At 37.5% G+C, this 1,153,433-nt stretch overlaps 11 protein-coding genes and 1 long non-coding RNA gene across 36 annotated transcripts in view; 8 read left to right on the top strand and 4 right to left on the bottom strand.

The window, feature by feature from the left end:
* The window catches only part of LOC113440733 (CARD- and ANK-domain containing inflammasome adapter protein-like), a 3,778-nt gene extending 1,511 nt beyond the window's left edge, over window positions 1–2,267 (top strand). The window contains exon 1 of the mRNA XM_026707327.2: window positions 1–2,267. This exon is cut by the window's left edge and continues 1,511 nt beyond it. Coding sequence (XP_026563112.2) covers window positions 1–1,140 — 1,140 coding nt within the window. The 3' untranslated portion in view covers window positions 1,141–2,267.
* A 2,929-nt stretch (window positions 2,268–5,196) lies between these two features.
* MYSM1 (Myb like, SWIRM and MPN domains 1) lies at window positions 5,197–23,440 on the top strand. Of its 4 annotated transcripts, none has more exons than XM_026707258.2 (20): window positions 5,197–5,350; window positions 7,256–7,331; window positions 7,784–7,854; window positions 8,467–8,544; window positions 8,801–8,827; window positions 9,215–9,293; window positions 10,574–10,672; window positions 11,002–11,729; window positions 12,410–12,540; window positions 13,756–13,859; window positions 14,857–14,934; window positions 16,101–16,189; window positions 16,503–16,557; window positions 16,634–16,684; window positions 17,459–17,533; window positions 17,898–18,086; window positions 18,303–18,435; window positions 19,990–20,095; window positions 20,211–20,268; window positions 21,625–23,440. In XM_026707258.2, exons 1-20 carry the CDS (start codon window positions 5,274–5,276, stop codon window positions 21,787–21,789), a joined length of 2,469 nt encoding a protein of 822 aa, XP_026563043.1. In that variant the 5' UTR covers window positions 5,197–5,273; the 3' UTR covers window positions 21,790–23,440. The 4 variants fall into 4 exon arrangements, with proteins under 4 accessions (XP_026563043.1, XP_026563045.1, XP_087786111.1 ...); XM_087929984.1 differs by having other exon boundaries at window positions 5,218–5,472; XM_026707260.2 differs by lacking the exon at window positions 19,990–20,095.
* On the bottom strand, window positions 13,540–50,947 carry LOC148126145 (uncharacterized). Its single transcript, XM_087929989.1, has 4 exons — window positions 50,821–50,947; window positions 48,554–48,666; window positions 26,541–26,599; window positions 13,540–14,657 (listed from the first exon to the last, which is right to left on the bottom strand). The coding sequence occupies exons 1-4, from the start codon at window positions 50,844–50,846 to the stop codon at window positions 14,487–14,489; spliced, it is 369 nt and encodes a 122-aa protein (XP_087786115.1). The 5' UTR covers window positions 50,847–50,947; the 3' UTR covers window positions 13,540–14,486.
* On the top strand, window positions 35,611–38,904 carry TACSTD2 (tumor associated calcium signal transducer 2). The gene has a single exon (XM_026707294.2). The coding sequence runs from the start codon at window positions 37,088–37,090 to the stop codon at window positions 38,012–38,014; it is 927 nt and encodes a 308-aa protein (XP_026563079.1). The 5' UTR covers window positions 35,611–37,087; the 3' UTR covers window positions 38,015–38,904.
* OMA1 (OMA1 zinc metallopeptidase) lies at window positions 48,116–77,150 on the top strand. Of its 4 annotated transcripts, none has more exons than XM_026707202.2 (9): window positions 48,116–48,483; window positions 51,253–51,764; window positions 52,703–52,931; window positions 57,030–57,203; window positions 57,310–57,417; window positions 58,081–58,209; window positions 61,278–61,352; window positions 66,149–66,298; window positions 75,867–77,150. In XM_026707202.2, the coding sequence occupies exons 2-9, from the start codon at window positions 51,277–51,279 to the stop codon at window positions 76,074–76,076; spliced, it is 1,563 nt and encodes a 520-aa protein (XP_026562987.1). In that variant the 5' UTR covers window positions 48,116–48,483; window positions 51,253–51,276; the 3' UTR covers window positions 76,077–77,150. The 4 variants fall into 4 exon arrangements, with proteins under 4 accessions (XP_026562987.1, XP_087786112.1, XP_087786113.1 ...); XM_087929986.1 differs by having other exon boundaries at window positions 48,116–48,577; XM_087929987.1 differs by having other exon boundaries at window positions 48,116–49,062.
* LOC148126144 (uncharacterized) lies at window positions 59,165–91,649 on the bottom strand. The gene is made up of 3 exons (XR_015742882.1): window positions 91,489–91,649; window positions 87,752–87,854; window positions 59,165–59,359 (listed from the first exon to the last, which is right to left on the bottom strand). It is a non-coding gene; the product is annotated as an uncharacterized LOC148126144 (long non-coding RNA).
* Window positions 91,650–183,925: 92,276 nt separating this feature from the next.
* On the top strand, window positions 183,926–197,696 carry SEM1 (SEM1 26S proteasome subunit). Its single transcript, XM_087930369.1, is given in 4 exon segments — window positions 183,926–183,930; window positions 192,903–193,003; window positions 193,235–193,384; window positions 197,662–197,696. Coding segments are annotated over 4 exon segments (291 nt in total).
* A 33,491-nt stretch (window positions 197,697–231,187) lies between these two features.
* DAB1 (DAB adaptor protein 1) lies at window positions 231,188–957,509 on the top strand. Of its 15 annotated transcripts, XR_015742881.1 has the most exons (20): window positions 231,188–231,483; window positions 446,454–446,613; window positions 601,914–601,980; window positions 727,332–727,460; window positions 760,290–760,492; window positions 841,278–841,417; window positions 850,245–850,343; window positions 889,340–889,471; window positions 892,716–892,835; window positions 893,292–893,330; window positions 895,895–895,960; window positions 901,467–901,526; window positions 926,205–926,261; window positions 938,498–938,560; window positions 939,156–939,264; window positions 940,878–941,426; window positions 943,349–943,476; window positions 945,629–945,727; window positions 952,367–952,417; window positions 954,153–954,187. XR_015742881.1 is itself a non-coding variant. In XM_087929974.1 (19 exons), the coding sequence occupies exons 5-18, from the start codon at window positions 760,426–760,428 to the stop codon at window positions 952,376–952,378; spliced, it is 1,641 nt and encodes a 546-aa protein (XP_087786100.1). In that variant the 5' UTR covers window positions 231,188–231,483; window positions 446,454–446,613; window positions 601,914–601,980; window positions 727,332–727,460; window positions 760,290–760,425; the 3' UTR covers window positions 952,379–952,417; window positions 954,153–957,509. The 15 variants fall into 15 exon arrangements, 14 of the variants coding, with proteins under 14 accessions (XP_087786100.1, XP_026563032.1, XP_026563034.1 ...); XM_087929974.1 differs by lacking the exon at window positions 945,629–945,727 and having other exon boundaries at window positions 954,153–957,509; XM_026707247.2 differs by lacking the exon at window positions 952,367–952,417 and having other exon boundaries at window positions 954,153–957,509.
* A 7,579-nt stretch (window positions 957,510–965,088) lies between these two features.
* C8B (complement C8 beta chain) lies at window positions 965,089–1,009,253 on the top strand. Its single transcript, XM_026707277.2, has 12 exons — window positions 965,089–965,241; window positions 972,137–972,293; window positions 977,141–977,276; window positions 980,654–980,795; window positions 981,493–981,625; window positions 982,573–982,770; window positions 983,975–984,215; window positions 996,395–996,523; window positions 998,103–998,266; window positions 1,002,213–1,002,366; window positions 1,006,174–1,006,242; window positions 1,008,468–1,009,253. The coding sequence occupies exons 1-12, from the start codon at window positions 965,168–965,170 to the stop codon at window positions 1,008,611–1,008,613; spliced, it is 1,743 nt and encodes a 580-aa protein (XP_026563062.1). The 5' UTR covers window positions 965,089–965,167; the 3' UTR covers window positions 1,008,614–1,009,253.
* A 12,872-nt stretch (window positions 1,009,254–1,022,125) lies between these two features.
* On the bottom strand, window positions 1,022,126–1,060,509 carry C8A (complement C8 alpha chain). The gene is made up of 11 exons (XM_087929971.1): window positions 1,060,261–1,060,509; window positions 1,055,034–1,055,127; window positions 1,053,545–1,053,689; window positions 1,052,188–1,052,326; window positions 1,050,532–1,050,721; window positions 1,047,507–1,047,707; window positions 1,045,888–1,046,128; window positions 1,035,778–1,035,909; window positions 1,034,921–1,035,078; window positions 1,025,833–1,026,055; window positions 1,022,126–1,023,222 (listed from the first exon to the last, which is right to left on the bottom strand). The coding sequence occupies exons 1-11, from the start codon at window positions 1,060,374–1,060,376 to the stop codon at window positions 1,023,071–1,023,073; spliced, it is 1,791 nt and encodes a 596-aa protein (XP_087786097.1). The 5' UTR covers window positions 1,060,377–1,060,509; the 3' UTR covers window positions 1,022,126–1,023,070.
* A 10,395-nt stretch (window positions 1,060,510–1,070,904) lies between these two features.
* Window positions 1,070,905–1,106,298, top strand: FYB2 (FYN binding protein 2). 5 transcript variants are annotated; one of them, XM_087929967.1, is made up of 18 exons: window positions 1,070,925–1,071,061; window positions 1,076,017–1,076,737; window positions 1,079,313–1,079,450; window positions 1,081,648–1,081,681; window positions 1,086,585–1,086,679; window positions 1,087,385–1,087,416; window positions 1,089,494–1,089,611; window positions 1,090,212–1,090,344; window positions 1,090,447–1,090,487; window positions 1,093,354–1,093,429; window positions 1,095,214–1,095,255; window positions 1,097,076–1,097,165; window positions 1,099,333–1,099,361; window positions 1,100,051–1,100,117; window positions 1,102,803–1,102,887; window positions 1,104,648–1,104,807; window positions 1,105,095–1,105,128; window positions 1,105,271–1,106,298. In XM_087929967.1, exons 2-18 carry the CDS (start codon window positions 1,076,050–1,076,052, stop codon window positions 1,105,275–1,105,277), a joined length of 1,869 nt encoding a protein of 622 aa, XP_087786093.1. In that variant the 5' UTR covers window positions 1,070,925–1,071,061; window positions 1,076,017–1,076,049; the 3' UTR covers window positions 1,105,278–1,106,298. The 5 variants fall into 5 exon arrangements, with proteins under 5 accessions (XP_087786094.1, XP_026562950.2, XP_087786093.1 ...); XM_026707161.2 differs by having other exon boundaries at window positions 1,070,925–1,071,240; XM_087929968.1 differs by lacking the exon at window positions 1,095,214–1,095,255 and having other exon boundaries at window positions 1,070,905–1,071,061.
* Window positions 1,106,299–1,119,353: 13,055 nt separating this feature from the next.
* Window positions 1,119,354–1,143,317, bottom strand: PRKAA2 (protein kinase AMP-activated catalytic subunit alpha 2). The gene is made up of 9 exons (XM_026707177.2): window positions 1,143,092–1,143,317; window positions 1,135,626–1,135,767; window positions 1,133,830–1,133,923; window positions 1,129,815–1,129,959; window positions 1,128,189–1,128,276; window positions 1,127,489–1,127,713; window positions 1,125,739–1,126,240; window positions 1,121,825–1,121,951; window positions 1,119,354–1,120,313 (listed from the first exon to the last, which is right to left on the bottom strand). Exons 1-9 carry the CDS (start codon window positions 1,143,192–1,143,194, stop codon window positions 1,120,078–1,120,080), a joined length of 1,662 nt encoding a protein of 553 aa, XP_026562962.1. The 5' UTR covers window positions 1,143,195–1,143,317; the 3' UTR covers window positions 1,119,354–1,120,077.
* Window positions 1,143,318–1,153,433: the final 10,116 nt, after the last annotated feature.

Below are 1,153,433 nucleotides of genomic sequence, written 5' to 3'. Positions count from 1 at the left end.
TTGCTGGAATATGCCAGAGGGTTATCATCTGAAGACATGGTCTCAGCCCTGTTTAAAGCCATAGAGAAAGATCTGCATGGCATTGTGGCGGCTTTAATTGAGAGAGGCACAGACATTAATGTCCGTAACAAAGAGCAGCACACACCATTGCTTGTGGCATGTAAAACGGGGAAGATTAAGTCAGCCAAATTTCTTATTGAGAAGGGAGCCAACTTGAAGGACAAGGCCCCTAACTTAAGTAGTCCCTTACATCTAGCGGTTGAGGCTGGGGCCTTCTCCATTGCACAGATGCTTCTGCAGAAGGGAATAGATCCTAACATCACTGCTCAAGGAAATCAAACCCCCCTCCATGTTGCTGCAATATACAACAGAGGAGCGTTAGTTGACCTTCTGATTGAAGGAGGAGCTAAAATTGATGCGGTCACCACAGACCTGTTCACACCATTGCACATGGCAAGTGACAAAGGTCACACTGACGTGGCTCTAAAGCTGTTGCAACATAAAGCTAATGTCCACCTCAAGAATAAGCGATCAAAGACACCTCTTCATCTTGCAGCTGACATGGGGAATCCTGCAATGGTGGAGCTGCTTCTGAATTTCAAGGCCGATCCAAATGCGACAGATAAAGAGAAAAAGAGTCCACTTCATTTTGCAACTTTGGGAGGCCATTTTTATGCAGTGAAAGCCCTGTTAGCTAAAAAGTCTAGAGTTGCAAGCAAAGACATGGATGGCTGCACACCAATGCATTATGCAGCTATCAATGGGAATATGGAGATATTAAAAGAACTTTTGGTGGCAGGAGATAATAAAAATATAAATGACAAAAATATTTGGAGAAAGACACCATTGCATCTTGTAGCAGAACATGGACACAGCCATCTGATAGATTTTTTGTTGAACAATGGCTCATCTATTAATGCCTTGGACAACAATAAAGATACTCCATTGCACTGTGCTTGCAAAGCTGGTCAGTTTGATTCTGTAAGAGCACTGCTCAACTGGTCTGCAGGAGATAAAGCAAATCTGCAGGCTGCTAATAGCTTGAAGAAGACCCCACTGCAAGTAGCAGAATCCAGTGTCACTGAGCACCAGGCTCAAATTGTTAATCTTTTGAAAAAGAAAATGTTATTGATAAGGTAGATTTTCAGAGAGGGTATTATAGATAGACCCTCTATATTTAACTTAGGAGATCCAGTGAAAGATCTAATTAAAGCATATAGTTTGCTCCAATCTGATGTCCTCCAGATGTTTAGGCTCATAGATTATACACACCAGAATACTGCATTTTCTCAATCAGTAGTTGGTTTTTCACAGCAGGGATGGAACATTCCTGATTTATCTTTAACTTTAAGGGAAAAAAACAATTAAATATGCCCAGGAGGCAGTGGAAGGACGATTGTAAATTTGATCTTCTGACCTATTTATTTGTACAATCTGACTCACAATTCCAGACACAGTTAAAATTATGTTAAGACACACATCTTTCTAGAATAGCAACTGTGTTATAAACAGCAACTGTGTTAAGAATACTGACATTATTCTCTATAATGTTTACATGCATCGCACTATAGACTTAGTTGCCTTCTCCAGGGCAGTTAGAGGCAACTTTTTTGTGTGATAGTAGTAACAAACTTGCAAAATGTTATGCTGTAGGAATTTAAGACATTTTCTTCCTTCTAGTGGTCTGTGTTCTGCAGCAAGGCTTGGTTTCATTCACTTCCTGCATATGGTTTTGACTAGCTCTAAAATTACTGCAATCATTAATTTCATTTCTCTTGATTTATATGCATTGACCCACTTTATTTCTGTTAATATGTAGTTGTTTTTGAATGGACAATAGCTGCTTCAGGGATCCAATTTTCAGAGAGGTGAAAGTGAGGTTATCGGCTTTAGTATAAATAAATAAGACTGCTTACACTATAGTGCTTGTAACTACCCTATATTCAGCAATGAAATATAGATATTACCTGGCTGTATTCCTATAAAATGTGTTGATGTTAGCACCAAGTATAGCATAAGATAAAGTTTTATTACTAAACATATTAGCACATAAATGGATATGATCCAAAGTAAACCTGGAAGCTAGTTACCACATTATTGTATTAGATCAATACTCTTTTGTTTAGAATCCAGAAACTGTAACGGAATGCATTTGATAATTTAAACATGAAGGATTGCCATGCATTTTATATAATGGAAACATTATTATATTGTATGTTTTGAAACTTGTTCTTAATAAAGCCAAATTGTACTGATGGTGCCTCCTACTCCCTCTATATTGTAATTTATTACACATATGTGTAATACTAACACACACTCTTAGCGTTGACAAACTCAGGAAGTCTTACATCAGGTTTTCAGGCAATTGAGGAAATATTACTTAATTTCTTTTTTCTTTAGGACAAAAATGCCTCTTATTTTACACCCTAACTTGGAATGATTTACATGGAAATAAAACCCTGTACAGGTGGTCCTCAACTTACAACAGTTCATTTAGTGACCGTTTTCAGCACTGACAAGAATGACTTACGATTTTTTCACACTTGCAACCATTGTGGCAACTCTAAAAAGACCATAGAAATATTTTATGAGTTGATACATTGCAGCATCCCCAATGTCATGTGATCAAAATTCAGACGCTTAGCTACTAACTTAAACAACTGTAATGATTCACTAAACTGTGGCAAGAATGGTTGTAAAATAGAGCAAAATTCACTTACCAACTGTCTCACTTAGCAACATAAATGTTGGGCTCAATTGGGGTCACAAGTGGAGACTAGCTGTATATACTTCCAAGTAATTTCCAGAAGACAGATAGTAAAAATCTTCAACTGTGGGATCCTTGGTTTTCTGAGCTTGGTTGTTTTCTTGCAGACATTTCATTACCAAACTAGATAGCATTATCAGTGTTAGTGGGGAGTGAGGTTTGCTCTCATTTTATATTCTAGTGGCTTGCCCTGTCAGTATAGGTGGGAGTGGTCTTGGTGGTCCCTTGATTGGACTGTTGCTTACTGTTAGCTTGTTTTGAGAGTTCCTTCATTGGGGGCATTGTTTGTTTCTTGATTTTTGGTTAATCTTGGTGTTAATCTCTGTTCATCTGGGTGTTGATTACTGGTGAGGAGGTTTTTGGTCTTTTTGTTTCCTTTTTGGCTTTTTGATTGTGTCTTTTGAATAGTATGTAGAGGTTGTTTACTGCCTATCTACGTGCCTGTTGATGGCCAATTTGTCTGAGTGGCTGACTTCCAGGAATTCTTTAGTGTTTTTGGACTTGGCCACTTCAATGCAGATGCCATAGATCTGTACTATTAGTCCCTGAGCTTTTAATGAAACATATTACAAGCCTAAGCTCTTATTCAGTTAAAGCACAAGTTTTTTAGAAATTCAGAACTTCCGCTATAACAACATGTGAGTACTTTAGTTTAATAGAAGAATTTTATGCATATGATTGAGTATTGCAGATCTACCATTTAAAAAAGCTTTTCAAGTACAAGAGAGCATGTTTGTTACTATCTTGCTTGTAAGTACTTTCCCTAAAGTTAATGGAACTAATTATCCTTCCAATTGATCTTCATAATATGTTGGCCCTGCTAGGTAGAGATTGGAAAGTTCCTTTTAATTACCTGCTTTCACTGCTTCTTAGCTGCCTGCCAGTCACTAAACTGCGCAGGCAAAGTTGACTGGAAATTTAATGGGCTATGGCATACTGCTAAGTGTTTGGGTGAAGAAGAACGTACCACGTTAGAACTTTCTTCCCTTTGCTTGTGTGACCAGAGGAATATGAGAGCTCTTTCACCAAGATCTCTAATCCCATGGTTTGGGAGAAGTGGCAAGTGACAAGAGAAATTCAATTTTTAAAATCTGCTAGTTCTCCAAATCCATAAACCCACTGGCCTATTGGTCGCGGCAACTTGTGGGCTTTGAAAGAGCTGACTCAGCAGACCTGGATTTTTGCATGCTTCAGAGGTGGGAGATTGCAATATGCACAGAGTAGAATATGCAATATGCCCAGAGTAGAATCACTCTGAGAATGAGTCAGAAGGCCTCTAAATTTGATAAAATTAATTGGCACTCTTGTGAAAAAAAATGAGAAATGTGTTATAAGGAGTCCAGATATAAGGGAAGGGGCAGATCTGACAGCCCTATTTTAAAGCAACATTGTCTTCTACAGTGGGGTTCATTGCTGCTCCAGTCTAACGGAATGCCTTGAAAATCTCTACAAACACATGAATAAGTGATTCACAAACCTAACCCTGACTTCTATACACATGACCTGTCAGAAAGGCCAGTGTGCCTGCTGCTTTTAGTACATGCTGTTTGGAGAGCTGTGGGAGCAATGTTAACACTAATTTTGAGTGTGTGTGTGTGTGCATGTGTGTATATCAACATTAGCAGAGCTATATGTGTATGTATACACACACATACACAGAGTACTCGCGCGCACACACACAAGAGAGTTTCCATCTGCTCTGTAGGAAGTTCTCCCTCCATAGTCTTTATTTTTGATATTAAATTAGAAGCAGGCCAGACTTTTTCCCCAAAGGAGAAAAATCTCAATAAAGGCAAAAAGCAGACCCAGTCTTCCTGCTGTAGGAAAACAGCTCCGAACTAAGAAACTTGAACAGGCATTTGGGAAGGCAGATTTGATATCCAATTCAGGAAGACTGGGCCAATCTATTCATAAACAAAACGCACAGAAGGTTGGAGCTGATGGGATTGAAAATCTAACATTCCCCCACCCAAATTCCAAGGGCAGGACATGACCTTTGGGTTTGGGGCACAATAGGATTAACCCACCCCCATTGAAATAATAAAACACACAAGGCTCACTGCATTGCACAACCCCCGGGGCATCACAGAACCCTACCAAAATCCATCCATTCACTCAGCCACCCCATAAACATTTGCTGCTGTCACTGAAGTTTCTGGCTTCCAAATAAACAAAGACCTTCTTTCCAATTAGCCAGTCTCCGTTTTATTGATTTTTTTTTCTCCCCGGATTGGAACCGGACTGGATTTTAACTCCTACAACTCTTTCTCTCGCCACACTGGGTCTATCCATAGCACCCTTCCAGCCCAGTCACGTTTCCCTTCGCCACAACCAAGGGCAGAAGCAGGACCCAACGGGGGAAGCCCGTTTCATGGTGCGCATGCGCGGGTCTTGAGGCCGCCTCCTCCGTCGTCATCCAGGCCCGAGCTCCAGGGCGGAAGACGCGCCAGCCCATATTTGACTCCCTTCCTGTGTCGTCGCCGCGATATCCGGCGGAGGTGCAAGTATGGAAGCTGTGGAAGAGTTAGATGTCGACGTCGAGGGCGATTCGGCGGTGGGACCTGCTGCGGAAGCGCAGCCAGGGTAAGAGAGGGCGAGCTTTGGGCCGCCACCTGGCAATCGGGAAAATGGTTCTGTTTTGGAGGAGAGGCCTCGCGCAATGCCGTTCGCCCGGACCCTTTTTCCATGGCGGGGGGCTGATTGAAGTAAGTCGTGCCACTGCCCTGGGTCTAGGACCCGGTGTTTTTCAACCTTGGCTGTTTTAAATTTTGTGGACTGCAACCCCCAGAATTCCACAGCCAGCCATGCGGGCCGGGGAATTCTGGGAGTTGAAGTCCACCGTCTTAAAGTAGCCAAAGGTGAGAAACACTGATCTAAAGGTTTCTGGCTCGCCTTCGGGGACGATGTTTCGTTCCGTCGGTCTCCCAGAGTCATATTCGTGCTCGCGCGGTCAGGTAAAGTAGACTTATAAGTTAGTTTATCTATTCTGTTCTCTTACGACGGCCAGAGATCTAAATGATTGGGGGAGGGAAGGGAGGAGAGACACCATCCCTTACACCCCCCAGCTATTCTTATGTTTACCAAAATAAAACCGGTTATTTTTTTGCAAACAGCATCTCAGCATAGGAAGGAGTGGGTGTATTTGTAAACTGTGGCAGCTTAATAGCAATAGCACTTAGACTTATATACCACTTCACGGTGCTTTACAGCCCTTTCTAAGTGGTTTACAGAGTCAGCATATTGCCCACAACAATTTGGGTCCTCATTTTACCCACCTCGGAAGGATGGAAGGCTGAGTCAACCTTGAGCCTGGCGGGATTCGATCTGCCAAATTGCAGTTCATGATATCTTTAAGGATTTATAAGCCTTGCATGTGTAGCCCAGAGAAGAAGCACAACTTGGAGTACCAGCTTTATCTTTATTGTAAGGTTGCATTAACAGAATCTTGCAAGACTGAATGTACCCCTTCCTCCCTTCACTTTTACTCTCCCAATAGTTAAAATCTCCTTCAGTCAAATATTTATCATCAGACCAGGCTGCAGCTTTTCCTCCTGCTTCCCAAGGTTATTTAGTGTTACACTATAAAGCTGTGCTTGATGAGCTTCTTAAAAATGGTAACGGTGTTAAATATGTGTCTCTGCTTGCTGCTTAGGTCTTTCCCAGTAATCTCTCAGTGTGACAGAGATAAAAGTGGCAATTGAATATCTGTAGACTTCTTTGAAGGATGTGAAGGAATGGAAATGATTTACTCAATTCAGGAGTAACTGATAAAATCTCATCTTGCTTCCTCATCTGTTGTTTATCAGCATCTCATGGATCATAGATTACTTTTCATCTCTGTGAAAATAATTTACCTTTTCATAGACTTTCATACCTTTTGTTCCATTTTCATACTTTGGATTGTTCCTACTCTTTACAATTATTTTATTTTATTATCTTAAGCTTCCAAACCATACAGTTAACTTTTCATTTTGATACACAGTGTGCAAAGGACTCTGATATTTTGTATGGATGATCTTTTCCAACCACTGGTTCTTCAGATCAGATGATCCTAAATATGGCATACTGCTGCAACAATAACTGAATGATTCACTGTTTATCTCATGGGATAAGGAATTATAGATATTTGCTATAAAATAATATTTTTCCAGTATCTGTCAGGGGCAAATAACTAGAATAATTCATTGAGTCCAAAGGATAGAAGGGTTTATTATTGCTACCTATACATGAGAATCTAGCCAAGTAATGGTCAAAACTAACTTGATATTAGATAAGGATCAACAGAATGGAACTGGTCTTGGGATCTCTTATGGCAACATTTAACCCATCTCTCTAGTTGAGCCCATTCTTCTATGGTATCTGTTAATCCATATGATCTTGCAAAAACAAATGGGTAGGATCAAGGGCAGGGCAATATTATATGATATTTAAAAAGTATTAAAACACCATGCCTATGATATTATTTATTCTTTGGTTTTTTTGTTTCAGAAGTTATCAGTATCCTTCATCCAGTTTACTCCAAGATCACTACCTTGATTCCACTTGGAGAACAGATGTGGTTCTTGTAAGTAAACTACAGAATATAATAAAAGAATGAATTCTTATTCTTTGTATTTTGGGACAGATATTTTTGATATGTTTCAATTTCCATGTACTTTGGTGTATAATCTACTATAGGCAGAAAGAAAATATTACATGTAGTGTTTATGAAAGAATATTTAGCCCTGAGAACAAGTACGGCATAACTAGTTATATGCAGTATGTTTATATATACATCTTTTTCTTTTTGAGGCATGCTTATTATAATTGTTGCCCCTGTTCCTTTTTGGGTTTCTAAGGAAAGGATGAGATTTTACTAATTATATTATTTTTTTAAACCAAGTTTTACCTCAGGTTTTCTGAGTTTCTACAAATATGCCTATTTTTTCACTGTTGCATCTCAGAGAATTCCTCTTTCTTTTCATACCATTCTTGCTATGAGAATTAATGTTGTATGACTGCTATTTCTTTTCTTAGCCTTGGAGTCTTGATAGTTCAATTAGTGAAGAAAACAAGGCTGTCATTGAGAAGATGCTTCTGGAAGAAGAGTATCCTTTTCCTACTAAAAAGTAATTGTAACCAGTAGGCAGATATTAAGGATTATGATTGGTTTTGTAACAATTTGTTCCTCATACCTATTTCCCAAGATGCTTTCTTTTGCCAACAGTCTCCTAATCCTCTGTAAAAAGAAGGATTATTATTTATGTCCTTCTTGATTAGACTTACAAGGACATAAAACCATCTGCAAGAGAACAGCCAACCTCAGAGAGCACCAAAGACCCCTCATTTCAATCCTGAGCTACAAATATTCTTTATTAATTCCTCCACAGAAAAGAAGTCTGAAAGTAAAATTATTCTAATTTCACTGAATGTGGGTGTTGGTACAGAGAAATTGTATGTGTCTTGTCTATGTTTTCTTGGTTTTCAGTTACAATCATAAACACATTAAGCTTCAATTAAGTCTGATTAAATACATGTGGGATTATTTTTCTTCATTAACCAAGTATTGTGCAAAAATATGTTATTACAATACTTCATGACTGTTACAGCTTATGCACATTGATCGGATTTCAGTGAAACTGCTTTTAATAGTCGCCCAAAGATTTGTAAAAATTTTCTCTTGCAATACTGTACGTTCTGAACTCCTTAATATATTTCAGATATTATTTGTCTAGCAAGTCACTTCCCGAAAAAAATTGGCATGAACCAAAGGAAAATGATAAAAAATGTACAAAAAGGTAAAATTTGCTGTGTAAAACTATGGTGGGCCACCGATGTTCTTTAAATGTTCTTTCTGACCACACAGTTAATTTATAAAGCAAGAATTCAATATTTTAAAACATATTTTCATTCTACAAGGTATTAAAAATTAAAACTGAAAATAATAGCTGAAAGTAATCAGAACACTGGAAAACTTTTTAAAAATAACTTTAGAAATGTCTGCTAAACGTACAATATGAAGTAACATTTATTTTTCTTGTTTTTACTTCATAGTCCACACAAGAAAGAAACAAAAATCATGTATGTACTTTAAGATTGTTGTTTTATACATGTAGAATTTGTTGTGCTATTTATAAACAATCTGAAATAATTGAATTTCTTGCATTCATATTGGACTGGATCCAAGATTATAATATGCTGGTGAGCAAAAGATTTTTAATATTATCCACATATTAACAACTCCTCAAAAATAATGTTGGAGTAATAGGAAATCCTATGTGCAAGATACTGCAAATCACAGGGTCTTTTTATCTTGAATCCAAGCCCTTGTTTAAAAAATGTGTACTTTTTAGATGTGCGACATGCTCTTAAGTATTTTTTGCAAAGGCAGTTGATTATAACAGTTTTCTTTTATGTCCTATTATTTAAGTGCATGTGTATGAAATCAAGTATTTTGCTTTCTGATAGGCTTCGTTCACCTCCAAAATCAGCAACTAGTTCATTGAAATGGACAACAGAAGAAAAGGAAAAGTTTGAAGAAGGCCTGGTAAATATTACTAACAGTAACATTTAACAAACAGTTTTAAAATACAACCATACCATATAATTGTTTAAAAAGGAACAAAAAAGTACATGTGATCCTTGACTTATGACCACGGTTAAGTGAATCTTCCTTCCCTATTGATTTTGCTTGTCAGAAGGTTGCAAAAGGTGATCACATAACTTTGTGACACTGCAAACGTCATAAATATGAGCCAGTTGCCAAGCATCCTAATTTTGATCACATGACCATGGCAATGGTCATAAGTGTGAAAAAAGTCACTTTTTCAATGCTGTTGACACTAAAAGAATGGTTATAAATTGAGGACTATCTGTAATTCTGCTCAGACCATTTATTGCAATTTTGGTGATAATCAGTCATCCTTCAGTCTTAACATTAAAACATCCTGTGTTGAATAAGATAACCTTTGCAACCCAATAGGGATTATAAGATGCATTACCAGGGAAATGCAATTCCTCGTACTGATTCTCACACTATTCCAAAAAATCCCCAATCATTTACAGGAAATTTGAGAGGGAAGATGGAAAACTCTTATCTTCTGAGAGTAAGATATAATCTGGGTTTAGCTTCCTAATAAGGACTTACGCATCTGAGCTTGAAAACTATTTTTTTTTATTCCTCTAAGGTCCTTACTCTGTTCTGTTAGCAAAGTGATCATGCCATTCCGGGGATTGCCAGAGGAGTGTATCCAAAAATTAATTGTGACCATAGTACTTGTTGGCAGTACTAGTAGTCCTCATTTAGCAACCACAATTGGAATTAACAACTTGGTTATTAAGTAAAACTGCAACTGTGCTTATGATCTTGCTTCAACTCTGCTTTTTAGACCTGCAAAAGTCTGAATGTGAGGACTGGTCACAAATGTTTTCATCATTATTGTAAGAGCAAATGGTTGCTAAATGAGTTATCTGCTAAAGGAGGACTACTTCTATAACTGTTAACCATGAAAGGTAGTCAATCGAGAGGGACAGTAAGCAGTATTAGATTTATTTTTATTGTAAGGTTTCATTAACAAAATTTTGCAAGTTTGAAAGTACCTCTCAGTTTTACTCTCCTGAGAACCAGAGTGGGTCCCTTTTGAGGTGTTTTTACAACCCCCTACTCCTTCAAACTCACGTTTTGTTTATCAGACTGTTTTCTAGGCTAAAGCTCTTCCTGTCTTCCAAGGTCATATACCATTACAGTCCCTTAGAGTAGGCATGTTTAGATAAAATTATTATCTTTTCTGTATTCCCACTTCTGAATTTATATTTACTTTTTGTTAGGCTAAATTTGGCAGAAGATGGACAAAAATTGCTATGATGATTGGAAGTCGCAACGTTCTTCAAGTAAAGAGCTATGCCAGACAATACTTTAAGAACAAGGTAAATTAGAAATATAGCAAGCACACTGCATATCACTCATGCAGCTTCAAATTCTTCCAAATGCCCAAATTTTGTATTGAAATTTTGAGAACACCTGATTGAGTTTTTGGGTCTGCAGCCCCTTTCCCCCCCATTTTGCATATAGGAACAATTATATAATCTAACACATTGTTACTTAGGATGAAAACATTGACTATTATTCCTAACTGGAATTGTTTTTAACTGGAAAACGGCAACACTGAGAAGTAGCTGGTTCTATTTATTTGTCTTAACTAGTATTCTCTTTTGTTTTTAATTGTGGAATGCTTAACTCTTCTTAATGTAACCAGGCAAAAAGTGATGGTGTAGAAAAAGTGAAGCAACAGCAACAGCACATCAGTGCTCCTCTTCCACAAAGCAGTGAGGATGTTGAAAGGAAGAAGGTGACATGGGTACCAGAGCACTTAAGAGGACGAGCGGACCCTTATTTAAATGCAGTGAAAATTGAAAAATTATCAGATGACGAGGAAGTAGACATTACAGATGAAATGGATGAACTTTTATCCTGTGCACATCAGCAAGAATCTGGAAAGTCTGAGATATTAGATGTTCCAAAAAGCCCACCTGAGCAAAGCAATTGGACAGCACCTGTTTTGGATTCTGCCCAACACATGTCTGCTGTTCTTTTAACCCAGGACACTACAAAGCCAGAACAAAGCGCAGATGAGACTGTAGTTTCCTGCTCTGAGAATAAAAAGCATCGGACTATAAAACTAGAGAATCAGAAGTGTGATGGAACAGGGACTTCTGAAAGTCCCAACTGGTTTCCTAGTCCAGAGCTTTGTGAAGAACAAAAGGACATAACTGACAGCAGCATTCATTTCCTTTCTTCTGAACACCTTGGCGAGGAAAATCGGATGGATGCAGAGGAGCTGAAGTCACCAGATCAAGAAATAGCAATAGATAGAGGTGTTATATTAGAAGAAGAAAAACAAGCGATTCCAGAATTTTTTGTCGGGCGTCAAGCCAAAACACCTGAGCGCTATTTGAAAATTAGAAATTATATTTTGGACCAATGGTAAGCATTATTGGTGAACCGGAAAATCACTTCAGGTTCATCTGACTCCTCTGGACAATACATTTGCTGTTTTTAAGGGTACACACAGTGCTGGTGAAAAGAATGCCATCGGTGATAGGGTATGCAACAAACATGTTTAATGTAATTAAGTGTGTATTTTTGATAAACTTGCACTGTTATCTGGTGTCCATTTGCAATACATGACTTGGTAGCCATCTATTCCCCCTATTTGTGCACCCTGATAACTTTCAGTTATCTGCAAAACTGTAGAGCAGTCAGATCTACAACTGAGATATTACTGGCAGACTTAAGGCCAACCGTTCTCTTGCTGCCAAACCTATGGCTGTTATGGAAATACTGTTATTATTATAGATTTGTCCTGTATTTATATATAACTCAAGGCAGCAAACTTACCTAATTCTTTAACTCCTATTTTGCCCACATCATTAACCCTTTAAAGTAGGGTTGGGTTGAGAGAGAATATCCTTCCCAAGGCCACCAACTGGCTTTCATCACTTTTTATCGCTTCAATAGAAATTATCTAGAAGAATGGCCGCCATCTGATAGCTTTCATCACACACACACACACACACACACACACACACACACACACAAAATTATGAGATACGTTTAGATATGTCAAATCTATATTTTTAAATTGTGTTTCCACTTGGTTTTAGGGAAAGAATCAAACCAAAATACCTGAACAAGACATCAGTACGTCCAGGGCTGAAGAATTGTGGTGATGTCAACTGTATTGGACGAATACATACATACCTGGAATTAATAGGAGCAATTAACTTTGGCTGTGGTAAAAAAACATTCATTTGGTTTACATCTGTATCCTTTGTTTTTTTAGAAAAGTCTCCAAAGCAGCTCACAACTACCAAAGACATAGACAATTCTACTGAACCTTTGCTTTTAGAAAGTGCTGGTGGATGTGAGGTGGAAGGATAATAAAGATTAGAAACAGCATTTTAAAAATACATTTATTGTGCTTGGAGGTCTATCTAGCCTAGAGAATCAAGAACTGATAATTTTTCCTTTTTCATTACCACAAATTTGTATTTTTTCTTTGTGGTAAACAACAGCAGGGCTTTTGGTATCAAAAAGTATCCTATTTAATTATGGCAGTAGCTTTTGTGGGCTGAAGGCCATTTAAAAACTAAGTGAAGCTTCATCAGGAGTTCTGAGTGTATGTGTAATTGATTTGGATTCTATATAAGAAGGTCAGGTGTGTTAGTTAACAAATATTCTATGAATAGTGTGCCAGAAAATGAAATAAAAACAACTTTATCCTTGTATAAGACATTAGAAACAAATTAGTATCTTTTGATAAATTAGTTCTCTTGTTTCTCTTCACTGAATTTTCTTAGTGGTCAGTGGCAACAAAGGCGCTCTTAAGTGCTTTTTTTCAAATACTCCCACTTCATATGCCAGAAATAGGTCTCTTTGTCTTACAAATGAGGGAATTGTTCAGTGATTGTTCAGTGCAATATATGGAAGAGGAAATATATGAATCCTAAATGTATTGGTTTTATTATGAGATCTTGTAATAATGTCACCAGAAGAAAAATAAGAGTAGAGTCAATATCTTGGTTGTTGCAAAACTTGGTTCCCGTATCTATAACATAGTATTTTACTATTTTCCTTAATTTTGTGTAATACCTAGCTATATTGTAATATCTCTACATCCCGACTCCCCTTTTGTATGCTCCTATGTAGGTAGCCTTATTTATGTAACTTATAACAGTTCTTGGTCCGTCATTTACAAGGCTTTGCTGATTCTAAAGACATACGCAGTAAATTAGCAAATTGATTATTTATTTATTTATTTTGGGAGTGATCCTCTATTTAGTCACATAAGCTTGTGGGTTGCATGAAAAATTTAACTTGAATGATTGAATTAAAATAAGTGCAAAGTTAATATTGTCATCAGATGTTTGGTTTTGGCCCTGGGGTTAGTTGTTTTTTGAGCCTCTGTCTAAAGTGTAGACTGAAGGACAACGTCTCTTCACCTTTACAGAGCAAGCTGTGTATAATAGACCGCAAACAGTTGACAAAGTACGGCCCAGGGAAGGCAAGGATGCTGTTGACGCGTATCAGCTCGTGCAACGTCTACAATCTATGGTGAGATGGAAAACAGGCTCATGTCTTTGTGATTCTTTGGGTTATTTTTCTCTCATTCTCTTTCGACTGCATTAGCTTGAAAATCATATTTGTAGGAACGCAAACTTGAATACATTTTTTGACACGCTGCTGAGATTTTTTTGACTTCATAAATTATATATTGGCATTCTATCCATGAGGCAGATGACTATTGTTCTCAAAAACTGAAGCCACCGTTAATGCACTATACAGCTAGTCCTTGCTTAATGATGGTAATTGGAACCAGAATTGCTAAGCGATGCAGTTGATTATGAGCAAAAATTGAGGCTATATAAATACAAAATAAAACAAATGAGAGAAAGCCCACCTAGCATGCATGATTTCAGGTCCCCCCCCCGCCCCCAGGGCTTTAAAAGCAGCTCAATTTGTAGTCACATGACTGGAGAGAAGCTTAGAATGAAACAGCTAGCAGCGTTCTGCATTGTTGGCCATTTGTTTTTCTGGAGTTGTTTTCTCCGCAGTCTCCTGCTAAATCCAACCCGTCTTCAAAACTCTTCTTTTCATGGCTTCTCTTTTTGACATCGTCACATTTAGTACAAATCTTAAGAATTGATTAGCTTGACCAAATAGGCAGACACTTGAGCTTATTTACATACTTTTTTCCCCAGTGCTAGGTTGGAAAGAGTAGCTAGAGAGGGAAAACAGGCCCAGCATGGCTTCTGGTATTTTTTTTTCAGCCTCTTCATCTGCTGTTGCTGTAGGAGTTATCTGTAATTTTCTTCTGCATTGCATTGTTATATGCAGAGTTAGGAAGCGAGGCTGGAAAGAGTAAAAATGGGTCAGATTGGGTCAGCTAAAGTTCATGTGTCATCTATATTCATCATCTGGTAAGGAGAGAGGCAATCCGGATCACTGTACATTACAATATTTTTGTGACAGTCCTTCATAAATTATAAAGAGAGCTTTCTGCCCTTGGTGCACTTGAATAGACATGTGAGTGTATTTCTGTTTGGTACAGCGCACGAGACGGCGGCGGGTGAGAGACCCATGGGGAAACTGGTGTGACGCCAGAGATTTGGAAGGACAGACGTTTGAGGTAATAACATTTTAGACTCCTGACCTTGCTTGAGCATACAGCTAGGAGGCTACCCTTTCCTGGAACACACATCGCTCATTGTAGCTATGCCTCCAGGTGGGTCTTTCAATGTCTGGAGGTTGAGGGAAAGGGTGTTGGATGCCCCTCTTGATTGTCAGAATACCACTTCAACTTTGGGGGTTCGGTGAGGGTAGAGATGGGAAGGCCTGGGGAAAAGAAACTGGAAAAAATGGGAGAAACTGTTTTTTTTTTTTCCAAAGCCATTTGGAAAACTTTTCCCCCCCCAATTTTTCCGGGTTTTTCCCCAGTCCTGGTGGTTTAGAATAATACGTAGGAGCCATAGATTTGCAGCCCCTAAGAGTTCAGAAAAGAGAATATTTTTCATTTAAGCATTAAAATATTGAACACGGCATTTAACTATTAAAATCAGATATGGGATTTTTGTATTATGAGATCATATACCTCATAAGAAATTAAGAATTGTGGTTATCTTATATCTGTAAGCTTCCTTTGAATGCCCTATCGTTACTGAGCTAGTTGAATGTTTTAATCTTGTTGATGATAACTATCCAGTTTTCTTAGCTAAGGATTAGATAGCCTATGGAGAAACAGATCAAAGTGCCATTAAGACTCAGTTTGGTATTGTGGGTTAGGTGCTGGGCTACAGACCAGGTATTTCTGAGTTCTAGCCCTCCCTTAGGCACGAAAGCCAGCTAGATGCCTTTGGCCTGGGAACTCTCTTTTAGCCCAACCTATCTTACGGATTTGTTGCTGTGCGGAAAATAGAAAAGGGGAAATTTAGTTATGTATGCCATCTTGAGTTGTCCATAAATAAGGGCAGGCAAAAACTAAAGCAGAAATACTTGGCAGAATAGTATGTTTTAATATTTTAAAATGTCTACGCAGCCTACCAATGGCAAATTGCTGAATGTTAATTCTTTTCACTGAGGGAAATTGTTTTGACTTCTGGAGAGGGAATTTGCATTTCTGACACTTAAGTGCATTTGACATAATGCTAGTTTAATTGTGGTAGCAGCTGTTTAGCATTGGTAGAGGGACAACTAAATTAAGCATTCTCCAGCTCACTGATTTCTTTGAGCCTAAGTATGTTTAATACTTGGTTTACTTACTTGGTGGTTTACTTAATGCATATGTTTTGTTTTTAGCATCTCTCTGCTGAGGAGCTAGCAAAGAGGAGAGAAGATCAGAAATATAAACTATCAAAAGCATTTAAAGGACAAAGACACACCAAAAGGTGTTTTTTTTTTCATTGTAAAATCTCTTTGGAAAAAAAATGGTGAGATGTTAGGTTTGAAAGTTTCCTGTCAGAAGAATTTAAGATTAATATTAATTAAGTTAAATTCATTCTATAAAGTTCGCATTGCAGTAAAAAGATCAAAATATGTCCATTGAATTTTTTTCTTACACATAAAAGTGCTTATTTGAACCAATCATGAGCACTTGGGATATTGGAATTCAAACTAAAAATATGAAAAAAATATGCAACATTTAAATGTCATCCTTCCGTTACTTCTGCAATTTAAGATATTTCTTTTTTCATTCTATAGTTCATTTGATCCCTTTCAGCTGATCCCTTGCTGTTCTTACACAGAAGAAAAACAAGTAAGTATGAATTTTGAAAGATGAACACGTTTTAGCCTCTTTAAGCAAACTTTTCTTATAAGTTTTATCTTTTCAGGAGCCATTCAAAGTGTCAGTAGCTGCAGAAGCACTTCTGATTATGGATTTGGTAAGGCCTGTTCTATTGAAATACCTTACAAAATGGCTTTAAATTAATTAAATAATTGTCATGATTAAATAAAATTGCAATCCTTTTGGTGCATTATAAATGCATATTAATTAACTAATGATTGATGTAACTTAAACCAATTCTGCTATCATGGTTAAATGCATAAATCCTAGTACACGTTTAAGACTTAATATGGATTTATAGTAGAAATAGCCCATTTTTCTTATTTCCAGTTATATTAAAAATAATGATGTCTCTAAGAAAATATCTTAATTATTCCTGCAAATAAGTTTGTCTCAAATATATGTGCTCTGTATGACATCTTACATATGATAACTTGTATTCATAACTTGTATTCAGTAAATGTAGTCTTCTAACATATTTTCCTGCTTGTTTTATTTGTTTATCAATTAGGGACAATAAATAAAACTCCATCTCAGTATACCTTTCCCTCTCTGAGAAGCTTAGTAACTTCTCATCTTCTAATTTACCCATTTGTAACAATTCAAGAGGTAGTATTTGTTTTATACAGCTTTATCACATAGGCTTCTAGTGTCTTTAAGCACAATACTTAAGAAAATTAATAATTACTCTATTGTCATTGCACCTCGTACAACAAAATTAAATGCCATCTTCAGTGTACATCATACATAAAAAAATCTCCTTAATTTTTTCTTTTCTATATATGTTGGGGAGAGAATGAAAGTGGGCAAAGATTGCCAACATTTTACAAATGATTATTGAATTATTATTCCCTTCCCCATGTATTTTTAGCATGCTCATGTTTCAATGGCAGAAGTAATTGGTTTGCTAGGTGGAAGATATTCTGAAACTGATGGAATAGTTGAAGTAAGTACCATATTTATTTTTTGATTTTAAAAGGGCTTTTACCAATTGTTATGAATTATAGACATCATGCTGGTCGCTATGGGGATGCTTTCTTATGTCTCCTCTAGGGAAATAAAGAAACAGGGGAAACAGTTGTGTTACTACTTCAGGGAATACTTTGGAATACAAGAAATGAATTACAGTGGACTAAATTGAACCAGAGTATATTAAAGTATTCATTTATGAGCATCTGCTTAAGAGCTTGATCACTGTACATTTGGAATTCAGACATCCATTTAAAAATAGAACAAGTTCTTCAGACTCTAAAAAAACATCATTCAATTGTAGCATCCCCATTAAATCCTCCATGTTTATTAACTTACAGGTCTGTGCAGCAGAACCCTGCAATAGCCTTAGTACAGGCTTGCAGTGTGAAATGGATCCAGTATCTCAAACACAAGCATCAGAGATACTTGCGGCTAGAGGTTACAGTATCATTGGATGGTACCATTCTCATCCTGCCTTTGACCCTAATCCTTCCCTACGTGATATTGATACCCAGGCAAAATACCAGGTAACATCTCCCTGTTGGATAAAAAGGGTAGAACTCATCACTGTTGGAAATATTGCCGTTTATTTATTATCCATATACAACTTTGAATAATAAAACTACAACCACTGTTAATTGATACATTTGGCCACTGTTAATTGATACATTTGCATTATGATTAATTTTATAAAGAGGAAGAAAAGTATATATTTTGTTTATTGCATTCTTCTTTTTCTCCAGAGCTATTTTTCCAGAGGTGGCTCAATGTTTGTTGGAATGATTATAAGTCCTTACAATCGAAATAATCCTCTTCCATATTCTCAGCTCACTTGTCTCGTAATTAGCGATGAGACTAGTTCAGATGGATCCTACCGTAAGTGGTTTTTAAAATAATCCTCTCTGTTATAGGTTCTATTTCAATGTGTTTTAAAAGCAAGCTTTGGAGAGATAAGAGAAAGAGTCATTATAATTAATCTATGCTTAATTGGAAGCCTTGGAGGTGGGGAAGAAAAGTATATGCTAGTTTTTACAAACTGAATGTTAATGAATGAATTTGAATCTAAGTACGGAGGTGCTAGTGTTACATGGATCTGTGACCTGCATTTGCATTTACAGTGAAGCAAGCTTTGGGGGTTGGAGTAAGTAAGGCTCCCCCTACCCTAAATACCAGACTTTATTGTGGACCAACTCCCCAACTTCTCAGAAATGCCCATACTAGCTCAGGAATACTGAAAAGTGGAAGTACATATCAATTTTAAGAGTACTTAATTAAAATCTGGATCATGTTGCAATTATACTAGACCCAGTTGTTTAGCCTTGTGATTAGCAATGCAGCATTTATAGGCACATCAGTGATCATAACATTCCTAGGAGACATCTGTACACCCCAAACTTAAATTACATGTTTAAAAAATATTTTTAAAATGATCCAAAACTAACAGAATTGAACATTTCTTCATAATATTTATGGGAGGCAAAATGTGCAAGATTATATTATATTGGTTGATTTGGGGTCTTTTTTTTAGTGTACTTACGAAGGGGGAACACCTGTATTATATTACCCTTATGCCCGATACCTGAAGAGTTCAGTTGTTTTGTTTTTTGTTTGTACTAGAATGTTAGAACTCAGATTCAGTCTGAAGTTCAGACTGTTAGATGGTTGCTAGCATCTGCTTGACTACATTCAGTAACTCGTACAGTATATAAATTATCTTTTTTGTCTTTAATGGTCTAGAATCTAGATAAATGAACATATGTTTGTCTTAGTATCTGAAATGCCTGTGTACAGGAAAATTGTAGAAAGCAGGTTTTGGGGTTGAGTAATTTAGTTAAATCCAGTTCTTAAAAATATTATCTGCAGAGCAGCCTGGTTAAATTGGAAAAACTAACCAATAAGAGAACTTGCCTGTGGATTTATAAAATCTGTATCTAGCTTTTAATCTCTTGATATTATCAATAATCCTTTGTAAATTGATATCCAAAGCATGAAGACAATTGAAGTGTATATAAATTGGAGTATAGGATTATCTGTGGTAGAAAGGAGAGGAAAAGAAATTAATATCAATTTCAATAATTAAAGGTTTGAGTATCCAAGATGTTGAATGTTTCCAGTTATAATCAAATGGCTTTATAGTTTATATAATACATCTCACTTTTAAAATTAACAAGGCATGCATTTTCTGCTCAATTATACTATGGACAAGCAATTAAATGAGCAATTCGACACAGATTTGAACCTGATTTTAGAAGTTAAGCTAATTTGGTCTATAATTAAGATAATTAGATCAAGGTCTTGATGTTATAAACCAGTGTTGTGCATTTTTTGTCAGTGCAAATAAAGGGAGGTGAACAATAAATTTTAAATCAAAGAGCAGCATTTTTTGTATATGATTCTGTATAATGTGATATATGTTTTAATGGCTTACAGGCCTACCATACAAGTTTGAAGTGCAACAAATGTTGGAAGAGCCTCAGTGGGAGCTAGTATTAGAAAAAACACAATGGATAATTGAAAAATACAGACTGTCTCATAGGTGTGTAGCTGCTTGCATTTTGGAACCTTTCAAGTTAGTCCTAATTAGTATGTATTTCAATAAAAAGCACTTTTATGTATCCTCTGACATTGTCTTGCCATGTTTCATTCAATAGTTGTGTGCCCATGGATAAAATCTTCCATAGAGATTCAGACCTAACGTGTTTGCAGAAGGTAATATTATAAAATTCTTCATTTCTCACCTGAAATTTCAGGCAGCATAATTGTGCCTAATTACTATAGAAATCTTGAGTTGGGTTCTGATTTCAGTAGATCTGTTCTAAGTATGATAACTCACGGCATTAGTTTGGATTGTCTGTGCTAAGTGTATCTAAATCTGGATTCAACTTGTTAAATGTGAGAGAAATTGTGCTAAAAATCTGTGAATTATTGGTTACTTATTTGCATATATTTACCATTTCTTTGCTGAGGCTCTCAAGCAACGCACTCTTATAAAATACTGAAATAAATGAAAGCTTGACAAAATAGAATTCTCTTGGGTAGATTAAACTAAGAGCTTTAAATGGCCAGAATTCTACCCCAACAGATGATCCTTGCAGAAATGAATGGCCCCACACTGAGTCTTTTCACATTTACCTTTTCCCATCAGTGGTAGTCTGCATGATTTTGTTTACAATGATCTGTTGATCATTACATGAATTTTACGTACTTCTAGTTGAGGTTCTTCAGGCTTAGGGAGATCTTGTTTTTTATAGATATTTCACTTGGCACTCTAGCAAGCTTCCTCTATGCAACAGCTGAAAAGTGAGGAGCAGATAGTAGATTATATCTAGTTCCATAAATTTGTTGATAGTTCCTTTATTTGAATCAATGGAACTAAATATACTCTCATTCATTCAAGTGACTGATTCACACGATACATTAGATTAATAAGGTTAGCACCATTTCCAAACATCAGTCAAATAATATTTCTCAAGAAAGCCTCCAATCACCAACCAACAGTCCCCCAAATTCAAACTCCACATATACTATAACATGCCGCAGAATGAATTTGGACCATCGTTATCTCAAGAAATCCTTATGTAAACTTTGATGGATAAATGATGTAATAAGCATTAGCGCTGCAACTCTCATTTTAACAAGTCTCACAAAAATTGCAGAGCAGCACAGAAGATGATTTCTTGGATTGAAGAGACATGTTTACAAAGCTACTGATACGGCTTTCTATATATAGAATATTTGCATTGCGTAATGTTTGACATGTTTCACATATAATACCTCTGTAGCAGAATATGAAGTACAACTCCATTAACAAACTGGCTATTCATCATGAAGAATGTTCACTGCAGAAAAGCAATTTATTGAATTTGTCATAGCTAGTTGTAAGTAGCGTGTGTGATATACATTTGTGAGTATATGTAAATAAACCTGGACCTAAGGTCTTAATAGGTTTTGGTTAAAGAATCATAATAAATGTATAGTTGCTCTCCCCGCTACTCCTCAACTCCTAAATGTTATTTCAGCGACTCTGACATTATTTTTGTCTTTATTCTTCCATCTTAAAACTAGCTTTTGGAGTGCATGAGGAAGACTCTGGACAGTGTAGCCAATAGCTTCATTGCTGAAGAATTCCTGACACAGTTAGAAAACTTGTTCCTTTCAGCCTACCAAAATGAGGAATGGACTGATACTGCTGAGGAAAATAGCATGTGTCCAAATGACCTGCCAACGTGATAACACTGGAAAGAAAAATGGACCACTTTATAATGAAGTGGCCATCGTTGAGAGTACCCGAATCCAGTGTGGCTGAAGAAAATTACTGTTAATGAAAGACAGTATGAAGCAATCATGGTGAACTATCTGACCTCTGGCATAACTTCTAATCTTCTAAAATTACAGTTATACAGCAGGAAAATGAACCATTTACCAGCCCATCACTTAGGTAGAAGCTATCCATTGCTCTAAAAAAATTGAAGTGATAATGTTTTACTTGGACCAAGTGCTATTAGCTTGATGTTGAAATAATTATATTGCCGTTCTGTTTAGGAAACACCACCATGTTATGCTTAATGTGTATTCCCTAGGGGCTGTCAATGTGCATTTCTTCTATTTTATAAAATAAGCTATACCATACCCCAAAAGTGCATTTTCAAGAGGCAACTAGACTTTCTGTTTTTTCTTTGAAGACGTTTTGCTTCTCATCCAAGAAGCTTCTTGAATGAGAAGTGAAATATCTTCAAAGAAAAACCAGAAAGCCCAGTTGCCTCTTGAAAAAGCACCTTTGGGACAACCATGACCTGGATGACTGAGAATCCCCTCAGCTAATCAAGCTATACCATATTTTATAAGTTATACCATATCCTTATGAAAAGGTAGCAATCATTTTAAAAACATATCAGAATTACGGATAACCTCAACCTTTCATTTCTCAGTTGTTGATCCGTATTGGCAGTATTTGAAGGGGAAATTAAGATTGGGTTTACCTTTGTACCGCATTGTGTGGAACTGAATTGTACTGAACAGAAACAGATTTGTGGAATTTAGTATGTCTATAGAGTAGGATGGTCTTCGTCAGGTGTCAAACTCGTGGCCCACCAGTCAGATGTGTCACGTGCTGGCATGGCCACCCCCGGTTTAGCGAAGGGAGAAAAAGTTGCAATACATTACGTGGTGACAATGTGATGCCGTGAGTTTGACACCCCTGTTCTTAATGGTATGGATCTGAGAAATGATACCAAAAAACCAACCATTCTTGTCCAAGTTCTTGGCCCCACAACATAAAACGCAGATACAATACAAGGGACAAAGACTATGTCTAAAGGCATAGTAGAAAGCTGCAAAATTACTTCACAGATCTGTTTCTTTTTAACCTGAACATCAGCTCCAGGCTAATATGCTGTATCTTCACCCTAGCCTTTCTTGTTCCATTGTGAAACCAAGTTCCTTCAGTTGTGATTATGGTGGTGTGCAAATTGTGCAAGTACTGCTGAATCATGAATTTTATAGCGCTTTCTCACTGAAAGCATATATTTGATTTAGTTAATTGCATGTAAAGCTCTTAAACCGTGCCATATAGAGTTGCTTTGATATGAAGTCTAATCCATACATTCGTTCCATCCCAAGACTTTTACGTCAATCAAATTGCATGTTGATATAATGGCTTGTATGTCCTACTGGGATCCTAGCATGGCACTGAAACCACTGACTTCTAAAAGGAAAGAAAAACGTCCCAAAATATGTATGGAATTTGCAGTCATTGCAGCATAATTTTATTGAAAAATGTTTACATTTACATTGTGTGTAATGAATGTTGTAAATAGCGTGCCTTTGTACAGAAAGAATGACTGAACTACTTTACATTCACGTAAAAGCATAGTTACGGGTATATTTGCCCATTGTGTGTGCATTTTTATGAGGAAGTGAAAGGAATTAACCACTCCAATAATGGAAAAAACTTTTCCTGGCGATGTTGTATCTCCTTAACGACGTGAAGATATTTAAAAGATTTCCTTGTTTCAAATTGGTCTAAAGCAGGGGGAAATCAATTCTTGACTTGAATGGGACTGTTTAATATACATTTGTATATTAATTCAAGTCAAAAATTGATTTCCCCCACAACTGAAAAACCAGTAGGCCAGGGATGGGGAACCTTTTATGGCTCACTCAGGAATTCTGGGAATTGAAGTCCATAAGTGATAGAAGAGCCAAGTTTCCCTACCCCGGTCTAAAGGGAACTTTTCATATAAAAGAAACATAATAATGGTAGGTTGCTTTGTGTTTGACTCGTAGGATTGCATTTGAGAACTGTGGGGCAGAGCAGTTCCATCAGCTCTGGCTTATGCTGTCATTTCCAAATGTACTCTTAAAAGCACATTGTAGGTTTCTAGCTGCAAAATTGAGATTTTTAAAAAGGAGAAAACCTGTTGACTATTCATCATGTATAAATATTGCATAAAAAACCTCTGGGCATTTAAAAAATGGATGCCTGAGTAAATGTGTGCTGTAATTGGAAAACAACTTGTTTATAATGACTTTCCATGGAGACTATAACTTGCTGCAGATTAGTTATTGCTCATAAAGGCCATAATTAATTGTGCTTCAAACTTGGACAGAGCCACTAGAGGGCGCTATGCAACAACTGATGCCTAATAAACTCCCTTGGGCCATAGAGAATAGTACTGCACTCTTTCTAATTACTCGGAATTTAACTAAACAAAAAACACTATTTTATAAAACCATATAGCTGGGAGGAACCTGCTCCAGAAATCTCACTTTTTCCACATCATAGAAATTTGAATAATGGGGTTGGGATTTCATTATTCCCACAACTCATTCTGAGAAAAAAAAAGCTTAAAGCTTGAATCATTGGACTGCTACTGCCTCTTATTTAAAACAAAATCAAAAACAGTAGAGTTGGGATATACAGGTGAAGTGTCAGTAGGTCTTCTCTGCTAATCTTTATTTGCAAAAACGTCTTCAAGCCTGTAGAAGGTTTTCTTTTTAACGCTGAATGGCTAAAGCCAGCATTTTCTTTTAAAACACGCTGTACAAAAGACAAGCAGAGCTCATGTTTATGGCTAAATGGAGTTGGGCAAAGAGCTTTCTGCAATGAGAGATTACTATAGGCGGTGTGGGTACATATTTGGTGTAGTTTACATGGGGTGGAAGTCATCTTGCTTAGGAGACTACTAATGAAACTGATTTTTCCTTTTTCTCTCCCCCCTCCCTGTCAAAATCTGACCTCAATGTTTGGAGGAGCGATCACAATAGATTTTGAGGCTATGTGAAGTAAGAAATCTGTACTGTCAGCAGAAAAACTTTTTAGGAAAGCATAAACCTAGATGCAACACTGATTTTTTTAAAAAACGGCAGTTGTGCTATATTTCTCCAAATGTCTCCCATTTGCTCTAGTGAAATTGGCATTTTCTTGTAAGTGGTTGTTTTTTTTTTCCCCCTCCTTGTGAGAAGTAGCTGACTTGACAATTGTAACCGAGCCTCATCATTTTATTTTTTGTGAAATGGATGATGGGTCAGAAAAAATGCCTTAAAAGAAATCGTTCTGTCGATTTAACCTTTTTGCTTTTTACTAAGCTTCCTGCAAAAGGGAGGTAAGAGAACAAAATGGCCTGATTCAGTTAATTTGGGAGCTTGACACAAATTTTTAATATGACCGAAGTAGCTTGTTTCATGTTGTAGTATATGAAACTTGCTTTCCACTTTGAAATGGAGCTTTTTGTACTGGAAATTGGAATTTTTGAATGGGAAATATTTTGCATATCCCATACCATTTCCTGGTTAACCGAAAAGCCTGAATATAGCAACTGTTATGTGAATATATCTATAATACACTCGACATTCTCTCTATACCTAACGTCTAAAGCTCCATAAGTAATTTCTAATCAAAAGCTTTGTTTACATACTGCACTGAAACACATGCATTGATGGACATGGTCATATTGCTAGTTCTCCCCTCTGACTCGTCAGAGTAGGAACAGTTCAGGCATAAGGTTGAGGGTTTGCCCGTAGGAATCACCCGTAGGAATAGCACCCTGATCAGTAGAAAGTCTCCTTGCTGGAACTGATCAAACAGAATAACAGAGTTAGAAGGGATCTTGGGAGTCTAGTCCAAAGCCCTGCTCAAGCAAGACTCTCTATACCAAATAAATGGCTGTTTAGTATCTTTTTAAAAATCTCCAAAGATGGAGCACCCACAACTTTTAAAGCCAAGCCATTTCCCTGGCTTATTGTTCTCATTGTCAATAATTTTCTCTTCAGCTTAGGTTGCTTCTCTCCTTGGTTAGTTTCCAACCATTGGTTCTTGCGTTGCCTTCTGATGATTTAGTAGATAGGTTGACTCTCTCTTTGTGGCAGCCCTTCAAATATTGGAACAGTGTATCATATCACATCTAGTCCTTTTCATTAGACTAGACATGCCCAATTCCTGTATCTGTTCTAGCCTCCGTGACCCTAATCTTTGTTGCTCTTCTCTGCACTCTTTCCAGAGTCCCAACATTTTTTAATATATTGTGATGAAAACTGGATGCAATATTGCAAGTGTAGTCTTACCAAGGTCTTACAAACCAGTACTAATATTTCATGTGATCTTGATTCTATCCTTCTGTTAATGCAGCCTAGAACTGTGTTGGCTTTTTTGACGTTCACAGTACACCACTGGCTCATACTTAAGTGATTATCCACCAGCACTCCCAAGATTGCTGCTATTGAACCAAGTTTTACCTAATATGTACCAGTATCTTTAACTTTTCCCTACACTGAGTTTCATTTTGTTAGACAGACGATGATGTTGATGTACCTCTCATTCAGCTACCCAACAGTCAGAAGTGAACTCTGACTGGTCTCAAAAGACCTGAGCATGTGCCTTTTCTGACATTTTCATGCATATCACTGCATCAGGGAGATAGATCTTTTCTTCCACTAAGACACTTTTGTGGAGTTGGAGGGAAGGTATAAAAAGAAGGGATTACCTGCAGTCTGTTGGAGGCTGAAGTCTTCATCCATTTGGTTCTGGATGAGAGCTTGGAGTCTATGGAAAAAGCATAGTGGACCAAGTAGGAAATCAATGTCAAGATTTTCCATGATTTCCCATTGAAAAGCTGGGAACAGGTTTGTTTTTGTCTCTCCAAGACAATTTGCTTTTCCAGAAAGGGGACATTATCAGTGATAGATAACTTGACCTTCCTGATGTTTCTGAGAACAGTTTGACTACTCACAACAGACAACAGAAATGTCTGAAGGACACAGGATTCCATCCTTGCAATTCATAATTATTTAAGTGGCCAGCTTTCCATCACATTCTTCCACACAATCCCTACAATTGTCTACAGTAGACAATGATCTAATTTTGTTCTTTAACTCAAGGGATAGGATAAAGATTCAGCTCAGTTCAGTTACCAAGAGTAAAAGTTTAGATGGAATGAAAGACAGGATGTAAATGTGAACATTAAGCAAAACATGATGACTCACCTAAATGGCTCTGACCTAGCATTGACAAGAAACTGGAAAATAGGGAGGAGAAGGAAAAAGTAGGCCAGGAATATGTCAATAGAACATGATATGATGCCAGTTGCTAAAGAAGATCTGAGAAATGGCATCCGGTTTTGTAAAAGGACAAATAAAAAACGTGATTGCAGATTCTCAAGTTACTTTTGGCCAAAAGGAAAGGTAAAATTCGGCTGATTCATCTTGGAATTTGTGGGTAAGTAATTAAACTGGTAGTGCAGAGGAGCAGTCCATGCAAAAAAAAATATTCTAAATGTCAGGGTTGTTCGTTTTCAGAGATCTGATGTGAGTATGCACTAAGGCTAAATGCTCTGTACCAGAGGTGTCCAATGGCAACTTTAGGACCTGTGGATTTCAAGCATATCTGACTGGGGAATTCTGGGAACTGATATCCAGAAGTCTTAAATTTGCCAAGGTTGGACACCCCTAGTCTAGACTTTTTTTTAGTCCAGCAGTACAGAAGAATTCTATTTAGCACTGCAAGATAACTCTAAAGCAAGAGGAAGAAAGCAAAGGCATTGAATTCTACACAAAGGTTAGTTAGGGCTGTGGAAAAATCCTGAATTTGTAATGTATTCAGTTCCAATCTGCTGGATAGAAATAAGCGGTCTGGAACAACTATGGTTGTGACTGAAATTATCAAGTTGTTAACTTACAAATGTGGATTTATTTACTTATTTATTTATTCATAACATTTATAAGCTGCCTATCTTACCTCAAGGTAACTCTATAGGGCTGCCTAAAAAATGAAGCAGCAAACATTTTTTGGTGGAAATTTCCATTTCCTGGCCCTGGACCAGCCCCTAAGACCTCTTAGGGTCTTCCAGAGGTTAGTAAAAACTTGGCTTTTATGGAGGGATTCTCAGGATTAGGTATAGAGCATGGGTGTCAAACTCGATCATGTCACGTGACTATCAAGACGTATCACTATTTTTTTTGCCTTTGCGGAGCCAGGGTGGGCGTGGTCTGCCCATGACGCATCCACCTTGCGGGCCTCCAATTTGGTACTCCTGCTATAGAGCAATGAGGGCTAGAGGTAGTACTTAAGGTGATAGTGTAATATGTTGTGCTTTAATGTTATTATTTTCATTAGGTTATTTTAAAAAATTATCTTTAAACTCCTAGAGTCCCTTTGGACTGAAACAAGGATAAATTGCATAGCTAAATAATGGTGCAATCCTTGATCCATGCACATATATGGAAATAAGGACTTAACCAGATGTCTTTTCCAATGAAGGAAGCTTCACGCTCCTTATTGCTTTTTGCTCATTATTAAATAACTCATGAGAAGCAAGATAAATAGATGCCAAGCCATCAATCTTAACTCTAGACCCCACTCCTTGTCCTGAAAAACAGGCAATGAGAACCTTATGGAGGCAATTTTCTTGGATAGATTCGTGCAAATGGAACAGCTGTGGAAAATCAGCATGGTATCACATTAAAACAAGTGTTTATAGAAAGACGTCTTGTCCTAATTCAGCTGCAGATGCATGCTGGAAAGTTTTTCAGGCTGTACAGTTCGTATATTGTCTTACAAATACAAAGTAACTGAGCAGTTTACAGGAGAATTTAAATGAATTGGTGACAAATTTCTGTGCTCCTTGTTTCCCTCAACATTTTTAGCGTAACATCTTTTCTACGGATGACAAACAGTAATTTTCCTGCTTCTACATGGGTCGGAGAATGAATTAATATGAATTATGACGCTTTTGTATAAAGCTTTGAGTGCGTGCCTTTAAAAAACAACAAAATAATTTACTTTATCTCAAGATCGATCAGAACTGTTATATTAGCTTCTTCTGACAGTGGTGGATTATTGGGTTCGTATTCTTGTAGAATTAATCTACAGAATTTTTTCCCCGCGCATCTTGCCATTCTGGGCCAATGTTGGATTTAACTTGATAGTTTCATTGCATGATTTGGTTTGTGTTTTGGTTTTCCTGACTTCAACTGTAGGTGGCCTGGAAATCTGTGGGAATAGGAAACCAGCCAATATAATGATATGTGTGTGTGTGTGTGTGTGTGTGTGTGTGTATGTATGTGTGTGTATGTGTATATATATATATATATATTTGTTTTCTGAGGTTCTCGCGGGTATTTGTATGTGGATCTTTGGTTGTTCGGGTTTTCTCCCGCGTAAGATTCGAAGTATCTAGGCAACGTTTCGATGAAGTCTCATTCATCATCTTCAGGCTTCTGTCTCCGGCTCTGTGCTTCTCAGAGTAATGTGAGATTGCAGCTGCTTCCTCCTTTTAACTGCCAGTGGGGTGGGACTTGATTGGGTGGGGGCTTGGCTGTGTTCTGATTGGGTGGGGGTGTGTTCTCATTGGTAGGGGTTTGGCTGTGTTCTGATTGGTTGGGGGTTAGCCGTGTTCTGATTGGTTGGAGGCGTGTTCTGTTCAGGTGGGGCTTGGTTGTGCTCAGGTTAGTCTTAGTTGCTGGGGGATTTGAGCTGGTGAGTTGTGATCTTGCTGTTTGGCTTCTAGTTCGTGGTCCTGCTGCATCTTCATAATGGGTGTCGGTTTGCTTCATGTATGGCTCAGAGGGGTTTGAAGTGGGTAATGATGCAGCTGCAGTGCAGCTTCTGGTCCATGGTCGTGTCTCATTTTCTGAATGGGTGGGAGTCTGTTTTCTATATGGAAGTGTGGTGGTGGCATCTTGTGTGGCTCTCATGGGTGTGGGTCTGGTGTCCTTCTTCATGTTAGGTACTCGTCTGTTCATGAGGCGGGTTTCCAAATGGCTGGAAGGCGGAGGTGTCATCTCGTTTGTTCATGCTGTGTGGGCGTTTTTCTATCTCTATGGCTTCTCTGATTATTCTGCTGTTGAAGTGTTCGGTTTTGGCGATAGTTCTGGTATTTTTAAAATCAATTTCATGTCCTGTGGCTTTGAGGTGTTGGACCAGGAGAGGTCGTTTCTTCTTTTTGATTGAGTTCTTATGTTCTTCAATGCGTGCACTTATTCTTCTGTTAGTTTGTCCAATGTATGTGGTAAGGCAGGCAGTGCAGGGGATTTCGTATACTCCTTGGTTTTCTAATTCGATTTTGTCTTTGGAGTTTCTTAGGATGGTGGATATTTTTCTGTTTGTGCAGAATGCTGTTTTGATGTTGTGTTTTTGGAGGATCTTGCTAATTTTGTCTGTAGTGCCTCTTATATATGGGAGGAGGGCTTTGCCGTTTTCTTGTTCTCTGTCTTGGATTTTGGTTGGGGTTTCTTTTTGGATTAGGTGGGTAATCTTCTTTCTTTGGAATCCATTGGCTGTAAGTACGTTGGTGAGAGTGTGTAGTTCGGTTTTTGGTGTTGTTCATCGGCTAAGCATTTTGTTCTGGAGATGAGTGTCTTGGCTACGGAATTGATCTGTGCTGGGTGGTGGTGTGAGAGTGCATGTAGATAGCGGTTAGTATGTGTTTTCTTCTGGTAGATGGTGTGTCCTAGGGAGCCATTGGATCTTTTGTATACCAAGACATCTAGGAAGGGAAGTTGATTGTTGGCTTCTGTTTCCATGGTGAATTGTATTTTGGGGTGTAGGCTGTTGAGGTATGTGAGGAAGTTGTTCAGTTTTTCTTTCCCGTGTGGCCAGATTATGAAGGTGTCATCTACGTATCTGAGCCAGAGTTTGGGTTTGTGGTCGTATTTTTCTAGAGCTTGTGTTTCAAAGTGTTCCATGTAGAGGTTTGCGATGACAGGTGAGAGGGGTGATCCCATGGGTGCTCCTTCTATTTGTTTGTATTTTTGTCCATTGTAGGTGAAGTATGTATTGGATAGGCAGTGGTTGGTTAGATCTAGGATGTGCTTGGGGGGGTTGTATTTGTTTTGGATGGCTTCCTGGGTATGATTCCTGGGTATGATTCCAGCAAGGAAGAAAAAATCATCCAGATGCCCCAAGCTTTATGGTCTCCCCAAAATACACAAAGAAGGAACCCCACTCAGACCAATAGTCAGCTCCATAGGCTCACCTCTACAAAACCTGGCCAAATTCCTCGCCAAACAACTACAACCCTATGCAGAATCCATCAACTCACACGTAAGAAACTCATTCCAGTTCATCGAGATCATAAAGAAACAAAACTTACAACCTAGCGACCTACTAGTAAGCTTCGATGTCATATCCCTCTTCACCCAAGTGCCAATAAAAGAAGCCTTGACAGCCATCCAAAACAAATACAACCCCCCCAAGCACATCCTAGATCTAACCAACCACTGCCTATCCAATACATACTTCACCTACAATGGACAAAAATACAAACAAATAGAAGGAGCACCCATGGGATCACCCTCTCACCTGTCATCGCAAACCTCTACATGGAACACTTTGAAACACAAGCTCTAGAAAAATACGACCACAAACCCAAACTCTGGCTCAGATACGTAGATGACACCTTCATAATCTGGCCACACGGGAAAGAAAAACTGAACAACTTCCTCACATACCTCAACAGCCTACACCCCAAAATACAATTCACCATGGAAACAGAAGCCAACAATCAACTTCCCTTCCTAGATGTCTTGGTATACAAAAGATCCAATGGCTCCCTAGGACACACCATCTACCAGAAGAAAACACATACTAACCGCTATCTACATGCACTCTCACACCACCACCCAGCACAGATCAATTCCGTAGAGCCAAGACACTCATCTCCAGAACAAAATGCTTAGCCGATGAACAACACCAAAAAACCGAACTACACACTCTCACCAACGTACTTACAGCCAATGGATTCCAAAGAAAGAAGATTACCCACCTAATCCAAAAAGAAACCCCAACCAAAATCCAAGACAGAGAACAAGAAAACGGCAAAGCCCTCCTCCCATATATAAGAGGCACTACAGACAAAATTAGCAAGATCCTCCAAAAACACAACATCAAAACAGCATTCTGCACAAACAGAAAAATATCCACCATCCTAAGAAACCCCAAAGACAAAATCGAATTAGAAAACCAAGGAGTATACGAAATCCCCTGCACTGCCTGCCCTACCACATACATTGGACAAACTAACAGAAGAATAAGTGCACGCATTGAAGAACATAAGAACTCAATCAAAAAGAAGAAACGACCTCTTCCCTGGTCCAACACCTCAAAGCCACAGGACATAGAAATTGATTTTAAAAATACCAGAACTATCGCCAAAACCGAACACTTCAACAGCAGAATAATCAGAGAAGCCATAGAGATAGAAAAACGCCCACACAGCATGAACAAACGAGATGACACCTCCCGCCTTCCAGCCATTTGGAAACCCGCCCTCATGAACAGACGAGTACCTAACATGAAGAAGGACACCAGACCCACACCCATGAGAGCCACACAAGATGCCACCACCACACTTCCATATAGAAAACAGACTCCCACCCATTCAGAAAATGAGACACGACCATGGACCAGAAGCTGCACTGCAGCTGCATCACTACCCACTTCAAACCCCTCTGAGCCATACATGAAGCAAACCGACACCCACTATGAAGATGCAGCAGGACCACGAACTAGAAGCCAAACAGCAAGATCACAACTCACCAGCTCAAATCCCCAGCAACTAAGACTAACCTGAGCACAACCAAGCCCCCACCTGAACAGAACACGCCTCCAACCAATCAGAACACGGCTAACCCCCAACCAATCAGAACACAGCCAAACCCCTACCAATGAGAACACACCCCCACCCAATCAGAACACAGCCAAGCCCCCACCCAATCAAGTCCCACCCCACTGGCAGTTAAAAGGAGGAAGCAGCTGCAATCTCACATTACTCTGAGAAGCACAGAGCCGGAGACAGAAGCCTGAAGATGATGAATGAGACTTCATCGAAACGTTGCCTAGATACTTCGAATCTTACGCGGGAGAAAACCCGAACAACCAAAGATCCATATATATATATATATATATATATATATATATATACATACATACATACATACATACATACATACATACATACATACATATTTGTTTTCTGAGGTTATATATATATACATACATACATATATACATACATACACACACACACACACACACACACATATCTTTGTTGTCATTATGGAATGAAAGATAAAGTTATTTATACTCCGATGTTGGTGAGCTGAGACTAAGTAAAATGAAAGGTCTCCATCAACTATAATAGATAGAAGGGATCATATTTAAACTAGCCCCTCCGTGATTAAAAGACCATATTTTTCCAGACTGCAGATGGGAACAGGATCAACATCTCTTTTAGGCACAATAGACAACCAGGCACCCATCTTTTTTTATCTTTCTTGATTGAAATTATATTTTAAAAAATATCTTTTTCAAAAAGATAAAAATTAAGTTATTTTCTTTTTATCATGCTTTTTAATAAGACAGGCAAGTAACATTTACATTTTGGGCGCAAAATGTGAACCTCCAACCAAACAATTTTTTCATAACCAATAAGCGTAGTGTGAATACTAAAATGTAGTATCTTTAATCAGAGATGGCAGACAATTGGCAACAACAGTTTGCTATTACAAAATAATGCTTCTATTACAGACTTTTCCCAATTTTCGGTACAGACATGAAGAAAATGTTGAAAATCAGATAAAAACATCAGTTTCCATTGTTCCATTATATGCATTATAATATTCCGTTATTATGGTAGGAGGGGCCAACCAAAGCATAGCTGGCTGGGCTCACAAGAGTCATGTAATCCTGGATAAGAGGTGTGACTTTCAGTTTTCCCATATATACATGGGAAAACATGAATATACAGAGGAAAAGCACAAATTACCCCATAAAATAACAGCAATTATTATTGGGCAGAATTTTTCCTCCTTTCTATTCTACATAATGTATATTAGGATTCTGTTTGTGTGGAATTTTCAAGACAGGATATTTCATAGATCGTTCCACAATCATAGCTCTGTGTGTGTGTGCGTGCGTGTGTGTGTGTGTGTGAAAAAGGCCAAGAAGGCAGCTGTGATTATGGGATTGAAGTCCAGCCATTTTTCACATGGCTTCTGTCTGTGACATACATAAAAAGGGGTGGGGGTTCAATCCCATGATCTTGATTTCTTCTATACCACTGATGTCCAACCTTGGGGAATTCTTGGAGTTGAAGTCCACAAGCCTTAAAGCAGCCAAGGTTGGACACCCCTGTTTTATGCCCTTGCAGAGATCTCTGCTAGTACAGGTAGTCCTCAACTTAGGACCACAATTGACCCCAAAATGTATGTTGCTAAGAGAGAATTTGTTAAGTGCCTTTTGCCCCATTTTACGACCTTTCTTGTCACAATTGTTAAGTGAATCTCTGCAGTTGCTAACTTAATACTGCAGTTGTTAAGTGAATTGGCTTTGCTTGTTAGAAAGTCGCAAAAAGCGATCACATCACCCTGGGATATTACAATCATCATAAATATGAAACAGTTGCCAAACATCTGGATTTTGATCACATTACCATAGGGATGCTACACCTGTCAAAAGTGTGAAAAATGGCCATTCGAAAGGTCACTAAACAAACGATTGTAAGTCGAGGACAGCCTATCATACACTTGATCGTATTCTGTTTCCCATACAGAAATTCTGTAATAAATGAACTGATACCCAGTTAATAGCGATGGTGGTTCTCATAAAAGTGGAAATTATCCGATCCTGCTTTTCATTCTCCTTCAATTACCCCTCTCCTCTGCTTCCATTCTTTCCTGAAATAAGAAAGTTGTTTACTGTCTCCAAACCAGTTTGACATCCTGGCATTCGGCAGAGCCTAAAGTTTTCAGCCAGTTTGGCATTCAGTCGCTATGCATTGAGTGCTTAGGAAAGCTGCTTCCAAATTTTGCCTCCCCCACCCCCCACCCCCCACCAATGCTTTCAGAGAGCCACACAATTTTCTAGCCAGTACTTCTAATCATACACTGAGGAATGTTTTGGCAGTAATAAAACAGTAAGAGGAAGTAACACCTGCAGGAGAAAGGACCCAAGCAATAGTGTTTGAGTAGCATTGGAGAAACATTTGAGGAACAGAAAGGAAACGATATACTGGTTTCAGAGATAATTATCCCAAATCAGTTGGCAGACATAATACTAGGGACTAACTGAATAATTAAAATAAGAAAGTATCTTGTGGCAACTTAAAGAATAACAACTTTAATTACTCTTTTAAGATATCACAAGTTTTTTCTTTATTGCTACTATAAATGAGTAACATGGGCACACATACACACCTCCGAAACTGTGTAATTGAAGTACTTTAGCTAATCATTACTTGTGTGTAAAAAGTGCAGGGACAAAGGTTGGTTTATTACAGGATTTTCAATCTGCAGTATCTCAAAGGCTACCAGACGGGAAAAAAATAGCACATATTTCAAGTGCCACAAAGACAGAGCAAAATAAAGTTTTTGATGTGTGACATGGAAATATTACAAGACTGGTTTCTTATAATACAACATTGGACATTTGAATTAAAGATAAGAATTCCCACCCAAAGCCAAGTATGGCAACTTTTAAGAATACTATATGTAGGTGTTCTTATGACACACAATAGTAATCTATTTGTGAGTTGGAGGGGTCATATAAATTTGTTTAACAAATAATAAAATAAATAAGCTTTTGAAAAAGCATTGGGAATGTTTAGAAACTTGCTGAAAATAACTAATACGAACAACACGTACCAGAGAAGATCATTTCACAGTACAAAGGCAATAAAATAGAGGAATAAGGCTTTGGAGTATATTTTCTGTAGAGGGAGATGAAATGGAGGTTTCCTCCTTACATGAAATATCCTTCCCTTGATAACTATAGATTTTTAAAAAAATATCCTTCTCCCCACTGGTGCACTTCTGTGATTCAGAGAAGAGCAAGGTATTAAAGGTCAGTGTGACGTGGGAGCAACTTTCACCAAATACTATTTGACCGTAAAGGCCATTTCTCATATCCTGCCAAAGCAAAACCCAATTTGCCATAGAGTATTGGTCAATCATGGTTCCCTGGTGGACATCCTTGCAGAGGTCAGTGTTTGCCAGAGGTACACTTTTTAAGTGAATAAGGATAGGCTGTGTGAAATTACTTTATCAGGGACATCAAAAATCCACTTCATATTAGAAGAAGATGTAACTTGGCTGGAGCCTTTGGGTCATCTCAAGAGATACCAAAGATTCCTCTTAGTACTTCTCTGAACTATCATGTATTTGCAGGCTCATCACTGTTTAGCGCAGGGGTCAGCAACCGGCAGCTCTGGAGCTGTATGTGGCTCTTTCATCTCTCTTCTGTGGCTCTCTGTTGCCAGTTGGCTCCACAATTGATAGGGCTTTTGGTTAGGGATGCCACGCTAGGAGGAGACTGGACTTCTGGTCAGCTCCAGAATTGAATGGAGGACTTCTGGTTAGGACTTTCATGGCTCTTTGAGTGCTTAAGGTTGCTGACCACCTGGTTTAGTGGAAGAACTAAAGAGCTGTTCATCTTAAATCATGAAAGAGCTGACCATCAAGGACCACTGAATCCTCAAAAACTTGAAAGAGAGACAGTTTTCTCTGCCTCCCTCAGTTCTGCCCATTGTGTGTAATGACCCTTGAAGTCAACATTAGTCTACCTTAGCGTCTCTCCACCTTGTCAATTTTAAGATGTGTGGACTTCAATTCCCAGAATGCCCCAGCCAGCATGCAATAAGGTTTTCCATTAATACGTAGCCTCGCATATTATTACCTCAGCCCACAAGACAGGTGTGCTTGAATTCACAAAAGAGATTATAGTAGTGTTATATTGGTTTCTGTGTTTTTGTTATCCTGTACTTCCTCATTCAGTAGGAGGAAAGAAATGAGAGTTGCTACCACACCCTAATGGAAGAAGGTGTATGCTTTTGGACCTCTGTTATGACCTGTTTTGTTTGTGAGTCACCAACTAAATTGATTGGGTGGGTCTGACATTCATTTTCAAAGAGAGGAAGCAAGAGTTGCGTTCAGTCACACAGAAACTGGGAGGCTCTTGCTGTGGATGGATCTTGTCTTTAGGCTGCTGTATTCACCTGCTCTTTTCTAAAGCCAACCTCTGCTCATCTTTTTCCAACCTATGGAGGCTACTTTCAGAATTGTATTGTTTTTGATGGTCACGGCAGCATTGGCAGAAGAGAATCTCTGCTCATGTCCAACCAACAGACGGACGCGTTGTGCCATGGAGCAAGGCAGCTGTGTCTGCAAGGCTCAGGGTTCAAATCAGCAAGTGGACTGTTCAACTCTGACATCTAAATGTCTGCTTATGAAGGCAGAGGTGAGTGCCCCAAAAGGCAAGAAGTTTGAAAAGCCTGAAACTGGTTTTTTGGACAATGATGGACTGTATGATCCAGACTGTGACAACAATGGCATCTTCAAAGCCAGGCAATGCAATCAAACTGATACTTGTTGGTGTGTGAACAGTGCTGGGGTCAGGAGAACAGATAAGAGTGATACAAACATACAATGCAACAAACTTGTTAGAACAAGCTGGATTTTCATCGAGCTGAAGCACAAAGAGCGGGAAACCCCCTTCTCCCAGTCTGAAGTAGCCAACAGTCTTCTGCGCCTCATTCAGAACCGGTACATGCTTCATCCAACCTTCATCTCATCTATTGAATATGATCAGCCATTCATCAAAATTGAATTGAAACAGAATGCTTCGCAGAAGTCTTACAAAGATGTGGATATTGCAGATGTAGCCTACTACTTTGAAAAAGACATCAAACTTGACTCCCACTTTGCCTCCAATAATAAATTTAATATCACGGTCAAAGGAGAACCGTTACATATTGAAAATGTCCTCATTTACTACGTGGATGAAATCCCCCCAGAATTCTCAATGCAATTTCTGAAAGCTGGTGTTGTGGCAGTGGCTGTGGTGGTTCTCTTAGCCATTTTAATTGGGATTGTTGTGTTTGTGATTATGAGGAGATGGAGGACTGGAAAATATGAAAAAGTTGAGATTAAGGAGATGGGTGAAATGCAAATAAATGGGGTTTCGTAGATGCTGTAATCTGAAATCAGAATTAAGATTTTGATACTAAGGAAATGAAAAATAGATAAGATTATCCCGTTATTCAAAGGGAAGGAGGCATTAATTTTTTTCTTCTAATAATAATCAAAGGTAAAAACAATAGCTTCGTAGAATCTTTCCCAGTTACAAAATGGAAAATTGATGAAGACTGAAGATATATTTGAAGTTTCAGAGAGAAAAAAACCTTAATGCTATAACCTATTCCTGAAATGTTTCAGTTTCATGTGTTTTTTAAAGAAAACAAAGTTGTTCCATAGCTACACAGTTAGCTTAATTTATCAACTCTGTTTCGATACATGTTTTTATGTGTATATTAAAATATCTTTTTCTGTATCTCTCAAGCACAAGACTTATTTCTACATTTAAGACTGGCTTTTCGTTTGTTAAAGATTGTTACACTTTTATTTTGTAAATTTATTTGACTGAAAATATCTGCTTCTGCTCCAGATCTAAAACTAAGAATGCTACTTTTGTAAAGTAATACCAGCATAGCTTTTCTAATGGAATCTATCTTGTGTAACATAATGGTGTCTTTAAATAAATTTTCTTAAGTTTAAAATGCTGTTAAACTTAGTCCGGTGATGATAAATTGTATATTGTGTAGACTGGGGTGAAGAGCATGTGTCCTACAGATCTTAGTGAACTACAATTCCCAGTGTTCCTCACTGTCGCCCATGCTAGCTGAGGCTGCTAGAAATTGCAGTTCTATCATAGTGGAAAGACACAAGTTTCCTCATAAACTGTTGGACAGCAACCATCCCATTTGGGAGGAGAGTTCAAGCAGGAAATTAGCCTGGATTCATTATATTGCATATGTGGGTCTGGTTGTTCATACCTGACATAAATAAACTGACTACTGATCTTCTGGCTTTTATGATATGGATACGTTTTGGAGTAGCTTGCTTAATGTCTGCAGTAAGGTCGCACTGTCTAGTTAGTATTTAAATGGTGGTATGTAAATTGCTTCGATTACTTTAAAGTGGATGACCTAATTTGGCCATTTCAGTCGCTACTATTTCCTGAAAGCGTCATCACTTTTCATCTGATGGTTGCACACTTTTATGATAAGCTAGTGCAGCTCTAAGGAAACCCAGCATCATTAAAATAATGGCTGTTTCCTTGTAACTTAGTTGTGGAAAACCCACTCACTTCTCCACACCTCTGCTGTTTAACAGCCAAAAATGATTCAGCTGAGCACTTAGAACATGACATGTGGTTTGCTCTTTCTTGTTTACCAAGGCAATCCTTTAAATCAGTAATCCACTCCCTCTTAGCTTTGTAATTTTGCCAAAATGCAAGACCTAGCAATGCTGTCCATTCATTTTAATTTCAAACAATCTAAAACTAGGTATTGAAAAAGAAACACAATTATTAATGGCAATGCATTTCTACAATTAGCAATCTATAAATAACCTATGCACCATTGAAATCAACCTAACTAACATTGCAAAAAAGGGAAGGGTTCTTATAATTTTTAAATTTCATCTCTGTTTCACTGCAAATAGACTCAGTCTTTGAATATTGATCCACTATTTTATGTGGAGCTTCCTGTAAGTACAGTGCTAGGCTTAGTGTTCAATATGCGATAGCCAATCTTTAAGGCCAATCTTTGGTTAACAAATGACATAATACAGTATAGGCAGAATAAAATCATCCCTAAAAAAAAATGTTGCCCTACTGTAAAATAGTCACATTCTCAAGATTTCTCTCCTATAATAACAGGCTATTAGAATATTATGAATTTTAAAAACAAACACAAGCTGGCACAATTGCTTTCTTCATCATATGTTATTTTCTATACAGAAATAGGTCCAGGTTGTCTATCATAACTGAATAAAAGCTCCAGAGAAGAAGGATTTCTTAGCATAGCGCTCTGTCATATCAACCCTTTGCTTGATTTCCAACAACTGCTAAAGGAATAGATCTATAGAGTTCTGCTGGGAGAAATATCCACCCGACTCAGTTCCAACCCAGGAGAAAGGCACTGGGGACAAAATGGAGGCTGATTGGAAAGAGGGTCCATTTATTGATGAAGCAGAATCACCAAGCATGTGTGATTCTGGGTAGCTGACCACATGGAGTTGAGAGTGATGGGTTTTTTATACCCTCTCTTGGACTTTGAACTTGATCTTCATGTTCCTATGCAAGAGCATGTATTCTATTCTATTCTATTCTATTCTATTCTATTCTATTCTATTCTATTCTATTCTATTCTATTCTATTCTATTCTATTCTATCCTATCCTATCCTATTCCTGTTGTAGGGGTCATAGCTAACTCTGTAGGTTCTCTGAGTCCCAGGTTTGGTTGAAGTTTGGACTGTTGATGCAATAGGAGATTGTGTCATGTGGTGAGCTCTGCTGCTAGATGGGTTCATTCTAGTATGTCCTGGAGGGTCATGTCTTAATCCCACCACCCTGGAGTTGGAGGTCTTTTGTCTTGTAGATAGGCTGGCCCAGTCTTTCTTAATTGGCACCAAATATCTGCTGGGGGTAGGGAGCTGCTTTCTGCCTTTGAAACATGTTTCTTCTTTTATCATCCAGGGAAATACAATATTCTGCTTTTTAAATATTTCTCAAAATATTTCATTCTTCTAGGAGAGGGCTGGGTAGTAACTTTCTACAGTTGCAAGTATAACTTGAAACTGTTTCAACAGTCTGCTCTAAATTATTCTTTCAAAACCTTAAGCTGGAATTGAAAGGAGGTGAGTTTTGTTCGAACTCAGGGGTGGGATTCTACCGGTTCAGACTGGTTCTATAGATCCGGTTGTTATAATTCTGTGTAGTTCAGAAAACCGTCAAATCGTTCCCCTGGCTGGCCCTTCTCCTCTCTGCCCTCCCCTCCTCTCTCAGTCAGTCCTTATCATGCACGCGCAACATCGCGTGCATGCCCAACATCGCGTGCGTGCCCACTGACTGGGTTCTTCCCTACCCAGTCACTCTTTAAGATATTTCTTTTTCTTCCCTCCTGACCATCAGCTGTTCCTAAGACCAGCTGTTCTGGTATTCCCCTGTCATCTTACTTACTACACAAGAGGCTTCCTTGAGGCCCAGGAAGGCTCCATTTTTTGCCTTCCTGGGCCCCAGGGAGACTTCCTGGAAGCAAAAATGCCCCCCAGGAGGCTTTCCTGAGGCCTAGAAGTCCCCAAAGCTGAGGGTTGGGGGGGTGCTGTGCACCCCCTCCAGGCTCCATTTTTTTCTTCCTGAGCCCCAGGGGAGCCTTCTGGGACCACAAACACCCCCTCAGGAGGCTTCCCTGAGGCCCAGGAGGCCCAAAAAATTGGTGGGAGGGTGCTCCCAAAAAACCCAAACCAAGCCATGCCCACTCAGTCACATGGCCATGCCCACCTAGCCATGCCTACAGAACCGGTTGTTAAAATTTTTTAATCCCACCCCTGTTCGAACTGTCTTGGTTTTGGAATAGTCTCTATTGTGTTTTGTGTTCAGTCATTGACACACAAATTTTACTGAATAAACTTAATCAGATGCAAAAGAAAACAGGTTATTGCATTTGTAAGTGTTGCGTACTAGGAGAATTATTTTCTGTAGAGTCATGCAGGTGCTCCTAAAAATTTGTTTACAAATGAACACCTACAGAAGTCTGTATCTAGCCAGCATCAAATTTGCAGTATGTAGAACTCAGTTGTCCAGCAAAGGTTTCTACTTCATGAAAAGATAATGTTTAATTCAAGTTTGGAACTAGTAGCAGTAGTTGCTTGTGTCTCTATCTATCTATTAAGATAACTGAAATCTACATTTCCATAAGGACAGGAATTTTACAATAGTTGATACAGAACATTGTAGTCCATCTCTTACTAGACAAGATAAAGTGGCTGGACTATGCCATATTATTACTGTGGTGTATTTCTCCCTTAGCTCATTGCTTGGGTGAGCGCAGGAAGTCAAGTGACATCACATATGTCATGATATCATTATACAAATGATGCAAATTACATCACTGATATCATTTGTGATATGATGAAGTAACATCATTGCCTATCAGATGCTTATGGTATGTTGTATCAACCTAACAAATGTAGATTAAAATGAACTTAATATGTTGTGAACATGCAGCTACTGTGGTTATAAATCATAGTTTATTATTTAAATTTATTATGGCAGTAGCCATTGTGATTTATACCAGCAAAGTGATTGTGTTTGTATACTTATACTTAATATACTGTGACAATATATTAAGCTATACATTTCAATTTTGCAAGGCACTTATATCAAGTGAGACATGACTAACAAGTCAATTTTTCCTTAGTAGGAATAGAATGATTATTTTACATAAAACACACAATATGGCATACTTCACTTAATCCTCCAAGAAAAGATTGAAAGCAAACGAGATCCATACAGAAGAAGAACATCATGGCTTCAAAATCTAAGGGTCTGGTTTGGACAAAACTCAACGGCACTTTTTCATGAGGCTGTTGATAAAAATAGGATCACCAACATGATCGCCAATGTCCGATGATAGATATGGAAGAAGAAGGAGAAGAAGAAGGAGAAGGAGAAGAAGAAGAAGGAGGAGAAGAAGAAGAAGAAGAAGAAGAAGAAGAAGAGGAGGAGGAGGAGGAGGAGGAGGAGGAGGAGGAGGAGGAGGAGGAGGAGGAGGACACACAATACAAAAAGACAATTTCCCACATATTGGACTAAATTATTAAATACAAATAAAGATGAGAGTTGCTGAAATAACTAGCAACATACTATCAAGAATACTAGTAATTATAGGTTTACACTACTTGGATCAGAGGAAGATGCTCTAAAAACCATTGATACGGAACAATAGGCCAAGACTGTATGTTTTGGGGGTTCACAGATATATCTGAGTGCTTTAACAAACAAGATGCTTGGCAAGGTTTTATTAATAAATAAAAATAAAATAAGATTTCATCTCATCCATATGAGCTCTTCTCAAGTTCCTATATTTTAGGCCATTTTTTTCAAATGAGTTCCACTGAACTCAGTGGGAATTATTCTAAGGTAAAAGTATAAACAAAACTATATTATTTTTCAAATGTAGTTCAAATTATCTGGACACTTCCATCAGAATTGTTTTGAACAGCCCATGTTTCAGTGAAGCAAAACTGGAAAGGTTTTAGGTTGCTTATGTTCTGATGAATACAATGTATAATGACAAGAAAGTGAAAGATTTAATGGATAACAAGGAAGATAAATGTGATTAATCAAAATTGTAACACGAAAGAAAACCAGGAAAAAATCCCTGATAAATAAAGAGGGTAAAGAGAAGATGTGTATGAATGAGATGTATAGGAGACAATGAAAGCAGGATAAACCATGCAGTTTAAAACTGATATCAAATTTTCTGTAATTAGTTAACCTCATCTGAAAATGGATAAGCTTTGGTATTTCTATGTGTGCCATTGAGAAGGAACAGACAAAATTCTGAGGTTATAAATGGGACGGATATTGTACTTTATATGTCAGTAATTAATCAAAGGAACACAAAGATTAATTGCAGCAAGGAACATGTAAAATATATATGGCCATATGTCATTCTCAATTCAAAGAAAAGGCACCAGAATAACAGTTCTTTAGCAAATTTTACCCAGGGTTGAGGGACCTGTGGCTTTTGAGTCCTAGTAAAAGGTGGTGTTGGGAGATTAATTTTAGTCACTGTAACCTTAACAAATGAATGAGAAACTTGAAGCAGTATGTTCCATAGTGTGTTGCTTCCAACTTTTCCCTGGCTGAAAAGGGAAGGAATGAACAGGTCTAGGAAATGGTGCAATCATATGGTAGAGGATGCCAAAAAGGCAATTTAGTTTCTCCAGAAAATGATTACTATGAACTCAAAGGAGTAGGAGAATGTTTGGAAGTAAAGTACTCAAAAAGTAAAACATCGTGGATCTCAAAAGCTCTTGGATGTAACAGACTAAAGTACTTTTCCAAAGGGAAAGTTACAGCTTTCAACCATTTGTTTAGTGATCAATTGAAGTTACACCTGCAACTAAAAAAAGTGACGTATGATTCTTTTAACCATTGCGGCATCCCCATGGTCACATAATCAAAATTTGGGTGCTTGGCAATCAGCATATATTAATGACGGTTGCAGCATCTCAGGGTTATGTGACTGTCATTCGCTATTTTTCCAGCTGGCTTCCAACAAGTAAAGTCAACTGGGAAAACTAGATTGTTTAAGGATCACAAGATCCACTTATCAACTGCAATGATTCACTTAACATCCATGACAAAAATGGTCAAACAATCGGGCATGACCAGGCATTAATCTTCTGGTCCCAATTGTAGACATACATTGAGGACTATCAGTAGTAGGCACATTTAGGAACATTCTGGAACTGTCCTTGATACTATGCTGTGACTGGATCTTCAGGTGACAACAATGACAAGAAGTGCATGCTTGTAGGAATGTACAATTAAACATTGTACATTTAGATAATTGCCACCAGTCCACATAGGACTACTCTTGAAAAGTATATGGCAAGGATCATGACTGTATTTCTTCAGTTCTGAAAGATTGTCAGAGGGCTTCTGCCTCACTCCCAGGATTTCCCCAGGGAGCTAAGATATGTAACTTTAATTTTCTCTTGCAAATAGTTAGCAGTTAGATCTTAAACACAGTTTTAATATTGTGGATATTTTTCCTTTTTAATTTTCATCATATATCAGTGACAACTGTTGAAAAATGGGATTGCAATACCATGAAGACATTTCCCTGTATTGTCTGCTATTTTATAGGATTCTTTTTAAAAAGTGTAATTACAAGTATTTTTCATAAATGAGGTATATTTCAGTCAGGGCGGATGGCATCAATAAATAGTCATCTTCTAACAGCAATAAAAACAAAACAATCTATATCTTACATTTTTATTTAACCACTTCTTCAGAGAATGATGGCAATATTATAAATTGCTCCTCAATTCCCTGTTCCTTAATAGGGTTGTTAATACTATTACAACCATAATCTTTCCCATGCAGGTACAATTAGCATTTTCAAAGCCTCCCCATTGATCTGCCTCGGGGTTTTGATAAATTTCTAAGTGCTGCAATTACCTCACTTTAATGCTGAAATTAATCTAGAAATATTACAATGGCCTATTAGGATAGTGAGATTCGACTTTTCCAGATTTTAATATGGCTTGGTAGCATTAGCAAAATTCCTTATGCCAGAGTTTTGTCTCGTTAAAATTGTGCACACTGGATAAGCTGACAAGGTCCTCATTTTGATTTTCATGAAGGCCTCGAGTCCCTGAAGGACGAATAGACTTGCAATCCTTTCCCAGCATACTTCACGACTTGAGGAAATAATTATAAGAAGCCACAAGGTGATTGCTAAATGAGAGAATGAAAATGGATTTATACTCCTCCTTTGAGATTTTGGAGCTAAATCCAGAAGAACTGGTGACATTTGTTTCCATTATTTTTCAGGCAATTCTTCTTTGACATCAATGTCTGTATGAATATATATATATGTGTATATGTATTACAGTGTATGTGATTGTTATTATTATTGGGCAGGGGGTTAGACTGGAAGACCTCCCAAGGTCCCTTTCAACTCTGTTATTGTTATTGTTGGCTACTTTCAACAACATTAAATTTTTTTAAAAAGCTATCTTAGTTTCAATTCTTGAACTGGGGGAAAATTTCAACATGGCAAAAAGTGGGGGGAAAATTAATGCATATACTTCCCATCCCCTCTCTCTGAAGGCAGAGTTATTCAATACAAAATGTATTTTAACAAAAATGTTAAAATATCTTACTTTCATTAAAAAGGCTCCTAGCAAAGGGTTGAGAAGCTTCCTTTTGAAATATAATTAAGAAATGAGAACTTGAGTTGTCCTCTTATGAAAGATGATAGCAGAACATACCGCTGCCATGAAAATATATGTTTTCACTCAGCATAATCAATGGCAACAGACGATGCCAGCTTCTGCTTTATAGGGAAGTCATGTGGTGTGCTTTTCTTTTGATGGCAGGACTCCTTATTTTAAACACGAGGAAACACATCTTAATGTTGCAGGCTAAGAGTGTTGGGAATCAAAATCCAATGTATCTGGAAGTTAGCATGTTAAGGAATCTCCAACCTATTAGAAGATCCAAGGAAGTCAAATTGTGTAACTATATCTATTAGATCTATATATCCCCATCTTTCCTTCAGTTCAAGACAGCACACTCAACAGTTTTTATTTATTGAACTATACGGTTATAGAAACGTTCAGAAAAGTTAAAAAAATACATTAGCCAGCACATGAAAACCTACTCATGCCTGAATTAGATACATCTCGGGAAACAATCAGATGGAAAGCATTCTAATTATCATAGTTATGGTGAAAAATTTAGCTACAATTGTGGAACTTCCCAACCGGGGTCTTTTAGTAGGTAGACCACAATGACAGTGATCTCAATAATTAGTGCACATATTATCTTCTCTCATTTTCCCCCATAATGATCATGTGAGATGATTGAGCCAGGAAATACAACTACTCAAAGTTTTTCAGTAAGCTTTGGACGGCTCATGGTAGATATAAACCTGGACTCCCTACACCTACACTAATCACTAGTTGTTTGCTGATCAGAGGAGTTTCTGAGCTGAAGTTTCATCTTCAAAATAAAGGTGCTGTTTCCTCATTAAAATTCAAGAACAGCCACTGCTTATAATGACTACTTACAATGTCTTTTGATCTAGCTGTATATTTAAAGAAAAATGCAGTAATAAATTTCTAATTGTATGTCTACACATGCCACATTTACCTATAAAGTAGTATTCATGTTTGTATTTATTAAAATTATCCTATAATTATCTATGTTACATTTGGTGACTAGCTTGGAATTGTAATATATAGGTTTGTCAATCAAGGGTGTTTTTTTTAAAAAAAAAACATAAGGTGCAAAATTATTTAAATCGCCAGGTAATTTGATTTGATTGTAAGCTGCCCAGAGTTACCTTGAAGTAAGATGGACAGCCTATACACGCTATAAATAAATAAACCCCATTAGGTACACTTCATATGCCCATAGGTGATATAAGATCGCAGGTACATGAACAGAAGATTCAAATTTTTATCAAGATGGCCAAATAAACCATGGATATTTAATATTAGGGCTGCATTTTATTACAGGTTTGCTGATTTTACAAAAGTATAAACAGCTTCTCATGGGAAACAACACTTTTTTTTTTTTTTTTGCTATCCTAGCTATCGCAAGTCAGTGTGATGATTTTAAAAACTGGAGACTGAATAAAAGATTTTAAGCAGAAGAAAAAAAAAACCACTGGTCAGATTAGGTCTTTTTATATACTTGAGGGATGACAGTTTGAAATGTTCCTCCAGATTCTGTTCCTTTATTCATAATAACAGTTTCCTAGATGTTGCCTGTTTTCATTTGTAAAGGCAAGAAATTTAAAGGAAGTAATGCAGTACGGAAATACTGATCTTAAAAAACAGCCTCTTGGCAACGTGCACATTATTTCTCACCTCTGGTTGTCATTCCTTACTTTACAGAAGAGCTCTTATACTTTTCTCAACTTGCACATTTGAGTTGGTCCTAATAAAGATGATCCAACAATGGACTAGAGATCTAGAGAAAAAACCCTCACGCGCACAGAATCGGTGTTTTATTTATTATTTCTCTTAGGGAACCCCCTCCCCAAATATATCAGCCAGTCTGGAAAAACTTGTTTTTGAAAGGCCCGCAGCATGCCCAATTTTTATATAAATGCAATAAGATGGAACGTTTTCTCCTTAAAATTCATTTAAATCCTAGTTATCTTAACGATTGCCGGAACAAAACAAAGGATGCTTGTTCCACCTTGCTTGTGGCATAGGCTGAAACCCAACACCACCCTCTCGATGTAGAAAAGGACCCAGCATTTGTGAAGTAAGGAATGAAATAAAAAATGTTGCAATAGCAAGGCAGGTCGGGTAATGAAGGGCATTTCCAGGGCCAGACAGCTCTGCCCAGGCAATATACTAAGCAAGGTTTATTGACCAGTCCTGGCATGCCCAAGTAAGCTTTGCGACCGTCCCTCCTTTGGGCGCCACTTAGCCACTAGAGCACGAGTCGAGAGGCTTTCCCTGCGACGCTCCGCCCTCAATCCCGGAAGGGAAGCGAAGCGAGGGCCCGGCTTCGGCCTTCAGCGCAGCCAAAGCCCTTGAACGGGACGGACAAACGGAGGGTGCTGCTAAGGGGCTCCGAGAAAACCGCCTCTTTTTGGGGGGAGGGAAGGGGTGTCGAATGGGTTATAAAGAGACCCACCCCCGCGGTCGCAAGCCCCTTTCCTCCCGCGCCCCCTTTGAGCCCCTTCGCCCGCGTCTGAGTCCTCTCGGTTTCGGGGAAGGCAGAACTTGAAGAAGGACGAGCTGTAAAACTTTCGGCCCCTCCTCCTCGTCCGCCGCCTGGGGCGTCTGGTCTCAGCCGTTTCCCCGGGCCGGATGGGTTCATTCCCACGTTGGTGGTAGGTGCCGAGTCTCTACGGGCGCCAGCGCTGCCCGAATCCTTCGCCTCCCCCACTTTGTGCCTCTTACCTCCCATAAAGCAGCTTTCTTCAAGTGAGTCGCTCCTTAGCCCCTGTTGGATTACATGTCGCCTCATTCCCAGCACTTCCTGTTCGGGATGGTGGGTGGCACAGTCAGCATCCCTGGAGGGAAATATGGATCAAGGCAGGCTAATATATTAGACCAGATTCCCAAAATGTGTTATTGCTACCATTATTATTATTATTTTAAACAGCAGAGAACATTGGTTCTGTGGAGTCTTGGTGGCTTTATTTATTTATTAAATTTTTATGTTGCCTGTCTCCTTTACAAGGTGACTCTGGGTGGCCTTACAACTTATAAAACAAGTAACAAATAGTTAAAAGATGAAAACAACACAAAGTTAAAAATAGTATTAAGAGCTATAGTAAAATCGAACTAAGAGCTAACAGCCTGCTGGGATGGGAAGGAGGTCTTATCTGCTCAGCCAATAGGGAGTGGTGAGCACCTCCCTTGAGGCCCCCAGTCCAGCTGGCAAATCCAGATGTTTCATTACCCAGGTAGGTAACATAGTATTGCACTGATGATATTACCTAGGTGGGTAATGAAATGTCTACAAGAAAAAGCTCAGAGTACCAATGACCCCACAAATCAACCCAAATATTCTATTCTATTGGTAACATTAATTCTGTCAGACGTAGAAACAGACTGTGGAGATTTTTTTTTGCATGAACATTGCAAGAAAGTTGAAGAACCGGAAGGGCAAGTGTACATGGTATTCCCCCTTTACAGTTTGGAGGTGCACGGTTTGGCTCTTTGGTTGCGTAATCTGTGCTGGAGAATATGTGGGTGCTTGTTTTCCACACTGGGTTTGGAATCTCAAAATACAGATGTGCAAGTTGAGCGGGGTGGTTCCTTTAATCGTAGGTTCTCCTTGTTTTTAAGTACTGGCACCTTGTAGTCTAAAATACATGCTTGTATGTTTAATGTTGAGAAGGGAGATGGAAATATGATAGGATGTCCTGTTTTTAATTCTCAGTTGGTTTAATGGGTGACTTACTATATTGGCATGGAGTCTAAATATATTATATGGTTTTTGTCTCTCAGAGACACTTTGCACATTTTGAAAAAACAAACTTGGTTGGGCAGTGCCCAATTGTCATTTTGCTTGCTCTGCTAACCCTCCGCATCATCTTTTGACACTTTCATCAGGCTATCTATATTTCCCCACGTTTCTCAGCATTTTCCTTAGCTAAAGTGCATTTTGAATATTGCCTCCTTTCTTTTAATGAGGGGGAGTATTCCTTGAATTATAGGGAACCTTGCTGCACTTTAATGATATAACTATCAGGGCATTGTTAGGGCTTCACGGAATATTACCTCCATTATATTTGCAGTTGTGTTGCATGAGATAGTAAAATATCTCATTCCTGTAGGTAGTAAATGAATGCTGGAGTGAAGAAATTGTAACTTGCGTAGCAATGAGTTTAAGGCTCCTCTGACCAATTCAATTGGTTATTATATTAAGCCAGAATTTCATTATCCGTGATTTGTTAAGCCATCTATTATGTCTTCACCCATTGCAGAAACTTGCAGTAGTATGCAGTAGTATGAATCATGCCTGAATCAAAACCAAACCAACTGAGTTGTATGACTTCAGGCTTAGCATAAAATACAAATTCATAAAAGGTATGAAATTAAGCTTGCTTGAAATCCCTAGTCTTTTATTTTCTTTCTGTCTCCTGTAACTTTTTTGTCTATTTGCTGCCATCCACTTTCTCCTTCCCTTAAATTCTGCTCTAATTTCGCTTTCACTACTTCTTCAGTCTTGCTTCCTGTTTCCAAAGTCCTGCTTTATTTCTTAACTGTTGCCATTTTTAATTGTGTTTAAAGGGATTAGCAGTTTTGAAATACTGTACTAAAATAATGGAACAAAATCTAAAACTACAAAGGTTGGAATCTAGTTATGTCATCCCATTGCATCCCATGGAAGGGCAGGAATGCATCATGCAGTTGTCCTTTCCCTTTAGTTGTTGCCTGCTATTAAAATCTGTTTTCTGTGTATGTGATGAATAATAAGGAGTGGTTCTGCCACACAAGCAGGATTCTAGTCATGGCTGTGTTGAAAGTTATGAAGAGTTAACTCAGACAAGCTGATGATTCAACATCAGGAGTTTCCTTCTTGGCTTTTTCTTGATCCCTAGATCATGTTGCATCACAAGTATACCCAACATGATCTGTCTTAGAGCAACCTTTATGAATGAAAAATCCTATGAAGCATATTGTCCAGGTTTACATGCTAGTTCCTAGGAATGTACCTTAGGTCTGGTCCTTCTTTTTTCATACTTCTTATTTGGCACCTTGTTAGTGTTTTATATTTGTTTAATTTGTATGGACGCCCATCTCAGCAAGTAACTGATTTGTATTAAGCCTTGTATTAAGTTGCGTGCCCAAATGGTGGAATTCTGGCTTAATGTTGACTTATAAAGAGTGTAGATTTGGCTTGTAAACTGATGTTAACTGTTATCTGGAAACTAGTTAAAAATTAACTAATGGACTTTTTGTTCCTGTCTTTATAAACAACATTTATGAATCCTAGAATAACTATCCAAGGCCAGGCAGTTTTATGATGTAGCACTCAGGTCTATCAGTCTTACATGAAATAATTGATTTGCTTTCCCTCATTGTATCACATGCTTACAAATTCATTATTTCTTTTGTAACATTATATTTTGATTATCTTCATTTAGATATCAAAACTCAACGACAGAGAGATGGCTTCCTCTTGTGGCTCAAGAAACTGTATTTTAATTCAGTTGGCATCTTCATTTAATTGGGGAAAATTTGTTAATCCTTACACATTTTCCAAGAAAGCTTTAAATGTAGCCCAGCATCAATTGACAAAGTGCCAAGCATGGAATAAAAAGAACATTAGATTTTATTTGTGGAGAGACAATTCCAGAATCTATGAAAACATCATGAATAGAACCCACAGATGGCCTCTGGATCCTAAAGACGTAGAAATATGTACAACCAGATGCAGCTATTTTAGAAGGCCTTATATACTCACTCAGCAAAAAGCAAGAAGAAAAGGTGTATTATTTGAAGCTACTATGTCTCAAAGATTACAAGATGTTTCTACTCAGAATATCCAGACCTTCAGATGCTTTCATGGATCATCAATACTGAAAGCTGCTCCAGCTCCACTCTTACTGATGATCTTGAAACCAGTGCAAAAGCTTTTTGCTATCATCCTTGGGAGGTAACCAATCAACTTTGTCCTGGTTAAAAAGAAATAACCTAGGAATAATTATTTGTAAAGTTTGTGGTGTATTTATAAAAGATCAGTTCTGATAAAAGCTTATGGTATGCAAGAAAATAATATTGAGTTTCTTGTAGTTCTTTTAAAGTTACTGATGTAGCTCATCATATGGTAGGTAGCATTTTGGTCTTGGTTAAAAAGCAGAAAAAAACCAGCTCACTTACTTCTGCTTGGGATCAGTTGTTGGGTCTACATCAGTCACATGTACCATTTTATTGCTACAAATTGGAGATATGAAATCAGTTCCCACTTTGTTCTGTAAAACTTGGATTGCCAAAAGTTCCAGCCAGTTTCTTCACTTGGGTTTATAGAAGCTTCTGTCTGTTAAGTTCTCATGCATTGAATATGGTGTGTTATTTGTTAGTTTGTAAAAAAATACATACAAATACTAAATGTGCACCCTAAATATTTAAAATTTCAACCGATTTGTGGCATATATATAGATTATTCTTCTACTTTTGATAATTAGTATATCATGCATAAGTATAAAATAAACACTTATTTTACTCGTGCAAATTTACACAAGAAAATATTTCTTCATACTATAGATAAGTAGTTGAAGTGGCTAAATGCATTTGAATCCTTTATTACAAATAATATTTTTAAAGTATGATAAAATAAATATTTATTATTTTACAGAGACTCAATGACTTTTTTACCAATTTGTAAAGCTTGCTTTGCAGTCCTTAGGTGAAATTGGCAGGATATTGATTTATTGTGCTATAGTAAGAAACAATTGCACGTTATCTGTTTTTCTTTGCTTCATAATAGACAAATTAGTTGTGAACCTCTCATCTGGATATAATTTATACTCAAGATTATATATTTTAACAATCTAGGGACAGTTGTTTGAAAATTGTAATATTTGTGTCTTCTAGGAGCATAAGAAAATGGTGGCGTGCACTTCCTCCAAACAAGAAGGAGTTATTTAAAGAAGCTGTGAGAAGAAATAAATTGAAGATAACCCTTGGAATTTCAAGCTTAGGAGTTATATTTATCCTTTTTTATTTTACACATTTGGAGGAGACACCAATAACTGGACGCACTCGTCTTGTAGTATTTCACAAGGATCAGTTTGCAGAAATGACAGAAATTGAGTATAACATGGTAGGTAATTATTAAGGTAAGCAGTACATTTGTTTCTTGTTCTTTTAAAACAAGGGTCTTCAAACCTGGCAAGTTTAAGACTTGTGGACTTCAGCTTTCAGAATTCCTGAGCTAACATGATTGGAGGAGGAATTCTGGGAGTTGAAGTCTACAAGTCTTAAAGCTGTCCAGTTTGAACACCCCTTGTTTTAGAAGGACATTTCTTCTCAAAGTGCTATAATATATTAAGTACATTGAGTTCATCCATTTTATAGCATGGTGTAATTCTAATAGGTTTTGACTTAATGCTTTTGCTTTAACTGTTATAATTTATAATCCCACAGACATTGTTATTTTATAACAACTATTCTCTCTCATTAAGCTGACTAGAAATAATGATAATTCTTTAATGTTTGAAAAGACATATGCCTCCATCTTAGAGAGAATATATCTTTGCAGGCTTTCAATTGAGTATCAATATCAGGGTTGGTAGAAATTAAGGATATTCTTTTGCTAGGATCTATGCCCTTCTTGACTTGTGAAAGTGTCCCAGGACATGTCGTGTGGGTGGCTTCTAGCGGTGGTGAATTCTTCTTTTAGTAGGGAAGAGTTGTTCCTTTGCATCTTAGGAAGTTTTTGGTTCACCCTGTCATGTTCTTGTCAGAATCTAATTCCGAGGGGGAGGCCAATCAGCTGACAGGGAGTGGGAGTGTGGCTCTGTTGGCTGTGGAAGAAACTGGGGAAGGGCAAAGTTAGGCTGGGCAGAGCAGGGGCAGGTTGAGCAAGGCAGAGTGAATTCAGAGGAAGTCTCAGGGCCAGCCCCTCTTCATCCTAGGGCACGCAGGGAGGAACGGAGAAGGGAGCAACATGAGTTGTGTGGCTTACAGGGGAGGAAAGGGCCCTGATTCCCTTCATTAGCTGCAGCTGGGAACACAGTATTTAAAAAGGGAGGCTATGCATAGCAAAATTGTTGGAAGCAAATCGTGAGTTATCTGTTATTGTTGAGGCTTCTCTGGGTTCCTGGCGTCTTCCCAACTGTGTGTGTTTTTCTGGCCTTTCAAGTCTGCAATTCCTTATCCTGCCTTGTCAAGTTAATTGCTGCAGTGTGGTTTGTGTGGATTTTTATTTACAGTTTGTATGTACTTCATTTTTGGACTGAATTTCCTCCACTTAAAGACTGTTTTTTCTCCAGCCGAAGGTAACCTGGACATTGGGGGCAAAGTTGGATGTATTAAAGGGACTCTTCTTGCTTATTTGACTATGTTGCCTTTGTGCCACGCCCCTGGTTATCACACACCCTCTCCTTAAAAAGCCATCACTAGACCCCCTGATGCTGGCCAAACTTCCATCCAGTATCCATCCTCTCCTTTTTTGAGGAAGTTGTTTGAGAAGGTGTTTATACAACAACTTCAGAGAAGTTGGATGAATTATTTGCAATTTTCTTCAACCAGAATTTAGACCTGGATATGGTATGGAAATGGCATTGGTTGTGCTTTTGGATGATCTGTGGCGTTGGCAGGATGGCGGCTTTGTGTCCATCCTGGTGGCTTTCAATACCACCAACCATGGTATTAAGGATGGGAGGCATGGTGTTATGCCGGTTCACCTCTTTTCTGCAGGGTTGGTTCCGGTCAATGGTGATTGCAGAGGAGAGATTCCATCCTCTGTCCCTGCTATGTGGTATGCTCTCCTCTCTCTGATTTAACATCTACATGAGTCCCCTGGATGAGCTCATCCATTGCCATGCAGTGGGGTATCATCAGTATGCTGATGACAATTGGCTTGATGCCAATGATAAAATATTTTTAACGTCCCTTCATCTATTATTATTTACTTTAATTTGGTTTTTATACTTTTTAATATACTTATTAACTGTTTCTAGCTCTGTTGTACGCTGCCCAGAATTGCTTGTTAGTGATATGTGCAATTGTATAAATTGGTTAAATAAATAAAAATAAGTTCAATATCTGCAAAAGGTATGTTTAGACCTCTGTGAATCAGCTCCGGTTTAATTTTGATGATGATTCTAAGAAGGCGTATGCTTCAGGTTTCTTAGTGAACTTTCTTGATTTCAGCTGCCTTGAGATTCCGCTTGAAAAAAGTTCATCATGGACTATAAAGCACTGAGATTTTTAAATAAAATGTTGTGAAAATAGCAGGATTTGTTGACCCTTTTGAAAAGACCCTTTGTTTTGTAACCTTGACATTTTAAAATATGTTCCTTGTACCTGTTTTGAGGCAGAAAAAGCAAAAATAGCAGAAAGACACCATAGCAGCAGCCATGTTCTTCAGTAAAGGGTCTACTTTACACTAAACCAATGCAGAAATCATCCTGCACAGAAACTGTTGGATTAATTTTCCACTTGGGACGTCCAGCTTAATATAAGATTCACCCCTGATTTGGCCTTGTGGGTGGGTGTTTTGCTCTCTCTTGATCACTGGGTTTTCAAAATGCCAGGGAAGTTGGCGTGGCAGTTTGACAACTTTGAGCCACTCCTAGGGAAGATTTCCTCATCTCTGGCTTCAGTAGAATGTCAGACTGGGCAGGGCATTTTGACAGAGTTTGGTCTTCCCTAGCAAGCAAGATTTAGAAGAATAACCACTGACAGGAGTCAGGAAATTGTAGTTTCGCTGCCTCTGATAACTAAGCTTCATAAGGTGCCAGGAGCAGTGGCAAAGTTGGCTCCTACAATTTCTAGCTAACCTTAGTTAGGTCAGGATTGTGGCTTGCCTCATATGTTTAAGTGTTTAAGTATGTGAACTGCTGCCTCTGGATCACAGTATAACAATGAAATACAATGCCACAGAGATATGCAGGGCAGGGGAAAAAGTAACCCCAGTAATTTTGTCTCTGTCTGTTCATTTACCTTGGCTTACACTCAGTTATTGTCCAGAAGCTTAAATTTGCCTGATCAAAAATAATTTAAAAATAAGGTTTGATCCAAGAATGTACTGGATAGGTCAAAATGCTGAAAGCTGAATTGAGCTTCCTGTTGTGGAAGCACAGCTTCTTGCTGTTTGGGGAGAAATTGTTACATGACACCCTTGAGGCAAGACACCATTTTTATGTGCTGCAGAAGTCAAAGGCTACGGGAGGTAGTTGGGAAGAAAATTATTATTTGCAGCAAGAATTCTCCCTTCTTCTGCTTATCTGTCTTGGTTGCCCTGCAGGATTTGAGTGGCATTTATCTGTATATATGATGACTGCCTTCTGTGTGGTGAAGGCTTCAATTGGTAATAGAAGTGGAAGGAAGAGAAAATGAAGAGAATGAGAGGAACAAAGAATATTTAAAGCATCAAAGGAGAAGCTACTTTATAAAGGCACTCTAATGCAACTGTGGTTCCTGATTTTTAGCATTTCCTAACAGGGTTTTATAATGAGAACCATTGTTCCACCTTCATTATTAAGAAGTGGATCAATTAGCTTGGCACCCTCTTTGGTACATAACAGTTCAGGGTGTTAAACAGGCAAGATTTTTTTTTCATGTCTGCTGCTTGTGATTAATTTGAAATATACGGGAAGGGTATGGAGCTGAATTGTAGCTACCATAAGGGTGTATTTCCTTTTGATTTTAAAGACTGTTCATAGGTTATGTTCGGTGAAGACTGTGTGGAGGGGGACATAGTGTGTCTAAGTGATCTAAACAATATCGCAGTCTCATTAAACAAGTCCTACCCCTTATCTGATGTGTTGTGATAAAAGCTGTAAGAATGAGTAGACCTGGGGTATCCAATCTTGGTAACGTTAAGACTTGTGGACTTCAACTTCCATGCTGGCTGGGGAATTTCGGGAGTTGAAGTCCAGAAGTCTTAAAGTTACCAAGGTTGCATATCCCTGATGAGGGCACTATTCCATAAGTTTTACTTTCTTTTACCAAGGTTAAAAAAAAAATACTTCCCCATAAAAGCAGTCTCTTCAAATTCCTAAACTTTATCTCAAGCAGACTATGGCATGATGGATAGCATTTTTTTCCTAAATAATATTATCTCATGTGTTTATTAAGTCTCCTTCATAGATATTCATATCTATGCTGTAGTTTGAGCCATTTGGTACAATTAATATACTGTGCTTTCCCCCCCTCCTCTTTTTCCCACCATCTTCTTTTTTAAATATTTCAGTGGATGCAGCAGTTTCAGAATAAAATGTTGCCAGAAAAAGATCCCCGTTACCAGGTGGTTAAGAAAGTTGTCACTCATTTAACTGAAAGCAACAAGGACATTCCAGGATTCTCTGAATTTACATGGACTATCCATGTGGTAGAAGAGCCTAATATTAATGCTTTTGTACTTCCAGTAAGTAATAACTGAAAAGATGATGCATAATTAAGGGAGAGGGAGAGAGAAAGAATAAAACACCTAATGGCTTGTCTAAATGTTTATTTTATCCTTTTGCCTACAGAATGGACAAGTGTTCGTTTTCACTGGTTTGCTAAATGCCGTGTCAGATATCAATCAGCTCTCATTCATTTTGGGACATGAAATTGCTCATGTTATTCTGGGACATGCTGTAAGTTTTATTTAGTTGGGTTTTTTTTGTTTTTTTATTAAAGAAATGTTAACCTAAAAATGGTTCCATCAGGATAAATGTAACTGTCAGGATAAATGTCGAGATTGCCATATTTTCTGCAGTGAAATGGGATAGACTGATACTTTGCACTAAGAAACTGGGTTAGTCTTAAACACTTAGTTCACAATAGACAAGGTGCCAAATGTTTCAAGGTTAAAATACTCACTTTTGAGTTTGAAGCCATTGTTAAAAGTGAATTATAGGTGATATGGTTTGTAGGGAGAATATGAAAACAGAGAAAATGTCTTCCTACTTGGTAAGCTTTCTGAATGCATTTGAGTGGCCAATGTGACATAAAATGTTTGTTTTAGATGGACTATTGGCCTGATTCAGCAGAGATTTTCTTATGTTCTTAAACTAATTACCAGATGGTTGGTGCATGTTTTTTCCCGTCATTTTAACAAGCATAAGGAAGCTGAGCCTTCTGCTTCTTCTTTTTTTTTAATTTATTTAGGTAATTTGATTGTATTTTTGGGTTGTCATTGTTAATGAGGGATCAGTACTTTAAACATTGTCCTTAAGTTTTATTTCAGGACTAAAATATAGGAAAACCGAACAATGAGAGAAGAATTAAAACAGTATTTTTATTCCACCCACCTGAAGGCAGAAAAAGCAAGTTTGATGCACTTCCTGGACTTCTTCTCCCTTATTCTGCTCACCATGATTTGGGCTGTCTCTCCTCGAGACAGTTTAGCTGTGATAGGCCAGTGGATCCAGAGCAGGTTTCAAGAGGTAAGTTAACCGAATCCTGCACTGTATCTTACGTTTTAGTTTGACTAATTCCCAGATTAGTTTGAAATCCCTTCTGTCTCAAAGATGCCAGATCTTGTTGGAAACAAGGTGCTGCAAACAATAGATTCAAGTCTGATCCAGAGAGCTGTTGCATTTCAGAATGCTGGGCAAAACTATAGATTAGATTCTGTGAATAGCTGATACTGCAAGTCTTAATGACTTTTCTCCATAGGCTGGTGTGAAGAATGTGACCTCCCTGATTAAAAAATAATGAGTATGGATATTAACCAGGATCACATCTGTGACCTACTTCTTTTTATTAGATTGGTCCTATTTTGATCCATAGTGGATCATGAGATTTTCTTTAGTCTGATGTCTCAAATGCTGTCACTTTCACCTTTGTTTCACCCATTCTTTTGACATGACAAAGAACTAGTATGTCTGGAAATCCTGCTGCCTGCTAATTGGTAGGCCACATGATGCATACCTCACTAGATTACTCAGTATTTGTTTATTTGTATCCCGATTTTATTGTTTTTACAAATAACTCAAGGCAGCAAACATATCCAGCATACCTTCCTCCTCCTATATTCCACACAACAACAGCCCTGTGAGGTGGGTTGGACTGAGAGAGAGTGATTGGCCCAATGTCACCCCGCTAGCTTTCATGGCTAAGGCAGAACTAGAATTTACAATCTCCTGCTTTCTTACCTGGAGTCTTAACTACTAGATCAAACTGGCTCTCTTCTTTGAAGCAGTGGACTAATTCGTGAAAGACACCATACATACATAGATACATAGATACATACATACAAAGTTCTCAACTTTGGACTGTGAGAACTGAGAGGGAATGTAATATTCTTTTATTTTCTTTGCAAATTCTTTGAAATAATAACAGGTTTTTTTTTAAAAAAAAGCTTTGTTCCAGCAGCTGCATATATTCTACCAAGTGATGTAAGACTTTTCTAAAACCAATAATTTAAATTCAGTTGTAGCAGCCCTCATTTGTGGTGGTATTAACTATTGGAAGAATGCCGTGCAGTTTGTGGTTGAGCTGTCTTCTTTTATTTATGTTATTCCTTTAACCTGATCACCCAGAAATAATCCAGAACTTGGCTTCTTGTGGTTGAATGCTGCAAAGCTCATTCATCTGGAACAAAGAAGAGAATAAATGTCCTTATTCTTCCTGTAAAACTTCTTACTACACTTGTTCTTCCTGCCAGTCAGGAATAAAATCAGAGAAGTAGGAAAAGGTAGTTCAGTTGCCTAGCCTAAATTAGCTGAAAGAACTGTCAGAGTGATCAATGGTACTTCAGCACTGAGCTTTCTTTATAGTTCAAAAGATGCCAAGCCCAGTTCTTTACTTCGTGTGTATATCTGGCAGCTTCCTTCTCTTCATGCTACAGAAATGGAAAAATTCAGGGTAGTATATTTTGTTTTTTTTTCTAAAAGGCAGTACCAGGGAAATCTCTAGGTGGAGGCTTGGCTTTTCCTAGTTTCTAAAGGTATTGTGTGGATGTGCTATTCTTACCCTTAATAAAAGTTTCCTGTTCGTACTAAGGAATTCCTGTTCATACTAAGAGATTGAATATTGCTCACTGGGGAATTCTGCGACTAAAGTCTGTGCATCTTAAAATTGCTGAGGTTGAGAAACACCGACTTAGATTTATAGCAACAAAACACCATGGTTTTGTGAGACTTCCACATTGTAGTTGATTCATTTCTAGTTGAAAAGAATGATTTTAGAATCTTCTTTTCTTTTTGCATTTCCTATGCCCTTAAAGATCTTTAGAGATTTATGGGTTCATTTATTAACTCAGGTTTATATACCACACTGGTTGAAGACTCTGAGGTACTTACAAAATCAATATATACAGTTAGTAGGGTTAAAAGACAATACAGAACCAGGGATGAAAAGCAACTAATAAGGATAACTGACCACAGAATTATACAGTTCATATTCAGGTCATCTTGCCTTGATATTGCTTGGTGGCACCTTATTACTGTTTCATATGTTATATTAGATTTATAGCTATTTATTTTTAGTGGAGTTTTTGTGTTTATTTTTGGATTATTTTATATATATTGTGTTTTAATTTGGGATATTTATTTATATTTCATCTTTATTATTTTTACAAATAATTCAAGATTGTGAACATATCCAACACACCCTCTTCCTATTTTCTCACAACAACAACCCTGTGAGGTGGGTGGGCTGAGAGGGAGTGACTGGTCCAAAGTCGCCCAGCCGGCTTTCATGGCTAAGGTGGAATTTGAACTCACACCTTCCTATTTTTATACTTGTGCCTTAACCACTAAACCAAATGTAAGCTACCAAAAGAGTCTGTTTGGATGTCAGTGGGGTATATTTCAATAAACAAATAATAAATCTATACCCTTGAGGTAGGTAGTTCCTACCCTTGAGGTAGGATTGTAGAGGGTTGAGAGTCCAATGCTTTGTTTGGAAGAAAAGTAAGCCATGTCTTTTCCAAATCTCATAAATCCAAGAAAAAAAGCACTTGCTTTAAGGAGGTGCAGATGGGCCCACCCTGTTCTCCATGTGTGCTCCGAAACATTTTTTCCATTTTTTAATTGTACTTGGTGGTATTCATCTGGTTCAGACCAGATCAGGCGAACCAGTAGCAAGAATTTGGCATGGGTCACCAAACCAGTAGTAAGTTCTGGCTGGCCACGCCCCCCCGTTGCCCTCCCGCCCGATGCTCGCTCACCCCGCCCGCCTGCCTGACATTTGCCTAAAGTATTTCTTCCTGAGCCCCTTAGGGCAGCAAAAATGTCCCCCCAGAGGCTCCTCTGTGGCTAAGAAGCTCCCCAAAATGGGTGGGGCTGGAAAAAAAAGCCAGGCCCACCCAGTCACGCCCATAGAACTGGTAGTAAAAGTTTTTGAATCCCACCATTGATTTTACTCACTAATCATCTCTACTTATATTGCTAAAAAATACAATCTTGCATTCAGCAGGGTAATTTTCAGGCAGTTTTTGATAAGAAACTGGTTTATTTCAAAAAGTAGCAAGTATAAACACTGGGATACTTTTCCTCTTTCATTCTAGTTACTTTTTGATATGCCATACAATAGGACTTTAGAAGCTGAAGCTGACAAGGTCGGACTTAGGTTTGCTGCTAAGGTAAGAATTGTCTTTCTTTAAATCATGTTCAGAGTTTCAGTTGAATTAATTCTCAATAGATGGCGTTGCTAACAAATAGCTTCCCCCTCTAGTTGTAATGTCTTTAATTATTTTCTTCCACTAACTTTGCATTCATTCTTAATATATATATATGTATATACACTTCATTACTGCCACCTAGTGATAATAAAAATGTATATGAGGTTTTTAGAATATGTGAACTGCTTGGGCTGCTAAATACAGCATTATACTTAAATAGTGTTGCTAAAGTTCTAGCGCATGTAAATTAACAACAATATCAGTAACTTTCCTTTACATTTGTGGGCCAGAATTCTTTAAATTCCTTTCTAGGATTTTTTTTATTTATACAATGATGAATGAAATGAATATTATCAAATGAATATTAATATTAAATAGTTTCTATAGAAAAATCACATTGTTACTACTTTACTATGATAATGTTCATTCCTTTCAGAAAAAGGAAAGATGGGGTAAGTAAAGTAGTTTTTATTTGATGACCAGCACAAGGAAAAAATGGGAGGAAGCAGTGAAATCCAAATAGCTACCTTTTTCAACCTATAACATTCAAACTATAAAATTAAAAGATGGAGCCTAACACATCCCTACACTGCTATTCATATACGTGCTGTGGTGCTGATATGAAAATTCAGGCTTGTTGTATGAACACGCTGTCTATCTGAAGATGCTGATTTTTTTCCCCCCTAGGCACCTGTAGCAGGTTTTATCATCCCACCTTCATACCTATGCATTATCGAATAGCCTTTTATGATGGGCCGCAGGTAAACTGTGTGCTTACGTATATGTAAACACACAGGTATTTAACGTATTTATTACATTGATTTGTATGGCCACCCATCTCCCAAATGCAGCTTTTCACAGAAAGCGGGGGAAAAAAAACTAATAGTGGTCACAGAAGATAAATCCAAACAAAACCATTATTAAAGATCTCTCAACGGGCATTCAATCTCCTGACCCTGAGACCCCGGAGCACATCCAGATCTTCAGGCTTTATGAAAAGCCAGCTGGCTGAGAGGCAGGCTGATCCTGGGGTATATAGTGTTCCATTTAGTGGAGTCAGTGAAGCTACAAATACTTCTTAAATAAAACTTTAAGGTACAGAAATTTTTTTAACCATTTATCCCTATAGAATTTTCTTCAGTACCTTCTCTATGTATAAAGAATATTTCAAAAAGTCTTGTTTTTATTGTTTCCACATTGCTACAGCAGTTTCTTTCATATTTGTGTATGTGTGTGTATGTTTGTGCATGTGCATGTTTGTTTTGCTGATAAAAATCCACATCTTAGTTCAGGTAGTTTTGTTTCTTTTCGCAAAACTGGTACCTCCTTTTCTTATATTTGCATGTGAGTCAATTATTCATCCTCTGTTTTTCTTCTGTTCCAGTTAAATACAATGACTTCCTCTTGTCACCCTCAAAAAATTTCAGGCAAAACTTACTAAAGAGGAAGAGAGCAAAGATGCCTACTTCCTCTCAAACCACTTGATCTATTCTGCCCACGTGGATTAGTTTGAAGTAAGAGGAAAGAAGGTTAGGGAGGAGACAAACTAATTTGCTACTAAGATAAAAATTATCTTGGTAATTGGGCATTCCATGAGCTCCCTTATCCCATTATGTCTGTAGCTTAAGGTTCTTCCTCCTCTGAGTGATTGCCGGAATAATCATGATTTCTAAACAAGGATGTTTAAGCAAACATTCTCTTCAATGATTATACTAGTTCTGAATTCTGAGATTTGAAGTCCATGCATCTGAGGGCTTCCAGTTTAGAGAAGGCTAATTCTGAATCAATAAATACATTCCATCTTTCTCCCACCCAACTTTTCTGTCTATATTTAATCAACATTTTCTATTTCTGCATGTTTTCCCATGAATGTCAATGGCCAAGGCTCTCTTATTTACTGCCCAATGAAATGTTTCTGTTCTGCTATCCAGAAGCTATTGTTTTTAAAATGATGTAATTAAAGATAGTCATTTGAATCAAGCCAGACAATTTTGCAGATATTAAGACAATCTCTGGATTACCTCTGAAAATGCCCACCTGATTTTCCATTTTGGTATGCACTGTTTGGTTTTTTTTCTTGTTTGTTGATTTAGAATCCAGCATCCAACAGCAATTAATGTTTGCAAATTACTTGATTTATTTCTTGTAATCAGATGGCATTAGATATTACAATATTGCTATCTATTAATACTTGTGCTAGCTGTTTCCTTGTAATAAGCTTCGATGTTGTTTTTGTGCTGCTCTAGAACTTCAGTTATTCTTCGTTTCAATTTCTTTTTTTTTTAGTTATAGAGCTTTGTTCTTTCTGAAGAGAAGGCAAAGGAGAAAATGAATTTTTGGGGAATAAAACAATGGCTATGCTGACTTATTATAATAATAATTACTGTTGTTATTTTTATTGTTATTATTATTATAAAAATATTATAAAAATCAAATCAAGCAAAAAAGGTCTCTTTGGATGGTAGTGCGGTGGTGGTTGAGGAGTTGAACAATTTTTTTGCTCGATTTGAGATCCATCAAACTGAAACTGTCCCTTTGCCATCATTTACTCAGCAGAGCCTCCCCTTCATTGTGAATGAGCAGGATGTGAGGCAGACAATGAAGGCGGTTAATTCCAGAAAGTCAGCTGGGCCCGACTCAATTCCTGGTCGTGTGGTAAAAGATTGTGCTGATCAGCTAGCTGGGGTGTGGACTGAAATTTTTAATCGATCCTTGACACAAAGTGTGGTTCCTGTGTGTCTCAAGGCTTCCACCATCGTTCCACTGCCTAAAAAGTTGCCCACAAATGGTCCTAGCGACTATAGGCCGGTGGCACTAACTTCTATCTTAATGAAGTGCTTTGAGAAGCTAGTTCGAAATTATATTATCTCCTGCCTTCCTGATTCCTTTGATGGGCTTCAGCTTGCTTACAAAGAAAATAGATCAACCGAGGATGCAATTATTACTGTGCTTCACATGGCCTTATCCCATTTGGAAACACCGGGAATTATGTAAGAATGTTGTTCGCAGATTTTAGTTCTGCTTTCAATACCATCATACCGCACAGATTAATAGCCAAGCTCAAAGATCTAGATTTTCCAGATTCTATTTGTTTATGGATATTGGATTTTTTAACAAATCGTCCACAAAGAGTTAAACTGAATGATTATATTTCTACTGTCAAGACACTTAGCATTGGCACTCCAAGGTTGTGTCCTTAGTCCACTACTGTTCTCCATTTATTCATCAGATTGCACAAATAAACATCCCAACAATAAGATCATAAAATTTGCAGACGATACTACGCTTGTAGGACTTATTTCTGGGGATGATGAGTCTGCATATCGGGATGAGGTATTACAGCTATCCCACTGGTGCAAAAATAATAATCTTCTATTTAATATTAAGAAGACCAAGGAGGTTATAGTGGACTATAGGAAAAGAGCAGACATTCAGCCACTGTATATAGAGGGAGTTCGTGTGGAACAGGTGGTTGAATATAAGTATCTCGGGACCATCATTACAAATGACCTGACCTGGAGTGCAAACACCGCTGCTTTAATTAAGAAGGCACAACAACGGTTGTATTTACTAAGGATTCTTAGGAAACAACAACTGGCTGAGAGTCTACTGACTACCTTCTATCGGAGTTCAATTGAGAGTATATTATCCTACTGTCTCTGTGTATGGTTCTCGAGCTGCACAGTGGCAGAGAAAAAGGCAATTCAGAGGGTGATTAAGATGGCCCAAAACATCATTGGCTGCTCACTCCCCTCTTTGGAAGAACGGTATAGGAATAGATGTAAGAGGAAGATATTTAATATATTGAATGACTCCTCTCATCCGGGACATCAGCTCTTTGAACTATTACCATCGAGAAGGAGATTCAGGGTATTAAGAACAAGGACGACTAGATTTAATAACAGTTTTTATCCAAGTGCAGTTTTGAGTTTGAATACAGGGTCATAAGATTTTGTGGAATTTAATGCCTGAGAGTAATGGGGTATTTACATTTTTAAATTGTATAGAGATTATTGTATGGTCTGTTGTGTTTAATTTTATTTTTCTTTCAATGGTGTTGTCCAGTTTTACTTGTGGAAGAGCACCTCATTTCGTTGCACCCGCTTGCGAGCGTAATGACAAAATAAATTCTTATGTCTTATGTCTTATTATTCTAAAGTGAGGAGATCTACCAATTACTTAGGTTTCATAGTAAGGGATGTCACAGTTCCTGCAATGAAAGTAGTCCAGGAATATTCCTATGCTTTCTCTCTTTCACTACTTCTTTCCTGACATACCTAATGAAGATTGTGACTTGAGGAAACCTTAAACCTTGCAATTGGCTTCTATTTTATCAAGGCTGTAAATTATCTCAACGTTTGAGCCAGTTTGGTGTAATAGTTAAGGCATCAGGCTAGAAACTGGGGAACCAGGAGTTCTAGACCTACCTTAGGCACAAAGCCAGCTGAGCCAGTCACTTACTCTCACCCTAGGAAAGAGGCAGTGGCAAACCATTTCTGAACACCTTGCCAAGAAAACTAGGGACTAGTACAGGTAGTCACCAGGAGTCAAGACTGAGTCAAAAAACAAGTGACTTACTGTATCTTGTGAGCTTCCGCACGTTGAAGTCTTAGGAAATTCCCATAGAAACCTATTTGATTAATAGATGAATTTTGTTTGTGTCAAGAGAGCAGCCAGCAATATTTGCAAGGCTAATTGTTGTGCAAGGAATTTCTGAAAATGTCTGTACTAAGCAGTTTTCTGCATATATTTTCTAGGCTTGTATGGATGTAAGAGCCAGTTCTGTCTTCTGGCAGCAAATGGAACTGGCTAAGACGCTACACAACGAACCCCAATTACCAGAATGGCTTTCTACACACCCATCACACGAAAATCGAGCTGAACAATTAGACAGACTGATACCAGAGGTTAGTCACCTCGTGTGCTCTGCCTTATTGGTTAATCACAGAGATTTTCACTCGGCATGAAATAACTTAGAAATGAGATAATGAGGGTGTCCACTCTCTTTAAAGTGTTGCTGATCAATATACATAATGCATTTCAAAATCTACCAGCAAGGATGCTTTACTTTGTCTTTCCCTTTTTTTCCCCTAAAGAAAATTGTCACCAGGTTGCATGCTGACAATTTTCACTGTGTTTTGCAATCCATGCATAAAATGCTTCAAGATAATAAGAAAATAAATAGTACAGAAATTGGCTAGTATAAGACATAACCTGAGATGACGGGGGTTAGTTTTTATAATTGACTTTCCAGTCTTCCCTCCAGTCAGATGATCTGTGGTATGGTCTGTTTATTATTCTGTCTCATTCATTTGTTTACTCCCCTAGCCATTGGGTATTGAAAAGTTTGTGTTACTCTACTCCTCCACATGTTCTAGTGGGAGTTACCATCTGTAAATTGCTTGCTCTTAGAATTAATGTCATTGTATGTATGTGTGCTGTTCTCCCCCAAATGTGATTTTCATCCTTGTTCAAAGAGGTAATTCTATGGAATCCTGTCCAGAGGATTCAAAATACTAATAGTGGTTTGTGATGTAACAAATAAGGAGAAAAAGTATATAATGAACTAGTATATAATGTATGTGTGCATCTTCTGGCAGTCCTCAACTTACGACCGCAATTGAGCCCAAAATTTCTGTTGTTAAGGAAAACAGTTGTTAAGTGAGTTTTGTTCCATTTTACAAGCTTTCTTGCCACAGTTTTTCAAGTGATTCACTGCTACTGTTAAGTTAATATCACGGTTGCTAAGTGAATCTGGCTTCCCCATTGACTTTGGTTGTGAGAAGGGTGCAAAAGGTGATCCCATGACCCCAGGACACTGCAACCATCATAAATATGAGCCAGTTGCAAGTGTCCGAATTTTGATTAAGTAATTAAGTAATTAAGTAAGCAATGGTCGTAAGTGTGGGAAATGGTCACACATTACTTTCCTTCAGTGCCATTGTACCTTCGAACAACCCCTTAATGAATGGCTGTAAGTTTGGGACTACCTGTATGTGGAATTCATATAGCTGATTTCAGGGAAATTGCAAGTGAAGCCTCTTCATCCAGTTACACATAACACTTATTCTCAGTACAATGAAGTATACAGAAATATGCGTCATTTCTCTGTTATTTGTGGATTTGCTGGATGCACGGAATATAAATTATGCTTGCATTTAATAAGCGTAGAGAAACACAACAACTCTGCTGAGTTAAATACTCATCTAGACCACAGAATGAAATCAGCCAACAGGAAGCCTGTGGGAAATTCACAGTTAGGGGAAAATAAGTAGTTTTATGTTGTAGCCTGAGGCAAAAATCCTCAGCTTCATTGATCAGTGGAGTTTTGAGAGGTTATTTTGTGGGCATTGGACTGCCATAGTGGCGAATGTCCTTTAATAAAATTTTTGGTGGCAGTAACATGCCCAACCTTGGTTCCTTTCCTTTCCTTTCCTTTCCTTTCCTTTCCTTTCCTTTCCTTTCCTTTCCTTTCCCCTTTTTCCTTTTTCCTTTTTCCTTTTTCCTTTTTCCTTTTTCCTTTTTCCCTTTTCCCTTTTTCCTTTGATGAATAATAGCTGAGCCGTGGCAGCGGGGTCCTTTTACAGTGCTGAACCACGCCTCTTCTGTCTTTGTCATTGCCCACTTCTTCAGTCTCTTTTCCTCAGTGCAGGAGTCAATAGGCAGAGCTGGTACATGAGAGGACACCTATCTGTGGTCTTCTCAGACTCTGGTTCAGAATATTTTTTTTCTTGTTCTCCTCTAATCCTACAGTAGGTGCTGTGTCTTATGGAGTGAAAAATGCAATAATTTATGAATAAAATATTCATTAATTTCTCTGTTTGGATAAGAAGAATTTGTAGTCTCCACCATTCTTTAAATTATTGGGAATATTGGAGAAGGTCTTTGAGTTTACATTTCTGATTTGTACTGGAAATTTAAGCATGTCAGCATCCAGTTCTGTCCCCTACCTCCAGTTTTGTCCTAGAAACTAGCAGAAAATTTGAACGAATCTCACTGTATACTTTCTTTATGTCTACTCAGAAATCATTTCAACAACTCAATTAAGTTAATGCTAACTGCTAAAGTTTAATTGTTAATTGCAAAAAGGAGGGATTTTCAGATTTTTACTAATTAAATGTTAACCTATACAGCTGTGATTGTGGGTCATTTCCATTACAGCGCATATGTTTTTCTTCTGAAGCAGCCCCACATACCATAATGTTTGAGAGCACCTCCTGAAATGGAAATACTCATATACTTTTCTCTTTTGTGATCATAATCCATATTTTTTTAAAAATGCTATATTTTGGTTGAAAGATAGTGTTTTCATTGTTATTTTACAGATCTAACCATCCTCTCAGTGTCATAGTAATAGAAACAACAGGTGCAGTAAATCATGAATACTACCGTATCTTAGATGTTTTCCATGATTATAACCAAATGGTTACTTATACTGAGAAACTAAGAACTCATTCTCACTTCTAATCTGCTGAGACTGGAAGATGACATTTTTTTTTAAATGCCAGCACATTTATTGAAGGAAAAGCTATTCCTTTTATAGAAAGAAGTGGAAGGAGATTTTCAATTTAGCATGGAAAAAGAAATCCTTGAGGAGAGATCTGAAATACAGAATTGGTTTGTACAGATTTAAGATAAGCAAGTCAGAGGGGAAATTTAACACTTGGATGATTGAAGATAGATGGAGAAAAGTATTCTGGGAATGTATAATTTAGGATACTATATATGCTGCTGATCTGTGAATATTTGTGTAAGCAGATGATAAGCAGACAAACTTGTGTGGAGATCGTAAATTATTTTTTAAACTGTGTCATTGGTTCTGAAACTGGGGCTATTTCTTCACATACTGAAAGTGAGGTGGGGTTAGCGCTGTAATTCAGGAGACTATATAGATATATTATTTACTGTGTTTTTCCTTTAAAATTTATTTTACTTGACTATAAAACTGTAAGGTTTGCAAAAACAAAAATGGTATAACCTTTAGAGTCCTTTTCCTTGGGGATAATTTGCAGCCTGGCCTTTTAAAAGATAACCATACTTCCAATAACCCAAACTCTTAAGTGATACAGAGGAAGTTGTTTTCTATATACATAATGAATGTGGCATCTACTTTGGGGAAGCAACCAGAATTTGACAGAAAGTACATTGTCTATATGAATCTATACTTATATACTTAAGGGATGAGGCTGTCGTAAAATAGGGCACAGAATATATATATAATCTGTGCACACATTTCCTACTAGACAAGACACAGCCAAAGCTTCCATAAGCATCATTTATCTGTTATCTTTTAGGCCTTCTTCAAATGTCACAACTCTTGCAGTTCATAATCTCAGCTTGTATATATTTGTGATGCTATGCCAAATTGGGGGTGGGGGAGAACTTGCAGTCTGGAAGTGCAAGCTCAGGACAGCTCTAGAAGTTTCAGGTAAATCGCGTTGTTCTGCCTTTATGCACCTCTAATCACATTAAATGCCATGCAGACTTTACGCTGAGCCACAATATAAAACGTTCACAAACGCAGAATTGAAATAATGAATTTTCAGTCCATCCCAGTTGCATCTTTTTCAAGAGCTGTCACATGCTACTAAACAATGTAGACCGCTTGTGCTTGCTAGGTACATGTCAAGAAAAGTGTTTCTAACACTGAAAACACATTTAAGAGGTCTCTGCCTTGCAAGAAAGGAACAACTATTGGGCTTTGAATTGTACTTCTGTTGGTTGATGTTTCTTCTCCTGGCAGAGTTCCTATGCCTTGAAAGAGCTTTTATGAACAGAAATAAATGAAGACAGTGTTTCCTAACGTTGGAAATTCAGCTGGTAGTTATCCATTCCAGACCTCTCTTATAGATCTGTTATGCCCCAAAACACAAATGGAGCTGAATCATGCAAAGCATACCTTTCATCTAGTAAGCCCATGTCTTCTTACCTCCCAAAGAATAAATAATATTTTAAAAATACAAAACAACAATGAATGAACATTAGGATGCAGTGCGGATTTACAGCCGATATCAAATTGAAGTCTCAGGCGAATGCTTTAATCATGCTGTGAATTTCTTGAGCTGTTTTAAATGGGAAAAGTGGTAATGGACCAAGATTAGGCTATTTTTCTTGCTAAGATTCAATTCTGCTAGGATTCCTTCAAAGTCAGTTCAATAAAGGGAGGATTTCCCAGGAAAGATGAGTCTTGGAATTAGATAGCTCCTGTCAAGTATTGGCATTATTTGATCTAATTAATAAAGCAAACATGTAGCACTCTGTAATTTAACACATGGAAGAAGGAAATGCATTGATAATGATAGCAATACAGTTCTCATTCCTATCAGTTCCAGAAGCTTTTTTTTTTTTTTTGGCTTAACTACTTTTCCCAAAATATAATGAAAACTGTAAGCCAAGGTACTTGAAGTATGGCCAGAGAAAACATAAGGAAAAACATAAATGTGTATAGTGACACTAAATATTGACTTTAGTTTTTCCTTCACCCTACTGGTTAAAATTAAATGTTTGGTGAAATTTACATATCATGTATTCAAAGCAAAGGCACTTGTAACAGCTAAAGATACAAAATATTCATGACTTTTAGAAGGGATAGTCAGGATTTGATTAATTACTAGATGGGATAGATAATATCAGTTGCACCTTCTGAATTTCAAATGTAGGTTGGCATAGAGTGCACTGAAGCAGTCCTTAGTATAAGGAATAAACTGCAATCATCATCAGTAGATCTGTTATAAATATGTTTAGTCCACTAGCTGAAGCTGGATAAACATACTTGGTCACAGCCTGCAACTGCCCAGCAAATAGCCATGAATACAGGAGGACCCTTAAATCTTATATACCCTAGTTCAGGGTGAGTGCTATGCTATCCAGGTTTATCTCTTGAGCAGAAGGAGAACCAGTTGATCTCTGAACATAGAAGAACTCTGTCTAGTTTGCGTTTATTTTATTTTATATTATCTTTATCATTATCGTTTTATCCAGACACTCACATCTTCCAAGAACTAAATCAAAATTATAACACCATCTGTGTGGCTGAGCCCAGAGTGCCAGTATGTATGGATATTAACAGCATATTAATATTGTTTACTCCAACCCAATAGATGACTCTTTTTCCAGCATCTTCATATATATGTTAAACAACAGAGGTGAAGGACTCAGTCTCTGGGAAATCCCACAGGGAGAACCTATGGAACTGACCTCTCCTCCCCTGTTCCTTTACTGTAGTGTAGTGCCTGCTTGGGAAGAAATGAAACCACTGTAATGCAGGAATTTCTAGCCCTTACAGTTTGTCCAGAAGAATCCCATGATCAGTGTTATCAAAGATAGTTGAGTAGTCTGATAAGATTAGGAGGAAGAACACTCCTTCCATGAGGTTTCAACAAAAGTCATTTTCTAGAGCAATCAGTGCCATTACTTTCCTGTGCCTAGCCCTGAATCCTGTTTGAAATGGTCCAGATAATCCATTTCCTCTAGAACAGGAGTTCATAACTGTTCTGTACCATAGACCCTTTTAAGAGTCTGGTGAACTCAACAACCCCTTTTCATAAAAATGGATTTAAATGCATAAAATAGCATACAGAGGTATAGATTATTACAAAGGAAGCCAATTAAGCTCAAGCATAGTTACCAAGGTACTAAAAAGTAACAAGTATGTCATGTAATAATAACTGTGCTTCTTTATTAATCCATTTATCAATAAGACAGTGCCCTTTTTTGAATGTAATCTTTTTAGATAATGAGATTTATTGAAGTTAACAAATATCTTTGTTAAAAGCTAAATTTCACGTACAATTTAGTGAAAATAAAGTTATTTTTCCCATCCAACTTTGTGGACCTCCTGAAATCTATCCATAGATCCAAAGGAATTTGTGGACTCTAGATTGAAAACCCCTGCTCTATAGCAGGGGTCTCCACAGATGGCAACTCTCATTTCCCAATTCAGCTTCCTCTGCTGAAGCAACTTCCAGTATCCAATTGCCAATGCGCATTCAATTGCAAACTTCCAGCATCCAATTTGCAATCAGTTTTCTATAGGGCTTCCATTTTCCAGTGTCATCTTTGGATAACTTAATCCAATGCTTTAAAACAAACAAAAGGCCCAACAGCTAGTTATATTGTGATATAAATATAAAACTAAGTATCATCCGAATATGGATGATACCTCGCCCTGAACTGTTGTACTGCGGTATCCAGCAGCTTCATGTAGATATTAGAGAGGAAAGAGAACTGAACCCTGGGGCACCCTGAAAAGTAGGGGCTGCAGTCTGATCTTTTTCCCTTCCAGACATCAATACTGCCTGGAACTGACCACAGAAGGAGGAGGAAAATCAGTGCAACACAGTGTCACCCACCTCCAAAGCAGGTGCGGAAGGATATCATGATGGTATCAAAGACTGCTGAGAGGTCAAGAATAACGAGGATGGTCTCATTCACCTATCCTGCTCCCACCAGAGGTCATCTAAGAGTGTGATCTCAGTCCCATAACTCTACCTGAACCCTGATTGAAAAGGATCCAGATCATCTAGTTTGCTCTAAATTGAATAACAATTATTGCAGAATTTACAGCTCTCCCATTATTTCTACCTGCCCTGTAAGATCCAACAGGGTCCAATAGCAAATCCAATCCATTAACTAATGTATCTGGTGAGTGTTAGAAAGCAGGCTTGCTTTGTCATGTTGCCTATCTTCTAGAATAGCATGTTACTCCAGATGCTACTGGCCTGGCTATGAAAGCCTGTAGACCAGGGGTCCCCAACCTGGTCAATGACTGGTCCATGGCATGCCTGAAACCAGGCCACACAAACAAGTAAAGCCCTGCCTGTGGGGTATAGGCAGCATGTGAAACCGTGTCCCCTGCGGTCCCCTCTCTTGACAGAACAGGTCTCTGGTATCCAAAAGGGTGGGGGCCACTGCTTTAGACATTTAAACCTGGCTTTCCCCCATAAGCTCTAGGATAGGTTATTGGTATACTCGTTTGGTGTGTATGGTTATACTATGTGTTTTCCTCATGACATGCTATTTGTGGTGTTATTGTTGTTCCTATTGATGTTTTAGCTATCGCATTGATTTTAATTGTATTCCACCCAGAATTGGCTTTGAGTTGGGGCGGACATGTAAATCAAAATAATAAAGGAATACTCTATTGCTTCATATATTTTCTACTTGCTTTGGTGAGAGAACATGGGGTTAGCTGAACAACAAGCAGGGGAGAATTAGCACTAGTGAATGCTAGAAGAAGGTAAGTTGTTGTTAAGGGGCAGATAACGCAGCTTTCCCTTTAACATCAGTGGGCTTTCAAAATGAAATTAGCAATCAGTTGGGTGGAGTAAGTGTTAGGGGATTTTCCTTGCTTAATCCTGAAAAAAATCCCTTCTCCTGGAGAGGTTGTTTTTGTGGGGAGAAATTAGTGCCTTTAGAATATTGATGTCTCAGAAAAGGGAGGGGCTAAGCTTGACCAAGAGATTTAAAGCACAGGAAAGCCTTGACTTACAACCCATTGATTTAATGACCTTTGATATTACAATGGCAGTGACAAAAACGTCATGTTCAGATTTCATACTTGCAACTGTTGCAGGATCATCATGGCCACATGATCAAAATTTGGGCACTTGGTAATGTATTTATGATAATTGCAAGGTGCCAAGGTTCTGTGATCACTATCTGTAGCTTTCCCAGATGGCTTCCGACAAGCAAAATCAATTGGGGAAATCAGATTCGCTTAACAGCCGCATGATCCACTTAACAACTGCAGTGTTTCCCTTAAAAACTGTGGCAAAAAAAGGTAATCAAATGATGCACAACTCATTTAGCAACTGCCTTACTTAGCAGTGTAAATTTGGGGCCCAACTGTGGTCATAAGTCAAGGACTACCTATTAATTCTGCCTGTATGGCACTAGGTATAGACCAATGTGAAGAATTGCTTTGGCAGGCTTTCAAGGTTCTGCCACAGTATCCCGAAATCCAAGTGATCCTTGTTTCCTAAATTTGGAATGCCTTATGAGGTTTGATGCTGTTGGAAGCATTTGGAAGGAAAGGTGTCAAACTCTTGCATATGCCATATTCATTATTTTCTTATTTTATCCCTGGGAATATATAAATAGTAAGTATGCATTCAAATTTGCAGACAGATTTCATCATTAATTATTCTGCTCTGTTGAAGCAAATTGCATAATGTTCTGTCCATACTTCAAGAAAGGTGTTTTTTCTTTCATTTCCTTGTACTGACACAGGAACAAGTTTGGGAATGGTGGAAATGGGGCAGCATTGCAGAATATTACTCTTTTTGGAACATTGCAGAGATGGGATTTGCAAATATGGAAAAAAATATATTTTTCCAGACCTGAGACTATTTCCACATGCACATACATGCAATTTTTAGATTGAAATCCAAAATACACTATGGAAGAAGCATAATTTGACTAAATGGAATTTTATTCCAAATAAACAACAATAGATATCACTATTTTTTGTTTCCATATATCTATACAGCGGTATTTCTGCTGTTGAAATGCACCATAGGTCAAGCTATAACCCAGTAACAGATCTTAAACTACTTTGTGGTCCACAACATTATTGGCACTAAATAAAACAAAAGAGTCAGCACAGGACATTTCCTCGGTGAGTCTAAATTTTCAGCACCAGCAATAAATCTTCATACAGAAAATTGTTGCAAATATCATTTTGACTGACCTAAAGTTTCAGAAGGTTCCATGCTGAGAACCCGCTATCTCTCATGCCTATAGCCTTCATCTTGAATTTAATGGATGATAAAACAGTGTGAAGTACATTTAATCAGGCCCCTCTTACCCCCTCAAACTTGCACAGACAAAATTGTACATTAAGCTGGGCTACGTCTTTTGCGACTTTGGCTCTGTTGCTGATGTTCTACTAATTTAAATAAACAAACTAAACAAAGGGAAAGATGGTTACAATACTCTGTTTTACAAAAAACCCAAACACTGCAAGATTTTTTTTTAAAAAAAATGCTACATTAGTATGAAAGGAACTGAGTTTCCTCTTTTTAAGAAATAACCCAAATCATGCTTGGCTTGAGTAATACCATTTGACATTAATGCAGTCATGCAGTGGCTTATGTTCAACAAGAGAATAAGAGAAAACTCTTGTCACTGCAAATATCTGTGAAGTTATTGATTGGTAAGTGGAAATGACTGGGTCTACAGCTAGTGAATTTTTAGAAGCAATATTGAGAAGACCATGTGCAAATCAAAATGTTACTTCGGTTTTTGTTTTTTCTAAAAGTATTGGTAGTGTGCAAAATAAGTAGAAGTGTTATATTTTTTTAAAAAAAATGCTTCAGAGAAGTTTTCAATCCAAACCAACAATATTGAACTGTAAATGAGGCAACATTGAGGTTTTGATTGGAATTGTGGATTTCTGGGGTAAATCTTGGTGATTAATGGGTTTATTTTATTTTTTTTTGCTTGTGTCATAATGAACCTTTTCTCTGTCTGCAGGCACTTAAAATAAGGGAAAGTTGCAACTGCCCGTCTTTGCCTGGTCAGGATCCACGCCTTATATTCAAACTGAGTATGCAGCATCTCTTGCAAGCATCTGAAAGTCAAAAAAACCCAAATATTACTCCTCATGGTTCTGCGCCCCCTAACATTAAACTTCCATTTGCAAAAAAGGAAACAGTGCCAGTAGACCATGTCACTGGGAAATAACACCCCGGATGAAAGCCAAAATATTTCTGGATACTTTTTATCCAAATGCTCATCACATGGTGGATCATATGCCATAGGTTTTTGTACAAACATTTGATGACAACATGAAGAGAAAGATGTGAATCATGACTGATTTCTTTCCCAATCCTAATGTGGATAAGAAACATGATGTTTGGATGGATTGACAGAAGATGGCTTCTTATACACAGAGTTGTCATTCATTCCTCTTTGGAGTTGCCTGAAACTTGCTCCATAGAAGTGTGGATTCTACTTATATAACAAGATATCTACCAAGGGCTGTCGCATCAGATGCTGAAAAACAAAGAAATGATTGTCCAATTTTTTTTCCTTTTAAAAATACCCATTATTTATATCACATTATAATACCAGCTTTATTTCTATATGAAAAGCCAGGACAGTTTTTTTTTTAACCTCCGATACTGGAAAAGTTAAAATCTTGCTTCTCTTTGAATGTTTAAATATGGCTCCTGTTTGCATGGTGCATTGAAGTTATATTCACTAGCTCATAGTCTATTATAAGCTTTTTGTACAGCTTGTGTTGAATTGCCAAAAAAATTGCACTGCCTGTCTCAAGAAGCATTGTGCAGTAAACTATACAATGAACTGGGCAGAACATCATCTAATTTATTGACTTCATGTGGAGTTTCTCTTGTACTTCCGAAAGACAGGTTGATTCGGGTAAAGTTAACCTTGGGTTTACAGCGTGCTCAACTAGTAACTACCAAGGCTGCAGCCCTGTTGTTTTCTTAGCGTTGATAAGGAAGTAGCTTGTTGCCATCTCCTGGGATATTTTATTTTTAATTTCCAATTTCTTCTCCAGCTTTGGCATTTTCTCTTGGTCTCCCATTCATATTCTAAGAAAAATCTAATCATGCTTAGTTTTGAGATCACTACATATTTTAGCCCAATGTGTTGTGGAAAGAAGTAAAAGTTAATGTGGCAGAAGTTTCATACTTATATCAACATAAGTACTGCATGAAGACTTCTTTGTTACACCGAAGGCCAATATATCAAAACTTTTCCATACATTGATAAAAAGTCTTGTAATAAAAACTCTGCTGTTCCTTTTGTCAGCATTTTCCAGGAACCAAGAAAGGCATGTAGTTATTTCTGAATAGTTTCCTTTATTCCTCACCTATAGTCAGAAATCTTGCCAAACTGAAGCAGCTAATTGCATTACTACAAATACACTCTGGGAATTGCTAGGGATGAGCTGTTAACTTTTTTTCCTGACCATCCTTGGCTGCCTCTGCCCTCAGAAATATAGTCTCACCCTTTTGGGAATCCAGACAGTATTCCACCACACGTTTTGCCCACCTGGCTCACAGTGACAGCTGTGCAGTGATACTTGGGCTTGCTGTTGACATTGGAGCTAGTATGTGGTGGGCAGTTGTTGCATGGAGAATGACTAGGAATAGCTAAGCCTTTGGCTCTGAGGAACGGGTACCAGGAACTCTTTTGTAAAGTGAAAGCACCAAAGGGAGAGGTGCCTCCTTCCATACCAGACCCAGCCTCAATGGCTGCTTTGCAAATCTTGTTATTCTCTCTCTATACTCCCTCTTGAGATGCCCTGAAGTAGGAGGAAGACCTTGAGGTGCCCTCAAGAAGGAGCAAGGTCATTACAACCACTTGGTCTTCCCACTTCTCCATTCCATACATTTGTTACAGCTTTAGACTGACACAAATCAGTCTATGCTTAGGGCAGGTCAATAGGTAGCTGCTGTTCTAATCCTGCATGAAGGAGATACTACAGGTTATGGCCAAGAAATGAGGCTGAAGTTGCTCCTCCTCTTCCCCATGTGGTGGTTCCCACTGGTAGCATTTTTTCTGGCTTTGACTCTGGTCAATTTTTTTTGATATGGGAGTAGGATTGTCTCCTGTCTCTTGGCTTTCCTTGTCTGAGTGTCAAGCCATTTTCTCTTAATCCCAGGAAGTTCTGCTCTGCCTGACCAAGAATCATCACAAGCTTGCAGTAACTCCTCTGCTTTGAGAGTGAGCATTTCTGTTCTGCGCCATTGGCAAGACAACACCCTACTTCCTTTCTCTCAATCTGGCTGACTTTCCTCTTGCCTCACTTGTTGCACCCCTTGAAATGGGGTGCAACTATCCTTTGGGATAGTCCTTTGCAGCTGAGTGAGAAATTAATGCAGCTGATTTGAGGAGGGCGATGAAAAATGAGAGTTTGCAATGCCTGTTAGACTGTGTAAGGTTACATTTCCTTCGTTAAAGATTAATGTAATTAAATGTAACTTAATCTGCGTAGGGTAGATGAAACTCCACTTAGATTAAACTCAGTAGGTTTTTTTGTTTGGCTATCCATCGATGGGAAGTTCATGCGTACCAGCTATGTGATATATTAATTTAAATTGGTGGAGTGAGACTGTGGAAATCTATTCTCAGCCATGGAAATTTACTGGGTCGCTGAGGCCATTCACTATCTCTCATCTCAACCTATTTGACTCAATTGACCTTGTAAAGAAAACTTGGGCGAGAGCGCCCTATATATTGCCTTGAATTCCTGCAGAACCAGCATGATTTAACTTTAATGATTAAACATAAACATTTGGTGAGGACCCTGCCAGTTTAGGGCCTGGTTTCTAAAGCCTATTGCTAAGATACATTGATGCCATTCTTGAAGAAGTGCCTAAAGGCATGAGGATGAAAACAATCCATCTAACCTTGTATTCATTCCTGTGTCCCTACTTTGAACCTAATTCATAACTTACCCATTTGCACAGTGTTATTCTTGCAGTGTTTTCATTTTCGCCGTAGGTGAATATTCTACACTGAAGCACACTGTTGATAGCAATAATGATGATATTGTTCTTGGCCAATATTATAATAGTTCTGCAGCCCAACTATTCTAGGGTGAACGTGACTGTCAGAATGTAGTCCTTATTTTAGAACGTTTGTTTACGCTATAAAACTCATTCCCTAAATCCCACTCCGCCTATTATAACAAAGGCTTTCCACTACTGGACAGGCATGTTTCCAAAACAATTTAAAAGATTTACGCATCTTTTACTAAAGATATAAAATCCAGGAAGATGAGAAGTAGGAGATTTTTCTTCCATGTTATTCTGAGAAAAGCTTCCACTGGAATAAAGTATTTCTTTTAAAAATCATGAAATAAAAGCTATAAAGAGAATATTGCTTATAACCAGAGGCATTGCTGCAAAATTCCAGATTTCAAAAGTTCATTCATTACTATAATGATGGTCTCTGAATTTATCAGTCAAGGAACATTGAAAAATTAATGTGTGGAACAGTTTAAAAAAGTTATTGAATATATATATACCTTCACTTTTTTGTCACAATATGGGTGTGCCTGTTGTTTTCAGCCAGGGAGGTTAAGCCACAATAAGGATACTGTGCTAAATGTCTATGCAACCCATTCACTCTCACTAATAGAAGAGTGTAAGTTAAGCAATAATAAGAATTCATATTTAATAATAATAAAGCCTAAGTAAGCTCTAGCTTAATGTTTCATCCAAAACTGAGATGGCAGTTTACCAAGCATGACATTATTTGAAAATCCAGCATTAAGTCACCTCGTGGTGAGATGGGTGGCAAATAAAATCTATCAAAATAAATCAGTGTTTACTGGTGGCACACAATTTCTATCTTGTTGAACCATCAGTCCAATTCTGAAGCTAATCTGTGTCTGTGTTGTTCTGCTTTTTCACTTGTTTTTGCAAACTAGGACTAAATAACTTCTATAAATTAAACATAGGTCAAGTATATAATAATAGCATTAACAACCTGGAACCCTTGCTTAAAAGTGATGTGACCCTAAATAGGACCGAAGTATTAATGTGTAGTTACAGTTGGGAATGTTAAGGGCTGAACTGTGAGGGGGGTAACTTTTTGGTTGTTTGAAATGTTCTTAAAAAAAAAAAAACTAAAGGAAAGCAACTGAGAAAAAAAGTATTAGTTTATTTACAAATATGAAGGTTCATCATAACATTGTGTAATTTATCTTTATCTGGAGGGGAATGTCCAAAATTGGTTCTCTCTTAGTAAGCTAGAAAAAAGTGGAATAGATAGCACCACCACCAGATGGACTCACAACTGGCTGGCAAACCATACTCAACAAGTAGTCCTTAATAGATCTAAATCTCCATGGAGGGAAGTAAGCAGTGGGGTGCCACAAGTTCTGTCTTAGGCCCAGTACTCTTCGATATCTTCATTAAGGACTTAGATGAGGCAATAGAAGGGGAACTTAACCAAATTTGCAGATGATACTAAGCTGGCAGGAGTAGCTAACACCCAAGAAGATAGGCCCAAGATCCAGATGGATCTTGACAGACTAGAACACTGGGCCGTATCTAACAAAATGAAATTCATTGTAGAGAAAAGTAAAGTCCTACACTTAGGCAAGAAAAACCAAAAGTATACATACAGACTGGGTGAAACCAGGCTCAATAGCAGTAACTGTGAGAGGGATCTTGGAGTCTTAGTGGACAACCAGCTAAATATGAGTAAGCAGTGTGCAGCAGCCGCCCCCCAAAAGCTAATGCAATCCTAAATTGTATTATCAGAGGGATACAATCAAGATCAAGGGAAGTACTAATACCACTCTATAAGGCCTTAGTAAGATTTAGAGTATTGCATTTAGTTTTGTTCAACACAAAAAAGATGTTGAGACTCTAGAAAAAGTACAGAGAAGAGCAACCAGGATGATTCAGGGACTGGAGGCTAAAACATACAACAAACGGTTGCAGGAACTGGGCTTGGTTAGTCTAGTAAAGAGAAGGACCAGGGGAGACATGATAGCAGTCTTCCAATATTTGAGGGGCTGCCACAAGAGGAAGGGGTCAAACTATTTTCTAAAGCGCCTGTAGGCCAGACAAGGAATAGTGGATAGAAACTGAACAAGGAGAGATTTAATCTGGAAATAAGGAGAAACTTTCTGTCAGTGAGAACAATCAACCAATGGAACAGCTTGCCCTCGGAGGTTGAGGGATCTTGAGACTTTCAAGAAGAGATTGGACTGCCATTTGTCAGAAATGTGTAGGGTCTCCCGCTTGGGCGGGGGGTTGGATTAGATGACCTACAAGGTCCCTTCCAACTGTGATTATCTGTTATCTGTTATCTATTGCTAGTCTTGATTCTGCACAAGCTGATTTAGTGTACATTATTTTCAATTCTTTTATGCTTCAGAATGCAAAACCAAGCAAAAGGTTCACATTGGCCATTCCTGGCCACTTCATTATTTCTATTCAGGATTTTGCTGCCCATTCTATAAACAGAAAAACATCAAAATATGCTAAGCTATTTCAGTGCTATCACATAAAATAAACAGAAAAGCATAATATACAGTATGTCTATAGAGATTCTCAGGGAAAAAAAGCACTTTTGGGATAATATACAGTAGTAATCACTTTCCCGCTATAGATCAAATAAATAGGTTAGGGACCAAGTGTTCTGTAGAAGTAAATGATGTAGCATGCCTCCACATTTGATGGGAAAAGAAGAAAATATTTCTTGGCCACTGTGTGTGATAATCCTTGTCTGCTTTCCTGCTGGGAGGGAGGACAATAGGAAAAAGGAAAAAAGGTAGCACTTGTTTCACATTGGCAGGATGAAAAGAGCATCAACACAGGAAGTGGCTTCAGACTTAGTCTCATTTTAAAAGAGTGAAATCCCTGGGGCAGAGCTCTGGTACAGAAGAAGAAACAGTGCTTTAAAATGGTATCCATTTTAATCCTTTTGAAAATTGAAGTGGATAACAAAACAATAGTAAAAAAAAATTACAAGAAATGAAAAAGCTGGATAGAAGAGGAAAGATTGGCAATTTAAAGCACAGGAGAGAAATCAAATTGAAACTAAATGTCACATTTTTTACTTGGCGTGTAAAAGTGCTATTACTTGGCAGGTATGTTCTATACATCTGGCATGATAACTGAGAATGCCTTCTTCCAGTTGGATCGCTACAGAATTTGGTTTGGGGGTTACATGCACCAGAGCTTCGGAAGTTGAACAGGAATTCAACAGAAGTTGAATGAGGAAGTTTATCTAAATTCCAAGTTATTAATGGAGAAAAAAAAATGAGAACCACCATTTTCAACTGAGTCTGCGGACAAACACAATATGCCCATGGATTAAATATGAGCATTGGACCATTACATCCTAGCTGGTTTGGGGATTTTGTGCCTGCACCTGTCACTATCCTTGATGTATCTCAGGGGTGTCAAACTCAATTTCATTGAAGGCTGCATTAGGGCTGTGATTGATATCCAGGGGCTGGGTGGGTATAGCTGACTGGGTGGGTGTGGCCAACTGGGTGGGCATGGTCGGCTTGATGCCACTCCCCAAACTGTTGGCATGTTTCCTGTTCGCATTGGGTAGACTGGGCCAAAGCCATGCTGGCCTGATCTTTTCTCTTCACATTGGGTAGACTGGGCCAAAGCTATGCTGGCCTGATCTTTCATCTTTGCATTGGGTAGACCAGGACGGCCCCGCGATCTGACCACACTGTGGGCTGTATTCGGACCCTGGCCTTGAGTTTGACACCCCTGCTGTACCTCTTTAAAAAAAATTGCCTGGGAGAAGATTAAGGGACAATGTTATTTGAAAATTCCAGTCTGGCTATCGACTATTGAAGCATTTTCTTATCCTATAATATACAAAAAGGAACAAACAGTTAGATGTGGTGAAATATTGAATGAAAAGGGTGAACTCAAATCTATGCAAAAACTAGATGAACAAGGTATAAAGATGAATTGGTTTTCATATGCGCAAATATATTCAAGGTATGATAAAGATTCTAAAATGGAAGATTTGTATGATAAATTGACTGATTTAGATAAGATTTTGACAGGTACTGATGAAAAGGTGATTAAAAAATTGTATGGATATTTATTAGAAATTAAATTAGAAGAACAAGTTAAAGAAACTATGATTGCTTGGGGGAAGAATGTTGGATATGGGATTGATTTAGAGAAATGGCAAAAATTGTGGTCTCAAAATTATAAAATGACAATGTCAACAGCATATAAAGAAAATTTGTATAAGATGTTTTACAGGTGGCATTTTCCCCCAACAAGAATAGCAAGAATGTTCAAGAATAAATCCAAAAAATGTTGGAAATGTCACCAGACACCTGGCTCATATTACCATATGTGGTGGACTTGTGCGGATGCTAAAAAATACTGGACTAAAATCCACATGTGGTTGGAAAAAATGACAAAAAAACATATAGACTTGAAACCAGAGATATTTTTATTGGGAATTTTACCTGAAATATATAGTAAAGACTTGAAATACCTTATTGTAAATGTATTAACAGCGGCTAGGATTGTATTTGCCAAAAACTGGAAAAATGAGAAAACACCATCACAGGAGGAAATTATTAAGAAAATATTGGAATGTGCTGAAATGAGTAGATTGACATTTGAAATTAGAGAACAAGAGGATAAACAATTTTATAAAATCTGGGATCTATTCTATCAATGGTTAGACAATAAAATACAGTAATGAGATGAAATATGTAGACTCTTAGAAAATAATAAATATATAAAGATGTATTTCTTATTATATCTACAAAATGATTTTAGGATAGATTTGGGATGATAATATGAACTGTTATAAAACAAATTAAGTAAATTATGATTATCTTGTAAAACATGAATGAATAAAAGTATAGTCAAATGATTAATAATGATACTAAGGTATTTAATTTTTGATTGAAAATACGAGATTATATGCAATGTCATTGTAATTGAAGACTATGAAATGGAAGCACAAAACAATTTGTAAACCAACCGGCACACTGTATGTATACATATGGAAGATGGTTTGATGTTTTTATGTTTTGTTTGTTTTTAAAAACCAAAAAAAAACTTAAATAAAAAAAAGAAAAGAAAAAAAAGAATAACAAAATTTTTTTTTTTAAAAAAAAGCAAATTGCATTAATACCAATATGAATTGTAGTTTCTGACTAATAAAGGTCTTGTTACTTTCTGAAACATGACAAAGCCTTGGGCAAAAGTTAGAAACAATTATTTAATATTTAATAGAACTGTCTGATTTTGATTCAGAAAACATGTTTACAATAGCTCACTAAGAATTTATACAATACGTACTGTGCTATGAATGCCACAGACCAAGCTTAAGACAAAATTCTAGCAGAACCAATTGAGAATGGGCAGCGTTCTAGCATCAGAAGAATGGTGCCTCACACCCTTCTAGGGCATCATGTTGCATTTTATGGCTTTATATTAGATGGGGAAACTCAGTCTTCCCCAATCTGGTGACCTCCAAGTGAACTTGAACTGTGAAGTCTGAACTTGCGGGCTAGGAATTTAAGGAATTGTGTTTCCCGTAGCTTAGGAGAATGGTGGCAGAAATTAGTGCAGGGCAATTTAATTAGAACATTTCATTTGTATATTTCAATGTGTATTTCTTTTTGCAAATGCCCATTATACTTAGGTAATATTAAAGGATAATTTATATGAGAAATATTTACATACCCCAAGGGTGTATTGCAGACTTCATTTTCACCTCGTGGTGCTTAGTAAATAGAGGATGACCCCAGCTATACATAATCTGATAAATGGATATAAACTTCTAAAATCCCCATTAAATTGATAGTCCAATTCCATTTTTTTTTAATTTGCATGCAAAACCAATTTCACTTGCCTCATCTTCTCTAGAAAGTTTTGTATAGCTTGTCTGAAGGACTTCACGATGACTTTTTTAAATCTGGTTGGGATTTGGAAAATAAGTATATCTGAATAGGCTTTTTTTTTTGCAAAACAGCAGGTCATTTTAGAAAACCCATCCTTCCTTCTGTCTCCTAATCATCTGACTCCATGGCCACTTAGGCCACTTGACTTTGATGGCTCACTCTTTAGTAGTTCCCTTTGAACCAGATGAAAGCGTTCAATGCTGGAGGAGTTTTTGCTTTATTGCACAGCGGTGCAATCTCAGCAGGTGGTAGCATCTGCCTGACCTTGTCTGAGCTTGAAAGCTAAGCCTGGTTATTACATGAAGGAGAGTCCAGTAGACACCTCATGGTTATAGGCAAAACTGGAAGTAAAAACAGAAATCTAGACAAAGAGGATGTCCGTCTCCTTCCTTACAGTTGCCAAGACAACCTCATGGACATGTCTACTGTATGATTTGGGCAGGAGCTGTGCTTAATTTGAAGACTACTCAATTTTTTAAAGGAGCAGTAGAATATATTTTTCTGCATTTGATTAGACATGATGAATACAGGACTATCTATTAATTAATGGGCTATTGGAGCCTTAATAGGAATCTCCCCATAAAAATCATCTTCCCAACTACAAAGCAAAGCTAGTTGAACTTCCTAAAGAACGGTACCCAATGCAGGTAGTCCTCAACTTACAACCATAATTGACCCCAACATTTATGTTGCTAAGTGAGACATTTGCTAAATGAGTTTTGCCCCTTTTTATGACCGTTCTCGCTGCAGTTGTTAAGTGAATCATTGCAGTTAAGTTAGTAACATAGTTGTTAAGTGAATCTGGCTTCCCCATTGACTTTGCTTGTCAGAAGGTTGAAAAAGGTGATCACATGACCCCAGGACACTGCAACCGTCATAAATATGAACCAGTTGCCAAGCATCTGAATTTTAATCACAGGACAATGTGGATGCTGCAACAGTTGTAAAATGGGAAAAATTGTTATTTTTTTTCATTATTGCTGTAGTAAGGACTACCTATATAATAACTCATATCTATTTGTTACCTTCCCAAATAAAAGCTGTACTGGAGATTATTTCAGCAATATGTAGGGATGCTCCCTACATATTGCTGAAATAATCTCCCTTGATTCAAAATGAATTTCATGACATACAGTGGAGCCTCGGGGCGTTCCAGGACTCCAGTCGCAACCCAATTTGGTCAGATCCGGAAGCACAACTTACTGTGCATGCGCGCAGTAAAAAAAAAATGCACTGAAGGGGAAATAGGCACGGAAAGGGAATCTTTCCACGTTGATTTTGTTCACCACCCGATTTTTCAAAAATCGGGTGTATTTTTTGTTTGCCATCCGATTTGATCGCAAACAGGAGCGTTCGCGACCTGAGGTTCCACTGTAATGTAGTACACACCTTACCTTATGTGATGGTCAGAAAACGGGGGCAGCTGAGAGGAAGAATGCTGGCTGGGGAAGTCTTCAAGTTGAAATCCATATATCTTGGACTTGTTGAAGTTAAGAAACTCATTGTGACTTGGCCCTGAAGACCACAGTGTGAGGTTTTATTTCTTTTGGTGTCTTTTATCCCACATATAGTGCTTTTGTGTTTCAGGGTCATGGGGAAAAAATTGTGCTGTAAGGAGGAATCAGTAAGGCACCAGCACACCACAACCAGAGAAAGGTAGATTGTAGCACCAAATGGTAACAGCAGAAACAATTGGAAATGATGAAACATGTTCAGTTCTAGAGAATAACATGCTCTCTCCCTTGTGGGGTGTTTTTACCTACATCCCTGATGGTGAACCTATGGCACATGTGCTGGAAGTGGCATGCAGAGCTATCTCTGCCGGCAAATGAGCTGTCACCCCGGATCAGGTCCACTGCACATGCGTGCGCACTTCCAGTCAGCTGATTGTTGGGTATCTGCCCCTCATTGCATGAGGCACATGCAGGAGATGCGCACGGATGTGCAGAGGTATGCGGCATGCACAGGGGGATGCATGCACATGTGCAGGGGGCCAAGCACGCATTGCCTTATGGGTGCAGGCATGTGTGCATGCTTACACATGCACACACTTTCGGCACGTAACGACAAAAAGGTTAGCCATCATGGCCCTACATGATTAAATTTTTAAGTGGCAAGAGGACAGCGGCGGATTAAGGCTCACTGGTGCCCCAAGCACTGATAAATCTTGGCGCTCCCCTCCTTTGTACATACTGTACGAATGAAGCCCTATTCTCGACTTTGTGGTGCCCCCTTTGGGCCTGGTGCCCTAAGCACGTTCTTAGTCTGCTTAATGGTTAATACACCACTGCAAGTGGCACCTCCAGAAGATAAGGGAACTGGATGATTTTTATCCCAAAGATTACAAAAGTAGCTTGCAAACTAATCTTTCTCTGTCTTCTGTGACCGATTTCTAGGATATCTCTGAAAGTCTGCGCTGATGCAATACTTCTGTGATTCTCCCTCCCTCCAGATAATTCTTTCTTAGTGATGTTGTAGCCTGTTTACCCCATTATCAGTTAGTTGCAGTGAACAATGTAGCACTTACGTGGCCTCTGCCCTTGTTCAAATGCTTCCTGTCCTACTGTCTTATTCGTTTGGTTGAAGGCTTGAGGTAATTAAATTTCTCTCCTTTTCCCTCTAGTAACATTGATCCATATTGGATATTTAGACTCCAGAGAATCAAAGCTCTTTATTTCTGCCTGGAATATGTTGCCCTTTGATTTATTCTTTACGTGCACAGAATAAAGGAAAACTGACTAATGTATTAGAGTCACAGCAACAAGATTTGTTAACCACAAGATGGCAGTTTGACTGTCTCTATGAGACTCTTTTAATTGACGCATTGAAATTGCTTAGTTCTTAATCTGGCTTTGGCAAATTGAGATGATTCTTTGGGGCTTTTAAAGAATTTTTTTTTTAAAAAAGATTTTGTTTTTGGAACAATATTCCATGTTTAAACCGAAGATATTTAGAAACTTACTATTTGTTCTGATGATGCTTGTATTTTCTAGGAAGTTTCAAGATTTTTTTTTCATTCCACCAGTTATAAAATGGCCATGGAAGATCTGTAGGTAGAATTACTCCTGCAATGTAAATAAAGAATTAGTAGTAGTATAGACCTCCTCTCCTCTCTCCCCCACTCCTCTTTATATAGATTTGTTAAAATCATTTTCTTGTGTGCCATAATCTGCTTGAATGTCCAAGATCTGCTAAGATGACTTTAAACAGTACATTAAAAAAATACATTATTAACAGTACCAAGGCTGCAGAGACCTACTGGCTAAGCGAAGGAATGCTAAATAGTCCAGGAAGAAAATAGCACAGTAGGAAAAAACTCAATCCTTTCCTTCTCCAAGTAAAAAGCTCTGCTTATGAGCCCCAGAGCTACCTGTTCAAGGTAGATCTGAATGTTCCCCGTTCCTCCAGATCTGAACCAGTCTGTTCAGTACCAGACAGTGTCAAAATGTGGAGGGAATTGTCACTTCAAACTGGAGGATGTTAGGTTGAACTGGGATTGTTGTACTTTTTGGTTTAATACCTATGCTCCTTAGACAACTTCCTGAGTTCTTGTAAAAATCCTTAGTGGGTGAAGCTGACAGTTATTTCAGAAACAAGATAGAACTGCTTTATTTTGGGAGTTATCCTTGAAAGAAATTAGGAAATGTTGTCCTAGAGAGTCCTGTATGTGTATATATGTTAAACTAAGTTTTAAATTGCTTCCATAAACCTTTCACGGTCTAAAAATGAAGCTCACACTTTGTTTAGAATATCCTATAAAGAAAAAGCCAGTGGGAGGTAGCATTCAAAAAATAGATTTTAAGAAAACATGGCACTATTTTCTTTTTTAGCTACTCCGGTGCTCCTTCTATAAATTTTATGCGATGGTAATTCCAGAGTCAAATGTGAAATAGAGGTCATGAACACAGACAGAAATATGGATACTGGGGTCACAAATAACAAATAAAGAAATCAGTGCTTATTAACCTGGCCCCCATTTTTGGTTTAAACCATGGGGGGGGGGGGAACTCTCCAGAACAATGGAGAATCCTTGTTCTCCTTATATTGATTTACACCAGTGCTTAGCTGCACAAAAGTTTTATTTATGGCAGCAACAAGTTCTATACTGTAGGCTTCATCTGGAATATGAATTAACGTGTCATAAATGACTGGCATTCTTTAAAAGAAAGAACTTTTGAAGTATTATTGAGTAAAAACCAAAGTTGAAGGAACCCCCTCAGACTACATATGCATTCTGAATAAATATGTTTGAGTCTGAGTAGTACGCAGTAAGATGAACCTATCTATCATACATGTTTACCGCAAAAACCTATATTTGCTTTTCTTTTTATCCATACAGATTTGATCACTGAAGCTGGTTTGGTAATAGTTAAATACATGGGTTTTGCTCTCCGGGACCTCAGCTCATCAGTCACCAAGTGAGCAACCTGTCAGGAAAGCAACGCATATCATTTATTACTGTCAGATATCCAAAGATCAGAATCTTCCTTGAGCTTCTTATCCTTCGATGGTTAGGAAATGGAATAGCCATAAAAATAAAAAAAACCCAAACAAAACTTCAGCATAGGAAAAGAAAATGAAGGGCAAAGAAGCAATTCACTGGATGAAGTCAGATTGAATTTATTTTGGTTTACAACTTTGAAAGTGTTGTTGACTAAATGTATCTTGTTTATTTCGAGGGCTGCCTTCATATAGGAAATTTGATGCCAACTTCTCGGAATGCCTAAGTTTCTGTCCTGCTTTTATCTGTGCATTTTTTTTCAAAAGTTGGTAAGAGGGAGATATCTTGCTTTGTTCCCAAAGTACCGTATATCCCCCAATTAAGCCCTTTTCAAAGTGTCTCTTGTGGAAGATCAAGAAATGGGGGGAGGGAGAAACAATCTCTAAATAATGTTCTGATTTGCTATTTAGGCCCTTGTCAGAAACAGAAATTCTTCTTAACAAATCAGAGCAAAATTTTGCATCAAAGGAGCTTTTGTTGGTTCTCATAAATAACTGAAACTGAAACTGAAACACCCAATGCTTTGCTTTCTGGAATCATGTAAACTAGGAGTCGAAAAGTGTTCTAGCCTCAATCCTTCCTCCATTCCTAAACTGAAATGTTACTAGTTGTTGAATAGGCAAATAATTATTGTGACACCTGCAGATCCCAATCAATTGCTCCCTTTTCAGTTATCTGTCACCTGGCTGGGTAATAGGTAACAAAGCATATCAGACAGCATATACATTGGATGGTATCAATATGCTGGAAAGGAGAAAATACTGTACTAAAGCCCAAGTCAGGTGCTAAAGACAACTTAATGCTGTCATATTAGCTGACTGAGCCATGGTGGTGCAATGGTTAGAATGCAGTATTGCAGGCTAAATCTGCCCATAGCCAGGAGTTTGATATTGTCCAATTCAAGATTGATTCAGCTTTCCATCCTTCTGAGGTTGGTAAAATGAGGACCCAGATTGTTGGGGGTAATATGCTGACTCTGTAAACTGCCTAGAGAGGGCTGTGAAGTACTGTAATGCAGTCTATGGCCATCTTTCCAAATTGTTTGCAGGATAAAGAAACTTGATAAGGAAGAAGATTATCCATGAGGGAAGGAGTTTGCTCTTCATTAAAAACAGAACATTTGCATTGGAATGCCCTATTCACAATTAAAAGACTCTGAGAATCTGGTTCAGAGTTTACTTGGTTCAGAGAATTGATTGTAACTGTAATATAATTTGTTTTTCACATAAGCATTGCACATCAACTTGGCCATTATGCCTAACTCAACAAACCATTGTTTGAAACAATCTTGGCCTTATGTTATATGAAAGGGGAACCTACAGCTCTTGCTCATCTCTACCTAAATGGTTTATTTAATTACTTCAATTTGGCAGCATATAACTCCAGAATGATTTCAGAGTCATGTATTTTTATACATGACTATATACCCTTCTTGCTCTCATACAATTTGGCAGGTTGTACTGATTGTTTTGTTACTGATGCAGTTAAGGGTTGGGACTTGGCTCCTACTGGTCACTTCAGGCTGCTGCAGATGCCCAGACCCTCCTCCTCATTGGCACTGAGAACTGCCAAGCATGGCCATTTTGGATGAACACCTGGCTTCTACAGAGGCCTTGCCATGTAATGGCTGACCAATGCTTTCCAAAGCATCTGCCAGTCTTTTATAAATGTAATGCTCTCGTGCTGCACAGAAAGTCAATTTAAATCAGGAAAGAGAACAGGTTTTTACCAGCTATATGTTGCTCCTTCTGTTACCATCAGCAACATCTCTGGGTTTATGTATGTATGTAGTAAATTTACAGGCTGCCCATCTCAGATACATGTTTCCATATAGCTGCCTGTTAAAATGCTTCAGCCAAAAAAGGGGGTTGCATGTCTGTATTCTGATTATTTTTACTAAATTTGGAGGAAGGGATGACACCCTTTCCTTTCTGCCTTGGGGATGCCTGAGAGCCATGGTGATCAATTATTATGTGCAGGCTGATCACATGTTCTGTCAACTAGCTATTTCCATTTTGTTATTTAAATAATTTATATGGTCAACACATTCTCCTAACAGCGATTCCAGGCAGCGTACAAAGTGTACACAGACGAACGCAACCTATTACAAACAATAGCCCACGACTCCTAAGATAAATAATACATTCCAATTACAAAATCACATCAACAGAGGTTGCCTAACCTCTTGCCCCAAATACCTGGGGAAACAGCCAGGTCTTCTGAAAGATCAATAGGGTTGGAGGAAGGCCATTGGGCAGGATGCTGTTCCACAATGCAAGTGCTGCTACAGGTCCATCAAGATGACATTGTTTAATAGAGGGGACTTGGAGCGTGCCCTCTCTGCTAGATCTGGTGAGTTGAGCAGATTCATTGGGAAAGAGGCCGTTCCCTCAAATTGCCTGGCCTTATGCCACGTAAGAGTTTAGAGGCGGCAACCACCACCTGCACAAGCCAGGCAGTTTAATTAATCGCTGCCAACACTGCCATTCTATTGCAGCACTAATCATTCATTCATTGTTATCATCTCCCCCTTCCTACTGTGCCTCTCCTCCGTGCCTGTGAACAGCAGATGAGCTATTTTTGGATACGGGCTTAATGCTCTATCAGGAGAACAGTAGACCTGTATTCAAAAATAGTTCAACTGAAAGGCAAGAAGGGACCTACCGAACAAGAGCATCTAGAACAGTGTTTCCCAACCTCGGAAGCATGAAGTTATGTGGACTTCAACTCCCAGAATTCCCCAGCCAGTGCGCCACATATTTTCATGTGGCCAAGGTTGAGCAACACTGATCTAGGAACTCACTTTTGTTTCATCCTGCGCACACTTCCATACCTTTAGTCACTTAAAGCAGTGGTCCACAACCTTTTTGGTACCAGGGACCAATTTCACGCAGAAACACTTTTTCAAGGACCGGGTAGGGGCGTGAAGGTTCCAGTAACAAAAACCTTAATCATATTTAGTATGTGATCTGAATGCAACAATTACATTTTATATTAGGCACTTTTGTGAACTATTACACTGTAATATCAACTCACCAGGCAGTCTGTGACCCTTCTGCTGTCTCATCATTGTCTCGTTTACCTTTTCCACAAAAACTCTCCAGGGAACTCTGTTTCTGGCTCATTTTGCGAGGGCTAGCTTGCATTGCTGATGTAGGATAAATACGCGCCAAAGAGTCAAGCGTGGAAGTTAGGCGAGGGCGGAAGTGGTTGTCTTTCAAAATAAGACACCCGGAAGCAAAAACATATCTTTTTATATATATTTTAATCACGATTATTCATTCTTTGTGGCCCGGTACAAAATGATCCACGGACCGGTACCAGTTCGGGGGCCAGTAGTTGGGGACCCCTGACTTAAAGCACCCGTTTATGTTGCCGATTGCCACCCTACATTTGGGACAAAGGTTGTAAGTTGCTTTCCCATTGGTTGGTGAGGAAAAAAAATTGGGAAAATCCAACAGCCTCTTTCCTTAGTATGACCTGTGATTAATACATAAGGATGGTACTCTCTGCTGCCTTGTTACTACTGCTGGAATACAAGGTAGCAATCTTTGGGCTGACATGCTTTTTTGGCAGCCAGGGCTGTCCTCAGGGAAGGGGTAAAAACATCAAAATGACAACCATAACTGTGCCATCAAAGCCTCACCCCTTTTTAATGTGCCTCATTATCTTGATTTTTTTTAAAAAAAAATCCTCCTAGGGGCACCTCTGCTGTCAACTTAAGTCCTTGTGCATAGTACATTACTAGTCAAGCTATTTTCTCTCCCAGGTACAAAGCACGCTGTTGACATTCTTGCAACCATTATTTCTTGTCTAGATTGTGTGTGTTCTCTCTCTCTCTCTCTTTCTCCCCCTCTCCCTCTCTGTCTCCCTCTCTCCACCTTTCAACACTATCATTCAATTGCATACCTGCCCAATACTTGATTTTCCAACTTAATTTTCCCTCTCTAAAAGACTTCCTCATGGAATGGAGATTAATCTGGCCAAGTGGAGTGTTTTCTCTCAGCAAAAAAAAAGCCACTATATATCTAACCAGAAATTACTGGGGGTTTTCAATCCGGGCTGGTTATCACAGGTCGAAATCTCTTTAAGCATATATTGATAGCTGTTTGCTTTTCATCAATATGTCTTAAGAGACCGCTAATGCTGTAAAAGACCCTCTTGAAATTTCTGTGCCTGCTAACACAATGATGCCTTTTATTGCTGCTTGAGGAATAGCTGCATTTATGATGGGCCAATAAGTGGAGTCTTTAGTTATGTGGTACACACACATATACACACACACACACACACAAACGACAGAGTTTTATGGAATTCTGAGCAGATTTGTTGACTGTGCTTAATAAATGTGTAGGGCCCATTGTCTTATTTCTTTATTAAAATATTTTTGAGCCACCATTCTTTCATCAAAGTCATCAAGGCGAGTTGCAATTTCACAACTAAGTTAAAAACTTGTCCAACTCACGAATTTGGCTGATAATGTCATGGATAATAGCCTAATCATTGTTGTTGAAGTCATAATTAGGTGAGCTGACAAATTACAGTAAAACCAATTAGCATTATAAGTTGAGTTAATGGGTTAAACTGCACCCAAAGTCAACCTACTGTAAATAAATAAACCTGCATTAATAATTGTCTAAATCTTGGCAAAACACTGGCTGATGTGACGTCTGCTATATCGAAACAGAATTTTTTTTAATGTGCTTACAAGTAATACATATAAAAAACGGGCAGAACTTTGATCACAATCTTGTGGCCACCCTCTTAACTTAACAAGAGAAAGAGAGAGAGAGAGGGGGGGAGGGAGGGAGGGAGGGAGGGAGGGAGGGAGATCTATATCAAGAGGTAAATCTTTTAATGCTTCTGCTTACAGACTTCTTAGGAATTTATAGATAAGAAGGAACAAATTCTTGGAAATGCATTTGGAAAAAAAAAAGCAAGTCAGGGTAATTGGCATAGGATCAATGTTTCAAGAACTGTAGAACACATAAAGGAAAACAAATAGGCTGTTCTATTTTGTACTAGCTGTGTTTTTTGACCATCCAACAGCAGTCATGCAAAAAGCACGTTGTGGTAATCTAAATGTAGATCAATTAATACACAGATCATTGAGGCCACAGATGTCACCAGGTCTCCAGCAGGAAGGGAGAATCTGCAAGGTTCTGCAATATGCACCTCAGAATGGCAGCTTACCTCCTTCAGAAATGGCTGTTCTTCCAAGGCTATTATATCTACTGGCTGATGAACCAAGCCTTAATTTGTCAACCCCACATCAAACCCACCCTTTCAATTGATATGCAATCATTTGAAAAAGAGAGAAAACCAAGCTCCAGATTTCACATGACTTCCCTGAATCTGTTGACAAATTGCCAAGAAATGATGTTAAAGCAAAGGACATACTTTTCTCACAGCGAATTGCTGTCTCCCACAAAGGCTGTAAGATAGCGATGTAGCATTTTACAGTCTTGCTTGTAGCGACTTGACAAACAGTATATCCCTGGCTATTAGTGAGCAACCACGTCACAGTTTGAAAAATACAAAGCTGTTCTCAATTTGCTAATTATACTCCTCTATGTCTATCTTTCTGCTCCTAATTAGATTCCTCTTAAACAAATCAACCCTCTCCTAATGCTTCTCAGACACATAAGGGGCAGGGGAATGGATTTATCACACACTTTCCTACTGCCTGCCACCTTCCCTTTGGCTCATTAATATTTCTAGTTCTTGTCTGAATTCCCAGGCCACTTCTCAGTATCTTTCTGTGATAGCACACACATATTCTGGAAGCAAAGGAAGGTCTGCTATGTCACATCCTTTCAATGGAGTTGTCACATGTGTGAAGTTATTTGACTTCTGCCTGAAGAAGAATGCCAGTTGCGAACATCTACATGGGAATTGAGAAAGAAGCATATTCTGATCCTACCGCCAAATAATGGAAAAATGCAACCAGAAACCAGCCAACACATCTCATTACTTATTTGGGGAGTTGTAATCTGGCATATCAGGAAGACAAAAAGATGGAGGAGAGTCTAGGGTCATATTATATGGCCATATATTTTTACCCAACTGTCTTTCTCAACTGAACAATATTCCCAAGTTTCAGTTATGACTTTGCCATAGTTAAAGTCATAGTACCACTTTATAAAGACCACACTTGGAATATTGCATCCTTTTTGGTCACATGATATAAAAAAGATGTTGAGACATGAGTCTAGAAAGAGTGCAGAGAAGAGCAACAAAGATGATTAAGGGGGTCTAAAGGCTACAATATATGAAGAACGGTTGCACAAATTAGGTATGTCTAATTTAATGAAAAGAAGGATGTGTGTGTGAAATGATAGTAATATTCCAGTATCTAAGGGGCTACCACAAGGAATAGGGGTGGTCAATCTACTGTATTTTCCAAAGGACCTGAAGGTAGGACAAGAAGCAATGGATAGAAACTAGTCAAGAGCAATCTACAACTAAGGAGAAATTTCCTGACAATGAGAACTATTGATCAGTTGAATGACTTGTGTCCAGAAATTGTGGGTGCTCCAACACTGGAAGGTAACCCCAGGACACTGTAACTAGAATAAATACATGCCAATTAAGAAGCGGTCAAATTTTGATCACATGACCATCAGGATGCTGCAACATTGGCAAGTGTGAAAAACGGTCATAAGCCAGTGTTGTTGTAATTTCAAACATTGTCACTAAATAAACTGTTGTAAATTGAGGATTATCTGTATTTCAAGAAAGTGTTCTCAAGGCAGCTTGGATCTCCTTGTCTTTTTTTTAAAGGTGTGTTTGTGTGTGTGTGTGTGTGTGTGTGTTCAGTGAACACATAAGTCCATATTTACCATCTGCCACACATAGATAAGGCAGGCATGTCTTCTGTCCCCCTCAGTTAGACATACCAATACCCAAATCTCATCATCTCAGAAATCAATGCTTCTCAAGCTGTAAATAGGCCCTTAATATTCTTGTTAAGCTTGTTAAGATGTGTGGACTTCAACTCCCAGAATTCCCTAGCCAGCATCTTAAAGTTGCCAAGGTTGAGAAACTCTGCAGCAAATCATTCTTTAGTTGAAACACAAATTCTACATGAAGGATATCTTTTATACCACCCTCAAATTTGGTTGCTAACACCACGTTTGGTGAGCTTTTTAGTCTAATATGATCCATATTAACATTGTTTTATTTTTTTCTTGGGTGTCAATACATGTTTCCTCTGGAGCAATGCTATCTTGGTTTCATTTTCACATTTTAGTTTTATGTCTACATCAGGGTGCCACGACATGCCAGCAACCAGGCCGGGCAAACAAGCGAAGCCCCATCCCTAGGATGCAGGCAACACACAAACCCACGCTCCCTCTGGTCCACAGAGAAACCTTTCTCATGGTGCCCAAGAGGTTGTGGGCTGCCGCTCTACAATCTTCATTTAATGGTCTGATTGTCCTTTTTAAAAACGTTGCTGGAACATCATCATAGCAGTGACAACCTGTGATGATCTTGAGCGTTTAGCAATGTCACAAGTGAAAATGTTGTTTTGTTGGAACAACTAGTTGGATAGACCCACATGATACATGTACACACGAACATATGCACACACACTTATAACTAAACAGAAAAAGAAGTGTGCAGCCATGCCAGCTGTAGTGGTCTGTTCTCCATGCTGTATTTTATTTTCCAATATAGCATGTTCATAGCATGTCCACAGCTGTACAAGGAGAAAGTTCTATATAATCAAAGATGGAGACCCTGTTTGGGTCAGTAAAGCATCAGGCTAGAAACTGAGATGCCATGAATCCTAGTTTTTCCTTAGGCCCAAAGCCAGGTGGATGATCTTAGGTCAGTTACTTTCTTTCTCAGCCCTAGGAAGCAAGCACTGGAAAACTACTTCCAAAAACTTGCCAAGAAACCTGCAGGGACTACTCCAGGCAGTTGCCGAGAGTCAACACTGACTCAAACATAAAACACACACACGTGCACACACACACACACACACACACACACAAACTAGAGATGAGCTAGTGCATTCCTCTCCTACTAAAATAACCCAAGGATCACTTTTTAAAATTGTTTCTAATAATGGCAAGTTGAAATATACTCTAGAAGTATTCACTCATGTGGGAAGCCCTTCCAATGATTAGAAGTACGATAGTAAAATTTCCCAACCAGTGTGTCTTTTGTTGAGAATTTTGGACATTGTCTAACACAATTGGAGGCATCTACTTGGGAAAGGGCTGTTTTTGAAAATCTATAGCAGGTCAAGGAATTGACTATGCTTCCCATTCAACTTATGCACACCCCTTAGCCAAGCAGCAGGTGGCAGAGGCAGGAAAGGGGGCCTATATTGTAGTAGTTGCTGGACTGCAGATTGTGCTCCCACCGAAAAGTGCACCAGGCATCGGCATTAAGGCCCAGTGAAAATGAACAATCCAATCAGGTAACCATCAATGGTCAGTTAGCACTCTAATAAAGGCAGAAATACTCATGTATCCTTGCTATCCCCATCCTTGCTGTTGATGTTATGGATTCATATTAATATTTCATTGGCTGATTGATTCCCGCCCCCACCTGTCTCACAAAGTCCTGTTTCTGAATTCTACAAATAAACATAACTGAATAAGTCGATGTGAAGCACAGCTTATTAATCACAACACAATAGGTCTGATCCCATGCATACTATAAATGGGCTGGGAATAATCTGTTTGGGGAGAAACAGAAACTAAATTGTACTCTACTGGCAAATGCCTTGGAGAAACATGTTTAACAGCAGAAATGCCAAAAGGCCTCCTCATTTCAATTCCGAAATAGGTTGCTAAACAAAGAAAATGGAGGTGTTAAAAAAAAACAGGATAGAAAAAAAACCCCTGCACTCTGATTCAGAACTATAAATAGAATGCTTGAGTTGCGATAATCCTACATTCATGCATGCAGAAATGATCTCACTAGGGTACAGTAGGAATATGCCTCTGATCCCAAGCCATTATTTTGTGTCTGGCTTCAGGGGATGGATTTCAGACTTCTGACAAAAGAAGGCACACCAATCCTTCTGAAGTTTTCTCTTCCTCTGCCTTGCACAGATGTCTCCCTGTGGTTCTCTTTTCATGCTCTTTGATCTTACTATCCATTGTTTACCATTAACATCTTCCATTTGCTTGCTCTTTCAGCTGCAAGAAATGATAGAGCCTCCCCCTTCAAATTCCAGAATGTGGGAACATTACATATTTAAAGTGTGGTGGGAACACTTATTTGATGTGTACATTGGTTAATCACAGGTTAAGATTATTCTGATGCTGATAACAGGCCAGGTGTTTATGGATGCTCGGTATTCTTATAGCTTTAATCAAATTGTTTGCAATCAATCCACACTGGTTACAGATGTGATTTACATTTTCTATAGCTCCTAGCCCATGTTTGGTAATGATTACAGTTGTTGAGTGGAAATGGGGGTTGAGGAGATGAAAAAATAAATAAAATAAACAGGCTGATCAATTCAGGAGGAATAATTTGCATTCTGTTATGTCAAGGAAATGTTCCGAGTTCAATTAAAAAACTATTTCTACTGTCTTATATACATTAGCAAGCAATGCTTACAGTGCCTTATAGCATCTATCCTGCCATGGTAACAGTTAACACATCCAAGGGAGAAAATGTCAACTTGCTAACACCAAGCTGTGAAGATTTACTGCCTTAACAAATAAATCATTTGTTTTTCTCCACCTTCTTTCCACCTAGATCCCCCCCCCCCCAAAATGAGCTACCTTATAATATAAAATTGAGACTGTTTTATTTATAGCTTTGTACCTCCTAATGTCAGTGTTTTGCAATGTCTAAGATTGTGGAATCCTGAATCCCCGAGAACAGGTGTCGGAGTGTGTGTACATGAATGTTTCTATCTGAATGCTTTAATCTTCTCTGTTTGCTGTAAGGATCAATTTATGAGCTTGTCAGTCAAGAGTTTAAGGACACTCATGATTGTGTTTTTGACATCTCATTGAGGCTGCATCAGTCAAAAGGGCCACCAGCAGAACGTTTTGTTTTAATTCTGTCTTCATAGCAGCTAAAATCTATTTGTAGCTAATGGTTTCTTGAAGGAAACGAAGATAAAGTTTTCATAAATGTAACTGTCTCTCCCAAATGGTGACAGATAGCTAAAAATCACCTCCTTTCCAGACAGAGTCACATACATGGTGAATGTAATTCTGCATTTTTTGGCTATTTCTATTCTGTGTAATGGGAAGAATTTGTTCTTAATGAAAAACATGATGGAAAATATTTAAGAGTAGGATGCAGCAAACTTGCAATTTACTATTGAGGACTGGTTGGGGGAATTGTGGAATGCTGGCTGGGGAATTCTGGGAATCAAAATCCACAAATAATGTAATTGCCAAGTTTGGAGAATCCGGATCTAAACTGGTGAGTTTTGCAATATTACACATATTAGAATCACAGCATTGGAATTTATTAGTATGGATATAAAATGATTTGGCTCAGGTGTCTAATTCTAGACGACAGTTATTACTTTCAATTTGTTTTAAAACAAATGCATAAAAACACATAGAAAAATGTATTACATATAAAGGAAACCATTTAACCTATTTTTAAAAGAAATCTTTAAACTCCTCTCACACTAATTAATACCCCTCAGACTTCTCATCACTAAATATGTGGAAAGTAAACAATCTAGGATTGTTACTCCAGAGTAGCTCTTTCCAATGTGAAATAGTTATAATAGTTAATAATAGTTATAATCTTATTTTTATGGAAAGACATAGAAAGTGTAATGAATGATACATTGCCATCTAAACTTAAGCAGAAACTTCTTTGAAGACTGGTATGAGAAGAAACATAAAGATGTTGGTGACCTAGAAGCTGTGATTTTGGAACTCTTCTGCTTCAAAATAAATAATAAGCTTCTGTGGTGAGCAATATAATCCCAGAACAACCTAAAAGATCATTGCTATATTTCTCCAAAGTCTGCCAAATCCACTCCATATAAACATTTCACCCAGCTGGTGAAATGAAAGGACCTTGCCATTTTACATTCAAGCTATGTTTAAGAAATAGTGATATCTAAAATGCCAGAGTTATTTTGAAAAATACAATATATTTTTCTATGAGTCCCCCCCCCCATTTTTATGCATCTGATAACATTTTTAAATTTAAAAAATGTCATTTATTCTTCTTTTATATTACTAAATCTCATAGAACTGCTGATGGTTAACAGATAAAACATCCAGAGAAGGTAAAAACATTCATGGTAAAAATTATTACAACTTACATAAAGTATCTATGTTTTAGGAAAAAAATAAACATGAAATGAATCATTATAAACACATCTCAACTCTACATCTATTCAGCTTAGCCAGCAAGTCTACAAATTCTTTATGGAAGAGTTCAGTTTTGAGCATGAGAACCTGGTCTTTTTTTGAGAGACTATTAAAAAATTAAAATAGAGAAGAAATGGTATGAAATGATATAGGTTCTCCTGCTTGAGCAGGGGGCTGGACTAGAAGACCTCCAAGGTCCCTTCCAGCTCTATTCTGATTCAGATTCTAAGATATCTCATTATCAGTATCTGAAGCTTATTTATTCATATTGTTAAAAGTCTGTACTATAAAAACATGGTTCTATATTTGGAAGTAAGACGCACTGATTAGCTCAATAGTTCTGAGTAAATATACTATTTCGATTTTAAAGAGATAAGGAACTGCTTTTCATTTTTATTAGATACTTTTATTGTTTTGTTGAATGATGGAAAATAATTTAAACTTACCTTTGTGAAGTAATGTGCTTTGAGTACTCAATTACATGTCTTTGTGTGTTTAAAAAAACTTCTGGATAACTATTTCTATGCTTTTTGGAACATGACTGAATTGATAAGTACTTTAACCCTTTTCTCAGATTTAATGCTTTTTTAGTTAACTATATTAATAGTGCTACTTGGATAAATATTCTAAGTCTTGCTTTTTCCCTATTAGTTTGCTTGTTTTTACTATCTTCCTTATTAACATTATTTTAGGCCAGCTTCCCTCAGCTCAATACTTTTTATTTATTTTTACACACACACAAACACACAGAGTATGTGTATATGGGTATGGGTATTATGTGATATACATATGTATTCATGCCTCTCACAGGTCTCAGTCAGTTTGCCAATGACTGAAAATTATGGTAGATATAGCATCACACATCTGGAGGACATCCAGCTGAGGATGTTTTTTTCCTTAGTTGTTCCAGATTGTGTGGCCTCAATTGTTAAGTCAGTCTTAGAAAGGGTGAGTGTTTAATGCTGTTTTTAATGAGATCTGATAGCTCAAATCCCCTAAGACTTGTTTGACAAGCCTAGTGTGGATTTATTAGATTATCATTATTAACTGTTAGTGGGTTGACTAGGACTGAAGAATGTTAGGAGAAACTCACTTGTCTGCCTTCATTCTGTCTGCTCTCAATCCTGTGATTTGGATTATCAATATCTCTAAATATGTACATGTTTAGACCTATCATTAATAGAATAATAATATATCACACATGCACGCGCGCACACACACACACACAGTTTCCTCAAAAATAAGACCTGGTCTTATACTATCTGGGGCTCCAAAATAAGCACTACTTATTTTGGGGGAAACATTATTTCAGGGTGACTAGCTTGGTGGTGAGCATGCGGGGGCTGAAGTCCGGCAGCAGCTCCAGTCCGCTGGCCCCTTGGCCAGCGCACTCTGGGGCTGTGCAGCCCATGCACCGCAGGTGCGTTGATTACCTGTCCAAGCAGCAGACAGAGGCAGAAGTGAGTGGGGGGAGGGGTAGGCACGCAATCTGGACATGCAGGCAGGCTGCAGGAAAGCGGAGAGTTGGTGGGCCAGAATGGTCAACCAACCACAGGAGGCTCATTTTCACATGGTTGCACTGGCAGCACACAGAGGCATAGGAGCGGGGTAGGGGGAGACACACAATCTGGACATGCTGCTCAGGGCACAGGCAAGCCAAGAGACGGTGGGACGGAGTGGGTGGGCTGATGAGGGAGGCTTGTCTTCACATCTCTCAGCTTGCCTGTAGCCCGTGCAGAGTGTCAGGATTGCTTGCCTTTTTCCCCGTGCGTCTGCCTCCATCTGCTGCCAGTGCCCCCATGTGAAGATGAGCTCCCGCAGCTGCCCGCCTTGGCCCCTGGTGTCCTGCGCTTGACAAAAATGCACGTACTGATAGCTGGATGTGGCATCATTACTCTTTTCCTCAAGTACCATAAAGTAGGTGGAACAATGTTCTGGGAAGGTGCCTGTGTTTATAGAGCACATATCCTCGAAGAAGGAATGCAAGAACAATTAAATAAATGCCTTGAAAAAGAGGAGGGGATGAGCAAGAAACCCAAGGTTACCCCATCTTGATTTCTCTTTGGTATAAAAAAAGGCAAAGGGAAACTTTGTTAGGTTTCTAAGGAGTCTTGGAAACACCAATAAAGTAGCACTTCAGTAATTTTTGCGGTGTCTTTTTCCTCAGTTGACTCACCTCAAAAGGCTGAGAACATTTTTAAGAGTGCAGAGCTTGATTATTCATGTGCTAATTTCAAAGGTGGGACAGCTCTCCTCATTTTATCTCCTGTAGGCACTTGGATAATGAGAGAAATATTGGTGAAAGTCGAAACTGAATGTTGCCCTTATTCTTTAAGAACTCGTTAAGAGGCATTTAGCTAATGAAAATCTAGCATTTGTATTAAAAGCTTCATAATGATATACAGGCAAAAGGCTGTAACGTCCAGATAATTGGGCATTTTATTTGTCCTTTTCTTCTGGGCAAATTTCGTGGACAATATGGCAGTTTCTCTAAACTAAAATAATTAATTGGACTATAAAATATAAGTGCCCAGAATAAAGAGAGAATAAGGAAGCAGCAATTGTGTATGCATTAATGTTTTTCTTAGTACTGGCCAGAGATGTGACTAGGAAATTATAATGTGGTCAAATACATATTAAATAATGCACAGACAGGACTCAAAACACTCCACTGAAGATAGGAAAAGATTGTTTCCACAATCTAACATGGATTACAGGTAGAAGTTAACCTAGATGTACTCCAGCATACAAAAATAGCTACTGTACATTATGAAGGGGTATCTGTGGGACAGGGTGTGGGTCCAAAACGTTAAGGGCTGTGACCAGGGGTGGGATGCAAATATTTTTACTACCGGTTCTATGGGCGTGGTTAGGTGGGAGTGGCTAGATGGTCATGGTCATGTGACTGGGTGGGTGTGGCTTCTTCTTTTTTGTGCACACATACACCCTTGCTCCATTTTTTTTTGCGTCCTGGGCCTCAGAGAAGCCTCCTGGGTGAAGCAGTAAGACAGTGAGGGGGATCCCGGCATAGCTGATCATTGGAACAACTGATGGTCGGGAGGAAAAAAAAATACCGGTTTGGCCAAGCTGATAGCTGTTTTTTTACTACTGGTTCAGCCAAATAGTACCATTTTTTACTACTGGTTTGCCTGAACTGGCCCAACTGGTAGAATCCCACCACTGTCTGTGACCACTTGACAAAAGCCTATAATTTCCAGCTTTTGCCTGAAGTGAAGAGCAAAAAGTTGTGACCATGCATTACTCATCTCTTGGACAACGAGCAGGCAGAGTGAAGACCAAGTGGATGAACGCAGACCCTAAATACGACACTCTCTTTCAGATGTTATATCCGTTATATCAGGCACCACTTTGCCAGAATCTGCCTGTCTAATAAGAACATATTGAAAAGGCCTGTTAAAAGCTCTCTCTCTGAAGCGAGGAAGGGGTTAGGGAGAGAAGGCCTTCTGGATAGTGACTATCAAGACTGACTCATACTTTCACCTACATTCTTGCTTCACTCACAGATTGACAAAAAAAGTGAGGCGGGGAGTTGGAATAGAATGCAAGGGTGTGGGGGGGGGGGGAATGGCATCCAAGCATTTATTGGTTCTCGTGAGACACTGCGTTCACCTGAGGGACACCCTGAGCAGATGTCCCAGTGTAGCTGGCGTGTTCCCATAACAAAATGAACATAAGTGATTGGTGGATGTAATGGACTGTGGGTGGCCCGTAGGGAAAGGGGGAATTAACTATACTTGCTTTTGCATGGAAAACCCAGAGCTGGTTTCGCTTCTTTTCTGCCAATGTGGTTTATTCAGTAAAGTTTTATACTTCGGGTAAAATAATGTCCCAGGTGTTACTTTTTCTGGACTCTCCAACTGAACAGTGACATTTCAAAACTACTTATGATCAGAAAAAAAAGCTCTTTCCTGGTTCTCAGATATTTAAAAAAGGGTTTTTTTTTCCCCACTGGATGTTAACTCTAGCTAAGATCTATTGGTATCCTATTGTGGGGGAGAGGATTGAATTATTACTATTATTGTATATTGACTTTTTAAACATAATTTTGATTTATTTTATCCTGGTGTTTACTATTTCACCTGTAACCTATCCAGATTCTCTATTGAGAGGGCTATAAAAATCATAGAATAAACCAGTGAATTATCTAGCTACCTTCTATTGTCCCCTTGTAGGTCACTAGAGACTAAAGCCAGGACCATTGTACTTTTAACAGGATAAATTTGGCCTCCAAACTCAATTACCCTAATTGGGAGTAGACAAAGGTGAATAACATAAGAGGGATCACTGGATTGTCTAGGATGTGCCAACAGAAGCTATATACGATTGTTTTAGAAAAACAGTGTTGGCTAAAAACATAGTATAAAAAATTGTTTAAAAATGGCCAATCTTGAAAGCATGGCTTGCTTTGAACTTTGCTATTCCATGAAACCCTTTTCTTACTATTAGTATAACACTCACAGCCTGACAACACAAACTCTAGTGAATTAAGTGAAATGGGCTTCTAAATTGTGTGTTATTGACTTTTCAATTATACTGGTCATGGGGAGAAAGCTACCAGACAAGATATAGATTATAGGATCTCTGTCCTGAGAAAGATATGAAAACAGAAAGAAGGATCCAGAAATTGTTCTTATGAATATTTATAGAGGATTAATGAGGCATAGGGTGCCTAGGATTGATAAGATTGACAATAATAGTGTTAAAGCAGGAAAAAAACATCTCTTGATTCAAGACAAAATAAATTATAATACTTGTGGTATTTAGACTCTGAACACATTGAAACTCATAGTTACGGCAATCTTCAAAAGGACAAGTTTTCTTCATTTTTAATTTACATTTGTTCAGAACCTTTCCCCAAATAGAAGGAGGTATTAAGACAACAAATTGAATGGTCCAAAGTAAATAAAGTACATTTAAAAAAATCTATTGATACTTCTACTTTGATTGTTGGTACAATCCGGGACATAAGGAGGGAACAATATTTTCATTCCAGCAAATGATATTCATGTCATTTATTTCATTATGCCTTATTACTCCAATCCAGGATGAAAATCATGCCTAAATCCCCACTGGCCCCAACATAGGTAAGATGCAGTCATTTTATTCCTGCATTTCTGTACAGTTTTACTTACTGTACATCATCTTACTAAAAACAGAAGAGAGCAGGGGTGGGATTCAATTTTTTTAACAACTGGTTCTGTGGGCGTGGCTTAGTTGGTGGGCATGGCTTGGTGGACATGTGACTGGCTGGGCGTGGCCAACTTAACATCACTCACATCGAGGCACGTATCTCTTCGCCTGGCCTCTCATGACTGTGGGGATGCTGCAACAGTCGTAAGTGGTCATAAGTTTCAGTGCCATTGCAACTTTGAATGGTCACTCCACACAAGCAAAGTACCAACAAAGGAGGAAAAAAAAACCTCCAGAGAAGTTCCAGAGACAGGAAGTCTAGTCCTGCCAAGAATGTAACAAGAGTTAATGGAGAGGCAGTTTCTGTAAGCAACACCAGAATGTTTCCTTCCTGCCTTTCTTACAGGATTAGGCCAGTAATTTCTTCTAACAACCAGTTTTCTGAACTGCTTAGAATGTTAACAACCGGTTCTAGTGAATAGGTGCAAACCTGTAGAATCCCACCCCCGGAAGAGAGTAATTGTAGCTCAGAACTGGTGCTCTCTCAGCTTGGTAGTTTTGTTGCAGATATTTTTATTACCAAACTAAGAAAGCAGTGGTCATATTACCTACTTTGGTATTGAAACCTCTGCATGAAAACCACCACACTCAGAGAACATCAAGGACCCCACAACTTATTACCAACTGAATATTTTCCTTCTTTCGATCTAAAAAAGAAACAAAGTGGTGCATGGCCTAGAGGTGGAGCTCTCACCTTACAATAGGGAGGCTGTGAATTCGATCCTGATATTTCTCTCTCTGGGCATGTTGAGAATATATCTATTGAATATAACTCCACACTGGTGACAGAAAGGGCATCCGGCCAGTAAACACTCCGCTCCATTCAGTTGCCCAGACTTCACCCCACAAGGGATTATGTGTGGTTAAAAGAAGATACGATCCAAAAAAGAAACCAAGGTGCAGGATAGCTTTCCTTGTTTCCACCTAAGCTTACAGTGTATGTTTTCCCATACACTGTAAACCAGTGTAAACCAGCATGCCCAATGTCCCCAATTAATGGACAGCACAAATGTTTCCTCTCCTCTTCTACAAGGACAAAACAGTTCTTTGACCAATATTGCTCCATTACACATGCTATGGAATGAAATGTGTTCGGAATTGGAGCTTCGCAAGACTGCTTGTATAAGTACAACTTACTGACTCTGTGACTAATTCCGTACCAAAGCATGAATAAAAGGTCCCATGCCGGCCCATATATCTTCTATAGCAATTCCCAGGCCCCAGACAAACTTAGCATATTTGACTGACAATCTGGAAAGAAACCCTTGCCAATCAATCAATCAGTTATGTGGGGGGAGGGGGAGATCATCCAGTCTCTTTTCCTATGTTGGAATGTCTTACCTATGCTACCCTCCAGCCTCAAAATTAAAACTGAAAAAAATGCAATTAAGCATTAGGATGCATTAAGCATTTCATTTATGAGCAATTTGCCCTTCGGCTGTTTAATAATAACAAGGGGGGGGGTGTTATTGTTCACAGAATACATTAATCACTTTCAAATGAGCTATCTGATGAGTCTTGTTGCTCGATGTGAAAGTGAATGGATGGATCAAACTAATAATACAGTCAGATGCAGACACCAACAAGAGGCATACCATGGACATAGAGGAACATGAGCAATACAAGTATGGACCAGGCTTGGGTGGAGGCTAGGTGAAATAAAGGAATATAATCCCAGGTGTTGTGTACTGTTTCAGATCTGTTACATCTTCCCTGGATGATCTAACCTCCTTACACTTAGCATTCAATCTATGGTCAAGACAAAGATACTCAAATGTCACTGGCTAAATGTTCTGTTTTAATGATGGTTACCATAGCCCTCCACTGGATTCCTCTGTTCCTTTATCCTCCTGCCTGTTCTAGGAAGGCAAGTGGCAATCCTTTTCCAGTTTTTGAATGGATCTTTGAGAACATATGACTTTCATCTGCATTAACAAAAAATATCCAGTAGTCATATAATCAATTGGATAGGCCCTTCCCAGGGTAGGACGTACTTGTCCACGACAGCATTTCATTGGTTTATTAGTGGAGCACGGTTTCATTATTTCACCATTCTTGCTGTCATATCAACTGGAAAATTCATCTGGCAAATTATTGTCAATTGCCTTCTTCCAGCACTTGGCTTTAACAAGCCCCATCATTCTTCATCCAGCCCAAAATACTACTAAATTTTAAACTAGGGCAACTAGGTGGAACATCTACTCAAAGCAGAAGAAGATGGTTTGTTTCCTTCTTCCTGCTTGTCAGGAAGAGGTTTGGGGTTTATTTGCTTTCTAATTCTGCTCTTCTGCACAAATGCATCCACACAAATTCCAAGGAGCCTTCTGTCCTGCTCTATCTCCTTCTTGTAGCCTTCCCTCCATTTGACTGGTTCTGCAACCCAGAACAAAATAGCTTTGGAAAAAAGCGACTAGTGACTAGAACAGAGCGGTTTGTCCACAACAACACTGTATATTTCATTGGGTGGATATGTTGCCTAAACAAAGTATAAAAGGCAGATAGCAAGCTACCACTTGTGCTGTCAGAAGTTAGATAAACGTTACTTTTGATTTACTACACCACAAATTACGGGCAGAAGTTGCCTTCTTGGCAAGCTTAAAGCAAAGTGAGGATGACAGTAACAGAATAACAGAGTTGGAAGGGACCTTGGAGATGTCCAACCCCCTACTTGTTCTTGAGAAAGGGTGAGTGGACTATCCTTACAAGCAGAAGGTCCAAAGGAACCTTTCCAAATCATAGGAAGTTATTTTTCCAATATATTTCTGCAAGGGTTAAATTTAATTCAATCCTTCTCTCCTCTTTGTTCCTTTTGTTGGAGAAATGGCAGCATGTTTGCTCGACTTCTTTAACAGACATCTCAAGGAATGTTCACAGCAAGAGATTTTACAAGTCTGCTGCATGAAGCATGTAAATAATCACTCATTATTGTTTGAGAGAGGAGAAATTGCTTATCAGGTAAGTGTGTAGTGGGTTAGAAATGCTGACTTTCCCAACAGGAATGCAGCTCTTCAGAATCACAGTTCCGGGTTGTATTGCCTTCCGACAGACATGAATCAGGTGGATTGTTACTGTGCCAGGATATTTATTCATGTTTGAGTTTTCAAAAAGAAAACTCAAATTCATTTGTGCCTAAGCTCCAGCTAACAGCAGCAATATTGCTGTAGTTCATGGACCCTCTGGTGATGGTGAGGAATTATGCCAGAGGTGTCTAATCTTGGCAACTTTAGGACCTGTGGACTCCCAGCCAGCCATGTACTATATAGGTACTGCTACCTATAGAAGTTCAAGTGTGCAGGAAGTAGGATAGGCTTAACAATCTAATGCAAGGAAAAAATAAATAAAACTAAACTCCCCCTTTAATCCTGTTTCTTGGAAATTCCAGCACTGCCTGGATGCATGGCATCATTATTTGATTGTTCTGGGTTCATAAAATCTCAGTTATTAAACAATACAGTAATAATTGAATAAATGCACCTGCTACGCACTAAAAAGTTGCCTATCACTATCTTAAAACTGTCACTTGTGCACAATAGAATAGAATAGAATAGAATAGAATAGAATAGAATAGAATTCTTTATTGGCCAAGTGTGATGGACACACAAGGAATTTGTCTTGGTGCACTTTTCTTTAAAAGAAAAGTTTCAGTGAGATGTAAGCCAGCACAAGCAATGATTATTCTGTTTAATTCATTATTTCAACGAGTTGTATTAAATCGTTTTTCCTAAAGGAATGGCTATCAAGGATAAAGATATTTGTATATAATAGATATTTAGATCCCAAGTATTTTGTCATTGGGATTTGGATGTGTGTGTATCAAGCAGCATTGTTGGCTTATTTTTTAACAGAAAGCATCCATTAGGCATTTTTTCTAAAATAATTTCACACTTAAAATATGCAATACATGAATAAAATGGGACCATAATATCCAAAGTGTTCTATGCCCTATTAATTTTATTCTGTGAACATGTTTACAAAATTATAACATTTGCTGGGGAAAAAAAGGAAGAATTCTCCTTTTTAAACAGCAATATTGTTTGTAGGTGATGCTAAAACTGGAATGTTTACACAGCAAACAAAGTCTGCCTTCCCAGAGGCCTTTTAATGTTGTCAGTGTTTATTACTTTTGCTTTTGGTAAATAAATGTACAGGAGAAAGCAGTAGAGGTTGACTTAAAACTAATAGGCACATTTACCCCCCAGATTAGAAGAGGAAAGTACAGTTCTATCTTGCAAACCATCTGCCTCTTTGCCAAAGGAAAGAACAATAAGCAAAACTACAAAGACACAGAATGAAAAATCTGTTCTGTGTTCAGGCAGAACACATATTTTTGACAATCCTACTGCCTTAATACTGATTTGGCTGGCATTACTGAAGTCATCAGACTGGTTTAGACATTATGATTCTGCTCTGAATGAAAGGGTTCAACACACATACACAGAGAAGAGAGAGAGAGAGAAAAGGAGAGGGAGAGAGGGGGGAAGGAAGAGGGGAAGGGAGAGAGAGACGGGAGAGAGAGACGGGAGAGAGAAAGGGAGAGGGGAGAGAGGGAGATGGAGAGAGAGAGAGAGAGAGAGAGAGAGAGAGAGAGAGAGATGGGTGGGAAGAATTATATGTGATGAGCAGACTTATGGTTCGAAAATTATAGGAGGAGAACTGTGTTAGTCTACTGTGCCCCAAAATCAAAAGCCTGGGAGCATTGTTTCTGATCGACCAATTTTATTAAAAGGCCTAATGGTTGTGACCTGTAGTTCATGGCTGCCTCTGATAAAATGAACCCCACCTCAAAAAAGCGGAGGCCTTTTTATCAAATTCGTTAGTTGGAAAAAGTGTGCCTTATTTTATAATTTGGAAAAAAAAAATGCTTTGGATCTTATGTGGATCACTCTGTTATTTATTAAAGTTTCCCAAACTGAATCAGGAAACAAAGCATCATCATCATCATCATCATCATCATCATCATCATCATCACCATCATACCTTGCGGTTACTTTAGAAGTTCTTTAGCTTTCATGAGTTGAGGCTGCTGCACCTTTTTTTTCCAGGTTTGCTCAGAAGTTTGATATGGGTTGGGATGCTTTAATGCAGATCTGGGCATTTTTCAGCCCCCAGACCACATTTAGCCCTTTGATTGTTCCTGTCTTGCCCACAAGGATTGCTCTTATTTTGAAGGCAACTGTTATTTTTTTTTTCCCATTTACGTATGTGCGCGCATGCATTCTTATGTACCTTAACAGCCCTTTTGGTTTGGTCCTCCACCGGAATCTCAATTTTTCATCTGGCCCCTTGGGAAAATTAATTTCCCACCCTTGCTTTAATGAATAGCAGAGAAATGCTTTTGCTGGGGTTCAGTCCAAAGCACCATTTCTGTACCAAATTAGAATAATATTTGAAGTGTGCCCAGAATGCGTGTGGACTCAAACCATTTAAATATTGCACCCATTAATTACATCTTGGAAATTCACTTCCTCATAAGTACCTTATCATTTACACAGTGCCCATCAAGATACACTGGACCTTATAGAATTGGGACAAGAAAATATTGTCAAGAAAGTCTTGGAGGGAGGACTTTACTACTTAATATCAGACAAAGTGAGATAACGGAGGGAAAGAAAGAAGAAAATACAATATCTATGTCCGAAAATAAGCTATTTGACTTCACAGGTTCAGTGAATTGGTGGCAATTGCAACAGGATGTGTCATGAAAGACAAAAAAAAAAAAAAAAAAAAGAAGATTCAGACAGTGTTTCAACATGTTCAGCAGTCTTGTAGGATTAGTGTTAATGAAGTCCAAGTTATCCAAGGCTTAATTTGAGTAAGGACTCACTACGGTTACTAATACTGTTGTCTAATGCAAGACCTGATCATTTAGAAAAGGGAGATGTGACTGTGATCTTAAGGCCTCAGGTGGCCATTAGCCTATTTTCAGCAACAATTCAACCAAATTGTTCTTCTGAATGTTTTTTGTTCTTCCTCCAAAAAGCAATGTTTCAAGTGAATCATTTTGATTGGACAAGGAGCTTCTTCTTCCCACCCCCTCCTTTTAGGTATGCACATCTCAAGCACTGTCTTGACTTCCCAAACTCCCTTAGGAGAAGTGGACACAATGGTCAGATACCCTGGCTGAATTTCTAGTAGACAGATCTTGTATATCTAATCACACTTGGCCAATAAAGAATTGCATTGCGTTGCGTTACGTTGCATTGCTTTCTATTCTATTCTATTCTATTCTATTCTATTCTATTCTATTCTATTCTATTCTATTCTATTCTCCTCCAGGAGTGTGAAATTCCACTATGCAGAAAACAAGGACAAATGTCAAATTTCTGCCAAAGCCCATTGAAACACAATGATTGGATAGAGAAGGCCATGCTTGCAATAGACTTATTTGGCCATTTGAAACTGAATAGATCACTGTCCATGTTTGTTATATCTTAGTTTGTCCCAATGATGTCTTAGATTACCTGCAGCACAGGTTTTGCATGCAAGGAGAAGGACAATAGTTCCAAATTAAAACTGAGAATGACTTTTGGCAGCCTCAGCAGTGGATTTTAGATGAGATGGAGCTGGTATCCCAAGGACTTTCCCATCCAACATAGTAACATGATTAGTTTGTATGCTAGAAAGAAGAATATGATCATGAACACCATGTCTAACAGGTTTTTCATACCCTGAGGCTGCTGTTATACAGTGTGTGGACAGCAGGGAAGATATTACTTACACACTGGTACAGCTAAGGATTATTTAAGCTCATCTCACTCATGCCATGAAAGCAACAATTTGGGGAGATTGCGAACAAGAGACATTTATTCAGAGTATACAGTGATGGTTATATAGACCACCCATTTCACTATCCAATGACATAGGCAAAAGAATCAAGAGGATATAAGTAATGTCGAATCAGGACAAAAAATCGAATCCAACATTTAACATAAAAACAGCTGAGAACATACCTTGGGGGTGCTTATGTGTATGATGTAAACTAGAATATTGGTTGCTCAAGTTTCCTAGGAAATTATAACATGTTAGATGACCACTTCTGTGTAGGAAAAAAAATGTGTATTTTCATCATGTTTGGTGGATACAGGTAGTCCTTGATTTACATTCATTTGTTTAGTGACCATTTGAAGTTACAAAGGCACTAAAAAAAAGTGACTTATGGTCATTTTTCACACTTAACTGTGGCAAGAAAGGTCGTAAAATGGGGCAAAACTCACTTAAAAACTCTTGCTTAGCAACAGAAATTTGGGGCTCAAATTGTGGTCGTACCCTGAGGACTACCTACAATGAATATACTTGAGTGATTTTATTTGTTTCGGTTTATTACAGCTGTGAATCACAGTGATGCATCTAAAGGAAAATACTGTCTCAAAAATCTTATGAATCTAGGTTATTTTTTGGGCATAGTAAATAAAATCTTTACCTTATTGACATTACAGGTTATTGCGGGTAGATTTAGCACAAGATAGCACATACATCATTAAAAGATGGATAATTCTGCTACTAGGGAATGATACACTACTTAAAACTAGGAGTCATATTATTAACGTCCCATCAGAATCATAACCTTGTGCCAACTTATTGAATTCAGCGGGATTTCCTCTTTAGCAATAAACTCAGCCGAATTCTTTCCTTCTTCATTGGACTGCAGTACAGCAAATTGTGTCCAGTCACTTTCAATCTGAATCAAACTAGTGCAGTCTGAATTAAACATGGGGAAGACACAAATACCCACTCTGCACTAGGGAATGCCAGAGCCTGGCCTATGTTTCACCAGCAGATAACAAGGAGAGCATATATATGCTGGGGGCCGGGGGGTGGGGGAGACCTGGATGAGTGTTCGGGGACTAAAGGCAAATCTAAGACCTTGAATATTACATGGAAGGTTAATGTACACAACGCAGACAATTATTCTGTGTTTCAGCAGAGAGGTTGAGGGAGGCAAGCCCAGATTCGTGCCCTTGTAGTTCCATACTGTATGATTCTATATTGTAAAACTGTTTATGAATTTATAAGACATCTGACTTTAACTTTTGCCAAGTCATGAAGCAAAAACTGGAGAATCTGTTAGCTAGCAATTTTGAAGAAGCTCATAGAGGGTACAAATGCTGCTAAACACTCAAGCAGAATTTTAGGGAATTCTAGGTAGGCTCACAAAAATAATCAATTGTCCCCCAAATTTGCCAATTACATTTCCAAGAAGTGTGTGTGTGTGTGTGTGTGTGTGTGTGTGTGTGTGTTCTGACCCAAACCCTTGTCCAATAAAATGAACACGAACCAAAGGGAACAGAAACCTTTTAATGATTCTTATGAATCCCTGGTTAAAAAGCTGCTGCAAACTAATTAACTTTGATAAGCATGAGCCTCGCCAAAACTGTGAGAGGCTGCCAAGAATAACAGATAAGGTTACTTAGAAATATTTTACAACACAAGAGTCTTCAAATACCAACTAAGATACTGCAATGTCCACGAGGCTGGAGTTTCAAAACGTCTTTGCTTCCTACAAAGAACATTTGCTTCACCACTGCCTTTTATCTTCGTGAAGGAGGGGCCTTGCAGCCTTACTCCCAAGTCACCCATGCTGCTGCAGCTGTTCTTTCCTGCGAGCCACCCTGTGCACATGTGCACTTGGCACAGGCTTCTCGGGAACCTCCTCATCGCTGCTGCCAGCCCCCACAATCTCTGAAGGCTGCGGTCTACTCCCCAATGGTCCTGGCCCCTCATCTGAGTCCTCGCTCTCCTCAGCCATCTTCACCTGCTGCCGGCTAACCACAACAATGTATGTATGTATGTATGTATGTATGTATGTATCTCCCCATTTATTCAGTTCATTTGATGAATTGTCTCCTTTTTCACTTCTACAGATGAAAAAGATAATGCAGATGCACCTAGCCACTGTTTAAGGACTCTGTTACTAAGGAAACAAACTTGTCAAGCACGAGCCATCTGGGAATAATGGTGATTTATTTAGAAAAAGAAAGGTTTGTCATTTTGAGCTCACAACTACAAAATTGCTTTTTGATTACCTTCAAGCTTATTGCATTGTCTCGTCACAATAAACTATGGAAACAAGTGGAAAGGTTAATAATTGTGGGATCTATTCTTGTCAGTTTGTGCCACAGAAGGTTGCTCAGCATGCTCAGGTATTTGGTAGGACCCAGGTAAAGGGAAAAAAATTGAAGAGATCTAGGGTATTAGGTTCGCTGTTATTTTGTCTGCCAATTAAGGCAGACAATTATGTCTCTAGGGGTTGCATTTGGCAACTTTGCATTTTCTACGTTCCTTCTCTATGTTTTTTTAACCCATACAGCATACAGTGGAATATTATGTCTTAGAAATCTAGAAACACAGATTTCTCTTTAAAAAGATTTCTGTTTATATAATATATGTATTAGCTGCATTTGTACGTATACTGTTTAAACATGTTTCAGCTTTATACAAACAGCAACTTTGATTTCATGTTTTCCCCTCCTCTTTTGTAGCAGGGTTTTTCAACCTTGGCAACTTTAAAATTTGTGGGCTTCAATTCCCAGAATTCTGGGGAATTCTGGGAGTTGAGTTCACACATCTTAAAGTTGCCAAGGTTGAGAAACACTGCTGTATAGGATGGCAAAAAGAGACCAGAAACATCCCTTTCTGTTTCAGATTTATCTCAGTTCAGTTCTGGCACCATAATACTAAGGGGCAGATAATTCCAGCCCCACATTTCCAAAAATATATTTAGATTTCTGGTTCAGATAGATAGATGATAGCTAGCTAGATAGCTAGATGATAGGTAGCTGGCTAGCTAGCTAGCTAGCTAAATGATAGCTAGTTAGCTAGCTAGATAGCTAGATAGAGGATAGATAGATAGATAGATGATATCTATCTATCTATCTATCTATCTATCTATCTATCTATCTATCTATCTATCTATCTATCTATCTATCTATCATCTAGCTAGCTAGTTAGCTAGATAATAGAAAAAATATGTTAGAGAAAATATGATCTCATATACTTTTAGCTCTGGTGTTATCCATCACTTGATTCAGCCATGCCCCTTACAAAGCATGAAAAGTGCTCCTTTCTGGTTGAATACTCCTATAGGAATGAGGTTGTTTGCTAGCCTATTCATTTATATTTTATGCATACTGTCAGCACTGGAGTAGGGAGGGGGATGAATTGGCAAGAAAGCTGATGTATACCCTGCCTCTTTTGTACACTAAGTATGTCAAGGTTGCATGCATGTTCAGAGACCTTCTTTCTTTGCAGACACTGCTGACTGCTGGAGTCTCCAAAGATTCCATTCCATTATAACAAAATCAGAAAAATTGGGACATCCAACCAAAGCATAACTAGCACCCCATTCCAAAGTGCACGAAACAGCAGCAATTCTTACAAGTGGATTAAAAGCTCTGCATAAAAGTTTGGTCTTCTCTGCCTTCTGAAAACCTCAAGCATTGGGAGAGCGAGCTCAACACTTTTATCTGGAAAGTTGAGTCATGGCAACTGCAGTTCTTTTCTTGTTGGTCCTAAACATTTCACTGCTTATCCAATAGCTTCTTCAGTCTGAAGAAGTTACTTGGATAAGCAGCAAAACATTTAGAACCAACAAGAAAAGAAATGCTGTTGCCATGACTCAGCTTTCAGACAACTCTACTTGGATGACTAAGAATCTTCATTCACTCAATACCTGTCATGTCAGAGACATTTACCCACATTACATTTCTGTTCCAGGTTCTGTTCTGTTTCTTTTTTATCTGCATTTTGATTGTCTTGTTAATGGCTCTTTCTCCTTTTCTCAAGATTATTATCATTATAAATTTTAACATGCATTAGGGTTAAAAATACCAAAACCAACATACACATAAGTAAAACCAGTGCAGAAGGAGAGATCAGTGTCTGTTGTGGGACACCAAAACATTTCAGTCATTTAATCTCAAAATGTTTGATTTAGCCTCAAAAAGATTTAATCCGGTTCAGTGTGCTGGATTCAAGTTCTGAGTTTAAAGTTAAGGTTAGTTATCCTTGAATCACTTGTGGGGAGGAAATGGCTGAAGGGACATCCTCCGTAAAACTTTGCAGTATTTATCTCCCAGTTATATAGTGAGTGGTTTAGTCTGGCATGATACCCATCCATAGGTGAGCAACAATAAAGATATCACCCTGATCTGCTCATTATGTGGTTATTGGTTCCTTGTGCCTGACGTTTGGCTTCATCAGTCTTCCATTTATGAAAATACCAATTTGCCTATCTAAATTCTCAAATAAAACTTGCTGGAGAAAAAGAACTCCTGGGGAAACCCACCCCCCAGAACCTACGGTCCAATCCTGGAAAATGGAACTTCTTTCCCAAATGCTGATTGGATGTATTGGCAAGATCATGCTGTCTGCCTGCTCAATAGGGAAGGGATAAATTGATGAAAAGAACCCTTGTCAATACATACCTGGCAAATACTGGCCAAATGGCTGGGGCTCTGTCTACTCCTTGGTTATTTTTGACCTAGTTAGAATGATTAGGTGCTGTCAGAACCATCAGGAATGAGGTTTGACAGCATCTGACTACATTAAGCGTGTTCTGGAAACACCACCATTTCATGGTGGTGGCTAATGAAAAAGATTCAGCTACAACCATTTCTATTTTTTTCCAAAGCGAGGTTATTTAGAGAGAAAAGCTTCCGATTGCAGTTATGTTTAGCAACGACTAGAGTTGCCTTTTGCTGCTGTCAATCAGGGCAAGGGCTCTTTCATGCTCTCTAGTTGAGCTCTGCAAGGAAGGGCAAGCCAAAAGAATCCTTGCCTTGTATCTGGCTTTAATCACTTCCCTGCAGGTATTGCTTGCTTGATGTTTAAGCAGAAAATGAATAATACAAAGATAAGAGGATGCAGCATAAATTACTAATGGAAAATTAACAGCACATCCCCAGGACAACAGCAGTGGCAAAAACACAGAATACACCTGTCGTGCTGTATATCTCAGAGCACTTCGATGGAATTATTTATCAGCATAAGTAATTTCCATTAACTTCAACAGAAGAAACATTCAGAGAACACATTAATCACAGTATATTAAGTATTTCATTCAAATTAGCTTCTAATTGCCAATCTTTTTTTTAACGTATTGAATTTGGTGGCTTAATACTTATTGTAATTAATATTATCACCCAATTGCATTGCAGCATGCAGGGTGGTATATTAAAGGCACATGGTTAGAACTAATGGGTTTATACATTACTGAAGGGAATGGGAAGAGTTTGACTTTGCGAGGGCCTGGGAGAAGCTTACAGAATGCTTTATGATGGACTGAGTCATGCTGGGTTATTTAACTGTTCTCCAAAGAGTCCACAATATGCTACACAATCACACCTTGGCCACAAATATAATTTGAAATGCAATATACAGCCTGACCAATGCAGTGCTTACTTGATTCCTTTGCTACACCACAAGAATTCTAATCCTGCCAAAACTTCTAAAACTTATTTGATCTCAACCAGTTGAATGGCTAAATAATGTATGTTGATAGATCATCATGGTCCATCAAATTGTTTCGTTTGTCATACAGAACAGGAGGATTACCTAGTGTCCTACTTTCTATCTTTATTCTCTGTACACATACACTTATGTATACTTATTACTCTGCTAATTATGCTTGTATCATTTCCAGTCTCTTAGGGAAGTTCTGTCTTTTTTGATAGATTGAGAATTGTTATTCTTAAGCTCTCTTTCCTTTGATCTCTTGCCTTTTTCTCACTTCTCTTTCCTTGCCTTTTGCCTGCCTTGTGCCCTGTAGTTTCAAGTTTGATGTTTGCTGATTTAAATAAACAAATATCAACCTATATTTTTTTTGCCAGTTCATATTGAGCAGGGATATGTGCTTGCTCTGATCTGGATACAAGGGTTGACTGAAAATCTGCTAAGTTCAAAGTAAACTTGAAAATTTAGTTTAGTCGTTTTTTTAGCACTTTAGAACTAGAATCCTGGAGTCCAATGGATAAGCATTACAGTACCAGGTTGGGTCTGGTAAATCAAATAAAAGTGAAACAGTCATTCCTGTATCACGCATTTGACTGAATCCGTGGCTCTTTAATTAGGCTCTGGCATCTCACGAGTTGATTTCCTCTCTCTTGAAAATACAGTCGAAAATATTTTTGACACAATGGGATTTTTTTGCAATTATGTCACAGAATAATAATAATAATAATAATAATAATAATAACAACAACAACAACAACAACAACAACAACAACAACATAAATAATCCTGGTTAGTGTATCTACTTTTTACCGCAGAGAGGAACAGTTATTATATTGCAAAGTCATACGGCTGTGTAAAGGATGAGAGTGTGGACATTAAAATTTACCAGATAGATAATGGAACAGTTGTAATGGAAGTGGTAAACCTTATAGAATAGAATGAAATACTATTTTAAGCTCCCATAAACAAAATGCTGTTTTGGGTACCATTTTTTGTACAGGTAGTCCTCAACTTAAGTTCATTAAGTGACAGTTCAAAGTTACAATGGCACTGCAAAAAACTGACTTATGACTGTTTTTCACCCTTACAACCGTTGCAGACAGCATCACCATGTGACCAAAATTCAGATGCTTGGTAACTGACTCATATTTATGATGGTTGCAGTGTCCTGAGATCATAAGATCACCTTTTGTGACCTTCTGCCAAGCAAAATCAATGGGGAAGCCACATTCACCTAACAAGGATGTTAGTAATTTAACAGCTGCAGTGATTCACTTAAAAACTGTGGCAAAAAAAGGTCATAAAATGGGAAAAAATTCACTTAACAGCCATCTTGCTCAGCAACATAAACTTTAGGCTTAATTGTGTTTGTAAGTCAAGGACTACTTTTATAGTAAGACTTTCATCTGGGTATGGGGAGTTTTAAATTCTCGTGATTATGTCATTGGATAAATGCCACGATGTGTGTCAAATGGTAGAATTTGCATGATGCTCTCACACTATAGACACTGATGTGGTGTCTTATGTTTTGCTCACTTTATCACTTTCAAGGCACAGTCATAATTCTTTGTGGTAAACAGAAATGGTTCCAAGTCATCCCTAAACAACTTTTTTTGCATCCTCAGAAAAAGCAGTTATTTTTACCATTCTTGAGACAATTTGGGAAAGGCTTTTGAACCTTAATCACAGCTTTTCCTTCAAATATTGTGGGAATTCTACTCAGAATTCTCAGCCACTCAGTCTAAGGGTCTTAAAATCAGACAGTTGTTTCAAATTCAATCAAACTGCCCTCTGGAATAGCATCCCTCCCAGAGGTACATATAGCATTCATTCTCATAGCATTCCAGAACATTGTTAACCTGTTCCATTGTTTTGGGTTAACATGTTAGTGGAACACCTGGCCTGGCATGTTTTTTAATGGCTATTTTTGTTTGTGTCGCGTTGAGCGACCGGTCTGTTGTTTCGCCCTTCTGGTTGATTGCTGAATTCCTCTCAGAGAATAACCCTCGCAAGGGTGAGATTTAAAGTAGCCCTCGCAAGGGCGAGACAGTGGGACCCTCGCAAGGGTGAATTAGTCCTCGCAAGGATGAAGTTTAAAGTAACCCTCGCAAGGGTGAGAAAATAGCCCTCACAAGGGCGAGATAGAGTGGGACCCTCGCAAGGGTGAGGCTAGGCAAGACTCTCACAAGAGTGATTGCCAAGCAAGCACAAGAAATAAAACACACAAAACACAAGAAATCTTCAAAATGAGGCAACACTTGAGCCTGGGGGAGATGGGATTCCCTGGCTGCCCTGGAACAGATGGAAAATGTCCGGGCTCTCTGCTTCTTCTCCTGCTCCTTTCTTCTGCTTCTCCTTTCTCTTCTCTCCCCCAGGCTTTTTGCTGTCCTCTTTTATTGTGCTAATTCAAGGGAGGGGGTGAAAGAGGAAATTTACAGAAAGGTAAAGAGATACAATGTTAATCTTTTTTGACCAGTTTACGTGACATGAGTCATACTCTATAGCTGTTATTTTGTAACTGTTATAGACAGGCATATCTCCTTGGAATACACATTATTGTCTGGGGTTATTCTTTTATTTAACTTCCTCCCTGTCAGTGCTTTCCTGCTGAGCTGAATACGTGCCTTCCAGCAAGATTTCTTTTTGTGGAAAATTACAAGACAGAACCAAGGTAAAATAGTCACAATTCCTCCTTTCTTTATTTTTTGTGCTCATGACTCTAGGTAGAGTTCTTTCTCTTCCAGAGTAGTCTCACAAGGTGGCAACAAGCCCTTCGGTTTGTTGATGCCTTGCTGAACCAGCTCATACGAGGAGAAGTCCTCATCCCCCGAGTCGTGGCTGGACCTAGTTAAGAAATTTTCTTTGGGAGAAAAGAAGTTATTAATGTCTATTTCCTCCTCTGACTCTTGGTCAGAGTACCATTCCAACAGCGGTTTTTTGACCAGATCTTTTGATTCAATGCTGGATGTAAGAAAGCTAACTGTTTTTTGAGTATTGTTAATTTCATTGTCAAGTGTTTTCAAACGATCCCTCAATAATTTTAGTAAACGTCCTATTACACATGGACCAATAGTACATGCAAGAAGCAATAACACAAGAGGACCTATTAAGGCTGATAATAGTGTTGTTAACCAGGGAGAAAAATTAAACATGCTTTGATACCATGACTGTCCTTGAAATATCATAATTAGACATAGATATAGAAAGACGAATTGTAAAAATATTCCCTTCATCTCCTTGACCATCCCACTGACGTCCTCCCCAAGTAAACCCAACCATCCATTGTTTTTTTGAAAGTGTCTTTCCTTTTGCAGTAAATGTGATTCTGAGTGGATTTAGTCTCTGTCCACAACAAGGCATTGAAGAGCAGGGAAGATGTTCTTGAGCACGGGTAATATGAATATAGTCATTTTTGGTAGGTGCTTCCCACCAGATATGACCTGTGGATACACAACTCCATTTTTTACAATATCTGTCAACTACCCCACCGCAGGCAGCATGAGAAGCACCAGTACTGTGAGCAGGACAAAAATATAGTCTAAAGTTGTGAGCAGGTGCTGGAGAACAGGAGCCTTGCTTGTCCCATATATCAGCTTGTAGTTCTTTATCTGCAAATTTTTCTACTCCTGTCCCCATTTCAGCAAAATCCATGAAAAGCTGAGGAAACCATGGCCATCTAGTATAATTAGTGGTGGTGTTTAAAATATTTCCTTGAAAATCAAGGATAGTCCAGGTATATTTCTGAGGTTGATGTTCATTTGTAGAAGGTTGTATGCTTCGAGGAATGCGATGATAGCCAAATCTTGGAACAGCACGAGATGCAGACCGCTTAGAGATGGAGTTGTCAGCGATGAAGACAGGATACCCAAGATGGCGAGCTCGAATGGGAGCTGTAGTCTTACGATGAGTGTCATCAGGGATGAGGTGGTGTCTTCGCACGACAGGTGTTTTGTAGTGAACAGGAACCCAGGAAGATGAATGATGCAATATGCATTTGGTGACATCACAGGGTGGAAAGCAGCAACGAAGATGCCATTGCAGTTTGTCTCCAGGAAAAGTTGTCTCAGAATTAGCTTGAGATGGCAATGTAGGAAAAGCAGAGGATAGTGGAGGAAATGCCAGTGAAGGAGTGGAAAGTAATAGAACAGTGTGATTAAAGTATGTGTGATTGTGAAAAAATCCTAAGCAAGAATAAGATCCTATAGTAGATAGAGTAACATGTATAGTTAAAAATATTAAACAAGGAGAATAGTAATAGTGAACAGTAATGTCAGAAGTAGGAGAAAGAAAGCTACCATTGTGTTGTAAAACATAATTACATGTAGAAAGGAGATTATTTTTAAAAATAAAGGTAACAATGTCAGCAAGAAAAGTAAAAATAGCATCAGGAGATGCCCTGAATTGAGAAAAGACAGGAAATATTGATATCAGAAGAAAAATTAGAGTTAGAGTCAGGTTTGCCATGGTAAGGTCTGACACAGCGAGCAGGAACCCAAAGCACTCGATCAGGAAGTTGGACAGCAGCGTAACCTTTTCCCCAGTTGATGAGCTGTGCAGGACCTTTCCACGCAGGATCTGGAAGCTGTCTGAAATAAACAAGAGGACGGGAAGAGGGAACTACTGGCTTGGTGAAGTGGCGAGAAGCCACTGTGGAAGAAGGAGAGCCAGTAAGATTAAGAAAGTTAAGAGAATAGAGAGTAATGTTCAAGATGTTTTGTAACGCCGGAGGTTCGGGGCCTAAGCCTTTTTCCCTATTTGCCGATCAAGGGCATTTTTCAGAGTTTGGTTTGCCCTTTCCACAATAGCCTGACCTTGGCTATTGAAAGGTATGCCAAATTTATGTGTGATGGCCCACTTATGGCAAAACTCAGCAAAGGGAGAACTGACATAAGCAGGACCATTATCTGTTTTGAGAATTTTTGGACATCCCAACGTTACGAATGACCGAATACAGTGATTAATAACATTTTTAGTAGCCTCTCCTCTTTGTAATGTTGCCATAATAAACCCTGAATATGTATCAACTGATACATGAATGTATTTCCAGGGAGCAAAGGGAGGATAATGAGTTACATCCATTTGCCATGTATCACAGGCTTGAGTACCCCTAGGATTAACACCTTCAGGGATACCTTTGGCCTGCAAGCTACATGTTGGACATTGTTGAATTATTGCTATGGCTTCTTGATACGTAATCCCAAATTGCTGTACCAAGGCCTTCTTATTTTGATGGAAATAGTCATGACTCTCCCCAGCTGAAAGCTGTTGTGGAAGAGGAGAGGAGGCCATAATTTTACAAGCCTCATCTGCCATATGATTGCCTTCTGCCAGGAATCCAGGCAGTTGCTGATGACTTCTGATATGAGCTACAAATAAAGGTTTCCCTCGCTTTTTCAGCAGTGTCTGAAGCTGTAAAAAAGTGTCATGAGAGAAGGAGGGGTAACAGGAGAAATATATGCATCGAAAATATGAGCAACCATCTGAGTAACATACATGCTATCAGATATTACATTTAAAGATTCCTGTGGAAAAAGAGACAAGGCCAAAGAAAAAGCAGCTAACTCAGCTTGTTGTGCTGAGTTCTGTGGGGCAGTTAAGCGTTTGTTCCATTGAGCATTTTCACACCATGCACATGCTCCAATATTTTTGAACCGTCAGTAAAGACAGTTAAGCCTTCCTTCAATGGCTGTTGGACAAAAGGTGATTGTAAAACAAAAGGAACTGTCTTCAACACCTGCAGTCGTGAATCAGATGGAAGGTGGCATGACACTTGGCCACACCAATCTTCCAATGCATCCTGCAGTGTTGTGGAAGTCTGAAAAAGAGGTTCCCATTGACTAATCTTAAAAGGAATATACAATGTAAAAATATCCATTCCCATCAGGGCTTTGGTTCTCTTGCGCCCTTTTTGTATAAGAAAAGCCATTTGTGCTGCTTTAGTAAAAATAGAGGTTTTTGGAGTATGTGGTAGGTGTAACCATTCCAAGAAATGAAGATTTTTTGCATTAGATACTTGAACAATTATTGCAGTCAGTAATTGATGAGTGGAAATAATAGCAAGAGAAGGTGGTGTGTCTGCAAGTGCTCGGTTTACCCATTGAGTTGCTAGGGCTGTGTTTACTTGCTTTAAAGCTTCTAGATGCTGAGCTGAAAGATAGACCTTATCTGCAGGATTTTTTAATCCTACTAGTGCTTGAAAAAGCGGTGATAGCATCTGTGTAGTTAGAGCAAGATATGGTCTAGCCCAGTTAATAATTCCCAAGTACTGCTGTAATTGAACCAATGTGGTTGGCTGTGGAAGTGTGAATGAAGGAATATGTGGAGATGCTGAGGAAGCTAAAACCTTGTGACCTAAATATTGCATTGGGTAGTGAGACTGGATTTTTTCAGGTGCTATATGTAACCCTGCTTTTGCTAATGTGGTCAAGAGGATCGGAAAAGTTTTTTGTACCATCCCCTTTGGCCCATCAGCTGCAATTAAGATATCATCCATGTAATGATATACAAGAAAATTAGGAAATTGAGATCTATAAGGATGCAGAGCCTCATTGACAAAATATTGACACATAGTTGGTGAATTAAGCATACCTTGTGGAAGAACTTTCCATTGATACCTAGATGTGGGTTTAGAGTTATTGAGTTCTGGCACTGTAAATGCAAAGATGATTCTATCCTTTTGTGCCAGAGGTATAGAAAAGAAACAGTCCTTTAAATCTATTATTATGAGATCAAATCCAGCTGGGATCAAATTAGGATTAGGCAGACCATTGAGTATAACAGAAAGAGTTGGTTTTAAAGCTTGAACAGGTTTCTGTAATGCAAACCAAGAAAGAGGTTCAAAAAGAGGAAGTGTAGCAACTACTGTCCCCTTTTTTAAAGAAAAGCAACGATCTCCTATTGCAGCCAATGCAAGATTATTAAGAGCAGAAGAATCATATAAGTAAGGAGCTGCAACCACACCCTCTATTGTAAGAGAAGAATTGGGAATAAGCAAGACAGGTGTGGAAGGAGGAAGAGGTTTGAAAAGCGTTACAGTTAAAGAAAGAGTAAAAACAGCACCAGGATCATCATACACAAGATCCTCTAACAATACCACAGGAAACGTTGTGGCAGTTAGTTCAGCCTTTGTGGCGGGGCTAGCTGAAGACCCCTCAATTAGTTTCCCGGAGGCTGTGAAGGAGAAGGATTAGAATAACAATTTGAAGCCCAATGATAGCCTTTCCTGCAGCGAGGACAGATAGTTTTTGGTTTAATTGAAGAGGGTGGACCTCTGGTTTGGCCACGAAAAGCAGCTCCTCCCCCTGGCTTACGACATTGATTTTTAAAATGTCCTGGCTTGCCACAGTTAAAACTATTACCATTGCGTGTTAAAGCAAAAGCATCAGGAGGAGAAGTGGTAGCAGACACAACATATTGTGCTGGAGTCATAAGCATAGAAAAAAGCATTTTCCAATCATACAATAACATAACTGTATTAGCTGTAACCAAAGAATCAAGTATTCCCCTAGTAAAAGGAGAATGCAATCCATAAGTTGTAACTGCATCTTTTATATTTTTCAAAACTTTAAACTCAATGTTACTATGAACATTGCCTCCTCCCCCAGGGATGATAGTCATAGGATAAGCAGAAGGTTCTCCTGTTTCTAAAGATAGAGGTGATGACAAAAGATTGGTTATGATTCCTCCCATAGGATTCATAATAGGAGAATCAGAAAGAGAAGGAAGAGCAGGAGGAGGGGGGGAAGAAATATCTGAATAAGGAGGTGGTAGGGAAGACTTTGATTCCAAATGAGCTGCAAGAGGCTTAGAAGTTTTTGAATTAGAAGAGTGGGAGTCAGAAGAAACAGGAGAAAAGGAATTTTCAGGAAGACTAGAAGGAGGATATATAGTTGTTATAGCAGCCATTATTGCTCTCCAAGAAATAAGTATATCCATGGGAGCTCTGGGAACTTTATGTAAATATTTTCCTAATTTTTCCCAGTCAGAATGGTTAAGAGTTCCAGCAGATGGATAGGCTGGACAGTGTGCCTCAATATAAATTATAAATTTATTTAAAGATTTTTTAGAAATAGGGTACACAGTGGTACCATTGGTTTTTTGAAAGGATTTAGCTTTCTTCACTAGATTATAAAGTTCGTCCCTATGCCCTGACGAAACTTGAGAAATCGAGGAGCCCATTCTTACCTTTTTTGTCGACGTAGCCTATTCCAGGCGAATAAGAATGGGGTGAAGAAGATGCACTTCTAGACAAAAGTCACACCTTGGAACCTGAAAGGCGAAGGGATCCCAGACGATTAGAGATCCCGGACGAGCCCCCAGCTGTCACGTTGAGCGACCGGTCTGTTGTTTCGCCTTTCTGGTTGATTGCTGAATTCCTCTCAGAGAATAACCCTCGCAAGGGTGAGATTTAAAGTAGCCCTCGCAAGGGCGAGACAGTGGGACCCTCGCAAGGGTGAATTAGTCCTCGCAAGGATGAAGTTTAAAGTAACCCTCGCAAGGGTGAGAAAATAGCCCTCACAAGGGCGAGATAGAGTGGGACTCTCGCAAGGGTGAGGCTAGGCAAGACTCTCACAAGAGTGATTGCCAAGCAAGCACAAGAAATAAAACACACAAAACACAAGATGTTTGTCCACGCTGTTACAGTATGCATTGTTTCATTAAATTGTAAGCCAGGCAGAATTTTGGGGAAGGGCTATAACATTCTATAAACATCACAACCACAACAACTTAAGGGTACCAAGTCAGGGAAGGCTGTGTTCACTTACAGCCTTATTTCATAAGCATAAGAGTAGAGCTTTTCTCTTGAGCAGTGATGACATACTAGGACTAATAAATACTAGGACTGCAGCAGGAGTGGACGAAAATTTTATTTATTTCCTTTCTGAGGGCAATCCTAAAAAAAATCTCTTGTACAACGTTTCTCAGCCTTAACAACTTTAATATGTGTGGACTTCAATTCCCAGAATTCTTCTTGCCAATTCCAAAGTAAAGTAAAAGTTAAATTTTCACTGGAAACTTTGGAAGGGAAGTATGTTATTCTTGCTGGGAAGTCATCTTCAGTTTGTTTGGTTCTTCTGTTAGGTCGCCCAGAACAAATACTTTATTTGGAACACTGAGAGCAGCCAAATTATTGGTTGTTCAGAAACTAACAAATCGTCCAGAAATGTTGCAGAGATGACAAAACCAGCTGAACAGTAAAGGTTGGATAAAAATGTGATCTTTCTTAAAAGCAATTGATTATCATTCATTTATTCTAGGAAAATATAGAACAGATGTATTTCCCCATGCAATGAATGTATAAATCCCACAGGTTTGGCTAATGCCTTGCATTTATAATCTATCAGCCCATTTCAATCAATGCACATGCCATATATATTATACATTATTTTAAGTCTTTATAGCTTCATATGTTACTAATATTACACAAATTGTGTTCACTTTTGTAATATTTATTGTAAAGAGGGGAGACTTGTTAGAAGCTACTATTGACTTCCTGACACATGTGAAACTGAAACAAAATAGCCATTCAGACATTACGCTATCAATACTTGTCAGGAGCAATGATGTGTAACCACCTGAACATCTTCTCTGCTTATTTTGGTGGGAATATATTTCTCAGTAAACTTCTTCAGAATAATTGGCTGCATAAACAAATCCCTGCCATCTAGTACTTTTACTGCACTCTCCATCATTTGAGACTGAGAAGGACCCTTATACCCCCTGCTGAGACAGGGAAGATTGCAATCTGGGATTCAGACTGAAGTTCACAGAAGCAGCAATCTGTTCATTTGGAGAATATAGTCAATGAGGCTGCTGCTGCTGTTGTTTTGGGCTGTTTAGCCAAAGCAATGAAATTATTACTCAGCTTTCTCAACTCAGGTTTAAGGAGCTGCAGCAAATCGTTTTTCTTCAGAGTTTGTTGATTGATAAATTATCTGAATAGCTTTCAATTTCCTGGAAGAAAAGTACAGAGTTCTGAATGGGTGGCATATTGTATGAGGGAAAGAGATGGATTTAATTGGGTTGTAGGAGCCATGGACTTCATCAGAATAACCACTGAGGCTTGTTTTCTGGTTGTTCTTAAGTCTTACCACAGCTGGTCGAGTCACTTTCCCCCCAAAAAAGTTTGGGTAGCAAAGACAATGTTGAAAAGGAAAGTCACTTATAGGAAATGAGGAGAAGTCATATTTTAGGAATAAAATTGATAGTCTATGGCAGGGGAGTCAAACTCATGGCCCATGGACTGGATGCATCATGTGCTGACCCTGCCCACCTCATCCTCCCCCCCCCCCCATAGTGAAGGGGAAAAAAGTCCAGATACGTCACATGACAATAATATGATGATGTGAGTTTGATACCCCATGGTCTATGGAGATTCTCAGTCATCCAGGTCTTGGTTGTCTCAAAGGTACATTCTCAAATGGCAACTGGACTTTGTTTTTCCTTGAAGATGTTCCGCTTCTCATCCAAGAAACTTCTTCAAGAAAAACCAGTCCAGTTGCCTTTTGAAAAAGCACCTTTGGGAAAGCTGGCCATTAGTGGGGAGAAGAGGGGAGCCACGTCATGCCAGGCAGTGGCCAGGGAATTCACAGGAAGTAGAGCCTGGGTTTCTCTAGTTCACTCATTTTTTTACCCCAGATTTCAACTTGTAGATAAAGCATGGTTGTCCAACCTTTTGGCTTGCCTGGGCCACGTTGAGTGAAGTGGAATTGCCTTGAGCTGCATATAAAATATATAATGCAGTTAATTAATACACACACACACACACATACACACACACACACATGATAAACTTCCTTTATTTTTAAAATATTTTTAATTATCTTGTGGGGCTGCATTATTAGATGTCCAGAGCCATATGTGGGGCATGTACAGAATAATAAAACAGTGGGGTTGATGAGATTTTAATGCCCTCTAGTTGCCTCTTCACAGTGTTAATGAGATGGTTAGTAGGGAAAAGGGGGTGTATTTCAGGGGATTCTTCATCTTCCCTCTCCCTATGCCAAATTAACCAGTATTTAAGACCCTAATTAATATATTCTTCAGATATTCTCTGAATTAATCAGCTGGACATCAAGCAACAATAGTTTCTGATTTTATCTGGGAATGAGGGCAAATGGAAGATGACAACAACGCCTGCCCAGAGGCATTACACCTAGGTCACAGGTGTGGTACCCAGTTCACATCTGCTTTGAAGACCTGTGAAGCAACAATCTTTCTCCCTTGGTGCTGCTGTCAAATAATTCTGGTAAGTGGAAAATGGGATGATTGGAGATCAGCCCACTCCAGTTGTAATTCAGCTCAGGAGGAGATTTAACAACATGAACTTCTGTTTTCTCTGAAATAGTTCTGAGATAGCTTGAGAAAAAAAAAACAGAGGGGGAAATGTTGCTTTTCATGTCAAAAACACTTTTAATCTTCATGCTTAATGATAAGCTGATTCAAATACAGAAAACCGGAACGTTAGGACAGATGGCTGTGGGGAAAAGCATAGCAAAGAAATATAACAATTCTTGGATGTGTCTAAATGCCATTCTTCTCTTTCCTATAGTTCTTTATTGTCTCTTGTGTAATCCTAAACATACTTCTGCTGCCAATCAGCAGATAACCTCTTATTTTAAAAGGATGTTCCCCTCTCCCAAAGATTACAGTTTCAAAGAAATAAAAGATGGCCTTATTATGGAGCAAACTAATTCCCCAGCTCTCCATCAAACAAAAGGCAATAGCTCCAGGGTTATATTTACAACATCTTTTATATCTAGAAATGTATACCTGGCAATACTTCTACATTTTTTGAAGTTGTTGCTTCTCAATGTGCTATTTGCATGGCTGTGGTTCAGGTTATACTTTGGACAAATCCAACAGAACAATGTAATTTGGAGAATGGAGAAGATTGACAGTGCACATTATGAAAGCCTTTGGAAATTCAAAGTGTTCTGGCAATTATGTCACATAACAAAAAGTTACTGTTGGACAAGCTTTTTCATCATAATAACAAAAGCAGATGGTCATTCTAATAATCTTTGGTCTATCAACAATAGCTTCTACTATGGAATGTGTGTTTCTGCGCATATAGCATCTTTACGCTGCCCAGAATTAATTCACGTTATTTAAAAATGTTGCACACTAAAATGCTAATGGTAATGACTACCTATGATACAATTGCCGATTATACATTTTAAATTCATCCCATGCCTTATTTTGATAATGTAAGCCTGCAGGAAAATATGATCATTTCATTTTTCTGAAGGTATTTAGTATCTGGTGTGCAGATATTATCAGGTGGCACACAAGAAGAAAACTGTATCCATTTTTTCTGGGTCTCTAAAGCAAGGGAACATAGGAGTGGATGGGTGAGAGAATTAAGGTAAATGGGTGCAGTCATTTGCTTCAACAGATGGTCTTTTAATCTATTTTCAGACAAGCTGAGGTTGCTAACATCCTTGTGGATTCTATCCAGAAGGTGAGGAATCTAAGTTGCTATAGAAATGTCTCTTGTCTAATTGCAATTTAAAGACAGATAGAAATCACAAGGTGATACAACTTTAGATCTGTCTCATTTGACAAGTATTGCATGTTTCCTATTAAGCATATGCAGTGTTGCTAATGCTGAAAGCTCAGCCTTTTCATGGCATGATTTTAGGACATTTATAGGCTTTGTAGTATTCAAAGGAAGCTGAACACTTGCTGAAAGTTAATCAGGTATTTAAGGGACTGCCTGGATATATATTCAGCTCTCCAATCAATTTACTTCATGATTCATTTCGGTATGAATCAAGGAGGCATGCTGTATTTTCTTAGTACTATAAGCAAGACTACACATTTCTTCTAAGTGATGACTGAGTTGTCAGATCTTCAGGATGAGCCTTTCACATGACAATAATTAGAGGTTTGCTATGTATTGCATGCTTGACATGCAAAATAACATTCTATTCTATTCTATTCTATTCTATTCTATTCTATTCTATTCTATTCTATTCTATTCTATTCTATTCTATTCTATTCTACTCTACTCTACTCTACTCTATTCCTTCATTCCACTCCACTCCACTCCCACTCCTCTCTACTCCACTCCACTAAACTAGATAAGTTGGAGGTTTGATTCTTTGGTGAGGATCCTGGATAAACACTGTCAGAGTTGTGTCACAATTGGAACAAAAGCCCAACCAAGGGTTACATTCACACATAATATGATTTGTATGTTTTTGATTATTTTCATGCTTAAAAATATATTGGTTTAGCACTCTGTGAACAAAGCCAATTGCAAACAGGTTCATTTGTGATTAAGAATATCACAAATGATATTCAATTTCAGATATTTGTAACATGATTTCAATGTGATTTCATGTATTAGTTGACACACACTTAGTTGTTTCTGGGAAAAAATGTGAAATATAACTTTTTCTACATTGTTTGCAGCTTCTAAGATAAAATATTTAAATTCTCATATTCCAAGAGATTATACTTAGTGATCAGCATTCAAATGAGGATGGAATTATTATATTAAAAATAAAAAAATAATTAAAAAAAGCATTCAAGATTTTTTCTCTAGAAATATTTGTACATCAGATTTCCATGTACTTAGTAAAAACCTCCAAAATGGAATAATACCCAACCCTACATATTAAGAACCAATCTGTTCTCTTATAGACCCCTTAGAGACACATTCAGTGAAAAAGTGGGGAGAAGAGATTGAAGGATGTGGGGCGGACAATTAATCCTCAGATTGTAATTAATTTAATTTAAATATTGGACCTCAACACTTTATTCCAGTGGCAGCAGTTTATGAGCCTTTTCCTATTATAAGTTGTGTTCTCAAGAAAAAAAAGGTGAAAGATTTCACATTGATTTAAATTGATCTCTTCAGGATTTCTGTGCTCTTGAGGGGGACTAATAAAGATGGTTGTGTAAAGACTTGTGATGATTTATTGAAAAATAAAAATGCAGCTTGGTGAAACATGCTTCCTTAAATATCATATATAATATTTTATAAACTGGATGGCATCTTTTCAATATCTTTAAGGTGACATAGCTCTAAGTCCGGCATAAAAAATGAAAGGTGATGCGATGTCTTAGGAATAAATCCAATTAAATATATAGAGAGACATCCCAAGCATTTTATTTATCTCAATATAAACAGGAGCCAAACAGAGCTGCCTCTTTTCCTGCTGTATATTTTCTTAAAGCTGTCATCCCAAAATATCTTCTGTATTAAATAAAATGCAGCTATTCATCTCTTAACAGCTTCTTCTTTGCAAAGCCTCAGTAAGCAGAGATTGGAAATGTAGCAATTCCCTGCAATTTGCTTACAAACCAACAATCCGGGCCTATCCCTTGAACCAAATTCAAAATGCCAAACTGTAAAGTTTTAGGTATACAGGCCTCAGAAGATAAGATTGATCCCTGCTTCTGTTAATGACTCTCTCTAAACAAAGATCTGGACAGGAGGAATATCTTCCAATCCTTAATTCTATGAAATGTGAAGTGTTGTTGTATCTACATTTGACAGGTTGTAAGAGTAAATTGAAGGAGAGATGCAGGGTGATTTAACTGTTTTCTGAGCATGTCTCATAGTGTACAGGGATAGTCACCTTGTTTGAGTCTTAGTAGGATTTTTTTGATGTCTTGCAGTTGACACTTATTGTTCTATCTGTTGTATCTGCTTCAAATTATATAGTTTGGAGAGATTCTCAAATCTATTATCTTGACATTGTTTGCAGGCAGAGTGGAACACTTAAGCCAAATGTGCATGAGTGTGTATCTGTGTGGGTGTGTATATGTGCAAGTGCATATGTGTATGTATGTGTCTCTGTGTGTACATATATATTATACACACAGACATATATATATACATGAAGTATTAGTACTGCTTTATAAAACCTTAGTAAAACTACACCTGGAATGCTGCATCCTGTTTTGGTCACCACGTTCCTAAAATTTGCTGAGATTTTGAAAAAAATGCAAAGAAGAGCAATTAAGATGATTAAAGTCCTGGAAACAAAAAACATGAAGAATGGTTGCAAAATTTGGGTTTGTCTAGTCTAGAGAAAAGAAGGATTAGGGGGGACATGATAGCAATATTCTAATATTTGAAAGGTGGCCACAAAGAAGAGGGGGTCAATTTATTCTCCACAGCACCCAAGGACAGGACAAGAAACAATGGATGGAAACTAATCAAGGAGAGAAGCAACCTGGAATTAAGGAGAAACTTTCTAACAGTGAGGACAATGAAGCAATGGAACAGCTTGCCATGAGAAGTTGTGGGTGCTTCATTACTGAAGGTTTTTAAGAAGAGACTGGATAGTCACTTGTCTGAAATGGTATAGGGTCTCATGCTTGAGCAAGGGGTTGGACTAGAAGACCTCCAAGAAGGTCTTGTCCCTCCTAGCTCTATTCTGAACCCATTTCAATATATGAATGCCCGAAGTCTATGATGAAGGAACAATAATGCAACCAATAGGGACAGTTCTGCAAGCTTCTAAGGCCAGAGTAGTAAGAGGCACCCAGTTGTCCCTTCAGCATACTGGACTAGGATTGGGGAAATGCAGGCCCAAGTTCAACCTTGGCCACATAAATTAAATGAGTTTGTGCCAGTCACACTCTCGGTTCACCTCCTACACGTAGGGCTGTTATTGTGAGTATAGGTACACTGATCGGAGGAGAGGCTGATTATACAGCTCACAAATAAACAAAAAAAACTAAATAAGCAAAGGAGATAAATGCAAATGAGACAGCAGACTGATCTAGTGCTTGGAGTTTGGATGAGTTTGCCCTACCAGGTGTATATGAGAATCATCATCTGTTTCTGTGGAGGCTCAGATGGCCTGAGGCTCTAGTGAATGGCAGGCAGACAATCTGCAGCTATGTGTGGGTGGTGTCATTTGCAGGAATGGCTTTTAATATGCTTTTGGCAGGAAGGTACCCCAATCAATTTTCTACATGCTATGTAGGCAAACTAAGGCATGAAGTCGATCTCCTGAAAGGCCCATCTCTTTAGAAAAGATTGTGGCTGCCATCCAAGAGGCCTGGTATAGAGGTGATGGGTGGGTGTGGAGAGTTTGTGACAACAGGAAACAGCTGCATTCATCAAACAATCAACATGGTAAGGGGTCTCTCTTAAATCTGACAACTATCTCGGTTCTTTTTCCTTTTTTTTTCCTATGAAGGAAAATTCCTTACTATCTTCAGATAGAATTGAAAGTCATATTACCCAATATTTAGCATATCTCAAAACTACCATTGTGAAGAGAAGGGAAATTGAATGAGGATACATTGAAAAAATATATTGAATTTAATTATAGGTGCTTTCCAAAGTACCCAGGAGTAGAGAAACATATCTACATAATAGGCTTGCAGTAGTTTTGTGAAAGGACATGCTGATTATTCTTGCTTGGGGAAACTGTTGTAGCATTTTTTTTCCTGGAGTGATGATGCTCTGTTGTGCAGGCAACTTTTTTTTTTCATGTATATTGGATCTGATGGATAATATGAATCAGCTTTGAGAGACACTGACTTGTCTCAAGACCACCCAGTGACTTTGAATTTTCAACGATCATATCTAATACTCTGCTGTTTGGCTACCCACACGTCTAACATGTTGTGCTGGCACATACAGTGGCTTCTATTAGAATCTAATAATGGTGGGCATTTTTTTTTTTAAAAAAGGTGAGTAAATGTTGGAGAAGAATGTTCCATCTGTATGCTTCTCTACAAAGTTGTCAATCAGCCAACCTGCCCCATTTTATTTCCCAGCTGGAATTGCTATTGGAAACCAAAAGAAGTCTTGAGCTGAAAGCATTATTTCAAGGTCAGAACTTCTAATGGGACATTGCAATGTCAGCATTGACAATGAGTTCAGACTGTGATGTCGGTTTGGAAACTATGACATTATAGGCCAGAGGTGAGAGCCCTAAATTGCTGAGGCGAGTTGACAATTAATTAAACCCTCATTAACAGTAAAATGGCTCCCCCTCCCCCTGTTTAAGGATGCAATTTTCTGAAAGAGGACACAGTCTGCATATTTTATAGCTTGTGTACTTCAGACCTTTCCCCGATCTTCTGAAATAGCTGTGCATGGCATATGTTCCCTGCAGATGGGAAATGAGGAAACAAAAAACAAAAAAAAGATACATATTCATTATTTTCAGTTTACGAAGGACACATTTTCCATAAAGGTGTTATTTATGCATCATTATTAGGAGCTGCGAAAATTTTTAAAAGGATTTTGGCAGCCATGGAAGATTACAGGCTTCAAAAGACCAACGGATTCATTTAACATTTTCTATTTATGGCCTTATAACCGTTTTCAGTACAAAGTTTTCAGGTTTGTATCTTTTGCAGGGCCTGTTCATAATCAATATAAAAAGCATAATAAGTCGGGTTGGAAAAACTAATAATTAAAGCTACCCTTATGTGACGTCAATATACTGATCTTTCTAGATTAGCATTGTCATAAAGATATAATAATAAATACTGATAGATACGGTATATTGCTGGGCACAGTCAGAACGAAACCATTGTTTAGATAGCTGGGGTAGACACAGCAGTCAACTTTTGACCATTTCTCCTGAATTCTACAGCCATTCTGCTCTCTAAGTCAGAGCTACGAATGTCATATGGTCTGATTTATACAGCCTAAGGTTAATTTTCTGCCCTCAGAGGTGATAAAAGTTGTGTTCTCTCATAGAGTTAGAAGTAACGTTTACATTCCAATCTAATTCACAACTAGTAATACTGTAGAAAGGAGGCCGAGGGCATGGAATTCTTTACCATAGGTAACAGAACATTTTAAACGAAAAAGGACATTCTTGGTTGCAATTCCAGACATACTTCTGTCCTTTTCTTCTTAGTAGCAAGCTGCTCAGAAATGCTTGACTTTCATCTCTTTTTGTTCAAGTTTGTCATTGCTAGAAATTCCTAAATTTCCTTTGTTACATATATTCATAATATATGCATAACACATTGAATCCTGGGTTCTACTGTTCCCCATCAATTCTACTAATTTTTTTTAAAAAAATCTTCTTCATGGTTCCCTTTTGCACAGATTCATAATTGATATTACCCACAAAAAAGAGTTACAGTTACAGACAGAGGTGGTATCCAGCAGGTTCTGACCAGTTCGGTAGCAGAAATTTTGAGTAGTTCGGAGAACCGGCGAATATCACCTCTGACTGGCCCCACCCCTTCTGCCTCCTGGTCCCAGCTGATCGGCTGGGTCTTCTTTTGTTGCCCTGCACAGGAGAACGGAGCTGGAAAGCAGGTTATTGGGGTGGGGAGGGAATGGGATTTTGCAGTGTCCTTCCCCCAGGAGTGGGGTAGGAATGGAGATTTTATAGTATCCTTCCCCTGTTATATTCACCAAGCTGATAGTTCTGTGAATCCCACCATTGGTTATAAGGATGTACTTGACAGTCTCCTCTCTCATTTAACAACTCCCTGAGTTTAATCAAATTCCTTATAGTTCCTTTTCTGCCTATATCTTTAGCCAACTTTCACCCTGTGAAATCAACAATAGAGCTGCTGGTTACTGACACTTTCCAGAATCAAATCCGAGTTACTGACCCATAGTCATCTTTTTACTTCTTATATGAACATCAAGTTGAGAGGTACACACAGGGAAGAGAGACTATTTCAAAGCTTTCATGTTTGTGAATATATTTAGAGTTAGTGATTTGGATTCAGGATTTTTAAGTAGAATATTTCCCAAGAGATTTTTCATTTATTAAAAAGGGGAGGGAAATTTCACTGATCCTCCTGCCCCCTCCTCCATTTCTTCTATATACCTCTGCTCTGAATACTAATGAAATTCCTTAGAACAAAGCATGGGAAAAGAGAGAGAATTGTACATATTCTTACAGCAAAACACAAATTACTATTGATGTAAGAATCTCCACTGGATGAAAATACTTCCACTTTCCATTTTTGAAAAAGAAAGCTGGATCCCTAAATATAGAAGGAACAAAATAAACATATTGGGTTAAAATGATTAAAAGCTCTTTAAAAATGATATGAATATAGCTATTGAAGCTCAATACTATAATCCTTTGTGTGTGTGTGTGTGCGCGTGTGCATTTGTGTTTGTGTGTGTGTGTTCGAATATATATATTCCAAATTAAAAAGAAATCTTCAGGGTGACCTAGAAAAGTGAGAAATTTAGCTTGAAGCGGTTTGTTAATAATAGTTTTAATATTAAGGCATATGTGTTTCAGTTCAGTTGTGGAAGCTGCACTGCTTTGATGATGACATCAAACTAGCCCTCAGGACAAATTTCCTGTATAATGATGAGATCCTGCATAACTAAAAAGGAAAAGATAATGAAAATCTCTGGCACAAATGGGGAAATAAGAGGTAAGATCCCCATCTCTGTGCTTAATGGAACAGCTAGTAGAAACTCCAACAGCCTTCAATTCCAGAACAAGAATTAAAAAATCCTGGATTCTAATGCAATCGCTGGATTAGTTAGTTGTAACCACAATCATTTTTTACCCTTGCAACATTACATTGTTGAGGGACAAGGTGCTATAGACACAACTTTGTGGCCACAAACTGTGACTTTAGAAGGAATAAGTCAAAATGTATAGAAACTGTGCTTTCTGTTACTTAAAATGTGCCAAATATCAGTCTTCAGCTGGATTAAAGAAAACATGTTCTTCTTTGAAGACTTATGTAAGAATTTATGAAATAAATTTTCTGGGGTGAGTCTCTGGCTCAGTCTATCCTCATAAACACATTTATTTTGTATTGGAAAAAAAAAGAGATGCAGCTTTTGATTTCTCTTACTATGGCCCCTCAACCCAAGTTTGGTTAATGCTCAGAATATGGAAAACTATATATATATATACCAGGTTCTGACCAGTTCTGGAGAACCAGTAGTGAAAATGTTGAGTAGTTTGGAGAACTGGCAAATACCACCTCTGACTGGAGATTTTACAGTATCCTTTCCTTGCTACGCCCATTAAGCCCCACCCAGAGTAGTAGTAGCAGTAAAAAATTTTGAATCCCACCACTGATTTTATATATATATATATATGTGTGTGTGTGTGTGTGTGTGTGTGTGTGTATAGTATTCAGCTTTGTTCGGGTATTTTCCCACGTCATTATAGTTATGCTTTTAAAGTTGTAGCAACGTTTCGGCAGAATTTCATCTGCCATCATCAGGCTTCTGTATTGTGTTTGTCTGTGAGTCAGACTTTTACAGTTGTTTCAGTTTTGAATTTGGGGCAGCCTACTGCTGTGCCATAATGGTTTTTTCTTCATCCCAACCAATCAGGATCGTCACCTAGATACTTCCAATTTTACGTGGGAGAAAACCCAAATAACCAAAGATCCACATACAAATACCCGCGAAAACCTCAGAAAACACATGTATGTATGTATGTATGTATGTATGTATGTATGTATGTATGTATATGTATGTATATATAAAGTTCCTTTCCCCCTGTGGATGTCCCTGTACAAAAATTCTGCTCAATTGCTATTGAAAAGTGCCAGGTTTGAAGCATGCCTATGTTTGAATAGTTTGGTTGCTTATATCAGTCTAGAAGGATGAGAACTTTTAATGTCTACAACCTCTCTGTCTCTCTATAATATGTTAATTCTTTATTTTGCTTCTGTTTTTTTCTTTTACTTTGGCCACATATTCTTTCTATCTATCTATCTATCTATCTATCTATCTATCTATCTATCTATCTATCTATCTATCTATCTATCTATCTATTCCCTAAATTATAAATTCTACTTGGCCAATTGCTCTTTAGGTATGTAAGAAAATATATAAAGAGGAAAAATAAGAGACTGTCTGGAGTTAAGAAGCATGAAGGTTTTCTTGGAAATCGGTTATGATTTATATGTAATACTGACATCTGAACATGGAGTCTATGATTGAATTATTTAATGGGAAATAGCCTCAGGACAAAAGATGTAATACATAAAGAAAGAAACCAAGTAGGAATTACATTGGTAGAAACAGAATTTTAGTCTGTTTATATTTTTATAGAACACAAATATGATATTTGAATATCATTCAAATATTATTTGTATTATTTTTTGCATACATGTTAACTCCAACCTGTTTTAAAGGTGATACCCTATCAAAAAGTTACTTAAATATTTTTTAAAGGTTTAGACCAACTCTATATATAAATGCTAAAAGTTTGCAAAATCAATTAGGCAAGATAAATGTAACCATATGGGTTACAAAATGTAGCAGCAGACTGTCTATGAAGAGGGAACTGCTCATCTTGACATTACTTATAAATATTATTCTTCAGAATGTGATTAGTGGCCTACAAGAATGTCCAGAGCAACCTAGATCAAGATTATGACTATAAATTAGATATTAGCTAACAAGAAGGCTTCAGGATTGATTGAGCCATTGATTGATTGAGCCATTGCTGGTCTGCAGAGCTGGAAAGGTTGGGGACTGCTGATTTACAGGTAGAATTTTTTGCCTCCTAATGGGCTGGGAGCTTCAAGTTGCAGCATGTTAGGCAAACAGCTGGCACTAGCCTGCTCCTTTTGGGGGCCCTGCTTACTCTCTTATAAATCCCTTTCTCTGCAATAAATTATAAAAAACCAACATCAATTCTCTTCTTGTTAATTATCCCAGCCCTTTCCAAAGGATGGGGAGTGGGGGAAAGGGTTTGATAAAATTTGCTCTTTTGCTTAGTTTTCTCATGAATTCAGTTCCAGTAAACTTTCCAACCATTTGAGCATACCAGCTTTTGGGAGTTGTACCCTTCTGACATAGTAAAACAAAGGAAAACTGAAATAAAAATTGTAGGTGTAATTGCAGTCAAGTAATTTTCATTTAGCAACTACTTTGCTTAATGACTGAGATGCTGCTTCTAGTTGCAGTCCCTAAACAATGACTACTTATATCTGCCTATTCAGAAGTGAGTACTAGTGAATTTGGTGAAGCTTATTCCCAATTATTAAATACATAGTAATACAGTTTAAGCATTCTTAGACAGACATAAGGCAGAATTAGACAACTGCAAAAACCTTTTAAATAAGATTAAAAAAATAATCTTCAGCTATAAAGCAAATATCTAAGGAAAAGTACATTTTTCTTTTGTTCATCATGTTATGTATATTGTAGTTTGACCAAAAATACTTCAACTACCTTGCAAGAGTCTTTGTTCTTCTTGCATCAATCACTCAAGCAAATATGACGCTCTTGTCCTGGATCCAGACAGAATAATCAGCTGGTCTCTTCTGCTCTTAATTGGCCACCCCCCAAAAAAGTGCTGAAGGAAAGCAAATCCTCCATCACATTAAATGAACACTCCAGAGAAAAGACTCCTAGAGGAGAAAGAATCAAAAAGGAAACACAATATGGCAGGAACAAAATGAAGGTATTTAGAGTGAGTTCATTATTGTCCTCTTTGTAGGACCCTGTGTTTTCTTGTAACCAAGTTTTACTGAGGGGCTATACTTTGAAAAGTGTGGTCACCCTAGGAAATTTGTGACGGTCAGTGTATATGTGCATAATGCACATTTCATATTTATTGTAAATATACTACTATATATCAAGTATTCATCAATCTGATAAACCGAAAAGCTTGTGATTGCCACTTCTCTTATGTGAAACAATGTGCTTGACATAAAGTATAAAAGTTCTTTTAAAAGATATATGCAGTTCAGCTGTAGAACTATTAGGACTAAACTATCTGAGCATTCTATAACTACCCATTGCCTAACATCAGAGATCTCAAAGGAGAAATATCATTATGAGCAGTACAAAATCTAGGGAAATGATGAAAAATAAAAAGCATTTGCTAAAATGCTTTAAAATTCAAACACGTCCCTTAAATTACACTAAATTAGAACCTTGAGGCTCTGCCATTGTTAAAGGTGATATTAAGCAGTGGGCAATTTTACCTATAATTAAGGGTTTTTTTTTAAAAAAATAGATGGAAGAAAAACCTTCCTCCCATATAACATAATCTGTAAGATTCAATTCCGTTGTACATTAAATGGATAGTGAGTCAAAATAGTTCTGCTAGAACATCATTTTTCACAATTTGTAGGTTTTTATACCAATGTTATTATATGCCGAAGTCAGAAATCATAATGATGCAAACTTTAATAATCTTTAATCTTTTACTTTTTCCCTTCCAAACTGATCTTTTTATTAAATTGAGTCTTTTAAAGTTTTCTTCATGTTTGTTCCTGTTTCAACCTATTCTATTTTATTTTCCCTGTCCATATGCAGTTTGTATTTTTAGGAACTTCAACACTGATTTGAGATATATTTATACTGTTTATCAAACATAAACTGAAATGTTCTCTCCAAACTGCATACAATCAAAATATATATAAACAAATAATATAATGTCACAACATCCGTAATGAATTTTCTCTGAAGCTCTGAAAGCTGAAATAGCAAAAGAGTATAATGTTGATAACATCCAAACAATTCATAAAACGATAACAGCAACAATTGATAACAAATCCCAAACAAGCAGAATCATGGTTTTTATAAATGCTTTTCAAGAGTAGACATTCCAGTTTGGCCTCATAATGACTCAGTGATGGAACTGCCCATCAAATAATGGCAATCAGAGGTACCTTCTCTAGTTATATTTCAACAGAAGATAAGGATCCTAAACCCAGAAACATCTTTCCTTGTCAAGAAAACAGATTTAGGAATATTTTTATTGTCTAAGAAGCGTAATATTACAGGAATTTGGAAGAAATAATTAAACCTATTTAAGACTCCTTTTTAAGAAATTATTTTATGAATTTTTAATTTGTTCCTTTGCAGCAGAAAGAACAACAAAAGCAACTGAGAGGGAACAGTATCCTGTCTCAAAGACAAGCCGATCAGGAACCAGCTTTCTTGAAATTCTCCAAAATAGACCAATTGGAAGTCCACCTACGCAAGAACCAATCAGCAGCCTGGCTCAAGACAAGCCATTTAGGAACCAGTTCTCTTGGAATTTCTTCAGAGATGCTATGCTCCACCTGCATTTTCTACCTTATCTTTTTGTCTTATCTATATATGTTCCATTTGTCCCTAACCTGGCCATGAATTTGTGGAATTCATTTTTGGTTTGGTTTTGTGGTTCCATAAAAAGCTTTATCTCATTTGCTTCTTTTTCAATTTCTCATTATTCATTATGTGCCATCAAGTTGACTCTTAGCATCCACAGTGAGGTATTTTCTATGACAATCTGTCCCTAACCTGGTCTATCAAGTCTTTCAATGCTGCTCCAATTGCCATTGTAGCTGAGTCCATCCCCTCACTGAAATGTCCTCTTCTTCCTTTTCTTCTACTTTCTCAGCATTGGGCTCCCCACCCAAAGAATAGAATCCTTGCATAATGTGTCCAAAGTAGGATCATTTGAGCCTGGTCATTTGTATCTGGAGTTAAAACTCTGGGTTGATTTTCTAGTAATTATCTTGATTATCGATGGCATTTATGCTCAGGAGTATTCTCAAACACAATATTCTTTTCATCCTGCTTCCTCAAAGTCATGAAGAATAGAATGTCTTGCAATATTCTGATTTTTTCCAAAAACTGTCATGGCTTCTTTATCTTTTTATATCTTGACCACTTGTTTCCTTACTGTTGATGGTTAATCCTAAAAAGCAAAATCTACCTACTGTTTTGATATCTCCAGTAGAAAAGTTGTAGTTCACAGTTCTTAGTACTTAGTGCTCTTTGGGGGTACTTAGTGCTCTTTGAGCTTAGTGGTTTTCTTGAAGACTTTTCATTACTAAACTAGGTAATATTATCAGTGCTAGCTAGTAACATCATTGCTGATGTGTCAAAAGAGTTTTTATTTTGAAAAGGTAACTGGACTGATTCTTTTGAGTAAAAAAAAAAGATGTTTCTCTTTCTATCCTGGTGGTTTCATCAATTGTATTGGGTGCTGTGGGAGATAGAAGGACATAACATCCAATAGATCTCCCACAGCATCCAGTACAACTAATAAAGTCTCCAAGACAGGAAGCAAAATGTCTTCTTTTCCCCCCATTGCTTTTTCAAATTAAAAAACCCTTTTGATGCAACTATGACTTGGATAACTTAGAATCTTCATAAACATTACTGTTGATGTTACTTAGTTTGACAATAAAATATCTGCAAGAAAATCACCAAGCTCAGAGAGCATCAAAGACCCCACATATCTTCAATATTATTTCTAAAACTATTTTTATACCTCTTGTCATTAGTTTGGTCTTCTTTATATTTGTTGGAATTCATTGTTGGGATATATTTCTATGCAATAACTACAGTAGTATTCAACCAGTACATGCCAGTATTTACAAGTCTAGATCTGTGGTATATACATTGTTTTTTTTTTGTTCTGAGTAGTTTCCTGTTTCAATTGCATAGTTGAGCAGTAAAGCACATGGTGACTATACTGTTTGTTTGCTCTGTGTGATGCTTTATATAAACAAAATTTCTAACAATATTTAATATTATTCCCCTTTTTAAATTGTGCTCCTTGACTTTTCTTAGTAGGGCTTGCATATCTTTTGCATTTTTGGCTATCAGAATAGTGTCCTCAGCATAGCATAGGCTATTGATGTTTCTTCCTCATTTTAATCTATGCTTTTCTTCCAATCTAGCTTCCCTTAATATTTATTCAGCATGAAACTCCATCCCTTTAGCTAACTGTAGCTCACAGTTTTTGTCAGAATATCATCTAGCCTATTTTAAAATCAAGATCAGGAAGAGATATTTCTGAGTATGTTAAAATTTTAGTCAACAGTTGAAAGTCCTAAAATTACAGAGACAACAGACAGATTTTTAACTATCACTGTAAAAACCAAGGTCTTTAGTATTATAGCAATAAGTTAGTGTTTCAAATGTTTATGCAATATTTATCAATATTATCAAATGCCTAGTTTTAGATTATATTTGTAATTTGCTATGTGGATGTTTTGAGCCTAAATGAAACTTGTTCACATATTAATACCACAGTTATTCTGGTTGTCTATCAGTAAGGTTCAAAACAGTTCCTGATGTTCTCCCTGAAAATGGGCAGCTTATATTCAAGATCATATTGTAAAAAGTAGTTGGCTTCTCTTCTTTGTTAGCTTAAGTTGAAACCTGCCCATGAGCTGTTTGTGATCTACTTCACAGTCAAAACCTGGCCATATCTTTGATGCTGTAAATTATTCTCCTCTACCTTTTTTAAAATCAACATGTCCACTGGATTTCTGTCTATTCAATCTGATGATGTCCATGTATACAAGCATAATTTTGTTGTTTGAAGACAGCATTGGCTATATAGAAATAATTGCAGAAATGGATAATGGGGTCTCCTACTTCATTTCAATTTCCTAAATTGTATTTTCCTCCTGAAAGTGTGGCCTTCTGCCATTTACTGCCTCAGACCAATCACTTCAGTACAGGATGCTTAATCTTCCCAGTTCCTCGAAGATGGACCCACCCCTTACAAATGCCTGTTGATCCTCCTTCAAGGGCCCCATTTGGCAATGGAAGAGAAGTGGAGACTTTGTTGAAACCCTCAGCCAGCTCCACCTGGGTGGGATTCAATTTTTTTTTTTATTACTGGTTCTGTGGGCATGGCTTAGTGGCTATGGCAGGGGAAAGATACTGTAAAATTTCCAGTCAGAGGTGGTATTTGCCGGTTCTCCAAACTATTCAAAATTTCCACTACTGGTTCTCCATAACTGGTGAGAACCTGCTGAATACTACCTCTGAGCTCCACCTCTGATGTGAATCCATTGCTTCTGTTTCCTATGAAGCAGTCTGTCTCCTGACAAGGCAAAATGTTGCAAAAGTTGGCCTTTGGTGACTATACTGCTGTAATCAAAAACCAAACCTTTCATGCGAAAAAAAAGCTATAGAGTTCTTAAAGTCCCAGGTCTAAATTTAGCTATTTTTGACAGGTTCTTAATTATGGAATGATTGATTGGGAATGTGCACCTGTCTGAGAGTAAATGCCTTCCTGTCAGTCCCATGGTTGAAACCTGGGCAAATGCAGCAGAATGAGTTTTGCAGTGTTCAGAGTTGGTCTGTGAACTTACCACTATTTAATTTTGCGTTAAAAAAAGTAATTCTTTCACAGGAATGAGAGTTAGTATGTGTCAAACATATCCTAATTTTTTCCAAAGCTTTTGGCTGCAATTATTATATTTCTTTCTTTCTTGGATGCCTTATTAAAAATCCCAACAAAGAATTATTTCTCCTTCCCAGTTACCTGGATAATCAGTTAATTAAAAATATGCATCCTATTCTTACATAATTTTCTGCTATGTGTAGTGCTTCTTGGAGTCGCTATTTCTAACATGTGCCAGTATTTTTCTTAGATCTGGATGTTCTAGTAGATACTAAATCAAATATGAATCACAGTATAATGCAGCTACCAGAAAAGACAGATGCTTTTTTTAGGATGTATTATAGCAACAGGATTATAGAGTCCAGATCATTTGAGATAATTGTCCCATTCTATTATGGTACAGTTATTCTACCCATCAATCCAGATAATGTGGGATAATTTCCCTTCTCTGTCTTGTTAGATCCCATCCTACTTGTAATTCAAAGTCCTAGGTATTGCAACTTAAAATAGAAACTACAACCTGGAGCACGTTCAGAGAAGGAATATTTATGAAAAATTATATGGGGAATTATGAAAAAAAAACTTGAGTATCTTCAGCCAGTGGAAGAAAAAAACTGATATGATGATACCTGTGATGACCCAGAGCATGACACAAAGGCAACACAGTCAAATAAGCAGGAAGAGTCCCTTTATTATCTCCAACTTTCCCCCCATTGTTCAGGTTACCTTTGGCTGGAGAAAAACTCTCCCAGGAACAGCCTTTAACTGGAGAAAATTCAGTCCAAAACAATATACATACAGACTGTAACTAAAATCCAAACAAACCAAGCTGCAATAATTAACCTGACAGGGTAGGAGTAGGAATTTCAGACTTGAAAGCACAGTAAAACTCACACCGTTGGGAAGACGCCAGGAACACAGATAAGCCATGATGAGACTAGATAAATTCTTGGTTTTCTCCCAGCAGTTTGCTGTGCTTAGCTCCCCCCTTTTAAACACTGTGTTCCAGCTGCAGCTAATGAAGGGAATCAGGGCCTTTTCCTCCCCCGTAAATCACGCAACTCGCATTGCTCTCTTTTCTGTTCCTCCCTGCATGATCTAGGATGAAGAGGGGGTGGGGCTGGGTTTCCTCTGAATTCCCTCTCCTTTGCTCTACCTCTCTGCTCTGCCCAGCTGGACTTTGCCCTTCCCCTTCTTCCATAGGCAATGGAGCCACATTTCTACTCTCTGTCAGCTGTTTGGCTTTCCCCTCCAAATCAGATTCCGACAGGGGCATGATAGTACCCTTAGATATCTAAAAAGGTTGTCTTGTACAAGAAAAGCTTGTTCTCTTTGGCTTAAAGGGTAGGACCAGACCCACAACATGTAGGTCGAAGCAACAAATAGATTCAAGTGTATATGGTTCTATATAGAAAATAGATTCAAGTTTATTGATGTTAAGAGTTATTAACCAGGGCAATAGATTGCCTCTGTCCACTGGGGGTCTTTAAAAAGAGATTAGATAGTCATATCTCCAAGATGTTTTAGTATCAAGAAGATAGTTTGACCAGATGACTCAGATCTCACCAAATCCATAGTTTAATCCATGCTTAAACTAATCTTTATAGGGGTAAATTTCAAAGCATTGGCAATGTAACCTATAATGGCATCTGGTTTTTTAACTTTTCATGTAGGCTGCACAATTCAATAATGAAACAAGTCTCTGAGGTAAATCTTATGAGGGGCTTAAGGTTAAGTTTAAGGAATTAACTTGTTCAGGTTTTGAAGGCAATTTAAAGTGGCATGTTCTATTTGCTTAAGTCCATTTAATAATTTATCAGCACATCTTCATTTATGACCTTTGTATAACATCCTAACAATTTAAATTAGCTATATTAGAGTATTTCTCTCTCTATCCAAGTAAGGTAGCAACAGGCACAAGACCTTATGCTCATAAGGCTTTAGGCCCTGAAACTCTTATGGAATCTTTAATAAGAAGGCTAGATTTATTAGTACCCAGATTGCAATCTCAAAAGTTCTAGGTGGAGTGCAAACCCATCTCGAACAGGATTGTCACTACTTTGCTACATTATGAATCGACCCAATTAATCTACTGTTTATAAATTTATAAAACTACTTAATGCATGTAAACTATTAACTATATATTTTGTCAAACATAGTTTTTCTGACAATTATCATTATGGATATAAAGGACATCAGTTTTTTTTAAAAAAAAAAACATTTTTGGTTCCTGTTCCAGATATAATAATATTTTAAATATCTGATACTATGAACGGGAAATTGCCTCTAAGAGCTGTAGGAATGGGATTCTTCCATAACTTTGTTGTTGTTTGGCTTTAAGCCTGACTGAGGTTCTTCTTATAGCAATGAACTCCTTTCTTTTCTCTGTCACTTTAATAAATGCGCACTAGATTTACCTCTGCTGAATGGCAAGGCAGCACTGTGTGAGTGGATGGCAAGACCTTTTGGAAAAGACCAATATTTGCATATCTATTATAAATGTACTCTGGTTTTATACTTGTTTCATTAAAAAAAAAACTGTTTTGATAATATGTAAGGTCAGGACTGTCAATATTCCAGAAAACTCATTTATTTTTTAAATCAAAGTTAAATACAGAAAAACTGGCCCCCCAAAGTAGTATAAATTCAGAAGTTCCTGACTGAAATGAACAGTGCTGTGCTTATATGTATCAGAATGGAATATGCTGCAGGTCTGTATGTTTATAGATTCTGTAAAAATAATAAGGGGAAATCAGAAAGCAATTACACAAAGTAATTTGCATAACAAAATCTGTGATTTAAAAGGAAAGGAAAATTTTGCTCAGCTTTTGGTCATACCATGTAATTTTCTTGGAAAACACTACCGATTGCTGTGGCCTTTTTCCATGGTAGTTTTCAAGTTCATAGTTCAGCTTATAGTTCCATATGTCTTCAGCCAATTACCAACTACTGTATATCTGATCCCGCTTAGATTAGACAAGGTCAACACTGAGATACTAAGATTTATTATTTAAAATACTTCCATGTTAAAACAACATTTTGTTCCTGATGCTGAATTATAAAATATGCATGATGTGAAATCTGAAACTGGGATGGATAAATACAACAAGTAGAGGACCAGAGAGAGACAGAGACAGAGACATATACACACACACACACACAGAGACCCAGAGAGAGAGAGAGAGAGAGACAGACAGACAGACAGAGACAGACCCTCTACTGAAATAGACAGAAACTGGGTTGATATAGCCATGATTGTTTTTCTTTTGCTTAAACAAGTGTCAATTGCACTTTGTCCAACAAATCATGGTTTAGTAAACCCTATATTCTGCATTATATGAACTATAGTATCAGGGAGATCAGAGGCAGCTTGCTTCTAAATAGATTATTGGGAATCTCAGCTGGAGCGTGCTACATTACATTATTATGTTAGTGATAGAGAAGCAGTGAACCATGTAGTTTAATGTGCTGTGCATGGATACTTTTAAACATTTAACTGCATTGAAGCCACCAATGAAAAGGTGATTGTGAGATGATTGCTTATGCTAATTTTTATCCAAGAGGTTAAATCTACTTATTTTTCTTAAGCTAAAATCCTATGAACGCTCAAGGCTGACCCTATTGAATCATCCATGAATCTCAAATCTCTACAATTGCATCAGGAGTTTTAGCTGTTCAGGATTCAGGAGATTCAGGACTTCACATCTGTCAGGAGTTTCTGCCATCAAAATGACCTGCAGATATGTGATCGCCATTTCTGACAAGCAGTCAATGGAAAAGCCGGTGGTAAAATTGCAAATCACAGTCGTGATGTTTTGCTTAATGACCGTAGGTGACTCACCTAATGATCACAATGGAAATGATAATCGATGGTCACATGATAACTTAACAGAGCTGCCAATCACAATTTTATTAGTCAAGCAAGGACTATTTGTGATGCATAGTATGTGGTATATCGAAAGGAATAAATGTTTTTTTAAAAATACTTCTTTGTAAGAGTTTCTGCCTACTTCATTATATGGAGTGAAAATTGGGATATCATATGCAACTTAAAAATAAAATGAATGTAATGGGAATATTTAAGAAGCATGTGATAAGAACTACGGTGGCGCAGTGGTTAGAATGCAGTATTGCTAGCGGTTCGATTCTGACCGGCTTGAGGTTGACTCAGCTTTCCATCCTTCCAGGGTCTGTTAAATAAGAAGCTGGATTGTTGGGGATAATATGCTGACTCTGTAAACTGATTAGAAAAGGCTATAAAGCACTATGAAGTGGTATATACATCTAAGTGCTATTGCTATAAACAAGAAGAGGAGAATATAAAAAGTGAATGGGTGATGACTTTGCATGGGACACAAAAGGGAGGCCACTATGAAAGAAGTGCACTGAAGCAGTTTGGTCATGTTGAAAAAATAAAGGAGGGTTAAATTTCAGAACATATGAAGGAAAAGGGATTAAGAAAGATATAGTTGGGTGGAATTGATCACATCCTCAAAAAGAATGTAGTTTAAAGAACAAAAGGCAATGTATGAAATGATAGATGGAGGTGGAAGAAACAAGGATGGTTGGCAAAGAAAAGAAAGGTATAGAAAAGTGGGATACGACAGGGTTAACAACTGGTTCAGGATTTACGAGTTTTCCTGCAGGCTGTGTGCCTGTAAATTGTCATCAGTAGCTGCCTGCAGAGAAGCAGCCTTTGAAACAACCCTCTTTTCCTGCTTTTCTAACTGCAGCTGTGCCTCGTTCAGCAGCTGAAGTTGAAAAATCAGGAAATAAAGATCAGGTAAGAGCCCAGGTGGGTGGGTAGGCAAAAATATCAGCAGACATAGAACCAGTTCTATGTCTGCTGCTCTTCAGAGCTACCAGTTCTACAGAGGTGGACAGAACCAGTAGAAACCCACCCTTGTATTTATAGCAGTGGGGGCTAACCTTTTTGGGCTCCTGTGCCAAAAATTGTGTGTGCGCTCGTGTGTGCTCACATACCAGCACCCAGAAGGCAATGTGCGCACCCCAATGCTCCCTGTGCATGCGCAGGCAATCCCCCCACTGCCCCCTTACCTGCACTGCACCTCCCAGCTGATTTTTGGCCTGTTGGAGGCCTTTTTTGGCCTCCCAGAGGCTTGAGGACAACTTCTGCAGCCTTTGCAGGCTGAAAAATAGGCCCGTTTCATCACTTCTGATAGGAAATGACAAAACAGGCCTATTTTGGGACCTGCAAAGGCTTCAGAAGCTGTCCTCAAGCCTCAAACAGGCTGAAAATCAGCTGGGAGGTGCGCGCATGCCAGAGGTGGTATTCAGCAGGCTCTGATCAATTCTGGAGAACCGGTAGCAGAAATTTTGAGTAGTTCGGAGAACCGGCAAATACCACCTCTGACTGGAGATTTTACAGTATCCTTCCCCTGCCACGCACACCAAGCCATGCCCACAGAACTGGTAGTAAAATTTTTTGAATCCCACCACTGGCGCTTGCACAGTGAGATAAGTTTGCCTGCAGCACACATGCTGGCACAAATGGCTTTGCATGCTACCTGTGGCACCTGTGCCATAGGTTCATCATCACGGATTTATACTGTTAGTATAATATAGATTGGTTTGATTTCCTCCCCATCCCCTCCTTTATCTTTAATTTCTTTTGATTATTTTCTGGATTAAGCCTTTTGATTATTCTCTGGATTTTGCTTACAAAATTACTAATTCTTTCTAGTTTCTAAAATTGATTCAATCAATCAACCAATCCAGGTAGTTTTCGACTTATGACTACATTCGAGTCCAAAATTTCTGTTGTTAAATGAGACATTTATTAAGTGAATTTTGCCCACCTTCCTTGCCAGAGTTTTTAAAGTGATTCGCTGCAGTTGCTAAGTGGGTAACACCGGTTATTAAGTGAATCTGGTTTCTCCATTGACTTTGCTTGTCAGCAGATCACAAAAGGTGATCGCCTGATCCTGGGGTGGGACACAGCAATGGTCATGCATATGAACCAGTTACCAAGCATCTGAATTTTGATTTCATGATTATGGGGAAGCTGCAAAGGCTGTAACTGTGAAAAACAGTCATGTCACATTTTCAGTGCTGTTGTAACTTTGAATGGTCACCAAATGAACTGTTGTAAGTCAAGGACTATCTGTACATGCATACTCTGAAAAGGAATAGTGTGAAGGGCAGGTATAGATCAGAGGTGGTCTTTAGCAGGTTTTGACCAGTTCTGGAGAATCTGTAGCGGAAATTTTGAGTAGTTTTGAGAACCGTCAAATACCACCTCTGACTGGCCCCAACCCTATCTATTCTCTGCCTCCCGAGTCCCAGCTGATTGGCTGGGTCTCCTTTTGTTGCCCTGCACAGGAGAATGGAACTGGAAAGCAGGTTAGTGGGGTGGGGAGGGAATGGGATTTTACACTAACCTTCCTCCAGGAGTGAGGAAGGAATGGGGATTTTGCAGTATTCATCCCCTGCCACTCCCACCAAACCAAACCATGCCTACCAAGTCACACCCACAGAACTGGTTGTAAAATTTTTTTGAATCCCACCACTGGTAAACATGCATGAATAAGTTCTCCTGCTTGAACCGGGGGTTGGACTAGAAGACCTCCAGTGCCCCTTCCAGCTCTATTCTGATTGATAAGGTATTGAGAAGGTGATAGACACTCAATTTAAGATGCAACATCATGTGAGACATTCTACCTGTTATATCTATGTTTGCTCACATCACGACGCTTGCTGTGTTACCAGAGATACACAATATTTTTTAGGTCAACTGCTAAACGTAGCCTTGAGTGATGGACCAATAGATCTCAAAAACATGGGTGAGTTCAAAAGAAATAAGTAGGTGGGACCTGGACAAAATAATAAAAGTTAAATTAAATTCCACTTAGTTAATATATCATTCTCCGTGGACTTAAGAAACATTATTTGAATTAAGTTACTCAATCTAATTATATTAGAAACTACAATTTGGCTAATATTTTTTTAATAGAATTATGGGTCTTGTGTTTTTCTCCCTGGAAGAGGCTTTTATTTTAGCAAGCATCATTGTGGAGTTGACAAGAAAATAGTGGATTCCATAAAAGAACAATAGTGAGGAAAGGCTCATTTAAAGAAAAAGGGCTCCAAACAGACAATATGCGTCCTTGAATTTGACACTGGAAAAAAGCAGGGTAGAGCTATACTTATTAAAATTACAGTATGGTTTAACACAGCAGAGTTCAGAACAGACAAGGATAGGACTGCAGTTTCTCTAATCTATTGGATGAATCACATGTGCAACCTACCTTAACAGACCAATGCAATTCTTCTGGTTTAGAAATAATAAGATTCAGTTCAAATATACTCTACTTCCACAAAGAAAAAGAGAGTTGAAATTGGAACTAATGACCAAGATGAATATAATTAATTTCCTTGATGCTGAAAACTTTTCACAGATAGGACCTTTTGGCCCCAAATCTGGCATAATCTGCCAGTGTAGTTCTAGTTATAAAGCCTAAAACCTTCCACTAGGGGGCAACAAGACCACATGCATATATAGAACACAAATTTAGCCAGGTCTCTGTTGTTGCACTAAGGTAAACTATTAGTAGATCTGGCTGCATCCAAAGGACCTGGAAACTTTTGACAGAATAGAAAAGATTCTTCTATTTCTAGCTATGTAATAAATGAAATAAATGTTTCTTCACAAAGTGCTTTCACTACTGAGTTCTCAGTATATAGTAGTTCATATTCTGCTTTTTAAAAAAACCATAACTTCTGTTATGAACACAGTTCAAGAAGAAAATGGTATAATATTAGTAATAATTTTGCTCGCAGGCCTGACTTCCATGACAATAACTGTAGATCATTAGACTAAAAATAGATTTTTCCAAAATCTGAATAAAGGAGTTTCTAGATTGATGCCAGTTATTAAACCAAAGCATTTCAAGTTTCAAATCCTTCTTATTAATTTTCAGAATATATTTGACTATATTAACTTTTAGCTGCTTTCTCACACATGAACTCTATATTCCTACTTCAGGAAGGCTTGGTTTCTTGAAAATTTTCTGGGACATTGGATGATTTGGGCATTGGAGACTCCTGGCATTAGAAATCTAAAATTAAGATCTGCTTTCTAGGGGACCTGAACATAGTAATTTTTTTTTCAGGCATAATTTCTCTTTATTAAACAGTTCCTACACCATTTTCAGGTAACCTTGTCACAGATCCAGGAGATACAGCTCTGCTTCTAGCATTGTTTTGGGTGCCTTGGCTTAGCTGGATGTCTTGTTCCTCTTTTTCATGCTGTGATTAGTTCTCTGGCTTTTTATCCATGCTCCTTGTTTTAAAGATCTAGCTTTTATCTGTTTTCTGATCCTATTAGGCTACTTTGATTTAAATTTAAGATTTAATTATACATTTCCATCCCATCATGATTAGAAGATGCTGTCAAAATCTTGTCTAAGTGCCTGGAGGCTGTCAGGGTTTAGATGGGATGAAACAGGCTTAAATTTAATCTCAGAAAGATATAGGTGGTAGGATCCAGAAGCATTTGACTTTAGTGGAATTCCACCTTTGATTCTTGATGGGGGTAAGCATTTCTGCAATAAAGGGTTGAAATGAAGGGTCCTTGATACTCTCTGAGTTTGGTCATTTTCTTGTAGACATTTCATTACTCACACTAGGTAACATCATTAGTGCTAGCAATGACGATGTTGCCTAGTTTGCCCCAAAGGTGCTTTCTCAAGAGGCAACTAGACTTTCTGGTTTTTCTTTGAAGACATTTCCCTTCTCATCCAAGAAGCTTCTTCAGCTCTGACTGGATGGTGTGGAATGCAGGGATTTATGCTCCTTGCAGACAGCTGGTCATTTGTATTCTTTTAGAGGGTGGCTGAAGCTACCTGGAGGTTTGTCATCAGGGTCACCTGAATAGTGCCAATGGGTGTGGAGCCTTCTTGGAACTATTGAAAGGACTGTATTGTAGACTGGAGATAGAAGACGTAGTATCCCTCCTCCTCTGTTGACATAATGGCCTCTTTGACCCTTTAAAACCAACAGTCCTCTCTGTCCCAAATGTGGACTCTGCTGTCTTCAAAAGAGGGGTCAAAGAGGCCATCTATGTCTATGACTTGGATGACTGAGAATCTCCATAAACAGTTACCTAGGTTGAGTAATGAAATATCTGCAAGAGAATAACCAAGCTCAGAGAACACCAAGAACCCCTTGTAAGCATCCCTACATATCCCTAAAGCAGGTTGACAGTCTGGGTGTTTTCCTGAGCTCACAGTTTTCCTGAGCTCTGGATCAGCAAGTAGAAACCAAAGCTAGGAAACCCTACGTATACCTTCAACTTATGCATCACTTGCTGCCAGTCAGAGGTTTTTCACTCATGCTCTTTAAACCAAATATTTTAACAAAATACTGATCTTGAGGCTACCCTCAACAACTATTCATAAGTTACGGCTGATTCCAAATGTGGCAGCCCATGTACTCATAGATTTGACACAGTTTACTTATGTGATACTACATTCATCAGAGCTCCATTATTACTACTCAGCTTGTAGGTGCAAAATTAACACGGAGTATAGATATCTACGAGATTATCCACTTTACATTCCCATCAAGAGAGAAAGAACAGAGAGGTCAGATTAAGGGCTCCCTTTGTAAGGTTATTGTGCATTTGAGTGACGAAAAGCAGAGAAAGGGGTAGAGACAGAATAATAACAGGAAAAAATGTGCATAGTAGCTGTGTGTGTGTGTTACTATTGACTATGGAAATCTCTCTTCCTCTGCACGGTGTTTTTCTTGAACATACTTTGCTTCTACTGTCATGATGGATCAGTTAATTCAGTACAGATAGTTACGTTTTTTCCTTCAGTGCTGGGTGTGACAATCAAAGGGAAGTTTCTTGCAATGACCTGAAGCCAGTTTAGTCCCAGGGGTTGGAACAAATTCTATTTTAATGATAGAATTTAATGCTAGCAGGTCCCTCCCTTTTTCATGATGTTAGTGTTCTATATAGCTGGAATTGTCATTTAGGTTTATCTGACTTCTATGAATTCACGGCTAAGCCTAGTATGAAGCTCTGCAGTAGAGGCAAACTCTTTAAGAGAATATCCATTGTTGACACTCAGTTTCCACCCACTTAAATTAAGACCCAAGCTACCAGTTGATGTTCTGCCCTTTAGACCTTAATTTTCATATACTTTGGATTCTTCAGGTTTTGAAAGGGATTCATTGTAATAGACATCATTAGAAAAATAATGCATATTAATGCTGAATTATGGTATCTGCAGAAGAGAATTCTGTTGAGTCATATTGAAAAGTGTTTATTCTGTTACATTCATAAAATGTGGGTCAAAATAACTGGAGCTGAAAGGAATACAAAAACAGCTGTTCCAAATGTTCTATACCTATTCTGTATACTAGATATTAGCATTCAACTGAGAGAACTTTATAATTCCCATTACCCTTTGAATATTTCTCCCTCCTCACCAACTCATATAGCCACCCCATTTGTACTTTACTCTGTTGTGGTATCAGCCTCAGATTAATGCAAACAGACAGTAAGGTAATTACAAGCCTGAGAGCTGTTATTAGCATGTTGCAAATCCTCTATCTATAGCCAGAGCAGAGCTCTCAAAGGCTTAGGCTTCGAAAGAGTTTTTGTAAAATATGCCAGGACCACCAGCTACTAACATGAAGAGTTTGGAAGCAGGAAGCCTGGGAAAAATCCAAGATAGCTTGTAGGTCAAGCATTGGAGAATTCCACAGAAATTAGACCAAATGACAAGCTGAAAGTCCATTCATAGGAAGAACTTAGAGTAGGGCATCACAAAAACATAGGCCTGGAAGCATAAAAATCATTTCCAACAAGGACGAGGTATGGAACCATGTTCTGACAAAGTCTAGTTCTTGGCTTTGATTAATTAAGGGCATTAAGACCCTTCCTGCCCAAGAAGTCATGCCAGACTTTACTCCTTTGTAAAGACTCCTCTTTAACTGGTGAGATGTTTTAAGGTTTGCCTGCCTCCTAAGTACAAGCTCTGACTCCTGATTATGAGAATCAGTAGTCACTTGCATTGAGTCAGATCTATCATTCACAGGTGTAAGTAGCTAATGTTTTGCTTCTTCTTGATCTACAATGTCAAACTTAATTTCATTGAGGACCACATCAGGGTTGTGTTTGACCTTGGGGAACTGAGTGGGTGTGGCTGGGGTGGGCGTGGCCAGCTCGACATCCTGCAGCCCGTGCATAGCCCTCCCGGGCTCCATTTTCACCTGCAACAGCCTCCTGCAGCCCTCTGCCGGCAGAAATGGAACCCAGGAGGGCAGCCCTCCTGAGCTCCGTTTTCACTGGAAGAGGCACTGCAGGTCAGTCCCTCGCTGTTTCCAGGGTGGCCTTGTGGGCCAGATCTACGCACCCCGTGGACCAAATCTGGCCTGCAGGCCTTGAGTTTGACACCCCGATCTACAGGCCGCAAGTATGCCAAGTTCTCTTTGGCCTCAAAATCAGACTCAAGCTCTGACTCAATGCAAATGACTACTGATTCCCTAACATATTTGAGCTGTAGAAATCAGGTAAGTCCCTAGACGGCAGGAAAGACTGGGTTTATTTTTCCCATCTTTTTGTACCCTGTGATTATCAATATATCTGCAGGCCAGCTATGATAGCCGGAAACCCTGATAATATATGAAAATTTGCATCAAGAAAATTATAGCTATTGGTAGACCTGTTATAGCTGTGTTCAGCTTTTAAAGTACATTTAATAGAGTTCAGTTTGGTACTGGGAATTTCTTTGTCTTTTTAAATCTATTATGTATAGTTTCTAGATGTCATGTGACTTGAAGAAAAAGCTTGCATTGGATACATTACCTGTGCTATTCATAATTGAATAGTTTATAGGTGTATTTTTAAGACAGAATTCTCAAAAACTGTAACCTGTGATAGGGAACCTCTATCCCAGCCAGAGGTGTCCCAACTGGCTGGGGAATTCTGGGAGTTAAATTCCACAAGTCTTAAAGTTGCCAAAGTTGGACATCACTTCTCAATACAATGGGGCATGCTGTATATGTAGCCCACCTTTTCTCAAATTTTGCCAAGTTTTGCAACCAATCCCACTTTCAGCTAATTTTATATCCTCTCCTGTTCTGATGTCAAGCTGCAAAGCTCATGAAAGGAACTTTGCACAAGGTAAAAAACTATGTGAAAATAAACATTTTTTTTGTTACCAAGCCTCATTCATAATTCTATCCTTATTTGCTTTTTCTTGCTTATATCCATCAACCTGTCATTGGGCTTTGACTTAGGCAATTTTAAACACTTTTTCTATGAAGATGATTTTTTCTTCCCTTTTCCTGCCTGAACTATAAACAATATTCCACAAACAGCTGTGTTGCAAATGAAGACATTTATCCATTGACTGGCTCTATTCTTAGTTCTGGTCTTGATAATACCTGACATGGAACTTGCCCTTTTCCTTGTCATTACAGACATTGTTGACACTTTCATTGAGTCATCTAACAAAAAAAATGGAACAATGTAATAACAGGTAGGGTTACTATCAGTCATACCTCCCCTGGATATGCTGGCTTGTCAGCTACATTGAATCTTTTGTATGGGGAAGTCTTCTAAAATATGACCTCTACTTTAAACTGGCATTGTTTCTCTTGTTTACATATTACATCTCCCCTTATATCCTCTTTCATTAATGTGCCAACTCAGCCAAGCTTTAGGAAATGTCTAAACTGGAAGGCTGAAATGCTACATGGAGGCTTGCTTCACATTTCAATCAAGAATGACAGACCTATGCATTGTAAAATGTTTGTTAACACTGTAAAATGTTTGACTCCAGTCAGTGCAGCCAGTGGAATTAGATGCAAGCAGCTGTAATCCAAAGCATCAGTAACACCATCACTATTTGTTTCTCTCCCACTATTAAATGTACAGGTTAAATAAAAAAACAAATACTGTCACTCCTTGGTATTCCTCAGATTCTTTGAAAGTAGAGAAATAGATCACTAAAGGATGATTCAGTATTTTCTCTAATATAAGCTTTATTTATGCAGTTAGGTAGGTAGGTTGGTATGTTCTCTGATACAAACTTGCTTTATTATATCTCCTTCTCTCTCTCTCTCCTCCTTCAAATCTTCCCCTTAAATCTTGGGGGTATAGAAAGATGACTAATTTCTTCCCTCCCTGGCCAATCTCTCTCTTACTGAGAATCACATTTCTAGATTACTGAAGGACAGTGAAAGAATCACAATGATTGCCTTTTTACTTGGGAGCATGGTGGCTCACATGGTTAGGACGCTGGGTTTGGAGGTTAGCAATCCTGTGTTCGAGACCCAAGTGCTGCCATGGGGAGGGGTGAGCCCTTGTCCTGGGTTCTAGTTCCTGCCAGAGACATGAAAGAAGCCCCCAGCTGGTTGTCCCAGTAATGTCACTGGCCAATCCTTTCAACCCAGAAGTTTCCTGGTACTTCTGACACAAGTGTGATGCGATGCAGCTGCCTTTTTACTTAAACTACTTAAAAACTATTTGTTTTTATTATTTAACATGTTCATTTAACCCGTACTTCAACTTGAGAGGTATTGTCTCAGCCCTCCACATTCAAAAATATAGCTCAGCTCACACAGGTCTCTCATCTATCAAAGCAGTCCTGTAGCCCACAGACCCATCACACTATGAACACAATCTAGATATCTCACATGCACAGCTACCTGGCACTCATCCCAGATTGTTTGTGCATGTGTTGCTTTAGACACAGATAATGCCTGGATCCATCTCTGATATCTTCAAGTAAGGCTAGAAAAATGCCTACATTAATTCTTATAGAGTGCAGTTCATCATCTGAAAGTCTTAGACTAAATAGAACAAATGTCCTAACCAAAACTGCTTACCACCCCCATGCTGAATACAGCGACAACTCTGGGTTTGTTTTTGGTCATTTGGGATTCATCTTCCAGAACCTCCTAAAAGAAGACCAGGATTTAATTGGGACAAGTCAACTCTTCTTTCTACTGACTGAAAAGAGGGATTCTAGTGCCAGCCCCTTCGATGGCAAAGTCATCCAGAAACAGCTGAAGGTCATGGGACCAAACTGCCTTTGCTGATATTTCCTAGTTAAACTAATCAGATTTGAGCAGTCCATTTTGTTTCGCTCTTCAAACAGAAACAATCCTGCATCTGTCTCAACACAATAGCACTATCCTAAAAGATCATAGGCTAAATGGTTATTTCATCTGCCATTCTGCTTTCTGCAGCTGCTCTACCAGGGGTGCCTGCAGCTCCTGTTATAAAAACAAACACACGCACTGATACCCACAATTTTTTAAAAAAATGGCTTCAAAATGGACTTAACTATATTCTGGAGCTTGTGTACAGGGAAGCACTGTGCCTGATATATACAACTGCTCAGCAGGGAGGTTTTGTCACAGGTATTTGTTTTATATGTGCTTTCCCAGCATGATGCTAAATTTGAATTTATCCACTAACACATGGCATTGGACAATCTCTCATTTTACGGTGGAACTTTCTGGTGGAGGCAGGCCAGCACTGCAGGAAGCTAATCAGCATGATTTTTTTTATACTTCTTAGAGACCTCTTAGTAATCATTGTCATAATCATGCCTTCCAAAGAGGGCCTGATGCATTCTTAAACGTTGCAATGGATTATATGCAGTCAGAGCCATGGAGGGGGCAGGTCTTTGTTGTTTCCTTGAATTCTGTAGGTGTATGGAAGCTGCAGGAATAATGTAACGTTATTGTACTTTGCTGCCTTTTGTCATCCTTTGCTAAATATGCAGACATCAGAAATAAAGTAGTAAGCAACCACTTTAATAGAATGTCACAAAATACATCTTACCAACCAAGAGATACATATAGTTCTACCAAATATTCAATTTATTCATTTTATTAATTCATTAGAAAGATTTATAGGGCCACCCATCTTAAGCAACTCTGTGCACAACTACCATATATAAAGCAATTATAAAAACAATACAGCAATAAGCAAAAACCCTGCACTGTAGTTGTACCCCTTGGGTTGCTCCAGAGCAGGCTTGGCTACCCGCTTGCCATGCCTTCTACCCATGTAATCCTAGCAGCTTATTAAAAAGCTGGGTCTTAATGGTCTTTGGAAAGGCTACAAATGGGTGGCCATGTTGAGAGGGTGCTCCACAAGATCAAGGCAGTCATGGAAAAAAAAAATTTCCTGGTAGATGATAAAATTTCAGTGGGATGACCTGTAGCATGTCCATCCGATCTGATCTAGTGGGATATTCTTAGGAGAGAAGGTCCCCCTAAAACATTTAACTCTTCACCTCCCTACTGTGTTATGTGTAAACATGAAATGAATGAATAAACATGAAATGAATGAGCTAGAAGCATGTTTCAAGACCCTCACTATGATCTGCCTTAGATGTTCAGCAGCTAGTAGAAGTCACTGAAAATTCACATGTTGGAACCATCATTTGGGGCTACTGAACTTATTGGGTAGATCTTTAGATCTCAACAGTAATAATACAACTCTGAGGTATATGTTGTGCTCCACAGCTGGAAATCACAAATATAACCTCTATAATAGCCTTCTCCATCTAGGCTGCTTTAAACACTGAGATGCTGTAAACACTGGGCATGCTCATTCGTTTATATTTATTTATTTTAGAATGATTTTATAGTTTTATAATAATATATAATTTCTTAAATATTTGTGGTGATTGTTATATGCCATCAGAGTAGCTTCTGTGAGATGGACAGCCATATAAATGTGATAGATTATTTTGCTCTCAGACTTGCCTGAATAATAATCTGTACATTTTCTGCATCTATAAATACTGTGTGGCAACTCCTAACATCTGCAACAAGCAAGTGTTTAAGTACATCTACTTCTGGAGGTTAACATTTTTATTATTTAAGCCACTTCTTTTTCGGCCTCTTTTTTCTTTGTATGACCCTGCAATTCCTTTTTATCAGGATAGCATTGGGGCGACTGAAAGGAACTGAGCCTTTACTGGATGGATGCTCTTCCTGACACCTACATGGAGTTCACAGCAGATATTTTCTCTTTGTGCCCTGATAGAGAAACATCTGTTGCTGCCTAGGTTTCAGCTCTCAACCTTCCAAGTGGGAGGTGAATGGCTTCACTTCTAGGCCACTGTACCCCTCTTAGACCTCTTTTGTTTAAGTCTCTATAAATGTCTTCTGATCAACTCTGCTTGCTTACTCTTATGCAGAAATAAACAGGCCCTCCTTTTTCACTGTCATTTCTCTTAAAGCAGAGTACCCTAATGCCCATTTCAAATTATATATATTCATCTGGATCACCACCATAATTTCATATATCTCAGAATCATAAAAATCAGTGTATTTCAAAAATAAATATTGTCTCCTGTGGGAGCGGGGAGAAACTTTATAGTGGGGCAGTTTGTGTTTTTCAGGAAAAAGACCTTAGCTTCAGTTCACAAGGGATCACAAGCAAAAACTCAAACTGGTCTTTTTGCTTGAGGATAAAGGATTTTCCTCCCATCCTCTTTTCTATAAGAGTCAGAAGGACAAACAATAAAATATTAGATCATTCTCTTAATAGCTTTCTATGGTAACAGAGAGTTATTTTTTTTAAAATAACCCACATTCTAAATAACTTTGAGGGAAAAAAGACCAGGTTGTTCTAAACATTTGTTGAAAAAGGAAAGCTGATTTATTTTATTTTAGGTTTTAACGATGATATGAAACCCAATTTGGTCTAATGCCATGATGGCAAACCTATGGCACGCATGCAGGAAGGGGCATGCAGAGCCACTTCTGCCGGAACGCGAGAGGTCACCCGGAAGAGCCCCACTGTGCATGCACATGTGCCCCCACCAGCCAGCTGATTGTTGGATATCTGCTGCGCATGCACACGTGTGTGTGTGTGTGTGTGTGTGTGTGTGTGTGTGTCGCATGCAAATGCACAGAGGCATGCAGCGCACATATGGGGGTCATGTGCACATACACAGGGGGCAGGGAGAGTTGTGCATGCATTGCATAATGGGTGCAGACACGTGAGCGCCTGCGCGTGCACACACTTTTGGCATGCAACATGGAAAAGATTCGCCATCATGGATCTAGTGGTTAAGACTTCAGGTTAGAAACCAGGAGACTGAATTCTAGTCCCATCTTAGGCATTCAAGCTAATTGGGTGACTTTGGTCAAGTCACTCTCTCTCAGATCATGATGCCAAGCTCAGGTGACAAGCCAGTTGATCTATTCCTATCACAATCAATAGATCAACAGCTGGTTGATCCCAAAAAAGTGGAATACTTTCAGGAAAGCTCTAGGAAGGAAAATATATATATATAAATTATTTAGTTAGGAGATATCTATTTTATATATATATATAATATATAATACATTATTATTTTTATATATATATATATATATATATATATATATATATATATATATATATATATATATATATATATATTTGTTTTCTGAGGTTCTCGGGTATTTGTATGTGGATCTTTGGTTGTTCGGGTTTTCTCCCGCGTAAGATTCAAAGTATCTAGGCAACGTTTCGATGAAGTCTCATTCATCATCAGAGGCCTGATGATGATGAATGAGACTTCATCGAAACGTTGCCTAGATACTTTGAATCTTACGCGGGAGAAAACCCGAACAACCAAAGATAGATAGATCTATCTATCTATCTATCTATCTATCTATCTATCTATCTATCTATCTATCTATCTATACATATATATATTTGTTTTCTTAAGTTTTCGTGGGTACTTACATGTATGGCATTCAGCTTTGTTCGGGTATTTTCCCACGTCATTGTAGTTGTGCTTTTAAAGTTGTAGCGACGTTTCAGCAGAATCTCATCTGCCATCATCAGGCTTCTGTATAGTGTTCATCTGTGAGTCAGGCTTTTATAGTGGTTTCAGATTTAAATTTGGGGCAGCCTATTGCTGTGCCAAAATAGTTTTTTCTTCACCCTGATTGGTTGGGAGTCTTGGTCTGGGTTTATTGGTCTTGGAGTTTGCTGTGTTCTGCTTGATTGGTGTTTCTAATATCTTCTGTCTGTTTTGTGGCTCTTTTTGTATCTTGATTGGCTGGCAACATTGTGTTACTTTATTGGAGGCCTTTAGTGCAGCTTGGCTCCCGGTAAATGGATAGCTATCATTAGTTAGGAAGCTTAGGTTTCATCTGGGTGTCTGGTTGGGGTGTGTTTGAGTTGGAGGTATCAGGGGGGGATCTGTCTGTGCCCAGGTGCTTGTCTGGCTAGTGGTGTGGAGATTTTTTTGTTTGTGAGTGCAGGCTTCCAAATGATTGACAGTCTGGTGGAATCATCTCTTCTATTCATGCTTTCTGGTCTTTTTTCAATCTCTATGGCTTCTCTGATGATTCTGTGACTGGGGTTTTCTATAGTGGCTAGGGTTTTGGTGCCATTGAAGTTGATACTATGACCTGTGGCTTCCATGTGTTGGACTAGTGAGGAAGTGTGTTCCAGCTTTTTGACTGCATTTTTGTGTTCATCCAGGTGGTACTTATTCTTCTATTAGTCTGTCCAATGTATGTGGCCGGGCATAATGCATAGGGGACTTTGTATATGCCTTGGTTTTCCAGGTCAGTTTTATCTTTGGGGTTTCTAAGGATGGCTGCTATTTTTCTGTACTTTAAAAGCACAGCTACAATGACATGGGAAAATACCCGAACAAAGCTGAATGCCACACATGTAAGTACCCGCGAAAACTTGAGAAAACAAATATATATATATATATATTTCTTTTTGTTTAAATTGCCACCACACAGCTGAAAAATGTAAATGGAACTAGAAATCTGTAGTAGATGTTTTGTAAAGGGCCAAGAATACTTGCGGTTGAAATAACAGAAGAAGCTAAAAAGAAAATAAGATACTTTGTCAAAGGGAACAAGCCATAGGACAGAGAGGGCATGTAACCAAGATCATTGGACACAGATGACTTCCTCTTTAACTATCCTATTATCTCCTTTGAAAGACTGTAAGTAAAAGCAATGTGATAACACGGTCCACTATTTTTTTTTTACTTGGTACCGGAGATCTTTGCAACTAGGACTGCCAGAATTGAAACTAGAATCCTTTCCCTGCAAATCACAAATTGCACAATTTAGAGCAGGGGTGTCAAACTCAAGGCCCATGGGCCAGATCCGGCCTGCAGGGTGCTTAGATCTAGCCTATGGGGCTGTCCTGGAAACAGTGATGGTGGTGCCTCTGCCAGCAAAAATGGAGCTCAGGATGGCCATACGCATCTCCCCCAGACTCCGTTTTCAGCTGCAACAGCCTCCTGCAGCCCTCTGCCAGTGAAAATGGAGCTCGGGAGGCTGTTTTGTTGGCAGAGTGCTCAGGCCACCACAGGTGCCACCCTTGACATGAGTGATGACAAGCTGGCCACACCCACTCTGGCCATGACCATACTGCACTCCTGAGATTATGCACAATCCTGATGCAGCCTTCAATGAAATAGAGTTTGACACCCCTGCATTAGAGAGCAACTCTCCCTAGGACACAATATTTATTATTGAGGTAGATTGATTGTCATGATTTTGAGATGTAGGAAGCTATGATGGTCCAGTTCTATTTTGAGGTTCTATCCCTAATCATTGTATTCTAGAACAAAAGTGCACTAGGTGGTTCATAAGCATACAGTAGTACAGATATCTTAAAATAACCAACTAACAATGAGCAGATTTAAGGTAGACCACCAACTTTCGCAGATGTTATTTTTAACAGCATTTTAATTTTAATTTTGAGGTACTGCAGGTACCATTTAGAAAGGAACCATTTGTTTTGGTGACATCCCAGCCTTTGTAGTGCTTATTAAACCTTTTTTCAAGGTTGATGCAGCAGTCTGCTTAAAGGAGAAATTTAGAGGCATTGGCCTAGTTCTCTTCAATATCTGGAGCTGTTTTACACAAAGAGCTTAGATATGGGTGCTTAAGTATTACTTCTTAAAGAGAACTGCATAAACAACCCATTCATCAATGATCCATTTTATAAGCTCTTCCCTGACCTCAATTCTGCAATATATCACACCCATATTTATAACTCTGCTTCCCTGGAAGTTTGCCATATAAAATGTTGTTGGCTTGATCTGCTGCAATGACCCTACTTCAAACAATGAATGGAACCAATAAAACCTGAACCACCACTATATAAAGGAACCTGTTTCCAGTTTCCTCAGATATCTGTGTTAAACTGGCCATACATCTAATTCTGATTGCCTGCATAACCAGCTGTTTACACTGAAAGTAGCTATAACAACTTGGCTCAAAAATAATGTACATGATAGATTTTTATATAGTTTAATGGCTAGAAAAACAAGGAGGCTATGTGATTATGTGCATAACACAACATTCACACCTTCTTCTAGATGCAAGTCAGGTGCTTGAAGTCATTCTCACATAAGAAGAGAAATAAAGACTTGAACAGAATGACAACTAGTTCTTATTTGATGTTCTCCACTGGAAGAAAGAAATGCAGGTGAACCTTCATTATGGGGTCCAGGATATAGTGACTTAATGAAACTGATTCACCAAGCTCCTTGAAGCTAACAAGGAGCTAACAAGAAATTCCTTTAATTTCTATCTTTTTTCATGAATGGAGACATGAATGGGTTTTTTTTAATGAATGCAATATGTGTGGGTGAACTAATATACTCGCTGTACTTGTAAACATTTCTCTACAAGTTTTTTTTTTTTTTTTGCTTCTCACTATTTGCAAATATTGTTTTGTTCACCAACTCGTTAAAGATACTGCTGGACATCATGACACAGAGGGCCATTGCTATTAAAAAAAGAAAAACACCTGAAGTTTCCAGGGAATTATTTTCTGCTGTATGTCTTATTTCCCATAGTTTTCTCCTGGGTATTAATTTATAAAGTTAAACAATTACCTCATGCATAATATAGTATAATTGAACTGAATGGTTCACCGAGCCAAGCTAATGCAGATGAGCTTAGACCAACAGATCTGTTTCTGCCTCTGAACTATATAATAAGCAAAACACAATCCAAAATCTTTTGGATTGCTAACACTGCAGGAAATGAGATGGTGCAATCTGCTTTCTAACGCAATTGGCTTCTTGTCATGGGAAGGATTTTTTTTTTTTTTAAGAACCCTAAACTTCCCCAGATTCATTGAACCAGAAAATGGTGGGATTGTTTAATCCAAATGACGACTACTAGAAATGGCAGACTGATTTTGCATCTCGTTTTTCACCCCAGCAAATATCAATTTATCATTAAGTTCAGTTGACATAATTTTAATATTTTCTGCATTCAGGCACATGTAGGCTTATTTCTGTACACATTAATAAATGTCAAATTAGCATAAAGAAATGGGAAGATATATTTTTCATGCTTTTTTTTAAAAAAAAAATTCATTAAAAAAAGCAAAACAAACCTAAATGCCCAATTTTTCCAGTAGTAAATCTTGACGTGACATTTATGTTTTTATACCAATGCCTGGAAATATTATTTACAATTTTCAGATTTTTGTATGTATACAGAACGTCAAATTAATTCACTGTTATAAACTACATATTTAAAAAGGAACTTGCAACAAAGCAGACACTATTTAGCTAGCTTTACAAGATTGGGTTTTTGTTTGCACTCTTTCTTTCAGTGCTGATTTACAAGAAATGGAGAGTTAAGTCATAGAGTAGACAATGACTGGGTGCCAGACCAGTGTAAAATTTGGATGAATATTTGTAGTTTAGAATGCAGTGAGAACCCAGTCATGATGTTGTGGGTGCTATGTAAACCAGGATGTCATATTATGATTTACAGATTACATAAAATTTTAGAATTCTCATGGTGCCATTGTCGTTTATCTAAGATGACATCTGCCACTTTTGCAAACATTTCCTCACCTGTAGAAAAGGAACAGGGCTTTGATCATGCAGTCACAACTACCATCTTGATTTTTTAATCTCCCCCCAGCTCCGTCTGTGGACTTCCCTGTCTCCCTAAGCCAGTTTACCGTCTGTACATAAACATCTTCAAAGAAATGTTTAATGTCTAAATCAAGAACCAGTGTTGTCAAACAATTAACGTAAGTTTTTAAAAATCAAAAAGGTGCTAGACAGCAGATTCTGGAACAGCAGATTTTTGCGAAGCAAGTGGCTGCGGAGAGAGGGAGCTTAAACCTCAAGATTGGACTTCCCCAATGTGCATGTATTCTAGCAGATATGAAAGATAGGTGGGGAAACTACACCCAGATAAGCATGTCATGTAGCTTAGACTTGTGCTAATTCTCAGATGTGAAACCAATCGTTTTCAACCTTAGTAACTTTAAGATCTGTGGACTTCAACTCTCGGAATTCTGCAGCCAGCGCTCTGCAAGTATACTGACTGCTTCTTTTTCAGTGTATTCACTTTATAAATATTGTTTTGCAGTCATACTCAGTTATCCATCCATGTTTTACTAATTTAGTTTGCTTTGAGTGAGATAAAAGAATGGAGAATTATACTATGTCTTCCTTCCTCCCTCCCTCCCTCTTTTTTCCTTCTTTCTAACATTTAAGCCTTGCAAAACATAAACTGACTTAGAAAATGCCAAAATTCCATTTCCTGTTGAAAATGCAATTGTGGCAATGGGCTTCAAGCTGAATCCAAACATAGCTACCTCCTGTTTTCTCTGGTCTCTGATTCACATGATCCATCTTTCTGATTTATCATTGAAATAATCCCTTAGGTAGCATATGGGATATAACATAAAGCATGGTAAAACAGCAATTAGTAAACACAGTGCCACATCATATATCAAGGGAAAGGTTGAGGAAGGTCTATGTCTAGCAGCCATAATAATAAAATAGGGACTTGAAGTGAGTTGGAAGGACATTCCAAAGAGAACTTTGGATATTGAAGCCATTCCAGGCCACCATGAATAACATTCCATTTTTTTAAAAAAATAGTTCAGATATATTTTTAAAAATATTCATTTAAAAACTGATAAGCATTTCTGAAAGTTAAAAACATTTGGCATGTGTAAGTAGTCACGTGATTTCTCTAGTATAGTACCTTTGATTTAATTGGTGACAGTTCTCCAGATGCACTCTTTTCAGTCATTCTTGAAGATGCATTGAATCTAAAATCTTCTGCATCTAAATCACAAGCTCTTCCATTGGCTTATAGCTCTTCGTAAGGTATTTCCATATTTCATGCTCCCATTATGGATGCTAATCACATCTGTTTCACAATAATGGTACTCATTTAAGTTTCTTATTAAATATGAGATTACAGTTGCTTAACATATATAGAGTTGCAGAACTTATGTGGAATGTTTTTTCCTTCCTTAACATTTGACCAATATTGCTCAAAGTCATAAAATCATCTTTCATGGGTAAGTCAGATTAGAACACAGTCTTCTGGTTTATAGTTTGGTGCCTTTACCACCTGACCAAATTGTCTCTCAATAGGACTAGAAAATCAAATGCTTGTAGCATGTTCTGCCAGGCAAATAGATAATGTGCAAAATTTAGACATTCTGTGGCAATATTGTATATTTAGAGAAAAACATTGAAGAAATGGAAGAAAATGCTGCATATTTCCAAGAGGGACTATGAAGATATCCTATATCTTCTAGACATGGTCCTAAAGATCACATGATAAATTTTTGGATTATGCATTAGTTAAACTCCCTGCAAAAAAAAAAAAAAAACCACTAAGGGTGTTTTATTGCTTTTTGTAAACATTACTATACTGTGCATCTAGAACAAGACATGTTGAGTTATTTAAAACATAACCACGTGACTGCTTTCAGCTAAAATTAAAGCTGTAAACCTTTATTCAACATTAAATCAAATCACTGTTAATTTTGGAACTAATTAGCATTTCAGGCTGTTTTCTTCTCTGCAGTGTGGTGATTTTGGTATATAATGCTACGTGATTGTACAGAAGTACATAATTACCAAGCCGAATATATTGTCTCCTGCTGACATCTCACAAAAGGAGAATCTTCTGGTGCATGTTCAAAGCATCTCAATTTTAAAAGCCCCCTCTCCCCAATCTGCAGGGCTTGTTAAATGAGAGCTGCTGGATTTACTGGGCCATATTCTGTTTTAATTAAATACTTAACCCAGAGAATTTATGTGGCATCAGTCACATAAACTGAGGTGAAGAAAATGCTTTGTGAGAAAATTTGTAATTTAGTATTTAAATGGTAACAAGAATATTATAGTGCAAATACCTGGCACTTTGGAGGTATGCAGAATTCTGACATTTCCCTTCTGTCTTCCAAATGAGGTAACTAATACCTAGGAAAATGTCTGTGTAGTCAAGGAATGGGTGACTAGTTCTTTTAAAAAAATTCTGAATGCAGTTTAGCCCTCTGGCTTGTTTTGTCTTTTGTACAGGAATGCTATTTCAAGGTTCAGTTAATTACAAGGCAAATGGATTTTCTGTGTGACAAAAAAATTTCCTTTAAGTTGCAAAATCTTGTCTTTGGCTGTATTCAGGATTATATAGGGGGTTCCCGGTTATTGAATTGAGGAACAGTACATTGGTTGGTGGCTCAAAATCTAGTATTGCAAAGGAATATAGAATTGATCTTGAGAAATGTATGAAAGAAGCTAATAAAGGGAAAGGAGGGAGCAAGCTATAAAAGGGATGAGTGGAAGATAGTCAAGAATAATCCAAACACGAGATAGAAGGATGCAACCTTGAAAGAACTCCACCTTGATATGGGATAAGAACCTTGGAAAGATCTTCAAGATTCTATCTTAGAACAATAAAACATGCTGACCTGCCATGCTTTGATTTGTCCAACCTCAAAAGGCTGACAAGAAAAATATTTTTAAAAAAACATCTTGCATATGTATATGATGGTGCAGCTAAATAATCTCAGAGCATCTCTACCTGAGACCTTGACAGGACTCAAGAAAGAGCTTTGTATCTGTCTGCTGCTATCCTATCTCCTGCTCTGGAGAGCTAAGCTGACATTTCTGGGCCGGTGCTGGTTTATTTGAAGCCAGCCAGAGCAAAGTTTTCATTTAGCTGTGGTAGACTGCTTGTAAGTTATAATTTGTGCTCCTGTGTGCTCGGCTCAATAGTGCAATCAAGGTTGATTAGTTTTCCCCCATGTTAAAATTGCCACCTCATGTTTTTAGAACTTTTTCCCATTTAGCTCCTGGAATTGACCCCCCCCTTGAGTTATGTCTGGAGTCCAATCTCTAAACATTAAAAAAAGCCCTTTAGAAGCTTCTATTTGCAGGACTTTTATGAAACCCTTCTCTTTCGTTATTGTCTGGAAACCCATGGTTAATTTGTGCTAGAATTAGAAATCATATATATTGATTATTTTAAGAAATCTCTTACCTTTATTAGTCTATCACAGTATTTTGGCATTAGTCTTTATTCTAGTTAGATTTGATATAGATATATTTCACATGACATCAAACTTCCTAGTATTTTAATATTGTTAAAGTAATACTCTTAATATAGTAATACCACTAGTTTTCTTACAACTTCCTACTGATGTGAATTCTTACCTTACCATACTTCAAGGCACCCATCACTACCTGTTTTCCTTCTTGTCATTATCTCCTTTCCTTTCCTGTGTACTTTAATGTCCTGTGGTCATAGTATATGTTTGGAGGCATTGTTTAGAATTTATTTCTTCCCCATTTCAGCCAATAGAATAATACACAATGTAATGCTTATTTTGAAAATATTGACATGCTGTCAGTATAACTCAAAAAAATTTTTTTTTAAATTTAGTAGTTGTGGTGTCTTTGCAGTCAACATTTTCTTGTAGCAACTGGTAAGATTTTACATTGTGGTGTGGTGTGATTTGTAGAATTCAAAATTTATCTCTATTTTGGGTGAAGTGAAGCTGTGAAAGCAAGATCAAGGATTTGCAGTAGTTCAGCAGTTAGGACCCTGACTGGAGGACAATTTCAACTCTCTCCTATTGGTAAGGTAGAGGATGAGCAAAAATTGGTTCACAGGACAAGTTGTCCATCATCTCAGTGTTTTAAGATTGACAGAATGAAAGACAATTGTGGTTGGTTTTATACTCCTTTCACCAAGATTGGAGGAAAGGCAACAGTACAGTGTGAAAATGTGGTTAGACCCTGAATTTAACCAGGATTCCCCAGATTGTACTGTGCATTATTTTACTTCAAAACATAGTAAGCTGATATCTGAGACAATAATGTTTGAGTAGGACCCTGGACACCACCTTCATGCATGTGCATATATGGATATATTTGTTTGAGTAAATATATGGATGGCCAAGTAGATAGATATCTGAAATCTAGATGATCTTAAACTTCTTTTGCACATGGTAGAAAAGGTCTTGTTTATGAATGAATATGAAAAAGAACTAAAAGTACTATACAGTACTATTACTGTACTGTATCAACAGAAGTATATTCCCCATGGTATAGGGTCTCCTGCTTGGATGGGGGAGTTGGGCTAGAAGACCTACAAGGTCCCTCCCAACTCTGTTAATCTGTTAAAATCAAATAAATATTCTTAATTATTTTTCATCTGATATAGGAAGATATATATCCCAGGGAACTGGGAAGGACTCATAAGCGGACAGAAATGCCAAACATATTATCAGTTATTTCCTCCCTTTCCTTCTAAGGTAAGTGGATCCCTTCCTGTTTCTCCTTCCTACACTTCCTTCTCTCCCTCCCCCCCTTCTCTTTGCTTCTCCTGCTGAGTGGGAGTGAGACTGAGGGATTGGAAGAAGCTATCACAGAATATTAAAAATGAAGATCACATGATCACCTGCAGTAGGAGGTGGTGCCAAAGCAGCAGCCCAGCAGCACCGAAGCAGCCATATTTGGGGAGTAATGGGTTCAGATATTCTGTAAGTTACCTCATTTGAAGTACTTTGTTTGAAAAAGTGTTGTTTGCACTGCTTCACCCAGATAAAGGTTACATGAGAGTTTTAACAGTATATAGATACACGTGAAGCCTGTAAAAGTCCATAGCAAGAGGTGAGGTTGCAATTTTTTAAATATAATCTCTTCTCCAAGAGAAAGACGAAAGATTTCTGGATATAAACAAATAAAAACCCAACCAAAGAAAAAACGCAACCCTTTTTATTTCTTGTTATTATATCTGCCGATCAAAGTCTCACATTTAGCACATGCAAGGAAATATTTGTGTAAGTCATAACTGTATTTCCATGTTATTTTAAGGTGGTATTGTGTATTGAAAGTTGCAAAAAGTGGTCTTTGAGGCTGGACTTCAAAACATCTATAATTTTAGAAGCAGAAGTTTTTGTGGGATTGGTCCTGATCTTCTCTGAAAGTATCTAGTATTTCAGGTTTGAAATCAGCTGGCAGTGAGATCTCTGAACACATTCCTTCAAATAAATTAACAAAGACACCTGCTGCTCTGTATCTAGAAATAAATTGATTATTTTCATATTGTTCCTGGTAAGTGCTCCATGTATTTTAAATGCATAACTTTCAGATTTATAATAAATTTATCATAAATTTGTTCCTTCCTGTCTATGATCTTAATTCTGGTTTCATGGGAAATAACAATAATTCTGTTCAATGCTTCCAGATCTTGATTAAATTTAAGAGCTTGAGCTTTCATAGTTTTAAAGTCTCCATGGATCTCAGATATGCCAGTTTCCAGACTCATGCATTTACTGTCCATCTGTTTAGAGGCTGACTGAAATTTTGCGTTGAATTCAAAACTTGTTATTTCTTCTTGCTGGGAAGACAAATCTCCAGGGGTCAATGTAGCTCTATCTAATTTGATAGAATTTAGGGAAGCAGCCACTGTCCCCTCCTCTCTATTTGGGATTTTGTTAGAATGCTTAAGCTGATCCAGCTCTTCTTCATTTGAGCATAACTGGGCAAAAAATCATACACATTGCAGGTTTATGCAAACAATTCCATGCATAGGATTGGAGAGAGACAAAGGTCTAGGCAGCCAGATGAGAAATTGAAAGTTTTCTGTTTGGGGATGTTAACAGCAAGACCACTAAGGTTACATTAGTGTCCATCTCTGGGTGCTCCTGCTTTGAGTTTACTTGGCCATAATGATGGGCATCTCTAAATTTGGGCTGGGACCAATTGTCGTATTAGTTTTGATAGTGTGTTAGAGAGCTTGGTATATATGTTTTTGCCTGCTAAAAATGTTGGGTGACTTTATCAGATTTTGTAGTGGTTTTTCTTTGGTCCATTTGGGTGACTGCTGATGGATTGTTCTGAAAAATGAATCCTTTCTTGCAAATAAATGGGGACAGTTGTTGTTTTTCATCCTTTCCTACTACATGATAGATTCTCACTATTCACTGAAAAAATACCCCTCTATGATTTATTCAAATTGTTTGCTTTATGAAAGTCTTCTTGAGGAGCTATGGAAACATAGAAATGCTGCAAATCACCTATGCAATTGGATTTAAGAGATAAGTTGGTGATCCGATGATTGGATAAGGACAGAGTTTGAAATTTTCGTTCACAGAGCAAGTGATCTTGATCAAATTAGTCTCTCTTGTTTAATATAACCTGCTTTGTTGATGTATTAATCTTCTAAGATTTGTATTTATATGATTGTGCAAGACGCCTGATGATTCTAGAGAAAAGTTATAATATAAATGAGCTCTAGAGTAATCAACCTTAGAATGTTAAGAATTAGAGTTCAAGCATGTGATGTGATGTATTATATTACTAGTTTAGCTAGTTTTACCAGGGAATGTAGCTAAAAGTTATATGTATTACAGTATTCATGTTCCCAAGTCATGTCCCCAAGATTATCTGATCAAATCATAACAATACATTTATTGATTAGTTGAAGTATTTCCTTTTCCTTAGGTGAATTAGAAAGAAAGGTCAATTAGGGGTAATATATTGCATATATTGTGTAGTGCAATGATTTATAAAGACTAATTAAAACAGTGGTCACCAACCTTTCCTGCTGAATGGACCAGCGGGGATGGGACAGAGGATGTTTTATGCAAGTGCAGCCACGCACATTCATGGGCGCAGCTCCAATTTCATTTTTAGACTACCCATCACCAGAGTCTCTTGGTAGTGTACAAAAGCTGGTGCAGTTGTATCATTGAATTAACTGTTCAAATTAAACAGTTCAGGTCAATTAGTTGAATAAGTCAAAGACCCAAATTGGTTGCCTCTGAATCAATTCAAAGGTCTTTTACGTAGGCACATACACAAAGAAAGCTTGGTTCTAAATGAAAGATCCAAATCAAATGAATAATCTGAATCAAACTGAATTGATGATTCAGACTGGATCTAATTCAGTGATGATGCCTCTAACAAGGCCAGCAGATTACCACATTATACTGTTATAGTTGAGATACTGTTTATTTATACAATTTAGAAGTCACCCTACTCCCAATAATTCTGCTTTACATTTAAAAAGCAACAGTTTTTTTTAAAAAAACTCCAAGAACAGTTTATATCTATACAAACAAACTGTACAAACAAAGCATCCTATAGGCACTGAACAGCCTTTTTACCTGGGAGGATATCCAGGTTGTCGGTGACTTTCTGAATGTCAACATAGAGGGAGCCAAGTTGTTCTCTGTTCCAGAGGGCATGTACCCCAACAGTGATGGTATGCTTCCTAGATTCCAGAATACATTAAAAACATTGATTGTTTTACAATGTCTTTGAATTTTTTGCCATATGTTTGGTCCACAAAAGGCTTCTCATTTGAAGCACTGCTTATAAGTATCCTAACTCTTCTAGCAATGCAGTCATTGATATAATAAAACTCCCACATGACTCTTTAAGTATCCATGCATCTGGAGAGAAAACTTGCGCTTGTACAGAAAATTTCCAATTAATACTTGTTACTTTATAGAATGCAATTTATGTCCATGATACCAAATATAATTGTGCTTTATTAGAGTTGCAGTCTCATATAATGTAATAAATATATATACACTATTCTGTGGACATATTTGCACCACCTCCAAAATTTCAAATAACTGAAAATATGGATGAATATTTAGTAAACCTCATGATTTCATTATATTAGGCCTCCAAATTAGGGCTCATGACTGATACCATCTCAATCCAAAAAGGGGTTGCCCACACCGTCATTAGGCTAATTACAATAAGTGTGTGTGAAATATGTGCAGTATACTGAACAAGGAAGGCTGTAAATTTGATCCCATCAAATTGATTCCCATCAAATGTTTCAGCTAAGAGATGTGATACTTGAATTCAGAAATCTGTTGATTACACTTGCTTCAGCAATAGCTCCTAATCTTGACAGATGATAATACATTTATCCCACCAAGTTGGCTTGTTGGGTCATCATCTGGATTAGCTGGTTCATTTGGGTTGGTACTGAAACAAGCCATTGATGCCTTGATAATGGAATTACTACAGGGTCTGTAGCCATAGTTGACTTCTTAGTTTCCATGAGAATAGAGGTAGGAGTAGAAGTGAACAGTCAAGCTTTCAGACTTTACAGCAGGTCTTAGAAGTAAATCACAACTCTCTAGACATTTACCCATTATTCTGCACTTGGCTTGACTAGGCAGAGCACTCTCATAAAGGATGCTGGCAGATTATAATCTTATTGCTGATAAGAATGAGGCCTTAAGCAGAACAATTGACTTTTCATTATAATGCAAAGAAGTCAGAGTCTTGATATATAATCATACCCTTTGCTTTTTTGCTCTTTTCCTTCCAAGTTAACAAATTCTTGGCAAAATCTCTTAAGGGCTGTGGGAGGTAAAGGAATAAGTTTCTATAATGATTCTATCTAGCTTGGCAACTACTGATTCTTGTCTCATCAGTCTCAACCCTTACAGATTTTGCCAGACTTAACAAAGACAAAAAAGTCTGCATAGTGGAAATTGCAATACTTGTAGACAGCAGAATAGAAGAGAAAGAGCAGGAGAAAATTACAAAATACAAAGATTTGCAAATAGAATGATTGAGGCAAAAAAGGAAAGATAGTGCCAACAGTAATAGGTGCATTGAATGCAATCCCAAAATATCTGGAACATCTCTTTCCTCAACTGGAGTAAGCCCTGGAGAAAGGTAAAAAAAACTATCATAAGCAATAGCCCCAATCTGCAATCCACAGAGCCAGCTCAGAAGGATATCGTAGTGAATGGTATTGAAGGCTGCCGAGAAACTCAAGGAGTATAAGGATCAGTGGTGGGATTCAATTTTTTTTACTACCGGTTATATGGGCGTGGCTTGGTGGGCATGGCAGGGGAAGGATACTGTAAAATCTCCAGTCAGAGGTTGTATTTGCCAGTTCTCTGAACTACTCAAAATTTCTGCTACTGATTCTCCAGAACTGGCCAGAACCTGCTGAATACCACCTCTGATAAGGATGAATGCACTACCATCCCAGCTTTGTTACAGGTCATCAAGAAGTGCGTCCAAAGCTGACTCAGTTCTAATATGTGGCCTGAAACATGACTGAAATGTGTCAAGATAATCTGGTTCCTTCAAGGTTCTCATCAGCTCCAGATCAACCACCTTCTCAATAACCTTCCCTCAAGAGGGAAAATTGGTTATCAAAGATTATTGGCCCCCAAGAACAGTCTCTTGAGGAAGGGAGTGCATCCCCATCTCATTCAAGGCTGAATACAGTACCTTTCCCACAATAGGCCAACACTATTGCAGGAACCCAACTGAAGGCCACCTTCCTGGCTGCATTGTCCTGTAAGCAGGTGGCTGAACAGACCACACATCCCACTTCCTCAGGAGTCACAAGCTCCAACTCATCCCATATCACACTAGATCATACTTTGGGCACCTTAGTCTGGCCAAGATGGAACAAATCAGAGTGAAATTATGTACTGGGTAGCCAACAGTAACCTTCAATTTTGTCCAGTGCTAGATTAGAACTGATAAACATTTCATGTGGGAATTCAAAGCTCCTGTAGCATTTGGCTCTTTTGCAACCATTTACAAAATAAAAACTTCCTTCCATTGCCATGTTTGGAACATTTCCCTTTCATTATCATTAAATGGCTAGGGTGGATTTAGATTCCAAAAGTAGAAGCAGTGAGATCATCTCCCTTGTAAGGTTCTTCTGGTATGCCATGGTTAGATGTATCTACAGCATTTTAAAAGACTGTATATATTTCAAGAACTTAGAAAACGTAGTAGGAACTGAAGAAAATACCGTGTCTCCCTTCTCTGCATCATCACAATCCTGTTCCACGAATCCCTAAGACTGCTTAACCACACTGCACTTTAGGAACATTTCAGTCTTAAGCCACTACAAATGCTGCTTGATTGTAAATGAGTGTTTTAATTTGTGGGATGAGAACCCAAGCCAGCCAAGCACGTTAACGCATTACAGCTCTCCAGCAACAAAACTGAGCAATTACTGGGAACACTAAAGAATACATTTGTGAATTTCTCCAAGGGCTTGTTCATATTAGACATTGTAAGAGAGTGGAAAGTGGAAAATGATGAGGTAATGAAAATGAGGTTATGAAAAAAGTGTCCTTTTTAAAAAAGCAGATCAATGTTTTGCTGTTGTTCAGTCATGCCTGACTTTTTGCAACTCCATAGACCATAGCATGCCAGGACGCTTGTCCTCCACTGTCTTCCAGACTTTGCCCAAATTCATGTTCATTGCATTATGACACTATCCAAGCATCTCATCCTCTTCTTCTTTTGCCTTCAATTTTTCCCAACATCAGGGTCTTTTCCAGTGGTGGGATTCAATTTTTTTTTACTACTGGTTCTGTAGGCGTGGCGTGGCGGGCATGGCAGGGAAAGGTTACTGTAAAATCTCCAGTCAGGAGGTGGCATTTGCCTGTTCTCCAAACTACTCAAAATTTCTGCTACCAGTTCTTCAAAACTGGTCAGAACCTGCTGAATATCACCTCTGGTCTTTTCCAGTGAATCCTCTCTTATCATTAGTGGCTCAAGTATTTTGAGTTTCAGCTTCTGTACTGTCCTTCCAAACATCAGTCAGGGTTGATTTCCTTTAGGATTGAGTAATTTGATCTCCTTGTGTCTCAGGAGTCTTCTCCAACATCACAATGCAAAAGCATCAGTTCTTTGGTTCTCAACCTTCCTTATGGTTCAACTCTCAGTCGTACATTACTACTGGGAAAACCATAGTTTTGACTCTACAGACCTTTGTCTGCAAGGTGATATTTCTGCTTTTTAATATGCAGATCAGTGTTAGGTGAGAACATTATTCAGTGCATGGTTGGGTGAAAACGATTGACTCAGAGTTTTTAGAATGAATGATATACAATATAGTAAATAAATAAGTGAACACTCTTTAAAGATATTTGATCTTACCTAGGTTTCATTTTTCATATAACATTCCATGACTTTCAAATTATTTGATTGATCCTTATCATTTAAAGGTAAAAATTGGGAGAATTTCCATAAATTTCATGTGGGTAGATAGTCTTCATTCGGGGAAGTATATGTAGGATTCTTTCTGGATTAGGAACATAAATGCTGCCTAGCCACAGGTGTGGGCTTCTACTGGTTCTGTCTGGCTCTACAGAACTGGTTCTCTGTCTCCTGCTGTTTTGGCCCACCCACCTGGGCCCTTACCTGTCCTTTATTTCCTGCTTTTTCAATTGCAGCTGCTTTGTGAGGCACAGCTGTGGTTGAAAAAGGCTTTTCCAACCACTGTGCACCTGCACGCAGCGCTGCTCAGCTGTCCGGGCAGCTCAGCAGTTTGTAAATTGCACTCGCGTGATTCACGCAACTCACGCATGCGCACGCGATGCAGAGCAACAGAATCAGTAGTTATACCGGTCGGATCCCATCCCTGCCTAGCCAGCATATATCACCAAGTGCATACAATATATAGAGGATCAAGCATACATTACAGTTCAAAATCCCGATTTACATCACGTTGACATGTATGAAACATTGTAAATAGTGATATAGGTGGTTCAAAGTCATTTATCTTGCATTGATATATTTCCTTTCTTTTTTCACAACCATTTTACCCACACTTGCTGCTTTGATCTCTTCTTCTACTGTAGCGTTTCCTAATCTGGTGTCTTTCAGATATGTTGTAACTATGAACTATAATGATGTGTATGGAGATTCTCAATCATCCAGGCCATGGTTGTCCCAAAGGTACTTTTTCAGGAGGCAACTGGACTTTCTGTTTTTTCTTTGAAGACATTTAACTTCTCTTGAAGAAGCTGAAGAAACTTCTTGGATGAGAAGCAAAAAGTCTTCAAAGAAAAAAAACAGAAAGTCCAGTTGCCTCTTGAAAAAGCACCTTTGGGTATAATGCTTGATAAAATTTCTGGAACCCTTTACTTCCAATGCATTAAGGGGGCACCAGGTTGGAGAAGACAATTCTAATAACTGAAACACTATTTTTATGAACTTTGGGGAGCTAACAATACTCATATCTAATTAAATCTATATTTAATAAAGGCAATTGCAAAATAAAATTTGCTTGTGGAAGGAAAGTACTACATCTCCTCATACATTAATTAACACTTGCTCAAGTTCCAGGCAGTAGTGCAATGTCCTAGCTAGACCAGATTTTTGCTGCTTCTTCCAAATCTTCCTTCTCCTTGAAATGAATGAAGGAAATTACATACAGATAGTCCTTGACTTACAGGTAGTTCTCAACTTAATGAAAGAAGTTATATATAGATAATCCTCAACTTTAGTGACCAAAGTTACAACAGTACTGAAATGATTGACTTGTGACTGATCATTGCACTTATGACTGTTGAAGCATCCCCATGGTCATGGGGACACATGACATGTGCCCCCTTGACTATGGGGCACTTGGCATGTGTTTACAGTAGTTGCATCATACCAGGGTCATGGGATTACCATTTGAAACCTTCTCAGCCAGCTTCTGACAAGCAAAATCAAGGGAGAGGAAGCCACATTTGCTTAATGATTGTATTACACTTAAAAACTGCAATGGTTTACTAAACAATTGGGTGCAACTCATTTAACTGCCTTGCTTAGCTGTGAAAATTTTGATCCTAATTGTTGTCATAGGTAAGGACTACTTGTGGTTTCCTTAGATTATACTGCCAAAATTGGACAGCCTCACCCTGAAGCCTGACTATGTTAGTTTTCAGCCAGAGAAACAGTGTGAAGTAGTCTTAAAATAGATCTAAAACCTTTATGATGCTGAGAAACAGAACAAAATATTTCTGGAAATAATCATCTGTATTTGTGGAACCATCCGTTTCTGTGACACAATGTGACTCACTGCAGCCCTTGATGCAATCAAGCAGTTGTGGTCCTGGGTTTATGAAATGCTGCCTCTGCATTTTAAAATGCCCCGATCTAGCTGGGACCTGGGCCAGAGAACTTTCTCCTAATGCATGAATCAGAGGGAAGAAACTAAAGGGGGTAATTACGTGAGAAGTTTTCTGCTGTTTGTAGAATGAACTGTCCTCTTCATGCTGAGAACTACCTAGACCAGTCATACTGGCTGGGGAATTCCAGGGGTTGAAGTCCACACACCTTCAAGCTGTCAAGGCTGAGAAACATTGATCTAGACTGAAAAGATTGGCCTTAAAAAAAATTCCTTTCCACATCCATCCCTGAAATGATTCCTCTGCATGAATTCATATCAGTTTCCTTGTGGGTCTAGCATTTTGCTTGCAAAGGAACCACATCCAACCCTTTGGATAATATGCTTGCCATGGTTTTTGCTGTTTCTGTTACTGAACGTGATTTTTTTTCCTTCCAATTTTTGGACTTTAAAAAATTAAATATTTCTAAATACATTGGCTGTTATTGCTAGTTGCCTTTTTTTAAGAAAAGATATTTTTAAGCATAATGGTTGAATAAAATGCCTGCAGCGTTCATTGAATATGGAATTATGCTGTATATTTGAAACCCCAGTGAAAAATAAAAATGCAATCTGACATATGTGTAGCCCAGCCTTGTTGATTTAGAGGTATACAGGTAAGTCTCTTTAGAGTCCTCCCAGGCTGTTGTTTGTACATTTGTACATTTTCTTTATACATTTGGAGGTTTGGAGGTGGAGAGTAGCTGTGAATACCTTTACTATATACCTGCTTAGCTTCAGCAGCCTCTCAAACGAAATGTCCAAGGTAGAGTTAATAATCCTTCCCAACTGATAGAGATTTCGTTTTTGTAGAGTGTTCATTTTTATAATTGAAGCAAAATGTAAGGCTTTTTCCTTTATCATTTGTTTTTCCAAACCCACCATCTTTTCCATGTTGCTTTCACTGTCTTTCTCTTGTCAACAATTTATATGAAAATAATTGGCAACAATTTGATGAGACTCCTTCTCCTTCTTGTCTTCCTCTTCTTCCTTTGCCTTCACTTTTTTTCTTCAGAAAGAAATGGGTTTAACTTTTATAGACTTAGCATTGCTTGTATCATATCTGATTTAATGACTAGAGATGTTAATAATTGAAAATTCAGTTTACAAAGTCATTTCTGCCTCCTTCTCATTTTGGAATTTATCAAACATATCAGATGTTACTTCTTCCCTTGGAATAAGTGTTATTGTTTTCTTCACAAACCAAATTTTAAGTATGATTCTGAAATCTCTTGTTATTCCATTAGTTCCCAGGTTGTTACAATTATTTCATATGGAGTTTTGATAGCACCACATTTTCTGGAGTTGGAAGATCTCTTGGAGAAGATTACTGGAGGATACCTCATGGAGGATGAAACTTAAAACACCCCTGAAAACTAATGTCCAGCCTCTGCTAAGTACTTTTTAGGATACTTTCAGTGGTGTTTTTGAAGTCCAAATTTATCTTCAATTAATTGAGAGGAGGAAACAAAAGGTGTTCAAAGTTTTGTTTGAATGGAGAAAGACAAGTGTGTCTATATAGTCTTCTCCATAAATCTACATAGGAAGGTCTCCTTGCCTCAGATTTCCTTATTAATGTGTAGAAGAGCCATGAAAGTAACCCAACTAGGTAACATTATTAAAGAAGTTTGCTATTCTCTGAATTTGTTGTTTGCAGATGTTACCTTACATATACATATATACATATATCCATATACACATATATCCATATACACATATACACATATATACATATACACATATACACATATACACATATACACATATATACATATATACATATATACATATATACATATATACTGAGAGAATATACCAAAAATAATTAAAACAACAGACTGTGATAATCTGATAATCCATAGGATGCTTTATTACATAAGATACTGCAGTACCGGATCCCTAACTCCCAAACAACCGTTTAGGAGAAAGGACACACTCCCTTCCAATACTTACAGACTTATATAGGTTTTTCACAATTGCATGGTTACATAACACTTCCTGTTTTCCATACATAGAAGTTATAGAGGTTGTCATAGGAAAGACATGGGTAGTCCTGGGTGTTTTCCCATAACTCCTCTTATGCGTCCCTGGAAGTTCCCCAACTTTCTTCACTTCACCATTTATCTTCAGATTTCCTGTTTTCTCCTTACAAGATTACACAAGAGACCATTAATATCCCTTAATATATCTTATAATGTCAAGACACCCCAGTAAAGTCCAAAACATTTGCTACCACAACAGCATACGAGATGAACAATGCCTAGTAGTGTAAAATCAACACTTTTATTTCCCTCTTAAAATCTTTTTCTCCCATCATTGGTGGCAGCTTTCCATTTCACAAGAGCTCAGCAAATAAAGAGGGAAGACCTTTGTCTGAAATTAGCTGCCATCCAAAGCTAACACCATTGGGAATAAGAGCCTGATTCTATTTAAGGCAGCACTTTATATGCTTACATGAGTATAACTGTAGGTCACTTTTTTCTGGTGCTTAAATCCTAGCAAAATATTTCACATGCTATATTCGAAGCTGCAGATCTTTTTAATTTCCATATATGGATTTGTAATATCCAGTATTCCCCATTGTGCTCTGTGAACAAATGTACATGAAATCCATATAGTGAAAGACCCATTTCCTCAAGCGTATTCCAGGTGCTCAAACTCCAGCAATGCTTGAAATCTAGGTCACCACCTGACTTATATCATAAATGATTTTTTTTTTAACCAGAACATTGTGCCAGTCTTTATAAGATTCACTGCTTGGTATGCAAATTTAAGGAAATAAGAACAAAAGAAAAATAAGAAAGAAGTAAGTATCTTTTGTAACTATCATTTTAAAGATAGTGAATATTGCTTATCCAATTTCATAAAATATATCAATGCCAGATCCATTTATGTTTCCTGAAAACATTTATTTTGAATTAATTGTACATTAAATCCTGTACATATTATCTCATTTTGCCAATTGACCCAACTGTAACTTCTTTCATGTTCTACTTACTCAAAGGAATATTGGAAATGCAATGCTGATGCATAGATCAACAGCAATCTGCTGCCATTAGATGGCCACCAAATTAAATAGATTTTAAAAGGAAGTGGGAACAGTCAAGCAGGGAAAGTTATAAATGGTTGCAAATCTTGTAGGCTTTTTAGTAGTGCAAAAAGCATCCCTTTAAAATGAAAAATTGGAACGGCTAGGAATGTTTGACTAGATGAGCCATTGACCTGATCTAGCATGACTCTTATGTTCTGATGTGTATTCTACTTTGTGGTGTTAGACATATTATTGCCTCTGCCTCCAGAGACAATAAGAAGCCTACACATGAACATGGACACGAGGAATGATGAAACATCCATTTTGACATCACAATGCAAATTCTGAGTCCTTTTGAGCTCTCAACATGACGTAATTACCAGAGGTCAGCAAGGAATATAAATAGTTCCATTCCCCACTATCCTGTCAGAGCTGAAGAAGCTTCTTGGATGAGAAGTGAAATATCTTCAAAAGACAAAACAAGAAAGTTGTGTTGCCTCCTGAAAAAAGTACCTCTGCGACAACTCTTCATAAACTTCCTCTATTAACTATTATTCTTTTCAATTATGTTTAACAATATTATATGCAATTTTAGGTAAAATGTTTTACATGTTAGGATACAAGCAAATTTCTACTTTTCTGATAGGAACTTTAACTACCAAGATATCATAAAAAGTTGCTTTTCATTTGAATTCCTGTGATCTGCTATTTTTTCCCCACATTTAATTTCAATCCAGGTGCTGCAATGAATTTTACATTCTCTCTAGAATGTTTGTGATATTGGATTGGCTGCATCATATTTAAACACCATTGTTTCATTATTATTCATAGAGCTTCAGATTTTATAGCACTTTTTGGATAAGGATGGCAAATTGTTTTTATAGACATTAAATCTTGAAATACACAATTATGGCTTACAAGCAATGCCATTAACTCAGGCTTAATTCTTCTATTCTTTATGAAAGTAACTGTAGATTTTTTTCCCAAAATAGTTTGAGTTACGAAGCCTATGGCCAAAGGATTCTTAGAATTTTTGTAGAAGATTCTGCCATGAATCAATTAATTTATAAAACGCAGCCTAACCAAAATAGGAAGCATAAATCAAAATTTAATTGGAAGCAAAAAATTTTTTAAAAAACATTTTTATAAAATGTTTGGATGCTTGTTCAATATTTGTAGCAAAAATGTTATTATTATTACCATATGTTTATTATGTTCTAATAACTAATACTAATAAGTTCTAATAACATGAATACTAGTTTTATGGAGGTATAAATAGTAGCATTTTTCCAAGTAGCCTAACATGAAATAATTAAATATAAAATCATGTGATTATTTCTGAAAAGTCTTTGGTAATACTTATTTCTTTCCGCTTTTTATGCAGTATTTTAGCTAGGCAGTTCTAGTTACATAAAATTTAAAGATATTTAGAGATATTTAGAGAAGAATTGGCTGTATGAAACATCTGTTGTGCCAAAGCACACTTTTCTTAATATTTAAATTTAGTTCTGAAGTACTTTGGCTGTCAAGCAATCTTTATATTTGTATCATTAATATCCAGCACTTTTTATGCCAATTAAAAGTAGGAATGGAAAATAATTCCATCATGGATTCTGTTGGGAGTGGACTTGAGTATTCTGTTCCCTCTGGATTTTTCTGAGACATGGATCTTGGCATCAAAGGAAATCTGATTACCAGTTGCCTTGATCAAGAATCTATTTTTTTTATTAAAAAAACTACTGTACAGAAAGTTGCATAGAAACAGGGGTAGTTACACTTTTAAAAAGAGCTTACATCAGGAAAATTTGTGTTAAAGAAATCTGCATTAAGAACATTAATTTGTCAGAAACAGAAGCAGGATAATTTACATTTTTAAAATGCAAAAAGAGTACTGGGCAATTTATGTTAACAGCTACATAAATTAGGAGAACATGCATATACAAAAGCTCTATTATGTTAGAGAACATGAATGTAAATGATTGCAGCAATTCCTGCATACTTTTTTTGTAAAGGACCTTTGGCCTTGAATTATCCTCATAATATATGGAAGTTTGTATTGGTCCACACATATCAAACAAAAAGTGATTCCAGATACATACTGTCCCATGGTGCTAAATTGGGTGCGGGGTTTTTTGGGGTGTAGTTGATGTACTGAATTCCTTCTTCCATGCCAATTTGTCATACACAGGTTTGGGTTGCCATCCCACACATGTAATACAAATTATTGAAAAATAAATAATATGTTAATTTTATTTTTTATTTTATTTGTTTGTCAAACATCTACAAGATAACAAGTATAGCTATGAACATAAACAAGAACAAAAGAAGTAAATACAGATAAATGGGGACAGTAAGACAGTAAGATAGACACGCTGATGCACTTATGCATGCCTCCTTTAAGGACCTCTTAGGAATGGGGTGAGGTCCATGGTAGACAGTTTGAGATTGAAGCTGTGTGGGTTTGAGGCTGTAACAAGGGAGTCTGGTAGGGCGTTCCATGCTATTAACCACTCTATTGCTAAAGTCATATTTTCTGCAATCAAGTTTGGAGTGGTTTACCTTGAGTTTGCATCGGTTGTTTGTCCATGTATTATTGTGGTTGAAGCTAAATAAGTTGTTGACAGGCAAGACATTGTAGCAGACGATTTTGTATATTATGCTTAGATTGGACTGCAGGCAGTGCAGTTCCAGATTGTCCAAGCCCAAAATTCTATTGTGAGTAGAGGAGTGGACCATCAATTCTTTACAGCAGGGATCCCTCAACCCTCGTTCCATGGTCCGGTGTTGGGCTACAGCCCATTCAGAACCAGATTGTGGAATTGATGGCTGAGTGCATGCAAAACTGCACTTGTGAATGAAGTACATGTGCACCCATTAAAAACCATCCCCTCCACCACCTCTGCCACTGCCTCCACCTTCAACGGTCCACTGAGCCAGGAGGTTGCTGCTTTACAGGAAGCAAGGATCTGGGTTGGAGAGTTTCCTGCTGTCTAGACTTGTTTACAATCCAGTCTTATCAGAGAATCTTATTGAGATTTGGGAGGGGTTTCACATTTCTTCATAGAAAAGGACGTGCCTCAATTTTGATTCCTTGTACAAGCCACATGTAGAATGTATATCTTTTCAAAACACTGGCTTGCGCAATTATGCAATATGCATTTTTGAATAAAAGAGCATTAAATGACTACATAATTTTTTTGGCAGAAGAGTGAAGAAAAGAGCATCTAAAGGAACTCAAAAGAAGCCTTCACTATTTTTTCTCACTAATCAAAAGGAATGTGAACAGATTTGATGGAATTTCATCCACAAAATGTGCTTTTGGTTGAAAGCCAAGATCTCTCCAAAAACATAAATAAATCAAGTTTCTTTAGAAGTGTGGGCAGTTAAAATAAAAAAGAAACTGACTTTAGTACAGCAGCATTAATGGATATTATAATATACTCATGCAGCTAATTGCATCATATTTCCCTCCCCCCAAAGTTATGCCCCACCTTTGTTGCTAACTCAAAGGATGAATGGTGAAATGTTAGATTAAGTCTTCACATATATTTCTTTTAGAATGGGAAAAAGAAGGATTATTACAGGAATATACTATGGGACAGGCAGAAAATCGGGGACTCTGCAAATCTTTTGGAAGCAACAGTTCCTTGTTGTTAATTTCTCTAATAGGCATTGATTGATAATCTAGATCTAAAACATCTTGATTGTTTAATTACCTTCCCTTTCCCTATGGGTCCAAAATTGGGCTACCAAATCTGGGCTTCATGCATCCTGACAACCACTACATGGAAAGAAAGAGTTAGCATATTTTGTATTTCTTTGCTGCGATATATCATTCAGATCAGTCTCTGTCAATCTCAGCAACTTTAAGGCGTATAGACTTCAACTCCCAGAATTCCTCAGCCATCCAGGTTTTTGCAATTAAACTATTGGCCAGAGATTTGTCATGGATGATTTTGCTTCTCTAAAAAAAATTGTCTTTATAAAGAAAAAAAGACTGCTAATTTTCAGTGACAGGGAAACACCCTGTTGCTATGGCTTTTCCTCAAAGAAGGGGTTTTTTTTGGTGGGTGAAATATTAACTATCCCTGGCAGTGAAAAATAGAAAATTATTTATGTTTGTAAAATGTCCAGTTCTCTGCCTTCCAATCTCTCTGTGTATCTTTTAAGTTTTAAGTTGAAAACCAGTAATGGGAGTCTAACATATTGGATATGATGGCTCAGCGGCTAAGGTGCTGGGCTTGTTGATCAGAAAGGTTGGCAGTTCGGTGGTTCGAATCCATAGCACCACGTAATGGAATGAGCTCCCATTACTTGTCCCAGCTTCTGCCAACCTAGCAGTTTGAAAGCATGTAAAAATGCAAGTAGAAAAATAGGGAGCACTTTGGTGGGAAGGTAATAGCATTCTATGCACCTTCGGCATTTAGTCATGCTGGCCACATGACCACAGAGATGTCTTCGGACCACGCTGGCTCTTTGGCTTTGTAAAGAAGATGAGCACCTCCTCCTAGAGCTGGAAATGACTAGCACATATGTGTGAGGGAAACCTTTACCTTTATCTTTACTAACATGTTGAAGCATAGAATGTGTGTCTCCAATTATCTCTTCTTCTCCACTTCTGATCCATTTAAAGGCTTATGTCAATTTATTGAAGCACTTCAATTTAAAACAGCTTCAGAGTTACAAAACCATTCCCAAACACTACAATAAAGAGCAGTCAAATGGGCTGATGTTCTAACAAACAGTGCACCACAGTTTTTTTTTTTAATATTAGGGCTATGTTTTCCAGCCTTGGCAACTTTAAGATAGGTGAACTTCAACTCCAAGAATTCCCCAGTCAGCCGGCACCCCAAAAAATATAAAAAAAGATGATGCAATCCTTGGTTGAATGAACAGAGGGATAGAGTCAAGATCACACGAAATAATAGTACTGCTTTATAAAACTTTAATAAGATCACATCTGGAATACTGCATCCAGTTTGGACCACTTGTCTGAAAAAGTATAGGGTCTCCTGTTTGAATAGGGGGCTGGACTAGAAAACCTTCAAGGTCCCTTCCAATTATTTAGTTGGATCCTTGATTATTCTGTATTCTGTATAGGATATAATTCTCTAATTTTGTTTACTTACTATATGAGAAATCTGAGTTGATTTATTGGTTAATACATTAGCTTCAGAGCTCCTTGCATCCTAAATAAAGTTTGTTTTTGCTACTTACCTTGAGCACTAGTTCTAAAAAAAGACAGGATTGACATTTTGTAAAAAAATTTTTTTGTTATATTCCCTTTTCACATAATGGTATTAAAAATGCTGCTCGTGATTATTTTGAGTTATGTATGATTTGCTGGTGTGATAAAACTAAAGAAACTTGTTCACAAGTTTTTTTCTAAACATAGGCAAAAATTCACACCTTTGTACTCAGTCTGGGCATCTTTCTTTCTCTCTGCTATTAAGAATTTGAGTAATATCTCCAAACAGCATTTGGAAAGAAACACAGGCATTTTGTACATCTATGTAGACAGGTGCATTGGGGAGGATGGAAAAGCCATCACTTCAATTACACACTTTTTGCTTCTCATCCCATATACCCATCTAATATCAAATGGAATAAGAAGTACTTCAAGGGAAGTCTAAGAGCATCTGGATGCTGCTGCCTCTTTACGATGCTCCCATTTTTGCAATATATTATTTTCCTTGGTTAAACTGATGTCTTGAAAGCAATTTTGAATATCAAATGATCAAAGATCAGTTTCTGCCTGAAAACCCTCATGAGCTATGTTAGAGAACATAGGCGAAGTAGCGGTAAAACTGTTTCACGTAACTGAAGGAATTATTTTTTTAAAAAAACATGGTATTTAGCTTTTATTGAGAAACACAACATGCTGGCTGGGGGTTTATTTTTTTAAAAAAAAAAGTTAAGGTTGTCTAAGTTTATTTATTAAAAAGGAAACCCCAAAAGAATCCGGGGGTTGTTTGGTAGGGTTAGAAGGAATAAAAAAAAAAAATATGTATTAATAATTTTAGACTTATATACCACTTCACTGTACTTTACAGCCCTCTCTAAGTGGTTTTACAGAGTCAGTATATTGTCCCAGCAATCTGGGCCCTCATTTTACCCACCTCAGAAGGATGGAAGGCTGAGACAACCTTGAGTCTGGTGAGATTTGAACTACCAAATTGCAGTCAGCCAGCAGTCAGCAGAAGTAGCCTGCAGTACTGCATTCTAACCACTCTGCCACCGTGACTCTTCTGGAATATAATATCCTGGAATATGCAATGGTAAATTGGTTTGGTATTATTTCCAAGAACATCACATGAAAAAAAACATATAGCAATAACTATACTTAGACTTATATACCACTTCACTGTACTTATAGCCTTCTCTAAGCAGTTTACAGAGTCAGCATATTGGGTCCTCATTTTACCCACCTTGGAAGGATGGAAGGCTGAGTCAACCTTGATGAGATTTGAACTGCCAAATTGCAGGCAGCCAGCAGTCAGCAGAAGTAGCCTGCAGTACTGCATTCTAACTACTGTGTACTGACTGCTTCTGGAATATACTATCCATGCAATATGCTGGCAACATTCTTGGTATTATTTCCAAGAACATCACATGTGCCTGGTCTTTATATCATCAGAAGTTAAATTCAACTTGAAGGAAAATATATTCGGAATTAATAACAAACTACAACAGTTAGATAAAATTTTATTAGGATCAAATAAAAAAAACATAACAAAATTTTATAACTACTTATTAGAAACAGAATTAGAAGAAGAAATCGTAAAAGGAAATATGATTGCTTGGAGTAAGAATGTAGGCGTAGCATCACATTAGCGGAATGGGAGAAAGTTTGGGGCAGAAACAATAAGATTACCAAATCGGCAGCATACAAGGAAAATCTTTATAAAATGTTCTATAGATGGCATCTCCCCTTCCGAGGTTAGCGAAGATGCACCCCAACATGAGTCCGCATTGCTGGAAGTGTAGGAAAAAAAAGAAGGAACCTTTTTCCATATGTGGTGGTCCTGTGCAGAAACCCAAAAGTATTGGAAGAAGAAAATCAAAACTTGGTTGGAAGAAATCACCAAAGAGCAGATCGAATACAAACCAGAGTCCTTCCTACTAGGGATTTTTGATAAGCAAATTTCCAAAAAAAACTAAATACATAACAATACACATTTTAACAGCGGCCAGATTAGCCTTGCTCAACATTGGAAACAACACCAAATTCCATCAGAAGAAATGATTATTGAAAAAATCTCAAGATGCGCAGAAATGGATAAATTGACTTTGGCGCTAAAAAACAAAGACACTTCACTATACTATGACAGCTGGAATTGTTGGTATAATTGGATTGACCAAAGATAAATAATATATTATAAGGCATAAAAGGAAAGTACCAATACATAACAACGAGGTAGCGATATAAGTTAAAAACAGGTGTGGTTATATGACACAAGTTAAGGTGATGAAAACAAAAGAAGATCTTGCAAACTGTTAAATAAGAATACTTTTAATCCTGTAACCTCTTTCTTTCTTTTCTTAAAATTCTTTCCCTCTCTTCCTCTTCTCTTTTCTTTCTTTTCTTTCTTTCTTTCTTTTGCTTATTTGTGTATGTATTGTGACTGGTTTTAATTGTAAAAATTAATAAACTATATTTAAAAAAAAAAAAAAAGAAAGTGTATTATTGCTAGAAAGTCTAGAATTACATGATTCAAGGATGCCTGAAATAGCTGGGATTACACAATGATCTTAGCGTGACCTCAAGCAGGCAATAGAAGTAGGTAAACTCTACAGAAAGAACATTTCATGTCCAAGAGGCCCTTCATTTAATGGTAACCTTCTAAATCCATTATGAAGTTCTTGGATAGACGACATTCAACTTTGGTACGATCATTACCACACATTCACTTCCATGCTAACAGGAAAAGAAAGTTGGGAAGAATGTTCTGGCACTGGGCGATTTATTTAATAATGCATACACTTTATCAATAACATTACCTGCCCATTGATAGTATGCATTATACCAGGAAAATTTTCCTGCCTAGAAGGAAAACCTGTATGCCTTTCTGCTGAAACTATTTATTTTTTATTGGCTCTGTGGTAACATTTTAATCGTAGTTGCTCGTGGGTTTTTTTCCCATTCTGTTATCTTTTAATTGTTCTATTGATTTTTGTATTTATTATTGTTAACGTTTAAGTATGATTCATGACAAACTGGATTGAATATTTATCAAAAATACATTTTGTCATTTGTACGTTGTTCAAAATTGCAAAGTCAATAGCACATTGAGGCTTATAATTGTTCCTCTTGCTCATTCTTTTTCTTCCAATGCTGTTGTAGTGCTGTAATTATTTCTTCTCTGGAGCAATTGCTGATGCTGGTTTTGATAAACTGTTAGTAATTTATGGACATCCTTCAATCCATTTGCACTTTGACTACTGGTGGTTTAAAAAAAAGTGTTTTTTTTTCTCCCCCTATTCAAGCTAAAATGTACTATGTCTTATCTACAACCAGGATATTTCAAATAAACTTTGTGAAATTAAATACTTTTTCAGGGCCCAGATTTTACTCTGTTTTTCTTCAACCAAGTCTTTGGTTACTACATTTCAAATGGTCTTTTTTTTTCCTGACTAGATTAGAACTCTCAGTGCTTGTATAAGGAATTCATTGAGAGTTACTTTGAAGAAGGGGTTATGAGTTTTTCTCCCCCTCCCAGATGTAATGAATGGGAAATAAAAGATTGAATTCAAAATGCTATATTTCAATTCAAGCCTTCTTGCATTAGCGGACTGACAGGAACGTTGGGGGCGGGGAAGTCAGCCTCCCAGCAGCATCAACAAAAGAAAAACAAGAACCAGAATTCATTATGATGAGCCCTGAAACCAGAAGTAATGCATCTGCCAAGGCAGATTGATGGCAGGCAGTCCACATAGATATTAAATATGATTCCCTCTCTCCTGTATGCATTCATAGAGACTTGTTTGTAATACCGAGAAGAGTGTCCGCATCACTATTTTTCATCTCTGCTTTTCTTTTACTTTTATTATGTTCCTCCTATATACACTAGACTTGAAGAATTCTGACACTGGGTCATTTTTCTCTGCTTTAAAAGGCATTTAAGGCTGGATGAAGAGTAAGTGTCCCAAAGAACGAAGTCCCTCAAATGGTTATACCTGTAAAATCAATTCAAATTTCCCTTGTCTATCATGGTTGCATGTTTTGCTTTGTTCAAATGATAGGTCATTTATATGTTCTTACTTTATGAGGAAGAGAACATTGAGCTGTTTTTCAATAACCATAGATGGCCAGAAGAATGTTGCTCCCTAAGATGAAAATGAAGGAGCAGGCCAAAGCTGATAAGGACAGAAAAGAAGTGAGTTGTCGATCTGGGCCTTCTGAAGGGAGAGGATGAGCTTGGGGAGTTTTCCACTGAAGATTGAGGTCATCTCAGGTGTGAAAAATTAGGACTACACATGAAGTTCCAATTAAATTGTTTTATTATGGTATTAATCATGCCTACGCACAAGAGTCTACTAAGTTAGCACTGTCTTGGCATTAGATAAGGATCAATAGAATTAAAGAGTGGTTGGACTTAGTCCATTTTTGGCTACATAAAGACTCTAGGCTGATTCCTCTTTTCACTGTACCCAGGTTCTGCCACTCCTCCTACAGATGGCTTAGATGAAGTTGAAGACGCACACATACGGGAAGATAATTAGAATGATGATAATATGGAAGAGAATTCCTCAAATCACTTAAAAAAGAAGTGTCAAACTCACAGACCAGATGCATCACATGCTGGCCATGCCCACCCCCATTTGGGTGAAGGGGAAAAAAGTCACGACACGTCACATGATGACAACATGATGCCGCAAGTTTGACACCCCTGACTTAAGAGAAAAACTGAAAGAAATACTACTACAAGATGAAAACCACAGGTAGTACTACTTGTGTTTGGACTGTAAATTGAACACTGATGTATGGAATGGAAGAAGGGAACGTTGTTGCTGCCCAAATTTTTGTTTTTGTTTTGTATAAATTGAAAAGTAATTGTAGATGAAAAAACTAAATAGTGGCTCTCTATAGAAGGTGGTAGTTAACTCTTTCCCAACAAGAGTGATCCTCTAATGTGAAAATAGCAACTGTTGTGAACATCCAGAACATATCATTCTCTAGGGGTGACTAGGGGATGACATGATAGCAGTGTTCCAATATCTAAGGGGCTGCCACAAAGAAGACGGGGACAACCTATTCTCCAAAGGGATAGGATAACAAGAAGCAATGGATGGAAATTAATCAAGGCGAGAACCAACCTAGAACTAAGGAGAAATTTCCTGTCAATCAGAACAATTAATCAGTGGAACAACTTGATTTCAGAGGTTGTGGGTACTGCAACACTGGAGGTTTTTAAGAAGAGAATGGACAACCATTTGTCTGAAACGATATAGGGTTTCCTGCCTGAACAGGGGTTGGACTAGAAGACCTCCAAGGTCCTTTCAAACCCTGTTATTCCCTTATTCTCTCAGCACCAGGCAGATTAGACCAAAAATCAATTTCACATAGAAAGGTTATAACTACTTTTATTAAAATTGGCTACAATAGCTGAATCTTGAAAGTCTGGTAATGTTATGCTCCTTCTGTCTTTTATACCCTTGTGTATTAGCAATGAACAATACATTCAAAAAGAGCATTAACCTCTGTATTAAAATAAAATCAAGGTAGCTCATGACACTTCATAAATCACACATACTGGGTACACTATATCGGACTCCTCTAATACCCAACGCCTAATATTTTGTGGATAATCCAAATGTGCTAGCAGTCTCCTAGAAGGCCCAAGGGGGAGAAGGTGATGTAGGGTGTTTGGAAAGCCCATGACTATTTATTTATTTTATTAATTGGATTAAAAACAATTCACGCCTAAATAAATGACAGGAAAAAAAACCTAAAAACAAAAAGGAAATCATACAGAGAATCATACATACTGTATATATTCATATGTATACATACATACAAATGTGTGTGTGTCTATGTTTATGCATATGTGTATCTATATCTTACACACACACACACACACACACACACACACACTTTGCATAAGTATTTCACTGTATGGCAGTCATATTTCATTATAATCATCCATTGCTAATTTATGTCTGAAAATGGTTTGTTTGTAAGTTGCTTATAATATCAACTTTGCTGACAACTGAGTATATTGAAGCATATAATTTAGCTTTTCCATGCTGCAGAATAAATCTTTTAGTTATAGGTAGGTTGCAGAGATTTCTTTTTCTTTGTCCTGGTGTCAAGTTTCATGCAGTAAGAAATAGTTTTAAAAATATGTCTGAATATACTAAAATTTCCTTCACAGTTAATACATGTAATGACTTCCTCCTCGAGTGGATCAATTAGAAGGTACAATTCAAATGAAATTTTGAATGAAATATGCATATCACTGGATAACAATGCAATCATTTATTGAAGATTTTTTTCCTATATAAGAGCAACTGAGTCCTATAGGCCTGAACATTTTTTTGTGGTTGAATAAAAAACATAATGTAACTTTTACTGAAGTTTTTTTTTTTTGGTTGAGGTTAACAATTGTCTCCATTGTCTAGGCAAAATAGGAGTTTTAATGCTTTATTACATTCAATCATGAAAGTTTGCATATCAGATTGATTCATCACCAACCTAATTGTACAAGGAGTAATTGTAGGGGGTTTTATGAATAGGATTTAATAATCACTTGTAGTGGATTAAGTGTTCCCAAGGCCAAAAATGCCTCAGGTTCAAATTGGAATATCAATAGACATTTTAATTTTAAATACTGCCACTGAGCCATACTAGGCAGATAATATTTGTTCTTTAAAATGGAAAATGATAACAATTAATCATGTTTAGTATTATTTAAGCAGAAATATAAATCCTGTCTTCCATCTAAAATGTCCATTTAATAGGTTTTTAAAAATCAGTTCTGAGATTTGGATTGCTGTATAGTATCAACATATAGTATCTGTGCATATGTGAATGTGGGTGGGTGTATTTATATGTATGTCATTTGTTAGAAATAATGTAAGATGGTCTTTGCATTGTGGTAATAGTAAGAGGAGCTACTGGAACTATGTTTTAACAAACGGTAGCAGAAATTTTGACTAGTTTAAAATACCACCTCTGATTGGCCCCACCCCCATCTATTCTCTGCCTCCTGAGTCCCAGCTGATTGGCTGGGTCTTCTTTTGTTGCCCTGCACAGGAGAACAGAGCTGGAAAGCAGGTTAGTGGGGTGGGGAGGGAATGGGAATATTGCAGTAAACTTCCCCTGGAGTGGAGTGGACATGGAGATTTTGGAGTATCCTTCTCCTGCACTCCCACCAAGCCACATCCACCAAGCCACGCCCACAGAACCGGTAGTAAAAAATTTCCACCACTGATCCTTAGATACTCCAATTAATAATAAATGTGATATATAAATATTCTATAGAAGGAGAATTTCCATACAGCAAACAGATATTAAAAATAGCATTCATCAAAATTTGACCCTCCTTTCCCTATAATACACAATCTTTAAAAAAGAAAAAAGAAATAAAAAAGAAGCAAAAAAGAATTGGAAAACACTAAATTTTTGGAAATGTTTTTATATATACATATATATGGAAATTCCATACAAATGATTAATATTCTAGAGTATACATTCATCTATCAAAATTCAAGATCTCATGTATTTTATTAATGTTTAAAGTTATTGTCTGCAAAAGATCTCAAGATCTTTACTATATTTATAACAAATATGAACCTGATAATTGTTCAATGATATAATGAAGGGATTTTTTTCCCTATTGTCATCAATTCTAACCTGGACCAGAAAATGCCTTTGTAACTTAAAAGACTTTACCTGGTAAAAGAGTCATGCCTTTAGATCCTTATATTAAATTTAAGATCAAATTTCAGCTGCATTGTATGTATTGTGTGACAAAATACTTCCTTTTGTGTGCATTGGATTTCATATTAATCAGTTTTGTTGGAAGATCTCACGTTTTAGTATTATAAGAAGAATTACAAACACAGTTTTATAAATCCCCTCACACCTCACTTTTTGTCTTTTACTAAATGAAAAAAAAAAATCCATCCCTCTCATGATCTCACATATCTTTTGCCATGTGACTTTTTCAGACCTTCTGTTTGGGGATTCTAACTGAGCTATTTCAGATGTTTTTTAGTCCAGATTGAAGATAACATGAAATTGACAGAAATGTTCTTTTTTCCACATTTATTTTCATTTTAGGTTATGCTGCATGTTATCATATGCTACCTATATTCATATAATCCATACTATCAGTATAACAATTCATGTGAACCAAGTAACATGAAATGAATGAAGGCCAATATATTTCCTTTAATTTTGAAAGCTGATAAAAGGAGCAATGTCCCACTGCAATCATATCAATTAATGCTGGTAGTATATATGATTAATCTTTTTCCCCATTTAATTATTAAACACCTAATAATTTGGTTAAGAACATTAAGTGCCTCCTTTCCCAAATGTGAATTACTAATAATCATCCAGTCAGCAAGCCTATTCATATATTGCCCAAAGAATAATTCTGTATGTTCAATGGATCTTCAAGTCTAATATGTGATGTGGATTCAATATTCTATACACATATTTTAGACCAATCTTATAATATATTTTCTTTTTCAAATGTTGCAGATGAAATATATACTCCATGCATGTGGGAATGAATATCTGCATATATTCAAATGTATAATTCAAGGGAGCCCACCTACAATTACGTTACATGATCCCACTCTGTAATTAATGCAAATGGAATGATTAGCATTCACATATAGAGTTATGTCTCTGTGACTGTTTATCCATCTATGATTAAGATTATTTCTAAACTGAAAAATATGAGCCTGTTTAAAAAACAACAGTCTGAATTGGCTTTTGTTGGCTTTTTTTTTTAGGTATATACATATGGTTAATCTGGGATTTGCCTCAGATTGGTCCAGTTTGAGGTGTACAGTTTGCCATTTTCTGGATTTAACTGTAACCATGCCAGCTTTATTTTTTCCCTGAGGTAATATGTTTCATTCTTGTAGCTGTGAACAATGACTTGCCATCTGGGGATTTATAGACCTTTTTCATAGCATTTCTGAGTTTTCTCTCAGTCCACATAGAATAGCTTTAAAAGCAAGATTACAGGCTGTAAACTATGGAAAGATCTGCAATATGTGATTCCTTCCTTATTCACAGTTTTTAGATGTGGTTTTAAGCCTTTAACTGTTATGGTGGCTTGTCTCAGTTGAACAGTTGGAGGCATGGAGTAAGTTTTAATGAATCATTCCTTGGAGTGGTGGATCTAAGAGCTATAGTTTATAGTGGGGTCCATAAACGTTAATGGCTGCAGGTCTTGGTTATATTTGTCTGCCAGAATCTATTTAGAGATTTCACTCTCTCTCACATTCATGACGAGTGAACAGGGACCTCTGTGTTAGGATAGTGGCCTTCTCTTTTGATGCTGCTAGTTTCCTCCCTCCCTGTATTCCCCCAAAACTTACTGGCGGAGGCACTAATCTGGGGCAGAGGGACACTGTAAGGAAGGAAAACAGGAATATTGGTTAGATTTTATCTATGCTGCTTTGGAGAGGTCACAGAAGCAACTTGGCGTCTTCAATATAGATAAAATCCATCTAGTGAGTCAATGATATCACCAAAGAATTGTAGCTGAATCTTTTGGGACAGTGTAAGGATGAAAATGGAATGGGAAATCTCTGGTAAGCGAATCATTATTATTCCTTATCTACGTTTGTTTTTAAAAAAGCTAAACTTCAACAAATCCCTGCCACATTTCAATAATATAATCATAGGGTGCTTTTTGAGAGGGGCACCTCACCTCCTGCCCTAAATGCCTGCATTTACAAGTGAAGATCATGCTTCTTACAACCTTATAATATCAGCATCTCCCAATTTTTACAACTGTTTCTATGCCTGTCTTTGTCCAATTCTAGGGGAATAGATGTATGCATGCCTGTTTTTCCTTTTCAAATGATCATGGACTGTCTCTTATTCAAGCACTCCTTATATTTGAGGTGAGGAAAACATCCAGTGTTTTGTTCTGTACATTTCTTTCTCTGGTGGAAGGAACCTATGAATTTTTGAGCAGTCTTTTGCAAAACATTGTTGACTGTGACAAGAGACTGGGAGAAAGATAATCATCTCCTCCTCCTCCTCCTCCTCCTCCTCCTCCTTCTCCCTCCTCCTCTCCCTCCTCCTCCTCCCTCCCTCCTCCTCCTCCTCCTCCTGTTTCACTTTCCTGGCTCCTGTGACCTTGATGTTATTACTCAAGTGAAATTTGCTACTGCTATGGCCACCTCTGGTCTCCGCCAGCACCTTCTGTCACTCTATCAACAACTCTCAATAATTTCAAAGTTTACTTACAGGGAAATAATAGTTCTTGAGGCTCTGCCTTGCCATCTTTTGTTTAGACTTTGACCTTCTTGCTAAGTAGGTTGTTGGGGTTTGAAGTATAATGAAAACACACAGAGGAAAGTGTTACTGTCTGATCGTGTGGTGTCAACTTTCATTTAGCACTTATTACCATTCCCATTTGAGCTCCTGTGCCTGAACAATGCTTGTGGGTAATGTTGTACTATAAAAATGGATTGTCCGATATCAGCAAATATGTACCAGAGAAGTTTGCTTTCCTCTTGTCTTGTCACAGAGTTAATTGACAGAGTTAATTCCTCTTATTTTTCCAAGACAGGCTTCCTATATTGCACATCTTGATTATTAACAAAAACTGGTGGTCATTTTCCAGAAGTGGCAGCCAACAAAGAGGAAATCAATTTGTACCAATGTGTTTGACAGGTAGAGAGCTCTTAGTACTGAACCCATGTCTGCTACAGAACTGATTAGGTATCAATGCTGAGATTAATGAAAGTAATAATGCATGTTCTGAGCAATGGCTGATGATAGCACTATCTTTCATTCTCAGTGTAACAATGTTAAAGTCATTTTGTGTATCTAAGGTACGGTGGAATAAATATCAGTAGGAGTAGCATTCCTCATTGCAATCTTCAAGCAAACAATCAACTGTGCTTTTGTCATAAAAGACAATTGGCAATATTCAGTCCGTGCTGCATAAGTAGAGAAGTCCTCCTGATTACTTCTTGAGTGAAAGGAACAATTCTTTTGATGACCCAATTGAGATTGAAAGTTCCATTTTAAAAGTCAAAAGTTATTACCACTGAAGTTTCCCATGTTGGCTTTGCTCTATTCATCTTTTTCACTTCAGTGTTGCTAGCATGTTCACAAATGATTCAGGTATAAAGGAATAAAAATGAGTTTTCAGACAGGGCAAACGAATATTTTGCCTTCATGTACAACAAATGTGAGGTGCCTCTTTAAGGTATCTTTGAAATTGTACTTTGTGCTTCTGGAATAGCATTTTTTTTGTGGCAGAGACATCTGTCTATAAAAATCCATGAGTTAGATTAATGAAAGGGAAGTAATAATGAGCAAGTGACCAAGATTTGAGGCCAGCATCCCTGAACTTTTAAGCTTGTGAGAAGAGACCATGCCCTTTGGCCCCAATCTTGATGTGGTGAATGGCAAGGCCTGTGGGCAGCAAATTTAATGCAAGTGATTCTTGGTCAAATAATAATACTCAACAATGCAGTCCTGAAAGTCAACCATATTCTGCTTCTGAATTCTGCAAAGAGAAATCGATACACACCCAGAGAGACATAGGAGTGCCTGGAAAATACAAACAACTTGCCTCCTGCATATTCCGCTTATTTGTGTGTTTTGTTATTCCCTTTCTCTTTTTAAAATGTTTGTTTGAATTTTAATTTAATAAAGATATTATAAAACAAAACCATTTAGCTGATCCAAAAAGGAAATTATTTGGTATGTTGGAGTGCACTTCCAAAACACTGGCTGGAAGATTCTAGGTTTTTTTTTAAAAAAAAATATTATTTGAATCTTACTTGTGGGTGTAAAACCTGCCTTGCTGAATCTGATAATTTAAAGTTAAAGAATACTGTATTCAGTTTTGGTCGCCATGATGTAAAAAAGATGTTGAGATTCTAGAAAGAGTGCATATAACAGCAACAAAGATGATTAGGGGACTGGAGGCTAAAACATATGAAGAATGGTTGTAGGAACTGGGGATGTCTAGTTTAATGAAAAGAAGGGCTAGGGGAGACATGATAGCAGTGTTTCAATATCTCAGGGGTTACCACAAAGAAGAGGGAATGAAATTATTCTCCAAAGCACCTGAGGGCAGGAGAAGAAGCAATGGGTGGAAACTAATCAAGGAGAGAAGCAAGTTAGAACTAAGGATAAATTTCCTGACAGTTAGAACAATTAATCAGTGGAACAACTTGCCTCCAGAAGTTGTGAATGCTCCAACAACTGGAAGTTTTAAAAAAGGTGTTGGATAACCATTTGCGGTGTGGGAGTTCCTGCCCAAACAGGGGGTTGGACTAGAAGAACTTCAAGGTCCCTTCCAACTCCGTTATTCTATTCTATTCTATTCTATTCTATTCTATTCTATTCTATTCTATTCTATTCTATTCTATTCTATTCTTCATGTCATGGGAGAGGGTAATCTGAGGGACCGCCTCTCCCTGATTACATCAATCCACAGCCCATTTTATTAGCTGCTAGTTCCATCCACCAGGAACTTACATTTGGTGGGTCCCAGAAGTGGGCCTTCTCTGCCATGAGGTCTGCTTTATGGAATATGCTCATGTCCACACAAAGTCAGGATAGCTTCATGACTGCTAATGTTCCAGAAATCTCTCAAACAGAGGTGGTATTCAGCAGGTTCTGACCAGTTCTGGAGAACCGGTAGTGGAAATTTTGAGTAGATCAGAGAACTGGCAAATACCTCCTCTGACTGGAAATTTTACAGTATCCTTCCCCTGTCACGCCCAACAATCCATGCCCACAGAACTAGTAGTAAAAAAAATTGAATCCTACCAATGCTCTCAAGCCCTGTTAATATCATCATGTCATCATATTGGTCATAGAGAACCAATAACATCTTAGATAATTCCATCATACATAGATATACTCTCTCTATGTCTATAGTTTGTATATCTCACTTTTTAATATAGTTAAATTTTTCCATAATAATTATGCATTTTCATAATGCAGGAAGGGTTCCCCTCTCCAGAATAAATTATTCTGCAGAATATTAAATGAGGCAGAATAGAATATATCCCCTAAAGAAGAAGAGGAGAAAAATCTCCTTAACAAAAACAAAAAGCAGCCCCAGTCTTTCTGCTATAGGAAATCAGCCTCAAGCAGAAGCCTGAAGAGGCTAGGCTCTGAAAATGGATATTTTGTCTCCATTTAGAAAGCCAGGCCACTCTATTCATAAACGAAGGGCAGCCTGCAGCTCCAAATAAGCAGCATAATGGGCAAGGAGCCGAAACAGACAAGATTAGCTCAGATAAACAAAATCCCTAGGATTTGCATTTCCCCCTTTTGCCTGTAGAGACAGTCATGACCCCTACATGATCCCATAGGAATCGGGCAACAGCCATTAAAATATTAAAGGACATATTCTTGCACAGGAACAGGCATCTCAGTCACAATGCCCCCCAAATAGTATAAAAGTCCATCTACTCTCAACCCCAATTTGTCAGCTACCCCAGAAACATGTTGCTGTCACTGTTGTTTCTGGCTACCAAATAAATGGAGACATCCTTTCCAAAAAACCTGCAGCCTGCCTCCAATTCATTTCTCCAGGATCTCTCTCCTGACTTGAAATAAGAACAGACTGGATTTATCTTCCAACAATAATGATTGATACAATCATTATTTATTATTGTTTTTATTTGATTGTTATACACTGGCCAGTCAGCAATGGATAAATGGATTGCACTTCTAGTGACTGCCAAATAAGTAACTCTGCAAACTTATAGTAGGTTATTTATTTATTTAGCACATGGCAAGGTTACATTAGCCAGGAGACTGCAATGCTAATGCAGAGTACTAATTTGGCTGCCTGTTTGGTTCTCACTCATGTGCTTCTCAAGGTGTGCCACAGGATGACGGGCTAGTTTCACACCTTTACAGTAGGCAAGATAAGATAAAAAGAGGTCAGTTTGAGGTTCCTCAGTGATGGGTTTATCAGGCAATGATGATGGTGTGGAACAATACATGATTGGAAGAAGCCATTTAATATTACAGTTCTTCATGGTTACATTAGGCACAATTTAAATAATAGTTTCAAGACTGAACTGTCCAGCACTCAGACTTTTAATAACGTCTAATGGAAGAAGATGCTGCACAATGCAAGCCTTTTAGATAAGGGATATGCATTCATGCAGTTTGCATTCAGGAAATATTTCATTGTTTCATATTTCAATAGTTCATGCTGACACAAACTCAAGGTAATTCTGTCTTGATATCAAACAGTAAAAGTGTGAAAGTAAACGAGGCAGAATCTAGCTCCTTTTCAGACAACTTTGAAAATGCAATTTAGTTTTTCCTTTGGGTACAAGTGCTAGAAACTTGTTTTTTTCTTCTATAGTTCTTAACCCAGGGAATACTTGTAGAATTTCATCCATCTAATAATAATGCCTGAGTTTTGACAGGCTGATATCTTAGCACACTATAACATGGCATTAACACCTCTCCCAAATGGAGGTTGGATAGCTTAGATGTGTTTTTGCAACATCCCAGTTGTAGTATTGAGAACTTCTCTTGATTGGTTCTTCTGGTTAGAGGAACTATCTAGCTCAAGTATTTATGTAAAACTCCTGCCTATGGCCACACTGTGGTCTTCACGGGTGCTATTTGTCCATTTTTCTTTGTGAAAGTAGTTGCTCGGTACAACAGATTGCTATTGTCATGCTTCATCTCTGGAAACTCTGGCTTAAGGTCACATCTAAAGTGAGTTTGGCAATGCTGCCGCAGTCTCCTGTGGATATATGTCAACAATACAAAAGAGCCACATGTCCTACAACACTAAATCATAATTGGAAGGTTAGGCATTGAGAGACTAGCAGTAGGAGTATGATTAAACTCGATGATGTGCAAAGAACTACATCACAAGCATCCTTATTTCTAAAAAAGAATATCTTGGATATCTACAAAGTACTATATTTCTTCATGTTATACATCAACCAGCTCTCAATTTCAACTTGAGAAAAAGAAAATGTTTTCCCAATGTGGTATTATTTAAGTTTCACTGAATCTTAGTTAGTTTAAAAGGGAGTGTGTGGACTTGGGTCACTGAGAGGAACTTGAAATCAGATCTTAACTTTAAGAAAACAAGATAAAAGCATCTGCTATAATGGATAGTAGAATTTGAGATATTGACTCAATTTAATTATATTCTAAAACTATCTAAGGAATGAGAACATCTAAATGTTCCTTCCTTACCTGTTCTAGTCAGGGGTGTCTTTTATTGCCATCCTTCCATTAAATGTAGTCTATAATGCAGATCTGAGATTGGACTTTTTGGGACCACCCCAATTGTGGAAACTTTTTCCTAATCTCTTAAGAGTGACACTGACTCTTGTATAGATTTTGGTGTCATTTGAAAATTCTTTTGTTTTGGTCGCAAAACTTTGGCTGCACTATAGAATTAGAAAAATGGGAAAAATTGTGGGGAAAAAAATTATAAATTGACATTTTACAGATGGCACCTACCTCCAGCAAGACTAGCAAAAATGTTTCCAAATAGATCACTGGAATGTTGGAAATGTAAACAGAATCAAGGAACATATTATCATATGTGGTGGACATGCCCAGTAGCCAAAAAAATTGGATAAGGTTAAGGAAATAACTAAACAACAAATAGAATTAAAACTGGATATTCTTACTTACAGGCAAATATGATAAAAAAAATGCAATATATAATGCTACATTTAATAACAGCAGCTAGAATTGTTTATGTGCAAAACTGGAAAAATTGTATTATATCATCTGAGGAAAATGATAAAGAAAATATTAGAATGTGCTGAGATGGATAGGCAGATAATGGAAATAAAACATGCAGGAGAAACCGAATATTATTTAATTTGGAATGCATGGTATAATTTTTTTTGAAATTTTTTTTGGGGTTTTCACAAAAAGAACATAATACAAATAAAACATCTTTTTTGAAAATAGCATAGTCCCGGGTTATACTTCTTCATACAGCCACAAACTCAATTTCATGCTCATTTTTATGTTCTGTTCCATATCTTATTACTGTTTTACATTTTCTGCATAGTTTTTTCCCTCTTTTAATTTTCTCAACTTTATTTTGATTATCTCATCTCAATTCAAATCTTTATATTTATACTTTTGTCTGTCCTGGTTCAATTTCATATTATCTTTTCTCATTAAACAAATTTTCTCCTGTAGTTACTAATTGAAGTATGACACCTTTATATCTTTTAATTTTATCCTTTCAACTCTTATTTAAGCTTCAATGTATACCTTTAAGACAATAACATTCAGTATAATACATAACTTCCAATTGAATTCTGCTTGGTACATTCTTAAAATACACACTATATTCTTAAAAAAAGATTATATATATATGTAAATAAAACACTCATTCCATTTCAATTCAATTCTATTATTAATATTCATTAAAATCTTAACATTTTTAACCTTTCTTTTCAATTAAATATCATACTTCCTTGGGAACACTTATAAACTTTCCATAATTAATTTTTCCCCATATTTCTCTTCACTTGTATTTTATAAAACATTAATAATAATTAAAATGTTCCCATCCTGTCCTAATTTAATTCTCTCATTCACTTTATTTCATTTGTTTATTAACAAACATTCCACTAGATTATAATAAATATTTTATCCATCATTTTAAGCATATTTTCAAAAATTATTTCTATTTGTAATATAACAATACTATCTTAGGTACCTTTGCAGAATCCCTTTTACAATTAAGTTTTCACCCATTATCTTAAACAGGCTTACACTTTCAATTCTTATACCTTTGCCCTGTTTCTCTATATCTTGTTTCTGTCCTTTATAACTTCTTTTCCTTTCCTTCTTCCCTCTCTTCTTCTCCCTCCCTTTTTAACCTCATTGTCTCTCTACTTCTAATTCTCTCTTCTGTAACCCCCTCTTCTGTTGCTTTCTAATATTATACTTATTTTTCAAACTATTCTTCTTCTTTTTGGTTGTTTTTTCAAATCGTAAACTTTTCATTCTCTTTCCCCCTTTCCTTTTTCCCCCCCACATTAAGTTACTTGATCATTAAAGATGGCTTCTTCTTTGTTCCAATCTTCTTGTTCTGCAAGCATTTCTTGTTGTTTCTCATAGTTCCAAATCTCAATTTCTAAGAGTTGAAATACGAAGCCAAAAGAACCTCTCCCTTCTTGTTCATCTTCTTTGTACTTTTTAAGTTCCATTTTCATTCTTCTAAAAGTGGTGCCATTTTAAACACTTTTAAACAACCACCCGATTGATCTTAGTCATTTAAATGCAATAACCAAAAATCCAGAGATCACCAAGTAATCCAAATAATCCCAAACTGTTTCTTCTTACTTCTTTTTTCCACTTTCTCTTCCTGGGATTCTACTATTTTGTTGCCAAGTTTCAGTTAAAATGTATCTTTTAGGAATCTTGTTGAAGTTTTAGTTCCAGGCAGTCTCCTCCATTTTTCCAGATCCTGCCCTTTTATTCTTTTTCTCTCCTTTCCTACTTTTAAAAGCTTTTAAGTATCCAGAAATCTTTATTACCCTTTGACATTTTATTTTCAGCTTAAATGCCTGTTGATGTCAAAGTGGATATTTTTTAAATATCATGCTTAAGTCTCTTACCTGTCAGTATATGGAAGGGAAGAGAAAAAAAACAAAACCAAATCCTTTCCCTTCCCTCTCTCCTTTGCTGCTTCAAAATCATCTTTTTTATATAGTTTAAATTCCAGGGTACCATGCATTGTTGCTTTTGCTGTTTGACCTGGTCAACCAAGACTTTCTCTTCTTATCTTCCTCCTGCACATTCTTTTCCAGTCGAGTTCTTCTTAATCCCTAATGTCCAAGTTCCAGGAAGAATCCATGGTTAATTATAAGAAGTTTCTGAGATATCTATGAAAAAAAACATGGACAATTATCTTTGTTTTATTCCCTAAATAGATTGTCCATCAGGGTAACCAATGTCATTTTGATGCAATAAACCAGCTTGAAACTGCACTGAAATGGTTCCATAAAATCAGCTTCACCTAGAGTACTTGCAATTTAAGTTTAGTCATTACTTTCTTAACCACCTTGGCCTAGAACAGTCAACTCAGTACTAACCCTTCTCCTTAGTAGTATAATGTATCTTTACAATTTATTCACAGTTAGACTACTTCACCCATAGACATCTATCTGTAAACTAGGAAGATCCATCACTTGGAGTCAGTCAATCAAAAGTCTGGGTCAACATGTCATTTCAGTTTGTCAAAAAGGTTTTGATCAAACCAGCTGGCACAATAGCAAACTTTCTGATTTGTGAATTTCCTTCAGATTTAGAAAATACGATACGCAGGCCTTCAAAATCAGGTCACAGTCTTTCCATGAAGAAGTGGTGCCAATTACTGCATTCTGACCAAACAGGGATATATCAATGACAAAAAACTCATTTCTGATTCTCCCCAATATGGATCCCTATTATCAGTATCAAAATCCAGGTTTAAAGTGTGTCCCGCTTAACGAATGTGGGCAGATATTATTTGAGAAAGGCCCATAGGTCACAAAACTGCTGAGCTGCTCAAAGAAAAATTGGATTCAGTGTGGATGCTGAAACAGTCAAGTACCAAAAATCTATGGAATTCTTAACTCTAATTTCTAAATATATTCTGCTAACTCAGGTCTCTTTAGGCCTGAAAAATAGAACCAATCTTTTGCAATGATGGAAAAGTCTTGACTTCTCATGTTCAGAATATAAGGAGGTTAGGAAAATAGCAATAGCACTTAGACTTATATACCACTTTATGGTGGTTTTACAGCCCTCTCTAAATGGTTTACAGAGTCAGCATATTGCCCCCAACAATTTGGGTCTTTATTTTACCCACCTCAGAAGGATGGAAGACTAAGTCAACCTTGGGCCTGGTGAGATTTGAATTGCCAAATGGGAGTCAGACTTCTCATGGACACCTAGTTAGTCTTTCTGGTGAGTACTGTGTTTGAGTAGATAGGACTCAGCAGGGCTCTTCTTATGGGCTTTGCAGGAAATCTGCACATTTAGCTGCTGGATGTATCAGAAACAGGACTAGATACTGTAGGTCCCCAACATAATTCATGCTTCCCTTGACCCTGTACAGTAGGAATGTTATCAAATTATATCCTTCTCCTGGGACCTTAAAAAAAAACCATTGTGTTTTGCTGTGAGAGAAGCTGGATGGGGAGAGTTTTATCATATATGTGGACAAATGAGCAATTAAAATAACTTAGCTTCAGGTGATATTCATCTACGCTCAGTCACTTAACTGCTAGCAGTGCTTGGACAACTAGGGCTGCTCTGTTCCCACTAGAAATTATATTAACTGCAGCTTTACAGCATGCAGTCATGTCTGAAATTATTGAGAAAAGATAACAAGTATATTGCATTCTAATCTAATTATCTAAATCATTTAAATTATTTATAAGAGCTGCTCCAAGTCTTTGTTCTAAAAGATCTTTATAGACTACACATAATTTAGTATTAACACAGTGGAGACTCAGAGGGACCTTAAACGCACCTCTTCTTCTTTTTTTAAAAAAAATCACATTAATTGACAATTTCACAGTCCCTACCATGGTTGATTCTCTTAACCTTACTACAAATATTATTTGAGAAAAGAGAACAATTCAGCAAAATGCTTTGATTCACAGCTGCTTTTGAGGCTAATAAAGGTAGAAGCAGAGAATTTGAAATTTTTTTCTTTTCTTTTGAAGGTAAACTTTCATCTTCAGGGACTTCAGCCTGGGATGGTGTCTCAAATGGGGTGCATAGAGTAGGATTATTTTAGAATAGTTGGAAATGTTCTGTTCTCTTTGGGATGCTTCCTGTATAATAAAGTAGTCTTTTGGTGGGGAAAATTTGCATTGCACATATGGCTTTGAAAGCCAGAAAGTAGACAAGTATTTCATATAAATTTCTGTTTTTACTGAACAATTAAGTACATGATTGTTTCCTTGGCCAAAATGTACTAAGATTTCTTGAGAGTTACACATATTTTCATATTATCTGTTGTATAGTTAATACATTACCTCATGCATTAAATAATTTTAAAAATGTGACAAATAAAATGACTGACAATCAAGTCATTCTAAGGTTCATCTCTTCTTTGGAAAGGTATTGTCAGAATTTTTTTTTTTTTTAAATTTAAGATGGTTTACAACTTTTAAAATATCCATTTGCATTTTTTATGTTTTTGTTTTTAATAAATTCCAAAACCTCTTTGTGTAATTTTTGGTATTTTTCAGAAGCTGGTTCATTTCTCCCTATGAACATTAGTTTTTCGGCAAAGGATCTTGTACATATATCAATGCTGGACTCTTTAAATCTCTCTAATTTATTTATTTATTGACATCATTAGTAACTTCACTACTTTATTTCTCCTGAACATTTTTCCTCAACAATTTATAGATTTTAATTCTTTTATGGTTGCCAAGTGTTGCTTTTTAATTGCACACACACCACCCTGAGTTGTATGTCAAGTGAGTGAGTATTCAAACTGAATAAATAATTGATCTTGATCTTTTACTCAGTGTTTCCATCAACCTTCATAGACAGTCTTGCTGTAATAAAAGCTGAACAAGCTATAATCATCCAGGGTTCTTTACAGGAATCCTTTCCCAGTATGAACAGTTCACATTCTTCTAGGCCACTAATTTTTAAGATGTTCCCTCAGGTCTTTAGGCATCCACTTCGTTCTTTTACCACCATGACAAAAACAAAAACAAAAGATCTACTTTTTTGTCCCTATCCATTTACCATTGGTTTATAGTAGGGGCATCCAACTTTTAAGACTTGTGGACGTCAATTCCCAGAATTTCCCAGCCAGACATGTCCATGTTGAACACTCCTGATTTATAGGATTCCTGTCTATGTACATGGGGAAGAATATATATGCCAGAAAATAAAAATAAATTCAACTGATTTTGCTACACAGAGGCTATTCTTTGTTTTCTTTTGAAACAAGAAAAAGTCATATGAGACGTAAGGATTTCAAGCATAGCAAATGTCAATAGTATATCTTGTTAATGACATAATGGAAGCTTAATTGACCATGGAGTTCTCTATAACTAAACAGAAGGTTGATCCACAAAGGTTCTCACTCTAGTTTTCTACTTTTGAAAATAGAAAATGCTGTTATTCAGAAGTGACAAACTTCTGAAGCACCTAAGTAGTGCTATCATCTGGCAGTGAAAAGAAAGATAACATTCTATGCTGGAGTGTGGGAGCTAAGCTTATTTGAAACAGTGGAAGAGACACTGACAGAGGAACGTAGAACATAGGCCTATAATTGGCCGGTACACATTTAGCAGCTGACACATAGAGCAGCCAAGGCAAAACTCCAGAGAGCATTGGCTGAAACTAAGAAAGCCTGGAATGATTTAAGCAAGATCTCTGTCAATGGTCAAATACTTGCTTTAACAGTCTACATTTCATTAATTTGTTTTTAAGAATTCTCATATGTAACATCCACTAATTTTTGTGTGTGCGTGTGTGTGTTTGTTTTCTTAAGTTTTCGCGGGTACTTACATGTTATGACTCCCCTTCGAAATTCAAACGAACAAAACAGAAAGCAGCCGTTTCACAATTAAATCAAATGGAAAGAAGTCTTACAAGATAACGGCTGGCAGAAACCACAGCATAAGTCTTTACTCTGTCCGGCAAACCAGTCCTGGCAATAAATCTTCAGCCTCAGAGCTCTTTGCTGTAACGTCTTCACTCAAATAGTTATTTTGTTCCTGGCGAAATGTACCAGCCCAGCTGTGTCCTTTTATACTCATTAGGGCAACGTGCTAATTTACTGACTTGCCCTTCTCATTCGCTCCAATCAATGTTTGTCCTGACGCCTCCCTTCAGATTGACGTTTCCTGGTTCTTCTAGTTCTGGCGTCAATCCACGATCTAACAGTCATCAGAGTCAAAACTCCCAGCAGGATCGATCCTTCCAGTCACAACACTTACATGTATGGTATTCAGCTTTGTTCAGGTATTTTCCCACCTCATTATAGTTGTGCTTTTAAAGTTGTAGCAACATTTCAGCAGAATCTCATCTGCCACCATCAGGCTTCTGTATTGTGTTTGTCTGTGAGTCAGACTTTCACAGCCGTTTCTGACTGACAGACGAACACAATACAGAAGCCTGATGATGGCAGATGAGATCCTGCCAAAACGTTGCTACAACTTTAAAAGCACAACTATAATGACGTGGGAAAATACCTGAACAAAGCTGAATACCATACATGTAAATACCTGTGAAAACTTAAGAATATATATATATATATATATATATATATATATATATATATATATATATATATATGGATCTTTGGTTGTTAGGGTTTTCTCCGCGTAAGATTCGAAGTATCTAGGCAACGTTTGATGAAGTCTCATTCATCATCTTCAGGCTTCTGTCTCCGGCTCTGTGCTTCTCAGAGTAATGTGAGATTGCAGCTGCTTCCTCCTTTTAACTGCCAGTGGGGTGGGACTTGATTGGGTGGGGGCTTGGCTGTGTTCTGATTGGGTGGGGTGTGTTCTCATTGGTAGGGGTTTGGCTGTGTTCTGATTGGTTGGGGGTTAGCCGTGTTCTGATTGGTTGGAGCGTGTTCTGTTCAGGTGGGGGCTTGGTTGTGCTCAGGTTAGTCTTAGTTGCTGGGGGATTTGAGCTGGTGAGTGGTGATCTTGCTGTTTGGCTTCGAGTTCATGGTCGTGCTGCATCTTCATAGTGGGTGTCGGTTTGCTTCATGTATGGCTCGGAGGGTTTGAAGTGGGTAGTGATGCAGCTGCAGTGCAGCTTCTGGTCCATGGTCGTGTCTCATCTTCTGAGTGGGTGTGAGTCTGTTTTCTACATGGAAGTGTGGTGGTGGCATCTTGTGTGGCTCTCATGGGTGTGGGTCTGGTGTCCTTCTTCATGTTAGGTACTCGTCTGTTCATGAGGGCGGGTTTCCAAATGGCTGGAAGGCGGGAGGTGTCATCTCGTTTGTTCATGCTGTGTGGGCGTTTTTCTATCTCTATGGCTTCTCTGATTATTCTGCTGTTGAAGTGTTCGGTTTTGGCGATGGTTCTGGTATTTTTAAAATCAATTTCATGTCCTGTGGCTTTGAGGTGTTGGACCAGGGAAGAGGTCGTTTCTTCTTTTTTGATAGAGTTCTTATGTTCTTCAATGCGTGCACTTATTCTTCTGTTAGTTTGTCCAATGTATGTGGTAGGGCAGGCAGTGCAGGGGATTTCGTATACTCCTTGGTTTTCTAATTCGATTTTGTCTTTGGGGTTTCTTAGGATGGTGGATATTTTTCTGTTTGGATTCCAAAGAAAGAAGATTACCCACCTAATCCAAAAAGAAACCCCAACCAAAATCCAAGACAGAGAACAAGAAAACGGCAAAGCTCTCCTCCCATATATAAAAGGCACTACAGACAAAATTAGCAAAATCCTCCAAAAACACAACATCAAAACAGCATTCTGCACAAACAGAAAAATATCCACCATCCTAAGAAACCCCAAAGACAAAATCGAATTAGAAAACCAAGGAGTATACGAAATCCCCTGCACTGCCTGCCCTACCACATACATTGGACAAACTAACAGAAGAATAAGTGCACGCATTGAAGAACATAAGAACTCTATCAAAAAAGAAGAAACGACCTCTTCCCTGGTCCAACACCTCAAAGCCACAGGACATGAAATTGATTTTAAAAATACCAGAACCATCGCCAAAACCGAACACTTCAACAGCAGAATAATCAGAGAAGCCATAGAGATAGAAAAACGCCCACACAGCATGAACAAACGAGATGACACCTCCCGCCTTCCAGCCATTTGGAAACCCGCCCTCATGAACAGACGAGTACCTAACATGAAGAAGGACACCAGACCCACACCCATGAGAGCCACACAAGATGCCACCACCACACTTCCATGTAGAAAACAGACTCACACCCACTCAGAAGATGAGACACGACCATGGACCAGAAGCTGCACTGCAGCTGCATCACTACCCACTTCAAACCCCTCCGAGCCATACATGAAGCAAACCGACACCCACTATGAAGATGCAGCACGACCACGAACTCAAGCCAAACAGCAAGATCACCACTCACCAGCTCAAATCCCCCAGCAACTAAGACTAACCTGAGCACAACCAAGCCCCACCTGAACAGAACACGCCTCCAACCAATCAGAACACGGCTAACCCCCAACCAATCAGAACACAGCCAAACCCCTACCAATGAGAACACACCCCACCCAATCAGAACACAGCCAAGCCCCCACCCAATCAAGTCCCACCCCACTGGCAGTTAAAAGGAGGAAGCAGCTGCAATCTCACATTACTCTGAGAAGCACAGAGCCGGAGACAGAAGCCTGAAGATGATGAATGAGACTTCATCGAAACGTTGCCTAGATACTGAATCTTACGCGGAGAAAACCCGAACAACCAAAGATCCACATATAAATACCGAGAACCTCAGAAAACATATATATATATATATATATATATATATATGTATATATATACACATACATACATACATACATAGATACGTTTATATTCAACTCTTTCTAATTTGTTGCATGCAACTGATCCAAATACATTGTTTTTCAGTAGGCGCCTTTCTTCAATATACAGTGTTGTATAATATAAATATACGTATGAATGCCTGAATTATGTGCCCATTCAGGCTGCAACAGAATCTCTTCTGACAAATCCACATCTTTTGCATGTCATTTCAATTTGGTTTTCCTTGTGTTCAGTCTACCCTTTTTCTGGACAAATAACCAAAAGTTAGCTATAAGCACTAAAGGAATTCAGAAAGCAAAGTGTATGTTTCTCTTTCTCTTCTGATCTGCCAGAAAACAGCCACTGCCATCTAAAGAGCCAGCAGGGTGAAATTACTAAAATGGGTTTTGACTTGAGACATTTTTTAAAATTTCTTTCCAAATTCTGTGAAAGGATATCCTGTTAAAATAAAACTGTGATTAGAAGCTAGAGAGCTATAGATTTCCACCCCTCCTCTGTTTTGTAAATTCCTATCAGCTTGGTATTTTCCATTTACTGTATGGAGAGCTTTTAGAAGGTACAATATTATTATTTTGGACTAAAGCTGTAATAATGAACCCATACACTATATATTGGAAGCATTTTTTCAGCTCAAATCCAGATTGCTTTAAACTCCATAATGGTCTCAATATTTCTTAAATGGAGTTATTCGTCTTGACCAAAGTGATTGTATAAATGTGGTAAATGCACACATAAAGATTGTTGTGTTCATATTTCTGAATCTATTTTACATTTCTCTAACAGATTAAAGTTAATTTTAGATGATATTGAGAAGTAGTATAGAATTATTTTAACATTATAAAGGAACTGACATTCTCCAATAGACATTTAGACATTTAGATCGACAATATGTACAACTGTGTATCTACCATTCTGTCTTTGGCAATTCAAAATATCAAGTAGATGGCTTGTTTACAAATATGTCTTTCTTTTCAGTTTAGTGAGCAATTTATCTGTCAGTAGATGATACCATGACAGTCACAGTCAAGAGCTTTTAAAACAGTTAGACGAAGAAGTGACAGGAAAAGAGTTTTCATTAGCCCATTTCCACATCTTTCAATGAGACTTATAATTCTTCAGCTATGAATCTGGCACAAAGAAATAAACCCAAGTAAGGAATTAAAATATTGAGTTGCAATTCAACAGGTATTTTTATAGATAAATTACAGAGCTGTCAACTTGCTGTTGAATGGGCATTAATTAAGTTTCATCTTAGTTGGCTTGCATTTCTGATAAGAAAATCATTAACTTATCACAAGAAGGCATTTGTAAGAGACTGCACCCATCTAAGATTTCCAGTTCTTGAAAACCTTGGAAATGAATAATAGAAAAACAAAATTGTTTATGGAAAGGATCATTTACTGTGTGTGTGTGTGTGCGTGTGTGTGTGTGTATGAGAGAGAGAGAGAGAGAGAGAAGGAGGGAGGGAGGGAGGGAGGGAGGGTGGAGGGGAGGGAGAGAGAAGTGCAAAGGTTTTAATTTTGGCAAACACAGAAATGATACTATGTGATTGGTGAGCATTAGAACATTATCCTTTGAGCATATACCTCATGATGTGCATAATGCAGTTTTTAGAATGTAAGCTGCAGACTGGTATTTATTATCATTTAGTCAGATTTGCTCATTCTTCCAGTGCAAAGAAAGCTCATTTTCCACCACTGCCAACTGAAAATCTTAGTTCGTTCATAGACAATTAATATTTACAAACATTTTTATTAGATGAGGGCAATAAAGTGGAGTGGGAAGGAGCTCGTGCATATAATTGTTCCAGTGGGGATATTTTGGCTGAATACACCATCAGCAGAAAAAGAATTAGGAATTGCTTCACCTGGTAGAATTTCTTGTAGATGGGAAGTTAGAAAGGAAATACCATATCTTCTGGAAGTTGTCCTTTCTACTAAATACTCCATCAAAAATCCCTCACATTTTCCAGCCATAATATTAGCATTTTAGAGTTTGTTTTCCAGTTTCTACTAAATAGCAACAACATTTTGATTTATATACCATCCCATAACACTTTACAGCTCTCCCTTGGTAGTTTACAGTATAGAAGCATTATTTGCATATTTCCCCCAGCAGACTGGGTCCTCATTTTAATAACCTCAGAAGGATGGAAGGCTGAATCAACCTTGAGCTGGTCAGGCTCAAACTCCAGGCTGTGGGCAGAGTTTGCCTGTAATACTGCATTCTGCAGTAAGCTGTGTGCCAACAGGGCTCTTTACACATGTGTGTAGGCTAATGGTATTTATCTTAGGTTATTATGATGCTTTGGAAGAAACATTAAATGCAAATATATTTCATATTTATTAAAAATATTTTGCCACATATTGTGATAAAATCATAATATGGGATTCAAGAGAAATCAAGTGTGTACAAGAAGCAGTTCAATCCAATTTTTTAACATGCCTGGGTAAAATTGTATATTTAAGCTATTATTAGAATGGTAGAAAAACTTGTGCCATTCAAATAGAGTGAGATTTGAGAACTGGGCATCATAGAGAATATTTTATGATTGGATTATACTGAATTAAGATGACTTCAGAAATTCTACTATTGAATTTCAAGGCAAGCTGCCAAATATGGAAATGAACCTATCATTTGCTAGCTAAAAAGAAATGTATTAAGATATGTAAGCCTTTGTTTTATACCCAACGGACTTTACCCACATTTCCCAATCTGAAAGAAAATCTTGGTCTAACCTTCTTCAATACCTCCATGTTACCACCCCACCTCATTCAATGCAATTTTAGTCATTCTGCAACCAGGGTGGCTAACTAACCAACCAGCCAACCAACCAACCAATAAATAAATGCATGTAGTTCTGGCAACCCAACTTACAATTCATCCTTTATGGTAAAAAACAAACAAGGACATCTTCTCTGAAGATCTTCATAACCAGGGAGATTGGTGCAGTTATAGCAATAGACTCCCTTTGGTTATACTACTTCAAATTCTGGCAATTACATTCTATGCTGCTTGAATATTTATATCGCTTGACAGGGGAGTCTCAACATTATATTAATTGAGTTGAAGTTCACCATCATCCCTAAACTATCCCACCCAGCAATAATTCTACCTTAAATTCTATCTTAATTCATGGCATTGTGACTTGAAGAGTCTCAAATGACTCTTCTGGATCCAGGAATAAATTTCAGGGTACAAAACTGTTCTTTAAATGGTTTGCAGTCCTTCTAGATTAGTATAATTTGTAGAAATGATTCAATTTCTGTGTATGATCAATTATTGTTATGAACTCCAGGCAACTGTCTGGCGGTTCTATGGGCTGCTCTGACTAAAAAGTGGGAGTCTTATCAGGAGGTTAATCATGTTTCACTCAGGACTCTGTTTTATATAAAGGTTATGAAGCACAATCAACATTTTCAGGGTTCTATAGCAAAACATAACCTGAAGCATACCATCTCCCTACAAATATGTGAAAGTGATAATCTCTCTATGATACAAGAAAATTAGATTAGAGTTAGAGTTAGAGTAGAACAGAACAGAACAGAACAGAACAGAACAGAATTTGTTATTGGTCAAGTGTGATTGGACACACAAGGAATTTGTCTCCGGTGCATAAGCTCTCAGTGTACACACAAACAACAAAGTGATAGGCCATAGATTACAAATCATAGTTACAATCATTAATCATAAGATGCAAACAAGATGTGATAAATCATAAGATATCAATAGGAGAAGATAATAGGAAAGAGGAGAAAATAAGAAAGATGAGGAGATAAGAATGCTCTCTACACCCATCCTACAGAACTCTTCCTGAAAACACAGTGATTGCTGGTTTCACAAGGCTATTGGAAACATCAAGAAAAAAAAATCAGGACAATAGTCTCTTTTTTTCTTAATCTATTAAGGTGATCAACTCTGTTCTTCTGGATCCAGATAATCCTGCTTTATCTCAAAGCACCTTAAGGTGATCTGCTACCAAACAGAATGGATGTCACTGACTGGGTTGTAGCTGTTACAGTGTAATTCAACAAGGATTTTAAAAGACGTGTCACATAAGCTTCTTTTCAAGGTTGCCATACAGTTCTGAATTATTAGTTATTTTCCAGGTGTGCTTGTTCAAGGTACAGAAGACAAGACCCATAGTACAGTTAGATGGCCAAACCCTGGCCAAGACAGTGTCCACAATTTTTGAAACAGTGAAACTGATTCCATTAAATCAAGCTTAATGTTGCTCTGATTGTTTTCACTGGGACTATACCTATAAAACCTTCCCTAAACTATCACAGTAGTTGTGGAGTTCTTGGTGCTGATGATTACTTGTATGATGTAATAGGAAGAGATTGGACAATTGTTTGTCTGAAATGGTATAAGGTTTCCTGCTTGAGGAGGGGGTTGGTCTAGAAGACCTCCAAGATCCCTTCCAACTCTGTTATTCTATTCTATTCTATTCTATTCTATTCTACTCTACCCTACCCTACCCTACCCTACCCTACCCTACTCTACTCTACTCCATTCCATTCCATTCCATTCCATTCCATTCCAATAACGAAATGTCTGTAAGTGTACAACCAAGTTCAAAGACTTCACATTTCAATACTGAGATACATATATTCTCTTCTATTGATATCACAGGAGTCATCAGAAGGCTCCCCAAGTCCAGTTTTCACAATCTTTTCACCAATTATTTATTGGATAATTACCTCAAGAATTTCCCTTACTTACTTAAGAGGTGATGTAATCATCACAAAATAATAATAATAATAATAATAATAATAATAATAATAATAATAATAATAATAATAATAATAACTGAAGTGTTTAATTCTAATCACTACTCCCCTTAATGTTATCTGAATTCTAGCTATGTTCCATTCTCTTTCATAGCCTGTATCTCCATAGGGCTGTTGATAGAGATAGGAATAGAGCATCCTTAAAACTCAATTATGTAACAAGAGCAATTTTCAATTTGTTACTTCCTATCTCCTATTCATCTGCAAGTGTATGTATGTGTGTGTGTGTGTGTGTGTGTGTGTGTGTATTTTTATTTTATTTATTTATTTTATTTTGTCAAGCAATTATTAGATAACAGGTATAAATATAAACACGGTTATGAATACCTGAAATGGATATGAATAAGAAAAAAAAGAAACAATAGGACAGGGACGGTAGGCACATTGGTGCACTTATGCACGCCCCCTACATGTCTGTGTATGTATGTCTGTGAACTTTCCTTAACCCTGTTATCTTTCATCCAGAGAACTTCCAATAATCTTCCACAAATACACAACTGTCTATCAGACAGGTGAATTGCTGAATTATTTGGTGCTTAATTCCCTTTTTATTTTTTTCTGGGAAAGGTGTGCAATTCTGTGAATCCTTGTCTCTTACCTTTTGAAAAGAATAACAGAAGGTGTAGATTTACCAGATGTTAACATTTGACATTTCAAGTTTGTGATGGAAGTTTAATGATATTTTATGGACAAGAGAGGTGTTAGGATTTGAGTCTTATCAGTTTCAATCAATTTATGGACTCAGTTATGGCTGCCACATGTTTGTACTGTGAGAATAAGTCTGTGTATACAGTAAAGATAAAGGCTCCCTGGAGGCAGGCTGGATTCTTGGTGGCTATATTGGCACTTCCATGTTGTTTTATTTAGATACAACAGAGAAATTGTTGTTATTGCCTTCTTCAAGGATGTTTTTATTTATTTATTTATTTTTGTCAATTGCTTACAAGATAATTGGTATAAGTAAAACATAGTTATGAATACATGGATACTTATAAGAAAAATAAAATAAATAAAAGAAAAGAAACAATAGGACAGGGACGGTAGGCACATTGGTGTGCTTATCCACACCCCCTACAGACCTCTTAGGAAAGGGGTGAGGTCAATAGTAGCCAACCTAAGGTTAAAGTTTTTGTGGTTTGAGGAAGAAACCACAGTCCAGACATTGACCACTCTGTTGCTGAAGACGTGTTTCCTGCAATCAAGTTTGGTATGATTAACCTTGAGTTTGTATCTATTGTTTGCTCTTGTGTTGTTATGGCTGAAGCTGAAGTATTCCTTGACTGGTAGGACATTGCAATGTATGATTTTATATACTATACTTAGATCGGACCGAAGGCGGCGTAGTTCTTGGTTTTCTAGGTCTAGAATTTCAAGTCTGGTGGCATAAGGTATTCTGCAATGAGTAGAAGAGTGGAGAACTCTTCTTGTGAAATATTTCTGGACTTTCTCAACTGTGTTAATATCAGATACGTAATGTGGGTTCCAGACTGATAAGCTGTATTCGAGTATTTGTCTAACAAATGTTTCGTATGCTCTAGTTATTAGTGTAATATTACCAGAGAAAAAACTACGTAAGATTAGGTTAACAACTCTTAACACCTTTTTGGCTATGTAGTTACAGTGGGCTCTAGCACTTAGGTCATTAGAGATGCATACTCCAAAATCCTTGACAGAGTTTGGATCATCAACAAGGTCTTGACTATTCAGCCTGTATTTTATTTTCTGATTTATTTTGCCAATATGTAAGACAGAGCATTTATTTGTTGAGATTTGAAGTTGCCATTTGTTTGACCATTCTGATACATAGACAAGGTCTTGTTGAAGGGTAGCAGTATTGTCTGTGGTGTTGAATAGCGTTACATCATCAGCAAAGAGAATGAAGTTGCTCTTAATATGATCACAGAGGTCATTTATGTAGAGTATCAAAAGAGTTGGTCCTACAACACTGCCTTGGGGGACACCACTGTTGACAGGTACAGAATTTGATAGGACGCTCCCCATTTTGACCATTTGTTGTCTGATGGCCAGGAATGCTTCTACTCAGTTATGCAGGTGTCCAGAGATACCATAAGGTTTTAGTTTTAGGAGTAGTTTGTCGTGTACCACTGAATCAAAGGCTTTACAGAAGTCAATTTAATTACACCTATTGCTTTGCCCTGATTGAGTTGTGTAGTCCATATGTTTTTGCAGTGTAAGAGTTGCAGATTACAGGATAGTTTTTTCTTGAAACCAAATTGTTTATTAGGGTGTAGGTTGTTTGTTTCTAAGTGGAGGATGATGGATTAGTTAATAATTGATTCCATGACTTTACAGGTGACGCAGCATAAAGAGATTGGTCTGTAATTTTCAACTAGACTGGGGTCTCCCTTTTTGAAGATGGGGATGACCGTGGCTTGTGACCATAGGTTTGGCAAGGAGCTGGTCCTGAAAGATTTTTCAAAGATTATGCTTAGAGTTAAGGTTTGGCTATGGCAGTGGATAGCTTTTATAAGAAGTAGGCACATATTCCGTCCGGTCCAATAGATAGAGATGGTTTTAGATTGCGTAGTGCTTTCTCAACATTGACTTCTGTAAAATTGATATGTATTAGATCATTGTAGTTGTCTGTGGTTTGACTAGGAAATACTGGGCATGATCCATTGCTGTTTACAAATACTGAGCCAAAGAATGTGTTAAAGAGGTTGGCTTTAATGGTGTCATCGTTGCAGTCTTTATCATTAGGTCCTTTCAGGGGTGGGATGGACTTTGAGTCTTTTAGTTTGTTGTTTACAAAATTGTAGAAAGCACAGGTGGAATTGGTGTGTAGAAGGTTTTCCTCTTGCTTAATGTGATAATTGGTGCATTCAGTCTTTATCTGGTGGCATAAATTTTTGTATCGGCTTTTGAAGTTGGCAACGTGACCAGATTTGTTTTTCCGCCAAAGTGATTTCTTTTTGGATTGAAGCTTCCTTATTGTTATGGGTAATTTGTTTTTCTGGTTTTGGGAGTTGTTAATGGTACATATAGTTTGATGACTCTTGACTTCAAGTAAAAAAATGTTGTAATGGTCTTCTACAGTATTGCATCCAGAGAATAGAAATTGCTAATCAAGGGATGAGAGATCGTTGTTTATAAGATCATAGTTGCCTTTTTTGAAGTTATAATTGGGGATTCCATTGTTGTGATGATTTTTGTGTGGATGCATGTTGAGACAAAAGTCAATCATGCAGTGGTCACTGTTGGAAAAGGGTTCTTTAATTTGTATTCCATAAATTGAATTCAAACTATTGCAGAAGATGAGATCGAGGCAGTTAAGTCTAGTGTTGTTGGTTACTAGTTGTTCTAGTCCCAGATTTGTTACTGCATTGTAGAAGGTTGCATGTGTGGGTTCAGTTGCACATTCGTTAAGGTTCCAGTTAATATGAAGTAGATTGAAGTCACCAAGAAAGATAAAAGCATGTGGGCAGGATGCTGCCCATGTTAGTAGTGTATTTAGCTTGTTTGCATGTTCAAAGTCATAACCAGGGGCTCTGTAATATAGTAAGAACTGAAATGTGATATTTAAGGACAGTTCACAGACGATGGTCTCAGGAATAGCAAGCTCCTGGGTAACTTGGATGTTTTTTAGATGTAGGGACTTTTTATAGAAGATAGTAACACCACTACATCTACGGATTTCACGATCTGGTTGGTAAACATGATAGTCTCTTACTGTGGTAATGGAGTCAGGGAGAAATACATTGAGCCATGTTTCACAGACAAATATAATGTTGAATTTAGCCGTATTTAATAAGAGGAGAAATTCAGGTATTTTATTTACAAGGGTTCTTTCATTGAGTAGCTTGTATTTAAGGCCAGTTGTGGTTGGAATAGTAGCAGTTAGGGGTGTGCATGCCTAGTTTTGAGTGATGTTGGATTGGTTTGGTTTTCTTGACTTTCCTATCTTGCCTAGAGCTTTGGACGTCCTAGCAGTTTCTCCTCCATACTAAGCTTAGCTTTCTCAAAATCAGCCAAGTTCAGCTAGCTGCAATTACCTGATATTACCCTGGACTCTACATACTTACATTTAAAGAGTTGATAGTAATTTATTGCACTTTAAATAAATCACAATGGCTAAGGCTGTTCTTCTAAAAGTTGTAAGAAAGTAGGTGTCCCAAACCATTTATCAAAAGTAACAGTAAAAATATTTACTTCTCCCTAAAGCAGACAACTGCAGCTTGGGATGCACAGGGAAATATAGGGCTTGATTTCAAGGGAAAACAGATCTAGCTGTTCATTTGATGAGAAGCATTTTATTTCTGAGCCAGCCATTTGCATATAGCTCTGGTTAGTAACTTCAAGTTTCCAGAGGAGAAAAACAAATGGGTAAACCTAGAGGTCCCACCAAAACTACTTTTGAATCCAAGCTATGATGTGTGTACCAATGTATGAACCATTAGCCTAGAAGAGTCCAATGGGCTCAGTGAACAACATGAAGCAACAAAGATTTCAACATATTCTCCTGAGATTCAAATTCATCATTAATTTTATAAATATTCTTTGGCTAATGATTAAAGCATTTCACACAGAGATATTATTTGAAATTTATTATTTTCCTAAATATGTATATTGGAACCTGTACCAGTACAAAATATTCCCAATTGTCAGGAATTGTCCCACTTCCTTCCTTCCTTCCTTCCCTTCCTTCCTTCCTTCCTTCCTTCCTTCCTTCCTTCCTTCCTTCCTTCCTTCCTTCCTTCCTCCCTCCCTCCCTCCCTCCCTCCCTCCTTCCTTCCTTCCCTCCCTCTCCCTCCCTCCCTCCATCCCTTCCTCACCTTTTTTTCTCAGCAGGTGTGGCACATTTGTGAGTAAATCTGCTACCTAATTTTTATTCTATTTCTCATTGTGCTAGTAAATGAAGAATTTTTATTCTATTTCTCATCTGGCTAGTAAATGAAGAATTAATGTATTTCATACCACTGAAGAGGTCAAGCTTACTTAAATGGATTCATTACTGTATAGCAAGGAGAGAGGGAGTGCAGCTTGCCTGCTATTAAGAAGTTGTACACATAAAATCCACAGATGATAGATCCTTGTATTGCAGAATTATGAAAACCTGCGCTTCTATTTGTATACAAGTGGGTTGGTTTTCTGAGGAAACAACTGCAGTTTAAATCCTGATGTATTCCATGACAGAACAAAGCCACTGGGTGAGCTCAGTAGGAATGATTAAATAATGAATAAAATATTTCAATTGATAATGCTGTAGAGTAAATAATTCCATTTGCTTTCATCACATGTGATGGTGAATTTTATTTTCTTGGGACTTTTTTCCCTAGACACTGATCCTCCTTTGATTAAACAATCTAATGGTGTTTTTTCTTGGCTGTTTCTAAATATGAATGAAGCTTTACTTTTTAAAACTGTACTTCAAGATTGGAGATTTTTTTCCCCATTTAAGTCTGTGGTTTGGATTGATTTGGGAGCAAATAATTATGATATTAAACTCATTAATGTTATAAATATCTGCTATGATCTGTACAGACTCCTAGTGGCTTGCAACAGCAAAAGAATATTAAAGCCAAGGCAATACTACAATGATAATAATATATTGCAGCAATACAGATGTTAAACATTCATCTTGCTCAAAATGCTTTCCTGAATAAAGGTTCTCCTAATGGCTTTTATAAGGCTGAATGCTTATCTGATCTCAGGAGAAAGGTTGCTCCATAGCTCAGAAGATTCAACCAAAACTGACTTTTGTCATGCTCTGACCACTTACCTTCCTGATAATAGGGTGGGTGCACCTATAATGTCTGTTTAGGAATAGGTGCTTGTCTACTGTCCACTTAATATTCATAGTGCAATGATATGTAAAATTATCTGTTTCTATGCCACTCAGTAGTAGAACTCAAGTAAGCCACATAATGACATTCAAAGGATGGAAGTAAATGTCACATTTTATGCTCTGCTAAGTACAGAACATACCCAGGTCTTTTACTAAAAAGGACTTGGATTCAGAAAGGAAAGGGTGCATCCACACTGGCACTTCATGTCTGGATTTATTGCTAGAGCTTTGATAGATGAGCTTTTACTGCTATAGGTTCACATTTGACCAATAATAGTTCAGAGTTCAATTTCTGTTATATGATCCAGCAGGTGTTTACTGCTTTGCCCCCTGGTTAGTTGTGAGAGACAATGTGAATTGTCTGGAAATCAGAGTGGAAGTATTTTTGCCCTTCTCAGCAGAAATGGTTGAGGATTGTCCTCTTCAAAAATAAGGGCAGTCACAGTTCCTTAATCTCAACGAGCGACAATTAGGCACTTTCATTCTTGCTTTTGGGGACAAAAGAAAGATGATCAGATTGAAACGCAGTAGTAGAATACCACATAGATCATGTATTTTATTCCTGGGGCAACATACTGACTTTATAAAAAGAACTAATATACCTTTGCAGATAGTCACCTAATTTGAAAAGATTAAAAATAGGGATGTGGATAAGGATTCAGAGAGAATGTTGCGTTCAGAATGTTATATCGTTCTCCTCTTTATTGCCAGCCCTTTATGATAAGGATGAAATGGCACTTTAAGAAAAGACGTACAAAGCTAATAGAAACTAGTGAGTAGGCTTTCAGTTGCATCATTTCCCAGTTGACAAGCTATGATGTGATCTGCAGCTGCTAGATTAGATGGGTCACCTCTTGCTTATTTTGGTTTTGGAGTTGGCCTGCTTTGCAAACATTGTAATCTGGTTATCACTCCAGCCATGCACTGCAGCTCTGCGGCTGCTACAGCTTAATCTCTTGAGGTTTGTCCCTTTGCTTGTCCAGCTGTTTTGTGACAATGGGCATCTCCCAAGAGGTATAGATACATCCTGCTAGTAGCAATGCATATGAACGAAGGATGGGAGGATTTTTTTTGGCATTCTGGTACATGATCTTGGGCCTGTGATAGAAACTGACAATCTATACAGCGTTGAGAAGAGGTAGCAGAAAACACAAGAACTCAGCAAAATATATTCCTTATATTCATCTTTGTCTTTCTCGGTATTTAAAAGTGGTACAGATTAGGGACATTTCCATTCTAAAGGTTTGTTATTTTAAACCTAATGGCAATTTATCCTGCCAATAAAAGTCAAACATTTTTCTAGGCAAGTCGAAGTCAGTTATGTATGGAAGAAGTCACTTAACAATAAGAGGAAGAGAATAAAAGTAGCCAAAGCTACCCAAACAATTCTAGATATCAAAGGAAATGACATAGAAGATAAACCAGAAATGAACCAAAGTTCAATAATACACTAAAGGACCAAAAAAACTCACTTTATTTGGAAATTGCTCTCAACCGCTAGTTGGCTTTTGCTCAGGACTCATTTGTAGAAGCAGTAATGATTCCATCCAAAGTCAACTGGGGCTTATTAATTCCAATGGAGCATAGCCTGTTCAGCAGACAGTTCTGATTCTCAAATATCCCTATCTTGAAGCTTCTTTACTACTTGCATTAGTTGCCCAATTAACAGAATTTTACATATTAGACTATGAAAAACATGAATATTAAGCTTCTTTGCTGTTCCATTCCATGGTCTGCCATCTGTTGCTCTCATGGGCTTAGAGATATAAGATAACATACTTGAGTTGTAGATTCAGGGATGAATGATCTATGCATCAATTGTTTGCTCAGCTCTCAGGTAAATAAACTCTCTCATCCAACTCTTCTCCTTATCCTGTGAGGAGAATTCACTTCTGAGCATCATGACAGAAGTGTTACTCTTTCTTCTGGACTAATTGGTTTTAGTGTGAAAAAGTACTTTTATAAACTCAGGTTCATGACAAAATTGTATTGAATTGCTTTGGACTATTCCTCAGAGTAATGTTGGTTAAAAACATTTGTCTTAGCAAGCTAAAATAATGGGGTTCTTTTTAAAATACACTTGGAGTGTCTGTAAAATAAAAAAAAAGGAATCAAAATCTGACTTTGGTTGATTTTATTGAGCAACGTTAAGATCTACATCTTCCAACATTTTTCCAAAAAGGAGACAATGAAATCATAACTCTTGGGCTGGTTATTGCTTCCTTCCCATCCTAAGCAAAAAGAAATGGGATGGAAAAGTCAAGAGACAAGATGGGCAAGCAAAGTATACGTTAATCACATATAATCGATAAGGCACTTGACAGCTTTATTTATCCTTTGTTCTTTAAGAGAAACAACACCAAGGCAAAAATCCAGTGTCAGAGATCTCAGGCCAGTCTATAAAGAAGCAACTATTACAACTTTGCATGAGTTAGCATAGGAGGGCTTAAAAAATAATGAAAACATCCCTTATATTTTTGGCTTGTTGGTGGAGTTGAAGTTCTAAACAATGTTATAAATTATGTGTGGGGGGAAAAAAGATAATACGAGACTGCAATCCATTACTTCAGGTAGAAAATATTTGAAGGCAGGAGACAAGGCTTAATAATTTGATAGAAATTGAGAGGATTTTAACATAATAACAGAGTTGGAAAAGACCTTGGAGGTTTTCTAGTCCAACCTGCTGCTCAAGCAGGAGACCCTACACCATTCTATGTAAATAGCCATCCAATCTCTTCTTAAAAATGTCTAATGTTGGAGCATCCACAACTTCTAGAGGCAAGCCATTCCACTGATTTAATTGTTCTAATTGTCAGGAAACTTCTTAGTTCCAACTTGGTTCTCTCTTCATTAGTTTCCACTCATTGCTTCTTGTCCTACCTATCCTCAGGTGCTTTGGAGAATAGGTTGACTCCCCTTTCTTTGTGGCTATCCCTTAGATATTGGGACACTACTATCATGTCACCCCTAGTCAGGGGTGGGATTCAAATTTTTTTAACAACCGGTTCTGTGGGTGTGGCTAAGTTGGTGGGCGTGGCTTGGTGTCATGTTATTGGCTGGGCGTGGCCAATTCAATATCACTCACATCGAGGCACGCATCTCCTTGCCTGGCCTCTCATGACTATGGGGATGCTGCAACAGTTGTAAGTGTGAAAAATGGTCATGTCACTTTTTTCAGTGCCATTATAACTTTGAATGGTCACTCCACACAAGCAAAGTACCAGGAAAGGAGGGGAAAAAAACTCCAGAGACATTCCTGAGACAGAAAGTCTAGTCCTGCCAAAAATGTAATAGAGAGGCAGTTTCTGTAAGCAACACCAGAATGTTTCCTTCCTGCCTTCCTTACAGGATTAGGCCAGTATTTCTTCTAATAACTGGTTCTCCAAACTGCTTAGAATGTTAACAACCAGTTCTAGCGAATAGGTGCGAACCTGTAGAATCCCACCCCTGCCCCTAGTCCTTCTTTTCTAGTCCTTCTAGTTATTAGACATACCTAATTCCATCAACCATTCTTTATATGTTTTAACCTCCAGTCCCCTAATCATTTTTGTTGCTCTTCATTGTACTCTTTCTAGAGTCTCAACATCTTTTTTATATCATGATGACCAAAACTGGATTCAATATTCCAAGTGTACTCTTACCAAGGTGTATAAAATAGTATCAATAGTCCCCATGATCTTGATTCTATCCCTTTGGTAATGCAGCTTAGGACTGTGTTGGCTTTTTTGGAAGCTGCAGCACACTGCTGACTCATACTTAAGTGATTGTCCACTAGGATTGCAAGATCCCCCTCACAGTTACTACTTTTGAGCCAGGTAACACCTATTCTATTCCCGTGCATTTGTTTTTTCTTGCCTAAATGTACTTTTCTCACCACTGAATTTAATTTTACTAGATAGGGGTCAGTGTTGAAGTCCGTCAAGATCCTTCTGTATCTTCTGAAGTGTTGGCTGTTCTTGCCAACTTGGTGTCATTTGCAATTTTGATGAGTTCCCCCTTTATCCCCTCATCTAAATCATTTATGAAGACATTGAAAAGTACTGGGTTTAAGACAGAGCCTTGAGGTACTCTACTGATACTTTCCTCCATGTAGATGCAGTTCCATTAAGGACTACATGTTGAGTGTGGTTGGTCAGTTATAAATCCAACTGGTAGAAATTTTCCGGGGTTATGCATGTTTTCCATTTAAAATGGTGACTGCTGCCAGAAGGAGTTGCAGTGAATGCAGAAAAAGGCTCAAGCAATGCCCCCATTATTTTACACTATGCCAGAGAACTTGTATTCCGGTTACAACTTTTTAGGGATATCTGCTTATTGTATTAATAAGATTAGCAACAGATGTGTTAGGATTAAGGTTGAGGTTATAGTTGATTGACCTTTGGTTGATGTTAGGAATTAGCTGTGCTTTGTTTGTTTTACCAAATATATTTTTATTGGTCAACAACTGAAACAACGTGTCTGTCTGTCTGTCACGCATTAAGTCCTGATATGTCATTTGACACCACCGTGACACCACGAGTTTGACACTCCTGGTCTAATACATCACCATTTTGTACATCTCTAGGGAAATCCAGAGGTTCAGCTGCATGTCTTCTATAATTCTTATAAAACAGAAAATCTATCCAGAGATTGAAACAAGGTCAATAGTGATTTTAAAATCTAGTGACACTTAAAATTTTGCAAAAACCAAGTAGAACATTTGGTGAAATATAAGTGAACTGAATATCATTGCCTTGTCTGAAGCTGCACAGAGGGAACAGACGGAAGAGACGAGATAATTTAATGTTCCTTTTCCTCCATTCTACTTCCTATTCTCCCCCTCCCATCAACTTTGAGACACAATGTGAAAAGGAGCAGATGGATGTGGCATTATCATTATATGATTGCTGGGCGACCACGTGATTTGATATGACTCATAGTCTCCTGCTGGTGTTTTAGAGAACCTTAGGCATAATGTCAAGTTGCAAATGGTTACAGGAGTTTAAGAAGGAAATGAAACAATCAAACCTGACTTTGGCTTGGTTTTGATTGATCAAGGTCTTAAAAGGAAGTGGTATTTAGTTTGTTTACTTTGATTTATAGTCCAGTTTATGAAGCAGAGATGCATAAGTCTTCAAACATTCAAATCTAATTGATTGAAAAAGGACAGCACTTAATATGGATTTTTAAAAATCCAGAAAAGGTTCAGTTGTATACAAATACATTTATTACTCACCCAGTTTCAATCCTGAGCTCCAAATTGCTGTATTTGCAGAAGGACACAATTTTACACCAAACAATTAACTGCAAATTGCAATTGTTGTCTTCAGTTGGGTTGATACCAATAGAAACGTTGTTTGTACACAAGGGCATTTTTATCATTGTGAATAACTGCCAAAAATCACTGCTGAAACCATAGGCATCTTTGAAAATTAGCCATTGCTTGGGTGGGTGGGGCTGATTGGCTAATCAATTGTAAAGGCGTAAACTGGGATTCTCTCACTTTGCTTTTCCACCCTGTTACCTCTTCCCCTTTCTTCATTCTAGTCCTGTTTTGTTGTGTGTGGTCTTGGGTACTTATTTTTTAGAAACGTGGCGTGTGTATGTGTCTGTCTGTCTGTGACAGAAAGAGAGAGCAAGAAAATATATCTAATAAGGCTCAATTTATCTTGTAAAATGTGTTCCTTCTTTTATAGAGGAATTAACTGTAGTTAGTAGTCATTAATTTAGTTAATATCAATATCAGTATATCTCTATATGTCTTAAATCTGTTTAACTATCTGTCCATCTCTCCCTTCCTCCCCCCTCTCTCTTTCTCTCATATCTTGATCAGCTTTTTTTGTGAGGAGCATGGACTTTGTTAGGTACATACAACTATAAATGTGTTCATGCATTTATTGAATCACACAGGAGTCTCTAGGACTGGTTTTAGCTGGAGATAGAAGCCATGAGTTGACATGATAGAGAAGCTAGGACTCAACATGAATTTTAGTTGTATATGTATCTGCATGTATGCGTATAGATTTTTCCTCTTCCATTCAATCATGTCTGATTCTCAGGGCTTCCTGGATAGGTCTCTGCAGTTTTCTTGGCAAGGTTTTTCAGAAATGGTTTGCCATTGCCTCCTTCCTAGGGCGGGAGAAAAGGTGCTGACCCAAAGTCACCCAACTGTCCTCATGTTTGAGGAAGATTCATGGTCTCCTGGTTTCTTGCCTGATGCCTTAACTGCTGCATTAAACGTACATAAAGATATTAATATAAATACATATCTTATTCTAGTTTTCCAATTTGGAATGAATTATTTTCAGTTCAAGGTCATTGTTCTTTCAAATCAGTACAATATTCATGATAACAATATTTGAGAAACTGAAGCCTAAATACCAAACATGGCAGTAGAGGACTTTGAAATCTTTGCTCGCTGATATGTGCCTGATCTTCACATATAAGTAAAGTCTCTCTCAATGTATAGCTCCATTCCTGATGACTTCATGGAAACAATATAGATATATATTGAAACAATATGGAAATGGCTTTTTCTTGCTTTCCTATATGGGTTTGTTTTAAATTAAGGTCTAACCTATTTCTTGATGATCCCCCCCTTCAAGTACTACTGAGGTCTATTCTTCTTAGCTCTCTGCAGATTAGCCAAGGTCAACTAGGTACTGCCAATTGCTGGTGACCTTTTCATACAAATTATTGCCAATCGCACAAATGGCTCACTTGTTCTAAGTATTAGCCATATTTCAGAATACCTCTGAAGAAGTTAGACCATGGACACACCCATCCCGGATAAACCATGGACCATCAAAGCCCCATGTTCACTCCCATGTCCCATCTTCAGATCAGACGAGCATGACTCCAAGATAATAAACTTTTTAAATTTTCTTTGTTGACATTCTTGTCATATGACACTATGGAAATAATGCTTGGATTTCACCAAGCCTTTCCACGCTCGCTCCCTTTTTTTTCCATGCACAGGGGGAGAAAGCATTCTCCATCAATACAGTATCGATACCTATATCAATTTACCTACGTACACACTTTCATATGCCTACCCACACAGAGAGTTTCACATATGGCAATCCTAATGCACAGAGCGAAATCCCACCACCTCAATGATAACTTGCTTGTTTTGCGGCTCCTGCTGCGACATAAACAGCCTACTGATGAGATGAAGACAGTAAGAATGATGAAGAACCTTCCGAGGCAGAAATGCAACTGCCTAGACAAAACTCTGGGACAGTAGGTGATGAAATGCTCCATTATGCCTGCCTATTACAAAGAATGTGGTAGTGATGTATAAGGTATGAATGCTGTGGCCTGCAGAGTACCGAAGCATTGCCTTTGCTGCTGCTGCTGCTCCCGCTGCTGCTGCTGCTGCTGCTGCTGCTGCAGCTAGACAGGAGATGTTCTGCCTGAACTGAAACTGCTGAGGATTTTTGCCACGCGGAGGATATCCCTTCCCCAGCACTTCTGCTGGAGTATCTACTGGTTCGCTCGCCGGCAGGCTGACTGAGACAGACGATCTCCCAGAAGAAAACCAAGAACTGCCCATGTTGTTTTAGGAACAAAAGGGGAGGGGGAGAGCCTTTTCCCCTTGAAGCAGGAGGATGAGTAGGGGCTCGATGAGGAAGCAATCCTGTCAGAAGGTAGGAGAAAGTGATTTTCCTTTTGGGGAGCATCAAGGAAGTCAGGGTGGGTGGAAGCCGGGAACGATGGTGGAAGTGACTTAGCCCTCTCTGCCTTCTGGTAGTAGCTTTAATTAAACCTGCTGATTTAGGCATCATGCTTCATTAATGTGGACACCTTTTATATACAAAAAAATAAGAATCTCATGCTTGTTCTTGACTACATCTGGTGGCTTTAGGATGCTTCCCTTCAGGATATTGGAAAGGTTCTACATCAGGTCTTTGAGATTTGTAAAAACACAGACATACACACACCACCACTAGCCAGCGAAGCTTTGCCACATGCATTAGAATCTGGTGGGGTAGCGGCATGGCTGAGATCTGAGGAAAGATTCCGGTTAACTTTTCAGGTTTTGCAGAGATGGGGAAGGAAGGGTGCGGTGCAAATGACATAGGTAGTCTTTGATTTGACTGGAAGTTTTGCCTTTTCCCTCCCAGCCCTGTCAGAAACCAGCTGTTGTCTGCTTGAAGCTGTATGTGACCGGTGTAAGTTATACGCAAAGGCAGAGATTTCAAGGGAAGAAGGAACTGGAGTCTTGTAGCCTGCCATTGATCCTCTGCCTTTGCCACAAGAGCTAAAGCACACAAGGAGAAATACAGTTTATTATGCAAATGTGGAAATGTGAATTCCGTGCATGTCTGGCAGGACTCTTAGCCCATTAAAGCTTGGAAGCCTTTCACTTCAGCAGGTCGAAACCCAAGGCAACTTACTTAAAATTCTGCTCACCCATCTGAAAATGGTATAGTTTACTGCACTGAGTTATTGACTCTGCTGCTAGCACGTTGTCGGGTCACCCACACCCCCATCCTTTTTTTTGTTTCTTTTTGTGGATGCATGGCTGCAAAGGGACAGGTCTGTGGGTTTTAATATGCACCTCTAAATAAATATTTTGCTACTCTTCATGTTCTTCGCAACGTCTGTCCCAATCGTGAAGGATTCATCAATTAAGCAAGTGGTCAATTAGGCTCAACCTTGTAAGAAAATAATTAGGCATATCTACATAGACTTCAGACTGGTGATGTCGTAGGGTATATACCTGGATATTAAAAGCTTTTTCCTTAATACCTTAAGGGTTTTCTGTGGCTTTTCTAGCAATCATCAAAGTGCAGCAACTGCACATGTACTTTAAGGGTTACGGATATTTAGTAGGTGCAGCAGAACATATTCTTCCTGGGCTTGTTAAAGCAAATAGGAAAACAGACTAAATTTATTTCTTTGTCTGTCAGTATTTGCTTTTTTATATATTTTATTAGCTTTGTAAATCTTTCGCTTGCTTTAGGGATTTGGTTTGTGTGTGTGTGTGTATGTGTGTGTGTGTGTGTGCATGCTCACACATGTATTTAAAATACTGCAGCATTAAAGGAAAGAAGGTTACAGAGCATGTTATGTTTGCTGAGGACAGTCATTTTCCCCCCTGATCTTTTTAAATAAAGGCATTATTAAATGAGGATACATAGAATGGTGGCTCCCAAGTTGTGTTTCAAAGAGAAAAAAATGCTCTCTGTTGCCACAGAGGCTCTGCCACTGCAGTCTTACAATACAGCCATATTAAAAAGGTCTTAGGAGCAAATAACCCTCAGATGCTTGAGGAGACTTAGGCATTCTGAAAAACAACAACATGGGTTTTTAAATAACCTACTCTAAATGGTTTCTACTGATTTACTTGTTTTAAGCTTCTTCCCAATCTTTGCATCACTGAGAAATGTAAAGCTTGCACAGTGTGTGTGTGTGTGTGTGTGTGTGTGTGTGTGTGTGTGTAGTGGGGAGGGGGCAGTCTTTGATGCTTCTGTATAATTTTGGCAACAGGTCATTCCTCTTTTAAAAAAAATGGTGGATGGTATTGTTGCACAAATTCTTGACCATGTACATTTTAAAGATTTGTTTGAATTGAGGCAGATCTTTCACATTCCTTTGATGACAAAAGTGTGCTAAACAGTTAGTTTTTCTTTATGAATTTTAAAGAGGGTAGAAATTATACGTATATTTCTTCTAAATATAGATGAAACAAAAGAGATTTTCCCAAGGGAACATTGAACTGGCAATTCCACAGGTATCAAATGTAGTTTTAAGTATCCTCTTATTTTTAAGTTGTAGATTATTGTATGGAGCTTTCAAATTCAGTTTGGTCAGTGAGATGGCCAGCAATATATTACTTGATATCAAATCCATGTTTCATTGTTTGGAGGCAATAGAACAGATTTCAAATGCAAAACTTTTCCATTCACATTCCAGTCCCTTGTTCTCTTGCTGGTTTGATGTTTCACATTAGTCCTTAAATTCCTGACTTCTGCTGATGATTGACAGCAAAGCTGAGGTCTCTTTGCAGTTTTCATGCTATGAAAAAGACTATTCCAATGACTTTTCAATTGCACGTCTCGATTGGAGAAAACTGATAGAAAACTCTTTTTTAATGACCACCTCAAGAAGTCTGAGTTAATTTTGCTTGATGTATCTTACAAGTTTTAAAGGGTGCACATAACATTCCTGATTTTTAGTTCTATACATAAACAACTATAACAAGAGAATCTTTTTTTCGGCAGGGGAGGGGGAAGCATCTTCAGGGTGAAGGATTGGTCTCCAGTTTAAAGATTGTTTAAAAATTAGGATGAATCCTTGAAGTTGCCCATCAACAGCGCCCTCTGCAATAGGATAAGATCAATAATGCAGAATACATTGCTCACAGTCAGTCCCACCACAGTGAGATACTCTGGATTTCATTTAAATGATAGTAAATGATTCATTTTAGTCAAGTTGCCAGTGAAGTCTAATTGACTAGAAATTGCTTCACTGAAGTCCATTAGATTCTTTTGCAAAAAGGACCAAAAGTTTTAGGTTGGCTAATTGGTATGTTATACATATACCAGTTGGAATGCTATGCAATCCACATTATTTTTTTGAAATTAAAAAAAAATCTTGCTAGATAGATTGATAGAAAGATCAATTGATGATAGATAGATCGATGATAGATCAATTGATTGATCAATGGATTGATAGTTGATAGATAGATAGATAGATAGATAGATAGATAGATAGATAGATAGATAGATAGATAGGCTATCAGAGGTCCTCAAGTAAAGTCTTCCATCTGTTGACTGTTGAGAAATAGGGATAAATTATATCTGGAATAATTGAGCTACTTAGAGAGAGCAGGTACAATGTACTACCGTATCTGAAACCTTTTAATAAGTGGTGACTTATGGCTTGTGCTAATGGGTAGACTGGGAAAAAACTGTAGAGGGCAATGCAGGAAACCATTTTTCAAATATGCCTTTGAATGCCAGTGCTGAGAAACAAAATTATTAGGAGGTCCAGTAACCTCATATTCTAGTTGTAGATTCCCAGAAGGACTTTACTGTTCATTGAGAAAATGAGGGGAGGAAGGGATCAGATTCGATTTAGTTTTTACATTTTAAAGGAAAGAACTGTATTTCATTTCTGTTTTTATTTTGCATTGAAACAAATGACTCCGATAACCATATTTATTAAAAAGTTATTCTGGGAAAAAGATTTCAAGAAAATTCTGAGTTTTGCATGCAACCTCGTCTTGAAGCATATACCATAGTTCTAAGGTAACAATTCTGGCATTAAATGGCAACAGTCAAAAGTGTGTGGTGACATTTGGGCTATCTATCTTTAGAACACATGTCCATCATCCACAGATTAATTCTTGTGCCTTAAAAGAAAATCTCAGCAAGGACAGGGACAAAATGCAGGGTTGAAGAACGAGAGATGGTCTATGCCTTCTTTTATGTGAAAGAAATCTTTTGCCTGCTGCATGTTTGCTAATCACTGCTAGTGCTTCTCTTGCCATTTTGAAATAATTCTTTGATCCTGATAAACAAGAGGGACTTGCTGTCTCTTTAAACTATGGAGATGATTTTATAGCCACTGCAGAAGATGAAGAATGGCCCAACACATTTTATGCTTAGTTAAAATAATAATAATAATAATAATAATAATAATAATAATAATAATAATAATAATAATAATAATAATAATAATAATAATATCAGTCTGTTAGGGATGGGAAGCAGTTCTTTTTTCATGTGTATTTAAAAAATTAAAGACAGACTCAAACCAAATAAAATTTAATCATGATCTCTAGCATTTATCTTGCAGAAATTAGCTAACATGCCTTTCCTAGGAAACGTATTTGGATAAAGGTTTGCATACCAATATGAAAATCATTAGCACATAATTTCTTTTTGATCATTTGGGAGTATCTGTTAGAATGCAGGAACAGAGGCATGGGAGTTTGTACTCTTCAGATATATTGGATTTCACATCCCATCAAATCTTCTCAGCATAATTGGTGGCAAGAGGTTATGGGAGTTTAGTTCAAAATAATGGGAGAATTGCAAGTTGGCTACCACTAATATAGATAGTCAAGTATTCATTCAGGACTTTAAATGATGCTCCTTGTAAAATGAAATGAGGTGGAATGCTTCACTTCTGGCTTCTGTCAGTTTGAATAACCAGAAGACATTGTTGTTCCATCTTGACACATGTGCCTATGTGCCTCTTTCAGTGCCTGCAACTCCTGGAAATTCTGAAAAGACCTCATTCAGTTCACGTCCAATGCATAGGAAGGAGTCTAATATGGTTACTGGTCCTGCTAAGGTACTTCCCAGAGAGTCCATATGGTAGGGACTTTATGGGAAGTCTATTTCCTTTCCTCCCAGAGATAATATTAGGATGAGGTATAAATAAATATCATCAAGGCCACTGAGGTACTTGTAGCTACAGCTGTGATCTGAATACGAGACTGCATCTAACAACTCATTCTTGTGCTTAGATTGCTTCCTGATCTAATTAAGATTGACTATCATCCAAAACCTCTGCAGGGCAAGGGGACATATAAGGAAGATCATTTGCTGAATTTCCAGATGGCACTTGGGAGTGTTTCCCAGGGAGTTGGCAGGCGGTTCCATCAATTGCCTGGTTGGCCTCTAGCAACAGGAAGCAATTTGGTTTCTCAAAAAAATTGCTACCAAGATACTCTTTCTGTGCAGTCATCCCACCCTACAGTGTGCCTGGGGGTTTGCTAAGGACTTCTGAGAGATGAAATGACAGAAAGGATCTCTAGAGACTACTGTAAAAAAGGAGGTAGAGAAAGAGCTATAAGTGAGGCAAAGCATGGATAGTTTATTACAGTGTCACATGTAATATTGGCCAAAAGTCTTGCTTAGGATAGTGAAATATACCCTAGGGAGTGGTGGAAGGCAAATCACTTCCCTGGCCATACTGAACATCTTGGATGGCAGTTTTCTAATAAAAGTTGCTCAGATTAAGTCTTTCTGGGTAGAATCTGATGCTGCCATTTTATTTGGAACTTTTTTTTCTAGTGAAGAGGATAAGGCAGGGGTAGTCAACCTTTTTACCTACTGCCCACTTTTGTATCTCTGTTAGTAGTCAAATTTTCTCTAACCGCCCACCAGTTCCACAGTAAAGGTGATTTATAAAGTAGGGGACAAAACCCCTACTGCCCACCATGAAAGCTGGAATGCCCACTAGTGGGCAGTAGGGACCAGGTTGACTATCACTGGGATATGGTACTCTCTGACATGGGTTTTGCCACTTGTGGGGCTTGGTCTATGTCCCCGTTAGCTCCAGAGTTGTAGGGAGGAGAGAGAGACAGAGGTAATCAATAGTTCATTTCAGGAGGAAGAGGCCAGTAGCCTTGAAAAAGGAGCCAGTCTTAGATCCAGCTGTATTGATTACTCTTTCCTAATCTTCAACCTTCTCTTTTTGGAGAAGTTGTTGCCAGCCCTATGATCAGACCACAGAAAGGCAAAAATGAATTTCATTGAGATTACCAGACCTTGTAAGACTGATTGTGTTGTACAACCACAAGGAGGCATCTGGCTGAGCCTTTCTGAATGTTATCTTGTTTTGGTTTTTAAAAATGTTTCAGTTCCCTTTTGCCTATGTACTAATTCCTGCATTTCTCTATCAATCTCATCTTTCTTATACTCTGTAGTAGTTGAATGAATGGTGAGAATCTCAACTACAGAGCACTAAAGAGGATGTAGATTTTGGATTCTGTTTATTCAGGGTTCAACACTGGGCATCGGATGGAAACATTGGTCAATATATCAGATATCCATCAGAATCTTGCTGGAAATAGTGCCCATCACTAAATTCCCAAGTGCTTCTATCAGCCCATTTGAGAACATACAGTGCTGTTAAACGTTTTTTTCTGTTTGGACTTCCTGTGTAAGTTCTGGGCCACATTCTGCAGAAGTTCTATTCCTATCTTACTGGGTGGTTTTATGGAGTGGCAGTTGGGTAAAAGATTGGCCTGGTGGTCCCTTTCTTATGAAGCGCCACCTTTCTTTTGAAGGTCTTGTCCTCCTCACTGTTTGACACATAGATGAAACTGCTGGGAGAAATTCTCTGGCAGTTCACTGTGCTATGCAATCAATATTGAAGATTTTGAAATTTTGAGGTCTTATTGTGGTTAATATTATCTCTCTTGTGCCTAGTGTATGTCTGCATATGTACTGTATGTGTGAGTGTATGTGTGTATTCATTCATTCATTCTCCAAAATCACTTTTTGTAAAATGGACAGCTATAGAAATTAGATGGATTGATGATTGATAGGTGATAAATAGATAGAAAGACAGAAAGACAGACAGACAGACAGACAGACAAAGTTGATCATTTTCAGCTTTACATTACAGCCCAGGGCTTGCTAGAGATCTCTTTAAAATCAATCCTTGATGTCTGAAGACAGCTAAAGCCAGGTTAAAATTAAACTCTAGAACAGGGGTCCTCAAACTTGGCAACTTGGCAACTTTAAGACTTGAAGTCCACATGTCTTAAAGTTGTCAAGTTTGGAGACCTCTGCTCTAGAAGATGGAGTTAGTACTGTACCGAGGGGAATTCTTGTATTTTCTTTCAAAGTGGTAACAAAACAATATTAATAGTAACAACTTCTACCATTAACTGAAAACTCTTCTGAATTTTGGGCACAGTTTGAAACTTTGTGCTACCTGCTCTCTACATGCAAAGCCCATTTGTGTTCCTCACATTCAAGAAATAGTTACAGAGATGCCTCAGGACAGTCAGCACCCAGTCATGTCAGAAACATGAGCAATGTTATTTTCAATATTTGAATGACAGTGGATACTACTGAGAGAATTATATTTCCATGTGTGTCTCTACTCGTATATCAATCGGTATTGCTGCCCAGGCTTAAGGCAGCTTCCAAGCACTTGTCCCGAGGGCAGGCTTGTGTAAAGCCTCTTCTGCTGGATTCACTTTTTGCCCACTTTAACTGCATTCATTTCAATAAGAATAACTGCAGACCCTATTCATTCAGAACTTGCAGTTCAGAAATATTTCTGTACACCTTTCATTACCATAGAGCTTGCAGCTGAACTTTTTTCCAGAAAGATCACACTTTTAAAATGGGCACAGTAATTTTGAAAACTCATACCATAACCCTGAACATTAGATCTATGAACAGAAACATGCATTCTGCAGTATGAGACAGTTCCTAGGAACTGACTCCATTTAAGAGCCGGATTCAGAATTGGTATATGGAGATTTGTTGCAGAGGATTTAAAAGGCAGATTGCAGAAACTATTCAGCAAGGAATAGTTGAAATCGAGAACATGATCTAATAATGTAGCAGAACAAATTAAAACAGGGATGTGAAACCCTTAATATTAATTAGAATGCAGTGCAGTTAAGGCTGATCATTTTACTTGTTGGTTCAGGTAGGATATTAACATTCCCCTTTAAGTAGCAATTTCTTTCAGGCTTTGCAGGCACTGTCTTCTTATAATTTTTTTTTTTTGCAGATGAATAATTTGTCCAATGCCAAATGTGCACAGTGATATCATTTCATTCACAAAACAAATTATTTGAGTTTAGTGCATATACTTTTCTCCATTGTATCTCTGCTACCAAATGCCAAACTGCTTGATTAGTAGTGTGAATGTCACCTTCATAAATAAAGAGTAATAATAGAGTGTATTTCAGTTGAGTTCAATAAAGCAAGAATAATGCACTTGAAAGCAGAAACATGTTTAATGTGACATAACATTCAAATGAATAATTTTAATATTTTCTGTTATTGTGGTATGTAAACAAGGAACAAAGATGTTCTAGGCAATTTCCCTCATATAGGTAGGTAAAAGGGAAAATAATTACTTTCTTTGAAAATTTTAACAGGTCAGAATTGCTGCAATATATTAGCTTAAAGTAATAAACTGGATTCTCTTGCAGTTTATTTAACATTTTTATATTAAACTTCAATATACAATCAAATACTAATTATGACTCTGATAAGTAAATTAATACAATTCTTGTTGGGATAGAGCATTTTGGTAATGATCAATAATTAGTTGTTCATATACTCTGTGTAGATGTGCTGCATTCCTTGAATACTGATATTGTTTGTTAAGGGCCAAAAAGCTGAAATAAGTGAGATATTTTCAGATTAATAGTTTATTGTGTGCCCAATATATTCTCTTCTCTTCTCTTCTCTTCTCTTCTCTTCTCTTCTCTTCTCTTCTCTTCTCTTCTCTTCTCTTCTTTCCTGTTTTTTAAGCAAGGGTAAAATAATTACAAGCGTTCATAAAATTTGGGGAACGAGATAGGACAATTATGCAATAAAACCTAATCTAGATTCCTCTATGACTTTCAATTAACATTTTACATTGCTTTCAGTGGGATTTCAACAGAATCAATTTGTTCTGTATGCAAATCAACATTTTTAATTTTTTTGTAGTGCTCATAAATACTTTTTTGGATATTGAACGATGAAAATGCAGTGGAAAAATGTTCATAAAAAAAACCCAAGAACAGCATTAAATTTGGAAACAACTTACTGTCTCTAGTATGTATTGACTTTGTAACTGTTTATTGATCTTGCAATGAGGGTCACAAATTTTTATTTGATATGTTGATAGGAGCCATTTTTTTGCTTTTTTCATGTGGTACATGATTTGATTGCTTTCCACTGAAATTATTGCAATGGTTTCCTGGCAATTCTTCTCTCCATTCTAGGCCACGCAATCCATTTGGACTGCTCTGCATCTTCCATAACATTCCCATATTTCATTACACTTCATTTCTTCTCATTGGTTCCATATTTGAATTACAACAAAGCTCAAAATCCTGGCACCTTACATTTTGAATCTTACTGTCACCATTGTCATGCCCCTATCAGAGTCTGAATCTGAGGAGGAAGATAAACAGCTGACAGGAAGCAGGAGAGTGGCTCCGTTGGCTGTGGAGGAAACTGGGGAAGGGCAAAGCAGGGCTGGGCAGAGCAGGGAAGAGGTAGAACAAGGGAGAGGGAGTTCAGAGGAAGACCAGGGCCCATCCCCTCTTCATCCTAGGGCATTCAGGGATCAATGGAGAAGAGAGCAATGTGGGTTATGTGGCTTACGAAGGAGGGAAGGGCCCTGATTCACTTCACAAGGTACACCTGGGGATGGTGTTTAAAGAGAGGCAGGTGGGTAGGACGGTTGTCAGGAACAAATGTTGAGTTTATTTTGTGTTTGGCTGTGGTTATCTGAGTTCCTGACATCCTCCCAACTGGTTTGATTTACTGCCTTGTAACTTCATTTCTGGAACTCCTGTATCTTGCTCTGCCAGATTTATTACCTTATTTTGCCTTATAGATTTATAGTTTAAAGTTTTCAGTTTACAATGTTTGGACTAGAATATCTGCAGCCAAAATCTGGCACAGGTTCATGGGAGAGTTTTTCTCTAGACCAGAAGGTAACTAGGTCATTGGGGGCAAAGTTGGAGCTAATAAAGGACCTCATTCTTATTCTCTGAATGTGTTGCCTTTGTGCCATGCCCTGGGTCATCACAACCATACTGCAGTATCAGCCTACTCTTCTTTCTCTCTACAAGCCTTCACATTCCTTGTGTTAGTTTGGTTAGGGTATTTCTTCTTCTTCCTTGTTTGTAAACCCCAAGCTCTGGCCCATTTCGGGCCCCTGGACTCATAACTCTGGATTCAGATCCCTCTTTCTCTTTTACATTTCTGCAAAAAGTTGGTGGCCTTTAAATGGGAGTTAAAGACACTGTTATTTGACTAATGGGCTAATATGTGACTTGGCTATTGGTTACCCCATTATCAATATGATTAGTAGTTTTCAGCTAGGTTTTATTCATTATAGATGTCTACATACTTTGCAACAACAAAACAACAACAATAATAACCAGTTTATTAATAATAATAATACCCAGTTTATTAAATCTATATGCTGCCCAACTTCTATGGGGCTACTACAAAGAAGAGTGGGTCAATCTATTCGCCAAACCATTTGAAGGTATAACAAGAAGAAATGGATGGAAACTAGTCAAGGAGAGAATCAACCTAGAAATAAGGAGAAATTTTGTGAGGAATATTAATCAATGGATCAGCTTGCCTCCAGAACTTGTGGTGCTCCATTAGTGGAGGTTTTAAAGAAGAGATTGGACAACCAATCTTTGTCTGAAATGGTATAAGATCTCCTGCTTGAGCAGAAATTGTACTAGAAGACTTCTAAAGTCCCTTCCAACTCTGTTATTCTATTAACTTCAGTGACTCTGGGCAGTTTGTAAAGCAAGCTTTTAAATCTCTATGGTTGTTCTATTTGTTATGTTTTAGTTGTAAATATTAGTCTTAATGTTGGTTGCTAACCACTGAATAGATTTGATTGGATAGAATTGGTACTATGATGTTTTTCTTTTGATTCTTTTAGTAAGAATGTAATAAATCATAATATAATGCATGATAAAAAATAGTACAGTGTGTAGTACAGAAGGAAACAAATTCAGAGAACCTAGTGAATTTAAAACATATGAAAGAAATATTATTCTAAAATCTGGAGCCCACCCAATTCTAAAACTTTCGCCCAAGCTTCAACTCATTATAGTGTATATGTAATATCATAATGCATAGTGAAAAGGAGAAGGGCTTGCACAATGCTGCTTTTGTCACTGACCCATCCTCATTCCCTTCGTCTCTCCCTCTTTCTTCCCTTCTTCCATGTCATTCTATCATTTCCTTCCTTCCTTCCTTCCTTCCTTCCTTCCTTCCTTCCTTCCTTCCTTCCTTCCTTCCTTCCTTCCTTCCTTCCTTCCTTCCTCCTTCCCTCCCTCCCTCCCTCCCTTGTCTCTCTCCAAAACAGGGATTGCCCTTATTTCTTGGCCCTAAGGAAGCACTGAAGACTTTTTTTTTGCATCCAGTTACTGGGAATGGGCTCCATGTTGATGGAGCTAGCATGGTGTGATTGATTGCTTGTGCAGGTTTTATTGGGATTCAACATTGTCTTTGTTTCCATTTTTTTGTTCTAATTATATTGTGTTTTTTTTTATTCTTGTTCACAACTCAGAGTTCCTTTTGATAGATGGGAAACCATATAAACATGTTTCATAAATAAATCAATAAGCAAATGAAGGAAAGCATAATTTGCATGATGTGGTAACCCAATCACTCTTATACAACTAGCAAGATGGATTAGAAGCTGGAGTATGCAAACTCTTTTTATATCCCTGTGAGAACACTCAGGATCTTTGAAGCACAAATTACTTCCCATTTTGCAGTACCCTTTAGCTCAAAGGAAGGTGGCTATATTTAACCAGATGGTAGTCAGAATGTTTTGCGAGCAAGAAAATGATCTAAGCAAGGAGATTAGGAATTTTTGGATCTTCAATCACTTCATTCTTTTCTAACCCTGAGCTTGGCTTAAACATGACTACTTTTGATTTTGGGCGGGCTATTGAGAACTTGGAGATGGCAATGAAGCCAATGAATAGGTGTCTTTATGAAATATGTGTTGGTAGATTTTTTTTCTGAGGTATGTAAGATTGATTTGCGAATTGTGAAATGGGGATATAACTGCCAGAAACTAGAAAGAGAGAAAATCCTAAAGAAAACCTTGTCCAATATTAGATTTCCTTAACTCCCCAAATAGTAGATGCTAAAACTGTATTTACAGGCATTCCAGCTTGGAAAATACTAATACAAGGGACTTGTTTTGTTAAGCTTTGGCTAAAATGAGGGGCAGCTGAAAGGAGCAAGGAGCTCCCAGTGGAAAACTGGCAAACCTAGGTGTAAGGGGCATCTGCAGGGGTGATATATGTCAAAAAGGGGTGGGCCTACAAGCACAAAGTTGAGCCCACCCCTTAATTTTTTTGAACCACCACCCAAATGCCCCTGTTAGGTTTTCTTCAGCTGTTCTGAATGAGAAAGGACCAACATGGTTCAAATAGAAGATAATATTTGCAGTTCAGGATTGAACTGTGGGGTTCTTGGTGTTCCCTGAGCTTGGTTGTTTTCTTGAGGATGTTTCATTACACAGCTAAGTAACAACCACCATCAAGACTGCTGGCCTGCGACAAACTGGAAAAAGGAAAAACTGTACTCCAAACCAAACTATTCAAACTAAATCCCAGAAAAAAAGAGGTACCTGGGCCTGAATGGGTTGTTAACATGTCCGGACAGACATAATCTACTACAGAACACAATATTCTATACAAAGGTCTCAACTCTAACACAGAGGATGCTGGTCAGTTAGAATTCTTTGCAGCCTTAGAATGACTAGTACTGAGAATGTTACCTAGTAGATTAATGAAATGTCTGCAATTAAACTACCATGCTTAGAGAGCACCAAGGACCCCTAACATGGTTCAGATAAATCAAGAGTTTCATTGCAGGCACTGCTACTAGAAAGCCCTCAAGAATCCCCCTTTGGTTCTGTGAGCACCATCTTCTCTTACCTCAACTCAGATGGTCTGATTGGTAGAAAGAACCATCAAAAGGTGAGAGAATCTCCAAGAATTTATTTCCTGCACCATTGATGGTTCTATTGCTAGTTGAGTACATGATAGGGTTTTTTAAAAACTGTTTCTGCAAATGAAGAGTATTGTGTGGTTACACTTCTTACTTTTTTTTTATTGAGTGGATATGGTGGAACTCATTTTACTTACTCACTGGATTACTTTGGGGTACTGCTAACTGCATCCATTTTACTGTCAGAATTAATTGCAGAATTAATCAAAGATGGAATGCCTAATAATCCTACTTGCTTTATTCCATATCCATTCTGCATTCCTTTTGGTTATTTTTGGATGCAAGTTTCATGTTCTTTCAGAGGAACACTAGACTGATTCCAGGAACAACCCTACTTGAGGATAGCAGTCATGGATCATCCCAACACCCATTCACAATTTTTCAGGTTCTTGTTCTAGGAACTGCCTACATTTGCTCATCTCTATGCCACCACATGTGAAGGAAAGCTATGGTAATTGCTTTTACCACTTGCATCACGCTTGGTTGGAGGAAAAACAAAGTCATGGAAACTTGCAAATTCTTGATTCCTTAACTTGACCATCATTATAGCAATAGCACTTAGACTTATATACCACTTCACAGTGCTTTACAACCCACTCTATGTGATTCACAGAATCAGCATATTGCCCCAAACAATTTAGGGTCACCATTTTACCAACCTCAGAAAGATGGGACGTTGAGTCAACCTTGAGTTGACTTATAGAGGAGGGATACTACTACTCACTCACCTTGTAACTCAGACTGCATAGAGATCAATAATGAGGGCAGCACAATTTTATGCTGGCATGTTCTGCTCATTTAGGATGGAAGAAAAGCACTTTCATGGGTTATCTGACTGTACCTTAGGTGTGGATAGGTCTCTTTTTCCTTAAACTAATCTTTCTTGACCCGATAATCCACAGGTATATTACAAACCCTATTATCCTAGTTAGTACACATAATATGTCACTGGACATCATTAATGTTATAGTCTGACACATTCGAAAGTTGCAACTTCAAAAAAAGAAATCATATATTCAATTCTCAGATTTTAGGATGAACAATGATAAAGTAAAATACCTATCGAAGAGAATTTATGTAGCTCATCATTTAACTGTAGTACTCTCTGAGCTTGGATGTAAGCCAACAACCAAGGAATCTATAATAAAGTAAGCAGAAGTAAACCTATTAAGTTCTTTTATTTCTTTTTTTCCCCTGAGATGCAGCCATTATTTTTTCTCATCGTGCTAGTATGTTGGTATCCTTTTCTTTTTCAAACTATCTGTGCAATTTACCTGCCTCTTGACTCTAGAGTTGTTTTACTAATTTTAATCCTTTCATTCCCCACCATCCAGTCAGAGCTGAAGAAGCTTCTTGGGTGAGAAGTGAAACAACTTAAAAAAAAACCCAGAAAATCCAGTTGCCTCTTGAAAAAGCACCTTTGGGTTGCTGAACATAATTCTATTCTCAAATGGAAATCAAATAGCACTGACAAAGCCTTCATTTCTTGCAACCTTATACAGAACAGATTTGAAGACCCTATCGCAAGCAACAACAGATTTAAATCCAGATATATTCTTCCTGGATGAAATGATCACAAGCATATGCATGCAACAAAAGAAAAAACCATTTGGATGGGTTAAAAAAAATCAGGCCATGTATAAAATTGATAATAACAGCTGGATGCTGACAAAATAATGTAAAATAAACATTATTGGGAACTTGCTCTGGGGAATATACAGTACTGAAGACTCATTAGGAAAACTTGTAGTCAGTATGTGTATATTTTTCTTTAAAAAATTGTGAAACGAAATGTGATTTTGTGATGGTGTTGATGTGTTTTGCTCACAATACTAAGCTGTATGGATTTCATTTTAAAGAAGAAAAATAATCTGCTTTAGTCAGCCATCAAGTCAGCTCTCATCAAATAAGTTTAATATCATGAATGATAGATAGATAGATCTATCTATGATAGATAATGGTGGTTTTTTTTTGTCTTAGGTTCAATTCTTGGTATCTCAAGAGGAAATTGTCAGAAAGCATCTGCTAGCTAGGGTCAACAGTACTGAGTTAGAAGGATGATGGCTTGACTGAATGGTTGGAGTCATATTTTATATGACACAGTGAACCAAGCCATATTAAAACAACATGATGGGCGTATTCATGCAACACGATGAACCAAAAAGCATTCTACATATTTTAGCCAATTGAGGATATTTACCAACCCAACCATTATAAAGCAGCTCCTTATGTTTGCATGCACTGCTTACTCACAATATAAAGCTCTCTCTCTCTCTCTCTCTCTCTCCCTCTCCCTCTCCCCCTCCCTCTCTCTTTCTCTCCCCCCTGATTCACAAGCTAATAGTTTCTCTCTAAATGTTTTAACGGGATTTCTTTCTTCGGGGAATTTTAAGTAGCAATTCTAGCATTCCTGATCATTTGAATTAATTTCCTTTAACTAACACTAATTGTGTACACTTCCCTGACTGCCTTTTGCTTGCTCTACCTCTCACTGTCCTGGAAGGTATTGATTGATTTATGTCACTATCTGGTATCGGAGTGTGAATCCAGGGCTGGTGGGATTTTTTAATTGAGTTTTAGCTGTGTGGAGAGAAGGGAATGATTGGGTAGTCCAAAGAAGGCACATTGTGTTTTTCATGGGGGCTGCTAGAAGGTCTCTAGTTTAATACCTTCTCATCAAATGGTTCAGTATTGTACAGCAGTGGTTCCCATCTTGGTAATGTTAAGACATGTCAACTTTAATTTCCAGAATTCTTCAGCCAGCATGGCTAGCTGGAGAATTCTGGAAGTTGAAGTCCACACATCTTAAATGTTGTGAAGTTTAGGAACTCCTGCTGTAGAAGCAGATCTCAACCATATCTTTCCAGCAAGGGAAATGCTAGGCAATACACCCCAATCAATTTGTCCACAATTATTCTAGAAAGTATGAAATATTTGTAATTTCTGGTGCACTTCCTCTTATTGTTTTAGTGGGCCATAAAAGTGTCACACAAGTAAATGGATTTTTCTGCCCAGGGCTGTCTACTATCTACTGTCTACCTCCTCCGGTGCCCTGTCATTTGTCTCCTGTCATTTACCCCCAATTGAAGATTGCCTATTGATCACATCTGGCAGAAGCCATAGCAGAATGACTGATTCCATGATAGCTGAATGAGTGATTCTGGTCTCTTTCTCTTTTTCTGCTAAGTTTATAACTAGGTCAGGGGGTCACACAGGGCAAAGTGACTCCAACCACAGGTGGCACCAAGTGCTCTGATTCCTTGGAGGAAGCAGATCAATTCCAATTCCTCCAATGGCAAAATGTCTCTGTCACTCATCAGGAGTAATTTTACCCTTCTTTAAGTTCCAAAAATGAAAGGATCTTGAAAGATACATTGTCAGTGCCAATGTGCGGTAATGGCAATCTAACAGGCCATCAATAGATTTCAATGCTTATTCCACCTAATGCAGCAAGCTGAAAGTACGGTAATTCATATTCTGAAGGCAGAGAAGGAGAAGGAAAAAGTACACTTGTGATAAGGAGAAGCTCTGGCTGACAGAAAGGAACTTGAAAAGCAGTTCGACTTTCCGTATAACCTACATGGAATGAGGAAGAAAATTGCTTTACGAGAAAATATGGGTCAGGGCTTCATCCTGCTGTCTTGATGTTACTATTCTGTAGTATAGTATATTACCATCTGGGACTTCTATTAGAGTTGTGCTTTGCTGTCAGACTACGATGGCCATTTAATATCCCTTATCTGATCTTGTGCGCTCTGCTTCACACAGACAAATAAAAGGAATTTCGTTCTTTGGGATTCCTCATTCCCATAGCAGGCCCATTTCTGAGATTATTTTTTTCCAATTCAAGTTGGCAGGAACCATAATGAATACCTAATAGTATCACCACAAATATAAGCTTTTGGTGGAAAATATAAATTTTATACTTATATAAATTTACCCACAAATATAAGTTTTCATTAGAATCCATAAAGTGTCATTAAATATTAATTAAGTCCTCAGATTGGGTTTAGAGCCTTTAACATTTTAGCAGGTTTTTTTTAACACTAGTAATCATAGCTCAGAGACAGAAAAGCAAAAATTGCATTGCAGTCATTAATATATTTTTTTAACACAACGTTAATGGAAAATATTGTATTTGTGTCTAAATTTCAAATATTTGTGGCCTACCCATTAGTCAGAGAATTACACACCAGATTGCCAAGGTAAAGTAATAAAAGGTAAAGAAATAAAACAAAGTAACATTAATAATACATTAATTTTAAATGTGCAAATATCATGGTAATAATAAGATGAAGATAGTTAAGAATAAAAAAACCTAGTTTCCTTGGGATACCCAAATGTAAGGATAAGAAATTGAGTGGTAGATAAAACCAACCTGTAATAAGTAAACAATCACATCATGATTTTACCTATTTGTTTAACTGTATTCTTTTTATCTAGCTTTAGGATGTGTGGAGAACATATCATATTTCAACTCATATTTATTTAGAAATATTGAAAATACAATATTTTCTTATTCTTGCTTTGTCAGCTTCATTCTTAGCAGGGATAACTTCACTCAGTGGCTTCATCTAGCTATGTTTTTAAAAAATGACACACAGTTCCATGTGGATCCTTATAACCTAGTAGCCACAGGGTTGAGCACAAGGCCACCCATTGAAGCTAACCCCGCAGGAGCAGCAAAATTATGCCTCCAACAGGAAGAATAGTACATTTTACATGGACCTGCTTACTTGAGAAACTCCCCCCCCCCCCCCCCCACCGCAGTATCTGCCTGGCTGGTACATTCTGGCAATATTTGATTAAGGATAATTGACATCCTTTTCTTTCTTTTTCTACCCCTCTGAGTTTGTTCCTTTGCCACTATTGTTTTTTTCTCTTCTGATTTTTTTGGTGGGGAGGGTGAGGTTAGTATGGTTCTTTCTTCTTAATTGTCCTGCTTATAAACTGGTATCCTTTTGTTATTATATAGCAATTGCAATTGCACTTAGACTTATATACCGCGTCACAGTGCTTTACAACTTTACAACCATCTCTAAGCTGTTTACAGAATCAGCATATTACCCCCAGCAATCTCGGTCCTCATTTTATTGGTCTCGGAAGGATGGAAGACTGAGTCAACTTTGAGCCAGTGAGAATTGAACTGCTGAACTGTTAGCAGTCGGCTGTTAGCAGAAGTAGCCTGCAGTACTGCATTCTAACCACTGTGCCACCACGGCTAATTATTATATATTATATTATCAAAAATCTCAGAGAGATTCAGGGGCATCAACAGAGTTCTACTGTCTTTATCCTGGAACAATGAATGTTCTGGAGTAGCCAAGCCATTCTGGTCTGGTCCCAACAAATTAAATTACTAAAAAAGGATGAGTTTAGAATTGTAACACCCCAAAAAGGCTTGGAAAAAAATGGATATCAGGTTGAAGACGCATTTAAAGATATATCTAGAAAGAAGTTCTGCTGATTCTCTGCAGTTTTCATTCTAAAGCATTCTCCCAGAGGTAGAGTTCATTTCTTGCTTTTGTAACTGATTCTATCTTTTATCCTGTTTTATGCAACAAAACAAGTTGAAGGTTTAAGGGGCATTTTGGCAACATGCCCTGTTTATCAATTTCTTATTTATCATCTGTCTCCTTGGCTCCCTGCTTATTTCATGATTCCCCAGAATGCCTAACAGAGTCTCCTCTGGAACATGGTTTTAAAAAAAAAGTAACTCTGCATTTCTTTCTAGGCCTTTACAATGCCTCCAGTGATGTTACACTGAGCAGATTGGAGCACTGTGGAAAATGTGAAATAGCGGCTTATCTATGCCGCCCTCTCATTAAAAGTGGTAGTCCAATAGGATTTCTAATCAGCCTCATAATTTTTTTAAAAAATCTATTATGAAGTTTGAGTTCTTTTTTTTTTGTCCCCATGTGCATATTTTTACATATAGAATGCTTTTAGCTATTGCTTTCATAGGGACAATATGGAAGTAGGAAATAACAGTAATCGGAAAGACTGAAAGAGACAGCCATAGGCTGTTCTGATCCAAGCCTCATTCAAATCAAATAAACACAAAGTATATATAAAAGCAAACCTTTTTTAATGCGCCTCAGTGATTCACAGCAAAGAGACATTAAAACTAATTGTCCCAGATAAGAGCAAGCCCTTTCAAGGTTGTGAACAGCTGCCAAGAACACAAAATTAATTGCAGAGAAATATCCAAAACCAAAATTCTCCAAAAACAAACCAGAATAGACAGGACTTCCACAAGAACTTGGAGCTGAAAGAACTTCTTTGCTTCCTGCAAAGAACCCAACCCCTGAGGGCTGGCTTTTATCCATTATGGGAGGGACCATCACCTTGCAGCCTTACTCCCGAATCACCATGTTGCTGCAGTTGCTCTTTCCTTCAAGCAGCCTTGCGCACATGCGCACTGAGCACAGGCTCTTTAGGGTCCTCTGCATCACTGCTGCCAGACTCCAAAAGCTCAGCTGGCAGCATCCCACTCTCCAATAGTCCTGGCCCCATCCCTGCATCACACGCAGGCCCCTCATCCAAGTCCTCACTCTCAGAGACTTCAGCCATCTGCACCTGCCGGCAAACCACAACATAGGCATACTGGAGTCTTCCTTGGCATTTCTGGTGATTTGGAACTTTAGTTATTGGAAGTTTGGGATATCTTTCTGCTTGCCTTTGCATAGACAGAGGAATATGCTTCAGATGTCTGACCTGAAATCTATGGAGATCTTGTCTAATTGCATCAAGGACTGGCCATGAGTTCTGCCCAATTTGATATTGTTAGCGTACAGATGACTTTAATTTCACATTAAATATAACTTTCAGGAAATGTTAAAATCTACTGGGTTTCTTAATTATGTCAGCTCCTGTGCATGCACGCACACACACACACACACACACACACACACACACACACACACACACACACATATATATATATATATATATATATATATATATTTGTTTTCTGAGGTTCTCGCGGGTATTTATATGTGGATCTTTGGTTGTTCGGGTTTTCTCCCGCGTAAGATTCGAAGTATCTAGGCAACGTTTCGATGAAGTCTCATTCATCATCTTCAGGCTTCTGTCTCCGGCTCTGTGCTTCTCAGAGTAATGTGAGATTGCAGCTGCTTCCTCCTTTTAACTGCCAGTGGGGGTGGGACTTGATTGGGTGGGGGCTTGGCTGTGTTCTGATTGGGTGGGGTGTGTTCTCATTGGTAGGGGTTTGGTTGTGTTCTGATTGGTTGGGGGTTAGCCGTGTTCTGATTGGTTGGAGGCGTGTTCTGTTCAGGTGGGGGCTTGGTTGTGCTCAGGTTAGTCTTAGTTGCTGGGTGATTTGAGCTGGTGAGTTGTGATCTTGCTGTTTGGCTTCTAGTTCGTGGTCCTGCTGCATCTTCATAGTGGGTGTCGGTTTGCTTCATGTATGGCTCGGAGGGGTTTGAAGTGGGTAGTGATGCAGCTGTAGTGCAGCTTCTGGTCCATGGTCGTGTCTCATCTTCTGAGTGGGTGAGAGTCTGTTTTCTACATGGAAGTGTGGTGGTGGCATCTTGTGTGGCTCTCATGGGTGTGGGTCTGGTGTCCTTCTTCATGTTAGGTACTCGTCTGTTCATGAGGGCGGGTTTCCAAATGGCTGGAAGGCGGGAGGTGTCATCTCGTTTGTTCATGCTGTGTGGGCGTTTTTCTATCTCTATGGCTTCTCTGATTATTCTGCTGTTGAAGTGTTTGGTTTTGGCGATAGTTCTGGTATTTTTAAAATCAATTTCATGTCCTGTGGCTTTGAGGTGTTGGACCAGGGAAGAGGTCGTTTCTTCTTCTTCTGAAGATGATGAATGAGACTTCATCGAAACGTTGCCTAGATACTTCGAATCTTACGCGGGAGAAAACCCGAACAACCAAAGATCCACATATAAATACCCGAGAACCTCAGAAAACAAATATTGCACCTCTACGGGAGGAAACCCACCATCTGACCAGGACTTATGAAAAACTTGAAGTCCAAAGAGCCTCCATTTTATGTGACCTTGCATTCCTATGCAACTGCCGAGATCAAAATTTAATTCCCACAAGCTTCCAATTGAAATTCCACACCAACACAGCAGCCACCAAACGCATCCTTAAAAGAACAGAACTGGCCCTAATTAGAAATGAACTTCACACGAAAAGGTTTCTCCTAGACCAAATCAACAAAGATCTCCTCACACTCCACCTCAGACTCAGCAACAAGATTCACCCTCTACTTTGGGACAAATCCAAACAACTCGCTGTCTGGAGAGCCGAAACACAGACCACCCTCAAGACAGACACACACACCAACAAACTCAGGAAACTACAACAATGCCAGAAACCAACTCCCCTCCCCCACAGCCACACATGAAACAAACATTGCACAACATCTCAGACAAGATCCTCACTGAAGCTGAAACCAAGGTCCTTTCAAAAGGATTCAACTTTGCTGTCGCTCCCAAACACATCCCCACAGAAACCATCATATGCGGAGTTGAAACCAGCCTGACCAAAACCAACCCTGATGATGCTAACAAAATCAGACTCGAAATCACCAACATCCTCTGCACTAGCAAACCACCCAAAAGCAACTTATCCAAAGAAGAACAAACTGCACTACTTAACCTGAAAGAAGACACCAGCATAATAATCCTACCAGCAGACAAGGGCAACGCGACAGTGGTTATGAACACATCTGACTACCAAACCAAGCTAACCAACCTACTCCAAGACCCCACATACAAACCCCTAAAGACAGACCCCACCACCTACCTAGAAAAAACTACCAAATCCAAAATAAAAGCCTCCCCCATCAGTGAAGAAATCCAGCAAGGAATCATACCCAGAGAAAAAATCATCCAGATGCCCCAAGCTTTATGGTCTCCCCAAAATACACAAAGAAGGAACCCCACTCAGACCAATAGTCAGCTCCATAGGCTCACCTCTACAAAACCTAGCCAAATTTCTCGCCAAACAACTACAACCTTATGTAGAATCCATCAACTCACACGTAAGAAACTCATTCCAGTTCATCGAGATCATAAAGAAACAAAACTTACAACCTAGCGACCTACTAGTAAGCTTCGATGTCATATCCCTCTTCACCCAAGTGCCAATAAAAGAAGCCTTGACAGCCATCCAAAACAAATACAACCCCCCCAAGCACATCCTAGATCTAACCAACCACTGCCTATCCAATACATACTTCACCTACAATGGACAAAAATACAAACAAATAGAAGGAGCACCCATGGGATCACCCCTCTCACCTGTCATCGCTAACCTCTACATGGAACACTTTGAAACACAAGCTCTAGAAAAATACGACCACAAACCCAAACTCTGGCTCAGATACGTAGATGACACCTTCATAATCTGGCCACATGGGAAAGAAAAACTGAACAACTTCCTCACATACCTCAACAGCCTACACCCCAAAATACAATTCACCATGGAAACAGAAGCCAACAATCAACTTCCTTCCTAGATGTCTTGGTATACAAAAGATCCAATGGCTCCCTAGGACACACCATCTACCAGAAGAAAACACATACTAACCGCTATCTACATGCACTCTCACACCACCACCCAGCACAGATCAATTCCGTAGCCAAGACACTCATCTCCAGAACAAAATGCTTAGCCGATGAACAACACCAAAAACCGAACTACACACTCTCACCAACGTACTTACAGCCAATGGATTCCAAAGAAAGAAGATTACCCACCTAATCCAAAAAGAAACCCCAACCAAAATCCAAGACAGAGAACAAGAAAACGGCAAAGCCCTCCTCCCATATATAAAAGGCACTACAGACAAAATTAGCAAGATCCTCCAAAAACACAACATCAAAACAGCATTCTGCACAAACAGAAAAATATCCACCATCCTAAGAAACCCCAAAGACAAAATCGAATTAGAAAACCAAGGAGTATACAAAATCCCCTGCACTGCCTGCCCTACCACATACATTGGACAAACTAACAGAAGAATAAATGCACGCATTGAAGAACATAAGAACTCAATCAAAAAAGAAGAAACGACCTCTTCCCTGGTCCAACACCTCAAAGCCACAGGACATGAAATTGATTTTAAAAATACCAGAACTATCGCCAAAACCGAACACTTCAACAGCAGAATAATCAGAGAAGCCATAGAGATAGAAAAACGCCCACACAGCATGAACAAACGAGATGACACCTCCCGCCTTCCAGCCATTTGGAAACCCGCCCTCATGAACAGATGAGTACCTAACATGAAGAAGGACACCAGACCCACACCCATGAGAGCCACACAAGATGCCACCACCACACTTCCATGTAGAAAACAGACTCTCACCCACTCAGAAGATGAGACACGACCATGGACCAGAAGCTGCACTACAGCTGCATCACTACCCACTTCAAACCCCTCCGAGCCATACATGAAGCAAACCGACACCCACTATGAAGATGCAGCAGGACCACGAACTAGAAGCCAAACAGCAAGATCACAACTCACCAGCTCAAATCACCCAGCAACTAAGACTAACCGGAGCACAACCAAGCCCCCACCTGAACAGAACACGCCTCCAACCAATCAGAACACGGCTAACCCCCAACCAATCAGAACACAACCAAACCCCTACCAATGAGAACACACCCCCACCCAATCAGAACACAGCCAAGCCCCCACCCAATCAAGTCCCACCCCACTGGCAGTTAAAAGGAGGAAGCAGCTGCAATCTCACATTACTCTGAGAAGCACAGAGCCGGAGACAGAAGCCTGAAGATGATGAATGAGACTTCATCGAAACGTTGCCTAGATACTTGAATCTTACGCGGGAGAAAACCCGAACAACCAAAGATCCACATATATATATATATATATATATATATATATATATATATATATATATATGCACAGGAGCTGACATAATTAAGAATATATATATATATTAAAATTATATATATATATATAATTTTAATTTTCTTGCCAAATCAGATCTTTTGGGAGTACTGCTATTGTGGTTGATGTCCTAAGGCAAGGCTCTCTGAACCTGGCAACTTTAAGATTTGTGGACTTCAATTCCCAAAATTCCTCAGCCAGCATAGCTGGGAGTTGAAATCCACAAGTTTTAAACTTGCCAAGTTTGGGGACCCCTGTCCTAAGGCCTTTAAAACCTGACAAAAGGCAGCTGATGATCACTAAGGCTTTTATTGATGTCTTTCCAATCAAAGTTATGTTGGAGATGGAGAAGGTACTTACTTTTTTCTTCTATTTGTCAAGAGAAGGTGAGCAAGGCCAATGCACTGCAGGGATGTAATCTGGATGCATAGATGAATTTTTCCCTCTGGAAATTCCATGAAACTGTGATTTCCTTAGACAAGGGGTCCCCCAACTTGGCAACTTTAAGACTTGTGGACTTCAACTCCCAGCTATGCTGGCTGGAGAAATCTGGGAATTGAAGTCCATACGTCTTAAAGTTGCCAAGTTTGGAGACCTCTACCTTTGACAATCTGAAGGAGAACAAGAATTTAGTAGACAAATAATGCTGGGAACCCTTATTTTTTCTACTAAAAATCTTAATCATAATCAAACTTTTTTTCTAGAGTAAAAGACTGGGAATTATATAACAGTGTTTCATGTTTCAAAACTTTGAATCACAGTGGAGACTTGCACTGAATTTTGAATTCCAAACTAATTTGGAAAGATGTAGAATGCTCCCAGAATTTGATTTGGAAGGATATAGAGGAATCATGTAGATCCAGAGGTGGTGGTATTCAGCAGGTTCTGACCAGTTCTAGAGAACTGGTAGGGGAAATTTTGAGTAGTTCAGAGAACTGGAAAATACCTCCTCTGACTGGAGATTTTACAATATCCTTCCGCTGCCATGCCAACCAAGCCATGCCCACAAAACCAGTAGTAAAAAAAAATGAATTCCATCACTGTGTAGAACTCACCTAAAATGGAGAAGTAGTTTTTTGAAGTTAGAGTGAAAGTTAAGCCCCTGTATTAAATAAGGGATTCTGAATGATTCCGGAGTATATCTTTCTGTTTATCAAATACCATAATTGGCTTCTGAACTAAATCTTACAGACAGGTCATATCTCTAATAAATAAAAATGTCATTAAACAAAGTCCCCATTCAGTAGAAAAGTAAATTCCAAGAAATGTTGGCAACCAGAGCATCTTGTGATTGCCTTAGCAGATCACATGGAAATATGAATGATATTAGAAATATTACTTTAGAAATATTACTCAAGTACCTTTCCTAGTTGGTAAAATATGCAGATGATCAAGGATTTGTCTGGTTTCCACATGTTGCTTCTATAGAGATTTATATGTAGTAATAACCTTCTTTTTTTAGTTCTTTTCTAAAAGCTAGCTTTTAGTGCCATTAATTAGTCCTATTAATTGCAGGAAAGTCTTTCCTAGAGGATTCAAAAATGCAAGAATACTTGTTCTATGGTACAATTTGTAAAACAATTATAAGAACATGGGAAGAAAAAGGGAGGTCACACTTTAGTAGGATGCAGGTAGTTTTTCACTTATGGCCACAGTTGGTACCAGAATTTTCATTGCTAAACAAAGCAGTTATTAAGTGAGTCACACCCAATTTTACAACCATTTTGCCATGGTTGTAGGAGAATCATTGCAGTTGTTAAGCGAATCATGCAGTCATTAAATGAACCTGGCTTCTCCTATTGCCCTTGAATGTAGGAAGGTAACTGGGAAGGTAGTAAGTGATGCTTGCATGACCCTGGGACAGTTGCAACTATTGTAAATACATGCTGATCTATCAAATGCCTGAATTTTGATCACATAATAGTGGGGATGCTATTGTAAGTGCAAGGACCATGTTGTAAATCACTTTTTTCAGCCTTATTATAACTTTGAACAATCATTAAACAAAGAGTTATAAGTTGAGAATGACTTGCAGTTCATGCTTTGAAAATCATTTTATAACTATGTATTGCACAATTTTCCTTACCTTTGAAACCTTCTTGGTGTGTAGCCTTCAGTACCCAGAATTCCCTGCCAGGTTGGACTTTAGTGACAATTCTGGCAGTTGAAGGCCATACATCTGAAAGTTACCAGGATTGGGTAACTTAGTTTGGGGGGCGGGGGAACAAAGTATGGCTGTTTTAAGAAGTCATCTTGTTCACCTAAAACAGCCAATTGAAGAACTCTTTATGGAAAGCTTGTTTTGGGTCTGCATTCCAAATGGCTGACCTTAAAGGGCAACTCATGGGTGACATCAAAGCAGGAGTGACCAATGGATGTCATCAAATTAGGGAAGGCTACCCTGCTTGTGTCTCTGGTTTTTGACCCTCAAACTTTTCTCAAACTAAACCCAAGCAAGACCTCTGTTTGAAACAGGAAGAGACAAATATGACTGTTTCTGAACAGTGAGCATAACATAGTTTCCTTGGCAACACAATCCAGGCTGAAACTCTTTGAAGCAGCTCTGACCCTCAAGTCAAGATCTTCTTTCAGTTTAACAATTCTTATGTTTGTTCAGAGGTGGTTGACTGTAGAAATTATTAAAAGAAAGAGAGAGAATGGACAAAAGAAACATTAGCAGCTTAAATAATCAAGCTAGGCTGCCATTTGCACACTTTTCTTAATCATCAAGAGGCATTACTTTTATATCACCTGTGATGTGTGCTGCATAAGGAAGTGAGCCGGTTCCCTCTAGCTGTTTTGGATGATGGTTCCCATAATCCTCAAACATAGATCAGTATGGCTGTGGTTTATGGAAACTTTACATTTGATTATCTAGCTCAGGATTGAAATGAAAAGTCTTTGGTACTCTCTGAGCTCAGTTATGTGCAAGAAAACAACCAAGCTCAGCAAGCACCATCATTTTATTACCTGTTCTTATTAGATTTTATTTTTAATTTCTTGTAAGTTTGGGAAAGGTTATCCTGTTCCAACAATGGGCATCTGTGAGCATGCATGAGCCACTTAAGGATTTTTCCATGCTGGTGTTCTGACTCCTATCTCAAGGAAAACAAATATTCCATAAATTACTTGCATGCTTATGCGGCATTGTAGGACATGTACACAACATAAGGAAACTGCAATCTATCTCTTACACTCCTCAGAAGCTACAGAAGTTTCTGATCTTACATTCCTTAAAAAGGTTGAGTCCTTGTACTAGTTATTTTCACAGTACATCCTTGATGATGGCTACTGAACAAGCCCTATATGTTAGTGTCACTTAATCCACTCTGCCCATCTCCATTAAAAATTTGGAAAAATTACAATAATATTACTGGATGTGTTGTTTGGGGAAGAAAAACTTATTTCAAGTCTGAGAAACACTTTTCTAAGAGTACCTTATCAGGAATATCTGGAATATTCTTTATTGGCCAAGTGTGATTGGAGACACAAGGAATTTATCTCCGGTGCATAAGCTCTCAGATACATACAAACAACAAAGTGATAAGTCAGAGATCATAAATCATAAGGTACAATCATAAATCATAAGATACAAACAAGTGATAAATCATAAGTTACCAATAGAAGAAGTTAGTAGGAAAGATGAGAAGATAAGAAAAATGAGAAAATGAGAAGGTCACCCAACACTATAGTATTGGTCAGATTGCCACAGATTCCAGATTAGATGTAGGACTGTTGAAAAGAGTTAGATGTTAAATAATGATTCTAGCAAATAGCAAGATTTCAATGGCCAAAGTGAAAGTACAAATAGGGTTGAAATCAAATGTGAAACAGGAAAGCAGAGCCATTTCTGGGGCTCTATTAATTACATGAAGGTTCAAGTTTATCATATGGGACTGATTAATAAGAAGCATAGAAAAGTGAGGAATACAAGCATGCAACTGCCCCATATAAAGGGAATAAGCAAATCAGTTCTTATTCTATTTGAAGCGGTACCATAAAATTAGCCAAAGGATTTAAAGTATACCTGGTTATAAATTCTGCACCATCCCTCCCACCATTGTGAAATATTGGGAGCTGGGGAAGGAATGGAAAAGGTGAATCGGTTGACAGCTTATCTTATAAGTGGGGAGAAATCATTTCAAAATATTCAGAGACTCCATTTAATTAACTCACTGTAAACGAGGCTAGGAAATTTACATGTTGTCGTGTTTCCAATATAGGAAGATGAGAGAAAAGAGAACTTGGCATGTAAGTAATAAGCCTACGATTATAGCCTGGTTATTCTACTGGTGGCTTCACGGGGAATTCAGCACCTCCGTTTATATTGTTCAATTAAGAAATCCAGCATTCTAAAGATTTATAGCAGTAATGTGAAAATCACCCTGAGTTTGAAATGGCTTTGAGCTTGAAACTCTTAGACATGATTAAATCAGCATCGAAACACTTCCATTAAGTCAAAATAACCTGTCTTGAATTTAAAAAAAAAAAGGTGTTTCAAGTTTAGAATGTGTGGAATTCAAAAATCTTTTGCGTACCTCCATGCTTGTAAGTCCAATGAATGAATTTAATGAAATTAATCTAATGTATTGCATACCCAGTTATTTTTCTCCTTTCATAAATTGTATTTTGTGGTTTTGGATAAAGTGAGCCTATGGTTGTATGTCACTTTTAAAAAAATAAAAAATAAAAAAATAAAACCTTGCTGCCTGAGTTTCCACCTCTTCTTTCAAATAACCAGCTTACTTAGAAATGAGATGCAGCTTTTTCTTCAGCAGATTAAAAACTTATTAAAGAGTTACCCAGTGGTGCCACAGCTATCGTTAAAGCTCTCAATGTTTCCATTATGCTCGGCTTATATTAGGGTGGGCTAAAGACTGGAATACTAATTGCTAGCTTTGTGGCTAATTAATATTTTTCTCCCTAGAAAGGACAGGGAGAAAATGTCCCCTATGCACATTAATCTGGATTCTGCATTGCAACCCTTAAACCAAGGAGTGTAGATAGCTACAGTTGTTCTATGAGATTCCAGATATTTGAAACCAAGGATTTGGAAGAAGAAGAGATTTGCTGGACTTTCATCTTTACAGTAGCAACGTATCCTGTAGCAGGTAGTTTTCTGAGAATATACTGGACATTTACCAAGGTCACGTGTTGGAATCCTGAACTACAAATAGCAAATATTATTTTGATTAGTGTAGAATGCTTAGATAAATTGTCAGAAGAGCATGTTCATAAGAATCAGTATGCTTCCTTCTTACTGGTTGTCCATATTTGCTCTCCAGTTTAGATTTGACATTCTTAATTGGATGTTCTAAAAATTGTTTTTTCCCTCTCTCCCTCAAAATGTGTATTTAATAAAGCATTTTTAAAAGTCTTGTTGCTAATTTGAGATGTTTCTAAGAACACTAGTGCCTACCCTTTGTGTTCCAGTGGTCTCAGCCTGGGCATACAGTCTATCTATTAACATTCAAGCAATTGAAATGAGTGGTCAGGCTTCCTAGGAGGAGATTGTTCAGTCATTTAAGGCTGTATCTGAAATACACACTCTACATACAACTATGGAAGGACCTTTGCTGTTCCTTTACTTCAGAAATATCAAAGGGAAGAAACAGCTGAGACAGATATTCCTAAGTCAGGAGCATGAACAAATATTCTCTGGTGATAATATGTGACTGTATGAATATTTTGGGATGGACGTATATTTGGTGCAGCATCTAATTTCAGAAATTCTGCAAGATTAAACCAAAAAAATCAAGTGATGGAGAAATAAATGAAAAAATGAACAAGTGCAAATTACACAGGATCCACAACTGTTTAATGAAGCAAACAAATATACCACTGGATATAGTATTAATTAATACATACCATATGGTAAATGATGGACTTGCAAATTGAGGTGCAATGCAGCAGCACTATAGTTTTTCCATCAGCAATGAACAGAGGATTTGGTTGACCCCAGCAATTTTTATAAGGAATTATATAATAAATTATTATAAAAATGGCTGTAAAAATCTGGATTTAGAGAAGTCCGGCTGAAATTAATGACTTTCCTTCTGAATAGGGAAATTGACACATCAGCTGTACACAAATCACCTTTGACATTAATTTCCTTCTGCAGGCTCCATTTGCTAAAATGTACTAGGTTACCATTATCACAAACTAAGGAGAAGCTCCTATCTATGTCAGGTGAACAAGGCTCCATCAAAGAATAATATATATGGGATTATCTAGAACCAGATAGGAAACATAGCTCACCAACACTGGAGGAACTGCACGAATTGGGGGAAAGAGCTGTCAGCTGTAACCAGTTTGGTTTTGGGATTAAAAAACTGGGAGACTGTGAGTTCTAGTTCTACCATAGGCATGAAAGCTGATTGAGTGACTTTAGACTGGTTATTCTTTCTCAGGCCAACTTACCTCATAAGGTTGTTATGGGGAAAATAAGAGGATGAAGGAGTTTTAGGTATGTTCATCACTTGGAATTATTTATTATTATTGATAAAAATAATAAAGACAGGATAAAAATAACTAAATCTAAAAATGCAAAGAAAGTGGAATATACAATTTATACAATTCCTAGGTGATTGATTCTCCAGTGAGTTTTATTCCAGACACTGTACTGTATAGTGTCTTGCAGAACAGGATAAAGTCCCTTCCCTTCCCTTCTGGTCCGTTGCGCTCCATTGTGTTCCCTTCCCTTCCCTTCCCTTCCCTGCCTTGCCTTGCCTTGTCCTACTTTCTGGTAGCAGACGATGATGTAGTGTTGCACATGGCTGTTAAACAAGTCTAATGAAGGCTAAGGGCTATTGGCTACCCAATAGTTTAATAACCAGGGATATGCCTCCATGTGGAAGATTTCTTTATGGGCCTCTTCACATGAGATAAAGTTATTTCTATTCACTGAAGTTTTACTTTGATTAAAAAAATCAAAATAATATGAACACATTCCTGCATTTTAGGAGAGAAAAATAATCAGGTTCTCAAGGCTTGTGTTTCTTTTTTACATTTTAAATCACTGATTTTTAGTTTTTATTTTCCCCGCAAGCAAGGATATTTTTATGCTCTGTTTTATTGTTTATTTTATGCTTTAATTATTGTGCTTCCTTTTTTTAGCATTGTGTGTTATTTTTTGAGTCATTCAGAGAGCATATGCTGATGGGCAGCCACCTAAATACAGCAATAACGAAGTAAATAAGCATAGTAACATTATGGATAATTTCCAAGGCTGAAGTATTCAATATGCTCTCTCTCTTGAATAATATTATTTAGATCTGGGTCCAAGATGTCAAAGTTCCTGTAGAACCAATACTGGCTGGGCAAGTCTAGGAGTTGAAGTTTACAAGTTGCCCCTGTTGTAAGATTAATTTCTACTCAAAGAATAGTCATTTTGAGTTACTAGGCACATTTGGAATATTGAGGATACATTATAGACACTCCACAAAATGGCTGCCAGGAGCCCTGTCAGTTATAAAAGTTACCAAGCACTGATGTGTCAACTATCCACACTTTTATTTCTACTTCTTGTAGAAGAAAGGATGCTCCATTGTACACTTGCAAGCTGGGTAACTCTGAGAATTGAAGTCCACAAGTCTTAAAGTTGCCGAGATTGGACACCTCTCTCCTAGAGCTTTGAGAAGGTTCATTGAATAGGGAATAGAAATTCTATTCTAGACAGTGCTTTCTTAAAAGGAGCTATGGGACACAAAAGTGATGGCCTGAGGAGGGAAGCCATTTGGAAAGGAATTTTTGTTTCCTAGACAGATATATAGTCAGGACAGTGGGCACCACTTGAGAGAGTGGGTCTGTCCTCTATAATGTATATTAGCATGACTGGCAAAACTGGAAATCATAGCCACAAAAAAACCTTCCTCTTATCTACAAGAATCGATAACTGGTTCAACAAGAAATTTTCAGCTAATGGTTTGGAATCCTCTATTCTTCTGATTAGGATGGTAAATATTTCAATCATTTCCTCCATGTCAATTCTTCTCTTCTTCCCTTGCTTTATTGATGCCTTTATGCACCTCTCGACTCTGCCTGATATTATACTCTAACTGAAAAAGATTAGCTCTCTTCAGAAGTACAGCATGGTCAAATCTACGAAGAGTTTTCTATAAGAACAGTTTTAGTAGAAAGAAAGATGGAAAGATGTCCTTGTTTTATTATTCCTTAAAGTAACATCTTGCAACTGTGCTTCAATTGTCCAAATCCATCCCAACCTTTTTTTTACCTTCTGGTAGGCCCTTAAAATGCATCATATGATTTGAGAATTTCAAGAAAGCATGGAGCCCATTGTTAGAGTCTACTTTTCCCTGTCTTATCATTGTCTTTTTAATTTTGAATTGCCTTTATAGGTAGAATATTATTATTTCATTTATGTTTTAATTATGTACCCAGAGTCACATGAAAGTGAGACAGGTGACTATATAACTTTTTTAAACAAACAAAAGAGCCCTTCGGTCACAATGGTTAGAATGCAATATTGCAGCTAACTCTGCCCATTACCAGGAGTTTGATCCTGACCGGCTCAAGGTTGACTCAGCCTTCCATCTTTCCAAGATCAGCAAAATGAGGACTCATATTGCTAAGGGGAAATATGCTGACTCTGTAAACCACTTGGAGAGTGCTGTGAAGTATCATGAAGCGGTGTATACATCTAATTGCTATTGTTATTACTAAATGTCACCCCGAGGTTTCACAAAAGCTTGTGTAAAAACCAAAGGTTAAACTTCTTTTAACCTTTTTCATTATTTTTATTTCACGTTGAGAGGTCATTTTGAGATGTGAACTGCTGATGCCTGCAACTGCTACCATAAGCAAACAGCTATATTTCACTAACATTTTCTTGGAAATTACCTTTTAAGTAGGACAGGGTAAATTCACAGTGGGTTAGGGCTTTTCTTTTATTTAACAGATAGAGAGCAAGTGGAATTAGCTTCTGCATCCTTTTGTGCCAAAGGTTAGCAAGTAGGACTAGAAAATATTCAGGTTTTTATCTAGCCAGTTGACAATATTTTCTCCATTCACTGAATGTTTCTCTTCCAACTTTCAATATTCTATTGTTATTGACATGCTTTGGGTTTCCTCCTATATATGGCACTTTTCTACATTTTCTGCAAAAGGATCCCCTCCAGTCTGTTATATCATTGAACATACTGTTCATGATCCCATTTTGACTGCACAGAGATCCAACTCTGAAAAATATGATAGTTATCAGATTTGAAGATATCACCCTGGTGATTGCTAGGAAATTGCCATCTTGCATTTAAGTTTCAAGGTATTTGGTGCTTCCCTTTCCTTTGGGAAACATACATAGTTTTAAACCTCCCTGCAAAGTAGTAATGGAGCGTAGCAATTAATAATCCTAGTTTAATTTGGAAGCCCTATCGAGACATCTTCTGTGGTCTCTCTGGAGAAAACAGTCACAATTAGCACTACCATCAACATATTATTTAAAATACATCAGCATCAGGAATGTGAAGGAACTAATGGAAATTGCCCTTAAAACATATTTGCTTTGTGTTTGTTTTGCAAACATCTGGTGGTGCATGTCCCCAAGCACATTACTGCTTCTACTTTCTGTTTTGCAAAACAGAAATTATACAGAAAATGTTAAGAATGTATTTCCTATAGTCAAGTTTTTGTTCTCATCTTGCAACCTTGAACTAGCACTGTTACATTACAAGAGATGTTTATGAAAATATACAGGATGTATGAAATATGCCGAACTGTTGCTAATGCTCATGAGGTCTAAAATGATTTATACGTGGGAATTTGTTTCCTAATCCCTTTTTTTAGGATTCTTGATTTGATAGAATGAAAGCCTTCATGAGTGTAGGATTTGTCGACTCCATCCACCGAATTATCTGTACTTCATAGTGCAGAATACAGAAGCTCACCTGGTGTTCTACTTTCCATCTCTCTTCTGCTGCCATTTATGTATATAAAAGTGTTATTGTTGGAATAACTAAAGGCTGCTTCTTTTGAGACCGTCGATGCCAGGGTTGGGCTTCAAAAATTTTAGTAAGGGGTTCTCTGCCCGGTTGCTGGGTGGGTGTGGCCATTATGGGCATGGCCTAGTCGACCTCCTGCACCATGGTAAGAGAGCATTTTTGCCCTCCCTGGGCTCCAGAGGCTTTCCTTGAGCTCCGGAAGGGTGAAAATGGCCTCTCCGGACTCTGAAGGCTCTCTGGAAGCCAGAAACGGGTCCATTTCCAGCCTTTCTGAACTTCCACAAGGCCCATTTTTCACCCTCCCTGAGCCCCCGCATGCACCTTGCACTTACCTGAATCCAAAATGGGCATGTTAGGACTCCTGGGAGGGGCGGGGTGGGTGGGGCTAGCCAGGAGTGGGGTTTGGGGGTTCTCCAAACTGCACAGAACCCCTGCGAACCCCCAGCAGTCCACACCTGGTCAATGCTAATTCTCCATATTATCATTAGATATAGACATGTTAGATAGATTGGGGTTCCCAACTCCTGAGCCATGGCCTGGTACCAGGCTGCAGCCCATTCAGAACTGGGCCGCAGAAGTGGCAGTAGAGCATGTGGGTGCATGCAGCTTCACTTGCCTAAACAGCTCCATTTGTGTGAACAGTGGCCACATCTGCCTACCCTTTGTGCAAAGGAGCTGCATGTGTGCATGTGCTTGCCTGCAGCTCACACAGAACCATCTCCTCTCCCCGCTGCCAGTCTACAAAACCAGAAAGGTAGGGGGCCATTGAGGTAGATAATGCAGTTCATGTACATTCCTCCCTGTTCTTCATATCTTCCTCTCTCTTTCCTGACTTTGTTTTTGCCACCTGTTTTTAATGTTTAATATTTAATTAAACATTAATTAATATGCTGCCAAGGTCACCTGGAGTTGATATTAATAAATATAAATCAATCTATATTTTTGGCTACCTGAACTGACTAGTGTCTGTGTTTCTCTGATCTGGTTATAGGGATGGACTGGGAGTGAGCTGGATGCAAACTATACTGGAAACAGCAATTTCCTGACACCCAGTGCCCTTTAAAACTTCAGCTGACATTTGACAGGCATGTGCACACACAACTACATAAAAGAAAGAAAGAAACAATAAACAAGAGTGGAAAAAGTCCCATTGTTCTCCATTACTACTCTTTGTGTTTATATTAGCACAACCTTGCCACCAGACCAACAACACAGAAAGCATCATTATGGCCATGTTTATGGAGAGCATCTTGAAGTGAATTTATAATAATTATATATTTGCTGAGCAGTGTGAACTGTTTAATGGATATTTGTTCTGAGTGTCTGCTTGAGAAAAGCATCTTTTTTTTGGACGCGCCAGAAGTAAATGATCACACTTGGTATGAAAATGAGTTAATAGTTGAGAAGGGCAGATTGGAAACCCAGTACTTTTTCTGAATGAAGGCCAGGATCAATGGGACAACTTATTATTAGGTTTGGCAATCTCAAGGGCCATATTTTTGACTAGACAGTAATATAGAAGGGAATTCTTAATGTGATCGCTAAACATTTTATAGAAATTTTTTTTTAACATTTCTAACTGATGTCTAGTTACAACTGCAATCTTTAACATTCTGTGTGACATTCTTGCGTGTAGTTTGTTAAATCCCGAAACTGTGAGAAACTGAATGGTTCTGACTAGTTATTTCTCTATATATCCTCAAGCCAAAACATAAGCCCCAGTTCTGCCAAAATAATGAAATTTATATATCTGCATATGGTAGTGGGTGATGGAGGTGGTGTAAGAATTAAGCAGAAATAGAGCTTGACATAAGTGTGGCACCTCTTAATATTGCTCCAAACCATGAATACTGACTGTAATTGTTTACCTGTCCTTCATTAAATAATCTAAGATTTACCAACTGTACATACTGATCACTAGAATCAACACTAAAATTATTTGAAAAGAAAAATGAAATGTTTTGATAACTTTGTGCAAGACCAACACTGTGCGTATCAGCTTTTCCTAATCAGGATTCTTCCAAAGAAATGTGAACTTTAATTCCAAGAAGTTTCAGTAATGATCAAGATGTTTTGGGAAGTAGGAACTTGCACATCTAGAGAATATGGAGTTTGGAGCAGGGTGGTCCATGTCAAAGAATCTCTTTTTAATGAACTAAATAGTTTGAAGATCTAGTTATCATTAAGAATGCCTGTGTAAGATGTAACACAGAATGCTGAAATAGTTCCAAATACACATTTAGAAGTGAACCCACACACTACCTGAATAGGCCATTGACCCAAGAGACTGATTGAAATTTTGAGAAGGTGCCTTTGAATCCTGGTGACTTCCTGGACAAGTCTCTGCAGTTACCTTGGCAAGATTTTGGAAGTGTTTTGCTACTGTCTGTTTCCTAGGACTTTGTGATCCAAAGTCACCAGCTGACTTTGTATCCCAAGTAGGACTACAACTCATGGTTTCCCAGTTTATAGCCTAGTCTCTTAACCCCTACACAAAATTGATTCTCACTGAGATTGTGTATTGCTGCAACCTACAATTTCTGTTAAAGACTCCATAACCAGATCTAAATACAGCACAGTGTGTTGGTTTGATAGCTATAAAATAGTGATAACAGCAAACAAGGAAAGCTTATAATTTTTAGAATTCCTTAAATCCCGTTATCTTAAATCTCTCCCTATTCCCTTTGCAAAAGGATGATTAACAGGTAGCAAAATGAAAAAGCTTTGCTTTATCTCTTTAATTTGGACTGATCCAACTGGCAATTGCACACTGCTATGTGCAACATGTGCTAGCGGGTTCTCTCAGAGATGTCCAAGTGGTTGGAGGATATCTCCACTAAATCTAATATCTTTCAAAAGACACAGGAAGCTTTTTCAGCATTGGTGCCAAAATGCTGTAGAAGCATGAGTTGCATTATCCTTGCATTATCTTTGCGAGGTCTCTGCAGAATGAACAAATCCATTTTGATCAGACTTTAAAAAATTGTGCTATAAATTGTCCAGACTGCATCTCTAGATCCTAAGAAAATATAAGTTTGAAATATTAATGCTCATTCATGAACTCTAGAGACCTGGCTTCCTTATGCATTTTGCATAATAGGCATGGTCTATCTCAGGCAACCAGTATGCTGTTATATATGTGGTGTAGCTGGAGGTGGTGGCCAATCATTTCTGCAGCATGAACAATGAGATATATGCATAGTGGTTGCTTCAGTGACAGAAGCTGTTTTTTTCTCTCTTGGAAGTGCTCAGCAATGGTAGACAAAATCAGCCTGGAGGTTGCCATATGTTTTGAACTATGCTTCCAAGATCCCTTAAAATTGGCTATATTCTTCATGGAGAGCTGTAGCCAAAATTACAGAAGGGCATTTGTGTTTCTATAGTTTGTTACAGGAACACCCTCCCTCCACACCGCCATTTTCTCTTAGTTCTAAGAACTTTGCTTTGACATGTTTGCTGCTCTTCAAGAGACAACATCTGGGGGAACCCCATCCCCTTTTCACAAGAAAAGCAACTCCAGACACTCCTGTTCCATTTATTCCCTTCTTCCATAGCTTCCAACAACCCCTTGGTCTGATTACATGGCTTGGAAGTGGGGATTAAACATCAGTTGGAATCCCTGTCAGTTCTAGCCTTGCAGGGACAGCATCAAATGGAATGTGGATGCCATTGAACATCCTTTTTGCTCTGTAGTATTTAAACACATGGTTTTAGCAATGGGCTCAATCTCTTCAAATATGGTTATCTACTGTCTCATATGCGAATAGCTCTCTTTAATTAAATTCAGGCTCACTGCATAAGCCTGGAAGTGAAATTCCTGAAAGTGGACCAATGACACTGAAGAAGCATCTGAATGTTTTCCCGCCACATTAGATGTCTCCTTTACTATGGATAGTTCATTGAGTTTATTGTAAGCTGTTATTATTTTTCTATACCAAAACAATCATCTTGAATTTGCATTAATGGAACATTCTCTTCGTATTGGTTTCTTCGTCTTTTTAGAGTTGTCGATACTTCAGTTTTAAATTTAGGTTTCTACGTATATTTTTTAATGCAGCATTCTTGCCTGTCTCTTCTCTTGCAAAATGAAAAGAAAGTAACACAACTGATATGCAATCTGACTTCATATTGCTGTGGGCATAATCACTAGTCTGTAGTCAAGAGCCAGTAGGTGTGTCAGGCAGACTGTGACCAAGAAAATAAGACAAGGGATATGGTGTTCAGGCTCTGTGCCACAAATCAATGGTGTGATGACAGGCATGGCCAGTGTTGTAGATAGCCAATATGCAATGGTATTGCTTCAGACCAGGACTGGGAGGGAAAAAATGGGCTTGAGAAATGAGCTAATTTACAGTAGCAATTTGTAACACATTTCTATATTTCGAAAAGCCTGCATGAAACTGAGACAATGTTCACAAAGATGTACAAGAAGTATATAAATGACCCCAACTAAAAGTTCCCTGGAAGTTTTGGAAGAAAAATTTCTACCAAGACCCTTAATGTGTTTTTGATGAGACCATGCCTCATATTCTCATATGCTGATACCCATATATATATATTTTATTTTTTTCAGTTAATCAAGGTAACGTTAATTTATTTCAAAAGCTTGAATTGATTATTTTTCTATCAAGCATTGAAGTCTCATATAATTATAATAAGGCACAATGTTTGAACATAACATAGTTCAGGAGATTGGAATGGAGAGGGAAGAGGGAGGTAGGGGTATCACTAGGCTGAATCATCAGATGATGGTTTGTGGTCTATAACAGAGAGATACCTTTTGCAGTGGATATATTCTTCTTTAGGCAACATTTTCCTGTTCTGCTTATCACTTCATTTTCCTGGCAGCCACAGAGTATCTTCTTCCTCCCTCCCTCCTTCCCTCGCTCCCTCCCTTCCTTCTTCCTCACAATCTCGATAGCTTTTTTATTTCTTCAATGTCCCTTTAAGATCTTTGGGTGAGAATGAGATATAAGCCAAGTAAAAAAAGAACTAGAAAGAGTTAGAGAACCCTGGAGGCAAAAAGTGAATGTTTTTCCCTGGGGCTACCTTGGCATCTTGGTAGATAAGAGAATACCAGATTGTCCATATTAACATAAACAAAACCCAAGTCATGAAATAAAATTCAAGAAAGTGTGAGATATTCTAAATTTCTTCACTCAGGTTTCATAGCTTTTTTATTCTGTTTGACCTCAGACTTAATTCCTTTTCAAATTCCTGGCTCCCCTCTGATTGGTACCTAATCCTTGCACTTGATAGATTTAAAGCAAGTTCTTTCTTTCTAATAGATTTCCATTCACAGCATGCCTCTCTCATTTTGATATTCACACATAAGTAATGATTTTTGATTAAGCTGCCCTATTGCTTTAGTTTTTGTAGCTGCTTCAGTGACACAACCTAAAAGTGAAGTCAGTTCAGGATCTGAATATAATGGTTTTAATAACATTGTTTGAAAATGAGCATGGGGTACTCTCAAATGGAGAGAACACCATTATAAAGACTTGTTTGTGTCAAGGCTGCCATTAATTTTATTCTGGTTCTCAAATTTACTACATTATTTAAACTAAAGAAGCTTCAAGTAACCACAGAGTAGTTGTTAAAATAACAACATGCACACTGAAACAACAAAATGTTAAAAAGTTAGGATATTTCTGTAGTTATTTACCAAGGACATCTAGATTATATTTAAGTAACCAAAATATCTTTACAATCCTCAAGGCACGTCACAGCTTTTGAGCACCTCTAACATTTGGAAATTGAAAGCTGAAAAATTTGACATGCTCTAATATTGCACAGCGGTGAGTGACATTGCCTAGAGCAGGGGTGTCAAACTCATGTCATCACAGCAGTGTCACGTGATGTATTGGGACCAGAGGTGGTATTCAGCAGGTTCTGACCAGTTCTGGAGAACTGGTAGCGGAAATTTTGAGCAGTTCAGAGAACCAGCAAATACCACTTCTGACTGGAGATTTTACAGAATCCTTCCCCTGCCACGCCCACCAAGCCATGCCCACAGAACCGGTAGTAAAAAAATTTGAATCCCACCATTGAGTCGGGCTTTTTCCCACTTTGCTAAATCAGGTGTGGGCATGGCCAGCACGTGAGGTCTCTGGCCCACGGGTCGGGAGTCCGACCTAGAGAGCATCTATGGCTGTATTTCCATGCATAAGCACCAACCATATTTTTGCACTACATTCTCATATTGGAGTACTGTGCTTATTTTGTCAAGATAGGCAATTGTTGCACCAAACTGTGAATACAAATCTCTGACTCAATAGCTTATAAAATAACTGATAAGGCAATAGCAATAGCACTTAGATTTATATACTGCTTTATAGTGCTTTACAACCCTCTCGGTATGGTGGTAACTGGAAGAAAATTTTCAGTTCTGTTTTTTTAATATTTAAGTGGCATTTTTTTTAAAAAAAAACACCTTTTTAAGCTATGATCTAAAGCAGGTGTGGCAACTTTAAGACCTGTGGACTTCTGGTGGCTCGGGAATTCTGGGAGTTGAAGTCCACAGATCTCAACGTTGCCATAGTTTCCCACCCCTGATTCTATAGCCACAACATTATATACACAAGCATGAACATAGACAATTGCTTGTTACAGTTTCATACATAGAATCTCTTTGGGGAATAAAATAATGCTCTGTGTAGTTTGGATAAAATTGGCTTTTGACAGATTTGTGTGCCTTTCCCTCCCATTTTGAAATAGCCTATTTTCTCTATAATAACTATAACCCATCCTTCAGAAATATGTGTAAATCTCCTGGTAAATTTATTCCCCAAGAATGAATTTCTTATGTAAACTAGAAATTATTCAAAATTACACTTGTTTTATTTGCTAATATGCCATGTTATTTCCAATCAGCCCCTTCAAGCATGAATATCATGATCTAAAAATGAGAGTATTCTGTTTTTTTCTGGGCCCCCGAAGACAGCATCCCTTTCTCTTACTCCAGTAATCCCACTGTAGGAAGAGGGAGAAATTATGCTAACAATGATTTATCCTGCTTTTTTTTTTCAGAGTGCATGATTTTTAAGGTAGAGTTTTTATCAGATGATTTTTTTTAAAAAAAGTAGAAACTTCTCTTGTAGAAAAAAAATTAAAAAGTAGGGATTAGTATGAATATTAAATGCATAGCTTTTAATTATTACAACAAAAATGTCTGCCTTTAAATAATTGTCCAGTTCCTGCTGTTATCCTTCCTTCAATAATAAAAGCCATGCATTTCAAAAAGCTTTACTGTGATTCTGTAATTGCAATCTTTTTTCCAAATAGATCATATTTATCTGGAATTTGAGAAGCATTAACACAGCAGCAATACAAGGAAATGGTCTGACATATGATTTTTAGTTCACTCCTAACTACAAAAAAAAAAAAAAACCAAAACCAACATATTTGACTTGTCTGTAAATGTCAGTGTACTAAACATTTCCCATTGTGAAGCTTAAGGCCTCTGCAATATCTTCTAAAATATTCACCCCAATAGCTGATAACTTTACATAATGATTTTATGGGCTCAATGGATCTAATCAGTCTGAATGAGTATCAGATTTTTATTAAGGGACAATTCCATTGTACATAACTTCTAAGAACTTCTATCAAAGAGCACCTGAGTTAATGACTACAATGCAGTCTTTGAATATATTCAGTTTGGTTTAGTGGTTAAGACTAGAACTCAGAAGAAGGCAAGTTCTAGTTCTGCCTTAGGCATGAAAGCCAGTTGGATGACTTTGTACTCATCACTCTGTCTCAGGCCAAGTAATCTCACAAGGTGGTTGTGAGTAAAATAGGAAGATAAAGTACATTTAGGTACATTTGCTGCCTTGAGTTATGCATAAAAATAATAAATGAGGGAGAATTTTTTTTTAAAAAAATAAAACCTCACTGAATTTTGCAGATTCACTGTGGCACTAGAATAGGATCAATTGAGAATGAGATGAACTGGATATTGGGGGATTAATAGAATATAATTCTTTATTGGGCAACTATGATTGGACAGACAAAGGTATTTGTTTTGGTGCAAATGCTTTCAGTGTTCATAAAAAGGAAAAAAAATACATTCATCAAAGATCATAGGTATAACACTCAATAGTAGTCAAAGGGTACAAATAAGAAATCAAATCATACTAGTAAACATAATAATAAGAGATCAAATCAAATTATACTAGTAAGTCAATTAAATCATAATGATATAGGCAACAAAGTTACATTCATGCAGTCATAAGTGGAAGGAGATGGGTGAAAGAAAAGATGAGAAGATGAATAGTAATAGTAATGCAGACTTAGTAAATCGTTTGACAGTATTAAGGGAATTATTTGTTTCGCAGAGTGATGGCATTCAGGAAAAGCTATTCTTGTGTCTGTTGTTCTGGTGTGCAGTGCTCTATAGAGTTGTTTTGAGCGTAGGAGTTGAAACAGTTTATGCCCAGGATGTGAGGGGTCCATAAATATTTTCACAGCCCTCTTTTTGACTCGAGCATTATATAGGTTCTTGATTGAAGGAGGTTGGTAAGCAATTGTTTTTTCTGCAGTTCTAATTATCTGTTGAAGTCTATATCTGTCTTGTTGGGTTGCAGAACCAAACCAGACCGTTATAGATGTGCAGATGACAGTAATTCTGAATTTTCTGAAATAAAGTCTGAAAATATGCTATAATATTCCTTGTTCTGCTTCTTTTTTATATTGGTTCTTTGCCCATCATTGTAGCATCTGGCATTTATATCTGATCACTTTTCTTCTGGGCTGACTCAAGTTATATTGTAGCCTAGAAACAAAATAACAGTTGTGTTTCTTCTGATTACAAACTGAACTATAGCTGTCTACATCTGTTGTTGAGTTATTTAGGTATTTGAGGCATAGAATTGGGGAAGCACATTTCTTTCTCGGTAGTGATAAAAATATAATATGATTAATTGTTTATTTTATTTCCAACGTTTGAGCTGCTTAAAATCAGCAGCTGCCCCAGACTATGTAATGGTAGGTTCAGAGCTGTTTACTGAATTTTATTTTGCTAATAAAAACATTTCCAGATTGTTTAAACAAGAATATTTTCAAATTCATGGAACAACAAGAAATTTTGGTCTATAACTGACTTTAACTTTATTAATTAGCATTGCAGGAAATTCAGTGAAGTTTTTTGTTGATGTTCCCATTAATCATGTTTCAACTCTATATAGATTTTATTTTGTTTGTCTATAATTTGGTGACTTTCCCTATGTTCGTTATCCCATGCATTGACTTCAACTACTGTATTATGATGCTTAGCCATAACAAGTTGGAAGGGACCTTAGAGGTCTTCTAGTCCAACCCCCTGCTTAACAGGAAACCCTATACAATTTTAGACAAATAGTTGTCCAATCTCTTTTTAAAAACTTCCAGTGTTGGAGCATCCACAGCTTCTGAAGTCAATCCATTCCACTGATTAATTATTCTGTCAGGAAATGTGTCCTTTCTCCAGATTAGCACTGATGATGGTACCTAGTTTGGATAATGAAACAACTGCAAGAAAACAAGTAAGCTCAGAAAGCACCATGGATCCCTCAATTTCTCCTTTGTTCTAGGCTGGCTGTCTCCATGTATCATGAGTTCTGTGCATCAAAGGCTGGAAAAGCTGGATATGTATTGCTTCTTGGGATTTAAAAAAATTAAGATAATCTTTATTGATGTCTTGAACATACCATGGTGATCTTGACTTTGACATTGACTACCACAGGGATGATATGACACATCTCTTTTGGTAATAACTTAGTTCTCTGAAGTAAACATTATCTTTATTCCTTAATCTTCATTAGACTTCTTTTTTGTGTGCCATTCATTGTGGGTTCTCCCCCTCGATTTCCTCTTCTTGTTAAATGTATCCCAGATGCAATGAAAATTGTGTGTGTCTAACAGTCCTGATGACATTTGCATCACAACCTGTGTGCCAACTGGCTTCCTGGACATCATTTTGTGAGTGTCTCTCCAGTCATGAAGAGAATGGGCTCATGTGTTGATTTTTCATTAGGGAAATAGTCTGTTTTGTGGTAAGCCATCTGCTGACTATTCTTGCCATTCCATGTGGCACATAGAAATAGCCACAGCTACTGTAACTATATTTGTTAGTTAGTTCTTTGCACTTGCACATCTCTGGCTGTGCCAAAAAATAGAAGGGTTCTTCTGGGCATATTTATGTGCTCTTACCTTTTACATAGATTGTCTTTTAATTCTTCAAAATCTGTTAAGGAGGTTAGCTTGTCTAACTGTATTGTGCTTTGGGGATAAAAATTGCCTGTTTTCTTTTTACACTGTCTTAATGGCTTGATAGTGAAATGTCAGATTTGTGTTTTCCAAGGTTATGAGTTTTATTCTCATAAGGATCTGGCTTTATTGATCAATGATATTTCAGATGAATAAAATAATACAGATATGGTTTTTTTTGTTTTATATACTCTGTAATTTCCATAAATCCAGTTTAATATTTATTTTCACTTGTTTCTGATTTTAAAAGTCTGGGCGGCAATAATGCTGGACGTAAGGTCAAATGTCACTCATTTATTTTATTTTCAATGCATATACCAATGTGTTTAATTTACCTGCACTTTCATACTATCTGTGGCTGTTATCAGAGGGTCCATCAAGCCAACTGTAAGGCTTTCTGAAATTGCACCTTTGCCTGCATTGCTGTCAGTTGTTTATTTATTTATTTTTATTTATTGGTTTGATTTGTCAATCACTTACAAGATAACAGGTATAAGTATATATATAGTTATGAATGCATGAAATGGGCACAAAAAAGAAAAATAAAAGAAACAATAGGACAGGGATGGTAGGCACATTGGTGCGCTTATGCACACCCCCTACAGACCTCTTAGGAAAGGGGTGAGGTGAATAGTAGATAGTCTAAGGTTAAAGTTTTTGGGGTTTGGGGAAGAAACCACAGAGTCAGGTAGAGTATTCCACTCTGTTGACCACTCTGTTGCTGAAGTTGTATTTCCTGCAATCAAGTTTGGTGCCTTGAGTTGGTACCTTGAGTTTGTATCTATTGTTTGCTATTGTGTTGTTATGGTTGAAGCTGAAGTATTCATTGACTGGTAGGACATTGCAATGTATGATTTTATATACTATACTATACCATACTATACTATACTATACTATACTATACTATACTATACTATACTATACTATACTATACTATACCTTCTTTTACAAATCCAAGTTTTGCTCAGCTCAATGAGACATCTCCAATGAAATATGAAGGAATAATTTCAGCATTGTGACTCTATTTCTTATTTTGTCCTTGGTCTAGAAACTGAACTTTTTATTGTGTAGCATGGAAAAATAAATACCTGTTTGTGAGTCCAGTTGTACCTGATTGGACCAGCTCTAAACTGTGTGAGCATATATAGCAGTTAGTCTTAATCCTCTAAATCACATCTTATTTTCTTCAGATTCTGAAACTAGATATGGGAATTTTTTTTAATTAAAATAATGTTTGGATTACTTTTCTAAAAGTACAATAATCTCTAGAAAAATTGTATTTGAAGACTGGAATAATACTTTTTGAAAACTACCCATATCCTAAGATATTGTTTTTCACCCAGAAGCAAGTGGAGATATGGTAAATTATTACATTTCCATTTGTGAAGCTTGTATATTCTTTCACCAATCTAAACAATGCCATTTTCTCTCTAGGTTCACTTGTCCAAGAAGAATGACTGAGATATACATTTTTATTCTAGCCTGTTGTTGCATAGATAGCAACAGGAAAGCTTAAATACACCATTACTGGTTTATTACAATATTCAGTCATGGTGTGTTTCTGTATAGATTCTGGCACTCTAGGTTTTTTTTAAACATCCTTGAGAAACATTTAAATGGGAGTAGAAAACACGGCTTGCTTGCACAGCCCTCCTCCCCCACTTGTTTAGTTGGTGCTTTAACCAATGAAATTAAATGCAACCAAACTCAAGTAAATTGCATATCCACCCTTAAATGAGCACCCTGATACATTCTTAAACTAGTGACCTTGAAAACAATGCAGCAACTGTCTCAAAGGCCTTAAATGAGCTAATAATGGTACCATGTTCTGCTCTTAATTCTTTTACTTCCTGATACAAAATTCCAATGTCATGTGCAATGATGAACTTATTTTCCCCCTGTCTTTTCCCTTCTCTCCTCCCCCTGATCACTGTTCCATTGCTTTGCCTGTATTCTACCTGATATGGTGATCCATGCTTAGCTGTAACCATCAGCTGGGTCATTGCCACATGAATGGAGATTTCCTAAACCTAAATTGTGATGCATTTTTTTCCTACACTTACTAAATTGATCAATGGATGTTAGGACGACAAGGGCAAAATTCATAATGCTCTAAAAATGGAGTATCCCGATTTCTCCAGGTTGAGAGTGCACTTTTTCCATTACACCGAGACCAGTCACTGTCTGTGGCTTTTAAATTTCATAATTTGTCATGTCACCCAGCAAAATGGAGTTTTTCTGTCATGCTCACCAACTCAGATTTAGCTGAATTTACACAAAGTTGCAGGTGGTTGGTAGTTACCTGGAACTATTGTAGAGCTATTTAATAGAATCTGTGCTTTTATGCTTCAGGAAGCAATTTCTAAATATATCATGAACCTTGGTTATTTTTCTTTTACAGAATTAACATTCAAGAAATGATTAAAGTGGGAGAGGTCTGCATTAATCTATTTTTAAGTTCACCTTTTCTTCTCCATTTTGAAAATCTTTGAATAAGCAGGCAGCTAAAGATAATACAACCTGCATAACTCCACAGCCATCATCAGTGACATTTATGTTATTGAAAGATATCATTTGTAATACTGTTTTAATGTTAATCTCGCTTTTCTCCCATAACAGGTACTATGTTAAATGCACACTCTCCTAGTTGCAGTCTCAGCTTTTCTTTAGTTAAAAAATGAGAGTACCAAGTGGTTGTAAAAGAATATTTTAGTGTTTGGAGTTGCAACCATCTAAACAGCCACAGGACTATCTGCAGGGGTGGGATTCAATTTTTTTAACAACCAGTTCTGTGGGTGTGGCTTAGGTGGTGGGCGTGGCTTGGTGGTCATGTTATTGGCTGGGCGTGGCCGACTCAATATCACTCATATTGAGGCACTCATCTCCTTGCCTGGCCTCTCATGACTGTGGTGATGCTGCAACAGTGTAAGTGTGAAAAATGGTCATAAGTCACTTTTTTCAGTGCCACTGTAACTTTGAATGGTCACTCCACACAAGCAAAGTACCAGTAAAGGAGGAGAAAAAAACTCCAGAGAAGTTCCTGAGACAGGAAGTCTAGTCCTGCCAAGAATGTAATAAGGGTTAATAGAGAGGCACTATCTGTAAGCAACACCAGAATGTTTCCTTCCTGCCTTTCTTACAGGATTAGGCAACAACCGGTTCTCTGAACTGCTTAGAATGTTAACAACTGGTTCTAGCAAATAGGTGCGAACTGGTAGAATCCCACCCCTGACTATCTGGACAAAATAATGATGTTATCAGAAGAGACAGGACTATAATTTGGGGGCATTCACCCTCAGGTTTAAAGGTAGAAGTGAGAGTAAGAGGTAAACCACTTCTGTTCTTAATCTTAGACCACCAAGGCACCAATAATGACATAAATTACTATTTTTAACATTGAGTGCAGGTTGATTGAAGTGTTTGGATACCTATTGCTCCCCTTCTTGTCTTTCATTTTGAAACATTTAAAAAAAATCACATTATAGAATAACAGAATCTGATTCAGTCAATTTATTGCTCAATTTCAGCAAAGCAATCTTAGATGCTAAAGACCTTCCTGAGACTTATGGGTCAATGATTATGCACTTTGATACAGAAGATTATCACACATTAATAAGAAGACATATATAGTGGTGCAAAAATTGTGGAATTCCATAATCCCAGCTAATTTTGAGGGTTGATGGACATGCAGTTCAGCAATATGGAAGGAAAAAAACACCCTTCTGCTCCTGCCTGTCATAAGTGATTCAAATATCAAATCATTCCTCTTTTGAGAAGAATTCTATATTGCAGTGAAAATACATTAGGTGGTGGCTTGGGGTTTAAAACTATCTTGAGATTGTTTTTTCCTGTTCAACAGAAAATTATTGTTTGAGTGACACATGCTGCTAAACCATGTATAATATTAACTTGTTGATATCTATGGCATTTAAAAAAAGTTCAGGGGTTCAGCAAGAGACAAGATCCTAAGTTAAGTAATGCTTCAAAGTGACACAATGCTGCTTTTGGAAGTAGTTTTGTGGGCAGGGAAAGATATTGGATTCTTAATTAGGTTACCATAAGTATCACTAGCTCATTATGGCTGCTAAAAATTTGATGGTAAATCTGCCCAGGGAACCAAGTAGTTTCTTTGGCTTGGAAAATGAGATATCTGGGAAGGAGGAATTGAAGCTTGCATTGAAAAATGTTTATCTGTTATTCCTTTTAATTTGAACTCGATATAAGCAGATAAATAGCTGAACGGGAGGAATAAATGAAATTTCAACACCTGACAAAATGTTTGGTTTATCTCTTTTTGCTTAGGGCCATATATTCTTATTTTAGTTCAACATCTAAGTCTGTAGTTATCGCAAGTTGCTTTTGTATAGCCTGCATAAACAATTACATTCCTAACACATTAGCAATGTAAGAATTTGCCTTGTCCCAAATCAGGATACTGTGCCTTATTTAGAATTACGCCAATTAAACGTCAGGCACATTCACACAGAAAATTATGCTTTTCTCTTGAGCTATGATAAAGTAAGAAATAATACACATTTGTTAGAAATAATTATTTCATATTTCTTTATAGACATTTACTTAGACAATACATTCTTATTACCACTTAACCTGGAAACTCCCTAATGATCTTCTATCAATCTCATGTAGACCTACATGCCTTGATAAATTATGGTGGAATCATGTTCCCTATCTTGTAGAAAGGCTAAGATATATAAGCAATCAATTAATACATCATGTAAACACTAAGGGAAAAAGGATATAAGGGATATATATGTCTTCTCTGCTATCGTCTTGAAAAGACTTCTCAGTCTTCTCTTTGGAATCATTTTGCTTTGGACGAGGATCTTAATGGAACAATTCAAAAGCTATGAGAAGGGATATCATGGTCCCCAAATACTTCAGCATAATAGAACATTTTGTAATTATCGTTTTGTAATTATCTTAGTTATGGAAATTTGGGACTCAATTTGTTCATAAGTCGAAGACTATAACAGGTAATCCTTTACTTATGAACAAATTGAGCCACAATTTCCGTAGCTAAGCAAGAACAGTTGTTAAGTAGTTTTGCCCCATTTTACGATCTTTCTTGCCACAGTTGTTAAGTGAATCACTGCAGTTGTTAATCTAGTCACATGGCTGTTAAATAAAACTGGGTCCTCCATTGGATTTGCTCATCGGAAGGTCACAAAAGGTGATCATATCATTCTATCATTCACACTGCAACCATCATAAAGACATGTAAGTGGTCAAGCATTCAAATTTTCATCATGTGACTGTGGGATGTTGCAACGGTCATGTGAAAAAAAAGTCATAAGTCACTTTTTCAGTGCTGTTGTAAGTTCACACAGTCATTAAATAAATGGTTGTATGTTGAGGACTACCTATAATACCCAGTTGGTTTTCACAATTGGTTCTGAAATTATTGCAATGTACTCTCAACCTGAAAAAGTATTTTGGTTTGGTCAGCAGCTATCCTGACTTCACTGAATTAAGTTTATAGTGAACCGGCAAGGACTTCCTTCTTTCAAAAGATTTGTTTTTTTTAAAAAAACCCTTCAATTTTGTATTTTTGTTCTTCAGAAACATCTTTTTGCAGAATCAGCAAAAGTGCTTTTTTGTGTTTTTTTTTTTCTTGAAGGTAGGCAGTTAATTTGTTTGGATGGTACTATGAGCTGGCAGCAAGAAGCTGATATGGCACCTCCACAAGGACAGCCATTTCTCTTTCTTCTGAGCTGTATATTGGTTGACATTAATCCTGTAATGGAAGCTTCCGGTGTTAGGATTAAACTGATTTTTATCAGTGAAAGCTTGGCAAAAAGAGAAGAGATTTGGAGCAAATGGCAATTTAGTCTAACACCCCTTCTCTTCTTTTTCCTCATTTCCAGAACAAACATTTCAATCTTTACTATGTAGTTTGTTTTCTTGATCTTCGCACAAATTCTTCATGCCATACCTCACACAAAGCTGCTCCAGCAATTTCTTCAACTAAGGAACGGCCTGTTGACAGAGATTAGGGAGAAAGCAGTGCAAGGAACTTGTCATCAGATATTTGCAGAAAAAAAAAATGTTCTCATGCTTAAAGTTGGATGTTTCTATCAAGATAAATAACAATTTGTATGAAAATATAAATTGAAAGATAGGAATAATGATGTGAGCCAGAGTGAAGAAATGCTCATTGAAATAAAACCAAATGCAACTTAAAATGTATTTTTTTTACAGATTAGTAATATATTCATATTAAATAATTCATATTCGGGATACCTTCCCATGATTGGGCTATCAATGAGTTTTATTCTCTCATTTCTGATTTTGTTTACAATTATAACATCATTTTCTTTGCTCTGCTTCCATTCTACACATACTATACATATCTGTAGGTCATCTGAAACAACTGCTTTACTCAAGGACAGCAGAAATAAGATTAAAGCTACACATATTTTTCATCTTGTTCTAAACAGTCTGAATGTATCTATCTATCTATCTATCTATCTATCTATCTATCTATCTATCTATCTATCTATCTATCTATCTATAATCTATCTATCTATCTATCTATCTATCTATCTATCTATCTATCTATCTATCTATCTAATCTCTCTCTCTCTCTTCTATTTATCTATGTTATCTTGATAGCTCTCTCAATTACAGCAATAATGTTTGGGCCTCTATTTTGATTTTCCTCTGGTTATGCATTGCTTGTTTTCTTCTATTTAGTTAGAATGTGCTAGTTTGATTCATGGCTGATTCCCTGAAATAAATATTGGGAGAAATGGAGAATTAAAACAAAAACAAAACAGAAGCAAAACAGGCAGCCACCGAAGCAAACATCAGTTTCATCATCTCTCTTCAATGAGACCATCATTGGAATACTTGAAAAACTGAGCTCAAAACTTTGAGGCATGATATGCAAGATATACACAGGTTGATAGTTAACAGTATGTCTGAATAAGTAGACTGGATCTAGTGAAATAAGAACTTGGTACATTTTTCTTAGCCAAGAAGAATTGTAGGTTGTAGATTTATAACAGGTACAGTACCTGGCTGATCACACCAGAACTTAATTTCCATGAAAATATTTCATTTCCTTTTGAATCCATCTTAGTTGACAACTATCATTACATCCTGTGGCCCTGAATTTCACCTATTTGTTGTGTGAAGAGTTTGTCCTGAGTATCATTTAACTTCATTGGAAGATCTCAAATACAAGCATTATAGGTGTTAGTATCTTCTCCCTAACCATTTTTTGACCTGATTCATGCACCTCTATAGACTCCTTAAAACAACAGCAAAACAACAACAAAAACAACAGTTAGAAACATTTTTAGCATGACAGGATTCTGGATGAATCAATCTGGATCTTACCTAGGAGGCTTCCCTCTTGTTCTGCAGACTTGTGAAATGTCATTATATCAAAGTATTTTGGTAGGTGAGCAGATCTTGTTGTATGTTTAAATAATCTCATCCCAGGGACAATCAGAGTTCTGTGAATTCCTTCCCTAATAATATTCTACTTATGTAAGCGGACAACCCAGTTCTTTGCTTCTCTTTTTTGATGTTAAAATGATTAAGCCAGCTCTTGGAGAAAAAAAATTGTCAAATGTTATAAACCAGAACTGGCAGATCTCCTGCCACCAATTAGCCTTGGCTATTTTATCTTTGCTCTCAGTCACAGATTTCATATGATTTCTATTAAATGCACTGTTTTTCTTTTTGAGCAAAATTAACATTGGTTGACATCTTATCACTTCCATCATAGCTGCCCACCTAACACATTAAAATATGAAAAAATATGCACAGTAAGGTGTAAATATATTTTTATCTCCTTTTGAGTTCAGAAAATTTGCTTAAAATCATGTTTTTACATTTTGCATTGTACTGGCTTCTTCAATTCTGAATTTAGAACATATGGTAAATATAACAGTATTATTCCTCAATAATTCTCTGATTATTCACTGCCACTTACATTTCCTATTGTTTTCATGGCAGAGCTTTTTATCTTTTACTTTTGCTTTCCAAGTGTTTTATTCATATGTTTAAGAAGAAAATGAGCTCCATGTAGATAACATAAAATATACAGTAGATCTTTAACAGAACATTTACAGTTAATGTTGCTCTTGTTTTCCAATGGATATGGTTATGTTTTTTTTTAGAAATGAAAAATATGTTTTGAAAGAAAAGCATAATAAATTTAATAAGTCAAAGCAGTTTTTAATATTCCAGATATGAGAAATCTTACAAGCAAACAAGCAAAAGAAAAGGGGAAGGAAATGAGTCAAAGATCCTCTCATTTCTGCCATGGCATTATTTATTTGGAACCCATCCTTCTACCAAAGAAAGAGGTGTTTTCTTTATTTGGGTTCATTTCACTATACATAAGCCCCCCCCCTCATTTTATATAAAAGTTCTTGTTAATGAAAAGGAGCTTAGTTGAATGTAATAGTTCTCCATGTTATATGGATGCCAGGAAAATATGTATTTTCAGACTTGCATGGTTCAGTGATTGTAGCCTTATAATAAAGGAGAATTTGCTCAAGTGGTTGTAGTTTCTTGTCTGGAAGGACTGACACAATCTCAAACAGGCTTCCGAACCAATCATCTTCTAGCGCTTTCAACCAACATATAAATGGCTAGTCCTGGTAGGAATTTTGTGGATTATAGTCTACATTCGATACAAGTTTGAGGAATATGAGATAAAAGTAGCAACTCCAATGTAAGAGAGATCGTGCTGGATCAGACTGAATGCCATTTTAATCCAGCATTTAGTTTCTCATAACAGCCAGATACCTCTCAAACAGAGGCTGGAGGCATACCCTTTCCCAGATCATGCCAAACCAATCTTCTTCAACACAGTGACTAAATTAGTAGACCAGCAAAATACTGTGGACATAATACATTTAGATTTCAGCAAGGCATTCAACAAAGTAGACCACAACCTACTTCTTGGTAAGCTAGAAAAAAGTGGAATAGACAGCACCACCACTAGATGGACTTGCAACTGGGTGGTAAACTGTACTCAATGAGTAGTCCTTAATGGGTCTAAGTCTACATGGAGGTAAGTAAGCAGTGGGGTCCCACAAGGTTCTGTCTTAGGCCTAGTACTCTTCAATATTTTCATTTACGACCTAGATGAGGGAATAGAAGGGGAACTTACCAAATTTGCAGATGATACTAAGATGGCAAGAATAGCTTAGACCCAAGAAGATAGATTCAAGATCCAGATGGATCTTGACAGACTAGAACACTGGGCCATATCTAACAAAATTAAATTCAATGTAGAGAAAAGTAAAGTCCTACAAAGGCAAGAAAAACCAAAAGTACACATATAGACTGGGTGAAACCAGGCTCAATAGCAGTAACTGTGAGAGGGATCTTGGAGTCTTAGTGGACTACCAGCTAAATATGAGCCAGCAGTGTGCAGCAGCAGCCAAAAAAGCTAATGCTTTTAAGTTGCATTAACAGAGGGATACAATCAAGATCAAGGGAAGTACTAATACCACTCTATAAAGCCTTAGTAAGACCACACCTAGAGTACTGCATCCAGTTTTGTTCACCACATTATAAAAAGATGTTGAGACTCTAGAAAAAGTACAGAGAAGAGCAACCAGGATGATTCGGGGACTGGAGGCTAAAACATACAACGAACGGTTGCAGGAACTGGGCTTGGCTAGTCTAGTAAAGAGAAGGACCAGCGGAGACATGATAGCAGTCTTCCAATATTTGAGGGGCTGCCACAGGAAAGAAGGGGTCAATCTATTTTCTAAAGCGCCTGTATGCCAGACAAGGAATAATGGATGGAAACTGAACAAGGAGAGATTTAACCTAGAAATAAGGAGAAACTTTCTGACAGTGAGAACAATCAACCAATGGAACAGCTTGCCCTCTGAAGTTGTGGGAGTGCCATCACTTGAGACTTTCAAGAAGAGATTGGACTGCCATTTGTCAGAAATGGTGTAGGGTCTCCCCCTTGGGCGGTGGGGTTGGACTAGATGACCTACAAGGTCCCTTCCAACTCTGATTATCTGTTTGTCCATTGTTGAACATTGCAACTGGTATTTGGAAGTATATTGCTGCCAACATCATATTTTCATAACTAATAACCCTTAATAAAATTCCATGAATCTATCAGATTCCAAAGATTATATGTCTTAAATGCATTTACGATAAAATTTTTAAAGACTGTTTTCCCCTGGGTTTTGGCCTCCCATGACTTGTCTTGGAGATTGTGATTTCTTGTGCTGTACAAAGAAATAAGCACAAAGAAAATAATTCGTGTGTGTTCATGTGTGTGTGTGTGTGTGTGTGTGTGTGTGTGTGTGTGTGCATGCACAAAATGCCATTAATTAGCACAGTAGACCTCAGAGACAGAGGCAGATCCTGAAACCACTTTCAATTCTTCTGAAATAATTGACTAGTTCTGGAATATAGCTCAAAAGTAAAACATGGATGATAATTGAGTTTGATCCCATGATACTGTGAACAAAAGCTTTTGATTTCTATGGTAAGCATTTACCCTACACATTGAAGCCTTTTAAAATGCGTATGTCACATTTTACACTAGATTAAAAAAAATAAGCACAGAGATAGAAAGCTCAATTGTACACATGTTTGACCTTTCTGCTGGTATTTATTACTTTTGATGGATTAACAGATTATCTGAAGAAAAAGAGAAAGTGCTGCTTTCATAATATGGGAAAGAGAAATAACCTTTTCAAGATTTCCATGACTATTTAAAATTTCTAACAAAACAGTGAATTAGGAATGTGTGTTTTTATTACAGTTTCCTTGCATTCCCTATAAATATTTTTCCATGTCATTTTTACTCAAGTATGAATAACAGTTCCATGTGTCACCAGACCACAACTCAAGTACTTTGAGTCTCTCTGCACACTACATTTCTAGAAGGCTTTTGACAGGTGAGTTAAAGTTCAAAGGAATAAAACAGGCAGACAACACAAGGACATGGGGATGTTAAGCTATGAAGACAGGCTAAAGGAATTTGGAATGTTCAGTTTGAAGGAAATAAGACTTTGGGGAGACATTTTAAATGTTCAGATACATAACAAGAAGCTAAGGGAAGATATATATACATATATATATATGTTTTCTGAGGTTCTCGCGGGTATTTGTATGTGGATCTTTGGTTGTTCGGGTTTTCTCCCGCGTAAAATTCGAAGTATCTAGGCAACGTTTCGATGAAGTCTCATTCATCATCTTCAGGCTTCTGTCTTCGGCTCTTGCTTCTCAGAGTGATGTGAGATTGCAGCTGCTTCTTCCTTTTAACTGCCAGTGGGGTGGGACTTGACTGGGTGGGGGCTTGGCTGTGTTCTGATTGGGTGGGGTGTGTTCTCATTGGTAGGGGTTTGGCTGTGTTCTGATTGGTTGGGGGTTGGCCGTGTTCTGATTGGTTGGAGGCGTGTTCTGTTCAGGTGGGGGTTTGGTTGTGCTCAGGTTAGTCTTAGTTGCTGGGGGATTTGAGTTGGTGAGCTGTGATCTTGCTGTTTGGCTTCAAGTTCGTGGTCGTGCTGCATCTTCATAGTGGGTGTCGGTTTGCTTCATGTATGGCTCGGAGGGGTTTGAAGTGGGTAGTGATGCAGCTGCAGTGCAGCTTCTGGTCCATGGTCGTGTCTCATCTTCTGAGTGGGTGTGAGTCTGTTTTCTACATGGAAGTGTGGTGGTGGCATCTTGTGTGGCTCTCATGGGTGTGGGTCTGGTGTCATTCTTCATGTTAGGTACTCATCTGTTCATGAGGGCGGGTTTCCAAATGGCTGGAAGGCGGGAGGTGTCATCTCGTTTGTTCATGCTGTGTGGGCATTTTTCTATCTCTATGGCTTCTCTGATTATTCTGCTGTTGAAGTGTTCGGTTTTGGCGATAGTTCTGGTATTTTTAAAATTGATTTCATGTCCTGTGGCTTTGAGGTGTTGGACCAGGGAAGAGGTCGTTATTATATATATAATATATAATATTATATATATAATATATAATATTATATATATAATATATATATAATATAATATATGTATATATAATATACATATATATGTATATATATTTATAAATTCTTCATATTTTTTTCTTTACTATTTTTTTTCTTTCTTTCATAATATTCTTTTCATTTTTCCTTCTTTTCTGCACTTTCAATTTTTTTCTTTTATTTTTTTTACTTGTAGGTTGCATTCATTTTCATCATTTTAATTGAAATATTCAATAAAATTATGAAAGAAAGAAAAAGGAAAAAGGAAAGTAAGAAAAGAAGAAGGAAAGAAACTGAGCACTACTGTTAAGGGAAGATAAGGATAAGATTAATAAAATAGTCATTTGGTGGATCAGAACCAAATCACAGTGTCACAGAAATATGATACAGAAATCATATTTGAAGCAACCTAGACTTTTGTGTTTAAGTTTTGTCCTCTGAGCTTGCTGCTTGGTTCCGAAATTTTGTGTATTGACTTGTATTTTGTGTATTTTGATGTGCCAAAAAAAGACTACCGAAGTGCAGAACATAAGAGGAGTATTTATTATACAGTGCCAGGAAAGTATATTATGTTGTTTGTCACATAGGACACTTTCCATATTATTATTATTAATTTTTATGTGGATTTGCAATCACTTCAAGCTGTGGTATGATTTCTGTGAAGGAGCATTAACAACAGTTCTAAACAGACTCAGGTCAGTTCTTGATCTAAAATAATATTATCCAAGGATAGTAACTGTCTAAAATTTCTCACAGTCTTTTTCAGCCCTATGCGGTTATGCCAGAGATTAAACAAGATACTCTGATGCCTTGAAAATACTGTATGTGCTCTTCCTTTTTTAAAAAAATTATTTTGCTCAGCTCTGTGGGAGAGAAAATCTCCTCATAAGTGATGGAAGATGGCCAGCTTTTAGCAAAATAATGTCAGTTTAATTAGGAAGAAAAAGATCTTATTGACCTAATTCCCCCCACCCCACCCCCTTTTTTTAAATGAAGATGCTTCTGCTTTTCATTATGCTATGACCTAAACGTCCACAGCCATTATCTCTGGAAAGTTACCAGAACAAGGGCGAAAAGGAGGAACATTGTTGATTTATTTTAATAAAAGAGGGGTGCATTTCTAGACAACTAGAAAAGGCAACAGAAGGGTAGCACACAGCAGTAGAGAAGCATCCTGGAAAGGCAACATGACAGAGTAACTGAAAACATGCAAAACAAAACAATTCTGAGTGTGTGCCAGAAGCATCTTTTCTCTAAATTATCTGAAGACTCTCAATATGAGCTGATTTCAGAGGCGGTGTATTTTCTCCACACCTGATGGTAGCAGTCAGTTTTGTAACTTCTTTATTTTTCCAGCTACCATACAAGATAATTAAACTTGGGTGACTGGCTGTTGCAGTGTTTACAGCTGACAGATCCTTTCATTGATTTTGTTCTGCATCTTCCAGAAATCAAAGGCTGCTGACATACAGTCTTAAGAAAATACTGAGGGTTTTTAAAAGTACTTATTATTCCTATACTGTGTTATCTGGAAGATATACAGTGTATAAATTCAGAGCATTAGGTTCCACTTCATTTGCTAATTCAGAAGATTCTGGGGGCAAAATTGATTGGAAATCAGAAGTTAAAAGTCAAAAAGTTATTCTTAGATCTCTTTTAAACATATCTACTATTAATAAAGGAGAATATTTGTAGCTCAGGGTTGACATGAGGGTCCTTGGTGCTCTCTGAGCTGGCTTGTTTCCTTGCAGACATTTCATTACCCAAACTAGGTAACAACATCAGTGCTGGTGAGGTTATCTAGTTTGGATAATAAAACATCTGAAATAAAACAAGCAAGCTCAGAGAGCACCAAGGACTCCTCATAATTACTATCTGTTCAGGATGGAGTATGAAATTGGCTAGAAAGCTGAAAGCCATGTTTATTCTTCCATAATATGTCAAGAATTGTATTCAATAAGTAGGAGGATAGAATAAAATGAATAGGGCCCAAAAGAAAAAATGGATTGGTCTTCCATTCCCCACTATTCTGTCAGAGCTGAGGAAGCATCTTGGATGAGAAGTGAAATGTCTTCAAAAGAAAAACAAAACAAAACAAGAAAGTCCAGTTGCCTCCTGAAAAAGCTCCTTTAGAATTGGACTAGTGGGAAAAAAGTTCAATATCAATATTTAAGTATTAATTTCATATGACCCAAAATAGATTTAGAAGCATGAACATCTTAGCTATTTACCTAGCATGGTAATGAAATGTCTTCAAGAAAACCACTAAGTTCAAAGTGTACCAAAGACCGCAAATTTTAACCCTGAGCCACACATATTCTCTTCTATTGGCAGCAAGGACTTTTGTTTATAGAGGAATAATTTGGATCTAATAGGATTGGGCAAAGAAAAGTACTGGATTTAACTCTGTCGCATCCACAAGTCAGGGAGGAAGTGGATGCAGCTCCCATTTTGTCTGTTATATCGATTTCCCCCCCACTATAGTCTACACTTGATTGAACTTCTATACAGCCTTTTTCTAACTGAGAATTGCTTTTGTTTAAAAATTGTCAGCTTATTTAATCCACTTAAAAATAACAACTCATTATTTTGCAAAAGCAGAGGATTCGGCTTTTACTAACATGGGAACAAAATGTAGACCTCATGGCATATTGCTAATAATGTTTCAGACTTACTGTAGGAATTATTGTATATTTCTTTAGAGACTTCATTTCTACCCTCATGTTGCCATGGTACCACAAACACTTTCGATTCACAAATCATTGCTTCCTAAATAAAATAATCATGGTGACAAATGGTGAAAAATTAGTTAAGCCTTTAAGAAATATAAAAAAAGAAAGCAAAGAAAGATGTAAAAATAGAAAAGAAAAACAACAGAATATAATTGGCTAGAGAATTTGACTTTGATTCTGAACTTTTATAATGAAAGTTCTTCAAAATGTGACAAGCAAAGTTTGGATCTTATTAAAAAGATTTGTTACTTATCTGAGGTGAACTCTAATAACTCAGAGTTCAGTAATAAGAAAAAAGCTTTTATATTGACCAGCCAAATTAATTCTGAATTCCTTCCTAATTTCTTCTTTGCAATAGTATGTGTGCCACAACACACACACTCTCTCTCTCTCTCTTTCCCTCCCTCCCTCCCTCCCTCCCTCCCTCCCTCCCTCCCTCCCTCCCCCCTCCCTCCATCTCTCTCTCTTCAGGGCAGCACCAGTATTCTTAACTGAACCTTGATGTCATAAAAAAATTTGGATGGCCCATTCATTGATTTTGTGATTTGTGGGATGAATGAAGGAGGAAAGAAGCAAAAAAGAGATAAAAAGGAGTGCTTACCTGAAATGATGTTTTGCTGATGCTTCTTATCTAGTAAAGATAAATGTAATTTTTTTTTCCTTTACAAACATATATAACTCTGGAGGGCGATGCTCATCTCCATTTCTTGGCTGAGAGAATTAGCCTTGTCCAAAGATACTTCCATGGCCATATCCCAGCATGATTAAATGCCAAAGGGCACGGATGCTGTTACTTTTCCACCAAAATGGTATCTATTTATCTACTTGCATTTTCATGCTAAGTGGTACCTTATCTAGTACCCATGGGCCATGATGCTCCAAGATTTATACAGCTGGGACTTATCTATCTCCATTACGATATCAGTATTTAATTTTGGTCAGCCTTTTAAACAAATGCTAAATCCCTGTCACTGATACATTTATGCAGTCACTAGGAATGAAGAAGAAAATTAATACAAGGGAAGAATCAGTTGAAAGCATTTATTATTATAAATAAATGTTGGCAACATCTTCATATTTTTTTCTCACCAGGTGATATTTAAAGTCAAGATGCCAAGAGATAAAGGTCTGCATTATCTTGTGTATTTCTGACTTGCACATCAGGTGATCTAATATCTCATTATTTTCTCCTTTTTTGGCAGTGTTTCAAGTCAATGAATAGGAAGAGGATAAATTGTTCTTGAACTGTCTCACAAAAATGTTTTCTGTGCTGTAGGATATTGTTTGGACCTTCCTTTTCCATTACAGGTTACCTCAGCATATATTGAGAAGAGATAGCCAGTTAATCTTGCTTTTTTTTGTGTGTGTGGGGGGCGTTGTCAGAGAGTTCAGGAATGTACAGAAAGTACAACTTAGTAGAAACATGGAGTTGAGAATTAACATGTAGTTATTTCCACAGGTTGTGCTATATGGTTATACATTGGTGTATTTTCCTCTCGGGATTATGAAGTCCATGTTAGTGTTTATCTAACAGTCTTTTCAGTAATGTTTTTATTAATATGTGTTTTAACTATCTTCCTTGCTGTTAATGTCAGTGCCCTCTAGTCTATGATGATTGCATGTTGACTGGGTCACTTGTAAAGGATTTGCTATGCTACTCTTCTATAACATAAGATCTTATTGAAGCTGTAATTTAAAAAAACATTATTCTAGCAAGGCTTTAGCATTACAGATACTGATAGCTGAGAATATTTGTTGTTCAGGGTTGAACTGTGGGGTCCTTGGTGCTCTCTGAGCTTGGTTGCTTTCTTGCAGATGTTTCATTACCCAACTAGGTAACATCATCAGCTACATTGATGCTAATGAGCACTGATGATGTTATCTCACAGAGCAGCAAGGATCGATTAGTGGTACTGAACATTGCTGCAGTTAAAACGTATCCTCAAATGTTGTGTCCTTGGTTAGTTCATTTTGATAGGATTTCATGTTTATTATTTCATTGTAATAATAAAATGGATTATCCTCCAGAACATCTCAGAGCAGGGTGGCTGGAGCTTTGATTGCCCCACTCATGACCATCATTATGATAATTTATCAGGCTTTTCCCAAAGCATGCTACCTGTTACCTAAATATAAGTGAAATTTGCTTGGATCAAATATAGCCATGGCATCTCACATGAATATAGTTGTAAAGTTCTGTTGGCATGAAGAAGAATTGGGTGTGTCAATTGTTCTTACCTTTCCAAGTAAATAGCTTTGCAGTTCAGCTACAGATGAAGAGGATGCTAGGTGGGAAGCAAACCCTTCTCTTTGGTGCCTTTTCCCCACTATCTCATCCTTTTTTTCTGAAACCCTGGTTCCATCGGAATAGAGTGACAATTGCTGGCTCCTTAGGTCCCCTTAGAGATAAGTGAGGAAGTGTTATTAATATGCTCTTCAGAACTAGACTTCCCACTTAATAATATGCCACCAAGATATTTCTATGGCAGGTTGATTAAAGCTGATGTTTTGTGACTGAAGAGCTTTTCAGTCTGTTTTAGTGGTGCTAATAGATTTGATTTAAAATATGTGGCTGTGAAGTCCTCCATATTCATGAGTAGTCATAATATGCAGCTATGGTAAGATCTGAATATCATATATTGCTATTATATTCACCCTTGAGTCACATAAGTTTTGGACCTAGCTAATAAAGGGTGCTGGCAGCAGCAATGATATCTTTCCTTCACATGGTATTTCTGGTTTAATACTGTATAAAAGAGCTAATATAGAAATGGAGAACAACAGCTAACCCACTGATAATGAGTCTCAGTACAATTCTTGAAAGTAGATTCTATCATATGCAATATAAACGGTGTAAATTAGAGATCCTTTATTCATTGTATTTGGTTCTACAAATGAAAAGTGAAATCTGTTCCTATTTTACCATTCATGAAACTGCTTCAATCAGCCAAACAGGGAGAAGTTAATGTCTTCTATCTCAAACAGCTTCCCACATGCATTCATGTCCAAAAGGTATCATTTGGTTTAGACAGATGAGTCAAAACCTTCATTCTTCTATTTTTCCCTCTCCATTCTTTTTTTTTTTCTACCTCCTTTTATTAGTATAATGTTTGATAAAACAATAATAAATCTTAAGACTATGGATTAGTTTTAGTTTGAATCTCGTATTTCTAAATATAACTACATAATATTTTATGTGCATATATTTTGTGATAGAGATTGAAGTAGCTATAGAGAATTATCAGATATAAGAACAGGCAATGGAAAATTAGAAAGATGAACAAATGAAAAGAAAGACACACCTTCAAGTTTTTTGGTATATGTGATAAAAATTACAGTGAAAAACTGTGAAAAGAAAAAGTACTTAGCTCTGTATATGAAATTACTTCTTCCAGGTTCAGAAAGACTGGGCTTTCAATGTGCTATAGGCCATTAGGAGGCAAAAGTCTTAGGTGTGTGTAGCTGATTAAGGTTTTGTCAATTTCAGGCAGCGGAGCAACTGGTCAGGAGGGTACTAATCAGCTACTTAAGGTCACAGAGTGGAGCTTGGTAACTTGTAGTTAGCACTTTTATTAGGGAAGTGCTGGTGGTGGAGAAAAGCTGCTCAGGAAGAGATAGACTGATGCTCAAACAGTAGGACAATATTTGATTTTGAGGTTATGCATGCAAGTTGGAGGACATGAGGATAACAGAGAGATCATGTGCTCCTTTTGCTGAATGTCTGGTAGCTTTAGGTATAGTAAGTTGTTCCTCACTCACCATTATTCAGAACACATCCATGTCCCAGAACCATTTTTTTCTGCCCTTGTTTCATCCACAGCCCACACCTGGGGCTGCTCCAAGTTGTCTTTCACCATTCCAGTTTTCAAAAAGGGCTTCCTCTGTCTATGGAGATTCTCAATCATCATGATTTTCCCAAAGGTTCTTTTCAAAAGGCAACTGGACTTTCTTGGTTTCCTTTTTCTTGAAAATGTTTTGCTTCTCATCCAAGAAGCTTCTAAAGAATTGTGGAAGAAGTTGGATCTGAAGTGAAACGTTTTCAAGAAAACATCAAGAAAGTCCAGTAGCCTTTTGAAAAAGCACTTTGGGGACAAGGACTTCCTGTCCTCTCACATTACAATGTTTGTTCTCAATATATTTCTGCCATACTTCTCTGACCATTGGGGATTGACAAGGTCAAGGCCTAAATCTTTATCTACTGCCTTCTTGACTGTTTGGGTATAGGCTGAAGGAGAGATCAGAGATCTGCCTTCTCTGTATAATGCCTGTGTGGAGTTTTTGATAGCTTTAATCATGCTATGCACGGGGTCTTTATAAACTTGGGTTTGGCACTGTCTTTGAAATATTGCTATTTTTAAAAACAACATATATTTGTTATTCTTTTGATAGTCTGGGAATCTTGTATTGCAGAGATGGACAATTTAAACTGGGGAAGAGAGCCAGATTCTGGCAGTTCTGGTTATTAGTTCTGTCACTTTTAGGTGTGTTACAGGTTTTTTACTGCTTCTGCTGAGAAACAGTTTTAGATGAAATGCATTTTAAGTCAGCCATCTGGAAGAGCCCATAATACTGTATATTCTCTTTTCTATAAAGTTTGTTAAATGTGAAAATAATAAATCAGACATGAAAGAAAATAAAGAACTTGACTGGGAGGTAACTTTAGTTTCTTTTCTACAAACCAAGAAGGAAGATCGCCCATCTAAGTCAGAATTCCTTAAATTGACTTGGCAGCTTCCTTCTGAGTTCCCTAACATTTTTCTCCTAGCTGGATCTTCTATTATAGCAACTGCCTATAATAAAAGAAATATGGTACAGAAATATTTCTGTACAATTCCGTTCCACTTCAATATATAGTTGAGTGAAATGTGGCCTACTTTAAATTAAGATCTACAGAAACAGTACTTTTTAAGGTGAAGTATGTGTTTGTGAAACATCCATATCACTAAACAATCTATAAGATTATGAGTTTCTGAGAACATTTTGGAAGGCTACAGGGTAAAAGGAGAGGAAAAAAAATGATTGGCCATTGCTGAAACTATGGAGTCTCTACCTTTACTCCTGGCCTTAATGCAAAAGGTAGGAGGAGGTTACAGACATTCAAATTCAATTTTGTCATAACCTGTGATGAGTTCTAGATAGTTTGATTAAGAATTCTGTAGAAGCAATTGTATTGTTTTGTTATTTGATTGCTGTAGAGGTTTGACTGAATGCAAATTTTGGGTTTATGTTAAGGACTAGAAGGATATCTTTATTTTTGAGAAAATCACAAGAATCCAGAAAAGTCACTCAATTACAATTCAGCATTGCCAATGCTTCTTTCAAACTCTCATATCATGTCAAGATATTGAAGTTCAACAGCTGTATGCATCTTTGATTAAGATGTGCATTACAAAGCTAATCTGAACAAATTTTTGAATAAAGTCAACTTCCCAAATTTAAATTGATTCATTAAGTTCAATTATATGCCTTAATGGCATTTAGTGATTTAGAACCCTTTTCCCAATTTGGTTCAGAATATCAAACAATCCAAATGATTGGGTTGCAAATCAAAACATTAAATTGATTTAATTAAATGAATTAATGTGAATAGTCATGTGGAATTGGTGATCTGAATCAGATCATTTTCCCCCAAATAGGATTACATCTGATTTACATTTCCCTACCAAAAACCATCCTGTGATGGGAGGAAAAAATATGACAAAAGAAACTGCATTTAGAGGAACAAGAAATCACAGTTAAAATAACCATGTAGTTGACTTGACTCCAAATTATCAGAATATCAGAATTTTCATAATGCCAAGATATTAGTGACAGTGGTAATCAAGAAGTACAGCCTGACATCTTAAAAAGAGAAAAACAAGGACTCTCTTCTCTCTGAGGGAAACAACCAAGCAAACAAAAATATTAATTTGATGAGAAATAGTATTCAGTAACACAGTATGTGCCTGGATAATGTGATGTGGAAAAAGAGGAAGAGATGGAAGAAAAGGAGGAGGAAGAATGAGAACAGGAAGTAGGAGGAGGAGGAGGAAAACTGTTATTTTGTAGTGAATGGTTTCCCCCCCCCCTTTCCCAATTTGTCTAGAAAGAAAGTAGAAAGATATTCCAATGTCTTTTCATCATGTCTGTAGGATGTTTTTTCCACATATATAGAGTTTCCGTGCCTCAAATCACAACTCCTGTTTCCACAAGTGTAGGTATTTTGAAGTTTCCATGCCCCATGTTTTAATCTTTTACTGTGCTTTCTGTGGAGCATACCATGCTGTGGCTAAAAATTGTTCTTTTTGTTGTTGTGGTTCCTTTTTATATATCTTTGGTACATGCTGAGTCCTCAATGAAATGACTTGTAATGGAGGGATGTCAAATAAGAGATAAAGTTAATCAGGTGGTAATTTCATGAATCTCAGCCAACCACCCCTGAATAAGGATGCATTTAGGGCATCAGCAATACTAAGCTGTGGTGATTATGCTACAGAATTGGAGGGAAAAAAGAACACTTAATGGAATGGGGTAAGAGTGATAACCTTCTTTTTATGCCTTTATTGCTAGTATATTTATATTCTGCCTCTATTTTCCAAATGAAAGAACAAGATGGCTAACAGAATAAAAATAATATATGATCCAATTTAATCTCAGTACTAGAACAATTAAACCAGTACGATAAAATACAGAGTCTGCCACTAAAATTCTCTAAAGTGTAGTTTAAATAGAAATGGTTTCTAGAATACTAATTTTAGGCTTTCAAGGGTGTCCCTAAGGAAGGAGTTCCAAAACTAGAACTGGCATCAGAAAGAACTTGAGCTAGTGAAAATTGTAGGGGATTATTAGATGAGGCTTGTAAGGCACTTATTAAAAATGGCAAGTGCAAATATATGAATCACAGTCTTTGTGTTCCAGGCCTCTTCCCCTGCAGCTGTAGCCCCTGGCTTACCATGCTGGCATTCCCATCGCCCCTTCCCACAGATTCCTTTCTTCAGCGTTCTTATGGTAGTAAACAGTGTGTCTGGGTTGCTTTCAGAGTTGAGTTTACAGGGGTCAATTCAAGACAATCACCTTCCTGCTGCCGTATGACAATGAATTATTTGGTGAGATTCAGGAGATGAATTCTTTGGCTTATTCTTCAGTCTAGTGTTTCTCAACCTTGGCAACTGTAAGATGCATAGACTTCAATTGCCAGAATTCCCCAGCCAGCATGGGAATTCTGGATGTTGAAGCCCACACATCTTAAAATTATCAAGGTTGAGTAACATTGCTTTAGTGTAGTCTTTTAGAAAACTATAGGAGCTGTTCCTTCTGATACTTCCCAGTCTGTCTGCATGACATTGTGTTGGTAAGGTAGAATTGTCAACAAAAACACCCTCCCAAACACCCCAGTAGCAGTGGAGATGACATTTGAGCCATCCTCAAAGTGACAACTACCTGCTAGTTCACCTCTGTTCTCTCCCTTCTATTTCTTCCTTTTTTATAAATAACATTATAAATACAATTTGTGCCAATACATGCAGAGACATACAAATATAGACACATTTTTCTTAATATTTCATTATTTTTAGGGCTTCTTATCAACCTTAAATGAATAGAAAATGGTGGTTAATAGGAATGAAAAGTCTTACTATATTTATCAATGTACATTCTGGATAACTTGATAGATTGATGTTCATTCTGGATGCCTTAAACCAGGATTATTAATGAGTTTTGTGGCATCCAGAGAAAAATGATACAACCCTAGGAGGAAGCATATGTATAACAGAGATGTCAGGAAACTGCAGATGGGGGATAAGACAGGAAGAATGGGATAATGGACAGAACTATGAGATGATTTACATCACAAATCCCATCTTTGTTTATATGTTTAGAATTTTTTCACCCTGATTTTTTTTTTAAAAAATACATGAGGCCTCTATTAGTAATAGCTCATATGGCAGGAAAACAAAAAAGTAAGAACAGCATTAAATACTAGTTTAGGTAATTAAGAAAACTAGGAGTTTAGTAGCTATGGCTAAGGCAATGAATGTCTTGGTGTCTAAGGTAGATCAAACCTGGCATCAACTGAGCTTCTCAGAAAGAAGTATCTTCCTTTACGATGCTATGTCCAAGAAGGTTTGTTTCCACTTTACCTATTTATTTTAGTGGAACTAGGCAAAATATTTAGTAATTAATAATAATAATTTATTAAACTCATATGCCATCCAACTCCCAAGAACTCTGGGTGTCTCACAACAGTATTATTCTTAGCATTATTCCTGCGCTATGGTGAGGTCCGCTTTTTGGCATATCTGTCTTCATTTGGATCAATCCAGGAAATCTTTAGGGGAATGCCCATGCATTTCATGTCCTCCTTGATGCTATCCATCCACCATTTCTTGGGTCTATCATGGAGTTGCTAGGCATCAGGTCCAGATGCATAGCTGTCTTTACCATTGAGTCTTCTTTACCATGTACAACATATACATACCATGTAATTCTTCCTTCCAACAGTTTTGCTATGATTGGTGTGACTTCCAGTCAATGTCAGACATTGTTCATGGTGTGGCCAAATCACATTAGTCCAAGACTCCATCGGAGCATTTGCATTTCCATCACATATAAGGTCTGCTCATGCTTTGCTGTTGCTAGCCAGCACTCCAATCTGTAGAAGGCGACTGGGTGCAGTGCACGGCCGTTGAGGTGTAGGGGCAACCAACCACCACACAGGACTCTAGTCATCCGGCACCAGTTCATCCATGAGCCATTGATGTAGGTGCAGGGATTCAGAAAGCTTTCACTGCCGCTTCATACGAGGGAGCCAAGGTACTTGAATTGCTCTACTTTCTTGAGGTCTTCTGTACCAATGCTTATGGTTCCATCAGTCTAAACAATGGTTAGTACAGTCTAAACAAAGAAATTACAAGAAAAATTGAAAGAAAAGATAAAAAATAGAAAGAACCACAGACCGGATGGAATGAAGAAGGGATCTCATTCTTCTTTGTCAAAGTGCTGGATGAAGAGCTAGACCTTCAAACAACAGCGGAATGTGGGCTAACCAGATCTTGAGGGGAATGTCATTCCAGGAGGGCAAGTGTTGCTTCAGACCTGGTATAGATCCCTCTTTGTAGCACTAAAGTAGACACTTTCTTTGGAAGGCTAGTGGCTTGTGGTTCCTTAGAAGGTTCTTTCTACTATGCCAGCAATGAATGGGAAAACTCTGGCCATGGATGCAGACTACCAGTGAGTGCCTTTAAAACAGCCTGGCAAGACTTCTAAATGATACGGATTCTGTAAGGCAGGGGCCCCCAAACTTGGCAACTTTAAGACTTATTGGCTTCAGTCCCCAGAATTCTCCAGCTGTCTGGAGAATTCTGTGAGTTGAAGTCTACTAGTCTTAAAGGTTCCAAGTTTGGAGACCCCTGCTGTAAGGCTTCAAAGAGAGAAACTTTCTTCATGTCCATTTTAGCTCCCCTTTGGATTCCATGATAGTTTGTCCTAACCAGGGGTGGGATTGTACCAGTTTGCACCTATTCACTAGAACCAGCTGTTAACATTCTAAGCAGTTCGGAGAACTGGTTGTTAGAAGAAATTACTGGCCTAATCCTGTAAGGAAGGTAGGAAGGAAACATTCTGGTGTTGCTTACGGAAACTGCCTCTCCGTTAACTCTTATTACATTATTGGCAGGACTAGACTTCCTGTCTCAGGAACTTCTCTGGAGTTTTTTCCCCCTCCTTTGCTGGTACTTTGCTTGTGTGGAGTGACCATTCAAAGTTACAATAGCACTGAAAAAAGTGACTTATGACCATTTTTCACACTTACGACTATTGCAGCATCCCCACAGTCATGAGAGGCCAGGCGAGGAGATGAGTGCCACAATGTGAGTGATATTGAGTTGGCCACGCCCAGCCAATAACATTACCACCAAGCCACGCCCACCCAGTCACATGACGACCAAGCCATGCCCACCAACTAAGCCACACCCACAGAACCGGTTGTTAAAAAATTTGAATCCCACCCCTGGTCCGAATGTTAAAAGCACTTGTATCATATAAGCTGACATGGATAACACTGGATTGTCTTCTCTCAAATCTCCGGGATGGATTTTTTTTTTTTTTAATGAGGCAGATGATTTCAGAATTAGAGAAGTGGCTGAGTTTTAAAAACGTTCATTACAAAGGAGAAAGGCCTCAAAATAAAGATTGCTCTATAAATGTAAAAAGTTTGATCTTTTTGTTTTTTAAGTGTTACTTTTACTCTAGGTTGAGATATCCTAATTGTGTGTGTGTGTGTGTCTGTGTGTCTGTGTGTGTGTATGCATGCATGCACATGCACATATGCCTTTGTGCTTTGAGTCTGGGCTCAGGAATTCTGGGGGTTGAAGTTTACAGGCTGTAAAGGGAGCATAGTTGCCCATTCCTGATATAATGGGTGGGGATTGCGTTTGGCAGACTTGTACATTTTCAGTAAACCCAACTCAGCTTACTGCCTACATATCAGACACAAAGATATCATAAAAATTCAAACTTACTGGAAATTAGCAATCAAAGGATTCCTTGCTAGCCTTGTCAGGCGATTTCTGTCGCAGATCTTAAGTCAGTTCCCATAGGCTTGTTTGTTCAAAAAGCAGTTGGTAGCACCTTGTCTCTTGCTCAACAAAATGCCCTACCCCCAATCTGCCATTCTTTGACTAGAAGAGCCTGAATGTGTCACTTTTTTTCTTTTCACAGAGACATACGCCACATGTCACACAAAGCTGCTGTCCCCTCGCACATTCTGTATAAACAGTTTCCATAGTTTTCTGAACATACTGCATCTTCTGCTAGCAAATTATACTCTTCTCTTAGTAAATGTTTAACATATGAACATGGCCATTGAATAATGGTGATGGTGTCTACAAGTAGTCTTCAACTTACAACCACAATTGAGCCCAAAGTTTCTGTTGTTAAGTGACACATTTGTTCAGTTTTGCCCCATTTTACGACCTTTTTTGCCACAGTTGTTAAGTGAATCACTGCAGTGGATTAGTAACCTGATTGTTAAGTGAATCTGGTTTTTCCATTGACTTTGCTTGTCAGAAGGTTGCCAAAGGTGACCTTGGGACACAGCAACATAAATATGAACCAAGTATCTGAATTTTGATCATACGATCATAGGGATGCCGCAAAGGTTGTAATTATGAAAAATGATCATAAATCATATTTTTCAGTGCTCTTGTAACTTTGAATGGTCACTGCCTCACTACCTGCATTCTAATTCATCTGTGGCCCCTTTCAACTTGTGCACTTTAATTCTCAGAATTCCTGAGCCAGCATTATTTTAGTCCTAAAATGATTATATCTCTATAAGATATCCATTCTTAAAATAATCGTATTTCACTCTAATATATGTCAATTTAATATACATACACCCCAGGGTTAGGGAGATATATTCTTACTTAGCAATAATAACAACTATATCAAGTGCAAGAACCTTCCACATAGAGTCCAATATATGCAGAAAATGCTTTCTGATGGACATCAAATAGTTGCTTGGTTGCATAGTTATGTGTCAGACACAACGAACCAGACCAACTCTGTGAATATTTATTTATTTATTTATTTATTTGGTTTGTCAATTGCTTACAAGATAATAGGTATAAGTAAAAACATAGTTATGAATACATGGATACATATAAGAAAAATGAAAAAGTAAAAGAAACAATAGGACAGGGACGGTAGGCACGTTGGTGTGCTTATGCATACCCCGTACAGACATCTTAGGAAAGGGGTGAGGTCAATAGTAGACAGTCTAAGGTTAAAGTTTTTGGGGTTTGGGGAAGAATATGCCAAAGCATTTCACCTACTGTACAAGAATCTCACCAGACTGACTGTATTCCTTTGGGAACACAAGTCTGACCCATATCATTTCCTCCATAGAGTGACTCCATGCTGCAATGCCTCTTTATTTCCCCCTGTCATTTAGCCAGCGATTCTACCATGGGACATGGCAAACATCACATGTTGACCCTAAATGGACCACAACTCCCTCCACTTGACCATTCAACATCTCTTTCCATTTGATCATTCAACACCTCTCAAAACAAATTATGAATTCACTGCCAATGCAATCAGCTACTGCTAGTATTCAAATAGCTGTTTTGGTAGTTCAATCAGCTTGTGGAAACTGTACTACTGAAGTTTCACGTTGTGAATTAAAATCACCTTAAGATGAAATATATGTCCCATGATATCCAAGAGGAAGTTTGAAAGTGAGATAATAAATGTTAAAGGCTTTTTTCCCCCAGAGAAAGCTTTCAAGTAAGCAATGTCCGTTTGAAAAGCTCTGTGCTGCAGTCCTATTATCACCACAGATAATTAATGTTTTTTTACTGGGCAATGAAAAACGAAATACTGTTCCCTTTTAAAAGGAATTATTCATGCAATGCTACTTCCTGCCTTAATAAAACAGAATAGTTTTTTTTTTCACTAGTCATTGTTGCTTTATGGTTTTTTTTAAAAAAACACCACAGAAAAGATGGTGGAATAATGCTGCATATAACTTGGAAGCTGCCATACACCAACATAACAGTAATAAAAAACTACCATTTGACAAAGTCCATGAATGGCTAATAAAATGAATGGGGAAAGACTTTTATTTCACAGCAGGCTAGGCTGTAATAAGCACCGAGGCAGTTTTGTGTTTTGAAAAAAACACTAACAGACAGAAAAGCTAATAGTGCCCTTGTTCTAAGTGCAGAAAGATTATTTTAAAAATTGAAATGTGAATTTTCTTCAGTGTTGATTGATTTTTCCCAATCCAGAGGCCTTTCCTAATTTCAGGAAAAAGTTGCTTGTAGCCCAGAGCTTTGTTGATTTGAGATCCCACAAGATTCAGGCTGTGCTTTGAGGTCCAAACCAAGAACATTTTCAAGATTCCTTCTCCTATACAGAATCAGCAAAGCCAGATCAGTGACACGCTGGCTCATTTCACACTTCCAGCATATACTTTTCCCATATGCTTTTAATGAGGTAGATGATTAAAATTTCACACACCCACATGATTCTTGACATGAGGAGAGGAAATGTTTTCCAGCTATGATTAAAAGAAAAAAGTTTCTTGGTATATACAGATTTATATTATCACACCAAGATGACTTAGAAAAATAAAGCTGATTTTCACTTAGTAGTAATAAACACCAATGGTCCAAAGCAGAGGTGGGGAATTATGGCTCCTTTATGACTTGTGCACTTCAACTCCCAGAGTTCCTGAGCCAGCTCAGGAATTCTGGGGGTTGAAGTCCACATGTCATAAAAGGGCCATAGTTCTCACCCCTGTATTAAGGAAAAGGCTAGTCTATATTTTAAAATAATTAAAAGGGGGTTTTATACAAAATTGTGGCAAAATTTGTAAACCAGTTAGTTCCTAGCAAGCACAGTCTCATGCAATAGTGAAGAACTTGTGGTAAAATTGTGAAGTGCAAAGACAGACACTTATGAACTTGGACAAGCATGTAACACTTCTGTAAATAAACATATAAACTGGTTCAATGCCTAACCAGCTGACACTCCATGGCTATAAAATGTCTTTAAATATGAATAAAGAAAAGGGTGCTACAATGAACAGCGTCAGCTGCCCATTCCATTCCAGATCCTGACATGAGATCTCTTTTCTTCTGCCCTGCCTCCTATTGCTCTCTGATAGCTCATTTGCTTTAGGAAACCTGGTTTTTGGAATGAAAACAACCTCAGCAGCAACAACGGCAATATAATTGGCAGAGCAGATCCACAGTTTTGTTTCTCCATAATAAAGCTCTGGTTAGCTTAATGGATGTGCTAATCGAAGTTTGTATAGTTTGTATAGGATATTTAGGGAAGGCCGGGCTATGCACATTCTCAGCTGTCCAGGTCAAAGGTGCTTTTTCAAGAGGCAGTTGGACTTTCTGGGTTTTATTTTCTTTCTTTGAAGACATTTCACTTACCATCTAAGAAGCTTCTTCAGTTCTGACTGGATGGTAGGGAATTGAAGGAATTATACTCAGGGGTGGGATGCTACCAGTTCTGCCTGGCTCTATAGAACCAGTAGCTCTGAAGAGCAGCAGACACAGAACCGGTAGTAACACCAGTTGAATCCCACCCCTGATTATACTCCTAGCAGACAGCTGGTTATTTCCATTCTTTTAGCAAGAACAAACGCATCAGGGCTAGATTCAGCAAACCATCTGCATTTAAAAGACAAAGGCCACTCTTTTGAAGATGGCAAACTCCACATTTTAGACAGAGAGGACCACTGATTTGAAAGAGGGGTCAAAGAGGCCATTGAACAGCCCTTCTCTCAATAGAGAGGGAGGAGGATATGACATCATCTATCTTCAGTCTACAATACAATTCTTTCAACAGTTCCAAGAAGGCTCCACACCCATTTACACCATTCAGGTGACCCTGATGACACAGCTGGCCTTAATAACTTGCTAAAAGAATGCAAATGTCCAGCAGTCAGGATGCATGTAAATCCTTCCATTCATCCATTCCATTCAGTCAGAGCTGAAGAAGCTTCTTGGATGAGAAGCAAAATGTCTTCAAAGAAAAATCAGAAAGTCCAGTTGCCTCTTGAAAAAGCACCTTTGGGACAAGGCTATGCACAGTTGTCTCTGCCTGCAACACAATGTTTAAAAGGCCCTAAGTAAGATAACATTTCCTTAGTTGTGGTTTGTGTATCTCCAATAGCTTTCCATCTCTTGGGTTCCCATGAACAGCAATGCTCCATTTACTCCATGTCCCTCTTGCTTTTCTGTTCATGTACCTATCCATGGACTTACTTTCCTTCCCTATTGTTGTGGAATATTTGTTTGCAACCAGGTCTGTATCTGCTGGAGCTTTGATTATTTTTCTTTCTGTAGCAGCTTCTACTTAATACTTATATTAATTGCTGTAATAAGTGAGCACCTCATTTAGGGGAACCTCTGGGGTCCCTAGAAACATATGCATTCTCATTAGGCAGAAAGCTTTCTACTTGTTCATCAGCATTTTGATAACAATCACCTTGTGGCACTGAGGTGTGCAATGCAAATTAAATGCAGACTTCTGTCCAGGGAACTGTATTTCTTTCCAGCTTCCATGTGGTAATTATGAGTCATGTTGTTCTGGGTCATCACCCGTGAATGCAAGTCACCATACTGCTTCTGTCCTGGATGGAGATGCAAAGACAATTTGTTCTCCAAACTTTGCGCAATATATCTGCTGTCATCCATTGTGCATTGTAACTTATAACATTACATTTAATTTGTCCTATCAGCAGGAAGGACACGATGCAGTGCCAACTGGTTCAGCACTGATTCTTATTCTTGTTTATCCTGTTATTCAAAGAAGCCTGAACTTGCAAACAATGATAACCAACTATATGCTCTATAGCAAGAGTAGATTTCTCATTCAACATTGCACTATTTGCCTAATTTTTTTCTACATCTAATAGAATGTACACCAAAATGTCTTCTCCATATGAATTTGATATATATTCCAAGAGAGCTACTTTTTATTTCAAAGTAATTCAAAGCCACCAACATCACTGAACAAATCTTAGCAACTTGCTTTTTCACCTTTCAGATGTTCCTGCCATCTAATCCACTTGCTACAGCAATGGCTAAATTCATGCAACAATCTTAGAGCTGCTCGTTCACAGAAAGATGCCCAGATTAGTCTAAAACCAGTGCGTGTTGCTGTTGCTATGTTTCCATACATTATTCTGTTCTGTCAGTTTCTAAGAAAAGCAACTTGGAAAATCCTTATCTGATGTGGTTCACAGCTTTTGCTAATATACGGTTTAGGCTGACTGGTCCAAAGGGTCCAGTTGAAGTATGTGCTAAAGGAGGACGGGATCCCAATATTGTTTAATTTTTAGTCCAGCACTTCAGCTGGTGCAACCAATTGGCTCTCGGTGATTTAGTTTTGCCTCTTCAGTTTTGCCAATAAAACTATTTGAGGCCAACATGGCTTCTTCTCTAATATTTAATTTCATATGAAAAGTTAGTCATAGAAGTGTAATTTGGAAGCAAAGTTGGAATTTGACTCAGGATACAAATAAGATATAATATCTCACACACACATGTAATGAATATGGATTTGGACCATATTCAATTGGATTGGATTCATTTTTTTTTTTACTATCGGTTCTGTGGGCATGGCTTGGTGAGTGTGGCGTGGCTTGGAGGGTGTGGCAGGGGAAGGATACTGCAAAATCCCATTTCCTCCCCACCCCACTAACCTAGTTTCCAGCTCCCTTCTCTTGTGCAGGGCAACAAAAGAAGACCCAGATGATCAGCTGGGACTTGAGAGGCAGAGAATAGATGGGGACGGGGCCATTTAAAGATGGTATTTGCCAGTTTTCCGAAGACCTCAAATTTTCTGCTATCAGTTCTCCAGAACTGGTCAGAACCTGCTGAGTACCACCTCTGATTTGGACCATAAACTGGTAGAAACATTTATTTCTAAAATACCCAGAAATATAGAGAAATGTTTCTGTTGTTATTATTTTGAGTGATGGAAATTTGGTTAATATTTAATAAGACGTTCTCTAACTACCACTGCTGAATCAGCTATTTACTTTCCTTCAAAGTAAATGGTCCCAGGAGATACCATGTAAGACTTAGTAGGTCACATTTGTTCAGACTTCTTCAGTTTAATGATATCAGGATAGCTTGGTGTTGACTATATTGAAAAATATAGTCCTGAAAAATAACATTAATTGGCTTTTCAGAGTGCCCGTTGGGTAAATTCTGAATACCCACAAACAACCCTTGCTTGAATTTTATAAACATGTCAAAGCATGGAAACATGTCCCATGAAAGAATTAATGCCCTTATTTTTGTTTAAAGATTGGGAGATGCTTATTGAATAAAAATATCTCTGAATTATATCTTTCTCTGCAGTGGGTTTCTAGTGTGTTTTATAAAAGTTACAACAGAACAAAGAAAATCAGGAACCTTAGGAGCACAGTCCTGTAATCCTGTAATAGTATTTTAGGCTATATAGCAGGGAAGTGAACTGGATCTGATCCAGGGATTCGACCAGTATTTCCACTGTCCTGTTTTCTATAATATCAGAGGGTGTGGCCTAATGGATTCCCACTGACAGCATACTCCATTTTCCATGCAGAAATAAGGTGTCTTCCCTGCACAAAGAAAAGAACTGTCCCTGTGGGTTGAAATCTAGAACTAGTATTGTCTGCATCACCTTTTGGCGGTGTTTTGGTCCATACACTTAAAAGAAGGGAGCCATCCATTTCTCCTACCTTGACAAAGGGAGGCCATGTTTCTGAAAAGCAGGACTTTGTACTTCTTTCCACACAGTGCAATCTCAGCCTTCGCTCATCCTCTCTGCACTCAGGAGAACACAGGGTAGCCAAAGCATTACTACCCTTGCAGGCATTTTAGCTGGAGCATATGCAAGGGTAGCTGTGAAGGTTCTAATTTGTCCATCTTGAAAACATTCCAGCAACTTTTCCTTTTGTCATGTATGGGAAATGTGGGCAGGAATACAATACAGCACCAGTTCAGCAGTTCACAATACCATAGCTACATAGAAAAGAATATTGTGATAATCTATGCTTAGATGATTTTTAAAATGAATTTAGTGGGGAAGGGGAAAATTAGTAAGCTCAGTTTTTATTTAATGCAGAAAAAAAGGTGGCTTAATTTTTTTCCCTTCTGTAATCTCTTGGATAGGGTTGATAACATCTGGTTGCAAGTTCATTAACATTCTGTATTTCTTCAAATGTTTCTCCTTTTTAGGAGATATATGACCATTGCTCTGCCAGGCCAAATTCTGGATGTTATAGTTCCCCTGCATGTAAAGGCATTGAAGTTGGGATGGTTGAGTTAGAGGCTAAGACTCAGAATCCAGGCTGCTATTGCCCTTGAGATGGCAGCCTTCAGCCTGCATAGCCATCCTAGACATCTGGAGAACAGCTGGGAATGGTGGTGATGTTGGGGATTGACATCATATGCCTTTCAACATCATCATCATCATATAGATACTGTTATTTACATCCAGTAACATACTGTTACTTACATGTGCCAGACATCAAAAGGGAAATACGTAATAATGGAATTTGCCTAATAACTTTATGTGTGTGATCACTTGAAATCCATCCAAGACAGCAGAATTATGTTTTCAAAGCTTTCTGAAATTAATATTTGTAACTTATGCACAAGAAAGTACCTGTATTGCCTTCCATTTTTATTCTTGTGAATGAATTGAATACTCCATCTACAGCTGTGTCTCTAAACAACAAGATCTTATTCCAGGACAGGGCAATTCACCACCACAAATTGAGTTTATGTGGAGAAATAGCTTAGTAATACCCTGAAGATCCATAGTTTTGAAAACCTTCCAGGTGCCTTAGGTGTTAGGCTGGAAGCTTGACCATATTTGAAGTGGATTCTATAATGCAGGCATCCCAGCAGCATGATGAAGCAGGACTAGAAAGTTAATGCTTTCCTTTCACAAAGCACGATGGAGATCTCTGGAACTGAGGAAAAGAGTTTTCTGGTCTTTTCATAAATCCTTTTCATAAACCTCTCTCTCTATTTTTATTCTTTGGGAGAATGGAGGGACAAGGCAGCAAGACAATTATTCACTACTCATACTAGGCCTTTAGCAAGCGATTTAACTTTCAACCTTCAACAAATCTGTTCAGAGGATTCAGCACAGGTTCTGACTGCCATAGGATTTATTTGATATCCACAGGATATTGATGCATGAATATCACCAAATGCTTTTAATGTTTGGTTCCTCACTGTCCAAAACGGTTGCTTTACAGACCTTAGACTTGCAAATCAAAATATTTAGCAAATAAAGTGGGTTTTTAATAGCTTCAATATAACACATTCCACTGCAAGCCTAATCCTGGAACCAAAGAAGTACCAAAACAGTTATATCTAATTTCAGCCCCAAACAGCTGCCTAATGAGAATGTGAATAAAACTTATCTTTAACTAGCATGATAGCACTGAAAACTGAGTTGTGTCTGCAACTCACCAGCAGTCACTCCTAAAATAGAAGTGGGGCTGATGTTGATGATTTCACTATCATTTCAGTTACTTCTGTTTTTCTTTGTATCGATCTTGCCTGTTTTCTTCTGTTATTCAGCATAAGATTTTTTTTTAGGATTCATAGAATAATGTCTGATTGCAGAGCTAAATAAAATTGTTGTGTTTGTTTTCTCACACTGTGTTCTAATTTGTGGTATAGAACTAAATTTCTAATCTCGCAGAGGCTTGCAGCCAAATTCATTTCTTTGCTACATATATATGCTAGCGCTAAAATAACTGGATTTCAGAAATCTAGAGAACCATTCGATAGCAACAAACAGATAAGTAAGGTATTTGCACCCAAGATGCAGCAGCCTTCCCTATATTATGTGCTTCTCTGGGATAAAATCTATAATTGTAAGATAATGTTAATAGGATTGGGCTATTACATGCTTACAATACAGAAAACTGCAAACTTAAAAGGGCAGCTGCACAACACACATTGTACGCATCATATACTTACAGCCTGACTTTCAAATTTGTTTTTTATCAGAATATCAACAGTATTTCAGAATTTGGAATGAGTTCACAAGACAATATTTTCTTTATTTCAACTGGATATCACATTTATCAATCCTCTTTTGTGTTACTAGTGACAACCAAACAATAGTGTTTAACCTATGTTCATAAACTGGTTCATACATCATATTAATTCATTTTATTTTGCCTTTTGTATGGTTTAGTATAATGTCTGAACTCAACCGCCTGATTCATAAGTCATGATTTATGGCCTAGTATTGAACCGGACTATCATGGATAGTTTCAACAATTTCCCAACTGAAACTATGGTTGAGTCTGTCCATGTGTTGTGAGATTAAGGAGTTTTTATCATGTCTCTTGACTGCTAGTTGGTGTTCACATTTGTGCTCTGCTTGTTTTCTGCCTGTTGGTCCTACATTGTGGCTGCTATAGTTTTTCCATATAAGTTGTAGATTTATTTTTTGTTCTTGGCCTACAGAGTCTCAAAGTTGACTCAGCTTCCCTCTTTTCAAGGTCAGTAAAATGAGAACCCAGATAGTCCGAGACAATATACTGACATTGTAAACTGCCCAGAGAGTGCCTTATAGCACTATAGGACAATATATAAGTCTAAGTACTATTACTATTGATATGTATCTCAAATATTTTGCTTTTTGGGAGAATTCGAAAACTATGTATTTTTGTCGTGAATGAAAAATTGGGAGCTAAAATACACAAGTTCTCTATTTTAAAAGGAAGAGAAAGAAAGAAAGAAAAAGAGAAAGAGGGGAGGGAGAGAGAGAAAGAAAGAAAGAGAGAGAGAAAGAGAGATGCCAGACCATATTACATGACACCTCACATATGCTAGCTGAAGAACTGAATAAACACAGCACAAGAATGTGTTATGGGTGCCTTTGGGCAGCTTTGTGCTCATTCTGAAGTCTTTTATAAAGCTTCCAACATTTTTCCCTTAAGCTGAAGCACAGGATTTTGAGTGGCAGAACAAATTTATCTTTCTGTACTTAAAAAAAAAAAGTTTTTCACTTTGAAAGTAATCAGAAAAGTCATAACAGTTCAACAGCTATAATGAGAACCGGAAAAAAAGAGAGAAGAAATATTCTGTCAAAGGCTTGTCTTCTCAGTTTTTTAGGCTGGGAAGTAAAGGGATGATTGGGAGGTAAAAGAAATTGCTCCAGATCTAAAATGAATTGCTTGGCTTAAGGCTAAGATCTAGTTCTAATAAGCAAATACAGCATTCTCTGCTATTTCAAAGATGAAAATACAGTTCCTTGATTAACTTGTGCTATGGGCAGACAAACTAATAGGCGCAAGTGGATCAGCAAAATGTGATATAGACACCTTCACAAGAACACAGCATGTATCAAGCAGTGCACCGCCTTAAAAGTCAAATAAAACCACATGCCACATTATTGTGTGAGGACACTATGGTATGTCCAATTTACAACTAAGAAACTTCCAGTTTGATCTAGCAAATACCACACATTGAGATGAGCTGGGGAAAAAATCATGGAGTTTTGGTTTTTGATGGAGAAGGGAAGGAAAAAAAGAAATGTTTTGTGATATGGACATTTGGAGAGAAGGTTTCAGAGGAAGAAACCTTTAAAAAAATGCCACTTCCTACCAAACAATAGAAGGTTTTAATATTATCAACCATAGCCGCTAGTCATCTTCTTATGATGGATGAAGTCACTGGCAATAGAGCATATAATACACATTTTCTGTTAAAAAAAATGGCCTAATGTTTGAGATGGTGCCAGAAACAATGCATTGGCTTGGGCTTTTCCAGTTTTGAACGGCAGGATATGGGCATTTTTCAGATCTATATATGAAATTCTATATTACAGAGCACAGGAATGTGTCTGCCTTGCTACTTGAATTTTAGAGGATAGTTATCGTGTGTGTGTGTGTGTGTGTGTGTGTAATCTTTACTGATTTTTTTAAAAAGTAGAAGATTAAAAATAAACAAAATGAACAAACAAAAATAATTCAAGAAACTCTGAACTGGGTTGTGGATTTAATCAGAGATTTCTTTCTGGAAAAGCTCAACAGAAGTTCTACAGCTACCCAATATTCCAATGTGTTTTCGGTCAAATTATTCCTCTAAAAGGTCAATCAGTGAGTACAAGATGTGACATTTGGAGCAGTTCTCATTTCTTTTAGCTTTGCATTCTTCTGCAAGATAATGTTCATTCTGTGTGACATGAAAGATAAAAAAGCAAGTTGGTAATATCACCATCGTTGTCAGGCTCATTTAACAGAACTTCTTACTTGTCTGTCTTGGTGTTACTATAAGAGAAGATGCATTTTTCCCCATGGAAATTTGCTTGTATCTTTTTTACTTTTGCTACCATAAAATGGCAAAGCATCTGCAAAGGTTATGTTCATGCTAATTTGCTGAAAAATATGAAAAAAAGTGAAAGGCAAGTTTGCACTTGTGAGCTCTGTTGAAGATTAATTGGTTTTCTCCTCCCTTAAATTATCTATCTATCTATCTATCTATCTATCTATCTATCTATCTATCTATCTATCTATCTATCTATCTATCCACCCATCTATCCACCTATTATCTATCTATCATTACTCAGGGCAGCAAGCTTATCCAACATACCTTCCTAATATTTTCCCCATAATAAGAACCCTGAGAGGTGGCCCAAAGTCACTCAGATAGCTTTCATGCTAAAATAGGAGTAGAACTCACCATCTCCTGCTTTCTAGTTTGTGCCTTAAAAATCAGACCAGTGGTTCTCAACCTTTTCTTCACCATAGATCCCCATCTTTTGTGGCCATAGACCATGGGCATGTACCCCTCCAAGACTTAAGATTTCAATCATAATATTTCCTAAAGTCTTTACTGATCCCCTATGATGATATCATAGGCCCTCCAGGAATCTGCAGACCACAGGTCGAGAACCACCAAATTAGACCCAAGCTTGAGGAAGGCCAGGCCAGTGGAAAGCAATGGATGGAAGCTAAAGCAGCTTGTTTAATGTTCCTTCTAAAATTAGGGCACATTTGTAAGGGTTTTTTTGCTCTGTCAGAAGACACCTCTCAAGGTTGTCTCATGGAAGGAATCTTCCATTCAATTATAGCAATTTGTCATGTTTTATCACACTCAACCAACAAATTGGTTCTCTTTTGATCGATTTTTAGCCAAGAATGTCAAGAACATATTAAAGATTGAACTTGAGATGAGAGATAAGCTCCACTTTAAAGCAAACCATATTCTACAAGGTTTTTCTTTTGGCCTTTATCTACATGAGATATACTGTATATTCTGCACCTTCACAGAATGGTCTGTGATTTCTTGAGGACCAAACAAATTGTAGAAGAAGACATTTTCTATTCCCTCCCCACTCCTGGGGCAAGGTTACTGCAAAATCCCATTCTCTCCCCACCGCACTGAAACAAAAGAAGACCCAGCTCATCAGCTGGGACTCAGGAGGCAGAGAATAGATGGGGGCAGGGCCAGTCAGAGGTGGTATTTGACGGTTCTCCAAACTACTCAAAATTTCCACTGTCAGTTCTCCAGAACTGGTCAGAACCTGCTGAATAGCACCTCTGGCTTTGGATCAAATTAAATTCTTGTTACAGAGTGTTGGCTCTGAACGACGTAAGAAAGGAATATCAGGTACTTTGTCTTCTTTTCCAATTGTCTATGTTCTCCTTTGCCTCTTAACATATCTAGGAACACTAAGTTAGGTATGACTATCCCAATTGTAGTAATTTTCTCTTTATCACATATTAAAATTTCAAGTTATCAATTCTTTTTGGAGGGATATTGACTTACAGGTTTCATATTACTGTGTCTGCAAATCTGATAAACCCTGTCATTGCAAAATTATGCAGACTGTGGGAGAGAAAACATATACATACAAAATGAATGTTCAGGTCAATGAGAGGCTCTACCCCTTGCCCCCAAATCACTAAAATAGGTTGGACAATGGCAATATGTTTAATAATTTATGCATAGTACAGAATGGGAAGAAGAAGATTGACTTCCTTCTTTTTGTTCACAGCAGCTCTCCACGTAAGGATGTGAACTTTGCTTATGATCCTTGTACAGTGAAGAAGCAAATCAACTCACATTGTAAATTGACTCTGCAATTTGAGGCTACACAGTGTTTCTTACCAATAGACACTAGTAAAATTTGGGCACTCAGGTAGATAGTTTTTGGAGTCAGAAGTAAGAAAAATTCATGGAGAAGGAAATGGCCTTTCTAATTCAATCTGCCTTTAGATTATGAATTTCCTGTCTGGCTGCTCACACAGGGTCAGATTAGGTAATTATACCTCTTCGGCCCTTATTCTTAACACTGGTACACCACAGGGTTAAGTGTTGAGTCCCTTACTCTATACTCTTTATGTGCATGACTGCATTCCCACTCATGCTAGTAATACTATTGCTAAATTTGCAGATGATACAATAGTGGTGGGACTTATCTCTGTGGTGGGGGGGGATGAGTCTGCCTACCGAAATGAGGTGGACCGGTTGCTTTTGTGGTATGGAGACAATAACTTGGTCCTCAACACCAATAAGATCAAGGAGCTTATTGTGGATTATAGAAGGAACAGATCAGACATCCAGCCCTTGCTTATCAATGGAGACCGAGTGGAACAAGTGGGCAGTTTTAAGTTTCTGGGTGTTACCCTAAAAGAGGACCTGACCTGGGGTGCTCACATTGCAGCCTTGGTCAAAAGGGCCCAGCAGAGATTATACTATCTGAGACTTCTCAGAAAACAACAACTGAATGAGAAACTGCTGGTGACCTTCTACCACTGTACCATAGAGAGCATTTTAACATACTGAACCTCTGTATGGTTTGCCAATTGAACAGTGGCAGATAGGAAAACACTCCAGAGGGTTAATGTCATTGCCCAGAAGATCATTGGTTGCCCTCTCCCCTTTTTGGAAGAGCTTTATAGCTCCCGCTGCCTTAAGAAAGTTCAAAACATTCTCAAAGGTCCATTTCATCCTGGGAACCCTTTTTTTGAACTATTACCATCTGGCAGATGACACCAAATACTAAAAACAAGGACAAATAGGCTGAAAAATAGCTTCCATCCCAGGGCAGTAGCTCTTTTGAATTCTACTGTATAGTGAAGTGATGGTGTGGTGTCAGGGGTTTCTGGTTCAATGTGTCAAGGGTGAAGGATGTGTGTTTGTGTTTATTTTCATGGCCATGGTCAAGATGTGCACTGAAGATGGTGTTTGATTTTGTTGTATGAGGTGCAATGACAATAAAGTAAACTAAAATGATTCCCAATTTTCATCCTTATGGAGCAGAGGGTTCATGTCTACAGATTCTTACTCCAGCTTCTTAAAGTACCTGAGCCCCATTCTGAAAAATAATTTGGCTCCGTCGTCTTGTGCAAGCTGAAATTCTTTGCTGGATTGTAAATCAATGTGATATATGCAGTCAAACGATCCCGAGAAGTTGAACATATTTACCCTTTTACATATTTTCCCCAATGCAGCTTACCCATATTTCTGCTTGTCTTTGTAGTGCCAGGACACATAAATAAAGACAGAGTCTTTTCTACTTTGCCATTAAATTTCTAGGAAAGTTTCTGAGGTTTGTCTGTTTACAGGGGGATTTTGTCATTTCTTCCATTATTTTTTTCCTGTTTTAAAATATAAACCTTTAAATATCATGCCCAGATTACTGCAAAATAGTTTGAAGTAATTTAAAACCTAAAATTTACAGTGGGGCCTGAGAGCACATTTTTCCCTTCTGTGACCTAGCTCTAGCTCTTCTGGAATTGCATGTTCTCTGAACTTAATAAAGTGAAAATTTGGCTCCTTCCAATACTACCGTAAATAAAGATCAAAGATACCCTGTCAGCACAAAACTGAAAGATTAATTTGCGAACCTGTTTAAAAAACAAAAAATCAACCAACCAGTCCTGTTTAATTTAATTTATTTTATTTTATATTATTAATTTCATTTGTTTCATTTATTCTAATAGATGATAGATGACATGATATAGATCAGGTGTGTCAAACTTGCGGCTCACAGGCCGAATGCGTCATGTGCTGGCCCTACCCCCATCGGTTTAGCAAATGGGAAAAATGTCCAAATACATCACATGACACTGCTGTGACACCGTGAGTTTGACACCACTGGTATAGTGGCGGGTTTCAAATTGTTTTACCACCTGTTTGGTGAGTGTGGCTTGGTGGGCGTGGTTTGCCTAATGTGCATGCGTGTAGCTTTCCCCACACCAGCTGAGGCCTGCAGTGCCAATCAGCTGAGGGGATAAAGAAGAGAAAAGCGCAGGGTCAGTGGGAAGGCCGATCCTGCTCTTTTCTTTTCTTTTTCCTGTCAGCTGATTGTCGAGGTTCATTTTCTTTACTACCAGTTCAGCAAAACCGGTCTGAACCGGTAGCATATCACCACTGAGACAGACAGACAAACAGACAGATAGATGATAGTCAGACAGGAGAGAGGTGGACAGAATCTCAAAAGCCATAACATCAATATGGTTCTTCTCTCTGGTGCTCTATAAGGGAAAAGCCAACTCAGCTTTTTCCAAGGTTAGAAAACCCATTATATATCCACCTATACCTGTGATAGCTTATTGTTGTGAAGGTACTGAACAGTTTAATAGCATAGAATTCTTTTTGGCCAAGTGTGGTTGGACACACAAGGAGTTTGTCTTGGTGCAAACACTCTCAGCATATATCTATCTATCTATCTATCTATCTATCTATCTATCTATCTATCTATCTATCTATCTTTGGTTGTTCGGGTTTTCTCCCGCGTAAGATTCGAAGTATCTAGGCAACGTTTCGATGAAGTCTCATTCATCATCTTCAGGCTTCTGTCTTCGGCTCTTGCTTCTCAGAGTGATGTGAGATTGCAGCTGCTTCTTCCTTTTAACTGCCAGTGGGGGTGGGACTTGATTGGGTGGGGGCTTGGCTGTGTTCTGATTGGGTGGGGGTGTGTTCTCATTGGTAGGGGGCTTGGCTGTGCTCTGATTGGTTGGGGGTTTGACCGTGTTCTGATTGGTTGGAAGCGTGTTCTGTTCAGGTGGGGGCCTGGTTGTGCTCAGGCTAGTCTTAGTTGCTGGGGGATTTGAGTTGGTGAGCTGTGATCTTGCTGTTTGGCTTCGAGTTCGTGGTCGTGCTGCATCTTCATAGTGGGTGTCGGTTTGCTTCATGTATGGCTCGGAGGGGTTTGAAGTGGGTAGTGATGCAGCTGCAGTGCAGCTTCTGGTCCATGGTCGTGTCTCATCTTCTGAGTGGGTGTGAGTCTGTTTTCTACATGGAAGTGTGGTGATGGCATCTTGTGTGGCTCTCATGGGTGTAGGTCTGGTGTCATTCTTCATGTTAGGTACTCGTCTGTTCATGAGGGCGGGTTTCCAAATGGCTGGAAGGTGGGAGGTGTCATCTCATTTGTTCATGCTGTGTGGGCGTTTTTCTATCTCTATGGCTTCTCTGATTATTCTGCTGTTGAAGTGTTCGGTTTTGGCGATAGTTCTGGCATTTTTAAAGTCAATTTCATGTCCTGTGGCTTTGAGGTGTTGGACCAGGGAAGAGGTCGTTTCTTCTTTTTTGATTGAGTTCTTATGTTCTTCAATGCGTGCACTTATTCTTCTGTTAGTTTGTCCAATGTATGTGGTAGGGCAGGCAGTGCAGGGGATTTCGTATACTCCTTGGTTTTCTAATTCGATTTTGTCTTTGGGGTTTCTTAGGATGGTGGATATTTTTCTGTTTGTGCAGAATGCTGTTTTAATGTTGTGTTTTTGGAGGATCTTGCTGATTTTGTCTGTAGTGCCTTTTATATATGGGAGGAGGGCTTTGCCGTTTTCTTGTTCTCTGTCTTGGATTTTGGTTGGGGTTTCTTTTTGGATTAGGTGGGTAATCTTCTTTCTTTGGAATCCATTGGCTGTAAGTACGTTGGTGAGAGTGTGTAGTTCGGTTTTTTGGTGTTGTTCATCGGCTAAGCATTTTGTTCTGGAGATGAGTGTCTTGGCTATGGAATTGATCTGTGCTGGGTGGTGGTGTGAGAGTGCATGTAGATAGCGGTTTGTATGTGTTTTCTTCTGGTAGATGGTGTGTCCTAGGGAGCCATTGGATCTTTTGTATACCAAGACATCTAGGAAGGGAAGTTGATTGTTGGCTTCTGTTTCCATGGTGAATTGTATTTTGGGGTGTAGGCTATTGAGGTGTGTGAGGAAGTTGTTCAGTTTTTCTTTCCCGTGTGGCCAGATTATGAAGGTGTCATCTACGTATCTGAGCCAGAGTTTGGGTTTGTGGTCGTATTTTTCTAGAGCTTGTGTTTCAAAGTGTTCCATGTAGAGGTTTGCGATGACAGGTGAGAGGGGTGATCCCATGGGTGCTCCTTCTATTTGTTTGTATTTTTGTCCATTGTAGGTGAAGTATGTATTGGATAGGCAGTGGTTGGTCAGATCTAGGATGTGCTTGGGGGGGTTGTATTTGTTTTGGATGGCTGTCAAGGCTTCTTTTATTGGCACTTCTCGCCAAACAACTACAACCCTATGCAGAATCCATCAACTCACATGTAAGAAACTCATTCCAGTTCATCGAGATCATAAAGAAACAAAACTTACAACCCAGCGACCTACTAGTAAGCTTCGATGTCATATCCCTCTTCACCCAAGTGCCAATAAAAGAAGCCTTGACAGCCATCCAAAACAAATACAACGCCCACACAGCATGAACAAACGAGATGACACCTCCCACCTTCCAGCCATTTGGAAACCCGCCCTCATGAACAGACGAGTACCTAACATGAAGAATGACACCAGACCCACACCCATGAGAGCCACACAAGATGCCACCACCACACTTCCATGTAGAAAACAGACTCACACCTACTCAGAAGATGAGACACGACCATGGACCAGAAGCTGCACTGCAGCTGCATCACTACCCACTTCAAACCCCTCCGAGCCATACATGAAGCAAACCGACACCCACTATGAAGATGCAGCACGACCACGAACTCGAAGCCAAACAGCAAGATCACAGCTCACCAACTCAAATCCCCCAGCAACTAAGACTAGCCTGAGCACAACCAGGCCCCCACCTGAACAGAACACGCCTCCAACCAATCAGAACACGGTCAAACCCCCACCCAATCAGAACACAGCCAAGCCCCCACCCAATCAAGTCCCACCCCCACTGGCAGTTAAAAGGAAGAAGCAGCTGCAATCTCACATCACTCTGAGAAGCAAGAGCCGAAAACAGAAGCCTGAAGATGATGAATGAGACTTCATTGAAACATTGCCTAGATACTTCGAATCTTACGCGGGAGAAAACCCGAACAACCAAAGATCCACATACAAATACCCACGAGAACCTCAGAAAATATATATATATATATATAAACAATATATATATATATATATATATATATATATATATATATATATATATATATATATATATATATAATATATATATATATATATATATATATATATATATATATATATATATATATATATATATATATATATATATATATATATATATATATATATATATATATATGTGGATCTTTGGTTGTTGGGTTTTCTCCCATGTAAGATTCAAGTATCTAGGCAACGTTTCGATGAAGTCTCATTCATCATCTTCAGGCTTCTGTCTCCGGCTCTGTGCTTTTCAGAGTAATGTGAGATTGCAGCTGCTTCCTCCTTTAACTGCCAGTGGGGTGGGACTTGATTGGGTGGGGCTTGGCTGTGTTCTGATTGGGTGGGGGTGTGTTCTCATTGGTAGGGGTTTGGTTGTGTTCTGATTGGTTGGGGGTTAGCCGTGTTCTGATTGGTTGGGCGTGTTCTGTTCAGGTGGGGGCTTGGTTGTGTTCGGTTAGTCTTAGTTGCTGGGGGATTTGAGCTGGTGAGTTGTGATCTTGCTGTTTGGCTTCTAGTTCGTGGTCCTGCTGCATCTTCATAGTGGGTGTCGGTTTGCTTCATGTATGGCTCGGAGGGTTTGAAGTGGGTAGTGATGCAGCTGTAGTGCAGCTTCTGGTCCATGGTCGTGTCTCATCTTCTGAGTGGGTGAGAGTCTGTTTTCTACATGGAAGTGTGGTGGTGGCATCTTGTGTGGCTCTCGTGGGTGTGGGTCTGGTGTCCTTCTTCATGTTAGGTACTCGTCTGTTCATGAGGCGGGTTTCCAAATGGCTGGAAGGCGGGAGGTGTCATCTCGTTTGTTCATGCTGTGTGGGCGTTTTTCTATCTCTATGGCTTCTCTGATTATTCTGCTGTTGAAGTGTTCGGTTTTGGCGATAGTTCTGGTATTTTTAAAATCAATTTCATGTCCTGTGGCTTTGAGGTGTTGGACCAGGGAAGAGGTCGTTTCTTCTTTTTGATTGAGTTCTTATGTTCTTCAATGCGTGCATTTATTCTTCTGTTAGTTTGTCCAATGTATGTGGTAGGGCAGGCAGTGCAGGGGATTTCGTATACTCCTTGGTTTTCTAATTCGATTTTGTCTTTGGGGTTTCTTAGGATGGTGGATATTTTTCTGTTTGTGCAGAATGCTGTTTTGATGTTGTGTTTTTGGAGGATCTTGCTAATTTTGTCTGTAGTGCCTTTTATATATGGGAGGAGGGCTTTGCCGTTTTCTTGTTCTCTGTCTTGGATTTTGGTTGGGGTTTCTTTTTGGATTAGGTGGGTAATCTTCTTTCTTTGGAATCCATTGGCTGTAAGTACGTTGGTGAGAGTGTGTAGTTCGGTTTTTTGGTGTTGTTCATCGGCTAAGCATTTTGTTCTGGAGATGAGTGTCTTGGCTACGGAATTGATCTGTGCTGGGTGGTGGTGTGAGAGTCCTAGGGACACACCATCTACCAGAAGAAAACACATACTAACCGCTATCTACATGCACTCTCACACCACCACCCAGCACAGATCAATTCCGTAGCCAAGACACTCATCTCCAGAACAAAATGCTTAGCCGATGAACAACACCAAAAAACCGAACTACACACTCTCACCAACGTACTTACAGCCAATGGATTCCAAAGAAAGAAGATTACCCACCTAATCCAAAAAAAACCCCAACCAAAATCCAAGACAGAGAACAAGAAAACGGCAAAGCCCTCCTCCCATATATAAAAGGCACTACAGACAAAATTAGCAAGATCCTCCAAAAACACAACATCAAAACAGCATTCTGCACAAACAGAAAAATATCCACCATCCTAAGAAACCCCAAAGACAAAATCGAATTAGAAAACCAAGGAGTATACGAAATCCCCTGCACTGCCTGCCCTACCACATACATTGGACAAACTAACAGAAGAATAAATGCACGCATTGAAGAACATAAGAACTCAATCAAAAAGAAGAAACGACCTCTTCCCTGGTCCAACACCTCAAAGCCACAGGACATGAAATTGATTTTAAAAATACCAGAACTATCGCCAAAACCGAACACTTCAACAGCAGAATAATCAGAGAAGCCATAGAGATAGAAAACGCCCACACAGCATGAACAAACGAGATGACACCTCCCGCCTTCCAGCCATTTGGAAACCCGCCCTCATGAACAGACGAGTACCTAACATGAAGAAGGACACCAGACCCACACCCACGAGAGCCACACAAGATGCCACCACCACACTTCCATGTAGAAAACAGACTCTCACCCACTCAGAAGATGAGACACGACCATGGACCAGAAGCTGCACTACAGCTGCATCACTACCCACTTCAAACCCCTCCGAGCCATACATGAAGCAAACCGACACCCACTATGAAGATGCAGCAGGACCACGAACTAGAAGCCAAACAGCAAGATCACAACTCACCAGCTCAAATCCCCAGCAACTAAGACTAACCGGAACACAACCAAGCCCCCACCTGAACAGAACACGCCTCCAACCAATCAGAACACGGCTAACCCCCAACCAATCAGAACACAACCAAACCCCCTACCAATGAGAACACACCCCCACCCAATCAGAACACAGCCAAGCCCCCACCCAATCAAGTCCCACCCCCACTGGCAGTTAAAAGGAGGAAGCAGCTGCAATCTCACATTACTCTGAAAAGCACAGAGCCGGAGACAGAAGCCTGAAGATGATGAATGAGACTTCATCGAAACGTTGCCTAGATACTTGAATCTTACGCGGGAGAAAACCCGAACAACCAAAGATCCACATATAAATACCCTGAGAACCTCAGAAAACATATATATATATATATATATATATATATATATATATATATATATATATATATATATATATATATATATATATATATATTATGTAATAAACCTGAGATGGAAATGTAAGCTATCTGTATATGCCTGAGCATATCTAAACCTGCCTGAGCTGTTGCTAAACAATAAAATGAATAGAACTTGACTTTATAAATAGACATCTAATGGATTGTCTAAAAAATGTTGCTCCTTTATTTTTCAACTGGTCATTGTTTTTCCACTATTTCCTTCATTATTAAAGCAGAATATGTCTATTATTAAGGCGCAGAACTTTTGATTCTGGAAGCCACTCAAGCCGTTAATTCAATCTGCTGGTTGCAAATTTATCTGGTTAACATCACGGTGAAAATACTTAAAGCATTTTAATTCTTTTCAGCATAACCAACCCCTTTTGGTTCTTTCCTTTTTTAAATGGTTTAAAACAGGATGAAAGTTTGTTAGTTAAGGTCCCCCTTCCTTGTACACCTAGCATCACAAACTGACACAATTTGAGTGGCGGCAATGCAATCTCCTTTAACACCTGGATTAGCCAGGGCCTTTGTCTCCCATTTATAACCGATAAGAGGATTTGCATTTTTATAAACTAGATAGAGATCACAGGACAAAGAGAATTTTCATTGTATAAACAAATGAAACATATTCTGGGTTCTTTCACTTCTTACATCAAACATGATTAATTTTGTGTAACAGGTTTAGCAAGGTCTTTCAGAATGTCTATTGGTGGAGTGTTTTTTTTTTTAATGTATCCTTCAGTCTGGTAAAATGAACTGGAATATTTAGAATGCTTGCTGCCAAACTTATGACTGAGTTGTACAACAGCACAACTTGTTACAAGAAACACATCATAGTATATGGAAAATATGGTAGATTTCTGCATGGAACTACCAGCGAGTTGCACTGAAAATACAGTTTTTCTAAGGAACAATCATAATGTACAGGTAGTCTTCGATTTATGACTACAGCTGAGCCCAACATTTCCATAGTTACAAGCAAGGCAGTTGTTAAGTAAGTTGCACCCCATTTTACGACCTTTTTGCCATCCCTGCAGTTGTTAAGTGAGTCATATGGTTGTTAAGTGAATCTGGCTTCCCCCATTGTTTTTTTGCCTGTCGGAAGCTTGAAAATGGTGACCATATCACCCAGGGACAATGCAACCATCAAAAAAAATCTGTCAGTCTATGTGCCCGAATGTTGATCACATGACCATGGGGATGCTACAACGGTCATAAGTGGAAAACAGGTCATAACTCACTTTTTTCAGGGCCGTTTTAAGTTCAAATAGTCATTTGAAATAAATGGCTGTAATTCAAGGACTGTCAGTAACAGAATAACAGAATTGGAAGGGACCTTGAAGGTCTTATAGTCCAGGGGTGTTAAACTCAAGGCAGGAAACCCTGTATCGCTTCAGACAAAAAGTATTGCACATAGGTTAGCTGTTCAATAACACAAGGTATGCTTTTGACCCATTCCTTTTTTTCCAGATGATCTTACTTCCCCTTCTTTTAATACAGGAATATCTCATGATTCAGACTGAATATTGATTTGTTCACCACCTTGTATGCTGCTTATATGAAGGAAACTCTTAGTAGTCTTTGGTAGCCTTTGTGCCAGGCTAATACTCAGGAGAGCCTCTGCAGTTGTTGAATGCCTTTTCTAGGGTGGATGATCCATTGCACAACCTGCTTATTAACCTGTAGCAAATGATTTGCTATACCTCATTACTCGATTAAAATTTATTCTAATGCACGGGGCAGCATTTTAGTGGCTAAGAATATTTATGTTGTAAGATCACAACCCATTCCTTATGCTGATGTTGGATCTCTTCTATTGAATGTTGTTAATGGAGAGGTTTCTGTTATTACGGCTTCTTGTGAACACCATTGATTAAGTCAGCAGCAGATTTGATTTATAATGAAGTCCTGACAGAAGGAGGAGAAGAGGGGACGCAGAGAAATGGGCAGTTCAATAATTTGGAATATTATTGATTGATGGACTTGCAGCATTTCAAAATTACTGGCTTCCTACAGAAATCTGGTAGTTTTCAATTTTACAGAGTCCATACTATTGTGTAAGTGTCCCCCTCTCCATCAGTAAAATGCACCATAAGCCAGATTTTCATTCTGCAACATTCAAAAGCCTCCCAAAAATGTTCTGTCTTGAAAAATGTAGGGAGGGGGCACTGTCTGAGGAAGGGTACTGAACAAAATAAGGAGATGGCTTCAAAAGCAATGCATAGTATTCTATACCCATGTCCCTGATCTATTTTGGAGGATTCTCAAGATGATCCTTGGGACCAAATGAACTGGATAGATCCCATCTAGCTGATCCTGTAGATATTTGGGCACCTGTCAACCCTGAAGCTGAGTTGACCGAAGCCGTCTTGGAAACTTCAGTGTTGCCACACTGGAGCTGAGGGATAGAGAGGGGGAATTTTAGATAGCTGAGGGATAGAGAGGGGGAATTTTAGATAGCTGGGATTTTGTAGCCAAAACAAAATGCTTCCTCTCGGGAACTAAGGATATTCTCATACCTGGTCAGAGGAAGGTGGAGAGATGTCACCAGGCAACAAGACAGCACTGTGATTGGACCATGTGACTGATTGTTTTAAGAAAGTGATGAACTTTTACTTTTTATTAGGTGACAACCGTGGGAGCCTTCAGAGTCGGTTTTCACTAGATCTGTGCTAATATGATATATACAATAAAGCTATCTTTGAGGAATCTACCTGCCTCAGAGTTTTGCCTTCTGTGGATCTATTACTTGATCCCCGACATTACTAAGCTATAAAAGGCTTTATGGATTAAAATCAGGTTGTTGAACTGTACTCAGAAGCTGATCAGCAGCCAATGCAACACCCACAGAGCCTCTGTTATATGAAATTGGTGCCTCTCTCCCATCAGTAAACATGTTTCTGTATTCTGCATCAGAGGCAGCATCTCAGTCATCTTCAAAGGCCGTTCAACATAAAACACATTGCAATAGTCAATCTGCTATATAATCAGGTCGAGAGTTACAGTTGCCAGGGTTTCAGCGTAATTGTGAGTTCATTACAGTCAGGCAGAGCATAAATGACATAAAATAGAGCAAAATATAATTTCTGCAAAATTTACCACACGAGGTAATTTAAAAACAAAACCCTGAGGGCTAACTCATGAAAATATTCAAACTAATTCAGCCATTCCTAAACCTTTCACTAGATGTACCTTTAGCTTGATAGCTAATCCCATAATTTGGCTGTTACAATTACCATTTGGAATCTTAGAATACAGGTAGTCTTTGACTTATGCATTTCCATCATAGGTCATGACAGTTGTAAGTCAAGGCACCTACATGACTGGACCTGATTTTATAAGTTTCTTTGTCACAGTCATAAAGTAAACGCTGCAATTAATCCATGTGTTTTTATGGAGGCTGGGTTTTTTGCTGGAAACCAGCAAAAAGACCTCATAAATTACGGTCATATGACTATGGATACTGCAATTGGCCACAAAGGTGAGCACCCCAAATGTAGTCATGTGACTACTAGAGAGTGGTGATCTGCAGCCGTTGGAAATCTGGAACCAGGTCATAAATAATTTTTGAATGGTCCTTCATAACTTTGTTCACTAAACAACCAGTCAGTAAGCCAGGACTACCTGCATTCAAAATTAGATCTACTTTATATAATTTTTTATCATTCAGCAGATCAAATACCTTTAAGGATATGTAATGGTAGACATTCAAACTAGTCTTATTTACTGTGACTGATCTGATTTCCTTATAGTCCATGGAACTCTCAAGAGTCTTCTCCAACACTACAGCTCAAAAGCATCAATTCTTTGGTGCTCAGCCTTCCTTGTGGTCCAACTCTCACAGCCATTTTTGGAATGCTACAAACCACTTCTGGTTTACAGATTGCATTTGGAAAACCTCAGGAATAGCCAGTGTAATGTAGTCTGGATAAGAAACAAAGTCTCTTCCAGAGACTAATTAAGTTAATGGATCCAAACTTCTATAGAAACGCATCTCTTAGATATTGGGACCAGCTCTTTGCTTTGTAGAAGGTAATTTAAGAACAAAACTGGTGAGAGTCATTTTGAAAAATCTATTAAAATAAAAAAATCTCATAGTAGCAAGAAAGTCACCAAAGACTAGCCGTGGCTTGTTAGTCTATTTTTTCATTCATTTTAAAATGTTTATAGGAACTCCTCAGATGGAGTTCCAGAAAGTCATGCAATATATACACAAGGAAAGCACTGAAAGACTCATTTCTGCACCCTGGAGAACTCCTGTCTGTCACAAGAATGCAAATTTAATTTATCAAGTTCTTAGGTTCTCTGCCCCAAAACTGACTTCAATTATTTTAATCAAGCAAACAAATAAGCAAATTACCTAAACAAATAAATGAATAAATAAGCAAGACACTGGAACACTCCAAGCAAAGGCCTAGTTTAGTCTTTTTCATTATTTTTACTGTATATTTTGGAAGTTTTGAACCACCCATTGCATTATTAGAAAATTAAGACATGAGAGGCGTATGGCCACACTCTCAGCATTCCCACTAGGCAAACTGGGATAGATCATGCTGAGCTGGAGGAATGACTGGATACAAAGTCAGTTATATTTTTATGGGAAGATGTAACTCTAAGCTATCTTTACTCTCTGGGCTGTAGGGATAACATGGTGACAATTGAGAAACGTAACATTTGAAACTTGGTCAACATATTAAAAAGCAGAGACATCATCTTGCTGAGAAAAGCCTGTAAGTCAAAGCTATGGTTTTCCTAGTGGGAATGTATGGCTGTGAGAGCTGAACCATAAGGAAGGCTTGAGCACCAAAGAATTGATGCTTTTGAATTGTAGTACAATATTAGGGAAGACTCTTGGGACTCTCTTGGACTACAAAGCGATCAGATCAGTTAATTCTAAAGGAAATCCACTCTGACTGTTCTTTGGAAGGACAGGTACTGAAGTTGAAACTCAAATACTTTGGCCGCCAAATGAAAACTCATTGGAAAAGACCCTGATGTTGACAAAGATTGAAGGTAAAAAGAGAAGGGAATGACAGAGAATGAGATGGTTAGATAGTGTCATCAACTTGGGTTTGGGCAAAGTCTGACAGACAATGAAGGACAGGGGGACCTGGCATGCTATGATTTATGAGGTTGCGAAGAGTCAGACACAATTTAGTGACTGAACAACAACATCAGCATTTGAAAATTAAGCTTCCTTTCTGCTTTTAAAGAATGGACATGTTCGAGTTCTTCTTGTTGCCCCTTATAGAATATTGTTATTTCCTTTTATATCATCACAAATAAGATGGACTCAGTCATCCCATTTTAAATGTGTGCAGTATGTTAATCATAGCTTTAAACAGATATGGAACGAGTTGTCACAAACTGGGACTTAAATGGAAATCTTGAAAATATACTCCACTATAGAAGATAGCTAAACACCTCATATTTAGACCCCATTTGTCTTTTTCCTCGATGACAGATTATCTAGATACTCTTGGTGTTGATTTTGCTCCTGGATATGAATTGGAAGGAAAAGCTATATCTGTCGAGAGCACCAATTTGTCCAGTAGACTCTGCATTTGTTGAAAGAAACTAGTCACCTGTCCTTTGTAGGTGATGATTTATTGCACAGAGCAATATGTGACAAGGAGTAATTTTTCATGTCAAGTAGAGCCCTGGTGCCCAGCACTTAATTTCCTCTAAGTCCCTTCAAAACAACAACAATGGAAAGTGAAACAGGACTTCTTGCTGGTAATGGTCCTGAAGCTACTGGCCTCCCATTGTGAGAAGCCATCACTTTCCTACTGGGAGGCTAGATGTCCCACTCCAGAAACTATGATACTATGAGAATGAAACTAGAGAGATAGCATGAAAACTAATCTCAGGTGTTTGTCTAACAGTTGGATAGAGCCTTCCGTCAATAGCTCTGAACTGCCAGCAATAAAAGTTAGATCTAAGTTGTCATTTTCAGACTCCTAAGGGCAACAAAAGAAGCTCTCGATTAGTTTTGACTTCACTGCTGCTTCGGAAGTAAAAATAATGGGGAAGTTAGATTTTTTGCCTCTAACTCACACCTGTGGCCTGCCATTCTCTATTTCAGACATCTTGAACCTACATAGTAAACAGCTTTGTCAGTTAACTAATCCACTAAACCTCACAGGAGTTTGCTGTGGAAACTCTTAGGAATGTGAATGGATCAATGGCTGGCTATTCATATCTATATATAGCTGATTATTTATTGTTAGTTTTGCAACATGTTGCTCCATAACTTGTATGTTTCAAATGTAGATTTCCACACAAGGAAGTAAGAAATTGTGTTGCCTAAATACTTAGAAATAATGTATATAATTGAAAATGCCACCTTAAATTGTTGTGGACTATACATTTTTCTAACATAAGTACAGGTAGTCCTCAACTTACAACATTTCATTTAGTGACTGTTCAAAGATACAACGGAACTGAAGTAAGTGACTTATGATCATTTTTCACACTTACGACCATTGCATCCTCCCCATGAACATGTGATCAAAATTCAGATGCTTGGCAGGCGACTCATACTTATGAACTTTGCTTTATCCCAAGGTCATGGGATCACCTTTTGACAAACAAAATCAATGGGGAAGCCAGACACACTTAACCACCGTGTTACTAACTTATCAACTCCAAGGATTCTCTTGACAACTGTGGCAAGAAAGGTCATAAAATGGGGCAAACCTCACTTAACAAATGACTCACTTAACAACAGAAATTTTGGCCTCAATTGTGGTCATAAGTTGAGGACTACCTGTATATAGAAACCCACAAGAACATAACATATCTATTGTGGCATCCCTGGAGGTCAAAATGATACTGTGCACCACATATCTCTTCCATGACAGGAAGTGGTTGATGCTTTTGTCTTTTGCAGAACTTAGTCCTGGTTTTGTCATGATTTACATAGTAAACATTATTTTGATACTATACAGATACTGTCAGAACAATAATATTGGAAGAATGGAGTGGATTTTAAAATTGGTCTTCCCTTTAAGTGATATTCATATACACTTTGGTTTTGAAGAATTCTGAACAAATGATGCTACTGGTTATATGTTATTCATGGGCTATTATTTTTCAGGATGCAGAACAATGGTAAGATACCTCTATCACTATATAGTGATCTAAAATTCTTATAGAAGCAGAATAATTGGGCCATCTGTCCATTCCATTCTGAAATATTTATAGCCCTCACTCAGTTCATATTTTGCAATGTTAGCAATCTGTAGAACTTAACACTATTTTGCAATACTCAGGAGGCACTGTCGACCAAAATGTAGGCCAATGACCGACAGAACAGTTCACATCCATAGATCTGATCAACTTTTCCTTTTGTCATCCATTGCAGAAGACATAACAGTAATTATACCAGGAAAGAAGGCATATTGTTGCAGTAGTAACAGGGAGAAGACAGAAAAAATAATGGAACAAAAATTAAGTGACCATGGCCACTTATTTTCTATAGGAAACACATTCCCATAGATGTCTAGGGAGATTCTCAGGTGCTTTTTCAAGAGGTAGCTGGACTTTCTGGTTTTTCTTTGAAGACGTTTCGCTTCGCATTAAAGAAGCTTCTTGGAGGACAAGCAAAACATCTTCAAAGAAAAACAGAAAGTCCAGTTGCCTCTGGAAAAAAAGCACCTTTGGGACATTCACATAGACCTTTTCATTTCTAAATGTCTGAAAAACAACAGAAGTCAGGATGAAGTCATGTTTTGAGGAGGGTTTGCTTTCATGAAGTGTTAACACAAAAACACTTTAAGCATAAGCAAATTTAAATTTGAAAGGCTTAAAGTTTCTCAAGGCTGCTCTTGATAGTTTTATGGCATGGGTCCCAAACTTGGCAACTTTAATACTTGTGGACTTCAACTCCCAGAATTCTCCAGCAATCATAGCTGGCTGGAGAATTCTGGGAGATGAAGTCCGCAAGTCTTAAAGTTGCCAAGTTTGGAGACCTCTGTTCTGTGGTCATGTCCATGTAGGTTTCTTGACAACAATAGAAGAGTGGTTTACTATTGCCTTCTTCTGCGAGGTTTTTTTTTTTTTTTTTTGGCTTCCCAGTCTTATTTATAACATGGATATTCTCTGATGTCGTCCTATCCAGCTACTGACCAGGTTTGATCCTGCTTGCTTAGCCTTTTCTGAGATCTCCCAAAGTTGGCTAAGTTCCATCACCTGCGGTAGGCCGTTATTCTCCTTAGGGTCCAATATTAAGTCAGATTCTGGAAATGTGATTGAAAATCAGCAATTGGCTTCTAAACTACTTGTGTTATTGTGGTGTTAGAGCAACTCCAGGCTTTTATCAACGCCACTATAATAAAGACAGTCATTCAGAAATAGCATGTGTCTCTTGGAATTATAATTTGGCTCCCAGTTTGACCTCTTATGCACTTGAGGTACATAATATAGTCTCTATACTGCAGTACAGTACTTCCTATGTTTGATCTGCATATAGTCTTGGGAACCCATTTCATACGACTTCCCTTCATGCACAGGGTTTTTTAAAAAGTGGCAGATAAAAGAGGGGGGACAAAATAGACACCCCCAATTCTAAGCACGGCTTTAAAATGATTTGTAAATCTGCAAAATTTTTACTTTTTAACCAGAGATTAATGGAAAACCATATTGGCTACATGAACTACTTATATGAAAATATACAAATTAACTTTTAGATAATTTTTAGTTGACCAGAACTGAACTTGTCTGAGGGCCCAAAGAGTTGATTATGTAAGATTCACATGCACAGTTGAGTAATCATTTCCTTGGACTATTTGTGGTATTTAACATAAATTAAAGAATAAAGCTGTGTTACTTGTAAGGAGCTTCTAACAAAGAAAGAAAGTGAAAATGAAAAGTACCCCAGCCATGAAAAGATGTCTCTGTGGCTCGATTGAATCACTATTGATTTTCTGGAATGCCTGACTGAAAACACCATGAAATCATTGCTTTGTGGGGCATTCTTGATAATATTCCAACAATGTGGTGTTTGTAGTTATTAAATTTCCAAAGCTAATATGGTTCCACTGGTAAGAGGAGAAACGGTCTGATAAGCCCAAAAGATATCTAGCATTGTCTTGATTTTTTCCCCTCCTTCTTACAGGTTGCGCAGATAGTATATATACAGCAAGAGGTATGCACTGTTGATAAAATGTGCACACATACATACTGAGTAATGTGCTTCCATAACATACATTATTGAAATGAATGTTATTTCTGTTCATTACCTCTGTTTGATCATGCTGCAATTAAATGGGTGGCAAGGTGCAATTATTCATTTCTGCCTTTAAGTGCTAGCACACATGTGAAACTGATACATAGATTTACACACAGCAGAATAAATTGAGTATATGTTTGCTATTATAAATTCTACCTGCACTAGCTCATAGTGTTTGCATTAATACAGTGGAAAATGTATACAGACGAAAGAAGAGAATTCTTCTTGGCTGCAGTCATGTAAGTGAAATTGCCAGTTGTATGTTGCACGTTGTCTATATCATAGTACCTAAAATATTATTTTAAAATTATTTTTCTCCCTTCAGTGCAATGAACATTGCAATTTCTAGCTGCAATCTGAATGCAATTAAAGGTGGAAGAATAATTCCACCTTATCTCACTTAAATCAAGATTGCGTGTTAAGTATATCTGAAATCTAAATTCAGAGATTGCAACCCTGATAGCATTTATTCAAGAACAAATCTCATTGACTCTGCTATGGTTGATTTCTGAGTAAACATGAACATGATTGTCAAAACATCTTTTTAAGAATGGTCCTCAGTTTCTTAATATAGTATCTTGGATGCATCCCGTTCAGAGATAGAGATACTCAATAATCTTAAATTTGCTGATTTTATGCAATTTTGAACTCATTGTGGGTTTACATAGCAATCATCATAAGGTTATTGTTGGCTGGAATACAAGAGTTTCCTGTTACTGACAACCAAAGAGACTAGAATTTTCCTCTGTGATTATGACTCATGAATATAATCAGTAGGAGTCAAGGCAAGATTTAGAATCTAGGTTATTCATCGAATCTTCAAAAAGGCTGTTGAGATTCACAAATAGCAACCTCTTAATGCAATTTTCTGGCTGATGACTCACTTCTGCCTCCTGTGTATTTCATTACAGGAAGTCCTCAAGTTACGACCACAATCAAACCCAAAATTTACGTTGTGAAATGAGAAATTTCTCATTTTGGGGGGGTTTTGCCCCATTTTACAACTTTTCTCGCCACATTTATTAAGTGAATCACTGCAGTTCTCAAGTTAGTGACCCAGTTTTCCAATAGCCTTTGCTTGTTAGAAGGTCGCAAAAGGGATCATATGACTCTGGGATACTGCAACCATCTAAATGTGAGTCAGTAGTATCTGAATGCAGAGGTGGGAATTCTACTGGTTTGACCGAACCGATAGCTGAGATCAGCTGAGAGGGAAGATCAGTTGAGAGAAAAACAGTTCGCTCCGACGACCTTCTGTTCTTCTGTTTGGCCCAACCGCCTGCCTGGGCTCTAGGCTGTCCTTTATTTCCTGCTTTTTCAACCTCAGCTGCTTTGTCCAGCACAACTGATTGCTGTGTATGTAACACAGGGCTTGCAGAAGAAGATGATTTCCAAACGCTGCACAAGCGCGCACAACGCATGTTTGGCGTGCGTGCACTTGCTCACCGAACCAGTTATTACACCGGCTGAATCCCACCCTTGTCTGAATGTAAATCACGTGACCATAGGGATGCTGCAACAGTTATAAATATGAAATATAGTCATAAGTCACTTTTTTCAGTGTTCATTGTAATTTTGAATGGTCACGAAATGAATAGTTGTAAATTGAGGACTACCTGGAGTAGAAAAGACTGGAAAAGCTTATAGCAACAATCATATCATCTCGAGCTTGATGTATTGATGCTTTATTTGTTCTTATTAAAAGCAATTGCCCTTCTATGTTTTTGTTTGAAAACCAGGAGAAAGCTATTTGACAATAAAGTAACCCAGTGTATAATTAAACACCCTTTGTGTATATGAAGATCTAGTGTTTTTATGGATGTTCCTCAGTCAGAAACTAGAGAATTGTGTCAATTTGATGTTGGGATTTTCCTTCACAAGATTAAGATGTTCATGAATTGGACTCTGCCCCTATGACTACATGAATATGCCTCTATAATTTCTTGTGAAAAATACAAAAATGCTTTCTCAGATTTTAAAAAAATATTCTGCCTACTTGTGGTTTCTTCTACTGGCTTCCAGCTATTAATCAGATTCAACTATAGTCCTTTTTTGAGATTAGTTACAGCTGCTACATGCTTCCCCCAAGCTGACCATCACAAAATTATCCTAATTATCCTAAAATTATTGGACGCCCAACCACTTTGAAAAATTGTTTGCAAAGGGAAGAGACTTTGAATACACTAATGACTTACAGTGCCTTTCAAATCTAGTGAAACTCTGTGTGCAAATATTGGTTTGTTGCTCATTATTAAATAGTGCATAGGAGATTCCAGTCTTTACATTATTTTCTATTTGAGTTTCTCATATCTTCTTACTGCAAGCAAGAGACTGCAAGATTCTCCTAAAGTTATGTAATTTTATTCATATAATACTACCAGATATTTATTTTATGTAACTTGTTCATAAGAGTTTTTGCTAGTATATTCTAAATCATACATTCTATGGCTGTAATTTGTGTGGAATATTTGCCTGGGATAGGAAGAGAAACCATTTCTTAATTGAGCAGCCTGGGGGGTTTCTTGCAGAACTATTTTCACACATCTTTGGAAACTAATCCTGTAGAATATACCTGCTGATATAGTCCAGTAGTGCGTTACTTCCACATATGCCACCAATGAAGGAATTTAATCAAATCTTCATATAAGTAATTATTTGTTAATAGCACAATTGATAGTCATACCATATGGCAAAAGCATTTTTACCTGGATGATCATACAAATGATTGAAAAATCACACCACATATAGTTGTTGTTTTTTTAAATCCCAAGACTACAGCTTTTAAGGACTCCGTTTCTATGATATAGAAATACATGCTTAATTTTAAAAATTGCTTCCTGAGTTTTAGTTGATTTGTTTTACAGTGGTTGCCTAGATCACTTAATATCTCATTTTGCTTCATTTTCTTGTGGTTCCTAGGTTAGCTTTACAGCCTTTAAACCCCGAGAAGTGTCTGTAACTTTGGAAATGAAGTACTAATAAACACTTCACAATATCCTCTTTTGATATTCAGCTGATTGCATGGAGACTTCACACTGGGTGGAAAATAGGGTGGGCATATTAGCTAGCATAATTCAGTTGCAGAAGAGCTCTAAATACATGATAAGTTGAACAAAACCCCAAGTTTTCACGTAGTCCAAAATCCCGATTTATTAGGATTCTGAACTGCACCCAAAAGCACGTATGTCCCTTTCAGACTTTCAACTAAACACATAGAGGTAAAACAATGGAAAAGATGGCCGCTTAGTCCTTTTTTACTGGGTCTGAAGTTCTTCAAATTTGTGTGGTTATTTATTTATTTACATAGCTGCCCATCTTAAACAGATTATAGATATATATAGGTTTGACAGCCTTCCCGAAAGCTGTTACTGCTATTTGAATCTCAGTGCAGAGGCTAATTCACAGGGCAGCTATTGCAACTGAGAGGACTCATGCAGGGCAACAAAAGAAGACCCAGCCAATCAGCTGGGACTCAGGAGGGAGAGAATAGATGGAGATGGGGCCAGTCAGAAATGGTATTTGCCAGTTCTCTGAACTACTCAAAATTTCCACTACCGCTTCTCCAAAACTGGTCAGAACCTGCTGAATACCCCCTCTGGTGCTATTGATATTGCTAACAACTATGGTAAGAAAAGTCTTGCTTAACAATAGACATTTTGGGTTCAATTGTGGTCATAGGTTGAGGACTACTTGTACAGCTTTTCCAGTATTTGACTTTTATATTGCATCTGAATTCTCAGAACTGTATGTTCTTGGAATGGTAAGGGAAGTCTTTGGTTGCACATTTAATTAAAATAAGACTTGATAGCTTCAAAGAACTGCTTTATGATTTTTAGTGACTGAGCGACATGGATAGCAAGCCACCAAAGATGTTCTTTGTGTATTGGTATATTAGAGCTACCTAGTAGGCAAATCTGGGATATAGAGAGTGTTTTCTTTCTGGGGCTAAAATGCTCAAGGATTAAATCCCAGGAACACTTTAAGACTTAAAACAGGGTGATATCAAAGATGGGTGTGATAATAAAAAACAAATTGATGTTTAGTACAAATTAGATAGTGGTGTTCCTGGTCTAAAGGCATATCAAGGAACTGCCAACCAATTTGGAGGCTAATGGGAGAATATAACTTTAAAAAAATAAATCAATATTTTCCTGGGCTTCTTTCATCTCCAGAGTGCCCATTGATTTATCCTGCAGCCCATTGCCACACACTGTTTTTAGATAATGTACAAGAGGCTCAGTAACTTCTAAATATGTTCTTTGCAATAAAAGAGGAGACATTAATTTCTGAATGGACACTTGCCAAGGACTATTGTAAGAGAAAAGGAAGAGATCCAGCCCAGAGATAAAGGAAACAAAACTTTGCAGTCTTGTTTAATATCATGCATATGTATGTGAGGAATCCTTCCAGTGATTATTAAATAATATTACAGTACTGCTGAAATCAGTTTCATTGCCATCCCCATCATTGCCCCAACCCCAACTCCAACATGGGAATTTAATAAATATACTAAGAATACTCATATCCTCCTCTACTCAATTGGCAAATGAGCATAAGAATACCCCCACTTGCCCAGTTATTGTTCTATTTTTATTAATATATGTGTAAAAGTGATAGAATTTACCTCTATCACCTATTTCTATCTATCTATCTATCTATCTATCTATCTATCTATCTATCTATCTATCTATCTATCTATCTATCTATCTATCTATCTATTTTCTTTCTTTCTTTCTTTCTTTCTTTCTTTCTTTCTTTCTTTCTTTCTTTCTTTCTTTCTTTCTTTTTTTCTTTCTTCATCTTTTTCTTTCTCTCTCCCCTCATCTCTCTCTCTCCTTCTTCCTATCTAGCTATGTATTGTGTATGTGCTTTACAAATGAAGTCTAAACTTAAAATGTTTGTTAGTGTAATGACAACAACGTAATATGAAAATGAATTATTTAAATGATATGATACCAATCACTTCTCATCAGGGGAGATGTAAAAACCACAACACAACATTAACAGAACCTTTGCTGCACAATGTCTCTCTCAGAATTCATTCATTGGCTAAATCACTGAAAAATAGGATTCAGGTCATCTTACAAAATGGACAAAAGGACAACTCCACCTTTGGCCATATCTTTCTGCTACCAGAAGGGTTAGAGGTTATCTCTCTTCCTTTAAAAAAAAAAAAAAGGCGATTGACAGATAATGGCTCATCCAAGCCCTTCTTGGAAATGTTGCTTGTATCTTTTCAATTCTGATTGGTCACATGCTTGCTTGAAAAGTTTAAAGCAACCCAACACTTCATATATACTAGCAGATGCTTTGATCTGAGGGATTTGAAATTAATTTGATTGGGTTTCACACATGAAATGTTTTCTGCAGTTTTCTTTAATTTTTACAATGCTATTTTTCAACTTCCTGTTGAAAGCTTCATTTATTCCATGTAGATGTGAGAATATAGGTTCCAAAATAAAGCTGCAAGGCATTTTCTTATAAGTTCATTTTAAAAAAATAAAAATGGATTAATTCTTGGTATGTGTTTTTGGAAGGAACTGATATTCTCTCCTAGGCATTATATGAGAGTTCACAGTCTACTAGATTATTTCCTATTGTGACTTGGAAAATAAATGTTTATGCAATTCTCATTATATTGTCCCTCCCACAAAGGTGATTTTCAAAAATCTAAAACTACTTTTAAAAAGAAGAAAAGATAAATTTTGCATCATATTGATTGGATATCTAAATTAAGACCAATTTTTCTCTCCCCTAAACTTTATTTTTAAAATAAGAGAATTAGTTTTAATTTCAGTGAGAAGATTGGAAAGAAGATAGAATGGAAAGAGAATTTTTCTGTTTGGTGGTACTTTTCAGGAGTTGTTGTTTTACTTTTTTATTTTCAGAGACTTTTTTCTTTTGGGTGACTTAGCATGAGATGGTTTAGATAAACTTTATTTATTTATTTTATTTTGATTTGATTTGATTTGTCAATCGCTTACAAGATAATAGGTATAAGTATAAACATGAGTAAGAATACAGGAAATAGGTACGAATAAGTGGGGACAATAGGACAGGGACGGTAGGCACAATTGTGCACTTATGCACACCTCTTATAGACCTCTTAGGAAAGGGGTGAGGTTGATTGCAAATTGTACATTTAACTCAAAGATGTGGGGGGGGGGGGGGGGGGGGGGGGGGGGGGGGGGGGGGGGGGGGGGGGGGGGGGGGGGGGGGGGGGGGGGTGGGGGGGGGGGGGGGGGGGGGGGGGGGGGGGGGGGGGGGGGGGGGGGTTTGGGGGGGGGGGGTGGGGGGGGGGGGGGGGGGGGGGGGGGGGGGGGGGGGGGGGGGGGGGGGGGGGTGGGGGGGGGGGGGTTTGGGGGGGGGGTTGTGGGTTTGGGGGGGGGGGGGGGGGGTGGGGGGGGGGGGGGGGGGGGTGGGGGGGTGGGGGGGGGGTTTGGGGTGGGGTTTGGGGGGGGGTTTGTTTTTTTTTGGGGGGGGATATGTAAATCACTTTAATAGTTGCAAATATATATATACTCAAGTACTTGTACTCTTTGAAGCAGTGCCTTACATACCTTTATTCTGATTTAAATTTAAAATATATTTTACAACCAATGAAAATGTTTTTATAAAAATCCTCAGAAATTAGGGCTGTACTAAGGCCTAGTTTGGGATATCAGTGCTTTAGTTTTTTTGTTGTTGTTGTTTAGAATTCTCAATAATTTATGTGTAGAGAAAACATTTGCTAGATGTGTTCTGTGTTAATTTCAGTTGATTTTAAAGTTTTCAGAAAGTAAAAATTTTCTCTCACCTGCATCTTCTCATTTTTGCATGCTCATCTTACGTCTCTTGATTAAATGATTAACTTTCCCTTTCACCTCCCATTAATTAATGCAATAACAAAAATAATCAAAATGTGTGAACATCTGGTGTTTTAGATGTTCTTAAAGCCAGTCCCAGCTCTTTTTCACTGTTCCATTTATGTACATGTACATTAGAATATTTATACTGTGTTGGCACTCATACGCTTTTATACACTTTTTATATTAAAACTCTTGCATATGCACATTCACTTGAAAGTAACTTTTTTTTGTTTTGTGAAATCCTTTTATTATCATTGCTTGTTAATTCTTTAGGTGACAAGGTTAGATAAGTATGTCTTCTTCATTAAATATCTGTAATTAACACAGTGCCTGTGGGTTCAAGGCCACTCAGAATATATAGTGCTTCGAAAATATTATTAGAGCAGATTCTCTTAGCCATCAAATAAGGGCTAATAAGGGAAATCTAAGGGCTTCAGGTAAGTGAGATGGGACTTCCTGATTCTCATTCCAGAAAGAAGTCTTTTGAAAACAAAGTTCAGTAGACACTGGAAGACCAAGAAAAGAAAAGCCAAATTCTGTTATCTTGGAAAGGCAAAAGGAAGAGGTCCAGGATTTAAACTTTGGGATGTACTAGATAACCCTGTCACCCATTGGGCCATCCTTCAAGAAAAAGTTAATACAGTCTGATATGACCAGGGTGAAAATTTATTTTCACCATACTTTTTGGACCCCAGTGCTGGACAGTCCTGTGATCAAGTGAGAAGTATGTGTGCGTGTGTCTCATAAATAGAAACATAATTATAGTGGCAAACAAACATCAATAATAAATCTATATTTATTAAACAGATAAAACAGAAGGACCATGGGTTATTGAAAAAGCAACGTGAGCAGGATCTATTTCTGACTTCCTGACAACTTCCCCACTGAATTTCCTAGTGGAAAACTAGCAGGAAGTGCTGGAAATCATATCATGCAGAGATGCTTTAATATGTAGGACAGGAGCAGGCTGATCTAGAAGGAAGAGTTAAATGTGCCATCAGTTTGGAATCATTGCTTTGCTACAAGAGACCCAAATCCACCCCCACCCCCCATGATTTTCAGTGACTCTTATCTAGCACCAATTTAGCTTTGACCATTAATTGACTAGATTCTTGTGAAGAGATAGCAATAATAAATTATTCAGTGCTTTTAATTCAGTAGATGATTCTGGTTATTTGCACATGACAAATGGCAACAACTTTGCAAATAAAACTGATCTGAATATTTTGGAAGTTTTGACTTTTTATGCATTCTTAAGTTAGCAGATTTTAGGTATTTTGATTAAAAAATTGTTGTGATATAATGCACCATGTGGGTTAAGCTGAGTATGCAAACAGAAAAACACAATGACAGTTTTAGTTGTATATAGATTCATGTGCAAAATTTCTTCATTTGTCTGTTTTTCTTATTTTATGCAATAAAACTGTTTATTTAACTACCTTAGAGCAGCTTGAAAATGTGGGTCTGATAAAGAAAAATAGAAAGAAGCTCTGGCAGGAAATTTTGCATATCATTATTCCCAACTCTGATCTCAAGATTAAGCTGTGGTTACAGATCCAATCCAGCTGACTGTGGATCAGGTTAATAATGTTAGACAAACAAACTTAGAATCAAGTTTCTACCCAGATAGACCAGTTAAGCCCAACCTGCAGATGAAATCTAATTTGCTGCAGACTGAGGCAGATAGATATATCTGCTGCTATCTCAGTAGTCCTCCAATGCTGAGAATCACCTCCCTGTTTAACAAATATGACTGGAAGGCTAATGGGCTTATTACCTACAATCTGAAAATGTCCTATCAACTGATGAGGCCAATAGCCAAGGAATCCAAAATGAGCAAGCCCTAATATAGAAAACCCCATTTGGACAACTATAATGTGTCACTCTTGGAAGTTGATTATGATTATTGTACAGAATGGACAACCACAACTGAGCATAAAATCCATTGCTTATAAAAGTAGCAGGTAGCATGAACTTAGACTATTTATAAATTTGTTTATTAAATATGTGTGACATATGTGGGTCCTTACATTCATTAGCATTACATAAACGAGATTAAATCAGGATACTTTAATACAGCTCTCGCCCCATACCTTCAATTGCTTATATAAGATTTCAGCTAGTCTTTTGTGCTCTTGTAGAGTTACATTCTGTGCCACAACCTCATTAAAATCAGAAGAAAGGAAGAATTTTTTTCTTCATCTGAACTGAGCTGAGAGAATGCCTGCCTTTTTATAAAAATATATTACTCATAAATTGATAAATATAGTGGGCAATATAAAAGATAATGCAGATGAAGCATTCTCAATGAATTTGACAGTGATTACAAGGGTCTCTTTGTCAACTGACAAAGAGGTACAGGTACATTTCTTTAGGCATCCTTTGTGATCTTGAGGCTGTAAATGCTTTTCAAATTTTATAGAAGGCTACATGCTTAGCTCTTTTATGTTCCAACTTTAGCTTGCCTTATGTTTGCTGGAATGAAGTAGGTTGACTTGACCAGTTTAAAGATGGCCTATCAGATGAAATATGGCATGAACTTCTTTGACGGGGCCTCCAGAAATGTCTGAATAAATTCAACTCTGTGGTTGGAACAAAACACTACAGGCACATTTTGTTCCCACCTGCAGCCTAGACTCATATCTCAGAGGTGTTGAAAGTTGAATCCATAAAATGGGATCTCATTGAGTGTTACATGTTGGCTGAAAAAATATATCTCAATGCATGTAAGGTCTATAGGTATATTGAGGTGAATCAGGCCATTTTTCATGTGAATGCCCTGCTGAATCCCATCTTCTGAAGTATTAACTAAGTGTTCCACCCATGGAGTAGGACAGCATTTTACAAGTAGATCTTCAAATGCTCCAGAAATGGCCTAATAAGAAAAAGGCCCAAGATCTATTTGAGTATAATGATCCTTTTATGTTTACTATCAAAAACCACCAGAAATCCCTGCCACTATATTTTGTTTCCCCATTATATTTTCCAATACTCCAGGGAATGGCTGGCTTCAGCATCATGATCCACCTGCTCATTGGGGTTGGAAGGACTTAACCACTGGTTTTCCAGCATACAAAACTTACAGCTAACAGAACCCCAACACCTCACAGGCTAAATTTCCTCCTGTTTTGTTTGTCACGTATGGAGACTCTGCCAATGTTTTTAGAAAAAAAGAAAAAAATAATTCTGTCCTAACCTGTTTTTTTTTTTTATATGATACCCTTGACAGTTTTCTCCATAAACAAGGTCAACTCTGACTGTTCTCTGTCCATCATCCAGTTACATCGTGAAACTGGTCAAATGACACCTTGGAGCAATATTTATGTTGGATGGTTAACTACAAGAAATATTTTACCTGTGGCTAAATTTGCTTATAATAACTCAGTTCGTGTGTCTACTCAGATGTCACTATCTCAGCTATGTATACTTACCTATCATGCCTGCTGTGAAATACTGTTCCCCGATTCAGAGATTTCCATTTTTTTCCAAGAATAGCAAACTGTTCAATAGCACAAAGATTAGTTGGAGCATTGCAGGGTCTCTAAAGACATATGTTATCACCAGGAAGGCCATGTTGCTATTGAAAATCATGTCTGGCTGTCTACCTTATTATTTCTCCATATACTTGTCTAAGAAGATGGATGCCAAATATGGACCATTTTCCATAATTTCTCAGCCAATAATGTAGCCTTTTGTCTACAGTTTCCATCTACGCTGCAAACAACCACTTCTTTCTGGTCTTGAAAATGCCACCTTTACATGCTTCTGCTTCCCATAAAGACATTGAAATGGAATATATTTTGGACTTTTGGCCCAGAAGAGGCAAGTTCTAATATTTCCTACATGGGAAGACATGAAAAGATTCTAGGAAGTGATAGAAACTTCTTGGGCAGTTCTATTTGCAATACCCACAGAAGCCTAAACTACCTGACTGATCACCAAGTCCAACTTCAATACCTGCTTGCAGTTCAAGGGACAGTTTTGTGCATGGAAAAGAGACATCTCCATATCTGTTCACTTAGACTGAAAGGGGACAGTTCTAGAGTAAGGGCAGTGCCTGTAAAAGAGTGTGACGAATCATTTTCAATTGCAGCCAAAGAAGAAATGCGCTATTTGGGGAAGGCCAGTCTCTGATTTTTTTTTCTTACGTAGTCATGGTTTATGTAGATGTCTTCAACATTTCTTTAGTGCAGGGGTGGGCAAACTTTTTGGCTCGGGGGCCAGATTGACTTTTAAAATTTGACAGACAGGCCGGGTCAGCACAAGATTTTTTGGGAATTGCCCCCCCTTCCCCCCCTTCTTCTCCTCCTTCCCCTCCCCTCAGAGGCCCCCTGAGTCAGGAGTTGCTATCGCGGGCGCAGCTCCACATGGCTCCAGTCCCACGTTGCCTCGGGAAGGGAAAGGCAAAAAGGAAGAGCCGCGGTGGCGCTTTGCAATGGCAGCAGCGGCACCGGAGGCTCAGGCTCAGCGGCTCCTGGTTTTGCCTTTCCCTTCCCAAGGCAACGCAGGACTGGAGCCACGCGGAGCTGTGCCCGCGGTAGCAACTCCTGACAGCCCTAGTCGGACACCTGAGCGGAGCCCGGGCGGAGGGAAAGCAGTGGGTGTTCCCTGGGCAGCGACCTCGGCCCCGCCACCAGGGAAGCGGCTGCCCAGCTCTGTGTTGTGTGTACGATTTTATGGCGCGTGGCACGGGGTCTCTTTTGGCCGGCCCCAATTTTTTTGTCAGAGGGGAATTTTTTTTTCAGAGGCGGGCCGTATTAAAATGACCAACGGGCCAGATGTGGCCCACGGGCTGTAGTTTGCCCACCCCTGCTTTAGTGGTAGTTCAAAGTTACAACAGCCCTGGAAAAAGTGATTTATGACCACTTTTCACACTTACAACTATTGCAGCATCCCCATGGTGACTTGATCAAAATTTGGACACTTGGCACCTGGCATGTATTTATGATGGTTGCATGTGATCCCTTTTTGTGACCTTCTGACAAGCAAGGTCCATGGTGAAGCCAGAATCACTTATCAACCATGTTACTAAATTACTGAAACAACTGCAGTGATTCATCTAACAACTGTGGCAAGCAAGTTTATGAAATGGGGCAAAACTTGACAACTGTTCTTGCTTAGCAATGGAAATTTTGGGCTCAGTTGATGGTCATAAGTCGAAGACTACCTGTATCTTCCCAGCCAGAACATCTCTGCATCAATCAGTCATAGTGGCTGGTTCATAAGGATTGGAGAGAAGTCTGCTTTAGACTGTACACTTGGAGAAGGAAGAAATTTAAAGCCCTTACATTTAGACTTGCATTTAGAGTAAACAAGACTGCTCTTGTCTATAGCAATGCTTCCACAGCAATGTTATAGAAGTTGTTTGACTGAGCCATGAGATTTAGTTTGTGAATTTAGTTTGTTTCTCACGTACCTTTAATAACTGCAGTAAAGTCAGCCATGAGTACTTCAGCTGCATCTGATCTGCAGAGAAATGTTCCATTTTCCTAGGGAATCTTATTAAACTCACCCTCTAGCAACTCAGATGGTGGTATATTAAAGCAAGCCCAAGAGAAAACTTGGCATTATCTAGACAATTCCAAGGTCGTTAAATAGTTAGCTGGTTGCATACTAATATTCATTTTCTGACATAAGATCATTGGGAACTAGATTTAAATTTTGCAGTTCTACATTGTTAACACATAGTTTAAGAGTCTCCCTTGCTGATTCATATTTCACTGATAACAAGAGCTTTGATGAAAGACGATGTGGTTTAATTTTTCTGAGAAGACTTCCTCAAGTTTGATTGTTATTTCACAAGCATTGTTGAGGGGACCAAGCCCATAGGACAAAAGTTTGGTTTTGCCATCAACACAAAATTGCCATCCAAGCTCAGTATTCTGTCCCAGAAAATCCAGGTCCTAGCTATAATACATAGCTGGAGCATTGCCTCCAAAGTTTTCAGCTGAACTGATTTAGTATAGTTGGGGTACATAAAGTACACAAAGTGTAGTTGAGATCAAAAAGGGTCCTGTGCTCAGAATATTCAGTGTTTTGCTATGAATAAAGTTAGAGGAAACCTCATATATGATTACAGAATAACAAAATAACAGAGTTGGAAGGGACCTTGGAAGTTTTCTAATCCAACCCCTTGCTCAGGCAAGAAACTTTTCATCACTTCAAACAAACAGTTGTCCAATTTCTTCTTAAAAGCTTCCAGTGTTTCAGCATCCACAACTTCTGGAGGCAAGCTGATTAATTATTCTAAGTATCAGGAAATTTTGAGGTCTTTGGAAGAAGTCTGGCATGTAAATGTAACAGACAAATTAACAAAATAACTTGGGAGGGGTTTGGAAATCTGGGAAAAATAAATTTCCCTGCCCAAGGCTCTCTTGCCTGTCACTGAATAATAACAGTGATAGATAGATAGATAGATAGATGATAGATAGATAGATAGATAGATAGATAGATAGATAGATAGATAGATAGATAGATAGATAGATAGATAGATAGATATGACTATGGGTCTGAGACAGTTTATAAAACATGCAATATTCAGTACTTTCCCCCTGGTGCCCACTCTAGTCCCCAAGGGCCTGGAAGGAATCTATGCAGTGGTGGGATTCAGACGTTTTTTACTGCCGGTTCTGTGGGCAAGTCTTGATGGGCATGGCAGGGGAAGGTTACTGCAAAATCCCATTCCCTCCCCACCCCACTAACCTGATTTCCAGCTCCGTTCTCCTGTTCAGGGCAACAAAAGAAGACCCAGCCAATCAGCTGGGACTTGGGAGGCGGAGAAGAGATGTGGTCAGGGCCAGTCAGAGGCGGTATTTGCTGGTTTTCCAAACTACTCAAAATTTCTGCTACCGGTTCTCCAGAATTGGTCAGAACCTGCTGAATACCACCTCCGTTTCTATGGCTAAATACAAAATAGTACAAAACCAGTGTGCATCTTTATGTATTTCCCAAAGATTTAACTTGTGCCATCACTTTAAAGATATTGTATTGTCTATTATATAATTTGGATCCATTTTTCTTTCTCCCAAAATAGGAGTATAGCCCAAATACTGTAGTTGTTGCTGAAAATAAAAGTAAAGTCGGAAAAAAAGGTCCCTCTAAGTTTATACAGCTATGTTCCGTAGTACTATGAAAGGCTTTTCATAAATCCTTATCATCTTTGTAGTAGCTTTCCTATTTTACCATTTTAGTCCGCTCAGATAAATGGAGCTCATAAATAATCCAGCCTTTATAGTCTGCAATTAATTGCCTTGTGGTAACTCTGTAATTATTCTAGGTTGAAATCTGCTATTTACTTTGTATTATGGATGTTTTTGTTTAGGTGACAATAATCAAAACATGCATAACACACCCAAGAAAGAATGAAATAATAGGATATAACTATATGTGAATATTTCAAGGGAGCAAATTTCTGCAGGCAGATTTAAAATTAATTTTATAGTGTAGCAGTGTGGTATGCAGAAGACGTACCTGTCAAGTACCCCTGGCTATAACATTCTTCTAGCTGTCACTATGTGTGTATTTTAAGTGCAGATTGTTCCTGGAATAGAGCACTGTCATTGGGATTTTCCTCTTAATTTTGGACTGCTTTTGTAAGATCCCAAGGAGATATATTTTTAATCCATAATGTCCCAGGATCCAATCTGGGTCGAGCACTAGGACCAGAGGGTTATTCTTCTGAGCTTTTGGACTCCATCCTCAGGAAACTTCTCTATTTATGTCCATTCTGGACACAAATCCAGAATAAATCAATTAATTCCATTCTGTAGATGTGGCATCAACTCATTGGTTGAGGATCCCTTTGTCTCACTTGCTTTCCTGCCTACTATGGAGTCAAGAAATCTGGTAGGACTGAATCATGATGTTACAGATCCTTAAATGAAAGTCCCACTCTTTTCAGTAAGAATTTCAGGGTTTTTTTTTTTTTTTTCATTACACAGATGCAGTTTCAGATCACACTATGTTTCAGATAACATCTTCGTGAAACTGAAAAAAATAGTTTCCCATCTGCTAATCTTTTATCAGGTTATTTCCTTTTTCTGGGCATCAGAGGAAATAATGGTATAATGTGATATGTTCTTCTGTGGATATTCTTAATAGAAGCTGGAAACTGAATTATTCTTTGTTACTCAATATTTTGAGACATAGCATTCCACCAATCCTCCATTTTATCTCCTTCACCACTCTTCTCAGAAGCCCTGTAATAATCTCGATAATGTCTACTCTACATTACACTAGACTTTATAAGTGGAATCCTTATGAATATTAAGAAAAAAATAAAAGAAGGCCAGTAAGGATTATTTCTTCAAGCTGAATTTAGGTCTGACATTTGGGAATAACACTTATTTGAATTGCAATGAACAAACTTAAGGTCCATTCTTTCATTCTAAGAAAGTTGTATCACACTGTCAGAGTATTCATGAACTGGAATAGAGCATGGTAACAAGGTCAGCCAACGAATAGGCATAGCAACTAAGTCAGCCAATGAGGACTGTTTGGAAACTGAAACTAAAAGTAGCCTAGGTGGCTCTACATCAGTGGTTGCCAACCAGTGGGCTGGGGAACACTGGCAGTCTGTGAGAAAATTTTGGTGGTCCACAGAGAAATGTCACCTCCAAAGCAATTAATCCAGGCTGCGCGGGAACACCAGGCTGCGCTGCCCACATGGCCCATGGGAGCACAAGGCTTGCATTGCTTGCATTGCATACAATATGAGGTAGTGAGGAGAGGGAGGAAAGGGCAGAGGGGGGACTTGCCCCACTTGCTCCATGTGCCTTGTCTGACCACCAGGCTGCTTTCCGCTTTTTTTTTCCTCTGCTTTTGGCTGTACGCAAGGAAAGCAGAAAAAGTCTTTCTTTCTCTCCCACAAACTCCACCAGAAATGAGTCTTTGGGACCCTGCAAGTCATCTTGCTCCAAGAGGCTGTGCTGGCAAGTCTCACAAAGATTCATTTCTGGAGGAGTTTGGGGAAGAGAAAGAAAGACTTCTGCTGTTTCTGCTGCTTTCCTTGCATGAAGCCAAAAGTCTCTCTCTCTGTCTGTCTCTCCCTCCCTCCCTCTCTCTCTCTCTCTCTCTACCTGAAAACGGAGCTGGAGACGGTATCCTGCGATCCCAAATAAAGTATGATTGATAGGTAGTAAAACAGGGTGGGGAATTTTCCTGCAGACTTTTTTGGGGATTTTCCCAGGGTCTCTGGTGTATGGTATTTGGTAGTCCAAAAGGCTGAAGCTATGTTAAGTTCTGAGTCTGTCCATTGAAAATGAAACTGTGTCTCTCTTACTTGCCTGCTGAACTAAAGAGAAACTGATGTCTGTTTCTGAGGTGAAGTTGAGTTGCTGTTCTGTTCTGAATCTGTAACATGTCTGCTTCAGTTTGAGTTTGCTCCATGCTGGAGAAATCTACAACTGGTATTGTAAAATTTACTTTATGTGTTTATAAAGAAGTTAAATGAAGCCTCAGTCATCTGTGTTTACTTTTCTAAAGCTGAATTTATGCTGCAATACTCTGAACACACACAAATGAGCAATTACTGTATATTCATAAATGTGAAATGTATCTCCTACTAGCTTCAAAAAAATTTTCACCAAAGAAGAATAAATGTTGATTTTTGTTGTACATTTCTTAATTATTTCATTCCACTCTTCCCATAAGTTGGTTAATGTATGGCCCTCCAGAGGCTGTTGGACTACATCTTCCATTCAATTAGCTGTACTGGCTGGGGCTAATGGGAACTGAAGTTCAAAACCGTCCTTCAGATATTGCCTATCCAGTGTGTATACAGACTGTGTGGAAAATATAAGTAATACTGGGAAAATGTAGCTTCTTTTTCTACTTAGCCATAAAACTAACAGATACTATAATGTTTAGATGTTATCAGGAAAAAAGGAACTCACCACCACAAGTCCTTTCAAAATTGCATTGTTAACTCTAATCCGCAAAGGCTCCTCATTTAATGAGAATGTCTACATTAAAGAATTATTTGCATGTACAATTTTATTAGAGAACTTGCCCTTGGATGCGGCATCCAAGTCACACCTTTTTCATGTAGGTGCAATTTTAACCTTTAAACTAATAGATTAGCTTTTATTCTTAATGAAACATCTGAATAAAGTTATTCAAATCCAAACTAAAGTTATTGTGAAGATGAAATTAGGTATAAGTGTATTTCTCTCATCTTGAGCAGAAATGTAGTATTAAATTCTGCAAATCAATCCATTAATCAATAACCTCTATGAGACTTTTTTTTTCTGCCTAGATAGAGGATTGCAATATACTTTGCATATTTCTGTTACCTATAGGTGTATAGGTACATGTGTGAAACTGTGCCTCACAGGTGCCAGTTCCTTGAATTCCATATGACATACATGCATACAGTAGTATTCACACATATATACATTACTTAACATACATTACTTATATGGAAATCAACATATTAAGGAATCTTGGATGATTAAATGTACAGAGAGAAGAAAGCAAAGAAACCATCTCAAAGTTGCTTGGATAGCAATTTTCACTACTTCCTGGACTACACAGTAAAATGTAAAATAGTCTTGATGCATTCTATTTTCCTTAAGCAAAACAAGGGGGCTTCCCTTAGTTAGATCAAAAGTGTTACAATATTCTAAATTTTCAGATTTACTCATCAGTCATTATTTATAAATTATTTCTGAAAAAGAGTACATCATATAGATTTCTAATTGATATATAAAATGAGTTCTTTTTGCTGTTGTAATGTCTCTTTGGAATAAATCTGCAATCTTCACTTTCATAACATCTTGCAGACCACAGGATAACAGCTACATTAAATGGAACAATTCTGCCTTTATATGTACGCATGTATGTCATATGGAATTCAAGATACTAGCATCTATATATCAAGGCATGAAAAGACTGCTAAACTAAGCACATTTATAGAGAAAACAGTATTTTATTTTTGAATAAATAAAAATACTTTTATTTTGTATGAAGGTTATGTTATTCTAGACCAATTGATTGCTTAATTGATTATGTGCTATCAAGCTGGTAATGAGACAGTGACTACATATATAGATTTCTTTTCCAAGAGTATCTATTTCTAATCTGATCCTTCTGGTTTTCCAGTGATGCACCAATTGCCATTGTAATTGGATTTATCTATTGCTGGTCTTTTTCCTTTTCCTTTTCCCAGCATTGTAGACTTATACAGTTGATAATGTTTTTTTAATTGGGATCAGAGGCAGAAAAGTTAAGTAGAGCCAGGAGTTAGTTGTGTTTATTAAATAATATTATAAATAACATGTTCAAACATAATTTAGCAGTTGCTTTAAACATGATTGTATGGTGGCATATCCTTGGGTTATTTCATTCTGTGCTGACAAAAATAATCCAAAGAAAAAAAGAAGAAGAATTGGTATGTGAAAAATAATTCTGCTGCATGTGTAATTTTTTTTTTCATGCAGATGTCATTTCTCTTGTGACTGCTTCTGTATAATTGTATTTAAAATAACTACTCCGTGCTTTAAATGCCTGTAGGAATTGTCTGAGACCACATCTCCTTGACCTTGGTGAGGCTTAATTCTAAGAAAAACATGTAAGATGAAGTTTCACTGCATTTCCCATTCATCTAAGTCAGAACCACTTAAAAATAATTATAGTTAAATTTTCAATCTTGAAATCCAACATCGCTTATACTGTTGCTCACCTATATAAATTTCCCTGGGAATAAGTTCGGTTGAAAACATTGGATTTGTAAGTAAACATAGCTCTGATCTTAGGAAATTAAGGGAAAAAATGTCTCTGCAGTAGTCATTTTGCTTCCATAGGTTGTGTAAAATTTATAACAAGTGACTAAAAACAATCCTAACTAATTTACAACAGAATTCATCCCTTGGTACTTTAGGATCTGTTCCCTTGGCTCAAGTGATTTTATTACAGCCTCTTATCTATAATGGAGGTCTACTATAATAGCTTGACCCCACTGCTTTTTGTTTAAAGACAGAGGTAGGAAATAATAATTGTCATAGCCAATCATTATCAAAAGTCAAGAACAGGAAACAGTAGGTTTGAGGAGTCAGACATTCTTCCTAGCTCGCTACATTAGCCAAGGAGAGAAGAGAATAATCATGGCATTTCCTTCACAAGCTACTTCACATCTGAGCCTGCTACAGGAAATACACATATAATTGATGCTTTAATATGCTTAATTTAATGGGCTTCTTCTAAAGTTGTTCCCACCAGTTCCTCACATTGGCAGCCTTCTGAGCTTCCTCTGATGTTGTGCTGTGCGTCTCCTAATTCTTCCATGACAAGGGTCAATCCTGCATGTCACTCTTCTATTATAGTATTTACACATGTCACTGGATTATATCCTATAGGACTTCCCGTATACATCATGTCTTTGTAATATGGGCTTTCCTTTTAGCTATCTAACTTTGGGTACCCAAAACTTCTTAAATCCGTGCTGATGTTCCTGGTCATTTGTAGTTGCAAAAGATCTACTACCATGACAGATCCTCCTCAGGTTCATCTCATTTTGCAGAATATTAAGTCTACGAAATAATTTCAAGGTTTTCTGAACAACTTTTATCACCATGGATATCAAATGGTTCAGGCGTTTTAATCATGTTGTTTTTCTCCAGATGCAGTAGAATTATATGTTATTGAATTTTAAAAAATTAGGCGTAAGTTCATCTTTCAATATGGCCATCCTCAATGAATTATTTTGTACTTGCTATGTAGCCTCTGGCCAGATTAGTGATTTATCTTTAAATGGATTTAAATGATTAGGGTTATGGTTTCTTTGCAATGATTCCTTCAAATGGCATGTTTATTCAAATTAGGCTCTAATGAGCTGTCTTCTACTATGTCAGCACCTGTGACCACCAGCTACCAATCTGACATTAACTTGAGGAATAATATGGATCCAGTAAGATCTATGCTGGTGAGGGCCTTCAAAGCTAGTACATTTCTCTTGGTGGTTCCTTCTTCTTCTTGACTAATGAAATCTGTCTCCAAACAACCAGAATATATTTTGAAAATGATACATATGGTTCTGGATTTCTTTCACACTGGATTTGAAAGAGAAGTAACTTTTTCAAGTAATGGAGAGGTCCTCTGTTTGCTTCTTGAGCCATTATTTGGAGCATTAATCACTAGTTCAAGTGGTGCATATTTCTGTGGCACTTATCACTGTGGCAGCAAGATGCTTTAATTACAGAGATTAAAGTACTAAACAAGGCCAAAAAAGAACAGCTATAATTATTAAATCTGTACATCTGTGGAAAGCTCTTCATGAATTGCCTCAAAAAGGGGTGTTTGAGTAAGTGTTGTATGTTTTTGTTTCCAGTGCTAACTTTAGTAGCAAGCAAAAAGAAATGTGTTGTAGTGTCATGAAAGTCCTGCCTTGTTGCTAAGATCTTCATCTATATAATGGTATGTTGGGACACAGGAGGAAGAACTACAGCCTACCATAGACAACAGTCTGATAAATGAAATTTGATTCTGAAGGAAGACAGATGGAGAAGTAACTCAGAAGGTGTTAAATCTGGGAGGACGGTTCAAGAACGGAGGCAAGACTCAGATAGCAACAACAGCTCTTTATTTGTGACTTCAGATCTGAGCAACTAACCCCAGCCGCAGCAGCCCCTTATATAGGGCTGGCTGCGGCTAGGCAGCCAATGAAGGTGATTTGAGTTTGCCGCTCTTGGCAGGGCCAATCGCGGCAGCCCGTTTACTGGCCAATCGCATCAGTCTATGGCGACCAATCACGATCGGCTTTCAGCGGGCCATTCAGATTTGCAGGCTACGAGCCTGCTAGTCCGGAACAGAAGGACTCCTCTCTAGTTTTGTGGAGATAAAAGGGAGAGAGGGCACATTGGGACTTGCAGGACTTATGTTAGCCTTTGAGGTACTTTATACAAGAAGCAGAACAATGACTACTAAGTTTATTGTAATATTAACAGACTAATAGAAGTGAATATTTGTAGCTCAGGGTTGATCTGTGATGTCCTTGGTGCTCTCTGAGCTTGGTGGTTTTCTTGCAGGTGTTTCATTACCAAACTGGATAAAATCAGCAGCTCAGAAAAAATGAAGGACCCCTCCAGTGGTGGGATTCAATTTTTTTACTACCGGTTCTGTGGGTGTGGCTTGGTGAGCGTGGCAGGGAAAGGATACTGTAAAATCTCCAGTTAGAGGCCATATTTGCCGGTTCTCTGAACTACTCAAAATTTCCGCTACCAGTTCTCTAGAACTGGTCAGAACCTGCCGAATACCACTTCTGGGCCCCTCCCAGTTTAACCCTGAACTACAAATATCCTATTAAGTAAGGAAGGCACTAAGTTCAGAGAGCACCAATGACTGTACATTATCAAAATCTAGCAACTGTGAAAGTACCCTTCGCATCCCTCACTTTACTCTCCCATAAATTAGGAACGATTCCTCCTGAGTATAGTTGAAATCCAGCCATTTTGCCCCTGATTTCCAGTGATGCATTACAGCTACTGGAGTTCCCCAAATGAGATACTGGCTGACCTCAGTAGCCTACAAGACATGGGTAGCTCACCTGCAAACCTATACACATTACACATTAAGATCCATAAATGTATCTTAATATATCTTAGTTTATCCAAAACTACGATATATTAATATCAGTGTCTCCTTCATATAATATGCACAGAATTATTTTAGAAGTTATCATGAGCCCAGTCATATAACCTTTCCTTGACAATTGGTTTATGCTATTTTCAGAGAATTTAAAATATATAGAATGCATGTTCATGGCATCAGTGACAAAACTCCTAATGCTTTTATTGAGCCAGGTTGCATTTATCTACATTTGCAATCTCCCTGAATGATGATTCTTTATTATTTCCATTCTTTCTGTGCAAAAAAAAAAAAAAAGTTGAAAAAGAATAGATAGCCTAAAGCCATCCTGGAAGATTCTAACTGACCTTACATTTGAATATTGATTGTTCCTGATTCCAGACCAACCCTCTGTCTTCTGATCTAATTCTCAAGCTATGGATCCCTGTTTCTTTCACATAATTGCAATTCATGACCACAGAGAGGATTTTCCACTCTTCTATTATTGAATAAAAGTGAGTGAGTTGCCTGTGGCACTTCAATTTAACAACCAGAATAAATGCACCTCTTATATAAAAATATCACTGGGATGTTTTGCTTTATAGTTTGATACTTTCATATACTGTATATCGCAAGAAGATAAGCTTTTCTGATTGAAAAACTATAGTTCACAACTTTAAAAGATTGAACTTTCTTCAGATGAGTTGGCCAATGCTTAGGTGGCCCATTAAACAGATTCCAAGAATGAATGGAGGATTAAACCAAAGGAATCCACACAAGATCTTTAATTAATAAGAGATATATACAAATAAGAAATTTCCTTCATTACAATATATTCTAAATTGATTATGATTGATAATGACCCCCTGGCCTCCATTTTAATCTTAAGAAAGAAAAATGCTACCAATAAGTAAACATTTTTGTTAAACTCCCAGATTTGAGGTGTCATATTGAAGTGCAAGAACAAGGTTCTCCAAACATGGCAACTTTAAGATTTGTGGACTTCAATTCCCAGAATTCCCCAGATAGCCATGGGAATTCTGGGAGCTGAAGTCCACAAATCTTAAAGTTGCCAAGTTGTACAAGGAGATAAAGCGAATGAAGTAATTCCTTGCCCCATCTTGAGTCTTAAGGATTGTGCTCTTGTCCACAGAAACAATTATGATATATAAAAAGACATATATAAGACATTCACATAGTTTTCTTTAAACATTTGCTTTATGTGCACTGGGGGTCGGTAGCCACATTTATCATTATTTGCCACTGGGAAGTGAAATATATTGATAACATGTATTCGGTTTGGATTGGTTCATATATAACCAGAAAAGGCATGAGATTCACTGTTGCCTTCCTCATCTCACAGTGATTCAAGAACCATTTTCAAGAAAGCCAAACTTGTACATGGTACTCAGGTGATGTTTGCTCCCATTTCAGTGCCTGTATTTCATTCTCTGACAAATGGATAACACTAATTTATGTCAAAAGCATGTCAGTAGCTCAGCTGTCACATTTCATTTCAGATATTCCTATAAACAATGCAGGATTTCATACACACTAGTGATGACATCTAAAGATGTGCAAACCTTTGCCGGATTGCCTCAAATTAAATAAATTGGGCCCTTAAAGTGTTCCAACTGAATGCTTGAAAAATCTCATTTTTAAAAATGTGTTACTGTAGAAGATCTATTGAGAGGCTGCTTCTCCACCAGCTAATTGCCTCTTGAAATATCAGAAACTGCCTTCTATTGAGGCAGAAGATGAATGTCTGGAACTAGCAATCAAAAAGCACCATACAGTTGCTTCATTGCTTGTCCTCCTTATTGGATTTTCTCTGGGAAACAAAAATGACAGAAGTAGTGGATAGAAAAGACAAGAGATTTACAAATGGAGGATAATGATCCTTTATAAAATTCTGTGAGCAATGCAGAATTGCTCACATTTTATTATAAACTTCTCAAATTCTCTGTATTCCAAGTCAGACCATTGGCTGTGATTCTCTGGATTTTAGGTAGCAAACGTTTCCAGCGATAATGCCAGGCATAAGCAACCAGAGCCACTTGTACATAGATGAAGGAAATAACTTTATTGATTTTGTTTTATGCTACAAGAATCTCTCTGGAACGCTTGCCTTTCCTTGGGAAAGACCAGGTACGGCTTGATGATCTTGGGGAGATCAAGCTTATGCCTCTTATGGCTGTGTAAGGATTCTAAGCTAAGACTTGCTTGACTCCTCCTTCCAGTCTAGCCTGCAGTTTCCTAACACCTTCTTACAAACATAAACTCTAGCTCTGGTCTTCATAACTTATGGTGGAGGTTTCAGGCATAAGGCCTTTAAAAATCCAGACAACTCTCCTTAGAGCAGTAATGATGAACCTAAGACATGCATGTCAATTATGACATACCACAACATTTTTACTAACATGCTAGTGTTTGACAATACCCAACTAATCATGAAAACACACCCTTTGCTCATGCAATTTCTGGAGGCTGTGAAGTCCACACAAGCGGTAGGTATTTTTGTAATTTTCTGAAGCTGCAAAGGTTGCATGAGAATAAAATGTGCTCTCATGCATCTGCAGCCTTCAAAAATCTCACAAAAATGAGATGTGGCTTTGCATCATTTTCAGGGGCCATGGAAAAAGCTGCTTCAAGAACAAAGGCCTCATGGGATCTGGAGCTGCCCAATTTGTTTATTTTTTTAAAAAATTAATATGTAGATAATTGTTGCTTCAAGAGAATGAGATTGTGACAATCCAGCAGAATCAAGCTAAGTATTTTCTGAATTTTGGATATGCCAAATCCAAAAAGGCTCACCATCACTGCCCTAGAGCAAATGAAAGTGATCACAATATGGATTTTGGTCTTGGTTTTTTTTTTTTTAATTAAAATGTGCTCTTAGTTTAGATTATGAGGCATCAGTTAATCATTTTTCTGAGAAGTTCTGAGAACTTTTTTTATTATTATCAATGATTCTGGTTGAAGCCAGCTCAACGAAGAATATAATCAAGCAATGCTTTGAAGTCTTACTTTTTTTTTGTCTTTATTCACCTGAGTTCGGCTTTGCCATTTTTAAAAATGTTTGTTTCTTTGGCATTCTACTCACTCTTGGACTTTATGCCTGAAGCTAAATGTAGTGCTTTTGAAAGCAATTCAACAGTGGAACTAATTACTCAGAGAGTTGGTAGATTTCTCTTCACTGGATATGTTCCAGCAAAGGATTCCTGCACTAAGCAGGTCTGAGGTTTAAATAGCTCCTTGAAAATCTATGAGCCTATGCCTCACTGGACCAATCAGGTTAAAAATAGGTCTAATCTCCAACGATTGCATATCACAGAAGAATATACCTAGAATTGTCTTGGATCTGACCAATGGTTTAGCAGCTGGCGTCTTTTGCCCTCTGACTCAGGTTTATGGGCATGTTATTTCTGATTCCCAAAATGACATTTATCCATGAAGACATCTACCAGATCTCCCTCATGTTCTGTTTTTAGCTAAAAACAGAGAAGAACTTGCATATTTGAATAGTTGAAGTTGGGAAGTCAAAGATAGTATTTCTAACCTTTCTAATTTTTAATAGGAGTTTCTATTCCCAGTCATTTCATACTTAGGTTTTGGGGTTTTTTTGCAATACAATATGGAATTAGAAATTTCAATTCAGGAACATTTTCAATTGCAACAGCTACAAACGTATTAGGGATTTCTTTATGAATGCAAGGTATATAGGAACAAGGATTCAGAATAAGGAGCAACAAAATAAACACTTTTTCAGTATATATTTTTTCATATTTAAGTACATATTTAAAACAAATTTATACGGTTCTCCATTATTACTAAATTGATTGATTTGAATACAATGGGCTATTTTCCAGAGCAAACCCTTTTGTATTCTTGTACTGCATATATTAGGCAGCTTTAAAAATAAATTGAAGAATAGAGTTCAACTGTTTTCTCTGTGGATTGATTAAAAAACATAGCACCTCTTTTGTAGTAAATGCAAATATTGTATTCACTACTTTCCCTTCTTAAAGCTTATAGATAAGTGAACATTAAGTGAATTAGCCCTTGTATCTTATCACACTGTCACTTAACTTCATCTTCTTTATGCTTGGAAAAATTATATTTTCAGTAATGTGCACCCTATAAAACACATATATAATATTTATAGAATGTGCGTACACATTCAAATCCATGCAAACTACAGTCTTAAGTACTCCTTCTAGTGGATAAACTGCCTAGCTAAATTTAAAGTAAAAAAAAAAGATAATGGTTTCCCCTGTCCAGTTGTGTCCAAGAGGTGGTGCTCATTTCCTTTTCCTAGCCAAGGGAGCCAATGTTGTATGAAGACATTTCCATAATCATGTGGCTAGCATGACTATTTGCCAGAGTGCATAGAGTACTTTTATCTTCTTGTCAAAGTGGTACCTATTTATCGACTTGCTTTCAAACTTCTAGTTTGGCAGGAGCTGGAGCAAGAACAGGAATTCACCCCATCTTGCAATGCTTGGGTCTTGAACTGCCAACCTTCTGATTGATAAGCCCAGTATCTTAAACAATAGGCCACTGTGCTCCCACCGGCAAAATTTACTTCTGAGTAAATATTAACCAGGGAACTGAATTCAGAATATATGATGCTCCCTTATCTCAATCCTTGAGATAGAATGCCTGACAGAAGATGACTAAGGCTAGAGTGGACCTGGCATTTCCTGATTTGACTCAACACTTTAATCCTTACCTGTAGAGTTGTAATTGCAGGAATGTTCCAATCTCGGATGGCAAACCTCAGATAAAGAATGCTTCCTAGCAAATACAACTCAGGCAAACAAAGTCACTAATCTATGGATAAAGGAGGATTAGAGAGGGGAAGTAAACATATGTTAGACTTTAACTAGAGATAATTAATTGTATGGATTACTGTACTAAACAGTAACGAAAGTTAAGCAGTAACCAAAGTTAACCAATGAGGGAGGATAACTAACAATGTATATAAATGCAAGACTATACTTCAATAAAGATCATCATGATTCAGTTGTTCATGATCAAACAACTCAACTGCCACGTCATTACAACACTTACCCAATTCTGGATCTTGTGCATAGTCATGCTAGTAAGCCCACTTATTTCAACAGCATTTTCAAATTCATTTTTAGCTCACTGAAATCAGTATAAAATTTGATGACTTAAGGTTTAATGAACTATGACCCATATGTTTGAGAAAAAGTCATTTAGATATAATTTTTAACATACTGAGAAACACTGTTTGAAATGTCCAGAAATTCGATTTCAGATATTTAATATTCAAGCAGAATCTAGATTCCAAAACATTGAAAGACGCCATTTAAGCCATGAAATTAAACTTCTCACTAGCGTGATCATCTTTTATGAGCTTCATTTGTTTGGCTTGTTCCAAGGACTGATTTATTTTATAGAAAAACTTACCTCTATCTTTTGCCCTCAACTACTATATTCAGGAAGGTGCCTCATTTTTCCTTATGAACAACCGTTTTTGTGTGTGCAAAAACTTTCAGCTTATCTGTATGAAATTTGGCATGGTTGTTTCCCACAGAAGGGGCTTCTAATGCTGCAAATTTCATCACAATCTGCTGCAATTACTTTTATGAAATCTGGCAAACTCTATTTCCTCATACAACTCTAGTATGACTATAAATTTCATTCCATGCTGCAGACACAGACACATTAAAGTCATGTGTGTGTTTCCCATGCGCAATTCTGGGAAAATAGAAGTTTAGGTTGTTGTATCTTGCTCCAGGCCTGGACATTTGAATTGCATCTGTTTGTCTCCGGTAAATGCATGTATGGCTTCTGCATTTAATTCCATCATTTATTTGCCAATAACTTATAATTTCCATTTTTATCATGTTGCTGACATTTAATCCTTACTGTGTTGAATGACAACAATTTGTAAAGCATAGACAGTTTATCTCCTTTTTTGAGACCAATATCTGCTAGGCTTTCAAGATTTGGGGTGGGGGGGGAATCACATGTATTATGACAACCACTGATCATTAACAGTAGCGTACTAAAATTTTCAAGATTTTCACTCATTCCAAAGAGATGATTCTTTGAATCACTTTTGAAAGGCACAATCACAGAGAGCAATCCTTAGATCACCAGGCTAGCTATGACTTTACAAATGATTGCCTTTTGAACTGTATAATTTACTATAGATGGATTACTGAGCTGCTTATTATTGTTCCTTCATAATTATTTCAGTATTTCATCTGGATTTCTGTTTTCATGGATGTTCCTTACCTTTTTTATGAGTCTGATTTTCTCAAACTCTTTATCTTTAATATGTACAGTATACTTTATTCTAATGCAGGCAGTTATAGAATCTATTGGCCATTATTTGTTTTAATTTGGAGAGACTTCCACCAATTGCATCATACTTTTTACAGATTTAGCTATGTGATCGCCTTCACAAACATTAGAATGTGCAGCATTATGAGGAGGCCACAATGCTCTGTTTATTGGTTCCAAGCAGAGGTGGTATTCAGCAGGTTCTGACCAGTTCTGGAGAACTGGTAGTGGAAATTTTGAGTAGTTCGCAGAACTGGCAAATACCACCTCTGACTGGCCCTGCCCCCATCTATTCTCTGCCTCTCGAGTCCCAGCTGATCATCTGGGTCTTCTTTTGTTGCCCTGCACAAGAGAATGGAGCTGGAAAGCAGGTTAGGGTTGGGAGGGAATGGGGATTTTGCAGTAACATTACCCTGGAGTGGGGTGGGAATGGAGATTTTACAGTATTCTTCCTCTGCCATGCCCACCAAGCCATGCCCACAGAACCGGTAGTACAAAATTTTGAATCCCACCACTGGTCCCAAGTCTATTAATGTAATTATTTACCTTCCTTCCAGCAAAGCCTACCAACTCCAAGATATGAACAGATGAGTTGGAGTTGGTAGGCTTTGCTGGAAGGAAGGTAAATAATTACATTAATAGACTTGGGACCAGTGGTGGGATTCAGAATGTTGTACTACTGGTTCTGTGGGCATGGCTTGGTGGGCATGGCTGTGAACAGATGAATTCATGATAGCCTCAGTTTTGAGACTGTACTTATTGTTAATACTTTGTCTTGCGTTTTCCTCAAGCATCTTAGGTCATTGTAAACCATGGTCTTGTTTCAACCATAGCAAAGTTATGTATAAATAAGGATGAGAGCTTGTGATTAGTACAGTATTGCCCAGTCTTTGACGATCCAATTGCTGTAGAATTCAGATCTTATAATGCGAAAACTTGTGAAAGTCTTGAATGGTGTTACTCCCACGATGTGGCAAGCAGTTACGGGCAGCTTTCCTATGAACATTCAAGAGTCCTCATGGAGTTAAAACTGAGCACAATCTAACAAAAGGTCTTATCCTCAGAGCCATTTTCAAATGCCAAGACATGTCTCTGATCTCTATGTCAGGATAGATGACAGCTGCCACACACTCAAAACCTGAATACCTGACTGGCATATTTGAGACTAAGAAGCTGGTAGGGATTTGAGTCCATCTGATTTTAGCCTATTGTACATTCTTTGTTGATGACAGTGATGTATGAGGGTTTATTTCACAAGATCTCTTTCAAATCCTATAGCAACAACAGCAACAGAACTATTCTTGAATGTATTGAATGTCTTGGTAGATATAGTTATTTAGATATGCACATTCATGTGCACAGAATCAAGAATATCAACAGAAAGCAGAAAAAAATTGTGTAGGATGTGTATTATATCAGTTTTAGAAAAAGCAATAAGAGATGCCACGTCGAGCTTTTCATGGAATATTTAATTAAAAGAATCAGTTCCAGAAATGAAAAACAGCAGCCAAGCAATTATAAGGTTCAGTAAAGCGACTCTCTTAGGATGGAGCAGTCATGGATTAAGGACTGGAATTTAAAGATGTTATCAACCAGTTAAGGAGGCTAGAGTAGATTTGGTGCCCCAGGGACTGGACCAATGCAATGTGTTATAGTCACATTACGGTTGGAATTTGCCCTCCTCCGGGCAATAAACTGAATTACATAGAAGATGGTGAGGCCACTTGGGGTCCCAGCTTGAAATATCTAGGAACACACTTTGTTTTGCTGGACAGAATATTAGGCTGTGTTTTTGCTATGCCTTGGGACTCTTTCATCCATTCATCATGCAGAAAATCAAAAGCAATGTATGTTTTAGTAAGTGAAAGAGAAAGTGGAAATTGTATAATTTAAAAAGATGGAAGAGTATGCTAATATCTGGACATTTAAATTGAACACTATGAATTGAATCCATCTTTTTTCTGCCTCTAGGGCCAAGGATATGGAGAAGCAACATTCATGGGGTGATGCCTTTTTCTTGATTTGATGGCAAAAAAAGTATTATATAGCAATTCCACAATCTTCACAATCTTTTCCAAGGACCGTTTCTTGGTTATTTCTTTATATATTCACTGACATAAAATAGCAAAGTATTCAGTCCAATGGAGTTGCAATGTTTATTGTCTGCCCTTACAGCACTGTTGTTATTTTCTGATTTGTAAAGGGGTTAGGTAAAATTTGGGCACTGATCAGGTATATCAATAAATCAGAGGGTACCTCACTGCTTGCACTTTGGGATGACCAGGAGAAATATTCTGGGTTTCTTCAGGTAAATTGTGACATCCTCTGAAGCAACTAGAATTGAATTTGGAATTTTGATGTAATTTTTTTAGCGGAAGAAGGATGTTTCTTTGGCTGTCTATTGGAAGGATTCTACACACTTTGCATCAGTCTATTGCTTTCAGAAAGGTCATTTAAGAGATCACGAGGAGTTGTTTTTCTGATTTTTCTTACTTATCCTTTAGCAAATTATTATTCTTCAAACAAAATTTTATTCCAGCTTCCTTTTCAATCCTTTTTTTAAACTTCTACAACACCTTTTATGTTAAGTTGCAGTAAAACATTTCAATCTTCCCATGCAAGTAACTATAAGGATTGGGGGATGGGGCAGGGAGGGGGGGGAGGAAATAGCTTTTACTTTCCTCCCTTCATATTCTCAAATAGATGCAGAAGCCCCTATAAATCTGGCTAGTTTCCCACCAAGGTGGCTACTGCAACTCTCAATAATGCAACGGAGTTAGCAAAACTGTACTTATTTTCTTAAGTAAATAAGCACCTATTTGTTCAACTCTGGTCATATCTACCAAGAATTTTGTAGGATTGTTAAACGTAATGGATGAGCCCTGAAAATCAGTGGTGGGATTCAAAAATTTTTATTACCAGTTCTGTGGGTGTGGCTTGGTAGGCATGGCAGAGGAAAGATATTGTAAAATCTCCTGTCAGAGGTGGTATTTGCCGGTTCTCCGAACTACTCAAAATTTCCGCTACCGGAACTGGTCAGAACCTGCTGAATACCATCTCTGCTGAAAACATCATAGTTCGATTTTGGAGAGATTTTTGCACAGATGTTTTTCAGATCACACACACACACACACGCACCAATTCATATTAGCAAATACATTTTAATATTATTATCTTAAGAAAAGTTCTATGATTAGCGATGCAGGGTAAGAAATTATTGTGAAAAAACAAAGCACTACACATTGGGAAACAGTCCCTGCCTGCATACTCAAAGAGGCAGATTTTTAGAGCAAATTTCACTTTGGGATGGCATAGAATAGATCAGTGTTTCTCAGTCTTGGCTACTATGCCAGCTAGAAAGTTCTGGGAGTTGAAGTCCACCCAACTTCACATTGCAACACTGGAGTAGGTTGATCTGAACTAACTGCAGTGGTTGTGGTTTAACTGCCTGAATGGAGAATGGAGAAAGAGATGACAACCATAAATGACAGAAGCTTGTCATATGTTCATCTTATAAATGGCAGAAGCTTATTATCTTGTATTCATCTTGATTACTGATGGTCCAGAATTGGAGACAGAATTCAGCAAATCTAGAGAATTAATGAATAGTTGCCAGCAGCAGCATTCATTAGTATAATTCTATAATTTTAGGACATGTGCCAGAAGATGTGTATTCCTTATGCTTGTTAACAATTTAGGCATTTTGTGTATATTGTATCTGACAATATTATGAATAACACTCTTCCTACAGTGACTATTATGCAATGATAATTTTAAAAATGGATCAGAAGTGTTGCTGCTGGAATTACAATCAGAATGAGTGAATACTATAGAACTAAGCAAAGAAACTGGGAAAAGTACTTTTCTATTTGCATTCTAATTCCACCAGACTCCTGAGCCATTTGGAATGTTTGCTAATACCATTCAGCCACATCTATTAGTTTTATCCCAAAGCTGGTATCATCAGGACATTAGTGATATTAACAATTCAATTAAAAATGGCCCATTTTGAAAGCTATTTGAAAAGAAACTTTCTATTCATTGAATTCTTTTAGGATTGACAAACCTTTATTAGTTTATCAAAGTATAAAATACAAAGAAAAATTAAGGTAATGGGAAAATAAGGAAGGAAAAAAGGAAGAGGAAAATGTGTAGGATAAGGAAGAGAAAAAAGAAAAGCATTGACTTCTTTTTAGAGCAGGAGATTACATACCCTTTACTTTTGCATAATAATATATGCTAGCCATTTATGTAAACAACAAACTTGTCTAATCAGCAAAAGCCAAAATCGAAGTTTGTTTTTTTTCCCACCACAAGCACAAAGCCCAGAAGCGGTTTCCAAGTAGAAATGAAGTTAGTTGTATTCTTTTCAAAGATTTTCTATTCACCAAATTTTAAAAGTCATTTTAACAAAACGGGCATAATAAACATGCTTATCATGAAGAAAAAGAAAAGGCTGATACAAAATTGAACTCATATCCCACTAATTCTTTGTGCAAGTAGATTGACTAAAAGGGGGGAAAGTAGCATCTTAACTATCAGAAAATGACATTAATTCTTAATTAATTAATAAAAAGATTCAATTGGCATTATTGAATGTGTTCATCAATAGGACTAAAATTCCAGTGTTGTCCTGAGTTTTATTCCAATAATAGAAGATATACAGAGAACTATTTGGTTATTGGTGTTCTCTGAGCTTGATTATTTTATTGCAGATATTTTGCTACCAGGCCTGGTATCATCAGTGTGTGGTACCAGCCCATCAGTTTTATTCCCACCAACCAGACTATATCTGAGCAAAAATGGTCTCTTAGCAAAAAGAGGGAAGCATGTGGATTTCGCTAAACCTTCCTTTTCATTGCAAAGTCCTGAAGAAGTTCCCCCATAGTTCTAAAGAATATACGAAATGTTGGGAGAACACAAAAGCTATAAAGCACAGTCCACAGCTATAAACTCACGATCCACGGTCTGGATTCGTCACACACTGGCTACACCTGGTTTACTAAAGGGGAAAAAAGTCCCAATACATCATGTGATGCCACCGTGAGATGTGAGTGTGACACGCCTGCTATAAAGGAAAGGAAAAATTATTTTCTCATTTATTTAGCCATTTAAAAAAAATACCGTTGGATCAAAAAATTTCCCCCTGTGTTCTGACCAAGGCTAATGAAGCACACACTTAGTCCAAACAACTCTTGTTTTATTTCAACGCTGGGAATTATATTCATTCCCAGCCCTTAATGAGTTTCAAACAGTCCCTCAAGATAAGCACCCACCTTATCTCCTTTGAATTGCTGCCAACAACTAAACCGCCAAATTAACTGTAAAAAAACAACTGAAGTACAAAGTCCACACAGAGCTTCAAGGTTTAATCCGAACAGAGCTAACGACTTTGCTTCCTGCAAAGGTTTCTCTACCTTTGCACTTCCTTTATACCTTGGGGAAGAGGGCAATCACCTCCAAGCCTTACTCCCAAGGTGCCCCTTTTGTCTTAGCTGCTTTTGCCTTCCAGCAGCTCTGTGCATATGCACACTGGGAACAGGCTCCCGTTGTTCCTCTGCCTCACTGCTGCCAGACTCTGGAGGCTCCGGAGTCAGCACACAACTCTCAGGTGGTCCTGGCCCCATCTATCCTTCGGATGCAGGACCCTCGTCCAAGTCCTCCCCAGAATCCCAGATTGGTCCCCTTCGTCCCCACTGTCCGATTCTGCTGCCATCTGCACAGGTTGCTGGCGAACCACAACACACTGATGGAAGCTATTCTTCTTGGTCTAGGATGCTTATCCTGCCCCCAACCCCTTCTGCTGTGCCTTCACATCTGCAAGCTGTACAGCTGCATGGAATTAATATTGTTTGAGGTTTATTTAAACAGAAGATTAATGATTGTTTGGGCTTTTAGATCATTATTGCTGGGTAAGGAAAGCAGCACAGTCTGGAGAGTTTCTGCATTGTGTAGCATGAGATTTATAGCCATATTGTGAATGAAAAAGCACACAAATGCCCCAATTTTCACCCATTAAGAGGTGCAAGTATGTCTTGTATTTTGCTTCCTTAAGGGACAGCCTCTAAGCACTTGAATCTTTCTTCCATTTGGCTGCTGTTTGCCTCTTGACAAAGGATGAATTGTTCTCCTGTGATCAGGTGTTAATGGATAATATTAGCTGGTTGAGAAGCATCTGCAAAAAATGCTTGCAGATCCACTTGAATGTTACAAGCTTGTCATTTTCCACCGAGAGCAATCACAGCCTATTGTTTTCCCCACCCCCACAACAGCTTTTTTCATGTTCAGTTAGTGATAAAAATAGATTATTAATTGCAGAAACTTAAAGCAATTAAAAAACATCAGATTGTGGAATCCACATTTGCTACTCAATTGAAAAAGAAAAAAAAAACGGGATTCGTTATCATTATGCATTGGTTTTCCTTAAAAAAATGTATGGCTTTTAAATAGAACTGCAGCTCTCTGAATTGGAGGATCATTATCCTATTAGTCATACCTCCTACCTCATAATATGCAAAAGAGTTTTCTTATAAATCGTAAAGAGAGGAATATTTTGTTTATTTTGTATATGACTTTAGGGAAATTGAGGTGTGCATATCCTAAATAAACCAGTATTTTCAAAAGTTTGTGGATTGCTACTACATTTATTTTATAGGTAAGAAACTGAAGTTGTGAGGATATGGGTGAGGTTCAGTCTACTTTTCTTTAAAAAAAAAACACTTGAGTACATATTTACTTTTAGAGCAGAAGTTACTAACTGGTGGTCTGCGGACCACTGGTGGTCCATGACAAAATTTTGGTGGTCTGCAGTGCACCCTGTCTGCAACAGGGGTGATATTGGTGGCGGATGGACTGATGCATGTGGGGAGGGAGGGTAGTGCGTGGGAGATTGCAGCATCAGAGCCCTTCCCGGGTGTTCCCTGGCCTGCAAGGGTGTGTGTGTGATCTCCCGTGCTCCTCCCTTCAGGAGCCCCAAAGCACTTGTTGCCCCTCTGGCAGCTGCCAAGCCTCCTCCTACCATGCTTCTCTTCCTCCTTACCAGAAGTGCTCACACGCCCAGTGGGAAGGATGAGGTTTGGCAGGTGCCAGAGGGGCAGTGAGCACTTCGAGGCTTCTGAGGGAAGCTTCCCCCTTGCAACATCTTCACCTGAGGGCATTGCTGGTAGCCGCTTCCTGCGGGTCAGGAGATCTGTACTCTTCCTGCTGCTGCTTGGCCTCCTCGATGCGCAGGAGGTAGCAGCCACAACACAGGTTTGCTAGGGAGACTGCAGGACTGCCCCACCTCCCTGCCAGACATCTGGTCTTCAGCACGTGGCTCGTCAGTCTCAGGACATCACCCAGCACCCGTTCAGAGGTTCCTTTCCCACCACCACCACCCCAGGGACAAAGGGGGGGCGAGGAGAGAGAGAGACAAGACACAGAAAGAGAGAAAGAAAGAGGGAGAAAGGGGGAAAGAGAGAGAGGGAGGGAAAGAGAGAGATGAGAGATCCTGGTGTTTTGTTTTCTGTGGGAAACGGGTCCAAATTACTCTTTGAGCATTTAAGGTTGCAGAAACAGGCAGATAAGCTAAGTGTCTGAAGGATTCCATCCCATCAGTGGGAGTCCAGGTGCTTCAGTGAGCGGCATGCTGGATTCATATTAGTGGTCTGTGGAATTTAAAATTATGAATTTGGTAGTCCCTTTGGTCCAAAAGGCTGGAGACCCCTGTTTTAGAGAACAATCTGATTGAAGCAGTGGTAGGATTCAATTTTTTTTTCCTATGGGCGTGGCTTGGTGGGTGTGGGAGGGGAAGGATACTGTAAAATTTCCAGTCAGAGGTGGTATTTGCCCATTCTCCAAACTACTCAAAATTTCCATTACTGATTCTTCAGAACTGGTCAGAACCTGCTGAATACCATGTGTGGATTGAAGTACTTACAACTATCCTTCACTTGAACATTCCTCAATCAATGAAATCAATCAATTAAAATATGCACGATCACAGTGTGGATCTTTGCTAAGAATCACAATGGAGTAATGGTTCCTTGAAAGGACACATATACTAATAGCACTTAGACTTATATACTACTCCATAGTGTTTTACAGCCCTCTCTGAGCTGTTTACAGAGTCAGCACATTGCCCTCAACAATCTGGGTCCTCATTTTATCAACCTTGGAAGGATGGAAGGCTAAGTCAGCTGGTCAGGGTCAAACTGCTGGCAGTCAGCAGAAGTGGTCTGCAATACTGCATACTAACCACGGCACTGCCATGGTGCTTCCCAAGTTCCTTATGGATGAATTGCTGAAATCCACTCCAGTTCTTTTCAAATAGGTTGCATTATTTTTTTATTTATTTATACACCGTACCTTAAGATTACCAACTCTTTTCTTATTTACTTTCTACAGTCTTTACTTACTCTTTATAATTCTTGTAGGATTATTCTTTCTATAGGAATAAAAGAAGAAACAATGTCAATATCAATATCAAAAAGCAAGGAGGAAACAGTACTCTAATCAAGCCTACCATCAAGAACAGGCTACCACCAAGCAAACTTCACTCCCCCTGTTGACTGATAATGTCACCTAGTCAGGTAATGAAGCATTTGCAGGAAGAGAAGCAAGGCCAGAGACCACAAGAATGGAACAGTTCAACCTTGGACAACATCTACTCTCTATCATGATTGCTTCCTATACTTCCTATGTAGATTCCTAGAATTGTTCCTCAGCGTCTTCAGAAAACATCTCAGCAGATAGTTGAAAAATGGAATGATGTACAGTATGCTCTGTTTATTCAGTCTATGTACTATGTTTGATATACTCTTTCTACCTCTACCTCTTTACAACTCTACGCTAATAATTACCTATCTTTATATATCTGTGCAATCAATTATCAATTTTAAGTCTCAGACTTCAAAATGGATTCAAGATTTGAGATTCAGTCTGGTAAGAAATAGATAATTTTGGGCTAGGATGGAAAGAACGGCACTTCTTTAATTTTTGGCACAATTAAATGAAAATAGCTGGGTAGCAGATTTGTTTGAGAGTAGCATGGTTCACTGGAAGGCTTAATTTTTCCAGATTATTTATTTTTGGGTAGCTATATTATATGGCAGCCATATAAATTAAATATTTATTTAATTTATATGGGTGCCACCTCATATACACCAGATACATATGACAGCTAATAATAATAAAACAGAGTAAAAACCCCAGCCAATAATTAAAAACACAAATAACACAGCATGAAATAATATAGCCTAGTAGCTGAGAACAATTGCAACAACTCATATGCTATGTTACATGTTTTTACAGTCTGAAAAGTATGCATTATCACTATTGTGCATATAACACACCATTCTGTAAAGAAGCCATCTATACTAGTATAAACTAACATCAAGTACAAAATCTCAGTTGTGTTCCTACAATGAAGAAGGCTCATTTTACAAGAGAACACAAGTATTAAGTAGGGGTGGGGAAGCTACAGTTTAAAAAAAAAATGTTTGCAGTGGTTTGGCTACAAAGAGGAAATGAAAGTGGAGAGTAAAAGAAAACTATGTACAGGCTAGCCACAATACTACACTGAAGGCCAAATAGTTTGAAATGTAAAAACAGATTGAATAGAAGGCATAGACGAAAGGTGGAGATTGCACAAGAAAAAAAATCAAAGAACGGAGGAATGAATCGGAATCATTTTCTGCTTTTCTTTCCATTTCCAAGTGAACCTACCTAAACAATTTTTAACAGTAAAAAGAAAGAGGGAAAAACCCCAGCAGAGGAGTAATTTTCCAAGTGCTTTGATAGGCAGACATTTTGCAGAGATGATAAAATTGTTTAGCTAGGAAACTGTCAGAGAACACATTACCCTACTCAAATTTCTTTTTCTTTTTCTTTTGAAAAAGTTTTTTATTTTTATAACAAAAAAAAACCATTTTTCAATTATACAGTGTGTTGGTTGGGTACATATATTTTGTGCACAATAATATTGGTATACATATTATATTCTGAGCAACATTATATATATATATATATATATATATATATATATATATATATATATATATATATATATCTATATATCTTATATCATTATTATATTATATTATCATTAAGTTTTTATTTCAGTTTCAAGCTATCCTTAAAGGCAAATCCCAACTCTTACTAAATTATAGTCATATTATAGCTTATTCAGAAATAATATCCAAATTTCAACCCTTCCCCAGTGTTGCCAAATAAATCTGCAGCAACATCTCACCTATAATCTGTTCAGTGTAATACCAACTTTATTCAAAGTACTCAGAATAACATATGTGGCATGGTCCTTATGCAGCATAATCCTGAACTTGGCTGTTGATTTAATGAGATTGATCCGAAATATGTTAGAACATGAATGCTTCGCAGGGGTGGAATTCTACCAGTTCGGACCGGCTATATAGAACCGGTTGTTATGATTCTGCGCAGTTTGGAGAACCGACGAATCATTTCCCTTTCCTCCCACCCCTCCCCTCCCTGCCAATCCTTATTGCACATGCGCAACATTATGCGCATGCCCAATATTGCTGACTGGGTTCTTCCCTGCCCAGTCACTAATTAGGTATTTATTTTTCCCCCTCCCGACCATCCACTGTTGCTACGATGAGCTGTGCCAGGATTCCTCTCGTCATCTTACTTCTTCATCCAGGAGGCTTCTTTGAGGCTCAGGAAGGTAAAACATGGAGGCCTGGTGCAGCCTATTATATATACTTCCTGGGAGCAAAAACACCCCCCAGAAGGCTTTCCCGAGGCCCAGAAGCCCCCAAAATAGAGGGTGGGGGGTGCTGTGACCTCCTCCAGGCTCCATTTTTCCTTCCTGAGCCCTAGGGTAGCCTTCTGGGAGCAAAACCTCCCTCAGAAGGCTTCCCTGACACCTAGAAGGTCCAAAAAACAGGGGTGGTGGTGTTGCTGTTTAAAAAAATACAAGCCACGCTCATCCAGTCACCTGGCCATGCCCATCCAGCCACACCCACAGAACCAGTTGTTAAAAATTTTGAATCCCACCCGATACTTGGCCGTCTTCACAATGGGGTAACATTCTCCCCCATTCAGAATGGTGGTACTTTGGACTTAGGGAGGGTACAGCTCAGTAAAAGACTAGCATGGTTATTAAACCAACTAACTGGACTAAGGGCACTCCATAAGATTCACAACTGAGTAAGATCTCTTCCTGCTTTAACATTGTTAGGGTCATTAGCATGCAGTGAAGTCTTCATCTTGGTCATGTTACAGCTAGTCCTAGTTTGTTTAGTGATGAAGTTAAAACAGCACTGAAAAAAGTGACTAGTTTTCACACCATTGCAGCATCGCCATGATCACATGATCAAAATTCAGATGCTTGGCAACTGACCCAGGTTTATGATGGTTGCTGTGTTCCAAGCTCCTGTGACCATCTTTTGCCACCTTCTGACAAGCAAAATCAATGAGGAAGCCAGATTCGTTTAACAACCGGGTTACTAGCTTAACAACTGCAGTGATCCACTTACCAAATGTGGCAAGTAAGGTCATACAATGGGGCAAAGTTCACCTAACAAATATATTGCTTAGCAACAGAAATTTTGAGCTCTGTTGTGGTTGTAAATCAAGGACTGCCTGTACAAAGTTGCTTGCTTGCTCTCCTTTGTTCATGTGGTAAAAAAGTAATGTCTGAAGCTGTTCCATGAGGCATTATCCATAAGGAAGGCAATTGTAGTTTAATATGATGCTTTTCAGCAAAAAGAGAACATTTCTTATCATATCAATGAAAATGAAAACATCCTTAATAGGAAACAATTTCCTTTGCCTGACATAGTTTGTTGTTTTAGCAATTGCCCATCTGCTAGTAGATTTGCCATGATAGGTTCGCTCTCATCCCCAGCAGCAGAAAACTTTCCCCCTGGACTAAAATTGTTTAGCAAAGAACAGCTGGGATGGCCCAAATAACGCGTGCAAAGTTCAGTGAAATGTTGACAGAATCTGGAGTGGGAGCACCTTGCCGTGAATCTCCCTGCCCAATTACTAGAGATAGTTCACCAACCGCTAAAATTGGCAAGGAGCCATACAAGTCATTACGCTACTGACATCTTTTGAAATGATATCCTTAATTGTTACATTTATTTGCATTACAATGAAATTAAGCTGCCTTCTCTGCCTGGTGTAACTATTGTCACTTGGAGAGAGCTGCAAGTTTCTGCATAGGCCAGGCCAAAATAAAAAAAAATAAAAATCAGTTTTACATTTCTCAACCTCTGTTTCCTGGAAATGTCATTCAGAAAGCCAGACAAAACAAGGGCAATAGGGAAGTGGAGCAGAAAATGCAAAGATAGCCATGAAATAAATAAAGAACAAAGGAAGAGAATATTGTGTTATTGGGGTCTGTTATTATAGAGAACATGCTGCAGATGAATTTTTATATCTCTCCCTTTCCCAGCCTCTGGTCCCAGCCATATCTATCCCAGCCCATGGTTGCTACGATTTATAAGAGTTTATTGGGGCAAATGCTAAATTGGTTTGCTTGCAAACAGCAATATAATACATCACTCCAGAGATATAGTGTATCTATTTGTCAAAGCAAATTTACCCTGTTTTCTCTTTCTTCAAAAAGAATGAAAGAAAATAAAAGGAGGGAAATATCACAGTTTTCTCCTCCCCACCTTTCCTGCTTCCAGGCATAATTTAAAGGAAAAAGGCATGCATGGGAACCAAGTTACAGGTGGGAAGCACCTTGTGAATGCAGTTTGGTTTCTTTCCACAGATGAGTTTTCGAATTGCTTTGACTTGACTTTATTGCAAAGTTGGGAAAAGCTTTGATGTCATTATATGAAGATCAAACGGGTTCTTTTTTATTTGGAGCATGTAAAATGTAGACAGGAAAGCATTTTTAAATGCTTTAGCAAAATCCTTGTTTTAGAAATTGCTAGTCTAGTGAGCTAAAAAGTAAGCAGTTCCTAAAACATATTTACATACTGTACTCTTATTAATGACTGAATTAACTGGGAAATCTTTTGGTAGGAAATCTTTTGTTGGCATAGAAAATTCTGTTGCAACTGTTGCTTTTTCCTTTTTAACTGCATGAGCTCCATGGATGGAGCAACTGCATTGTTCTGTTCCTTGGCAAGCCCTTTCAACATCCATCTCCTTCCTTCTCTCTCTGTCAGCTTTCTTTCAGGACCTTCTTTCAGGTTTCTTGTGATCATAAATTGGACACTTGACGAAGTGTGACTAGTTGGGACTGAACAGGGAAAAAAATGGGTTGGTGGAGGAAGATTGTGGAGAAGATTCAGCCAACTCTGGTAGAAGAAGGCAAATGCTGAAATAGAAAATAAAAATAAACCTAATACTGTAAGAAAGCAACTTAAAAAACCACTGCCAGTATCTGAACATTAACATTTTGCTAATCATGGTACAACCATACCTGGACTACTGGACAGTTTGGGTCATTGGATTTCAAAAACATATTATATATCTGGAAAAGGTGCAATTATGAGATAAGTTCCTGGCTCCCTAGCTTAAGGGAAAAAAGGAAATATAAAATTATGTATGGTGTGGAAAGATTTATGGAGTGGAAATTTCTCAATCAACTGGCTCCATGCTATGAAATTAAATGATGAAAGATTCAGAAGACAGATTGATAATGGATTATGGTTTACAATTCACTTTCATAGTATGCAGGTAGGGTTGCCAACTTGAGTGCTCTTAAAAAAAAAGGATGAGACATATTTGTGGATGATCATGAAGAAATCTGTCCCATGGGCTTTTTTGAGTTTATTAAGTCTGAACAGTTATGCAGGATATATGGAATAATGGGGTGATGTGTAAAAAGGTTAAATGTAACAAAAAAAAACCCACCAGTTTTCTCTTCACTGTATACAAAAATATGAACTAAAAAAACCTGTTCTCTCTCTGTGTCTCTCTCTCTCTCTCTCTCTCTCTTTCTCTTTCTCTCTCTCTCTCTCTCTGTCCCTCACTCTGTGTCTTTTGTCATTATCCCTCTCTCTGTCTATTCCTCTTTCTGTGTGTCTGTCTCTCTCTGTCTCTTTGTCTCTATCCCCATCTCTCTGTGTCTGTCTCTCTCTGTCCCTCTCTCTAACTCTGTGTCTATCTGTCTGTCTCTCTCTCTCTCTCTTTCTCTGTCAGTGTGTGTGTGTAATTTTTATCAATGATTTTAATTATACTAATTAAAGTAGTCCTCAACTTACAATTATAATGGATCCAACAATTTTGATCATAGGTCATGATAGTTGTAAAACAAGACTATGCCTGATTTTACAATATTTTTTGCATTGACAATTAAGTAAATGCCATGGTCATTAAGAGAATGCTGCAGTAATTAAGTGAACACCATGGTCATTAAGCAAACCCATTATTTGCTTGGGATGTCCCCCCCCACCCCATAAACTGGAAGTAAACACCAGTTTCGGGGTGGGGGGGATGTCGAAAATCAGAGGGCACTGCAAATGGCCATGAATATACAGGTCAATTTCCAAGTTTCCAAATTGTGATCTGGATGTTGGAACTTTGAATCTGGATCATAAGTCCATTTTGGGGATTCTGTTGTAACTTCTAATGGTTATTAACTAACTGGTTGTAAGGCAAGGATTACTTGTAAAAACTACCCCAAACTAAAAGAAAAAAGGAACAGAACAAAAGAGTGAAATGTGCAAAAGAGGAGAAAAAGCCAAAGAAAATAGAAAGAAAAAAGAAAGAAAATATTATAGTAGAAAAGAAATACATAATGATGTGATTTCTAACCTTCATCACAAGTGTAAATAATTTTTCTAACTATTCCCTCTTAGTTTAAAACCAAAGAACTACTTATCCCATATCCCATTTTATATCTATAAATGTATCCATAAAACATATGCTGCTTAGTCTAGTGCATTAAAAGTTACCAGAAATAACAATATATCATTTTTTCACCTTAATTAAATAAACCAAACAAATGTATTTTGAAGAAATTCTAAGGAAATCTGAGAAAGAGGCAGGAAAATAGAAGTTTTACTTGTGAAAGATGGAAAAAATATTTTAAAATGAACAAAAATATAACACAGTATTAATCTGTGTTATGAATTCCTCACTTAATGGAGGATGAGAACAATCAACCAATGGAACAGTTTGCCTTCAGAAGTTGTGGGAGTTTTATCATTGGAAGCTTTCAAGAGGAGATTGGACTGCCATCTGTCAAAAATGGTGTAGGGTCTGCTTGGGTGGGGAGTTGGACTAGATGACCTACAAGGTCCCTTCCAACTTTGTTAATTTGAATCTGAAGAGTTCTTGAGTGCTCATGAAGTGCTATTTCTTTTGAAGGGTTAAAAATAATCAAATATATTGAACAAATCCCTTTTTAATGTAACTTAACATTTGTCAGTCAGTTAGATTTCAAGTTTTCAAGAATTCTTCATCAGGCAATGTCATAAGAAACTTTTGTTACTGTTTTGGACTACTTTTAGGGTCTTTTATTGTTTCCCCTTCCCACATAAAATGGTGGTCAGCAAAACAGGAATCATAAGGACTGTACCATCTATAATACCAAGAGATATTGCCCTCTGTTTTCTATAGTTTTTTGCAAATAAATATGGACAAAATCTCATGAGGTTTCCAAATCTCATTCAATTGCTGAAATAATTCAGTCATAAGCTGATAAAGATTCAGGATGCAGTTTGATAAACAGGTAAATGTAAGGGTTTCTATGATCTCGAAAAGGGTTTGACTCCCTTCCATTTTATAGGAAAGCTATTGATAAGGAACAAAGTAAGTTTTCACCCTAAATTATTACAGGGGATAAAGTACTTCTGTATGAGCAATTATTCACTGGTTGAAATTCCTGTAATCCTATCTTATTCAGCTCAATAAATCCTACTAACAAATACTCTCTTCAAACCTTGCTTTCATTAGGAAGCCACTGCAAAGCATAACAACCACACAAAATTGTATAATATTGCTAACACATCTGGCAAGGTTGTTGAACTCTGCTCTAGAAGTTTCTAAGAAAGGCACCAGAAGCAGAAGCAACAGCACAAGGTGGAAGCTGGCATATCCATGTTTTTATTAGATCTCTGTTGCTGTAATCATCCAAGCATCAAAAGGAAAAATATGTTCCAGAGCTCCCAAGTCCTCCTTAACATGAAATCTCTATAGAGTTATTAATACCAAGCAAAATTAAAGAAATGGACAAGATATTCAGAAGGAATCTTGAATTATTTCCTATTCCAAGTACTTCAGTTACCAAAAAGAAATTCTAGAATTCTCAAGGGATTTGAAAATAAATACATTTTTTATTTCTGTGAAATCCTAGACAATTGAGGGCATGAGCTGTGTTTATTCTTGAATGTCTAGTAAATATAAAATATATCATCACAGTAATTTACAGCATTTGTGTGATAACATAATTTTTTATTTTATTGGGTTTGTCAATTGCTTACAAGATAATAGGTATAAGTAAAAACATAGTTATGAATACATGGATACATATAAGAAAAATAAAAGAAACAATAGGACAGGGACGGTAGGCACATTGGTGCGCTTATGCATGCCCCCTACAGACCTCTTAGGAAAGGGGTGAGGTCAATAGTAGAAAGTCTAAGATTAAAGTTTTTGGGGATTGGGGAAGAAACCACAGAGTCAAGTAGAGTATTCCAGACATTGATCATTGATAAAATTGATAATGACAATGATGTCATTAGACCAGGGGTATCAAACTCAAGGCCCATGGGCCGGATCCGGCCAGTGGGGTGCAGGGGGCCACCTTGGAACAGCAAAAGACCAGGCTACGGTGCCTCTACCAGTGAAAACTGAGCTTGGGAAGGTTGCCAATGTTCAGATATGGATGGAAGATTTTACTGACTCTGTTCCTCCTGAAACAAGGGAGGAAATCATTAGCTTGAGACCCTGCTGAGTATAGAACACAAAACTACCCAAGCTCCGTTTTCACTGGCAGAAGGTTGCAGGAACAGAAAACGGAGCTTGTGAGCCCATTTTCAGTGGCAGAGTGTTCAGGCTTCCACAGGAGACCCCGACACAAGTGATGTTGTGTTGGCCATTACCCACCCTGGCCATGCCCACCCAACCCCCGAAGGTCAAACACAACCCTTGTTGTAGTTCGAAGGAAAGGAGAGGCTAGACCAGGGCATACGGTTAACAATGTTTATTTGATGAACGGTGGTTGTCGCGTCTGCCGGTGAATGGGCAGACTGGCGTGCGAACAACGGCTGGCTTGGCTTGACAGCCAGCTTTTTATATGCCAGCTGTCAAACGGCGCCAGCCAATAGGAACGGTTGTTGAATCTGCATAAAGAGCGGACCCGGTTGGAGCCCCAACCGGTTCCCAAGACATAACACCCCTTCCCCCTAGATGGGAACACATATAGTCTTTGAGATACGCCGGTGGTCTGTGTTGGCGACCCGGCGACGTAACTCAGGAGGGTCATTGGGCGAAGACAAGTTCGCGGACCCCTGGTCCGGAGTGCGTAGGGGCGAATAGGGCTCGGTGCAGGAACTGGAGCCAGGGAAAAGTCTCTGCCTTCGCTGGGGATAAACGGTGGCGCTCCCGGCTGGCAGCCCCGGTCTACTGCCTGCTCCCTCTGGTCCGTTGGAGAAGGTTGGTCCCTCTGGGGATCCCCAGCTGGATCTTGGTGTGGAGCCCGCGGCTCATCTGGTGGAGACGGGTCTGGGCCGGTCAGGCTGCTCCGTCGTCTCCGCAGCTGGTCCAGGTGCCTTCGCCACACACGCCCGTCTTCAAGTTGGACCCGATAAGATCTCGGACCTGTGATGGCCACGACCTTCCCGGCCACCCACAGTGGGTCCCCCGCGTAGTTCCTAGCAAACACTAGGTCCTGAACTGCGAAATTCCTGGCCAGACTGTCGGACCCCAAAGGGGTGTCTGGACAGTAGTGGGGGTGCAGCCTATCTAAGGTAGTCCTCAGGCGTCTCCCCATCAGCAGCTCAGCCGGGGATTTGTTCGTAACAGTGCACGGTGTGGTATGCTGGCTTAGGAGGAAATGAGACAGTTTAGAATGCCAATCCACTTGGCCGAACCTGGCTAACGCCTCCTTGGCTGATCTGACTGCCCGTTCAGCCAACCCGTTGCTGGCGGGGTGGAAGGGGGCTGTGAGGACGTGTCTGATGCCTAGATTGGTGACATACCTGCTAAACTCGTTCGAGGTGAACTGGGGGCCATTATCGGAGACCAGTGTGTCAGGGAGTCCGTGAGTTACGAAAAGGTGAGTCAGGGCTTTAACAACTGCCTGGGTGGTGGTCGTGGGAAGTAAGGCCACATCTATCCATTTTGAATATGCGTCCACGACCACCAAGAAAGTCTTGCCGTGCATTGGCCCGGCCAGGTCGATGTGAAGCCGTGACCACGGTGCATTGGCACTTTCCCACTTTGTGGGCGTGGCGGTTGGCGGGGCTGCCCTAGATTCCTGACAGGGTCGACACGAGCTTACCCACTTGGCGATCTGATCGTCCATCCCGGGCCACCAGACGTAACTTGAGCTAACGCCTTCATCTGCACGATTCCTGGATGGCCCTCGTGCAGCATCTTCAGGACGGGTATACGAAGGGTGGTTGGTATGACCACTCTGGTACCCCACAATAGGCATCCCTGCAACTTAGAGAGCTCTAGCTGGCGAGTTTTAAATGGGGACGAAATCAACTGAATAGTTAGGTTTCCGGCCACCCCTCCCTACCCATTCGTGGAATTTTTGACTGCTTCTACTGCAGCCAAGGCCTCCTTATCAACCTGGCTGTAATTACGCTCAGTCGCTGAGAGGGTTCTTGAAAAGAAGGCAATTGGTGCCTCGGAGCCATTGGGGAGCCTGTGACTTAAGACAGCTCCTATCCCAAAAGGGGATGCGTCTGCAGCTAGGACCAAAGGAAGGTGTTGGTCAAATTGTATTAAGACAGCCTCAGAGGTGAGTAGAGATTTGACTGCCACAAATGCTTGGTTTTCTTTGGGTCCCCAGTGCCATGGTGTGTTTCTGTCTAAGAGTCTGTGCAATGGCTCAGCAACTGACGCCTTGTGTGGGAGAAATGAAGCGTAGAAGTTCAATAACCCCAGGAAGGCTTGTAACTCGGTTTTGTTGGTAGGCGTGGGCGCCTGCGTGGATGGCCTTGACTTTCAATTCCACCGGGTGGATGCCTGAGGCGTCTAGCCTGTAGCCTAGAAAGTCCACCTGTCTAGTGGCGATGGTACACTTCTCCCGTTTTAGTTTGAGGCCATGCTGCCTGAACTTCTCTAATACTGCCCTGACTCTCTGGATGAGTTGGGGTCTGTCCCTGGCTGTGACTAAGATGTCATCGAAATATGGCACTACGCCGGGAGACCTTGGAGGATTCGCTCCATCAGTGATTGGAAAATACCTGGGGCTACACTTACGCCAAACTGGAGACGCTTACATCTGAATGCCCCTCTGTGTGTAACTATGGTCTGTAAGTCAGCTGTTTGGTTATCCACGGGAACTGTTGGTATGCCTGTGACATGTCCAGTTTGGCGAAAATGGTGCCAGGTTCGAATGTGTGTAACAGGTGCTGAATGACTGGGACTGGATATGCGCTAACCTGTAGATAACGGTTGATTGACGTCTTGTAGTCAGCACAAATTCTTAGATTACCGTCTTTTTTAGCGGGGTGACTATGGGGTCTCCCACTTAGCGAAATCTGTGGGTTCTATCACCCCTTGTTTTAGTAGTTTGTCTAGTTCCGCGTCCAATTTGGGGCGGATGGCGAAAGGTACTCTACGTGGTTTTAAGCGAATGGGGACTGCCTGTGGGTCTACTGAGAAGGAGATGGGAGTGCCCTTATAGCAGCCTAACTCACTACTAAAAACGTCTGAGTAGTCTGTAAATAAGGAGTCAACATCCGAAGTTGAGACAGCATGGACTCCTTTTATACTAAGGCCGAGAGGGGGAACCAATCCAACCCCAAAAGACTAGGGAGGGCACCATTAACAACCACTAAAGGCAAATGGCCTTTAAAGTTTTGGAATTTCACGAGAAACTTGCCTTTCCCAGGACGGGATGTTCTTTCCTTGGTAGTCTCTCAAGGTGAGATGGCACTTTTGCAGCTGGTTCTTTGTCAGTCTGGGCTGGATCTTCTTAAGCGTGTCCCAAGATATGATTGAGAGCGCTGACCCCGTGTTCTACCTCCATGCGGCAGGGATTATCTTCTAGTAAGACAGAAAGTGTAATTTTATTGGGGTGTAAAGTGTGTGGTTGGCTTGGTAGCAAGTATGGCATTTTTCTACCTTCCTTCGGGGAACAGGAGAGGAAGGGGATCTTTGTGGAGAGGTGCGCGCTGCCTGGCAGACTCTTGCGAGGTGACCTTTCTTGTGGCAGTTGTGGCAGGTGGCGTTTCTGAACCTGCAAGATGCCCGGGAATGGGAACCTCCACAGGTCAGGCATAAAAGAGTTTGTTTTGGGCCACTGTTGTTTCTTGGCCTCGCTCCTACCTGCGGCTGTCTCGTTGGCTTGAGGCGATGCACATCGGAGTATTCTGCAGGGTCATCCTCACTTACCGCTACTTCAGAGTGTACGGAGGAAGTGCTGGGTCTGGAAGCGGTGCCCTGAATCTCAGCTGCGGACTGTGCTGCAAGTTCTGCAGCTAAGGCTTCTTCAACTGCCTGGGGGAGGTTTAGGTCTCTTCTAGCCAGCAAACGCCTCTGGAGTTTTAGATCCCTCACCCCACAAACGAGTTGGTCGAGCAGCATGTCGTCCAAATAGTTCTTGAACTCACATTGTAGAGCTGCTGTTCTCAGGGCTGCCATATATTGATTTATGGATTCCCCCTCGGCTTGCTTCCTCATCCTAAAGGCGAAGCGCCTAGCAATCTGAGACGGTTTTGGTGAGTAGTGGTTGGATAGCGTTTCCACCAACTCTGCCCATGGGACATTCCCGATTTCTCGTGGGGCCAGGAGTGCTGTGGCGGTGTCGTATACTACAGCCCCACAGTAGCTGAGGAAGTAGGATTTCTTCCTCTGCTCCGAAACTTCAGCCAGTCCAATGGCATCGATAAAGTGGTTGAAGCGATTCTTATACGAATCCCACTTTTCCTCATCAGGTTTGAAAGGGGGGAATACTGAATTGACATTCATTTTGGACCCCTCAGTCTCTTGGTAGACTGGTCTGCCTCACTGGGTGCTCGTGGTCTTGGATTGATGCTGCTTGAGAGCGCTGGCGGCTGTGGCTACAGTGCCCTAGTCTCACTCAATGACTTCGGCTTTCCTGAGGCGCTTGAATTTTCGCGCTCTTTTGCGAGCGTTAGGCGGCTGTGGCTGCGGTGCTGTACTGACAGCGCTTTAAAATTCGAGCCTTTATTATTATTATTATTATTATTATTATTATTATTATTATTATTATTTTGGGGGGGGGAAGCGGCTGAGGCGCTCGCAATTTCACTTGGTGGCTTCTGTAGTGACCTCTATTGTAATTTGCGCCCTTTTTGTAATTGAGGCGGCTGAGGCTCTCAGCGCCGTAGCTTGCTCTAGTGGCTGCAGCTCAATGACAGCCGTTAGAATTTTCGTGCCCTTTTTCTGCGCGCAGCGGCGGCTGCGGCTTCAGCGCCCGACTCTCACTATCTGTGGTGCTCTAACCTTTGTAACTTTTACTGACAGCACCCAGCCTTCGCTAACCGCGGCAGATCTAACCTGAGCGGCTCTAGCACTTTCACTTCTGAGCCCGATGCTCGGTAATCCAAGCGGCTGCGGCTTGCTCGGTAAACCAAACGGCTGCGGCTTCCGTTCCTTGAGGAAATGCTCCTGACTAGCCTTCCGATCCATCCTCGTCGCCAGTGTTGTAGTTCGAAGGAAAGGAGAGGCTAGACCAGGGCATACGGTTAACAATGTTTATTTGATGAACGGTGGTTGTCGTGTCTGCCGGTGAACGGGCAGACTGGCGTGCGAACAACGGCTGGCTTGGCTTGACAGCCTGCTTTTTATATGCCGGCTGTCAAACGGCGCCAGCCAATAGGAACGGTTGTTGAATCTGCATAAAGAGCGGACCCGGTTGGAGCCCCAACCGGTTCCCAAGACATAACAACCCTGATTCGGCCCTCAATGAAATCAAGTTTGACACCCCTGCATTAGACAATTGATGTAAATTATTACAGAAATATGATTCACTCTATGAGAAGCCATGATATCAAAATTCACCAAATTTCATTGGATTCAGAATTGTTTATAGAGAATCATTTGCAAAGTAAAAAAGCTTTCTGCCCAAGACTGCATTCTACAATGGGAAGATAGGATATTAGCCAAGAAAAGAGTTACATGTTCAGATATGGATGGAAGATTTTACTGACTCTGTTCCTCCTGAAACAAGGGAGGAAATCATTAGCTTGAGACCCTGCTGAGTATAGAACACAAAACTAATCTTCTGAATGAAATATTAATACTAGTAAAGTTAATGCATGTAAGAGTTTTTATAGCATGCACATCTTTATGTTTTACAGAATATACATTATCTTGACTAGATGCTTGATGATACTTCAAAACTTTCCATAAAAGAGAGTATAACATTTTAACACAAATGGATTTTCCAGATGTGAAAACTAATGTATGTCCATTTTTGCAAAAGACTATTTGTTTAAAAAAGAGGGGGGGAGAATTGCCTCGCCCAGTATTCTGTTGTCTATAAGAATTAGTTTTCACACTAATAGGAAAAACAAAATAACATCAACAACATGATAATAAATCTGATGAATCCAACAAAGGAGAGTTGGAAATGAGACCAGCCATTTTTTTAAAAAAGAGAAAGTCATATAATCCACTCTGTAAAATAGAAAAGAATACCAACGTAAGAAATTCTGGACATTGTTTCCATGAAAACACACACATACAACGTATATATGATTGTTTTTTGCTCATGACAGTTGCTGAAATTAATATCAAGCTTCACTTCCCAAGCAAGAATAAATCACTTGGGAAGCTTACAAGAAATCCAAAAACTTCAGGAAAGTAATACTTATTAAAGAAAGTAGGAAGTTCAGCAACTATTTTAAGACAAAAGAAAGGAATGAAATCAGAAGAAGCTAAGTATGCTTGATTTCTTCTTTTTTTCTGGATTATGTCCAAAAGATACATTGCATAGTTTGATATACAAAAGATTAAGATAACAAAATTGAAAAAAAAACTGTGGAAATGCCAAATGTAATGTATCTGTGTAATACTTGGCATTGACCTTTTAATTGATCTTGGCTAGTAGAGTTTCTATATGCTTCTTGATTGCTCTAGGTTATGTGACACATCTTATCCAGAGATCTGAAAAGGTTCCTGAATGACTCGAGATGAATATTTTATTTTTGTGACTGTATAGAAAGATAAAAATACAGTAAATGTGAGGATATCAAATTATGGAAATAGAATACATATAAACAAGACAGAGAGCTATGGCTAGGGAAAATATGGTAGTGGATTGACAAAAAATGTGATATAAGTGGAGCTGACTTTAAAATGGGTGTAGGCACATTGGTTTCTATTAGAGGAATATTGTTGCTGATGTCTGAATGGGGACAGGATTTCCTAAATGTCAGTGGGTAAAAAGCAATTCAGAGCTGTGATTAAGGCCTCATAGAAGGCCTTGTTTATCTGAGTCCTGGATGTTGGTTTAAATGAAATATTGGTTTGATCTAACAAAACTGCTCTGAAGTTAGCATCATGGTGAATGAAATCCTTGTTTCTTCTAGGCTTTGAATTTAGCACGGGTTTCATTCACCAAATGAACTGTTGTAAGTCAAGAATTACCTGTATCAATTTTGTGGATATCCATGATATCCACAAAAAACCCTGATCACTTCTTTTAAACACAAGTGAATAAAGCCAGAGTAGATCTTCAACATTTCTTTCATGATCCTTTAACAGGTGGAAATTCTCAATTCCTCTCAATGTTTAATTAATTTAACAAGATGGATAGTTTTGAAAATGGATCATCCTGGCTTGGTTTTAATAAATAGAGTACAGGCCAAACAACAACAAAAAGATGTATCTGTGTTTCTGGTTAGTGTTATCTCATTGGGGACATTTATCAGTACAGGAAGAAAACTGGCACTTCGCCAGAACAATTTACTAGCATTCCATCCCTCCTATTACTGAACTACAACCAGTGATTCATTCATTCATTCATTCTGTATACAATATTATCTTCTGGGTCTTACCTATGACCTTTGCTTCAAACACTCACTTTCTTCAAAGGCTAGTTCAAAGGATTTAGTTTTATTAACCACTTTGCCAGCAGCTGCAATCCTCCCTATTAGTCAATGGGCTTTAATTATTTCTGTGGAAGATTATGCTTTAACCTCTTCTCCTGCTTTGTGCCTTTCTCGGCACATGTGATTACACAGGAGAAGTGTACATGCTGGTGGGCACATCTTATATCAAGGGAATTGTGAGAACAGTTCATTCAGTGTGCAGGTTGGTAAGAATTGACTGGGCTGTGGATACGGACAATCTTTAGATAACTTTAAAAAAGCAACCCTCCAAATGTTAATAGACTCTCTCTCTCTCTCTCTGTGTGTGTGTATACACATGTGTGTACCTTCAGGTCACAATTGAATCCTGGCAGCTCCTGAAGTCATCCTTGCAGTTTTCTTGGCAGGATTATACAGGTGGTTTGCTATTGTCTCTTTCCTAGGGTTGAGAAATAGTGATTGGCCCAAATCATCCGACTACAATGTGCCTAAAATAGGAGTAGAATTCAGATCTCCTGATTTCTAGTCTGGTGTCTTAAATACTACTCTAGGCTGGCTATCTTAACTACATCTTGTCTTCTATAATAGCCCATTTTATTCTCAGAGAAGGTTAAAATGAAGTTTTGCAAATTTAGAAGCCTCGAATTCTAATTCTGTTCTTTTCAACACCAGCACAAAGCTTGGTGTATCATCAGCTTGAATATCATCAGTTCATAATATAGCCAGACTTGGGAAAACATGAAAATTCAAAGTACAAGAAAACCAAAACCAAAAACTTCAGGAAACCTCCATGCACTGGAAGAGATTTCAGAAAGATAAACAAGGAATAAGCATGCTTGGTAGTTAAAGACTGAAGAGAAAAATAATGTAGTTTGCTGAAGAGAAAAATAATGGGAAATCCTCAAGAAAAGGTCATAGGACAAAACAAAGGAGCACAGCTTCTTGGCAACAATGCTGAATATTACAATGCAGTATTTGTTGGAGTCTCACAGGTGTGCTCTACTATGACAAATGAGATTTAACAAAAAATACTAAAAGCATATGGACAAGTCATTGGACAAGACTAATTAAAAGAAACATACAAACAGACATTTGGGTAAGGCAGCAAAACAGAAGATGTGATGTAGAAATTTAGAAAGGTGTGTGTAGATATATTGCAAACAATCCTCTTGGGCTTTTAAAAGTATATACCGTGGACAGAAATTAACACTTTGTCTACTTCATTGAAGGTTAGACGCTAGGAAATTATATCTGTGGAAAATATTTTCTAAGCGTTCACATGTTAAAGGGGAAGAATAGCTTCATAAAAATAGTGAGGTATCTTAGAGTAAAAATGAACAAGATGTTAGATATGCTTTCAGGGTTCAAAAATTATCACAAAAATATTATTTGTAATGAGGTAGAAAGAAAAACAATTACATCCATGGAAAATAATCATATTATTCATTCTAATCTATTGCCTAGATTTAAATTAAACAAAGTTTTTGTTCTACTATGGACCACTCAGAACCAGATGTTACTTTCAGCACACATAGAAAATGTAATGCACTACTGTCTTATTAGTTGAATCTTTCTTTGGACAGTTTTAAAAGTCTGAAAGGAAGCTGTACATTGTACATTTGAAATGCTTCTTTGCCTTTTCACCTCATAGTGATCTATGCCAGTCTAACCTTTTTTTCATTTAAACAAAAATGCCAAGAATGCATAATTTCTCAAAAACCAGCTAGACTGACTTTAGAATTACTGTTGGTTTCACTTTCAAACTTTAGGTCTTCTACAAATAGTTATATGTTTCATATTTCCTAGGCTAACATTAATATAGCTGAACCAGATTGACAATAAATTCTTTACTGGTTAACCATCGAACTAGGTAGTCAGAAAAAGTTTTACACCAAATTTAAATTCTGTCCTCTTTTTCTGTGTCTATTTTTGAATATACAAGCTCTATAAAATAAAACAATAAAGCTAGCATATTGTTCCAATATTGTTTGTTCAGGTTACCTAAAAAGCCCTATCTCTCTTCCTCCCCGCACTTCTTTTCTTGGCAGCAAATTCAAATATGAGATAATCAAATGACATTTCTCTCAGAAGATCCCAGAAGATCACAGAAGAGATAATGATGACAATTTCGACTGCAGTGCTGGGAAGCATAATTTATTTTCAATTAGGGATTAACAGCATCCATGCTGTGTAATATATATGGAATAAAATTCCACCCTTCAACCACAGCAGCAAGACAACTGCAGGTCAGGAGCTGAAAATCCGCATAAAAATCCTAACCAGAACCAATAACTCTTGTTTGTTGTCCTTGAGAGGTTGACTTGTCCGACTTCCTGATTAAAAATAAACAGTTACTGGTTAATTAGATGCCAGAGTTGTTCAGATGGGTAGTTCTACTTGAATTTGAGATACCTTAAGAATGAATGGAAATTGCAGCAGCAGGAACTTTCATGAATAAATGTTCATTTTATGAAGTACTGTATATGTCTGAAGTAACTGGAGTGGGTAACAGAACAATAATTATCCAGATTCTGTAGTTTATCTTCTTCTCACAGTAAAATGTAGGGTAGATTAGGTCAAGGAGGAAGGACTTGTTGTGCTTTGAGCAACACTATTAAAGTGCATCATTTCAATTTATTTGGAAAGGGGAAGTGAGCACTTATTTTTGCTAACTGTGGGAAGAGCTGATTACATTTCCAAAACATTAACACCCTACCAGCACCACCATTTATATTTCTCAGCTGTGTTTAATAGTATTAGTATTACCGTAGCATGCAGAGAAAGGTTTACTGATATTTTCTTCTATTTAACAGCTTTGGAACTTCATGAGATTTGAAAAATGGTAATGGGAGAAGGAAGGGGGAATATTGGTATTACTGTTTGTCAAAAATTTCATTGAGCCAGAAGACATTCTTTGCAGCCAGATAATAGAATCGAGGAAATAAAAGTAGTATTTATTCTTAGTATTATGATATTTTGATTTCTATCTCACCTTTATTTTGTGTGACATACGGTATGTGGAACTTATCCTTATGTGGATTTAGAATTATGTCATTGTTTGGGGGGTTGCCATGCACTCCACTGACAGAATCACTGCTCAGAATCACAGAAACATCTCTCCACTGACAGAATGAGGGGGTGTTGGTTAAATCTGTGGGGCGAACAATAGGAGCAACGAATTCTATCAGTGGAGTGTATGGCAAAACTCCAAACAATAACATAATGCTAGATCTAAAAGTAAAGGTTTCCCATGTCCAGTTGTGTCCAACTCTGGGTGTGTGTGTGTGTGTGTGCTGATCTCCATTTCTTAGCCGAGTGAGCCAGTGTTGTCCAAAGTCATTTCTGTGGTCATGTGGCCAACCTGACTATTCACCAAGGCTCACGGAAGCCCATGGAATGCTATTAACTTCCTACCAAAGTGGTTCCTATTTATCTACTTTCGTGCTTTTGAACTGCTAGGTGGGCAGGAGCTGGGGCAAGTAATGGGAGCTCATCCTGCCGCACAAGCACTTGGTTCTCAAACCTGGGTGTCAGCTTTCCAGCTGACAAACTCAGTGTCTTTAACTGCTGAGCCATTGTATCCCCTAATTCTGGATCTGGTACTTATATTTTAACTCGGAAATTTTACCTACTCAGATAAGAAGAATCAATCAGAATGTTTCCACATATTTAATGTACCTGGGAATATACATGGGGAGTGTTGGAATAGGATTTTTTGGCTCCCTTGAGAAGGTCTCTAAATCCATCACATAGAACCTTCCTGATGCCTCCTCATATCTCCTGAGAGGTTCCGTCTTGTCCATGCTGTCACCTGTCACTTTTCCCCAAAGAATCCTTCTTTGTCGTCGTTTACTCAGGAGAAGGCGAGTGGTAATGTTACCTTTCAGCTCAACTGGAAAGGGAAAAATATGTTAAAAACTTTCCCCAGAGTAAACATCACTGATCCATTGAGAACCCGAATCTTTACTGTGAAAAATCAAGAAGAAATTGGAGAAAGGTAAAATAAAAATAATAAATGGTCAAGGATTTGTGGAAAGAGTAATTTCAGCTGCTACTCGTTTAGCGAGGTTTCTTCCTCCACATCACATAAAATTTAAATCAAAATCCATAAAACAAGAGACATTAAAATGGAGATCTGCTTCAACTTTCATTGGTCCCTAGTTTACCATACAATTTCGTCATCACCACTCTTGATCTCTTGCGGTTGGGTTCTTTTATTTTAGCTAGCTTTTGAAAGAAAAAATATATTTTATTTATCAAATTTATTCAATCATTTCTCAATTTGTATTTTTCTTAAGTATTTCAATAACGAAGCTTCTTAGAATGCAAGATCTCTCCTTTCACTACATTACCTAAATTATTCTCTAGAACTCACCTCTAGAACTCACCTCCCTCAAAGATCCTGAATCTCTATTGGGGTAGGATCCTTCACATTTAAGTCCACACTTAAACCCATCATATTAAAAATTCCTATATTTTGTATTTTCCAAGCTGGTGAATAGATAAATATCAACTACAGGTATTCCTCAACTTTCAACGGCATTGAAAAAAGTGACTTATGACCATTTTTTTTCACACTTACGACCATTGAAGCATTCCTATGGTTACATGATCAAAATTCAGAAGCTTGGCAACCGGTTCATATTATGATGGTTGCAGTGTCCCAGGGTCATGTGATCAGCTTTTGTGACCTTCTGACAAGAAAAGTCAGTGGGGAAGCCCGATTCCCTTAGGAATTATGTTACTAACTTAACAATGATTCACTTAACAACCGTGGCAAGAAAATTTGTAAAATGGAGCAAAACTCATGTCATAAATGTCTCACTTAGCAACATAAATGTTGGCAGTGGTGGGATTCAGAAGTTTTTACTACCGGTTCTATGGCCGTGGCTTGGTGGGTGTGGCAGGGGAAGGTTACTGCAAAATCCCATTCCCTCCCCACCCCACTAACCTGCTTTCCAGCTCCATTCTCCTGTGGAGGGCAGCAAAAGAAGACCCAGCTAATCAGCTGGGACTTGGGAGGCAGAGAAGAGATGGGGGCGGGGCCAGGGGTGGGATTCTACCAGTTCACACCTATTCTCTAGAACCAGTTGTTAACATTCTAAGCAGTTTGGAGAACCGGTTGTTAGAAGAAATTACAGGCCTAATCCTGTAAGGAAGGCAGGAAGGAAACATTCTGGTGTTGCTTACAGAAACTGCCTCTCCATTAAATCTTATTACATTCTTGGCAGGACTAGACTCAGGAACATCTCTGGAGTTATTTTCCCCTCCTTTGCTAGTACTTTGCTTGTGTGGAGTGACCATTCAAAGTTACAATTGCACTGAAAAAAGTGACATATGACTATTTTTCACACTTATGACTGTTGCAGCATCCCCATAGTCATGAGAGGCCAGGCGAGGAGATGCATGCCTCGATATGAGTGATATTGAGTTGGCCACGCCCAGCCAATAACATGACCACCAAGCCTTGTCCACCCAGTCACATGACCACCAAGCCATGCCCACCACCTAAGCCATGCCCAAAGAACTGGTTGTTAAAAAATTTGAATCCCATCCCTGGATGGGGCCAGTCAGAGGCGATATTTGCCAATTCTCCAAACTACTCAAAATTTCTGCTACTGGTTCTCCAACACTGGTCAGAACCTGCTGAATACCAGCTCTGAATGTTGGGCTCAATTATGTTATAAGTCAAGGACTACCTGTAAACACTACATGTAATGAAGCGTTTATTCTTGTTTAAAGAAACTGTGACCCTCAATAATACAGGTAGTCCTTGACTTACAAACCATTCATTTAGTGACTATTCAAAGTTACAATGGCACTGAAAAAAATGACTTATGAATGTTTTTCACATTGCAGCATCCCCATGGTCACATGATCAAAATTCGGACCTTTAGAAACTGGTTCATATTAATGATAATTTATGATGATTCATGTGATCACATCTTATGACCTTCTGATAAGCAAAGTCAATGAGGATGCCAGATTCACTTAACTTAACTACCATGTTATTAACTTAACAACTGCAGTCAGTGATTAACTTAGCTATGGCAAGAAAGATAATACAATGGAACAAAACTCACTTAACAACTGTTCTTGCTTAGCAATGGAAATCTTGGGGTCAATTGTAGTCATAAGTCGATGACACATTCTACTTATATATGCAAGAAATCTGTAGGCCAGTTCAACCCCACTTTCAATGCTGAATCACCTGGGCAGGTGATTAACTGGAGACAGAGCATCTAGAAATCATTTATGTGGGTAAGCCTTGTTTGCGGTCCTACTTGATTTTTCTTTGAAGAAATATAGCTTAAAAGAACAACAGCGCACCTTCACCATCCTCTTCCCGTCATGTGGATATGAAGAGTGAACCCTGCCCTTTTCTGGATTGTTCTTTCTATTTCCTACCAAAAAAGAAAAGGGAAAAACCCACCCCAAACCCTATTCCCAATGGTATAATTCCAGGCTCATGTAGCCTGATGGGCAATTTAAATGTATATAGAAATTATCCTTTCAGGCACATCACTTTGAACACTGTCTGACACCATTCATAACATCTGTGTCACATCAACTGTGGAGCTCCGGGAAAACCTGACAGTAGGAATCTGATTTTAAGGCATCTCTGGGATTTCCCCCCTTTCCTCTCTGAGAGTCATTTGGAGTGGTATCCTTGGCAATAATTCATCACTGTTATTTTAATCAGAGATTTAAATAGAACTGACAAAATAACCCAAGATTCTGTCCCCAAAACATGCCTTTATACAACCATTCATCAAGTGTAAAGCAAATCATATTTACAAAGTCACACATATACAGGTTTTGGACCAATTCTATTTGTTTAACAAATATATATGCTGTCCAATCCCAACAGGTTTTGGCAGTTTGCAGAAAATGCTATATAATAGAATAATAAAATGCATTCTTTTATTTGAAACCATAAAGATCAGCATTATAATCAAAAATATAAAGTGATCATGTCGACTCCTCTCCTAAGACCTAAGCCATAATGAGTCAATCTGCTTTATAGCTTTAAACCACAATGAAGGGCCCACCTGTGTAAGATGTTAAACAATATGTTTAAAAAAGGCAAAGTTCCCCTTGATACAAGCAATATTCCTTGTGACAATTGGCATATCCATGCAGTTTTCCAACAATATATATGTGATTTGCCATTGCGCCTTCTTCCACAATGTTTGTTTAACAAACTCAGCCTTGTTATAGCCTGATGAACTTCAAAATTGCAACTGCATTAATGATGGGATTGTAATTCAAACGACTAAGGAGGCAGCTGAGCAGTTGTACAACAAGGAGGAAAAAATGTGTTGGGACATAGTGGACTGAATTTCCAGGATGGAAGGGATGTATTCCAGATGAATAAAAGGCAACTCAGTTCAGATAGTTTGTATGAGAGGAAGAAAGTGAGAACAGCCCCAATCATGCCCCTGTCGGAGTATGAATCCAAGGAGGAAGATGAACAGATGACAGGGAGTGTGAGTGTGGCTCAGTTGGTTGTGGAGGAAACTGGGGAAAGGCAAAGTCCGGCTGGGCAGAGCAGAGGAGAGATAGAACAAGGGAAAGGGAGTTCAGAGGAACACCCAGGCCCACCCCCTCTTCATCCTAGGGCACGCAGGGAGGAATGGAGAAGAGAGCAATGTGTTTTGCATGGCTTAAGGGGAAGGAAAGGGCCCTGATTCCTTTCATTAGCCACATCTGGGAAGGGAGTTTAAAGGAGATGCATGCTGAGTGCGGCATCTTCTGGGAACAAACGTGAGTTTATCTTGTGTGTACTTTGGTTATTTGCATTCCTGGCATCCTCCCAACCATGTTGAGTTATTGCCGTGCCTTCATGTCTGGAATTCCTTCTCCTGCCCTGCCAGACTAATTACCTCATTTTGCCTTGTTTGGACTTATAGTTACAGTTTTTGTTGACCATATTTTGGACTTGATTCTCTGCACCAAAGGCTGTTCCTTGGAGAGTTTTTCTCCAGCCAGAAGGTAACCAGGACATTGGGGGCAAAGTTGGAGCTAATAAAAGGACTCCTACTGATTATCTGATTGTGTTGCCTTTGTGCCATGCCCTGGATCATCACAGCCCCTCTCTAATAGTTCTCAGAGTATATGCTTGATGTAAATAATACCATGTTTCAGTTTGACAGAATTTTGTCTGGGGAACAATAAAGAAACCTGCTTTGTCATTCTTGTTGACAAAGAATCTGTGTGTCATTCTTGGTTTTGGTGGCCTGAGAAAAATACAAGTGTGATGGGATCTTGCTTGGTGCCAGTAATTAATAGAGCACAGATCTATGGAGTCTAGTTTGAGCTGCAGCCATAATAGACAAGAGGGAGAACTACAAGGCAGCAGCCAATGGTGTGCACGTTCAGAAACACAGAGCAAAGTTATAAATGATCAGTAGAGGGGGCATGCATAAGTGCCCTAACATGTCTATCGTCCCTGTCATTGTATTTTTATTCTTTTATTCTTGTTCTAGTTTTAGTTTGACTAATTCCAATACATAAATTAAAAAACAAACAAACAAATAAATAAATAACAGGCAAACAGAAAAATGGTCTGTGTCAGGCTAGTATTTGAACATTGGAGTTCCACAGTACCAAATTAGCATTGTTGGCCTTCAGAATTGGTGTAGTATCTTGGGGTTCGATGCTCTGTTAGGATTTGGATCTTCACTTTATGAATTTGCCCTCATCTGTTCTGTTCATTGTCTCCCTGGTCTGCTTTGTATGATTGATTGCATGTTGTTTCCAGAGAATTATAGCTTACCAAATTGATCCCTTCAACATCTGCCTCAGAGAACTTGGAAAAGACCACAACAGTCCTTCTGTTTTACCATTAAATTTATGGGCATTGAAACTGGGGACATTTTGGTGATCTTTTTCAATTAGTGTATCTATACACTTTTTCCTCAGCTTCAAGCTTCATTTCCTTTTTTGCTTTAAAGATGAGAAGGCTCAAAATTTGGTGCCCATATTACAAGAAAGATGCTGGCAAGCAGAAATGACTGTATTGTGCAGGGATACTTAAGAAAATTGTCACTCCTAGAGAGGAACTGGGTGGACAAAGAGTGATGAGCTAATAATATTTACTAAACCCACCAACCCACCAAATAATGAATAGCTTTCAACCCTGGAAAATATATTACTTAGCCAGATGAGGACATCGACAATACTTTCAACTGATGTTACTGTTTTTAACGTTCCTTACTGGTGTAGCTACATTGAAGTCCTTTGTGTTTATTGTTCATGTTGACATGCAATATGTAGACATGCAATATACAAAAGATCTCAAGGTAGTTCTTTGGGTTTGTGTCTACACGCAGCAATGTATGTTAGAGCTGTGAGTCAGTAAAAGAGAAACAGCTTGGCTCTGTTGTCATTCATCTCACTTAAGTAAAAATCATCAAAATTTGATGCTCTTACTCCTGCATGTGCCTTGATTTCATCAAGTTCACAGTACTTGATCATGTGTATTCTAATGTAAAGCAGTGTCCCTTCCACATCTGGGACTTTCAGATCATTTATCACTGTTCCTTATACCAGCATACACCCCCCTCAGAAAGAAAACTAAGCCTGAAATCAAACTCATAAAGATCTGGCTGGAGGGAGCACTTGATCAGCTGCAGGATTGTTTCTCAAATACTAATTGGAATTTATTTGAACAAGAGGATTTGGAGGAATATACAAAAACGGTACTGTTTTATATCTTGACCTGTGTGGATACGGTTTCTGTTAATAAGCGCATCCAGATTTTTCCAGACCAGAAGCCCTGGATGAACAAGGACGTGCAATTACTTCTCAAGACACATGATATGGCATTCAGGTCTGAGGACATGGTTTGGTATAACAAGGCAAGAGCGGAACTGAGGCGGGGCATCAAGGAGGCAAAAAAGGACAATAAAAGGAAGATTGATGACAACTTCAGAAATAATGATCCATGACAGGCTTGGCAGGGAATTAAACACTAATTACAGGGGCAGCAACCCCATATCGATCAATGAGGATGCACCACTGGCAGAAGAATTGAACTGCTTCTTTGCCCGATTCGAACTGAATAGGTCTTCAAACACACTGCATCTACAAACCACTGGTACTCAACTGTTCACAGTACAAGAGTCTGATGTGACGCAGGTGCTTAGAGCAGTGAATGTGAAAAAGGCTGCTCGCCCTGATGAGATACCTGGGAAGGCACTCAAAGCATGTGCTGACCAGCTCGCAGGTATGTTTACAAATATTTTTAACCTTTCTCTTACACAAGCCATTGTTCCATCTTGTCTCAAAACTTCCATTATTATTCCAGTTCCCCAAAAGCCCTCTCCTGATACTTTAAATGACTGTAGACCAGTAGCTCTCACACCCATAATTATGAAGTGTTTTGAAAGACTGGTCTTAAAATATATACAGGATTGCCTCCCATCAAAACTTGACCCATACCAGTTTGACTATCGGAATAACAGATCCACAGAGGATGCTATTGCCATGGCTCTCCACGTTGCACTGAACCATCTGGAGCATAGTGGGAGCTATGTAAAGATGCTATTCATTGATTACAGCTCAGCTTTTAATACCATCATTCCAGATATACTGATTAAGAAGTTGCTAGAAATGGGCCTCTCCTCTCACATCTGCTGTTGGATAAAGGACTTTCTTACTAACAGACCCCAAACTGTTAGGACTGGCAGCTATTTTTCCTCCACTCTTGCTCTCAGCACTGGCTCTCCACAGGGTTGTGTGCTGAGCTCCCTTTTGTATTCACTCTACACCTATGACTGCACTCCCTCTTGTCCCACTAACTCTATAATAAAATTTGCAGATGACACCACATTGGTGGGACTCATATCAGGAGAAGACGAGACGGCCTAAAGGTCAGAGGTTCTCAGACTGGTCTTGTGGTGCATGAGTCATAACCTCTCCTTGAACATCAAAAAGACCAAAGAATTGATTATAGACTTCAGAAGATGCAAAGCAGAGCCTCTCCCACTATATATCAATGGAGACTGTGTGGGAAGAGTTCATAGTTTTAAATTTCTAGGAACTCATATTTCTGACAACCTTACTTGGTCAGTCCACACTATGGCCACTGCAAAGAAGGCCCAATAAGTGCCTGCACTTTCTGAGGCTGCTAAAAAAGAGTGGTCTGGGTGAGAAGTTGCTGGTTACTTTTTACCGTTCTACCATCGAGAGCATTTTGGTGTACTGTGTAACGGTGTGGTATGCTGGATGCTCTGTAGTGGATAAGAAGATGCTCCAGAGAGTTATAAACACAGCACAAAAAATCATTGGCTGCTCTCTTTCTTCTTTGGAAGAGATCGCGAAGACCACACTCCTCTCTAGAACACTAAAAATCTCCACAGACCATTATCATCCTAGGCATTCATATTTTGAACTGTTACCATCAGGGAGGCGTTATGGGTGTCTTAAAATGAGGACTAATAGACTGAGAAACAGTTTCTTTTCCAAGGCAATCATTGTCTTGAATCAAACAATGCATATGTGATTTAGCCCTATGTATATAGTGGCATTTTAAAACTATCTTACTATATGTTTTAGAGAGGTTTTAGACTAGGTTTTTAATTATTATTTTAATTATTTTAATTTTTAAATGCTCTGTAGTGTGATTGTGATGTGGTATTTGGGACACTGTGCTGGAGTTGCTTTCAAGTTTCATTGTATTTGTAGAATGCAATGACAATAAAGGTATTCTATTCTATTCTATTCTATTCTATTCTATTCTATTCTATTCTATTCTATTCTATTCTATTCTATTCTACAATATGTACAGTATTATGTTTCAAACTTGCTTGAGTTAAGATGCTCCTTACATTAATTGTAGATATATAAACGCAGGAAACCCTTGATTCACCATGGTTCTTTTAGTGACCATTTGAAGTTACAATGGCACTGAAAAAAGTAACATATGATCGTTTTTCATAGTTATGACTGTAGCAGCATCCCCATGGTCACATGATCAAAATTCGGACACTTGGCAACTGATTCATATTTAAGACAATTGCAGTGTACTGGTATCATATGATCACCTTTTGTGACCCTCTGAAAAAGTCAATGGAAAAGTCAGATTCACTTAATAATAGTATTACTAACTTAATACTGCAATGCTTCACTTAACAATTCTGGTAAGAAAGGTTATAAAGTGGGGCAAAACTCACTTAAGAACTGTCTCACTTAGCAACAGAAATTTTGGGCTCAATTTTGGTCATAAGTTGAGGACTACGTAGCTATGCATTTCATCAAGTCTGGAATCTTGAAGGTCTTTTCAAAGCGGTTATTGTTATTTTATATCCAATAAATAATGCCTTCCCCTGAGTAATCTCTCTCTCTCTTTTCTTTTTAAAGGAACGCTTCTCTCCACATTCCCCCAGCATTTCTATAATTCTGGTAACTGGAGATAGAGAGGTTGTTTGGCGATGAAAAAGATCCTAGCATAGAATCTTCACTCAAAGGCTTTTAAATGACCTCCAGATAGCAACATGAGCTACACAGATCAGACTTCTCTTTCTATAATGCCAAATTCTTTGTTGCAATCATAAATAATAAGCTATCAAAACATATTTCCTGTGATGGGGTCAAAGCAGGTTGCCCTTCTCTCTATTAAAAATGAACTTAGCACTTCTAACGGTAAAGAAACATGCTTTAAAATAGTTCTATTTCTACACTTACGAAAGGAAGACCAAGGACCTAGTCACATTTACAGAGCATCTTTGTCACTGTCTGTTTATTGGTATCTTGGTCTCTTTTCTTTTCAAGATTTCCTTGTGGAAATCTCAGGGATTAGTTGTTTATAGGACTGTCTTTCTCTAATTATTTCTTCCTATCCTTTAGATCAAGCTGAGTGGACATGTTCTGACTTCCACTGAGTAAATACTTCTGTCCTATGGGACCTTGCAACCATGTCCATACCCTCGGGGAATACTATTTTCCTGCCCTTTTTGGAAATATGGCATTGTCTTGTTCTCCCTTTACCATCCTTACAAAAAACCTTCTAAAATGGATTTTCAAACATGCCAGAGGCCAGAGATTTGTGATCCTGACCCACAGAGGATAGATTATTGCTATTTATATGTTTTTTTCTGCTTTTATATTGTTTTTATGTTCTTCAATACTGTATGTCTTTGCATTTGGCGGCCTATAAATCTTGATAAATAATAAAGGTATTTTATTATTTATTGTGGGAAGTGTCCCATATATCTATTACTCTCCTTATGCTGCTGTGTGAATTGCTTGGCAACTCTGCTTAAAAAAGGAATCTATAGCAATAAAGTCTAATAAATAATATTTCTCTCTTCATTTTGATACATGGCATAGCAAAATTCTCTACCCATCGTATCAACCTCCCTTCCTTCCACCTAGCTCAAACTATAATTATGATCTTTAGAAAGATTTTTAAAAGCTTACAATATGTATTGTTAAACGGGGAGAAGGACTCTCTGGTCTTAAATTAAGGGTTAAGGCACAATGAACTCTTATCACTTATAAAAGGGAACATAATTTTGATCAATCATCCATCAAAAATGCCACTTAGGTGAGCATTTGTTGCTTCCTTACTTTATTTTACAGTAAAAATTGCTTCATTTTTTTTTTAATTTTAGCTTCCTTTGTACATTCAACACCATCCCCTTTCCTTATTTCTATCCCACACTGGAATTCTTCAGCTCTTCATATGCTCGGGGGCTCTCAGGAATCTGCATGTTTACCCTTTTACAAAAAGAGTTTTTCTGAATGTCTCCTAAGGTTGTGCGTTTTTTTTTTTTTTTTGCTGTTGCTATTTGAAATCAGCCACAATGGTTTTGTACCTAGTGATGAACAATTGCCTTTCAGCCTGTGATGAGAACCAAGGCAAGCACCAGCAAGTCTTTCCATATTAAGATCTGTAGGGCATATATGACAGCTGGAGAGAATGATTGTCTCCTTGGGGACTCCAGTGTCTCCAAGCAGTTGCTTTAAATATTTATTTATTTACAGTACTTATAACCCTCCCCAATCCCAAAAGACCCAAGATAACATGCAACATCAAACAAAGGGGGGAAAATCCATAATAATATGTTAACTAATAAAAATCAATATCCAAATGCAGCAAGCAACCCGCAAAGATGGAGGTCCACAGTTGGGATCAAAGGCATGTTGGCTTTGACTCGTTTAAGGAATTGAAGTAAGGTGGGAGTAACGTGTATTTCTGGTAACAGACACTGGACTGATTCCCCTGGGAGAGTCAGATGCAGTTATTTCTATTGATTTGCTTCCATCTCTCTAAGTTTGCCTCCCTTCTGGCTTAGCAATCAAAATGTCAAGGTACGCCTTTTCTCTTTCTCCCTGACTATTTTCTTTTGGTTCTACCTACTTATTTTTTAAAAAAACTCATCTCTGCCTTGTGTGTGCACATGGTCCCTGTCAGCTTTTTCAATAATTGCTAATAGTAAAGCAATACTCAAATCTCAGTCAGGTTGTCAGGGTTTTAAAGATATTAACAAAAGGTTTAAATGGGGCTTATTCCCCACGAGAATCAGGAAATACTATGCAAATTATCTTATATTTGTACAATTGCTTCTCTCCCCAATGGAGCACTTCTACCTCTGAGTGGAAGAAACACGCTAGCTCTCCAACAGTTAATTAAGTCAAATGAGCAAATCAAGGAGAGTGCCATCATGCTTTTCAATGTTGTCTTTTTGAACAAAGCTTGTACTATGTTTGTGCAATGCAGCCACAATTATACCAATGAAGTGCTTCAAGCTGCAGCGATCGTACTACTTCCAGTGTCAAAAAGCTTCACACGACCTTGAAGCTTTGCCCAGTAGTTCCATTAGCTTGAAAAAGTTTTTCACCACATGTTGTTCAAAAATTGCATAGCTTTATTTCATCTTTAGGAATGAGGCAGGTATACTGGATTCTAAAGCAAGTTATTGAAGCCTCTAGTGCATTGAGCCTTTGGTCCTATGTGATAGAACCAAAGTCTAAACCATTTAATGTATTACTAAGAAACTATATGTAACTAGATGTTATTATGCATTATTTTGCATATACTTAACTTTATAAGATTACAGTCAAACCATCAAGTCATCATAGCAGAGACGAGGAAGAAGATCAAGTTCAAGAGAGTTTTTCTGTTATTGTTTAAAAACAAAAAAAACTCTTTTACAAATCAAAGCATAATTTGGGGAATTTAGATTTTAAGGGTGAATAGTTAGAAGAATAGAAGTTTACTAAATAGTATAAATATAAGCTGAAGACTCATTCCATTTAGCACATCCTATTAAGCAGAACATTTTTGAACTATGACAACAATCACAGTTGGCATCATTCACCCTGCTGTCTTCTGATTTTCTTTTAACTTCCATACTGCATAGTTTAACTTTTAAATGTGTTGGATGAAATTTGCTGCTGATGTTAATTTTGCAAGGAAATGAAGTTTATTAAATTTTAGATTTGTTAACTATGGCAACCAAAGTCTTGCAACTTGTCCACAACCAAACCTGAAAAACTTATCCACAGTTAATCAAACACAGCAAGCATCAGATTGGCATCTAAATTCTATTTATTCATTGTCAACAAATGCAGAGTCAGTCTTTCTGGCAGCCAGACTACACATTTAGTTATGCTTTTCATAACAGACCAATCCCCAAATAGAAATCCAGCAATACACATTTTAAATGTCAGCTTGCTTTTTTAACAATAGTAACTACATCTTTAAAAAGATAAAAAAGAAAGCAGTTCACATTGATTTCATTACTCATTTTTTATCTTGAGCTGAAGCAGTATCTTGAACAAACTAAATAGTTAATTTTGACTGTTATGATAAATAAGTTTTCACACAAATCTCTTGAATTCTGAAAATTAATATTTTATCAGTAACCTTATTTCAGCAAACATAATAATACAATGAACTTGGTTCCTCCAGCCAGAAAACCATATGGCACACTGAAGCAGTTTGAAATATTACATTAAATTTATCTAAAGATATGTTTGTGCCTTAAGGCAGCTTTCCTTTCAGATAAAGCCAAAGATTTGTCCATAATTCTTATAAATGGATGACTGAAAAATTCCAATGTTAGCAATGGTATGTTAAAAATGAGGTAAATATGCTTGGGTTAAATTATCACCTCCAAAATGCACCCCCACATTCAAAAATTATGAAAGATTTGGATAGCTACTATGTCTAGTAGATAAAAGAGTCATTCAGTTCCTACTAAAGAATCATGTCTGTCTATTAATGAATCTTTCAAATGATTTATTAATAACACTAAGTTCTGGAATGTGTGACATTTCATATAATATTATGGTCATGAATAGGCAATATTTCCAGCCATATCTCTGTTACCTGTTAAAGCACCTTTATGTAATGTATTAATTCTCCATATGTACTACAAGTCCCATAAATCCTAGGCAGCCCAAATGTTCTCAACAGAAATTTTGTGACTTTAATTACAACACATCTGGAATGCAGCAGGTCAGAAATATGCCTGAAGATGATTCCATCCTTATTGCTATGTTGCTTTGCTTTATGTATCTGGTTGTAGCAATATCTTCCTTGCTTCTGCAGAAACACCTACAAGTATTTATTTAAAAACTTAAAGGAAAGAGGTAATGCCATAATGTACAGTGCTCAAAAAAATAAAGGGAACACAAAAATAAGACATCCTAGATCTGAATGAATGAAATATTTTTATTAAATACGTTGTTCATTACATAGTTGAATGTGCTGACAACAAAATCACACAAAAATTATCAATGGAAATCAAATTTAGCAACCTATGAACGTCTGGATTTGGAGTTACACTCAAAATTAAAGTGGGAAAAAACACTACAGGCTGATCCAACTTTGATGTAATGTCCTTAAAACAAGAAAAATGAGGCTCAGTAGTGTGTATGGCCTCCATGTGCCTTTATGACCTCCCTACAATGCCTGGGCATGCTCCTGATGAGGTGGCGGATGGTCTCCTGAAGGATCTCCTCCCACAGCTGGACTAAAGCATCCCCCAACTCCTGGACAGTCTGTGGTGCAATGTGGCATTGGTGGATGGAGCGAGACATGATGTCCCAGATGTGCTCAATTGGATTCAGGTCTGGGGAACAGGCGGGCCAGTCCATAGCATCAATGCCTTTGTCTTGCAGGAACTGCTGACACACTCCAGCCACATGAGGTCTAGCATTGTCTTGCATTAGGAGGAATCCAGGGCCAACCACACCAGCATATGGTCTCACAAGGGGTCTGAGGATCTCATCTCAGTACCTAATGGCAGTCAGGCTATCTCTGGCGAGCACATGGAGGGCTGTGCAGTCCCCTAGAGAAATGCCACCTCACACCATTACTGACCACTGCCAAACCAATCATGCTGGAGGATGTTGCAGGCAGCAGAACTTTCTCCATGGCATCTCCAGATCCTGTCACAGCTGTCACATGTGCTCAGTGTGAGCTTGCTTTCATCTGTGAAGAGCACAGGGTGCCAGTGGTGAATTTGCCAATCTTGGTGTTCTCTGGCAAATGCCAAACGTCCTGCACGGTGTTGGGCTGTAAGCACAACCCCCATCTGTGGACGTCGGGCCCTCATACCACCCTCATGGAGTCTGTTTCTGACTGTTTGAGCAGCCACATGCACATTTGTGGCCCGCTGGAGGTCATTTTGCAGGGCTCTGGCAGTGCTCCTCCTGTCCTTGCACAAAGGCGGAGGTAGCGGTCCTGATGCTGGGTTGTTGCCCTCCTACAGCCTCCTCCACATCTCCTGATGTACTGGCCTGTCTCCTGGTAGGGCCTCCATGCTCACTACACTGACAGACACAGCAAACCTTCTTGCCACAGCTCGCACTGATGTGCCATCCTGGATGAGCTGCACTACCTAAGCCACTTGTGTAGATTCTAGACTCCATCTCATGCTACCACTAAAGTGAAAGCACTGCCAGCATTCAAAAGTGACCAAACCATAAATCAGAAAGCATAGGAACTGAGAAGTGGTCTGTGGTCCCCACCTGCAGAACCACTCCTTTATTGGGGATGTCTTGCTAACTGCCTATGGTTTCCACCTGTTGTCTATTCCATTTGTACAACAGCATGTGACATTGATTGTCAATCAGTGTTGCTACCTAAGTGGACAGTTTGATTTCACAGAAGTGTGATTGACTTGGAGTTACACTGTGTTGTTTAAGTGTTCCCTTTAGTTTTTTGAGCACTGTATCTACTCTGCATTCAGCATTCTACTACAAAGGATTTGGAACCCATCCCAAAACATAAAAATGTAAAAATACTTTGGGCTAAATCCAATGACCTCATGAACAGAAATTTGTTCGCAAAATGCTAATTCTGATGAGAGGAAAAAGACCCAATTTACAGAATAACAAAGTTGGAAGGGATCTTGGAGGTCTTCTAGCCAATTCCCTGCTCAAGCAGGAGACCCTATACCATTTCTGACAAGTGATTGTCTAATCTCTTCTTAAAAACCTCCAGTGGTGAAACACCCACAACTCCTGAAAGCAAGCCATTCCACTGATTGATTGGTCTCACTGTCAGGAAATTTGTTCTGAGATCTAGGCTGGTTCTCCTTGATTGGTTTCTTTCCATTGCTTCTTGTCCTGCCTTCAGGTGCTTTGGAGAATGGGTCGATTCCCTCTTCTTTGTGGAACCCATCAACTATTAGAACACTGATATCATTTCACCCCTAGGCTTTCATTTTATTAAACTAGACACACCCAATTCCTGCAACCATTCTTCATAGGTTTTATCCTCCAGTCCCCTAATCATCTTGGTTGCTCTTCTCTGCAGTCTTTCTAGAGTCTCAACATATTTTTTATAATGTGGTGAACAAAACTGGATGCACTATTCCAAATATGGTCTTGTCAAGGCTTATAAAGTTATCCCTTCTTCCATGAAAAATTATGTCTCCAATTTTTGGTCACAGAAAGCAATAGTTCTACTCTATTCTACATTACAAATATAAAGAATTAACTGTGATCTGATTTAGTGATTGGTATAAGTTTCAGAAAACAAAACCCAATCTTTGGTTTGAACAGGGTAGAGCAGGGGTGTCAAACTCACGGCATCACAGCGGCATTACATGATGTATCAGGACTTTTTCCCCCTCTTTGTTAAACCAGGTGGGGGTGAGGCCAACACGTGACACATCTGGCCCATGGACCATGAGTTTGACATCCCTGAAATAGAGTGGAAAAAGCAGCTTTTGCATAAATGCAGTATTGATTTTCGTGCATTTACTTTTATTTGTTAATTTGATTGAAATTATTAATCTGGTTAGTCAATTTAACTCAGAGAATTGTTGAAATAGCCAATCAATCTATGAATTGAAGCTTCACACAATCCTATTTTGTGCTGGCAAGACTCTACTGTAAGAAGGATGTCCAGTTTTGAATGTCACACTTAAAGAAGCATATTGATAAATTAAAGCAAGATCAGATTAAGATCAACCAGGATTCGGAGAAGTTAAGAAAAAAAAAAGCTTGGGAACTAGCTCTGTATGCTTAGCTTTGAGAAGTTTGAAGGGAAATACAATTGCACTTTTCAAATACCTGAACATGAAGACTTATTCCTCATCATTCCAGAATATGGCTTGCACAATAATTGGCTTAAGTTACAGGAAGGAATTTTCACTTGAATGTTACACTGCCCTGTATGTTTGGCAGAAAAATGCACTGTATAAAAGAAGTTCCATTAAAGTTAGCTTTATGTCAGCTTCTTAAAGCAGCCATGTTATTTTTTTCCAGGCTAGTTGAAAAAAAATACATAGTTGCCTTAAAGAGTTCCTGTGCTTCATCTTGCCAGCATACTGAAACACTTCTTTGGACTAATTCTGAGAATCTGCATAGTGGGTTTTATACACACACACACACACACACACACACACACACATACACACATCCATCCCTATATATATTGGACAGGGATGCCAACTCCAAGGCTGTTCAGAACAACATGAGAGGTCAGGGGAAGAAGTTATTGTCAAAACTCAACTTTACTTCTCTCTTTCCACCACCACTTGTCTTCCACCAACTGATGATTTTTTTTTCCCGTTGTTGAAGGGCTACTTTGGCTTCAAGTGATTGATAAAAGAGAGATATTTGTCTTTAGTGCTGAAAGGTGCAGGGAGAAACATTGAAAACTTGTCTTCAGCTTTGCACGTGTCAAATATCAAGGGTCTTGACATCCCCATAGGAATCCATCCGAGTTGAAAATCATGTCACGAACAGCTGCCTTGACATGCACGTACTTCAGAACTAGCCTTTCCTACTGCAGTGCAGTTGGTAACAACTGCAGGTGATTTGAAAGTGGATGTCTGGTGAGATTTAATGAGAGTTTGATCAAAGAATAGATGCTTTCTTTCCCCTAACAGTGCTTGTTATTTTTCCTGCTTAAGACTTAAAGATACATTCTTGTTAACCTCAGTGTATCAATCACATATCATCTCCCCTGAATCTCATGCTGTTGCATGTATCCACAGGGTGTTCTAGTTTCCTCATGAAAGATTGTTTTATTTCTCATTCTGTTTTGTTTTGTTTTGTTTCTGCTTCTCTTCCTGTTCCTTTTCTTCACCTTTAGGGAATTGTCTCTTCGAGTATACCTCTTGCTTCATCTATTTCTTTGAGCTTGGGAATCTGCTGTGGACTCTCATCAATAGTACAAAAATGTAGAATATGGTCCTTGAGAATATGTTAAATTTCTTGGGAAGCAATTCCGATAGAATTTCCCCTCCTAGTGGAACAGGTTGCTGCTTTTAAAAGAGAGGGACCCGTAGCACATAACAAGACCGAAGTCTTCATTAGAAAGAAAAGTCGCCTCATTAAGGAATGCTGGAAAAAAGAGCTTAATGTGCCATTTTTCATTAGGGGGTCCCTCAAGGTGAAAAATGCTTTCAAACACTTCAGGGATGTTTCCCAGGTTTCCATGGTAGTAACTGTCAGGGGATGAAAGGCATATTTATGTACACTATTATTTTCCTATCATCTTTTGGTGCCCTGATCTGTATTTCTGAATGCAATTTTTCAAAGGCAAACTGCATAAGCAGAGCCAAAGGTCTTAAAATTGAGTTTAAATTCCCAACAAATTTCAGGGCAATCCAAGTTAAAAGGAGAACTGGAAACCCTCCCTTTCTTCAGTTTTGCAACTGAAAAAAAAAAAAAAAAGCAATCAGAAGCTGATGGATCTCATTATCATCATTGCCAGAAATCCTGCTGATGGCCATTTGAGACTTCTCAAACCCCTTAGAACAGGGGTGCAAAGTCGCAATGTCATGTTGTCATCACACAATGTATCTCAGATTTTTTTCCCCTTTACTAAAACAGGGTTGGGCGTGGCCTGCATGTGATGCATCCAGCCCATGGGCTGTGAGTTTGACACCCCTGCTTTAGAAGGAACAAGTTGAAACTATATCAGTGATTTCTAGCATGACTAACACCTTTCATCCAGGAAGGAAATTCTTCTAAAAATGTTAGTATTTTTTAAACTCTTTGATCTATTTAATTTTTATAGTTATTAGTCTAGGAAAATATTATAAGAAAAGAAGTTAACAATGGTGAGGACTCACCTTAGCTCATTCCACTCATGAATTCCCTCTCCAAATTATCTTGGGATATCCCAGTTAATCAGACATTATTATTTCCAGATATTTATGGTTTGCCTTACCCAATGGTACATTCCAGATATATTGGGTCTAAAATATACAGAATCCTCGTCCAATTATTGGACAAGCTGACTGGACATTCTGACTATTTTGGGGTCTGCATATTTGAAGGGCATGACTTTAGGAAAGGCTAATTTAGTAGAAGGAGGGAAAAGTCTGCTTGAAACAGCTGATGCCAAAGCCGTGAGAAATTGCTTGCTTCCCTTTTGTTCATATCCAGTTTTTGAATGAAACTATTTTTCAGAACGAGCTCTGTTTAGCTGGAAAAGCCCAACCCTCTACAAATGCAATTTTAAACTTGACTTTGAGGATTTTTTAAATGTCATCCCTTCAAGTCAGTATTAACTCCTGATGATTGTGTGGACTAATTCTTGCAGTTTTCATGGCAAGATTTTTCAGAAGTGATTTGCCATTGCCTGTTTCTTGGAGCTGAGAGAGAGTATCTGGCAAAGGTCACTCAGTTGGCTTTCTGCCTAAGGTAGGGCTAGAGCTCACAGTCTCCCAGTTTCTAGCCTGGTGCCTTAGCCACTACACCTAAACTGGCTCCATTTAAGAGTGTGCACTTGGTTTTAATTGCCTCTTAAGGTAAGGACTCATCCTTCTCCCATACTTTCAAGGTTTTTTTTTCCAGATTTTACCCTGCATTTTGGAATATATTACTTTCAGTGTGACTTGCCTTAGGCCCTCCTCTTCTTTTTGATAATTTAAAACCCACTTTAATATCTATTTCATGTATATTGCATCCAAATATCATAAAATCCTCAGGCATTCTCTTCATTTATTTAGTTTTTGGCAGTACTATAGCCTACCCCAGTCCCGAAAGACTGTGGGAAATATACAACATTGATAGAAAGAAAGTCCAAACTATAATAATAAATAAGTAAATCAGAACAAAGTCAAAAACAAAAAAGGCAAAAGCTATACCCCCAATAAAGCCCAAAGTAAATAGCCATAATAAGCCAGCTGGGACTGAAAATAGGCTGCAATATATCAATTTTAGCCTGTTTCTAGAATAGCTAGAAAACATACACACACCCATCTGGAGAGAATGTAGTCCATAGGATGGAGGCTATTGCAGAGAAGGTCTACTGAATCATCTCACCCATACTTTCATGACCTCATAAGAGAGCCACTTTGGTGTAGTGGTTAAGGTAGCAAGTCAGAAATCAGGAAACTATGTTCTAGTCCAGGGGTCTCCAACCTTGGCTGGCTGAGGAACATTATCTGAGGAATTCTGGGAGTTGAAGTCCACAAGTCTTAAAGTTGCTGAGGTTGGAGACCCCTGTTCTAGTCTCTCCTTAGGCATGAAAGCCATCTGGGTGATTTTAGGCAAGTCACTCTCTCTCACCCCAACCCACTTCATAGGGTGATGGTTGTGAGGATAATAGGAGGAGAAAGGAGTATAGTGTGTTTGCCACCTTGAGTTATTTATAAAGATAATAAAGATGGGATATGGATATATAAACAAATAAGGGCAGGACAATTTCAGCAGGCCTTCTCTAAATGGATGGATTGGAAAGAAAGATTTAGTTCTGGCTAAGGGTTGTCTGATGTAACCTGGTGCTGTGCTCTTTAGGGCTCTGCACCTTTATTTGCTGGACTAGAAAACAAAGAACTCCTAAAGATTCCTTTTTCTTCCTTTGCAAAGTATAAAGTCCATTTTTAATTACATGCCCCCTCAGAAGACAGGGAAATCATTAGAATGGCTACTGCTATGTTCTTGAGAGCTTTATTGATCATGGTAGTTGACTTTCTGATTTTGTTTTGTTTTTGTGAATTCATCTGCGCTGAGATTGTATTAATAGCTTTTTTTTTTTTTTTTACCAAAATGGAGACTTGAATTTACAGGGATGAGTACAAGCTCTCAAAGTTTGAATTCAGTCTTCTGCTGTAGTTTTCCCACCCACCCCGTTCCTGCTGCTACCACTTTGTGATTAAGCAGCTCTCCTAAGATTGCATTTCTGGATCAGTAATTGTATAAATACAAACAGTCTGGCTGCCTGAAGAACTTCAATTTTTAATGAGGACTTTTCATCTTGAGATGTCTGAAGGAGAGGCACACATGTGTGACCTTTCTAGCTACATTCAGCTTGTGTTTTGAGCTTCTGTAAACAGCTGTCTTTTTCAATAGGATGGTGTCTGGAAGGCTGCATTCCTGTTAGTGGGTGCTTCACTAGTCACCATACTTTGATGTTCAGTCACATCATTTGTTCCCCCAAAGGCTGCTTTCTTTCATTCTCTTAATACCCTGAAAAGGCTTTCAGGGCACACTAGAATGGGTGCAGTTCCTCTGTTTATTTTTTCTAATTAATATGCCATTAAGGCTCAGGGGTCTCATAATAAGGAAGGGCCTTGGGAAGTAAAAGGGAGGGCTAGTGAAAGTTGTTGGATGATGAAGGCTGCCGGGCAACCTTGCAGTGGGCTGGAAACAATTTGAAGATGAGGAGAATAAAAACCTCTTTCTCACTGCCAAAACAATTCCACAAATACTAGACTAACAATCAAGAAGTAAACAATATCACAATGAAGGAGCTACTAACTCAGACAAATAATCTGACAGTAAACAGCAGCCTAATCAAAGAACCACCAAGAATATCCAAGAATACTCACCAATATTGACTGGATAAGCCACCAGTACAAAAAAAGAGAGCAAACCCTATTCTCATTTAGCAGTGATAATATTACCTAGTGTGATAGTGAAACCTCTGTAAGAGAACCACCAAGCTCAGAGAACATTAAAGACTCCACAGTTCAACCCTGAACTAAAATATTATTTCTATTGGTATAATTCCATTAATTGATGTGTTTCTCGAAACTTCCAAAGAAATTTCAATCCAATTTCGACTGATTTTCCTCTTCTTGTTCATATTTATCCCATTGTGGGGTTTTTTTGTTCATTCTGTAATTCTCTGTATAAGTGTGTGAGGATTATGGAGGATGCTTTGTGAGTTCCTTCAAAAACTTTGCTTTTCAAAAGAGGTATTTGATAGAATCATTGTCAAATCCTTTTCTGACCTCCTACTTTCAGCCTCTCCGCATTATTGAAGTGGTGCAGGCTTGCTGTGCAGGGGACTCATGTCTCTATTCCATTTTTGATAAAACAACAGAGCCTGCAGCACTGAACAAAAGTCCTTGGCTCACCTACATTCTTTGTACGTAGGTTTAATCAAAATTTCCTCTGATGGTGTGAATCCTAGCTTTGGCCTCACAAGATAGACCACTCACTATCTCACGACTGCTCCAGTTTCTCATTTTCTTTTATTCCCTATTTCTTAACCTCCCTTATTTTATTGCATTAGGTTTTCTTCTTCTTCTTCCATAGGAACATTATTTTACCAATTATAATGAAAGGTCTCAAGGAAAAGAGATCAGGACATCATAGACTATACTACAAACAGTTTTTTCTACTTTGCTGCTTATTCAGCTGACCTTGAAAAAGGCAGGAGATGCAAAATGGGGTTTCTAACAGTTGATTGGTATATGGGGAAGAGTTTATTTATTAGCAAAGGTGAACCAATTACCTTGATTTCCAATTTATTTCCAAGTCTGGTTCAAAGTACCATAGTAATTTGGCCTAATGAAGATTTGCATAACTCATCTCCTCCCATATGACATGGTTCACAGACTATACCTTTTGTCAGGAGATTTGTTATAAATCCACTTCCAAGAGAAGTAGTATTGGGGCCACACAACATTGAGGATTTTTCAGTGGAAGCAGTCCAAGTCCGAAACTGTCAGGGAATTGTGCAGCAGGTGTCCAAATAAAGCCAGAGATGCTAACACAAACCTGTAGTTTTATATAAATAAATAAATAAATTTGCATCTTGAATAATGGGCTTCATCCAACAAAATGAATTTTAATGTGAAACAAAAGCAAAGTTTTACATTTAGGCAGGAAAAATCAAAGGTATAAGTACAGATTAGGCAAGAGCTGGTTCAAAAACAGTAACTGTGACAGGGACCTTGGAATCCTAGTGGATGATCACTTGAATATGAGCCAAAAATGCTAATACAGTCCTGGGTTGTATAAATCCTAGTATGACCACACCTGGAATACTGCAACCAATTTTGATCACCATATTACAAAAAAGATGTTGAGACTCTAGAAAGACTGCAGAGAAGAGCAACTAAGATGATCAAAGGCCTGGAGACTAAAACATATGAAGAATGGCTGCAGGATTTGGGTTTGGCTTAAGAAAAGAATAATTAAGGGTGATATGATAGTGGTATTCCAGTACTTGAGGGCCTGCCACAAAGAAGGGGGCGTGAAATTATCCTCCAACGCACTGCAGGACAGGACAAGAAACAATGGTTGTAAACTGATCAAAGAGAGAAGCTGGAATTAAGGATAAATTTCCTAACAGTGAGGACAATTAACCAGTGGTACAGCTTGCATTCAGAAATCATGGGTGCTCCATCACTGGATGTTTTTAAGAGGAGTCTAGAAAGTCACTTATCTTAAATGATATAGGTTCTCCTGCTTGAGCAGGGGGCTGGACTAGAAGACCTCCAAGGTCCCTTCCAGCTCTTTCTATTCTAAAAATAAAAAAAAATTCTAAATCTTTATTTACAGCCAACAAATAGGCATCATGAGGTAAATCACAGAGAATGCAGGGCACCCAGAAAAAAAAAGGCAGGGAAAAAGGGAAACTCCCCCTCCACACTCACAGCAACCAATCACAGAGCAGGAGCCATCAATTTTAAATCAGCTATAACTGTTGGTTCTGGCCAATTGTACAATCCCAGAGTGACAGCTATTAAATTTAAATGTCTTAATAGGAACGTTCTCCAAAGATGGTGAAGCTGGTTCTAGCCTATCTCAAAGATGTAGCATTTCACTGGGAGCATCTGTTAGACTAGATTTGATTGGCTTTCAGTATTTTGCTTTTGTTTCATTTACTTTTTTAAAAATTGCATATTTGACTTTCTATTGCATGGAGCACCTAGTGAACAAAAGATAGATGGCATGTCCTAATAAGGAGTGGTACATTTTGTAAGAATCTTTAAATGATATATGTCTGGCTCCATTCTGAATGTAAAGGAACAAAAAAACCAGAGGAAAAAATAGCAGAGAATAAGGCTGGCTGCTATTGGCAATCCTTATAATATATTTGTCTGGAGCACAGCATCCAAAACAAGCTTGGGTGCATGTTAGAACACTGCATTTATATATATCTGAGCTGAAATAAATGACCTGCAACTGTATTCATCTAATTAGTTACATTTGCAGGATTTGCTGTAGAGTTTCAGTATTGATTCTTTCTACACTGCGCAATGTGGAGGGCAATCAAATGAAAGCACCAGTGTTCCTTGAGGGCTTGGGGCAACAGTATTTCAAGAAATGTCTTCAACCTGTCTAAACCTTTCAGATTTTCTCAGTTGTAAGGCTTTATTTATTTATCAAATTTATTTCCCGCCCATCTAGCGTTTCGAGGCGACTTTGAGTGGCTTTACGGCTCATCAGGTTCTGTTCTCAGGCATTTCTATTGTTTGGAATTACAATATTGAGAAAACTTTTCATTCTATCACAGGAATGGATTTTTATGTTTTAAAAGCTTGGTATTTATTTATTGAATTTTATTGCTGTGATTAATCTACAATGCTCTTATTTTCTGCCTACTCAAAACAGCTTTAGTTATTAGATGGATTAGAAGTACAATAAGGAAATAAGGCAAATATAAACAAACTCCAGGAATTCTAAGTTACATAACTGATTGGATGAATCCCAATGAAATGCAATTAAAGATAGAGGTGGTACAGAATGGTAGGAAATGAGGCATGACTATGAGGATTAAAAAATCTCATTCTGAATAGAGTCCGCTCCTCCTATTCAGAAGAGAATTTACAGATCTAAAAGAGAGGATCTTTTAGATTTGGGGCATGCATAGGGGGCATGCATAAGTGCACAATCATGCCTACCATCCCTGTCCTATTGTCCCCATTTATTCGTATCTATTTCCTGTATTCTTACTCATGTTTATACTTATACCTATTATCTTGTAAGTGATTGACAAATCAAATCAAATCAATCAATCAATCAATCAATCAATCAATAAGATCTACATTCTTAGATTGTTCCATGATTCTCAGCTTCTAGAGCCACCATTATTTGTAGTTAATTAGTACAATTACCTTTTTTGCTCACAATGCAAGATTATTGCAGTGGGCTGTATATTGAGTTGGATACATGGAGGGATACAGCATAAATCTAAACAAGGAAATACTTAAATGTGCATTTTCCCAAAGTGGAAGACTTAAGTAGAATTATATTTAAGAAAATGCACATAGGATTTCTCTGTTCATTTCATTTGTTTATATTCTGCTTCACCCTGGGGCATTAACTATAGTGATATTAATTTCAAAATCCAGTTTTGACCTATATTTTTCGGCATCCAGGGTAAATCTGAGTGGGGTTTATATAGTTACCAGCATATGGCTAAAACCTGGAGGTTGTGTTTACTAAGCCATTGCTTATCTAAAATGGTTGGTTTTATGTACCATATGTACCTACTATCAGGATTTGCAAATCACAAGTGGTTGTGTTTATTTCATTTATGAATCTACAATTCAATATTTATATTATAATGTGACCCATAAGTAGCTAGAGTGCCAAATTTGTAGTATGGAACACTTCCTGTGATTAGTACCATAGCAAATATGATGCAATATTACATGCAGATGAAATAAGTCTTTTATTACCATACTTTTCTTATCTCCCTTCTTTTTGTTTGGTGCTTTTCTCTGATAGCACTAAACTGAATTTTAAAAAATGGAATTTTATCTTTAGACATTTTCAAGTAGAATGCTGAGCCCCAACGATAACACAATGGTAACAACTTGGAGTAAATGTCAAATTTTAAGATATATCTAGGTGGCAACAGCACCACAACAGCAATAAATAGAGGTGGTCTTTGGCTTACAACCACAATCAAGCCTAGAATTTGGGTCATAACTCATTGTGGTCATTAAGCAAGATACTCACATGACCGCCTTGTCAATGACCACAATCTTAGCTCTTCTTGTTACAGTCATTAAATGATCCTTCATGGATGCCTCAGGGAGTGGGGGTTACTTTGGGAGGTCCAGTGATTACTGCCACATAGAAACATGCTGTGGGTTGGGAGACTTCAGATGACTAAACCCAATGGTTCATGGTCCTCATCCCTCCCCCCTGCTACTTCCCAAGAAGCTTGACTTTTTACCTATCCTCCCCACCTCCATGTCCATTTATCTCTCCCTTTCACCACAGCTGTGGACACATGTGCCCAGCTAATGAGAGGCTCTACTCTAAAGCTAGCAAAGACAATCTTCCTCAAGGCTAAAATCTTTGTCAAGGCTGGCCAGGATAGGAAATCAGCCAGCTTCATTCACTTCTGTTGTAACTTTGAACAGTCACTGAATGAACGGTTGTAAGTTGAGGGCTACCTGTATATAGGAATTGTTTTCCCAGCATGAACTAATTATTCTTCTGAAGATTAGAGATATGTGATTTTCATCCAAGCACCATGGCTTAAAAATGCTTATCCTGTATGCCTTGAAGAAAAACAGCAGTCAGGGTCTACAATGCAGAGCACAATATGAGAGAAAAGGATATAGAGCACAAGACAGAACCCCATCAGATCAGCAAACTTCACATAACAAATCCTGGATGTAAATTATGAATATAGAATTTATAGGAGTAATTCAATACCATCCGATAGATAGATAGATAGATAGATAGATAGATGATAGATAGATAGATAGATAGATAGATAGATAGATAGATAGATAGATAGATATGATAAAATGATAGATATAGATGATAAGATGATAAATAGATATAGATGATAAGATGATAGATAGAAATAGATATACACTTAGACTTGTATACAGCTTCACAGTGCTTCACAGCCTTCTCTAAGCAGTTTACAGTCAGCATATTGCCCACAACAATCTAGGTCCTCATTTTACTGACCTCGTACGTTTGGAAGGCTGAGTCAACTTTGAGCTGGTGAGACTCGAACTGCTGAACTGCTGAACTGCTGGCAGACAGACAGTAGAATTAGCCTGTAATACTGCATTCTTTCCACTGTGTCATTTACCATAATAGAGTTAGAGATAGATAATGATATAGATATATAGATATAGATGATATAGGTGATATACAGATATAGATATAATCAGAATTGGTAGCGGAGAACCGGTAGCAGAAATTTTGAGTAGTTTGGAGAACCAATAAATACCACATCTGACTGGAGATTTTACAGTCTCCTTCCCCTGCCACACCCACCAAGCCACACCCACAGAACCGGTAGTAAAAAAAAATTGAATCCCACCACTGGATATAATATATTATTTAAATATATTGATAGAGCTTATTTTTGCAGAGTGTATGGATTTATCTGCCCTGGAACATACAAAGAACTTCACCCTTCATTTGTAATTGTTGGACATATTTTTATCTCTATGGCTTTCATTCATTGTGCTTTATGTGATCAAAGAAGAACTTGGGCTGGAGGGCTCAGCCATTGTAAATGTAATGTGAAACAGGAACTCCCAATGCACAGCATATCCACTTGAAATTGCTCCTCCATAACTTGTTCTGATTTTTAAAATGTTCTTGAGTCCCCAAATCTCATGGAGAAACAAATTTAAGCATAATATTACATACAGCAAGGCTACAGCCTCCCCCCACTTTTTAACTTTTTTTCATTTTTGCTTCAGGAGCAGAACCATTAAGAATAAATATCATTTTATAATTCTAGGGAGCTTTCAAAGTACCTATGAGACTAAGGAACATCTCATCCATCGATAATGAATTAGGCTTGCATTCCTAACTGAGTGTTCTGATTTGAAAAAAATTATCCCAGGATGGTTTTGCGTTGTGAATTGCCCATGAAGTAACATCTTTACAAATTATATCATTGATGAGAATTATTTAATGGGAATTTGAGGTAAGGTTTCTTGCATTTATAAATGTCTCTGTAGGAACCAAGAAATTACAGTTATTGATCTGAGCGTTTCCTGTAATCCCATCTTTGCATGTTCCAGCTGAAAAATTCAGATGTATTAATTTTACCTTTTTCACTTGAAGACTACTGATTGCAAGTGATGAAAGGGAAAAAGTTGAGTGATGGGGGAAAACAATGTGTGCTGAGGCAAAAATAGGGGTCAATGTGTGCAACTCAGCAATAGCACGCAGTCTCTTTTGTTCTTCTAGAACCTGTTTGTCAAACAAATGATCTACAACAGCAAATGGTGAGGTTGATCAAGTAAGCAGAAGCTGAAATTTTGCATGTTATCTTTTCAGTTCATAATTAGTGAGCCTGCAAAAAGGGACAGTTGTAACTTTTTTGTATGGGTGGAATAATTCAGATGAATGATTATTCCTAAATGGAGACTTTCCATATTCATCAGCCCCAAAAAATGAAAGGGAAGAAACATATTAGCCATCATTATTTGTTTCATTCAAAGCTATGTACAGTAAGGCATATAGATCATTTTGCAGGGATGAAGAGTTTAAAATATTGGTTTGATTAAAGAGATGAAAAGATTATAGGCAGGCATAGAGGCCAGGTTCATGCATCATGTTAAACTAAGCTTTGTTTCAGACAAATTTGTTGAATAAATCACACTGCTAAATTACAAACATTAGTGTTTAGTGCAAAATATACTTTAGGAACATGTGTTCTATGTGTCAGATTTGTAAGCAGAATGATTTTTTCCCCATCACCAGCAACCAGAATCTTTTAACGTGCAACTGGGATCTTCTGTGTTCTTCAATATTTTATCTAGTTATTTTTAAAGCTCTACAAACTGGGAAATAACCAGCAAGAAACTCTTGATTGTTATTTTTATGATATTTTGACAAAGTCTCTCTCTTCCTTAAATGAGACAGTGAACTTATTTTCTTACTAAATCCATCCTTGCAGTCATACCAACCGATGGTTTTATTACCAAGCAGATTTGATCAAATGTATGAATTGACTTTCCAAGCTGAAATGGAAAGTCAAATAAAATTGTTGGATTGGATGCCTTTGAACTGATTTGACGGTTTGGAAAGCCGAATCAAATTGATTTTTGTAAACATCTTTCGTAAATCAGAAGAGCTAAAAATAGATGTACTTGTTTGTACACCTACTTTGAAGAGCTCCAAACTAAACAACTCAAGATTTTGATAAAATAGCATATGACAAACATATTTATGTAGACATTTTATGTATTTAGCCAGAATAAAGACGGTTGTTTCTAAAATTTGTCAGTAGCCTTGAGATTAACTTAGTTATAAATAATCTAGTGTAAATTAGTTTTGAAGGCTACCTTAATTATTTTAATGATTCTTTGGTATCTTACTCTTTAAGTTTCTCTAAAAAAAACAATAATATTAACTGCTTTGATTAGATATAATGGATAAGGCAGCTTTATGTTAGACTGGAAACTGTTTGTGGACTTTCTATGTGCTAAATACAATACAGATGGTTAACAGAGGATTTTGAAGATGAGTGTAATGTTTAGTTTAACCTGTTGATCATACACACACACACACACACACACACACACTCACACACTCACGTGTGTGTGTGTGTGTGTGTGTGTGTGTGTGTGTAAAAGGGAGGAGAAATCACTGCTTTTTCTTTTTTTCAGCACCCAGCCAGGGTGGATCCTAGAGGTTAAATGTTAAATTAATTTGATAAATTTTCCTCTTTTTTTGTATACTATTTTTTTCTTTTTTTTTGTTGCTGCTAGTGTTGAATATATGCTTTTGTTTTGTTTTAATTTTTTGTTTTTCTCTTTTACTTTTTCATGATAAAACAATAAATAATATTTTAAAAAGAAAAACAATCATAGTTTTGAAATAAGCAGTAAAAGTGCTAGTTAATAATATCTCAATTTATACAGGTGGCAGGTTAAATTAAAGTTGGTTTTTGTTTGTTTTGTTTTGCATAGATTACCTATTTCTCCCAGGATCAAAAAAAACAAAAGAAATTATTCATAAGGAACAAGTTCTCGTCTCTCTTGAAAAATAATAGTTCTTTGGAACGCAATAATCAGAGCTTATTCAGAACTGAGTTCTGTAACGAGTAACCGTGCACAGGATTATCATCTCAAAGATGTAAGAGACTGTAAAAGATCTTTACAGACCTGGAAAATAAAAAAGGTTATTGCCTATCACTATTGTCACATACCTAAGATGGAGGGGAACTATAAATTTATTAAATAATAATAAAGGTTAGGGTTGATTACAAACAACACCATGACAAAGTAGCAACAATGGTACATTGGAATATCTGTAAGAAATACATTACCTTGCAAGCGAGAACTGGGGGGACCACAAAATAGACAAAGAAATAGAAAATGAAGAAGTTACAGTGCTTGGGACTTAGAAGTCAAACATACAAGCACCTGCCACATAATACCCCAGATTTAAGAATTATTGATAAGAAAAAGAAAGAAAGTATGGATAGTGGATGTGGTAATGCTTGAGGAGAGCAGGATAGAAGAGACAGAATTAGAGAGAATCACAAAATACAAAGACCTACAAATATAAGTGGAATGACCATGGCAAAAGAAAGCAAAGATAGCATAACTTGTGATAGGTGTTAACAATCCCCAAAAACATAATATTGACAAAATCACAATTGCAAGTTGATTGCAAAAGCCCACTTTATTTAGAACAGCTTACATCCTGTGATGATAGCTTTGACAACATCAAACAACAACATCTGCCTAACCCAGGTCTTTGGGAATGATTTAAGAAGTGAATAAAAATGCCAAATCCAGTCTAAATATTTGGTTGACTGTGCAACCAACAATAATAATCATAAAAGTCTGGATGAAGACGATCACTACCAATACCTGGGCATCCTTTCAGATGACAATAATAAGCACACAAAAATAAAGAAAAAAGCTATAAGTGAAGATATCATGAAAGTGGGTAATTTCATTCTCTTGGATAACACCTGAGCAATTCCAGTCATTAGGTACACAGCTGGAATAGTGGCCTTGACTCAAGCAGAATTGAAAGCCTTAAATAGGAAGTGAACTGGACTCAAGCAGAACTAAGAGCCCTGGGTAGGAAGACCGGGAAAAAATATTACAATAAATAATGCCTTTCATTGCTAGGTGGGTGTGGGATTTTTTTCAAATATACCAGACAGTTGAAGAAGAAGAAAGGACTTTGGAAGAATATCTAAAAGACCCTAAAAAAGATGTACTAAAGATAGTATATCAGGAAGGATTACAGATTACTGGAGAGACCAAATTGATTTCAAGAAAGAAAGAGTAGAAGAATGGCAAGGAAAAGTGTTACATGGCCAGTACAGTAAAAAAATTTGGCAGAACAAATTGAATAAAGAAATTGAATGAAGAAATAGAGACGCTGATTCAGGCTGCATACATTCTAGCCTTAAGAACAAATGCATACAAAGACAAAATGAGAAGAGAGCAACAGACAGGAGATGCAGCCTCTGCAAAGAAGCTGAAGAAACAGTGACTCAACCAATGGTTGATTTTCAGGAAGGGAGGGAGGGAGGGTGGGATGGAGGGAGAGAGGAAGGAAGGAAAGAAGGAAGGATCTGTTTATGGATTTTGGGACATACAATTATGGATTTTCCATTTTTGAAGGCCTAATACTTCAATCCTATATCCTGTTATCTAGCTGCTATGTCCCATGGGCAAGAAATCAAACTGGATTTATATGCAACAATACTTTGAATTCCTGGCTGAGTTTCTTTTGCCAAGAGTCTGTGATGCTTTTCTGTCCCATAAAGATCACTTGGAAACATAAAATCTGCTGTTGCAGCATTATTAAAAGGCAAACCTGAAGGGCAGCAAATACCATCAAAGCGATACTACAATTTCAGTTGAATGAATATCAGTAGGTCTCTCTCTGCCTCCTTTGCTTTGAAGATTTTGAGAATGGCATAATCCTTGCCATCTTTCATTACCGAATTGTGAAAGATACAATGTTCATTTACAGCAGATGTGCTGAAAATGTTTTAATGTCACCAACTGCATAGAATTTCATGGGGTGGTTTATTGTCCCTAATATGTAAAGTTAACCTGACCAGTGATCTTTCCATTTAAAATGTAACATATTACTTTGTTTGGTATTTTCATTTTAATACGATATTAATTAATTTCATTATTAATTCTACTACTTCATTGGAAGTGAGAGGGTGAGAAAGAGGGAGAGAGAAATTCCTGACCTTTAGAAGAGGTTTAAAGACTTATTTATTCTGTTCTGCATCTGGTTACTTTAATATCCAATGTTCTTAAGTAATGCAGGGTAAGGAATATGAACTCTGCCCAGATCCTGATGGGAGCAAATTTGAATAATTTGCTTTAATTCATTCTGAAATAAATTCTGGTTGTGTCTAATCTTATTTGGGGGGGAGGGGGGGACTTTAGAAGGTTTAAATGAATTTTAATATCCTTTCTATTTGAAACAAACAAACAAAAATCAAACAACACTTTTAGTAATCAAGCTAGTTCAGAGATTCTTCTCTGTTTCTTAATTGTATTGTATACAATTTGCTAAGATTTTGAGAGATTTCTACCTGTTTTACAGACGTGTATATGGCAAGTTGAAATTCATGTATAGCTGTAGCATTTGATTTACACTGGCAACCTTTGAACTGCTGTTCTAATTAAACATACATGCCATTATCTTGTTATTTTTACTAATTAAATTGTCCATCTTGGATTTCTGTAAGACATTTTATAACAGCAAAACAGACAGAAGAATATTTGCAGGATTAAAAATAAGTGTAATAAGGGAGCTATATTTTTTTAAAACACCTTTTGGAGTCATTGCTTTTTCTCTCAGGAGATGTTTAACACTGCATTTATTACATAAAATGTGCTGCTAGAAGAATCATTGTGAGGGCTTTTTTTTTATAGAACATATACCAAACAATTGGAACCCTAGACTACCAAAAGAGGCACTCTATGTCTACTATCTGTCATGTAAAATATCTTAAAACGCAGCTCAGAATAGAATTTTTCATGGAGAAAAAGTACTTCCAAATATTTTTTTACTTCATTCCCTCCCTCTGCAGATTATTTTACCATCATGATGATGCCACTATGGACCATATCACAATGTTTTCCCCTAACAAATCATGGTTTTAAAATGTGTAGTATTTTTTGATAAATGCAATCTATAGGTCTTTTCTACCACATCACCTTAACATTTCTTATAGTGTGAGATTAAAAAAAAAAATTTTTCTACCACATCACCTTAACATTTCTTATAGTGTGAGATTAAAATTTTTTTTACTACTGGTTCTGTGGGCATGGCTTGGTGGGCGTGGTAGGGGAAGAATACTGTAAAATCTCCAGTCAGAGGTGGGATTTGCTGGTTCTCCAAACTACTCAAAATTTCCGCTACTGGTTCTCAAGAACTGGTCAGAACTTGCTGAATGTCTCGCACCAATGTAAACTGCTTCAGATAAAGGCTTTGCCCCTACCTGCTTTGTAAGTGTGGTCCTTGAAATACACAATATTATAGCCAGTAGTTGGTTTCACCTATCATATTAATTCATGGTTTATCTAACCAGGCTTTACTGAATAAGCTGTTAAGCTATCAGAATACTCAGTACTCAATCCTCGTGGCAGGAGATGTTGGGAAATCTTGAATATTTAGGGCATTTTCAAAATAATATTTCAGTGAGCTTATTATTAGACTAGAATCATAAAATGCACATGAGATAAATAAATAAACAAATCCAAGACTTTATCCAGCTTTGAGATAAAAATATAAATCGCTACCGAGGGAAAGAAAAGGTCAACACATGAGTTGTAAATCAATAAAATTAGCAGATAAAATTCATAAAAATGTGTGCAGCCAAATGTTACTTTCCCCACAGATGGATTGCTTGATACTTACTCCTCTTCTGTCAACATTTCTTAAGTTTTTTCTTAAAAATGTAAAAATTGTTGCAGTCATACCCAAGACAACAGTAAGTTAGATTCACTTTGTTATCTCATACCTATGTTACAATAACCAAACTTAACCTAATTAATCAGCAAGGCTACTTCATTTACTGTTGCACTAATGGTACTAGTCTGTGGCTTAAAAATAGCCAACACCTGTCCTTTATGCAAATGTTTAGCAGCTCCAGGGGAAACTACCTTTATAGAAGAATTTGGAGACATAAAAGAGTCTGCAAGATCTAGATAGGAATGCGCTGCTAACCTTTCCATTCCTGTTGGACTTTTGTACTTGGATGCATCTGAAATAGCAGGATGACATGTGGACTCCCATTCCTGAATCCCATATGGCAGATACAATTGTCTGCTGTTCAGTGACATAACAGTCAAACAATTGAGTATAAAAGCTGCAAGTGCTGAGAGGACATTGATAACAATCATACACAAGAGGAGTTAGATTTCTGCTTCTTGTGGAGCTGCTTCTGTTTGTCACAGGAACCTGCGCAACAAGGAACAGCAAAATCTCTTTGCTGCTCAAATTTATGCAGAGAATTTTCTTTTGAGGATCTGGGGAATTCTATTTACCATGCTGTAAGGCAATGGTTGCCAACCAGTGGGCCAGGGACCACTGGTGATCTGTGAGAAAATTTTGGTGGTCTGCAGAGAAATGTCACCCCCAAAGCATCCCCCAAAGCAATTAATCTAGGCTGCACAGGAACACAAGACTGCGCCGCCCACATGGCCTGTGGGAACACAAGGCTGCACCACCCACATGGCCTGTGGGAACGCAAGGCTTGTGCCACTTGCATTGCGAACAACACAAGGTAGTGAGGAAAGTGGGGGAAAGGCGGAGGGGGAAAGTTTGCCCTACTCTGCCCAAATGCCTCACCTGGCCACCGGGCTGCTCCTTTCTGTTTCTTTCTTCTGCTTTTGGCTGCATGCAAGGACAGCAGCAAAAGTCTTTCTCTCCTCCAAACTCCACCAGAAATGAGTCTTTGGGACCCTGCAAGGCATCCTGCTCCAAGAGGCTGCATTGGCATGACAAAACTCACAAAGATTCATTTCTGGTGGAATTTGGGGGAGAGAAAGAAAGACTTCTGCTGTTTCTGCTGCTTTCCTTGCATGAAGCCAAAAGTCTCTCCCTCCCTCCCTTCCTCCCTCCCTCGCTGAGAACGGAGCTGGAGATGGTATCCTGTGATCCCAAATAAAGAATGATCTATTAGCAGGAAAATGGGGTGTAGAATTTTCCTGTAGTCTTTTCTGGGGATTTCTCCAGGGGAAGAGTTTGATGGTCCCTGAGGTCCAAAAGGTTGATGACCCCTGCTCTAAGGTGTTTAGAAATAAAGAAATATGCTAATGCAGACAGTTTATTGATCAATGACAGCCTCTCTTTTCTGCATACATTTAGAATAAAAGAAGCAGGGCATGATAGCAAGTTTAAATGTCTATCTTAAACAGCTGGGCAGGTAGCTAAACCTTTCATCTCAGGCAATCTTCATTCTTGATCCACTACCTATTAAGGAGAACAGTGGTTGTTTTCCCATGCCGTACTTTTTGGAAATAAAGATGAGGAATCTGCAAATCCTTTTCCTTAACTACTCCTGTATTAGTAAGGACAGCCCCAACACCTGGGGCAGAAAATGGATTCATCATCTGGGCAAGAGAATGTATGCTACTTACCAAATATTTGAGAGGCATGATGAAGTTCACATAGAGGGAATCAGTGCAGAAGGTCGCTTCAAAAAGTGACGCTTTATATACTTTGGTGTTCTGCAGTTCCTACTGAGTGGAATATATCTTCCTCAATCTCAAATCATCTAACAGAAGCCTGGGAGTTTGAGGGTTCTTGCAGTGCTAACAAGAGTGCTTGTTAGCACTCTTCTGGACAGAGAGTTCTGATGGATTTCTCACTGTGTGCAACCTTGGCAATTTATCAATGATACATCCCATACACAGGTGTGGGCTTCAAAAATTTTAGCAAAGGGTTCTCTGCTTGGTTGCTGGTGACCATGGTGGGCATGGCCTAGTTGGCTTCCTGCACTGTGGTGGGGGGGTATTTTTGCCCTCCTGGGGGGTGAAAACAGCCTCCCTGGGCTCCAGAGGCTCTCTGGAAGCTGGAAACGGGCCCTGTTCCAGCCTTCCCAAACTTCCAGGAGGCCTGTTTTTCATCCTCCCCAAACCTTTTTGTGCACACCCTGCACTTACCTGCATCTAAAATGGGCCACTTGGGGAATCCTGGAAGGGAGGGGGGAGGGGTGGGGCCAGCCAGGAGTGGAAATTGGAGGTTCTCCGAACTGCCCAGAATTTTAACTAGGGGCTCTCGCAAACCCCGTGAACCCCCAGCAGCCCACCCCTGCCCATACAGTAGGTGTCAGCTGGTGCTCCATTCAAAATCCAAGAAAGAAATACTTAGACTCCATTAATTAGAGAAAAGATATCTTTTACTGGAAATCAAGTGGTAGCAACAAAAGAATTCTGAATCTGAGAAAATGGGCGCATAAATCACATATACAAAGTAATGGCAACATTCCCACACCCAACAGTTCAATTGGCTCATCCAATTAAAAGTCATGTATATCATCATGTGGACATCTCCAGGTGGTGATGAGGCCTCTGTCCGTTGACCTTGACAGATTTTGATAAAGAGTTGAAGCTGCGCATAGCATAGGATAGAAGTCTAAGCAAGAATCTACTCTCCCAGCTTATACAGTTCTGTTTTGTAACACCTCCAGCTCACTTCCCATAACCATATCCCCCCTCCTCGCCCCATTACTTATGACAGCCGAAAGATGCAAAGCAAAGGGAGAAAATCTTGAAGGCTGACAGGAGGATTCCCCAACTCCAGTCTGTGGACCAGTACCAGTCCACAGAAGATTGGGAACTGGACCAGGCAAGCATACAAAGCTCCATTTATACATGCATGGGATTAGGTTGCATGCATAAAACTTTCCCCTCCCCTCCCATCACCACCACTGCCAGTCCACAGAGCCAGAAAGGTTCTGGGGACCACTGCCATATAGGTTCTTGTCTTGCCATTACACTTCCATTTTATCTTTCTCCCATGTCTGCTGCTGCTTCAGGCATTCTCTTAGCAGCTCAACTTTGGGTGCTTATTTTTATTATGACCATGTGTGTACTATACCTTCAAGGAATTATCAAGCACTATGAATTAAATGTTAACACTTTCCTGAGACGTAGATTAAAGACATGCCCAGAACCAATACATTTTTATCTCCCCTCTTTAAAACTCATTTTAGTTAATAAAGGAAACAAGCTCATTCATTTAAAAAGAAAAGAAAAAGCTAAAAGCTTTAAGAAAAATCCTGCTGAATCAAAGCAAAGAATGATGTAGACCAGTCTGTCTTAACTTCAGCAACTTTAAGTTGTGTGATGTTCAACTCCCAGAATTCCCAGCACCTTGATGGAGAATTCTGGGATTTAAACTCAACACATCTTAGTTGCTGAGGTTCAGAAACACTGATCTAGACCAGGGCTATCAAACTCCCAGCCATGGGCCAGATGCGTCCTGCGCTGGCCACGTTCATGCCTGGTTTGGTGAAGGGGGCGAAAGTCCCAAATATCAAGTGACACCGCCGTGACGATGTGAGTTTGACATCCCTGATCTAGATCAACATGAACAGTGGGAATATTACAAGTGCAACATGATTTCACAACTTGTTCTTGAGCCCCTAGCTTCATACGTAAACTAAATAATATTTACCTTTGAAATTAAATATGAAATAGAAGCTTGAGATTCCTAACATTGCAAGTTGGGAAATTGTGGAGCAATCATTTTATTTATATTTCAGAGAAAAGGTGAAACATATGTGAATATAGAAATAAGAATGTCCCAAGGAAAAGTATGTTTGGTTGATTGAATCTTATCTTCATTAGCTAGGAGATATATGAGCTTGAAACACCTGCATCAGCCTTTGCATAACTTAAAAATAGCTTGCTTTTATGCCTGAACAAGAATATGACTTGCTTTCAAATAAGGTATAATATAAAGCTATAATTTAAAGTTCGCTTCCAGATCCTGGCTTATTTAGATGTCATTAACTATGCTTCCTAGTCTAATATTTTGAGAAACCATGGGTTAGCAGTTACTTGCTTCCTCTGAGGAGGAAAAAAAACTGAACAAAAGGGTTATGCATCATCTCCTAGTCAGAGCTATGATTGTATTAGACACTGATTAATCTTGAATATTGTATTATCCCTGGACTCCCTACAAGGGTCTGTAAGAAAATAGCAAAATGTTCACCTATGCCTTATAGTTGTGATAAATGAGAACAATATTCAGCACAAAAGTGTCTCTATTTCTAGCAATAATGTTGCTGTTAAGCATTCACCAGAAGAATAGAAATCAATGTCAGTTTAATCTAAAGAAAATCACTGCAGATCAAGAACAAGGAACTTATGTTGGGTCTAGTAGAAAAATAAATCTCAATATTGGCCAGATGGCTTTTATGAAAACAGTGCAAGGAATATTCAAGAAATGTAACTCTGTATTAAAATCCTAATAGTTCTGTTGTTAATACAAGAATCTGAATATGAGGAATAAAGATGTAGAGTTATCTTAAGCTCTTTATTGATTGAGTGCCTGTTCTTATATTCTTTCCATTATACATACCATTGTTTTTGTGACTGTATTTTAAAGAGTTCAGTTCAGGGATATGCTTAGGGGTTCTGCTATAGCGGAGGAAAGCTTTTTTAAGAAGTATGCACATAATCCCTTGGGGCCAATAGGTGGGGATGGTTTTAGATTACATAATGCCTTTTCTATGTTATCTTCTGTAAAGTCAATATGTAGTAGATCATTGCAGTTAGTTGTGGTACAACTAAGAAATGTGGGGCATGAGCCATTGCTGTTAAAGACTGAGCTGAAGAATGTGTTGAAGTGGTTGGCCTTAACAGCTTCATTGCTGCAGTCTTTCCCATTTGGTTCCTTTAGAGGTGGGTTGGTTCTTGAGTCTTTAAGTTTGATGTTTACAAAATTGTAGAAGGCGTGGGTAGGTTTTGTACGTAGGAGGTTTTCCTCCTGTTTGCAGTAATAATTTGTGCATTCTGCCTTTATCTGTCGGCATAAGGTGTTGTATCAGTTTTTAAAGTTTGCTACATAGGTAGTTTCGTTTTTACACCATAGTGATTTTTTTTTATTGGAATTTTGTTATTGTTATGGGTAATCTTTTTTGTTTTTAGGGGTTACTAATGGTACATAAAGTTTAATAACTCTTTCAAGTTCAAGTAAGAATGCATTATAATGGTCTTCTGTAGTATTATAGTTAGAGAACAGAATGTGCCAATAGGTCAGCAGGTATGAGATCATAATTGGCTTTTTTGATATTGTATTTTGGGGATCCATCATTATGATCTTCTTTGTGAGGGCTTAAATTGAGACAAAAGTCAATCATACTGTGGTCACTATTTGAAAAGGGTTCTTTTATTTGTAGGCCTTTAATTGAGTTTGAGTTGTTGCAGAAGATGAGGTCGCGGCAATTGTTCAGTCTAGTGTTGTTAGTTACTAACTGATCCAGTCCCAGTGTAGTAGCAGCATTGTACAGGGTTGCATGTGTGGGTTCGGGTGTACTTCAGAACCAGTTCCTTACTGAACCTGTGGTCCTTAGCTACAGTCATCCCTATTTTCAAAAAAGGTGACCCCAGCCTGGTTGAAAACTACAGACCAATCTCACTGTGTTGTGTCACATGCAAAGTCATGGAATCAATCATTAACCATCACCCTCCATGTAGAGTCAAACAACCTACTCTCCAAAAAACAATTTGGTTTCAGGAAAAAATTATCCTGAGACCTACAACTCCTACACTGCAAAAACATTTGGACTACTCTACTCAACCAAAGTAAAGCAATAGATGCAATTTAGATAGACTTCTGCAAAGCCTTTGATTCAGTGGTACATGACAAACTACTGTTAAAACTAAACTCTTACAGCATTTCTGGATCCCTTCATAAGTGGATTACTGCATTCCTGTCAAACAGCCGACAAATAGTAAAAATAGGGAGCACTATATCAAATCCTGCTCCAGTTAACAGAAGTGTCTCCCAAGGCAGTGTTCTAGGACCCACAAACTTTATATTCTATATAAATAACCTTTGCAATCACCTTATAAGCAACTGCATCCTCTTTGCGGATGATGTAAAACTATTCAACACCACCGACAATGCTACTGCTCTTCAAAGTGACCTTGATTATGTGTCTGAATGGTCAAACAATTGGCAACTCCAAATCTCAACCAACAAATGCTCTGTCGTACACAATGGTAAAAAAAACCAAATACAAACTAGGCGGATATGACCTCATTGATGACCCTACTGCCAAGGACCTAGTGCCAAAGCTCACTGTAACAGCATTCCCAAAAAGGCATTAAGAGTTGTAAATTTAATCTTACGAAGCTTCTCCTCTGGAAATATTGAATTGCTAACTAGGGCATACAAAACCTTTGCTAGACCAATACTCAAATACAGCTCATCTGTCTAGAATCTGCACTGTATATCAGACATTAATACAATTGAGCAAGTCCAGAAGTATTTCCTGAGAAGAGTACTACACCCCTCTGCTCACAACAGAATACCCTATATCACCAGACTTGAAATGTTGGGCTTGGATGATCTTGAACTACGCCACCTACAGTTGGACTTAAGTGTAGTACACAAAATTATTTGCTACAATGTCCTACCAGTCAATGACTAATTCAGCTTCAACCGCAACAATACAAGAGCACACAATAAATACAAATTCAATGTTAACCACTCCAAACTTGATTGCAGAAAGTACGACTTCAGTAACAGAGTGGTCAATGTCTGGAATGCATTTCCTGACTCTGTAGTTACATCCTCAAATCTTTAACTTCCTTTAACCTCAAACTATCCACTATTGACCTCACCCCATTCCTAAGAGGTCTGTAAGGGACATGCATTGTGCCTCCGGTCCCTGTCCTATTGTCCCCATTTAATTGTACCTGTTTTCTGTATTCATGTTTATACTTATATCTATTATTTTGTAAGCCATTGACAAATCAAATAAAAAAATAAATATAAATCAATCTATATTACAGTTTTAGTAATCCTAGCCACACATATTGCCCTGTACAATTTCTATGTTAATTGTAATTACTTCACATTTGTGACATGATGTTTCAACTTTTAAATTCATTTGTTCTCTCCCCTTGAAAAACCTCAGGAAAAATGCAGAATTCAGGTCAACAATGAATGGATTATTATACAAATGAAAGGGAAGAAGACTGATAGTACCTTAAAACTGTTACACAACATATCTTCAAAAGGGTAAAACTGGTGGAACACAACTATGAAAAGAGTCATCTTCTTGGAAACAAGGATGTAATATCTGATGTAATACCTGAGATATATCTGATGTAATACCTAAAAAAAAGAGCATGCAATCCAAAGCTTACATTTCACAGTAAAATGTTTCTAAATGCTTTAATTGTGTATGTATGTTTCAGAAGCCAAGCAAAGAAAAGGAGATAGTGTGTGTGTGTGTGAAAATATATGTGTGAAACATCTTTGTTCAAGCTATAGGCAGGGCCAATCAAAGAAATAATTAGGGCTACCCCAAAACAGAATTTCCTTTAATATAATTTCCATCCAAATTAAGAATGAATGAATTCAAAACAGCTAATATAATTACTCCCAATAATATCCTCTTTCTTATACTTGCTTTAAATGAAAGTTTGCTTGCAACATTGGAAAGTGATTCAGAGGATCACATTAAACTATATGAGGCCATAGACTTAAAGTTCTTTAAAGTGCTTGCTTTTTCTTGCAGTTAAAATCAGCATTGATAATGGTTAAAGATGTGATCCACATCATCTAGAAATAGCCAGGGCGCTATTAAAGCATTTCATGGCATTTCATGATGGCTCAGGAATTCTGGGAGTTGAAGTCCACAGGTTGTAAAGGGCCATAGTTGCCCACCCCTACTTTACAGCATGGTCATATCTACTCAGAAGTAAAACTTGTTGACTAATTCCCTGATTAAAATGTTTTTTAAAAGATTGGAGACTTACATTAATAATTAGCAGCTTCTGGTTCTGTGTGGCAGAGGGTCAGTGTGGAGATGCGATGTATTTTAGACACAGCAAGTATGGGCATTTGACACTATGTTATGAGACAATAAGTGTCTATTCACATCCATTCTGCATTTTCTCATTTGTACAACCTAAACTGAAGACTGAACACTATTGTGATATTTGAATCAGTCTATTATCAGTTCCTTTTGTACCAATAAGACAATGTTTCCAGTGTTGCTCTGCATTCATTGAACTGAGTAAAACATACAAATGCGAAAGGAAAAGGCTTTCTGGCACTTTCCTTGTCACATTAGTGGAAATAGAAGTCACAGTTGAAAACACTGCTAGTGTGGTGCTATTCTAATGTGATAGAAGTCATGTTTTGACTACATTAGTAAAGGAATGCTGCCCTTGCTAAGAAGAGTGAATGGCATACCTCTCAATTCATGCATAAAAAGCTTTCTTAAAGGGGACATGAATATGGAAATCAAAGAACAAGTACAAAAAAATGGAAAGAAGGACATAAAACTAAGACAGAATATCAGCAGATAGCCAGAATCTGCAAAGACAAAGTCAGAAAAGCAAAGGCTCAGAATTTAAAAAAAAATAATAATTTAAAAAATAATAATAAAAAATAATAAAAGATAATTTTTAAAAAAAGTTTATTCCAGCATATAAATAACAAGAAAAAAAAAATCAAGGAAACAGTCAGTCCACTAAAGAAAGAAGATGACAAGGAAGTAACAGGCAACAAAGTGAAAGCAGAACTACTTAACTCATTCTTTGCATCGGTCTTCACGCAAAAAGAAACTATAGATCAACCCACCAAAAACATAACTGTAAAAGACAGACCAGAGATAAAAGTTAAAATGAGCAAAAAAAAATAGTAAGAGAACACCTTTCTGATCTTGATGAACACAAATCACTGGGGCCTGAGGGATTACATCCCATAGTTTTAAAGGAGCTGGCAGAGATCATCTCAGAACCACTGCACCATATCTTCAAAAAAGGAAAAAAAACAGACCCAGGAAAGTATAGACCAATCAGCCTAACATCAATACTCGGGAAGATACTGGAAAAGATAATAAAAAAAACAGATCTGCCAACATCTAGAAACAAGTAAAGTAATAACTAGCAGTCAGCATGGGTTTGTTAAAAACAGATTATGCCAAACCAATCTTATTTCATTCTTCAACATAGTGACTAAATTAGTAGACAAGCGAAATACTGTGGACATAATATATTTAGATTTCAGCAAGGCATTCAACAAAGCAGACCACAACCTACTTCTTGGTAAGCTAGAAAAAAGTGGACTCGCAACTGGCTGACAAACCATACTCAATAAGTAGTCCTTAATGAGTCTAAGTCTACATGGAGGGAAGTAAACAGTGGGGTGCCACAAGGTTCTGTCTTAGGCCCAGTGCTCTTCAATATCTTCATTAAGGACTTAGATGAAGGAATAGAGGGGGAACTTACCAAATTTACAGATGATACTAAGATGGCAGGAATAGCAAACACCCAAGAAGATAGGCTCAAAATCCAGATGGATCTTGACAGACTAGAACACTGGGCAGTATCTAACAAAATTAAATTCAATGTAGAGAAAAGTAAATTCCTACACTTAGATAAGAAAAACCAAAAGTACACATATAGACTGGGTGAAACCAGGCTCAATAGCAGTAACTGTGAGAGGGATCTTGGAGTCTTAGTGGACAACCAGCTAAATATGAACCAGCAGTGTGCAGTAGCAGCCAAAAAAGCTAATGCAGTCCTAAATTGCATTAACAGAGGGATACAATTGAGATCAAGTGAGGTACTAATACCACTCTATAAAATCTCAGTAAGACCACACCTAGAGTACTGCATCCAGTTTTGTTCATCACATTATGAAAAAGATGTTGAGACTCTAGAAAAAGTACAGAGAAGAGCAACCAGGATGATTAGGGGACTGGAGACTAAGGCATATGAAGAATGGTTATAGGAACTGGGCTTGGCTAGTCTAGTGAAGAGAAGGACCAGGGGAGACATGATAGCAGTCTTCCAATATCTGAGGGGCTGCTACAGAGAGGAAGGGGTCAATTTATTTTCTAAAGCACTTGTAGGCCAGACAAGGAATAATGGATGGAAACTGAACAAGGAGAGATTTAACCTGGAAATAAGAAGAAACTTTCTGACAGTGAGAACAATTAACCAATGGAACAGCTTGCCCTCGGAAGTTGTGGGAACACCATCACTTGAGACTTTCAAGAAGAGATTGGACTGCCATTTATCAGAAATGGTGTAGGGTCTCCCACTTGGGTGGGGGGTTGGACTAGATTACCTATAAGGTATCTTTCAACTCTGATTATCTGTTATCTGAATGAAACTGGATACTGACTCGACCAGTTTAGCTTGACAGCAAGTAATAGTGTGAGGACATCCCAACGAAGTATAATGAATTCTTTATGGGTACTATATCTGGCTTGCAAAAGCTGGTAGCAAAGAGATACAGAAAATTCTAAGTCTTTCTTGCCATTTGTTGCTTGGATTTTTGTAGCAAGGTATGGTAACTGTAACCAGGCAGCATTATAAATTGGATTGGTTGTCTACTGTGCATATCACTACACTCTTTTTTAGCATAGTCTATGGAATTGACCAACTATGATGAGTGGAATCTATTGTAATAAAGCTAACAACCAAGCTCAGAGACCACCAAGATCTTCCCATCTTTCCTAAATACAATTTTGATGCAAACCTTTTATGATTATAAAATGGAGTAAATTTAGAAGAGATTAATAGATGTTCCATTCATTGCTGTGACAATCCATGTTTCACTCCTGTAGGAATATATCATAGAATTATTTTCCCTAACCAAAATAGTATCTTCCCATCTTCCTTTGTTCCATACAATCTATGAGTTTCTGGGAAATGTAGTCAAAGGTATGATTGTGCTGAAGAGGCTACACCTTTGCTGAATTTCAGTCCTATAGCAATAAGAGACTTCAACTTTTGGGTGCATTCTAAAAGTTAACCCATTTGAGGTATCCTGGTTAAAAAAATATTGTTCTTTATTACCCTGTTTTCAAGGTTACAAGCAGACACGAGAGCTTTAGTAGTATATAGATATACAGCTTATTGGAATATTGAATAATATAAGAGAGTTAATATAAAAACACGGGGAAAACACCAAAACAAAAAAAGTATAGCTGTGCATATGTGGGGGAAGGAGAAATATGGTGGAAATATGTATTGCATAGGTTTCATTCAAATCTATATTTCATCCGAAACCTATGTATTTCTTCAAGAATTATTTCCTTTCTCTGCTACACATATATTAAAAAGACGTGCCTTGACATCCATTTGTGAGTGCCTGGACAAGTCCTTGCAGTTTTCTTGGCAACATTTTTGGAACTAGTTTGCCAATTCCTTCTTCCTAGAGTTGAGATCATAATGTTTATAAAATATTTAGAGATAAGGAAAATTGGCTAACATATAGGTGTTAGTAATGTTGTTGTGTATCAGAAGACAAATACCTCTTTTGTTTTTAATTAGTTCTATATTCATTTGAGAATTATATGTACTTCCAAGAATGTGCAAATATTGTCATGTATAACTATTTGAAAAACAGCATCCATTAGTGATTTTTGAGTTAGTTTATTGAGACTAATTTTATTCTCACTGTGTTTATGAGAAAGGTGAAATATATCTTGGCTCTTCCCTCCCCTTTCTTATGATTAAGAACATTTCTTTTTAAATTGAGCAGAAATAAAATGATTAATTGTAACAATAGTTTCCAAAACAAGTTAGTTTCATAAGCCGTATTTTGTGAGGTCTGTCACCGAGGTTTATAAATTATGGTTTATGGCTTAGTGTATGGTAGCAGACCAACCAATTGTTTGTATTCCACAAACCATTATCTGAGGAAACTTTAGTTTAGCAAGATTTATGACCCTACTGCTAATTTTTAGTGAGAAGTATGAATCTGGTAATTTTGTAAACTTGAATTAAAGACTAATCCCATTTTAGACTAATCCCATTTTATTTGCCGTTTATAGAAAGGAGGACTTTCCCTTGGATATTGGATATTCGAAACAATAGATGAAGTTCTCTTAAACTTTAAAGCAGGGATGCCCAATATTGACCACTTTAAGACATATGGATTTCAACTTTCAGAATTCCCAAGCATGGCTGGCTGAAGAATTATGAAAGTTGAAATCCACAGATCTTAAAGTTGACAAGATTTTTAAAGAATTGGAGGGAGCTTTCTTCAGCTGCTCAAAATGCTTCACTGTGGCCATTCTGAAACTCACCTCTTGCAGAGTATTGTAATTTATTGATTTAAATGTAGCTGTACTCCCTGTAAACTTATTTATTATGCAAGAAATACATGGCATAATTAGAAGGAATCTCTCATTAGCTAAGTACGTAGCAAACAACACTGGAATTTTAAAATAAAGTCTTTCATTTTTTAAGGGAATGACATAACTCAAACTGGCAGGGGAAATTAAAAAAAAAAACAAGGAACAAGAATAGCACCTGGTGCCCTGAAGGAGAGATTAAAAACAAAATATGTCACATTACATCCTCAGTAACATCAGGACAGGAAGACAAAGTAAGTTAAGTGGTCTCCTTACTTAAGAAAAAATAAATAGAAGGAAGCCATGCTGAGTAGTCTTTTGTCAGATGTTACATAGAATATCATTCAACTAAAAAGGCAGTAATAGCAATAGTATTTGGACTTATATATCACCCCCTAGCACTCACTGAGCAGTTTACAATGTCAGCATGTTTTCCCCAGCAATCCTGAACCCCAACAATCCTGAACCCTCATTTTACTGACCTTGGAAAGCTGGAAAGCTGTCAGGATCAAAGTTCGGACTGTGGGCAGAGCTTGCTTGCAATACTGCATTCTAACCATTTTGCCTCCAATGCTGGGAAAGATGGAAGGAAAGAGAAAGACGATGGCCGTTCAATGCCAGTGAGGAAACCCTTGGGAGACCTGAAAGACCAGATGAGGGACTGATTATCATGGGGAAATTCTATGTGTTCCCTAGGACTGAAAATGACTTGATGGTGCATAATCATATTAAATTATTATTTTGCATTTTTTCCTAACCTGCAGATGCTCAAATGGGATTTAGGAGAAAGGGCAGATAAATCAGCCACAGAGGAAATAGGCAGATCTTCTGAGTTCTAGTTTCAATGGCTTAATTGGTGTTCTTTTTTTTCCTTGTCAATGAAATTGACAGGAGCTTTTCCAGTCAAGACATCCTACCTCATACATCACTTACCCAGTTACAAAAAAAAAAAGAAAAGAAAAAACCCATTAATTTTAAAATATTTGCATCACAATTCATTGCATGTTTTCACACTAGTAAGTTTATCTAAGTTACAGATGGCTTTGTTCTCATAGTCTTATAATGCTGCTCTCACAGAGTCACAATGGTGAGATGGATGGCCATGTAAATTGAAATGAATGAATGAACAGAATCAGTGTTAAATCTGCCTGACCTGTCAGCTCAGAGTGTGTAATGACAGAATCCGGTTTTGACAGAATTTCATATTGGAAATTGTATAGATTTATTTCTGAAAAAAAAAAATCAGACTGTATCCTGTGAAACTTGGCAGACTTTATTTTGTGCAAATAAAAGACAGTTTAAATTCATCGAATGTAGTTCTTTCTTCAACAACCATTTTCTTTTGAAAAAATAGTCTTTCATTATGATGTAGCAATAAACCTTTTACAAACTTGGCTCTTAAAATTTCTATTTTTCCTGGTGTTTCTTACTCTAGCCCTTCCTGGGTATACACAAAAAATTCTAATCAATCTTCTAGGACAAGCCCCTGAGTATTCATTTAAGGCCTTAAAGGAATTGTGTGTACATTATGAATTTCTACGTACCCAGAGATAAATTTTGGGTCCTTGTTTACGCTCATAATGACAGTTTTTTGTAATTGTTCTTCCCCTATTGTTTAAAAGATTGTTATGGCCATTTTCCTTTTCCTCTATGGCAACCAGGATCTCATTATGGTTGGACTAAGGACTACCAATTGGAAATCAATTTTGCTATATTTTTTGAGTGCAATGGCAGAAAATGTGCATAACTTTGTGTGTTCATGTACATGTGATATCTCATTCTGGGACAATTAGAAATACAAAAGGCTTAGGATCTCTCTCTTTCTCTCTCTCTCCCTCTCTGTCTCTTTTTCTTGTCACATATAAGTCATCTCCTGAATTGTGTATGTATGTGTGTGTGTGTGTTGTTGCCATATATAAGCCCCTAAGTCTCCTGAGTTCTATTAGAACCCTTCCTGCCTTCTGATTATGCATTATTTCCCTGCAGTGAAAAGCACACTTTGGTTGTTCAATTGTATAAACCATGTTGTCGGGTTTCAGATATGGTCCAAGCCCCATTTGTTCAAAATTTAAACACTATTAGTAGCTCCAGTGCATCTTGGAAGGAAACAACTGGCTTCATTTGTTCCAAGTTGGCAAAACCGAGGACCTTGGCGCAGATCTCTCTGAAGGGAACAATATGACTTGGATTGAGTACATTCATAACTCTCCTGTAGTAAGGACCTCATGTTTGCTTCTGTGGTGGCTTTCCATCATGGAGCAGTATTTGCAATTATCAATGTAAAGTAAAGAATGGCAGAAGGCCACTTGGCTTAATTGTAGTAAACTCATGTATTAAGATGGATTTGAGGTTAGGATTGGTCAGCCTAGATAACTTCTTTCTTTTACCCCACCATCCTGAAACAATATTTAGTGGTTTAATGAGTTCTCTGCTGCTTTTATTCTGGTAGCATTAGCTGTACTGCTTCTCCACCATTTCTGCTGTTATTACAAGTTTTTTTATTCCAACTTCTTTTTTATTCTCCTTCATCCAAGCTACATACTTGATGTATTTTGGGGGGTTGTGCCATAGCTGTATCCAGGCATGCACTCCTTCTTTGTCAGGTGGTTTGTTGCAGTTTCTACATTGGTGGATTGGCAGAAAAATACCAATAAAGGAGAATATTTGTAGCTTAGGGTTGAGATGAAATGATGATGTTACCTAGCTTGGATAATAATATATCTGCATCAAAACAACCAAAATCAGACAGTATCAAGGACCCCTTGTGGTAGAAATGTTTATGAATTGACTGAAATTGAAGATTCTGACTAAAGTGTGCAATTCATGTTTCATATCTACTGATCTTCTTGGCTATAATTCTTATTTTCTTCTTTATTATTTTTATGTTTCTTTTAAGTTTCTTGATTTTAGACTATATTTCTTGATTAGATATTCTTTGTTCTTCTGCATCTTTTCTTTCATCTGTTCTAACTTGCTTGCATCTGATCTTAGCAAGGTGATCTTATTTTCCAACCTTAAATTCCTTTTTGGTAGTGCACTGTTTGGATTTTTTTTTAACTTATTTGTTGATTTTGCATCCAAGGTCTTCAGTTATAACTGCAGTTGTGCTGAATATTAGTTGATTGTTTCTTGAAGTGAGTTAATGTTTACATTTAATATTAAGTATTAGCATCTTTTAATATTTTTGCTAGCTGTTTCTTTGGAACAAGCTTCAATGCAGGACTCTTTTTTCTATTTTTTGTGCAGTTCTACATTAGCTTTTATTCTTTGTTTCATTTTCTCTTGTTTTTAGTTAGAGGGCTTTGTTCTTTCTGAGGCAAAAGCAGAGGAGGGAATACCTAATTTAGGAATGAAAATGATTCAACAGTTATGTGGATCCTGTACTGCCAATTCCTTATTGTTTGCCTCTACAGTCTGAGCTAATGCTATTGAAATCTGCTTTGATTTCATTATCTTGGGTAGACCTTGCGGTTTTTCCAGTTCTACATCTGTGAATTTTGTATTATAAATCAATGCTGATCTGCTAGAATCTGTTGTGTTATTTCTGATTCTGGATGTTGTTCTTCCCAGAGCTGGTACATTGTTTTCATTTATTCCCTTCTTCTTGAATTTGATTTATACTAACAGATAGTTATTTTTTTATTTTCAGTCTTCATATATTTTTCAATATGTAAACAATTTTTCTTCCAGTAGTCCTCCAGCCACTGGCCCTAGTTGCTTAGCCAATACTTATGAGACCTATAGCTTATTTGTCATTATATGTCTAGCACCTAATATGGTTCTTGCTGACCCAGGAAACAAGTGATGCTGTAAATTTTCATCTCATCATTCTATTTATGGGAGAGATACTCTTCATCTGGCTGCTCTGATAAGACCTGTCCATTATGATTGAACCTCTAGTGTAGCCCTCATCCTTTTTGGAGTATGTAAGTCCCACAACCACAAAATAACTTGGGGATTGTTTTTTATTATTAGTCATAGTACATATTGCCTCCACTAATTTACAATACATCCATGCATTTATTTCATATATTAATTGATTTAAAACATTCCTATACTACTTCCCATTTAAACTAAATCAAAAAAATGGTTGCACAGGAAAAATACATGATTGGAAACATTTGGTTAATGCAACAATCACAAACAGTATAGGAGAAGTTTTATAAAATGCAGTACAAAAATTCAAAATCAATCAGGAAAAAGTTCATAATAAATGACCTTAGTATTCTTTTGCTTAAATGACCCCCAACAAACAAACAAAAAAAAGGACAAAATGTATCTCAATGTATAAAGATGTCGGGACCTAGCTGATAAGAGCCAAGGTTTTTGCCTACATCTTGTTAGGCAACTTTCCAGGGTTTAGATCTGGGCCACATCTGGCCCTTTGGCTGCCCCTGTCTAGGCCACAAGAGATCAACTGAAAATTAGAAAACAATGGAAATAAGTGCACTGCAGGGAGCGTGAGAAGAACCCAATTTGGGTCCAGCACTGTGCAGTTGCCATGTGCTCTTTCAGTCTGCTTGCGACTGTAGGATGGTGAGGAGAGAAAGTGTTTTTCTGTGCCCGTACAGTGCTTGTTCCTTACTTACAGCAGCCTGAGGAGAAGGCAGTGTTTGCATGAGGCACTGAAGCTTGGCCATCTACTGCCATCTTGGTCAAAGCGCAGCCTTGTGGGCAAGCAGGTAAAGTCCAGCTGAGAGCTCCACAATGGTCCCAGTTTCTCATGTGGTCACTTGGGAAAATTAATTGCCCACCTCTCGTTTAGATAGATGCAGCTGATGAGAGCATCTTTTAGCCCAGCATGTCAGAACCAACTGGGAGATGAGCTTGCTCATGTATATACATCTCATGCATATTATGGCTATCCCAGTCTATTTTCATTGTTGCATGAGAAGCTGTCAAATGTTACTTTCATTTGTCTCTCACACAGATATTTCACAAGGATTCCCGTGCATATTGTTGTGCATCTCTGGAGCTCTAGAGATAAAAAGGCAAAGAGGATGCCTGTTGTATATATCTTTCAGTTGCTGCTGGAATGAGAGTATGATTAGCTTAAAAGTGGTCATGGATTAATATAAACTGCATTACACACCCCTCCTTTCTAATTTCTCAGCATCTGCTCACCACCACTTCCATCAATCAGTCTGCTTTATTGAATAAATAGGTTTTCAAATCCTTTTCAAATGCATCCAAGGGTATGTAGAAGCACAGTATTGGGGAGAGGGATGAGAGGAGAGAAAATAGAATTCCATAATCAAGGAACCAGATTTTGAAATGCATGCTAAAGAAATTGAATAATGCATGAAAAGGGAATGGGAGAAAGCTATTAAAAGGGAATATCAACAGAAGATATTGACTGCATTTGTAGTGTATAGATTGTAAACAGGATCATATCAAGACAGATAATTGGGAATGACTAATTACTGGGATATAAACACTAGCCATAAGAGCCTTAATTAGGCTTTGACATCATTAGGGTGCCACTGTAAAGCCCTGCAGTGGAAAGAAACATGGAGAAAATGAAAGAAGTGCTGAACAAAGCATATTGCAAAGATCTGGACCAAGATCAGCAGTGAGAGCAAGGACAAAGGAAGACCTATCCCAGATGCCAAATATTAACAAATGTGCATGGTCAGTGGACAAATATGTTTAGCTATTCATTTTTCTTTAAAAAATATTATTTTAGGCTTGAAAGTGTTTGTATAGTAGTAAAGCCTGACTTAAAACAAGGAAGGAGCCTCAAATATTCTTCTAAAATCTTGGCAGAAAAGTTCTGCTAAGATTTTGAGTGATTTCTGACTCTCACAAAATGAGCTTGATACTAAGGCATATTCTAATAGCTATCTGAGCTGATGAACTTAATTACTGCTTGCAAATATTGAAGTTCTTATTGTGCACTGAAAAAAAACCCCTTTGTCAATAGAAATTAAAGTTATCAAGTCACTAAGAGTACTTTAAACTAGTCATTGACTCTACCTATTAGCAATGCATGTTAAGGCTGTGCTTCCATTTAAAAAAAACAAATGAAAAAATAACACTAATTTAAATATTAAGTTATCATAAGAAAACCATAGTTTTGGGTTTATGGAAGAATTTAGTTATGACTTCCATTCTGCATGAGGGTCAATTACACTGAAGTTTTTATTTTCATAGAGGGTGGGGTGTTTAAGTGCCAGCTCCATATTTAATGCATACTATTGACTAGATTCTAGAAGAATAAATATATAACACATTGCACCTGGTGAAGTAAAAGGCAGCTGCTTCTGATTTATTTCAGTTCTCTTGACCTACTTTGTCATTCCAACTTTATCTTCCTAAAATATTTATTTTTTTCCTAATCTCTTTTTTTGTAATATATATGGTCATTCATACTATTCTAATCAACTCAGCACTTTTGCATATGGGCACACATTGATTCTGGTACTAAATATTATAATCAAATATTCAATAAGTCTTCAATGGTGGGTTTAATAGCACATATTATATATGACAGGACTTACTTTGACATATCATGACCTGAATTCTCATTATGCCACCCAGAGCACAGTGCTTAGAACAGCCAGTTCATTTATTGTCATACTGAGAAATTATATTGTCAGTTGATGTTTCGAACTGCTTCCTTTAATGCCAATGGATGTACCTTTTGAATTGCTGCCATTAAACTTTTTTATTCCATATATCACACAGTTTCCCATTCTCTATAATTTATGGACCCCACTTGTAAGCATCAACAGACTGGAAGCAAAATGCAACAGAGGTTCAAAATAGACAAAATGCTGCATGAGAGCATGTTGGTTCATCTCAGAACTATCAGTTGGAAAAGAAAAATATTGTCATCAGAAAAATAAAATTGGAAATTATTTAGGAAGACACAGATCTCAAATACACCTCAATTGGTGGACGGGTTGAACAAATTTGGCATTGTCTCATTTTGGGCTGCAGATAACAGAATTATATTGTGGTAAATTGTTCCTGATAACAAATTCACCATATGTAGTTGGCTGTTATGCCAGATATAAAATACTTTAATGTAGTCTTTTGGTGTGCTGATTTATCACATATGGAGAATGTTTCATTTGCATTCTCCATTATGCATATGTAGAACAACCTTCAGCAAACAGGTTTGGAGTGATTAAAGTCTTAATTAAACCAAATTCTAAAGTCTGAGGTAAAGAAAGAATATTATGGTATGTACCTAACTAATTAAACACTCAAAAGTGCTATGTTCTTGTTCGGGTTATTTGCATTTATATATTCTGTATTCTTTATAGGAAAAAAATAGATTAGTATTTTGAAGGCACTATACATACTTATTCTCTCAGACATGTCATTTACAATATGCTGATTTGAAGAGAATGACACACCAAGGAATCTTGTCAGATTGCAGGCTTTTATGTTGGTTGTTTAATAAAGCTAGCTATATTGCTGTGACTTCACACACTACTACTGCTTTTTACTGTAATGGGCGTACCTTGGTTTGTTTTCACCCACCACAGGAAGCAAATGTCATCACAGTAGGTCTGGAAAACATCTCAGAACTAGGAATTTAATTCCTATTTCAGCATTAGCATTGGATCTTCAATCTTTCTTCATAGCAAGAGGCTCAGTGTATGTCATTTACTTGAGGCTGTCAGTAGACTAGCTGAAATCTACTCTAATTGGGCACTTTCAGACTACATGCATTCAGATGACATCACAAAATGGACAGTCTATAAATTAAATTTTCCCCTGTTCCTAGTCTATATATTAATAATGTTCAGTAAACTTATAAGGCACCATTTTTTACACTGTTCCTACTGAAAAAGAATTTGGGCATATATTAATTCTAGGAGCATATTTAGCTCTGTTTTGATAAGATAAGATACAGAAAACGAGGTGTTATATAGATTGCCTCTGTTAACAGCCAAACTCTTAGTCAGTAGTCTGATGCATGAAAATATTTAGGAGAACTTATAAAAAAATCAGAAACTGGCTTGAAATAAGCTATTTGCATTTTTGGAGCAAAAGAATATAATAATATAAATAAACTACGTAGAATTGGGATGGAAAATAGAATCATTTTCTTTGGTAGTTATCTTTTTGTATCTCTTTTTAAATTGTACTGATACAAGACCTAACTTGACCACAAATATAAAAGAGTAATGACTACACTTTGAAAAAACTATTGATAAAGCCATTTTTCAATATGGATATCATACAAGGAAAACCAGTTAATTTTTATTTATGCAACTTATATTGGTTTGCTAAGGTGATATCTGTTTTTTTCTAGGCATAAGAAAAAAAAGTCAATTTTAATTTGGCACTTTGCTATTATTATAAAATAAAAACTATCTCAATTGACATTCAGAAAGTAGAACAAAAATCTTCTTCATGGCCTGCATTTCTCTATGATATTTTTAATGAACTGCAGTGGTTTTTTTTAATGAATCAGTGGTTTTTGTTGCATTTTATACAGTTTGGAATATATTCTCTCTTTTATCTTTTAAGGTGGATTTTATAATTTCAGTAAAAAAAATACATCATGAAGCTGCTGCAGTTGTCACAGATCATTGTAGTAAAAAGATAAAAATGCAATACCGTGTTGTAGAAACAATATATACTCTGATATTTTTCAAACATTGTACTAAATTAAATTATACAATTAGAAAAGACCAATAAACCCAATTATTAGTGCCAATTTTTAATATATAAAAAAATTAGCTGTCCTTGCTATATCTTAAATACTGTAAGAGGCCATACCTTGCATGTTGTTTGGAATATATTCTCATTAACGTGCAAACGGGACAAATGGTTCTGTTAACTTTATTACTTCCACCAAAAAAGTACTTCATTTATTAGCAACTATTAGTGTTTATGTACTATTTTGAAATAAAACAGATTATTCTTTTGATGAAATATTGCATGAAATATGTATGGTATTTCTTGATGCACTGAAGGACTTAACTATGATCAGAACTCATATCCTTCCATGAATATGTGATACTCATTGCATTCATAAGTCCTATGAACTAGACAGTGATGGGAACAGCACCTACTGATGCTTCTCCACATACAGATAATGTTTTAAATATCTACAGTGCTCTTTGGGAATTACTTGATGTCGGAAAAAAAAAGGATTTTTAGAGGTTTGATTCAGTCTAGAGCAGTTTTAGGGTGGCTGTTTTAGGGAGAGAGGGCTTGATGGTTCAGCAGTTAAAGATGCCTAGCTTGTCAGCTAGAGAGCCCAGATTTCAACACCACACAATGGATGGAGCTCCCATTCTTGCCTCAATTCCTTCCCACCTAATAATTCGAAAGCATACAAATGCAAGTAAATAAATAGGTACCACTTCAGTGGGAAGATAAAAGTATCATGTGTACATGCAGCCATGCTGGCCACAGGACCACAGAAAATGTCTTCAGGCAACACTGGTTCCCTCAGCAAAAAAATGGAGATGAGCACCGTGTTGTCAGATAGGGACAGAGAAACCTTAACCTTTATTTTAGGGAGAGTGAAGCAAAAACATCTAGTGTTGGACAGATCTGGGGAAAACGTATCATTTTTCAGAAATTAAAATTGTTGTCTTCTTTGACGTCACGAGTAATCTTATTATACTGACTAGTAGGATTGCTCAAACTTTCAGATTTAGCTCTGAAAAGCTGCTTTGGATCATGCAAGAATCCAAAGGGAGCATTAATAGAAGTGTCATTAAAATAGCTGCATCTGATTCCAATTATAGTTCTTCCAGTCCTGGAAACAGATACCTCTTTTTTAATGAGTTGCTAACAGATGCTGCATTTGCATCCCTCTACACTTTTTGAAACCAAATCTGAAGCATTTCACAGTGGTAGTGAACAGCAATTGAACATACACAGGAAACCACAAACTTTTGCAGGAATAAGTAGGGCATCGCTTCTACAGATCATTTAATTAAATATGATCTTCCAAAGCAAGAATGGTCAGAGGAAGAAAGTTATTGAAATATAAAATTATAGTGCAATTCCATTTTTACTAGGAAAATTAAATTATACATGTGTTTTATACATATTATACATATTCATACATCTATTTTAAGAAAGTTGTTTTAGGGAAAAAATGTAGATGCATAATTTATTTCAAAGGCTAAGGATATTCTGCATGGTTGCTTCTACTGAGGGATAGAATCTGAAAATACCAATACAATCATATCTGTATCTCATTAGAAAATAGGCTTCATGAATTGAGAGTAACTTGCCATCAACATTCTAACTTTGTTTGTCAAGCCAGTTGAGAAGGTCACAAATTGTGATCATAGGACCCCATAATGTTGGAACCATGCCAGTTGCCAAACACTCAAATTTTGACCAAGTGACCATGGAATGCTGGCAGTCATTATAAATGTGAGACCCAATCATAAGTCATTTTTTTCCAGTGCTGTTATAACTTTGAATGGTCACCATTGGTTGTAAGTCAAGGACTGCCTCTATATGCATTAATACAGGTGTAAACCTACTATCATCAACCACATTGGTTCTCAACCATTGGTCCATGGACATGGGGGGGTGCATGAGGTTATTATGGGGGGGCACACAAAGACTTGAAGAAATGTTATGATTTAAATTTTGAGTTGAGTTTTGGGGGGGTCCATGGCCATGGTCCCTGGCCACAAAAGGTATTTAAAGGGGGTCTGTGGTGAAGAAAAGCTTGTGAACCACTGGTCTCCACATTTTGTGATTATGCTACTGTAATTTGACTAGCTGCAAAGGGTCCAAATTTTTCCAGAACTGATTCTTGTTTTGCTGTTTTTTTAAACATCTACTCTTAAAGTAACCTCTGCCCCACCCCCACTTCACCTTGTGTCCCAAGCATGGCATTTCTTAGACTAGTTTTGGTTAAGGAAAGCTATTTGCCAGTTAAAGCCTTGCATTGTTTTTCAACTTCATACTAATCAGAGGTGGTATTCAGCAGGTTCTGACCAGTTTTGGAGAAGCAGTAGCGGAAATTTTGAGTACTTCAGAGAACCGGTGGTAATCTTCTCCCAGGAGTGGGGTGAGAATGGAGATTTTACAGTATCCTTTCCCTGCCATGCCCATCAAGCCACACCCACCAAGCCATACCATGCCCACCAAGCCACGCCCAAAGAACCGGTAATAAAAAAATTTGAATCCCACCACTGATACTAATGTATTACTTGGAGTGGGGATAGCCGCTACTGTTACGTTCAGCTGAGCTGAGCAGGAACTGAAGTCCATTCCCATTGGCTGAGCAGTCTGACAGTGAGCCATATAAAAGTGAGCTGTCAGACCGCATAGGTTAATTGCTCGTGCTTGCCAGCCAACTCGCAACAGTAACGGCTATTGCGGTTACCGCGGTTACAGTTATTCTTATAAGTTACTTCTTACAGTTAATAGTTACTAGTTAATAAATGTTGATTTAGCCAAATTGTGGACGTCGTTTGTGCCTCACAAAACTGGTAACGAGGATGGGATTGGTGCAGTGAAGGCACACAGAAATCTCAAGGAGTCGGAGCACGCAGTAAAGTTATTTCAGCCAGCTGTTGAGATGTCCTCCGCTCCAGCATTCCCGTGTTTCCACCCTACAATGGAGATGTGGTATTCCTACATTAACCGTTTTGAGTGTTTTTTTAGATGCTGCGGATTTGGCGGCTATATCAAATCACAGAAAAAAACCTTATTTCCTAAGGTTCTGTGGAGCAGCTGTCTTCGACACTGCTACCGCATTATTGGCACCGCAATCAGTTAAAGAGGTTTCCTGGGAAGCCCTACAGGAAATCCTGAGTAACCATTATAACCCTAAACCATCACAAATCGGTAGGCGGCACACTTTTTGGCGATGTGCACAAGCTGAGGGAGAGACGATCAGCATGTATATGGCTGCTCTCCGAACAGCTGCATTGCAATGTGGGTTTAAAGAGCTGGATGACATGCTGCTTGATCAACTAGTATGTGGAGTGAGAGACCTCAGACTCCAAAGATGTCTGTTAGCAAAAGGTGACCTCACTTTAAAAATGGCAATTGAAGAGGGTCAAGCTGCTGACATGTCCAATCTCTCTTCAGCTGAGATCCAAGGCACAATTAGCAATCCAGGGGCTAAACCAAATGCTACTGTTCATTTCGAAGAGTTTGCCCCTGATGAATTATTAGATTATGACAAAGATGTTAATCACCTCTCCAATCGCCAACAACTGCAACAACAAAAAGGCTGGAACCCAAGGAGCAAGCCAAAACAGCTCCCTACAACACAGGTTGTTTGTTTAAGTTGCGGGGGTAATCATTTAAGACCTGTCTGCCGGTTTAGAAACACTATTTGTTTAAATTGCCAGCGAAAGGGCCATATAGCCAAAGTCTGCAAATCTGGAAAGAGAACCCCACAATCGCAGCCTCAGCCGCCAAACAGATTCCAAAAACAAAGGGATGAATGTTTTACTGTGACTAGAGCATCTTCCACTGACTGTCTCAACAATATTCCACAACAGCTGAACATTAATAAACTTCATGTAACCATCTCATTGGAAGGTAAAGACTGTCCAATGGAGATTGACACCGGTTCATCTCTATCCATACTGTCCTGGGGCACCCTAAAGAGACTGATTCTGACCATTTCAAAGAAACAGCTTCAACCTTGCAATACATGGACAGAAAGCACCTAGGACATGCGGACGCATTGAGCCGTTGCCCTTTGCCAGACAAAATTATAGACCCTGCCCCTTCCTCATCTATACTACTAATTGACGATCATCAATTACCTATTATGGCTGCAGATGTCGTGAAAGCCTCCTCTAATGATATTATTCTCTTACAGGTATTAGACTGGGTGATAAGGGGGTGGGCAGAGCAGGCTGTAGATGCCCCATTTATGCCATTCAGAGCAAAGTAGCATGAATTATCCACCCAACAGGGCTGCCTACTGTGAGGAGGTAGAGTAATAGTTCCCAATATCCTCAGACCTAAGATTTTAAACAGCTTGCATGAGGTCCATCCAGGAATAGCCCATATGAAGGCTTTAGCTCGGAGCTATGTTTGGTGGCCTGGCATAGACTCTGATATTACCACAAGAGTTAGGGTATATCATACATGCCAAATGTCTAGAGCGGCACCTCCCGCAGCTACTTCTGGGGAATAAGAGTCTGCTAAGTCGCCATGGGTCAGGGTCCATATTGACCTGGCTGGGCCATTTCAAGGTCGCACCTTTCTTATCATTGTGGACTCATATTCGAAGTGGGTAGAGTTGGTCCTCATGAAGTCTATCACATCAGAGATGATCATCAAGGCATTAGATCGCCTTTTTGCAACCCATGGTTTCCCCGACATCCTAGTGTCAGATAATGGCCCACAGTTCACCGCAGCAAACTTTGAGTTATTCTTGGTACACCAGGGCATAAGGCACGCCCTTGTTGCTCCTTACCACCCAGCATCTAATGGTCAAGAAGAGAGGGCTGTGAGGGCCACCAAGGAAGTGCTAGGATGATTAGAGAGTGAGGACTGGCATTCAAAGTTGGCAAAGTACCTGCTAATGCAACACATTACTCCCAGCACAGTGACCAATCATTCCCCAGTGGAGTTATTAATGGGCCGAAAGTTAAGGAACCATATGGACAGACTCCACCCCAGTTATGCCTCAAATGTTCCCTTAAATTCTTTTAGTGGTGTTAGAGTTTTCCAAGTGGGGGATTTGGTTTATGCATGGAATTTTGTAGGTAATCCATTGTGGCTGCCAGGGAAAATAGAGGTAGTTACCAGCCCAAAATCTTATAAAATAACTCTGTTGGATGGCTGAGTTTGGCGCCGACATGTAGACCAGATAAGGGGGCGTTGGGCTGAGTTATCAGAGGACCTGTCTGACAGCAAGTCGGCTAACACACAACAACGTGAATTTGAAGTGGCCGACATGCCAAGTGGAGAAGACCTACCTTTAGAAGTTCCTCCATCTGAGTCCGAGTCAGCAGAGGGGAGGGGTCCAGCGATGTTTTCATCGTCATCTGTTAACCCTGCAGGCCATCATTCTCAGATGACCAGGCAAGCTGAGTTGCATAGGTCCATGCGGAATATACAATGTCCCACCTATCTGAATGACTATGAATGCACTTGACTGGTGGGAAGAGGTGTTACGTTCGGCTGAGCTGAGCAGGAACTGAAGTCCATTCCCATTGGCTGAGCAGTCTGACAGCGAGCCATATAAAAGCAAGCTGTCAGACTGCATCGGTTAATTGCTCGTGCTTGTCAGCCGACTTGCAACAGTAACGGCTATTGCGATTACCGCGGTTGCAGTTATTCTTATGGTTACTTGTTACAGTTAATAGTTACTAGTTAATAAATGTTGATTTAGCCAAATCGTGGACGTTTGTGCCTCACAAAAGCTACAAAGTCACACAACCCCAGGATTGATTTATTTATCTAATTTATTTAGCACTCAACTCACAGGTAAGTCAATTACATACGTAGTCCCTTTCTGAAAATGGATATTAAATATATGTGTATATATTAAATAATCCTTCTTTCATCTACTAGTTTTCCAGCCAGAAAAGAGAAAAATCCATTTTTTGCTTACTTTTCTTCTTTTTATTACAGACTATGAAGACCTCTGCGAAGACATTTTGGATGCACATGTCATAGGATATTGATCGTCATTTTATAACTGATGTTATAACTGGGCCATATTTCTAGAATTTGGAAGGGCTTTCAACATTTGATGACCTCAACAGCACCAACTCACATGGAATTGTAGTAGGTAAGCTACATCATGATATTGTGATAGTTTGGTATTTATTGCCTTATTCTTCATTGTGTTATAGTTATTGGGGTGTTTAATTTCAGAGCGAAAGTTGCCATTTGGGATTGTAGTGCGATGTCATTAAAGAATTAACAAGCTACTAACTGTCCACTTTGTGAATATTATTTTACCTTCGGAGAGCTATGATTTTCCCAGTCTCTTATGTTGTCAGTGGGGCATGGTGGAAGAAAAGAAATATATTTGCATTGTTTAATCATACTGATTGATTGTCTCCCTGTTTTTCTATGGGACATTTGCAGTTCATTGAGCACTGTACAACAAAGTTACTCAATTCTAGTCATCCAAATGGAAGAAATTAGTATTTGAATTGCCTTAAATCATATAATAGATTTATCTTGCTGAACATTGTTTGGACTGGCTAATGTTTGTCTGTGGTTTCCGAGTTGGAAAATAAACATTGAGAGACCTATGTAGGAAAACCTCTTAGTTTGGTGATTGGTTTAGCCAGTTGGTCTAATGGTTAAAGCATCAGCCTAGAAAGTGAGAGACTAGGAGATTCAAGCAATGAAAGCTGGCTGGATGACTTTGGGCCAGTCACTATCTCTCATCCGAACTGACCTCACAAATAACTTTGCCACCTAGTTATTTGTAAAAATAATAAAGGTGAGATACAAATAAATAACTAAATAAAATTAAAATGCAGTTGCTAATAGTCAATTTCTCCAACTACCATGTTGTGAATGAATGCATCCTTTATAGGAATAGAAATAGAGTTTGCTCATAAACTTAACATTTATAAGCATTCTGGTATTGTAACTAAGATAATTTAATATTCTTATAAAAGTATGGAGACAGTTGCTGAAGTTATTGCCTATTTTGTAAGTAAAACACAAATTTCATTTTGCAATCCCATTTGGACAGTTTGAAAATGAATCTCTCCACTGGCAAAACAGTTTTCACTTATTTCATTCATGTAAATAGTCGGAAGACTAATGTTCCTGGATATATGTTTGTGTGTGGTGTGTGTGTGTGTAAATTTGGTTTTAGTTCATAAAACCACATACTGCAAGTGGATTTAAAATGCATCTGAAAAAAGTGGAATGCAGAAAAAAGGGCTATGTACAACAACATTCAACTTTTTAGTGATATTTGTTGGTATTCATATTGTGATGACCCAGGGTGGGATACAAAACAAACACAATCACAGAAAACAGGTGAAGCCCCTTTTATTCCTTCACTCTGCTTCCAAGCTCCAAATATCTTTAACGGAAGACACACACAAAAAAACCCCTCCCACACAGTTACACGAGGAAGGAAAAAAGTAATGCAAACCAGGCAAGATAAGGGCTGGAGGATGTCCACAGATAACACACACTGGGAAGGATGCCAAACTCCAAGAGGAACTATAAACTAGAGATATTTACATGCTTTGTTTCCAGCGTTTGCCAGTACGCAAATCCAAACTCTTATTCAGTTGTCATGCCTGCAGCCCATGAAGAGGCCCTCGCCTCCCGAGTAGACCACGTCTCTCCCTTATCCTCTCCTCCCTGTGTGCCCTAGGATGGATAGGGGGTGGGCCTGGGTCCTCCTCTGATTGCTCAGCCAGCCTCTGCCCTTCCTCAGCCTCCTCTACAACCTGTCGGCTGTTCCTCCTCTCCCTCAGAGTCAGTCTCCACCAGGGGCATGACACATATTGTGCACAGGGTAAAAACTAAGATGTTCCACTGACATGTATTTATGACAGTTTTGGTGTCCCACGGTCATGTGATCACCTATGTTTGACCTTCTGACAAAATCCATGGGGAAACCAGATTCACTTAACAACTTTACTAACTGAGCAACGGCACTGATTCACTTCACAACCGTGGCAAGACAGGTTGTCAAATGGGGCAAAAACTCACTTAACAGCTGTCTTGCTTAGTGATGGAAATTTGGGACTCAGTTGTGGTTGTATGTCAAGGGCTATCTGTATGTCAAATTATTTTGAATATGATTACTAGATAAAAATAAATGCTAAGGATTTTTTTTTCCCTTGGAAGAGTTAGGTTTGATGGTTAATGGACAAAAGGATGACAAACTGAAGAAGGAAAGACTAGCTTTGTATGATGCAGAAATGTATGAAGAAAAAAATGAGATTGGTTTTTCAACAAAAACTGATGCATTTCTAATGCAATATAGTGCATTACTTTCTGCTCATTTGTGGCCCACAAATCGTAGGGCAAAATTGTAAAGCAAATTCTAATTTGTCTCTCCACTTGTTATTTATAATAGCGTTCCTAAAGCTGCACTCCAACAATTAGAGTTTTTCCCTGATTCAAAAGTACAATTATCAAACCTGAGAACCAGGCGACTGGACCAGGAGGCCCAGGTTATGTCCTCAGTCAGACACAGAGATCCCTGAATTCGTTTCTCTTTCAGCCTAAATTACCTCACGAGGTTGTTACAGAATGCAGGGCAATGGAGGAAGGAGCATTGTGTACTCCACCTTTAACTTTCAGAATAAAAGCAAAAAGAAAAAAAACACCAAAAGGCAGAAGGAAAGTTACATAATCAAAAGGAAACTTACTGAATGAGCCTTTCAATCCACCAACCTCATGTCTCTACATTTCATCCCATCATCTAGCTACAAGTGGATTCTTTGAGACAAGGAGAAACCTGCCAAACCATGGAATGTGATAACCAAAATATTACAGGACAGAGTAAGACATGGACTTCAACAACATCTAGATGCACATCCACATTTAAGTTGTATATCTGCATATGTGTGTTCGTGAAAGTTTGTCTAGTTTATTTGTCCACTCATGTTTGGAAGTAAAACAAAATAGAAAACAAACCTGAAAAGACATAATGACTACAGTACTTCTTTGTTCTCAGAATGATGGTGTGTGTTGAATTGTTGTAGAGGCTTTTTTATTGTTGTGGTTGTTAATTTCTGTCAGCAGAGCTATAGAAAACCCTTCTGATTACAAGGTTTGGGCTATTCATCTCTATGCATGCCAGTGTTGAATAGGGTGAAGGCCCTGACATTTTAAAAGCAGAAATACAATGTTTGGGCCAGCAAGAAACTGCTGAGCTGGCATACAAATAGATCTTTCCTTGTTTGTTTATTTTGCAATATTTATAGCCTGCCCCAGTCCAAATGGACTGGGGCAACAGGGTCACAAACCACAAATAAACAATGCCATTCATTGAACTCAACAGTAAACAACAGAAGCATTTTAAAGTAAACTAAGGGTCAAACACCCACTGGAAACAATGTTGCTTAGGTTATGTTGTTTTACTATAGTAAAACAACAATAAACAGTCAAAGAACTACAGAACATGTAAAACATATTAAAAAAGGAAATAGCTACAGTATATTTGCATCAAATTTCCTTCATAGCATGGAGTGTGACCTAACCAAATGTTCTATTCTGCTTAACATCTGAAAAAGCAGTAGTTTGGTGCTATTCTGTAGGAGGAGTAGAAACACAATACATAGAAGGAGGAGGAGGAGGAGGAGGAGGAGGAGGAGGAGGAGGAGGAGGAGGAGGAGGATGTGATGATAATAATGATGAAGATACCATCCTAAAATGATAAAATCAGAAAGCTGTACATATTCTCTGAATTTATGAAATTTATGTTACCTGTAACTAGCACAACTTCGTATAATGTGTGTCTTAGATCTACTTTCGCAAAAATATCTTTCTGTAAATAGCTCAAGCTTCAGCCTTGCCAAGATATTTTAGCTAATTTCTCAAGCAATTTAGATAAATTAGCTGGCATTGTGTTCCCTCCTTTTCTTGTTCCAGGTTTATATTGCACCCTACATTTAAATACCTAAATAATGCAGAGGATGTTGTTGTTATGTGGGCCAGAGTGGAGGGCAAATGAATATTTTCATCTAAAATGCACCCTATGAAGCATCTACTTTGTAACCAAAATTTGAAATGAAAAAAAAAAAATACGGGGAAGGGAATTTTCTGTAATCAACCATTAGTTTATCTGGATTCCTGCTGCTTGTGCATAAATCACACAGTGACCTGAGCAGCAGTCTGATTGTAGTTAATGCATGCCGTTTAATCTTAACACATTCAGGACACTGTGCAAACCAGGCATGCTATCAAGATGCAGTTTTAATTAATGTTTGCCTTTAAATAATTTATGGGGTGTATATTGGAGGGGGGGAGAATTCCTAAGGTGAAAAATAATGTAACCAATATAGTAAAGTACTGAGGTGTTGTGGAATTTATTATGTTTGAGTGGCTTTTGCAATATTTTATAAATAGATATGGAATTTAATAACTGGGGGAAATTGTGCTTCATCTGTTATTACTAATTTTAATAACTCCCATCTTCTCCTAAGTCAGAAAATGCTACAGATAGGCTATTTCTATGAACACCAGTTGAAAAATAGAGAAAGATAAATTGTAAAATAGTTTTCATTTTGTGTGATCAAAAGTCATGTTCTAACTAATAATAGATTGGATGAAAAACTTCCTTTCATTGCTGTGTATTGTGGTCTTCAGTTGACCCTAGCTGACTATAGCTTTTCTTGATTCAAGCTAGTTTAAGAAATTTGAGAAGACAACTGGGTACAACATGCATGAATGGTGTTCTGTTTTAAAATATCTTTAAAAGTTGAAAGTAATTCTCAGAAGTTACCAGACTCATTTTCTTAAAATTTAAGAATGAGAGCAATGGTATCCTCAAATGGAGAAGAAGTTACGTCAGTAGAAAGATGGAGCTACACTCTTGAGAGAATGAGGAATGTTTTTCTCTGTTAACTGGTCTAATATTCCAATATCTTTCCAAATCTTGGTATGAATTATTTCAATTTGATACATTGTGATTTGATACATCGTGGCTGAAAACTCAATGGTTTATTCAAAAAGTTATACAGGTAGCTGTCTCCCTGTGTGCGCTCATTCTCCTAACGGGGAATTATCTCAACAGTAGCCCTTGACATATAACTTAGTTTAGTGACCATTTAGTTACAACGGTGCTGGAAAAAGTGATTAATGACTAATTTTTCACACTTACAACCACATCCCCATGGTCACATGATCAAATACAGACACCTGGCAACTGGCATGTATTTATGATGGTTGCAATATCCTGGGCTTATGTGATCACCTTTTGCAACCTTCTGACAAGCAAAGTCAATGGGGAAGCCAGATTTATTTAATAACCATGTTACTAATTGTGAAGTTAACTATTGCAGTGATTCACTTAACAATTATGGCAAGAAAGGTCAAAAAATGAGGCAAAATTCACTTAACTGTTAACTCACTTAGCAACTTAGAAATTTTGGGCTCATTTGTGCTCATAAGTTGAGAACTATCTAGGTATACTGTGCAAAGATCCCACAGCCCATTTAAAAAAAGGTAAGGTAGGAAGAATGGTTCATTGATATTTTAAATTTACTTCAGTATATTATTTACTCAAGAAACATAAAAGAGAGAGAAGGAAGGCATTTTTTGTTGCTTCACACTTTCCCAAATTCTGAAAATATTTAGGTGTTTTGTTTTTTGTTTTTCTTTGCCTGCTCTAGTAAGCAAATCTGGTAGGATGCATGCTAGAGTCTGCTTTCGAGTCAAAACTGTTCCAAAGATTTGTATTTGTCATTGTGGCTTGCTGAGATTTGCTTTCATATTGCACTGTAGAATGGCTCTCCAAAGACAACGAACTGCAAAGCACAGATGAAATAAAGGATAAATGGGGGATTCCAGAATTTGCTTAAGTTATGGAAAACATTGGGGACTCAAAAGTTAAAAAGCTCAAAGAGACTATTAGGACTAAATGAAGCTTTCCACTATAGCTGCAACCATCACCAGCTAGAGAATTGCTAACTGGGACCTCTGTTACAGTTTCACTGTTGCAAAGCTTTACTTAAGATCAAGTTTACATATTTGTAAACAATTTATTTATCTAATGAAGAATTATGCTGGTGTGGTTATAGTCCATCTGAGACATTCACACAGTTATGTACAAATAACTGCTTTTGCAGCTCAATGTCAGAAGCATATGGTTCTGAGAAACATGTTTGAGAACTATTGTTCAACTATGGGATTCTCTTTAGAAGGGAATGTAATGGTGAAATTTCATTTTTTGCTGCAGAAATGTGCTGCAGTAATGTCAGTCTTTGTAAGCAGCACTGAAAAAGTTCCTTTCTAGAATTCTAGGTGACTCATTGGCAGTCTTCACTGGTTTAGATAGGGTAATGATCTGATTCAGAATAAGATAGATCTTCAAAGTCATCCAAGAATGAATCTGGGCTTCTGTTTGAATTAACAGCTGATCAAGCTTAAGCAAGCATGGCATTCATATAATTTGCAATAATTCATATTTCCATATGCTACAGCTTTTCTGTTTAACCCAATGGACACTCTATTATTTTTCTCAACCTGTCTTTGAGAATCATGTCATGTTTTGTTAGTAGCCATTCTTTTCCATACTACTTGGATTTAAATATCTCTGTCTCCACAGCTCATGGTATGTTCTAAGAATATTTTCTAAAAATATTCCTTTCTAAAAGAATATTTTCTAAAATTTGCAACTTTTGTGCAAATGGAGCTGCACACCACATATGCCTGCTTGCCTGCCATCCCTTCCCACTGGTCTGCAAAGCCAGAAAGGTTGGCAATCGCTGTTCTAATAACACACACACACACACACACACACACACACACAGACACACAGAGTGCCCAGTCTATTATGTTCTGGGGAGCATAGAAATTTACGTGAAGCAATTCATATGACAACAGGGGCCAAATGTGTCTTCCTCAGCCTTGGAATGGAGCCAGCTCGCCACCACCAAGTTGTTGCAACACAACTCAACATGGCTAATTTGCCATGGAGACAACTTGCTGTGAGCAGCCAGAGAGAGAGAACTGGGTGGGGTTGGTGAGCGAGGGGGTGGGGAGAGTAGCAGGGCTTCCTATTTTCACATGCACACCCACCCACTACCATTACCCCTTTGCTGAGCTCTGTGCTGTTCAAAGTTCAGGCTTTGGCAGTTTTGCAGTGGTAGCAGTGTTCAGGTAATTCAAGAGCAGTAGACAGGTAGACAGGGTGGATGATGGGGAGGCAGCGGAGGCTGGGATCATGCCATTTTTACACTCCCTGCCATGGCCATTGAAGCTTGGTGCAATGATGGTAACAACAGCAGTGTGTGTGTGAAAATGGGATGCATCTGGCTACTGCTGCCTCTCCCTCTCCCATACCACTCATTGCCACTGCCCTCGAATAGCCCAAACACCACGAACAGTTTTTAGCTACATTGATAGGTACATAAAAAAGAAGTGGAAGATGCCTGCTCCAAGATTGGAACACGTGGTCAAGGTCAGTTGGTGTCTTATTGCATGTTTTACACTTACACACACTTACATAATTGCTAGGTGATAACAGCAAATTATTCAGGGCTGAGTAGATAAACAGCAGCTAAACAAAGGAAAATTAACCAAAGACAGAGTCTTGGAAAATAAACAAAGCTTGCCTGAATAGTTTTGCTTTTAACAGAAACACACAAAAAAAGAAGTCAAAATCTAAGACAATCTTCAGAGAGCCAAGCAGGTTTGTCAGCCAATCCAAAGGTCAGAGTGTTTTACATGAGCAGAATACATAGGAATACCACATCAGACCGTTGTTTCCCACAGAGATATATAGGTCAGGACTGCCTCTTAAATCAGGCTGCAGCCAACTATCTTTAATTAAATAGTCTGTTGCCTGGTAAGGAGCCTCATTGAATGTCTTTGTTCTGCTCTTTGCTCTCACCTAGTCCAAGGGCTTGGAAGTTGTACCTCATCATCTGAAAATGCCCCAGCTGTTCTAACAATGGCCGTGTTTGATCAGCCTTAAGTGATTCCTGGCTTGGTGTCTCCCGAGACAGACATTCCACTGGTACAATTGGAGCAACTTCTTCTGGGTCGGAGCTGTGGCATGGCAGCCTGACTCAAGATACTACAGATATAAAGCCATCAACAAAAATGCTCAAATAAGCACATAATAGAGTTTAAACAGCAGTAAATGTACTATCACATTACAGGGATGTAAGTATATATTCAAATATGATTTGAATTAACTTTTTTTTTCATAGTGCTATGTAATATTGGTTATTCTGGAATTGATGAAGTAGACCATTGCCCATGAACGCTTATGCCATAATAAATTCATTACTCCTTAATGTGCTGCAATGCTATAGCCAAGTAATATGGTTGTTGCTCCGGAAATTACATACAAATGTTAAATTAATCTGAAACTAAAGAGGTGGTATTTTAGCATATAAGTAGTGGGAGAAAATGCAGAATAATTCTTTATGATAAATGGGGATACAACTCAAGTGTGTGTGTGTGTGTGTTTACACACACACATACACACACACACACATAATGTTCACAAATAAACTCTGAACTCTTTGGCAAAAATGGTGGTGTTGCTTTCAGCTCATATGGACGATAATGGTTGAAATCTAATTCAAAATGTTTTTTGGCTGAATGGACTGCAGAGCAAATCCTCTGATAAGAAATTAATCTTTCTCCTAAGTTGAAAGTTCTTAAAGATCATGTCAGTTGGTTCTGTTGTTACAGTCCTTGCTCTGTCAATGATAATTAGTGTCTATAGTTGCTGGAGGGCAGAACTGTGTCTCTTGACATCTTTAGGAAACAAATCTTTAAAACTTCCTGTGTTAAAATCTTTATGAAGTGGTCGATATGGATCATATTAACTAAAAGGCTGATATCATGAGCTGTTTTGACCTTAAGGTGAAGGCATGCTCAAGATGCTTTATAACTGAATTTAAAGCAAACAACATAAAATAAAAATCAAAGGACTATTTTTCCACTTTCTTTAAAACAAGAACATTTCGGTGATTGTCTCACGCACTATTTAAATCTAGCGAAAGTTATTCAATTAAGAAACTGTTGGAATGGATGTTTGATTTAAAAAAAAACAATACAAACTGGAGAATTTAATGTTTCAAGTAATGTCATTTGCAGTTTAGATTTTTCTTGGTAAGGTTTATCAGAAGTAGTTTGCCTTTGCCTCTTACTAGAGTTGAAAAAAAGTGACTGGACCAAGGATACCCATATGGCTTTGTAACTAAGGTAGGACTAGAACTCATGGACTCTCAGTTTAACTACTATGCTAAACAGGCCTTCTAACTGTATCTACTAGCAGGTTAAAATTATCAGGCTGTAGTGAACATGTTAATTTGTACATAAAAATGGGGGGAAATTGTGGTTTCCTGATCTGGGCTACAAAAACCTGGTCTGACTGTTAAGTAGGACAAAAGAGATAACTAATTACTGATACCTATCCACCCAGAATCTCTTGACAGCAAGATAGGTGGTGAATAAATTTAATAATTAAATAAATACACAAAATATTTAGGGGTCCTACAGATTTTACAATCCCCATGTGTAGACCTAGATACTCATCTATGCCTTTTAAAATCATTTTGTTCCAGTGATCCAGTCCCTAAAGAATGGTAGTACGAGACTGCTAAGCAAAGTATTAGTGATCCCAGAAATCCTTTTCAGGATTCAAGTCCTTGGATGAATTCTAGCTGAGATTAGATCTAACAGTAGGTTAACTGTCCCAAAGACCTTACCTATTTCCAGAAGAGACAGCAATATAGATAGAGGGTACTAAATGGTACAGAGAACATCTTAGTTTTGGTTCATTTCAACATGATACTGCCCAAATGTGACCAAGTCCTGCGTGAATCTAAGCGGTTTTATGTGCAAAGAAATCGTGCTAACAGATCTCCTCAGTGAAGTTCAAATCATATACTCAAAAGATTTTCAAGAGGCCACCTAGGGCCAACCTCTGCTCAATGCAGGAATCCAAATTATAACATCCCAGGTAGCTTAGTTTCCACTTTGAACATGTTTAGTGAAGGAGAATCTACCACCTTTGTGGGTAGTGGTTTTATTGTCTAACCCAGAGGTATCAAACTCAATTTCATTGAGGACTGCATCGGGGTTGTGTTTGACCTTGGGGGGGGTGGGGGCAGGGAATATGGCCATGGGGCATGGCCAGCTTGACATCACTCATGTCGGGGGCACTCGTGGTGGCCCGAGCATTCTGCCTGGGAGAGGGTCACAGGGGGCTGTTGCAGCTGAAAACAGAGGTCAGGATGGCCATGCGTGACCCTGCTGACCTCAGTTTTCACTGGCAGAGGCACCACGGGTCAGACTTTCGCTGTTTTCAGAGCGGCCTCACAGACCAGATCTAAGTACCTCACAGGCCAGATATGGCCGTGGTCCTTGATTTGACACTCCTGGTCTAACCGCTCATACAATTGTGAAGTTTTTTTCTAATGTTCAGGAAGAGAACTGCCTTCTGAGCATCTGTTTCGGTTTATTTTTTGTCTGGGCTTAGTTTCCAAATGCCCTGATCATTTTTTTTATTACACTTTTCAGAACCTTCCTTTGAATCCTTCTTTACGTGTGATCCTTAAACTGGATACAGTGGCAGAGATGAAATCTGAATTAGGCAAAATTCCCATGGTTTGGAGCCCAAAGTTCTTTCTTTGTATCCACTTTCCCCTATTGGTTGTTGTTCAATCAACCTCTGTGGCAAGCTTTTTTCCCCCTCTTGTATACTATTACCCAGCTGCATATCCTCCCCTTATGGTTTTATACTGTATAGGATTTTGGTTTCCTAAGTGAAAACTTCATCCTTTTCTCTTTCAAATGTTACTACTTTGCTGTGTTCAGGACATTTTTCCTATCTATCATGATGGTTTTGAATGGTATTTCTCTTCTAGGCTAGCAGCTGAAAGATCTAAGATTGTATGTTTATACCCGACACAATCATTATTCACCACAATGGCCAGTTGTCTCACTGGTACTATTGTTATAAGAGACTGGGATTACCAAACTTAGAAGCAATGCTTTGTACATCAGTTTTATTACATAGGGATGTGTGACATTAATCTGGGCTTGTTGAATAGGTGGACACTGACCTTGATATAATAAGATAATAATTATTATATATAGGGTATCTTCACCTCATTAGTCTATGTACCTAGATCATGTTTACGGGGTGATTTTGTTGGGACAGCAGGTTCAATAAAGCCTTGAGGTGCTTTACTGAAGTGAAAAATAGAAAAGCTTCTTGCTGCAAAGGAATCTGCTGTAGGAACTTCAGTGCTTTTGCAGAGACCGCTGTGAAAATTGTGCAGGCCATGATTTAACCACAGAGGAAAAAAAAAGAGAGAAATGAAAACAAGCATCTGGGAATGCAACATTCCAGGGCACAGGTTTCTAGGAAAGACCTAAAGTGGCTTTTAGGAAGATCTATTTGGGAACAATAACAAATTTAAAGGGATGCACTGCAAGGAAGAGTTCAAGGCATAATGAGGCAAGCTGCTGCTGAAAGACCTGAGGTGAAGAAACAGGGAAGGCAGGAAGACAAAGATCCACAGGCAGGTGATTCTGACAGGAAATAGATAAGGGCAATCAGCAAGAGGCATTCCTGTTAGAGAAAGAGAATTGAAGACAGCAAAGAGGGCTTTGAAAATTACATTCCACAGAGGAAAACATTTGAAGAGGCAGATTACGTATGCAAAGGGAATTATATTAACATAAAAAGAGGCGCATTTGGTGAAGTCCAATATACAAGCAAGGAATTCTAAAGTAAAAGGTTAATGCATAATAGTTCTGAAGATCTCCATTATACTTGTCCTTGCTGTTTTGGTTGTTCATTAATAAGACTCCACGAATAATAATAAAGCATGTATTCTAAATTACTCTTTAGAAGAGAGACAGAAAAGAGGATTTATTGAAACAAATATATGCAAAAACGCACACACGTGGAAAAACAGACAAAAGCTAGAAATGCATAGTATATGCTACACATACATATACTCTATTTATATATTTAATTCAGTGTTTGATTTTAAAAGTTCATTTCTACTTTTGAGGAAAGTGTCAGAAGATTAATTATGTCCAAGGCTGAGTAATAATTTGGGACATTTGGATTGGATTTGTATTAAAACACAAGGCAAATTTTCCCCCCCACTAATAGCAATACCCATGCATTTCATTTACTTGTGGAATTCTAATCAGGATGAGGAGCCTGGTTAGATTTAAAAGGTAGTTCTTTGCCAGGGTTAGGTTTCCAGTGAAAAATGAAGCAAATGACAAGTGTGAAGTTTGCTCAATTGTATCTCAATTGTGTACTTTTTTTGTTAGAAGAGGGAGAGAAAAATAAAGAATTTACTCAGTGTAGCTTTCCTGATTTCTCTGCTAAATGTTTTCTGCCAGTCGTAACCTTAGGAGAGCTATACTGTTTGAACTGACAAGCAGTGATTTGCAACAGCTGGAGATTTTGGGAATATCCAAGCGAAAGAAGACATAAACTACATTAGTATGTGTAAGAATAGAGATAAAAAGAGATAGAACCTCCTTTTTTTTAAAAAAAGAGTGGGCTATTAGATTTTGCAGAACAGGTGTCTCATTAAGATTGGCTTCTGTTGGAAAAAGTTTGATAAAAAGGATCTTTTTTATGATGGAAGAGAGATGAAAGATTTGTTCAGAATGCTTCTGCATTGAACTTCAAAGGGCCAAAGAAACTGTTTTCAATCACAGATGGTGAGAGCAAAGGAAGACAACTGTGGGTTCTCTTTCTAATCAACACACCAGTTTCACTGAGCTGTGATATCAGGTGCATGGTTTTTTGCACATTTCCTTCCTTGGGGTCTATGCAGTGTTTACAAATAGAACTTCTGAGTAATATAGTTTGTGCATTTGATGTATAAGGGATTGATTATATACACATTTTATTCTAAAAAGAACTCCCCCTTCTATATCCCCAGCTAGGAAATAACATCTAGCCTATCTTGTAAAAAAGTAAAAAAAAGTTCCCATATCCTTTGGTTAGAAATGCATTAAATCAATCTCTACAAGATCAAAAAAAAAAAAAAAAGGTGGAAGTATCAGAAACTTACTTATTTCTAAATGTCTACACAATATACAAATATATTTAACTCACATCATTTCAAGTATTAAATATTCCACATTTTATATATACCATATATAAATCCCACTGGTAAAATATAGCAGTCTTTTCCAACTTTTTTCTTCCAGGTTGCAATTCAGCCCATTGAGAGATTCCCAGGTTTAGCAGTCTGGACTAGAGATTATAGCATCATTAACTTTTATACTCCCTTTTTTCTGTTTACATACATCTTTGCCACTTAGGGAAGGTCTGTGTAATGCTCAGATATCAAAAGCTGCAGATATGGATGCTTTCTAGGCTCAGTGTTCGTTTAATAATATCAGATTATGGAGGCTCACCAGTCACAATACAGCAGTTATTACTGAGATTTATGTCAGCATAAAGATATCTGGGAGAATTGGGAAACTGCAGCAGACAAAGCTGGATAGTCTCATTCTAGATAAGGAGCTTCAGCTGCATAACTCTAATTCTGTCACTGATTCCTTGATCTTGTTCTATATTGATTCTTAGCTAAGACATGGGTAGGCTTTATCCAGGATGATCTGTCTTCAGACTGACCCTTTGAGTTTCACATTAATGCACTCATCATTTCTGTAATCTTCTTCTCTTTCCTTTCATCTTTTCCAGCATAATGGACTTGTCAAGAGATCTGAATCTTTGTATCCAAATCATGATTGTTTGAGACTGATCATTGGTGTCCTGAGTGAAAATTTTGGATTAACTTCTTCCATCACCAGTTTGTTTTCTGGGCTAACTATAATATTCTCAGGAAGCCTCTCCTACCCCAAAGTTCAAAATCATTATCCTGCTTCTTCAAAGTCCAACTTCCATATTCCTAGACTGCCACATGAAAAACCAAGGCCTGTGTGATTCGGCTCTTATAGTCGCTTCATAGCATCTACTATCTTCATTGCTACTCTATAAAGTTTACCACTTCATATATCTTTATTGTCAATGTTAAGGCTGATTGTTCTATCAATTGTCATTAATTTGTCTTCTTTATATTTTATTTTAGTTCCATTTTTTTAGTTTGCTCCTTAATTTTTATTACTTTATTTCTGTTTCCTAGGCCATACACTCTGTCTATGTTTTTTGTTATTATTTTGAACATGGGAATTCTGTTCTTCCAGCCCTCTTGCTTGTATGTGCCTCTGTAAAAAGTGGCCAGGACAGAAGGAGAAAGATGCGCTCTCCTCATCCGATGCAGGAAATGCAGCGCTGGTTTGCACACTTTACTGAGGATGATATGTGGAGAGACCAGTTCAAATTGATAGTTATCTGCACCCCCAGATACTTAACTACATCTCCAGATGCATCCTTGATACTGAGTGGATTATGACTACGATGGCTCTTTCTAAAATCTACAATGATATCCTTTATCTTATTAACATTTAGAACAGTTTACTTCTATTGCATCAGTCCACCAGAGCCTTCCCCTCTTCCCTATAAGCATCTTCATTGTCATCCTGGAAAAGACCCACCACTGTCATCTTCATACTTCACAATATGATTCATAGCAAATTTGGCACAGCAGTCATGGGTCATCAAGGCAAAATAACAGACTCAAGACACAGCCCTGTGGGGAACCCATACTCAAGGAAATGGAGTTGGAAACTTTCCTTCCAACTCGCACAAACTATCATATTAAAAGATCACTTGCAAAGTCTAATTCACATTATTTGGTTATTGATTGCATTGAATCCAGGCAGTGGTGGGATTCAAAAATTTTTACTGCTGGTTCTGTGAACATGGCTTGATGGGTGTGGCAGGGGAAGGATACTGTAAGATCTTCAGTCAGAGGTGGTATTTGCTGATTCTCCGAACTACTCAAAATTTCCACTACCAGTTCTCCAGAATTGGTCAGAACCTGCTGAATACCACCTCTGAATCCAGGTACTGTCTTAACTATATCCATATTGATATGTAAGCAATACTATTACTTCTTTGCTTTTCAGGACCTGAACAGAAAACAGTATGATCTTGTAAGTGTCCAATCTGAATTCATTTCTGTTTGACTGTGGCTAAGATATTAATGTGTAATTGATTTGTTACAACTTTCACTGTGTTGAGCTTTCCCTTATACAAAATACATGTTTCCACAGTAAGTCTATCTTTGCGATTTCAGATTTTCTTTTCTTGCACGGTAACATCAGCAACTAGACATCCTGAGGTCTTAAATCTAGCTGCATCATAAATACCATTAGTTTTCTAAAAGATCGTCAGATTCTCCTCCTCAGTAACATTTTGATTGTCATCCATCCTAATGGCCCATCAACTGGTACTATATTGTTAATCACTTTATTTGTATATCCATGTAGGCTTTTGGAGAAATATGGGAGTGGTTTACAAAATTCCTCTACTACATACTATGAAAAATCCATTTGTTGTTATAACTAAATCATGGGTGTCAAACTTGATTTCATTGAGGGCTGCATTAGGGTTATGTTTCACCTTGGGAGGGCTGGTGGATGTGGCCAGGTTGGGCATGTCCAGGTAGGGCATGGTTACCTCAGTGTCACTCATGTTGGTGGTATAAACACTCTGCCAGCAAAAACAGAACTCGGGAGCGCCACACACAGCCCCCCTGAGCTCCATTTTCAGTGGCAGAGGGTTTTAGGAAGCTGATGCAGCTGAAAATGAAGTTTGGGTGAGGCCCAAACAAGGCCCTCCTGAGCTCTGTTTTTGCTGGCAGAAATAGCCTGCGCTGGTCCTTCGCTGCTTCCAGGATGACCCTAATACGGCCCACAAACTTTGAGTTTGAATTTAAATGGATCGTCCATCTCCAACATTTTCTTACGTGGCTGCTTATAGGCTGCAATATAGTTGCCTCTTGCTTAAGAAAGGTAGCTGGAATGACCTTCACGCCTTTGATGATTCTTTGGGGAGTAGATACTCTTGCCATACACTCCCAGTGCATGTTGCTCATGGGTGGGGGTGGGAACGGGGTGGGGGACAATCCTGTCATTCAACTGCATTTAACTAGATAGTGGGAAGAATCAAATAAAAATGGATGCTTTCATAATATATCGTAATCCGACATTGCTTCAGGTTTTTCTAACTCAATAGGGATAGCAAGAAAATGTCAAGTATGCATGTGTGTATTTGATTTGATTTGATTTGTCAATCGCTTACAAGATAATAGGTATAAGTATAAACATGAGTAAGAATACAGGAAATAAGTACGAATAAATGGGGACAATAGGACAGGGACAATAGGCACAATTGTGCACTTATGCATGCCACTTATGCACGCCCACAGGCTTTGACAAAATAAATGAAAAAAAAATAAAGACAAAATTCTTTAGCAAAGATACTGAGAAAAAAAGACCATGAGGTAATTTAGGGAGGACAGACTGGTACCAGAAAGGCTATCCTGGATTGAGAAAGAGAGATACTAGTAAGAATAAAAAAATGAACTAGAGTAGATCTTTTTTTTCTGTTGCACTTGTGGTATATGTGTTTTATCACAATTATTTTTCTAGCGCATTAATAATGGTATCCCTTTCTCCTTGAAACAAAATATTTGTCTTCCTAGGACCTTCTTTGATTGCATTTGTAATGCAATCAAGGCCCTTAACCAGCGGCATATACATCATTTGCTCAAAGTAATATTGGGGTGTGTGTAACTTGCACTAGCAACCGTGCCTCTGGATAGAAAGCTTTACATGAGCAATACAGTATGTCATGTGATTCATTACCTTTTTATGCTGGTAAATTAAATGTGCATCAATGTTAAAAAGTGAAACGTGGACAATGAGCTTGATTTGTAGCAAAATGGTTTCCATGCTGCATTTCTCCTTGGGGGAGCAATGTTCCATTTGGACTGCGCTACTCCCGGCTCTGCATTCCAATGAAGCCTTGCGCACCGGTTGCTGTCAGAGGGTACTTGCTGGACAAGACAAAGTGCAGCTTTCATCTACAGTGGCGATGCCTGCATCCTGCATTTCCAGCAGCATCAATATATGTTAGTATCTCTTCTTCATAAAGGTCAGTGAGCCTTGGGGGCTTTGAACCACACAGCCTATTCTATTTGCCTTTTGGCCAATTGCATTCCCCGTGTAGGTTGAAAGGCAAGTGCCACGGAATGCCCTCGTCTGTTCAAACCAGCATCAAAATGACAAGCCCGGAGTTTTTCAGCTGCTGGTTTATGGCTTGATTTACATTCTGATTTGCAAAATGCCAGAGGAAATTGTTAGACTATCCTTGACAATGGACCTGGTCTGCTTTTTTAAAAAAAAATTAGATGCTAAACTGAACATTTTTATGGAATCAATTGATCATACAGTGTTGGTGGAGAAATGCCCTGTTTTCCTTCTCCTCTAGGATGCAAATACAAAGGTCCATAGAGCAGTATACATGTGTTCTGACCCAAACCTTGTTCCACGGAAAACAACGCGAAACAGAGGTAACAGCAAAACCTTTTAATGATTCTTTACGAATTCCATTCCTTTATGGTTAAAAGGCTGTTTCAAACTAATTGTCTCTGATAAAAAACAAGCCTTGCCAAGGTTGTTCAAGGCTGCCAGGAACTCTAGATAAAGTTACTAAGAAATATTTCAAACACAACGAGTCTCCAAACGCCAACCAACGTCCACAAGGCTTGAGTGCAAAAACTTCTTTGCTTCCTGAAAAGAACTCTGGTTTCTCAGCTAGCTTTTATCTCTTAAGGGAGGGGCCATTACCTTGCAGCCTTACTCCCGAGTTGCCCATGCTGTTGCAGCTGCTCTTTCCTTTGAGCAGCCTGCATGCACGTGCACTGGGCACAGGCTCCTTGGGGGCCTCTTCATCACTGCTGCTAGTGATGAAGGCAGCATTCCACTCCCTGATGGTCCTGGCCCCATCCCTGCATCAAACACAGGCCCCTCATCTGGGTCCTCGCTCTCTGAGACCTCAGCAGTCTACACCTGCTGCCAGCAAACCACAACAATATGTGGTTCCCCAACTGCATCCCTTTACTGTTCTCTTAATCCTAGCTGCGGATACTAGTCAGAGATAATGATGCTTATTCACATGGACAGTACTTGCTTCAGGTATATGTGATACTGTTTTATACCTACACAGAGCATCCACTAGTAGCATCTACACTAACTGATTGTGATTCTCCAGCATTTCCCTAGGAGTTTTATCCAACCTGGTGTCAGAGGTTGAAACCCGGATTTTTTTCTGTGCTGGACACTCACCTATATTTTCTTCCTTTGACACTGTAGGGAAGTTTTTAACAAGCATTCACAGTTATCTGTGTTTTCTGCAAATGCCTCTCTAGAGAGATATCTGTAGATGTTGATGCATTGCTGTGTGTGCCTGTGTAATATATATCATCTTAATTTGGAAGGAGAGGCGGGGAAGTCAGTGTTAATTCCTGGCAAATACCTGGGCACATCCATGTAGTTTCCCTTGACAAGGTTTTTTAGAAGTGATTTGCCATTACCTCCTTCTTAGACCTGGACTGGCTCAAGGTTATCCAGCTTGGCTTCAGCTAAGGTGGGATTAAGAACTCCAGTTTCTAGGCTGCTGCCTTAACTATTTTAACTATTACTATTTTAACTTAACTATTTTACCAAACTGGCTTTCTATGCAGTTTAAATACCATATTAAAAAAACATACTGTTCCTAAGAGAGCGCAACCTCTTAACAGAATAAGATCAAAATTAATATTTTTAGTGGCAGCAAGGACTCATTGACAGGGAAATAGTGCAGAATAGAGCAGAAGTGGAATATGTCATTTCTTTTCTAAAATTCTAAACAGTTTTTCTTCTTAGCATATTTTTATAGTCTTTTAACATGATTTTACTATAATGTTCATACTTTGTGGGATGTTTGAGTTTGGCGATGTCTTGCAGAAATTTCATTTCCAAACTAGGTAACATCATGATAATTTTACCTGATTTGATAATGAAGCATCAGCAAGAAAACACCAAATTCAAAGAGTACCAAGGACCCCTCAATTCAACCCTGAGCTACCAATATTCTTTTCTATCAGTTCATGTTTTCCTAGGAAGGCTATCCAAAGGGCTGCTCTCCAGATATTGCCCCTCTGAATATTGGAGAGGACTTCAAGAAGGGAACGAGGGCCGCGGGTAGCTTGGCTCCAACTCCAAAGACAATTTGACTAGTTAGTCTGAAGTGGAATTTAGGAATGGCATAAGGGAAAGTAACTGTGGTACCACCTCTCCTGGCTAATTCTGCCCATCTCATGTGGGCATGTTGCAGGTTTGCGTTCTGAAAACAATGCCACCTGAAGCCTAGGAGACACACTTTTTCTATTGCTGCACTGTGTAGGAGAAGAGCAGGCAAACTTAGGGGGCAGAGTGAAGTGCATCAGTACTTTAGAATCATGTTGTTCTCACAAGCGCTCCAAGTACAACTGCAAACCCTCCTGAATTCTGTTATCTGGTGCCAATTTAGTGTTGAACTTCAGTTGTCCAGATTCTTGTGTAGAGGCTTGAATAAATCTTCTATGCTCATGAATAGCCTTGATCTTTGCACCTCCCAACTTGCCCATTTGGAATGAGCTCACACGGAAAGGATCAAATTGAGAGAGGGATGACCTAAAAATATTTAAATAAATAGATTCAGTGCTACTAGAAATTAATGCTAGTTTAATTTAAAGAAATGTTCATGCTAAATAAAATAAAAATCCAGCATGCTCTTTAACTCTGAGAGACATTTATTTGCAATTCCACCTCAGCCATACAATTTTTTTCCTTGCTTCCCAACTACCCATGCTACCCAGTAGTTTCTCTTGTTAATTATTATAACCAGTGAGAGGAGAAAGAGGCTATAAGCCTCAAAGGTATTTTTCATGTTTCAGAAATAGCATTTTACTCCCTGGACTTGGTGACTGCTGATTGGAGATGCTTACTTCTGAATGTGACTGGCATATTATTAAAAACAAAATATTCATCAGTGTCTCAGGATCGTAGAAAGGGCTAAAATTTTCAGCTTGAAATTTTGTCTGCCCTGACATACAGTAATTTCTTCTTAATAAATTGCTAAGCGAACATATTCTTTATAAGCTCCCGTTCACACAGGGTTGTTTGTGTGAGTTGTCGATATCACTATCAGGTAATCAGATCACACACTGAAGGGCTTAAAATGTTTAACTCTCATTGAAATATATTTCCTGACTAAAAAAATCTCACTTACATATCATTTGAACTTGGAGATTTTTTTTTTTTGACAGAAATATTTCTTTCCTTTTTTTTCTTTATATGCTTGAAGCATTGGAAGAAAAGTAGAGAAAACTTTATGGATGTATGGAAGCTGTAGGAGAAGAGCAGGCAGAACAGGAGGGAGTTAAATGTGTCATCACTTTAGAGTCTTTAGTTGCCACAAGAGATTCAAGTCCAACTCCTGTTGAATTCCCTTGACCCTTGTCCAGTTTAGTGCTGCTAGTTGTCCAGATTTTGTGTCTAGGGCTTGAATAAATCTTCTATACAGGTAGTCCTCGGCATACAACCATAATAAATCCCAAAATTTTTCTTGCTAAGCGAGATATTTGTTAAAGTAAATTTTCCCTCATTTTATGACCTTTCTTGCCACAATTGTTAAGTGAATCCATTGCTGCTGTTAAGATAGTAGCACAGTTATGAAGTGAATCTGGCTTCCCCATTGACTTTGCTTGTCAGAAGGTCGCAAAAGGGAATCACGTGACCTTGGGACACATCAACCATCATAAATATAAGTCAGTTGTCAAGAGTCTGAATTTCGATTACCTGACCATGGGGATACTATAACGATCATAGGTGTGAAAAACGGTTATAAGTCACTTTTTTCAGTCCTGTTGTAACTTTAAATGATCACTAAACAAACTGTTGTAAGTCAAGGACTACCTGTTCTGCAGCCTTAGCATGATCCTGATTCTTTGTACCTCATGGAAACAGGCATGTGCATGTTTTGGGGACAGTTTGGGATAACATACAACAGTGCTGAAGTTGTGTGAACATATATATAGAACTTGGCCACAAATACATAAAACTTTCATCACCTGCACCTCAAGCTACTTTTCAAGATCAGATTCAAGATTTTGAGAGAGACTTTCCTTTTTAAAATTCAATTTACAGTGTACCTATATGACTATGTATTTTACAAGATGATATACATGGTTCAAGAAATCACTCAAGATCTCCTGCCATGTCCCTATGTTTTAAATTCTAGCTGTAGTGCAACTGCCTAGTTTATTTGGTGGTTTTATTTGTTAGTATATTTTACATGTTCTGGGATATTTTATTGTAAACCATTTCAAAGAGAGCTTTGGTTATTGGCTGGTTTAACAACTGAATAAATAAAAATAAAATAAATACTGCATTTCTAGACCAATAGGCCAGTAATGCTAGCTTTCACTATCTGCCTGGGCCTTCTCTGTTCATAAGGTTGGTGTGGATTAATACACAAAGAAGAGGACAATGTATTTCATATAAAACAGGAACATTTAAAGAATGAGATAGGTCTAATTTCTGGGTCTAATTCTTCTATTGATTGACTGATAGCTTTGCCATTTGCAAATTTTATACTGTACTATATCAGAACATAGTGTATTCTGAGAAAAAATAGCACAGAAGAAAGAACATCTATATTTATTTAGATTTGTCTCCACAAATAGTGTTCCAAGCTTTCATCAAAAGCACTTTTTCATGGACATTTCAAAAGGTCATCTTTAGAATGATCATCCAGAGAACCTGCTGGTGGACTGTGGATTGTATTCCCAGTTATTTTGCAAAAAAAAAAAAAATCCATTGTATTATTTGCCAGCCCAAGAAAAGTTTTCTTCAGACTTTAATTTGGGGATGGGGGAGATCAGACTACAGTTTGCTGTTCTCAGGCTTAGTTCCCTGCCTTGCTGAGAAGAATCTGAAGTGAAACTAGAATCATATTTGGTAAAGCACAACTACAGTCCAACCCTAGGCTGTGTCTTTAAGGGAAAGGTAACAACCCATGATTCTCAGGCTAGGCTGAATTATAATAGAAAAATGCAACAGCCATGCCATATCTCAATTAATCTGGACAGAATAATGTCTCAAGATGAAATGACTGGCTTGGTTACTTCACTGGAATTCTGGAAAAAAGGGAAAGAATGTTGGAGAACAAGAGAAATGTCAGGGACTAATTTACCATTGGCTCATCCATTCCTACACTCAGGAGAAGATCTTAAAGGTTAAGCCCTTTCAGCCTCCCCATCACCTGTGACTATCTTTTCAAAGCAGCAGTTTCTTATATAACTTGGAGCTGATCTGCCAGGCTAGGCAGAAGCAGATAAGAAATTCGGCATGTGAATTGAACCTTAAATACAATTTTATTGTAGGTGGTAGCAAGGATGTAGAATGGGACACAGCTTATCTGTGTGGTTCCAGTGGATACTGTTGAGGATCTTACTGATGTAACACCGTCTAAACAGAAATATACAGGATGTATTATTTGGGGAATTGTATCCATTAGGAACTGAGAGGGGACCTTTTGAATCGGACTGTAAACAGATAGCACCCACTCCTCTCCTAGAAGAATGAAATATTTTGAGAAATATTAAAAAGGCAGAGAATATTATATTTCTCTGGATGAGAAATGGAGAAACATCTTTTTTTAGAGGGCGAAAGCAACCCCCCACCTTTTCTTATTATCCCTCAGCAGATGTCAGTACTTAAGAGATAAAGAGATAGATAACTCTATTCATAAGCAAATATCCTCACCCAAGATCCAACATAGGAAAAAGCTACTAAGCCACAATAAGAATTACCCAGCATCATTTTTAGAACACAAGCCCCTTCATTGCATCACCCTCACAAACTTCAACCAAACCTGGGAGCTCAGACAAACTCCTAGGATTTGTACTTTGCCTATAGAGCCAGCTATGATCGCTGTATAACCCTTACATGACCCTCATAGGCATCTGACAACAGCCAATAGAATATTAAAGGACATGCTCTTGCACAGGAACAGGAAGCTCAAGTGCAAAGCCCAAAAAGAAGGTATTTAAACAAAAACCCACTCTCAACTCCACATGGTCAGCTGCCCAGAAGCCATGTGGTTCTGCTTCATCATTAAACCACCTTTCCAAGTAGCCTCCATGTTTCCAGTGGCTTTCTCCCAGCTTGGAACTGGACCAGATGGATATTTCTTCCCACAGGACATTTCTCTACCAATATAGCAATCTTCCAGCTAGGTTTGGCTCTGCGGGTCTCACACCTTTTGTCTAAAACTGGTCTAAAATTGGTCAAATACAAAAAGCAAAGACCAACAAAAATGTTCAGACATGTTCAGAAATCCATTCCACGCTTAGGAATGGACATATAGACCTTCACATATAATGCACTTTGCTAAGAATCCCCCAGAATTACTTTCATTTGATTGAGTCTCTTAACTGTGAAAGAAATTTACGGAGTAGAGCTTACCTTTCCATTCTTTAGTGCAGGGGTCACCAACCTTTTGGATCTCAGGGACCACCAAACTCATAATTTTAAATCCCATGGACTACTAACATGAATTTTGACTGACAGTGGCTTGCTGACGTTTTCCCAGGGTCACTGCAGAAGGCAGCAGAGACCCTGGGAAAATCCCCCAAAAAGTCTGCAGGAAAATTCCCCACCCCATTTTCCTACTGATTGATCATTCTTTATTCGGGATTGCAGGATACCGTCTCCAGCTCTGATCTCAGAGTGAGAGAGAAAGAGAGAGAGAGACTTTTGGCTTCGTGCAAGGAAAGCAGCAGAAGCAACAGAAGTCTTTCTTTCTCTCCCCCAAACTCCACCAGAAATGAGTCTTTGTGAGTCTTGTCACGCCGGCACAGCCTCTTGGAGCAGGATGCCTTGCAGGGTCCCAAAGACTCATTTCTGGCAGAGTTTAGGGAGAGAAAGAAAGACTTGCATTCAGCCAAAACCAGAAGAAACAAGCAGAAGGAAGCAGCCCGGTGGCCAGGCGAGGCACATGAGGTGAGTGGGGCAAGTTTCGCCCCTCTGCCCTTCCCCCCTCCCCTCACTATCTTGTGTTGTTCGCAATGCAAGCGACGCAAGCCTTGTGTTCCTGCGGGCCATGTGGGTAGCCAGCCTTGTGGTCCCGCACAGACTGGATTAATTGCTTTGTGGGTGACGTTTCTCTACAGACCACCAAAATTTTCTTGCAGACCACTCGCGGTCACCGGCCCCACTGGTTGGCAACCACTGCAATTAAACAACTATAGTTTTTAAAAATAGTTTTACAAAAATTTGGGGGGAAAACAGAACCCTAGGTAGCTATGAATGTTGAAAGCATCCAAATGTCCTGAATATGGAAACACACAGTTTTGAGCTATTTATGGAACTATTTTTTTCCCCGCTTTGCTTAAATGTAATGAAGTTTGCAGCTCAGTTCGCCCGGTAGCAAATTTCAGACAGGCTGAGAGTATTTGTGGAAAGAGAAAGTATGGTCAGAGGAAGCATTATTCATGAATAAAGCAGAATTGATTGGCAGGCTTTGAAGCAGAAGTATAAGTGATTAATCCGCTGATCTCTCCTATGAAATAAATCAGTTGTTAAGCCAGTCATCTAACTAAAATAGCCCATAAAACATTGTCACACAATTGCTCAGGATGAAAGGTGGAACAAAAGATAAAGCTAAAGATTTATCTCTCAGGATCTCTCAATTCCCTCAAATGAAATAACTGGAGTGACCAGAGATGGTCTGACTGAAAAGGTCACTCTGATTTTGAGGTCTAAATTAGTACATAGAAAAAAAGAAAGCTTTATCATCACTGACTTCACATGTATAAAGTATTTTATGCCCTATACCTTAGAACAGGAGTGTTAAGCTCACGTCCGCAGGTTGGGTGCATCACATGCTGGCCACGTCCACTCCCAGTTTAGCGAAGGGGGGGGTAGTCATGATATGTCATGTGATGATGCCATGATGATGTGAGTTTGACACCCCTGCTTTAGAAGATTCCTAAAGGCACATTTAAACCAGATAAATAAATGTGGAGATTCACTGCTTTTTGGTCCTGACCAGCCGAACAATTTAGGGTTTGATGTTTCTTTGTTTTGACACAACATATCCCAATTCAGTAATACCAGTGATACAGGCAAAGGTCTTCATCAAGCACCCTTGTGCAGGGGTCACCAACCTTTTGGACCTCGGGGACCACCAAACTCATAATTTAAAATCCAGTGGAGCACTAATAAAGCTGGCTGGGGAATTCTGGTAGTTGAAGTCCGCCAGGCTTAAAGTTGCCAAAGTTGGCCTGGATGATGGTCGAGATAGTCAGACTTCTGAACTTCACTTAAACACCGATTTTACCTGCTTGGAACCCCTGCTTTTTCAGATTTAGGGAAGAGGAGGACATGTTCTTGGGATACATAAAGCTGCCAGGCTGGCCACCAAGCCTGTGACTGAGTTCTCAGAGAACTGGAAAGCAAAACCCCCAAAACCTGCCTGGGTCATTGATCCCCCACTTGGCCAATGGCTCCTCTGCTGAAGTTGCAATCCCATTGCAGAGGTTTCAGGTCTGCTCCATGGCTACGAGAATCTTCCACAGGGTGGGGTGGGGAGGGGAGAAAGAAAGAGGGAGGGAGGAAAAAGTCACAAAGCAGTTTCTCCAGCTGAACCAGCCATGCCTTCTTTGTCGACATGGGGGTGGACATTTGGAGAGGATCACTAATTTGGGCCGAGAGGCAGAGCATATGTGTGTATGCATGTATGTGACCAGATCAATCCAGGTAAGTGACTGAGTGAGCGCTTAGCTGTTTAAAGGAAGCAAGAGCGAAAAAGCAGCAGTGGCAGTGGGTGGGATTTTGCTATCTGTCCAGTAGCTGCGACGCTCTGCCTGGGTTCTTTGTATGGTCATTTTTCCTTATTCCCTTGCCTCACCCCTCATGGACAGCTGCTGGTCTCTGCCTCTCCGAGCTTGCCTTCTTCCTTGGGGAGTCATCCCCCCCATCCACTTTGGTGTCCTTTCTCCTCCCTTTTTTAAGGGCTCCATCCCTCCTCTTTTCTTTTCTGCCATTTCCTTGCAGGCTTCTGGTCTGTAGGAAAATTCCCCAGCCCGTTTTCCTACCTATCTATCATTCTTTACCATCTCCAACTCTGTTCTCAGGGGGAAAGAGAGAGAGAAAGAGAGAGAGAAACTTTTTGCTTCATGCAAGGAAAGCAGAAGCAGCGCAAGTCTTTCTTTCTCTCCCCCAAACTCCACCAGAAATGAGTCTTTTCCAGCACAGCCTCTTGGAGCAGGATGCCTTGCTGATTTCCTTGTGTGCAGCTAAAAGCAGAGGAAGAAAGAAGCAGAAAGAAGCAGCCCGATGGCCAGGCAAGACATGTGGGGCAAGTGGCAAGTTTCCCCCGCCTGCACTTCCCCCCTCCCGTCACTACCTCAGGTTGTTTGCAATGCAAGTGATGGAAGCCTTGTGTTCCCACAGGCCATGTGGGCAGTGCAGCCTTGTGTTCCCTTGCAGCCTGGATTAATTGCTTTGGGGGTTGCTTTGGGGGTGACATTTCTCTGTGGACCATCAAAATTTTATCATGGACAACCAGTGGTCCACAGCCCAATGGTTGGTGACCACTGTCCTAGTGTCTATCCTAGTATAAGATTAACAAACTGAAATAAATCAGAAACAGAAACAAATATTTACTTGTGATTAACTTCCTGAAAATTACAGTGTATCATCGTAGCATCTTAAGGATTCTTGGGATACCATATCTGGCTGAAAATTCAATGGTGAATTTCTTCCCCTAGACTTATAATGCTCAATTGCATATCTTTACAGATAGTCCTGGACTGAACAAAGTAATTGAGCCTGGATTTTCTGTCATAAGTCATGGCAATTGGAAGTCACAGCATTGTGTGACTGGACCTGATTTTTCTTTTTACATTTTGGCAATGGTTGTTAAGTGAATGCCATGGTGATTAACTGAATCTATTTTTCCCAGTGGGTATTTTTTTGCCAAAAACTAGAAATTGTGGTCACTGCAAATGACCATAAATGTATTTAAATGCAATCACATGAATATATGAGTGTGTTGTCAACTCATAAAATATTTTGTATACACATTTTATAGTTGACAATAGAAAGAAGGGGGGGAGTTTCAAAGAGCAGGCAACAGTGTGGAATCGAAAGTACATTACATTCATATTTTCTTCAAAGACTGATTAGATGGCTGAAGCTTCTGCCGGGAAAAAATCTAATTGAAGAGCATGATTGATGACTCTTGGCTATGGATGTTTTTCATTGAATGATACACCCCCGGGTGGGGGGGAGAATCAGGATCAAGGGTGACAGTGAATTACGTATCTCAGAGTTGGCTATGCCCGGGTTAGTGCCGGACATAGAATGTTAACTTCAAATAAATCCACTTTAGTTTTGAGAGTGTGGCTTGAGACTCATGAGTTAATTGGAGTAACTGCCAGAATCCTGACATGTGTGTTGTAACTTTGAAAATAGGCTGTAAGTAGCTCTGGAAAAATCCACAATAACCTTAAATGGACATTATGCGATAGGTTGTTAATTGAGGACTAACTGTACAATCAAGGTACTTGCTTAGCAAAAATATAGGCACCAGTGAAGATTCAGCTTTTCTTTTAAATTTATGGAGAGGGGATTTTTGAACCTCAGGGGAGGGGATTGATTTCCCCTCCTGGACTACATACAGTTTTTCTAAACCTAATTGAGAACCTGGAAATAAGGAGAAATTTTTTTGACAGTGAGAGCAATCAACCAATGGAACAGTTTGCCTTCAGAAGTTGTGGGAGCTTCATCACTGGAAGCTTTCAAGAAGAGACTGTTTTTTCTGTTAAAAATGGTGTAGAGTCGGCTTGGGCAGGGGGTTGGACTAGATGACCTTCCAACTCTGTTAATCTGTATCTCTGTACCTACAAATAGAAATAAAGTTACAGAACAAATGAAGATAATGGTGATAGCAAAAAGGACCCTTTAGCTGAGGAGCAGACAGTTATTTTGCAATTAACAAGTGTAGGAATGGGTGGCATATGGCTGTAGCCATCAAAAATGAGGCTGGTTGTGTTGAAGGACAAATTAAATTAATTCACATAAAGAATATATGCAATTTCATGAATACAATACAACTATATACTTTTAATATTACAGTTAGCTGCACTTGATATCATGTATATAGTAGGACACCATGTACATTTTAATATAGGTAATAAAATAATTATATTAATAGTACCCCCCCCCCCAATTAAAAATAGATTGTTTTCTATTGTGGTAGAATGTTAATACATTGATTTCAACTCCGATTTGAGCTCCACTTAGAAAACAAATTTGATTATCCAAAATTGCAATAAATTCAACTTTATTCAATTAATACAGGTAAGGTAAATAAAATAATACTGCTCCAGTTCACCTTAAGCTTACAGACAGACAACTCAAAATAAATGAAGCCTTAAAGTACAAATAAGGCTTCATTTATTTTGAGTTGTCTGTCTGTAAGCTTAAGATGAACTGGAGTAGTATCAAAATAAATGAAGCCTTATTTCTACCTTTAAAAAAAATTAAAACCTTATCTAAGTCCGTCCTCCCTTCTTTCCTCCCTCCCTCCCTTCTTTCCTGTCTCCCTTCCTTCCTCTTTTCCCATACTTCTCTATCCATATCTATTTGGTTTTGGTTATTGTGGAGCTATTTCAAACTGATTTTCCTTAATTTTCTTTTTTTCCAAGTTTCTAAGGGAGTGGGGCCAAGGGCTCCCTTATTTCAAGCACTAAAATATTTACTCTTTTGGCATTATTTGGATGAAAATCATTTGCTGTTAGTCTTCCTGAAGCACATGATATTGGAGCATCTACATCTACATGCAAAACTGAAAGGGTGTTTAATTTGTTCCAGCCAGGTAAATCATGGCTGAGCACCTGCACGATGCAATAAGTGAGGAGTTAAACCAGTAGTGATCTCCTCTTAAACTGGATTGTGTCCTGAGAGCTCAAGCCAAGTGTGACAGAAGCCAAGTGCTGTGAACCATGAATGGAGTCATTCCTCTTGTTTTCGGTCTGGCTGAAGTCAGAGTGCTTTGGCTGAAGTGTGCTCCAGTTCCAAGAAGACCAAAGGTGAACAATACCAGGCAACAAAGCCCTTTTTAGCACTGCTGCCTGACCGCCCCGTTATCTTGTAGACCTCGTGTGCTCCAGAACATTTGAAGAAGACTTAATTACTTACAAACTCAGTATGAGCCCCATTTACCTACACGCTTTCCCAAGTGCTATAAATGTCAAATCAAATCAAAACTTTCTTACGGTTATAGACCAGGCTAAGGAGAGTGGAGTATTTTAAATATTTATTTAAAAGAAGCATAAAGCATGTGAAAATATACATCAAGACTAAAAGTAAAAATCTAACAAAAAATTTATAAAAGGCTGGAAGATATATATATATATATATCTTGGCTTTGCTTGGCTTTGAGTAAATGGAATGATAGACATCCGTTTACTCAAAGCCAAGCCGCGCTAAAAGCCTCCAATACAGAAAACACAATGTTGCCAGCCAATCAAGACCAAAAAAAAAATGCTTCAAAACAGACAGAAGGTATTAGAAACACCAATCAAGCAGAACAGAGCAAACTCCAAGACCAATAAACACAAACGAAGACTCCCAACCAATCAGGATGAAGAAAAAATCCTTCTAACACAGCAGTAGGCTAGCACCAAATTTAAAACAGAAACGGCTGTGAAAGCCTGACTCACAGACGAACACAACACAGAAGCCTGATGATGGCAGATTCACCAATACAGAAGCCTGTATTCACCAATACAGAAGCCTGATGATGGCAGATGAGGTTGCTACAACTTTAAAAGCACAACTATAATGATGTGGGAAAATACCCGAACAAAGCTGAATACCATACATGTAAGTACCCGCGAAAACTTAAGAAAACAAATCTATCTATCTATCTATCTATCTATCTATCTATCTATCTATCTATCTATCTATCTATCTATCTATCTATCTTTGGTTATTCGGGTTTTCTCCCACGTAAAATTGAAAGTATTTTGGCGATGTTTCGATGAAATCTCATTCGTCATCTTCAGGCTTGTGTCTTCGGCTTTGTGCTTCTTGGAGTAATGTGAGCTTGCATCTGCTTCTTCCTTTTAACTGCCAGTGGGAGTGCAACTTGACTGGGTGGGGGCTTGGCTGTGTTCTGATTGGCTAGGGGTGCATTCTTATTGGTTGGGGGCCTGGCTGTGATCTGATTGGCTGGGGGTGTGTTCTGTTCAGGTGGGGGCTTGGCTGTGCTCAGGTTAGTCTTAGTTGTCGGGGGATTTGAGCTGGTGAGCTGTGATCCTGTTGTTTGGCTTCGCATTCGTGGTCATGCCACATCTTCATGTTGGGCATCAGTTCGCTTCATGTATGGGTCAGAGGGGTTTGAAGTGGGTAGTGATGCAGCTGCGGTACTGCTTCTGGTCCAAGGTTGTGTCTCATCATCTGTGTGGGTGTGAATCTGCTTTCTATGTGGAAGTGTGGTGGTAGCATCTTGTGGTGGCCCTCGTGGGTGTGGGTCTGGTGTCATTCTTCATGTTAGGTACTCATTTGTTAATGAGGGCGGGTTTCCAAATGGCTGGTAGGCGGGAGGTATCATCTCATTTATTCATTCTGTGTGGGCATTTTTCTATCTCTATGGCTTCTCTGATTATTCTCTTGTTGAAGTGTTCAGTTTTGGTGATAGTTCTGGTATTTTTAAAGTCAATCTCATGTCCTGTGGCTTTGAGGTCAGTTCTTTGAGGTCGGTTCTTCTTTTTTGATTGAGTTCTTGTGTTCTTCAATGCGTGCGCTAATTCTTCTGTTGGTTTGTCCGATGTATGGTTGGGGCAGGCGGTCCATGGGATTTCGTATACTCCTTGGTTTTCTAACTCGATTCTGTCTTTAGGGTTTCTTAGGATGGTGGATATTTTTCTGTTTATGCAGAATGCTGTCTTAATGTTGTGTTTTGGGAGGATCTTGCTGATTTTGTCTGTAGTGCCTTTTATATATGGGAGGAGGGTTTTGCCCTTCTCTTGTTCTCTGTCTTGGATTTTGGTTGTGGTTTATTTTTGGATTAGGTGGGTAATCTTCTTTCTTTGGAATCCATTGGCTTTTAGTACGTTAGTGAGCGTGTGTAGTTTGGTTTTTAGGTTTTGTTCGTCGGCTAAGCATTTTGTTCTGGAGATGAATGTCTCGGCTACGGAATTGATCTGTGCTGGGTGGTGGTGTGAGAGTGCGTGTAGATAACGGTTTGTATGTGTTTTCTTCTGGTAGATGGTGTGTCCTAGGGAGCCATTGGATTTTTTGTATACTAAGACATCTAGGAAGGGAAGTTGATTGTTAGCTTCTGTTTCCATGGTGAATTGTATTTTTGGGTGTAAGCTGTTGAGGTGTGTGAGGAAGTTGTTCAGTTTTTCTTTCCCATGTGGCCAGATTATGAAGGTGTCATCTACGTAATGGAGCCAGAGTTTGGGTTTGTGATAATATATATATATATATATATATATATATATATCACTAAAAGTCTCATGACTGCAACTTTTAACTCAGGGTGTCAAACTCATGGGATCACATTATCATCACATGACAAATTGTGATTTTTTTTCCCCCTTTGCTAAACTGACCGTGGATGTGGCCAGTATGTGATGCATCCGGCCTTTGGGCCACAAGTTTGACACTCCTGCTTTAACTGATTAAAATAGTACATCATAGGGCAACAGTTCTTGAACCAAGGTAAATGGGCAATTTTCACAATGCATCCAAAATTCAGATCCCATGACTCCCATGGTACTGAAATTTGGCAAATTTGTGGTCGTTTCAGTGCTGCTCTTTGTACTGCTGATCAGTAGACTAATCCCTCAATAGGTCAAGCTGGCCAGCTCCTCCTTTGGTGGTGGGAGATCAGGTAGATTGTTTCTGACCTAGCCCTCTGGAGGCCGGATATACCAGTCCATCATAGTCTACTGGAAGTTGGCAGGAAGTCAGAAGTCACTCCCATTTCCACTGCTTTTTGGCTGCCTGTAGTCATTGTGTTTAGATAAGGAAATAACTCTGAAACAATGACTCAAAGGGTCACAGATTGCCTAATTAGTTAAAATTACATTGTATATAAAAAACAAGAATATAAAAGAAGTAGTGTAATGGGAAGTAAGAAAAACCTTGAGGAACAAGAGAAAGAGCAAAGATCAAACAAAAGAAATTTGAGTCTAGAGCACAAATCTTCCTCTTGTTCTTCAAGAACTGTTTTAGTCAATTGTGGTAATTAGAGTATGCCCTATTCCTTTTTCTTGCAATTATGCTACTTCTTCTTTTATAATGTGGCTTTTTATATACAATGTAATTTGAGAAAATGTCTCAGACCTGACCCTCCATGGCCTTCATGAACACAAAGGTAGGGGGGAAAGCACATTCAGATTTGAAAGATTCAGTTGCTGTAACTTTACAATAATAGTAATATTAGATTCCTAACTTTTAGTGTCTTAGTCCGGTCTACTTTGAAAGGCTGACAGGTAGGAGCATTAGATGGGCATAGGGGAATACAAGCATGCAATAGACTATACTCTCATTCTAGTATGAAGAAGTAGGTGCATATTAGGTCTCATTTATAAAAATGAGCCATAAGCACAGCCCGAGTTTTGGGCTGTCTCTTTGAACCTGGAAATATTGTGTGTCATAGCAGAGTTAATATCTGAAAGCAACAGGATGGAGTAAAATTAATTCAGTTCACTTAGTCAGTGACTAAGTCATGGCAATGACTGGCAGTTGGACAGAATCCATGGCTGAACAGTGTTAAAAGTTCTGCATCTTTAACTTACAGGCCTTCTGGTTTGCATGAAAGAGATACGTCTCTTTGTCCAAACTCAACATTTTTAGCTACCTTTAAGGATATCAATCTTTAAAACATGGTTTGGTTGCTGGACTGGTATGTTTTGCCCCTGGTTTGCCAGTTTTATACAAGTAGTCCTTCATTTACAACAATTCATTTGGTGACCATTTGAAGTTCCAACGGGATAGAATCAAGATCACGTGAAGTGTTAATACCACTTTTAATGCCTTGGAAAGGACACACTTGGAAGACTGCATTCAGTTTTGGTCACCACGATGTAAAACAGATGTTGAGACTCTAGAAAGAGTGCAGAGAAGAGCAACAGAAGAGAAGATGACGAGGGGACTGGAGGCTAAAACAAATGAAGAATGTTTACAGGAACTGGGTATGTCTGGATTAATGAAAAGAAGGGCTAGGGGAGACATGATAGCAGTGTTCCAATATCTCAGGGGCTGCCACAAAGAAGAGGGAGTCAAGCTATTCTCCAAAGCACCTGAGGGCAGGACAAGAAGCAATGAGTGGAAATCAATCAAGGAGAGAAGCAACTTAAAACTAAGGAGAAATTTCCTGACAATAACAATTAATCAGTGGAACAACTTGCCTCCAGAAGTTGTGAATGCTCCAACACTGGAAGTTTTTAAAAAGATGTTGGATAACCATTTGTCTGAAGTTGTGTAGCGTTTCCTGAGTAGGCAGGGGGTTGGACAAGAAGACGACCTAGGTCCCTTCCAACTCTGTTATTCTATTCTATTCTAAAATAGTACTGGAAAAAAAAGACTTATGACCATTTTTCACATTTATGAGTGTTGCAGCATCCCCATGTTATGTGGTAAAAATCCAGACACTTGGCTGGATTTGAATTTATGACTCTCAAAGGGCCATATTATCACCTTTTGTGACCTTCTGACAAACAGAGGCTATGTTCACTTAGAGCTGTGTTAGTAACATAATAACTGCAGAGATTTACTGAACAACCCTGGGAAGAATTATCTTAAATTGGGGCAAAACTCACTTAACAATTTGCTTATTAAGCAACATAAATGTTGGGTTCAATTGTGGTCATAAGTAGAGGACTACCTGTATATCCTATTCCTTTCTGCATTTGGCAGCCATTGCTTAATCTCTTGTGTATAGCCATCCCCATGGAAGGGAAACAATGAAAGCAATGATGAAACTTGTAACTTGATGCCATAATGCAAACCTGCGACTTGCATGCAGCAGCCAACATAAGCAGAAAATTACATTTCATAATTTTCAAGTCTTAAAGTTGATAGCATGAGCCATGGTGGTACAGTGGTTAGAGTGTAGTACAGCAGGCTACTTCTGCTGAGTACCAGCTGACTGACTGCAATTTGGCAGTTCGAATCTCACCAGACTCAAGGTTGTCTCAGCCTTCCATTCTTCCGAGGTGGGTAAAATGAGGAGCCAGATTGTTGGGGGCAATATGCTGACTCTGTAATCCACTTAGAGGGGGGCTGTAAAGCACTGCAAATCAGTATAGAACTGCTATTGCTAGTAGGCACCCATGTGAACATGCTTCTGTGTCCTGTTTCAGAATATTCCAAGGCTCAGCTGTAACCAAACTTATATGAACCATCTGCATTTCCTATGAAAGGGAACAGGTTGCTATATTAGGCAGTTGCTAAAAAGGGACAGTTGAAGAAATATTCTGTGTTTAAAATGGTAACAGCTTGCTATTCATTGCATCTACAAGCAGTGGATGATACACTATTGCAAGCAGCCACTGTTTGAATAACCAGAGACTAAGAAATACATTTAGATTCCCAAGTTTCACATTTAATTTTAAGTCTCAGAAGATATAAAGAGGCTTGTAATCCTGGCAGACTTATTTAACTGTAAAATAAGCACAAAGGAGAAAATAAAGTGGCTAGTGTTGAGGAGAGGAGATTGATTTTGGGGACTTTATTACAAAGAATATTTGTTTTCTTTATCTGTAGAATGAATGTTATACAGATACTTAAAAGGGATGTTACGTGTGGGAAGCCAAGTAATATGAAAATAATACATTTTGCTTTTATTGTTCCTGATTTCTCTGAGGTTATATTTGATTCCATGCAAATTTCCCTATGGAGTAACTGAAAAGCTATTATAGACTTTAAAAAGTGTACACATAACAAATCCTAAGCTGTTATTACACCTAACCACTGTTGTACTTTTCACTGGATATTTATTTTCTTTATGCATCAGGCTGTCATTCACCATGGGAGAAAAAACCACCCTTGTATTTGCATAATATCTTGCCTGTAGTCAAAAATTCCTTACAGGGATTCTAGCCTAGTTTGTTAAAGATGTATATGAAGGCCAATAGCAAAAAGCTACACCTTATAACAGAATGTTTCTTTTGATAAATCTGCCCCCACAGGCCAAAACAAATGATTTCTCATATGGAAGGTACTTTGGGAAATTCAATGTTCGGAATCACGGTCAGCTGCTACTATTTTGTATATCAGTCTGATGGCAACATAAATAGTTTTCCCACAAACGGAAGCCTTGGGAACAGAATACAAGAAATAATTTACCAATTTCAAGGTATATCTGAACATATGTCTCTGTCTGATGGCAAATGTTAAATCAGCCTTGGAGTCATCCACCATAAACTTTTCCTTTGCTAACATAAGAATGTGTGTCTATGTTCTGATGAAAGGGGAAAGAGATTTGAGTTACTTTTAATGGGACATGTTTTCCCCTTTCTAGGAGAGAGAAGAATGATTGCAACATTTCCTATGCATTTTAACAGCATACATTAAAAAGACATTCCCATATTTGATGAAAAATGGCACTCGTGGCTAGAGATTGCTTTAGGCTTTCAGCCAAAAGTAGCTCTTATGGTCCACTTCAGTTTAAATCAGCTGGAGATTTCCTCCAATGAAAACATTTGTTTGTTTGTTTTAAAAAGTTCTGCCAAGTCAACAAACAGAAAATCCTCCCTTGCATCACTTAATTCCCATTGTGGTTGTCTCCTGAAAAAAATAATTGCAAGGTTGTACTTAAAGTGATCCCAGAAGCTCTCCGGGACAGAGCGTCACATTGTTGAACTCCCACAATTCATGTCATTGACTGTGGTGTGATCAATAAATGGCAGCCTCCACTCTTACTGGGAACTGTAATGCAGAAGGGGTTGTAGCATTGCCAAAAGACTCAAGGGTCAGTTGTACCACTGATACTGGTGAGGTCTGGAGACAAAGCCACTAGCATCTAGCCCTCAGGAGTTGCCACAAAGATGAGTTGCCACAAAAAGTCAAGCTATTCTGCAAAGCACCTGAGGGCAGGACAAGGAGCAATGGATGGAAAATAACCAAGGAAAGAAGCAACCTAGAAATAAAAAATTTCCCAACAGTTAGAACAATTAATCAGTGGAACAATTTGCCTCCAGAAGTTATGAATGGCCCAACACTGAAGGTTTTTAAGATGGACAACCATTTTGTTTGAAATGGTATAGGGTTTCCTGCCTGAGCAGGCAGTTGGACTAGACAATCTCCAAGATCCCTTCCATCTCTCTTATTCTATTCTAGAGGTTCTGCTAGGTATTTGTGTCTTGACTTTGATTTGAATATCCTGAGAAATTTGATTTGTTCCTGAGAAACAACTAAAAATGAAGGATTGTTCAATTCTTCAATAAAAATTGCAGTTTTAAAAAACACACTTAAAAAATCCATTGTGCTGTTTTCCGAAAACATATTTTTATATTTCCACTGAAAACAACATTGAAAAATTAAGAGAAGCGGGCATTCTTAAGGAGAATGCTCTGCATATTTATCTGAGCAGTCCAAATCAGGTTGGCTTAAAAATGGGGTCCAAGCAAAGTATGTCTTAATCCAGAATTTATAAAGCATCTGGCATTATTAGAAGAGAACCTGTCCTTTTATATTGATGTTAGAAGAGTTGTGTGCCGTTGAATCGTCCTAATGAAGACTGTAATTGCAAGTATCTTGGCAACTGTTATATTTTAGATACTATGTATAGTAGTGAGTAAAGTGCATATCACTCCAAATCGAGTCTCCATTTTCCACTGCAATTAAGACTGCAAAACTGACATAGATATATGCCCAGTTTTTCAGTCTTTTTCCTTTGTCCAGCCATAATTCTTCTCCCTTCCTGCCCTGTTTGACATTTTAGCTTTTAATGCCTCCACACAGAATCTTGTCTGTGAAGTTTACAGAGGGCTAGAGAAGAGGCTTTCTTTATTAGTATCTATAATATGATAACCAGAAAGTACCTTATACATTACTGACTTGTGATAGGTCATTAGCATATTATTTTATCATGGCCAATAGATCTTTGAGAATGCTGTGAATAACCAGGTTAACAAACAAAATGGATCCTAGAACAAATTTCATTCAAGGCACAAATGAGCAAACTTGAATTATCATATTCTGGACATATAGTATTATATAAAGACTCTGATCCATGAGAAGTCCATAAAACTGGGAAAGGTGGAAGCAAAAAGAAAAAGGGGGTGACTAGTAGCATTACAGATGGATCCAATTACTGCATTTATGGGTACACCCTTAGGAAATATGATGGCCAACTTGGGAAGAGATTATTTTGCAGACGATCTATCTAGAATAGTCAATAACAATCACACTGACTTGAATCCAATCAATAGCTCAAGGTATCAGTAGCTCAAAACCTCGAGGAATAAAGCTCAGCCTAAAGAATTTTCAAATCAACTAGATTTTGGATCTGAGACATTTTATTTGTTTTCAATGGAAGCTGAGGATTAATCTCAAGGTGTTTAACAATTTTCCCCTGTTGTTGTGTTAAAAGTTAAAATTAGAAAACAATTTACTCTCCCAAAAGGTCTTTTTGCCCTGTTTTGGGGAAGATATTTAAAAGCAAATTAAAAGTAGAGCAGGGGATAAGAAACTGCTTGCTGTGCACAACTGTCTGAATTGAAGCATGTGGCAGAGTTGGTTAAAGCAAAAAAGTGAACTTGACACTAGACTTATTAATTACAAACAAACTAGCTCATCTGCTAAAAGTTATTATCGTATATCTAAACACAGCCGACTTTACTTTTAAACAAAGGCTAGCTTGCCCTCTTTTATCCAATATTTACTTTTATCTCATACTCCTGATGCAAGGCTCAGGTTTCCATTAAATTCAGTGGGATTTCGAATCTGTTCTCCATCTTCTGGATCTTATCCAGTCTTATTGTGAGAAATCTTCCAGCTGAAGCAATGAAGAAGACTTTTGCAGAATTCCAAAGATGACATTTCCTTGACACATATTAAGATACGATGCCTTAAAATGAAGCACAATTTTTATAAATTACATTTGCAGAGAAAGAGATCCCTTTCTAATTTAAATCCAAGTTAAATAGTCTTTCATAATACATTTAGCATCATTGTAATTTCATTATTTAGCATCTAATTAACAGAGTGTTATCAGCTATCCCTAGACGGTCAGTAAAATCATTTTAGATGGTTTGATTTTTATTCTCTGGCCAGCATTTTCAGCTTGTTTTTTTAATGTGTGCAGACATATTGAATATGCCTTTATTTATTGGTTCAAGGAAGTGTATTTCAGACACACACACACACACACACACACAGACACTTTGCAATCAATTATATTTTGACCATTTTAGCGTTACAAATTCATTTCTAATTCCAGTAATGTGTACAATGTGGATACAGGATATCTGAATGTGTAGTTTAAATACTTCATGTAAAATAGAATGCTGCACTCTTCGCTGTTGGGTAATCTTAGTAAAAACCAAACTATTTCTAATTTTTTTCTTTCTTTAAAGTATAGATCTAGGTTTCACTTCATACCTTCCTCCAATTCTGTGCCTCATCACAGAGAAAATATTTTTTTATGATTTTATTATACTTCTTGTGTATATGATGATAGACAGGCAGACAGACAGATTTGGCTAGTGTGAAAAGATATATACTGTTGCACATCATCACATAAACGTAGCTTGAAATCTGGCTTCTATGTTCCAATAAAAATTACACTTTTTTTATTCAAACATAAGTGCAAAAGATCCTATCTGTACTGATAGCTGCTGAGGAAGAGCTTCAATGAATGTGACATCTTGCCCCAGCTGAGGCAAAATGTTTTTTATCCTTGGTAGTCTGGACCTAACAGTTAAACTGTCAAAAGTGATCCTTTGCGACAAATAATTCTATTTTGGAAAATATAAAATACAGGATACGGGTCTTTTATTATTGCTGGCTTGGCTTTCAACACAAAGAGCAAATGACTCCAGCTGATTGTTACTGTTATTCTACACCCTGTTTCATTTGCTGAGGCATGATTCAACAGAGAGTATAATTTTGTGTTTTTTTTTCAACATGTAAAATAACCCGCAGTCATGTTTTTAAACTTGCATTTTTAGGATTGCTACAGCCATTTCTAAATTACATTAGTAAACAAATGTAATGGAAAAAATGCAGTTCTAAAAGATTAGAAAATCACATAGATATCAGTAGAAATTCCAGCAATGGAATATTTGGTGGTAATGACTACGAGCCTGCAGACTCAAGCTTGTGGAGAATTGTTCTCAAAAGCAACATTTGGCTTACCAAGTCAAATTGTTCCTTTGCTTGTTATTTTGTGAAGTATTATAATGTTAAATTTTCAAAGAGAAAAGAATGTTTTCACAAAACAATGGCAATTATGCTCTTAATTAGACAGGCAACTGCTGTGGTTTTGAAATTTCTAACAGGTGGAACTTAATAGCAAAGAAGTAGGTGCATCTAAATCAAAAGGCATAAACAATTGGATGGACCAGGAGATAAATGTACTCATTATAGTATGCAATTGCAGATGCACTATAATTAGGTGCCTAATTGTATGCCCAGGCCAAAGGAATACACTTAGTATGCATATGCAATTAATTGTAACTTATTGGTAAGTCTTCCTGTTACAATACATTCATTTCCATTAACAGTGTAGGAAAATTTGAATTTGGTATATGAATTTTGATGTTTGATAAATATATCTGATTTGCATAAGAGCTCTAAAAATCAATTACACATGGCTGTCCACAGCTCATCTTTACATGGTCAAATTGTTTTATTGAACTCAAAGCCCATTCAATACTAGAAATACAATTAGTTGGGCTGATGGCTCATAATGTAACAGGTCTAGAGATACAAATTGGGGAAAAAGTTGTGTTGATATAAAGTGAAATGGAAGAAAATTCAGATATTTTTTTTCTTATCTGAAGATGGATACTTAGCATTGGATCATCGAGACCAAACATCTCCTGAAGAATGAGAAACCACATCCTCTGTTGACTTGTATGTAAATCAGGCTTCCTCTTTCTATTTCTTCTTCTGTCTTTCTACAAATTGCTTCCATACAGAGTAGAAAATTATACCTTAGTCAATGGGTTGCCCAAAATGGTCAATTCTGCCTATTTCACCATTTTGCAAATGAAGAAAACTGATGACATGGATCATGACACACATATGATTGTAACCATAGCTTTCATGCTGGGCTGCAATACCAAAATATGAAGGCTAGAACCGGGGTAGAAGGAGCATCACACAATGACTTTTAGTGTCAAAGATACAAAGTTCTACTTGAAATGGATATAATTTATAAAATTCACAGTGCAGAAATTGTTGGATCTGTTCGAATTCATTTAAAGCAGCACTTGAAGTTCCATCCTACTGCAATTAAATGGACTAGTGCAAACTGTGTAAATATCATTTCTATTAGAATTTTTTTAAACAAAATCTAAAGTTCTTCCAGATAATATGAGACAGCAGGGTGAATGTTAATAATATACAAATAATTTTGGTATATTATTGTTTATAAAAAAGAGAAACCACAAAATAAAGTTTGATGCAATCTAGAGCAGCCACATGCAATACATTCAGTGCTCCATAAGAGATATTGGATGCTGTCATATATGGCTTTGATATAGTTATAGAAGGTAAAGGTTTCATAGATGCATGAGCAGCACAATAAAGCTCTGCCTGGATAGACAAAACAGGCTTATTTTTTCCATGTTCAATTCTTTTAAAAGCAGAAGGAATCCAATAAAAAATCTTGCTCAACTAAGAAGGGACAGAAATATGCCAATACTTTGAAAAATACTGGCTGGGTTTTTATTTTTATAGTATCCAATTAGCTCTTTAATGTGTCTTTTTGCTAGTCTCCTCCTTAACTACTTTCAAATTACTATATTAGCCTTCTAGTCAGAATTTTTCAGCTTTCCATTTCTTCTTATGAAAATGGGGCTTGAGCCAAACATTGATCTGTCAAGATGGATAAAATTGATAGGATAAACTTTTGCTAAGCTATTCTAGTTTCACTTTTTCCTTCTTCTGTGTAGACAAATCCAATGTCCATCTTTGTTTATTTATTTATTTTTGCATAGGTTTCCAATGCCTCTTCTCATTTTTTGGAATAGTTATAGCAAGCCCAGGTTGATGCTAGACTATACACACAATAAGAAGAAATAACAGATTGTTCCTGTCCCCTAAATACATTTCTGCTACATAAATGTTTAACACAGCTGCTGTAAACCTGTATGATAATTTGTTAAGCTATAGGCAAAATATATTGATTGATGTTTGCAAGATACAAAGCATTTCATAAAAATTTCCAAAATACAGCACTGCAAATAAGTGAGCAATAAATATTTTAGGCTGCCATGTTATCAACATTCAACTCTTCCCTAAAACACATTCTGTTTTTTTTGCCTTAACTGCAGTTTGATTATTCATATTGCAATAATAAAACAGAGAATAGTGAAGTTATCTTATTAAGGCCTCCAATGTACTAAAATATTATTCACTCATTTCTAAATATTTTAGATAAAACTTTTCTCTCCCACAGCTAAGACAACAATTTTATCTCAGATTGTTTGTTTATTTGGCATATTTATAGCCACCCAAGTCAGAATAACTCTGGGCTGGGAGAGAAACTCTGACTAAGATTAAGTAAAACCAATAATCTTATTAAAGATTAAATAAATTGTGTTTAGCAGAGTTAAGTTTGATATAGTATTTCCAGTTATTGTCCAGTTTGTTTTAAATATTATACTTCACTTATAGAATATGGAATATGGATGATATGGAGGCTATCAAGTAGTTGGTCTGATGGTCTTTAACAGGAAAGTAAGGGTTTACTGACTTTTGCATTCAAGTTTTATTTTTCTAAGCCAACCAGAATCACTGCGAGTTGGGCAGCCGTATAAATTTTCTTAACAGATAAAATAACATAAGAAGAACATAAGAGTGTATATTCTGAATGTGTCTTTCTCACTATAAATACTTAAGACACTAGCGTTTTTCTCACTATTTAATACTCTGTGACCCAAATTAGATACTTTTATCTCTCTTTGTATTATGTGTTAGGAAGCAGGTGGATAGAATTCCTTATTCACCCCTTCATGAATTAATTAAAATTTTATTATTAAAGTTTAAAGAGGGTCTTGCCATTCTTAGCTTCATAAAAATCCAGCCTATGAGTTGGATTACTCTCCTGACTTCTTCAAAAACCTTTAGTTACAGTTTCCCAAAACAGAAGCAACAACAACAACAACAACAGCAACAACAACAACAACAACAACCATGGAACAATTTTATATGTATTTTAGCCTTCCTGGTTTAGAAATGAATGAAGGGAAGCATCGGCAGATAGAGTCTTGTCCAAGCTCTTTCCTTATTCAGCTGAAATATAATCCCTCCAAAATAACCTAAGACTGTCTGGAGCAGAACTGTAAATTTCAAATAAAAAAAAATTGATGACTTTCCTCAGATTTAATTACTTCATTTGAAATATTGGACCTATTCACAAACTAATGCTGATTGCCAATAACTGTCTGAAGAACAGTAGCAAAGGGGCATTATGACAGGAGGCTCAGCCTCAGTCTACATATTTTCATTTGCTAGAATGTCAGAGTTCCTTTTTCCATATAACATTCCTGTAATGAGGGTACATGGAGTACTCTTCCACTCGCACTTTTCACACTGTGCTTTAGTTGTCAGATAAGAAAGGAAAAAGACTTACCGAGTCAATTGAAAGGTAGCTGTTACGAAAATGACATATTGCAGAAAAGTGACTCTAGCTAAGCCACGTTTTTAAAAAATCCACATGAATGGCATGCTTCAACAAGCGAAACTTTAAATTATATAGACCTGCATATAGATTTATGAATGAAAGTGAAGGATTTCCCCCTCCCCTCCAAATGAGTTTTGGGGTACTGCAGTTTGTTAGAAAATGTGTTGCAGAGCTAAAAAGATAAGAGATTGACTGGGTATGAAACAGCATGCAGCAGAGTTAGGAGAACCTGAACATCCAGCATTTTGCAAAAGAGTTTCCATGGTCGATTATTCATTCTCATTCATTCATTCATTCATTCATTCATTCATTCATTCATTCAATTTGCATGGCCTCCCTTCTCAAACAAGTGATTTTTTTTGCCTCTTGTTCTATTGATTCTACCAACTTCTTTTAAAGTTCTATTTTCTGTTTGGAGATATTACTAAACAACCTGCTGAATTCTGTAACAGTGGTGGGATTCAATTTTTTTTACTATCGGTTCTGTGGGCGTGGCTTGGTGGGCGTGGCAGGGGAAGGAAACTGTAAAATCTCCAGTCAGAGGTGGTATTTGCCGGTTCTCTGAACTGCTCAAAATTTCTGGAACCAGTTCTCCAGAACTGGTCAGAACCTGCTGAATACCACCTCCGATCTACATTTTATTACAACTTTGCTCCCTAAAACACTAAAATTAGGGATATCTTGTTAAAATTGTTGATTATGAATAGAAGCTAGAAGCTGGAACTGTCTAACCCAGAATTACAACTAGCCTCTCCTCCCTCATCCATTTTCCCCATTTTTGACATGTCCTTTATACAAAAACAAGTACTGTATATCACTTTCTGTAGGTATATTGCCTATGTTTTATATCCTGATCAGTAGCCAAAATAATACTTCAGAAGAGTCAGCTTTTGATTCAAGCAGTTAAACTATGTGTCCAAATCATTCTGATGTGGTTTGAGAGTTGCGATTCAGCTGAACAGAGAAATCAGAGTAATATTCTACAATTGTTTGTGCCCTATTTTTATATAAAAATGGGAGCAAAAGTTATTTTAATGCTAACTAACCTAATTTTGACTGATAAGCAAATTAGAATACAGCCATTGTTTCACTTTGGCATTATCCTACATTTTATTTCTGTTTATTTTAAGCAAATGCAGAATTTGTACATTAGGAGAAATTGGATTTTTAGGGAATGTAATATGAAAACAACATTTATTAAGGAAATTGCTTATTCAGAAAAGGTATGCCAGGTAAAATTACATACCGAAATACATATTATTTTATATTGTTCTTATATTGAAAGCAAAAAAATGTTAGTAGCTCCCATAATAGACATGTGCAAGGATGAGAAAAGCTAACAAAATATGCAAAATAAATAATCCAATATAATTTAACTGTATTGCTTCAGATATTTATTTTTATTACACTGAAGCAGCAACATTTCCCTCTTTGTAATGATCTGTTTGCCCAAGATGTATTTTCTAACAATATGCATTCTAAAGATTGACAAATTTTATATTGAATTAAGTAAAGAATTTGTCACTACTGAAGAACAAAGGTGAGTTATTTATTACAAGTCACATAATTGTTGCAAAACAATGGTTTGAAGAATGAGAGGAAATGGATCTTATTCATTATAGATTTCAGAACAATTAGGCAATATTTGGTTCATTAAACTATGATTTATTAAGAAAAAATGGCTTAATAAGGTATTGACAAGAGTCTAAACAATCACATTAGTAGCTTACCCATATTGTTTCAAAATAGAAGTAATCTTCTTTTCAAGACTATCTTCAGAAAGTAGATCATTACCCCGCTCTATACTCCCATCCTTAAATAAAGCATAACTGGGCATAATTTGTATTTTATTTTCACATGAAAATGAAAAGTGTGCAAATATCACTAGTGAATTTTACAGCATTTTTCATACTAGAAAGGCATTGATAGGGGAAGTCCAAAAAAGTCACAATATGTGAACAATCAGGTCCAGTAAATCGAAGGGTTCAAGTTATTGTTTTATTGCCCAAGCCTATACAGAGGAATCTTCTCAGGCTAACAGTTTGCACTTGGGTGAAACTAGATAAGATTCAATAGTATTCAGGTATGTTGGATTTCACCCTCTTATAACTATATAGAGACTCTAAACTAATTCCCTGCTTAACTCCTTCCCCTGGTTCTGGCAGCCTCTTTCCAACTCAATGACAGTGTTGTTTGGGTGGTCACTGCTGTCATTTTGACTTTTTGTCATGCCCTGGCTTTTCTCCTTGACTTTCTGATGAAGCTTGTACAATAAAACACATTATCCTAAGTATGTATTACTCAATCTAGAACCATATAGGCTTGCAGACTGCTGGATGTGGGAAAAATAGAAAGAATTAAAAAGTTTCTATTATTATTTTTGTTGTCATTCATATGTATAAGGCCTGCTGGTATCAGTACTTGTATAAACCACTTTTGATTTTTGATATTGGAGAAGCACTTAACTTTTTTTAAAAAAAAATAGAAAGTTAAATTATTCTATAAACATCATTCTTGAAGATTAAATATAAGCTGATTTTCTGCTGGCTCAGAAAATCCTTCCAATGAGTTTGATTGTACTTTTCCTGACAGAATCCAGATAATTCATAATATTATTATTTTTCACCAACTTCACGTTCATTTTTTTTTATTAAAAATGGACAGCTACATGAATTCCTCTGCAATTATAGAGCTAAGTCATTTAGCTAAAAACCAGGAGACTGTGAGTTCTAGTCCCTGCCCTTAAGCACAAAGGCAATTGGGTGACCTTGAGCCAATTACTCTCTCTCATCTCTAGGAAGCAGGAAATGGCATTTCACTTTTGAAAAACCTTACCCAGAAAACTGCAGGGATTAGTCCAGGCATTCAAAGTATTAAAATTACTTGAAAGTATTAAAATTAATTAATTAATTAATTACTATTGTATGATTATTCACAGCAAGGTGGTTTTATGGGAAACCATAGAAAATTAATATTACTCTCCTCCCAACAGTCATGCATTTCTCATCTGCTGATCTCTTCTTTCCTGTTTTGAAATAAAGGATAGGTACTGCAAATTATGTCACCTGGCTTTAACTCCATTCTTCCTGGAAGGGTCTATACTATTAGTAAATATCCTTTAGACAGGAATGGACTAAACCTATTTTCAGTGTCCCAAAGCCCTCATTAAAGAAGTTCGAGAAACAGGTAGAATCTCTAAGGAGAAATCAGCCTGGGAGGCTGGATGGAAAGGCGGTTTTGCGCTCTGCAAGTAATTGGATATTATAATACTGGGATAAAAGACTACGCATATCCGGTAGTTCTCATTAAGAGGTAGGAAACCCAACTGCAACCATTAATCTAAAGAATTTTGTGCAGCCATCTTTATGGTCAAAAGAGGAAGTCATATAGAATGCATAAAATAATACAATTTTAGAAAACACTTTTATTTCCAAGACTTGTTTTGAAGCCAGGTAATTCTATTTCCAAGACTTGTTTTGAACAGGTAATTCTAAACAGCTAGGTAACATATTCATAAAACACCTCTTCCTCCTTTAGTGCTTTCTGGCACTTAGACTCAGGTTTCTCCAGGATGAAGTACATTACAGTACTGGCAACGGATGCGTCTGAGAATGTACAGGTGATTAATGACACTCCTTATGGGCCTGTTACCAACAGTGAGTTCAATTCATCTCACTTCATGGGAGCACTACATATGCTGCCTTGTCTTCAGCAAGGAGATGGTCTCTAGCAATTACAGTAGGTAAATTCTGTCTTCCAGGACGTAAGTGGTAATTCTTTCATTAGCCTTCTCTTAAGAACTGAGTTGTGAAATGGCCCCAGCTGCGTGCTCTGGGAAATAAAGCGCTTCAATTTGATTTCTCTCAAGTAAGTGGCTCTGCACGGCGGGGAAGGGAATAAGAAATGTGACTTCTCTTCCGGTGGGAATGGGAGGAATATGAAGAATAATTAGGGCCAATTGCAAAATGGAAATAGAAGGAGGGGAAGGCACAGCCTGCCTCATGTTCATAAGGAGGAACCGTAGCAAGGTTCTGGGTTTTTCCTTATTTTCTAATAAACACTTTAAATTGAATGAAGAGCATAAAGGCCTGGTCTTTCTCTCGAAGAGCCTTTTAATTTTGCAGATACATACATCACTTCTGCCATCAGAGGCAAGGTGCATTATCTAATAAGTTTTGATTTGATTTATAGCTGCTTTAAATCTCACATCTGGGATCTGGAAGGACACATCTGTAGTAGTATAACTCCATCTACCATTCATTTTTAGCACTGGAGTAATACAAGCCTGAAGGACACAGTGGCTAAGATGCTGAGATTATCGATCAGAAAGGTTGGAAGTTCAGTGGTTCGAATCCCTAGCACCGGGTAACGGAGTGAGCTCCCATTACTTGTCCCAGCTTCTGCTAATCCAGCATTTCAATAGCATGTAAAAATGCAAGTAGAAAAATAGGGACCACTTTGGTGGGAAGGTAACAGCATTCTGTGCACCTTCAGCATTTAGTCATGCCAGCCACGTGATCATGGAGATGTCTTCAGACAGTGCTGGGTCTTCAGCTTTGTAACGGAGATGAGCACTGTCCCCTAGAGCCAGGAACAACAACATGCAAGAAGAATCTTTACCTTTGCCTTAGTACAAGCCTAGTCTAACATATATTTGACTGATGTTTTATATTTCTCTGTTGCCATTTTTAACCCCTAATTCTTTTTATTGCATGAATCTGATGCCCTGCAGAGAGATCTGTAGTGCAATCCCTGTCATGTATTCTTGATGTGATAGATAACTGTCAGTACCTAATATCATCATGCTGGTAAGACTGGTCAGTAGTCAGGGTCAGCTTACTTTGCTTACTTTGCTTCATGGCCAGTCTTTCAGAGGTTAACGGTCTTCACTTTGTAAATAAAACTCTGACCTGCCAAATGGAAAAGAGATAAGTTGATGTAGCAAAGAAAGTTGGAGAGAGAGAAGAAAAATCCGAGATCAACTCATCAGCACATCCATTAACTGAAAGGTGAAAAAGTTAGAGAGATGATGCCACAGTGATAAATGCAACAGAGAGATTTGGCAGTGTTAATCCACCTTCCAGAAATGATGATTTCTAAGATAGAGTAGAAGTCAAGTGGATCTTGAGGCAATTTTTTGTTTGAGGGAATAATAGAAGCGAAGTCAGATCTGTGGCTCAGATTCTGGGAAAGGTAACACTGCAGAACACTCAGCTCAATTGTTTGCAGACTATTATCTTCCTAATGCAGAGTTTAGAGTTAATAGAAAACTGAATTCTTAGACCTCCACTGCTCCCTGAGCCTTTAATTGGGTGCCTTCTTGATATTTCAGCCTGGTTTTTGTCAACATTTGAAACTCATGGAGTCAAAGAATTCCAAAAAAAAAAAAAAGGAGAGTCATATGCAGCATAGCAACAAGAGGGCAAGGGAGAGAATATTGACATATATAATGTGTTGCTAACGATATAAGTACACAAATGCAACAACTTGTGTCAGATGACCCAAGGCAAGTCTGTAACTGAAGCATTAGTATAATTATGCTGTCATAAGTTTTTCATCATTTTGTCATCATTGTGGTTTACCATGGATGCCCTTTGTTATATCCAAGAAACTAGAACTAAATAAATTTGTCCTCAAGCCTAACAATTAGTGGTCTGCTACTCCTTCTCTGAATGTTCTAACTCAGGGACAAGTAGTTTGATGGAACTTCACCCATTACTGTCCATTATTGGCCATGCCAAATGGGAATTTTGGGAGTTATGAATCCAAATGTTTGGAGGACAGCTATTGTTTGCCTTCCCCAATCCCCACCCTCCATTGGTAAAACAAGTATGTTCTAATGTCTAGAATAAGCATAAGACATAGAAGACATAATTGAAAATAAGGCTGCTAGCAGAAAAAGAAACAGTATAACATATGAGCCAACATATTTATTTTTATTTATTTATTTAGAAAATTTATATTGCCGCCTATCCACACATGGAGACTCAAGGTGGCTTACACAAATATAAAAATATCATATATAAAAAATTAAAACAAATAGAAGAAAATAATCAAATAATAAATTAATACATTAATAGCCTCCCAACCCCAACCCCAACCCCCACCCCATCAACAACACATCACACAAGCCATTTAATGGGCTCCATCCTGCTCTGGGTTCCTCAGGCCCACTGCAGAACCAGGTCTTCAGCACTTCCCTAAAGAGTGTTAAAGTCAGGACCAGTCTAATCCCAGGAGGAATGAAGTTCCAGAGATAGGGAGCCACCATGGAGAAGGCCCTTCTTCTGGGTCCCACCAAATATATCTCCCTAGGGGATGGAACCTGCAACATTCCTTACCTCCTCACTCTAGTAGGTTGGGTAGATGTGACTGGTAAGAGCCGGTCCCCCAGACAACCTGGGGTTATCTGTATAGTACATGTATCTGTATAGTATATAGTACATGCTAATAGGCAAAGCAAGACAATTAGCAGGATGGTTGTGATACAGTTATTGTGTAGCTAAAACTGGGACTGTAAGGTAACATACTATTATTTGGTAGTGAGACAATAAGACTAGAACTGCTAGAAACTGGGAATCTGTGAGTTCTAGTCCCACGTTAGGCATAAAGCTACCTGGACGACCTACAGCAAAGACCTAGGTCTTTCCCAAGTTTAAGAAGTAGAGAATGGCAAACCACTTCTGAAATCTTGCCAAAAGAACTGCAGGGACTTATCTAGGCAATTGCCAGGTCAGGAGTCAACACTGACTTGAATGTTGTATTTATAGTTCTAGTTTGATACCTTATTTTGGGTACAATATGTTGCATTAGGTGCAGTGCTACTGGTCAAGGGATGTTTGGATGTGGTTTAGGGGGATTCAATGAACAATGACACCCTGCCAGTGAACTTGAGGGTAATAGCAATTTTGAGAGCCGCTATCCTTTTTGTTTGATGAAGGGAGTGATGGATTGAGCTACCAGATGGAATGTGTCCTTTCTTTCTTGGCATACTGGCTGTTTGTTTTGGAAGTCCAGAAAAATGACAGTTTTATAGTTGCCAGTGCTCTGAATGTCAGAGAGTACATTTACAATTCAGCATACAGTGTTGGCAATGGATTTTTGAAAAAGGTTTGAAGAGTTGCACAATTACCTTTCAGGATTATTAATCCAATTCAAAAGCATTGGTGCATTCAATCAGACTAATTAAAAGAATGGGAAGGAGGGGTTTTTGCTTTTTGGTCGATTTTTATGGCTCATCATATCAAAAGACCATTTTATATGAATCCTATTATTTGATGCCTGGGCAATGTAAGTGTTTATTTAGTTTTATCTGGAAAGAACTCCTATTAGTTTGATTCAGAATGGTCTTCAATGGTATGAAGTTTTTGAGCTTCTTATTATTATTGAGAAGTTTTGTTGAGCTTCTTCTCAGCCATTTTTATTTTTCCATGGCTCCCTTGGTTAGGATAGATACATGTTAAAGAAGTCTTATTAAATTAACGTCTGAAATTTATAGACATTATAGATGTTGTTGCCTAGTAAAGAAAAAGAAAATATTTGTTTTACTTGCATTTGAAAGTGAATTTCCCAGGCCAATATGCATATCTAAATGGTATAAATTGCGGTACAGAAACATTGCAAATTTGCATTGCAAATGTTTTTTTTTTTTTTTTTTTTAAAAGAAGTATAAAATCATGAGTTTATTTGCAAAACCTATATGTGCAATGCAGATGCTAGCGGAAAGAACACAGAAAACCGCATTGTTTTACAGAAAATTGCAAGCAAAAATTGTGTACACTAGGCTAAACAGTGTATATGTTGAAACTGTAATTGGATAATTTTGCTTCTAGTATTGCTTTTGTTTTGATTTTTATGCATTTGTACCCTGCCCACAATCTCAATGAGCAGAGGGTTTTTTTAAAAAAATATTGTAAATAAATAAAAAAATATAAATAAAATATTTCAATTTTATGTACATTTCCTTTTAGAAACCACAAACGAGGAAAAAGAATTATAAGTCTGTTAAAATGAGTACTGAGTGTGATATGCTGATCTGGGAAATGAACAATGCTTTGCTTTGGGAGATTGGTGATGCCGGCAGCCATGAAGAAAATGAGTATATCAGGGGTGGGCAATTATGACAATTTTACAACCACTGGACTTCAGCTCCCAGAATTCCTATGAAAAGCATTTTCAGAAAAATTAAGCAAAGACAGTAGTTTATATCTACTTAGCAAATTCAGTTTATATCTTAGTGTAGTTGGAATCTGGATGTCCCCAATTTAAGTTATCTGTTGCAAAATGTTGGTTAGACATTGAAAACTTCTTTTTTTTTATTGTAGAATGCAGACTGATAATGTATAATTGCATCTATAGTGTAATATTTCACATTTGTTCACCTGTCCTCATGACCATCAGAAGGCTCCCTAGGAAACATTACAGAGTTGTTCATCTATTGCTTCATCCAGGCCCTGAATAATTGTGCCTGTGGCTTCCGGTTGCAAGGCTTCGGCGGTGGCAGGAATCCGCGAACGTGCACAGTTCCTGCTGCACTTGCCACCGAAGTGCCTCTGATCCAGCTGGATCTGGAGGATATGGTTGCCCCGTAGAGGCAACCGAAGATAGAGGAGATCTGGGTAGGGGCTTGGAAGTATCACAACCCCCCTCCTCAGCTGGCTAAACTCCTTTTTCTCAAGGCAGTGGAGCGGCGGTCAGCAATGGCCACCACAAAGAAGCCTGCAGCTGGGTAAGATTGTTCAGGATGAAGTCAGAGAAAGTGAAAGTTTTTGGCTGAACTGGGACAACAAGGAACCTTTAAACACCCTGGAAATTTAATCTCTTGAATGATACATTGTTTCCCAAGAAGAATGTAAAAGCGGCGGAAGAAAATTTGAAAGGGAAAGTTATTTTCTCTCATTCTCCCTCCCCACAGAAATTACAGATGGAAATCTGAAAACCTGCTTGGGCACAGAAGGTAACTAAACTTGAAATTTAAAGCCAAGGGGATAAAAGATTTCTGAACATTGGAATTAAAAACTTTTTTTTTTTTGCTATAAGTGGGAGGGAAGAGGTAAAGAACTTATTTTAAGATTGTACTGAAGGAGACTGCTTGGAGTTTATAAGACCAGAAATAAATGGCAATAAGACTTCTAAAAAATTACTTTGGAACTGTGTAATTAAATTCTACCCCAGGAAGAGAAAATATAAAAAGAAGAAAGTGCTAAATGAAACAGTTTGTTCTGATTTGGATTGCTTTGAGACTTTGGGATTTTTGGAAACTAATTTTTGAAAGATTAAAAACATTTGGGTTGTTCTTAAAAAAATGTCATTATCTGTTGAAGAATTGCAAATGGAATTTCAAAAGCTAAAAGAAGAGGAACAAGAAGGCAAGGGATATTCTGGATCTATTTTTCATTTTTTAGAAATGGCGATTTCTACCTACCAAGAAATACAACAACAAGAAGGCTGGGATGATGATAAAGAAGAAGCCATCTTTAATAGACAAATAATCCTAGTTGAGGAAGAAAAGAGAAAGGGGGGAAAGAAAATGGAGAACTCAGAACTTTAAAAAGCAACCAAGAAAGGGAAAAATAAGATGAAAAATCGATACAATGTCAGAAAGCAACAGAAAAGAGAAATATAACAGAAAGGGAAGATGGACAGTGAAGAGGACAATGATTCTTGTTACTTGTATAAACCCAAACTTTTTGTTATAAAAGTTCCCATGAATATGTTTAAGTCCTAGTTTTTCCCTTTGAATTTGTATTTATTTATTTATTTCATTTATACTCTGCCTTCTCACTCCTGACTTCCTTGATGGAGATGATTATTAAAGGTAGTCTGAAACTTACAACAGTTCATTTAGTGACTGTTCAAAATTACAATGGCTCTGCAAAAAGTGACTTATGACAATTTTTCACATTTATGACTGTTGCAGCATCCGCATGATCACATGCGATGACCCAGGGTGGGATACAAAACAAACACAGTCACAGAAAACAGGTGAAGCCCCTTTTATTCCTTCACTTTGCTTCCAAGCTCCGAATATCTTTAACGGAAGACAAAAAAAAAAAAAAAAACCCTCCCACAGTTACACAAGGAAGGAAAAAAGCAACACAAACCAGGCAAGATAAGGGCTGGAGGACATCCACAGATAACACACACTGGGAAGGACACCAAACTCAGAGAGGAACCATAAACTAGAGATATTTCCATGCTTTGGTTCCAACGTTCGCCTGTATGCAGGTCCATATTCTTATTCGGTTGTCACAGCTGCAGCCCATGAAGAGGATGAAGGCCCTCTCCTCCCGAGTAGATCACATCTCTCCCTTATCCTCTCCTCCCTGCATGCCCTAGGATGGATAGGGGATGGGCCTGAGTCCTCCTCTGACTGCTCAGCCGGCCTCTGCCCTTCCTCAGCCTCCTCCAGAAACTCCAGAGCCACACTTCTACTCCCTATCAGCCGTTCCTACTCTCCCTCAGAGTCAGGGTCCACCAGGGTCATGACATCACGTGATTCACATTTGGATACTTGACAACTAACTCACATTTATGACAGTTGCAGGGTCCCAGGGTCATCTGCTCACTTTTTGCATCCTCCTAGCAAGCAAAGTCAATGGGGAAAGCAGATTCACTTAACAACCGTATTACTAATTTAACAACTGCACTACAGTGATTCACTTAACAAATGGGACAAGAAAAGTCGTAACATGGGGCAAAACACACTTAACAAATTTCTCATGTAGCAACATAAATTTTGGGCTGGATTATGGTCATAAATTGTGGATAACTTGCATTACAAGTTATATGCTGAGCCAGTTCCAGAAACTCGGAAGGGCTTGCAGTATAAAACACAATATATTGACTGATTGATTATGTGTCACTGAACCATTTTCAACTGTTAGTGGCCACATAGGCAGATTTTTCTCCATTAGAATTTGTCCCTAAGCTGTTCTTCCAGTTCCAGTATCCTAATGTTCTACTCATTGTCACTATAATTGAATCCATCCACCTTACTGTTTGGTCACACTCTTTATTCCATCTTGCCCAGCATTAGAGTCTTTTCGAGAGAGCTAAGTCTTCACACAATGCGTCCCAAGGTAGGATAGATAATTTGAACCTCACTAGTTGTGCCTCAAGTGAGAACACTGAGTTGACTTTCTTGATGATCCATTGGTTTGTTTCCTTGGCTATCCACAGTATTCCCAGGAGTCTTTTCCAACACCAACATTCAAAACGATCAATACTTTTTCCATTCCGCTTCTTCAAAGTCAAACTTTCACTTCCATAGAGTGTCACAGGGAATAGCATGGCTTGCACCTTTCTGATCTTTGTCATTACAGAAGCATCATTTTTCCAAGGCCTTCATGGCTGCTCTACGAACTGCTAGACGGCAGCATTATTTCTTAACTGCTTATTCCTTTGCTATGGATGATTGATTCTGGAAGGCAGAAGCCTCCCTTTCCCCCACTTTAACATCTTCATGGTCAATTTAAGATTGGGTTTTGTCATTAATTTGGCCTTGTTTATTTTTAATTTTAGTCCCAATTTTTTGTGCTTTTTGACTTTGAGTCCTAGGGCTTGTAAATCCTTTGCATTTTTGCATATCAGGTTAATGACATCAGCATAGCATCAGCTGTTTTGATATTTCTTCTTCCATTTTTAAAACCATGCTCATCTTCTTCTAATCCAGCTTCCCTTAATACAGGGGTCACCAACCTTTTGGACCTCAGGGACCACCAAACTCATAATTTTAGATCCCAGGGATCACTAACTGGTTCTGTGGGCATGGCCTAATTTGTGGGTGTGGCTTGGTGGTCATGTGACTGGCTGGACATGGCTTGTATGTAAATATTATAAATATTTATATAAATATTGAATTTTTTATAAAAAAAAGAGCAACTTTTACCCAAAATCAGGCAAAGCAGGCAGGCAGATTGAGTTGCTCACAGAATCACAGATTCATTCAGAGATCTATCTGTCTGCCATTGGCTAGCTCAGTCTGTCACATAAGATTTGCTTGCAAGCAAACTCACAAAATTAACTCACAACACATCATGTATGGAAATATTGACTTTTTTTATAAAAAAGAGCAACTTTTACCCAAAATCTGGCAAAGCAGGCAGATTGAGTTGCTCACAGAATCATTCAGTGATCTATCTGCCATTGGCCAGCTCAGTCTCTCAAATTTGCTTGCCGTGAGTCTGCACTGATTTTCTTGCAAGCAAACTTTCAGTCCTAAGGGAGGTTCGGCTGTGCTGAGCCAAAGATCTAAAGACTAGCTAGAAAGCAAGAAATCCAACCATTTCCTGCTTCCTAGCTAATCTAAATCTCCAGGCACAGCAGAGCAGATGATGGGCAGAAAAAGGAAAAATAGCAATTTAGCAGGCAACTTTGCCAGGTAAGGAGTGAATGGGCAGGCAGGGCTCCCTCAGGCCATGTGGGTGGCGCAGCCTTGTGTTTCTGCGCAGCCTGGATTAATTGCTTTGTGGGGGTGCTCTGGGGGTGAGATTTCTCTGCAGCCCACCAAAATTTTCTCACGGCCCACCAGTGGGCCATGGCCCACCGGTTGGCGATGGCTGGCGCTCTCTCTCTCTCTCTCTCTCTCTCTCATATATATATATTTTCTGAGGTTCTCGCGGGTATTTGTATGTGGATCTTTGGTTGTTCGGGTTTTCTCCTGCGTAAGATTCGAAGTATCTAGGCAACGTTTCGATGAAGTCTCATTCATCATCTTCAGGCTTCTGTCTCCAGCTCTGTGCTTCTCAGAGTGATGTGAGATTGCAGCTGCTTCTTCCTTTTAACTGCTAGTGGGGGTGGGACTTGATTGGGTGGGGGCTTGGCTGTGTTCTGATTGGGTGGGGTGTGTTCTCATTGGTAGGGGTTTGGCTGTGTTCTGATTGGTTGGGGGTTGGCCGTGTTCTGATTGGTTGGAGGCGTGTTCTGTTCAGGTGGGGCTTGGTTGTGCTCAGGTTAGTCTTAGTTGCTGGGGGATTTGAGTTGGTGAGCTGTGATCTTGCTGTTTGGCTTCGAGTTCGTGGTCATGCTGCATCTTCATAGTGGGTGTCGGTTTGCTTCATGTATGGCTCGGAGGGGTTTGAAGTGGGTAGTGATGCAGCTGCAGTGCAGCTTCTGGTCCATGGTCGTGTCTCATCTTCTGAGTGGGTGTGAGTCTGTTTTCTATATGGAAGTGTGGTGGTGGCATCTTGTGTGGCTCTCATGGGTGTGGGTCTGGTGTCCTTCTTCATGTTAGGTACTCGTCTGTTCATGAGGGCGGGTTTCCAAATGGCTGGAAGGCGGGAGGTGTCATCTCGTTTGTTCATGCTGTGTGGGCGTTTTTCTATCTCTATGGCTTCTCTGATTATTCTGCTGTTGAAGTGTTCGGTTTTGGCGATAGTTCTGGTATTTTTAAAATCAATTTCATATCCTGTGGCTTTGAGGTGTTGGACCAGGGAAGAGGTCATTTCTTCTTTTTTGATTGAGTTCTTATGTTCTTCAATGCGTGCACTTATTCTTCTGTTAGTTTGTCCAATGTATGTGGTAGGGCAGGCAGTGCAGGGGATTTCGTATACTCCTTGGTTTTCTAATTCGATTTTGTCTTTGGGGTTTCTTAGGATGGTGGATATTTTTCTGTTTGTGCAGAATGCTGTTTTGATGCCCTAAATGCCCTAAACTCTATGGCCTCCCCAAGATACACAAAGAAGGAACACCACTCAGACCCATAGTCAGCTCCATAAGCTCACCTCTACAGAATCTTGCCAAATTTTTCACCAAACAACTCCAGGCCTACACAGGATCCATCACCTCACACATACAAAACTCTTTCCACTTCATAGAAACAATAAAGAAACAAAACCTACAACCCGACGCCCTACTCCTGAGCTTTGATGTCATATCCCTCTTCACCCAAGTACTCATTAAAGAAGCCTTGACAGCCATCCAAAACAATACAACCTCCCTAAGCACATCCTAGATCTGACCAACCACTGCCTAACCAACACATACTTCATCCACAATGGACAAAGATACAAACAGATAGAAGGAGCACCTATGGGATCACCCCTCTCACCCGTCATCACTAACCTATACATGGAACACTTTGAAACCAATGCTCTAGACAAATCCGAACACAAACCCAAACTCTGGTTTAGATATGTAGATGACACTTTCGTAATTTGGCCACATGCAAAAGAAAAACTGGACAACTTCCTCACACACATCAACAGCCTACACCCCAAAATACAATTCACCATGGAAACAGAAGCCAACAACCAACTTCCCTTCCCGGACATCCTAATTTACAAAAAATCCAATGGCTCCCTAGGACACACCATCCACCAGAAGAAAACACACCAACCACTACTTAAATGCACAATCCCATCACCACCTTGCACAGATGAACTCTGTAGCCAAGACCCTCATCTCCAGAACCAAATGCCTAGCTGACAAAGACCACCTGAGAACAGAATTACACACCCTCACTAACGTATTAATTTCCAATGAATTCCAAAGAAATACAATTACCAACCTAATCCTAAAGGGAGACACCCCCCAGAAACCGAGACACAGAACAGGACAATAGTATCACCCTCTTCCCCTACATCAAAGGCACCAGAGATAAAATCAGCAAAATTCTCTAACCATAACCCTAACCCCCAAATTCTCCACAAACACAATATCAGGACAGCCTTCGGCACTGACCAAAAAGTAGCCAACATCCTAAGAAATCCCAAAGACAAGATCCAGCTAGAAAACCAAGGAGTTTATGAAATACCATGCAACAATTGCCCAGCCACATACATTGGACAAACCAACAGGAGCATCACAGAACACAAGAACGCAGTAAGAAAAGAAGAAAATACTCTCTCCCTTTTCCACAGGATAAGAAATTAATTTTGATGGAACCAAATTAATCTCCAGTACTGAACACTTCAACAAGAGAATAATCAGGGAAGCTATAGAAATAGAGAAACGCCCCCATAACTTGAATAAACGGGATGATACCTCCCACTTACCAGACATCTGGAAACTAGCCCTAATCAACAAACGAGTCCAAGCCAGGAAAAACAACACCGGACCCAAAACAACACATGACGCCATCACCAATCACCCTCACCAGACTCAAACCCTCCCCATAGATGAAAGGTAAGCACCGTCCAGAAAACAGACCACAGCTGCATCACCAGCTGCCACACACCCCGACCCCCAAACCAAGCAAACTGACACACGCCATGAACACATAGCCAGACCTCAAACTCGGAGTCAAACCAAAACCCGGAATGTCACATCACAGCCACCCGCTCAGGATATCACATCATGGAACTCAGGAGGTTACACCACCAAACCTCCAGATGTTACAACACAATCTGTAAGTGTGAAAAGACATGATCTGAGCATATCTGTATCCTATTGAGATCTCTGTATTTTTCACATTCCCCAGTTGGGAAGGAAAGATGAGAAGTATTATCAAAGTCTGCCTTTTATCTAAGAATGGGCAACTCTGTCAATTCCATTTTCCTCAAATTTCTCACCCAAATGGTCTCAAGTTTTGGTTGGCTCCATTGTGTAGAAATTGGTTAAATTTCTACATTCAATACATGTAATACGAATTCAATACGAATCCTTCTCTTCATATTTACATTTGATATCCTATTTCTGCTGGTTGTTGTTGTTTTTTAGAATATGTTGCTTGGAGGAAAGACTGCTTCAACATATAGGCAGTCCTTGACTTATGACCACAATTGTGCCCAATTGTGTTCTGTTGCTAACTTAGACAATTGTTAAGTGAGTTTTGCCTTATTTTATGACCTTCCATGCCATTGTTGTTAAGTGAATCAGTGCAGCTGTTAATTTAGTAACACAGTTGTTAAATGAATCTGGTTTCCCCATTGACTTTGCTTCTCAGGAGGTTACAAAAGATGATCACAAGACCTGGGTTACTGCAGCCATCATAAATATGAGTCAGGAGCCCAGCATCTGAATTTTGATCACATGACCCTGGGGATGCTGCAATGCTGCAAATGTGAAAAATGATCATAAGTCATTTTATTTTCAGTGCCATTGTAACATTGAATGGTCACTAAACCAATTGTTGTGAGTCGAGGAGTACTTGGATTGTGATTTCTTCATTTTTGCCTTACATGTTCTTTCACCGTGCTGCAACATTCTGAATAATCTTCTATATATTTGCCCTGGGTTCTCTCACATGTATGTATACTTCTGTATCTGAAAATCAGTTTTTTCACTTATTTCAGAATTCTTACCTCCTAATCTCCTAGGAGATTGGAAGCCCTGTTTGGAGAGAGTGTAAAATTGTAACTGAGTGGATTTAGAGCTGTAATCCAGTGGAACTGAGTTATCTGTCCACCAAAGAGCATGGTAATTGACTGATCTGACAAAAGTGGAATGGAAAACCCAAATAATGCTAAGGCATAATAATAATGTATTTGCTAATGCTCTCCTTTGCAGCTGCATACAATGATTTAATCTTCCCAAGGATTTCTTTGTTTATGAGGCCTGTGGGTACAATTCTATGCCTTGTTGAAGGCCTTGCTAATAGCTGCCATATTTGTTTTTAAGGACTTTCATGGTTTAAGTATTTTAAATCTATGAGCCATAATAAATTAATAATATATTGGGAATACTATAATCTTTATATCAATTATTGATTATTACGATAATGAATGCCAGTTCACAAAAGTTCTAATATAAAAACAACTGCTGAACAATCTTATATCTGTGTGATAAATTTTGAACATCAGTCCTGAATAAAAGAACAGAATAGAATACTTAATTGCCCAAGTGTGATTGGACACACAAGGAATTTGTCTTGATGTAAATACTCTCAGTATACATAAAGAAAAGGTACATTCATTAAGAATCAAGATTCATAATGTACAACACTTAATGATAGCCATAGGGTACAATCAACAATCAAATCATACTAGGAAACAGTCAAGTGCTTCCTGTCTGTTAGGAAGCTGATGATCCACTTACAAGTGTGTTCAGGTACCACTAATTGGTTTAATTTACTTAGAAGAGTGTCTGGAATGATGGTATTGAATGCTGAACTGAAGTCTATAAAGAGGACCCTTGCATAGGTATTTGGAGATTCAAGGTGTTGTAGGATGTAATGCAGAGCCATGTTAACAGCATCATCTGTCAATCTATTTGCTCGGTATGCAAACTGCATGGGATCTAACAGCGGATCCGTGATGTTTTTCAGGTGGGACAGCACAATCCTTTCAAAGATTTTCATAACTACAGATGTTAGAGCAACTGGTCTGTAGTCATTCAGTTCCTTGATGGAGGGCTTCTTTGGCAATGGGATGATGGTAGAACGTTTGAAGCAGGAAGGAACATAACACATCTCTAGTGATCTGTTGAAGATTCAGATAAAGATGGGGGCCAATTGGTCAGTACAATTCTGTCTGGAGTTAGCTGATTTGATTATTATTTAAGTAATAGTCTACAGAGAATTTAGCTTTACAACAATATTGGCTCTGTTGGCCCAAAAATGCTTTTTTCAAGAGGCAACTGGATTTTCTTTGTTTTTCCTTGAAGACCTTTTGTTTCTCATCCAAGAAGCTTCTTCATTTTGACTGAATTTTAGAGAATGGAAGGATTTGCTTCTCATCTGAGAAACTTCTTGGATGAGAAGTGAAGCATCTTCAAGGAGAAACAAAGAAAGTCCAGTTCCCACTTGAAAAAAGCACCTTTGGGACAACCATGACATGGATTATTGACAATCTCCATAGATATTGATTCTGTTGAGAACTTGTACTTTCCAATCTCAAGGATTCTGGTAACTGAGTAGCTTTATTAAATTTTTTATTGAACATAGTTTCCTCAAACAGTGATAAAATTGTGTAACTGTACTATGGCTTTCCATTTCTACCCTTAATTTTCTTTCTTTTTTTAAAAAAAGTACTATTTCTTCTCTGATGGCATTTTCAGTAATCTAGGCAATCAGATAATATTCTATATTTTAAATACCACACCATAGTTTAATATACTGCTCAATACTATGAGGATACAGCTATATAAACAAAATATGAGCATTTTTTTTTAAAAAAAATACAGCAACACCTTACAAGATGAATTGGAATTCAATTTTCATGATGATAATAAAGATTACAGATTTGTTTCAAGGAATCATCATTCTAACTCAGAAATCAAGCAACAGTCTATGGTATGTCATCCCAAATCCTCCCTTGCAAAAATATTAATAATAATTCAAATCCTAGTCTTTGGCAGAAAAAGTCATGATTACAGGAGGTTTTTTTGAGGGGGGGATTAAGACGGTGGTATCCACATAGATTTCTTTGCACCTGTGATTACTATCAACCACACTGCAACACTCAAAACTTCGAAAGAACAATTAAACATAACAAGAAACTGTTCACATCATCACTTGCATTTGTATTTATTTGGTATTGCATTGGCTAGTTCAGATTTGAAAGAGTCCAAGCTGGAAGACGCTGTTTGGCCTTTTCCACATTTTTTAAAATCTTTCCTTTGTTCACATACTGTTTTTCCCAATATTGTATGTAAAAAAATAATAACAGAGCTATCTTTTCTATTCACTGGATGAAAATCCATTAATGTACCCTGCTATTACTTGAATGGTTTACTATATTAACGTCTACTCTTTGCCCCTTGTTGTGTCATATTTATCATGCCACTAGTTCTTCCAGAACTTTTGACTCTGAGTGTGAGATACCCTACATTTTCAATTGCTCCATTGCAACCCAGTCCACTTCCTGATCTGTCTAATCTTTGTAAGGCTGTATTATCCTCCCTCACTGACACAAATACACAATTTTAGATCACAACACATCCTTGTCTCTGGTAATTCTTACTTTATTTTTGCATTGTTAGACTATCTACACCAAATTCCAAACAAACAGCCAAAATGAACTGTCTACCACAATGGAGGAGTTTCCCCCCCTTATTTATATTTTACAACAGAGTCATGTACCTAATAATGGGAAAAGGTAAGCCAACAATAGAAAATGTTGCATAAAAAGAATGTTGTCAAGAAATGAGAATTGTATTCACTGAGTTATGCTTTCATAATGTATGATCTGCTTAGGTGACTCTGCTTGACTCTTTGGGGTTCATAATTAACTGCCTCAGTTGATTCAACAAGCCATGATTTACTCACATGAGCTAAGTGAGGAAGCAATAATGTCTGTGAGCTATTGGTAGACAATTTATAAATGGAAAAGAGTTTGGAAAAACATTGAATACATTATTTTCATTATGCATTATTTATTTATTTTTCTAATTAGCACTCTATTAGAAAACATAGTAGTGGCGTATTTAAAGGCCACATTTTTATGAACTCTTTCTACACCTTATGCTGAGAACGAAAGTATACAATTAGTGCCTTTTAAAATTCAGAATAGTATCTTTACCAAATCAGAGTGTATTCATTTCAAATATCCTGAAATATTTTCAACAAAAGGAACAGTGATGGCGTAACTTTTTGAAAGACCTTGTTCACCCCTATGTATATAAGTAAAAAAGTATATTTCCTTGGGATGTATAGCAGTGGAAGAATCCAATATGAGATGAATTCTTGGGGAAATCTAGGAAAACATTTGATACATCTTACTAGCCGTACACCTAAAACATATGAACTTTTTATATTGCTTCAAGATTCAAGGAGAAGATTTCTTAAAAGCAGAATGCCTGAAACCCATTAATTCATTCATCTCTTATATAAACAATGAATACTTAAGGTGATTTGATGGGTTACAGTAAATCAATAACAGAAAGTCTAACGCTACATTACGGATGCATTAACCCCACTGCATTCTGCCTAATGATACATGAATCAGGACGGCCATTTGGCCTGAATTCCAGAGTATTGTGGAGTCTAACCCTAATGGGAATATGTCTCAATAAATTCAATTGATTTTGTGACTTCAGCTTTTTCTTCCCTTCTCTTGTTTCATTTACATCAGGACTGATTAAAGGAGCTAGAGAACTCTTAAGATGTCTTCAGCACTGTGTGACACTTCGATTGGTCCTAATAAAGGCCCTTGCTCATTTATGGCTCACTGTGATTTTTTAATGTTGAATGGAATTATTCCTAAATCATTGGATTGCACGCTGTAACTTGTGGATGAACATTTGCTTCAGTTCATGATGCAATTAATCAAATCTTGCTAAGTTATGCAAGTAGAAGACTCACAATGATCCTTTCATATCAAACATTGTCTCAGTATCAGTTTTCACAGATAACACCATGACTCTCATCCACTGCAGGTGTCTGGTCCTGTTCAAAGTCTGACATTAGAAAACTATGAAATTCAGATGTACTAGCACAGTAATTAAGAATACTAAAAGTACCTTGTGCGTAGTTACATTTCCAACAGTTGGCTGGTAGGTTGGGGAACATCTTAGCCAGTCTTGCAGGAGTAAGTGCCAGTGATGAACCATTTTATATAAGTTTTCTTTGTACAAGACTAACATGGTTAATTGGTAATTTGTTTGCCAGATGTGTTCCCACTTATCTAATTCAATACTATGACCCACATTTTTAGCCCAAATTATCATAGATTCTGTGACTATTTCTTCTTTTAATTTGTAATCCAAAAGATATTTATATGTTTTACTAATTGTTTCCTCTCCTAGCCATATTTTATCTAATTCTTCTGGGGTCATATTAAAGCCAAATTGTTCTCTATCTTTTTTATAATGGGTTTGTATTGATGCAAAGGGCCACCATGCCATCTCCTTTTCTTGAATTTGTATTTGGTTCCTATTTTTAAGCTCTCCAGTATCATATAGTAAATCTTTATACCTGACAATATTTTCATAATCCAATAGATTTGGATATGTGACTGCTTCCAACGTAGATAGCCACAATGGAACCTTTGGGTAGTGTTTTTTTTTAATCTTTCCCCAGATATTGAACAACACCTTTCTTACATGGTGCCTTTGGAAATATGAATATTGTTAGATTTTCCATCCCACATGAAGGCATGCCAGCCAAGTTAGAGATCAAAACCTTCTAATACTAATAACCTTCTATTTTCTAATTTAACCCAATCCTGAAGCCAGTTTACCATAGCAGCATCATAATATAATTCAAAATCTGGAAGGCCAAATCCTCCTTTTTTCTTGGCATCCTGTAATAATTTATATTTTACTCTGGGTTTTTTCCTCTGCCATATAAACTTAGATATACATTTGTTTAATTCTACAAAAAAATTCTTTTCCAACTTGACTGGCACTCTCTGAAACAGGAACAGCTTTGGCAAAATATTCATTTTTACTGTCGAAATACGTCCCAATAGTGATAACTACAATCTGGCCCAATTATCTAAATCTTTAACTATTTCCGTTATTAACTTATCATAGTTATCTTTTTTAATCGACGAACATCTAGCAGTCAACCGGATCCCTAAGTATTTTACTTTATTTACATATATTCACATGTGGTGGACTTGCCCATGTGCTCAGAAGTTTTGGAGAAATATTAGAAATTGGATTTTAAATATAACAAAACAAAATTTAAAACTTGAACCCGAAACCTTTCTGCTAAGTATGATAGATTTAAACATGGAGAAAAAATATCAATATTTAATTTTGCACATAATAACTGCAGCCAGAATAACCTACGCACAAAACTGGAAACTGTCTTTCATTCCTTCAGAGGATATGGTGATTAAAAAAATACATGAATGTGCTGAGATGGAGAACCTAACCAAATTGTTAAAAAATAAACAAGATAGTGAATATTATGAAATATGGAACATTTGGTATGATTGGTTAAAGAAAAGGTAATATTTGATATTTGGATAAGTTATGGAAATGACAGAAGACATGCATTTAATTATAAACTACAGAGAGAAATTAAAACATTAAAAGAACGAAGGAGCTATTGTAACAAGGCAGATCACATCACTGATAAAGAAAAAAAAAACATTGCTCAATATACACTGTAAAATGTGTGTGTGTGTGTGTGTGTGTGTGTGTGTGTGTGTATGTATGTATGTATGTATGTATGTATGTATGTTTTCTTAAGTACAGCCAACGGCTTCCACAAAAGCAAAATCACTGGCTTGATCCACAAAAACACACTGAGACATAATAGAGACCCAGAAGATGAACAGACCTATGGAATAGCTGTCCTGCCCTATATAAGAGGTACTACAGACAAAATCAGTAAGATACTACACAGACATCACATCAAGACTGCCTTCAAAACAGACAGAAAAATAGCAGCCATCCTTAGAAGCCCCAAAGATAAAACTGACCTGGAAAACCAAGGCATATACGAAGTCCCCTGTGTATCATGCCCGGCCACATACATTGGACAGACCAATAGAAGAATAAGTACCCTCCTGGATGAACACAAAAATGCAGTCAAAAAGCTGGAACACACTTCCTCACTAGTCCAACACATGGAAGCCACAGGCCATAGCATCAACTTCAATGGCACCAAAACCCTAGCCACTATAGAAAACCCCAGCCACAGAATCATCAGAGAAGCCATAGAGATTGAAAAAAGATCTGAAAGCATGAATAGAAGAGACGATTCCACCAGACTGTCAATCATTTGGAAGCCTGCACTCACAAACAAAACAATCTCCACACCACAAGCCAGGCAAACACCTGGGCACAGACAGATCCCCTCTGATACCTCCAGCTCAAACACACCCCAACCAAGCACCCAGATGAAACCTAGCTTCCTAACTAATGATAGCAGTCCATTTACCCAGAGCCAAGCTGCACTAAAGGCCTCCAATAAAGTAACACAATGTTGCCAGCCAATCAAGAGACAAAAAGAGCCAAAAAACAGACAGGAGATATTAGAAACACCAATCAAGCAGAACACAGCGAACTCCAAGACCAATAAACACAGACCAAGACTCCCAACCAATCAGGGTGAAGAAAAAACCATTCTGGCACAGCAATAGGCTGCCCCAAATTTAAATCTGAAACCACTATAAAAGCCTGACTCACAGATGAACACTATACAGAAGCCTGATGATGGCAGATAAGATTCTGCTGAAACGTCGCTAAAACTTTAAAAGCACAACTACTATGACGTGAGAAAATACCCGAACAAAGCCAATATTCAATATATATATTGATTTGTCTGTTTTAAATGTATGTCAAATAAATGTTTTTTTCTAGAATAAAAATGGAAAAAATTTTTTTTAAAAGAATACTAAAAGTACCATTTGATATTTCTGGGGCAGTATTTGTCACAAAATGCAGAAGTTAGCATGGAACCTCATATGGAAGATAGGCATCACCTTGGAATTTCATGTATTTAGTGTGCAACTCAACTTTTTGTTCTTAAAATGATGGGTGGTTGAGATGGAATATTCAGGAACAACGTTCTTGTGGGTTCCACCAGGCTAAACTTAACGACGATAGTCCAAATCACTTGTTGGCTTTTCCATGGCAACAGAATTTTAAGTTTTGTTCTTCACTTGGGCAGTTTTGTTTATCCAGTCTTGGTGTGGGTATCTGTAGCATAGCCTCAAAGCAATTTCTTCCGTTTCCTCTGAAAGTTACTAATTTTGCACATTTTTGAGGGTTCTCTTTCCTTCCCATCAGGCTGCTTGCACACTGTGTCATTTTAAAGTTAAGGGGAAAAAAGGCTAAAAAAAAAAAAATGAAGCCAAATACTATGCTGCCTCTGAACGCTGACATGATAATTTATGCTGCATTGAAAACCCTTCCCTGGGGCAATGCTTTAATAAGATTCCTAGTCAGAAATCAAGCTCTGCCCAGTAATTCACTCTAAATCCTCAAATATACATTTATTAGCATGGAATTGTAAAAGCAGATTGAAGAAACTAAAGGCACACACACATGTACAGAATTAACTAAACTTAATGTCAGTTCTACTTTATAAACGCAAAGAAATGAAAAAGGCAAAAGCAACTGAATGACATTTATGTCACTGGAAGGCTAAATATAGGTCGTTTAATTTCATTAATTTCTTTAAAGTCTCCCATTCAGTGCAACAGATTTTTTTTTTGTATCTTAAATTATTGGAATGAAACATTTAACTTGATCCTGGGGTTTTGTGAATGGCAAAGGTACATATAATCATTTTTCACCAAGTTCATTATACTTAATGGCCCTTATGTGGAATCTTTTTTTTTTCATTTATTTTTCAACCAGCTAAACACTTCTGTTTCATAACCTGAATAGATATTAATGAGTCCCTGCATATTTCATTGATTTAGATTGTTCTACAATCCATGCACTCCAATCAACTTTTTCCCAATTGTCAAAGAAGGATTAAATAAAATAATATAGCTTCAACTCAATTGTCCACAATTAGGCTTTTGAATATGTATGTGTAGGATTATGCAACTAGAATTTAGGGACTAATTTCCTCAGATTTTTTTTTTTTAACCACACTTAGTGAAGTTTTATTTTTCCCTCACTACATGTATTAGAAAATCTTCATCATGTAATAACTATATCATCATCTTCCCTATTAAGAAACAGTCAAGGTCTAGGAAGGCAAAATTTGAATATGTGCCATCTAATGTCAGTTCCCATGTGCCATCTAGTCTTCTTTCCTCATCTTTTAACCAAATACAAGAATGAAAATTTCCCCTTTTTCCCTCCACAAATATTTGTCAGCAATGATATAGCTGGTATGAATTGATCCCAGCCAGAAAAAATACCTTAGATTTGTTTTTAGAAGTTATTTGATTTGTTCAAACAGTATTTGTTACAGCAATCCTTTCATGGGAGAAAGGAATTTTTTAGGTATTGTCAGAGAATACTATGGTGTTCCTGCAGTTATTTAGTGGGAAAATGGGGAAGGAATATGTCAGAATTTTCTGTTTTTTCTTCTCCATTAATTTATGTAGCAGTATGCGGAAAAGCTTCTCTTTTCATACTTCCATTAAATCTCAAGGAAAGATTGCAGCCACAAATTATTCTCACTGGATTTTTTTTTTCCAGCAGTGGTAAAACTGATAATGCTAAGATGAAGACTTGCTCTGGAGAAATGGTTGGAGAATTCCCTCACCTTCTATGGAAATTTGTTTTGCTTTTTTCATTTTCGAAAACTGCCAACTCACCAGGTGATTTAGAGCAGTTTATTTCTTTAAAAAACACAATCATGCTAATAAAGCCCCTTGCAAGTGAAAATAGATCCTAATTACACATAACTTGAGTTTCATAACCTGAATACCACAATATTCTGGTCCAATTCCTGTGGGAAAAGAAAGGTCTTTCTAAAGGGTCATCCAGATCTCACAGGAGATGCGCTTCTAAATTTGCAGGAATTGTGACATAGAGGGTATGATTCCCATGAGCCCTGAAATGGCATTGTTTTATTATTTATTTATTTCAGTTTATATGGTGCCCATCTCCCCGATAAGGCAACTCTGGAAAGCTTACAGATCATAAAAAGGTAAATAGAAAACCAGTTAACATTTTAAAACTATGCCAATTAAATTTTTAATACTAAGCAAAAATAACAACACCAGGAATCAAGAGATAGATGGTACAGGGGTGCAGTATTCTTATCCCGTCAACTACCTCCAGCGGTAAGTGCTTCCTGTTGGAGTCCAAGCCAATTGGTATAGATGGATCCCAAATATACCTACCTTATCTTAACATCTAGAACAGGCAGAGACAATGAGGGGGGCAGAGAGGGAGGGAGGGAGAGAAATATCCAAGTTCTGTTCCATGGAGGGTGTTACAAGTTACCTCCAATACCTTAAACTACACACACATATCCACTGGTAATTAGTACAAATTTTATACTAGAGGTGTCACATGAACATACCATGGTACACTTATAATCATTTGCACCATTACATTTTGGACCACCTGCAGGTTCCAAACTCTTCAGATAACTCTTCAGATAGCCAGTTGCAGGGAAGTCTCTAGGGCATCATTTGCAGTGAGCAGCGACTCTCAATCCAAGAATGGATAAAACTGGTGCATAGGACGAATAAGTGCAAAGGCCCTCCTATCAGGCTTGCAAAGTAGTCCAGATAGGAAGCATGCCCAGATGAACTAATCCTATTTTACTGTAAGCTTACACTAAAAATAACTTTGCAAATCTGAAAGTACATATATCTTCCTTTGCCTTTACAGCCCAAGAAACTGGTTGGGTGTGTGTGTCCTTTCTGAACTGTTTGCCATACCCACATATCTTTTGCAAACTATTGCCTTAATTCCTGTCTCTCAAGGCCATATACACATACTGTACATCCCACATACCTGTCAGTGTTCCAAGTAATGCACCCATAGAAAGCAAACTCCAAAGCACTCAAGTTCCTCAAAGAACAGTTCATTGGATACATTATATTGGCACAAACTGGTGAAAGCCAACTCTGAGGTTTCCCGTGGCTTTCACCTAATTAATAGTATTTTTTTCCCCTTTCCTCCGCCAAGTCACTGCTCAGGCTGTCCAATCCAGGTGCTGGTTGGTTGCTGGGTTACTTGCTCCTCCTCTGCCAGCAACTTGTGAGAATGTTCTTGATTCTCACAGGAAAACTTTATTGTTTTGACTACAAAACCTGATATAACTATTTCCTGCCTCCCACTGCTTTGTGGCAACCCTGAAGCCTCCAAGATGGCTTCAGCCAGGCTCACTTCAGGGTTGACAATACCATTATATCTCCTAATATGCTACCTGCTTTTTTTTCAGGAAATGAAAATCTAGGAAGACACCCCCCACACACACACACACCCAGTCATGTACCAGTTCCATCAGTAGAGGTACAGCCCCAATTAGGCCAAACAATGGGAATTCTGAAAACTGGGGATTAAGAAAATCCCCATTTCCCTATCCACAACTTTGGGGCGAATGCCGCATGCAGTTTGTTCCCAGTTTTAATTGAATGAATGAGCATTTTAAAAGAAAACTAAGGCATCTTTAGGTGTCAAATGGATGGGAAAGGAAGAAACATAATTGCTCACCCTCCCCTTTCAGGCATCCTATTCATGATCTCTGCTTGACCCATGCATGATCCCTGTGATGTTGTTCAGTGGGGCATTCCTCTAACCCCATGCAGGCTCTCCATGTTTTCTAGAACCCTCAACAATCTGCATTCAGTATTATCAGAAGTTTCATACATCTAAGAGGCTCCCTGCTACAGAGGCTGACTTCTAGTGGCGGGAACAGCAGTGTGAATCTGGGGTTTTATTAGTTGACTTTACAATCTTTGCTCATTAGCAGATTGCAATTAATTTAAATCTTGTGCCTTTTGTCAAGAAATCATAGTCATTAATTTCTGGGAATAATGTTGGAGGAATTATTAGTTGACCTAATAAAACTTTTAATTCATTTGTGAATCCTCCAAAGCATCAGTTATGCAGATGGATGGATCATAACTAGCCAGAATGAATGAAAAGGCGACAGTACCTTGGGATTCGTTAACTGTGAAGGTTTCTTTTCATTTCTTTTTCTCTGCTTTGAAAAGAAACTAAAGTATAGTTTGACTGGAAATCAGGTTCAATTGATCCAGGGTTCACCCAGCAAGGCACATCTTTCTAATTTCATGCCTCACTGGGATGATACGTCATGCTTTCTACAGGGCGACAGCTTGCTACATAACATAACTCAACAGACTGATGCAACGGGGCATGCTAAATTAACTTGCTTAAACTCAGAAAATTCAGAGCAAAATGTAGCTTTGGCTGAAACTTGCATTGTTAAAAAGAGTGGGTTATTTTTTCTATCATTTGCTACTGTCTGGAAAGTGATTTACTATAATCTCAGGATGGTGGAGCTTGCCAACTTTTCTAGGGCCATAGGTTTGGATGACAAGAAGCTGCTTCAACACACACACACACACACACACACACACACAATTCTTTTTCCCCCCAGCCTAGTAATGCAGCATATAATTTTATGGTTGGACAGGAGATGATTTAGCATTTTGTAAAGCATTTTAGTATATAGGAATAGATTGCAATTTATCATTATGCTCTTTTTAAAAACATCATGATATTCAAATAGTTTATACTGAATTTTTCAATCTTGGCTTCTCTTCTATTTCCCATTTTTGCAAGTTGACTGGTTTTGGTAGAATATACATACAAACTCATCAACTATTCTCTTTTAGGGTAAGAAACATTATGCAAAGCAGAGAAAAGAATAAGAAATAAGTAAAAGAAATGGGAGGCAGAGGATAAAAGGAAAGAAAATCTAATTAAATGTAGCTTATATTAACATAATTTACTAGATGTCTTCATTAGGGCTTCTATATATGGGCTATGAAAATCACTAGAAGTCAGCAAAGAATTAGGGTTTTTTCTATCACTTTGATGCTAAGTGCTGGTCATCCGGTTGATTGCTATCTAGATCAAATAGCCAAATTTTCCATATCTACCATTGCCAACCATTGTTATTTTCATTATGTCCATACACTATTACTTCTTGTTCCTGATTTTTATTTAAGTAGTCCTAATTAAAATGCAAATATGTTTTAATTCAAATAATTTAGAAATCTTTCCCTAAACATTTGCGCAATAGGCCTAATTTAAGGAACAATTGTTCTTAACATAATACATCATTTCCAAATATACTTTGTTGAGGCAAATGGAGCTATGGAGCTACTTCTACCTCTGGATGCGTTTGAGTTCTGCATGTTTGGTAAATGATTTGCAAGAAGTGTTTTAGTACTTATATAAATGTGATTTCTCACTGTTCCTCATAAAACCCACTTCATCTTTTTTCCACCTCCTGTCAGAATAGCAGTGGGGCTACAATCATGCTTATACAAGGCCTGAGGCTTCTGAATTGTTTCTTAAGTCTGTACAGCCTGCTCCAATACTCACCTTTTAAATATTTTTCCAGGTATAATTGCTCTTTGGTTTGCCTATCAGGCTATGCAAATTAAGCAAACAAACATTTCCCCCATAAAATACTAATTTAAAACCGATCCATCGTATTTCCCATTAGCTGATATAATCCCACTTGAGTTGCTGCCACTTGACAGTAATTATTTCATATTTGCTCCCTTGTTCTGGAAGAGCAGACAATTTATTTCCTTTCTGCCCTTCAAAATCTCAGGGCTGTCTCTAGCTTGAAAACTGGCACATACCACAAAAGATTGCTTTAAAGAAAGTGCATGAAAATTTAAGGGAAGGGTAACATAAGCGGAGGATTAGCTGTTAGGAGAGAACATTGTTGTCCATTCCTGCTCTCCAAAAACATAGTGTGGACAATACTTGTTTTGGGTAACCTGGTAATGTGAATATGTCCTATATTTCCATATCCTTGTGAACTCTATGTTGCCAATAAATATTTGAAAATGGTCGGATTTGAATTTGAGTGACCTCATATAGAACCCCCTCTCAGTTTTGATATGAATCAACCCACTTTGAGTCTAAAGTTGAGATTTGTCTCAATTTGATGCATTACTGCAATTATTATTATTATATGCACAGACAAGTGAAATCATAGCTCCTTAGCTAATGTTAGCCTTCATAGGCCAGTTCTTCTCAATAACTTAGGATGCCGTAATGTACTGGCACAGTAAATGTGTGAATCCAAGCAGTGTCACTTTTGGATACATAGAAAGTTTGTCAATGCACAGATTTCCTAATTGCCATCCAACAATTTTTGATATGACACCCAATGTGCCCATCACCACTGGGACCAGCACAGCTGGTTTATACAACAACCTTTCAACTTCAATTTTCAGATCTTGATACTTTGTGATCTTCTCCAGTTCTTTGCCTTCTATTCTACCATCTTCTAATATTGCCACACCAGTTACCCATACTTTCTCCTTTTTCAACCACAGTTAAATCTGCTGTGTTATGAACCAACACTTTATCAGTTTATATTTGAAAATCCCAATATTTAACATGCTCATTTTCAACTACTTTTACAACTTATATGCTCCCATTGATTTTTCACTATAAGCATATAATAATTTCATTATTATTAATTAGATTTAGTATAGCCACCCCACTCCAAAAGATAGCTCCCTTTTTATTTACTTGCTTGCTTGTCTGGTGTCAATTATTCATACAACTGTCTTGGTTTTAAACTTCAGTATGAAAAAGCCAGTCTTGCTGAAATTTAGCAATGCTTTTATGTTGGTTAATAGCATATCAAATATCTGAGAGGGGGAAAAAAAAGAAGGGTTTATATTATCCATTTTTTTCTTTTTAAGGTTTGAATGCATATAAACTACAGTATATAGCAATTTTATCAACACTTTGCACTTTTCTTTGCATTCTTCACATTCAGTGATCCTCTTTGGAGGAGATTGGAAAATACTCTAAAATCAAATTATGTTTTAATATAATTCCTTGTGAAATAAAAGGGGAATGTACTCCGTTGCTGGCTAAAATGCATGATAAACATGGAGCTAGGCAAGCCCAAGTAATATGACTAGTTTCTATGGCAACAAAAATGTCAGTTATCCTTTTGGCAGATGCTGTTCGACTGTTGTTGAAGCAGTGATTCTGACACTTTGAAATTTATTTTAAAAAGAATGTGCAGGGAGAGTCCCAGAGAAGCTTCAAACAGAGAGAAAGTTAAGCCATAAACAGGATACTGTATGGCAGAGAGATAATGATGCAATCATCTCATAAATTTTGTTTAACAAATGTATAATTGAGCCATTTGCCCAAGGAATTATTTGCCTGTTCCAACAAAACTTGAGCTTTACCTTCAGTTTAGGATTTGAATATGCTGTGCATGTTTTCCAAACTGTACATATTCACTTGGGACATGTGCTAGAACCAACTCAAAGGAATAAAATCTGCCTTTCACCACAAATCTCCTTCTATTGTATCTAATACACATGCTTTAATAGAGTTGTCTACCTTTTGTGGTATGTTAAATATTTCTTGCTCTTAAGCACGAAGCGATGTAGAAATTGGACATATGTTGAATTTCGAATGGCTCGTCATTCATGCCAAATGTCCTTTAGGTCAAAGAGATATTTAACTGCAGTAGCACTACAATGTCTGCCTATATGGGTCAAAGGCATTCTTACAGCCAGTCAAAATTATTATGCATGATTATTTTTCACAGAAAGGTCTCTTTTTGATTTTAGTTTCATTATTTTAATGGGAAAATGTTATTCTTCGTCATGCTACAGCAGTGTTGCACATTGCTGTGTAAGCACAAAATAAATAGAAATGTCATTAAGATAAAAACAACATATTCTCACCTTTTTTTCCTTAAAAATATGGAATCCATGTGAAAATGACAACTTCTTGTTAGAGAAAAGCAATCCACAATAGTAGGGCAGTATTCTTTGCAGTTAGGTTTTGACCTATTCCTGTTGGCCAGAGGCAAAAAGGAAAATGAGCATCTTTCTCAAATCTTTTGGCTACTTTTTCATTACACAAGATTTCCCCATAACATTGTTTGGTGTATGAGTTAAGCATTCAACAAAAATGTAATGTTTAGAAATGTAATGCTCACATATTTATGCTTAACAGGGAAAAATGCCTGTAAGCTCTTCACACTTTTGTCAATGTCAGCATTTCAGAAAGTAATGCAAAGATTATTTATGGTAGGGATTTCTAGAGAAAAAGAAAGAAGAATATATATATGACTGTTTCTATCACTTAAAATCATTTTCCTGCACGGAATATGGAAGTAGCATAATCCATAGCCAGAAAATTCATAAGGGATGGAGATAGTTGGATAATGACAAAAATGGGCTTGAATAAGAGAGTTAAGCCATGAGCTGGAAAGAAAGGAAGATAAATGCTACGCTAAAAAAATATTGCTAAAGAAATGAGTTCCGCTAAAGAACATTGAAATATAAAGGTCTTTTAACTAACTAAGATTAAGCCTATGCTGCTTGAAAACAAGGTTAGTTGAAAATTGCCACCCAGCAAGCAGTCCCATTTCCAAGAGACATGAATGAAGTTGGAAACAGCTGTTTCGGAAAATAAGAATGCACAGGAGGTGAAAAGAGGTAGGAAGGAATATATGGAAGATTAATTTTAATTAGTCCCGAATGGCATGATGATATTCCTTGTATCTACCATAAGGTCTTCTCAAGGCCTTTTATTGTGATGCTGTAGTACAAGATTCTTCTACTGGGTACTTGCACAATTTTTGCACTTTTCTATTCAATTGCCATCTTAAAGATTTTAATACTTTTATGCATTTATTTGCTTGGTTACCCTGTTTTCTTTAGATATGTTGGCTCAATGTCAAGACAATATTTTCTCAATGTCTAGTATCTACATATGAAATAGCCTTCTATTTGTATTGATTTCTGCTAAAGAAATCACACACGTTAATATAGACAATTTATAGGATAACATTAATCAAAATGCCACACTTAAAAGTATTCATTTGCTTAGCTTTGCCAGAGACAGACTACTGACTAAAGACTAATAAAAAAATCATATTCTTTATTAACCTTTTTTGTCCTGAAATGAAAATGTTTAATTCATCATACAAGCAAATCAAGAAAAATAGATTGACCCTTTTCATATGAGCGTTGTATCTTGTTAGAGAATGAAGCATGATTGTGTTTACTTGGAATAAGATTCAAAGTCCATTTTCTTCATTTGGTTGGACTCTATTGTCTGTCTGTCCGTCTGTCTATTATCTATCTATCTATCTATCTATCTATCTATCTATCTATCTATCTATCCATCCATCCATCCATCATCTATCTTATCTCTTCTACTTTTCTTTGTTATATGTACATATGTATATACAACACTTACTGCTAGGAAAATCTTGTAGGCTCTTTTAAAACTGTGCTATGGCTGAGCTTTGGGTAACTTCAATTCAAAATTGCTTAATGTTAGAAAAGCTATTGAAATATGATCCATAGAAACTTATGGCCAATGAATAAATAACTTTTCTCTACCATAGAGAGAAGTTCTTTTCTGTTGGATTATAAACTGTCAAGATCCTTTGTCCAGTTTTCCCCAACTCACTTCCTTTATGAAAAAGACATATGTTTTTCTATTCCATTCTCAGTATTCTTTTTCGAGGTTGTTTCCAGAGGGTTCATTCACTTTTTTTGTTGGGGTCTTTGGTGCTCTCTGAACTTGGTTGTTTTCTTGAAGTCATTTCATTTCCAAAGTAGCTAACATCATCAGTGCACCGATTATGTTACCTAGTTTGGGTAATGAAATATCTTCAAGAAAACAACCAAATTCAGAGAGCACCAAGGACCCCTCACTTCAACTCTGAGCTACAAATATTTTACTTTATTGGTACAATTCTGCCAAGTATTCTAAATGAATTAATTAGGTGGTATTCAGCAGGTTCTGACCAGTTCTGGAGAACTGGTAGCAGAAATTTTGAGTAGTTCGGAAAACCAGCAAATACCACCTCTGACTGGAGATTTTACAGTTTCTTTCCCCTGCCACACCCACCAATCCATGCCCACAGAACAGGTAGTAAAAAAATTTGAATCCCAACACTGGTAAGCCCCTTTGTAGAGTGTGACTGCAATAATGCTTTCAGTATTTCAGTCCTAACTTTAGGGTCTGGACTAACTCTAACCACCTATCGGAGTTTCATATCGATAAATAAAGCACAGTGTCCTTACAAAGTTCTGATAAACATAAATGGAGAAACACAAGGACTGCTAAGGATAAATTATTAATTTCCCCAATAAGTATTTCCAGATTAAAATATGTTTTCTACACATATAGTTTCATGATTCTAAGTCAGAAATATAATTAGTGGTGGTCATGGTAGCAGCAAGAGAAAATGTTCAAAATCTTTTCAATGGTTTAAATACAGTGGATAATTATGATAATATGCTATCCAGTTATAGCATGTCTAATAAATCAGCATGTTTATTTTCAAATTTGGCATTGATACTTGCAGTTAGAAGAAGGCTGTTAAGTGCTTGTGTATTGATAGATGCTGTTTTCCTGCATAACAGGAACTGTTAATAAATGAGAGTCTCTTTATAAGGTTTCCTATAACCACATTCCATTTTTTCTTGCTTTCTCTAAACAAGAATTCTTCATTAAGCATAGGTGGGTGGGTTTCACTTTTAGGAAACTATCTGCATTTATTTTTAATCTTGGTATAATAAAGAAATTCACAGCTGAGCTTAAAAATTGTTTCTTTAGTAAACTAATAAATTTTGATTAACTATAATAATGAAAAATGTGGAAATTTAGCATCATTTTTCTTACTACACTCCCTGTTAATTTTTAAAATGTTACTCCTATGAATGGATTAAAATTGGTCTACTGATAGGTTTGGGTGGTATAAGTTTTGATTTGGAAATTTGAGATTCAAAGAGGATATGATTCATTTGGAGTTTACAATTAAAGATGTAACCAGAAACTAATTTGTCTAGGCCATTTGAAAATGGAAAAAAATCCATAAGATTTAATAAGGAAGATTCATAAAGCTTGCAGCTTCCTTCATGTGTCCGTTCCCCGCCCACCCCCCCCCCACCCCCCATGTAGTGGCAGGGTCTCAGGAAAATATACATTTGACTTAAATTTATATTTTCCAGAGACCATATAGCTATTAATTCAAATTTTTAGAAAGCATTGATCCCACCAAGTTGCAGTCAGTGTGTTAAAAACAAATAGTCTCATAGAGAAGTTGTGTTGAACCATTCCAGAAAGCATTCTATAGCATCATTAAAAATCTTGGGGAAAAAAAGATATTACTGAAGATCAAAGGGCCTATCATTTACTTTTCTAGACTGAAATTTTTTTTTAGCATGGCTCATTGTCCGGCTATTTATGTTGGAATCAGACATCCAACCATACTACTCTAATCCCTTTCACTTTTATCTATGTATAGAAGTAAAACTGCAACATTTGAGACTCTATAAATCCAAATGCACAAGAAAAGTCCAGCAGATCTTTGTGCCTGCCTACCAATCTCTCCAAAATGATTCAAAGGTGACTCATTTGATTTCAGCTAATTCAAAGTTTTGAAATTTGGGATTTGAAGGACAAATGATGATTGGTGACAGCTTGTGAAGGGCCTAATTTTCACCTACATAGGAAATTAAAAATGAGTTTCCTTATCCTTTTTTTCAGATAGGACATCCATAGGAGTAAAGGTAGTTCTTCATTACATTACATTAACCCACATTACATTAATCCACATCTACATTAATCCACACTCTGGTGATTTCATAGTTAAGCTAGCTAGTACAATAAACTTTATGACAAATTTGTTTCAAAATGCTGCACAATCTGAAGAAACAATGGGTTTGCTTTAAGGGTTAGAATGCAGTCTTGCAGGCTGACTCTGCTCACTGGCAGGAGTTTGATCCTGATGGGCTCAAGGTTGACTCAGCCTTCATCATTCCATGTTCAGTAAAATGACAACTCAGATTGTTGGGGGGCAATGCGCTGACAGTGTAAACTGCTTAGAGAAGGCTGAACAGCCCTGTGAAGCATTGTATAAGTCTGAGTGCTATTGCTATCGCTATTAAGGAGTTTCAGAAAAGTTTAACAACTTTTGTATATGCACTTCCTCATGCTCTGAAACACTTTTCAGAAACTGTAGAGGTGTGACATCTGTTTTGTAGCATTCCTAATTCAGGGACAGTGAATCTTTTGCTATTTCAGCAGCACTCCTGAATAGGGCAGAAGTAATGTTAGCCAAGTAGCCAAAGAGTTAATCAGATGGAGATGTGAAATCAAGGATCATTTTAAAATCTCAATAACAGTAGTTGCCTTGGGGATCACAGTGTGCTAAACCACAAGATAAAAAGGCCTGACAAAGAGTATTGACACTTTTACCTTTTAATGAGAAGCTTGGATTGATTGGGTTGCCCTTCAGCTCTGTTCAGTTTGCCTGGTTTTTCAACCATGATATCATGATTAACAGACTCTGTACATATATAACAGTAGTGTCATATTTAAATAATTGCAAAATATGAAGATGTGTTAAGCAAAAAATCAATAGTCCCCTGAAATGTTGACTTTAGGTTAAGGATTACACACTCACAATCACTGAGTAACATTTTGCGGACACAATTGCCCTACCTTCCCTTCCATGCACAAGGAATAATTGGAATAATTTTCATTTATAAAATATATAGCACCAGCCTCTAGGATAAATTTTGTAAAATAATTGTATTTCACACTTAAAGATGTGTGTGCTGAGAATTTCTCTCCTGAAAAGCTTATACCATCTACAAATCTAGGCTGGAATAGGAAATCTGTGACTCTTCAATCCATTAAACTTCAATCCATCACCTGAGCATTGCTTATGCCAGATGGGTCTTTGGTAAAATGGAATCCACCAATATCTGGAGATCTATAATTTTTCTTCCTAATAAATCACAGAAAATAGATTAGATTAGATTAACAGAGTTAGAAGGGACTTTGTAGGTCATCTAGTCCAACCCCCCCCCACACACATACACCAAGCAGAAGACCCTACACCATTTCTGACAAATGGCAGTCCAATCTCTTCTTGAAAGTCCCAAGTGATGATGCTCCCACAACTTCCGAGGGCAACTTCTGTTCCATTGGTTGATTGTTCTCACTGTCAGAAAGTTTCTCCTTATTTCCAGGTTAAATTTCTCCTTTTTCATTTCCATCCATTGTTTCTTGTCTGGCTTTCGGGTGCTTTAGAAAATAGCTTGACCCCTTCCTCTCTGGGGCAGCCCCTCAGATATTAGAACACTGCTACCATGTCTCCCCTGAGCCTTCTCTCCACTAGACTATCCATGCCCAGTTCCTGCAACCATTCATGTTTTAGTCTCCAGTCCCCTAATCATCCTGGTTGCTTTTCTCTGCACACTTTCTAGAGTCTCAACATCTTTTTTATAGTGGGGTGACCAAAACTGGATGCAGTACTCTAGATGTGGTCTTACTAAGGCTTTATATACTGGTATTAGAGTTGCAATGTACTCTACATATGATACAGGTGCTTTTTCAGGAGGCAACTGGACTTTCTTCTTGTTGTTTTTGTTTTTATTGCCTCCTGAAAAAGCACCTTTGGGATAACCATGACCTGGATGACTGAGAATCTCTACAGACCCCTACATATGACAACTCAGATGTAACCACTGCCAAGCATTATCTGCTTCTATCAGCATTGCTAGATTGTAAGTAAGTTCAACAGGCTTTCGAGGACACACTGCTTCTATAAAGAAATTTTAGTGTAAGAAAAACTAATGAAGTATTTATGAAAGAATTCCAGTGGGTATTATGTATGAAATTGCAAGCCCTACTTAGAGAAAATTCAAGGTTCAAATTGTTGCATTTTTTTCCAGAGGGATTTAACAGGGTTGACACCATTTTCTTTTGTGTGGAAATAATAGTTTCCATCTTTCCTTATTCTACTAATGGATAAACCTCTTTTGGGGTTCTTTGCTTCTGGCAGTATGAGAACTATTTCCCACAATTACCAACTAACTCACCATTAAGTATATATGAAATTGCCGTTTTCTTAATGGCTCAGAAATGGGTCTGGGTGTTATCCTTCATTCTTAAAAATTTCTAGTTAATATCTAACTAGAATCCTGCCTAATTCTATAGATCTGTTTCACTTGAAATACTATGTTGAATAAAAATGAAAATACATTCCCAAATAAAACAACATTTGCTATCTTTTGACAACTCTAGAGTAAATTGATTTAACTTTGGAAATTACACAGCACCAAAACTAATTACTAAAGGCAATCTGCAAACAAAATATCTCCAGGGCATCAATTTTTTTGGAAGAAAGTATTGCGGCGTTTGCCTCTATTTATAAGCAACTTTTGAAAACTAAATCCATATAACATTGGGGAGATAGTGGTTGCCCAATCAATGAATGTATGAAAACAATACTATGAATGCTTCAACTTACTTGAGAATATGGAAGCATGAAGTACATGAACTTCAAGTCTTCCTTTTTATATATGAATTTGTGTTATAGGCTATGTAGCTAATTCCATTCTTTAAAATGCTCTCATATATATGCTAATGGCATATAAACCCAATTTAACATGGAGCATGGCTAACCAGGCTGGTTCAATCCTTTGACTCTTTTATGTCTATTCAGAAAACTCATTTGAGAATAATGTATGGAGGATGAAGTTCTGAAAAGGAATAAACCTGAGTGAATGATCTCTGTGACCAACCTTCATTATCAAAACTCCTGGTATGATCCTGATGGAAATATGTTTAACTGAACTAACTTAAAAGACTCCTATTATTTTTTGTTTCCCATTCAATGCATGTCAGGACTGATATTAGCAAGAATGAAACAATTCAAACCTTTCCTTTATGGGTCTTTACACTTATGAGTAGAACTTTCTTGTAGCTTCCATGTGTATCTTATATATTTGACAAATAACAAAAATAGTCATAAAATTCCACTTTATTGGCCAGTGGTTTGCTACATATAAACATTATATAAGAGAAAATATATATTTTCTATGCAGTCTATGCATTTCTATGACCTATGCAGTCAAGACCACATTGAAATACATTATTATGCAAAGCTTTTGAGTTCTTATATAGTCACAGTGTTTAGAATTAAAGTTTGGGTACATTGTAAACAGCTCTGGGAAGAAAATGAGCAAAAAAAAATAATACTGTGCCATTCTACAATGTGAAATAATTTCCTTTAAGCTTTAGGTTTAACTTTTCTAATTGATTAAAAGGGTCTGCAAGATAAAGGAGGAACTCAAAGTTCACTTTATGTTCCTTGGTGGTGTCATTTAAAAAAAAAACTTTTCCAAAGACTTGGTAAATCTCAGAAACTTATAGAAGAAGCTAGTCAGTGATACTCTAATAAATCAGACAATTCAATGTTTAAGTATCCTAGGAATTAATATAAACGACCCTGCTATGGTTTATGTTTTTGACATTCAAAGGAAAGTACGTGCTCCCAGAGAAGAAAAGAAGCATAGAGGCATAAGTGAATGAAGTTAGTGATTCATCAGAAAATTGCCAAGATCACATATCTTATATAATCATCTTAGTCCTTGTTAGTCCTTGTTCTTGTCAAAGAGCTTCCTTTGAAAGCTGTCAGGAAGATCCAATATATGGTGGAGCGTGCAGTGATGGATATCCCAGGTTTCCTCAACGTAGGCTTTCCACGGCCAGGTTATCTACCTCCCTCTAAAATTATCCATTGTACCAGATTAGATAGGGTGGTCATTCTCCTAGTCCTGTTCCCTAAGTACAGGTAGTCCTCAACTTACAATGGTTCATTTAGTGACCATTCAAAGTTACAGTGGCACTGAAAATAGTGAATTATGACCATTTTTCATATTTATGATGATTGCAACATCGCCACGATCACATCATCAACATCCAGATGCTTGGCAACTGACTCATATTTATGATGGTTAAAGTGCCCCGTGGTCATGTGATTCCCCTTTTGCGACCTTCCAACAAGCAAAATCAATGGGAAAGTCAAATTCACTTAGCAACTGTAAGTGACTGACTTAACAACTGCAGTGATTCATTTAACAACTGTGGCAAGCAAGGTCATAAAAGAGGCCAAAAGTCACTTGACAACTGTTTCACTTAACGAGAGAAATTTTGTGCTCAATTGCGGTGGTAAGTCAAGGACTAACTGTATTGCCATTTACGGGATCCGGCAAATGTGACAGCACCCTTTCCCCTTGAAATTTGGCACTTCCTCTCCTATCATAGCCATCTAAAAAGCAGTTAGCACCTAACTGTTTTCCCCAGGTGCTAGGGTATGAGATGGATGAGAGGATTTAATGAAGGACTGCGTGCAGAAACTTAACCTTGGCCCCAGGTTTTGAATGTTTAACAGGTTAAATAGAGTTTTATAGATTTAATAGTATTGTGTTGTTTTATTATTGATGGTGTTTTAATTGTTAATTGGGAACCACCCCGACTTCAGTATAAGATGGATGGCTATATAAATGTTTTAAGAAGAGAAGAGAAGGGAAGGGAAGGGAAGGGAAGGGAAGGGAAGAGAAGAGAAGAGAAGAGAAGAGAAGAGAAGAGAAGAGAAGAGAAGAGAAGAGAAGAGAAGAGAAGAGAAGAGAAGAGAAGAGAAGAGAAGAGAAGAGAAGAGTTGGACGGGAGCTTGGAGGTCTTCTAGTCCAACACCTTCCTTAGGCAGGAAACCCTATACCATTTCAGACAAACGGTTATCCAATTCCAGTGTTGAAGCATTCACAACTTCTGGAGGCGAGTATTTCCATTAATTGTTCTGTCAGGAAATTTCTCCGTAGTTCTAGGTTTCTTTTCTCCTAAATAAATTAAATGTTGGGATCTATTATGTTGCATACTGTATAAATTCCGTCTTTCATTCTCTTTTTAGATTATATTGGTACAGTTAGTTACTAATGTGTGTCTTTTAATCTCCCCCCCTTTTTATTTTTGGTGGGGGGTTAGCAATTAAATGCCAGAGTTTTATAAGGCTGATCTCAAGACTTAAAAAAAAAAACCTAGATACAAAATTTTGTAATATACGTTGTTGATAACATCTATTGTTAGAATTGTCAAAAGAAAATTAAACATTTCACTTACAACTTTGCTTTAAGAATGTACCCTCAGAATGAAGCATAAAACTTGTAAGAAATATTCTGTCTGACCTTAACCGATGATCCACTTAATTTATGCCTTTGAGCACAAAGGCTGATAGCTGTTATTTTTAATAATAATCTTCTGAGGCACAGATGCACAATGAACATAGAACTGGTTTCCCCAAAGGGATCTTCCACCTGTCTTACACAAACTAAAGTAATATATAGACATTTGGGACCTATGCTTCTAGACAGTCATGAAAATGAATCCAGAAAGTTAGAAAATGTATCTCTGGATTTAATATTAAAAAAAGCATGGAGTATTTTTTTCTTAAAGAAATACCATCATTTCATTATTATTTCAGTGACAGCTTTGTTTTCCTTCATTGATAATATAGTTGGTCTTACAGTATTAAGCATATTTTTTTCATTATTTATGACCCTGAATTTGGGACAAGTTAGAAAGCGGGAGCTGTTTTCCACTTTTAGTCTTCCAAATTAAAGTATGGATTTTATTATCTGTTTCTCCAAAAATGAATTTAACTTCCTTCCCCCAAAATATGAATTCAGAATCATTTGATGTGTTTTCCTAATGAATATTTCTGTGCATTTAGTCATTTATCTAGCACAGAACTAACTTTACTGAAGATAATTTTAATCATGACAGGACAATGCTAATGAAACAACTTGACTGAGAATTGAATATTTGAAAGATGTATCTTGAAGCAAGCATAAAATCTATATATATATATATATATATGATGATATGGGTCTGATTTTATAGATAATTAAACTTAACTTGTAATTTATGGACCAAGAGCAGGGAACAGTAAATAGAGGATAACTTAATCTGTGATGGCCCAACATTTTGATGTATATACTGTAGTCCATACCAAATCTAGCATGTGAAACTGGTACATGTAAATCTGTGGAAATTCTCAGTCATCCAGGATTTTTTTCTTTGAAGAAATTTCATTTCTCATCCAAGTAGATTTTGGATGAGAAGTAAAATGTCTTAAAGGAAAAAACAAAGTCCAGTTGCCTTTTGAAAAAGCACCTTTGGTAGATCTAAGAAATTGATTTCCTTGACATACATAGCTCCATATGGACATCTTAGACTTGAATTTGCTAGCTTTCTTTCTGAAGGTTGAGAAATAATCCCAATATACCCAAATGACAGCAGCAACACATGCTAGTCATTTACATGTTGTGGTTGGAATTCTCCATAATCTTCATCAATAATACCATTTTCACCTTTTCTAAATACAAACAGAGTGATCCAGAAAGAGTGTATTACCTGAAACCTGAAGCTAGATTCATGAGTGAACTCATCTTCTCGAGTTAGCTGAGGTAATATCTGTCATGTGACAGGTTTTCCTGGCTTATTTAGCTCTACCTTTTATTGCCTATACCATATCCAAAAATTCTTTTAGCTGTTGTATTTAGGATCATTTGAGCAAGAGAAAATATTTCTTTTCATAATTAAAAGGAGCTGCAGACATTATTGAACATGGGCTGGGACAATATTTTTTTCCCCCTCCACTTAAGGGTAGTTAAGCATCGACCTAAAGTTAAATCAGTAGATGGGAAACTGTATGGCATTTTGAAAGCAGGATTGTAAGTTAATTGTGTATAAAATTAAATTTTCAATGGAGGAAAACATATGACTATAAGTCAGTGAGTATTAATGCACAGAAGTGCCTTACCTAATACATGACTTTTAAGAACAAAATATGTTGTGCAGTAATAAAACAAGCCAATGAAGTAGAACGGAGTTGTGAAAGAATTGAGCAGAGGAAAAATGCACCACAGTTCTGAATTTATGGTTTGGCAGAGTCCAGATAAGGAAGCCATAGAATTTATGCTAATAAAAGATAAGAACATAGACACAAAAGGAAGAAAAATTAAAGTTTGAGGAAAATAGCTTCCCTGATTGTCTCTTGCTAATAGGAAGGAGCTGGTTGGTAGATGAGAAAACTCTCACCCATACAAATTTTAACAAAACATTACTGCAAACAATCCATTTAATATACTGCACATTGATGAGAACCAAATCTGAATCAGACTAAATCACCCTGGCCCAACACAAAGGAATAGGTTGCTGAATTTGCAACAATGCATACCCTTCTATAATTATTTCTATCATATAGAATTAAAAAGATTAACATAGAGTAGCCAGTTTCCACCAGATTGCTATATTATTATGCACACATTGTTGTGGGTCTTCATACAGGCCACATTCGTCAAAATAAATGTACTTGCTTTCAAGCACCAGTGAATCAGAGGAAGCAGGAGGCAGTGAAAGCTCCTTTATGCTCACTTGATTTCAGTTTAGTAGCAAAGGCTTAAATATATATCATAAAGTAATTTCTCTCTTGACCAGTGCAAGTCAGAGAATCAGTGACTCTTTAGATGTGGTTGGATTCCAATCCCATCTGTCCCAGCCTGCATGGACAATGCTCACGACTGATAAGAATGTGAGATATCGCGAGCAGATTCACACTCTTATATCATGGAAAGGATAACTCTTCAGAGACAGACAAAGCTATCTGTGGACTACTGTGGATATCAAGAGAGTGTTTGCTTAATCTGTATTCCATGGTTCTTTTAACGACAATTTATTGAACAAGGCAGAATTTGTTGGATTTTAACAAGCCAAAGCTATAAGTCATGATTTAAAAACCATAGTGAGCCAGTTTGGTCTAGTGGTTAAGGCATCAGGATAGAAATCAGGAGACTGTGAGTTCAAATTTCCCCTTAGGCATGAAAGCCTGGTGCATGACTTTGAACCCATCACTCTGTCAGTCCAACCCACCTCACAGGGTAGTTGTTGGGGGGGGGGGATAGGAGGAGGAAGGAGTATGTTTGCTAGCTTAAGTTATTTATAAAAATAAAGGCAGGACATAAACTAAATAAATAATAGTAGCTTAGTTTCCACATTAGAGAAAAGCACAAAAAATATCAATTTTATAGCTTAGCATGCTGTGGGAAGTTAAGACAGAGAGAACAAAGATACAGAGTCAATAGGAAATGTTTTGTCTGGTTTTGTCAACTTCTGAGTGTACACATTAAAATGCCTAGAACTGACTTTGGTAAGGTGGGTGGCATACAGATTTAATTAATAAATAAATAATTTGCAAGCGGAAAAAGGACAGGGCTCACATCACAGTACTTCCTGCAATGTTGCTGGCATCACAGTTCTGTATACCATGTGGGGAAAGTTTCTGGGTTGACTTTTGGTCCTTTTGAAATAGTCTTCTTTGCCCTAAGCTTAATATTATATACATGGCTTTGGTTTTCTTTCATTTACCATCTTTGGGCTGTTTTCATGCCCCTCTCCATTTTTGTTCAATATTTTGAGCTGCCTCTTGAATAAGACTACGAATTATTTTTCTGGTACTGGCCATGCTTGCCTGCTTGGAAGATCTTAGAACAACATGATTAGATTTCCATGCTATGTTTAATTTTAGTTTATTGAACTGATAGTTTGGATAATTAACATTTACTTGGCATAATATGTAATTATAAGAGGCAGAGTTCACAAAATGCACTGAACTAGATTATCCCAGTGCATCCTTTCTTCTGCACTGAGATTTTCGATATTATTTTCTCTGAATGTGGAAAACCATCAATTCTTTTACTTCTCATTAGAGATCTCTATGAAACTAATAAGCAACTAGCTGTGAAGTCACCTGAAGGGAAAAACCATAACATTATATATGAAAATAAAGTTATTTTAAAATTAATAGCCAGGGTCTTATTTTTATGCAAGAAAATCATATTTAGGTTTTTGATTACTTCTATATTGTTTATCTCCTTTTTTAAACTGTACTTGGCTTTCTGAGCTTTTGTAAAAGTGCAGAACCTCCAGGAAGTGATGTGTTTTGAGAAAAGGAATATCTGAAAATCCACCGCATATGTGCCAAGTAGCTGCACACCTCAGAAGGTTATTAGAAAGACAGATTTAAAATGATTGTGAAGCGTATTACATGCTTGGAATGAAAGATAAATATAATTCCTGCAAATAAAAATCCTTTCTCCATCCCAAAGAGGTAATTAGAAATCAGGGATTTTTAATGGTAAATGGTAAAAAATGGTAAAGGAGAGAACAGGGGCACAAAGCACTAGTCCCTAAAGATCATTTTCAGATGTGTGCTACCAGATATGTTGGAAGGGCAGTGAAAATAATTATTTTTATGAATTTGTTAGAAGGTCTGTGTGCATATCAGCCATCATCCTATTTGAGCTTCAAAGGAGGTTTGATTAGATGCAAATTTATGATCTGAAATTTGAAGACAATATGGTAGAAGTTAATAAAAGCTTTAACCATAAAGTGGGATAAGAAGGCACAAAAAATGTTTGCATGCAGCTTATTGGATTTTTGATAGGGCTGGGGATAGATGGAACAAAAATACTACCCATGATAAATCCTCCCAAACTGTAGGAAAGGTAGACCTTTCCAAAGTGAGAAGTCTCAGCTGGATACCTTTAAGAGTTTCGTCACAATATACTTTGTAAATATTCCCTATGTATTTTTTTAAAGGTAGAGATACCAGAGATGATGATCAGAAAGCACAGCAACTTCTGAACTGATATTGGGAGAATGTTTGTAGCTCAGGGTTGAAATGAGGGATCCCTGGTGCTCTGAGCTTAATTATTTTCTTGAAGGATCTTTTTTTTTTTGCAAACTAGGTAGCATCATCAGTGTTAATAAGTTTCACCAACGCTGACAGGACAAGCCACCAGAATATGCTTTAAAAGTAAGATCTTACTAAATACTGAAGAAGTTACCAAAGTCCCATCATCCACAAGCACTACTAGTACTTATACCACTACAAGGCTATGTGGCTTGTTGGTATGGCTTATTGGCAAAGAATGTCCTGCTGTTGTTGTTTTTGGAGTAACATACAACTTTTTAGAAGTCTGAGAACTTCTGCATTACCATGGTGTACACACACACACACATTCTAGTAAACGACTATATTAACAAGAGTAATTTACCAGTGAGGTATGCAACATTATACACATTCTGTGCAAGAAACAGATAAGTAGCAAGGAAAAAGGGATTTCCCCATCCCTCCTCAAATTAAATGAGAAAGGGGGGGAATAATAATAGGAGAATAAAACAATGCTCCTAAAAGCTGTAGAATTGCAGAGATGGACACTGACTCGGCTATATGCCAAAGACAGAGATGTAGATAAACAGGTATGGATGTAAGAAAAAATAAGGAATGATTTAGAAAAATGAAAGAGTGGAATAGATCTGTGCCTCTTTTTTTCTGTTTCTCCTTTTTCAAGGGTGATTTCCTAAGCAAACTCTGAAAGAAGAGTGAGACATAAAAAGCAGCCATCCCAAATGCTCCAAGGGCCAAGAAAAAAATAATAAAAATTATGGTTAGTTATTCATGCTAATGTCAGAAAGCGCCTCCTGCTCCCATTTTGTCCAGCTGCAATGATGAATGAAAGTCTTTGAATTTGTCCAAAAAAACAGGTTTAATTCAATGCCATGAAATGTTCCAAAGATACAGTTCAGAGGGAGAATTTGATCCAATCTTCTTCAAATAAAATAAATAACACACAGCCCTGTTTGTTAATAGCCTATATAATGTTGTGAGTTCATAAAGTTCTTTATGAGTCAAGTAATTAGAACACAGAAGAGAGATCCTTTTATCCTTGTCTTGTATAATAAGGCTAATTGGTTTTGAATATTTATACAGCAGCCTGGAAAGAATCCCAATTAATGTAGAGCTAATTCCATCACACCACACAACAGATATACTTTCAAATCTGTATATATTCTAATTTTCTAGTACAGGACACAGAGAAATACTGCAGTCATATATAGCGTGACTTTTAAATAATCATTAGAGGCTATGAAAGATGCAGAACCTCTCATGAAGATTATTCAATTTAGAGGAAAATAAAAATGAAAGTTCCACATATGCCTTTAATAATAAGACATTGATCATAAGAATGTGAGAGATATAATCTCAGATTTGCTCATTGCCACTTTTTAAAATCCTTATGTTGAAACCAGGGTGTTATAACATCTACCACACCTTGGATCAGAAAAATAAGTGTCAGATCCTGAAAAAAAATATATAGGAAAAACTACTTGCGGGAAGTCACTGTAAAAAAAAAATGCAGTGTGCCATAGAAATAATAAACATAAATAGTTGAACCCTGGTGTGGTCATGGGCCTCGGTATCCAGGAAATTATCATCTGTGGTCTTGGATGTGTTGCACTACCCCTGACAGACCACCCCATATAAACTGGAGGTTCTCTTGGAGTCATGGCTCCTGCTTGAAGAACAGTTGGCAGCTGTGGCTAGGAGGGCCTTTGCTCAAATTCATGTTGTGCACCAGTTACATCATTTCCAGGATAGGGAGGGTCTCATGCCCTGGTCATCTCCCGACTGGACTACTGCAACCTACTCTACATTGGGCTATCCTTGAAAAGTGTACAAAAGCTTCAGCAGGTGCAGAATGCAAGCAATTCTAGAAGCACAAAGAAGGCTGCGTGTGACACCTTTGCTCTGCAAATTGCACTGGGTGCCCCTTTGCTTCCAAGTCTAATTCAAGGGGTTGGTTGGGACCTATAAAGCCCTATATGGCATGGGGCCAGGCTACCTATGGAACCATCTTTGTCCCATCGTATTGGCCCATCCCATCCAATCAGGCAGGGAAACTATGTTGTAGACCCTATCAGTTAAAGAATTCCAATTGGCAGGTCAAGGAAGCTTTGCTCAGCCTGGTGGAATATTCCTCCCTCCCCCCGCACTCTTGGTGGTGAGATAGGCCTCCATTCATCTGGCCTTCCACAAAGAGTTAAATCATGGCTCTGCATCCTCAGTGGGGAGTTCAGAAGACCCTGCAGCCATTAGGCTGGTGGCACTATGAGAGCCTTCCCTTCGTCTTTTAAATTAATTGTTGACAGATTGTAATCATCCTTGACTGCTTCTAAATTCTAAATTTCCTAATTTATGTTGTTCTTATACTTTAACATTGTATTGTGTATTGCCTGGAATCCCTCCTTGAGGGAGATGGGCAGTTCAAAAAGCAAAAAAATAAATCAATAAATATTTTACAGTATTATATAGTAAAATTGTAGTAAATAGTAAAGCATGTATTTTTATGTATGCATGTATATGTGTATGTGTATATGTATGCACAAATCCTTTAGGCACTATTTTGCTTTAGTTTCTTTTACAACTTACCCAAATTTATTCAGACTATGGTTTTGATTAGTCTAAGAAAGAACCCATTAGAATAAACTTTTAAAAGGGTCCAGCCATTGGTATAATTATCACCAGCACCACCTTATTATTTTGCTTTTAATCAAAGACTAATTAACATATTTCATACCTCCCAGTGTGTGTGTGTGTCAGTCACAGGCACGTTTCAGACAAGGTCAAAAAACATAAAAAATCCAGAAGCCTGGCATTGAAGCCCCATTGCTTTTTCACAGGTGACACAGGCAGGCAGCCTTTTTGTGGCTGGTAACTGCATTCAACTTTATAGGAAGCCCTCTAGTAGACAGAACAATAAATCAAAACTGATAGGGTTATATTACTGACTGTGTTAAAGTTGGAGTCTTCTGAGTTTACTACCAGGCTTTTGAGAGTCTTGAAGATGCATTTGAAAAAGTCTATCTGTGCTTTTTGTGTGTGTTTCTTGCTTCAAAATGACGGAAAACTATGCCACCAGTTTTTTATAAGGGTTTTCAGACCTCCATTCATCTCTGAGGCATAGATTATCACCTTGCTTTAAAAGCAACCCTCTGTCTGTTATTCGTACCATTTGGTAAAATACCTAGACTGTTCTGTACAACTTGTTCTATATGAAGTTCTTCATTGATGTTATCTGCATTTCCAATCACTGTCTTAAATTCCTTTTCACAATGAATTTACATTGCATTTTTCTAGACTTGTTTGGATAGAAGTTTGACGTAATGTTTGCCCTGAAGTGGAACAGTGCCAGGGCTGTTTGCTTAATTCAGGACATGCTTCTCAGTTGCAGTTTGGAGACTAACAAAAGGAGTAGTATTTTCATAATACTCAACACAAATCTGGCCTACTTTGGTATGACGTGGAAAATATATCTCAAGCAACAACAACAAAAATTGCAATGTCATGCTCTTTCTAATAGTAATATCTCATTTAGAAATATTTAAATCTATGAAAGTAGGATTTCAAGTCAATAAACCTATATATTCCTTTCTTTGATTTTTAAAAAATGAAGTATGCATTTATATGCCATCCTTTATTTCAAAAGTATGGAGTTGATTGCAATACCTAATTTAATTTTTAAAACTGGGGAGAGTAAAGATTTGAAAACCAAGAAGCTATTTGCTAGATGAACAAATATAGGTACATGGAGATTTGGTTCAATCTTCAGGACACATAGGTGACATATCACAATTATTCCTGCCTATGCCATATATATATATATATATATATATATATATATATATATAGATAGATATATATATATAAGAGAGAGAGAGAGAGAGAGAGAGAGAGAGAGAGAGAGAGGAGGGAGGGGGAGGGAGGAAGGGAGGGAGGGAGGGAGGGAGAGAGAGAGGGAGAGAGACTTCATGTAGAATCACAGATAGATGGAAGTGAGAAAATTAGTGAATCTGTTGCCTTTAACTGGTTTCTTTCTCAATTGGTGCTTACTGCTTGTTAATGTGTATTTGACAAATAGCACTTTGGTTTCTATTTCCTTTTCCCTAATGTAGTCATTTGAGGAACTTTACGGAAGGCTCAGTTAAAGTCAATTCTTTCCTGAAAAGGTTGCCTAGAGTAGTTACAGTTCTTTCTTTTCCCACAATGTCATTTTATTTCTTTCTTTATTTATTTATTTTGATTTGTCAATCGCTTACAAGATAATAGGTGTAAGTATATACATAGTTATGAATACATGAAATGGGTACCTATAAGAAAAATAAAAGAAACAATAGGACAGGGACGGTAGGCACGTTGGTGCACTTATGCAAGCCCCCTACAGACCTCTTAGGAAAGGGGTGAGGTCAATAGTAGACAGTCTAAGGTTAAAGTTTTTGGGGTTTGGGGAAGAAACCACAGAGTCAGGTAGAGTATTCCAGACATTGACCACTCTGTTGCTGAAGTCGTATTTCCTGCAATCAAGTTTGGTGCGATTAACCTTGAGTTTGTATCTATTGTGTACTCTTGTGTTGTTATGGTTGAAGGTGAAGTATTCATTGACAGGTAGGACATTGCAATGTATGATTTTATATACCATACTTAGATCAGACCAAGAATTTCAAGTCTGGTGGCATAAGGTATTCTACAATGAGTAGAGGAATGGAGAACTCTTCTTGTGAAATGTTTCTGGACTTTCTCAACTGTGCTAATATCAGATATGTAATGTGGGTTCCAGACTGATGAGCTGTATTTGAGTATTGGTCCAGCAAATGTTTTGTATGCTGTAGTTAGTAGTGTGATATTACCAGAGAAAAAGCTATGTAGGATTAGGTTAACAACTCTTAATGCCTTTTTAGCTATGTAGTTACAGTGGGGTCAAGCACTTAGATCATTAGAGATGAGTATTCCAAGGTCCTTTACAGAGCTTGGATCATCAACAAGATCTTGATTATTTAGCTTGTATTTTATTTTCTGATTTTTTTTGCTGATTTGTAACATAGAGCATTTATTTGTTGAGATTTGAAGTTGCCATTTGTTTGACCATTCTGATACATAGTCAAGATCTTTTTGAAGGGTAGCAGTGTTGTCTGTGGTATTGAACAGCTTTACATCATCAGCAAAAAGAACTCAGTTCTTTTCGCATTTCCAGAGAGAAATCACATTCTACCTATTTGTCTTAGCTATAAATCTATCCACCACCTCAACAGCAAAGCAAATAATACATTCACACCTTTGCAGCTATGGCGTATATGCTAAAACTACTAAAAATACAAAGTGTGCAACTAGCCCACAATCAAGCCCTTGATATTTTCCAAAATAAAAAGTAAAAAGGAAAGAAAGGAATTGTTTACTCCTTAATGTTATGGTGTTGGGAAGAAAATGAATATTTCTGGCCTTCTCCCACTTTATCTTATTTGTGTGTTATATATTAGCAAAGAAGAGAGTCTTATGTAGTCGAATATGCCATTTAGGCTGCTATCTTATACTCCTTTCCTAGGAAGAGGCTATCCAAAATCAAATGAGGCTTATTTTGAGCAGATATTATTATAATAGTATTACATAAACAGAGTGATTTCTGCAGCCAGCATCTTTCCTTATAGAGCTGTGCAGAGAACGTGAGTTGGAAGCATGATAATTCATGACTCAAGACTGGGTAGAAATGGTCATGAAAACATCTTCCGGAAGACACCTGCATCAAATTCCTGAAGACTGACACTTTATTAACATTTCCAGTATAATTTGGCAGGGAGAGAAGGCTGAACACCATGATTTGCAGCTGCAGAGCCTTTGTAAGTACCTGTTAAAAGCAGAGAGGCATTCCAGGGAGTTCCAAATGATCAAGAACTGCTTAAGAAGAAGACAACTTTGGGGAAATTGCTGCTTCCTGTCAAGATGCCGCAAGGTGGGCAACAGCAATCAAGGTAAAATGGCATGCTGTTGATCAACTGCAGTTCTTGCCCAACGTAATTCTAGCTGTTCTCGGAAGAAAGAGTTTGAAAAGATTATTAAACCTGATGTAGCAAAGCAGTTCACACATACGTTTGATTTGAATTAGTCCTCTAGGAAATGTCAAATGATAAATGGAACTTAGTTCTAAAAGCGTCATCTGAACCAGTGAAGGAAATAATTTATCATGGGATGTTCTATTGTTGCAGAAAATTATGATTAAACTCTATTGGTTTTGAAGAGTCTTATGGGGTGAGGTTGTTACTTCAAAGTGCTTCCTGGGACTTATTAGAATGCTGGTGTTAGACTTTGAATCCAAGCACTTTCCTAGTCCATAGGGATCTTGTTTGACCCTTTCGGGGTTTCATTCCTCCAAATCTCCAAGGAGTTACATACTTTGACAGCTTTTGGGTATCAGTGGATGCTTGAATTCATAAATGAGAGCATAGGCATTAATTCAAGGAAGCTGTATTTGGAGAAGTGTGCTTCAGACAATTTGCTAGCTGTATTGGTTAACAGTTCCCAGTGGCATTTCTCTGCTGTGCAGCTTAATTGGGAAGCAAAGTCTGAAAAAAAATGGATCCATCTCCATTATAGCTAATATGTCAAGTCCTAACAAGTGTGGCTGAACTTATGATTTGTAAAGCATACAAGAGAGTGGGCTCCAGGGGCCGTGATAAACACTGGCAAAAACCATTGCATTTTATTTATTCTCACCTAGAAAATATTTTTTAAAATATTGTATATCTTTTTTTTTTGTAAATTTTATTTGAGTTTTCACAAAGAGAAAAAAAAATACAAATAAAACATCTTTTTTGAAAGTAGCGTAATCCCGGGTTACATTTCTTCGTACAGACACAAATTCAGGTTCATGCTCATTTTTATATTCTATTCCATATCTTATTACTATTTTACATTTTCTGCATAGTTTCTCCCCTCTTTTAATTTTCTCAATTTTATTTTAATTATCTCATCTCAATTCAAATCATTGTATTTATATTTTTTGTCTGTCCCATTTCAATTATCTATTATCTTTTCTCATTAAACAAAATTTCTCCTGTAGTTACTGATTGGAGTATGACGCCTTTATATCTTTTCCCTAAAGTTGTAACAGTCAATATAATACATAACTTCCATTCAGATTCTGCTTGGTACATTCTTAAAATACACACTGTATTCTTAAAAAAAAGAGAAAAATTATAAATGTATGTAATTAAAACAACACATTCCATTTTAATTCAATTCTATCATTAATATTAATATTCATTAAAGCCTTAACTTCTTGAACATTACTTTTCAATTAAATATCATACTTCTATGGGAACAATTATAAGCTTTCCATAGTTAATTCCCCCCACCTTCACTTATATTTTATAACACATTAACTAATTAAAATGTTCCCGTTCCTTCCTAATTCAATTTTCTCATTTATTTTATTTCACTTATTTTATTCACAAACATTTCACTAAACTACACTAACTATTTTATCCCTCATTTTAATCATACATTGTTTCCAATTTTCTAAAGTTATTTCTACTACTAATATAACAATACAACCTTATGTACCTTTACAGAATCCCTTTTTCAGTTAGATTTTCACCCATTATCTCTAAATAAGTCCTGTTTCTCTATATCTTGCTCCAGTCCTTTGTAACTTCTTTTCCTTTCCTTCTTCCCTCTCTTCTTCTCTCTCCCCTTTTTACCCCCTTGTCTCTCTACCTCTATTTCTCTCTTCTGTATTCCCCTTTTCTATTGCTTTCCAGTATTATACTTATTTTTCGAATTATTTTTCTTTTCTTTGGTTGTTTTTTTAAGTCTTCAATTCTCCATTCTCTTCCCCCCCCCTTTCCTTTTTCTTCCTCACATAAAATTGCTTGTTCATTAAAGATGGCTTCTTCTTTGTCCCAGTCTTCTTGTTTTGCAGTCTTTTCTTGTTGTTTCTCATAGTTCCAAATCTCCATTTCTAAGAATTGAAAAATGAAGCCAAAAGAACCCTTCCCTTCTTGTGCATCTTCTTTCTACTTTTTAAGTTCCATTTTCAATTCATCCAGAAGTGGTACCATTGTATAAATTTTTAAACAACCACACGATTGATTTTAGTCATTCAAATATAATAACCAAGAATCCAAAGATCACCAAATAATCCAAATACACGCAAGCTGTTTCTTTTTTGCTCTTTTTTTCACTTTCTCTTCCTGGGGTTACTATTTAGTTGCAAAGTTTCAGTTAAAATGCATGTTTTAGAAGTCTTGTTGAAGTTTTATTGTAGATTCTTTTTAATTCCAGGCAGTCTCCTCCTTCTTCAGATCCTTCCCTTATTCTTTTTCGCTCCCTTCCTGCTTATGAAAAAGAAAATTTTTAATGTCCAGAAATCTTTATTATCCCTTTGGCATTTTGTTTTATTTTCAGCTTAATTGCCTATTGATGTCAAAGCGGATTTTTCTGATTTCTTATTTAAGTCTCTTAGTTGTCAATATAGGGAAAGGGAGAGAAGAAGAAAAAAACCAAACCTTTCCCTTTTCATTTTCCTTCGCTGCTTCCGACTCTTCTTTGGGAGCGATGTTATTTTTGTAAGTTTAAATTCCAGGGTACCTTAGTTGTTGCTTTTACAATTTAAACCGGTCAGCCAAAACTTTCACTTCTTATCTTCCTCCTGCACATTCTTTTCTGGTCAAGTTCTTCTTTGTGGTGGCCATTTCTGACCACCTCTGCAACCGCCTTTGGGAAAGGGAGTAATGGCCAGCTGAGTAGGAGAGATGAAGTTCTCCTCAACCCTGCTGGTGGTCTCCCCCATCTTCACCACCTCTACAGGGTGGCTTAGCCCTGAAACCAGCCAGCTCGGGGTGCTCCAGTAGCAAGCCAAGACAGAAACCGTACACGATCGCGGATTTCTGTCTGTCGCCAAAGCCCTTCAAACCGGAAGTCAAAATATTGTATCTCTTGTGCTTGTTTTAGCAATGTAGTTATGCAGTCTTTCATATATTTGTTTATTTTATTGGCTCCAGGAATGATTAAGATTTTAGATACCAATAGCTTCCAACCCATTAGGCTTTCATAAGGCACTTAAAAACCTAAAAGCTTCCAGGCCTTTGGACCAGGATGTTGTCAGGATCTGCTTGCTGATTATCGTAAATGTATTCTTGACTACTAAATGGGAAATATTTTTGAAGCTTTGTGATTTGAATCATTGTTGATTATGAGATTGTTCATGCTCTCTAAGTTTGGTTGTTTGTAGAGTTTTTGTTTCCCAACAAGGTAATTTCAAAAATGTTACAGTTAGGGAAAAGAAAGTCTAAAGGAAAAACAAAAAGCAAAGAGAAAGAAAATAAATGGAAAACGAAGGAAAAGGTGGGGGTGGGGAGAAGAATTTCACTCTTTGGTACAGATACAGATCTAAAATACATTAACCTTTAAAATCAACAATAATACACTGTATTTCTATACTCATAAACAGTTCTTACTTGTCAAATCCAAAATTAAATTTTCAAAAGAAGTGTTTTCTAAGGTGGAACAAATTAGACAAAGACTTTTCTTTAACCAGAGGAGTGAGTTTCACTACCTCAGCCAATCCCATTAACTTCATCATCCATTCTTCTGTGATAAGAATGTGTCTTTCCATTGTTGTGCATACAAGACTTTCACTGCTGTTATTATATAAGAAACAAAGATCCATATTTTCTTTCAACCTGTTATCCATCAAACCTAGGGAAAGTTCTGATTTCAGGTGTGTATGCAGATGCCAAGAAAGTTAAATAGTTGGTGGGTCTTCCTGCCCCACCCTTCCATGTGTCCTCCTTTCCAATTTTCTGTGTCCTCCTTTGCCTGTCCAGGTAAAGGGTAATTCTCCTGCTTCTGGGTTAATGAAACTATTTAATATTTCCACAAAGATTTTGATTTACATCATTAGAAAAGAAATAGGGTTTACTGCAACAAATGATAAAGAAAATTGGGAGAGAACTGAGGGTGAAGGAAGGAAGGAAAAGCATCCCAGGAACTTCTTTTAAAAATATTTCTGAGCAAATATCTGTACTATATTTCTTTGTTCTATATATACCCTGACTGAACAAAAAGCAATCTAATTGTGATCATTTTTATAGAGGCAGATAAAAGTCATTGGACAGCTTTCTTGTCCTTCCCTTCCACTTACACACCAACAAACACACACACAAACTCAGACCTATCAGTCACAACTCTGTCAGAAGGCCTAGTGATTTATTGATAATGTATATTTTAGTGTTCTGTGTTACTTATACATTGTCTTGGAAAGGTTTGTATCAGTGGTGGGATTCAATTTTTTTTACTACTGGTTCTGTGGGTGTGGCTTGATGGGCGTGGCAGAGGAAGGATATTGTAAAATCTCCAGTCAGAGGTGATATTTGCAGGTTCTCCAAACTACTCAAAATTTCCGCTACCAGTTCTCCAGAACAGGTCAGAACCTGCTGAATACCACCTCTGGTTTGTATCCTGAAAAAAGGTTTCAAATGACTATAATGAAGATATGAGAATATTTGTTTTATGCTATGTTGTAAAAAGGAGAAAAATGAAGTCCCACAAAAATAAACAGAGAATGCTTCAGAGTATAGAACAGAGGCTTATTCTATTAAGTATGTTAATTATGGAATCCCTTGTATTAAAAATATTCCTTGACACATGAAATAATAGCAAATAAATCAAATATATATGAAAGTTTTATGTAACAGTACAAAAGAAAAAGGATAGATATAAGAAAGGCTAAATATATAACCCATTCAACTGGGAATTTTTTTGACTGCCCATAAGAGCTTCATACAGGCTGCTTTTAGAAATAGTTCTGTTATTGCAAGCAGCTCCACATCTGGAAATAACTTCTTATAAACTATTTCTTTCCAAATATTAAAGGGGAAGATGTACCACAAACACCTATGGAACAAAAATTGTCCCAATTAAAATAGGCTCTGTTGTTTGGAAATTAAATCAATATTGACCCCCACAAGATGTCTCTGTAGATTTGAAATCTTGGGGAAATGCTTGTTATCCACCTGATTATGAATGATACCAACTAAGAGAGAGAAAAATCAATACAGTAACCAACATAGGGAAGAGTAATAAAATGATGAAGAGAACAAACCCAGACACAATAGAGTCTGTATTTTACTAGCTTTATTTGCTGATATAGTCTGCTGGTATATTTATAGAAAATCTGGGTACCAAGATAGCAAAACACAAATGAAGATGGGCACATAGGCTTTGAGATTATGCAAATCTGTGTGATGAAGTACAAAGCTTGATGGTACCTCCTTCAAATGCCTTGTGGTTACAAATCATAGAATTTATAAACACAGTCTGGATTGGAATATGCCAAGTATGTCCCTTTTCTTCCTTCCTACTCTTTCACAGATTGGGCACAAAGAAATTATAAAAACAAATATTCTGAGTACCAAATTTTTACAACTGGTAATTTTGATTTCAACCAAAAGGGCCAAGGTGAATAATAGGTGTTACTTTGCATCTATTTGCATTGACACCTTTACTTTATCTGTTAGAATAAATCATGATTTATTAACAGTGCAGTGTCAAGGGCATTTTAAGTTGAAAATTCTTGAGAATTGTTATCAGGAGGCAAACTATTGGGAGCAGATCAAAAAAGAAGTCAATCCATGAGGTGAGGTGTCTGATCCATACCACAATTATTAATTATTATAATGTATCCATCTTATGCAGCCTGCTAAGGAGGTAAAACCTGTTGAACTCATATACATTTCTTCCTGGGATGTCATTCCTTCCGTTAACTCATGCTGTGTACAAAATTTGACTGTATTAACATTTTAATTTTATTTTAACTTTATCCATACCCAATCTTCTTCTCTACCTTTTCCTCAGAACCCACTACCAGCCTCATTCTCCCTAAGGATAAAGGTGTCTCTGCCTAGGTGAGCAGCATTTTCTTCTCAATAAGTTCCATTTCATTAGGATTGGGTTCAGCAGGCCAGCCTCAATAATTCTTGTAGGTCTGTCTTACAAACTTCTAGGCTGTTCCCGAGAGAAAGGATCAGATGCAACGAGGAGAAAGCTGGCTTTATTTTTAACTTACCATAATAACAATGGCATTTATGCACTATGCCTGAGAACTATCTATGACCCATCCTCTGGGTTATTTGGTTTTCCAAACCATGCATCCACTTGCTTGGCTTTTGTTGGTATTGGTGGTGGTGGTGGAAATCTGAAGAAATCTGATATCTCTTGGGTACAGCTTCATTATAACCAAGCTTCCCTCTTACCTGAAGCATTAATATTTGGAGTTGTGGTCAAGACATTAGAAAAGAAAGATTCACTCATAATAAAAACCCACCTGGTGGCTGAATCAGTAGAAATTAAATTAACACTAGAGTTTCAATTCAACTTGATTGTAGGTTTGGGTCTGTCTTGCTTTGTTCACTCATTGTGTCTGATTGCTGTCTTAGAGAAAATCAATAGCATGAATTCAACTGGGAACTGAAATGACATGAGTTCAATGCCTTCTGAGCAGATACATTTTCTTGAAGCAAAGGATTCTATTTCCACAACCCTGCAAAAAAAAAAAAAAGCCACAATTGTTTGCCAAAATATAAGGGATGACCCAGAGAATCAGTATGGAAGGTTTGGATAACTTTTAGGAGGTGCAGAAATTATTATTTTTTACCCATGTATGATAATTGCCCTCTTAGTTTTGCTGATCATATTTTGAATGCAGTATATGAAAAGGAGCAGCTCACAGGAAGACCAGAGTATTCTTAAGGAGTTATTGCAAATGTGTTGGGTAAAAAAAAAGTAAAGAAAAACCTTAAATGCCTCCCCCCTTTTTTTCCTAATAAGCTACTAAATACTGAAAAATTAATTAAAAGCTGTAAAATTATTTTCCTATGGGAATAGTAATTGAAAATAAACATTATGAACACCCCATGCTTTTCTGCTAATGTCTTTAAAATGTAACCTATGAACGTAACGACAAATTTCATTGAGATGGTGGCTGCCGTTTTATATAAGGTTTCTTTCTTTTTATTTATGGAGCCTGCTGTATTCCTTTGTGCTAATTGAAGATGCTGAATTTCATCCGAAAATAGCGTTTCATTTTTTTTCTTTCCTTAGCACAAAAGTCTACTGTATTATTCAAGAGTGCTGAACAAGAAGATTTGTAGCACATTTCCTCTTAATGCTCGACTTGGGGAGATCAATGGCATTGGGTGAGGTGCAGCCAAAGGAGGGCATTGAATAAACCTGTCTGAAAGCTAAATGTATTGTGATGTTGGAAATTCATAATTGCATCACACCAGGAAACTTTCTCCTTTTATTAAAGTAACCATGAAGAGGTGGCATTTGCAATAGGGCTTCGCTCCTTAACCCAACCCAAATCAATACAAAGCTTCCCAGTTATAAAAATGTAGTCTAGTGCCAACACAGGTCAGTGTTAGCGTGTGTGCTTTTCAGTCTTTGTTTCTTTCATTTCTCATAAAAAGCTGGCCTGGTGGGTTGTGTTTCACAAGTAGAAAAGTGGAATGAACTTGCTTTAATTAAATATGACCCTTTAAATATGTTTATTTATTTAACACTTTTGTTTTGCCTGGGTTTAGCCCTCCCCCACTTAAAAAAAAGCATTAATTTAGTTGTTGGCTTTGTATTTTCTGTTGTATGTTTGTCCTGGTGATTTTACTCTTGCATTTTTAGCTGGTTATACAATATTCTTTTACTTTAATTACATGATGCCTGGAGAGTTGGAGGTTTGTGTCTGTCTTATAAATGTTAATAACAAAAAATAAATAACAACAGGGCTTAGAATTGCTCTGTAAGGCAGCAATTCTGTAAATGTGTACCTTTGAGTAAGTTCTCTTCAGTTCAATAAGACTAATCTCTGTATAACAATCCAGAGATTTAAATAAGTAAATGCATCTGAATAAATAAATCCTAAACATTTTTCAATATATCTGTGGAGGGAAGGAGAAAAAATTGAGTTTTAATTGGCTGATGGAAAAGTACTATATGAGATGCACTTGAATTCAAGCATACTTTGCGTCTTTGTGTAATATTTTATTTCATTGAACCATATGGAACATATTTTTCTGTCTTCCTCCTGTTTATTCCCATTGCTTATTATCCTTTTTTATATATATTAGTATTAAGTGGATAAACAGCTTTGAAATTATTTATTGTTATACAGTCCACTAAGCATAATGATGACGGTTTTAAATCTTGGTGATGCTGATTAGAATAATTTTATTTTAAATGCATTTACTTCTTTTATTTTTACCATTTTGCACTAAACCTTTACAAATTAGGATTTTTAATAGTTATTTTCCTTACTGTGTTAGTCATTCAGTGAAGAAATTTGCTATTTTTTCCATTTCAATTGTGGCATTAATTGAAAATGACTATCTAGAAGTAAAGTAAATCAATAATTTCTTATTGTTATTGCTGTAACAGGCCTCATATAAGAGATTGTCCAATAGGGAAATGAACCATTTAAACAAAGTATTCAAGTGTACATTGAAGTGTTTAAATGCTGCACAGGAACAATTAAGGACAATTTCTGTTATGCAAACGACAAATAAGAATTCTGTTCCTGATAGTCAGTTACCAGCAGGGAGCTATAGAAGAGATGATGAGATTATGGGATCAGTCCCTCTAAGTATTTATTTTATCAGGTATCCCGAAAGATAAATATGTTAAACATTGGGGTGAGGATCAAACATGATAAGCTTGATGTAGCAAAATAAATTTGTGTCCAACCAACAAGTGATTTGGATGGAATTTTATTAAAGCAAATGCAATATAAATCAGTACCTTTGATCAACCTCAGATTTTAAGGGTTTTAAATATTAATGAAGTATCTTCCCTTCCTCTGAGTTCAGATATCTCAGCTAAAAGCTGGAAGAGCATGTATCTGTTTTCAAGTCAAATTAAAAAGTTATTAACGTAACACATTGCATTATTGATGGTATCAGGACAATGATTCTACTCTCAATTCCCAGCTTCCCAACCAACTTCCTTCCAACTTCCTTATCTACCTTGTGCATCCAGTCCCTACTTTTATTACATGATGTAATCATGATGCCTATAGTTATGAAACCGTCACCACCAGTTCATTTTTACTTTCACCACTAAAAAGTCATTCCCACAAAAGCAAACCAGATACAATGAGCCCTGAGGGATATATTTTCAAAGAACATTTGATATCTGGATCCCTTGAAAGTGGAATTACCTATACTGTAGAAATAAAAGGAGTAAGACAGGGGTGTCAAACCTGCATTATCACAGCGGTGTCATGTGACATATCTGGACCTTTCCCCCCTTTGCTAACCCAGGTGTGGGTGTGGCCAGTGCGTGATGCATCCGGCTTGTGGAGTTTGACAGCTCTGGGATAAGGGATCTATCCTGTGATCTTCATTGGTGGAAAAGCTATGGAACAGAACAGAAAAGAGTTAAGCTGATAGGAACATGTGTTTCAAATGACTATTATTATGATAAGTATCCCCCATGAAACTACATGCCACTGTTTGCATTATTTATATTTACTTGCCACAATGACATTTGAACTTTTCTACCAAATTTGTAAACAGATAAATTGGGTAGACAGTTTATCCAAATGCCTCCAAGGACAGAAGGCAGTTTATCCCACTAAAAAATTTCAAAGGCATGGCTCCTACTTGATGGTGCTAGTAACTTTGCTATATCCCATAGGAAGAATTACTCATCAGACGGATAAATATTGTCTTGAGATTTAATGGATATATAAGAATCCAGAGTTCATACGTTGCATCATTAGAGAAGTTATAGCACTATGAGAGGGACACTCCTTGAAGCTTCAAACTGGTGGTTTTATGATTAGATTAAATTTGATTAAATCGCCTCATCAAAAAAGACACATACGCTGAATCAGAGATCTGCTTCAAAACAAGTTGAAATAATTTGTCCAAGGTACTTTGGAAATTCAATGGCTTTCCTGCTGCTTTGGGGTGGTTTTTGTTTTGTTTTTTATAAATAATATGCAAGTTGCAACTTCAGTTCCATATAAGCTGAATCCAGTTTATATATGATGGTGGGGTGTCTCTGATATTGGCAGTTGGCCAATGAAATGTATCCTCTCATTAAACTCTTTCCCAGAGCTCTTTTCAGACAACAAAACTAACACTTATTTGAATTTAAGTCACTTTCTCAGTTCACAGCACTTTGTGGCCAGTAATTTTCTTTTCACTTGTATTAATAGAATGCTATATTTCCATTTTAGTCCAGCCAATCCGACTGGGAGCTCAACTCAATTCCCAGCAGGCTGAACATGGGATCAAACTTGCCCTTAGTTTTAAATTTGAGGCTTTTCCCTATGCCCTGTGGTGCTCAATTTTTTTTAATCAATGACTTAAATAAAGCAGTTGAGAGGGAATACATATATAATTTATAAAATTAGATAGCTGATTAATTCTTTAGATCAGGATTAGAGATAGAGGTCAATATCATTTAGCCACCCCTAGTGGGACTATAGATTATTGTTGTTGTTATTATTAGTTAAACCATTATTAATTGTTTTCATATGTTTGAGGAGGTCAATGAACATACTGTATTTGAAACCTCAATAAACAGAGCTTGGAGACCCCTACTTTAGATGACAGAGAAGAAGTTCAAATAGAAAAGGCTGAAGTTGAAGTATGAACTGAAATTAATAGGATGGCATTTAACTATGACCAATCTAAATTCTGAATTTTGTTAGGCAAAATGTGAGGCACAAGTATGTAGTACATGTGAAAGGGCTCGTCTGGGCATTCCTACTGATATGAAGTTAAAGATAGGCAAGCAGTATGATGTAGCTTTTTAAAAGGCAAATGTAATCTTAGAGGTCCAAAGAATTTAGATCCTGGAAACAGGTCCTGATTTCCTCTAGTTTGTCCTAATCAGACTCCTTTGGGAATTCTGTATCCAGTTCTAAGAACTTTGGTTCAAGAAGGACATCAAAAAATTAGTGTGCAAGTGCAAAGAAGGGAAATCAGAATGATGAGATGTTTGGAAAACAAATCCTATGAGAAATGGCGAAAGATCTTTAATCTATAGAAACAATGACTGAGAGAAGGTATGACAGAAGTCTTTAAAAATCTGAAGAGTTATCACACAGAAGGTGGGGGGGATAAACTTATTCCCTTCAGAGATCAAAGCCAGAATCAAGTTGTTAAAACTGCAAAGAAGGAGATGTAAGATTTCTATGATCCCTTCCAACTCTAGGATTCTATGAAATTGAGCATGAATGAGGCAGGATTAAATTATTTGAATTAATGAGTGCTAAGATAACAGCACAGACAAGGGCTCAAACTTTTTATGGCTGTAAATATACGAATGGGATAGTGAAGCTGCTTTTTCTCCATCAGCCTTTCTTTGAAACCTGCTACCTCTATAGCAGTCTATTGCTTTGTGCCATTTTGCTTTGTCTGTCTTTTCTAACAAACACAGACTATTCCTAAAACATAACTGAGTCCTGCCAGGGATGAGAAGATCTGTCCCTTGCAAGAAGGGGTGGGATTCAAATTTTTTAACAACCGGTTCTGTGAGTGTGGCTTAGTTGGTGGACATGGCTTGGTGGTCATGTTATTGGCTGGGCGTGGCCAACTCAACATCACCCACATCGAGGCACGCATCTCCTTGCCTGACCTCTCATGACTGTGGGGATGCTGCAACAGTCGTAAGTGTGAAAAAGGGTCATAAGTCACTTTTTCCAGTGCCATTGTAACTTTGAATGGTCATCCACGCAAGCAAAGCACCAGCAAAGAAGGGGGAAAAATCTCCAGAGATGTTCCAGAGACAGGAAGTCTAGTCCTGCCAAGAATGTAATAAGGGTTAATGGAGAGGCAGTTTCTATAAACAACACCAGAATGTTTCCTTCCTGCATTCCTTACAGGATTAGGCCAGTAATTTCTTCTAACAACCGGTTCTCCGAACTGCTTAGAATGTTAACAACCAGTTCTAGTGAATAGATGCAAACTGGTAGAATTCTACCCCTGCTTGCAAGCCAAGATTTTCTAACCAGTTCTGAAGTTTCTTTGTTCCTTGGTTTTCAGAATTGTCAAGAAAGCTAGCTGAAATTATTGAAAAGCTATCTATTTGTCTCTCTGTCCATCTGTCTGTCTGTCTATCATCTATCTATCCATCTATCCATATCTATCTACCTACCTACAAATTTATATAGCCAGACCAATGTTTCTGAAGTTCTGCAGAGAACTTTGCTGGTAGATAGATTTGCATTAGTGGAGAAAAATGTAAAGTGTGAGGATTCAGTGTGTAGAAAATTGGAGAAATCTGTGACATTCTTATTTGTTTTATACTAAAAAGAAGTTTAATTATCCGAGATCATAATATCAAACACAGAAATTTTGTTGTGTAAAGAATCCATTCTGTGCACCATTAAATTTTGGACTTGGCTTACAGAACACGGAGACACATTGGGGATCAGTGGGCTTTTTGGTGAATAAACTGGGGATATAATTACAGAATCAATTTCATTCAAGCTTGCCATCTGAGATTGGATGCCAAAGTGACTGAGTTATTCATGACACTTCAAATTCATTCTTTAAAAAAACTTGTCTACCCAAGCTGTAAGAATCTACTATTGTTTTCTTATAGCATAGAGTAGGATTAACATAGGAAGGATGGTAGATGCATCTCTTGGTTTTATTTATATGCTGCTGATTTTACAGATTCTTTAAAGAAGATCTGGAAATTTTCATCTGATTATTTTCAGGATTACACTGCTCTTATATATACACACAGAAATGCCTATAGGATTATAAAGATATAGATAAATAAATAATTTGTTTATATAATTTATATAGTTGGCCAGCTCACGAAAAGCAAATCTGTCTTTTACATATGGAAAATGCCCCCCTGTATGGCTCTGCTCCATTTCAATGTTTCTGAATGTCGCATGCACTTAATGTGGTGGAGCTTTGATTTTTTTTAAAATTGCAATAGCCAATTTTCCTATTTTGACTTCTTCCCACAGACACCACTGATAAGTATAGCCCAAAAGTTTCCAAATTTTCCAACAACAATGTGTGATAATGGAGCAGAAGTTTTATTTTCTTATATTTGATGCGTGTGGCACAAAGCTCTGCTTTCTTGCATCATTTCTGCAAAGCTCATTGAATGCATAGCCTGGCTTTTTCTGCTTGTTTTTTGAGGCTGTCCTGTAAAATGTACATATTAATCTTGATTTTAAGACCCTTCTTTCAGACAGTACACACAAATGTATTGAGTGATTTAAGTTGGTTTTTCTCCGTTTGTAAATGTAGTGTTCTGTGCTTGCCCAGGGGCAATTCTAACATCCACGTATTGATAAGGAACATTTTTCAAAGTATCAGGCTGGCAGAATATTTGCAACTTACTCATGTGTGCCTGAAATGCTGTTGCTCTCACCTCCTTCTTTTTCTTTCTTTCATAGGAAGGAATAATAGGAATAAGGCATTAAGAATTTCCAGTTTTGCTAATAGTATACTGAAAATGCCAGTCCAGAGCGTGGTGTTCTGCTAAACACCACACTTTAACTTCTATTAGACTAAAATTAGTTGTATCTGCTCTGTCAAGTTTAGGAAGGAGCAAAACTAGTCAATAGTAAGGTGGACAATTATGTAGACTCAAAGGTGAAATAAATTTATAACGAGGAGCAAATGATCACCAATCCTAGGTAAGCTTCAGAACAGAAACTTAACTAGATGGTCCACTGTTTCTTCAGCTTTTTTTTGCAGAGGTGGCATTTGCTGTCTGTTCTCTATCTTGGCCTTGTATGTGTTTGTTCTTAATATTATTATTCACAACTTCATTTAAGAAATATAGTTCTATATATAATTTTTGATGGTAAGGGGGAACTTTTAAAGTAACTTTCACTAACTTGTCCAGTTGAAAATAAAGCTGCTTCTAATAGCATTTTATATGCAACTTAACAAAACATACTTTCACTGCTTTTTTCTTTTAAATGCATCTTGTGGTGCATTTGAAATAAACCTCATGGTGTTAAAAAAAATAGTTCACTGTGGCTTGTAGCCTTTCATTAATTGCTGCATGTGTCTTTTGAGCAATCTTGCCACAGAAATCTATGGCAATTTCTTTTACATCTCTACCTCATTTTTAAAATTCTTGTTGAATTAGTGTAGTGGCTTTCATGCTCTGATCAAAAGATTAAAGAGCATTTGGGAGATAATAGCTAATCAGGACACAATTCTATGTTAACTCTTGGGAATTATGGCTTACCTTTAAATAGAATAATAATTACTAAATAACTTGAATTGGAATGTCCAGACTTCCTAGCCAAATCCAAATTGGTATATTTCATCAATATCTCAGATTATTATATTTAGTTTACTTTACTTTACTGTTATTGCACCTTGTACAATGAAATCAAACACCATCTTCAGTGCACATCAGGACCATGAAAATAAACACAAACACACATCCTTCACACTCCACACATTGAACCAAAAACCCTCAGCACCGCACTAATACTGCACTATACAGTAGAATTCAAAAGAGCTACTGCCCTGGGATAGAAGCTGTTTTTCAGCCTATTTGTCCTTGTTTTTATTGTTCTGTACCATCTGCAAGATGGTAATAGTTCAAAAAAAAGGGTGCCCAGGATGAAATGGAGAATGTTGAGAATGTTTTGAACTTTCTTAAGGCAGCGGGAGCTATAAAGCTCTTCCAAAGAGGGGAGAGGGCAACCAATGATCTTCTGGGCAATGATGTTAACCCTTTGGAATGCTTTCCTATCTGCCACTGTGCAATTGGCAAACCATACAAAGGTGCAGTAAGTTAAGATACTCTCTATGGTGCAGCGGTAGCAGGTCACCAGCGGTTTTTCATTCAGTTGTTGTTTTCTGAGTAGTCTCGGGTAGCATAATCTCTGCTGGGCTCTTTTGACCAGTGCTGCAGTATGAGCCCTCCAGGTCAGGTCCTCTTTTATGGCAACACCCAGAAACTTAAAACTGGCCACTTGCTCCACTATGCAACTTTTAGTAATACTTACAATATTCTCATGAGTCATAGGTCCCAAAAAACTATTGCACAAGTTAGTTATGTGTGAATACTAATCTTACCTGGATTTTAATTTAGAAAAATATTAATATTCTGGTCTTTGCTAAGAGAGGTATTCAATAGTCCTGGAGAGGAGAAGGGCACACATTAGAACAGACTACTGTATTTGAACACTTTGTAATGACCTTCCTCTATAAGAGCACCTGCAGTGTATGGCAGCTAACTCTCAGATCTACAAGTGCTATTAAGCCTTTCTTTTACACAAGCAGGGAATCCCTGAGACATAAACATTTTTTGAGGCCAATGATTATGATGATAATGATGTTATCCATTCAGTTGTGTTCAGCTCTTGATGATTCTATGGGCCAGATCTCTCCACATCTTCCGATCTTGGGCTACTTCTTTGAGTTGTTCTATTCTTTGGCTGGTATCAGGTTTGATGGAGTCAATGTTCTTTGATGGCTTGGTTTCCATTGACTACAAACTCTTCCATAATTTCATTCTTCAGTGAATTCCCCTGCACGGTATAGCCAAAATAAGTGAGACTTTGAGGCCAAACCACTGGCTCAAATCCTATATGACGCACAATTAAGGATTTATGTGAAGAAAGAAGCACTGGAAACAATACAAACAAATTTTTTGAGATCAATCCTTGTTGTGCCCAAAGAAAAACCAAATACCAATTAAGTCTTAAGATAGAAATGCAGCAATCCAGGTAACATCTTGGAAGAGGAGGATAAACTATTAGCTGAAAACCAGACCCATTTTCCTTTTCCCTGAAAATAGGCCATAGAGCAGAGGTTGGTACCATACAGGCTATCTGTATGATTATTTATTTCTTTAGGATATGACTGAGCAAAAAACAGCTCACCCAAAGAATTAGGTATACAGAGTTTCAGTTAATAGGCTGCCCCAGCATGACAGAAATTGGATAAATAAGGGCATTTGTGGACCAGCAAAATATCTACAAAAATCTAACCTTTCCAAGCTAAGGATAGCATTTTTGAAAGCCAGGTACAACATCTAACCATCTGCATTGCTGCAAGATAGAGACTCCAAAATCCCATTAACCGACTCTACCAGCTCATGTCCACAAGGAAATTGAAACCATTTCATATGTATTAGGACATTATAAATTCTGCGGGGATATTAGAGTTGCTTATATCCTGCCCCAATTTATAAATTCCTTGAAAGGTCAGAAAATTTCTATGTGAACTATGTTCTAGAAGATCTGAATCCCTTGTGCACGAGCGAAATGCTGTGTTGCCACAGTAAAAAATAAGGTATAACTTGTTACAGAAATAATTACTTCTAATTTTATTTATCACTCTAATACATACTGATTATCTTGTCTTCAGATGATATATACATATTCTACTTTTTAGATTTATACTTGCACAAGTAAACTAATGCACCATTATGGAATACATGTCACATTTTTATGTGTTGCTTTATCTTTGGTAAATATATTTGTCACATTTTTTGGTATTTGTTTTTGTTTTTTGTTTTTGTTTTAAATATATTGTTTGCTGATTATTGACCAAATATATAGTATTTCAATACTCATGTCATAGCAGGGTATAAAATTATCCGAGCTGTTTCTAATATTGGCTCCTTTTACTACTCAGTTCTCACATACAAAAGCCTGAGGTTTATGTGTAGTGATGTCATAATACTTATTTTGTCATCTTTTTTCTTCCCTGTGGTTTATATCTATTTGTAACATTTATTGGCTGCCCATCTTACCTCATGGTAACTCTGGGCAGCTTACAATTATAAAAGATAGAAATGATATAAACTAAAAAACATACATAAATTAATACAAAAAGTCAAACATTACAGTGCAATTAAAAGATGAGGAGAGTGGGAACAGGATGGGGGTTTAGATACCTTTGACTCAGAGGTGATATTCAGCAGGTTCTGACCAGTTCTGGAAAACTGGTAGCAGAAATGTTGAGTAGTTCAGAGAACCGGCAAATACCACCTCTGACTGGAGATTTTACAGTATCCTTCCCCTGCCATGCCCACCAAGCCACGCCCACAGAACCGGTCGTAAAAAAATTTGAATCCCAGCATTGCTTTGACTGCACTAGTTTTTAATGGATCCATTATTTACTTACAGTAATGGAAGGCTATGATAGACTTTCTAACCATGTTTACCTCCTGAACATGTTAAAACTATGAAGCTGTAACAGCTCAGTCAAATTATTCTTACAGTGAAATTAATTTCATTCAGTTCACTAGGCATTATTTCAGACTAATGGCCTAATCCTAGACATATTTCCTTCCTATGGTATCAATTTTAAAAACCATTTATTTCTAAGCAAGTTGCTTAGACTTATAACAAAAGTGTTCATAGGCTAACCAACCCTATTGGCTTCAATTGGTTTTGTTTAGCAGAGAAACACTCGAAAGAGTGGTGACATTCAGGAGCTAAATACATAAAGTAAATCAAGTCTTTCAAAGCATGCTCCATTACAGAATAAATATCTCTGGAGACTCACAACAAGCTTTTTCTGTAGAAAGTTAGGAAAGTGCTTCTCTTGATCTTCCAAGCATTTTGAAACTTTATTGGCATTCTAGCGATGTGTCAGAATATAATCTGTGAAGATCAGTGCTGCTCACGTCCCTCGAATGTTTTAAGTTGGAGGAAAAGTAATTATACGCTTCCTCACATAATGTTTAAGATTTTGAAGGGAGAGCTTTATAATAAATGTTTTCATTTTTAAAATTCCATAACTCTCTTCAGATGCATTCAAGGAATTAGAAGCATAAAAGTTTTGAACGGGCCAGATTTAGATTTCCTAGGCCCAGTGATTAATTATCTATATAGTAGTGATCTCTGGGCCAAAGCTTTGTTTTTGCCAGCATTAGTTACATTTATGCTAGCAAGGTCTCTTCATTTGGGCTGCTGTGTGAAGATCAGTCAGGTATTTCTATTGATTCAAATTATAAACACAGTCTACTAATCGGTATTGTAGGAGCTTACTCTGCCAACTTAAAAAAAACAAACTTGCAGTCCAGTTAGTTTCTGAGTGTAATTTGAAGTGTTAACTTTGATATTGCATTAACAACATTTTCCTGGTGCTTCTGTCCATGTGTACAATTTAATTGCATTATTTTGGAAATCAGTACTTTGCAGTTGCGGATTACCATAAAAGCAGTTTATGAATGTGATGAATAATTGAGTATTAATTATAAAGAAAAATAATATTCATTTGTTTCAAAGTGCTTACCCAACTCAGTAGATTTATTTATTAATAACTGCTGTATAGATTTGATTTAGGTTTTATATAGGTTTAAAATACAGATAGAATTTATGACGATACAGTGATAAAGGCTTTGGATTTAGGAAGAAAGAGATTTAGGCTCATGTCCACCCTCTGCCTTGAAAGCTCACTGAATAATCTTGGGCAGTCATTATCCCTTAGCTGAACCTGTACCATAGGTTTTGTGCTGTGGAAAATTTAAAAGGTGCATATGTCACTTTGATTTCCTGGAAGAAAAATAGGAAAACAAAAAATGAAGAATTTTTCCCCTTATATTTTAGATGGTCTTTTCATGCAATCCAATTCATTCTTTGAACATTGTTACAGAAAGGAACAGTTCTTTAGATTATTGATGTTTATGTTCTATGCTATGCTTTGCTATACATATATTGTACATACATGAAGTCATGCCAATTGGTCAAAGGCTAGCAGTGGACTACAGGAAAGGCAGAGGTTGAGTTCCATAGACTAATGAGCAGGAGATCAGATTCCCTAGAGAAATGTTCAAGTTCCTTCAAGATGTAAGAATAAGGCAGGCATGAATTTGAATGCCAGGATTTCAATTTGACCAGGACAGAACAGAAGGAATGAATAAATGAGTGAATGACTAAATACAGAAACCAAAAGGGAGAAGGGCTCTCAAATGAACATGGCCCAAAGTAAAGGCTCGCTTGATTATCCCATTACGAACCTTAAGCTTGCTAAGATCTGCAAGAAAAGCAAATCCTTCCAAGGAGGTTCCCAGGATTAAAGTCCCATTCATATCAAATGCAGGAATTAATCCCCCCGCCTTTCTCTTTTAGATAAAGTATTAAAAAAAAATTTTCATTAGGCTTTTAATAGTTGATTAAGTTTAGTCTTGCTTATTTTTTTAAAAAAGAAACTTGTAACTCTTTTCTAATTTATCCAAGTTCTAACTTTTTAGAGATTGTGCTGGCTTAATGACAGTAGCTGGGGCTGGGAAGTCCATTTCTAAGTAACTCAGCTGTAAAGCATAGCACCAAGTGACAGCATCAATTTACAATGGCAGTTGTGGCAGTCCTGGTTGCCACCCTAGGCAAATCCCACACAGATGTTAGGTCTGATGTCTGATGTCATGTAATTCCCATATGTAACTTTCTGCCAGCTTCACCATTGATTTTCCTGGTCAGAAGCTGGCAATACAGATCACAAAGGGCAATCATGTGACCATGAGATTGTAACTGCGAGTCAGTTGCCAAGCGTTCAAACTGCAATTATGTGATCATGGAGATGTGGCAAAGGCTACAACTTCAAGGACCAGCCATATGTCTGATCTCCATTCAATGCTGTCAGAATAGAATAGAATAGAATAGAATAGAATAGAATAGAATAGAATAGAATAGAATAGAGTAGAGTAGAGTAGGGTAGGGTAGGGTAGGGTAGGGTAGGGTAGGGTAGGGTAGGGTATGGTACGGTATGGTAGAATAGAATAGAGTAGAATAGAATAGAGTAGAGTAGAGTAGAGTAGAGTAGAGTAGAGTAGAGTAGAGTAGAGTAGGGTAGGGTAGGGTACGGTAGAATAGAATAGAATAGAATAGAATAGAATAGAATAGAATAGAATAGAATAGAATAGAATAGTTGGAAGGGACCTTGGAAGTGTCCTATTGAACCCCCTGCTCAGGCAGGAAATCCTATGCCCGTGATGGCAAACCTATGGTATGTGTGTCACAGATGGCACACAGAGCCATTTGTGCCAGCACGCGAGCTGCAGGCAAACTTACTTCACTACACATGCACGCCCCTCACAGCTGATTTTCAGCCAGTTTGAGGCCTTTTTCAGCCTTCCAGAGGCTTAAGGAAGGCTTCTGCAGGCTTTGCAGGCCAAAAACTAGGCCTATTTCATCACTTTCTGTTTTTCCGAAAAGACCGGACGTGAAAATACCGGGCCTAGTTTTCAGCCTGCAAAGCCTGCAGAAGCCTTCCTTAAGCCTCTGGGAGGCCAAAAAAGGCCTCAAACTGGCTGAAAATCAGCTGTGAGGCACAGTGCAGGTAAGGGAGTGGCGGGGGTGGGTAGGGATTATGTGCACGTGTGTAGGGGATATGGGGGGGCACACATTGCCTTCTGGATGCTGGCATGAGAGCGTGTAAACGCACACACAATTTTTGGCACAGGAGCCCCAAAAGGTTAGCCACCACTGCCCTATACCATTTCAGAATACTCTATATCATTTCAGAAATTGATTGCTGAATGAATGGCCATTAACCAAGAACTACTTGCACTTATCATTAAATATTTATTTAAGTAAAAACAGCATCAACTGAATTAATAGTAGTACCTGACACAGAGTTCAACTTACTTTTGCCCGAGAGTTCCTTAGATGCAAATTCATTTCTCAGGCTTGTGGTTGATACCTAATGCTAATGAGACAGACAAGAACATGGTGGAGATTTGTGTACCAACTCCCATTCTTAGACTCTTTCAGATGAATTTGGTGGGATGCCTGTAATGAAAAGGATATTTGGCAATCAAATATTCTGTCCATCCCTGTAGTAGTTTAGATGGTAAGGTCCAATTGTTACTGAAACAGTTTTGAGGGACTCATTTATATGTACAAAATGCCCTTTGATTATGTCTGTAAAGTTGCCAAAGAAATTGCATATATTGTCTGCTCTTCCAGTGTTATTCTCTTCTTCTTTTGTATACAGTGCATTTGATTTGCTTGAGGAACATCTTGTTAGCATCTCTCAACAGAAACTGTGTGACCTTTTATGGAAAGCACAAAACAACAACTTGCATTCAACAGTGTTCTACAAAAAGATAGTTGGGGCTCCTCCTGCATGAATAACTTTAGATGAAGTAAATAATGCAAGCATTCACTGATCACAAAGCAGGCAAAAATAAGGAACAAAAAGGCAGGGTGCCGGATTTACCTTTTACAGTTGATTGATTTAAAAAGACATCTTCCTCACTCCTCTTATTCATTGTAATTCCCTAGGCAACATCCCCCCCCCCCCATCTTTGTAGCTATCTACTATAAAGTATAGGCCACAGTACTCAGTCATTCTGAAACTTTTGAATAGCATCCTATTAAAAGGAAGTTGATCTCTTATTATAGAATGCATAGAAGCCAGAATGGCAGAATAAGAATTACTTGAACCCATGTCAGTCTTCTGGGATCACTGTATTTGTATTCTGGTAATTAGGGCCAAACTCTTGTCTTACATTCTAAGTCATAAGTATATTCATTCTCCCCTTCTGTGGTGGTCTGAGTTTTCTAACAAGGCATTCCTTCCTTTAAGGCAGGATTATGGCTCTGGAGCAGAGAACCCTTTTCATTTTACAATGTCTGTTTGGCAGTGGTTTGCTCACCAAGGTTGTTTCAATTTAGCTTCTGAATATTTCATTACCAGACTAGTTAACATCATGAGCAGGATTGTCTTGTCCTATTCTCCTTAGTTTCTACATGTCTTGTTTGCCAGTTTGGTCAGTTGGACATGTGATTGGTTATTCGTTTGGAGCTATATTTAAATTCTGAGCAGCTGGTTGGTTCTCTTGTTGATTGGTTATTTGAATGGTCTGGTTTCTTACATATTGTTCTGTCCTAGGCTTCCCCAAAAAGCACTAAGCAGACTCTTTGTCCCAACCAAACACCTTTTATTAAACAAATGTGAATTTCTTGCATACGCATTCAGCCAATGGTCTGGCAAACAGTCTCTCAAGGGTATAATTAGGAGCTCAGACCTTCTATAGTTTGGAAAGCTGCCCTGTAAATATTTCCAAATGCAATGCTGACAAGGAAGGCACAGAGTCTCTAGAATGCACAGACAGATGTTCACAATGATGGAACAAATTGTTTCCTGCAAAAGCCCCATCTCCTTTTGCTCCTCTTTTAATCCTTATGGGAGGGGCTATTCACCTGTGGCCTTACTGCCACGTCGACCTTGAGTTCATAATTGTTCTTTCCTTTTGGCAGCTGTGTGCATGCACAGGCTGGAAACCAGTTCCAGCTGCTCCCCCGCTTCACTGCTGTCTGAGCCAGAAGGCAGTTGATGACTGCCATCCTGCTTTGGCCCCATCTCTGCCTCTGACGCAGAGCTCTCAACCAAGTCTTCCTCCGCCTCCAGGACTGGCCCATGTTCCTCCCCAACCTCCTCACTGTCTGACTCTGCTGCTGGCTCCGCCAGCTGCTGGCAGGCCACAACACATATTCATTTGCTGGATCTAGATCAATATGCTTGTTAATTGCTCCTTTGGTAGAATAAATTCATATGAGTGGTGGGTGCTAGCCTGGCCAATGATTTTTGTTCCTTCCCAATCAAACTGGTGTTGTTTATTATCAATGTGATTTAAGATCAAGGATTTTTGATCGTGCCATTTAGCTGTTTAGTTGATGTTCATGAACCCTTGTTTTTCAATTGCCTTCCTGTTTGTCCCACATAGAATTGGTTACAATTGTTGCAACTTATTTTGTATACTTCATTTTTGTTGCCTTCCTTCTGTATTTTGTCTTTGACTTTAGAAAGCTCTTTTCTGAGTATAAATGTGGGTTTTTTGAGCTATCATTATTCCTGAGGAGTTGCAGTATTCTGGCAGCCATTTTGGATGTTTGATGTATGGCAGGACTTGGTTGTTATTGTTGTTGTGGTGGTGGTGGTGATTGGCTGTGTATTTTGTCAGGGTTTGGATGACAAGCATCGTATTATGAAATGTTTCGGATAACCATTGCAGAGGAAAATATTGAAAAAGTGTTTCTTTTCTGCTTTTCTTAATAACTCTGTGCTGCAGTGTGTTTTGGCTTTATTCAAAAAGGTCTAGATGCAGCTCCTCTTGTGTCCAGTGAGGTGGACAATGTCCTTTTTTTTCCAGATTTTAGAATGATGAATTTCTTGTGTTGAGGAAGCTCAGCTTTGCTTTGATTTCTGCAGATCTTTCCATTTTTATAAAGTTAAGGATGAGCTCAACTCCTAATGGGTACAAAAACATAACCATGCCATTTTCTTGGCATCAGCACAGCAGTAGTTAGCATTTGTCTTCTTTTGGCTCGCTTCTGAACTTTATGACTTTTGACTGATTATAGTTCTGCTTTTCCTGGCGGACTCCTGAGTATTAACAAAACCAAAAAGTGTTTCATAGTTTCCAAGCCAAGACAAGGTCACCTGGACTGTTACTGCTAATACTTCAGCTTTCTACCAAGAGCAATATGTTAAAATCTACCTTCCAATTTTCCAGCAGTTTTCTTTCACTGAAAACAGAATCCTGGATTTAAAAACAAACTAATTCTCAGGCTTCTTTAGAGTTTATTTCAAAAGTCTTTTTGACAGACAGCTTCTGCTGTTTTTCTGCTAAGTGTCACCTCTTCACTCTGCAGCAGCTAAACCGGGGACTCTGAAAAACTATGGAATGATATGTATGTGATGGCTAAATTTTTGGGTGAACACCCTGGTTTCACCATTTTGGGAGATACCCCATACCTTCTGAGATTTTCACCATTTTTTAAAATAAAAAGCACTTTCAGAAGAAATTATCCATTTCACGAATTGAGAATAGCAGGGAAATAAATCTAAAATAAATGGTTGGTGTAACTTTAGAAAGTATATTTTGTAGATTTTATGTTCTGCTGCTTCTGTGTTGGTAGGTCTTCCATTATATATGAAATTCCCACCTCTGGGATTCAGACTGGATGTAAATCTTTTGGGAATTCATCCCATGAACCATTGCTTTCTTGTGTTCTTATCTATTTATTACCAGGGAAGCAAGCAGGAAGTACAGACACCAAGATTTATGTTAGTTTAGTTTGATGTTGTTATATATTTTTCCCCCACTGGGAAGAAGTTTATTACATTGCCGGTATCCTTGCACCTCACATTACTTTTGTCATATTTTTCCCCTGAATTGGGAAATCCTGCACTGGAGATGTTAAATGTGCTCTTGTCATCTAGAATGTCTTGAAAAGTTATTCATCTAGCATATGATGAAGTTAATATTTGGCATTCCAATCTCACAGAAGTCTAGTCTTGTAGCAGCTGTCACAGGCAACTCTACAAAGCTCACAGTTTCTTCCAAAACATAAGCACTGGCCATTGTAGACAGCATCCAATGGCTCTTGGTAAAACAAAACATGTTAAAATGTACAACTGCTAAAACAACAAGGGTAAAACAATATTAACAAGGCATTGCTTATAAGAGCAATTAGCATTAAAAATATCAAACGGCATGGCAATTTTAGAAAATGTGAAGACTCTAGCTGCTTCATGCTTAAACAAGATTCATCTGAATTGTGAAACTAGGTCTTCTAATACTTCTGAGAATTTCTTTTCCTTTCTATTTAACTTTGTGAAGAGATCCTTTGTGCTGATATGCATTTCTACCTCAGTATTTTGTCCCAGTTTTGATCTAATCTTAGTGAAGCAAAATAGGAAGAAACTCGCCTGTACAAGCATATTAGCATATCTTCTGTTATGAGAATATTCTAGATCCAAAGATTTTTTCTAAAAAAATGTTCTCCTATGCCTGCGGCAAACAACTTTTGGGGCACAAGGGACTGGTTCCATGGAGAGAGATTTTTCTGTGGACTGGAAAGGATGTGGTTTTTTACATGCTGCCTGCATTCCATAGTTGGGCTTTGTTTGCAGGGCCCAGTTTCCGGCATGCCACTGCCCAATGCCAGTCCACGGCCTGGGAGTTGAGGACTCCTCTATGCTTTCACATCAGACTTCTTATATTTTATGTTTGGTAATGTATGGCTATCCTATCAATACTTTAACAAACATAAAGTACAAGAAAGTCCAATATGAAAGCACAGAGGATTTTTTTTTTTTTAAAAAAAATATTCGCTTGTCATGAAAAATGATATAATCTGGTGCCTGTTCGAGTAGGTTGATAAAAATCAGGAAAAATAGTGATCCATTGAGAATGTGATTAAAACCCTCCTCCTGATGTGTATTTTTGTAAAATCATTCTAGTTGACTATATGATTTAACTGTGTATGATACATTGAAGGCTATTTTGAAAATGCAACATAACATGACTGCCATAAACACATACAGAATCATACTGTGTTATATTATGTAATGAGGAAACCTATTCATAATGAAAGCAACACTTTCTCCATCATGTAAATGTGGCCATTAGCATTGTCACATAAACCAGATCCCAACGACAGCAAGGTAATATTATTTGATTAATGTCATCCCCAAATTATCTAGGGAAGATGGCCTAGCTAATTACAGTCTATTAAACTAAGACCAACAGCTAGTTTTTAATTCAAACCAATTATCAATTCAATTATTTTAGCATATTGATTGAAATCCATGCACAGCCCTTTGTGCCTTCACTCTAATTCTGAAACACAGCTGCTCTGGAAAGAGGTAGAAATAAGGAGTAATAGTCTTACATTCATTTCCTTCCTATGCTTATTACGTTACTTCTAGAGCTGTACTTTAATATTGATAGAACAGAACAGAACAGAACAGAATAAAATAACAGAGTTGGAAGACCTTGGAGTCTTCTCTGCTCAGGAAGGAAAACCTATACCATTACAAACAAATGGTTGTTTTGTTTAGCTTACTTTATTGTCATTGCACCTCGTACAACAAAATCAAACAGCATCTTCAGTGCACACCAGGACCATGAAAATAAACACAAACACACATCCTTCACACTCCACACATTGAACTGGAAACCCCCGACACCACACCAACACTGCACTATACAGCAGAATTCAAAAGAGCTACTGCCCTGGGATAGAAGCTGTTTTTCAGCCTATTTGTTCTTGCTTTTATTATTCTGTACTGTCTGCCAGATGGTAATAGTTCAAAACAAGGGGGCCCAGGAAGAGATAGATCTTTGAGAATGTTTTGAACTTTCTTAAGGCAGTGGGAGCTATAAAGTTCTACCAAAGAGGGGAGAAGGCAACCAATGATCTTCTGAGCAATGACATTAACCCTCTGGAGTGCTTTCCTATCTGCCACTGTGCAATTGGCAAACCATACAGAGGTGCAGTAAGTTAAGATACTCTCTATGGTGCAGCGGTAGAAGGTCACCAGCAGTTTTTCATTCAGTTGTTGTTTTCTGAGTAGTCTCAGGTAGTATAATCTCTGCTGGGCCCTGTCCAATTCTGTCCAGTCTCTTCTTAAAAACTTTCAGTGTTGGAGCATCCACAACTTCTGGTGGCAACTCATTCCACTGGTTAATTGTTCTAATTGTCAGGAAATTTCTAGGGGATGAAGAAATGTTACAGATTTGTTCCAGGTATGCTTGGACCAGGCATTCATACTGATTGATTTAGTAACAAATCAATGCTGCCCATTTTTCTGGAAGTGACTTGAGGTGGCTTGTTCTTGAATTCTTTTGAGCTGTCTTATCAGATCATAACCATAGTTATGCTTTCACTTAGTGACTGCTCTGCTTAATGACTGAGTGACTGGTTCCAATTATGATCACTAAATGAGGACTATCTGTAATTATTTAATCAGTGGAAACTTTTATATTGTATACTACCATTTTGGGACCAAAGATATCCTACAGGTATTTTAAGGCAGCCCCTGGACAACTGAAATAAGTAGAACTAAAGCTGATTTGTGGTATAAATAAAAAGTTACTATTAAAAGGTTTCTGACAATTAAAACATCTTTGCCTGGTGTTAGATGTTTGACAAGCCTTTTTGAAAACTATATTTTGAGCTGACAGGCTATCAATGAGTAGAAATTCTCCTAAACAGTGGAATGCCGCCGGATAGTAGCAAACTCTTATAAATCACTGAAATTACAGAACTTCAATGTTGAAGTGTGGTTATTTTTTTCTTTTAGCATTGTTTGCAGTCAATATTTAATGCGTCCTCTTAAGAAGCTTTAAGCTTTCTGGCTGGAATATGTGATCAATTTTTCTTTAATTTAATTGAGAAAATCTCAAAATTTACTTTAGATGTCCTGGTGGGATAGGCTATTTGGAGTTGTTTATTTGCAATTTCTGTGTTAGTCCTTTTGATGCTCCACGTGTTTCTACAATTTTATGGAAGATAATAATCATTAGATAATTTGTCGGCAAGAGTACTCATTTCAGTACATAGCATTACATAAAGATTGATGTTGTTTTGCATATTATGGCTCATGGATAATCCATTCTACAGGTTAATAACATTTAACATATTTTGTGTTTTTTCCCATCACATATTCACTTGTAAGAAAATTGTTCTTATAATGCTTGTATACTGAAAATGATATAGATAAATATGACTCTTACCCATTTTGATAGGATGGTGAGTTGAAATACAACCACATCATCTCTCAGAATAAACACATACATGAATTTTTACAAATAAATGACTAAGAAACTGACCTAATTTGGCAGTTCTCAGCAATTAAGTTTTTTTTTTAAAAAAAAAACCTAAAGTATGATGTAGAATGGGCTCAGCAAATGAATTAATGCTTGTCTTTTAATCATGAAACTAATCAGTTCAAATATAAACCAAGGAGATAATTTGAAATTTAAGGTTAAAATCCTCAGAATTATGGTTTCCTTGTATTTCTTCAAATCACTTAACTTGTTGCAGATGTGCTGGTTATAATTCCCATGTACAGTTAGGGCAATAGGATGTTAATGATATTATAATCTCAATACTTATTTATCCCTGATGGATTTTTTTGAAGCTGATGATCTGTTTGAAAACTTCTATCAAGTATGCCATGCTCAGCTTTTAATAACTGTAGTGGAAACAACAGGCACTTCAAACAAATCTTATTGAATAATAATAACCATCTCTTGTTCTGCTATTATTAAAGAGTGAAAGAGACAGCCCAGTAGTTGAAGTAAAACAAACTGCCTCTGTACTGACTCATTGAACTAAGCCTTGGGATTTGTCTTGCAAGCAAAGTGAATCAGGATAGAATGCTTTCTAGAGTTGAATCTTATTAATTGAGAGATTTTCTTCATTCCCTAAGTAGCAAATATTATTACAGAATGAAATCTTTGTTCACTGGAATGACATCCCCTGTTTTCAAAGAAAAGTGTGCTCCCTATACTCATTTTGTGATATTTACTCTCAAGCCCAATTTGCATTTCTCTTACCCCAGTTTTAGAAAATATTTCAAAGTTCTATTTAGATAACTATTTAGACATATGTTGTAGTTTTGTTCAGAATGAAGAGAATCACAATAGAAAATAATGTATGAATAGATTGGTTTATGGTACTTTCTGGCACAGAAATACTGTTGCATATTGATGCATAACCTTTCCCCATCATAGAAGAATAAAGTACAATAATTTGAACAAGAGGTAAAGAGTTGAACCAGAGTCCTATGATGCTAATCATAATAAGTAGGTAGAGTATTTCAAAGTTTGGGCTATTTAGATCATGTTTTTACCTTAGAAATGGGGTATTTTAATTTATATTTAATTGTATACAACATATGAGTATATCTATGTTAATGCTGTGGTGTGATTTGGCAAGTTCATGGCAGTCATTAGGCAAGTCTTCACCAATAATTGTGCAGATAGTGTTGCTGTTTAAATGGACAACAGAGTTGTTGCAAATTATGCAGCATTACCATCACTGTGAACCACCAAACTGTTATAAGTACTTCTATTTTTATTCCTTTTTCTCAGTAGTAAATGTAGCAAACATGGTATTTTCTCTTTTTACCCATTCGGCATGCCTGTGATGTTGCTTAGGCAGGGAATGATGATTTTGTCAATATCACACAGTAACAAAAAAGGGGATTGAAATCTGCTTTTTGTCCTTATTCCAAACCCATTCAAGCTACTATGCCAATCAACTCCAGGTTCCCTATGCTATTTATTTTATAATCACAGGTTATAAAAAGTCTATGTAAAGAAACAGAATAGTACCTGTGAAAGAAAAGTTTCCAAATTATTACAAATCTTTAATCATATTACTGTTGTCAACATACCCACTGTGAAGGTTGAATTGCTATTAGAGTAGGGTAGGAAATTTCAATTTTCCAGATGTTATTGAATTACAACTCCTGGCAGCCCTAGCTGATAAGGGATATTGAAATTTGTAAATCAGTCATATATGAAGGTCAGCAGTTCCCAAATCAGTTTAGCCTAAATATTTTATCAGAAAAAAGTGGCCTTCATATATCAGGTTCTCTTTCAAAGTAACTTCTTGCTATTTTTAGGACCCAGGTACAACTCTTTTCTTCTTAATTAAATTGTTGTACTTTATTCTTCCATGATGGGGCAAGGTTAGGCATCAATACACTATGTTGTTTCTGTGCCAGCATTATGACACCACTGATGTTGTCCCACTACTCATTCTTACTATATGATATGTAAGTATTAACTGACAATTCTTATCTATGACTATTAAAATATCTCATTCTCTCTCCCTCTCTCTCTCTTCTCTAGTACTTATAGATTCATTCATTGTGTGATATCAAATCAGTTTGACTCTGACATACAAGTAGGCTTTTTCGAAGATGATCTATCTCTAACCTGACTCTTCAGTTCCTCCATTGGTGTTCCCCTTGCCATTCTAATTGAGTCTATCCACTTTGCTGTTGGCCATTCTCTTCTTTTCTTTCCACCTTTCCCAATATTATGGATTTCTCAAGAACGGTATCTTCTCAAAATGTGCCCAAAATATGAAAATTTAAGTATGATCATATATGCCTGAAATGAGTACTTACTGCACCTCTGTAAGGTTTGCCAATTGCACAGTAGCATATAGGACAGCACTCCAGGGATTTAATGTCATTGCCGAGAAGATCATTGGTTGCCCTCTCCCCTCTTTGGAAGAGCTTTATAGCTCCCACTGCCTTAAGAAAGTTCAAAACATTCTCAAAGATCCATCTCATCCTGGGAACCCTTTTTTTTTTAAACTATTACCATCTGGCAGACAGTACAGGATAATAAAACCAAGGACAAATAGGCTGTAAAGCAACTTCTATCCCAAGGCAGTAACTCTATTGAATTCTACTGTATAGTGCAATATTAATGCGATATCACAGGTTTTCAATTCAATGTGTGGAGTGTGAGGGATGTGTGTTTGTGTTTATTTTCATAGTCATAAATATAGACTGAAGATGGTACTTAATTTCATTGTATGAGGTGCAATGACAATAAACCAAACTAAACTAAGGGTTGCTCTAGGAGCTTCTGGCTATATGGCTAGCCATGGTATTCTAAATAATATTCTTCAACACCAACTTTCAAACATATCACTAGTCTTCCTATTGTGCTTTTTCAAAATCCAGCATTTGCATCCAAAGTGTCATGTAGCCACTCCAAAATGCAAATTAATATTTTTAAAATGGTAAATTTGTAATTCCAAAATGGATGTATTTGAATAATGGATAATAGACATCTGTAATTTTTCTTTTTAACAGATTTTTTTCACTTGTAGACAGCTGTGAAGAAATTATAATTATTTATAGTTTCTGAATGCATAATTTTCTGCCCAGATTTCAGTTTCAGCTGCCAACAGGTGTCATGTTCTGGTATGTGAGAATAATCCTGTTTGGGGCAAAAGCAAAATATTATTTTCCCCTTTTTTCTTGCTTTAAGACAATATACAAGAAACATGTTTATTCTTTATTGAACAATCTCTACAGACACCAGGAGCTTAATTATTTTCACATTGGAATATTTTTGTCACTTTTTTAATCATTGGATTCCTTGGAAATACATAACGTTATATACCATTATATGTTTCATGAATTTTGCCAAGGGTTGGTAGGGTTGCTGTAGGAAATCAAATTTATTTTTTTAATAAATAAACCAAATGTATTAGAAATGTAGACATCAATGTTTATTTTAACTGTTGATTAGATTAAATTAAGCTGCTTTTGTCCAAAGTGATAAAATCAACTAGAATTGCATTTAGACTGTGATTAAGCAAGACTGTTAATCAGCCACTTACATTTAAGCATGAGTAGCTCTGTTCTCTCCTCTGGGGTTGTTTGTGAACTTAAATGAAGAGGAAATATGCTTAAGTATTCTGCTGGGTCCTGTCAAGATTTCACTTCTCTCAAGTCTTCCTAGATTATCAAAAATGTTACCTGCAAAATCACTTTTGTAGCACTCTGTTAAGGGTTTCCAGATGTAAACAGTGAGGTCTCATCCAGACACAGTGTAAATGACTATAAAATAAATAAATATATTGCAGAATAATTTTGTTGTCCCATTTTGCTTTGTTTCAAAAACTACCTTAATTTTTCTTTGTTAAGAACTCTTTAAAGAATATTTAAAATATTATTTTAGATGTCTCAGACCCTTAGCTCTCTGGGCTGTGAACTCTAAATGATATCATTTTTTAAAACAATACTAATTCAATACAGGGGGTTATGTAGAAGTTGATGGGGACTGATGGAGGAGCCAAGAAAAGTCATACATCTATGTCTCTGCAAACTGAGGCAGATGAGCTAATTTGGTTAGTCATGGACAACTGTGGACATAAATGTTGACGGGGTCAGGACCACTATGAATAAATAAAATGGTTGTAACTAGAACTATGGCAAATATTCCCCAGTTATTCAGATTTTAAAAAGAGCTTTTCCAGGGGCCTGAAAACTTGCTTTGCCTTCAAGCCATTTAAACATTCATCTATCTCTAGATCTGTCTGGTGCCATTATTTGCCCTGGCTGCTGATCAGTGTTGTCATGGTTCCTGAGTTACTCTGTTTTGGGTTAGGTTTCCCATGGGCTACTTCCATACAGAAATCAAATGATGTCATTGCCTGTCACATTTCACAGCACATTGGGGGCAAGTGAGAGTCCCCTCCCTCCAAAATCCAAATATCAGAAAGTGAATAATAAAAGATGTTTGTGGTGTTTTTGTATGATGAATATAAGAAAATGTGTTTTCCTCAAATGTTTTTCCCTCTCGTAACATATACATGTGGTGCTCGCATACTGACCGTTTGTTCAGCGATCGTTTGAAATACAAAGGCACTGAAACAGAAGATTTGCAACTGGTCCTTAAACTTGCAGCTGTTGCAACATGCTCATGGTCATGTGATCATAATTTGGATGCTTGGCAACTGGTGTGCATTTATGACAAACCAAGTCAATGAAGAAGCCATGAAGTCACAAGTTGGAGTAAATTAATGACCACAGCTGATTTGTTCCCTCATCACAGCTAGAATCAGATCTGGTCATGTGTTGCTTCACTTTTTGACTGCATGCATCATTTAGCTCTGGAGTTACTGGCCCCAATTACAACTGATAAGTGAAGATTACCTGTATACAAATGTCCTAGTTAGAAGTTCAGAATTTAGGAGATTGTAATAGGAAGACTACTATAGAATTCTCTAGCCCAGATAAGAATAACCTCCTCAGGATATTTATCAATAAAACATGGACAGGAGGGGCCCATGGTGTTCTCTGAACTTGGTTGGTTTTTTGCACCTAGCACTAATGATGTTACCTAGATTGGGTAATGAAACATCTGCAGGAAAACAACCAAGCTCAGAGAGCACCAAGGACCCGCTTATTTCAATCCTGAGCTACATATATTCTCATTTATTGGTAAAACATGGACATCTGCAAAAGGAATGTTTGTGGGGACATTAGTCTGAACATTAATCTCCACATGATTAAATATGCAGCAGTATCTAAATTCTCAGATGATATTTCTTCTTACATGCAGAGGCAGCTCAATGAAATAAATAGGCCTTATGTTGTCTCTTTTTTTAAAAAAAAAAAATACACCTTTACACTGTCCTCCTGCATGCAATACTCTGAAAGCGATGTTGAGATGATTAATAGACAAAAGCTTTTTTTATGGCATAATAAAAATTAAACAGGCCAAAAGTGTAAGGGCAAGTGTTTCTGCTTCATTCTTCAGTATATATCACTTGTCAGCCCACAGAAGCACAAACTTGAATAGTTGCGGGTTAATAGTATTAAATTTGCTGAGCAGCATTTCAAACAGCATACATTTTAACTCATTTTTTTGTTCTCCAAAAGCTCCTTGGAAAAAAAAAATTCTGATGGAGACCCCATAGGATTATGACCTACATTTTTTTAAAAAAAATCTTAGACCCTGCGGCTTATGTTCCAAAATTTGAGATGGTACATAGGAATGAAATGTGAGAGATAAGATGAAATGTCATGCTTATGTTAGACTTTTGTCAGGTTCTCTGAACTTTATTGAACAGTAAGTAATAGATTCATGAAGGAAATGGGCCTTGTGTGTAATTAACATGCCGAATGAAGCAGATGGATGAAGGAACATGTGCTTCCATCATGATGAAATGCAGCTTCTGAGGCCCTGGAGCCATATCAAGGATGTGGGCCGGCCGAGTTTCATCACTGTCAGCTCTAATCTGATCTACCAAATGAGCATGTGAGATGAATTGCCGGTCTTAAGGAAAAAGCGAAATACTACATTTAATTCCGGTTTTGTGAGTAGAAATGGTTTAAACAGACCATTTAAAACAAACTAATTAACTTTAGAAAATGAAAGGTGAAGAGATAAGCCAAATTTAGTATTATAAATAACACTGAACAAGAAGGAACTGTTTATATGTGTGTGTGTGTGTGTGTGTGTGTGTGTGATTCTTGATTGTATTTAGCTAATATTCTGCATTGCTGAATATTCAATCTGCTCAAATGAACCCCCAACTGAGCCCAATCCTTTTGTTATACGGTAATGCTCATGTGGAACAACCTTCTTATTCTTCCATTTTCAAATGAAGTGCAAACTAATGGCACAAAAAGGAATAAATCAACACATAACGGTAATACACGAAATTGGGCAGAAAATGACAAGCAATGAAAGTAACGGTCTTTAAAACAAAATGACCTTGAAAATGCGTTGATCTTTGAGAAACAGCTCAAGTCTTTTTTACTTGTTCAAGATACCGCCTGAGGCAACAGTTTAAGGAAAAGATCGAAGTCCAGAGTTCCTTTATTTGGAGTCTAAGGGCATTTCTTTCAAGAGCTTATGCTTTGACATCGAAAGAGATGGGAGCCCTTGTGCATGATAAGCAAACTGTACCTGGGAGACAAGGGGTGCGCACGTCTGCATGCACACACACACGCATGAACACACACACACACACACACACACACATTAATTTGAATTATTTGGAAGAAAGATCATAGAAGCAGTGGTTGCTTCATAAACGTTAACCAAATTAGATCACATTAATATCTATATTATGAATATCCATGAAACGTTTTCTGCTGATTTTACTTAGTCCAGGACTTTTTCATACAATTAGGGTGATTAAAATATAAAAAATATTTAAATAGGGCCACCTTCCCACCCCTCAAATGAACCCAGTGCTTTTAACAAGAGCTATCAAATTGGCATCTGTGCATCATTTCTTAGGATGGCTCTTCCTTCACTGGAAATGAAAGCTATGTATAAGCTACAATTTCATGAATAACTTATCATTTCATCATTTAGAGTTACTTATAAAGAACATATCTTGATTGTTCATCATTAATAGCTATTAATGTCTCTTTCTGAGGAGTTTCTCCTGTTAGAAATGTTAGCTAGTAGCACAGTTAATGTCTGCAGTCAGAATTCTTGCTTCTTTTTTTAACCTTGGGTTGAACCTTGGCATTATCAAACAGGAGGATTAGAAAGAGTTGCACCTGAAGCCTTGCAAGTTTGCTGGCAGCTTGGGTATATGCAATACAAGGTCACAAAGACCTTTGACAAAATATAAGAAAGCGCCTCTCTCTCTTTGTTTTTCTCTCCTTGTATGATATTATGCTATGAAATGTTGTTGTGTGGCTATGGGCCATATGTTTTATTGTTGCTAAATTTGGCTAAAGATACATCCTAAGTAGAATTCAAGTGCATTAGAAAATTGTATCTGATCCCTGATTATGATTGTATGTACTTGAAGAAAATCTCTTAATTGTCATCCATGTCAGGAAGGAAGAAAAAACTTTCTTGGTTTGCATTTTACAGTACTAAGATATTAACTAATTTTCAATGTCCAAATGAACCATAACAGTTCATTGAATATTTGTGATGTGGTCCTAAATCAAAAACTGTAAACAAGATTGTCTATGTAGAAAAAGACAGCACTCTACAGAGAATTGCAAATAGAGAAATCTGTGGAAAATTGCATTGATGAGGTAATCAAACGTAAGTAAAATACGGAAAAATGCTTATAATGAGAGGGAGACAAATGTAATTTGTGTACAACTGCAGGCCAATTTTCACTTGAGCTTCAAAAAGTTTTAAAGAAAGTAAACGTTTTAAACTATGTTTAAAACAACATAGTAAATGTTGGAAATGGATAGTAAACCATCCATTTCCAACATTCCTTCACTACATTCTGGTTTAGTTCTGATAGATGACTACCAGCATCTGATATATCTGGACCAGTGGTGGTATTCAAAATTTTTTACTACCGGTTCTGTGGGCGTGGCTTGGTGGGCATGGCAGGGGAAGGTTACTGCAAAATCCCCATTCCCTCTCCACCCCACTAACCTGCTTTCCAGCTCCAGTGCAGGGCAACAAAAGAAGACCCAGCCAATCAGCTGGGACTCAGGAGGCAGAGAATAGATGGGGGAGACCAGTCAGAGGTGGTATTTGCCGGTTCTCCAAACTACTCAAAATTTCTGCTACCGGTTCTCCAGAACCTGTCAGAACCGGCTGAATACCACTTCTGATCTGGACTCTATCACTAGCACTGAAGAAAAAATGTTAGAAGCCATTTTTCATATGCCATAATATAATAAAGTCTTCTTAATGGATCACAAGTGTTTGACCAATGGTAATACACAGGGAGCTACTTCACAATTGGAGAAATCCAGTTTCATAGAATTTGCTTGAATTGAAAGCTACCTTGTTAGGATGGCACTTGTGGATTATTACTATTTAGCCTTTTTACCCTTTACCCTTTAAATATAAGACTTATATTCATTTTTCCTGGCTGACTGTCAAATCAAAACTTGTTAGCCATTGGATTGGAGACCACCAGCATTTTCAAGGGTTTAGGCTAAATTAGAATTTCAAAAAACTATTCTAGAAGAAAGGAATAAAAAGCTATTGCAAAATTCACGCACATTTTCCATGCCATCATTAAGAATTGAGCTTGATGTGAGAGCATCTTTGTATTTTAATTATAGTGTGCTTGTATGTATGTGTGTATGCATGTATAATAGGGATATGTGAGGAATTTATTAGTTTTGTGTTATGTTTCAAAGTTGTCATCCACCCAAGGCCTGAAATAGAAACTGAACTTGTGCACATTAGAGTGATCTCAAACCTAGTGTTTCAAATTGATTTTAATCACCTCCTATTTCTCAAACATACAGATTAGTTGACTGGAACATCTGTTCATTTAACATGTCTTCTACTGCAAATTATGGCTTCATTAATTTAATTCAAAGGCATGTCAGAGTCAGAACCACTATAACCCTTCCCCCGCCCCCCCAAGTCTAGTGCACAACAGTGGGTCATGGTTTTTCACAAATTAAAGATACAGAAGTAAATGATTGTTGCATGCAAGTAGAAAATTCTGTTATTTATTTGATTTGAGCATTGAAGTGCTGTATACTGACTGGCACAAGGGGATTAATATAATGAACCACCACATACATATCACTTTTTGCCAGGGGTGGGATTCAAAAATCCCAGCAACCAGTTGTCTGACCAATTGCTGGATGGGCTTGGCCATAGTGGGAGTGGCTTACCAGAACTTCTGAAAGGGCCATTTATCACCTTTCCCAGAGTCCCTTGGGCCTCTGGGATGGTGAATACAACCTCCCCTAGACTCTGGAGGGCCTATGGAATCTGGAGACAGGCTCATTTCCAGGCTTCCAGAACTACTGGTTCAGCCATTTTTTGCCTTCCCCAGAGTCCAGAGGCTTCCCTGAGGGCCCCCGGAAGTTGGAAACAGGCCCATTTTGGACTTCTGGAACTTCCAGTTTGGCCCATTTTTCACCCTCCCAGAGCGTCCTTGCAGACCTTGCCCTTGCCTGCACCCAAAATGGGTTGTGTGGTTCAACTACTAGTTCAGCGAACCAGATGTAAATTTTGCATCTGGTTCTCCCAAACCGTGATGAACCGGCTGAATCCCACCCTTGCCTTTTGCAATGTTGAAATAGAAGGAAATTATAAAGTTGTGCTGTCACTATTGCTTTGAATAATGACCAGTGATTTTTGCTAGCTAATTGGCAACCCATAGCATTTACATTATTGTGTATATCTTTTAATACAGTATATACCAGGGGTGTCAAATTCAATTTTATTGAAGGTCGCATTCGGGTTGTGTTTGACTTTGGGGGGGCAGGATGGGAATGGCCATATCGGGCATGGCAGCATGATGTCATTCATGTTGACCTGTGCTGACCTAAGCTCTGCCAGTGAAAATGGGCTTCTGAGGTCCATTTTTGGCTATGAGAGCCTCCTGCAACCCACTGCCAGCAAAAATGGAGTTTGGGAGGGCTGTGCACAGCCCTCATAAGCTCCATTTTTGCTGGCAGAGGTATCACAGGCTGGTCCTTCCCTATTTCCAGGGTGGCCCTGGGAGCCAGATCCAAACACCCCTTGGGCCAGATCTGGCCCCCAGGCCTTGAATTTAACACCCTAGTATATGCTTTAGGTCAGGGCTATTAAACTTGTGGCCTGGGGGCTGGATGTATCACACACTGGCCATGCCTACACCTGGTTTAGCGAAGGGGGAAAAGGTCCTGATATGTCACATGATGACACCTTGAAGATGCGAGTTTGACACCCCTGCTCTAAGCAGTTGCTTATTCATGGAATATACGTTTGTTAATATATCAGGGATATATTTTAATACAGTGTATTAAATGTCCAATTAAAACTAGGGATTCTTCACTTAGCTATAAAAATATCTGGATATCTTTTGATTATTCATTATTTCTCACCTTAAGTTATTTATAGGGAAAAATGGGGAAAGGTGTGTAGAAACCTTTGAAGAAGACAGGTTGAATTAATACAAGATAATATTTTGTTCACAGATTAACCACAAATCTTTAACAGTAGTGTATGTGAAAATCAGTTCAACTCTTTCTCCAAGATGACTTTAGATGCCTTTTGTTGAAGCAATATTAGATAGCTGGCACTGCAACTTAATTCCAAAGTGACATTAGATACCTTACACTGCAACTGAAACTTGTTGGTCTACAGAATTGAAAACAAGGGTCAGTTATAGCTGGAAAGATACAAGAAAACATGTCTAATATATCTATTTTGGTGATGAGTAATCATATAGCTTTAAATTGCCTCAGAGATGGCAATAATATGGAAGAATTGCCATGAAGAGAAGGGGCTTGAGCCATCCCTGAGAACTGCCATTACCAATGCTCATTCAGTTACACGGATGATTTCCACCTCAAGGTCTGTGCACATAAAAGTTTATTTTCCACTGGGAAAGCAGATTGGATTTGGTCTTGTTTTAGTTTACTAACCAAAGGCATTTCTTTCAGCTCAAAGTAATTCCTGATCTATTCTGCCCAGCAAGTTTATATCAAAGTCTGGCTTAGACTAGAATGCCAACCTTGTGTACAAGGAATCAAGACATATTTTGGGTTCAAGACGGGGATGATGAGCAGACTAACATCCACAGATTTTTGAGAACATTCCCAGTGGTCCTGTTAGACTTGGCACTGTTTTGTGGGACTGAGGTCGAGTTGTTAATGATTATAATAGGATAGCTGCTAATGAAAAGACATTTAATTGGATTGTTACTTGAAACCAATGCTGCCCATGAGAGATTTTGGTATGGTTCTTTATAATGTGATGGTATGTGAATGAGCAATGATCATGCAGCAGTTGCCTGTAAAAAAGCTAAGGTAATTTAAATACCCACTATTAAGTTCCACTAAGCATTTAAATATAGGTAGTCATTCCCTAACTCCAACTTCAAAAATGTAGAGCCAAACTTTATTCTGAGTATTCCTTTCTCTATAATTCCATATCTTCTTGCTATTCATCAAATAGCAAGGAAATGGAATAACTTTTGAATATAGTCTACCACTTCATCTTTTTATATTTTTACTTTATATGCTCTAATACAGTATTATTATTATTTTAAATCAGATACTTAAACAATAAGATATGAGTAGGACTGAAAAAAAGTGACTGGGACAAGGTCAGACAGCTGGCTTTATGCCCACTATTCATTTTATAGTAGTATATTATAAATATAATATGCAAATATAAATGTTTATATATAATTATAAACTACATAAATTATAATTCATTAAATTTGAATGCCACCTGACTCCCAATGATTCTGGGCAACTCACAAGTAAAAATACAAATGAGAAAATACAATGAGAAAAAAATGAAATAATAAAAGACGGCAAAGTGTACAACAATTGAATAGGAATGACAAAGAAATGAACTCACATAATCCAAAATATATTTTATATATAGCATACTCAAACATTATTATATAATATTCAAATATAAATTATGGTTATATACTACACAACACACCAAAATTTAAATAATTTCCAAATATATTATCAAACACAGGAACTGCATGTATGTTACCTGATTCCAGCAATAAGGATTGCTTTATTTCCTAGCATATGTAAAGAAAGCTTTGGCCCAGAATTTCACTTAAAAGCAATTCCATGAAAATAAAGGAAGTTTGTGGGTTCAGAAGTATTAATAATGATTTAAAATCTGGAAAACAGGCAATCCCCTTTGAGTCTTACATTCCATGCAGCTCTGATTCTGCCACATATCTGAAAAAGTGAAGTTATGAGGATCAAAGGGAAATTACTTTGTAAAAGGGGCTCCTGGCTTTTATTTGAAAATGACAGTGATAAACTAATATGGTAGCTGTCTTATCAATCCTGGACTCACATAAAGCAGGAGAGAAATGAGAATGATAAATAGTAAAGAGAAAAAGTGAAAACAACACCAGGTAATTCTGATTGGCTAGCTCCACATTCCCTCAGGCTGTGGTTGTGTGACACAAAGTAGCCAATTACCTGTTTTCTTGGGGTATTTCTTGGTTTTCTAACCCACTTAGAATAGGCACACTTATTTTTCTATCATCCTCAGTACACCTACCATTGTCCTTCCCCATTCTTTTCCACCCAAAGTCATCCCAACCAAACTTTTACTTTACAGAAGAATCCAGTTACTTTATGGATTCTTCCATAAAGCCGCAATAAAGTTTTCAGCTCTGACACCCATTAATAATACTTAATTTTGTCTCAGAAGGAGTAACTTGTCCTCATGGGACTTTTGAAGATGAAATATTGCTTCTGGGATTGCTTAATAAAATATTTTGTTCTGAGGGAGACTTAGAATAGATGAGTTGTCTGAGTATCTACCTCACAGAAATGCTTTGGGGAAATTTTCCAGATTTTTTTTTTTTTTTCCTTAGTAAGCCCTGACTGAATTTGGCCCATTTTTGTGATCTTGTTTGATATATTTTCAAAAAGTTAATCTTCAAAGGGACAGGTCATGCCCTGAGCGATTACATAATTTCTTTCTAACATTTCTGCGGATTGGAAAGACTAAAGAACAGTGTAAGAATTCTCAAAATATCAAAGAATATGCTAATATGAATGCTTAACCCTGCAATGAGACAATGCATTGGGTTTTAAATGATTGACAGAAATAAATCTTGTAACTAGAGCAATGTTATGAAGCACCATGTAGTATTGCTGCACAATATCTCACGTGTGATTTTGAAAAGGAGTGTCCAGAAGTGCAAACACAGTACTGTGGGAAAGAAAACTGAATTCTAACTCCTACTGTGGGAAGGAGCTCCTTCTCCCTTCTTTTTTTTTCTCCCCCCAAGGCTTGTTTCAGTTAATTTGTCTTCTCAAGACCACAACCCAACAGTCAGCCTTCAAAATAATTTATTTTAAGGATGTGTGGAGCCTTGTCTATCACACAAAGGAGACCACAGCAATACTCCCAAGGAGAAAGACCCTCTCCCACTGCCAAACAGAGGCTTTATCTACTTGACAGAAACAAAAAGACTCAAATTGCAAACAGATTATTGGTTTACAAGATAGGCACCAAGCAACGTTGTACTTAGATATGGATAAAGTCATAGTAAGGCAAACATACAGTATGTATTAGAAAAAAATTACGAAGCGGTTTATTTTCTCTACCATGCTATGTACCAAGTGCACAGACCTCTCTATTTTCCTACCATACCCTTCTTCAATAACTTAAAGTATCTGCAGAGCTATTTTGGAAACTAAACTGGGTACAATGTTTGGCCTAGTAAATATTTATTTTAAAGTATTTTTAAACTGTCCAGAGTCACTTAGGTGAATGGATGTTATAGGAATGTGATAAGTAAATAAATAAAATCAGAAATGTAATCAGGCAGGGGAAAAATCCACACTTTGCTTAACCTTATTAATTACTCCATTGCATACTGTGAATTTACTCAACAATTGTTTCTTCCTAGGATTCCCCTGGCACCTACCAACATCAAATCAACATTGGGGGGGGGGGATCTCCCTCATCTTATTTTTTTAATGTTGTGATTTCTAGTCTGTCTCTTTTTTTGTCTCTGGATAGCTTTTAAACTGTTCATTTATATAGTTATATTTCAACATACTCTGTAAGATTTGGTTTTTTATTATGATATCAGCATTTGAAAGTCATTCACATAATCCCTTGAAATATGGGACATAGATCCCTTAATTCAGAATGAATCAATGATATCTTTGAGCTAATACAGACTTTAAACCAAGGCTTCATTTTTCAAAATGGAACAAAATAGGGAATTTGATCTCAGCAGATGGCAGCACTGCCTAATCTTGTCTGGGTTTCAGAATTAAGTGGGGTCAAGTCTGGTGAATGTATGGATAGAAGTCAGGTTAGATTAAGAATTTTTTAAAAAATTTTTATTGGTTTTTAAGACAAACATAGACAAAGAAAACATAAAAACATGAAGCCATCATCCACATATATATATACATACTGTATGTTGGTTGGTTTACAAATTGTTTTGTGCTTCCATTTCGTAGTCTTCAATTACAATTACATTGTATATATTCTCATATTTTCAATCAAATATTAAATACATTAATATCATTGTTAATCAATCATTTGACTATACTTTTATTCATTCATGTTTTACAAAATAATCCATATTTTACTTAATTTGTTTTATGACAGTTCATATTATCATTTCAAATCTATCCTACAATCATTTTGTAGATATAACAAGAAAAGAATACATCTTTATATATTTATTATTTTCTAAGAATCTACATATTTCATTACCATGTTTTATTGTCTAATGGTTGATAGAATAGATCTCAAATTTTATAAAATTGTTCATCATCTTGTTCTCTGATTTCAAATGTCAATCTACCCATTTCAGCACGTTCCAATGTTTTCTTAATGATTTCCTCCTGTAATGGTATTTTTTCATTTTTCCAGCTTTTGACAAATACAATCCTAGCCGCTGTTAATACATTTACAGTCAGGTATTTCAAGTCTTTACTATATATTTCAGGTAAAATTCCCAATAAAAATATCTCTGGTTTCAAGTCTATATGCTTTTTTGTCATTTTTTCCAACCACGTGTGGATTTTAGTCCAATATTTTTTGGCATCCGCAAAAGTCCACCACATATGGTAATATGAGCCAGGTATCTGATGACATTTCCAACATTTTTCAGATTTGTTCTTGAACATTCTTGCTATTCTTGTCAGGGGAAATTGCCACCTGTAAAACATCTTATATAAATTTTCTTTATATGCTATTGACATTGTCATTTTATAATTTTGAGACCACAGTTTTTGCCATTTCTCTAGATCAATCCCATATCCAAAATTCTTCCCCCAAGAATCATAGTTTCTTTAACTTGTTCTTCTTCTAGTTTAATTTGTAATAAATGTCCATATAATTTTTTAATCACCTTTTCATCAGTACCTGTCAAAATCTTATCTAAATCAGTCGGTTTATCATAGAAACCTTCTGTTTTAGAATCTTTGTCATACCTTGAATGTATTTGCGCATATGAAAACCAATTCATCTTTATACCTTCTTCCTCTAATTTTTGCATAGATGAAAAAATTAGATGAAAAGTTCACCCTTTTCATTCAATATTTCAACATATCTAACTGTTTAGTCCTTTTTATATATTATAGGATAAGAAAATGCTTCAATAGCCAGACTGGAATTTTCAAATAACATTGCTTTTTAGTCTTCTCCCAGTTTAACCACAGAGACTCCCGTATATAATGTCTTCTAAAGTACCCCTGTGTTTTAGTTCCTTTATACCATAGAAAAGCATGCCACCCCAATAACAGATCATGTCCTTCTAATGTCAACAATCTAGTATTTCTTAATGTTATCCATTCCTTAACCCACATCACATTTGTAGCTTGGTAATACAGCTCCCAATTAGGCAAACCAATCCTCCCCTTATGCTGGCATCTTGCAAAAGTTTTAACTTTATTCTCTCTTTCTTACATTGCCATATATATTTCAACACAATTTTATTTAAATCTTCAAAATAATCTTTTCCAAGCCTAACTGGAATTGTTTGAAACAAATAAAAAATTCTGGGTAGTATATTCATCTTGATTGTTGATATTCTCCCTATTAATGACAGTTGTAAACTTTCCCATTTCGCCAAATCTAGCGCTATCTGCTGCTTAAGTTTGATATAATTATTCTCTTTTAGTGTACTACATCTTGCTGTCAAATGTATCCCCAAGTACTTGATCTTATTCGTGACCTGAATTTTCAATACATCCACTAGTTCTTTCTTTTGTCTTGATAGCATATTCTTTGTCAAGATCTTTGTTTTATCTTTATTTATTTTCAAACCAGCCAACTTTCCATATACCTCTATCTTTTCTATCAGTTTTGATGCTGTTTCTAGTGGGTCTTCTAAAATGAAAATCAGATCATCTGCGAATGCTTGCAACTTAAATTCTTCCTTTTTAATTTTCATCCCTTTTATATCCTTTTCTTCTCTAATATTTCTGTTTAGCACTTCCAAGGTTAATACAAACAACAAAAGTGATAGTGGGCACCCTTGTCTTGTTCCTTTTCTTATATCAATAGAGTCTATCAGTTCTCCCTCTATCATTACCTTTGCCATTTGGTTATGATATATAGCTTCTATTGCTTGAATAATTTTTTTACCAAATCCCATCTGTTCCAGCTGTAATAACATGAATCGCCAATTCACATTATCAAATGCCTTCTGTGCATCTAAAAATATCAAAGCCATTTGCTTTTCAGGGTGTGCCTTGTAGTATTCCAAAGTGTCCAAGATTACTCTCATATTGTCTTTAATTTGTCTCTTTGGCAGAAATCCATTTTGATCAGGGTGGAGAAAATTGTTTAAGTATTTTTTAAGTCTTTCTGCCAATATTGAAGCAAAAATTTTATAATCTGCGTTTAATAAGGAAATGGGTCTATAGTTCTTGATGTGTAATGGATCGGCCACCTCTTTTGGGACAAGTGTAATATAGCTTCTGACCATGATTTGGGTATCTTCTTCTTTAACATAACTTCATTCATAACTTCTAGCAATGGAAGGTTCAACGATTCTTGTAGTGTTTTATAAAATTCTGCCGGGTCCATCTAGGCCTGGTGCCTTTCCATTATTTTGCTTCTTAAGTGCTTTAGTTAACTCCATCATTGTTATATTGCTTTCTAACATTGTTTCAATCTCTGTAGGTCTCTGGGGTAGATTAGCATTCTGTAAGTACTGTTTAACTCTTTCTTCATCAATATTCTCTTGTGTGTATAGTTTCCCATAATAGTCTCAAATAATTTCCTTCTTCTCTTTACTACCATAGCAGACTTGGCCTTGGTCATCTATTAATTGCGATATTTTCCTTGATTCTTTCTCCTTTCTCAATTTATATGCTAACCATCTGCCTGGTTTGTTTGCATCTTCAAAATAGTTCTGTTTGGCACCTCTAATTTTTTGTGCTAATTCTTCTTTTTCTATTAGACCCATTTTATGTTTGGTTATATCCATTTTTAACTTAAGGTCCTTTCTCTGTGGCATTTTCTGTAGCTCTTTTTTGAGTCCTTTATACTCATCTTCTAATGCCTTAGAGGCCAATCTTTTCATGGTATTTCTTTTCCTTGTATAGTCTATTATCAAGCCTTTGGAATATGCCTTCATTGTATCCCATACATTCTGGATTGGTGTATCTTCTTTTTTGTTTTCTCCAAAGAAAAACGCCAATTCTTTCTCCATCCACTGTGTGAAGTATTTTCCCTTTAAAATAGTATTATTTAATGTCCATCTGGATATTCTTCTTTATCCTTTCCATTTAATTGTCATTGGATTGTGATCTGCCCAAGTACTTGTTTCAATATTTATTTCTTGAATATTAGTTAACAATTCTGTTGACATCCATATCATATCTATTCTGGACCATGATAAGTGTCTATTTGAGTAGAAGGTGTATTGTTTAGTTTTAGCATTTCTTTCTCTCCGTGTATCTTTTAAATTTATTTCATCTATCATTTTAAAAAAGGATTTAGGGAGAGTCTTTCTGTTTTGCTTTGTTGTTTTCTGTGCTGTATAGTCCAATTTATTATCTACAATTCCATTAAAATCTCCCATCATAACTATATTAACATAGTCCAGTTCAACTATTTTCATATGTAACTTTTTATAGAATTCTTCTTGTTTGTCATTCGGGGCATAAATTGCAATCAGGAGTGTTTTGGTATTATTGTCCATTATTTCCACCATTTATATTCTTCTGTCATCATCAGTATAAATCAATTTCACTGAGATGGTCTCTTTAATATATAAAACCACTCCTCTTTTCTTACATTGTGTCAAGGAAGTGAATATTTTCCCTAATTTTGGCTGTATCAACAATTGTTCATATTGTTTTTTAATATGTACTTCTTGTAGGCAGATTATATCAAATTTTAATTTCTCTAATTTATGGAAAGTTTTCCTTCTTTTAACACCTGAGTTAAGTCCATTTATGTTAATTGTAATCAGTTTTTTCTCTTCCATGGTTATATTTTGTAGTTAGGTTTAGCAGCTCTAGGAGATCTTGGTTCATGTTGTTCTTTGACTTCCACCTTTCCACCTACTGAACCTTCTCCTTTTTCAGTTGCTATTTGGCAGTCCTCTTGAAATTCCATTAATGACATTTCTTTTTCTGTCTCCTTCTCTTTCCCTCCAAAATATTCTGTGTAAAATAATTCAGCTTTCTCAATTGAGTCAATTCTATGTCTCTGTTCTTGCCATGTGAACATTAAACCTTCTGGAATCATTCATCTATAATTCACCTCTTTTTTAAGTAGAATTTTAGTCTGAAATTGGTATTCTCTTCTCATCTCTCTCACTCTTCTGGGTACTTGTTTCAGGACCACAATCTCCTTGTCTTTATATTTCAATGTTTTCTCTCTTGCCACTTGCAATATTTATGTTTTAATGGCTTTCTTTGTAAATCTGATGCGAAGTTCCCTTGATAAGGTATTTCTTATTGCATATCTTGTGAAGATTTGATAAACCTTATCTATTCCACCCATCATCTTCTCTTTAGTTATTTCCAAAGCTTCAGCCAAAATTTCTATCATTGTTTCAGCTAGGTTTTGTCCCTTTTCTTCCTCTACGTTTTGGAATCTAAGATAAAATTCTGATCTGTCCATCTCCCATCACAACATCTCACTTTTATCTTGTTCAACCACAGTTAATCTGCTATCAATATCTTCTTATCTCTTTGTTTATCTTCTTCTTCAATTTTTTGGAATCTCTCATCATACTCCATCATCATTTTTTGAATGTTCTCCACCTTTTCATCAGTTTTTCCTGTTCTTTGTTCAATGTTCTCTTTTCAATATTCTCTGTTCTTATTTGTATATTTTGAATTCCTTGCATAATCATCTTCAGTGTCACTTTTTCCTGTTCTTTTTCTTGCTGTAACATCGTCTGTATTGAGCGTTGACCTCCAGATAGTGAAGAGGAAGAAGTAGAGGTTGAAGAACCAGGGGCTGTTAGTTTCCTACTCATTTTGGACTATTCAAAATCTTCAGGTTCTTCTAAACCCTAATCCACTTGTGAAATAACCAATTGTAATTCCAAGTAAAGATTGAGGGAAAAAAGAAGCCAATTCATAATAATAATAATAATAATAATAATAATAATAATAATAATAATAATAATAATAATAATAATAGGGTTCTTCAGGTTCTTGCATACCTTAATCCAATTGATTGGTTAGATAGCAGTAAAAACTCAAAAATGGGAGAAAAGACCATAAACACACACACAAAAGAAAAAATTGTTAAATCCTGGAAAAGGCAGAAAAGTAGAAAATAAAAAACTAAAGAAGAAAAAGAAAAGTTCTTCAGGTTCTTCAACACCTTAATCCAATTAAAAAGTCTCAGGTATAAAAGAATGCATAAGAAAAAAAAGGAAACCACCCCCCCAAAAAACCCAATATGGAAGATAAATAGGAAAAAAAATACAATAGAGGGAGAGAGAAAAAAGAAAAGAGACTACTCCCTTAAAAAAGAAGAAAAAAAGGAAGGAAATCATTAATACTAAAGCTTTTCCTTTAAAATAAAATGCAAACGTAAAAATTAGACTTCAAAAACAAAAAGAAGTTCCGAAAGGCCAAAAATCCAAATAGCTATTACAAAAAGTAAGCTAGTAAGGAGGGGGTTTGTTAAAGTAAGAAATAGCCCAGCTTAAAAAAAAGTAGAAAGAGCACACTGCACCTTGTTTGGTTATCCAAGGCTTTTGTTAAAGTTTATAAGTCTCTTCTCCAGAGTCTTATCACCTTTTTTTCTATAAACTTCAACACCAGACTCTAGATGTTGATAGAAACTGAGAAGAGCACCTGCAATAATACTCTCCCATGCTGTTCCCTCTATCTTATCAAACAGGCAATGTCCTTGAAAAGAAGTCTCAGTTCTTTCTCAGCTTTGTCTGGTCAAGAAAAAAAAAAGAGAGATACAATATTTCCAAGCCTCTAGTTGGCAGTGTTACAAGGTTTCTTATGCTTTCACTTTCCCCCTCCTTTTCCAAACAAGATATAATAAAAATTAATTAAAAAGGGAAAAATATATTTAAAAAGATGACTAGAAGGGAGTCTCTAGCCTAGAATATTATAAAGTCAAAAAGGAGAGAAAGGATAGGTGGAAAAAAAAAACAGTCCAGTTTCAAAATATAAAATCATGTGTAGAAAATCCAGCAATGAGAAAAATACATAAATAAAAATATTACTTTGGCTTCCCATTTAAAATCGCCACTTAATCACTTTTGTCAAAACTTTTACAGGTTCTTTCTTTTCCTTAGGGTGTCCTTTCAAATCTTAAAGTAAAGAAAAAATTCTCACCAAACTGGCACACTTTCTCTTTCCATTCTCTTTCATTTCGGAGCAGTCCCAACTTCAGCAGCTTTAATGGCTGCCTTTTTGCCACTGGCATAAAGAGCTTCTCCTGGATCTATCAGGGACTTTGCGGTGTCCCTGGGATCGACAGGATGCACTCTTTACATTCACCATCTCTTCAGAATGGTTTAGATCCATTTGGACTGTCCAGGAGCAAAGATATCGGCAGCGATCTCAGACCTCCTAGATCACATGCCATATCATTGCAATGCCAGCTCCGCCCCCCTGCTTAAGAAATTTTTAAAAGTCAAAAAAAGGTCCATTGTCTTCTGTATTGTCACCAAAATGAACTCCACATAAACATGTCCAGGATGTCAGCAGGAGTTAAGCTCAACTCAAAAATATACTTAATTTATGATTAGGGCAAAAAATAAAAAGAACAATGGGTAAAATTTCCATATTTTTTAAAAAATGTTAAGCCATGCAAGAGCAGTGTCCTCTTTGCATCTTGTTCAATTCCTATGCATGAACAATGTAGAGAATGGAAGTATTAGACAAGAATAATCAAGAAGACTCTTCAGCTAACAAAAATGATGAAAAAAGATGGTCCAAATCTAGTCCAAAAGTCAAAAATACACAACTGTATCCAAAAGAGGCTGGACAAACCTTGTGATGGAAGTTGAAATTGAGAAATTTGAATAGCAGCAAAGCAAGAGTTCTAATGCTGACTGGAATGTGAACTTTATCAGACAAAACATTTGCAGCAATTATCCCAAAGGTACTTTTTCCAAAAGGCAAACCGAACTATTTTTTTCCCCTTAACATTTTGCTTCTCATCCAAGAACCTTCTTCAGTTCTAACTGATTGGTGGGGAATGGAAGGATTTATATTCTTTGCAGTCACCTGGTTGTTAGAATTCTGAGGATCATAGAGACCACTTGGGGGTTTATCTGTATTTCCAGAGTCTCCTGAATCAGAGTGTAACCAAGTGTGGAACTATCTTGGGACTCAGGAAGGAAAAAAACCAAGAAAGTCCGGTTGCTTTTTTTGGAAAACGCACCTTTGGGATAATTACTGCAAGATTTTTGCCAGTAGTAACTGGCAGCTAGATTGACAGCATGAGTATTCTTCTTCCAATAAATTCAATTGTTGTTTCAATTTTTATGCTTTTCATAGGGTGAATTTATGCCTCCACTAAAAATAAATATAAGCTCAGAGATAATCATAATTTATTAATGTAAATTTGCCAAGCTAAATCCAACTTGTTTTTTAATGATTTTTTGCTGAGACAAAAACTAATGCTAAGTGCTTTATTCTCCACAATATTTTCTAGGAGGAGATTGACAACTAGATAGATAGGCACATAAATAGATACACATTCATAGTGATAGGTTTTTTTTCCCCTTTCAGAAATGTAAGCAGATTTCTCCAGAACTCCATGTGCTAATGGAAGTACAGTATATTGTCATTTCTTAATGGTATCATTCATGCAGGTCATTCCAGAGAGATAACATATTTTCTCTGATCCTCAGAAATAAAGATGTGTACTGAGTAGCATTCCACTTCCACAGAGAGTGCGAATGCAGGACTGTGCATAACACTAGAATGCATATTTTTATTTCCATAAGATCTTAGTAATGTCTATCAATATTTTATCATTTAACAAAGCTGAAGTATCAAAAGCTCTCCTTGATGTCACAGAATAAGTGAAGCATAATATTTCAGATCCTCTGCGATTCTTGAATATTTTGTTGGAGCATTTCCATCTTCACATACATTATTCTCTGAAAAGATTTTTGTCAGCACTGCCAGTTATGGAAGTTTATTTTGAACAAAGATACAGGAGCTTTTCCCTGAAAATGCTGATGACCAACAGATGGGTGACTTAATACAGCAGAACTGGGGGAGATCAATATTGCCTATAACATTAGAGTAAAAAAAAAAAATGCCATCATTGTAAATGATGAGTAAGAAGCAAAGAGGAACAATGTTTTTTTCCCCATTAGTTTGTGGCAAGGGCAGACAACTTAAGCTTTCCAGCTCCAATTTTTAATTCCTAGAGCAACTCCTGGTCATGTTATTTATTATGCCTGGCATAACTTTTCACATTTCAAGAGCAAGATTGGGGGTGGGGGGGAATAGGCATGATCATCTACAAAGCTTAATACACCCATTTTGTATCTAGCCCCTCCCCAAACTCAGAATCTTCAAAAAGATTAAAGCAGAGCCAATGAAGTAAGTTATTGACTAGGATAGTGAGATCCTGGTGCTAGTCTAGGTTGTAAGCATAAATTGAAGGAGAGAAATTTTGGTACACTATCTACCGATCTTCTTAGAAATATAGAATCATAAGTTTGGAAGGGACTTTGAGGTTTTCTAATCCAACCTCCTGCTCAAGACAGGAGATCTTATACCTTCTTAAATAAGCTTATATAACTTTTTATATAATTCTTTCATGTATTATCCCACATTTTCTTTGCCACCCCCTACTTCCAGGAATGACCTCAAGAGCTAGGAACACAACTTTGAAATATATATCATAGTCCCATTGCTTCTTCAGCTTTCACTCCCAATATGCTTATAGCAACATATTTTCTTCTGGAATGATGGTCTTTGATACCTCTTCTTCATAATTCCAAACAAAATTATTTCCTTCTACCTGTCAGTATTCATGTGGCTAAAGTTTTCAAATCTTACATTTTAAGGGGATGCTATATTAAAAGAAGAAGTATCCAATGCTGGGAACGCTTGAGGTCAAAAGAAGAAGGGGACGTCAGAGAATGAGGTGGCTGGATGGAGTCACTGAGGCAGTCGGCGGGAGCTTAAATGGACTCCAGGGGATGGTAGAGGACAGGAAGGCCTGGAGGAATGTTGTCCATGAGGTCACAATGGGTTGGACATAACTTCGCAATTAACAACAAGCAACAACATACTAAAAGAAAATGTTTCATTTTGCAAAGCTTTATTTTGTAAGCCATTTAGAAACTTTGGGCCAAGGAATGGGATAGAAATGAAATTAACAAAGGTCATATTAATCGAGATTATGGAACTTTCTATGTAACTTTCATATTGGACACTGGGTCAGATGCCTGACCAAACTAAAAAGATTTCAACTGTTCTTTGGTGTCTGTATTCAGTCCTTCCTTCTTACTTTTTGTGAGTTCCTTCCTCTACCCATCCTCTCATTTTTGGTTTCAGTCAGAGCAGAATTTACTATTTCATCCAGATCAATTAAATATTTTTGCACCTGTGCTGCAAACTAGTGCCAAGTTTTCAAAACAATAACTCAGGAAAATAAAATAGAAATATCTTTATTGTCTTCTCTCCAAAATCCTCTCTATTCATTCAGTACACACATCTGTGCCCTAGGTGTCAAATTAGACCATGAATAACAAATAAGGTATTTTATCATACTTTGATTAATCATTTATATAGCACTTCAAATGTGTAAACTATTTTCTAATATTTATTTCATTCCCGGCTGTTAAATGTCACCTTGCCTCTCTGTCAATATTCTATTGTCAACCTAGCAGCTAGTTTGACCTTAAAAATGTTGAAAATGTTAGCAATTTTAATATTATAAAATAAACTTGAGTAATGCAGTACTCACAGTTATTAAATTTTCTGTCCAATGCGAGTTAGAGATATAGTGGAAGAGATACCTTTAATCATGATGAAAATCTAGCTAGTATAAACATGATACAAAAAATTAGTACTGTTTTATACATCCCAAAGTACTGAACATAATCCAGTCTGATTTCAGTAATTTAAAATATTACTGACTTGAACATAAAGTTAAAAAAAACAACATTTGTTTGTTGCATTTCCTTTAGGAGTTCAAGATGCTGTATAAAGCACTCTCCCTATGCTGTCATTATATTCACCTTGTTGTGTAGATTAGAGTGAAAAAAAAAACAGACTGGAGTACCAAATATACCACATAAATTACACAGCTGAATGGAAATTTAAATTTAGATCTCTCAGTCATAGTGGAGCATTCTAACTTTTACACTGTATTGATGCTTTCCCATGATTTATACTGAAAACTGTTGGAACTGAAGGGTGTGTTTCTTCTTCTTTTTTCCTGTCTCTTCCCTCTTTTCCTCTATGCAGACCCTGAACATCTTTGTAGTAGGTCAGATTCTTTCAAACAGTACAGATTGCAATGATATGCAGAAAGGGAAGCTCTGATACAAAAGAAAAGTTGCTGTACTCTAAGTGTTGGTCACTTTAGCTATAAACAAAAGGCATCAATGATCATTTGTTGAACAACTCTATGACTAGTGCCTTCATTAATTTTCTTTGTGGTATGTTTAGAAACTACTACTATTATTTTTTCTTTACATTTTTCAGTATTATAACCCTTGTTTTGAAATGCTGGTGGTCGAATATAGAAACCAATGGCTAGCTAATTCAAGCTATGTAATTATATTTGTGATGTTAACATGTGTGATGTTATGGCTTAATTCCTTTTGCTGTTGTTTACCAAGGAAATAATCAAAAACTCAACATGTAGTATATTTTAATATGTCTACAACTCAATTGAACAGAATATTTCATGTTGCAATACTTATTTTAATTACTCTTGCTTAAGACTTCTAACCTACGAAATCTTGTTTTGTGAACCCCCAATAGCTAACAAAATAGCATATGACTACATATTGCATATAGTTCAAATATATATACATACATACACACACACACACCTCAACAAAAGAGCAATAAGTAATGCATAAACCCAGTAGATCTATCAAGATGCAGAACACAATTGGAAGAAGTTTTATAAACCCCCAATAGCAAACAAAATAGCGTATGACTACATATTTCATATAGTACACATATATATGTTTTCTCAAGTTTTCGCAGGTATTTACATGTATGGCATTCAGCTTTGTTCAGGTATTTTCCCACGTCATTGTAGTTGTGCTTTTAAAGTTGTAGCAACGTTTTGGCAGAATCTCATCTGCCATCATCAGGCTTCTGTATAGTGTTCATCTGGGTGATACCCTGTACAGATGAACACGATACAGAAGCCTGATGATGGCAGATGAGATTCTGCCGAAATGTTGCTAAAACTTTAGAAGCACAACTACAATGACATGTAGAATGACATGCAATGACATGGGGAAATACCCGAACAAAGCTGAATGCCATACATGTAAGTACCCGTGAAAACTTAATATTATATATATATATATATGAGGTTTTCACGGGTATCTGCATGTGGATCTTTGGTTATTTGGGTTTTCTCCCATGTAAAATTGGAAGTATTTAGGTGACGTTTCGATTGAAGTCTCATTCATCATCTTCAGGCTTGTGTCTTCGGCTTTCTGCTTCTCAGAGTGTATGTGAGCTTGCAGCTGCTTCTTTCTTTTAACTGCTAGTGGGGGTGTAACTTGACTGGGTGGGGGCTTGGCTGTGTTCTGATTGGGTGGGGGTGTGTTCTCATTGGTTGGGGGTTTGGCTGTGTTCTGATTGGTTCTGAAGATGATGAATGAGACTTCATCGAAACGTCGCCTAGATACTTCCAATTTTATGCGGGAGAAACCCTGAATAATCAAAGATCCATATATATGTATATGTATATGTATATGTATATGTATATGTATATGTATATGTATATGTATATGTATGTATGTATGTATGTATGTATGTATGTATGTATGTATATGTATATGTATAGATAGATAGATAGATAGATAGATAGATAGATAGATAGATAGATAGATAGATAGATAGATCTTTGGTTGTTCGGTTTCTCTGGCATGATATTCTGGCAACGCTTTGATGAGTCTCATTCATCATTTTCAGCTTATCTTCAGCTCTTGCTTCTCAGAGTGAAGAAGCAAGAGCTGAAGACAGAAGCCTGAAGATGATGAATGAGACTTCATCGAAACGTTGCCTAGATATTCGAACCTACGCGAGAAAACCCGAACAACCAAAGATCCACATACAAATACCATGCAGAACCTCAGAAAACATATATATATATATATATATATATGCATATGCATATGCATATGCATATGCATATGCATATGCATATATGTGTATGTATGTGTATAACACACACACACACACACACACACACACACACACACAGAGCTCAACAAAGGAGCAATAAATAATTCATAAATCCAGTAGATCTATCAAGATGCAAAACACAATTGGAAGAAGTTCCATTTCAATTCAGTAAAGTCAGTCTAGAATTGTGCTAATGAGCCCATAGGATGGAAAGTTGTAAACTGATTAATGTGGATTGATAAACCACTTTCTCCATGAAATCAAAATTATTCAAAATTCATAATGAGCCTTGATGAACCTATCATAAAAACATGTACAGGTAGTCCTTGACTTACAACAGTTCATTCAGTAACCCTTCAAAGTTACAGCGGCAGTGAAAAACATGCCTTATGACCATTTTTCACGCTTACAACCTCTGCAGCATCCCCATGATCATGTGATCAAAATTCAGATGATTGGCAACTGGTTCATATTTATGACTGTTGCTGTGTCCCAACATCATGGGCTTATCTTTTTCAGCCTTCTCACAAGCCAATGGAGAAGCCAGATTCATTTAACAACTGGGTTACTAATTGATCAACTGCAGTTATTCACTTAACAAATGTGGCAAAAAGGTTCATAAAATGGGGCAAAACTCACTTATCAAATGTTTTGCTTTACAGAAATTTTGGGTTCAATTGTGGTCATAAGTCGAGGACTACATGTAACACTATTTCCCAAAGTTACTTCATTTTTTTTACTGCAAACATAAGCAGCTTAGTGGAACAAACAAGGACAAAGTTATTGTTCAGTCCCCAAGTTCTATTTATACCTTAGGTAGCAAGCCGTCTGGGTGATCTTGGGTCAGTCACTCTAAATCTAGCCAAGAAAATTTCATAAACATGTCCAAGCAGTTACCAGGAGACAGCACTGACTCAAAGGCACTAAATAAATAAATAAATTGTAAACATAAAATACAAATTGTACAAATTATATTTGTATTGTATAAATTCTAACATAAAATAAATTTCTTTCAGTCATATTTTCTACCCTTATTATTCACTTATGAATGGAAAAGTTATTTGTTACTTTAAGGGATCATATAAGTAAAAGCAGCTTCTAAAATATGACTTCAAATATAAAGGGTGTCATGGTGTGCGATAATGGCTTGGATAATAAATAAACAATGGGTCTCCAGCATGCCAAAACCTGATAATGTGCAATAGGATATGCTATTTTAATGTTATATTATAGGCTCCTAAGAAGTTAATGGTGCACTTGCAACTGCCAAAGACATATTAAATGGCCTCAAAGAAACTTTGAGAATTCTGTGAATCTCATTTAAAAAGGAGAGAATAAGATATTTCTAATGCTTCTGTTTGCAGAGAAGGTTGAAAAAGGATGAAAAAATAAAAGACTGAACAATTAAAACGTATTATTTTTTTTTAAAAAAAATCTCATAATCATTTGTTCCTGGTGCATATCTGAGGTTCATACAAAAAAAAGGAGATGAATATTTATGTAAGATCATTCCATCTGGACAGAAATGATTTTTTTTTTTACTAATCTCTGAGAAGTAATAGAGATTTTAGTAATGACCCTTGGGATAAAGATGGGATGCAACTGGGTTTTTTTTTTCCTAAGAGTTTTTCCTTCATAGTTGGAAGGTCCATTTCTTTTTGCATTGTACTTGCAGAATTCTTACAGCAAAGCTATCAATAAACACAGCAACATGGGATTTTATCAACTGGCTTGTTGCAGAAACTGGTGCTGGTTTAAGTTAAGATGTGACTGTCCGAAGATCTCACAATAAGCTTCTGGGTCCATGTTGGGATTAGAACTTGGTCTCCTAGTCCAGCAAATGAACCACTACTTCACTCTGGATCTTTGGCAACATTATTGTGGAACCTTTTATTACAGACTTCAATGGCAGTCCATCAAGAATATAAGCACTACAGAACAATCTTCGCCAAACTGGTGCTAGATTGAAAAGCTCAGAATTCTCAACAAAGTCCAACAATCTAGAAAACTTACTTGAAAAGACACCCACAGTTTGTCTTATCATGACCTATAATCCATCCTTTTTCAGGCAAATTCTATTATATTATCAGTGTATGGGTAGATCAGGAAGAGATGGAACATTTAGTTGCTTCGTAGATTTAGTCAGCAAAGGCAAACCAGTATCCCATTGGCTCTGATGTTCAGCTTGGGTGCCTATGGATAGCTAACATTCATAGGTTTACTTTTCTTATGTAAGTGTTATCCTAGCATGAAATATCCATATTTAAGCCAATAAGCTGAAAAATGCCTTGTAGTCCAGCCTGATTCACTTCTCTCTCCTCTTATGACACTTAATCATTCTTAATGTTATTTATGTGTCCTATCTGTCTTGAGAGACAATACATTAATTAACAGTGTATCTTATTAACTCATACTGTTTCCCCATCCTAATATTCTCCAAATGAACCTGATGCTGTGGATCAAGTTGCTGGATGGCTGCTTTTTATTTCAGTAAAAAGACACACATGACAAGTGGTGCAAGCCAGGTGATTATGCCTTCGGGATTGTTAGGGGACACAAGGTCAAAAGGCTGAGTGATTTTAACTACCTGAGAAAAGCACTATAATCTTCTCAAAATAGGTTGTCTGGAGTGTGTTATGGCTGTTATGTGGAGCCATAATAGTGCATGAATGTTGGGTGTGTGTATGTGTGTGAGGTAAGACACCATTTTAGGTACTTGCTTAGTCTTAATTGTATCTCAACAACAATAAAAATATTTACAACCTGAAGCAGCATGTTGAAAAGGAGAACATTAAGCATCTTAATGTAATTGTATTCATTTATATCCCACCTTTATTTCCTTTTGTATAAATAACCCAAGCTTGCAAACACATACACACCATTCCTCCTATTTTCCTCACAACAACAAATATGTGTGATAAGTTGGCCTGACAGAGAGTGATTTGCCCAAAGTCACCCAGCTATTAAAAGTACAGACTTATTCACTGGTCAATGCATTGATGTTGTAAAACAAGCTAATAAAACAGTAACATGCATTGGAAGTTATATAAGTTTCTAGAAATTTACAGTTCATGATGTTCCCTTCCTCTTGAGGTAAAATAATTCTGGCACACGCTGTAAGAATTAGGTAACCTCTTGTAACAGACTCTATGACATATAATATTCTGTTATTTGAAATTGGAATAGAAAAACCCTGGCATCGTAGAAATATTTAAAAAGAGCATCAAATAATTGCTAATCAGCAATTCCAAGATTCTCTGAAGAAAAAAAAAACATGTATAGAAATAAATGAACTTCATTAAGGATGAAGTTCCATAGACTTGGTACTGCAATTTGTGTTAAGGAGATACATGTAGAATGTTAACAAAATAAAATACCTAATGTTACCAAAATAGCATACTTGAAAAGGTAAATTCATTTGGAAGCAAGTGGTCCTTAAGAATTTGACTACAATTTCAGTACTTTGGATTAAGTTCAGAACTAATTTAACATTACAGAAACTATTTTAAAAACTCAATAACATAATTAAAATGTTTATTTTTTTTATTTTTGACCCCTTTCACGGCTAGCAAGGCACAAAAAGTTTAAATTGTTGCCATTGTTTTCATATATTTGATCTTTTTAATTTCTGAAATATCAGCTACATGTTAGCTTCTAAAGGACTTATTACAGTATATTATTCTGAAAAAATCACTAAACTCATGTAATATACAATACTCTGTGTGCAAAAGGAAGAGTGGAAACAACCTGTAGTTTAAGGCTACTTGTTCTGAATCTGCTAAGAATACTTTTCAATATACTAAGAGGGCCATGGAATCCTATCAAAGCTTAACATTCATAATAAACAGGAATGACTTGTTTGCATGGAAACATGCAGCAGTTTAGAATTCCAACTCAAAAATATGAACATGCTGTTGTATACCTCCATTGTCTTCTTGGTTTGAATTTTCCCTCACTATTTCTTTGTGACAGATGTATGGGGTAATGTGATTGGGTGGAATGTCAGGGAGTTATAAAATAGCACAGTTTACTTTAGCATTTACACCAAGAATTAAATTAGCCATTATATAACTTAACATGGGTTGTAAAGTGATTCTTTTAACATTATGTTTTAAATCAACTTCTTTAAAGTGTTCTCTTAGCTCTTACAGCAAGATGATTTCGATTAACTTGTATTTTACAAAGCATCTGTAGCTGATAAATCCTTGCCTTACCTTGCAATAAGTAGAGATTCCTAAACTGCCATTCTGGAGGATCTCCTTGAGCTAAGACATCAGGTCTTTTCAGACCAATCCTCCTGCTCACATCTTCCAAACACCTCTCCTACAGTCTTCCATAATTCAGTTGTGGGACTGAAATTGGGAGGAAGTTTCTCTGCTACCATTATTTGAGTGACAATCCTGATGCTAAATCTTCCCATGCAATAACCAGTCTGTTTTTCTTGACTTTTGCACCCAACCTATACTCCAGTGAAGGATAACTATATCGGCCTATATGAAAATGTTTGCTTCTGAAAGTTTTCCTGTTTGAATGAAATTTGGATGAAAAGTACTGTGAATTGAGAAGCTGCTGGACTCAGGAGAACTATTTCCCCCTAAAATTGAAATATGTCACTGGAGTTTTGTCAAACTTGTCCAGGACTTCTTTCTCCCTCCTAAAGCCATTGCAATTAGTCAGGCAACACAGATGGTATGATGTAGCCTGTTGAATTTATCCACATCCTTTCATGTCACCAGCCTATCAAATGCCTTCGTATTAGAGGCCATAGCCGGCTATATTGTTTTTCTTATTAGAGAAGATATACAGATGTCACTAACAAATTTAGATAAATGAATCTTTGCAACCCAGAAATTTAGCATTGAACTGAAGAAGCTTCTTGGATAAGAAATGAAATGCCTTCAAGGGAAAACAAAGAGTAGTTTCCTTTTGAAATTAGCATTGTAAAGTTTTTCCATTTCTGCACTTGATATTGCTTGATATCTGCATTTAATATTCAGAAAATATCAAATGGCAGCTAAATTTAGTTTAGTTTCTATTGTTTCAAGAATCTTATATTTACTTTCTTATAAACCCTTCCACTTCAAATTCACTGAGGCATTAAACTTTCTCATTAACCTAACTGACTCCTTAAACTGGAGTGGAATCTTCCAATATCCACTGCAAAGAAGTGTGTGTCTGTAGATATAATTAGATAATCACTAGCCCTAAAGAGAAATATTTAATATGACCTGGGAGCTATGGATCTAATGGAAAGTAAGCAACAGTCAGTCTTATGACAAAGTTGGACAAATATAAATTAAGCTACATAAGTGACCATATTGCAAGCAATTCTCACAATCTGTAATATGCTTATTTGGACATAGTCTTTTATATAAATAATATCCTTCCATTTAAAAAAGGTATTTGATAATAGACTTTCAAAAGATAAATGAAGTGATTTTACATTCTGTATATTAGCCCATTGCCCCCAACTTGCTTAGTTTTCTTTTATTTGTAAGAATTTAAACTTTGAGTTTACTATTTTCATAAGTCAAGGTTTTTAGAAAAATTGATGAAGTGGTACTGGCAAATTATACCAACTGCAAACTTAGAGAAGATTGCAGAAAATGTGTGCGGCTTTTTAAAGCTTGGTTTTCATCCAAGGGGATAAATCTGAGTCTCCATTATGCTTATGAAAAATAGTTCATAGATATTTTTATGGGGGGATATTCTTAATATAGTATGATAAAGGCCTGCACAACATGGCTTGGATTTACCTTTGAAGATTATCTTTGTATCATACACATCCATACCTGATGTCCAAATGTATTGTAGTCACAATATAAGCTTTTTCCTTTCACAATTGCATTGCAGTGTTGCATACAATGTGTAAGAGATGGATCTTGTGCTACAACACCATGATGCTCATTTCATTAATTAACTCCCCCCTCCTTAGGTCAGGGTAGCTCCTTAGAAGCATGGAGATACTGTGTTGTTTCCCAAAGCAACTTTCTGGATGGGAGGGACTGTTTTTTTAACTCTTTGTTAAGATGAAACAGTCCTGGAAGAGCTGCACAATACCATATAGTCCTCACAACTGCATTAAAATAAAGAAGTCTTTGAGTTGAGTTTGTTGCCTAGTGAACTCAAGACTACAACCTTGCACATTTTTTAGCATCTACAAGTTATTTGCTATTGCCAACTTCTGGACTTTTTTTTACTTCCTGATCTGGCTGACAACCCATAATCTCCCAATGATGTATTGTCTAAGTATGAACTAGTATTGCTTGAGTTCTGGTTGAGCCACATCAGTGGTGGGATTCAGTCAGTTTGCACTGCTTTGGGAGAAACTGTTGTTAACTTTCTGAGCTTGGAAGAAATTATTAGGGCAGAGAACCGGTTGTTAAATTATTTGAATCCCACCACTGAGCCACATATAATTGGAGTTCCACCAAGCAAACAAGTGTTGTGGCCCACCAGATTTTGGGGGGGCAATATGCTGACTCTATAAACTGCTTAGACAGGGCTGTAAAAGCACTGTGAAGTGGTATATAAGTCTAAGTGACAGTGCTATTGCTACTGTAATATTCAATAGGATGCATGGTACATCAATCCAAGAACTTTCAGATTGATTTATTTGTTGATTATTATATGTAACTACATAAATAGATATTTGTCTGTAATAATATACCCGTAACCTGGTCCTTCAGTGGTGTACCCATTTCTGCTGTACCTGAGTGTAACCCAGAGAGCTGTAGGTATATGTTTTGAAATAAATTACAATAGAAAATAAGAAAAATATATCACAGGCAAAAAAAATTCACAAAACTATATCAGTCATGTGATAACTATACCTATTACAAGTTGCTTGCATGTAATATCATGTGATACAGAATCTGCCAAGGCAAGCTTATAGATACATGAAATAATCATAGAATTATGTAAACTGCCCATGACTTTTTTTCTTCTTCTACTTTGCTCTATCAATTTGTTTCATGTTCCAATACAAACAGACACCCACTGAAATGAAATGGAGATGTTTTATGTAAAGTTTTCTGACTTTCATTTTTTTTCCTTTTAAACAGTGACCAACACTTGGTACTTGCCAGACTTCATGAATAGAAAAAGATTGACTTTTCCTGAAGTATTAAGGTAATTTTATGATTCTTTTTAAGTATAAATTGAAATTACCAAATGTGGTGCTAACAACCAAATGGTTGTATTCCATGTTAAATCACACTGGCAGAAATATATAATTATTAAATATTTTAATGTTAAGAAATTATTTCTTAATATGTTGAACGATAAGCATGGCTTAATGTAACCGTTGTTTTCAAGTGATCATCCTCTCCAGTCCTTTATCTCTTTTTTGCCTTTGGATGGAAATCTCTCTCTCTCTCTCTCTCCTTCCCTTTCCCGCTCTCCCTCCCTCCATCCCTCCCTCCACATCTATCATCTATCTATCATTTATCCATCTATCTAAACTTCAAAGGCTTTCTATGCTGCCATTTTTCATTTTCCTGCAACTTAGTTGTGTGACACAATGATTAGAAAGCTATTATTAAAGGTTAGCACTTTGTTATAATTAGTATTGATCAATTTATAGACCTTGTGGTAGTTTTCTAAATTTGCTTGTGGTGAGATGTGTGGTTATCAGTATATTCTTGTAGGAAAAATGGGCTTTTTATGTGTTTCATGGCTTAGGTTTTAGGATGACTTTAAAGATTTGGAAGCTGACACTGAGGTTGTATCTCTTTAGTTGCTAGGCATATTTTATGATATTCTGCTGAATCAGCTTCCTTGCTGGGAGAGTGGTAACAACTTTTTTTTTGCGGTTATGAAAATATCTTTATAGTTGATGGAAGACAAATTTATTCATCTTGCATTTTATTTCAAAGAAAGCTAAATCATATTTCCAAAATCAGAAAGCAAACCGGATTAAAATTATTTTTTCAATTTGAATCATTTTTAAAATGTTCTGATGCATTTTTTAATTTATTATATAAAAGGTGTGCATATGTGTATCCGTGCATGTATACATATGCACATAGAAATGTATTAATATTACAGAATTTTTAAAAACTGGAAATGGACTGAGAAATCAAAAGTTTTATGTTGGAAAAACAATATACTGAGTGAAACCAAACTCCATATACGTACATTGTTTTTTTTTTTTTGTAAAAAAGTGTGTTCCATATCTACAATGCATATTAAAATTTGATTTTAATATTTTATGTTTCATTTCCCTTGGGCACACAGCCACCTGGGAGACTTTATGCCAGTCATTCTCTCTCAACCCTACAAACCAGGCAATGGCAAAGCACTTCTGAAAAACTTTGCTGGGACTTGTTCATGCAGTTGCCAGGAGTCAACAGTGATTTGAAGGCACTGTCACACAAACACACACACATACACACAAGCATGTGATAGTCATAATAAAACATGTTATGGGAAATGTTAAAAGAGGAACTTAAAAGTATTATGCTCTTCAACTATTTTTTTTTCAGTTGAAACTAGGATAAAGAAGGTTTGAATGCCTAAAATATAAGGATCTCTTCATCTCTTCTTCTCTGCTAAAGAAATGTTGTCAAATGCCTATTAAAGTTTTCTATTTCTTCCTAGAATAAAAAAAAAAAAAAAAACTAGTGTAGGAATATGTTTGTAGTGTCATCTTTTTTTTATGTTAAGGGAACCAAAACACAGGGTATTTTAAAGCATGGCTCTGTGGTAGGGGAAGACAAAAAAAGCAATAGTTTTTGGTGACGAGTTTACCTTTTAAAAGGAACAGGGGGGGGGGGAACGTAGCGGGGGGACCAGGAATAGGAACGGTAACATGAGTTGGTTTTCATATTGCAAATACCAGTTACAAAACAAGTAAACATTTAGATAGATTTGATGGATATGAAAGTGATAAATTATATGGTGGGGGGGGGGGGGGGGGGGCTTTTGGAAAGCTGAGAAAAATGATGTATTACTAGGCTGGATTTAGGATTTTCTAATTCTCTCTGCCTCGTCCCATTTTATTTTATTTTGTTTTATTTTTTTAAGTAGGTTAATCCATATTTGTTAGAATTTATGCTACAGTTAAGATCTTGTTTTCAATTCCGTAATGTGGAAATTGCAGCAATAATTTTGGGTTTGCATCTGGAGCCACCTCGCAGATTGCCAAGCCCTGCTTTAGCCGATGGCTATGATCACCATTATTTCACCATTGTTTCATTATTTATTTATTTATTTATTTATCCAACTATATTGCCATGAGGCTATTCTAGGCATCTTATAATAACAAAAAAGGAAGAAAATGAAAGAAGTATAAACGGAACAGAAGTAAAATGATAGAACAATAAAATAAACAATTAAAAAGAACACAAGGTGTCTATAATTGCCACAAGTGATGTACCATATCTTATAGCCTTTCATCTATTACAGCTTTGAAGAAAAGACATATGGATGATTTTGTATTATTCATTTTTTTTTCCTTCTCCACTGAGATGTCCTCTTCCATCAGTAATGTACTTGGCATCATTTTCAACAGAGTTCGCTTTGCATAAGGTGAATGTATCCTTATGGTGCAATTCAGTTGTGCGATGAGCACAAATAATACTGAATATATTTGGTGATGATTGGAATGCATTTTGCAACATAAAATGATGAATAAGCTGCCAATAAAAGTGATTGAAATGCATGGAAGGAATTGAGGGAGGCTGCGGAAGGTCATTGTGTAAGGAAACAGAAACTGGTAAGCGTAGCTAAAAAAATAAAATAACTAGGAGTTATTTTAATATCTATGCTTTATTGGTAAAAATGTAGCTGGCTATAACTTTCTATAACCTTTTAGATTCCCCCCCCCCCTTTTTGTAACACTCATTCACAAAGAATTCCAAGAAACATTCAAAATTCATTTCATTGATCAAATTATTGCTGAAGAAATGGAGGGCATTTTCATAGCATTTATGGAGCTTTAGATGGCAAGCCAGATCAATTAATTTAATTCCATAATGAAGTTCACACCTTAGCCCTCAAAGAAGCTTACAGTAAAGATGAAACAAAATCAGACCCAATGAAATATTATACAACATGAGTATAACAATAATAATAGATAGATAGGTGGTTACTGAAAATATACAATTAATGTTCAGTGTAAATCATTCCTACAAGCAGAGAGCATTGAGTTGCTTTCATGATATATTAAAAACAGAGGGAAGATGGGTGGTCAAATAAAGCAAATAAATAAATACATAAATAACTTCCAGGCCCTTTCAAATATGTACTTTTTTTACAACATTTTCACTCAGGTTAACAGAATTTTTTAAAAGAAACATTAGATATACCTAGATATTGATGAAATATTCATGGGCAGGGATAAACAACAGGTGAAAACAGGACTAGTTCTGTCTTTCACTGTCCAGTTATTTCTCCATTGTACTGAAGCCTCTCTGGTTCCCTGCACTTCAGTTAAGTCCCAGAGAGGACATCAAGAGAAAGAACTTCTCCGATGAGACTTTTAGAGATCAAAAAGTGCAAGCAGTTGGGGCAGTGCAGAATGATGAAGAGATGGGAAAAAAAAACAGCCATGGAATTTTGGGCAATCTGCTGCAATAAAGTAGGATAAACTTAGAAGCTTCACAAATGGATTTGTCCAGATGGACTGTGCAACTATCTTGATAGAGCATTTAAAAAAAAAATCTAACACTTGGATTACTTTCATATCCATTTTTATGATTTATAATTCATCATGGAACAGCTTGCCTTCAGCAGTTAAGGGTGCTCCAACACTGGAGGCTTTTAAGAAAGGACTGGGCAGCCATTTGTTTTAAATGGTATAGGGTTTCCTGCTTAAGCGGGTGGACTAGAACAGTGATAGCTAACCTTTTTGTTGTTGTGTGCCGAAAGTGTGCGTGTGTTCCCCCCACCCCTTGCATATGCAAGCGCAACCCCCCACACTCCTTCCTTTCCCCTGTGCATGTGTGAGCATCTATCACATGCACTCTGCCCCCCTGCCCATGTGTGGCAGATACCCAAAAATCAGTTGGCTGGCGGGAGGTGCGCACACATGTGCACTGGAACTGAGCTGAGGTGACAGCTCGCATACCGGCAGAGATGGCTCTGCGTGCCATTTCCGGCATGCATGCCATAGGTTTGCCATCACAGGACTAGAAGTCCCTTCCAACTGTATTATTCTGTATTCCATATTTAAATTAATTATTTTCCAGATAAATTTTACACTGCACTCCACACAGTAATTGAAAAGAATCTAGGACTTTAACCCTCTTTCATCGATCCAACCCAATCTTCCTGGTTGTTTTCAAAAAAAAAAAAGAAAGAAAGAAAGAAATCAGGTGATATATAATGTTGTAGTATGATTCATTTTGCGGGGAGGGCGGATTATGGATTTAGTCAGTAGGTAAGCTGATCTGTGCTAAATTGATTGATTGCAAATTCCTAGAAAGTCTCTATCAATTTCATCCAAGGAGTCATGTTTTCCACTTGGCTGTCATTGGATGATGGATTCTTGACTCGAGGGCAAGACAGAAGTGTCAACAAATCCTTAAAGGAGTTATTTGTGATTTCTAATCCCAAATTGTTCTATTTGGACAAGAATAGAAATGAAAAAAATGTTTATGGTCATATATTTGTTTTCAAGCACATGATTACCTAATACATAAAACTCTTATGGCATAATATTTAGTAGTAGGTAGGTAGGTAGGTAGTTAGGTAAGTAGGTAGTTAGGTAGATAGATAGATAGATAGATAGATAGATAGATAGATAGATAGATAGATAGATAGATAGATCAAGATGCTTTCGAGAATACGATTATTGTCAAATATTAATGAGGAATAAAGTGGATTTTCAAGAGTGTTAATAGTACATATATAAGAACATCTGTAAAAATGTTGCACTGTGTATATGTGTATGTATGTATGTGTACGAATGTTTGTGTGTTTGTGAATTATATCTGTCTGTCTGTCATTGAAATGCATGGTTTTCACAACAATGTATTTTAGCAAATGGTTGAAGTAGTCTTATTTTTATAGAGTAGGATATTAGGTAAGGATGTTGATAGCATCATTTTAATGGTAATAAAAATGTGGTTTTGCTGTAATTATATAACTACCACCTAATCTGCTTTAAGATATGTAATCTTGAAATAGTACCTACTTATACCTCATCTATAAAATAGTGTTGAAATAATATGCTCATCTTCTCCTTTAACTCCTCTGTTGAGATATTCTCCTTCCCAGATATCATAGGCAAGGCTGCTGTCCACTGCTTCCCCAAGTTCATTGCTAATGGCTAGTTGTTTGTTTGGTTTCCCAATGTTTATCAATGGATGAATGCTTTAACTCTATTAGAAGACAAAGATATAAGGATGCCTGAATACTTATTACACGGTGGCTAAAATATCTTTGTTGAAACACTGGGAGGAAGAAGGAAGTTATAATGAATGCAACTGTAGATTTATTCTACATTGTGCTAATGATAATAACTGCAGGCTAAATCACATATTATAAATTATAATCAGGTGATATTCTCCATAAAAATATTAGGTGGGTGTCCTTTAAAGGTTATAACCTGTAAATGTGGAATACACAATTTACCAGAGTAGTCTAGATTAAGCAACTGACAATTTGACACAAGCAAGTGCAACTGTTTTGCTATAGTCTTCTCCAATTTGATTCTTTGTGGATGTACTAGACTTAATTTCCATAATCCCTAGCCAATTAAACTTCTATTCTTGCATATACAACATTCAGTAAAACAAATGCCACATTTTTCTGTGGCAATGGTGGTTGGAAAATATTCTGCTGAATTCATAAGTATTCTGAATCATAGCTCATACAGTATGTCTGATTAGAAGAGTTTTAAACTGAATCCAATGGGAGTTATAAACACCACCCAGAAGTAAATACTTCAGATGAAGACGTGAGTTTTGCAAAAAGAAGTTGGAGTGTTGGTATAATTTAGCTTATTAAATTACATAGTAGGGGGAAAATGGAAGCACCATTGCCTTATAAAAAACAAGGTCTTTAGTCTTATATATTAATACTCAAAAAATTGAAATAAACAAGATTAACTGGAACTCTTAGTACCATAAGCAGAGTAAAGAATAATGGAATTTTATTTTTAGATTTTTTTTAAATCACTTTTTTATTATTGTTATAAGTAACTCAGTGTGGCAAACATACCTAATACTCCTTCCTCCTCCAATTTTCCTCACAACCTTGTGAGTAAGTTGGGCTGAAAGATTGTGCCTGGCTCAAAGTCACCCACCCAGCTTTCATACCAAATGCAGGACTGGGACTCAAAGTCTCCCATTTTCTAGCCTGGTCCCTTAATCAGTAGAGTTAGCTAGGTCTCAGATCTTAAACTACTGAACAGTAGATTCCAATCTAATTATAGAGAAGATTTCTGATTTAAAGCAGTTTGACTCTGAATATAACTAACTACAACTTGTTGATGGGCTCCTTCTGCTGGCTGCACTGATGCTGAGGCTAGATAGGCATTTCTCAAGGATGTGTTAATTGGAGGAAGTTAGATACAAAGGCCTAAATAGCTGTTTCCAATTTTATAATTTCCAATGCATAGTGGAAATAATAATGCAAAAAGGATAGTTTGTTTCAGTGTTCTAAAATAGCCTAAAGTGGTTTGATCAACTAGACTTCAGAACATCCATAGAAACTAATGTTGAATATATTTGGGGTGATTAGCTACCAATCAATAGTCTGATTTTTTACTAATTTTTCTGTTTCTTCTTTATAGAATATAAATATCTACCAGACAGTAAAATTGCTATAAACAGGACTCCTATACATGTAAAGTATATTCCATTTTTTTCTTGTGTTTTCTTGTATTTTTTTTCTTCCCCAACCTGGTATTCACTCATGATTGCCATGTAGAATAGCTGAGATGTGAATTCTATTTTAGCAGAGTATGAAAATTAGGTGACAGAAAATATGTTTATACTTTATTTTCATATTAAAAATGTGATTAGACAATTGCAAGTTCAGTAGACAAACTATAAAGACCTGGTCTATTTTACTGATGAAAGTTAAAGATTTTTTAAAAAAATTACCAGCTAGAAAACTTTATAAATACTTAATATATGTTTAACATTGTATTGTTGAACAGGCCATAAAGAATTGCCTACAATATTAAATAGATCCCAGCGTGCTTAGGGTGATGTGTGAATCCAACTATTATCTTAGAAAGACTCAAACAGTCTTTGTTGTTTCAATAACAAAGAATTATTCAACATATTTTTATAACATCATCAGGTAGCAAAACAAGTAATATTGCCCCAAAACAGTAAGCTGAAATTTGACAGAAAATGAGAAAGGGAAAGTATGTAGAAAAATAGAGTTTAAAGGAAAAACTGAAAAGTAGACACAGAAATTGCAGTTATTATTGCCTGGAAAAGAAGGAGAATGGCCCAGGAAACAATAAAATGTAGATGTCAAAACAATGACCTTCAGTGGAAAAGAATTTCAGAATATGAAGTTGTTGAAATGAAAATGTTTAGCCTGCTGCTTGTGTTATTGTGGATTTATCTATAAAAGCCCACTGATTTAACAGAAAGTTTGTGTACTCAAAATATAAGCACTGTATCTAAAATAGGCAGCAGACTGCATAGAACATTGGATAATGTAAGTATTTTTGGCTGTTTCTATAACACATTGATAACTTGCTGGGGAAAAAAATTACACACAGTTCTAGCAGCATGGATACATGCACTCCGATACATACACTCACACATTTGTATAAGATGTGACATTGATGGTGCAGCGTCTAACTTAATCATCATATTATATTGTCTAAAAAAAGAAGGAGAATTTTGTATTGAAGATTACTATCTCATTCTTTAGGACTTGTCTAAAAATTAGATTCCCATGTTCTTGGTTTGACAATATTATAATAGGCATCTAAAAAGAACTAACACCAGTTTCCATAAAAACCTGTAAAACACTGCATATCCTAATGATAATATGGTTACATCATAAATTATCCAAAATAGGTTTTAAAATGCAGAAAAATGGGAAAATAAAACTAGAGGAATAGTTAACAAGCTCTGGAATGTCTACATAGAAATCACCTTATTTAAATTCCCTGCATCATCAGCAAAGAAAGATGAGAGGTTCTAAGTTTGAATATCAGAATTTTTATGACTGTCATAAATCCAAAGACTTCTATCCTTTTCTTCTTAAAGTAATGTCTCCCCCACCCCAACCAATGCAAAAAATCCCATCCTTTTTTCAAAAAATAAAATAAAATATAAATCCAAAACTTACACCCTGATTTTTAGGAAAGCTAGAATATGCAAAAAGTTTATGTGACATGTTTAAATGACCTCAATAGCTCTCTTTCCAAGAAAGAAGGAGGTTGCCTTACTGTACTTCGTGATCCTATTACATCTTAGTTCTATATGCAAAACAAACAGAACAATTTCATCATGAGTGACTTCCTTCCCCTACCAGGTATCCTTCTGAAGGAAAAATTTTTCATTCAGTCTGTTAGAAAAAGCAAATATTTTTTTATTTTATTTTAGAGATTTATATTACTGCCTATCCAACCATGGTGACTCAAGGCAGCTTATAAGAGCATAAAAACATCCAATTAAAAAACAATAAAACTAATAAAAGAGAGAATCATATAATAAATTAATAAAAATAATATAATAAAATAACTCCCCACCCCACCACCCTGGTGACAATACATTACACGAACCATTTAATGGGCTCCATCCCGCTCTGCATTCCCCAGGCCTGCTGGCATAACCAAGTAGGGGCCATTCTAATCTGTTGGGGAATGATGTTCCAGAAAGTGGGGGCCATCATGGAGAAGGCTCTTCTTCTGGGTCCCATCAGATGTATCTCCCTAAAGACCTGCAACATTCCTTGCCTCCCCGCTCTGGTGGGTCAGGTAGATGTGACTGGCAAGAGACAGTCCCTCAGATAACCTGGTCTCAAGCCATGGAGGGCTTTGAAGATGACAACCAGCACCTTGAATTGTACCCGGAAGCAAATCGGCAACCAATGCACTCCTGCAGGAGAGGTGATACATGTGCACACCAAGGTCTGCACAAAACCATGCAGGCCACTGCATTTTGCACTAACTGGTACTTCGGATGCTCTTCAAGGACAGCCCCATGTAGAGCGTGTTGCAATAGTCAAGATGGGAAGTGACTAGGGCATGAGTGACCATGAGCAGGGATTGTTGGTGCAATGAATATGATGTGATTGGCCATGCAAACATATGAATATGAATGCAAATACATGAACAAGAGCCCAGGGGAAATAGGTGGAGTAAAAATGTAATAAATAAATGAATAAACAACCTCTTTTGTTCTTGCTCTTATATTTTAAGAAATAACATAAAAGTATTAAAGTTCATGGAATGAAGATATATGATATTGTAAGTTAAGAAAGATATCTGGGATATCCTTCTCTCTCTGTTTTTCTATTATGAGTTCCACAGTGAAAACAGTGGTCTCCCATTTATACATGAATACAGCTTAAGGCGTGTGTGTGTGTGTGTGTGTGTGTGTGTGTGCCCAACATGCATGTGCACATGCACATGTAAGACTCATTTTTGCAATGTTTTATTAATATGTTAATAATGAACAAAGGCAAAAATATATAATTCACTGAAGGCTGAGATTAGTGAAATACAATGCCAAATAAGAAATAGAGAATTAAAAATTATCTTAGATCATTTAAATTTCAGAAGAAATAATTCACAGGAGCTTAATAGAATAATAAAGGCATAGGACAGAAGGAACTTATTCATCCAAAGTGAAAACCAAATTAGTTTTAAAAGCTAAGCACTACAAGAAATTTTTTTTAAGATGACCTAGTTACCTTTTAAAAGCATTTTCATGCAAATCTCAGCTCTGTTTATTCACATTCTATTCTGTTAAAAATTTTCATACTAAATTTAAAAAGGAATCGGATAAATAATGATTGCTTTCTAGTTTTCAAAAATGCATTATTCTGTTTAATTCAAAAGAGCCAACAATTTGCAAGACTCCTATTCTCACGTTGTTTATCCTGGAATAGATATATAAAACCATGATTATCTGCCTCTCAGGTCAATGAATCTGTTTTAGAAGAACAATTTTCAAAATTGTTTTCAAAAGTATTATTGAGACTGTATATAATTGTAGTAGTGGGAAAACTCTATAAAAACAGTTGTAGGAATCCACTAGGAATTGTGTTACTGATGCCAAGTGCCATATTCATACAATTGCACTGGAATACGGGAGCAGTTGCCTTCTGGAGTTTTTATATCTGATGAAGTTCTTTCATGATCTGAAAAGCAAAGGTTAAAAAAAAAAACCTTTCAGAGACATTTCTGGCTGCAAAACAGGCATGCTGTTGCAGAACTCAGAATATAAGCCAACAACAGAGCAGAAGGTTTTAAATAAATAATATACTCTGACAAAACAGATTGGACATATTACTATTATTCTTGAGTTGGGTACCAGATTTTAATTCAGATTTTCAGATTTTACTTTTCAGTTGTTCTTGTGGTTTCTTCTGTGGTTGGTATCTATCTCAAAAATGGCATTGATTTAATGCTAAGCATCCAGTTTTTATTACTGTTGTTTCAGTTAATAGAGAAGATATCTGAGAAGAGAATATAATCAGCAGATTTTCTAAATTTGTCTGGTTTTGCCTCCACCATCATCCAGAAAAGTACAAACTGAGGTATCTTGGGGTGAGTCTATATTGAAAGGACTCCTAGTTCTGAACACATTTAGGTTCAAAACTAAACACCTGTTCAAAGATAAATCTATTCCCTGTCATCTACTCAGTGTGTGGGGGTTTTTTTCTCTTCATTTAAGCTTTATTGAGGGTTTGGATGAAGCTTGTTTGTCCATATGGTTTTCAAACTACAGGGTGTCAAAAAAACTTTCCAGTATGATCAATGACCAATGATCAAAAGTCTTTGAAATTGTTGTAACATCTCAAAATTTATAGTTAGACAGTGTTACAGAAGAATGATTTGTGTGTGTGTGTGTGTGTGTGTGTGTGTGTGTGTGTGTGTGTGAAGAGAACAAAACAGGTATCAAGTTTCCATTAAATCTGAAATTATAAGATGGAATCCCACTAGGTACCAACATTTCAAATCTCTCTCTCCCTCCCTCCCTCTCTCCCTCCCCTTCCATTTATAGTAAAACCCACCTTTATCTTTCTGCATACATTTTGCAACATCACTGCACAAAACTGGATTTTTCTTTGCTAGCTTCTCCTTTAATATTATTTGCTTTTAAAGAACTGTACTAGACAGACAGGTGGATGGATATACTTAGATACAGATAGAATTCCGATCCTCTTTCCAACCTTGCTTTGAGTTAGAAAGGGAAAATGTTGACAAGGCAAGAAACAATAGCTTTTGCTTGTGAAAGAATGGCTGTTTTGGTTCTCTGATCTCACCTACTGCATCTTAGATAACTGGCATCTCCTCCCCTGAGCTCTCTTTGTGGAAAGGATCTGTGTGCTGTTTTGTTACTGAAGCAGAATAGACTCCAGAGTCCACTTCTTTGAGCTGACTTATTTTGGTGCTGGAATCTACACCAAATGTCAGACATTACTTTTCTATGAGGAAGAGTGCTACATTATGAAGGCAATAATTTATGTTAGAAAACATTAAATTTTCTTCTGTTATCCTGATGACTGACATCCACATTATGATTACTACTTAAACAGTAGAAATCAGACACATTTACTGCAATGCTAGATTTTTCCAAATTAAATCATTCCAATCCTCATGTCTTGACATTCTCTTTTATTTATTTATTTGTTTGTTTGTTTTATTTGTCAATTGCTTACAAGATAATAGATATACAGTAAAAACAGTTATGAATACATGAATACATATAAGAAAAATAAAAAATATATAAAAGAAACAATAGAACAGGGACGGTAGGCACGTTGGTGCGCTTATGCATGCCTCCTACAGACCTCTTAGGAAAGAGGTGAGGTCAATAGTAGACAGCTTAAGGTTAAAGTTTTGGGGGTTTGGGGAAAAAAACCAGAGTCAGGTGGAGTATTCCAGACATTGACCACTCTGTTGCTGAAATCGTATTTCTTGCAATCAAGTTTGGTGCGATTAACCTTGAGTTTGTATCTATTGTTTGCTCTTGTGTTGTTATGGTTGAACCTGAAGTATTCATTGACAAGTAGGACATCGCAATGTATGATTTTATATACTATACTTAGATCAAACCGAAGGCGGCATAGTTCTAGGTTTTCTAGGTCTAGAATTTCGAGTCTGGTGGCATAAGGTATTCTGCAACAAGTAGAGGAGTGGAGAACTCTTCTTGTGAAACATTTCTGGACTTTCTCAACTGTGTTAATATCAGATACGTGATGTGGGTTCCAGACTGATGAGCTGTATTTGAGTATTGATCTAGCAAATGTTTTGTATGCTCTAGTTAGTAGTGTGATATTACCAGAGAAAAAAACTACGTAAAATTAGGTTAACAACTCTTAACGCCTTTTTGGCTATGTAGTTACAGTGGGCTCTAGCACTTAGGTCATTTGACAGAGTTTGGATCATCAACAAGGTCTTGATTATTGAACCTGTATTTTATTTTCTGATTATTATTTTTTTGCCAATATGTAGGACAGAGCATTTATTTGTTGAGATTTGAAGTTGACATTTCTTTGACCATTCTGATACATTGTCAAGGTCTTTTTGAAGGGTAGCAGTATTGACTGTAGTGTTTAATAGCTTTACATCATCAGCGAAGAGAACGCAGTTGCTCTTGGTATGATCACTGAGGTCATTTATGTAGAGTATGAAAAGAGTTGGTCCTAGAACACTGCCTTGGGGGACACCACTGTTGACAGGTGCAGAATTTGATAGGACACTCCCAATTTTGACCATTTGTTGTTTGTTTGACAGGAATGCTTCTATCCAGTTATGCAGGTGTCCAGAGATACCATAAGATTTTAGTTTTAGTAGTTTGTCGTGTACCACTGAATCAAAGGCTTTACAGAAGTCTATGAAGATTGTGTCTATTGCTTTGCCCTGGTTGAGTTGTGCAGTCCATATGTTTTTGCAGTGTAAGAGTTGCAGATTAATGATAGTTTTTTTCTGAAAACAAATTGTTTATTAGAGAGTAGGTTGTTTGTTTCTACGTGGAGGATGATGGATTGGTTAATAATTGATTCCATGACTTTACAGGTGACGCAGCATAAAGAGATTGGTCTGTAATTTTCAACTAGGCTGGGGCCTCCCTTTTTGAAGATGGGGATGACTGTGGCTTGTGACCATAGTTTTGGCAAGGAGCTGGTCCTGAAAGATTTTTCAAAGATTATGCTTAGAGGTTAGGCTATGGCAGTGGGTAGCTTTTTTAAGAAGTAGGCACATATTCCTTTTGGTCCAATAGATAGAGATGGTTGTAGATTGTGTACTGCTTTTTTCAATATTGTCTTCTGTAAAATCGATATGTATTAGATCATTGTTGTCTGTGGTTCGACTAGGAAATACTGGGCATGATCCATTGCTGTTTACAAATACTGAGCCAAAGTATGTGTTAAAGAGGTTGGCTTTAATAGTGTCATTGTTGCAGTCTTCACCATTAGGTCCTTTCAGGAGTGGGATGGACCTTGAGTCTTTTAGTTGTAGAAAGCATGGGTGGAATTGATGCATAGAAGGTTATCTTCTTGTTTAATGTGATAATTGGTGCATTCAGTTTTTATCTGGTGGCATAAATTTTTGTATTGGCTTTTTAAGTTGGCAATGTGGCCAGATTTGTTTTTCGGCCAAAGTGATTTCTTTTTGGACTGAAGCTTCGTTATTGTTATGAGTAATTTGTTTTTTTATGGTTTTGGTAATTGTTAATGGTACATATAGTTTGATGACTCTTTTGACTTCAAGTAAAAATATGTTGTAATGGTCTTCTACAGTATTGCATTCAGAGAATAGAAATTGCCAATCAAGGGATGAGATATTGTTGTTTATAAGATCATAGTTGCCTTTTTTGAAATTATAATTGGGGATTCCGTCATTGTGATGATTTTTGTCTGGATGTATATTGAGACAAAAGTCAATCATGTTGTGGTCACTGTTGGAAAAGGGTTCTTTAATTTGTATTCCATAAATTGAATTCAAACTATTGCAGAAGATGAGATCGAGGCAGTTGTTAAGTCTAGTGTTGTTGGTTACTAGTTGTTCTAGTCCCAGATTTGTTATTGCATTGTAGAAGGTTGCATGTGTGGGTTCAGTTGCACATTCGTTAAGGATCCAGTTAATATGAGGTAGATTGAAGTCACCAAGAAAGATAAAAGCGTGTGGGCAGAATGCTGCCCATGTTAGTAGTGTATTTAGGCTGTTTGCATGTTCGATGTCATAATCAGGGGCTCTGTAACATAGTAAGAACCGAAATGTGATATTAAGGACAGTTCACAGATGATGGTCTCAAGAAGAGCAAGCTCCTGGGTAACTTGGATGTTTTTTAGATGTAGGAACTTTTTATAGAAGATAGCATCACTACCTCCTCTATGGATTTCATGATCTGATCGGTAAACATGATAGTCTCTTACTGAGGTAATGGGAGTCAGGGAGAGATGTGTTGAACCATGTTTCACAGACAAATATAATGTCGAATTTAGCCGTATTTAGTAAGAGGAGAAATTCAGGTATTTTATTTACAAGGCTTCTTGCATTGAGGAGCTTGCATTTAAGGCCAGTTGTGGTTAGAATAGAGGTAGTTAGGGGCATGCATGCCAAGTTTTGAGTGATGTTGGATTGGATAAGGTGTGGTTGGATGCGGAATTGTGGGTTGTGTCACTTTCTTTTGATGCAATCAGCTCTGTAGTCAATGTATAGATCATTTTCTCCATTGTCTAGACGTTTTTTGAGTTCTGCACGGAGTTCACGGGAGAGGATTCTTTGCAGTATGGATAAGTGTCTTGAGAGAAGTTTTTTGTGGTTGGGATTGGTTTTTGCAATGACATTTATTGTATGAATGAATATGCGTTTCCTGGACTCATTTTTGCATACAACTCTACAAAATCTTGGGGCCACAGAGCCGTCATTGTATTTGTACCCATGGCCATCTCTGGTTATTTCAATCATATCTTCAGGAGAGATGTTTGTTGTATTTGAGTTGCTTATGATATCACTAACTTTGGTGATGTCATCTGATTTTTTTGGTGTCTTCGAGACCAAATAAGATGGCATTTGAACATTTCTGTTCACGTTCCATGGTGTCTCTGATGAGTAAGGAGATATTATTTGTGGAAATATTTGAAGGGATAGTAATTGTATGTGTCTGTGGTTTGGTGGTTAGTTTTGGTTGTAGTTGTGATTGTAGTTGAGGTAGTGGTTGTGGTTGTTGTGGGATTTGATTTTGAGCTGATAGGTACTCACTTATCTGTATTCTTTTTTTCAAGAGAAATTAGGCTTGCTTGTATCGTTGTTTCAAAATGTGTTGCTAAGCGTTCTTCTATTGAATGAATGAGTGATTCTATGCTTTCAACTCTGTCAGGTATTGCATAGCTTAGGAGAACATGATGGACATAGATAAAAGAATGTATCTGAATTTACAATTTTGCTTAGCTTAGGAGAACATGATGGACATAGATAAAAGAACATATCTGAATTTACAATTCTACATGTCACAATGTTATATATTTTATTCTCCATATGTGCAAATGTCCTCCATTATTTCTATTAGCCTTGTTAAATATCATCATGCATTTTTTTGCCCTTTGGTTTTGAGTGATGGTCTTTTGTCTCCAGAAGCACTTTTATCTTTCACTTTCTTTTTCTACTGCCCACTCTGCATTGTTTAATGAAATGACAAAGAACTTCTATATTGTTTTTAAGTCATTTGATGGCTTGCTGGCGGAGGATTAAACACCAATTACTGTGATGTGAGTTACAGATTTAGAGATGGAAGGGAGGAGATGATCACTTAATAAATTTATTATGAAGGCAAACGAGTCCATCATAAATCATACTACCTCATTAAGGAAGGCATTCACTCGTTCTAAACACACAGGTGGCAGAGGTTAACTTTGCTGCCTTGACATCAACTTTGGCATCATTTCTTCACAATTAAATGGGAAATCATTATTTCCTAATGTCCTGGGTTCCTATTCTTACATTGCCTGGTATTTGTTTATGCCAACCTTGAGATGTGACAACTGAAATAAATGCCAGTGAAATGTGAAATGTGAATACATATAATAGAAATGATGATGATAATAAATATGCAAGCTCATTATATCAATTGGTTAATAGACATTATGCCTGAGTTCTTCAGTTAATGTAAGCTATGACTGAGGTGCCAAAGCAGAATGCCAGAAGAGGTGTAGAATGAAGGGACAAGGGAGGAAGACTTACCTCCTGTACTAATTTCTGATATTATAATATCAGAAATTAGTGCTGGGTATAAGTCTCTCTCCTTTATCCCTTCATTCTACACCTCTTCTGGCATTATATATATAATTAAAATCCTTTAAATATATACAACTATAATATGGAACAGTGCGGGGGGGAATTGAAAGCAAGGTATATCCATTTGTCACTGCACTGACTCTGTGTCAAATAATATGGTGGGTTGTTGTTTTTTTAAGAAGCAAACAAATCCAATTATGGGACCTCATAAAACAAAACCTCCAGACATCATAGGAATTATACAATGATTAAAATATATTTAAAGATCCAATGAACATGACTTTAAAGGTCTTTAGATTTAATTTGGTCTAGTGATTCAGACCCCAGGCTAGAAAGTCAGAAACCATGAGTTCAAGCCCTTCTTTAGCCATGGAAGGCAGCTGGATGACTTTGAGCCAGTCATTCCTATCCACTTCACAGGTGTTTGTTGTGAGAAAAATAGGAGGATGTGCTGGATATATTTTCTGCCTTGAGTTATTTGTAAAAAATAATAATAATAAAGGCGGGATAAAATACATAAATAATAAAAATGCACAAATCATGGGACTTACTTTGATGGACTTACAATGTCAAATACTATAATTGAACAAAACATTTGTTAATATAAATTACATGTGGTTAAGGACTTTTGTCCATAATAGTATACCTTAAAAGGCTTAAGAGGATTTAAAAAAGAATAATAGTGTTGAATTAACAATATTGTATGTCAGTAAACATAGTAGTCCATAGGCAAAGCCACCATAAATTTTCCCTCCCTTAGTAAAACTCTTTAACCTTTACATGGAGGAGGCAAGGACTACTCAGATGACCCTGGAACAGTAAATACTGCATTCTGTTCTATATTGCTTGTTCTTCCACTTACCTTTAGTCATTTCCCATCACTTGGCCAATTGCCCAAGTTATTCTATAATACACAAAATGACAATTGCATGAGAATCAGGCATAGCATCAGTTATATAAAAACTAGAAAAACCTGTAGCCCTTAGGAATCATTCAAAAGTTTGGGAGTGGATTATCTTTATAATGATAATTTTTCATTTCTGCTAAACCAAGTAGCCTCTCAGCAGAAAATAATCAGACCATGACAAGGGACAGGTTGTATATTTCCTTGCCTTAAGACCTTTATCTTCATGCACTGCAGACAAAGGAAATCAATTACTGATGGTTGGACAAATACAAGTTAGGATAACCTCATTACAATCATGGCACTTGTAAATCCTAAACTACCTTGATTCAATTGCCTTGGAATACTCTGATGAAAGCAATGAACTCAGTTTAAAGCATGCAACTCACTCAAGCCAGATAATGAGGATCCTCATCTTATTTAGATTTCAAAGTCTATCTCTTCGCAGAGCGTAATGTATGCAGTTCCATGCCTCATGATTACCATAACACATCAACACACTGACTCTCGGTCTTAATTTAGTTAAGCCTATGGTGAAAAATATTCAGTTTCAGCATGACAACAGAAACAACATCCTACCATATGTTGTACATAATGACTTAGGCTGATGGGTGTGTCTGTCACTCTCCCAGCATATTTGCTAGGTCCAAACGCCTTTGGCGAGACAGCTGTTATGCCTCTTTTTTGTTTTCCTTTCAGCAGCCGCTTTAGCCAGAGTTTCTGTGGTAATGTCAAAATGCAGATGAGAATGAAATTGCTGTGACTACCTTCTCTTGAGCTAAAGATAGTCTTTAATAGCCTCAGGGAAAGCAGTTGGTCAAACGTGTGGACCCACTAGTTCTTTCCATTAAACAAGAGTGTCTTCTCTCATAACACATTCTCCTGCTGGGTTAGGGCGGGGGCTGGATTAGAAGACTTTGAAGGTCCCTTCTAACCCTGTTATTCTATGTTTCTGATAAAGAGAAATCTACAGTGCAGTCTTATAGTCTTTTTGCAATGGAGGACAGATTGTCTCCTGCAAAAGTATTTTGCTCTCATACTGGAAGGCATTATTCATTATATTTAATGAATATATATTATTATATTTAATGAAATTTATATGTTTATATTGAAATGAGATAAATTAGAAAAATGTGGTGTGGAATGGTGTGTTACCTGCTTTGTAAAGACCTATGGGAAAGCGGGTTTTTTTTTTTTTTTTTGGTGTTTGATGATGCTTTGTCTTGTGTGTTTCTTGTTGAAATTAATAAAATTTGTTTCAAAAAAAAAAAAAGAATGCAGTACTTCAGGCTCTGCTGCCTACCAGCTCCCTGAAATTTGGCAGTTTGAATCTCACCAAGCTCAAGGTTGACTCAGCCTTCTATCCTTCTAAGGTTGGTAAAATGAAGAGCCAGATGGTTGGGGGCAATATGCTGACTCTGTAAACTGCTTAGAGAAAGCTATAAAGCACTGTGAAGCAGTATATAAGTCTAAGTGCTATTGCTATTCCTATCCAAATGTAAATCATGTGACCATGGGGATGCTGCAATGGTCATAAGTGTGAAAATGTTCATAAGTCAGCTTTTTCAGTGCCATTGTAACTTGGAAGGTTCTGTAAGCGAACTGTTGTAAGTCGAGGATTAGCTGTACTTGCTAGTTCTTTCTACTTTAAAAGTCTGATAGGTAACAAGATCATTCCTCTTGTTTCTTCCTTGAAGGGAGTTGAGGAATTAATGTTTGTTTTATTCTTGCCAAGCATCATTCCCTGGGGTTCAAAAATGGCTTTTGACCGACTTCTTTAAGACTTCTGACAATGAATAGTAGACACTAGCTACTGTCATGGTATCGTTTTTAAACTAAATAGTAAGAATGGTCACCTCTCTTTCCAGTTTTTGATTAAAAGCCAAATCATTTGAATAGACAACATATATGAAATTAATAAGCGGTAGGTAAAAAAAAGCATTATCAAAACCAATCTAGAGATACCCTCCAAAAATCCTACCATGAATCCAAAGACAGAAATCTCTGCAATAAGGAATGAGGGGAGTTGCATCAAAAGAAATTAAAAATATAGATTATTCCTTCCTCCCTCAAATAAGACAGGAATAGCCAGATCCCATGTACTTAGTGCAAGTAAATTGACATGTCCTACCTGAAAAGTTGAAAATGAATTAATCTCAACCCTAATAAGACATGTTGATTGGCCAGCTATGAAAAATTACCAACAAAACTTCCAATTAAAGCTAAATACTTAAGAAGCAGTTTGTCACTGGGAAACACAGAAATTATTGGCAACATAGTCATACTATTTGAAAAACTCCCTCCCAGGTCTTTTGTGATGCTTCATGTCAAAGCAGGAATAAAATAAGCCAGAGCATTTCCACAGTAGAGCCTACATCTGGATAGAGAGATCATCTTTTTGATTGCTTTCTCTGCTTTCCTTGTAATCATAGAAGAAGGGTCCCCAGAGTTTGTATCAAAGATATTGAGTTGTACAAAAGAAAACATAGACAATCCAGGAAGTACTTCTTACTTACTTCTTTCTGTGAAATATTGCTATCCTGGATTTCATTTTTAAAGCTTCTTTCCAAAACAACAAAAACAAAAATTTTGCATCCCCAAAGAGTGAGCTGCAAATTCTAAGACAAAGTTGAATACAGTTTCATATGTTGAAATAGGTTTCTCTATTCTTGCAATCCAGTGCTTAAGCAAATGACAACCTACCATAAGTAGGCTGTTATTTGATTAAGAGTTAGACGCTTACAAAGAATTAGACATTTCTAATTTTGCTTAAGATTCAAAAACTTGCCAATACTGCTGGGCAATTAAAACTGTTTATTATTATTTATTATTTACTGCTCAGTATCCCAAGGCCTGGATTTGATGTGTGTCATTGTTCAATGATCTGTTTTGTTTTAAGAATTTTGTTAGCGGAGTATTTTAGTCTATGCTCTCTATTGATATAATGTTTCTTGATGTGTCGTGTCTAGTCTAGTCTAGCTTAGTTTAGCATACCACCTGGAGTTCACTGGAGTTGGTCCATAATAAAGTTTAAATAAATAAATACATAAATAAATATTATTTCTATGCCCCCTCCATTCCAAATAGTAATGAAAGTGTACACTAAAAAACCAAAATAATCTTAACAGAAAAGCAAACTAATGCAAAAACAATAACCCTTAAAATTATCAAAATGTTTGCAAAATTTCAGTTTAGTTTTATTTGAAAACTGCTCAGAGTCACTAAGAGGAGGTGAATGGTGCAGAAATTTGACAAACAAATAAATGAAATAATATGAATAAGTACACCAATAGCAGATTGTAAATAACTGCCATTTTCAATAGTTTAGGTTTTAAGTTTTTTCTAAGAGTCAAGCAAGAATTCTGGGCTGATGCCATTGCTAAGGAAATTAGTCTTATTTTAATTCTCATTTAAACAGAAAATAAATATATGTCCAATCAAGAGTATAATGTGATGTACTTAAGAATATGTAAAGGCAGCCAATTGAATTCTAACAGTCCATAGATTGTATTATGTACTCTAATACAAAGAAGCAAGCTATATCAAAAAAAGGATCTGCTGGCCTTTATTAATTAGTATAACACTCAAATTGTTGAGCAGGGACTTCTTTAACAGGAACCTGACAGCCATGTTAAGATAAAATGGCTGTCAGGGTTCAAGTAAAACACCCATAGCAAACAAAATTCAGAGGCAGATAGAATAATTTTATTGGATATATCATATTGGTATATAAAAACTCTGAAGGTTCCCATAGCAATGGAAAGTTCAATGATTCTTGTAATGTTTTGTAAAATTCTGCTGGAAGTCTGGGCCTTGTGCCTTTCCATTATTTTGCTTCTTAAGTGCTTCAGTTAACTCCATCATTGTTATATTGCTTTCTAACATTGTTTCAATCTCTTTAGGTATCTGGGGTAAATTAGCATTCTGTAAATACTGTTTAACTCTTTCCTCATCAATATTCTCTTGTGTGTATAGTTTTCCATAATAATCTCGAATAATTTCCTTCTTCTCTTTACTACCATAGCAAACTTGGCCTTGGTCATCTATTAATTGCGATATTTTCCTTGATTCTTTCTCCTTTCTCAATTTATATGCTAACCATCTACCTGGTTTGTTTGCGTCTTCAAAATAGTTCTGTTTGGCACCTCTAATTTTTTGTGCTAATTCTTCTTTTTCTATTAGACCCATTTTATGTTTGGTTATATCCATTTTTAACTTAATGTCCTTTCTCTGTGGCATTTTCTGTAGCTCTTTTTCGAGTCCTTTATACTCATCTTCTAATGCCTTAGAGACTCATCTTTTCATGGTATTTCTTTTCCTTGTATAGTCTATTATCAAGCCTCTGGCATATGCCTTCATTATATCCCATACATTCTGCATTGATGTATCTTCTTTTTTGTTTTCTCCAAAGAAAAAGGCCAATTCTTTCTCCATCCACTGTGTGAAGTCTTTTCCCTTTAAAACAGTATTATTTAATGTCCATCTGGACCTTCTTCTTTATCCTTTCCATTTAATTGTCATTGGATTGTGATCTGCCCAAGTACTTGTTTCAATATTTATTTCTTGAATATTAGCTAACAATTCTGTTGACATCCATATCATATCTATTCTGGACCATGATAAATGTCTGTTTGAGTACAAGGTGTATTGTTTAGTTTTAGCATTTCTTTCTCTCCATGTATCTTTTAAATTTATTTCATCTATCATTTTAAAAAAGGATTTAGGGAGAGTCTTTCTGTTTTGCTTTGTTATTTTCTGTGCTGTATAGTCCAATTTCTTGTCTACAATTCCATTAAAATCTCCCATCATAACTATATTAACATAGTCCAGTTCAACTATTTTCATATGTAATTTTTTATAGAATTCTTCTTGTTTGTCATTCGGGGCATAAATTGCAATCAGGAGTGTTTTGGTATTATTGTCCATTATTTCCACCATTTATATTCTTCCGTCGTCATCAGTATAAGTCAATTTCACTGAGATGGTCTCTTTAATATATAAAACCACTCCTCTTTTCTTACATTGTGTCAAGGAAGTGAATATTTTCCCTAATTTTGGCTGTATCAACAATTGTTCATATTGTTTTTTAATATGTACTTCTTGTAGGCAGATTATATCAAATTTTAATTTCTCTAAATTTATGGAAAGTTTTCCTTCTTTTAATGGCTGAGTTAAGTCCATTTATATTAATTGTAATCAATTTTTTCTCTTCCATGGTTATATTTTGTAATTAGGTTTGGCAACTCCTGTGGATCTTGGTTCACGTTGTTCTTTGGCTTCTTCCTTTCTACCTACTGCACCTTCCTCTTTTTCAGTCATCTTTGGGAGTCATCTTGGAATTCAATTAGTGAAATTTCTTTTTCTGCCTCTTCCTCCCCTCTCAAAAATTCTGTATAAAATGATTCAGCTTTCTCAATTGAGTCAATTCTATATCTCTGTTCTTGCCATGTAAACATTAAACCTTCTGGAATCAGCCATCTATAATTCACCTCTTTTTTAAGTAATAATTTGGTCAAGAATCGGTATTCCCTTCTCATCTCTCTCACTCTTCTGGGTACTTGTTTCAAGACCACAATCTCCTTGTCTTTATATTTCAATGTTTTCTCTATTGCCACTGGCAATATTTGCGTTTTAATGGCTTTCTTTGTAAATCTGATGTGAACTTCTCCTGGTAACCTATTTCTCATAGCATATCTTGTGAAGACTCAATAAACCTCATCTATTCCATCCATTATCTTCTCTTCAGTTATTTCCAAATCTTCAGCCAAAATTTCTATCATTATCTCAGCTAGGTTTTGTCCTTTTTCTTCCCCTATGTTTTGGAATCTAAGATAAAATTCTGATCTGTCCATCTCCCATCTCAGCATACCACTTTTATCTTGTTCAACTACAGTTAATCTGTTGTCAATGTCTCCAATCTTCTTGTCTCTTTGTTTATCTTCTTCTTCAATTTTTTGGAGTCTCTCATCATACTTCATCATCATTTGTTGGATGTTCTCCACTTTTTCATCGGTTTTATCTGTTCTTTGTTCAATGTTGTCTGTTCTTTGTTCAGTGTTCTCTATTCTATTTTCAGTATTCTCTGATCTTGCTTGAATATTTTGAATTCCTTGCATAACCATCTGCAGGGTCACTTTTTCTTGTTCTTTTTCTTGCCTTAATATTGCCTGTATTGAACATTGTCCTCCAGATGGTGGAGAGGAAGAAGTTGAAGTTGAAGAACCAGGAGCTGTTAATTTCCTACTCATTTTGAGGAGTTCAAAATCTTCAGGTTTTCCTAGACCTTAATCCAGTTGTTAAATAACCAATTGCAGTTCCAAATAAAAATAGTAGGAGAATAATAAGAAAGGAGAATAATAGGAAAAGCGAAGCCAAATAGTAATAATAATAGAAAAAGAAGAAAAAATTTCTTCAGGTTCTTGTATACCTTAATCCAATCGGTTGGTTAAATGACAGTAAAAATTCAAAAATGAAGGTAAAGACCATAAACACACCATGAACACACACAAAAAAGAAAAAGTTGTAAAATCCTAAAAAAGGCAAAAAAGTGAAGAAAAAGGCTAAAAAAGAAAGGAAAAATTATTCAGGTTCTTCAACACCTTAATCCAATTAAGAGGTCTCAATTATAAAAATATGCATAAAAATAAACCAAACAAAAGGAGAAAAAACCAATATGGAAGGTAGATGGAAAGACAAAAATACCAGGAAGGGAAAGAGAAGAAAAAGGCTACTCCCTTAAAAAGAAAAGGAAGGGAAGCATTAATACTAAAGCTTTTCCTTTAAAATAAAAAGCAGACATAGAAATTTAACTTGAAAAGACAATAAAACAAAAAAAAAAACAAAGACAAGTTCCAGAAAGTCAAAAATCCAAATAGCTATTGCAAAAAAAAAGTAAACTAATGAGGAGGGATAGCACAGCTTATAAAGAATAAAAAGAGCACACTGCACTTCGTTTGATTATCCAAGGCTCTTATTATAACTCTCTTCTCCAAAGACTTATCACCTTTTCTTTTCCTATAAGCTTCAACACCATACTCCACCTGTTGATAGAAACCCAGAAGAGCACCTGTAATAATACTCTCCCATGCTCTTCCCTCTATCTTATCAAGCAGGCACTGTCCTTGAAACAAAGTCTCAGTTCTTCCTCAGCTTTGGTCAAAAATAAAATAGAATATTTCCAAGCCTCTAGTTGGCAGTGTTACAAAGTTTCTTTAGCTTTCACTTTCCCCCTCCTTTACCAACACATATTGATTTGATGTGTCCCTGGCTGATAACTTAAAGAGCCACACTAGGTGTCTGATGTGGAAATCAATTTTGACTGGGCTATTTCTGATATGTAAATGCTTGTGGAAAAAATGGGAACACACAAAAAAGAGATTTGGAAAACTGCGCGATAACATTCCAAGGTGATTAAGATAAAAAGGGAAATAAAGCTGAAATTAAGTTCTGCAGAAACAGGGTAAAATTGACCTGACATCTTATTCTCGGGTGTCTTTTAAAGGATACTCTATAAAACAATTAAGAAGGGAGTCCTGAATTGTTCAAAATTGGTTTGGGAAGTCTTTTGTTCAGGATTACATTTTTGCACAAAAGAAACCTCAGAAACTATTTATATTCTTCACTTCTTGCTGCCTTTGCTTGGGAATTACATCAAAGATGTAAAATGATTTACATATGAGTTGTAACTTGACTATCACAGATTTCATCTTGTGAGAAACTGGGGCAGAGTTTACCACAGAGATTCAGCGGGGCCTGGAAAAGGCTTAAAGAAAAATGAAGCTATGTTATATCCATCTGTACAAATCATCCAGGCACAGCAAGATATCACATATCACAGCACATATCATATTGGGTAAGTGGGTGGGGGCATAAAATTGATGAAAAACAGATATTATTAACAAATTATTATCAGAGTGGATAATTAATCTCTTTCAAATATCCTTGATGATTTAAAACCATTCCATGAGGTAAGGAACGCTAAGCTATTCAGGAGTTTCAGCAGAAATCCAGCCCTTTGTATTAAATCTCTTTGCAGAAAAACCAAATCTTCTCACTTCAAGGTTTGCATATGTAAGAATAAGCTTTTCAGAAAATTTAATTTATAATGTAATGGAACTAAGAAGAAAAATGGAGCAAGAAAATATGCAGAGATAGAATAAAACCGCAATGACAAACCAAGACTTTTGTATACAATGTAAAATGATCTAGGACTGTGTTTTAAGTACTGCATAAATATTCAATTTCATTATTTCTTTTCCAATAAATCATTTTAAAATGTTATGAAGTACACCTTGCTTTTTGGGAATTTAATCTGTATCTTTCTGCAAAAATGAATTTTTATAGATACTAATGGACACCACTTTATACACAACTAATACACTTTATTTTATATGGTTTTCTTAACTGTACTTTATTTTTCAGAAACTTGTTCAGAAACAAGACAACAAGATTCCTTATTGCTGCCAATCTATACCACAAAGTTTGTAGAATCTACAATAATTATAAAAAAATCATGTTTTAAAAATTCAGGGCCGGTTTCTTACTTATGAAAGAACCATTAAAAGATTCAGTTGTCTGAGTATAAACTTTTTGACCAGACAAAGCTTTTTGATGTCCAAGCATCCTTTTTAGTTATACAATCTGAAACAGTTATGATATCTAAGGGTTGACTTTTCCAAACTATTTCAAAGTATGAATTTGATTTATTTACTTAAACACACACACACACACACACACACACACACACACACACACATGCTGCTTTATTTATTTTGACTCCCACAATGTTGGTGTTGCAATACTGAATTGCCTTGGTTAACATGTGGACTGCTGTATTTTGCCTATTTGTAGTTTTTAGATGGTCTTGAAGGTGAGTCCCATGTAGACTACATTATAGTAGTACATTATATTTGAGGGATAAGGACATGGAAGATAGTTCATAGATTGTTCATAGTTCAAGTTCATAGATGTAGTCCTTGTTTTATGAGCACAACTTCTGTCATGAAGCAAGGCAATTAAGAGAGTTTTAAAGCCATTGTGACTGTTGCTGTTAAGTGAATCATATAGTCATTAAGTGAATCTGGCTTCCCTCATTGATTTTGCTTGTCTTGGCAAGCAAAGATTGAAAAAGGTGATCATGTGACTCTGAGGTGCGGCAACCCTCATAATTCATGCTGGTTGCATACCTTAATTTTAAGCACATTTGCATAGGGTTGCTGCAATGGTTGTAAATCTGGAGGCTGGTCATAAGTCACTTTTTCCATGTTGTAACTTTCAAATGGCGATGAAACAAATAGTTGTAAATTGAGGACTACCTGTACCTTCCACTGCAGAAATAATTAGAATTTTCACACCTGATGAAATTGAGAAAAAGGCCTGCTGGCCACAGCTATTTCAGCATCAATTGAGAGCAGAGGAAGTGCTTCAAGATTGCACACCAGCTTTTAAAGCAACACGGAAGTGGTTGCCATTCCTTTCTTCTGGGCCATATTTTTAAGTTACCAATTTAACTATAGCCTTGGGATTTGGGAGGTGGTTTCCCAAGAAGTGCTAATAGAAATGGAAAACTTGTTAATGAATAATATGTAATATGTTTCCCTTGAATATCTCTAATGCTCACCAGCAGTCAGATCTGACTTTAATTACAGGAATAAAATGGAAGTGTTTGAAAGCAAAGGACCAGCTTCAAGCAACAACTTTATGGAAAAATACCCTTGGGTCCCATAAGAATTTAGAAAATAAAAACAGTGCTACATTCCATTCCAGAGCATTCTGAAACACTTTAGTGGGATCAAATCCAAACTTCTGCATAACTCTCCAGGTGTTTGTGTGTATATGTACTTTTAAGTCAGCACTGATTCCTGGCTTGGATAAATCCCTTCAATTTTCTTGGCAAGGATTTTTTAGCCTTGTGCCTACGTTTTTTTCTCTTTTAGTTCCTTATTTTTTTGTCATTGGTTTATTGTCCATTCTACTGTTTAAGTTCCTCTCTCATTTTGCAAAAATGATATATGCATCAAACTATTTTCCTTGCAAACTATAGAAGAGATAATAAATTATAAACAATACAAAGTATAAGGTAAGGGCTAGTTTGGTCTAGGGGTTAAAGGACAGGCTAGAAATGAGGAGATTGTGAGTTCTAGTCCATGAAAACCAGCTGGATGACTTTGGGTCAGTCGTTCTCTCTCAGCCTAACCCACCTCACAGGGTTATTGTTGTGGGGTAAATAAGAGAAGGAAGGAGTATTAAACATGTCCATTGCCTTGAGTTACCTATAAAGTACTAAAGGCAGAATAAAAACAAAAAATAAGAAAAAGAATAAGAAATGTAGCTATGTCTAATTTGTTTGTTTGTTGGGTATCCTAAAGTCAATCTTTATTCCTGATGAATTCCTGAACATGTTCCTGTGACACCTAATTTTCTATGGAATAAGTCCTGCCACTTGTGGGTCTTAACTTTCTATTAACTTTCTAACTCTCTTTCTCTCAATTGGCTGGGTTTAAAAGTTGGTGAACTGGAGAGATGGCTCCTACTAGAAAGAAACTCTCTTCAAAATAATAATTCAATCCAAGTGGTAATCAAAACTATTCACTTATGTAGAACCATTATCCAGAAAAATATGATACAAGTATAAGAGGCAATAATGGTTTATAGCAGGAGTGGGATTCAACCAGTGTTACTACCGGTTCGGTGATTACATTTTGCCTTTACAGGCTGCATGCACGTGTAAAAAACCTTAAGCTGTGTTGCCCGGACAGCTGAAAAGCACTGCGTGCAGCTGTGCAGAATTTGAAAAGCCACTTTTTTTCCTGTTTTTTCAACCTCAGCTGTGCCATGCAAAGCAGCTGAGGTTGAAAAAGCAGGAAATAAAGAACAGGTAAGAGCCCAGGCAGGCAGGCAGGCCTAACAGCAGTTTGTGTGTATGTTTCATATGTCACACACGCGCGCACACACACACACACACACGTATATGTCTTTACATATATGAAATATTCATTAAAATTAATAATACTTTGCTAAATCAAACTGACCATCTTGATATTGGAATCTGGCATTTTAAGACTGAAACCCACTTACTGAAGTTAAGTGATTAGATAGCATGTAATAGAGAATAGTTAGCTTTTTTATTCCATGCACAAAGAGATTGTATTGTAGCAATGACATTTATTTCAGCCAAAAGATTGCAATAGGATAAATCATCAAATAGAATTTTTATCAGTGAGTATAAAGATTTTTATATACCATTGTAAAGATCCAAATATTTAGCTCAGGACTAAATATTTTTTAGAAAATTTGTCCTGTATCCTAGCCAAAAAGAAAAGGAACAAGAAACTTATTTTTATTACATGATCCTGGGATCTAAATAAATAATGTATTAGCAGACATATTGGGAATCACAGTAACCTAAAACAAGGTCTCTTCTTCTGAGTTTTAGTCATATGCCTGAGAACTTTCATATGGTTTTGGCACTGCATCCATGAAGGAACAGGAAATGTCTGAAATAATGAAGATACACAAATGACTTTACCAAGATATTGAAGAGATGGACTCCAAACATAAGTACTTTTCACCAAATAGCCCATTATCTGTTTCATTGAGCAAGCCAATATATTTTTTCCAGAGATGTATGCAGCCATTTAGCCATTCAAGGAATGCAACTAGCTGAACATTTTTAGATGCTTTTAACTTTGATTTATCGGTCTTTGAAAGTGTTGTCTATGTGGCATATAAGATGATTCCTTTTCCTTTTCCCTCATAGCTGTAATTCCTGGTGACTTACAATTACTAGTGCAGTCATAACTAAAATATCAGTCTTCACCATTACAGAAATATAGGTGACTTCTGGTCTTCAGTACAGGTGAAATAGTCTAAAGTATAACCAATCAACAGAACTGAAAAAAGTACGCAGCCTAATATAGAGAACAACCAAAGTATTATAGAAAACTATGTAAGAAAGACATCAACTCATATGCAAAGTTTGTTCACATTGTCAGTGTTCACCAACTTATCTAGGGTAGCATTTATGGAACAGACAGCTAAGATGCCAATCACAATGAATTCAATGGTTACATATGACTTATTGCTCAAGAAAAATCCTGAATGTCTGATTTATAATGATTGAGTTTCTCGTATTTTAAATATTGACTCTAAATGTAGGTCTTTGCTCTGAAAGAATGATTATCTCAAAATGGTTGCATTTTGAGGTAAGTCAATGTTATCTATGACACCAACTCAAATCAGTGTTCATATTTCTAAAACTATCAACATGAGTAGGTAAATGAAGGCCCACAGTGGAGTTTAATTGTGCAATGAAGAAGAAAATGTTGTTTCTAATCGTATTATTTCAACCAAATCCTGAATATATCTCTTGTGAATCTAGTGATTTTGAAAGTGAAATAAACAAAGAAAACTAAACTAAACTATCATTTTGTCTGCTGACATAGAATGTAAAGAAGCCAACACAAAAGGAATTCATATGAAAATGCTCTGTGCTCCAAATAATATGAAAATAATCCAAAATATTGCTCTTATAATGAATAACTGAGCCACAACTGACAATACAATGGAAATCATTTGAGTATAAGTGCTCAGTAGTGATAAACAGGATATTGGCAGTTGTGGTAATTTGAGCCTAGAATTTAATCTCCCCCTTTCATTTCCATACCATGAAATTGTACTTGTGATACAGTCCCTATGTGAGTTAATCTCCTGAGACTGCAGAAGAAAATACAACTTCCCCCTTTCCAAAGATTCAATATAAGCTTATTGCTTCTCTTTTTATTATTAAAACCACAAACTACCCATTCATATCTTCTGGTGCTGCATTTATAGGCTCAGTGCTAAAGCATAAACTAAAGTAATGGACCAAGCTTTGACATTTAATGAGCTATCTTAGAAGTGGCAAAATCCTGCAGCTTTGACTATAAGGAAATAACTTCAATGATAATTTTCTGAATAACCTTTAATATTCTGAATACGCTACCTGCACTTTCTTTTTCAACTTGAATTAAATCAAAATATATTTCTTTTTGTGTACATATATAAGAAACAAATGCAACCAAATAACCAAACTAGTCAAACATAGAAAATATTTTTTCTAAAGAAACCTGCCATTGTAGGAACTAAAAATGCTTCTTTTGATAATAATGTTAAAGATAGTAGTGTGTCTTGGTTTATAAGGTACCTTATAAAATTATTTAGTAAATGAATGAAAGACACTGGCTACAAATGACCATTTTGCTTATTTTTATATTTAATTCATTGTTCAGGTTCAGATGTCACACAATGTCCTGCATCCTATTTAATTGTATCTTTCTGACTTTTATGATCCATGTTTCTTTACAGGTATTATTTTTTTTCTAATAATATTGATGTATTTTCTTTGTTTTCTTTTTCTGTGGTTATTTTATTGTTCTATTTTATTTTCACTTTGTTTAAATTTCCTTTTTATTTCTTAATTTTTTATGGTTGTCAGCTACCTAGAAAAGCCCCATGGCAAATAGATGGCAAATAAATTTAATAATAATAGTAATAATTCAATTGCAAAAGGCAGCTTCACTCAGAATTGCTTACATCCTGTGATGATATTTGTCACACCATCAAATAGCTACATCTGGAAAGGACTCAATATGTAGACAAAAATGCTAAATCCAGTTTGAACACCTGGTTGACTATCCACCAAACAGTAACAATAACAGCGATGATGATGATTAAAATATACATGGTTAACTAGATGGTCTATAGTTTAAATTTCTCATTAGTCTTGAGCATGAAAAGTTTTAGAAAGAGCCACTATGTCATTTTAGAAAAACTGTGTGGGCAGGTAGTATATTGTCTATCAAACTTCACTCTAAAAAACTTAAATCCAGTCACTTCTAAAGGTCAGGTGATGATTCTTAGTTGCAAATCTGCAGAAATAGATGATAAACTGACATGCAAACTTTTAGAATGAAAGCAGGGCTATTAATCTTAAATATATAAATAGAAATTTAATATAATCTGATATAACATGAATGTCTGACTGCAATATTTGTTTTGCTTTGTCAAAAAATTTCAGTTATCATTCCAGTTGGATATATTTTTTAGACATCATTCCCTAGTTCTGTTAATTAGACTCAGGAGAAAAGCAGCTGACATCTTCAGCTGAGGCCTTGCTGAATGCAAATACTTATTTGTTCTTTTAATATAAATATTATTTAGTCATAATTTTGGCTGAGATGTTCCAATATTTCTTATATAACAGCTGAATGGAGAAATGCATCATTTTCAGTTTTCTGGCAATAGTCAAAAGGCTATGAGTGTCTTAACACACTAAAGTGACATTTAAAGGCCCCCATGCAAAGAAATGATCCATCCTCAAATGATACAGCATGTAAAAGTCCCAGTAATTTTATCTACCACCAGCCCTTCTTGGAACTTGCAGTTTTATTTTTAGCTATCAGAATTGGCACCAACTTTAATCTGAGTTTACTCCCACTTAATGGAGTTTTGTATTGATTGAGGCATCCTTCTCTCCAGATGTGTTTCCAATAGCAACTCCCAACAGTACCAACAATACAGCTAGTGCTTGGAATTTGTGGCGTTGCAACAGCTTGTGGATTCCAACTGGAGGAAGTATCTCATCAGGTAGCTAAAATAAGTGAGAAGCAATGATTTACTTTCCTTCAAGCCATACACGAAAGAGGAAGAACCTGCAGAATTGGGAACTGTATCCAATGAAACTAAAACTGTATCATCTGAGGAGCTAACAAAAGGATCATCAAGCAAACTATTATACCTTCCATTTCCTTTTGTTTGCCTTCTTTTGAGGTCATTGTAAGTTTTGAGAAGAGGACATAGTAGATATTCAGAGACCTCCTAGTGATTTCTAGTATCATTCCATTTTGGATAAAGGAATTTAATTCTGACTTTTACAGGCAGAAGATATAAGGAAGCCCTCTCAGTGAATGTCATTGAGGAACATCATGTAATGTCTTCACAATTAATTAGACACAGTCTAATCTGCGTCTGATATTTTAAATCCTGCCAACACTCATCCCAGTTCCAAAAGCCCTTTGCCAGAGCACGTCCCAGCCAATTCAATAGACCTTGTTCCTGTGAAGCACTTTGAAGAATCTGCTTGAGCTAGTTTTGTCATGGACTTCTCTGGGCATCAGATCAAATTGCAGTTTTGTCATCACAATGGGGCCGAACGACACTGTAGTTAATGAGGTTCCCTACAGGTGACCTAATCATTTCTGCCCACAAGGATTTTTTTTTAAATCAACATAAATCCATAACTATCAAAAACTTTCATTAAAATATTCATTATGTGAGCATTGCATCTTCATTATTTCTGCATGTCAGAATTTTATTATAATTAGCTTCTTTCCCTATTTTCTTTCCTAGTAGGTGGTTAATTTTAGGAAAAAAATAGTAAATTACTGAATAAAATAGTTTGCAGATCTTTAATCAAATACTGTGTGGCACACTGAAATCTTTCATCATCAGAACTACATGAAAGTATTTGCAAATGAACCTATCAAAAATTGTCTTACCTAACAAAAAGAAAACATCAGCTGTCATCTAATTATATCGGTTGTATAAACCAGAGGTTTTAAATTATTTTTCTTTGTTTTTCCTGACTTTGGAAAATGAATGTCCATTGTCCTGACTGATTAGTGTCAAAATCATCAGGTAGGACTGGTTGCAATAGTGCCATTTCACTAGAACAAAGCTTCTGTAGCTTCCATTAATTCTATATTAATTATCCAGCAAGTATCAAATGAAATATTGTGCAGGTGGAATGTACCATTGCACAATCATGTTTATACAACAGAATACTAGTGGTTGCAAAAATTGTTCCAAATTCTGGTTGATTGTTTATTTATTTGATTTCATTTTATCAAGTGATTCTGGGTGGCATATCTCATAAAACACAAAAACAAATTTAAAAATTAAAACAATACAAAATAAATATATATGGTCACCAAACAAAACTATTGCTTTGGATGTTAACACAAGAATACAGCCTAGAAACAGGAACCTTAAACCACTTGGAATCCCACATCTGGGCACAAAACCAAGCCTTCATGGTCTTATAAAAGATCAGCAAGAGATCTTGATCTTTAAAATGATCTCTAAGAGGAGAATATTCTACAGCAGCAGTCGCCACCCGGTAGGCCACAAGAAAATTTTGGTGGGCCGCAGAGAAATCTCACCCCCAGAACACCCCACAAAGCAATTAATCCAGGCTGTGCAGAAACACAAGACTGTGCTGCCCGCATGGCCCACAGGAACCCACCCTGCCCACTCACTCCTTACCCAGCAAACTTGCCTGCTAAGTTGCTATTTTTCCGTCTTTTTTCCGACCATCAGCAGTTCTGCTGTGCCAGGAGATTTAGATTAGCTAGGAAGCAGGAAATGGTTGGATTTCTTGTTTTCTAGCCAGTCTTTAGATCTTCGGCTCTGCTTTTAAGCACAACCGAACCTCTCTTAGGACTGAAGTTTCTATTATTCAGTGAAGATTCATGGCAAGCAAATTTTATGTGACAGACTCAGGTAGCCGATGGCAGATAGATAGATCAATGAATGATTCTGTGAGCAACTCAATTTGCTTGCCTGCTTTGCCTGATTTTTGGATAAAAGTTGCTCTTTTTTATAAAAAGTTCAATATTTACATACATGGTGTGTTGTGAGTTAATTTTGTGAGTTGCTTGCAAGCAAATTTTATGTGACAGACTGAGCTAGCTGATGGCAGATAGATCTCTTAATGAATCTGTGTTTCTGTGAGCAACTCAATCTGCCTGCCTGCTTTGCCTGATTTTGGGCAAAAGTTGCTCTTTTTTTATAAAAAATTCAATATTTATATAAATATTTATAATATTTACATACAAGCCATGCCCAGCCAGTTACATAACCACTAAGCCACACCCATAAATTAGGCTACACCCACAGAACCAGTTAGTGGTCCCTGGGATTGGAAATTATGAGTTTGGTGTTCCCTGAGGTCCAAAATGTTGGTGACCCTGTCCTAGAGGGTAAGGGCCTTGGCAAAGAAAGAGTATTTCTTGGCTGATGGGACCCAACTTGTCAGTCCATAATCACAGAGAGAAACAGCCCTTTAGATAACCCAGCTACAAGCCATAAAGGGATTTAAAGGCATATTATCCTTTAAGGGGCACCGTGGTTAGCATCTTCTTTACCGGTTCTTGGTCACATGGATAAGACAGATAACATCAATAATGCTACCATCTTCCAGACAGTGATACCATTCATGTGTGTGTATGTGTGTGTGTGTGTTTTCTTATGTTTTTGTGGGTATTTATATGTATATGGGGAAGCTGGTACCCTAAATGACTGTTCAATTCACTTAACAATCAAAATCATGAAATCATAAAATCATAAATTAATGTGTGTGGGTGTGGGTGTGGGTGTGTTTTCTTAAGTTTTCATGGGTATTTACATGTATGGTATTCAGCTTTGCTCGGGTATTTTCCCATGTCATTATAGTTGTGCTTTTAAAGTTATAGCGACATTTCAGCAGAATCTCATCTGCCATCTTCAGGCTTGTGTAGTGGGTTTTTTCTTAATCATGTGTGTCAGGCTTTGGCAGCCATTTCTGTTTGAATTTGGTGCTGGCTTCGGGCTTTTTTTGAATGGTTTTTTTCTTCATCCTGATTGGCTGGGAGTCTAGGTCTGTGTTTATTGGTCTTTGAGTTGCTGTGTTCTTGAGTAGCTGGAAACATTGTGTTTGGGGGGTTTTCAGTGCAGCTTGGTTTCTTGTGAATGGCTGACAATTGTTTATTAGGAAGCTACTTTTTGTGGGGTAGCTGGCTGGGGTGAGTTTGGGTTGGAGGTATTGGGGGGGAGGGTCTGTTTGTGTCCAGGAGTTTGTTTAAATGCCAGTTTTGTTTCGTAGTCTTTTTTGTCCATTGCTACTGTGGCATTACCAAGACTATGAAACAAAATTGACAGACCTACTCCAAGACTCCACATACAAACCCATATACACTGACCCAACCACATATCTAGAAAAAATAACCAAGAAGAAAATCATAACCAGCAACATTAGCAAAGAGATCCAACAGAAGATCATCCCAAGAGAAAAATCTTCCAGATGCCCCAAACTATACGGCCTCCCCAAAATACACAAAGAAGGCATACCTCTCAGACCCATAGTCAGCTCCACAGAAGCACCACTACAAAACCTGGCCAAATACCTAGCAAAACAGCTACAACCCCGTGCTGAAGCAGCAGCTTCACATGTACAAAACTCATACCACTTCTTGGAAAAGATCAAAGATCTACATGTGGAGCAAGAAGATCTGCTTGTTAGTTTCAACGTGGTTTCACTATTCACTCAAGTCCCGATAAAAGAGACCCTTGAAATCATCAAAAATAAATACCAACCAGCTAAACACCTCATGGAACTAACAGAACACTGCTTAACCAACACATGTTTCATATACAAAGGACAAAGATATAAACAAATTGAAGGAGCCCCTATGGGATCACCAATGTCATCCGTTATTGCAAACCTGTTCATGGAAGAATTCGAATCCAGAGCCCTGGCAAATGCCACCCAGAAACCCAAACTATGGCTAAATTACATTGATGACACATTTGTGATTTGGCCCCATGGAAAAGAAAACCTAAACAATTTCCTAACACAACTAAACAGCAAGCACCCCAAAATCAAATTCACCATGGAAACAGACAACTACCATTCCTAGATGTACTAATCTACAAAAAAACAGATGGCACACTAGGACATACCCTATACCAGAAGAAAACACACACCAACCGCTACCTAAATGCTCAATCCCACCCCCATCCAGCACAAATAAACTCCATGGCCAAAACACTAATTACCACAACCAAACACCTGGCAGACAAGGCACACATAAAGACTGAGCTATGCACCATGACCAAAGAACTGACAGCTAACAGCTTCCACAAAAACAAAATCACAGGCCTGATCCACAAAAACACACTGAGACACAATATAGATCCAGAAGATGAACAGACCTATGGAACAGCTGTCCTGCCCTACATAAAAAGCACAACAGACAAAATCAGTAAGATACCACGCAGGCATCACATCAGACTGCCTTCAAAATGGACAAAAAAATAGCAGCCATCCTCAGAAACTCCAAAGATAAAATTGACCTGAAAACAAAGGCATATATGAAGTACCCTGTGCATCATGCCCTGCCACATACATAGGTCAAACCAATAGAAGGATAAATACCCACCTTGAAGAACACAAGAATGCAGTAAAAAAGCTGGAACACACTTCCTCATTAGTCCAACATATGAAAGCCACAGGTCATAGACCATGGCTGCGTCACCAGCTGCCACACACCCCGACCCCCAACCCAAGCAAACTGACACAGGCCATGGACACATAGCCAGGCCTCAAACTTGGAGCCAAACCAAAATCCGGAATGTCACATCACAGCCACCCGCTCAGGATATCACATCATGGAACTCACGAGGTTGCACCACAAAACCTCAGGATGTTACAACACAGCCAACGACCCGGAAAATTATAGCACAAGACCCAGGATGTCAAAACAATGGAACTCAGAAGGTCATCACACAGCCCATTACCCAGGTCATTACAACACAGGAGGCTGATAGACACACAGCCAATACCTCAGCCACACATGTTCTTACGAAAAAGCCAGCCAATCTGCAAACATCAACTCCATCAACCAATCAAGAAATGACAACACAGTTGCTAAGTTATACCTGGTTTCATGATTTTGATTGTTAAGTGAATTGAACAGTCATTTAGGGTATCAGCTTCCCCATTGACTTTACTTGTTGGAAGCTTGCTGGGAGGGTCATGAATGGTTATCACATTGTAACTGTCATAAATATATGCTTGTTGCCAAATGCCTGAATTTTGAACATTTGGCTGTGGAAATGCTGTAACAGTCATAACTCACATTTTTCAGGGCCATTGTAACTTCAAATGGTCGCTAACGGAATTATTGTTAGTTGCGGATTACCCATAGAGGTATCCAAGTCACCTAGGAGATTCTGAGCAACTAACGTAAAATTACAACCATAAGAAATAATAATCAACAACAGCAAAGATAAAGCAAAACATACTCAGGGTCACCAAATCCAACATCCACGACCCACAATGGGAACATTAAGCCATGGAGCTGAAACACCCAGGGGAAAAGCTACTTCTTTAATGCTGTTTGAAATGTTCACAGTTAAATGAAAGTGAGATCATTTCAAAACCCCATCATTGTCATGCTTCCTTAATCCTACTAGATCTGTGATGGCGAACCTATGGCACATGTGCCACAAGTAGCACGCAGAGCAATTTGTGCTGACAAGCGAGACGCAGGCAAACTTAACTCACTGAGCATGCACGCGCCTCATAGCTGATTTTTTTTTCAGTTGGTTTGAAGCCTTTTTTAACCTCCCAGAGGCTTGGAAAAAACCTCTGCAAGGCTTTACAGGACAATAGGCCCATTTCATCACTTCATGTAATACGAGAAGTGATGAAACAGACCTATAATTTGGCCTGAAAACCCGTGCAGAGGCTTTTTCCGAGCCTCTGGGAGGCCGATAAAGGCCTCAAACCAGCCGAAAAATCAGCTGTTGCGGCGCAGTGCAGGTAAGGGGGTGGGGAGTGGGGATTGCACACGCATGTGCAGGGGGCATGGGGAGGCCCCATTGCATTCTGGGTGCTGGCATGCGAGTGCATGCATACTGGCGCACGTGCAATTTTTAGCACAGGAACCCCAAAATGTTAGCCACCACTGTACTAGATGGCCATTGATGTTCAGAACTAAAGCATGGACAGATTGGAAGAGTGGGATGAGTTGACATTACTGGAAGTAATCTCACAAATAGCTTGGTCCTGTGTAATGCAGAGTTTTATGGATAATAAACACCATGTTGAATTGTACCCAGAAGTCAATTGAGAGGCAGTGCAGCTCATGATACATGTTACATGAACATAAAATAATATTTCCATAAGTACCTCTGCCACTCTGTTATGGTCCATCTGCAGTTGCCTGGTGATCTTCAAGGGAGATAAGAATGATTAGGGTGATTTCTAATTCAGGAATAGGTGTATCTGGGAGGAAGCTGATAGCAGCAGAAGATGAAGAATACCTGCAGGATTGCCTATGCCAACCAATATTGGGGCATCTAATTAGAAAAATTAGGGAGAAACTACTTCCAATTAACTTTTTTGAATGGTTTGGAGGTTGTAATGAGATACCACAAATTTTCACATATATACATATATAAATATCGAACACAATGTGACTTTCCTGGCATTTCCTCCAGCATACATACTGAAGTAAAAGACAAATAGCATGTATACTATTTATACATCGTTAGTTTTGTATAGTTATTTTTGACCAATATATTCATTTTGGCACATATATAATGTCACATTCTGGGTCCACTTAGCCTAATTATTTTATGTTCCGAGTCCTACCTCTCAGTTTCAACCATTGGTAAAATCTATTCCATGTATCGTAGTATTCTGTCTGCCTTTATTTTTTAGTTCTAATATTAATCTAGCCAGTTCTGCACAAAACAGTATTTTCTTTATTATCTCTCTTTCTGAAGGTGTATTTTTGCTTTTCCATTGTGGGGCATATACCATTCTCACTGCTGTCAGAATGTGTAGTATTATATTGAGCCCTCTGTTGTAATTACTAAAGCCCTCTGTTGTAATTCCTTGTAGAATTAGTTCTGGTTTGAATTCTAACCCTTGTTCCACCATTTTTTCTAACCACATCTGGATCTGTCATCAAAATTGCAATTTTTCTATGGCAGCACTAATACCTTGCAATAGCTTCCTTGTAAAAATTTGTCTAGCCCTCTCTTTACAGTCCTATCAGAAATTGTTGGACTTGTTACAGAGGTCTTTCCCTGAGCTTATTTATGAAGTCATTGTTCATCCTCATTATTGTTGGCTGTTGGTTTTTTTGCGTGTGTTTCTTTGAAGTGATACTTGGTTTTACTGCTGTCATGAACTAAGTTGTTACATTGTTTTAAATGTTACTATGGATGTTTCTATTTGTATACTGTGTAAACCACCAAGAATCGTTTTGATCCTGGCAGGGAAGAAATATGTTTAATAAATAAATAAATAAATAAATAAAAGGGAAATAAGTTTGCTAAGAATTCTGTTATGATATTACATATATCTGATGGAAGCTTTTTTTAAAGGGAAGAAAACAGACTACCAGTTCCATTAACCCCTGACAGACTAATATGGCTTATCTGACTTTCAATAATTCCCTTACTGAGTTTAGCAGTCTCAAGACTTTTAGAAATAAAATCTTCTGATCAAAGGATGGGAAAAGATTTCTCTTAGCACCACATTGCAAATGAGACAAAGATGTCTGGTGAATGTAAGACCTATTTGATATGTTGAGACTTGTTTCCTAACTAATGCCATGTGAAAAACATTATTTCAGTTCCAGAGAACAAAATATGAAAAAACTAATTATGTGTCACTACACTGACTCAATTATCCCAAAAGCTTGATAAACAAGCCAAAAAAAAAATGTTTATCAAATATTAAGAGTGTTTTACTTTAAGCTTGACATGACCAATTTTCATATACTAGATGTGTGAATATGAGTAAACCAACTGCACTAAATTTATTTTCAGAGGCTGGATTGTCCAACCCCAATGGTGATTCAACCTTCTACTACTAAAGATTTTTTTTAGTACTTTATTACTTTAAAAATAAATTAAATTTCTGCACTTCAAAAGAAAGTATGACTGGTATTTAATTATGTCTTATGAAATCCCTTCTATGGAAGAAGTCAGATATAGATTTGTCTCCTAATTTTATTTCTGAACATATGGCATTTATTTTGCTCCCAAAACTTTTGAGCTACTCCTTTCTGTCTAGCAACAAATGCTACAAAGACACACAAATACACACATATATGTGTGTGTATGTGTGTGTGTGTGTGTGTATGTGTGTACAAGTTCTAAATAGTTGTCAATCACAAAAAATAACAGCTGAAAAGGGATGTTAGAAATGAAATTATATTTCTTCTTATGATTATTTTTTATAAAGGTCAATTTTTTTTAAAAAAGGTGTTTTAATTTCATACAGATAAAGTATAAATAGCTATTCTATTTTTTGAAAAAATGAAAGTTATGTTAAGATTTGTTATAGCATAAAATACAATGAAAATAAATATTTTTAAAAGGGGGATGTTCAGGATAGAAAAAGGAGAGAAAGTGTTGACTTCCAACTCTTTCTAAAGCAGCAAAATACTAATACATTTATAACCTCAAATTTTTATATTACCTATGGTTTGTTGCATAGTCAGCCAGATGTTTAGACTGGATTTGACATTTTTATCCACCTACTGAGTCTTTACCAAGGACTTGGAATTTTAGAAAGCAGTTCTATAACCACTTCATTATGAAATCTTCAACTAAATTCTAAATTTCATTTTTTTTATACTAAAAACAAGAAGCAATATCCCAACAGAAACAAGAGGAAATAAAATATCTTTATTTAAAGTTCCCAACGTCATCTTAACCAAATATATGTTTCCCCTGGGGTGGGAAGTTGTAAGGATCAGTCCCAGCTGGTCCCTTAGGAAAGCAAAACTCTTGAGTCTATTGAGTTGAATCAAAAGAACTCTATAAATGTTTAAGTAATTAATTTTTTTTTGATATTATTTATTAAATTATAATTTAATCATAATTCAATTATTATAATGTAATAAAATTAAATTATAAAATTTAATTTTATAATTAAATCAATTCTAATGCATCTTTTAACATATATGCTTTTGAATTTATTTTCAGTAATATTTTTCAAATAATTCAAATGTTATATACACACACACACACACAAACGCACACACCTAGATGTTTTGGGATATCTTAGATACCTCTGAGAATTGTAGTTTTTCAAGATTTGACAAGGTTTGATTAGACAGATGACAATAAGAAAAATAATTGCTATTCATGTAATTTGTGTAGCTTCCCAATGCAGCTTTCTGATAACAGGAAAAAATAAAATTCCTAGACCTTTTATTGACTTTCATACAACTTTACATAAATAATTTCCATTGCTTTGCACAATATTTTCCTTTGTTCTCTGTCTTCTGTCCCTTAGCTAGTCCTCCAATCCTCTCCTGTGAATGAGTATGCAGAATAATGGAGATGAGGAGAAGAATCCATGTTCTTAGTTGATATTAGCACCAAATACAATCCACTTTTTTTTGTAAAGTTGCTTAGTAATATTTTAACGTTTTCTCAACCTATGAAAGGGGATTAACAGTATAATCCAATCCATAAGTGGTGGTTCATCCACTTCAATTCATTCTTCCACTCTTACATATCCTGGTGTAGGACTCAAAGCAAATCTTACTGAAATTAGAATGGTCCATTCCATTCCATCAAGCTGCAGCGACATGCCTTTCACATATGGAATAGCCTGATTCATTCAGTTGGTTGTACATACAATTTCCGTCTACATCTTTTTGTATGCTACTTCATTTGGGACATTTCATATCATTGTTCACCATCCAGAGTCACTAGTTTGAGATTGGTAGTTATATAGATTATTTATACTTAATTAAAACTTTTGTTACTATTTGTTATAAGATAGCTTCATGGATGTGTAATGTTAGGAAAGGTGGCATATTCTACATGGAAGAAACAAAGGACAGAAATGCAGCCGTGGAAACATCTTATTCCATACACAATCTTAGGTAATCAGGCAGAAATAGCACCAAAAGCCTCCTTCAAAAATATGTTTGCATTAAGTAACAAGTGGGAAGCTTGTTATAGTTTTCCAAAATTGTATTTTTATTTACACAAATGACACAGAAAGAGAAATACTCTCTTGACATTTTATTTCCTATTATCTTTCTGTTGAAAAATATAATTCATATTATAAAAATCTAGCTTAATCATGATTATTATAAATTGGCACATCAGAGACTATGACAAAAATCAATCCAATTATCATTTCACTATTGTCCAATATAATATGGCAAGATTAGTTAAGACATTTCTTGGTTTAATGGGAAACTTCAGTGAGGTTATTGATTGTACAAGGCATATTGTTCCCACCCATATCTGTATTCTTCTAAAGGACATCTATTTATTTCAGTAATACATTTTCATTGAACAATCGTGCACTGCACAATGTCACTTAATTTAAATCTGAAACAAAGAATGGACATTTAATAAATGGATCTTTTGGAATAGGAAAAAAAAAACCTTTAGGATATTTCTCTTTCAAGTATACATTCAGTGATTTTTCTGTAATATAAAAGAATGATTTGCAGCATAACTTTTTTCATCTAAAGTCTTCAAAAACTACTGAGGCAATTCACACAAAGAAAGCATAATTGAAAAGCCAATTATATCTAGACAATTATGATGCGATGCAAATGAACAAACTGATGGTTTTCAAGAACTTGAAAAATAGCATCCAGCTATCTGATTTTCAATCACGAAGGTCATTGTGACATAAAAACAGTTAAGCAAATGTCAACCAAAAAAAGCAAAAACACAATGATATCTGTATTTGTTAAGCCCCACTGTGACATTTTTAAAGTCCAGTTTAAAGCCCCTTCTCCAGTCTGGTAATAGGCAAATGTCTTCCCAAGTATCTGATGAACTCCAAACTGAACAGCTGATTTAAAGAGGCTTGGTTGGAAGAAAGGGAAATAACTTGGAGAAGAGGTTCCACCAGTTTTTTAAATAGCAAACATCAAAGGCTGGAGGTAAACAATACACAGAAACAACTAATCTGAGTTTTAATACCAGTTTAGTAAAGAAGTTATTTTTATTCTTCAGAAGCTGGGGCAAGTATCTTATGACATAGTCTTATGGAAGAAGGATGTAACAAGGACGACTATAAGAAGCCATTCTCAAGAATAGTAAAATAGCAGAGCAAAAGCTATAGCCTAGAACCTGGGAGACTGTGAATTCTAGTCTTGTCTTGAGCATGAAGCCAGCTGTGTTACCTTGGGCCAGTCACTTTCTTTCAGCCCTAGGAAGGAGACAATGGCAAACCACTTCTGAAAAACTTTGCCAAGAGAAAGAGAGAAGGATAATGTTTCAAGTTTGCTATTTGATGCAATTATATGCTGTCATTTTCAGAACCAGTAAGCCAAAATAATGGTCAGTATTGTATCAATTTATATTTAACAAATTTTATTAATATTTACTTTGAATTAATAAATGAACTTACCTATGTCTCTTGATCTGGATTTCAGATTACAAATTATTCTACAATGAAGTTGGCAAATAAAAGAGGTAGTACAGCATATTGTTTTGAAAAATGGACCTCTCTTTTATAAGATTCACTTAGATCAGATGGCCATTGTAGAAATTTGATAAATAAATGAAAGATAATGCATTTTGCATGTATTTGGCATATTTATGATTTATAACAAAAAATAAAAATTTCAGAATTAATAGTGGTTTAATAGTACCTTTGGTAATTTTAGTATTTTAAAACTAGATAATGAGAATAGTATATTTTTCACACTTTTATGATATTTATTCACAAATATGAGTAAAAACCATTTTGAATTTCCAGTGTATATTTATAATTCCTAATACAATTGAAGTTTGTGATTAATCTTATTTTACAAAATAGGGCGCATGTGTTTATCTTTCTAAAGTAAATGATTAAATTCAGATTTATAATTAATGTTTGGAATATATTGTCATTTTCTTTAAAAAGAGATTAAAAGGACTCTCAGTTACTTTATGGAATTCATTTCTTTGGGGGATTCGTTCTTGCACTGTCCGAATATTCTAGTCATCTCTCCGGATTAAATGGCTCATTATTAAATGGAAAAACTTGAAACAAGCACATTCATTTGCAGGAATTCTTATTTTCAATTCTCAATAGAACTTTTTCACTGCACGCATGGAACACATTAAGGTTAATGGTTCAGAAAAGCTTACTGAGGGGAATCAACAGATTTTTCAAATGCTCTGTTATTTCTAAAGAGAGCCCCAAATGTCTTTGTCCTTCACAAACACGGAAGTAAGGTATATATACAGTACAATGTAAGCTATAATTGTCCATTTAAAAATAATAATTCTTGAAAGGCATGAATTACTTCCCCTTTTAAAAACCAAGTTTCTTTGATGTCAATACCTTCTTTGATTTTGAAGAACTGACCTCCTCAAAGTGTGAGTCTGCGGTGTCATAGATGAAAAGCATTATAGTGACGCACAATTGACTTTATTAGATAGATGCCATGGAGTCAAATATTTAATGAGGTGCTCTGATGTGTAATCAACCTCACTAATGGGTACTCACTTTGAGTATATTATTCAACAAAGATGAATTACTTACAATAGAAGAGTACAAAATGTAATATTTGTAACATTCTACAACTAAAGATTTAATGAACCAGCCCTGAAGCCATATCTTATTTCAATAGCAACTAAACTAGTTTAGGGAACATTTGAAGGTTGCTTTATTTTTTTTATGCCTTGTTGACTCAAAAAGTTCCCAGGTTTAGAATGAGCAACAAAATGAATGTTTCATTTCAAATCAGTTAAGTTGAAATTTCACTTGTCAACCTGATCTTTTGCACCTGACATACATAGATATATATGCTTTCACAATCTTTGTATTAGATAATCATATATAGAATTGTAATTGTTGTAACAACATACTATACTATATATTTTAATTTTTGTTGTACTTTTTTCACTTATTTTCAAATCATGCACTCTTTTTAACAAGGTATACATTTTTGTGTTTTATTCCTTTTCCCCTTCTGTTTCTGTTATTATTTTAAAAAGTATGCCACCCAGAGTCACTTTTCATGAGATGAATATAAATTATATAAATTTGATTAATTAATAAACAAGACCAAAAGTAAATAATTATAGTAAAGGAGATGTAATGACAGAAAGTTTAGGAACCCCTGGCCTAAATGGATACACCATAAGGACTTCAAGTATCATAAATCGTAGACACTATAGAAAAAATAAACCAATAATACTTACTGAGTCCTAAAAATCATACGACTGTACAACTAATATATATTTGTTCCTTTTAAAGTAGACAAAAACTCTCTGTTAAGAAGCATTACATTAGGTTATTGGCAATAATTGTCATATCAATACTGTTTACAATTCTTTGTCTATTTTTTTACAATAATCTATTTCATTTTCTGGACTTCCTTCAAATATCTGGAAATGCCACAATTTAATCAGAAGTTGCAAGAAACAACTATAGTTCTATGTTGTTGCCAACCATGGTACAGACTTGAGTGGAGTTCTTCTGTTTTGCTCTTTAAAATGATCTGTCTACAGTGGAGCAGGATAATATCATTGTGTGCTTTACCCAGGCAGAAGAAAAGGCAAATAATCTAATAACATTGTTTTTTTGATTAGTGGAATTGATCCTCCTGTGCCAAGCTTTCATTATAGAGTAACTGAATATGATTCAGAAGAAAAATGTAAGTTGATCCTGATAATTTTGGCTCAGAAGTTCTGCTTGAAATAGAATTGATTTCATTTTATCATGATAGTCAAGGCATCTAATGAAATGAAGAAATGACTAAAATCATATTGAGGAGAAAGACATATGAAGAAAATCAACTTCCTAAGAATCCAGGATTTTCGAGCTAGATATTTATTATTTGGTTTCATTTCATGTACTTCACTATTTTTAAACAAGATTTTATTTCCCAACAGTTTTCTCTCAATAATTTTCTTTGGTTCTTACTCTAAGACTTTAACTATAGTCAGAGATATCATTGCTGTCAGTCACCCAACTGATTTCAGCAGAATTAGGTTAGTACACTTACAGCAGAGTCTTACAGATGTATATGCAGAAATACGCCCAATTATGTGAGCATAGAAGAGCCACTTGTGTCCTAAATGAACACTTTTGCTTTCCTATTGTTCAACTGAAATTTGTACTGTCCATGTTTGCCCACTCATCTTCTATTTGTGATTAAAATTTAGAGTTTACTACACATCATAAAAATATTACCTGGGTGGGTGAGTGGCAAATGTTTTTTTAAGGGTTTGATGAAAAGTGGAAAATGAACTTAATATTTCTAATTAAGGAAAGATTTTATCTGGGTTTTTGGGGGAAGATAGATTGGCTTTGAATTTATTGTATTCAAACAGTCACTAATCGGAAAGAGATGGTATAAAGTAGGAGTATCAAACTCAATTTCATTGAGGGCCGCATCAGGGTTGCATTTGACCTCAGGGGGCCAGGGTGGGTGTGGCCAGGGTGGGCATGGCCAGCTCGAAGTCACTCATGTTGAGGTCGCCTGTGGCGGCCTGACCACTCTGCCAGTGAAAAGGGACTACTGAGCTCCATTTTCACTGGCAAGGGTTGTAGGAGGCTGTGGCAGCCAAAAATAGAGCTCAGAAGCCCATTTTCACTGGCAGAATCATGGCAGGCCAGTCCTTCACTGATTCCAGGGTGGCCCCATGGACCAAATCTGAATACCCCATGGGCCAGGGCTTTGAGTTTGACACCTGTGGTATAAAGAAATAAGTGTGGATATTTGATCCTAGGACCCAGTAAGGTTAATATTTGGGATAATTGGGGATCTTTCCAACTATATAGCTTTGGATTCTTCATTTGAAAATGAGGCAAATGATTTGAAGATTTCACAAGTTTCCCATTTATCAAGACTTGTATAGCATTGGATAACAACAGGTAGCTTTTAACCAGTTTGCCCAAGCAAACTGGTTAAAAAAAAATCTATCCACTTCAAATAATCTAATGACCACATTTATCAAATTAGTGTCAGATGAGATCAAACCATGAAAAATTACAATACTTGATAATACATTAATTCAGAAACATTTATAAATCCAGAGTCATCCGATACACAAGAAGAGTCAAAAAATAAACTTATACTCTCAGGTGAAACTTAGGGGAAGAAAAGGAAGGTACAACTGGCAGACCAAGTAAGGAAAAGTAAGAACTAGAAGAGCACTGTTATTCCTAACCAGGCACCTTAATTTAAGTATAATAATATTTTAAAGTTTTTGGGAACAGCTGACAAAAAAAAAACCAGACCAAAAAGCCACACCGTAAGAAAATAGAAGCAAATACAGTACCTTAAAGAGGAAGAAAGGTCTTTAATAAGGTTAAAAACCAATTCAGCAGTGTCCAATTGCTGCAGGAGATTCTATAACTGAACAAACCCATCTAGAAAATAGCTCGACAAACTTGCCTCAGTTCATTTGAGGACTAATACAGAAGTTTCATGCAGAAGGTGGGCCTTGCAACTAATGAAAGTTAAATTGCCTTTATCAACTACCGAAAACGTACTGGCTTACCTCTTGCAAATGGAACAAAAATTGCAACTAATATGTAACCAACCGACACACTGTATATATGTAGTTGGAAGATGGTGTTATGTTTTATGTTTTGTTTTTGTATGTTTGTCTAAAATAAAAATTTATTTTTAAAAAATTGCAACTAGTACATCCAGCTCTCTCTCACATACAAGCCCTTAGACCAGAGGTGGTATTCAGTAGGTTCTGACCAGTTCTGGAGAACCGGTAGTGGAAATTTTGACTAGTCTGGAGAACCAGCAAATTCCAACTCTGACTAGAGATTTTATAGTATCCTTCTCCTGCCCTACCCACCAAGCCACACCCACAGAACTGGTAGCAAAAAAAATTGAATCCCACCACTGCCTTAGACATGTTTCAGATAATATTTTAAAGGTGGAATACAGCAGTGGATTATAGCTATTGTGTGTCAGCAAGAGCACCAATAACTTTTGACTCTTTTAATAAGGCACAAATGGTCTATTAATTTAAATACCTTCTTCAGGCAAAAGGCCTCTGAATAACTAGAATTTCAAGCAACTTCTAGATAACACTCATTTACATAATCCAATCCTAGATAGGATTTTCTTACCTGACGAAATAGACCTTACACATACATTTAATGAATTGCCCCCTATGGAACAAAACTGTATCATAACTGAACTGCCCTGTCTAAGAGAAGAATTGATTAATAAACAGGCACAATTGTCACCTATAATTTGATCTTCCTAGCCTCAAAAGCTCTGAAAAGGATGGAACAATTCATCAAACAATGCAAAATAAAAGGAGAAGATTAAGAGCAAGCTCTCCAGCATAGGACAATGCATTCCCCCCCCCCACCCATTTTTTTTTCCTAATGTTTTTCCCCATGTGCAGAGTCTGATTTCTTTCTTTCTTTTTTTCCAGATGAACAAAATGCTGATTCCTTTTAGAAAACAGGAATTAATTTGACAGAGAACAGGAATTAATCCATTACCTGAAAATCACATAGCTTCTTGCTATAGAGATCTAGGAAGCTCACAACCACTTTCATTTAATTCATTATGATTCAATCACAACGGTGTTCAGCAAGCAGGAGGTCTAAACTTGTCTGGTAGATTTGATAAGCAAATAATGAAGTCAGATAAAATAACTTCATATCTTCATCCAATGGTTATTTAGGACACAACATTATTGGTATTCAAGGAACAAATAAAAACAAAGCTCCCATTGTGTTAAATCAAATTGATACCAATAGCGACCAAGTGACATATTGATTGAACATCATAACAACTCAGTTTGAAATCTATAGGTGACTTATCCAACCCAGGATGAAACATGGGAGGAAGGAATGCTCAATCTACTGACAGATTTCTTCTTTTTGAATTATGATAGCAAATAAGATTGCCCAGTATTCTGAAATGTCTATATGCCTGGATACTTAATGGCTGATTTTAATGCAAGAATGGGGTGTAATAAGCATAAAACAGCAAAACGGTTGAAATATGACTTTAATGAGCTACATTTTAGTTTCCCTTAGACTGCTAAGTAAATCTGGCAGGGCTTAAATTCCTAGATCTACTTTACAAACAGAATTTTAAAATTTTGAATTAGTCCCCTTGAAGAAATTTTCCCAGCAATTATATATACTTATCAATAAATGGAACCCACCATAATAGATTATGTAGGTCCTCTGTCAAAAAAAAAAAAATCAAAATATGGAGGTTTTTGTATGAAGCTGTAACAATCTATCACATCCAGTGTACTGTTTTTAAATCAGTGGAAGGCCAAAGTATATAATGACCACAGACCTGCACTAGAACTCTCTGACCAAAAAATAATTTAATGATCCATTAATCTAGCTGATAAAATACTTCTCTCAAGCCAACTGGCAGATATTTAGCTTAAATTGACTATGCTGAAACCTCTCTTGAAAGAAACAGTCACACAATCACAATTAGGAAGGTTGGCAACCAACATGTATTTAGGACAATCAGAGCATCCCATGGTTAGGGCATAACAATTTGCACCCTTCACAGCTGGCCTGATCTGATTTACATAAAGTTGAATCTTTACAAGTAGTTCTTATTTAGTAATCGTAATTGGGTCTGGCAACTCAGTCATAAAGCAAAGTGGTTGCTGAATGAAAAATCATGTGACTGTGCTTCTGATATTATTTCAACTTTCCTTTACCAATCTGTGAGGGTTGTAAATGCAGATATTGGTTGCAGAGTTACTTCTTCATCACCATCATAACTTAGAATGGTTGCTGTATGAAGCAGTTGCTAAGTGAGGTCTACCTGTAATGAATGATTGACTTACAATATTAGTTCCTATTGTGATTATTAAGTGAATCCCTGCATGTTAAAGGCAATAGTATCTGTGACTTGCAACTTCCCACTGTTTTTTTCCCCATTGACTTTGCTTGTCAGAAACCAGCTGTAAAAGTTGCAAATGGTGATTCCATGACCATGGGATGTTGCAACTGACATAAATACACACTAGTTGCCAACCATCCTAATTGTGATTGCGTGACTGCAAAAATGCTGCAATGGACACAACTTCAAGGGCCAGTCATACATCTCTTTGTTCAGCACCATCATAACTTTGAAGAGTTGTTGAATGAGGAGTTTATAAGGGAGGACCACCTGTACAGTGGTAGTTATTCAATTAGACTAAAGATTGTCTAAACTCTAATATTTATATAGCTTAAATGTTTAGATATTAAAAAGAAGAAGAAATTATGATTTGTGGAATGCTGATGTTGATATGCATGAATTGGTTTAAATTTTGCATCCAAAGCTAAATATTAAGCAATTAATCATTGCTGAATTAATTTTTTGGCACAGCACCACCATATTCTAATTTCTAATTCCAGATTCATCCTTATACCTCTTAGTCATTAAGTAAATCTTGTTTTCATGTATTCTAATAATTGTTAATAAAATTTGGAATCCCAATTACTTGCATTTTATCTAGTGTTTTTTTTTTCTTGTTTTAATTTTATTGGTCTAGTTCAATAGATTTATTTGATATTTTTGTTGTTACTTGTATGAGAATAAGAATGTAAACATATACTTAATAAACCCATTTTTTTTTCATTTTGCTTGAATTTTTCCAATATTCTTCTCATCATTAAATGCTCTCTATTCAGCAATAATAAACCCTCAATTATCAGCAGTAAGAAGGAAATTACACATCACATTATTTCCAAAGCCTTCAACAGTAAGTGATAGCAATTAAAATATATCTTATACACCTAAAGGGTTTCCTCCTGAATCAATAGAAAGCAATTCTGATATGAATCACTGTATACAACGAATAACACAAACTCAATTATTGTCAAAATTTGTGTTCCGTTCTTTATACAGCTACTCATTATGGTTGTCTTTCTGATTCCCCTTTGTTTAATCAAATTATATTATTTTCTTCCCAGAATCTCTTCAGTCCTTGCCTATTATGGACGTTTATTAATAGTGTCACTTGGTTGATTGGTTGTTATTTTAAATCCAGTTTAAATTTGATTATTTATTTACTTGTCAAGGTATGCATTCTTTAATCTGTGTGTCCTTTGTTACAAATTCATTTCTTTCATCTTCCTTCTTTGAGTGGTGTGTCACCCTGTACTGGACAGCAATAAGAGATAAATGGAAAGAAAAACAGTGAATAAAAAGCTGAAATATACAGTTTTTATATATGCAGTAAACAGTGTTCCCTTATCAAAGCAGTCATCCTTTCTGGAACCCTACAAAAACTTCAGACTAAATACAAAGAATTACTGGTTTGAGCAATTGCAACAACTGAATAGCAATAATATCAAAAGAATAATATCGTACCCAGCGAGCAGTTTCAAAACCTGGGCATTCAGCAGAAGCAAGAAACTATTGGGAACTATCAGTTTGGGCCATCTGCCTCTCACAGCAAAATTGTGAGCTTCTCCAAGAATTTATTTATGTTAAAACTTTTTTTTTTTTTGCCATGGTTGAGGCTCTAGTTGAACTTAGAAAGCAGAATTTATGTGTAGAGATGATATGTGGAAGCTTGATGAAAGTTAGCTTTTAGCTTATGCGGGTTTGTTTTGTTTTTAGCTAGTTGTGCTGCACAGTTCTCAGCTGTCAATATGGAGTTTTCTGCAAATGTGAAACAGTTTAGCAGAAGTTGCCCTGCATATGTACTTGGCTGCATTCAGAGATCTCTTTATCTGATTCTACTACAAAATAAGCATACTAATTCTTTGCTCAATAATCTAAGTCATAATAAAAAGAAACTGAAGTCAACCACTCCGTTTTTAACTGTTTTTGAGCACGGTGTAAATACAATTGGTATCCAGACAGCTTTAATGGGAAAAGGAAAGTGATATGTAGATAGTGGTTTGTTTCACCTCCTGTATGTTGGAGTAGAGTCCTTACATCAATCTGTATTGGGGATTTAGATTGCAATGAGTAATCTTAATGGGAAAGTGAAAATTGGCAAGGTGGGAGATGGACCATTGCATTGTACAAATGGACAGGGACTTCTGCCCACCAATTTCTCCATTTTGAACCGTCCAGCAGAAACCACTGGATGCAATCCAAATTTTCTTTGCTTAAAAAAAGGCCTACACAATACTTTAATTGAAAAGATCAGGGGAGAGCAAACTCGTAACTATTTAGAGAGGAGTAATTCCCAGTTGGCAGAAGGACTTCCAAATTTATCTTCAGAGGAGCCTGTCCATTGCTGCAATATTATGTAAACTTACACAGAAGAAAATTATGCTGCATATACTGAGACTTACATGTGAATAAGCCTGAATGTTAAGTTCACTGTTATTTTAGATCTGATTTAGTCTAACCTGCTTTATAAAACCTGCTTTAAAACTGAATGATATAAACTGAATTTTAAAACTTTCAAGAGCGACATTTAATCTACCAGTCTTAATAATAACTTAGCATAACTACTTTTAATAATTTCAGTGTTGTAATTTTTACACAAACGTTTAAGTAATTCCTCATTTTAAAATATTTTATCTACACTGCCCCCCCTTTTTAAAAAAAGAAAATATTTTATTGTATGCTAGAAAACTGCTGAGTTGGTTTCATGTGGGCTTTTCTTGATAAAACTTGGACCCGATTCAACAGATTTCTATGATGCAGCAAAAACATCTCAGAAAAGAAAATACCAAATTGCTGCACTAGGTTGTTGGGTTTGTTATTAAAAGCTAGTTGTATTAGCCCAATATAATATTTATTTTGTATTTGTTTACGTATGTGTAATTAGCTGTCTTGTTTATCCTAACCTTTTAAGGATGCTAACAAGCCATTCAAGTAAATGAGATTACACACAACAGCAACTCTCTTCTGGGAGAAGAAAGTGTTCTGAGATTTAAGTAAAAGCAATGAAAAGCCCTTATGGTTTCAATTAATTGGCTTTAGATAATAAGAAATCTGAGCCCTAAGTTGTAGATAGTGTATATAGTGTTCTAATGAAGTATGCCTACAATAACTTTATTTTAAATTCCATTTAGTTGCCAGAATACTCAGATGTTACAATAACTAGGAAATTAGAAGACATAAACTAGGCAAGTAGTTCAGCTATTTGGAAATGAGAGTTAGGCAGCACAGCATGTTCTTAATCTTTGTGGTATTTAAAACAAATTTAGTTCTCTCGATTATATAAATTAGTAAAGACAAACTTTCTTTAGCTGAACTGCCAGTGACTTCATGGATAAATCCACATTGTTTTCTCAGAAGCAATATGGAAGTGATTAATCACCCCCCTAATTTTTTTTTAACATTGTAGTTTAGCCAGCAGATCTAGAATTTCATGATAATATTTTATTATCAACAATGTCCAACCCAACTTAACTTTTTAAAATCACCCCAAATTTATGCGCTGACCAGAGGTGGTATTCAGCAGGTTCTGACCAGTTCTGGAGAACCGGTAGTGGAAATTTTGAATAGTTTGGAATACCACCTCTGACTGGCCTCGTTCCCATCTATTCTCTGCCTCCCAACCCCAGCTGATTGGCTGGGTCTTCTTTTGTTGTCCTGCACAGGAGAACGGAGCTGGAAAGCAGGTGAGTGGGGTGGGGAGAGAATGGGGATTTTATAGTATCCTGCCACACCCACCAAGCCACACCAGCCCACCAAGCCATGCCCACAGAACCAGTAGTAAAAAAAATTGAATCCCACCACTGGTGCTGATGATTAAATAGTTTAGTTCATTTTGTAAGGATGGATTTACAGACTTTGAAATTCACTATGTATGGTGTGATTTTATTGTCCGGCAAAGTGCGATGTGTGATATTCCGATAAATGCACTAGATCCTGCTTTCCGTTGTCTGATTTTGACATTATGTGATACACATGGAGATTGGTAGGGCCTCTGTTCCCAGACTGAGAATATTGTAAAATATCTGTAATTCTACTAGATGTCATGAAAAATGGGAAAGATGGAAATCAAAGAATATTGGAGTATCCAATAAACCTCTATGTTCATGTATGTTGCTAATTTGCTAATCTTTCTTCTTAGCAAGTAAATCAATAGTGCTAATAAGAAAAGGCAACCTGATATTTTCCTAGAGGTCACCTCTTGTGTTTTTTTGACACCTTATAAAACTAAGGCTTTTATGTTGCTGTTGAAAGAGTGTTTATATATTCCATGAAAATACATAAAGTGCCTTTTTTAAAAACACAATTGCTTTGGAATTGGAACTCTGTCATATCTCCAACACGGTTTGTTCATCATTCCCTTGCTATTCCCACTTTTGGTTGGGAATATTTGACACCTGTAAATATTTTCTGTAACATTTGGTAACATTTCCCCTCTTTATGAATGAATGAATGAATTTTCTCAAGTAATTGGGGGCTGCCCCATCCTTAGTCATGCTAGAATTGGCAACTATGGAGAGACAGGAAGTGACCCTGATAAACTGAAGGGTAGGTCTATTTTGGAACAGTCGTGGGCAAAGAACAATGCCCCATTATCAAGACTGAAGTAAGATGGAGCAAATATGGATTCGTTTTGCCCTTTCACTCTGGAAACAAAGCACCTGAAAATCAATTGCAAAACATTGAACTAATTTGCTTGACATTAAAAACAGAGTGTGCACAGTCCAGTTTTGTTAATTAATATTTTCTTCTGAGCTTTGAATCCCATATTAGCAGCTATAATTCTCCAAGCACTTCTTCATGCAGAGCATGATTAGAATTAGTTGGAATATCCTGGGAGACATCCAATGATCTGACTATAGTTTGGATAAAGAGCTATTTATAAAAAATAAAATACAGCAACAATGGGTAGTGAGGCACAAATGAAAATTAAATTGTGGAAGAAAGCATCTGCTGATCCACAACAGGAGCCTAAACATATTTTAAATTTCTTTTCTTGTAAAAAAAAGGTGGTCAATTTTGCTTTATTATACACCATCTTTTAAAACTATTACAGTGTCTACTGAACTGCATTTCTAATAAGACTATGAGTTTCCAAAGTCAGAAAATATCAAACTGTATCAAAAGGACTTATATAACTATTGGATTCCAAATCTTTAACCCCCTCCCTTTTATTTTTCTTTGTAATCCAGAACTAATGTTGACTCACCAAGTGGAATTCTCTTATCCTGCTGCTTCGAAAATCTCTCTAGCTGTAAATTAATTACTTCAGAAAGTGTCTAAGAAATGGGGCTTGTGTGAACCCTGTATCCATATAGGATGCATTACAGCTCTGAGCTTGATTAAAATCCTTTGACTTCCAGCTGCTCAATTCACAAGGCATCTGCAAAATCCTCAGTCCCTGCAGTTAATTCATGAGGAGAAGTTGTCTGAAGTGCAAGTGGGCGATCTCTTTATCCAGAAAGTCTGTGTCAGCCAGAAGTCACCATCCGGCTGCCAGTCTACACCACAATGTCATCTTCACTCCTTCAGGGATGTCTAGTCTGCCATAAATCCTCAGTGAAAGTCATAATCCCTATTAACTGTTATATTCTCCAAGTAGATTTTAATGCATAGCATGATCTCCTGGGAAATATCTAATGATCTGATATAGTCTGGATATAGTCTGTATTCTGTATTCTATAGTCTGGATATAGTCTGTATCTATCCTATCCTATATCTTTTCAGATTCTTTTCTTATTAAAAATTACTAAATTTGCTTTATTAAGCAGTGCCTTTTAAAACTATTACATTGGCAACTGAACTGTATTTGTAATAATACAATTGAGCTCCAATGTCACCAAATATTAATTGGAACAGGAGAACTTATATAATTAATGTATTCCAAAGAATTCTGCTCCACTATGAAATGTCCCAATACAAGGAAAACCTAACCTGTTCTGATTCATTTGTTTCCTCTGAGAGGGAAAGGAATAGAAAAAACATGCTTTACTTCTAAATTGCTGGGATTGAAGCAAGTTTTAGATTCCACAGAAAATGAATTTGGCACTTTCTTGAATTATACATATACTATTGTTGTTAAATATACCTATATAGCAAATTTCCTATCTAGAAGGAGATTTTCCCCTCCCTTGGGAAATAGTAGACTAATAGTAGGACTGTTAAGAGATGAATACAGGACAATTTGCATGTGCTCAAACCCAGTCTCAGTCCCATTCTAAATAAAAGCTTCTCTCCTTTTCTATTATGCAGCATTTCAGTTGGGAAATGATCTCAGGGTATTTCAGACCAAAATCAAGGATAGCACCATTATAAATATCTAAAACAAACAAACTTTAGTGACTCAGCTCCATAATTCTTTACCATTACTATTGCATTAGTGTCTTTTCCCAGGTCTTTTTGCAAATAGCAATAGCACTTAGAACTATATACCTCTCCATAGTGATTTATAGCACTCTCTAAGCAGTTCACATAGTCAGCATATTGCCCCCAATAATCTGGGTCCTCATTTTACCCACCTCAGAAAGATGGTAAACTGAGTCCACCCTGAGTCGATCAGGATCGAACTTCTGGCTTTGGGCAAAGTTAGCATGCAGTACTGCATTCTAACCACTGTTAGAACCACTAGAGAATTCTTAAAATGAATTTGAATCATTTGATTAATTTCTTCCTATAAACCACAGAAGGATTTCCTGACAGTTCCTTTATCTAGTTTTTCTGTTTTCATAGATACTTGACCAGGAGGAAATCAATATCAGTATATAAGATTTCTTCCAATATGTGGTTATGAGAGATTGTGATTTTGACAACTAGAGGTCTAAACCAAAAAGATGTTATGTACTTCCCTGGAACTGCTTAAAATCCTTCAGATTGAAAAGAGGCCTATACATAAAAATAAAAGAAAACACTGCAGTATATCTGTAGTACAACTTTTTTGCTGAAATTTTTACAGTTTTAATTTATTACAGTTTTAGTATATAACAAATGCTAGGTGAATAGAATCAAGTGCCACTAATTACCATTAAATGATGATCAAGATTGGCCATTAAACCACTTCCAAAATGGAACCAAGTATGAAAGGTATATTTGCTTAAAGGGTGGTTTCAAGTTGATGGTTTCAAGTTGATAAGCACAAAGTTGGATTTGTAGATTGCATGTAAAATGTGTCACATGGAAAAATTTCAAAGGAGTTTTCAAATGTCATTAAAAAATTCTACCTATATTCAGTGAGAATGTACATACATGTATATGCACATGTATGTATGTGTATATGTACATGTATGTATGTATGTGTGAACTCAGTTCATGTAATGATCCTCATAAATTTGAAGGTAACTTGTAATTTGTATGACAAGCATACAAGGAACAAAAGATGCCAGTAGAAAATAAAGGCACTCATTCCTAGAAAGCTTTGACAAGAAGCAGCTATCTTGTCTCCCTGTTTAGATAACAGCATGTAAAGCACCATTGCATTACACAGGAATCAATATTCTACCTATTGCAATAAGTTTTAACTTATCAGATAGAGAGATAGACAGACTGGCAGGCATTTATAGGAATGAAGTTAAAAAAAATTGCCCAACAGTACCTCAATATACTTATTTTGAAGAACAAGAGAAAAAGTAACTCAGAATTTTGTTCTGCAAGTAAGAATATGAAATATTTTTCTCTTTTTCTCCCAGAGTAGGTGAAGTGTTTTGAAGTTTTACACATTTCTTGTTTCTCTGGCACCACAGTCAGATCATATTAGCAAGGAGTAATCAAGATTACTACTGCCCTCTGAAAATATGATGTGCTTTATTTCTGCCTGGAAATATCTTCTGGGTCTTCTTAAAATGCAGATGGAGTTTGGTTGTTTCTTGATGTTCTGTAGAAAAGGAAACAGCAAGAAACAACAAACGATAAAAGTCATGAAATACAGCTGGGACAAATGTAAACCCATAATTTTTTTTTTTTTTTTAGGGTATGTGAAAAAAGAGGGCTGATGTTTTCATACCTAACTCATAAGAGAAAAACCTCCTTGTAAAACATTTCCACGTGATTACAGAAGATTTGAAGACTATTCACTGCCTTACATAAAAGTCACAAGCAAGGAGTAATCAGCCAGCAGTGCTGTTATTTAAATGCAATCAGTTAAAACTATTTCACTGCAAAATTAATGTATTAATATTTTTACATTTTACTTTTGGGCTATCTTCCAGTAACTTTTTAAAATTCATATTACATCATTACACACATAATACTGATATCACTAGTGCAACTTGTGGATTTTTTGTTCAATTTGAATACAATATTTTTGATTTTTGTTTGTTTGTTTAATCACAACAGAATTGTGAATAAATAAATAAATACTTTGTTTCCTCAGAAACAGATTTTAAGAGAAAGTAGTAATGAAATGGATTCCATATATAAGTCTTCAACTTACAACTCCTTGTTTAATGAACATTCAAAGTTACAATGGTGCTGACAAAATTGACTTATGACTGATCCTTGCACTTATGAAATTCAGTGGTGAAAAAAGTAAGGTTCTACATTTAGGCAAGGAAAACCAAATGCACAGGTATAACATAGGTGGCCCCTGGCTCAATAGTAGTAATTGTGAGAAGGATCTAGAGCCTTAGTGTGAGCCAGCAGTGTGCCACAGCTGCCAAAAAAGCCAACACAGCTCTAGGTTGCATTAACAGAGGGATAGAATCAAGATCATGTGAAGTATTAATACCATTTTATAATGCCTCGGTAAGACCATACTTGGAATACTGCATCCAGTTTTGGTCGCCATGATGTAAAAAAAGATGTTGAGACTCTAGAACAGGGATGTCAAACTCCCGCCCCATAGGCCGGATGCATCACATGCTGGCCATGTCCACGCCTGGTTTAAGGAAGGGGGAAAAAAATCCTGATACGCCATGTGACACTGCTGCGATGACATGAGTTTGACACCCCTACTCTAGAAAAAGTGCAGAGAAGAGCAACAAAGATGATTAGGGGACTGGAGGCCAAAACATATAAAGGACAATTGCTGGGATTAGATATGTCTAGTTTAATGAAAAGAAGGACTAGGGGTGAGATGATAACAGTGTTCCAATATCTAAAGGGTTGCCACTAAGAAAAAGGAGTCAAGCTATTGTCCAGACAACCTGAAGGCAGGACAAGAAGCAATCAATGGAAACTAATCAAGGAGAGAAGCAACCTAGAACTAAGGAGACATTTCCTGACAGAGCAATGGAACAACTTGCCTTCAGAACTTGTGAATGCTCCAACACTGGAAGTTTTTAAGAAGAGATTGCACAAACATTTTGTCTGAATTGGTATAGGGTTTCCTGCCTGGGCAGAGGGTTGGACTAAAGGTTCCAAGGCTCCTTCCAACTCTGTCATTTTATTCTTATAACCATTGCAGGTTCCCCATAGTTACATAATGAAAAATTTGAGCATTTGGCAACCAGCATCTATTTGCAATGGTTACAGCATCCCTGTTTCACATGATTGCCATCTGACACCTTCTAAAGGACTTCCCACAAGCAAAATGAATAGGGAAAGCCAGATTCATGTAACAACCATGTGGTTTGCTCTACAGCACAAAAGCTCATAAAACTTTTGTTTTATGATTCATGATCTACTTAAACATTGTATTACTTAGCAACAGAAATTCTGGTCCCAATTGTGGTTGTAAGTCAAGGACTACATGGATAGATTCCTAGGCATATCTATGTGTATTGTTATTCAGGATAAGCCTTCATGAATCTTGTACATCCTGACAACATCACACAATGCACAAATTGTGTAGTTTGCATCAGTTGCATGTCTGATGAGATCTGCTTATCTCATGTCATTGTATGATGCTGTCATTACACACATACACACAACTTTACTTACTATTCCTTTCTTATTTGTAGAATTTTGAGCTCCCTTTATTGCTGCAAAGTGATAAAGGTGACTGTATTTTTCTTTATATATTTCTCCAGAAGGAATCATTTCATGAAGACTTTTCCCCTAATTCAATTGTAGGCTGGAAAGCCAGTGAGATTACTGGAAATAATATTGTATTTGGAAAGACAGGCTACTCATACAATCCAAATCAACTTTCTCATATGGTATGAGCAAGAACTCTGTGCAGGACCCCCATGAGAATTTGTTAAATTTTCTTTTCCTTTGGAAAAAAAATACAATCTATTTTTTCATCAAATTAAATAACGAACCCCAAAGAAATCAGAATAACACTAATTCCAAGAAAAGGAAGTCCATGCATTTCCATTTGCAATTGATACCATTTTAGATAAGAACATTCCAAATAAAGGACTCTGTTGTATAGGTGTAATTTGTACAGCTGTCCATTTGCTCCAGCTACTTGGAAGAATACAAACATTTAATCTGTTTCCAATGTAGGCTAAAGCAGACATTAGATCAGACACTCAGTGCTACCCAATATAAACAGCACAAAAACAAAGTATACACTGTATTCTGTAGAAAATAAATTCAGTTTAGGTCTAGCAGAATCTTACCTTAAGCTACTTTAGAGATAATATGGTTCCTTTCAAACTATTTAGCTATAGTTTGCCAATGCTTTTTAGTGACTACCAAAAAAATCTGTCTACATTTATACATGCTAAGCTATAGATTGTTTCAAAGTAATTCCTTGACTACATATAATTAGTCTTTGACTTAAGACCACAACTGAGCCCCAAAATTCTGTTGCTAAGCAAAATAGGTGTTCAGTGAATTTTTGACTCATTTTACAATGTCTTTGGCCACAATTGCTAAATGCATCATTATAGTTTGTTAAGTTGGTACAACATTTGTTAAGTGAAATTGCCATCCGCATTGACTTTGATTGTGAGATCTCAAAAGGTGATCACATGATCCCAAGACACTGCAACAATCATAAATATATGGCATTGACAATTGTCCAGCATCCAAACTTTGACCATATGACCACAGGGATGCTGCAATGGTCATAAGTGTGAAAAATACACATAAGTTGCTTTTTTTCAATTACATTGTAACTTTGTACAGTCACTACATGAATGGTTAAAAGTCAAGGATTACCTGTACACATAAACATTCAAAATGTTAGCTGAGAAAATAGAACAGAATACCAAGGAGATTAATTTGAAGAACTAGAAAAGCAAATTGAGCTTCTGGCTTTCAGCTTCCAATCTGTGGCATGCCTGTTGTTTTCATTTTTTCAATTCCCCTTATGTAGATAGAAAGCTTTCCCAAACTGCAGGTCTCTAAAGAAGAGAAACTGTAGCATAAACAAAGAGCTAAGGGGAAAATAGCTAGGGAATCTTTCAAAAAGTGACCAACTTTATTGAATGAAAATCCTTTGCAAATCACTTTTGCAAGGAAAAAAGAATAGTCCAGTAAATGAGCATTGAAACTTTCATGTGTTCATCATCAGGAAGAACCACATAGAAAGTATATTTAAACAGTGTTGTTTAGTGAATCTAAAAACACGACAAAGTGGTAGATGGAGACTGCTTTAATTTTGGGAATACCTTCTTATGGGTGGAAGGAATTTCCAAATAATTTCTTCTGGCCTTTGTCCAAGCAATAAGCTGTTTGGAGTTTGGAGATCAAATAATAGAGGAAACCAGGTTGTTATTGGCATAATTTTAATCATGATAGGCAATTAGCAAAGCTTAATAATGTTAAAAAAAAGCAAGCAAGCATGAGTGGCAATAATGAATTTCTCCAGTCTCTTTGTGCTTCAGAATAAAATAGTTGACCTATAAATAATGAAATTAGAAGAAGTATTTGCCAAATGGCTCAGCACTGTTTACTTCATATTAGCTAGAGCTTTCATACTGACATGCTAGTGAGGAATCTAAAACAACAAGAATAAATAGAGACAATCAGTTATTAATCTTGTAAGATGCTGCACTATTTTTCTCGAACCTCTTCCATTGCCTGAACTTGTTGCCAATATGTTTCAACAATCTTCTTCCACTGAATGAACTCAAGCTTTGAATACAACTGAAATTTGCAAATGTGCTAATTTTTAATATTTGGCAGTGTAACATTTTTTGCACTGCCCCCTCCCCATTATTGCACTAGTTTGCCATCATTTTGAACAATGTCTACAGGATTTCCAACCTTCACTGTATGATTTTTGTGAAGCTAAACACCAACTGAATGTTAAGAAGTCTTACTAATAAGAGGGTTCAGTGACAACTTTCTTCCTTACTTGGCTCTAGGATACTTGAAAACTGCAATACATCGGATGATAGTCTCTATAAATATGAGAGTAAGTCTCTTTTATAACTTTCTCAGCACCCTCAAGCTATTTCCATAATTTTAGAGAGACCTGAGAGCCATTTTCATGTAGTGGTTAAAAGCTTGGACTAGGAAGAGATTTAGTGTTTGAGCATGATGTCATTTAGTTTTGCTCAGGTGTTCTCATTCAGAACATGAACATCTGCAGGGAAAAGAACTTTGAACTCCTATTGGGCTTCTTGCTTGTAAAGAAGACTCAAGTTATATATACTTGTCCATCCTTTCCTGCAGATGTTGGCACTTTACAAGCAGGCACCTGAAGATCAGCTAAGTGGTTCTGTGTGAGTTCAGGAAGGAGAACCTCTGTTTCAATTCATGAGTTGATGCAAGCTCTTTAAATGACAGCCAATTGCTGCTGAGTCTGCTGTTTAGCTATTTTGCTGTGAGCTGCACAGTGCTTTGGATTTGAAGGCAAGAAGGTGTGATGGAAAATGAGCACCTGTCTGCAATTTCTAAAAACTACTGTGCTATTTCTTGGGATTGCTCCAGTAACAGTAAGAATGTACGGTAAAAGCTAAAAAACAACTTTTTTGCCTTTTTAATCTGAAGCATTCTGCAACTTTCTTGCACATATTATGCTGAACTGAATATACAGTATATAGTAATGATAAAATACTTTCATTTTGTGGTATTTAAAACTCAGATCCTTGTGCCACAATGCCTATCATTATGAAGAAAGACAGTAGCTTACTCTTAAAACTTTTCATGCTCTCATGTTGTGAGCCAAGCCAGAATTGATGGTTATTATGCTTATTCAGCTGCACGGCTCATTATTAAAAAAAACTGTGAAATATTGTATTGTAGTAATGAGTTCTGAGTTAAAAATCAGAGCAATTACATGGAAGCATATTCCTAAGAAGATGATAGAGGTCAGAAACTTGTATCTCAAGTTATGAATAAATTGAACCATTTAAAGTAAAAAATGGATGGAATCTGTAAATAATTTATTCTAAGAAAATAGGCTTATGCTATCGTGAACAGTGTTACATTCAGTGCATCTTATGCTTTCTGTGGAGTGGTGTCCATTGATTATGTTCCTCCAGTCAATGTCAATCTTTGCAATTATCTTGGCTCCATGATGGGTGGTATGTATCTTCCTCAATCTTGGCTCCTGTGTCAGAGGTCTGGGAACTTGAGGATGTCTATGAGCAGCTGGATAGCATAGTAGTTAGAGTCTTGGATGAGGGAGACGAGGTTTCAAATCTCAGCTGGCAACTGGCAACATTGGAGCAAAGAACTGGTGGACAGACAGACAACTTGCATCCATTCTAATTGAGACACAACTAGTTATCCAATGTTTTAACATAATTTAATTGAGTTTACTTTATTGATTAGCCCTTGGGCTATATCAAAGTGCAGAGTTCCAGGCACAAATTATTACTAAAATCTGATAAAAACAATTTAAAATAGAATTGGATAAAATATGATTTAAAATGAAATTGAAATAAAATATAGTTTAAAGTGAAATTGGAATAAAATACAATAATTTAATTTATAGATAAATAAACTATGATAAAATTACATTTCGGTGTCACCTCTACAATCTCTACCCCAGTCAGCTCCACATATGCCAATCTCAACTGAACCATTTTGTTTAAGTGCTGTGCAGTGTTAAATGTTATTTTCAGATTCTGGCCACACATAAGGTAAGTTGTTCTGATATGGGGATCACAATGGGTCATTTCTTTGGTATATAAACCAAGGTACCTGTCTCTCACTCTCTTATATAGGCAACAATCAAATAGGGTGTGAGCCAGGTCTTCTATCTCTGCTACTCCGCAAATGCAGAGACATCCATTGTAGGGCATAGAATGAATCTCCATATGTGACCATTGTGTCATTGTTTCAATTGTCATAAATATGTGTCAGTTACCAAGAATTTTGATCATGTGACCATGGGGATATTGCAATGGTCATAAATGTGGAAAAATGGCCATAAGTCACTTTTCTTCGGTGCCATTGTAACATCGAATAATCATTTTCTGAATTGTTGTATGTCAAGGACTACCTTTATATATTCCGTTTGTTACTGTATGAAATGGAAATATTTTATGTTAATTTTGTAGTATCCTAAAACCATCAAATTTTTTGAATAATAACAACAGTAATAATAATATGAATGTTGGTCTCCATAATTTTGCTGGGAAATGTACATTGCTGGGGACATTGCTGGAAGTAAAATGGTTTGGATTAGTAAGGCTTAACAACTGAGTTTCTGACAGACTTAAAAATGCAGATAACCAGTGCCACCAGCAATATTCACAGTTATTTGGGCAAAGAGTTGTAACTTTTGCATAACGTAATGACAGAGCCATTTCTAAGCCATATCACATCCAGAACAGGAAATCTGAGTGCCCTGTATAACAAATGGCTGTTTCAAAATGTTGAAGAGGTTAGGAGGCAAACAAAGAGCATGGAAGTTAACCTTCTGCTTATAATTTGTGTTAGGAATGATAGTCACCTAACAGTTGGGTTAGCAATATATAAAACCAGGATAGTTATTTAATACTGTTGTATCTTTAAGAGAGTGCTGTAATTGTGATTGGCTGGATTCCTCCAACGGCTAAGCAAGGAATTTCCTATTGCCTTTTGCCTGATAGCAGATGATGGAAAATACTACCTGCTTTAACCGTATGATTTGGACTGTTTGTTGGACTTTGAAGAGATCTGTTTGCTGGTTGTGTGTTATTCTCCCTGAGTGCAAAATCGTTGAAGAGGAGGCAAACAAAGAGAGGAGAAAATTGGAAATATCGACAATAGATTAATAGCGATTGAACAAGAAAAAAGTGAGATGTTGAAGTGGGAGTTGGATAGATCAGAATTTTATCTCAGATTCCAAAATATAGAAGAAGAAAAAGGACAAGATTTGGTTGCGATAATGGTAGGAATCTTGGCGGAGGCACTCGAGATAACAGAAGAGAAGATGATGGATGGAATTGATGAGATATATCGAGTTTTTACAAGATATGCGATGAGAAATAACCTACCCAGAGAAGTTCATATTAGATTTATTAAAAAATCTTTGAAGACACAAATATTGCAAGTAGCAAGAGAGAAGCCACTGAAATACAAAAGTAAAGAAATTTTGGTTTTAAAACAAATACCTAGAAGAGTGAGAGAGATGAGAAGAGAATACCGATTCCTGACTAAAAGGTTATTGGAAAAGAGGGTGTCTTACAGGTGGTTGATTCCAGAAGGATTGATGTTTACGTGGCAGGAACAGAGACATAGAATTGATTCAATTGAGAAAGCAGAACTGTTTTGCGCAGAGGTTTTTGGAGGCAGAGAAGGAGGAGCAGGAAAGGAGGTCCCATCAATTGAATCTCAAGAGGAACAAATGGAGGTTGGAAAAGAAGAAGGTGCAGTAGGTGGACAAGTTGATATTAAAGATCAACGTGAGGCAAGACCCACGAGAGTGGTTAAATCTAAATATAAAACATAATTATCTCATGTCATTTTATGATGCTGTCATTACACACATACACACAACTTTACTTACTATTCCTTTCTTATTTGTAGAATTTTGAGCTCCCTTTATTGCTGCAAAGTGATAAAGGTGACTGTATTTTTCTTTATATATTTCTCCAGAAGGAATCATTTCATGAAGACTTTTCCCCTAATTCAATTGTAGGCTGGAAAGCCAGTGAGATTACTGGAAATAATATTGTATTTGGAAAGACAGGCTACTCATACAATCCAAATCAACTTTCTCATATGGTATGAGCAAGAACTCTGTGCAGGACCCCCATGAGAATTTGTTAAATTTTCTTTTCCTTTGGAAAAAAATACAATCTATTTTTTCATCAAATTAAATAACGAACCCCAAAGAAATCAGAATAACACTAATTCCAAGAAAAGGAAGTCCATGCATTTCCATTTGCAATTGATACCATTTTAGATAAGAACATTCCAAATAAAGGACTCTGTTGTATAGGTGTAATTTGTACAGCTGTCCATTTGCTCCAGCTACTTGGAAGAATACAAACATTTAATCTGTTTCCAATGTAGGCTAAAGCAGACATTAGATCAGACACTCAGTGCTACCCAATATAAACAGCACAAAACAAAGTATACACTGTATTCTGTAGAAAATAAATTCAGTTTAGGTCTAGCAGAATCTTACCTTAAGCTACTTTAGAGATAATATGGTTCCTTTCAAACTATTTAGCTATAGTTTGCCAATGCTTTTTAGTGACTACCAAAAAAATCTGTCTACATTTATACATGCTAAGCTATAGATTGTTTCAAAGTAATTCCTTGACTACATATAATTAGTCTTTGACTTAAGACCACAACTGAGCCCCAAAATTCTGTTGCTAAGCAAAATAGGTGTTCAGTGAATTTTTGACTCATTTTACAATGTCTTTGGCCACAATTGCTAAATGCATCATTATAGTTTGTTAAGTTGGTACAACATTTGTTAAGTGAAATTGCCATCCGCATTGACTTTGATTGTGAGATCTCAAAAGGTGATCACATGATCCCAAGACACTGCAACAATCATAAATATATGGCATTGACAATTGTCCAGCATCCAAACTTTGACCATATGACCACAGGGATGCTGCAATGGTCATAAGTGTGAAAAATACACATAAGTTGCTTTTTTCAATTACATTGTAACTTTGTACAGTCACTACATGAATGGTTAAAAGTCAAGGATTACCTGTACACATAAACATTCAAAATGTTAGCTGAGAAAATAGAACAGAATACCAAGGAGATTAATTTGAAGAACTAGAAAAGCAAATTGAGCTTCTGGCTTTCAGCTTCCAATCTGTGGCATGCCTGTTGTTTTCATTTTTTCAATTCCCCTTATGTAGATAGAAAGCTTTCCCAAACTGCAGGTCTCTAAAGAAGAGAAACTGTAGCATAAACAAAGAGCTAAGGGGAAAATAGCTAGGGAATCTTTCAAAAAGTGACCAACTTTATTGAATGAAAATCCTTTGCAAATCACTTTTGCAAGGAAAAAAAGAATAGTCCAGTAAATGATGCATGAAACTTTCATGTGTTCATCATCAGGAAGAACCACATAGAAAGTATATTTAAACAGTGTTGTTTGTGAATCTAAAACACGACAAAGTGGTAGATGGAGACCGTCTTTAATTTTGGGAATACCTTCTTATGGGTGGAAGGAATTTCCCTAAATAATTTCTTCTGGCCTTTGTCCAAGCAATAAGCTGTTTGGAGTTTGGAGATCAGCCAATAGAGGAAACCAGGTTGTTATTGGCATAATTTTAATCATGATAGGCAATTAGCAAAGCTTAATAATGTTAAAAAAAGCAAGCAAGCATGAGTGGCAATAATGAATTTCTCCAGTCTCTTGTGCTTCAGAATAAAATAGTTGACCTATAAATAAATGAAATTAGAAGAAGTATTTGCCAAATGGCCTAGCACTGTTTACTTCATATTAGCTAGAGCTTTCATACTGACACTAGTGAGGAATCTAAAACAACAAGAATAAATAGAGACAATCAGTTATTAATCTTGTAAGATGCTGCACTATTTTTCGGAACCTTCCATTGCCTGAACTTGTTGCCAATATGTTTCAACAATCTTCTTCCACTGAATGAACTCAAGCTTTGAATACAACTGAAATTTGCAAATGTGCTAATTTTAATATTTGGCAGTGTAACATTTTTTGCACTGCCCCCCCTCCCCCATTATTGCACTAGTTTGCTATCATTTTGAACAATGTCTACAGGATTTCCAACCTTCACTGTATGATTTTTGTGAAGCAAACACCAACTGAATGTTAAGAAGTCTTACTAATAAGAGGGTTCAGTGACAACTTTCTTCCTTACTTGGCTCTAGGATACTTGAAAACTGCAATACATCGGATGATAGTCCTCTATAATAATGAGAGTAAGTCTCTTTTTATAACTTCTCATAATTCCTCAAGCTATTTCCATAATTTTAGAGAGACCTGAGAGCCAGTTTCATGTAGTGGTTAAAAGCTTGGACTAGGAAGAGATTTAGTGTTTGAGCATGATGTCATTTAGTTTTGCTCAGGTGTTCTCATTCAGAACATGAACATCTGCAGGGAAAAGAACTTTGAACTCCTATTGGGCTTCTTGCTTGTAAAGAAGACTCAAGTTATATATACTTGTCCATCCTTTCCTGCAGATGTTGGCACTTTACAAGCAGGCACCTGAAGATCAGCTAAGTGGTTCGTGTGAGTTCAGGAAGGAGAACCTCGTTTCAATTCATGAGTTGATGCAAGCTCTTTAAATGACAGCCAATTAAGCTGGAGTCTGCTGCTTAGCTATTTTACAGAGCTGCACAGTGCTTTGGATTTGAAGGCAAGAAGGTGTGATGGAAAATGAGCACCTGTCTGCAATTTCTAAAAACTACTGTGCTATTTCTTGGGATTGCTCCAGTAACAGTAAGAATGTACGGTGCTAAAAAAACAACTTTTTTTGCCTTTTAATCTGAAGCATTCTGCAACTTTCTTGCACATATTATGCTGAACTGAATATACAGTATATAGTAATGATAAAATACTTTCATTTTGTGGTATTTAAAACTCAGATCCTTGTGCCACAATGCCTATCATTATGAAGAAAGACAGTAGCTTACTCTTAAAACTTTTCATGCTCTCATGTTGTGAGCCAAGCCAGAATTGATGGTTATTATGCTTATTCAGCTGCACGGCTCATTATTAAAAAAAACTGTGAAATATTGTATTGTAGTAATGAGTTCTGAGTTAAAAATCAGAGCAATTACATGGAAGCATATTCCTAAGAAGATGATAGAGGTCAGAAACTTGTATCTCAAGTTATGAATAAATTGAACCATTTAAAGTAAAAAATGGATGGAATCTGTAAATAATTTATTCTAAGAAAATAGGCTTATGCTATCGTGAACAGTGTTACATTCAGTGCGTCTTATGCTTTCTGTGGAGTGGTGTCCATTGATTATGTTCCCTCCAGTCAATGTCAATCTTTGCAATTATCTTGGCTCCATGATGGGTGGTATGTATCTTCCTCAATCTTGGCTCCTGTGTCAGAGGTCTGGGAACTTGAGGATGTCTATGAGCAGCTGGATAGCATAGTAGTTAGAGTCTTGGATGAGGGAGACGAGGTTTCAAATCTCAGCTGGCAACTGGCAACATTGGAGCAAAGAACTATGGACAGACAGACAACTTGCATCCATTCTAATTGAGACACAACTAGTTATCCAATGTTTTAACATAATTTAATTGAGTTTACTTTATTGATTAGCCCTTGGGCTATATCAAAGTGCAGAGTTCCAGGCACAAATTATTACTAAAATCTGATAAAAACAATTTAAAATAGAATTGGATAAAATATGATTTAAAATGAAATTGAAATAAAATATAGTTTAAAGTGAAATTGGAATAAAATACAATAATTTAATTTATAGATAAATAAACTATGATAAAATTACATTTCGGTGTCACCTCTACAATCTACCCCAGTCAGCTCCACATATGCCAATCTCAACTGAACCATTTTGTTTAAGTACTGTGCAGTGTTAAATGTTATTTTCAGATTCTGGCCACACATAAGGTAAGTTGTTCTGATATGGGGATCACAATGGGTCATTTCTTTGGTATATAAACCAAGGTACCTGTCTCTCACTCTCTTATATAGGCAACAATCAAATAGGGTGTGAGCCAGGTCTTCTATCTCTGCTACTCCGCAAATGCAGAGACATCCATTGTAGGGCATAGAATGGAATCTCCCATATGTGACCATTGTGTCATTGTTTCAATTGTCATAAATATGTGTCAGTTACCAAGAATTTTGATCATGTGACCATGGGGATATTGCAATGGTCATAAATGTGGAAAATGGCCATAAGTCACTTTTCTTCGGTGCCATTGTAACATCGAATAATCATTTTCTGAATTGTTGTATGTCAAGGACTACCTTTATATATTCCGTTTGTTACTGTATGAAATGGAAATATTTTTATGTTAATTTTGTAGTATCCTAAAACCATCAAATTTTTTGAATAATAACAACAGTAATAATAATATGAATGTTGGTCTCCATAATTTTGCTGGGGAAATGTACATTGCTGGGGACATTGCTGGAAGTAAAATGGTTTGGATTAGTAAGGCTTAACAACTGAGTTTCTGACAGACTTAAAATGCAGATACCAGTGCCACCAGCAATATTCACAGTTATTTGGGCAAAGAGTTGTAACTTTTGCATAACGTAATGACAGAGCCATTTCTAAGCCATATCACATCCAGAACAGGAAATCTGAGTGCCCTGTATAACAAATGGCTGTTTCTGACACAATATTACATCTCTGTGGATGAATACTCATTTGAAAATTGTACGTTAGGATGTAGAAGGATGCAGATTTCACAAAAAGGATTTCAAAGCATGGAAGTTAACCTTCTGCTTATAATTTGTGTTAGGAATGATAGTCACCTAACAGTTGGGTTAGCAATATATAAACCAGGATAGTTATTTAATACTGTTGTATCTTTAAGAGAGTGCTGTAATTGTGATTGGCTGAAGTTCCTCCAACGGCCATAAGATGGAGCCAGAAACCCAGTTTTTTCTTTTTCTTGCATTTCCCTATTGCCTTTTGCCTGATAGCCATTCTACTGGAATTGCTGTGAGTCTTGCAAACTGTTAGCCAGCTCCGTTTACTGAACTTTGTTTGTGATACTGGACTTCATTTTTGGATTATCCCTGGACTGATTGTATTGAATACTACCTGCTTTAACCGTGTATGATTTGGACTGTTTGTTGGACTTTGTTTACCTGTTTACAGGAAGTAAAACCTACATTTTACTATTCAGTGTATCTGTTTGCTGGTTGTGTGTTATTCCTCACCACTCTCACTACGTTTCCCTGAGTGCACTCATTCTCCTAACAGGGAATACCTCAACAATTTGTCTTTCAGATTTATACACAAACAAGCAAATGACTGAAGCATCTTAACAGAACCAGTTATCTGGTTAGAGAAGGGGGCTTGGCAATGTCTGGCTTCAGTAGGTTTATCTGGTTGCTTGAAAAATCACACAAGGCCTGAGATTTTTTAAAAAACTCATTATTTTAAACTTTGAAATATTTTTTATAAAACAAAATAGTAATTCCTTGATTTAGATGTTTTGAATCTCTTGAAAAACTACACAAGAAAACACATTTAAATAAATACATAAAGTAAAAGTAACAGATTTTATTTCAAAAAATGTATCTTTGAATAGTTTAAATTGTATTATTTAACAGTAATATATTCTTCATGCAACTGTATTGCATATATTAGAATAGCAATATTGAAGTATTAAACAAAAGCAAATGATATGTACTTTAGTTCCACTTATTTTATTTATTCTTATAGTTTTATTATTTTGAGGGCTATATGATGAATTGAAAGCATTGGCTTCCTAATGTAGGATTATAACAGTTTTTCATAATATACCACTACATTTAAACACATTTTAAGAATTTACTTCAGGTATCTGAATGTATGTTCTTCATGTGAAGAAGATCTGCACAAAATTATGTTCTATAGCTACTTATATGACAGTTCCAAAATGCAACTTGGTAAAATGTAACTTAAACAGGAATAGCATGCATTAAAATAAACTTGAGGGCTGTACTTTTCTTCCTACCAATGAGATCCATCTTTTCCGAAAACACAAGATGACAAAAAAAAAATCTTCCAAAATTAGCTGTAACTGCCAATAAATGGCATTGACCAATTGCTTTATTTTCATGTGCCGATTTATACAAATCTCGTTTGAATAATGAGAAGCCCAGCTGGTGCAAATCATTAAGAACTGCATTTCAAAACCATCTCTAATAGAAGCACATTCATTCTATTTTAACCAAGAACAAATTGTTTCAAATTATGCCTGAGTCTCTCAGATGTACTGAACACAAATCCAAATGGCTGCTTGGAAGGGACAATTAATTTATGGCTTATCTCATGCCAGATGTGAGTACTGACAGGTTGCTCTACAACCATTGCCTGAACATCTCCCAAGTGAGTACAATTTTGGGGTAGAAGAAACATCCCACTACCCATATAATGCAACCTTGGCAGGCAAAGTTGCTCAACAACCTGTTTATTAGTTGCTCTACTCCTCCCCTGCTGTTCTATTAATATAACGAATTGTTCACAGGTGCTCCAAATGAGGTTTAGATGATCATTGGGAATGTTCTTACCAAGCACGCCAAATTAGCTAGAGCAGATGCATCAAAACCACAACAATCCCAATAGGGGGGAAAAAGTACAAAATATTTGTTCATGAAGGTCATTGAACACAAATGGCTTGCTAACCCTAGGAACCATAGAACAATGTAAAAGAATGCCTTTAAACTAGTATGTAGTGCAAAATCATCTTTCCATGTTGAAGTACCACAAACAATGATATCTTTTTAAAACATCACCCATTTCCCTTAGGGGACAGTACCTCAGGCTTTTATTATATACATTAATGCTTTTTTCAATTAGTTGCTTGGGCAGCAACTAACAAAGACATCAGAGCTAAATATTAGTGAGGATGAAATGTGTTCTAATGCCGTTGGTTCTACTTATCAAATTTTAGTCTTAGACTGGCCTTCCCAGCTTTGTGTCTTCCTGATATGTAGAGATTATAATTCCTAAAGTTGCCAGCCAGTATCAGACTTCTGTCATAGTCATATAATTTATAGAGGAATGATAGAGTTAATTGACAAATTACTCAACTGTATATTGCAACGCGAGCAAGAAACAGTATAAAACCAAAGAATCAAATCCGATATCCAAAGCAATAAAATATGCAGACCAATTAATTTTATGAGGCTTGAGAATTGATTTACACTGAACATGCGCTCATCCCTTGTTTGATTACCATTTAGGGCTCAGCAAACAAACCAACACAAGCTCTCAAAAATAATCCCAGATTAAAATAAGAAAAGAGACAATCAGTACATTTTCTTCATCGCTACCTATAAACATGAAGAAAGCATGGATAGAAATATTTGACTTTTTTTATCTGAGAGTGACCTCTATGTTTTGGATACATAAGAAGGTCAGAAGCATGAGAAAAGACTCTTGTTATAACCTCTATAGAAGATAATTTAAATAAACCATAAAGAGACTGTAAAAAAAGTTAGTCTTCAGGCCTTAAAGCATACAGCTGAAACATTCAATAAACAGATGTAATTGCATTGTGCAAACATTTGTAAAGGGGGGGAAATATAATAGAATCCAGAGGCAATCTGCTTCTACATATATTCAGAAGTAGCTCCCATGGTGCTCAGTGTAACTTTGTCCCAAGAAAGGGCATTGCCTCCTTCAGTGGAAATGTTAAGATACTTTAAGACACTGCAGTTATCTAAGAAACAGATCACCCCACTCAGATCTAAATTTTTCATCTGGACATAGTTCACTCTGTATTGTAGAACACAACACCTGTAAACTATTTGATACTTCAATTATTTAGATAATGTCCAAAATGACTTTTTTTAAAGAAAACCTATCCATATGTGTATACATTTTCAAGATACAAAGTGGGATAGGCAATCATTTAGAACCCAGGGCACATTGGGAATTTGGAGAGCAAGTGGTAGAACTTCTGCAAAGTAGCTGCCCTAGGAGACTTGGCAATTCACAACAGAGTAGCCACAGTGGACCTGGACATTCAGAAAATAACCATCAAAAGTCAAAGTAGGGTTCTCCAACCTTCTTCGACTCCTAACTGGATTTTTATGATGCCAAAGACACTACTGAAAATAAACATGATTATTTATACTACAGGCTGATGCTTTGCTTTACCCACATCAAGGTGCTATTTATTAGATATTTTGAATTATTTTTGTATAATGTCAGCGTGGTGGCTATAGCGGGAGGTGCCTAGAAAATATTTGTGATGGAAAGCACAATAATCTTTGAGGGGAGGGAGTTATGGAAATTTTTGTCAAATTGTGATTCCCTACCCCCCCACCCCACCCTTTTAAAGTTCCCCAGACAAAGTTTGGAAAATATAAATAAAACAAAACGGTTTAGATTATAGGCATCACATGCAGATTTAAAATAATGATAGGCTGCCGAGTGGCAATGAAGAGTCTATGGCAATTTTTTCTGCCTTTGCAGCATGTTTTATGACAATGGGTTATGGCCACCTTCTCAGGTTATAGGCATATTTAAATATAAACACATTTTAAACAAAGAAGCAACTTAATGTGAATAAATGAAAATAGTAGAAAACTTAGAATATTTGAATATCTCATAAAATTCACTCATTCTTTTTTAAACTTTTTAAAAATGTGTAGGGTCACTGAAGCTGTATTGCCAATCTTTGCCTAATACTTCCTCTTAATTTCATTATTTTTCTGTGAAGGCCAAATACTAAATCAAAAGGCAGAATTGTACAAGCACTGAGTAAGTATATCACCTCTATTTCTTCTGCATTGCTGAAGAGGGAAATCTGAATCAGAGCGGAGAAAAACTCTCTGAATCTTTTCCTTTGCTGAATTTCTAGTTAAAAAACTGGTGTATGTTCCCAATTTATTATGTACATTGGGAGAAACTCTTCAGTTATGACTAATAAAAGCTTCCACTCCAATGAAAATAACAGATTCTAAGAACAATTTTCTACCCCACTTTTTCTAGGTAACAGTTTGCAGGGTTTTTTTAATCCTTAAAACAAAATCAAAGAAATCTTACCATGTTTCTCATATAATAAGGCCGGGTCTTATTTTTTTTTGAGCCCCGAAAAAATGGCTAGGTCGTCTTTTCGGGGGTGACTTAATTCCCCCCCCTTGCATCTTCAGCCAGGCAGGCAGCGACAGCTTTGATGTTGACCTCGGCGTTGGTGGGGCACTTCGTATCGGGGTCAACGCAGGCAGCACCATATCCGGGTGTGCAACAAAAGTACTTCCTAACAGCAAGCCCCCCCCCCCGCCATTTCCCCTCCATTTCGCATGTTTTAATATAGGCCTTGATTTGGGGGAGGGGGGTTAATTTCATTTCATTCCTATAAAACATGCTGGGACTTCCTATTGGGGGAGGCTGTATTGTTGGAGAAACAGGGTAGAAGCTCACATGACTTACCATAACTTTCTTAAAGTAATCATCAGATGGTTTCACAGTGTTTTTCTGAAAGTAGTCCCTCAAAGAACAAACTGGTTCATTAAAAAGTCACAACATCCGGATAGGGATTATTCAAATTTGTATGTGTATGCACATTGATCATACTTTATTAATAATATTTTGATGATAATTTGATTTTGCTGGTTTACAATAGGAAACACAACTATAGAACCAAAATAGAATCTAGAGAAACATTACAAATGCATGTTTATTTTTAAAAAGAAGGAAATGTGGAATGCAAGAGAAAAGATATTGGAAAAGGCTAAAACCAAGAGGAGAGAGAAAGTGTGTATCTTCCTAGCAATTTACCTTTGTATGTTATGTGTGTAACTTACCTGTGTATGCTATGCATGATAATAAATATTAGCATTCAAGTATATTTAAATCATGTCTGGATTTGAAAGAGTTTTGTATCCTGTAAAACCTCAGCAATAAGACAACATTAATAAAATATTGCAGCAGGTGAAGTTTCTGGAAGGTCAATTTTCATTGATCAAGGAACCAGAAAAGACAAATCTGGGAATTTAAGTCCATTCTTTCCATGTTTGGGACTAAAAAAGAGTAGGTAGGGAGTTCTTAAGCAAGCAAAGATTGTCCCATATACAATAGATAACATAATTGATATTTTAAGTTTTATCAACTCATCAGATTATAGCTGGACATAATTATCCTACAAATGTGAGATACAATACTCCTTTAGAACACTCTGGTAAGTGGTAGCAGAACTGTATAATTCTGTGTTTGAGCCAAAGCTGCTGGCTTTTGCTCATCCAGAAGGAAGTATATTTGAGTAGTGCTCTACTGGAAATTTGTTCTGCAATTTTAATGACTAGAGAAGTGAAGTGGCAGTTGCTATATTCTGTACCTGGGGAAATTCAAAAATTTCAGCAATGGGTTCTCTGCCCAGTTTTCGCCTTCCCCAGGCTCCGGAGGCTTTCCTTGAGCCTCTGGGAGGGTGAAAACTGCTTCCTCCAGGCTCCAGAGGCCCTCTGGAGGCCAGAAATGGGCCCGTTTCCAGACATCCGGAACTTCTGGGAGGCCCATTTTTCCCCCACCCCAAGCTTCCGTGCAGGTCCTGCCCTTACCTCTCATCCAAAATGTGCTGTGTGGAGACTCCTGGGAGGAGAGGGGAGGGGTGGCTGGGGCCAGCCAGGGGTGAGATTTGGTGGTTTGCTGAACTAGTTATAATGTAAGCAATGGGTCCGCCCAAACATGGGTGAACCCGTAGCAGCCCACCCATGGGTGGGATCTGACAGGGTCAACTACTGGTTGGGTGATTTACGAGGTTCGGTGATTTATGATGTGCTTCCTTGCACGCTGTGTGCACCTGTAAATCATCATCAGCCTGGTGCCTGGACAGCTGAGCAGCGCTGCGTGCCAAGAAGCAGCCTTTCAAAAAGCCCTTTTTTCCTGCTTTTTAAACTGCAGCTGTGCCTCGCACAGCAGCTGAAGTTGAAAACGCAGGAAATAAAGGTCAGGTAACAGCCCAGGCGGGTGGGTGGGCAAAAACATCAACAGACATAGAACCGGTTCTATGTCTGCTGCTCTTCAGAGCTACCGGTTCTACAGAGGTGGACAGAACCAATAGAAACCCACCCCTGAGCCCACCCCGGAGAATAAGCATGTTTGCATATGTAAAGGAGAGGCTTTAGAGGTGAAGCTGATGGGTTCATAGAAATATTACAGTGCTATGACTGTTGTTGCTTTTAAGTTATATGAATGGTGGTATTGGGGCAAATATCTTCATCATATTGCTGCTTTCCTATCTACAGGTAGTCCTTGACTGATGACTACAAACGAACCCAAAATTTCAGTCATTAAATGGGACATTTGTTATGTGAGTTTTGCTCCATTTTAAACCTTTCTCACCACGGCTGTTAAGTGAATTACTGCAGTTAAGTTAGCGACATGGTTAAGTGAATTATTTGCTTATCAGAAGGTGACAAAAGGTGATCAAATAATCCCAGGATGCTCTTTGATCACGTGACCATAGGGTTGCTACAACAATCTAAATGTGAAAAGCAGTCACGTGGTTTCTTTTTTCAATGATATAATTTTAAACGGTCACTAAATGAACTGCTAGAAGTCGAGAACTTCTTATATTCTTGTCTTCCCATGAAATGTGTTTAAAGGACTTAGTCTTCCTTCCTTGAGGTGGGACTGTAACTTGTAATTACTGAATTATTTCATGTGCTAAAGGGGGACAATTTCTAAGTATTGCATACTTTAGCTGTTTATTGAAAGAAAACGAGGAGTCTTCATCACTGCTCCTTTCAGAAAGCAGGAAATCAGAAGATTTCCATGAAAGTGCATGAAATCATATTTCAGCTACTTGGCAGAGATATGCACAAGTAGATATAATGAACTTCTTAACCATGAGGACCAAAACCCCACACAAGCACTGTGTATCAAATCATCAGTGCTATGAAATAACAGATTGCGAATAATCTTACAAAATTACATTTGATATTGTATTTTGTGGCAGTCCTGATATTGCCTTTCCGGGCAAAAGCAGCACAACTGGAAATGTAAAAATTCTTTTTGTCTCATCCATTGAAGCAGCAAATAAGATGCTATGAAAACAATAGAAACTTCTCCGAGTCATGCTTGTTATACATCGGTCCAAGTGGAACATGAACAGATTATCTGTGTGAAGATGCCATTAAGAGAAGGTATACTTTCTGCAGCCAACATGTCAAGTAGATTTTCAATTATTGCTGATGAAACTGCTGACATACCTGGTAATGAGCAATTGTTATTAGGAGTACATTTTATATACTTCTGGTACTGAAAGGATTATTTGAAAGGAGTTCCTTATTTTGGCTAGATTCAATGAATTGAAAGCTATCACCATTGCTCACTTGATTAAGTATGAGAGTGCAAATTCTTGCCTAAATCTAGGGGTTATTTGGCTAAACATATAGTGGGTGTTGTCCTATGGCAAGAAAAGAAAAACTGTTTCGGTTTCCTACGCAAACATAGACTTGATCTGGTGGGGAATTATTTCAAAGTCATCATTTCTTTTTCAATGAGAGTGCAAATGGAAAATACTTTATTCAAAGTGTTCAGTGACTAAATGTAGTGGACTGCAAAATACAAGAAAAACACAATTTTTCCACCATTTTGCAAATCTTTTTGATCAACTGAGCAGTGATTGCTGCAACTTTAGGGGAAAACACATTACAATGCATAGGATATGTCTTCAAGGATATCAACTTGCTGTTTCTTTCTTATCATAATTTGAACCTATTTGTCAAAATGGAAGTCAGTGACAAAAGTTCTGCAAGCCATTCAGCTTAATTTCATGCAAGTGTCCAATTTTTGACAAGACTTACTAAGAATCTCTCAGGGCTACAAGAAGACACAGAACATTTCAAATGAGCTGTTACAAAAATTCAACAGTAGCAGTCAAGATGGCCCCTGATTTTTACATTCCTAGATTATGTAGTTTACAGAAATACTGCTCAAATTATGTAACTCAATGGTGAGAGAATACATCTATCATTCAATCCATATAGCCCATTTGAACTGAATAATATTATCAGGAGAACACCAGGTTTTTCCAGAAAGCAAATAAGCCTTCATTTTTTTTCTCAGTTTGCCCAATATAAATAGCAAATCCTGGAGATAAGGAATTCAAAACAAGAATTGGAAAAAAAATATTAATGAAATTGTGCAATTGAAAATTTGCAAGCTGAAGTATACACCTGGTTTGAAATGGCCAAATAACACAAAACAATTATAATGCTAGAAAACTGACTTTTGAATTTGCTGCAACACACTCATCTATTTCCTTCAGCCCAGCCAGCAGTTCTGATCTCTTTGACACCACCAGTAGCAACCTATACAAGGGAAGGTCACTCAGAACAACCAGTACTGTGAAAACCTGGTTGAGATCAACAATAGCAGATGGCCAATTATCTGGACTTTGCATGATGAATGTTTGCTGAGGAAGATTAATGAAAGCAAGGACAAGCTACTTCAAACGCTGATTGACAAATTTGGGCAAGATCCCAGGTATCTACTTTATCTGTTTCAGGAATAGCTGGTAAAATATACAAACAATTTGAACAGAGATTTGGTAAGAGATGACAATACATATTCCTATGTTAATATTCATTCAATGTTAAATATTTCATAGAAGAAATCCAGGCTGATTAAGCAATGATTAAGTTTTCAGTTCTTGTTCAGTGACTTCAAAGATCCTGAAAACTGCTTAGGGACAATATATCATGTGTAAATGACTGAAAATATGATCTCCTCCAGGAGACTTTGAAGCCAATTTAAATATGTTATCATTTGTATGATATTGTGAAACCTGTCAAAAAGTCAGTGTGACTATGTATTACTCTTGTGTATTTTATGGTTTTATCTATGATTGCTTTAATCCTAAAATGTAAGATGCCTGGATGGATGGATGAATGGATGGATGGATGGATAGGTAGGTAGGTAGGTAAATAGGTAGATGATAGATAGATAGATAGATAGATAGATAGATAGATAGATAGATAGATAGATAGATAGAAAGATAGAAAGAAAGATCTTCTTAGAATTGTAGGTTTATATACTAGTAGTTTTATTGTACAGTTATTATGACATGGAAAGCTTATTATGATAGAAAACTATCAGATTTCCCAATGATTCATCACACACTTTTACAGCCCTTACTGCATACTTTCTGAGTTCTCTCTGTGTAGCAGTAACTTAAAAACATCCACAATTTCTTAATTTCCAAGCTGTCTTAAGAAAACCTGATTTCATTTTTTGCCTGAGATTTTGACCTTTCATATTTAGGTTCCTACATCTACTTCAGTATTCTAGCACTGCTGTTTGAAGAGGGTAGGGAAGTGCCACCTTTAAAATGCAAGAATGAGGAATAATCTAGGTTTAGATAATAGTAGCATATAGAGAAAGATATCACATGTTGCAAGAGAGACTTTTCCGGCAGGAATACAAGCCCTATGCTGACATAGTATTCTACTTACTGAATAATTAAGAACCTTCTGCTTCTACTTTTCCTTGGAGGTCCCCCATCCAATTACTGACCGTTTCCCACTATGGTTAACTTATAAAATCTGACAAGAGCAGAGCTCAAGTTAGAACACCTATTTAAACATTTATTTGGGTCAATGATACATTTAAAACCCTCTACTCTTACCTAAATATACAAATACAAAATATGAAACCGGAAAATTGGATTTGACACAAGTGGAAGCAGAAGCCAATTTTTTGCTAAAGAAAGGCAATTGTTTCTTTAAAATAATCATGTCTTTCATAGATGTACAGTAAGTACAGTGCTAATATTCTTCTATTTGTTTTTTATGCAATCTGGGGTGGTTGTTTTGTTTTTTTGCCAAAAATGTGTTGGCAGAACACTTTTTAAAATATCTTATCATTTTATGATCATGTGTCCAATGTCAAAAGTTCAAGTGACCAAGGTACACACAATATTTATGCACCCATCAGTTTATAATAACTTCATAAACCCATATAATGAACGAGTAAAATCATTCAACCCTCTCTTGGCATCCAAAATTCCAGCACAGGGCTGTCAATCTCCCAGCCACAGGCTGGATGTGTCACATGCTGGCCACGCCCATGACCACTTTAGTGAAGGGGGAAAAAAATCCCAATACATCATGTGATGCTGCCGTGACGTGAGTTTGACACCCCTGTTCTAGCAACAACTGAGAGCTCCATGAAATAATTCCATCTTCACTGCTTTCCTTAGAGAGGGCACTACCTGGATCTCAAGAGGCACTAAATTGCCTCATCTACTCCGGTAATCATCAAGCAGAACAGAACCTTTGGTAGAAACCAAGAGTGAAAAAAAGAATAAAATAAAACTTCACTTTTGTTGTAAAAATATTTGAGGAACAAACATAGCCTTCTCCAAAATTCCTTTTAGAATGCAAATGGGGAGATATGGTGTAAGATGGGGAGCAGGTCATTCTTGGAAAATGTGGGACCACTGTTTTACACCAGTCTTGCTTTCTAGTTCCCCAGTTTCAGACCTGGTACCTATCAGTAGACTGGCTATTTGTTGATGCTTAGAGTTGGCTCTGTCTGTCATAAGGGGTCCCTCACTAGTGATTTAATCATTGGTAAGAAGGCCAACCTGGCCTGTATCATGAAACCTGTCTGAGGAGGTTAGGCAGCTAGCTCTTTTGGATATATCCACAGCTGAGTGTTGGGTATGGCATCAGCCAAGTTCCTGGGACAGGGATACAAGTGTGGGAATTGTCATTCAAGCATTTAGTGTAGCCTTCAAGGAATGCTATACACTCACTCTCTCCCACCCTTCCTGTGTGTTTGTGTGTGTCTCTGTGTCTCTGTCAGAGTCTGTATATATGGGTACAGGTCACAGGATATGAGACACTATTCATGAAGTTGGGCTTTAGGAATATGTTGAGATTTTATTTTTGTATTTGTTTAATACATTTATATAGCTGCCCAACTCACATATAGAGACTCCAGGTGGCATCCAACATTAAAAATCAACAATGTAAAAACCCCAGAACCCCATCCATCAGTAGCAACAACAAACATGATCAGACAAGTCACTTTATTGCCTCTGAATCAACCTGGGATCCCCAGATCCATGTCTTCAGGGCCTTCTGGGAAAGTAGTAAGTAGGAGAAACCTTATTTCCAAGGGAATGTTGTTCCAAAAGAAAGAATCCCTTCTTTTAGGTTCTATCAGGGGAACTTCCTTAGTAAGTCGGACCCACAAAATATATACCTGCCTTCCATCTTCTGAGCTAGGTAAATATAACCAGGGGCAGAAGATCCTGTAAATACCAATGCAGGGCTTTAAAGGTGATAACCAGTACTTTGAATTGTACCTGAAGACAAATTAGCAACCACTGGCTTATACTTTTTAATAATAAATGTTTTATTTATTTATTGAGTTTTTAAATTATGTATGTTACATTGCCCGGAATCACTTTTTTGTGAGATAAGCATACATACAAATTTGATAAACAAGTAAATAAGTAAAATTTCATATATACTCATTAGAAACCAAATTTTATTAAATTAAAAATATTACATTTTAAAATCAATGTATGTATAGATTTTCATGACAGAACTGTGTTACTGTAATGCTTGTTTCTCTTGCTATGGGGAGAAATATTCATGTGCATGTAAATGCCCTCATTCAATTATCTTCAACGTAAAGCTATGAACTAAAAATATTTTGCATTAAATTGGAACAGATTGCTTATGGTAACTCTTGCATAATGAAAGGGTACAATGAAAAATTGCAATTCAAATTACTTTTCAAGTCTGTTCAATTTTATTTTAATTTTTATATAGAAAATTGCACAGTATAATTACAGCATGCTCATTTATTCATACCAAATCTCATGAGCAAATATGAAATATATTTATAAACTGTGTAAAATATATATTATATATTGTGTGTGATTAGAATCAATGAATTATAATAGAGAACATCAAATTGGCTATCATTCAACTTTTGTATTTCCATAAACAAGGTCTGGCATTGCTTTGTATAGAAAAATTGCAACTTATGAAAGTAACAACAGTTACAACTGATAATCCAAAAATATTAAAGTAACAACTTAATAGACAGTATTGTATTGTATAATCATTGTCCAAAGGAAAATTGGGGGCATTTAATTCAGTTATAGCTAGTATATAGCAGCAAGATTTTAGGTGGGCAAACTGGGTCCTGCAGACACAGCATGTTCTTATGTGTTTCCTGTCTTCCTTAGGTGCCATCCTGGTGGGGATGCTTATGATGGCTCGAGAAAAATTAAAGTGATACATTCATTGCCATCATTGACTCTTCTTCACGTGAAGTAGAAAGTAGGGTCACACACCACTCTGAACTTAAGAGAGAAGGATGCATGAGGAGAGTCAAACTGGCGGTCTGCAGGCTGATATATCATGTGCAAGCCATGCTCACCCCAGCTCCACAAGTAGGAAAAACATTGTGAAATGTCACATGATAACAACAGGACATCGTGGGTTTGACACCCGTGCATTAGAACATTTGGAGGATGTCAAATTGGATCTATCAGCAACAATTTAAAGCAACTGCATCTCTTCCTAGGATTGCACGATGTTAACGAAAGATGCATTTGGTTTAAGGAATTGCCAACAGAAGCTACTTATGTGAAATAACTTACTCCTTATAATTTTTTGAGACTAACCCATGTCAATTATTAAAAGATAAATTAAGATGCGTTTAAAATGAATCTGATAGCAGATGATAGTTGAAGCTCTGGGAAATGTAAAGATGGAATGGAAAGAATAGAATGCAATGTGTTTATTTAGCAGAGTTGGTAAAAGAGATAGATACAAATGAAAACAAATTGAAGAGATGCTTACTATGTTGGTAACTTTTCATAGACTACATTCCTTTTCAGATTTTGGGCTGTTTTTCCATGTACTATCTGACATATTCCTTAACACTAACAAAATTCCTTAATTTTTTTAAAAAGTTGCCTAGCGATGATTAAACAAAAAAAAAAGGAATATTGGCTTGGAAGGCTCAGGTTTAAAAGTTCAGTCATATCTGAAGTTTCTTAGAAGACCTTTGTAAGTCATGGTTTTTTTCCCTCAGAGGCAGAAAATATCTGGTGTTTTTTTTTCTGGAAACATATTAGAATCTAACTGGAATCTGGCCTATGTATTTATTCATGCATATGGAAAAGCATAGATAAAAAGCAGACTAATTCTAAAATGGCTACTGTCCATATAAAGCAATATATATGAATGATGCTTTTTGTTGGGCGATGATTTTAGTTTTACTATTAGTTATGGGAGCACTATTACAATTCCCTTCCTTAGCCAAATGCTGATGTCTAAAAGAACCCAAAACGATGTCCCTTTTGACTGGAGTTTAGATTTCCCAAAGATTCTTATTTTGATGTCCATTAATACCTATTAATATATACAGAGCTAGCACTGATGATATCACCTAGTTTGGGTAATGAAATCTGCAAAAAACCAACCAAGCTCAGAGAATACCTATAGTATATGTATGGTCAGTGGTGAGATTCAAATTTTTTTACTACCGGTTCTGTGGGCATGGCTTAGTGAGTGTGGCATGGCTCGGTAGGCATAGCAGGGGGAAGGTTACTGCAAAATCCCCATTCCCTCCCCACTCCATTAACCTGCTTTCCAGCTCATTCTCCTGTACAGGGCAACAAAAGAAGACGCAGCCAATCAGCAGAGAATAGATGTGGGTGGGGCCAGTCAGAGATGGTATTTGCTGGTTCTCCAAATTACTCCAAATTTCCACCACTGGTTCTCCAGAACTGGTCAGAACTTGCTGAATACCACCTCTGTATATGGTAGGGGCTGAGAGGGGCGTGTTCAGTTGCTGTTCTGCAGCTTTAAACTTTTCCACCTCTCCAGTTTTCCATTTATGATCTTCTTCTGACTTGCAGAAGATAGGATATTTTTATTTATAACTTGAGTTACCTCTGGGCCACATGAATGGTAGAATAGTGTTGCAAGCAATTCTTACAATAGGACCTTAGTTTGAACCAGCATAAATATTCTTTTTTTAAAAAAAAATCTTTTTAAAATGTGCATAGACTTTGCAGGAGCTGCTTGATACTGCTTGAATGTTGAGAAGAGGGGAAGCTGGTGGACCTGCTGTTCATTTAATCCTTTATGTACATTGTGAATGGTATGAGCATGTGGCCACACTGGAAATTTCCATGGCTCTAAATTGGTGGTCTAACCTATGATAGTGGTGTCATATTTTGCTACCTACAAAGAAATTTGCTCCAAGTTCACAGGCGTCAGGCTAACTCCTTGCTAACCTAATTTTTGAAGATGCTTTTTGACAAGACAATGCTTTGCATAGTTTCTTAAGCAAAGATTCTTTCAGGAAGTGATATGAATGCACATTTCTCTCCCCCCCCCACCCCACCCCCCGGCCTGTAGGGAATGAAGAAGGTGCTGTGTGTGGAGACGCTGCTATAGCAGAATAGGTTTAATGGGTCGTGAATTCTGCATTGAAACGATAGCTTCTCTATGACTTCTGGTCTGCTTTCACAGGCCCAGTGCTGAGCTAGAAACCTAGGCAGTAGACCTATTGCCTCAACAGCAAGTGCATTAGACTACATATGCTCAGCTCATTGACTCTGAAGGTAGCAGCCTTAAATGCCTCATTAAATTTTCATGGGTGACTGAGAGGAGCCAGGAGGAAACAAAACAAAACAAAACAAAAACAGTTCTTCCGTTGATTTGTTCTTACAGTATATGATGTTTTCCAGAAAGGGAAAAATAAATAAATAACAACACTGACATGTACAGCAACAAACTACTTCTCAAGAACCGGTCCATTGGGAGGATTTCTTCCCCCTCGCTCCACTCAAAATTTTATCTTTTCTGCAACACGCCTCATTAATGAAAAATGGCTGACGGTTACAAAGAAGTGTACAAAGGTGCAAGACTATGAAAGAATGAGTCAGAAATCTGATTTCCTCTCCTGTCCCCCCAAGGAATATGTCTTGGAATCAATAGAATTTCTTAACAAATCTCTTTGTAAATTAAGTTTTCTTTAGACATCACTCGCTCATATGCGTCCTGGTAAGTTCATGGTGGAAAGAAATAACCTCCTTGAAGGTATTAGCATTCACTCTGTTTTCTTCGTATAATAAACAGAATGTAACTATGTAACTAAGAATGTAACTATGTATAATTTTCCAGCAACTCTCTTTAACTCCACCATTTACGAAATTGGCAAATTAAAGTTAGTTTCTTTCCAGGTGTTATTAGCACCTCTCCCCCTCCCTTTTCACGAGTGGAAGTGGTGCGAGTGCGGAAAGGAGAAGAGAGAACGAAATAGATGCATTTGCTCGGCCAAAAGGCGACGGCGATTATGCCGTCGAGATGCCAGGCAAGGGGAGAGTTTTAGTTTTAAGTCTGCGGGACTTGGCAAATCCTCTGGCAAATCTCCCACATCCCCCCTCCCAGCTACTCTTAATGCGATTCCTTCCAGAGAACGCGGGGAGGGGGGAGGAAGAGAAGGCAAAACTGCAATTTCTTGCAAAGTTTGTCCTCGGTTTAGCATGGGTGTGTGGTATGTGTGTGTGAGAGAGAAGAGAACGGCGCTCAAAACAACTCGCGGTCGCCAACAGGCTGGAGACGAGAGGAAAGGCTCAAAAGGATGGCGCGAGTTCGCTTCGGCTTTCCCGGGTGAGTGGTCGCGTGAGGGGAATCCGGCGTGGGGTTTCTCTCTCTCTCTCTGTGTGTGTGTGTGTTCCTCCCTCTCCCCGCCCCACTCTTTTCACACGCCTGAGACATCCTCGCACCGCTTCACCCGGAGTAAGGTGTTTTTGTACACACATGCACCCACCCGCGCACGCACACACCCACCCCCTCGTTTCTCGAAAAGGGAGGAGGGGCACCTCAGGCACAACAAGGCATCCTGCTTCGGCTTCCCCTCTTTCCAGGCTGCCTTCGGCTTAACGCCGCCGCCAGTGGTGGCCTGAGAGGGGGGTGGAGAGGAAGAGGGAGGCGGATGCGCCCGGCGAGCGGAGGGTTGTTGGAGGGAGTGGGGGGGGGGAAAGAGAGAGAGAAATGGAGCGGCTGGCGGAGAGGCGCGCGAGCTGAGCCACCCAGCCAGCCAGCCAGCCGGGCGCGCGAGGCGAGGCGAGGGAGCACGCGGACACGAGGGGCCACCTCGCTCGCCGACCCTGCGCGCCATGGCCAGGAGGGACGGCTCGGCGGGGCGAGGTGAGTCCGCGCAGTGCAGGAAGGGTGGCGGGGGCGGGAGCCCGCTTCGCATTCCGGCGGGTCTGCCTGGCTGGGGGACGGGCGCAGCATGGCATGGCATGGCAACTCGGGCTTGTATCCCTGACCTTTGGAGACTCCTCCGGCGCCAAGTCAACTCCTCCTTCCGCTCTCGGCTCTTGGGCCTCGCTGGGCACATCTTAAAAGTCGAGGAGCCATTGTCCGCTGAGGAAGCCTCTCTGCCCACCCTCACCTCAACCCCCCCCGAGCCAGCTCCCTCCCTTTGCGGGACTTTTTCGGTGCAGACTCGGAGGCTTTTGAGGAACAGGTGTTGAAGGGGCAAAGCGGAGGGGCTCCCTTCTCCTGAATAACAGGTGTCGTTCTTTCTACCCTTGACGACTTCTTTTTTTTTTTCTGAAGGAAAACAAACTGGACACGTGTATGAAGGAAGGTGTCTCTGTGTGAGTGTGTGTGTGTGGAAATGCCGCGGACGCAGCAACATAACATAGGAGATGCATGTGTTTCATCTCTCTCTCTCTCTCTCTCGTTCTCCCCCTCCCCCATTGTATTTCTTCGAGTGCTTTGAAGCTTTACTCCACTGGTTAAAGACTGGTTGATCTCTTCCCTCCCATTGTGACTGCCGTTCCCTCTTTTCTCCTGCATGCTTCGCTTTAGAAATGTGGGTGGCAACCCTGTTCTCGTGCGGACTTATGTAGTTGAGAGACTCTAGTTTCTTCGGAAAGGACACCCGTCGTAAAAAGTAGCTTAGTGCGAGTAACCGTTATGTGTTACTTTAAAAAAAAGAAGAAGAAGAAGAAGCAGCCGGGAAACATCTTGTTTTGGCTGCCTTGAAACTGCTAGCTCCCCATCATAGGCGAGATGGGGAGGAGGGTCCCCTGTAATTGCTCTGGTGAGGAGAAATGCTTCAAGCTGCTCATTATTTCCCCCACTTCGTTACAAAGCAGATTCTACAGGCATTGACTGTTCATGCCATGCTCATTTCCAACTTGACTCCCTCTATTCTCTGGGCTCCCGCCCTTGCAAAGGAGGACTTCCTTGCTGCTCATGTCTTTAAACTGAACAGTGGAAGCTTTCTCCCAGATATGTGACATGTATTTGTAATAAGGCAGATTTGTATGCTTTGTGAGACAGACTTCTTATTCTATTACTCTGTCTGTGAAGCTCCTGTGAAAATGGGCTTCATCTCGATAATTTTATTCCCAACTAAATGGTAGAAGGGGAGAGGGAGAAACAAAAACATGTGATTGTGTGATAAAAGGAAAGAAAGAAAGAAAGAAAGAAAGAAAGAAAGAAAGAAAGAAAGAAAGAAAGAAAGAAAGAAAGAAAGAAAGAAAGAAAATAAGTCTTCAGGATCCCAGGGTTCCTGTTAGAAGGTTGAAGAGAGTGGAGTTTGTTGTGTGACAGAGTAATAGTTTCTTTTGTATCCTTTATAGCTGTACACAATGCCATGTTATTGTGACAGCCTGCAAAAACATGCCTTTTCTGCTTTTGTGTTTACTATTATGTACAGTTACATTGCAGATGCTTTAGTAGTTCCCTGGAGCTGTTCATAAGGTAATTGCACTTCAGATAGTCAAACAATTTCTCTCATTTCTATAGCTTTTATATCCCATAGAAGGAATTCCAGATACAAATTTTAAAAAAAGAAAGAAAAAGCAAGTCTTTTATTATTTGAAGTTGTACTCATTTTGAATTGAGCCAAAACTGATGTATACTTAGGGATGATCTTGATTTGCAATCTGTCATTTTTATAATGCATCTCCTGTGCATCATTGTGCTGCTCCCTACTGTTCATTTTTTAAAAATATCCATGATTGTGGGGACTCGTATTTTTTAAAACACTTATTTGTAGATTTTCCTGTTTTATATGATATATTAGGTGATCCGTGTCTTCTTTTTCTATATAAATGGGGAACAAAAGGCAAACTACAAGTTTCAAAACTCAGGTTGTCGGATTGCAAATTAGGGAATGGCTATGTCTTTAAGAAAATTCCATTACTTACAAGTGAGTTGTTTAACTGTGTATTATTCTCATAATGGAGTGAAAAGAAAGCTGTTTCAGGACATGGCAATTTGCCCTGTTCGCCATTTAGAGCTATTTAGTGATTTGCATAGACCAAATACCAATCCTGAGTCCTATGGAGTTTGCCATACTTACAGACCATCAGATATTTTTCTGCAGATGAAGCTATCAAAGGGAGAACCCAGCTCCGTGTGTGCTTCTTTCTAAATATGTAGGCTTTATCTCTGGTTTGTGATCTTGGACTGGAAAATTATATTGTGAACGGTTAGGTTGTACATGCTTTTACATTTGAAAGAGAACTGTAGAGAGTCACATAATGGTAAATTGACTTCAAGAACTTGCTAAAAGAAATAATTAAAATAAATTTTAATAAAAAGTAGGACTTTGAGGTCAGGATCCAGCAGTTTATAACCAAACCTTTGCTGTTAGGAATTTCACTCTGTTTTGGACCTGCATTTAGAAAAATGGAACTCTAATCTGAACGGGGAAGACTCTTCTTGTGCCAAAAGTATGCTGTTTAGGTTTAGGTTTTTCTCTTCCATAATTAAGAAAGTATTTGAAATTTTGAAGTAATATACAGAGGCCCATGTTTGATTGTATGCTACATATTGCTGAAGGTCCTAGTCCAAGTCTCTGTGATGCTTTGCATAAGAAAGACAGGAAGGGTTTTTATTCTTGCAAAGCATCATTTTGACTCTTACCTGGCTTATTCACTGAGTCAATATGGTCACTGATTCCTAAGTTAGCACAGTCTTTTGTCTGAGTACTATGTGATGTTTCAAGGACATTATAGACCACATATTTTAACTTATATTAGAAACCACCTAATCACACGATTTGTTTCCAAAATTCTGACAACTGCAGTTTGGCTGAGACCCTCTCCTGCCCTTTAGATATTACTGTTTCTGTGAAGTATCTCCATGATTTTATCACTTATTGAAGATTGGGGTAACTGGGGTGAACGACGGTGGCCTGATCACAAGGCTCATTCTAGAGCAGGGGTGTCAAACTCTATTTCATTGAGGGGCGCATTAGGGTTGTGTTTGCCCTGTGAGGGCATGGCCAGGGTGGGCATGGCCAGCTCAATGCCACTGGCTCTGTTTTCACTGGCAGAGGGCTGCAGGAGGCTGTCATGGCTAAAAATGGAGCCTGGGCCAGTCACACACAGCCTCCTCAGGCTCCATTTTCATTGGCAGAGGGTTGCAGGGGCCATCATGGCTGAAAACAGAGCTTGGGAGGACTGCATTGTTCGCTATTTCCAGGATAGCCATGCATGCCAGATCTAAGCACGCCAGGGGCTGGATTCAGCCCGCCAGCCTTGAGTTTGACACTCCTGTTTTAGAATGTTCGATGATGAAATGTTTTCAGAATCTTACAGAATTAGCATGTTCCCAGTCCCATTGTTTAAGCAAGGTTATGTGATTGGACCCAGGAAACTGGTAACACTTCATCTCTAGAACAACATTTTTCTTGAGATCAATATGGCCCCACTCTGACTTTATTTAAATGGTTGTTTCCCCAGGCTATGGGCTGGAGCAGAATGAAACTAATGTTCTAAAATAAGATTGGGTTTGGAACTACAAAATGGATAGTTTGAAGAACGTTGGTGATTGTTTCCCACAGTTGAGTGATGTTTAGGAATTGAGGCTGAAATCCACTGATGCTACTAGCCTCTCAATGTTATTACATAAAATGTCCTAGATTTATTTAGTTTTCATATCTTCAGTTGGTAGGATCCCAATACAAATATTATGGGAAATTATATTTATGAAATATGCACATCATTGAAGAAGGTATATATCAAAGGGAATAAGGAATTGAAAGGTTTACTTAGGAAGAATGTACCTAATTATGGCTTTCATGAAATATATTTTTCTGTGACTAGGGTTGTTGGACACTGAATTAAAGTGGTAAGTCAACCAGAACAAGTAGCTTTAAGATCTTGATGGTTCTTAGTAGCAGTAGTAATTTATCATGTCTCTGGAGAGCACTTGGCAATTCTTATTACAATAAAGTTTAATATTATGTCTCTCACTGATACAACATTACATATTGTTAGAATTAAATACTTGTCTCAAAATAGGATCAGAACCATCAATGCTCTGATTCAGGTTGAATTTAGGTTCAATTTTAAAAAGATCCTTCAATGCCCAAAAGGTGAAAGAAGCAAAATGTATCTGCCTATAACTTTTTAAAGCAGCTGTGTTTTTCCCTGGAATCTTCCACTTGCCTTCTGTAATTAACAAATGATGGAAGTGATGTGCAACCTTGGGAAAAGAAGCACCATTTTAAAGAATTATGAACAGGTGTTATGTTTGTGTTTTGAACACTTTGTTGGTATTCAATATTACAGTGTAGGCAAGGAAAATGTTTTTGATTTAAGGAGGCCTTAAAGAGATAGAAGGGTGGATGATCCCATGGCCATGATCCCTTCCTTAACACTTTATTAAAACAAAATGTGTATTTTCCCTAAGGCTATATAGCTATTGGTCTAACAACAAACATTGAAAGTATTAAAAGATTGCCTAACTCTTACCCATTTTGGATCTAAACATTTTAGTATTCTTTAAGTTTTGGAATTGAATCCGAAACATTGCACAATCCAATTGGCTCTAGTGTCCTTTATTGAAATTAGTTAATTGAATTATTTGATGATACAAACACCTAATCGTTTATATATTTGGTCATAATGGTATGATGCAGTGGTGGTCTGCAACCAGTTTAACAACTGGTTCTGTGAGCGCACGCGCAGCATTCAAAATATACCAATTTTGAGCTCTGCAGCTTACCTTCTAGGGAAGCCCTGGTAAGTAAAACAGCTGAGGTGCAAAAACCCACTGTGCCGCCTGAATCAGCTGAGTGAAAAACACAGAAATGTAGGATAGGGCAGGGGTGGATGGGTGGGACCAGCTTATTGTTGGAGCTACTGGTTTGCCAGAACCTGTCCGAACCAGCAGCATCTTACCACTGGTATCATGCCTTCAACAATACATTTTGCTTAAGGCTTAAATAAATTTATAGGGGATATATAGTGTTTAAAGTTTAAAACTTTATGCACTTTATCTATCACTTTTATCCTCATGGATTCTAGGTATTTAAAATCATTAAAATAATATGCAGAATGCAGCTACTAATACGCAGCTAGAACAAGTTATATTTTAATTATTTCCATATGTTCTAATCATAATGCCTGATATATCATATTTTTAATTTAGATGTTTTTTGTTAGAATCCTCTGTATGTTCATTTTTGTCTGAAATATAAATTCTGTGTCAGGGTTCCAAGTCTGTTTTGCCCATAGCAAAGAGAACTCCAAGTCAGGTAGGTTCCTCAAAGAATAGTTTTATTTGACATATCATATTGGCACGATCTGATGAAAACCAATTCTGAATTTCGCGTGGTTTTCACCTAATAAAAAGTAAAAGTTTTCCCCACTTTTCCCAACAATCAGTCACATGGGCCAATCAGGATGACATCCAGTTGCCAGGTAACTTCATTCCTCATCTATCTGGCTACCTATGGGAATGTCCTTGGTTCTCAGGAGAAAGTATTTTGTTTTGGCTACAAAACCCCCACTATCTCAATTCCCTCTTCCCTATCCCTCAGCTCCAGTGTGGCAATAGTGAAACCTCAAAATGGCTCCGGTCAGGTCAGCTTCAGGGTTGACATTCTGACTCATTTCAACATTCAGATGCAGTTTTTTTTTTAATTATCCAGAGTCCTCACTCTACAAACTACAGTGAATATGTTCATTTGAGGTTCTTGGTCTGTATGTCTGGAAGAAGGGCAAAAGGTCTTAGAAACAGAGGATGGTTGTCAAAAACTGTAAGGCAACTTACAGGATGTAGGTTTTCACAGCTCTCTTAATTCTTTGCATACTCTGTAAAGTTTTGCAAGTAAGGGATGCAAGATTTTAGAAAGATCCCAAAATGTTCAAATCAGAAATCAGCAACATGTGATGATGGAGCTAAGGGTTTTTTTGCTCTTCAAACTTTCCTAAACCTCAGTTATCTGCAAAAAGAAGCTGGAATTACAATTATTCTGATAATTTAAAGGAGAACTAGAGTTCTTCGTGAAATAGAAAATGTGTTTCGCTTCATGATCAGACAAAACCAGCTTATTTAAAAAAAATGAGAACACAGAATGAGCTCATTATTTTCCATCTCAAAGCCATAAGAACAGGTAGATGACTGGGGATTGTTACTAGCAAACCAACTTCCAGAAAGACTGGCAAAAGGAAACTACTAAAACAAACGTAGGAAAAATAATTCTCTGCTTACTCACTGAAAAATCAGATTACCGTCTCTCATTTAGTAACTGCATTTTGTTCCAGTGAAATAGATGCTAAGTGAAATGGTTCCTAAGCAAGCCTTGTGACTACATCTTTCTGTGTTGTGTGTATGGAAGACAGTGATATTGTAAAGATCACTGGCTGCTGTTGTCATCTTCAGAGAAAGTTTTCTCAGGTGGAGACAGCAGTGTTACTCTCATTCCAGTGTGCTTTGTTGTCAGGCCTAGCAACTTAGTTGTAAGTAGTATGAATTGTTCATAAAATGATTTTTAAAAATTATGGTTTATTACCATTTATTATTGTTGTATTTGTGAATGATTGTTAACTGAAGTGGTCAATAAATGAATGAGGTTTGGTTGTAATTGGTTCTGATACTATTATTGGAATCTACTCCATAATTATTCAACTTTCTGAATAAAAGTCTTTAAATAAATCCTGAGGCACTCAACCAGCACATTGACAAGTGAAAATAACTGATCTCTTCAATATTCTTTCCATTAGCAGTTCTTCTGCCTTGCAGATATACATACTTGGCCTGAAGCTAAAAAATTTAGTCAGGCTGAGTCAAATTGTATTTCTAATTAAAAAATTTAGTCAGTCTGGGTCAAATTTTATTTCTTACTTTTTCTTTTATTGTTTTGCAGTTTCTTAAAACTATCTCAAAATATTTTAAGACTGTATTTTTCTGTGAGCACTGGTACGCCAACTTAGCAAGATGTGGTATAGCAACTAGCAACAAATCTGGTATACTTTTCTATTTAACTTAATTCAACCTGTCCTTTACAATATGCTTTCAAAGGCAAAGTTTAAATGGTTGATACTTTATATCCACATATTAGACCTGACTACCTAGAATTATATTAATAATGTTCAGGTATAAGCAGTTGTTGCTTACCAACCATTTGTTCAGAAAATCATTTGAAGCTATGACAGTGCTGAAAAAAAATGTTATGGCCAATGTATGACCATTGATGACATTTGCAGTATCCTCAGTAAAGTCTATGTTATTTTCTGCTTGAGCTGTGCCTTTTTGTTCCTGCCCTTACAAAGCAGAATGATAGGGGAGAAAGGATTGCAAAAATATATGCTGTCTGTTTTTCTACACATTGAAAGCATTGTGATTGCAGCAGCAGTCCAGGACTGGGAGCTGCAGGTGCAGTATGCAAACAATTTATGAGTACTCTCTTGAAACCTCTTTCTCTCCAGTCTCTGCTATCTGAAGTTGCCGTGGCGGAGGAGAAGAAACAACTAATTTTCTTAAGAAATCATTTGTTCCTTTGTTTGGCTGTTCCCCCATCCCATCCCCTGCAGAGCAGAGAGATTGAAGAGGAAATCAAGGGAGTAAGCTGGGTTTACTGTTCTGCAATGTGATTGTGTCAGAAATGGTAAAAGGTCAAAGGAGAGATTGCCTAAAGAAACCACTTATTCCCCGCCCCCCCGCCCCCCCTGGAACAACGTGATTGGAGAGAAATAAATTTCAGAAGAATAAGGTGTTTGCAAAACATATTCATGGCTCTTACCTTGGCTGCATTGCTTTCAATGTGTACAAGACACAAAGCAGGCAACTAAGCATGCCTAAGCAGGCATTCCAAAGGGCAAGAGACTAATCAGGAGGCAAACGAAAGAGATAAAATTGAATAGTCTTGTGTCCTTCCATCTGTTGTGGTGATTGTTCCACTTAGCAACTGTGATGAACGACTAATTTTGTAACAAAATTATGTTTGTGGCTCTACTTTATGTTTATGACTTTTACAGGTCTGTAAAGCAAAGGAAAGCTGAAGTAAGATTGTAACTATTGGTACAGCCATAGTTTCACTTAGTATCTGCTTGGTTGAGCAGCAGAGTTGCCAATCCCAATTAGGGTCATTAATCAAAGGTACGGGTGTCGTTGCTATACCAGTTGGAACCTGGCAGGTGCTATTGCATAAGCACACGAAAATTATGTCTTCTTTACATAAGAGATAAAGTCCCCAGGAGGTGCATGTTCACTACCTTCTTGATTTTGATGCCTACCTGAATGGTTTGGTTACATTAATTTGGCATTGAACTGATTTGAATATAGGCAGTCCTCATTCACTGATTACATGGGGACTGGCAACTTATTCATTAAGCAAAGCAGGTACTAAGTGAAACCACAACTGTACTTACTGTGCTTCAGCTTTGTTCTGCTCTACATACATGTAAGGTCATAAATGAGAAGACTGATCACAACATTAGTTTTTTCATCACTGTTGTAACAGCGAACAGTTGCTAAACGGGTCAAAGACTATGTTGGTTTGATCAAAATCATAGATTTGATTTAGAGATTTGACCACCGTGTTTTTTTGTCACAACTCTGCATTGAACATTTCTACAGCCCTAGTAAATAGATGTTAAGCTTCCATTGTTACATAAAATGGATTTTTTATTACATTTATTTGCAAGCCATCTCATTTTGAAGTGACTCTGGGTGGCATATATTATTAAAAACATTTAAAGAATAAAATTATTATGAACATTTAAAGAATAAAAGATAAATATTTATAAAATGATAAATTGGAAATTACAATGAAAAATAGAATAATACCATGTTTCTCCAACAATACGCCCCCCCACAATAGGAAGACCCAGCATGTTTTCTAGGCATAAAATGAAATTAAGCCCCTCTCCCCAAATTTAGGCCTATTTTAAAGCATGCGAAATTGGGGGGAGAAGGTGGGGGGAACTTGCCATGAGGAGTGCCCTGCAGGCAGCTACGCCGCGCCATCAGCCGCTCCTAATATCCAATCATGGTGGAGCGCAGAGGGCTCCCCACCCCCACTGAGCACCTTTGCTACAGACCTGGGTCAGCAGGCGGGCGGCGTCAGCATGGATTACCGCTGGCAGCATTTCAGCTGCTTCTCAGGCCTCTAGCTTCCACGGTTCCTACTGGTGCTGGCGCCTCTCTCGCCAGTGCCGTCTCCAACAACAGCATCTGAGTCCCTCCCACTTTCCCCCCATCCCTGTAACAACAGGAAGAAAAAAGTTTTTGAGGTACCTGGGAGCACAGCACGCTGTGTTTTGGTTCAATCCCGAGTGGTTGGGTGGGTGGAAGAAGAGCTGAGTGAGCGTCTCTGCTGCTGCTACCAGCCTTGGTCTCTGCAATTTTCCAAAAGTCCCAGTGCGCAGCCTGTTCCTGAATTCCAAGTGCACCCAAGCCAAGCTGCAGCTGTCTCTCTCTCTCATCAGCACCGTCTCCAACAACAGCAGAGGCAGCGGCGGGAACCATGGAAGTTACGGAGGCGGTTCCCCCACCCAAGAAGCAGCTGAAACGCTTCCACGGTTCCCGCCGCTGCCACTGCTGTTGTTGGAGATGGCCCTGGTGAGAGAGGGATAACTGCAGCTTGGCCTGGGTGCACTTGGAATGCAGGAATGGGCTGCGCAGCGGGACTTTTGGAAACTTGCAGAAACCAAGGCTGGAGCACCAAGGGTAGCAGCAGCAGAGACGCTCACTTGGCTCTTCTTACACCCACCCAGCCACTCAGGATTGAACCAAAACTCAACGCGTGGCACTCCCAGGTACCTCAAAAAAATTTTTCCTGTTGTTACGGGGATGGGAGTGACTCAGATGCTGTTTTTGGAGATGGCACTGGCGAGAGAGGCACCAGCACCGGTGGGAACTGTGGAAGCTATGGAGGCCTGAGAAGCAGCTGAAACACTGCCGGTGGACATCCATGCCGACACTGCCCACCTGCTGACCTGGGTCTGCAGCAAAGGCGCTTGGTGGGCGTAGGGAGCCCTCCGCACTCTGCCATGATTGGCCATTAGGAGTGGCTGGTGGTGAGGTGTAGCTGCCCGCGGGGCACACTAGGCATGGGTGTGCGGGGGGGGGGGAGAAATTCACCCCCGAAAAGACATCCTAGACATTTTTTCAGGGCTCAAAAAAAAAAAATAGGACCCAGGTAGTGTTATGTCCTGAGAACTCTAGGAGTTCTCACTCAGGTCCACTCTCTTTGCGTGGGCGTCCTTCCTTTCACCCATTGGTTGGTTCTCCCCAGCAGCCAGCTATAAAAGCAGGCTGCGGGGTCCCACCAGTTGCTGATTGCTGCGAGCCAGTTCCAGGCGTGGCAAGCACGGTCAGCCCTTTATTGTTTCAATAAAGTATTCGTTGCATTCATGCTCTGGTTCAGCCTCTCTTTTCCCAAACTTAACACTGGCGACGAGGATAGGATGGCTACCAGAAGCACCATGCAACCGCTGAGTCACTAGCTGCCGATGCGCAGCCAGAGAGAGCGATCGGCCGGTGATAGAGCAACACTGATCCGCAGCCAGAGAGAGCGGTCAGTAAACAAAAAGAGCAAACAAAAAGAGCAAACGCTGATCCGCTGACAGAGAAAGCGGCCAGCGAGCGATAAGCGAACACTGATCCGCAGCCAGAGAGAGCGGTCAGAATCGAAAGTTAGAAGCGTCTGTAGCCGCTTGTTAGCCCAGCTACAGGGAAAGTGAAGCGCTGCGAGCCGCAGTCGCTCAGAATTAGGCGCGAAATTCAAACGGCTGTCATTTGAATTTCAAACCTAGGAGGCACAGCACAGCGCTGTAGTCCAGTCACTGACGCCCACACAGGCGCGAATCTAGACGCTGCCAACGGCTAACAGCCAAACGTGGTTAACCCAGAGAGAAAGAGAGGAACGCGAAAAGCCTCTCCTGAGCTGAAATCACTCGCCTACCACAGGCACTTAAACATTGTCTGCTGCCCCAGAGAGATTTTTTTCCACAGGTAGTTCAACCGGCCCCAGCACCATGAGTTCCAACCCAATCTTCCTGGCGTTCAAACCAGACGAGGAGAAGTGGGAATCGTATAAGAACCGCTTTAATCATTATATTGATGCAGTCGGCCTGGCGGACGTGGGAGAGCATCGGAAAAAATTCTATTTCCTAATCTACTGTGGAGCCACCGTCTACGATACTGCCACGGCACTCATGGCTCCTTGTGAGCTGAAAAACATCCCGTGGTCTGAGTTACTCGAAGTCCTCACTAACCACTATTCTCCCCGGCCCTCACAGATTGCCAGAAGATTCACCTTCCGTATGAGGAAGCAATCGAGCAAGGAGACCATCAATCAATATATGGCCGCTCTCAGAACAGCAGCATTGCATTGTGGGTTTGGAACCTACCTGGAGGACATGCTCCTTGATCAACTAGTCTGCGGGGTCAAGGACCTCCGCCTGCAAAGGCGCCTTCTCGCCAAAAAAGACCTCAACCTCGCACAAGCAGTCGAGGAGGCCTTGGCAGCTGAGTTGGCAACGAATTCAGCCACCGAAATCCAGGGCCCAAGTGCCAAGCTGATATCACTTCCAGTCCACTCCGAGGAGGTGGTAACAGAGGAAGCCATCAGTGATGAAAACGACGTCCACCGCCTCTCCAACGATAGACGGCCGCAGGTAGGAGCCAAACAAGAAAACATCGGTCCGCCCAAGCACATCACCCTGTGCCTAGCCTGTGGGGGATCTCATCAGAGGGCCACCTGCAAGTTTAAGGGAGCCACCTGCAATAATTGCCATAAAAGGGGACACATTGCGAGAGTCTGCCAAGCCCCTCAAAGCGCAACACAAAGACACCCCCCCTCGCACTCGGGACCACAGAGGCAAGTATTGAACTGTCGCACGCACCACCTTGCCAAGCACACTTGCCACACTGTTAGTAAAATTTCTCTCTCCGTTTCCCTAGAAGGTAAACCGTGCCGCATGGAGGTTGACACAGGGTCAGCGCTCTCAATTATCTCGTGGAACACCCTCAAGAGGCTCCAACCCAGCCTATCCACTAGCCGGCTCCAGAGATGCCAGTTTAGCCTGAGGGACTACCAGGGGAAGACCATTCCTGTAATCGGCAGAGGCAAGTTCCTTGTCAGTTTTAGAGCTTTTAAAGGTCACCTACCTCTAGTGGTAGTTAACGGCAATCTACCCACCTTATTGGGGCTCGATTGGTTTCCCCATCTCGGCCTAGGGCTAACAGGAGTCCATGCTGTCTCAACCTCAGACACTGACTCCTTATTCGCTGATTACTCAGATGTGTTCAGCGAAGAGCTGAGGTGTTATAACGGTACCCCCATCTCATTCTCAGTTGACCCCCAGGCAGTCCCAATCAGGCTAAAACCGCGTAGGGTCCCATTTGCTATTCGGCCAAAACTTGATGCAGAATTGGATAAACTGTTAAAACAAGGGGTCATTGAGCCAACAGATTTCGCCAAATGGGAGACGCCCATTGTCACACCCCTCAAAAAAGACGGTAGCCTGAGAATTTGCTCGGACTACAAGACGACAATCAATAAATTTTTGCAAGTTAGCGCTTATCCTGTGCCCGTCATTCAGCATTTATTACACACATTCGAACCAGGCAGCATTTTTGCTAAATTGGACATGTCTCAAGCATATCAGCAGTTCCCTGTTGATAACCAAACAGCGGAACTCCAGACCATTGTCACGCACAGGGGTGCTTTCAGATGCAAGCGTCTCCAGTTTGGCGTAAGTGTTGCCCCAGGTATTTTCAATCCCTCATGGAGCGGATTTTGCAGGGCCTCCCTGGTGTAGTACCCTACTTCGACGACATCTTAGTCTCGGCCAGGGACAGACCCCAACTCTTCCAGAGAGTTCGAGCAGTGTTAGAGAGGTTCAGACAGCATGGCCTCAGGTTGAAAAAAGAAAAATGTGCCATTGCCACTAGACAGGTGGACTTTCTGGGTTATAAAATTGACGCCTCTGGCATCCACCCCCTGGAGTCCAAGGTTAAGGCAATCCACGAGGCACCCACTCCAACCTCCAAAACTGAACTGCAGGCTTTCTTGGGGCTATTGAACTTTTATGCATCCTTCTTGCCCCATAAAGCATCAGTAGCCGAACCCCTACACAGATTACTGGATAAAAAGTCACCGTGGCACTGGGGGCACAAAGAAGATCAGGCTTTCCACGCCATCAAATCACTACTCACGTCAGAGGCGGTACTTATCCAATTCGACCCTAACCTTCCTTTAGTGCTGGCAGCAGATGCATCCCCTTTTGGAATTGGGGCAGTACTAAGTCACAGGCTCCCAAATGGCGCCGAGGCTCCCATCGCCTTTTTCTCAAGGACGCTCTCTGCAACGGAGCGCAATTACAGCCAGATCGATAAGGAAGCCCTAGCAGCTGTTGCAGCCGTGAAAAAATTTCACGAATTTCTTTTTGGCCATTTTTTCGAGCTGGTCATGGACCACAAGCCCCTCCTGGGCCTACTAGCCGGGGACAAACAGACCCCTCAAGTCCTTTCCCCTAGGATGACAAGGTGGACCCTCTTCCTAGCAGCCTACTCCTACAGACTTATACACCGCCCGGGTAAAACACTGTCCCACGCTGACGCTCTCAGTCGCTGCCCCTTGCCGGCTCCGGCTGAAGACCCTGCTCCTATCCACGCGATTTTCGAGATCACCCAGTTGGACCTACCCATCACGGCCCTTGATATTGCGGCTAAAACCAAGGCAGATCAAACGCTCGCCCAGGTGCTCGACTGGGTAAGGAGGGGGTGGCCAGGGGGAAATGTTGAAAACAAATTCACACCCTTCAAGACTCGTATGCAGGAGTTGTCCAGTTTGCAGGGCTGTCTACTATGGGGCACTCGAGTGGTCATCCCGACCTCGCTGCGTACCCGAGTTCTGGAAGCGTTGCACGAGGGACACCCTGGCATCGTGAGAATGAAGGCGTTAGCACGCAGCTACGTGTGGTGGCCGGGTCTCGACGACATTGTCAATTGGGTAAGTTCCTGCAGCATTTGCCAGGAATCCCGTCCTGCTCCCCCCATTGCCACCCCTACCAGATGGGAAAGCGCCAGCGCTCCTTGGTCCAGAATTCACATCGACCTGGCCGGCCCCTTGCATGGGAAGATGTTCCTAGTGGTCGTGGACGCCTATTCTAAATGGATTGACGTAGCACAGCTATCCACGACCACCACACTAGCAATCACCATCGTATTAACACGCCTGTTCGTAACGCACGGGCTACCCGATGCCATTGTCTCCGACAATGGCCCACAGTTCGCATCGACCGAGTTCAGCCGTTTCGTGGCCAACCTGGGCATCCGCCACATTTTCACAGCCCCATTTCATCCTGCCAGTAACGGATTGGCTGAAAGGGCCGTCAGGACCACTAAAGAAGCCCTGGCTAGGTTCAGCCGGGATGACTGGCACCACAAACTCTCGCGGTTCCTGATAAGCCAGCACTCAACTCCTTGCTCAGCCACCAATAAGTCCCCAGCCGAGCTCCTGATAGGCAGGCGCCTGAGGACTGTATTGGACAGACTCCACCCACAATATTGCCCTGACTCTCCCCTCGCTTCCACATCGGGGGTTAGACATTTTATCTTACAGGAGCCAGTATTCGCGAGGAACTTCGCTGGAGACCCCCTGTGGATCCCGGGCGAGATCGTAGCCATCACCGGACCGCGGTCGTATCGGGTCAGACTAGAGGATGGCCGCGTCTGGAGAAGGCACATAGACCAACTGCGGAGGCGCCTCAGCACCCTCGCCAGCAGGGATCCAGAGTCACACGATGAAGGGAGACCTCATCAGCAGCCCCACATCCACATCAGGCCCGGCGACCAGCTCACACCAACAGCCGATCCCGTAAGCCCGAACACGGACAGCAACACCCAGGGGGCTGACCAACCCGATCCTGTCTACGGGAGCGCATCCCCAGAGACCAACCCTACGAGCCCCGGGCATGCCCGAACCAAGGGGCATACTGATGACACCTCGCCGACCCTGCCTTCCCAGGCAGACCCCGAACGGACAGACAGTGTTCCAGAGCTGCGCCGTTCCGGGCGCCAACATAGACCTCCGGCCTACTTCAGAGACTATGCGTGTTCGCATCTGGGGGGAAGGGGTGTTATGTCCTGAGAACTCTAGGAGTTCTCACTCAGGTCCACTCTCTTTGCGTGGGTGTCCTTCCTTTCACCCATTGGTTGGTTCTCCCCAGCAGCCAGCTATAAAAGCAGGCTGCGGGGTCCCACCAGTTGCTGATTGCTGCGAGCCAGTTCCAGGCGTGGCAAGCACGGTCAGCCCTTTATTGTTTCAATAAAGTATTCGTTGCATTCATGCTCTGGTTCAGCCTCTCTTTTCCCAAACTTAACAGGTAGCAATAGCACTTAAATTTATATACCTCTGCATAGTGATTTACAGACCTCTCTAAGCAGTTTACAGAGTCAGATATTGCCCTCAACAATCTGGGTTCTCATTTTACCAACTTTGGAAAGATGGAAGGCTGAGTCAACCTTGAACTAGTCAGGATCAAATTACTAGCAGTGAGCAGAGTTAGCCTGCAGTACTGCATTCTAACCACTGCATCCCTGGCTCTTAACTATAATAAAAAGATGGGAAGGGAGGGAGCAGGATGTGGTTGGAGAGAGAGGTTGGTTTGCCTCTTAATCTCCAGTGTGATGCTCCCCTTTCGAGGGCCCATCTGGCAGAACCAGGTCATCAGGCCTGGTTCATAGGAGGTCAGAAGGATGGAAGCCAATCTTATCTCAGATGTTCCAAAGGGCAGGAGCCATAGCAGAGAAGATTCTTTTCCTGGACCTCGCCAGCTGAAATTCCTTGGCTCATTGGCCTGCAGCATGCCTCTTCTGTTGGCACAGGTAGGGCAGGCTAGTCCCAATGGGGTGAGATGGTTCTTCAAGTAATCTCGACCTATGCCATGCAGGGATTTAAAGGTAATAACCAACATCTTGAATTGCATTTGGAAGCAAGCTGGTAACCAGTGCAGGAGCAGTGCTATAATGTGGGTCACCGTATGGGCTCCAAGAACTGCCTATATGGCCACACACTGCACTATGAGTCAAGGGATTTCAGTTGAAGCTTATGGATGCTCTTCAAGGCAATTCATGTTTTCATCAATTATTATTATTAATAATGTCTTTTATCTTTATGAAAATGAATGAATATACAAACTCATATGTAAAATAAATGGCTTTGTTTGTTTGGATTAAAATAAATTGTTTTTTGAGAGAGGAATAAAAAGAAAAGGTAAAAGGAAATAGCCCATCTAATGAATTTATTAAAATATTTGGTCAAACGTATTTTAACCTACAAAATAGCCAGATTTTTGTTCTGTAGAGTACTATTTTTATTTCTATAATTATTTTGCCAATTTTCTAAATTCTGACTATATGTCTGTAGTACTTAATCATTTTCATTGTTTACAGCCATTTAAATGGAATAAAAATTACTTATTGTTGGTGAAACTTATCTCACAAGCTGTTGCACAATATGTTTCTATTGCTGGATTATCTGCAACTGTGGAAGTCGCAGTGAATATACTGTATTTTTTGGACTATAAGACGCACTTCTCCGCCCCACCCCCAAAAGTGGGTGGAAATGTCTTTGCATCTTATAGAGTGAATGTTGATGAAGCCCCACCCACCCACCGGCCCCCACCCTTCAGCCTCTGCCTACCAGCAATTTGCCTCCTTACAGCAAACAGCCTGGTCAGCTTCAGCACAGCCTGATTTAGCACAAGCAGCTGATTGGCGGTTAGATCGGCATCCTGGAATACCAACAATCAGTTGTTCCAGGAGGGATCACTGCTGCCCATTGGCAGCATAGGCCAAAAATGGGATGCACAAAGGTTGAAAATGGGGCATGCGGAGGCCAAAAATGGGGCACGCAGAGGTGGTGATAGATTGCAGCAATGATGGGCGGTGGTGGCGCCAATGGGTGATGGCAATCACTGCAGCCTGGAACAGCTGATCATCGGTATTCCGGGAGGCAGATCCAACTGCCAATCAGCTGCTCATGCTAAATCAGTCTGTGCTGAAGCTGACCAGGCTGTTTGCTGTTTGTTGCAAGGAGGCAAATTCCTGGGAGGCAGAGGCAGTTTTTTCTTTTCTTGTTTTCTTTCCCAAAAGCTAGGTACATCTTATAGTCCGGAGCAGCTTATAGTCTGAAAAATACTGTACGTAATAGATTCGTTTAAAATAATAGTATCGATCTGCTTCTAGCATGATTTGTACTGAGCTGTGGCGGTGCAATGGTTATTATGCAGTATTGCAGGCTAATTCTGCTGACTGCCACGGGTTCGATCCTCATCGGTTCAAGGTTGACTCAACCTTCCTTCCATGGTTGGTAAAATGAGGACACAGATTGTTGGAGGCAATATGCTGACTTTGTAAACCATTTAGAGATGGCTATAAAGCACTGTGAAGTGGTATACAAGTCGGAGTGCTGTGCTATTAAAGAAAATTAATAAAGTAGTTAGTTAAAACGTCTATTAATTCTTGAATTTTTACTCATTGCATATAACATTTACTGTATGCTATTCATTGCATATTAAAATATAATTAATTTGTTCACAAGTGCTGACTGTGTTAATTTAATATGTCATTTAATAATTTTACTTCAAAAAAATAAAAGGTAACAAATAGTGATATTTATATAGACCATATAAACAATAAGCAATCAATATAAGTCACATTCATCTGCAGTAATCTTTACTATTAGAGGAAAATGATTTTAATATACTTTCAGTATACATTTGCTTTGGGTTTGCAATTTAGAACAGCAAGGAGGCAGTCAGCGGCTTTAATATTTCCTAGCGGGATATGTTTTTCTTATTTCTGTGTGCACACATAACCAGTAGTTTCATTTTATGATGATTGAAATTGATTTTTCTTTTTTATCTGAGCTGGTGAAAGATCCAGTGGGTGCCCCTTGACCTGTGTATGATGAAGTGATACCAAGGATGGAGATTATCATCTAGAGATAGCAGCTATAGGGCAGCACGAGCAGAGCTATTAGATGAAGCAGTAACTGTACTTTGTTTGAGGCTGTAGCATGCTTAAATGTATTTACAATCCATACCCATTAGCAAGTAGAATTGAGCTAAAAGAAGAGCTAGTGTTTATTAGGATTAAAGCTAGATCTTTTCTATGGAGATCTAAAAAATGCCTAGAAGATCAGCATACTGGGCTGGGGAATGGCTGGGGAGAAAGTGAGAAAAAAAAACTTAAAATATTTCTTTTCTAGTTCTCATGATGGAAACAATTATGTATAAATAGTAACAAATATTATTTATATGTAGATAATAAAAATTGCCACCCACATTCTTAACAGCTGCACACGATCCAAGATAATAAGATTGCTTCAGTAGTTTTGGAAAGCAAGGGAAGCTCTTATCAGATGAATTTGAGTAGTTTTGATTTTAGGAATATGTACAAAGAATCTTTAACTGTAAGCCATATACATTGAATGCATCCCTAATACAGTTAAACATTATTCTTTCTTAGGCTTGCAAACCTGCAGTAGAATGTAAGAAGAAGGTAGTCCTGGGGAAATATGGGCAATCAAACATTTTATACAACAGTAATTATTTAGAACAGCTTTAATGCTTTAAATCAGGGATCCCCAACCCCCCACTCTATGGACCAGCACTAGTCTGTGGCATGTCAGCAACTGGGACATGCAAACAAGTGAAGTCCCATCCATGGAATACAGGCAGTACACCATGTTCCCTCTGATCCCTAGTACCAGTCCCTGGTACCCAAAAGGTTGGAGGCCGCTGCTTTAAATGAATCCTACATTGATACAATCTTATTCCACAAGCAAATCTTTTTATGAGACTTAGGAATGGCTCCATCATGTTTGGTGATCACTGACCGCAGAGGATGGGAAGAGAAGTTTTGGGGTGAGAGGCAACATTAAGCAAGTTAAATAGATATTTTATTTTTAACCATTTAGTATAGATCAGGGGTGTCAAACTCATATTTCATTGAGGGCTGCATCAGGGTTGTGTTTGACCTCGGGGGTGGACGGCCAGGGTGGGCATGGCCAGCACGGCATCACTTGTGATGTAGTGGTCTGAAGGCTCTGCCAGTGAAAACGGGCTCCTGAGCTCTGTTTTTGGCTACAATGGCCTCCTGCAACCCTCTGCCAGTAAAAATGGAGCCCATGGACTGGTCCTTCGCTGTTTCCAAGTTGGCCCCATGGGCCAGATCTAAGCACCCCACAAGCTGGATCCGGCCCACAGCCCTTAAGTTTGACATCCCTGGTATAGATTTTGCAATATTTATTTATTCATATTTAACACTTGATTTGTATGTCTTCCCATCCTATGTGCCATAACTCTGGATGGTTCACACCAACAGCAGTAAAAATATATAAAAAAAACACATTGGGGACTCCTTCCCTATACCATTTCCAATAAATGGTTTCCAATTTCTTCTTGAAAACTTCCAATGTTGGAACATCCACAACTTTTGGAGGCAAGTCAGTCCACTGATTAATTGTTTTAACTGTCAGGAAATTTCTCCTTAATTCTAGGTTGCTTCTCTCCTTGATAAGTTTCCATTCATTACTTCTTGTCCTGCCTTCGAGTGCTTTGGATAATTGGCATTATTAAATGGTATTAACACTTCAAATGATCTTGATTCTGTCCTTCTGTTAACGTAGCCTAGGACTGTGTTGGCTTTTTTGGCAGTTGTAGCACACTGCTGGCTCATATTTTACTGATTGTCCATAGGAATCCAAGTTCCCCCTCACAGTTACTACTGTTTGTTTGTTTATTTATTTATTTTGTCAAGCATGTATAAGAAAAAAAAACTGTAAATATGAACATAACATATAAATATAAGAATAAATATATATATTCTGAAGAAACCTGATGATGGCAGATGAGATTCTGCTGAAACGTTGCTACAACTTTAAAAGCACAACTACAACGATGTGGGAAAATACCCGAACAAAGCTAAATGCCATACATGTAAGTACCCACGAAAACTTAAGAAAACAAATATGTATGTATGTATGTACAAATAAATGGATAGTAGGACAGGGACGGTAGGCACGCTGGTACACTTATGTACTCCCCCTTACAGACCTCTTAGGAATGGATTGAAATCCACGGTAGACAATTTAAGGTTAAAGTTTTGGGGGTTTGAGAGTGTAACAACAGAGTCAGGTAGTGAGTTCCAGGCATTGACCACTCTGTTGCTGAAGTTGTATTTTCTGCAATCGGAAAAATTGGAGCAATTTACTTTGAGTTTGTATCTATTGTAGTGAGTTGCACTCAATTTTACAACCTTTTTTTTTTACCATGATTGTTAAATGAATTGTTGCTGTTGTTAAGTGAATAACACAGTTATTAAGTGAGGCTAGCTCTCTCCATTGACTTTGCTTTTCTAGGGGGAGCCGGACTCACTTGGGAAAGTTTTCTGGGGAAGTTTGCAAATGGCTGTCACATAACTCCAGGTTGCTGCAATCATCATAAATATAGGTTTCAAGCTCCTGGATTTTTTTGCCCCGCACCCCTAAAGAAATTTCACTCGAACATCGCACCCCCTGAAATTTAGACTGAAATTTAGTGTTAAATATATGGTAGGATTGAATCTTTTCAGCTATGTGACAGCCACTAAATAACGATACTTAACTCTAAAATGAAAACAAAGTTAATCCATTGCATAATAAATAAAAATGCCAACATATAGCCAATATCCTATTATTTACCTGGACTTTTCTCGCACCCCCTGGAATATCATCTCGCACCCCAGGTTGGGAACCCCTGATTTAGGGGGATGCTGTGAAGACTGTACGTGTGAGGACCGGTTATAAGTCACTTTTTATATTTCCATTATAACTTTGAACAGTTGCTAAAGGAATGGTCGTAAGGACTATATCTGTATTTGGTTTAAGTAGTTATAAAGAGATGTTATGATCATTCCCCTGAATGCTCCAAAGCACCTTTTTGTCCATAGCCTCAGCCCTTTATTGCTACAGGATGTAATAACAGAACTTGAAAGACTGCCAGTTTCCCTGAACCAGCTCTTCCATCAAACAAAATCAAGGTGAAAGTTTCTTTCTCTGACTTCTTTCTCAGGACTGAATTTTGCCTCTTTTAATGGTTCATCCATGCCTTTAATCAAGCTTATATCTACATTTCTTTCATGCAGCTGAACCTGAGATAATTCCAGGCATAGCTTGAAATCATCATGGAATCATTGCAATTTTGTCTTTTATCTTTGGGCTATGACTATATGCAATACTATGTGGTTTTAGTACAATATAGGTTTTTCTTTTCCTAATTCTCCTTTGGAGAGTGGAAGGAAGGATAATAGAAATTTTATTAATTGTTTTCCTTGCCAAGTCAAACAATAAACACTAAATGGTTCAAAAATTTTCATACTGTGAACTCTGAGCTGATATTATACTTAAATATATTTTGGGCTTTGCTATAGAATAGAAAATACAGATTAAAAAAAAACATCATAGTTATGATTCTATCTAGAGGGAAAAAAATTGGTAGTTTTCAAGCCTTTGAGTTATCTAGAGTGATCTATGACATTTTCATATTTAACATTTCCAAAACAAGGCATCAAGAAAATGGAATAAATTAGTACAAAATTAGGCTAGATTCTTAAATCTATGTCCACCCTATTGTTTGCCATTAAATCTTAAATTAAGGGATTAAGATAGAATCAAAGAATAATATCAAATCACTAACAAATAATTGTGGAAAAATTGTATTATAATTTTGCTTGCATTTATTCACTCAAGTAGTAATTACAGGAATTATCAGCTGAAAACTGGTAAAATAAAATAATTTCTTATTTTCTTTTTCTTTGAACTTCACCCACTATTCTGTTTGGCATCACAATAATTACAGAAAATATACACTTCTATTTAAAATTTCATGTCCAATTTATCTTCATAAGTTCTGATTACTTCATCAAGAGCCATTGTGGCAAATAATTTATTAATATTTCAATTCTTAGTTCACTCTTATACAATAAAATATGCATCAAATTATATTTCTTCCTGTCCTTGTTCTAAAGTACAGACGGAAATCAAGCCCACTAGTTTTCATATATACCATTATGGTCCTAGATATAACATGTAAAATGCATCAGGAACAAATACATTCTTCAGCACAAATGAAATTTACCTGTTAGACAATTTCATCATGTGTGCTGATTATTCATCTGCCAAACCATGAATTTAAACATTTTTCCTGCATATATATTTTCTCCTTTTCATTTTGGAAAATACAACATGGATGCTTTTTCTTTTACTGAAAGTACCTTGTTTGCCTATCTGGGAATTAATTGCTGTATTTTCTTCTTCTTTTTATTAAGCTCTAATTACTGCAAGGTAAGATTGGAATTAGAAGCCATTTTTATTCATTGACTTTGTAGTTAACTTGCAGAGGATTGTCACTTGAAATTTTTTTAAAGGATCACTCTATTGCTTAACTTTTATGGATCGCTTAGTCTTTTCAGATTTTTCTTTTTGATCAAATAATATAAAACAAAAAAAAAACAAGCTAAAGATACACTAAAGAAACTGCTACATTCAACAGCCTTATTAAATCCAAGGATTTACGTAAATAGCCTTTGGAGTCTTTTGAGTTTTTGTTTTTCAGTGGTGACATGTGTTAAGCATGATACGTTTATATATTTCTTCTGCAGAGCAAACTTCTAGATATTATCAAAAAAGTTTATGCAGTGTCCAGATCAAAGCCTGGTTAAATCCTGTCCTTTATAAATACTGCAGATCCATTCTAGGGTTATTATGAGTAGTTTGCACCTTTGCTCTTGAATTTAGTTTTCTTTTTAATGCCAATATCTGAATATTATTTTCAGGAAACTAAATCATGTATTGATCCTATGTACACTTGCCTGAAAATGAGTAAAGAGAATGTGTGTTACTGCAGGGTTGCACAAGAATCTTTCAGTTTTTAAATTATGTAGTTGGGAAGATAGCATTAGGCATGACTTCTTTGATAACAGATCTTTTACATTTGGACTTGCAACTCCATCACTAATTGAAGTGGTTGCTAATTGCTGACAATATGGACCTGGTTATGTTCTAGCTAGAAAGAGACAAGACCAGTTTTTCGCTTTTGTTTGCCTCCTAACCATTCGCCCATCCTTTTGAAGGCTTGTTACTTAAATCTTACTGCCTTATGCATGTGAAAAGCTATATAATTATGCCATAGCTCATGGGAGCCATTGGCATGCTTTGCAAACACATTAGTCTCCTGAAATCCTTTTGTCTCCAATCTCTCTGCTCCACAATGGAGGAAGGGAGAAAAAAAGCAAGCAATTTCTATAGGTGATCTCTCCTTTGCCAGATCTTTTCTCCTTTGATGTTTCCTCCACATCAAGAGCAATGAGAATGTGCCAGCAGACCAGGACTGGGAGCTGCAAGCACCTTACAGAAACAGGTTACAATACTCTCTTGAAATCTCTTCTTCTCCAATCTCCCTACTCTGTGAGGGGACAGGAAAACAAGGGATTTCTCTAGGCAATCTCTCCTTTGACTAACACTTTTCTGCTGTGAGCATGTTTTCATTGCTTTCAATGTGCAGAAGAGCAAACAACTTGGACTCATAAATTCCCACCCTAATCTGTTTGTTCTGCAAAGTGAAAGGGAGCAATTGATTCTTGGAGGCAGTATTTCTCCAGGCTCCCCCACTCCCGAAGAATGGAGAGATTAGAGTCGGGAATTCAAGAGAGCACTGTAAGCTGTTTGCATAGCATACCTGTGACTCCCACTGCTTTCAGTGTTTAGAAGAGCAAACAGCTTAACTCCCTTTCAAGCCTCTCCTTTCCAATTTGTCTGTTCTGCAAGGACAGATCTTTTTTTAAAAAATGCACTACATCAATGTGTGATGGGGTCATGTGACTGATGGATTCTATGAAGGTTGTAAATGTGTTGTAAAGTTATTTTTTTCAATATTATTCTAATTTTGAATGGTCACTGGACAAGTGGATATTAAGCTTGGACTATCTGTAGTTCCATAGCAGATTTGGAATCACTTTAGGTCAATGTTAATTCTTGGTGACTGTGACTGCAACTGCAATTTTCTTGGCAAGTTCTTCAAATTGGATTGCTATTTTCTTCTTCCGAGGTCTGCAAGAGAATATCAGGGCCAATATCATCCATCTGGTTTTGTGCCTAAGGCCTGACTGGGATTCATGGTTTTCCACTTATATTTTGCTGTTTAGATAAATATAAAATACACTTTAGTTAAAGTTGGATCATAGTTTTACTTCTCCCACCCCAGGATCATTCCTAGCAAGATACATGTATTGCCATCTAAAATAAGGTGAATTAATTTACACGAAGATCCTGACATTTTTTTGAGTAGCAACATTCATCTTCTTATGTTGGATTGACTATGTCTGATAGGCTACCATCAAATTCAGTGATTAATCTTAGTCTTCATGAATGATAAATTACACCTTGAATGACAGCTTCATTAAAGATGTAGCACTCAGTATATAAAGTTTAGTAAAGTTGTGGAATGACTGTAATTTAGATGACTATGTCATAAACACATGCTTCAAGAGAGCCCAGCCCCTCCCTTGATTCGTCCAGAGAGGGTATGACATATTTCTGTATTTATTTTGGGCTTTCAGAGACACCTTTCAGTTTGTCAAGTATCTTCGCCAAAGCTGGGGTCTCTCCCGGGGCTGGCTTTTATATCTTAGTACAGACTCAGCTAAATAACGTCATAGGAAGGAGTCAACCCATCCTGGGCTCTCTTGCAGCATAGATAGAAAGGGCGTTCATGGTAACTTCTACCAACGCCCAATCATAAAGTGAACATAGTAATGTTAAACTAACACACAGTCATTAAATAAGTCAATCTATTCTATGGGCATTTTTTTTCCAGAAACTGGCCAAAAAGATTTATGCTCTTTTCAGCATATTCTCTGTTTTCTCCATGAAAGAAAGTGTAACACATAGACTGCTTATGGAACTTCAGTTCAGCAGCAGTCAGTCTCCTTAGTCAAGCACGCTTTCAGTTTTACACAATATATATCGCTAAGTTCTGTTTTCACAATATATATATGTTCTTCCTACTCTGCTGAATATTGTGTTTTACTGTTAGAAATATCATTTAGCTGAGTTCAATATAAGTTTTTAATTGTATTTCTGGTAGTTGCTTGCATGAACTAATGTCAGGTTCTTTGGCACCTGCATAAAACTGAAAGTAATTCCTTTTCCAAGTATAATTCTAATGGAGATATTTTAATAAGATGTATAAAAGTGAAGGATATGGGGGTTACAAGAATTTTGGCAATTGAACTATTTTCAATCTACAACCAGTATATCTCAAAAGTTCATTAGGGCAAAGTTTTCCTCATTTTCTTTTTTACTGTCCTTCTCTGAGTCAGCACTGGCAGAACTACTTACTATATTAATAATGAAGGGGCAACCTATGTATTATTATTATTATTATTATTATTATTATTATTATTATTATTATTATTATTAATTATTATTATTACTCATGACTGTTTGCCTGCTTGTAACCTTCAATTAGCCCAAAATGCATCATAGTGCAATTTTTTTTACACAAATCTACTAATGAAAGAATGCATACAAAATCTGGGACTCATTTCTTTACGTTATTGACATTTCAATGATCTTCATCCCGGTTGTGTTCGCAAAATTCTGATCACTTCACATCATAACAGTTAGCAATTGTCATGTGATCATGATCCCACATTCCAGAAGGCCTGCAAGCCTCCACATACTGTGACAGAGAAGAATTGTCATAAAGGCTTGAAAAGTAATAGCCAATACTGTACCCAGAAGCCTACTGGTAACCAGTGCAGCTCATGGAGTAAAGATGCTACAGGAGACCTTATGAGATATACCCATAATTACCAATGCCATTGCATTCTGAACCAACTGTGGCTTCTGAGTGGTTGTCATGGATCATCCTATGTAGAGTGCATTTAGTAGTCAATGTGTGAAGTGACCAAAGTATGATGGTCCATGTAATGACAAAATTGGCACACAAGATAAATTTGTGTTGAAAGTTTTCTTAGCCACATTTGCCATTTGCAGACCAAATTGCATACCATTCCTGAAGGGGAAAGTGCAATCCTATTAAAAACCAAAGATGAAACATTGTCTTGTAATGATTGAGTTTCAGCCAGTTTCTGTCTGTTCAGTTCCCCACAACCTCCAGTCACTGGGAGAAGATTGGCAGCATCCTGTAGTAAATCTGCACTGAAATGTTTCCTTGATTACAATCTGCATATTGATGAAATCGTATTCCAAACTGATTCACAGATTAACAGAGTAGGGAGGGGCATTGTAGGTCATCTAGTCCAACGCCCAGCCCAGGCAGGAGACCCTACACCATTTCTGACAAATGGCAGTCCAGTCTCTTCTTGAAAGCTTCCAGTGACGAAGCTCCCACAACTTCTGAAGGCAACTTCTGTTCCATGGGTTGATTGCTGTCACTGTCAAAAAATTTCTCCTTATTTCCAGGTTGAATCTCTCCTTGTTCAGTTTTTTGTTAATAGCTTCACCTATCAGCATCATACACATGTTTAATAGAAAGGGACAAGAATTAATCCACTCACCAAGGGTGTGAGAAACTTCGACTGGAAACAATTTGACTCAAAGTGACTGAAGCCAACCCCAGAGAGAGGAAGTTCTGATCTCTGCAGAAGCTATCATTTGGTTCCTCATAAGTCTCTTTCTTACTATAGAGATTTTTTGATAGCTTAAAAACTTTATGAAATGAATTGTTTTCAAATGATTGAAGTGGCATAGAAGAATTTGTAATAATTAAATAAGGTGAATCCCCAGTTTGATAATTCAAACAGTCATTTAAGATTAATAGATATTCTTCAATCGAAACATTTATGTCCAGTGGGGGCCAGATTATGCTGTCAATTTTTAAATGTTACATCCATATAATTTATATATTTCTCTTATTAGATGTGTAAGGCAACATTTGCAAGGTGCTAATTTCTACATAGTGCTTGCACTGAACGATCATGTTTGTGCTTAATAAAGATTCTGGTTATTATAAATAAAATCTGAGATACTGTCTATATCCCATTCATTGTAACTTATTTATATATTTAATCAGTTTTAAGGCTACCCACTTTTCATTGATTATTGGATTTTCTCATCAGTTGAACCAGCTAAAAAATATGGAAGGCTCACCTTGTTATTAAATAAGATTATCCGTATAGACATATGCATTACAAAACAAGATAATAGATAATACCAATCTATGAATTTTGTCTTGTTTGCTTAATTGTTGATCCATATGCATTGAAAAGACTGTCATTCATGTAGCTTAAATCTTGGGTTAATTTATTTTAAATATATTAGACTTTTTCCTATGTTAGATTGTGTATTATACATATAGTCTTCGACTTAAAAGTTACAATGGCACTAAAAAAAGTGACTTATGACCATTTTTTACAGGTATGACCTTCATAGCATCCCCATGATCAAAATTCAGATGCTTGGCAATAGGCTCATATTTATGACTGTTGCTCTACTCCCAGGTCATGTGACCACCTTTTTTGCAACCTTCTCACAAGGAAAGTTAATGAGGAAGCCAGATTCACTTAACAAGGGGTTACTCACTTATCAACTGCAATGATTCACTTAACCACGGCAAGAAACATCATAAAGTGGGGTAAAACTCAACATATGTCTCACTTAACTACAGAAATGTTGGGCTCAATTGTGTGCATGTCAAGGACTACCTGTACGAATTGATTTCATTTTATTTTCTCTTATTTCAAACATTATATTCAAAACTAATCAGAAAAAATAATAACAAAACAGGCCAAAGATTGTTTAGTTCCATATTAATTGCATTACATTTCTGTCCCAGTGTTCTTCTTGATGTTTAAGTAGCACAGATGGGAGTTTTTTTTTATTTTATAGCTACAGTTGCCATAACTCTGTGAAATCTGTTGGATAGAGACTTGGGGAGCTCCATGGTTAAATGAGATCTTGAACCTGGCTTTCCCCAGATAGAACCCATCACTAAGATGGTACATTATACATACTATAAAATTTTAGAAATCCGTAGGGTGCTAGTTTCTGTTTAGTATTTCTTTTATGGTAAGTACTAAAGCTATTCAATTATGCAATAGAGAAAATAAAGGTGGTGAAAACAGTATTAGTACTACACACGCACACATATATATTAGTAAAGTTTATCAAAATCACATCAAGCATTTAGTTCAATTTTATAGCTGAACTTGTGCCTAATTGCTCACTTAAACTTATGACTGCCATGTTGTATGTGATAAAAATTTAATCACTGCCCTCAGATATTTAGGTCAGGGACAGTGGTTGAAAAAATACAGAAGAGAACAAATTTGACGGGTGGCAAAATATTTCAGCCAGTGAACACTGATTTATTTATTTAAGGAATGCCTGAGGAAAAATGAATGTGTCTGTATTCTTGTAGGTAAACTGCTGGAAAAAGTAAGTATATTATCTAGAAAGGTTTACAATATAGGTAGTCCTCGACTTATGACCACAACTGAGCCCAAAGTTTCTGTTGCCAAGTGAAACATTTGTTAATTGAGTTTTCCCAATTTTATGAGTTTTCTTGCCACAGTTGTTAAGTGAATCCTTGTAGTTGTTAAATTAGTCAAACTTGTTAAGTGAATATGGCTTCCCCATTGACTTCACTTGTCAGAAGGTCACAAAAGGGGGTCATGTGATCTCAGGACACTGCAACTGTCATAAATATGTGTCAATTGCCAAGCCTCTAAATTCTGATCACATGACCATGGGGATGCTACAATGGTTATTTAGTGTGAAAACTGGTCATAAGCCACTTTTTTCAGTGCTGTTGCAACTTTGAACAGTTACTAAATGAACTACCTGTATCAATTTTTTTACGGTACGGCCATAATTGAGCCCAAAATGGTAATCAAAAGTTACTGCAGTCATTAAATAGGACACCATGTGACCGAATATGTTTTTTTTTTTTGCAGCAGTTGTTAAGCAAATGCTGTGATCATTAAATGAATGCAGTGATCTTACATGAACCTATTTTACCCAATGGGAATTTTTCTGTTAGAAACTGGAAGTATATGCTGGAAATCATTAAAAATTGCAGTCACAGAACTGTGGGATGCTGCAATTGAGTGTAAAGGTGAACCAGTTGCCAAGAGTCCAAAATGCAATCACATGACCTTGGGTGTGTGCGTAAATCCATTGTAACTTCAAAATAATGTGATACGTTGGGGAAGAGGTCTGTCGTAACTTTGAACAACCACTAAGCAACCAGTCATAAATTGATGACTACCTGTAAAATTTTTAAAACAACGTAAAAAACTTACATAAACAAATACAGATAAAGAAAAGAAAGAGAAGAAGAAAGAAAAGTCAAAAGTACAGAAAAACAATACAAAATAGAAAAAAAGTTTCCATTTTTCAGAAAATTTTAAGTATGGGTACAAGATTATGTTTTACACTATGATTAAAATAGTTATCTTTTTCTATTAACCAACATAAAATTTCAATGGCCAAATTCTAAATCAAAACCACCATCTATAAGGGGGTTCCGTTCATCTATAAATGTAATTATTTTTTCTTTGATCAAGGAAATTAATTTAGCTATTGCTGCAAGTTTCATCATCTTCACCAATCATTCCTATATTGTCAAACATTTCCACTTTTGAGCATATAATAATCATGTTGCAGTCATCATATAAAAAGAAAAGCCCATGGTTTTTTTTTCTAGTTGCCTGTCTATTATTCCTAAAAGAAAAGCTTCTGGTTTTAATTGTACTTTACTCTTTAAAATCTGAATGAATATTTGTATCCAATTATTTATAGCTTTTTTACATATTCACGAAACATGATAGAATATCCCTTCTTGTAGTTCATGTCTAACAAAGGTTCAAGGTAATTTCATACATTCTGAAAAATTTCTCTAGTGACAGGTACCAACAATACATCATTTTGTGAAAAAAATCTTTTTAAAAGTAGAATATAATTGTAAATATTTAACTCATTGTTTCCTCCTCCCCTATAAATTTAGATGTATTTTCTACCATTGTTTAGATGTAGATCAGTTGTCAAAGCAAGTATTGTTTAAAATATAAATAAAATTCTAGGTAAAACATTTCATCTTAATCACCTAAATTCTACCTAACAGTGACGATTGTAGTTTATTTCATTTTGACATATCTTTCTAAACTTTATTCCATGTGTGTTAACGTAGTTATTTTGAAGTAACATACAATTCATAGTTTTCATAATTATGACACTGGAGTATTTTATCCTCTTTAAGATTCTTCTGAATCTTAAAACCTAATCTCCATTTGAAAGAACTATACATATATTTTTTATAAACCAACGCCCTCTCCCCTGGATTATGATTTGAAAAAGCCTTTGGTGAGACCTCTACCTTACACATTTTAGTAGTCAAGCTTTTTGAAAACTTTAAGGATCAGCACTGCCTAATGATTGGGGAAGAGACAGCTGGCCCTTAACTCCTATTGTGTAGGTCCCATAGGTTTGGTGCTTTCTTTTGAACATCTATATGAGGACCTTGGATGAGGTGAGTCAAGTATCATCAGTATACTAATGACAATTATATATCTCCTTACCTGGTGAATTAACTAATACTGTAAATACCTTATCCCATGGTTTGGACACTGTGGAGATCAGGATGGGCAACAAAAGGCTTCAGCTAAACCCTATCAAGTTCAAGTGGCTCTGGATTTTGGAGCCTACTAGATCAAGAACTATGCTCTCTTTGGTGTTGGCTTTCTGACTGTTCCAGAAAGACCAAGTGCACATTCTAGGGATCAGTCCTCCTAGATTCCTGCTGAATAAGCAGGTGGCAGTTGTGGCTAGGAGGGTATCTGCACAACTCCATCTTGTTCACCAGCTGCACCAATAGTGGGATTCAATTTTTTTTTACTACTGGTTCTTGTGGGCGTGGCTTGATGGGCGTGGCAGGGGAAGGATACTGTAAAATCTCCAGTCAGAAGTGGGATTTGCTGGTTCTCCGAACTACTCAAAATGTCTGCTACCGGTTCTCCAGAACTGGTCAGAACCTGCTGAATGCCACCTCTGAGCTGCACCCATTCCTGGATTGGCAGATTCTTCTTATAGTCACTTATGCTTAGTCAGCATATGCACATAAAGACTATCAAAATTCATAAATCCAATAATAACAAATCAAATACCAATAGAACAGAATGTAGAGTGGGATTATGTGGGAACTATGATTCTTTGTTCTTTGTGTACGTGGTAGGATGCGAAGTGTCTTCTTTTCATGAGAGACCACCACAGGATTAAATTGTGGGGTCTTTGGTGCTTGGTTGTTTTCCTGCAGACATTTCATTACCCAACTATGAAATATAATCCGTACTAGAAGGGAGTGGGGATCACTGCCTGTTTATAAAAGTGGCTTTCCCGATCTGTTGGTGGAAGGCTTCTTGGTGGCACTGTGGTGCATATAGATTGCTGGTGAAGAGATATTTTGGTCTTTTATTTTCCTTTTTGACTGGGTTTTATTGAACTTGGACATGTCACAGAGGGTAGCGAATATTCCATCAACTCCCTACTATAATGATTTGATGTAATCAAAGTCTTACATTAAGTTCCTTCACTCCTCCTGAGAAGCATAGTAAGAGATTGCATGGCGTCAAATTTATCTCCTTCCTTCAGCTGATGGATTTTCCCCCTGAAGAATATTATTGGTAGCACTGTTATCAGAAACAGGGCTGGATGTATCCTCCTGGTTCTGCCTTGGCAAGCTTCCAGGAGTTAGGAGGGGGGGTGGGCATAGATATTTTGAAATACTCTAGTTGGCACAATTCCAAAGCTCTGTAGAAAGTGCTCGAGTCTTAAGAGCATTTAGGGTAGTACTGGTTGTTGAAACAATAGCACAAGCCTCTTAAAGCCTTGGCAAGACAGAAGCCATGTCATCTCTGTAAGTTTGGTCTGTATTACTTTACACCTAAGGAACTGTGGCAGAAATTTCAGGAAGGCCCTTTTTTATGTTCCATCTTTGAATATTTGCATGGATCATTTCTGTATATAACATGGTTTTCCTCAATTGAAGTACATATATTTCACAGGGTCTTCTGATGCTAAAATTTGATTTTGCTTATCAGTTGTACTGGACTATGATATAGTGCTCATGCCTTGCGGGGGGGGGAGATTCTCCCCTTTATTACCATTCTTACCAGTTGTCTCACCTTCCTTTCCAAGGCTAGGGAATATTTCTTCTTCTAGCATTTTTATTTCCTCTAGGTTCTTATTGGCCTCTGTTAGCTGATCCAATATAGATATGACTTTGTGGGCAGTAAGTAGTCACGAAGGACAAATCTGCATTCACTCTAATGAGTTTCAGTTTAAATCCATTTCATTGGTCTCAGATTCCATTCCAGCTACTTCTCCCTTTTTGTCTACTACTGTTAAATCCCCATCAGAGGATAAGAGCTTGTCAGAGTCGTAGTCAAATAAGGTGTGATACTTATCAATTCTTGACTTAAGAGGCAAGGTAGACTTACATGCCTTCTTTTTGTTGTTAAGATAGCCATGGGTTTGGGGGTTTTTTTGGGGGGGAGGTTTCTTATTGTCTTTCAGTTGCTTTGAACTTTTTCTAGGACACTTCTTGTTGCAGCTCTTTGTGGCTGCTTTTGTCATGTTGTGTTCTTATTCCTTCCAGGCATGTGAGCATTCATGGTCTCTCACTTCTGACACTTAATAAAATATAATAGTCTAAAATTCATAAAACTTGTAAAACTAAAACATCAAATATAAAATGCACAATGGGGAGAAGAGCTGTGAGTTAAAAGATGATTTATAGGATAGGATAGGATAATAATAGGATAACAAATAGTACAAAAGCATGAGGAGGTAGGTGAAGAATGCCTTTTATATGATATTCAAAAAGGGCTTGTTCTACAATGCAATAATAATGTCTGACGCTAAACAGCTTCAAATGTGCTGTTTTTACACTGAGTTAAATATTCAGAGTGCAGTATTGACTTTTGAAAGTCCATAAATAGATACAGTGGAAAAGGGAACATCCTCGCTCCCTTTTTCAATCTGTTTTCAAAACAGTTGGGATTTTTGGATTATTTTTCTTTAACTGTTCTTCAAAAAATGATACCAAGAAACCTCTTCTGGTATTTGCTGGATATATTAATTGCATTAGTGTTTAACTAATAGGAACACTATTAATTCAGAGTGCCATAGTTGATAAGAAGAACAGAATGTGTGAAACACTCTTGATTCTCCTGGTTGGAGAAGGGTACAAGCTATTTTGTGGTAATATACTGTTGAATGATGACCATAGATCGGCTGAAAGCCAAAATAATTTAGGGCTGGGGTTATTTATTTGAATAAATGATTATTCAAACACTCATTTGGCGTTTTAGCTGCTAGAAATAATTAGTTCTGGTGCACGCTATTAACATAAGCTTCAAAAGAAAGAGTATCAGCAAAAATATGTAATGACAAGTAGAGTAGCAAAATAGTAATCTTGACTCAAATTATTTTTGTACAAATATACATCCATGTATGCATGCCGTACATAATTACACACATACACGTGTGTGTATATATGTATATAACAATAGTTGAAGTTGCATTAAGAGAGTAGGGATTCTAAATGTAATATATGAGTATATCATGCAAATTGAATAACTGCAAAAAATGCAAATCAAGTTGATTAAAAATGCAGATCAGACAATTTTGTAGATATTTGGGTTAGCTTTTGCTATTGTGTGTAAAGCGCAATATGTTTCATAATCAAGGGAAGTTGTTTGCATTATTATTTCAATATCATTTGAGTCACTCCTTTTGGGGAAAGGACCATTGTTCTGTTGTTAATCATATGTCTAGGTCCCATAGCCAATAATTAGCAATTTTGTTATAATGAAAACAAATGCTCATTTGTAAATGTAAATGCAAATCAGAATCAGTGAGGCTGTGGGGATCTGGATGGGGAACATTGTGTTCCTGTTAAGATTCAAGAACTATTTTCACAAATCTGGCTATGCATAATATTGATTTATTATATGCTGTTAGGTCAGTATTGAGTTCTGGTGACCACATAGATTTTCTCTTTGAGGGTTTGACCCCTCCTGTCTTTCAGGTGTTCCAATCATATGGCTATTGCTGATGTAATTGAATCATTCAGTCTTGCCATTGTTTATCCTCTTCTCTTTCCTTCTACCTTTCCCAATGTTACTGAGAGCAAGTTGGTGTAGAGGTTATGGTGCTGGCCTAGAAACATAGAGACTATCTAGACCCACCTTATTCATGAGATCCAGTTGGGTGACTATGGCCAGTCATCCACTGTCAGCCCAACCCACCTTACAGGTTGTTTTGGAAAAATAGGAGTCAGGAGTATTACATATATTCTCTGCATTGAGTTATATACAGGTAGCCCTCAATTTACAACTATTTGTATAGTGACCATTCAAAGTTATAAAAGCACTGAAAAAAGTGACTTACAATCAGTAATCTCACTTACAATCTTTGCAACATCCCCTTGGTCATGTGATCCACATTTAGGCACTAGGCAGCCAAAACCATAGCATAAGATTATTGACATTTCTTCCTCCAGTTTTAAATCCTGCTTATCTTCTTCCAGCACCTTGGTTTGATTTGATTGTTTGGTTTTATATTATGTCTTATACAGCCCAATTTGGTTTGTGAACAGTAATTGGCAGAAATCTTTTCCTATGCACATTAGAGATGCACGGACTTAAAAATGCTCAGCAGTGGCTGTGCTGAATGTGGAATTTGAAGCCCATAAATAAATTGCCCAAGTTCAGAAATATTGGTTTCTGCCTTAATGAATACAACATTGTTAGTATTTATACTGGCGTGATATCTTCACAATACTATAATATGTACTGTAATATAATTTGGGAAACCATTGGAATCCAAAGGTGAATATTCATTATGGCTTTCAGTTTAATAAATTTTCATCTTGTTAAGAACCATTTTCTGTTCCTTTTGGTCATTTAGTAGATCCTAGACCTAATGTGATAATAGCTTTGCTCATAACAACAAGGCTTTTCTGTCAGCAATTGTTTACTGCTTCCATGCCCCACAGAAGGTTGGAATAGTTCATCCAATGGTAGAACTGCCATATGAGATCTTTACTGTGCACTTGTCTTTCTAGTTAAAATGTTAATATGCAAAACTCTTTGTAGTAATCCACATATGTTTTGCTTGCTGGCTGACAGAATTACAGTTGACCTCTTGCTTAAAATATCTGGAATGGTTAGCAAATGGGAGTGATGTTATCTGCCAAGGAAAAGATCAAAATAGGCCTTTAAAAGATTAAACTCCAGGATTATTTGAAAGGAGAGGATTTGAGTGCAGTTGATATTTACCAGGGAAAGAAAGAGATATACTGTTTTCCAGTCTATTATCACATTTGTTTAGATACTGACAAAGAATAGATATGCGAATAATGGTAATAGTTCAGATTGAAATGATTCTAAGCGTTCTCACTATGCCTTAGATTTTAGCTCCTGATATATCCCTAATTTACACAAGCTGAGTTCATGAATATTATTTCAAGATTTGTAGTATGCATTCATAGCATCGAAGTATGATCTACTTTGCAGGTATGCAAACAAAGCAAACCTGGGATTTTAGCAAAAGTTCTTACCTTAGCTTGTCTCTCTGTGATTCTGTTTTTATTGTGAATGCTAATCACATCACTCTTATTTATTGCTTGCTTACTTTCAGATATATCCTCACTGTATTAAAATTAAAAGCATACTTTGGATTCCTTGGTTTTATCAGATAGGATTTCTTAAATAAAGTAAAATATTCTGAAGTTAATTAGTAAGCAGATATAATGTCAGAATTGGTCCCCAACGATCACATTTTGAGTGGGCTTCAGTTTTAGGCCATGTGCTTGTTTCAGGTAATCAAATATCAACAACCAAATAGGTCCATGAGCTTAGTTCTATGGTTCACTATAAAAATATGGGAAATATAAAAAGAAAGGAATAGATAATTCTCAGATTAATTATTGCTTTAATATTGCTCTCTGTTAGAATTCATCCACAAATAGGCTTCTTTCTGGCCAAGCTTCAGGGTTCAGGAGTGAATGGCACTGTGTTGCACTGTTTCTCTTCCTTCTTCTGAAGCTGGTTCCAGTTGATGAAGAGGAAAGTGTTACTAGCACACAGGTCCTGATTTCTGGAGTTCTTCAAGGCTCTACATAGCTGCTTAAGACAAAGCTGCTAGGTGAGATCATTCAATGGTACAAGTGAGATATCATCGGTATGCTGGTGATATCTTTACATTTTTTGCACTGGGCTGAACAGGTGATGTGGTGGAAGCTCTGTTCTTGTGTCTGGAGGCTGGGGGAACTTGGATGGGAAAGAACAAGTTTCAATCCAACCCTACTTGGGTTTTTTTGGAACCTCCGGTCCTAGGTAGTTTTCCTTTCTTGTTCTGAATCAGGTTGCACTATCCCAAAAAGAATCCATGTTCAATTTGGGTGTCGTTCTGGGTGGCTTGGATGATTTTTGCACAGCTTTGTGTTATATGCCAATTGCATCCTTTTCTAAACCAAGAGTCCTTCATGTTTTTGTCACCTCCTAAATGGTTATTTCAATTAGGTCTACATGGGTCTGGCCTTGAAAAACACATAGATGCTCCAGCTGATCTTAAATGAGGCAGTTATGGACTCCCCCTGGTGTGCATATGTTACACTTCTGTCCTGTGAGTTGTACTGGTTACCAGTATGCTTCAGAGTGCAATTCACTAGTAGTCATCTGTAAAGACCTTCATGGCATGGGGCCTGGTTATTTATGGAACCACCTCTCCTTGGTTGTTTCTACTCATCCCATCACATCTGGCAGAAAAAGAATGTTAGGGTTCCCTTTGAGGGAGGAGTGTCAACTGGCAGGCCACCGGATACACATGTTATGTCATGGCACCTTCCCTTTAGAATACAATTCTGCCAGAGAGTAGATTAGCCTTGATCCTGCTGGTCTTTTGCAAAGCTCTGTTGTATTCCCAGCATTGGATTGTCAATTAGAGATCAGGGAATGGCTGTTTGAATTGTTTGATTGGTTTTTATCTTATAGGCGGCAAATATATTTTATTTTGATGTTTTTAACTGTTGTTAGTGGCACAGGGTTATCTTGGTGAGATGGATGGTCATATAGATTGAGTGAAACAAATCTGTGATTGGCTGCACAATTAGTTGGATTTTATTCTGGCTCGGAAAATGGAGTAAATATTTAGCATTTAAACTGGTGCTTAAATACAAGAATTTAAACAGGCAAGTGTTTTAATTTCTATCATTTTGTTTGCTATCATGGCCCTTGTTTGATATGTCTCTCAAGCAATTTTTTTAAAGAGATGCCTGTGCATTCTTGGTAATAAAGCTGTATTAGTTTCTGAAAATGTCATTTTATTGGACCTTAATATCAAAGTATATTTAGTTGTCATGCTGTAGTTTGTCCATCTGGCCAAACATAGAAAATGGGATTGCGCTAAGAAAGCACTGTAAACAGTTTCATTGTTAATGATGACTGATCTAATACATTCACAATTAAAATAAACACATTTTCATTCCTTAATCCGTATTGAATAGGCTTTTAAAACCTGAGGAATTATATACCCTCTTTTTAAATTTATTCATATTTTCTAAATGCTATGATTACATTTAAAATAGGTTTTATGGTATTTTGCCTTTCCAAATAAAATTACCCTATATTTATATTAGACTTACAGGATTCCAACAGTTAGAATGTTTGCATAGATATCCCATGTGACTATCTAAAAGAAGGACAGTAACCTTGAAGAAGGAATATAGTATCATGGAAAAAGACTAAAGTACTTTTGATTCTTTAATCCTATAAAATTCATCTCAATACTTAAATATTATTTTTTTTACAGTGAAATCAAATTTATAACAGATTTTTGTGCCTGCATAAAGAAACAGACAGTGATCTTTTTCTGCTACATGTCTGCTTCCTTTTCTTTGCTGTAAATCTGTGCTATAAATGGAACTGAATGAGCTTCACCCAACCACCCACCCAATCCTAAGTCTCAGAAACTTACTGATATGCTAATATTAGAGGAGGGAGAGAAACAGTTGAAGGAAGATGTCTATTAAAAAGAAAAGGGGGATAGCCCATCATTCCTTTCTGAGTAACATGATGAATTGTGGAAACTCTGATTGAAAATTCTAATCACAGCCTTGCAGTCCTTCAGATCTCAACTGCTGACAGTTGATTCACTCCTTTTCATGCCTACTGCTCACACTGCTTATGGTGTCTGTTATGCGTGAATCTATCATTAGCACACAAAGCATTGATGGATTGGTTAGAGTACTTCTGTCCTCAAAACCTGGGAAATGCTTCTTTTTCAGGATTGCAGAGCCTGTATGTGACATCGTCATGAATGAAAGAAGAAAGTAATACAGCATTGGATGTGCCTGCTTGCTGCCCCTAACAAAAAGAGAGAGAGGGGGAGGAGAAAATGATGCATTGTGGGGAAAGTGAGTATATGGCCTGTTTTGACCACGCTAGCAATCAGTTCAGAACAACATTTTCCATAATCAGGGCAAAGTAGCAAAAATATTGGGACTATGACTATTTCACTCAGAAAACAAAAAACTAAACTTCATCCCCTGCTACCAGAAACATATTTAAACATTTGGATTTTCGGAGCAGTTTTCACAACCAGAAAGATTGATTATAATGTAGATGAAGTTTTCTTTTATGAACCTCTGTCTTTTATTTGACTTTACCACCTTCCTATATTTAAAGGCTATGTTTTAGTTACATGCTTTTTTGGTTGATATGCCATGTCTTGGAGAAAACATATTTTGGTTGAGAAGGAAGGTCAGGTGTTCAATCAGAACACTAAAGAATAGGTCATACTATGCTTCACTGCTCTGTCTTGTAATAAATAAATATTCAGAGTTGACAGAAATTTATTTTAAAACTTAGCACTCTGTATTTAATCTAAAAATTCAGCAAGAAAAAAAATATTAAGGAGACTAGGATGCAACATGCAGAACACTTGAGGAACTGCCAAACTGGAATGGATTTATGTTATGTTTTCTCTTATTTACCTACATAGATGCATAGCAAACTTCTTCTTTTTTTTTTTTTTTTAAAAAAAGGAATTTCCATCATTTACGAATAGTCTGAATGTTTGTAACAGCTTATGGATCATCAGTGGTTGGAAATATACGCTTATCAGAAGCAGACTACAGTATTGTCTTATGAACATCAGTACAATATTGTCTTATGAACACAAACACTTTTCTTGATGCCTATCAAGCTTCATACCTCCATAACTTTATTATTTTTTATTCTTAAGTTGGCATATATAAGTGGGAAGCAAGGGTGCTGCAGAGTAAAGTAAAGCACAGCCTATAGCATAATATTTATTTAAAATAATTCTTCTTGGCCTCACCTAGCCCCCCCACAGCCTATATGAAGTATTAAAGTGCTAACAATTTTTTAGAATTATGTCCACATGACAGGAGAAAAAAAAAGGCCTCCTATATGTCTCATGTGATAAAGGAAGTGACAGGAACCTGTCTTTTGGAAGATGTGATTTTTGTGACTAGGCTTGCCTTTCACGGCAATCATTTTATAAATAGTCAAGGACTTCTGATAATAGCCATTTTGATAAAATAGCCAAGGTGTGTGCTCTGAAAATTCCATTGGGTTATACAAGTAGGCCTTGACACAACCATAATTTGGGCCACATCTTCTGCGGTTAAGTGATGCAGGTATTAAGTGAGTCATGCCTGATTTTTCAACTTTTTCTGCTGTTGTTGTTAAGCAAATCACACAATCATTAAGTGAATCCATCTTCCTCCATTGCTTTTGCTTGTTGGAAGCCACTTGGAAAGATCACAAAGGGCAAACAAAGGGCCAAGGGTCACTGCAACCATCATAAATGCATGCTGGTTGCCAAGCAACTGAATTTTGGTCATGGGACTATTTTCAAAGACCAACCAGTCACTTTTTTCTGTACCATTGTAACTTTGAATATTTGTTAAATGAATGTTTGTAAATCAAGAACTATTTAATAAAGGCTAGCTCCTGTCTATGCATCCACTAGAACAGAATATGTTCATGGTAGGAATAGAGGAAATGAAGATGAACTATATAAAGAAGTAGAGCTATTAGTAAGAAATACGGTTTTATGGTATATTAATGACTCACAGATTTACAGGTAATATGGTAAAGGTTTCCCTGTCAGTCATTTCTCACTCCAGGGCATGGTGCTCCTCTCCATTTCTTGGCTGAGGGAGCGAGCATTGTCCCAAGAAAATTTCCTTGGTCATGTGACCAGCATGAGTATATGCCAAAAGTGCACAGAACGCTGTTACCTTCCCACTGAAATGATTCCTATTAATCTGGTCATGTTTGCACACTTTCAAACTACTAGATGGGCACGAGCCAGTGCAAATAACAGGAGTTCACTCCGTTGCGTGGTGCTTGCGTCTTGAACATGGTCTGTCAGCTCTCCAGCTGACAAGCTCAGCATCTTTAACCACACTGAACCATCAGGTCTCTATTTACAGATAGATTTTGACATGTGACTATTCATTCAGTGACGGTATGCAAATGCATTTGAAAGAGGCAGTAGCAAGTGCCTTTCCTCCATCCTCTTCTCCCTGCATTTAAGAGGAAGAAGATGATGAAGAGAATGCAATTAAGGATGGCTTTTAGCCAGGTCACTGGCACATTTATTTATAGTCATTTACTAATTGCAGTATATACATGTATTATAATAACTTCTTGTAATTACAAATAATATATGTAGTCTCATATGTCAACTTGCCAGTGGTGGAAGCCTTTTGTGGGGGGGGGGGGTTTTAGAAGCGCCTCAGCACCCTTGCCAACAAGAATCCAGAGTCTCCAGTCGAAGGGGAACCGCCTCATCCGCCGCCCAGCCACATCGTACCCAGCGACCAGTCTGCACCAGCAGTCGTTCCGGTCAGCCCAAACTCGGACAACAGCGCCGAGAGGTTGACCAGCCTGATCCAACCCACGAGCTGCGACCCCAGTAACCAACCGGTGGTTCCCGAGGATGCCCAGTCCAGAGAGAGTGTTGGCGACACTATGCCGGCTCGACCATCACAGACTGGTACCGAACAGACAGACAATGTTCGAGTTGCGCCGTTCGAGGCGCCAACACAAACCCCGTCTACCTCAAGGACTATGCATGTTCGCATCTGGGGGAAGGGTGTTTATGTCCTGAGGACTCAAGGAGTTCTCACTCAGGTCCCACTCACTTTACGTGGGCGTTATTCCCCCCATTCCCATTGGTTGGCTCTCCCCAGCAGCCAGCTATAAAAGCAGGCTGCGGGGTCCAACTGGCTGCTGATTGCTGCGAGCCAGTTCCAGGCTTGGCAAGCACGGTCAGCCCTTTATTGTAAAATAAAGTATTGTTGCACTCATGCTCTGGTTCAGCCTCTCATTGCTCAAACAAAACATTTGCCATATTGTAAATGTAAATTCACTTTAAAATTCTCTTGGAACATGGAATAGGAAGCTGTTTATAAATAAGAATAGTTTCCATTAGCCTCAATGTGTGATAAACATTATATTTTATTTTGATGCATTTGAAACAGAGGCATATGTGGCTGTATATGCACAATGCTCAATGATTGCGTGTAACAAAATATCTTACTTGGAGGCTCCTCCCATCTAGAAAATACAACAAAAATGAACAAGCATTAATCATGTAGGGTATGAGAACACATTCTGTAGTATCTTTGATTATCTGAATTATTCTGCCCAAATTTTAGGATTAGCAATGGAAAATCTTTATAATTGATGATAGTTACATAAATAAATATATGGAGCCAAGCTTATTGAAAGATAGTCTCACAGTAGTATATAAACTTAGCATCAGCAATCACATTTTAAGAAAATACTCAAAACTCATTTTTGGCAATCTTTTCTTCACAGGTTTTTATCTTAGGTTCTAAATGGAACGTTAGTATTTATGTCACTGCTATCTGGATTATATATTCATTAATTTATAAATGTTTATTACTGTTTTTCCTTTTTTAAAAAAATAGTATTATATTTTAAAAACTGTCTTGGAAATGATTTTACCTTTATGTATCTCACATGGCTTCCTTTTGAGATAAGCAGTAAGTAAGCCAAATAAATTAAAGTTATGTGGTGAGGAAAAAAGAAAAGGAGACAGGAAAACAAAATTTACATTAATATAACTCAACACTCATCTTCATGCCTTTTTGTCCTTGAAAGTCCCCCATATAGCATTTTTAATGTTACCTTCATTGTATACATATCATATTCTGTGCACAAAATGAATTGAATTCAGCAACCAATTATGAGCTCCATATTAACTCAAGACATTCCATAAATAATGCCTATTGATTTTATCATATACAGGTAGTTCTTGACTTATGACTATAACTGAGCCCAACATCTCCGTTGCTAAGCAGGAACAGTTGTTAAATGAGTTTGGCCCCATTTTATGACCTTTCTTGCCACAATTGTTAAGTAAATCAATGCAGTGGTTAAGTTTCCAGCTGACAAACTTAGCATTTTTAACCACTCAGCCATTACGCCCCCTTTAAAAAACTTTATACCACATGAATAATGGATTATCATTTGAAAGTTTTCTTGCTACATCATGCTTTAAAGGAGTAGATAAAAATCAAGTTCAAGTAAAGGAGAAAACAAGTTTACACATTCTGATTGCATGAAGAATGAATTGTTAAACATAAACATTAAATGGTTATGAATAATATGCAATGAAACTTGCACAAGTTTACTTTGTCTATAAATCTGTTGACTATTGATTATTTTTACATTTATTATTTTCTTACAAATTTAAAATTCATGTGTTTTCAGATTTATTTTGTAACATAAATATCACTTAACCATACAATTTTTCCTGTTCTGGTGCTAATATTTTTTAAGTTGCATAGATATGGGATTGTATTAAAATTAGAATTTGTGATAAATTTCTAAAATTCCTTTGGGTAGTGATGGAATATAAAAGTTTTTCAAATTCAAAAAAGAGAACACTAAGCTATATTTAGCAAATTATATGTTATATAGCTAAATAGAACAAACAAGAATGCATAATTTTAAAAGTTACTATGTCACCATGATTTCTGTTTATGCTTCTTTCTGGTCTTGTTTCAATCAAGTATTGAAGTTAATATATTTCTGAGTGTGATTTGGGTTTATATGTATCAATTTTGTAAATAGCATGCTTCTCTTAGGCTTTTTTCTTCTTCCATAATCAAAACTATCATTTAAAAGAATAGGATAATATTTTGGAGGTGCCTAGCTTAAATCTGATGGGGCTAAAATTTTTTAGAAGCCTTCTATGTCTTAGTTGCATTACATTCATTTTCATTCTGTTCTGCTAAAAAGTATAGCAATTTCAAGTTTTTTGAAGTATCCCAAATAGTTATGGTTATGAAGGTTAAATGAAAAGTTATGTTCCAATGTTATGAATTACCACAGATGGCAGTAATGAAGCTGGAAGCTTCGACATGTTCTTTGGCATATCTTCTTTCACTTAGTTGTTAGGAAGTTGTTGTGAGAAAAGGGCATATTTCTACTATTTGTGAAGTGATCATTTTGCTTTAAGCAATAAGCAATGGTGACTAAATTTACTCGAAGTACAGGTGGTTATAGTGATGTGGTAATGTGAATAATGTGTGTCACTGGACCATAAAATATAAAGGTGGTGAATTGGAAAGAGATGATTTGTGAGTTTCAAGAGTAAAATGAATGACTTGTGTCAGCAGTTAACAAGTTTCACAAGAGAAAGGTTGATGAACTAATTAAGAGCAATTGATGGATCACTCAGAGATAAATTGTTGTCAGGCTTGGCACTTCACAGGAACATCTTCTTATTGATGTTCTTTCATGTCAGAAAGTTTACATAAGATAGTTCCTTGAATGCTGATGATCAAGGTGAAAGTTTTGGAATTTAAAATTTGTTATCAAACTATGACAACAAAGGTAAGAAACTTTTTTGCAGCATTGTGACAGACAGAAAAACCGGGTTATGACCCAGAAACACAAGCATCATCATGAAATTTCACCTGAGAAGACAGGAGGGAATCAAGACACAAACTTTGGCAGGAAAACTCACAGCTACAACTTTTTTAGGGATACAGATGGTATTATTTTCACGCGTTCTCTCAATATGGAACCATTATCAATTGAGAGTACTGTACTCAAAACTTTGAATTATTGAGCAGCATTTGGAAGCACATGAAGGACATTTGAGAATACTGCTCAAATACCTTAACTTCATGAGCCTCCCAAGAGATAATTGTAAAGTCTCATTATCTTTCACAACTTCCCATATAATCCAGACTTGGAATCATATAATTTCCACTTTCTCTCAAAATTGAAGGAATATATTCATGGACTAAATGTTTGATTGAAATCAAGAATTTGAAAGAAATTGATTGAAGAAAGTGTGGTGTTCTTTCATGATTACTTTGATAAGCTTGTTCATCATAGACAGAACTATGTTGAAAATGATGGTGATTAGTGGAAAAGTAAAAAGAGATAACATAGAAAGCTAATTTCAAGGATTATTTTACTGTTTATTCAAATGTTCCCATTTAAACTAAAGTTGTAGGGATAGAGGTATTCCTTTTGATTCTTGCATGTTTTCCTTTTCTTGCATTTTTAATTCTGCTACAAAATAAAAACTTACGGAATACATATCAATAATTTTTTGCACTGATGAGTCTGAATAAAATATTTCAGGCAAAAGCTAACCATTAAAAGGTCTCATATTAAAAGTGAAACAATATTATGGAAATATGAATAGTTTTAATATAAATAGGCATACATTCCAATTCAGTTTTTAGACAGCACATTTCTCTCCTGGAGATGCAAAAGAGTATTGCTTATTCATCACTAGTAAAATGGGTAATGATATTTCTAGGTAATATTGATTTTCCTAATAAGTCTCATCAGACAACTCATTACTGGGCTCCATAAACTTCTCTTTTTCCAATGTGCATATGTTCCTCCAATTCTGTAGCTTTGCTCTTTTAATTCTCCTAGGCTTCCCTTAAGAATAAGGAATGCCTATGGCCTTTTCCTGCCTGCTTTCGTGGTTCAATACTTGGAACGGAATTAATTTAATGCAAGTAGACATTGGCATATGGAAATGAGATTGCATATACAATGCAAGCATTGAACAGTTGGTCACAGGTGGTCACAACTTCTGAATCTGGAAGGATTACAGTAGTGACCTAAGGTGAAAGGTTGTAGATCTCATTACAGATTGCCTGACCAATCATTTCCATTAAAAGGTTTTTTTTAATTACTTTTTTAATTTAAAATTTTAATGTGAGAATGTTTGGGTGCTTGTGAAATTACATGTCCTTATAGAAATTTAAGGGCAAAAAATCTCTAACAAAGCATATATTAAATGGTAGGGGTACATATACTTTGTCCATGCTTCTCAGTATGCACTAGTTCATGATATTTCAAAACATGCGTGCAAAAATGGTTGTTTCATTATTTAGAATCCATGTCATCTAACAACCATTTGATGCATTGAACTACATCATGTTAACTATAAACACTGATTCGCAAATCAGTTTGGTTGGATTCATACATGCTGCTTGGCCAGAGTTATTTCTGGTACAATTATGTGTGAATCAGCTCAATTCAGTAAGTCAAATTTCTTTAAATCATCTTCCTAAATCTGGTGTTCCTCAGATGTCATAAGGTACAAAGGAATTATAAAGTCTAGGAAATCTAGAAAGCCCCCGACAGAGAGAAAGCTCTCCTAAGTCATAAATATCAAAATTTGTGGAGATTTTTGTGTCAGAAAAGTATGCCTAAATATTGTTATTATTTGTGAGTTTACACACTGAAGTAATTTTAAATGTTTGTTCCTAGACTCTGGAACTCCCAAAAGACATCTGTTTATCTTGCTCTGAAGACCTATTTAATGATCTTCTGTCAAGCTGTGCAGAGTAGGCTTTTGTTCTGTTAAGTTGAATTGTGCTGCATCAATTATACGTTTTCTGTCTCTGAAGATGGAGTTAGTTATATGCTGTTTATTATCTACTTAGATATTATCTATTTCCTTCTGTGACAAAGTATAAGCCAATGTTGCTGAGAAAATACTGTGTATGCAGGCTTGTTTTGCTATAGTGGTTTTGGCTCTGAATTCTGATTAATGTGTTATTAAATGGGAATCACTATGCATACAGATCTTATTCAAGCTTGTAATTTGGTCATGCTACAGATGATTCAGATTTTAGATATGCATGTGTGTGTATGTGCGTGTGCACGCACAGACAGACACACACACACAAGATCTGTAATTCCATTACTTTGTGAGTTAAACCTGCTGGTGGGTATGAGGCCACTTTGAGACCATTCCATGTGGTAACAAACTCAGAATTAATTCATAATATTATTTTGGATTATTTATTAGCTTTCTCTGTCTAGTTTACACAGGGATGGGATCCGACCAGTATAACTACTGGTTCTGCTGCTCTGCATTGCCCACGCATGCGCGAGTCATGCAAGTGCAATTTACGACCTGCTGAGCTGCGTGGATAGCTGAGCAGCGCTGTGTGCGGGTGTGCAGCAGTTGGAAAAGCCCTTTTTTCCTGCTTTTTCGACCACAGCTGTTTTGCGCAAAGCAGCTGCGGTTGAAACAGCAGGAAATAAAGGACAGGTAAGAGCTGCTCTTCAGAGCTACCGGTTCTGTAGAGCCGGACAGAACCAGTAGAATCCCACCCCTGAGTTTACAGTCCTAGTTCTATTCAGGACTGGTGCTACTTAGATTTTTTTATCAGCTAGAATAGTTGATCTGTAATGCTGTTCTTACGATTTGTAATTTTTATCAATGCTTTCAGTATATTCTTATTTATGTCTGATTTGGGAATTTGAGGTTTTTATTGAATAGATAAATTTGTTTTTGTTATCTTATGTTTTTTTTTTCCTGTAGCCCAGGATATAGTATTAAATACATATTATAAGTCCACAAACTATACAGTGAAGGCTAGAATATTCTGTGACTTGTACTAATTGCATGTAGCAATTAGATAGTTCTTAGATATTTGAACCAGCTCACTGGGTTTAATTAATCCTGCATGCATAATATATTACTAGGCACTTATGCAAACTTTCATGCAGAGTTATGATTGTAACTTGATCCCACATGTTGAAATGGGACTCATATATTTGCAGAGTGGGAATTAATCTTTTTTTAAGAGCTAGAGGGAATTATTTCAGCTATTTTCAAATATTAAGTCCCAACCTTTGCTGTGAATTGTGAAAATAGGTATACCAACATCTTGAATCGAGTGACCTTTGAATAAGAGTCAGAAAGGAGCAAAGTTCAGCCCAGCCATCTGTGCCTCTATATTTGTGGTACAAAACTTCATTTCTGTTTGCTGCCCTAGATCTATTAAGAAGCTAGGCTTATCCTCCTTAAATTCAGCCTGTTATATATTTACATAAAACATGAAAGTCAGTGAGATTTCAGCAGTACAAACTAAGATTCAGTTTGCTTTGAGTCATGTTCAACTAACTGCCGATAATTTCATGGACAAGCCCATGTAATTTTCTTGGCAGCAGTACTGAAATATTTTGCCACTACTGTGTTCTAGAATAGATACAATACCCAACTTGTGTTGTGAATGCTCAGTAATGGCCTTGGGTTATTATAGTGCCAGGTTGTTATCAGGGAGAAAAATAAATCCCGTGCCAGTTTATATTTGCCTTGCATGAGTCAAACTGTGAAACTAATTTAAGAACTTTCACAGTTGGCTTCAATGAAGACTGCCAGTACTTTGATCATATTAAATTGTACATGATTAGTTCCAAAAAGTCCTGGCTTTGATAGTACTCATCAGAATCAGAGTGCCAAAGCTCAATGAATGCTCTGATCAGCTAGCATAAAGGTGACCAATATGTTGAGAGAGTTAATCTTTAAAGCAGAATTAATGCATTTTATATGATAGAATGTGGTCCAGATTCTCAGGAGGGAGGGAATACATTCCAGAGGGACAAGAGACAATTCAGAGAGTTTGTGTGAGAGAAAGAGGGTGAAAACAACTCCTCCTAATAGTTCCAAGAATATATCTTTATGGGAGTGGTAGCCTCCCATATCTTTATGGGTTTGGCAGGTTTCTGGGAATGAGTGAAGAATAATAAGGAAGTCTGCTGGGAAGTATTATAGTGATTGTTGATGCCTGACATCTTAAAAGTATTGGATGCTGGAGGGTAGAAAAATAAATTAACAGTCTCAGATCTTTGTGTTGCTTAGGCATTCTAATTTTTTGGGCATTTGTTTCATGCCATGTTTATATTTATTCTTTTTTCCTGTTTGAAAATACTTTTGGAAAACATCCCAGACACTATTAGCTTCTATCTCATGATTGTGATGATTAAACTTTCACCCACATGTTCTTAATTAGCTGTTTGTTTTCCATACTTTCATTTGCAGACATTCCAAGGAATAAAACTGTTGTTTCTCAGCTGACGTAAAGGATATCCTGAATAATCTAACAATGTAGTAAAAGTTAGCTAGAGTATTATCTGGGTTACTGGAGAAATAGTTTCATCAATTCTGCCTTGGGATGATTATGTATGTCAAAGGAGTGCTGTGCCTTTTTGTCAAGAGGACAAACCACTTAGTTTTAATCTGAAGCTGATGAAAATTATCTGATGGAAACAGGCTTAAACAGCCTATTTTCAAAATCATATTAGAAAAAAAAAACCTGTGTGAGACAATAGGATATGCAATGGGTTTCAATATTAGCCATATACACAGGATATGAATAATTTTCTTTCAATATCTCTCATGACAATATGCTTAAATGCTCTATCTTCTTTCCCTTGCGTAGCTGCAAAACAGAGTGGGAGGACTTGACACCACTAGTTTGGAGTGGCCAGCAGGGGGTGGCCTTCTCGCCACAGCCAACTCTCCTCTGCCAATTCAGTGCCACCATTTCTTCATAGGAAATCTCAATACCAGAATGTTGTTGCAGGGATAAACCTTGAAGAGCCTTGGCACTTAAAAAAAAACCACTTGCAGCACTTTAGAAAAAAAAAACTGGCAGAGTCAGGGGGCTTTAATTAAAAAAAAACTCATAGAGCAGGTGCAGCCCAAGGCTTGGAGGCAATGGTGGGGGGTGTCAAAATAGGAAGCCCCTGCCTGCTGCTGCCTTGCTTCACACAAATCTTAGAAAAGTCAAATGCCTTTTTATTACTTTTAAGAATATTTCTGGTTATGAGGGGATTTTTTGTACAAAAATAAATACTTCACATTGACTGTAGTGTTTTTCAGAGTTTTGGATTGATTTATTATGTGCTGTTAAGTTTTTCTCCATGATGGTAACTCCAAAAGTTGGTCCTTCAGCTATTCTAACATGTCATCTTATTTTTTTCCTTTCTATCTTTCCCAGCATTAGAGCCTTCTCCAAAGAGCTAGGTCTTCACATAAGATGTGAAAAGTACAATAGTTTGAACCTGGCCATTTATGTGTTGAGTGCCTCTAAATTGTTCAGTGAGTCACTGTTCATGTTGACCAGGGCTGTCAAAATCCCAGTCTGCGGGCTGGATACATCACACTCTGGCCACGCCCATGCCCACGTCCAGTTTACCGAAGGGGGAAAAAGTCCCAATACATTATGTGAGTTTGACACCCCTGTTCTTGACTATCCTTCTTCAATATCAAAGTTGAAAACTTCAACAAGCATCTTGTTCTGCTTCTTTCAAGTGGAAAGGCCAAAGCCTATATAAAATAGATACATTTAATAATAAGTTACTATGAAGTTTGTTTGCTTTTTTGTAAAATTCATAATTTGCCGGTTAGCCTGAAGACCTAGTTGGGAGTTCCATACTGGTGAAGGCTGCTGGACTGTACTCCACCTGTACAACTTGCTCTCTGCTCTCCACCCATCCACCTTGTTGTTGTCATATTGATGTATTCTCATTGCTCTCTTTTTTGTTTATTTTATTGTTCTATTATTTTACTTTTGCTTTGTTTATACTCTTTTCATTTCTTCCTTTTTGTTGTTGTAAGCTGCCTAGGATAGCCCCATGATGAGATATGGTAGCAAATAAATTTAACAAACAAACAAATATATTTCTTTATTGGCCAGTTTATTTATTACAACAATTTATTTTATTATTTGTATCATCCTTTTAAGGAAGAAAGGTACATAAAGTTGAAGGTCCTTTGGGTGGTAACATGGATCTCATGATTCTAGGATTTTTAAGATTACTGCTTTCTTGGGAAGGTGGGTTATAGCAGACTAATCTGGCTACCATTCATGAAATATTTACATGATGTATAACTGAGCAGTAAAACAAAGAATTACTATATACAATTGTTACAAATTGTTGTTGTATGCATTCTTTATTCTAGACAAATGCCTACAGGAAACTAATGTATTTGGTTTGCAGAAGAAAACCTTTAGGCTTTAGCTTTTGTAATTATTGTTGTTTAAATAATAAAAAGCATTTCTCTAAGTGCCATCCATCAAAGACTAAAACATTTATTCTAGAAATAATTTTAAATGCCTGGAATAAACAAGAATTGATAGTGAATTTTCAGACTATGGCATATTAAGCCTCATTAAAATGAAAGTGCAAATCCAGTTATGTCGAAGACCATATAAGAATGAGTAGGTCAGCTAGTATTCACAAACAGGACTCCATTTACCTCAAGCAGTTAGCCAACACAAATGAAGAAGCATTTAAATGCCTTGATTTGTGATTGCTACAAGTCTAAGGGAATGAATACAGCGTTGGAAAATAGAAAACATACAATGACAGAAGATTAAAGCTTTCTTGGTATCTTCAAGCTTAAGTTATTTAAGGACTTTTTATAAATCATTCTGTGTGTTGGTGTGTGTATTGGTCAGTGGTGGTATTTGATCAGTTTGGCCCGGTTTTGGTGAGCCAGTAGGAACGATGAGCAGCGGAGACCAAACCATTTCTTTTGCTGCTCTGCTGTTGGGCCCGCCTGGGCTCCCACTTTTATTTGCTGAATTTGAAGTGCAGCTGCTTTGTGCGGCACAGAATAGTGCCGTGCGGCAGTTGGAGAAGCAACCGGGATCATACAGGCTTGCAGGAGGCGAGTTAGAATGCTTCTGCATCTGTGCAAACACCTGTGCGCCTGTGCAAAGTGCACATTTGGCACCACGTGCATGCAAAACGCGCCCACCAAACCACACCCACTGAACTCGTGGCAACAGTATTTGAATCCCACCACTGGTATTGGTGTGTGTGTGTGTGTGTGTGTGTGTGTGTGTGTGTGTATGAATATATACATATATATATATACATATACATATACATGTATGTATGTATGTATGTATGTATGTATGTATACAAACACAATACAGAAGCCTGATGATGGCAGATGAGATTCTGTTGAAACGTTGCTACAACTTTAAAAGCACAACTATAATGATGTGGAAAAATACCCAAACAAAGCTGAATACCATATATATATTTCAGGTCTTTTTTCAGAGAAGCAATAGAGATTGAAAAAAGACCTGAAAGCATGAATAGAAGAGATGATTCCACCAGACTGTCAATTATTTGGAAGCCTGCACTCACAAACAACAAAATCTCCACACCACAAGCCAGGCAAACACCTGGGCACAAACGGATCCCCCCTGATACCTCCAGCTCAAACACACCCCAACCAGGTACCCAGATGAAACCTAGCTTCCTAACAAATGATAGCCATCCATTTACTCAGAGCCAAGCTGCACTAAAAGCCTCCAATACAGGAACACAATGTTGCCAGCCAATCAAGACACAAAAAAGCCACCAAACATAGAGAAGATATTAGAAACACCAATCAAGCAGAACACAGCAAACTCCAAGACCAATAAACACAGACCAAGACTCCCAACCAATCAGGATGAAGAAAAAAACCATTCTGGCACATCAGTAGGCTAGCCCCTACCTAAAACTGAAACAACTATAAAAGTCTGACTCACAGAGGAACACAATACAGAAGCCTGATGATGGCAGATGAGATTCTGCCGAAACGTTGCTATAACTTTAAAAGCACAACTACAACGACGTGGGAAAATACCCGAACAAACCTGAATAACATACATACATACATACATACACACACACACACACACACACACACACACACACACACACACACACATTTAGAATATATATACATTCACATTCAGAAGCTAATGTTCCTTATATCACCTGTAACAATGTTGAAAATCTTTGATTGCTTCACTCTTAATGAATCTTTGAAGCAGACTGAAGTTGAGTAAAGATTCTTTGTAATGCATTGCAATTAGTATTTTAAATATGGCCACAACTTCAGTCACTCTAATCCTCCATTTGTTTCAGAGTTCTTTTAAAATGGATATAGCAAGTAAGAGAATAGTGCTGAGATGGAGTTTAGCCCTTAAAGATATTGAGATAAAAAATTAACATTTGGAGATGATAATTACACAAGGATAATTGGTTGCTAGTTAATTATGCTAAAAAAGCAGAATGAATATAAGTCATCAAAAGAACAATGAAGAAAAAAATGATAAAGTCAGATTATTATCCTGCTGTCATTTGAAATAATCTGGAATGTAAAATCAGGTTTCATAGCAACCTTATATGTTTTTGGAATTACATCTCTTGATATATTTTTATAATATACAGTATATTCATATTCCTAAGAATAGCATAAACCCTTACTACTTATAAAACTAGATTATCAATTAAGTAGTAAGGATTTATATTGTTCTATGGCAAAATATACATATAAGAAATTTCTAATCTGATTTGGAGTAGTGCTTCCCTTCATATACTCTAGTGTAATCATGCACAATTTCCATTAACCGCATTTTGTATTATAATTTCATTAATCTCTGTCTAGATTCTATAGTACAGTAAAAGAGTTGCATCAATCAAATGAAAACACAGATCGTAGTCTTGGAAGGTAACTAATGAAGACATTGAATAGAAATAAATAAATAACATACTATTAATAAGATTTTTGAATGATAATATTCTGCCAGCACTGATACAGACTATTTTTTTAAGCCAGAACAGATCAGATTGTGTGCAAACCAAAGGCTAAATGGAAAATACATTTGAGTCCTAATAAATAATTTGCATCAGATTCTAAGGAATACTATTTTTTCCTAAGGTTTTCTTATGCCTTTGCATGCCCTCCAAAGTCAATACTTTCTGAAACATTCATTCCCCCCCGACCTTAAAAGTAAATCATACAGTTCATGATATCTAGGAAGAAGGGGCTGCTAGAAAGCTTATGCAGAATATTACTGTGACTGACCCCAAATTCTTAATTCTTCAGCTGTCAGTAAAATTGCCCAGGGAATCTGCCAAGAGACCAGATGCTCCTGCCACTATGGAAAAAAAAAAGGGGGGGGGGGTGTCTGTGAAAGCAAAGTATACCTTGACATTTGTCCTATAATTATTTTTCATCAGAAAATAAACTGAGACATGACAGAAGGCAGTAAATGTCTCCTCACTGCAAGCTACCTGGGTGACCTAAAATGGGTTCAGTATTTTGTGTCATGTTAGCATCCATTAAGGTATCATTTTGTAAACGAGTCAAGCTGGCTAGTTTTTGATTTTTCTTGCAGTTACTTGTTTGGATTTCTGCTTGCTCCTACACAAATATGAAATATGATTGGAATATCTGCATAAGAATCATATACATACATATATACATACATATAAACATATACGTGTGTGTGTGTGTGTGTGTGTGTATGTGTATGTGTATACTGTATAAATATTCTGATCCTTATATTGGAAAAATAGAATATACAGATTATATAAATAGAAACCAGTAGCCACAACTTTTTAAGCAGGTATTTGTTCATTTTTTAAATCAAAGGTATTAGCTGAATATATAGCCATGGTGAGAACTGCAGGGATAGGAATTGGTCTTAATTCTTGCTAAAAACAAAACATATCCTAAGCTTAAGGTAGGTGGGAATGAATTTTCTTTGTGTCGTTAATGTATATTATTTTAAAACAATAGACCAAATTAGTGTCAGGATTTTTTTTTTCTAAGGAACTAGAAGCCATCACTTTTTCACCAGACTAGATTCAGATGGACTAATAGTTTTTTGAACTTACCCTAGATAATCTTTCAAAGCGAAATAGGCTGGACCTGGAAGTATTTGGATGGAGACCATCAGTAAACCTAATGATTTAATGGATAATAGACTAACCTGGAAAATTAAAAAAAAAAAAACATCCCTAAGGGGATAGTGGCAAACCACCTCTACATTATTGCCAATAATTTTTTTTGGAATCTTCTTCCTTTATTAAAAGGAATTTTCCCCATCTAATATTTTACTTATAGAATGCTGTATTAAAAATTTCCTATACATTTCGATCCTTCTTCAGTTTAATAGATTATAATTTGTTTTAAATTATTTTCAAAGTGAAATTCTCAGAAAAAAATGCCTGTATGTTTATATTTTCTTTTTTATATTGTATTAAAAGAAATGTAGAACAAGGGGTGACAGCCTGGGGGTAGACTCAAAAGAGGGATTAGCCTAGGGTTGTTATCTCGCCACAAATGGACCAAGTCCAATCTATATTGAATTCCATTGAGCTTCTCTAGCCCCAAAATAGTGTTAACCATTAGCTGAGTAGATTCGTGTGGATAGGCATGAGTCATAATAAATCAGTTCAATTGGAGCTTCACATGTGATCCTGATCTTTCATGCCTGACAGGAAAATGAACTTATAACAAAGGATAAGGAATCCTGTTTTTTATTAACAAATTCTTTAAAAATAATAAAAAAAAACCTTAAAATAGTTTCTTTTGGTGAATGGAAAAAGGATGAAAAATCAGAATTTGGCATTATTACTTGCTAAAATATAAAGACTTAACCTTCTAAAGAATATCATTCTATTTAGTAGATTCCCCCATTAACTGAGAATAGCTGATGAATGTACTACTAGTGGATTATAAAAAAGAGTAGATTGAAATATAATAATTGGCAGAATCATGGTATCACTGAATCATTTTGTATTATTCTAAATTTTGTTTTGTTACATTTTGGAATCAAGATCTTGGTAATAACTTAAAATAATGCAGCAGTGGACTGGGATTGCGGAAAGAGATAGAACTAGGGCAAAATGAAATTCTGTCCACAGTTATTCTCTTTGACTTTGTTGTACTTGTTTGTCACAATAAAATTTTAACATATTGTTGACAATTCTGCTAAGAGGCTCAGGGACCCCCAGTAAGCATTGGGAGGCTACTGTTCATACTGGGACATCTGGCTGCATATCCATACTATAATGGTGATATCAAATATAACACCAGAAGATTTTTAGTGAAAATTACAGGAATGTTTAAACATTTTTTGAAAGGTTGATTTTTTTTTCTTCTCCAGTCTTCTGGAAGTTAAAAAGAAACAGCAATGGAACAATATAAAACTTTTTTAAATGGTAGGGTTGTGATACAAAAAAAAATATGCATTTTGCTGGTCTTTGGGTTCATTTCACATGCAGCTAATTCCTGTAATTTTCACTAAAAATCTTCTGGTGTTACAAAAAGCTTCTGATACTTACATCCCATATTTTGTTGAAGATTAATCTGTGTCCCTGAAGTAACATTCATTTTTCTGTATGCACAGGTTCACTTTAGTAGACTTTTAACAGCCATAATTACGACACATTCCAATCACAGCTGTGTACTTTGTTCTCTCTAGTTTCCTAGTATTGGTTTTCACTTTTTTTAGTAGTAAGAGTTTACCAAGAGAGGAAAAATATTGTCATCTTGTCACAGTAAAATCCAACAGCATAGATTTGGTAATGTACAAAGTTTTTTTCCTCCATATTTGTTTTAATGTTTGTCATGTAGAACTACCTTTTAGAGCAGGAGTTTGCAAACTGGGTATTCTAAGATTGTTTTTCTTTTAAATTTGTTATGCATTTTCAGTGCAATCTTAAAAGATTTGTAGCAGGCTGATGTAAGTATTTTATACCTACAACATGCAGGGCTTGATTTATATTAATCCAAGCATTTGTCACTTTTTTAAAAAAGTAAACAAGTTCATCTTTCATAAACATGTATGTCCAACCTTCCATTCTTATTGAAATTATTGAATAATTATTATAGCTCAGAGCCAAATGCCTAAAGTCAAATGCATGGATAGGTAAACTGTGAGAGAAATATGCAAGGCAATAATATTAGGTAATATGAGATGTTTCAATGGGCTGTGAGTAGCATTGCAGAAGGAATACCAAGCAAAGAAACAGGCAAAGTGTTTAGGCAATGTTTGAATATCCCATTAAATCAAGCTTTTTTGTGACACAATAAAAACCTGACCAGATTTTCTGGATTTATTAATTACTTCTACTGGCCAGATGAAGCCAGAAGATCTGAACAGTGTCACAGTGTGTACCAGTCCACTGTATCTTGTATAGTAATACTATGCTGTAATGTGACATACAAACATCAGTTCAGTAGCAGACACACATGATTTCCAGGAATGGTTACCAAAGTTCTAAATCAGGAAATAATGCAAAGTAAAAAATATACTTCATTGAAGAAATTTAGGATAGAACTGCTTGACTACATATTCATATGATAGTTTTATCTTGTTTTCAATTGAGAAATGATCTGAATATAACTGAATTGTGCCTTTTTACCTTTGGTTGCTAAGGTGAACAGCAGGATTAATTTACTGAATGCAGTTTACAGTTTAATAAACAAAGTATTTTCTCTCCAGAGATTAGTTTAAATTGGTGGTGATAACTGAACAACAGAGAAAAGGAACTAAATTATTGATTTAAAACAATAGAAATAGAAGAAGTTTGTGAGCAATACATTGAGTATGTGTAGGCAATTTAATAAATGATTTTCAGTATTATTCTCTGAGGTCATTGATCTGAACTATTTCTTTTTGTTTTATTCATTTGGCTTAGTTGTTTTTATTTCTGTGTGAAGAGTTCTTGGTAAGATTTTATTCTCCCACCTCTTTTTTTCTTTAAAAATGAATTTTTATTCTTAAAATAATACAATACAGGTAGTCCTTGACTTATAACCACAGTTGAGTCCAAAATTTCTAGTGCTAAGCAAGACTGTTGTTGTGACTGTTACCTCATTTTACAACCTTTCTTTGCACAGTTGTTAAGTAAACCACTGCAGTTGATAAGTTAGTAACATGATTGCTAATTGAATCTGGCTTCCTCTGTGGACTTTGCTTGTCAGAAGATTGCAAAAGTGGATCACATGACCCCAGGACACTGAAACCATCATAAATACATGCCAGTTGCCAAGTATCTTAATTTTGATCACATAAACATGGAGATGCTTCAATGGTCGTAAATGTGAACAATGATCATAAGTCACTTTATGCAGTGCTATTGTAACTTGAAATGGTCATTAAATGAGTAGCTGTAAGTTGAGGACTATGTACAAAAGAAAATAAAAAAAACAATAAGATATAACAAAGAATAACTGCTGAATATAAATTTAAAAAAATACCCCAATAAAAAATAATCTGGAATTACTCCTCATCCCTTCTATTTGTGTTCCAAACTGTTAAACACATCTTAAATATTTATTTACTATTTATTTATTTTGTTAAAATTTATTATAGCTGCCCATTCTAACAGACTCTTGGCAGCTTGCAAAATATAATACTAAATTAAAACAATTAAAAACCTAGAGAAAACAAAGTGGTTTAAGACTAAAAACAGCTACTACCGTCTTTCTCATATAATTAGGCCGGGTCTTATTTTTTTTTTAAGCCCCGAAAAAAATGGCTAGGTCGTCTTTTCGGGGGTGACTTAATTTCCCCCGTTGCATCTTCAGGCGGGCAGGCAGTGACAGCTTAGATGTTGGTGTCGGCGTTGGTGGGACACTTCGTATCGGGGTCAACACCATATCCAGGTGTACAACAAAAGTACTTCCTAACAGCAAGCCCCCCCACCATTCCCCCCCATTTCGCATGTTTTAATATAGGCCTTAATTTGGGGGGAGGGGCTTAATTTCATTTCATGCCTATAAAACATGCTGCAACTTCCTATTGGGGGAGGCCATATTGTTGGAGAAACAGGGTAAAACACAGTACGACAGGGAGCCCTCCAAAATAACCCACATTAGCCCAGACCTGAGGTTAAAGGTAGATTTTATAAGCTATTCAGGGCCCCATTTCTACAACAACTTATACAAGTTTTCTCTTTAGCTTAACTTTAGGTTTAATTTAATTCATTGTTTTTTTTCCATAACTCTTCCCATTGATCCACTGTGATTAATAACCTGTCTCAAATTTTGAATCCATTATATCATATTGTTTTTAACTCGTTATACCTCTATATTCCTCTATAATGGGTCCTATTATTTGGATTTTCTATAAGAGTTTCTAATTCTGTCATAGTTTTCAAAGTCCCTCTTTTTTTAAGATCACTTTCTATTTTTTTCCAGTTATTTGCAGATACATTAACCATGGTAAATTTCTTCCTTCTTTGAGAAGTTCCTGTTTTCTTCTTAATCTATTTTCTGAATCTGGATATGTTATGTTGTTACATGTAATTAATATTTTTTATAGTTGTCCTTGGAGTAAAAATATTTTTTTGTAATGCTTATAGTTAGACTGCTGAACTTATTCTTGCTTTAAGAAGATTCCATATAATTGTGAAACTTTATCTTATAATAAACTCCTTCGGATTCTTTTTTTGTTTTATTTCTTTATATCAGGAATGTCAAGCTCTATTTCATTGTGGATTGTGTTTGACCCTGAGGGGGTGGATGGGCATGGCCAGAGTGGGTGTGGCCAGTTTGACATCACTGATGATGAAGCGGGGGGTCCAAGCACTCTGCCAGTGAAAACATAGTTCTGTTTTCATGGCAGAAGGCTTCAGGAGGCTATCACAGCCAAAAACTGAGCTCAGGCAGGCCATGTAGGCCCTCCCGAGTTCCATTTTTACTGGTAGAGGCACTGCAGGCTGGTCCTTTGCTGTTTCTAGGGTGGCCCCATGGACCAGATCTAAGCACCCCACAGGCTAGATCTGGCCCACGGGCCCTGCTTTATACTTTAAATACCATTGGCTGCAGTTGTTTTCTTCTATCTTCTAACTCCTATATTAAAGACTCTCTGAAAAAGTTTCATATTTACTAGCCAATGGAAAGGCAACAGTGTACATCAAGTTAAATATCAAGGGAAAACCTTTCCAAATTGCATCTTATTAGTTGGTGAGATGCAGAATATAGTATGTCTTGCAAGATTTCTCTATCTTATTTGCTCCGTTTAGTATAATTATTAATGGGACAAATCTATGTTCCGGTTGTACTTGTGATCTAGTTTATTGCATGTACCAGAAGTTACTTGCTTTATTCTCATGATTAGCAAGATAAGATGCATGTGGCAAAGGTACGGCTAAGGCTGATAATCCAGTTTTTAGCTTCTTTACCTTAGTAAAAAGCATTATGTGACACCTTCAGTTAACTACAGCCATTATGGGTAAGTAGCAGAGATACTTTGGGTCATTTGGTAATAACTAAGGCATGTAGCAATATCTTGGCACAACAAAAAATAAGTTCAATTAAGTGGGAATGGGATACTTAAGGGTATGTGATAAAATAAAAGTGACAGAGTAAAAAAATGAATGGGTGATGATTGAATACAGAGTGAGAAAGTTGTGACCAGATGGAATTGATGAGATCTTGAAAAAGAGCGGGGGAAACAAACAGTAATCAATAAACAATAAAATGGTGTATAGTGGTGGGAGCAAGATCAAATTGCAAGGATAGAAAGCTATAGACTGATAATAGTGAATAATAGTGGAGGATAGTTTGTTTCCTTCTATTCCCTTTTTCTTTTAGCTCATGACTTATTTTGCTTTCTATTTATTACTTTTCTTCTGCCCTTCACATAACATTATGGTGTGAGACTAACAGAATAACAGAGTTGGAAGTCTTGGAGGTCTTTTCGTCCAACTCCCTGCTCAAGCAGGAGACCCTATACCATTTCAGACAAATGATTGTCCAGTCTCTTCTTCAAAACCATCAGTAGTGGAGCACCCACAACTTCTGAAGGCAAGTCGTTCCACTGATTAATTGTTCTCACTGTCAGGAAATTTCTCCTTAATTCTAGGTTGGTTCTCTCCTTGATTGGTTTCCTTTTCATTGCTTTTTGTCCTGCCTTCAGGTGCTTTTGAGATTGTGGAAGTCCCTTAGATTTTGGAACACTGCTATCACGTCACTCCTAGTTCTTTTTTTCATTTCTAAGAAGGAGGGTCATACAAATCTAAATTTCACAATACATACATATACATACATACATACATACATAAATGCATACTTGCATGAACACAGAAACTATCACTGGCATTCTCTTATGCAATAGCTACTCTGTGTTTGCCTAAAATATTTGGTAATTAAACCTAATTTCCCCCCCGCCCCCCAAATAAGATTGACAAGTTTTTCCTAATTGGGTGCTATTGAAATTAGAAAAGTTAATATAATTATTATATTAATAATAGCAGCTATTCTAGCTGATGGAGTCAACAGCATACAAATTTGACAAATAAATCAATACATATTCTATATATATTTACTCAAAAATAGCCATCAGTGATTTTAGCATGAGTTGCCTAAAAGTGTAGTTAAAATCATGAACTGATTATGATACTTTTCTGTTCCTTTAATAGAAAATAGATAAATTGTTCTTTTGTCTTTTTCTGTTTTTTTCCTACTATAATCCACTTTTGTATTTTAATAGAAATTTGCAAAAATATGTTTTTGGAACTTCTGCAAGATGTTAGAATTGGGACTTTCTGGCACAGTAGCATCTGGGAAAATTGCATCATCAAAATTATGGCAAAAATGTGGCAGAAGGATAAGACCAATGTGGCTTGTGTGTATAAATAAATTATATGTCTCTACTAAAAACATGTGGTAACTAGGGAAAGAGCATTCTACTTGACTGAGTTTTATACTTTAACAAAACAATAATATAGTGTAATAAAAGTTGTAGAAATCACTTTGCTTTCAACTACAACTTCCTATGGCTCAGGTCTTCAATTCTTTTGTTCGATTAAAGTAGATTTTAAAAGGAAATAATTCATTCTTAATACATAATTATGTTGTACAAAATAATAATGTATAACAGTCTATTACTTATGACAGAGTTTAAGATCCCCAAATATCTCTGTATCTTCTGTATGAAGTTTTAGCTAATTGTGTGGACACTGAATGAGGTATCTCTAACCTGTCACAAATTAATCTTTAGCTTTTTTGTGTGAGTTTGTGTGATTTTAACTAGATAATACATAAGAAAATAATAATAGTATGTAGTTTAAAAATAGAGGATTTTGTTTGGTTTACATTTTATGGGGAATTAACAATTTGCATTTTTAAACCCAACTGTATTTTTCTGAATTTTATTTTTTTAATTAAAATGTTTAGTTAGTATATATATAAAAGCATTTATTATACTGTTGTAATGAAAATAAGGTAAGGACTCTATAAAAGTTTTACATAAACTGGATATTAACAATTGATGTAAATTTAAACACTGATGCAAGCTTAACAAATGGCTACATCTGGTCAGGGGCTGCAGAGAAAAATAATTTAGAATTATTTTATCCCAGGACTTCCCTATAGGAGAGACGGTTCGGCAGTACCACAAAATATTACATCCTTTGGCGTTCTTAACTCTTCCCTTTTCCTGCTGACATGCATATGCAGTCCATTCTGTATTCTTAATAAAATAAATACATTGATGCAACTTGAAGGAAGAACAAAAACAAAGGTAATAATATGCATCTGGCTCACTGACTTTTATTTTGAATATTTTATTTTGCCATATCAATGGCAGGACATATGTACCTCATTCTTTTTTTCTATTTTAAAAAAATATTTATTATGATTTTTTAAAAAGTAGGCAGAAAGCAATCCAAAAAGAAATGTAAAGAATGGTGTATTAAGTTATCCCGATTAGACATTCCTACACATATTTGATATATCCAGTTTAGTCCTTGGAAAGAAAGGGCACCTTAGTTAAGCTAGAAAAATGATTCAAGGCGTTTACTTGCCAAACTAATTGTAATAGTCAATCATAATTTATTTTAATTAGTAATCAGAATTTCAGAAGAAAAAAAGGGGGAGAAAGGAAAGAAAAAAAGAAAGGTTAAGATGTATGTTAGGAATAACATAGGTTACCTAACGTAGTTTGGGTAAAATAATATATATAAACTATGATTGTAAGTTTAAGTGTGTGTCACTTTAAAACTGCAAAGCATGTAATTTTGGGTGCGGTGTGAAACCACCATAAGAGGGAGCAAGAGAACCTGATTGATTGCTGACAATTACTGGATTGCATGGATTGATGGTTTGTTAACTGCGTGTTTCCCCTACTGCTGAGTTGCTGAAGGAAGAGAGGAGTTTTTTGAGTTCTTCATATCTCTACTGCAAGGAGATATATTACTGGACTGATATTTGTAAGTTTACTGACCTCTCTTTTTCGACACTGGAATTTGCAACTGAATAATCCCTGGACGGACTGGACTAGTGAATGATATATGGACTGTTTGACTATGCTATAACTCTTACCGGAATAAACTATTTAATTAGCACTGTGTATCTGTTTTACTGAGTGTAAGCTACAAAAACGTTTATCTCACATATTTTGCCTGCCTGACTGCCGTGCAGGTTCTGCTAGGGTGTATCCCTAACAATGTATTTAAAAACTATCATAAAACACTAGAGATATAACTGTTATCCATTGAGACAATCTTATAGCTGGGCATTTTTAATATTTATGATGGGAACTGAAATTGGTTTCATCCAATAGGAAGAAGAGGTTATAATCCCTCTTTCTTCTACCATAATATCTATTTCGAAGAATTACAGTCTGTGTTGTTCAGTGTCTCTGATTTCAAAAGACAGAGATCCCTTCAGCTTTTTCAGAGAGCTAACTGGTTTTCAAAACGTTTTAGTTCAGTAATTACCAGGTATTCTGTCACTGTTAGAGACTTATATTAGAGACTGTATAAGCAGTCCTTTTCTAAGAATTAAAAGTCAGTTCATTTAAAAAAGAGTTTTCATTAGTTCTGTTTAGTAAATCCAGTTTTTTTTTTTATTTAGAAGTTTTATAACTTGCAGGAAAAAATGCTGTAGCAATAAATATTGTAGGAAAAAAATGAAGAGCTTAAAAATATCAACATTTCTTTAAAAAAAAGGTTTATAGGATTGGATTGCTTTCACACATACAGCAAAAAATCAGAGCCGAAATGACATCACACTGATAAAACACGCTCCTCCTTTTTAAAAAATAGTAATGATGACCTAGATTAGCAGAGACAATGGAAGATATGAGTTTGAATAGCAGTTTGCTTGTCATTCTAATTTGAATGTTAAAAATAGATGGAATGTGGACAGTATTTTAATGTTAACTTCTACAAGCTACACAGAGGCCAAAAATGTGAATATAAAAGGCATTGAAAAAGAGTTTATTCTTAGGGTTGAATTTTGAAGTCTCAATTATTCTTTCTCTCAAAGATATTTAAAAATAATAAATGTGATTTGGGGTTTCTAATAAATTTGGTGGAATATATACATGTTATAGAATAATTAACAGGGTTGTATATGCATTTTTTATCAAAATTTTAGTTAATGAAATAATTCCTACAAAGGGTAGGAACTTTGTTTTGTGGATGTTGATTAAAATATTCAGTCAGAAGACTGATTTAATAATTTAGAGAAATGTATGTTTTTACAACTACCCCGGGGAAGATTGTAGTTTGGAAAATAATGGTTTTTGAATGTACATTACATAACTTCAGGAAAATATAGTTGAACCAACAGAGTAAACAGTTCAAGGATAAAGTTATTTCTCCATTTATGACTAGTCATGTAGCGAACCTTCAAAGTTATGAAGAACCTCTCCAGGATACTTACGACCTGGGTCCAAACTTCTAATGGCTGGGCTCTTCCCCCTGTGGTCACATGACTACATTTTGCAAATTACACAATCAGCTCGCATTTACAGCCATTTGCAGCATTCCACAGTCTCATGACCAATCTTTTTGCCAAAAAACAAATTATACTCCTAGTTTTCAGCAAAACAGGCCCATAGAGAATAATTGGTTTACTTAATGACTGCCACAGAAAAGGTAAAAATCAGGCTTGCCATATGTATGATCCATTTTATGTCCCTCATAACTCGCAACCATAATGGGCAGGTTCCATTTAGGTCAAAAATTGAGGACTATCTGTACTGAAGCCAGCCAAATTGTCCAAGATTCTTTACAGTATGAACCTTTTTTTAAAAAAGTTCTCTTACCATTCCTGTAGGGTTTTGTTGATGGTGATGGAAGTGGAGGAAGATAGTCATAATGAAATCAGGTGAATTGGAAAGATATTTCAGAATGGAAAGTTGGGTAAAGTATTTGTGATCAGTGCCTTACAATTTTATTTTTGCGGGGAGCAAAAGAGCATTTCCTGCTGTACTATGGATTTTTATGTGTATAGGTAGCCCTCAACATACGATCACATTTTCTGACAGGAAGTAAAATCACATTGTTACAAACAATCCCACATACTTTTTTCCTAGGTAATGCCCTTATTGACATTTCTATACAGGCAATCCTCAACATATGACTGAAATTGAGCCCCAAATTTATGTTGCTAAGCACCTAAGTGAGTTTTGTCCCGTTTTACAGCCTTTCTTGCCATGTTGTTAAACGAATCACTACTGTTGTTAAGTTAGTAATGTGGTTGTTAAGTGAATCTGCCTTCCCTGTTGAATTTTGCTTGTCAGAATTGTCACGTGGTCCTGGTATATTGCAACTATCATAAATACAGGCCAGTTGCCAAGCACCTGAATGTTGATCCTGTGGGGAAAAGTGACTAGGGAAAAGTGTGGAAAAACAGCCATGAAGCAGTTTTTTTCAGTGCCTTTATAACTTTGAATGGTCACCAAACAAAAGATTGTAAGTCAGGGACTACCTGTATTACAGAGGAGCTACTGATATAAAATTTAAAATATCAGTTGCTATCTAATGAACATGCGGTAGTGAATACATACTGTTGTCTGGTGCTGCAGGCCTAGGCACAATAGGATAAAAAAGCATAGTAACTTTTCACCATTTAAGATACTTTATATCCTATTATAGCCATCATGTCCATTTTGGTTACGACAATGGCCCAGTATTTTGTCCAGCTGGTATTTACTATAACCTCTGATTGGGGATTTTCCCTGCTTTCTTGCCCATTCCACTCATGTCGGGAAAAATAGCACCTCCTTTGCTTTCAGTGAGTAGGTTTTTTTTTTTAAATCCCTTTGTGTGAGCCATCTTTCTTTGTATTAGATACCTGCTTATCTGATTCATCCATCAGTGAACTAGTAAGAAGAACAGAAATCACATTGTTACTATCCTTGGTCTAGAAGGGCAAAATTACAGAACTCTCGCCTAGTTAAAAAAAAAAAAAACCTAAAACAAAACTTTTCCCCAATCCATCAATTAATCTAAAATATCTTTCATCCATTTGTGAAATTGTGTGTTTCTTTTTTTTAACTGAAGAAAAAGCTTGTGGTAAATCTAAAAGTGTCATCCTTTTAGAGGTGGGGGAAAACATTATGAAACTGGTGCTTTCATTTTTAATTTTATGTAGGACTTAATGTCTCCTAAGCATGTTATTTTAAAAAAAATGAGAAATAGTATATGTATTAAAGCAATGTTATTTTATTCCCCCTTTTTAGCTTGACATTCTTATTTCACAAATAGAATGCAATTCTGTGTTGTAGTCTGAGGGTACTTAATAGCTCTCATGTGCTTCATTTCTTCAGATTTCTGCTTGAAGCTTGTGCTGTTTGACATAGAAAGTAATCTTCATCAGTGTGTTTTTGTTTTAATCATTCCTCACCCTCCCCGTGGGAAATTGAAGTTATTTATATTGTGTTTAATCAGCCACTCCTGTGAAACAGTTTCATTGTTATCATCTGAATGAGAGATCAGTTAAGTGAATGCTGTGTACCTGACAGCTCCTTTAAAAGAAATAATATGCCGTGATAATTAAAGGGGAAAACTTCCTTCCATTTCAGTAGAAATGACTTGAAAGACAACTTATTGGATCTAGACTGGGGGTGCTATTGAATGCATTCTTCCCCTTGTCAATCTAGTTCTACAGCTTAATAATGCACGGAGTACAAAACAAGAGTTTAATCAAAAGAAAAAGTCCAACTCTACTCAACTCAGGCTAAATTATGATTACCGTTGTCATTTTCTTTTAAGAAAAATATTAATATAATTACACTTTCAGTTAAAGAACCTGCTTTACAATGTTTCTTATGTCTTATTTGGATAGGCGGCTGGCATTTCAATGTTTCTGACAGTCTTGATTGTATTTTTCTTCATTTCAATTATTACTGCACCCATTTTACAGATGAAAACATTGAATTTTAGAATTGGAAGATTGTCTAAGGCTTAAACCTTGATTTCTACCTGTCTGTTTTATTTCTGCATCATACTTTCCTTCTGATATCTAAACACTTTATTTGGGAATTTCTTTCTATGGTGTCTTCTAAGTTTAGTTTTAACAGTATGGTCTGAATCAACAGTATTTAAATATTCGTTTGCTTTATTTTAAAAATAATTGAGTATATATTCATTGTTTTGGGTAATAGACTATTCTATGGTATGTTTTCTGGGATTGGTATTTATGTGCCATTCTGTATTACTAATGTATACAACTGTTAAAACAATAACAATAATATACATAATTATTCATTTTGAATGCAGCAAAGTTTATACTACTGTGATTGACAGTAAAAGTACCGACTAAGCTGATTTCCATCATTGTTTTTAAAGAATAATCTATACCAGGAAAATATTTGATTTTGTTGGGCTTCTTGTTAAATTTGGATATTATTGGTAAAGGTATGCTTTAATGGCCTTAGGTTGATTCTGTCTTATGTTTCAACATTTTGTAGATGTAATGCAAGATTATGTAAAGGGCATCTGAAATGCCCTCTCAACTGTTGTACAGTTGTAAGTATAGCTAGAAACAAAGTCTTGCTTCTACATCTTGTTTTTATATATTGAAGGTGCATATTGAATACATAAAAAAGATTGTAAGTCAACTGGTCCTTTACACAGAACATAATTAACAGATAATACTGTTTCGCTATATGTACTGCTGCATTTTTGATGAGTCTCTTTGAGTCCTTCCATCAAATATCTTTCGAAATACATTTTGCTGCATAAGCTAACAAGATGATGTTATTGTAGTATTATTCAGAAAGGTACTCAAACAGTGAAGGCAAAATGCCTTCAGGGAGGCTAGATGTGTTACTTTGATATCTTTCAGGGCAGAATAACACAAGAAGTTGGTATATCCTACTTATATATGCTGGACAGTTGTAAATTAACTAGATATTGATAAATCTGTTGAAATAAAGATACTTAAAGTTAGAAGTTCTGTATCCGCTTTGGGTTTTGGGAAGTTTGTAAAGTGATAAATGTGCATTAAGTCTTGCAAATGTGTTAATGCTTTAACATTGCCTGTGAAATTTCTGAGAAAATAAAATTTTAGCTGTATCACAGCCTATCTACCAAGAAAAGGAACACAGTATCAGATTAGCAAAAAGTAGAGGAGGGGCTAGATCTTTTCAAATGGTAGGGTTTTATATTTATTTTATTGTTTATGTTTTCTGCATAATCTTACATTATTTAAAACATGGTTTTATCAAGATATCTGTATTAGCTTAACTTATTTAATTGTATAGTTTAATTATTCATTTTCTTTTAATATAATTTACAACCCATTTGGAAGTTAGTGACTAGAAATGAATAGTTTTAATTTTGGGTTATTTAGATGATTTGAAAATTGACTTTATTTATTTGGGTTTCTGAAGAGTTGTCAGAAACTTTATCTTCCAAACCAGTTGTACATACTTTGAAGATCTGTTTTTTTTAAAAATTGGATAATTCATGTACAGTTCTGAAGAGCTCATTAAGGAGAACTATATACAAACCTTGACACACTAAAAGAATATTAAATCAGTTCAAATTGTGCATAGCCATGTAAGGTTATTGAAGCATTTCAAAATGTTGAAAGAGCTTGAATTTGAAAAGGGCAAGTAGTTTTAGAGACTTAATTTAAAACACTTATTGAAATCATTCTGAAGCAATGAGAGCTTTAATCTCTGTATTGTAAAATGCTGAGTTTTTTAAACTATTGTCAGTAACTAAGATGTGAAGAGTCTTGTTTGGGTTGAATCACAGGATATCTTGAATCCTGGGAGGAATAAAATGACTTTAGGGACATTTACCTTATGGCACTTTCAGAATGCTGAGTTTTACTTAGAAGGTCATCCTAAATGACTAAATCCCTGTTGTAATGACAATTTATATAGGGTCACATAAGTCAAGGTTGATGCAGAAGAATCACTTCAAAGGAATGAAAGAAGTTGTCAGGCAAGTAAGTTTTAAAAAGGATAAGGTGCAAGAGAGTAATGTAATTGATAAGTATGATATTAGCAGGAAGAAAGATACTAAATTCAGGAAAAAAGGAAGCTAGTTAACCAAAATGTTAAATGACAAACATGTTTCAAGATCTGACTTTTAAGTTCTTACAGTCAGCTTCTTGTTTTTATATTTACTTTTCTACTTGATAAGATTCTGATCTCTGTAGTTGCAAATATCATTCAACACAAAGGACAAAGACATTATAGGAGAATCTGAAACTTTGTAGAAAAAGATGCATAAAACACACTGCCTCAATATAGCAGAATACTGGAGATCCTAATGGTTAAACTAGGAAATTCAACTGACAGTTCTTTCTGGTAAGGGCTGTGTGAAATTTAAAGGACATAAATATTTAGATGGACAAATGCTAACCAGAAGCAGCTTGAGGGAAACAGCATCAGTATGCTTTTTTTGTTTGGTTGGTTGTTTTTGGATTTTGGGAAGGGTAATGTTGCAATGAGATATGAGCAGAAAATAGAACATTAGAACAGTATGTGTGATTTCATTCCATTGATCTCTGGTTTATAGACATATTCTTCAGTTTTAAGGATTTTTAGCCTCAGGGATTTTTCAATATTTTACCAGAAATATTTCACAATATGTATTGACCTAGTGGTCAAGACACCAGGCTAGAAAGTGGAAGATAGTGAGTTCTAATTTGGTTGACTTTGAGCCAGTCATTCACTCTCAACCCAACTGTCCTCACAAGGTTGTTATTATGAAGAAAATGGGAGGAGGAAGGTGTGTTGGGTATGTTCACTGCCTTGATAAATTTATAAACATAATAAAGGTGGGATATAAGCAAATAAAAAAATTCAGCCATCAACAGTAGTTTGGCTTAGTGTTTAATTCAATAAAACTAGCTTTGTTTTTGATACTGGCCCTCATGCTAAACAAAAACACAGGCAGCTTTAAGATCTGAGATTATAAAGGAATCAGAATTCCAACTGAACGACAATGTTTTTCGATAATTCAATAACCTATCCTCTTTCATGCTGATGCTTCTATTGCATCACACAGCAGTATTCTATAAAGCATCAGTCATATTGATAACATTACATGAATGAGTTTTCTAGTACAATAGCAACAGTGGTATGCTTATGAACAGAACAGCCAGATTTCTCAACCAAAAGTGCTTTTCCCATGAATAAGAAAGATGGTTGATATGCCGTTTTGAAAGGAATGCAAAATAGATATATAAGATGTTCATAAATAGTGGAAAAATTGATGTAGAAAGCATTTATATATTCAGCAGATATTTGAAATGAATTGTTGTTTTTCAAGAATACGGGTGGTATGGTGACCTAGAGGTCTTGCCTCCCACTTGGAAGGTTGAGAATTCAGTCCTAGGCAGTGACAGATGTTTTTCTATCAGGGCACAGAAAGAAAACATTTGCTGCGAACTTTGTATAGGTGTCAAGAAGGATATCCAGCCAATAAACGCCTGTTGCCTTGAACCCACCCCAAAGCAAGGGATTATAGGGTCATAAAAATGTGTTCAAGTGTGTGATTTTGTCCAAATATAGAATTATATTAAAATATAGAAAATATGGGTTTAAACAGTAGCTTGTTACCACAGTGTTTATAACTTTCCTTTCAAGCAGTAGATTGGTAGCTATATATAAAAATATGTACAAATCAGGTGGGCTAGTGGAAAAGCAACCATACATTGAGTATTTGTTCTGATTCTTTTTGTACATTGTATGTGTATAATAGTTAATTATCTACCTGCTGGAGCTGTTTGAAGGAGGAACATTCTGTCTTAAGATATTGGATTGATCTGGGCAATAATAGTACATTAATTTGAGGCTGTAATTGATAGTCAGAAAATGGAATTGCATCACTTCAACTCAAAGTATTGAAATTTACCATCTTACTTTTTAGATTTTTATTTTAAGCCTCTTATAATGTCAGGATTATAACATGATGACTAGTCTAATTGATATGATAGTTCTTCAGTCTCTATGATGCTGCTTTGAAGAAGTGTTTTTGTTGAGTTTCCTGCAAACTGAAGCACACCTATGAAATTTCTTACAGCTGCAATAAAATATAAACTTTATGTATACAATTGCCAGTAAGTTGTTGAGTTGAAATGTTAAGAGCAATAGAGAGAACCAGGTACAAATCTAATCTCAGGCAAGAGCAGCTGTTTGGATGATAGTATGAAAAGATTGCATTATAAGCTCAGAGAGGAAAATTTAGATGTAAACTTAACAATTTTTTCACACATACACTATAAATGCAGATACAAATAACTTTATTGCCATCATTAACCAGCATAAACTATAAATACAACACATGTCTGTTTAATAAATACAACACATGTATGTTTAAAGACCCTTGGTGGTGCACTGGTTAGACTGCAGTTTTGCAGGCTATTTCTGCTGCAGCCAGCTGCCTGCAATTTGGCAGATCGAATCTCACCAGGCTCAAGGTTGACTCAGCCTTCCATCCTCCTAAGGTAGATAAAATGAAGACCCAGATTGTTGGGGGCAATATGCTGGCTCTATAAACTGCTTAGAGAGGGCTGTAAAGCACTATAAAGCAGTATGCAAGTCTTAAGTGCTATTACTATTTATAAATCTTATGTGTGTTTGTGTGTAGAAATTGTAAGAAATTCTCAGGACTTTAGTAAACATCAAGGTTTATTCATAGTATTTATTTGTTACCTACTGTAAATATCCCGCTAAAATTAATATAACTCTCATAAATGTGACAAAGAGAAAATAAGATTTCTTAACACACACGAAAATTAACATATATTACATAGGAAGTTTCAACTGAACCTTTATATGTCTTAGAAAATCTTATTCTTAAGATGGCTTAATTATGTTGTTTTTTTATTGTAGCACTTCAAAAGGGTGAATGAAATGAGCTCTTTCGATTCTAGTATTTGAAAAGCTAAGTAATTCTATGGAAGAATTGTTCTAAATGAGCCTGGCCAAGATACTGGATCTGTGTGAAGAGGACTAAGGATACAATAGGATGTCAACTGAGACAGAACTTCAAGTGGCTGTTAAAACCAGCACAAAGAAAGAGTCTAAAAAGAAAGGTAGGAATTTCTTGTACTTTACAGCTTAGTTAAGGATGGTACTATTTCTACTTATAGGATCTTGTATTGTTGTTTTGCTAGAAACTAACTGACCAGATGGGTACACAAATTCTGTTTCTCCGTTAAGCTTGAATGCATTGAAGGAATTAAATGATATGCAGCAGACATATACATTCCTATAGAATCGGGTTTGTTCTGTATTTTTCTATAAGCATTTATAGGGGAAAAGGGGATTTCTAGAAGTATATTTTCTCAAATTACTTTAAATGTGTCTTTTTATTGATTATTTTAGAGATTTTTTTGTTCTGTTTATTGATTTGTTTTCTCCTAGGACTTTATCAACCAATCCAGATTTTGGTGGATATTTTAGCTATCATATTTCAACATTTTTGTATACCGTGATGTCCCATCATAATGAGAATAGTGCTTTCTGGCCTTCATATGAATAAGCTTTTTTTTCATAGCTTACCTGATCCTCTATTTCTACCCTGTGCTATATACATATTTATTTCTTGTCTATCCATGCAATCTATGAAGTTGCATTGACTTATAGTGGAGACTATATTAAATATTTCTGGCCTATTACTCATATGTATATATTTAGGGGGATTTTAAATATTCAAAATATCTTCCTTTATAGGCCAGGTAGCAAACCTCTCTATTACATCACATGGCTTTTTAAATGTCTTCTACAGAGTTCATTTGGCCTATCCTGATTGGTTTTTTTGTTTAAAAAAAAAACCACCTTAAAATCTGGCTCTTCCCCAACAGCGGTTGATGGATTGGTCATGGGATCTTTATTTTAATGGTGTTGGCATTCTTTTTGTGGATATTTGTTCTGTAGGACCTCTGCATTACTATTTTTAATTGTCTCACATCATTCACGGCACAGAATTGTAATGGAGATTAGCAGACTATATATACATTGCACAATACAGCACAACATAGCACAACGTAACATAACATGAGCGAGAGGCAGAATAGGCAATACTAAGATCTTTTTTTGTGTATGGATTCTCACACAATTAGCAAATGAAATGAGAATTACCATGCTGCCATGCAGAAAACAGCTTTTGAGGATGAAGCAAAGTTATTAAAAAAAAAACCAAGTAGCTTAGCATAAATAAGTTCAGCAAAATTTGGGATCATTCTGATCAATCAACACTGACTTCAGAGTTGTTTGAAGGTATTAAGTACGTTCACCACCTTCAGTGTGTGTGTTTGTTTGTGTGTGGAGGGGGGGAGGGGCAAAATGATAGTAATGTAAAGAAGGTATTTTTATCATTCAAGCATCTGGCTATGGGAAATATTTCCAGAACTGGAAGCTGAAATTCCATTTTCCACATGGCAGCGTTAACCTAAGTCCTTCCAGATTGTCCTTAAACTATTAAATAATAAGATGCAGGAAGCATGAAGAGCAACACTGTGGATTATGTGACCATAAGGCAGAGTATTACAGAGGGGGAGTTGTCACCATTCTGAGCTGCTTCACATCTGCTTTACTATAGGAATGCTTTGGAAATGTCTTCAGTGATTTTTTTGTTTTTTTCTCAATTGAATTGGATTCTCAACCCATTTCCTAAACTCAGAGTTTCTTTTGCTGATTATTTCCCCCGCACCAAATTTTATTTATTGTCTGTTTTGTGTGTGGGGGGGGGGGGAGATTACTATTCTGCTAGTAGACTTACACACAGGCAAATAGATAATGTTCCAGGACCTTTTAATCAGCAATTGATTCCTAAAACAAAGAATTAAAGGAATAGACAGTTACCATAATATTTGGTATTAAGTTAGATCAAAGCTGAGGATATGAAATTTTGTGATACTATGGTCATTAAAAAAAACACATACATTTAAATATCCGAACCTCTAGTAAAAGTAACAATTTTTTTACCGGTGTTAGAGTAAGGGAAAAGGAATTCCCACTTTTAATTACTATATTTTAACTGTATATCAAATGAAAAATGCTAAATCCATTTAACCTTTTTCAAAAAACCTTCCATTTGATATACTCCGGAATGACCATACTGTATTGAATCCTGTAAGTCCTTGACTTACAACTATTTGTTCACAGATCATTCAAAATTACAATGGCACTGATAAAAGTTACTTCCACTTACTGGTCCTCATACTTGCAACCATCACACTGTCTCCATGGTCATGTGATTAAAATTTGGATACTTGGCAACCAGCATCTATTTATGAGAGTTGTTGCATCTAGAGTCATGTGACTGCAATGTGTGACCTTCACAGCTGGTTTATGATAAACAATGTTAATAGGTAACATAAATTGTGGCCCCAATTGTGGTCATAAGTCCAGAACTTCCTGTATATTTTTTACATAAACTGGTTAAAAAAAAAACCTTTGTGAAGAAAGCAATCCGCCAAGCCTTCATCAGTTGTTTTGAGACACATATTGTAAGAGAAATATGTATGATCTATATCAGGGGTGTCAAACTCAAGTCTTCACAGTGGCGTCACATGATGTATCAGGAATTTTTTCCCCTTCGTTAAACTGGGTGTGGACGTGGCCAGCATCCGGCCCATGTGCCAGGAATTTGGCAGCCCTGATCTGTATGGTATGACTAGTTACAACTCACAATATGGGAAACTACTACACTAGAGTCAGATAGGGAACAGACAGAATGTTTTTGTGACTGCTATTGCATAATCTATACTTTCACCATCATTAATATTTATGTTTTAAATTCCTTCCTCATTTAGAAGTCTGATATCTACTAGCATGGGGCAGATAATGAATTTGCTAATAATAAATTGGCTGGGATCACTGTCAAAAACTGTCTTTTGTTTATGTGGGACAGGCCTATTTAATACACACTTTCCACAGTAACTTACATGGCAATTTCAATAATTCATAAATGCATGTGCTGCAGAGTTTAATTGATTGAGTTCAAACACTTTGCAAAAATAAACCTCTTGTGTGAAAGGGTTACTGACAGCATTAATTAGAGATGCTCTGAGTCATAGTGCAAGCTATGGAAAATTTTCCCAACTGAGTCACAATTGAAAAAGTCATTCATCTTCCTATTTTGTTAGAGAATGATTCTTTTCATTGGGCACATATTTTGACTCCATTTTCTCAGTGGAATGCAAGTGATCAAGTAAAAAGAAAAGAAAAAGGCAATGATGATAAGCACAATTAGAAAGTTAAAGAAACTCCTTGGACACATTGGCATGAATTTAGCTCTATTTGTTACCATAAAAGAGGCAAATGTTTATTTATTTATTTAAGTGTGTATGTATGCACATATGTATTTATTTGTTTATTTCTTATTTTTGAAATTTTAAGCAAGCCAGGCTATTGCAGATCATTGCCAATCATTTTTTAAACTATTTCAATTATTTCAAGAGGAATGTGTGAATTTAAATTGGAAAATCGAAGTATATTCAATGAAAACATTTACTGATTTCAAAATTTGGTTCAGTTGAATTAGCACTGCACTGATATTAATATATGTTTTGGGTCATTCTAAATTAACATTATTTTTCTGTAAATATTTAAAAATATTGTTAAATTAGATATTAGTTATTTTCAAGATTTCTAAAACACATTTGGGATATTCCATATTAAGGGAATATTAAGGAATATTAAATACATGTTTAATGATCGTGAGATTAATATTAATTCAACAAAAATATTTTTAGTGTTTACAGGGCACCCTCATTATATTGGAAGTGTAAAATTGGTAAGGGACACACATTATGGCCTTAACCATTAATGGTCCATTTTAGTTTATTTTGATAAATTGGTTAATTTAACAAAATAATATGAAGACTACCATTGTTTAGAGATATGAATATATTGTAAACCATATTACTGAATGTGGGAAAGCAGGTTTTTTTTAAAAAATTATTAACTTGGATGACTGTTAGCATTTCTTAGGGTATTTAAGTATGAGTATTTCATAAATGTTATGATGAGATATATCAAACAGCTGTAGAGTAAATCTTGAAAACAGCAATGTCTAAATCTCACTAATCTTTATAGCATTTAAGCAATTCTTCTATGCACTTTACTGCAATCAATAAAAACAGATTTAAAAACCTGAAAACACATTTTTTTCCTGTAAATTACTGTATTATGAAGTCTTAAAAATACTTTGTGTATGCTTACAACAACGTACTCAGTAACACAATTCATTTAAGCTCCTAGCATAAATTTATAGAAGTAATATGAAAAGCTATTTTGAATCAGGACTATTAAAGTCCCTTTTGGCATGAAACAATAAGAGGACAATTACAGACAGTGCTCGTCTTACAAACAGGGCACATTCCAAGAGGTTTTTTGTAAGACTCTTGTGTTTGCAAGTTCAAGCAAGTGTATATATGCAGTGCTTTTAAACTAACCTTCTCCCATGTTTCAGGACTTTCTTTGTTGGAATTGCAAACAGATTTGCTTGTATCTGCACAAGTGCATAATTCAAAAGTTCCTAAGTGATGCCTATACTCCTTTTATGTATCCAAGCTATAGCAGTCGTGGGATTCAATTCTTTTTTACTACTGGTTCTGTGGGCGTGGCTAGGTGGGCATTGCCAGATGGTCATGTGACTGGGTGAGCATGGCTAGGTGGTATTTTTTTCCCCTTTCACAGCAAACCCCTGTACCCTGGTTTTTGTTTTTGTTTTGCTTACTGGGCCTCAGGGAAACCTCCTGGGAGCAAAAAAGTGGCGCGTAAAGGCTGCACAGCTTCCCCCCCGTGCCCCATTTTTTGCCTACTGGGCCTCAGGGAAGCCTCTTGGTGAGATAAGTACAACAGTGAGGTGGTGGGGATCAGCTGTGGCACACGATTTAGATTAGCTACAAATCAAGAAATTTGATGATTTCCTGCTTTCTACCTAATCTAAATCGCATATTATTTTTACTAGTGGTTCGGCTGAACCGATAGCATTTTTTACTACTGGTTCACCTGAACCGGACCAAACTGGTAGAATACCACCACTGAGCTACAGGTGATAGAATAGCATCACAATTTTCTGTTGTAACTGAGAAAAAAAAATCCTGTTCAATAATTTATTTTAAATAGAATCAGGTACATTAAGCTTCTTTTCTAAAAAAAAAAAAAAAGTACCTAGGCAAACCATGCATATATTGGGAGGCAGTGATGCTGGCAAACTAACCAAAGGTTGAAAGTGGACATTTACCATGTTTTAAAACAGTAAGCTTATCATTTGAAAATAGTACAAGTAAGAATTCCAGGAACCATGCTAGGCATTCAATTAGCTATTTAGTTTGTCTCCATCTTACCCACTTATCATTACATGAAAAGAATGTTCTAAGAAGGGAGTTAGAAACTAGTTTGAGCCATGCTCTTAAAAATTATTGTTTTAATTTCCATAATGATACTTCAAATTATGTGCATTTTCTCAATCAGACTCTTCATAACACATGTGTACACCCAACACATATGCACAGTACAGCTGTAACAGAAATGTGTATTTTAAGAAGAGATATTTGTAACACACACATACACACACATGTTTTTAAGTGTGTGTGTGTGTGTCCTTGAAAATATTCTAACTTGAAAAATGAGTTTTGTGTGCTCATCCATTGAATTTAAAAACACAAACAAATAAGTGCCCGAAGTTGACAGCACTATAAATAGGCATGACAGCATCAACAATTGTTTAAAATCTGCTGGCTGTTTCAGCAAACAGTGTCATCATAAATCACATTTCTACTGTTTTAGCTGAGTGAGAAATGTTACAATGAAGCATTGGAGATATTTGCATTTTCTGATAGGAAGTAGAATCCCATTGTTACAAACAACCTCACATATTTTCTTCCTAGGCAATACCATTTTTTGCCATTTCTATAAAGTCCTCAACCAATTGCCGCAATTGAGCCCAAAACTTCTGTTGCTGAGATAGTAGTTGTGAGGTTTTCCCATATTACTATCTTTCTTGTGATAATTGTTAAGTGAATCATTGCAGTTGTTAAGTTAGTAACATGGTTGTTAAGTGAATTTGGCTTCCCCATCTTCCCTGTTTTGCCTATCAGAAGGTTGCAAAAGGAGATCACATGACCCCAGAATACTGCAACTATGATAAATATGAACCAATTGCCAAAATATGATAAATACGAACCAAAAGCACCCTAATTTTGATCATGTCACCATGAGAATGCTGCAAAAGTCGTAAGTGTGAAAACTTACTTCAGTGCCAGTGTAATTTTCAACAGGCACTAAAAGAATGGTTATAAATTGAGGACTACTTATAGTGCACATCAGCAACATGAACAGAACTTAAAAAGTGCGTACTCTTCAGCTCCCCTGCCTCTTTTCTTTTAAAAGACTTTAAAGACTCTAGAATAGGGCTGTCAACCTCCTGGCCCATGGGCCAGATGTGTCATATGCTGGCCATGCCCACGGCCTGTTCAGCAAAGGGGGAAAAAGTCTCGATACGTCCCGTGATGCTACCATAACAACATGAGCCTGGTCTTTTTTCCTGCGTTCTGGTCGATGGTGTTAGGGGTCGCTTTGAGATGACGTCAGCAGTGTGATGTTAGCAGGCCGGATGCTGGAATAATGCTGAAATAACTGCGGGGCTGTAGACAATCAATGTCTCTTTTCCTGAGTTGATATGGCACATCGTGTTAAGAGGGGGTTGGGGGCACATATAGGTGATAGTTTAGCCTTAAATTAAAACATGGTGAAGGTGGCATAAGGTGGGGATCAGTTTGTGGGGATCAGAATAAGCTAGGGATGTAGACATGTTATAGGGTTAATAACACTTAGGGATAATGGGTTAGGCGTGGCTAGTATTAGAACTATGTATAGGCCTGGGTGTGGTGAGGTATGTCTTATGATAATGGTAATAAAAGGAAAGGGAACAAACTCAAACTCAACACTAACCTCGCATGGCTCCTAGCCTTTCTTGTCAGATAAGAGTATTTGTTATTTGCTGATTTAATGAATAAACCATCATTGCACTACAAAGGAGCTGGAGTTTGTATTCATTTCAGGACAAATCTTCAATACTCAAGGACTGGCTGAGAGTGAGTTTGACACACCTGCTCTGAAACTTCCCAAATCATGTTAATGAAATTCTGAAAGCATCTGACATTTTTTGTTTTGAAGGTTTTTTTTCTCAAAGAAATATTTAGCATATCTTTGAAATATTCTTATATCATTCAGTGACCTTATCATAGTATCTGGGAGCTAACAATAAAAGAAGAACTTGTTGTGGTTAGCCGGCAGCAATGAGGAGGACATTCCTGAGGAGACTGTGCTAGGTGTGAGTGAGAGCAGGATGATTCATGGAAGAGCTGCACAGGCGAGTCAGGAGTAAGAATGCTAATTAATAGCCACTCCCTCCAATGAATATAAGCCTGGTTTCAAAGGGTTTTGCCTTTGTAAAAGGCAAAAATGTTTGAAGGACTCAGTGTTGTGATCAAAGACTCTGGTTTATTTGAGGACTTCTGCCAAGGTTTTTCTTGTTGCACTAATTGGCTGCAAACCATTTCTTATCTACAAAGAGGTTTATTTGTAGATTAAAGCTGTGAAAGTTTGTGTTGTTGAGTTTATCTGTGTTTGCTGTCTGGGATTTCAGCTGGGTCAGAACAGAACTAGTGGAACTATATATGGTATACATTAAAGCAAGGGACCCCAAACCCTGGGCCACAGACCATTCAGACCTGGGCTGTGCAAGCAGCAGGTGAGCAGGCTCATGTATGCAGTGTCACTTGTGTAAGCGACTGGTGTGTGCATCCGCTGCTTGCACAAATGGAACTGTATGAGAGTGCATGTGCACTGCTTGTATTGAACCATGCCCTCTCCCTGCAATGCCAGGAAGTCCAGTGGACTGCTGTTTTAAAGATGTAGCAGGCACACTATCACTAGATTAGGTTCTTAAAGAAGCATCCTAAGATCTGTTCAGATTTTACCATTGAGGGGTGGAGATCAACACCTGTTTCCTCCATTATGGATCCAGACAAGTGCTTCCAGTATAATATAAAATATGAAACTATGCACTTAGATCAGGGGTGTCAAACTCACGTCACATGGCATCACATGACGTATCAGGACTTTTTTCTCCTTTGCTAAACTGGGAGTGAGCGTACATCCTGTCCACAGGCCGCGAGTTTGGCAGCCCCATACACTTTGACTAATTTTATGAAAAAGAGACTAATCCTACCTCAGAAGTTTTTTGTAGATTCATTGATAACTGATAGTAACTGATAGTAACAATATAAGCAAAGAAAATCAGGGGAGGCTGAATTAGCAAAGCATCCCTAGGACACATTCTTCATCTGATTTCTATGCTGTGGTACAAGAAGCCATTGATTGGCATCCACCTTTTCCCAAGCTGTATTTGTACTTGAGTAGCATCCAGGATATTCAGCCACCAAATATAAAAGAAGAGTAAGTTTGTATTCTCTCGTGTCTTCCCTCTGTTTGCCACAAATAGATATGGAAACAGCTGCTTTGCACAGCTTGTTAGTATAGGCAAAGCACAGCTCCTTCAGGTATTAAAGCAGCTGTGTTCTTTGGAATTGTTGCAGAACTGTTTTCAAGGCTGGGTTGGTTATCTGCATGTGACAGTACTACCACTGACAACAAAGTGGCTGCAAAGGTAAGTATGTGTGTAGACAGCTGGCAGTGCAAACCTCTCAAAAGATGTGGCTCATTTGATGCTTAAAAGAGAAGCATTACTTGTTTCAATACACTTGGTGAAACAACTCTTGAAAGCCAATAAATAATGATTTTTCCCTGCATGGGAACTTAGAGGTAGAAAAAAGCGTCCTGTAAATACTATATATATTAATGGTATTTTTATATTATCTATTTCAGTTACTTATTGTAATCTTGGTTTTACTACTTCTGTAGTAAAATTGTAATAGTATAAAGATAATGAAATCAAACCAAATCTGTATAGATGGGATATAAACATTTCTTCAGGTGTAAATTCCATCATCTTTCTTGTTATTTGTCTACCATTATCAGGAGACACAGATTTTTGTCTAATACAGAATATCATTTTTTTTAAGAGTTCTGTGATATTTTAAATAATGGTTGCTTTATATGTCATAATTATCTAGCAGAGATACAAATATGGGCAGGTTTGGAATGATCTGTGATCATTCAATTTAAAAATATCCACAAACCTTCTTCTTCTAAATGGTACAATAGCTTCAGGATCTGGATATCTTAATTTGTTTTATAGAAGTAGAAGGCAATCATTGTTTATTTAACCTTCATCCCATAACCTTATCATCCTTTTCCTGCAAAATCTTGGTTATAGGTTTTTGATTTAGTGATACAAGTAGTCCTCAGCTTAACAACACTTTGCTTAGGGATCGCTTATAGTTACAACAGCACTGAAAAAAGTGACTCATGACCATTTTTCACACTTTATGACCATTGCAGCATCCCCATAGTCACATGATTTACATTCGGATGTGCTTGACAGCTGACTCATATTTATGACAGTTGCTCTGCCCTGGAATCATCCTTTTGCAACCTTCTGGCAAGCAAAGTCAATGGGGAAACCAGATTCATTTAACAACCGTGTTACTAATTTAATAATTGCAGTGATTCGCTTAACAATGTGGCAAAAAAGTTGTAAAGTGGGACAAAACTCACTTAACAAATTTCTTACTAAGCAACATAAATTCTGGGGTCAATTGTGATTATAAGTTGAGGACAATCTGTACTACCCTTCATAGTTTATTGTACAGATAACATCCAGATTACTATGATTTACAAAGTGTGAATTTAAAAAAATGAATACTATCTGTTGGAAATGTATAGTTAGAAAATTTAGTTGGTTTGCTTAATTGCTTGCCAACTTCATATGCTAGGTATAGTTATATTATTTATAAACATGCAATATATAAACTCTAGAAATTGCAACAATTACAGTGTAATCTGAAAATATCAAGCAAGAATTATATAGATTGATCCATGTCTTATTAGTGTGTTATTCAATATTTGCTGCAAACTTTAATCAGAAAGTAATGTATGTATGTATGTATGTATGTATGTATGTATGTATGTATGTATGTATAGGAACTTCCAAAAATGTTTCATTCCCTCTTTTATTTTTCTTTTAAATACTCAAAGGATTGTTTTGAAGGTGATAGCTTTGCCTCACTGTTGCCTTTTATTTTAGGGCTGCCCTCTGACACATGATATCTTCTATTATAGACTAATAAGATACAGAGACATTTAAGACAAGAACACATGTTTGGGATTTATTTTGATGCTGCAATAAAATCCTTGTTTTGCATCAAGCTATTACCATTTAGGAAGAGTCATTACAGGACTAAGAGGGTTTACTAAAGTTATTTTGGATATAGAGACAATCAGCACATTAACCTTTTAATAAATAGCTTCGGTGATCTTCTGTGGGATATTGTATGACCTACATTTTAATAAATATAGACCTGATACATTGCAACAACACTGAATTTACTTTTGTCACCATGGAGATAAACAGGAACTTTATTTCTGGCTATAGTATTGAGTGAATCCAAGTCTTTTTTCTGACAAAAAGAAACTAATATAATAAGAAGGTAAAATAAGAGATCTCAAAATACATTAAAAATGAGTAAAAATCTATTGACTACCCTCGGATGAAACAGAGAAGAATATTAAGTAGAAGTTAAGTAGAACTGGGTTGACAGGAGAAAAACCACTGTTAAATTATATAATTCTGTTTTGCTTCATTACATCTGTTAAGAAAGTCAAAGAAAATAGGATATTCAGTCAAATCATATATCATAGTATTCCAGACCAGACACCTTCACATTAAAAATATTTTGTTTGAAATATTAATAGGATTAGGAGAAGGTGTCAGATATTTTCTAACATATAATTCCAGTGATATTGTATGTGGCTTTTATGGAACTCATTCACAAACTTTTTTTTATTTGTACAAATGAAGTCGAATATATGTGTCCTAGAATAATGTTGCAGGATCCAATCTGGATCAGTTACCAGGACCAGAAGTTTAGTCTTCCGAGCTTTCAGACTCTTGCTGGAGCCCATCTTCAGGGAACTTCTCTCTAGCACAATGTATGAGTGTTTTTTATTTGTAATTTGGCTTTGCAGCTACTAATACTAGACGTACCATGGTGAAAGAAACGTGCTTTGTTTGTTCTACTGAAGTTAAAGGGCCAAATGCAGTTTCTGGGACAGTGCCTTCCATAACTGGGAGTGACACAGGAGATGTTTATTTCTTGCACCCACACTGTAAATTATGCCCAGAAAACTCTACATAATTTAGTGCAAATCTGTCAACATGGGCACCATATGATCTTTCTAGTGTCTGCTGGTGCATTTTTCGCCATTGAAATCTCTGGATATTTTTCAAGGGCAGCTTCACACAGAGCATTTTGCAAAAACTTAAAGTGCAAATGAGGAATGAACAAACTTTGCCAAACCTAGCTGGCTCAGGAATGGTTTCATCTGGCACACTGGATCTAATTGCCATATGGTCAACCATGTTCCTCATCATGGCTGGCAACTGGGCAATCTAACAACAGCTGAGGACTAAGGTGTCCTCTCAGAATGGGGACTGTTCTCCTAAGGACAGGAATAGGCCCACTCCAAACAACCATTCAAAAACAATCTTCTATTTATAATTGTATATATAAAGTGGGATCAGATACTGTTGATGTATAATTTTCAGCATTGCTGCATGTATTATAGATTATGTAATTTTAGTTTAATTTGGACCAAATCGTTTTGCTAATTTTTATATCAGATCAACTTCCCAGATTGACCTCAGGTTTTGGAAATGAACTATATTTTCTAATATTTTAACTTATCAATGCTTTGCTGCTATTTATCAAAGTTGATTGGATATAAATACTTATTAAAGATGCATTATGTTTTTCTAGAGTTTGTTGACAGGCTGCAAGAGTGGATTCTTGAGATAGGATTTTTTAAAAAAAGTTCAGTACATCTGAGTAACATATACTTTACTATTAGTTAAGCATCTTGATTGCTGTTTACACTTAGTAGATTTTTAATTGTTTTAATATCTTTTAAATTATTTTAGAATGTTAGAATTATAAGCCATCCAGAGTCACTTGATTAGTTGGGTGGCTATAGAAATTGATTGAATGAATGAATGAATGAATGAATGAATGAATGACATATACACTTAGAACACTCTTTGTTTCCTTGCATATTGCAATTCAAGCAGTATACCATCTGCAAATCAATACAAGATTAACCAAACTGAAGAAAAAAAAGTAATTGTAATCCCAAATCTTAAACTGAGCACTATTGATTAACATATGTTATCCATCAAAAATGTACATGAAATCATAAAACCTGGTGATCTTTCTGACTGAATGACTTTTCTTGTACATAAAGGAAAGAGTTTATTCCACTATTCAGTTCTTCCTTGCCAATATTCTGGTAAAACTGTCAGCACTACATTTATTTATGGGAAAGAGGGTATTAAATGGGCCAAACATTTTCTTCTGTCTCAACAAAATATATAGTAATATTCACAAAAGTGTGTGGGGGGTGGTGGTGGTGGTGGGGAGTTGTTATCAGACATTCAGAATAGACCTGGTGAGTGAGTATAAGATAAACCATCCTTCTTGTATTTATCTCTGACCATACTTGATATAAAAAGGATTTTTATCAAGCAATTACCTGTGAATTAAGGGATAATGTTACATTTACTGATAAGAATAGAAATTGCTTAAAAATAAGGAATGAATAGGTACATAGGTACAAATAACACGACACTACAGCAGAAAATGTACATTAAATGTTAGCACCTTTATAATAGGAAACTTGTCCTGTTATTATCTCACTTCATGTCATGCCCATTCTTGTCCTCAAAATAATCCTAATTTGTAAAACTTTTATAAAATGAATTGACTGGTGAATTCTATATTTTGCTTTGCTTTTTTTTTAAAAAAAGAACTGACTATTAGAAATGTATAGGTGCTTAATTGTGTAATAAATGTATCAAAATGTATTGTGAAATTATTTAGTCTTTTCCCTTAGTTGGCAAGCAGTGCTGTGTATATAGTTCTGCTGGGTATATACTCTTGTCTGCTTGTTGAAAAGATTAAAGAACAGAACTGGAAAAGGAGTCTAAGCTCTGTAGGTGTAACCCTTATGCTTGGATCTCTAGGTTCACTATGGAATCATAAAATATATGAAATTCAGAAAAGTATTTACTTTGGCATTATACCACAAAAATGTCCAGCAGCTTATTATATCAATGCAAATGCAAATACAAATACAAACACAATGCAGCCAGCTGTAGGAGAACAGCAAGCAGAACTGGAAGGTGGAGAAAACTGCATGATCAGTTTAGAATTCTTGCATTGCCACAAGATAACCAAGTCCGGCCATTTTTGAATTCTGTTGACCCTTATCTAGGTCAATTTAGTGTTGACTATTAGTTGTCCAGATACTTGTGTATAGCTTTCAATAAATCATTTATGCTCAAGCCTACATGAATAGTCTTGATTCTTTACATTTGACAAGCTTGGTCTAGTGGTAAAGCACCAGGCTAGACAGCAAGAAACTGTGAGTTCAACTCCTACCTTAGTCAACAAGGCAGCTCAGTGACTTTGGGCCAGACACACTCTCTCAGCCGAACCCACCTCACAAGTTCGTTATTATGGGGAAAAACAAGAGAAAATGTGTTGGGTAGGTTCACTGCCTTGGATTATTTGCAAAAATAATGAAGGGAGGATATAAATAAATAAAATATTGTTAGGGCTGGCAGTGCAGGTTCTCTGCATTGGCCCAAGCATTAATACTTATAAGATAACCGACATTTAACTGACATTTTTTACTGTGAGCACACTGGCACACATTAAAAATGAAATTCTGTTCTCAAAAGTACAGATACACACACACACATATGTGCTATATACATACATATGTATATACCTACACCCATACATATACATGTTAATCAGTGTCCACCCTGAATACATGATGGTAAAAGGAAGCTTGAGAGTTCACAAGGTTGATGCTGTATAGAACAAAACTGTGATTGAATCTGGATGTTCTGCTTCGATACGAAGCCTCCTCCCAGAAGGTAACAAAGAAAACAGGTCATGAAGAGGACATGTAGCATCCTAGACAATCCTGCGAACCCCGCTCAAGCAATGCATATATGCTATACCCTGGATAGAAGGGAATGAACTGCCAATAATGTTTTCTGTCCTCCTCACCACTCACTGTAGTGCCTTTCTGTCTGAAGCAGTAATGCTTCCAAACCAGACTAATGCAATATGACAAGATGCTCTTGATCTTCCCTTGTGGAATCATTGGCTAGAATAGAGGGGGAAGTAAGAGGCAATCTCCATGGGGAAAAGCTACAGAGGTTAAACTCTGGAAACCTTTATCTGCCTTTTTCCAAGAGAATGACGTTTCTTGTAAAGATGTGATCAGAAATAAAGAAACTACTTTTGTCTACTCAGTGAGTTGATCTGATTCCTTGAGCTTGGCATTACTATTGATTCACCTGTACATTGGACGTAGCTGAATCTTTGTTAAGAAGAGAGAATACGAAGAGAAATAAAATAAAAGAATTTAGAAGAAAAAGAACACACAGGAGAAAGTGAAGTAGACTAGCATAGACATAGATTGCCCTTTGGTTTTTAGAATAGGTTAAGCATCAAAATAAAAGACAGACAAGAACAGCTTCCATTATCAGTTTGCACATAAGTTTATACAGATTGTAGATTCTTGCATTACCTCTAAACATAAATATAAAAAGGGCTGATTACTGTGATGAATAAAAAAAATCCCTAATTATTAATATGAGGTTTTTGCAACCCCATTCTGTGTACACTTGTATCTCTCATTTTCAAAATATAGTTATTGAAAAAAGGAAATAGTGTAATTTCTGATAACCTGACCCATTTCATTGTCTCTTGAGATTTATCCCTTTCTTTGTATGTTAATGCAGTTCCTGTATTTTGCATTGTTTTTCAGTCAGTCTTCATTCTCAATTCCCATTATTACTTGTTTGGCTTTCAGATCCCTTATATTGTTTCCTATTCACTTTCATGTCCTTTGTTTTAGTGTCTATTGTTACAAATTTGAACAACCTGCTTTGCTTTGCATTCTGTTTCCTTTGTTTTTTTTTCCAAATGAAAGAAGTTAAACAGAAATATATATAAATGGTGGCTCCTTCAGAGTTAACCTATGGCAAGTATACTGGGCTAACAGGTTTGTGCTTTGCTTGCTCTGCCCACAAATAGGGGAGTGGGGACAAAATAACATATGGACAGTGAGTTAATTTCCTCCAGATGAGCAACATTTTGCCTGAGCTCCTACATTCTGCTCCAAATATAGTAGAGTACGGAGATGGATGAGATGAGTGGGTGCATGTTAATAATAGATTATATTGATCTGAGTGAACTTGTCTTTGAAGGAACAAAAGCCTGGGAGTGGCTAATAGACTAACTAATGCAGTTTATATTAAGAACAGAAACTCACATATTTATGCCCGCTTTCTCTCCATTGAATTTTACTTACCCTGGACTGGCAAAGTGCTCCTTATTAGTATGAAGTACATCATTAAATACTAATCGGAGCAAGTCAACCACATTTCTGTCTGGAACAAATCTCAAAGAATTGAAGAATATTCTGTTGTAGTTCAGTATTTTGAATAATAACAGAACCTTAGTGTCTTGATTAATAAGGTTTACTGATGATAAAATTAAATATAAATAAATAAATAGATGTATTGATGATGATGCAGAATAAGTTCTTCATATAATGGTTATGTATGCTTTTGTGTGAATTATTGGCATGTGCATATTCTTTTCTGACTTTGGTTGGGTGCAACTCTTCATGCTGACTTTCTCACACCCTTTCCTCATGTCTGTCCATACATTTCTTCATTTGGATGTCCAGGTTTAAAATTCATGTCCTCTGTTCATGGATGTGTTATACAGAAAAATCCCAGTTTGCCACTCACTATCTTTTTGTTTAAAATGCATAAGAAGGATGATGAAGAAATAAAAATGATAAGTAGAACTGTAAGGTTTGTTTCAAAGTTATATCTCTTGTGATGGAAGCAATTTTAAAACACATTTATAAGCAAATCAAGTGTTATGGTGTCACTTAGGAGAACATGAAGTGCTTTATCTGTGCTCAGAGCAGTGTTACTAGCATGTAGCACGTAGCCAGGAAAAAACACTTAGACATGCTCACAAAAATCCAGGGACTATAATTAATACTTACAGAATAAAATACAGTAATATTTATTGATGAAAGTAAGAAGCCATATCCAAAGAATTTCCAAAACTGCTGCAATTTAGAAACAAACATAAAAAGGGTGTTCATATCCTTTTATAATTTATAATGTGTTATTTTCCTTCCATCTACATAATGGACTGCAAGGTAATCCACTTTTGAGTAAAGTGGTGTACCTGTTTCCATCAATCATTTCAGTTTGTACTGAGGAGTCTTACTGCCGTATTGTGGTTCTTTTCAGGGGTGGATGACTGTATAAGAGCAGCTTCTCAGAGATATAAGTCCTTTGAAACCCATTGTGTAAATAAGGTAATGTTCCTGAGACATACTTAGCTGCCTTCCGAAGGACAGACAAACTTAGATATGGGATTAACCTTTGTTGTATTTGTGATGCAGTTGCTTAATTAATTGATGCAGTTGCTATAATTGGAATTAGATTGGGAGTGAAAATAAATAGTTCTGAGTGTTAAGTTCACATAAGCTATAGCTAGAATTGTATATGAGTTTGTTTACATTCATGATGGCTAAAAAGGAGACAGGAAATTGTTGTATTTTCATGTCAATATTTGATTTTGTGCAATGATTGAATTGTATTTGTAGAACATATCTGTGTTTTATGACAGCACACAATGGAACCTTGAAGATTTGGTCCTGACTTCAACATTCCTTTTTGATCAACATTTTAAACCATGTACACTAATACTTTAATGCATGAAGGAATGTGCATGAAAAGGAGATGTAGATAAAATGGTCCTGCACATTGAATGTGTCATAGCAAAGTCCAAATATATGAGTGTGCTTTGTACTTTTCCAGAACAAGGTTGAAAATTTGAATTAAAATGAAAGGGATGAAAGAGCAGCTTCTCTTAAACTATAGCCCAAAATATGTCTGTTGATTAATACTAGATTGCCACTCCTGTATTTTGAAATACTGATATAATTACTCTTTGGGGACCTGGATCTAGAAGGAAAAGCTCATGCTTCACTGATCTGCTTCAGAATCTATTGCTGCTTTCCTGATAAAGCAAATACTATGTTTGTAGTTTAATTTCCACCAGGTGTCTCTCTTTATGGTTCCACGGTAGAGATTAATTGAAAAAATAAAATCAAAGGACAAGAAATGAAATAGAGTTCAGGTAAAGAAGATATTACTGGCAGGAAATATGATGAAGTAGAGTTGGAAGTCAATTTCACTCAGTAAAAGGTTTACAGAATGATACCTATAGCACATCAAAACTACATGTAAAACATTTATATGATGTTTGAAAGAAACAAACTAATTAAAAACAACTAAGATTTTTAAAAAGCAATGCTGTCTAGTTTGGATCCTAAAATTAATGGTCCAGTCAATGATCCAAGTCCTTCTATTTAGATAACATGTACAGGTAATTCTCGGTTAAAATCTATTCATTCAGTAACCATTTAAATTTACAATGGAGTATTTACCAATGGTCGTAGTTGTAGTTACAGCCATCACTGTGTTCCATTGGTCATGTGATTGTGTTTCAGACTCTCAGCAACTGACTCACAATTATGACATTGCAGCATCCTACAATTACGTGATTGCAATTTGCGACATTCACTGCTGGCTTCTGACGAGCAAAGTCACTGGGAAAGCCAGCAGGAGATAACAGAGGGTGACTGTGGGATTGTGGGATGCTGCAATCTCACAGGGTATGCTTAATGATAGCAACTGGAATTGCTGGCACTGCCATCGTACTTGGCGCAGACACATAATGTCACATCTTACAATTGCATTGCTTAGCAGTGAAAATTCCAGTTCTAGTTACATATTATTTCACTTAAATTATGCTAAATCAATTTCTCCTGTTCAGCATATTGAATGGAAACCTCAACTAATACTTTCAATGCTAAGCCTTGCTTAAATCGCTACAGTCTTGTTTATACATTGTTGATAGATGACTGTTGAATAAGACAAAAAGAAGCCTAGAGGGCTGAATATATTTTAACAGTCTAATTTATAAAATCTTGAAAATAGTGTCATTAGTTTAGAACTTGGTGTGGTATTTTTTCTCATGAAAGTGGTAAGTTAGTTTTCCTTACGTTTTCTGAAAAGTTACTCTTGAGGATAAAGGGCTTATTTGAAATACCAGTAGAGCTGCAGGAGATAAAGAAAATGACAAAAAAAAAATTGCTCGCCGTCCATCAGTGTCGACTGTCACTGGGTTGGGATGCTTCTAACCCCTAAGGAGAAAGGCAATTTAAGATTTAATTTGCACTTTAATAGAAAAAAAAATCTGATCATAAATAAACATTTTAAAGATCTCATCGTTTCTAGTATAAGCATATCTCTTATAAGCAGGCTCCTTATTTGGGGCATGAATTCAACTGCAAATCCAAAGGCTCTCACACACTTGGACTTCTTGCCTTGGCTTCATAATGGTTTACTTGTTGTTAATTGAGAACGTATCTTCAGAATAGGGCTTTCCTCTCCAAGCCAAATAGCCAAGGCAAGCTAAAGGCACTTCAAGATGATTCAGTAAGAAAGTGGTTTCCATTATAAAACAGAGCAAGACTTCCTATTCAAACTAATCTTGCTGCAGGACTGCATTTCCCACCTGGATGCAGCTGGAGCATCTCTGGTACACTGCCATTGTCCTGACAACAGCAGCAGAAACCATCACCATTGTTTTAGAAGAGGGAGTGTGTGAGTTGTGTGTACATGCACATATACACAGAACTACGGGAGCAATGATTTTTAGACTGACATGTTTCCTAATGTCTTATGAATAGGAAGAAAGCACATCCTGAGAGATGTTGATCCTAAAGGGCTGCCAATTGTTAGTATCAACACACTTCTTCCATTTATTTATTTATTTAGTTTATATTTAATTATTTTGTGGATTTTTTTGTTGTTTTAATCTCTTTTAAATTGTTTTAATAGTTTTAGAATTATAGAATTTAAGATGTCCAGAGTCATTTAGTTGAGTTGGGTAACTACAGAAATTGAATGAATGGGTAAATAAGATTTTTACACTTAACGGTTCTCCCCCCAACGAATGATTCTGCGAAATCTTTGCTCCATTTGCACATACCGCAGTTTACTTGGATAGAAAAATCACTTTTTAGTTATGCAGTATGTACACAAAATGGGGATCTAACTGCCAAAAATATAAGGATCTTCAAATTCAGCAAGGGGCCAAAGAAATAAAATGGACTGACCACTAAAAGTAAATTGCCAATATTTTAAAGAGGAAGGAAGTCATGGTGGTAGGAGACCTTAATTACCTTGATATCTCTTCACAGACAAATTGCCAGCTATAGTCCTTATTTTGCTAATAATTTTCTCCTTTAGGGTGGAGATTATATAGCCATTAAGCTGCTTTAATGGTTTAATTTGGATTCCTGTGCTGAGAAAGCGATTGGGTTCCATAGCTCTATGATTCTATCATTCTCATCTTGAAGTTTATCTTATATTAAGAGTGTGTTTTTGTTGTCATCACCTACGTTTTTTTCTATATCTATTGAAAGTATTCTTCAATTTTTACACCAGCTTGAAAGTACTCATTGATTGCTTTCAAAAATTGTATTAGCTCAAGGTTGCAATAGTATTGTCTTCATTTTGCAAAAAGGTAACTTAAGAACAAAAATTCTTGAAAAATGCTATGATTCAATTTAAAAAAAAATTTTTTTTCTATAGTGTAGAAGAATACAAAACAAGCCAAAGATATAAAGTAAGAAAAAATGAAAGGAAAGAAATTTTGGGGATGGGGGAGTGGATATATAATTACATCTTCCACTTTTCTTTCTATCAATAATCACCATCTTAATCTTTTCTCAATTTTCTAATATCCCCTTTTATCCCCTCAAAATGCCACGCTGATTTTTATCAGCACAGATATTTCATAAATAAAAGGGACACTTTATTTGGACATGTAAAAAGTTAAAAAAATGATTCATATACATACTTTGATACAGAGGATTTTAAAGATTAATATTCACTTGAAGGCAGAACTATTCCTTTTACTAATGGATAAACAGTTAGAAAAAAAAGGCACGGAAGATTATTTCAGTATACAGTATGATTACTTCAGTGAGATTATAACATGCTCAGAGATGGAAAGATTCGACACTACCAGCTATGGAGAAATAGTTGGTTAAATTGGCAGATCTTCCTGAGAAGGATAAACTTTCTGATTGTTTTGAGACAATATCTCTTCTCCTGGTTTCCCAGGTCATCCACAGTCCATTATAGTACTTTAGGATTATGTCTCATTGGATGCCTTAATGACTATCTTGGGATGGCTATTGATGTATATAATGATGGTCTCCCTTTTCTTAATGATGCAAAATTTATACTGTCTTTAGTCTTTTATAAATTGCTGTATTCCCACTGTGGGATATATTGTCTCACTTCTGCTGGTACAAGTTGTGCTATATAAAGAAAAGGGTAACATTTTCAAAGTACTCTGTCTTTGGGAAATTGAGCAAGGTCAATAATGAAATTTACATTTCAAACAGTTTTGTTCAAAGAGAGAAAATTTCCCCCCTTAAGATAAAAATCATAGGTTCTCAAAGCTTGTAATATGAAAATGAAAAACACTGGCTATAAGCATTGCTCAAATTATGTCTCTTTAAACCAGATAGAAATATTGTTAAACTTTCTGTCTGCTTTAAATTAATTAAGTTATTGCCCTCCAATAAACCTTTAAATGTCTCCTGAGCTGAAAAATGATTCATGATTCACAATCTGAAATATTTTTAAAGTCAAGTTTTGTGAAAAGGAGGCTTTCTAAAATTTGGGCCTATAATTCAAGATGCACACACACAAACACATATATGCATCTTGAATATATATATTTTATACAACCCCCCCAAGCACATCCTAGATCTAACCAACCACTGCCTATCCAATACATACTTCACCTACAATGGACAAAAATACAAACAAATAGAAGGAGCACCCATGGGATCACCCCTCTCACCTGTCATCGCAAACCTCTACATGGAACACTTTGAAACACAAGCTCTAGAAAAATACGACCACAAACCCAAACTCTGGCTCAGATACGTAGATGACACCTTCATAATCTGGCCACACGGGAAAGAAAAACTGAACAACTTCCTCACATACCTCAACAGCCTACACCCCAAAATACAATTCACCATGGAAACAGAAGCCAACAATCAACTTCCCTTCCTAGATGTCTTGGTATACAAAAGATTCAATGGCTCCCTAGGACACACCATCTACCAGAAGAAAACACATACTAACCGCTATCTACATGCACTCTCACACCACCACCCAGCACAGATCAATTCCGTAGCCAAGACACTCATCTCCAGAACAAAATGCTTAGCCGATGAACAACACCAAAAAACCGAACTACACACTCTCACCAACGTACTTACAGCCAATGGATTCCAAAGAAAGAAGATTACCCACCTAATCCAAAAAGAAACCCCAACCAAAATCCAAGACAGAGAACAAGAAAACGGCAAAGCCCTCCTCCCATATATAAAAGGCACTACAGACAGAATCAGCAAGATCCTCCAAAAACACAACATCAAAACAGCATTCTGCACAAACAGAAAAATATCCACCATCCTAAGAAACCCCAAAGACAAAATCGCATTAGAAAACCAAGGAGTATACGAAATCCCTGCACTGCCTGCCCTACCACATACATTGGACAAACTAACAGAAGAATAAGTGCACGATTGAAGAACATAAGAACTCAATCAAAAAGAAGAAACGACCTCTTCCCTGGTCCAACACCTCAAAGCCACAGGACATGAAATTGATTTTAAAAATACCAGAACTATCGCCAAAACCGAACACTTCAACAGCAGAATAATCAGAGAAGCCATAGAGATAGAAAAACGCCCACACAGCATGAACAAACGAGATGACACCTCCGCCTTCCAGCCATTTGGAAACCCGCCTCATGAACAGACGCAGTACCTAACATGAAGAAGGACACCAGACCCACACCCATGAGAGCCACACAAGAAGCCACCACCACACTTCCATATAGAAAACAGACTCCCACCCATTCAGAAAATGAGACACGACCATGGACCAGAAGCTGCACTGTAGCTGCATCACTACCCACTTCAAACCCCTCTGAGCCATACATGAAGCAAACCGACACCCACTATGAAGATGCAGCAGGACCACGAACTAGAAGCCAAACAGCAAGATCACAACTCTCCAGCTCCAAATCCCCAGCAACTAAGACTAACCTGAGCACAACCAAGCCCCCACCTGAACAGAACACGCTCCAACCAATCAGAACACGACTAACCCCCAACCAATCAGAACACAGCCAAACCCCTACCAATGAGAACACACCCCACCCAATCAGAACACAGCCAAGCCCCCACCCAATCAAGTCCCACCCCACTGGCAGTTAAAAGGAGGAAGCAGCTGCAATCTCACATTACTCTGAGAAGCACAGAGCCGGAGACAGAAGCCTGAAGATGATGAATGAGACTTCATCAAACGTTGCCTAGATACTTCAATCTTACGCGGAGAAAACCCGAACAACCAAAGATCCATATATATATATATATATATATATATATATATATATATATATATATATATATATATATATATATTTAAAGATAATTTAAAATGACATTGATATTAATAAAACATAATACATTTTTAAATCCTTGTTTTGTTTGAGCAATGAGAGGCTGAACCAGAGCATGAGTGCAACAATACTTTATTTTACAATAAAGGGCTGACCGTGCTTGCCAAGCCTGGAACTGGCTCGCAGCAATCAGCAATCGGTTGGACCCCGCAGCCTGCTTTTATAGCTGGCTGCTGGGGAGAGCCAACCAATGGGAATGGGGGAATAACGCCCACGTAAAGTGAGTGGACCTGAGTGAGAACTCCTTGAGTCCTCAGGACATAACACCCCTTCCCCCAGATGCGAACATGCATAGTCCTTGAGGTAGACGGGGTTTGTGTTGGCGCCCGGAACGGCGCAACTCGGGAACATTGTCTGTCTGTTCGGTACCAGTCTGTGATGGTTCGAGCCGCATAGTGTCGCCAACACTCTCTCTGGACTGGGCATCCTCGGCAACACCGGGTTGGTTACTGGGGTCGAGCTCTCGTGGGTTGGACCAGGCTGGTCAACTCTCTGGGCGCTGTTGTCCGAGTTTGGCTGACCGGAACGACCGCTGGTGCAGACTGGTCGCTGGGCACGATGTGGCTGGGCGGCGGATGAGGCGGTTCCCCTACGACTGGAGACTCTGGACTCTTGTTGGCAAGGGTGCTGAGGCGCCTTCTAAGCTGGTCTATATGTCTCCTCCAGACGCGACCATCCTCCAGCCTGACTCTATACGATCTCGGCCCGGTGATGGCGATGACCTCGCCTGGAATCCAAAGTGGGTCCCCAGCGAAATTCCTCATAATATCGGTTCCTGTAACAAAATGTCTAACCCCCACGAGAAGCGAGGAGAGTCAGGGCAGTATTGGGGTGCAATCTGTCCAATACAGTCCTCAGGCGCCGCCCATCAGAAGTTCCGCTGGGGACTTATTGGTGACTGCACAGGGGTTGAGTGTTGGCTCATCAGGAACCGCGGCGTAGTTTGTGGTGCCAGTCATCCCTGCCAAACCTAGCGAGGGCCTCTTTGGTGGTCCTGACGGCCCTTTCAGCCAACCCATTACTGGCAGGGTGAAATGGGGCTGTGAAAATGTGGCGAATGCCCAGGTTGGCAGCAAAACGGCTGAATTCTACTGATGCGAACTGTGGGCCATTATCGGAGACAATGGAGTCGGGTAGTCCATGTGTAACGAACAGGCGCGCTAACACGCTGGTGATTGCTAGTGTGGTGGTCGTGGATAGCTGCGCCACGTCTATCCATTTGGAATAAGCGTCCACGCACCACTAGGAACATCTTTCCATGCACGGGCCTGCCAGATCGATATGGATTCTAGACCAAGGGCGTTGGCGCTCCCATCTGGTAGGGGTGGCGATGGGGGGAGCAGGACGGGATTCCTGGCAAATGCTGCAGGAACTTACCCAATTGACAATGTCCTCGTCTAGACCCGGCCACCACACGTAGGTGCGTGCTAATGCCTTCATTCTCACGATGCCGGGTGTCCTCGTGCAACGCTCCAGGACTCGGGTACGCAGCGAGGTCGGAATGACCACTCGAGTGCCCCACAGTAGACAACCCTGCAAACTGGACAGCTCCTGCATGCGAGTCTTAAAGGGTGCGAATTTGTTATCGACGTTGCCTCCCGGCCACCCTCCTCACCCAGTCGAGCACCTGGGCGAGCGTTTGGTCTGCCTTGGTTTTAGCGGCGATGTCAAGGGCGGTGATGGGCAGGTCCAACTGGGTGATTTCCAAAATGGCGTTGACAGGAGCTGGGTCTTCAGCCGGAGCGGTAAGGGGCAGCGACTGAGAGCGTCGGCGTGATAGAGTTTTGCCCGGGCGGTGAATAAGTTTGTATGAATAGGCCGCTAGGAAAAGTGTCCACCTTGTCATTCTAGGGGAAAGGACTTGAGGTGTCTGTTTGTCGCCGCCAGTAGGCCCAGGAGGGGCTTATGGTTGGTGACCAGTTCAAGAAATGGCCAAAAGGAATTCGTGAAACTTTTTCACGGCTGCAACAGCTGCTAGGGCTTCCTTGTCTATTTGGCTGTAATTTCGCTCCGTGGCCGAGAGCGTCCTGGAGAAAAAGGCGATGGGGCCTCGGCGCCATTGGGAGTCTGTGACTAAGGACCGCCCCAATTCCAAAAGGGGATGCGTCTGCTGCCAGTACTAAAGGAAGGTTGGGGTCGAATTGGATGAGCACTGCCTCTGACGTAGGTAGTGATTTGACGGCGTTAAACGCCTGGTCTTCTTTGTGCCCCAGTGCCACGGTGACTTTTTGTCTAGTAATCTGTGTAGGGGTTCGGCTACTGAGGCTTTATGGGGCAAGAAGGATGCATAAAAGTTTAGGAGCCCCAAGAAAGCTTGTAGCTCCGCTTTTGAGGTCGGTGTGGAGCTCGTGGATCGCCCTAACCTTGGACTCCAGGGGGTGAATGCCAGAGGCGCCAATTTTATAACCCAGAAAGTCCACCTGTCTAGTGGCAATGGCACATTTTTCTTTTTTTTAACCTGAGGCCATGCTGTCTGAACCTCTCTAACACTGCTCGCACTCTCTGGAAGAGTTGGGGTCTGTCCCTGGCCGAGACCAAGATGTCGTCGAAGTAGGGTACTACACCAGGGAGGCCCTGTAAAATCCGCTCCATGAGGGACTGAAAATACCCGGGGCAACGCTAACGCCAAATTGGAGACGCTTGCATCGGAAGGCACCCCTGTGAGTGACGATGGTCTGAAGTTCCGCTGTTTGGTTATCAACAGGGAACTGTTGATATGCTTGAGACATGTCCAATTTAGCAAAAATACTGCCCGGTTCAAATGTGTGCAATAAGTGCTGAATGACGGGCACAGGGTAGGCGCTAACTTGTAAATATTTATTGATTGTTGTCTTGTAGTCCGAGCAAATTCTCAGGCTACCATCTTTTTTGAGGGGTGTGACAATGGGCGCCTCCCACTTGGCGAAATCTGTTGGCTCAATGACCCCTTGTTTTAGTAGTTTATCCAATTCAGCGCCTAGTTTTGGTCGAATAGCAAATGGAACTCTACGTGGTTTTAATCTGATTGGGACTGCCTGGGGGTCAACGGTGAACGAGATGGGGGTTCCATTATAACACCCCAGCTCCTCGCTGAACACATCTGCGTAGTCAGCGAATAAGGAGTCAGTGTCTGAGGTTGAGACAGCATGGACTCCTGTTAACCCTAGGCCGAGGTGGGGAAACCAATCGAGCCCCAATAAGGTGGGTAGATTGCCGTTAACTACCACTAGAGGTAGGTGGCCTTTAAAAGCTCTAAAACTGACAAAGAACTTGCCTCTGCCGATCACGGGAATGGCCTTCCCTGGTAGTCCTTCAGACCGAACTGGCATCTCTGAAGCCGGGTAGTAGATAGGCTGGGGTGGAGTCTCTTGAGGGTGTTCCACGAGATTATTGAGAGCGCTGACCCTGTGTCAACCTCCATGTGGCACGGTTTACCTTCTAGGGAAACGGAGAGAAATTTTACTAACAGTGTGGCAAGTACGCCTGGCAAGGCGGTGCGTGCGACAGTTTAATACTTGCCTCTGTGGTCCCGAGTGCGAGGACGGGGGTCTGTGTGCAGCGCTTTGGGGGCTTGGCAGACTCTCGCAATGTGCCCCTCTTATGGCAGTTGTTGCAAACAGCTCCTTTAAACTTGCAGGTGGCCCTTTGATGTGATCCCCACAGGCTAGGCACAGTGTGATGTGCTTGGGTGGACCGGTGTATTCTTGTTTGGCCCCTACCTGCGACCGTCTGTCATTGGTGAGGCGATGGACATCGTTCTCATCGCTAGGGCTTCCTCCGCTTCCACCTCTTCTCGGAATGGACTGGGAACGATGCTAGCTTGGCACTTGGGCCCTGAATTTCGGTGGCTGAGTTCGTTGCTAGCTCGGCTGCTAGGGCCTCCTCTACGCTTGCGCGAGGTTGAGGTCTTTTTAGCTAGCAGTCGCCTCTGTAGGTTGAGATCCTTGACCCCACAAACTAATTGATCGAGGAGCATGTCCTCCAGGTATGTTCCAAACCCGCAGTGCAGGGCTGCTGTTCTGAGGGCGGCCATATATTGATTGATGGTCTCCTTACTTGATTGCTTCCTCATACGGAACGTGAACCTCCTGGCGATTTGTGAAGGCCTGGGAGCGTAGTGGTTAGTGAGGATCTCAAGCAACTCGGACCACGGAACGTTTTTCAATTCTCTCGGCGCTACGAAAGTGCTGCGGCGGTATCAGAAACGGTGGCTCCGCAGTAGATTAGAAATAGGATTTTTCCGATGCTCTCCCGCATCCGCCAGGCTGACCGCATCGATGTAATGATTGAAACGGTTCTTATACGATTCCCACTTCTCTTCGTCTGGTTTAAACGCTAGGAATACTGGGTTGGAACTCATGGTGCTGAACGGCTGGGCTACCTGCGGAAAAAATCTCTCTGGGACTACGAGCGCTCGTGAGTTACTAGTGATATCAGCTCTGGAGAGGTTTTTTGCTACCCTCTCTTTCTCTCTGGTTACCACGTTGGCTGCTAGCCGTTGGAGGTGTCTTGATTCGCGCCAAAAAAGTGGGCGTTAGTGACTCTCTACAGCGCTGTGCTGTGATTCCTACTGGCTCGAAATTCAAATGACACCCGCTTGAATTTCGCGCCAATGCAGAGCGGCTGCGGCTCGCAGCGCTTCACTTTCCCCGTAGCGGGCTAACAAGCTGCTACAGACGCTTCTAACTATTTGACTCAGACCGCTTTCTGGCTGGCGGATCTGCGTTTGCTCTTTTTGATCGCTCGCTTCGTTAGCTGACCGCTTCTCTGGCTGCGGATCAGCGCTTCCTTGTCGCCAGCCGATCACTCTCTCTGGGCTGTAGATCGGGTGGCTAGTGACTCAGCGGTTGCAAGGTGCTTCTGGTAGCCATCCCATCCTCGCGCCAGTGTTTTGTTTGAGCAATGAGAGGCTGAACCAGAGCATGAGTGCAACAATACTTTATTTTACAATAAAGGGCTGACCGTGCTTGCCAAGCCTGGAACTGGCTCGCAGCAATCAGCAACCGGTTGGACCCCGCAGCCTGCTTTTATAGCTGGCTGCTGGGGAGAGCCAACCAATGGGAATGGGGGAATAACGCCCACTTAAAGTGAGTGGACCTGAGTGAGAACTCCTTGAGTCCTCAGGACATAACAATGCTCATTTTGGATAACCACATCAGCAATTAATCAATTAAAGCAGTATATTCACGTATTGTATAACTTATTAGATACAGTTAAAATAACTTAATTTTTATTCCAAGTAAGGATATAACATCTGGAATTTCATTTTCCTATATTATTTTCCTAATTGTTTTACTTTGTTCCTTCAATCCACTGGAAACTGAGTTTCCTCAGTTCCTTCATTACCGGGCTGTATCTGTAGTTTTCTGGAAATAAAGGCAAGTAATCTTCGCTATAAAACAAATTCCTGTTTTTTAATAATAGAATTCTGTTCATTCTTGAAGTTGTTCTGTTGTTTTGTTTTGCATTTCACCGAATGACAGTCTTGAGTGTTAAAAATCCGTTCTTTATATTCAAAGATTGAACCTCTCAAAGCAGCAAACTAATCTTTCTGCAATAAATATTTTTGTAACCCCCATTGTTGCTATATAATTTTCCCATCTCTCTTTATTCTGAAATAAATATAAGAGGAAAAAAATATCCATGCGGAGGAAACACTCAGTTTAATGAGAAAGGTGGCAGTGGTGTGCTGAAGTTAAAATTAGAGATGTTGAGATTAAAGGAAATGGATCTTCCTGTCCTGCTTTCTTCTTTCTCTAAACATAGTGTAATCGATCCCTTCCACTTTCTCTGGTTTAGTTTTTTTTATTTATTTATTTATTTATTTATTTATTTATTTATGTCAATTGCTTACAAGATAATAGGTATAAGTAAAAACATAATTATGAATACATGGATACATATAAGAAAAATAAAAATAAATAAATAAAAGAAACAATAGGACAGGGACGGTAGGCATGTTGGTGCGCTTATGCATGCCCCCTATAGACCTCTTAGGAAAGGGGTGAGGTCAATAGTAGACAGTTTAAGGTTAAAGTTTTGGGGGTTTGGGGAAGAAACCACAGAGTCAGGTAGAGTATTCCAGACATTGACCACTCTGTTGCTGAAGTCGTATTTCCTGCAATTAAGTTTGGTATGATTAATCTTTAATTTGTATCTATTGTGTGCTCTTGTGTTGTTGTTATAGTTGAAACTGAAGTTTTAATTGATGGGTGGGACATTGCAATCTATGATTTTATATACTATACTTAGATTGGACCGAAGGCGGCGTAGTTCTAGGTTTTCTAGGTGTAGAATTTTGAGTCTGGTGGCATAAGGTATTCTGTAACAAGTAGAGGAGTGGAGAGCTCTTCTTGTGAAATATTTCTGGACTTTCTCAACTGTGTTAATATCAGATATGTAATGTGGGTTCCAGACTGATGAGCTGTATTTGAGTATTGGTCCAGCAAGTGTTTTGTATGCTCTAGTTATTAGTGTAATATTACCAGAGAAAAAGCTATGTAAGATTAGGTTAACAACTTTTAATGCCTATTTGGCTATGTAGTTACAGTGGGCTCTAGCACTTAGATCATTTGAGATGAGTACTGCAAGATCCTTGACAGAGTTTGGATCATCAACAAGGTCTTGACTATTCAGCCTGTATTTTATTTTCTGATTTTTTTTTTTTGCCAATATGTAGGAGAGAGCATTTATTTGTTGAGATTTGAAGTTGCATTTGTTTGACCATTCTGATACATAGTCAAAGTCTTTTTGAAGGGTAGCAGTATTGTCCGTAGTGTTGAATAGCTTTACATCATCAGCGAAGAGAATGCAGTTGCTCTTGATATGATTACAGATGTCATTTATGTAGAGTATGAAAGGAGTTGGTCCTAGAACACTGCCTTGGGGGACACCACTGTTGACAGATATAGAATTTGATAGGACACTCCCATTTTTGACCATTTATTGTCTTTTTGACAGCAATGCTTCTATCCAGTTATGCAGGTGTCCAGAGATACTGTAAGATTTTAGTTTTAGGAGTAGTTTGTCGTGTACCAGGCTTTACAGAAGGCTTTACAGAAGTCTATGTAGATTGCATCTATTGCTTTGCCTTGATTGAGTTGTGTAGTCCATATGTTTTTGCAGTGTAAGAGTTGCAGATTACATGATAGTTTTTTCCTGTTACATGATAGCTTTTTCCAGATTACATGATAGTTTTTTCCTCTCTAATAAACCAAATTGTTTATTAGAGAGTAGGTTGTTTGTTTCTAAGTGGAGGATGATGGATTGGTTAATAATTGATTCCATGACTTTACAGGTGATGCAGCATAAAGAGATTGGTCTGTAATTTTCAACTAGGCTGGGGTCTCCCTTTTTGAAGATGGGGAATGACTGTGGCTTGTGACCATAGTTTTGGCAAGGAGCTGGTCCTGAAAGGTTTTTCAAAGATTATGCTTCGAGGTTCAACTATGGCAGTGGCTAGCTTTTTCAAGAAGTAGGCACATATTCCGTCGGGTCCAATAGATAGAGATGGTTTTAGATTGCGTAATGCTTTTTCAACATTGTCTTATGTAAACTTGATATGTATTAGATCATTGTAGTTTTCTGTGGTTCAGCTAGGAAATACTGGGCATGATCCATTGCTGTTTACAAATACTGAGCCAAAGAATGTATTAAAGAGGTTGGCTTTAATACTGTCATAGTTGCAGTCTTCACCATTAGGTCCTTTCAGGGGTGGGATGGACCTTGAGTCTTTTAGTTTGTTGTTTACAAAATTGTAGAAAGCATGGGTGGAATTGGTGTGTAGAAGGTTTTCTTCTTGTTTAATGTGATAATTGGTGCATTCAGTCTTTATCTGGTGGCATAAATTTTTGTATTGGCTTTTGAAGTTGGCAATGTGACCAGATTTGTTTTTCCACCAAAGTGATTTCTTTTTGGACTGAAGCTTCCTTATTGTTATGGGTAATTTATTTTTTCTGGTTTTGGTAGTTGTTAATGGTACATATAGTTTAATTACTCTTTTGACTTCAAGTAAAAATATGTTGTAATGGTCTTCTACAGTATTGCATCCAGAGAATAGAAATTGCCAATCAAGGGATGAGAGATCATTGTTTATAAGATCATAGTTGCCTTTTTTGAAATTATAATTGGGGATTCCATCGTTGTGATGATTTTTGTGTGGACGTATATTAAGACAAAATCTATCATGTTGTGGTCACTATTGGAAAAGGGTTCTTTAATTTGTATTCCATAAATTGAATTCAAACTATTGCAGAAGATGAGATCGAGGCAGTTGTTAAGTCTAGTGTTGTTGGTTACTAGTTGTTCTAGTCCCAGATTTGTTACTGCATTGCAGAAATATGGGTTCAGTTTTACATTCGTTTAGGGTCCAGTTAATGTGAGGTAGATTGAAGTCACCAAGAAAGATAAAAGTGTGTGGGCAGGATGTTGCCCATGTTAGTAGTGAATTTAGCTTGTTTGCATGTTCGATGTCATAATCAGGGGCTCTGTAACAGTAAGAATCAAAATGTGATATTTAAGGACAGTTTACAGACAATGGCCTCAGGAATTGCAAGCTCTTGGGTAACTTGGATGTTTTTAGATGTAGGGACTTTTTTAGAAGATAGCAACACCACCTCCTCTACGGATTTCATGATCTGATTGGTAAACATGATAGTGTATTACTGTGGTAATGGAGTCAGGGAGAGATGCGTTGAGCCATGTTTCACAGACAAATATAATGTCGAATTTAGCCGTATTTAGTAAGAGGAGAAGTTCAGGTATTTTATTTACAAGGCTACTTGCATTGAGTAGCTTGCATTAGGCCAGTTGTGGTTGGAATAGAGGTAGTTAGGGGTGTGCATGCCTAGTTTTGAGTGATGTTGGATTGGATGGGGTGGGGTTGGATGCAGAGTTGTGGTTTGTGTGACTTTCTTTTGATGCAATCAGCTCTGTAGTCAATGTATAGATTAGGGAAAGTTATACTAGCAGTGGTAGCGAGAAAGGAAGAAGAAACTTCTCATCCTTCTGCTTTCTAATATTTTGCTGTATTGTCTTTTCTATGCTTACGTCTAGGAGTATTTTAACAACACACAAAGGGAGAAGAGAGTAACAGTTCCAACTTCTTCCTTCTTTCATCTTGCTGGTGAAGGTCTTGCTACCATTTTTCTAAAGTGAAGTTTTGGGATCTAATGTTGTAGAAATGGGAAGGAAGACATGAGGGGAATTCACCCATCTCTGCTTGAATGTGGTAGTGGTTCAGGCCTGAAGAACTCAAACTCCTTAGAAAGGAGCATTCTTTTGGTAGTCCTCAACCAAAACCATTCATTTAGTGACTGTTTGAAGTTACAATGACACTGAGAAAAGTGAGTTATGACTGTTTTTCATACTTATGACCAATGCAGCATGCCCATGGTCACATAATCAGAATTCAGATGCTTGGCAATGGCACGTATGGTTGCAGTTTCCCGGGGTCATGTAACCATTTTTTGTGACCTTCTGACAAAAGTCGATGAAGCTAGATTCACTTAACAACCATGTTATTAATTTAACAAGTACCTGAATTCACTTAACAGTTGTGGCAAGAAAGGTTGTAAAATGGAGCAAAACTCCATTAACAACTGTCTTACTTAGCAACAGAAATATTGGGCTCAATTGTGATCATATCCAAGGACCACCGATTATTGTTATTAAATATATTGTTATTGTTTGATAAATTATTAAAATATAGTTCATTTTGGGTAACTGGCTGTGTCCAGTGTTTATAAGATGTTAAAGTAGTGGAAGAATGGCATGCGAGAAAGCATCTTTACCTTTTAATGGTAAAGAAAAGTAAATGATAAAATAAGCTTTAAAGTTCTGTATGTCTTGATTGAATAAGAATATTGGCATTGTGACTGATTGATTATGTGCCATTAAGTCATTGCTGACTCTTAGTGATTACATAGATATATTTTCACAATAATGATCTCTCCATAGCCTGGGTTTTCAAATATTCTTACAGTGTATTCACGGCTATTGTAATTAAGTCCATCCATCCTGCCCTTGGTCATTTTCTTTTCTTTCCTTCTACCTTTCTCCTGCATTAAAGCCTCACCAGAAATTTAGGTGGTTTTTTTTTTTGCATAATGGTTTCAGAGTACAATAGGGCAATCTGAGTCTGGATATTTGTGAAAATTTTAAGTTGATTTGTTCAATGATCTACTGGATATATGGCTATCCAAGTATTCTCAGGAATCTACTCTAATGCCAAAGTTCAAACATGTCAATATTTCTTTTGCTTTCTAGCAACTTGTATAATATTATTAAATAGACAAAATGCATCTAATTAATTGACAGTATAAAGCTGTGCATCCATAGTTTTCCTTCTTTATGTTAGTGTTATTTGATAGATTGGGAATACATTTGTTAAACTTCAATTACTGGCAGAATCACAATGTTAGATTAATACATAACTTCTAGGAATATTGTTGACATTTCTCCTAGTATATTTGAATATTAACTGTTTATTTTGTATTTTTGATTTATACTTAAATGCAATTTTGTTAGTCTAATTGTTCACCAAATGATAAATTGTGTTAAGTTAGAGGTGATTAATGTTAATGAGATTAATGTACCAGAGTATAACATTCAATAAAACAGTCATTGCATAAGAATACTCCTTTTTACTTTTATAAAGTAACATTATAATTATCATGCAGAGCAAACTTTGCCAAATGTGTAGCTTCAAACTGTATGGAACAGGGGAACACTTTTTCTTTCATGTTATAGTCAGATTTTGGCTGACTATATTCGTGTTAAGTGGATTTAGGGACATTTTATAATTTAGATAAATAAAATTGCATTATGCTTATTTTGTCATCAAGTACTTCTGTAAATTAATAGATATTTACATCTGAGAACCATTAGCTAGTACTCAATTGGTTCTTTCTTTGTTTTTTGTTTTTTTAAGTGCAGTATTTATCTCTGATTTGTAGGACCAAATTGTGAGTTTTAGTAGTAGGAATAGAGATGGTATTTAGCCAGTTTTGAGAGGTTCTGGAGAACCAGTAGCGGAAATGTTGAGTAGTTCTGAGAACCAGTAAATACCACCTCTGGTTGGGCCCACCCCCATCTATTCTCTGCCTCTTGAGTCCCAGCTGATCAGAGTCCCAGCTGATTGGCTGGGTCTTCATTTGTTGCTATGTACAGGAGGATGAAACTGGAAAGCAGGTTAGTAGGATGAGTTGGGAATGGGGATTTTACAGTATATCCTTCCCCCGGAGTGGGTAGGGAATGGAGATTTTACAGTATCCTTCCCCTGCCATGCCCATGAAGTCACACCATGCCCACCAAGCCATGCCCACAGAACCGGTAGTAAAAAAAATTGAATACCACCACTGAGCAGGACAGATGTAGGTCAGAGGAAAAATGGCTGAACTCTTCAGAAAAGAAGAGTTCTAGTCTCAAGAATTAGTTCAGAGGTAGGGCCTTCATATCTGTCAAGTAGATCACCATTCAAACGGAAAGGGTAATGCCATAGTCAGTCATGGCAGAATCAAGTCCCAAGCTCCTGACACTGCTTCTTTAAGTCTGGTCCTTTCTCTTCAAACCTGGAAAAGGCTTGACTTTGTTTTGTATAGAACAAAAGCTCAGAGAAAGCAAAGAGTGGTATAATATTTCACTGGGAATAAAGTACTGTTCTCAGCTACAATATCAGGCCTAACCAGTGTCATCTGTGCTCAAACGAAGGCTGGATGCTTCCAATATAACAATCTCTGTCTGGTAGCAGAAAGATGGTGGGATAACTTTTAGGACAATCTGATTTCATCCATGCTACAGTTTCTCATCAAGTTTAACCTGATTGCCTTATTGCTTTTGTTCTTTGAATCTTCACTCCTGGTATAGAATTTTGGCATCTCCTCAGTCGCAAACCAGAAGTGTAACTTTTGTCTAATTCTTAACTGTGTTCTTGATTTTGAATTATTTTGAATTATTTAATTATTGTGTTATGTTTTGTGGACAGAAGCAAATTTTGAATAACTAGATGGCCTTTATTTTTGTCCATGGTAGTTGAGCTGCTGGAATTTGTATTCCATCTCTGATCAAGTGATCATAGGAATCAATGTCCCCTAGCTTTCCTCCCTCCCTCTCTTATCTCCAAGTTTCCAGCTCATTGACTAGATTGTATCAATATAATCTTGCCATTCTGGATTTTTGCAGGGTAATATATGCAGAATAATCAGCTCATTTAAATTCAAAGCAGAACAGAAAAGACTCCAATAATGAATGGAAAGATGGGATAGATAGCAAATTTAAAGCAATTCAGCAAATGCAATTTGAGCATAGAACAATATTTTTAAAAATATATTCTAGGAACATGAATCATGAAAGTTTTAAAAATGATGAATATGATATTGAGGGTTTTTTTCCATGTGCCTGATAGATACAGGACTATTAATCAGTTGTCAATACCGGTGGATACCTAAGGATAACCTGCTGTGTTCTCTATGTGATTTATTTTATGATTTAACAAGTTACTACCATTATCTCACTCTAATTAGATATCAGATTTTCAATTAATCAAATTCTAAGGAAGATTAGTGAAGTAGAAAAAGATAGCTAGGTCACAGAAATGTAAAACTTAAAGATTTTATCTTGTAGTGGTTTCTGGATTTTATTCCATTGCCCCTTGATTGCTATGCAAAGTCTGCAGAGAATAAAGCATCCTTGCTTTTCAGAACAATTTTTCCATATTTTTAATCAAAATCCTGGAGAAAATAGTCATGCATGTGTGTGCTTATTACACTGGAGGGTCAGTCTAAATGTGTTGTTATTTTATTGGCAGACAGAAATACATGAATATAATTCATGGTTTTCTTTTTCCAATATGGCAGTGAGCCAGTCTGATTACATCTACCTTCAACTAAGTGGCCTATACTGTTTATTTTTAGTTATTCTATTTTAAAAGTCTCCCTATTTCATCTACTTTCAGGGTTTTTTTAAAAAAAATCATGGATTTTTCTGCTACAGTTCACATTATTAGTGCTTCCTGCATAATTTATAAACCTTGCCCATCTGGAAAAGTAGTAACTTGACAAATTTCCAGGAGATTGTAAGAGGTTCCTTTACTATAAAACTGACATTAATAATAGAATTTATTTTTTATTCGTGTTATCTTTGCCACCTGCATCGATAATAATGTGAACTTAAAAAGTACTCCTAAACTTAAATAAGATTTTGCTTTATTATTGCCTTTTTAAAACCATTTTTATATTTTATATTAATATTTATGTGCTTACAGTTTAACATAATAAAAGATCGATTTTTATTTATCATAAAAGATTGAATATAATCTTTATTTCTTGTCTCACAATTTCATTTGTTTGGGAGAAACTGAATTGGCTAGATGGATGTAAAGGATACCTTAAAATATAGATGAGAAAAAAAATATGTGAACTGTTTAGTATTATGACATACACTGTATGTAGAATTTGAGAGGTAGTCTTGACTTGCAATAATTCATTTAGTGACCATTCCAAGTTACAACAACACGGAAAAAAGTGACTTATGAGCAATTTTCACATTTACTACAAATTCAGCATCGTCATAGTGATGTGATCAAAACTCAGACAATTGGCAACTGACTCATATTTATGACGGCTTCAATATCTCTGGGTCATGTACCTAACTACGTTTTGCAACTTTCTGACAAACAAAATCAATGAGAAAGCCAGATTCACTTAACAGCCATGTTACTAACTTAATAACTGCAGTGGTTCTCTTAATAACTGTGGCAAGAAAGGTTGTAAAATGGGGCAAAGCTCACTTAACAACTATCTCACTTAGCAACATAAATTTGGGGCTTAATTGTGGTTAAGTTGGGGACCACCCATAATAGGCAAAGAGATTTTGGTTAAACAAGCAGAACCCCAAACAATGTGGTGTCAGGAGTTCAGATCTTTCTTTAATACTAACTTTATCTGCATGTGGTTTTTTGGAAAGTAGAAATTCTCAGATTAAGCTAATTCCCATAGTACCAATGGAAAAGCAAATCAAATGTAGAAATAATTTGAAAGTATGCAACTAATAATACAGCTTTCTTTGAAGAATAAAATTAACATAATACCAGATCTATTGAAAAGGACACATTGACATACTGTTCAGAAAATTGCTTTTGACAAGGTTCCATTTGTTTTGCCTTTAAGTGGAAACTATAACCTGCAAATTGTAAATGTTTAGTGAGATAGTAGAATAGAAGGAAGACTTCCTAAGTAAAGCCCAAATGAATTACAAACATCCTCAGTCTTAATCTCTGTCTAGAGCAGTGTTTCTCAACCTTGGCAACTTTTAAGTGTTTTGGACTTCAACTCCCATTATTCCCTAGTCTGCAACAGGAATTCTAGGAGTTGAAGTCCAAACCACTAGTCTAGTAGAAGTAAAAGAAAAGAGTTTATGTATTACTTTCTTATCATGTCAGATGAGAGATGTACTTTAATTACTGTTTCAGTTAGTTTTGAATAACTTTACCGTTCCACTACTTTAAAGGAAAATGTAATATAACGTCATCCATAGAAAGTTTCTAAAGATCTTAGTGCATGACTTTTTTTAAAAAAAATATCATTCAGTCTGCCCTGTTCAAGCTGTTTGCTCTTGAAGATACACAAGGTCATTCATAATTCAGTCAGGATATTTACTGTAGTTATTTTTTTTTTCAAAAATGTAGCAATTCATGTTTATCTGCATTACTAGTCACAAAGCTCTAATGAACTAATAGAGGCACCCTTCCTCACACTTCAGCTTGAAGTGAAATTAGTTCTGCTAGCTTCTACATGCTTGGAAAGTTTATTAAAATATGTGCAAATTGTTGACAGATGATATGTTTTAAATTTTGGATTAGGTTACAAAAATTCACTTTTGCCCAACTTTAGGTCATCTTGAATTAATTCAATTAAACATAAAGCTGTTTCTTACATGGCCTCGGATCATATTCGCTTCTCTTGCTTTTCTTTTGTTATAGGAGAAACTCAAAATACTTATTTAGAGAGGGAGAGAGGAAGGGTGTGGCGACATAGAGAGAGAAAGAAAGAACATTTGTTTGCCTCATGCTTGTAATTCTCAGAGCTTCGAAGCAAGCTTATGAAAGCTAAGGTGACTTTTTTATTCTTTTGCAAATATACCTGGAGGAAAACCACAGGATCCTTCCTTACCTGTGGAAAGGAAATGCTTTCATGAATTCATTTTTTGCACTTCTGTTTCTCCCCTGGGCAGCTTTAAAACCTGTCAAGAAAGGATAGAGGAAGGCATAAGAAATTTAGTTGTCTTCAACTTGCTACTAAACCAACAGGGGAGAAACTGGAATAATGATGCTATGCTGGAATTCTTGGTTGGAGGGAAAATAAACCTGAATATAGTCAAAGTATTGCTTGGATTTTAAGAAGGTGAATTTAATAAACTTAAAGTAGGATTTTAAGGATGGCAGAGGAAACTAATGGAAAAAAGAACAGCAACCACCAAAAGGATAATTGCGAATAATTTTGGTGATGAGAAAAATAATGGAAGATACCAGAAGATGCAAATGGGACTGCAAATTAAAAAGAAAAAATATTTATAAAAGAAATAGATATATGGATAGTTGATGTCATAGACAAGTATTTTGGTTTTAAAACTCCTTCTTCTTCCTCCTGCACATTCTTTATCCAGTTGCCGGCTTCTTTATGGCGGCAATTAAGACCGCCGCTTCACCGTCTTGAGAGAAGGGGGTTATTGCCGACTGGGGAGGGGGTTTGCGATACCTCTCAATCCCTGTCCGGATCCCCCCTTTCTTCAGCTGCCCCAACAGGGCAGCCTTAGCCTCCAAATCCGTCAGGATCGGAGGCACCAAGGCGGCTAGCACAGTAGGGATCGCAGAGAAAAGCAAATCCCTGCTGTCACCGAAGCCGACAAACTGGAAATTTTTCCTCATAGACAAGTATTATAGATAGGCTATAGGTAGTCCTCAGGTTATGTCCTGATTTTGGTTTCAGTTATACACTCACATACAAATTATGACCACAACTGAGCCCAGAATTCATGTTGCTAAGTGAGAAATTCATTAAGTGAATTTTATGACTTATTTGTCCACATTTGTTTAAGCAAATTACTGCATTTGTTAGATTAGTAACACCATTGTTAAGTGAATCTGGCTTCCCCATTGATTTTGCTTATCAGATGGTCACAAAAGGGGATCGACATGATCCTGGGACATTGCAACCATCATAAATATGAACCAGCTGTCAGGCATATCCAAATGTAAATCATGTGATCATGGGGATGGGACAACAGTTAAAAGTGTGAAAAACTGTCATGTTACTTTTTTCAGTGACGTTGTAACTTCAAACGGCCATTAAATGAACTATTGTAAGTCAAGGACTACCTGTACACAGTTACTATGGAAATTGACATTTATTCAAAGTTAAGCAGATAACAGCAGACAAGGAAAGCAAACCAAAACAGAGTCTCTGCAAGATTTTTGCCTCACTTGTCTTTCAATAGAACCACATAGAAGAATAATGAGCAAGCTAAACTGACCAGGAAAACTTAAGGAAAGAGTGCACATTTAGCAAGAAGGGAATTTAAACATTTTGAGCATTTGGCCTCATGCTCTGTGACTCTTGCCTGGAATCCATTTATTTACAACCGTGGCTTGTTAATTGACTAAGACTTTGTATCTCCCTTGACTTGACATAATAAACCTTTTGCTTGGCCTTGGACTACTTGTCTTGGAATTCACCTTTGTCCAGCTAAGTTCTTACCTGCAAGTAATTCCCATTTTCCTGCTTTTTCTCCACTGTCTCCTGCTTCGCTTTCAGGACCTCATAGCAGCAATCCTCCCTTTGACAGTATTTGTGTCTCACTCCTGAAGTGGGGCTAAGAAAGCCAGAATGAAAAAATGTAGATCATTAAGAAGGGAGAATCTAGAGTTCCAGGCAAGCAGGCATCTGAAAAGATGTATGAAAATTGGACAAGATCTGTTTTCTCTTAGCCCATAAAATAGGAAGTGGAGTGACATAATAAAGCTGTAAAAATGTAAAGTTTCATTTGAGTCAGCCTCAATTCCTGGTCACTTGATAATGATATCTGTGTAGTTTCCTTAATAACAATTAATATGAATGTTATGATAAGGATTGTACAGAATTGGGTGGAGATTATGACCTAAATTTACATTGACAGGGTAAACATAACAAAAAAGGATGGCTTATTATATTTTCAGTTTCTTTTCATTTTTTTTTATTTTTTTTATCATAAACTGATAAAGGTTGTGAGAATAACCAGACACATATAAAAATCTACCAAATTATGGCTTAAAAAGAAATCAATTCAGGTGACTGTTCTTGGCAAGAATTCGGTTGCTTATTTCTTTCCTTCTTCCATATATTTATTTGCAAGTTAAGAGAATAGTCCTTGTGCTGTGCTACTGTTACAGTCCATAATTCCAAGAGAAAAAAGTGTCATATAGCTTTATTAAGTGATGCCAACAAAGCTGGTATTTCTTTTAACCTATTTTATCCTCTGTGGAGATATTGCTTTCTGGTTTGATGTGTTGCATTCCCAGCTTTTGAAGCATCTCAGTACTTGAGAAGTTGCAGCTGTTCTCCTGGAAAGATCTATTACCCAAAGGCCTAAACTAACTCTGAATGTTTTCATTGACTTTTCTGATCTACCAACTTGAGTTAAAAGCATCATTTTATTTTGCTGTCATTCCATTTCACTTTTGTGAAAAAAATTCAAGACGTATAAACTCCCTCAGGTGACAGTTCCCACATGATGCTGTCACTCTAAGCTAGACCATATTGAATTCTGTCATTGAATGAGAGACAAAATGAAATGCATTGAGCTGTAAAATTTGACTTCTTGTTCTTTTTTATCAGTATCATATCAGGCTATTAGTAGCTATAACTTCAAAAGCAGCACATTTTAATCTTTCAACATGCTTCAGCTACACTATCTGAGCCATAGATAAAGCACATCACGTTTTTACATTGTGTATTTTTTTAACCCCAGAGGTGATACAACTAAATATCATTGATTTTGTTTTAAAAAAATGAATCATTAGGATAAAGTTAAAATATTTGTTTAAATATTTCAAATTTAATTGTCTTATTTCCATTGTTTTTTGCAAAGCTGAATGATTTTTGGTTAAAGCATATTCATATTTTGGAATATAGTTTTACAAGGTTTCCTTTTTTTTCTTCATTGTAAACCATAGCCTAAGCTAACATTAGGTTCAGATAAAACAGGGAAAACATCTTTTTCCTACCTTGGTTTCATGACCCCACAAGCATTGAACTCTCAAAAGGGAGGCATAAATTGCATTACTGTATTGCCCTTTTTAATGTTTGATGTATGAAGCAAAGTTGAAGTTGACTGTAGAGGCAGCTGTTCATCTTTCTTCTTGATTGAGGAGAAGTGAAAGGAAAAATAAATAGCAAACAAAAAGAAAAATAGATTCAGCCTGACATCATGGCTACTTGAAACAACTTTAGTGATAAGAGCCAGAAAATTATTTCATGACTAGGGTTGATATGAAATGGAATAATTTAATTTTCATGTGGAAGTTTTCATGCAGAAAAGGAAAAACTGATTTTATTATATTACTGTATTTAAGTCAGTGTCACTTTTGTGTTAACAAACCAAGGAAAGTTTGTTTTTCCCCCTTCTGTAGCTAATCTTTTTCCTTCCTTCTGTTGGCTTGGCTGTATTAAATGTAATGATGAAACTAGACTATCATCATAGGACTTCCAAAACTGATGCAAGGACATCTAGGAGTCCGCCTCAGTTACTGAACTGCCTGTCCAAACATTTGACAAAGGTAATATGTTTTGAAGAATACTATCATTTCCTGGGCTATAAACTGCTGTAGGGAGGTGGTATTTGGAAGTAGACACAACCTTGACATTTGGATTGGAATGACCAGGCATTATAAAGAGTCAATTTTTTTTATGACAGTACCTGTTCACATCTGGAATGTGATGGTGCAAGAACCAGTTTTCAAAGATCAGAAGGATGATTGAACTTTCTTTTTAGCCTTCCACATAACAGGCTTTTTGAGATGTTATTGAGGGCTTTCAGGTTCTCAGAATAGTACACTAGCAGGGACTTTGGGTTCACCAGAAGCATTAACATCTAGCAATAATTAGCCTATTCTTAACAGCTTTGAACCTGGCATCCTTGTCTTCTCCTTGCTGATGGAGGTTCTGCCTGGCATTTTCTTTTAATAAAGCCCTGTTTCATCCACATTCAATATTTTATGGAGCAACTAACCATCTTTCTCAATTATCTTCTTGACATTTCTGAGAATTTCCCTTTCTACATCTACTTTCATACTCCACACTGCCTCGCCACTCATTCTGTTATGCAGGTTTTCATGAGCCTTAAGATGTAGGAACTAGAGCTTATTATGCGACTTGAAACTAACATGTTTTTAGCATTGCCTTTTTAAAATTTATTTTAAACCACCTCCTTTATTATTATTTTTTTAAAGACTTAAGGTTCCCTATTTTCCCACAATAACAACCATATGAGGTGAATTAGGCTGAGAGAGAGAGACTTGGTCCAAATTCATCCAGCTAGCTTTCATGCCTTAAAGCAGGGGTGTCAAACTCTATTTCATTGAGGGCCACATCAGGTTTGTGCTTGATCTTGGGTTGAGTAGGCATGGATGGGGTGGGTATGGCCAGGGTGGGCATGGCCAGCTCAATGTCCTGCAGCCTACACGCGGCCCTCCCGAGCTTCATTTTTGCTGGCAGACACACCGTGGGCCAGTCCTTTGCTGTTTCCAAGGTAGCCCCATGGGCCAGATCCAGCCTGTGGGCCTTGAGTTTGACACCCTGCCTTAAAAGATACCATAATTCAGTCTCCCAAATTCTAGCCTGGGGCTTTAACCATTAGATCAATTTGACTCTTCATCAGCATTCTGATGCAAGTCATGGAACAAGCTCAGAGTCTTTTCTTGGGTAAGCATGTCTCCATGTTTTCCATCATTTTTCTTCTCTTCTTGCTTATTATTGTAGATTGAATAGACATTGAACTTTTCATATGCTCCATGATTTTGTCTTTGTTCTTAGTGATTGTTCTGATCGTGAAATGAATGATGCCATAGGAACATGCTGAATTTGACACTTTCTCCCTCTTTATTTTCTTCACTATCTCTATCTTTGTTTGCATTGTGATTGATTGGCACTTCTTCACTTTACACCCTCTCCCCATTATGTTACAATTAATTATGAATGTCTAGAGTTGCTACACACCTCATAGAATTAAACAGTGAACAATATGTGTGTGGATCTGTGAATACTAGGTGAGCAGAAGTTGGCAGAAGGTTGGAAAACATTAGTTTCTGTGGAGCCACATTAAGTAAGTGGCACATTGGAACTTAAACCTTTTCTGGCTTCTTCCAACTTCCAAGTTCTTTGTACTGGTGAAAGTTCACAACTAAAAAGTTCGTAAGTAAAGTAATATCTGCATAGAAAAAAATCACTTATAGATTGAATTTACTATCAACCACTGAAAACAATCAAACTGCAAACTGATTGAAATGCAGCAACATGATGGAATTATTGTTCTACCTTACTGTTGTCTATATTTATTCTAAAGGAAAGTGCTGATAGTTTCTGAGCTCATGATAAAAACATGCCTTTACTGTCAGACTGTTAAGCGCTCTAGCATTAGGCACAAAATAGAGATGAATATTGGCTATGCTCCAGAAAATATGTGGCTGAGCTCCAAAGTGTTTGCCTTTTTAAAGAAGATAAAATGTATGGTTTCTTTTGACATTGTAGAAATCAGATCTGTGCTGTTAAACTGGGTTCCTTGTTCATTTTTGAAGTCCTGGATTTCAGATAGCAATACCTGGGCCTCACAATAAGGGAAATAAATAGCAAGACAGGAAGTGATATAAATATAACCTTTTTCTATTTGGATCCAAGTCATTTTTCTCTTTAAGTTCCAAGTCATTTTTTTCAGCATACATATTTGGTTGAATCTCATTTATAGCAGGAAAGGTAAAAGGAAGACGTTTTGAGGTCTTTTTTTCTTGGGGGAAGGGTATATCTGAGAAGCAAAGTGCTCTTATTCTTACCCTTAAAACTTTCCCCAAATTGAAAACGGCTTGAAATTTACCTGATGTACTCCTTTTTTTCATCCTAAAAAACAACTCCAAAATAGTTAAATTTCATCTCCCAAAATATAATTATGAACTGGTTTGGGGCTTTTCAGAGGTATTTGAAATAAGAAATGTTTGCCTTTAGAAGCTCCCATTCACTTTCCCACCAATAAGTTAATATCATTATTTTTTAAAAAAAATCATTGGCAGGGCATTCTCAGTTTCAAACATACACACACAGGCTATTTGTGAGAAATAAAAACATAAAACTGATTTTTTTTATTGTAACCTTTTTGAAACAGATGTGGGCAGTGGAGATTTTGGAAGCTATATCACGGCCAAAAAATCTATACAAACATAGATACCTAGATTTAAAATTATATCTGAAACATAATCTTTCCCAATTATCATGTCCTGAAGAAAAGTACATTTGAGGAAATGATAGAGTAGTGTTCCATTACCAATCGACATTAGAAGCAAATGATAACTATTATGAGATACATAGTCTGGGAAAGAATAGATAGCACTTTTACCTTTCAATCTTTGTATTTCAGGTTTGGTTCAGAATATTTATCCCTTGAAGGATATCTGGGGAAGAAGAAATTGAGAAAAATAACCTCCTTTTTCCCTCCACCCTTCTCTTTTTTTTGAGTGACAGGAGCAGAATCTCATAAGAATCCAGGAGCTTATTTCTACAATTGGTCCATTAACTGCCCAAATATTTTGCAACTTTCTGGAATGTTTTATATTATTTTGACTGAAAGGCTGGCCTTCACATTATGGTGCTTATGTTGCTTGAAATATTTGTGGGATGATTTCTGCTTGCAGTGTCTGCTGTTAAATATTCCATTGCACTTCTATGCCAGGTGGAGATGTATTATCTGCCCCTAGAGCTGGCATTTGACAGCTTCCTGCAATGTATTAGTGTCACTGTACTTCCATATCATCACTGTCTCCACTTTCCAAAGCTGTTAAAATCATGAGCTGTGGTCATCTTCACTTCTGTTAGTGTCAGAATGCTGAGGATACATAGGAACACTAAGAAGAAATCTCTGATCCCTACAGCTACCAATAGCAGACTGTAAAAACAACATTATCCCAAGGTGCTTTTTCAGGAGGCAACTGGATTTTCTTGTTTTTTCTTTTGAAGACTTTTCTCTTCTCTTCCAAGAAGCTTCTTCAGCTGAGTGGATAGTGGAGAATGGAAGAACTGTCAGAGCTGAAGAAGCTTCTTGGATGAGAAGTGAAACAACTTCAAAAGAAAAAATCAAGAAAGTCCAGTTGCCATGACCTGGATGACTAAGAATCTCTACAGACTTGATTTTTAACCAGTGCTTTACTCTCTGAATGGAAGAAAAGGATAGATACATTCCGAATGTTGCCTACAAACTATATCAAGAGGACAATGCTGAATATCTAGAGATTCAAGGGTTAACAGCTGGGCTCCCACAAATAAGCTGATGTAAGATACCTAAGAGTAAAGGTGTTTCTGAACTGGAACAAAACTAGCAGGTGCAGGTGCCTTAATATTGATTATAAATGCTTGGTAATAGAAGTAGTAAATTAACAGAGACAGCTCTTAGAGATGAATGCCATTTCAGGTGACACTGGTGGCAAATGGGATACAAAATAATTTTTACCATTAGTTGTGTTCGATGAAATGCTATAGAATGTGGATCTTTTAAAATCATAATATATATATGTCAAAGTATAGGTTGCATGAATGTTTCCCTTAATCAAGTTTGATTAAACTGCTTCCAGATGCATCTGCTCCCCCAGGAACATTTCTATCTTATTATCTCAAATTCTCTTTCAAGAAAGTTTTTATTAGCTTTTCCTAATCCCCAAATAATTATTCAATATAAGAACTATTTGTAGAGACAATCGTGTCAAAGGAAAAAGAATCCTATTAAATTCTTCAGTGCTGTAATGTACTTTTTTTTTTGCAGGATGACCTTCATGTTATATGTGCTAATCTACTTGGCAGACTAGATATTGAGAAAGATAGGTCTAGTGTCTGCTGACAGAGTACATGGTTTACACGTGACAGATGTAAATTTAGTCTGATTTAGTCTGTAGTTCTTTTAAAATGTGATCTTGGATGCCAAGAGTTGAGATCTTGGACTGCCATTGCCATTCAGAGTGGAGTATGCAAGAAAGAAAAAGCAGTTCTTCAATTTAGTATAAGGCAACTTTTTTATGTCATACTTTCATTCATAAGGAATGTGGAATAAATAAGCAACACAGTTATTGGATTATCCACTGGCAAATGATTGCAGTAGTTAGTTGTTCAATAAACATTGTTTAGCTTGAACAAAATTCTAAAGGTACAGGTAGTCATTGACTTACAACAGTTCATTTAGTGACTGTTCAATTTTCGGCATTGAAAATTGTGACTTATGACCCTTTTACACACTTACCACCTTTGTCCACATGATCTTGTGATCAAAATCCAGATGATTGGCAACTGGTTAATATTTATGACTGTTGCTGTGTCCCAGGATCAGGTGGTCCCCTTTTGTGACCTTTTAATAAGCAAAGTCAATGGAGAAGCTAGATTCACTTAATATCCGGGTTACGAACTTGTCAACTGCAGTGATTCACTTAACAACAGTGGCAGGAAAGGTTGTATGGGCCAAAACTCACATAACAAATGTCTCAACAACAGAAATTTTGGGCTCAATTGAGGACTACCTACCTGTACAAGTAGAATAATTGTAACTCAGACTCTTGTGTTAGATAATGCATTATTCAAGAAGATTGATGGACAGGTCCCTAAATTCTAGCTTCAAGTTTTCCAGCCTTTTCTTGATTGAATGTTTGACCTTATATATACCAAATGTATATTCTACCAGTACTGAAATTATAGATGGTTGTTTTGTGGCATTCAGGATGGGTTAGCTTATAATTTTATACAGTACTGTGTTTGTACTCTGTTCTACACCATCCTGAGTATATGGATTGGGACAGATTACAAAAATTGTGTAAATTAATGATCAGTGAAGTACACTGAAGACTTTATATAGTCAAGTAATACCTTTAAAAAGCCATGTTACTTGTAGAGCTGTATTAATAATGTTGTGATACCTACAACAGTACAGTGGAAAAAGGTTGCTTTTGCAGCTGAAGGCTTGTATGTTTTTTTTTCTTGGAGGCAGTATCCTAGATATTTTATTCCTGTGCTGCTTGCCAGATCATTATGTTGATTTCACAGGGTAGTTTTTGGAACTTTTTTATAAGCCTCCCTCTTTTTTATTTTGTCAGTTTATAATTACAATTATTTATTCAATAAATACAGTATTATATATAGTGTTGGGACAATAATTTGATCACTTAAATTGTACTATTATTAACATTGCCAGAATTCTGTTGTTTTTCTGGCATTATGGTTTCTTGAATTGTTATTAAAGATGATGAAAAGTAGAAATTTTCAAGAACACTTAGCTGTATTTGGCATTGTATTCTTGTTTGAAAGCGTAATGCTTAACATCATAGGAAACTGATGACTGTTTTATGTGAAGGAGGAAAGCTCTTTAAAGAGAAATAGATCATGACTGACTTGTTCTCCAACTTCTATTCCCAAGGGGATGCCGTTGTAGGCTTTCACCCACCTAAAGAACGAGCCTTAAATTACTTAAGGGACTACTTAGCTGCCGCTGTTGCAATTAAATTAATGCAGAGGTTTTTTTATTTATTTCTGTAGATGGTTGGGGGTGGGGTTTCTAGGTCAGTAATACTTATATAAAAGAGAAGAAACAGAATTAAATATTAGTTTAAAAGTCCCCCTTTCAGTATCCTTATTTTTTTTAAAGGTAAAAAAGATATATTGTAAGAAAACTATTATCACTGCAAATAACTAACAAACAGTCAAATGAATAAATATTTGGTATTTATCCATTAGAGATTGGCATCAGTTCTTTCAACTTTTAAGATACTGTTGTGGTTCACCGGCAGCAGGTGTGGACAGCTGTGACAGTGAGGACTTGAATGAGAGGCTTGTGTGTAATGCAGGGATGGGGCCAGGACTATCGGAGAGTAGGGTGCTGCCTTTGGAGGTTGTGGAGTCTGACAGCAGTGACAAAGAGGGACCCAGGGAGCCTGTGCTCAATGCGTGTGTGCACAGGGCTGCTTGAAGAAAAGAGCAACTGAAGCAGCACAGGTGACTCGGGTGTAAGGCTGGAAGGTGATGTCCCCTTCCATACGGAATAAAAGCCAGCCTTTGGGGTTGGCTTCTTTGCAGGAAGCAAAGAAGTTCTTTCTACTCAGAGTCCCCGTTGAAGCCCAGCTTACTCCAGTTTGTTTATTGAAACTTCTGGCTTTGGATATTTATCTGCAATTAGTCTTTTGTTCTTGGCAGCTTTTGGAACCTTGAAAAGGTTTGCTCTTATCTGGGACAATAAGTTTTGAATGACTCTTGGCTGTGAATGAACAGAATTCACAGCACCGCATTAAAAAGGTTTGGCTTTATACATACTTTGTGTTTGTTTGATTTGAACAAGGCTTAGGTTAGAACAGATACATGTAATACAAAACCTGAAAAATATAAAACAATTCTCATTCCTTTAGGATATTGTTATGTATTAACAAATATATGGACATGAATGCATACCATCCATTTAATTTTACATTATCATAATTATTATCAATTCCATTTTGAATAAAATGACATCCTGATTTACAGAACAAAGTTCTTTTTAAAAGAAGAAACCCCTGTATTTAAGCCAAGCTCAGCTGGAGTCACATTTAAAGCATTTTAAGAAAGAATGAGAATCTTGAAATAACGTGTCAATAATTAGCTTCATAATAAGAAATTGAGCAGTTATTTTATCACATGACCCACTAAGTTATTACACTTACCCACTAAATTAAGAATGATTATATACACTTTCTAAATGAGCCCTTTTAAATGCATATACTTAAACTAATTCTGGCTTCTTTCATCCTTGTTTTTTGTGTGGTATTTCTTCTTTTGATATGATCTCCTTGAATTCAGAAGCAGCTTCTAAAGATATACTTTCAGTTTCTGACAAAATATTATTTCAGGTATTTTTAATATTTTTTCAAGTTCACAATTTATGCTTATTCTTAAGTTTTATCTGCCTGTGAAATTGAAACAGGCAGGACTTGCCCAGGTCTTCATAGAATTTTAATCTGAGTTAAAATTATTAAATTAAATCACATTAAATTATTAAACAATTTCAGTTCATTTATGATTGTCATATCTTACTTCCTGATGCTAAAATTTGTAGGTCTCTCCTTAGAAATGTTGATGCATCTTTCAGTAATAAAATTAAAACAATGAAACAGTCAAATGTATTCTTTAATTTATGTAACTACGCATTCACCAGGCAAATCAAGTTAGAAAATCATACAGCTTCATCTTATGCATGATTCGCTTAACCACAGTGATTTGCTTAATGGGAACACCTTTTACAGTATTTTTGTAATCTATAAAAGATATAGCTGCTTTAATGAGTCCCAATGCTGCTATGTTTGTGAGCTTGCACATTTGCACTCTCCCAAATCAAAATAATACAGCACCAATTATGAATTGATTTGATACCTTATATTCAAAAGAGCTGAAAATGTAGTTTATAGTGTAGAAAATTAACAGATGTTTTGGGTTTAAAAATGTATTGACAGAGATAAGAATTCAGTGGACAAAATGATACTATATGACTAAAAAGTATTTGTTCATTTTATTAGATTTTAAGGCAGCCTGAAACCCAGATACTCTAGGTAGCTTAAATTTTAAAATTAAGAAATCATAAAACTGAAGAGGGAAAATATATATCTGGAATGTGGGAATAAACTAAGGAATAGAAAGCTCAAAGACAACAGGGCCATAAGAAGAAGGGCAGCAGAGTGAGATTCTTGAATCCGATGAAAAATTAGGAAAGCAATGACAGAACTTGCCTCCAGAAACCTGGTGACTTGTGACAAGGCATGAAGACCACACTGAGAGTTCAGCTGAGAGTTCAAAGTCCGCTTTAATGTTCCAAATTTCCCCAAATGCCCCCATGTTCTTGGTAAGTCCCAGAGCAAAGTACACACACATGGCAGCCTTTGGCTGCACGAAGTCCAGCAAAACAAAAGAACAGAGAAATGAGTCCATGAAGCAAAGAACAAACAATGAGTCCACAAAGCAAGGAAGAAGCAAGCAATCCTGCAAACTACAAATGTCTTCAACAGCACACAAAACTCTTACAAATTCAGCATTTGTTCCTGACAAATGTTCCTTCCGCACAGCGTGCCTTGTGAAGAGCAATTCGGGGTTCTCTCCCGAATTGTTGGGTTGGCCTGCGCTGTTCCCACCTTCTTTCCACTCTCTGTGCTCATGGATCAGGAGAGGGCGGTCATTGTCTGAGCTCTGTCACTCCTTGTTTCCACTGCTTGTTCTCTCTCAGTCATCCTGCCCCTGTTCTACCCTGCTAACAAGCCATCCCAATCCTGAGGGGCCCTGGGCTGCCTTGGCCTGCTCCTTTCCACATTCCTCTGAAGCCAATGAAGCAGCCCCCTCAATCTCCATTGGCTCCAGGTCTGGCTTGTCCCCCTCCACAAATTCAAACTCCAATGAGGGCATGACAAGATGTTGTAAATGGTCCAACACTGGAAGCTTTTAAGAAGAGGTTGGACAACCATTTTTCTGAAATGGCATAAGGTTTCCTGCCTAAGCGGGGGGTTGGACTTGAAGACCTCCAAGGCCCTTCCAACTCTGTTATTCTATTTGTGATTCTATTCTGTTTGTGACATAAGAAACATCCCCAGAGGTTCCCATGACTTGCTGGTTTTCCCCTTTTAGATGCTCACAGTCCATTACTTGAAGAAAATGAAATGCAAAAGACATCACTGTCTTTATAAGTTGAAGTTTCTTTATGTCATCTCCCCAAGAGTTTTAAGAAAATGTTCACAGTAACCTCCTAGATTTGTGCATATCTTCAGAATGGGGCAGAGAATGAAGGAAAATGATGAAGGAGGAAGAAGTCTACTGCCTACCCAATCAATTTGAAATAGATTAATAGAGAATCGGGTGAGCGTTCCTGACTCTATGACTTAGATAGTATTGTTACCCTGTCACCAACACTATGTACCTATTTTAGTCTGTAATCTTGAGGGCTTCCTTTTATTGCTGCCGCTTACATCCTTCCTGATCTTCTTGTCACCTACAGTTCTCCAACTTATGCACAATTTTAAATTGGTGCCTAAAATGGAGAACATTCTCAGAAACTTACAGAAGCTTTATCACTTTAATTATGGGTGTCGAAGGAAGACAAAGTTTATACCTGTGCAGTTGCATTGTGACTGGAGACTAATTGCATATCCAAAGTTAATTTTATTTAACTCTGATGTACAGTAATACTTTACAGTATTGTTTACTGTTTACTATTTTACTGTAATATTTTATGCAGTTACAGTGTTAATAATATTTCTTATTAGACACCTGTATCCCATTGGATCTGTCTACTTTCCATGCATAATATAATACTCTTATAATATACAGTATATGTGCAGTCCCCTCCCAGAAAGGGGGAAGAGATGTTATCTGTCAGCACCCTCAGTCAGCTTTAGCTCACCATCAAGGATCCAAGACACTCCCTCATTCTTCTCTCATGATCACCACCATTAAGAGATTTCAGATATTAGCCTCAGCCCAAAGCAGCCAATGGCTACTTGCCTGTCAGGCCTTGCCATCAGCCAATTGGGCACAGGGATCAATGGGAGGTGGAAAATAGGGTAGGGATACTCACCTTTCCTCATGCCATACAATATTTGTGTTTCTGTGAAGTGTAATTGGAAGGTGTTGTGGCACTGAAGAAGTCACAACATTCCCAAATTATAGTCCCCCAGGAATCATAGAACCCAGCATTCTCTAGGTTCACCCTTTTGAAGTACCTTTGTTGGCAAAGTTTTGCCATTTGATGCAGCATTTTTCTCAATTCAGTGTTATAAAGTATCACACATAAACGTTTTAGTAGCATGTAGATGTGAAGAAGAAAAAATAAAGAAAAATATTGGCTTGTTTTCTAAGAAAGAATTGAATTATTCTCATGCTGCTCTTATTATGCATCACTGTGAATGCTATAAATGGCTTATTAATTGTTACATTAGGTAGTTAAATAATAACTATATATATAATCAACAATTAGATTCCACTGAATGCCTACAGACGCTAGCATAAAGGTCTGAGAAAAAAATGATTAAAGAGGAAGCAAAACATACCATTTAAATCATAGCAGGAGGACTAACTAGACAAAAAAGGATAATGATTGCAGTTGATTACTATAGCAGAAAGAACACTTAGGAAATTCACATTAGGACCCTGATAATTGAAAGTATTTAAAAATAAACACAACCTCTGTTTTTCATTGATTAAAAAGGTCACTGGCAAACTAAAATGCTAGCATTCCTTTTCTATCCAAACCCACTTTGGAGCAAATACATAGAGATGATCTAAGTAAGTTCACCCATTTATTTTGAGTGATCCCTTTTGTGAAACAGAGTCAAATTTTAAGGGCACTACGTTACAGTTCAGTTTTCTCAAAAGAAGAAAATTTTTGCATTTATACTTAGTTTTTTATATTTTTGCAGGCTGCTTGTCCTGTTAAAACCTTCTGTACAGGTTATAGGGTCATGGATATACTTTTTATTCTTTACAACTTAATTGGAAAAAAATAATGGGTTAAATTGACTCAGAATTCTCATTTGTTTGCCTGTCTGTCCGCTAGCAAGATAATGCTCTGAACAGAAGGAGACTACATTATATATGACGGGAGAGGCTTGCATAAATTTGGAAAGAAAAAAAAATGGGTTGGTGCCTGGTATGGTGAAGAAAAACATTCTGAATGGATAAAGGGGACTTCCAAATATACATATCCCTGTACAATAAGCAGTTGGATGATGGTTTGAGATGGTGATGACTGCTTCATGCTAAGCCCTTCCTTTCTGGTCATTTGACTGAATGTGTGGCACATCCAAATTTCTCAATGTCCAACATTGCAACTTAGAAATTAGAAAGAAATTAGAAACATACAAAGACACAACATGTTGTTTAGTTCATAGAAGGAAATAAGATTTTCTTTATGTCTACTGCTGATAGAGAGGTTGAATTTATTTTTAAAAAGCCATGCTTTCCCTAATTTGTTTTTCCTTAAAACTGCTCATGGTTTGAGTCTCTTGGCATAAACTTCACAACTGATATAAGCCTTTACTGTATGGACATTTTACATATATTTTACTTATATTTACAGGTATGTCTTTCCTTGGTTTAGAGTTCAGCATGCATTCTGAAACATGGGAACAAATGTATTTCTTTTGCCCAGTTTAGTGGTTGAATACAGCACAGGACATGGCTATAACTAATTTCAGGTGCTTCTGAAATAAAATCTGAGTGTTTTGCTCCTTGTTCTCCATAATTCATTTATATTTCAATGGTTTAATAAAGATCTGAATGATCTTCCTAATTAGAAAAGAATATTGTTTACTTATACTTTCAGTTTAAACTCTGCTTATCCAAATATATGTGAACATCCTATATTTTTTTGCAGGATTAATCTAATTTAGCCAGTTAAATTTTTATTATTAAAATTTAAATTAATGTTTGTTTTTAAAATTTAACCACGAAATTCAAATACCCATCCTGTCACAGCTGATGTTGCTTGGTTTTCTTCAAAATGATTCGAGCCTTTTCTAGGCTTATGAATCATCTACTTGTGCTTGTTTGTAGTTGGGCTATTAAAAATTGTTCTAATTTTAGACAATTTAATTTTTTTCCTACACCCTTATGGTGTGTATTTACTACCCTAATAATACTTTATATCAATGTCAACTTCCTCCAAGTATTTGCAATCTCCTTTCATAAATCTTAGTACTTTGTAATCATTTCCAGTTCCTTATCTTCAACATTACTGTCACTTGTAATGGCTACATCAATAAACCAAACATAGTTCTTCTCCTATGAGTTGTTCAGAGCATCCAGTAGTGGGAGGTGCTTCAGTCTCTGCATGTCTAGGCTGGGCTTAATTTCTGGAACGCTCCTCCTCCTCCATGGGACTTCTCCCCAGTGTTCCCCAGTTTTTGGCTCAGCCTCGTGAGGGATAGGCAGTGCTTGTGATTCTTCCTTGGCTGAAACAGGAAAATTCATTTCTTTACTAGCAGCTTTGAAAATTGATCAGCTTGTCTTTAGAACTCTTTAGCCTTCTAATCACATTACGATCTCTCAACGTTGGCTCTTTAACATCAGGCAGTCAGAATTCGCTCACATTACAGGGAAGCACTGATTCACGCCCCAAAGTGGAGGGAGGTTTTGGTGCTGCTCCGCGCCCCCTCCCCACAACCACTCTTTCTAGCCCTGCCATTCCGACAGATAACCACAGAGTTTCTTTCTTCTGAACAGCGGTGTGAGCTGTTTACTCACAACAGAGTCATATCGCTTTCCTTCCCCCCTCTGAATGCCGTCTGGGGGTGGAAGATTCAAATGCTTAGTGCCCTCCACCCTTCCCCACTGTTTAGCCTTATAGGAAGAGCCCTTGGAGGCTACTCCTTCACACGGCGAGAGTTTGCTGCTGAGGAGTGCGCCAAAAAAGTTAACGGCCGGAGGCTATTTTTTCTTACAAAGACCTTGTGGCTACGCTGACTGTATTTCATTTCATGCTGTGTGAGGTACTTTCTGTCCCGAGAAGAGGTTTCTCTCAGGAACACTTGGGATCATTATACCATCGTCATGTTTTTTTCTACATTCGAGGCTATTCCTACATTTAAATTATTGGCTTAACCCTCACAGCCCAATCAACCCAGTGGCACAACAGCGAGCACCTAGGCCTCTACCTATATCAATTTGGGCCTTTAGGCATTCTCAATTTGGCTGTTTGGTTTTCAACATTTTAGCCTTGTGCTATTTAATTGTTATTCATATACATATAGTGATTATATAACAACAACAACAACAACAACAACAACAACAACAATAATAATAATAATCTATTCAGTATAATATTTTAATATCAATAAAATATTATTACTGAGATATGACTCATTATAGATAGGTATTAAAAAAAAGAAGAAGAGAAAAAGGGGGAATAAAAACATCATCAGGGCAACCGGTCTGTCCTTAGATCAGGCCCCTGGGCATGCCAACCGCCTTCACAGTATTGCATTGAATAACAAGCATACTGTAATTCCTTCAATCGAAATGGCAGGCGGTAGCAGCTCTCAGACCTCATCCTTGAAGGTCAAAGCCAAATCTCAGCACAAACCTAAGCAGGCTAAAGGGAATTCTAAAGCTTCAGAAATGGATGCCAGCAGGCACCATAAAGCATTAGAAAAGCAGATAGATAACTGCACACGGGAGGCGCACAGGACCTCACAGGACTTTCCCTCCTCCAGTCCAGGTCTGTCTACCTCTTCCCACTCCCCTCCTCTCCTAGATCTTTCCCTCTCATCCAGGCACAGCTTGGCTCCCCAAAGCCAACAGGCCCAGTTACCTGGAACACCAACCCCGCGAAGGGGTCCCGAAGCTACATTCACTCCAATGGCTGCCAGTCTTCGACAGGATGACATTCTTCCAGAGGAAGTTCCAGAGAGGATGAAGGCCTGGATGGAGCTGGCAATCCATCAGGGAATCGCAGCAGGTCTTCAACATGCAGTTCTGACCAGGGAACATCATGTAACCGCTGATTATGATTCCCAATCGCTGAGGTCGTTGACCAGGTTGGAGCCACACTATACCCAGGTACATTTATAAGGGGAAGTGCCCTCCAAGGGCCGACTGAGGAGGTGGAGGAAGAGGAGGAGGAAGAAGTGGATCAAATTGAGCAAATGGAACAGATTGAATCAGGATCAGTACATGACAGCGAGCCCCTGTCGGAAGCGGACCCCTTAGAAAGGGGGATGTCTGAGGATGAGGGCCTTGTTCCTGATCAACCTGTATTTACAGGCTTATTCCGCCCACAACTTTTCAGATCTCTCTTGTTTAAGGCAAAAAACGTTGCGCGACTGAACAGGTTGACCCCTTCTACCACTCCAGCTCCTTCAGAAGAGGGACCAGAAGATCTAATTTTCAACCAACCAGGAGTTGAGGCAGAGGTGATACTAGTTCCTCCCATGTTTTTGGACCTGGTATAGAAACAGTGGGAGTCTGCAGCAGCGTAAGGCCCCCATTGGCTATGACAGGAAATATTTCAATTTGGCTCCTGATTTCTGAAAATTGTTGAATATTCCTGAGGTAGACGAACCTATAGTGGGATTAGCATCCTCCTCCATTCCCAGTGAAGTGCTGGAGGCATTAAAGCCAAATCCTTCTTTACCCGTTCTTCTCTCAGATGGCTCCGCCTCTTACAGGAACATGTCCCTAATTCCAACATTAGAGTGCACCAAGATATTGCTAAACTTATAGCAGTCTCTGAATTCTCAGCTGACGCAACTTATCATTTGGTCAAGTTTTCAGCCAGGGCCATTACTTCACATGCCACAGTGTGATGCTTACTATGGGTAAAACATTGGCAAGCGGACTTTAAGCACAAATGCAAGCTGGCTTCACCTCTTATTGTGGGAGACAGACTGTTTGGCCCTTCTCTTGATCCGCTACTAATTGAAACCCGAAACAAAAAGAAAATTCTACCCTCCCTTTTTCAGAAGTCAGATTCTAGAAACCCTCAGTCCTTTCGGAAGGGATCCTTTTGGCCCTTTTACCAGGGACCCTTTTCACCCAGATACCAAAGACCCCCATCATTCAGACCAGGGCAGCAGCCAGATAGGTCTGACTTCGGGGATAGGAGCAGAAGTGGTGGTCAATCCAAGAGATCCTTTTGGGGAGCAGGAAACAGGTCTTTTCCGTGTCCAAGATAACTCCCTGGACCTGACTCCCATTGGCGGATGCCTTCAGTTATTTGCGGACCAATGGGACTCCTCAACATCTGATTCCTGGGTCAGAGACACGATCAGATTTGGCCTTGCGCTGGAGTTTCAATCCTCTCCCCCAGATTTTTTCATGTCATGCCCTCTCTCCAGAGATCCAGTTAAATGTAATCTCATGGAAACAGCTATCCAACATCTACTGGACATACGAGCCATCCAACCAGTAGCCTCCAACCAACGAGGACGGGGTTTCTATTCACATCTTTTTGTTGTTCCCAAAAGTTCGGATGGTTGGAGAGCAATATTAGATCTGAAACGTCTCAACCGTTTCTTAGTATATCACAAGTTTAAAATGCACACCCTGCAATCTATCTTACTTAGCATCAGAAAAGGTGACATCCTTATTTCTATAGATCTGAGGGAAGCGTACCTACATATTGCTATTCGGCCTTCCCACTATAAATTTCTGAGATTCTGTTATAATAACCACCATTTCAAATATGTGGCCCTTCCTTTCGGTCTAGCTTCTGCCCCCAGGACCTTCACAAAGGTTCTCGCAGCTCGAGCTGCTCTTCTCCAAGATATCCCTGTACGACTCCAGTGTTACCTTGATGATATCTTAATTTTGTCAGTCAGAGATACTCAGAACACATTAAAATCCCTACAACAACACGGGTTCTCAATAAATTGGAAAAAGAGTCATTTAACACCATCGACTCGGTTAATCCATCTGGGGGCAGTCATAGATACAGTGGAAGGCATAGACCAGATAGACTAAAAGCATTCAGTAATTAGTTAAGGAGATCAGGGATCTTAAGAGGGTGTTCCTAGCTGAAGTATCAAAATTGTTAGGCAAGATGATCTCATGTCTATCTATCATCCCTTGGGCCTGGCTCCACACTAGATCCCTCCAGTGGTTCCTGCTCCTGTACCAGTGCTCCAGCTGAAGCAACCCCAAATACAAGGTCAAGGTACCATCAAAGGTCCTCATATCTCTTCTCTGGTGGACCAGACCAGTCATCAACAGAGGCTGCCTCTTCAAAGAGCCACACAGACTTACCATCACCACGGATGCCAGCCTGTTTGTATGGGGAGCTCACATTCAATCGCTCACAACCCAAGGCCACTGGTCAGCCATAGAACAGTTGTGCAGCATAAACCACAGGAAGAGGAGTGCTTGTGTTGCTGGGCGGAGAGCAACCTATTTTCCATCAGAGCAGAACAGATTTCGGGCCTGTCGAATACACAGGCAGACTGGCTAAGCAGGGCTACGATCGATCAATTGGAGTGGTGCCTCCATCCGACCTTGTTTCAAGAGGCAGTCAGGAGATTTGGGCAGCCGGTGGTAGACTTATTCGCTCCCCCCCCTCAACTCTCAGATCCCCAGATTCATTTCCAGGTACCCCTCGCAAGGAGCGGAAAACTTCAATGTGTTCCTCTGCCGTTAGCCCCAGGGTCTTCTGTACGCATTCCCACCACTTCCTCTGATCCCCAAGGTCATCCAGAAGCTGCTGGATGAGAGGGCAGAGCTGCTGCTAATAGCTCCTTACTGGCCCAGACGGCCGTGGTTTGCAGACCTCCACAGTCTATCCTTATCAACCCCATGGAGAATTTCATCAGACAGGGTTTTGCTAACCCAGGGACCCCTTCAACATCCGGACCCTCAATGATTGCACCTGACCATCTGGAGGTTGAGAGGAGATGTCTGAAGAGAGAAAAGTTTTCTGACAGAGTTATCGCCACCATACAAGCTGCCAGACACCCCTCAATGATTCTCATCTACAATGCCACATGGTCCAGTTTCTGCAAACAGTGTACTAAGTCTCAAACTGATCCCATGTATCCATCAGTGGCTCAAATCCTAGAGTTTCTACAAGAGGGGCTTGACAAGGGATTATCACCTGATACATTGAAAAGGCAGGTGGAGGCTTTGGCATCAGTTGTCACTTCTGAGGGTCTACTGTCTCTTTCCCATCACCCACGCATACGGAGCTTCCTTCAAGGAGCCACAAATTTACACCCGCCAGTGGTTCATTGTTATCCCACTTGGGACCTTAACAAGGTCCTCATTGCACCCACTAAGTACACTTTTGAACCCTTGAAATTGTCAAGTCTCCAACTTCTGACGTATAAAGTAGTTTTCCTTGTAGCAATCACTTGCGCTCATTGTATTTCGGAACTGGCAGCTTTGTCAATCAGAAAAGACCTTTGTGTCTTCCATTCTGACTGGGTGGTCCTTTGTCCTGATCCTACGTTTATACCCAAAATTAATTCGATGTTTTACAGGGCACAAGAACTGATACTTCCTAACTTTTGTCCCAGGCCATCTCAAAGGTTGGAACTACAATGGCATCGGCTTGATGTGAGGCGAGCATTGCGAATATATATTCACCGCACAGTGACTTTCCGGAAAACGGAAGCTTTATTTGTGTTGTTTCAGCCAAACATTCAAGAATGCAAGGTTTCTTTTTCCACAGTAGGCCGTTGGCTACGGGCTGCGATAGCAAAAATGTATCAGACTCAATCACTACAGGTTCCCAGGGGCATAACAGCTCATTCAACAAGGAGTGCAGCAACATCAGCAGCATGGGCCACGCAGGCACCAATAACTGATATCTGTCAAGCTGCAACCTGGGCCACCCCATCGCCCTTTATTAGGCATTATAAAATAGATTTGTTTGCATCCGCTGAGGCCTCCTTTGGCAGACAAGTTCTGCAACAGGTCCATGGGGACCAGCAGGGAATTCCAAGACAGATGGAGTCCCTCCCATAGGACAGGCCAAGCTTTGGTATGTCCCACTACTGGATGCTCTGAACAGCTCATAGGAGAAAGGGCATTGGTACTTACCTAATACACCCGTTCTCTTTGAGCTGTGAAGAGCATCCAGCTCCATCCCTTTTTGGTGGGTCTGGTGGGGTTCCGTTTCGGCCAACAAATTGTTAAGGCATTCATGGCGAGTGGTGTTTATTCTCTCGTCTTCGCCAAAACTGGGGAACGCTGGGGAGGAGTCCCGTGGAGGAGGAGGAGCGTTCCAGAAATTAAGCCCAGCCTAGACATGCAGAGACTGAAGCACCTCCCACTACTGGATGCTCTTCACAGCTCAAAGAGAACGGGCATATCAGGTAACTACCAGTGCCCTTTTTCAATGACAATATCTGAATTATGTTATTATTTGCACAATTATCTGTAAGCTTGCTCAGGTGATAGATCTTTGATGGTTGCTTCATTTATTAATTCAATACCTTTTTCTGAGTTAGTGATTTTCTCTTTATTTAAATGATAACACATTTATCAAGTCCAAATTGCACTACAATATTATACATGAACAGTATTTACTAACAATTCTACTTAAGTTTTGATACAACACTTAATTTTAAGTAATATATATTTTAAAAAGGAGGGTTTTTTAATGTGTTGTTTTGAAAATAGTCATGTTCTGCTTTATTCAGTAGCTTTATTGATGGGATAACCAAAATTATTAATACATTTTATTAATTTTCTCATAAATAATAATTATGTGTCTGTCAAGTTTTAAGTAATGCAATCATTATAATTTGTATGAATTCAGTTTGACAGTGTCATTAAAAGTATGCCCTGTTTCTGCTACTTCAATGTCTAAAATATTTGATGAAATTATAAAATTACTGAAAAATAATTTTTCACCTTTACTGTCAGTCACTATAGAGATTTAAATTTCACAGATGAGTTCAGTAGTTCAACCTTAATGTGTAGAAGATAAACCTTGATGTGTAGAAGATAAATCTAAATAGCTACTATAATATAAAGTGCAAGTATACAATACAAATCCGTAATAGGTTAAATTATAAAATGAATGAATAAATGTAATTAGAATAATATAACTAGAAATTGACCTACTTAATACACATTATGTGAATTCTCTAGCTAATAGCAGAGTAACCCAATCAGTGATGTTCTTTCTACCTTACATCCATTAATCTACATATAAATTTTGAATTATTAGGCTGTTTTTTCATAAAAGAGTAGATGCAGTCAATTTTATTGCAAAAAAAAAAAAAAGATAGACAAATATCTGGAGAGGCAAATATATGGGAAAAGTCAGTAATTTTAAAAAATCTGATGTTAATGGCTCAGGTGGAATTTACATAAAGAAAATCATGCCCTCATCTTGTTTTTATATCAAAGGCTTCAGTATTGTGTTTTAATTATTATTCCTGACTAAAATGAAAGGAAGCTTAGAAAAATATTTAGAAAATATTGTTTTTATGAAAAGTTTAAATTTAGCAATACCTATAGCATTCCATCTGATTTGAATTACTTAGAACAGAGGTTCTCTGGTTTATCTTCAGATTCATTTATCTATAGTATCTATTGTGGATGGATAGTATCTTCAACTCTGTTCTTAAATGTTAGTGACATTTCCTGTTTAAACCAAACATCTTCAATGCATGGCTATATCGTTATTATATAGAACTTCATCCTAAGGAAAAAAAAAATCGTCTCTGATGCTTCCATGTGAAAATCTAGCTGGGGACCATAAATCACTCTTTAAATAACATTAGTTTCCCCCCTCTCAGAGACAATTGAAACTCATTTCTTTGAATGTACTCCTTATGTTAGAATGATATCTGTGTGCATATATAACACATTCTATCTCTCTATTTCTCTCTTCCCACCTCTGAATGTATTTGTCAACAAAAAAAGTGTGTATCTCATAAAAGTAGGCTATTTGGAATTAGAAATAAAAGGATGGAAATTATATCTTTAGAATGATGACAATGTCCATGTTGGTTTTTTTACTCAGTTGGTTTAACTGTTCTGGTGAAGGGTGTTGAGATGACACTGTAGTTCAGAGCTAACCATGGAACCTCTACAGAACTGGATTGTTTGGACCCATATCCATCTGATTCATTTAGGAATGGGAAAGAAATGGAATTGGTTGTTCTTGTTGATAAACTATGATGGGCCCTAGACATGGATAGTGCTTTTGCCTTTTTCAAAGCCCTTCAAAACCACTGTCCTTCTGGGCTGGCTGTAGAGTTTGGGCTTTGGAAGCTTGTTTGGCAATATTTCCTCTCTTTCCTGAGCACTTAGTTCCAGTTAGTGGTGGTTATTGTGACGGGTTTGGGTGGGAGAAGATCACAGTGCTTGCTCACTTGTAGGGTACCATATGGTTCATATCTTTCCCTCTTGTTATATAAGATCTATATGAACAGGGAAGAGATTATCCAGGGGTTTAGAGTCTGACATCATATATAAGTTAATGGTACCTATACTTAAGTATAATCACATTCTAGGCCATGCCAGAGACATTCATGAAGTCCTACCTAGAACTTTCTCTTTCATTTATGTTAATATGTTCTATTGTATACTACTACTCTGTGAGCTGTCTAGAGTCTTGTGATTGCTGTGGGATGCAAATTTGATTAATAAAATAAATTAAAATTAACTAGCATTCAACCAGCATATCAGCCATATTTGATATAGAGAGAAGAATACTGTTGCTTAGAAGAAATGAAGATGGTTGCGGGGTTTATATTGTGATAAAATAAATATCATTAGGTTTTGGTTGTGAGCATACAGCTGCAGTTGTTTCCAGAGCTTTCTGTGTTTTGCATTTTCTCTTAATACAAATATTGTGCCATCATTTCAAGTAATAGTTAACCTGCAATATGAGGACTTTCCAGCACTCAACATTTCTCAGGTTCTATCCTTATTCATAAACTTTTTAGCAAATACTTGACTCACAAATGAAGTTTTCATGCCATAGTTAAAAGGTTTTTTTAATTTATTATTTTAACATTTATTATATATGTTCAAATTTTTGTTGCTTTTTCCCCACTCTTTTATAACTCCTTAATTAGCTTTTAGACCTTAAGAATCTTAGGCATAAAGGGCCTAATATTATATTGGTAGTTTAAAAATGAAGAAAAAAATACTTGCATTTTAAATATATGAATAAGAAGTGTGATAATTCCCTGAGTCCCAAATTATGTTTCTTTGTATGAATTAAAGTACCTGCATTAAATACCTTATAGCAGGAAGTCTCATTGTACAATTAGATAATAATCCTATACATTCTATCCCGTAAGAATTTTGCATATCTGGGTTACTCTAATGATGTGTGGTTTTGATTTTTTTTATCAGTTCTGAACAGTTGTCTATTTCTGTTTTATCCTGCCTAGAGTCACATTGTTTTAGTTGGATGGTCATATAAATAGTTAAAAGGCAATAATTAAATTAAAATAAATTATAAGTTACTGATCTACAGTATTCTAGTCTATGCTTTTGAAGAGTCTGGGTAAAACTAAGTACGCAGGTTCACAAATACAGAAACATTTCTAATCCAAATAACTCCTAGACTATTCAGACTGTACAGAGTATACACTCTACATTTGGGCATTGGGAGGGATAGATGTGTGTGTATCCTTGTATGCTTGTACACAGGTGTTTATATATATTGTGTGTGTGCATGCAGACCTCTCTCTCCCTCTCTCCCCCCTCTTTCTCTCTCTCTCTCTCTCTGTGTGTGTATGTGTGTGTGTGTGTGTGTTTGTTTAAATGTCTCCTGCTGGCCCTTTGATAATAGGAATGACAGTAGGAAATGAAAACTAAAGGAACCTATTGAAAGAAGCACTTTGCCACTGTTGTAATTTTGAATTTAAGAGCATTTGTAGCCCAAGGTCTCAGAGAAAACGCAGTTCTTCTGTTGGACTCCTGTTGCTTTTCCAGCAGAGAAAGACATTTTGTAATGTTGAAAAGACAGCTGGATGCCAAAATGAAAATAATTTCTTGTCTGAAACATTAGATTGCAAAAAAGTAAAATAGTGATTTTACTTGCCTCTGAAACATGTTCTCAGGGTACTTGATTAGAAGAGCCCGTTGGCGAATAAAAAAATTCTATAATTTTAAAGCCTTTCTTATGGATCAATTTATTAATTCAGTTCTGTATTTTCTTAAATATCCTTCGATTCATACAGTTCTTGAACACAGTCTTGTTACAATTATGCAGCAAAAACTATTTTTGTAAATAGTTGCTTTTGAGTGAAAGAAGTAGGTATAGATGGAAAAATACTGAATGCATTAACACACTATAAATATTTAATGTACTTTTGTACAATCCAACATTACAATTTGTATCTTGCCTGTGATAAATAGTAACTGTCCCCAAACAATCCTCTATTTGGCAAACTGTACTTTCTTTACACACTACCAGCTTTTCAGTACTAGGTGATTAAAAATGGCCACAATAGGAGTCTAAATATGTTTCATACCTCACGTTAAAAAATATTAAAGCTAAAATGAAAGCGTATATAATCTCTGAGGCCGCCTAACTGGCTAGGGAGATTTTATATTATGACTTTATTCTGTGTAAAGTTTTATTTTCTTTCTCAGCTGTCAAACCTTCCTCCCTGTTTCCCTCATGCTACCTGGTTGTGCCCTAAGGCAGGCCCACTGAATTACTGAGGCAGAATTCTTCTGATTCTCATCTGAATAGTTTCTTTCTGCATTCAAGGCACTGAATGATTTCCCCAAAGATTGGGACACAACAAAGTCAGATGCAGTGTGTAAGTTGTTTATTCAACTTCTGGAAAACTTTCACAGCAGATTTTATAACTTCAGGAACATTTAAGTTCCTCTAAACTGAACAAGGTTCTTTTTTTAATGATGCATGGTTAAAAAGGGTAAGTTTAACTGTTGTAGAGCGGCGGAGGAACGAGGCTGAGCCAGAGTGAAACGTAAAAGGCTTTATTGCAATGAATAAAGGGTTGCCGCGTCTGCCTCCTAACTAGGCAGGTTAGCTGGCGGAACGGGCTGGCACTGCTCGACAGCCGCCTTTATAGCCGGCTGTCAAACGGTGCCAGCCAATGGGAGCGGCTGGTGCTCCCGCTCAAACAGCGGATCTGGTTGGGGACTCCAACCAGTCCCAAAGACATAACACTCCTTTCCCCCCAGCTGGGAGCATGCGTAGTCCTTCAGGTAAGCTGGTTGTCTGCGCTGGCGGCACGAACGTCGCAACCCGGGCATGCTGCTGGCTGGCGTCAAGTCCTTGCCCCCAGGGATCGTCTCGGAGGTTGTTGGGGAGTGGGCTCGGTCCGGTGTGGTGCTCTGTGAATCAGGTAAGTCCCCTGTTTGGGCTGACCTTGGCGAGTCGCTTAGTCCGGCGGCAGACAGGTTCGCTTGGCGGCTGGTTCGGTGTCCCTTGTTGGTAGCTCGGGCCCTCCAGCAAACTCTCTTGGTCGGTGGGGTAGATCGGGTCCTGCAGGGAGCTTCCATCTGGGTAGGCTGGTACCGGCAGGGAGTCCTCGGTGCTAGGAGGTTGGGCTGGGTTGGTATCAGTTGTGCTTCTCCATCGCCTTCTGAGCTGGTCCACGTGTCTACGCCACAGGCGTCCATCTTCCAGGAGGACCCTGTAGGATCTAGGACCTGTGACTGACACAACTTGACCTGGTACCCAGAGGATCCCCTGCATAATTCCTGGCATACACCAGGTCATGCAGGGCAAAGTCCCTGACCAAACTGTCAGATCCTAAAGGGGTGTCTGGGCAGTGGTGGGGTGTAACCTGTCCAGGGTGGTCCTAAGGCGTCTCCCCATCAAGAGCTCGGCAGGGGATTTATTTGTAGCGGTGCAAGGCGTCGTATGTTGGCTCAGGAGGTAACGTGACAGTTTGGAGTGCCAGTTTTCCTGGCCAAACCTGGCAAGTGCCTCTTTTGCTGACCTGACTGCCCTCTCAGCCATCCTGTTGCTAGCGGGGTGAAAGGGGGCTGTAAGGATGTGTCTGATGCCCAAGTTGGCAACGTACATGCTAAACTCACACGACGTGAACTGGGGGCCATTGTCAGACACCAGCGTGTCAGGGAGCCCATGGGTAACGAAGAAGCGGGTCAGAGCCTTAACAATTGCTTGGGTGGTTGTCGAGGGTAGTAGGGCCAAGTCTATCCATTTGGAATAAGAGTCTACTACAACCAAGAAGGTCCTGCCATATACTGGTCCAGCCAGGTCGATGTGCAGGCGAGACCAAGGACCACTAGCACTCTCCCACTTGGTAGGCGTAGCTGCTGGTGGGGCAGCCCTGGTTTCTTGGCAAGGTTGGCATGAGCTTACCCAGCTGGCGATTTGGGCATCCATGCCGGGCCACCAAACGTAGCTGCGGGCCAGAGCCTTCATCCTTACGATGCCCGGGTGGCCCTTGTGAAGTACCTTCAGGATGGGTACACGAAGAGTGGCTGGGATGACTACCCTTGTCCCCCACAACAGACACCCCTGTAGTTTCGACAATTCCTGCTTACGGGTTTTGAAAGGAGCAAAGTCAGCAGTGTATTGCGTTTCCGGCCACCCCCTTCCCACCCAGTCCATAACTTGGGCAATTATTCTGTCTTTTTTTGAGTGCGCAGCAATGTCCTCAGATGTAACCGGCAATTTAAGTTCATTAACTTCAAAAATGGCATGAACAGGTGCTGGGTCTTCGACTGGGACTGGTAGGGGGCAGCGACTAAGGGCATCGGCGTGACTCAAGTTTTTTCCAGGGCGATGCACCAACTTGAATGAATAAGCGGCCAGGAACAAAGTCCACCTGGTCATTCTAGGTGATAGTACCTGTGGGGTTTGCTTATCCCCTGATAACAGCCCCAGGAGTGGTTTATGGTCAGTTATAAGTTCAAAATGGTGCCCAAACAAAAATTCATGAAACTTTTTACTGCAGCTACTGCAGCCAAGGCCTCCTTATCTATTTGGCTGTAGTTCCTTTCTGCAGTAGAAAGGTCCTAGAGAAGAAAGCAATTGGTGCCTCGGAACCGTTGGGAAGCCTGTGGCTCAGAACAGCCCCAATCCCAAAGGGGATGCATCAGCAGCTAGGACCAGGGAAGTCGTTGATCATATTGGATTAAAACTGCATCAGATGTGAGTAAGGACTTGACTGACTTGAAGGCATGGGCTTCTTTGGGTCCCCAATGCCAGGGGATTCTTTGTCTAACAGTCTGTGTAAGGGTTCAGCAATAGATGCTTTGTGCGGAGAAATGAAGCGTAAAAGTTTAGTAGCCCCAGAAAGTCTTGGAGTTCCGTCTTGTTAGTTGGAGTGGGTGCCTCATGGATAGCCTTTACTTTGGATTCGACTGGGTGAATGCCAGAGGCATCTATCCTATACCCCAGAAAGTCCACTTGCCTAGTGGCAATGGCGCACTTCTCCCTTTTAAGTTTGAGGCCATGCTGCCTAAACTTCTCTAGGACTGCTCTGACCCTCTGTATGAGCTGAGGTCTGTCAATTGCTGAGACTAAAATGTCATGAGTAAGGGACAACCCCTGGGAGACCTTGGAGAATACTTTCCATGAGGGATTGGAATATACCCGGGGCTACACTTACGCCAAATTGGAGGCGTTTGCACTTAAATGCCCCTCTGTGTGTGACTATGGTTTGTAACTCAGCTGTCTTATCATCCACAGGGAACTGTTGGTATGCCTGGGACATATCTAATTTGGCAAAGATGGTGCTGGGTTCGAAGGTGTGTAACAGGTGTTGAATAACAGGGACAGGGTAGGCGCTGACCTGTAGATAACGATTGAGGGTGGTCTTATAGTCTGCGCAGATTCTTAAACTGCCATCTTTCTTGAGTGGGGTGACTATGGGGGTCTCCCATTTGGCAAAGTCAGTTGGTTCTAACACCCCTTGCTTTAGTAACTTATCTAATTCTAAATCTAACTTGGGACGGATGGCGAAAGGCACTCTGCGCGAAGAGGAATTGCCTGGGGGTCCACAGAGAAGGAGATGGGGGTGCCAGAATAACAACCCAGCTCGCTGCTAAAAACATCAGAGTAATCTGAGAATAGGGCATCTATGTCAGAAGTTGAGACAGCATGGATCCCAGTTACACTAAGGCCGAGGGAGGGGAACCAATCTAGCCCCAACAGACTGGGGAGGGCACCATTAACAACCACCAAAGGCAAATGGCCTTTAAAGGCTTGGAATTGAACTAAAAACTTGCCTTTCCCGAGGACAGGGATGTTCTTGCCCTGGTAGTCCCGCAGTGTCAGGTGGCATCTCTGCAGCTTCTTCTTCGCAAATCTGGGATGAATCTTCTTTAGGGTTTCCCAGGAGATGATTGAAAGTGCAGATCCTGTGTCTACTTCCATCCTGCAGGGCTTACCTTCTAAAGAAACAGAAATAGTGATTTTATTAGGAGTCTGGGAAGTTTGGTTAGCGTGGTAGCAGGTATAGCAGTCCTCCACTTGCCTTTGGAAATTAGTAGGTGGTGGAGGTCTTTGAGGAAAGGTTTTCCCTGCTTGGCAGATTCTAGTGAGGTGGCCTTTCTTTTGACAATTCAGACAGATGGCGTTCTTAAACCTGCAGGATGCCCTAGAGTGGGAGCCCCTGCAAGCTAGGCAAATGGGAGGTTGCTTGGGGGCGAAGCTGTTTCTCTGCCCTGCTCCTACCTGTGAAGGCTTTTGTTGCTTAAGGCGGTTAATGTCTGTTGAGTCTATGGGGTCTTCTTCAAGGAAAACTTCCTCTGAATGAATAGTGGAACTGCTGGGTTTTAGAGAAGTTCCTTGAATTTCAGCTGCTGATTGGGCAGAGAGCTTAGCAGCTTGGGCTCCTCCACGGCTAAAGCTAGGTTTAAGTCCTTTTTGCTATAGCAAACGTCTTTGAAGCCTAAGGTCTCTAACCCCACAGACGATCTGGTCTAATAACATGTCTTCTAGGTAGTCTCTGAAACCACACTGTAGGCAGCTGTCCTCAGAGCTGCCATATACTCATTAATTGACTCTCCCTCAGCCTGCCTTCTAGTTCTGAAAGCATATCTCCTGGCTATCTGGGATGGTTTAGGTGAGTAGTGGTTGGATAGGATCTCTTGGAGTTCATCCCAAGGTATGCTCCTGATAGCGCGAGGGGCGACTAGTGCTGTAGCGGTGTCAAAACCGCAGCCCCACAGTAGCTGAGGAAGTAGGATTTTTCCTGTGTTCAGCAGCATCTGCTAAACCGATGGCATCGAGGAAGTAGCTGAAACGGTTTTTGTATGAGTCCCACGTTTCCTCGGCTGGCTTGAATGGTGGGAATGTCGGATTGGCATTCATTTTTTGAAGCGGCAGGGTTCGTCCCCTTCAGTCGTGATTCAAAATTTGCGCTCTTAGAAGAGCGCTTGCGGCTGTGCTTATCAGGCGGTGTCTGTCTCTCTGGCTATGGAGGCTTTTTGAATTTCGCGCCCTTTGTGAGTGCCAGCGGCTGCGGCTTCAGCGCCCGTGGCTTCGCTCTTAGTGACTACAGCTCAAAAGCTACGGAGGCTTCTTTGAATTTCGCGCTCTTTGTGAGCATCGGTGGCTGCGGCTTCAGCGCCCGTGGCTTCGCTCTCAGTGACTACAGCTCCTCTGAATTGCACGTCTGGCAGCCTTCGATCGCATCCCGCCCTCGTCGCCAGTGTTGTAGAGCGGCGGAGGAACGAGGCTGAGCCAGAGTGAAACGTAAAAGGCTTTATTGCAATGAATAAAGGGTTGCCGCGTCTGCCTCCTAACTAGGCAGGTTAGCTGGCGGCAACGGGGCTGGCACTGCTCGACAGTTGCCTTTTATAGCCGGCTGTCAAACGGTGCCAGCCAATGGGAGCGGCTGGTGCTCCCGCTCAAACAGCGAACCTGGTTGGGGACTCCAACCAGTCCCAAAGACATAACATTAACGATATCCCTAATTCATCTCTTTCACACTATATCTTTTGCCTATTATCATATATTTTTGTGGCCCTTGTGATACTGATGTTTGTTGAATCTTGAGATATCTTATTTATATCTCCTTCCCCAAGTAGGAGAAGAATGTACTGTCCTCATTTTCATTCTTTTTCTGGTGACTCTACATGCCTCAATCTGAGCAAGAGTAATGCTTTCATACTTAACTTCTAAATATACACCAGAAGTTTAACATGGCAGAATCTAAGATTTTAAAAGAGCTCCTGCTATTTTTTTTCTCCTTTGCATCTCTGAAAGGTAAAAATAATTTCCCTTTGTACTTTGTTTAAATGGTGAAGGAAATGCATATGTTTACAAATATGAGTAGATTTATTGCCTTGATATCACTATTGAGTAACTACAGTTAAGCTAGATGTTAAGTATTATTAAGCTTCTTAGTAAGACTTGTTTTCACAACATTCATTGCATTGTATTGTCATTACATTCAGCCTACTTAAATTGATTTATCTTTTTGTTTTCTGCATTGCAGTAGGGGACAATTAATCTTCATCAGATATAGCCTGTGTTTCTTTTTAAATGCATCTTGACTTTATGGGCTGCATTAGCTGCTCAAACTTTCCCTGACACTGCAATATTATGTATGATTATATAGAAATATATACTTCTAAAGATTATAGCATTTCCTCTAAATTTCCATGAAAGCAGGCTGCATGATCTTTTGTTTTTCACATAAATAGCTTGAAATAAGGTGTCTCTCTATATTTCAAATGTTCTTCTGTGTCACAGGAAGATAAATGATGTGTTTAAATCAAGTGTGCCCAACGGTTAACAAACAGTTGAAGAAAAGGCTAAATTGAAGCATAATAGCTTTTAGCTGAGGCGATGTTTCTATGAATACTTATGTATCTTTAATTTGGAAGTTGAACATTAAAAATACTTAGTGAAGTCTTGAATAAGGACGTGGAATGTATCGTTATCCTTTCCTTCATTAATCTGAGAAGTATGTGAGTGACTCTTCCTGTAGACTTCTACTAAATATAGTTTCCCACTGAAATTTACTTTAAAGTTCAATCAAATGCAGTTCACGAAGAGGTCATCGGAATAGATTTGCCCTCTTGTCTTAATTATGATTCATTTTTCTGCTATTAAGAAATAATTTAATCAGCTATTAGTCTAACTTAAAAAATGATGAAATGTACATGTTGGCTTTCTTAGAGAAAAATAGAAGATATAAAATTACAGAATAATAAAAAAAGCTATAGCAGATATATGCACTGTGAAGGATTAAGCTGATTTATATATGAAACTGAGGTCTGCTGTGATGGAGCTGTTTCAATAAAACAACTGATTACAAATAAACATAGAAAAATGTATTGTTTGACTACAGTGCCATTATTTTAAATGCTAATCGTACAAAGGGCTATAAAAAGATCTTGAATAGAATTTACTATGAGTGACAGTGCTAAATGAAATGGAAGCACTGCTGAGATGATAATCTTATAACTTGTTACAGTTCAGGTATCACTTATTCACACATAAATAAATATACCTACTTTTAAAAAAACACAACTGTAATAGAATTTAATTTGAATACAATCTATTCAAATCTCTGAAATAAGTGTTTATGTATACATTTATTTATCACAAATTGTCATCTTCTTTAATTCAGTGAGAATTTGGAAATGTTTAAGAACAAACAAACCGGGAGCAAATTCAATTGAGTTTTTTTCTTTAAAAACAAATAAATATGCACTTTAAACATGTGCAATGTGCACCCATGTCTATGTTTTATAATTAATAAGTTTCTCATTGCTTGCTTCAAAAGGAAGTTTTAGAGATCTACTGAGAGCGATGAGTTGATACCTATCAATATGTAGAAACAGGAAGAATTGCTTAGTTATGCACCTTGAGTTTGGAGCCAGTGTCAACTACTTTCTAAGGCAAATAAAAACCTAGATTACTTTACTGGATAAATCCTAAGGGGAAGACTTGTAAAGTGTGAAATAATGCTTAGGAAATATTTAAACCTATATATTATAATCCCTGCACTGTCTTAGATAATTGCAGCCATTAATTAAGTAGTAAATACACAAAAGTATACGATTAGGTGTTTTCACAGTTGAGAAATTATCCACTATATTATCCAAGCATTCATATAATCTAAATTGTGCATAGTCTAAAATTCACTTGCCCTTGATATTTTAAGAGTCCAGTTGTAAATGCTGTTTTCAATCCCACGATAAATAGGATTTTTTCCGTTTGACAATAGCTTAGATTTTAGATTTTCTTCTAACTTGAATTCTGCATTATATTATATCATATACATGATATTCCTGTGTGATCCTTCCTTAATATGCTGGAAAAAATAGATGCAATATTGCTTGTATTTTCTGCTTCTTCATTTTGATCAGTTTTTCCCTTCCCTGCCTGACCAACAAATTTTCTGATAACAAAAGTTAATTCCAGCACATTATGAAAATTTTTGATTATACATTTCTATTGTTTATGGTAGACAAAATTAGACTTCATGCATATCAAGAATGTAATTGTATTTGGATAGGGAAATGGTGATGAATATAAGCCTATGTGGAAATGTTTTAATTAATATTAATTATTACTACAGCCACTATAGATTTTTTAACATTCCTATTTCTGCCCTGGGACTTAATTTATGTACAGTTCATTGCATTTTAATTAGATATTTCCAATTGATAAGAATTACTCTTACATGCTGGATCTATAATATAAATTCAGTTCCATGTTTTGAAAGAAATTAACCTCTAAAACTTTCAAATACTGTGGCACTGGTATCCAGAGTTCTTCCCATATAATATAATCTTCTTGTATCAATCCTAAAAGCATAATCAGAAGCCTTGTTTTAAATCTGTTTGTATACTAAATTAAAGTGATGCCTGCTTAGAAGCAGGCTTTTCACTAATAGCCAGACAATACTTTCCTAGATTAATATACAGTATTTTTAAGTACAGAAACCCATTATGACACTTTCTGCTCTTTCAGTAGAAAGTAAGCACTTAGATTTTATAAAATACCTTTTTAAAGACCAAACAGGTACAGGTAGTTCTCAACTTATAACCAAAATTAAGCACACAATTTTGGTCATACGTTGTGATGTTCATAAAACAGGTGTCCAATTTCATGGAAGTTCTTTTTTGCAGTGATTGTTAAACGAATGCTGCTGTCATTAGGCAAACTTTGGTCATTAAGCAAACCCTTCATTCCCTAAGGGGCATTTTTTTTGCCAGAAACTGAAAATAAAAAATGGCAAAAACTTAATAAATCATGTTCACATGACTGATATGTTGCAGACAGCTGTATTTGCTCAATTCTGTTTTGATGCATAACACAAAAATCAATATTCAGTGGTAAAATCCTATATAAATCCTTTTAAAATGCATCGCTTGAAACTTTGATTGTAGATTCCTTGTGAAATGTTTGATTTGCCTGCCAACTAGACCAGTTTCCAAGTCTTCAACCAAAACCAGCTCATTTTATTTTGCTCAGCTAGCATCCAACAAAGAGAGATAGAATATATCCATAAGTATAAATGTCTCCTTCTACTCTGGATTGCCATTGTTATAGGAAGTTCAGCTACTTCTTTCAGGCATCTTCTTCCTTGGAGACCTTCAGAAAAAGAAAACTACGTATGTATCAAAAGTGATTTTGGAAAATGCATGAGATTGGCAGAAGTAGTAAGAAGACTAGACTAGCTGGCAGATCGGCTTCAAACCTTAAAGCTGTCTGTTTGTGGCCTCCAGGCAGCCAGCTGAATTATATTGTAGTGTGTATAATGACCATGATATAAATTTACACAGTTCCACAGTTCCAATATAGTGTATTCATGTGTGAACATCCAACAGAAGAGTACATACTTGTGTATAAATATGTTTGCTTATATATGTTAATACACAACCACAGATGCACACATACTTATTTAAAAAATGTGAAAACATTTGGCAATATCTAACTAGGGAATTCTGGGACTTGAAATACACACATCTTTAATTGCCAAATTTGAACAACATTGTTAGGTATCCCCCTGCCCCCATGCTCTTAAAAACAAATTCTCTATAGCCACAGGGAATTACCTAACCAATGCCTTGTCCACACCAATCCTTGTCACTCAAAAAGAAAAAAAAAGGTGGGGGGGAACCCTTGGAGAGAATGTGTGGAGGCTCAGAATCTGAATTTATTGTGATAACTTTATCTTACTGTACCTTGGTACCCAAATTTGGCAGACTTCCCTAATGTTCATTAAACATTTCCTAGACTATGCATTAGTACTCAGATATTAATTCACTAGTCTGTATAAAATAATTTGCTAGGCCAGGCCAGCTTCTTCAAATCACAAAATGCTGCAGAGTGAGAAATTGACTATGAAGTGAAAGAATGATAAAACTAAGCACTTTATCAAATTCAAAGATCTTTCTACCTGTCAACAAATGTTGTGATTAGAAAAATCAAGACCAATGAAGAATCACTCTAGTTTTAGCAATTCATTGAATTAATTATTTTTTAAACTTTTAATCAGTTTCCCATTGTATCATTTCACATAAATTATAAAACCAACCAACTTCCTTCCTTCCTTCTTTCCTTCCTTCCTTCCTTCCTTCCTTCCTTCCTTCCATCCATCCATCCATCCATCCATCCTTCCTGATGTTAGAGAAAAATACAGTAAAATCAGAGTTTCCTGCTCTGCCCAATCTGATTATTGCAAATTGTCTCACAGTATTCCAGTAAAAAGTATTATGAGTGCTAATTTTAATCAGAGTTATGCACTGGGGTTGTTTATTAATCCATATGTTAATTTAATTTTCATTACCTATGCTCCAATCCTGTGCGCATATACCTAAAAAAAAAAAACCAACCCAAGTAAGTAAGTAACACTTACTTCTTAAGAAATTTAGAATTTCCCCCTATAAGTGTAATTTTCATGCTATATTAAATGAGTAAATTAACATTTTTGCGTAAACAACATGGCCAAAGGAAAAAAATGGGTTGCCACAGTTTAGTTTGCCAATTTAAAAAATGGAAATAATATTCAAGGATGGAGTTCTTTTCTTTTGTTTTACAGTAGTTGCTTGTAGGGATTAAGCAGCCATGTGTGATTCAGTAGAAAGCTACATCACTTCTTGTCTCAGAGGAGAGATGTTTCCATATGACACATAAATGTATTAAAGGAGAACAGTACTTATCTACATGATTTATTAATGGCAGTGTTTCATATGTAAATGTTTATATGTTTTATATGTATAGTTGCACATTTTAGCAAAACGTAGTCACTGAACCAGTAGTAACACTGATTGAATCCCACCCTTGCTGTACTCTCTTACATCAAAGTGTGCACTGACAGTGTAACAATGGACAAGTGCATCAGAGTCTATGGGAATTGTAAACCCTGGATGACTGCTGAGGTATGGACTGAGAGCCCAGGATTCTGCCTTTAAGGCAGGGGATAGGGATATAGAGAGAGAGGCCACGGCAAACCATAGAAGAGGCATTAAGATGGCAAAACAACAATAAAAATATAAGGTGGAGAATGACCTAGCAGATACCAACCTGAATCAAGTGTGGCAGGGATTGAAGCACCTAACTAACTATAAAGGCAACCCGAGGAACACGGTCAATGCTGATGCCTTGTTGGTAAAGGAGTTGAACATCTTCTTCACCCACCACAAGGTAAAAAGACCAGATCCCATAGCCTCTGCCTGCCAGCCTTCTGATTCCCAGCCACTCACCCTATACAAACATCAAGTGAGAGCTGCACTGAAGGCTGTGAATCCCAGTAAAGCTGTAGGTCCAGATGGGGTGCTGGGGATAGTGGTAAAGACCGATGCCAATCAATTAGCAGGGATTCTGACAAAGATCTTTTAACATCTTCCTGCAAACAGCCTGTGTTCTATCATGCTTGAAAACAGCCACTGTTGTCCCAGTCCCCAAGAAAACAGCAATTAACTGTCTAAATGACTACAGACCTATCGCGTTAACATCAGTAGTGATGAAATGCTTCAAAAGACTGATTATCCAACACCTTAGGACATGCCTCCCACCAGACTTTGACAAACATCAGTTTGCCTACAGGGGGAACAGGTCGACAGACGACGCCATAGCTACTGCCTTAAATTCTGTAGCGAGCCATCTGGAGAAACCAGGAAACTAGGTCAGGATCTTTTCATTGACTACAGCTCGGCCTTCAGTACTATCCTGCCAAGCATCCTTATCAAAAAGCTGACTGACTTGGATTTTCCCTCTTCCATCTGCGACTGGATCAAAGACTTTCTGAGGCTTTCTGAGACTTTCTGACCACAAACAGTGAGGGCTGGGTCTGTCACATCCACCTGCCTGAAGCTTAACATTGGCTCCCCACAAGGCTGTGTCCCTACCTGTACTCACTGTACACACATGATTGTGTATTGTCTGACCCATCCACTGTGATCATTAAGTTTGCAGATGATACTACCATATTGGGTCTCATTACAGGTGGTGATGAAACAGTGTACGGGGGGAGGTTCAAGAATTATCTTCATGTTGCCTAGAAAACAACCTGCACCTAAACATCAGCAAGACAAAGGAGATGGTGTTAGACTTCCGGAAAAAAGAGAGAGGAACCCACCCCACATTACACAGCAGGGCCTGTGTGGAGAGAGTTTCCTCCTTTAAATTCCTGAGAGTCTACCTCAGTGAAGATCTCACCTGGAAAATTAACACAACCCAGGTGGCCAGAAAGGCCCAACAGAGACTCTATTTCCTTAGGATCTTGCGAAAGAATAAAGTGGAACAATGACTGATGACTTCCTTTTACCGGTCCACAATAGAAAGCATCCTCACATATTGCATTACTGGCTTGACAGCCGTGGATAGAAAGACATTACAGAGGGTGATGAGCACAGCACAAAACATTGTTGCCTGTTCCCTGATACCACTATATGACATCACTAGGGCTCACTGCCTTAGAAGAGTGAGGAAAATTTTCAGGGACGACTCACATCCCAGTCAGCACTTCTTTACTCTCCTACGATTGGGTAGGAGATATAGAAGCATAGCCAGCCGCACCAACAGGCTGAAGAACAGTTTCTACCTGTGGGCTATCAGTCTTCTGAATGGAAAATAACTTCATGTCAACATAGTATAACAGACTTGCAGGACTGGCGCGTTGTGCAACAAGGTCACATAGTGTAATAAGATTGGGACTGGGTTAGGGACTTCTGTCCTCACTGTGAGTTGTGTTAAGGGGGAGTGCACGAAGGGAGGCTCAGCCAATCTCATTGTACACATGCACTCTGATAATGATGATGATGATGATGATGATGTCTTCAACATGAAGTTTGGTGAATACTATGTTTTATAATTCTGATAGTTTCATTAATAGCTGTATCATCAGAAACAGGACTTCTGAATTCCACAACAATTAACTTGATTTAGATATCAATTTAATTCTGTACTTTTACAGTGCAAATAGAAATCACTTGGGATCTAAAATATGTTTTGCTTTTTCAAAAACATTCAAGAAATTTGCCATCAATAAAGAAGGTAATAGTTGGATTTTAAAAAGTGAGTAAAATCTGAGTTTGAATACAGGCTTCAAATTTTGTTTGAGGAATCTAGTACAAACTTGTAGCAAACATACTTGAACTTTTTAGAATTTCCTGTCTCATGTACAATGTCATATTATGTTATATTCACAATAATGTGAAATCATAGCTGCCAGTTCTTTAGCTACTATTGACCTTCGTACACATTGAGTTCTTTGCAAGAACTATGCATACAGAATACAGAATAACAGAGATGGAAAGGACGATGGAAATTTTCTAGTCAACTCTGAACAAGCAGGAGATCCTATACCATTTTGGATAAATGCATTGGTGTAGTATATGTGTGGCTCTATGCAGTGTGACCTTTTCTAATTGACAAGTGTCAATACATATATTTTCTAAATGCCACACAACATTTTTGGTATGACACCCAGTGTGCTGAAAACCACTGGGACCATCATGACTGGTTTATGCCATAGTATTTCAATTTCATTTTGCAGTTCTTGATACTTTGTGATTTTCTCCAATATTTTGTCTTCTATTATCTCCTGGTATTGCCATATCACCTACATTTCCAATCATCACGAGCTCAGTGTTGTTCTTAGATGATTTCTGATCAGCTGCTGATCAGCTGCATATATCGTAAAAGGATGTAGACAAATGTGTTTCCATTTATATTCTAAAATTTAAGCCAATTTAGTTTCATTTCTCCTTTTCGCCAAGTAAGGAGGTTGCAACTGGAAAAGACTTGCAAATTTTTGGACTCTGGTTATTTATCAATGGATTTAATCATGTTATATTTGTTTCCCTTTTTAAAATCTGCAGTTGGCATATATAGTTCTTCCTTCTTCCAATTTTCCTCTCAGCAACTTTGTAAGGTTATTTGGTAGAGAAAGAATGACTGGTCCCAATTCAACTTGTGAGCTTCTGTGGCTGAAAGTATTCTTTGTCTTTCTAGATTTAGTCCAACATTTTAATCACTTCTGTAAAATGGGATTATATTTTATTCTCTCTCCAAAATAGTCTTGTTCCACTAACAAATGAGGAGCAGTTACTGTGAAACTGAAGAAGCATATAAAATTATATATTTGGAGAATAGCATATACTGTATAATGGCATTGGAAAACTGGAAATTGTGAAAACAAGGATTTACCAATTAAGTTTTATTTATTATCACATAAACACATTGAAACATGAATGGTTACAGATAAACTACATGTATAATAGCCTTATGGTTAAGTAAAGCATTGTTGTGCATCCAGATGTGATTTTTTTTTCTCCTCAGAGTATAGGGTTGCTAATGTTCCTTTATTGTTCTTATCTCTCGCTAGTAACATCTGCCTCAGCATTTGCCTCCGGCATAATTTAAACATTACTTACAGTTTCTGACTAGTAGTCAATGTGCCATTAGTCTTTTAGATGATATTGTTCAGGAGCAGGTGGGCACAATTACTTGATAAATTCAGGGGTAAACCCAGTCCTTTCAAGGACCAAGATAGGTGATAACGTTGGTGGGGTTTAATTGCTTTTAAATTTGTAAACAACTATCATATTTTAAGCTACCATATTCTTTCCCACAATGAAAATAGAAAAAAATTGACGATGTACCCACGTATAGCTAAAGAAAGAAAAAACATGAGGATGAGAAAGAAAATATTGAAACTTTAAAAGAGAATCTAATACTTATGGATTTCAAAACTGTGGAAAACTATTACAATTGCTAGCTGAGTGTGGATTCAGAATAGAGTATATTCTCCTTAGTGAGTAGATTCTTGCATTTTGAGGAGAGATTAATGTTCATTAAAGTTAAGCTTCGATATATTAGATAGCTTTAGATATATCCATGCAATGATATGTGAACTAAAGATTTTTAAAAATTAATGTATGTTAAAATATATAATGATCACATCTTCTCTGAAATATTGATAGCTTAAATATGTCTTTATCTTCTGCATTCCATTTTAGCTCATTTAACAAATAGATAAATGTTCAAACTCCTCATATTCAGTCACTTCAGAAAGTACAGCTGGGGCTCATCCTTGTGGTAAAGTCTACAGTTGCCCAATTGTGAGGACCCTCATTTTTCAACTGTAACAAGTGACAACATTGGGATACCTGGGTTATCATTAATGCACCAGGGCTCATTTGGCTAAGTTCTGCTCAAATCAGTGTTTATTCTCATTTTTAAATAACTAAATGAGTAAATACACACATTTTTTTCAAGTTTAATCTGTTGTTCAAATTTTGATAAACTGGAAATAACACAATAAGCATATAAGGACACACAAGCTCTAAATGAGATTTATTGTAAAAAAGTGAAAAAAAATGAAAGGGTTTTTATTTTTATTTTATTTATTTATTATTTAGATTCCTTGCCTTTATTATTTTTACAAATAAGTCAAGACAGAAAACATACTCAACACACCTTCTTATTTTCCCCATAACAGCCCTGTGAGGTGAGTTGAACTGAAACAGAGTTACTGGTCTAAAGTCACCCAATTGGTTTTCATGGCTAAGGTGGGACTAGAATTAGCCTTGTGTCTTAACCACTAGACCAAACTAACTTTCTAATTCCACCAACTGAAATGTAACTCCTATCTAGAGTGAAATCAAGTTTAAATTCCTGTGCCCTTTTTTCCCCCCTACTTGCATGGCATAACAGTTTTGGAACCAGTCTCAATGTAGAGGTCAATTTCTACATTTCTGTTGTTTAGGTATTCACTCAAAACATGGTACTCTCACGTGGCTACATAAATAATTTGAAGTGTATTTCTTCCCCGCCCCATATCCAACAAACTTTGTTGAGAAGAAACAAAAAGGTTGTGTAAAAATATAAACATCTAGAGAGCTCAGCTTCTGTTGACTATGTATTTGTTAATGTCTATGCAGGGTTGTTATTGTTGATAATAGCAAGAAAGTGGTGCGTCACTGCCTTCTGGGATGTTTTAGACTTCCACAGCCTTATCTATTACCCTGTGTTTGTAGTTTTCTTCCAATTCAAAGATTAACAAGGTTCTTCATTACTTTTCAAAAACAGAAAAGGATACTATAATAGTAAAACAAGAAATTATATTCATATGCAAGCTTCATCAGATCTGATATAAATATGAAAAGGACTTTATACAGACATATTCATTCAGTTGATGCTTTAAAAACCTGCCTGTATAGGACCCAACTAAAAAGCAGCTAAGACATAGTCTGTGTCTTGAACACAAAATATTGTAGCATGTCAATGAAGAAGTCTGGCTGAAAACCAAGAAATAGTAGTATGTAATTTGAATAATAATATTGGTAATTTTAAGTGCCACAAAGATCTAACAATGTCAAATCACAGATTTTAATTCTCATGTAGACTGTTATTATCAAACAAGGGTTATATATAATAATTTAGTCTACAAGAGAAAAATACTTTGCTTGATTTGATAAACTTATGACTAGTTTGTTTTAGATGTGACTTTTGGCCAGTAAGTAATACAGTTCTGGCATCATTAACACTTCTTATATAATAAAAAGAGGAAAGATGCATCCTTTGATATTATGTCTTTTTCCATATGTATTAATTCAGAAACTAGTAATTAGTTTAAAAGTGCAAGTGGCCTTTATGGTTTTGTTGAGAAATATGACACTTTATTATTTTTTTTACTACTTTCCTCCTTCCATTTTGTGGCCAAAACAAGACCGAGCTGAAGAATAACAGATGGAAGTGAAGCTTGTGGGTGCAATATATCTGTATAATAAATTTAAACTTGTTTATAAATATATAACTTTTGATATTTTTATATCAAAAGGTGCAGGTTACAAGCTTATATCTCTCTTTTCAGGTCAGGATCGCAGTGAAGCAACTTTAATAAAGAGGTTTAAAGGTGACGGTGTACGATACAAAGCAAAACTCATTGGGATAGATGAAGTCTCTGCAGCACGAGGTGATAAGTTATGTCAAGATTCCATGATGAAATTAAAGGTGCTGTGAAAATACTTAAAATACTTATTTTCAATACTAATTATAATGTTTACATAAAATTATGTATGTAATTGCTTGTGTGCGTGCATGTTCATGTATGTATAATTCTAATTTATAGGAGTTAACTTTGAAGCAACCTAAACATTGAAATAAGGATGTAAATCTTTTTGGACAAGATCTTGAAGAGAATGATAGAAATTTTAACTTTTTGAGGTGGAACAGTTTCTTTACAATCCAACTTCAAATCTTGAAACAGCATTGGAATGGTTTGTATGTTTAGTGAATTATCTCTTTTTGGACATAGGAGAAGTTCCACCCTTTGGATTTGATATTTGATTGGCAGGTTTGATACCATCAAAAACGGGACCTTGCTTTACAGCTAAAATTCTACAATTTAGCTGTAGGAATTAAGTTACGTGATATAATTTAGACATTTCTCCTTGATTCTATGCAATTTGTGTTTTGGAGTGTACAATCTTTTGTATTAGCCCATCATGTATTTTATAGCCTCTCTCTGAAGCTGTAGGTGACATCCTTCTCAGTCAGGTAACATCGTACAGCTATCATACTCTTATCTTGATATAATCACAAATGGAATTATGATCCTAAATGGAAATGGATTCCTGAGCAGATAATTCTTAATCTCAAAATGATGTGTGTACACTTATTATAGCTATTTCTTTCTGTGATGCTGATTAATGTTAATAATAAATAGAAGTTTAGCCCGATTGAGATTTTGCAATCTCCCCAAAGAACTTGAAGTGCTCTTTAATCTATTTTGGTCTCTTGAAATTCAAACCCATGTAGCTAGGAATGTCATCTAATATCTTCCCCAGTTCATTGCCTATTATCATTCCTTATAGCCAATAGTACACTATGCTCCCAATATGAATAATATACAGGTAATCCTCATTAACAATTATTTGTTTAGCAATCCTTTGAAGTTTTGAGGGTGCCAAGCATTGTAATTACAGCCACTCTTCAAAAGTTATGACCATTGCAGCACCCCCATGGTCCCATGATCAAAATTCAGGTATGAGGCCTTCTTAACAGATAACAGAGTTGGAAGGGACCTTGTAGGTCATCTAGTCCAACCCCTGCCCAAGCAGGAGACTTATCATTTCTGACAAATGGGAGTCCAATCTCTTCTTGAAAATCTAAAGTGATGGCGCTCCCACAACTTCTGAGGGCAAACTGTTCCATTGGTTGATTGTTCTCACTGTCACAAAGTTTCTCCTTATTTCGAGGTTAAATCTGTCCTTGTTCAGTTTCCATCCATTATTTCTTGTCTGGCCTTCAGGTGCTTTAGAAAATAGTTTGACCCCTTCCTCTCTGTGGCAGCTCCTCAAATATTGGAAGACTGCTATCATGTCTCCCCTGGTCCTTCTCTTTACTAAATTAGCCATGCCCAGTTCCTGTAACCGTTCTTCATATGTTTTAGTCTCCAGTCCCCTAATCATCCTGGTTGCTCTTCTCTGTACTTTTTTTAGAGTCTCAACATTCCTTTTCTAGTGTGGTGACCAAAATTGGATGCAGTACTCTAGGTGTGGTCTTAGTAAGGCTTTATAGAGTGGTATTAGTACCTCACTTGATCTCGATTGTATCCCTCTGTTAATGCAATTTAGGATTGCATTAGCTTTTTTGGCAGCAGCTGCACATTGCTGGCTCCTATTGAGCTGTTGTCCACTAAGACTCCAAGATCCTTCTCACAGTTATTGCCATTGAACCTGGTTTCACCCAGTCTATATGTGTACTTTTGTTTTTTCTTGCCTAAGTGTAGGACTTTACTTTTCTCTACATTGAATTTCATTTTGTTAGATACGGCCCAGTGTTCTAGTCTGTCAAGATCCATCTGGGTCTTGAGCCTATCTTCTTGGGTGTTAGCTATTCCTGCCAGCTTAGTATCATCTGCAGATCTGGTGAGTTCCCCTTGTATTCCCTCACAAAGGACTAGCAGCTGCTTCAGATGGACACACTTCGTCAACAGAAGCACTAGTCACTTAGGGCCAGTGGGGTGGTACAATAAGTGGCAGTGACAGAGAACAGAAATGGGTGTAAATAGATGGGAATTGAAGCAGAGACAAGGAAAGCACAGCAGTAGAATTGTGAGATCATTGACTAAAAATACTATAGTCCTGCAACCTCCCTGCCATTGCTATGTGGTCATGAAATGTTTTGTCTAATGACCATTTCACTTGACAATATAAATTCTAATCTCAGTTAAGATCATTCAGTGATGACTACCTCTATTGTATTGTGTGTAGATGGTGTCACTGGAGTATTATTAAACATGATAGCATTCTTATGGCTTGGTTTTGTAGCATGTGTGTGAAAGCTGCATCTTTGTCTGAAAAGTAGAGGAATGCTATTATTATTCTTGTATACAAACAGAAAAGTAGCAGGAGTAAATGCCCAAGCTACAAGATTTGGCAGAAATCTGATTAGAAGGAGAGGTGAGGAGGCAATGAATAAATATGGGAAGTGCCATGTAGCTTTATCCTAGGCAGTATATAGACCAGCTTATTGTTCTTTCAGCACATCATTGAGAAATGCATAAATCTGGGTCAAAATGTTATTATGAATTTGTTGATTTACAGAATTAATATGATAAGGTCAGTGGTTTTGAATTGTGGAATGATGTGTGCAAATGCAGAATTATTCATTGTTCAGTAAATATAATAACAGCAGCAAATGGTGGAAATGAAGTTTGAGCATTGACAGAATGCTTAGTAAAAACTTCAACATCAAGCAAGAAGTATGATAAGAAAATGTGATATTTGTATTATTTAACATATTTATGGGAAAATATATGAGGAATGTTTGTGGTGATGCTGTGGTTTGGAATATGAATGTTTATATTCCTGACCAAGAATAAGGTTAAGCAATGATAGATACATTGTATATTGCAATTAAAGCAGAGATTTGAAAAAAAAATGTATTTACTTAATCTATTTACATGGCTTTCATCTTGCAGACACAATTCTGGAGGGCTATAACATTTAAAAATTATTTGGAAGCAAAATAACAAAAGCAAATACAAATAATATACTCTGGCAATTAAGAACACCAGAAACCAATCTACCTAGCCTCATCTGACTTCCCAACTCCTATGATAAGGAAAATAGTCAGGTCTTCATAGCTTTCTGAAAGGCTCCAAGCTAATCTAATGTTGGGTGATGTCGCATTCCAGAAGGCAAGCACTATGACAGAAAATTCCTGGGTCATGCAAAATAGACACTCCTTAATTCGTGATATCCAGAACATGCCCCTCCTGCCAAATCTAACAGGATGAGTGGAGACAATGGGAGAAAGGCTTCCCCCCAAAACATATTACACCAAAAAACATATTGGGACCCAATGTAGATGCAACATGGGCATATCTAGAAGCAATCATATTCTTCTCTCATCATATCCTGCACCAGTTGCAGCTTCTGGATGTTCTTCAATTATACCCAAGCAAAGTCTCATGGAAGGTATTCGTCTAGAACAGGGGTGTCAAACTCAATTTTATTGAGGGCCAGATCAGCATTTTGGTTGTCATCTGTGGGATGGGGGGGCGTGGCCAGGGGAATGGGCATGGCCAGAGTGGTCATGACTGACTGGGCATGGCCATGGAGCATGGCCCGCTTGATGTAGGATGTGTGGGAGTTGCCTGTGGGTTGGGGTGGAATTGGGAAGGGAATCCAGGGGTCTCTGATGGGTGGGATGGTGGATGGGCTCATCTTGTAGGATGAGGTGTGAGGTGAGGCAGGGAATGGGGCAGCTACAGCCAAATCCATCAGCTACAGCTACAACCCATCGCTTGCTGCCCTTTGTGCGGGTGTGTGGGGAATAGTTTCTAGCTGTAAATGCAGCCTACCAGCCCCTCAGCTGGCATACACTGTTGCTCCAGAGCCCACTGGCAACACCAAGTTGGCTGTCCAGGCAGCAAGCGGAGGTCGTGGGAAGGAATGTGATGTGGACCATTGGACACGCTTAATTTATCCCACTGTTTCGGCTTGTAGTTGGAGAGCAGGTCGCTACTGATCATCTTCTCCTCAGGCTCCTTCAGGTCTTGCCCTTGGCCTGTGCATGGATTGTGTTCCCCTCATGCACCTGACTGCAGCGGTGTGTGTGCAAGAGGGGTGTTCCACCAGCAGTCCCTGCAGGAAGCAGGAGAGGGCGTGGCATTTCCCCATCTGCTACCAGACCCAACAAATGCTCCTGACCAGGCTTCCCCAAAGCATGGCGTGGGGCGGGGTAGGAAGTGGTGCCCATCCCAAAGTTGAGGAAGAGGGACTTTGAGCCCCAGGTACTGGTTCGGCTAGTGCCCTGCCAATTTGCCTGCTCGCGCGGAGGGAAGCCCTACTATCCCCAAGTTGCGTCATCTGGGAATGCCATCTGAGCCGGAAATTTAGCTACAATCCTCAGATCAGAATGGAGATGTGGTGGTGGTGGTGTGTGTGTGTGTGTGTGTGTGTGTGTGTGTGTGCACAACAGAAGGCTGCTTTCAATCCAGGGAAGGGACCACATCCTCAGGGGCTCCATCTGAAGGAGCTGTGTCAGTTGGGCAGAGCCCCAAAAGCACTCCGGGGCTGCTGCTGACAGCCCCAATGAAGAAGACGCATCAACAGGCGTCTCTACTCCTGGCAGTTCCTGAGTGGCAACTCCGCCACCACTCAGCAGACCCACTCAACCCAAAGGAGGCAAAGTGGCCAGCTAGAAAGACAAAAGGTGGCCACCGCAAGTGGGGAAAGCTTGATCTGCATTGGCACTATGGCTGCCCAAACCCAGCCTTCCCCCCATCTCTGCTGGGCCTGGGTAACTAGGGCTCCAATGGGGATCTGGCTTTCCCCACTCACTGTGGCCTTTTTTTGCCTGTTGGGCTAAAGCTGCTGGTGGCCAAGATGCCAAGATGCATCGGGTGCATGAGCCTTTCTAGCTGGCTTCTAGAAGGAGAGAGACAGAGAGACGGTGACAGAGGGACATACACACACACTTAGAATGCTGCATCCAGGTTTTGTCACTGGAAAGCTATTTGTCTAGAATGGAATAGAGTCTCCTGTTTGAGCAGTGAGGTTAGACTAGAAGACCTCCAAGGTCCCTTCCAACTCCATTATTCTGCAGTTCTGTAGGCCTTACACCAGCATTTGGTGTCACTTTTTAGCCAACTGGATTGATTTGAGAAGCTCTCAGGCTTGAATTAGAAGTCAACAGTTCCTTCCATTGTGAAGCAATCAGCATTTATGGCATGCTGCTGATCATTCAGGAAGCAATAAACAGGCATCAATATTAGTAGCTATTGAAGCCTGATTCCCCAATACTTTTTTCAAAAGCATTCAAATTGGCTGCTATTACCACAACAGCTGTCTGTGAATTCCCTAGTTTCAATGTGTTGTGTGAGAAAGTATTTTTTTATGTGAAATGACCTTGACTTGAAACCCTGTAAGAGCAGGACAACTCCCTTATCTCTGCTTTATTTTTATATGCCTCCATATAAATGGGAATAAAAATGTCATAAATCATATGAATATACTAGCCAATTAAAGAGTTTACTTTAAATGTAAGGCTGAGATTAATAATTGGAAAGCACGTACACCATAGTCTGACAACATTGCTTACCTCAGTACATAAAATGAAATGTTGATGGGTTCAAATAAAGTATACCAGATTTGGACCCTGTAACTTTCATATTCATATTACAAAGAATTATAGCAAGGAAAAATTACTCCAATAATCTGTTTCCATGGTACCAATATAATAAGAAATACCCATGCAAAGACTTGAAGTATTGAATCTAATTTGAGAAACATATATAATGGGAACCTAATTAGAAGGAAAATATGCTAACAGTCCAGTATATAACCTTAGATTTTAAAGTAGAAACCTACAGTTGTCTAGCCCTTTTCAAGCCTGTTCTTATTCCTGCCTATTCTACTCCTGTCACATTTTATAGCTATTTACTTTTCTACTTCAATTTTGCTATCCACCTAGATTTGTCTACTTTCCATAATTACTTTCTATTTATCATTCTTTCCTATAGCTATTTTTCTATAAGCTTGTTCAGTTTGTGAGAATTTGCCAAGCATTATAAGCTACAAACATTTTGTTAAGAATTATTGCCCTCAACAAATTGTCAGGATCACAACCTGCATGGTAAACTAGACAACCAGTATCCCATTGCATTATCATTTCAAGAGATATTCCCTTACTTAAGCAGAGAAACAGAATGACCAAAGGGGACCAAAAAGGTGGTGGGAACTAGAGCAACCTTTGACTTCCTGCTGGCTTCCCCACTGAGTTTCCTTTTGAGAATCTGACAGAGAGATGACAAATCTTCCCTTCCTCCCTTGTGGGAAGCTGGCAATGGGAATTAAAAAAATCTTCCTCTCTCTTTCCTTTGTTGCTTCCTTCCATCAAGATCTTCTGTGGCACTATCTTCTGACCACAGCAGCAGGTAGTAGCATTGAAACAGCCACAATGTCATTCTATCAGGAATTGTGGGTCCAAGATTTTGGACACATTTTTTATGTTATCTCATTTGAGGTACCTTGGTTCAAATATTGTTGTCCTATGATGCACTATCTTAGCCAGTTAAAATAATGACAACAAAAGTTGTAGTAATATATAGATTGCAGAATGAATTGATATAAAGGTTGATTCAATCCATCTATGTTACATATGGGAACTTCATGAGAAAAAAATACTGTATAAAGGTATTCCTATTACATTCAAGTGTTTCATAGGCATAAACTGTCTGGTCACTGGCATGTCTTTTTTCCAGAATTGATTCCAGCTTTTTCTGTACTCCTTTCTTCTTCTCTGCCTTCTAATCCTAATTAATCATTACACCACTGTCCTTGATTTGACTTCTGGTTGTGCATCATAACTCATTACATATTGATGAAGTGGAATAGAATGGGATATTGTCTGGTTCCCAGGAGAGTGCAATAGTAGCAATAGATAGCACTGTATGGAAGAAAATGGTCAAGATAGCTTCTCCCTTAATAGTTTCCCCAGAGTTTGTGTTTTATGGTATAAGTAGTCTGTTTTGTTTTGGCAAGGCTTCTGTCTATAGTTGAGAAACAATAAAAGAAACTGCTCAGAAGAATCTCAGTGTGTCTTTCTTGGTTTTGGAGCCTGACACTATCCATGCCCATCTATTTTCTCTTCTTATAAACATACCCCATAGGTTGATTCAATCCATCTATGTTACATATGGGAATGTTAACCACACTGATAAATGTACTATGTATCAGCCAGTTCCAAACTAGTCAACCTAGGCTGGCCAACTTTAACTAAAGTGAAAGTTATTATACAGACTCACTGTTACAAAATGGGCAGCCATATAAATCAACTATACAAACAAACATCTCTCTATAATATATTATATACTATATCAAACATATACTAGGGTTATGGGAATATTGTAAAAATTATGCTCAACAGTATAGCATATACAAAAAATGTATTTTGAAACTGAAAATGCCTTTCCCAAAATAATAAAAATTCATGGTTTGTTTACATATACTAACCATTTCCTTCCCTCAACAAATGCATGCATGCGCATGCGCGCGCACACACACACACTGAAGTTTGGTTGACTAGGCTTGGAACTGGCTGACACGTAGTATTTTTATCATTGTGTTTAACATTATTTTCAGGATATGGGATGTATTTACCAGAAGAGAAAATAGATGGGCATGGATACTGTCAGGCTCCAAAATCAAGAAAGACACAATGAGATTCTTCTAAGCAGTTTCTGCTGCTAGTAAAAATAGACATGTTCCATAGAGCTAATTAGGTATGTTATAGAGATTAAGGAGCTGTATTAGAAAAGGTTTATCATGCATTCTCATCATCTCTTAGGCATGAAAGCTGGGTGACATTGGGCCAGCCACTCTTTCTCAGCCTAGATTACTTGATATGATTGTTTTTGTGGGGAAAAAGTGGCAGCATTTGTGTAGGCACCTTGAGATGCATAAAATAAGAACTTATGGTTATTGTTGTTATTTCTTTCCAAAATAGATAACCAAAAAGGATGGGTGGGTGGGTGGGTAGAGAATGTGTGCGGGTTGGAGTGGTGATTGGAGAGGCAACTACTGTAAGAGAAGGAAAGAGATATGGAGAGAAAGAAGTGGATGAAGATTAGGGGAGGGCAAAAATTAGCAAAAGAAAGGGTGAAGTTGAGAAGCTTATTAAGCATTACAAAATGTGTTAGGAAACTCTATGAAAGGATGGCTAATCTTCAGAAACATCTGTGTTTTCAGCAAATATGTCTCCAGTCTTCCTTCCTTTTAACAGGATATTTTTGTTGTCAGAATTGTCAAACAACTATTCCCTGAATTTCACAGATTTGTATAAGTGTGTAAAGGATTTCTTCTATGAGTAGATAGGATAATCTGCTCAGAATCAATGTTACCCTTGTAATTTAGTGAATAGTGTCATAATCTTCATTGCCAAAAAAGGAAGCAATAGAAATTAATTACAACTTCCTAACTTAGACCATTAATTACATAATTTTGATATGTCAAAATAATCAGAAAATCCTGGATTTGTATGGTATGCATTCACTCAGCCCTTTTTTCAGCTACATTCCACTTCCATAGACTGGAAGAGTTTGAAAACAAACATATACATTGAAACCAGTGTTCAGCCCAGTCTAAAATAAACATAAATATTATGCATATTAGATAGAAGTACAGTTTTTTTTTCACATAAATGAAAAAAATTTCCCCAAATTTCTAAGTTGAAGGCAATGGGAAGTTGACCTTTTTTAATATGAGAACAGTCAGAAGAAACAAAATGAAATTATTTTCAATGTGAAATACTTATTTTTTCCCAACAGGGAATTGTTGCTGCATCTCGTTCAAAAGGTGAACATAAACAGAAAATATTTCTAACCATCTCCTTTGGAGGAATAAAGATCTTCGATGAGAAGACAGGAGTAAGTGACCTTTATTTTCTTGGTAGCTTTTGCCCTAAAAGATATTCAAGGAAGGCAGTAGCATTCCAATTAAATTATACCATGAAATATTTCATAAATTGTACCTATGGATCAAAGTAATGATTTGAATGTATAAAGATGGAATTTATTGAATTCATTAAAATGGTGATTATTAACACAGAGGCACAAATTTAGCAATTCTGCAGGTAATATCAGAATAGAGATCAGCTAAGAGGTAATTCCAATAATACTCAGGATTCCTGGAGATCAGAGGTGGTAGTCAGCAGGTTCTGACCAGTTCTGGAGAACCAGTAGTGGAAATTTTGAGCAGTTCAGAGAACTGGCAAATACCACCTCTGACGGGCCCTGCCCCCATCTATTCTCTGCCTCCTGAGTCCCAGCTGATCAGCTGGCTCTTCTTTTGTTGCCCTGCACAGGAGAACGGAGCTGGAAGGCAGGTTAGTGGGGTGGGGAGGGAATGGGGATTTTGCAGTATCCTTCCCCTGGAGTGGGGAGGAATGGAGATTTTACAGTATCCTTCCCCTACCGTGCCCACCAAGCCATGTCCACAGATCTGATAGTAAACAATTTTGAATCCCACCACTGCTGGAAATCCATGAAAAATAAAATAAAGCAGCAGAACCTACCAATCTCTCCAAAATAAGTAGTAAAACAATATGTATATAGAGATTCTCAGTCATCCAGGTCATGGTTGTCCCAAAGGTGCATTTTGAAAAGGCAGTTGGACTTTGTTTTTGCTTGGAATGTTTTGCTTCTCATCCAAGAAGCTTCTTCAGCATCTTAGATGAGAAGCAAATACTCTTCAAGCCAATATAAAGAAAGTCCAGTTGCCTTTTGAAAAAGCACCTTTGGGATAGTAAAGTAATAATTTTTCATAGGATCAGTATCAAGGGCATAAATATTATAAAATACATACTTTTGGATTATTTTCCTTAATAAATGAATGATTTACTGATTTGTTTAATTGGATTCTCTTTTTTCCAGTTTTGTAAGTTGTATTTATGCATAAATATTGAAAATTCAAAAGGGTTTTCAGACTTTTAAGCACCACTATGTATTGTCTAATAAACTACTACCACACAATAACAAACAAACAATACTATTATGGAAGAAACTCAAGTAATACTATACCTACAATATAGTTTTAGCCAGCCTGTTTTGGAGTGATTTCATACAGTTATTGGGACAATAAATAATTTTAGAAATAGACTGTGAAAATAATCTAGAGAAATTACCACCATATCAAGGCAAAGGGATTAATTTCAAATATATTTGAGAATTGGGAAATTTTGTTCATATCATTTCCCAGTACAACCAATTTCCAGTGAATGTTTAGATTTGTACACCATAAAGAAATTAAATGGCCTGGTTTTTGCAGGGAAACAAATCATAGTCATTCTCGTTTGAACACAAGTGAGGGAATACTTGAAATATTGTACTTCGATATTTTCACTCCATTAAGTACTTCAGTCTATCCTAAGTATTCATAACAGATGAATATTTGTTCTACTTCAGTTAATCGGGCAAGTAAACCTCTTGGCATTTGTTTTATTTTAATCAATAGTTTGCATAAAGAAGCTAGACACTTTAGTGCTTTTGTCATGTTCACAATCAGAATTCCTGTGGAATGCAGTGGAATTGGAACTGTTCTATCTACCAGAAGATGGAGATGAAAGTTTTTTGTCAGAGTTTGCACAATTATGTGGATATATGCATTGAAGAGGGACTACAATACAATCATTTGTCACCCCTCTCAGGGTAACATAATGTAAGATGTTCATGAAATACACAGGAATGAGGGATAGCTTACAAACAACACATTTTTGCCAGAGCAAACAGATCAATTTTGTGAATGTTATTATAGCATACAGTGACTTTTCTGAAAAGTAAGTAGTTTTGAGACACGGAAAGGTTTAATTCTTTCTTCCCATGACGTGTGTAGAAAAAAATAAATCTTCGAAGTCTGCATTATAAGAAAGTTTTTTGTAGCACAAATTGAGTTTTTCCTTGAGATGCAAGTAAATGGAAAGGGTTTTTTTTTTTTAATTGGACTTGCAATAGAGTGGGTCAGTACTTTCATTTTCCAAAACTTACAATGTCTGACTCTAGTCCTCTACTTTTGCAATAAAAAGCATGAGAAATAATCACTATATTCCTACCATGGCTGTTGTATCATTTGTCTCTTCTTTTGCAGTATTGGAAAAGGTAGATATTGTGATCCTGCAAAACTAATTCCTTCTTTTAGATGTATAGAGATCAGTTTACTTAGTCATAAATTACAAAAATATCTTCAAGATGCATTCAAACAGCATATTGCTTTTACTTTTTGATTATCATGTTGCTTTGAGATTAAGTACTAAACCAGCAGCCCCCAACCTTTTGGGCACCAGGGACCAGTTCCGTGGTGGACGTTTTTTCTGCGGACCAGACAGGAAGTGGTTGTGAGTCTGCATCCCACAAATGGAGTTTCGCTTGCTTACACGGCCCGGTTGCTGGCATGCTGCAGTCCGGTGCAGGTCCACAGACCGGGGGGTTGGGGACCCCTGTATTAAACTATCATTACTATCAATGATATGCTATTATGATTTTCTTTTTAAGCATCTCTTTGTAAAATCATCAGTCCGTCTGTCTAATTTTTCTCCAATAGTTATGCAATTATTGGTTTTTCCACCGAAGCCCTTAAGTTTTTTTTTCAGAGCATCATTGCGCTAACTGCAACCTCTTCCAAACAAGAAAAACTTCTGACGAACTTATCCATGTTTGAAAAGAAATCGATATCCAGACATAACTACCCCATGCTCTATTTTGGGGCTCTGTGCTTTTTGTCTTAATTTTTTCTTATAAGCTTAAAAACAAGCCAATCAGTTGCTATTAGACAAGCTTCAAAGTTGTCCCTATGCTCATAAAAGGAAAATGAAGCAATGCTGTGGCACTTCAATGACAGTCTTTGTAAATTATAATTTGGTGAAATTGCTCAAATCTAGCCATGATAAAGAGACATGGAGAAATGTAGGCCAGATGCTAAATCTAATATTAGACTGTGAGAAATGTTGACACTTTAGAGGTGCCACCTGATGTTGTTTTAGGAAGGAGATCCTATCAGGTTCAAATTAAGTGACAAAGAGAGAGTAAACAAGCAAACTACTAAGATGTTTCTTTTTCTTTCTTTTTTTGCAAAGGTAAAAGCTACTCAGAGTTTATGCAAAATAATGTTAGTTGATTTCAGCTATGTTAATAGCAAAATAATTATTTCTTAAGATCTCTGTTTTGATGAATGCAGCTGTAATTAGAATTAGTTTCTGTGTTAAATGCAAATTCTCATCTTAATGAAAGAAAATCAGTAAAATATAAGTATTAGCATAAGAGTTTTGCATTTATATTTACTATATTGGAAGTGTGTACTATTCTTAAGTACTTTCTTGGTTTCTTCAAGGAAGCTCATAGCATAGAGCCTAAGAAGTATCTTCTAGTCAAGTCATAATATTGCCACCATTAAAACATTTTTTATTCTATATTAACAGGATCCTAAAGCAAAAACCTCAAATAGAGCCAGAACATATGTAAAAACAGCTTTTTCTTGACTATAATTATCTTCACAATTGCTTATGCCCTCTCTTGAATTTTAATAAGGAACTCAATTAAATGTTTATATAAATTAACTATGTAACATGATGCCAAAAATAAACCAGTCTGATGGCTGTTAGAATTAGCTTTTCTAATTAACATTGTATTACTGGATAACCAGGATCATTAAAATTACAAGTAAATAATTCAGTGTCAATTACAAAGAATTGCAGGAATAAAACCACTATACTTCCAAAATATGATGCATTATTTGACCATATAAGTTTGAAACATTCTGCAAGGAATTAAATTTTAATTTCTGTAGCGTGGTAGATAAATGGTACTGAACAAAATTGTTAATGTCAGAAGATCTTATCAACCAAATTCATATTCTCAGTATAAATGGCAGAGCTCTGCAAGGATCTTGGAGGAGTCTAAAGGTTTTTTGCGGGGGGAAGGATAGCCCCAAAATTCTTATAAATTGTTTCCCTATAGACCTCTTGTTTCCTCTATGCACCTCCATGGCATGGAGATTTTATTATGAGTACTGGAAGAAGGTTATAAGGAATTAGCAGCCTAGAAAGAATCTGTGATGACTCGGGGCATGGCACAAAGGCAACACAGTCAGTGTTGAAAATCAGTAGGAGTCTCTTTAGTAGCTCCAACTTTGCCCCCAATGTCCTGGTTACCTTCTGGCTGGAGAAAAACTGGAGAAAGGCCGGAGAAAAACTCTTCTAGGAACAACCTTTGGCTGCAGAAAATCATGTCAACAAAAACGGTAACTATAAGTTCAATCAAGGCAAAATGAGGTAATTGGTCTGACAGGCCAGGAGCAAGAATTCCAGATGTGAAGGCATGGCAATAACTCTATACAGTTGGGATGACGCCAGGAACACAGATAAACAAAGTCAACACAAGATAAAGTCACGTTTTCTCCCAGCAGCTGCCACACTCAGCATGCATTTCTTTTAAACTCTCATTCCCAGGTGTGGCTAATGAAGGGAATCAGGTCCCTTTTCTCCCCCATAAGCCATGCAACGTAGTTCTCTTCTCCGTTCCTCCCTGTATGCCCTAGGATGAAGAGGAGGGTGGGCCTGGGTCTTCCTCTGAACTCCCTCTCCCTTGTTCTATCTCTCTTCTGCTCTGCCCATCTGGATTTTCACCTTCCCCAGTTTCCTCCACAGCCAACAAAGCCATACTCCTACTCCCTGTCAGCTGTTCATCTTCCTCTTCAGATTCAGACTCTGACAGGGGCATGATAGAATCATTCATATATTAGATGATCTAAAAATTAGAATTAAAATTCTTTATTGGCTAAGTCTGATTAGACAATAAGGCTAATTGGCTAAGTCTGATTAGACACACAAGGAATTTGTCTCAGGTGTATAAGCTCTCAATATACAATAAGCAATAAAGATGCTGATTTAATCCAATATCTGTCATAAATCAAAAGCCATCTTCTGTCACTCCTGGAAACCAATATTAGAAAGATTATTTTTATTAAAAGTGGAGCCACCTCAATGATTCTACTTTTACAATACAATAGTAGTTTTCTTGTATTGATTCTGACTTTTTCATCCTGTAAAGAGAAATAAAAAATAAGTAATTCATTAGCTCTATTTGCTTTTTTTTTTTTTTAAGAGTGACAATCTATAATTTCCTTGCTGCTTAGACACTTATTCTGAGGGAACCTTGCTTTGTTGTTGTGCCTGAATAGGTTCTATTGCTCCTATGATCAGACAAAAAATATTTAAAATTTTCCAAGATGCAAGTTACCTTGCAATGCTTTAGAATTTCTTACCAATTTGTCCTTGCAACAAATCTCACCTTACTGTCTATAAAGGCTGGGCAGAAAAATTAATCATGATGTCAACCATAGACAGTTTAAAAGGGAAAGAAATGAGCATTGTATAGTTAACCTGTTTTAGGTTAACTGCACAATGTTCACTCTGAAAACAAAGAAACAAAAAAGCATTCAAATTTTTGAGATAAATATGTGCAAACAGTTTCACCTAATAAACAACCTTCATACCAAACTCAAATATATTTTGTTGAGCTAAATATGTTCACAAATGAGCAATTTTTACATTAAAATAAAAAAGAAAATATTCAATGTAGTTTATACATACAGAATATGATGGCCTATTTCCAATAAGAATGCTTTTCTTCAAATGTGCATATGCAACAGATTTATGAAACTTATCTCTTTACAAGGCTTTACAAGGCTTTTATTTTTCCTTTCTGAAAAGATTCCAGACACGCAAACAGTTTTCTCTATTTGCAGTTATATTTAATATGCACAGTGTCCTTAGCTTAACAATACATATGCAGTTCTATACAGATATTACAAACATATTTTAACATATCTCACTACTTTCCCAAAAAGGAACGGGTGTGCTGTCCAGACAGTTTAGAGTTAGTGGGATTTGGGATAGTTAGTTAGGAATTGTGAGCTGTCCCCTTAAGGGAATGCATCATGGTAAATGTAGTTAAGGTATCCTGGGAAATGTAGTCCATGTCATGTGGTCACATCTGTAATCCGGATTGGTCATTAAATTGACCATTGTTGGGTTGAGGGGGGCTCCCTCACTCTTGCCTGAAATCACCATACCATGCAGTCACTTCAATCATCATGGGGTTGAGACTTTATTATCTTTCTACACCACAATTCAGATATGCAAAGGATTGGACATTAAGAAGAACCTCGTCATAAATGTGAGTTGACAGGATGCCTGATGAACCAATAAAAAAGACTTTGTATGGATGCTTTGTGGAGTTGATCTGTCTGTTTATACCATCCAAATATTAATAAGCAGAACAGTAGAAAGATAATTTAATCTTGATTCCTGGAAGCAGTAAAAGATAAAGTAGAAAAATAATTTAATCTTGATTCCTGGATAAAGATAAAGTAAAAAGATAAAGACAAAGATATTTTGAAGCCAGGAGTAAATGTGCATGCTATTCCTCTGTTCCTCAAACCTAGCATCATGCTGGCAGGAAGGGGAAAATTCACCCTCCCCCCCTTTTCTCTTCAGTGAAAGAAGTGCTGTGTCTCAAATTACAACTCCTAACTCAGGAAGAACCAATTTGTAAAACAAAGGGAGTGGCCAGATATTTCTCATCCATCCCTGTATTCATCCAATTACAAACTCTTTTCAAATGCAATAAGAAAGTTTCAGAAATCTTGCTGGTATTTTTAGAAAGGAAAACTAATTTTGCCCTGCACATTCCAGCTGAAAGTCTTTGTACTTCTTCTAAGGGGCCCTTTTCTTCTCTGGCCATTTTATTGGGGGTCATAATTTATTACCGACAGACGGTCTTCAAAGCAAAGGAGCCCACCCACCCCTCCCAAGACACAAGGCTAATTCAAGCAGCTATATGAACAAAGGAACAATTTCTTTTCTGATTAAAAAAAAACCTGGAGTTTATCCATCTTTACTAAAAATTTTAACAGTATAACTCTGCATGCAATCTTTGGAATGTTGTACCTTTGGGGTGTTGCATTCGTTTGATGATTTTCTCTTCCAGCAAGGAAATAATAAATTCCTCTGGGGCTCATCCCCCACCCAGCCACAGATTTAAGCAAAGCAGCCCACAGCACCATTTGCGGTCTAGGAGAAATTTCCCAGAGAATGCAAAGAAATTTTCACAAGAAGTAGATGAACTTTCCCAAATTTAACCAGTGTTTAACCAATGAAAATTCTGTTTTTTAAATTATTGTGGCAACATTAAGCAACTTAATGCAAACTTAATGTACTATCTGCAGCCTAATCTGTGCTTAGCAACAGTGTCTTCCAGACCTAGCAAGCAACACTAACAGGCAAACTTGCCTTTTGCTCTCCTTCTTGGGAAAGAAGTGAGATATGTTAAAATATGTTTGTAATATCTGTATAGAACTGCATATTTATTGTTAAGCAAAGGACACTGTGCATATTAAATATCACTGTAAATAGAGAAAAACTGTGTTTGTGTGTTTGGAATCTAGTTCTATACAGATATTACAACATATTTTAACATATCTCACTTCTTTCCTAAGAAGGAGCGGTAGAAGATTGTGCATAAGTGCGCAATCGTGCCTACCGTCCCTGTCCTATTATCCCCAATTATTAGTTCCTATTTCATGTATTTAAATTTATGTTTATTCTTACTTCTATTATATTGTAAGCATTCGAATGAATAAAATAAATAAATAAATACATACATACATACATACATACATAAATAAATACATAAATAAATAACTGGGAAATAACTTTTTTCTGAATAAAGGCTGCTTACGCCTTTATTCAGGTGTCCTCACTGATATTTATTTATTCTCTGAAAACTGAAGTCTTTTCCAAATCTTACAACAATGATGTTCTCATCGCTAAATGATTAGACTACTGTAACAAGCTCTACATGGATCAAATGCTGGCTGCTAATGAAGATAAAAGGTTTAACACCAGGTCACATTGATTGCCAACAGACCATCTCTGAAGTAAGGTTTAAACCTAAGAAGTTTTACTTGGCTTGGCTTTCCTGTTGCTTCAGAATTATCTTTCCCTCAAATAGATGGATAGTATCTTATGCATTGTTTCAAACAGAGAATGTAGGGTGTCCCCAATTTGTGTAAGATGAACAGTTAGTGACGTAGTAGTGCTACTTCTTAGTGGTAAAACCCACACTATAAAGTACCTCTTTCAATTTACTATCTTTCAAATGATGTAAAGACCAACTTTTGTTCCATCAGGTTTTGATGTTATCTATGACAATGAGCTGATTCAGATTGCTTTATTATTTTTTTCCTTGGGCTTAGGTTAAGATTTTAGTGTGTTGGTTTAATAGGTAAAAAGCTCGGAGACTCTGGAGTGGATGGTATACAGATGTTTGTAGTTCGGTAATAGGCAAGAAGGAAAGTAGATAGATAGAATAATTAGATATGCTTAACAACTGCAACTAATTGATTTTCTTTGCAGAAATGAAATCTATAAATAATGCGTGAAATGTAATCTATCCCTATTCAACCTTACTTTGAATAAATTCATTGTTAAATCATTTGCAAAGTTATTACTTGTTTTTCTAAAATGTTCATAGCTGATTTGTCTTTGTTGCCTATGTTGCTCATTCATTCATGTGTATCTTACCTAATTTAAAAGAGGCAAGTGTTGATTTTATGTGAGCTATATCTTGCTGACTAATATTACATTTTAATTTATCATTATTAAAGCATCAATTTTAGCTACTAACTAGAAAATTGTCTAAAAATTGTTATTGGCAGATATGATTTTAGATAGTTTAAGAGGAACCGCTCTATAAAGAACACACTTCACTTACAATCAGAAATGTAGTTTATTTTTTTCTTACTGCTTTTATGTTGAACAAGTCAGCATTAATAAAATACGCATTTTGATTATGAGAAAAAATATTAATTATATTTACACATCCATTAAATAGAGTGTATAATTCAAGGCAACGTGTAACAAATGTCTGTGGAGCTTGTCAGTCATCCAGGTTATGTCCCAAGTGTGCTTTTTCAAGAGGCAACTGGGCTTTCTGGTTTTTCTTTGAAAACTTTTAGCAGGTCATTAAGGTCACCTAGACAGACACAGATAAATCTCCAAATGCAAATGACCAGCTGTCTGCAAGGAGTATAAATCATTTCATTCCACACTATCTAGTCAGAGCTTGAAGAAGCCTCTTGGATGAGAAGCAAAACATTTTCAAAGAAAAGCTAGAAAATTCAATTGCCTCTTGAAAAAGCACCTTTGAGACAACTTCTAATAAAATAAAAACAATTGTCAGTGAAATTTCTTCATTGGTTTCTGCCCATCCAATGAGTGGGGGCATTCCAGCTCCCCTCAATTAAACAATATAATCTAGTGCAGGGGTCTCCAACCTTGGCAACTTTAAGACTTGTGTACTTCAACTCCCAGAATTCCTCAGACAGTTTTATTGAAGTCCACAAGTCTTAACGTTGTCAAGGTTGGAGACCCCTGATTTAGTGGGACTTTGGAAGTGTTCTGTGTTGTACTGCTTGCCCATAGAACAGCATCTCCAACCAGTAGTGATTTTGGCAATGCCGATGGTGTTCAAGTGGTACTCCAATCGTTTTGGGGTTTCACGCAAGGTTCCTATTAGCACTTTCTTTGCTTTCTTTTGCCATAGTCATTCTACTTATATTGATTTTGTGATTTTCTCCAGTTCTTTGTTGTCTGTTCTGCTATCTCCTGATATTTCCATGTCTACTATCCAGATTTTTTTGCCTTTCTTATCACTAATGGTTAAGTCTGAGATGTTATGTGGCAGATACTTGTCTGTTTGAACTCTAAATCCAGAACACATTAGCTTCTTCATTTTCTTTTTCTTTCTCTAGTTTATGATCCCACCAGTTCTTTGCTGGCAGAAAAATGATATTTCTTACAGATATTCAAGGACACGATTATTGCTATCGTACTTTGACAGGCCATTGTTTATAGTCAATTTGTTTACAACTAACTGGATGGTCCACTGTTTCTTCAGCTTTTTTGCATGGATGGCATTTGCTTTTTGTTGCTATCTTCTCAATTTTGGTGTTATATGCATTTGGTCCCATGCAGCCATAATTAGCCATTCTGTTTCTTTCTTATATTTTGCCCACTGTTAGCTATTGTCAAGTCTTGTTGTTACCTTCTTTGCCTAATATTTTTCCTACAAATTGGCCATATAATACTTTGCCTTGCCATGATTCTTTTCTATTCATAATGTGGTCTTTTTTAGGCCAGTTTGCTCTCTCTAGTAATCAATAAACCTTTGTGGTATACTAGCTTCAGTGCATCTTTTCTATTGTCCAGATATTCTTCTAATGGCCTTTTTTTCTTCTTCAGCAGTTGGTGTATTTGCAACATTACACATCCACCTAATTTCCTTGCTATTTAGTGTCCGTCAACATCAGTGCAGAGATGAAGGACATGATTTATTGCCATTATTTTATTAGTTTTCCTATTCAAAATTTTTAGTTCTCTTTGAATCCAATCCACTATTCCAGTGGTGTATCTAATGACTGGAATCACCTGGTGTCAGTGCCTTGATGGTATTTCTTCCACTGAATTTGGACTTGAACTCAGATCTTCATTCTCATGATATAGTCAGTTCTATTGTTCTCTTTGACTTCAGTATTCTTGAAGTTGTCAGCTCGAAGGATGCCATCAGGTGCAAAGAACCAGATCCAAACAGGAAGAGTTTTAATTTGCTGATTTATTGCATTAAGCTTATGCTTAGAAATCTTCTTTACTAACGGTTTCTTCTTCTTCTTCCTAGCGTATTCCTACAAGTGCAGGGTCCACTTTTAGGATCATTGAGTGCCACTTTGCATGGTCAGCTGTGCCTCCAGGGCACAGGTCCATGGCTTGCATATCTTTATTAATGGTGTCTTGCCATCTCTGTTTTGGGCACCTGTGAGGTCACTGGCCATTGACTTCTAGTTGGTAGGCAGTCTTGGCAACGGTGGAAGGTGCTGCTCTCAAGACATGTCCATACCAGCAAAACCGGCCTTCTCTCATCTCTTCTATAATTGGTTCTATACCAAAATGCTGTTGAATTTTGTCATTTGTGATGTGGTCAAGAAGGGAAATGCTCAATATCCAATGGAGGATTTGCATTTCCATGGCATGGAGATAGCTTTAGGTCCCTGTTGTAGCTGCCCAGCATTCAGTGCCATACATTCTTAACTAATGGTTTGAACTTGGAAAAGCTGGATAAAGCTTTCAAGATTACGATGAACTTTGTCTTCAAGTGACTGCATAGAGACTCTAAACTAATTCCTTGTTTCACTCTCCCTACCCTCAGCTTTGCCAGTCTCTCTCCTACAAATGCTAGGTATTTAGTGATTGTCTTTATCCAGACTTTTGCTATTATTTTCATAGGGCATCATTATTCCTTCTTTTTTACTATTTTTCCCCTGTTGATGGTGAGAGTGGTACACTTATCTAATCCACTGCAACATTTTGGCTGTATATACAGACAGTGTTGATCAATGATTCTACTTCAGATGGTGTTTTTCCATACAGCTTCAAATTGTCCATGTAAAGTAGGTGAGATAGCTATCAGATGTTTTTGTTCTTTCATAGCCACAGCCTGACTTGTTCAGTTTTGTTGACAGAAGAATAGTGAATGAAAACAGTAGTGGTGATAGAAAGTCTCCCTGAAAGATTTCTCTCTTCCTATGAACTTCTTCCAGTCTATCATCATTGACCAGCAACTGTGTTTTCCATTGTATTACTGATCTTTACACAAAATTTTTCATGTTTTTTACTAATTATTATTGTTTTACTAACCTCAGATTCTTGCTATCAAAAATAAAAGTAGCTGCAGGGTTAATCCTCCTGTCTCCTTATACCGGATAATTAGGAATGAAAATTCTTTTTCCTTTATGAAATAGTTCGGCAGTTCGATTCTCACTGGCTCAAGATTAACTCAGCCTTCCATCCTTCTGAAGTTGGTAAAATGAAGACCCAGATTGTTGGGGGCAATATGCTAACTCTAAACCACTTACAGAGGGCTGTGAAGCACTGTGCAGTGGTATATAAGTCTAAGTGCTATTGCTATTTAACCAATTCTTCTAGGGGTGGGATACGATAGGGTTAACTACCGGTTCGGGATTTACGAGTTTCCCTGCACACTGTGAGCTGCGCGCCTGTAAATCATCATCAGCATGCTGCGTGCAGAGAAGCAGCCTTTGAAACAGCCCTCTTTTCCTGCTTTTTTAACTGGAGCTGTGCCTCGTTTGGCAGCTGAAGTTGAAAAATCAGGAAATAAAGATCAGGTAAGAGCCCGCGTGGGTGGGTGGGCAAAAGCATCAGCAGACATAGAACCAGTTCTACGTCTGCTGCTACCAGTTCTATGTCTGCTGCTCTTCAGAGCTACTGGTTCTACAGAGGTGGACAGAACCGGTAGAAACCCACCCCTGAATACTTCCATATCACATTCAGGAGTCTGTATTTGTCACCAATTCTTAAAGAACAAAAAAGCCACTTCCCCTTAACCATGGTAGAGGGAAATGACATCAGCAAGAGGCAAATAAATCAGGCTTTTTTACAACCTTTCCCCTGTTAGCTATTCACTTAACTGATAGGAATCTCTGGAATGTAGAGCCTTCAGTCCCTTCAAACTGACATACCCATAAATCCTCCAGTTCAGTTTCAGCCATTCTCACCCACTTTTCACAAACCTCCCTCCTTTTTCCTTCCATCATTCATGCTACCTAGGTACTTTTTACTCAGTCTTCCCCGTCCCTCTTTTCAGCTGTTGGCTGTCAAATCTTCAAGGTTTGTCAAATCTTCAAGTCTTTTAAAGCTGAGTCTTGCTCTCTTAGCTACTGCCTTTTCCTCTGCTGACACATCTCAGCCTGGATCTGGAACTTCATATCTGTAGATGTTCTCAACCCAAGATTCAACCCAAGCTATACATAAAGGGTAAATTTTATTTATTTTATTGATTCGCTTGAATCTGGATGGGATTGTTGTGTTTTTCTTCCTTTCCACCTATATAAGCTGTCTTCTTTATTTTACCACTGGCTTTTGTTTTTAAAAGGATTTTCTCATTAAATGTTCCCCATGAGCAGAATTGCATTGGCTGTATTAAGCCAATAACAAATTGCCCCTTTTGTTATTTGCATTTCACAAGCTTTATTTCTTGGAATTTAGAAATTGAGAGGGTATGAAGAAAAGAATCCTCAGTGAAAAATCTGGCTTTAGAATACAATCTCTGCAAAGTTGATGGTGCTAATGCCTTTATTAGTACAGAAACAGAAACAATCTATCATTTATTTATTAAATTTATATAGCCGCCCAACAGATACAATTGGTGACTTCTCATGACTTACAAGTTTTAAAAATCTACCACATAATAAAAACCCATTAAAAATCAACACCCCATAGCCCATGGCAGTAATAAGACAATCAAATCAACCACTTGATCAGCTCTACCTCCATTCATGGTCCCCAAGTTCATTGTCTGTGTTAGGGCCACATATCAGATATAAAACAACATCTGAAAAAATAAAATAGTTCAGAACTTTCTCAGGAAATTTCTGGACAAAAACTGAGTTTTTCAGCGTAGAGTTACCTATAGAGGGCTAAAAGTTGGGTATCACTTTATCCGCTGCACAATTACTGTTAACAATTACTTTTAAAATTTATAAAAATAATTATCATTATGATAAAATCGAAATGAACTGCTTTACCTACATGAGTGTAGCCAGCGCTACATCATTACTGTAAGCTAGTATTAGTCATATATGTTAAATGAGGGTCTAAGGGTTAAGGCTTTTATTTTGTACAGTCCTATACCATGCCTCTGATCAAATATTTGAAAAAGAATCAAAAATCACTTTGTGGAATTGTGAAGTTTGAAGACACCTCAAAAATAATCCAAACTAACCATCAGCATGGTGCAAGAAAATCAGTGAAACCACCTTCCAGAGATAGCTATACAGCATCCACTTAAAAATCTTCAGTGATGGAGAATCCATAACCTCCATAGGTAAACTATTCCTATCCCCCCCCCCCAATTATTTAAATAAAATCTATGAAGTTGCAACTTGTACTCTTTATTTCTGGTCCTAGTTCCCATCTATCTGCCCTTTTACACTCTTTATGTATCTAAAAACTAATTCCATATCTCCGTTCAGTCTTAATTTTTTTCAAGTTTCCCCAGTTCATTCAGTCTGTTTTGATAAATGTGTGTATAAGTCCCTATATTATATTTCTTATCATTCACAGTCCTAATCTGTCAATATCCAATAGAAGGGAAGATATGTAGCTCAAGTTGAACTGTGGAGTCCTTAGCACTTTGTGAGCTTGGTTGTTAGCTTGCAGATGTTTCATTACCTGACTATATAACATCATCAGTGCTAATGGATGCACTCAGTTACCTAGTTGTATGGTGAAATATCTTCAAACAAACCACAAAGCTCAGCAAGCACCAAGAACTCCAGCTTTCACTATCCTTGTAGAAATGTAATGCCCAGAATCATACATAATACTCCAGGGTTGATTTTCCCAGTGAGAATAGTGGAGAATAAGAATATTTTTAACCATTATATTTCACTGCTTCACAGTATGATACTGCAAAGATGGACCAAGATTAAAGTTTTAAACAATATTTGTGGCTTGGGGTTTTTTTTGTCACAGAAACTAAGCAAAGTCACCCCTCTCTTTTTTTCTGTTTAGTAAGTTTGCTGAAAACAATATGAACTCTAATTCTTTTTTAAAAGCATTTCTAAGAAATTATTGACATAAATCTCTGGAGCTGATTTCTTTGTTGGGCTTTCAAATATCAAGGCAAAGTTCCGATGTAAGCACATGCACATAGGATAGTGTGGAACAGCTTGTGAAAGAAGTATGGAAATCTGGAAAAAAGCATGGTATGTTAGCAATTAAAGAGATGTTTTGCCCATGTCCCTGGGTATGAGGCAAAGCTTTTTATATGACCACACAAATCATTTTAATGTAATATTAAAATGATTTGTGTGGTCATATAAAAAGCTTTGTATATTTGAACAAAGTCTATAATTATCAAGGATTATAATTTATTGTTAATATTTTTATTTTTATTTCATTTCATTTTTTAAAAAAATCACCAATTTCTCTTGGTGATTAATATAAAATGCCTAATAATAAATTTGCTGTTTTCATAGGGCACAGAGGAATTGAATCTATGATTCCTGGGCAGATTTTTTATGGATTGTATGGATTTGCTTATATGATAAAACTTTAGTTTTTAAAAGTCCCTTTGGAATATATTTAATGACTAATTAATTGGAATAGTGGTTTCCTAATATTTTGTGCTAGAAATTGGAAGACTATGAATTCTAGTTCTGCCTTAGGCACAAAGTCAGCTGGGTGACATTAAGGCCAGAGACGGCCTCAGCCCTAGAAATTAGGCAGTTTCAAGGTTTTCTGAAAAACCTTGCATGGATTAATTTGTCCATGAAGTTAACAGGAATGAAGAATGACTTAATTAATTATTAACTGATAATTAAGAAAAGAACAGACATTTAGATTTTTCATGTAGCTTATACAAATGTAATATTTGATTTGTAGAATTACCAAGGAGGGGAAGAAGCAAAGCTTATTTCCAATAAAATAGTGAAGTAAAGCAATTTTTCTCTTGCTTTGCCTATAACGAATAGGGAAATCTCATGAAACTCACCAAAATTCATTTTTTTCTGAAGAGTAATTTTAAAATCCTTTTAAAACTCTGGTTGACAGTTCTTGTTTACTTTTCATTTAAGCCCTTCTTAACTTGGTGTTCACTTGATATATGCGTAGTCCTAATATATCTGGAATATTCTGCTTTATTAGGATGTGATTTAACTTTAGATACCAGGCTATTGTATATGTCTTAGGTAGCTAAATAGAAACAATTTTAATTACATCTTTTTTCAACTATAAAAATTATGATAAAGCTTAAATACTATATATACATGAAAATAAAAAATGATATCCAACATATGTAAAAACATCAGTCAGTCAATCATAAGCCATTACATCAGCTGAGGCTGTAGGGCTTTGCAAAATATTCTGAGTTTGAAGTATGTTCCAAAGAATTTTTTTTTTAAACACTGGTAAAAAAAAATTGTCCCAAAATAGTTTCAAATATAAAAGTGTTCTTGGGTGTTTGTTGAGAACTCTTTGCAGAGGAGTCAACAAATGAAAATGTATTGATAAGTATTCATTGATTTTACTTTTTCAGAAGTCTGCAAGATTGAAGTTATGCCTCAGTTGCTTTTTTTTTTAGAGTGCTTTCTTTGTAGGCGGTTTATTTACATACATACATAGTCATCACATTGTTCCCTTCTGGGTAAACAGTGTTACACAAAACAGAAAAGGAGAAAAAAAAATCAAGTCAAAGATACTAAGGCATACATTTAAAACAAAAGAAGAAAATACAGTTAAATCTAGTCATTCTAAACCATTCATTCATATGCTTTTGAACTATAAGGAGCCATGGGGGTGCAGTAGTTAGAATGAGGTATTGCAAGCTAACTGCCCACTGCCAGGAATTTGATCCTGACCAGCTCAAGGTTGACACCGTCTTTCATCCTTCTGAAGTTGGTGAAATGATGGCCGAGACTGTTGCAAGCAATATGCTGACACTGTAAACTGCTCAGAAGTACTGTAAAGCACTGTGGAACAATATCTAAGCACTGTTGCTATATATCTAGTATATGGAATTGACAATCAAAACAAAGTAATTTGATTTCTCCCAGGCATATTCCTGGTTATTATTATTAACATTCTATATAGCGTAACATACACTTATCACTATCACTGATCTGTGGATTCCTAATTTCATACACACTTACAACTATGGCTATCAAGTCACATTTTCTGATATAACATTTTTTTTCTGACCCAAACCTTGTTCCAAGGAAACAAACATGAAACAGAAGTAACAGCAAAACCCTTTAATGATTCTTTACAAATGCCATTCCTTTATGGTTAAAAGGCTGCTTCAAACCAATTGTCTCTGATAAGAACGAGCCTTGCCAAGGTTGTGCAAGGCTACCAAGAACACACGATAAAGTTTCTAAGAAATATTTCAAACACAAAGTCTCCAAACACCAAGCAAGATTTTCCGAACATCCACCAGGCTTGAGTGCAAAAACTTCTTTGCTTCCTACAAAGAACTCTGGTTTCTCAGCTAGCTTTTATCTCTTAAGGGAAGAGCTATTACCTTGTAGCCTTACTCCTGAGTTGCCCGTGCTGCTGCAGCTGCTCTTTCCTTCAAACAGCCCTGCGTGCATGTGCAGTGGGCACAGGCTCCTCGGGGCCTCTTCATCGCTCCTGCCAGCCTCCACAATCTCCAAAGGCAGCATTCTACTCCCTGGTGGTCCTGGCCCCATCCCTTCATCACACGCAGGCCCCTCATCTGAGTCCTCGCTCTCGGAGACTTCAGCCGTCCGCACCTGCTGCCCGCAAACCACAACAATTTTAGCACTTTCATAATTAAACCTACCCCATCACTTCCCTGAATGCATTCATCAATATTAACACTCCTTCATTTAGTTCTACAATATCAACTGTTTTTTAGTTTTACATGAATACCTACTGTTCTTATATACACTATTCTTACATTCCAACTCACAATTTCCCAGATACCGTGACTGTTACCAGTCAGCTTTTCCTACCCATCATGGCTTTAATTAATTCAAGCTTTCATATAACATTTTTTCATACAAGGAAGAAAGCATGCACTAAGTTACCATACTTCCTACATTCTCTCCTAATGATTAGGACATCTTCAATGTTGCTGGACAATGTTGTGATCAAGCACAACCAAAGTCCACCTTTAATTCAGGCAAAGTCATGCTGTTCTATGTGAACAATGATTTCTGATCCACATATTACATAGATGACATCACATCAGAAGACAAATATATTGAGTCAACTGGCAGACACTGTTGTTGTTTATGTTTGTAAATAAGCAGGTTTACCAGTGCAAAAAGTAAGTACTGTGCAGGGATATTGATGTTGAAGTGAATGTTGCACTGTTGTTTGTTTGCTAGACTCAGTTCGATGACTGTTGGCTATTGGAGGCAGATCTGCAACAAATAGTGAACTTAATACAGCTCTGTAATGCTTTGGGTTTGAATTGGAAGTGGTGCTTTGGAACAAGCAGAAGCACCTGTTTGTGGCTCATTACAGCAGAATATTCATGACTCTTTAAAGTGGAAGCTTCCTATTGCAGCTGTGTGAGCCTGAAAACAGATGTGGTTTTAATGAGTCACAGACAGATGTGATATTCATGCTCCCATGCATTCTAAACAATCTTTTCCAAATTAAATTTGAAACAGTAAGTAGCTCTAATACTTGTAACCATGTTTATACTGCTGACTAATGGAATTATTAAAATGTATACAGTTTTAAAAGTAATCTTTTGGTACACTTTTCATACAGTTAACATCAAATAATGTCTTCGTTCCTTGTGAAAGAGCACTCAAAACATTTCACGTTCTCTTCCATCAGGACATGAATAATGTTTTCCAAAATAATCTTGCAAATGGGGTAGAACAAAGCATTTCTATCCTTCACCTGCTCCCTGTACTAGCAGTGATTCAACATGATTACTTTATGGTGATTATTTACATTTTGGTAACTTCTCATTTGGTGTAGTGGTTAAGGCACCAGACTAGAAACTAGGAGACATGAGTGCTAGTGCTGTTATAGGCATGAAGCCAATCAGGGGTGGGATTCAGCCGATGCGGGCAGGTTCCGGTGAACTGGGTATTAATTTTACATCCAGTTTGGCGAACTGCTAGTTCCGAAGACCAGTTGGCCAGCCCCTCCCAGGAATCCCCACGCACCTGGTTCTGGCTCCCAGGTAAGTGCAGGGAGGCTTGCTAGGCCCAAATGGGTATAGGGGTGTGGCATGCCCCCCCAAACCCTGTTTTGGCTCCAGGGAGGCTTCCTAGGCCCTTACAGAAATTGTCTTTTTTTTTTTAGTAGTCTTATGATCCTTCTTTAAGAGATTTGCTTGATGCCTACATTATTTTTATTTCTAAAATAAAAACATATTAATTTATTAGCCATTTTAAGAACTATTTAGATATTACAGGTTTATATTTTGTTGTGATTTAATGGTATATATTTCATGGTATATATTTCATGGTATATATTGCCTTTCTTCTAATTGTCCTAATTTTATTTTATTTGTCACATTCTTGTCTATGGAGGTAGTTATATCACTGCCTAGAGAAGAGTCTTTATTCAGTATAAAATTGTGTTGGATAAATTATCTTTCAATGTGCAAGGTTGTGAAACTACTTTAATTTTGACTTGGTATTACACTTATCATTATTGATATGACCTTGTTCTTAGAGTGATGTCAGAAAATGTAGATTTGGATCTGTTAAACTAGTGATGCAGATCATAATGGCAAAGTCAAAACTGTGATATAAAATTTATACTTTTGTTTATGATTACATCTATTTTTTTCTTCCAATTTTCTGATAGGCAATAGGTTTTTAAGAATTTAAAAATTTTGACAATTGTGTTTGCTATAGTGATTGCCATAGGTAATATCTATCAATTTAATATTTTTATTTTTTTTCTACATATTTTACTAATACGTTGGAAGGTAAGTTGGGAATCAAATTGGATAAAATTATATAGAATTATTCTGAGGGATGGACACAGATAGGCATGTATATACAAGAAAAAAAGAAATAATTTATTTTAAAGATGTATTGAGGAAATTAGTTTTTCTTTGATAGGATTTGTAGTATTTTTGTTACTTATTTTTATGGAAAATTAGAAGCAAATTTTCTAGCAAAAAAAGGTCCTGAAAGCAAGTGACAAAAAAGATCTATCAAACACTGTTCAAAGTTAACATTTAAATGATGCGTAAGCTTGAAGCTATATAACAACTTGCTCTCTAATTCAGCAGCCTCCAATCTTTTAGACATCAAGGATCGGTTCCATGGAGGGTGGTTTTTCCGTGGACCCGGAACCTGGTTTCACATCCGCCTGGATCCTGCACATGCATGGTTGGGGCTTCACTCACTTGCACAGCCTGGTTTCTGGGGCCTTCATATTGGCGCTAGTCTGTGGCCTAGGGATTAAGCACCCCTGCTTCAGTGTAATTCTATTGCAAAATGGGGGGATGGGAGTAACTTGTATTTTCATGGTTGTCAAAGTGAAAGTATTGCTAATTGTGTCCAGTACAAGTAGAAATCATGCCTAGTGGAAGTAGAAAAAGAATTCCTCTCCCCCCACCCTCCAATCTTTCTCCTAATATTTTTCTAATATATTTACAGAGGTCAGCATTATTTTAATAGCATGAGGGCTGCCTTTTGGTTACTTGTTTATCTGAAGTGTCTGTGCTTGATGTGATTTTATTTAACACGAAAATTTTACTATGTTATTTTACATGAAACGAGTCATAGAGCCTCAGATAAAAAGCTATACAGAAATAAATGTCCTTCTTTTCTTTTTAACTCCCAGAATTTTACAGAGTAGGATGCAAAAAGCTCAAAGGGGAAAAAAAGATGTTTTCAAGGACAGAGACTCCATATTGTAGGTGATTAATTTTAGCTTTTATTTGTCTGATGGCAGGCTTGCTTCAATCACCTGATTTTTTTCCCCTTCCTGTCTGGAATTTTCTATTCAGGAGGCCCTGGCTATTTGAGTGAGCTTTATTTAGAGGTATGCTAGGCCAGAAACGCATTGATTATGTACCATCTAGTTGGTGTTGTCTCTTATTGACCACATATTTTCTATAATGGAGGCTCATAAGAATCCCTTATTAATTTTATGGGAATTATCTGGCTTATCTGCTAAAAGAATAGTGGTGAGGCAATGTGTAGTAGAACATCAAGGAACTATGTTCTCATCTGCAGAAAAGAAGGTGCTGAGATAAGCACTCTTAGCATTTGAACTCAGTCATTCATCATACATCAGATGGTAGAACATCTGAGGAAAACCCAAGAGTGTGCAGAATTGTTGGACAGCATAGATCATTCTCATTTTTCTTGATTTACTTGGTTGAAGATGAAGAGCAGGAAAGATAAATCAAGAGAAATATATAAGAACATACAGTTAGCGTTGGAGGGGACCTAGTGGTCTTCCAATCCAACCCCATGCTCAAGGCAGGAGCCTTATACCTTCACAAGCAAATGGTTGTCCAGTCTATTTTTTTAAAATCTCCAGTGATGAAGCATTCACAATTCTGGAGATAAGCTATTCCATTAATGAATTGTTCTTGCGCTCAGAAAATTCCTCCTTATTTCTAGGTTCTCTCTTTAACAAGATTCCACCCATTATTTTTTGTTCTGTCCTCTGTTAGAATGAGTCAATCCCCTCTTTTCTGTGACAGCCCCACAACAGTACTGGAAAACAGTTATCATGTTCTCCCTTCTCTTCACTAGGCTAGACAGTACATCAACTGTTCATCATATGATTTAACCTCCAGACCTGTGATGACCCAGAGCGTATCAGAAATATAACAAAAACCAAAACGTAAATAAAGGTCCTTTAATGCCTTCAACTTGGCTTCACTGTTCAATTGTTCACAGTTGGAGATTAAACTATTTTCAAAATAACATTCCAAACAAAAGAAACACCGTTCAAATTCAAAGAGCTGATAACGAAGCAAAAACCAAAAACAAACTGCACTGAATAAAGTTCCACAACAGACCAGGATAAATAATTACAAACTTCAGGAAGATAACCAGGTACAGTCCGCTGGAAGAATGCCAACCAAGATAAACACACATCTAGGAATAAAACAAATAAAGCACACAGGTCCAGACTCTTATTCAGTTGTCACGCCTGCAGCCTAAGAAGAGGATCAAGGCCCTCTCCTCCCGAGTAGACCACATCTCTCCCTTATCCTCTCCTCCCTGCATGCCCTAGGATGGATAGGGGATGGGCCTGGGTCCTCCTCTGACTGCTCAGCTGGCCTCTGCCCTTTCCCAGCCTCCTCCACAACCTCTGGAGCCACACTTCCACTCCCTGTCGGCTATTCCTCCTCTCCCTCAGAGTCAGTCTCCACCAGGGGCATGACAAGACAAGACCCTTTATAAGAATGTAAAACACCAAAAGAATGTGCTTGTTCTTCTGATCATGAAGTACACACTTTCCTCTCATGTCTCAACCTGCTACCTGGGTGGGAAACTTTTGGCAGAACATAGCAAGCCCATTGTGAACAAATTAGCAGCACGTTCTTCATCTTCTCTATAACAATGTACTGTAAACGCTGATACTTGAATAATGAAATTATAAAATGAACTATATATTTGAATTAAGTCATAGGTCTGATTAAGAGGAAATATTTGTACAATGCAGCCTGTACAAAAATTGTAAACTTGGAGAGAACAAAGGCTATGTTGCCACCTGAAATAAATAATGAACAGGAAGCAAGCACTCCTCTTTCCTAGCCATGAAATAATAATTGCTTGTGTTTAACTATCAGGCAAGAACAGCTCAGCCATTTATTTTCCAGCAAGAAGAAAAGAACAAGAAAAAGAAAGATATATTGTAAGTTAAGAATCTCAAAGGAATTTTGTCCATTTAGAACTAGGTTGATATACTGTGTATTTAACTACTGTATGATTGTGATTTTGTGGTTCAGATTGGAGAAGGAAGAGTGAAACTTAATGCCAAACCTAATTTGCATGAAAACAAGAAAGAGTCAAGCTTGGCTTTTGTTTTTAGGTTCTGCTCTTGAAGTCCTTGGAACCTTATGTTGCGGGATTGCTGCCTCAGCACAGGTTTCTCAGTGCACCATCTTGGTTTAATTGAAATAAAGTGATATTATAATTCAATGTGACAAGCTCCTTGGGGCAGTAGAAATGACCACCTCTGGATAATATTGAAATTATTTTTTAAAAGGCACTTGCAGACTGTTCTCTCACATAAACTCTTTGAGGTGTTTTCCTTCCTTCCTTCCTTCCTTCCTTCCTTCCTTCCTTCCTTCCTTCCTTCCTTCCTTCCTTCCTTCCTTCCTTCCTCCCTCCCTCCCTCCCTCCCTCCCTCCCTTCCTTCCTGTCTTTCTTATGAAATACATCAGTTTTCAATTTTAATTTGATTTCAATTGAAACTGAACTTAATAAAATAAATATAGCATCAGCCTACTATAGTTTTATGTAATAGGTAAAAACAACTATAATGACTAGAGGGGGTGTTTCTTTTTCTCCATAATCATGCTACCAGTATTAGATTTCTTAAACAAAAAGAAGAAATAAACCAAAAAATCCCCCCAAATCATTAGGTTATTGAGACTATGGCTAAAAGTCATAAGAGCTTCTATCAGTTCAGCAGGATAGTATTACTAAATTTTATAGCAAATCTCCAATCTCTTTTCAACAACAAAGCAAAATCCCTTGTGACAAGCAACATTCTAATACCTCCTTCTTCCATATGAGTTCATTCATATTGGGAAGGTTCAAGAGGCTCTTGCAACTCCATCAGCTCAGAAGGTAAAATGCACATTTCTCTTTTGTTACTACTGACATGCTTTCAAACCCACTTTCATGCTTCCCTGATCTTTAGTTTAGATCAGGGTTGGGCAAACTTTTTGGCTCGGGTGGCCTCATTGACTTTTAAAATTTGACAGACGGGCCACCACCTGGTGTCAAAATGCCTGTCATTACAAGTCAAAATCAAATGAATGCAATCATTCAATCATTCACATCAAACCTTAAATCTGTACCAATCTTCGGCGGGCCGGATTAAAAAGACCAACGGGCCGGATGTGGCCCGCGGGCCGTAGTTTGCCCACCCCTAGTCTAGATAACCCTGATGCTATACAACAAATATACTTCTTACTCCTTTTAGCTTCTTTTATTTGTATTTCAGAGCTGTGCAACATTGGCTTCTGAAGTTTCATTCCAGTGGTAGTAAAATATTACTACTGGTTCTGTGGGCGTGGCTTAGTGGGCACAGCAGAGGAAGGATACTGTAAAATCTCCATTCCCTCCTCACTCCTGGGGGAAGGTTACTGCAAAATCCCCTCCCTTCCCCACCCCACTAACCTGCTTTCCAGCTCCATTCTCCTGTGCAGGGCAACAAAAGAAGACCCAGCTGATAACCTTGGACTCAGGAGGCAGAGAATAGAGGCCATATTTGCTGGTTCTCTAAACTAGTCAAAATTTCCGCTACTGGAAATACCAAAGCAAGGATTTGCATTCCTTATCTCAGAAGTTGATCTTGAAACAAAAGTAAATGGGCCTTGTCCCTTAAATATCAATAGGGAACTTACAAGTGAAAAAATAATGCTTCATTAGAATTCTGGCATTTAGATATCATTTAGAGATGTAAAGACAACCCAATCCAGTTTAGGAGAAGCAAGCCATTATCTGCTCTTTATGAGAATCAGCTGATCAGCATCAGCCCATATGAGGAACTGGGATAACTACATTGGGTATTTTAATATCCACAAGATTTAAGATGGTAATTTTACACAAATGTACATAAAAGTTCCCACCAACTCTTAGAAGAGTGACAAAAGGGATGGTGATAGGTTGTTATTTTTCTACCCCCAACAGGCAAGGAACGCTTTAGAAATAATCTAACCTAGCACTTTGGTTTTAAGTTACAAAGATTGTATGAATTTCAATTCTAAGTAATCACAATATTTATTTAAATTTTTCAATTTCCATAGTCACCCAACTCAGCCAAGTGACTCCGGAAAGCTTACAGTTCTAAATCTATAAAACCATTAAGACAATTAACAATCTCTTTTCCATTGGTAACTAAGCTATTTGGAGAATATTCTGAGAGTTAGGTTTAGGATTAGGCTTACACTCTCTTTTGCCTCTGACATTTGTCTCCCAGAAGTGAAAAATTTTTCTTGCTTTTTGTGAGCATCACTGTCATGCGCCTGGTGGAGACTGATTCTGAGGGAGAGGAGGAACAGCCAACAGGGAGTGGAAGTGTGGCTCCAGAGGTTGAGGAGGAGGCTGGAGAAGGGCAGAGGCCAGCTGAGCAGTCAGAGGAGGACTCAGGCCCATCCCCAATCCATCCTAGGCATATAGGAAGGAAAGCATAAGGGAGAGATGTGGTCTACTCGGGAGGAGAGGGCCTTGATCCTCTTCATGGGCTGCAGCTGTGACAACTGAATAAGAGGACATGTGTACAGACATGCATACAGGTGAGCGCTGGAAACAAAAGCGTGGAAATATCTCTTATTTATGGTTCCTCTCTGAGTTTGGCATCCTTCCCAGTATGTGTTCTGTTATCTGTGGACATCCTCCAGCCCTTATCTTGCCTGGTTTGTGTTGCTTTTTTTCCTTCTTCTTGTAACTGTTTGTGTGGGAGTTTTTTGTCTTCTGTCAAGGATATTCAGAGCTTGGAAGCAAAGTGAAGAATTAAAAGGGGCTTCACCTGTTTTCTGTAACTATGTTTGTTTTGTATCCCACCCTGGGTCATCACAATAACTGAATGAATACTGCTAGATCACACAGATTCATTGTGGCCCATTAGTTTCCAGACACATAGTACATCAGAGCATCAGAGTTAGATGGGACCTTGGAGGTCTTCTAGTCCAATCACAAGCAGGAGACCTTATACCATTTCAGACAAATAGTTGTTCAGTACTTCTTAAAAGGCTCCCGTGATGGAGCACTTTACCAGTTTTTCAAAATATAATCATTTCCCAAGAAATGAGTGAGATAACTCATTGAGGTGAGCCTCACAAGTGCTTTTTCAAAAGGCAACTGGACTTTCTTTGTTTTTTTCTTGAAGATGTTTTGCTTCTCATCTAAGAAGCTTCATCAGTTATGGCAGGAATCAACAAATGCTTCTTGGATGAGAAGCAAAACAACTTCAAGGAAAAACAAAGTCCAGTTGCATTTTGAAACAGCATTTTTGAGACAACCCATGATCTGGATGACTGAGAATCTCCATAAACATTTAGCCATAACTGAGATCAGCCAGGTAACATATAGCAATTCTGATGCTTTCCCAGTTTAAGCAGTTCACCCACTGTTATCTTGTTCTTTCCTCAAATCTTTTTTTTTTTCTTTCTATATGTTAACATAAACAATTTGTCCTCTTTTTATGTTTATAAGATATGCGTCCCTGTGATCTAGGGAAGTTCTGTGCCTTAAAATCATAAGCTATTATTTTCCTTGGAATGAAAGCACCAAGTAACTTTTAATTTTCACTTTAACTACAGCATTATATCCTCCATATGCTGCTTTAAGGTGGGTCGAATCTCTCTATTTCAAACAGGTTACTCCTTACTTGTTCATTATTCCTCCCTATGGTCAATATTGAACATTGTAACAATACGTAATTTAGACAACAGTCAGGGTTTGTGAAGTAAACATTCTAAGAAAAATGTATCCAGAAACACCAATAAATTACCCCCTAATACTGTGCAACATTTTTCTGACTTTTTAAGAGTCCCCTGTATAATAAGTTTAGTAAGGGAATAAATTTATAACAATAGCTCATATTTGGCTTCAAGTTGTTGTTTCTCTCAGAATCAGAGTACTTAAGAATTTTGCCAATGCATACATCCATTTAATCACATTCTGCTATGTATTAGTCCTGCAGGAAGCAGGAATGATTTGGCTTTCTTAATGTACTTTGTGCCATGAAAGTGCTAGGATGCATCTCCTCAAGGCAAAGAAGCAATTCCTTTTTCTTTGATGAGGTACTTTGCATCATGTTTCTGTTTGTGTCATTTGCAATATGCTGGTAACTGCCATTTGCAATATGCTGGTAACAAGCTGTGGTGGAATTAAGGCTAGCTTCACTTTTATAATTCAGGATGCCATTTTGCATAATGAAGCTGCTATAAGATGAGCCTTCACCAAAGTGAAGCATCCCACGGAAAATCAGCATAATTTTATCATGGATAAGGCACATTGCAATGATGATGTAGTAATATATTATTTACGTATAATGTATGTGGAATCTGTGTCCTGAAAACAGGTTCAGCAGACTTATTTATCTACTCTAGAACAATATAAATATGGCATCTACATTTCATTCAGTTCTCAGTAAACTGATGGATCTTGAAGAGAAATTTTTTTCTAGGGTGCAGTCTATTCTGGAACAATAAGAAGCAGAATGGGGTAATATTTTAAGGCTGACTTGTTTATGGCCAGTTGCCTGGATGCCTATCACAAACAAGAAATGCTACACAAGAGTAGCCAGGGAAAGCTTTGAAGTTACACTGACAGATGTTAGGTGGGGGGTGGGGCAGGTTTGCTGGCTAGTAAAATGTATAGAATCCTGGTCCTTATTTTTTAATATATGTTTTAAATGAAGTGTCCTTGAGTTTAAGAGAATTCATCCCTTGAGGATATTTTCCCCTCATATTTTGTAATGGCTGTTACAACAAAACAGAACAGATGAGAGTGGTTTTTTTTTTCCCCTGAAACTGAGACAGATGCTGTGGATGTGCCATTAGGAAAAGATGAACGACATCTGGCAAGGCATCCTTTCTGCTTGTATGTTTATGTACGACATAATATATTAAAACATTGGCTGTTTCTCTGTTTATTTGAATTGGATATTCTATGATTAGAAGTGCTCTCTCCGTCTTGCTCTCTCGCTCTTAATAAGAGAGGATTCTGAGAGAAAAGTTTTGAGGAGCATTTTTGAAAGAATATTTTACTTTATGTCAGTAACGTCTCACAAGTAGCAGTGAGTAAATACTTTCAAGTATATTGACATGAATGAAGGTGAATGTATGTGTGCCAGGATAATGTTGCAGGATTCAATATGGGTCAGTCCCCAGAACCAGAGCTTTTGTCTTCTGAGCTTTCCGATTTGTGCTGGAGCCCATTTTCAGTGTGTGCCTGGAGCTATTCTGTGTGGTATTTATATGGTACCTGGTTGTGTGTGGTTTCTTACCTGTTGATTGGGATGTTGATGGCCAGCTATTAAGTCATTGGCTTTTTTTCCCTTGTGCTGCCAAGCCCTCATCTCCTAAGTTCTTGATAAGCTGGTGGTAAATCAGCATTCCTGTTGACTGACAAGGGGCCTGTTTCCTGGCTGTTTCCCGGCTGATTGACAAGGCTTCAATCATTTTCCTGGCTGTTTGTACCTGCTTGCCCAACAATTTTAGTAGCTGCAAAATTGAATGTATGTCCTCGTTCATTATATTGTGAGGCTACCAAAGAGTTTGGATCTCTTTGCCTGGACCGCTTGCTTGCGCTCTTTCAATCTAGTGGTTAGCTTCCTCCCCATCTGTCCTACATAGATAGTCATAGGAGCAAGGGGAACTGGTAGATTACATTGGAAGTATCTCCCACCTCCAAGCAATCTTTGCAACACGTTAAACCAAGCTTTTAAATTTGAACAATGGAATAAGTATGCAGAAAATGAGTTACTTTCCCTTTCATGTTCAACACAGCTATATCTTTTGCAAGTATAGATTTAATATTTTAATTAGTTTCATTTATTGAAATATATTTTAATTTTATTTATTTATATGACCATAGCTCTGAATAAAACAATGTGTTTTGTTCGAAAAAAGGATATCTAAACTTAGTGATAACTTCTATGGATAGGTTTGGACAAATCTATAAGCATCCATTTTCTTTGTGAAAATTTATAAACTATCCTAATGTCCACACAATGTTTATGTAATGATAGACAATATCAAGTCAGCATGAATATATTTATCTTGTTGCCATGAATTTTAATTGTCCATAAAGTGGAAGGTAGTAAAGCTTCCAATTGGTACAAAGAACTGCATCATTTGTTTTTTGTTTATAACATTTGTACATCCTCCCAACTCAAGCAAAGTGACTCTGGTTGGCTTACAAAAATTTGGCAGAGTTCTTGAAGCAGTGTGGAAAAAATGAACATCGTATCTTTGACACTTTGCTCTGAAGATTTCAGTAACCAGTATCAGCCTCAATGGAAGCATATTTATTTGGTCCTGATAACAAGTTGATCTGTAAAAAAAGTTGACATATTTCATTTTCTCTATCCTTGGGAAGATGTTATAAAATAGATGACAACTGTTTTGATTTCGTATAGGGAAGGCAGAAGTTTGAAGAAGTAAGGCACAAAAAATAGCTGTATTAAAACATACCAAAAAATAAAAATAATTAGTCCAGTATTCTCTTTCTGTGTTTTTGAAAAGTATAATCCATGTATTACATTTTTTAAAAAAAATTCCAGATAGTTTCTTTATATATAGGTCTTTATCGAAGGAAATTGATAGTCTGTGGACAGAGTACATAAGAAACTTTTAGACGTGCTCTGATAAAGCCTTTTCCTTCAAAAGAGCGTATCTTTTTTAAAAATTCTTCTTGCTGAAGAATGGCTTTCTAAACACTTCAAAACTTGTCCACAGATATTACTAAAACTTATGGCTACCCTTTTATTGTGTTTCTTATCCAGAAGTTCTGTTATAAAAGGGATAGAATCCTCATAATATTGTTTGTCATCAGGTTATTTTTACGATACAAAACGGAGAAACTTCAGCTGATAATATGGGTCTTTCCTTAAAAGGAGCTCTTGATTTAAAAAGAGAAATGGAAGAAGACTGCTTCCCAGCTGCCACTCCACTTGTTATAATCTTATGTATTGCTAACCCATCTATGAAGCTAATGATATACTATAATTTGTGGCAGGCAAGGCTCCCATAACCACACACTCTTCTCTGCCATGGTATAGTTAGTTAGCAATGCAAAAAAAAAAAAAAAAAAGAAGCCATTGGTAAATGTAAGGCGGCTTTATTACTGTCAAAGGCATTAAAAGTGCTGTATAAGCTATTTAAGTAACTATGAAAGCCATAGGGCATCTGTTTCTCAGATTCCCATCATTGCAGTTTTTAACAATACATTGCATGACGTGACATTGAAATGGATAGACTATGCCTGTAGATATGCCTAAGGTCTAGTTTGACATTATATTTTATTCTGTAACCTAGATTTTTCTAAAGCAGCATTGGGGTCCCTCTAGCTAATATACAGATTTATGTGCAATTCTCAGTGACTTAAGATCTTGGATGTTCTTAAATCTCGTACAACAGGCTTATTCGTGTATTATTTAAAATGTTTGCCCTTTAGTTTTCAATTCTAGCCTATCTCACAAGTATGTAAAAAAAAAAACATAGTATGTTGTTACAAAGTAAAGCTGCAGATAAACAAAAGCAGCAATAACGAGCAATAGAGAGATGGTTTTATGCCCAGCAAAGCTTTTGATTTTGAATATCTTCTTGAAACAAAGTGCATCATAAATTCCTTTTGAAACCACGTTTTATGGTGGCTTTCATATTTATGAGGAGAGAATTTAAAAAAAGTCAGCAATGCCAGTTGTATTCTTCATTGCAAGTCATTATTCACTTATTTTTTTCAATGCAGTGGAAGTTTTATGTGCAGTGGAAGTTTCATATGCTCTGAAAGGGCCTCAGGTTGGCTTTAATGAACCTTTGAGAGACGTGCCTCTTCAGTGCTCCAGACAACAAGTTTATGTGTCACTCATGCTTATGAGTTGCACAACTTACTTATAGAAAATGGCAAAAAAAAGAAAGAAAGAAAACCTATTGGGAATGCTGGATTGATTTAACAATCATGTGGTTTGCTTAACTACTAATTTTCTTAATAGTTGTCACAAAAATAGTCATAAAATCAAGTCCTATTAGGTTGTGATCTTCTTAGTGGCTGGAGTGACCTACAACAAACATTCCAGGTTCAATTGTGGTCTTAAGTCAAGGTCTATCTGTTTATCACATTTGCATGGGCTTATTTCTGAGCTGGTAAATTGCCTCTAAAACACACAAAATGAAATTATGGAAATTTGACATTATGCAGTGCATGGTGTATATATTGTTACCACGGTGCCTTTAAATTTGGAATAAAGATATAATATTTGTCATAATCATTAATCATATTTATAATACAGTGTCATAAGGGACATATCAACAAAGTGGTGAAGTGACTTTAAACTGTCGTACATTTATACAAGAATGGAGAATATCTTGATTATAACTTGCAAAACACTTTAGCTGCTGTACTAAAATGCCATATTCTTTGTTATATTAAAATGTTTTGCTTCAAAATACAGGAGAAGAGTTAGCAAACAGACTGAATGCTGTGTGTATAGGCGATTAGCTGATGCATGAAGCCGTCTGAATGTACGCTGTGGATATAAGATAAGGAAGCGAATAATCAAGAGAACTTGGGTTCCAGCCATTTGGAGGAAAAATTATAAATTTTACAGGTTTTCCTTCTTTAATCTTTCTTCTTTCAGAATTACAGAAAAAACGAATGCTTGAGAAGATTGGAGTGAGAGAAACTTGTATAAAGTTTATTAGATGACAGAGAAGGCTGTAGCTGAGATCCTGTGGGACACTGAGTCTTAGAGAACCAGATTTATATCATTAAATGTTCTGTAAAGCTTAGTGTACCTTCCAGAAATGTGTGGAATTGTCTAGAAATTATAAATAAGTCTTCAGGTAATCAACAAACAATGCTGAAAAATTCACCAAAAGTCCAGTAAAGGGAAAAGGAGATATACATGTACTGGATGTGTGATCTTGGTCAAAGAAAGGGGAAGGAAACTTTTATGAGTTTGGTTTGGAACCTTTTCCCAGGTTCCTGCCTATGCTTGGCAGAATTTGCAAGAACATGAGACTCGATCAAACTGAAATGTAGGCAAGTTGTTTGTCCAGGTTAGGATGATATATGTTAATAAAGAACATTTTCACCTTGGGGATAAATTTGGGTTCAGAGTGTTTTCTGTTAATCTTGTTGATCTTGCATATATTTGGAGGGGAACTATTGTGGGGATGTCTGTAGAGATTCTCAGTCATCCAGGTCATGGTTGTCCTAAATATGTTTTTTTTTTTCAGGAGGCAACTGGACTTTCTTGTTTTTTCTTTTGAAGACATTTAGCTTCTCATCCAAGAAGCTTCTTCAGCTTTGATAGGATAGTGGGGAATGGAAGGATTTATATTCCTTGCAGACAGCTGGTAATTTGCATCCTCTTAGAGGATCGTTGAAGCACTTGGAAGTTTATCTGTGTCCTCAGGGTGTCCTTCCATTCCCCACTATCCTGTCAGAGCTGAAGAAGCTTCTTGGGTGAGAAGCAAAATGTCTTCAAAATAAAAAACAAGTCCAGTCGTCTCCTGAAAAAACACCTTTGGGACTATTGTGGGGATGACATTGTGAAACTGACATAAGTATGTGTACCACATTTATATGCTTGGTCCACACATAATAAGAATTGACTAAGGTTCAAAATATGCCTTGCCTCAAGAAGTCATTCCTGAATCTAGCATATCAGCTTAGAAATATTACTAAACACTGCTAAACAAATAATATTGAGGAATTATAAGGAAACATAAAAAATGATAGGATGTGAATTATTCATATTAAGTCTGTGCATTTTGAATAGTGTGCTCTTGAAATAGTTTTAAGGATATGAAGATTTATGAATCTTCTTATTATACCTTTGAACATCCATTCAGAACTAGAATAAGGAACATTTGGTTTTATTTTGTAATGCTAGATAATGTATTAGAACTCAGATAAGTGGCTTTTCTCACAGAATACAATTACTCCTCATTGGCAAAGCTCATGAGAAGCAATAGACACATTTTTGTGTCTTTTGAACAATACTATGTAATGTTTAGGCAGTATTAGTTATATATAACAAAATCAGCATGATTGCAAGGAAAATAGAGGATCACTCTATGTGAACTAGTGAGGGTTGCAACATGTGCTCACATATTTAAAAATAGGAATGTTAATAGCAGAAGCTTCAGAACACCATAGACCTCAGAAAGCAAATAAATGGATCACAGAGTTTTCATTCACAGAAAAATGACCAGACTCAATTACCATATTTTGGATGCATTATAAGAAGACCTAGTTCCGAGTAGTGTGGTAGCCTAGAGGTGGAGCTCTCGCCTCACAATCAGGAGGCTGTGAGTTTAATCTTAGGTGGAGGCAGATATTTCTCTCTGGGCACGATGAGAATATATCTGCTGAATATAACTCCGCATAGGCTATGGGAAGGGCATCCGGCCAGTAAACACTCAGCTCCATTCAGTTGTCCAGACTTCACCCTGCAAGGGATTATGGGGTCATTAAAAGAAGATAATGATAAGAACACCAAGTTTCCTTGAGTTTGTGATAGAAAAGCTGAAAAGAAAAAGAAGAGGATAACTAGAAAAAAAGTGTATGGACTCCATTACAGTGGTGATGGATGCAACAATTGAAGACCTGAAGGACCAGTTTGGGGATGGATTATACTGGAGATTTTATTATTGCTTAAAGTTGAGGCTGACTTAATGGCAAACAATAATCACCAAAAGCTAAACGTTATGGTGCTCTGTAAATATTTCCTTACTATTTCTATTTGCTTTAAGAATTTTGTTCTTAAAAGTGGGTAAATTGAAAATAAACTAAAAGTTTCATTCAGACTTCTGGAATAGTACTTTTCTAGCCTTTTAAAATGGAAGAAAAAATATGGTAGTGTTTAAAAATTCTGTGGACACTAAGCATTCCTAAATTCTTGTTTCTAATTTGAAGCTGAGCCTGAATGCTTAATTTTAAATTAAGCATAACCAAACATTGTGTAATCAGAATGTATTTTTCCTGAAATTAAATTATTTCAGAAATCATAAACCCTTTAGAATTGAATAGAAAAAGTAATAGACTAAAAAGGCTATTTCTATGTCCTGATCTTATTATAATTGTGTTTCATTACTTTAATCCATTTCACAAATCTAAAAATAGCTCACAGATTTCTTTACATGTACATAGATTGAAAACGTGAACCACTAGTAGCTGATTTCAGTCAAAGTGTATTTTTGTTGCTTGCTGGTGTTTGTTAGTTTTCTAGAAGAATAGTAGCAAGCAGGTAATTATGAAATATAATATTGTTCATGAATGTGCTCTGAATAATATGAATTTTCTGTTTTGCCTGAATTAAATGGTGTTCCTAATTAGTTAAAGTTCTCCTTGGACAATTGATATATTCTACATTGAATTTAGAACCTTCTCATAACAAATTGTTGCCTAAAACAGAAGAATGTTCTAAACCAATATAAAGTACTTTATTCTCTACCTAGTGTGTTGGGCCACAACATGCTTAATAGAGTCTAAGAATTTCTTGACAGCCATTTACTTAAATTCTCTATAAATACTGACAGGATAGTAGCTGTAAGCATGTTTTTCCCACTTCTGTTCAATTGAGTCTGATTCTTTACTGCTTCTTAATAGCCTGATACAAGTTACAAGGTAGTGCTTTTGCATCAGCCATTGGAAATATAATGATTTTCCAGGACTTAATGAGGTTTCCTGAATAAATAAAAATGTTTCTATTTGCTGTCCCTGCATTACAGATATTTTACCATTGCAGAACAATCTTTTATGTCCAATTCCACAAATAAAGATTGTGATCATAGTTTAATTTCTGTGCAAATACTGCTTGGCAATCAATAAGGTAATGACAAAAAATTGATTTAATACAACCCTGAGATAAAGAAAGGGATACCTAATTTTACAATTAGAAGGAAAGCTTACAGCTGGAATGCAAAAGAAAATCTAATAAATCAATATAATTATATTATGTAAATAAGCGAATATAATTAATACCCTAGAGAATATGTAGCTCTCATGAAGGATGCTTACCCCTTCCAACAAAATTAATTTACTCTTCTAAATTTATTGGCAGATACGTCATAATATATGATCAATAGGATATAAGTAAGCGTCTATGAATAATGGGACTGTTTGTTTGCTTAGGATCTGGATAATTACTAAAAACTTTGGAAACCTAGAAGCACCGGTTCAAGTCTTTAGTAATATACTCATTCAAGGAGTCTGACAACAGTGTATTTGTTCCATTATGTTCCATGATTGTGAAAATGTCTAAATAATTACAGTTTTTCAATTGTTGATGTGGCATTCGTCCAAAATATTGTCAGTTGTCCTTTTTGCAAAGCTCCTAATCAGCAAGCTAGGGCATCACCATATTTTATACAGTTACTGTCACTGTTTATCTTTCAAGTTTACTTTGTACCAGAATAAAATAACTAATGTCTGTTTTTCTTGTTTATATCTTATAAAGAAATAGTGCTGTAGAATAGAGAGTAGGTGCACTAGATAGCCTGTTTGTACTCATTCTTCTGTAGAGTTTTAGAATTTTAGGATTGCAGTGCTTATATAGATTCTTATTTGCTTATTTTTCAAAGTATTCTGTCTTGCTTAAAACCTATTTTTGAGAGTGTTTTATGTTTAATATTTCTTGAAAAAAGATAAAAAACGAATCTGACAGCCTAATGTACAGTAGGAAACCAATATATCCAAACCTCTGGCTAAGTCAACATTCATACAGACTGAATCTGTATGGAATCCACATTCCTCATAGCTAGGAAAACAGAATGGGGATGTTGTTTTGAGTGCCTGGTGAATTCAGTATGCTGGAAAGCGCTTATTTGTTTAAACGATTTTATAGCTGCTGATCTCATGACAATTTAGACAACATGGATTATCTGCTTAACTTTGGGTCAATATTATAGATATTTCCCTAATTTGGCTGGAGTTTGGATGTTATGCAGTGTCTCCCCACCTCCTCCTTTCTCCTGCTTATATCTCTTACTCATTCTTTAATCCAACAAAATAACTGACAGAAGATGATTCCTGTGCAAAAACTATATAAATTATACATAATATTTAAATTATATATTTATTGTAATAGCCAGTATCTATTTTAGTGAGGATTAGACTTCTATATTTATAAGAACCATCAATTAAATTGCATGTTTTAATACTGTAATCTAGTTTGGGAACACTGCTGCATTACAATGTCTTTAAAAAATCATTATAGAAATAGAAAAATAAAATTCCACCAGGACTAGCACCCAACTCTTTACAATTGAGCAATCCACTTTGAGTAACCCAAAGTAACTGTAGAGTAGCTGTTAAGTGGAGTGTTTTCCCATTAACTTCAATTTGATAGAAATGTCATTTGTCCCTGCTCCTTATATCACCCCTAGATAGGAACATTGTTTGCTTTACAGAGATAAATCATGAGATGTTTTGTCAAAGCTGAACCAAAACAAGGCATCAGTTTGAGGTTTTATATAAGATTGATGATTACATTCATTTTAAAAAGAAATTGCACAGTAAAACTGAGATATCTGGTGAATTCTGAAGTTGACTCCAAGCAAGCAGGCAAACCTGCTGTTGATATATTGTGTCTCTCTCTCTCTCTCTTAATTGCTTCAGTGTTTAATATAGTTGAGAAAGCACCACCCCAATACAGCAAATCTGATTTACAGCTACCATGATTTTTCATAGTATTCATAGATTTCAGGGATCTTGGAGTTAATTCCCAACAAGTCACATCCTAATAATCACCAGCCTGGATTATGAAAATATGTTATAAGAGGGGATATCAACCTGAAGCTGCAGTTGATTTAAAATACAATGGCTGCTTATTAGCTGTCACATGTAACACCTGTGCTGTGGACCCTGCCTTACTTTCTAAAGTCAAACAACTATTTTTAACATAAAAAGGCCAGCGTGATTTGGGCCTTAAGTATTTCCAGGATTCTCTTCTCCAACTTGGATCAACCAAATCAATTGTTCTGGGGGAAGCTGTTGTTAGTTCTCTAGTTTCACAAAGTGATAGGAGCTAAGGCATGAAAACAGTGCTTTTCTGTGACAGCGTTTACTCTACTGAGCAACTGTCTCTCAAGATCAGCCATTGTGCTCACTTGTATTGTTGCTGGTTTTGCTTTTAACCTTGGTTTGGGTTGGTCTTTAACTCAATGTTGACTTATGGCAACTGCCTGGACTAATCCCTGCACTTTTCTTGGCAGGATTTGGGAAATGGTTGGCAATTGTCTTTTTTTCTATGCCTGAGAATGAGGAAGTGACCCAAGGCCAGTGCCTGATGTGGAACTAGAATTCATGGCCCCGCAGTTTTTAGTCTGGTGCCTTAACCACTACACCAGACCAGCTCTCCTATTTATACTTACCATGCATGATTTATATGGAGATAGTACTCAAACTTAAACCTGTTCGTTTAGTGGCTCTTTGAAGTTACAACAGCCCTGAAAAGAAGTGACTTACAACCAGTCCTAACACATGTGAGCATCACAGCATCCACATAGTCATGCGATCAAAATTCAGGCCCCTGGCAACTGTAATGTATTTACAATGGCTGCAGCATCTCTGGGTCATATCTGACCTTCACATCCAGCTTCTAACAAAGAAAGTCAACAGGATAAGCTGTATTCATTTAACAACCATGTGATTCACTTAACAGCTGCAACAATTCACTTAACCATGGCAAAAAAAAGGCAATTGGGTTGTTACTTAACAACTGCCTTGCTTAGCAACATGAATTCTGGTCCCAATTGTTGTCAAGGACTACCTATAACAGGGGCCTTCAACCTTGACAACTTTAAGACTTGTGGACTTCAACTCCCAGAATTCCTCCTCTGGTCATGTTAGCTCAGGAATTCTGGGAGTTGAAGTCCACAAGACTTAAACTTGCCAAGTTTGAAGACCCTTGTATATTTGTTCACCATTGAGTGTCTTACTCACAGATTACAAGTCAAATAAATTCTGCAGTACATTCAAATCTTCATAATATGTGGTTCATATATTTTATGATAACATAAATTGACAAGTATAAATGTCAAGAAAATTCATCTTTGAAATAAATGTCAGTCTAGAATATTATTTTAATCTCTGCTAAGCTTAAATTCATTTTTCTGTGCTAATTAAAAAGATAAATCGAAACGATATTTCTCTTTGTTTCTAACTATATTGCTACTGCCATTGATTGACATGAGATTTTCTTAATCACTATAATTTATAATAGGTTATAATATCTTAATGAAAAGATTTTTGCAAATTTAGTTACCATGATCAGTCTCTGTGTGCCTGCATTGTGTTTGAGTTTTATGAAATGTTTTCGGGTTTAAATTAAATATGTGAAATCTGCACTGGCTGTTAAATAAAAACATTTTTATACATGATAGATGGTATGCATACACAAAAATGTTAAGTTGTCATCTCTGAACATTAGTGAAATGCTAATTAAATGATACAAATTAAACAAAAAGCAAAACAAAACCAAAGCCTTGTTAATAAAAAAAAATTGTGCAAGAGGGTTCCTATCTTTGTTACCTAACATGATTGTGCTTGTGTAGCAATTCTTAGCAGTGGACATTGCCTAAACTGGACTGTCAGATCAATAGAGAACAAGATATCCAAAAGAGAATCAGTCAATAAGCCAAAAAGAAAGTATATATAGAAACAAGACATTGGAAGAAGAATATAGCTACAGTGAGAGTCATGTAATTTATTTATTTATTATAACAACTTTTACACCATCCAGTCCAAAAATTCTAGAAAATTAAAAAAAAAAAACAATTGCCAGTTTGCCTTTAAATCTTACTTAATCTTATTTAAACAGTAGCAATATTAATTTCAGTGCTAATGATACTTCAGGATATGCCCATATGTTCATCCATAAGGCAGGTTTGTCAGAAAGGCCATTTGAAAGATACTGAAGAATAATGGTAAAGGAATTGTAGCAACTCAAGCTTTCTTAATGATCACAAGAAAAACCACGTGTCATTGAAAGATCTGAAGTTTGACAGAATATCATCACAAGAGAGTTTGTGATAACATATGAGGAAGATTCATCTAACTGAAAACAGAACACTAGATGAAACACCTAAAGCACCTACAGCATGAAATGATTATAAACATGATCAAACCATCCAGATGTAGTCTTGGAGAAAATGTGCTTGAAGCGTTGCTTTTCATGGTGATACTGCTGTTTTACACATTTATCCTTATAAATATAAATCGCATGACTCGATCAAACCACGACCTTTTCTTTGTGGGATTGTTCTTTTTCAGGTTTATCCTCATAAAAATGAATCATGCTTCAACAAAATCTGAGCTTCCACTAAAAATGCTCTTCTTGTGCTTTGTTTATGTACAGCTACTACAACACCATCATGCAGTACATGAAATTTCATACATCGCAAAGGATATCACAGACCATCGGGCCTTTGGATACGTATGTGGAAAGGAAGGGAATCATAGATTTGTGGCAATAAAAACAGCCCAGGCAGTAAGTATCAAATATCATTTCTCATTTATATCATCATTTTATAGTAGTGTTCTTTATGCAGTACATAATACTGTCAGAAGTGCCTGCATAAATGTTCTGAAATGACAGTTTAGCAATATCAGTCATGGAAAGAATTGAGCACAGTCATCATTCCCATTTTTTTCTTGATGTATTCTTTCTAATTAGTAATTATTTTCCTTCCTAATTAAGCTGTACACACTAGCTGAATACAAATCGGCTTACTTAGTCCCTCATCACCCTTTTAGATAGAAAATAATGGAGGACAAATAGCTATTTTTCAGGGCCTACTCAAAGCATCTTTTATGTTTGTTTTAATCACCATTATTTTGCAAATATAATTTATGTACAGTATATAAAAATGAATCTTCACCTAGTTAAAATTTGCATCTTGACCAGTATAAATAAAGTACAAATTAATTCACTAGGAATAGATGAGACTCCCTCCCACCCACCTTAAAGAGATTTGTAAGATTGCATTTGTAAGCCAAATTAAGGTATAGTAATTACTGATGTGAGTTCAGATGCAACAGTTTCATTTTCAAATAATATGTAATCCGCCAATGTTATTGCTATATCTTACAATTTTGAATTACAAAATTCATTTGGAATGTATAGTAAGTTAAATTTATGCTTAAAGAGCATGAACTATTAAATAGAGTCACCAGTAAGGCATTAATAAGAAGTTTAAGGTTGAATTGAGTGAACATGGGTTGGGTTACTCATTTTCGAATTGCATTGTGTTTGAGGGGGAAATTAAGGGGGGGAAATTATCTGGGAAGTATTGCATTACACTCTGATAATTTTATTTGGGTTTTAGTTGCATTTTCTTCATTGCACAGAATGGACTTTCAAAATGTGGTCCTTTCACTGAAATATCTCTAGAAAAACAGAGGCAACCACAAAGAAATTTTATATGAAGACCTAATAAGGATTTACATGCATACAGAAGATGGAACACTGTTGATTGGTCTACAACCTTTTTTTTTTTTTAGGAAAAGTTGATGAGAAGGTGGAAGGTGGTTTGTCTCCAATTTCAGAGGGTCCTAAAAAAAACCCAGATTATTTGAATTCCTTCCAATTCCTAGGAATTCAGGATCACCTTTGCTTGGAACTGGACAGTGTATCTTTCCATGCCCCAGCAGCATTTGATACTATTGATCATTATATCTTTTTGGCTGTATGCAAGGACTGTGGACCATAGATACTATTCTACATTGGTTTTGCTTTTTCCTAAACCAACAGCTTCTATCAGTCCTTCTGAGGGAAGAAAGGTTGAACCATTGCATCCTTCAATCTGGGGTGCCTCAAAGTTCACCTTATTTTCCAGAATTGTTTCATATGTCCTCTGTTCAAAAGTTCCTCTGGGAGATCCTCCATCAATTTAAAGTTAGTTATCAGTATGCTGATGAGATCTAATTTTATATCTGTACCCCAAGCCGAGCAATGGGTAGTAGTAGAAGACCTTACCCAATGCCTAGTGGCTGTGAGTGTTGAAACAAATCCAGACAGAATATCAATGAGACAAAACTTCATGATAGTATAGAAACCTTCGAAGAGAATCAGCAATGTTCTGTCTTCTCCTTATATGGATATTCCATCTATTGTTTTAATTCCATTTCTCTGAAAGTGCTGAAATATAATATGAAAGATTTTTCTGGATTCAAAGCTCCTGTTAATGGAACTATTTCAGGAAGGAAGGGAGGGAGGGAGGGTTTTAACCGGGGAACAGCAATCAATATGCAGGTAAGTCCTTGACTTATGACCACGATTTCCTTGCTTTACGACCACAACTGAGCCCATTTTTTTTGTTGCTAAGCAAGGCAGTTGTTAAGTGGATTTTCCACATTTTATGACCTTTTTGGCACATATATTAAGTGAATCACTGTAATTGTTAAGCAAGTCTGACTTCCTCTATTGATTTTGCTTCTTGAAAGCTGGATGGAAAAGTTAAAAATGGTGACCACATGATCTGGGACAGTGCATAAATGCATGCCAATTGCCAGGTATTCAAATTGATCACATGACCATGGGGATGCTGCAACAATCCTAAGTGTGAAAAATGGTTATAAGAGACTTTTTTCATCCTGTTGTAACTTTGAATGATCACTAAACGAATGAATGTAAGTCTGGACTACCTGTACTTTTAATTTTATGTTTTGCTACATGGTGTTTTGACATTTTAATTCTGTAAGCCACCTAATATCTGACAAATGGACAGAGAACAAATTAATAATAAAATATATTCAGTTGTAAAACTTGTTGTCTGGTTTGATTATACAGTTCATGACTGTGCTGTTTAATAATGGCAGTTCCAGAAGAGACTCGGTTACTGCATGCTGTTAAGCAGGAACCTCATGAGATTGTGACTTCATGCCAGTTTCCCCTAACTTGCTTGTGGGAAGCTAGCAAGTAACAAATCATGATCACATGACCACAGAGGTGCTGCAACAGCCAGAAGCCTCTCGTTCAGCACTGCTGATAGTTAAAGCAGTCACTGAATGAGTAGTCATTTAAATGAGGGCTACCTGTAATGAACAACTCTGCCAAGCAATATTAATTCCACTGATGTCAATGCACTTGCAACAAACTAAACAGTTTGATATTTGTCATTAAGATCTGGCTTATCAGAAATACTGTTTTATTAGTTAGGCCTTTTATATCAGGGGTGGGATTCAAATTTTTTAACAACCGGTTCTGTGGGCATGGCTTGGTGGTCATGTGACTGGGTGGACATGGCTTGGTGGTCATGTTATTGGCTGAGCATGGCCAACTCAACATCACTCACATCGAGGCACGCATCTCCTCACCTGGCCTCTCAAGACTGTGGGGATGCTGCAACAGTCGTAAGTGTGAAAAATGGTCATAAGTCACTTTTTTCAGTGCCATTGTAACTTTGAATGGTGACCCCACACAAGCAAAGATCCAGCAAAGGAGGGGAAAAAATTCCAGAGACGTTCCTGAGACAGGAAGTCTAGTCCTGCCAAGAATGTAATAAGGGTTAACGGAGAGGCAGTTTCTGTAAGCAACACCAGAATGTTTCCTTCCTGCCTTCCTTACAGGATTAGGCCAGTAATTTCTTCTAACAGCTGGTTCTCAGAACTGCTTAGAACGTTAACAACCAGTTCTAGCGAATCGGTGTGAACTGGTAGAAACCCACCCCTTTTATATATGTATATTACATTTATACATAGACATTCATTCATTATTTCTGTATCACGTGTAGGCAGAACCTGTGATTTTGGATTTGCGAGACCTCTTCCAACTTATTTATGAGTTGAAACAAAGAGAAGAACTGGAAAAGAAGGCACAAAAAGATAAACAATGTGAACAAGCAGTATATCAGGTATTTTAATAATTTTTGGTAGGCAAGTACAAAAAATTAATATGTGTTTGATTTGGTGCTTTTTTTATGTGATTCAAAACACTAAAAACCATTTTATACAAAGTCAATTTCTGTATTTGAAGATGGTACTGTTAGTATTGGTACAATTATGTTTGACAATGATTAAAATCAACTTAGCTCTAGTGAGAAACTTAATCGTGTGAACTTGTTGACTTGGCAATAAACATATTATATGCAAACTTGGAGATCTTCGGAGTAATTGTGTGATACTTTTTCTGGTGTTATTTCATACATAATTGTATACACTGTGGGTTAAGAAGGTACATGAAAATGTGAATTTCTATTTTACATCTATATATTATGCAGTTCCCTTATGCTTTAAATCATGAATCTTAGGCATCTGCTGTTCATATTCTCTCCCTTTTTTATCTTTATCTTTGACTTTCTTTGTGATAGACAATTTTGGAAGAAGATGTAGAGGATCCTGTTTATCAGGTAATTTTTGAAGCCATTTTTTGTGAAGTTTCAAAATCCGGGATGTGGTTTTATCCATAAAATAATATAAAAATATAAAACAAAACTTCACCGTTTCAAAAACAGATCAATTAGGTATCAAGGAAAAGACTGAAAATTATAAAAAAAAGTTTTCAAACTAGTATTTTAGTTTTTTGTTTTTTTTAAGCAATAAACATTAAAATTAGAAAACAAAGGAAACATAATGTTGCTAATACTGAAATATAAAAATAATACCTAGTAATAATAATTGAGAAGTAATTTTAATAACTAACTCATTTTTGACAGGGCTATTTATATTTGTACATGTGCTTTGAGATTGTCCTTTTAAGAGAAGAACAGTTGTAATTAACTATTTTAAAGTAAATAAACTGTAAGTTGAATAATGAGTCATTCTAAAATAATTTTATTTAATTGGGAGGTCATTGAGAAACAAAAGTGGCCAAGCAGATGTCCATCCAAGCGTAGTCTCCCTGTGTTTATAATCTAGGATGGTCATTGAAATGGTATGAAATTCTAAATCTGCTCATGCTAAAGATTAGTGAAGAAATACATGCATTGATTAGTTAGCAAAAAAAGAATAAGAAATAAATACTTCTCCAAAAGGCATACTAAATTTCTACCTGTGAAATAGGGTGTCCAGTCTTGCAGAGAAATAAGTGCTAAGTCTCTAGACTAAGATGTCATTATAATAGTGGAAGATGTCATTATAAGTAGTTGTAGCAATAAGAAATAAGACAGGTGCTTCAAAGTAGGTATCTTAGTTCCAACTTTTACAGCCCCATCCATCATCCAAAAGTGATTCTGGTAATTAAAAGATCAAGAGATTCAATTCCATGGAAAAAGACAGCAAAAATATTCTAGGAAAAATAGAAACCTATATTGTCCCTTCTGCCAATTATAAGATTGTTTTCCACACGCTCTTTAAAAAAATTGCAGAACATTTTGCACCAATTTTTGGTATAAATTAAAATTAAATTTAATTAATTAAATGAATTTAATTAATTTAGGCTGAATTTAGGCCCTAGGGATCAGCCACCTAGTTTGCAATACTGAGTTATAATGTTGGTTTGGGAAGTGTGTATGTGTTAGATTGTCTAACCTTAACCCTAACCCTAACCCTAATCTTATGTGTAAAATCTTCCATTATGTCTTTGCAGTCAGTGAATGCCATGTCTATGCATCATTTAAGCAGCTATGCTTAAAACTTCTGGTTCTATGTGTAATAAATAGATATATAAATATAATGCACTAAATCAGTTCCTTATCACAATTTTTTTTAAATAGCTTAAATATTGAGATGCACCAAGATGTAATATCATCGATCTTTTAATAATAATTTAAAATTAGGAAGTAGGCCTTTGCTTGAATGCTACTGTCATTCCATAATCCAGTATTGCTATACTTTCCCCCTTTTCTTTTTATAGTTTGACTGATGGAATAACATGATACATGTTATGGCATGAGTGGAATCAGCTCTGGAAAGTGGGAGTTAAAACTGGCTAGCAATCACTGAATACTGTTTTCTAGATCACATTAACAATAGTAATTGTGGGTACACATTGAATAGAAAACTATGAACATAGGAAGAAAAGAAAAAAATGGTGCTAACTGTAAAATAAAGGACAGCATTGTTTTTAAATAGGGTTGAAAGGTCTTTACCAATAAGAAACAAATATCTAATGTTATACATTTTTATGAAGAACAGAATTCACGCCTTTAGCAGTATTTTCAAAGCAAAATAACTGTAGAAACATTTTAGAAGAAAAGTGGTTTTTAAAATACAATATAGGAAAATTGTCTTTCCAAATCAATGGAAAGAATAAGTAGACGATTATGATAATTAGAATTAATATCAGTATTGGTATAATTCTCTGCGATGTTATTCCCATAACAGTGAGGGTGAACCTTTGGGCCCCAGGTGCCCAAAGAGTGTGCTTGCATGTACCCAAAATGCAAGGCACTTCCCCCACGCATGTGCATGCTGCCCCTCCATGCATATGTGTGCTGCACTGTGCATGCGTGCCCCCCAGCCCCCGCACACATGCAGTAGAGACCCAAAGGCCAGGCAGGAGGTGCGTGTGCATGCACAGTGGAGCTGAGCTGGGCAAAGGCGCACGTACCCACAGAGAAGGCTCTGCCTGCCACTTGTGGCACGCGTGCCATAGGTTCACCACCATGACCATGGAACATCTTCAGAATCAGTATAGAAATCAGGCACTTAAAATAAACTCATTGCTGAGTGCCTGCTTTCGTTAAATAAGTCTAAAAGTACTATAAGGAATACATAGCCTCATACCTCTGTTGAGGAAAAAGCAGGAGATTTGTTCAATGACAATTGGTGAAGTTTCACATCTCTTTTATTTCTCTTCTGTAAAAGAAAATCACATTTTGGGTTTTTTTAGAAAAAAAAGGAAGTTGCTCTTTTGTCAGCCTATACTACTGTTCCTTTACTGCTGATGGTTATTTCTTCTAAAGTTCAAAACTGCCTTTTTCTCCTTTCTTTTTCACCTCTGACCTTTCTTCTTTTGCTGCTGATGTAATAGTACATTGTGTTTGAGGCTGGACATGAGCCAATTCGTGAGCCTGAAACAGAAGAAAACATTTATCAGGTATAAAATTTGTACATTTGTGTTCTTGGTCCTTCCAGTAATCATCAAGCATATTTTATAGAGTAAAATATGTAAAGTTTATTTTAAGCTCATTTATTTTTTCCTCAAGTCATAAATTCCATTTCATACTTGATGCTGCAATGGTCGTCAGGCTGAAAAATGACCATGTCACTTTTTCAATGCCATTGTAACTTCAAACGATCATTAAATAAATGTTTGTAAGTTAAGAACTATTTGTATCATTTAGGATGTCTTTTTTTTCAGTGTTTTAAAAAGTTTAGCCTACACACACACACACACACAGAGAGAGAGAGAGAGAGAGAGAGAGAGAGAGAGAGAGAGATGGTAATTGCCAAATGGTTGTTGGAATCCGCATTATAGCCATAAGTACATACAATTATTTCAACTTCACCAGATTTAGAGTTGCAATATATTCTTTTAACAGAATTAAGAACAAGGACAACATTCTATTCCTGACTTCTGGCTACAAATATCATTTTGGTAGCCCTATGTAATACTAACAGAAATTTTTACTAACAGGCTTTTTAAATCATAAGACGTATAGGCTTTATTTGATTGTATAATACCTTACCTTTGCTAAAAGATTTGTTATTGCCTTTTTATATTTGAGTGTTTACCAGTTATGCAGCAACATTTGTTATGATTTTATTTATTTGTTTATATATGTTAATAAAATGTTTCTAAGGTGGCTTAGAAACCCTCTTTCTCATACAACACCCAACTAAAGGAGCCTGACAACCACCTTAGTCCAAGTTATGGGGAGGAACCAGTTTCTCAATGCTCATTTAAAGGCTGATAAGAGTAAGCTATTTTAATTTCTGGTGGGATAGTATTCCTGAGGGAAAGCGCTAAAAGCTTTCCTGTGTCCTTCTCAATAACACAGTTTAATCTGTGAGACCTGGAGCACACCAGTTCTGTCTGGTCATATAGATGGGCAAAGGCCATGGGAAAGAGATAGTAATAAGACCTAATACTGTGTAAAACTTCATATGTGAGAACCAGTATCTTGAATTGCACTGGAAAATCTGCTGGTAACAAATGCAGCTCATGGAAGAATAATCTGCCCATAACTCCTTCTACAGTTGGGATTCTTTCTAAAGGTGAACAAATTGTTTAAAAATCCTTTTATTTACAAATCCACAATAATTATTCTGTTTTATGGATTTCTGAATTTAGTTAATTAAATGCCACTGAATTAGGCCTTACTCTGGAAATTGCATAAATGTCCACCATCCTGAGTTGTCACTAACTTGTAGCTTTTCAGAGAAAATAATATAATTTCTTTTATTGTGTTCATCCAGTTTTATCTGATTCTTTCTGTTTCCCACAACATTGCCAACCATAATTGTTTTTTCTAACTCGTAATTCCTTTGCATCTCATTTGAAATGTATGAATTTCTGTTTACCAGTTATCACCTTACAGAAGTAATCTGCCTTTATTGGGCCCATGATCAATTGATTAGTTCTCACAACCTATCATACTCTTAGGAACAGTCTCCAAATCCATAATTTGAAATAGATTTCTGTCTCTTCTTTGTCAGTCTCTAGCTTTCACAACCATATCTATTTCCACTAAAAAGACCATTGTTTTAACTGTTCTGTCCTTGACAATGATAAAAATATTAATATTCTTCATGATATTGTTTTAAATTTTGTCATTGTTTCGCTGCCTAGGATAAATCTTTACTTATTCAGAATATTTTCTTTCTTTATTTCTGAAACCAAAATTATCTATTACCTTTGCTTCATTACCAACTCTAGGTTCACTAAGTATATTTTGCTGGCATTATCTTGGCTTTTTAAAATTTAACATTCACCCAGATTTTTCACTTTCAAAATCATCTCTTAAGTCTTTACTAAGCTAACAAGTAATATCATCAGTATATCTGAGATTGTTAACAGTTCCACCTTCAATTTTTATTCCATCTGACATTTCTTCTAATCCTATAATGTATTTGCTGCTCAAGATAAACCAATGAAAGCACTATGCACCCTGTGTCACCCCTTTCCCTTTCCTGAATCATTCTTCATTGTAAAAAATGAAGTGATCTTCATTGGGTGCTGATCTGCTTCCTGATCTAATTTAAAGTGTTGGTTATGACCTTTAAAGCCCTAGATGGCATGAGGCCAGGTTATCTGTGAAACCTTCTTCTCCCCATTACATCAGACTGCCAAGAGTTGTTCTGAGGGTGAGATGGATGGCCTCTAAATTTGATAAATAAAATAAATTCATTGTTCTGTTTTTTTAAATTGATCTTACATTCTTGTACTTCAATCTATATTTTACAAATCTGCAGTCTGTTCCACAATTTATACTTGAATGGATTTTGACTCACTAGACTGCATTTCTTATCTTCTGTTTTATATTATGTGGTCAATTTATTTCTGATATTGTACATTCAGTTATTTCCATATATAGAGTTTCAGTTTATGCTCCTGAAACTTAGGTTGGAAATGCCCCTTTTGCAAAACTACTGTATCATTTCATTTCCTACAACATATCTCTTTCCCACTCCATCTATAATTTCAAGTGTCTCTACTTACCAATGATTAAATTCTATCACTCATTAGCAGTACTATATGTTTCTAACGGTGTAATAGCACCCTTGAAATTTAGTATGTAATCATCTGATTTGAATAACCCATTCTATTTAACATAAATTCACTCAATTGCTTTTAATTTAATAGGTTTCATTTCCAACTTCCAATTTTTCTTGGTTCATGGTTCTTACATTTCTGGTTCAAACTGCACGTACCCTTATAAAATGAGTTTTTTTTTTCAATGTTGGCACTCTCTGTAGTCAAATTTTTATTTGAAGCCTTGGTCCACCCAAAGAATGTAAGAATTCTTCCCCAGTAACTTAGAGGAGTAATGTCTAACCTCGAGTGTCTCATCCTTTAATGTCAACTTCTCTAAATATTTCAGCCCAACATAATTCTCTTGATAACAATGTTGAAGTGGTTTGCCATTGCCTTACAAATTTTAGTATGCAAGTACAGTCTCCATGGGTCAATTTCCAACATACTTGCAGAGCCCCTGCTGGCTTCAGCCCTGTTGTGAATTATCATTGATGTAAAAAGTCTAGCAACTTCACTTCTCTCCTTTTGACCTTACCAGCAAAGATAGTCCTACCAGGAACTATCATTCTTACTTGCATCACTCTGGTTGCCTAAAACTACCTTTCCTTTCTGCAATATCAAGGTGATAATCCCAGGAAGATTATTTTTTATTTTTAAAAAGTGTCAGAATTTGTCCATGTAGTCAATTTTAAATAAAAAGTTTTCTCTTTGTCTCATGGTTTTATGATTGGGGACATAAGAATAGATATTAGCTAGTTTGACAAACTGAGACACTTTGCATTATTAGTATAAAATGTAGGCTTCTAGGAATAAGCATGTGTGTAATCATGAGCTTTTTACTGCATTATGTCAAGCTAAAGCTAGCTGTAGTTATAGAAAATGCAGTTATAGAACTGACTAAATTTTCAGTGCTGTGGATATATTTTGGGCATTTTATTTTCCATTTCTGTTATTATTTTTATTATTTTTCACATTGTATTTTTATTTTATAATTATCTAATGCATTGTTAAAATATCAGTAAATTTACAACATTTATTTGACCTAGAAATTTATAAAACTACCCCATTTGGTCACTTATAGCTGCTTTTTCTTTCCTTCAGTTAAGTACCCAATTAAGCGTATGTGAATGAATGTCTTTAGAGTTGAGATAAAAATCTGAATAGAAAAAAATATTTTCATTTTATAAGCAACTCAAAGATAGAGAGCAGAATTACTAAATATAGTCAAAAGTGAGACAGAAATATCTTTTCTAAAGAACAAGGCAAAGGCAAAACGCAAAGTAGAAATGTACCATAGTACAATCCAGTCTTCCATGACAAAGTAGCTGTCAATGCTGTGTTATAAACTATTGACAATCCAATAAGGAATTTCCATTCTGCTTTCAAACAATCTGAAAAGAACTTACTTATTATTTATAAACTGATAATACACATTGTGTATCATAACTTTGTTCTTGAACAGTATAAGTCAAAGCTGGTGCTTGCATTGGGCTGCTGTAATCTCTTCCAATAGATATTGTAACTCTAAAGCATCTGTAATGTGTAGAATTAGAATCTGAGAAATTCTAATGAAATAAGAATAGAAATAAGGAAAGTATTTAAAACACAAATGTTTAAAAATCAGATATTCTGCATCCTTTAAATGACTAGGGGAAAATTTCCATATATTCTTATAGTAGTCTTGTGACTTTTACTTGACTTTTCTGCTATTCTCAATAGATAATAAAGTTCTCCAGTTCTCATTAAGAACAAGCTAATGTCTTGATTATTTTCCTCTTTAATGTTGTATACAATTTTTTCTCTCATAATTTAAAAGGTGTGTTCATAAGACACAATTCACCTAGGCACTGAATTCTGTTTCAGATACACACATACAGTCTACCATATTATTATAGTAATGTATAGTGTCTGCATTATAGTATAGGTATAAAGTAATATAAAAATCCTTTCATACAATAAAATGATATGTACTCATAACACTAAATAAAAGGTCTCCACACCGGATAGTTAAACATTATATTGGATTATATGTTCAAATAAATAACGTACCTGCTAGTAATAAAAAAAAAGATTACATGGAAGTTGATTAAATATAAACCTAATCTAGTCATTAAGGTCAGAAAAAAGTGAGATGTGAAAAAGGTAGTGCTGCCAGTACAAAAAAAGTCTAACAAGACATTAAAGAAACTAAACAGTAGCACCAATAAATGAAACTTACTTTCTAGAGAATGTATTAGGCTGCAAATGAATACATTGCAACAGAAAAGAGTGACTGGAACCAAGTGGAATAAGGATTCATTGGAAGGACAAGAAATCAAGAAAATGCACAAGTTTAAAAACATTTCTTTTATTGATTCCACCAAAGTTCTTTATTCATTCTCAAAAGGTGAAGAAAAACAATTTCTAATGAGTACAGAGCAGATATGAACAAAGCAAAAGACTTACATCTCTTCCACAAAGTGCTAATTGGATAGTTATTGCTACCTACAATTAGAAGCTTGGCATATTGCTCAAGTCCTTTCTCTTCCCAAAAAATAAATTAGAGCAACACATGGATTGGGACTAGATGTGCAAAGTCTACATAGAAAAAAATATAAGAAATAGTACAATATTAATAAGATATTAATTTTTGTTTTGTGCATACTTACAGATTTGTTGTGAAGGAGTCCTTTTTTAAATTTAAAGCTAGGGTACTAAATAGTAAACTCAACCATGATAATCTAAGATGGAGACTAGTATAGGAACAAAGTAGAGTGCCAAGAACTATAAAAAAGAACTTTCATCTAATTCATTACAAGAACATGTGTGTTTCAGAATCTATAGTCATATATATCATGTATTAAACTTCCAATAAGAACTTCCACTATTTTTCAAGTTGATCCTAATTACATTTTTCTTCCCACAGGTTCCTACTAGCCAAAAGAAAGAAGGTGTTTATGATGTGCCAAAAAGTCAACCTATAAGTGTAAGTACATAAAATTTTAGATTTTTAAAATTAATCTAGCAGAGTTAACACAACAAAGCTTAAAATATGTCTGCAGCACTTCCTTATTTATATAAGCCATATTTACTTTAAGCGTAAAGAAGAACTATCCAAACCCCTCCAATTGATTTATTTTAATCTTACTTTATTGGATGAGTAGGGAGACTATTGTTGCATATAATATTTGGGATAAAATTGGAATGAGAAACAGATTGAGGAGTAGGGGATGTGAAAGGATCATATGATCTCATATTTTTTATGAATCTGCCTTCCCAAACCTGGACTTCTTCAAATGTGTGGAGTTCATTTTCCAAAACTGGTAATATTAGATGAGAAATGATTTAGAAATCATTCAGATGTAGATTTAGAATGCTAAAAACATTCAGTTTGATCCAGATGTATTTTAAATTGACCCACAATGGGATACCATGCAGGGGGGCCCCAGTCTAGAAGGACCCTATGCATAGAGAGAGAAAAGTCATAGTCCCTTTTAAAGTTTTTTTTAACTATTTCCCCTGGGGGAGAAAACATATCCTACACCTAATTAGGTTACTAATAGTTACATTTTAAACAAATTAGTGAGGAGAAAGAAGAAAGAGTGGGAGATAGAGATAATCTTGCCCTTAAAATACAGTCTTATATAAACACTTAACTGGTATTAAAGTGCATTCTAAACCCTGTTGCATAGAATAGTGAGAGAAAAATGATAAAATGTGCATGTCATGCAACTGCGTTGATTTGTATACTGGTATCAGACAATGACATGCAAACACATAAGGCCATCATCTGTATCATTAACATTGCTACAATGTCCTGTGGTTGTACCATTTTTTCTGTGGTTGTACCATTTTTCTAGTATATGCATTGAAATTAATGGGATGAGTTATTCCTTCTGTTCAATTGATTTCATTATGCCTAATGTAAATCTAGTTTAGTATGTTCTGAACTTAATAAATATTCCTATTGTGGAAAATTAAGAGAAATGTTTTAAAAGAAAGATTATAACAGAAAATCAAACACAAATCAAATCATTTTTGAAGTTTTCTCCACCAATTATTAAGAAATTTGCTTTCTTAAGAAACTATTAAGAAAATGAAGCATGCACTAATTACATACAATGCAAATAGGTTTATTTGTATTAATTTTTTGCTATTTTGTCGCTTTTAGACAATTTTTTAAAATTCAATTTGTCTCAGGATTACCTAGTTTACCTCTATTTGACTTACATATCCAAGAATATTTACTTAAATAGTAGGCCTTATTCCTATGAATCTCTAAATAACTGTATCTAAATAACTAATTCAGTAGAAAATGGTTTCCTTATTCCCTCCTTTTAATGCATTCTACCTTATAACAGTGCAGCTCATTTAAGATAGTACTTGTTTTCATTTTGAGGAAAGATGGCACTGGAAAAGCTATTTTCTTGTTCTGTTGCTGAATGTCAAAATTGCTGTGAAAACAAATTTAACAACTACAAACATTTGCATACTAGGATGTGGATTTGTTATCTATACTGGCTCTGGATATTAGGAAACTTTAAGCTGTTCCTAAAATTTTTCCTGTTGTGTTTATGGTCAGTCTTCCTTAACTTTTTGACCCTCACCTTCAACCCAAATTTTCCCCAACTGCTGGCACCCAGATGTGTGAACTTCATTTTTCAAAATTTCCAGCAAAAAACTGGGACTTGAAGTCCAAAATATGTGGTGGGCACCAAATCAAGGAGAGATGCTTTAGATAAACACTTCCCACTCTTCAAATACATGTGAGCAAAAACAAATAAAGTAGATTTTACCAAATGACATCTTCCAATATTTTGCATATCTTCTGAATGTTGCAATTCAATCATCATGTGAAATTAAAACTTGCTGAAGTACAAGCTTCTTAATGAGCTGTTTCTCATATTTCTCCTAAAGCCTCCTATTATACACACATGTCAGGTTTTGCTTGTCATTGGATTTTAGCAACAGGAGGCAAACCATAAATACCTTTCACTAAGCCTGTCACTCAAGAAACAATAAAATCTAATCTTCCCATCAACATGTCCAAATTATCTGTTTACAATTTTATGAAAGCTTTCAAATGACTTGCAGTGCTATATTAAGATCTATCCACTCCCCGTATTTCTGATTCAGTTTTGCCTGCAGTTGATTAATCATATATTCCTACAAAGAGAAGGTTACCTCTGTCTGCAAATGAGTATATTTGGACTCAAGACACACTAATTTTGATTTTAATGGGTATAGGTCCTCTGAAAGACTTCTGTCAATCTAGATTTTCCTTGGTAATAGAGTTTTATTAGTTGCACATTCAAACACATTTCCACGCATATAAAAACAAAAATGCATTATAGAACAAGTGAGGACTATGCAACCTTTCTGATGTAGTTGAACTGCAAGTCTCATCAACCCAGCCAACATAACCAAGGATGAAAGACGCTACAAATTGTAGTTTATCATCTTCACAAATGCCATAGGTTTCTTATCCCTATGGCAAAGATGGATTCATCTTTGACCCAGTTATGGCTGATACCAGTCAAATAGTTTAAGAGTAGTACCGTTTTATTAAGAGAGCCATAATGTCTTAAATAAAAGTGCATGAATTCTAAAGGTAAGTTGTTTATTATTTATGGTTCAATACACATTGTAGCACAAGGCCACTTTTTAAAACAACAGCAGCATTTTAATAGAGAGCAAGCAGACCTCGATCAACCAGTCAGCAAGCAGCTAAACTTCATTTCATCCTGTATTATTATATGTTTTCACTAAATGTTGCTAGGTGATCTCTATCACAGGTATCTCATTTGTGTTTGACTGCTTCTACTCCCTTGTCATATTTTAAGTTTACTTGCCTTTCTTTTCTTGTATCTTCAAAAGTAGCATCCAGATGGCATTCAGAGTAGCATCTGCATGCATTGCCCTCCAGCAATATAAACAACTTGCTTAAGCCAGCCAGAAAACCTATTCCACACTCCATACAGATAGTTTATCATCCCATTAGTGATGCATTTATTTTTCCTGGAAATTTCTATAACATTTGTTGAATGACTATTCTATGAATGTGATAATTCCCAGCTGAAAAACTTACACAAAGAAACAAAACTATTTTTTTACAGCATTTGCTCCCTTGTTCATTTTAGTTCTTAAGGGCAAAAAAAACGACCTTTAAACATTTATCCTTTCCTATCTTTCTTCATCACACTTCGTTTATCACAGTCATTGTTATTGGGAGGGGACATGCAGCATAAAATATGAACCATAAAAAGTGAAGTCAAGGAGAATACTTATCATAGGCTTCTTGGCTTTAATAAAACCCCTGAATATCAAGGCTTCGTATCAAGAATGAAGGCTATTGTTAATGGAAACATGGAAAAGTTAAATTAAATTATTTAATTCAAAGATTATTCTCGAAGACAACTTCAAATTGCACTTTGTCCAGATTGCAGAAGGATGAGCTATCATGGCTATTTTAGGGATCGTCTTATTCATCCCAAACATTCTGATAAGCATCATCATGTTCTAGGTCCCATAAAAAAATTTTTAATGCTACCTGATGGGACCCAGGAAGTAGAATCTATCTGTCATGTAGCTGCTCTCTGGAATAGCGTTTTCTCTAAAATGGGTATTACCCCTAACCTGGGTCTTTATAAATAAGCCACCTCTCTTCAGATGGACCTCTTCTGGTCTTTTGAACTATTCTTAGCTTTTTTTTACAGACTTTCATTTTTTGATGGCGTCACTTTGCTTAACAATCACAATCCTAGCTTTTCCTATTGCAATTGTTAAGCAACTGAATATTGTTAAGCATAACATGGGGTGCCTAGGTATGGGGGAGGCCCTGGGAGGCCTGACACAGGCACAGGCTGACACTGCAACACCTCCCCAGCTCACATGTGTCCTGCACTAGGCCTCCCAGGAATACTCCCACCCCTTGAAACACATCTTTCCACCCCACTGCATCTCACACCCTTGGGCATCTTCATCACCCCATCACATCTTGCTCCACTTATCTCTTCTAAAGATCATCTTCGGACAGATCGCAAGAATGGTAGGCACTTCCAAAATAGCACGAGAAAAGAGGCCCCATGGCACATGGGGAGGGTGTTGTTTCAGAAAGGCATTTCAGAAGATCACCTTTCCAAAAGAGAACCAGTCAAAGTGATGTGCAACCTTCCTATATAGGAGCCATCCTGGAAGTGGGCACACCATTTGAGAAATGTACACAATTCTCAGATTATGAGACTATCCAGGAAGGATGTAGGCCCAGGTGAGTGAGAAGTACTCCAAAAGGACCAGCAGGGGGGAAAGTAAGTGAGTAAGGGCAATTGCAGCATCTCTGCAGGTGGTCATAAGGTGGATTGCCAGGCACACAAATTGTGATCACAGGACTATGAGGGCACTGCAGCAATAATAACTTCTGGTACTGGTCATAAATCCCTTCATTCAACACTGATCTTAAATGGTAATTGAACAAATGGTAGTAAGTTAAGGACTACCTGTATATCACAAAAATAGCTGGTGACATTGCTTATCTACCAAAAGTATTGAATAGAACGCACTTGTATTGTAATTCTTTCAATAATTCAGGAAGATCCAAAACATTTCAGTGCAAAATGAGATCATTAAAATATCATTTTTAAAAATATACATAGAAGTGCTTTAAAAATAATAAAGATCATCAGCATACAAATTAAATTTAATTCAATGTATTTGTCTTGAAGAATTTCGAAGGAGAATAGTATATTTCTAAGATTGAGATGCTGGCCATAACATCAGATATAGAAAGTGTAGTTGAACCATATCTGTGCATTATGATAATCAAACAGTTATTTTAAGAATATTACGTGATCAAGACATTTAGTGACACTGCTAAAAAGCAAATGTCACCTTTAACTCTAAAACTTTCATTGTATTCCCAAGTTGATGATGATCGTATTTAAATGCAGATATCCTTGACCTGAGCATTCTGCTTCTGAAAACTGGAAGAAATAGTTAATGATAAATACTAATTAAGATATGCTTTATTTTATTCAAATTGGCAAGTAAAAGAAATGACCTGACCCCTTCCATCCCTTTTTGAACTGAGATCCTGGAACACTATTCAGAGTCATTATGTATTTTAGACCAAAGAAGATTGCATCCATGGTCATCCAGATACATTAACTGGCCTCTTACTACTATTGTTGTTCAGGAAATTAACATTGCTATACCCTTCTGAAGTGTCTCTTTGAAAAAATGCCATTCATTTTTACTCCTCTGATCATTCATTTTAAGTTTTGACATCAGTATGACCATCTTGTGTTGTATTGCAGAATTTGTTTACCAGTGTTTTCCTTTGTTCCTTCCTTCCTTCCATCAATATATTTAGCAGTTCTGAATCATCTAAGTGTCTGAAGATTAAAGGCCATTTATTACCATGTGGACACTGCTTCAGATAGAAAATTGGTGTAGGAAGAAGAGGCAAAAGTTGTAAGGAAAAATAAAGGCACAACAGGCAATAAAGCCAAATACCACATATACTCATTCTTCTGTTTCACATGATGAAAGCCTCAATTTGTTGCTTGAACCATCTCGTAATAATGGACATATTTGGGAAAGAGAGCATCAGTCTAAACTGTAATGAAAACAACTATCTGTTCTAAATAAGGGTTAGAGTTAAAAAAAAATTCCTTTGAACATGGCAATTCATTAAGGCAAGTCACTCTTCATTAACAATTAGTTTTCGTATCTACCATATGGTACAATTTCTTTCTATTTTTTTTTCTTTTTAGATTTGCCGAGAAAGATAGAAGATTGAAACACATATCATTCTTTAGTTTTACAGAACTTTAACAGAGCATTAAGTCAACTACTGAAATAGATTTGCAAATAAACATAGGGATTTTAGACAGGGCACAGTGGTGGGGTCCCTGCAGGAATTGGGGGTTAACCTGTGAACTTTATCGCCTAGTGAAATCTACCCTCATTGCCTATCAGAGATCTTTACTGTGGTTAATACAATATATACCATCATCATGCATTTTCTCAGATCTCAAATTTCTTGGATATGGCCAGCCTTAACTTTGCTATGTCTTGTGCTAATGGAATGTTACAGTTCTGATCTGATCCTATTGACACCACTATAAATGTCAGCTTTGCTTTTAGCATTTCAAATGTAGATTCAAGGCTGACAAGTCTGATGTAGGTCAAACAAGCATGCAGCCTGGAGTCAAACCTTACTTTTTCTTAAGTTCTGCAGGACTGAGATACATTTTGCAAAATTTAGTAAATAGTAAACAGATACATGACTAATACTCACAGGCATTGATTTAAATATTTAAAAATGATCAGGCTATAAATGCCATTCTTCCTCTTCTTCCTGCTTATCTGTATGGCATATCTCTGTGTTTTCCCATTTCTACCAATTAGGCTTTTTTCTTTTTCTCATCCTTGCTATTCTACCTTACAAAAACCCCAAGGATCTTTTTTTAAATAAAAATCTTAAGCACAGTAAAATCCTTTAAAATGATAGTTAGAACTAAGCAAAACGTACTCTAAAGGTTCTACCATACCTGCTGTTTTCACTTCATGCTACCAAAGACCGAAACAGCTGCAGTTATTTTGATGCTTCCTTATTGCAGCCTATGAAAGAATTTTTCACTGAGCAGGTTGAAAACATTTTGTTATGTAGTAAGCTTAGTCATGGGGAAACTATCATAGTGGAAATATCACAGTGACAAGAATTCAGAGGTGCAATGGACAATGGCTATGTGTATTTGAAAATGATTCAGAAGAAGTCCTTGCTATATCTGTCTCCCATTCATCAAAATAGCCACACTTTTTCAGGCTTCTACATGTCTCTGTAAAGAAACTGTAGCTGCTTTAAAAGTCCACTCATTAAAATTAATCTGTTTCTTAAAGCAGCCACGAGTGTTATTTAGGCTTGCACAGTAGCCATAAAAAGTGGGGCTGTTTTAATCATAGAAAAATGCTGTTATTGTGCATGCATAATGTCTGAAGCACTTCTCCCAAAACGCTTCTGAAACATATTCAGCTCTAAAGAAACCAGCGCTGAACCACACAAAGGGTTATTTCCAAAGCTTCATTTCCTTTCTGAGTTGGTTCTGTGATGTGTCTGTGCTTATTCTTTTCATGACATTCTAAACATTATTTTTTTCAACGTCAGTTATTATGTTGACCTTGTAAGATAAATATTGCTATACACCCCAGTTGAATTGCTTTTTAGGAGCATTATTCATAAGTTTTCAGTTTTCTACATTAATAGAACGAGACTGGCCATTTCATTTTTGTTCAGAACATTAGAATCCAGTGCACACGCTTTTCTAGAGACAGGTGACAGAAAACCTGCCTTCATGAAAGAGGTGGTATTCAGCAGATTATGACTAGTTCTGGAGAACCAGTAGCAGAAATTTTGAATAGTTCGGAGAACTAGCAAATACCACCTCTGACTGGAGATTTTACAATATCCTTCCCCTGTCACGCCCACCGAACCAGTAGTAAAATATTGAATCCTACCACTGCTTCATGATTATTCTTTTCCATGAAGACCCTTGCTCACATTATTCTTAAAGTATTTGAAGCCTCTCAAGGAAGCAGAATTTAGGCTCACTTGAACGCATTTTCATTCCTTCTAAAAACTCATCTGCTTTTGTACAAAGATATTAATTGCAACATGGAGAAAGCTTTGCAAAAACCCCAGAGTCCTTCACTCTCACATGATGGATATTAGGAAGGTGGGGCTGGAAGTCATGAAGATTATTGAAGGCTGATATATTGCACTTTTTCTAAAAACTTAAAGCTCTGAGCATTTTTAAAAGGATTAATTGCAGTCAGATTTTCCAGCTGGTTTTTTTTTTCCGTTTCAATATATGAAACCGCATAGTTATGTCTGACTATTATCTAACTCAGTGTTGTTTTCACTAAAAGAAGTAATTAACCAGGATGTCAAAATCATGTTTCCTAGTCATAGAGATTTTTGAGATAGATTCTAGGATTTGTCTGCATGCAAATCATATTCGTTGTCATTGAGTTTTGGTTCTTGTTCTCAACCTAAATTTACAGTTTGTTATGTTTAAACAAAGAAGAGAAAAAGCGATATCAGGAAATTTGCACCATATCATTATGCACCTGTCAAATGGACGAAAGTCTTTTGACTTGATTTGTGGCATCATAAAGGTCAAATGAATCTTTTGAATTTTCCATTTGCCATCACTAGTTGTAGTTATTACTAGCCTTGAAATATTTTATCTGAATTCTTCTGGTATGACTAGAGAATCAGGAGAAAGTAAAAATTAAGGATAAATTAATCCTTGGTTGATCCATTTTAAAGACTTTTAAGTGAGTGAGCAAGGACGAGTTAGATCAAGAACTTTTTTTTTCTTAAAATTAAATATTTTAATTGTGTCCAACAACTTCTGCATGTATGAACATAGCATTTCTGCTTAACGTAGCAGAGATTATTTATTGAAAGTGATAAAATGGAGCATGATACAGCAACATGGTCTCTCCCTATAACAAAGAATCCGGAAATAAATTGCATCCAAAATACTCTTTCCAGACTGTAGCAGCAGGAAATGAAATGTCTCTGCATCATGGCATGGAAAAGAATCAATTAGACAAGAGTATAGTGCTACAGCATTGGAGCAGGCAAGAGAACTGTATCAGTCATAGGATCTTGGCCAAATTGTAGTATAAAGACAGCAAACTTTAATAGAGTTACAATATTTTCAATGTGGAATTTGGATTATTTTTGGCCAGAAGTTTATATGATCCAGGAATTATAGGCATATTGTGTTCAAAATGCTTACTCTATGCCTAGTGTAAACAAAGACATGCATTCTCTGCCTCGATTTCATCTACCTTATTTCTCTACCTTTATAGCCACTGTATTGAAAAATATTGCTATACAATATGTCTTTATGATCATAATTGAGCCTCAAATTATGGCCAGATGTCATGTTGGTTGTTAAGCAGGTCATCAAGTGACCGCACCTGATTTTACTACCTGTTTTCCAGTGGTTGTAGCAGTTGTTAAACAAATATGCCAGTGATTAAGAAAAACAATTGCCTGCAGTGGGCGTTTTTTGTGAGAAACTAGAAATAGACACCAGTTTCCGGAGAAAAGGGAATCTAAATCATAGTTACATGATCACAAGGCACTGCAAACTACTGTAAATTCAGGGTGGTTGCCAAAAACCCCAAATACCATCACATGACGAGGGGAGGTGTTAATCCAGTCATTAGCACTTTGAATCCAAATCATAAGTAGCCATGGGAAAGTCCATCACAATTTTAAATGATTGCTAAGCAACCAGTCATAAATCAAGGATTTTCTGTAATTATTAAACAGAAACTACATACTCAGTTCTCTACAATATAAAATGCATTAGCAGGCTATGTTAATGTAAAAAAAAATGTTCAGCTTTGTAAATATATCCATGTTTTCCAGTGTATGCATATTTATCTGCAGCACAGTCATTTATTCGTTCTTAACAATCATGGCTATGTATATTCATAGAAGAAGTTATCAATTAATGTTGGATTTGAATTCACCATATTTGTATGACATTTTGGGTGGGTGGTTTTATAGCTCTATAAACTTGGGCTATCCCAACTATTGAGCAGTTGGAGATAGTGACTTCAGATATCAGGGTTTTCTTATTTTGAATTGTGTAATTCAGATTACACAATAATTTGTGTAAGCAATAAGGTGTTTGCCACAGAGGCAGTTCCATGTTCTTAACTTATATTTTTAAAGAAACCATTAAACTGCTGGCCTCAGATGTTTCAAAGGATGCAGTTCTGTCACCAGTACCATGCAAAATTCAATGACGAACAATTTCTGGTGTACTGTCTTTAATATACCACCTTGACTTTTTCTCCTGGCTGAAAATCTGTGTATAATCAATTATCAGGCTTTGACAGGCAGCACTAATTCACAACAAATTATGTGTATGTTGTGCTCAACAAAAAAAGTGTACAAGGGAAGAAACAATTATGATAAAAGCAATAAATCTAAGTTTATACCTTTATACTTTTGCCTGAATCTTCAGCATTAAATAACATGTAAAGATCAAAACCTGCCCATACCAGTTTGGTCTAGTAGTTAAGGTACCAAGCTAGAAAGCAAAAGACCATGAGTTCAAGTCCTGCCATAAAAGCTAGTTCAAGTTAGCTATGAAAACCTGCTGGGTGACTTTGGCCCAATCACTGTCTCTCATTCCAATTCACCTCTCAGGTAAGGGGCCGCAGTGGCTCATGTGGAAAGACACTGGGCCTATGCACCACTGAGGATGGTGGCTCGATTACCATGACTGTATAGGGGTCATGGTAGGGACGTGTAGGGACAAGAAAGGAGCCTCCCCCAAATGCTTACTGGCATTCAGGTGTCCCATGGATAAAGATAACAGTGCCTGAAAAAAAAATTTCACAGAGGCAGCCTGCCACCTCAGTAATCCCTGGCTAACATGTGCCATGCGCTAAATAAATAAATAAACCTCACAGAATTGCTGTTGTGGGAAAATAGGAGGAAGATGTGTTGGATATGTTTGCCACCTTGAGTTATTTGTAAAAATATTAAAGGCATAATACAAGTTAAATAAATAAATAATAAAATACTATTATTAAATAATAAAAAAAGCTTTACCCATTATTTCCCTTGCAATCCTGCTACCAAATGTTCAAACAGTTCTCCGAATGTGCTTCCTTGCTGATCACCTGCTTTGAAAAAACAGTCAATATATAATATTTTTTAGTGTGCTGTTTATTCATTTTTAAACAGTACCCTTGGTTCACAATACTTAGCCTGAGGATGCATTTTACCTCAAAAACTTGATAATTGATTCTCATTATTGTGATCATACATAAATCTTCAATACAGCAAGAATACATAAATGTTTAGATTTTTCAAAGTGCCTAAAGGGAATCATACCAGGAAAAATGGTATAAAGATATTAGTGTAGTTAATGTGACTGCTTTTAGTATTTTTTCCTGGTCATAGCTTTTACCTCTTAATGAGACTGTGATTTAAAGGTAAACAAATACAACATAGAGGGAATTTAGAATTAATTTGACTGTAGATTGTGTCGACTAATGCAAACCTAAATGGATCGATTCACATATTAATTATCTGAATACCTTTATTAGAGTCAAGTCAGCAAATAAGCTGAAATGTTAATCACTTCTTGAATAGTTTGCAAATATATATATATATATATATATATATATATATATATATATATATATATATATATATATATATATATATATATGTTTTCTGAGGTTCTCGCGGGTATTTGTATGTGGATCTTTGGTTATTCGGGTTTTCTCCTGCGTAAGATTGGAAGTATCTAGGCAACGTTTCGATGAAGTCTCATTCATCATCTTCAGGCTTGTGTCTTCGGCTCTGTGCTTCTCAAAGTAATGTGAGCTTGCAGCTGCTTCTTCCTTTTAACTGCTAGTGGGGGTGTGACTTGATTGGTTGGGGGGTTGGCCGTGTTCTGACTGGCTGGAGGTGTGTTCTGTTCAGGCAGGGGCTTGGTTGTGCTCAGGTTAGTCTTAGTTGCTGGGGGATTTGAGCTGGTGAGCCGTGATCCTGCTGTTTGGCTTCGCGTTCGTGGTCGTGCTACATCTTCATGGTGGGTGTCAGTTCACTTCATGTATGGCTCGGAGGAGTTTGAACACAGCCAAACCCCCAACCAATGAGAACACAGCCAGGCCCCCACCCAATCAAGTCACACCCCCACTAGCAGTTAAAAGAAAGAAACAGCTGCAAGCTCACATTACTCTGAGAAGCACAGAGCCGAAGATACAAGCCTGAAGATGATGAATGAGACTTCATTGAAATACATACATACACACACACACACACACACACACACACACACTGCTCAAAAAAAGGGAACACAAAAATAAGACATCCTAGATCTGAATGAATGAAATATTCTTATTAAATACTTTGTTCATTACATAGTTGAATGTGCTGACAACAAAATCACACAAAAATTATCAGTGGAAATCAAATTTAGCAACCCATGGAGGTCTGGATTTGGAGTTACACTCAAAATTAAAGTGGAAAAAAAACACTACAGGCTGATCCAACTTTGATGTAATGTCCTTAAAACAAGTCAAAATGAGGCTCAGTAGTGTGTGTGGCCTCCACATGCCTGTATGGCCTCCCTACAATGCCTGGGCATGCTCCTGGCAGATGGTCTCCTGAGGGATCTCCTCCCACACCTGGACTAAAGCATCCCCCAACTCCTGGACAGCCTGTGGTGCAATGTGGCCTTGGTGGATGGAGCGAGATAAGATGTCCCAGATGTGCTCAAAGTGCGGGGTAAATCTTGTTGTTGAGTCTGAGGTGAAGTGTGAGGAGATCTTTGTTAATTTGGTCTAGGAGGAATCTTTTTGTGTGAAGTTCATTTCTAATTGACAGTCCGGTGGAATCATCTCTTCTATTTCTTTTCTAAACATTGCTACAACTTTATAAGAACAACTATAATGACGTGGGAAAAACCCGAACAAAGGTGAATACCATACATACATACATACATACATACATACATACATACATACATACACACACACACACACACACACACACACACACACGTATATACCATGAGCTATAAAGAGTATAGTAAATCTGTAGATTTTTAAAAAAAACTACAGTGCAGCTAGGCAGCCAGATACAAAGCTAGTTAATGAGCAGATGGGAAGGAAAGGAATTTGTTGCCAAACCAAGGAGAAAAAGAAGACAGTGAAAAAAATCAGCAAGATGCTTTTAAATAGACAGTTTTATTATTAAGTGGAACTTGAAGAAGCAGGACTAAAGGAATATTCATGTTTTGGACTTCGGAGTTGGAAAAAAATCTTGAAAATACAACAACCAGCCAAAGAAACAAATAGATGTATCATTGAACAAATCAATTCAGAGTTCTCATTCAAGACACAGTTGACCAGGCTCAAATTCACAGGTTTTTGACCTTGGTTTCTGGCAAGTTTATAATTCTGTGAAAGTGGAAGGAAAGAGAAGGTTCAGCAGTGAAGTGGATCAACTCAGTTACAACTGCAATGGATGCACCATTGGAAAACCTGAAGGACCAGGTTACAAACAGATCATCATGGTGAAAATCTAAGATTGATTTATAGATAATGCTTATATCCAATCGACCAGCCTTCCTTTCTTAATATTTCTGTAACATAAGAACCTTGGTGGACCATACCACTTAGTTTATCATTCAGTGTTATATACAGATAGTTCTCAAATTATGATCAAAATTGAGACCAGAATATTGGTTGTTAAGTGATGTAGTCATTAAGTGACTCGTCACATGACCTGATTTTACAACTATTTTTACAGTTGTTAAACAACGACTTGTTGGAAACCAGCTGGGAAGGTCACAGATTGTGATAACATGATTTACTGTTGTAAATATGAGCCAATTGCCAAGCGCCCAGATGTGACCAGGGATTGATGTGAGGGTCATAACTTCAAGGACAGATCAAGTCACTTTTTTCTAAGGCAATTGTAATTTAGAAATTTTGTTAAACAAATAGTCATAAGTCAAGTCACTACACTATCTGTAGTGACAAATCAGATTTGTTCAGTAAACTAATGAATAGCCTGTCCTTTTTCATTATTGTTCCTTGGGAGCTAGTAGCACCTGCAATGGTTCAGGAAATAGTCTGAAGCTAATAAAGCTAGCAACCAATAACAAGTTATCTCATCGGTAAATTTATTCAGGGCCTTTCTAAAGCGATTAATTGTTGGGCAATGAAAACAAATTATGCTGTTAAACTATCAATTATATAAAGAAATAATTTCTGTTATCAATTTTTAATTGTCCTGTTTTTTCATTTCACTTCATTGTGTTAACACCATGAAGAGGAGGGGGGGAAAGATCTATTCATATTTCTATGCTGAGCATGATTTTTTAATTCTCCGACATATTTTCCCCTTTTTTACCTCATTAATTTTCATACAAGTTGTTTTCTAGGAACTCAAAGAAACTTACAGTTATGACCTGTGGTGGCGCAGTGGTTATATTGCAATACTGCAGGCAACTTTTGCTGACTGCCATCTGCCTACAGTTTGACAATTCAAATCTCATCAGGCTCAAGGTTGATTCAGCCTTAAAAGGCTGGTAAAATGAGGACCCAGATTGTTGGGGGCAATATGCTGACTCTGTAAACCACTTAGAGAGGGCTGTAAAGTACTATGAAGCAGTATATGAGTCTAAGTGCTATTGCTATATCCTTCATTTTATTTTCATCATGATTTTGAGATTGGTTAGCCTGGAAGAATAAAAAGTCCATAATCAAAAGTGAGCTTCCACAATTATAAGTGGATTTCAACTGGTTTCCCTCAGTCTTAGGCTTTTAACCGCTTTATCACATTTATTTTCTCAATATCAGGTGTGGTTATCTGTAAAATACCTAAATTTATTTTTGTTATTATTCATTATCTTATTTGGCAAGCCAAAACAGTAATGTTTCTTTTCTTTTTCTGTTTCTGTTGTTTGCTTGCTCATTTTTAAGGAAAACTTTGTGTCTTTGTTGTGTTGCCTGACAGAATTAAAGATTGAAGTATCTTCTTAACTTTTGGGCATCTTTTCTGATATAAGGTATAGATAGGTGGATTTAGTGTGAAGAATAAGTTTGATGCGGGCTATTGTGTAATAGTAAACCATAGTTAATGCAAATCATATTTCAATATGAGGTTTCCAATCCTTGTTTATTGCAATAATTATTGAACCTACAGAATTTTCATTTGCTCATACAAATGAAAAATATGTTCAGGTAGACAGGATATAACTCACTCTAAGCAATAATAGTTATGTTAGAAGTATAACATTTTCTGTTCATGAGTATGTACTTACGTTTTAATAAAATCGGCAGTCCTTTTGCTCTACCAGCAAAGGAGATCTTTAAATAAGTCATGCAACTGAGTAATGAAAATCCAACAGAGTTAAGAAACAGTTTTTCTCTCATCTTCCAGTTTGCAATTCTAAAATGTGCCAGTTTTAAACAGACTTTTTAATAATGCATTTTTCAGTACAGAGACAAAGCAATTAACTACTTTATTACATTTTTGAATTGGTGTCTCCATCCATTAGATCAAGACAGATATTTTTATGATTTGCTCAAATGTTTCCTGTTGCAAAGATCTTAAGTATTAAAAATGTAATCAAGTACTTAATAGATATTCTGAAGCTTGAAGGCAGCATACAGACTACTGTGTGCAAATTTTTATATGCAACTTCCAAGTTATGAACTAAACACCAGGATGTGTTATATAATTAACACATTTAAGTAATTTCAGTGAACAATACGAACAATGGGAAATAAAACACCTAAAACTATAGGAGAGCCAATTTGGTATAGTGGTTAAGAGGCTAGAGACCAAGAGTCTGAGTTCTAGCCCTACCTTAACTCACGCTCCCTCAACCCTAGAGGAAGAATGCAATAGCAAACTACTTCCAAAAGTCTTGCTAAGGACACTGTAAGAATTAGTGCAGACTGTCTCCAAGAGACATGAAGGCATACATACACAAAAGCTTATAGGCTACTTTAAGCAGTCCATACTTAACTATTTCCTATAGCAAACTCACAGCAGTAAAATCTTAGTTTAACTATAGAGAGTAAAGTCCTTCAGAAGATTGTATAATCAACTGAAAAAAGTTCTTCTACTTTCAACTATCCATTATGTTGCCCTCCTGTTAATTTCCAAGGTAGTTCAAAAGAACTTGAGCTCCTTCAGAAACAGTGACTCTTCTAGCATGCCTAGAAGCTACATATAAAGTTCAAAGCTTCCAATAATTCCTGATAAACACACCTACGCACAACCTAAATGATCAACCAAACTAAAATTGTTCCTGAAATGAAGAATAACATTCAGTTTTGAATTATTCTATACCGTACAGTTTCACTTAATAGAGGTAATCCTCAATGAACAACATTTAATCGACCATTCAGAGTTACCACGGACCTCCCAAAAGCTATATATTAGTTTATTTCAAAGTTATGAACTCTACAGAACCCACCTAGTCATTTACCCCTATGTCCAATCTTAGAGACACATAGCACACCCACTATCTATTCCTCCTCCTCCTCCTGCCTCCTGCCTACCAGGCCCCCAAAGGGACTGGGCCTGCTTTGTTCCCCATTGGATTTCACACAGTCCTCCACCACCTCTCACAGTTGCTTATGAAGATCTGCAAAGCTCAGGAGCTGGGGACAGTGAAGGAGAGCAATCGTCTCTTACTCGGCCAGGCCACGTAGCAGAATTCCAGAAGCATCTTTTTCCTTCCTCAGTGTGTATTTTGAAACTTGAAGTCATGGTTGATCCAAAAGTGCTTTTTCAAAAGGCAACTGGACTTTGATTTTCCTTGAGGACATTTCACTTCTCATCCAAGAAGCTTCTTCAACTTGGTCAGCTTCTTGGATGAGAAGTTAAATGTCCTCAAGGGAAAAACAAAGTCCAGATGCCTTTTGAAAGAGCACTTTGGGGAAAATTTTGGGCAAAGGAGGTCTTCCCTCTCTTTCTGTATTGCCTCTTAGCTACCCTATTTGTTCCCCAGGTCAGCAGTCTCAGCTCAGGTTTCAAAATGTGTGCTGAGAGAAAAAGGCTTTTTCCCTCCAGTCATAGCATGCTGAGGGAAAGTCCTGTGCTTTGCAAATTAACCCAACAAAGCAGCCCTTTTTCCCTTAGTGTGAGAGGTGCCTTGTGAGTTAAGAAGGGTGTGTGCCTGAGATGAACCACTTGATTGGGGGGCAGGGGCCATGCAGGTGGACGACATAGGCTAGGAAGGATGCCTGGAGGTTCATGAGAGGTGCTGGGTGGATCAAGAAACAGTGTGTTGGAGTCTTGGGGGGTGTTTAAAACGTACAGTATGAGTCAAGTGGGGTGCATGTTGGCACAAGTTAAGAATGCATAGAGGTTATGGGTGTGTGAGAGTTACTACACTTGTTGAGGATGGCATTAAGGAGGGCTGGGAAATGAGAATGGGGGTGCGCAAGAGGTGCTGTGCAGGTCAGGGAATGTGCATGGGGGCAATGCAGGTTAGGGAGGGTGCACAGGGTACAAAAGAGGGTGCCATGCAAATGAGGAGAGCAACATGCATCACTGAAGGAAGGCAGGGGACAGTCCTAGTCAAGAATGGTATGCAGGAGTTCCTTCTTCCCTTACCCCTTTCCTTCCCTTTCCAGCAGGCAGTAAGTGGTTACTGCTGGGTAGGGAGAGAACAAGGGATTGCAAGTTTGACTGGGAATATTGAAAAAGATTATGTGACCGTAGCAGCATCCCAGCACACAGTAGCAGCCAGTTGCACTGAAGCAGCCACAATTTTCTTAAACATAATTCCCTCAGGAATTGTGAGTTCCTGATTTTGGATGCATTCTGTAATTTAGCTCATATGAGCTACCTTCATTCAAAAACTGTTGCCCAAAAACTGTTGATGAGGGGTGGGAATCCACCAGTTCAGCCCGGTTCAGGCAAACTGGTGGTTCTGGGTTCATTTGGCCCTGCCCACCCACCTCTGCACTAGACTGTCCTTTATTTCCATGTTTGGCAGCTGAGATGATTTGTGCAGCACAGTGGATTTGCCGCGCCTCAGCTGTTTTACTCACTGGAGCTGCAGTATTAGAGATTAAAATGGGCGGTTTTCAAATGCTGCACACGCTAAACAAATCAATTGTTGCACCAGCTGAATCCCACCACTGCCTATGATGCACTATTTCACTCAGTTAAAAGTCATGACAATGCAAGTTTTAGTAGTATATAAGGTAAAACTTGAAAAATTAGAATATTGTGCAAAAGTTCATTTATTTCAGTAATGCAACTTAAAAGATGAACCTAATATATGAGCTAGACTCATTACATGCAAAGCAAGATAGTTCAAGCCGTGATTTGTCATAATTCTGATGATTATGGCTTACAGTTCATGAAAACCCTAAATCCACAATCTCAGAAAATTAGAATATTGTGAAAAGGTTCAATATTCTAGACTCAAAGTGTCCCACTCTAATCAGCTAATTAAGCCATAATACCTGCAAAGGGTTCCTGGGCCTTTAAATGGTCTCTTAGTCTGGTTCAGTAGGAATCACAATCATGGGAAAGACTGCTGACCTGACAGTTACACAGAAAACCATCCATGACACCCTCCATAAGGAGGGAAAGCCTCAAAAGGTAATTGCAAAAGAAATTGGATGTTCCCAAAGTGCTGTATCAAAGCACATTAATAGAAAGTTATGTGGAGGGGAAAAGTGTGGAAGAAAAAGGTGCACAAGCAGCAGGGATGACCGTAGCCTGGAGAGGATTGTCAGGAAAAGGCCATTCAAAAGTGTTGGGGATTTTCACAAGGAGTGGACTGAAGCTGGAGTCAGTGCATCAAGAGCCACCACACACAGATAGATCCTGGACATGGGCTTCAAATGTCATATTCCTCTTGTCAAGCCACTCCTGAACAACAACCAACGTCAGAAGCATTGACAGAAAGAAAAACAGAACTGGTCTGTTGCTTAGTAGTCCAAAGTCCTCTTTTCTGATGAGAGCAACTTTTGCATCTCATTTGGAAACCAAGGACCCAGAGTCTGGAAGAAGAATGGAGAGGCACACACTGCAAGATGCCAAGTCCAGTGTAGAATTTCCACAGTCTGTGTTGATTTGGGGAGCCATGTCATCTGCTGGTGTTGGTCCGCTGTGCTTCATTAAGTCCAGGGTCAACACAGCCATCTACCAGAAGATTTTGGAGCACTTCATGCTTCCTTCCACAGACGAGCTTTATGGGGATGCCGACTTCATTTTCCAGCAGGACTTGGCACCTGCCTACACTGCCAAAAGCACCAAAACCTGGTTCAATGACCATGGGATTACTGTGCTTGATTGGCCAGCAAACTCGCCTGATCTGAACCCCATAGAGAATCTATGGGGCATTGCCAAGAGAAAGATGAGAGACATGAGACCGAACTATGCAGAAGAGCTGAAGGCCGCTATTGAAGCATCCTGGTCTTCCATAACACCTCAGCAGTGCCGCAGGCTGATAGCTTCCATGCCACTCTGCACTGAGGCAGTAATTGCTGCAAAAGGGGCCCAAACCAAGTACTGAGTACATATACATGCTTATACTTTTCAGAGGTCCGGTATTGTTCTATGTACAATCCTGGTTTTATTGATTGCATGTAATATATTCTAATTTTCTGAGATTGTGGATTTGGGGTTTTCATGAGCTGTAAGCCATAATCATCACAATTATGACAAATCACAGCTTGAACTATCTTGCTTTGCATGTAATGAGTCTATCTCATATATTAGTTTCACCTTTTAAGTTACATTACTGAAATAAATGTACTTTTGCACAATATTCTAATTTTTCGAGTTTCACCTGTAGATATCATAACGTAAATACTTCAGGCTTTTAAAAATGTTTTATAACTGATGTTCCCAGAAGAGGCTAAACTTGCTAGTATGCCCTGAACCTGAGCTATTCTACAAACAAAAATATAATACAATACAATAAAAATGAAGCCTAGTAGCTAAAGCAGTTATATTCTTCCCATTATAAGGCTGTTTCATCGGATCTCAAATTGGTTTGAATAAAAAAAAATATTTCTAAATCTCACATTCAAATTCATTCTTGCAAGATCCAGTAATCAAATTTAAATTGGGTCTTAGCTAATTAATATACCGTAGTAACATCATTAGTAGCCTACTGAGGATTGTCATTTCTTTTGAAAAATTAATATTACTGCTGTTTTGTAGTGGTAGTTCTTGGTCTTTTACTGTTTTAATGACTCCACTAGAGACAGAAAAATAGAATGTCTGTATTTTAAATTAAATTTTTTCATATATACCTAATCCTTTTAATACAAAGATGTCCTCAGCATTTTAGAATGACACATAAAGTCCAGGACAAAGATACTTTGGCTACAACACACAATATCTACCCACTGAGGCACATATACATCTATGAGACTAAATAAGAATGCTTATTTCTGACATGCTGATGCAGCAAGATTTAAATGCAACAGCTACCCACTGAGACACATATACATCTTTTACAATACATAAAATATTTATTTCTGATATGCTGATACAGAAAGGTTCAAAGTTTATTAGCAGGGCTTCTAATTCATGCAATTGTAGCTTGGTCACATATTCTTTACAGACTTAATTATCAGCTTTGTTTCTATATATTTTTATCTATGTGAGACGCATTGTCAACTGATTAAAAATTACATTCCTCACATAAGGAAGCCAATAGAAGGATCCTGCAATCACATACCTTCTCATAGTTTCATGCAGGGTGCTGGGAGTAAGATTGTTTACTTTAACTGACAAAATCTTTTCTATGGAAATGTCAAAAGGTAGAGACACAGAGGAGCAAATATTTGCTCCCAGTTACTGCAGTGCAGCCCAGGAAAATCTCAACTGAAGACATTTCCATGGTCTAATAGACACTAATGGATCACCCATAGGAAGTATTTCCTCTGCAGCAAGTGATGCAGAACAAGAACTTATGGAAGACGCAGCCCAAGGGCTACTTGATAATTGGACCCTTGGGACATGCAGTAACATGCTGGGCAACTGTTTTGTGGGAGGTCTTGCTAATGCTCTGTTGAACTCTGCACAATGTTCCTCCCTAGTTAGTCTGTTCTCTGCTTCCTGGGACATCTTCAAAATAGCAATCAGTTCCAGTGACACAGTTGAGGATGCCCTATGAGACAGCAGGGCAGTAAGAAGAATAGGGACAAAACACAAAGTGTTGTTCAAAAGGGAAGAAATAAAAATAAAGTCTGTTTGTTTTAGCAGAACTTAATTTTAGATTTGGCCAATGATTGTGATTTGAGCCAAAGTAATTTATTAATGTGTCTTCAGTTTCCTGTTCCTTTCAAAATAGGTATAGTTTCTGCCTGTACATCACTTAGTCCTTTAATTGCACTGACATATTGTTCTTTTTACTAGCATAAATCAGTAGGAAAGTCTTTGAAAAAGAGGGAAATTGTAAGCCTATCTCAAACAGATGCTCTAGTGAATATAATAGAAACCCTAATTACAACTCAGCATATTCTCCATGGAGTTGCCTTTAGAAAGGACTTGGAAGCTGCAACTGTTACAAAAAATGGTGGCCAGATTATTGCCAATGGAGTATAATACTTATTTTATGCTCACTGTGCTGGTTCTTGGTACCTTTCAAGGATAGCCAGGATACATCAGGCAACACCTTGCCAATATTGAATTTGCCTATATAATGAAAACATCTAGAGAGTGTCTATCATGTGTCATGTATTCTCAGTCCATATGGGGTACATGTACAATGACCATCGTATCTTGCAAAAATAAAGAATAAAGCAGAAAAGGGGACAAATCTGAGAAGTTCATAAGGATAAAAAATAGTTCATATTTGTAACTTTTATTTTTCAAAAGAAAATTCAAGAGAAAAACCAGAATATGTAATGCTCCTCTCCCTACGTTCCTGAAAATGAGCTTGCAAAGTGGGTTTATAGGCCTCATGCAATTAAGCACACTTTGAAGTTGTACTTGACTCCATCTCTCTATGAATTGCGCAAGACTGAAAAAACTGCTTCCTAGTGCTCAAGCTAGCTTAAATTGATTATGGGTGTCAGTAATCTTGGTTGATTTGTGAGGTTTTTTTAAATACTGCTTCAGTTATTTCATGTTGGCTTTTCTGTGAACTACTGGAGTCTTGGAGGATTGGAGAAGTCTATAAAATACTGTAAAGGGTGTAAATAAATTAAATGCTGATACAAGTCTATAGATCTCATGTATATCTGATCCAAACTGAAGCAGTTTTATGCCAGTTTCATTTTACAGTTTCCATTGTCACACATTCATTTTCTTTCCAAATTCAGTGTGTTAATGTATAAAGATATCCTTGACTTGGGGATACTATCTTTAAAAGAATGCCTTATCCCACAAATTCTTACCTGTTCACCAAATCATCATAATAACAATAATACAGTAGAGTTGGAAGGGACCTTGGAGGTCTTCTAGTCCAACCCTCTGCTCAAAGATGAAACCCTCTTCCATTTCAGACAAATGGTTGTCCAATCTCTTCTTAAAAAACCGCCAGTGTTTGAGCACGCACAACTTTTGGAGGGAAGTCATTCCACTGATTAATTGTTCTAATTGTCAGGAAATATCTTCTCAGTTCTAGGTTGATTCTTTCCTTGATTAGTTCCCATCCTTTGCTTCTTGTCCTGTCTTCAGGTGCTTTGGAAGACAGGTTGACCAGAATAGATTGATCATCAATTCAGAGTAGTAAATGATAAAAGGGGAGGGTAGAATATAGGACCCAGATGTTGTTGGCTATCCAGAAATAGTCCTTTTTAGTTGTTAGATTTATATTCAACTCTCCTCCAGGAGCATCAGACTTGGGTGGGAATTTCCCTTGATTCATCCCCCGCCCCCAAATAACAGCAATTCCTGCATGGGCTGTAAAGGAATGGCTGGCCCATGGTCAGATAGCAGACTTGGATAATGGTAGTTCTGAACCAAAGTTATCACACTCTTACTCTGCCATCTTAATTACTCTACCACATTGGTTTTCCAGGAGTAGTTCTCCATTTAGGGATAACTCCTCCAAAAAGAGTGCTAACTTTATCATCTTTTTGGTGTCATGAAAAGGAAATTTCGTTCTATCACGCTTATCACTGATTGGAGTCTTAATTTTACACTTGTATGCTGCATGAAAGTTTTTAATTGCAATAAAAGCTTAATTGTCCAAATTTAGCAGACTTCAGATCCAACAAATTACAATTAGTTCAAATTGAATACCTAAATAATGACTGTTGTTTCTGAAATAGCCCAGACAAATGACATAATTTACATAGTTTGTATTAGTTTATGCTATACATATAACTAATGTACTTAGTGTTTTTTCATTATGAATATATTTTGTGTGATGAAGCAAATGGTATAAATTGATGCAGTTGCCCTAAAAGCTTCAATTGTATGATGATGTAAATGAAATAAATTGATAACATACATTCGTAACATGCATTGATACAAATAATGTCAATTCAGATTTAACAGTCATTCAGAATTAACTGAAATTGCTTCCCCCAAATGATCTGTTTTTATTAGATTAAATCTTTGGTTAAAAACATATATTCTACCCTCTCCTTATATCATTTACTACTCTGAATTCTAATTATGACTCTTGCATATTTTAATTACTAGAATGTTGTTATTCTGATTGAAACTCTGAACTTCTGAAAAGCAGAAACAGTTTTGAAAGGTAGTCTGCAATAGTTAAAAATAAAATTGCAAAATGAACCGTATACGTTTTGTAAAGTCTTGCTGAATAATTTAGTTAAATTGTATTTTTCCAAAAATCAGATTTCATATCATACTGATAACATTGAATAAAAATGATTTGGGAAAATGTATCATGCAATAAATCAACTTGGTATAACCAAGCCCTATGTGTGATACCTTTAAGGAGAAATCCAGATAGCAACAACTAGGGTCACTCTAGAATAGTCAAGAGAAAAATATGTATGTCTGTATGTATTTAAGCAACTTAGCTATCTATGTATGCCTGGTTGTTCAGCTCTTCCCTGTTAAATTCAAAAGAACTACTTGAAGACATTAAAAAGCAACAGCTATATATCCCTGAAAAATGATGTTTATGTAACAAATTGTGATTACTATGGATTAATGAGCTACCAGATTGATTATGATAAGGGTATATTGTGTAATCAAGCTGTCATGATAGGAATACGTAATAAGGGGAGCCAAATTGCAGGGAAGGTGGGGGAATGGAATGAGCTGTGGTGGCGCAGTGGTCAGAATGTAGTATTGCAGGCTAACTCTGCTCACTGCCAGCAGTTCAAGTCTCACCAGCTCAAAGTCTCACCAGCTCAAAGTCCTTCCGAGGTTGGTAAAATGAGTACCCAGATTGTTAGGGGCAATAAACTGACTCTGTAAACCTTAGGTCTATAAAGCACTATGAAGTGGTATATAAGTTTAAGTGCTATTTCCATTGCTATTATCTCTGAACATGACAGAAGAACAAAAGGCATCATGGAAGCACAATTAAAGGATAAATGCCTATTCAGCATCAGATGAGGTTATTATAACTTCTCCAATTGTATGATTTATTTTTCTCACATATCTTTTTACCTTTTGAGGAAAAAAATTAAGGATGCATACGAAAAACACAAGTAGTATGAGCATAATATATAGAAAACATGACCACTTTTATCCTTTCTCAACTTTCTTATATGATAAACCAGTTACTCCCATTCATTCCTGGGAAGAGAGTGAAAACTTTACTTACTTACTTACTTACCTACCTACCTACTTATTTCATCTTTTTTCTTATGAGTGGCATAAATAGGTGTGATCTTAAGTTATATCCACAGAAGAACTGTAGATTCATTCTGAATTCTAATATACACATGTGTTCATGCTCCATTTTCAGTTCATTGCATTGGCATGAATTTAATCTCATACACAGTATTTATTCAATCTAATTATGTTATTATTAACATGAGCAAAAGCATTTTAATAAAAACTATTGGAATGGCTTTTGCTCATTTGTTAAATCAATAATAGTTGAACTCATCATTGCTGTGTCCAATAGTATATGTCATTTTTCATAAATCATCCATTTTCATATTCATCAATCATCCATTACAGCTGGAGAATGGAAACCTGTTGTTGGACATAGAGGAAAATCTTGGTAGAATCACTCAGGTAAGCTAATTCTCTGTTAGTTGTGAAAATAATTGTTCATAGATCTTTCAAAGGTCTAAGAAGACATTGATCGCTTAATATAACAAGGCAGAAAAATGCTGTTTTTTAAAAAAAATATGTTGCATTTAGGAAAAGCAATGGAATATTTTTTTTTCATGTTATATTAAAGCACATACCAGTATAACATGACAGATGGGAACTAACAAGATTCATTGTAAAACATTATATGTTACACTTTATGGAATATAATTTTCCTACAATGCAACCTATGAATGGTCAATTCTTAATGATTTGGTGACATAGATTTTAAAAGAATTCTAGGCCTCCAAGAATTTTATTTAGATTTGAATTATGACCACTTCAAGTAATGAAAAATGATCTACTTTTGCAGATGACCAATAAACGTGTCTATGTAATAAAATATTGGACTATAGCTTATGATGGAGTAACATGAAAATGCCTGCAACTGCTATCTTTTTTTGAAGAAATGTGAGAACATAACCCTTTAAAGGATATTAATTAAACTTTCAGTCTGATATCTTCAAGGTTTGGGCTGCAATGCAGTTTTAAAATGTTTCTGCATTTCTCTTAAAAACAGATAAAACAGCCAGAAAATTGTCCATTCATAAGAGAAGTTGTGTTGAAACATTATAAAAAGTATCATATTGTAACTTTATAAAATTAAAAATTGTTTAAAATGTAAGCTCTTTTATAAGTTTGTTGGCTGGCTCAGTGGCAGAGTTAGCATCTCCTGAACATAACATACCATGTTGCATATACTTACATAGAAACTTTAAAAAAAATACTGAGAAATATTCGTGTATACAGTCTCTATTCAGTATATAATACAATGTGTTATGAAAAAAAAAAAGTTATGCAGAACAGTCTAACATGAATTCAAGATTATCTCAGACCAAGATATGAAAAGTGACCTACTCAGGCAAAAACAAAATAAGTAGTATGAATAATTATTATGATTAATAGGAAGCAATGAGACATTACAAAAGAGCTATGGATTATATACAGATATGAGAAGGATCTATGCTACAAATCAGATAGAGAAGTGAATTAAAGAAAAGTAGTAAGGGAGAGATCACGGGTGTCCAACTTGATCGCATCACGTGATATATTGAGCGTTTTGGTTTGTGGAGCCTGGTGGACATGGCCTGCTCATGATTCATCCAGCCTGCAGGCCGCCAGTTTGACACCCCTGGTAGATGTAAAACAAAAATAAAGAAAAAAAACAGGAATAAGTATATCTTCCCCGTCCCTCTTCTGTTTGGTGATGCCACCTAAATTGAGGGAATATTGTGAGGAGCAATTGAGTGAGATTGTGGGAGTACCACTTCTATATTTGGGACAGTGATTACATTCATTGACCCGGTACTCATTAACATCAGCCCTCTCCCCAGCTTAGTTTATATATGAAAGAAAATCTGCAAGCTCTCTCTACAAAGCTAGAAAGTCAGCAAATCTCCAAAGGCTTTGAATCTTTCCAGAGCTATTCAAAGATATTATTTTTCTTTAAAAAAAAATTATTTAATCTATTTGAAGATTCAGTTCAAAAGGGTGTTTTGGTCTTTGAATCAAGACTTTTTTCAAATTTACATAGTCATATTTTATATAATATTAATATGATATCCTTGCTTTTAAATGCAATATATACATACCATTCTTCAAATATTAATGGTCTTAAATGATTAGATTTAGTGTGTGAAAGAATTAATGAACTTGGTTTATTTTAAATCAGCTTGGAAGTTGTGGCAAATCTGTTTCCAGAGCTCTGTATGTTCAGGAGGAACAGATTTACCATTCATAATTCTCTGATTTTGAAAATTTTCTATTTTCCCATTTGCTTTAGAGAAAAAAAATCCTCATGCTTAAAAAAAGGGTGACCAAGTAACAGGCAAAGAAGTAAACATAATTCATGTTTGTAAAATATGGCATATAAATTCATTTTTCTATTTACATGGAACATAGAATATTTACTGAGTGACAGTAGAAATGTTTAATACATAGACTTAAATAAGACATCTTAGATCTGAATGAATGAAATATTCTTATTAAATACTTTGTTCATTACATAGTTGAATGTGCTGACAACAAAATCACACAAAAATTATCAATGGAAATCAAATTTAGCAACCCATGGAGGTCTGGATTTGGAGTTACACTCAAAGTTAAAGTGGAAAAAAAACACTACAGGCTGATCCAACTTTGATGTAATGTCCTTCAAACAAGTCAAAATGAGGCTCAGTAGTGTGTGTGGCCTCCACGTGCCTATATGACCTCCCTGCAATGCCTGGGCATGCTCCTGATGAGGTGGCGGATGGTCTCCTGAGGGATCTCCTCCCACACCTGGACTAAAGCATCCTCCAATTCCTGGACAATCTGTGGTGCAACATGGCATTGGTGGATGGAGCAAGACATGATGTCCCAGATGTGCTCAATTGGATTCAGGTCTGGGAAACAGGCGGGCCAGTCCATAGCATCAATGCGTTCGTCTTGCAGGAACTGCTGAAACACTCCAGCCACATGAGGTCTAGCATCGTCTTGCATTAGGAGGAACCCAGGGACAACCGCACCAGCATATGGTCTCACAAGGGGTCTGAGGATCTCATCTTGGTACCTAATGGCAGTCAGGCTACCTCTGGTGAGCACATGGAGGGCTGTGCGGCCCCCTAAAGAAATGCCATCCCACACCATTACTGACCCACTGCCAAACCGGTCATGCTGGAGGATGTTGCAGGCAGCAGAACATTCTCCACAGCATCTCCAGACCCTGTCACATCTGTCACATGTGCTCAGTGTGAACCTGCTTTCATCTGTGAAGAGCACAGGGCGCCAGTGGCCAATTTGCCAATCTTGGTGTTCTCTGGCAAATGCCAAACGTCCTGCACGGTGTTGGGCTGTAAGCGCAATCCCCACCTGTGGACGTCAGGCCTTCATACCACCCTGATGGAGTCTGTTTCTGACCGTTTGAGCAGCCACATGCACATTTGTGGCCCACTGGAGGTCATTTTGCAGGACTCTGGCAGTGTTTCTCCTGTCCCTCCTTGCACAAAGGTGGAGGTAGCGGTTTTGATGCTGGATTGTTGCCCTCCTATGGCCTCCACGTCTCCTGATGTACTGGCCTGTCTCCTGGTACAGCCTCCATGCTCCTGCCACAGCTTGCATTGATGTGCCATCCTGGATGAGCTGCACTACCTGAGCCACTTGTGTGGGTTGTAGACTCCGTCTCATGCTACCACTAGAGTGAAAGCACCGCCAGCATTCAAAAGTGACCAATCCATCAGCCAGAAAGCATACGAACTGTGAAGTGGTCTGTGGTCACCACCTGCAAAACCACTCCTTTATTGGGGTTGTCTTGCTAACTGCCTCTGCTTTCCACCTGTTGTCTATTCCATTTGCACAACAGCATGTGAAATTGATTGTCAATCAGTGTTGCTACCTAAGTGGACAGTTCGATTTCACAAAAGTGTGATTGACTTAAAGTTACACTGTGTTGTTTAAGTGTTCCCTTTATTTTTTTAAGCAGTGTATATCTTAGTATATGTAAGTACATTGGCAAAACATTAGGCTAGAAACCTATGCAAATACAAATATGCAAATCGGGGAAACGTTTATATTAACTATATTTTATTATATATCCATATTAAGAAATGTTCAAGTTTTAAAATATGTTCATGTTTATGTATAAGAGCAATTAAAGAAAAGTTGCTCAGATGTGAACAGCTGAAAGCAGGCATAGGCAATCTGATGCCCTTCTATTTCAGTATTTATTGGTCTCAGCCAACATGGCCAATAAGGACTTGTCTAAATTGTAGCTTACGAATATCTATAGCATACTAAGTTGCCTATTCCTAGTTAGAGAAAACACTTGCTTGCAAATATTTGAAATTCAGCAATGTGCTCCAAGGAAAGAATTTCTGCCTATCAATTCCTCTATGTAAGATGTTCCATTGATCCAGTGATCATTTTTCAATCCTCATGGGGCTAGCAGCTTGGCTTATAGTTTTACTAGGATCACACACATATACCATTGTTTATGAAAAATAAATAATTGGTTCTGTGACTGTCCAGTTCTCATTATTGCAAAACGCATTTTAATTGCAATTATCATAGGAATAGTTTCTGTTAAATTCACATGGAAGCAGGCAATATCCTGATTTATTTCAAATAAAATAAGCACTTGCAAAGAAACTTATTAGTGTTGAAACAGACCATGTATTTACATTGTCAAATTAATTTTCTTAATTTCATTATTTACATGCTAATGCAATTCCTTCTAGTTCATCAGTTTGTCGTATCATCATGCTTTCTTTACATCTTTCCATAAATAATTCACTGTGCAGTTACAATTAGATTAAACATAGGTGTGCTACATTTGCAAATTCAACTGAAGGCTGAGTTTGCTATCATTCAGAACTAGAGAAACATAACAAATTTCACTTTGCCAGAGATGCTTGCCTTTGCAATAATTATTTTCTTGTAATGGTGAGGAATATCTGAGTTTCAACTTCAGACATAACATTACACAACGGGTTCTTTACCTCTGAAGCCACAATTTATATAATAGCATGCTTGTAACCTGATTGTAAAAATACTGGATGTTTTTATTCTTCTTAGAATAAAAATTTAATTAAGCAAAGCACTGCTTTATCAAAGCACGCTTGAATTCTAAAAGCTGACTAAGTATTTTCCTATAACAATTGGAAAATAAATCCCTTGTAAGCAGTAGGGGTTTTCTTTCTTCTTACTACACAGGAAATGGAACTTCAAGACATGAGTGGCATCTTATTAAATGAAGCTTTTTATAATGCTATGGATCATCATCCTCTATCCTATCTGGTACTTATATAAGGAAGCTCTAGTAGCATTTTCATTTTTTTTCTGGAAAAACTAGTAACTTTCCCTTTAAATAGAGAAGCTATTGGCATTCTCTTGGATGGGGAGAAGCCAGCTGAAATTCAGCCTCAGCGTCGAGCCTCCAAGGAAGAAGCGGTGTGGGCAAGCGGCAGCTCCGTATAGTCCCGCCAATTTCTTCAAGCCCTGAGGCTCTTAGGAGCCGAAAGTCACCCTGGACGGGAGGTAAAGGCAGAGGGATGCTTCGGTAGTTGTGAGGAGAAGAGAGTCTCCTCGACTGACCCGAAGAAAACCCCTCCATCCGAACTAAAAAAAGAACAGACAGAATGGCAGAATCGAAGCCAGGAGGGCAGCTAAGACAGAAATGAAAAAGAAAGGAGAGATCTTGTAACAGTGTGCTTAGTATTGGTAAGAATCACTCCAATTTCTGCAGTGGAATTTTCCTTGGAAAGTGGGACTCAAAGGAGGAAATTAGCTGCGATTAACAATCGGGAGTGACTGTCAGATTTAGTAAAGAAAAAAAAATATTGCAGCTAGAAGTAACTTTAAAAGTAAAGGACATATTGGATTGGTTAAGCCAAATTTCTGGACTGTATTTTTACTACTACTCAACTTGAAGAACTTTGCGAAACTATTGGAAAACAATCTTATTCAAAGACATATTGATTGTAGTTAAAGTGTTTTAATTCAGTGAGTTTTGCTCTCTTTCAATAATCCAGCATGCTTTTGAACATCCTGTTACAGCCTATTTTTTACAGCGTAATAACAGCAGCCATCGGAGCAATAAATTCCTCCCACCCAGTAAATAACAGCTGCTAGTAAAACAATTAACCCTTGCAGACTCTCAATACTACCTCATTACTTTAATCAAACACTGATTAATTCATTACCTCAAAACTTACAACTTTTCTACCTCATTACCTATATCAATGATTAGATAATCAATTTCTATAAAATAATTTATTAATGGTTTAATTGATTTATTGTTTGAATTGATTAGTGTGATTAGAGTGTTTAGTGCAAATGGTGTGATTACTGATTAGTTTAAAAGATTAAGATTCATGTAATTTAATTTATCAGTAAAATTAGTGAATTAGTGAATTTAATTGAACAGTGTGATTAATGATTAGTGTAATTAATTGATAAGGCTGATTGTTGCTTAGCAAAATTATTTGACTAGAGAGATTATTGCAATTGATTATTGATGTGATATTGGCTATATTGATTACCCAAAATTGTTTTATTTAGTAATTTAATCAATGTACCATCTTAACAAACCTACCATGCCATGAAAAAAGTCCAATGCCAAACCATAACCTAAAGAGAAAGTAATCCCCACCAATGAACCACAAGACTCCTGCACATGCCTTAAATGCTATAAAACTCTAAAGGATAATGAAAATTCCATCAAATGTTCTCTATGTAACAAATGTGCTCATCGTGACAGTTTGGGATTACCCGAGCAAATGATTCAATACCTAAAATCATCCAATGAGTTTCCATATCTCTGCAAATCATCCAGATCCAAACTGGATCTGTTTGAAAGAGTTGATACCATAGAAACATGAATAACATCCCTTGACACCATAATAGCATCCCTGCACACTTTAAAAGAAAGATTATCCAACCTTGAAAAAAAAGACACAATGCAAAAACCTGAACATCCAAAAGCTACAAACCATATCTCTATCCAACAACCACAACCCAATCCATAGTCCAATCCACAAAAAAGCATAAACCAGACAAATAATGATATCCCAGTCCTCATCAGAGAAGCTGTTGAGTGCGAATGGAAACGTCAAAATGCCATCTTATTTGGTCTAGAGGACATCAATGACAATGATGACATCACAACTGTCCGAAACATCATCAGTGATTATCAAGCATCAACCATCTCTCCTGATGAAATACTTAACATTTCCCACATTGGCCGAGAGCTCATAAACAGAGATGGCTCTGTGGCCCCACACTTCTGCAGGGTCATTTGCAAAAAGGAATCAAGCAAACGTAAATTCATTTATACTATAAATTCACTTGCCAAAAGCAACACTAACTATAAGAACCTCTGTTCTCGCCCTGACCTAACTATACAGCAACGTGCTCGCTCCCATGTACTCCACACCAAACTCAAAAAACGTCTAGACAATGGAGAGAAGGACCTGTACATTGACTACCATGCTGTCTGTATCAGAAGTAAGTCACACAATCCACAACTCAGCTTTAACCTTCAATCACAACCCTACCTCAACCAATCCACCATCACCCAAGACTAGGCACACATGCCCCTAACTACCTCAATTCCAACTACAGCTGGCCTTAAATGCAAGCTACTCAATGCAAGAAGCCTGGTAAATAAAATACCTGAATTTCTCCACTTACTAAATACAGCTAAATTCGACAACATGTTTGTCTGTGAAACATGGCTCAACACATCTCTCCCTGACTCCATTACCACAGTAACAGACTATCATGTTTACCGATCAGATCATGAAATTTGTAGAGGTAGTGGTGTTGCTACCTTCTATAAAAAGTTATTACATCTAAAAAACATCCAAGTTACCAGGAGCTTGCTCTTCTTGAGACCATCATCTGTGAACTGTCCTTAAATATCACATTTCGATTCTTACTATGTTACAGAGCACCTGATTATGACATCGAAAATGTAAACAAGCTAAATTCACTACTAACATGGGCAACATCCTGCCCACATGCTTTTATCTTTCTTGGTGACTTCAATCTACCTCATATTAACTGGACCCTAAACAAATGTACAACTGAACCCATACATGCAACCTTCTACAATTCTGTTACAAATCTGGGACTGGAACAACTAGTAACCAACAATACTAGACTGAACAACTGCCTCAATCTCATCTTCTGCAATAGTTTGAATTTAATTTATGGAATACAAACTAAAGGACCCTTTTCCAACAGTGACCACAATATGATTGATTTTGTCTCAACATACGCCCACACAAAAATCATCACAATTATGTAATACTCAATTATTACTTCAAAAAAGGCAACTATGATCTTATAGACATCCCTTGATTGTCAATCTATTCACTGGATGCAATACTGTTGAAGACTATTACAACACATTTTTACTTGAAGTCAAAAGAGTCATCAAACTATATGTACCAATAACAACTCCCAAAACAAAACAAAAAAACACATTATCCATAACAATAAGGAAACTCCAATTCAAAAAGAGATCACTCTGGCAGAAAAACAAATCTGATCATGTTGCCAACTTCAAAAGCCGATACAAAAATGTATGCCACCAGATAATGCACCAATTATCACATTAAACAAGAGGAAAACCACCTATGCACCAATTCCACCCAGCTTTTCACAATTTTGTAAACAACAAACTAAAAGACTCAAGGTCAATTCCACCCCTGATAGGACCTAATGGTAAAGACTGCAATGACAACACCATTAAAGCCAACATCTTTAACTCATTCTTTGGCTCAGTATTTGTAAACAGCAATGGATCATGCCCAGTATTTCCTAGTTGAACCACAGAAAACTACAATGATCTAATACATATAGATTTTACACAAGACAATGTTGAAAAAGCACTACGCAATCTAAAACCATCTCTATCTATTGGAGCGGATAGAATATGTGCCTACTTCTTAAAAAAGCTATCCACCACCATAGCAGAACCTCTAAGCATAATCTTTGAAAAATCTTTCAGGACCAACTCTTTGACAAACCTATGGTCACAAGCCACGGTCATGCCCATCTTCAAAAAGGGAGACCCCAGCCTAGTTGAAAATTAAAGACCAATCTCCTTATGCTGCATCACCTGTAAAGTCATGGAATCAATTATTAACCAATCCATTATCCTCCACTTAGAGACAAACAACCTACTTTCTAATAAACAATTTGGTTTCAGAAAAAAACTATCCTGTAACCTGCAACTCTTGCACTGCAAAAACATATGGACTACAGACCTCTATCAGGGCAAAGCAATAGACACAATCTACATAAACTTCTGTAAAGCCTTTGATTCAGTGGTACACGAAAAACTACTTCTAAAACTAAAATCTTACGGTATCTCTGGACAACTGTATAACTGGAAAGAAGCATTCCTGTCAAACAGACAACAAATGGTCAAAATTGGGAGTGTCCTATCAAATTCTGTACCTGTCAATAGTGGTGTCCCCCAAGGCAGTGTTCTAGGACCAACTCTCTTCATACCCTACATAAATGACCTCTGTGATCATATTAAGAGCAACTGCATTCTCTTTGCTGATGATGTAAAGCTGTTCAATGCCACAGACAATACTGCTACCCTTCAAAAAGATCTTGACTATGTATCAGAATGGTCAAACAAATGGCAACTTCAAATCTCAACAAATAAATGCTCTGTCCTACATATTGGCAAATAAAATCAGAAAATAAGTTGAATAGTCAAGACCATGTTGATGATCCAAACTCTGTCAAGGATCTTGGAGTACTCATCTCAAATGACCTAAGTGCTAGAGCCCACTGTAACTACATAGCCAAAAAGGCATTAAGAGTTGTTAACCGAACCCTATGTAGCTTTTTCTCTGGTAATATGACACTACTAATTAGAGCATACAAAACATTTGCTAGACCAATACTCAAATACAGTTCATCTGGAACCCACATAACATATCTGTTATTAGCACAGTTGAGAAAGTCCAGAAATATTTCACAAGAAGAGTTCTCCACTCCTCTACTCATTGTAGAATACCTACCAGACTTGAAATTCTAGACCTAGAAAACCTAGAACTACGCCGCCTGATCTAAGTATAGTATATAAAATCATACATTGCAATGTCCTACCTGTCAATGAATACTTCAGCTTCAACTATAACAACACAAGAGGAAACAATAGATGCAAACTCAAGGTAAATCACACCAAACTTGATTGCAGGAAATACGACTTCAGCAACAGAGTGGTCAATGTCTGGAATACTCTACCTGACTGTGGTTTCTTCCCCCAAACCCCAAAAACTTTAACCTTAGACTGTCTACTACTGACCTCACCCCTTTCCTAAAAGGTCTGTAGGGGGTGTGCATAAGCGCACCAACGTGCCTACCATCCCTGTCCTATTGTTTCTTTTATTTTTTTATATGTACCCATTTCATGTATTCACAACTATGTATATACTTATACCTATTATATTTGAAGTGATTGACAAATCAAAATAAATAAAATAAAAATAAATAAAATAAAATAGAAGATCGAGTGGTTGTGGGTCTTTATCCCTGCCCATCGGGTTAGGAGAGTTGACATCTTTGACTCTGGATGAGGTAAACTCACCCAGATGTATCTGGTGCATGGCTCCTGCTGGAAGAGCAGGTGGCGGTCAGGACAGTAAGGGTGGGGCTTGTACAAAATTCATCTTGTGAGGCAATAGCAAGTATTTCTGCCTTGTTCAGAATCATATACCTTAGTTATCTTCTGTTAGATCATTGCAATATTTTCTAATGGGGCTGCCCTTAAAAAATTAGCTGAAAGCTGCAACTGGTCCAGAATGGTGTAGCACATGAAGCTTGCTCTGCAGTTCACCTGAGTTATACGAACTACATTGGATCCCAGTTGCTTTGTGCAGCCTATTCAAAGTGATGGATATCACCTTTAAAGTCCTACATGGCACAGGGTTAGGCTAGTTGTGAGACTACCACTTTTTGAAGGTATCTGCCTGCCCTACTAGATTAGATAGGATGGGAACACTACAGATCCTCTCCCTTAAATATTGTCACTGATGGGACTTTGGAGGCATGCCTTCTTGGTGGCCACTGCAGCCTTAAAATTTGATAGATCCCTACCTTTTTAGCCACCCAGAAGCCTGTGAAAACCAGCATTAAACTAGGCTAGAGTTAACCAGCATTAAACTAGGCTAGAGTTTGTATTGGGAGGTGGTTTCATCTGGTGCTGAACGGAAGGGTATTTTTGTTTTTATCTTTGTTTTTATAGATTGTTATGGAGCTGCCTAGAATCATTATATAATAGGCAGCCATATAAGTTATGCAAATAAATAAGTACTGTTTGTTTGGTTTTTTGAAAAGTGCTACAGAAAGGATTTAATTGGTTCTTTTTTCATCTCTGAGACCCTTTATTTACACTAACTTGACCTCAACAGTTAGCAACCTTTTCCTGAAATGTGTCCATAAGAAAACAAACTTAAAACTCAAACTTAAAACTTAGTTCTGTACACTGTTTAGAACAGTAGTTTTAAGTTACTTTACACATTCTGGCCATTTAAAAGATATGAATTATGTCTGAAAGATATATTTGACTCTTGAGTATTAGTAAAGATGAAAAGTCCTACAAACATGGCAATTAGCATGGTCCATATTAATCATTGTACCTCATTTTCTTTTAAAGGGACAAAGCTAAATATCTTTCATTGGTGGTGTTTCTGAAGTTTAATCCAGTGCTTGTCAATCCAATTATAGATATTATTACTTTCATATCTCTTCTGGATATGTGATTAAATGTCATTTTTATTTACACTGATTTCAAATTGTTTTATTCGAATTGAACAGAAGGCCATCTATGTTTACTGTTGGTTTTATTTATTTGTTTGCTCCTTTAGTTTGTAATATTAATAAGCCGGTTTTCAATGGCTCAAAATGGGAAATAAGACAATATTTTGATAATGGGATGAACTGTTTCAAACAATAAAAAAGTAAGATAAACCAGCATAGAAGATGCATAGAAATCAAGGCATAAGTGATGGTGCAAAGCTTCACAAGGATGTTCATGGGCTTCTCTTTATGTTCGATTCAGTTAAATACAGGTAGTCCTCGACTTACAGCTGTTCATTTAGTGACCATTTGAAGTTACAACAGCACTGAAAAAAGTGACTTATGAACTTTTCACTTATGACCGTTGCAGCATTCCCAGGGTCATATGATGCTCTTTTGTGACTTTTTGACAAGCAAAGTCAATTGGGGAAGCCACTTAACAACTATACTAACTACTAATTTTAACAACTGCAGTGATTCACTTAACAACTGTAGCAAGAAAGGTCATAAAAAGGGGCAAAACTCACTTAACAAATGTCTCACATAGCAACAGAAGGTTTGGGCTCCATTGTGGCCGTAATTCAAGGATTACCTGTACAGAAATCAAATTAATATATCTGCTCTGGATGAATAGAAAATCCCTTCCCTACAAAAAACAAAAATAAAAAAAGATGCTAAACATTAAAATGTAAAATACTGCATTATATTTTTTGGCATGTTCCCCTAAGTATCCAAAAACTGGCAATCAGTACCTAAATAATTTACAACAGATAATATTGAGAAATTGAACTTGCTTTCTCTCCGCCATGGTTTAGAAAAATATGGCTAATTCTGTCTTATATTGAAATTATTTACAGGCTGTTCCCCAACTAGAACTGTTTGGGGATATGTCCACTCCTCCAGATATAACCTCTCCCCCTGTAAGTATTGCTGTTAAAATTGCTGGATTATTTGTTGCATGCCGATGTAAACATTTGTATAATATCAATATACAACACATTTTGATATTCATGAGAAAGACTGAAGACTGGGTTTGACAGGATTCCAAAAGGGTTGTAGACATACTACCCAGTTTGAATTTCTTCCTCTATAACATTGCTAATTATCTTACTTTTAAAACCCTAATTATTTATGCTAATCCCCTGTGAAGTTACTAAAATTACACAGCCTTAGACTTTTATGAAGAAACAGGTGCTGAAAGAATTTGCATATATTTTAGAAGTTGCAAAATAACACTTTCAGATTTTGCCAAGTATCTACAAATTTTATGAGAATTTGGTGGTAATATTTCTCATCCTGTTTCTAGTTATAGGTAGCTTTCCTTGTCACTTGTTAATATTTATCCCCTCTCTCCCACTACTCCCACCCATCATCCACTGTTGGCTTTTCTCGTTCATGCACTAGCTCTTTTAATTAGGGAAAGGATATGGAACTAGTTCTTGGCAATGAAAGCAGCACATGAAATACGACCTGTGACATCTTATCAAGGCATTTTAATTGTTTCTTGTTTTATAGACCCCTGCAACTCCAGGTGATGCCTTTATCCCATCTTCATCCCAGTCACTTCCTGCTGGTACAGAGGTATTTAGTTCTGTACCTTACAGCACTGCTGCTGTACCCTCAGGTAAATATTTTCCATCAAGATATTTAACTAGAAATTTTAAGCTCAATCTGGGACGAAGGGATGTTATTGTGTTACACATCAAAACATTTGAAGCCCTAAACAAGGGGTCCCCAAACTTGGCAACTTTAAGACTTGTGGACTTCAAGAATTTTGGGAGTTGAAGTCCACAAGTCTTAAAGTTGCCAAGTTTGGAGACCTCTGCCCTAGACAGATACTGTATGATTTATAATTTTAGTTATTGGGTACTGATTCATACCTCTTTGCTCACATATCATTATCTGTAACATCTGAGCCATTGCAGACTTAACATCACAGACAGAATGTTTACCTCATCTCAGCCAATTTTTTTTCAATCATTCTTATTTTGAAAATTTGGCGGAACCCTTGAGAATTTGATTTCATAATCAAAGTAGTAAATCACTCTTACTTATTAAAGGACTGTTTGATCTTAAGATTATTTATTTTTCTTTTGAAGCATCAGTAGCGCTAAAGGATGAAAACTATTGTTCAATATTCTTCAGAGACCAAAATGCAAATCTAGTTAATATTGTGCCCCACTTTTGAAACTCAAAAAGGTTTTCTTACTTGTTCTTGCTATTTTTGAATTCTGAAACAGTTGCCACTGACCCACTGCTAGGTCAAGGTATAATTTCACATTTATGCATAAGGTATGCATACCTTAGGCTGTAATAGTTCATCATCTAAAAGCAAAATTCTGAAATTCTGATTTGGATTCTGAGGGGTTTGTAGCCGAGGCTTTGACTCACAAGTGTGGCAGGCAGTAGCATGGCCAAAGATTTTTATGTTGTTCCAATTGAACTCTTCTAGCTTCACAGATGCAGAAGTTGGGTCTAAGGAAGTCTTCTTACTTTCAACAAACTTACCAAATTGTCCCAATTTTTTCCGTAAATAACATTTCATCTATATTTATTCTACTGACTAGTTAACTAAGCTCTTTTCTGTCCATTATAGGATAAAGACAAAAAAAGCATTAAGATTCAAGCCTATAGCTTTTCAGAAATATTTTATATTTTAACAAACTGTTGTTCTTTTCAATCTGACCTCATGATCTTATGGGCATTAAAATAAATATGATTGAAAACATTTTGTTGCATCTTGCTTGGAAATGCCAAGTCCCATCAAGTCCAAAGCAAGTTGGTGGGTAAGGAATGCAATTCACATAGTATGGAAACTGGTGTATGTGCACTGTACACACAATTTGGAAAATTATAATTCTGCTATATCCATTATCTCTGACTCTCTCCCTCTCTCTAAAAATATTGCTTTTTTGCAGCTTATATGAATACATACTTGGATGTATAGTTGTCATTTTTCCAAACAAGCATAAGGAACTAGTTTCTTGCATAAATCAGCACCAATTGCATAAGTCTTTTTGGACAGTCTTTTCAGGGTCAAAAATACTCGTTGGATGATGGAATAGTGTCAAAAATAAAAGAAGAAATAAATAAGTTTGGTTATTTTAAAAAAGAGTTTGGGAACAACTTGGAAAATGCTTTTTCTCCTAGGTTAGAAGCATTTGTGTTTTGTTTCAATTGCTCTGTTTTTGCCATTCTTGCATTGTCCTCACTGTCCATTCTCTTTTCTTTCCAAAGGTTATGTTGCAATGGGAGCTGTCCTGCCTTCCTTCTGGGGACAGCAACCACTTGTTCAACAACAACTGGCCATGGGTGCTCAGCCTCCAGTTGCTCAGGTGATGCAAGGAGGACAGTCAATTGCATGGGGACAACCTGGGATGTTTCCTCCCACCCAGCAACCATGGCCATCTGTAGCTGGTCAGTTTCAGCCTGCTGCCTTCATGCCAACACAAACTGTTTTGCCTTTACAAGCAGCCATGTTTCAAGGTACCATTGTTCCCACTGCTACTGTTCCACCTACCAGTGATTCCACTAGATCAAGTCCACAGACAGATAGCCCAAGGCAGCAAGCTGGAAAAGAAATGTTTAAAGATTTCCAGATGGCTCAGGCACCTCCAGTACCATCACGAAAACCAGATCAGCCTTCCCTCAGTTGTACCTCAGAGGCCTTCTCCAGTTACTTTAACAAAGTTGGAATGGCACAGGAAGCAGATGATTGTGATGACTTTGATATTTCTCAGTTAAATCTGACTCCTGTGACGTCTACAACACCATCAACAAATTCACGTGAGTATCTCAGTGTTTGTGCTCTAGCCTTGTTTCTCTTTTTTTCTGAGCCATATGCATTCTGTTTGAAAGTGGGAAAACATGAACTTCAAATAATCACATCAGATTTATGGAAATCTGTACATTCTGCTTTCATGAATTTCACTTTGAATAACAATGTAATGCTATCTTAAAGAGGCTAAGAACCAGAACTAGATTTGTATTCAGTAGCAATTCAATACTTTTTTTTTCTTCCAATAGTAGCTATCCTTGATGTAGTGATAACTTGCCAGTTTTGAATTCGGAATCTCCAGCCTTACTTGATTAATGTGATAACATTATTGTAAAAACTTTTTATGTGAATCAATCCATGTACAATGAACTGCAGGTGAAAAAAATGATATCCATACTATGGTATACTTTGAACTTCTCATGCAACAGTTGCCTATGAAAATAGTCAAAAGCAATATTGTTGATTTTAGATTTGATTTCTTTCAAAATATTATTTAGTTATTTCAAATACTCATATGGCTGTCCATTATAACTGTGTGGCTTCCAATCACTAATTAAAACAATATCAATATTAAAACCATAAATATTAAACACCTAGGCCAAAGTTAGGTTTCTAACCCACAGTCCTTCATAAAATCCTCTCACCTATCTCAAAGTACCTCAATGCTGGGGGAAAATCTGAGTTTCCAATGCTTTTTGAAAGGTTGAGAGGATACCCCAGGGTAAACAATGTTCCATAGTGCAGGTATGGAAAAGCAGGCTTCCTAGCTCTCATAAGAGGGCAATGTTTAAGGGAAGGGACTAGGAGTGTGCCCATACTATCTAATATGATACGATGAGTAGATGTCCTTAGGGAGAGGTAATCCAGCAAAAAAATCTGACCTTGGACTTTAAAGATGAACAGTTTTTTTCCCAGAAGAAGACTGATAGCCGGTGCAGTTCGCACAACAATGGTGTTACATGGGTAAATCTAGGGTAACTCATCACTGTGTCTGCTGCTCCATTCCGGACTGGTTGTAGCTTCCAAGTGGCCTTCAAAGATAGCCACATGTAGAGTGCGTTGAAATAATCCAAATGGAAATTGAGTAAGGCAGGAAAGCCCATGAGCAAAGACTCAAAGTCTAGGAAAGGGTATAATTAGAACACCAGACAAATCTATGCAAAGATTCCCCGAGCCACATCTGCATAAGCAGGAATCATGAATCTAGGAGTGCCTCCAAACTGCACATCAACTCAGTCCAGGAAAATGCCATTCCATCCAGTGTTGAAGATGAAATATGAACTGGGCCTGGGGTACATAAACCCAGAGCTACTCCATCTTGCCAGGATTCATTGAAACTAGTTCCTTCTCCATGTAGACCCTTACAGCCTCCAGGCACTCAGCCAGAACTGTGTCATCTGTCTGACTAGAGATAGAGATGTATAATTGCATATTATTACCTTAATTATAGAGGTATCTCAATCAGCGTTGGCATTAGTAACAACAGCAGTAATTTTGAAGACGTGTAGAAGATTGTAAGTGCTAAAATAATATATATTGTACTTTTTAAACATGTTAGAATCAAACTGGGTGTGCAGAAACCTGGTATGCTTCCCTCTCTCCCCCCCAGTTATATATTGCCAGTTCTTTATCCATGGACTTGTCAAATGACAGGTGAAACATGTATGATTTTTGTTGAAGCAATAAAATTAAAGTCACATTTTAAATCCTATTTGTTTTAAAGGAGTGGTCTCTAAGCACTTTATTAAGGAGAATCTTAACCTTTAATTAAGCCAACTTGTCATAGCCACATATGTTTCATCACACCATATCACCAAGTTCATAGATCACTCTATTTTTCTCACAGCAGTTCAAAAGGTTACCAAATGACATTTAAAATCCACAGCACTAATTTTTGTTATTTATTTGTTTGATTGATTGGTTTTGTTAGCCCCAACTCCTGCTCCTAGACAGAGTTCTCCATCTAAATCCTCGGCATCTCATACCAGTGACGCTGCTGCAGATGACCTCTTTGAAGAGGGCTTCGAAAGCCCAAGCAAAAGTGAAGAGCAAGAAGCAGTAAGTAACCCAGTTCTCATTTATTAATATATTCACTCATTTATTTTGGCTGAACCGTTAACATAATCCATAGATTTTTACCTTTAAATTTTAAGAGAAATATGCATGTTTAAATTTAGAGAAATTGTTTAACCTTCCCACTTCCTTTCCTTCTTCTCCAACTGCCACTTAAAGTTCTTTTACGCTTCTCTTGGTTATTCACCACTAATAACACTTGTGGAGTATGATGTACAGCTTTCTGATCAGCCCTGATGTTTACTAATAAAGACAGTGGTGTGCATACTACAGAAGAGTTAAACCTGAAGGCAATTCACCATAGCTTGACATTTACATCTACAAAATTTCAATTTATGCAGTTATTGGGGTGTTTCTTCTATTTATTAGTTTCTACTAAACTGGACCTTCTTGGTTCAGTTCTCTTGCTACCTCTTAAAAGAGATAAGGTTCAAGAAGTATAGAAAGAGGGTAACATGAAAGGATATAGAGTCCCTTTAAATTTATGGTTCCTAGCTGGTAAAGACAAAAAGATATATAGTGCTACCTCAGTACTCATCATTAATTGGTTCTAGGGGGCATGCCAAGTATTAAAAACAAGTACCAAACGAATCATGTGACTTACCACATGTCCTTTTTTTTCCAACCAGGAAGGAATTCCTGTCTGTCCCTTTTCCTATGCCGGTGACCTTCCAGCATATCCATCCTCTGCGGCCATCCCCTGCATGCTTTCTTTATCAACAACCTTCCTAGCATAGCTGACTTCTTATCCATTGTCCGTGGCCATCTGCCTCTTCCTATCATATTGTACCAAACAAACGATGAATACTGGGACAACATTTTTACATCAAAATGCAGTATCAAATTCAATTGGTTTTGAAGCAGTCTAGTACTGAGATACCACTGTAAGGACAAAATAGGTATAGGTAACTTTAGAATCATGCAAAACATTGTACTCTTACCAGTTAAAAGTATGGCAACATTTTAAGTTCATTCTTGTCTAAGTTGGGCTATGAGATCTGGCTTGCATAAATCTGGGTGACCAAATCTGGAAGGCCACTGGTTGGCAGCAAAAATCAAATATCTTTTCTATTATCAAATGGTTGTCATTTTTTTGTGTCTTCCTTTGTTCTGCAATCCGGATTATCTGTCAGCTCTATCTATTGAGCTAAACTGAAAATCTGCACCAGTACCTAGACCTTATCACATTTTTCTTATAAATAGAAAAATAAGTAGGATTTGAATGCAAAATGAAGTATTTCAATTGCACAGAGAAAGTTTTGGGTGACCTGTGTACGGCTTAATATTCTCTTAATACATCTCTTAATACTCCTTCTTCTGTGCTTGAAGAAGTAAAGGGATTTTTTGGAAGTCATACGTAATTTGCATTCAATAAGAATGTATTAAAAGTTGAAAAGGATCATGCTTAGGAAAAGGGGGTTCATATAATTACGGATCAACTTAATTGTACATCCTAAAATGGTTCAAAAAATTGGAAGAGGATTTTAATATATATATGTATAATTGGTTCTATATATATAATTGGTTCTATATAATGTTTATATAAAATAATATAATAAACCAGAATAACAAAGCAACAAAGTGACTCTGTTCAAAAATCTACTTCTTTAAAGAAATGTTTTTATGTCCACAAATTAAATTTCCACTAAAAGCCGTCTGCCTTGAATTGTTTTAAATCACAATATTTACAATGCTTGTATTATCCACAAACATGGACTGAACTAAAACATTACTTGCAAATTAATTTTATATTCAGGATGGCAGTTTCTCTTCTTTCTTTTTTCTTTTTTTTTTGAAGTATCTTATTTTTAAACAACTTTTTTTTTAAATTCCCACAGACTTTCTACGTTTCAGAGCAGGGGAGGATTTCCCTGGGGAACTTTTGATCATGATTTTGATTCTCGGGGGCTGTGATAGGTTTCTCCTGTGCATTCCTGAAAATAGTGCACATTTTCCTAGCAATATGATCATGAGGACTGAATAATCCCATAAAATCAGGGTCATGGGTATTCAATTCATTTCGGCTTTTCATCCACAGTGGGTAACTTTGACGAAATGCATTGATGGCATGAAAATAACCTCTGATGTTTTCCTTTCTGCTGTTGAAAAAAAAAGGTGTTATGTTCTTATATTCTAGCCTGATGGATCTCAGGCCTCATCCAACAGTGATCCATTTGGTGAACCTATTGGTGATACTGTAAGTCCACAGGGCGATAGCTAGATAGCGCAGGTTGGGGTAGGTATCTGTCCTTCTCTCTGTCTCTTTCATTCGCTTACTTTTCAGCCATTCCCTTTCACTATTGCCTGTCTTCATTTTCTTGGATGCTGTATGTGCAGAATTTCATTTTTTTTCCCACCTCACTACTTTTCACACCATAATTCCATTTGCAGGTAATGTCAAAATATTGGCTTTTGAAATTACAGTATAATAGAAAGGGAAACATGTACTAAAGTGAAACTGGAGATTGTGACCATTAACCAGGGAAGAAATCATGCATTTGTTATTGTCAATCTCCAATTTCTGGTATTCATGATGAGTTATAAATATTCTATACGATTATCAATAATCTCTTGAAAAATTTACTAACAGTTTGATTCAAATTGTTATTGATATACAGGTTGTTAATTGATGCAGAGTCATGCTATCATTCCCAACTATTGTTTAGTTATACATTTTCCATTATCAAATTTAAGGTGATGTGTTGTTGAAATCATTAACAGCTCACTTTGCATGCTGATAGACCTTTTTAAGCTGATTGTGGCTAATTTTATACTTGCATGTGTTTTGTTTGAATGACTGTAAAGGTGAAGTGCTTGTGAGTGCTAAACATACCCATATAATTTCAGTTCTACTATTTCTATATTAAATATATTCACCATGTATGAAATATATATATATATATATATATATGTATATGTGTGTATATATATATATATATATATATATATATATATATATGTTTTCTGAGGTTATCGCGTATTTATATGTAGATCTTTGGTTGTTCGGTTTTCTCCGCGTAGAGATTTGAGTATCTAGGCACGTTTGATGAGTCTCATTCATCATCTTCAGGCTTCTGTCTCCAGCTCTGTGCTTCTCAGAGTAAGCTCTGAGAAGCACAGAGCTGGAGACAGAAGCCTGAAGATGATGAATGAGACTTCATCAAACGCTGCCTAGATACTTCAAATCTTACGCGGGAGAAAACCCAACAACAAAGATCTACATATATATATATATATATATATGTATATATATATATGTATATATATGTGTGTACGTGTGTGTGTGTATACATATACATATACATATACATATACATATACATATATATTTCTTAAGTTTTCACGGGTACTTGCATGTATGGCATTCAGCTTTGTTCGGGTATTTTCCCATGTCATTATAGTTGTGCTTTTAAAGTTGTAGCAATGTTTCGGCAGAATCTCATCTGCCATCATCAGGGTTCAGTATTGAGTTTGTCTGTGAGTCAGACTTTTACAGTTGTTTCAGTTTTAAATTTGGGGCTAGCCTACTGATGTGCCAGAATGGTTTTTTCTTCATCCTGATTGGTTGGGAGTCTTGGTCTGTGTTTATTGGTCTTGGAGTTTGCTGTGTTCTGCTTGATTGGTGTTTCTAATATCTTCTGTCTGTTTTGTGGCTCTTTTTGTATCTTGATTGGCTGGAAACATTGTGTTCCTGTATTGGAGGCTTTTAGTGCAACTTGGCTCCGAGTAAATGGACGGCTATCATTAGTTAGGAAGCTAGGTTTCATCTGGGTGCCTGGTTGGGGTGTGTTTGAGCTGGAGGTATCAGGGGGGATCTGTTTGTGCCCAGGTGTTTGCCTGGCTTGTGGTGTGGAGATTTTTTTGTTTGAGAGTGCAGGCTTCCAAATAATTGACAGTCTGGTGGAATCATCTCTTCTATTCATACTTTCAGGTCTTTTTTCAATCTTTATGGCTTCTCTGATAATTCTGTGGCTGGGGTTTTCTATAGTGGCTAGGGTTTTGGTGCCATTGAAGTCGATACTATGACCTATGGCTTTCATGTGTTCGACTAGTGAGGAAGTGTGTTCCAGCTTTTTGACTGCATTTTTGTGTTCATCCAGGCAGGTACTTATTCTTCTATTGGTCTGTACAATGTATGTGGCCGGGCATGATGCACAGGGGACTTCGTATATGCCTTGGTTTTGCAGGTCAATTTTATCTTTGGGGTTTCTAAGGATGGCTGCTATTTTTCTGGTCTGTTTTGAAGGCAGTCTTGATGTGATGCCTATGTAGTATCTTACTGATTTTGTCTGTAGTACCTCTTATGTAGGGCAGAACAGCTGTTCCATAGGTCTGTTCATCTTCTAGGTCTCCATTATGTCTCAGTGTGTTTTTGTGGATCAAGCCGGTGATTTTGCTTTTGTGGAAGCCGTTGGCTGTCAGTACTTTAGTCAGGGTGCATAGTTCAGTCTTTATGTGTGTCTTGTCTGCCAGGCGTTTGGTTCTGGTGATTAGTGTTTTGGCCACGGAGTTTATCTGTGCTGAGTGGTGGTGGGATTAGGCATTGAGGTTGCAGTTGGTGTGTGTTTTCTTCTGGTATATGGTGTGTCCTAGTGTGCCATCTGTTTTTTTGTAGATTGGTACATCTAGGAATGATAGTTGTTTGTTTGTTTCCATTTCCATGGTGAACTTGATTTTGGGGTGTGTGCTGTTTAGGTGTGTTAGGAAATTGTTTAGGTTTTCTTTTCCATGGGGCCAAATCACAAATGTGTCATCAATGTATCTTAACCATAGTTTGGGTTTGTGGGTGGCATTAGCCAGGGCTCTGGGTTCAAATTCTTCCATGAACAGGTTTGCAATGACGGGTGACAGTGGTGATCCCATAGGGGCTCCTTCAATTTGTTTGTATCTTTGTCCTTTGTATATGAAATATGTGTTGGTTAAGCAGTGTTCTGCTAGTTCCATGAGGTGTTTAGCTGGTTGGTATTTATTTTTGATGATTTCAAGAGTTTCTTTTATCGGGACTTGAGTGAATAGTGAAACCACTTTGAAACTTACAAGTAGATCTTCTTGTTCCACGTGTAGATCTTTGATCATTTCCAAGAAGTGGTATGAGTTTTGTACGTGTGAAGCTGCTGTTTCAGCATGGGACTGTAGCTGTTTTGCTAAGTGTTTAGCTAGGTTTTGTAGTGGTGCTCCTCTGGAGCTGACTATGGGTCTGAGAGGTATGCCTTCTTTGTGTATTTTTGGGAGACTGTATAGTTTGGGGCATCTGGAAAATTTTTCTCTTGGGATGATCTTCTGTTGGATCTCTTTGCTCATGTGGCTGGTGATAATTTTCTTCTTGGTTAATTTTTTCAGATATGTGGTTGGGTCCGTGTTTATGGGTTTGTATGTGGAGTCTTGGAGTAGGTCTGTCAATTTTGTTTCGTAGTCTTTTCTATCCATTACTACTGTGGCATTCCCTTTGTCTGCTGGAAGTATGATTATGTTGCTGTCGTTTTTTAGGGCTTTCAGGGCTTTTAGTTCCTCTTTGTGCAGGTTGCTTTTGGGTGGTTTGCTTGTGCATCAAGCAAAGACAAAAAAATCAAGACAATCAAGACAAAAAAAGCCACAAAACAGACAGAAGATATTAGAAACACCAATCAAGCAGAACACAGCAAACTCCAAGACCAATAAACACAGACCAAGACTCCCAACCAATCAGGATGAAGAAAAAAACATTCTGGCACATCAGTAGGCTAGCCCCAAATTTAAAACTGAAACAACTGTAAAAGTCTGACTCACAGACAAACTCAATACCGAAGCCTGATGATGGCAGATGAAATTCTGCCGAAACATTGCTACAACTTTAAAAGCACAACTACAATGACATGGGAAAATACCCGAACAAAGCTGAATGCCATACATGTAAGTACCCGTGAAAACTTAAGAAATATATATATATATATATTTCATACATGGTGAATTGAACAAGGTTAAACGTGGTGTGATTTACTATTCTTCTCTCTGTATAAAACATCTGAAGCAAATCCATAAAAATGAAGGAAATATTTTTAGTGCCTAAAGTATATGTTTCCAGACTTAAGAATGTGGAATGGGGTTATTGCTAATCTGTTTCACCAGTCACAATAGGTGAATGAACCAGACTTTCCTGACCACCATATCCTTAAATTTTACACTTTATTTATTAAGGCCATATGGCCATAAAGGATGGGCAGAACAAAAAAAAGGACAAATAACAAAGTTAGCTTATATTTCATTGTTCTGATGAAATTGATGAAAATGCAACCACATCTGAAATATTTTTATCCCATTTTTGTTGCTTTGCCCAGCCATTGTTAATCTCACCAACTGATCACTTTTCTCTATTTTTAAATAGTACGGTGCCAATGCCAATGATCACTAGCTTTATATTGCTATAAATTTTCAAAGAGATCAAGTAGGTGAACTAATTTACTTTAGTAAATTATGGTATGACTGATTTTACATTTGCCCACTATTGAGTTATCTGTTTTGTCTCTGTAGCTAAACATTATAATAACATTCATAGACAAAAAATACCCTTAAAAACCATGAGCAAAGCATTCATTTGCTGTTTTTAATTTTGACCTCTGAATGTGGAAGACAAATCATTAGTCTTTCCTTGTTGAAATAACCTCAATGGAGAAATCTATTTTGAAATGTTTTTTTTTCTTTTTTTATATATTAAATCTGTGAGTTTGGAGGAAAAAGATGCTTTATATACTTGTGAGTGGATTCCCACTCTCAGTATTGTTCTACTGGTGAAATTATGAAAGCAATATGTTGCCTTCTCCTTACAGCCTCCAATAAAGATCTTGCTTGGAAGTTTGGATTTTTATGGATAATAAGAGAGATAATAAGAGATACCAGGGAAGTGTTTCTTCCTTAATAAAGGAAGGAATATAGGAAGAAATACTTCTTCACATCTATTGGATCCTGATTCCTTCTGTACAGGAAAGGACTGTCTCTTCGTGGAAAGGGCACTCTAGATCAAACTATCCTAGCAAGTCTATGATAATTTATATTCCAGATTGAACTGTCATTCCCCATTTGGCTTTAGATTTGCTCCATATTGTTGTTTGTGATGTTATTTAGACCCTTTCTAATTTCACCTGATAATCCTTGATTTCATGAACTTTCAATGTTATAAGCGTTTCTTTTTCTTTCTTTTAAATTCTTTTTTCTTTAGTAATTTTTTTTTACTTTAGAATTTTTTTTAGTAATTGAGTGTCTTATCACTTTTCAGTTCCTACATTATTTTACTGCTCTCTACTTAACAGTCATAAAGAAAAGTTTTCCAACTTGAAATCCACAGCTATGTTTTTTAAAGCCTTCTCACAGATAAATCTGGAATCTGCACATAAATGAAATTTTTCTCGTGATTTATCTTTAAAAGCAAAAGCTGGGAACGTTATCTGAGTACATGCATTGAAATTACAATAACTTCTTCTTGGATAACATTATCAGTTTCTAATTCAAATTGAGATATTATGGAACACCATACAACAATAGTATGCTTTTCTTAATCTTTAATATGTTTCTGTTTCTTCTAAAATCTTTCTGCATATTTGTAGCCACCATAAAAATATGCCATTTTTTTTTGTCCATCAAGTCAAATGAGAGTTTCATAATATGGGACATTTTCACATTTTGTGTGTCAGATCCTGTCAGGATTTTCAACGTAAGGCCACAGTTAGCCTCTCTCCTCAATATTTTCCCATTGGCTACTGCTAAAACTGCTACTGGGCAGAGAAAGAAAATAAAACCGATGATGTTATTACAGTTTTATACCTGCTTTTTTTCTTACTAAAAGGAGACTTTTCACCTGTAGGATCGATCCTAGTCTTTCACTTTACTCAGTCTTGTAAACAACTTGTTAAAGGAGTTGTACTGGCCAAATATAGCTAATCATAAAAGTAATACTGTTCCGAAGTTTCAAAATTCTCTAATCTTTCTTCCTTTCAAAAAGAAACTTTAATTTTTTAATGGTTCTAATACATTTTTCCCTAATTCTGTATCTGCAACCTCTCCATCTTCTGCATCTATACAAATACATAATTAATCACTACATAAAGGAAAACCCCTTTATGTAGTGATTAATTATGTATTTTTATAGAAGACCCCTTAACCATCAAAAGATAGAAAAGGGCTGCCACACCTGTCAGTTCCTCTTGCATCAGGCTCTTAATAAAAATAGAGTGTAAAAACATTCTTTTTTCTTTGGGACAAAAGTACTTATTCCCTTGAGCTTCCTTATCTGCTATTAAATATTTATACAGGGCTTTCCTTCTGACTGGATGATCAGGAAATAGAAGACTTATTTTCTCTGCTTATTTTCAGCGTTTTGATCAGCCAGGCAGAAGGAAAATATTCCGCTAAATAAGCGGCATAAATATGGACAAACAATCGTTTGGAAAATTTCATGATACAATTTTTGTTCTGTTACATTAGGAAGAAAAATCCATCTATTCTCCTTTATCTTAATAGAGTAGTAGTATAAGTAGATCAGTTACATTACATCCATTAACCATTTTAAGTTGCTTAAGTAAAATTTCCTTAGAAGAATAATGTTGAATGCAATATGTTCACTAATTTGAAAGCCAACCTATATAAAAGTTTTTAATTGTCCTTTGGAGGCTCTTAATCTTAGGAAAACATTGAGAGACACAGAAAATTTGAAAAAATAAGACACGCTTCTTATTTCTGCCAAATAGACATGACAATGGAAAATAGCAAGGATCATAACAACAGAGATTCATTAGGAAATTTGTTTAATACAAAAGTAGGAAGAATATTAAACTTTGAACATAAAAATCAACTGATATTCTGGAATAATTTTCCATACTCAATTTTGTTTAATATTTTCCTCTAGTGTCTTATCTGAATCTGCATTTACTGTAACACAGATCTACTGAACAAATTGGTTAGTATTAATATGGTTTTTCTATTTTATGGAGTTTTTTTACCATTTTTTACTTATGGAAAACTTTAATTTTACACATTAGTAAAAATGTCAAACATAATTACATTGTCTTTTTTTAATTTTGATTTTAAAACATTTTCCAAAATGCTGATTTACTGGAAACATCTTCTGTTACAACATATTATTTCCATCTATGTATTAACATTCTTCATCAACATTCTGAACAATAACATTTGACAGTTCCTACTTGATTTTAACACTTGCGTATCAAGAACAGTTTGCATGGAGAATAATTAATTGGTTCTTTTATTGGGGGAGGAGAATGACATAATCTTTATAGCAGGGCAGGGATTTCCAATTATTTTCAGGTTATTGAATCTGCTAATTAAAAAGAAAACTTTCTGGATCCCTCATCAAGAGACAAAATTTTAGTAAAAGAAGATTGATTGTGTTTTAGTCTTATCACGGAACACAAAGTTGTCCTAGAGCTCTCATGTTCCGCAGATGATTGTCTAAAATCTTGTTCTAGGGGATAAAATTGAGTCTATCCCAGAAAAGAGTAGAAGACTACTTAATGAGTCAAAATCTGATTAATAAGAGTATCTTGTCCCTTATTTTAAAAAGTATGTGAAATGCAAAATTTGCTGCCCTTTTGCCTACTCACAGGTTGCTTAGATTATAGTCTAAAAATCAAAGTACATGTCTACTCAAGATGAGAAGTAGTATTTCGCCATTATAAGAGATTTTTAAAGAGTAAGCAAATGGGATTTGTCCAACTATATATGAAAAAGTATTTGCATTGCATCAGAAAAAAAAATCAAATGCTAGATATAATCTAAACTTTCCAGTTTTCCAGAATCATCATTGCTTCTATAAACAAAATACTAAAACCAGATGGAATCCAAAATGTAACTATTGTTTATTAGAAAGCTTGATACCTTCTAAATGCATTGGACTTTTCCATAATTGCAAGCTGAACATAGCTCTAGCAATTATGGAAGCTCAAATCTAATACATCAAGAAGCCTAGCTTTAGAGTATGTTCTCTGCACTGCACTAAAACTGATTTTAGTTTATTGTAACAATTTATCAATGTGCGAATTGTTGCTTTTCATGTTCGTTAAACTGTTTTCACATTGCATAATCAGTATTTGCCAACATTTGTAATGCATTTCGTCTATCATAGTTTGGAAACATCAGAATTAAAATTATTAAAGTTTTGAATTTATATTATATTTTGGAATTCTAAGGAGATATTTATTCTGTTTTTATTGTTTTTTAGTCTGTTTTAATTATTAGCTACCCAAAGTTATGTATATAAGATGGGCCAACTATATATTAATTAAATAAATAAATATTTAGTGTGTCATCCTTGTTTTAGACATCATTCTGAACTCAGTAAATGAATCATGCAAACCTGGGAAAAATTGTAATGGAATAATTTATTACACTGAGAGCAGAACAACAATTTATTCCTGTGCATTCAAATCACCCTTTTTTGTTGCCAAAGTGTGTAATTTCTTATACATATGTAACTGACTTCTTAATAAATATCAGTATTGTAGAGTTATTGTTTTCTTTTTCTTAAATTTTTCTTTTTCATAATTCAAATTGTGTGTGTGTGTGTGTGTGTTTATGTGTTTATATCCCACTCTGGTTGTGTTCTGTGAATCTACTGTTCACATTCAAATGACTAGAAATATCTGTATTCATTTTTTTCTTTCTATTGTTTTTAGGAAAGAGAACCACTCTATGCCCAGATCAACAGACCTAAGACCTAAGAAATAGCATTGACCCACACTCATGGCACTTCAAGTCTCAAATGAAAACTCCAGTCTTGGCAGGCCTTTGGCTCCTATTACTCTTACTAATATTATTTAGTTATCTCAGCTAATCAAGGATAATCACATCACTGGATTAATTCAACAAACAAGATGTTTTGGCAACTCTGTTTGGCAGAACATTGCTTTTTCTTTTTTTCTTATTTTTCAAAATCCTACTTTCCTAGGAGGGGGGAAAATGTCATCTGCTTTGAATTATCCAAACACCTTTTCTTGTTACCTTTTGTTGTTTCTAGGACTTCATACAATGAAAGTAGGTAATGCAAATCTATTAGATGACAACTCATTGTTTTATAATACAGAAACACAGAGAAAGCGAACAGTCACCAGTTATTGAGCAACACACCTGCACATTTGAAGTTATGGTAACTTTTTATGGCCATCACAAACTGACCCTTCTGTATTTTCACCTAGTATACCAGCCTACAAGAGCATATATGAAGGAAGTATTCAATAATTTCATTTTCCCCCATTACTTAAAAACTGGTGACAGACACTAGCAGCAGAATGCCTCCTGTGAAAATAATTCTTAACTTGAAGTCATGGAATCCCATTCCACCAATCATCAGTTTTGATTGAAAATGTTGCCAAATGGACCTTTTAATTTTCAATACAACAAAGAAGAGATGAAATGCTGCTTTTTCTGTTTTGAATACTACTGCTATGAGTAGAGAAGGACATAAGATCTTTTGATGGAAAAACAAACTGTGTGTTATTTCCTAGGGAACTCTTAAAACAAAGATCAGTAAAGGATATTTTTTATTTCTTTGATATCTTGCTGCTGTGATGCTATGCAGACAAGTGTTTTTTTTCTTCTCTCTGTGCCATTTTTGAAGAGAAAAAAAAAACTGTTTGCCAAATACTTCGACATTTGGATTTGATTGGGTTGGACTTTAATAATAACAGGATGGAGATGGCATGAATTTTGAAATAATGAACTTATTCTGCGATTAAATGGTTCATCTTTATCACTTTTTGTACATCGGAAAAATTCAAATGGGATTTTTATTTTATAACTTGAAATTTAACAATAAAAATCTTAACTGTTAAAACTCTTTCAGTGTTTAAGGGGAAATGGCTTTAAAGAGTCCAAATGAAAATTGCCAGGTTTTCTTTTGTTTTGTAAATATAAATGTTAGGAGTTTTCTTTTTTCACCATGACATCACACTGTAGGGAAGATAGTAAATGATGGTGTTTCAGAAGCGTGGAAACCCCCATTTTGTGGTTCTTGTAACACGTTTGTTTGGTTTTGTTTTCACATGCTTAGTTAGTGGGATAAAGCTGAAGTGCGTTTCCCAACTGCAATTTTGTTGCCTGAAACTAGCTAGGTTGATGGAAAACCCATAATCATACAATCTTGCTTTTGTAATGCAACTGTTATCACATACTTTACCTTTTTGGAGAAAAATCACATTTCATACCCATTTCCTAATTTAATAAAAGCTGTTTACACACCACAGAAGCAAGTTTTTTAAAACTGTTTTTTTTTAATATATTTATGTAAGAAAAGTGCAGTGTTTGGTTTCTATTCTTCGCACATGATTTGCATAAAGAATCTATATATTTTTGCCCTACAGAGAATTGTTATACAGGTCAAATATGTTTTCCTGATGTTCCTATGCAGATTACAATATATTGAACTTTAGTGGTTTAGCACTAAAAAAGAAGAGTTAAATAATTCAAATGATGACTTGTTTCAAGGATTATGCAGATTTTTTTTTTAAATCAAAATACCAATATACTTGTGTTTTTCCTTTGATTATATAGGCCTGGAGTTATATTTCATGCATTTGAATTATTAAAGCATTTTACAAGAATAGATGAAAACTGGTGATTGGGTGATATTGAAACTGAACTTGATATTTCCAGTTGGTTTTTTTCAACGTAGGTACTGAAACAAAATGTGTGTTAAACAGTCAGTTGAACTATAGGCTTTAATACCAGTGAAGATCTAATGTACTTTTCCAGTCATTTCCTCTCTGTACTTTTTTGTTGTGCAACCTTGTTTCAATAAAAGACTCCATGATTTTACAGAACATGACTAGTGATGTGAAAGAGGAACAAAAGAGAAATTAAGTCCAATTAAAGAAGAAAGTAGTTGTGCCCAAAATAAAAAATAACATTTTTTTAAAAAAAATCAATTTGTTTTTCTTCATTTCCCCTTTCCCCAGCTTGTTTTTATCCAACCCACAAATCAATTTATTTTAACTTCAACTTGCTCACTATATATATATATCTGTGAAAGGTGAAGATGGCCTGGGCCTGCACAAGCCTTTTTCCAGCTCAAAATATTCATCCATGTTGTTGTTGTTGTCAACATCTCTGTCACAAATGTGCATCAAACGAAAAATACAAAAAGCTATCTCTTTTGTAACATATGAATGTTAGCTTTGTTTGTTTTTTACCTACACAAAAGATGACATCATTCAAAAGGACATTTCAACCCTGAAATATTGATGTACTGTATAGTCAATAGTGAAATCTTGCTAAACTAAGTTTTTATTGAACACAAACATACAGAATTTGAAATATTCACAGATATTTTAGCATGGTGCGGACTAACAGTAAGTTCATTAATGATGGTTGTTATTGGGTTCCAAAATACTATATATATTACAACTGGTATTTAGAGATCATAAAGAAATTTGGTCTATACAAACTGCAAGTCTTTTCTTGAAATAAGACAACCCATGATTAACTTATTCATCATTAGGTTGTTCCTTTCTACCATAATCTAGAAGAAAAACAATACAGAAGTCTGCACTACATAAGTATTGTAGATAGGAAATATATCTACAGGAATCCATTCATCACTAGCACTAAGCTTGTCACTTTAAACTTTAAACCAGGGAATACCATCCCATCCTGTCCTGTTTCAAATCGTTTCTTGAGTCTTACATTATTAATGTACTTTGGATCATTGTTGTCATTAATTGTCTGATGAAATCTCTGATTGAATAATGTACTGGACACCTTCTTTGCAAAGATGTTTACTTTCTACTTTGATTTGTTTGATTTTTGTGTTTTTACATGTTTATTTTTAATAGAAGAAAGATAAAAATGACTGTTTTACAGTACATTTCTAGATCTACTTTAACTTTACCTCAGAGGAAAACCATTTGTTAACATCTGTTGAACATCTTCTTTCCCCTTATGTATAATGCATTCATCAAAAGAAATTTTTAGAAATTTTCCATTGATTTCTGTAAGACACCATGTAGTACTGTTGCAAATAAAAATGTTTAAAATCATGTTTATTCCTTTCTCTTATTCTTATCAAAGTTGAATATAATAGAAGAATGCAAAGCTGGGTGTCTCTGTTTCTTCTCTTCAAATACAATGCTGCATCACAATGTGCTTTCTCGGAAAGCTTTCATTTGAAGTTTATAACCAATTCCTTGTGTCCAGGCGACCATTTTTATCTTGCATTTTCTTTCAGAAGATGATAGAGAAAGAGCACATGTGTGAGAGAGAAATAAATACCGTAGATGGTATAGATGGAGAGAGAAAGATTGAATATTTTGATAAGGCAAATATTCATCATGAGTCAACTTGAGTTTGATATTGTAACAAAATTCTCTTCTTTATTAGCTCAGCCATCTGTTGTTAGTTCCAGGTCCTTCTTGGATAGTGCCAGAGAGATGACTTGAAATTGGGTTGATGCAGTTGGGTCAATTTTTAGAGTGAAGGAGTAGTCATTTTAGACCTTGGAAGAAAGTTTGGTATATCCTCTCTCAAGAAACCACAGTTAGACGCCATAGTCCTGGATAACTGTTGTCCAGTCTTGTCTTCTTGATCATTCCCGGATCTTAATAAGGCATAGGAAACTTTACCTTTGAAGTAAAGAACATTTAGAAGTAATAGCATTTAACCACCTAAACAGTTTCCATTTTAACAGTTCACTGACAGACAACCTTAATACCTCAAAGGTATTAAGGAAACCATCAGATGCTTGAGTTGGACCATATTAAGTGATACTTATGTGTCAGTTACTAATAAAAAACAACCACAATGGTTTCATATACTTCATAAAACTTCAATTACTGCAATGGATTAATGTTACTTTCTATGCAATCCATGGATTGAAATAAAAACAGGGACTCTACAGAGTTATTCTAAGAATAATGACATGATTTGAATATGGTGGATAGAAATTATGGTCCTTTTAATTAGTGCTGAATGAGATCAGTAACTGCAGTACCAATTTTTTGTTTCTGTAAAGCTATATCTTCAGTGGAAGTGTAGTTTTGTTCCCTTTGTTTGCAAGATGAATTGTGTGAAAACGAGATTATATACATCATATGACGTTTCTATCTTTCTATGAGACAGTGAGAAATAAGGCAAGATATCCTATAGTGATTCATTGATTAGTGGAGACTTTATCTGTGTTCTTGTGAAAATCTGCTGGACAAAAGGTTATCAGACTCATTAATGAAACACATATCTGGCAATTAGGTTTCATCCAGTTCCAAATAGTCTTATCTCCATGGTAATGTTTGCTTTGTGGTCCATCTATCAAGTGCAAAATAGTTTTATCGGAAACTGAAACAAATGGTAGGTTCAAAAGGTATGTCTTTTGGAAGCATTAGCAGTGGAACCTCTCTCTGTAACTTAAATTGAGCCATTAACAGATCACCTTGTGATCCAAAAAATGAGTGCAGATTTGGTTAAAGGGCAAAGGGAGCATAGAATTTGTAGACAGTTAAAAAGAACAATTCTGATTCTTATGTTATAGAGAGAAAAAGTAATAGTAATTCAGACCACTGGATCCCATGTAATTCACCAAAGCAAGAATGTCATCCAATTTGAAGCTATTTGAATGACCTTGAACCTTCAGCGGTCCTCAGGCAGAATGCAGCTTGGAAGCAGGGATGGGATTCTACAGGTTCACACCTATTTGCTAGAACCGGTTGTTAACATTCTAAGCAGTTAGAAGAAATTATTGGCCTAATCCTGTAAGGAAGGCAGGAAGGAAACATTCTGGTGTTGTATACAGAAACTGCCCCTCCATTAACTCTTATTACACTAGACTTCCTGTCTCTGGAACTTCTCTGGAGCTTTTTTTCCTCCTTTGCTGGTACTTTGTTTGTGTGGAGTGACATTCAAAGTTACAATGGCACTGAAAAAAGTGACTTGTGACCATTTTTCACACTTAAGATTGTTGCAGCATCCCCATAGTCATGAGAGGTCAGGCAAGGAGATGCGTGGCTTGATGTGAGTGATATTGAGTTGGCCACGCCCAGCCAGTCACATGAGCACCAAGCCATGCCCACCAACTAAGCCATGCTCACAGAACTGGTTGTTAAAAAATTTGAATCCCACCCCTGCTTGGAAGCCGTGGATCAGAGGTTCCCTCAGACATGCTGATTAGAAGCTAGAATAGAGATAAGAAATAAGAAATAGGGGAAATATTAGCAGATTTTTATATAACAGAATATAAGTAATAATTTGATGGAAAAGATCAGAGGTTGAAAGATGGTATTACTATGTATGCTTATAATATCATTGGCATTAAAATGGAACATTGAAATATTAAATAACTACTCTAAAAACCATGTATATTAATACTAGAATTATATAATAACCTACAATTTGATTAATATAACAACCATTATGATTATCCTTATTGATGTTTGTATCAAAATGAATTATACCCGGGGCCACACTGTTCATGTATTGATATTGATTAAAAATAAAAATCTATTAAAACTTGGGGGGGGAGAAGAAGTTTTGGTTAGCCAACGCTGAAGGAATGGGTGAAATAGCATCATCAGCTTGCATCCCAGGACATGACCAAATCAGCCAATTAGTGCAGAAGAAAGTAGAAGGAAAACATTCCCTGGGATGTCCTAGCTGAAGCAGAGGAGCAGGAAAGACGGCAGTCTTCATGGCATCCCTGCAACCTGCTGATCAAAGATTGCAATTACTACAGCAAAAGTATTGGGAAAATTAACTAGAGGGTGAGTTGTACTAGAGGGGTTGGTATAGAACAGGGATCCCCAAACCTGCCAACTCTTAAGACTTGTAGACTCAGCTGGCTGAAGAATTCTGGGGGTTGAAGTCCACAAGTCTTAAAGTTGCCAAGTTTGGAGACCTCTGGTATAGAGACCATGTGGAAGAGAAGGGAAAAGTGGCAAGATGAGTAGCAAGGCCTTCTTTGCCCATAGAGCCTCACTGGATTTTCCTCAGATGAAAGATGGAACAATTAAGAGTTGATGGTTTTACTCCAGTTCAGTGGACCATGATCCACCCAAAATGGTCTCGTTGGATTACCAACCATACATGAAACATACTTTCAGTTACTGTATGCCCTTACAGGTGACTTCCATGCCATGGCCCATAATCAGGGTTGGTAGGAAACAGTACAACAGAGACTCATGTTTTGCTCATCCCTATCTTAAGTCTATATGTGTGATCTGTTCAATTCAGTCACCACTATCTTATGCTTAAATCATTGGTGTGAATCAGTAATAATACAACCGCTCGTTACTCTTTTGTGATATTGTTGCACTAAAACAGGGGTGTCTAACTCACATTGTCATGGCTGTGTCATGAAACATATCGGGACTTTTTTTCCCTTCACTAAACCAGGTGTGATTGTGGCTGGCACATGACTCATCCAGCCCAGAGGCTGCAAGTTTGACAGCCCTGCACTAGAACATATCAAATACTGATACCCAGTGTCTGGAAAAATCTGCTCTTGAAAAAGGCTTTGGAATTTCTATCTCATTTTTGGAATTGTTTAGAAATTCTTTTCTCTGAGCTTATTGTTCCAAAAGGATGGATATTACAGTTTTGTACTATAAATCTCACCATAAGTGTCCCTGGGTGCCCATGCCTTCTGACGCAAAAAGGGTATTTCTTTCCTCCTGGTGTTTTGTTTTGGCATTTAAATGCAGTAGTTGAAGGCAGAACTGTAGTAGTTTCCCACCAATATATTTGCACAACCTCTTTTTAAATAATTTCCATTAGTTGACAAGCCTGAAATTCCATGTCATAGCTCCCTCAGATCCCTTAACCTAATCTAGTTACATTTCGTTCAGTTGCTCTGTATCTATGAGACTTTTTGTTTTGTTTATTTGTTTGGTTGGGGGAAAATATTTTTATTATATTAAATAGGTATATTGCATGTAAACATGAAAAATAAAATTTGGAATTTTGGCTGTTGTAGCAATTCAGTATTAGTTTACACTTAATATACATTCAGGACAGTAAAATATTCTATACACATCAAAAAATGGATATTTTAAAAATAAGGAGCTGATTTGCTCCTCCTCTATACTCATCCTGCTGTTAAACTCAGTCCTGAGTTTCTTTGTTGTTACCTGTATCTATATTTTCAACTAGTAGCATGTGCATTTGACAGGGAGATCCAGAGATGTTTCATTAAATATTTATCCTTGCAATAATGATTAATAGTGAAAGTATTCACATCAGAAGTAAAGCCATAATCAGAAAAATCTTTGTTAGCTTCTAGAACGTGGGAGTGGAGAAAGACAAGCTCTTACAAAGTCCAAAATAACTTGTTTAATTATTAGTCTTCCTTGAACAGAAACGAAGGGGAAAGGTTAGCATGAGACCATCAGGTGATATACCAGTTGACAGGTTTTCTTGAAGGCTTCTCATATTGGACTGGCAGATGTGACACATGTTCTAGTTTAATTGGTTGACAAGCTACTTATTTTTGTAGGGGAGAAAAAGGCAGTGATTTATTTTTCAACTTTGTACCTGTGTGAAACAATTTAAGTTGGTTGCAATTCAGTAGTATACATTTGAGCACATAGTATTGATGGAGGAAGGGGCAGAGAGGAGTCCTTGGGGTCCTTATCTAAGCAATACTTTCCTGTATGTTGTGAAAAATAGTGATTGTATTATTTTTATTTTAAATAAACCACTTTGCTCTTTCATCATCAAGTAGTTTTACATCTTAATGGAATCAATAGTTGGACCATTCACACATAAAAACAGGAATGTTCAATATACTGCAAACTCAAATTATTCCAAATATTCAAAGCAATGGTGCATGATGCTCTAGAGCTCAGAGCAATACTGGGTGTTCCCTTTCATATGGTTTAGACATACTTTCCAATACACTGTAGTCCAAGCCAAATAAAACAATCTACAGCAGAGGTCTCCAAACTTGGCAACTTTAAGACTTGTGGACTTCAACTCTCCAAATTCTCAGGGAGTTGAAGTCCACAAGTCTTCAAGTTGCCAAGTTTGGGGACCCCCGATCTATAGGAAAAAAATGACTAAGGCAATTATTTCAAATTTTGTACAAAGATTTCAAAATTCTCCATAGAAGTAAAAAAAAAAAAAAGCAGTGTTTTGCTTATTATATATATAAAATCAGTGCTGGTACCCCTAGATGTTGGTGTCCTACTGCAATACTATTCATTCTTAATCTAAAGACACCCTATTTAAATCTATATCTTTTATGTTAGGCAAAAATACATTTTTCTGATGTGTTTAGTGCCCATAGGTTTCATTAACCTCTCAAAAGGGTCCATGGAACAAAAAAGTCAAGAATCCCTTCCTTGCTGAATATCCAACTGATTTCTCCATTGACCAAAATTGGGGAATTTTGAAATTCCATTTCTTCTGAATTTACTGCATTTATGGGAAGTCCTCAGTCAGGGGAGCCTGCTATATCTATTCAAAAGAAAATTCAGATGAAAGAAGTTGTGTTAAGTCATATCGTAGGCAGCATTTTGCTTCCACAATGATTAGCAAGATACTTGGGGGCAATCCATAAGCAACACATGAGTGCAATAAGCATTCTTCAAGTCATGTTTCCTAGTAAATAATACCATCAAATATACTGCTGCTGCTGTTTCTGGAGATCAGATACATAGAGATAGATATAAAAGCCATCAAAAATAATGCCTTTATCACTATAAATGTTAAAGATAACCACCTGTGTGGATTTCATCATTTAAACTGGACTTTATGGGTTTTCTAACAATTCAGATTCATTAAAAGAGCTAAGATTATAACATGGCAGGATAGAAGGAAGGAAGGAAGGAAGGAAGGAAGGAAGGAAGGAAGGAAGGAAGGAAGGAAGGAAGGAAGGAAGGAAGGAAGGAAGGAAGGAAGGAAGGAAGGAAGGAAGGAAGCGGGGGGAGGACCTTCTGTCCAATGCATTGTTTGGAAATGCATCCATCAGCTAAGCTACATGTCTGTAGAAGCGAACTTCCTCCAAAAAGCCAATTGTTTTCTATATGATGGTTTTCCTATATGTCTTCAGATGTGGTAAGCATTTTGTAAATAATCAAGCCTTCTAGTAACCATGTTCTTGGAGCATTAATAAAGTGTTTTCTTCTTTTAATTGCACAACTGCTTTGGTGAAGACCCACTGTTAAACAGCTTTTAAAGTTGAAGTGAATGGTATCTACAAGATCATCTGGTCCACATACCTGAACTTTCTCACAGAACTCTAGAAGGCTAATCAGACAGGGCTTATCGTTACAAAAGTCTATTGATTTTTCTTTAGCACGGTTAGCCCTTTATACTTCATAATCTTGTATTAAATAATGTACAAGGATTAATATTGATTAATTGTGAATTCACATGGATTAAAAGATTGCAGCTCTTTAGTTCCTCTGAAAGGCACATTTTAAAGAAACTCTTATATTGTCCATTTTCCAATCATGGCCAATCTTACAGACATGCTATTTGTTAGAAGATAAGCAGTTTCACATTTCAGTTATTTAGAACTCTCCGAAGGGTACAATCTGGACCTGGTGGTTTGTTTGTTCTCACTTTGTCAATAACAATGTCACTACTATTTCCATCAACTCCTGAGATACCAGCTGTAGTACTGGTATCTGTGCTATATTTTTTTTGAAGTGAAGATAGATGCAAATAATCCATTCTCTAATCTTTCTATTTATTTTCCATCAAGCCTTGAATTCTCTTGTCTTCCAGCAGCCCAAACTAGTTTCTGGTTTCCTGTGCAAAAATGTTTATTTTTATGTATTTATTTTGTGTTATGGGCACCATGCTGCTGAATATCTTTTTTTTTAAAAATCCATCTTGGATGATGATGTCAACAATTACATTTGTACCCTGCCCTTCTGCTTACAACAAAGAAGCAAAACACAATATGTAATATCCAGTTATTAAAATTAGAATCATTCGCATCATTTAATAGTTAAAGAATTGGTGAAAGAAATGTTTTTTAAAAAAACTAAGATAACTGAAGCAAAGACACCAGGGAAGACCATCCATAGCTTGTATTCTATGCATAAGAAGGCCTTCTTCACCTGTCTTCCAGATAGTTTAGCTTCTTCCAGCTGCAGCAATTTCATTGAGACCCTCCTGACAATCTTACTACTATGCATTCATGGTGGATGTCTTTAGTGCTAGTATGTATTCTCTTTGTCTCTCTAGGAGGCTGCCAGGAAGAAGCAAAATCACACACACACATACAAACACACCCACACAGAGAGAGGGGGGAAGGGGGAGAGAGAGAGAGAGAGAGAGAGGGATGGAAGTGAGGCGGGGGGGAGAGAGAGAAATCCACAAGCTCAGAGGACGAACCTTCACCCTCACCCTACACTCTCACTACTGATATTCTATTGCAAAAATACAATGTTTTTACAGAATTCCACTCTTAAGATCTCTGTACCCTTATGGAACCTTAGGACTCCACATAGTTTAAGGCAAAACCAATAGAAGCCTTTTATTTCTCTGACTAGTTCAGACAATGTCATAGTAGGCCAGTAGAAGGCTCTGTCCAACAAGCAAAAAAAGTCCATTATCAACTGATTTATCTTCTGTTTGTCCGATGAAAAACCTGGCTATTAATCTACCTACACAACTGCCTTCAGACACAATAGCAAAGTGATTAGAAAAGGATGCTGCTATAAATTAACTATATTTCTGTAAAGCTAAGAGTATAACATCTATGATGTTTCTTTGCCTGACAAGAATTTTTCTAATCTGTGCAATCGTAAGCTTCTTAAATTTCCACTGCTCCAGGTAAGTCAATATTGTTTTTCAGACAACTATGAGAACATAGACATGATAGATAATGGTATTTAGTGGTGACTTTCTTGGGTTTTTAATGTTTTTTTTCCTAGTAGTTGAGGCATAGGTTTTGGAGTTACTTATGGCTTAACAAAATAAGTCCACTATATTGAAATTATTGGGCTACAAAGTGGCATGGATCTTAACCAATGTGTTACCTTAGGGACAACAAAATCTGTGAAATCATTTGTCAGTAAAATACTATAACAAAATGGATTCCTGTAGTGCATGAACAAGTTTGATTTCAAGACACACACACAAACACCAATAAAAAATTGGATCTTGTACTTGGCATGCTTTTATTCTGTCTTGTCAAATGGATACTTCTAATATGTGCCAGAATTTATTTATATTTATTGTTTCTTGGTTTTCAAACAATTATCATTCCAAATGAAAGAGCCTTTTTTCTTGGAAACTTCCTACCAAATTACCCTAGCAGATTAAGGCATTTAATATATATATATATGTATTAAAGCATACGTAACTTTTTTAATAGCTTGCTTATAAATCCAGAACTCAAGAGAAATTTGATTATTTTAATATAATAAATTAATAGAGCCATAAATAGCATCTTGGTCAATGTTTTAGGCAGATGAGCCATGATTTCATTTAAGGGACTCTATTCATTTCTGTATCTCCCTGCTTCCATTTTTCTCTCCCCAAAAAAGATACTTAACTTTCTGTTATGTACTGAATATTCTCTGTCCTCTGAGGTTTAGCTTTCCCTTTTGTTTTGCTTTTCTCTAAATTTTTCTTCAACTTTTATAAACTCTGGTTTTCTTTCAAGTAAACTTGGGTCTTCTTTGTGGTTCTATAGCCCTCTTATAATAATAGGTCCCATCCGGAGCTGCATTCATGATTCCAGTCAAGCTGCAAATGTGGATATAACTTAGAACAATGGATAGAAGAGTCAGCTATGCAAAGATGGAGGCATATGTATTGTCATTTGGTTGTTATAAGCATAGCTAGGAAAATGAGAAGCTGTTAGACCACTGACTTTCTGCTGCTGCCAAAAAAAAGGGCCTATTGTGAATAATGGCAGCTGCCACTTCCTCAGCCATGCAAAACAAAAACTATGTTGGTATGTTGATTTATGGAGGGCTTGGATCAAGACTTGGCATGTATAATGGCCTCAGAAGAACTGAGAAATCAAAGTCCAACAATATCAAAATCTCCAAAGAGACATGTTCTCCTAGTTCTTCCAGAATGGATGCTGTATCTCTTCAACGGAACCATCAGAAAATTGCCATTTTATTCCAAAGAACACAAATCAGAGTCCAAGCAAAAAAAAAAAAAACTTGTGACATTTCCTCACAATTCACCATAAATCCTCAAGAACAGGAATGGCCAACCCATAAGTCAGATATGCTTTTTAGGTACATTTGAGTGCCATCTCTCAGCCCAGCTCACACTATTAATATTTTATAGGGGGAAAATGCTAATCTTTTGTGACATCCTCTTTTTTTGTAGTTAAAATGGCAATGAAAATAATGGTGTTGAGTTTCTAGTATGCTTAGCACAACTATTTTTCTTTGATACATGAACAATTTTCCGCCAAGTTCTTCCAAATCAAAAAAGATCCTAGTACTTGCTTAGAAAAAGCCTGCAGCAATACTTAAAAAGGGAATGCGAGACAAGAATTGGGCATAGATGTTAGAAAACACCAACCAAACACCATAAACACCAAGTAGAAGTCAGAAGACAAATTCCTTAATTTCATAACACAGGGCCAGGCTCAACCATTCTTTCAACTGGTAAACTGAGCATCCTAGACCATCCTAGTCAAGTCCAAAAATGCCAGAGAATTTCTAGAGATCTGGCACTCAGACAAGTTGGCCATCAACAGGCACATAGAAATAAACTGTAGGAGAGAACCAGGATGAGCCCAAGGGAGAGATCAAATGCAGCATCAGTCATGAATCTCTTCACAAGTTCAACCCACTTTGAATTCTTTCTGTTCTTAATTCCCGCTAATTTCCCTTGACCATTAGTAGTTCAGGTTCTTGTAGAGATTTTAAGCTTACAATAAATCTTCATATTTTATTTATTTATTTTTATTTATTTGATTTGATTTGTCAAGTGCTTACAAGATAATAGGTATAAGTATATACATAGTTATGAATACATGAAATGGGTACATATAAGAAAAATAAAACAAACAATAGGACAGGGATGGTAGGCACGTTGGTGCACTTATGCACGTCCCCTACAGACCTCTTAGGAAAGGGGTGAGGTCAATAGTAGACAGTCTAAGGTTAAAGTTTTGGGCATTTGGGGAAGAAACCACAGAGTCAGGTAGAGTATTCCAGACATTGACCACTCTGTTGCTGAAGTCGTATTTCCTGCAATCAAGTTTGGTGCGATTAACCTTGAGTTTGTATCTATTGTTTGCTCGTGTGTTGTTATAGTTGAAGCTGAAGTATTCATTGATAGGTAGGACATTGCAATGTATGATTTTATATACCATACTTAGATCAGACCGAAGACGGCGTAATACAAGGTTTTCTAGGTCTAGAATTTCGAATCTGGTGGCATTAGGTATTCTACAACGAGTAGAGGAGTGGAGAACTCTTCTTGTGAAATATTTCTGGACTTTCTCAACTGTATTAATATCAGATACGTAATGTGGGTTCCAGACTGATTAGCTGTATTTGAGTATTGGTCTAGCAAATGTTTTGTATGCTCTAGTTAATAGTGTGATATTACCAGAGAAAAGCTACGTAGGATTAGGTTAACAACTCTTAATGCCTTTTTGACTATGTAGTTACAGTGGGCGCTAGCACTTAGGTCATTTGAGATGAGTACTCCAAGATCCTTGACAGAGTTTGGATCATCAACAAGGTCTTGACTATTCAGCTTGTATTTTATTTTCTGATTTTTTTTGCCAATATGTAGACAGAGCATTTATTTGTTGAGATTTGAAGTTGCCATTTGTTTGACCATTCTGATACATAGTCAAAGTCTTTTTGAAGGGTAGCAGTATTGTGGTGTTGAATAGCTTTACATCATCAGCAAAGAGAACGCAGTTGCTCTTGATATGATCACAGAGGTCATTTATGTAGAATATGCAAAGAGTTGGTCCTAGGACACTGCCCTGGGGGACACCACTATTGACAGGTACAGAATTTGATAGGACACTCCCAATTTTGACCATTTGTTGTCTGTTTGACAGGAATGCTTCTATCCAGTTATGCAGTTGTCCAGAGATACCGTAAGATTTTAGTTTTAGGAGTAGTTTTTCGTGTACCACTGAATCAAAGGCTTTACAGAAATCTATGTAGATTGCATCTATTGTTTTGCCCTGATAGAGGTCTGTAGTCCATATGTTTTTGCAGTGTAAGAGTTGCAGATTACAGGATAGTTTTTTTCTGAAACCAAATTGTTTATTGGAGAGTAGGTTGTTTGTCTCTAAGTGGAGGATAATGGATTGGTTAACAATTGATTCCATGACTTTACAGGCGATGCAGCATAAGGAGATTGGTCTGTAATTTTCAACTAGGCTGGGGTCTCCCTTTTTGAAGATGGGGATGGCTTGTGACCATAGGTTAGGCAAGGAGCTGGTCCTGAAAGATTTTTCAAAGATTATGCTTAGAGGTTCAGCTATGGCAGTGGATACGTTTTTAAGAAGTAGGGACATATTCTGTCCGGTCCAATAGATAGAGATGGTTTTAGATTGCGTAGTGCTTTTTCAACATTGTCTTCTGTAAAATCGATATGTATTAGATCATTGTAGTTTTCTGTGGTTCAGCTAGGAAATACTGGGCATGATCCATTGCTGTTTACAAATACTGAGCCAAAGATGTTGGCTTTAATGGTGTTATCGTTGCAGTCTTTACCATTAGGTCCTATCAGGGGTGGAATGGACCTTGAGTCTTTTAGTTTCTTGTTTACAAAATTGTAAAAAGCTGGGTGGAATTGGTGCATAGAAGGTTTTCCTCTTGTTTAATGTGATAATTGGTGCATTCAGTCTTTATCTGGTGGCATACATTTTTGTATCGGCTTTTGAAATTGGCAATGTGACCAGATTTGTTTTTCCGCCAGAGTGATCTATTTTTGGATTGAAGTTTCCTTATTTTTATGGGTAATCTGTTTTTTGTTTGTTTGTTTTGGGAGTTGTTGTTGGTACATATAGTTTGATGACTGTTTTGACTTCAAATAAAAATATGTTGTAATGGTCTTCAACAGTATTGCATCCAGTGAATAGAGATTGTCAATCAAGGGATGAGAGATCATCGTCTATAAGATCATAGTTGCCTTTTTTGAAGTTATAATTGGAGATTACATCATTGTGATGGTTTTTGTGTGGGCATATGTTGAGACAAAAGTCAATCATATTGTGGTCACTGCTGGAAAAGGGTTCTTTAGTTTGTATTCTGTAAATTATATTCAAACTATTGCAGAAGATGAGATTGAGGCAGTTGTTAAGTCTAGTATTGTTGGTTACTAGTTGTTCCAGGCCCAGATTTGTAACAGCATTGTAGAAGGTTGCATATGTGGGTTCAGCTGCACATTTGTTAAGGATCCAGTTAATATGAGGTAGATTGAAGTCACCAAGAAAGATAAAAGTGTGTGGGCAGGATGCTGCCCATGTTAGTAGTGAATTTAGCTTGTTTACATGTTCGATGTCATAATCAGGGGCTCTGTAACATAGTAAGAACCAAAATGTGATATTTAAGGACAGTTCACAGATGATGGTCTCAAGAAGAGCAAGCTCCTGGGTATTGGAGGTTTTTTAGATGTAGGGACTTTTTATAGAAGATAGCAATGCCACCTCCTCTACGAATTCACAATCTGATCGGTAAACATGATAGTCTCTTACTGTGGTGATGGAGTCAGGGAGAGATGCATTGAGCCATGTTTCACAGACAAATATGATGTTGAATTTAGCCGTATTCAGTCAGAGGACAAATTCAGGTATTTTATTCACAAGGCTTCTTGCATTGAGTAGCTTGCATTTAAGGCCAGCAGTTGTTAGAATTGATGTAGTTAGGGGCGTGTGTGCCTAGTCTTGGGTGATGGTGGATTGGTTGAGGTAGGGTTGTGGTTGAAGGTTAAAGCTGAGTTGTGGGTTGTGTGATATACATTTATATACATATACATTTGACCTGCCTGATATCCTGAATTCCTGGTGCTTTACATAAACAACATCTATATACTACTCAAAGACAATAAAAAAACCAAAAGGAAAAAAAAGACTAAAACATTTCTTCACCAGCAATCAACACCCAGATGAGCAGAAATTAACAAGATTAACACTACTTCTAATCAAGAAATAAACAATATGCCAATCAAGGAACTGCTAATGCAAACCAACAAGCCAATAGTAAACAGCCTAATCAAGGAACCACCAAGAACACTCCCACTAACTCTGACAAAGCCAAGCCCCTTCCTCCTAGTACTGATGATATTACCTAGTTTGGTAATGTAACATCTGCAAGAAAACAACTAAATTTAGAGTGCATCAGGGAGCCCATACTATAAAAAAGACCAAGAGCAGAATCGGGCAAAGTTCTAGTTTTCTTAACCATCAAATCTTACTGAGCTACAAAACAGGTTCATCACTTTAATCCAGGATCCTAATTTTGTTTCTGTTCCAAAAGAAATCCTTGCTTCATTGTCCTTCTATTCTGAATGAACAGTTTTCTCTGTGTATAGGTAAAAATTAGTCAAAAGGATAAGAATAGTATCAAGGCAGGAAGATGATCACGATGATCAATATTACAATCAAGGTGTTGGACCAGGATTAGCAAAACCTAAATTTACTTTGACTTTGGGCCACAAAAGCTTGTTAGATGCTAGTCACTCTCCCAGCCCAACCTATTTCACAGGGTTGTTCTATAGAAAATAAAGAGAACTCTATATTGTCTGAGTTCTTGCGGGGAAAAATGTTGCTTATATTTTCAAGAGCCTGTGGCTCTGTTTGAAAAACCTATATCCATTTTGTGGTGATAAAGTTTTTCTGTACCTTCAGAAAATGATGCTATTACCTGTTCAAGGCAGGTTACAATAACAGAATCCTCAATGATATTCCCTCTCCCCTCTTTTATTACCAAGAAAATCAAGGTAATCTTTACTTTCTTCATCGTCCCCTTCTTCCTTCTAGGTCTAAGGTGAACAACTACTGCATAATTTCTTCAAGGCCATCTCTGTATTCTTCCACATATGTGGAACTGGGTTTTGAGCCAGCAATTCTGCATCTCTATATTGCATATTCAGGAAAAGTTCCTACTATGTGTAACATGCAGGGGATGGGTTAAACAGTTAATAAACCCCAGTTGAGCTATGCTTAAGTGATGTTACAATTGTTTGGCCAGTGGCTGATTATGAATTTAAAGCAATAAACAGAAAATATTGAGACTGGTTTTATCTAATTTTCCTTTTGTAGTTCTTGTTGTTCTTGTTTGAGTTTCATTTACTTTTTTGTTGCATACAAATGGCACTTTGTCCAATAGTTCACACATCTTCACTTCTGGTGTAACAGCTTGAGTATAGTAATAAGTGACCACAGAAATGGAAATCTAATTGACAACCCATTGTCGGTCAATTCTTCTCCATCATATCAGCAAGCATAATTGGCATTCATGGGGTGGAGCTGTGATACACAGCATTTGTTGTACTCAGTGTGGTTGTGCAGCTTGACCTTCATTGCAGGGAGAATTGCAAATATATATATATATATATATATATATATATATTTATATATATATATATATATATATATATATATATATATATATATATCCCTATCATTGGAAGGTACTTCAAACTGCTTGGCCTTGAATGATGGGAAGAACGTGAAGTATATAAATGGACATATTTTATATATGCTTTCTCCCAATTGATGTAGTGGCAAACAGGATGATTCTCTTCAACTCAATAGAGCTGACATCAATGTGACCAAAGGCAGATGGCGTCGTTCTTCAAGCCAGGTGGTGCAGCCTATTGACTGTCTTCTTTCCAGTTGGTCATCATGGACTGCTTGTGATGCTTGCCAGAAAAAAAGAGTAAGTCTGCTTTGGAGTCTAAAATGAATTAACTGTTTAATACACAGTTAGTTCCAGTATACCAAAGTGTGGAGCTTGGCACTATAAAACTGTTATGTCCATAGGACTTCCTTTTCATCTCACCCACCAACACCTCTGCTTTTAGCATCCCATTTCTTCATCCTTTTTCATTCAGTTGACCAACACCCTGGGCAGATGCTTCCCAGCAACAAAATACAAGCAATCCTTGGCTCATGACCATAATTGAACCTGTTAGGAATATGAGTCACCTAACAGCTATTTGGGTTAGAAATATATAAACCAGGATAAACATTTTAGTACTATGTCTTTAAGAGATTGCAAAAACTGCAATTGGGTGTGGTTTTTCAAACAGCTATAAGATGGAGCCAGAAACCTGGGTTGTTTAGTCTTAGTCTCAGAAGAGAAACGTGTCTGAGTGTATCTCTGTTTCCTTCTGTTGGAAAGTATTGCCGTTGCTCCATTTCTTCTAATTGACTGATATTACTGGATTTAATGTAAGTCTGATACTGAACTGTTTTTGACACTGGACTTTGATATTTGGATTATCCCTGGATTGAAAACTGATTTAACCTGTGAATGACTTTGGACTGCCTATTTTGGACTTTGCTTAAACCTTTCTGGAAGTAAAAACCTACATTTACTGTACAGTGTATCTGTGTGCTCTGTGTGTATTATTCCAACACTACTCTCAAATATGTCTCCCTGTATGCACTCATTCTCCTAATGGGGAATTACCTCCACAGAACCCAAAATTTCCATTGCTAAGAAAGGCAGTCATTATGCCCCATTTTACAATCTTTCTTTCCACAGTTGTTAAGTATATCACTGCAGTGCTGTAAGTTAGTAACATGGCTGTTAAGTGAATCTAGTTTGCCCATTGTCAGAAGATCCCAAATTGTGATCATAGGACCTGGGCCACTGCAAGTATCATAAATCCATGCTAGTTGCCAAGTCTCCAAATTTTGATCACATGACCATGGAAATGCTGAAATGGGCATAAGAGTGAAAAAAGTTTTTTCAGTGCTATTGTAACTTAGAATAGTGACTAGATGTATGTTTGTAAGTCATGGAGTACCTATATACAATCTAGGTACTCTATTTATTGTAATATCCTTCTTCTTAAAAGAAATAAAATAAAGTTAAAACAAATTTTGTCCAGAAATAGGAACCTTGGTTCCTTTTGATAAATTCACTAAACCTGTCACATCTATTCTTCAGGATTATTCTTTCTCAGTTCCTTGCTTTCTCTGTAACATCCTCAAAGCAGCTCTGTAACCTTTGGGCTGTTTAGCATCTGTATGTGTCATCCCTTTTAAGAGATTTTTGCTTTTCTAACAAAAAAATTCCAATATCTCAAAATTTTTGATAGTCTAATTTTCATATATTTGAGAACTTTTCCTTCCTTCAGAAAGTTAGTCTTCAAGCATTTTGCCAGTTTTGTCTCCTAAACATAAGAAACTTCAGACATTTCCGTATAAACACACCTTCTCAAACCATTGGTATTACAGACTTCCTTGCCACAGACATGATACAGCATAAACATTGTTATTTTAATAGTAAAATAATTCTTTGGCATTCCATCTGAATACCATCACAGTAAATTGCAAAACTTTATTAGCCTCCCTTGCTCTCTTAAACATGCAGAGTAACCGCACTCTCAGCTTTAAAGCAAACTGCTTTAAAAAGCAAAAGTAACAATTTGTAAATGGGACAGAAGTCTTAAGGAGCACTGATTTATGGTCCTGTTTGAATTCTTCAGGCTACGTTTGCTGTACTGCCTTCCTGCCTTATCCGGAATGAGGTTGGAGAGCCATTGTATCTCCTTCACTTACGCTAAGCACTCCTGATGTAGATCCCATTTGTGTTAAGTGACCTCAATTTCCAGTTTTTGACTAAGAGATGATGACATGCAGCTGCTCATTTTTCATCATTGAGGGTCCCCTCCCCCCGCACCTCACAAGTGCCTTCCGACGAAGGCTTTTGATTGTTACAACGTTAGTGGCAAAATTCCCATTATCTTCAAAAGTGCGGGATAATCTTGTCCTGCCACCACACTAAGACAATCATTTTTACAATACCCTTTCCTCGGCTTTGCTCAAAGCCAAAGCTTACATATCATTACTTATCATCATTATTCCTGCAATTGGAATAGCAGCTCAACTCTTTAGGGCCACTAGATTTGATTCCTCCTCTTTGTTACAAGAATAACCACAGAAAAATAGAGCACGCTGAGGAAAGCAAAGCTAATACTGAACAAGTAACTGAGATGGATCTATTATTTGCAAGCATTTGCATTTAAAGGCTACACAGTTTCCAGTACCTTTTCAGAAGCTGTTTAGCAAGGGGCTAGAAATATGGGATTTAACATTAAAAAAAAAAAAAGGTTTTCTCCATTCTTCCAGATATCCTCCATGGAATTATAGTGAAGGAATTACAGTGAAGGTGTCAGTGCAAATAATTGATTACATTCACGTATTATAGTCACTCTGTCAACGAGGTGGATCGGTGTAAGGCTAAATTCATAGCAGATGTGAAAGTAAAAAAAAAAAATCCAATTTGATTTATTTATCAGATTTATATACTGTAACTGATGATCTCACCAAAAGCAATTCAGGATGTGCCAGAAGGAAGTCACAAATTGCAGTCATGTGATCTCGCACTTAATGACGCATAATGATTTGCTTAATAAGCACAGCAGAACTGGCATTATGAGTCCAGTGTGGTCACATGATGTTTTACTTAACAATCATGTCTCTTAGCAACCAAGTTGTCTGTCCCAATTGTGATCAATAAGGGAGGACTCCCTGTAGTATCATCAAAAAGAGCAAAGCTTGAGATGAAAGGCAGATGTTCCGTCTTAGGCCCAGTACTCTTCAATATCTTCATTAACAACTTAGATGAGGCAATAGAAGGGGAACTTACCAAATTTGCAGATGGTACTAAACTGGCAGGAATAGCTAACACCCAAGAAGATAGGCTCAAGATCCAGATGGATCTTGACAGACTAGAACACTGGGCCATATCTAATAAAATGAAATTCAGTATAGGGAAAAGTAAAGTCCTACACTTAGGCAAGAAAAACCAAGAGTACACATATAGACTGGGTGAAACCAGGCTCAATAGCAGTAACTGTGAGAGGGATCTTGGAGTCTTAGTAGACAACCAGCTAAATATGAGCCAGCAGTGTGCAGCTGCTGCCAAAAAAGCTAATGCAATCCTAAATTGCATTAACAGAGGGATACAATCGAGATCAAGTGAGGTACTAATACCACTCTATAAAGCCTTAGTAAGACCACACCTAGAGTACTGCATCCAATTTTGGTCACCACACTAGAAAAGGAATGTTGAGACTCTAGAAAAAGTACAGAGAAGAGCAACCAGGATGATTAGGGGACTGGAGGCTAAAACATACAATGAACAGTTGCAGGAACTGGGTTTGGCTAGTCTAGTAAAGAGAAGGATCGGGGGAGACATGATAGCAGTCTTCCAATATTTGAGGGGCTGCCACAGGGAGGAAGGGGTCAAGCTATTTTCTAAAGCACCTGTAGGCCAGACAAGGAATAATGGATGGAAACTGAACAAGGAGAGATTTAACCTGGAAATAAGGAGAAACTTTCTGACAGTGAGAACAATCAATCAATGGAACAGAAGTTGCCCTCAGAAGTTGTGGGAGTGCCATCACTTGAGATTTTCAAGAAGAGATTGGACCGCCATTTGTCAGAAATGGTGTAGGGTCTCCGCTTGGGTGAGGGGTTGGACTAGATGACCTACAAGGTCCCTTCCAACTCTGATTATCTATTATCTGTCATTCAATAAGAAGAGAGGAGGTCTACACCATTAAATCAAGTTGCTCAAACAATTGCTGCAAACTAGCATAAAGAAGGAGTATCTGGAGTCATTCAGCCAAATAGGCTGTCCTGAAAGTTGTACTCTGTATATTCCTTGTTAGACCATGGAGAAAAAGAGAATTGTGAAAGTGCTTGCAACAACTGGTCTTGTTAGCATGCCACTTAAATAGATGAGCTCTCCATCCTGCTGTTATTATCAGACCAGCTCTCTAAGAAATCTTAACTGCTGATCATAGAATTTTTGTATCTAGAAGCCAAGTATAACTGGCTTTTCATCACTTTGTTACGAGACAATGCTATCGAAAATGCTGGTATATGATGAAAGCAAATTCTTGTATTTGCACAATATATTCCTCTTGTTTTCTGATTTTTTTTTCATTTCTTACTTTTGGAGTAGATTATGCACCTAAAGTATGTAAGAAACATGTAGTACTGTCTTGCTGTTATTCAAAATTCAAGGGTTCTTTCCTAGACAACCATCTATTATACTTAAAGACATCTTAGCAGAGTAAAATTCTTGATATATCTTATATTTAGCTAGCTATGAACTGAGGCACAGAAGTTGAAAGCTAAATTTTCTCTCACACACATAGAGACACAGACATTAAACACCAGCATTTCCACAATCATGAATAGACCAAAAATACATTGGATTTTTAATTCATTCTGAAATCTTCTTAGGATTAAGTAATCAAGGATTCCATTCCCATCTAAGATGCACTTGTTCTCAAAATAACCTTCACTTTATATGTGTAGACAAGTAATTTTATATTCATTCAGAATTATTAGTAATCATTCTGTGTTACATTCAGAAATCTGCAATCAAATTACATCTCGTATACGAGAGTGAAAAGAGAGAGCGCCTTTACATTTCCAGTGTACATGTTGATGTTCCAACTAGCAAAGATCTACACCCATCTGTGATACTTGGCTTTTAATTTAGGAGGGCTGGAATTCATAATATCTATTCTACCACAGTACAGATTTGCCCATGTGGAACAGCCTTCTCAGTTCGGCGGTGACCCGTGTGATTACACTGACAATGAAAGTGAAGACTGTGTTATAAACAGACCGTGTAGTACTCCTCGGTGTGAAGGCTTTCTCTGTGCCACAGGTAAGAGAATTGGGGGGAGGGTAGCATTCCTTAATTAAAAACTAGTGGTTAACTGCATATCTGTTGAGTTAGATTTCCCTCAAATAGATTGAATGGAATATGGAGGCTGAAGGGTTTTTTTAATTACCTTGTATGTCACAAACAAATGTTGACCTTGTTAGCTTGACGGATGTTGTATAAAAACATCACAACAAAATCTGTAACAAGAATGGATCACACAAGCAGGCAGAACCAATACATAAATAGCCAGAGAGAGGCCGTATTTATGGAACCATATTTGTTATCTAAGCTATTCAATTATTTTGTAAAGAAGTATGCCTGTTATTAATTCCCCTCGCATGTTCTTTTGAAAAGGCACAACTAAATGAGAAAAAGGATCACATAATTTCTGTCACATCCCTGATGAACATTTTGAGTTAAATTAAATCAAATTTGATTGTACATTAACATTTTCAAACAGCCTACATGACAGAATTTTGAAGGCTTAATTTCTGATCAGATGGATTATAAAATGCAGCAAGAAAAAGCAGAAAACTGCCTTCCCAAGTGATTGCTGACTGGCTATATACTGCTAATTAGAAGCAAAATGAAAACTTTTTTTTCAAGAAAGACTTTAAGTACAATCATCAGCATTACTTGCATGTTAATTTTCTCTGAACCACCTTGTGTCATCAACCTCCACTGCAAAACGACAGGGTGGGTTTATAAAGCATTACTGTTGAGCTTTCTCTGGCTTTGTCACTTAAAAATTTAACATTCTGCTTTTCCTCAATAGTGCAGCAATAGCAACTTTTTTTAGAGTTTACCAAAAATGCTTCGGTCTGGAATTTGCTGTGATTGGTGAAAGAATGCATGAAACGTTAAATTGTTAAGGTCTGTGTGGAGATTACGAGGTGTACATAAGTTTGTCACATGATCTACTTAAATGGCTCAAGCCCCAAGGAATATAATGAAGCAGAGATATGGATTATGTAGGGCTAAATCAGATTGGCTTGAAAGATCTACAAACATGGAAAAGGAACACATACAGCAGATGTTGAAGTGCAAAATTGTAAAATGAATGTCAGAAAGAAAGTTTTCAGAATTAAGAACTACTTATCAAGAAGAGCTGGAAGACTTGGCTCTGCTAACTCATGTGAGGATGAATCAAAGAATACCATGGAAGCTTGGCAGTGGTTGGTAACTTGAGGTGCTTCCTCTGCCTTTTAGTGTATTTTTTATTTTTGTTTGTACAGTACTAGTTTTTCATCTTGCTTTAATTCTAATTGTGTCTTTTTATATGGTTGTATTATTTTTATCTGTAAACTGCCTAGAGTCACTTAGTGAGATGAGCAGTGCTAAATTTGATAAATAAATAAAATATTTACAAAGATGGTTTCTCCAAAATCCACAATTAGGTAATATATTTATTAGTCCCCATACATATGTTACCGAATACCATGAAAATGCTTGAGTTATTCAGGCTCATCATCAGGCAAAGTGTTCTAAAAATAGATAAGTAAAGGGGGGAACCTTCTACTGTAAAAGGTAGGCCAGAAGTTTCAACCAGGAAGTCTGTAATTTCAAAACAGTTTTCATATAAACATTGGGGACTGAATGCATTAGTTACTGTAGTTATTGCTAATGTTCAGAGATATGAAGAAAACATTTTCTTCTATCGGGTTTGGCAATAGAAAGTCAATCGTATTTTTGTGATTTAAAAATATACTAGCAAATGGACCAAAAGCAGTCAAATGGACTACATTTCTATAGATGTAGAAGTTAGACATAGACACTTCAGATTTAAGCATCTTTTAAACAGTGGCCCTTTTCAGTTGTAATATTGAAACATAGTGTCATACATCATACCAGCATAATCATAATTCAGGACAGATGAAAAACCACAATGTGTTTCTTCAACACATTACATAGTTAATCTGTGGGCTCTGATCCTCCAGGGACCAAGTTATAAGAGCTATCAACTTTGGCTATCTTTAGTTCTGCTCATTCTTGGTGACTGTATTTTAGCTCCAGAACTGGAGGCACTTTTGCTCAGAGTAGAGATGATAAGGAGGAAGATAATAGAAGGGTTAGCTCTGGCAAAAGCAGAAGCAAAGGATTTGAGATTAGGCTAGTCCATTATGATAAAAATTCCCAGATGTCAATTGCCCTCCTATTTTTTGCAACACAGAAATATGGAAACATCTTTTCAAATAAAAATGGCAGTATTCAAAACAGCTTTTGGCTAGAGGATTGAATGCTGCCAATGCAGATTCTTATGTATCAGTAAACACTCAATTTAATGGATTATTTGGTGAAAGTGGGTCCATTAAAAAGCAAATGTTTGTTATTTATGATTATTTATTTATGAAACCAATTTCCATCTCACAAACAGCAACTCTGGGCAGTGTTAAAAGCTGAATAGTATTTTTCGAGCCTGCAAACACATGAATATGTAAAAAAAATGACTGTAGTTAAGGAGCAAGATGGGGCCCAAACGATTCTGCCAACTGGAGATATGGTATACTGATGCGCCAAGGCCAGAACAGTGAGCTCATGTGGATTATCTGAACCAGCACCTGTGAAGATGAGAGCCAGAACAAACTAAGGGGCTTTCAAAGGCAAGCAGCACACTAGGCAATGACCGAGAAGCTCCATCAACATTAGGCAACTACACTCTTCTTATAGGTACAGCAAATCTTGTCCATTAAATGTAGATTCTGTTAAATATGAAGTCTGTCAGGATTCCAGCAGTTACCCCAATTAAATTATCAGTCTTGAGCCAAACTTCCAAAACTTCAAAAGGATTTATTGAGCCAAACTTCCAAAACTTCAAAAGGATTTATTGGGAGTTAACATGTCTGGCACTGCTTGGGTGTAGCCAACTCTGAGACACATAATTCATTGTCACCCTTGACCCTGGTTTTCCTCCACCCCCTGCGTGTATCATAATTCCTATTCTCCAATGAGTCGCATCCATAGCCAAGAGTCATCAATCTGGTTCTCCAGTTAGAATTTTGTGTGGCAGAAGCTTCATTTTACTATCTTTGAAAACTATTTATGGAATGCACTTTCCATTTCCAAGCTGCCGCACTACACTTTCAAACCCCTTTCCCTCCTTCCTTTCTGTTGGCAATTCTAAAAAGACCATAGAAATATTTTATGAGTAGATATAATCCATGTTGTGGGCAAGTTCCAGCTGGTCTTTTTTAATGCAACATAATCTGCTTCTAACCATAAAAATGATTCTGAAAAAATGTGTGCCTCCCTAAAGAACACTTAGTCCATTAAGCATGGGGAGGATAAACCAGAGTTTTCAATGGCACTAAAACAATTGCATTTGTTAATTTGCAAAGTCCATCCAATGAATGATAAACAAGTTTTGTTCTGTGTTTCAGGCCGATGCATCAATCGTAGGCTGCTTTGCAATGGAGATGATGACTGTGGAGATCAATCAGATGAAGCTGATTGTAAGAAGGTATATCAGAAGTGCAATCAGGTTTTGGAGCAATTTTGGGGGATACAGATGCTGTCAAGTGGGTAAGTGCAGAATTAACCCCAAATTTAATAACTGATTCATTGGATTGGGTTAGAGAAGATTGAAGCCAAGAAATATTGATGACATACGACTCCATAACCATTGCATACCAACTTTCCATGGATCATTCATAAAATTATTCCATTATCACAATCTCTTTTGAAATGTATTAAAGTTATGCATGTTTTATACATATTTCACCAAGTGATAAAATATTGCAATATTTTAAAGATATAAAAAATACATAAAATATATTGTTTTGCTCATTTTATGTTTACTGAACTGATTATATGTTTAATCACTTCTCACTCCTAAGGGTGATACTCTGGTCTGCACCACAGAGGGTTTTGCAGAGTATTTTAGCTGCTTCCCATATTTTTTCTTGTTTAGTTTGGGAATTTTTCCCCCTAATGTATTTCCTTTCTTTTTGTTTTGGTTCATATTAATGTTTATTTTTACTTTAAATTGAAAGGTTGTTTTATTAAATGAAGATATTGAGAACATAAAGCAATATACCGTGTTTCAGTTTTCTGTATCAAAGAATGAGTTCTTCCTAGTGTTATTCCTGCGCTATGGCAGGATCCACATTAGTTAGAATCTAATGCTAGGTTACTAGGTCCTAACTGCAGAAGTAAAAATGCACTTTCTCTATAACTAATGTGCAAATCTATTGACTCCACCTGTATTTTTTATTCTCAGCTTTAATGCTTTCACAAATAATTTAGAAGGAGTGGTTCTTGACTATAAATATTATGCAGGAGCATGTCGGCCACAACATATTGGTACTGTTGGTTTTAGAAAACCATACAATGTAGAAAGTTATTTGGCTCAGGTGAGTAAGAATTCTTACATTATTTTAAAAAGATTCAATAATCTTCACTAAGATTCAATGAAATTTTAAATCATTGATTTATTTAAATTATTTTAATACTAATTCCTGAGATTGATTTACTATATATTGATTTACTATATATATTTGATATGGTCTATTGCTCACTTCTATATTTTGTTTTACATTTAGTTGTTTTAGTTGGATTTCAAATGATTTGAGCCTTTCCAAATATTATCTGTCAATCTAACTATCACCCGGAAGGCCACCTTATAGATGCTTTGTTGGAACTAAGCATGCCCTTCTGTATATCCTTCCTATAGGGAATTAGGATCAGGTAAAATATTTTGAATAGAATATAGATAGGGCAACAAACTTCACAATTCTTAAACACCTGGAACAGATTTTCACAATGTTTCAGGTGGAACTAAGACTCAGTAAACATCTGCTATGTGAAAATATACAGCTAATCTAGATTTTGAATAGGTTTACTTCTAATTTTAACAACTTCTTTAACAACTTCTACGAACAAACAATATTGCTACAATATTTGCATTACTTATTGCACTAAGCCACATACAACCTATGCTTGGGGACAATTATTTATGTAAAATTAAAATGACTAAAAGCACAATATGGTATATATACATGCACAAATTATATTTATTTTAAACAATAAATTATAACATTGAGTAAATTGGTGTGCAGTAATCCATTAAAATTCAGTTAGGAGTAGAATTTCAGCAGATTTTGCCTGTATCTAAATATATTATTAAAATGTGTTGCTGTAGTTTCATTGTTTATCTATCTTCACCGCGGAATGTTCTGATCCTAATTACAGCATGTAACCTATTGTGGACTACTTTTCATTCTCAATTTTTCGTTTGTTCCTTTCTACATTTCAAACATGACACTTGAGATGTTATTTTTTTCCCTTGCTTTGTGTTTAGACCAAAGGCAAATATGAATTTTCAATGACTGCACACGAATCATATTCAAGTTTTGAACACAGCGTCTCCAGGGAAAAATCAAAAGAAGAAAGTTTTGGCTTTGGACTAATTATACCTGGTTTATTTCAATTTAGTTACAGTAAGGCTGACAAGCGATATCAAAAATTTGCTAGCAGGACGAAAAGATTTTCTTCAACGGTAAACTTTTCTTGTGCTTCTTCTTAGGCTTACTTTAGTTTGTTCAACACACAATAGAATTAAAATACATTAGAATTAAAATATGAGCAGTAGAAAAACATGTAACATTTTTTTGAAATTATGAAAAACAAGATATTTTTTATTTTCTTCCGGGATTCATATATTTTGCTTATAGCGAGCATTGCCAGACAATCTCCATCTGTAGCTAACGTATAGTGTGTCATCTCTTTCTGCATTGATAACAATGTTTAGTTTACTTCCTGTAAATGGAGGTACTCAGATAAATTATTTTTTATTCTAGGAAAAAAGGCAGGATATAATCTAATAAATAAATCACAAAAATGTTTTAATAATGTTTGGATGTCATTAAATGTAGCATTTACTATACATGGACATATTTGTACGGATAACATTTTTTGCAAAAGAATTACTGGCTCCCCCCCCAAAAAATAAATAAATAAATATATTCATTTGACAAACTTGGCAAGGGACATGGCAGTGATATGAAGATATCTTTGAAAGGGTGGGGGCCAGATAGGGACTAATTCCAGCACCCTCTTTTAAAGCCTAGGGCTTTCAATAAATAATATAACTATGTTATGCACTATGAGAGCTTTCTGGAAAAAAAAATCTGTCAAAAGCAAATTCACACCAAAATGAGTCTGTAAAAGATTGAATGTAGTACAGCATTATTGTGGAACGATCACTTTGTAATTTAAAAATGAATGAGCCAATATCTAGAATCAAACTCCGTTTCACGTTACATATTGGGTTCTTTCAACCATTTAAGACATTCTTGCAACATATATTTAACAATGTATTTCCAACATATACAAGTAGTCCTCGACTTATGTCCACAATTGAGCCCAAAATTTTGTGTTGTGATGTGAGACATTTGTTAAATGAGTTTTACAACCTTTCTAGCCACCGTTCTTAAGGGAATCACCTCAGTTGATAAGTTAGTAACCTGGTTGTACAGTTTCCCCATTGAATTTGCTCGACAGAAGGTCACAACAGGGGATCACATCACCTTGGGACACAGCAACAGTCATAATCATGAACCAGTCGCCCAGCATCTGAATTTTGATCACATGATGCTGCAAAGGTGGTATCTGTGGGAAATGGTCATAAGTCACATTTTTTTCAGGGCTGTTATATCTTTCAATGGTAGTTAATGTAAATCTCTTCTGATGCTTTCCTTTAGTCTAGCAGGTTTATCCACGCATATGCAGAGCTGGAAGTTGCTCAATATAAATTGAAGAGACAGGACTTAATGCTTCACCCTGACTTCTTCCAAAAAGTCCTTCGTTTGCCTCTGGTGTATAGCTACGGAGAATATCGAGAACTCTTCAGAGACTACGGGACGCATTACATCACTGAAGCAATTCTTGGTGGCACTTATGAATATGTTTTGATCATGAACAGTAATGAGCTGCAGAAGGAAGGTAGGATTGAGGAGAGCGGATTGTCCGTTAACTAAATGGTTTATGATGAGTTTTTGAAAGGTTTTATCTTGTCTTGAAAATGCACGTTCAAATTTAACATGGCTCAACGTGATTCAAAATGAATTCATTGAAAGAAATGATGGATTTGTGTTAATTAATTTTCCATTGTTCTATGAGGTTTGGTTAGTTTGACCATTCTAGAGACTGATTGCTGGATTCTTGCAAAAATGGGACCACTTAAAATGTATCCATTTTTAAAAAATCTAACACATTGATATCATCTGTCCCTTTTGATATGATAATTGTATATCATGTAAATCCTGTGAAATGGACACCTAAAAGAATATTGCGTTACAAACTACCTCTCATTGTGTATGTATGTGTGTGTGTGTGTGTATATATATATATATATATATATATATATATTTTTTTCTAGTTCGGTTTTGTATGTGGATCTTTGTTGTTGGTTTCTCCGTAAGATTAATATCTGGCATATATATTCATCATCTTCAGGCTTCTGTCTCGGCCTGTGCTTTCAGGTAATAGATATATAGTGGGGTGGGACTATTGGGTGGGATCACACATCAAGTCCCCACTGGCATATATATATATATATATATATACACACATATATATATATATATATATATATATATACACACATACATATATATATATATATATATATACACACATATATATATATAAACAATAAAACACACACACACACACACACACACACACACACATATATATATATATATATATATATATATATATATATATATATATGTAGATCTTTGGTTGTTCGGGTTTTCTCCCGCGTAAGATTTGAAGTATCTAGGCAACGTTTCGATGAAGTCTCATTCATCATCTTCAGGCTTCTGTCTCCAGCTCTGTGCTTCTCAGAGTAATGGAGATTGCAGCTGCTTCCTCCTTTTAACTGCCAGTGGGGTGGAACTTGATTGGGTGGGGGCTTGGCTGTGTTCTGATTGGGTGGGGGTGTGTTCTCATTGGTAGGGGTTTGGCTGTGTTCTGATTGGTTGGGGGGTTAGCCGTGTTCTGATTGGTTGGAGCGTGTTCTGTTCAGGAGGGGCTTGGTTGTGCTCAGGTTAGTTTTAGTTGCTGGGGATTTGAGCTGGAGAGTTGTGATCTTGCTGTTTGGCTTCTAGTTCGTGGTCCTGCTGCATCTTCATAGTGGGTGTTGGTTTGCTTCATGTATGGCTCAGAGGGGTTTGAAGTGGGTAGTGATGCAGCTGCAGTGCAGCTTCTGGTCCATGGTCGTTTCTCATTTTCTGAATGGGTGGGAGTCTGTTTTCTACATGGAAGTGTGGTGGTGGCATCTTGTGTGGCTCTCATGGGTGTGGGTCCAGTGTCCTTCTTCATGTTAGGTACTCGTCTGTTCATGAGGCGGGTTTCCAAATGGCTGGAAGGCGGGAGGTGTCATCTCGTTTGTTCATGCTGTGTGGGCGTTTTTCTATCTCTATGGCTTCTCTGATTATTCTGCTGTTGAAGTGTTCAGTTTTGGCGATAGTTCTGGTATTTTTAAAATCAATTTCATGTCCTGTGGCTTTGAGGTGTTGGACCAGGGAAGAGGTCGTTTCTTCTTTTTGATTGAGTTCTTATGTTCTTCAATGCGTGCGCTTATTCTTCTGTTAGTTTGTCCAATGTATGTGTTAGGGCAGGCTGTGCAGGGGATTTCGTATACTCCTTGGTTTTCTAATTCGATTTTGTCTTTGGGGTTTCTTAGGATGGTGGATATTTTTTTGTTTGTGCAGAATGCTGTTTTGATGTTGTGTTTTTGGAGGATCTTGCTAATTTTGTCTGTAGTGCCTTTTATATATGGGAGGAGGGCTTTTCCGTTTTCTTGTTCTCTGTCTTGGATTTTGGTTGGGGCTTCTTTTTGGATTAGGTGGGTAATCTTCTTTCTTTGGAATCCATTGGCTGTGAGTACGTTGGTGAGAGTGTGTAGTTCGGTTTTTGGTGTTGTTCATCGTTGCTAAGCATTTTGTTCTGGAGATGAGTGTCTTGGCTACGGAATTGATCTGTGCTGGGTGGTGGTGTGAGAGTGCATGTAGATAGCGGTTAGTATGTGTTTTCTTCTGGTAGATGGTGTGTCCTAGGGAGCCATCGGATCTTTTGTATACCAAGACATCTAGGAAGGGAAGTTGATTGTTGGCTTCTGTTTCCATGGTGAATTGTATTTTGGGGTGTAGACTGTTGAGGTATGTGAGGAAGTTGTTCAGTTTTTCTTTCCCGTGTGGCCAGATTATGAAGGTGTCATCTACGTATCTGAGCCAGAGTTTGGGTTTGTGGTCGTATTTTTCTAGAGCTTGTGTTTCAAAGTGTTCCATGTAGAGGTTTGCAATGACAGGTGAGAGGGGTGATCCCATAGGTGCTCCTTCTATTTGTTTGTATTTTTGTCCATTGTAGGTGAAGTAAGTATTGGATAGGCAGTGGTTGGTTAGATCTAGGATGTGCTTGGGGGGGTTGTATTTGTTTTGGATGGCTGTCAAGGCTTCTTTTATTGGCACTTGGGTGAAGAGGGATGTGACATCGAAGCTTACTAGTAGGTCGCTAGGTTGTAAGTTTTGTTTCTTTATGATCTCGATGAACTGGAATGAGTTTCTTACGTGTGAGTTGATGGATTCTGCATAGGGTTGTAGTTGTTTGGCAAGAAATTTGGCCAGGTTTTGTAGAGGTGAGCCTATGGAGCTGACTATTGGTCTGAGTGGGGTTCCTTCTTTGTGTATTTTGGGGAGACCATAAAGCTTGGGGCATCTGGATGATTTTTCTCTGGGTATGATTCCTTGCTGGATTTCTTCACTGATGGGGGAGGCTTTTATTTTGGATTTGGTAGTTTTTTCTAGGTAGGTGGTGGGGTCTGTCTTTAGGGGTTTGTATGTGGGGTCTTGGAGTAGGTTGGTTAGCTTGGTTTGGTAGTCAGATGTGTTCATCAAACTAACAGAAGAATAAGCGCACGCATTGAAGAACATAAGAACTCAATCAAAAAAGAAGAAACGACCTCTTCCCTGGTCCAACACCTCAAAGCCACAGGACATGAAATTGATTTTAAAAATACCAGAACTATCGCCAAAACTGAACACTTCAACAGCAGAATAATCAGAGAAGCCATAGAGATAGAAAAACGCCCACACAGCATGAACAAACGAGATGACACCTCCCGCCTTCCAGCCATTTGGAAACCCGCCCTCATGAACAGACGAGTACCTAACATGAAGAAGGACACTGGACCCACACCCATGAGAGCCACACAAGATGCCACCACCACACTTCCATGTAGAAAACAGACTCCCACCCATTCAGAAAATGAGAAACGACCATGGACCAGAAGCTGCACTGCAGCTGCATCACTACCCACTTCAAACCCCTCTGAGCCATACATGAAGCAAACCAACACCCACTATGAAGATGCAGCAGGACCACGAACTAGAAGCCAAACAGCAAGATCACAACTCTCCAGCTCAAATCCCCCAGCAACTAAAACTAACCTGAGCACAACCAAGCCCCCTCCTGAACAGAACACGCCTCCAACCAATCAGAACACGGCTAACCCCCAACCAATCAGAACACAGCCAAACCCCCTACCAATGAGAACACACCCCACCCAATCAGAACACAGCCAAGCCCCCACCCAATCAAGTTCCACCCCCACTGGCAGTTAAAAGGAGGAAGCAGCTGCAATCTCCATTACTCTGAGAAGCACAGAGCTGGAGACAGAAGCCTGAAGATGATGAATGAGACTTCATCGAACGTTGCCTAGATACTTCAAATCTTGCGGGAGAAAACCCGAACAACCAAAGATCTACATATAAATACCCGAGAACCTCAGAAAACATATATATATATATATATATATATATATATATATATATTTTCTGAGGTTCTCGCGGGTATTTATATGTGGATCTTTGGTTGTTCGGGTTTTCTCCCACGTAAGATTCGAAGTATCTAGGCAACGTTTCGATGAAGTCTGGAGAGCCGAAACACAGACCACCCTCAAGACAGACACACACACCAACAAACTCAGGAAACTACAACAACGCCAGAAACCAACTCCTCCCCCCACACAGCCACACATGAAACAAACAGTGCACAACATCTCAGACAAGATCCTCACTGAAGCTGAAACCAAGGTCCTTTCAAAAGGATTCAACTTTGCTGTCGCTCCCAAACACATCCCCACAGAAACCATCATATGCGGAGTTGAAACCAGCCTGACCAAAACCAACCCTGATGGTGCTAATAAAATCAGACTCGAAATCACCAACATCCTCTGCACTAGCAAACCACCCAAAAGCAACTTATCCAAAGAAGAACAAACTGCACTACTTAACCTGAAAGAAGACACCAGCATAATAATCCTACCAGCAGACAAGGGCAACGCGACAGTGGTAATGAACACATCTGACTACCAAACCAAGTTAAACAACCTACTCCAAGACCCCACATACAAACCCCTAAAGACAGACCCCACCACCTACTTAGAAAAAACTACCAAATCCAAAATAAAAGCCTCCCCCATCAGTGAAGAAATCCAGCAAGGAATCATACCCAGAGAAAAATCATCCAGATGCCCCAAGCTTTATGGTCTCCCCAAAATACACAAAGAAGGAACCCCACTCAGACCAATAGTCAGCTCCATAGGCTCACCTCTACAAAACCTGGCCAAATTTCTCGCCAAACAACTACAACCCTATGCAGAATCCATCAACTCACACGTAAGAAACTCATTCCAGTTCATCGAGATCATAAAGAAACAAAACTTACAACCTAGCGACCTACTAGTAAGCTTCGATGTCATATCCCTCTTCACCCAAGTGCCAATAAAAGAAGCCTTGACAGCCATCCAAAACAAATACAACCCCCCCCAAGCACATCCTAGATCTAACCAACCACTGCCTATCCAATACATACTTCACCTACAATGGACAAAAATACAAACAAATAGAAGGAGCACCCATGGGATCACTCCTCTCACCTGTCATCGCAAACCTCTACATGGAACACTTTGAAACACAAGCTCTAGAAAAATACGACCACAAACCCAAACTCTGGCTCAGATACGTAGATGACACCTTCATAATCTGGCCACACGGGAAAGAAAAACTGAACAACTTCCTCACACACCTCAACAGCCTACACCCCAAAATACAATTCACCATGGAAACAGAAGCCAACAATCAACTTCCTTCCTAGATGTCTTGGTATACAAAAGATCCAATGGCTCCCTAGGACACACCATCTACCAGAAGAAAACACATACTAACCGCTATCTACATGCACTGTCACACCACCACCCAGCACAGATCAATTCCGTAGCCAAGACACTCATCTCCAGAACAAAATGCTTAGCCGATGAACAACACCAAAAAACCGAACTACACACTCTCACCAACGTACTTACAGCCAATGGATTCCAAAGAAAGAAGATTACCCACCTAATCCAAAAAAACCCCAACCAAAATCCAAGACAGAGAACAAGAAAACGGCAAAGCCCTCCTCCCATATATAAAAGGCACTACAGACAAAATTAGCAAGATCCTCCAAAAACACAACATCAAAACAGCATTCTGCACAAACAGAAAAATATCCACCATCCTAAGAAACCCCAAAGACAAAATCGAATTAGAAAACCAAGGAGTATACGAAATCCCCTGCACTGCCTGCCCTACCACATACATTGGACAAACTAACAGAAGAATAAGTGCACGCATTGAAGAACATAAGAACTCAATCAAAAAGAAGAAACGACCTCTTCCCTGGTCCAACACCTCAAAGCCACAGGACATGAAATTGATTTTAAAAATACCAGAACTATCGCCAAAACCGAACACTTCAACAGCAGAATAATCAGAGAAGCCATAGAGATAGAAAACCCCACACAGCATGAACAAACGAGATGACACCTCCCGCCTTCCAGCCATTTGGAAACCCGCCCTCATGAACAGGCAGTACCTAACATGAAGAATGACACCAGACCCACACCCATGAGAGCCACACAAGATGCCACCACCACACTTCCATGTAGAAAACAGACTCACACCCACTCAGAAGATGAGACACGACCATGGACCAGAAGCTGCACTGCAGCTGCATCACTACCCACTTCAAACCCCTCCGAGCCATACATGAAGCAAACCGACACCCACTATGAAGATGCAGCACGACCATGAACTCGAAGCCAAACAGCAAGATCACAGCTCACCAACTCAAATCCCCCAGCAACTAAGACTAACCTGAGCACAACCAAGCCCCCACCTGAACAGAACACGCCTCCAACCAATCAGAACACGGCCAACCCCCAACCAATCAGAACACAGCCAAACCCCCTACCAATGAGAACACACCCCCACCCAATCAGAACACAGCCAAGCCCCCACCCAATCAAGTCCCACCCCCACTAGCAGTTAAAAGGAAGAAGCAGCTGCAATCTCACATCACTCTGAGAAGCACAGAGCCGGAGACAGAAGCCTGAAGATGATGAATGAGACTTCATCGAAACGTTGCCTAGATACTTGAATCTTACGCGGAGAAAACCCGAACAACCAAAGATCCACATATATATATATATATATATATATATATATATATATATATATATATATATATATATATATATATATATATATATATATATATATATATGAATTTTCACAGGTACAGGTATGCAGGTCTTGGCGTGTTCAGGTCTTTTCCCGTGTAAGATTGAGAGTATCTTGCTGATGTTTTGATGAGGTCCCACTCGCCATCTTCAGGCTGGTATTTTCGGCTTTGTGCTTGTGTGAGCAAAGCGTGAATGGAGCTGCCGTCTCCCTATAAATACTGGTGTGGAGGTTGGCTATGTTGTTATTTCTTGATTGGTTGATGGAATTGATGTTTTCAGATTGGCTGGCTTTTTCGTAAGAACATGTGTGGCTGACGTATTAGCTGTGTGTCTATCAGCCTCCTGTGTTGTAAAGACCTGGGTAATGGGCTGTGTTGATGACCTTCTGAGTTTTATTGTTGTGACATCCTGGGTCTTGTGCTATAATCTCCTGGGTTGTTTGCTGTGTTGTAACATCCTGAGGTTTTGTGGTGTAACCTCTTGAGTTCCGTGATGTGATATCCTGAGCGGGGGGCTGTGATGTGACGTTCCGGGTTTTGGTTTGGCTCCGAGTTTGAGGCCTGGCTATGTGTTCATGGCGTGTGTCAGTTTGCTTGGTTTGGGGGTCATGGTGTGCGGCAGCTGGTGATGCAGCCGTGGTCTGGTTTCTGGATGGTGGTTGCCTTTTGTCTATGGGGTGGGTTTGGGTTTGAGTCTGGTGAGGGAGATTGGTGGTGGCATCATGTGTTGTTTTGGGTCCAGTGCTGGGATTTGTTTGTTGATAAGGGCTAGTTTCCAGATGTCTGGTAGGTGGGAGGTATCATCCTGTTTATTCAAGTTATGGGGGTGTTTCTCTATTTTGATGGCTTCCCTGATTCAGTACTGATTCAGTGTTCAGTACTGGAGATTAATTTGGTTCCCTCAAAATTAATTTCATGTCCTGTGGCTTTAAGGTGCTGGAAAAGGGAGAGAGTATTTTCTTTTTTTCTGACTGCGTTCTTGTGTTCTGCGATGCATGCATTTATTCTTCTGTTGGTTTGTCCAATGTATGTGGCTGAGCAATTGTTGCATGGTATTTCATAAACTCCTTGGTTTTCTAGCTGGATTTTGTCTTTGGGGTTTCTTAGGATGTTGGGTACTTTTTGGTCAGTGGAGAATTTTGCTGATTTTATCTGTGGTGCCTCTGATGTAGGGGAAGAGGGTGATACCATTGTCCTGTTCTGTGTCTCAGTTTCTGGGTGTCTCCTTTAGGATTAGGTTGGTAATTGTGTTTCTTTGGAATCCATTGGAAATTAATACGTTAGTGAGGGTGTGTAATTTTGTTCTCAGGTGGCCTTTGTCAGCTAGGTGTTTGGTTCTGGAGATGAGGGTCTTGGCTACAGAGTTGATCTGTGCAGGGTGATGATGGGATTGTGCATTTAAGAAGAGGTTGGTGTGTGTTTTCCTCCGGTGGATGGTGTGTCCTAGGGAGCCATTGGATTTTTTGTAAATTAGGACGTCCAGGAAGGGAAGTTCGTTGTTGGCTTCTGTTTCCATGGTGAATTGTATTTTGGGGTGTAGGCTGTTGAGGTGTGTGAGGAAGTTGTCAGTTTTTCTTTCCCATGTGGGCCAAATTACGAAAATGTGATCTACATATCTAAGCCAGAGTTTGGGTTTGTGTTCGGATTTGTCTAGAGCATTGGTTTCAAAGTGTTCCATGTATAGATTAGCAATGACAGGTGAGAGGGGTGATCCCATAGGTGCTCCTTCTATCTGTTTGTATCTTTGTCTATTGTGGATGAAGTATGTATTGGTTAGGCAGTGGTTGGTCAGAATTAGGATGTGCTTAGTGGGGTTGTATTTGTTTTGGATGGCTGTCAGGGCTTCCTTAATAGGTACTTGGGTGAAAAGGAATATGACATCGAATCTCAGGAGTAGGTCGCCAGGTTGTAGGTTTTGTTTCTTTATTGTTTCTATGAAGTGAAAAGAGTTTTGTACGTGTGAGGTGATGTGTAGGCCTGGAGTTGTTTGGTGAGAAATTTGCAAGATTCTGTAGAGGTGAGCCTATGGAGCTGACTATGGGTCTGAGTGGTGTTCCTTCTTTCTGTATCTTGGGGAAGCCATAGAGTTTAGGGCATCTGGATGATTTTTCTCTGGGGATGATTCTTTGCTGGATCTCTTCACTGATGGGGGAGGCTTTTATTTTGGATTTGGTGGTTTTTTTCAAGATAGGTGGTGGGATCAGTATTTAGAGGTTTGTAAGCGGGGTCTTGGAGAAGGTTGGATAGTTTGGATTGGTAGTCTGATGTGTTCATCACGACCGTGGCATTGCCTTTATCTTCTGGGAGAATGATTATGTTGTTGCCTTTCCTCAGGTTGGTGAGTGCTTTTTGTTCTTCTCTGTGTAAGTTGCTTCTGGATGGACTGCTGGAGCAGAGGACGTTGGTGACTTCAAGCCTGATTTTATTGGCTACATCTGGGTTAATTTTGGTTAGGCTAGCTTCAACTCTGCGTATAATGTTTTAGGTGGGGATGCGTTTGGGGGCGACTGCAAAGTGGAATCCCTTGGAAAGGACATTGGTTTCTGCTCTGGTGAGGGTTCTGTCTGATATGTTGTGTGCTGTTTGTTTCATGCGTTGTTGTGGGGGTGGGTGGGCTTCTGGTGTTTCTCTAGTCTGTAGATTTGCTGTTGTGTGTGTCTGTCTTGTGGGAGTTTTCTGTTTTGGCTCTCCAGAGGGCTAGTTGTTTGGATTTGTCCCTGTTGAGTGGATTTTATTGCTGAGTTTGAGGTGGAGAGTAAGTAGGTGCCTGTTGGTTTGGTCTAGCAGGAATCTTTTCCTGTGGAGGTCATTTCTGATTAGGGAATGAAATTAGCTCTAATCAGAAATGAACTCCACATGAAAAGATTCCTACCCTCACCCCCCCTCCCTGACCAAATGGGAGGCCCTAAATCATTTCTGACAAATGGCAGTCCAATCTCTTCTTGAAAGTCTCAAGTGATGATGCTCCCACAACTTCCGAGGGCAAGCTGTTCCATTGGTTTGTCGTTCTCACTGTCAGAAAGTTTCTCCTTATTTCCAGGTTAAATATCTCCTGTTCAGTTTCCATCCATTATTCCTCCCAATTAGCCACTTTTCTGCCAACAATCATAGAAGTGCCCTCATTTTACTTTTGTGGATTTCTTTTCCAAGAAAGACTGGCCAAGTGCATGTCACTGGAGAAAAAAAAATAACAGGTTTTAATTCTCTCAAATTATTGAACTGATTTGGGGTTTGGGGTTTTATGAAGCCCCTCTTTAAAAAAAAATGTGATTGAATCATAGGATATTGAGGTAAGCTATTTTAGCCATCTCAACCACAACTGAGTTATAGAAATCAATTTTAGACAGCTTCCTATCCAGGAAGCAATAGGCAGCTGATTGAAAACCTGGCAGTTACAATGTTCAGATGTCAGCTTCCATTCTTCACCATCCAGTCAGAACTGAAGAAACATCTTGGATGAGAAGCAAAACATCTTCAAGGAAAAAAGAGGAAAGTGCCTTGAAAAGGCACCTTTGGGACAACATGATTTGACCGAGAGTCTCCACAGACATCAGACAGTTAGCTGGCTGAGTGAGAAGTTACCTAAAAGCTGGATCTTATCTCATTCAGGATGTTTGGGATGCACCTGTGCATACCACTGGAGATTATTATTTAGAAATTCTTTTGCAAACATGTATATGAGTTGAGAACATCCCTTTGGGACAATTATGTGATTAAGTGAGAAAGCCTGAAAGTTCAACACCTTTACCAAACATTCCAAGACTCCCACTTTTTCTTTTCTTTTCTGAAAGCATCTAGATTGTCCACATCTCGGAAACAGTAAATAATTGACTAGGATGAATCCCCTATCTGACGTTACTCTTACAGCGTGATGGATGCTGCTTTTACAAGGTTACTGGACAGAACAAACAGAACTCTGGGCTGTTAATCAACAGCTTCAGTCCCTTGTTTACCCATTGGCAAAGGGAAGTTGACAAACCATCTGTACAAGCCCTCCTCTGTAAACCATGACCCTGAGCAAGCGGTATTTCCCTGGAGGCTAAGATGTAGATGCTAAGTTTTATTACCCCTGGAGATTTTGCCTCTTAGGGGGGAAAAAAAACAGTGAGCTGGAATGGATGTTAGGTTATGGACTTCCTTTACTTATTTATTTTATTTATTTATAAAATTTATAGACTGCTCATCTTACAACAAGGTAACTATGGGCAGCTTACAATTAAAAAATAATAATAAAACTTTGAAAAGTGTTTTCTATGTGAATCTATGTATAGTCTACTCTTTTCTATATGTTTCTTGGACAAGCCAAATCCTGTTTTCTCTTTATCTTTGTAGCCCACTCTATAAATAGGTAGGACAATTTCTCTTTGGGAGGGCACGCCACTTATTTTTTTATTGTTACTTTGGGTGCCTGCCTCTGAGATTGCTGGATTAGCTGAGTTAATTTTTTTTGGCTTTTGTCGGGCATGAAAAGCCTTGATGATGATATAATATTAAAACTATATAAATTAAAAACATAAATAAGGTAATACAAAATCCAAAACATTATGGTCCAATTAAAAGATGAGAAGGGAAAGAATGGGGGTGAGGGACAGGTAGGATCCCTTGTTAATTGATCAACCATTTTATCAACCATCGATCAACCAATCAATACTCCCCCATTGGAACCCTAAGTCAGTGATGGTTCGCCTGAGCCGGTAGCGCCGATGAGCAGTGGAGAATGAACCAGTTCTCTCCGACTCTCTGCTGTTGGGCCCACCCACCTGCCCGGGCTTCCATACTAACCTTTATGTCCTGCTTTTGAAGTGCACCTGCTTTGTGCGGCACAGCATATTGCCACGTGGCAGCTGCTGAAGCAACAGGGAGAGTGCAGGCTTGCAGGAGGTGAGTCAGAAAGCCTCTGCGCTTGCGCAAAGTGCGTGTTTGGTGCACACGCATGTGCAAAATATTTGCATGCATGCAAAGCACGCCCACCCAGCCATACCCACCAAACCGGTGGTAAAAAAATTTGAAAGACACCACTGCCCTAAGTGTTTCAATTAGTAATTAGTAAATGGTGAGGGAGTACTGTATTCTTCTACTGTAGTATTTAAATCTGAACAGTGAAGCACAACTGGTCATTCCTTATGTGATAGCTTTTCACAAGAGTAATAAATGAATGAATCTTCATAGATTATGCTTGAACTGAGAAGGCTCTTCCATTCTGGAGGACTGGAACTAGTTTTCTATTATCAATCCTGAAAACTGAGGTGTAAGAATGAGGCTTGTTGGAATCCAGATTCAGGTCCACAAGATCAGCCATGGAAACACATTTGGTGATTTGGGGCCAGTTCACTCTCTTCTAGCTTACCTCACAGGTTGCAACTGTGGGGATAAAAAGGGGCCATTTCTGCGTTGCTGCCCTGAACTCCTAGATTGAAAGCAGAACATTAAGGTAACCTCAAAGCAAGTATGTGGATATGAGGTTGAAAATTAAGGGAAGTTGAATCCTTCAAACTGCTTAGATTCTGAATGCAAGCTGGTGTTTTTAATACATGCTTATTCTGTTTTCAAAGGATACAACTTCAGAGATGTCCAATCTTGTACACAACACGGAGTTAAAGCTGGTGTAACTATTACAGAAGTTCGTGTATCAGCAGGAATAACTGTTGGAGGGTGTAATGCCATTTTAAAAGAAATTGGAGGTGAGGCTGTAACCATCAAGTAAATGTCCCATCCCCGCCTCTCTTTCTATGTCTGTCTGTCTGTCTGTCTGTCTGTCTGTCTGTCTATCTATCTATCTATCTATCTATCTATCTATCTATATCTATCTATTATCTATTATCTATCATATCTATCATCTATCTATCATTTATCATCTCTATCATCTCTCTATCATCTATCTATCTATCTATCTATCTATCTATCTATCTATCTATCTATCTATCTCTATCTATCTATCTATCTATCTATCTATCTATCTATCTATCATATCTATCATCTCTCTATCATCTATCATCTCTCTATCATCTATCTATCTATCTATCTCTATATCTATTTATCTATCTATATCTATCTATTATCTATTATCTATCATATCTATCATCTATCTATCATCTATCTATCATCTATCTATCCATCTATATCTATCTATTATCTATTATCTATCATATCTATCATCTATCTATCATCTATCATCTCTATCATCTCTCTATCATCTCTCTCTCTATCTATCTATATCTATCTATTATCTATTATCTATCATATCTATCTATCTATCTATCATCTCTATCATCATCTCTATCATCTATCTATCATCTATCTATCTATCTATCTATCTCTATCTATCTATCTATCTATCTATCTATCTATCTATCTATCTATCTATCTATCTTTCCTCTCTCTCTCTCTCTCTCTCCCTCCCCCCCTCCCGCTCTCTCTCTCATCAACAGTTGCATGATTTTACCTTCCTGCATAGGATAGTTCTAGATCTCTGCCATTTGGAAACCAAATAGTTCCAAACCAGAGTGCAGGTAATCCCTGATTTACTACATAATCGAGCCCAAAATTGCTGTTGCTAAGCAAGACAGTTGTTAAGTAAATTCAAGTAAGTTCTGCCCCATTTTATAGCCTTTCTTACCATAGTTGTTAAATGAATCACTGCGGTTGTTAAGTAAATCTGGCTTCTCTCATTGACTTTGTTTGCCAGAAAATGGCTAGGAAGGTTACAAATGGTGATCACAGTGCAACTGTCATCAATACATGCCCAGTTGTTTAAGTGCCCATATTTTGATCATGTGACTGGGGGGTGATGTAATAGTCATAAGTCTGAAAACCAAACATAAGTCACTTTTTTCAATGCCATGGTAACTTTGAATGGTCACTAAACAAGTGATTGTAACTCAAGGACTAGCTGTACTATAGCTCTACATATGTCTGTTAACAGTATCAGCCTGCTATTTGGAGGATAACCACCGAATGATCTGCATCATTGTCAGGCAATAGCAATAGCACTTATATGCCACTTCGCAGTGCTTTACAGCCCTTTCTAAGTGGATAACAGAGTCAGCATTCCCCCCACCCCCACAATCTGGGTCCTCAGAAGAATAGAAGGCTGAGTTAACCTTGAACCATTCAGAATTGAACTCCTGGAGTGAGCAGTGATTTAGACCTGCAGTACTGCATTCTAACCCCTGCACCACCACGGCAGTTCAGTTGTTGACACAAAAACTATTGTAGACACATAGAAATCCCTAAACAGATGCCTCTTTTCTTTTTCCACAGATACCACATCAGAAAAGAAATTTGTGGAAGACTTTATTGCTCTTGTCCGTGGAGGGGCCAGTGAACACATTACAACACTTGCAAACAAAGACTTGCCCAATGCAGAACTGATGCAAGAGTGGGGGGATGCTGTTCAGTACAACCCAGAGATCATCCGAATGAAGGTTTTGTAAAACATTCATGCCGTACCATTAACCAGCCTCAGAATATTCAGGATGAGGGGGTGGAAAATAGGTGGGTGGAGATTCCTGATGGCGCAGTGGTAAGAATGCAGTATTGCAGGCAAACTCTTCCCACAGCCTGGAGTTCAATCCTGATGGACTCAAGATTGACTTAACCTTCTATCGTTTGAGGTCAGTAAAGTGAGGACTCAGATTGTTGGGCGCAAATATCCTGAGATTGTAAGCTGCTCAGAGAGTGCTGTAAAGCTGGGGTCCTGAACCTCCAGGCCACGGCACATCTTGAAGCATTCAGAACCAGGCTGAGGAAGTGATGGGGTGAGAGAGTACATGCACATCCCCACTTGCATGAACAATGGGCAAGTGCATGAGCACATGCTCCATTTGCACAAACGGTGGGTGCAAGTTTGCCCACCACTCACTTGGAATCTTTCCCTTTGCCCCCCACTGACAGTCTGCAAAGATGAAAAGATTTGGGAACTCTGTTGTGAAGCATTATGGGGAGGTATATAAGTCTAAGTCCATGATGGCGAACCTATGGCACACGTGCCGGAAATGGCGCACAGAGTCACTTCTGCCAGCACATGAGAGGTCGCCTGGAAGAGCCCCACATATGTGCGTGCTGCCCACCCAACAGCTGATTGTTGGGTATCTGGCACACATGCATGGGGAGGTGGGGATGCACGAGAGATTTGCGTGCATGCGCAGAGATGTGCAGCATGTGCAGGGGTGTCTCATGCTCATGTGCAGGGGATGTGGGGGGGACACACACATTGCCTTCTGGGTGCTGGCACATGAGCACATGCTCATGAGCAGCTGCACACTTTTTGGCACAGGGACTCAAAAAGGTTAGCCACCACTGGTCTAAGTGCTATTGCTGTTTTTATTACCCGATAGAAAACAGTGACAGCTTTAAAAGTTTGGACTCCACTTATTGCTAGTGAAACCAAAAGAAAACTCCTGAAAAACCAGAGGATTCTATGTGAATGGACCGGGATGGGGAGCAGGTGTTGTGGATACTGCTGAAAACTGAATAAAGCCACAGATAGCAGGGCTGTATCATTTTTAACAATATTTTCACTCCACACAGGTGGCTCCGTTTTGATTCACAGTGGCTGCTGAAGCATGAGTGTGGATAAGTCCAGGGGAGGGATTCAAAAATCCCAACAACCAGTTCACTGCCCAGTTGCTGGGTGGGCATGGCCATGGTAGGCATGGCCTACCAGAACTTCTGGGAGGGCTGTTTTTCACCTTCCCAAGGGTCCAGAGGCTTCTCTTGGGCCTCTGGGAGGGCAAAAACAGGCTCCCCTGGGCTCTGGGGGCCCTCTGGAAGCTGGAAACTGGCCTGTTTCATGACTTCCGGTACTTCTGGTAGCACCATTTCCCCCCCTCCCAGAGCCTCCGCGCAGACCCTGGACTTATCTGCATCGAAAATGGGCTGTGTGGAGACTCCTAGGAGGGGCAGGGTGAGGTGGGCAGGGACAGTCAGTTGGTTCAAATACTGGTTTGGCGAACCAGATACAAATTTAAGATCTGGTTTTCCTGAACCAGTCCGAACTGGTAGAATCCCACCCCTGGATAAGTCCTTTTGTGGTTGAATGTTTTTGGCAAAGACTTTCAGAATCTAAGCCAATGAATCCACTCCCTGTAGTAGGATGGAAATCAAATACAAAATCTGTAATCAGTCCAAATTTGAACATGATGAATTTGCCTGATTTCCAAACCTGTTGACCCTGTTGAACAAATAAGAAAATCAGCTGATGTCCTTTGGAAAAGAAAAAAAAAATCTGTATGCTTTTTAGTTGGGAGGGAATAAAAGGCAGCCAGAAATTGTACTCAACTCTTGAAGAGGCAATACAGAAAGCATTTTAATCCAATGAGGGTAAATGCATTGATTTCACAGTATTTGAAACACCAGCCCAATGAACAAGCTCTGCCTCAAATGCATTGTGCCGCATGACTAAAATACACTCCTGGGTTGTTACCTATTGCATTAACCAATTTTTGTCCACTGAGAGTTTGTAATTTCATTTGCCTAGCCTACACATAATCAGAAAAAGGAGGCAGAGGCAATTACAATTAAATGCAATAGGAAATGTTCCCAATCTGGGAATATTCCGATTCAGGGAAAAGAATTAGACAAGACTGTTAGAAAACGAAATTATTTTCAGGAAATCACATCACTGAATATTTAGCACAAAGTCAGGGTTGTTCTCCTTTCAAGAAGACTATTGCTCCATTGGATTGTCCATTTTGGTTTAAAGACTTGAATCACAGATGATTCAACCAACACTGTGAAATGAAACCTAATACTGAATCAAACAATTAGGGGATCAAATTGGGAACCTCTGAATTTTCAGACAAAAAAAATCAGACACTTTTGCTTGGGTGTTCAGAAGAAACTTTTCCCAAATTGGATATTTGAATTGATCCAGTTTATTTTGCACTTCTGAATCAAACTTGGCTGCGATTTGTGATAGCTACTGTCAGTACAGTACAGACTAGCAACACAGACACTCTTCTTGGAAGATTACAAGTGGATGGAGGGAAGTGATGTATAATTAATTCTGATTGATTCAAATGCTGCAGCAATTTATTTTTTTTTAAAAGAAATTTACAATTAGTCAATGTGCCCTAAGATCACAGAAGATTATTGGGGAAGAAAAATTCTAATGCTTATTTGCAGCTGCAAATATCCTGTTCTCAATGCTTTTGAGTTTTTCTGGGGCATCACATGACAATTATAGACAATTATTTCATTACTGCAAAAAAAGGTTCTAGTTACTGATACTACAGCACACTGTCTTCTCTGTATTACCACATTGTCAGGCAAGATCTCAGTAGCTGCTGTTATCTATCACACAACCTTCCACCTTATTCTCCAGTTTGTGACTTTACCAACAATATATGCCTGCCAAGGATGTTGTCAATTCATGACACTCCTTGCAGAATAAAGGGAGGTGATCAAGCTACCTTAAGAGCACAATATTTTTTAATTTTTTTATTTATTTGATTGATTGATTGATTGATTCATTCATTCAATTTATACTGTCATCCATCTGACATTCATGACTTTTTATATGACCATAGCTCCACGTTTCTCTCTCACCATCTATTTTATATTAATGATAGGAGACGGTCAATTGTGTTTGCATGGCTTCACAGGGATGAGTAACTGCTACACTCCAAAAGAGATCACCTTGGTGGATTTATTGCTTCAGTCCCTTTAGATGTTTTGAGTTCTAATGATGTCTGGTACTTTCTGGCACTTAACGCTCCCATGAAAGTTTAACATAGACCATTAGTGAAATGAATCACTTCTGCATGTTAGTTCTAATATGCTGCCATCGGATCAAGTCTCAATCCATCCACAAAGGATGAAGTTGTCTTCATCTCCATTGCATAGAGGGAAGTCTTGTATTTCTCAGTGGGGTTGGAAAAAGCCTGTATCTGAAACCTGTGGAAACCTCCATCTCTTATCACAAACTATTTATTTAGTAATACGTTTGTTTGCTGTCCATTTCACCACCAGGTGATTCTGGGTTGCTTACAATAAACTATATTGAGCTTTGTGGTCCATATCTTTTGGCTGGAGAGACACAAAATTATCTGCTACAATGTCCTACCAGTCAATGACTACTTCAGCTTCAACCACAACAATACAAGAGCACACAACAGATACAAACTCAATGTAAACCGCTTCAAACTTGATTGCAGAAAGTATGACTTCAGCATGTGGCATGCATAAGTGCACCATCGTGCCTACCATCCCTGTCCTATTGTCCCCATTTATTTGTACCTATTTCCTGTATTCTTACTCATGTTTATACTTATACCTATTATCTTGTAAGCGATTGACAAATCAAATAAATAAATAAAAAATTGTGCATAGACAGAAGAGATGAACAGGCCCTCTCTCTGCTCTTGATAGGTGGAGCCTCTTTACAATTTAATTACTGCAAATACTTTTGCCAATGCTGCTACGCTGAAGCAAAACATGAAGCTTGCTCTCGAGAAATTCCATCAGGAAACAAGTAACTGTGGATGCGCTCAGTGCCAGGGCAACGGAACCCCATTTCTGAAAGGTAATGCGATGAAAATGCAGCTTGTTTTAGTTTCCTTCAACTTTCTCCTTGTTCCTTTCTGCTATAAGAAAGTAAGATATTTCTCTAAATGTCACAATTGTTTCACTGGCAGCCTAGCAAGATAAGAAACTTTACCACTTTGGCAAGTATAATGGAATCTTAATCATTTGCATTTAAGAATGTCTCTTCCAACCCAATTAGGCATTAAACACAGCATCGCAATCTGCTTCAAATCTCTTTAGGAAATAACTTTGCTACATTGACAAGCACACTAGCTCTCTGGCCATTAATTAGTGTTTCTCCCATCTCTTGGAAGAGGAAACGCCATCTGCAACTTGCTAAAAACGGTTATCGTGATCATTGCAGGAGATTCTACACTGGGTGCTCTGTTTCCAGAGGGAAGAAATCACTTCTGAATTGTGGCTAGGAAAGACAAAGCTGGGTTAAGGGGCAGATAGGTGTTTTGTAAACATGTTGTATGGATTTGATTGATTTATTATTTTATTCATTTGTTTGGTGGTTTATTAAATTTATAAGCTACCCATCTCACTACCAAGCGACTTTGGGTGACTTACAATGTCAAAAATGGCAGAATTAGACAATTAAAGTATTAAAAACATTAGACATTAGAAGTTAAAACATTCAAAATTAACAACTTTAGAAGGGCAATGCAGATACAAAAGGCCAATGAGTAAACAGAGTGGAGATGGGATCTTCTTTTATTCTATTAGCCACTTCCAAAATGGAATGCCCCTGTCAGAGTCCCAGACCAATTGCCAGAGCCAGGTTTTCAGGCCCATTTGGAAGGCCAAAATGGTGGGGAAAGATATCTCCTTGAGGGGCACGATATTCCAGAGTGGGGAAGCCATGGCAGAAAAGGCTCTTCTCCTGGACCCCACTAGCCACAATTCCCTGGCCACTGAGATCTGCAGCATGCTCCTTCTGCTGGTGCAAGTTGGCAGACCAATCCCATTGGAGTAGGTGCAGTGGCTCAGTGGTTTAGTGATGCTGGATATAGTCTCTGGTCCAGCGTTTTGAGCTCTATCCCTGCATGGTGGGGTGAGCTCTTGTCACTTATTTCAACCTCTGCTCACCTGTGTTTTCAAAAGCATGCATCATGCAAGTAGATAAATAAGTACCAGTTTGGTGGAGGAGACAAGCTGGTGCTTTGTGCAGGAGGTTCATGGGTACGATTCTACCTGGTCGGACCAGTTCTGTAGAACCGGTTGTTATGATTCTGTGCAGTTCAAAGAATTGGCGATTCGTGCCACTGGCTGGCCCCTCCCCTCCCCACCTATTCGCTCCTTAACTGGCATACGAGCCATCAAACTTGCCTGCATAAGTTGCTATTTTGCCTTTTTTTCCCCCTGACCATCAGCTGTTGTGCTGTGCCGGGAGATTTAGATTAGCTAGAAAGCAGAAAACCAATGGATTTCTTGCTTTCTAGCTAATCTAAAAGCAGAGCTGAACCTTCCTTAGGACTGGAGCTTCTACTTTTCAGTGCAGACTCAGGCAGCAGATTGCAGAAAGGTAGATCTCTGAGTAAATTTGTGATTCTGGGAGCAACACAATCTTCCTGCCTGCTTTGCCTGATTTTGGGTAAAAGTTGCTCTTTTTTAATAAAAAAATTCAATATTTACATAAATATTTATAATATTTACATACAAGCCATGCCCAGCCAGTCACATGACCACCAAGCCACACCCACAAATTAGGCCATGCCCACAGAACCAGTTGTTAAGAAATTTGAATCCCACCCCTGCAACCAATGTAGTTCATACAACAGTCATGTTTCGTAGCCCCCCTCGGGAATACTAAAACTATTTGCCCTGATACATTTTGTGGAGCTGTGGCTTCTGAATACTCTTCAAGGGTAACTGGGAGAACATGGAAGGGGAAAACTTTGCTAAGCACAGATAAGGAAGAATGGTGTCTAAATCTAATCATCCCCTTCTACTCATAACTACAACACGGAAAAAAATTTCCCAATGATGCCTTGTGGAACACCTCGATATCTCAAGCCAATTTTTATTCCAGGACAAAGGAATGGAGACATAGAATACTACCTTTAGACAGCTTGGCTTCTTTGTCCCCCTAAGCTGAACAGCTGTGAGTCTTCAGTCTCACCCTCTCTAAGTTACAGTCACCATCCTACCCACTTACATACCTACTAAGACCATTTTTTTCTGAATTGCCTTTGCAAAAACTGCTCAGTTGGCTGAAGGCTGAATTAAATGACTTTCCCCGTAGGGTTGCTTCCATGCACAACTTTTTTAACCATGGAAATACAACTGTTTAAAACTAGATACTAAATCAGCATGCTCCCTTTCAGTGCTTTTTATTTCTGTTGTGTTATTCAGCAAAAGAATTAATATTAATAATTCATAGCACTTCCTTAGCAGGCTGGAGATGTGAAGCAGCTTCCAGCCATCTCTGGGTGTCCTACATCCTTTTCACTGTGTTTTTTCTATGTGTGCATTTTCTATGTGAATCTATGTGTATTCTATTCTTTTCTATATGGATCTTTGACAAGCCAAATCCTCTTTTCTCTTGATCTTTGAAGCCCACTCTATAAATAGGTTGGACAATTTTCCTATGGGCAGGGAACCCCACTTAATTTTTTTTATTACACTTTTGGGTGCCTGCCTCTGAGAATGTTGGATCAGCAGGGTTAACATTTTTAGCTTTTGTAGGGCATGAAAAGCTTTGATGATGATGTAATATTAGTGAAAACTGGTGTGTGAAGAGTGTACACTCTTGTGGAATTGAAGGAGATTCAAATCACGTTTGGGGTACATGTATCCGTAGATTGACTATCTCAGCTCAAAGTGATTGGTGACAAGTTAGATATGAACTGATATTTATTACATAATTAGAGCTGATGCATTTCCCGTCTCTGCTGTTGGGTTTTATGCCAGTCATATTAATGAAATTATATCTGCCCTAATATTATTGTTATGTTTTATCTAATTTAATTATTCTTAAATGTGCAGTTGAGAAGTTGAAGAGGTTGAAGGTTTTACAAATCAAACCAATATCATTCTCTTAGATCTATGCTGTTTCCCTCAGATGGTTTGATAATCTCAACCATTTTTATAACTCTTTATTGTAACTCTGAGCAAGCAGCAATGTTAAAAACTATGTCTAAAAAAATACCTTCATAAGTAGGTTAGCCAATATCGTTTGAGGTACATAAAGTTTTGCTGCCTTTCTGCTTCCCACAAAACTTTGAAAATATTTAACATAGCAGATGAAGAAATCATATACAATGATGTGTTCATCTTTAATTAATTCAGATGTAATTATATTTTAAATTGAAATCTGATTGAAGGATTTTGTTTTCCTGGCTCCAACCACTTCTTGAAGTAAGCTCTCCCCCTCTACCCCAGAATGACACTCAAAAACCAAGTGCAGCCCTTAACCCCTAAATTCTTGCTTACCCTGTGTGTGGTTTCTGGATCATTGAATATGTGGCTCTGTGACAAATAAACAATGTGTGTAATTTCTTGTACTGAGTTGCAGGTAGGAGAGACACATTCCCTGGGTTCCATTGCTCAAGTGTGATTAGATGCACAAGGGAAGGAATTCCTTGTGTGTCTAATCACACTTAGCCAAATAAAGTATTCAATGCAATGCAATTCAATACCATGTCATCTGTCGTCTTTGTGATAACCATATCTTTGGGCAGGACTGGAATGGTTTCCCTCCCCATCTGCATGATTAATTCTTTCAATTATATCTCAGTGGTCTTTGCAAGTGTCTGAAAATTGCCTGGGAAATACCTCTAATTCCATTTTTTCCTTTTAGGGACTCGCTGTGAATGTATTTGCCCTCTAGGACATGAGGGTACCGCCTGTGAAAGAACACAAAGAACAAGTAAGAGACAACAGGGTGACAATCCCCCCCATCTTTACCCTTATTTTTTCCAAAGCAAAGTAGCCATTGACTGTAATGTTGCAATGATGCCCACCCTAGTTGTGTTGCACCGATCATTTTTTTCTGTTGCATGTATAATTTCATTATAACCACATAATCCCCAGATTAGTATCAAATAGGTTCTAATATGAAAAACATTGACATATGAACATTAGGACAATGTATTAAAATGTTAAATGTTTGCCAGAGCAAATCTTTATTCTGGATATGTATATGGGGCTATAAGATTGGAATCTGTACCTGTGTCCTTTCCTTTTCATACTGAGCATCATTCATTGGCCTGTACTATGTACATCACTTCAGGTGCTGTGTTTCCAGCTTGGTTGGTATGAACAAAGTGTGCCTTCCCCAAACTTTGAGACAAAGTGACTTAGATGTTTTCCTCTGGTAGTGTCATACCCTTGGTAAAGTCGGACTCTGAGGAAGAGGAGGAACAGCAAACAGGGAGTGGAGGCGTGGCTCTGGAGGTTGTGGAGGAGGATGGGGAAGGGCAAAGGCAGGCTGGGCATTTAGAGGAAGTACCAGGCCCATTCCCTCTGCATCCTAGGACATGCAGGGAGGAACGGAGAAGGAAACAACTTGGCTTATGAGAGAGGAAGTGGCTATGATCCTCCTCATTGGTTGCAGCTGGGGAGACTAGTATATAAGAGAGATGATTCCAACACAGTGTTGCCAGAAGCAAAGCGTGTATTATTTTGGGCTGAAGTCATCTTGGTTGGCCCTCCAACAGACTGTGCCTTGTTATCTTCTTGAATTTGGTAATTACTTACCCTAGTCCATTGTGGAAATTTCATCATTATAGTTTGCTTGGTTTTTTATTTCATCTTTATCTGCTCATTAAGTTTGGACTGTATTGCTTTTTTTTAAAGACTATTTTTGAGTACGTTTTATCTCCAACTGAGAATTATTGAACAGTGGGGCCAAGTTGGAGGCATTAAAGGACATTTATTTACGTTTTGGATTTTGTTACATTTTGTGTTATACTCTGGGTCATCACAGGCAGAGAGAGAATAGATGGATATTCTGTAGAGAATAGACAAATATTCTCTACAATTTCTAATGTTTTCCTCTATTTCTGCGCATAAATGTGTATGTACAACCAATGGGCGAATGGCTCCCACTGAATGTTTGGCCTTCCTGTTTGTCCCACCATTGAAAATATGAAGTCACAACATGTCCTCTAATGGTCTACTACTGGTGATCCTCAACTCACAATTGCAATTGAGCCCAAAAGTTATGTTGCTAAGTGAGAAATTTGTTAAGTGAGTTTTGCTCCATTGTACAACTTTTCCTGCCACATTTGTTCAGTGAATCACTTCAGTTGTTAAATTAGTTAAGTGAGTCTAGCTTCCATCATTTGCAAAAGGGGATCACATGACCCCGGGATAGCACAACTCTCATAAATATGAACCAGTTGGCAAACATCTGAATGTAAATCATGTGAATGTGGGGATGCTGCAATGCTAATATGTGTGAAAAATGCTGCTGTAACTTTGATCGGTCACTGAACGTAAATTGAGGACTACTTGTACTTCCTTGTACTGAGACACTCTATCTACCATCTTGCCAATTTTGATGTGTGGATGCCACTGCTTAAATTCTTTCCACTAGTTCCACACTAATTTATCTCAATCAAGGCAAGACACAGTTAATAACATAGATAGCAATATTACATTTCTGAGCGTGCTTTTTTCTCAATTTAGAAATTATTCTGCTGTAGTTTGTATCAAAAAGCATAAATATTATTATTATTGTTCCAGACTAGCAGGCTCGAAAGCCTGCAACTCTGATTGGCCCACTGATAGCCGATCGTGATTGGTCGCCATAGACTGATGCGATTGGCCAGTAAACTGGCTGCTGCAATTGGCCCTGCCAAGAGCGGCAAACTCAAATCTCCTTCATTGGCTGCCTAGCCACAGCCAGCCCTATATAAGGGGCTGCTGCGGCTAGGATTAGTTGCTCAGATCTGAAGTCACTAATAAAGAGCTGTTGTTGCTATCTGAGTCTTGCCTCCGTTCTTGAACCATCCTCCCAGATCTAACAATTATCATTTCATTTATTAATTTGCATAGACCAAACCAGAATTGTGAAATTAGGATGGACATTACCTTATTTGTTTGACCTCATAACATCACTATAATTTTATTTCTCCTTTTCTCCCCCAGATGTTCCAATAGATGGAAACTGGAGTTGCTGGTCCAGCTGGACCACAAGTGGTGGAAGACAAAAATCAAGAAGCCGGGAATGTAACAACCCACCCCCTCAAAATGGCGGCAGTCCTTGTCCAGGGCCTAGTCAGGAAACTACTTAATGACTGTGTTGAAAAGCTGTTTGGAAAAATAATGTGCAGGTTATGCTGAGTTTTGTTCATAAATCCAAATAGTTGGATGATGGAAGTTAAATGATTAATAGCTCAGTCTCATTTAGAAACCCTTTTTCAGATGTGGAAATGTATGAATGAAATACAATAAACTTTGGAGCCTGCAGATGAGGTACCACATATTACCTTTTGGATTAAAAAATGCATACAGTTTTAAAATCTGTTTGATGAATGTTTATTATGCCAGTCATGAGAGAGCTTAAGGGTGCAGAGGTACCATGTAATATTAAAGGTCATGATTTGCCCTTCCAGCATTAAGAAATATTGACCTTTTATGATAGTTAAGTAAAGCAACCTCTAGAAAGAGCACATTACTTATTTTTCTATCAATGTAACAATGCAGCTTTTCTAATAGTCACTGGAGGGTATTTCTAGCTGCTAAGATACCTAGGATAAATGAAAGCTTAAATTTCAATCAAAGCAACCTCATCAAATGTGAAACTGAAAGCAATGTGACAATATATCCCATTTCCCATTTATTGCCTCAAATGTAACTGATTTAGCCAATTAGGTAGGTTTTTTTTTAAAAAAGAAAAGAAATAAAATATGGATTGTGAACTCCTTTCAAATACCTCCATGACCCTCTAGTTTCTTAGCGGTGTAATAATGATGTGTTTATTCATCGCATGAATTCTCCCAGCAAATTACTTTTCAGAAGTATATATTCACAAGCATTTTGGAGCTCCACATAAACACCAAATAAAATTAATGAAATTCATAAAGATCATAGGGAAATACTTTGAATTTCTGCACAATAAAATAGATTAATCGTTGCCTTGTGCATTAAGTAAACTTGCATCTGGTGATCATTGTCAAAGGGAAGTAGGGATCCTGATAAGTACTTTGAATGGCACAGTTATCAAGATTTACTTCTTTGCTGCCCAGCCAGAAGAGAGAAATCACAATCGTCCTCTCCTCAGGCTGCCCTGCTGTATGGCAATTGCAGAAGCACAGCAGATTCGAGTCTGAAACAACAATGCCTGCGTCAACAAGCAGAAGAGATCAAAAACAGCAGGAGGGCAAGTTTTTGAGTAAGGAGTTAATCCAAATTTACTCCATTACCTGAAAGGTTTGAGCAAGTCCTTTTGTGTAAAGGCTTTTATGCACCATTTTAAAAATATCCACTTATTTTGGCCAATTTTCATTAAGAATAAACTACTGCAGGCAGGGAAGAGGAGATCATTCAGAATTCAGGATTTACTCCGTAAAAGGACTTCATGTTTATCTTGGGCTCTAAATCTTCAGGTTGCACTTTAGAACCAGGTGAGGTTTTAACTTACAGAATTCTCTCTCTCTAATAAGAATTCTCTCTGGTTCTAATAAGAACAATTTTAGGGCTGTTTTCTCCTGGTTAATGGGCTAGGAAGGGGCTCTGTATTTTCAGACAATGTCTTTCCAGATGCTATTTCTATATACTGTATTTGGGGTCAATTCAGCTGTTGATCTTACCAACATATTTTAGGTATTTGTATGCCAGCATTCAAAATATATAGAGAAATAACCAAATATATATGGAGATAGAGATACGAATGGGGAGTTAGGGATTACGTTGCACTGCAGACATATAATCTCATCACCTCCTTTGCATAGGAAATCTGCCTGCCTATTTCAGCGCATGTAATCTTTGTGTGGATCTGTAAGGCCAATACTATGATTCCTTATCATCCAAACTATCTTCTTTTTAGAGCAGGGGTCGCCAACCTTTTGGACCTCAGGGACCATCTAACTCATAAATTTAAATCCCGGGGACCACTAATATGAATTTTGACTGATGGTGGCTTGCTGACATTGGTGGGAGAGAGAGAGAGATCTGATCTAACCTCTCTCTCTCTCTCTCCCTCCCTCTCTCTCTCTCTCTCATACACACACACACACACACACACACACACACACACACACAGATGAAGGGTAAGATTCAAATTACTGAACAATCAGTTCTTGGGCATGGCCTAATTTGTGGGTATGGCTTGCTGATCATGTGACTGGCTGGGCATGGCTTGTATGTAAATATTATAAATATTTATATAAATATTGAATTTTTTATTAAAAAAAAGAACAACTTTTACCCAAAATCAGGCAAAGCAGGCCAGCAGATTGAGTTGCTCACAGACTCATTCAGTGATCTATCTATCTGCCATTGGCTACCTGAGTCTGTCACATAAAATTTGCTTGCTGTGAGTCTGCATGGAATAATAGAACCTTCAGTCCTAAGGGAGGTTATAATGAGTATAGCAAAACATCTTGAAAGAGACCCGCCCTAGTTTCTCAGGCTGTAAATGTGACGTTGGAGAAATGTACTTCCAGATTGTTGTCAACCTTGCGAGGTAGTTCAGACAGGAAGCATACCCAGATGAACTAATTATTCTTTTTGTAAGTTTACATTAACAGAATCTGAAGGTACATTGCTCCCCACTTTACAACTCAATAAACTAGGGAGGGTCCCTTCTGAGATGTTTGCCACATCTCCATTCCTTCTGTGGGCTATGCTGCTTCTAATTGGACTGTTTTCCAAAGTCTGTGACTCCCACCCCTATCCCTGAAGGTCATTCCCACATCCCAAATACCATTACAGTCCAGAGATGGACTGTAATTAACAACCGGTTTGCCTAGTGCAGAACCAAAAATGTAAGCATGCATCTTCCACACTTGCATGTGGCTGCAAACACACAGCAATTTCATGCAAGCAGCTTCCTGCACACCTTCTCGGGCAGCCGCAGTGAGTAGAGTGGGTGAGGCCCAAAAATTAGCTGGGCTGTGTGGGTGGGGCAAGCAAGCCAGAGGGTGAGATATATAGGACGGTTATAGCACCAGGGTGGGTGGGCCCAGCTGGGGGTTGGAACTACCGGTACGGGTGAACCAATCCAAACCGGCAGCAGCCCACATCTGCATACTACCTGTTCTCAAGTGCTTTCCTAGAGCACTTTCCTCTGTGTGATTTCCATAGGACTATGGATGAGAAGCATTAACTCATCTTCTTTGTTGAATGTTTCTGTTATACTCCTTAGAGCGCCAGGGAAAAAAATCATCAGCTTTTGACAACAGACAGTAACTGCTACCTATATTCAAAATATGTTTGGTGAGAAGCAGAGGAAGGCATTTTTGGATTTAATCTTCCAGCTGTTCAAATTATGGGAATGCATTGTGTTCATCAACACTGACCTGTTAGTTTTTACAGAAATATAGCTTAGAATACCATTGCTTTCGATTGCAGCGTTTTTCTTTCAAAACTTTAAAATGTGTGGACTTCAACACCCAGAATTCCTCAGCCAGCATGCTATCTGGAGAATTCTGGGAGTTGAAGTCCATACATCTTAAAACTTTCCAAATTTGAAAAGCGCTGCATTAATGACTGCTTTTTTAATTGGTATTATAAAATAAATTTATTGTTTTAATGTTTTTGTTGTTTTGAATATGTTTTGCATATGTTAGCCACTGGGAGCAAAGTTTGGTCAAAAAGCAGAATAGAAAGTTAATGAATAACACATGACTGTAAATAAATCAAGTTATGAAACGAAAAAGTAAACATTTCCTCAAGTTAAGCTCACCTCCTGTTGATGACATGGAGACATGCAGTGACTTGTCACTGCTTTTACTGTTTGGTTTGTCTTTTAAATTCAGGGTCTAGCCTAAAGTTTCCTACTTGATTATTGACCAGATCTGACCTTACTTAATTTCTGAACCTAATGAGGTTAGGAAAATGCTGAAATTTACTTTATGAAATATAGGTACTCAAAGAAACCGTTTTTTTTACTGCCAATCCCACATGCCTCCATATCTGAAGCAAAATGTCAATATACTTCAGTGATGGGATTCAATTTTTTTTACTACCAGTTCTGTGGGTGTGGCTTAGTGGGTGTGGCGTGGCTTGGTGGGCATGGCAGGGGAAGGATACTGTAAAATTTCAATTCCCTCCCTGTTATATCTGTTCAAGCATGGAGGCAAGACTCAGATAGCAACAACAGCTCTTTATTAGTGACTTCAGATCTGAGCAAAATATCCCAGCCACAGCAGCCCCTTATATAGGGCAGGCTGTGGCTAGGCAGCCAATGAAGGTGATTTGAGTTTGCCGCTCTTGGCTGGGCCAATCGCGGCAGCCCATTTACTAGCCAATCGGATCAGTCTGCAGTGACCAATCACGATCTGCTATTCGCGGGCCAATCAGAGTTGCAGGCTTTCGAGCCTGCTAGTCCGGAACACTCCCCATCCCACTAACCTGGTTTCCAGCTCCATTCTCCTATGCAGGACAACCAAAAGAAGACCCAACCTAACAGCTGAGATTCAGGAGGCAGAGAATAGATGGGGGTGGGGCCAGGTACTATTTGCCGGTTCTCCGAACTATTCAAAATTTCCACTACCAGTTCTCCAGAACTGGTCAGAACCTGCTGAATACCACCTCTGATATATTTTCTTTCTTTTCAAGATGCATCAAGATATCAAAATGCAGAATCCGTTTCCCAGCTTCCATTTCCGATGGATTTATTTTAGCAAATAAATTCTCTGCTTTCTGATTAGCCTCCCTCCATTTCAGAGACCATGCTCATCACTTTTCAAGCAGAAACTCAAAACTGCCCAGTTGGACAAGAGTAAAGTCTCTTATGTAAATTTCCCCGTCTTTTCTAGCATAAATATGAAGCAGGCCTGCTAGGAACTCTGGGGTTCATTAAGTACCTATCAGTTGCATCCAATGTTTGAAACACATACCACATCATAATGCTGAATGGCTCACTGAGCTAAAATAAATCAGGATTTTTGACAGCAGGGCAGCCCTGGGGAGCTGGTGGGAGGGCAGAAATATAGCGAAAAAACTTTTCAAGGATCAGTAAAGCATTTATTTCATTAGACATGTACTGTGGGGGTGAGAGGCAGGGGGGAACAGCCCAAAGGACAAGGATAACCAAAATGTTTTTCAGGGTCTTCTTTAACATATGACAGTCTTTCTAGAGCCACAATATTCTGCAGATTAATTGGTCAGAGAAAATCCATTTTAAATTGTCCACAAATTGCCTCAGTTTTACCCCCATGTCAGTCTGGCAAATAGCAATCAAAATAGCAAGTATTCTGTCCAATGTATGCTTGTTTGTTTCTTCCACTGAGCAGATCAGCACATATTTATTTGGTATTAGTAGAGTAAGTCCTCGATTTAGCCCCAGATTTATCTGGCTAAACAAGACAATTGTTAAGTGAGCCATGCCCCATTTTATGACCCTTTTTCGCCGTGGTTGGTAAGCTGCAAAATTAGGATTTGGGAGAACCTTGTGGTGCTATTTTGTCATAGTTCTCCTCCCAGCTTCTGAAATTCAGGTCCTTTAAAGCAGAGGTCTTTAACCTTGGCAACTTTAAGACTTGTGGACTTCAACTCCCAGAATTCCTCAGCCAGCTTTGCTGGCTGAGGAATTCTGGGAGTTGAAGTCCACAAGTCTTAAAGTTGCCAAGGTTAAAGACCTCTGCTTTAAAGGTAAGGTCAAGCTTGTAACTTCTCTGCAGGTGCCCGGTCAAAAAATAAAAATCTTGAAACTGACAGATTTTTTTCCCTTATTTTCTGTTGAGAAAACTTCTAAAGCCCCAGAAAACGTTTTTCCCCTTTGTTTTTTTCTTTCATTTTCTCTGGAATGCTGGGAGAAAGAAGGCGAGAAAGATTTTTAAAAATGATGAGCTGTTGGAGTAGAAACTTCAGAAGCTCAGGGCTCCCACCCTCCTCCATCCCCCACCTCTGTTTTCAGAATTTAACATTTGCAGAAGTGAAGACAATCCTGCCGTTTTTTTGCCTTCCCAAGGATCCAGAGGCTTCCCTTGGACCTCTGGGAGGGCAAAAATGGCCTCCCCTGGGCTCTGGAGGCCCTCCAAAAGCCAGAAACAGGCCTGTTTCCAGACTTCTGGTACTTCCAGAAGGCCCATTTCCCCACCTTCTCGGAGCTTCCACATGGACCCTGCATTTACCTGCATCAAAAATGGGCCACCAGGAGACTTCTGGGAGAGGAGGGGAGGGGTGGGGAGGGCCAGCCGGTGGGTTCAAAAACTGGTTCGGCGAACCAGATGCAAATTTACTATTCGGTCCGAATAGGTAGAATCCCACCCCTGCCCCTACTGCCCTCATTGTCACTCAGGGCCACCTTGTGCCATTCTCCAAGAAGTATGCAAGATGCTTTTCTACAGCTTTTGTAGACTTCATGAGAAAGCATACCTCGTACTTATGTGATTTTTTTTGAGAGTCCAAAAGCCACACAAGAGGTCCCATTCTCACATAGTTACTGCAGCCTCCCCAAATCATACGAGAATGGAGTGTGCTTTTGAGAACAGTTGCTGTCAGGGCGTTGGTGAACCCTGGCATGTCACTCAGAACATCATGGTACGTCCCCTTTGACACATGTGTCGTAGGTTCATCATCGCTGGCCTAGTCTGTGCGGCAGCTGGAATTGAAAACAGCATGACTGTTTTTGCCAATCAGCTAAATGTTTCAGCATTCCTGCTCGGAGCATAGATAAGAAGAGATCCAATGCCCAGACCTATTTCTAATGCACAGCGCAACCTCCTGGGGATCTGTACCAATTTTTTTCAGTGAAATGTGACTAATTGATTTATTTATGTGCACGCTGTTGCCTAACTCAAGGAGATCACAAAAACGAAGCCAACAAAGTACCCAGGGTGGGAAAAAGCAAAGAGGGTTTTCTTTTTTTTTTTCATGTCAACCATTTTGCAGAATCCCTTTTGTACCGTTATCGTGCGTCTGCACCTTGAAAATCGAAGATGCTGGGCTGGTTTCCATTATCCAGATCTCCTGCTTTTGCAAATCAAGCTGTTTCTTCCTATCCCTACACACTTCTGATTCTGATACTTTTCCAACATTGCATTTGAACCAAGGCACCACCTACCAATTAAATGAACCAGGAAGGTACTAAATGCCCTGCAGGTCATATTCATTGCCAAGAAAGCAATAGAGTACAGTAGACAGGCATATGTTCTGTGTGTATGTGCGCACGTTTGTACACACACACACACACACACACACACACACACACATGCATATAGTACGCAGTGTGTATAGTTTTATATATTATATAGTATTGTGCAGCATAAAGCGTACATAATACTGTACACACTATATAGTACAGAGAGAATGTACACACACATGCACACACAATAGGCATCTTTTCACAGGGGGATAAAGTTCCTTTATGACAAAGAGACAGTCTAGTAGGGTGTACTGTCTCTCCCCACACACACCCCACCCTCTGTTTGTGTGCTTGTGTATCCCTATTATGAGCTTTTAATTTAGGCCAGTAAATGACTGGAACTTTATCTCACTGGGTATGGCTTACACGCTGAGCCCTTCAGCGCTGCTTATATTACTTTCTTTGACTATGACAGTAACTGTGTAATTGCTCATAATCTTTTACAGGCCTGGCAGGCAAGATTCCCCCCTTCTCCTCCTCCTCTCCGTCCAGCTTCTTTTTTTCCTTTTTCTTCTTCTTTTTCACTTCAGCTTCCTTGCACAAACTCTCATTTTTCATTGTTGAGGATGAAGTGGGGGAGCCCAGGGCTTGTGGTGGCTTCTCTGTGACATTTGAAGAGCACCTCAAAAGCGGTATTTTCCTGCCACGTGCTACATTCAGTCAACGTAGACAGATTGACTGAATGTTTCCTTGCCTTTATATGGGCGTAAGGCATTGCCCTCTTTTCAGGAAAATAAAGGAGCTAAATTCCACTGAATGAATTTAACATCCTTGTCAGGCTGATTTTTGGTTGTCTGGTTTTGCAGGCCACGGCAATGTCATCATTGTATCTCTCTTCGTTTTTTTCAATCCTTACCGATTACTTCCTTTTTATTTTTTATTTTGTCATATTCTACTGCACTTAGAGAAATGGCTGAATAAATATCTATGGGTGAACAGTTTCGGCATTTCTATTAAAACTCTAATTTAGTATTTTGCACGGTACATTTTTTTGAAAGTTATATCCTCTTAGAACACACAAAATGCACATTTCTCTTTTCTCTCAAGCCACACATCATGAAATAAAACTCAGTTCATGAATTAGTTGTTTTTCATGCTTGACCACAAATCCCAAAAGTGCAAATACAGCAAGAGCTCTGGGTTAAAACCCAGGGCCCTGAACTTGACAGAGGACTCAGATTAACAATCTCCCCCCAAGCATAGATATAACAATAATTGACCCACTAATTTATAAATTCTTGCAACCATTCTCCATATGTTTCAGCCTTCGGGCCCCTAATCATCTTTGTTGCTCTTCTCTGCACTCTTTTTTGAATCTCAACATTTTAAAAAAAATTGTTGCTACCAATGTGATATTAAAATATAATAAAATATAGTATAAAATATAAAAAACAGTATAATATGATGTTGAGACTCTAGAAAGAGCATAAAAAAGAGCAACAAAGGTGACTGGGGAGCCTGAAGTCTAAAACATATGAAGAATAGTTTCATGAATTGGGTATGTCTAAACGAATGAAAAGAAGGACTAGGTGGGATATGATAGCAATGTTCCAATATCTAAGGGACTGCCATAAAGAAAAGGGGGTCAACCTACTCTCCAAAGTATGTGAAGGCAGGATAAGAAGCAATGGATGGAAACTAATCAACTTAATCAACAATCTAGAACTAAGAAGAAATTTTCTAACAGGACAATTAATCAGTGGAACATTTTGCCTCTAGAAGTTGAGGGTGCTCCTCCATCACTGGAAGTTTTTAAGAAGGGATTGGATAACTACAGTATTTATCTAAAATAGTATAACGTTTCCTGATTGACCAGGAGTTTGAACTAAAAGACCTCCAAGATGCCTTCCAACTGTGTTAATCTGACACAGCAACCAAAACTGGAAGCAATATTCCAATTGGGACTCACCTGATTTAACCTTTTTTTTAATATTTCATGACCATTGCCCATTGATGTCATAAGATCATTGAACATCAGGGCCAACATTTTCAATCTGTACCTTGGAAATGAGGCAAGATTCACTTTCCTTTTCCTTCTTGGTTTAAAGATAGTTCCAGAAAAATCATTTTCTCTCATTTCTCCTACTTCATGGTTTGTGGATTGTGGTTGAGCTAAAGTTCACGGAAGCAATCCTAAACCTTGCAGTAACAGGTTCAACGTGCAAATGAATATTTACCTGATAAAAGCTGCACAGTTGTGTAAGTTTAATTAAAAATGACTTTAAAAAACATAAACAATTATTTTAATAATTGCAGCCCCAAGGTCTGTGTGTAATTTTGCTTGGGTTCCTGCTTTGTCTCTTTACCTTATCCTCATACAGCGATATATAACATTTACTTCTTCAGAATTTTGAAAATTTTTCTCTATATTTATGTAAAACGATTTGTATGGCTGCCCATCTTTAGAATACAACTCTGGGTGGCTCACAACAACACTAAAGCCAAGAAACAATAAAAACCATAACTCCAAAAGCAGAAACCCTGTGCCTCAACCATCACTGCATCATCCTTAGATGCCTCTAATACAGTCATTCCCAGGCTGCCATTTCACTCTATCTCAGTGGGTTGCGGGGGTGCTTTGGCGGTGACATTTCTCTGCAGACCACCAAAATTTTCTCATGGACCATCAGTGGTCCCTAGCCCACTGGTTTAACCTGGTTCTGCGCCATGTGAAGCTTCCAAGGCAGTCATCCTTAAATTGCACCCAGAAAGAAACTGGTAGCCAGTGCAGATCACCATCTTATTGTGTAAGGTAAACCAAGAGGCACTTAAGAATACTACACTACATTAGATAGTGACTATAAATACCATATTGTTAGGATATACAGACTTAAGGATAAAGAAATGCATTATCTCCCATTTCTATGACTTGCATATTGTATCATAATATTGCCCCTAATTGTAAACCAAGGGAATAACCAAGCCTCCTTGGAAATATTTGGCTCAGAATTTTACCAAGAACAAATAGCTGTGGAATTTATTTGGGAGGCTTAAATATGGACACTTGTTTAAAATCAATTGCAAAAAAATCAGGCTTGAAAGAAGACAATATTGTGAGGTTGGGAGCTGATCTAGGAGTAGGGCAAACATGGCATACATGTTTTTTTCCCCCCCTCTCATCTGTAAACTGCTCTATGATCCTTTCCAAGCCGGAATGCTGTGTTTGCTGCTTTTATTGTTTTAATCCTTTTTTCCGTAAACTGGTCTTGTAAGCCACTTAGAATTGGTTACGACTAAAACAACGTGTAAGCTGTGGAGGGAGGGAATTAAACAACCAAATAAACATAGCTGGAGTTAAGATGGATTGTTTCATATACTTTTTTGTGTGAAAGCATACATACTTTTTAAAATCAAAAATAGCAAATCATTTACCCATCGTTATCATTATCAAAGCATTAATGCAGTTTTCTGTCTCCACAGACAGATCAAATATTGTAGTTGGTTCAAACTGAAGAAAATTGCTTTCACAAACTACAACAGTTGAAAAAACATGGGGGAAGGGGTAATATTTACAGAAAGGTCACATGAGGCATTGTTTTAATCCTCCAGGGTGTAAAGCAGTATTAAATCAGGTTAGTGGAGCCACAAGAAACTTGAAATGTAGTGCTGTAAAGCGTGTATCTCCAACCTGCTGCTATTAAAAAGCATTTCATTTCTTCAAGTGAAGGCAACCTTCTCATGTCCCGCTTTTGTTCTCTCCAGCCAGCTTAATCAAATATGGAAGCAGCACTGTTGCCACTAAAGGATTATTTTACTTTATTGCTCAGGGCGAGATTGAATCATTGTGCTTCAATCATGATTTCTAGAGGAATGTAATTATCTGAGGCCCAACCTCTGCAGGCAATGTATTTATTTTGTACCAACACTTGGTCTGCCCAAATAACCCGCACCCAAAAGACGGTGTGTGCCTCGGTAATGAAGCCCTGTCCATGTCCTCCATTTATGTTGCAGGGTCACAAACTCCTTCCCTTGACTTTTTGGAGACAGAGGCGGGAAAAGAAGAGGCGTGTCTGAAAGTTTCATGCATGGCAAATCCGAGATTGATTTTTGCCCTTCACCTTGTCCTTTAACTCATCCTTGCCACCTAAGTTATTAGTACTGTAGCCTTTGCCTGTTAAAGCTGGCTCACTCAGATGCATCTTGGTTGATATTTACTAGATCTGCCTATGTTCACCTAGGCCCATTTTTACCACAGTTCATTAGGAATGTGTTATTGTTGGACTCTCCAACACAGTCTTTCAACTTAGCTCGGTCCTGTGCATATTCTTACCCCGAGATTTATGTTCTGCATCCACAAAAGAGGTCTTAAATCAACCAGACTGTTAACATCTCCAGTTCTGGGATCCTTAGAGATAAAATGCTGGTGTACTAATAGATGATTCATAGCTAGTCTTAAACAGAAAATAGCCTCATTTGTGCAGCTCTGTCCTCTGCGGGAAGGGCTGTGTGTGTGGCTATGAGTCCTTTATCCATCATCAGGTTGTACAAAGATTATACCAAGCTGGAATTTAGAAACTTTGAAGTTTACAACTAAACAAAATTCATCAAAACAAATAAAATACTATTTAGCTTCCTTGCATCCATTCTTTTCCCCTTACTATTTGCTCTATGACTTACAAAAGATGCTTGAAAAAAAAATCTCTAAAAGACTACATATTACATGAAGAGAAGAGTGAAAAAGATAATTAGGGGACTGGAGGCTAAACCATATGGGGAATGGTTGCTGAAACTGGAAATGTCTTGTCTAATGAAAGAAGGACTAGGGGTGACGTGATAGCAGTATTCCAGTAAGGGTTGCCACAAAGAAGTGGGAGACAAGCAGGACAAGTAGCAATGGAGGGAAAATAATCAAGGAGAGAAACAACCAAGAACTAAGGAGAAATGTCCTGACAGAACAATTTCTCAGTGGAACAACTTGCCTCCAGAAGTTGTGGATACTCCAACCCTGGAAGTTTTTAAGAAGAGATTGGACAGTCATCTGTCTGAAATGATGTAGGGCTTCCTGACTGAGCAGGGGATTGGACCATAAAACCCCCAAGGTCCCTTCCAACTCTGTTATTCTCTATTCTGTGGATAACCGTGCAAGCTCATTTTTGTAATTGATTCTCTGTTTAATTTATGGAGCTCAGTTCTCATAGGTTGCCTGTGGAAGACCTTTCTACCCACCAGCTTTAAGTATGGATCATGCTCAGTGTGCTACATTATATGCTATTGTTATTCTATATTGAATTTTGGCCTTTAGAGCTTCGTGGAATGATCTATAGCAAAGCTGATACGAAACATGAACGGTAGCTAGTGGGGCTTGAAATTAGAACCACTCCCATAAAAAAAGGCATATCCCATTTCAGATCTATCTCTGAGAAACCTTTGAGACCATTCTAATTCAAACTGGATTCCATTAATCACCATACTTGCCTGTCAATAAATGCTTACATTAATTTTATTCAACACTTCAATTGATCAACCAGCCCTCCTCTGCCTATCTCCCTCCTAATGAAAACAAAATTTCTCTATTTCTGCATTAGGAGAGGGACTGTGTAATGATGGAAATAGTTTAATAGGCAGATACTCATGCTTTAACTTGAAATAATTCACTAGTACACTCATAAACAACATTTCTGACTGTGCCATGAGGTTTATTTCTAATGAGAAACTGACAAACCCTTCCTCCCAGCAGGAAATGGTATAAAGGTAAAGGTTCCCCTTGTACATATGTGCTGGTTGTTTCTGGCTCTAGGGGGCAGTGCTCATCTCCGTTACAAAGCCGAAGAGCCAGCGCTATCCTAAGACGTCTCTGTGGTCATGTGGCTGGATGACTAAATGCGAAGGAGCACAGAGCGCTGTTACCTTCCCACCAAAGCGATCCCTATTTTTTTACTTGCATTTTTTTCATGCTTTCGAACTGCTAAGTTGGCAGAAGCTGGGACAAGCAATGGGAGCTCACTCCATTATGCCGTGCTAGGAATTTGAACCGCCAAACTGCCGACCTTTCTGATTGACAAGATCAACGTCGTAGCCACTGAGCCACCGCATCCCTTCAGGAAATTGTATACTTGATCTTTTTCATTGTGATCAAGTATAGGAAATGGTATACTTGATCACAATGAAAAGGATCATTTTCTGGTTGAGGCTGATAGCTAGCTTTCCCATCTATAAAACCTTCTTCTGATGTTACCTGTTCCATTGGATAAAGGTTTTGGTAGAGTGAGAAAGGGAACTATGAATTGTACAAAAGATTCATTTAGAAACCTTAAATACTTTCGTTTAGAGCTATATTACACATTACAATAATAATAGCTTCTTTTCCAGCCTAGGAGCCATTCTCACAAAAAGGGTAACTACAGAAATCACCATGAGAATTTCCCCCCTCCCAGCATAAAGTGTTCCCAGAAACATTGTTATCCTTATGCTATCTGCCATTACATCATTAAACAGATTAAACAGAATATCTTTTGTTATTGGATGTTCCAAGTAAAAGGCAGCCAGTTCACACTGTTTTCCAAAATGCTTTTATTAGATTTAGTTTGTAACAATATGAGTAGATATACTATGGTTAAAGAAATGCCTAGCTTCCCTTAATATTTCAGAGCTGGATCTCTGAATTAATATCTGTGGTTTGATTTGACAGCTGTAACAGGTGTTTGAATTCTGACCCACAGGTATGGTTTTTGCAACTCCTGAAGTTTGAAAAGTGTTACACCAAAGTATTATTACTATTGCTGTTGTTTAAAAAGCTAAGACTACCTAAGTGGCATAATATATAGAGGATTCATATCCAGGGGCAATTTATTATCTTAGTTATACCAAAAGGACTGCTTTATTTAGAAATTGGTTTATCTGAAGAAAAAGCCTGTATTGTATTGATCAACTCTTGAATTATAGCCATAGTAGTGAACTTTAGAAAAATATCTGAGTATGATCTGATAAGAAGAATCTTTATAATTTTGGACCCAACTGTTGCATCTTACTTTGGGAACAAATTTGTCCAGTAGCAGAAAAAAACATTTTTGTTGCATGGTAGTAAAATAGACAATTCTGGGAGAGAAGTACATTCTATTTTGTATCATACACTAGGTATCCACATGAAGATGAATTCTCAGAATAATCCCAACGTGTTATTCAGTAATGTATTTCATGGTCAGCAATATGACAATTTTTTTTTTTTTGCTTTAAATTTTGTTCAGAGCAAAAATATCTTCCTTATGATGGACTTCTGCATTTAACAAAAAGAATTACTACCCTTACAATTTTGGTGTACAAAGTGTATAAAACATTAACATTTATTTTTCTTTATATTCTTGCTAATGGGATTTTCCACTCTCCTAAAGGTAAGTCAATATTTATGGCCCATTTGTTTTAACTTTATTTGCATCGGAGCTCCCAACATTTTCCTGCCTGGTAGCACAACCTATTAATGCAGTCATAGCATTATTAGTTATTAACATATCTCTGTCTGGGTATTCCTGCCAGGGCATGTTGTTCCACCATTTTCAGGAGGTGGGTTTGTACACTGTCTTGTGCGGCTTCTAATTCCCCTTTGACAAGCTGCCCATGGAGTCCAGCAACTCCAGCTCCCTTGGGCTGGATAACCTGAAACACAGTACATCATGATTAGCAACTTTCAGATAAAGCTAGTTTCAGATTTGTTCAAGATTTAGAGTAAAACAAAGAAATCAAACCCATTCAAGTTTATGGATGAACCTGGGCATTACTGGCAATTATTAATAAGAATACCAGCGGTATTATATAGCATTGCAACACATATTTCTGGAATTGTTGGAGCTGTCACTTACTAAGTTCTGAAAAGTTGGACCATCCTTGATCTAAAAGAAACTTATTCTAGAAAGGAACTAATGCTGTTGTATGGAAATCGAGACCAACTATCTTTCGATGTAAGTATGTAGGGAAAGTTCTGTTGAACCAGAAAAAAATTTCTCCTAATCCAGTTGCCACCTTCCTCTAGGAATTCATTAGTAGGATAGGAGGGTGGAACTAAGGATGGTAACTCCTCTGACCATAGGTTTCAATCAATGGGAAAAAGATCAGAATACTGTTTTTAGAACTTGAAGCATCACACACATATATACCATCAAGGCCGTAAGCCAAGATAGCCTTATCCTGCTAAAAAGAAAAGCAACAGTATAACAGCCTGTAAAATAAATGGGAAGTGGAGAAATTCAAAGCATACTAACAATATAACTCCCTTTCTATTTCATTGTATTGATTGTTACAGAGAAGCATTCAAAAGAGATACCTAGAACTGTTGCATAAGGTATAGAATATTTTCTCTTGTCTGTTAGTCCCTCCTCCGCCCACCAAAAAGTTCTTTGAAGGTTTAGCTTTAAATCGCAATGGGTGGAGAAAAATAGACTGCTTTAAGAGTTCTTTGTAAGATCCACCTATTAATCTTCATTTTTACCTGTTCTCATTGGAGTGACAAATTCATTAGGACTGCATCGACATGATTGAAAATGAATTCAAAGCCAAACAGCACAGCAGCTGTTGTTCTAGAACAGTGTTTCTCAACTGCAACAACTTTAAGATGTGTGGACTTCAGCTCCCGTCATGCTGGCTGGGGAATAATGGAAGTTGAAATCTACACATTCTAAAGTTGTTGAGGTTAAGAAATCCTGCCTTAGGCATTAGAAAATATATCATCTTGTATCCAAGCATTTTAAATGGGGCAAGTGTTCTAATCTAGAGTGCTATCTGCTGCATTATTTTCAGTGGAGGCTTTTCTTATAGATTATTAATTTGAACCTGTTAAATTGATTCACATACTACCTCGATATTCTAATTTTTCCTCAGACCAACAAACCTGGACTGTAAGTTGGGCTGAGTTGGACTCAGAGTCACAATAATCTTCAATCCAATGTCTTTAATCCAATGTCTTAAGCACTATACCACCCTAGTTATACATCCTTTTATTTTGGTGTTTTCTCTCTCTATATATAAACATAAAGTATGCAATTTAACTCCCTTCAACCCAGCTAATGTGGACTGTAGCTGAATGTAAGTACTATACTAAAAGTTCCAAAATAAATGCTGATTTTTGCACAACCACCATAAATGTATGCATTAGATTTGTAGCGGCAAGATACCTTTCCCATCTCTTTTCATGGACTGAAAGAATTGTAGGCAGGCAAATTACTGACATCACGGGGAACATCAAGTTCTGCTATATTTCTATATAATGGGTCTTTGAGAGTACAGTGTGTGTGTGTGTGTGTGTGTGTGTGTGTGTGTGTGTGTGTGTGTGTGTGTAAGGGGGGGGGAGAGGATTATGAGAGATTCCATATCTATATCAAAGAATTACCTGAAGAACTTGAGGTTGAAGTAACTGACCTGACACAATCCCTTACGAAATTAAGTATTACCCATATCCACTAGAATAAATCAATTTAACTACACTTAAATCTGCATAGGGTTAAGCTGCAAGCCTTGGACATCCCCATTAATATTTATTGGGGGGCTTTCCTTGGCTCTGCCCTTGCAGACTCTGATATGATTTATGCCACTGCAGTAACTTCTACTTCTACAATGTCTTTAGTTAACCCTTCAAGCTGGCTTGAAATGCCAGTCTGATTCCTGGAGAAAGCTCCTTTGGTAGCCTGGCATACAAGCAGGGGTGGGATTCAAAATTTTTAACAACTGTTTCTGTGGGCATGGCTTAGGTGGTGGACGTGGCTTGGTAGTCATGTTATTGGCTGGGTGTGGCCAACTCAATATCACTCACATCGAGGCACACATCTCCTTGCCTGGCCTCTCATGACTGTGGGGATGCTGCAACAGTTGTAAGTGTGAAAAATGGTCATAAGTCATTTTTTTTCAGTGCCATTGTAACTTTGAATGGTCACTTCACACAAGCAAAGTACCAGCAAAGGAGGGGAAAAAAACTCCAGAGAAGTTCCTAAGACAGGAAGTCTAGTCCTGCCAAGAATGTAGTAAGGGTTAACGGAGCAGCAGTTTCTGTAAGCAAAACCAGAATGTTTCCTTCCTGCCTTCCTTACAGGATTAGGCCAGCAATTTCTTCTAACAACCGGTTCTCTGAACTGCTTAGAATGTTAACAACCAGTTCTAGCGAATAGGTGTGAACTGGTAGAATCCCACCCCTACATACAAGGTATTGAAGGTAAATTATGTTTACAGCCTCCTGATCTCAGGAGGTCTCAGAAAACAATATTTTCTCAGAAGTCTTACCTGATCTCAATGTTTCTCCGCAGTCAGGGCCTCGGTAGCCTTGCTTGCACTCACAAACACAGGTAGCTCCCAGCAGGATTGGTTCACCATTGTTCTTACAGGGACCACAACGGCAGGTATTGAATTCCATTAAATACTGATCTAAAGCCCTTTTCAAGTTTCTCCTCTTGGTTTCCATATTACCAAGGCTTGTCCTAGACAATAATTCATATATGGGCTGCAGCTGAGGAAAAACAGAAAAAGGAAAACTATTTTATATTGTGGTTATTCTGGATGTTATGGTAATTCAACATTGGGAAAGTTGAAATACAATGCCCAGAAAGTAACAGGCTATCTTGGAAAGGTAGCATTTGTAAACCATTAAATTTGAATGGTGCAAGTACAGAATGGATGGAATGACAAAATACTTATTTTGATAATCCTGATGATGCGATGGCCCCGTCTGATTTATCAAGGATTTTCTGACAATTTGCTTCTCCCTCTTTTAAGCTGCTATATGCACTTTTAAAAAAAATATTTTTAAAAAAATTGCATATAGAAGATGCATAAAATCTCATTTGTGGGATTCTTATAGAGAATGGGAGAAACAACGTGCTGCAGGAGCCAAGTGAGCGAATGGCTCCTATAACTGAAACAATTGGATGAAATACAAAAGTAGACATAGAAAATGTAGACAATGTCTACAGTAAGACAGATACTTGAAATTCCCCTAACATACACTCCTCAAAAAAATAAAGGGAACACAAAAATAAGACATCCTAGATCTGAATGAATGAAATATTCTTATTAAATACTTTGATCATTACATAGTTGAGTGTGCTGACAACAAAATCACACAAAAATTATCAATGGAAATCAAATTTAGCAACCCATGGAAGTCTGGATTTGGAGTTACACTCAAAATTAAAGTGGAAAAAAACACTACAGGCTGATCCAACTTTGATATAATGTCCTTAAAACAAGTCAAAATGAGGCTCAGTGGTGTGTGTGGCCTCCACGTGCTTATATGCCCTCCCTACAATGCCTGGGCATGCTCCTGATGAAGTGGCGGATGGTTTCCTGAGGGATCTCCTCCCACACCTGGACTAAAGCATCCTCCAACTCCTGGACAGTCTGTGATGCCATGTGGCATTGGTGGATGGAGTGAGACATAATGTCCCAGATGTGCTCAATTGGATTCAGGTCTGGGGAACGGGCAGGCCAGTCCATAGCATCAATGCCTTCGTCTTGCAGGAACTGCTGACACACTCCAGCCACATGAGGTCTAGCATTGTCGTGCATTAAGAAGAATCCAGGGCCAACCACACCAGCATATGGTCTTACAAGGGGTCTGAGGATCTCATCTCGGTACCTAATGGCAGTCAGGCTACCTCTGGTGAGCACATGGAGGCTGTGCGGCCCCCTAAAGAAATGCCACCCCACACCATTACTGACCCACTGCCAAACCGGTCATGCTGGAGGATGTTGCAGGGAGCAGAACGTTCTCCACGGCGTCTCCAGACCATGTAACGTCTGTCACATGTGCTCAGTGTGAACCTGCTTCAATCTGTGAAGAGCACAGGGCAGCAGTGGCGAATTTGCCAATCTTGGTGTTCTCTGGCAAATGCCAAAAGTCCTGCACGGTGTTGGGCTATAAGCACAACCCCCACCTGTGGACATTGGGCCCTCATACCACCCTCATGGAGTCTGTTTCTGACCATTTGAGCAGCCACATGCACATTTGTGGCCCGCTGGAGGTCACTTTGCAGGGCTCTGGCAGTGCTCCTCCTGTCCCTCCTTGCACAAAGATGGAGGTAGCGGTCCTGATGCTGGGTTGTTGCCCTCCTATGGCCTCCTTCCTGTCTCCTGATGTACTGGTCTGTCTCCTGGTAGCGTCTCCATGGTCTGGACACTACGCTGACAGACACAGCAAACCTTCTTGCCACAGCTCGCATTGATGTGCCATCCTGGATGAGCTGCGCTACTTGAGCCACTTGTGTGGGTTGTAGACTCCCTCTCATGCTACCACTAGAGTGAAAGCACCACCAGCATTCAAAAGTGACCAAACCATCAGCCAGAAAGCATACGAACTGAGAAGTGGTCTGTGGTCCCCACCTGCAGAACCACTCCTTTATTGGGGATGTCTTGCTAAGTGCCTATGCTTTTCACCTGTTGTCTATTCCATTTGCACAACAGCATGTGAAATTGATTGTCAATCAGTGTTGCTACCTAAGTGGACAGTTTGATTTCACAGAAGTGTGATTGACTTGGAGTTACATTGTGTTGTTTAAGTGTTCCCTTTATTTTTTTTGAGCAGTATATGTTGGACTGTGTTGGGAACAACATGGATTAATGCTATAGGCATTTGTTTGGGGAACAAGAGTGAAAACAAGTAGCTAGGGTTCATTGTCAATATATTTTTTTAAAAAATGTCTATTCTTATATTTATATTATATAAAGATATCATATATCTTTATATTTAGAAATGGGGATAGAGAAGGAAGAATTGTTTAGTGATTTCAAGGTCTGGTGATTCTGTAGACCAATCTGTTAATCCTCAAGTAGGTTTATTTCTTATTCTGAATCTTGTATTTCTCTATAAAGCTGCTCACTGACCCGGAAGATTTTGAGCAGGACACTGGGGGCAGCATTAATAGTAGCACCAAAGGCCTTATGGTGACTTTAAGAACTGACATTTTAGTGACTTCAAGTGATTACGACCACAGGGATTTGTAGAGCGCTTCTAGTCATTATGTGTGGGAGAAAAGGCATCAAGCAACATGCCATGAGGTCTTTTAGCCTCTATGTCTCTCCCTGAGAGTACCCATAAATTCATTACAAATGGGTTTCTCATCTGTACCCAGTATGATTTCCCAAGTCAAGTCACTTCCTGGAACTGTAAAAATATGAAGTCTCTATTTATACTGGTGTACTATCCAGTGAAGCTTTCAGAAAGAAGGAATGAATCATTCTGTTTCTGCAGCTTTCCCCAATCTGGTGACTTCTGATACAAGGTTGGCTAAGATTGCTGCCTTATTTTCTGGGAAAGTAGGTATAAATAAGTTTATACAAATATAGAGTTTGGAATAATCTAATTTCCAAGGCTGTAAGATCTGAGGGAGAGATTGCTCAACTATATGCTCTCTTTGCTGCTTACAGGGCAAATAGCCAAGATGAGTTATTCCAACAAATTAAGGTACGTACTGCAAATCAAAGCAAAAACCAAGTCTAAGAAAAACAGGATTGTTGCAACGTAGTAGTATAAAATATGGATTTGCAACAGGATTGTTGCAACGTAGTAGTATAAAATATGGATTTCCCCCTCCTCCAAAAATCTTAAAATGTAATTATTCATCTAATCATTATATAAAAACTTGTGTTGGATCAGACTCTGTTTTTTTACTGTAGCTCCCTAGACGACTTTGGGAAACCCAAAAGTTGAAGATGAAGACAATAGGTCTCTCCTGATCAGATATGTCTTCCACTGATGCCTAGAGGCAACATTAGAGTCTTCATGGCCAATAATCATTGCTCCTCTTATACACAATGAGCAGCTATAATACACAGCCATTTACATCTATGAGAGCAATGTCCATAATCACCTGGCTGTCATACAAAAGCTTGCCTCTTCTCTAACTAAATTACTCCCCACTCAACATCTTCACTGGGAGAACTTTCCCCAACTATTTTGATGACAGCAGGAGAGAAATACCTCACAAGACATTTTCCCCACATTCTGCATTATTTAAAAAATGCTTATTATATTCCTTTCTCGGCCTATCATTTTTTCTGAGCTAAAAGCATTAACTTTGCAACTGCTTGCCCTAGGGTATGTTCTAGTTCCCTTTATCATTTTGATCATCTTTTTCTACAGTTTTTTAAAAATCATTTTTCTAATATCTTTTTTGGAAATGCAACAAACTATATAGAACTATATGCAGCATGCCCGAAGAAGTTGGCTTCTCTCATTGATCTGTATACTAGGTCTTGCACTACCATCAGTTTTAATTTTATACTTCTAAAATTTTGCATTATTTGCAGTTTGCATTCTTTTTCCCTGCTATAATTGGCCTTGAATATTCTGTGCAAATGAAAAAAAACAAGATACACACTGTATAAACTTGTACATATTTTAATCTTGTATTTTATATTTTATGTTGTACAGTATGCTTAATTTTAATTGTGAAGTTTCTGACATGAATAAATAAACAAACGCATTGATCCTTTTTTGCCAGAAAGGCATTAAGAGTTCTAAATCTAACCTTACGAATATTGAATTGCTAACTAGAGCATACAAAACTTTTTCCAAAACAATATTTGAATACAGCTCATCAGTCTGGAATCTGCACTGCATATCAGACATTAATATAATGTCCGATCAGACATTAAGACATTAATACAATCAAGCGAGTCCAGAAGTATTTCATTAGAAGGGTACTACACTCCTCTGCTTGCAACAGAATACTCTATATCACCAGGCTTGAGATTTTGGGCTTGGACAACCTTGAACTATGCCACCTACAATTAGACTTAAGCATAGCACACAAAAATTATCTGCTACAATCTCCTACCAGTGAATGGCTACTTCAGCTTCAACCACAACAATACAAGAGCACATAACAGATACAAACTCAATGTGAACCGCTTCAAACTCAATTGCAGAAAGTACAACTTCAGCAACAGAGTGTTGAATGCACTGGAATGCACTACCTGACTCTGTTGTTACATCCTCTAACCCCCAAAACTTTAATCTCAAACTAACCACCATTGACCTCACCCCATTCCTAAGAGGTCTGTAAGGGGCGTGCATAAGTGCATCATCGTGCCTACCATCCCTGTCCTATTGTCCCCATTTATTTGTACCTATTTCCTGTATTCTTACTCATGTTTATACTTATCCCTATTATTTTGTAAGCAATTGACAAATCAAATAAATAAATAAAAATAAAATCCTTTTTCCAAATGTTTAAAGTTGTCTTTTCAACCAATATTGAATAAGGACAATTTGTCATTACCATCTAAAGCAGTGTGTCAAACTTAAGGCCCTGTGTGCTGGATCTGGCCCACAAGGCTGCCCTGGAAACAGCGAAGAACCGGCTCACTGTGACTCTGCATAGAAAACAGAGCTGTCTTTTCACTGGCAGAGGGTTGCAGGAGGCCATTGCAGCCAAAAATGGAGCCTCGGGAACCCATTTGCACTGGCAGAGCACTTGGGCCACCAGAAGTACCCCAACATGAGTGACATTGAGTTGGCCTGCCCCGCCCCGAAGTCAAACAACCCTAATGTGGCCTTCAACTAAATTGAGTTTGACACGCCTGATCTAAAGGGGTCCCCACCCCCCAGTTTCTCAATACAGAAAACAGTTCTTGAATTTTCTGTTGCTTTATTCCAACTGTTAACTAAGCCTGAGCTTCTGACCAGGTCTGCCACCTTCCAAGACTTTCTAATTGTTACCCAACATGGAATTTGCCTTTTACACAGCAGCTACATGCTGAATAAATATTTCCACAGAGTGACAGTTTGCAAGTTCAAGAGCCTTTCCAATCAATCATTGGCCGAGATCCAAATGGGCTGTTGGAGACTGCAAAACAGCTGGGCTCTGAAATTCAAATCAAGTGGATCTCTCTAGCACATCTGGGCTTCAAAAATCCTGCTGAGCCCCAGGTGATAACAAAAACATACAGGAACCTCTAATTCTTTGCTACTTTTTATTGATAGCTTGAAGCTCTGCAGCCCAATGCACAGGAGCAACACAGTGTGGAAAGAAGGATCAAGTGACAGAAATACAAACAGTGTGCAGAGCTGTCAGGAATGCAGAGTTAGGTGCAGGGCAGTCTGTTTACAGAGGTTTCCTGTAATTCAAGAGGTTGAGAGGGTTTCTGCATAAGAGATCCTCTATGGCCTTGAAAAAAAAAGGGTGTTTTGAAACAATATTTACAGAAAACACTTTGGCAAACAACAGTATGTCAAATGGACAGGACATTCAAGTGAACGTTACTAATGTATTGGGTGTTTGAATCTACTCCAAAACCATCAGCACTTGTGATGTTCTTGAAGCTGTCTTTTAAGGGTGACAGACTAAGTGCCAGGCAAACAGTTTCATTCAGAAACTGGAAATTTACTCATCCGGCATGAAAAATCTTGCTTCAATTAAATAGAAAAATAAAGGAAATGGGGTAACATATGGTACTAGCAATAACTAAAACCAGCAGCTTCTAGATATAATGAAATTACAACTCAACTCCAGAATTTACAGGCCAGTGAGTGTTGTGCAGTTCCAAAACATCTGAACATGCCAGAATTGGGGAGTTGAATAATGCAGTCATCCAGAAAAGTGAATTGTATAAAGGTTTTCCTCAAGGAACTGACAATTAGAAGATCTTCTGAATTCCCTTTCCTTTCTCTTATTATTTTGAGCTGCTCAGGATTCTATTGTATAAGATAGTTGGCTATGTAGGTTTTTGAATAAATAGAATCTCTAACAGAGAATGTGAAGGATGGGAATGTCTCTCTGCTACAGCACACATATTGCTATTCATGCCCTAAAATAAAATTCTAGGGAGAAAAGCAGCTAGAGGGGACAGCAAGATATATTCAGAGCATAAATTCTGAATACTTTATATTCAAGCTAAAACGAATGGTAGCTTAGGGTGATAAACTCCAAGGGAAGAGACAACATTGCTTAAGAGCCTGGTATGTCATTTCAAATGTTGTTAAATGGCGTCTTCTTCCAAATGCACAAAGTAACAACAAGCCTGTCCCTTGAACTGATGCATAACAACATCATTCTAGGAACTTTTGTCTGACAGGTTTAATTTCTTGGATATCTAGATGCAGCCATTTAATTGTACAGGTGTATCATCTTTTTTCCACAAATGGCATTCCACCTTAGAAATTATCCAGCATACAATGGTGCCATAAAAGAAAGTAACACTGAGAAATGATAACTTCAGAAGCCCCAGCAAAAAATAAATTGGCAGCCAGGAGTACCAACGTATTAGGTTGAAAACGATGCTGCTATTAAGGCAGATGTCTAACTGGGTCACCAACTTCGGGCATGTGAATAATCAGTTTGACTTATTATTTCTAATATTGTTAGTACAAACCATGGAATTAAGTTTATTGGAATACATTTCTAGGCTTTATAACTTTATCTCATCTATTTGACAGTTGCACCATAGTTATTTTGGGGATTAAAACTGGAGGTAACCCTTACTATTACATCAAAAAAGAAAAATGAATTTTTATTGGTTTAAAGCCTGATTACATTATGATTCTAGATACAGCAAAGTTTCAAAGATTTTGCATGCTCTACAGTGGTGGGATTCAAACAATTTTTTACTACTGGTTCTGTGGCTTTGTGGGTGTGGCAGGGGTAAAAATCTCCAGTCAGAGGTGGTATTTGTTGGTTCTCCAAACTACTCAAAATTTCCACTACCGATTCTCCAGAACTGGTCAGAATCTGCTGAATACCACCTCTGATGCTCTACTGTTTTATGTACTTCAGGTGGTGAACTGAAATTCTAGTAACCTTATTTTCTCTTGAATGATAGTGTATTTGAAGATGGGAAGCAAAATAAATGCATTGGGGATTGACCAATTCAACAGGTATGACCATGCCTAATTCATCCAACAGGGCCTGACGTATTTCACACCACCACACTAATAATGTGTAAATTAAAGATCAAATTCCTGAATAAATTCAAGAGTGTTTTTTCATTGGCAAAAATTCCTGGCTCTGCACTTAATTGTATCACGTATTAGAGAATGTCTGGGCTCTAATCCTTCTCAACTTTCCACTTCCAGTTGATCTACTATCATTAGAAAGTAGGAAGGGGAGAGAGTGATGAATGCTAATCTGAAAGTCACAAGCATTCTAGTATTGCTTTATCTTCTATTTTAAGACCACTGCACCACTATGGTGGCGCAGTGATTAGAATGCTGTACTGCAAGCTAATACTGCTGACTGCCAGGGCACCAGCTCGAGGTTGACTCAGCCTTCCATCTTTCCAAAGTTGGTAACACGAGGATCCAAATTGTTGTGGGCAATATGCTAACTGTGTAAACCACTTAGAGAAGGCTATAAAGTACTGTGAAGCTGTATATGTCTAAGTGCTATTGCCATCTAATGAATGATGTCATACTTGCAGTCATGACTAAGGATACAGCAGCAAAGCAAATGAATCATTTCATTTGGTTAGCTTAGAGAAGTCTTAGTTGCATTGCTCAGCATCCAAATGCATGGAATTCTCTCCTTCTGGACAAAACCAGAGTCTTATGATATTTCTTGAAGATCTAAACATGCTGCCATGCAGAAAACATATGCAAAAGAAAGCCAGAAAAGATTTTTTTTTAATGGCTTCTTTTATTTTTTGAGACAAAATGTCCACAATTGATTTCATTTGAAACGATCTGTATGATATGTATGATTTAGCTACCACGGCTTTCTTCAGCTTCTTCTTGCTCCACATCTGCTCTAAATGTCTCTTTTCAACTAGGACAGGGGTCCCAAAACTTGGCAACTTTAAGATTTGTGGACTTCAACTCCCAGAATTCCTCAGCCAGCTATGTTGCCAAGTTTGGAGACCCCTGAACTAGGGAAACAGTTAGAAGGATCTACAAAGGCAGTTGACTGTTTCCATCTCTGTAGCTATTTCTCATCTTTGACAGGATATTTAAACTGCCTGGTTGTAAATGCTTCACAGCAGGATTAATCGTATCACTACCTAGGTTGAAAAATGCAATTCATTCTTCCTTCCTGAAAAACAACAACCCTCAATTTCTTAAAATAAAATGTTTCTATTCCCACCTTTCTTTTGACAGTCTAATTGCCATAGTGCAGTAAACATAAACTTAAACATTATGAATTAAAGTCCTCTTCTTATCTCTTCCTTACTTTGAAAGTCTTTTTTTTTTTGCCTCTTCTTTTTAAAAAAGCACTCACATTTGTATCCTTGTGAAACAGAGAGAAGGTCAGCGTACCTACAGCCCATTACATTTAAGCCTGATCTAAGATGGAATCACTATCAAAATATAAAATGATCTGCTCCAGTACACTTTCAATCCTTTAGAAATCCAGCATTCTTACACGTGAAAGCAAAGGCTTACCTCAAAATCAATAATGGTGGGATTAAGTTTTAATGACCTCCCCCAGTAGCGGTATGCTATGGAGCTCCTGTTTTCCATGATTCTGGCAATGGATGAGGAATCTCCACCTTCTACCCGGGGGATAATATCTTCTACTACTGACTTTTTGTCATGGTCGTCTGGAAAGTTGAACAGTTGAAAAAATTAGGGTTCACTTCTATGATTTCCCTAAGTCTACAGACATTCATTAATTGAAGTAACTTAAAAGAGGGTAAATCTTACAAGAATTTGGAATAGGCAGTAAAAGAAAATCCTATTGGTGCTATTAATCTATAATATATCATCATAGTATGCACAGCATTTGTCAACATTGATGTCAGAACTGTATCTTAACGTTGACCTTCTTCTTGTGAGCTCAAAATATTTTTTTTCCAGTTATTGTTCCTTCCCTTTTAATTTTCCATCCACCTTTATAAATGAAATCAATTAATGGCAAGAAATTAGCAAAACATAGAATGAGTCCTATGACATTCAAGACTTTGAAGACATTCCTATATATGTCCCAGTCATTTTATGACCAAGATTACCATGTGCCCCGCATAAACATTTATCCAAGATTTTCTCCTCCTTTGAAAGAATCCTTAATTTCTAAAACAAATTGTGTTTTGTCAGATAGAATAAGGACTGGCAGCAAGAGAATGCAGCAGGTTGTGTCTATTTTGCCCTGTGAAGAATAATTTCTAGTGCCTGGATCCTCTTATGGAAACAAAGATATTTTATTATTTTTAATATGTTTATTGAAAGTTTCAAAACAAAAAAAGGAAATATTTAAAAACAAAGATATTTTAAATACACAAGTGATGAAGTCTATTTCCTACCTCCGCTCATGCCTCCTTCTGAGCCACATTTATTGAAGTTCACCTTGGCATTTATTTCCAGGGTTTCTTGAAATGGAAAGCTTAAGCCAATCGATGCCCCAAAACAGCTATTTACATAATCCTTTTTAATTTCTATAGTAAAGGAAGAAATGATGAATATCATTAGCATGTTTATAGCCATGGATTATTGATGAACCTTCATATCTTAGTTACCAACAGAAGCACAGCAAGAACATTTTTATTTGCATTTCAACTGGTCATTGTCTAAAATAATGTCTGCCAAGGATACATCAAAAAACCAAGATGATAAAAGCCCTGTCCTTTTCCAGAGGCAACCCAACATTAAAAAGGGTGGGAATTCACCCTTACGTTGCAACACACACACACACAAAAAGGTGGGACTTTAAATGCATAGCTGTGGCTACATTCCTGATTTTTTTTACTCCATCCCTGGCAACTAGTATCTGGAAAGCTATTGACAGTGATGAAGAGAATGCAGTTCTGTTTGTTTGTTGTTGTTTTTTTTAAAAAACAATATAAATTGCATTTTTGTAGTTGCCACTGTGTAAGTCATATATGAGTTTTGAAAGGTAAGAATGTCTGAGTAAGAAATGTGTAAAAATAATTGAAATTACATTTTTTTAAAGAAGAGGTAATTTGAGATAATTTATCTAAGTCAGTCTATATTCAATTATGCTACTTCCTTTGATGCTGCATACAGTGAATAAAATACATAGCAAATTAATTGCAAGCCACCATATTCTCTATATATATTGCAAGTGCAACTTGCTAGAAACATAGTAATATCAAAGGTTTCATAAATAAACCAGTTTTTCCTAACTTGCTACTTGCAGAGGTAAAATTGTAATACAACATTTTTGTAGAGCATCAGATTAGGGAAGACAGAAACCAGGATAGGTTTGTAGAATCTTCCTGTAGAATCTGAATTTGGACCCTTTTAGATCCAAAATATTGTTTGTCAAATTTTATGAAATTCTGTTCAGTATTTCAATAATTTATTTGTGGAGACTGACTCTGAGGGAGAGGAAGAAAGCCGACAGGGAGTGGAAATATGGCTCAGGAGGCTGGGGAAGGGCAGAGGCCAGCTGGGCAGTCAGAGGATGAACCAGGCCCATCCCCTCTCCCTCGTAGGGCAAGCAGGGAGGAGAGGATAAAGGAGAGAGGGCCTTGATCCTCTTCATGGGCTGCAGCTGTGACAACTGGATAAGAGGACGGACATTATCCAGTTGAGTGCTGGAAACAAAGCATGGAAATATTTCTAGTTTATTGTTCCTCTCTGAGTTTGGCATCCTTACCAGTGTGTGTTCTGATATCTGTGGACGTCTTCCAGCCCTTATCTTGCCTGATTTATGTTGTTTTTTTACTCTTTATAATTTAAATGGCATTTCCTCCTTCTTGTAACTGCTTGTGTGGGAGTTTTTTGTCTCCACTCAAGGATATTTGGAGCTTGGAAGCAAAGTGAAGGAATAAAAGGGGCTTCACCTGTTTTTTTGTGACTGTTTATTTTGTATCCCACCCTGGGTCATCACATTATTTAACAGACACCAGATTGATCTCTTTTTAAAGAAAAATCTTTCTCAGTGAGGAAAATCCATGTATCTTTAAGATTTGTGTTTTGGTAAGTCTGCATTTGTACATAATTGCCAGCCAGTTTTTATTGTAACCATGGTTTGTTGAACAAACCAAGAACAGCTAAAGTCACTGCTTGCTTGATTAATGCCTCATTTATTTTCCTCTATTTCTTCTACTGGTACCTAGAAGATACAAAGTAGAATACAAGAACAAAGGATAAACTGGAATTCTGGCATTTAGGTTAAAACAAACCATACATTCATTAAACCAGGATTCATAAATAAATTACCACATTAGGCCTTTGTGGGCAAAATAAAAGAGTGTTTCTTAATTGGGCTGGGCTTGCACACTATGCTGCCTGCTCTGTTGTGGTTTAGTATATTATCATATCACTGTTGCTTCATGTAATTGGGAAACTAAAGTTTAATGTTTCCTAATGAGCAGACACTCTCAATAAAGCTGTCTTGGACTGTACTTTGCCATACCTAACAGAACAAAGTTGCCCAGCTGCTGAATTTATATTCATTTACTGCCAATTGACAGAATATTAATAAATCCATAGTATTGTTTCTATTTAACTACTCCACCACTGTTTAACAACACACCTGGGTGAAATCTATTTACTTTAAACAAAAAGAAATGATTAGTTCTTTTCTCAGTGTTTCAACAGTATATTCTAGTACCTCTTAAATAATTAGTTGCAGCAAAGGCCTGTCAATACAGTTTGTTATTGGTAGTCATGAGAGAGTTGCTCCTACTTTGATCAATGGTATGTAGTAGATTTCATAAAATGATGAGCATACAAAATATATTGGCAGTGCAGGAAAAGAGAAAACAAGATTACTTATTGTCTTATTGTAATTCCAGGGGGCTAAATATGGTACACAAATTAGATGGATTTCTGGTTTTAATTTTTGAATTAATCACAGTGTGAGCAAGTCTCTTTCTGTTGTATAATTAGAAATCACAAACAAATGGCACTGCTCTTCTGTGAAACCGTACAAGAATAATGATTTGCTCTGAAAGAAAAAAAATCAAAGATAATCTTTGTGCAACTCCCAAGGATTCGTAAGTATATTTGTTTCCATTCTTTCATTGTTTCAGATGAAGAAACCCTCCTTCAGAATGAATTTCCATCTTTCTTTCTTTTTTCTTTTTGCTAAAAGTTTTGCAGAATTCATAGAAAGCACTGCCAAATTAAAGAAAATAAGGGTGTATGTATGTAGCAGTGTACATAACACACACACACACACGCGCACACATACACACAAGTGAAAATTGGAATGAATACAAACACAGCATCTGCTTTTGATCACTTGACTCAACATCAAGGGAAATTGAATTTTCACCAGAAGACAGGTAGATAAATGTAGATAGCTAACTTTTGGACTTAGTCCAAAATCTAATACATACAAAACATGCATATTTTGCTTCATTCTCTCTTTTTCTTCTCCCATAAAATTCTTCTCCCCAAAGAAGCCTTAAAAAGCCTCCACAAAAAATAATTAAAACAATTTTCAATAAATGAAACAAAACAAGCAATAAAATCACTAATGCTAAAATAAAGTGTTGTCTATGTATGCCTTGATATATATATATATATATGAATTGAAACAAATATTTTTTTAAATATAAAGACTTAGTCAGGGTCAAAAAACTTAATATGTCCAAAAGAAATTCCCATCTGTCTGTTTGTCCTTCTATCTATATACCTCCCTACTTTTCTAGTTATTTTGATTTACGTATTTAGTTTCTTAAACACATACTGATTGTATCTGAATGCCTGTAGGAACTTTTCTAGTTATTTTGATTTACGTATTTAGTTTCTTAAACACATACTGATTGTATCTGAATGCCTGTAGGAACTGGTATATAAACAGTTGCTTTGAGAGATGGGTGGTATATACATTTAATAATAAATAAAATACCATACAATGTCTGTAATGACATGAAAGATCTACATGAACCAGCGAACTGCTGGTGTTGCATTCTAGAAAATTTTTCTGCCCAATTTTAATTGCACCACATCCATAAAGAAGATTGTAAGATACTGTAATAACATAAAAACTAAAAACAAGTGTTGCTGGATCAGACCAGTGACTCAGTTAGATCATGAAGTTTTTTTCACTGTCTATAGCAGGAGTCTTCTTTGACAGCTTTAAGACTTGTAGACTTCAACTCCCAAAATTCCTCCTCTAGTCACGTTGGCTCAGGAATTCTGGGAGTTGAAGTCCATAAGTCTTCAACTGGCCAAGTTTGAAGCCCCTTGGTCTATACCCTACTGTAAGAAATTGGGGCTCCATGCACAGCAGGGATCAGTAAGACCAACGCAGACCTACCTGACCACCATATGATGCTTTTGAAAGCTACCTTACCTCCATCGATCAGCAATTCCTAGCTTACTGTAGCTACTAAACATGTTACAAATCCTTTATTCCTGAGTTCAAAAGGCATGCTAAAGTAATTCTGCTGCCTGAGGCAAAGGACAATAGTAACAGCAATAGCACTTAGACTTATATGCAGGTTCAGGAGAGCCCCTAGCTAAGATTGTGTGCAGTTCGGAGAACCCCCAAATCCTACTCCTGGCTGGCACTGCCCACCCCTCTCCTCCCCTCCCAAGAGTCCCCACATGGCCCATTTTGGATGCAGGTAAGTGCAGGGCACACACGGAGGCTTGGTGAGGGCAAAAAATGACCCTTCCGGAAGTTCAGGAAGGCCAGAAATGGGCCCATTTCCAGCTTCCAGAGAGCTGTAGAGCCCAGGGAGGCTGTTTTCACCCTCCTGGAGGCTCAAAGAAAACCTCCAGAGCCTGGGGAAGACAAAATCCCCCCCGCCCCCCCCGCCCAGTGGTGCATGTTGTAAAGCGGTGGAAATAACCTGAGGCCAACTCAGAGCGAACTTCAGCTGTAACTTTATTGACACAATAAAGGGTTGCCGCGGCTGCCGCGCTAACAAGGCAGCCAGCTGGCGGGCAACAGCTGATGCCGTTTGACAGCTCCTTTTATAGCTGGCTGTCAAACGGCATCAGCCAATAGGAACAGTCCGTGTTCCCGATAGAAACACCGACCAGAGTGAAGACTTCAGATTAGTCCATTGTGAACGCTACAGTGCAGAAGGCTGACTAGGCCACGCCAACCATGGCAACGCCCACCCAGCAACCGGGCAGAGAACCCTTTGCTAAAATTTTTGAAGCTCACCCGTGCTTATATACCTCTCCATAGTGTTTTGCAGCGCTCTCTAAGTGGTTTATAGAGTCAGCCTATTGCCCTCCACAATCTGGCTCCTCGTTTTACCAACCTCGGAAAGAATGGAAGGCTGAGTCAACCTTGAACTGGTCAGGATTGAATTCCTGGCTGTGGGCAGAGTTTGCCTGCAGCACTGCATTCTAATCACTGTGCCACCAGGGCTCATGGTGTCGGTATGGCACACCGAAGACAACACACAATAAGTCTTACTGACAGGAAAGTTAAACTTGGAGAGAAAAGGCTTGTTTTGTCATTGAAGGAGTAAAGCAGTAGAAGCCTAAACTTGCATATTAGGTTCATTAAAACATGCCCCTATTTTTAAGCATCATTTGGCAATTAACATGCCTGCCAAGGCAAAGATTGCCAAACTATCCCTTCAGAGTATATCTCTGCCTTCGCTTCATTGAGTCATCCATGCTTGATAGTGATTGCATCCATCATCAGCATTTTCAGAAGAAGGGAAACAAGCCCATAATTCTAGAGAAACATTTGCTTTCAGACACTGTGAGCAGCACTAAAACAAAAGGCCGACATTCATTGAACCACAGATTTGCTTCTCCTGACTCAACAAGGCACTTAACTATAGCACTAGTTTGATAAATGTGTCTCTCTTTTTATAGTCTGCTGCTGTGGGTGAAAATTATACAAGTATCTTACATAAAAGCAAAAAATATTTTTCTCCCAGGGTGCATTTTTTTGTTGTCTGTTTTAGGACTCCAACTTTTCCCTCCTCCTTCCATGGGGCCTACTTTCTTGTATAAATCACATCCTTTCTGAAAGGCAGGGAGCAAAATGTAAAATAAATAAAGGAATGGCTCTGTTGAGATGTTGCTGGCTGATGTATTCTCCTTCTCTTGACAGCTTTGCTTTCTGCAGCCTTGAATGCAGAGGTGGTATTCAGCAGGTTCTGACCAGTTCTGGAAATTTCCGGTAGTGGAAATTCTGAGTAGTTCAGAGAACCGGCAAATACCACAGTGGTTGGATTCAAAATTTTCTACTACCGATTCTGTGGCGGGGCTTGGTGAGTGTGACATGGCTTGGTGGGCAGGGCAGGGGAAGGTACTGCAGAATCCCCATTTACTCCCCACCCCACTAACCTGCTTTCCAGCTCCGTTCTCCTGTGCAAGGCAACCAAAGAAGACCCAGACGATCAGCTGGAAGGCAGAGAATAGATGGGGGCAGGGCCAATCAAAGGTGGTATTTGCCGGTTCTCCAAACTACTCAAAATTTCCGCTACTGGTTCTCCAGAACTGGTCAGAATCTGCTGAATACCACCTCTGAAATACCACCTCTGACTGGAGATTTTACAGTATCCTTCCCCTGCCACGCCCACCAAGCCATGCCCAGAAGAACCAGTAGTAAAAAAATTTGAATCCTACCACTGCTTGAATGGCACATTGGTCTCTCTGTTGGCCACTCTCTGAGACCAGGAGAGACACAAGCTTGCGAGTATTAAAGTCCACTGAATCCACAGCCTGACTGGATGGACACTATTCACTATTGCAAGCTCTGCACTTATTATCATTTATTTATTTATAAAATTTATAGGCCACCCATCTCACCACAAGGTAACTCTGGGCACTACTGGAAAAAAACACAATAGCCTTTTCCGTAGCTTTTCCATAGCTCTTCAGTATCATGTGTGTGCAAGGATATACAGCACATGTTGCGTGACAGCTTGCACTAATAAGATATCATTTATGTGGGTGGCTGGAGTAATGAAGAGGCTGCCAAGAAATGCTCAAAATGCAAACAAATCCACAGAGTACAATGCTCATTTAAATGCCTTTCCTCACTTCTGCTCTGAAAAGCTCTTCAGCCATCCATGAGTCTGCAGAAAAGTATATAGACATGACAGTGTGATTTATGACTGGTCCTTGCACTCATGACCATCGTAACATCTTCATGGTCACTTGATCAAAATCTGGGTGCTCTGTGTGTCTTTGCAACAGCTGCAGCAGCATCTCAGGGTCATGCGATTGCCATTTGCGACCTTTCCAGTTGGCTCCTGACAAGCAAAAGTCAGATTTACTTAAAGGGTGCATGATTCACTTAACAACTGTGGCAAAAAAAAGTCATAAAATTGGGATCATAAGTCAAGGAGTGCCTCTACATCAGGGGTGTCAAACTGGCGGCCCATAGGCCGGATGCGTCACGCACAGGCTATGCCCACTCCAGTTCCACGAATGGGGAAAGCATCGCGAAACGTCACATGACAGCAAGTGATGCCACGAGTTTGACACCCGTGCTCTACATGCTTTGTGTAGAGTGATGCCGACTTCATTTCTGGATAACCTCAGTTTTAAGCAAGAAAGCTGAGGCTTAAGTATAAGTTTGGGGGACTCATAGGAATATTAAACTCATGGGAATATTACTCAAGATTGAAATCTAAGCAGAAAAATCTCCAGTAACTTCATCCCACACTGTCATTCCTTTCTCTACTGCATCTTTGTTCCCCAAGACCCATCATCCTTCCCTTTTAAAAAATATGCTCTTTAGGGAGAACAGATAACAGATATCAGAGTTGGAAGGGACCTTGTAGGTCATCTAGTCCAATCCTCTGCCCAGGTGGGAGACCCTACACCATTTCTGACAAATGGCAGCCCAATCTCTTCTTGAAGGTCTCAAGATCCCTTAACTTCCGAGGTCAAGCTGTTCCATTGGTTGATTGTTCTCACTGTCAGAAAGTTTCTCCTTATTTCCAGGTTAAATCTCTCCTTGTTCAGTTTCCAACCATTATTCCTTGTCTGGCCTACAGGTGCTTTAGAAAATAGCTTCACTCCTTCCTCTCTGTGGCAGCCCCTCAAATATTGGAAGACCGCTATCATGTCTCACCTGGTCCTTCTCTTCACTAGACTAGCCAAGCCCACTTCCTGTAACCATTCTTTGTATGTTTTAGTCTCCAGTCCCCTAATCATCCTGATTGCTCTTCTCTGTAGTTTATTCCATGCATTATTCCATGTGAAGTAACAAGGTCTCTTCATCTCATAATCATCAAGATTGCTCAGCTCTTCAGTGCATCCCTTGGAAATGTGAGACTTGAACATTGCAATTCTCCAGAGCCACTTCTTCCTATCACAAAACTTCTTAATTCGTATAGGTAGTCCTCAATTTACAACCACAGCTGAGCCCAACATTTCTGAGCTAGGCAAGATAGTTAAGTCTGTTTTGCTCTGTTTTATGACCTTTCTTGACATGGTTGTTAAGTGAATGATTGAAATTGTTAAGTTAGTAATACGGCTGTTAAGTGAATCCCCATTGACTTTGCTTATTGGAAGGTTGTAAAAAGGTTATCACATGACCCTGACACACTGCCACTATCATAAGATCATGCCAATTATCAAGTGTCCAAATTTTGGTCATGTGATCAAAAAACATTCATAAGTCACTTTCTTTAGTGCTGGTGTAACCTTAAAAAGGTCATTAAACAAATGTGTTAAGGTATTGAGGATTTAATAGCTGACCAACTGCTGTAAAGCTGCTGTAATTGCTGATGCAATGATGATGAGTCAGCAGGGTTATTGCCGCTTTAAGACTGAGGATGGGTCAGCAGGGTTATTGCCACTTTAAAAAGCTGTCTACATATGAGAAGCCATGAGAAGGAGTATCTCTCTCCTTTTGTTCTATCTCCATTGTAGATGTCCATGTAAAGTTGAAGATTGCTTGCTTGCCAGGTATTTGCCTAACACATGTATCAAAGGTGGTATTCAGCAGGTTCTGACCAGTTCTGGAGAACTGGTAGCAGAAATTTTGAGTAGTTCAGAGAACTGGCAAATACCACGTCTGACTGTTCCCACCCCCATCTATTCTCTGCCTCCTGTGTCCCAGGTGATTGGCTGGGTCGTCTTTTGTTGCCCTGCACAGGAGCTGGAAAGCAAGTTAGTGGGGTGGGGTGGGAATGGAGATTTTGCAGTATCCTTCCCCTGCCATGCCCACCAAGCCACACCCACAGAACCAGTAATAAAAATTTTGAATCCCACCACTGACATGTATGTATGTCTATAGCAGTCTTGTCTATAAACCACCGTTAAAAGAAGAAGCCTCTGAATGCTGTGTTTTGCTCCTGGGTTGTCTCACAATAGTAGTCACGCTGCAAACACTCTGACAAAATTATTGTAAATCGAGGACTACCTACATGGTAATCCAGAACATAAGTTTTATGATCAATAACAGTTTTTCCCACCTATCCAAAAATCATAGAGCAAAACAGATTTATCTCCAAATATACAGTCTCAAGTTATTATAGAAGGATAAGACTTTATATTTTGACAAAATTGTTTATACTATTTAGCCGAGGTTCAAATATTCCTAGCAATGCAAGCTGAATATATATGCCCCTTTGAAAAAATACAGGCTGAGTGGTGGATTGAGGCATTTTGGTGCCTGTCTCTATTGTGCATATGTTTTCTGCTATGGACACAGTTTGCCTCCCCTGGATCTGGGCAAATTTCCTTTGTTTGTGTGGAATAATTCACAGGTTTTTGACTAATTCAAACTGTCATTTACCTCCAATGCAATAAGCAACCAACAATCAATTTCTCATTGTTAATGTAGCTGTGGACGCAGTTAGCAGCCTTGTAAATATAATCTATACTAAGCTGCTGAAATTTAAATCTGGAACGCCTTGAACTGATTTGTAAAAGAATAGCAGTGCATTGACTTCAGATCTGCAATTGATGGTCATGGCATAATGCATTCGGGCAGAATCTAGGGGGTTTAGGTCCCCCCAAAATGTTGCTTAGGTCTGCAGCTGATCGGAATGATCCCAAGAATAAAGAGAAGCAGAAGATTATTGGACTGCCCACTGCAAGGCCTTCTGGGTTCAAGTAGGCAAGACAGTCTCGGGGAAACAAATGCAGTGGCCCAAATAAAATAAATAAAGGTGCTCTTCTCCCACACGTAATAAAACAGGACAGGTGAGCACTTTGTGCCATGAGATCCCTGGAAACACGGCTTCTCTTTTGCCAAAGATAGAAATCATTAGTGTGGCTATCCATATGCATTACATTTCCATACATAGATCTGCAGAACAGATGCCTTCTCCCCTACTAGTCAACTTGGCCATCAAATACTAGGGCTTCGTATCTGTATTTTCTTTTTCTTTCCCTGTCCTTCATTTTGGCATCATTTTTTAATAATAAATTGAAGAGCAAGGAGCGTTTTCAGATAGAAATATAAGACACCAATCCTGGACCAATGGCTTTAAGCATATAGATGTGCTTTGATGTATCAACTTCCCTCCCTGAACAATATATAAAATAAACGTGCAAACCTGAGCTCATCATTAGGTCTTTGTTCACAACAAGGATGTATTCAAAGATGCCTCCAATGGTTCCAGATGTCATGAAATGGGTGCCATAGTCATCAATAAATCTGCTGTACATCCCATAATTGTATTCCTCTGGGAGCTCTGTCAGAGACTGCAACATGTCTTCATCCAAGTATATATTATCACGTCTCATCTTGAAACGAGCTGTTTGTACTTTGGTTTTGGCTCGAATAAATCCTACATTCTGTAGATAAAGCATGAGAGGTAAGTGGATAGCTAGTTATCAAACGGGCAGAAGCCCTCGACTTGCAAACACAATGGAGCCCAAAGTTTCTGTTGCTAAGTGAGACACTTGTGAAGTGAGTTTTGCCCCATTTTATGCCTTCCCTTGCCACCGTTGTTATGTGAATCTCTGTAGTTGTTCAGTTAAAAACATGGGTTGGGGTTAAGGTTAGGGTTAGGACCCAAGCATCTTAATTTTGCTCAGGTGACCTTGGGATTGCTACAACAGATGTAAGTGTGAAAAATGGTCACAATTCATTTTTTTTCACTTTGTAACTTTGAACAGTCACTGTTGTACAAGGACTACCTGTATACCCAGTTTTTGCATGGAAGGTAAGTAACTAGTTAGTTAGCAGACAGCAACAAGTTTTTCTCTTGGAGGTAAGTAGAAAGCTAGCTAGCAGTCAGAAACAAGTTAAACTTAGTTTTTGAAACATGGTCTTATAATAATATGCAAATATCTATCTATCTATCTATCTATCTATCTATCTATCTATCTATCTATCTATCTATCTATCTATCTATGAAAATTTATATGGCTGCCCAACTTACTCTCTGTGATTCCAGGCAGTTTACAAAAGTAAAAACCCCAATACAAATAAAATAAAAAAGTCATAACCACCCATGTCCTTAGTATCAACAATCAAATGAGCCACTTGACAGGTTAGAATAGAATAGAATAGAATAGAATAGAATAGAATAGAATAGAATAGAATAGAATAGAATAGAATAGAATAGAATAATTTATTGGACACACAAGGAATTTGTCTTGGTGTTAATTCCACTTTGGGATCCCCAAGCCTATGGCAAAAACCCCTCTTTAGTTGCTTCTCTAAGCAAATTATTCAAAAGTCCTGGATTGTAACCAGTTCCTATACAAGCCTTTTAAAAACTGATCAACACCAAGCTGTTCCCATCTCTTGATTTCCAAGATTTCCTAAATCATAAGCAAAATAATGACTTCCTGCAACTTTCGGTTTTCTTACATTAATGAAGGAAAGATAGACTTGCTCTTGGAACAATTTCTCTGACAACAACTGCTGCCTGATGAATAATTCTATATATTTTTCAACCATTCTCATTTATATATTTAATGTCAAGGGAGCAGGAGGGAGGGAGACAGTATGCAACATTTTTCATAATTTTATTCTCCATTATAATGCTTCCTTTTACTTCAGTGTAATAATAGCAACAGCAGCACTAATAATCTCGCGTGTGCAATTACACACATAAATTAAGATATGACCATTCCTGGTTCAAGAGGGAAATGTGAGCTTAGTGATTTGATAAAAAAAACAAAACCCAAGGATTGAGAAAGGAGATTTTTGCTCTTCTATTACCTTTTCTTTGTATTGGGTAAAATTGTTCAGGGTCCCTGAAGCCTTTGATAATGTAGCGCCCAGTTCCAGAGACACAGGAATACTAGAAGGTCCTATGCCAACTGTAAATCCACCATTTCTAGAGGTATCTTTTTTGATGGCCCTCAATAAATCTGCAGAATCATCATAAAACTCTGAAGAGACACCAGTGTCAGCTTGAGCCTGAAATGAAAAGATAATATGTTGGATTAATATCAATGGATTCTCTTTTACCTTAGAATAGGTAAAATGTTAAGGGGTAGGGAACTATGGCCCCTTTATGACTTTTGGACTTCAACTCCCAGAATTCCAGAGCTAGCATGGCTGGCTCAGGAATTCTAGGATTGGAGTTCACAGGTCATAATGGGCCATAATTTTCCCACCCCTACCCTAGACGCTCCAGAAGCTCAAAATTTCAGCACATGCACATATAATTTATCCTATCTGAGCCCTTTGCAGGACCAATTTCTTTCTCCTAAGTTATTTGGTCATCACAATAAACAAAAAGACATCTGCTACTTTAGCTTCTGCCTACCAATGTGATATTGTCTTAATGTTATTCAGATGATGTTGGACTCTGGATTAATCTTTGGTGAGTGCAAGAGAGGTCTTTGCTAAATGTACACATGTGTGCAAATTACGATCAGGTTCATTGGGACTTCTGGGGGGGGGGTGTAATATAAAATAGCAACAGCAATAGCAATAACACTAAGATTTATATATCTCCTCATAGTGCTTTACACAGTCTCTAGAAGGTTTACAATGTCAACTTATTGTCCGTAACAATCTGGGTCCTAATTTTATTGACCTTAGAAGGATAGAAAGCTGAGTCAACCTTGACCCGTTAGGATCAAACTCCAAACTGCAGGCAGAGTTAGCCTGCAATACTGCTTTCAAACCACTGCACCATCAGAACTCAAGATAGTGGTAGCAGCTAGATGATCAAAACCCCATAAAAATGGGATTGGAGCACCCTGATGCTTCATAAGAACTAGATGACTTGGGGACCCAATGGGGGAGCTTCATACTAGAAGTGGTTGACTAATACAAATTCTACCCCATCTCCCCCTCTCTGTGTATGACTCCCTTCTTTGTCATCTTGTGTCCATGATTTTATCTGTTAATGTTTTTATCTGCTGCATTTTTGTGATGGATTATTTTAATGTTTCTCAATGTTTTTATATTGTAAGCTGTCCAGAGTTGTTGGATACAAGATGGTTGGCAAATAAATTAGATAGAGATAGATAGATAGATAGATAGATAGAGAGAGAGAGAGAGAGATAGATAGATAGATAGATAGACAGACAGACAGACAGACAGATAGATGGATAGATAGATAGATAGATAGATAGATAGATAGATAGATAGATAGATAGATAGATAGATAGATAGATAGGACAGACAGATAGACAGACAGACAGACAGAGAGAGAGATGAGCAAGGGAGGGGGAGAAGCAAGATTTTGAATTTTTTTATCCTATTGGAGATGCTCCTGTCCCACCTCACTCCCAGTCTTTATATATACCACTAATCTTCCACTGAACTTGAAAGTAAAGGCCCATTGCGGTATTCACATGTCTACAAATCTGATATATTGATGAGAATACAGTGTAACAGAGTTGGAAAGGACCTTGGAGGTTTTCTAGTCCACCCTATACCATTCTGGACATGGCTGTCCAATCTTTTCTTAAAAGCCTCCAGTGATGCAGCACCCAGGACTTCTCTAGGCAAGCTGTCTCACTGATTAATTGTCATCACTGTCAGGAAATTCATCCTTAGTTCTAGGCAGGATCTCTCTCTGCTGAGCTTCCATCCATTACTTTGTATCTTGCCCTGAGGTACTTTTGAGAATATGTTGATCCTCTCCTCTCTGTGACAGCCTCTCAGATATTGGAAGACTGCTGTCGTTTCACCCCCTAGCCTTCTCTTCATTAGATATTCCCAGTTCCTACAACAGTTTATTGTATGGCTTAGCCTCCAATCCCCAAATCATCTTTGTTGTTCATCTCTGCACTCTTTCTATAGTCTCAATATCTTTTTTGTATTATGGTGACCAAAACCAGGTGCTGTATTTCAAGTGCAGAATAAAGCGGTACTATACCACACCTGGATTTAATAGTACCGTTTCCCCAAAAATATGACCTAACCTGAAAGTAAGTCCTAGTTTGATTTTTACATGTGAGCCCAATATAAGCCCTACCACCAAAATAAGCCCTAATTAAGATTCCGCCCATTCCAGAGTGCACAGGTAAAAATTAAGCTGGGGTGGAGATGGGAGGGTGGAGCTGCCCTACTACTTACCTTTAGACAATTGTAGCCAGGCCTCGCAATCCCCGACACCTGCCTTGCCAGCCCATTTCTTCTGCAACAAGCAAGGTTTTCCTAAAGGCCTCTTAGGATTGATCTGGACCTCTGTTATCAGCTGCAGAGGCTTCAGGGAAGCCTTGCCAGCCACAGAAGAAATTCCTGAAGGCCTCTGACAGTGAAAAGGAGGCCAGGGGTGACACACACAAGCAAAGTTAGTCAGTGGATGATATCCCCCAAAATAAGACCTGTGCCTTTTTTGGTGGCAAAAAAAATATAAGACAGGGACTTATTTTGGGGAAAATATGGTACATAATAGTGCTAATAGGCTAGACTTTGCAATATGCTAGATGAAATTGCACAAGGCATAAAATTGATTTGATTCCTGCAATAGATCATTTAGAGTTTTTATTCTGGCCTCAGCAGGAGGGGACCAAATCCTGGCCTCAGTTACCACATTAGAAGCAAACAAACACCAAGGGAATAGATCATTATCTCATTTAAAATCAATCAGTCCAGAGTAAGCCTTCTTCTTGGTGCCTTCGATGAAAATGATGATGCCTTTTTTATATAACTCAAAGCAGGGAACTTGCCTAATACCAATCAATGTATAACTCTACCGCATTAGGTCTTTCCTTGCATAGGTCCAGGGCTATTGAATCCATAATGTTAAGTACACAAATACACCTAGATACATACTTACTACAAATTGATAGAAGTGAACATTGTAGGACTTTCGGAAATATTTCTCATCATCCCCATAATACAAATGTTCACATGTTGAATCATACTTCAGCTCTCGCCATTCTCCATTATAAACAGTTTCACACCGGCCTCCAAAATATTTAGGGTCATAGACTAACAATGCTGGCTGTTGTGTAAGGATGTTGAATCTTTAATAAAGAAGAAGAAAGGCAGATAGGTAAGCAGTGTTGGTGTGATCTGTGGCAAAGAGTATTCCAGTTCTTAAGCATCCTAGAAACTCTCAAAAAAATCTGGAGAATGATTCTGCTGTAGGCCAATTAAAGCTGTGATTCTCTGTTTCTTTACTTCTAAATACATTTAATTGGTTTTTATTTCTAGACTAGACACATAGATGATAACACAATAAATTGGTACAAGTTGTAAAAGTTCTGAGTTTGCACCAAAGCAGATTAGAATGGAGGTCGTTTTAATACTGAGTGCAAGTGAGGATGATAAGCTGTCAAACCAGTGTTTACTCTTAAAGAAACTAAGAGACATTTTCTCCCAGATAAAATGATGTTGTAGATGCACTGAATGCAATTCTGTAGATGCAATTCTCAGTATTTAAAACACAATAAAATATCTATTTAAAACACAATAAAATATCTATTTAGAGCAGGGCTATCAAACTCCCGGCCCATGGGCTGGATGTGTCATGTGCTGGCCACACCCACTCCCGGTTTAGCAAAGGGGGGGAGTCTGAATATGTCACATGATGCCACCATGATGACGTGATGTTGACATCCCTGATCTAGAGAATTTAGTCTATCTTGAAATTAGATCATGAAATGGCTTCTTGCCAAAATGGACTGTTATAAAAACAGATTAGATGAAGAATCTATTCCTATGGCATTTATAAAGTCTTTATCCTAACTTGGTTGAGTTCTAAAATGTTCATTTCAGAATATGGCACAATATGATAAATTAAAATAAACATTTTTCTGGCACATACTGTAAATGAGGCAGAAACAAAATTAATGCTGTTCTGTTTTTTAAAAATCTGAAATTTTTCAACTGCTTCTTAATTTGATGAGGAACAACATTTTGGCTTGCCACTGAAATATTGATGAATGGAATAAGAGATCTTGTGCATAGTTGTGAAATGACCAAAGGGCATGTTTGAATGTATTGTTTTTCCTTATGCAGTCAACTCTTTAAAGCAGGGATCTCCAACAATTTTGGTTTCACAGATTGACAGCAGCAGCGGCTTCGGCAATGTGGGAGGGGGGAATATTTCACATGCACAACGTAAGCCCTGTGCATGTGCAAAAGAAGCCTTACATGCTCATCCACCACTTTGGTTCCCAATGGGCTACGGCCCGGTAACAGTTCACAGTTCAGGGGTTAGAAACCCTATCTTAAATAGTCAGCAGCCTAAATCCCAACTGATGAAGGGAATTCCTTCCATTGGGTTTTTTATAAGAGAAAGGCCGGGTATCCACCTTGCAACTATTTTGTACAGCATCCGAACAAATTCTAAATTCACAGGGACCATGAGAAGAAGGTAGAAAAACTGAAAACATTTGCACACAGGAAGCAAACTTACCAAAACTGGAAGTAAGATTTTTGTTTCTATGTGATAAAAAAAATGCTCAAGGGTGGGAATTTTACTTACCCTCTTGAAACTAGTTCAATTCCTGGGACTGGATCTGGATATTCACAAGTACTTACAGCATCATCACAATCAACTTCATCGGATCCATCCCTGCAGTCTAATTCTCCATTGCAAACTAGGTGACGTTTAATGCAACGCCCTGAAGTACAAATATTATTATTTATCTATTTCTCTGCTTGGTCTAAAGTTGGGTCTAAAGGTCTTTTCCTCACATATATAAAAATAATTTGAGACAGATTTTTTTCACATTCTTGCTCACCTTACACTTTAACACCTTTGACCTAAGCCAAAGGTGTTTATGAAAAGCACCATAAGTGGAATAGCTGCTTCCCTTCGGAAAAGGTACATTTATGTTACTAAGAAACATTGGACTTTGCACATATTGTTAAGCTAGGTTGTTTAAATGTGTTCTGTGACCAAATCATAATCTCCTGACTTATATATCATGATAATAACTAATTAGCACTTACATAAATGGGCCTGCACAGTATATATAATGCTAAGCCACCAGTACTATTATGGCTCAGTATTATGAATAAACTAGACCAGTGATGGTATAACTATGACATGTGTGTCAAAAGTGACACTGCATAATGTTTTGAGTGACTAAAACACCCTACAACGATGTTCTCATTGGCACACCCTGTTTTGTCTTGATTTTTTTTAAGGCTGCGGGAGTCATGTGAAAATAATCAGAGTTGAAGAAGCTTCTTGGATGAGAAGTGAAACGTCTTCAAAGAAAAAAAAGAAAGTCCAGTTGCCTCTTGAAAAAAGCACCTTCGGGACATGAAAATAAACGTGCACTCTAAAATGGCCTCTGGGCCCTCTGAAAAATCATGTGAGGGGTATGCTCTTGTTTGGAGGGTTTGAAGATCATGCAAGAATGGGACATGCTTTTGTGTAGTATTCAGAGCCTGCACAGGCCATGCAAGAACATTCTCCAAAGCCACTTCAACGGTGAAGGCCTCGTGCAACCTATAGCTGCCTCTGGTGGGCAGTACAGGCCTATCAACAAAAAGACAACACTTTCTGAAAAATACTGTTGGACTGTATTTTTCACCAGCAGAGTCAATGCAGACATTTTCTGAATTCTGAATACCAAGCCTAAAAAGTGCATCATTGCTGAACGAGACTATGGAGCGTACAGAAATGAAACATAAGGTTTTATTCTTTGTTCTTGATTCAACAATAACAAAAATGAACAGCAAAAATCTTTCTTCAAAGCAATCTCATCATCAGTGTATCTTTCAAGACTGGTCACCTCTAGACACTCATGCCTCATTTAATGGGGATTATGGAAACTGAAGCCATCCAAAGGGCATCAGAATGAGGAAGACTGAAACGGAACCAGACTCACCTGTCTCCTGACACTGAAAGTCATTTCCACAGCTTTGATCCACCACACATGGTTCTCTCGGGTCACAAGCTTCTCTGTCCCAAAGATTACCATTGCACATTCTTCCTTTATATTTGGCTGGTTGTACTAGCTGCCTTGATCTGAACTGTAGAGTACATTAAAATAGTTATATACAGATTCTTAAAAATGTGGAATTAAACATTTAGAATCCCACAAAATAATCTCACCCAAGAAGGGGAAGCATTAATTATGTCGCCATTAAGAATGTAGAACTAATTGAGTGTTTCTCAATACAGTGGGAATTACTTAAAGCACAGCTTGCAGTATGCAGTGATGAAACATTCAGAGATAATTAAAAAAAAAAACAGAGGTAAAGCCTGATTGCAGTCAACATAAATTGCAGGGCCTTTTTTCAAATCCAATTGCTCTCTTGTTTCAAGAAGATAAAATAACTCAGTATCAGTCCACAAATAACACAAATCCATGATCTGGAATTCTAGATAAAACAATTGGTGAATATATGAAAGCTATCAGTTTAGTAGTGGAGGCTGGTGTGTGTGACATTGCACTGCAAGTTCATCGCAGGAGAAAATCCTGTTTATACTTCATTTTTGTGAAATGAAGCCACACTTTTCTGCAGACTTAGCTTTTACTTGGAGGTAAAGCTTGCCCTATTACAATGCTTCAGAAGTTAGTTAAGAGGTCTTCTGGATAGCGTTTAATAGTGAGTAACATCGCCATAAAACACTATTTAAGGTTATGATTCCTCCCCAGCAATATCATTATCATGATTGTTTATGTGATAATAATCTTTACACTATTATTACCATTGCATTGCTATGGATTTGTAACTATCTAATTATTTATTACATTACCTGGATGTTTTGACAGTTGTCCCTGGCTATAAACTGCCAGAAGTACTGGACAGATTGGGTATAATATAAATGAAATCACTGAAAAATAAATATCTAGATATTTAGTGTATCAATCAAAGAGAGCCAGTTTAGTGCAGCAATTAAGGTATGAGACTAGAAACCAGGAGTTATGTGTTTTAATCCTGTCCTTGACATGCAGCCAACTAGATGAGTCTCTCAGCAACTGGCAATGGGAAACCACTTCTGAAATGTTGCTAAGAAAACTGCAGGGACTAGTCCAGGCAATTGCCAGAAGTCAAAACTGACTCAAAAACATGCAATTATATATATTTGTGTGTGTACACATACATACACACACACTCACACACAAATCCAGCAAAATATTCCCTACATTCTTTTCTGATATCTTTGTTCCCTTACAGAGCAGCATATTAGACCCAATCCAAAACAGAGCAGAATTACATGGATTTCAAACTCCTTCATTGTCTAAATCTGTTTTGTTTGGGGCTTTTTGTCATGGAATTGAATATTGACCCTGTACTGAGCTATGCTTTTACTATCATTGCAAGCAAAATATAGCAAGACATTAGTTGCATAAGATTGGAACCCCTTACTCGTTTTTCTTGGCAAGGAAAGCATTCTGTCCATTGTGACCATGTGCTCAGGTGACAATCAATGGGAATAGGTCTCCCAGCTTGTCTTCGTGATCTTGTAATAGAATGAAAATAATTAGCAATACTGAATAATAGTGTCCATTTTGCACATCTACTCTGTGAAAATCAATTTTAATAGAATACTCTTGATTGCAATGTGGGGCTGGATTTAATATCTATTAAGTATGTCAGACTCAAGCATGGGTAAGTTAATTTCTAGGACAGTTACAAACATTCAAGGAATCTTGTAGGTAGATGCTTGCTACACAGTTGTGTTTTGTCTGCACTCTGGCAGAAAACAGTGGTGAGCTATTTTTAGGGGTTTTTTTTAGTTTCTACCCTTTTACATTCTTCTGTTGTGTTCAGGATAAAATGAATTCCAGTTGGCTATGTTTGATTGAACCACAAGTCAATGGCCATATACATTATTTATTTAAGAAAATTCATTTTACCATCATTGCAAGCAAAATTTATTTTACGTTATAGAAAGTTCTAAGTTCACATCTTGGTAATGCCTTTTAGGATGGCAATACTAGAGTGAAGCTAATATACAGTATAAAAGATATATTCAGCCTCAGCGACAGAAATTCATTAGATGATTATGGCCTGGAAGCATCTTCTCAATAAACTACCTTCCAAAGTGGTACTTGTGGGTCTAAGTTGAGATATATGATAGTGTGCAGTGTACTGTGCTGTGAGGTTATGGAGCAAAAGTGAGATATAAATATAGCAAATAAATAAACATACATTAAATAAAGTGAATGTTTTTCTAAATACCTTCTCACCACATCATAATTCCAAAATTGAATAAGTAACAGAAACTCACACTTTGGAAAATACTTTGTTGTCTATTTTTTTAAATAAAGTTTTATTTGGGTTTTCACACACAAAATACAAGTAAAACATCATTTTTGAAAATAGCGTGGTCCCGGGTTGAACTTTTTTATACAGACACAAAACTCAATTTCATGTTCCCTTATGTATTCTATTCCATATCTTATACTATTTTACATTTTCTATATAGTTTTTCCCCTCTTTTAATTTTGTCAATTTTATTTTGATTATCTCATCTCAGTTCAAATCATTATATTTATACTTTTGTCTGTTCTGTTTCAATTTCATATTATCTTTTCTCATTAAACAAGTAGTTACTAATTAGAGTATGACACCTTTATATCTTTTAATTACATCAATTCAACTCTTATTTATACTTCAATATATACCTTAAGTTTATGACCTTCAATATAATACATATTACATAACTTCCAATTGAATTCTGCTTGGCACATTCTTACACTATAATACACACTATATTCTTTTTTAAAAAAAGAAAGATTGTAAATATATGTAATTATAAACCCTCATTCCATTCCAGTTCAGTTCTATCATTAATAATAATTAAAACCATAACATCTTTAACACTTCTTTTCAATTAAATATCATACTTCCTTAAAAATACATATAATCTCCATAATTAATTTTTCCCTTATTTCTCTTCACATACGTTTTATAAATCATTAAATATACCTTTTGTTACATTTATTTATTGACAAGCATTCCACTGAATTATGATAGCTATTTTATCAGACATTTTAATCATACATTGTTTCATATTTTCTAAAATTATTTCTGCTTCTAATATAACCATACTATCTTATGTACCTTTGCAGAATCCCTTTTTCCATTAAGTTTTCACTCATTATCTCTAAATAGGCCCTGTTTCTCTATATTTTGCTTCTGTCCTTTATAACTTATTTTCCTTTCTTTCTTCCCTCTCATCTTCTCCCTCCCCTTTTTACCTCCTTGTCTCTCTAGTTCTAATTCTCTCTTCTGCATTTCCCTCTTCTGTTGCTTTCTGATTTTATACTTATTTTTCACTCTATTTTTTTTGAGTTGTTTTTCCCAATCTTAAACTTTCCATTCTCTTTCCCCCCTTTCCTTCTTTGTTGTCTATTTTCGTCTACAGCTGAGATATATGTGAAGTAATGATGTATGTCCATAGTTTGACCTATCTAAAATCAAAAGAAGTTCTCATAGCAGTTTCACTGAAACAAAACAGAAATGCTATACCACAATAATTAAGATAGGTTTTTTTTTAAAAAATATAACTATTACATTTCTTCTGATTTTATAACTATGTCACCACCATGGCTTCTATATTTATTGGAAATCTTAAAAATAGCTACTTAAAATGTGATCCTTGGATTGTCCATTCCAGAGGTGGTATTCAGCAGGTTCTGACGAGTTCTGGAGAACCGGTAGCGGAAACATTGAGTAGTTCAGAGAACTGGCAACTACCTCCTCTGACTGGAGATTTTACAGTATCCTTCCCCTGCCATGCCCATCAAGCAACACTCACAGAACCGATAGTAAAAAAAAAAAAAATCCCACCACTGGTCCATTGCAATATGGACCATTTCTCACTCAGTGTTGCTCCTGTCCACTTATTTACAGTATTAGACATGACATCTAAAGTAATATTCGAGGTTAGTCAGAATTAATAGAATTCTAACATAAAAATGCTTCAGTAGTGATTACTTAAGCTTTTCAATGCCATGGTAGCCTACAACATTCTCCAGATCCAGACCAATTAGGACCTACATAACTTTGGAAAAGCTGGATAGACAACCAATTTCCATTATTATTTCCTCCAAAGAAAAAATGTTATTATAACACCAGACTGAAATTAAAATTAGATCTAATTATTTAACAGTGAGACTATGTGCACACGACTGTGGATGTATGTGAACCTGCAGGGTTGTGTTCCTTGACAAGCTGCAATTATAGTCTCAACCCTACCTTTCTCCTCTCCTCACATGAAATATTGCACAGGCAAAAACTTTTATTCTTTGACAAAAAAAATTAAAAATCTATTGGTATTGGAAGGACTAAAGATCAACATAGAACAGAGATGGTATTCAGCAGGTTGTGAACAGTTCTGGAGAACCGGTAGTGGAAATCTGGAGTAGTTCAGAGAACCGGCAAATACCACCTCTGACTGGCCCCTCCCCCATCTATTCTCTGCCTCCCGAGTCCCAGCTGATTGGCTGGGTCTTCTTTTGTTGCCCTGCACAGGAGAACGGAGCTGGAAAGCAGGTTAGTGGTGTGGGGAGGGAATGGGATTTTGTAGTAACCTCCCCACTGGAGTGGGACGGGAATGGAGATTTTACAGTATCCTTCCACTACCATGCCCACCAAGCCACACCCACAGAACCGGTAGTAAAAAAATTTGAATCCCACCACTGGCATAGAAGATCTCAGAATTTTGTGTTAAATCGAAGGCATAGTGCCAAATGTCCATGGGAAGCATGTGATCACTTGAAAATATTGTGGAATTCGGAGGCCTCCAAAAGTTGCTACGAAATAAAAACTTTTGATGTGCTAAAACAGAGAAACTATAAAATGCATACTATTACCCTTAATTTTGTTTTTCTGAATACTTAATTAAATATAATTATACTCACATGAATTAATTTATATTTGATTAAATAAACATCCTTGTATATTAATTAAAACATAAATATATGCTCATCTAATTCAGAATTGTGTGCATCACATTCCTTTTGAAAGAAAAACCCTTAGTAATATAAAGTCAGGTTTGATCCAGAATAACTTATAACTCCAAAGTTAATACAATATTGCTAAAGATCTCTACTTCAGACTAGGCAGTCTCTTTTCCTGGCAAAGTAGACAAAATTTTGAACAAGTTATTTGACATGATAACAAGTAGATTATTGTGATAATAAAGTGATGTTGTTCTTTGGAGCAACATTACTTTATTATCAGAGTAAATGTCCTGCCGTAGACAATTAAAATAGCTACTTTTTTTCAGTGATTCACAATTGCCTGGTCAGCGTGTGAATTTCTTCAGGGTATGTTCTCTAAAAGAAGCACAGAGTGAGATAGGATTCTGATCTGTATCCAATGTATTCCTTAATAAGATACATCCAATTTGATTATTTATTGAAGTAGAAGCTCTGAGCAATGCTTGTTATTGTCACATTGCTAACACACAACCTGTCATTATTACTTACCTTCTATTATCATTATGACTGACAGACTAGGAGAATGTAAGGTGCTTTGGCACCTTGAAGACCAGCAAATTTAATATGACGTGAGATTTCACAGGTTATAATCCACAATGTCAGATGACAAGCAGACATTTTCTTTCGGAGATTTATTTTTTGTAAGCAGGAAGACTACTACTAATAATAATGAGGTAATAATTAGAACAATGGCAGTATTTTTCCAAAGCTGGAAAAGAAAGCCCCTACTCTAAAGCCCAAGAGATGTATGTATAGATACCAATGGGGTGTACTAGATCATACCTCACTGTTTTTATAGGTCAGTTTCAATTTCAGAACCAGGAAGTTAGAGAGGATCGTTTTTAAAAAATTAATCTAATTGCTTATTTTATGTTTATTCTTCCCTCTCCACTTTCTGCTCTGTGCTGTCGCTTGCGCAGAGCACAAAGTGCTGAAATTACTACACATTTGGCTGGGAAGGGGTGCAGTAGATGAATGCAATGACAAAAAAATAAGCCATCTGTACTTATTGCAGAAATAAATGAATCAATCCTGAAAATTCAGAAATCATATATTAATAATCCAAACAGTATTCTTGCTTTCTCTTTTCCAAAAATGTTTGAAGTTCACCTTCATTATGTTTTTCCCTTGTTCAACGTGATCACTCTATCTAGAATAAAAACATTCTGTTCTTCATTTAATTTCAATAAGGATTTCTGGAACAAACTTTCAAATTAGGGGAAATGTCCTATATATATATTTTACTTGGAACTAAGTTCCACAAAATTTAATGGAGTTTAACTTTGAGGATAGTATTTGTCCCTGCTTTAAAAAAAAAAATAACCAGAAAATCATATAGAATAGCTTGCAATATGGTTACAAGTTCATTTTGATTTAGTATGCATGGAATGAAGAACAGAATTGTCTGAAGAACAAATTGTGGCTCATGAGGAAATGTCTTAAACAGATGTAATTATGAGACTCAAAAAATGATTTGTGTTACTGGTCCATAGTGATGGGACAATTGTATCAACCATTTTTTGTTAGCTGCTTTAAGATAATGGTACCCACATGGCTCATATGCGAGTTTGAATTGATGTACTGACCCGATAACAATTTCTATATGACAGGTAGCATCTTAAATTACATAGAGATAGACTTACCTCTGGGAAGGCAATCCGGTTAGCTTACTCTGTGCCGCATCTGTATTCTGACATAATAGCAAGTAAGCTATTGAGAGAATTATAGGAAAAAGTATATTATTTGAATGGATCTTCATTTTCTTTTAGCAAAACCAAATGATTTTCATTTTTTTAAAAAAAAACTCTTTGAGTACCCACTTGGGAGTGGCCTGATTTTTTTATTTTTTTATTTGGAGTGTATCTTGTGTCTCGAATGTTCTTTGGTACTATGAATCATTGACAAAAAGAAAAACAAACAAAATGGCGGGGGGGAACCAATCAAACTGTGTTCTCAGTAGCAGACATTTCAAGATAGATGGACATATTTAAACAAGATTTTTGTGTTCATGCCAAAGTCCACAAAGTTTGGTTACTAGAATTGATCTCTTTGTTATAAAGCCCATATATTAGAAATTGAAGGTATAAGAGCATGAATTTAATTGCTGCTTGTTTTGTCTACATGTGGTTGTGATATTTAGGAGTTAGGGAGAGCATTATTGAAGGGAAAGTCAAAATAAACAAGAGCATCAATTTTATCCCAATGGTTTCCCCTCTTTTCTTCCAAGTGCAACATTTAACATATGGGATGTCTCCGGATATAGATACTGGATTTCACTAATATTAACACTATTTTGACAGGTGTAAATTTGACTACAAAAAAAAAAAACCCGACCATATGTAGCAATGAATTCATCTGATATGTATGTACAAGTCAGACAGACCTATGATATGTTGGATCCTACCACGCAGATGACTTCATGGTGCTTGCAAATGGGAGACAAAAATATATCCTCTAATTGATTCTCTACAATGACTAATTAAAGCCATGCTGTACCCAACCTGGGATAATATTGGGACTTCAAAACAAATTATCCTTAATAGACTTGTTTTCCATGAATTCTTGATATTTCTTTAGCCAGCCTATTGAAATGATATTTTGGAGAAATATCAGTTATGGAGAGATTTTTCAGAATCGGAACTTGGATTACCTAATTTGGTCATAAGCAGAAGGCCTCATCAGTTTTTTTTTTGGGGGGGGGGTGGTCTAGTTTTCCTTAATCAGAAATCTGAGAATAAATTACTATAAGCTACAACTTTATTTTTTAATGAATGGATGGTAAGATTCCAGTAGGAATTTCCCTGGTTTGGCATTCTACAATATATATTGAGCAATGCTGCAAACAAACAGTCCAATATGCAACTGCATTATAGAAAATAGGTACCCTTGATAATTTTAGGACATATTTGAACTAATGCATGACAAAAATACCCGTACACAGTTGACAGAATAAAACAGAGAAGTATCTTAATATATAACAAGACAACTTTGCCTGTTTTTTAAAAAGTTGCTAATTCCACATCATTCCATGTGTCCAATGGTTAATGTTGCCAGAATTAATTCCATCACTTCTAGAAGCCTCAGCCAGTTTTCTAGAGAATAAACTGAGAAAATAAATAAGCAAAGAGTTTTCTAAAATAATTATTACTTTACCATATTCTATGGTGTCATAAAGCAGATTGATTCCCTATACTGACTATCACTGTAATAAAGATTTGATTTGACTGAACCTTAGCTTTGCTAAGATTAGACTTAAAACAGGATAAAATATAGAAATAGAACTGAATAGTAGTAACCTCAATGAGTAATGAAGATGACACAAACTCAGCTTGGGCTTCCTTTGGGCTATATGAATTCAGCATTCTTACCATCTGTTCAAATTGAGTTTGCAAGCCAGATCTCACTGTATGGCAAAGCTTTCAAAAATAATATGCTGAACCTACCAATGAATTCACTTAGGGAAAACAAAATGTACACCGCACAGGGCCCTAAAGAAAATGGCAATTCATTTTTCCCTGTTGTCTGTCTCAATAAAATAGTTTCCAGCATCCAAGCAGAGTGAGTTATTGCTTAGCACATATTGGCTGTCATGTTTGCCTACTCAGTCACTGCATCTCTAGGATCTAAATCTTTGATTTCTAAAGCAATTGGAGAGAAGAGAGAAGTAACTGACAATAAGAAATCTTCCTTTAATTTAATATGCCATGTAAACCAGCCACCAGGAATTTCTCCAACCCAAAGCCTGACCATTCTCTAATAAAAATGGCCAAATATTTTCCTTCCCAGTATCTAGCAAGATTACTGAAGCATTATATCTATTCTAGTTATGCTGACAATGGCATTGGAAACACATTTCATATGATTAAAGTTATTTGTGGCTCTTCCAGAAATAAAACAATCAGGCACATCTCCAGTTCCCAAAAGAGAAGGTGCCACTTTAGTGAGTGTGTGATACTGTCAGCCAGGGATGTAGAAAAAAAGTTGGAGAGATTAAAGACACCAAACATATCACAAATGAATAAAACACATCTCATGTTGCAGGAAGTTACATATTAAAAATGATGGCTAAAAGCTACACTCCCATATGCATTAACATAGAAAGCTGCAAATAAATGTTGGGTTCTACACTCTCAAGCTGTTCAGCTGATTCAATGACCTTCAAGGTAATGTCCCCAAAGAGCAGCCATTCTTCCTAGCCTCAGGCTCTCCACATGTGTTGGATGGCGGCTCCCAGCATTCCTAGCCAAAACTGAATTTGGCTAGCAATTCTGGAGGGCAACCCACTGGAGCTGCTCCAGCATCTGGGTTATTTGGCACATTCTGCCAACACTAAATCCGAAAGGCAAACGAAGGCAATCTTTGCATCGCCACATGTCTCAAAACTAAGCCCGTGGTGGAATACTATCTCACTAAACAAACCGTGTAGCGCATGAGTTATGAAAGAAAGAAAGCCAAGAGAAAGAAACTGATCCAATGATTTCCAACACAAAGACTAAACTTGACAATTCTCTCACCTTAGCACGGCTCTCCAAACTTGGCAACTTTAAGACTTGTAGACTTCAACTCCCAGAATTCCTCAGCTGGCTTAATCTTTTAAAGTTGCCTAACCCCTGGCCTAATCTATAGACAAGTAGCATATTAAAACCACCAAGTTAGGTGGTGGGAAACTGGAGCAGTTGAGAACAGTAAAATCCGTTTCCAATGCAACATATTATTGCCCTGTTTGAGAGGACTTCTCTTAAAAATTACTGAAGGGGGGAGTATTAGATGTGCAGTAAATTCCATCAGTCTGGCTAATAATAAGTTGCTTTAGTAAAAGTTGTCATTATTCACCTTGTCTGATTTTAACCTTAAGATCAATAAGCACTATGAACACTTCCCTTCCCCCAAAGCTGAAATGAAATATCTTGAAAAAAAATCATGATGCAACTAAAGCTAGCTTAGCTCGTCCTCTAGTGGAAAACTGTAGCAAAAAATAAAAATGCCTTTGCCTACCAGGACTTACAGTAGAAATTTGCCAGTACTCAATACTGTGGAATTTGCAGGCATTACATTGAAGGATTATTATAGTCGACTCTGTAAAGGATGCTGAATGCCAGAGGATTCAGTTAAAATGTAGTGGTAATTATCATCAATTATCACTATACTGAATGCAATTTGCCTCCAAATGAATGCACACATGGGCTTGACAGATCTTCTTCACAGAAACGTCCACAGGACAGGATGCACAAATGATAAAAGCAGCGTCACACCATGTTATTGTAAATTCTGCCCCTTTGTTGTGACTTGGGGGATAATGATGCAAAGGGGCTTTTGTCATGTTGATCAAAGCATCAGATCATGCACTTACTTTTTTCCTTACCTCAAAATCACAACCTATTCCTTGCCTGCATTGAGTAATGGATGAATCTAGTAAAATGGTATTGACTAGATCGATAATCTGTATTATGGTTTTTTAAAAAAATGTTTGGAATAGCCTAATGTTAACATGAAAAGAGCCCATTGCCTTTAAGACCCATATAGAAAACACGCAGCATCTTTTGCCACGATGCAGCATCCATGGCCATGATGTATGTAGGAATTTATATCTCACCTAATGGTGTGAATAATTTACAAGAAGTAAAGGCTAAATCATTCTAAATGAGTAAATATAAACTACAAAAAAGCAGCAGAAAAAAACCCAACTTTTTAAAACAAAAATAAAAAATAGCAATTGATAAACCAGAAATCTGGATTGTATAATGGAAGACTTTCCTGGTGTTCTAGAAATTTGCTAGGGAGAAGGGGTGATTGCAATGGTGGGATTCAAATTTTTTTTTACTACCGGTTCTGTGGGCATGGCTTGGTGGGAGTGGCAGGGGAAGGATACTGTAAAATCTTCAGTCAGAGGTCTCCATTTACTGGTTCTCTGAACTCTTCAAAATTTCCGCTACTGGTTCTCCAGAACTGGTCAGAACCTCTGGGTGATTGGTGTCCTTGAGAAGACCACTCCAGAAAGTGCCCTGGCCACTTGAAAGACCTTCCTTGATCTTAAGGACTGTTGGAACATAAATGATGTGTCTTTGAAGTCAATTTCAATAATCAGCTAATATATATATATGGGTAAAACATTCTTTCTAGTATCCAACAATTGGTGCACATGGTGTTCTTTTATAGTGTTTTCTAAAAAGTTGAAATATTATGTCCTGTTACTGTAACTAGGCCTACAAAATTAAAGTGTTCTGGGTTGCTCCCTTTTTTCCTCCCAAATTTTGTCTATTTCTGTTTTTGGCTTTGATCCTGAAATGAAAATTTCAAAATTCTGCACTAGTTCTTTTTTACCATCTTTATTTTGTAAAATCAGTGCATGAAAATAATTCTCTGAACAAAAAGAACCTCGAGTTAATATTCATATCTATACAGTATATACAGTAATATCTAGTTACTAAAAAATCTTTGATGAGTGGGCGATCATAGAAATTCAAATTATAAGGAAATAAATATAAATAACAAATAAGATTTTATTATTTTTATTTTGCACAGTTTTGTCAGTATAGACCTGCCAATAATAAAGGCAACATTCTTTATGACATTGAAAGAAAGGAATTAGAGAAATTCAAAGAAGGCAAAATGGTAGGGAGAGAAAAATGGGAGAAGTTCAAGCATAAATTACAAGTGCGTCACCCAATCGATTTTGGCAATTTAAGTTTCTCCTAGAGTAAAAGGAGCTTCCTTAGTCTAATCATCATCAATTGTGCTAGAGCAGTGTTTCTCAACCATAGCTGCTTAAAGATGGATGGACTTCAACTCCCAGAACAAGTGTTGAAGTCCACCCATCTTCAAGCTTCAAGATTGAGACACACTGTGCTAGAGTTCTGCAAACTAAATTTGAATAGATAGGGAGTAACAATTTACAACTTTCTTTTGAAAGACTATATAACTAGAGTTCTAAGAACGGTTTCTACAATGTAAAAGACTGGTGAAAACTATAGATCATCTTTAGATTTCTATTCGCACATTTCCGTTCAACTCATATAAAATGTGATTGATAATTAAGTCAATTTCATATAAATTGTACACTCATCTAAATATTAAAGCAAAACTTAGAAGAAACACAAATCTAGGTGAGTTTTTAATACCGTACTGTTTCAAAATCAGAAGGCCTTTGATCCATTTAAGAAGGAAATGTACTTCTCCATATCAAAGATGTGACAGGTTTGTTTCTCTCTGATAAAACTATCATTTTAGGAAGGAATATTTGATTTGGGGGAGGGGGGAAACAGAATGTTTTAATGAATTTGCATCGAATACTCCTTTTCTTCTAAATGAGACATTTTTTTTTCTTACTTATCGAGATTGCAAACTGAATTGATTAGACTCTGCGCTGTCAGCTGAGCTTCTAAACCCCCGAAGAGAAGATTAACCCTTGAAGATTAGGCTGAGGTGGATTTCAGACAGCTATTGTCTGGAAATATGGCTCTGTTTTGCTCCTGAAAGCAAAATCTTGAGGAGAATTAAAAAGTGTTTTGCTGGAGTCATAAGGGTAGCAAGAGACAAAATAAATTCCTCAGTTTATTCAGGTTAAGAGGCAGTTGTCAGATAACGCTGTGCCTGTAACAAGCTCCAGTGCTTTGTCTCCTTGGCATTTTCTCTGTAGATACAAGCTTTGACCTGAGAAAACAAATGTTGCTTCCTGTGAGAAAAATAGGCTTAATGTTCAGAGATGGAGCATGACTCTTCACATAACGGTAATCAGGCAATGATGGGGAACTCTTTAAAATTTGGGCATCACTGTAGAAAAAAATGTGGCACCTTTCACACAATTCCTTTAGCTTCCCCTCTGTGCCTAAGAATAGCACTTACGTGTATTATCCATTCTTTATAATTCACAAATTAATGGTCATGTTGCCTGTGAGATATATAGAGTAATTGACCAGCTATGCCTTGACAAAGGAGAAGAATTCATTGTCTTCCAAAACCAACTTTATTTGTTTTGTAGAGCTAGGGGGCTTTTTTAGAGTGCATTAACGTAAGCAAGAAGTTCAAGTTACAGGGCTGATGCTGCAGCACCATCTGAAGTACTGAAGCCATTTTAAGATGATACTAAAAAAACTGAAAGATATCCCACAACTTCCGGCTTGCAGCAGATGTGACAAGGAAAGTCCCAGTTCTGGATCCTTTCAATTGTAGAAGTTTACTGGGTAATTTTGAGTCAATCATTCTCTTTCTATCCAACTGATCTTGTAGGCTTTTGTCTCTGGGTGCTCTAGAGAAAACACAATATGTATCTAGCACATATTTTCAATAGAAACTAATATGGGAAACAGTTTGAATCCATGTGAAAGGTCTGTGATACATAGCCTGGGGAAGAAAAGGTTAAAATGGTAGATGGTAAATGGCAGTCTATCAAAAAATTGTGTGAATTAGATGCTGCTCTAGCTAGAATTAGCACATGGAAAATATTAGAGTATGGAAAACAGCTAAAATTCACTTTAATGAAGTGATTTGTATCATGAAAGCAATTTGATTTTATTTTGCTAAAGAATTTCTCTGATTTAACCGAACAAACTATGGCCTGAAATCATTTCAAGCCAGTTCAGTAGAAGAAGGCTTATCTGTCTTCCCCATTCCTGGCTGAAGTATTTCCAGGATAGATAGTTTTAGCACAAGCTGGGAAATCTACACTGTACTCTGAATACGCTCCTAAGGGGCGGTGAGAATTATCTACATTGGTCATAAATTGCTCATAGGCACAGAACTGGAGAGAAAGGACAATAGATACCACAACACAAAAGCAGAAGTAATAGTCAAAAAGTCAGTGATTCAGATCATCATGTTCCAGTCATAAGAACAGCGAAGTATAGAAAAATCTCTGAGAGCATGAGAACCGAGCAGAGCTTCCCACTTGAGGCATGAGAAGTCACTAGAAAAAGTCAGAAGCAACTCAATGTTAACCTTAAATTAGTGGTATCACTTTGAAGCACAGGGTTGCAATCCTGCAAACTATTTGTCTTGATTAATTACTAAACCAGGTATCTTACACTTGCAAATACCTAAAACCCATGGAGAAAACGGGTGGCAACTGATATTAACTCATCATCTTCAGTATGAATTTTGCTCTAGACCAGGGCTGTCAAACTCACAGCCCACAAGCCGGATGCTTCATGTGCTGGCCATGTCCACACCCGGCTTAGTGAAGGGAGAAAAAGTCACGCTACGTCACGTGAAGCTGCCATGACACCCCTGCTCTAGACCAAAGGTTGCTCTACTTCATTTCCTCTAAAGATTGATTTAAAAAAGAGACATGACAGTTATCCACATGTAACCTGACAAGGTGGAATTGGTGAGCAGCATGTCAAAATGATGTGGTTCACACTGCTTAGCTCCTATGGATCATTCTTTGAAGAATGTTGTGCAGCAGTGATCCCCAACCATTTTGGCACCAGTGCCTGATTTCCAGAAAAGACATTTTTTCCATTGACTGGGGGTAGGTGGGTTAAAGGGATGGTTTTAAAAGTTAATATTCTAACCAGTGTTAAACCTATCCAAGCTTAATACATTGCTTTCATGCAGTTACTTAAATCTGTAACTAAGCCAATTAGATGTGATACGTGGACCTAATTCATAATTATAAACATTTACCTTTATGAAAACTTTGACTTATGTTAGATTGTGCCTTCAAATGAGCTCCTAGCCTACTGAAAACCTGAAATTGGTTCTCCCTTCCTTATTCAGATTACATTTCACTCACACTATTAATCTATGAAATAGATGATCGTATCTGTTATCAAGTAATAAAAACAAATTTCTTTTGCTCGGAGAAAATGTTTACTTTTACATATTTCCATGTATTTGCTTTGGGAGATACTATTGTTTGGGAAGATTTCTAACAGAAAATATGTTTACATGACAACTGTGGTAGAATAGGTTTCTTGCTGGTACAGAGGAAAAGAATGGCCTTTAAAAAGACAACCTTCCATCAAAGGTCAGGGAAAGGATAAAAGGAAAGTAGTTTACAGTTATATCACAGCTGTACCAGGTTGGATAACCGATAGCTTTATACAATGAAAAGAATGCATGGAACAAAACTCTGAAGATAGGAGTGCACCTTCTATAAAAACAGTATTTTTGAGGCTGGTACTTGCATGAAAGAAAAACAGAGATAAAGTTTTATTTGGGACGTAAGTATTCTCTCTTTCTTTATAGGGAGAGGATAAGTCAGATAAATATCTGAACAGCACAAGTCAGAGAGGAAGGAAGCAAAAAAAAAAAAAAGGTTTATCCTTATTACCCGGTTGTATTATCAGAATAGCTAAGCAACAATTTTTTTGAAGGGAAAAAGCAGACTATGTTGCCTCCACTCACTGCTGGAATAAGCTTAGGGTGAATTTTTCAGCTCTACCTCTGAAGTATGCTGTTCAAGTTATTAGCTCAAAGTTCCCATTTATTACCAATAGCACACTTCATTTTATTGCAATTCAATCATATCAGTTCATTAGCTGCTTTGAGGAGGGAGTGGCTTCTTTTCAACTAATTGATGTTTTTTTTAATCAAGAGTACTCTATTAGGGCAATGGCTCTAATTCTTGCCTTGAAAATAGAGGTTTCCTGGTTTGAAGCCTGATAGATTTATTTTTAAATGCTATTTTTCTTTTCCAAGCTTTTTAGTTCCCCGTGTGCTTTTTTTAAAAAGAGAAAATGACTACTGCATCATTTTACCAGTTACCTTAGGTAGAAGTTTAATCATATTTCTGAGGTAGCTCAGATAATCTAACATACAAAACCACTTGAAAACTACATATATAAACATTAGCATTGGTAACCTCCAGTGGTGGGATTCAAAATTTTTTACTACCAGTTCTGTGGGCGTGGCTTGGTGGACGTGACAGGGAAAGGATACTGTAAAATCTCCAGTCAGAGGTGGTATTTACCAGTTCTCTGAACTATTCAAAATTTCCGCTACCAGTTCTCCCGAACAAGTCATAACCTGCTGAATACCACCTCTGGCCACCTGCCTGTTCATAATTCACTTGATTTGTGTCGCCACTTGTATGATATCTGTTGCCCTCATCTGGCTGAATCACAAAACAATTGTCTTCGTAACCTAACATTATTCATATTTAAAAACTAAGATTCTAACAAATAATTTCAAACTTTTTGGTATTTTTTGGAGATGAATTGTGTGACATTTAGTATTACTATGTCAACTGTTGCCTTAGAATACATGGTATTGACAACACATGCTACACAGAATCATTACTTAATGATCATTATTTAAATGTTATGCTATCATTTCTTAAAATTACTTTTATAACCCACCTTGAATTTTTAACCACTGGAGTAGGTAGACTTTAACCTTCAATTCATTTTAAGAAATAGGAAGTGTCATTAAAATAGAGTGAGTCATACATTCCCCCTATTTAAACTGGTTTAATGTATATTTCAAGCTCTATTTAACTTTCGGTATTATGAATAATGGCATTTATAAAAAAAATTACATTGCTTTTCATTGGCATCTTTCCATGTCCATTCCAAAATGCTTTAGATTTTCCTCAATACACTTGTAGCTTCAGGAGGTTCTGAAATTAACACAGACTCGTGAATGAAGGGAATGAGAAAATGAGAAGGAGTCCTGCCCACCAATGTCATGTGACAAATTCCTAGTAGTGACTCTTAAAACATCTAACAAACGTGAAGTGTTAATACCACTTTATAATGCCTTGGTAGGGTCACACTTGGAAGACTGCATTCAGTTTTGGTCCCCATGATGTAAAAAAGATGTTGAGACTCTAGAAAGAGTGCAGAGAACAACAACAAAAATGATTAGGGGACAGGAGGCTAAAAACATTTGAAGAAAAGTTGCAGGAATATGGATATGCCTAGTCTAATGAAAAGAAGGACCAGGGGAGACATGATGGCAGTGTTCCAATATCTCAGGGGCTGCCACAAAGAAGAGGGAGTCAAGCTATTCTCCAAAGCACCTGAGGGCAGGACAAGAAGCAATGGATGGAACCTAATCAAGGAGAGAAGCAACTTAGAACTAAGGAGACATTTCCTGACAGTTAGAACAATTAATCAGAAGTTGTGAAGGCTTCCAGAAGTTGTGAAGGCTCCAACACTGGAAGTTTTTAAAAAAGATGTTGGATAACCATTTGTCTGAAGTGGTGTGGGGTTTCCTGCCTAAGCAGGGGGTTGGACTAGAAGACCTCCAAGGTCCCTTCCAACTCTCTTACTCTATTCTGTTCAGCTTCTTTGACAGGTGAACCTAATCTGGCTCTACAGGCTTTGGACAGGAAGGAGGGAGAGAAAGAGTGAGGAAGAAGGGAGGGAGGGAGGAGGAGGAGGAGGCAGGGAGCGAGAGGGAGAACGCTCCATCTCAGAGCTAGCTCTTTTGACAGGTGAACCTAATCTGGCTCGCCAGACGGCCCCATTCTTTAGACGGGGAGGAGCCGGTTCCTGAGCTCAGGTGCGATTCTTCTGCATCGACGCTCCTCCTCTGCCTCTCGCTGCCGGCTTTCCCTCGGCAGTTCGGGATAGAGGAAGTTGGCCAGACTCCTTTCCTTTTGAGCCAAGGCATGGGCTGCTTGGGAGGAGTGGAGCCGGCTTGGGAAGGAGTACGACAAAAAGAGGGAAAATATGGACATGGTAACTCTTCCGGCCAGAGGTTGGGTTTGTGGGGCTGGGGACAAAATACGGCTTCTCTTCACTCTTAACGCGGCTTGCAGCTGGTGAAGGATCGGTGCCATGCGCAATAGGAAAGCGGGCTTGGGGTATTTTGGGGTGGGGGGAGCAGGAGTAGATCGGGCCCGGACTGCTTTAGAGGAGGAGAAGGGTAGCTATACTTTGGTTTGGTTTCTAGAGTAAAGCATTATTGTCTAGAGAACAAGGTACAGCGTCTGGACGGGGGAACCCTTGCTTGCCTTTGGTGCTGGAGTTTGTTCAGCGGGTTCACGTTTTTGAAGTGAACTTTATCCACCTGCACACGTGGCTTCTCTATAAACATTCCTAGTACAACAGAAGCGGGGGGGTGGGGAGGGCGGGAGACGCTTCCCATTTCTTCTAGCTGGCTTCTCTTTACAATCTACTTAAACCTGCAATCTTTTACCTAAGGCTAAAGCTGGCTGAAAAAAAAAAAAGGCTAAAACCGGAATTTAGCAAAGAGTTACAGCTGACTGTCTCTTTTACTGCTACCTTTCCTAATGTTATGTTTTTGTGGCCAGTTCCGTTTTAATTCTGCCTAATAGTCACCGGACAAGGTAGTGCCATTTTTAAAAATTATGATTATGTTGTAGCTTAAAACTTGGACACAAAGTAAGATCCACTGAAGAATGGAACTGGTTCTGAGAGCCCAGATTGTACAGTAGCAATCTTGAGACTCCCTCAGATGGTCTGCACTGGAAATTGTTCCATTTATTTTTTAATTGTGAAGCTACCTGAAAAATGGCTTCTTTTCCTTTAATTTTTTTTTGGATATTTTGAGTACCTGTTGATGGATTAGCGGGGAAAACCTGCATGAGTAGATACTTCCTGGGTGCAGTGTGTGTCAGTCTAGTTGTAGTCCCTGTGCATGTGGCAACATGTGCCTCCTAAGATCAGAGTATTTACTACCCGGAAATAAATGACTCTCCCAGCATGTTCCCCTTTTGATTTATAATTTTATTATTATTTAGTGTATGTCAAATACATGGACTTATAGTAGTTCAAATGTTAATGTCTCGATTTACAAAATTAGTTCTAGATTTTTAAAGTGCAATTACATACCCTTACAAACCTTGGTGCGTGATGGGTATTGTTCTGTTCTTGTACTCTTGATCATTACTCTCCCCCAAAATCACTTAGAAAATTCCTTGGAGAAAAAGATCTGATTTTCTGCACTGAAGGGCTGCTACAGAGAAGATAGGAACAATCTAGGCTCCAAAGCACCTAAGGGCAGGACAAGAAATAACAGTTGGAAACTTACCAAAGAAATACCCAACTAAGGAGAAATTTTCTGACAGTGAGAACAAATAATCAGCAAAACAAAAAAGCTTTTATTCCAGAGGTTGTAGGTGCTCCATTCACTGGAAGTTTTTAAGAAGAGATTGGATAGTCATTTGTCCAAAATGGTATAGGGCAATGATGTCTAATGTTTTTGGCACCAAGTGCCCAAAATGTGCATGCCCTGTGCCCCCACACATGCAAGGGTGGCCCCTGCACCATGTGCATGCACAGGCAATCCTGTGCATGTATCCTGCTCATGTGCGCATGAACCCTGCATATGCGCCCCATGCATGCATGCACAACTACTGCATGCCCCGCCCCCATGTATGAATGGCAGAGACCTGAAGTGCAGCTGGCTGGTGGGAGGTACACATGCATGTGCGATGGAGCTGAGCTGGGGCGACGGCTCATGTGCCCAGGGAGAGGGCTCTGCGTGCCACCTCTGGCATACATGCCATAGGTTCACCATCATGGGTATAGGGCCGCTTGCTTAAGCAAGGAGTTGGGCTAGAAGACCTTCCCACTCTGTTACTATTACATCATAATTCCCAGCCATCCTACCCTAATGTTCATAGACTTATTGTAAGCTTAATTAAAAGTTGGAGAGAAAAATAGTTTGTATTGCTTGGATTTTAATAATAAAAATTGCTTTTTATTGCTTTTTTAGGCAATAAAAAACTTCTAGTCTTGTTAGAGAGTAAACAACTTCAACTATTGAATTTATTGTCACTGTAGAACAGAGGTGTCAAACTCACATAATCCTGGTGGTGTCACGTGATGTATCAGGACTTTTTTCCTCTCTGCTAAACTGGGCATGGGCGTGGCCAGCCCATGACGCATCTGGCCCGTGGGCTGGGAATTCAACAGCCCTGTTGTAGAACATAAGTGAAACATGTATCTCTAGATTTCAGTATTATATTTGTACCAACACATAGTACTGTTACATGTTGTATGGTTGTACTGATGCGTAATGTGGTTTATCTGATATGACACAACTATAGTGCCTTGTAAAATACAGTTTATAGCTTCGTGTTAGTCATAAACATTGGTCGTCTATTGGACTGAGATATCTTAGAAAATTCTAGGTGCATTATATTCCAGAGGAATTCCTGGTTTGTTGAGTGAAGTGTTACATTACCATTGAACTTGAGAAAAATTATTTCAGAGGTGTTTGCGTATGGAAAAGATTTCTAATTAGTAATAGAGATCCTCTCTCTCTTCTTCCTCCATGGTGAATTGCTCTCTTTTTCTCTCTTAGTTAGAAAGGTAATAAGTGAAGTATTCTTAGGCTTTATTAAACTTGATTTGGGGTAGGAAAGAAGGGAACTCCCCCCCCCCAATCTTGCATTAGGATACCTTGCCTTAAAAATTAAGGTTTAACAAGATGCCATAACAAGTGGTTAAGGTACCAGGCTAAAAAGCAGGAGATCGTGAGATCAAATCCCATCATAGTCCTGAAAGCCAGTTGGGCAGCTTTGGGCCGGTCCCCCTCTCTCACCCCAGCACACCACACGGCATTGTAGTTGTGGGAAAAATAGGAGTTGGATGTTGTGTTTGGATGTTTGCTACTTTGAGTTATTTGTAGAATAATGAAGGTGGGAAACCAATCCGATTTCTTAAAAAGGATCAGAGTAGGTTGTAAGGAAAAAAGGATTGGTAAATTCTCCCGGTTCTGAGGGGAGTATAGTGAATGATCTGTTGTGTGTGTATTGTGCCACCGCAGAATCCTTGGTTTTGTCAGAGCTACATTCAAATTCCAGCATGCTGTGCTGTGCTGTGCTTCATGGATGAGCCGTGGCACCTGTGGTGCTCTTTAGAAGCAGAGGCATCCAGCTCTGTTGTTTCAGCTGTGTTTTAACTCATAATACCATAATTCTTCTCAGGAATATAATCCTTCTGGGATGCCTTGTTGCAGTGTTGTGACCTGGCAAAGGCTTCTGTTTTCATTGGGCCATCTCTGAGTACCATCTAAGAGAAATTCAGAAATAGAGGAGCACCTGGTTTTCAGTAAAGAACCGTAAACAGTCCTGAGTGCTTGGGCTGTTTTTGTTCTTTAAAAAAGCATGCAGATATTGTGCCCATGCTGCAGACACAATGCTGTTTATTTAATCTTCGCTGCCATTGGTTATAGCCATAACTCTGCGTGGTGTTTTAGATGAAGATCAGTGGGTTTCATTTGTCTTTCTTGTATGGCAGTGTTAATTGCAGATAGATTCCAGTTTCAACTAGAGCCTTTGGCATGGCTGGTTGCATCGTGCAGCTGGCTGCTCTAGTACAATCAGAACAACTGAAGTATCCCTTGGATGCTTTACATCACACTGTTTAATGTGGAAACACTGGCGTTGACTATGAGAGGTTATTCAGAGGAGACCATTTGGTATTTAATAAGTTGGATGCAATTATATAAAATTCAATAACAGCCCAGGACAAGGCTCAATTGTGTTGCTTTCTCATTAAGGCCGTCAGCAGGCCTCTTTTTCAGCATAATGGAACTTCTGTCTAGGGTTGTCTGTTTCTCCAGATTTTCTAATCTCTTTTCTAATCTCTGATCTATTTTAGGATAAATCCAGTTAACATACATGTTCCTCAAACTAAGCGAGTCCATTCAGTTCGTCAGATGGTTCAAGCTAGTACCACCCTCTTCCTCTTTGTGGCAGCCTCCAAATTTGCAAAGTGTGTAATTCCCAGAATTTGTTGTCCATAATTCCCAGAATTTGTTGTCTGTTCTGGGGAAGGTGGTTCTAACATATCTGGAGGACCTTTTTAAAACAGGAAGAAATAAATAGTTACAGTGAGGCTCTGAGTCATTATTTGCTGATTTCTGGGTTGATTTCTGGGGAGAAAAGTTATTATTGCAAAAAGGGCTTTGTTATTTTAAGTGGTTTTCCCCCTTCCATCTCATTTTCACTCCCACCAAACAACATTACATTTTGTATAGTTTCCAGCCTATTAATGGCAAGAATTAGAGAGAAAAGCAAGAATAGTTGTCATTAAGATAGATTTGATTTAGAGTTCTCCATGGGCAGATTATCAGGAACTTTCCAGATTAAGTTTTGGACTCGAACTCACATTAACTCTAGTGAAAATGGCTAATGGAAAGTAGGAAATACAGTCCAGGAGTTCTGAAGGTTACCAGATTAACTACTTCTGAAGTAATCCAGTGAAAAATCTCTTCTTACTAATAGTAGGTAATTGGACATAATTTCCTCACTACAAGGATTTCAGTCTTCCCTTGTTGTGCTTCTATTCAGCTTTTGTTATTTATATTAGTATTAGCTCCAATATGCTAATGATTAAACTATTACTGTTATACAATGGATATTCGGAGGAGGCCTGGAAAGATTTTAATTTAGTTCCAGCCTGAGTGACAGAGTTACATTTTCACCAGGCAGTAATTCACTGGGACTTCTGCAACTGACAATTACCTTTTCTCTTTTTTAGGAAAAGCCCAGAGACTTTGGCAGTCTCCGAGCAATGTTTCAAAATGATTCCAATTTTTCCAATATGCTCCTGGAGTCTGCAAAGAAGCCTACTACCAAATTCAGTCCACGGCAAAATACCGGCGGCTCGTCTGTGTCTCATCCCACGCCAAAACCCTTGAACCAAAGGCAGGTTCCAGATCCTGAACAGCAAACCAAGCAATTCAGTTACACGTCACAGAAACTGGAACTCAGGCAAGTCAAGCCTATGATATTCCCAAAGGTCAAGCTCAAAGATAGGAAGGACCCCAACCTCTCTGGGGCCATTTGCAAGCCACCTTCATTGCGGGAAGAATTACAGAAACCACATCCAAGACCTCAAGGGTCTGAAGGAGCAAGCAGTTCTTTTCGCAACACACTGCACATTTGGGAAAGTGCTTCAGCACAAGGTGACTGGAAATGTGGTGCAACACCACCACAGCATACAATCAGGACAACTTCTCTTTCCCACCCCAAAGTTGTTAATGTTGCGATTTCGACAGAGGACAAAGCAAAAATAGCTGGACTTAAGCAAGGGGTGGCTCTTGATGTGTGTAAGCCTTCATCCCCTGTACACAATGAATGTGTTCCTACAACTTCACCTCCAGTTCCTCCAAGAAGTCATGCAAGCTTAAATAAAGTGGTTGCTGGTTTTTCTCCAAGTAGTTCGAACAATTTGAACAGTCTAAGCAAGGTCTCAAATGGTAAATATTATGGTTTTTTTTTTTCTGATATTAAGCCAGTTATATTTGCTTCAAGTAAGTCTAAGAGCAATTATAGCCAGAGCACAGGCAAAAAGTGGTTAGTTTACAGCTGCTTCCTAGCCTTTAGAAGTATCATACATCCATTGGTGATAACTGTTTTTTTTCTTTTGAGATTGTAAGCTAGGGTTAGTACAGATAGTTTGCCTTTTGTGTTCTTTAAGTCATCTTGTCTCACTGCTTACAAATGTGGAAGAGTCCAATACAAATAGGTTCTGTTGACTTTATTTCTATTATGAAGCTATAAAATATATATTCACTCTTAACAAAATTGGGTGGTAATAGAGGGTTGTGGTAGATAAAGGTCCATATCACGCTAGCCATCATAGAAGGTACTCCCCTTCTTTATTAGAATGACAATTCTTAAACTAACATAAGCTGAACTTCTCTTTGGGGACATTTGAGAGCCAAAATATCATAAAGCTTTTCCCAACATACCATCAAATCAACTTGATACATAGGCTCTGACAACAGGACAGCGAATGCAACAGTGAACTTCATGCCTTGTTTTACAGACTATAGCTTAATACTGGTAGGAGATGGATAAAGATTAAGTTTTCTGACTGTGTTATTTCTCTATTGTTTGATTAAAGCCTTGAAGTGATGGCACCCAACCAGTTACTAATCAGCGTATGTTCTTCATAAATATTAAGCAATGTGCTTGCTCTAATGGTAACCAAAAAGAAAAAAAAATGTGGTGGCTCCCCAGACAAACATTCAGAACATGCTGTTGTGGCTGCTGAAATGAATTTTTTGCAAACTCAGGAGGAGAAACCTACCATTGGGAAACTCTGGCTTTGACAAATCTTCACAAAATCCAAGACCAAAGCCAACACTGAAGAAGATTAATATTTAATTGATTTTATTTTTCCCCCAGAAAAAGTTGCCTCACAAAGAGGAACTTAACATTAAGCGGCAAATTTTGCCAACTTACGGTTATGCAGGTGATTCATACAAAAGATTTTGAATGTAGCTTCCAGAATTTTCTCCCAACTGACCTTTCTAGGTGGCTTTTCAGTAATGAGTCACAGGCTTTCCCTCCCCCCCACCCCCATTTTTTATGAGTCTAGCATACAGTGTGGCTGTCATAAAATAACATAAACAAGTTCTGCAAGATCATACCCATCCCATCTTATTAGCTGCTTATTTTCCACTCTGCGTGCAGGAGAGATGCATCATCATGTCGTCTTATTCATTTTCCTCAGCAAAAGAACATTGAAAAACTGAGTTGATTTTATAAAGTGACATACGGGTTCTTAAAATCAGTAACTCCATAGTTATCATGGCTTTTGGTTATTGGTGGCCTTTTCCAGCACAACATTGTCCAATATCCTTTGGTTGTGTGAAGAAGTAATGCTCTTTCTATCCTATAGTTTCATTGAATGTCTTTAGGTTTTATATTTATGACAACATCCACAGAAAAAAAAATAGAAATTATTTTATGTAGGAAATGTATTTGGCTGTCCCATTTAAGCAAATAATAGGTGGGAAGTAATGATTTTATTAATCAAATTTATATAGTCTCACAAAGTTTCACTGGATAGATGGATGGCCATATAAGTTTCATAAATTAAAAGAAACTTCAACTGTTTTGTCCATGTTGTTTCTGTGCTGCCATGCCTTTTCTCTCCCTTTTTTAATCAAAAACTCCTAAATTTGGGGAAGTTGCTCTAGGCTTTGAATAATGTGGGTTGAACCCTTCTCTTTTTTCAATTCCACAATATACAATATGCAAGGCTGCAATTTTTTTGCAGTCCCCAGGGCCATTATTTTTATTTGTTTACCACATTCATGTTTTCTCAGAGAAGTGACATAGCCTAGGAAGCAGCTCATTAATTTTATGCCATAACAATTTAATATAGGTTGAACTTAGGAGGAACGACTGGTCCAAAGTAATCTAGGGATCTCTCTCTGTGTCAATGAGTCTTTCCATTAAGTCCAATGTATTTAAAATTACTTGCTTTGCTGCAGATTAAACAGCAGTATGATTTTCTGTCAGGTTGGGAGTTTGTTTGTTTTTTTGCAGAAAAGTACAAGAATAAAAAAGAATGAGTCCAGTCCTTTAAGGCGGATATACTTTAGCTACCCTTCCCCCAAAACACAAGTCCTCTGTCCCGCTTTGCTTCAATTATATTTTTGCATCACTGCTCATTCATTGCAGGGTTCATCCATCAAATATTTTTTTTTAAAAAAGGAGAAGTATGGTTCCTATGATCAAAAAATTGCCCATTCATACTGTAACATTTGGATGAATGGTTCTCCCTTTCCCTCCAAAATACTAGGAACCAAAGTTTGGAGGAGATTAAATGATACCTTGTCAGTTACTGTGGTACAGATGCTGCCAGTTCTGTAGCTGAAAGGCCAGTGCAGGCATACATTGGCATGGACCTTTCCTACATAACTTTTAATAGGAAAGAAAGATGCTAGAACCAGAAGAAAACAATTTGTTGTTTCATGAATATACATTTTCTACTCCTCTTTCCTCAAATCTTAAGATCGTTTCATTTCTTTGGTACAGAAAGATGTCCTGATGATGAAAATACCAAGCTTCCAAAAATCAAGCTCCTCCCTTCTATCAAAGAGCTTGGTCCTCCTCCAAAGAAGCCACCAAGACCTCCCAAGGTAGATCTTGCTGCCTTCCAGCAGAATTGTCCAGGTAGGGTACTTTCTTGGTGGCATTGCAAAGAAATGGTTACTAGGTGCCCAGAACTGCAGTCATTTGTAATAGAGTGAGGTACTTATTTCAACATATCCTGATAGCAGTTGAACAATGAAAGAATTTGTTCATTTAAATTTGGGATTATTTTGCTTTTTCCCCACAATTCAGGAAGTGATGTTTGCTGCTATTCTAAGGCTTTCCCCGTTTCTCAGGTTCTTCAGTCCAAAGTGTCCTGCATCACTGTGGCTCTCCACACTAATTGGCATCAAGTTTCAATGAGTGACAAATATCATCTTTAACTCCTTTGATTCCATATTTTTATTTATTTTTAATTAAATTTACAGGTGAAACTCAAAAAATTAGAATATTGTGCAAAAGTTCATTTATTTCAGTAATGCAACTTAAAAGGTGAAACTAATATATGAGAAAGACTCATTATATGCAAAGCAAGATAGTTCAAGCTGTGATTTGTCATAATTGTGATGATTATGGTTTACAGCTCATGAAAATCTCAAATCCATAATTTCAGAAAATTAGAATATTACATGCAATCAATACAACAAGGATTATATATAGAACAATATCGGCCCTCTGAAAAGTATAAGCATGCATATGTACTCAGTGCTTGGTTTGGGCCCCTTTTGCAGCAATTACTGCCTCAATGCGACGTGGCATGGAATCTATCAGCCTGTGGCACTGCTGAGGTGTTATGGAAGACCAGGATGGTTCAATAGCGGCCTTCAGCTCTTCTGCATTGTTTGGTCTCATGTCTCTCATCTTTCCCTTGGCAATGCCCCATAGATTTTCTATGGGGTTCAGGTCAGGCAAGTTTGCTGGCCAATCAAGCACAGTAATCCCACAGTCATTGAACCAGGTTTTGGTGCTTTTGGCAGTGTGGGCAGGTCCTAAGTCCTGCTGGAAAATGAAGTCAGCATCCCCATAAAGCTCATCTGCGGAAGAAAGCATGAAGTGCTCCAAAATTTTCTGATAGATGGCTGTGTTGACCCTGGACTTAATGAAGCACAGTGGACCAGCAGATGACATGGCTCCCCAAATCAACACAGACTGTAGAAAATTCATACTGGAGTTCAAGCATCTTGCAGTGTGTCTCTCTCCATTCTTCCTCCAGACTCTGGGTCCTTGGTTTCCAAATTAGGTGCAAAAGTTGCTCTCATCAGAAAAGAGGACTTTGGACCACTGAGCAACAGACTAGGTCTGTTTTTCTTTAGCCCAGGTAAGATGCTTCTGATGTTGTTTGTTGTTCAGGAGCAGCTTGACAAGAGGAATACAACATTTGAACATCCAGGATCGGTCTGTGTGTGGTGGTTCTTGATGCACTGACTCCAGCCTCAGTCCACTCCTTGTGAAAGTCCCCAACATTTTTAAATGGCCCTTTCCTGACAATATTCTCCAGGCTGCCTATTCATCCCTGCTGCTTGTGCACCTTTTTCTTCCACACTTTTCCCTTCCACATAACTTTCTATTAATGTGCTTTGATACAGCACTTTGGGAACATCCAACTTCTTTTGCAATTACCCTTTGAGGCTTTCCCTCCTTATGGAGGGAGTCAATGATGGTTTTCTGCAAACCTGTCAGGTCAGCAGTCTTTCCCATGATTGTGATTCCTACTGAACCAGACTGAGAGACCATTTAATGGCTCAGGAACCCTTTGCAGGTATTATGGCTTAATTAGCCGATTAGAGTGGGACACTTTGATCCTAGAATATTGAACCTTTTCACAATATTCTCATTTTCTGAGATTGTGAATTTGGGGTTTTCATGAGCTGTAAGCCATAATCATCACAATTATGACAAATCATGGCTTGAACTATTTTGCTTTGCATGCAATGAATCTATCTCATATATTAGGTTCACCTTTTAAGCTGCTTTACTGAAATAAATGAACTTTTGCACGATATTCTAATTTTTCGAGTTTCACCTGTATATGCTATCCATTTTATGGTTAAGCAACCCTGCTATATAATGAAACTTCTATTTAGATATTTTTCTCATAGTCTTCTCCAATATTAACCCAATAATTTATCTAAAGCTTGAGATAAGTTTATGGAAATCCAGAAACCTCTGGAACTCCTACTGAGAATGGATCCATTCAAGCACTACACTGGTGAATTTAACTTCTCTGTTATATTGTATGGTTCCAGTAATAATTTCCTTTAAATGTTTTTTCCCCCAGATAATCCAGATGATGCATACTTGACACCCGAAATGTAAGTGAATATACAGTATATCCTTAGTGCCTAGGAATTCATTTCAGATTTCCTTTATGTGTATATCCTGCCTGTGGTATCAGGTTTCTGTAAATAGCAGTGCCAAGCTGCCTTTTGTGAAGTGTTTTGTGGGTACATATGTTCTATCTTAAAAATGAAATTCAGAAACTGCCTTTGTATATATGTGTCCTATCCTCAGTTTTGTATTTATGTATGCAACAGCTAGTAGGTTCAGTAGAGGAGAAAGAAGTTAAAGTGAAGAGAGAAAAATTGTAAACATCTAATAAAATTCCTTCATTACTGGCTTTCTTGGGTGAACATGATTACAGCAGTGTTCTTTGCATTAAAAAATAAAACAGAACAGGAATAAATTTATGGGTGCTATATCTCTGCTTTATAAACCATACTGTAATTGAAAAGATTTGCTTCAGGAAATATTCCTAGTGTTTTTACCTTTTATTACCTTTTGCCAAAATCATTAATGCAAAGCATTGTTATGAACTACTATCTCTCATTTCCCTGCTCACTGCTGAGATGCTCACAACTGGAGCCAATCCATCCGTCACAATTAGCTTTCTTGACTTGCATCATAATTTTTAGCAGCAGACTTCAATGTGGAATATTCGTAGATTTGCCTGGGAAGTAGCAAATCTGTATCGCAGTCTAATCTATTTCATAGGCTAGGCTTGAGCGTCCTCCCTTCCTCCTTGGGAGAAAAGCAAAGCTGCATTGGTTACATTGTCTTGGAAGAAAAGCTGAACGGAAGTGTTATACACAAACCATCTCTAATCGGGCTTAAATCAGGGATATAAATATTTTTATAGACAACATTGAAAATGGTAATGCAAACATTTGGCTGAGTATTTCCTTGTTGTGTGTTTTTTTTCCTAAATATTACAGCATCACTACTTCTATTTGGACTTAATCCCTTTGAACCAACCTGTCTGTGAACATGAAGTACACATGTTCTGGGGATCTGAAATAATGTGCATTTTTTTTTCTTTTCTCTCCAACAAGAGAAATTGCTCCCCACACTCCCTTCTTCATTGTCTCTGACTTGAGATTTTTGAAGTTCTATAAACCAAAGATTGCAAATATTTTCATTTGCTCAATCCAAAAATGCTTACATTATAGGTATCCGTGAATTTCAACAGCACGTGGATTTTGATTACAGTGGTTTGCATGTCTTGAAAGAATGTGGGTTAAGATGTCTGGTAGGTTCTGTTTAGACAGCAACATGACTTGGGTTTCTGGATCTTTCTTTCTAGAAACATATGTCCCTTCTGTATCTGATACTGTGGTAAGCAGACAAAGGTCAGGTGTCAGGATTCCGGCAGTTACCCCAATTAAATAATGAGTCTCGAGCTAAACTTCCAAAACCTCAAAAGGATTTATTGGGCATTAATGTGTCCAGCACTGCCTGGGTGTAGCCAACTCTGAGACACATAATTCATTGTCACCCTTGAGGCTGAGCAGCAACTATCCCAATGATGGTTGGATGAGCGAGAGTCACTTTCAAGACAACATTTAGCAGTTAATTGGTTTTTCTAGATGTACAAATGACATATTTTGAGTTTGCGTTTGTTTAGGTAGCGCTCTTAATTTATATTTCAGCTTTATCATTATAATAAATAAATTTTGAAGTAGATTGTTGAATATTGGATGGCTGATTACTACTTTTTGTGGTATTTGATTGCACATCTGGTGTCCTGTGGCTTCCAGTCCACTTCCAGTAGTCTTGGCTACATTATAATGTTTAATAAAAGTAAGGATTATTTGGCCATGCTCATAAACTGCAGGTAGTCCTCAATTTAGGACCACAGCTTTGAATTGTGTACAAATTCAAAAGTACAACATTTCTATTCCTAAGCAAGACAGCTGCTAAGTTTTGCTCCATTTTCTGACCTTTCTTGCCACCGTTAAGTGAATCCCTGCAATTCTTAAGATGGTAACATGGTTGTTAAGTGAATTTGCTTTCCCCATTGGCTGCATGTCAGGAAGTTGCAAAGGTGATCACTTGGCCCTGGGACACTGCAACCATCATGTGATCATCTGGGAAGCAGCACACACGTAATAAATTCCCAAACATAAATAAATTTCCTTTAATGCCTCCAACTTGGCCCCACTGTTCAATTGTTCGCAGTTGGAGATTGAACTCTTTCCAAAATAGTCTCCAAAAGAAAGAATTACAGTCCAAACTCAAAGAACAGATAACGGAGAAATAAAAAACCAAAACAAACCTCACTGAAGGAATTTTCATGACAAACCAGGATAATTAATTACAAACTTCAAGAAGATAACAAGGCACAGTCCTTTTGAAGAACACCAACCAAGATAAACCTCAGCCAGAAATAAAGCATGCTTTGCTTCTAGCAATGCTGTGTTTTAAATGCCCCTCCTATATACTATTCCCCCCAGCTGCAGCCAATGAGGAGTATCATGGCCGCTTCCTCTCCTGTAAGCCACATTGTTCCCTTCTCCGTTCCTCCCTGTATGTCCTAGGATGAAGAGGGGATAAGCCTGGTTCTTCCTCTGACTGCCCAGTTGGCCTCTTCCCTTCCCAGCCTCCTCCACAACCTCCAGAGCCGCACTTCCACTCCCTGTTGGCTGTTCCTCCTCTCCCTCAGAGTAAGTCTCCAACAGGGGCATGACATATCATAAATATGAACTACTGTAGTTGCGAAGCAGCCCAATTTTGATCATGTGATTGTGAGGATGCTTCAATGATCATAAGTGTGAAAACAGTCATAAGTCACTTCATGGTCATTAAATTAGTGGTTGTAAGTGGAGGAATACCTGTAGCTGGTCCACATGCCTCAGCTCTTTTAAAGTCTAGCTTTTGACATTCATGAAGAGATCAACATTACAGGTAGTCCTCATCTTATGATCACAGTTGAGCCCAAAATTTCCACAGCTAAGCAAGACAATTGAATTTTGCCCCATTTGTGCCCTTTCTTGCTACAATTGTTAAGTGAACCACTGCAGTTAAGTTAGTAACACGGTTGTTAAGTGAATCTGGCTTCCCCATTGACTTTGCTTGTCAAAAGGTCGCAGGACGTGATCACATGACCCCAGGACACTGCAACCGTCATGAAATGTATACATACCAGTTGCCAAGTGTCTGAATTTTGATCACATGACTTTGGAGAGGTTAAAAGGATTGTAATGTAAAAAAAACCCAGTCATAAGTCACTTTTTTCAATGCTGTTGTAACTTTGGTCACTAAATGAATGGTTGTAAGTTGAGAACTATATGATCTTGTGCAAAATGTTCAGGTTTTTCATACCCTAGGCTGAGTATTAGATTTTTTTTGGTCCATTTGTGGGGGAGGAGGGAGTGTATTTGCCTTTAAGTCACTATTGATTCCTGGTGAAAGCTTGGATTAACCCTCTGGGTTTTTGTGGTTGTTGTTGTTTTTGCAAGATTTCAAATTGGTTTGTCTTTGCCTCCATCTTAGGGCTGAAAGACAATGACTGGGCCAAAGACAATCCAACTAGATTCATGCCTAAGGCAGGGCTAGAACTTAAGGTCTCCTGGTTTCTGGCCTAGTACCTTAGTCTCTATACCAGGGATGTCAAACTCAAGGCCTGTGGGCCAGATCCAACCCATAAGGTTCTAAGGGGCTAAGGGGCCACCCTGAAAACAGTGAAGGACTGGTCCACGGTGCTTCTGCCAATGAAAAAGGAGCTCAGAGCGCTCAGGCCACCACAGGTGCCCCTGACTCAAGTGACATTGAGCTGGCCATGTCCATACTGGCCATGCCTACCCAGCCCCCCCGAGGTCAAACACAACCCTGATGTGGCCCTCAATAAAACTGAGTTTGACACCCCTGCCCTATACCAAACTGCCTCTATAGTTGCTGGATATTAAGTAGGCATGATGTTGAGTATTAGGTGATTTATAGAACATAGCACATTTATTTATTTGTTCAAGTTGTTTAAAACACTTTATTAAATTTTATATGACTTGTTCCTGATTGGTTAGCATGTGTGGACCACATAATTGTTATTTACAATCTGAAGAACTCAACTAGTTGGGGTTGGCATTCTCAGTTGTGAATTCCATGTTTCTCCTGAACTGATCCCCAAAGAATCTATCTAATTATTAATTAATTATTATCCTCCTGTGTCCAGGTGCTTCATATTTTGCATCTATTTTTTGCAACTCATTGTAAAAAGTCATTTATCATTTCAATCTGTATAATCAGATGAGTTTGATTCAAATCAGTGATTCAATTTGTATTTCCAAAGCGAATGGTCAAATCAAGTTAATTTAAATATCTGAATAAAACTATTGAATTGAGTTATTCCTATCATTTTGGTTATAGGAAGAAAGCTGTGTTTTCATATACAGAAGACCATTGATGCTTGGTTTCTTTTGGAGAGATTTGATTTGACAGTTTAATTCCAAATTATCTGATTTGGAAAAGTTGATTTTACATTTGATCAAATTAGCTTTCAACTGAATTTCTGAAGTGGTTTTACACATGGCCCTAATAAGCACTATCCTCTCTCAAAAGTATAGACAACTTTCATTCTTGCAAAAAAATACTTGAAAATGTAGAATATTATTTTCCATGTTCTTTTTGGGGGATTCTCAATGTTGCAGAACTTATAGAGAGTTGATCCAACAACATTAGAGGTCCTGTTGTGTTGCTATATTACTTTTATGAGTATATTTCCATACAACATTGAAAAGTAGTACATTGTATAAACCACTCCCAAGATTTCTTGGCTAGTAGAACCATCTGTAAACTTCAATTGATGAAGAGAAACAGGACTGATTCCAACCAATGTACTGTATATCTCTGGGATCAAGGAATCAAAAATATCCAAATACTTTCATTGTTTTCTAAGTTCTTTTTCAGAAAAGGGTAATGATATGGCCCTTCCTTTATTTTCAGTACTGAACTGGAAGATTTGAACACCTATGAAGAAACCATATACTACCAGGAACAGCAAGAGAACTGTCCTAATTTTGTTCAACGGCCTATACATTGTGAGTTTTAACTGTTGTTTCATTTATGCAGACTATATGGGTGTACATTGTTCATTAGATGTGCAGCTACTCCCAAGGCTCATTAGCTTGAAACATGAGGGAATTTGGTGATTAGCACTGTGGCAGAAGTATGAGAATTTAAGTAGCGGAGGTGAGAAATTAGTCAACGGTTAACATTTTAAATCCAACAGAAAAGAATATATGTAGCTTTGGGTTGAACTATTTAGTTCTTCATGCTGTTTGGATTTTGTTGTTTGCTAATACATGTTTCATTACCTGATTTGGTAATATCAGTGTACTTAGATACTAACTGAAATCATCAGTGCACTGTAACTTTTGATTTTTTATTCTGTGTTACGTTTCAAGCATTTATCAAGCTTTTTTGGATTTTTTTTCTTTTTGTACTATTTAACTTTAAACTCATTTTTAAAAACTCTTTTTATAATTTTTAAGATTTGGATTAGAATAGAATTCAGATTACTTCTAACTGTGTTAATAGGGTATGGAATCTGGCAGTTTTAATCTTCAAAAAATATTAGTTTGGGTTCATTTTGTTTAACTGGTAATGTAAAGGAGCCTAGATGGAAAATTTAAGTTATATAGCAATCTATCTATAACTGCTTATTGTAGTTACCAGTTTTATAAAATTAGCTGAAATAAACTACAGAGAAGAATGTACTAATTTCTACAAAACCTTGATTCTAGCTTTCAAGTCTTTGAAAAAGGAAGATACTAAGGTATGTGCTTTCAATTTCTAGTTTGATGAAATAATTGGAGTGAGAGAAGAAAAAGAGAACAACAGATCAGCACACCAAAACTTGGCTTGCTATAGAAATATCTATCTATCCCTTTAGTTCAGGGGTGGGCAATTAATGACCCCTTTTTATGACTCAGGAATTCTGGGAGTTGGAGTCCACAGCTCATAAAGGAGCCATTAATTGCCCACCTTTAAGCTTCCCTTAACTTATTGTTTATTGTGTGTTTATAGCTAGCACCTACATAGGAGAGAATTAATATTAAAATAGAAATGCATCAAATTTTAGCATTCTCGAATTGGTTATTTTTTTAATCTCAGGACAAATTACTATTTGTGATGCTAAAAATTTATGTCACATTGAGAATAATACACCCAAGGTAATATTTTACAAATTATAGCTAATTACTGACTCTTTTTCCACATAACAATTTCATTATTTAAATTGGATGAACCTAATCCCAAAGTCAAGCAATTGTGATGATAATTTAATGTTATTGGCTTCATTCATCCATTGCGTTGTAGGTTACAATTATATAACCAAAATTATATAATATAAACACAATCTAAATATGTTCAATTTAATTTGTTGATAGAACTGAAAGTGTGTTGAACAAACAAGACAATTCTCAACCAATTTTCCTAGTAAACCAATTATTTTCTTCAAATGTTCTATATGAGTATAACATAAACTGAAGCATCTGGCGAGCACCCAAACATTAAAATGAGTTATTTTTCATGCAGGTTATTTCTCCCATAACTTTTGTGTCAGCCTACTTTTCTTTGTGCTTCAAAGGTTGTTTTGGAAGGTTAATTAATGTTTGAAATGACAACCCATTTGGTGTTAAGGATTAAAGTCAGGAAGGAAAATTTCCTTGTGTATGTTTCTCTGCATGCTTTGGAAACTTTGAGTAGTGTCTTTTGGATTCTAGCCACATTTCACTAGAATGACATGGAACATAGATGCAGACCACGATATTCCTTAAAACAATGTCCAGGTCAACAAAACTATTATTTTGTGAGCAATCTGTGAAAACTAAAGCACTCTTTGTTTTGCTACAAATAGGTTGAAGAAATATTAAGTCAGGAATATTTATGTACCAGTATTCTATGTGCTGGGATTTTTTTAAAAGTTTTTAATACAAGGATTAAATTATGCAGCTATATAGTAACTCTGACCGTGTGTGTTCACACAAAAATGAACATGATATTTGAAGAAGGAACAGTTCGATATTCTGAATGGTAAACAGCTTCTAGTGGAGAATTGCTTACGGATTTCATTGGTCTTCTGTTATTAGTCTCAGTCTCTTGAAATTGCTAATCTATAGTATTGGGTATCCTCAAAGTATGATCTTCAATTGGGCAATTCTTAATGTTGATTTTCTGATTGGATTATATGTGCACAAACTATCTTGGAAAAGTGATGTATCTTTTCTGAAAACCTTGCAGGCTGCTGCCCATTCTACTCACAGATGTTACAGGAGATTTTTTTAATTGAGAAAATGGAATAATTGCTTATATTGCATATGTAAAATGGTTGGGGGGGATTTCTTTCCCCATTAGAATTTTCTGCTAACCTAATATAATATTGTCTTCTCCTGGTTTTGGCTTGAGAAAGAAGCATTTCCCATTTACTTAAACGTTCTGTAGAATTTACTGGTAAGAATTCAGTTTGGAGAATGTTTTCTTATGATGAAACATGTAGAAAGATGAAAGATGGAGACAAATTAAACAGATTTGGGCCTGTGTGATGCCTGATCAGAAATAATTCAGTACTTTATTTAATCTACTTTGATTTGTATGGTAGAAGAGCAGAGGTGGTATTCAGCACGTTCTGACCAGTTCTAGAGAACCGGTAGCAGAATTTTTTTGGAGAACTGGCAAATACCACCTCTGACTGGAGATTTTACAGTATCCTTTGCCCTGCCACACCCACAGAATCGGTAGTCAAAAAAATTGAATCCCACCACTGTAGAAGAGGTGCTTTATGCTATATCATGAATTTAGCAAGGAATGTCGTGAAAGGGCTCTAACCCAAGCAGTGTAATGTGTACTAACAGATTTGCAGTCCCAGAACTATATTCATGAAACCCCAAATCAGAGGGAATGAGAAGAACATGCCTCAAGAGGAAACAAATCAGTGTTTCTCTGGAGAAGGATTGGCAAAGGATGGAGATTGTGAGTAAATGCATGTTGATATTACTGCTGCTTTATTCTTGAGTTAAGTGACACATATTCCTTTATACCTCCACATACTTAACACCTCTTGACCAGATGGCTTTGTATCTCTTGACTTCTTGCCAAGGATTGAAGAATTAATGTTTGTACATCTAGGTTGAGAGATGAGGGACAATCGCAAGAACTTGTGTATAGTAATGGTAATTTGTTTCATATGTTTGTGGAATATGCTTTTGTCTTTAGGAAAAACTTGATACTGTATTATTTTATAGCGGTGTTTCTCAACCTAAATAACTTGAAGATGTGTGGACTTCAATTCTCAGAATTCCCAAGCCAGCCTGTTTTGTAACAACTGGGTTCTGTGACTGTAAGTGCAATTTTAAAGTCCATGGACAATGTAGAGGGACACTCATGGCAAAAAAATGTTGGCTGCTTCTTCCTTAATGGTATATTTTGGAGAAACAAGCATTGAAAAGCCGATGCAGTTTTCATAGCTTTCTCTTCTTGGATCTTCAGAATGTGTGTTGCGGTTTCAGCATTTAGGCAGGTTTACTCTTTTGTATATGTTCAGGAGAGCTTGAAACAAGAATTCTGCTCCAGTTTCAGATGATTATGTATGCCTGGAATCTTTAAGAACGGATGAAAGGAAGTGGAACCCAGATATAAGAATTGCTACATTGGAGCAAGCTGCAGAGGAAGTGTATGATGATGTGGAAGGAATAGAGAGAGACCTGTAAGTGTTTTATAGACATTTAGAAAGTACATGTAAGTTTTTTGGAACTCTTAATATGTCAAATGTATTTTTACACTACTTTGTTTAAATGTTGTGTTGCAGACAATCCTCCGATGCCCACAGATCATTTGTTTTACATTCCAGTAAGTATAAAAATAACACTTCTTATAGAACAAAGTGGGGTTGAATATTCAACTATTGAAAGAACTCATGCAAAGGTAGGTTTAACTCTTGAAAAACCTTCCAGATTCCTAGTGAATTCTTTGCACTACCCAAACCATTGGAAAGAGTTGGAGTGTCTCCAGACAGAAGGAAAAAAAACCTATGGCTTTATTTATTTATTTTTTCATGGTTGAAATTCTTTTAGGAAAGAAATATTAAAAGCTTTTGAGTAGTATGTCGGGCCACACTCTCAAAGGTAAATGGGGCCAGTAGTTTAATTTAGATATGTTCGAATTCAGCAAAAAATGGTCAGACCTCACATGTTTAAGAATGCCACCCTTTTGTCACATGAAAAAGGATAATACATGGCAAATTTTGGAAGAGTTTGGAGTTTAATATTCAAGGGGTAGAACTTTAGATTTAGGTGTCCCTCCAGTTGGCCATAAACCTGCAAACATTTATTTCAGTGTTTCATATCTAGCAGCATATGCAGTTCTGAGTGTAACTTATGTTTTATCTAAACTTTCTGTTTGTTTGGGATACTTTTTCATTTTACTTTTATATTTTTTAACCAGAATCTTAGTGTTTGGTAAGTTTGGTTTTCTCTTAGGTGAAGGGTCACTAAATTGATAACAAAACATTTACAAGAAGAAAACCAAGTTCACCGGTGATTGAAATTGCAATATTTGAGCTACACGCTTCTCAGTTATAAAAAAGTTTGTAAAGTAAAAATGTAAATATAAAAATTAATGTTTTAATTTTTACTTTACATTTTATAATGCCAGCATAAATGTAAAGGAAATCAAATAACATTCACTAACAAAGCCTTATTTTTCAGATATACTGATTATATAATTCATATTGAGGATTTCTCTTTGACTTGTGAACATGTTCAAGCTGTAGATTTGCCAATGGGCATCTGATGAATTTTCTAAAAGTAGAAGGACCATAGTACTTTTATATTTAATATACATGTTCTTATTTTTCAATTGTTATCCAGTGGTCTTCTGGGAAGTCACTTTCTGACTGTGTTCCACTGAGTGGGATCCCATGTTTGTCTATTCTTTTTCATAGCCCAGCAAACTATTCTAGGAATCACGTTTTCCTCCCTTTTTCTGTGTGTGTGTGTGTGTGTGTATGGTATTCAGCTTTGTTCAGGTATTTTCCCACGTCATTATAGTTGTGCTTTTAAAGTTGTAGCAACGTTTTGGCAGAATCTCATCTGCCATCATGAGGCTTCTGTATTGTGTTCGTCTGTGAGTCAGACTTTTCCAGTTGTTTTACAGTCATCAGACGAACACAATACAGAAGCCTGATGATGGCAGATAAGATTCTGCTGAAACATTGCTACTACTTTAAAAGCACAACTACAATGACATGGGAAAATACCCAAACAAAGCTGAATACCATACATGTAAGTACCTGTAAAAACTTAAGAAAACAATTTACCTGAAGTTGTTAGTCCTCAAAGTCCTCAAAGCCTGAATAATATACTCTGTAATTTCTCAGTCTGAACTTTCCACTTTGCTCCTTAAACTAGCTTTGCTCTTCTCAGTGATGGAGAGATGATTAGTTGCTTCCTCCAGTTTTTCCCTTAGTATATTATTCATTTCTTTCTCCCTTGCATCAAAGGGAAGATATATGGGTATCTTCCAACTCATTCTCATTTTGTTAGGTTAGGCTGATTGATAGCACCTGGCTCAAGATTTCTTGGTAAGCCATTTGGCTAAGCAGGTCATGCTTTTTACTGACAATCTTCTTTCAAGACACTTCATTTAAAATATCTGGAGGCTGATGTTGTTCTGTCAAATTAAAAAAAAATCACCCTTAGTGATACATTGACTTTCAAATGATAGTCTTCATTCCACGTGGTATAAGTGAAGTTATGGTCACTGAATTTTTAATGTTGATTTATGTGAACTTTCTCATCAGGAACTGTCATGGTTTTGAATGCATCTCTCATTTAATTTATCGTACTTATTGGTTGGTTGGTATAATAGTATTGGTAACTGGCCCCAATCCGAAAACTCTAAGTAGCATATGACAAAATGGGCGTGTATGTATAAATCATATCTCCAAACTAATTCCTTGCTCAGTCTTGAGATTTATTTGATGGTTGTTAGTTGACTTACCAAATCAGAATATTTGAGTACTATTTGAGTACTGAGAATATTTGATTGCTGTAAAGGTAAAAATAAGACCACATTTGGGCTAAGTTGAGCCCCTTGGAAGAAAGGCAGAATATGAATGTAACAGAAAATAAAACTCAGAAGTTAATTTATATAAGAATATGAAATAATTGGATGGTTAGAGAGATTAATAATTATTTGGAGTTAAAATTTAGTGTGATTTCTCTACCTCATCCTTTCCTACAGGACTGGCTCAATTTGAGACAGTTATAGGGTGCAATAAAAGCTACAAAAGTGTAGAATTTTAAAATATATTCTTTTAATGTATTTTTGAATAGAAAACATGTGCTTCTTTTCTTTCATACTCCAGTTCATAATATTCCATATTTTAAAATCTCTTGAAATTTGTTCAGGCACTACTTCTTGGATATTCCAAAAAGAGTTTAGCTAGGTTATTAATGATAGAAAAAGTTAATACTTTTGCTATATTTCCAAATGGTGTCTTTTCTAACTGTACTTAATGTCCAAGTATAGTTAGAAAAGACACCATTTGGAAATATAGCAAAACTGTTAATTTTTAACTGGACATTAACATTTGAATCACTATAAGTCCCATGTATTTGCCATATGCTAAATAAATAAATCTAACTATACTTTAAAATTACCAGCAACGGGTGGTTTACCTACAAATATGGTTTTTTGTTGCTTTATATTTCAGATGATACCTACGAAGAAACATATGAAGATATTCAAAGTGACATTCCAAGTGAAGGTTATAATTCCTCCAAATCAGAGTGAGTAGGTAGTCTTTGACTGGCTGTCTGAACTTTGAGTCTTTTATATGACTGAGTACTTTGGCATTTTTATATATTGTACAGTTTAGGGGAAAGCTGGTGCTTTTTCCTATAGGCACACTAAAAATGCTGCATTTAGTGCTGTCTTCTTGGTCAAGTATGTTTATTTGTGTTACTACAGACCCTTTTTGGAGTATAGGAAATATTAAGAATCATATAGTTGGAAGGAATCTTAGATGTTATCCCATTCAACTCCCTGCTTGGAATTGGATCTATTATATTATCTCTGATAGTTTACTATCGAGCCTCTAATTGAAGATCGAAGTAAGAATTCACCACTTAATACAGGAGCCTCTTTATAGAGGCAGCTTGTATAGTCAGAAAATTCCTCCTGATGTTTAATAACCATAGTAACCATTTAGTAACCAACCTGTAGGTGGTCCTCAACTTATGACCACAATTGAGCCCAACATTTCTGTTGCTAAGTGAGATGTTTGTTAAGTGAGTTTTGCCTCGTGTTACGACCTTTCTTTACAACTTGTTAATTGAATCACTGCAGTTATTAAATTATTAACACGAAAGGGAATCGGGCTTCCCTACTGACTTGGCTTGTCAGAAGGTTACAAAAGAGCACCGCTTCATCCTGGGATACTGCAACCGTCATAAATACGAATCAATTGCCAAAAGTCTGAATTTTGATCACGTGACCATGGGGATGCTGCAAAGGTCGTAGATGTGAAGAACGGTCATAAGTCACTTTTTTCAGTGCCGTTGTAACTTCAAATGGTCACTGAATGAACTTTTGTACTAGGTGCCCTAGTGAGAACAATCAACCAATGGAACAGCTTGCCCTAGGAAGTTGTGGGAGCGCCATCACTTGAGACTTTCAAGAAGAGATTGGACTGCCATTTGTCAGAAATGGTGTAGGGTCTCCCGCTTGGGTGGGCGGGTTGGACTAGATGACCTACAAGGTCCCTTCCAGCTCTGATTATCTGTTATCTGTTGGGTTGAGGATTAACTGTACTACTTTAGAATATCAATTGGAACAGACTAGGCCAAAATTTCCTGACTTGATACCCAGCCAATTCATTGGACCAATTGCTTACAGAATACAAGTAGTGCTCTACTTACGGCCACAATTGAGTCTGAAATTTCTGCTCTTAAGTGAAACACTTGTTAAGTGAGTTTTCCCCTATTTTATGCCCTTTCTTGCCATAAGTTAAGTGAATCACTTGCAGTTCATAACCTGGTTGTTAAGTGAATCTGTCTTTCCCATTGACTTTGCTTGTCAGAAGGTTGAAAAAGGGGATCTCAGGACCTTGGCACACAGCAGCGGTCATAAGTATGAACCCGTTGCCAAGCATCTGAATTTTGATTACATGGTCATGGGGCTTCTACAAAGGTTGTAAGTGTGAAAAAATAGTCATAAGTCATCTTTTTCACTGCTGTGGTAACTTTGAACAGTCACTAAATGAACTGTTGTAAGTCACGGACCACCAGTATTCAACCAGCAGAAAGCCCTCAATCCAATTTTGAGAGCCTAAGATAGAGTACCCTATTACCAGAAATAATCTGCATGACCCTTCCCTATAGTGGTGCCCTTGGGATAAATTGGAATTGACTCCTCTCCACTACTACCAATCCCGCATGCCCCCACCCCAATATCTTTATCTAACCACCAGTAGTTGAACATAGCTCGGAACTAACTTCCACCCTGAGAGCAAAATCAGAAATAGATGCTTTTAGTAATAATCTTTATCTTTTCTCCCATCTTGCTCTCCCAGAATTTCTGGAAAAGGAATTATTCATTCCAGGAATTATAAAAGGTGGGTGTTCCTCAGAGTAACAATGCTAGAATATAGTAGGCTTCTTTTATTTATTTTTTTATTTATTTGATTTGATTTGTCAATCGCTTACAAGATAATAGGTATAAGTATAAACATGAGGAAATAGATACAAATAAATGGGGACAATAGGACAGGCATGGGAGGCACAATTGTGAACTTATGCACGCCCCTTACAGACCTCTTAGGAATGGGGTGAGGTCAATAGTAGATAGTTTGAGGTTAAAGTTTTGGGGGTTAGAGGATGTAACTACAGAGTCAGGTAATGCATTACAGGCCTTGACCACTCTGTTGCTGAAGTCGTACTTTCTGCAATCGAGTTTGAAGTGGTTTATATTGAGTTTGTATCTGTTGTGTCCTCTTGTATTGTTGTGGTTGAAGCTGAAGTAGTCATTGACTGGTAGGACATTGTATCAGATACTTTTGTGTGCTACGCTTAAGTCTAACCATAGCTGGCATAGTTCAAGGTTGTCCAAGCCCAAAATCTCAAAACTGGTGATATAGGGCAGGGGTCGCCAACCTTTTGGACCTCAGACCACCAAACTCATAATTTTAGATGCCAGGGACCACTAACTAGTTCTGTGGGCATGGCCTAATTTGTGGGTGTGGCTTGGTGGTCATGTGACTGGCTGGGCATGGCTTGTATGTCAATTTTATAAATATTTATATAAATATTGAATTTTTTTATAAAAAAGAGAAACTTTTACCCAGAATCAGGCAAAGCAGGCAGATTGAGTTGCTCACAGAATCATTGAGTGATCTATCTGCCATCGGCTAGCTCAGTCTCTCAAATTTGCTTGCTGTGAGTCTGCACTGAATTTGCTTGCAAGCAATCCTTCAGTCCTAAGGGAGGTTCAGCTGTGCTTAGCTAGAAAGCAAGAAATCCAACCATTTCCTGCTTCCTAGCTAATCTAAATCTCCCAGCACAGCAGAACAGATGATGGTCGGAAAAAGGAAAAATAGCAACTTAGCAGACAAGTTTGCTGGGTAAGGAGTGAGTGGGCGGGGAGGGTTCCCGCAGGCCATGTGGGCTGAGCAGCCTTGTGTTTCTGCACAGCCTGGATTAATTGCTTTTGGGGTGAGATTTCTCTGTGGCCTACCAAAATTTTCTCACAGCCCACCAGTGGGCCGCGGCCCACCAGTTGGCGACCGCTGATATAGGGTATTCTGTTGCGAGCAGAGGAGTGTAGTACTCTTCTAGTGAAATACTTCTGGACTTGCTCAATTGTATTACTGTCCGATAAACAGTGGGGATTCCAGACTGAAGAGCTGTATTCGAGTATTGGTCTAGCAAAAGTTTTGCATGCTCTAGTTAGCAATGTGATATTTCTGAGTTCTGAGCTTCTTCTGAGTTGTTTTTATGCCACACGGAGCATGGTTGTCGATGCCTTGGGAAGAATTAACTTGGTAGCAGTCTGCCTTCTGCTTTGACATATGTGGGTTTTTTTTCAGGGTTAACCAGCTGCTGAAGCACAAGGGAGCTGTTGAAATGGTCTTTGCTGTATGCTAGCATGAACTCTTTTAAGGGGCCGCGGCACAGTCTGCCTCTGAACACTGAACACTGGCTCCACCTTTAGATTTATACACCATTTGTTTCTCTAATGTTTTTGTAAAGAAATTCTAGAAACAGAGCAATTACATGCTGGTGCCAGAGGTCACAAATCAGAGGCATGTTGTGACCTCTTATTGTCTTTTCCCAACTTTATGTTCATAAAGAAAGACAATGTATAAAATGTTTATCTATAGTACCTTCACTTTGTTATTTGTTAATTTCTCTCTTTCTCTCTCTCTTTTTGTTCTAGGGATATCAAAATTGAAAAACTCAAAGGATTTGGAAAATTTTTCAAAGGAAAATTCAAAATAAAAAGCACACACATGAAAGAGAGTTCTCGGTATGTAATGTATTATGCCAATAGTATAAGTAGTCCACTAACTAATGACCATAATTGAGCCCAAAATTTCTGTGGCTAAGAGAGACAGTTGTTAAGTGAATTTTGTCCCATTTTACAATCTTACTTGTCAGAAGGTCACAAAGGGAGAATCACATGACCTTGGGACACAGCAGCAGTCATAAGTATGAACCTGTTGCCAAACACCTGAATTTTGATCACATGATCACGGGGATAACTGAAAAACGGTCATAAGTCACATTTTTCAGTGATTTTTAAACCTTGAACGGTCACTAAATGAACTGTTGTAAGATGAGGGCTACCTGTATATGGTATGTAGAGAATATACAGTATGTCCCTAATTAAGTCAAGCAAGAAGTCACATTGCAAGCAAGATTGGCAGGGGAAGCTATTCTATATGCAATAAACAACCAGCAAACTTCAACCCCCTTTGCACTGATGATCTTACCTAGCCTGATAATGAAACATCTGCAGTAAAACAATCTCAGAGAACATGAAGAACTCATCATCATCATCATCATCATCATCATCATCATCCATAAAAGGCATCTGCTGATTAATTTAAAGTGCCAGTCCTTGATTGTATTCCTGTGGTGTCACTATAGTGGCTGATGAACCTTTGAAGTGCTGGGTTACTGCAATACAAATCACAGCACTGTGAAGGTTACAACTTCTTAATTACTAGTTCAATAATACCATGTATGTCATTTAAATATAAATGGGATTGGAATAGCAATGCAAAAGCTTTAGATACATTTACAGAATGGCAAGGCCTTTCCCTTCCATCTTAACCCAGACTGAGTGGGAAGGGCAGAAATGTTAGTGAATGAGGAGCATTAATGAGGAGGAAGTTGAAGGAGAAAATGGTAGCTGGTAGGCATTTGAGAGGTTTCCACAAAAAGGAGGGGAAAAATAACTTATTTTTCAAAGCATCAGAGGTCAGGACAAGAAACAATGGATGGAAACTAATCAAGAAAGGAAGCAACCTAGAATTAAGGAGAAACTTTGAAATAGTGAGAACAATTAACCAATGGAAGAGCTTGCCTTCAGAAGTTGTGGGTGCTTCATCACTGGTGGTTTTTAAGAACAGACTGGACAGTCACTTGTCTGAAATGGTATAGGGTCAAACTCCAAGGTCCATTCCAGCTCTTCTCTGATTGATTGATTGATTGAACAAATACTTCACCTCTCAAAATAGAAATATGGGTCCTGAGGGTTGATTGACTGCGTTTTTTGTTCTGGGTTTAGCACAAATAAGTGTGACACTTTGTGGTAAGATTTAGCTTTTAGCTTTCTGCTTATCTCCATGCAGTTTGGGATGCTGGAAGAAGAAATTGACCATATTTATACGCAAGGGATTTGAACTGCATTGTTTAACTTTACTTCTCTTGGTTTATTTTTTAGTAAAGTGTAGTAAGTCCTGGAGGCCAAGTTTTCCATTAATACTGAGTGCTTGTCCAGGAAATTTTAAGCTGCTTTCGGGACCCTAGGTTGTTCTGTCATCAAGTACCTTACATTAGTCTTGAGATCTGTGAAAATGCTCTCAGGTTGAACATTTCCCTAATTTTTATGAAGAAACCTCAGTTGAAACCATAACTCTTTTCTAGGCTCCAAAAAATGTAATGCATTTTGGATATGTAAATGTGCTGCTTTCAGGAGTTGATAACAAAAATACTGTGAAGTTCAAATATTTCTCAATCCAATGTTTTTTTTTCCAACTATGGCTTTTTTATTCAGTCATATAATCTTTAAAATGAAGTGGTGCGGTGGCCTAGAGCGGAGCTCTCGCCTCACATTCAGGAGGCTGTGAGTTCGATCCTAGGTCGAGGCAGATATTTCTCTCTCTGGGTACTTTGAGATTGTATCTGCTGAATATAACTCCACATAGGCTATGGGAAGGGCATCCAGCCAGTAAACACACAGCTCCCTTCAGTTGCCAAGACTCCACCCTGCAAGGGATTATGGGGTCATTTAAAGATGACAACGACGATGATATAATCTTCAAAATTAAGAGTCACGCAAGTGTGATGGTGAGTATAGAAGTTGGTGCACCTGAAGTCCTGTTTGAAAACCTTAACTGCAGATGTGCAGCCAAATGTTATTTATAACCCATGCTGAAATGCACATTTGTTTTATTTGTCTTCTGCAGCAATCTTTCCCGTTCTGTACCAAACCTAGGTAAGCTTGCATGTCGAATAGATAAACTGACTCTCTTTTGAAATAACAGTTTTGGTCCTGTCCGCATGTGTGAGATTCTTTGGAATAGGCACCCCTCTTTTTATTTTGTAATTGTAAACAGAAAATATAGTGCCTGTTTAAAACTCTGCTTCTCATTTCTAACAGATCATTTTTTTTTATGATGGAGTCTAGCCAAGAAGGATTTTTAGCAGGTCTGCCATTGCTAATCTCTAATGCTACAGATTCAGCCTTTAAGAGTAAATTGATGCTATGATTATTCTTTTACACACTGAATTTATAGAGCTGCTGCAGACAAGTTAGATCTTTTCAGATGTTACAACATTCTTAGTTATTTTAACACTTATTACATAGCCATTAGTCCTTTAGGAAGCAATTTCTAGAGTGGGAAATTCTTAAAGAGACAAATGATCATTGTGACAGTCTCCTTTTACAAGGAAGTCACTTGGGGTTTCAAAAGTAGCCTTGCTCACTTTATGAATTCAAAAGCCATTCATTTTCTGGGGTGCACTGTAATTTTTTAGAAGTTGGTGATTAAGTTTGCTTATTTCCTACTGTCACTCCATTTGTTTCTCCTTTCATGTTGCATTTGGCAGACAATAAGATTTTAGATGTTTCTCTTTCTTAATTCTGGGAAAGTGTAAATAGTTAATCACACTCTCTGATTTTAGTTGCAGATGTCATGGCCCAGGAAAACTTCGTGTATAATGACATTGACCCAGAACAAAATGATACAAGGTAGGTAAAATAGTCGTGAATATATTTTTCTTTCCTATCTAACATTTCTCATGCCAATAAAACTTCCTTCAAATCTATAAAATTACAGCAGTATCCTTAAAATGTATGATGACCTCACTGGCTACAATAATATAAAATGCAATAATAAGGTTAATTAATTGATTATGTGCTTTTAGAACTGGCTCATAGTGACCAGGTAGATGGATTGTCTACATCAGAGGTCTCCAAACTTGGCAAGTTTAAGACTTGTGGACATCAACTCCCAGAATTCTCTAGCCAGCTGACTGGCCAAGTTTAAACTTGCCAAGTTTGGAGACTTCTGGTCTGCATGATGATCTATCCCTAACTTGGTCCTTCAGGTTTTCTAGCAGCACACCTATTAACCACTGAAACTGAATCCATCCAGCTTCCTGATAGTCATCCCCTTTTCTTTCTTTCTACCCTTTCTAGCATTAGAGCCTTCTTCAGAGAGCTGGATCTTTGTGTAATATATTCAAAATAAAATAATTTGAGCTTGGTCACTTATGTCTCTAATGAAAACTCTGGCTTGATTTGCTCATGTTCTTGGCTATCCATGGTATTCGGTGGAGTCTTCTCCAACACCAAGGTTCAAAAATGTCAATGCTATTAAGGCTAATATAGAAATATTAAGACAGATCTTTTTTGCCTTGGAATTTATTTTCAAAAACTCTGATGCATATCTGGGACATTTTGGGGGGAACTTATTTTATTCATTTATTCACAAAATTGTATCCCATCTTTCTTCCATGAGGTCAAGGCAGCTTACATACCATTCTTCCAATCCTGATTGTTATCCATACAAGATCCCGTAGATCACACCAAGAAACTGATGCCTAAATCTACTTTGATTAAAATTGGCTTAATTAAGGAATTACTATTTTTTAATCCCTTAATTCTTTTGTCTGTAAAGGCTTTGTGTAAGCTTCCAGCAACTTTATGAACTGAAATATTTTAAACTTTCTGGATAGCATGAATTGTTCCCGATACAAAATGAGCAACTTTGTATAGCCAGAAGAAGCAGAGTTTTCAGTGCCACACGATAAATGTTTCTCAGGCATTGTGAAGATCACTTTTCCATCTGTCTTCCATTATAGAATTAAAATGTCTTAAATTCCAGTGGTGGGATTCAAATTCTTTTATTATCAGTTCTGTGGGCATGGCTTGGTGAGTGTGGCAGGGGAAGGATACTGTAAAATCCCCATTCCCACCCAACTCCAGGGAAAGATCCCTATTCTCTCCCCACCCCACTAACCTGCTTTCCAGCTCCATTCTCCTGTGCAGGGCAACGAAAAAAGACCCAGCTGATCAGCTGGGACTCAGGAGGCAAAGAATCGATGGGTGGTATTCCAAACTACTCAAAATTTCTGCAACTGGTTCTACAGAACTGGTTAGAACCTGCTGAATGCCACCTCTGCTAAATTCTGTATTTTCCTCCACCCTAGTTTGATCTTGAGATTCTTCAGTTATACATAAAATTTCAGCTAAGCTCTCTGGTTAACAATATGGAACTGAGTGCAAAGAGTCACGTTGTTTTTTGGTAGGCATTATGGCTGAGTGTCTCTGCAGGTGATATACGTCAGCCCTGATAATAAAACTGAACCAGTTCTTCAGCAGCATGAGAATAATTGAGTATTAAATGCATTTTTGTGAGGAATGGAATGCTGTGGAGTCAAAGGCTGCTTGAAAATCAAATAGCCTTTTAATTCTAGCATCAGCTTTTTTGCTTTTTTCTTCTGCATTAAAACAAAATCCCTTGTAACTTTCCGGCTGGATGATAGCTGCTTGGTGCTCTGCTTGCCACCTATTGAACTACAGGTCTGGGTGGTACTGTAACTACATGATTCCTATTTGAAAATGGTTTTGTGATTCAGTGGTGCATGAAATGAGGCCTGTTATGTGGTATCTTAGTTGATCGTGCTGGTACTCATTGTCTCTCTGGAACTTCAGCATTTTCTGACATCCCTGACATTAGAAAACTGTGTTCTCTCTCCCCCTCTCCTTTTTTCAAGAGAGAATATTTGTCATAAAGATGGATATTTACATTTTTTTTGTTGCTGTTGAAAGGTAGAGAGAGAAAAAGCAAACAATAATCATGCAGAAAGATAAAGGAAGAATATTGGATGCATTTATTCTTGAAGGAATGGGAATTTCTAAAAATATATTATTTACATTTGTATTATTTATGGAAGAAGCAGAATATTAAACATTGGTACACAACATTTAATGCTATTCAACAGAAATTTTCCACTGTCACATCTTTCAAGTTGAGATTTTACATCTTTAACAATACAAAGCTGGAAGATTTATGTGACATCAAGTCTAAATTAGGCTGATCTGAAGTAGCCAAAGCATAGTTCAATTTACTGTAGAGTTTAGCAAAGAAAAAATTGACGTAGTCCCGGAAGCTAACATTTTTGGAGAAGTTCTGTCTTCTTATTGGCAAATGTGCACAGTTCAAAACACACAGCTGGTTTGTTCAGTTTACTGTTAGGCAGAAAAAAGGTTAGTTACCTGGCTTCAAGGTCATTTGAAGATTTTTCCAGATAAGGGCACCTGGTCTCTGATGCAGTTTTGGCAATGCCACTCTGAAAAATCCTGGTCCCACCCTCCATGATTCTCATATGTCCATTTGTTAGATTAATTCTGTACATGTGTCTTTCTTAGAAATCCCTTTAAAGTCAAGAAATACATTGTAGAAAAAAATAACAAGATGACAAAGGAGGAACAATCGTTTAGAGAGAGATTTATGGTAAGTTTCTTCTTCTTTTAAATAGCTTGGAAGATGTTGGCATGGTTACTGTTGTGTGTATGATATATGAAAATATGCTGTGCAATTTGTCATCTCTTGTCACGATACAGAACTATGAATAGCAACATTCCAGAAAACGATTCTCATTACATTATATTGTCATTAGAAATATGCATAAATTCTTAGTGGTAACCAAGAATTCTGGACCTTGTTTTGAGAGAAAAATCTGTGGTTGCAAAGTATATATATACTTTTTAATATAGTAATTTTATTAAAGATTGTAATTACAATATTAAAAACAAATACAAACTAAAATATACAATAAAAAGTAAAATGCATAGAAAAGAGGAGAAAAACAAAAAGTTAGAATACAGTAAAGAAAAAGAAAAGAAATATATAAAATATCAACAATTTTAATAATGTATCACTTTCAGTTAAAATACAGCAAATAATCTCCATCCCATATCTTATCTCTTATCTATAAACAAATCCATAAATACCTATTCATTTCAGTCCTGATGTCAGCAAGAGTCCATTAAGGGTTACCAGGACAATATAATATCTATTTTAACCTTGATCAAATGAACGAACTTTATATACCTTCCTCTTACTTCTAATAATGCAAACTGTTTTCGATTGATCACTACTTACCACAAAGTATATATTTTCTGGGAAAATTTCACCCAAGAACAGGTGTGCCACCTCACTTGTCCTTCCTGCTGTGCTTTCAACTGCTTGGACCTGTGGTAGAAGATAATTTTGGCCTTCTATGCTTGCCATCCATACCCCAGGGTTGCCCAGACCTTGGGCCTGCAATGGGAAGAAGATAGCTAAAAGCTCCTGAGGGTGGAACAGCTGGGGTGGTAGCAGCAGAGAGCAGCAGAAATAGCTGGTGGAGTGCAGGGCATCCAAAATGGCAGAGATGAGGGATGGAGATAGGCAGTGGGGGAAGTTGAAGCAGAGAGTTTATTCAGGACTGGAAAACGTGAAACAAGAATACAACTCTGAGGATGGTCAGAGCTACTATTCATTCAGTGCTGTCCTAACTTTGAATGGTCACTGAATGGTCATAACCCAAGGCCTACCTGCATGTCAAACCACTTTTGAAATCGGAACTTTTGAGGGCAGTAAAAAGTATGCTTAATGTATATTTAAAAACAAACTATAGGGAGTCCCTGACTTACAAACATTCATTTAGTGATCATTCAAAGTTACAACGGCATAGGAAAAAAAGTGACTTGTCACTATTTTGCACAGTTATGACTGTTGCAAAATGGTCACGTGACCAAAATCCAGGTGCTTAGTAATTGGTCCATGGTCACGTGACCAAAATCCAGGTGCTTAGTAATTGGTCCATGGTCACGTGACCAAAATCAAGGTGCTTGGCAGTTGGCTCATATTTATGATGGTTGCAGTGTCCTGAGTTCATGTGATCCCCTTTTGCTACCTTCTGACAAGCAAAGTCAGTGGGGAAACCAGATTTACTTAATAACCATGTTAATAATTGCAGTTAACAGTTGCAGTGATTCACTTAACAAGCGTGGCGAGAAAGGTTGCAAAATGGAGCAAAACTTACTTAACAACTTAGCAACAGAAATTTTAACTCAGTTATGATTGTAACTCAAGGACTACCTATATGCAAATGTTTAAAATCTTTGGCATCCTCAGTGTATCCTATCCAAAACTGTATCTGTAATAAGCTTTCGATTAAGTTTATGTAAACTGTAGCTTGATTTCTTTCCCCCTTTACTCTGCCACAGTATAATAAAGAAATCACAGTAATAAATACGGCAGTTGCACATTGCTCAAATACTCCTATCAGAGGAAACCTGGACTTGAGGATCTTGCCTGGAGAACAGCTTGAAGTTATAGACATCACTGAGGGAAATCAACTGATATGTCGGAATTCTGAAGGCAAATGTAAGGTTTCAAAAGGAATAAAACAGAAGAGATGAGCATAATAACGAAACCAAACACTGAGGGTGGGGTCAGAAATCAGAAAAACTGTTTTTTTTTTGCGGGGGTGGTGGTGGTGTTGCAGTTTGGCCATCCTAGTATGATACAAATGTAGGATATAAAGAACTATACGTAGTTTTTGCACTTGAATATTTTTGATTATATGTTTGAAAGGTTTATTTGTAACTCTGTGACTAAAATTTCTAACAAAGCTCATCCTCTAGTAATGTATTTTATTTTATCTTTCCTAGATGGGTATGTGCTATTAGAACATTTGAATTTCAGGTAAGATTTAAAGTGGCTCAGTTCTTCTGAGACACGGGATTAGCTAAAATCAGAACCCATAGTAATTCAAAGCTGTAGTTTTTCTATGGATGACACCATTTGTATGTGGAGTAAATGTAGTTTTGTGTTTTTTCCTATTCAGGCACTAGTGCTGTACAACTGAAGGCCAACACGTGTGACTTATGGAAGGATGCTGTAGGCACAATACAGGGGAAATAGTCTGCAAGAATGTTCGTTGCTTAGGAAAGAAAACAAAAAACGGAGTTGTGGACAACACACTCAGTCTGAATTCTTCAGAAGCTGACAACTGCTACTTTTTGAATGATTGTCATAAAAGTAACTTTTTAAAAAAGAATGCTTGATATACATGTTTTCCTGTCCAAAGTTTATCAATCTAGGTGCAGAGTTACAAATAACTTAGTATCATTGTCTGTAAAAACTTTTTTTTCAAACTTTATTTCAAATTACAACTCTTCCCAGAGCAGCTCTTTTTAACGGTAATTGCAAATGTCACTTTGGTTCTTTGGATACTGTATAGCAATACTTAGTCTTTGTGTGCAAAATATATTACCTGCTTTTGACACATTTTTTTGTATGTATTTTGTCAATGTTAGGAGTATCACACTTAGTTTTATACTTAATTGTGTATTTAATTAGTGTAAGAATTTGTGGACTTAGCATTGAGAAAAAATATTGGGAGTCCATTTGATGCACTATTTTTAAATATAAATTGGAGAAATAAAGTATGAATTGGCAATTAAAACACATTTGCAGCTAAGTGTACAGCTTGGCATAAAACTTTGCAGAACTTAAACACATACTAAGAAGTGTTTATTGTTTCATTTAAAAAAAAGAAAAAAACAGAATTGTATTTAACTGTGATTATTTACCAATATAATGAATATTGCAATCAGAATGTTTCCTCTGTGTTGGAAAGTCCTGTTTGTTTTAAATCTGCTGTCAAAAGATGCAGAGTGGGCAGGAAATATAAAGATGAAGTTCCATTGTGATACCTGCCTGAACAACTTTGTTGTTACCCAAAGGAAAGGGATTTTACATTCTTCCAGAACAACTTATGATCAGGCAACAGTATAAAAACTTTGTCCCTACTACTGGTGCCTCTCAACTTATTCTTATGATTTTTATGACTAAAGGGAAAACGTCATTCTGACTATGTCATCATTGGAGATATATATATATATACACACATACACACACACACACACACACACACACACATACAGTCCTTGTTTAGTGACCATTAGCAGCTATGATGGTAATGAAAAGGTAACTTTACAACCAACCCTCACATTAATGAGCTTCCCAGGTCTGTAAAGCAGGAAGGAAAGCAATCACTGTTTCACTTAACAAAATGCCAGTCTCTACTGTGGTTGCGAAATGAGGACTACCTATAACAAATTCAAATAGTGCGCCTTTCAATTTAAGCTAATGCAAATTATAAATTGATAACATTGATAACAATTTGTAGTTAATGTGATGCTAGTCGAGTCTAGCGCACTGTAAGGCGATTAATTTTCTCAAGGGCCACATAAGAAACTGGGATTGTTATGGAGGGCTGTCACCATGGGCTGCAGAGGGACAGCCAAAAGGCCAGATGTGGTCTGTGGGTTGTAAAATGTCCAAGTGCGGTCTACTGCATGCATAGTTGCTGTTGGGGTTTTAGATGATTGTTGCGATGCAAAATGGAGAAAACTTTCCATTTGACAAAAGCACCCCCCCCCCAAAAAAAAGAGGCTCATTTTAAAGAACTAAACTGAATATAGAACCATGGTGATGAACCTATGACATGTGTGCCAGGAGCGCCATTACTACCGGCTGTGAGCCCTCGCCCAGAAAAGGTCTACTGCAGATTGTTGGGTATCTAGCTCACAGGAGACACGCATGCATGCACAGAAGTGCACAGCGAAATCACGCAGGTCATGTGGGCATGGGGGGGGGCACATGCATTGCCTTCTGGGTTAAACAAGCGCGTGTGCAATTATCGGCACTGGAGCCCAAAAAGGTTAGCCACCACTGATATAGGACATCAGGTATATTTTGCGTACGGCTTTCTCTTCTAGCTTCTCCTCTGTTCACTTGATTTATTTTAAATATTTATGAAATCTTTTGTAAGGAATTCATGGTAAGTTTTCATCCATTAGAAAGCAACAAAAAAATTCTAAACCACTTAAAAGTCACTGAAAGTTGCCGGTAACAATCTTACTACCATTTTGGGCATTACCTACTATTTTTTAAACTTTTTACTATGATATTTCAATAAGACACACATTTTTTTTTTCTTAAAAAGTTTTCATTTCCAGTTTCTATTAAGCTAGAATCAATTGTCCTGTTTTCCTTAAAAGTACAGGGCAAATTTGAATAATGCAACAATGACATTATTGGCCTACTTTATTTTTATTTATTTTTATTTGTCAATTGCTTACAAGATAATAGGTATAAGTAAAAACATAGTTATGAATACATGTATACATATAAGAAAAATAAAAAAATATATAAAAGAAACAACAGGACAGGGACGGTACAGACATTGGTGCGTTTATGCACGCCCCCTACAGACCTCTTAGGAAAGGGGTGAGGTCAATAGTAGACAGTCTAAGGTTAAAGTTTTTTGGGGAAAAAACCACAGTCAGGTTCCAGACATTGACCACTCTGTTGCTGAAGTCGTATTTCCTGCAATCAAGTATGGTGCGATTAACCTTGAGTTTGTATCTATTGTTTACCCTTATGTTGTTATGGCTGAAGCTGAAGTATTCATTGACAGGTAGGACATTGCAATGTATGATTTTATATACTATACTTAGATCAGACCGAAGGCGATGTAGTTCTAGGTTTTCTAGGTCTAGAATTTTGAGTCTGGTGGCATAAGGTATTCTGCAACAAGTAGAGGAGTGGAGAACTCTTCTTGTGAAATATTTCTGGACTTTCTCAACTGTGTTAATATCAGATACATAATGTGGGTTCCAGACTGATGAGGTGTATTCAAGTATTGGTCTAGCAAATGTTTTGTATGCTCTAGTTATCAGTATAATATTACCAGAGAAAAAGCTACGTAAGATTAGGTTAACAACTTTTAACGCCTTTTTGGCTATGTAGTTACAGTGGGCTCTAGCACTTAGGTCATTTGAGATGAGTACTCCAAGATCCTTGACAGAGTTTGGATCATCAACAAGGTCTTGACTATTCAGCCTGTATTTTATTTTCTGATTATTTTTTTTTTGCCAATATATAGGACAGAGCATTTATTTGTTGAGATTTGAAGTTGCCATTTGTTTGCCATTCTGATACATGGTCAAGGTCTTTTTGAAGGGTAGCAGTATTGTCCGTGGTGTTGAATAGCTTTACATCATCAGCGAAGAGAACGCAGTTGCTCTTGATATGATCACAGAGGTCATTTATGTAGAGTATGAAAAGAGTTGGTCCTAGAACACTGCCTTTGGGGACACCACTGTTGACAGGTACAGAATTTGATAGGACACTCCCAATTTTGACCATTTGTTGTCTGTTTGACAGGAATGTTTCTATCCAGTTATGCAGTTGTCCAGAGACACCGTAAGATTTTAGTTTTAGGAGTAGTTTGTCGTGTACCACTGAATCAAAGGCTTTACAGAAGTTTATGTAGATTGCATCTATTGCTTTGCCATGATTGAGTTGTGTAGTCCATATGTTTTTGCACTGTAAGAGTTGCAGATTACATGATAGTTTTTTTCCTAAAACCAAATTGTTTATTAGAGAGTAGGTTGTTTGTTTCTAAGTGGAGGATGATGGATTGGTTAATAATTGATTCCATGACTTTACAGGTGATGCAGCATAAAGAGATTGGTCTGTAATTTTCAACTAGGCTGGGGTCTCCCTTTTTGAAGATGGGCATGACCGTGGCTTGTGACCATAGTTTTGGCAAGGAGCTGGTCCTGAAATATTTTTCAAAGATTATGCTTAGAGGTTCAGCTATGGCGGTGGATACCTTTTTTAAGAAGTAGGCACATATTCCATCCAGTCCAATAGATAGGGATGGTTTTAGATTGCGTAGTGCTTTTTCAACATTGTCTTCTATAAAATCGATATGTATTAGATCATTGTAGTTCTCTGTGGTTCGACTAGGAAATACTGGGCATGATCTATTGCTGTTTACAAATACTGAGCCAAAGAATGTGTTAAAGAGGTTGGCTTTAACAGTGTCATCATTGCAGTCTTTACCATTAGGTCCTTTCAGGGGTGGGATAGACCTTGAGTCTTTTAGTTTGTTTACAAATTTGTAGAAAGCGCAGGTGGAATCAGTGTGTAGAAGGTTTTCTTCTTGTTTAATATGATAATTGGTGCATTCAGTTTTTATCTGGTGGCATAAATTTTTGTATCGGCTTTTGAAGTTGGCAATGTGACCAGATTTGTTTTTCCACCAAAGTGATTTCTTTTTGGATTGAAGCTTCCTTATTGTTTTGGGTAATTTGTTTTTTCTGGTTTTGGGAGTTGTTAATGGTACATATAATTTGATGACTCTTTTGACTTCAAGTAAAAATATGTTGTAATGGTCTTCTACAGTATTGCATCCAGAGAATAGAAACTGGCAATCAAGGGATGAGAGGTCATTGTTTATAAGATCATAGTTGCCTTTTTTGAAATTATAATTCGGGATTCAGTCATTGTGATGATTTTTGTGTGGATGTATGTTGAGACAAAAGTCAATCATGTTGTGGTCACTGTTTGAAAAGAGTTCTTTAATTTGTATTCCGTAAATTGAATTCAAACTATTGCAGATGAGATCGAGGCAGTTGTTAAGTCTAGTGTTGTTGGTTACTAGTTGTTCTAGTCCTAGATTTGTTACTGCATTGTAGAAGGTTGCATGTGTGGGTTCAGTTGTACATTCATTAAGGGTCCAGTTAATATGAGGTAGATTGAAGTCACCAAGAAAGATAAAAGTGTGTGGGAAGGATGCTGCCCATCTTAGTAGTTTATTTAGGTTGTTTGCATGTTCGATGTCATAATCAGGGGCTCTGTAACATAGTAAGAACCGAAATGTGATATTTAAGGACAGTTCACAGATGATGGTCTCAGGAATAGCAAACTCCTGGGTAACTTGGATGTTTTTTAGATGTAGGGACTTTTTATAGAAGATAACACCACCACCACCTCCTCTATGGATTTCACAATCTGATCTGTAAACATGATAGTCTCTTACTGTGGTAATGGAGTCAGGGAGGGATACTTCAGGGGTGGGATTCTACCAGTTCGCACCTGTTCGCTAGAACCAGTTAATATTCTAAGCAGTTCAGAGAACCGGTTGTTAGAAGAAATTACTGGCCTAATCCTGTAAGGAAGGCAGAAGGAAACATTCTGGTGTTGCTTATGGAAACTGCCTCTCCGTTAACCCTTATTACATTCTTGGCAGGACTAGACTTCCTGTCTCAGGAACTTCTCTGGGGGTTTTTCCCCTCCTTTGCTGGTACATTGCTTGTGTGGAGTGACCATTCAAAGTTACAATGGCACTGAAAAAAGTGACTTGAGTGTTTTTCATACTGTTGCAGCATCCCATAGTCATGAGAGCCAGGCGAAATGGTGCCTCAATGTGAGTGATATTGAGTTGGCCATGCCAGCCAATAACATGCCCACCAAGCCATGTCCAGCCAGTCACATGACCACCAAGCCACGCCCACCAATTAAGCCATGCCCACAGAACCGATTGTTAAAAAAATTGAATCCCACCCCAGCTTACTTGTATTAAAGTAAACAAAAGGAAGTGACCTGAGTCTGTTGTTCAAGTTACTGGCAGGGGGGGCGGGGGGAGTGCAAAATGAACACAACTACGAGACTACGAGCATAGATATTGCACATATTTGTCAAGGGTGTGAACGTTTTCTTTTTCTGTGAAAACCATCACAATTGGATAAATGTAATGAACATTGTATCTATGTCATTTATCAAATGGACAGGCAGATTTCTACTTACCTTGCTCCAAAACAGAAAAATGCAAAACACAATAAGGTAGTGCCCCCCCAAGTCCCAGTCCATGAACCGGCATCGGGCTGCGACATGCCAGAAACCAGGCTGTGCAAACAAGGAAAGCCCCATTTGCGGGATGTAGGCAGCACACACGACCACGCTCCCTCCAGTTCGTGGCAAAACCTCTCTCCACGGAACTGGCTCTTGGTGCCCAAAATAGGGCATACAACCCAACATGTGAGTGTCAATACGTTTCTCAAAGTAGATAAAAGTGAAGTTTGTCAACAAAAGTTGTCAGCAAAAAAGAAAGAAAGATGGAATTTAGAAAAATGGTTGTCTGAATTTGTTCTTGGTCATAGAATATTCTTGTTTTTGTTTTTAATGACAATTCCCTGGAAATTTACATTTTCTCTAAGCACAGTGCTGAAAACAACCATAACAACAGTATTTATATTTCTAAATTTTTAAAGTATAAAAGGGCTGAAGAGTTCACATGAGAAACTCATGTGTTTACATTTTTATAATGTTTATTGAAGTGCAATGTCAACCATGAAGTAATAATCACATGCAATGAGATACAATAAACTTTTTTCAGCATAAAAATAGGTACATGAAACTTCAATTATCCTTTTTTTAATATAAAAAAAAACCACAATGTGCTTGTGCTGACTTCTAACTTATATCAGCTGAATAAATATCAGTTCAAAACAATCTGGACTACCTCCTCTATAAATAACAGTTAAACATGAAAGCATCAGTGAATATTATTTTGTAAAATACTACCTTTCCATACGGATATTGATAAATTTTACTCTGCCTGGTTATGCAAATCCTATGAATTTTCTTACTGAAAACAAAATCTGAGGCAAAGCAACACTTTATTTTCTTAATTCCACCAGCTGTTATTCTTAAAAGCAACTTCTGCTAATTTCTACTTAATTTTCAGTCATCTTATTTTCCCCTTACTTATCTTTTAGGGAAAAACAGCCCCTTTCCTCCCCCAGTTTCTTCTCAGAGTTTTAACAGTACTGTTTTCCAAAAATACAGTAGTTTCAGGATACAAATATATAGTCCTATAGCTTGTATTTTGTACATTGAAGAAAAAACAGTCATACTGAAAAAAAGAAATAGTGCTAGATATGCATACCAGTGTACCTTAATGTGGAAAAAAAATGTAATTTCACTTCAAATTAGGGATGAAATAATACTGGAACACTGGTAATCATTCAAAAGTTTTGTGAGTTTTCCAATAATTACTTAGGAAAATGCATAGACAAACATGTCAACTTTTCAAATAAACAATGTTACATTATCTTAGTTACTTAAGTTACATTTAGGAGAACTATTAAAATGCTTAAACTGGGGACTAACTTTTATTAAATCTGTCAATACAATTCGACCATTTTCACCGTTATGACCTTTCCAGCATTCCCAGTGATCATGGGATCAAAATTCAGATGTTTGGCAACCGGTTTGTATTTAGGACAGTTGTGTCCCAGGGTTATGTGATTCCCTTTCGCGACCTTCAGACAAGCAAAGTCAACGGGAAAGCCATATTCTCTTTAACTGCAGTGATTCACTTAATAACTGTGTCAAGAAAGGTCATGAAATGGGACAAAATTCACTTAACAAATGTTTCACTTACAACAGAAATTTTAAAACGGCTCACTTGGATGTGCGGTGCCATTTGAAAGTACCAAGGAAGTAGCATTAACACTAAGGGTTAAGATAAATTCTGGAAAGGAGTGCAAGAGATGTGGAGGAGAAAAGCCATATTAAGATTTTAGTCAAACATGGATGCAGCTTAATTACATTGATACCAGTAGTATAGAATGGAATGGAATTCTTGATTGGCCAAGTGTGATTGGCCACACAAGAAATTTGTCTTGGTGCAAATGCTCTCAGTGTACATAAAAGAAAAGACACATTCATCAAAAGTCAAGAATCATAAGGTACAACACTTAATAATAGTCGTAGGATACAATAAGTATTGTTAAGGGGCAAAAAGCTGCCTTGCACCGAGTTAGGCCACTGGTCTACATAGAAAGACTGGTGAATTAGCCATGGGCTTCCTTGATGCAATGGGCTTCCTTATGTCAAACATATGAATGTTTATGCTTTGATGGCCACTTTTCAAAAATGGGCTCCTTACAGAAGGCTCTATCAAATGAAACAGTACAGCTAGTCAAGAGATCAAAAGTGGAGTGAAGATCAAGTAAAACACCTTTCTGAAGATCTGAATACTCCAATGATCAAGTTCATTCTTGGCCACAGTGTGGTTTCTAAATTGACTTAGGGCCACAATGGAGCCCCAAATTTATGTTGCTAAGTGAGACATTTTTAAAGTGGTCTTTACCCCACTTGCTTGGCACATTTGTGAAGTGAATCACTGCAGTTGTTAACTTAGTAACAGGATCATTAAGTGGATCTGGCTTCCCCATTGACTTTGTTTGTCAGAAGGTGGCAAAAAAGGGATCATGTGACCTTGGGACACCGCAATTGTCATAAATATGAACCAGCTGTCAAGCCTTTGAATGTAAACCACATGATCATGGTATGATCCCATCATCATGATACTGTCATAAGTATGAAAACAGTCATAAGTTACTTTTCCCAGTGCCATTGTAATTTTGGAACAGTTACTAAACAAAATGTTTAGTTGTAAATTGAGACCTACCTATAACTCTGTAGAGCAGGGGTCCCCAAACTTGGCAACTTTAAGACTTGTGGACTTCAACTCACAGAATTCTGGGAATTGAAGTCCACAAGTCTTAAAGTTGCCAAGTTTGGAGACCTTTGCTATAGAGATTCATAAGTCCTGCTTAGTAAAACATACATTAACTACTATTAAGCTAGGACTCATCACGAATAACACTTTGGTTGCACAGCATGATTATAGTAACAAATGTTGTCACATGCAAATGTTATCAATTAGGCAAAGTGATAACAGAGACAGTACACTTCAAGTATTTTAAATAACCTGTACCTATGGTAATGAAGGGGATAGACTTTTCTGCAAAATGAGCAAACATGGTACATTCTGTCATTTTTAGCTCCAGGTGCAAGAAGGCACAATTTTCTATATTTAACTCAGATCACATATTCAAACAAAACAAAACAAACAAACAAACAATGCTACTGTGGAAGAAATTAGGATAATGCAGTGGCCATTGGAAATTTTTTCTTCCAAGGAAATTAACCCTACTTAAAATTCAATCTAAGTAGCCTTGTTTGAAATCCACAACCTAAAGTATTACACCACTATTATCTGTGAATGAAAGCTTGTTATATGAGCCACCATTCTCACTGTCTTTACACATTCTGTATTGATTCAAAGGGATGTTTGGGGGAGGGGGGGAATTTAGAGGAATTAGTGATTTTCTAACTGGAACATGCCGATAAACCAGTGATTGAAAATTGTACTTTTCACTTCAACAGTGTAGAAATGCGTTTATCCTGTTTGTTGGGGGAAAACAACATCACTATCAATCCTCACTTAAATAGATCGGTAACAGCCAACTGAATCTATACTGAATACCACATTAGCTCCATAGCTCAAGCACTGCCCTTTCCTAAGGCAAAAGGGTAATTCATCTTAATTCTAGCCATCCTTTTGACAATTCAGCAGACAATTTGTGTACATCCAAATTCCAGTCCCGACTCCACAGTGAAAATGCAATAGTCAGAGGGGTCTTTACACGAGCAAACAAAGATAAATTTCAGTTGGCCATAAGACTATAATTGTGTTACAATCAATGGTGTTTTGTTAAAAGTATCTTTCACACATGTGATGTTCCTGATACTTACTGCTTGAGCCTTACCGGTAATCTGAATTGGATATTAAAAAAAGAGGTAAAGTGCAACATGGATGTAAAATAATAACATGGACATTAAGCAGTTGCACCCTTTCTGAAAACATCTGCTTCCATCCAGATGGATGAAACATTTTTTAGCAGGGCAGGAAAAAATTACATTCAGCTTAAACTGAGAATGATAATAACCATCCTTTTTTTTATTAATAGAGCTTCTTTCCTATCTTCTTTGCATCTCCATCTTCAACTTTCATTGGGAGCACTTTTATTCCTTATAGAGTGTACCTCTGCCTTTCTAGACTTTCAGATTTTGAGAAAAATAAAACTAGTTCAAGTATTATGCATCCTGTAGACCAGGGATGGGGAACTATGGCCCCTTTATGACTTGTGGACTTCAGCTCCCAGGCTGGCTCAGGAATTCTGGGAGTCATACAGGGGCCATAGTTCCCCACCTCTGTTGTAGACCTACCTAGCGCTAGACAGCAATTTCCAACTAACTTGGCCTTTGGCCTTGCTAGTTGGGAATTCTGAGAGTTTCTGTCTCCACACAAATGAAGAGTGCCAGATTGAAATATGACCTGCGATTAAAAGGAAAGCTTGGCTTCCCCTATGGCTTCCCATATATGGGCTGCAAACAGATACAAGAAAATGCTTTTTGCTGGCATGCCAGAGAGCTTTGCATTCTAGCTCCAGTAATCCTAGGTGTGGGTTTCTCTGAATTAAGTGTTGACAACAGGAGAGGCTGCATACATATATGTTTATGTAAGAACAAGAAGCATGGTCAGACAACATTCCTGAAACTCTATAAATCCATACTTCATACTCAGAGGCCCGTTTACACAGCCTTTCATGTTACAGGTAGTCCTCAACTTACAACAGATCATTTAGTGACTGTTCAAAGTTACAACGGCAGTGAAAAAAGTGGCTTACGACCATTTTTCACATTTATGACCGTTGCAGCACCCTCCATGGTCACATGATCAAAGGTCAGATGCTTGGCCACTGACTCATGTTTATGACAGTTGCAATGTCCCGAGGTCATGTGATCATCTTTTGTGACCTCCTGACAATCAAAGTCAATGAGGAAGCCAGATTCATTTAACAATCTTGTTACTATCTTAGCAACTGCTGTGATTGGCTTAACAACTGTGCAAGAATGGTCGTAAAATGGGTCAAAATTCACTTAACCACTGTCTTGCTAAGCAACGGAAATTTTAGAGTCAATTGTGGTCGTAAGTCAAGGCCAATCTCTACATACATCCATATTCAGCAAAACAGTGACTGTACTTGCTATTCCTTTAATTGCATCAAAGTTCATTAAATGAAGGCAATCATGTAAAACAATATCCTCCAATAAGGAGAGGGGGGAAAACATGAGCATCTCAACAATCATTTTCAGATAAATGACTGTTGAGATGCCATATCAAAAAATGAGAACATTTCAGTTTTTGAATTATTTGGTTCCATGCCAAGTAATTTGGCTAAAATTATTTCCCCATTTTGTCTAAAATAATGTTTTGACTCCATCATAGTTTATACCTGCTAGATTTTAGCCTGTTATTTTAATTCCACTTCAATTTATCAACTTATTAATATCAAGTATTATTAGTATGAAGTATTAATAATTATTACAAATAGCTATCATAAAATTAAAATAAGAACTGAGCCTAAATAAAAACTCTGAAACAATGTACTGCAGCATCTACAAAGTGTGCTTTCATCCTCATGTTCAAAGAATACTACCATTTCCAATAATAAAATGTTTTGTTACTACACATTTAGTAAACATGATGCCCTGTGTCTTTTCTTATATGTATACTGAGAGCATTTGCACCAAGACAAATTCCTTGTGTGTCCAATCACACTTGGCCTATAAAGAATTCTATTCTATTTCTTGAAGTAGCGTAAAGAAAACGAACACTAAACGTAAGTCATTCCTGCTTTATCTGTACCTCAACAAAGTCACAGGCAGTTAAGCTTTAGAAGTACACAAAAGCCCTAAGGTCTGGAACAACATTGTCAAATTCATATTCTAGTTCTCATGAAACAGTATTGTAAAAGGATGATGTCAGTACTAAAAAGGCAAACATGTTTTCCTATTGAAGGGGAAAATGACAAAGCTTCACTCACAAAACAGCGTTATCTGAAATCTAGAATTCAACAAACTCGTTATGTTTCAAGGTAATTAGTGATTGTATAGAAAATGCCCATTAATCTGTTACTTTTAAAAATGTACTGGGGACACTCTCAGTGCAACAGTTACATGTGACTCCCTTATGACAGATATTAAGATAATGCCGTGACTTTAAACTGCTCTATTTGTAGACTTAAAAAGAAGTTTTTTGTGATTAATAAAAATGACACACGTCAAAATGTCAAGTTTCCTGTTTATCATGGTAAAGAAACACCAATGTTATGCATTCATGATGGAGCATGTCATCACCCAAGACCACTCTGGACTGACTTTTGATTATGCACAGTGACTTGCTGAAAAAATATTCACAGTCATTTATTGGCAATATCTACTTCATCTCCCTGCTGCACAACTTTTGGCTCCATAAATTATTCTCAGATTCTGGGGATGAAAGGATACTAGAGCCAACACGACTATCAAGATGCGTATCCATTTTTTTTGCCTGTGTTAGAATGTCCCTAATGATCTGGAAGTGAGATGTCAGAAATGAAGATTAAAAAACAACAAAAATGGGCCTTAGTAATTGAAAGAGATTCTTGATTTGACCAAAGGGTGAACTGGGAAATATCCTTGTCTGTGAAAGATCTCAAATCCATCCACTTCCACAGCTGGCTTCTGTGGCAGTGCCAAAGATGCTCCTTTTGGATCAATGTTTAAAACTAAAACAAATAGACTCCCCTATCTTTTTTTCCCCTAAAGGATAGATTAAATATTTTGGATAGCAATGCTCTATGTTCTTACTTAAACCTATGTCTACCCAAAGCCAGTGGGACTTATTTTCTGAGCAGACATGTACAGCAGGGGTCCCCAACTCCTGGTCCACGGACTGGCACCAGTACGTGGCATGCCAGCAACCAGCCCACGCAAAACAAGCAACATCCCTCCTGCAGTATACAGGCAGCATGCAAAACCACACCCCCTCTGGTCCATGGAAAATCCTCTCTCCATAGAACCGGTCCCTGGTGCCCAAAAGTTTGAGGCCCACCGACGTACAAGATTACCCTACAAGTGAATGAAATATGCTGTGTGTGTCAGTAAACTTTTTTTCTCAAAACCTGCCTAAAATCAGCACCTAGCAAACGTTGTTACAGACCACTATAGCTACACAAGCATTTAAAAACTGATTAGTTTTTGAAGCAAGAAAAACTTGAGTGCCTTTTTTTTTCACTTGAGCCTTTTCTTGACTGCTGCTAATGTTCTCTGCTACTCTCTCTTCTTTGAAAAGCGTGGCTCGCCTGCAATTACCCTGCTTTATCAGTTTATTAGCCTTTTTTTCTGAAAAAGAACATTATCAAAAAAACTCACGCCTGAAGGAAAATACTTTTTTCCCTTCCTTTCCCCACAATTCTGAATTTTATATTGTGGCTATAGATGTTTTGATCTGTTGCTGCTATGAGATTAATAAATATTGCTAATTTAAATATGCAAGCCCAGCATTTTGATATATTTGATGCAAAACGGCCCGAAATGATTGATGGGAGAACTAATAATGAGATAAAAAGCAGAGTGCAAATTTTGTTTATGAGATCTAGTAGGTGGTCTGAGTCTAACAAACGCTGGATGATGAACAGCAGAAAGGGCAAAGTGGTTATGAAAGGCTGCAGTGAAAAGAATTCCTTCAATGAAGATGGAAACTCCTCAATAAAAAAAAACTTTAATTAAAACTGGAGAAATGTTGCTGCTGGATAGCTTGCAAAAAAAATATATCGGTAACCGCGACTACCATCCACCACTCAAAAGAATTGTATTAAAGTGATTTCTGAATTTGAATGGTTGCCAACATCTAGGTTTGGGAGACTTTACACATTGAATCATTTAGTCTGATTTATCTCTGAGGACATTTTTCTATTGGGGTGAAAAATAGGTATAATGTACAATCCAGCAGCAACAAAAATTTAATAAAAATGTGTTGACATCAGAGTTACTAACTGCCTAATAACTGAAACAAGAGATGTCTCTGCATTACTTATCACTTGCTACCTCTAATAAAAGCAGTTGCTTTATTTAATTTTACCACAATGTCACAAGAATTGCTTTATAATGAATCATCTACCTCAGATTTGGAGATCTCTGATGCTCTAGGTGCTTAATTCTAGATCTCTGCTCTCAAATCAATAAGTCTTGAATCCTGTTCTACACTGTTTAGGAGGTAGACTGAAATAATTATTTCAGATGAATCCATGAGTAGGATATAAAAGCAGTATTGACTATCAAGCATTCCAAAAGCATTTCCATAGAAGAAGAAAAAATATATGAAGCTTGGCCAAAAGGCCTATCACAATATATTTCCAAACTTAAATATCTAGGTCTAAATTATAATTAATTAAAACATGATATATAAAAAGAATTCAAAATTGCACTTCTCGCTGAGCTATAATCCTACCCTATGGGTGATTTTTGCGTGTTATAATACGTGGAAGAACAGCAGACACAAATTTTTCTTCTAGGAGTATAAATCTAAATAAATTCTATCTAGGATTTTATTGCTTTTGTTTTCTAAAGTAAGGTTTTTTTTAAAAAAAAGCCATTTGATGGTCAAGTTTTCAGGAATATTATTGCACTGTTCATTCAATATGGCATGAATGTTATGGATTCTTCAATTGTAAAGTTTTTCAGATTTTTGGCAGCAGTGCAGCATCTGATTTTGAGTGGCAGCTAGTAGAGTCCAATAGCTGCCAGCAGTTGGCTGAAGTCCTTAGTCTTCACCTCTGTTAAGCACTAAGTCCACTCTCATCATTTCTACCATACCTACGAAATAACACCAACAATCCCATATTCCTGGCAAAAATACAGCAAAATCTGCAGACAGACTTACCTAAACCGAACACCTTTCTCTTCTCTCCTAAATATACAAAGTAATTTCTGGGTACAGCATCTGATATTTGTATGTTCAAAATGAGGCTTTCTTTGCCACGTGCCATGAACCCCTGACTCAGCCTTGAGGACAGGGCTTACCAAGGCCTACGCTCACCCAATGAATTACACCTGTCAGCCAGCCAGAGCTATAATGAGACTGGCACACATTTCAAAGAAATCCAGTGTATGGCTCCCGAGGCGTGGTGTCACAGAGGACATGCTCCCAGTCAAAGAGCCAGTAGGGGATCCGGGAAGTGACTGGCAATCAACAGTGGCGGAGTCAAGACTTAGTCTTGGTCTGTGCAAACGAGCTGCTGAGCTTGAGCGTTGAGGTGTAGAAGAACCCGATCTTTGTTCCACGACATCATCTTGAAAATACAGAGAAATTATTTAAAGCAACTTCTTGACCTGGCAGGAGGCTAAAGTTCCCCTCTACTCTTTTGTTTTACTCCTGGCTTAGCTTTTAGGATGGTGGACAACTCACCTAACAAAAGCTAGTTTGAATAACAGACTGAGGTAAACTCCTGCTCTTACTTTATACCTCCTCTTCCTTCTCATTACCCTCCATCATCACCTTCTTCCTCCTCTCCTTTTTCATGAAAGGGAAGCTGCTTCTACAAGCGGTCTCCTACGCAATCTCCAAACTTCTCAGACCATGTGTCAATAGTCCCATGTAATTCCCCAAACCTCTCCGTAAGTCCTAGACTTCTGACGTCTTCTTGGGAGAAGAAGAAGCAGTTCTGCCATAATTTCTATTCTACAGAAGTAACATGAGAACAAGGTTTTTAACTGTTTGCTACACTTATTTCTTTCAGGTCATGCTTTTCTTCAAACATTTCACCATAATTATATCACTTTTATGCTCTTCGCTATTCTAGATTTTTACCGAACCCAACCCTTTCCTTTCCCTTTATGCTAAACGGCTTGTAGCTGTCTTCAAAACTACTGACAGCTATCTCAACTTCAGTCCCTTTGGTCTCAAGCAAAATGTTACATGTCTAAGAATAAATTCATATATGCATGTTCCATTAAGTTCAGAAAGCGTCACTGTTAGATAAATCAGTTTCTTTCAAGCTAGGCAGCTTTAAGATGTGTGGGCTTCAATTCCCAGAATTCACCAGCCAGCATGCTGGGTTGCCTGGTTGCCAAATTTGAAAAATACTGAGTTAACTCATTTAAGGTTGTGATTTTCCTAAACCTTTAATGTATCTATAGTACTGAAACTAGACTGAATGTTTACACATTTTGATCGCTAGTTTACATGTCCGGGAAAGCAGTGTATCAATCTTTTATAAAACCATTTATGAACAAACTGCATGCATATACGTTTCTCTAATCCCTTTTAGCATCTAGAATTTAGACATCCCACTGCATCCAAGAAAAGGGGGAAAATCACAAAGGGGTAAAAAGAAAACCAAGGAATTGAGGCGGTTTTTGGAGATAATGAACTGAAAGTGTTACTAATGATACAGTTTCAACTTGTAGAAATAAGAATACTGGAATCATGTGGGTGGGGGTGTAGCGGGGAGGAAATTCATCACTTGTGGAGAAAATGCTATTAGCAGTTCAGAAATGGTCTGTGATCAGAAAAGGCTTGCAAGAATATTTCCTGCTGAGGGATTATTGTGAATCTTGCAAGAAGCAGAATTCTTTCTTTTTACCCACATGTGTCATTAATCTGTCACAGTTAACACTAAGTGATGACAAATGGACTGAAGAAGTGTTGCTAAACAACAACTGTTCTGACTAGTAGAATCATAAAGTAGATATAAAGTGTGATGGGGAGGGAGAAAAGAGAAGATGGAGCTGTTTGGGTTTTTTTTTTTTTTTTTAGTCTTCTTTCAAGCTTGGGAGTATTTCTGCAGTATTTCCTACATACCATCGATGCTTTTAAAGTCCAACAGATAGCTGCGATTGTCCACCTGATATAGCTGCAAACTCATTTTCACATAATTTCCTGTAACTGGGTTCTTTCTACGCACCCGAAGGTGATAGGCATTCACCACCTAAAACACACAATTATCATTTGAGAAAAATATAATTATGGAAAAGGAAAAAGAATTTTAATTTCATATTTCAAAAAAATAATTTTGCATAAAACAAGGGAATGTAATCTCAGACATTTCTCTGCTGTAATAAATCCAGTTCAGTTCAGTGGGATAAAGCTTAATGGAAACTGAAAAAATACATCTTAACTAGTTTAATTTCAGTATTGCAGTTTGAGAAAAAATATGAGTAGGTTTTTCTACAATTCTGCAAAAAAAATTATCAAAAAACATTTTTCTCTAGAGATGTTTTATGAAAGTGTCTTCACAGAATTCTCATTCAGTTTCTTATCACCAACGTTTTCTGTTTTAGGCATTGCTAGTATAGATTAGAGACAATGAAAGTTGATTGAGAAAGATAAGGCATTTATTCTATGTGAAAATTCTCCAAGCAGCTTGCTTAATTATAGTTTTGTTCATACAGGAACTTTAGCATGTTGTTACCCTGCACTGAGATAAAAGTTATTGGGAGGTAGGTGACTTAGAAATTTGATAGAGATAGATAGATTTGGGGTGGGGGGCAGAAGAGAAGGAGGGAGGGAGGGAGAATAAATAAAAAGTTAAACTTTCCTGAACAGATTATGGATTCTAAGACTTAGCTTGCTAGGAAGAAACACTGCATACCAAAATGTAAAATATTATTGGATGTAGCCTGCACATTCTAATAAATATTATAATACAGGGGAGAAAGTCAGGATGAATAAGGATTAAGAAATATACTACCTCTTTTGGGCTCTCTGTTCATGAGATTTTAATCAATTAGACAATAAATTTAAGTTATGTTTGAGCTTTATTCCCGCTTGATACATGGTATATATAATTTTCAACATATAAACAGCTTGATTCTTCGTCAGTAGTTTTCAATGAAGATATATAAAAATTATAGAAAAGGGATTCTTTTCCATTATGTTTATCGGGCAGTGGAACACAAATGCTAGTGAATGGATTGGCAATCTCCTCTCCAGAAGAAAGATGTGATGGTTAGAAATCTGGATCAGCTGTTAAATGCCCGGATTGCGATCATTTTACTTTGGAGATGCTGCAATGGTCAGAATTTTGAGGATCAACTATGACTGTTACTCGTTTAGTGCTGTTGCAAGTTTGAATGGTCAATGAATGAGTGGTTGTTAAATAAGAATCACATATATTTAATTATGCAGAACAAGAGATAGGCTTGGCACAGTGGCGGCAGTGGGCATGTGGAAATGGGACTGCCCAGCTTCTGCCGCTTGCCCTGGCCAACACTGCTAACCCCAAATGTCCTGAACACAAAATAGCCCGTGGCAGCAGCGGCAGGGGCTGTGAAAATGGAACGCATCAAGCCTCTGCTGCGGCCCGCCCAGCCCCTGAACGGCCCATGGCAGAGAGGTGTATGAAAATGGGGATGCCTCCAACTGCCACCACTCTGCACTCTGCCTACCTGCTCAGCTGGCTCTCCTTCCAGCTACCGGTGGCAAGTTCTCTCCATAGCGAATTGACCGTATTGAGTTGTCCTGCAACCATTTGTTGGTAGTGAGCTGGCTGCACCAAGCTAGCTGTGCAGAATTACCTCAGACCAGAGGTGGTAATCAGCAGGTTCTGACCAGTTCTGGTAGTGGAAATTTTGAGTAGTTTGGAGAACTGGCAAATACCACCTCTGACTGGCCCCGCCCACACCCATCTATTCTCTGCCTCCCGAGTCCCAGCTGATTGGCTGGGTCTTCTTTTGTTGCCGTGCACAGGAGAACAGAGCTGGAAAGCAGGTTAGTGGGGTGGGGAGGGAATGGGGATTTTGCAGTACCCTTCCCTAGGTAATGGAGCATGGTGGGCATGGCAGTATCCTTCCACTTCCATGCCCACCAAGCCACGACTACCAAGGCAAGGCAAGCCACAGCCACCAAGCCACGGCCACAGAACCAGTAGTAAAAAAAATTTGAATCCCACCACTACCCCAGACCCCATGATATGGGGAAAAATTCACTTAACAACTGTTTGCTTAGCAATGGAAATTTTGGGCACAATTGTGGTCATAAGTCTAGGATTATCTGTATACAGGTAGTAGTTCTCGACTTACAACAGTTTGTTCACTGACTGTTCAAAGCTAGAACGTGACCATTTTTCACACTCACAGCCACTACAGCATCCCCATGGTCATGTAGTCAAAATTCAGAGAGTTAGCAACTGACTCATATTTATGACCTTTGCTGTATCCCAGGATCATGCGATCCCCTTTGGCGACCTTCTGACAAGCAAAGTCAATGGGGAAGCCAGATTCACTTAAGAACTGTGTTACTAATTTAAGAACTGCAGCGATTCAGTAAACAACTGTGGCAAGAAAAGTCGTGAAACGGGGCAAAATTCATTTAACAAATGTCTCATTCAACAGCATAAATTTCTGGCTCAATTGTGGTCATAAGTCAAGGACTATTTGTAGATCATAAAATTAATAAAAGTAGGAGAAACAGGATGTCATGTCCTTGGTAGTGTCAGACTCTGAGGGAGAGGAGGAACAGCCGACAGGAAGTGGAGGTGTGTCTCCGGAGGTTGTGGAGGAGGCTGGGAAAGGGCAGAGGCCAGCTGGGCAGTCAGAGGAAGAACCAGGCCCATCCCCTCTTCATCCTAGGGCACGCAGGGAGGAATGGAGAAGGCAACAACTTGGCTTACGAGAGAGGAGGCGGCCATGATCCCCCTCATTGGTTGCAGCTGGGGAGACGAGTATATAAGAGAGACGGTTAAAACACAGGTTGCCAGAAGCAAAGCGTGTTTTATTTTGGTCTGAAATTATCTTGGTTGGCATCCTTCCAACAGACTGTGCCTTATTATCTCCTTGAATTTGGTAAATACTTCTCCTGTTCCGTTGTGGAAATTTCATCATTGTAGTTTGTTTGGTTTTTTATTTCACCTCTGTCTGCTCATTAAATTTGGACTGTATTGCTTTCTTTTGAAGACTATTTTTGAGTACGTTTTATCTCCAACCGAGAATTATTGAACAGTGGGGCCAAGTTGGAGGCATTAAAGGACATTTATTTACATTTTGGATTTTGTTACATTTGTGTGACACTCTGGGTCCTCACTCAGGAACCTCAAAAAGATCTCTGCCTGATGCTGATTTTACGTGTCAGAAGATTGCAAAACAGGACCCCAGGATACTGCAACCATCACAAGTACATGCCAGTTGCCAAGCATCTAAATTTTGATCATGTGATTAGGAGGATGCTGCAATGGTCTGTCTTTCAACGACCCTGCAAACCCTTCCATCAGGGTGGAGTCAGGACAACTGAATGGAGATGAGCGTTTGCTGGCCAGATGCCCTTCCTGTCACTAATGCAGAGTTCGCAGCTGATATTTACTCATTGTGCCCAGAGAGAGAAAAAACTGTCGCTACCTAGGATCGAACTCACAGCCTCCTGATTGTGAGGCAAGAGCGCCACCTTTAGGCCACTGCACCAGTCATAGGATGCTGCAATGGTCATAAGTGAAAAATTGCCATTTTTTTCCAGAGTCTTTTTAATGTTGAACAGTCACTAAAGAAATGTTGTAAGTCAAAGACTATCTATAATATAATACTATTTAATCTGTTTTATGAGCATAAGCCTTAGCTGATTTTTGACTGTAACCAATACAACTAAATTAAACTGATACAAGCCTCCCTGGACACATTCAAAGGTAGCATTCACATGCTTTAAATTAAAGCGTACATAAATACATACAATTTGTAGATTACTCATCTGAAAAACGTTCAAGAACCACACGGCACTGCTACTCTTACCTTCCACTCAAAATCCAGATGTTTCATGGCCCGGTAAACTTCAGCCATGATATCATAAGGCTTGCTTTGACTTCGTATTCCTAAATGCCACTTGGCTTTTTTCACAGTCAACGGTTTTGGCTTAGTGGTGTTCAATGCATCCAAAGAGCTTTTTGCTTTGGGACTATCCGCAACTAGAGGTGGCATCCTTTCCGGATGAGGTTTCATCCCTGGGGGGATATGCATAGAGTCATCCATAAAAGAGCCACTGGGTGGGCTGGAGGCGAGGTAGAACTCACTGGCCTGGTTCATGATTCTCCGGTTGTCAATGATCAGGTGATAAGCTACCACAAGCTGGTCTTGAGGATCTCCGCTGTACAAACTGGCCATTACTTCTGACTCGGTACATTCAAATTTCTCACAAACTTCCCTCACAGCATCATCATCCATGACATTGGCGTCATACGATGGATCTTCCGGGAATAAATAACTGGGCAGATCTTGCTTGAACCATTCATGCTCTCTAGAAGAAAACAAAAATGTTGCTCCAGTTAGAACAATGCCTTTTGTTAACAGTGTATGAAAATCTCTTTCAAACTCCCTAATGTTCTTCATCACGTTATGCAACTTTTCAGGACAGCTGGGGGCAAATTGGAAAGTCTTCTTGAGATTACTCAATTGTAGGGAGCAGCAGATGTGCTATTCTCGTGGTATTTTTTTCTTATTATTATCATCACATATACCATCCCACATCTCTGAATCATTCTGCAGTATTCCTCACTGCCCAAACTTTCTGATGTGAAAAAGTTTCTGTCTAAGGTCTCCCACTGGAATTTAACTGAAGTATGAAAACCCAGAAATAATGCAGAATGCTGGAAAGGTGACTATATTAAAAAAAAAAAACATAACATTTAATTATCTTGTAACTACATTAATGCAAGATCCCTCCATCTCCCTGAGGATTTTATTGAAATGTTATCCTTTGTAAGAAGGAAAAAAACAACGATTTATTTTCCATCAAATTAATGGAATTGTAAAACAAACCAATCATGGAAGAGAACATGCTTAATGGTGATAACGATTATGTATGCTTGCACATGTTCAATTTTAATGGTCAGAGGCTTATGATGCCTCAGGATTGATTCACGTGTTCTTGATAAACTTCTAGATATGAAAAAATAATTGTAGAATATACTCAGGCAACAAATTGTTGAATCCAAGAAAAAGGGGAACTTTAACTTGACAGACCTATGAAAGAGGTCCCTTGTATTCCCCCAATAAAACATACATGCACAATTAATACTTCAAACCACATATTGCATGAAAATTTCAGAATTTTGGAATGTGGCACACCTGGTGATACTGAAATAAGGCTGAAACAAAGGACAGAAATCGAGTCCATGGAGTGGTATAATAGCTGTAGAGTACCATGATATAATTAAGGCTCTTATTCATATTATGTGTTCTTTTAGCTAAACAGTTTTGCAACTTATTAAAATGTACCTCCATTACATGCTATTTCATTTACATGTTATTTTATTATTCAAGATTATTTTAAATCTCATCTCGGTTTTCCTCATAACTATCTGTGGAGACTCCAAATTCAATTTATTTTAATTAACAATTTCAGTCTACGTTTAATCAGATTGGAAATAATTGTCCAATCTCTTTCTAGTTATAAAATTGCACAATAAACACATTTTTCTGGCAATCCTCTTCTTTCTTACTTTATAAAAATGTTGATCAGTGACATGTTTTGGCACAGGCTTACCGTATGTCCTTGATGGTGGCTCGTTTGAGTGGATCAACCTGCAGCATATGCATCAGCAGGGTTGCTATTGAACGGTTGAGGTATTCAGGAATGTAGAAGACGCCTCCCCGGATTTTTTTAAACAGGGTTGGAACATGCTCATCATCAAAAGGAAGAGTCCCACAGAGGAGAGCATAAAGAATAACACCACAGCTCCAGATATCAACTTCTGGGCCAGCATACAATCTGAAGAAAAGGAAAAATGTCATTAATCTACGTCTTAATGTAATATTAAATAGTTGGGAGAAGAAAAGGAAAGCAGTGCTAAATAATTGCCTTCCCTCAAAATGAGGACCAGAAATTATAGAACCCTCCTCTTCCTTCTCTTGATCATTTTGTGCTGATACCTCTCCTTTTTAAATCTCTTTTCAAACCTTCTCCAAGTATTCCTAATATATTCTTTGGCATTCCAGGTTGTAGATACTTAGCAATGTGATACAGAAGAATCTGTTTGGTCATGTTTTATCAGCTCAATTGAAACAACATGTTTCTACCTATTGATCAACTCATGGTATCTGCCACCCCCACTTTTTAGGCTGTTGTTTCTTTTCTAAAATAAAATCATGTAGCTCTCATTACCTAAATAAATTAATAATATAATAACCATTTCACTTCATTCCCCAAGCATTTTCAACGTGCAATCATTTTCTTCATCTTGTACCTTCCAGAGATTACTTCTGGTGCTGCATAGTTGGGTGAGCCACAGCTGGTTCTCAGGAATTCACCATCTGACATCATATTGGACAGCCCTAAAAAAAAGAAAACATTTTAGATATTCACCTATATAGATGAAGCAAAAAGGTAGAACTCAAGCTGGGAAATTGCAGTGAGAATGGAACAGAATAAAATAGGATTACTAACTATAAAATAATAAGAAATGAATCCTAGTGCTATGCTACGTTTTTCTTACAAACTAAACAGTCATCTAGCAATAAAACTGCTTGGTTATGGTTTGTTCCAAGGATGTCAGCTTCTTCTAGACATTTCCTTCATATATATAAAATCTCATTTTTTCTACAGACTCCTGCATCCAAATTAATCCAACCAATAATTAAAATCTGCACACAGAGACCTAGAAGATGTCCAGGCAAACAGGTATAAAACTTTATGTTTTATAAAACTTTATGTTTTATACCTGACCTGGAATACTCTTATTTATCTAGCATGAAGATGAGCATTAGTTTAAGTGACATATTTTTAAATTCTGCTGCTTCTATTTGAAGGGCAGTGAAACAGATGAGAGGAAAAAAATGGAAACTATTTATTTCAAAAGTACATATACTAGCTTGCATTTTTTTTAAAGTCAATTCGTTATTTTGCTCACTTAAGACCAGTATTATGACAGAAAATCTATCACTAGAGCAGATATTTTTGTAAATATACCATATTTCCCCATGTATAAGCCACCCCTTTTTTCCAAAATTTTCAAGCCCAAAAAGTAGGGGGGTGGCATATACAAAGCAGGTACACTTTTTATACGTGAAAAATGCATAAAATAATAAAGTAGGAATAAACTGGTTTTCCAGCAGTATGCTATACTTTTTTGTAAAAATTGTACGTGATGATACGATTACAAGTGCGAGTATGCGATAGAAATGCATACGCTAGGCATCGGCCTGAATGCTTCGTTCCTACTCTCGTTCCGATGCGTAGATTGCTAGCGTCGCCCGCACCGCTTTCGGCGTCATGACCGAAGTTGTAGATCTAGACGTCGAATTTTGTTTCTTTGTAAATTTTCTTTCTTCATAACTTGTTTCTCTAATAAAATATTTTTTTTCAAAACTTCACAGTCCAAAAATTGGGGGGGTGGCTTATACAAAGGGGGTGCTTATACATGGGGAAATACGGTACTTTCTTCATTGTGGTAGGAAAGCAAAGAGTGCTAGGAGAAACACCTGCCATCACTGATAATTCACAATGTATTTTCCAATGAGGTTACAAACAATAGCAATTTAGGCTATGGTGAAGTTCATATGACTGAATACTACTCTCCATAAAACAAATAATATAGAAAGATAGTTGTTCTAGAAATGGCTCGGAATCTGTCTGGAATCTAATTCCTAAGTTAGTTGTTCCAACAGAACTTGTTGTTCTAATGCAAACCATTCAGCCACGGAGTTTCTGTACCTACAGATTACTACCTTGGAAAAGATCTTCACAGTAACACAGAAGCTTCTAATGGTGATAGAAAAAAACACTGAGTTCCCTGAAAGATGTTAACATTGACACAGTCCAGGGAATGGCTCATAGCCAGTTACATTTTTGGAATGCTATTAGGGTCACATACCAAAATCAGCTATCTTGGCATTCATGTGTGCATCCAGCAGCACATTCTCTGGTTTCAGATCTCTGTGAACCACCATATGCCTATGGCAGTAATCCACAGCTGACAGAATTTGCTGGAAGAGGCGCCTGGCTTCGGTTTCTTCTACCTGCAACCACAACAACAACAACAACAACAACAACAAAAGCAAATAAATGCTTTAGGATTTTCTGCATGTCACTCAACAATGCAGCAATCCTCTCTTGGATGAGCCACAAGGCAAAGTTAGAATTATGGTACAGTTAATAGCATTAAATTGAAAAAACAACAAGAGGTTATATTTTTCCAGTTTCTGAAAATTAAGGCTGTCAAACAATTAAGCTTCTCCTTATCTGGTTCTCTCGGGGTTTTCCCTATATGGCCCAGATCACTTCACTTAGAGACCAGTCTAGAGGGAATACTTAACTTTGGATTAAATTCATATTTTGTTCTCACAAAGTCTGAATCCTAGAAACTGAATGAACAAGTGAGAAATTCTCCAAATGCTAGTGGGAATGGGTTATGATCAAGTAAGAGATTTGCTGATGGGGATACTCAGGAGGAACAAGGTAGCACTTCTGCAAGGGCAATAACCAGGATTTGATTGCACAATCTGCAAACAACACAATAAGACAAAGAAGCAGATTTCTTCTCCAAGTATTGCAGAGTGTTTACAGTGGAAATGATGAGATGGAAACAGTGTCCTACAAGTAGCAAATAATGTCACGTGGAAGATAGATACCAAGGGCCTTTATCTTTTGTTTGTGTGTAACTATACTATTTTTATGTAATTTTATGTAGCTTGAAAATCTTTTATTTCATTACAATCTAAAGCAACGTAATGAATTTGTGATACTGGTCTGAGACTGTAATAAAACTGATTGATGAACTGATAATTCTAGTCATTGTGAGCTGGGATGAAAGATCTAATAAAACACATCTGGATGCACACTAGACTGAGGTTTTAAAACTGTGATGATAAAAGAATTGATGTATTACTGCATAATCCTCTCCAAGAATTTTCCAAAGATCTACAGGCATTCATAAATTATCTTGAACATTTTTGTGCCTATTCCTTATCCGACCCTAATATAAGTCACAGTTGGCAAATCTGGGGAAGTGTTTTTACATCTTATCTGTTTTAAGATCAAGACTGGCGTCACTGATTGGCACAAAAGAGGCATCTACCTTGCTTATACTGTTGCTGCTATCTATGGGCTTCTTCATCCTCTCACACAGCAGCATGAGATCAAATAGTGATGCTAGCAAGGAGAAGGATCAGCAGCTGCTATGACGTGCTTTCATGCCCAGTCATTCCCAAGCACATATACAAGCAGCAGTAATGACAAGTGAAGGACTTCCTAAAACAGCTGTCCCGCTCTCAGCGGCAACCAACATATTCTGAAATCTCCCTTCAAGAACAATTTTACCCAGGAATAGTCTAGGAAAATGCCAGATTGTTATTTCTGAAAACAGACCTTGATGTTTGACAACAAATTTCCTGAGGCCTTATTCTTACAGTCCCATTCTTTTGAGCACACAGGGTATACTGCAAACTTTTGCTCCAGAACCATCCCTAATTCTTTATAAGATCTAATCCCAAGGTGTTGGGTTTTATTCTAACTATGGCTTTATCTTGGCTTGATTTAAGTAGCTTCTATTAAACCAAAATACAGTTTCCTAGGCTTAGACAGCATAAGACATTCTTGCATTTCAGCTCTGGACCTGCCTTCGATGCAGTTGTTGATTTTAAAATACAGGAAAAAAGTGTAAGTTCTAAGTCTAATACAATTTTAAAACCCTCAAAATGACATAAAATCTGCCCTTTTTAAAATGGGAGGAACCATACGAGTGATTCAGATCTATCCATTTTGCAGCACTACCTGAACGCATACATCAGAACAAGTCTGATGTTCCTACAGCTTGATTCCTGTTACATTTTATGTTAAGAAAAACCCCACTAAAATAAAATTTCAAAATAAGCTCTGTGTACATTTTATAGGTGAAAATAATAAAAAAAAATTACATCTTCCATTGTTCTGAAGTAGAACTAATAGATGAAGAGTAAGATGAAGAAACAGAGTACTATAATGGTAGAAAAGACTATTGCACTTTGGTCTATAAGTGTCTGAGTTCACATTTAAAAAAAATGTTATTATGCATAAAACTTGGGGGGGAGGGTTGTCAGCAAAGGTCAGTTTAAGTCAAATCCTTCTAAATGATGTATCTGCAGAGAGGATTAATTTTCACATAAGAGGCCTTTTAAGTATACTATTGCAACTTCAAGCTACAAGATGTCATCAATTACAACAAGACAACCTAATTTGGCTTTGTCTGTTTATAGAGAATGATGTAGTTGAGTTCAAAACTAAAGTGGAATTACTTCATTAATTAATGAGCCTTATCAGCTGATTATGATAGAATAATCAAAATAACTGCATACTTTACATTTTATAATTAACTATTATATAACACATTCATCACTGACTCCATTTATTAACAGTAGACTAAACTACAAAAATGCAAAATAATGGTAGGAAATGTTACTCCTATACTAGATTTATATAATATGCATGAGGAGGCATTTTGCTTTCCTAATATTTTCCAAAGATTAAAGAAAAGGAGACTAAGAGCAAAAAAGACATTTAATAATCCAACCTGTGAATTGGATCGGTAAAACTTAAATCTGCTTTTACTTTACAATCGACTTAGATTCTCTTATAACGTTCATCAATAACTCCAAAAGAAAAAAAAATACAAAGAATAAAGTACTTGTGAATTGTATTATTTGTCTATAAAACATGTTTTTGCTGAAGCATTTGTGATATTCTTAGTCTGAATTCTTATTTGTATTATACATGGCTCATTTGCTAGTAATCATATCATTAACTAAACATACCTATAAATCTTTCCACAACACCAAATAAATGTTAAGATTGTGTGAAATGACAACTGTATCTATGTCTGTATGTTTCTACAAAATCAGATGAACTATTATTGCCCAATCAGGGTTACTGTGTATATTTAACAGAAATCAGTGGCATGATGTAAAAACAGTGTTTCTTAACCTTGGCCACTTTAAGAGGTCTGGACTTCAACCCCCAGAATTCCCCATGCTGGCTGGGGAATTCTGGGAGTTGAAGTCCAGACCTCTAAAAGTGGCCACAGTTGAGAAACATTGATGTAAAGTAAATCACCGGGCTGTAGATGATTTAAAACAAAACAGGGTGTTGGAGGTTGCTTCTGCTTAGCGCTTATATTAATTTCCAATTATTTAAGAGATATTCGGTTTGAGCCATGATTAGTAAAATTGCTGAATTGTAAGACTGCATAGCAACCTTCCCCAATTTGGAGTTTATATGATGTGTTGGACTTTAGCATCATCATCCAAGTGAATGTGATCCAATTGTTAAATGCAATGCATCTGGTGGGTACCAGATGGGGAAGAGTATTGTATCCAATAGCTACACTAAAAGAAGAAATATGCATCAGTGATTTGATTTTACATATGGCTAAAAGGCTTGGCCTATTATTGATCTTACTGATTTAAAAGAATCTAATTTAGCAAATCAATTCTATTTTCAACTATTGTCTCTTTGTCCTTTCACAGGGGTGGGTTTCTACCAGTTCTGTCCACCTCTGTAGAACCATTAGCTCTGAAGAGCAGCAGACACAGAACCGGTTCTATATCTGCTGATGTTTTTGCCCACCCGCCCACTGGGGCTCTTACCTGACCTTTATTTCCTGATTTTTTCAACTTCAGCTCCTGTGCGAGGCACAGCTGCAGTTAAAAAAGCAGGAAAAACGGGCTTTTTCAAAGCCTGCTTCTCTGCACGCAACGTGCTGATGACGATTTACAGGCGCACTCCGGCAGCATGCAGGGAAGCACTTCGTAAATCACCGAACCTTGTAAATGACCGAACTGATAGTTAACCCTGTTGGATCCCATCCCTGTCCTTTCATGACATGCATTTTTATTCCAACTGGATAAGACACTTACATGTCCATTTTTACAGATATAATCAAACAATTCTCCACCAGACACATATTCCATTACCATGAAAAAATCAGTAGGGGTGCTGATCACCTGATACCTATTGAAAACATACAAGAAAATAATCGCATCTTAAATGTTTTTGCTAGATAAAGTTCTTAAGACCTCTTATCTAAACATAAAGCAGCCCTTAACAAAATCACTGGAATTTACTTTCCATATAATTGCTTTTCACTTCTGAAGAACAAATTGGTCCCTTTTTTTGCAGTACAAATATAAACTCCTTTGGGACTCTGCTCAATTAAACTGTTTGATAGATCTTCATTCCTCCTACTCCACCTCCTACATTAAACTTCTATACTTCTCTAAGATATTTGTTGAATAAATCTTCTCAGAACTAATATTCTAAACGTTGCTACCAAGAGAAAATTAAGACACATCAAATTCAAAAGTCAAAATATGTTAGTATAAGTCTAACGATTCCATAATAGGAATAGTTCCTTTAGGACTGATAGAGTTTTCATTAGCTTTCTCATTCAGTCCCAAAATATGTGAAAAAATAATTATTCCAATTTACAATCTTGCTGCATCCATAATACAGATAGTCCTCAACTTACAACCACAATTGAGCCCAATTTTTTTTGTTACTAAGCGAGATAGTAAGTGAATTTTGCCCCATTTTATGATCTTTCTTGCCACCATTTTTAAGTGAATCACTGCATTTGTTAAATTAATAACACAATTGTTAAGTGAATCTGACTTCTCCATTGACTTTGCTTGTCAGAAGATTGCAAAAGGTGATCATATGACTCTGGGACACTGCAACTGTCATAAATATGAGTCACTTGCCAAGCATCTAAATTTTGATCATTTGACTGTGGAGATACTGCAATGGTTGTAAGTGTGAAAAACAATCATAACTCATTTTTTCAGTGCCTTTGTAGCTTTGAATGGACATTAAATGAATTGTTGTTAGTTGAGGACTACCCATATAAAGCTATTATATATATATTCATCATTATAAGAACATACAATATGTTTATGCATGTATTTACAGTAATGCTGCCATTTTAATGAAGGTTCAAAAGATCTCAACCATGCTATATGAGAAAAAAGACTTGCTTTTTTCCTTTAGACATTGCTTCCAGAAGTACACAGCTACTGCGCTTGACTAAACGGAGTACTTCCTTTTTATGCATTATTCAATGAAATTGAAAGATATTTCAATTTTTCTCTTGAAATTTTATTACATAAATATATAATTGAAATAGTCTATCTAGAGTTAAAGATCTATTTTTCACTTCATTAATCTAAGATTAACACCTACAATACATGCTACTTTGCTTTTATCAAGCAACTGTCCAATCTTGTTCCAGTTATCCCAAAAAAGTATAAGATATTATATCAAACTGATAGTTAAGGTTTTCTTCTGTTACAGAACAAGAAATATAATCTAGCCTGAAATATTTTGAAGAACATTTTATAATGGTCCAGAATCATCTCAAACCGTGATATGGGCGGTATATAAATTTAATTAACAACAACAATTAATATGGTAGTAATAAGTTAACTGAATCCCAATATATATTTTGCTGAGTTTCAAAAGGAAGAATGTCCATACAAGTATTCTACGGACATGGGAGTAAATTCAATATAAGAGCAATAAAACTTACTTTTATTTATATAATTTATATTATTCTTAAACATATTAGAAATACAGTAAAATACCTGCAATTACAGAAATATATATTTTACACATTTTTGTATTTTGCTACAAAGAGAATAAGAGTTAGTACACTTACAGTTTGATAATATGGGGATGCCTGAACAGTTTTAAATTTTGGATTTCTCTTTTGATCTTTCCAACAACATCCAAACTACGAATTTTTTGCCTGTTTAAAATTTTCACTGCTACTTTATGTCCAGTAAGCTGGTGTTCTCCAACTAAATAAAAGAAAAAAGCTGAATGTTAATTTCTGCTTACATAAAAGAGGTTACTGATTTGTGAGATGCGTCACTTATGTCCTAACACTACAATAAAATAAACCTCCCTTTTTATGACCCTGTAATCCCTTAATTCAGGGTAGAGTCAGGGTGAGCTGGGTGGAGCTGAATGGATGCCCTTTCTGATGCCACACAGAATTCGCAGCAGATATTTTTTTCTTTGTGCCCTGGGAGAAAAATCTGCTGCTACCTGGGATTGAGCTCTCAACCTTCTGAGCAGTAGGCCATCATGTTGCTTAGTACTGCATTAACACTACAATCTCTACTCAGAAAAAAGTTCCCTGGGTTTTGCAAGACTGTGTTTCCTGTCAATATTTTAAAGACTGTAATCTCTGCAAGGCTATGAAATCCTACCAAAACAATTGGAGTTAATGGAACTTACTGTATTCTTGAGTTGGTACATATGGAATTGCATTGTGGCATAAATAAAACATGTAGTTTATTCCAAAGCTTTGTAATTTACCTTTCTGGAAGTTACATTATTCTGAAACCAATAGTTAAGATAGTGGTTTTGGATAAATTTGTCTAATAATAACTTTTACAACATTGATGAAAGTAGTAACAAAAATATAAATTAAGTCCGAGTTGAAATGCCTTTTCTTACATCAAGGGCATTATAGAATTCATAAGTTTTAAACAGCAATATATATCATATAGCACCAAAAGGAAGCCATTTTTGTCAGTTCACTTACTAGCAATGACAACTGTGCTCTGAAGGAAAGTAGGTACCAGTTTGCCTCTCTGTGTAAATGAGATAAAGGACGTATAGCTGGTGGCATGACATTGTTAAGAGCTAAGGCAGAATGCCCCAAAAGATTTGACACACAATGACTTCTAAAACTACTTTAATACTTACGACTTTGATTCTACTTTTAAAAAAAACATTGGGAAGGACAGTATCCTGCAGCAATCTGGTTATCACCACTCTCAAGATCACGAATAATGAGAGGAGAAAGCTTTCATCATTTCTTCTTTTGTGAATGCTATTTTCAAATAATTATTTCCATTAATTAGGGAAGCCTTGCTTTGCCGACCTTCTTCAATAACATTTTGTATTATAATTCCCTCTGTCCCTGACCAAAATTTGTTTTGCTAGCTCAACCTCATAGGAGCTGTAATTCAAAATCATCAAGATTTTTATACAGGTGCCTATTTCTGTCCACTAGTCTTTCAACAGGCCACTTGCTGCATAAAATTATTTACAGCATTTCATTATTTAATTGAGTTGTATTAAAAGCTTTCTCTCATCCATTTGCTATTTGTTGCAAAACTTTCTATTTAACGAGGTTTGAAACAAAAGGATGACATGTTTCAGTTTGCGTTTAATATGCACAATTAAGAAAGAAAGAAAATCAAAATTCTTACAGTATGTTTATTTAGAAGTAATTCTAAATAATTGCAGGGAACTCACTTCCAAGTAAGAGTACACAGATTAGACTGCAATCATATGTGATTGTCCTGTAGATGTTTATTTGACCTTTAGCAAAGAATAATCTTTTCTAAATATACATTTAAAATATTTAGTTTTTAGTGGCAAACTAAATTGGGCGGGGGGGGGGAGGGTAATAGAAGATTCAGAAAATGAATCAAGTTGAACAAAATCCAAACTACTTCATAATAATTCAGCATCAATACAGATAGTCCTCGTCATACGACCATTCATTCAGTGACCATTCAAAGTTACAACGGCACTGAAAAAAGTGACTTATGACTGTTTTTCAAAATTCAGATGCTTGGCAACTGGTTCATATTTATGACGGTTACAATATCCCATGGTCATATGATCACGTTTTGTGGCCTTCTGATAAGCAAATTCAATGAGAAGACAGATTCACTTAACAATTTTGTTACTAATTTAACAATGATGTGATGATTCACTTAACAACTGTGGCAGGAAAGGTTGTAAAAAGGTGCAAAACTCATTTAACAAATGTCTCACTTAACAGCAGAAATTTTGAACTCAATTGTGGTTGTAAGTTGAGGACTATTTATGTTCATTTCAAAGTCTATCCTGTAGGATCAGAAAGCCAGATTTGATTAGTCTTTATGTCCGAAGAAACCAAGGTTCAAGTTCACTTCATTATAGAACCTCCCTGGGTGATTTGGAATAGTCACTCTCAGTCCAATATTCCTTAAGTAGTTTTGCTATTTACTCTGCCTTGAGCTCCTGGTACAATAGAATATAAATATAAAAAATAAATACAAATTATATTAAGACTGCAATTCCAGATAATGTATCTGAGAGTCTTATCCATTTCAGCAATATATTACTGCATCACGATACACTTGTTAAGCAATTGATTTAAAATTTATCATGGGTTATTTCCTTTTTTCCTTAGGAACATTACTGCTTGCCCATCTTCCTTTTAGAAATTATTTATCTATTCCTTATATTTTTAGACTAATAATAATATTTCCCTATCTCCACTAGAATTTCCACATAACATGCAGTTTATTAGCTTCCAATCCAATATTTTTGAAACAACTGTTTTGGAGTGGGAGGGTGGAAATCAACACAAAATTTAGCAATTAATAATAATTATTTTTAAAACATCTAAGCCAAGATGGAGATTTCATAGACATCGCCCATGGTTGTATTCCATAAAGTAACACACACTTGCAGACACATACACATTCAAGTATACGTATAGATTTCCAAGCGTACATTTCCTTCTAGTATCAGATTTATATATAAAAAACACTAAGATAATATTTGTGAATTCAAAGAATCATTATATTCTAAAAGGAAGAAGTAAATAAATAGGCTGCAGAGTTTAGCATCCCAGCTTAAAAAAATCATTACAGTTTAAAACCAAGTCAACTATGAACTAGAAAATCTGCAATTAAGACGTAGTCCGACTAAAGAAGAGGGTGGAGTGGTAATTCGGTAGCTATATAAATTGAGCAAGTCACTATTATTAGCAGAGATAAGGGCAGCCTGAAATTCTTTCCTCAATATGAGTGTTCTAAAAATAAACAGACTTGCCATGCTTCAAAATAAAAATAATTTGGCTTGCTCATTTTATGTCCCTATACAAATTCAGAATAAAAGCAAATTTTGAGATAAATTATACTTTGTAACATGCAAGATATATAGAGAGCACTATCTCTACGTTCCCTCTACTGGAACATACTATTCTATGATGCAAAAGGATCTTTCCAAGAAAAGTAAAGCAACTTAAGAAATGGTCCAAATGATTACACAGAGGAAACCAGCAATTTACAACATCACCCAGACATTGCTGTGGTGATAAATTGCTAATGCAGACAGGTTACATACCATCATGGCAATGCCTGAATGATGCTGTATTACAGAAACACACACAAAGGCCCAGTAAGAACTATCATTTATTTTCCATTTGGAATAATTCAGGATTAAAAAAAACACTATTTGATTACCTAGCGTGTCCTTGAAGTGCCAGAGACGACCTGTATTAACCAGGGACAAAAAGTTTGCAGTGTCTTGAGAATTAATACAAATACTGCTGCATGTAATTTTGAATAAATGACAAATTATGAAATTTTGAACATCTTCAAAGCTTTTCCGCTGTCTTCGCTAATTTTGTTTACTCTTAATTTTATATCACTTTTGGATTTCATCTTTTAAAAAGTGTGTGCTCCTTACAGGCTGGTATTCTAGAAACAGTAGTAATATTGGGAAGGTATCAATAAATATGTTGTAGATATTTAGGCACAGAAAAGGACATTTAGAAAAGGATATATGGTAGCTTTTCTTAACCTGGAAGTATACCCATTCATATTTCATTGTGAAATGTTATAAAAAGTAATAAAAGGTAAAGAGCAATATCTTTCTTTGTACATAGTCATATCTTTATAATTTTTCTTAAACTAAGTTCTTTGTATCCTATCAAACACTTGGTTTTAACACTCAAGCTGTAAATCAATACAATCACAATTTTCTTCTTGTTTTATGTATATGTATTAACTAACAACATGTATATGAGTCTCAAAATCCATAAGACTATTAGTTGATAGCGAAGAGTTAATAATTTGGAGCTATCTAGTAAGTGGGTTTCTGCACCCCTGATGTGGTAATTTTAATTAAAAATGACTTGTTTGGCACACATTAGCAATTGATGATGGTCATCTATACAGGTAATCCTGGCCTTACGACCACAACTGAGCCTAATTTTTTTTGCTCCATTTTATGCCCAATTTTTTTTTGCCCCATTTTATGACTTTTCTTGCCACACTTAAGTGAATCACTGCAGCTGACAGATTAGTAATCTGGCTGTTAAAGTGAATCTGGTTTCTCCATTACTTTGTTTGTCCAAAGGTCGCAAAAGGTGATCACACAACCCTGGGACACAGCAAAGGTCATAAATATGAACCAGTTGCCAAGAATTTGAATTTTGATCACATGATCATGGGGATGCACCAAAGGCCACAACTAAAAAAAATGGTTGTAAGTCACATTTTTCAGTGCCATTGTAACTTTAAATGGTCACTAAATGAACTGTTGGAAGTCAAGGACTTCCTATATTCTGTAAAATACTTTACTAATTTTTGAATCTTTGGTTTTGGTCCCTGAGAATAGAGACTAAGAGGGGACAGAGAAGATTAGGGCATTCTTTTCTAATAATCGAAACACTAATATTTAGCTAAATATGTTGGGAAATGATACAACAAAGATGCTAGTTATAGCATCTGAAATAAGCTATGTCTAAAAAACCCAGAAATAACACTCAGTGCAGTTAAATTAACCAAGCATTTCTGGGTGTGTTAACTGTAGCTTGAGAGCCATCAAGGCCTCAGACTAGAAACTGGGAGTTCTAGTCTTATCTTAAGGCATAAAGCCAGCTGGGTGACCTTGGCCTAGCTGCTTACTTTTAGCCCTAGGAAGGAGGCAATGGCAAACCAGTTTTGAAAACCTTGTCAAGAAAATTGTGGAAATCTGTCCAGACAGCTCTGAGAATTGGGCATGATTGAAAACAACTATAATTTATGTCATCACCACTCATCCCCTTTTCCCAAATATTTAACTGAAAGAGAGTCTGTTAATGGTAATAATACAGATGATGTATATAGTTGTTTGCTATAATGTCAGATGTAATAATTATACGTAATTTATTAAACTTGTATGTTACCTGACACTCAATGAGTCTGAACAACTTACAATAATCAAACCATCTCATTCATTTGTGTAGTCCCATCAGATGGTCTGATGATATTACTTCATGTATCTGTCATCTCGGGGAGCACTTAGGGAAAAATATTCCACAGACATAACCAAGAATGAAGAGTCCCAGTTGTAAAATTTGATGACAAGACTAGGCTCTGCCCAACTCTAGGGTGATTATTTGTGTTTTATTCAGTGACTTTGATTAAAATAATTAAAAAAATACATTGGCTAACTCCAGCCAAGAAAATAAACAAGCTTGTAGGTACATATTCCAAATGAGTTGTCCATTTATAAAAGATATGTGTCTACAAAATCTTTTCTAATACATTAAACATTAATAATAAACAGCCTGCTTTGTAATCCATCATTTGCTTACAGTAACAGATATTATTGTTTCACTCCTTTGGGACTTGTTAAGTCTACTTGAATGTCTTGTAGGATGAAGTCACAAGAGAAGGTATTATTTGTTGTGTAGTGTAAAAGTTTAGGTTCCTAATATGGATGTTTCTAACTGTACAAATGTAAGCAATACCTCAACATTTCCAAAAAGGGCTGCCATGTTCCTCTGTACATGTATATTTGCTATATATAGCTGAATAGTATAAAATAATGAACAACGAATAGATAGTTTCTTCTTAAATAATCTTAATTACTGTTCTACAACTTTGAATATTAGGTTCTACTTAGTGTTCTGTTCTCTAAAATGTACACAAAAAGGGCATTTCAATTTTGAAATGTGTTCAAATATTACTAATCCCAAACTTAGTTTGGGTTAGACAGGGGTCTTCAATCTTTACAGCTTTAAGACTTGTGAACTTCAATTCCCAGAATTCCTCCTCCAGTCATGTTAGCTCAAGAATTCTCGGAGTTGAAGTCCACAAATCTTAAACTTGCCAAGTTTGAAGACCCTTGTGTTAGAACATAATTCTAGAATTAGAAATTCAATTTAGAACAACTAAATCAGTCATTTGTAATACCTTGATCAATAAAACAGCACTCCAAAGTATAATAAGAGTATGGCTTACTGATCCCAACTCACAGAAATATTATAGGAATTAAATATATATCACCTAAAGTTTGAGGAGAATAGTTGATTAAAAAAAGATAAAACAAATGCAGCTGCAATCCTGTGTCAATTAACTGAGAATAGCTAATGGATCAAAACAGAATTCATTGTAGAACACAATATAATCAGTTCTGATTCTGAATAAATAAACACTGAATTCCCAACAGTAGTGTTAGGAAGGGCATTTCTTGAGGTAAAAGTTTTTCCCTGGATTTATGGAAAATCAAACTGATCTGTGGGAGGCATTTTCTTCCCCCAAATCAGAAATACAACACTGAGATTGACATTGACACAATGTCTTATTTCTCAGTGAGAAATGCAAATAGTTGTGGTACTGTTGGAGCAAAAAACATTATATTATTCATCAAGTGGATGGCCTAAGTCTTATCAATGCAATATCACTATGCCCATTTTCTTCCATTATATCTTCCCCCCACCCTAATGTCACACTTATTGTATAATCTATCTGTAGTACTGTAGGTTGGGTCTTCCCTCAAAATAAAAAAAGGGGGGGGTGTTAAATTCCCATTAAACTTCCAGTGTCTAATTCTCTGGATGAACTGATTTCAAGCCCCATCATGCCCAGCCAGCAATTGTCATGCACTGGGGATGATGGAAGTAGTGCTGGGGGATGCACTCCGACCCGCTCGTTGGAAGGTTGTGTGAGTGTGTGTGTGAGAGAGAGAGGGAAGACGACTCGGGCACTTTAGCACACCAGGAAGAACAACCAGGTTGCTACGCCGCCTCGCAACTCCCAGCTATGCTGTGTCCCCGCAGGCCCCCTTTCCTCCCCTTCCAACGCAGCCGCCACCAGAGAGACGGAACCCCTGCAATGGCGACCCTGGAGGATGGATTGGGGCGGTGGGGGGAAGAGCCCCGGGGACGATGCCCAGCTGCTCGCTGGCTGCCATTCCGGACAAGCGCTCCGGCTTGCTGCTGCCGCTGCTGCCGCCGCGCGTGAACCCGGTCCGCGGAGGGAAGCGACCCTCCGCCGCTGCCGGCCTGCAGCCCGGCGGCCCACTCCTGCCTGCCCCGCCCCGTGCCCCGTACTCAGCTCTTGACTTTGCCGAAGGTGCCGACCCCCAGCGTGTCCCCCAGCACGTAGTGGCCGATCTTCACCCTCCCGTCGTGCTTCGGCGGCTGCTTCAGCTCAGCCATCTTCGCTTGGCTCGGCTCCGCTCTCGCCGCCGCCGCCGCCGCCGGTCCGGCCGAACCACAATGCAGCAGGGCCGGGAGGGGAGGCGAGACGGAGACAGGCGGCGGGATCGGAGGCACCGACGAAGTGGGGAAGAGGGCGGGGGGGGGAATGGACAGGTGAGTAAGGAGGTGGGTGTGTGTGTGTCGGCGAAGGGAGTTGGCTCCGGAATATGGGTCCAAACAAGTAAACCACTCTAAGGAACGTCTCCAGCTTGGCGTGCATTCGGCATAAACCCAACAGATTCATGATCCGGGTGCTATGAGGCAGTGAGGAAAATGTGGTACACGGGGCACGGCATAGTAGTAATTGTATTATTTCTCCGAGTTAAAAGCTGAAGAGAAATGGTGGTAGCGGTAGGACTACGGTATCAAACATGAATGCAAAACTTTTAGAGGGTCACTGGATGGCAGCAAAGAGAAATTAAAGAAAATCTTAATCTTGGCTGCCAGCTATCGGTTGTCCAGATCGTTGCAGTTCACATTGATTAGTGCTTTTCGGTAAGGAATACATGTGGGGATTCTTTTCCTAAATTCGTGTATGAGACTGTATGAGGCAGGATATTTTTTAAGCACCGTGAAGACACACATGATAGCAGATTATAGTGAAAGATCTCTGCAAGGTAGCATGCAAAAACTCAGAATAATGCCAAGAAATATTTGAAGCTGGAAATCAAACATCAGAATAAGATGATCACAGACTGAGTAGATGACCTTCCAGGGGCTGAACGACATATTAAGTGTTCATAGAATCACAGAGTTGGAAGGGGTAATTTAGCTTATCAAGTCTAATCCCTGGCTGGGCAAGGAATTCAAATTAAAGCATTCCTGACAGATGGCTTCATAGCCTTTGTTTGAACATGGCGGGGGTCAGGGGAGCTCACTATCTCTCTGGATAATTGGAATCTGCTGTAATTTCAGCAAAGTACCCCAGGAAGCTTTGATTCACCTGTGGGTTTGATGAGATGACAGTTAAATGAATACATAGCTCTTTCGAGAAGTCATTGAAAAGGTGCTCATCAATAGGTCCCCACAAGACTGGGGAGAAGTATCAAGAGAGCTACCAAAACATTGAAGAATAGAAGCTGGTGCCTCTATTCTTCAATATTTGCATTAATAATTTGAATAAAAAGATGGCCAAATCACTTTTCCAATTTGCATGGGGTAAGATACAAAATTGGGCAGGTCAGTCAGTTAATATCCTGGAAGAGTGAAATGTTTCTATGTGGAAGATTTGATGGGATAGGCTATGTATTTCTTAAATGATTTCTTTAATGTCATGGATTTTGTTTCCACTGAAGATCCTGAAAAGAAACAGCTGTTAAATACATAATAAAGAAATCACGTTAATAATAACTTTTGTTCATATTTCCATTGACTGAGCTGCTTATGAAATTTTACCATACACCATATATCACTTGCTTGTAAGAGGACAACACATAAAGTGCATTAATGTATATATTTAAAATCTTCATAAGAAACTGAAGCTTTTCAGGTTTTCTTATACCCAGGCAGATACAGCCTAGGCATTTTTACTCCTTTGCTTGGATGACAGTCCTAAGATCATGTTCCTAGGTTAATGATGGATATTTTATACTCTGGGTTAATTATATGTCTTCATGAGCATAGCCAAGCCAGCTAAAAATCAAGGGACAAATAGCTGGCAAATCAAATACAATTAGTCCTCAACTAAAATTCATTCATTCAACGACCATTCAAAGTTACGGCAGATATGAAAAATGGGATTATGACTGGTCCTCAAAATGTTGGCTATTGTTGTTCTGCCATGGTCAACATAATCAAGGTCTGGTGACCACTTGTGATTAAGATGTCACAATGAGCTACAGTCATGGGATCTCCATTTGTGACTATCCTACCGACTTCCCATAAGGAAAGTCATTAGGGAAGTTGACAGGAAATGTCACAAGTTGCTCCAGTAGGTCAGTCTCCCCTACTGGCCTGCCCACCTGCCTTCCCTAGGCATGCCAGCCAGCAGCTGCCCTGATTAGTGCACACAGCCTCTCCAACTCTTATCCTGAAGATAACTTTTTCCCAAACTGAAGTCAGTTATATTTTGTGGGGTTACATTATCCCCAGATTTTATTATTATAATAATAATAGGAAAAAGGTGACAAAAATGATGCATTGGAATTTATGTACAGGTCAACCTTCCTTAATGACAGTCATTGGGACTAGAATTCCCATCGTTAAGATATGTGTCCTCGTAGTCCCCATTGCCACTAAAGATCACAAGTTCTTAAGTGAGAATCTCGGAGAATCTCGAAGCCAGGATCACAAGTTCTTAAGTGAGAATCTCACCTAACTACAATTGGCTACTCCCCGCCAACTTATAGCAAGCAAAGTCAATGGGGAAACCAGCAGGAAGTAAGTCCCTGGCAGATCACAAGCAAGTCAATAGTAGACTTGGGCAAGTTGGCTGCTGCAGAGTGAAGGAGGGCGCCCAGATGGCTGGCATGGTGTGAGCACAGCCCAGTGAGGGCTAGCAGCTGAAGCTCAGTGTGAGTCAACTAGGTGCGTTGGCATGCACTATGGCATGTGGGTGGGTGTGCTGTGGCCAGGCCATGATACAGAATACACGAGATATCATCAACTATAACATACCATTACTATTACTGTTAATCCTCCCATCCTTCCTTTCACCAATCTCTTCCCACTTATGACCGTATGACTGTAACCTTGTTGCCTGTATCCTAATAATTTTATTGACTGTTTCCTAGTATGATTTGATTGCTTATTGTACCCTGTGACTCTTATTAAGTGTTGTACCTTATGATTCTTGATGAATGTATCTTTTCTTTTATATATACTGAGAGCATTTGCACCAAGACAAATTCCTTGTGTGTCCAATCACACATAGCAAATAAAGAATTCTATCACCTAAACCGGCCATTGTATCAAAAAAAAAGGAGATAAGATTTGTTTGTCATGATATATCCAATCATACTAATTCTTCGAGCAGTGCATTCTTTTCTAAGTAACAATAGTCACAAACTCAGTGCTTAATTTGTTTCAGAGGTTTGCCCACTACCAACATCAATACATATATCCACATCAAGCTTGATTCCTGATGGTCTATCTATAATATGGTTGCTAGGAGTTGACATGATAGCAGTATTACAGTATTTGCGGGGCTGCCACAAAGAAGAGGAGGTCAACTTATTTTGCAAAGCGCCAGAAGGCAAGACAAGAAACAACGAATGGAAACTAACCAAGGAGAGAAGCAACCTGGGATTAAGGAGGAACTTCCTAACAGTGAGAATAATTAACCGCTTGCCTTCAGAAGTTGTAGATGCTTCATTGCTGGAGATTTTTCATAAGAGACTGGACAGCCACTTAACACAAATTGTATAGAATCTCCTGCTTGAGGAATAAAAGACCTCCAAAGTCCCTTTCAGCTCTATTCTGATTTATTGAGTTGAAAATGGCTTGATACCCCATAATCAAGCAAAAACCAATCAATTTGTGTAATGGCTAACTGAATATAGAATACAGAGGCAGTAGGAACTTGATGGAAGAAGCCAAAGGTAATGTTTCTTGTTGTCTTCCTGTGCTGCATCCTGTTGAATTAGTTGCTTCTTAATAGTCAGTAGAAGAGCCGGTTAGAATTAGTGCTCCTGTACAACTAAGCAAATGTCACTCTTTTTCACTCTGTTTAATATTTGTTTTTACATAGATAAACAAATCAGGTGTCACTTAGATGCTTTACCTTTGCATTCCCTGACCTGAACATATTAGAGGGAGCAGATGGGATGTTGTTGCCTAAGGAATTTGGAGGGCACCAGGTTGTCTACTTGTGTGTTAAAAGTGCAAGATAAGAAGGGTTCAGCAAAGAAATCTGGAGTCAAAAACTATCAATCTGACATAGGCAATAGGCAAAAGTGTGGTCAAGGTCTGCTCCATGAATTAAGACACAGAGCTCAAGGTCAACAAGTCATCCCAGTCGCAATCATGTATTTTCAAATAGATTCTTCTGGTGGAAGACACTGTTCCAAACAAACATATCTTTGCTTCCTTGCCTCTGGCTTTTGACATAGTAGGGTCAGTATTTTCAAGGGCTTGAAGGAGGGGATATGTGTTATCAGGATCAGAACCGGAGACAAGGTAGCAGAGTTCCATCAAGATTTCATTACTAGATATTAGCAGCACTGGATCAGAATTCATTCAGATGATGGGCCATAGCACTGCATTTTTAGACAACAATGGTTTCAGCATGTAGGAACATCTATTTCAACCCTGGCTGGGCTTTGAAACTGGTAGGTATAATCCTGAATAGTATTTGGATGGGTGAACTCACACACATGGCTTCAGCAAAGAATGCAACAGGTTTCCCATGATATTCTGCTGAAAACAGAAAAATGCAGACTGCACTATGCTAACATTAGATAGGTACAGATGTTGAAAAACCTGATCCCACAAGTTCATGTTAGCAATTTTATATCATGCTAGTGGAAAATTTGAAGGGATATACTCCAAGGCTCTACTCTAGGTGTCATGTTCAACATATTTATAAACAAGTTGATTTTGTGGAACTTTTACCTAGATGCAGAGGTGGTATTCGGCAGGTTCTGACCAATTCTGGAGAATTGGAAGCGGAAATTCTGAGTAGTTTGCAGAAACGGCAAATATATCTCTGACTGGAGATTTTACAGTATCTTTCCCCTGCCACGCCCACCAAGCCACGCCCACAGAACCGGTAGTAAAAATATTTGAATCCCACCACTGCCTAGATAATATTGTGTGTAGTAGCTCTTGAGAAAATTATTTGACCAATTGCCATGCCATGTTTATAATATATCTTATCTGAAAGTTCTTAAAAACACTGTGCTGACCTGAGCGTGCCACAAAGTCACAAAAATAGGTAAAGTCCCTTTAATACCTCCAACTTGGCTCCCAATGTCCAGTTATCCTCAGCTGGAGATCAAACTCTTCCAAAAACAGTTTACAAAGGGAACAAATGCAGTCCCAACCCAAAGTACAGGTAAATTAGAAATAAAAAACCAACACAAACCATGCTGAAGTAATTAACAAGACAAGCCAGGATAATAAATTGCAGACTTCCAAAAGATAACAAAGCACGCACAGTTGGAAGGATGCCAAAGGCACTCAGGGCTATGCTATTTTTAGCCAGATGCACAGCGGCTTGTAGCTAGGGATTGGGTGATTCTTTGAAATATTGTTAAATAGAAGAACATATAATTATTTGGGGAATTGTTTCTAGTATCAGCAAGAGCCTCAATGGACTGTTCTTAAAATAGCTGATAGGAAATATATTGGTACCTGCTTAAATAATCAGTAAATATTTCATTGGTGATCTTAATAAGCAAGCAGTCTCAGAATGAAGCTCTATTTTTTTTTTAATAAAAAGACTGCGTACAGTGACATTCACTGAACTGGAAACTGATGTGTGTATTACTTTTTCATGAGGCATGATTAAAATTGAACAGTCCCCAGCTACGTTTCTCCTTTATGTTAATATACTTGGTTTGTCCCCTGGAGATATAGTGGCAATTTTTAGTCAAATCCTGCTTTTCCTAAAGCTTGGATAAAAACTCTACATTTAATGCACTTTTATTTTTCCCCCTCGAAACCATGTACAAAAATACAATCTTGTCTAGACCCGGCAAGTCTAAATCCTCACGTTAAGCTCCCTCTCAACATTTTTTTTTAAACAATAAAAACAAAACATGCTCTTTGCCTTGCTTTTCACACGGTTACATAATTTACAATTACATACTATCACAAATTGAAAAAAAAATTGCTGAAAAATAAATTAAAAGTGGGAACCTCATTGAATCATTTGAAACTTCAGTGCTAAATGTGAGCAGCTCAGCAATTAAAAAAAAGTTGCAGTAAAGACAAATACAAACTACTTTAATCTCATTTATATTTTACCCTGAGTACATTGAAACATAACATTATAAAACAAGGGAGTGTGAAGAATAGGAACTGTTAAATAAACATACTAAAATATCCATCTTCCAAAAACAAATACAAAATGTAACAGCAATCTTTTTGTTGTTTGAAAAGTGAGTGCTAGCTTGAATAATATCAGCTGCAACTCACATAATGGCAACAAGGATTACGTTTGGTAAATTTCTAATGAAAGAATATTTCCTCTTCTACAGGCCACCATGAAAAAAAACATCTTTTAGGTTGATCTGCAGCACATCTTAGACAGGTGTATATGAAAAATTAAAAGTCCTTGCTTTTAGACAACTAAAATTCAAATAAGCTGCACTTTTCCATCTTGTTCCTCTTCAAAGCATGTTCTTTTGAAATCTGACTTGCTAATGTCTGCCTAAAGCTTCAGCAAGGTCACCGCCTGATTTCAACAAAATCAAAACTAAAATCCCACGGGCTTCTGTGTAATCAGATTTGTATACCAATTAAGGCTGAAAATATAACTGTAATGAATGAGTAAGTAGTGTCTTTTGCAGCTCTTAATTGGGGTAAAAAGAATGGTGTAGCCACTGTTAGGAATGATAGTCACCTAACAGTTGGGTTGGCAATATATAAACTAGGATAGTTATTTGATACTGTTGTATCTTTAAGAGAGTGCTGTAGTTGTGATTGGCTGAGTTTCCTCTGTCGGACATAAGATGGAGCCAGAAACCTGGTTTGCTCTCTTCTTGCATTTTCCCTATTGCCTTTTGCCGGATCATCGTTCTGCTTGGATTGCTGTGAGTCTTGCAACTGTTAGCAAACTCTGTTTATTGAACTTTGTTTATAATACTGGACTTCATTTTTGAATTATCCCTAGACTGATTTTATTGAATACTATATATACTACCTGTTTTAACCATGTATGATTTGTACCATTTGTTGGACTTTGTTTACCCATTTACTGGAAGTAAAACCTACATTTTACTATTCAATGTATCTGTATGCTGGTTGTGAGTTATTCAACACCACTCTCACTATGTTTCCCTGAGTGTATTCATTGTCCTAACAGGGACTACCTCAACAAGAATGGTGTAGCCACAAAATGTTTTGCAGGTGGGTGACTTATTTAGGGGACCTTTCTCGATTCATCCCCATCTCTCCTGCCAAGCCCAGATTCAAATATTGTTTCTTCTCTGGCAGCCCACAATGCAAAGATTTGGGGTAAAATGACTTCTTCACTAACTCAGGGCTTCCCAACCTTAGTAGCATTAAGAATGTGTGAATTTCAATTCCCAGAATTCCCCAGCCAGCATATCTGGCTAGGGAATTCAGGGAGTTGAAATCCATGGGTCTTAAAGTTGCCAAGGTTAAGAAGCCATAGTTTAGCTTCTAACCCAGGAGTCTGTACCCCGCTGGTCATGCCCAAGATTCCATTCTCACAAACCCAAAGTGTTGCCAGGATTGGCCACCTTGTGTCTTAATACCACTTCTTTCTGACTTGCGTACATCACTTCAAATACCTCTAGGACAAAAGAGGCAATTTATAAAAATGACAAATCATTATTATGTTGATCAAAAAAGTATGAGAATTAATGGAAGGACTTGAATCATAGGCACATCCTTTTTTTTTTTTTGCAAAGACTGTGATTCCAATCAAGGAGAATATTTATACGTCAGGGTTGAAGTGTGGAGTCCTTGGTGCTCTCTGAGCTTGATGTTTGATTTATGCAACACTGGTATTAAAACAGATATTAAAATAGAAGCCGGTTTCTAGGTAATTGCTAAAACCATTCTCTCTCCCCAATCCTGCTTTTCTTTTAGAAAAAGTGACTTCTTATCAGCAGTAATCATCATGCATTTGTGTGCTAGTGAATATGGTAATGCAAATGTACATAGTAATGTAGGCAAGCAAGTGTAATACAGTGTGTGTAGGAATCATTATTTTGTATTATTCATTCTGGGTTTCCTGGTTTGTTTATCTATTTACTTGCTTTAAATGTTTGGCGTTTGGTTTAGTGGTTAAGGCACCAGGATAGGAAGCTGGAAATTGTGAGTTCAAATCCTGAAAGCCAGCTGGGTAATTTAGAGGCAGTTTCCCTCTCTCAATCCAACCCACATCATGTTGTGGGGGAAACAGGAGAAGGGAGGTGGATCTGTTTGCCAGCTTGAATGATCTGTAAAACTAAAGATGGGATATAAATAAAAAAAAAAAATGCGGAGAATATTGTGAGGATACTCAGAGTATTCCTACTTCATTGTAGCTTGATCTAACAGAAGGAGGAACCAAGAACCCTCTACTTTTTCATCCCTTTCTTCATCATCTGATCTACCCTACAAAGGAGAAGGACAACATTTAGTTCCCAAATGTGAGAGCAGGGAAACCAAACTTGAAAACATATGATCACTTACCTTTGGGCAGTGGCCATGGTAAGTATGTCGAAGACAAGCTTCTCAAGATGTAAGGTGATATTTATACTTTCTTACTTCCTTGGCCCCCATCACATTACCAGTTTCATTCACCACACATGGAGTTAATGCAGAACATGTTTGGTCCTGGATATGCACACTTAGTAAGGTGATCTCCTTGTTAGTGTAACTCTTCCATTATCAGATCATGTCACCTTGTCCTGGGCGGCGTAGACAAAATACTTCCAAGGGTGGCACCAGATATGTCTCCTTGGCAAAACACAAAACCTCTCTTAAAAACTTTTCAGATGAATCCTTACCATAATATTTTTAAAGCTTTATGTTTCATTTCACCCTGACTAGCGTTGATTGTCCTTGTAAGCATTTCATTTCAATGTGAATAAAAGTAGCTTTGGAAACTGGAGCTTTGAAATGATAGGCAGCAGTAACAATTCCAAGATCCACTCAAATAGCCAGAGGTTTCAGAAGGTAATGAGGATAACCTTAGGAATGGAGCAGGAAGCAATATTTCTTTGAGGTTATGGCAGCCTTTTGGAGAGGCACCTTCCCAATAAATAGGGAATGAAACTTAGAATCACAAGTCAGTATGATTGAGTGGTAATCCAAACATTTAAGAGGCATGGCAGATCAGGACACCACACAATTACAGGGTAAGTGTTTATGAAAGAAAAAAGACTGGAGTATTAATGCAAGATTCTACCCAATGATGGCTAATGAGATAATTTTTATACTTAATATTGTACAGATGCTTTGTTCATTATCAGTGCTACTCAGTAAATCCTGAATCACATTTTACACTCATCAATCTAATGCTCTTACTGTTATGTCTTAAATTCTTAAAATTATTCAAAGCACATAACGACAGGACAGGAAGTAATGGATAGAAACTTATCAGAGAGAGCTCCAACCTAGAACTATGGACAAATTTCCTAACAGTGAGAACAATTAACCAAAGGAATGGCTTATTCTGGAAGTTGTGGGTTCTCCATCACTGGAGTTTTTAAAGAAGAGATTGGACAGCCATTGTCTGGAACAGTACAGGGTCTTCTGTTTGATCCAGGAGTTATGCTAGAAGGCCTCTAAAGTCCCAACTCTATTACACCATATTTTGTATTCTGTATCTTAATACATCTATACCAATCTATAGAAGCCAAAGCTATATGTACATACCGTAGTATAACCCAAAACAGATAATCATTTGTTTTAAATAATAATAATAATATGGCTGGGGAAAGTGCCCCAAATCTACTTTTTTTCTCTAGTTATATGAATGCCAAATGACAACAGCAACATCTTGTAATTAAATTGGAAGAATGCTCATACTTGTTCATACAGATATTTGTGCAAATTTATGAATCAGATTTGCTATTGTCTGATGCAGTTTTACAAGCATTTTCTGTCTATCAATTATGGGACTTCCAAAATCTTTCAAAAATAACATGATTTAATTACACCTCAGATCTCATTGCTACTGAATACAATCAGCTTGCTTGCTTGCTTGTTTGTTTGTTTCCTGCCTTTATTATTTTATAAATAACAAAAGGTGGCAAACACTTTCCTCCTCTTGTTGTGTTGTCTCATAATTAAGGGGAAACTGGGCCAATTTATTCTTCTTAGTACCTGAGGGTAGAACCAGAGGTGGTATTCAGCAGGTTCTGACCAGTTCTGGAGAACCAGTAGTGGAAATTTTGAGTAGTTCAAAGAACCAGCAAATACCACCTTCTGACTGGAGATTTTGCAGTATCCTTCCCCTGCCACGCCCACAGAACTGGTAGTAAAACAGTTTGAATCCCACCACTAGAGTAGAACAAAAAGCAATGGGTGGAAGCTTCTCAGAGAGAGATTCAACCTGGAACCAAGGAGGAATTGCCT

This window comes from Pseudonaja textilis, chromosome 3 (genome assembly GCF_049901715.1).
Source record: "Pseudonaja textilis isolate UNSWEBS1 chromosome 3, rPseTex1.2, whole genome shotgun sequence".
Lineage (NCBI taxonomy): Eukaryota > Metazoa > Chordata > Lepidosauria > Squamata > Elapidae > Pseudonaja > Pseudonaja textilis.
The sequence above is the reverse complement of the archived record's forward strand: the minus strand, read 5'-3'. Positions and strand labels throughout refer to the sequence as shown.

Bases quoted from the DNA above. Each gene is read 5' to 3' on its own strand.
- C8B (XM_026707277.2), top strand. From the start codon at position 965,168: ATGATGTTTCTTTGCCTGACAAGAATTTTTCTAATCTGTGCAATCGTA. The intron at 982,771-983,974 runs GTAAACTTTTCT...GCTTTCCTTTAG, and splicing joins CGAAAAGATTTTCTTCAACG to TCTAGCAGGTTTATCCACGC. The intron at 1,002,367-1,006,173 runs GTAATGCGATGA...TTTTCCTTTTAG, and splicing joins CGGAACCCCATTTCTGAAAG to GGACTCGCTGTGAATGTATT.
- FYB2 (XM_026707161.2), top strand. The intron at 1,090,345-1,090,446 runs GTAAGTGTTTTA...GTTGTGTTGCAG, and splicing joins GAAGGAATAGAGAGAGACCT to ACAATCCTCCGATGCCCACA. The intron at 1,104,808-1,105,094 runs GTAAGGTTTCAA...TATCTTTCCTAG, and splicing joins TCGGAATTCTGAAGGCAAAT to ATGGGTATGTGCTATTAGAA.
- PRKAA2 (XM_026707177.2), bottom strand. From the start codon at position 1,143,194: ATGGCTGAGCTGAAGCAGCCGCCGAAGCACGACGGGAGGGTGAAGATC. The intron at 1,128,277-1,129,814 runs GTATGTGACCCT...TCTTTTTTTTAG, and splicing joins TGCCAAGATAGCTGATTTTG to GGCTGTCCAATATGATGTCA. The intron at 1,127,714-1,128,188 runs GTACAAGATGAA...CCTTTTCTTCAG, and splicing joins CCAGAAGTAATCTCTGGAAG to ATTGTATGCTGGCCCAGAAG.
- MYSM1 (XM_026707258.2), top strand. From the start codon at position 5,274: ATGGAAGCTGTGGAAGAGTTAGATGTCGACGTCGAGGGCGATTCGGCG. The intron at 5,351-7,255 runs GTAAGAGAGGGC...TTTTTGTTTCAG, and splicing joins GCTGCGGAAGCGCAGCCAGG to AAGTTATCAGTATCCTTCAT. The intron at 13,860-14,856 runs GTGAGATGGAAA...TGTTTGGTACAG, and splicing joins TGCAACGTCTACAATCTATG to CGCACGAGACGGCGGCGGGT.
- OMA1 (XM_026707202.2), top strand. From the start codon at position 51,277: ATGGCTTCCTCTTGTGGCTCAAGAAACTGTATTTTAATTCAGTTGGCA. The intron at 52,932-57,029 runs GTAGGTAATTAT...TAAATATTTCAG, and splicing joins CAGAAATTGAGTATAACATG to TGGATGCAGCAGTTTCAGAA. The intron at 66,299-75,866 runs GTTAGTCACCTC...CTCTGTCTGCAG, and splicing joins TAGACAGACTGATACCAGAG to GCACTTAAAATAAGGGAAAG.
- LOC148126145 (XM_087929989.1), bottom strand. From the start codon at position 50,846: ATGAAAAAAGAAGGACCAGACCTAAG. The intron at 26,600-48,553 runs GTAAGAGGCACA...CTTTTTCCATAG, and splicing joins AGAAAGCTGCTTTATGGGAG to ACTCCAAGCTCTCATCCAGA. The intron at 14,658-26,540 runs GTAATCCCTTCT...TACTCTTTCCAG, and splicing joins CAGCCTCCAACAGACTGCAG to CCTCGCTTCCTAACTCTGCA.
- C8A (XM_087929971.1), bottom strand. From the start codon at position 1,060,376: ATGAAGATCCATTCAAATAATATACTTTTTCCTATAATTCTCTCAATA. The intron at 1,050,722-1,052,187 runs GTAAGTAAAATT...TCTTTATTAAAG, and splicing joins ATTGAACTAGTTTCAAGAGG to ATTCAACATCCTTACACAAC. The intron at 1,023,223-1,025,832 runs GTAAGACTTCTG...ACTGTGTTTCAG, and splicing joins CGGAGAAACATTGAGATCAG to GTTATCCAGCCCAAGGGAGC.
- DAB1 (XM_087929972.1), top strand. From the start codon at position 760,426: ATGTCAACTGAGACAGAACTTCAAGTGGCTGTTAAAACCAGCACAAAG. The intron at 850,344-889,339 runs GTAAGTGACCTT...GTTTATGTACAG, and splicing joins TCTTCGATGAGAAGACAGGA to CTACTACAACACCATCATGC. The intron at 893,331-895,894 runs GTAATTTTTGAA...CTGATGTAATAG, and splicing joins TAGAGGATCCTGTTTATCAG to TACATTGTGTTTGAGGCTGG.
- TACSTD2 (XM_026707294.2), top strand. From the start codon at position 37,088: ATGGAGGCTACTTTCAGAATTGTATTGTTTTTGATGGTCACGGCAGCA.